Here is a 997,521-nt window from a genome sequence, read left to right as displayed (position 1 = left end):
TTAATGTGTGCAATAAATATAATACAATAATATCAATTTACGATATTTGGAGTGCATAAAAAACTTAATAAAGTTCAATGTTAATACCCGCGACGCCCTCCGACCGGGTTAAGTTGGTTCGGTGTTGACACCGTCACGGCTAACCGTGTCTCCCGATGTTTTGCCATTATATTTTAACATTTAACCCATTTTTTAACAATTTTACCCAAAAAAACAGTTTCCCCACAAGTTTGACAGATGCGAGTCACAAAGCGACCCTCGCAATGCCATTTCTAATGGGCCTTGTTTTTTTTTTTTAATAAAATGCTATTTTATGTTTTTTTTTTTTTGGAATTCAAAGCTGACAGTTGACGCGAACATAATCTTTAATTAAGAGTATTTTTGGCGGGAACTTTTGGATAGTTTCCGCGAAGGGTTCAAATTTTTTGTGATTTATTTGTTTATAATTTTATGGAATAATGGATTTCACACGCTTGAATGCAAGTATTTTATTATATAATTAAAATTTGTATACATTTTGCGTTTGTGATAAAATTATGAAATTTATAATAAATATTTTGTTTTTGCATATTAAGTTTATTAAAACATTTTTTTTTTAATTGTTTGGCAGAAAAACAAAAATGTCTGTAGTCAAATATTATCTGAATTAGTACATAGGAAATGAGTAACAACATGTTAGTCGTAACTCATTTCCATAATATTCTTGTTATCTATTTTTCAACATTTAAAATTCAAAGTTATGTCAGCCAAATACAATTATGTATGTATATAATATATCCTGCCTGGAAGTCAACAAGTATTAACTCCACGCTTTTATATCATCTAATCCTATATTGAATAATATATTTTTTATAAATGATTTGAATTTATGAATCGACAAAGATAAAAATGTCTGCGGAATTTTATTACATAAACGGATAATTTGCCCCAAGAAAGATTCATTGACTTTGCGGAGTCGGAAACTTGGCATTATAAGCTTATCCTTACGTCTCGTGCACATACAATGATTATCGTTGATTCTGCCAAAGTGATCAATGTCAGTGTAAATATACTTAATTTAGTTGTAAATATATTGTGACGCAACAGTAAGTATTCCTACTTTGTTAAACATCCCGGAGGTAGTCCTAGCTCCAAGATTATAAATAGAGTCGTAATATAATGCTAATATGATAGTTATTATGGCTCGTTGGTCTAGTGGCTAGATATGGCCGCAGATACCGAAGTCCCAGCTTCAAGCCGCAGGTCGGGCCGATAAAAAGTTGTTGGGTTTTTCTATCAAAGATTCTCAGTCTGGAAGTTGATAGTCGGTATATTCCCTTGCTTCGGAAAGAACGTAAACTCTCTCCTGTCATGTCAGGTTTATCAGAGCGAGGGAGTAGGGAGTGCACGTGTGTTTGCGTATGCAGTTGTGTACAATAATATGTCCTGCTTAGTTGACTGGTCTCCCTTGAGATTGCCGCCTTGGCCGGTGTGGTCGAAATCGGTAAAATAAAATCAATTTTATTCTAGTAAACTTCACAATGAAGCGTTTTTGAATCGTCGATATTTAAATACTACCACCGTTTCGAAAAGCAGCTTCAGTTGCTCTTTTCAAATAAACAGATATACAATGCTGTTGTTTACAATAATTAGTGTCCTGTGATGGAACCCGAGCCTAAACCCAGGCGTTTTTTTCTGAAAAGTATTATTTTAATGAATAATAAGATTTATTTATTAATTTAGTCTTAATATATTTTTTAAATCAAATAAGGTAATGACCTCATCACACTGCGCTGACTTTGCTTCCCTATATTTCCAAAATCCCAAATAAAAGGTAAAGTTAAAGTCAGAAAATGTCCAACTCAAAAACCACTTCACCTCTTAAAGACTTTAGGAGATGATTCTATTGGTCACGGAATATGAAATAATTCTCTCCGACATATGGAGGTATTCCTCATAATGTTTTCCTTTAAAGTCGAACTCGAGATGAATCCAGGTCAATCTTGGTCTTATGACGCAATTGCTTTGATAAAATCTTTCTTAATTCTAAACACATATATTCCTAGTGGCTTTCGAATATAATGATGAGGTTTATTTTAAATAACATATAAGGTGACATAATAAATAACAACTTATTTTGTATATTTAATTTATTGAATACGGTAGAAATGTTTCGTAGTAATGGAAAACAAATACATAACAAACAGACGGATCTAGGAACATATACCGACCGCAACGCATTACTTATCACAAAGAAACGTATATAATTTAAAAAAAAAAATTGACTAGATTTATTTTATTATAAATGATTCATTTAAACATATAAAACCTTTTTTAAATTGTTATCAATTATTTATTTTATAATTCTCAGTTAACATAAATAATTTTACCCTTCGATATATTTCACCTGATTAAAAAAAAATACTTTTAATAATTATTAAGCGATAAGTAATGGTAGCGGCTGAAGATTATAGGCTTCCCCTATAGCCATTATAATTCTCTTTATTTTTTTTAAATATAATTTCAACCAACGTGGACGTCAATCTTTGTTATTAGGAGTTAAATACATTTGTATATTATTTTCGAAAATTTTTAATCATACTTGCTTGTATTTTATCCAAAAATATTTGAATGTTGCTATACGCCATGGTTATTGTAATGGCAACACTAGTATTTTAAACCGAAGACATCCACATCGGTAAAATTAAAAATATATAAAAATAATTTGACTAGAAATAACACAGTTCTCATAAAATTGAAAAAATATTACCATTTTTTTTTATATACAGTCGCATGAAAAGCAAAGATAAATCTTTAAGGCTAGAATGTACTTAAACATAAATAAAAAAAATAGCCTAATTTTTGGAATGACATTTAAGGAACTTATTATTCATTTATGTCAACATTAATTTAGTTTATTTTTTTTTATAATAATTAACTTCATTATTAAATTACTATTGACATAAAACATTTTAAACTTACCAAAGCATTTATTGCTTAATATAAAAAGAAAAATTAATTAAAAAAAATAAACTAAACACAAATTGATTTAAAAATTAAAATAATGTCTATGTACCCAAGTAACGAGTTTCACAATATATTTCATTAGCACATCAACTCGTTAACTTAAACATTTTTACTGTCTAATAAAAATATACCATCCATTACTTACTATATAATATAACTCTCTATTTTATAAAGTATATTTTTATTAAACAATTCAGTTATAAATTATAATTGTCAACTGGTGTTGTAAAGAATTTTACAAGCTTTCATTTGACTCCGCCTATTATGTCGGTCAAAACTTGCAACTTATAAAACCAAGCCTTTTCAACCAATTAAGATATTAAAAATATTGTTCTCTTTTTAAAATGTCTGCCAAATAAAAGCTAATGTGTAAAAGTTTTGTTTTATCAGCAGCTTATTTAAAGCTTTTAATAAAATCAATGACTCTGACATGCTATAAATTGATACACTGAAAAAACGTCTCGATGAAAACTGGGATGTTTGCAGTGACGCAATAATAAATATATATCCGTCACTTTTTAACATAAGTGGTTTTATATGATTTAATTATCTATCTCTGTTATGTAAAATTTACTGTGTAATTATGTAAAATATAACTTGAAGTCAATTTTGTATCTTTTATTACATGTTCAGAAAAATCATTGAAAATAAATTGCTACGATAAAAATACTGCATAATAAAACATTTTTTTTTGTTAATTTTTTAATTGACAAAAAAAGTTTTTATTGAAAATAAAAATAATTTATGCGACTGTACACCTGTTTACAAGCATTGTACCCGAGCGCTGACTATTTCTAACATATGCTGTAGTCCCTCCTGTATTTCAACTAGCCTTAAAATTAATTTGTACTGATTAATGTATCACCGATCGCCGTTGTAATCTGGCCTAACTTTGTACTGTCACAATTACATCTATAAAAATTATTGGTCTATAAAACGCTCACTCGGTGTACAACGCTCTGAGGAAGCAAGGCTGAACACAGTATACTTCGCTACAATTCGCTTGCGATCCCTTAACCATTCAAACTCCGTAACAATAAAAATTCCGCGTCTCCCTCTTTAATAAACGCACGCCTATTGGAATTCAAATAGATATCAGGATCGCGTCCACGCGTACATTTTTTATTTATTTTGTTATTATTTAAAACGTTATTCATATAATTTGTTGTAATGCGCGCGCGCGTCTCGGCTCCCGATCGAGTTTTGTATTGGCTGAGTGCAGGAAGACTAGTGGAAGTGTTTCTGTGTCAAAAATTAATTTCGAGGAACTTTCTAAACACATCAGGAACTTATTTAGGAACGTTTTCATCTGTATCTTGTCCGATATTCACTCTCGACAAAATAATATCTTCATCTGGCTGTGGAATTTCATCGCCGATTGCAAATACTTGTCTATCATTTAAATCTTTATATATTTACCTATCTGTTATATCAATAGCTTTACCCTGATCTTCAATCACAATTATTTTATAGTCAGGTAGCCTCTGCCTCAGTCGGGAGCCGTTTCGCGCGCGTCCTCTAGTGTTCATATAATTACATCTTAATTACATACATAGGAACTTTCTTTAGAAGCTGCATGGTTTATACAAGCTAACCTCCACAATGATCTACCGAATTATTTAAATAAACCTGTTTCAAATAAGGTTTTATTATCAATATAATATAATAATTTTGGTCTGTCTTATTTATCTTAAGGGTCTGATTGGCTGGATGGTTTGACCTTTTGTTTTTAATCTTCAACTGTTCTGTTTACGAATATATTTTTATTTTGATAATCCTTACATTAATTTCTTGTTCAATTGATTGGTTTTGCTTATTATTAATTTGTACTTTGAAATTTGTAATTTACTTATATCCCTAATGAAGTTCAGTCACGTGACTATTTCATTTACATCATATTAAAATATCTTATATAGGAGCATTTTTATATATTTTAATCTATCAAAGTATGTATAATTTGAGTGCCAATCAAGTGTCTTTCGTTACTTGATGACTAAATTATATTTTGGTAAAATCGGTGTTCTGACCCTGAAGATACATAAGACAGGTCCGCTGTAACACATTAATTTATAAATTACTAGAAATAAATATAAAACGTTAAGCTCGGCCAACGACGAGGGCTGGACGGGGCTCAGCCCACGCCCACCCCAAAACAATGACCCGTAATGACTGATGTGTTGCACAACAAAACGTCTGGCCGAGCCACACGACCACATATCTAATCAGATTTAGACTAAAATTACGTTTAATGTTGATCACTGCCCAATAGTACGTATCTTTGTGCTTAAGTCTCCCTAGACAACAATAAATAGATCGAGTAGATATACTTATACTTGAGCGCGGTCTCCGTCCGCGGCGCAACGCACTATATCTGTACTTTAGTGTAACTTCAAAATATATTTATACAATAACAGCTTATAAAACCTAATGTGAGGTAGAGCGGTTGTCGCAGTACACCTAGTTTGTACTGTGGGTGTCTCCGCGCCGGCGCAGCTCGCCCTGCTGTCGTGTCGGGCCCCCGAGGCGCTCGCTCAGTGATCAACATCGCACCAGTACTACGACGCTATCGTGAGTACGCACTCACGGATAAAATACGTATCGTTTAAATAATAATAACTAATCCTAGGGTGTATTTCTTCTCCCGATCGAAATCGACGTTTCAAAAACTCGTCTCGGACCGACCCAACGTCGAGGAGATAATAAATTAACCGATTCATAAGCGGCAACGTTTCATATATCACCCGTGAATATAATTCTCAATATACGAAGTTAGACTCTGTCAAAAAAAAGAGGGCGGGGGCCGCCACGCGGTGAAGCGCTCGGGCGGGCGGCCGCGGACAGCTCCTCGTGAACGATCACGTCTCTTATCTCTCGGCGATCGCTCGAAGGCACACAGCATTAAATGTAGTCAGTACGGCGATCGAGCGCGTCCGCGGGCGGTGTAGTCGTCGGCCGCGGACGCGCGCGGGTCGGGCCGGCACCGGCCGCGCTAGAGCTCCGCGAGCCCGCTCGCGGGCGTCGGGGACTGGCGGCGCGGCTAGGCGGGCGTCAGCGTGAGCGTGACGGTGGCGCGGCGGGTCGCGCGGCGTCGCACCGGCAGGAACACAAGCGCCGGCAGTAGACTCAGCGCGCCGCCCGCTTCCTCCAGCACGAACGGCTGCATGGTCAGAGGTGCTCGCGGCGCTCTTGGCACTGCCAGCAGGGCTCCTGCACCACCATGTGTCGCTCTCACGTGTGCCTCGAGTGCCGCAAACCCTTCGGCACGGAACTCACAGCGCGAACACGAGTACGCGTCCATCTCGCCATCCATCTCTCCTCCAATTTCACCGCTTTCGCTCGGCTCTTCGGTGGTGACCTCTCCCTCTGGCTCAACAATTTCCGCTTGCTCGTTTGCACGTTGTATGTGTGCTCGTTCGTGAGCAAACAGAAACGCTAAGACCTCCGTGGTGAAAGGGCAGTAGGCGCAGGCGTATGGCTTGTCGCGAGCGAGTAAGTCTAATGGACGCGGAGGCATCGGCGGTGGTGGAGGCGGTCGCGTAGGAGGCGCGTGTTCAGCGAGCAGATGTGCTCGTAACGCTCTCGGCCCACGGAAACGACGCGAGCACAACGGACAGGGTTCGGCCGGTGACGCGTTGGCTGGTGAGGGCGGCGCAGGGATACCGTGGGTGTTGTGCTTGTGAACTCGTAAAAAGTACTTGCTGCATAACTCTTTGTGGCAAATGTCGCAGGTCACGCCGCCTAGTTGCGTTCCACTTTCTAATGAAATACCATGCATACGTTGCATATGAGTTCGCATAAAATATTTATTGCATAGTTCTTTATTGCAAATTTCACAAAAACTGGATCCAGCGCCGCCAGATCGACGCTCATCTTGGGGTGGTGGCGAAGAAGAAGGCGGTCGCGGGGCTTCATTCGGCTCCTCGGCGAGCCGCTCTGCTGCGAGCTCGTTTAGTTGTGATATCATAGTCTGCAACTTTCGCAGTTCCTCACTCGCGGAGCCGGGAGACGCTCCTCCGCGCTCCTCGACGATCAAATTCAACGGACTAGTTTGCCCCTCTCGCAATACTGCCTCAAATTCATCTCGATCTTCTCTTTCTCTTTTTACTTCGAGCGGTTCTTCGGAATCGTAGGGCGGTGGAATTGAAAGCACTCTCGGCGGTGTTGGCGCAGATGGCGAAGATGAATGTGGGGTGGCGGCTGGTGGCGTCACCGCCGCCGGAGACCGTTCCGCAATGGGTGACCGATGTACAGGAACACCGTGCCTTCGCTCGCGATGTGTTCTCAAAAAATATTTGTTACAGTACTCCTTGCAACATATTTCGCAAAAAGCTTCCGGGTTTGTCACTCCCAGTCGCCGTAGAACGTCTGGTTGGAAGGCAGCCTCGCGAGCACGCCTCGCTGAGTCTGGTGAGAGCCGCCGCGGTGTACCTCCAGAATCTTCATCGGAAGAACGTCGTGGAGGTGAGGGTTGCACTTGAGGTGGTAGACCAGGATGCGGCTGCTGCTCACCATCATAGATGCCATGTTTATTAGCTCGATGGGTTTTCAAAAAATATTTATTACAGAACTCCTTGCAGCAAAGATCACAGTAGGCCTCTGGATTGAAGATGCGCGGAGGGTCATGACGCGGCAGTAGACGGAAAGCGGCAAGAGGATCGAAAGCGGGCAGGGTTAGCTCTCCGAATGCGAACGCGCTCTTGTAGATATCGGCCATCTTGGTGTGGAGATCTAGTGGCGGAGGTTGCGCGCGCGCCGGCGCTGCTTGCTTGCGACGCTTGCGGCCGGGGCTGCCGCCGCCTTCGCCTTCGCCACCAGTAGCGCCTCCGCCCCCGCTCGCACAGTCGCGCTCGCGCTTTACCGCCGGCGCCACCGACATCGCGTCACCGCCGCATCTGAAATTGAAATTAAACTGTAATTAGTATAAATAAATAATAACATATTTATATTTAATGATTGTGTCTGCTCTCCATAAAAATATACGGGGCGTACGTGTACGGCGCGTATATATGCAGCTTATTATTACAATGTTTTGACCGGCCTCTCCAAGGTTCACGATTGTGGAACTGATGGAACAGATACTTAGTATAGATACTTTAAATTGTCCTGACCCAGTGCCAGTTTAACCACGTAACAAGAGTAGCATTTGCTACGGGCCCTGCGCGAAAGAGGACCCCGCATATTTACACCCGCTCATCTCTACCCGAGTGTAATATTTTAAACAATCTGTGTGCTATTAACAGTTTTCAATTGTTAGTTTCCTATCGACATTATTCTAAATAGCCAAGCAATTTCATGTCTCACTTTTAGTAGGTACTTGTCAGAACCTAGCAGGGCCTGTAGTAAACTACTAGACTATCATTTACCGACAACAATATAAATTAAATGTAATTGTTTTTTAACACTTTATACTTAAGAACCATTAGCAGATCAAGCGATCTAAGAAATAAATTGCGACGGGCCCCGCGCTTGCTTAATCTAGCACAGACCCGACCAAGGTTTTAAAAACAAGACTACAGGCCTGCCGCTACGTAAGGCGGCTAGATCATCGATTCACTTTTTTATTAACACGCAAACACATACGGCCGCAGTTATTGTTTGTAATAGTCTACAAATAATTACTTTACTGTATACAAATTAAAATAGATGTTATAATTTGATGATATGAGAATAATTAAAAGGAAGATATAAAAAATGATTGCTTGTCCCGACTTAATGACTAAGATTTAATTCGAGGTTTAAAAATAATTACAACGGGAGATTTTATTAAAAATTTAAAATTAGACACTTTTTAATTGCACGCCCTCATCCGGCCAGCTGACCTCAGCCTCGTTAATATGTCATATAAAATCCCGAGCATTATTTACTTTAAAGGACTATTGTATTTTATTTTTCGTTTACTACCTTCGCTTCGCACGGGTAGGATAAGGATGTAGTATATACATCAAACTTTCATATCGTAATACCTAAAGCTCTAAGTTATGTTTTTCGATATCTTTGACAATCGTCGTTATATTTCAACAAATTTTCTGAAAAATCTGTTTGAACGTTTAAGGTTTAATTCTAGGTTTAAATTTTATTATTTAACGTTGTTTTGATGTAAGTCTACATACGGACATCTGACACGGAGATTTCTATGTATATGCCACCTTAAAATTATGAATACTGTGTAATCGTAAACTGACGTTTATTCGTGATATCGATTTTTTTAACGCTGCTATCTGCATTTGGCTTATTTGAATTAGTGAAAAATTATTATAAAATGAGAATCGATTATTACTGTGAGAAGTGTCATAGCAAAAACTATTTCGTTTATCACTGACGTCTAACATAGCAATTTAATTCAATTTTAGAATATCAATATCGCTTGGATATCTTCGGTACTACTTTTTTTAAACTATAAGAAATCAGGCAATTAAGGCATTATATCCTTTTTTAAGAGATGGTTTGAAGCTTATGGCAAATTGTCATCCAACTTCAAAATGGCAAGCAGGTTTACTTATGATGTTTTTTTCACAGCTAAGCATGAAATGAATAATAAACACGCTAATTCCGAGTAAGATTTACGTGATCTACCCATTGAACCATCTCAGCTCAAATCATTTAGTAATAGTCAAAATTCAGACACTTTTAATCAATTTTAAGGTAAAACTAAAATAAAATCGACAAATTAATCAACGTAAATTATCTAGCAAGCACTTTTAAATTATAGTATACCTATTATTAATATTTTCTAAGACCTTGATTACAAAAGATTACAAAATATTCTTTATTTACAATTGAATATATGAATATATGAATAATCAATTAAAATTGACAAGAACAAATTTCGCGCTTTTTTAACTTGTCACTTAAAAAATTTGATTTATAAGCACCTACTACACAAATAAGAGTTTTTTTCTTATAGCAACATTAAAGTTACAATTTTTTTTAATTAATAAAAACACGTTTGATTTTATATTATCCTGTAGCTTAAAAATAAATAGGTAAATTTCTACAAGACCAGTTTTTTTTTAATTAAAAATTAAAGTAGTGTTTAATAATAGATTCCAATAAGAATAATAACCTCTCATCACTTCTGAAGTCAATTTCGTTTTTCATTTGTACACTCACTATCTTTTCACCATCATCGAAATAACTTTATAAAAAAAAACCGTTTTTTTAACACAAATCACCAATGTTCGATTTTCAAATTGACCGATAATAATGTCGAACGTATTTCAAAATTCAAATGTATCATGGCACGTGCTGCCGTATGCGCGTGCGCCCAAAACTGTTGTATTTTAAGTAAAAACTCGTGCGATGTACTTTTTTTGTGGAAAATGGCAAAAATCTCACCCCACCCGTGCACCCTACGGTTCGATAGTTTGATCAGGGGCCGGTGCATTACATTAAGCAGGGACTACATAGCGTTCCTAATAATATTACCCAACATGGCGCAAAGTTAAGACAAATCAATAAAGTTTATAATACATAAAACCTTTTTTAATCAATTTAATAGCAATAAATAATCAATTTAAAAAATGAAATGTTTTATATTGTTAGGTAAATTAACTTTTTCGATTATTTTTCCAACATATGTAGGTTCAAATTTATATATATATTTTTTCTATATAAAATTATACTACATACTATATGAAGTGCACTATCGCGTTATTTCCAAAACGCAATAAAATTTATCTATAAAATCAATCCACCCCATAGAAGCCGACTCTTACAGCAAACAATACGCGATGCTTTCCTAAAATTTGGAAACACTATCAAAAGGGCGCGGCGGCGCCTCTGTAAACACCGCTCTCCCTTTCCAACTAAGGGTAACGGTCTATCTCTATCCCCCTTACACATCCCATAACCTCGATAGGCCACCGTCTCGCTCCCACGATTATGATTAAGAGTAATGGTGTAATAAATTTAAGTTCAACTTTCTTCGGAAATATTTTTTTTCAACGTTTTTCTGTTAACGTAATATACGAAGGAAGTTGAGTATTATTATTTGCCTTATAAGCAAACTGCGGCAAGCCCGTTGGCGCCTTTTTTTCATTAGCCCTGTATTTTATTTCCCGCGCAAGTAAAAAGTTTAATATTAACTTCAAAAACAAGTTTAATTACTTCGCGAAATGTTTATATCAATAGCGTTACTTGAATTTCTTTTTAAACGTGTTATTTATACATATACGCTCAATTTAAGTTTTTTTGTAATGTAGCTCTATTAGTATATGCGTCTCCCAGACAGCGGGACTTTTTCAGACACTTTCAACAATCTCTCCGTCTCTTAGTGACAACCCTATGAAAATAGTAGGGCTTTGTGCGAGCTTGTCTGGGTTGGTGCCACCCACTCATCATGTATTCTACCGCCAAACAGCAATACTTTGTATTTTTGTGTTCCGGTTTGAAAGGGGAATAAGCCAGTATCACGACAACTACAAAGGACATATGTAATAACTTAGTGTTAGTGGCGCATTGGCGATCGGCGCCAATGTTTATGGGCGGTGGTGACCACCTGACATGAGACTGTCCATTGGCCGCCCGATTACTTAATAAATAAATAAATATAAATATTAGACAACATCACATACATTACTCTGATCCCAATGTAAGTAGCTAAAGCACTTGTGTTATGGAAAATCATTTATGAAAAATACTTATTTCGTAAAAAAACAAAAAACCGATAATTCGATAATTTTTGAGTATAACGCGATCGAATAGACATAAACGTTAAAAAGTAGTAATAGTCTATTTAATTATAAACATACGAAAAGACAGAGTTACTTTCGCATTTTAATATTAGTATAGATTGAGACACAAACAGGACCAGAACAGAAGGAATAATCATACAGTGTTGTGTAAATACAGTTTTCTTTGAACAAAAAATGTGTTTTTGTTACATCAGGTAAATTATGTTATTTAACACAAGGTTAGAATATAGCATACTAGCATTATCTCTCGTCTCTGCTTTGAATTATTATTTCCCAAAATCCCGTTATACAGGTTCCAGGTTAGCTCTCTTTTAATACTCTTTTAACACGATAGGTTCATTAATTTGGTTACATATGAAAAATCATACATATTTGAGCAGTTATTATTGGATAGATAAACAATATTATAGAGCCGAGATGGTCCAGTGGCTAGAACGCCTGCATCTTAACCGATGATTTCGGGTTCAAACCCAGGCAGGCACCACTGAATTTTCATGTGCTTAATTTGCGTTTATAATTCACCTCGTGTTCGGCGGTGAAGGAAAACATCGTGAGGAAACCTGCATGTGTCTAATTTAAACGAAATTCTGCCACATTTGTATTCCACCAACCCGCATTGGAACAGCGTGGTGGAATATGCTCCAAAACCTTGTCCTCAAAGGGAGAGGAGGCCTTAGCCCAGCAGTGGGAAATTTACAGGCTGCTAATGTAAAAAATAAATGTAAACAATATTTGTTTAAAGTCCCTAATTTTTCCAAGTTTAAATGCTTGTATGAAACGAAATGTCATTATAAGGCATGACCCAGCTATATTGTCATATTATACGCTAAATTTAGCATTATATAAATATTATATGTACAATAAAACCACATACAAATGAATTAAATAGAAAATGTAATGATAGTCTCGTTAAAAAATATGTTAGTATAATATTTGTAACCTTCTTTGTATTTCTGTATATTTATCTTAAAGCAATTAACTCAAAAATTACCCATATGTTTACAGTGAAAAAGAATGAATGAACGATAATTAATTCATTAAACTTAAACTTAAGGGGAAGATCTATAAGACCATGGTCAGACCTGCTGTTCTATATGGATCAGAGTGTTGGGCTACAAAGGGGATGACTGAAAGACAATTGCGTGTGGCAGAGATGAGAATGCTGAGAGGAATGTGTGGTGTCACGCGAATGGATAGAGTAAGGAATGAGTACATAAGAGGAAGTTTGAAGGTGCCGATAACCAAGAAGCTATGTGGGAAATGGCTATCATGGTATGGGCAAGTTATGAGGGGGAATGAGGACCATGTTGTGAAGAAGGTCTTAAGCATGGATATGGATGGATATAGAGGAAGGGGACGACCAAAGAAATGATGGATGGATTGTATGAAAGACGATATGGCTGGAAAGAATGTTACTTGAGAGATGACGTCCGACAGAGAAGTATGGGAGAAGACATGCTGCGCCGACTCCAAGTAAAATTGGGATAAGGGCAGGAGGATGATGATGATGATGATTTCTGAAGTTGTCGGAAAAAATCATGTCGCTTAGAAGCTTTCGTACGCCGCGTTAACCAGTAGAATTATATTTATTATTACGTAAGCGTTTTACGGACAACCAGACAGGTTAGCTAGTACTAAATTGAATTGAAAAAAATGTTACAAAAAGACACATAACAAAAGAGATATAATAAGCAAAAACATTATATCTAACAATTATAAAGGACTATTACTGGATACACAAAACAAGGAAGGAAATCAGGAAGGAATGACGTGTTGGCTTAAATTTTATATTCAAGAATTCGTGTTGTTTAACTTTACACGTGTAACGATCGCTGCGAATATTAAATTTAAAAAGGATAATTTTCTAATTTTCTATATGATTAATCGACTATAATAATATGATATAACTATTGAAATGTTTCGTCAATAATAATAAATAAATAACATTATGACCAACAAAATGTTACCTTTGCTAATCATATTAAAAAAAAAATATATATTCAACCTTTGTATCAATGAATGGTCTAGATCAGAGGTGGAAACCTTTTTATGATTAGAATGAGATATATATAAAGAATCACCTTTTTTTATTCTAGGAATAGCTCATTTTATTGCTAGACTAAGTAATCCTATATTTTTTCTAACTTTTACTATATTGTCTTTACGGTTTTATATATATTTACGATCTGGCATTCAGCTCGTGACCAACGCAGGTGAAACGTCGAAATATCTGTCAGAAGAATAAAAAAGGTTATATAATCGCGGTTAAAACCCGCACATATTTTATAAAATCGAATACAAAAGTTCGAATGTTCGAAAGTTCGAATTGTACAACACACAATATTTCAGAGAAGAAATGGAAATATGTAACTCGTGCTCAATATTCCGCTTTCTTTCAATTTATTTTCTTTTATAAATACAAAAAAAAACGAATAAAACCACAAAATTAGTAATCCAATAAAAACTTGGCAAATAATCATATTATCACAAGTCAGTAGACACTGAAACCTTCATTTTTCGATTGTAGTGTATAAATTTTTTTTTTTTTAATTTCGTATAACGCGCTATTATGAAGGCCAAAGGTTCACTACTTATGGTGTGAACACTATATCAGCAGTCGATTTTTCAAGTGACCTAAGCTGGCTCAAATGTCAAACTTTATAAACGTTAGCTTAGTAAATATAACTGTATTTTGGATTAAATAATTATGCTATTTCGTGACAATCTCATAATCTGTGAGACCTTCAGTAATGTTAATAAAATATAAAATCTTGGAAAGTATTTTAAAAATCTAGTTCTTCTATTTTATAATTTATAAGAACGTACATTTTTTAATTTACTTTTTCATCATTCTCCTTGATGAAATAGTTTTCAATACGACGCTATTCCAATAACACGGGTATAATAAAGGTTTACATTTGACATTTACAAGGCCCCGCGGACTACATAAATGTCACTCGGTGGACGCCATTTTGTTTACAACAGATACAATTTGTAAAACAATGTGTATTACAGTTCTTACAATGGTATTTTCTGTCCGAATATAATAAATACAATAAAAGTTTTCCGGTCACAGAAAAAATTAAAACATTGTTGACAAATTCTGGAGATTTGGAGATATTTGTTTTAATATCGTTTTATTTTTTGATTTATTTCATAAAATCGTTTGTCTAGAAAGCTGAAATTTGGAACATAGGTTTATTTATAACGTACACATCCGCTAAGAAAGGGTTTATGATAATTTCAACTTTAAGGAGGACAGTGAGAGGGGTAACTTTGTATAAATTTTAACAGTACGAATTCAAAAGGACAACGAAGGACGGATAGCTATTATGATATATACATTTACGTTACTTTACGCTAAACGATACTGATTTTGATAAAACTGTTCATTCTTTCCGCGATTTTGAGGAACAATTATAGGTTATCTATTACATGTTCTGAGTTACGCTAATTAAATCCAGATTAAGCTGAAATACTACTTTCTCACAAACACGTTTTTTTTTATGAATGACAAAGGGGTAAGACTAAAGTGATTTTTTTATTTTAAATCTTAGCGATCTCGTATTAAGTAAAGACCTGAAAAGGTTTTAACAAACTCTTCATCCGAATCATTTAAATTTCATACGTCAATAACCTAACGAAATAAATCGCTTCATAAATTTGCAAAAGCTTATAAACTATTTATACCATACAATTACATAAGCTAAAAACATCCGAATTTCGACTCGAGTGCTATATTTTTATACAGTCGTTAAGTTTGAAATATCGGCCGGGTGGGGGTGAGGGTGTGGGGGGGGGTGGTTATAAAATAAAAAGGCCATTTTATAATGGGTCCAGCAATGACATGCGGGCGTCGGAAAGTCGGAATGCGTGGAGCGGCTTGCTATAACAAATGTTTCTTGCTTACGTAATATTTTAGACGCGTTTCTTTCGTTAAATTTCTTTTACAAAATTCAAGTGAGTTGTTTGTGAGGAATATGAATACTGCGGGTTTTGAAATATTCGTTTTGTAGGTCGTTTGTTTTTACTACTAATTTAAACTTAAATGAAAAAAATATCCTAAATTGTTTAACGTAATGTTCTTAACTATATTAATCTTTTTCACATAGCTGTTATGTTATTTATTAGACTTTAAAGTAACTAGGACTATATTAGTTGTTTATTTTTAGTCGAGAAAATGATTTAGTGTGTAGAAAACGACCCCATTGACAGATATGTGTAGATCGTCTAACAGCATTGTAATATTAAGAATATCAAGTATGAAGAAGTGCTCAAATTATTAATGTATAATTATATGTTAAATAGTTCATGATACTTCTAAGACATCAAGACAAAAGAGTATTTAACAAATGGTTCTGTTTTTCTTTCGCCAAAACCTAAAAATGATATTGATATCGTTTTAACCGAAGTTGATTTACCAAAATACCTCTATCTGATATTGTAGAGATAAGGATGTCATAAATTATAAAAATAATGACGCATGGCCACTCCATAACTTTTATAATCGGTACGTATGTCACCGCGTATTTATTTTCAATCAGTCGGGGCGGGAGACGGCCCCACATCCCCGCCAGGTGCCTACGTTTTATAATTATCATTGTCAATTGTGACCATTTTTAAATCGAGGGCTGATAGATTGTAAAATTTTGAGCCCTCATAACTCGAATATGATTGATTTTTTCTGACAGTTCATATGTTACTTGCCTCGTGCGGTTGTCTGTAGATATACATACATTTTTATAGTATTATAATATCCGTTATAAATATTTCTTTATATTACAAACTTTTTTTTTATTTTATCAAATAATGCTGCTTATCATGAAATATTAACTTACTACTGACACCGCCAACAATGTGATGAACATTATGTCTCTTGTACCTGAAATTACACTGACTCACTCACCCTTCTAACTGGAACACCTTAATAAAAATTATTTACGGTTAACTGTACGCCAAAATATGATGTGGTACTTCCATGCCTGCACAAAGTCACAAACAACAGTCTAATGACTGACTGGGTTCAGAGCTCCTCCCTTGTGCAAGAGAAGAATTTGTAGCTCTAGCCGTTACTGTTACCAATGCAGAAGATTCGCAAGTTCTGCATTCAAAAATTTACTAGAAGTTTAACAGTTAGCAGCTAACATTGCCGTGCTTTGGAAAGCAAGTAAAGGCGTTGGTGATGCGCCAGGTTTGTCTCTAGTCGTGTCCTATTGCCCTCCCTTCGGATTATGGGAGTGAGGGAACGAGAGGATTCCTGTGATTGCGCACACTCTTGTATAATATATGTATGAGTTTGTTAGCCGCGACAAAAATTTGGTCAGGAAAGTATAATGTAATTGAAGGTACACATGCGATATTTAATTTATTGTATACTAGTCGTCGCCCGCGGCGTTTTAGTCGTTGGTCGCCGAGTGTTTGCCATAAAAAGGATATCTATCCTTCCGTAAACTTCAAGCTTCTTCTTAACAAACTTCATCAAATTCAGTTCACTGGTTTGGCCGTAAAAGATCAACAGACATACAGAGTTACTTTCGAATTTATAATATTAAGATTAGATAAGTGAAGACTTCAACTTTGTTCACGTGAATTAGACAACAAAATGGGAGAGATCAATGAAGAACTCATCTTTGTGATATACAAATCAATTACATTTTGAACAAATAATATTTATTTACTACATCAATATACTATATAACATGGTTATGTATATGTGCGTATATCGAACCAATAATTTCTGAAAATTTAGTAAAGATTTTTTATGTGATCATTGTCGCCCATAGACATTAATGTACACTGGCTCACTCACCTTTAAACTGGAACACAACGATACTAAGTATTGCTGTTTGGTAGTAGAATATCTGATGAACGAGTGGAACCTATCCTCGCACAAAGCCCTACAATGGAGTAAGATTATTGCATCAATAATAGTTAAATAAATACTTCGGACAGATAAAAAAGTCAATAATTCGTATCATTTACCTTGGCCATGTTATAAAAGTAACTCGCGGTTTTTATTTTAATTGCGTCAAAGAAACACATATATAACGCAATAACAAAAATTAGCCTCAAACATTTATTACGTCTTGTAACAATTTGTAAAACCGTAAAATACTAAAAATACATAGTATTTATTAAGCAAAATTCCGTATTATATTTAGCATTAGCAGCCTGTAAATTTCCCACTGCTGGCCTAAAGACCTCCTCTCCCTTTGAGGAGAAGGTTTTTGGAGCATATTCCACCACGCTGCTCCAATGTGGGTTGGCGGAATACACATGTGGCAGAATTTCGTTGAAATTAGACACATGCAGGTTTCCTAACGTTGTTTTTCTTCACCGCCGAGCACGAGATGAATTATAAACACAAATTAAGCACATGAAAGTTCAGTGGTGCCTGCCTGGGTTTGAACCCGAAATCATCGGTTAAGATGCACGCGTTCTAACCACTGGGCCATCTCGGCTCGTATTATATTTTATGTTTTTTTTTTGTTCTTTACGTTAATATATATTTAATTCTTATAAGAGTAATTTCGTGTGTATTGTGATTTATCTCTATATGAATAGAGAATTGTTATGTACGTATGTCACTATACTCCTACACGGCTGCACCGTTTGTTTTCGTGTATGTTTCAATGGGTCCCTAGATGGTGTACATTAGATCCAGTAGATGGCTCTAAAGTCGAATTACAGGTATTTTTTTACAAGAAAATAAAATAACCACGTAACCTGAACGAAGTTGGAAGTTGAAGAATAGCTGTTTTATTATTTTTGAAACATTAACTAAAATTTGAAAACGTAAAGCTGTGTATTAACGATAAAGCCCAATCGATGATCGATTTGGTTACTTTTTAATTTTACCTTATCTGTTATTATCTTTAAGGCACAGATAAAGATAAAAATAAATATTCGGTTGAAAAATCAATACGCGCCAAGCCACTCGTGGCCGTTTCACGTTATTGATATGTGTATGACTGCGGCCGCATTTTATTTTAAGTACGAAATGATTTTTCACTATTACGAAATATTCACCTTGTCGTTTTATTAGCTGTTAAATTGCCTCTTAGTGACTGTCAAATGACATCCATGTTTTCGAAACACGAGCAAAGAAAGCGTGGAATTTTGACAATTTACAACGAGTGAAAAAACAGAACGGTCAAAACAGCATTCACTATGGTTTACTGAAAACCTTACTATATTGTACGGAATACTGTTTTTTTTTTTTAATTATGTTAATATTCAATGATAGCTTAGGAAACTGGGTGCTGTTATAAAAATAATAATTGCTTAAAAATATTGGTTATATTATACAACGTTAAAACAATTTAGGATTTAACGCAGCATAGGACGTAGTTCCTTATTAAAATGAGTATTGTCCTTTGACAGCTAGTTAAATCTAGATGTTAAAATTTAAGAATTGCTTTATAATGATTACGTAAAACTCATCATTGCATATTACTTATAACTGTAGTTTTATTTTAAGGAATATTATTATTGCTTTTAAACAATTCATTTAAATCAAACTTACTACCCCTAGTTTTTTAAGAACAATTGGTGGAATTGTCCTTCTTACAGTTAACCTTTGAGATAAACAGAGATCATACTTAAATAAATAATCTTTAAGACCTACATACTAGAATCTAGTATATAAACAGCAATGTTTATTGAAAGCAATATACATTGCTGTTTAAATATAAAGATTTTTATGAAATTATTTTTTTTGCTTAACGTAAACGAATTAATTGCTACGGAAGCAAGATAATAAGCAAGGTATAATTAGGCATTTTTAAACTTGCCCGTTCTCGTTAGAATGTAAATTCCGACCGGTAGCATTCTATCTTCCAACGATATAATAACTTTTTAAGAGTACCTACTTGTAAGGTCGTTCATATTAAAACTATATTTTATTGATTTCAAACAGTATTGCGTGACAAAATTAAATTATCGACCCAAATGTTATTTTAACAAATTAATTTCTTGTTCTTCTGAGAACGCTAGAGCGTTTTTGTATTCCACTCGTTCATTCCAGGTGAAGCCATAGGAAACGAGCAAATCATTCGTAGAAGTCAATTTTCATGTCTCCGAGGCACAATTCACGAAATTATATCATAAAAGGATGTTTTCTCATTTTTCTTAGAACATTTATCATACTCGGGTCACTGAACCCTGTAATAGGGGCTGGCTCATACTCAGCACAAAATTATGTAAATTTAGAAAGTTTAATCTTTTTTAATATATATCTGACCCCATTCCACGCTTGTCGGTCCTGCTTTCGTAATTGTAATCTAGTTTTTTTTTAATAATTTATATTTATTATTAAGAACATAAATATTTTATTGTTATTTATATAGATATATAATTATATAAATAAAACTATAACTCGACCCAGAACTCGATTGTGAAATGTCAGAAAGTGATATGTGACATGTATAATCCTAGCAATTAAAGGATCATATAAACTTAAACTTACTTAAACGTCCCACACATAAAATCCCGTAATACGAGAAATTTATTTTATACCAGATTTATTATATGGAACGCAATTAGGAAAAAGTTCCATCATATCGAGTTTATCGTTGTTATACTTTTTAGAAAGATTTAGACATATGTATGTCACGATAGCGGCCCTCAGCTCAATCGAAAAATAAAGAATTTTATTTGCGCTCATTCCTAATTTTGTGGTACCTATAACTTATTGGGTTTATTAATTATTATTTATTTAAAAAATATATTATAATTCTCATCTGTAATCATTGATTATGTTTAATTTATATTTTTAATAAATATTATGTATTGTGATAGTGCATGGTGAGACTACCTTTTTTATGGTAAAGGTTAGCGTACGAGCATAGGGCCACCTGATGGTAAATGGTCACCACTGCCCATAGACAATGGCTCTGTAGGAAATATTAACGATTCCTTACATCGCCAATGCACCACTAAACTTGGGAACTAAGATGTTATGTCCCTCGTGTCTGTAGTTACACTGGCTCACTCACCCTTCAAACCGGAACAAAAAAATACTGAGTACTGTTGTTTGGCGGTAGAATATCTCATGATTGTGTGGTAGCTACTCAGACGGGCTTACCCAAAGCCCAACCACCAATTTGCCTAGATAATTTTGAAATATTTTTTATGTGACATTGTATCTACTGTTGGTTGTCCTACTGAAATTAAAATAAAATGTAGCGTATCGTCGTATTAGAGACGAAGTGGGTTACAGAATATCACGGCTAAACTGATATAACGTTTAGTGTATTATTTATTTTTGTAATAACTATATAAAATATTAGCTATCCTTCCCGGCTTTGTACGTTTAAAATAAGGATCGACATGAAAAAATATATTGAAAGACAAAACAAAGTGTAGTACGGGATGGACGTAATAACACCCGTTCTGTATGCAGGGCTCACAAAAGTTTCATTATAATAGGATGAAAACTCGAGAAACACATCAAGGAAAAACATACAATCGTTCATATTTTAGGGAGACAGACAAACAAACGGATTATTTAATAGCAAGTGGTCCTTCCCCCGTAGACATCAGTCTGTGTATAAGGTTACTAATCGAATAACACTAAATTCTTAAATTATTTTAATAAATATTTTATTGTTATGTTATTTAATGTATTATCCACTTCCAAATGACCTTTATACTTCGATTTAAAAAAAAAAAAGTATGGCGGGCTTGAGAAATGGCGGGATTGGCCATTTCGAAATCGTAAGAGTATCAACTCAGTGTATTATAAAAAAAGTTATTGCTCTAAGAAATAAAATGTTTGTACCGTTATTCTGGAGTTTGTATGAAAGAAAAAACTGTAGGAAATCTTAATTACGACTTCAATTTTGGGCCTAAAACTTAACTATTTTATCTCTAACGCCAATTCAATCGAAATACAGTAAATACGATTACAGTCAGGTTATGAGAGTCAGGGAGGCCCTCACTCATACTTGTACTTTATAATATTTCTCGCGCAGTTGGCTTATTGTGATTGGCCATTTATATCAAAATTTTGTCAAACGAGCTCTTATTATTGGTCTATATGTTCCCAAGAAGCCATAGAACATTTAGCGAATTCAAGAAAACGTAGTTAAAATATTGAAAAATTTTTTAATCCCTCTTATTGCTTTCTTTTACTAATGTAAGCTATTAATAGAAGCCGTACGAATCACAAACTACCGTTTCCGATGTAAAACGATTCTTGAAATCGCATTATCTTTGTATGACAGCTTTAAAACAAAACGCTTCGGGTTTCATTTGTAAAAATTTATTGTTTGGGTAAACACGAGAACGTGAAATTGACGCTTTTATTTATATATCGGCATTTCCAATGCTAGTCGACTATGAAATGTGCACTAAGAAATGATAAATGAATTATTATATCAAATTACGATTGATACAAATGTTTCTAACGATATTTCTACCGCGCATTCTGTCAATTGTGCCAACTGTCAAAAACTGACAGCTATGTCAAACGCCATAAGGTTACATTAGAAAAGTAAATACGGTCGTTAAGTTTTCTTATTTTTTTCTAATATTAAACGAACAAAAAATTAAACTTCTCTGAAACGTGCTGCTTATTCTGATATAAGTTTTGTGTATATTGCGGTAGTTTTTTCAGTTAGGCATGATCATGGCATCTACAACAAACAAGATTGTTGATTTAAAATAATTTAATGCTCTCCAATAAAATAACATTTTTTTTATAACATTGGTTAACGGGTTAAATAAACCTGACGTTGAGTGTCCTCCACTACCCAAAAAATTGGCGCCGTAAAAAATGAACCATTCGCTACATTGCCAAAGCGCCACTCACCATGGAAACAAAATATTATATCACTTAAGTCTGGTTATACCTAGTTTAATACAGTAATGCTTTTAACGTTGCTTAGAACGTTAATTAGTTCGCGCTATTCGATAAATAGAAAAATCAGAACGAATTCAATTGAAGCAGTAATTGAATCAATAATCAGTTTTTTTTCAATCCAATCGTGTACCTGATGATTTATCTTACTGGAAATCATTGCATTATATACAGATGTCAAAACGCCGACATCCATGATAGTTTCATAAAATACTAATTTCATCCTCTTAAAGTAGGATAAATTTTTGATTAGCTATCGATAATAAAAATACTGCTGGGCTAAGGAATGTTTTGAGGAAATTCTGCAGCGTATTCCACCACACTGATTCAATACAGATATAAGGCAGACTTTCGACTGGCATGCAGGTTTGCTGTCAAGGTCACGCAACACAAAATAAGCACATAAATACTCAGTGCTTGCCTGGGCTTAAGCCGGAAATCTTCAGCTAAAATTGACGTGTTCGATTTACTGGGCTTCGACTTCCTTTTAATGCATGTTTTATTGTAAATGAAAAAAATTTAAATGAATTTGCGAACTATCAAAACCGCTTCAACAGTTTCCTGCAGCTGTTTGAGTCAGTAACTACAGGAAAATATGCAACGTTTCGTTTTGAAACGCAAATTAAGGGAATATTCTCACTGTTCATTTACCATTAATTAGTTTAATTATCAATGTATACTGATTTCCTCGTCCAATAATATAGGCACTTATGGATTTTAAATATATTAAATTTGATATACAGGACAAGCACGGTATATTTATTTACTACACGACTGCTCAAACAAGGAGAGTAATGTTTTCAGATGAACCCTGTTTATATGTTAGTTTCTTTGTTCCAACATAAATTTTAAATGCCCAAACAGATATGATGGATTGGGTATCGTTAGAATATAATATCATACCGAGCGATATCATTCACAAATAAATTCAGCGAAATCGTGTTATTTTTTTTTTATTTTTAACATAACATTTTTTTTTAAATTATTTATACGTTATTGCATAAAATTATTGAAAGAAAAAATATACTTAAAAAAATCAAACCGTTTTTCTTTTTTATAATTCTGACAGTTTCTATGTGAAACTAGGGCTATATAAATAACATTCTCGAACGTATGATGACGTCATTATATAACTTTAATGAACCCCATTGAGCTCACTTAACGCATTTTATTGCAATAAAAGCCTTTATATGGTCTGAATAGAAGAACCTCTACATCTTCATTATTGACATAATATGTTAAACTTCTATCCCATCAAAAACATTTTCATACAAAATGTTGCCAAGACGAGACCATATGACTCGCAGTGTCAAAAAGTTATCAAGATCTCATGTAGAGCCAAGCTTCTAACTCTACACGCCCTAACTTCGCAAACTCTACACCTATGTCAAAATATGTGGCTATATAGAAGCTATGCAAGTACTACTATGATATGTTTAATAAGTCTACTATTGACAACATATTATGAAAATTTTGTTTATCTAGTATAATCCGAACTCAAGTTATATGGGTTTAATACAAACGACGAAGCGCTTCGTGAAAAGGTAGGTAGTGCCCTTGCGCTTCGCTTGGCTCGTCTTGGCGGGACACTACCGCGCCCACAGATAAAAAAACAATATACATGTATAATGCCTTTTTTGGCTTTGTACGTCAATCGCGTAAAAACGATTGAACGTGTCTGTATAACACTATGACCAATCGACGCGGAATACTTCTAGATCATTGTAGGCATTTCCATTTTTTTTATTTAATGCCCCGCGAAGCGGAATGATAACAGCTAGTGGATGATGGAATTAAAAAAATAAAAAAACAGTATAAAAATTACGCGCGTACAATTCAATAGCTTCGGTTCTCTCAAATGTTAGAAATATGTTACACGGAAATTCGACCTTAAAAACGTATACTCATCATGTTCAAAATAGTTCTAATGAAATTGATGAGCAATCGTTTAGAAAAATAAAATCTTGCGAGTATATACATATTTGTATGGAGATATATAGAAGTCCCTAGTATCCCCTAAATCCGGCTCTGGGTATGTAATCAGCAATGAAGAATATTATCAATTTATTTAAAATTTAAAAACAACTAACAATGTATCAACATTTCAATTAAGATACAACTAGCTCTAAATCGCGCTATCGTTTGGTTCTATTAATTCTATATGTATAAGCTTCGTCAATTCTACTCCACACTGATTTAAACTGACGTTCGAATTTTAAATCATGTGGGCACCTATTTCTCGCCTGAGTCTTAGTAGATATTTGCCCTTTAAATGACGCTGTATAGGCCACCATAACGAACATACATTCAAACTTATATATATAAGCAAGAAAATATAGGGCCGATCAAGGGGGGAGTGTATTAGGAAGTAGTTTCGTAGAACTTTTATTTACCAGGTTAGTGTGTAGCATTCCCATAATTCTACCACGAATATAAACCTATCCTGGAAAGACGCCATACGTAAAATATATACACAATGCTTCATAGATATACATTTGTAATTATACGGTTTTTATGTGTACTATGTGTGTGTTTCTATGTAATATGTAGAATCCTTAGAAAATTAAATATTTATAACATCACAAATGAATATAAAAAAAAATACAATTAAACAAAAAGTCCGAATCGACCACGTTCAACCTCCATATTAATCTAATCACACTCCCTTCCAAGAATGTGTGAGTCTACGTCTTTAATAATAACTGGGGTGGGTTGCCTCCCCCTCCCAACCCCACACTAGTGAAAAAATATATCCCAAGGAAAACAATATTATAAATTGAACGCTATGTGTGTGTGCGTTTCGTTCCCATTTTACTTTGTGTGAAATAATCTTATATTTATAACGCTGCTATACTTTTTAATTTAAGTTAGACCTTATTGAAATTCCGCATTTTTTTTTTCCGTCGTTTTATACAAATCGTTATCAAATCGACAATATATATTAAGATCGTACACTTGTAAGTATTCTTGTTCCTTGAAAAGTCTAATTATACACAAGTATTCATTCCGTAGTCGAAATAGGATAGGCAATATTGAAAATTTGAGGAAATATATCAATTTGAATTTCGAACATTTTGTTTTTGTCTTTGTATATATATTATAATTAAATAATTTTAAATTAACTATATATAGTTAATTTAAAATTATTCTATAGATTAAAACTAAGCAGTTGTATATCTAAATAGTAATTTTAAAATAATTTCAATCTTTATATTTTAAAATCTTAAATATAAATATTATTATGGATGTAATACTGTTAGACTATTTACCAAGAAGGTTCGTCTGTTTTAAAATGGTTTTTTATCTTATTTCTGCGTTTGTGTTGTAATTTGTCGCTAGATGGCGCTGTAACACAACAATTTCTATACTTTCAACCGTTTGCTATAAAAAAAAAGTATTTGTATGATACCGGATGATTGCAAGGACTGTTAGTTTATAATATTTATAAATCGTATATTCAACATAACATTTATATGTTACTACCAAAATTATCGATCATTTTGTCAAAAAAAATGTTGTTAAGCACATTTATGACTGTAGAAGGGACAATCAGTAAATATCCCACTGCTGGGCAAAGTCCTCTCAAAGATAAGTTAAGAGTTTATTCCGCCACGTTAGCAATGTGGCAGAATTACCTCAGACTCAATCTTTTTTTAAATATAATATTTAGCAAACGGGCGGTGGCTCAACCAATGGAAAGTTTGCTATTGACATCTAAGGAGTAGACAACAGCGGAATGCTTGCAGGTTTGTTGCCGACCATTATAGATCTTCGGTTAAGAGACATGTTCCAGCCACAGAGACATCTCGTTCAATTTCGTGACGTCACAATAAATTCATAATGGCGGAAGTCTTTTCGTATTGTCGAACATCTTATGAATGAATGTTTAAACATTTTGATGAATTGTTTTACATTTTTATTTATTTCGTCATATAATATTTAAATTTTTAGCTTCATCTTAAACTAGATCTACCTAACTGGGTCAACTAAGCACATGGTACTGGAGACAGAACAGTTTTATATACTATAAGACAAAATGGGATTAAAAATACATGGTTGTAAAATAGTTTTTATCGTCATATATACAATCCTTCAATACGTGTACTGTACGTGCATGTGTCACTGAACTCCTCGTGTTAAATCGATCTTGATATATGTATATATTTTTTGTGGTTGAGAGGATCTCTGGATATTAGGAGGTGCCGAGAATGTCGCGGTATGCAAAAGCGTTAGAAGCGCCCGCCGAAGAAACGGTTAGAGAGTATCGCTGATTTTTTAGTGGGTATTAAGGTGTACTAGGGCGCACTAGGCGTCTTGGGTACCGGCAAATCCACATTCACCCCCACTTGAAATGCGTAATGCAATATTCCAGCGAAAAAAAAAGTGGTACCGCGATAAAGTTACCTATTTTACCCACAGTCGGGATGGGATCTAATATTATTATTAATTAAATGTTACAGATATTCCGAACATAAGTTAATTATATAACTCTTACTTTATATAATATTAATTTAAAATAAAATCTACCGTATTGATTACCTGTGTTTTTGGAGACAAGGTCAGATCCATTCCGGCCTTGGGGTTCACGGCTTAAACCTTGAATAGTTTCGATATTGAATTCATATCAAATATGTTTTTAAGTTAATTTATTTAAACATAACCCAATAATATATAATATATATATTATAAAAGTAAATCAACAATTCTAACGTTTTATATTTTAGGAACTTTATCTCCATATAAATTGTAATGTGAATTGCGTGTTCTGACCGAAATATTACGTAAGTATATGAAAAGGTAGAACACACACAGAAGACCTGATAACGATAGTGCTAATCTGTCAGAACTCACTTTGTATCTCACTCGGAGCTGACTTTTATTTTGATACGCGTGTATCTTTAAGTTCTAAAGTTTCTAGTCCAATTCATCTATCAAATTTGTGACATTTTAAGGTTATTTCTACGGTGTTTCTATATATTTCTACTAGAATTATACTACAGAATAACCTTTCCCTTTTAAGTCACTTATATTAGTACAATTATTTTAATAAAATTTTAATACACCAAATATATCTTTTTTTATTAAATTGTATAAACAATGAAATAATGATATCTAGTATTATATTCTAGTAAAAATATAAATAAAGCCTTAGATATCCGCCCGACGTACGAGATGGCAGCGATAGACGGGGTGCGGATACTTAGACTGTTTACAACTTTCAACTTAGTATTACATCAGACGAATATAAAAACGCAGCGATTTCATTTGAATCGTGGAAAGCATTCTTACAATGTAAACAAACAAAATAGGACATTATTTCTATATTATTTGCCATAAAAAAACAACCTACGTAGGTTTTTGTAACAATATTTACTAGATGTTTTGTCAAATATAGTGCTTAATTATCTTTAAGTAACCAAACCAAGCTATAACTAGGTAATAAATACTACATTATAATATCATTATAGTTTCATAACTATAGGCTGTCGTGGGAACTTTCGACTGAGTAGGCCTAACAGCCAACCTAGAAAAAAATATTTTCAAGAACATGTTTATAGATGTGTGTAGTGTATAGAGCAGTACCATCACCGATTAGTATTTCAACGGCCTGTATAGTGACAGGGAACCAGTCCACAAGCAAAATCTTTGACGTCCTCCGTGGTCGAGTAGTGTGTACACCGGTTTTCATGGGTACGCCACTCTGAGGTCTCGGGTTCGATTCCCGGCCGAGTCGATGTAGAAAAAGTTCATTAGTTTTCTATGTTGTCTTGGGTCTGGGTGTTTGTGGTACCGTCGTTACTTCTGATTTTCCATAACACAAGTGCTTTAGCTACTTACATTGGGGTCAGATGTATGTGATGTTGTCCAATATTTATTATTATTATTATTATTTATTATTATTAAAATCATTCCTTAAAAACGTTCGCATCAGGCAGAAATATAAAAATTTCCTAAAAGCCTGTTTTTGTATATTATGCATGTATTTGTTCCAAAATTGAAATTTATCATGCAAGCGATTCAAACGTGACAGACGTTTGTCCCGCGAAAACGCTGCACGTCTGAAACGACACATCTATAGAATGTCAAATGTTCTGCAATCAAAGTTTTATTACATTTCTGTCTCCCCTCACAATAAAGAAGAAGTTTTCAACATTTTTGCCTTATAAATATCTTTATTTTCAAAGATAAGTAGTTTTTCCTTACAATTTTGATATACGAGGCAAAAATATAAAGTATACATACATGTAATCAAAATTTTATATTATCACTTTTACGACTGTGTTTTTGCTTATATATCTTATTTTTTCAATTCCAATTCAATATATTTTTTTAGATGTTTCGATGCATATTTACATAAATACACTAGCTGCTCGGCGACTAGTCTTGTTGGGTGATGTTTCATATATAGATGTAATCAGGTATAAAGGAAGCTTCAATCCCAAGGGACGACATAAGTTACTTTTTCATACCTAAAACTAACGATACTCCCTAAGACGCATGCAAAGCCTAGAGCGAAAACTAGTTCACAATAAACGGCTAGCCAATTAAGCCCATAAAAATATCAAGTATTTCCTGAGATTAGCGCGTTCAAACAAACATCTTTAACGTTATTATTAATATACGCCGCCGATATATTTCATTTCACTGAAATAAAAAATCAAACTTAAACATTATCTAACTGACCCGTGATTTGCATAGATATTGAAGACATTGCACATAAATTCGGTATCATCGCACCGAAAGAAGAATATCTTAATAAAAATGTCATTTAAATCTACCACTGAATTTACAATGTATTAAAACTTGATTTTAGAACATCATTTTTTCTTTTTATATTATTGTTTCTTCCCTTTTTAAATATATACGATTTAACATATACCTGCCACGGAAATTCCTATATAGTTACTCACCATCAAGTTATAATGAATGTCTGAATTGAATTTTAAATAATAAAAACCGCAGAGAACTTCAACAGCCTTTTATTTCTAAAGAATGTGTTTTCTGATACGAATTTTAAATGCTATTTGACTAATTTTGATGAAATTTAAAACTTCCTTAACGTTCTGTGTATTGTGATTATTGACGAAACCTAACTGAGTCAACTATAGTAATTGAAAGCTACTAGAATCGTCTGAACTTTGAATCGAATCAAAAGAAAAAAATCGATTCAATGAACAAATGTCATCCTTTGACTTTTATTAATTATGTTTTAATTCTTTTGTTAACTAAAAAACATTGGTCATCTTAATTCGTAATATAAAAAATAGCGTAACAGCTTCGGAAAGTCGAATTATCGCCTAAATAAACAGTTATCTAGTATACTTTTCTAAGGAATCGTTAATCAGTATGTTTTCGATGGGTTTGTGTAGGCTGATTTATTTCCGAAGTGATAAATTTGAAGGCTCTTCCAGAGCTGCAAAACGGACAAGATCTTAAGAAAAGATTCGGTTAATAAAACATTGAATATCACGCTTAAATAGCACCGATATCTTATGACTTGATGTTGACTTTACAGATAAATATTGACAAAATAGCTCAAAACTAGTGATGCCCGAGTTGGTGAATCTGTGGCCGTTTTTATTCTTATTATAGCTGAAGTGGATCAAAAATCGGACTTCAATATCGATTTTTGTATATATTTTTTTCTTATTTGATTTTGGGACTAAGAAACTATTAATGTCTCATTGCCTACATATTCCTTTTTAAATGACTTTAAAGACGTGCATGTATTCGTACGTTATTTTCCATCTATAAATTAAAACAGGAAATAGTCATGGATAATCAGTTTCAAACCAGCAGTCGTCGGTTACGATTGACGTGCTCTAACTACTGGCGTATTTCATCTAGCAAGCCATTTGAGCCAGTCTGGATAGATACCACTCGTCACTTATTCTGGAGCTAAACTTATTGTGTTCCAATTTGAAGTGTAAATGAGCCAGTGAGACTACAGGCACGAGGGAGATGACTCCTTAGTTCCCAATTTTGGTAGCAATGCAGTGCCAATGTCTTAGGACGGTGTCCACTTATCATAAGGGAACCTATTTACGAGTCTACTTACTATTAATAAAAAATATCGTATCTATAAATTCAGAGTAACGTAGAGAAATAATTCGAATATCTATATTAATGTGAAGGTCACGTAAATCCACGTTCAGATCTAAAACAGTTACATAAACGGAATAGCTAGAGAATAAAAATAATTTCACAATACTGCGAAACATTTGTACGAAATATATTTTACATTACTATACGTATAAATCATAGTATTTGTTGTTAATGTATTATATAACGCTGAAGAGTTTGTTTGTTTGAACGTGCTTATCTTAGAGTTTCAGTCAGAATTGAAAAAAAATTTATTACAAATAGCCCATTTAATGAGAAAGGCACACATCGAACATCATGCTGATCGACGTGGGCAACGTTTAATCCGAATGAAACCGCGCGAACCAGCTAGTGCATAGGCCTCGGTAGCGTAGTGTTTGAAACATGTGAATTTACGAGGTCAAATCCGAAGAAGCGCCACATTATCTCTCTTTTAGGAATAAAGAAAGAAACTAAAATCAAATAATGTATTTTATAAATCTATTAATATCATTGTTTTTTTTGTCTATGAATGTTTTACATGGAGTTTGCTGGTTTCAATAAAGCTTGCAATAACCGAAGCACGTCGTGATAATAGCAAGTGATATTTAAAATGGTATTATAAGATAGAAAATTGTAAGAAATTGATTATTTGTATTTGAATTGCGTAAGAAAAACTGGATACACTCGTAGATGGTGCGTCAAAATATATTTATTTTTTTAGTAAATTATTCACGTGTAAACTAACATCGTACAAACAAAGATTTTTCTAACACGCTGTATATACATATAAGAACGTGGAAGTAAAAAAAAAATCTGAGAACACACACACAAAAGTTTCTTTTGTATTATACCCAAAAGTTTACAAGATAATGTAGGAAATCGCGATATATCCATCTCCCTCGCACGACCTTTCAATTTTCGTCCGCCGTTTCTTATTTAGTTTCGCGCAAATTATCTCCAATTCTTCATATTATTAAACATCCAGGGTGGAACTAGCCCCCTAGGGGGACGGGGGGTAATGACAGGGAGCGGTCAACGCCCCACCCGACGTCCGGCTCACTTGTTCTTGTAAAATTTTTCCCCGATCTTTATTTTCTTTCTGTAGACGTATATAATTAGAGAGTTGTGCGTGTGTGCAATCGCCGTGTTAGCTTGTGTGCTCGGAGTGACGCGTGTGTGCGTCGAAAGCGGGGTGGTGTGAGTTCGCTTATTAGTTTTCTTGCGAGTCTCGTTCGGGATGTTTTTGTTAGATTTCGATAATTTCGCGACAGCCGCATGGGGTGAAAAATCGATATATGTGGAAAGAATGCTCGGAAATGAATCTCCCGAATGCGGGGATCTTAATTCTAATGAAGCCCTTCGTGGTATATTATTTATTTTGGCTCATTTATTTATTGACAGAACTTGGTAATAAAGAGACTGCGTATAATATGACGTAGTTTCAAATATTATTGTACATCTATAATATTTGCAAGAATGGCTTTTATTTTAGAGGTAACGTGTTCTACTCAACTCTTAATTGAACTGTACTTTTGTGGTGTGATTTCAAATATAAATGAATTTCCCTGAAAATTATTTGTTAACATAAATTAAGTCTTCTTATATTCTTGTGTGTTTAATTTCTGTGTGAAAAACATCTCGTGCTTGGCGTTGATTTCGTTCAACGCGAAGCACGAGATGTTTCGTGAAGAAACATCGTGAAGAACCTTGAATGTTTCAAATGATTTTCCGTAACTGTGTTTTCATTTACCCTTATTGAAACTGTGTGGTTGAACAAGCTCCAAACCTTATACTCAAAACAAAAGGAGGGTTTTAACAAGCCGAGGGACATTTACATGCTGTTAGTTTTACTTTTTACTTTATTAAATATTGTTACTTTAAACGTTCTCAAATGCCCGTTATTTATAACTCTTTAGTAAATAATCAAAAGGCTAAACTTTCCAATTTATAATAGTCTACATCAATCAATCCCAATTTTGTCGAAATTGGAATTTAATTGGGATAAAAACTAGTTGATAATATAATAGATACATAAAAACAAATGACAGTAATTACAAATTGTTAAACTTGGAAACAATGGTTTTTATTTGCGGTTTGGAATAGCCCAATGCTGGTCTTTTCCGTTGCGTTTTTGTACTTAATTATCTTTCTAAGTAACATTTGATGTATATCTCGTGTTAACGGGCATTAATCATTTGAGTGGCAAAAAATGGGATCACATTGCATATATATCTAAACTAAATGCAAACATTTGGAACATGTTTATCTACGAAATTCTTAGGTTTGTGTTAGCGTTATACGAGGATTTTAGTTTCTGGGCTCCCGACAAAAAGGAAAATAGATTCTATTTATTTATTAAATTATCCATAGATTTAAATTACCATCAAAAGATCATGTCTCCATTTTCTTTTCAATAGAGAGCGAACATATTTTTTTTTTAATATAAATTAGGTAACGAATTTGTAAATCGACCACCCCATATTAAACCACCACCGCCCATAGGTAATGGCACTGACAGAAATCTAAACCATGACTTATATCTAGTAATATTAAGATGAAAAACAATAACTAAGTTATTAGAGTGTACAGAGTCTTGGCCAAAATACCCAATAAAACCAGCGGTAACCAAAGCCGTCATGGTCGGACGTCACCATATCGATTAAGCGTAGCATAACGCTCCAATGAGTTCCTGACTCCTGATGATCTAGATTTGTAATTGTTCAATATTTGCCGATCATTCCTCTTATATTTTTAATATTTTATTTAATGGATAATAATTAATTATTTGATATTAAGAAATAAAACATCCAGTATTTAAATATTCAGTGCTTTCGAATCACTTAAGACATTTTTATACTAATTATGTACTTGCTTTGTGAAGATTGAATCTTGTATTTTATTGAATTATTTTCATCGCTATATAACTAGTTTAACAATTAACTATTAAGGGTTTGAACATCACTGGTCACCCCTCGCCGTCATTGCCCACCCTTTACACACACAACAATACGAAATATTTCTTACTAGCCATAGGATATATAGAGAAGCTACGACGCCCATGAATCTAAAACTTGGTCGATAATTGTAGAACATTTCTTTGTTTGTGGATCTTATATTTTATTCTTTTTCTTGGTGGTAAGGCTTCGTGCTAGCAAATACAAGCTCGTGTGGGTAGTGTACCACCCAATTATCATATATTCTACCACCAAACAGCAATGCTTATTATTATTGTGTTCATCTTAGTGGCCAAGGTTCATCGCACACTAGTAATATGAGGAATGATAAATATTTCTTACAGTACCAATATCAGTGATGACCACTTATCATCAGGTAGGCCCTATTTATTATATACATGTACTGTATTACACACAAATATGTAAAACCCTCATTCATAATTTAAAACCTGCACAAGAACATTGTAAGAACCATAAACTACTCCTGTAATTGACAATGTAACTAACTCAACAGACGATCTAAGATGTTATATTTCTTATAAACGTATTTACTCTCCAGTGATGAAGGAATATATAGTGAGGAAACCTGCATGTGTTGGATCTAATTCTCCTGTCTGTTCCCTTATCCCTGACTGTTTTGTTACGGAGCGGCGTGGTGAATTAAGCTCGTAATCGTACAAAGTATATACATAATTATATTATATTCGAGTATGCTGTATTTATCTGTAAACGTTGATATGTCCAGATCACTATATTTTAAATTTATGATATTCTGACAAACTTTTGCAAACATAATAAAACAAAGAGAAAAGCCCAGCAGTGTAGTTCTTGGTAGTTCTTCGAAGTGAAACCACAGACGTCGATCGGACAGTATTATTTTGTAATTAATTTCAAATTGAAACATTCAAATAGTAATTTTTACAAAATTGTACATACCTATGTATGTTATTGAATAAGAATAATCAATCTTTATCTAATGAGGCTTTAAGCTGGAACATTGTAATTTCATGGTCGAATTTAATTTAAATTATAAACAAACTGTCCTGTGCTTCTTTAACTTGAATACTACCTGTAAAATTAATAAATGTATACGTGACTTTATATATTATCATGTACTATGAAGGTCTCTTATATTAGTACACTAAAGTTTATAAATAAATAAACCTGAATATACTTCATAAATGAAGTAAGATATACTTCTACATGTACGTTTAATCAGCAACATCAAACATTGATTAATTCAACTCAAAGTCGCAATAAATATTTATAAATGCAATGCTGACCTCGCGATTTAGGTGAACGATAAATCTGGGGTCCAAAGGAGGGTTACTTTTAAATATCGGAAGGCTAGTTGTACATATATTTAGTAGTTAGTATGTTTATAGCACACAACGATACATGAGTCCCATGGGACGTGTATTTGCAACGTGTGCTTTCTGTAAGAACTTCGTAGCTTAGTTCTGAAATGGTAACATCCGACTTACAATGATACGTTATTTGTCGCCTCGCTTGTCACTTTTGGAATGTTGACAACTATCTTAAGGCGGTTTTATAATTATTATAGGTACTGTCGCAAATTACATTAGCACATTCGATGCTCGAGTTTTGCGGTGAGTTTCGATTTTATCGTTACATAATACCTCTACAATCCTCAAAGACTTATTTTTAAGTTATTGTCATATTAAATGTTATTTTCACGTCAACTTTAGGTTCGATAGAAACATCCAATCCCTAAAGTAACATAGTAATCTTTTCAAATGAATCTACGGAGTGGATATTTTGGTGTTGATTTAACTAAAAGGTCAATTTCCTTCATTTTTTCAAAGTTCTATTTTGTGGCTGGATCCATAACTACGTCCATTATTGACGCACACCCGTTTCTGACATTTCACGATCGTGCTCAGTGCAATTCTATATGAATTCACTTCTTGTCTAATTCGTGAAATGGTGATAACCGACTAGAGATGATACGCCATTTTGATACGTGTATCATATAAATATTACACTTATTATAATCAATGTCGCATATCGCATTTCGACATATCACGATCGGGTCTGTGATAAATTTCTTACTTGTTCTTAAATTGTTATTTTATAAAAAGTCTGATAAACTACTAACGGTCAAAGACAGAAATCACGACTATTGATATTTTGTATAACTTAAATAGGTTAAATTACCCTTAGCTTAACTTGACCGAGTTAACCTAAAGGTAATATTGACTGCCTACGGGCCCCGTCGTCGCTTGAAAACTTTAGTTGAAAGTAATAACTTAACGAACAAATGATATCCTGCACAAAGTTCACTTTTATATATATATTTTAATAAAAGCCTCTTTTTTGTTAAATTATCGTTATTTTTTAAATCATTTTTGCTTTACGTAAGCGTTAATGTGCGATGCTAAATTTGGATAATTGTGTTGGCCTTCTAAACGCCCTTTAAAATCCCCTAGACTCAGCCTGTATTCTATGCATACACTTATTTTAATATTATTACTATAAATAATAAATGTAAGTAGTACTACAAAGCAAATACCACAATAGAGTAGTTTCTTTAAACAAAATATTATTGAAATCGGTGAAATAATAGCATTAAAAACAAAAAAAAAGCATAAAAATTTACTTTGCGGGTCATATTCAGAAAAGTTACTTGGTAAATAGGGCTCCGTGCAAGCTCGTCTGCGTAGCACTCATCAAATATTGTATTGGCAACCAGCAAAACATAATATTGTTGTGTTTGAGTAAGCTAGAGTAACAACATGCACAAGGGACATAACATCTTAGTTCCTAAGGTTGCGTTGCATTGGCGATGCAAGAAATGGTTAATTTTTCTTACTAACCCAATGTCTATGGTCGGTCGGTGACCATATGTCATTACATGGCCTATTTGACCGCCCTCCAAACTATTACATAAAAAAGCCTAGATTCTACTTTTAAATTGTTTACTTCCTGGCAAGACAAAACCTTATTTGAAAATATACTATTTTGAAAATTAAGGAATATAAGTAAATTAAATAAAAAAGTTTTAAACAAAGTAGAACATATTAACAATAAGGCAATCAAGACGAGAAATTATAACCAATGTTTACCACTTCCCTGAAACTGCCTATCACTTGACGTAACTTTGCCAGGAGGTAACGCTAATCAAATCATTTAACTTTATATAAGTCACATTTTCTAGACACTAAGACAAATTTATATCGTGAAGTTTAAGAATTGTCAAAACAATGTATAAAAAGCATACAGATTAAATTAATAAACTTATACATTATTATATTATATTTGGACATTTCACCTTTAAATAGTATCATTGTAAATTATCTGTATTTGAAATTAAAAAAATAAGATTATATACATGATATTATCATAAAGCGTACCGCTTGTTTCCTGTCTTTCGTCTGCATTTAGTTGATGAGATTACTAACCAAAAGATGGAGCACACGGAACATTAAAGTGTTAAAGGAAAATCGAATACAAATTTCCGGTAGCACGAAACGTAATTATTAATACCCCTATAATGCCTCACAGCTGGTTTAAAGCCTTTACTTGTTAGTAGGGTTTTATGAAAGCGACTGGGCAGGTACCACCCACCCATCATAAATCCACCACAAAACTCCATGTCTACCAAAAAATTGTATTATAATACAAATTATTTTTTTCATTTAGTTATCCTGAATTAATTATATAGTTTAATCTTATTTGGGCGAAGAATCAGTAACATTACAAAATTTAAAACAAGTTAGAAAGTTCCATTTAAAATTTACCTGCGCCTGCGCCGGAAATACCTATGACGCTTATAACATATGCCGAGAGTGTTATGAATTCATACAAACCGCAGGTCGACAACCAAAGGCAAAGAGGTTTTGAGGTGGTCACTGCAAATATATACATACATACGCAAAATGTTGACACGATTATGTGTTTTGTGGTTACTGTAATATCGGTAACAGTACATATAGTCTCCACGTGACTATTCTCCCGTGCTTGGGGAGGGGCAGGTGTTTTAAGTACCAAATGGATGATCAGTTGAATAGTTAAGGCGTGAAAGCGTAACAACAAACAAACATACATACTTTTGAATTTTTTATATTCTTAATTTTTTTTAATAGTGTTTAGAGTATGTTTCTTGAATATATGAAATAACGATATAATAGTACTTACGATAAATTTATCAGATTTAAATAAAATATTGAACTATTTTGTGGTAGGGCTTTATGTAGGCTGCCTGGGTAGGTAGCACCCCCTCATCAGATATTCTACCACCAAGCAATACTTAGTATTGTTACGTTCCAGATTGAAGGGTGAGCGAGCCAGTGTATTACAGGCACAGAACACTTAGTTCCCAAGGTTGGTGGCGCATTGAAGATGTACGGAATGATTAAAATTCCTTACGACGCCAATGTCTATGGACGGTGGTGACCACTTACCATCCGGTGGCCCACTGCCCGTTCGCCTGTTAATCATAAAAATGTAAACCCATTTGCCAAAAAAACGGGCACCTAAAACTTTTCTGTACAATTACGAAATTCTTAAACAAAATTGGTTTCAAATGCATTAAATTAATCAGAAACATTAAAATGTACTAGAAAGTAAAATAAATTGTTCCAAATTTGAAAATTACAAAGTTATTTAAAAATACTCTATTCGTGCTATAAATAAATAAAAAAAGGGTTTTTGTAATTTGAATGATTTGGTGTTGATGTAAAATTGTTTAAATTGATTTTTCGTGACAAATTTTATACTGCAATAAGCAGACAAGTCAATTATCGCTGGTAATACAGTGACTCAGTGAATAATATAGTTACATAAAAAATTTAAAAAAGTACAAAAATGGCGTGAAATATCTAAAGTTTTTTATTTATGTGATGTTTTTCGTATGGTTTTCAATTGTGTGCTTGTATTTAAAATTTTGATAAACGACGCTATGTTTGTTCATTGGAAACACGTAAAAAGGTGAAAGGATGTTACAGGGCAATACAGAGATAAGTTGAAAGGAAATCACAAGAAAAATCTACTTATTTATCTACGAAGCCAGTATGAAGTGTCTTGTAAAACAAAAAACAGGCCAAATACGATTCGAACTTGCACACTGAGAGCTCCGTACCACCAGACAGATAGACAAACATACACTGATGTAACAACAAATTTACGATTTTCGGATTTTTTCCTATACTTGCGCTACAAGACGCTTTTAGCAAAATTTCATGATTCTAGGTCAACGGAAAGTACCTAGTGGTGAGGATATGTTTTTGATTCCCTTTGCGAATGTATGAGAGATACGACTTAAACGTTTATATCTTTTGATTGCGTAGACTTCGTTTTGATTTTTAACAGCCTCAAGGAACTGTTGATCTCAGTATTTGGTATTAATTACAAGTATATACCACCACGCGTTCCTGAGAAAAAGGGTCTTGATGAACAGACAGGCGGACAACGAAGTGATCTTAAAAGGGTTCCTTGTTCCTTTCAGAGGTACGAAGAACATCGCTGTTTAGTATTATCCAATAGCCATTTCAAGCAAGACAAATCCAAGTTCTTATGATTATTCTTAAAAATAAAAACATTCATTATAATATAAATATTCATTATATTAAATCTGTTTCAATTAAATCATGAAATTTATTTTCAGCAATATCTCTGGTATCGATTCAGACAAACAAACAATTCACACGCATACTTCTGCAATGGGTAGCGTGTAGAAAAAAACTTGGTTTGAGATACCCCTCCACATTCACACATAATTAGTTTAACAGTATTCGAGCACCCACCCCCCATCCCTCGCCACCCGTGAGGATTACGTGCGAGTGTGTGCAGGTCTTCTATTGAGAAAAATATACCGGAAAATGCCCTCGGTTATATTAAGACTTAAGACTAATATATAAGATACTAGATATATGGCCCAACTTCGACCGAGGCCTTTCATTTTATATAGTTTTTAGGCTCTAATCAAACTTTACTTTTATTGAAAACACTATCAAAATCGGCAGTCTATTTTATTTTCTTCTAAAAATGATGGAAGCGTATATTATATTTTACAACCGAAATACGAAGTTACTGCTTTACTTGATGGTAGGGCTTTGTGCAAGCCCGTCTGGTCAGGTACCGCCCACTCATCATCATGTTGTGCTCCAGTTTGAACGATGAGTGAGCTAGTGTAACTACAGGCACAAGGGACATAACATCTGAGTTCGCAAGGTTGATGGCGTATTGGCGATGTAAGGAATGGTTAATATTTCTTACAGCGTTATTGTCTATGGGAGGTGGTAACCACTTACCATCAGGTGGCCCATATGCTCGTCCGCCAAACTATGCTATTAAAAAAAAGAATTGTGCAAATACTTGGAGGCTTTTCGAGCGAACTCTTCTAAAATGAAGATAATATTTATAATAGATAGAAAAATAATTAAAATGTATATTTAAAATTTGTAACTCTAAAAGGTCTGTAAACCATGGAGTGCTTTAATATATATTTATTAAAAAAAAAAAACTAGCAGTCAGTAAAGTCCCTGATTATAAGTCCCCGAATTATTTAAATATAGAACAAAAACAAAACGAGTTGGTAAGTCTTAAGAAGTGTTGCTCCAACTCTGCGGTTAAACTAAGTATTTTTTTCTACATCTACGTCAATGTCCGCAAACATCTTCACGAGCTTCGAATTTTAAATTGCCTGTCATTATTTGATATACTAAGCCAATATTTTTTTTTATTGTTAATACGTCTTTATCGGTTAGGTACATGGATAGGTACGTACCTAATCAACAGGTAGCCGTTAGTATATATAACTAAAAAATATCATGCCAGTAGATGGCGTTGATTAATTTTTCCAAATTGCGCTGGCTAGATTTTTCGTAAATAGTATTTATTTAAGACTTAATTTGACTATGACTCTAAGCCCTTCAGAGGGCTTCCAACATCCGGCAGTCTTCTACGACTCGCCCACCCGCCCGGTGACGCTGTAGAGGCCACTATTGCTAGCAGCTACTGACCAATTAAAAAAAAACTGTGAATACTAATACAAACTTTAACATATTTTGTTATTAATACTACTCTTATTATTGAAAAGTTTTTTTCGTCTATTCATTCTTATCACACAGAATATCTGATATTTTTAATCGAAATTATGTTTTAAATTTTGCAAGTAAAGTTTCTAATTTATTAAACATCGAACTTGTAAAATTTAAAGCGATACATGTTAGTAACTTGTCCCTCGCAAATGAACGAATTAAACATTGCAATCACATAGAAAAATATATTTAATAATGTAATCGGTCACTTAGGAACTCATGAATGACATATTATTATTTTATGTTATAAGTGTCAAACGGGCAGAAGGCTCACCTGATGGAAAGTGATTACCACTGCCCATGGACATCTGGGGGGCTTGCAGGTGCGTTTGCGTGCCGTTATATAGTAATATTAATAAATAAGTATTATTATATTCTTAATGTTACGCCAAAATAGTTCGCATAAGAAATAATTATATTAAAAGCTTAAGTAAACATAAACAGATAATAAAGAAAGCTAGCAACCGTAACAATCATGACCGCAGGTTATGGTGGCGTGCAGAATTTACTCGTTAAATTGCAATTTCAATTTATCTGGTTGAAAAATGAACCACTTAAAATAGCTTGGATATAATCCAATAGTATATCTAAGTACGCAAAGTCGCATGTAATGTTTTCGCTGCAAACACGTAATAACGTTCCCCGACATGAAGTGCCGAGGTGTGCGGAACACACCAGTGCTAAGTGCACCGAAATACCCGATAAAAAACGTTGTCTAAGTCTCTTCAGGAGATGTCACCGGATCTCACGCACAAGCTAGCATGATGTAACACAGTTTGTACCTACTAGACCAAGGCAAAACAGAATCTATACCTTGAGGATCTTACAACTTGAACTGCAATCGGCTAGTCTATCAACTATGATTATTTTACGTTTGAAGTTACTTCCTCTGATACACCAGCAGTTTTGTTCTGCAAGAACGTGACGAATTCGTCCTAATCGATTTCGACAACGGCAGCCAATCTCAATGAATCCCGATACGACCGGAACGATAAACGCGCAGGACCAACTATTTACGTGCTTTCCGAGGCACGGGAGTGTATAGACTTCCAACTCTCAGACTCCGGGCTATTACTGATTTTTCGACAGAAAAACCCAATCACTTTTATCGGCACGACCAGGGTTTCAACCCAGAATTTCGGTATCGTTAAAGCAGCAACCTTATATCTAACCAGTATAGTCCAGTGAATAAAGACAGTGCACTTCGGAAAAATTAGAGGAAAGCTGGATTTTTGGATAAACATTCCTTTTGTGGTTCTAAACAAAAACCCAAAAGTCTCCATTGATCCATGCACCGCTAAGAAAGTTATCCAGGGTCAAATGTCGTGACAAACAGTTTTTCACGATAATCTCGTGAGCGGTTATAATTATGCGGGACTTTTGGAATTTTGTTTAGAAACACAAAAGGAAGCTTCATCCAAAACTCCAGCTTGCCCCTAATTTTTCCTAAGGTTGGTCTTTGTTTTGTCTTTATTCACTGGACGAACCAATGGATGTACCTCGTATCTCACACGAGCGAAATACGAAATAAGTCCAGTCTACTTTTTTTTATTGTTGTAATGGAATAGGCGTTTGTCTTCCATCTCACCTGATGGAAAGTGTAGATGAAGACGACCAAAGAAACCTGTTCACTCTACTCTTAAAGGCTCCAGATTTCAACTTATCAGGAAAAATAGACCTAGGCGGGTCGTTCCAAATCTTGGCGACTCTCACCAAAAACGAGCTGCCAAACCGTTTAGTTCGAATTTTGGGTATGTCAACAACGTATGGATGACACTTTAACTGCGCCTAGTAGTCCGATAAAGGAATGGAGATGGCTCAATCAGTTCGAAAAGAGCCTTCGAGCACTCTCCGAAGTGTATCCTATAAAAAATCGATAAGCTGGCAACTCGACGACGATGCTCAAGGGTGTGTAGTCTGCTATTTGAGAGCTTTTCGTTGTTAATTAACCTACGGGCTCTTCGGTCAACTGAGTCCAAAGCTTCCAGATGATATTTGGCTGCACCGTCCAAGAGATGATTGCAGTACTACATGCGGGATCGAACTTGGGCAGTGTAAAGACTCATCATAGTTAGACTGGTTAGATTAACGTTAAAAACCGACTTACGCGTGTATCCTTTAAATATAATTATTACTACAGACAGTGTCACGTTTCACCTGACATTTCACGATTGTGATCTGCGGTAAGATTTCAGTTCATCTTACAGAGCACAACAAATACTGTGATCATTGTAGTGTAACTATAATGTACGCGTCATTTCACGTAATTAATAATAATTTGCGCGAAATGTTGCTCTACATGTTGCGTGCGTCGGAGTTGTTATCACGGACGAGTGACGAATGGTCCGCGTAACATTCGAATGACATCTGTGATGACTCTAGTTATTTCGTACAATTGTTTATGAAGCTGAATATAAATATATGTACTTAATATGACAAAGATGGCTTAGTGGTTAGAACATATGAATGTTAACCGATGGCGAGTTTAAACCGAACAAACAGCACTGAGTTTCTATATGCTTTACTATGTGTGGACCAAACCTTAAAAACAAATTTTAAACGAATAATATACAGTCGATTTAGCTGAAATTCACCTATCAATATAGGCAGAGTATCAAATGAGCCACATCATGGTAAGTAAACACCACCGTCCATAGACTTTTGTGCTGTTAGAAATATCCAATAATAATAATCCCTTACACCGCCAATGTACCACCAACTTTGGAAGATGTCCTAATGAGAATGGTACCACCAACCACCACACATAAAAACATATTCGAAACGAAACCTTCATAATATTCTGAAGATAATTCAACGAATTCGTTTATGTCCGTAATTCGTCCAACGCCCAATTTCCTGCGCCTCATAATAAATAGAATTGTATTTTTATAGCCTTATTCATATGGGGCTAATATCCGAACTAGCCTATGCCTTTATCACTTTATTAAACTACTACGGACTGTCTGTATGTTTAAAACCTCCCCTAGCAGTCTAGGCGTGTTTTGTATATAGTAAAATGTCATACATTATTTCTTTATATTAACGGCAGTCCGTTCAATGTTTGTAACCGACTTCAGTAAAATAACATTTCACTATTTTGCTAATTGTAAAAATTATAAACGATTATAAATGCTTGGACCTATTCAGAGATTCGTTGCCAAAGTTTCGTAATAATGTAAAAAACTATATTATAAATAAATAATTATATGTAACAATTTGATATGTTTGGTAGATTTTGTTTATTTGTTTAATTTCATAGGATCATAGAATTGTTGTTTTTATGTATAACTATCTCACACTTATTTTCGCATGCGGTATTCACCTTAAAAGGTAATGCATTTAGCAATAAGAACTTTGTAACTTAGCATAATTATTACTTTAACAGTGTAATTACCACTGGTGAATCTTAATAAATAAATAAATAAATAAATAAATAAACATGTTTTTTATTCTACCATCAGACCAATATTTATACTTAAAGGATTAGATTACGCCCTCGTCCTTGCAATCGTGTGACGACATCGGATAGGTGGTAACCCATGTGTTAAGCTGTCTCTGTTCCAAATATTATACAAAATCCGTTCAGTATTTTTTGCGTTAGAGATTCACAGAGATCCATTACAGCCACACAAACTTGCGCGTTTATCGTATTGTATTACCATTTAGTTATATATTCGCTTATATATTAATAATCTTCGTTTGTTAATAATTTTAATTGTTGTTAATAAAAGAACTATTATTAATGAGGCTTATTACACAAAATGAGTACACCTTATATATACATGGACGATCGTATTCATTGATTTCGATACAAGCCATATAAATACATAATAGAGAAATACAAGTATCCTCACGACGATTACAAAAGTACAGCTCTGTGATGCTTATTCGGATCTGTATCAGTGATCTTCAGTTTTTATCCTGTCCACGAGCCATTGCGATCAACATATACATATTAAACTCACGCTCGTCACGTCAGTCAGTCAGTCAATTTAAAGCTGTTAAAACTACGAATCGTGTCGACTTATATACTAATATAAGTCGACACGATAGAACCTGAGTATAAGTTTTATATATACCTATGTACTAATTTCTTAGAATGTATACAATGAACATACATTTGAATAAAAATTCAAATGTAAAACGCAAACAGCATTTCTAAAGGGTTAGTATAAAGCAATCTATTTATAGAAAAAAAAAACTCGCAAAATATCGTGACGAATATATATAAACAATTACGCGTCCTATGGTTATGTAGAAAGATCTAATATAACATACTTTATGTACAAACTACTGTAGTTGACATTATTGTAACTTAAATTCTTAAAGGTGTATAATTCGCTTGAACTATGAAGTGATTTGATTGGATCAGAAAATAGCCTTTTTTATGATATAGATAGGCGGACCAGCAATTGGGTTATCTGGTCATAAGGTGTCACCATCGTCCATAGACAATGGCATTGTAAGAAATATTAACCATACCTTACATGACCAATGCGCCACCAACCAGAACTAAGATGTTATGTCCCTTGTAACACTGGCTCACTCACATTTCAAACTGGAACACAGCAATACTTAGTACTGATGTTTGGAGGTAGAATATCTGAGTGGTTGGTATCCAGACAACAAGGAAAAAAGTAATCAATATTATGAATAATTACACTTTTAATTTGTAATAACTTTTAATTTGTAATATACATTTTTTATCTGTAGTTGTTTGTATAATCAATTGATTATAGACTTGACGTAATTTCTCAAGTAAAGGGAACAGTTGAAACCAGCTATGTTTGAACTGAGCTATACTATGCTGATTTCTTTTACACAACAACTATAACACTACATATAAAATTTAAATTATCATTATATATATATAAGGTTATGTAGTGTTTAGCAATATATTTAATTTATTTCCTTCTTTGATAACAGATATTTAAAACATTCTATATCCTCCTTTCCTTACCCTTCTCCCAAACTATTTGGGGGGGCCAGTGTATTTTCCTTCCATTCTCCTATTATTCGTCACCTGATCGTTCACATCCATCTCTCTCATCCCCCCTTACACACCCATGTCTTAGGTCGTCATGTTATGTAAATAGAATATTATTCATACAGATTAAGTTTATAGCTGATTTCAAAATATACATAAGCAGGTGAATTTTATTATTATTATACTTACCACGTGCAATATAACTTTAAGGTGGTATTTCCTTAATTTTATTAGTATTTGACAATGTCCAAATCTAATTAAAATAATATAATATGTAATAATAATCAAACAATTAATTGGTATTTATTTTTTAACGGTTTTCACGTGATAAGTGCACAGTATCATGTGTCAATAATATTACCTGATTCATAAACACGCACGCACTTACACACGTATACAAATAAAGTATTAGTTATGTGTATTGTGTCTTAATAAATGTACGTGTTATGAAAAAGACTCTTGAAGACATTCAGATGGTTGAATTAAAAAAAAGCATTCATTCACTAGATATCTGGCTTGAGAAGACAAACTTCATCATTATCGTGCGAATCATTTAACGCAAGGTACGAACTCACAAGCGCCTTGGGTTTGAGCTTGGAGTTCCAAGAACACGTCTGTCTATTCCAGCAAAATATATCTTTCCGACTCCTAAATATTACACAAATGCTACGTGCATTTGTAAGTAATACTCGCCTGTAAATCGTTCTATGAGAACTTTATACGACTGTTTAAAAAAGGAGTGTAATGCTTTCAGAGTTTTTGTATGTATGTAAGTTACTTTATTCCAACATATCTTTCAAATGCCTGACCAGAATTTGATGTATATAGTATCGTGTCTTCAAAATCCTTACGTCACCTCAATTGACACTGTACAAATTCATTCGATCATTCAGGATAGTAGCTTTTTAAATTTTTAAGACTGTTTTCTTTCTAAAGACTAACATTTAACATATCTTCTGTAAATTAACATTTAACATATCTGCAATGAAAGCGTTAAATTGGCAACAGGCATTAAGTTCGTAAGTTTTTTTTAAATTTTTTGTCTATTTATAAGACGAAGTATTGTTGTATTATTGTAAATACTCGTAATGAACTTAGTAAAATTGTTACTATTGCCCAAGGATAGTTGTTTAAGAGTAAAGTGACACCATTTAAATATCCCACTGCTGGGCTTAGATCTCCTTTTATAGGATTGATTTGGTGCTTATTCCATGCACTGTATTTTCGTCGATATACCTGGGCCAGGTTGACACTCGATACACGTTCACTCGCGATATATTCCTTTATCACAGCAAACACAAAAACACATGAAATTTATGTGGTACTGTGATTCACGTGCTCCAATCATTGATCTGCCTCGGTTCAGTAATAATAGTCATCCCGAAAAATGTTGAGTATTCTATTTAAGTGGAATATTAGTTATAATTATATAGTAGTCGGATTATATGATTTTCAGGACAGATATTTTTTTAGGTGTATTTTTTTAACTAATATTATAAAATTGAGAAAGTTTGTGTATTGGATTGTTTGCAATAACTCCCAAACTACTTCATGAAGTATTCATCAATAGATACTTATGAAATTGAGTACAAAATTCGATTACGATAATAACACATATTTATATTATGTTATATATTTTATTATATAGCTTATGTCGACGTATTTGGAGAGAATATTTTCGGTCCGGGCGCTTTCCAAGGGACCGGAGACGAAACTACACGAAACTTGTTATCAAAGATTTGTTTATGTCGACGGAAATTTCAACACATATATTTCACTTTATAGACAAATCATAGTATATTAGCATATTCATGTATCATACAAAATTGGAAAAAAAAGGAACCCATTTTTTTTTATGATTTTATTGTCATATAGTATGTATCCCTAAAAGAAATGGCATATTATTAATTCTAAGCGTTTTTCCAATTGATGAAATGTGTGGGATTGTTACCAGTTAAACTATTTGCGATTGTTACCAGTAATTTTAATGAACAAAATGTATCGGAGATAAGCTAGCTGGTTACTTTACGTTGAGGACACCAACAACATTAACAGCCTGTAAATTTCCTACTGCTGGGCTAAGGCCTCCTCGAAAGTTTGGAGCATATTCCACCACCAATGCAGGTGGGTTGATATACATGGGATACAATTTAATTGAAATTAGAAACATGCAGGTTTCCTCGCGATGTTTTTCTTCATCGCTAACCACGAAATGAATTATAAACATATATAAGCACATAAAAGTTCAGTGGTGAACCCACAATCATATGTTAAAATGAACGCGTTCTAACCACAGGGCCATCTCGCCTTTTGCATCACCATTATTTACTTAATGTGTGTCAAGATTTTTGATATTTATTTATTTCTTTAATTGATTATTATTATTAGTATTGTAATTAGAGGTACAGGAATACGTCTAAGATTATATATAATAGGTTGACAACACGTTGTCAAGAAAAGATTATATTTCTTGTAGTGTACAAAGATTACAATCAGAAGGCCCATTTTTAGTCAATACAAATAGATAGTCAGGATCGAACTTCGGACTGTTACGTTGATCTGTACGCCATTTACCTATTTAGATACAATAATTTTAATAAACGAGTAATAAACAAAAATTGAACTGAATATTTTAATTAAATGTCTTTATTGAAGTATTCCCAAGTCTCTTAATGTTCGTTTTAAAATAATTTTAATTAACTTTTGTGTGTTTTCACACACGAGACATTTGTACTTATATATATATATGTTATGGGGAAGGTACTGCCCACTCATCACATATTCTATCGCTAAACAGCAATAATTAGTATTATTAGTCTTTCGATTTGAAGAGTACATAACATCTTAGTTCCTAAGGGGTGATTAATATTATTTACAATGTAAATGTCTAGGGGTGGAGGTGACTCACTATTACATATTTGCAATAACTAAGTTACTTATGGAGGTAGATGTCGTATTTTAATTTATTTATTTAACAAATACATCTATTAAGTTTCAATGGTAAGTTATTTTATGTTTCTCAAATATTGGCCTCGCTTAGCGCGCTCCTGAAACAGAACCTTCTCTCTTCAAATTAAAATGAGACTTTAATATATATCCAGCTTAATAAATAAAAACATATCAAGGAATTCGAATACATTAAAAAACAAAATACTCGTTTTTTCTTATTGTCTAAGGAAAAATGTCGCCAAAATTGTGTATTAAGAAAATGGCTTCTCGGAAATAAACAATTGAAATCATTACTTACTTCATACATAAACTTCTTAGAATATAATAGAACTCACGGTTTCCAATACGTTTATTGTTAGAGACTTTTCGAAGTATTTTGGTAACCTTACATTCGGTAATATTCAATGAGTTAATCAATCAAATGTGTTTTATTCAAATAAACTTTACAATAAAGCATTTTCGAGTCGTGAATATTTCAACTCTTCCGCCGTTTCGGAGAGTAACCAGTGAGAGGAACGGCAAGAAACTCGCATAGTTGCCATTTTAACAATGATGTTAGGATTCACTATTATTGTTTAGTTAGTCCTTTGTTGGAACCTGAGCATAAATCCAGGTGTCTTTAAGTAAAAAGTATTATTTTGATAAATAATAAGATTTATTGATGAATTTTGTCCTGAAAATATTTTTAATATTGACTAATACATACTTAGTAAATATTATGTAAAGGTTGCAGTAAAATATGACACCAATTTAAAGAAAATTTCTAAAAGTCACAACCCGGTCCAGATTTAGGTTGTAGGTACTTATACTACCACACGCCTTAGTGTGATCACCTGATGATCACATGATCATGTGGTGGATAAGTCACCACTGCCGTATGGCGCCGTATTAAATTTTATTTTAATTATAACTTTGGGAATTGAAATATTATGTCCCTTGTGCCTGTAGTTACACTAGCTCACCCTGCAAACCGTAACACAAAAATAGTAAGTATTGATGGTTGGCGATTGAATATCTGAGTGAGTACCTCCCCAGAGTCCTATTACCAAGCAAAAGTAGTTGTTGTTGATAATTTCCAATGGCAGTATATTAACCTGTCATGTTCAATGTTCATATTTTTTTAACAACTTTAATTACTAAAATTAATAATTTCTTTATCAAATAAAATTAAACACTTATTTGAGTCAATTTACCAACAGGTACAAGGGGCATAAGAACATAGTTCTGTGAGGATTGGTTACAATTTTTAACGGCGCCAATGTCTATGGGCAGTGGTGACCACTTACCATCGGCTGACCCCTTTGCCCGTCCGCCTACCTATTTATATTACTTTATTACATGTATTCGTTCAAATATTTGCAAATAACGGCCGAGCATTTATCGTGCAATCGACGTGCAAATAAATTGATTAAAAATAAAATATAAGAAAAACCGAATGAACGAAATCTATATTTTTAATTAAGCAGACAATTACATCATAAACAATATTTTATAATTATTATTATTTTTTCGATAAAACATGCTTATTTTAATTATTCATAATCAAATATATTTCCTTAAATAACTAAATGCGTAAATCATTGGCAAAATTATAAAATATTAATTAAAACCTATGTAAAGACTAATTATACGATTTTAATTAATACCACAAAACACGCAATGATCGACGCAAACTCAATGTATCCGAGTATTCAACGATAAATCGACTGACTAATACGTCATTGCGACAATTATTAGAAGACCGACTATGTGAGTCACACTGACTCAGGATTGGTATTTAAATGCGTTAAACGCGACCCGTAGCATTGTAACCGATCGACCACCGCCGAAGCAACATGGCCCTCAAGAAGCTGACCATACTGTTCACGATCCTCATCATAGTCATCGCGGACGATTTATGTTCGTGCTTAGACGACAAAACGGAACATGACATCGAGGAATTCCGTGCGTTCCTGCTTAATTTACCAACGAAAGTGCAAAACGATCACAAGTACCCGGTGGTACCAGGCGAGATATCGCCTCTCGTGCCCTGCAGCAACTGCATTGAGAAGAATATAAACAAACGGAGCGTCGTCCAAACGAAAGTCCTCGCTAAGTTGCGTTTGTTCAACAGATTCGGCAAGGATGACTCCAGGAACAGATGCCCCGTGAGTTATTACCGGCTGGGGCACATATGTGTTAAGAAGCAATAGATAGATGTGATTGTAAATTATTTATTGTGAGTTTAAATGAAGACTTCAATCAAGTTTTTAAGTGTTTGATACGTAATTGTTATTGGTTAAGATCGCCAAAAGAAGCTTTAATAAGTTAAGTAATAAATAGTAATTAGTCAAATGTTTTCGTTTTAATTGTTATTTCATATTTAAAACACGAGTTTTTCTTTGATTGCTTATTATTAATTGGTTTCCCAAAATAATAGTATACATATTATCGTAATTTCAATTTCAAAGGCCATTTCATTAAAAAAACAATTCGGTAAAAAATGAAAATTGAATTTGAACAGAATGTAAGGAACATTGATTTTAATTTAAAGATGCATTTTTAACTTTTACTATTAGCCATAAAAAAGTTACATTATTAATTTCCTTATTTCATCCTCAAATCGACATGGTAACAAATTGTTTCATCGCTATAAAATGAATTTTTGAATTGCAAATTGACTTTTTAAATTTATCAATCAAATCAAATCAAAATATACTTTATTCAAGTAGGCTTTCACAAGCACTTTTAAACCGTCATTTAACAAACTATTTAAAGTAAAGCGATAACCGGTAAGTTAAAATCGACATCATAGGAAGTAGGTTAAGATCAGCATCGTATCCATTACATCGTTTTACTAACATGAGATGTTATATTAAAACTATGTTTTATAATTGAAAATAATGTACCTACTTTAAAGTTTTTTTTTTTATTGAAAATTTCAAATAATAATATATTTTTTTAATAAGTGATTCAAAACTGGAGACATAGGTTTGTGTGACCTTTGTTTGACCTGTCTATCCTGTCTGTGGGTACCACAATTTATTATTCCACCACCTTACACAGTGTATGCGTTGGGTTGATATAACTTATTGGTCATGTGCCTTCTGTAAAACTTCTACATTATTTTCATATGAATTTTAAATATAACTTCTAATAATATAAAAAGTTATATATATTAATTTTTAACTTCAAATTTTTACGGGACTAAACTGAAAGTATGTCGGTTCATAAATGACGAAGTTATAAGTTAACGAAAAAAAAAATACAATTGAATTGATAATTCTTCTTATTTTAAAGTCGTTTGAAGAAATTATTAGACATGTAATCGTTATTCCACACTGGAACAGTAGAAATATTATATTAATTTCTAAGAAAAGATGGCGCTTCAGTAAAATTTACGAATATATATATTTTTTAATTACAAAACAATTAAAAATCACCTTAAGCTGTTCGCACAAATAACATTTTGAAGTACATTACTTGGTACGTTACCGGCTTTGTAAAAGCCCGACTGGGTACCACCCTCTTAATATATATTCTACCGCCAGACTCCAATACTTAGTATTACTAACGGTTGGAAGGGTGAATGAGCTTATGTATACAGGCTCACGGGACATAACGTCTTACTTCCCAAGGTTGGTGGAACATTGGCGATGTAAGGAATGATTAATATTTCTTACAGCGCCAATGTCAATGGGAGGTGGTGACCAATTACCACCAGTGGCCAAACTTATCATAGTATAAATATAATATGTTATATAACGTAACAAAAACTTTATTTATAGTTACTAAGCTCCAATGTCCCACTGAATGACGACCTCCGTGGTCGAGTAGTGTGTACACCGGTTTTCATGGGTACGCCACTCCGAGGTCCCGGGTTCGATTCCCGGCCGATTCGATATAGAAAAGCTCATCAGTTTTCTATGTTGTCTTGGGTCTGGGTGTTTGTGGTACCGTCGTTACTTCTGATTTTCCATAACACAAGTGCTTTAGCTACTTACACTGGGATCAGAGTAATGTATGTGATGTTGTCCAATATTTGTTAAAAAAAAAAAAAAAAATAGCACATTCGAAAAGATCTGCACCTGTACGTAGTTGACGAACTTAAAACACGAACGAAACGATTTGTTCTGTTCTGCCTCGTTTCTGATACGCACCGTTAAGGTCTGGAATACTCTCCCCACTTCTGCATTCCCCACCACTAACAATATCAACTCTAGAGTGAATAGGCATCTTCTACCTTACGCTCCACCTTAGGCTGTATCATCACTGTTTATCTGGTGTAACACCAGCAAAGCCCTAGCATATATGTACATTTAAAAAAAAATCATGGGTTCTAATCCGAACCAGTGCCATTAAGTTATATCAATTGATTACTTTTTATAATTATTCATCTCGTGCTTGTGAAGGAAAATATCGTGAGGAAAGTAGCATTTGCCGGTGGAATTAGCTATACGTATATCCCAATGCAAAATAAGATCCATGTTTTCCTCAACAAGAGATACCTCAGCAGAGGGACGCTTACTTTTATTGGTTCGAGCACACGCGTTTTGACATTAATGTATTATGTCACTCCCGGTGATTTTCGTGCTGGTTTTCCCAAAAGTATTTTCGTTATATTGGAATCTTACATTTTTAAACAAGCTTATCATGAACTAAGCTATCCTTGCGGTTCACCGTTGAGTTCGTTCGTCTGAAACCAATCATGGATTCAGTGTAAAACTTTGTTAAAACAAAATATTAATATTGACCACTATCTATTTTTTAAATTCTGTATCTTTCCACTACCTTAAGGTAGCCTGGGAGAGAGCGATAAGGTCGTCTCTTTTGCATCTCTCTTGAATGCGACTTATGTATGTGGTTATTGGTGTACAATAAAGAATATTTTGATTTGATTTGATTTTGATAGAAACTGTTAAAAACTTGTCAAAACACGAGACGTAAAGAAAGACCATAGATTATTCATATATCTGGGTAATGTCGCACTAAAAAGGACCTATAAAAAAAGCGAGACAATTATTATCTTGGTGTTCGCGTAACAGCTACGCTCGACACTCGCCAAACGTCATACTAATATATAAGTGCGCGTGTGCTTTGTGGTTATTTGTTGACCACTATTTACTTCGACGAGTTCTTAACTTTGACAGTATATTTAGATACATATAAATAATCGAAGTGCAAAACTTATAACACCAAGTTTCCGTCCTCGCGAAGTCAATACATCCCCTCTTAGTCAAGGTGTGCGCTTTTATAATAAAATTCCACAAATATTTTTAGATTTGCAGTTAATAATCTTCACTTATCCTTTTTTTATTAGAATATATACCACCATATAATAATTTTACATGCGTTAACGAATTTTATCAACAATTCAGTAGTTCCAATAAAAAATCTAAAGCTAGAACTTGACAACGCTGTGTGTAAGAATTACTTCTATGAATTTCAATCTTGACCATTTATAACTTATATATACTTTATTCGAGTACTCAACCACAACAATCACTTTTGAATAAATATCAAAGAGTCGAAGAAATTCGTCTTTTATTCCAAACAAAAACATAAAATTTACTCTTGTCACGTCAATTATATCATAATATTATATACCTTCCCAGAAATGAAATGCATCTTCTGGTATATTATTAAGTAAATCGATTTAATAGTTAAGACATTACAAAAATTCGTAGTTTCTAGTACCTTGAAGTTAAAGTGCAATATAACCTTATTGCCTCTACTGGTGACGAGAGGGCTCATTTTGCACCAAAGGATCACAACTGCGATTCAAAGAGAGCTACGTCTTATTGACAATTACCATTCTTGCTGAAATTGTAATTAGATCACAAATTATACAGCAAAGTAAAAACCTCTACTACCAATACTGGGTATAGACCTCCCTCCTGTTTAGGGGAAGTTTTGAAGTTAATACCATTGCTACTCCAATGTGATTTGGTGCAGGTGCACATGCAGATTTCCTTCACTACAGAGCAGAATATAAATTATAAACAGAAACTAGTGTCAACCGGTGACCGTATTACAGTAGTTATAACGTGAAAGCGTAACAAACAAACAAATAAACTAATTCTCACATACATATATAACATATAAACACATTATATTTATACAATAACTATTTTAAAATTGATATATATAATGTACTTAAGCTGTAAATATATAAATATATACTAACAAGCTAAATACATAGCTTTGACCGCGCTAAATTTAAAAGACTTTATAACACACAAACTTTTTACCCCAATCTCACCCCTCGAGGGTCGAGTTAAAAGATGCCTATGTCCTTTCTCGGGACTCAAACTATCTTAATACAAAATTTCATCTTAATCAGTTCAGCGGTTTAAGCGAAAAGAGATAACAGACAGAGCTACTTTCACATTTATAATAGTATACTATATTTCTAACATATGATGTATAATTTCTGTTTATATTTTTAGAATTATTTATTCAATATTAATATTTTTGTGAAAATTAATAAAGAAAACGATGTTAGTTTTGTGACATAAAATTATATATTAAAACAACATTTTTAAATTTTGACAGAAGAAGAATATTTTTTTAAAATATAAATTCTAAAATAAAAATAAATCAATGCAATGAACCTCCTTTTAAAATTTTGACAAGTTAATAGCAATAAAAATAGTTTTAACTAAACAATTTCTAATAAGTATATGATGTACATATATAACTTTAGTATTGGAAGTCCTATAAAAAATTATAAATGACGGAACCGATAATTTAATTTTTAGGAAAAACCAATTGTTAGAACCAGTATTACGCAATTAATATAACTGTTATACAAGTGTTTTTCGTCAGCCGGTTTGTCCTTATGATCGTGACGTCACTCATTTACAAATTAAAACAAGTTGCGCGTGCGCAAGCCATTGTTATTGATTAGAATATATAGGAGTGTTTCTTTGCTTTAACGAACGCTTATGATATATGTGATGTTGCATTTTATTGTAACTTTTATTATACGTAATATTTAATTAATAAGTAACTTATTATTTACTAGTTTTTTCCTCCTTTCTCTTAAAACTTATATGGCATGGGCCTCCTCTAAGGAGAAGGGGGGGCTTGTTCCACTGTGGTATTCGACTATGAATTATTCACGCAGGTTTCTTGCAATGTTTTCTTGGCGAGCACAATTATGAAGATAAAAATTTTATGCCTGAGATATCTTTGAATAAGATCAGCGTGTTCTCTATACTGAGCTATCACGGCTCAAGTGACGTATTTCGTGTCATAATTAAATCGGATAGGTGATTCACAATGGTACTGTTTCTCATGTGTAACGGTTTTCCCAAATGGAACTACCAAAACCAATGTGTACGTGATTATGCATAGAATATATATTTAAAAAAAAAAGCTATATATCCAACTTTCAAGAAGTATATGAAGATATGTTTTTACGTAAATTTTAACTTATGTAAACTTTTTTAAAATAATATTTTATTAAATTATTTTATTACGGAAAATTAGGATAAAAACTTACTAATCTGGGGTGCCCAAAATATACACTATAATAGGTTTTTTTTGAATATATGCCATATTGTACAATAGCGATGATTGAACAATATACAGCCTGGAAAGAGTGGTCTAGTGAACAATGTTTGTATTCAACTATACCATTTCTATATATAAATAAAAACGATGAAGCCTGATTTAAATATGCACGGTAATTATTTTTTTTAATCAATGCTAGTAAGTGATATATGCTTAATTAGAGTATAATAAAAAATAAACTTTCGCTTTAAAATATTACATACAATAACGTACCGGTAATTCAAATGGCTTTCCAATTATCGAGTTCGACCCTGATCAAGGCAAATATTTATCAACCATACCAGACGAAGGGTATTTCTCGCGCTGAGATAATTACGGTCACCGACTTCGAATATTGAATGTGGACAAACAAATGTGTTTATTGATAATTATATACTCATAATTTATTTAAATAAACGCACTTCTAATGTTGACAGGGTCAAGGACAAACTAAAATTAAACAAGTAAATCCCACACGTAAAATAACTTCACAGACATAAAAAGTATAATCCCATACGAATAAATTAGTGACGTAATTCTTCCATTGTTAGGAAAAACCGATCGTTTTTAAACGCTTTAATTATTTGATTTATCTTATAACATATATTGCGGTTTCCTCAATCCAATAAAAAGACTTATTTACCTATAAATAAAGTGGTGATACTTAAAATATAATATGACAGATAAGCTTTAAAACTAGCTGCTCCGCGCGGTTTCGCGGTTTTCGTAAAGAAATAGCGTTATGCCCTCTCCATGACATGACCACTCTTATTATATGTATGGAAGATTTTATTTAACATATTTTAAACTTTCTTTGTTATTGTCTTAATTCAAAAAAAATATTTCTTGACATTTATTTAATCTCAAACTTTGTTAATTTATTTCGTTGTGTCTATTTTTTTTAAAACGTAATAATATATTAAAACTCACTCATGTCAAAAGTTCCTGTACCAGGTACGGCATGGTACGGCGTATCTTGCCGGTTCTGGTCAAGTCGATGCCCAAAACGCCTAAAAATTGTTTTTGAAAGGAGACGAGATCGCCAGAAAACTGCTTGCAAGGCGCTTAGTATACATATACAGGATTATTGGTAATTCGACGTATTCCCGTTAGGAGGTGATAGGAGTGACTATTTGCGATAATTTTAACCGCCATATGCATAATGCAAAAGTGAACCATTTTTGAGTTATCACGTTTTTTAGATTTTTTCAAAATAAGTCAAAATTGCAACTTCAAAAATTTATTAAAAAAAAAGATTCGATTAAAATCTACTTTTTTCTTCTGATTTATAAAAACGATTAAACACTGGATATTTTTCAATATTTAAACAATAATTATCGGTCCAAATTTAAAAATGCGAGACTTCCCTAATTAAGTGGATAACCTATGTTAGGATTCGACAATAAACGTAACCAAACCTGCGACTTTTAATTTCGCATCACTAGGCAGCCCGGCCCATATACAAATAAACGAAAAAAACTTGTATGGAATTATATTTTATTATTTTATCGGTTCTTAATAATAAAAAAATAATAAAAGTATTGGAAAGCTCGGTGAGAGTTAAGTAGTTGTTAAGTTAGCTTAAGGCAATGTTATTTTTAAATTTATTATGTATTACGATTTATTTCGTAAGCGACTAGACACATTGATAAGCTTATATAGCCGATTAAAAAAAAATTGTGTTCGAAATTTAAAGTAAAAAAATCCCCAGAAACCCAGATTTTGCGGTGATACATCCCATGCCTCGGAAAGCACGTAAAACCCTTTTTAAAGATAAGGAGACGGGCGTTATCGTGTCTGTCGTGACGCATGCCGTCCCATCGCACTATCTCTTTCATCACACTCTCACGAGGAAGTACATAGTACACCAGTATGTATGTAAATATATAACTGTATTTATACACACACACACACACACACACGCGTAATATCTTCAGTCAGGTGGTTTGTCTAGGAAATTAGTCGCGTTGCCGAAATTCGGTTATTATTATTTACTTGCCCGGTTTAATACAGGTAAAATTCATACAAGTGGTTTGAGGCTTCCGATTCAGTTTTTGAAAAAAAAAAACTCCAAAAAACAAATCAATAATTTCAGATAAAATATAATTAATTCTCAACATAAATCTATATGTTGTATTTAAAATACAAACAATCACTAATGAAATCTTTTGTTTTTATTTCTCCCTAACACATTTCGTTGATGGAAACGTGAGTAAACCTTCACGTGCCGGAAGAAATTCTAAGACATTAATATCTGCCAATCAGGAGCTCAACAGCGTGAGGGATTATGCTCCGTATTTTTCTTAACAAGAGAAAAAACTAACCAGTGGACGCAGTTTTATTGACGTTATTATCTATAAACTAATAAGTATGGCTAAAGAGTTGGTTCAAAGGTAATCTGTAGATCACCAGTCTGATAGGCCAATTATTGAGAAAGGTTGATAGACAATTGGACGTAACGCTACGGTCCATGACTCACGGATGAGTAGTAACGCCAAACGCGGTAAAGCGCATGTCACAGCATAGAATGTCATGATTTAATTGACTTGAGTTCTCTAGTTCTTCTATGGCAAGATATTTTTGAATATATGTATTTTTTCGTACACATTAAATATTTATTTGTTTGTAATCTAATCTAACTAATTTTGTTCAAATTTTACGGTCACATTTGAACTTTGCAAGGAGTGACTAAGGCTACCTTACGATCCAGAAAAAAAAAACGACGAACTAAATAATATAAACAGGCAATACTCCTCCTCCAATATTTCACGAGAACAGTCCAGACAACATACGAAACCCTATTAATAAGACAGAATATCGGATCGGGTGGCACCTACCCAGATAACTGTTTATTACAATTGTCACTGGAACTTCTACACCAAAGGTCACTGGTTTAATCCTCTTGATCATAACTAGTCCGTGTTTATCTACTGCTGGACATATGCCTACCCCAAAGCACTTATATTTAGCCCCAATTTTTTACCCACCACCAGACTTTATGACGTCACTCTACTCGCTAACGTACTATCTTTCGTTTAAGTTTGCCAAGATACGATCTCTTCTTGAGAAGAACCCCTTTGTCCAATCGAAGTTCATTGTCTTCGATTCTCGCTAATGATAAATACAAACAATTTAAAAGCCTCCTTCTGGACCACATACTGTTAAGCTGTTTACTTAGTTGTACAAAAACTTGCCTTTTTCATTAATAATTATACTTACCACTAAACAAAAGTTAGCTTTAGCATAAAATATAAATTGAAGTAATAATAAAAATATCATCGTTAATGAATGTTTTATCGCTTGATATTTAAGGAATAGTACAAGGCAATAAAATTAAGCTATAGTGAAATTGACCGGCCAATGAAGAAAAGCTCAAACACGATAAACAAGGAAGACGAGCATATGGGCCACCTGTTGATAATTGATCACCAGCGGCCATGGTCAGTGTGATGGTGATAAATGTTTACCATTCCTCATTGTGACAGTGCGCTTTGAACCATAGTTACTGAGATGTTATGTCTTGTCAAAAAATACCCTGGGTTTCCACGGTTTAAATTTATGTTTGGCTTTAGAGTAACCGCATGTAGACTTCAGTAGTAAAGACAAAAAATAACATAATCATTTTATACTAAACTTCGATGGTTATTTTAAAATCAGTCTCACAATATCTCACAATGTTATCGACGTCTATGCCATTTTCTTCAAGTATATGTACATCCACTCATTTGAGCGTTCCCTGGCTAAGTCCTCCTCTCCCTTTGAGGAGAAGGTTTCGAGCATATTCCACCACGCTGCTCCAATGCAGGTTGGTTACACATGTGACAGAATTTCGTTGAAATTAGACAAAAGCTGGTTTCCTCACGATGTTTTCGAGTCGATTGGCCCAGGCCATCCAAGTACGAAGTAAAAATAGATATACAGCTTATGCGTTCACCGGAAAGCTCTCAGTTATTAAATATGAAAAACAAAAAATCTCGATTGTTTTATCGTATCTAACATTTAATGCCTAATATACGTTGCAATACCTTTGATTCATTTTTTTAATTAAAAATGTAATTTTTCTTGCGAATATACCTAAAGTGCGTTAAGGACAGTAGGTACCTCAGAAACGCTCACGCAAATACAAATAAAGTTACTGTTCAATCAAAGGAACGATGCGCAAACGCACAAAATTAGAACGGAAACAGGCACCACTTTTTATATGTAAAAATATATAATCCGCATTCTAGAGTATTTGTCTTATTTATTAATATTACTTTAGCATAAAATATAAGTTACTTAATTGTAAATAGTTCAAATTACTGCTAGATTTGATTCTAAAAATATATAATACCCAGCCCTAGGAAAGATATATTAACTATGAAGAATCAGAATCGTGGTTTTACGAGTTTATTTTTCACAAATTGCTTACTCATAATAAACACAAATAATTTCAACAACGAAAGTAATGACAAGAAAAAGGAGGATCATTCATAGATATCGAAAAGAAAAATGGACCTAAAATTGATGCTGGTGGAACACCCATTTTTTCAAACAAGACTTTATTCCATTAATTGTTATTATGAATTCTTGAGCTTTACCTTTAACACTGAAGTCATTTATTATTTGAAAATATAACATTTGCTATCCTACGCTATGTTTACAATTATAATCGACGAAGGAATTTTACTAAAGATCTCCATCTCTGCGTTATTTCCTTTCCTGATCAAGTCTTAATTGGGTATTTATGCACAACATATAATATTTCTTTCTTCTAACATAAATAGCTACTATAAAGACAAACGATCACATACTAAAACTTAGGAAACAAATTTAATCTTCTAAAAATTTTTATGGCGTCAAATAAATTATATTAAAAGTCCTAAAATGCAAGTCATATTGTGATCCCATTGTTTTCTATCGTACCCATTCTTAGCACAAGTATTTATTGATAAAGAGAGTTACTACAATTAATTCGTTTGTATTTAATTTGTTTTACAGTTGTTTTTATTAATAATCTATTTGTTAGTTCATGAAGCTGTTGATTCCGATATCCTTGGCAAATAAAATTGTCTAGTTCTTATAAGTTTACAGTGTTTACGTTCCTGTGCTTCTGAAGCATGTTAAGCCGTTGGCTCAGCGCCTGAACACTCTCTAGTTTTATAGGATTGCCAGATGAGAGAAAGAGATAGTGCGATACAGGTTTTTTACACTTACTTAAACCCATTTAAAACCCAGGCATGGATAGGATATCCCATCGGAAAACACTTTAACGTTGCTGTTTTACTTATAAACAGTAGCCTAAATATCAACTTCCTGTATATATAAATTCTTATATACCTATATAATTTAACAGTTCTGTGTTATCAAATTCAATGAATATAGTTATCATAACTAAAATAATTTTCAAATATAATGTTATATTTTCCTTCCAATTATTCCTTTTATCCTCAGCAATAAATGATTTGCGTAACTAAACGCAATATTTAACCAAGTTTCAAAATAATCAGTGAATAAAATTAACTCGTACAATATCTAGTTATAATTGTTACTAGTATTACGTAGGACAAGGAATGTTACATATAATAAATAAATTACTTCAATATTAAAGGTAAAGCTCAATAATTCACACTAACAATTTAAAGAATAAAGTGTCTTTTTAAAAAAAAAGGGGTTCCACCTGTATCAATTTTAGGTCAATTTTTATCTTTGATGTTCATAAATGATAAGCCTTTCGATGTTAAAATTATTTGATTCGACCATAATAGTTTCGGAAAATTTGAGGTAAACATAATACGTGAGCTTTTTCTCTTCTCCATTTTTTACTACCAATAAAGTTTGGCGATAGCTACTATATAAAAAAATGGTCGGCAAACAGGTCAGATAAAGGTAAAAGTTATTTATATATAAATAAAAGATATTTATGTGTTAGGCTGTTGAAATTTAATTATTTGATTTTAATTATTTTGGGGATATTAGACATGGGAACTAAGATAAGATAAGGAAGAAGAACAAACGGGAGCAAGACAATACCAACTATTGCTTTTTGGCGCTAGAATATCTGGTAAATGGGTGGTACATACCCAGATTACACAAAGCTTCTGAAATGCTAGGCTTCGAATTAATTACATACATAAAAATTAAGTAGGTTTCTTTTTCAAAATGCTCATAGCATATTTTGCTATTTTTTAATACTTTTTTTCGTTTACTTTACCTTGAACTTAATTCAGCTGTGTCCACGACCCTGTCCAGTTCCACCTGGTACCTACATTTCATATTATGTTTCGAATATCACCAGATTTTCTTTCTATATGTACTCTATTATAATATATAATAAGTTTTATCAAAATCGATATCGCCAGCCAATTCCAAATTCACCCAAATATTAAAATGAAAAAAAACCGAACCTTAGAATAGTCGCATGTCACACATAGTAACATATGACAGCTCACCATTGGTATTAAGCAACATTAACATTATATCCAAAGAAAATGCGTTAGTACCATTTGAGGGACAAAACCTGCACAGCGCGCGCTCATTGGTCAAATCAAATAGCGCGCGCTTTATCGGTTTCCTGTTACACTTATCCGTCTTCCATCTCTGCACACATATTGCAGGAAAGAGAGAGGAAATATGTTAAAAAAAAAGATCATTTAGCGTAATGTTGTTAATCTGGTTGAGTATACTTGGAGTATGTAAAATATACATAAACATGGAATCTAAGACTTAGAAGGTGACTAGTACGAGTTTGTTTTTGCCATTCATAAACAGCACTTTGTGTTAGTCCTTTGCACATCAATTATTGTACCGGCAAACCGCAATACTTAATATTAGTATTGTTGTGTTCAGGTTTGAAGAATGATTGAGTCAGTTTAGATGATAACATTTTAGTTCCTAAAATTGGCAGCGCATTGAAGTTTTACGGATGGTCTATGAATGGATCTGCCCACTTACCACCATGGCGTTCGTTTACCAGTCCACCTAAATATGTATAAATTAGATATTCCATTTTCAAAAATGCAGCCTCTATTCTATTGATGTTGATACCCGCAAATTATTATACCATCGATTTAAATAATTTTCACTTATTTTGTTGTTTATTAAATACCATAAACTGTCTGTGATTGTCCTGTTATTGCGTGATTTTTCAGTGAGCCAAAAACGACCCTATAATACAATAATCCAGTTGCGGTTCGATTGAAGTTGAATCGAAATAGAACCGGAAACGTATCATAACCGTTACAAGTTAGTAGAATTGCCCCCAAGGTATATCCGTAAGTACTTCTAATCTTAGAGCGATTTAAACCTGCAATCTTCTGTCAAAATTAACATATTGTCTAGGTAGCTACAAAATACATATCATTATACTTTACTGTGCAAGTTAGTGACTCTCACTATGCAAAGCTGTTTTCACAAGGCAAGTATGTGCTCTAACACAAGCACAATCTCTATTCCCTATATTTTATAGTCCGGGTGATAGACCTTTGCTGTCAGATATCAGACAGATTACTACCTCCTTTTTTTTATACTGCCTATTCCATAAGTTGGGACTGCTGCTAAGAATATCAAGACAAATTTGATAATTTATCAAACAATTTCCCGCTGGTACTACTAGAGTCGATGTGGCACAATGGCTTAGATTCGTGAATCATAACTGATGACTACGGGTTCAAGCCCGGTCCACTTTATGTATTTAAATTATGTTTATAATTTAGCTCGTGTTCGCTTGTGGAAGAAAACATATTCATATGAAATTTCCACATATGATTCCACCATTTAAGCAGCGTGATGGATCATCACAAAACTTACTAACGTAACCTAACCACCATTTGCCCAGCAGGCTGAACTAAAAATTGTATCGTGTGTTGAACCACAATCTACTAAGTTACTAGTAAGGACTAGTCAGGTGACCCCGGTCTTCCATATCACAATATTATGAATGTTCGATCAATTCTAAGTTTAAAAAAGAAAATATTAGTAATTATAAAATTATTTATATTTTTTTATATAAATTTAGAAGCAACGGTAGTACAGTAGACAATGCATATTATTATTTATATCGCACATAAATACCATATAATTACTTACCATCTAAAAATTTTATCTTAAAACTAAAATTGTGATGCTCTCTGGCACTAATAACATAGCGTATATTCTACCGCCAAGCAGTAATACTTAGTATTGTTGTGTTCCGCTTTGAAGGGTGAGGGAGTCCCCAAGGTTGGCGGCGTATTAGCAATCTAAGGAATTGTTAAAATTTCTTACGTTGCTAATGTCTATGAGCAGTGGTGACCACTAACCTTCCTCCTACCAAAATCTAAAAAAAAAATAAAACTACAAACACAAATTAATGGCACGGATCTGACGATAAGTTAGTAACAATTAAAAAAAAACAGTACAGTATAAATTAACATAGCGAGTCAAGTAGACTTAAAGGTGATGTTAGTTCACGGTACCCTCCATTTACTAAATACGCTCACTGTAGAAAGCGGGAAGGTCGAGTAATCAAGCACAGGGGGAATAATAGTTTGAAATAGTTCTATATTGGCAATTTACTGCACATCCTTATCCAATATGTTATTGCCGACTTTCAAGGACTAAGGTGACTAATTCTGAGGTGACCCAGCACTCGTTAACTTACTTATTATCTAAAAAATCGTTTAAAAACATTTCAAGTTTTCTGCTCCCATTTGGGTGTCATTTCTTTATCGTATTGATTTTTTCGTAAAAAAATTAAAATAATGAAAAATTACATTTAATTTTATAATTCCTTAATTGGATAATAATAACTTAAAAACGTTGCACTTATTTATCATTTAGATTGTGTACATTTAAAACTTTTAATATATTAAAAAAAATATATTAAGTCTTTTAATTATATATGTATACTATAATAAATGCATTGAAGTAAATACAAGATCGCATAAACAAGCAAAAACACAAATGAATACGTGAAAACAAATGTTCTCAACTCATTAGAATTTCAGTTATAAACGATACTTTCTTTAAGTTATACCTAAGTGACGAAAAACTATAAATATAAGCGTTCTGTAAGCCACTGTCGGTCAGTTAAGTTATGGCCCCACGTCACCGCCTCGGTCGCTCCCCCAAATAAATGAAATTTAACTGAATGAGGGAAAAAAATCAATACCACAACAGTATCGGCCACTATCGCCAGTTAATTTACCAACTTGATAAAAATAAAAGCTGTTCGAACATGTGGACTAAGCTTTATGTTACTGTCAATTGTCAGAACGATAATGTCAGGAGTCGCTATGTTGTTACACATTATGTCAGCAATGCTCGGATTATCCTACGTATGAGTAAGTTATGCTTGCATACATAAATTCATAATGACTCAACGCTTGTTTTTTTCGATAGTGTAAATCCGGCCTTATGTAACTGTCAAAATATGAAAAATCAACTTACGGGTAGAGCAGACGTCAAATATTTTGAAAGTTAAGCATCCTAGTGAAGGTCGACGAACCCGGCGTTCACACCGACAGACACACAGTCGGCCATCTTTTTCCAAATGTCAAATTTGATTTTTTTTTTCCGAATCCGAACTGTCAAACTCCGAAACTTGCTGAACTGAAACTTCTGTTTTGTATATTGTAATAACGCCTATCTATAAACACTTTTGTATAAAACAGTATAAAAATATTAAAATTATGAACGATGGAAAACTTGTAAATTAAAACGAAATATAAATGTATATTAATAATAATAAAACGTTCAAGCCGCTCCGAGTGCGAGCGCCTACTGACTTAAAATTTTTGGGAATAAAAACATGCTACAATAGCCTCCCGGAGGGCCGAACACTCTTGATACTTTCGCTGGAAACGTTTCCGCATTTGATAAAAATATATTAATTACTATCAAAACGGTATGTTTGGCTTTATTATATTATATAGTTATATTTGTTAAACAATACTGTGACTTCTTTCTATTGTCCAAACCATGATGACGGAATTAGAAAAATAAATTTACCTAAGCACAAATAAACATGTTCAAATGGATACACAATGCTTTTAAAAATCAGTATAAATAACTAATAGTCATGTTAACTTGTAGCTTTTGCATTGTGCCTGGTTATACATACTAATATTTTTTACAAGAGGTAGATTGCGAGGTGGAATTGTCGTCTTTCTTCTTAAAGAACATTATTGTTATTTTAAGAGGAGATCTTTCAGTTTGTCAAATATATACGTCTCATAATAATGTTAATTAAAATTCACCTTTAAAAAGAAAAGTTGAAAAAAATAGTAATAAAAGTGAAAGTTAGTATCAAGACTACTACGCCGCGCTATCGCACGCATGTGTGCGTGTGAGGGGGCTCGGGCGGGTGCTCGAGGGGGTCGGAGGGGGTGAAATTTTTCGTTTTTCGCCCACTTTTCCGTCCCGCTCTAGTTTTTCCTCTCCCTCATTTTTTCTTCGCCGGCTTTCTTCCTAGTGCCCCACCACATGTGTGCTGAATGTAGTATAGGTTAAAACAACAGATAAATTTTCATTTCCGGTTTGTATAAACATTTTATTAAATTTAAATAACTTTGATAAACTATTATTATTATTAACTTTTTATTAATTATGAGTTTTAGGTTATAACTTTAGTTTTATCGATTGATTATAAGTTTCACGTTAGTATATATAATTACGTTCCTAAGGCAAATATATTTTATAAATATAAGTTAAAATTAGTACAAAAAAATATTCTAAGTTACTTAACATTCGAATTCAGAATGAAAAAGGCTTATGAAAATATTAATTTGAAAAATAAAATTTAAGTTCATAAAAATCTGTCCAAGTGACGGTAAAAATTGTTCTTTAGAGTCACAAACGTTTCACGCTAACGTTCAATACAATATGAACTCAAATTCGACCTTGAAATTTTACTCCCAGAGTCCACAAAAGTTCAATAAATAACAAAAAAATTGAAATAACAAGTATATATAAAAATATTCAGAACATTAATTTGATAGAATAAAAAAAATGTTTATTTTCCTCCAAGTATTTCCCTTATACTGAAAGACGCGTGCGGGCGCCCGCCCCCCTCCAGCGCCTTACCGCTATACAGCGTGCTACAGTTATTAAGTTATTGTGTTATTCTTAACATTTCATTATTACATTATAAGACATATATATGTCTGTATACAATTCATTTTCAAATATTGAAGTACATTTTTTCTTATTTCATAAATATTATTTATATAAATATATTTTGAACTAGTAAATTTCTAACAATATTGAAATATTGTAATAGATACTTTAATAATTTCATTGAGTATATTTAACAATAATATATAAATACACGTACATAACATTCTATTATATTCGTGTTTATAATGATTTTAACTTAAGATATGGTTTAAATTAAAATAAAATTATAGAAATTCAATAGGGAGTTGGCGTTGAATTCAGAAAACTATAACAATTTCTTTCTTAAAATAGTAAACCTAACAACTACACAACAAGCCCACAAATCTTAAATAAATACTTAAATTCCAAGGCCACAAATCACTTACAAAAAAACGAACACCCTATACACCCTGAACAGAACTAGGAAACGAGGGGGTAAGTACACACCCCCACCCCTGGGGGAGTACATCGCAAATACGCGAAAGCAATAGGACTTTTAAAAATTCTCCAGAAATATGATTTATATGTTGACGGCAAGAACGCCTCCTTTTCTCTTGCTCAAGGACGAGCCTGATTCGATTTTTAAACCGCGCCAGTTTTTATTTTTCAACAAAAGTTCATTGTTTTATTATTTTATTTATGTTATTCATTCGTTTACATTTTATAACAGCCTGTATGTATTTAATAGCTTCCATTTTCGAAAATATATTGGATGATTAAAACAAAAAAAGTAATGCAACATTGCTCGCTACTACTTATGTCAACATTTCATTCAAGAACCTAACCACACTAAGAAAATAAACAACATACGTTTAATATAATGGAATATAATCTAAAATTTATTTGTGACGTAGTTCTAACGTACCAACAATTGAATGACATTACTCTAAAAACTTTGTTTGTTTTAAATAATAAAATCATATTTTTTTTTATTACGAAACATTTCTCAATAGTTTTAAATGCTTAAATAGATCAAAAACAAGACCAAAACAATAAACTTCATACGAAAAATACAGTAAATCATACGGATCACGAATAGAAAGCTCATACCAGTGAGCCTTGAAGGCTAGTTTATTTCCTATAGGCTGAGGCTCAAACGAATTGTCTCACTCCGTCAACTAAATCGGTAAATTCTAAAAACACATTTTTAAATATTAAGACCAAGGTACAAATTTGATATGCCAAATAATTAAAAGAGTAAAAAGGTTCTATTCATATAATTAGATAATGTTTTTGGAAAACTAATTAACTGGGTGCTTAAAAGAGTGTTAACCCCATTTTAAGTTAACCGATGAGAAAAACTGACATACAAACGATTTCATTCAATCTTGGAGGCTAAAGCTGGTATCACATGTAAACGTACACAAGAACGCTTGAATACGTTTAAAATTAACTATGTCTTCTATAACTAGCGTACTGTATATACAAATATGTAAATAAATATATTTAAAAAAATATATTTTCATAAAGGTTATTTTAATTTGATTGTGAGAACCCATGACCACGTGAATGTAACACGTCTGCGTGTTACATCTCAGGTAGAATTCGCGGTTCAAGTCTTAGTGTTTAGAATTCATTTCGTACGGTGAAGGAAAGCGCGACGAACAATTGTGTGTTGAAAGAAACTAGATAATCGATCCCTCTCGTAACTCGCACTGAACTATCGCGGAATACGCTCTAAGCCTAATGAGAGGCGGCGTTTACCCAACGTAGGTTCCGAGCTATCATTTTACAATTTTTTCATTACTCGACTGTTAAGAGTTATATAAATCCAAATGACCTCGCTGCTCCAGTAGCTAGCTTATATGACCACAATTACCGATGTACCGGATTCGAATACCGATCAGTAAACAGTTTTTAAATAATGATAGCAAATAGATACCAATAACTTAATATATTCGCTCACAAAAAATAAAACCGGGGGCTGTGTTTTAACACTAGCTGTGCCCCGGGGGCTATACCCAAATTCCATTTTAAATACACAGGCCTAATTTAGCTTGCGATATTGGTTGACAATTGTGATCACTATTATGTTCATAAAAGTAATACAGGGTTGAAGTTCGAAGCAATAGTCGAATCTGACTGGTAGCCTCTGATGCGCGTTCAACGAAACTACGTCTGCAGCTTTAAGTATAAGTATAATACTTCAGGGTAAAAAATATAAATAAATATATAAACAAGATGCACACAGACAACAACGTGTTACAAGGTTAGACTACATTTGTTTTTTTTTTTAGGAAATAGAAAAAGCGCGCCAAAGAGATGGAGAACTCGTTTGTGGAGATATTTTTTTTTTATATATAGGTAGGCGGACGAGCAAATTACCCTGCACACCTACCACAAAATAAGATTACGTATAGATATTTACAATTTTTTTTTTTTTTATTTATGAAAAAAAATGCTGTCTCGAGACATACAGACTGACATGTGATTTATTTTTATATATCCCAAATATGATTCCTTCATTACCAATGCGCCACCAACCTCGAGAACGAAATTATTACATCCCTCGTGCCAGTAGTTATACTAGCTCACCTTTCCAACCGGAACCGGAAATATGTGATGAGCTTGGCTTGCACAAAGCCATATCACGTAATAGAAACAATAAAAACTCATCGTAACAATTATGAATAAATTCGCTAAAGAATATTTTTAGGGAGTTGCAAAAAGTAAAGGGATGCCGATACGAACACTGCCTAGGGGCGACATAGACATCCGGCCCTGTATGCAACATTGACAATTATAATGACACAATTTAAAGGACACGCGCATCAAAATAGCATATCAACGTAAGTCGCTTATCAACATTTCACGAATTAGGTACGAAGTGAGTTCTTACAGAAAAATATATCTTATAGAATACCTCTTACCTTGAACCTTGAACAAATAACGTATTTAAGATAATTAAACTAATTCTATTCCATGCCTTAAATCTATACGGACGAGCTCGGCTTTTGAAACAAAGATACATAACATTTCATTCGCAAATCAACAAAAAAAATGTTTTAATAAATATCTTTACTCGGAATCGAACGAGTACCGTAACAATTGTCATCATTAGCGAATATATACGTATAGTCTGTTTTATACAACAATCTCTATTATTCAGGGCAAGTTTTAAGGTTTCGTGGGAAAGGGAAAAATAAATTTTATCATCTTAATATTGGTTTAGGGAAGAACAACAGAGTACCATCGTAGTAACCACCTTTTTACTTTTTACTTGGTAGACTTTTGTTTCAGCCCGTCTAGATAGGGTAACAGAAATACTTAGTATCGTTCTGTTTCGTTTTGATAAGTGAAGGAGCCAGTCAAAATCAAAAAATCAAAATCTAAATATACTTTATTCAAGTATGCTTTTACAAGCACTTTTGAATCGTCATTTAACATATGTAAAGATTCTACCGAGAAGAATCCGGCTAGAAACTCAGTAGTTACCAGTATAAGTACAAGGGACATAACATATTAATTTTCCAGTTTAGTGGCGTGGCGATATGATGAATAATATATTTCTTACAGTACGAAAATCTATGAGTAGTTGTGACTTATCATCATATTATCCATTCGCTAGACCAACTACCTGTATATACATATGTATAGCGGAACGTACCTTCCACGTGTTCTCGAATCGGTTGACTAAGCTATAGAGTTCTTAAATCTGTTCTTCACAGATATTTCCAGATTCTTTGGTTTTATTGTATGAAAGAACGCACATAAGTAGCAGGCAGTAAACACCGCGCTGCTGGACTGCGTCTTCTTTCCCTTAAAATAAAACTAGCTTGATCTGGATTAAGCTAGTTTTAGGTGCTCCAGTTCGAATAAATACACATGGGTCCTACATTCAATATACACAGTTTTCATTGCGATGTTTTCCTTCGATGCCAAATATGTTAGGCAAATGAAAAGACAAAAGTATCAGCCCGGATTTCAACCCTCAACCTTCGGTTGAAATCCTCATTTTCTATCCACTGGATCAACAAAAACAGAATATAGGGCAAAACTTAGATCCCTTGGTTAGCAACGCAATGTGAGGAAATGACCAATGTTCCAAGGCGAAGATTCACCAACACGTTGTGCGGGTCATCATTACCAGTATAAAAAATAAACAATTCCACATTTTTTTAAAACAAAAATAACTAAATTACAATACATTTTTATAACATTAATATCAAAGTCTAAAGTCAAAAGCTAATAACATTTTCAATTTCAATTTTCTACTAAAATAATGAGAAGGAAAAACATTTTTATGCCTAAACAGAGCATCTCTTTCAGCGTTACACGTGTCAGAATTTATAACTTAACTAGCTCATCCCTTGGCGATGTTGCTACATTTAAAAATTTAAAAAACTTTTTTTATTTTTATTTCAGTACCAGCAAACGAACCAGTTATCCGAACGATACACGAAAGTCAAAACGTTTTAATTTTTTAATTTTCTTGTATTGCTAGTGAAAAAAATATTTGAAGATGAATTTTAATACGCGCTTAATAAATTATTAAATTACGCAAACATTAGAACTATCAATAACGTCCTAAATACAAATTCAATATGAATAAATACAATTGAAGTGAGCATTTTTTAATAGAATTTTTCGGTTCAGAATGTAATTTTTAGAAGAATGGAAAAAAAAACAATACGTTAATCGATACTTCCAATTTTCGGAAACGTGTTTTAATATGAGGTTAGTAAACCTTTTCCAAAAACACCATTTTGGCGTTTTAGCTTTTCTTCATTTGCCCTCACGATATTAATATATATATCGGAAAAATTAAGAATATTTTTTAATCATTTTTTTATTTACTATTTTATTTTTTTATTCCGTATATAACCTTCATGAATCACGATTTTCATTATATCTACAATCGTCTATATTATATGAGCTTTGTTTAATAAGCATTAAACGAATATATTAATAAATCTAAATATCTGTACGACTTACAACGATGGTGGTGTCGATGATATCCAGACCGATTTCGATCATGGCGACTAATCTCACGGGAGACCAGCCTTACAGACGCAGGACATATTTTAGTGCACAAGTGTGTGCGCAAACCCAGGTGCACTGGCTATTTATTCACTCGTTATTTCCTCACAACCGGAAAGAACTCAGACACAGGCCTAACGGCTTTACGTGTTTTCCATGACACGAAAGTGACTTCCAACTTCCAGAGTCCAGGCTATCAGCCGTCCATTTTCTATCACCCCGATCCGGGGTTGTAACCATATTAAAACCCTAGGTTTTATATCCAGCCACTAGACCTCACGATAAATAACACATAACAAGTTATTACTGAACTTAACCAACCATTTTATCTTTAGATGTTTCTTAGAAACGTAGGATAGTTCTTATTGGCTTGAGCATTAGCCGCCTTAATTTTACAAATACTCATATATTTTTTTATTTCAGATATAAAAAACGACAAATCATATTTTATTAACACAGGTAATTTTATGTATCAACGTTGATAAACCTTTGAGAACAAATATATGTATATATATTAGATTTATGATGGTCACCAACGGCACCGTCTTAAGCTCTACATGTGTCTGGTTGCAACCTTCTGAGGTGCTTCACCGATAGTTCAAGACTTGACCACCATCGGGGTAACGCCACACGCGCCTCATACCTTGGATTAAGACAGAACTGATCACTAGCACCAATAGCGTATAATGTTTTTAAGTCAAACAGTAAACTATAAATTGAAATTGAAAGGTTAAAAATGAACAATTTCTAAAAATTAGATAGTACTTTTTCTTTGACACTGAAACATTTCGTCAGTGTAAAGAACGGCTCAAACGCCAAGATGGTACTTTTCGGAATTGATATTTAAATTTAAGACAGTGAACCTCATTTACCGTGTACAATTTTGACACATTAGATTTTATTCTTTTCTATAAAGAAAAAAAAATGCTGACAACTATGTATAACATGAAGTTTATTTTAAATATCGAATAAATTACTTTGTTACGGCAATCATGAAGTTGATGACAATATCCATCTGCCTGTTTTTAGCCATGGCCATTCAGAAGTCTTCTAGTACTTCTTCTTCTTCTTTTTCTTCTAGCTGGACTTACAATAGTGTGCAATTGTGTGCAATCACGAGTGCACTCTCTATTAGATAAATTCGACACGGCCGGAAAGAGTTCAGGCGTAGGAATGGCTTTACGAGCCTCCCAAAACACAGGAGAATACTCTGAGCTTCTACTGAGAATTTCTTAACAACCCAATAGCTTCCCTGACATTTAAACCCAGGATATGGAGATTTGTGGAGTTCAATTATTATGATTAAATTATCTAATGCATTCGTATATATTGTTGAGATATACTTTTTATACCTTTCGGTGATTTTATTAGTCAGACGTTTTGATAGTTAAGTCTACCGTGTTCGAGGCCTGATTAGGAGCTCCGCGCCTCACTGACGTCAAACGCACGAGTTTTCTTCAATCTACATTTAATTTGAAATGTCTGCTATTGTTGAGATTATATGATCTTTATTAAATACTCATATTCATATATGTTAATAGCTTTAGATAAAAATAACTTTAATGTTATTTATTTATGAGTCTATCTATGCTTAAATGTTTTTAAATGAAATTGCTTTATTATTTATTTATAAATTATGTATGATTGCCGTTTATATACAATAATTCTGGAAGAACTTTAACCGATAGCATAAACGGCAAATACGTAAATCAATAATATAATTTGTATAATGAGTTTATAGAACATCTCATTCCTCTTATAAATAATAGTACGACTTCTACTTACATTAATATATATATGTATGTTAGACTCAATTAGCATGTATAAATTTATATTAAATATTATATTAATTACTATATCTGTATATTAAAGACATGTATCTGTCACTTTATCTGTTAAACATTATAATATTATTTTTTTAATCTGGTAACATGAATATTTAAAATGCTCATCATGGCGGGAAAATTGATTCTCGAATATATGTATATATTTTTAACTGCGAGTAAAACATTGTTTAAAATGAAATAAGAAAACCTAATAAACATTGTTTTATTTCTGAATTAAGACTAAGTTCTTACATATTGAAGTTCAATAACTTTAAGTCTTGTAAAGAAACTGCCTGGGCGTCCCGACTTCGTACGAGTAAAATTTATCCGCTCTCTTTAAAATTGCAATTTCTTAGCGGATGCTTACGTTAATAAATAAAACCGTTTCGACTTTCTAGTTTCAGTAGTTTTGTCTGTGCGTTAATATCAAACCGAAAAAATGATTTTGTAAGTATGTACAGTACGACTAAATTAAAATGTAACATCGAAAAATTAAAAAACAAAACACAATCTTTAGCGATTGTATTGGTTTTATGATATTATCATCATTTTCGCATTAGAAATAAATAAATATTGATAATTTTGAAGACGCAGGTAATTCGGATGTGATCGGTTGTTCGAATTTTGCCGATGCTGCATCTATGTTGTGTCGTACTATACACGTGAAATACATATTATTCTTATTAATTTGTAACTGGTATTTATACACATCAAACAAAAGAATAACTACTGAGCTTCGTCACAATTTTTATCGGATATCTTACATTGTGAATCTGTGGTAACACTGAATTTATATTTTTTAATAATTCAAAAGTACCTCTAAAGGTTTACTTGCGTAAAGTTTCTTTTAATTTTAAAATAAAGTTTCTTACTTGTAATTTCCATATCACATTTTCCAGATATGTGATAGCTTATCACAAACTCATAAAACCCCCTTCCCGCCTGCCCCAGTGAGCACGTTAAACCATCCCTTGCGGTTATCACAAATATTTATTAATAAATTTAAATCTAAGATAGACATTATACTAATTATGAAAAAATGGACGACTCGTGTATATGTAAAATTCATAAAAAAATTATTAAACATATATTTTCATAATTCATTAAACATTCAATAATATATAAAAACTTACGTATTAATCCTACAAATATTATTAAAAAAAAAAAACCATATTAATGTATGTCTTATTATGTTAATAAAATAATATTGAAGTCAGAAAAATATAGTCTCATGGGAAACTTTGCTATACATATATAGTAAAGACGAAGAGATGTATGGCTGGGGCCTCTAGCGCGGCGATTTTGCATATACTTGTAAACCTTTTAAAACGATTCATACAGCCCAGCGGGTGCAAATATGAGCGTTCATATTTTTCCGAAATGGTTGTAGTGTTTAAATATTGTCGATCCAAAAACGCTTGATTTTAAAGTTTTAACAGAAATAACAAAAATACATTTGATTTTCACTCAGAAATTTTATTGCTCTGTATTACATTTAGGGGACATTGGTAGTCGATACATCATAATTATGATACATCCATCTTGAAGGACCAAACTGTTTATTTGAGAATATCAAAGAAAGGATAAGTCTTGACTACCTCGGCTGTCTCGTTGGCCTTGACCTTTGGTAATACTATACGCTATACACTATACATTGTAGTGTATAGTTTGTACTATACAAAATAAACTATATACTATAATTATATATATAATTTATACGGCTGCAGAACCCAAATTTGTTGATGTTGCCAAAACTATTGACGTTATGTCAAGAATTTTCAGTAGCGGAATATTGTTTGGAAATTAGTAGTGTTAATTATTTCACGTCTCGGAATCATGTAAAGCCGTTCCTACGAACGAACACTTTTCGGTCATCTCGTCGTTTCACCAGATTATGAAATTAAAGGAATTGTAAATGCACCATATGTTTGTGCACACTAGCATTGTAATATCTCCTGCGCGGTTAACTATACTTACTGATGATCGCCTTGACGAGACTGGCGTCAAATTGTCGTCTAATGACACTGTGAGAATGAAGAAAAAGATAATGCACTTGTATTTACGAACAAACTTGTGCTTTTGAAAGATAACCACCATATCTGAAATTAACACAGATACAACATTACTGTCTGTAAAATTTGTTTACAACATTTTGAGCATAATTGTAACATTGTTTAAGCGTTCATCGTCTTAATAATTAAAAATGTGTATTGGTTTGTTCTATACGATTTGCTAAACTATTCGTGTGATTTTTATGAAACTTCCTAACCCTTTCAAAAATTTAATTTGTTCTATCGTCATCAATAAACACGTTACGTACAAAAAAATATTCAACTCGAACGAAGACGGGACGGATAGCTAGTATCCTAAAAACCAATTTGTTATTTCACATATGAAAACAATATTTAAAGTTATAATATTTACGTCATTTTCATGGCCACACCCTGTAACCCCTATAAACGCCACCCTTCCCGTCCCAGGGCGCTTATTTTGCTCGCTTTAAAATATATTCAGCAACAAAATGTAGGCCACATTTTGTTGATATCCGCAAAGAATGTTAAGATACAAATTGCGGACTGTGACGATTATGATGGTGCTTCCATTGATATATTAACTTTTCCATTAAATTTAAAGATGGAATAGTTCTAGAAGATTCCGTTTTTCATCACACAAATGTTTATGTAAACGTCCTAGTAGGTATACGAAATAAGTGAATTTAACAATTTATACAATAGATGGTAGAAAAAGAAAATTAACCACCTGATGGTAAGTGGTCACCAGCGTACAAGCATTGGCACTATAAGATATTTCTTTAATTCTTTTTAACCGTTACTTGCTCCTCCTTCCAAGGTTGGTGTGACACCAATGCGCCAACAACCTTGGGGACTAAAATGGTACATCCCTTTTTCCTGCACTTACACAGGCTCCTTTACCCTTCAAACCGGAACACCACAATACTAAGTATTGCTGTTTGGCAGACGGGCTCACGTGAAGACCTACCACAAACCATAATTGACTGCAGATTGTGGGTTCCAATCTACATCACTTAATTTTAATCTACCTTTGTCGTGCTTATAATAAATCTCCTCTCGGTTAAGGATATCATCGCGAGGAATATGCATGTGCTGGGCGGTTAAGGATAGCATCGTAACGATGCGTTTGTCAGATAAAAGCCAGTCACGTGTCAATCCAACACTGAAAAGGCGACGAGGTACTGACAACCCAGCACATGAACATGCTGCTGTTTTTACTCTAGGCTCTATTTCCGATCGTCTGAACAGAGTTAGAATTTGCGTTTACGTTTTACAGTCAATTAAACTGAGGCTTAATTCCGTATTTATTTACATGGTTCAAGTTTAATACTTCTAGAAAGATATAGTCATATACATATATATATATTTATGTCGGAGGAGCAGGATGCCGAACAGTTAGGTTCGGGGATTAATCCGACATTTGTAAGACTATGTGGGCGTGCAATGGAGATATTCACAAAATAAGACGTATTTAATATCGTCTAATCACTGTATTAATTGATTCAATAATCGTACAACACAATAAAATCAAAGGATTACAATAATTCATCTCGATTAAGAGCAAATGGGTTTGCAAGCAACCGTCGCATTCGAGTCGCTTGTCAAAACATAACGACTCGCGTTGCCATTACACTTACAACTCCATTCGGGGCGACCCGCTCTTAAAAGTAAATCAGCCATCAAACATTATTGCCAACTATTCATTAATTATCCCAATCTCGCCCCGTTAAGTATATCGCTTCAAATACAATTTAAAAAAAAAATTAAGACGATTGTGTGCTGTATTGACACATTTTATTTAATATGATGATTTTTTTTCTTTCCTTAATTTTCTAATTTTCCTCAACAGACATTAGGGTCGCCGATCGCGCTGGGCTTCAGCCTTATTCCCGAATCACAGCAGAAACTTGACATTATTTGAGGGAATATAAATATTAATAATTCTTTGAATACATGCAATATTGGTGGGGTTATTTTAAATATATTATTTTATATTTTAATCATTCGAGCTGATCTTGAGGTTTTACCCGCGCAAAATTTCTAAAGCATTACTTATAGCACACAAATATAAACTTGAATGTATATCTTCGATGGGTGAAAAAATGCCTATGTGCTTCTCTGGGACTCAAACTATCAACATTACAACATTAACAGCCTATAAATTTCCCACTGCTGGGCTAAGGCCCTCTCTCCTATTGGCTAGAACGCATCTTAACCGATGATGAATTTAATGAATTTTCATGTGCTTAATTCATCTCGTGCTCGGCGGTGAAGGAAAATATCATGAGGAAACCTGCATGTGTTTAATTTCAACGAAATTTTGCCACATATGTATCCACCAACCCAGCGTGCAGCAGCGTGGTGGAATATGCTCCAGAACTTCTCACCAAAAGGAGAGGAGGCCTTAGCCCAGCCGTGGGAAATTTACAGGCTGTTACTGTGAAAGATTTCAAAGAAGATGTAACGAGTCCAAAATTATGCTCATTTCAAATTCTTTTCTCTACAAATTCATATGAATCAATTTAATTTGATCGACTGCGATTTGAATTATCTACGATTCATTCGCATTATAATAATAATATCATACTTACCGATTGCAGCGATGGCGGCAAATTTCAAGGAAGACCAGCCAACTACGCAGGATTTATTGAAGTGCACAGGTGTACACAGGTGCACTCTCGATTCCCTCTCTCTTCCGATGAGAGGGCAAATTCGACACGAACGGAAAGATTGCAAGCGTACGACCAACTGTTTAACTTGTTTTCCGAGGCACGGGAGACACACCTCCTTCTTCCATAACGAGGCCGCTAATGAGAATTTGCGGCTGAAAACCCCAATCATTATTATCAGCTCGACCTGGGGTTTGAAACCAGGTCTGCGGCCTTATATCGAGCCACTTGATCAACAAGGCAATTCGCGGTGAGGAGCAGTTCCTGCAACGTGGATGAGATCGTCCTCTAGCAATAGGGACACCAATTGTAACTTATATTTTGCTTTTTTTCCTGAATAGACTTTCAGTCGAATTAAAGTAATAAAAATAAATTAAATATTAGCTCGTTTAATAAGGTAATGTAGGCTCATCAAAACACTTTCGAATCGTCATGTTACACTGTTCAAATAAATTTAAAGCTACCACCGGTTCAGAAAGTAGATTCTACCGAGAAGAACAGGCAAAAAACTCAGTAGTTACTGTTTTCCAACATTGAAAAGTTCAAAGTCATGTTAGTTAAATATAATTACATATGTATGTACAATACATCCCGCCTGGAAGCAACAAGTATTAGCTCCATGCTTTTTATCTATAATATAATCTTGTATTGAGTAATACGCCTTATTTATCAATGGTTTTTTTTTATATGAGGTATAATTTTTTTAATAGACCAAGTTAAAAATAGCAAAGGAGAATTTAATTCTCCTCCCACAAACGGATTAATTTTTTTTTTAGAATATTACTAGTTTTAAAATTATATAGCTTGGTTTACTGCTGTCGGCAATTGCTACGTAGTATTCATTGAATAAAGATATAGAAAAATAAAGCTTCATGATAAGCCGAGATAGTGTGGCTCACGCGTTAATCTAAGCGAATTTGAAACCGGGTCAGCAACTGAGTTTTAATATGCTTTATTAAGGAAAACATCGTTGACGACCTCCGTGGTCGAGTAGTGTGTACACCGGTTTTCATGGTTACGCCACTCCGAGGTCCCGGGTTCGATTCCCGGCCGAGTCGATGTAGAAAAAGTTCATTAAATTTCTATGTTGTCTTGGGTCTGGGTGTTTGTGGTACCGTCGTTACTTCTGATTTCCATAACACAAGTGCTTTAGCTACTTAAATTGGGATCAGAGTAATGTATGTGATGTTGTCCAATATTTATTATCGTAAGGAAACCAGCAGGTGTACAGAGGCTCAAGCAATAATCTCCACTTCCACAAGAGGCTACCTTTGCCCAATAATGGGACAGTCACAGGTTACTTTATACAGAAGCCCTATTGTCAAAGTGGTAACTTGTCTAGACTTTTGTATAAAACTTCCCATTGAGCACTTGGAAAGGTAGCCTTACATTAAAAAAAATGTTTTTATTGTTATTTATCTTACTAGACTAGACCATCTGATGGTAAGTGGTCACTGGTCACGTCTCTTCGGAATCCACCGTGAGAACTGTGTGTTCGGTACCTGTACGTCTGACAAAGTGTTTGCGGAATTTCATACTAAACATTTGAGAAGGTTTAAAATAAACAAACTCACTTATACGTTTACAATGACTCCAGATGAGTTTATACACACACACACAGACACATATAAATAGTTGCATGCTTTTTTTTGTTCTTAAATACTACTAGCTATCGCCCACAGTTTAGGGTCGGTCGTCAGGTGCTAGGCATAAAAGCCTATGTCCTTCCTTAGAGTTCAAGTTTGCTTCATACCAATTTTCAACTGAAACAGACATAGAGTTACTTTCGCGTTTATAATACTCGTATAGATATTTAATCATTCATAAAGTTTATGTTATGGAATACGGAGCGGTACCCTCCCTAACAAGCAAAAATCTTTTCCTAATTGAGGGTTCAAACGGTGTAACGCAATGACTTTTTAAGTGATGATATAAAAAAAAAATTATGAGTATTTTTTTTTATTATTTTTTGTTTGATAATATTAGTATACAATATTGGATAGGGATAGAATTATTTTATTTTCTTTATCTCTTAATAGATCGCCAATGACGTGTTTTGGTGTATCTTTTTAATTTTAACCGACTCGAAAAAAACAAAGGAGATTATTTGTTTTGTTACCCTTATGATATAATTTACTAGTATTTTATTTATTTTATTTTATTATGTCATTTAAATATATTTGAATATTTAGTCTTACCCGAATTAGATTCATTAAGATTTATTTTCATAACGTTATGTTATATACAGAAATGTTACAAAAAGCTTGAAGCTTGGAACGCTCAAAATATTTAATTAGAACGCTCGAGTCTCTAAATAGCGCTACGTTTTTGGAAATGTCACAAATATCACTGACCTGACGGTAAGTGGTCACCACCGACAATGGACATTGGCGCTGTAAGAAATATCAATCATTCCTTACATCGCCAATGTGCCACCAACCTTGGGAACTAAGATGTTACGTCCGTTGTGACTGTAGTTTAACTGGCTCACTCACCCTTCAAACCGGAACACAACAATACTAGGTACTCCTGTTTGGCGGTAATTTTTACTCTGTTGCCTCTACAGGGCCCTGGTGCGCGAATCGCTTTGCCCTTTGATACGCCACATTAATCCAAGCTATGATAACTTTTATAGTTTGAATAATTAAGCGTTGAGAACCTCTGCTGAGATGTGAGCCGTTCTGCACTCAATTGATACCACAATTTGACTATAATTATTTTCTGTTGAAACACGTGAACCTTGGAATAGTATTGCAAAAAGTTTAATTTAAAGCGTAGCACCTCCATTTTGCCTCCAATGGTTCATTTTTTGCCGAGATGACCGGAATTGCGATTCAATGGTTAAATGCTAGCATTCTTGCCACCATTCACGCGACCATGATTTATACATTAACTATTTTTAATTAATATTTGTATATAAGAACTTTATATTTATAATATTAAAGGACGCACAGATCAAAATATTATATCAACAAGTCGGTTTTCAACGATTCACGAATTAGATATGAAACGCATTCTCAGCATAGCGCTAGCACAGCGCAAACTAAATCATTCCCTGTGTTGTATTTTCAATCCTTAAATGTACGAACGGTTAGTTTAACATAAAGATAAATGAGTTAATTTTAGCAATTAACGACATTACGCTTAAAACAAATCAAATAAAAGCGCTGACGGGTAGGAATATATATCTAAAACTATCTACATGCCCCACCCCAAGTAGAAAAATTCACCCCTAACCACCCCCCGCTTTCACGGTTCTAATTTTTGGGGAATTTGGGGCATATTCGTAAATATGAAATGGAAAAAATATTTCGCGATCGAATTTATTTTATACTTTATTAGATGGGAATAGGGTTGATTTTTAAATGTTAGACGGTTGGAAAAAAAATTACTTCATATGTCGTCCTTAAGACGGAGCGCCTCGGTCTGCGTATGTGTGTTCCGTACAGAGACGTCGTGGAGTCGTTATATATAATAGTTTATTTTTTATTTTTTATTAGTTTAGTTTAATTATAACTTTAATATTTTATAACACACAGTCATAGTTCTAAATATTTATGTATTTTATCGCTTTGTTTTATTATAAATGATAAATGTGTCATTGGCATCAGAAACTAATATTATAAGAAAGCCACACGAACGATACCACACAGTACAGTATATACCAATTAATGGCTTAAACTTTGCCACAACTGTTACTACTGTTCATTATTCAAGTAACAACTAAGATGTATTATGTTGAGCTGAACTGTGAATCTCACAGCTAGTATAAAACTATAACTATTTAAAAATTAACAAATATCCGTATTGCTGTTTACTATATCTTTTATTTAGGATGTGGTAGCAAGTTAAAAGATACTTTCTTGAACAACCTGTATAATGCGAACGGAATGGCCAGATGCAATTAATTGTATCAATAAATTGACGACCTCCGTGGTCGTGTAGTGCGTACACCGGTTTTCATGGGTACGCCACTCAGAGGTCCCGGGGTCGATTCCCGGCTGAGTCGATGTAGAAAAAGTTCATTAGTTTTCTATGTTGTCTTGGGTCTGGATGTTTGTGGTACCGTCGTTACATCTGATTTTCCATAACACAAGTGCATTAGCTACTTACATTGGGATCAGAGTAAAGTATGTAATGTTGTCCAATATTTATTTAATTTATTTATTTATTTAAATAAAAATGAATTACCCACATTACTGTACATTATATTTTTATACTAATGATCTAGTTGATTATCATTGTAAGCAACTAATCTTTTGCTACTTTTCTAGAATCAACAGTGCACAGTAAAACCATTTATTGTTTTTTAGCACTGCTTTACCAAAAATGTACTTTCTTTTTCATTGTTGTCACTACAGTCCTGAGACACTGAAAATACTAACAAATCCATTCGTACAAATGTAAATGCCAGACTAACGTCATAAACTTAAGGACGTGATAATTATTATAACGTTATTTAGCTGAATGCTCAGACAGCGAGTCAAATGAGCTGTAGGACTGAGGTGAGACTGGGTGGGGACCACATATCAGCAAACTTTGTATAGGTTACAATATAGCTAGGTTGAGCTGACATGGGGATGATGTTCGTAAAGCAGCAGGGATTGAAGGAGAGCTAAAGATCAAGCTCAGTGGCGTGTCATGAGGAGGCCTATGTTCCAACAAACGATGGACGAGGAACGATGATAAACGTTGATTTATTTTTCTGTTCATCATTAGTTTGACATAAGAAGGAATAAGACACAAAATCGTGCAACCGTTAAACTTATTACTATTTACTGTAAAAGCTTTGCCTAACCTACACTTGTTTATTTAGCGTTAAATATCTACCTGATCATTAAGAAGTGCAGGACTAAGAACAAGCGGAAAAAAGTCAAAGAGTTTATTTTAATAAAATTAGTAACATAACATATTTTATTTTAAACGAATTAATTAATAAATATAAAAATATACGAATTGTTTTTTTTTTTTTTTTCAAAATATATTTACAACCAATGTCCTCTCCATGGCCTTCTTATTCCATCAAGCGGCGATATATATCGCTGTAGCTATACGGAAAGATATATAATATTTTCCTATATGTAACTTTCATCATTTATACTTTATTATATAACTAAACTATTCATATACGAAGTGTTTGTCTCTGCTCGTGTGTGATCTATATTTGTGTGTGTGTGTGTGCTTCAATTAAAGATTTTCTTAATAAGAAACAGGGCTTTAGGACGTATTATATATTTTCTTCATTATATTACATTGTCGGATTACTGATCTAGTTGTGGCACGCGGATTTGGTTTCCATTTGTAAATACTATTTTATTAATCACACTTTGACTATATTTAAACCTGTTATTACCGGTTTGAACCAGATGTGCTATACCGTTGGCAAAACAGAACGGAGATTTGCACATTAGAAAAAAAAAGTTAATATTTAATTAAATGCAATATATATAAATATTACTAAGTAGACTATTTTAGGTATATAATGTGAAATACTTTTTGTTTTATAAAAATGTGACTTTCAACGTCTAAATTCGAAAAAGGTGGAGGAAAAATAATTTATGAAAAAAAAAATTACTTGAATACCTCTGCCAGTTTCGCACTACCGGGAATTTTCAATTGCTTGTGATTTTGTATTCGCTTCTTTATTTATATATATATATATTATTTTTTTCTACTTTAATATTCCGTGCGCTCGATCGGCCTTAATATTAGGATTATACTGCAGCACGTCCAAATTCTGACAAAATAAATATTACTAACTTTTAAAAGCTATAAAATATATTTCAAAGGATATGGAGGATTTTTAAGTACAAGAAACGTTACAAGAACATAAATGTTAATAGCTTGTGATTGTGTAATTATAGTAGATATGGAACTATTATTATGGAAATAAATTAATGTTTTTCTCAAGAAATTATGTTAACATAATATATCTTTATTTTTACTATACTTCACGTGATTTATCCCTATATAATGAAGCTTATGTAACTTTAAACTAAAAAGGTTGAAATAAAACAGAAGCGTTTTGGATAAAAGATGAAATCAACCAAACTGATTAATGAAATTCGGTGAAACGCAAAAAAAGAATAACTAGCGCCATCTCTCGATACAGTTGCATACTATAAAGTAGCACTGTTTGAAATTACAACGCCATCTATAAATACTAATACACATATAGAAACTTATCGGCTCTCTCTTGACTACGTAATGTATACATTTTATTAACAGATGGCGCTTGCAGAAAGCAACTTAATCCTGTGGCAAAATTTCTAACCAATAAAATAAATTAACGTTATTAGTTACGAAATATATAATAACTTCAGTTTAAAGTAATCCATAAAACTACACATTAATTTAATACCACACGTTCACATTCAATACATTAAAAAGAAAGAGAATTACCCTTGTAGGTTAAATGATAGAGCTACACTTTCCTCACTTGTTTAGCTTTTGTTCTCTCTGTCGCATTTGAGCCGTTCGTGATATAAAAAAAAAACATTGAAAAATAGTATATTTAAATGTCAAAAAATAATTAAAAGCAATTATGGCTATTAAATTTGAATAAGAAACCGAAAAACGATTCGTACTTAAAGACTTCGATATCCAGAGTCTGGTGAAGTGTGAATCCCGTGCGTCGCAAAGCACTTAGTCAATTCATATTGAAGAAGGAATAAAGATAAACAAACCTTAGATTTACGTATGCCACGCGATTTGCTAATAAGTTATATTGTGCACTACTAACAGTTTTTGACTATTACATTTATTTATAATACAACACTTTTCCACTAAATAACTTTAAATTTACTTCTAAAGTTCCGATAACCGTTTCGTCGACGTTAGGAACGCAATTTTTTCGCATATCCGTAACGAATATACTAGAATATTCAAGCTATCAATTGGATGTCAAATTTTGTTTACTTGAATTTTATCTTGATGTGGTTGGAAATGACTGTAGTTTTTTCCAACCACAAGTTTTCCTCTAAGTCGTTCAGTCTACGCTACATCATTGTGGTCAACTTGTTGTCGCGACCAATGACGGTAAGCTTCATATAATGATGTTTGCCTTTTCTCTAATGACGACTTGTTACAAAGAATGATTGAAATATTTTGTGCAAATTTTGTCTTCATTAACTAACGAATTAGGAGTTTTATTCTATTGAAGAAAAAAATTAAGATTACATCTAAGGTCCTGTATATTTTGCTACTAATTTTTATCATTTTTATTATTTACGTTTTTAATATTATATGCGCATTATTATGTCATTCGCAAATGACCTATGTTTTAAATTTAATGGAAGTTCGCCCAGCAGTTTAGTCAAAAATGTTCAGTTAAAAATGTCGATTAATCTTGAATTTATAATAGTGGCATTAAATTATTTATAAACAAATGTCAATTTTGTGCTGTACTAAAATGTAGGTATGCAAGCTATAATCTTTTAAAGGAACATATATTTTTTTTTTACAGCAAAAAAAATGCCGCAAACCAAAGAACAAGGATTAGAAAGTCAACGTTTGTGTAAAAGAAGACGCCACCAGGAAATAAAAATTGATCCGGAGCTCCTTGAGATTGAAAAAGAAAAAATAACAATAAAAGCAACAATATCTTAAAATAAAGGAAGAAAAGAAGATACTTCAGATCAAAGATCAAACTCCCAGATCTCAGAGAGAACAAAGGAGAAGATGGAAAAAAAAATCAAAAAACTATCGTGACAGACAAAAAGAAAATTTGTATAAAGATGCGACAATAGAAACTATCCAAGTTAATGCTGTCCCGGTGTCAAATTTACCTAACGATGCTGATAATAGTCTTGAAGAGGGGGATCCTTTGCAACACGATTGTGAGTGTCAAGTAGTCAAACGTACAGTCAGAAAAATTAGATATACGGAATTTAAAAAAAGGAAAGAATTGATATCTATAATTAATTCATTAAAAAAGAAGAATGAATCATAACGTAAAACTATAACTAATCTCCGGAAAAAACTAGAATTCATACAAAAGTTACCAGATAAAGACCGAAATAAAATTATAAACAGCAAGCCACCTAAAGAACGAAATTTTTCATCTAAGAACAGCTTATCTGAAATAAAAAATGAAATCATATTTTATTGTGACGACGCAAATAGTACCATTACCTACTGCAGGAAAAAAAAAATTAATTACAAGGAATAAAAAAGAATGCAAAAGCTATACCTGACAGCTCCATTAATTGATTTATATAAAATATTCATAAGTGAGACCAAAGATAGAATCCATTATTCATTTTTCTGCAAAAACCGACCTTTTTGGGTATTGCACCCTAAACCAGCTAATCGAGATACACGTGACGATAACTGGCTTATGATATAAAACATATTACACTTGTTACGGTATTGCGACGATGGAGAGTCAGATAAGAAATGAACAGTCTCTAAAAATGAAAAAAAGTTCTATAAGTTTGTCAAGAACAGGTAGCAAATGTGCCCAAATTGATGCAGCGTCATTAAGTCATCCCGATTATGACTGTCGCTTTATAAATGTGTATATCTTGCATTTGAAAGGTTTTATTGAATACCTAAATATTTTAATTATGTTCGACTGTGATTTTTTATTACCAAAAATTATACACTAAGATTACAATTGTTAAGTTACCGGTACTGGTGGTACTAGTACTTGTCGCTCTTGGTGAGCTGGACATCAAGTGCGACAAAAGTATGCCATTATTATTATGCTGTTTTGTTTATTTTTTTTATCAAAATTTTATTGGTTGTGTTATAGTTCGATGAATAATTGATTTAGTAACAAGTTATTGTCTAATAACGTACTTTAAAAGCTTTTAAATCATTATTTGTAACATTGCGTCATTATAATCCAATTTTTCGTCATTATCGGTGTGCGGAGTCATTAATATCAATACAAATATTTTGAAATTTATTAGTTTTTCATTTAATACTGAAAATTAACAGGTGCCTTTCTCATTCGAACTTTATTTAGTATGCATAGATTGCATTTACTTTGTTAAAAATAGCTTAAATTACTTTTTAATGAAAAAACAAAAATATTGTTTAAATAAATTCATTTCGAAGAATAACCCACCTACCCAGACGGGCATGCACAAATCCCAATCACCAAGTAAAGTAGAGCCGTTGGTCCTGCTCGCAAACTTTTTTTGGTCGTATTAATTTCCTATCCTATTATATGAGTGGGGCTCTAGAGTGCACCTGTGTGTGTGTAATTCTATTAACAAATTGTCACTTTATTGCAGTCGAATCATTGCGTCACGTCCTATCCTATCCGTAGGCGTCCTAAGCACGTCCTACATGCTTACTCCCGTCGACAGACTTACTGCCGACAACTCTATTTTTATAGGTACATGGAACACACCACCCCGCCGGCAGGGTCGAGGTCCCTTATACTTACCGACTCGTCGACGCCTAGGCGTGCGACGTTGAATGCACACGTCATTTCCTCCCTCGAGTCGACGACGGCGTCCTAAGCCGAGGTCCGGCCTCACAGAAGGCGCCCTTAGGACGCCCGAATTCTGAGCTCTTAAGGGGGCTTTCAACACTAGGCTTGAGTAGTTTAGCTCACCTATCCCTGTAGACGCTGTAGAGGCCATTAGGGCCAACAGCACTTTACATTTCGAAAATAAATAAATAAATAATAATAATTACGTCACGTTATTGCCGTACAGCCGTTTTCCTATTCTACTAACAACGATCCAGTAGCGGTTCCGTCGAAGTTGTATATGAAAAGAATCAGGATCGTAACATTGTCGATAATAAGTAGAATATTTGTGAGGAATAGTCGTTATATGTGTTAGAAATAATTATTTATGCGGTTACATTTATATTATAATTATATATTTAATAAACCCATATTTTGTTATTGTATCCCATTTCATAAAAATAAGTGTAATCGATTTCAGAACGTCATTCGTATGGCTTCAAAAATAATAAAAGACGTTTTCCCGCGCAAAATTACCACCCATGTACTTTAGGTCAATAGAAGATTTATGTCAATTGGATTTTATTTTAACCTCAAGATTATAAGGTCTATAAAATAAATAATAAAAAATATTTCATGTACTGGTGTATTTATTATATTAATTTGGTTTGTTTTTATTTAATTTGGCAACATTTCGACAAAATATTAATTCTTGTTATTATTTTGTATTCTATTAAGCATGTAATATGTATTTATATATAAATTGTTGTTATTCAGCTTTCAATCATTACCTAAAACATTAATATGGGCTTCACAAATAAAAGAACAATGAAATAAAATTATTATTTCTTATTAAATCAAACTTAATGCTCATTCATATAATACTCTTATATTTTTAATACAAAACTCAGTCTTCAAGTTGTACTTAAATAGAACCTTAAAATAATTAGTTATGGGACAAGACATTCTCGCATTTTCTCAACGTTTCCTTTTTTTCTGTGGAGTTTTAGTTTCTTCTACGTCACCATTTGGCTCGTGTTTTTCTTCAGTATCGTGAATCTTTCGTCGCACCGGACCGGTCTGAGATACGGGCACAATTCGCTCATTCTCGCTTTCAGAAGCAGTTTTAGGGGCTGTTATCGTCAGAACTCCGTCCGAAGACAGCTTAGATTCCACTAGTTCTGGGTTACAGTCTTCCGGCAAAGCGTAACGACGTTTAAACTGTCTTGACACAAATCCGTGGTCATCTTTCTTTTCTTCGTGTTTTCCTTCAACGACTACATAGTTATCTGTAGTTTTCACCGATATTTCTTCCGGGTTAAAATGTTGCACATCTAAATTGACTTGGAATTTGTCTTTGTCGGTTTTAATCGTGGAACCGACGTCACGTGCAAGTAATGCCAAGTTTCTCCATGGACGCAGGTAGCGTCGAGGCGATGGGCGATCAAATATGTCGGTTAGAAAATCATCTGGCGATAAATCCATTCCAAAAAGCTGATCGCGAAGACGTTGTGGTCTTAATTCATAATCCCACAAGTATGGTAGCAGAGCCATTTTACTTATTGTTATATCAATTGCGTTGCTTCGATTAAAGCAGTAAGGCAGAAACAGTAATGTGTAAATTGGGAATCCGCTTGACTTGCTCGTAGCTTGGCTTCAGTTCAAATAACTGCCACTGCAAGTGAGGGCGACACTTATATACCTTAAAGTACGGGTGTATTGATTCTACAGAATTCTAGAAAAACGAAGAACACTCTCGATACTTAACAGCGACATCTAGTAACTAATAGCTTAACTAAGAGTGTTGTAATTTATGAAATTTTTTCTTCCATTATTATGTCTTAAACTCGATACAGATATTTGAAATAAATATAAAATAAGTATTTAAACTATTTCAAGTCACTCGTTTAGAATAAATATTAAAAAAAGCAGTTTTGAATAGGAGCAACAACGCCATCTATCGAGAAAAGGCACATTTTCCATACAGTTCAAGTCATTTTAAGTGTTGCAAGTAAACGCTAGAGTGCAGTATTAAAAAAAAATCAATAATCATGACAAATGAACAAAGAATTTATCATGATTAGTAAATTTTTCGAACAAATTATACTTACTTATTACAAATTGATATACTTTTAAAAATAATACTATTTATTTTATTGTAATTAAAAACTAAGTAGGCTTCGTTTCGTTTGTTGCATTATAATTTTATTATCATATTATGTCTTACAAAGTCTAAGTCATAGATAATACGTTTAAACGTCTAAATTCAAGAAGAAAATCATTAGAATCAAGATTACTTATTACAAAAATTAAAAGCTTTACAAAATATTTTTAAACAATTACTTACATAGTAAATAGATATTACTCTAAATACCCATGTTTATTAACTCTATATAGATATTTAGAATCTAGAAAGTAGATACCTAGGAAATTTTAAATAGGTAACCTCTAGACCGGACAAATAAATTCAATGATCAATAACTTTAACAATACATATTAATTATTACACAGTCTTAACTCTACTGTTATAGCATTGATTAAGCATGAGCAATAGCATAGATAAATCATATTGCGTAGGTATGTACCTACTTACATTTTTTAGGTTATGATCGACCATCAGTTTTACACCGGCATTTTTATTTAATATGTTATTTATGTTATAATAATCCAACTGTAGGTTCATTATTACCACAAAGGGTTATATTACATTGAATTATGATGCTTGAATAACATAAATAATATTATTTATGATATTATTAATATCTTATGAATTACAGATATAGGTTAGAAACTTGAACTGCGAGTTCGTGAACTTTTATTAAAATAATACTTAAGTTATAATATAATTAAATTAAAACCATTACCATAATGCATTCAAGTAATAGAAATATTGTTTTATTAAGGATTACATGTGCAATTAAAACAACATGCAACAAATTTATACATTTACTTGTTATACAATTATAAAAATTACAGAACAAAGGAACATGATACAGCCAATTTTGATGTTTTAAGTCTAAAGTCATAAATAGATTGTTACTATTTTAATGACTAGAAATTTAATTATATACTATCATTATTTTTATTCATTAAACATCTTAAATTAACTGATATTTTCTACAATGAAATAGGTTATGAATTATGGTCATTCTAGTTGTATCTTATCCTTTTGGAATTTACAATTGTTATACTAAAACTTAATAGGTTTTATGTACCTAAGTGCCTACTTATTTTGTTTTACGTAGGCATACGTATTTTAATAAAGTATCTTAGAACAGTTTTATTGTATTTTTAATTAGATAAAAATTATAATTTAATATAAGTCTTTTGTTAAAATCATTCTTTATTCGTTTATGTATAAAAAATCAATAAAATCTTCGAACAAGTATCTAGAAAGAGGATATTCATATACCGGTAGATATGTTTCGTGGGAAAAAGGATACAAGTAGCGCTTCTAGCGGCGCGTAGTGACAACAAACACCGGATATTCGTAGAACATTCGAGACCAAATTATATTTTCTTGAAGCTTTTTATAATTATGTATAAAAATTACTTTAATGATACTTGTTATACTATTTTTACCGTGTCAAGAATATAATATCGAATATATTTTATTTTATTTTCATTCGCAAGCTAGGTTATTAGATATTATTCTAGAACAATCTCGAATGTTCTGGAACAATTTACGTCAAAATAGGCTAGCGAATGCGCTGCTATCTAGTGGCGAATAGCAAAATTGATCATCAAGAGCCAGTATTAGCAACCTTTTTAATAAATTAATATTTTTCTATCAAACAAAAATTAACTTTTGTATTATAATATTTTTATACATTGTGTTATAGTTTTGTTAAATATAAAATTGTCTTTAATATTTTGTTATTTATATCCAATAATTCTATTTCGATCTGTAAATTGTATCGATGTGGAATATTATTGTATGTGAATGCCGAATAAATAACGTAATAATATTCATAGATACATGCAAATACTTAATAATTTCAATTTTTTATTTGATCAAATATTTTATAAGATCTTTTAGTCACATTTAGAATTCCTTATGTCGCCAATTTCGCTATCTCTTATATAAAATAAGCAAAAGTATCATACAATTTTGTAGGTCTAAAAAAATATTACCATAAATACATTTCATAAAATAGTTGTGAACCTCTGGCAATTATAGCGCCAAATCTAGAATTTTCTACTTGTTCACAGATGTCGCTTGAAATGAAAACTATATAAGCGACATGACATTTCGCGCCGGCGTCATTTAAGAAAAACCAACCTGCAAGTTAGTAAGAGTGTTGTTCACTGTGAAATTGAACCACGTGTTTGTTATAAATTGCGCTGAATCTAAATTATTGAAGCTCATTACTATTTAACTTTAATCAAGTAATTTTTAATTGAACCAAGAAAATGCCGGAAGAAATGGAAACCGCACCCGCGGAGGTGGAGACCTTCGCCTTCCAGGCGGAGATCGCCCAGCTCATGTCTTTGATCATCAACACATTCTACTCCAACAAAGAAATTTTCCTTCGTGAGTTGATTTCTAATTCATCTGATGCCTTGGACAAGATCCGGTATGAATCTCTAACTGATCCTTCGAAGCTGGACAGCGGTAAGGAACTTTACATTAAAATCATTCCAAACAAAAGCGAAGGAACATTGACTCTTATTGATACGGGTATTGGTATGACAAAGGCCGATCTAGTCAACAACTTGGGTACCATCGCCAAGTCCGGCACAAAAGCTTTCATGGAAGCGTTGCAGGCTGGCGCCGACATCAGCATGATTGGTCAGTTTGGTGTAGGTTTCTATTCCTGCTACCTTGTGGCTGACCGTGTCACAGTACACTCTAAGCACAATGACGATGAACAGTATATGTGGGAATCTGCTGCTGGAGGTTCGTTCACGGTCCGCCCTGACCACGGCGAACCTTTGGGTCGCGGTACTAAGATCGTGCTCCATGTTAAGGAAGACCTTGCTGAGTACATGGAAGAGAACAAAATCAAGGAGATCGTTAAGAAACACTCCCAATTCATCGGCTACCCCATTAAGCTCGTAGTTGAGAAGGAACGCGAAAAGGAGCTCTCTGATGACGAGGCTGAGGAGGAAAAGAAAGAAGAGAAGGAAGATGAAAAGCCAAAGATTGAGGATGTAGGTGAAGATGACGAAGAAGACAGCAAAGACAAGAAGAAAAAGAAGAAGACCATCAAGGAGAAATACAGCGAGGATGAGGAACTGAACAAGACAAAGCCTATTTGGACCCGCAACGCTGATGACATTACCCAGGAGGAATATGGTGACTTCTACAAATCCCTCACTAACGACTGGGAAGACCATCTAGCTGTAAAACACTTCAGTGTTGAGGGTCAGCTCGAATTCCGTGCACTTTTGTTTGTACCTCGCCGTGCGCCCTTCGACCTCTTCGAAAACAAGAAGCGTAAGAATAACATCAAATTATATGTACGCAGAGTATTCATTATGGATAACTGCGAGGATCTCATTCCCGAGTACCTCAACTTCATCAAGGGTGTGGTTGACAGCGAGGATCTGCCTTTGAACATTTCTCGTGAGATGTTACAACAGAACAAAATTTTGAAGGTAATTAGGAAGAACTTGGTTAAGAAATGCCTGGAACTCTTTGAAGAGCTTGCAGAAGACAAAGAGAATTACAAGAAGTTCTACGAACAATTCAGCAAGAACTTGAAGTTGGGTATCCACGAAGATTCCCAGAATCGCTCCAAACTTGCTGACTTGCTCCGTTACCACACATCTGCATCTGGTGATGAAGTGTGCTCTCTCAAAGAGTATGTATCTCGCATGAAGGAAAACCAGAAACACATCTACTACATTACTGGTGAGAACAGAGACCAAGTAGCCAACTCATCCTTTGTTGAGAGGGTTAAGAAACGTGGCTATGAAGTAGTCTATATGACTGAGCCCATTGATGAGTATGTAGTCCAACAAATGAGGGAGTATGATGGCAAGAGCCTTGTCTCCGTCACAAAGGAAGGCTTAGAACTTCCTGAGGATGAAGAAGAAAAGAAGAAGCGTGAAGAAGACAAAGTCAAGTTTGAAGGACTCTGCAAAGTCATGAAGAACATTCTAGACAACAAAGTAGAGAAAGTTGTAGTATCTAACAGGCTTGTAGAGTCTCCATGCTGTATTGTAACTGCCCAGTATGGTTGGTCTGCCAATATGGAACGTATCATGAAAGCTCAGGCCTTACGTGACACCTCTACCATGGGCTACATGGCCGCTAAGAAACACCTTGAAGTTAACCCTGACCATTCCATTGTTGAAACACTGAGGCAGAAGGCAGAAGCTGACAAGAATGACAAAGCTGTCAAGGACTTGGTTATTCTCCTTTATGAGACTGCATTACTCTCTTCTGGTTTTGCCCTGGATGAGCCACAGGTCCACGCCTCCCGTATCTACCGCATGATCAAGCTGGGTCTCGGAATTGATGAGGATGAACCTGTCCAAGTTGAGGAGTTGAGCGCTGGTGATGTCCCACCCCTAGAAGGTGATGCTGATGATGCATCCCGCATGGAGGAAGTCGATTAAGTCATTCGGTATACAGCCATGTTGTAATGGTGTTTAATCTTTACTCTCATATTGTTGATGAAGTGCCAACACCTATATATGGATATAGTTATGCGTCTCATCAAAATGTATCTAATATCCTAATTCTCTATACTTAACAATTAGTGTTTGATGAGGTATTGTCATTTCATCTTACCTGTGATTGTATGGCTAAGTTTTTTTTGTGCACTGGTGTACAGCCAAAGACTGATTTTAGTTCAAATTCCAATAATTAAACAATTACATGTAATGTAACAATATCTGGTTCTTTTTATTTTGCTTACCTTATTTTACATTAATAACATTTTGTCAATGCAAAAAAGAACAAGTACTTTTCAAATATAATATAATCTAAACAATTTGTCTTATTCAAATCCTTTTAAGTTATAATTATTAACGGTATGTTTGCTACAAGATTTAAAATTTAAAACAAATGCTGCATTGATTTAAAAATTTATAGAATTAATGAACTATGGCATATCATTTTCTAGATTTGAAATATTGAATTAAAATTAACATGAGTATATCCACCTACATAGTAAAAGTACTACATAGTAGACAAGCTCATGAATTACTGTTATAAAGATTATAATAATTCATACTAGTAAATATGATAATTTAATGTAGATCGTCCATATTTCACGCAACCACTTGAAAAGTAAATATAAAATATAATTAGATTTCATTCTATTTAATTGATTAACATAATATTTTAATGATTCATTACATTGTCTATTCAGTTAACATTTATTCATACATTGTTGGAGATAAGTACTAAAAAAGAAGGAATAAGGTACTCGTTTTCAATTTTAATTTATTGATTTAAATTGTTCAGTAATATCTCTCAATTTCATTTGACTGCATTTTTCATTACATTGGCTAAATATAAAATGTAAACTACAGCACCATCTAGGATAAACTTGCAAAACAACTTGTACAAGAACAAGATGGCGTTACAAATCATATTATGAACGTCATATAGTGAAAATTTAACGATTCACTATGAATGCAAACGTTATAAGTTAATTGTTAGCTTTTAGATAATAATTAATCACGGATACAAAGTAGCTAATTGTTATCAAGATTTAAAAGTGACAACGATATTCCAGTCCATTCTATAGAGTTATTCTAGGTTCTACGCCTGTGTGACCTACATTCTCGGCCTTTGCGATCAATACTATAAGACTTAGATGATTCAGGTATAATATAATTGTATGGAATAGATAAGGCTTTATTTGTTTGATCATGAAATTTTTATTGGCTTATGTAACCATACAATTTCATATTTTTTAAATATCAGGCGGCTAGTAATATAATTTTCTTGTGCTAATACCGAATACTACTACTAATATACTAATACCGAAATGTTAAAAAATATTTCATTTTGTTTTTCATTAAATTGCAGTGGCTCTACTATATACCCTCTACTATTTATTATTTAAAAATCGTTAATCTTTTGTTGTCCTATCAATTTAAGGGACATACAAGAATTCATTAAATATACAACATGTTTGTAAACATGACTTTGGCTTGCTTCCATATTTACATTAGTTGATGATTTATACACATAAGCATATAAAGACGTTAACTACGATATTTATACAACGTCTGATGGAATTATCTAGATTTGAGTCTTGTATATAAAATAAATGACAGCAGAACATACGGTCTTTGCTTAGTATTTCTAAGCGTTTACGCGATGTTACTAAAAAAAAAAAATTAGGCCTTATTTGTTCATACGTTTTGTTACACATATATGTAATATTATTATGGGTTTTTAAGAGTATATAACATGCAATCTAACATTAGGACATCGCTTATAACCTTAGAGTCTAGAAAGTGGTGTACTTAGAGTCAATAGTAGCAGTTTTATTAGTTTGTATTGCTCGAAGAAATAAATAATAATTGCTCAAATCAGTCAGAAATTTCATCATCTACAATCATATGAACGAACGAGTACATCCCGTTGAATCGCAATTCGTATTCTCGTTTACCGTAAGGATGACTGTGGTAGTCTGTGGAAAATACCTACTACCTGAACTCTCTGGACAATAAACCATGGAAGTCTTCACCCGAAGACCCATTTTTATCCGAAAATATAGTCCAAATATTATAATTTTAGTCGATAAAGTTAGAAGCCCGGCAAGGACTTTTTCACTTGTTTAATTTCGTTTCTTATTTAGTTGTGTAACGTAGAACCAATGAGTCCAATGACGCATTCCAAAGTTTTTGTTTAGTCCCTTAGGAATGTCGTTATTTTCTTTCCCTTTATTTGGTTCACCAACAACTTATAACATTTATTACTTTAGTATAATATACGTATATATGACAGTTGCAAACTTATAAATTACAAAAATAAAATGATAAGCTAATTATAGCTAAACACCGCATGCAATAAGGATTTAAAGAAAATTAACAACTAAATACAAGAATAGTTGAAAATAAGTAACAATAAATATAATTATCTAAAAATATATATTGAAATGAAAAAAAGAAACCAATTTTACTTTAAACTTTACTGAAAGCTACAAGGGCTGATTTCAGAAATTCAGCAAGAGAGTTGCTATTCAAATCAGGTAGGTACAGTCGCGGTAAGAAAAGGTTCGTCACCTTAAGATCTATTTTCGTGTGCTCAGTATGAGCGATAACCTGCTTTACCGATTGAGCATGACATATTGCGTCGCAATGTCATTATAAGTCGCATCTAGCAAATAGTATAATAGCGTTTTAAGCTATAATAATAATAAAATGAAGCCGTCAAACGGAATGACAATTACCAACTTTTCACAAAACGTCATAGCCCTTCGTGAATGCTCGTGTAACATCGGAGATAAGGACATATCATGTCTCTTATAAAAGAGAGTGCATAGTAGTAATCCTACTTCCTACTAATATTTTAAACGCGAAAGTTTGTGTGTATGGATCTGGCTGATTTCTCTGAGGTATGGATGGATGTTTGTTACTCTTTCACGTAAAAATTACTGAACGGATTTGGATAAAATTTTGCATACAGATAAAATATGTACTGGAATAACATCTTGGACACTTTTTATCCCGGGAAAACACCTGCGTTCCCGAAAGATTTTAATCTTTGATGAAACCGCAGGACAGAAGTAGTAAATAAAATAGTAAAAATAAATAGTAATTATGGTAAAAAATTATTCATTTAAATAAATGTTATTTATTTTATTAAAAACGAGTATATCCGCCATTCATATCAATCACAGCTTACAAGCTGTCGCTGTCGCATTGATCCATCAAGGCGAGAGTATATTATGTCGGTTCCTCTGAAGCCCTCCCAAACACTTCGGCAATGTTCTAAGACAGCTGCTTTGGTTGTCTCGTTATTATTTATTCACCGCTGCACCATCAGACCCCATATATTTTCGATAGGATTTATATCCGCCGCTTTTGCAGGCCAAGGAATCACCACCACTTTCCTGTGCCGATGGAACCACTCGTCACACGTCACGTCATTACATTAACCGTCAATCAAAATAACGGCCGAATAATATTACAAGCGTTTTTATTCTAATTGTTGTAAAATTACAAGATATTGCAAATATATGACACTGACAGACTTTGACAATTCAGTAGACGATATAATATCTAATTTAAATCTTGTAATGACTTATTAGGCCATTAAAAAGTTTTCATGTTGATATGACACTAGACGTAGTCCAAAGATTTTACACTATTTTGAACCAAGTTATCATACTATGTTAGTTTAATTTTATATGCAGTTGTCTGTTTAGTGCTTTAGTTTCATAAGGTACTAAGAGTTTACGACTTGATAAAGGAATGAATTTGAAAACTGACGAAGGTTTCCTTACTCTGACTGTACACAGAGCTCATTACAATGTCGACTTATTCTTGGGATTGGCGAGTTGGCACACAACTGTTGACCGCCTTGGAAAATTCCAAAGCGTTTTTCATTTTGCTGGAACAAGAACCAATTTTGTTATTTAAAATTTTTAAATAAAAATATCAGATCAAATTTTCGCCTATGACTTCCTAAGAATTCCACGTTAAAAAAGTTTGGTCTGTCATTAAAACTAAGTACGTAAAATTTTGATTTTTCCAGCTGCAACATTAAGACTACAAAGACAGAGTCTTTGAACTCGTTCAATGCTAAGCAAATGTGTAGCGTAGCAAAGGTCGCCAGTCTCGCCAGACAACACTGCAATACTCCAAAATGAGTACTAAAGCTTTGTATAAAATTATTTTTGTGCTAGACTTAGTAAATTCCATTTCTCATTACTCATTACATATCTTCTGGAAATATAACCTTTTATTATTTATAGATCTCACAATAGTACCAGCCGGGAAATGCTTTTTACTTGGTGGTAGTTGGTAGGACTTTGTGCACGCCCACATGGGTAGCTACCGTCTAACAGCAATACTTTATAGTCGTGTTCCAGAGTTGGTAGTGCATTGACCATATTAACGGTGGTCAAATTTTTCTTAGTTATAATTTTTTATTCTATGGAGACCACTTCCCATCAAGTGAGCCGTTGAAGATCTGGAGGTCATTCCACCAAAATCAAAATCTTTATTCAATAGAGAAGCATTATGCTTAATTATTTATCGTCAAAAATTTACTACCGGTTCGAAAATTAACAGCTTCGACTAAACTTGTCAAATGCGAGTTAGTATCCACTAATTGTGTATGCAACACAAGTAGCGGAATGTTTTTCACCACCTCCATCTTTGAGATTATTATATCAAACAAATGCTAAGCTCACAAAAATACATCGGTGCTTACTTGGGCTTAAAGTAACCCACATACTCCGATATGATACAGCTTCTAGCCGAGATAGCCCAGTGTTTAAAACGCGTGCATATTAACCGATGATTGCGGGTTCAAACCCAGGCAAGCACCATTGAAGTTTCATGTGCTTAATTTGTGTTTATAATTCATCTCGTGCTCGGCGGTGAAGGAAAGCATCACGAGGAAACCTGTGTGCGTCTAATTTCAACGAAATTGTGCCACATGTGTATGCACCAACTCGCATTGGAGCAGCATGGTGGAATATGCTCAAAAGCTTCTAGGTCATCTCATACATACATAACATACAATATAATTAATAATGGAATATGAAACTTCTGCAGTAGGTATCTTTTTTACAATATATTCTAAATCCGTCTTATTTAGTGTATCATTAGTGAATTAGTTTTTAAAATGCCTTTGTATTAGTAATTAAGATCGGTATTAAATAGTTTAAATTTAATGATTTAAACTATTTAATTAAATTGACGACCTCCGTGGTCGAGTAGTGTGTACACCGGTTTTCATGGGTACCCCACTCCGAGGTCCAGGGTTCGATTCCCGGCCGAGTCGATGTAGAAAAAGTTCATTAGTTTTCTATGTTGTCTTGGGTCTGGGTGTTTGTGGTACCGTCGTTACTTCTGATTTTCCATATCACAAGTGCTTTAGCTACTTACATTGGGATCAGAGTGATGTATGTGATGTTGTCCAATATTTAAAAAAAAAAAAATTAACCTATATATTATATACAATTAAATTAATTAACATGAATAAATCTTATATATCAATAAAAGAATAATAAAGAGATAACTCCAAAACGCACGAACGTAAAAGTGTGGAGAAAGAAAATAAATATAAAAAAATAGGTACATATAAATTTTAACAAACAAACCGTTATACGCGGGAAAATCAATACGACAATTAACCGCCCTACGCTCTTTAACTAGCTAGCTAGAACGTTCCAGTCGATGTCAACGGCGCATGCGTACTGTCTAGAAAGCATTCTAGAACGTTGCATAATATTTAGCTTCGTTTACGTTACATGAAACACAAAGAACACTATTAAAAAATAAAGTTTTAAATGCCTTTAAACATGGCGCACTATTAATGATATAAATCTGTATTAGAATAATAATTTCCGCCCGTGTAAAATAAGGGCAGAGTTTTCTATATCTATGACTTCCTTGGTGTTCCAATTTTCTTCAGATCAAATTTCATCGAATTCGGTTCGGCGGTTTGGCCGTAATTGAACAACAGACAAACAGACAGTGTTACTTTCGTATTTAACATTTATCATATTAGTATCTAGTATACTATATACTTTGTATATAAGAGACCATGGAATAATGCAATTTGATTAGTAGAAAAACATAGGGAGTCAGTTTCTTGCCAGTTTCGCTCGCTAGAATCTACATTCTGAAACGGTGGTAGCATTACATTAATTAATAAATATTACATTATTATTAGTAGTACCATATCTACTCTAAGAGTTTTTAGTAAATGATTATTATACTTTTCAAAGAAAATATTGCTTGCTATTAATCCTTAATACTCAATTTCAACCCGTGGGCTTTAAGCATTTTTCATCAAGCAAATAATCATCATCCATCAATTATCTATAACCCCCCCTAGAAAACCAACCCACCACCAACCAGCAGAGGATGACGCCAGGCAGACTGACCGTGATGACATCCTACCAACCAGGGGACTAGCCAACTGCGCAGGATTATTATAAAAATATAAATACAGATATAGTTGCTTTAGATACGTTTCAGAGTCTGAAAGCGTTTTATTTTTAGCTAGCATTGCTACATACTTTATAAAACCCACGCTCCCTGGAATTATGATCTAAATTATTTTTATAAGCTATTATAATCTGTGAAGATAAGGTTATATATATAAAATTAACCTTTATCTTCTTCCACAGAATTTAGTATTAATAGTTCCTGTTTTTTTTTTCAATTCACAAAAAGGTATTTAAATAATAAATATAATATCAGTCATCGATTAAACAGTTATACAGTTAAGTCTATATTTATCTACGGTCCTACGTATTTCAGATAGTAAAGTTACTAAACCAAACTATTAAATATTATATTTACTAATATGTCAAAGAAAATGCTATCAGACATACACAATTTTACCACTTTTTATTTTTGGTCGCACGTGACAAGTCACTAAAACAAACAAAAAAAAAACAATTTTGAGGTATTCCTAAAAGACACATAATTATGAAGATGGCACAGTTCGAACTCATTATGCGGATTTTTGAACGCTATTTTCTAACAAGGAGCTGAATTATAAAAACAAATGAACTTTGTACATGAAAAATTAGTGGTAATTATTGCCATAAGCCAAGTATATTTGTATTTAATTTCTTATATATCTCTTTATAATATTTTTATCAAATGACTGTTGACAAATGAATGAATTTGTAATTGATAAAATATTATTATACCATTTTCATATTTGACCTTCAATGTAAAAATTAAACTACATAATTGTACACTCATTCAATCCTTCGAGAATTTTCTAGTACCTGTAATACCATATTTCGAAGCAAAGCGCTCCTTTTTGACGTATTTTAACAATCATATTATAGTCGTTTCTCTTTCCTTCGTGAATCTCGATTCGCCTAGAGCGATCATCAGTGTGGTCAGCTTTTTATTTGTAAATGACAGACTTTCAAATTTATATTTTTTAGGATTCTACGATTAAAACTTTTCTATTTAAGGATATATAAAATATTTTTTGTGAAATAATATGAAATGTAGTAAATCAATATGTATAATGGTTACCTGTAAAATATATCAACACTATATATATATTTAATAATAAATTAACATAAAATTATTAAAAAACTTTATAGTTCATTTCCAAATTTAAAATCTTAAATTTTACAACAGTCAGAAAATGGTTTTAACTACATTTATAAGGTAATATTTTTTTAAATTATATAAAAAACAAAATTTTAATTTATAAAACTGTTTGGTGTAGTTTTATATGTTGTTATAAATTACTTATGAATGTTTGTATTCTGGTAATGTAAATTGTATTTAAAATAAAAAATTATAAATCATCATCAGATCAAGGAAAACTTTATTCCTAGCAACCCTAAATTGCTCTTCATGGATATTGCTCGCTCTTTCTATCCAATGTCCTAAATTTCCATTGGTCGATGAAATGTCAATCTAGAAACTTCTTAGCGCGCGGTGACCTGATTGGAGAGTTCTCGTACTACGTAGATTGTTCGCGATTCCTTATTCGTTTAATATATAAGCATCGAGCTTGGCGCGTAAAGTCAGAATAATTCGAAATACGATACAGAGCGGACGAAGAGTTCGGTACAAATACAAACCGAAGCGAAGTTTTACAAGTGACTTTACTACAAGTGTTTATTTATACGAGTGTTTATAAGTAAATCAAGCAAAATGCCTGCTATTGGAATTGATCTCGGTACAACATACTCGTGTGTCGGTGTATGGCAACATGGGAACGTTGAAATCATCGCCAACGACCAAGGCAATAGGACGACGCCATCGTATGTCGCTTTTACCGACACGGAGCGTCTGATCGGCGACGCGGCGAAGAACCAGGTCGCTTTGAACCCCAGCAACACAGTTTTCGACGCGAAAAGGCTGATCGGTCGCAAATTCGATGACCAGAAGATCCAACAGGACATGAAGCATTGGCCTTTCAAAGTGATCAACGACTGCGGCAAACCGAAAATACAGATCGAGTTCAAAGGTGAAGCGAAGAGGTTCGCGCCAGAGGAGATCAGCAGTATGGTTCTGACGAAGATGAAGGAGACGGCGGAAGCCTATCTCGGGACGTCGGTTCGAGACGCCGTCATCACAGTCCCAGCATACTTCAACGACTCCCAGAGACAGGCGACGAAGGACGCCGGCGCCATAGCAGGTTTGAACGTTCTCAGGATCATCAACGAACCCACGGCGGCCGCACTCGCCTATGGCCTGGACAAGAACTTGAAAGGCGAACGAAACGTTCTGATCTTCGATCTCGGCGGCGGTACCTTCGACGTGTCGATCTTGACCATCGACGAAGGTTCGCTATTCGAGGTCAAGGCGACGGCCGGCGACACTCACCTGGGAGGCGAGGACTTCGACAACAGACTGGTGAATCATCTGGCGGAGGAATTCCAACGCAAATATAAAAAGGATTTGCGCACGAACCCACGCGCTCTGAGACGCCTCCGCACGGCCGCGGAACGAGCGAAGCGTACACTATCATCAAGTACGGAGGCGTCGATCGAAATAGATGCCCTCTATGAAGGGATCGACTACTACACCCGCGTGTCTCGCGCTCGATTCGAGGAACTCTGCTCCGACCTCTTCCGTGGCACTCTAGACCCCGTCGAGAAAGCTTTGAAAGATGCCAAAATGGACAAGAGTCAGATCCACGACGTGGTCCTCGTCGGTGGTTCCACTCGCATACCGAAAGTCCAGAACTTGCTCCAGACCTTCTTCTGCGGTAAGAAGCTGAACTTGTCCATCAACCCAGATGAAGCGGTCGCTTACGGTGCGGCGGTTCAGGCGGCTATTCTGAGCGGCGAGAACGATTCTAAGATCCAAGATGTGTTGTTGGTGGATGTCGCACCTCTATCTCTGGGTATCGAGACGGCGGGAGGCGTGATGACGAAGATCGTCGAGCGCAACTGCAAGATCCCTTGCAAGCAGTCTCAAACATTCACGACATACTCCGACAACCAACCAGCTGTCACGATCCAAGTATACGAGGGCGAGAGAGCTATGACCAAAGACAACAATCTGCTTGGCACGTTCGATCTCACTGGCATCCCGCCAGCACCACGCGGCGTCCCCAAGATCGACGTCACCTTCGATCTAGACGCCAATGGCATTCTCAATGTGTCCGCAAAGGAGAACAGCACGGGCCGAAGCAAGAACATCGTCATTAAGAACGACAAGGGAAGACTGTCACAGGCTGAGATCGATCGCATGTTGTCAGAAGCCGAGCGCTACAAGGAGGAAGACGAGAAACAGCGCCAACGAGTGGCCGCACGCAACCAGTTGGAGTCGTACATCTTCAGTGTGCGACAAGCTTTGGATGACGCGGGTTCAAAGCTGAGCGAAGCCGACAAGAACAGCGCTCGCAGCTCGTGCGACGAGGCGCTGCAGTGGCTGGATAACAACACGCTGGCCGAAAAGGAAGAGTACGAGCATAAATTGAAGGATTTGCAGCGCACATGCTCTCCCATTATGAGTAAGCTTCACGGCGCAGGTGGTGCTGGCGCTGGAACTGGAACCGGTATGCCAGGTGCACATGGCAGTGGCCCCACCGTTGAGGAAGTAGATTAAATTCTTGGTTGCATTTTAAGTTTGTGAGATCTGTTTGAACTGTGTTTGTGATATTATGTGTTAAGACTGATATGTTGTAATTTAATTTATTGAATTTAATGTATGATCATCAGTTAGGTTAATAATTGCATATTACTTATTTAATTTAAGGCTACACATGATCATCTGATGAATAGAATATATGTTGTTTTTCAAACAATTTCTTTGTTTTATTTTTTTACTATTCAATTTGGGACATTAAAAAAACCTAATCGAGGCTTAATATGGTACAATAGTCGTTTCTATTTGAAAGCTCGAATTTAGTCGCTTCAATGCATGTATAAAACAGAATGATTTGAAATAATTACTAAGAATCTTAACTTCATGCGTGAAGTCGAGCTGTTTGTAAACATGTATTCTAATACACACTCACGCAGCTAGTATTTTACTTATAGAATTAAATAAAAATTTAAACCATATTGAAACAATAAATATGAATAAAAAAGTTATAAGTAGAAAAAAAGTTAAAAAAGAACACTCAAGGTTAACACAGCACAAAATTATATAGTAAATAAATAGGGTTTAAATAATAAAAAAACCATCAAAACCGCGTTTATGGTTTAATAGAACGTCAACAAAAGTGGATTATGTGAGTCGTATTAAGTAGGTCGAGACTCGAGAGTTACACCCATGTCTTATACGATAAATACTACGGATAAATAATAAGATTTGTTGTTTATTCGTAGGATAAATATAATATTATATATCTAGATGGTTGTCTATTGGCTACATACAAATAACTAGAAATTATGTGGTTGTCATTTCGAGATGACTTTATTTTTAGGTAGGATTTTGGAATTACTATTTTATATTTGGCGGATGATGATGTTGGTGGTTAAATAGAGGGAAATTCTCTCTAGAAAATAAATGTTACAATATAAAGATTACGAAGGTTTTCTAATTAAAAAAAATGTATTAAATATTTGTAGTGCCATCTATTGTCATATATAAATATTAGTTATAACTAGGTGACTTTATTTTTTTAAACAGCTACTCAATGATAGATGGCGTTTTTATTAAAATAAAATTACTCAAATTATAGATATTTTTACTTTCATAAAGACATAAAGGCTTTGTACTTACATAATGATCATTTGTAAGTATTTTAGTACATTTACTTTATAAACGAAAGAGATGAAAAAGAGACAGTTTTTTAAAATGTTCAATTAAGTATGTTCGGAATGTTCATAACAATTTATTAGAAAATTTTGCCCTTTTGAGAAAAATTTAAAAGCCTTTTACATTCAACGTTGAATTGAAATGTAAAGTATGTAAATAATAATTAAATCCAATGTCGAGAACATTGTTCAAATAATCATAATAAGTGCAATAGTTTTATAGCGCTTGACTATATATGTAGTTCATTGTATTGTTAGATAACGACGCTGCTGCCACGCTAATCCATGTGGCGACATTGCGATACTTTCTTGAGTAAGCACTAAAATAAATTCAATTCTTAGTTTAATGGCTTTTAGTTGTGCCGACAGGGCACAGATTATTTCGCCAATGTCATGTAGGATTGAGAAGACACGAAAGAGATTGATAAAATAAAAAGTAAATATCAAACCTCCTAAAGACAATGACGGTGATGATTTTTGTAATAAATCATAATTTTAGCAAAATAGATTTGTATTTAACAGTTTGTTTAAATTTGGACCGTTTGCTTTGGATATTTTTTGGTCCTTACGCGTCGTCCATATTAACTATTAAAAAAAAACAAGTTAAGTTTAATCTAAATACTTCTGTTTTGGTTTATAAGAACAGTATAATATTTAGAATTAGGATTTACACAAAATGTTATAAACAATAATGAAATACTAAATAAAATTGATAAAAATTATTATATGAAGTTGATTAATGGCATTGGATATGGTACCCCAAATAAATAATTATTGACATAATTTGAGAAAATTATGTAGTATAATATACATTTAATTAAGTAGCTCTCAATTAGTCTGTGCTGAAAATTATTAGTCATTATTAAAACACTAAAAACAGGTAGATCCTCAACTGTTCAACTATTTGTGAGACAAAACAAACATATACCTACATCCAGACAGACAGACATATAAATCAATTCTTCAATACACAAATAAAACAACGAAATACATGTTTATTATTTTTATTATTTATAAATTGTTCTCAACCTTCACCAACCATTTGGTCAGTTAAGTCTTATCAAAACCATGAGATTTACTAATTTGAAATATTCCTCATTCACGAAAGTGTATCTTCACAAAATATATTTACCATTTTAGTTTCCATATTGTCTCAATTTTCCATAAAAATAAAGTAACCTATGAAAAATGATAGAATCTATGTCGGAAAGACAAATTAATGTTTCTATTCGACATGGATACTGTATCAACTGTACATCTTGTCTGTTCCCCTCAAATAGATTTTTAGGATCAATATGATTAACTTTTTTTCAAATATAACTCATTGTGTGCTAGATAACAATTCTTGTGAATGATGCTTTCCTCAGCGACATGCACAAGATCTTCCATAGAACTATTGTACAATTATTGCATCCTCCCATTACTGCTTATGGTTATTTCATCTATGATAATTCTGATGCTGCTTTTATATGAAGACCTAAAACAAAATTAAAAATGACTACCTTGAATTTTGTACTTGTTGTCACATATTTAAAAATATATATGTATTCTAAATTCAAAATTACTTATATAGCTATGGTTTTTTTTTCATTAGTTTTCCATGACAATTAATCATTTTGGAGAGTTTATTTGTCTAACTGGTAAATAAACTGACTCATAGCAATCTTTTTGGTTTTAATTGTAGTGAATTAGTCGGAAGATATTGTTTCCTGTGACACAGTGATTGCTGACACTGAAGTCTTTCTTCAATAAAATACCTCATATTATTGGTATATATAAAAAAACAATACTTTTAACCACAAAAAAATAATACATGTTTATGATGTCCTAAATATTTAAAAATTACTATCTAGTATCTTGTTTAAGTTAAAAATGAAACAAAATGAATACAGCCAAAACCAGTTTTTCTTATCCTGATTCAAATGTAAATTAGTTGCTTAACTGAAACTTTATTTTTGAAAATACGGAAATATATTGAAATCAGAATAAAATAATCCTAGTCTACTGAATTTTAATAACACTTAACATTTGATTTTAATATTTGTAAAGCAACATTTTAAAGCTGAAATCGTTTGTTTTATTTTTATTGAAGGTAAGCCATTATCTTATTTATCCGAATCTATATTAAAGGTTCAATTTTATTAGTTAAGCATAAACCAACGTTGTACAGTTAAACTCGATAGTATTACAATTTGTATGAGGTGTATATCATTATAATAACCAATTAAGTAAATATGTTTGAAATAAAAATATGCTTTATTATTTTATTACCCGTAGTACTTTTATTTATAAGGATATTTGTTGATGTTTTTTAAAGATAAACTTTCTATATTGAGTTGCCTAATTGTCTTATTGTGTATGAAATAATAACACCGTGATTACCTTTTGTTACACTATTCTTAAGAAAGTCTAAACTCTAAATCAATTCAAGAATTTCGAGAATTTGCAAACACCTCACAGGCTCACAACAATAACATAACAATTAAATTTAAGGGTGAATGTCTATTGACTTCCCTTTCTGACATCTTACTGCTAAGTGCTAAGGCTAACAGTCAAGCTTTCTCTTTCTTGCGCTAGTCATGCCGATCTCGATTCGTCGAGAACGATCTTCAGTGTTGTCTGTTTCTTAAGTTTACAATTACAACTTTTCTATATGTATGTATAATACAAATATGCATTAACATTAAAACATATCTTACAATATTTTCAAACTTTGTTTAATAATTACCAGTAATTATTATTAAAGTTTAAAACATATTTTACAAATAAAGTAATTGTTATGACCCTCATTTTTATATTTGATTATTGATTATTTTATATCGGATGAAAAATATGCTTAGAAAATGTTATATAAAACATAGTGATGATGTATATTTATATAAAATAGTAGTAATAAGTAATCCTGTTGAGTAACTCTATGAGAAGTTATAAAATAAATAAATAAAATTTTATATACAATTTTTGACTTTAGAATATTTTTTGTTTTTGCTATCAAGTTTTGAAGAAGAATTTGTAAAGTGTTTCAAATATTATAAACCAACTTGTCCATATGGTAACTCTGAATTGACAATATATTTTTAAAATTGTTCATGGTTATATAGCAATATTGTGCTCTAAAAATACGGTTAAAAAATGAAAACTTTGTTTTATAATTATATGTCATGAAATTATGCTCTATGTTGACTAAAAATATTATTAAATATTACGCAAAAAATATGTTACTATTTTTTATTTATCTTAAGAATAGGAAAAAACTATTCCGCTTGCAACCCTAAAATACGCTTCTCCGATATTGTTGTTTCTTTCTATCTGACGTCCTAAATTTCTATTGGCTGGTAGAATGTTATTCTAGAAACTTCGCTGTACGCCGCGACCTGATTGGTGCCTTCTAGTACTACGTCGATTGTTCGCGAATCTTTATTCGTTTAATATATAAGCATCGAGCTTTGCGCGTAAAGTCAAAATAATTTGAAATACGATACAGAGCGGACGAAGAGTTCGGTACAAATACAAACCGAAGCGAAGTTTTACAAGTGACTTTACTACAAGTGTTTATTTAGAGTGTTTATCAGCAAATCAAGGAAAATGCCAGCTATTGGAATTGATCTCGGTACAACATACTCGTGTGTCGGTGTATGGCAACACGGGAACGTGGAAATCATCGCCAACGACCAAGGCAATAGGACGACGCCATCGTATGTCGCTTTTACCGACACGGAGCGTCTGATCGGCGACGCGGCGAAGAACCAGGTCGCTTTGAACCCCAGCAACACAGTTTTCGACGCGAAAAGGCTGATCGGTCGCAAATTCGATGACCAGAAGATCCAACAGGACATGAAGCATTGGCCTTTCAAAGTGATCAACGACTGCGGCAAACCGAAAATACAGGTCGAGTTCAAAGGTGAAGCGAAGAGGTTCGCGCCAGAGGAGATCAGCAGTATGGTTCTGACGAAGATGAAGGAGACTGCGGAAGCCTATATCGGGACTTCGGTTCGGGACGCCGTCATCACAGTTCCCGCTTACTTCAACGACTCCCAAAGACAGGCGACGAAGGATGCCGGTGCCATAGCCGGTTTGAACGTTCTCAGGATCATCAACGAACCCACAGCGGCCGCACTCGCCTATGGCCTGGACAAGAACTTAAAAGGCGAACGAAACGTTCTGATCTTCGATCTCGGCGGCGGTACCTTCGACGTATCGATCTTGACCATCGACGAAGGTTCGCTATTCGAGGTCAAGGCGACGGCCGGCGACACTCACCTGGGAGGCGAGGACTTCGACAACAGACTGGTGAATCATCTGGCGGAGGAGTTCCAACGCAAGTATAAAAAGGATTTGCGCGCGAACCCGCGCGCCCTGAGACGCCTCCGCACGGCCGCGGAGCGAGCTAAGCGTACACTATCATCGAGTACGGAGGCGACGATCGAAATAGACGCGCTCTATGAAGGGATCGACTTCTACACTCGCGTGTCTCGCGCCCGATTCGAGGAACTCTGCTCCGACCTCTTCCGCGGCACTCTAGAACCCGTCGAGAAAGCTTTGAAAGATGCCAAAATGGACAAGAGTCAGATCCACGACGTGGTCCTCGTGGGTGGTTCCACCCGTATTCCGAAAGTACAGAACCTGCTTCAGAACTTCTTCTGCGGTAAGAAGCTGAACTTGTCTATCAACCCCGATGAAGCGGTCGCTTACGGTGCGGCGGTTCAGGCGGCTATTCTGAGCGGCGAGAACGATTCTAAGATCCAAGATGTGTTGTTGGTGGATGTCGCTCCTCTATCTCTGGGTATCGAGACGGCGGGAGGCGTGATGACGAAGATCATCGAGCGCAACTGCAAGATCCCTTGCAAGCAGTCGCAAACATTCACGACGTACTCCGACAACCAGCCAGCCGTCACGATCCAAGTATACGAGGGCGAGCGAGCTATGACCAAAGACAACAATCTGCTCGGCACGTTCGATCTCACTGGCATCCCGCCAGCTCCACGCGGCGTCCCCAAGATCGACGTGACCTTCGATCTAGACGCCAACGGTATTCTCAACGTGTCCGCAAAGGAGAACAGCACGGGCCGAAGCAAGAACATCGTCATCAAGAACGACAGGGGAAGACTGTCGCAGGCCGAGATAGATCGCATGTTGTCTGAGGCTGAGCGCTACAAGGAGGAAGACGAGAAACAGCGCCAACGAGTGGCCGCACGCAACCAGTTGGAGTCGTACATCTTCAGTGTGCGACAAGCTTTGGATGACGCGGGTTCAAAGCTGAGCGAAGCCGACAAGAACAGCGCTCGCAGCTCGTGCGACGAGGCGCTGCAGTGGCTGGATAACAACACGCTGGCCGAGAAGGAGGAGTACGAGCATAAATGGAAGGATTTGCAGCGCACATGCTCACCCATTATGAGCAAACTTCACGGCGCTGATGCAGGAGCCGGCGTTGGAGCCGGAGCTGGCGCCGGCATGCCAGGCTCACATCGTAGTGGTCCTACCGTCGAAGAAGTAGATTAAATTGTTTAGTTCCTTTTTAGTTAGTAAGATTGAAAAACATTGTGATATTTTCAGTGAATAAGACTGTAAAATAGTTATTTATTGCATTTAAACTAGTCAGTAAGTTAGTTGTATCTAAGTTAAGGAAGAACATGATGATCTTTTGAATTCAATAAATTAATTTGTTATAATTTTTTTGTTTTATTTCTATAACACAGTCAAAGTTCCTTTTAAGTATGTCTATTAATTTAACAATAACATTTTTAATACAATTTTTTAATACTACCTAAAGATTCTGAGACGGCATTATATTAACAAATATCAAATACTTGAATAACAGAAAAAACAATCAAAGCCGAAATCAGAACCTGCTTTTTTTTAAGTTGGCTAAGATGTGAGTTTTAGTAATCATAATATTATAATTTGAAATTCACAGCCATAGCTTATTAAATTAATATTTTTACTAGAGTTTGACGTTAATATTATTGTACTGTCTTTAAGTTACTATATTGGTTATCAAATTATATAATGTTATTACGAAGGATAATATTATAAATATAAGGAACTTAGGAATATGTCTGTAAGTAGGTAAATTATAAGTATTAATTCTGTATGAGACATGAGTGTGACATACAGACATAAACCCTACTCGTATATAGCCTTGTACGAGTAGGGTTTTAGCCGGATAGACTATTAGTAAAACATATATACAGGGTTATTGGTAATTCGACGTATTCCCGTTAGGAGGTGATAGGGGTGACTATTAGCAAAAATTTTAACCCATATATGCATAATCCAAAAATGAACCATTTTTGAGTTATTAGGTTTTTTAGTTTTTTTCAAAATAAATTAAAAAGGCAACTTCAAAAAATTATTTAAAAAAAAAATATATTAATTTAAATCTGACTTTTTCTTCTGATTTATAAAAACGATTAAGCACTGGTTATTTAACAATATTAAAACAATAATTATAGGTCCAAATTAAAAAATGCGAGACGGTAAACGATATTATTTCAAAATTATGCAAGTAAGGTGTAAATAAGACATTAAATTATTACTTCTTTAAATAAAAATATGCCTGTTGAACGCTGTATAGAATTTATGCAGCCTCGCTTTCGTAACAATTTGCTATTATTTTTGACAAGGCCTCCAATTTTTGACAGATTAAGTACAAAATGACGTTATTATTATTATTATTTTTTAAACACTAAAATAAATGCTGTGATTTATCTTTAAAACATGCTGTTGGCTTTTTGTAGACATTTTCACTTTTTAAATCTTATGCAACATATAGAGATAATATAGCCTTCAATTGGTCCCCGACTTCGCTCGCGTTTTAGAGACTATTCAGGTGTTAGGCATAAAAATCCTATGACCATCCGTGGAGTTCAAACTTGCTTGATTCAAAATTTCATCAAATTCGGCTTTGTGGTTTAACCGTCAAAGAGCAACAGACAGACAGAACTTCACATTTATATTATTAGTACCGACGTTTACCCTGAAACTATATTCAATATTATCAACTATATTTCAGTGATTGCTTTAACTGCTATAAGAACTATGTCCGATTAATACTAATAGTTAAACTAAAATAAAATAAAAGATCGGCCGACCTCCGTGGTCGAGAAGTGTGTACACCGGTTTTCATTGGTACGCCACTCCGAGAACCCGGGTTCGATTCTCGGCCGAGTCGATGTAGAAAAAGTTCATTAGTTTTCTATGATGTCTTGGGTCTGGGTGTATGTGGTACCGTCGTTACTTCTGACTTTCCATAACACACGCTTTAGCTACTTACATTGGGATCAGAGTAACGTATGTGATGTTGTATAATATTAAAAATATATATATACATCAATATGATTAGTAGTTTTCAAGTGAACGGGTGAGAAAATAAACATATATATTATAAAATGTTTAATATATAATTAAAATTAAAACTGCAGCTCCTATACCGCGGCTAATATTTACCTTTGAAACAATACATAGTCAAATGACATTGGACAGTTATATTAGTGACTGCCTATCAACTGCGATTTATTACTTGGCTCATAATACATAATATTATAATAACGTCAGAATACTAAAAATAATATATATGTCACCGTAAAATTGTAAGCATAAGGGCTTATACATGTAAAAAAAAATACGGACAGTTTAATGTATCATAAAACTTTTAGGTTAACTTTTTGCCCGGTGAAGAGAACTTCGTTCGTGGTTCGGCAGAGCTCTCCTTTGGGCGAGCTCACAGCACGAGATCGTTACTCCGGATGCTTCACATCAACAAGAGCCCGCAGACTTCAAACCGTGCTAAGGACGGCAATCGCATTGGTTTTAATAAATAAAAATCCCACATAACCCGGTACGGGACCTTTCTTAAAGTTACCAATGCATGTTACAAATGTATATTTTGGTGACAGGAGGGCTGGTTCGTTTTTAGCCCAGACGATTGGAATTGCGTTCTTGCCACCATTCCACGCGGTCAAGATTTATACAGTAACTATTTTTAATTCATATTTGTATATATTTAAGCTCGTAATGTTATTAATTCTTATGTTAATAAATTTATTTTTATAGTAAGTATATAAGTAATTCGATTAGCTAATAATATTATCCGAGCCGAGATGGCCCAGTGGTTAGAACGCGTGCATCTTAACCGATGATTTCGGGTTCAAACCCAGGCAGGCACCACTGAATTTACATGTGCTTAATTTGTTTATAATTCATCTCGTGCTCGGCGGTGAAGGAAAACATCGTGAGGAAACCTGCATGTGTCTAATTTCAACGAAATTCTGCCACATGTGTATTCCACCAACCCGCATTGGAGCAGCGTGGTGGAATATGCTCCATACCTTCTCCTCAACGGGAGAGGAGGCCTTAGCCCACCAGTGGGAAATTTACAGGCTGATTATGTTATGTATTATTAATAATATTATAAAAAAAAAAAATTGTTCGTTTATTATTTAACTGAAATTGGCTCGTTATATTAAGAACAGTACCTGCGGTTCACATTGGCGTGGCTAAGCGGATAAAGGGCCCGTTGTCCGTATGTTAACCTTAAATTCAATTTAGCACATTTTACCGTAAATAATAACGTAAATAATTATTAAATTGTTCGTCGTATCAATTATGTTGTAGAGTATATAATATTAAATGAATGTTTTGAAATATCGAAATAAAATGACGTCATCCGACGAAAGTTCCACGTATGAAAACTTAAATTATAAATTAAGCTTATCTGATTTAATACTATACTAATTTAATTTATAATACTATTGTTGCAATAAAAACTTGAAAATATTTCTTATGTTGAATAATATTGATCAACCAAACCAACAATTTAAAACTTTTTTTTAAAATATCATTGTTATAAATGTAAATGTCAATAAAATATTTGAATTAATATTCACCTGTGTTTAAGAAGATTATTTTCGATTCACGTCACTAAGGGCAATAAAACGTAACTATATTTCTGACGCATGACAATTACCGTTTTAAAAAAAATTATGAATACATTTGCCGTTATAAAATGTACCTATTTAAAAAACATAAATAAGACAATTATTATTAGGCAGTTTACCTATGTTTTTATTATGCATTTCAAAGTCTGTGCCCTATGATTGCTACGACTGTTTACAACTGGCAGTTCACAATTTTGCAGCTGTCTATATTGCTGTCTGTCTATACAGCTGTCTATACAGCTGTCTATATTGCTAGATTTATTATACGCTCCTTAGTATTACATGGTAACACTTTAACTATCGAGCCAGCCAGCGGAAATGTAAGAATTTTGTCAAAGTTATTCATAAAGTTTTATAATACAATTTATAATTATGTATTTACATAAATTATACTGCGGAAAATATAAATTAAATTTAAATATAGGAAAACATTTTTTAAGTAAAGCATCGTGATGGTGTTACCCATTTATTACTTATTCCATGTATTTTTCAACGGGTTTTATTTTCAATTTTGTAAAAAATAAAATGACATACGAAACATAATAAATTCCTGAAATAATTATAATATACATGATAAACACATAGTTTGTATTTAAAAAATAATGATTGAGATTTTTTTTTAAATCGATAGTTACTCATAGTTAATCTTAAATTTGACGGTGATTACTACATCCTGAGTAATTTTATTAACCAATTTTGTTGTCAAAATTTGTACTCCGGCTTTTGTATGGTATGCAAATTATTAAGTGCCCTAATATTTAAAGACACTGGTAGTTTCATTATAAATGGCAGTTAAATTATGAGTTCATAAATAAATACAATAAATGAAACATGCTTGGGTTTGAACGTTCTTAAATTATAAATAATAATTAAAAATGTTATTTTGCTTTTACAAAATTATTTTCTTTTTTTTTTCAATTCATTATTTTTTTGCTAAAAAAACCTTCTAAATGTGTGCCCAGCTGCGTGGATGAATTTAATTTTACACATAGTCAGTTTTATTTCAGAGCCGAGAATTTGTATTAGGTAATAACACGAATACACCAGAAGAAAACTCAGTGATGTCTGCACAGATTTGAAATCCCAAAGTTAAAATTCACGTCTTCCAGAAACTGAAACCTCTTGGCGTAAACTAAGAAAACAACGACTTTCAACGGAAGATTTTTGTAAATTGAGACTGACTTCAGAATTTTTAGGCAGATAAAATTAACAAATACTTAATAAAAATTTATTCCGTGTATTTATTAGCAACAAAAACTTATTAGATTATTTGAATGGAATGTTACGTGTATTTTTATTAAAAATAACAAGATAAGAAAGAAAAAGAATGTCTAGAAAGAAAAATAACTAGAATTTTCTAGCACCGTGTTCCAAAGTCGGGAACAATAACATAACGAAATTTATTATTGCATCAAGGGCGAGTGTATAGTGCGCACTCCTTTTGCCCGGTATTGCTATCTCCTTCCTATGCCGATCTCGAAGCGTCTAGAACGATACATATATCTAAATATGTAAATATTTTTTCGAGTTGTGTTATTATAATCCAACTTAAGTTATTTTATATCCTCAAGACTAATATAAGTATTTCTATACGACAATGAGATCTATGAAAACAGTATAGAATAATTTAAACATAATTAGTTTTGTCACTTTCAAACGAATAGTACGAACATAAATAATTTTGTATTTGAAATTCTTTAGAAATTAAAAAAAATATAAAATAGAGATGAATCGAGCGAGCATCTAATAGAGCATTATATGACATTAAAAAACACAATTTTGTCAATCAGTAAACGATTTCAATAAACTAAAGATTCAATAAAGTATTATTATTAGCATTCTTGCCACCATTCCATGCGGTCAAGATTTATACAGTAATAATTTTTAATTCATAATTGTATATATTTCAAGACTTAATGTTAATAATTCTTATATAAATAAAATCTTTAATTGTATGTATTTAAATAAATACTCCCGAGAATATGGTAAAACTTTTTCGCTAGCAACCCTAAAATACTCTTCTCCGATATTGTTGTTTCTTTCTACCTGACGTCCTAAATTTCTATTGGCTGGTAGAATGTTAGTCTAGAAAGTTCGCTGTACGCCGCGACCTGATTGGCGCCTTCTAGTACTACGTCGATTGTTCGCGAATCTTTATTCGTTTAATATATAAGCATCGAGCTTGGCGCGTAAAGTCAGAATAATTCGAAATACGATACAGAGCGGACGAAGAGTTCGGTACAAATACAAACCGAAGCGAAGTTTTACAAGTGACTTTACTACAAGTGTTTATTTATACGAGTGTTTATAAGTAAATCAAGCAAAATGCCTGCTATTGGAATTGATCTCGGTACAACATACTCGTGTGTCGGTGTATGGCAACATGGGAACGTTGAAATCATCGCCAACGACCAAGGCAACAGAACGACGCCATCGTATGTCGCTTTTACCGACACGGAGCGTCTGATCGGCGACGCGGCGAAGAACCAGGTCGCTTTGAACCCCAGCAACACAGTTTTCGACGCGAAAAGGCTGATCGGTCGCAAATTCGATGACCAGAAGATCCAACAGGACATGAAGCATTGGCCTTTCAAAGTGATCAACGACTGCGGCAAACCGAAAATACAGATCGAGTTCAAAGGTGAAGCGAAGAGGTTCGCGCCAGAGGAGATCAGCAGTATGGTTCTGACGAAGATGAAGGAGACGGCGGAAGCCTATCTCGGGACTTCGGTTCGGGACGCCGTCATCACAGTTCCCGCTTACTTCAACGACTCCCAAAGACAGGCGACGAAGGATGCCGGTGCCATAGCCGGTTTGAACGTTCTCAGGATCATCAACGAACCCACAGCGGCCGCACTCGCCTATGGCCTGGATAAGAACTTAAAAGGCGAACGAAACGTTCTGATCTTCGATCTCGGCGGCGGTACCTTCGACGTATCGATCTTGACCATCGACGAAGGTTCGCTATTCGAGGTCAAGGCGACGGCAGGCGACACTCACCTGGGAGGCGAGGACTTCGACAACAGACTGGTGAATCATCTGGCGGAGGAGTTCCAACGCAAGTATAAAAAGGATTTGCGCGCGAACCCGCGCGCCCTGAGACGCCTCCGCACGGCCGCGGAGCGAGCGAAGCGTACACTATCATCGAGTACGGAGGCGACGATCGAAATAGACGCGCTCTATGAAGGGATCGACTTCTACACTCGCGTGTCTCGCGCCCGATTCGAGGAACTCTGCTCCGACCTCTTCCGCGGCACTTTAGAACCTGTCGAAAAAGCTTTGAAAGATGCCAAAATGGACAAGAGTCAGATCCACGACGTGGTCCTCGTGGGTGGTTCCACCCGTATTCCGAAAGTACAGAACCTGCTTCAGAACTTCTTCTGCGGTAAGAAGCTGAACTTGTCTATCAACCCCGATGAAGCGGTCGCTTACGGTGCGGCGGTTCAGGCGGCTATTCTGAGCGGCGAGAACGACTCTAAGATCCAAGATGTGTTGTTGGTGGATGTCGCACCTCTATCTCTGGGTATCGAGACGGCGGGAGGCGTGATGACGAAGATCATCGAGCGCAACTGCAAGATCCCTTGCAAGCAGTCGCAAACATTCACGACGTACTCCGACAACCAGCCAGCAGTCACGATCCAAGTATACGAGGGCGAGCGAGCTATGACCAAAGATAACAATCTCCTCGGCACGTTCGATCTCACTGGCATCCCGCCAGCGCCACGCGGCGTCCCCAAGATCGACGTCACCTTCGATCTAGACGCCAACGGTATTCTCAACGTGTCCGCGAAGGAGAACAGCACGGGCCGAAGCAAGAACATCGTCATCAAGAACGACAGAGGAAGATTGTCGCAGGCCGAGATAGATCGTATGTTGTCTGAGGCTGAGCGCTACAAGGAAGAAGACGAGAAACAGCGCCAACGAGTGGCCGCACGCAACCAGTTGGAGTCGTACATCTTCAGTGTGCGACAAGCTTTGGATGACGCGGGCTCGAAGCTGAGCGAAGCTGATAAGAACAGCGCTCGCAGCGCGTGCGACCAGGCGCTGCAGTGGCTGGATAACAACACGCTCGCCGAGAAGGAGGAGTACGAGCACAAGTTGAAGGACTTGCAGCACACATGCTCTCCCATAATGAGCAAGATTCACAGCGCAGGGGCGACAGGAGCTGGAGCCGGCATGCCGGGTACACGTGGCAGTGGTCCCACCGTCGAAGAAGTAGATTAAAATCCTTTGTTTTACCATTGTCCTTAATCCTTAGTCCTTAAAAGTTAAGATCTGGTTCAACAGTATTACTGTTATGTGTTAAGACTGATAATCTAATGTAAATAATGTATTATAGAATTATGTTCCTTAAATTATTGTTGTTTTTTATTTTGTTCAAAAGATGATCAAAAAAATTTTGTGAAATTAATAAATTTATTTTATAAAATTTCTTATTTTTTTTTATAAACTACCTAATTTTCTTTATCGCAAATATAATAAAAATAAACCTATTGAGGTAGATAAATGTTAATATTGAAATCTATAGTTATTAATTATAGTTTCACAACCTTTTTAAAAAAGTAAAGTTGTTCCGTTATACACATTAACATAAAACAGCCAACATATTTATTTAGATAATTATATTAATTAAATCAAATATAAAAAAATTCCGGATAAATATTGAAGATACCCACTCTACCAATGGCAATATAATTTACATAATATTAAATTGGAATTAAATTTACCTAATATATGTAGCTGCTACATTGCTCTTAACTGTCAGATAAGCATATAATATGTAGTAATACCTATTATTAACAAGAGATGGCGCTTTTGCTAAATTTTTTTAGAAGATTTAAATCTTTGGAATATATTTTATTTGAATTATTATTTTTATGTTGTTGTCAAATAACGATTTTAATATAGATTTCGACTAGGACATTTAAGCTTTTCGTCATCGTGATTTTCTTCACAGATTTTAGAGTCATCTCTAAGTCGTGATCAATCCGGTCAATTTTAGCAAAAATAAGATACTGCTATACAATGCTTAATAATGATGTAAAAAAACGCATGTGATATACATTTATATAGTATCATAGTGTGGGAAATTCTTATAGACCGTACGTATAATTGCAAAATTATCACTATTAACTACTAGATGGCGGGCTGTTACTGTAAAGATGATAATTTATTCAGTCTGCGGGAATGACTTTTTAATTTCCTCTGGTAAAGAATGTCGATTACTTTGATTTAGAGTATAAAGTATAAACGATTTCGATAATTATTTTTATTTAATTACAAACGTTGATATTACGGGTGTAATAATAAGTACTAAAGTGATATAATAGAAGCTAGCTTATGCTAACAGAAATTAAATACTTTTCTCATAGATCCAGCACATAGGGGCCATTCATTTATTACGTAAGACTATTTTAGCTTGTTTTTGTGCCCTCCCCGTGCTTGATTTCGTCTGACGTACAGCGCGTACTATGTTCGTTTCAATAAATTGAAATCTCATTTTAAAAAACATTGATAAATATTTCTTACTAAACTGTTATCACAATTTGATTGCGAATATTGATGTGAATTGCTAGTGAGTGAGAACACGCAACGTGTTCGCAGTGAGGACGCAGCGAGTGATATATAATGGTGTATCTCTACATAGTATTAAAAGATGTCGCTTCCCGCCATCTGTACGCTTAGTTTTTTTAAACTACGCAACTTTGTTCCACAAAAAAACCACGAACTTTTGCTTTTATGATTATCTTTCAATCGAAAAGTTGTATATAGATCCTTATTTTACTCGTGTTAAGCAGAGACGGGTAGCTAGTATATCATATAGATGACTCTGCCAATATTTAAGACCTGTTAGATAATTCTGTAACAAGAAACTCGAAACTCACCGCAGAACACGAGCATGAAATGTCAGAATCTGATAGACGATATTAACTTTAATAATTAAAAAAATGATACGATACACGTGTCAAAATGGCGTATCACTGTAATTCGGTTGGCAATATTTTACGAGTGAGATGCGAAGTGATTTCATACAGAATCGCACTGGTGACCATTTACATAGGTCAAATCAATAGGCAAATGCAGATTTACTGATACGCAGCTATATTATCATTGAATTATTATTAATCAGCAGCTAAGTAAACTCCGGGTTGCTAGTGTTTGGATACGGTTATAGATAGTTGTTACTATGCGTTTCTACTATGATATGAATTGTACGTTGATTTTGATAAAGATATAATTATAACGATATGCTAAATATTAATGATAACAAAATTCGGATTCGGATTTGCTTGTTGGTAAGGTCTTTTGTTATTCTAGCGGCCAGCAGCTATTCTTAGTATTGGTGTGAAGGGTGAGTGAGCCAGCGTGACTCTGCCCAAGAGACATAACATCTTAGTTCACTAGTTTGGTTGCGCATTGGTGCTGTAAGGATTGGTTAATATTTCTATCATCGCCAATGCCTGTGGTGATCACATAGCGTCAGATGGCCCGTTTCTGTGTCTACTTATACCATATAAAAAATGACAGGTCAACTAATGAAGGTCCAGCTACTAAAAGTTTAAGTAGGATGTAACAAGGGTTTCTTTTTAAACGTCAATCTATGCCTATTAAAAGAGAAACTGTATTTTATAAAAATATCTCTTTGAAGCTTCTTAAGTCTTTGATAAATGTATATTTAATATGTGTCAACATAAAATTGTAGATGTCCTTAGATTATAATATATGTATCTCGCGAGATTGAATCAAACGAAATATTGTGAACCGTACTGTAACATACTGTAGCCTATTTCATTGGAAGTAGGAATACAGATAAACAAACTTTAGATTTACGTATTTCATGCGATTTGATAACTAAGCTATATTGTGCGTAGTGCACATAAATTATCCGTGTTTAGTGTTCTGTCAGACGGCAATTGTAAGAATTTATGATTAATATATCTTTATTTATAATAAAATTCAATTACATTTAACTATTTATTTTCACTTTAATTTTACTTCCAAAACTCCGATAACAATTTCGTCGCAATTCAAGACGCAATTTTTTCGCAATATCCAAGCTGTTGACAAATTATATCGCGCCATTTTGCTGTCAAATGTTTATATTTTGGCTTTTCTCCTCTTATGGTTGCAATAGAGTATGTTTACAATTTAACGCATTAATTTTGCGTAGATTATAATATATCGAAGTAAATTTGGGTTACATTATGCAATCTAATCTGACTTAACTGAAGGTTATACTGTCGAAATTTTATACGTTTTATTGTAAATTGAATCAGCGTTCATATCTTTGGTCAGTTTACATTCTCGCGAGGTAGATTATAATCTAACGGTATTTACAATTATAATTAAAAATGTTGTAATATTTTAATTTAGTATAATTGCGCACCAGGTTTTTTATATTTCGTTTAGTAGGAATTTTTACAGGATTTTTAACAAGAATTACAGGTTTTAATTTAAAAAAAATATTAAGGAATGATTTTGCAGGTTAAAAATTCTGTCTCCAGCTCATTTTTCGGTGTGGCTTTCCAACAAACTCGCTTTCTCTATGCAAAATCCACGTCTGTCCATTACTATTTGAAAGCGTGACAAACTGACCGACGTATGCACATCCTTGTCAATATATGACACAGCATAAATAGCTCAATATCACAACGTCATATGACGCTAATGCGTGAAGATAAATTTGTTATCAAATCATTTATCGCTACTGTTGTAATAAATATAATATAGTATATAGTATTACTTTTAATTTGATAATGTATTATTAGCAATAAGAAGCGGGTTGAGTTTAAAAAAAATATAGTCAATCATCTAACAGTATATTCTATATATAGATAGTCAAAGACAATAGAGGTATTCCGTAAAACGAAACTCGAAACTTACCGCAGCACGAGTGTGAAATGTCAAATGTCGTGCACACCGACGTCACGTGTGTACGCTGAGATCTTTTAATTGTCATGATTTTATTGCGGTTTTCATCAATAAGACGAGTGATTCAAGAGGAAGTTTTATATGTATAAGACATGCATATAATGGTATACAAAAGCCGTGATAATCAACTTTCTCAGTCGGAAAAAAGCTAGAGAAATTTATCTTTTTATTTTTTTCTTCAAACTAAAAGTTGTATATAGACTCTTATTAAGCCTGGACGAATAGCTAGTTAATAATTATAACATTTTCAGAATACATGAACCAGTTGTCGAAGTCAGTCCAGTACGTCAGTTGTTGATATTTCACCAGTGAGAGACGAAGTGATTTTATACAGAATCGCACTGCAGTAAAATTTTCTCTTCAATTTGACAAACATTTGTTTCGTTTAGTAGCTATTAACCAGCTTTAATGTTATCAATAAAAATTAAAATCCAATTAATAGTAGGTAGAAAAATACATAGGAATATTGATTAAATACACTATTTATGTAAAATAATTAACGAGGGGGGGTCATGGGACACCAGGTTATAACAAAGTTGTTTTTATCTATGTATTAAATATCATACACAATGAAGTAAATTCAGAATATTTGATTTGTTTGAATTTCAGAAATTGTTGAAATATAAGAAGTATAAAAAAAAACGACAGATGTGATAACTCAATAAAAACGTCTGTCCGAAATACGGCTATCGCTGTGGGTTAGAGTGAGAGTAGAGGAGTCTGCGTAATGCTGCCATATGCGCAAGAGAAAAGGAAGCCAGGCAGATTGGCGCCGTAACGCGTTACGTAACGAAGTGATTTACTCTCCCATAAGAAGTTATAAACTTTAAATAAATATTTTTACATAAAACCGTATATAATAGAAAGGGAAAGAGTATATACATACATACATATATCGCTTTTTCGTTATGTGACGATATATAAGAACTTCATTCTAATAATTAAAAAAATATAATTAAAAAAATATATAGAATTAATTTTAACTGTGTGGATACATATCGCTAGTCTAATTGTAAAGAGAAACGTATTAATTGTATGTTATCAATACTTCGCTTCGAATCATTTAAATAAAATATATTGTTCAAGGTTATCGTACAAACACATTTTAAATTCCATTTTATTCTTCTACAAGTCGGTCATAGAAATTGTTTTATCGAGAACTTAATGGACGTAGTTCGACGGTTTATGATTTTTTATTTTTTTAATGTACTTACATTTCAATCAAACTAAGGGCATAACGCTGCTGTTCCGAGGCTCTATAGGCAATATAGCACTGTTTCTAGAAATAATGACCTCGATATTCATGGTTACAGCTTGTCCGAATTCAGAGTGTCTGACTAAACTTTTAACCTAACACAAAATAAATATTTAATTAATAAGCTTTTTCTTAATTTTAAGTTTCTAATTTATATTAGATTTTTACTGCTGTGTAGGTTTTTTTAACTTTTTATCGTAATTTTATTTAAATATTTTTTGCTTACCGCATGCTGTGGTCTCCTATTATTGAAGGAGCACAAAACTTGTAACCCTTGTATTGTTTCATTTTAAAAATATGTATTTAGCGTGTATCTTTTTCTTAAAAAAAATGGAGAAGATTAGATTATTGAGGCGTATTGACGTTGTAATGGTGACGACACCTTACCATAAGGCGTCCCATTTGCCAGTCTGCCCGCATTAAATAATAGAAAATACAATAATTTCCTATATGATTCTGAATTATTAAACTTATAATTCGTGGCAATGAAAAACTATCAGACTATTATTGAAATAATTAAGAGCTCTCATAGTAAAAACTTAACCTACTTTCTTTCCAACGAGTGCTATTGATATGTCATAACTAAGTGGCCCTTAAGTTATCCTTGACACATGAAATCTATGAAAGTTATTAAGTTAGATTAATTTTAAAACATGCCATTATCTATGTAAATAATTTCGTGCACGTCTATTATATACACTATCGAAACATATTCATAATTATAGATCGTTAAAAAATAATTATTTTTCAAAATTTATGTAATCGAGATATTTCGTCCATAAAATTCAATGACATGAAGTTCAACGGACGGCCATGTTTGACGTTTACGGGTGCGTTCATATCACCAATGGGTTTGGGAACCAAGATGTTATGTCCATTTTGCCTGCAGTTAAACTGGTTCAGTAACATTTTAAACCATAACACAATTATTGCTATTGCTGTTTTGTCAGTAGAATATAATATGTTAAGTGAATAAATATTTTTGTCAATATGGTTACTCGCTTATAATAACTTCTATTTATAACAAAACCATGAAATACACGCTGTTCACGTCAATAGTAAAAACTGGTTAAATTATGATGTGCCGATATTTACATAATAATATTATATACTAAAACCTTCTTCGAAACGTGTCGCAATGATTTATAGAACTCATAGTATAGTATTTAAGTAGTAATTATATTTAGGTATTACAAAAAAAAACTCCTCGTTAGTCAATATAAAAATAGATATTAACTGTAAAAAATATTTATTTAAGTTTTTTTTTTAATTGGATATTATACAGATTAACTCAATATTACAGTACTTGTCTCATACATTCAATTATAGAGTATCTTACAAAGTTGCTATCTCTCAGGGGAAAGACGGGTACTTACCATTCAACAAGAGCGTTCACGTGTAGTAACACGTAAACAAATTAGTATTTTGTTATTGAGTATACATTACATGATTTGTGCACGGTTCGGTCTAATTTTGTAAACAACACGCGCAATCTATTTTGTCCTGATATTTCGCTTTCATCGTGACATCGATATTGATGGTTAATAAAGATAAATGTGCAATAAAACACTAAAAGTATGGACTTAAGTAAAATAATAGAGTTTTGTTAATAAATATATGTTTTTCATATCATAATAATATATAGCATATATGTACATAATATATATATACTTAGCATACGAGCCGCGCAACAAGGGAGCGGGGAGCGGCATAAGAGATCGTCAGACCTTCTGCCGTCACGGCATACGAGATGCGGACGAGTCAGTCTTCATAAAATGTTTAAATTGTTAAACATATTATGTCACTCTTAAATGAGTTCACATATTGTTAATATCATAGTCATATCTTAGCCAATTTATACTAACTCATAATTATACATCTAGTTTATGAAGAATCACGTTGACTAGCGTGAACCGTATGATAATCATTTCGACAGTTGGTGGAACTTCGCTTTATAAAAGTGATATTAAATTTTACGATAGTTTTTTTTTATTGTTTATATTTGTAAACATGTACCTATATGCTTTAATTATATACAATTAAAAATAGTTACTGTAAAAATCATTTACGATAATATTACAATTCAACGTCCTTTGTTCTCTTGACAAACAGTTATACAAGTGCTGTTATCGAGCTTTGATTGTCGTAGGAATATCTAATCTCATTATCAATATCATTGACACAAACATCATTCAACCATTGCCAAGATATGCTTGAAACACGTATTATTTTATTTAACGCGATGTTTGTTTAAAAGTTTTTTTTAATAATGGGTAAACAGGATAAACGTGGGAGCTGTATCTATCTATTGCGACAAGTAAGGCTTTTTTTATTTTAAATCGTACGTAGTTTTAGTGTAGGATTAAAATGTCAAAGGTTCAAGTGATTTAAGTATATTTTTATTATTTTTTAAATAAATTATAAATTAAAATAGTAAAGTTATAACGATTGAACAAATTTAGTGGATTTAAATTTTGAAAATATTTATGCAATTTGTCTTATCTGGTAAAAAAGTAACTAACAGCTCTTATTCGGTTTTTATGTGATTGCAATGTATTTTGACGTAATTTTTAAAAGAAAAATAATGTATACTTAAAATTTTGGATACAATATTAATAAATATGGTCTCTTGTGTCGAGAAATACGTGATATGTTGCGGAAAACATCTATTCCATCATTATGGAGTTGGTTGAATTCTTTAAAATCTTGAATATATTTCAACACTTATAAATTGACCACAAACGCACAGAGTTTCTTTCGCCAGTCATCTTCAGGTCTGGGTTTACTTTTCCGCTTTAATCTCTTGTAGTGATTCATGTGACAATCTTTAAGGGTATTGCTTCTATAATATTGACTAGAAAAAAATCATTTGATTTTATTTGATCGACTTTACAAACAAAGGAACAAAAAAGCTTATAAAAACACCTTCGTTTAATTTTCAATAAATAAGATCAGCCTTATTGAAATTTAGTCGTGGTTCGTATTTGGAGTCTGTGAAGAATGGCAACATTTTTTCATAATATAACTGTCGTCCAAGTTGTATTTTGTATTTGACGGACTTTTTTTTATGTTTTACCTCTAGCTATTCTACCATCTGTGGAAGTTATTTTGTGAAAATGGACAGAAGTTTGTAACTGAAAGAAGGGATTACATTATCAGCCTGTAAATTTCCCACTGCTGGGCTAAGGCCTCCTCTCCCTTTGAGGAGAAGGTTTGGAGCATATTCCACCACGCTGCTCCAATGCGGGCTGGTGGAATACGCATGTGGCAGAATTTCGTTGAAATTAGCAACATGCAGGTTGTTTTCCTTCACCGCCGAGCACGAGATGAATTATAAACACAAATTAAGCACATGTAAATTCAATGGTGCTTGCCTGGGTTTGAACCCGAAATCATCGATTAAGATGCACGCGTTCTAACCACTGGGCCATCTCGCCTCATGAAAGAAGGGATATCGCGCGCTATTTGATTTGACCAATGAGCGCGCGCGGTGCTTGATTTGACCAATGAGTGCTCGGGGTGCTTGAGATAAACGTCATATGGCATTAACTCATTTACCGAGAGGGAATTTTAATGTTAATATTAATTATTATTAAGGTAATTTGTCAGATGAGATGTTACACGTCATGTGCGGCTACTGTAAGACTCGCTTGCTATTTTTTTCTATCTGTTAGATATCTTTTGTCATCTTCGTTATGTGCACATTTAATTTATCTAATAGATAAGTTTTGTGCTCAAGTACATGTTACGATTAAACTTTAGGTTACAATTGATCAACTTTTCGCGTCATGTGTGATTGAAGTTAAGGTTTTATGCTTTTTGTGTCAAAAGCGTTTTATAGACGTTACATAAATAAATACGATTACTAACCTAAATCCTATTAACGAACTAAATTCGAATAATAAGAAATAAATTCGGCACATGACTGATATGTATACGAAATATTTTTTTTCCCGTTTCGATACAAGTTGCAAATATACAATGACATTGATTTAGATAAGATTCTCTCAATCTTGACACTGAAATCCTTGTTGTTATCAATTTAGAAACAAAAAACATTAAATATTAATGCCCTTGTACGATGTGTTAACCTATAATCGATCATTGTACATGTAATCTGCGAGAGATTCGTGTAGCGGCTTCTTAGTTCTTAGGCGGCGAGTCAAACTTGAAGGACGCGTTTCGTTTGACATTTCGTTACGTGATCTCATGTGCTCTCTTTCTATTTCTGTATACTTCTATCTAGAAGTATAGAGAAAAAGAAAGAGAGCAATATATTTAAAGAGTTTCATTATATATTTTTAATTTTATGCTTTTTTTAATTAAGTGATTGAAAAAATTTTTTTTTTTTGTACAAATATATATTAAGAATTTAAAATATATGTAAATAGAAATAGATATATGAATGACGTGAAGACATTAATTAATAGAAATATTTTATTAAAATAATAACATCTTCTAAAGGGGTATTTAATTAATAGTTCTCTGATCTGTTATAACGTATATATTATTCCAATCGAAGTAGGTATAAAGATAAACAAGCCTTCAATTTACGTAATTTACGCGATTTGCCTATAACTCAGCTATATTGTGCATTATTGAGAGTTTATGATTAATATATCTTTATTTAAAATACAACACTATTATACTTAACTAGTATGCACTTCAATTTTCCTTTCAAAATTCCGATAACAGTTTCGTCGACGTTCAAAACGCAATTTTTTCGCAAATAGTGAAAATCATAGATTAATCAAGCTCTCGACCAATTATATCGCGTCAATTTGCTGTCAAATTTTGTTTATCTGGCTTTTATCCTCTTATGGTTGGAATAGAGCATATCTTATAGCGTTAAGAGTAAAGGTGAAAGATTGATAAGATGAGGATGTGGCGATGCCTTTAAAGGGTGAAAAGAATGGCTAAAATATTAAACGAGTTCAGGAAACAGTTGAGGAAACCAATTGCTATAACACAGACTGGAAGAATTAATGGAAAGGAATAATATTATAAATGTTTTACTTGTTCAAAGAGGGTATCTACAGAAAACTCTGCGTGCATGTAAAATATCTTACTAACTTATTAGTAATCATTTTAAAAATAACGAAATACTTCAAAATTTTGATATATATATACTTATTATTTTATTACATGGAATTTAATTTTAATGTAAAAATTTTCAAAAAATATGATTGACGTGATAACAATGAAAAAATACAGATAAATTAATATACTTATATATAATAAACAATTACACATTTTAAGTTACTAGCACGTCGCACAGATAACAAAATATTCTTTGATCGTAAATATCTTAATCTGTGACGTAATATAATTCTGCAGTGCAAAAACGTTTATCCGGTTTTAATGCAGGTCTAATTCTAAAACATTTTAGAGATAAAATATAAAATATAATACTATCTATAAGTTTTTTATCGTTGATATGTAATATATATATATTTCTTTATTCAAATATATAAATAATTCGATTGAACAAAGGACACCTTCTGACCAAAAGGACCGTTTCCAAAAGATTCATAATTATATATCAAATACAAATAGAAACATATATCAATAAAGCAGGCACAAAAATTCCAAGACCATGGTTATGTTATTCTAATATTTTAAACAAACCGTATTGCCACGTCTGTTGGTTATTAGCAGATCGTCAAATCAAATCGTACTCCTCTGCATGGATTAAAGTTGTTTCCATTAGAAGCAATTTTACGCTAACTATACTTGACGACGAAAAATTTTTTTTTGTGAGAAATCTTTACCCTTCCTAAGAGCCCAACAATTTTTTATACGGGGCTTCGCCAAGGCACGCTACGCTTCTGTAAATACCTCACACTTGAGATAAACCAGGAAACAGTATATTTAGCTCACTATTATTTTTAAAAAAAGTGTTTGTTTCTAATATATAATAAATAATGTTTTTTTGAAACGGCGATCACTTTTTTCCCCAAGAAGTGCAATCTATACTTATATGCGAAAATAAGTATGTCTTTACGTTTAAACCGCTGAACCGATTTAGATAAAGTTTGATATGGAGATAGTTTGAGTGCCGGAGAAGGGCTTAGCCTACTTTGGGTGACGGCTTGTGTGGTATAGGTAACTGGTAAAGTTTTATATATTTCGTTTTGGTTAAGCCGCAGACTCAGCTATTCATCCATAAAGTTGTGAATTTAATAATAACCTTTCGCACGAAATCGTTTTTTTTACCTTACCTACAATTGTAAAATCCTTATTAAATAAAAAACTTACGGACATAACGTTGGCCTTGTGCCTGAACTCTCTCTGGTCGTGTTGGGTTGCTCTACCATCAGAGTTTCCGACTTTGTTAATAAATATATAACATTGATAATTACTAAGAACTATTTAGCTATCACGTAATATTAAAATAAAGAATAATAGACGTAAATAGTTTTTTATATCAATTAGAATAAAAGCCTGTTACTCTTTTTATTGGAAAACTTTAAAATTACGATTCGAAAGTTCTATTATGGCTACTAAAATATTATGATATAAAAGACATTTAGCACGTTTGCACGTTTTAAAAATTCACACTACGAAGACCTAACGTGCAACGTGCCACGATACGACGTCATAACCATTGTATGTAACTCTCTTAGTTACTAGACATACGCAAAGAATTAAATCGTTTTACATTCGCACGAATGTTAATCGTCACTACTGAAACGTTGAGCTCATAATTATCTTGAGATAAAATGTATATCTTTCAGTCTGAAATATGTATATTACAATCGACCATGTGCAAAAACATTTAAAAGAAATATTGACGGACACTGATTAACTAACTTTTAGTTATATACCAACAAAATATTATGAAATTCATCAAGAATGCAACTGACAGTTCAAGTTTTTACCACCGTGACAATCCAAGATGGATGCCCTTTTCTTTAACGTCTTGAAGGTGACGTCACTTTTTGATCAAGTAATTTCGTTCAACAATAATATATTATTAAAGAATAGATAATAATTTTTTTAATAGACCTATATAACAAATAAAAAGGCAAACATTTTTTATGTTCCATGTAGATATATTCTTACCTCTTATATTGAAATCGCACATAATAATAGTTAACTTTTAAAATATTAATAATATAATGATTTCCTTCTTAATTATGGATTGTTAATCTTACGATCACGTATGATAAGATTCGTATCGAGTTGTGTCAAGGTCACAATAGGTGTATCTACATTTGCTGATTATTAAAACAGTGACGATTGGGAATTAATAAAATTAATCTACATTACATTGATATCCCAATTCAAGGATAGTTTTATAAACACACTCTTATTTAGACAGATTTATAGACAGAGCCGTCTCAAGCTATGCGGGGCCCTTGGGCACCCATGAATTTGGGGCCCTTTTGCTAGATATTTTTTGGTTTAATTTGGTAAATTGTTGGTTCTTCGGGGTCCGCTCAGGATGGGGGCCCTGGGCACGTGCCCCATGTGCCCTAAGGTAAAGACGGTAATGTTTATAGAGCTGTTCTTTTAAAAAACACTCAACTGACACGATGATAAGTTCTCAGGAAGTGATATGCAATATTGACTGTAAGAAATTGACGTATTATAGTTATACGTATCATAATAGCATATCACCTGTAATTGGTACAACATTTTTCAAGTGAGACACGAAGTGATACAGAATAGTTCTGCTGTTTCTTGCAATTCTTTTACTTATCACGTAACTCTTGGTGATTTGAATAGTGTGTCTAGTATAGTTTAGTGTACAGTAATATTTCTGTAAATATTTAAAAAATATAAATAAATATATATTATATCATCATGAAGAATGTTGATTTTATATATATATATATATGTATATTAATGACAGGAGAAATGGTAACAGTTACTTCCTTCGTTAACCAAGGAAGTAACTGTTCGTAAATGTCCTACTGCTGGGCAAAAGCTACCAATTCTGTTGAAAGAATTTCAGCCTGCATTTGTATATAAGTTTTCATATGATGTTTTTGACGCCAAGGATAACACAAATAATTTTAAACTTAAATCAAGCACATCTTTATACAGCGTCTCTTCTTGCCTTTGGACCATCTATATATATTCCAAATCTTGTCATGAGAAATTATTTTGAAATTTTTAATAGGGCCCTACCCCTCATTTATCACATATTCTACAGAGTGAGCCAGTATAACTACAGGCACAAGGGACATAACATCTTTGTTCCCAAGGTTGGTAGCCCATTGTCGATATAAAGGTTGGTAGTAAGCACTTACGATCAGTCATAAATAACCTGATGTTCGTATTTGTCCGTCCAGATAAGGGGTAACGACGAATACATGTTATCGATAGCCTTTTAAAAGAGTAAATTGTTTTTTTCCAGTGTTTCCTTACGGCGAGCGTGGCTATCAACATAATAGCGCACGGTTGTGTCATCGGTTTTTCCGCCATTCTCATCCCAAGTTTGCGGCGTCCTGAATCTCATATCCAGGTCACGACCAGTGAAGAGTCATGGATTGGTAAGCTATATATGTGTATATTTGAATTGTATTTCTAAATAACGTATCGAGACACAAATGCTGGCAGCTCGTTCCGCTAACGTTAAATTTGTCCATAAAAAAGAAACAGCTAGGATGTCGGGCACCCTATCTGTATTTAGTGAAATCAATGAATAAATTAATTTTTTTCAAATATTACGCCAACATTAAGTCCCCGCGTTATTAATTTAAATAAATTAATATTTATTTAGTGTTGATAGTATTCATGTATTTCTCAATTTTGCTTACGTGTCTGTCTAGTTACAGAGTATGTTATTATAGTACAATTCAATTAAAATTATGTCTAGAAATCAACAAATACTAAAGTAGTATTAATAGTATGCTTTATTTATCAATATTTTTTTACATGAGCTTTGTTTTTTTTATTTATTTATTTATTTGGGAAACAAACAATTTTAAAAACACTGTAATATAAAACAAAAATATAACATAAAACACAAATCAATCAAGTTTCCACTTAGAGCTGTTTTGTTAATAAGGTCTTATTATTAAGTATGTGTTATACAATATAACAAATACAAGATTGATGCCGCTATCTAATGGCAAAGATAGCCACTTAACTTATGAGTTAGTAAATTTTTAAGAATTCCCCTATACTCTTAACAAAGACCTTATTGTGTGCCACAAAATTTATAGCAGCTGCTGATATAAAGGGTAACATTATTTATAGAAAACAGAAACCGTCTCTATGTCCAGAGCTTAGATAATATTGTGCATTAAAATTATTATAATTTTATTAATATGAAAATAATGTATTCGTGTTAACCTAAATATATGAAGATATATGAACCTGTATAAATCAATTACTTTATTTTATTTCAGCATCCGTTATCGGCTTCGCGTTGATCGTGGGCAACTTCATCATCACGCCTCTCATGGATACCCTGGGAAGAAAACGGTCACATCTTCTAACTATACTACCAATTTTATCCGGATGGTTTCTGCTCCTCATGGTGAACAGCGTCGCTGGTCTGATCACAGCGAGATTCCTTCAAGGAGTATCAATGGGTATGCTGGGACCTTTAGGTTCAATTATTATTGGAGAAATGACTGACCCTAAGAGCCGAGGAGCATTTTTAACAAGTGTTTCGCTTTCGTTGACAATTGGAGTAATGTTCTCACACGGAATGGGCACGTACGTTAGTTGGGAACAGAACGCTTTGCTATGTTCTTTCATCACTTTTACCAGTCTTTTGTTGATAATATACAACCCTGAGTCTCCATCCTGGTTGATATCAAAGGGAAGAATTAAGGAGGGTGAGGAAGTTTTCTTTTGGCTAAGAGGTCGTGGACCAGACCAGGAATCTGAATTCGAGAACATGGTAGCCGCTCAAAGAATGCAGCGTAAGTCCAGCGTAATTGACCAAGAACTCCCACTGAAGGTTAAAGCTAAGAGATTCTTCGCTTATTTGAGGTCAACATCAAGAAAACCAGAATTCTATAAACCTATAATCATCATGTTTCTATTATACACCATGTTCCAATTTGCTGGAATCAATGTGATCAGCTCCTACGCCATGGATATCATTCACAAAGTCGTTGGACCTGATGCGAACGCCAAGTTTTTAATGGTAATGTTAGACATCGAAAGACTAATTTGCAATATACTTGCAGTTTTCCTCATGAAGACATTAAAGAGGAGAACTCTTCTATTTTGTAGTGGTGCAATTTGTGTGTTCTCGTATATAGGTAAGAGTTGTTACGTTTACGCAAAACAAAATGATATGTTACCATTCGATAACCAGTGGATACCGATTGCGTTAATCGGTTTGTACTTGTGTTCCCTAACCGTTGGAATATCGTCTATACCGTTTGCGATATCAGGAGAGATTTTCCCATTAGAATACAGGGGATTGGGCGGTGGGATAAGCGTTTTAGCTTTATCCCTTAATTTTTTCATTGCGGTCAAAAGTTTTCCAGTTTTAAATAATGCTGTAGGACTGCCCATAACGTATTTGATGTACGCGGGGGTTGTTGTGTTATGTCTGTCGATTATATACTTTATGTTGCCGGAGACCAAGGACAGGACTCTCCAAGAGATCGAGGACAGCTTCCGAGGCCTGTCACCGAGAGATATTAAGAGTGCTGAACCATTGAACGGCTTAAACAACGGTGAGATGCGCAGATGCAGTTCGCATATACTGTATTGATCAAATAAAGACTGACGGAGTACAGTGATTAGAGACTTTACTGTGTAATAAAGATTAATTTATGTTATCGTTCGTTTATTTACCGTAGTAAATATTAATCTCAAGATACTTATGTTATTTAAATAAAAATCTGTTACATTTATTGAATTTTTATTGCATTTTAACATCACGGAAATTTTGTAATAACGTCAATGGATCCATGTTTCAGCGTATGGGGCAATAAATTAAATTATAGTCTTCATAAGATAGTCCTCCTAACTACGGGGCCAGCTGCTTAGAGCTGGAAGGCGTCTCCTAAATATTCCATTCTCCCATTCAACCTTCTTCGACCTTCTCTAAAATTCGATCTTTTTCACTTACTTCCACCTTTCCTGTTTTGTCTTTAACTCCCTTAAAGTAACTTTCTATTTCGTATAGAGTTTTACCTTTAGTCTCAGGAAGGAGATAGAATAAGAAAATACCACAAATAGCTATGCTCACTCCATACACGCAAAATGTTCCTTTAACTCCAATCTGTCTGAACGACGTGGGCGCAGTTTTTACCACCACGAAAAACATTATGGAAAGGAACATTCCGGAAATTCCGCTTCCGAGTGATCGATATGCCAGGGGAAATATTTCTCCAGCGATTGCCCAGGGTATGGGCAGTATTCCCAATGTTTTTCCAAAAATGTAAAAGAGTGTGGGTACTACCGGCGTCCATTTATATTCGTCAGCTATATATCCAAAATCTCTTAAATATAAAAGAAGAGAAGTCAACAATAATGAAGCTACGCTTATGTAAATTCCTAAGAAAAGCACAGTGCGTCGATTGAGCTTGTTGACGACGATACACGCCAACACCGCCGTAGCGAATCTCACGACATCGACCATGAGCATGCTCGTGTAAGATTCTATGGTACCATCTGTTACTTCAGCCATCATTGGCACCGTATACGATGGTACCACAGTCATTCCAGATATCTGGAAGAGTACGAACATGAACATCATTATAACAGTTGGCTTGTAAAACTCCGGCTTCACAATTATTCCAGAATACGTTTTGAACTTTGATACTTTTGGTGTTTGATTATCCTTATGTTTTTGGCTGTTCATGAGAACTTCTAATTCCTTCTCAGCGTCATCATCTTGTCCTCTTAACCATCGAAATGATTTACGGCATTCACTGAACCTGCCTTTCGTCGCGAGGAATGGTGGTGTTTCAGGTGATAACGAGATTAAGACGAGAGATACGGCATAAAAAGAACCACAGGCCAGAGCTGCTGACCTCCAATAGAGGAGGGTGCCGAAGATGTGAGCAACCAGCATACCGGTTGCGAATGAAAACGCGATGGTTGCAAGGAAAGCTCCTCTGTGTTTCGGGGCAGAGTACTCAGCGATGGAAACAGGTGCGGCGGCTGCTTGGATGCCCATGCCAAAACCCTGTAATAAGTAATACTGAATTAAAATGGGACACTTATTACTTATATGATATGACAGTTTTAGGAAGTTTAATGTTAAGTTTAGGTAAATAGTTTTGTCTACATTCTGAAAAAAGTAACTCATATATATATATATATATATATACTTTGGTGGTAGGGCTTTGTGCAAGCCCTTCTGGGTAGGTACCACCAACTCATCAGATATTCTACCGCCAAACAGCAGTACTCAGTATTGTTCTGTTCCGGTTTGAAGGGTGAGTGAGCCAGTGTAACTACAGGCACAAGGAACGTAACATCTTAGTTGCCAAAGTTGGTGGCGCATTGGCGGTGTAAGGAATGGTTAATATTTCTTACACCGCCATTGTCTATGGGCGGTGGTGACCACTTACCATCAGGTGGCCCATTCGCTCGTCCGCTTACCGATATTATAATTATTCTATTAAGGATATGTATTTACAAATCTAAATAGCTACTGTACTAATCACGATAGTTTGAAATAATGACAAGAATGCTAGCAGTATTTCCAAGTTCAATCGTAATTTAATGCTCGGGGCGAACAATGAACCGGCTCCAGTGTTGATTAATATGTTGGTCATCGGCATGAGCGATTTGGTATTCAAATATGTATATTTTAATCGACTATAAATAACATGATTTTGATTTTTGATTTTTGGAACGGAGTCCTGTTCCACGGCTTACAGTTGAGTGAACTGGCAGAAGTCGTCACATACGGAGGATAAAGTTTTAAATCCCCAGGCGGCACTTCCCCCCTTCTCTTTCTTTTATATACGGTTTTATTTAAACTTAATTTGTGATTTTTTTTTAAATAACGCTGAATTTTTATTTACAATTTTATTTCTTGTAATTTAATTATGCACACACGTTGTCAATTAATTTAATTATTAATATTTGATATAAAATATATAGCGAACAAAAAAATTCGTTCGAACTGGGTGTATCACGACACGTTCTTTTCATAAGGAATCTTTTCAAAGAACCAGAGCCGATTCATTCAACTATACCCTATTCGAACAGCAGGCTGAATAATATCAAATGAATTATTTTAACTTGAATTGAAAGTTGATTTTTTCTTTGGTAGAGATCTCAATCCATAATCGCTTCCGGCTGTCTGTCCTTATGTATGCTTAGATCTTTAAAATTCGAATTTTGAAGCAGTTCTTTTTAATAGATAAAGTGATTCAAGAGGAAGGTTTATATGTATAATACATGCACAATATAGTAGAGAAACACTGTTAATTTTAGAAGTTTCTAATGTGATGTCGTAAATATTTTTTTGCGATTACATTGCAAACGCTGGCTGAACCCTAAGAGATAGATCAAAATATTGTGCTACAGTATTGTACACCTTAAAAAGATCTACGAAAAAGTCTATCCAATTTTTTTATCTTTTACTTTTTACGAAAAATAGTGGCTTATTTACGAAGTGATTTTTAGCAATACAGCAATAATCCTTATACAATTAGGCACCTTAAATACATTGTGCATTTAATATAGATAAATATGGTCCTAAGCTGACTGAAAAAGCTGTGAACGTTGTATAACTTGTATATAAAGACATTCTGTTACATTTTTTATAAGAAGTGCAGTAGAATAGTTTGAATTAAAATGACACTTAAACGAATAACTGTTACTGTTACTCGCAGTGCATAATATACCTAGGAGGAACTAACAGTAAGACGCGTCCAGGAATAGATCTGAGGTTGGTTAATCTTTACCTCTGTCAATCGTATTGATTACAAGTGACGACTATATTTTTTTAAACGGGGAAGCCCAGCTGTATATTAAATAGTCTGTACATCATAATATTATGATAAACATGATATGATTTATACTAATGGTGATGTAATGTTCGCTAGTATTGTTTCATTTGACAACGAGAGATAATGAACGAACATAGGTTCTAAAGTCAAGGTTAAATACTGGTTTATTATTTAGAAACGTAACTCATTAGCATAATTTCCTTCAAGAACTAAGGTTATTTATATCTTTGATGTTTTCTTTTTAGACTAGACACTAGTCAGAGTCAGTGTGCCTACAGACACAAGGGACACAACATCTTAGTTTTTAATTTTACTTCCATTTCGTTTATAAAGATTCCATATTGAATATTATAAATCATTCGAGATTGATTTGGCGCGATATCATTGGTCGATATCAAAGTTTTTTTTTGTCTCAAATCCTCTAATTAGAATATGCTATCCGTATCCGTAATGACAAGCGTTATTTTTTTAAGCAATCATTTAAAAAAAGTAGTAAATAGTAGACTTCAATCTTTTTGTTGATTATTTTCATGTTCCAAGTCTTTAAATCGATGCAATATACTTTGTACTTTGTACTGGCCGCTATTATGGGCATCATGCAATTAATTTTCACAACCTATTTGTAATTGGGAACACGAGCGCGAATAGTTTATACGAGTCACCGATGTCAATTGATATTCCCGTCCGTGTAAATAAATAAATCTACTCGTGGTTTTGATGTCTTACATAATATTATATAACTTGAATCTTTTAATCGTTTGTTTGGTAGTAGTTTATAGTACACTAGTATGATATTACACGGTACAAGGAAGGAGTTTAAAACATTATCTATTCCAAGCGAGCAACTTATGGATGCACTGCATAAATAGTTTTTGGTTAATATATCTTTATTTATATTACAGCACTGTACCACTCAGTTACTTGTACAGTTTTTATATTAACATTCAAAGTGGGGATTACAATTTCGACGATATTCGAAACGCCATTATTCCATGAATTTATAATGTTTGTTAAAGATTATTCGAGATCTCGACAAAGTTAAAAGTTCATTTATTTTTTAAAACAAGTATGATGCTATAACAGTCAAGAATTTTAATATCCCAGCAGTGATCTGTAACACCTTTCTTCGTATCAAACTCTTCATAATCTAAAAAATAATAAAAAGTAATAATTAACCGTTAAATTATTTACCTGCAAGGATCTGCTCATCAGTAATGCTGTAGGATCCTTGGCGGCCACCAGCAAAGCCCATCCAGCGAGGGCGGGAAGAGTGCTCAGCTGGTTAGTAAGACGACGTCCCAACTTCTGCAGACAGAACGGTGCCACGATGATGCCGGAGATGAGAGCTAGGCCTAGGATTGATGCTGAAATGTTAAATAATAAGATATTTAATATTTTGGTACTTATATGGTTTAGTTCGAGTTCGTCTGTGTACCACCCACTTATTTAAAACTAAAATCAAAATCAAAATACTCCTTACTTAAGTGTCGAAATAAATGTAAAGGTACCAGTATTCTGCTGTCAAGCATTAATATTTCGTATTGTTGTACTTCAGTTGGTAGTGAGTTCAGTGTAACTAATACAAGGTATATAACATCTTAGTTTCCAAGATTGATGAAGGAATGCTTAATATTTCCTACGGACCAATGGTTGTGGGCAGTGGTAAAGGTGACCGATTAATTATTACATATTTTTTAAATCTATACTTCTATACTAATATTATAAACGTGAAAGTAACTCTGTGTGTCTGTCGCTCTTTCAGTGCCAAACCAATGAACCGAATTCGATGAAATTTCATATGAAGCAAACTTGAACTCCACGGAAGGACATAGACTACGTTTTTTGCCTATCACATGACAACCAACCCCTACAAGGCGAGCGAAGCCGCGGGCGACATCTAGTAACAAATATTTTTATCCGATGGCAGGTTAACATTTTATAATAATCCTGTAAAATTATGAACGAAGAACTTGTGAGAGCCGAATTGAACAAAGTATGTTTTGACTTCAATTCAAAGTTATAATTGAACGAAGCACAGAGAAATATATAATTCCAAGTTATCAAAGAGTATCTCGCTGTGATTACAAGCAATTTCAATCGTTACGATGTACGTGTAACGACTAATAACAGTTATTTAAACATAAATCAGTATCTTTCGTGAATTCGAGACATGATCGTAATTAAACTGATCACGTTGATTCAAATATACTATATATGTATAAACTTGTTGGTGTAGTGGCTGGCTTGTGATCCCTAACTCACCCGTGAAGTGTTGATTCAAGCCATTTTGATACGTGTATCCTAAGAATGTCATCATTATTGAAGTCAATGTCGCATATGACATTCTGTCGTTTCACGCTCGTGTTCCGCGGTGAGTATCGAGTTTCTTTTTACGGAATAGCTGTACAGATATCGGCTAGGCATATTAAAAAGCATTACGAGATGCGTAGTTGATTGTGTTACTCCCGAGTTAGGTCACGGTGGCCATTTGATACTAGACGACGGCGCAGGTCATATTTACAGAGCACAAGAGTATTAGAATAAACAATATAAGTATAAATATATATTTAATATTATGCTTTGGTCCTTACCCAAAGTTCTTGGGTATAAACCTCAGGCCGGCCAACCATATCTGCAAAATTCTAGTTTCCGGATTGTTACTGACAATTTCTCGCGAGAAAAACCTATTAATCTACATCTGCGGCCTGTTACGCTCGCCTATGAGGCAGTCAAACGCAAAATAGTGCTTTTGGAAAATGAGGTTTACTAGATATTTTTAAATACCAAGAGTATAATTTCGGGTCTTTAGCGTTTCGTCAACTGACGAAATTAAGTACGTGGTAATTTTAAAAAGATAGCTCGGATTTAAAACCGCTTTTTTCTATTATAGATATTCCGTTAGAGGCCCTCAAGTTATATTATAAACAGTAATTTGTATTTGTAATATTGATGACCAGACTTACCGATCCATGACTCGTGCTCTGGGGTCAGATGTACAGCTGAGTCTGGTTGGCGTAACTGTTGCAACAGGACTCCAGGGTAAGCGATATTGGCGCCAGTACCGATCATGTACAGCACGATACCGCTTACCGCCAATAGCTGATAAAGAAAATAACTCTTGGAAATTATTATCATGAACAGCAAAGACTTTTTTTTTCTAATAAAATATTTAGCGTAATTTTTTTTAAAAAAAAGTCTTATTAGAGACAAAAATCCTATGCCAAAAGTTTAAGATATTTTATAAATCAAAATTTAAATTATATTCTATCAGTATAAAATACAAATGTGATTCAATATTTATTTTGAATGTTTTCCGTTTCTAAGCCATTCGTCCGATTATGATGAAACTTTGGTGAATTGTTTTGTGAGTATGTTTGTCCTTCAATATAAACATTTTATGTACTAATAAGGGTACTTATTATCGTGCGACGCTGGGTGCTAGCTACTAAATAAATAATATATCGAAATAATATAAGACCTGTCTCAGAAATGGCGAAACCCGTTGTTTCGTAAACACCGCGCTATCTGTCATTGTAACCTCGTATTTCTCTGACATTTTATCTCGGATGTGCTCTGCATGTCACGTCGCCGATATTGGTGAAATATCTGAAAAGATACTATACAATTAATAAAATACGGGTTTTTTTTTAATATTTTCTTTGTAAAATTGTATAAACGAACTAGTTTCCGTCCGTGGTTTTCTCGTGTGATGGGGGGGGGGCAGGGGTTAGGTAGCTTCCTTCCTTCGTGTAGCCCCGATGATCGGTTACGGAACGTGGAAACGTAAGACTCTAAAAAGAGAGATGTCGTGGCACACCCAGTGGGAACGAAGTTGATTTCACTAAATTAACGACAGACGCAATTAAACAAACGAACAACGTTTGATAATAATTCAATTACAATTACAATAAAATTGTTATTTAAAATCCCGTGTGATTTAAAAAAATAACAAAAAATTACATTATATAAAACTGTGTAACAAAGAAAGAGACGGGGAGAAAGAGGAGAGCGGTTAAGGCCGTGGAGGGGGCATAACGGTTTTTCCTATACGATATCTGCCAGTTCACTCTACTGTAAGCCGTGTAACAGGAATTTGTTCCTAAATAAATAAATAAATACTTATAACATTATGTTACGTAATAAAATAAATAAGAAACGACTAACAGTAATATATTTTCATTTGAATATTAAAAACACACTAACATTTGTCTGTACAAGTTTATATTTGTATATAATTCAGCAAAATGACAATTTAAAACTCATAAAAACCTTGTACAAAGAATAATTCGATTTCAAGGTTTTTTGCTTTAATCTTCGAATTTACGAAATGGCAAATGTTTGAGGATGTACAAATGCGATGTTACTCCGGAAATATTGCATAGTTGTAATACATTCCAGGATATTTGAGAAGCAAGGACTGGAGAGGTTAAGGATAAGTCTACAGCGGATTTGGAATTTGGTTAGGATATACTCTTCGTGTTGGTGAGCCATTATTGAGGATGCAGAGGTTTGCATCATCAAATATGTCCATCAACAAGAGAGCAAATGGGTCACAGAAATGTGAAAAAAAAAAATCTTATATCTTATACTTTTAAAGAACTATTTATTTATTAGTAAAGTGTTTTACTGTCGTAGAGACTTGCTTTAATATTATTGTACAATATCTAATAACTTATTTTAATAGAGAACTTATAATTAAGATAATTTTATAATGACGCTTCACTATGTTCCATTATTAAATACCGCCTGTATTTATGTATGTATTTTATTATTTTTATTTTTTACCGGAAGAATTACTTAGATAAACACGAGGCACTTCTTTTATTAAACATTAGGTAATAATCTGATATATGTTTCGTTAAGTATTTTGTAAAGTAATGCATATAGGATACTATGTAATTAAGTAAATACATAGTAAACCCCTGTAAATGTCCCTACTGGTCTAAGGCTTCCACTCCGTTTGGGAAAAAGCTTTGGAGCTTATTCCACGTTCCGATGCGGTTTGGTGGATACACCTGTGACAGATTTACGTTTGACACATGCAGAATTCTTCACGATTTATAAACAAAAATTGAGTACATGAAAATTATTTGGTTTGATTTGGCTTGAATTGGCTTGAATCCGCAATCATTGATTATTACGATTTACTTGTAAATATGCGGTATTTTATTATAGATTCCTTTAAAATGTATTCTTCCTTAATAAAGGACCACAACCAAAGTTCATTTCCGGTCAGTCACCTTAAGAATTTTACAAAGGCTTGAACTTCTGTACAGTTCGTACTTTACTTCAGCCTTATATATATATAAAACTGTAAGCGATTGTCTGTATATTCATATATTGTTATATATGTTATTATTAGTTTGTGATTAAATTAAAACAATGCAGACTAAAAAAATAGGTCTGAAAATAATCGTTTGACAATAATCATCTTAACCGGTGGGCATTTTGGTTGATACCTGGTTCTAGCCTCAAAGGTAAATTCGGGTAGAAATCTAAGCTATTTTATTGTATTTGCTATTTTTTTATTTTTTATATTATTGTAAACAACAGTTTTTTTTTAAACAATTCCTGAAAATGAAAAATACGAGTGTATAATCCCTCTGAGTTTAAATCCAGGATTGAAGTATTCATTTCATAACAGGTGGTTGAGTCAAATCTAGTCAGATTAAACGGCGGCGATAATTTCCAGTTTTTTCGAAATTCGCAGCGGTTATGCTTCCGTGCTTCGGAACGCACGCAGAGCCGACGATTCAACGACAAAAATTTCTCCAATCTTGTAGAATTTTTCTACAATAAGAGCTAGGAAATAGAGAATGTACTATTATATATTTAAACCTTTAAGATCCGACCATCGACATCATATAAATATCATCCATTAATTCATCCATGTGTCTGTTCCATTGTAAAGTTATTGAACTTTTCTTTCAAAAGTTCTTCAAATTTCCTTCCTTCTTTGGTATTTAAAAAAAAAGTGTCTCGTTTTTATAATATGTTACATATAAAGACCTCTAGCATTCACCAAACAAGTCGTGCGGCATTGCATAGAACTGGTTTCTTTGGACATTCATTCAAATCCTACAGTCAAGGCTAGGGGATTACATGTGTGAATTATTTATATTATAATGTTAAGGTCGAATTAATGTAAATATTTAACTAAATTATGTGATAAACATTACTATTAGGCATCTTATGTTAAGTAACTCTTTTATCGTGAGATATTTTGAATTACAAATGATCTGGCGACAGTTGGAGATATATTTATCTAATTTAAATTTAAAAGTTGGCCATTATTTTTTTGAAAATAGACTCGATGTAGCGGATTTAATTTAAGACATTTTGTCTTCCAAAGGATAATGACATGCTTCAGATTACATCAGAAATCAGAATAGCTGGTAGAATACTATTCAGTTGGAAATCAAGAGAGACTCTCTAAATGGTCAAAGTTCTTCAAGTGATTCGTCTTTGGTCGTAACGGTATCCGTTGCTGGTTGTGATTCCTTATAGATATATCTAACAGTCGTCCATCAGTTTAAAATAAAAGGAGAATTGTACTCCTGAATTTCTATTTTCTATTGTGTTCATTATTACACCAAAATACTAGTTAGATAATGTTCACATGGGTTTTGTCATAAGTATCTAAGATTTTATTTAACATAATTATTTTCTCGAATTGCAATTGACTAAATACTCATATTCATTTAAATTTAAACATCAATCTTCCACAATTATAGGAAAACGACTTCCATGAATTCAAGTTTCCTGTAAATTGTTCGTTCGAACAATTTAGATGTATGTAAGTATTAGTTAATAACTACGACTTGGTCTGCGTCGCACACAACGATGGTATTTTCGAAAACATTGCATATTCTTTCATACAACGTAATGTCTTCTGGCCGCCTCTTGTGTTAGCTTATGAGTTAGACCCAAATAAGATCACGACTATGTCAAGCAATTCATAGAAGAAGCTCAGATTTAGGAAGATGACTTGAAAACTCCCATAATTCGAAAAACATGTATAATTTTTGGTCGGTTTATTTTTTGTGGTTGTGTAAGATTACTCTTTGAAAGATTGGCTTGACTTAAAGATAGTCTGCCACAACTGAATCAGGAGGATCAAGTTATCTTCTTATACTTAGTCTTGATTGACGATCAGCGTACAGCTAAAAGTACAAGTACTTAATCTAGAAATCTGAAATTTGGAATAATGGCTTATTTCAATTTTTTTTTTATTTAATCTTAAAGAGGAGTTGTCGTAATTACTCTTTGTGATTTTACCCGTAAGAAGTCGGGACAGGCCGCAAGTTATGAATAATGCTTAAAGTATTCACTTACTGCTCTATTAATTTTTGTATGATGCGCACAAACAGGCAAGTTAGTCAAGATTTTATTTATATAGATGAACATTAACTATAATTGTTGCCATCATAAATCACACGATTATTATCTCGATCGGATAGCGTACGAAGTTAATTTATAGATGTTTTTATGTTGCTGGCAACACGGAAATGACATGTATTTTTTAGTACACAGCTATTAAAGAAATTGTTGAAATAATTGGTTTCATTTTTTTTTTTCTAATATGCAGCCTTAGTTTGTCTATTCGACAACGTTAGAAACAAAAGTAGTTTTTAATGAACGAAAGATTATATAGATCCAATTATTATTAGAGTATTTTTTTTATTATATAAGGAAGACCGGCAAGTTAGTGGCGAGCGGTTCACCCTTGACCTGATCGTCCTTTTACTGCAAGAAGTATACGTTACTCCTTACACTAATCCCACCATGGTATCTAAAATATTATATTTCTTGTGTCTGTAATTACACTGGATCACTATAAGATTATATTCGTTTTTGGCTGTACAATTATTGACAAGGTGCTAGTATTCACTTATCACCACCGATTGGCTTTCTTATGCCGTCATGTCCACGTTGCTGGCAGGAAAAAATCTCGACAAGTTCTTATATCTTATAAAATTGTATAAAGTAACAAAATTATGGGTTGTATTTAATTCTAAAGTTTTTTTTTCTACTTTTTAGATCATTTGAATAAAAACGGTTTCTACTATTAATTGATATCATAATTTAGCTTCCAATTATGTATATATATATATATATATATATATATACTATATATATTCCTAAAATATATATATGTTTCCCGCATAATCTTTTCCAAATATTCTTTTCCACGAATCCCTTTTTAGATAACCCACATAATTCTGTTGAAAGATTAACTACGAGTTTCTTGACGGTTTTTCTCGAATAGAATTTATTTTCCGTGGCAACTATGTAACATGATGATTCAAAAGTGTATTTATGAGCATTGAATAAAGAATATTTTGATTCGATGAAAAATATATTGTCTTTAATTTTCCAATTCATACCTCAAAATCAAAAATGATTTTACTTTTATTTACTATACAGTCACTTTTAGGTCATAATATGATCTACGGCCGTATGATCCGGTGGTAGTTTTTACTTTGCCTATCAATAAGTAAGTTAAATGATTACTACGTTAAATAAAGTTTCCTTAAGGCCATCGTTCGTAACCCTAAAAACCGTTAATAATTATCTAAATATCGATGATACTTTATAAGTATCTCATATCTATTTATCTAATCGATCAATGTAATCTTAAACAAATAAATTGATGACGATTTCCTGTTCCGCCATCTTAGCGCAACGCAAAAAGTAAAATGGAGGTCGAATAATTAAACTGCAAATTGCTTAAACTTGTTTAAATAATATAATGACAGTTTTTACCGTGCAGTTTTAAGCAAATTCAACGACCGTATGCAGCCACCATTATTGTCTATGGATATGTGACGTTGAATGTCATAATTAAAGAGGAAGGAGTATCTGTCATGTTTCAGGAAGATATATCCATAGACATATCAACACAATACAGTGGTCACATCATCGTCATCAATACCACAAAGTAGTCACAACAAACCCAAGATTGCACAGATGTAACAGGTGCATAGTTTAAAACAAAGACGTGTACACATATTGTTTATAACAGAAAAAAAGCTGCGATAGATTTAACTTATAGACAACGCAACGCAACAAAAAAAGAAATTGTGTACAAAATCATCTATACTAATATTATTAATGCGAAACTCTGTAACCACTGAACCGAATTTGATGAAATTTGACGACCAACCCCAAAAACGCGAGCAAGCCGCGGGAAAACAAGTAAAAAATTTACACAACCTTACATATAAATTAATTTCAAGTATCGGTTTTGCTTACGCCACTGAGGAGTGAATTTCATAGCTTTATAAAATTATCATGGAAGTACTTACACAGGAAATGATCATAAATCCTCGTACGATAGCGACCAAAGTATAGTGTACTTTTTAAAGGCGCTCTTGTCATTAGATTTAAATAGTCAGTAGTTTGTAATGCTACTGATCCTGAGGTCCTGGGTTTGACCAAACCAGGATGGGTTTGGTTAAGGCATTGGGCGGGTTAAAAACAGTTGTCAGTTTTTTGTCATGAAATTCTCAGTATCAGCTCGAGGTTTAGTAATTGTAGTGTTTATATTCCTTTGCTTCAAAAATCACGTAAAGTCGTTGGTTACGCTTGAACTAAATGCTCTGATCAAGGAATGATGAAGGAATAGACGGCATGACTTTTGGTGATAGCTTCAACGATCGACATATTTCAATTTATTGCGTTTATCAGTTTATCGTGTTCAGACAGAAGGACAGACAGATGTGGCAGGGCCTTGGTTTTATAATCAGTAGTGATAATTTAAAATATCATTCGAAGTCAATCATTTTACATCATGAGCTCCATTATACGTGACATTATTGTAAACTCTTAAACACAATATTGTCGTTTTACGCACAAGTAGCGCAGTTATAACAAAGTCATTATCTAACTATTAGTTAAAAAGGTAAGGTTTCGTGCAAGCCCAGCTGGGTAGGTGCCACCAACTCATCTCACATTCTACCGCAAAATAGCAATACTTATTATTATTGTCTTCCGGTTTGAAGACTGGACACATCTTAACACCCGAAGTTTGTGGCGCATTGGTGTGTTGTAAGGAATGGTTAATATAACAACACTAATGTTAATGATCTGTGGTGCCTACTTACCATCAGGTTGCCCATTTGCCCGTACACCTAACTATAGAGAATAATTTAAAAAAAAACAACAATCGCCTTCAATCGACTGTTTGGATTCTAATAGAGAATTGCATGGCAAGGAAATGTTTTGTAAGTAATAGCAAGTTTGGAATAACAAAGACCTAATTTTCTCTTAAGGAGAAGGTTCCAGACCTTCTCCTTAAGTCAATTCCACCACGCTGTTTAACTGTGTAAATACTTATCATCACATGCAGACTTCACCGCTGAGCATGAAATGAATCTTCTACATGTTTTATGCAACTGTAAACACAGTGGAGTTTATTACAATTGTTTTGACCAATGACAACACTACACTTGTCGGTAAGACTTGGTGCGAATCCGTCTGGAGGTACTACCCACTCATCAAATGTTCTTCAAGAACAATAATAAATTGTAATAATAGTTACTATTCTTGTGTTCCGTTTTGAAGGGTTATTGAGCCAGTTTAACTAGTCACAATGCACATAACACTAAGTTCCCAAGTTGGTGGCGCATTGGCGATGTAAGAGATCTTATGAGTTTTGCTATTAAAATGGGACCAAATTTAAAATTCGTGGGGTACTTAAATAATTCAGTATATTATGATGTTTTGTGAATAAAGTTCATGAAAAAACTTTCGAGGACTTTATAAAATAATTTGAATATAAATTGACAAGCCATACAGCAACTTGTCAAATTAAGCTTTATTAAAACTGATTGGTATACGAGTCGATTATGGATGTGAAAGTAGCCGAGTCGATCCTGACTAGATCTAATCTCGTAATGATTCCTGTTACAACCTTACGCTTCAATGGAATATATTTAACGATATAATTTATAAAACATACGGGCCGAGTAATGTAAACTGTCGACCCCACCCATGAACATTAGTCATTATTACAAGAAGCTGTTTAAAATTTCATAAATATTGGGATCGTTTTATGATGCTATGTCCCTTGTGTCTGTAATAACACCGGCTCACTAGTCACTTGCTATTCAAATCGAAGTATAGCAACACAAAGTTTAGCTCTTATGTTACATTTGATAAAATTACTAATGAGAATAATTACAAAAACAGTGACATAAGTAATGTTTTCCTGATATATCGGTGTGTGATTTAGCAGGACCAAATGTTTGACGTGTTTAAAGTAATTAAGTTCGACGCTGTCAACTTCCTGAGTCTGGGCATCAGTACCGACTGAGAATCCACAATTAAAACTCATTAAATTCCTCAAGCCTCGAGGATCTGCAATCGTACAAGTTAAACACTAAATCAACGAGACATTAATCAATGGAATCAAATTAAAAGCAGATATTCGATAGTTTGATACACTTCCTAGAATTAAATTTCAAAGAGACAAAATAATTAAAGCCGACACTTTTATTTCCTCGAGTCATTATAAAATGTATTGAACTCACTCTTATCTAATTAATATTAAATTAATTATTGAAATGAAGACATTTTTTTTTCTTAAATAAACTTCACTTTTCGATAAGATGCCTTTTTTGTAACATTTATGTACATACATGGCAAAATAGAATTCAGTATACAATACAAATATCTCTACTTGACGTATAATAATAATATGTACTTAAAATGTATATAATGTTGTGTTATATTTATAAGGATATCTAACAATGGTATTGGAATAACTCATTCATTTGTGGGAATTTCATATCACAATGCGGATAGCACAGATTATTTTAACTTCCTACATACTCACATGTTAAACAGAAATATTAAAAAAAAGCAATAAAAATAATCTGGACCATTAAAGATTTGTAACTTCACTGAATTTAATATGAAAATAAAATTTATAATTTCATTCGAAAACCGTTCTAAAGTTAACAACCGGAAAGATTAGAAATAATACTTACGTTTCCTTATTTCTTTTTTATTAAAAAAAAAAACATCTACACTCAACAATATTCGCGAATGAAAACACGATTTAAAATATTTAAATATGGAATGGTCCAAGGGACCCGTCGTTACCGACCGCCGTGGACACACTGACGACCACACACGTTCTTCATGGTGTGCGTGAACTTGCATAAAAAAACTCCTAAGCGGTTATTACATGTGGGTTCTGTAGAATTCAATATAATTTTATTTTTAAGATATATTTTTCCAAAGATTTTTCCAGAAAAAAATATGAATGCTACCAACGATATTATGTATTTATTTTATCGGGCTAAGTTTTTTTTTTATATTTGTGTCTCTATAGATATGTTGTCTGTGCCTTTGGTAAATTTTTTTTTCCAGGCAGCATAACAATTTAAGTGTTTAGGATGAACAGATTTTTATGTTAATTAAATATTAGATTCTCATGCAACTTACTAGTAACTCTAGTGAGTTACTAGTGAGTTTAAAGGTTTGTAGCATAATTTTATTACATACAGCTGTTTTGACGTAATGACGAATTAATAAACATATCAGCTAGTATTTACACTAGTACTATTAAGGTAATACGATTATATATAATCCGTTTTACTACAGATATTTAAATAATAAACGTATTTGGCGCTTATACATAGTATAACACGTCCCACGTGTTATTTCTTGCATGTTACAAATCTTGTTATCAAAAGGTTAAATATCAATGTTATGTATTACGATAAAGCGTAATATTGACCAATATTACGCTATGATATGATACTATATATACATATATATATAATAATAACAAATACTCAATGTTACATATAATCTATATTAATATATTGTGTATATTTTTTATATCTCATGATATAATATTTGGTTTTTCATGTTCTTATGATGTTTTATCTAAATATCTAAGATGTGATATTTTTTGATTAATACTAAAAATATTAATTTTTTGCTATATAATTTTGGTCAAAAATATAATAATAGTAATCTATGACTAAAAACCTATAATATTAGTTATATTTACACTTTTGACTATATGTTATAAAAAGGGTCATCGACTTACGGGACCTTAAAACTCTTTCGTATTATTATGTGTACGAATCGCGAACTGCGATAGCCAGTGACGGTTTATTCGATGAACTAGCGTTTGTGTTGAAATTAAAATCATTCACGTTCGAATTTTGAACACGAAATATTTTGAATGAATTGCTTTGCTGCTTATTCGTAATAAGTCGAACTCTTTGCAATTATTTTCACAAAAATAAAAATTTGAGCGGTAAAATATAATTATGATGAGTGACTGGTAATCAGATGGGCTCGTACAAAGCCCTACCACCAAGTAATAACATAATTATATTATAATGAATTTGAGAAATATACATGCACACAATGATTTATTTCATAACGTATTAGGTATATACATTATGAACATTAAGAAATTATTGATTGGTAATAAAGATAAAAAAGAAAAACCTTTTTTGAAATTATTCTTTTATAAAACACACATACATAGGTACATATATTATGTAAATTCATATATTCTATTTCAACCATATGAGGAGAACAGCCAAATAAACAATATTTGACAGCAAATTGAAGCGATATCATTGGTCGAGAGCTTGATTTATCTATGATATTCACTATGGATTTGCGAAAAAATTGCGTTTTGAATATCGATAAAACTGTTATCGGAATTATTGAAGTAAAATTGAAGTGTAAATAAGTAGTTCAGTGTATTAGTGTTGTATTATAAATAAAGATAAATCATAAACTCTCAGTAGTGCACAATATAGCTGAGTTATTAGCAATCCGCATGAAATACGTAAATCTAAGGTTTGTTTATCTTTTTTCCTACTTGCATTGGAATAGGCTATAGACAATAGTCAGTCAGTTGTTAATGTTTTGATTGAGCGGCCATCGTCCGGATAATTATACTGTATAAACAATAAATAACTAATTTTAAAAATAATTACTAGTATTTTTATATAAATCATTTATTTTTATATTATTATACTTTTACAGAGTGACCGGTCTTTATACAGCTTGCAATGTGGATGGGCGATTAACGTTTCAAACATTATAACCTTTCTTAATAAACGTACTATCTGACGCAAATACCGTAATAAAGAATACTGTCAGTTTCTGAAATTAGAGCGTTTAAATACTTTACTTTACTTTATACATTTATTGTTCACCACAAAGAGAACATAGATAAAACATGGATACAGACTATATAAAAGAAGCGTACACTTTTGGCGACCTTATCGCTAAGTAGCAATCTCTTCCGAAAATATAAAGCTTTATAAAAAATATTAAAAACAAACTATTCTGAATTAATTAAATTTTAGACAGTGTCACTCAGGATGATGTAAGGATTCTAACATCTACATCCAAATCTCTTTTCTCATTTATAACTTATTATAAAATAAAGAAACATACCTACCTAGACTTTACCTAGAAGACATTACACTCCTTTTTTGGGCAGTCGTGTAATAGGTTACTTCGATGACACATTGAAACAATGACGTCATTTACGTTTACATAATTTATGCGTTCATGTGTTGCAGTGCCTAACTTTCTTATGTCTAGAAAGTTCTTTGCGAATGGTTTTCTCATTCGGCATAGAGAACCTTAAAATCTAGTTACTGTGAAGAAAGTTCGCGTGGGAATGACAGTACCTGCCTGTCCCTACTTCGCACGGGTATAATGAGGATTTAATCCCGAGATATTTACAACCAATGACTTAAACATACGTCAACTGATCTATACGCTTTATAATCTGAAACTATTAAGCTAAACTGACAAGAAATTTCCATATTAATTAGTTTAGTAGTTTTGCCTGAATACAATTTCCTTTTTATAACGTTTAAGACACAGGCTCGGCCTAGCGGCTTGTACTCATAGAATAAGTACGTACCTAATTGTAATGTTATTCATAAATAAAAAAAAAAAAAAAGATTAATAGTATACAATACAACAGATTAATATTTTAGATCCGGACCAATGATATGTCAATGTCAAATTATGTAAATTAACCTTTAATTATTTTATTTATTTTTACAGCTACCATTGAAATAGTCTTTGATTTTTTTTTATATGACTAGACTGTCAAAGCTGAGAACAAGACGAAAAAAATCGTGTTCAACACTTTGCTGCTTAGAACACGCACACTAGTAAAGTAGTATGACGTTCGGCGAGTGTCAAGCGTAGCTGTCACGCACACCATCATAACAAAGTTGGCTCATTTGTTTTAGTTGTTTTGTTTTGCGACACTATCTAGATTATACAAATAATAATCTAAGAGAAGTCTGTAGGCCATTGTAGAGTTCCACACTCTGGCTCTATCCATCATTCCTTAATGACAAAGGCAAAGTAAAATCAATATTATTAGAGTTTCGAGAGAACCGACAAATGTCTAAGGTCCTCTTTTTGAGATGATATAAAGTTTATAACACCAAGCTGCTCCTATATAGCCGATTCCAATTGAAGTAGGAAAAAAGATAAACAAACCTTAGATTTACGTATTTCATGCGATTTGCTAATAACTCAGATATATTGTGCACTAATAAGAGTTTATTTTATTTTATTTATAATACACTATTACACTTAACTACATATGTCCACTTTAATTTTAGTTCCAAAATTCCAATAACAGTTTCGTCGACGTTCAAAACGCCCTTTTTTTCGCAAATTCACAATTAATTATATACAATGAAAATTCTAATATTATAATTTTATATGGAGACAGTTTATCAGTTAAATAATCTAATCTAATATAATAATAATCGGGCGAAAGAATATTGTTATTTGTGGAGATTTTAACATTGATATTTTAGTGCAATCTTCCATAAGTACAAGGTTCATAAATTTATTTCAGTCATTTAACCTAAATAAAATGTTTTCTGAACCTACAAGAATATCAGCTACTTCCACAACCTGTATAGACAACGTGTTTTGTAATTGTGAGGCCGTCAATAAGGAAATCTTGTCAAACCTAACATCGGATCACTGTGGCCAAACGGTGTCAATAGGTATAAAAGAAAAACAAAAGAAACGGAAAATCACTTGTAGGCCAATTACTTTAAAAGGTTTAATTACCTTCAATAACGCTATACAATGTAACCTTCGAAATTTTAATTTTAGCTCAAACGATCCCAACTTTTTATATAATTCACTTTTAAAATTAATTGAAAACAAATTTAATAAAATATATCAGTTAAAATCTTTTTATTTAAACGATCAAATACAGTTCTCAGACTGGGCCACTACCGGTATCTATATAAGTCGAAATAAATTATATGAGCTATATGAACTTAAGAAATATAATCGTAATTATAAATTTCTCAATTTTGTTAAAAAATATTCCAAGTTATTTAAAAAAGTTTGTCAAACAGCTCGTTCGTTGCATATTAAAACTATAATTTTAAAATCTAAAAATAAAATGAAAACTACTTGGGATATTATAAGTTCAGAGACAGGCAGAATGAAGTTTGATGCAGGGCAATTAACCCTTAAAAATAAATAAATAAATAAATGTATATACTATCTGGTATTTTCCTAGATCTATTAAAATTAAAGTAATGCCATTATTTAAGTCCAGTGAACAAAATGACCGCAACAATTATGGACTGATCTCTATTTTGCCAGTATTAAGTAAAATATTTGAAAAAATCATGTTTAATCAATTGTTGTTATACTTTAACTCGAATAAGCATTCATTGCATTCTTAACAGTTCGGTTTTACTAAAAGTCGCTCGACTACTGATGCGGGTATAGCATTTGTTGAGCACATTTATGATGCGTGGGAGAAGTCACAAAATGCTATTGGTGTTTTTTGCGATTTATCAAAAGCTTTCGATTGCGTTAGGCATGATATTCTTCTAGAAAAACCTAAGTATTATGGAATCAAGGGCCCTGCATTGAAATTCATTTCCTCCTACCTTAATGAAAGAGTTTTGAAGGTTTTTGTTAACGGTGCAAAATCAAATGGCGCTCTGGCGCAAATGGGTGTACCACAGGGTTCAATTTTAGGACCTCTCCTGTTCTTAATATATATAAATGATTTACCTTATTTTGTAAATAAGACTTGCGACATTGTACTGTTTGCAGATGATACATCCCTTATTTTTAAACTCGACAGAAAAATAAACAACTATGTCGTTGTAAGCAGTGCTCTGTCGCGGGTTCTTGGTTGGTTTGACATAAATAATTTGGTACTAAATGCAAAACGACTAAATGTATTTTGTTTTCTCTGCCAAATGTCAAATCAAATTCTTCTGCAGTCATTTTGAATAATGAAAGGCTTGAGTTTGTTGAGTCGACGGCCTTTCTAGGGATAACCCTTGACTCCAAACTTCAGTGGGGCACCCATTTGTATGCCCTAGCAGGGAAACTAAGTAGTGCCATTTATGCAATAAAAACAATAATAAAACTCACGGACATAAGTACTGCTATACTAGTTTATTTTAGTAATTTTCACAGTCTTATGTCATATGGAATGTTGTTATGGGATAATGCAGCCGATAGTATTTATTCTGCAGAAAAGAGCTATCCGAACAATATTAGCTGTAGGACATCATTACGCGAAAAATTTAAAGAAATAGGTGTATTGACGCCTGCTTCACAATATATTTATGATAATATAATGTTTATACAGAAGAATATACAAAAGTATTCCATAAAAGCTGATATACATACTATTACTACAAGAAATAAGAATAAACTTGTAGCCCCTACTTTCCGTTTGCATACGGTAAGGTAAGAGAACGTTTTTGGGCAATGGTATACGCACATATAATAAGATACCGGGAAATGTAACCAATTTACCATTTACGAAATTTAAAAAGTTTATTAAGACTAAATTAATAAATAAGTCTTATTATTCATTAAAAGACTACTTTTTGGAAAAAAACCGCCTGGATTTAGGTTTGGGTTCCATCACAGGACACTAATTATTGTAAAAAAACAGCATTGTAAATCTGTTTATTTGAAAAGAGCAACTAGGCGCGTTTCTTGCCGTTTCTTCTCGCTGGAGGCTGCGTTCCGAAACGGTGGTAGTATTTTAATATTGACGATTTAAAAACGCTACGTTGTGAAGTTTACTTGAATAAACTTGATTTGATTTGATTTGATTACCAATGATATCGTGTCAATTTGGTGTCAAATGTTGTTTATTTGGCTTTTCTCCTCACTTGGTTGGAATAGAGTATAAATATTTGGCAGATTTTAATACGACCTATTCAGTTCCACGACGTTTACCTTAACCGCCTTGCCCGAACTTAAACCCACAGTCTTTACATACATACAGACATTATTTAATATAGCTATAGTCTATAGAGTGAAGTGAAGCTAATTTAAAGCGTGTTTAAACGGTCGTAATGCGTTGTGACGAACTCAATGAGCGATAAAACGTATTGAATGGCTACTTTAATATCTCTACGTTGAGTTTTTTAGTCCCGTTAATAAATTGTATATGTCGCTAGTCAGCTTAAGACTATTATTATAGATAATTTTTTAATCAATATATATATCTCTAAATCTGCGATTGTAATACGCTACAGTTAGTTTAGAAAAACAAATCAAATATTTCTATGTTATGTAGTGGTAGGGCTTTCCTCAAGCGCGTCTGGGTAGGTACCACCCACTCATCAGATATTATACTGCCAAACAGCAATACTAGGTATTGTTGTGTTTCGGTTTGAAGGGTGAGTGAGCCAGTGTAACTACAGGCATAACGGACGATTTTCCCAAGGTTGGTGGCGCATTGGCGAAGTAAGGAAGGGAGTTAAGTGGTTAATATTTCTAGCAGCTCCAATGTCCGCCTACTTAATGAATAAAAAATAAAAATTGGTTCATTAAAAATTAATAAGCGGTAGGAAATAATTAGTTCCTTAAATAGAGCATATTATGATTATAATTAATATTTTATCCGTTCATAAACTAAACAAGAAGTACAGATACAGAACAGGAAATGCTTCCAGGAAACGATACGAAGTGTAACTAGGAACTAAATCTACATCGAATCTCAGTTTGTCCTTTAAAGTACACCTTAATCGTATATCATTTACTTATAAAAAGCAGACATACAACACTTGAATGTTAAACGATGATTACGCGTTCAAATCCAGTGAAGCACTACTGATTTTTCGTGTGGTCATCTCTTGCCTGGCGGTTGGTTTCGATATTATTTATTTATTTATTCGTAAGTACACAAACAGAATACAACCAGACATACATTAAAATGACTTGCACAATTTTGAGCTAGATTACATTCCTAAGCATGTGTACACGGCATGCTCGTAACAATTATATTAAATCAATCTGGTGCTCTTTTATATAATAATCATAAATTAATAAATTACAGTTAATATATAAATTAAAATAAATTGAAATTATGTAACATTAATACTTAAATTATCTGAATAACATTGAATATTTATAACCATTAAACTAACAACAATATATTCATCCATTTGAGTTATTAGACTAAGAAAATAAATTAAATTCAAATAATACAATTATTGACAAAAGAAAAAAATAAGTTAAATACATTTATTAGAGCAGCGTAGTGGAATAGACTCTAATCCTTATACTCAAGTTATTAGTTTACTTACTATATATATCAACAAGAATATGGATTACGCACGCAAAAGATATTACGCAAAGATAAGACGGTGTAAGAACATACCCTTTGTCGTAAAAGCATACGAGTCGGCACGAAAGCGCGCCAAAATTTGTATCACATAAAGTATATGAAATAACTACATTCATTCATCTTATAAGAAACAGACAAAGGGACCGATGACGAAATGTTAGTAATATATTCAAGAAAATCAACATCAAAAATAGTTTTTTCATCCACAAGGAACCCTAAGAATCACAGTACTTTGTACACACAATTAAAACGTCTAAAAGGATAATTACTTTTGTGATTAAAAATTATAAAAAGACACGTTGTAAACTCGTGTAGTAATTAAAGGAATAATTAATGAACAAACAAGATGCACTATTTCTTATTCTATCTGTCGTATTCTGTCTTGTGTCGTAAGCCAAGGTAGTTTAGTGGATAGAGAAACGCGGATCTAATCGTAACGTTACGGGTTCAAAAGCAAAATATACTTTATTCAAGTAGGCATTTACAAGAACTTTTGAATCGTCTTTTAACAAACTATATTAAGTAAAGCTACCACCGGTTCGAAATGTAGATTCCACCGCGAAGAACCGGCAAGAAACTCAGTAGTTACTCTTCTTCAACATCTAAAAATACAATAATGTTAGTTAAATACAATTATATATCCTGCCTGGAAGTCAACAAGCATTACCTCCACGCTTTTTTGTCATCTTTATAATCTTTCATCGAATAATATGCCTTCTTTATCAGTGTATTTTTTACAAATGATTTGAATTTATGAAACGGCAAAGTTAAAAATGTCTGCGGAATATTATTATAGAAACGGATACCTTACCCCAAGAATGAATTATTGACTTTGCGGAGTCGGAAACTCAAATCTGGGCAACCCTTCTTGGAAAAAACTTCTTCGAAAGTCTACGTACTCTATTTTTTTATAAGGGATATGTGATGGCTCAAAGAATACGAAGTCTTGGGTTTAAACTCTAGTATAAAGTGATAACATTTTTCCTTAGCAAAAGTTATCCCACTCAGAATACGTTACCATAAAATATTAAGGGGGTTCCAATAATAACATGATGTTATAGGGAACTGTTTCTCGAACCAACTAATTCAAATACTAATATTATAAATGCGAAAATAAGTATGTCTATCTGATAATCCTAGGAAGGACAAAGGCTTTTTTGTGGCTAAACTGACGATCGATCCCTAAAAAGCGAGCGAATACGCTGGCGACACCTAGTTAAAAATAATAATATGTTCAATTTTAGTTGATATATCATCATGGTTTAAAGGGTGAGTGAGCCAGTGTAACTACAGGCACAAGGGACGTAACATCTTGGTTCCCAAGTAAGGAATGGTTAATATTTCTTACAACGCCATTGTCTATGGGCGGTGGTGACCATTTACCATGAGGTGGCCCATTTGCTCGTCCGCCTACCGATATAATAACAAAAAAAATAAAAATATCACTATTGAATCATTCAAAAATAATTCATGTATGAAATAAAATAATTTATATCTATCAGGAATTATAGAAGAGATTTCTAGAAGAAACGATAAGAAACTCAAAGGATACGCTTAGTATATAATTTTATAATAGGTGAGCAGGTGACGCGAGCGCAAATGGTCTATAATCATGACCATTTTATCATATCTGAATTATTTATATTGCATAATGTTATGTCAGGTTCCGAGTATACAAGCATAAATGACATCTGGTGGAATAATCAAACGATCTGTTTCGCGTCAAGAGATCACAATTTTGTTGATATACTTTTAATCATTTGTTTAAGTGATTACTGTCTTCTGTAAAATTTAAATTAACAAATTTTTTGACTAATCTTTAGAAAGTAACTCTATCTGTTATGCTTTCTGGAATTATGGGGCCGAATTTGATAAAAATTGTTATGAAATTTGAACCCGAAGGTAGGATATAGGCTTTTTAAACCTAAAACTCTAAAACGCGGTCGAAACCGCGCATGAAAACTAGTCTAATAATCGTCACCTACCTTAGGAACTAAAATGTTATGCCCCGTTTATCTGTAGTTACACTGGGTCACTCACTAAAACTGGTAGCATATGTGATTATTTGGTGATGCCTTGCCTGACGTGCTTGCACTAAACCTGACCATCAAGTATATGGATGTATAAATATACCTTAATATAAATCGACGCTCGAACTTCCTCTTTAAGCAAAACAGAAAACGTTCGATCAATAGAACAAAAATCTATTGTCTTTTGTCTATAAAGATAGATTATGTAATGATCTAGACACGGACGACCTTTACAATTTGAGAGCAGCTGTATAAAGATTGTCACTCATTATTTGTACTGCCCATTACGTCATTTGATTTGGTGGATGCGGTACCTTTGCCTGTTTTTTTTTTTTTTCTTTCGTCTCGCTTTTCTGTAATATGTGGGAGTGATATCGTGATAAGGGACGAAAGTGTGTAACATGAAGCGGGAATGAGCGCTATTTGATTTGACCAATGAGCGCGCGCGGTGCTCGATTTGACCAATGAGGGCGCGCGGTTCGTTAAACGTCAGATGGTACTAACTCATTTCCCGAGAGGATTCATAATGTTGCTTTACTTACTACAAATGTTAGATGTCAAATGTTATACATCATAGGTATGCGGTTATTGTAAAGTTCGCTTGCTTTTTTTTTTTTATTTATATAAGTGATGTAGCATACGCATGTAATACATTAAGAAAATAAAAATAATATGTGAATATAAAACCAAAGTAAATCAAATAATTAAACTACATTATTTGATTTACAATATAACCTACAATAACCGCATACCTATGATGTGTAGCATCTGACATCTAGCATTTGTAGTAAGCATAAGCAACATTATTAATCCTTCATATTAATTTCAACCATTTCTACAAAATCATTCATTTATTAGTATTGGAAATTTATCACAAGGTAAATACCGCCCAAAGACAACGGGCCACCAAACATCGGAACTATTTCTAAGAAACAATTAATTTATCTTTTTCTTGTGAGAATTGGCGAGTCTTCACTGAGATTGGGCGCCGTCACCGAATTGATCGTCATTGAAATTGATCACGAGAACTCATTACGTTGCTTATTGCAAAGTTGAAGTTGCGTGGAAGACAGTATGTGTGCATATTTTATTGTGTAGGTACCTGTTTTATCTTTTCATTTAATTCTATTTTCCTTTTGTAGGTTTTATTTGTAATACGGCCTTGATAATATATTAGCTTTTGTTTTTGTGAAAAATCTGTTTAAATATATATATATTATATATATATATATATATATATTATATATTTATGATATACTTAGGCGAACGAGCAAATGGGCCACCTAGTTGTAAGTGGTCACCTGCACCCATAGACAATGGCGCTGTAAGAAACATTAACCTTACATCGCCAATGGGCCACCACTGTCGGGAACTAAGATGTTATGTCCCTTGTGTCTGTAGTTACACTGACTTACTCATCCTTCAAACCGAAACACAAAAACACTGAGTGACTATTGCTGTTGGGCGGTATGTCTGATGAGTGGGCACAAAACCCTATCATCAAGTATATATATTTCTTATTAATTATTGAAATTAGGTAAGTATATTAAGGTAGAAAATTAAAATTTTTATTTATTTAATTCTAAAAAAATAAACGTAATCATTCGATTCGATATAAGAGTTATAGCTTGCAAACGAAAACATTTTTTGTCGTTAAATTAGGGTCATTGTCAGCATTGTCATTATAGTAGTTGTTGTTTGCCACTAATGACATAAAAAAAGTATGTTCCCATACCAAATATACGTAAGACCAAAAGGTAAAGCCGCTTCTGAAAGTTTTCAATTAGTTTTCCAGTGAGTTAAAATACATTATATTTTACTAAGGATTCGCATGTATGCCACAGCGGTATCTGATGTTATATATCATAAAACAACAAAACATTTACACGATTGCGAAACGTTTCCTAAGCACTTTCAAAGTCGTGATTGCCGCTCTGCGGATATTTAATGCTGTAATAACTTAGGCAACCATTTAAAGGTTAACCTTTCATGACATAGTAATACATTAAGTCCCGAGGGAATATTATAATAATGAATATAGGCATCTAATAAAAATAAATTTAAATAAGTATGTCACTCGGTTATTGCCAATGTCGTGATATCCGACCATCGAGCAATCACAATAATCATTCATAATTTAAACCTTCATGATTACATTTGTTTAATGTTTTTTTTTTTTTTTTCAAAATCCGAGCTGCGAAGAACACTATTTTTTTTAGAATTGGACTCAAATCGTAACAATTGTCATTGTAAAGTTACTCTATCTTGTATTGTAAGGATTATCGTTTTTCTTTTAAATAATTTTATAAATTGAAATAGAGATTATCGTCCATTATTTATAAATCATAATTTTCTTCACTACATTTATTTATGCATGTTGTAATTTTACAAAAAGAAAACGCTATTACGATTCGGTAGCCACGTACAACGCCATCTCTCGACAAGTAGGTTAAACACAGATTAACTTTAATTATTTGCATGAGTATAGCCAGAATACTATTCTGGGATGTAATCAAAAGCCAAACATTAAAATTGTCAAATTGTTCAGAAGAACCGCCTGAGGTTAGGCTTTCCTTCACTATTTAACTTAGTTTTAGTGAATTTTAATGGTGTCGGGTTATATTCGCCTACATGTATATCATCCTCTCACTGAACTGCGTGGTGAAATAATTTTCAAATTTTCTGCTTATAAGGTGGATGTGAGTCGTTGACTTTGTTTGGTCAATATCGATAAATATGGCCGGCACAGATCTCACATCTTGTCATGTGCAAACGCAATGAAAAGTGTCATAGTCCTCGTCTCCTCCAGCACTGATTTAGTAGGTGAAAGAGGAATTGCATGACTATTTACGCGCACCAATTACGAAAAGATATTTCTTTATAAAGTTTCCTTGGTGTTGTATTATTTAATATGCTGAGGTTGATAAAAAATTCTCGTGGTAGGAGCAAAAACCGGATAATTACAATACGGAGAATACTTTTGCTTATTTATTTCTATTACTAGTACATTGATTTTAAAATTTTATGAAACGAATAGAAAATGCTATTATTGTTGTATGAAACACATTTTTTTTTCTTTCGATAACGATCACTAAATCAAAAGATTTTAATGCAATTTCAATAAGGCAATGTATAGCCTATTCCAATGAAAGTAGGAAAAAGATAAATAAACCTTAGATTTAGGTATTTAATAGGATTTGATAATAACTCAGCTATATTGTGCACCACTAAGAGATTATAATAAATATATCTTTATTTATCAACACATAACAACTTATTTCTACTTTAATTTTACTTCCAAAATTCCGATAACAGTTTCATAGACGTTCAAAACGCCATTTTTTCGTGAATCCGTAGTGAATATCATAGTCAAGCTCTCAACCAATGATATCGCGTCCATTTGCTGTCAATGTCAAATGTTGTTTATTTGGCTTATATGGTATATTGGCTCTTATGGTTGGAATAGATAATATATACCACGACCAAAGTGGCTGAAATCTTTAGGGGAGCTGTAGGACATTTGATATCTAAAACTTATTTTATTATAACTTCTCAAAGGTGTCCACAGTTGGCGTCAGTTTGTTTTTAATATTTTTTTTCCATTTGCCAAAACATTAACACTAATCGATTATTTTTTTGGTACATCAATTTGTTTTATCCGGAGAAGTCACTCCTGCCTTTAAGTCTCTGTATTCTATGAGATTTTTTTCAGTTAATGTTACTATTGTGCGTCAATAACTGCTTGTAACAAACGGATTATTTTATTTCTCCACCATATTTGGTGTAGACACCATGGATTTGGACAATATTTAAGAGTTCGGTCGCCGCATTATTAATTGCATTATATTTGTTTTGATTTTTTTTTTAAAGTTCTAAAAAAATAATTAATGAATAGTTAATTAAAACTTACTTTAAAATAATATTAAGGGTATATATTGATAAAAGAGCTCATGACATCCTTATTTGATTTATTTTAAATTAAGTAGTAAACAAAAATACCACAGACACATAAAATAAATAACATTGTATACAGAGAAACTATTAACTTATCATTTAAACAATAAATTAATGATATATATTACTTTCATCTGTTTTTCAACGATTATATTTAAAAAACGAGCATTTTTCTGTATTCGACAGTAAAGGAAAGAAATATTAGAAACCTCTTGTCAGACATCGAAATTGCTGACACATACAGATTATTAAAAAAAAAAACATAAGCAATGTGTAGTTCCAAACAAGATGTTTTATATGTATGTTATTTAATTATAAAATACAATATGACTAGTCAATATACAACATTTATTTTAAAAAAAAACTGATTACGATAGATTTATTAATAAATTAATAAAGAAAAATAGTTAATATTTGGTACGCAATCTAAATGCTCAATAATAATTTAACTAAAACAATGCAATAAAATGTCTTGTCAAATTTATTTTAAAACATTTAAAAATGATATTAGTTTTATTTCACATAAAACTATACATAATTTCGAAAATATAATAAGATAACTTTAATTTTTAATCTTTATTCTTAACAGATTAAATAAACTTAATTGAGTATCCAACATCGCTTAAAAATACAACGCATATAACAATTTTTAATGAATTAACTTAAAAAGTTTTAAAATTTTCTTTATATCGATACCCATTGGTAATCCGTTTATATTATATTTTCACAGTGAGCCTGTAATCCACAATATACATCATTAATAATCTGTGTAACCGGCTTTTACGTTACCAACGCCATCTAGTGACACTGGCCGGTAGTAATCTTTCATTTCGCCCCAGCCTCGCGGCGCCACGTTGTAATTCGGGCCGAAAACGAGCGGCAAGCGCGGGCTTTTTGGCGACGCGTAGACGTCGTTTAACTTGGTTGGGGCCAATGGTACTTTTACTTCGATATCTTGTATTGTTATTGTCGGCGGTGTTACTGGGAAAGGCTCCATTTTTGGTAAGTTTGATGTGTGCTTCAGGGCTGATTTCGGATAAGTTTTTTGGTTTCGCAGACTTGATGGCGGACGATACGGTGTGTCGTGGTTAGCAACGGGCGACACCGACGCGCATGTATTGGATGTGTTGCGTCCTGGAATAATAAAAAAAATAGTAAGAAGATTGAATGATAATTATTTAGATTCTTTAAAAAAATCTAAAAACTTTTGTCTGCACAAATATGAAATCTTTAGATAGAAACTCCAGAAAAGATCAACCAGTGATTTCGCGGATAAAATAAAGTTTAACATGTAATTCCTCAATGTTGTAGTTTCGATTGGACGGCAATCCGACTCGAGTGCTCTCCTCTCGAGTCCTAACTCCTCGATAACGGCTTACATACTTGGCAAGACACAGGAGTGAAACAAGGTGCCAATTCTGCTAATAAATTGTCACATTATCGTTGGCGTTAAGCCTTTTTCTTTTTTACTAACACAGCGATCCAGTTGCGGTTCGGTCGAAGTTGGATCGATATATAATCGAGGTCATACCGGGACCGATATTAATAAGAAGCATCGTTTTGTTGAGGAATAGTCGAAGTTGGAACAGTACAAGTACTAAGAATTTATTAACAGAAAAACTTATGAATGGTACGGACGGACTTGACCAGCAAGGAAATTTATTTCGCTCAGAGCAAGTGTCAATGGGAGTTAGTCACCACTTATTATCAGGTGGCTCATTTGCCAGCCCGCTTACCAAAGGCAAATAAAAGAAACACCTACCTCGGCCCTCATGTACCCACTTCACGGATCGTTTCTTCCTGTTAACGTACATGCTTTGACCCTTGCTCATGTGGTTGCTGGAATCGGACAGGGACTTGGAGATGGCTCGTGCAAGATCCATTTGTTCCTTGACTGTGGGATGCACTCCGGGTACATAAAACGCTGATGATGCGAATGTTTTCTCTGAAAAAAAAAAAAAAAAAAATTATCAAAACATAAATACGAATTGGGAATCTATATCTAATTAAAAATAAATTTTAGGATATAGTATGTATAAATTTATTTAGTTATTTTATAAGAAAATGTTAAGCTTAGGTTTGCATGATATATCTATCTAGATATACTAAATCTGGGTATGATCGTGGTTAAAACCTTTGTGGTTGTTTGAAATTGATAAACGCAGGCCCATCGCGAAAGTTTAAAGTAAAAATGTAACGCTAATATCTTTTTCCCGTCTACGAAAGACTTGGAACACATGTTTAGCCTAACTTGATTTAATTTACCAAAATATTAAACACTAGTTATCGTTTGTGGCTATGCTCGCCTTTTAGGGGTTAGTCGTCAAGTGTTTGCTCATAGAATACTAGCCTGTGGAGTTAAAGCTTGCTTCATACCGAATTTATTTAAATTCGATTCAGTGGCTTGGCCGTTAAAGAGCAACAGACAGACAAAAATAACTTTCGCATTTATTATATTAGAATATATAAGCTGCTCACAAAACCTTTTTAATAAAATATCTAATTTAAAACATGGTGCTCTATCTGACAAATCTATACAATAAATCCTCAAAAGCTTATGTTTATATATATTTACAAATGAAACTTGTAAACATTTATGACATAGAATCTGTATTACATTAACTACCTGATATTACAACAGATTATTTAACCTAACCACAGATAAAGAATCATAAATGTTCAATCTAACCAACTTACAGACATAAATGATGATCAGTATTACTATAAATAACTAATCCCGGATGTTCTCTAAGTGCTAGCGATAAACTGCATGATATATATTAAACTGAAACGGCAGCTAACGACTTCTGTTTATTACAAACTGTCCTTGAAAATACAAATTTAAAGGACAAGTAATGTTATTGTCATTAGCAGCAACAACAATGCTGGCAGGTGATCAATCTTTGGGTAAATATTTCTTTGCGAAAAGAAAGATATAAACTTTAAAATTGCTTACAGCCAGCACCTCCGCCTATCCCTCAAAAACTTTTCTTTGTAATAAATAGGGAGGACCACCTGATGGTATGTGGACAATACCAGTAGATATTGGCGCTTTGAGTAATATTAAGTATTCCGCCAGTCGCCAGTGCGCCGCCAATCTTGGAAACTAAGATGATATGTCCCATGTGCTTGTAGTTAAACTGACTCACTCGCCCTTCAAATCGGAACTCAACTAAATTAATTATTGCTGTTTGACGGTAGATTATGAGATGAGTGTATGGTACCTACACAGACGGGCTTCCACAAAGACCTACCACCAAGTGAATCTTCAGTACAATATTTTTATTACAAGTTAACGCTTATTTGGCGAAAAATAAACTCAAGTGACACTGGTTTATTTGACCTTCATTTATCAACAACCAACGTATTTAATTAATATATACAAACAAGAAATATTAAATATTCTAAATGTGCTTCTTAATCAAGTTCTCTACTTAATAATTTATAGCTGATAGAACAAGGTGTGTAGTTAGATCTCACGTTGAAGGTGAGGCTGCGAGTTCAAACTATTTATATCGGCAATGCAATCCAAAAGTTTCGCCTTGCTCTTCGTTGTTCGTGAGGCGCGCGTTGCGGCAATAATTGGCAGTTATTTTTAAAAGTGATCCGTGGTTTAGATTTGATTATGACCACTTGAATAGAAATATCCTATGATACATATTCTCCAGACTATTTTCATGTGTATGTAGTTGTATGTTGTAAGCATGTGTAGTTTAATAAGTGTCGCTGTAATGATAAGTACGTTGTCTACTTATCAGTTTTGTTTTGAATTGCAAATGTTACACAAAAAAGCGACATTTTTATGTTGCTCTCGTGTCATTCCAAAATATTTCACGCATACTCGTGCCATTTTAAAATGAAATGACTACTTAAGTTGGTTGGTACAGGAACTTGTATCGCCAAATAACTTTACAAACTGTAACTTGGAATGAACATTGTGCTATGAATATGAACCGGCGTTCAGAATAATTTGTTGCACTTCTAGACAAATAGACGACCGAATGTTTGAAATATATTAAATTGTGATTATAAAAAATAAAAATTTGTAAGTTTCAACAAAATTTTATCGAGATTCATACTGACTGTCGCGTTGGTCTACTGGTTAAAAAAGTCTCAATAACTTATTAACTCAGAACGATAAAAAGTTATTGTGTAATTCTGTCGAAAAATTCTCAATTACAGGCCGGAGTCTGTAAGTTGGAAATGTGTTCACTTAAAGCCTAATCCTGCCTCTGCTCTCTTTCTGGTTGTGTTGAATTTGCCGTCCCATGGGATTATAAGAGTAAGGGATGAGAAAGTGCATGTTTTCGACCACACTTGTGTCCTATAATGTCCTGCTCAGTTGACTGGACTCGTTAAGAATGGTCGCTGTGATCTGAATCGGTCAGGGCGACAACATCATCATCGCGATGAGTATTTTATTAAGATCAAGACAATATGAACTCACCAAACTTGCGATCTTTTTTAATGGTATGCTCCTCAGCGTCTGGAGCGGGTGTGAAGATCTTGTTCAAATCGACTTCCTTGTCACCAACGATGATCGGCTTGGTATCCAGATCTTCCTGTAATTCAGGTTTATAATGAAGTGTTTGTTTCAACTTTAAAAACATTAGAAGATTAGAGATGATAGAGATGGAGCAAATTTCATTTAAAATATAATTATCTAGCAAGAGTTCCCGATCAATAGCCTCCCTGAAATAGTATGGTGGACCGGGAACTATTTGGATATTTCGAAATCCAAAAGGATAATTTCCAGTTTTAACAAATCTCAACTCAATTATTTTTTATCATTATTATAATAAAAGAGATGAGTACAATAATATAATTTATAGTCCAGGGATATCCAGGGATAGGGAGTCCCTGATGTAGAGTTAGGTATTTTTTCGAATATCATTGCGAGATGACCTTATTGATGTGTAGAGAGGCTTTCACGTAAGGCGGTTTTGGCCTCGAACAAATGATTATTGATCCGTAATGAACTAATTCTATCTGACAAGAATAATTACAATGAATTATGGAGCGATTCAAACAGAACAAGAACTGGGGACAATTCTACTAAATTTTAACAGTACTGATACGTTCCCGATTATTTTTCGATCCGACTTCGACAATTCTTCACAAACATTAAACTCAGCTCAATCGTAACTAAGGATCAATTCTACTTATTTATCGGTTACGATCCCGACTATAGTTCGATCCAACTTTGACCGAACCGCAACTGGACGGTTGCGTTTGTAGAACAGGTGCACGGCTGAACAGCAACGATTTTGTTTCGATTCGATTGCTATAAACTGTTATTAGAATTTGGACCCAGTAGGGCTGTTCTATAACAAGTTTTTCGAAACTCACCTCACAACACGACCGTGAAATCTCAGAATGTGATATGCGACAGTGACTTTATTACTTATAAAAAATAAAGGAGGCACATATCAAAATGGCATATGATTGTAAATTAATTGTCAACATTTCACGAGTAAGATACGAAGTGAATTCTAACATAATCACATAATCAAATCTATAAAAATTATAACTTTTATGTTAGGATATAAAAGCATTTGTATCTATAATCATAAAAGTTATAATTGAATATGTATTGGTTAGTAAATTCAAAATAGCGACTAATCACGTACGTTAAAATATTAAAATTTCAGCGTTAAAATTATGTACATTTAGTAATTGTTGAAGCTGTGGCAATGTTAAATATAATATGAACTTACACAAACTTAAACATATATATATAATTAACAATGGAATGTGATATATACAATCGTCATCACCAACTAGTGATCAAACATTATTGGGTCTTACAGCAAGTTCCGGAAGTAAGGTTTCGCTGCTGGGTATGTCCACGTCGTTCTGTTGGATATTGATATAACTGTTACATATATATTTATTTATATCTAAACATAGTGAACTACTTTATATTATGCCATATGATCGAGGTCGTCTTCCAGTTAAAGGTAAGCGAAGATATGAAGATTACTCCAACACGTTGCCTTAATGCTGAGGGTTTTTTATTATGGCACCAGTAGGCGGACTGGCAAATGGGCATAGATATTTGCGCCGTATGCAATTTTAACTTTTTCCTACATAACCAATACGCAATCACATCAAATCAAATCAATTCAAAATATACTTTATTCAAGTAGACTTATTTAACAAACTATTTTAAGTAAAGCTACCACCGGTTCGGAATGTCGATTCTACCGAGAAGAACCGGCAAGAAACTCAGTAGTTACTCTTTTTCAACATCTAAAAATACAGTCATGTTAGTTAAATACAATTATGTATGTACGTTATGTCTCCTGCCTGGAAGTCAACGAGCATTAACTCCACGCTTTTTTATCATCTATATAATCTTGCATCGAATAATATGCCCTCTTTACCAGTGTATTTTTTACAAATGATTTGAATTTATGGAACGGCAAAGTTAAAAATATCTGCGGAATTTTATTTTATTCAACATTGGGAATTGAGATGTTACGTCCTTGTGCCTGTTACTACTCATTCAACGATCAAATCAGAACACAACGATACCAAGGATTTCTGCTTTGCAGTAAAATATATGAGGAGTGTGGGGTACCTATCTAGATAGGCTTGCAGAAATTCTTATCACCATGTACATTGTACTTATATAAATAAAGGAAGCACCAACCATTAACTGGGCAAACATCGTATTCTAAAGATACTAGTTTTGTTCATATGAGGCAGAAGTTTTTCTGACACAAGCAGATTTCTTCACGATGTTTCATTGACGACCTCCGTGGTCGAGTAGTGTGTACACCGATTTTCATGGGTACGCTACTCTGAGGTCCCGGGTTCGATTCCCGGCCGAGTCGATGTAGAAAATGTTCATTAATTTTGTATGTTGTCTTGGGTCTGGGTATTTGTGGTACCGTCGTTACTTCTGATTTTCCATAACACAAGTGCTTTAGCTACTTACATTGGGATCAGAGTAATGTATGTGATGTTGTCCAATATTTATATTTATTATTATTATTCGTCAAACATTTTAGCGTTTGAAATATAATAACAACAAATCGAAATGATTAAAAAATTTAGGAAAGTTATTTAAATAAACTAGTTGTTGCCCGCGACACCAGGTGTTAGATATAAAATAGCCTTTATTCAGTTCAAGCATGCTTCGTTCAATTTTCATCAAAAATCGATTCAGTTGTTCGTGAAAGAGTAACAGACAGACAGATAGATCTAATTTCGTACGTAATATATTAGTATAGGTTAAGAGCCATGAATCAAAAATTATTTTAAGTGTTTGTAAACATAACGGTACAAAACTTTTACTAAACATACAACTATCAACTGTCGAAATTATATTAAATTAGTCCGCACATTATAGAATGAATGTTTTATTAATTTAATCGAAACACATGAAATCTATTAGGAAACCATATAACCATAGGATGTGTTCGTGATGTTTATTAAGTTTAGATAAAATCTTTAACTAAAATATATTAAAACTAGTGCTCCACCGCATCGCTCGAGTTTTATGTGTTGTTTGTTATGTTTAAGGCATTAAAACGTAGCCAATATAACAATTTTCACCAAATTCGGTTCAGTAGTTTCGTCATGAAAGAGCAACAGACAGACAAAGTTACTTTTGCATTTATAATCTTCGTATAGATAGGATTTCAATTGTGACGGAATTTTGTAACAACTATATATTTACAAAAATCGTTAAATATCCATATAGTTTTATATAAAAATCTCCGATGAGCGGTCAAATTAACGTTAGAAATGGGTTGCATAGCGACAAATCAGTGTTTGTTTGACGATGTTTCTGGCGCGTTCCCAGCAGTCTGTGCCGTGCTCCGCCATTTTAATTTATGAAACAAAACTGAGTTTTTTTTTTTAAGTCGAGGTCGTATATTATGAAACTTTCTTTGATCGGCTTCGACTTGAAATACTGTATAATAGGAAGTTTCGAAAAGATAAATTATTAATTGTAAATACCTACTAAGAAAACTATATAATAATATTTCTTTTTTCTTTATAATTAAGTATCATTTAATGATGATTACTATTTTGAATATAGATTTATTCTACTAATTAGATAAACAAATACATTCCGACAGACGTAGCACATGTGTATGTTTGTCCGTCTATATTTCTTTTGAACCTCAAATAATAAGTCTTGTTCCATTTAAAAAAAGCATGTTAATTTTCCTTTGTGTTCTATTGTCCCATAGGTGGGCAAAACCTCTTTACATTTTGAGGAGAGGGCATGGAGCTTATCCTAACACTGCTACAAAACAGGTTCGTGAATGCAGATGTGTTAGAATTTGATTTGACACGTGCACGTTTCACGATATTTTACGATGTGTTCACACAAATTAAACACATGAAAAATCAGCGATGCTTGCCTGGGTGTGAAAGCTCAACTTCGAGTACTACCAATTCTTAAAATCTTTACTTACAAGTCAATAAAACACAAACTAATTAAAATATGTTTAAATAAATTAACTATTCTGACCTGAAGTACATAACTATATATAAACTGGTTACACAATAAGAGTGCACCAATCCATGTAATTAAACCATCCGTCAATGTAATCCCTCATCATCACGGAGACGCGATACAGAGCCAAGCAGCCGTGTGACAGTCTGATGCTGTTAAACTTAAAATTTAATTAATTTACATCTAAAATCATTCTAACCTAAATAATGGACATCTTTTTTTTTAAATATAGATGGTCAGTGACTTTATACACAGAGTACCTTATCCAAAATGATTTACATATTCTACTATACTTTAAACGAACTATAAATTACTCTGTGCCAAAAAGTAAGAGCATTTTATTATTATTATGATCGCTCCTAAATCAGAGTAAGATGTATCGCACATTGTGGACCAACCTATAATTTTTTAAAGATAAAGGTAGTCGGACGGGCAATTGGACCACCTGATGGTAAGTGGAAATCGCTGCTCATTTGCGCTGTAAGAAATATTAACCACACCTTACATCGCCAATACAACAACCTTGGAAACGAAGATGTTAAATATGTTCCTTGTGCCTGTAGTTACACTGGCTCACTACTAAGTATCGCTCTTTGGCGGTAGAATATCTGACGAGTGGGTGGTACCTACCCAGACGGACTTGCAAAGTCCTACCACCGAATATGCTATTATTAAATATGATATGTGGTAGCTTCACTTAATATAATTTGTTAAATGACGATTTAAAAGTGCTTGTAAAAGCCTAACTGAATAAAGTATATTTTGATTAATATTTACCTTGGTTATCAATCAAGTTGTGTCTTCTGTGTTACGAAAGTAAGTCCTGTTTGTTCTCGATCCGCGACAACGTGACACGCGTAAAGATATCTCTACACACGTCACGTGTCGAGATAGAGAAACAACTTAGGTCACGCAAAATACGTACGTCGGGTAAAACACGGAGTATTGACCTGTGTCGGTAGAATAACTTAGTAACGAGTGACAGACAGACCTACCTATGAAGAGAAATACAAATGGACGCGACCGTTCGGTTCAAAACCGGACTTAAGGCGATTCAAAATCTAAAAACGTTGAACTATTATAACTCAATTATGAGCATTTTATTGAGAATGGTTTAAATTTTTTGTTTTTCGGCGGTATTTTTTTTCATGGATGGTTTATTTTAAGCATTTTTTTTTGTTTATCTGTACTTTTAGTTTATACTGAGGCGTTCAACAGATACATTTGTTTTATTTAAATTAAAAAAATGTGTGCTAAGCTTTATTTGATGGTGCTTAAATAAAATCATAAGCATTATTTTACTATCTTCAGAACACAATACTTTATTTTAAGAAATTATGTCTTCGAAGCGAGTTCTCCAGTACTTTTCAACAAGACTAGCATCTTCAAGCGGGTACACCGTTCCTCTCTTACAAATACACTTGTAAAATATCTATAACATATTCAACATTATCTATAAATACTGATCACTTTGGATTTTTTGTTATTTAAAAACGGCACGCGTTGGCGTGTTGCGGTTCAATGCCCAAACGAAGAATGAGGACGGCACTGTTAGGTCGAATTCGTTGTATGCTTTCAAGTCAATCAAAACAATCGTTGAATGAGGAATGAGTGACTACTAATTTCTAAAGCCCGTGTACATTTACCGAACGATTAATACGTTTTCAGACCAATGTTCATAAAAAAAAAAGAACTAAAAAATAACTTCATATTGACATACGAAGTTGAGTGGGAAGTGTTAGGGCGTTTTTTTCGGTTTGGATATTTTTTGTTAATATTAAAACACGAATATATAATCTTATTTTAATATATTGTTAAATTATTAATATGTTTTTATTTTACATATACCAGTGGCTAACATATGTTAATCTTAGCCGATTCGGGTTTCGTTCGATGAAATTCTAACCGGAGTCGGAGCAACGTGGTGGAAAAACGTCAAAGTAAGTTAGACATTCGCAGGCTGATACTGTTTTATTATACTAGTATTTATAATAGTGGCGTTTAATGTTTATTTTATATAAATGTAATAATCAGTTACTTAATTAGAACTGCTTTCTTGTTTATTTTAATTTAATTTCGAAATTTGTATAAAAATAATATTGAAGATAAATATCACAATTAATCGGTTCTTATAATATTACAAAAAACTGCGCTTCTTGTTATTTAAACATATAAATTCAATTATGATCATAGCGACTGCTTTTATTGCACATACTACTACAATATGAAAAAGTAAATTCAGGACAATACTATGAGAAGAGACTTATTTATATATCAATTCGAAATATTAAGTTATCTTTAAGATAGTTTAACAATAAACGTGTTGATGGAATGACAATGGCAACCACAAAAACCATTTTTAAATTACTTAATAACTTTATTTGCCGTTTCGATATTTCAAGTAACCAAAAATATATACGTACACGAAATCCAAAGATATTTGATAATTGTAATAATATCTGTACTAGCATTATAAATACTAAAGTAACTCTGTCTGTTACGCTTGCACCTCTAGCATGGACATAGGTCTTTTTATGCTTTGATCTCTTCGGTTTCATTTAGTTAAATATATAAATGATAAAAAATAAAAATGTCAATCCAATAATATTCCATTCTTTGAATAATTTTTAAAATTAATTACCCATCTCCAGATTAATGAATCGAGAATGTGACCAGACACTATCAACATTACGAGTGACCAAGTTTTTTTTTACATTTTCTTAGCTTCAGAGCTATTTCGATCTAATATGTCTCAGTATGAGGAAGCAGACACGGCCTATTAACCAAAGTTTGAAGAAACTTTTTGACTTTTCGCCAAGTTCGATGAATTTTCGTAAACGTTGACATATCTGTCCAACGCTTCGGAAACTAAATTGTTTTCTTATGAGCTATGTGGTGACATAAAGTACAGTCGACGAGACGACTTTAAAACGCATTAATTATGGTTTAGAATAGAGATTTTACGGTACTATAATGAAACTCGTTCAAAATCAGTTTATATAATATATTGTGCAACAGAAATCGTTCTAGTATTTAGAATCCGTTCCCATTTTATTCGAAGCCAAAACAAGCAATTTACATAACGATATCAATTAAAATTATTCCAATTTCCTAATGAATGTCATTAAGGTGGAAGTTAAAATCTCATAAAGTGCTGTAGTATATTAATTAATATATGATAAAATATACATTAAATGCTTGCCAGACCAGATTTGTCATCAATCTGCCCACATCGAAAGTATAACAACAATTGTTAGACCTGAATGCGTTCAAGGAACAATCTATTTCCACAACTCCTGGAGTCGAGCCAGGAACGTTAAATACAGTCGCAATAAATGTGATGGATACTAAATAATTAATACTAAGTTTAATTATAACACTAACAAAAGTTTTACGTCTGTTATGTCCTAAACATACATACGCTTTATTTAACTATAATTTTTAAGCATTAATGATTTTGTCATCTGCAAAGTTTAACTTTAATTATAAATTCCTTGTATTTCATATATTCATTCCAGTGCTGTCAAACGAGTTAGTAAACCATTAATCTAGCTACAATATATATATATAAATAATACTTAAATAATATAAATATATAATATCAAACTCATATATACCGAATAAAATGGAACCCAATGCATCTCCTTGCGGTACACCCGTTAGAAGCTTAGGTCTAAAAGGAAAGATATAACTTACCCAACTTACAGGGAACAATTTATAACTGAGATTCGTTAAGAACTCTTTTTTTTTAGGGTCAAACATATCTGATGGTTTGAAGCCTCGTTTCGTGATGAGGGAACTGTTGACGCTGGAAGAACTTTTGACGTCGTCGAAGCTGTCCCTGTGGACGACACGGTCGTTGATCTTGTGAATACTGGACATTTTATTCGATGAATATTGACTCTCGCTAATCGTCATCATTGTTAATTCTTCGTCTCTTTCTGTCACTGCTTGTTCAATATCACTGTTTCACTCCAACTAATTAATTCGTTTTTTTCGTTTATCACTGCAATTGTAACGTGAACATTGACGTCAAAGTTCGGTAAATTTAAAAAGATATGACTAATGTTTTGTGTGTTAGATGCGCCAAGGAGACGTCATTTTTTAGAATACAATACTTGTCACGATATTTGAACATTATTTTACGTGTTTAAATACATTTTTTCGTTACCAGAACGAGATTAAGCACAATTATTTTAGATACGCAAATTCTCAATTTTTTTTTAAATCCTATTATAATTTCACAGAATTGTAGCTTTTCTGCTTTAAGTAATAGAGTCGTGTATTGTTTTGTATCGTTTGCGCTGAAAATAACTAAAAATCTGTTACCGGGCGAAGTCTATGCGTTTTGTTTACGAAATGAGCAATGATGTTTTTAGTTTTTACATTTCTCCGTAACTGTAAGTAGGTTCTCTTAACCTTAATAATAGGTTTAACCTAAATTTACATTCGACGATTGAAACTTAGTGAATTTTGTTAAATCTCACATGTATTGAGAACAAGTTCGTTTCGACATTTTGAATTTATTATACGACGGTGTCAATAAGCTCGTCTTGTCGAAACTTACCATTCAAATATATTTTTTTTACATGATACGTATTTAAAAAACTTACGACAGAATCTAGAATATATCGTTCCGTGTATTTAATATTTAATCCTATCTTTACGTGCCTTTAAGATAACAGAATCGTAAAATAAATGGAATATAATTAATTTAAAATGAATGCAACTTACTACACGTGACAGAACCTTTCTGTGACAGAACCTTTCTGTGACAGAAACCTTTTATACAAACGTTACTTATATCAACATTGCACTATACAATTTGATTTCGAAATTTTAGTCTCAATGTACCCAAAGCAATTTCATTTTCAAAAGTAGTTTGAGTTTAATAAAAAATTTAAAGCTCGTGTCAAAAATAACATTGATAAACAAGGCATATCACTCAGTACATGATCATAATTCAATTCAATTCTTAGTTTAATCAAAATAAGATTATATTATAGATAAAAAAATGCTAGACAGGGCTTATAATAAAGTAATTATACTTACTGACAAATTCTGTAATTAAAATGGTGGAAAAGAGTAACTTAGTTTCTTTGTAGAATCTACTTGCCGAACCGGTGGCAGCTTACTTGAATATTATGTATTTGTAAGTAACCTTATAATACAGACATTTCAAAATTAAACTAACAATATTACTAAACCTATTATTAAAACCATATAATAAATCTCTCCGCGTTACAAGCATATTAACATTTTTGAAGTAGATTTATAGTCAACACATATCGGATGATATGTTCTATTAAAATCACTCGTTACATTCAAAGTATATTTAGTGGTATAAAGTAGCTAAAGTCCGCTTGAATTTTGATTTCAAGAACTCGGTTTTATCGTCGACGTTATGATCTATAAAATGTTTAATTTACAATACGTCTGAACGTTATATACGATAAATGAACGGGGTCATGCATATTGGCTGCATATTTTGCCGAAAAATATGCTTAAACATAAAATACTGCTATTTGAATTCGAATAATCGAAATGAGGTACGATATTTCCATAAAAATACATACTCAAAGCCGTGCTCTTCGTATGGGAGATATGAGTATATTAGTTTTTTTTTTAATCCTGGAACCGATGACAATACCACCAGGAACTCTACACACAATAAATTACATCGAAATGCACACATCGAAAGTCCAACGGAAAAATTAATTAATATAAAAATATACTTTATAAAGTTGTGTTTTTTTATAATGGATTTTTGCAAACAAATGTAAATTTAATTTGATAAATAAAACTTATAATAATAACGTCTCCCTCGCGCACGCATAACCTCAAAAGCACGTAACAATAACACACCGGACACAACACAAACCGCACTTATTTGGGGGCCACTTGTTGTTATCGCTGCGAAGTTTTCTGACGGACTAATACGTCTGAAACGATGTTGCATAACCCGTAGAAAAGCTCCTTTTGGATTAGGATGACAATAAATTATAATTTTCATTAAGATTTTTTTTTTTCAATATTTCTTTTTGGGAATATTGTTAGTAAGATTACAAGGTCAAATTATATTGCAATTTATTTATTTTGAAGTGTAGTTTAAGGCGTTGTAGTTTAACTGATTATTAATCCAGGATTGATCATTTCGTCATAGTCCATTATATCCATGAGGGTGATAAAACATAAAACGTTTCTTATAACCATATCACTTTTTTAAAACATTTAGAATTTGTTATAACATTAAAAGTCACCTAAACATCTCTGAAAATTTAGTTCTTTATATTTAGATAGCTAGATCAGGTATCAACTGTTAAATATAAACATCATAATAGAAAATATTATATTTTAGGGTTTTCTATTTAATAGATACCACGAAGATTTAAAAACTTCTTTTTCTCCGAATACATAAAACATACGACATGACATGACATAGACATGCTGCGCCGACCCCAAACAAAATTGGGATGAGGGCAGGATGATGATGACATAAAACAAGATTGCTAAATAAAGATTGTATCTGTTAATACTAAAATTATACTTCTTTTTGCTTAGTGGTTTATAGAGCTTTGTGAAAACCCATCTAGCCAAATACCTATTATTGATCTGTTTCAGTTTAAAGGGTGAGTACCTCAGTAACTACACGTACAAGGGGTATAACAATTTATCTCCCAAAGTTGTTGGCGCAATGGTGACGTATAGAATGCTTAATATTACTTGCAAAGGCAATGTCTATGTGCTATCGTGACCACTTATCACCAGCCACATTCGCGAATGTATCTATTTTAAAATGTTTAAAATGGACTGACTAATCGGAATCAATGGTCACAGTAGTCGGCCGCGCGCAGTGCCAATGTCTAATTTGGTCTGAGCGCTACCGACTACGATGTTTCACCATCGGACGCAGCTAACATTCATATTTACAATTTTATAGAAAATTTAACATTGTTCATTATTTTATTATTATGAATTTAGTAAAAATTTATTGTAAAGATAATTTTAGCTCGCTACTAACTAGCGCATATAAGTTTAGAAATAACGTTAATGTATTGCGAAAATATATCAAAATACGTACTTACAAATATATATCGAAATTCTTGAACTCATTTAAAGTGTAACTTAACTATGTTTTATTTAATAGCTTTTTAAAATTTCACTATAGTTGCAAATGTTACATTTGTTTATAAGTAATTAATTATCTGCACTTAGTCAAAAGCACACTCGCAAAATGAGCCGTATTCTACGTCTATGACTACGACAGCTTTAGGTAGGTAGACTAGTCATTTTACTTATACATAATCTGTGACTACGAATCAATGGTAAATTACTATCAATATACAATAGCTTTTTGAAACATCAAACGAGCAGCTTGCATCGGTGTAAGGAGCCGTTTACACTTTACGAAACGTGTAAACGAATCTTTAAATCGTCGATGCACCGACAAACATAAGATCTAAGATCCTATGTATCTGGCCTGCCCATAACCACATTGGCTCACTCATCCTTCAAACTCAAATACATGTCAGAATATTATCGTGCTACAGATTAACGTTAAACTAAGTGGTACAATGAGTCGCGTCTGCACAGAGATTCCCGAGTAAATAATGTTACGGGTGTTTTATGAAAAAATGTCGATTTCCATTTACAACTATTATTGTATCGTTTTGAAAAAGGGCAATGACTCATTACCTGTACATCTAGCTGTCGAATTTAGCCTCGTGTTACTCGCTAAGTATTTCATTCACGTAGAGGCTATCTCTTCGGACATAGACTCGTATACTAAGAAGAGCATCATTGAATTTTCTTGTACAACTATCATTTATTTATATTTCTGCAGATATTTTTAACTTTGCCGAATCAAAAATTCAAATCATTGGTAAAAATACTTTAATAAAAAAAGCATGTTATTCAATACAAGATTATATAGATGATAAAAAAGCGTGGAGCTAATACTTGTTGACTTGCAGGATATATTATATTCATATATAATTGTATCTAACCAATATAACTTTGTATTTTAAATGTTGGAAAAGAGTAACTACTGAGTTTCTTACTAACTACTGATTACTGAGTTCTTCGCGGTAGAAACTAATACATTCCGAACCGGTGGTAGCTTCACTTAATAAGTATAGTTTGTTAAATGACGATTCAAAAATTCTTTTAAAAGCCTACTTGAATAAAGTATATTTTGATTATGATTGATTTTGTTTTATAATACATTGATAGGAATATATCATCTAGTGCTAAGTAGTAAAATTGTCTATGTCTATATCACATTGTCTTTGATTGAAGAGTGTTTTTGACAATCAATAGGATATGTAAGAGTTTACTCTATTCCAACCATATGAGGAGAATAGCCAAATAAACAACATTTGACAGCAAATTGACGCGATATCATTGGTCGAGAGCGTGATTAAACTATGATGCCCACTATGAATTTGCGAAAAAAATGGCGGAAAATAAAGTGAAATCAGCATATCGTATGAAATACGTAAATCTAAGGTTTATTTATCTTTTTTCCTACTTCCATTGGAATAGGATAAGTGTCGGAGGATTTCGTAATATTCTATGCTAATATTATGAACGCGAAGGTAACTCTGTCTGTAACCTCTTCACTATTAAGCCGCTGAACCGATTTCGATGAAGTTTGGTATCGAGATAATTTGAGTACCGGGATAGGATATGGGCCTTTTTAAATCGAGACGGTAAAACGGTTTGCATACTCTATGTAAAGTATTGTAAATTTATTTTGCGCGGGTAAATATAAGACAGTAAATAGTATAAATAGTAAATAAACCAGACTAAAAACTCAATAGTCATAATTATACATTTATCTCTCTCAATGTTTACCAACTAACTCTTGTTGGAGCGGCGTGATGGATTGGGTCCAAACACATCCTAAGAAAAGAGGCCTTCTCCCAGCATTTTCCAGTGCTGACCTAGAAGACGTCTTTCGAAGATATTTGCGAACTATTATTCTATCTAAAGAGCGCAGTATATTATACTGAATGTATATATAAGTAAGTGTCCAGTTTTTCAAGACGACAATTTTTAAATTAACGTGGATATTTTTATTTCTATAAGTATTTGAAACGGGATATTTACCATGTTTTTTATTTTTATTTGGTGGAGCTCTATATTTCGGCATTATCCACGAATGTCTTGTTCACGAACTCGTGAGAAGTTGTGTTTATCAAGAATATTGATATTTTACTATTTAAAAAATAATGATTTTTGATGTACCTTCAAATATTTTATGCATGATTTTAACGGTATAATTATTGTACAATATATATATATAAAGTTTATGTATCTAAATATAATAAACAGCATTACTTTTCAAGCACATTTATACTCTAAATGACGATGAATTAATAATTATCAGGTAAACTCTTAAAGACAATACACGAAGCGGTGTCGCAAACCGTGAATCACGACTTTCTCTGTCAGTTCTGTTTGCGGAGTAATTAGGTATACACAAGGTTACGACACGGTTCACTTTTTTATTGTTTTCCAAAACAGTACATTACAGCAGTAGTGTTCGTAAAACATTGTATATACGAGATACTCACGTTACCTACATACCGAGAGCCGCAATGGCCCCGTGACCGGGACACGCAAATCTTAACCGAAGATTTTGGGTTCTGATTACGGATTTATTGAGGCATAATTTATGTTTTTAATAGTATTGTTTAAATACTATATATTGATTATTACTACAGAGTCCTGTCTGTCCCACAGAGCTTCTAGGACATAGTCTTCTGGTTTCGGAGACAATGAGATTTAGGCATAGAAAAAGTTTATTTATTCGGTTTTACCTAATATAAAGAGCGGTTTACAAGAAAGGTTTGTATAATTTGTACAAAATGGCTGAAGTATGACGATGTTTTGGTAAAAAAAAACTGTTTAAGTAAGTGTACATGGCTAACGCTGGCTAAATCCCGCGTATTCACTAGAACAACTTATTTGAATAAAAATATTTTGACATTTGATAACTTTTTCTTTTTCGAAAAACTTCTTATATAATATATTATACTCTATACAATAATTACATAATAATCTTATTTTATCAATGTTTTTAAAATTATTTTTGAGTTACGAAACTGTATGTCATGCTCATCTCGAAAGAAAGACCGTCCTACGTGCTTCACGTCACGCCTCCGACATGACACACGGTCGTATCACCAACACCTGAAGAACTATAATTCATTTGTTGATTCATTTGTGCGTATTGTTTTTAAATAAACTAGATAAAACGAATTAACTTTGGACTGGAAGTTTGATACAAATGTTACTTATCACTAATTTACTGGTAATATAATTTTTAATTAAAGTAGAACCAGTAGGTATGTTTCAGCCACATACAAAGTAAATTCAAACTAAATAAAAATATATAGTTGATATGACGTTCAAGTTTCTTTAATCAGCGACTTATAAATATGTCGTGAAGGTCTACACAGAACTCGCTTTAGATTATAGATAATAAATAATTATATAATTATTATGGATAATAAGTCATCTTCGATGTTCTTAGTCTTCAGGATCAATTCATCATAAAATCTGTCACCTGTCGATAAATAAACTAAAGAGTCGAACTGTTGTGTTATTCATTTATTTTATCGCCAAACTGTTTTGTTCGTACTTTTGAGATTATACTCATAAGTCTTGCCTAAATGTTTATTTACTAAATACTAATCATCATAACAGATTCCTGCATAGACCCTACTCATCCATGGTCTTCTAGCGTACTCTAAAATATAATAGATACTAATCAAAGACCTTTAGACATAGACAAATATACTTCTTTTTACTAATTGTTATATTTCTAACAATAATTCCTCGTGCTCAACAGTTATGCAGTAAAAACATCGTGAGCAAAACCTGTATGGCTGACATCCGAAATGGAGCGATAGATTAGACGTAGATAATTTAAGGGAAAACAATGGGTTCGATTTGAAGGATGTGTTAGTATAATTACGTAAAAGGAACAAAACATCTTTTTTCCCGGATTCCTTATTAGGGCGCTCTTTAACCATGGTGGTCAGTTTGCTACGACAATTTGGTACAGCAAGGCAAACCTGATCGATATGAAGGTAGGGTAGACTGGGTACGATTGAAACAAAGCGAATATCTCGTAAACGGTTACGCAAAGAGTGAAGCTTCAAAGAAGAAACGGAATGGACAGCAGGTCCAATACCAGCCCTGCCATGGGGACGGTTGAAACAAATATTTATATATCTTAAATTTCATATATTTGTAAAAATAGTAATCCGGGAACTATAATGATACAACCATATTGTAGCTAAAAGTATACCTTTGAATTTCACGTGTCATAATCGTCACTTTCATTGTTTCAACCGTACCCAGTCTCCCCCTACATCTAACAATTCGATGGAATACGATCGAGGCCGCTCCATCGATATGGGCCTCGGTCAACCTCAAGAGACACTAGCGAACTGTACAGGGCATATAATAGTGCAGATATAGGAGCGCAAACACAAGTCTCAGTTCAGCTCCTTCTCGTCATCCGATAGGACGGCAAATCTGACACGACCGGAAGTAATCCAGGCATAGGTACAGAGACTTTTCGTGATTTCCACAAGGCACAAACTCAAACTCAAATTCCTTTATTCAATATAGAAGCATTATACTTACTTATTGATTGTCAAATTAAACACTACCACCGGTTCCGAAAATAAAATACCTGAGAAGAATCGGCGTAAGAAACTCAGCAAAATGTAAACATTCCAAATTTATTTTTATTTAAATGCTTTATTGACCACCATAAAGCCAATGGGACAAAAGGCGGACTTAATGCCTGAAGGCATTCTCTGCCAGTCAACCTTTAGGTCAAACAGAAAAACCATGAAGGCGGTAATTAAAAATAAATTAAAAATTAATTAACAATATATAACAATATATGCACACACTTATATAAAACTACATAAAAAAACATATACATACATATCCATATAGTATCTACAAAATAAATATTGATATATACTGTCTATCGTAAAAACATATATATAATATAACAATAGTTAATTCAATAATAATAGTGCATAACAGAAATCATAAGAGCTAGGGGCTTTCTGACAATATGTGCTCACGTAGACGAGTTTTAAAAGTAAATTTTGAGGTAGCTTTTATAATATGTTCGGGTACTTTGTTCCATAATCGGACAACTTGAACGGAGTAGGAATTAGAGACGAAACCGGAAGTGTGAGTAGGGACAGAAAGAAGGTAAGAATCCTTAGAACGTAGTTGACGATTGTGGTTATCACAAAGAAATTTGAATTTGCCTTTCAAATAATCGGGAGAGAGAGGATCAAAGAGAATAGAGAAAAGAGATGAAAGTAATCGGAAGTCTCAACGTTGTCTAATATCTGTTCTGCTTAGATACATGTCATTCATTTATAAAAATATGCATGGTGTCGGTGTCATTCTCGTTCGAAAACTGACGCGCCATAGAAACGACGGCATTGCGTTGCAACACCGCAATGCTGGTGTGGAACTCAATGCGTTGAAAGAGTAACGTAGCTGTAACGCAACGCACTGGCAACGCCCGCGTGACCTCACTCTTACTAACAGCTCCGCGCGGTTTTAACCGCGTTAAACATTACTGCTCCGTTCCGTGGGTCGTAGCCCGAAGCTGTAGTCTTAAAATCTTTATCAATAAATGGGTTATTTAAGGCAAACTCTTTTATAAAATCGGACTGGGAGATCCCGAGTTTCGCGCGCTACACCAAACAAATTCTAACATTTTTATGCAATATATAGATGTTATGTTTTATAATTTACAGCTAACCTTGACGAATTGCCAATAGAAAGCATGCAGCCCATACTTCATAATATGTAGACGGATACAACCTTGTTTTCAGCATACAAATTAGAACAAATTATTGCTCTTGGCCGAAACTTAGTAGACTTGCTGTTCTAACATTGAGTATTATTTCTTATTACGATAGCCATAAGATCGAACTTCGTCAATAATATTAAAAAGACATGCATCCGAAAATTCATGAATCTCTGCCAACATTTGTTTCATATTAACGCTATCAATACGTACAAAACAGTTTACACGTAAACTGTAAATTAATATTAGAACGCAAATTACATATTACATTTTCCATTCAACCCTTGAAAAAACATAATTAAATATTTTGGACCCTATTTCAATTGAAGAAACAGTAAAGATAAACAAATCTTTGATTAACATATTCCGATTAGATATTTGCTAACAGCTCTATCACATCGTGCACTACAAACAGTTTTTGATTAATATATCTTTATTTATAATACAACAGGTATTCCACTTACTCTTTAATTTTACTTCCAAAGTTCCGATAACATTTTTTCATTTAACATTCAACTTCGCGCGCAATAAGACGCCATTTTTTCGGGAATCCATGATGAATACCACAGACTATTCACGATCTCGATCTATAATACGCGTCAATTAAATGTTCCACATTCTTTGGATAATTTCTTCTTTTGTTGGGGCGAGATGATATACTAAAATGTTTTGTAGATTCTGTATCCGAGGATCAACAGGCATTTGGTAAAAACGCATAAATAGTTTTAAGGTATTCTATAGATCCATCCACTAAAATCTAGAACAAAACTCAAATGATCAACTTGTAGTTTCAGTAAGTTCAATGACCATTAGACATGAGGACTAAAATATATCTTATCGTATATATGGTAAAGTTGAGTTTCGTCTGTATAGTTTTTTTTTTTTTTACTTTTATTTCCTTTTAATTAAATAGTTATTTAAATAGTTTTCAAATTAGGTTAAGATGTTGATTGTTTTCTTTTTGTGCATGTTGTGTTCTTCTTTAAGTAATTGTGACAATAGAATATAATTTTACTTTGTTATATTATATTATTATAATCAGTGTACACATTGTTGAACCAAATAAAATAAAAATAAATAAATAAAATATATATGGTAAAGTTGAGTTTCGTCTGTCCTTTTAAGGTGCGGTATATAATTCGAACTCAGGGAAGGTCATCATTAATCATTGTTGTTTATTGTTATATACATTATGTTTCTAAATATTTCAGGAATGATCGCGATTGTAAATAATAGCAGTATAAAAGAGCAGTTTCGTGATGGCGTTGTCAGTATAATTTTGGAAGCGATACTGATATATATCTGCGAAGCGAAGCACAAGGACGACATCTGCGGATATAGCGAAATCTCTGGACCTCTGGGAACTGCTGGCCGATTTGCCATATCGAACTAATTTATTTTATTTACTGTGATAATGTAGCATTTCGAAATGGAAGGCAACTAGAAATGTACGCTACGCGTCAACGATACCTCGATAACGAGGACCAGGCAGTTATCAATGATCATTGATAACTGGCTTCAGAAAATGGTTCTGGTACATTTCTTCACACTGTAACGCCGGCATCTTCCTTCTAACGCCAAATATTACTTGTTAAAAAGCTTTCGATGAAAACAAGAAATGTTCCATTACAAGAACACAAAATACAATAGTCAATAGCATTACAGCAAATCGCTTCTTCACAGAGATCCACTTTTCGTTATAGATGCGGATATCCTCCTTGTATTTTTAAACTATGTTTCTATGCCGTCGCGGAACCGACTTTTATTTGATTTCTAGAACATTCCTGAAATATATAGTAACTTATCCATACATAATAAAAAACAATAATAATTACTGTCATGATAATTACAAACAGTACAACCTAAATTCGACTTTACGCGTAAACACAATAAGATATATTTTAGTTATCATATCAAATGAATACATCCATGAACTGTACCTCCGCTAACTTCTAAATCACTCAACGGCATTTGATGCGCTTTTAAACTAATATATCGAGCTTTAAACGAGGAACGTATGTATATATTTTGTACAAAATTGCTGACCTGTAACGACATTTTATTCAAAAACTGTTTACGTACTCTTACATAGATAGTGTTGGTTAAGCATTGGGACATATTATATAAAAACTATGTACAACTTAGGCCTTAAAATAAGACGTCTATCTTCGCTACATACGATCATAAGAACTATTTTTATCTTACTAAAATCAATGAAAAAAGCTTATTCGCTAAGTTATTTTATCCAATTCACTATTCATCTTCATTCATATAAATGTTAGTTATCATGGGCATTTCATATACATTAAAATTGTCTCGTACACTATAACATTCGAATGAATAAATTAGAAAATATCACCGTTTCCAAGCTATATGCAACAACAAAAAAAAGTTCGCTTCAAAAGGGAGGTCGGATAACTGGCTGTACAAATTTGGCAGGTTGGCAGTTAAAAAATATTCCAATTTGAATCCTCCAGACATTTTGTCTGTGTTGCACAAAAAAAATAATTATTCACATTTTTCATTTATGACATACCACCTCAATATTGTCTTGCTAAGCTGGGGCAGGTCGCTAGTATATAATTAGTATATAACAGGTAATTAAATTATTCAATTAAATCAAGGTAATCACAGAAAAAGACCAAATAAAATAAACAAATTTTAATTTATTGATAATAATAACTAAAAAAAATATATTACACAATACATTATAATTAGTATTACACCACTAAGAATAATTATTTTTAAACATATCAAGACGTGGACTAGCAAATAAAAGTTAACTTATACAAAAAAAAATCCATATTTTTTTTTAAATATTAAGTGTCAAAGGAATAGGTTTTACGTTTCGGGACATACAATTTCCATATCATATATATCGAATTAATTTCACAATCAGTATATAATTAACCTTATTACGGTATCAATAAAGGTTATTATTGAATGGCCGAAAATCTACCTCGTATTAAGACTATCTGAGGTGTACTCACGTCAAGTCCCGTTTTTAATTAAGATTTATTTTATAGTTATATAGTAACAGGTTAAAATATGGCAGTCCATTCCAATAAGACGATGTAAAAGTGAGAAAAATTGGTCATAATAGAAAATATAAACCAAATAGGAGCCATAAAAACTATCCATTAAATATTCATATATATATATATTAATAATAATAGTGTTATCGTAAGTTATCTTATACCGATCTGAAATGAAGCCAATACAGTAGAAAACAATTTTTTTTATTTTTAAAAAAGTCTTATTTCCTAGGCGTATTCTAGCAGACCAGAACTAACTTTAAATAATGGCCTTTCTTTATCTGTCCAACGTGACGGCTCGTTTGGTAACATTTTTTCCCTCCCGCCTTTTTTGACAGTTCTCGAATTGGACAGATAAAAAAACATCGTCCATAATGCAAAACATCCTTACACATAGACAAATATATTCATGCGTAATATAAATCTATCTGTTGAATGGAAAGAGTATAGAAAAAAATCAAAAAAGAATGTCACGAACATGTCAGTGAGAAATGTTTTATTACAAAATGGCGGTGCGTTTCGTTTGATATGCCATTCTAATAACCACTCTTGTCTTTAGAAGTCTTAGTTCAATGAATAAAAAAGTGAGTAGGGAATTTATAAACTATATAGAAACCAGTAATTTTTTCAAAAATATTGTGCTATGACGAGAAGTTTTACAATTGAGCATGATATATTTGAACCTACATACCAAAAGGTTGGTTATTATATGTGCGATAAATTATAAGCATATATTATATCCACGTAAACCGTTTGGTGTGTAGACGTGTCCGTCCGCGCTTGCCTTAACAATAAACACCTACACTTTACATTGTAACCTATCTAGACAAAAAGGCTTAAGTTAAAATGAAAATGAAAATAAAAATAAACGCGCGACAACCATCCATCGACTAAAAAAGCCAACCTACATTTAAAAAAAAAAACACATTTGTGCTTACTGCTTAATCCAAACAAATACTGCGACAGAGGTTACATTACTCACCGAAATTGTTACAACAACAAAAAAATGGCGTCAACCGTTCACGATTTTTTTTAAATAGCAACACAGAATGTTGAAGTTAAAAATTCCTAGAAATAACGCTTACATTCCTATATCTAGCTTAGTCTAGTAAAATTAACTCGGAGACACGATGTTACGTCCCGATAAATATTGTTTTACTCCCTCTTGACACTTGCACGGTGTTTTTTTTTAAACGATCCTATTATAACACGAGGAGTTCAATAATCAATCGTATTTAAGTGAACATAAGTACTATTTTGTTGTGATTTATTTCCACGTGCAAGTCAGAGAAGCGTAAGTATAAAACACGATTGAATAGTACACGTGTGATCTCATACTAATATATATTGTATTTCAACTGACGTAAAGTCGATATTGACATACACTGGTATAAACATTAAGTTCAGAAAAGTGGAAAATTTCTTTTAACGATGTTCATGAAAATAATTACAGCGATATTTTTTTTCTAATCTCATTATCTCCGACATTGATAATTAATTTCACTTAGTTATAGGTCCTGTGACTATTTTTTTTTATTAAATATCATTTTACACATATACATAATTACTGACAATCGCCTCAATTTTCAATTACGAAAATTGTTCAATACTTCAATTGAACAATTTCCGTTATAATTTACATATTAAATATGGATATTGTAGAAAGATAACAAACGATACCAATTATTAAAACTGTTTATTGTAAACGAGATACAAATCGCCCTACTTACGTCTATACTGAATTTCAATGTTTTCATACGAATATTTTTTAATATGGTCACCCTGAATCATGTTGGCAACATAGTGCTCCGCCATTGTTACGAAGTTAATGACCAATCGAGAGCCGGATAACCTATATTATTAAAAAATATTCATACAAAAAACGAGATACGAGCAAAATTTAATTCAAACAGAGATCTTTACATGAATTCGATCTGTTACATAAACGGAGTAAATCTTATCTAATAAAAAATAATCAAAATCATAAATTAGCCCAGAATTAATCATTTAATATAAATATATGTATATATATATAGTATATAGCGACAAACAAATTCCCATACGATAAATTACACATTGATTATATTAATATTTGGTTCTTTAGTAAGAGACGATACTTTATGCACTCACGTTTATTTGTGCGATGTTTGTATCTGAAAAGGAAAACATTTTTTGGTATTATTTTAAGAATTTCCAGTTTTCTCTTCAGCGTTTTGTACAAATTTCGAAACATGTGAATAGATCGCAACAATGCATCAGAACAGTTTTCGACTTAAACGTTAACAAAAGATACTTTTTTTATTTTATAGTTACTAATATATTTTAGATTAAAATGAAAACTTAACTTTACAAGAAACATGTTTAATTTATAATATATTCAAATTCATCTTTAAATTGAGGAGCCTTTATATAATTCAATATACATTAAGATTAAAATAAATCAAAGAAAGACTCACCAATCAAAAGAAACAAGAAGGACCGCGCTAGCCGTCCGCAGACGGACTCCGAAGTCTATTCTATCGTACATATAAATATATCATGAACAGTGGATCGACAAACACACATCTTTCACACTTAGTTAACTATACTCTCCCTTAAATGCTTCATCCTTGTTAGAAGTTACCTATGTATACAATAAATAAGCGAAGAAAGTCGTGCCCTGTTAAAACGACTCTATTACGTCGCGACAGGGTATAAAATTGCGTCGAACTGGTAATCAGATCAGAGTAGCATCGAGCTTACAGCCTAGTACCGCCCCGCGAAATTAAACACAGAAGCGTTCGAATACGACCTTTATATATTAAGAGGTAAGGTTTATTTTAAATGAGTGGGACGCGGTAGGTTCATCAAATAAAAAAAATATATTCGCATAGAAAAAGCATTTACGCGACCCATTCACGCACCGCATCAATCATATTGGATGAAATGACGCGCGCTTACGATATTCATATAAAATTATAAATCAGACGCCATTTTATGTGTTCGGCCATTTTGTTCGGATAGCGAAGCGCGCGTCGTGCGTGGTGTGCATCAAGTTTGAAATTCGACTCGTATTTTTTCGATCTAACATACAAAATTTGTTTTTTTTTTATATTTGAGCGATAATATTACACGTCGATCGTTCGAAAAAATCGATTCGTTTATATCTTTTAAACGAATCGATTGCAACAATCTCATCGATTCGTAAGCGTTGAACACAATTTTCCAAAAATTTTATCGATACATTATAACGATAACGGTTTAAATTTCTTTCATTTTAAGATGTATTTATTTAGTTCAATCGTATGCTCGTTTCAAAGTTGACGCACAGCACAAATAGGGGGGGGCGGGTGTTGGCGGTGTGGGGTGTGGGGAGCTTAGTTCCAGATGCGAAGGAACGAGTCCCAGGAGCCGGTGGCGACAGCCATGCCGTTCTCCGTCACACCGAGGCACGACACGCGGTTGTCGTGGCCGGCAAGGATACCTGGTGACAAAAAACTTAAAGTTAGGCATTGAATAGCATTATCAATTACAAAGTATTTATATTTTAATACTAAACTATAACATCGCTTAGCTTATATTTAATTAGTAGATTAAAAGAGCTCATATAGCAGCAGCATATTATGTCGATATGTAGTATATTTTAACTAATGTATATATTTTTTAAACAAACTCATTTAGCTACATATTTACAATTTTTATGTATTGTCGCTTGGCAGTTGAATGTGTTATAAGTAGTAGTTTTTTTTAATAAATCATTTGTTTAATAATATCCTTCTAATCGTTTGTGTAATAATTATGATAATGTGGCATATTGTGTGCACAACACTACATGTTCCCTCCCTAGTGGAGGTAGATCAGGGTCAGGACTGACTGGTTCCATGGTTGGGAATGTTACTCTGCTAAATTTCTAACGAAGTCCGAACTCCTAGAGCCGGACACGTGCGAGTGGATAATAACGCAGGACGAGTAGAGGAGTAGAGAGGAGTAGAGGAGTACAGACCGGCGCGCTCGCTCTTCATGGAGTCCCACACGTTGCAGTTGAAGTCGTCGTAGCCGGCGAGCAGCAGGCGGCCGGACTTGGAGAAGGCGACGGACGTGATGCCGCAGATGATGTTGTCGTGCGAGTACATGGCCAGCTCCTGGTCGGCGCGGATGTCGAACATGCGGCACGTGGCGTCGTCCGAGCCCGTCGCGAACGCGAAGCCGGACGGGAAGAACTGAAAGGCGGCCCAACTTGTAGGTGAGTTATTTTTATTTGTTTGTTTCAGACTACAGTTACGAATGTTAATTATTAATCACTATCATGGTTGTCAATAAAAATAAAACACGTTGGTCAAGGTTATTGGTTGAAATTATAAATATTGTTGAATTGAATTAACTTAAAAATGCTAGACTTAGTTCATAAAATTAGTTTTTATTTTTGTCCGTATTGTATGTGATAATAAGATAAACAGTGTAATTATTGTTTAATTAGCTATTATATCGTAAAATCAAAGTTATGTTGTAAAATAAATGTTTTCTGTGATATGTTAAGTAAGACATATTCATTGTTTATGATAATAAACCAATGACCAATTATCTGAATATTTATAATGTTTCTAATTATTTATAAAACACTTCATTTTTTTTATAATTCCAGTATATTTTGTTCCAATTCGATGGCATGTCATAAATGGGATGCCTCAAGGATCCCATTCATGACCTGGGTCCACTAGATAAGCCTCCGGCACTCACCGTGACGGCGTTGATGTCGCTCTCGTGTCCCGGGAAGGTCTGCTTGCACTGGCAGTCGCGGATGTCCCACAGCTTGGCGGAGGCGTCGCAGGCGCCGGACACGAAGGTGCGCTGGTCGGGCGCCAGCGACAGCGACATCACGTCGCCCGTGTGGCCCGTGAACTGCCCGCACTGCTGGCCCGTCTCGATGTCCCAGAGGGCGCTGTGGGGGCGGCCTTTAGTATTCACGCACAGGACAGACTACGGTCCGAAACATTCGATATCCAAACAATCATAAATGAATTGCTTTAAATTTGCACGGGAAATTTGCAAAATCCAGAATTATTTCACAAACTCTAGTGATGTTATGGAGTCTTAATAAAACCTGCTTATCTTTATACATTTCCAATATTGATAATTTTTAAATAATGAAAACGTTACACCTATACACAATACAAGTGACATTGATTTGGTTCGAGACGTACATATTTAAATGGAAAACTCACCAAGTCATGTCACCGGAACTGGTGAGGATCTGGTTGTCGTCGAGGAAGCGGCAGCAGGACAGGTATCCCGAGTGTCCCGGCAGCTCGCGCGATACGCGCACGTTACCCTCACGTGTCTTGAGGCTGAACAGACAGAGCAGTAACTAGTGATTCCATCAGACCAAGACGATACAACAATTACATCTGTAAACGTGTGATAGGACTCAATTGAAAGTCCTACAATATGAGCTTCAGATAAAGGGGATCACTGACAACAATGTCATTTTGAACTAGATACTTTACGGTGAAATACTTCGTGCCACGTGACCACATACTACTAGGCACGGTATTCGACGTCTGTTAATTTCTTCAAATGAATTTATCAAAATATAATGGATGCGACGTGTCACCTGTAGATGGAGCAGATGTTGTCGAGGCCGCCGCACGCGACGTAGGAGCCGGACGGGGCGTACGCGCACGTCATGACCCACGACGAGCGCAGCGGGATGGCGTGCACCTTGTTCGTCGTGTGGCTGTCCCACACGATCAGCTTGCCGTCCTGGCTGGCCGACACCAGGTTCCTGGCGGACGTGCTTACGCTTAGTAACGTATTTGAAGCGCGCACTTGTTTTTTGCAACTTTCTTACATTTAGATAAAAATCAATATGTATTCAAATATGGCGGAAGGAGACTCCTCGTTCGTCATTATTTATCTCTTACGATTCGGCTTCCCTTCTAATTTTTAAAAAGAAAATTCATTCTGTCAACTATTTCTTCAATACGCGGTAACGTATACGAAAAACGGAGTGGGTAATAAAAATAGATCTCTGAGAAAATTTCCAAACGTTGAAATCAAACCAAATGTATTGTATTCAAGTGAACTTTACAATAAAGTATTTTTGAATCGTCAATATGAAATATATGTATTTCAAGTGCAGCTGTAATTAGTGATTGTTACGTATAGGACGCACATGGACACCTTACAGACAATTTATTTGTACGAATTCGCAGTCGAATTAAAACTATTTTTATACAAATAACGAAAGATATCTTACTAATACATTTATATTTTAGATGTTAAGGTAATTTTTTTTAAATATTTTATTTAAGTTAGAGGATTTTTATAGTTTTTAAAGTAGCCGTAATGCGTGTAACAGCTTGACGGAATAAGCTATTAATATGATCCTTAAAAAGCCCAGTAATGAGACATTTGAAGATTACTTATTACGAAAATTTTAAGTCTTGCGCAGAAGTCTTCCAACCAATAGAAACATTAATGACGCTCAATTAAAACTTGTAACAAATTATTTTAAAGACATTTCATTTCATAACAGGTACTGTATATATAAAAATTGTTTTATCTTTTTAATTTAATTACTAAATTAATAACTTTTTTTTGTGTCTGTGTGGGTTTGGAACTTGGATCATATATGCACAACAATTGTGCTCGCAACACAATTCTTATCCCAAATGTGGATTAACCAATCGAATCGGAAATATTTATCTATCTCTCCATTTGTGTCCTCGTATTTCAATCTTGTTATTTTTCTATACACGACTCTTAATAGATACAAAATAAATAAATACGACCTATTTACACGTGAAATGAGCCGATTTCACCGGAAACCATTGTTATTGTTATTCGTACAATCTCGCATTCGTTCCTTCTATCGATCGTCTTGAGGAAATATCGATAGATTATTTAGTTATGTGATGGTTAATTTTATAACAGAGCTATTCGACTCTTAACTCAAAATAACGTCAGTTAAATTATTACATATCCTGCGTGTAAATCAACTAATCTAAATTTTAGATCTAGATTCTAATGTACAAAACACAAATCTGTCGAACGCACAACCAAATTCTAATAGACTAACCGTAGACATAAATGTATCTATCACCAGACACTCAGATTTAATACAACGCCCTCGGCATTTATGTAATTTTAATTCAAATACCAAATTCAACATCTTTCTCTCGTTCAATCAATCAATGTAGAAGCATTAGTAATATGACGATAAAAGTAAACACTAGTTCCATTTCCGTATCACATAAAAATATTATATAAATCATGAGTTTCAATACTAATCTCAAGTTTGCCGATTTGAATTTTGAAATCTATTGCACTCATACGAGCGTCATATTATAACATAACTTTTTGAATTTTGTCACAAAACTCGTAAAGAAATTCTTAATTAACTGCAGATACTGGAAAACATACGAGCTACGGTTTCCAGGAATCCTAAGATTATGAGAAGGAGACCAACGTCTATCAACATCTCATCAACGTGTTTGTGCAATGTGCATGTCTCCGCCACCAGTTACCTAGAATCGCTGCCCCAGTGCATCGCGTAGATCTTGGCGAGGTGTCCGCGCAGCGTGCGGCGCGTGCGCATCTGGATGCGCCCGATCGGCTCCAGGTTGGCCGTCGCCTGCGCGAGCGACGTGTCGCAAGCCGCTTTACGGGCATCCTGCACGAAGTAAATACATTATATTTTTGGCAAATACCATTAACAATTATTTGTTTATTCTTGTTTATTGAGCAACTGAGATAAATTTCAATGATTTTGACGTGATTCAGTACAAATTATTGACAGCTTTCAGGTCAGCTTCTAGGAATTAATAAATCAAACCGATTCGAATGCGAAGCTTTCACCTTATAACTTTAACGATGATTAGTTTCCAGAATCTTGAGCACTCACTAAACAACCCATTCGCGCACCGTTTCACACGAAAACTCACTAAGATTAAAACATTTCCCGAGAAAACTCGCAGAACGTCCGTGACCGCCGGATTTAATCGGCCTTGCGAGTATTGTGCCTACGTAGCGCGTATGATTGGAATCGCTCAATATACTTATGTATTGGACGTATTTTTCGGCAGAGTGTCTAATTATAATTTTTAATGCATCACCTGCGCACTCATTGCAAACCTCAACCCGAAGGTAGTCAAGAAATTCTGATCAGACGATTTCGTGCAAGCATATTCACTATGATTACTTTGGCATTTCTTTCACAAGTTTCTGTCCGTAGGTATCAATCTATAATTTTATAGTGTTAATTTGTAAAGAGCTAGTTTACTTTAGATAGGAAAATGCCATAGATAAAATATATTTACTGGAGTCTCGTGTAGGCTTGACCATTTCTACCAATAAATTGACATAAAATGCTTTACATCATCTGTTTTGATGTGATGAAATATTAAAGCGTGTACATAAACAAAATTGCTCTCCAAACTCTCATAAACAAATTGGACCGCAATCTTATAAGACGAGAATCTTATAAGCGCTGAATCAATAGCATTATGTGTTTTCCGAGGCACGAGAATGTAAACTCGGAAAACCTCCCTAATTCCGCACAGACTATTTCTTAGAAAAACTCGTTAACTCTACATGAAAATATTACCAAGCAATATAATTATAATACCGAGGGAATAGTCACGTCGCAGTATCGAACGCCTACACGTGACTTCCTTAGGGACACAAGGTCGTTAAATTATTAACTGATATAATTACTCATGGCGTATGGTATTTTTAGCAGTCAGGGTAACCGACAACCTTAATACAAAGTTAAAACCGTGTATCCTGGGAACATATTAAGCATATGCCACACCAGATTGGCCATATACGCTGCAAAAACTGGCAATGCGGAGATGTATAAATCAAGCATAATAAATAGCAAATGTTTTGTCATTTGTGGCCGTAATGTACCGTTCAGTAACCCTTGAAAAAAAACTCAACATGCGTACAAACATACATACAAAGTACCTACTGATATTTAGCAGCAGAAAGAGATTTATTTCTTGAAATGTTTCGTTTTATAGTTTCGACATACCCGGATAGCATTCTTAAGAGTTTCCGCCTCCTGGCGCAGGCTGTCTAACTCGTTCATTTTTGGCGTAGAAACTTTTTCTTGCTTACGTTAGACTCTTGCTACGCACTCGGCACCAAGCTGCAAAGAAACAATCACTAGTTAATGATACAAATGAAAAAACAAATCTTATACGACTGTCACGTGTTCGTCCGATAGTCGAAATCCCATAATAATTATTGAGTAAAATAATCATCAAGGAAGTCACCAATTAATAAATAAATCATAGGACCTTGATATTTTTTAAAACGTTTATTTTTCAGGAAATTCAAAAATCGAAACTACGTTTAAAATCTGGAACTACGATAAACATTCACTTGAACGCCCAGGTCGTACCCACACAGATGACTCCGCGTCATGGGCGCTTTCGCTTCGCTTGATTGAAGCGTTTTAATTGTGACGTCGTCAAATATATTTTTACCCATCCGTTTAAATTTACAAGAATTTAAGCGAAACGCTAGAGGTTTTTATGTTTTGCTTTTATTTTCATTTCTATTTGTATAATATTTAGATAAAATTATCACAGGATTATTTTAAATTACGATAAGACTTACTTGAATTATTAATCACGTAGAGGGTAAAGCAAGTTGAAATATTGACGATACAAAAATGCTTAACTAAATTATAAAGTTTACTTGACTAAAATTCATTGATTTTCATTTACTACATAGTATATTGCACAAGTATATTACATGTATTATTACCAACACATCAAATTCAAATAAATAAATATACATATACAACATAGGTAGGCCGACAAATGGGTAATTTGGTTATGTCATCCGCTGTAAGAAACTTTAACGATTAAAATATTTTATTTTTATATTCCTTACGGTGTCAATTACGGCCCATTTAGCCACCCGTCCAACTATCGCCAAAGCACCATTAACTTTGATAACCAAGATGTTATCTCAGATACCAAGGTTGGTGTGTCTGTGCCTGTAGTTACAGTGGCTCTTATTTGGTACTCATCTTTCAAACCGGAACACAACAATACTATTATCATTTAATAAGTATTGCTGTTTGGCGGTAGAATATATGATGAGTGGATGGTACCTACCCCGACGGGCTTGGACAAACTCACCACATATTAGTAAAGACTATAAGACCTAAACTAATATGTGGTAATGATCCAATTCTATTTTTTTATTGGTAGAAAGATTAATTATTCATGAGTCGTATAGGGTATACATCATATTTATATAATATAATTTTCTTTATTAATAATCGCACCCGTGCCAAGTCGGGTTGGGTCGCTTGTCTACAAAAAATTTTGAACTGGACGTACGTTTCCGATTAATCGTAAATATTAGTCTTACTCTTTAGTAGTTAAGTGGCAATCCAATTAAAAGTACTTTCGAAGATAACACTGGGAAGGTAAGTTTAATTTCCGTAAGCTTATCATTTGAAAAAAAGCCTTTAACATGACAGTATTTTACTGGGATACAACTACATATGCGTATATCACATAGTACCTTTTTCATTCTAGATAGGGTTGCTGCCTGGTTGTAAAAACCACGTAAAATAACTACTAGGAAATTCAAATCATAGAAAAGACACAGCAGAAACACAGAGTACATTTTTGTGACGACACGACTTTTTTATGATATACGAGTAGGCAGAACGCATCTTTTTTATGATATAGGAAGGAGTCCGACCAAATTTGCCACTTGATGGTAAGTGGTGTCCACCACCCATATACAATGTCGCTGTAAGAAATATTAGCCATTCCTTACATCGCCAATGCGCCACAAATATTGGGAACTAAGATGTTATGACCCTTGTGCCTGTAGTTACACTGGCTAACTCACCCTTCAAACCGGAACGCAACAAAACTGATTACTGCTGTTTGGCGTAGAATATCCGATGAGTTGGTGTTATCTATAAGGACTTGCAAAAGTCCTACCACCAAGGAATTTGTTTTTTAAAAAAATTAGTCAATTGAACTTTTTAACTAATATTATTAGCAAAAGTAGTTTTGACTATGATATATATCAGAGTGTTAAGACGTACCCAGCTAGTTTCACTTCACAAATACACATTGAATTTCCCTACACATAGCCATGTGACTTCACAATTGATACCATAACCGATCACCGTATATAGCACAATGATGTATTCAAATACACGCCGAACAATTACGTTTTACTTTTAGCGATGGCTCGCTGATTATACGATATATTGATGTGAAAACCTTTATTAATTTTTATTTACAAATAAATTTGCATTAATAGTACGAATTTGTATACAAAGTCTGTATGTGCAACGTTTGAGTGACGACAGTGCACCGAGTTTCACGTCTATTGCAATTTTGTCAGGTGTTGCAAACGTTCAGCGACGTAGATCAAACGATGCGACGGATTTTTTAAAGCAAATCCATATAATAAATAACACAGTCAACACTTTTAGTGCTCGTGAAAATACTAAATTGATTAAAAGGTCTTAATCTTTTAGTAGATTACATAAAAAAAAATACTTAGTATTTTATCGAATAAATTAATCTTGTAGGGAAATCAATTTCCCTTATATACCATGTCGTAACATATATTTTTAAACATGGTATTCTTGTGTTGTTTCTAACATAAGATCATACTTCGTTTTTTTTCTTTACGGATTATTGTTTTAACACAAGTGATGGATAAAATAGACCACCAAATATTAAAATCAAAATATTTTAAATTAAATTTTAAGTCAAATGCAAAACCACCATCGGTTCAAAGTGTCGATTATATCGAGAACCTAAAAAAAAAACTCACAACAAACCCAAATAAAGCAAGTTATTATTTTTCCACCAATGATGCACTTGAATAATTATTATCACTAATATAATTAAGAATTCGGTTTTTTTGTATTCACACTGGATTTATATATCTACGTTACAACGTCGTAAAGATGAGGAACGCATTATTTTCCTTCCTTCCTTTCTCAAAATTTTGAATGAAAATCTATTTCTAATTTCAAAGGAAGGATTATCGTCATTTTGTCGAAAATACACTTGTAGCATATTTTGTGCTATTAACTATTATATGCTAATAAATAATAAAGTAAATAAGATCTCAATCGACTAACACACATTGGCCCAGCATGGTGTATGAAACCCCACACCTTCCCAACTTCTTTGCCCAGCATTGGTACATTTACATGCTATTTCTTTACTAAATAAGCACCTAATGGTCGCGTTAAGGTTATCTCAGTTCATAGATATCCAAAGCATAGACTTTATTTACATTGCCCGGGTACTATCTAGCATCTATCAAGAATCTATGTTATTTGTTTAAACGAGTTGATATGTTTAGTTTGTGTGTTATTGTACAGACGGAGTGAAATAACTACTTGAATACATTCTTCAATGAAACCATTAATTTGACTTCTATTTCAGTTTTCGTGGTTTTAGAGAATAATACAGGAACAAGATCGTCAATAGACATGTTATTAGACGATCGTTATCATTTATATAGATTTAAGCACCTTGAAATTCTTGAACGCAATGATTAGCGGTTCATTGTCTGAAAGTGAAGTGGTTTATATTGCTTTTATTCCATGCTACAGGTGGCAAACGGGCAGGAGGCTCACCTGATGGAAAACGACTACCACCTATGGACATCCGCAATACCGGGTCCTTGAAGGTGCGTTGCAGGCCTTTGAAAGCATCTAAAGGCGAAGGAAACGACTAACTATCAGGAAGACCATTTGCTTTTTTAATAATTTACCCCGTACATAATACATTGAAAAATATATTGAAATTGGTTTGCTTTACCCTCTTTTCGTGATAATTAAAAAGTTTGCTAACATTCGTAAGATTGATTAACTCTCAAATCTCATTTGAAAACTAAGAAATCGCTAAACTTCCATTCCAATTGATAAGTTTCTCATGATCCACGAAAAAAAAAAAAAACAAACTACTTTATAATAAAAGTATGATGAAATAGCTTTAAATAATTTACGATCGTGCAGTTTCTATTAACACTGGCCCATTGTCTTAGTTCAGAGTCTGACGTACTATTTATAAACTCAGTATATACTAACAACTGTTCAGTTGAACCTTTGTTTGTCACTTTCGGACATACAATTCAAGCTACTAAGAGTGAAGAGTACAAAGAATATATAACGCCAAATCCATTGATTTGTACTTAATTTTATTTTAGGATATGTTGTTACCGGATACCGGATATAGAGGGTCGTTTAGGGCAGGTGACAAGCGATATTCAGTATGTATATATATATATATATTCATATATACATGGTGATAGGGCTTTGTGCAAGCCCGCCTGGGTAGGTACCACGCACTCATCAGATATTCTACCGCCAAATAACAGTACACTGTATTATTGTGTTCCGGTTAGAAGGTTGAGTGAGCCAGTGTAATCACAGGCACAAGGGACATAACATCTTAATTCCCAAGATTGGTGGCGCATAGGTGATGTAAGGAATGGTTAATATTTCTTTCAGCGCCTTTGTCTATGGGCGGTGGTGACCATTCACCATCAGGTGGCTCATATGTTCGTCCGCCAACCAAAAAAAAATTCAGAAATAGAATTATATAGAGGTATATGCATGATAATAATATACAGATACACATAATAAAACTTAATTTGCAAGAGAAGATTTTCTCTTACATTGTTCGGGAGATACTAAATTTTGTTACCGATGTTGCTTTATTGCTTTTGTAGAAAATCGCTTTAATGTTATAGCAAGTTAATTTTTTTTTCTCTAATGTATAAGGTAGGCGGCCGGGCCAATACACAACCTGATGGTAAGTAGCCACCACGGCTCATGGATATTAACACTGTCAGAAATAATAACCATTTTGACATGCACCACCAACCTGGGGAGCTCAGATACGCGGTAGCGTGTCAGCCTAGTCCAAGTACTAGAACTGGCGACAGACAGACCTTAGGCTACAATATATTATCCAAGTTATAAGAAGAAATGATATTTTATGTAGTTATAAATAAATTTTAGGAAGGACCATTGAACTTGGCACCCATTTAGATCTCACTTCTTTTGTCGTTGAAGTCAACAGCCAAGGTATATATCATAATATTGGACTTGGCTCTCATTTTTTGATGGGATTGGTTAGACACTGGTTCACTCACCCTTCAAACCGGAACACGACAATACTAAGTATTGCTGTTTGGCGGTAAAATATCTGATGAGTGAGTACCAACCCAGACGGGCTAGCCTTAATTAAAATTACGTTTTTGAAACAAATAGAACAGAGCAACATATGTTTAGGATTTATTTTTTAAATTTATTTTAGAACAAGTACTTCAGCCTACCTGTAAGTGGTCACCTTCTCCCACAAGCACTGGTACTGCAGTAACTATAAACCACAGCTTAAAATGTTAATACGCTGCTAACCACAGGATTCAATGTTTCGTCTGCGCCTGCGCGCAAACCCGTACAAAACAGTTTGCGCCGGTAAGCTCGTAAGCGGTAACTCGAGCAAACTTAAAAGTGCGGCTTATACAATCATTGACCTGCTTAGGCGGTTTTACTAGATCGTATGGTTGAGTTGCTTTTTTTTTGTAAGAACTTTGGGGTATATGTCATTAGACCTCCAATTTTATTTGGGGTCGGCGCAGCATGTCTTCTTCCATACTTCTCTGTCTGACGTCACCTCACAAGTAACATTATTTCCAGCCATATCGTCTTTTACACAATCCATTCATCGTTTCTTTGGTTGTCCCCTACCTCCATATCCACCCACATCCACGCGCAACACCTACCTCACAACATGGTCCTTATTTCTCCTCACAACATGCCCTACCATGATATGACATGACAAGACATATGTGTGGTCATGAATCATTTATTAAATTAAAAATAAACAATTACATAAATGTGGTCATCATAAGTCCTAATATGTCTTAGTCTATACAACTTTACAATAGAGTTAAAAATTGATAACGTTCAACAGAAAATGGACACGCGTCATCCAAGTCTGCTGGAAAGAAACCAGTCCCTAGTGCCTGCGCAGATATACTCATACCAGTGATACGAATAGCTTAATCGCGTTGTTAAACAAATATTCTATTACCGTTACTTATAAGAATTTCTCATTGTTTTACACGCGCAAACGTTTGAACCAACTTTCGGCCGGCCGACTTACGTTGCGCGTATTATAAATCAATTAACGTATACACATTAAAGATATCACTAATGATTTCTCGTCGACTTTATCTCAATGCCAAACTAAACATTAACTTATCGTAGAAAACAACAATTTAGTTATATAAATGATATCGAATATCGATAGCGTAATGCTAAACAAATATATATATAAATATAGAATATAAAATATAGATCATTTTAAAGGTATAGCGGCATTTTTGTGTTAATCGTTTAGTGTTAGTTAAAAAAAAAAAAGATTTTTCTTTTTTTCATAAATCACATCTACAACTTTGTTCCACGCTGATTTCAGCTAAGCAGAAAGACCAGAATCAGGGCAGCAGTTGAGCATCTTTTTTATGTGTTCCTATTGGACAGTAGACAGACTATAATACACTAGACGACCACATTTAATGAGATAATTTTTAATTTGGAAAGATATGGTGATCCTTATAAAAATTGTTTGTAAGGGGTTTTTTATGTTATAGGCGGGTAGGTAATTGAGCCACTTGAAGTCGTCACCATCACCCATAGACATCGGGTTATAGCTTACAAAATCACAATAATAAAAATAAAGACTGAAAGACTGCTTTTTATATATATATATATATATTTTTGTAAAAAGTAACTTTTTTTTAATATAAAAATCACGCGAAATAAAACTATATCAATTATCTGTAATACTGTAATTTCTGACGTAATCGAATAATCCTAAGTAAAGGATAAAAACAGGCAGAAACTTAACTTCGCAGTTCATAATAATATTTTTGCATGACGTGACTCGCCGTAATTATAAACAAACGGACAATGAAGGTATCATTATTATTACTTATATAAGACGTTAGTCACACGTTTTTTTTTTTAAATTTATTTTTCTTTGATACAGAAACATCCTTTAAGATCATAATTAGATTTTATAATTTAAGTATATGAATAAAAAAATAACCCTATTCGCTTTGAATTTTTTTTTTAGTGTGGATTCGAACTGCATTAACAAGCTCAGGAATAAAGATGATATATCAATTGTTACATTGGCTGTTGTGTTCGAGCTTGAAGGGTTCACTAACCCTACCAAGTATTGCTTAATATGCTATGACATTTTTCGTTCACCGGTTCTGTTCGGTTCGATGTATTTTTTATACATCTGTTAACATTTTAAATAAATACTTTGACTCATAAAACAAGTTCATATTTTATTGAAAAATAAAAATGATTGTGTTATTAACTTTAAGAGGACAGTCTTTATAAATGAAGTATATTTCAATAACCGCTCGTTAAAGACCTTTAATTCTAACATCACATATAATCGTCGCCTATTCCTTTGAGTTTCTTCAACTTTTACTGTTCTCTTCGCCTCTTACCGAAAACTAAGAAAATTAATTTTAATAAACCTTAACTTTATCCCAGGAATGAAATCAAGATAGTCGAAAAGGATATTTTTTTTCATATACGAAAAATACCACTCGTCATCACAAACGCCTTTTTTTTGCGAAAATTACATGTTAACTTTAGTACTCGCTCTCAGAATCAATTCGACTGGAGTGGTAGGTTTGTCAATTATGATTCGGTATATACCTACATATATAATTGCTTCTGCCCTGATTCTGGTATTTCTGCTTAGCTGAAATCAGCGTGGAACAAAGTTGCAGATGTGATTTATGAAAAAATAAATAGTTTTTTTTTTAAACTGACACTAAATTAAACTATTAACACAAAAATGCCACTATACCTTTAAAATTATCTATATTTTATATTCTATCTACATACATAACAAGCTGCCAGTTCCGATTTCATACCATTAATATTCATACAAAGTTACCCCTCTCATTTCCTCCCATTCTAAGTTGAAATTTCTTAAAGGATGCCTACGTTATAAAATAAAGCTATCTAAATTTCAGCCTCTACTCAATAGTTTTGAGTGCCTTTATAGTTGACAGGACATTCATAAACAATATATAAAAAAATATATTATAAGGAAATAATTTTAACATTCCATAAGACGAGATTATAATTACATACAGATACGATGCTATATACGTTTTCACTTATAAGATAAACGACAATTTCAGTGAAACATAATGAGGATATAAAAACAGGCTATAATTATTTTGTACATCTGTGCATATTTCTGTGTTAAATATACACATAAATATGTACTTAACTCGTCTCCGTTGTATTTTTCCTCGTACGCCTTTTACGGTATGTAAAATTTATATGTAGAGCTTAAGGCTTAATTGTAATTTTAATAGTTGCCAGGACTATATCGTGTTCTCGTGAAAGGTCTGAGCCAGCAAAAGACATAAGGAGACACAACTTTAAGACTAGTGACTATTGGCGAGCGTAAGTGCGCAACTCCAGTAAAAACTAGCAGCTTTCGATGTTGCAATTTAGGTATTTTAGAAGAATTTACAGAAAAGCAGCATAAGTGAAACAGTTTATTAAAGCATCGAATATGGTCATATTGACTACTTACCATAAGTCTCAATGAAAACATATGATTTGGATTGGATTAGATTTCAAATTTTATCCTAGACTTAGTTCACTTTGCAATCTGTCAAATTTTAAACTGGACGAGGTAGTAATCAATATCTGGTTTGATTTATATTCATTTAGGTACACGCGAGATGCGTGCGCAGACAAATATTCAACGCACACACATTTACAATTACTGATATTACTACATATTTTGTAGAAATATGTAGAAATCCTCCGGCTCCAGTAACTTACAACCAATCGGCCGTACAAGGTGTCCCCAAATGTGAGTATTAAAAATAACAAAAAAAAAAGCCTTTTAGTAGAGTTAAAAATGAAAATGTACTTAAATATATGATCGTCTACTTTAAGGTGGCCCTTGAAGTAGACGATGTTTTAAATGAGAAGATCTTGAATTCAATTTCTCTTCTTTTTTGATTAATAAATTTGAATTAGACTTATATATGTAAAAAACTGAACCAAATTGTACGTCGAACGCAAGTAACAAGCGTAAAATTACTCAGCAACGGTATCTATTAAGCGATTTTAAACGCGCCTCACATTTCGTTTCTATAAACAAAATTGTTCGATTCTCGAGCGTTACGAAATACGTCTTAAAATATGTCACTTTTACTATATCTGGTAAGCATTCTGCAGCTGAATATTTTAAAAGGTTAAACGAATTGTACAGGTGACTAAATTTGTATTTTAAGGTAGATTAATAACCGTGAAAGCCTGACTATATGGTTTAAAACATATGTTTGAATTTTTCTAAATACACATTCGTTTCAAATTCGATTGATATGAACTACCATATAGGGTATACGGTATGGTATGGTAAGGTAAACCTTATACTTATTTTATTAGTTTTAATTTATAAAGTCAATATAGTCTAACAAAAATAATCCCTTATATTTTCTGGTGAATTATGGAAAATATTAAGTACATCAAATAGCATATTTGTTGGGATACTATCGTTTAAAATAAACGCAAATAATGTCTAGGTAGTTTTAGAAATTAAATGATCAGATGAATGTTTTAAGTTAAGACTAGTTAAAAAACATAAAAATCAAGTTTTAATAGTATAGTTAAATTCATAGTCAAATCTTTAAAAAAATATATACACTGTAGAAAAATATTTTGCAGATTACTTGATTAATTCCAGTATTAAAAATTTATTTTTTAAGTAAGCCTTTAGAAGTTTTTCGAATTCGTCCTTTAAAAATAATTTAGATTGCTCAGATTTCTCTTTTAGATTGAAGCTATCAGATCGAATATACTCAAACTAACAGAAAATAAAAAGGCAGACAATTCAACAATTACTTCCTGCTCTTATCGGGAGAAACAATATTTATAACAGGCAATAGTTTTCTGGGTAAATCCTCCTATATAGCCGACAATATATCTTTATAATATCTATTTAAACTCATTAAAACCTATTCGAAGTGTATGAATTTCGTATCTACCTAACAGAAACCACAATCAGACTGGGCTGCACTTTGAGAAGTTTATGTTTCACTGAAATTATCGGTTTGGTAATTTTCCTATAACATCAAGAACATAAAAATAGAAACATTGACCTCAATTTAAAAATACCGAATGCTTAAAATATAATTTTTATTAGCAACTATTATACTCTAGAACGAGTAATACACAATGGATAGATTTAGTAACGCCCGAAACTGTCCCGAGTACACCCTGATACACACGTGCCGAAGATTATGCTAGGAGTCTACTTTACAGCTAGAAAACTATGTGCGGCTTCTATACAGAATAAATAACTCATCGGAATATAGACTTTATTACGAATGCACAAAGATCTGCCTTCTACACAATATATTTACACGATAAATCCAAATGTTACGTAGGTGGAAATTATTCGTAAGAATTTTTTGACGGTAACAAATACATTATAGGATTGATAATGAATTATTAACTTTGCTAAAATATGACTATGGGACTTCCCTTATGATTCATCGGTGAAAGTTACTGTTGTATTGATCCGTCTGGGACTGTGGTCGCCGTGCGTCCCGTTCCGTCCAATCAGAGATGAGTTTATATGAGTTATATATATCGTTCGACAGCTGCTGACGCGTTTTAAAGGAAAATCAAATGATTTTGATACAAATCGTATAATCTTCCATCGGGATAATTGAAACTTACAAGATAACACCCTCTTGCGAATTAGCTTTAATAGAATTATTGATTTGAATCGTGATATGTATACGACATATATAAATAACTAGTCGTAGGGATTAATGTTCTAGCAAAAAATCACTCAAGTACAGTATTCAAACAGTTGACGTGATAAGAAATTTTAAACCTTTATAAAATTTCAATACTAACGGAAATTAACACGCTATGACGCAGAAACAAAAACGACGACGAACACTTGAAATGGTCATCCAATGACGCAAACTCATGGCTTTCCTTCTCGAGCACCAGACAGACGCACCTACTACAAACGTTAACATTTTCATATACATACGACATGATTACATCAAAGAGAAAGTAATTTGAAAACTCTTGTACTGAAACGCACTTGCAAATTGCAATTTTTTATGGAGAATATGACCCGAGATGATGTCACATGTTAAGTTAGTATAATTAATCTACTATATATTAGACGGCTAATTCAAAGAGACAGTAATATGCAAAAGCACTCTTCTAACGAACCGCACTTCGAAATTGCAAGTCTTTGTGCGGAGCATGGAGATCTGACCCGAAAACTACTCTGTCACGACTAGTAACGAAATATTCGGTTGGAATAATTCATATATCGAGACTTTAACGGCGATTATATTGCTTATAACCAGAACCGATGTATAAACGTTTGGGAGGCACCGTTGGGGAAACATGGTATGACAAACTTCAGCATGCTTTGTTTTTATGCCCATACCAATTATTTAAGCAATAAAAGGTAAAAAAATATCCTTGAAAGTTTATTGTATATTAGATTACTTGTTAAAACATTTTTGGCAAACTGCTCCTCAAAGGGGGCTCCTCTCTTGAGAAGGGTTGGAGCTTATTCCACCACGTTTCAATGAGGATAGAGTCTTGCCTTTACATCCAATATGACGTATTTAATGCTTAAATTAATTAAACATCCTCTAATTTTGGTAACAACGCTCATAAATGACAACAGTGAAAGATTAGTAAAAAGTTGTGACTTATGTATGAAATCATTCAAACCAAACCAAATTCCATTAAAGATACGACTAACTCGAGATACGAGATATATGTACATTTAAAACAATGACATAGAACTTGGAACATCTGTCAATTATCTACGATATCAGATTTCGGCTTCCGATTGGTAAGCCATCAGATTCTGATGTATAGCTGTCACGTGATATTGGCAATGTTCATGGATACTGCCCATTGGAATCGAATAAGATATAATACCTATTTGATAGAATATAATTATAATCTGCTAAACCCGTTCAAAACAGTCAGGATACATTAAGATGTTAAAAATATGATATTTTCGATTAATTATTTCTCATTAATATCATGTTCCAATTACAGCTAAATCATTTCCTTGAATAATCTTGTTTCAAAACACAGTATAGATAGTAGGTAGCATTACATCTCGTGTATAATATTGCATATTATACACATTGGCTCATAAAAAGCACCTGTTGCTTTACAAAGTATTAAGTGCTATGCTGTCGATATAAATTCTGTATCGTTACATAATTTGTCTTACTGCTTGTTATTTAATAAATTCTATAAAAAATGTCACAACTTGCAGCATTATTAATAAACAAGGATCAAACCTTAAGTTTCTAATAAAAAAATGACCACAATCATGTGACGTCACGTATAAAACAAATGAATTGGACGAATCAAAATTATTTACTAAATAATGTTTAAACGTATATATTAATAATAATTATATGCGATAATAAATATATATTTCTAATCCTAGATAAGTACAAACAAATTGACTATTCAATAAATTGGGTATTTCCTATACGTTAGCAACGGAGCTACGACCACGCAAACAAAACGCGTCTAATTTTTTACGTTCAAAATTAATATTGTCATATTCAAAAATTGAACAAATATTTTTTATTTATTTCATATGCTTATATGTATATATATATATGTCAAATTAGCAAATGGGCTACCCGACGGACTAACTGATGGATTGGTGATCACTACCGCCCGAAGACATTTGTAAGCCGGGGTGATAAGATAGTCAATGTGCCAGTAACCTTAAGAACAGGATATTATATCCCTTATGCCTGTAGTTACCCTGGCTCACTCTTTCTCCAAACCGGAACACTACAAAAAGTATTGCTGTTCGACGGTAGATTGACATGAGTGAGTGGTGCCTACAGACAAGCTTGCACAAAGAGCTCTACCACAAAGTAGAAACAAATACACGAACCTTTGACTATGTCTTTAAAAAAAACTTTAAAAAAATCTATACAATGCGCCGCAGGGACTAAGGACAGAGAAATAACATTAGCTTTAAAACGACAAGCTTTATTAAAATTCCGTAATATGTCGACGTATTACAAATTGGCTGTCGGCTTTTAAATTAAACTCTTGGATCGTTGTGAACCACCTAATTGAAGCGACTTTATCTTAATCATATTAATATTATAACTTTAAAGATTGGATTTTTTTTATGATATAGGTAGGCGGACAAGCAAATGGACCACCTGATAGTAAGTGGCCACCGCCCATAGACAATGGCGCTGTACGAAATATTAACCATTCCTTACATCGAAAATGCAAAAACTAAACTACCTTGTGCCTGTAGTTACACTGGCTCACTCACCCTTAAAACCGAAATAGAACAATACTGTAGAATATCTGATGTGTGGATGACACCTACCCATAGAGGCTAGAACAAAGCCATACCACCATTGATAATTCAATCAAATACCGAATGGATATAGTTTTTTTTTTTTAAATACAACAATACAATTGAAATTTCAATTCAAAATTTTGACTTATAGAAAACGACAGAAAGTCATTGGTGACTTCAGAAGACTTTAGTGACCTAGTTGGATCAAACTGGAATTGTTTAGCTTATACATCATTAGCTTATAAAGATGTATATACATTACTAGACATTATAGAGACAAACATATCAAAACCAACTTAAAAAATGAGTTATGATCTACATTTAAAACCATCTAATAAGGTTAACGTGAAGTACATAAAAAAATAAATGTTAATCTATTATATAGGAGTCAAACATTAACATAATAAATGCTCTAAATGTAATTTAATTGTTTTATTCATGACAATGAACAATATGACCATTACTTATAACTATTATGCATACTTTAATACCATATTCGAAATAATATTCTCATGTTGAAGCTATCATAAATCTTTTCCCAGTTTAGGCATTTTGTTTTACAGTAATAATAATTAAAAAACTTAAAAGTTATATAAATACAACAGCTTATATATATTTAGTACTTCTGATATAAGGTGATAATGTGTTCAAGAAGAGAACAACGAGAATCTTATTAAAGGTAAACAGACCCTCAAAAAAAATAGTATAATGTTATGACAATGATGATAAATTATTACAAAGTGTGAAAATTGTATTTCTTGACATATACAAATTTTACTCTGCACAGATTCAAATCTACAATTCCTTGATAAGAATGTAGTATCGTAAGCGTTATCTTCTTATCTCTTATATGTGTAAAAGTGAATAGATACAGTCCAATTTGCTATTCACAATTTATAATAATTTAGAACTATTTGCTAGTATATTAGAAATAATTGTGCCGTCTCCTTTCAAATATCAATTTACTGATGATGGAAAGAGAGAAATTTATATGTATCTGTTCTATTCACTTTGCTGTCAATACCAAAAATGACAAAATAAGTATTATTTTGTTAGAACGATTATCTAAATTATGCTGTATATTTGTATAGTGCTTTCGAATCTCAAATTAATAATGACAAAAAGAGTTCAACTAAGCACTTGCTAAAACCATTAATAAGTGGGTTCCCAGATAAACATTCAATTGATTAATGTTATCTAATGTTGTTGTTTTATGTGATAAAAAACTGAAAGAAATATTCCTTAAGACAATCCTAATGACACTTCAAGCATTTTAAATTGAAATTTTTAAAATTATCATAAAGATAACATTGTTTGAGATTCAATCTAGATTCAATTCAGTTATCATACCTATATGCTTGTTTCTACCTGTCTGTTTTGATGATGCATTCAGGTGTGATGTTATAAAATAACAAATGAATATAGATACAATTATGTCTTTAGTACTGACCTCTTTGTTATTGTTTTTTATTTTTAATCTGTATAAAAACATGATTAATTTAATTTAAACTGGTACTGTATATATTGATATAATTATGAAGTTTGTGTTTTGCTAACGTCAATAGTGATATTGCAGAAGCTGTAGCTCATATTTCTTGACCCAGTTGTCTTTTCTATAAACGCTATTACTAACTCGTCCTATGCAGGTTAAATAACAATTAAATTTAAGTCATGTCATGTCATACTTTGAATAAATTATTAAAAATATTCACTATCATATGAAAAATTACTAAAATTGAAGGAAAATTAAAGTTTATTACATCAAATGTTTCTATGGAGACACTGTTACTGGTAAAAGGTCATGGTGAGTTAAATCTCAATGTTTTTTATGAAAAATAACTTTCAATGGCATACTTTCTATTAAAATAAATTACTTTTACTGTATTAAACAAACATTATAACATGAATTAATACTGATAACAAATATCGAAATTGTCTATAATAACTTTACACACATTTACACTAATAACATATTAAGTCATAATAAACTCGGAATTGTATGACTTAACATTAACAAGCAACACTAATTTTGACAGATACTGAAAGAGAATTGAATACATAATGAAGGATTCAGACGTGACAAAGTGCAATGTCATCTCAGAAACAGACTAAAAATAATATGGCAATACGAAAATTGTTTCTTTAACTGATAATATTCCTAAATGGATTATGTGAGCCTAAGTTTAGTGTTCAACAGTGCAGAGATTCAACAATATCTTGTATGCGCCAATAAAGGAAGAAGGGAGTTTAAGGAGTATAAATTGTTTTTTATTGTTCCAAAATCAATTGGATTTTGAAGACAAATTTAATAGCAGGTGTAAAATGTTCATTTGTATACATAGAATTAAAAGAGACAGGAAACCTTTAAACCTTGTCAAATTAACTAAAAGACTTGCATACACGAACCACTGACATTTATATTTACAACATGTACCTAGAAAATTAAATGTTTTTCCTCAATGACTCAAAATATATTTGTTAATGTTGATTTAAAATAATAAATATTCTTGGTAAGGTAAGATTTTAGTTATGAATTGAAATATAGTGTTGCGTTCATCATATTAGTTTGTAATATAGCAAGAGAACAATTAAATAAATGATTTTCGACAATTATTTTATCATAAAATCATTCACAAATAAATTACATTTTGTAAGAATACTTAAAGAACTTATTGTGATGATTATGATGATGACTTAACAAATTTATTGTTTTTTAATTTAAGTTTCAGAAAATATACATAAATATGTTCTATTTCATGACTTTAGTTAAGCCGGTTCCATTAATTTTACTATATTTTACATTGTTCATAAATCTGCTGTACAAAATTACTAAACTAATATTGAAGCAATAAAAAACAATGTCATCCTTTTTTGGTGTAGAGAATATGAAGAACAGAATTGGCATGTTATGGCAGAATGTGGTATCAATCAATTATTTAAGTCTTGCACCTTGTTAAGCCATTACAAATATCACATCAGCAGGCATATTTAAATTAGTTGAAATTAATCTTAAACCTTCACAATTAACACAACCAGATAATTGATTATGTTAAAAAAGATTTAAAGATTTTTCAAAATGATATATCAGTTTTACTAAATATGGTCCAGGTGGATTACATTCCATATTACAGTACGTAAAATTAAAACATTAATCATCATTCATCTATATCATAATTACATATAAGCGAAATTTGCAAAAAGAATTGAATATTAACAGAAAACGGGAAAGAAAAAACAAATAAATAGCACATAACGCCCAAAAACATGGGGGAAAATTACATATTGATAAGGCAAACGCATAAATCGATGTTCTCCATATTAGAGGGCCGTGCCTTTCAATTTTCTATACATATAACAATATAGTCAATTAGTTACCTCTATTTTTCGACAAATTCAGGATATCCTTCCGTAAAGTAGGCCCCTAAGCGATACTACTGATGTATCGTAACCACTGAATTGATTAATTCATCCTAGTAACAATAATTTCAGACATAGGGTGTACCTACCACGCATTCGGCCGGCGACCATTTCAGAGTTCATCGACTATACATTTGTCACACCCTAATATCATAAGTCGCGATTTATTATAAGGAGTCAAATATATGAACAAAAAATAAGCTTTACGAAAATTAATAAAGCAAGGATTTTACCCCACAATCAGCGATCACTTCGGTAGTTCCTCCAGTGGTTTTCGGCGCTTCCTAAACCACCATTAAGACTGGATCCTATCCTTTTGGCACATTTTGTATCTTTCCGATAACACTACACTGAACTAGGGATTAATCACAAGTTTTTAGCACGGCCTCTTCCACCATTTAGTACTTCATACACCCTCAAGCTCAATCCTTTTCACGGCCATTTGCAAATTGCGTCAAAGTCCCTTCTGTCCTATTGGTGCGTTCTGCGCTAGTGTAGATAGATTCGATTGCGCTCTCTGGAGGTAAAATAAGGAACTAAATCTGTTGCTATACAAAAATTTACTTTACTGCTACGTCATAGGGTATACTAAGCATTTTATTGATTGCACTTACACTGTTTTAGAAAAAATAAAATAGGGTGCGGTAAGGTTTGTTCGAGAACCCCGTATCGTGACGTCAAACTGGGCGTGAGATGAAAAACGCGGTCAATTCAAAACATTAACTTAATTTTATGATAGAATACTCTAATACCTATAATTTTCAAAAGTTTTTTAGACACATTATAAATATATATTCATTCATCTTTAAATTATTACACACTCCTATAATCACACTCCTATATCTAATCATATAAAAAGTGTCATTTTAAGAGATTTTTTACAATGGGAAGAGCTAATTATGTATTGGGCAGAATTATTATTTTCTGGCAGAAGAATTGATAACTTTGAAATAAGTTGCCTCAAATAAACTATACTTCTTAAAAAAGGCAATAGAATTGCTTTTAGGATTCTTAGTACCCTGATTGGTGATATAAATATTTTTAATTTATGTTTGTTTATAAATAAATATTCATAAAATGTAATTTTTCAAAATTTAATTATATTTTAATGACACACTTATGTTTGATGATTATCCGTATTTTATTTAAATTATTTTTTTAATGTTCTTAAAAACTTAAACATAAATAAAAGAAATAATCTACAAACACTTAACAAAATGTGTTTGAAATTTGATTAAAATATGTTTTTTTTTATATGGCTGACAAAATTTTCGTTTAATCACTTGTAGATCAATCTTTATTTTTAAATTAAATCTGTTGTATTTTTTCAACACAATAAATATAAATAATAGTAGAATATTTTCTTTGTTGAAATCCATCTAAGCGTCCAAAATTTATTAAATAATACATTCATGATCTATAATTGTGGTTGCTCAATCTGGTAGCTCTGTCTAGTAATTCTGTACTTTTTTGTACTGGCAATATAGAGAAAATCAAATTTTATATGTGGTAATTACGAGTGACATATGATTGGCTGATAAAATAAAATCGATCAAATCACACAGTTGTCATTGGTTAATTATTTCTCACTTGCGTTGGTAATGGTGAAAAATTCTTCCGCTTTTATAGACTGTGCTATCAAGATACAAAACTCATGAAATAGCAATATCGCCTTTTCATACTCTGCACTGGAGTAGCTGTTTTTAATTTGTAAGTTGACATTTGATTTGACGGCTGACGCATTTTGCGAATGTTGGTAACCGGTCGTCTTTGTTGTTTTCGATAAGTTGTTTTAGTTGTTTACATTATAGAGTTGTTTACAATAATTAAAAATTTCGCGAAAAAATAAGTTCTTCACAGTGAGCACTTTATGAGTGTTTTATTTGTTGTTTTAAGAACTGAATATCACTAAAAATATAATAATAGTGCTTGGTACTCTCAAAATCCTAATTTTGTAGGATTTCGCAGAAGTTTATTTTGCGCTTAATTCGATATTTATTTTTGTCGTGATTTGTGTTTAGTGAATATTCACATGATTTTTTGGTAAGTATATACCTATTTAATAGACGTTACTTTAATCTTGATTATAGGATATCTATTTTGAAGTCGATAGTAATTGATTTTACCTTGAAGGCATCGTTACTGTTCTGATAAGAATCGTATAAGATTTTCCTTTAATTTTCATATTCGCACTTGAGTCTTACTTTTTCCATTAAACAATAACATTATAACTGTAAAATACGCGTAGCATATGGATTATTTAGTAACTCATTGATTAGGTACTTACATTAGTGGTATTTAATTTATATATCTATTGACTAAAACGATAATAATTAACGTTTATTATAAAAATAGACATAAACAAAAAATAAAGGATAAAATACATTTTAAATAAAAAAAAAGAACAATAGAAGAAAATTCACTTCATTCTTTGTTTAATGATCTTTGTTAATCACATCTTGATTAATTTAATTAACCATCTGTCTTTGCCTCTTAATTATTATTTTAATATTGCATATTGAAGAATTAAATCTTTTTGATTTTATAGGCTAAATATCTAATTTTTTTAGTGTATATTTTATAGCAAAATATTGTTTAAGGTAGAAATAATTATCTGGGATTCTGACACTTAACAACTTTATAAATTCTATAAATTTCGATTGTTTATGATGCAATTTTTTGCATTAAATAATTATCAGTAGCCTACATAGACTTGTCCTGCTATTGTTTATGGCCTTGTGTTTGTTATACATAATATACATGATGTAAATATATATATTCATAACTTAGTAACTATTAATAGTTATTGTATAATGGTTGAGATATATTGTCTTGTTTTTAAATTTATGTAAGTATGCAAAAAAAGTTTTTTTTTTTTAATTCAAACTTTATTTACTTTAACTTTATTCAATGTTGCAAATTTGCAATAAGAAAACAAAAATAAATTAACAATTTTTTTTTTTTTACAATTTTTAGTATCCATAACTATTGAATAGAACTGTGATAAATCTTTATGTGACTGCTTGTTTCATAAAAACGAATGATTACAATTAAATTTATAAATGATATTGTTTTCAACAACTTGTATAGGCAGATAATAAATACTTGTCTGTAACTGGTAACTAAGAACTAATTGATTGTGTTTTAATACAAAATGTCTTATCACTTTTTGGCCATAGTTTTTACTAAAGAATTGAACTGTATACAGGACGTGAATCATTGTCAACTGACAAAGAGTTTCTTTGTTAACTTAGTCATCCTTGTTGATTTAGGGTTCATGTTTTTTGTTAACTTTTAACTTGTATTTATTTGTTAAGTTTTTAATGTTCAGGTAGTAATTAAATTCTCATTGATTGTTTAATTTTTTTTATAAATTTTAGTTTTCTTGAGACAAATCTATCTGTTGCATGTTGATGGTATTAAAGAAAGTTGTTACTTTAAAAACGATTTTTTTTTTATAACATATTAAAGTTTCCTTGCATATTTTACTCCAATTATTATAATAAGTAGTATAATCTTGTTAAAATATGTCGCTTGTGTGGTGATTAGATATAAACTAAATTTTTATTCAATGATCTTATTATTTCATTTTGGGATGAAAGGATTTTAAGGACTTAGCTCAGGAAATAAGTTTTTTTTCAGGTGATGAAAAATATAGGCATATATAAATGGAAGGGGGGGGGACTATAAGCTTTATTTGTAATAAATCGACATGAACAAATATTCCTTGATCACAAAACTTATTATGTTTATTCTCGTGTATAACAGACCTTTTATACTCCTTTTATCTAGACAGCTTCACAGAATTGTTAGTTTTATGATTGAGTATTGATGGATATTGGTGGCGCATTAACCAGGTAAGTAGTTTACACTTCCAGTGCAAGTATAACCCTCTCGCGAACGAAGGTGATCACATAATAACAGATGGGTCCAGAAAACTGATGTTCAGATGGCCAAAGTTATGCGCTTATTATTTCGCGTATAATGATAGTCACGATTGTAAATAACTACCTGTAATTTAAAATCAACGTAGTTTAGACATCGGGTTGTAATGCTTAACCGCATTTCGGGTGCAGTGAAGGGATTCCGTCGAAGGTCGCTCTATTGCGGATTCCGCAATGGAACCGCTTTCGTGTTTCGTATTTAGCAAATGTCTTATCGATATTTCATTTATACCTATTTGAGTCGTGAAAGGCTGCTGCTTGTGAGGCATTGATCTGATCATCCAGTGGTTTATAAGCTATGTCTCACATATTGAAGTAATGTGTTCTCACCTATAATGTTCACCAAAAATTTGAATTGGTTAAAATATTTTGAGTGGCGAAGAATAATAGAAAAACTTCTTACGTCATGGACTAAATATTACGACGTCATTTGTTTTGATAACATTCGTGTTCACCGGTCAGAAATTAGTCAAGAGTGGATGCGCTGAAGTACTTGTTATGAACAAAAACGCTCAGCCAGATATTGCAGTTCGACGATTTTCTCTCCGACGATATTAACATAATCGCGAATATCATAAATCGCTCATAGTATAAACGTTCCACGTCAGTCGTATTTATAGTACAATAATGCCTCTTGTCCAAATGTTGGCTAAATGTTGGTGATGTTGGCAAAGTGCAGGAGATATTATTTTGCGGGGCAATGTGTGCAAACACAGCTGCATTTCCTATTACCTTACTATAATAGTCTGATGAGACCGCTCCGACACGATAGAGAGCGATCGAACCAACGGTTTCACGTGTTTTCCAAGGCTTGGTTGTATAACAATACCATATTTTATTAGTCTGGCTCGGGATTTGCTACAATGTAAACTACGAGGCTTTAATCGTATAACGTAGTAGTTGTGTGAGAAAATGAAGTACATTAAATAAAAGTAAGTTATCTCTTATTCATATATTACCATGGATTTCTGTATGTTTTATTTGGTGGTAGAACTTTGTGCAAGCTCGTGTTGGTTCCACCCACTCATCAGATATTCTGTTGCCAAACAACGATTCTTAGTATTTTTGTATTTAGGTTTAAAGGAGTGCTCGTATTTGCTGGTAAGCAACTGGCACAAGAGACTTTAGTTCTCAAGGTTGGTGGTTCATTGACGATGTAAGGTTAAAATTTCTCACGACGCCAATGTCTTTGGACGATGGTTATGGGCAAGGCCGATTCTACATTATATGTAAAAATATAATTGTGTAATTTGAAGTGTAAAATAACTTTAACAATTATTTTAATCAATTAAGTCTTCTCAACGTTGATACAATTAACAAGTACAAAGTCTAGGCATGCTGCTGTTGATAATAATACTCCACTTTGACCTGATATTTAAAGGGCTTGATAATTAATATGATGCAATATATTAGTTTATGAGACTTTTATGATAAATGTGTGCAACAAAGAGATTAAACAAATAATAGAGTAATTACATTGACTCATTCAGCTATTGTGTTATTCCTTATTGTATTTGTAAAACTATATTTATGTGGAAAGATGGATCGTATTTATACTTGGTTTCGAAGTCGATTGTACGGTGTCGTAATAGGACATGTGTTTTTAACCAGGTTCCAAAAAGATCACCTCTATTCGACCCTGACTTTTCAACAACTACTGATCTGATTTATCTCATAAAAATGGTTACTCCGAAATCTATACTATAATATTATAAATGTGAAAGTAATTGTCTGACTGTCTGTCTGTCTGTCGTTCTTTTTTTGTGCTAAACCAATGAACCGAATTTGACGAAATTTGGTATCAAGCAAACTTGAACTCCAAGGAAAAACAAAGGCTACTTTTTTTGCCTAAAACATGACAACCAACCCCTAAAACGCGAGAGACAACTAGTAATAAATATTTAAATGAGACCAAAAGAAGTATATACCCTCCCATACCAAAAGAAAATCAAATTGGTTCGAAAATTACGGAGTCCTTAAGTAACAAACATAAACAATTGAGAACCTCCTTTTTAGGTAAAAGATTGTTAAAGATGAGAAAAGCCCTTAGCGTAGCTGTGCAAAATATACAAGATGTTTTCTCGTCGTATCAAAATAGCGAGCATAACAGTTCCGATCCTATATTTTGTAATTCATTTTTAATATAAGTCTTTGTTCGTTTTTACGACATGATGCAAACATTGGAAGCAAAACGATCACACCCAGAACCTTTCAGTGATAAATGATTTCAAACAAATATTGGTAATGGTCAAAGTCATTTTTTTTTTAAATTTAATATAGACGCGTTACACTTGCTTATTGATTGTCAAAAATCTGCTATGTCGATTAAAAATATATTCAAAAAATATAACATAGTCCATCTCAGTGAAACCGGCATCTCACCTGCAATTGCGACGGCGACGAATCGGCGACGGTGACCTTTTACCATCAGGTGCACACTTGCCATCGACCTGTAATATAATACAAAGTAGTACTTATTTAATGTTGGTACCTATTGTCTTTGTCTAAGTATAATTCTAAATCTTATAATTAATATAATTAAAAAGTCTTTGTCTAAATCTTAGTACATACATACTTTTGTAACAATTATTTTATCTCTGTGTGATATTTTATGAACAATAAAAAAAAATTGTATTGTATTGTATAAATGTGTAATTATTAATAAAAAGGACATAATAATTAAGGTCTTACCGTTGAAGTAAGTAGGCTTTGATACGAGATTGTTCAAGGATGGGCTTGTATCAGGAGGTCAGTTCTGCTAATAAATTGACAGCTTATAACAACTAAAATCAAAATATACTTTATTCAAGCATGCTTTTAGAAAAACTCTGGAATCGACAACATACATAACTGTATTAAACGAAAAGCTACCACCGGCTTGAAATGTAGCTTCTACCGAGAAGTGTTAAGAATCTCAGTAGTTATTCTTTTGCAACGTTTGAGATATAAAGTTAGGTCAGTTAAATACAATTTAATTTATATAATATCTTGCCGAAAAGTAAAGAAATATTTGTATTATCGGAAATGTAATCTTTGTTATTTAGACGTTTTCCCATTCTACTTCTAGTTGCGGTTTGGTGGTGGATCTGTGTAGAGTCGAGCACGTATAACAGTTAGAAATTAGTGGAATTTCCCCAGTTGCGATTTAGCTGAGGTTTATTTTTGTGAGGATTAGAATAGGAAATGTTTCGCACAGTTTGCGCACTTTTGGATAATCATTTGTTTTTCTAAAAAAAAAAAAACTCATACGAATTAATTTCAATGTGTGCCACCTGCGATTTATGACACTTGATATCCGTGAGAACACGTGAACACATAATAATACTTGGGCTCGCGTGCGTGTCATCAATTTACAAGGCGTTCCATGTTTCACGGTTGGCCATCACCATTACTTTGATAGCGGAAGTGTGCTATCGTTATTTTCTATCATTTGCTTTAAGTGTATGTTACTGTAGTAGAGATCTAACGAAAATTATATCGTCTTATTATATTATTATCTTATTATTTTATCAGCAGTGTTCTGGCGATCACTCCAGGTAAAATGGACTTTTAAGAAACTTGACCATTACGCCGCCATTTTGCACACCCTGTACCCTAGGTTAAGACAGCTTTACTCGCGATAACTGCATACAGCATCATTGAATTTTTATAAACTTAATTGGTTTTTATATACTTAATTGGTCTAATTCATCTCGTCCTGCGCGATAAAAGAAAATATATAATTACGAAAAGTCCTTGGCTCAATAGTTTAATTTGCATATTCCATTCCGGACATACTCAATAGAAACTAGCCAAATGCTCAGCACAGGAGAAATTAATCAGCACAAGTATCTGCGCAAATATCTGCGTTATCTGTTACCTCATATTCATAGTCTAAACTCTAGTTATCTCTGTATATATGATATATTTTTTATTATCATTTTATTTTAGGGAAACAAACAATGAGATGACACTTATGGCACAATAATATATACAATATTACATACATCAGCTAAGTTTCCACTGATACTTGATTACACAATTATTAAAATTAAACGAAGACTTAACATACTTAAAATCAAATATGTAACATTAAATAATTTGTGTGTTTTATTCCTGCCGAGAGGGCACAGATAGTTTCGCCAACTTCACGTGCGATGGAGATTGAACGCTACGGTCGAGATAACAGGTTCAGTTTAATTTTGAAGGCATAATAGTAATAGATTTGTGAACCAAAACCTTAAACAACACAATAATAAATAATTAGATAAACATAAAATAACATAGCCGAGATGGCCCAGTGGTTAGAACGCGTGCATCTTAACCGATGATTTCGGGTTCAAACCCAGGCAGGCACCACTGAATTTTCATGTGCTTAATTTGTGTTTATAATTCATCTCATGCTCGGCGGTGAAGGAAAACATCGTGAGGAAACCTGCATGTGTCTAATTTCAACGAAATTCTGCCACATGTGTATTCCACCAACCCGCATTGGAGCAGCGTGGTGGAATATGCTCCATACCTTCTCCTCAACGGGAGAGGAGGCCTTAGCCCAGCAGTGGGAAATTTACAGGCTGTTTATGTTATATGTAAAATAACATATAAGAACTATTTAAAAAAAATTTACAAAGTGGTCTAAATACAATCATTAACAAACATTCAACATTAATAGGGCGAAGAACTTTAACAGGGAAAATGTCGTATTTGGGATGGAGGAGTTTGGGAAGTATATGGGATAAGCAACATTCGCCTAGGCGACATTCACACAAAGAGTGATCTCTAACCCTAATTTTACGTAGATGTATGGGAGTACATGGATGTCGTACATGCATCGTAGGCAAATGAATAAGTCAATTGACAATTGATTATTTTGAAACGATTACGTTGTCCAGCATGTTTAAATAATGACATATTTTTAAACAGGTTTTATATAAAAAATGCTATTTATAAAATGCTATCTTTTTTTTTTTGCAAACGTGGTTTTAAGACGATGTTGAGGACGCGATTAGAAATCACTTCGATAGTAATTATCGAATTCTTAGACGAAACGAAATTTTTACCGTAATTAAAAATTACAATTTGAATCCTTCGAATTCATTTAAAAGTGATAATGGTAATAGATATTGTTTGCATAAACTGATCGTTATTTTAAATACTACAAATGTGTTTATACAATTACATCGATCCTCATCCTGTAATGAAGTCACCTTAGTTTAATATAATATTATTCCAAATGTTAATGCTTATCCAATTTGTATTCGAACAAATATTGCGAAACAATGCTATGTGCATATCGTATCGATGTTGATAACTCCATTATGAAAGCAAATTTTCATAATATCCATAAATTCATTTATATACGAGGAAAATTGATTATGTATTTGATGAATAAACAAATCTTAGATTTACATATTCCATGCGATTTGCTTTAAATTCTGTTATATTATACAAACAAACAGACTCAGACAAACAGAGTTCTTGACACACACATATATATATATATATATGTATGTATTTATAATACAACAGTGTTCTATTTAACTATAATCAAAATTAATTTTACTATCAAAACTCCGATGACAACTTCATTAAAAAATCTTTCGTGAATCCATAATGAATGTAATACATTAATTAATTATTCAAGATCTCGAATATTCTATTCTTTTTTTTGTTTTGGCCTTTCATTGTGCCAAGAGGATTTTCTATTCTATTCAATATCAAAGTTGCGCGTCACTCACGACAATTTAATGTCAAATTTGTTTATTTTTCTTAAATCCTATTGTGGTTTGAATAGTCAATACATACTTTTGAATAAAAAAAAATGTTAGTACGATTCCACAACCTTCGACGACTTTCGTGTAAAGTCATCGTAGGGTTTTAACCTGTAAGAATCCCATATCATACTTTTTTTGTGTTTTTGTGTGGGTTCCTGGATGGTTTCGATTGGACCCATTATAGGTGGTGCTGTGATCACAAACTAAATCCTTATTTCAGCCTTGACGAAGTCAGGACAGGCAGCGAGTTTTATTATATTTGTACTGATTAATACATGAATACCTTGTAGCGTAATGCATTAAAAAAAAAAGCGCGCGATCGCCTGTCACAGAGGCTTGGGTTTACTTTTTGGCGCGAAGTTTGAGTGCTTCGGGCTTATAATTTCTCAGACATAGAAAAATGCCGTAATTATCATTTACTTAAAGCAACTAATGCTAATATATATTGCTATTTATTATTTTAAGGTATAATAGATATAAGCTTTGTATTTTAAAAAGTAATTTACACTTTTGGTCTTCAACAATCTTGTATATTCGCCACGCACATACAGGGTAGTAGAGAGCGGGCGGAGTGGTATTATGACGTCATACGAGAGCGTCATGCCGTTTGCCGTTACGGCGTACGAGTCTTACGGCCAAGGTCCGAATAGTTGTTTCACATTGAATTACCAACTAAATATTGTCTTAATCTTCAACAACAATCACACTTATAAACCCACTCGACTCTTTATATTATAACTAACCGTTTTACGTTATTATAGAGACGTTACGAGTAATACATTCGAGAAATTATAAAACAAGGTCTTGGTAATGGACTTCAATCAGCTTATGTACCTGTTACTTTCTATTTGTGACGTTACGTCTAGGGTTGTCGACTCGAGTTTTTACTGATGTTGTAATTTCAAGTCCGTTAGAAATACAAACGTTTTGATTTCGCTCTCACGATGGAATTGTCGTGTGAGTGATGAATTCGATTATTTTAAAGTGTATTATTACTTTTTATGATATAGGTCGCCTGATAGTAAGTGGTCACTATCGCCCATATACGGTGGCATTCCAAGAAAAAATAACTATTCCCTCCATCGCCAATGTGCCACCAACCTTGGGAACTAAGATGTTATGTCCCTTGTGCCTTTAGGGACACTGGTTTACTCACCCTTTCAACCGGATCATAATAATATTGAGTACTGCTGTTTTGCGGTACAATATCTGATAAGAGGATGGTACCTACCTAGACGGGCTTGTACAAAGCCCCAAGTACCTACCGCTAAATAAGTATTAATTTTTGTTGCTGTTTTTAAAAAGGAACATATTTTTCTAGTGACACTTAAGTCAATTCTCAAAATATTTGCACAACGTAATTATTCGTCAAACAATGCAACTACTATTCTTTAAATATTTATTTTATAAATCCAACAAAACTGTAGTAGTTCGTTTTGTTTAAATAAATACCAAGTTTTTACCAATTTATTACTTAGGTAGCTTTGCCCCGAGGTATCAGCCGATTCAATTTATATGTCACTTTATACATTAATATTAAGGTGATATTTATGGTATAACTTCCATACTAAGTTATAATATAAGGAAGTATAGCCTTTTGAGTTTTTGAGACTAGCGCTTTCACCACACAAATTCCTCAGGTTTCTATTATGAATATAATATAATACTTCTATCTTTCGGTGAATAAATTAGTCACGTTATTCTTTACAATAATATATATACAGAAGCAAAAGGCGTGGTGTTATTATTACACAAAGATACCATATAATAATGCAGAATTATCGCTAAGCACATCTCTTCCAGTCAACATTATGGAATGGTAATAACGTCAATATAAATTTAAGTGTCGTGCACACATTAACTGACCATAACACCATTATTTTTATCATTTCATTGTATATGATTGCATTTAACATGAGCCGTGAAAAATATTATGATCTAAATTCGAATCAGTTGATAGCGACCGACGTTTTAAAAGTCTTTGTAAGAGACTATTTGTAGACTGCTTTTTCTTCGTTAACAGTTTACTGGATTAGGTCCATCCCACTCATCACATCATACCTCCAAACAGCAATACTTCGTATTGTTGCAACTCAGGCACAAGGGATAAATATTTTAGCTCCCAAGGTAGGTGGCGCATTGGCGATTTAAGGAATTGGTAATATATCTCACTGTTACAATCTGTAGGTGGTGGTTACTATCAGGCGGTACATTTGCCAGTATGTCTATATAATTTTTTTTTTATGCGGTACAGAAAATGGGTGTTTAATTCTAAGTATTTTAATAAATGTAAATTAATAATGAGCCGAGATGGCTCAGTGGTTAGAACGCGTATATCTTAAACGATAATTGCGATTTTAAAAGCCGGCAAGCACCACTGAATTTACATATGTTTAATATGTGTTTATAACTCATCTCGTGCTCGGCGGTGAAGGAAAACATCGCGAGGGAACCTGTATGAGTCTAATTTCAATGAAATTCTGTCACATGTGTCCACGTCCATGGTGGTGGAATAATATCCAAACCTTCTCAAAGGTAGAGGAGGTATTAGCTCAGTAGTGAGACATTTACAAACTAAAGAGAAAAATAAATTAATAACAGAAGTGCGTACCCTACTGATGTAACTAGTGTCACCAAACATTTAGCACCTCTCTCCTCACCTCAGCGAATGATTTCTCCAACTTCATTATGTATAACCAATAAACACACTTCACTAAGACTAATGATAGAACTAGAATTTCTAGGCATTTAAACCTTTATTAACAAACACTTGCATGTCTTGGGTCGTGAGTTAATTAATAATTTTTTTCTAATGAGAAACGTTATTTAACAGCTCTAATTAGTAGCGAGTTATCCAAGACTACAGATTCTGATATCGTGACATCAATTTCCGGTTCGGATCTCAGTGGATGGAACATTCGAATCTTAACTGATGATTGTGTGTATTTAAAAAAAGGGGGAAGGATCAACGGAATTAAAATTAATAGCATATATCTATCTATGGACCATTTTACGTCGTTTGGTCATAGTCTCATACTGGTACGTTTAGTATGTTTTTGTGAACAAAAACATTATTCTAATCTTTATATGTGCTATAAATATGAAAGATATGGTTATCCGCACACAAGTCCGAAAATCCATAAAAGCGCGATTTTTAAGGCATTTTCTGTTTCGCGCAATCTCTGTGTGGAACCAGCTTTCGTGGGTGGTTTTTCCGGACTGTTACGACTTGGGAACGCACCTGCAAGCCCCCCGGTGTTGCAGATGTCCATGGGTTATAGGTGAGCCTCCTGCTCGTTTGCCACCTATTCCATAAAAGAATGAGAGCCGAGGTGGCCCAGTGGTTAGAACGCTTGCATCTTAACCGATGACTTCGGCTTCAAACCCAGGCAGGCACCACTGAATTTTCATGTGCTTAATTTGTGTTTATAATTCGTCTCGTGCTCGTCGGTGAAGGAAAACATCGTGAGGAAACCTGCATGTAGCTAATTTCAACGAAATTCTGCCACATGTGTATTCCACCAACCCGCATTGGAGCAGCGTGAAGGAATATGCTACTAACCTTAGCCCAGCAGTGGGAAATTTACAGGCTGCTAATGTAATGTAATGTACCATAAAAGAAAACGACCTGGAGGCGATCGTTTCTTTTCCAATATGTATTATTATCAAAAAGCATTTAATTACATGATATTCTTTAGCGCACTAACGTTCCTTGACGATGTTTTATTTCTACCAATTGAATAATTTTAGACGTTTTTCGGAGTTTTGCTTAACGTGAAGAACGATTTTATTAACCCTGTGTAGCCGGGTTACGATTTACGAAAGTTAAAAAGTTTATGTTTGTTCCTCTAGTAGTAAAAACCAACAGAGTCACTAGATCATATCAAGTATCAAAATTAACTAAAACTACAGCGTACCCAGAAGAATATGTATGTATTTGTAAGTATATATAGCTTACTTTGTTCCTTAATATATTACATTAGAATAACAACGACGATTACATAGGCGTTCGCCGTTCATAATCACGTTTCAAGTATAATGACATTTAAAAAAACATGTCATGCTAAAATTAATCCTGATAAAATCTACGGCGTTTATAACTGTTTAGTTAAAAGCGTGAGAACGAAATGAAAATGGATGTTAGGGCTTCTACGTTTCGTTAGGACTGGCGCGAACTTCAGGTGAAAAATGCTTGGTTTAATTTCGCTCGTTTTAATAGTACGTACGTAAACACGCTTGCGATTTCTACTTATTTCGATATATATCTGGGATGTTATGGAACTCCGAATATAACCGAAAACATCGGATATCCCAAATAAAAATCTATCGGAAACCGAATCCGTTAAAAATATCGTATAAAATATAGGTAGGCAGCTGGCCAACTGGACCATCTGATAAGAGATCACCGTTAGCCATAGACGTTGGCGCTGTAAGAAATATTAACCATTCCTTACATCAGAACAATACGGCACCAACCTCGAGAACTTAGATTTTGTCACTGGTGCCTGCGGGTTCACTGGCTCACTGATTATTCAATCTGAAACACAACAATACTAAGTATGGCTGTTCGGTGGTACCCAGACGTGCTTGCAAAACCCTACCACCAAGTGAAAGATTATGGTATAAAAAAGTTGTTTTGTTCGTAAAGTAATTATTATAGCAATTAAAGTTATCTTATTAGTTGAGTTTGTTAGTGCAGCTCTGAGTAGAGTTAAAACATTAAACGATATTACAATTTGCAATTAACAACAGAGTAAATTACTTAGAAAACAGTCATAATTATCTATCTGTCTGTAAATACTATCAACTGTGCTAATGCGTGTGTTCACCTCACGCACACAAAGACAACTTGTAAGCACGTCGATACTAATGATTGCCGATAATTTAACGTAGGGGGGCGCGTCGTCGTGAGTGAATATGTTTATACGTAAACTTAAATATGGTTATAACATTAATGATTTGTAATACACTTTTGTAAACTTACAGAATGAAAACTCTCGTCCAGCTGTGAATATGTGGCCTCTTTTTGTTAGGATTTTTGTCCACTTTTTCACTTCAATAATGTTTCTTTGTGGTAGTTAGTAATACCATCTTGATCAAATTTGAATTCGTCGGTCCAGAGGATTTTTTTCAAAAAAGATGCATCTTCTAAATGTTCATTAAGCATGAATCTACAGAAAGCAACTCTTCTTTCAGCATCCTCTTCGTAAATAACGTGCATAGGATTAAAATGATAATACAAAATATCTTAATTGTAACTTAGCTCCTGAACTGTTTATGAATCTAAATTTTATTTTAAATTTGTATTAAGTAAGTAAATTAAGTAAATAAGTAAGTTTTTTTACATTGGTTATTATTTTAAATCAATTTTGTGGGAATTTTAAAGAGCGACCTTTAGTACGAATTCGGTCATGTTCGAATACGAATTTCCACCAGCGTCCTTTCTGATCATTTTATTTCGGTTGCTTTGAAATAAATTCCTAGTTTTTATACATTTTCGGAAAGCTAAGTAAACGATTATGTTTTTAAAATAATCTGCAGAACAAGTTTCATAATAATTTTTTTGATTTTTCAGTCATATTTGAGGGAAAAAAAATTATTGAAATAATATCGTTTTCCGTCTCGCATTTTTAAATTTGGACCGATAATTATTGTTAAGATATTGAAAAATATCCAGTGTTTAATCTTTTTTATAATCATAATAAAATCAGAAGAAAAAAGTAGATTTTAATTGATACTTTTTTAAAATAAATTTTAGAAGTTGCAATTTTGACTTATTTTGAAAAAATCTAAAAAACGTGATTACTCAAAAATGGTTCACTTTTGCATCATGCATATGGGGGTTAAAATTATCGCAAATAGTCACCCCTATCACCTCCTAACGGGAATACGTCGAATTACCAATAACCCTGTATATACACACATGTGTGCACTATGTCCCTTGCAGGCTAGCCTCTTGAGAATCACCGACGCGATCGAAAACGGTAAGGACGACAAAATGTCTTCGAAAGGAAGAAATGCTGATACGCCGGTATGGTGGTCTTGGGAAGTTATGTTTAAAGTTTAGTGTCTAAAGTTCATATTCCAAAATTGAAATTCTGGCGCTTAAGCGTTTCTTCTTTTCCACTGACGATGTGTACTTATGTGCCTCAAACACAATATTCATTGGTTATTGAAGACCTGTGAGAAATCAAACAAGTGTGGAGATCTCAGGCTTAAGCAAATGTTTTTGACACACTAACACCGATTTGTCGTTTCGCGCTGAATTTTGAAACAGTTTGTATTTTCTAAGCTTCTATTGGGACACAATTTAACTGTTGTGTTAATTGCTTTTGTGCATTGTATATCTTATAAAAGGTTGCAAAAGTACTCAATGCATAGTCTTTATGGTCCAAACGATAGGACATGTGGATTTTAACAGTCTTTATCCTCGGTGGAAGGACTTTGTGCAAGCTCGTCTGGCTAGGTACCTCTGAGCCATCAGATTTTCTACCGCCAAACAATAATGTATTGTTGTGTTCCGGTTTGAACGGTGAGTTAGTCAGTATGACTAAAGGCGCAAGGGAAATGACATCTTATCTCCCAAGGTTGGTGGCACATCGTTCTGATTTTAGGAAGAGATGTTATTTCTTACAGCGCCAATATCTTTGGGTGATGGTGACCACTTACCATGAGGTAGGCCATTTTCTTCGACTATCTATTATTTAAAAAAAAAAACAAATTAGACAGCTGACAAAAGTTTCATACCTGGCGTATCTGCTATTAACTTATTGAGATGGTCCCATTTTTCAGATAATTTTGTAATAGCCGAGTTGCACGAGCTGAATTTAATTTGGTTTTGTTTATATTATTATCTGGTTAATTGTCTGTTAATTTTGTAATTACTTAATTAAGTTACATTATCTTGGAAGTGTGAGTATAACTCTGTTGCAAATTGCAATACAAGTTTGCATGTCTCGAATTTTTGTCTCTCTTTTCATCATTTTTGTGTTTATTTCTGTTACAATCGTTTTGCTTATATGTTTTGAAACTAAGCATACACCTTTAGCACCTGTTGGATGTAGCATGTGCACGGTACGCCATCTAGCGGCGAGTTACAACAATTTAGACAGTATCAAAATCTGGGGAACAGTTGTATTAATTTATATATATTTTGTTTTTTTTTTATGGCGTTGGTTGGCGGACGAGCATATGGGCCACCTGATGGTAAGTGGTCACCACCGCCCATAGACAAAGGCGCTGTAAGAAATATTAACCATTCCTTACATCACCTATGCGCCACCAACCTTGGGAACTAAGATGTTATGTCCCTGGTGCCTGTGATTACACTGGCTCACTCACCCTTCTAACCGGAACACAATAATACAGTGTACAGTTATTTGGCGGTAGAATATCTGATGCGTGGGTGGTACCTACCCAGACGGGCTTGCACAAAGCCCTACCACCAAGTAAAAGTAAACAGTTACTGTATTCCCGATTCTATTTCTTACAAAAATAAACATCAGCTTAAACGTGACCGGGCTTGCTCTACTTATTAATAACGTTTACGATACGATTCCGATTCTATATCGATTCATAATCAACTAAACCGTAACTCGATCGTTCTAGTAGTAGACTAGGAAATCCAAACGGCAACGCTTGCTATGAAATGTGAATTTGTTAGTGAAATAGGGCTTCTAGTAGTAGTAACAGTTCATATGTTTAACACATCATTGTTGCTTATCTGAAGTCGATAATTTTTTAATTACGAGGAGCCGTTAAAGTAATACGTCACTTATGTACAACTGCAAAACTTTTATAGAGATAGTTAATTATTATTAATTAATTTGTGTCATAAATATACACTATAATATAAAATTTACATTCATGGTGCTCAGTCGTACAGTGTTGAAGACTATGAATCTCAAAGTGATATTAATCTATACATACATAAAATCAAATTTAAGTGTCCGTTTGTAATATTAAAATAACCGCTTTTTACTAAATGCATATATGTATGTATACACGATACATATACCAAAATAACATTTTTTAAATTTTTTTCTGTCTGTTTGTTCCGGCTAATCTCTGGAACGGCTGGATCGATTTTGACGGGACTTTCACTGGTAGATAGTTGATGTAATAAGGAGAAACTTAGGCTATATTGATAACGTTTTTTTTAAATTCAAACGCGCACGAAGTCGCGGACATAGCTAGTTTTTATATATAAGATTAATTTAATGCTATGCAAATTATTTATGCCTTTATATATTATGTATGTATTTTTAATAATATTCTTTTATTTGTATTTTAATTTATATTTAACTTAGTGATGTAGCTATGCGGATGACGGCGCCGGTGTTGAGTTGCATTGATTTTTATTTCTTTTTTCTTTGTGCTAGTGCTATTATTTTAAAAAAATAATCTATAAATAACAATAACATAAGTACGTTTAGTCGTCATTGGGTATTGCTAGTCTGGAAATATGATCCAGTTTAATTAATAAATCGTTGTCATCTCTTAAAGGGCCCTGGTGCTTGCAGCACCTTGCCCTATGATAGCTACATCACTGATTAAACTATACATATATTAAAATTAATAGTGGCATTTCACAAATATTTTACAATAGGTCCTCTGCCCAAAGGTTGCCTGGAAGAGATTGTTGCTTTAGCTATGAGGCCGGCTGTTGCAACTAATGCTAGTTTGTACATACCGATAATTTATTATGTACATTGTACGTTACCTTGTCACGTATATAATATATTTAGTTTTTAGTATCTGTCGTGCAATAATGTGCAAAAATAAATAAGAGCTTTTGCTCCGCTGTGAGGGATTTTAATGGAATATTTTCTTAAAATTCTTGTATAAAATGTCGATTGAGAAGCTTGTTTAAATATTTTTTGTCATTCAAGCTGAGTGGTCTAACGGACTGGCCGTTTGCCAAATTTCGTGTTGATATACCTAAGCAAGCGGGCCTCAAACCGCAACAAGTATGAATATTACACATATGCAAAATATTTTATACATGATTCTCAAAGTCAATGGCATAAGCAAGTCTTTGTTTATAAGTATTATTATTACAAATGTTGTTCAAATGGGACCTTTCGAAATTCCGTTACGAGGCGTTTATTATGCGTAGCGTCAGAAAAACAATCACATGGATAAATATTGGTATATTTTTACTTTGTACTGAACAGCATTGAAATTGATCGTGATTGCAATTTGACAAAATTCTGACCTTCTATACGTCTCTAGAAAAACTACTTTACATGATATTAGTGGCAACAAAAACTTAGTATATTTTTTTTTTGCTTTATCGCTAAATGTTTGTTTAATAATAAGGAAGATATTATATTTAATGAAAACGCATAAAATAGAAACATAATTACAAACATAAAACATTATCTTAACAATTCGGGGAAAAGGTCTTAGACTCAGTTTAAGCTGCTTTTCAGTCAATGCCTACTACTACTATCTCCGTGGTCGAGTAGTGTGTACACCGGTTTTCATGGGTACGCCACTCCGAGATCCCGGGTTCGATTCCCGGCCGAGTCGATGTAGAAAATGTTCATTAGTTTTCTATGTTGTCTTGGGTCTGGGTGTTTGTGGTACCGTCGTTACTTCTGATTTTCCATAACACAAGTGCTTTAGCTACTTACATTGGGATCAGAGTAACGTATGTGATGTTGTCCAATATTTATTTATTTATATTTATTTATTTATTTGCTGCCAACACACACGTATATCGTTTTTATTAAATACTTTCTATTTAGTCATGTTATCGACTAGAAACGAAAGGTGTACCTTCAGTACTATTACGCTATCAATACCGCGGTACCGTTCGGGTACGTTATAAATATATAATCTTTTATCTAGATGTAGGTAGAGGTTCATTTCTTAAAACTCTCTTGGAGGTTATTTTAATTCTTATACTAGCTGAACCTGCCGCGTTACCTGCTCGAAATTTATAAAACATTGGCTATATCACACAAACCGTCAGCCACCATTTTACCCCCTCGAGGAGTGAATTGAAAAAAGTAGCCTTAAGTAATTCTTTCTATTTCATACAAAATTTCTTCGAATCGATTCAGCGGCTAACGCGTGAAGAGGTAACAGAGTTTCGCATATTTAATATTAGTATAAATTTAAAGTTTGTATTAATTTGTTATTTGATTGAAGTAAATAAATAAAAGTTAGGACAGCTAGTAATATACAGGGTTATTGGTAATCCGACGTATTCCCGTTAGGAGGTGATAGGGGTGATTATTTGCGATAATTTTAACCCCCATATGCATGATGCAAAAGTGAACCAATTTTGAGTTATCACGTTTTTTAGACTTTTTCAAAATAAGTCAAAAATGCAACTTGAAAAATTTATTTAAAAAAAAGTATCAATTAAAATCTATTTTTTTCTTCTGATTTATAAAAACGAATAAACACTGGTTATTTGTCAATATTAAAACAATAATTATCGGTCCAAATTTAAAAACACGAGACGGAAAAAGAAATTGTTTCAATTTTTTTTTTACTTTTTTCCACAAAAATGCCTTAAAAACAAAAAAAAATCGTTATGAAACTTGTCCTGCAAATTATTTTAAAAACATAACCGTTTTATCAGCTCTCCAAAAATGTATAACAACTAGGAACTTATTTCAAAACAACCGAAATGAAATAATGTGGTTAAAGACTCTGGCAGAAATTTGTATTAGAACATGAACGAATGAAAAACAATACCCAATGTAAATAAAACTAAAATACAAATTTAAAATAAAATTTAGAACTCAACTTCCGAATTAGTCAAATTATTCCGCATCATTCGACGTATTCCCGATACATCGAATTACCAATAACCCTGTATGCAGACAACAAAATGCCTCCGTGACAAATGTGTAAGAGATATATTTTTTAACCAGTGGCATATAAACATTCACCAAACGATCTTTGCCGTAAGTGTTAATACGTCGTAAGTGTATTGCTCCCGAGTACATTTTCACACATTTAAACGAGTGAGCGAAAAACGGAATCGTGTTCGTACATGTTGAAGCGTTACGCTTTTCAACACTGTTTTATGTTTGTGTATGTGTGACTATATTGATGTTTGTGTGTCGCTATAAAGGTGTAACATAAACGTTCATTCTCCAAGCTCCAAAGCCTTGACAAACGGGTCATTTCAACAGATCTTGCAAAATATAGTAGTTTAGGGCTTAAAGCATTACCTACGGCTAATCTAGGTTAAACTTCCTTAGCAGTTTGAAGGCAATAAGGCTTAAGACGTGCCTGCCTCTTACAAATACCTAAACTGTAGTGTCGATTTTAATTTAATTATATTATGTAATTTAACTACACGTTTTTTTTTCTTAATTAAAGTATTTAAGTATTTTAAATGTTATTGTCTAATGAATAGAATATAATTATTATTACTGAGGACAATATTCTGACAATTTAGATTTTTTGAAATTCTTGTATTTACTTTATCATACTGACTTTTATTGTTATCTTGGATATTTATAAAATAATATTCATCATAGCCGAGATGGCCTAGTGGTTAGAACGCGTGCATCTTAACCGATGATTTCGGGTTCAAACCCAGGCAGGCACCACTGAATTTTCATGTGCTTAATTTGTGTTTATAATTCATCTCGTGCTCGGCGGTGAAGGGAAACATCGTGAGGAAACCTGCATGTGTCTAATTTCAACGAAATTCTGCCACATGTGTATTCCACCAACCCGCATTGGAGCAGCGTGGTGGAATATGCTCATACCTTCTCCTCAACGGGAGAGGAGGCCTTAGCCCAGCAGTGGGAAATTTACAGGCTGATTATGTATTCATCATTTATATTTGTGTAGATTCATCATTTACTCATCAAATCTAATTAATATTCAAATATATATATATTTTTTTACATATTCATTTTTCATATAAAAATAATATAATTTTATTGGATAAATGGACGGCGACTCGATTTTATTTTGAAATTGTTCTAATTTTTTAATAATTGAGAGTCACTTTTAATGAAAATATATTTGACGGGACTGTTGATCAACCTCCAGTATACAAGCACGCATGTGGTGCGACGCATTGAAATTACTGAAATCCAAGGCTTAGAAATATTTTGTAATATGATGTAGTTGCGACAGTACGAATTTAAGCACCTTTCTCTTTAACAGAACATTTGTGATTTGAAAATGTGATTATAATATCTACTGAGATTAATATTTGGTTGTTTTATGTTATATCGGTTACGGATAAAATTTTCAAGAATTTATGAGGTGTTTTTGGGTACGTCTATCGTTATAGGTTTATATTTTATTCTTGTAAGAAAATTTTATTAATAGGAAAGAAAAAAAAAAATATTTTAATGTATTTATTTATACATTAGATTATCTTACAAAATTACATATAAACATATCTCTCTGAAATCTACACAATCGTGGCTTACGTACTTGTGTAATATAATATTTCCTGCGCAACTGACTTTTCTGTGTTCAGAATATTTACTGTTTTCGTGGAACAGATTCGAGTTGTTTTTCGCGTCTACTCGTTTGGTCGCTGAACATCGGGATTGCAGCTATATAAGCTTAAAATGATAGAATATGGAAAATTGTTAACTTACCCAGTTTGTTTAATTAATATATAAAATCTCTATGTAATGCGTTATTAATTATTATATATTCCATTATAAATTGCCGGCGGTGTTGTTTGTACATATAGCCTTATATGAAGCAGGTAAGTTTTTGAATGATAGATGTAACCGATTAGGGAAAATAAGCATTGTTTTGAATTCAAAACATACAAGTTTCTGACCGCGGCGGTGTTTGCAGTGGCTAGGTACATTTTTCCGAAGACCTATGTGCAATTCCAGATAATCTACGAGTATCACTATGCCAAAATGTCATTCAGATTCGTTTAGACGTTCTAGCGTGATTTCGTAACAAACATACACCCATCCAAACTTTCGCATTTATAACATTAATAAGTATAGTAAATACATAACATATATGTATTATTTACTTAATATTTTAGTAGCAAGCTCGTTTTTAACAGCTTGAAGAGTATCTTCTCCGCTTTCCTGGGTCTAGATAATCCGACTAACAGTTACTGAGCCTAGCTCGTTTAAACAAAAAAATAAACAACTCCTCAGCTTTAGGACATCCATGTATTTTATGTTATTTATGGTAAATAATAGAAGTATTTCTTTTGCAGATAACACAGATGTCTTGATATAATAGGTAAGTGTACTATAAATACACCAATTACAGAGTAGCCTGTGCACGGCTAGGCTACGCTGTTACCCTCTGGTAAATAAAATGGTCATATACTTTAAACTCCACAAAATAAGTTCATTTGTATTTCAGTAAACATCAAAGTGATTGTTGCAAACCTAGTTTTTAATAGTATTATATTTTAACGTCATTTGATGATAAGAATATTGGATGTTCTGCCGTAAAAATATTTGTTATAACAGCTCTTAGTTTTTTTTTATGATATCGGTAGGCGGACAATTTAATGGGCCACCACCGCCCATAGACAATGACGATGTAAGAAATATTAACCATTCCTTACATCACCAATGCGCTACCAACCTTGGGAACTAAGATGTTACGTGATTTATATTCAATATATACATATATGTGTGCCTGTAGTTACACTGGCTCACTCACCCTTCAAACCGGAACACAACAATACTGAGTACCTACTGCTGTTTGGCGGTAGAATATCTGATGAGTGGGTGGTACCTACCTACCTTGCACAAAGCCCTACCACCAAGGAAAAGTTGGAAGTTGGAAGAGTGTACACTCCAATGTTTCGGAGTTCACGTAAAGCGTTGCTGCTGCGCTTGGACTCCTTCCGGTCGCGTCGGATTTAAAGAGGGCGTAGAAGGTGCGTTTATATTTGCGCACATCCTAGCGAATTATAATATATCAGTCGTGGATGTTTTCCTATTATTGGTTCCGTGGCCGAAATCTGTCAGGACGATTTCATCATCATTACTCCAACCGTTTCAAAAGCAACACCAAGTATATTTGGAGTTGGTAGACAAATATTTGTGCTCAGACACATGTACGGCTTCAGTACTGTTCTAGGGAAACAGGTCAATTCTCTTTGTTACGGAATTTAAAAAAAAAACTTTTTTTTTAAAATCATATACCTAAAATATATTTTCAATTGGTAATTAATAATCGTCAATTATAACAATTTCATCGCCGATTAATTGTGTCGGTTTCCGTTGATAACGAAGACCTCCTGACCGATATTCGACCACGTCAACAAATGTCAAGGACTGCGCATGAGATAAAGTATTAATAATGGTGTCCTGGCCAATCTCAAGGGAGACTCACCACTAGTATCAATAGTACAATTTTTTTCATGAGTTATGTTATGATTATAATATATCTTTATTGTCTTGTATGTGTGTGTGTCAATATCTATGTATTACCTAATAAAAAGTATATCATGTTATAAAGCATTTGCGGTTTATGATTGTATGTCGATCAATAGCATATCAGTATCAACAGTATAGCCAATTCCAATGGATGTAGGAAAAAAGATAAACAAACTTTATATTTACGTATTTCATGCGATTCGCTAATAACTCATTGTGCACTACTAAGAGTTTATGATTAATATATATTTATTTATAATACAACACTATGACACTTAAGTACTTATTTCCACTTTAATATTAAGTACTTCCAAAATTCCGATAACAGTTTCGGCGACGTTTTTTTCGCAAATCCATAATGAGTATCATAGATTAATCAAGCTCTCGACCAATGATTTCACATCAGATTGCTGTCAAATGTTGTTTATTTGGCCTTTTATCTGTTTTGGTTGGAACAGAGTATATGTGTTTTGCGAAACAACACAATAATACCTCCATGTTTGTTAAAATTAAATACACACATGCAACTAACTAACTGAAGAAGTCCCACAAATGCAATAACAAACCATAACTTAATCAGTAGACTTGCATAAAGGATGTTGCGTTAAAATATCCGATGAGATTATTGCAATTAAATTTGATGCAAACGAGAATAGCACTTAAGTATTAGAGATAAAGTGCTTTTTTGTCTGTATCAGTTCACGTGTGTATATAGATTGCGCGTGCGCTGAACGAACGCAATGGTCCGCTGGATACGTTAACAGCTTTGTTCCTAAACGTTGCATAAAATACACTTCAGGTCAAGCATGGCTGTGAATATGTGGGACTTCCTTAGAATATTTTCATGGAATTATAAAAACTATATATTCTTAAAAAATGAATATAAATCAAATTACTCGGACGTAGACTGTTGTATTGAATAATTACTTTTTAAAATGTTTTCATTATTGTATTTCGAAAGGGGAAAAAAGTAAAAGTTTGCAAAGATAATTATAATTATATAGATAAAAATGTAATCTAAGTCTAATTTAGCCTAATCAAGCTACATAGATAGTCTTAACTATAGAACAAAGTTTATTTGATATTTACATAGATAGATAGATAGATAACTTACAAAGCAGAGAACGCGTCGTACGCACGCACTAGAAAAAAGGTATGACATTCGGCGAATCTCAAGCGTATCTGTGACGCAAACCAATATATCAAAGTTAGTTCGTTCGTTTTAGTTCTCTTGTAATATAACAATTTATCGAGATATATCTATAATCATAAATAATCTAAGCAATATATCTGTATTATATTACGTACAATAACGGCGGTAATACATTTAAGTTACTCCTATTGTCAAACGTATTACAAAACATCAGCTCTAAGATGTTAACTGCTTATATAACTTTGCCTTTACATCAGTTAAAAGACCGCCAAAAGTAATTCTATGTTGTTGTGTTTCGGTTTGACAAAAGGGAGAAAGAGAAAGAAGGTATATCTTTGTTCTCGTTCCCACTTACTCACTCAACATCCATTAGGTCGTTCATCTGCCTTTCTATTATAATGAATGAAAACTAAACATTGTTAATATTACCATTTCTGTTTTTATTAAAACCAGCTCAAACTGGTTAATTAAGAATGTTATTTTTTTTTAAATGAAAGCGATATATAGGATCAGTTATAAGTTAACCTATTAAGAAATGTAGAACCTATCAAGATGTAGAAAAGTTCATAAGTTTTCTATGTTGTCTTGGGTCTGGGTGTTTGTGGTACCGTCGTTACTTCTGATTTTCCATAACACAAGTGCTTTAGCTACTTACATTGGGATCAAAGTAATGTATGTGATGTTGTCTAATATTTATTTATTTATAATTTTAAAACATATCTCGACTCTCTGGTAATAAAAACATGCAGGCACATCGAACTAAACTCAATCAAAACACTAAAGGCATAGACTACTCGTGTGTGCAGATTTGAAAGTCTAAATAAAACAAAACTGGCCATTAAAACTGCAATATTTTAATTAAAACCCGAAACTCATATCAAAAGGATTATTTAAAATTTATTTTTAAAGAAAAAAAATATTTTTGAAACGAAAAAGCTGTGAATTTTAAAACGAAAGCCCGGATTTGTTTCGATGATATTTGGAAAATGGATTAAAAATGTTTTATGTTATTTGGACTAAAAATATGAATGTCAGAATTTATTTCGTTGATATTTAGGTGAAACAATACAATATCTATAATATGGTTAGGTCGATTTCGGGCTGTTCGCTCGCAGCCAAGATGAGAGAGAATTCCTGCTAGATTTTTGATAGGATAGTCCGTGAGTTTATTAAATGTTAGACCTGACTTTTAGTATCAGGTCTTCTCTTCCGAGATGAAGTCCTCTATCTAATACTATAATTTATGAGTTTGAAGGGTTCTAAGTTTATATGTCTTTATGTTCTTAATTGAGTTTATCGTATTTAGTATGTATTTATGTTGTATATAAGTATGATTTAAAATTATAAAGATATAATAAAATTAATTAGCAAAAAAAAAACCACATAATTACTGAAGTTTTGATTTTAAATAAAAATATGGCAAAATTGATCATATTATATACAAAATGTAATCTAATGTACAAAAAACATTATTTTATGATTGGTCGAAATAGACCGGGCCTTTTTTATTAACCTTCTGGTACACTGAGCACATCAACTAATATAAATACGAAAGTGACCGTTTGTTTGTTACGCTTTCTCGTCTTAACTACTTAACCGATCGACATGAAACTCTACATTCAAGTTGGCAGCCTACACCCTACTCTGGGTTAAGAATTACTTGATCTAATCAAAATATACTTAACACAAGTAGGCTCTTACAAGCACTTTTGTATCGCTTGTGACTACATTTAATTTAGAGCCGCCTCTCGTTCGATACATAGAATCTGCCCAGAACAACCGGCAAAAAACTCAGGAGTTACATTTTTCCAAAAATCAAATTAAATTTTTTTAACATTAGCAGTCGTAAATTTTCCACTGGTGGGCTAAAGCCTCCTCTCCCTTGAGGAGAAGGTTTGGAGCATATTCCACTACGCTGCTCCAATGCGGGTTGGTGGAATACACATGTGGCAGAATTTCGTTGAAATTAGACACATGCAGGTTTCCTCACGATGTTTTCCTTCACCGCCGAGCACGAAATGAATTATAAATACAAATTAAGCTCATGAAAATTCAGTGGTGCCTGCCTGGGTTTGAACTCGAAATCATCGGTTAAGATGCACGTGTTCTAACCACTGGGCCATCTCGGCTCAACAATCAAACATTATGAAAAAGCGTCGACTTAGTATTTGTTGATTTCCAAACCGTATATTTTATATATCAATTTCATTGCATTCAATTGACATAAAAACTGTTATTAAAATGGCGGAGTTTACATTTAATTCAATACTGTAACACGACGATTCAAAAGTGCTTATATGAGCCTACTTGGATAAATAATATTTTGATCTTTAATAAGTAACTAATTTATATATCATGTCTGAAAATTAATATCAGAATGATTACCTCATATTTAGGTGTAATTAGAACCGGGCTTTCGAGTAAGCTATTGTCGTAGGTAAACTGTTAGTATGGTTAGATCATCGGCCATACATCAGTTTACCGATTTTGTATCGAAACGTGACGGGTTTTCCGCAACATTTTCCTGCAGGAATTCTAATGAGTTATTCATTATGTATTATTTTATCATCATTATTATAAAAACTGTTCTGTATGACAGCACGATATAGTTATATAATTAAATTATAACGCATCAAAATCAAAATATATTTCATTCAAGTAGGCATTTACAAGCTCTTTTGAATCGTCATTTAACTAACTATTTAAAGTAAAGCTACCACCGGTTCGGAATGTAAATTCTACCGAGAAGAACCGGCAAGAAACTCAGTAGCTCTATTTCAACATCTAAAAATACAGTCATGTTAATTAAATACAATTATATATGTATGTTATGTCTCCTGCCTGGAAGTCAATAAGCATTAACTCCACGCTTTTTTATCATCTATATAATCTTGTATCGAATAATATGACTTCTTTACCAGTGTATTTTTTACAAATGATTTGAATTTATGAAATGGCAACGTTAAAAATGTCTGCGGAATTATATTATATTTTCTTGGTCTTTGTCAAGAATTGTTTTATAAAATATTAAATTATATTTTTTAAATCCGACTTAACACTTACAGAGATGATTTTTGTATTAGACTATTCCGATTTGTTGTTACTTTTAGTTATTGTTTAAATTAAGGAAAAGTTATACACTCATTATTACGAGTCTGTCTCTGTCTAAGTGTGAATGAGATGACTAATTTAAGAAAAGAAGACAGCAAAAAAAATTTTAATTAGATTATAAACACGTAAATAATTTTACGAGGAGCGTGCGAGTGAACACATGTATTCTATTCAGTCTATTGCAACCACAAGAGGACAATAAACAATTAAAATACATATGACATTGATTTGACGCGGTATCATTGAAAAATATGATATTCATTATGGATTTTCGATAATACGGTGTTTTGAACGTCGACGAAGCTGTTATCGGAACTATGGAAGTAAATCAAAGTGGATATTGTCTTTGAGTGGAATAATATTGTATAATTAATACCATATTAAACAATATAGCAGAGCTATTAGCCAATCGTACGAAAAATGTCCGTAAATCTAAGGTTTGTTTATCTTTATTTGTTCTACGATTGAATTGACTGTACATTCTTCGTCTAAGCAGTAATACTTTGTATTTTTGTGTTTTGGTTTGCAGGGTGAATGAACTACTGTAAGTTCAGGCACAAGGTACATAATAACATAGTTCTCAAGATTGTTGGCGCATTGGAGATGTAAGGAATGATTAACTTCTAACGGCGATATTGGCTATGCGTTGACTACTTACCATCAGGTCGCTCAATTAACTAATATAAATAAATAAATATTGGACAACATCACATACATTACTCTGATCCCAATGTAAGTAGCTAAAGCACTTGTGTTATGGAAAATCAGAAGTAACGACGGTACCACAAACACCCAGACCCAAGACAACATAGAAAACTAATGAACTTTTTCTACATCGACACGCATCTGGTCTGGCACACATGAAAACCGGTGTACACACTACTCGACCACGGAGGTCGTCAAAATTAGCTCGTCCACTTATCTATTTCATAAAAAATATATATCTTGTGCGTGTAGTTATCTTCATAATATATTTGTATTTTACTCAGCACTTTGTATTCGTCATTTTCCAAGGTTAATTTTAATATTAAGCTACCAGCATTTTGTTACCGTTGTGTTTTAATTAAATATAAATTATTATAATGAAATTAACTTGAACTGATGCGTTGTAAATAGTATAATTACGTGAAATGCATTGATAATGAGTGTGAACGATTGTAAAGGTTGTAAATGAAATATTGTCGATAAGAACTGCGTCACGCATCAGAAAGTTCGTTCGTTTTGTTTCGTCTAGCGACCGTACGTTTATGTTACGTTTTGTTATGTTATAAAGAAACATAGAGTTAATATCGGGGGTACACTTTAGGGTAAAGGCTTGATCTTATTTCTGTGTTTGGCGTATATGTATACATAGAGATACATATGTGGGATAATTTCTTCCAAGCTATTCCTAGCAGGTTTCATCGCGATGTTTTTCACAATTAATTACTTAAAAACTGGTCACCCGGCTTCGTTTTAGGTGAAATTTATTTATTTATTAAATAAATGATATATTTGTTTAATTCTATTTATTTTTTTATATATATTTAGGTTTATCATTTATCAAACATCTATATTTTCTATTTAGGTAATAAAAATAACAATAATCATTCTTTACACAGCCTTTTGAACGCACCCGTAAACGTCAAACATGGCCGCCCGTTGAACTGTCATGTTATTGAATTTCATGGATTTAATATCGAAATATTGCGATTATATGATTTTTGCGACTATTATATATGTTGTCGACTAAAAATCTTTATTTTTTAACGATTTATAAATGTCGATAACTTTCGATCGAGTCTAAGGTAGACCTGCACGAAATTATTACTTAAAAAAATAAATTAGATATGAAAACTAAACTCTTTGTCTGGATTTGAACCAGTATCCTTTGGTTTAGATTTATTTGTTCTGGACCATTTCGGTCTCTAAAAGATTTAATAGCGGCATTAAGAATTAAGACACTGTTTGTTTGATTTATCGTAAGGAAATGTAATTGAATACCTACTCGATATACAAGTACTAACGATATAGCGTTACACAGACATTCAATATTTACATATACAAGCTACTAGTCCCGACTTCGTTCGGGTAAAATAAGAATTCTATTTACTTCCCGATTGCAGCGCCACCTGCCAATCTAAACCATGCCAACCAAGGGATTCAAATATACATAAAAACGAATTCTCTTTTTATTAGGATTTTTGTCCACTTTTTCACTCCAATAATGTTTATTGTGGTAGTTAGTAATACCATCTTGATAAATTTTATTTTAAATTTGTATTAAGTAAGTTAAGTAAATAAGTAAGTTTTTTTACATTGGTTATTATTTTAAATCAATTTTGTGGGAATTTTAAAGAGCGACCTTTAGTACGAATTCGGTCATGTTCGAATTCGAATTTCCACCAGCGTCCTTTCTGATCATTTTATTTCGTTTGCTTTGAAATAAATTCCTAGTTTTTATACATTTTCGGAAAGCTAAGTAAACGATTATGTTTTTAAAATAATCTGCAGAACAAGTTTCATAATGTTTTTTTTTTGTTTTTCAGCCATATTTGATGGAAAAAAATAAAAAAAATATTGAAATAATATCAGTTCCGTCTCGCATTTTTAAATTTGGACCGATAATTATTGTTTAAATATTGATAAATATCCAGTGTTTAATCGTTTTTATAAATCAGAAGAAAAAAGTAGATTTTAATGGACACTTAATAAATTTAACACTTAATAATAAATAAATAAATTTTTGAAGTTGCATTTTTGACTTATTTTAAAAAATCTAAAAAACGCGATTACTCAAAAATGGTTCACTTTTGCATTATGCATATGGGGGTTAAAATTATCGCAAATAGTCACCCCTATCACCTCCTAACGGGAATACGTCGAATTACCAATAACCCTGTATACATATTTTTGGGCAGAGCTATTATATGAGTATCTTAGTTCGACGGCAAGAGAGCGTCACGAGGTGGGCTATAAGACTTTGTCAAACAAAAACACGTTTTGTTTTTATCGTCGTTAAAAATAGAAAGAGGTTCTCAATTCGGTTGATTTTTTTTATTTTTGTTACCTCAGACCTCCTATTATTATTTATGAACCAATTTCGAAATTTTTTGGTAGAATTTTCGAGACTATATAAAGAAACCTACGTATATGAAGAAAAACAGTATTCCATTTTTATAGGCTTGAATTAAGGGTGGTATTTTTTCTTCATTTTTTTTTGTTTGTTTGTCAAAAGCTTTCTCCAATAAAGCGAATTTTGATTTGATGACTTTTGAACCGGCAGTGTATGTGTAATTTTCACGTCGTATCTTGTGAAATGCCGTAAACCAACTTACGGTGACACGCTAATTTGATCCGTGTATCCTTTTAATGCTATAATTATTATAGTCAGTATCGCACGTCACATTCTGTCATTTTAGGATAGTATTCTTTGCGAGTTTCGGTATTGTTCTATCTATGCCCATTATTATAGAACTATTTTTTTAATTTTCTCTTGTACTATTATATTGTCATTTTATAAAATACCTGTTTCTTAGAATCATTGTGCAAAAATCTATCCAGCAAATTAAATTCTCAAGACTCGAATAGGCGAATTAATCAGCAAAAATGCCGTTTAATTATAATTAATGATTTGAAATTTGAAAAATGGTGCCTTCGGCTCCTGTCCCTACATATTACGTAACAGTGGCACATAGTTTGCTATTGAATCCAAGATGGCTGCCGTTACGTCCAGTCACTGCGCACAATGATCGCCGCTTTCGTTCCGCTCCTCACTTCGTAGTGTTGTTTGTCATTAAAATAATGTAACAAATATCGATTAAATATCTAATTTCTGTTACGGATTATCTTTATCTAAACGTGGAAAATTAATCATTTGATTTAATCGTACGTTATGTTATCATTGTTATATTTCCTAATTGTTATCTTTTTTTTTAATGTATGTAGATAATACACGATGTTTAAGTAGGTCTTAAACAGATTTTTTTAAAGTAATCTTTGTATTTATTTTAATATACATTAATACAATCTATAATATAAGTATAATCTATATATAAGTTATATGTAAATTAGACATATAACGGATATCCGGTTATATAAGGACTATATAACATCTTATTGCAAACCACGGGAGCAGAACATAAACGTTTAACTTATGTGAAACTGCGTGAAGCAGCCGCTTTAATAATAATATTTAAATCTATGTAACATAATTCACAACATAGATAAAGAAAATTGAAGTAATAATCAAATTATACGTAATTAAAATATCTGATATCTTACTTAGATAATAATCCATTTACGTACGGAATAGCTCAAAACTCAAACTTGATACGATTTTATATTTAATATGACAATAATATATTAATAAACTACGAGTTTTAAAGATAGTCAATAAATTTTTTTATATAGATTTTTTTTTTTTAATTTTTTTTTTTTGTCGATGTTTACAAATAACGGTAACATCACTAGCGATGAATTATGAAACAAAATTTGTAAAGCTTTTGCTTTCGTCTCGTGTTGTTCTTATTCAGCCCCATGGCATACTTCGTGACACCTTACTTTTACTATAACTTGACATAACTTGTCCAGGACTTATGTCATTTCTTTGTATAAGTGTGTTGTAAATGTAGTAACATACATACCTATGTTGGAGTATGATGTATTCGATTTGTGACATTTTATTTTGTACCCTGATGGTCTTTTTTTATAAAATTACAGGCAATCGATTAATCGATAATAATTATATCGAATATCGATATAATTATTGTTTAACTGAAATTGTTATTTACTAATTTTCTAAAAACTTTAATTATGTTCTTTTTTTGAATATTTCAATTTTGACTACAGTTGATCTGACTTTTATTAAAATATGTATATATGAATGCGAAAGTAATTCAGTCTATCTGTTGCTCTATCTCTACTATATTATGCATGTATTATACATGTAAACCTCTTGAATCATTCTATTAAAAAAAAACTACATCAAAATTCATGGAGTAGTTTTAAAGATTTAAGCATACATAGGGACAGACAGACAGCGGTAAGCGACTTAGTTTACACTCAAACAATTATTCTCTTGCCATTCTTGATAATGAACCAAGAAACCATGACCGAAGTCGGTCAGGAGAACATCATTATAATGATTATAGGATTACAATTCTCGTAATGAGTTACTACGCAAATACAACGCGGCGATAAATGTCATTAAAATTAGTTTCAAGTATCTACAAATTTGATAAGCGATGGACATTATGCCCTGATAATGGCTGCGTGACAATTACACTTAGATAGAAGCTGATCGGTTCTAAGCTGCATCAAATAGAATCGTATAAATACTTATATGCATATATGTTAACTAACATAACTTTATATTTTAAATGTCGGAAAAGAGTAACTACTGAGTTTATTGCCGGTTCTTCTAGTTAGAATCTACATTGCGAACCGGTGGTAGCTACACTTGATATGTGTAGTTTTGTAAAATCATGATTCAAAAGGGCTTTTAAAAGCACTTGAATATTAAGTATATTTTGTGTTACGTTGGAGTAACTTCGAAGTAATTGGTAATGAGCTGACCCAGGTAGGAATATTTGTCTTTTCTCTTTCACGATTTGGAAAGAGCTTCTGGGGAGAGGATGCCGATCACCAACGCAATTGTTCGCAGGGAGAGATCTCGTCCGACCTCGTGGACCAGGATCTTTCTATTTGCGTTTCACGCGGGGCATGCCTACATTTGCCGGTCCGAGGTTGGTAACCTGGGTCTTGTACTACTACTAGTATACATAAATAATAAGTTTTTGTTTGAAATTGGAAGGATTTGGCACAGAAGATATAAACAAAATATTTTAAAAAAATGAAAACTAATTTAAAGCACTATTTTGGCTACGTAGAAAAACTTACATATAAGGACAAATAGATATATTTATTTTTGTCTATATCAGGTAAAACAAAAGAACGCAAATCGTTTTATATGTGGATAATCGATCATATGACATTTATACGTCTAGTTTACCTTGCCTCGACTGACATCGACTTTAGTATCCACCCAAGGGGACAAAATTTGGCTTTTGACTTGGAGAAGAGGGTCTGCAGCGACACTCTTAAAATGAACACTATGCAAACTTTTGTTTTATTGGACCTGTACGTAACGACACGAAATCTACTTCGAATTTGGAATGTCTACGTGTTATAGTTTAATATGTGCGTTGATGGTCCGTCAGTCAGGATAATGCCTTCTCTCTGTCTCTCTCACACTCGCCTTGTTCCTAATTTCCCATCGCAGGGCAAAGTTCTGACACGGTAGTATTCCATCGCGTTCCGTCGGCGGTCGCATGCTTGACTTCACTCCAGGTCACTCAGACGTTTTCCGGTTCGCTGAAGATGGTTAGATTCTACGTCTACCTTTCCGCTGTGCCTTTTAAACAAGTTAATTATATAAAAAAATAAAAAAAAACTACACTCGCCGTTATCCTCGACTGTATCCGCTTCGTTTTTATTTTTTCCCAACCATTCCGTCATTTATATAATCAGGTCCCAGGCTAACCCAATATTTTTAATTGCGATCAGTCCATTGGTTTCTTCTTGATGAGGTAACGAACAATCTGGCAGCGTTTACAATATTTGCCTATTTTTATAGATTGGATAAGTGTACGAGCATATATATAGGCTACCTGGTGGTTAGTGGTCACCACCTCACATAGACACTGTTACAAATATGTTTGATGATTGAAGGAAATTGACAAAGAAGATGCCCAATGTTAAAATCTTTCAAAATGCTTTCTTAGTTAACTTTTCCTAGATAACATTAGCTTAGTATTTTCATTACGAATCAAGAGTATCTTTTTAATTTAAAGACTAACCCTCTCTTTCTGAAACGCTGATTAATTTCGGATTAACTAGTTTGACTTTAAACTGAACTGTCATTGGTCGGTGGCAGCCGATGATACGATAGGCGACCAATGAGCGTAGTTGGTTAGAAAATCTGTCATCGCTATTGCTACATTGGATTCCAGAAAAAGGACGATAATGGAATGAATGGAATGAATGGAATGAATGGAGAAAATTAAAAGAAATCTCACATATTCTCTCACGTAGTTGAACTCTCATTGGACGAGATTTAAACTTTTTTTTTACTCAATGCTTTCAGACTGTGAGGCAACGAAGACAAGTCAAGAATAATTGTTATAATCAAAGTTAATTTGGCTCGTTTCTTAAGATTGGCCACTTTGGCCTAAATACGGTTGAGAGGACTTAATGTTTATTTAATATGAGTATTTTAAAACCATATAATATAATAAATCTTATATCATGTAGTAATTTACACTTCGGTTAATTTCCTTCTAAGCAAAGTTAGTAACTAAGTCAATATGTTAAGGTAAATCTTATGATGACGTGGTCTATGGAAACCCAATATGTCACTGTGCATTCAGCCATTTATGTCCCGTAATAATTATTTATTTATTATATATACAATGACTACTAGCTACATAATATTTCTTTTAATAACTAACAGCCTGCATTTTCCCACTGTTGGGCTGTTTTTTTAGGGAGCTTGGACTTAAATACACATGTTTAACACGATGTTTTCCTTTATATATCAGTATGAAATTAAATTTAAACGTATATTAAGGCCATTAAAATTCAGAGGTGTCCGGGTTTGTAGTTGCAAACTTAAGTAAAGATTCGCTTTCGTTAATTACTGAGACATTTTTCGTAAATATGAGGTAACTGTCTCTTGTGTATAAGTGGCTGTAGGGAAATCCATAGGAAAATTGGTTATTGGATGAAGTTGTCAAGTTGACATTCCCTAACCTCAGAGATACGTATGTATGCGTAAACCTGTTGTTCATGCGTCTAATGTCCTATTAAGGGAATCTCCTGATCGATTTAGGGTAATTGGAATAGAGAACGCACTTATCTCTGTGCACAACAGTGCACTATAAAGTCTGAGATTGGTCGCTTTAAAATGTTTGGATTTGGTATGAAGCTATTCTGTTAATAGTTGATATTTAGTTTTAGGTTAAACTATTCGAAGTAGAAGAATAAAATAATAATCGACTTCAAATGTGTTATTTACATTTAAATAAGAAATCCACACAACGACCTAAGAATTTTCCAAAATAGATGATGGAGTTGTGAAGATTTAAAAAAATTGAATACGATTTACGATTTTTTTTAAACGAAATCAGTTAAAAAGCTGAAGAAAGATGTTAAACGATTAATCAATCCAACCCTAATATTCTTAATAAAAAATCAATACATACAAAATGTATGGCCTTCATGAGTTCCTAATCTATTCATATTGTGACCTGAGAAGTGTTCTGCGTAAGCAAGCGAAGGCCCTGGCCCCCAAAAAACAAGATCAATATAAACGTTATTCCACCTGTGGGAAGCTGGGACTATAGCTTGTATAAATATAAATAGACATGAGGTTTAATGTTTTTAAAGTCACTTACTTTTTAAAAGTTTATAGTAATCGTGTTCATGCAAACGAAAATTAGGCCAAGTTACATTAAGGCATCATCAAATGCTAGTAGCAAAAACACTAAATCAAAGTGTACAATAGCTTTAAAGACGTTCGCACGCAAAACGTGTACACACCGGCACCATTTATTATTTTAATGTACACGCACAAATAATAAACATTAGTCCGTATATCAATCGACTATGATCTACAATCCTATGTATGATTTCAAATATCTTAGAGAATGTCTTCTGCTATACGGTCTGATTCAGAAATAAGAATCACTCAGTGTAAGATTGACCGTCGAATGCGACGCACGTGCTTTTCGATCATTTTTTAATTTACGATTTAATTTAAAAATCGATTAAGATAAAGCATTTAAATATTAAGATTACGTTGTGTTTTTGTGAATGTGGGTGATAAAGTGATTATATAGGATTTTTTTTTTCGGTAAGTGAAGTTTTTATTTTTTAATTTTATATATTCTGAAGTGTTTTGCTTGGTTTGGAAATAGAAGGTCTATGGTTCTGATCGAATGCGGCGTTCTTTGTTCCATTTTGTTTCGTTTAAAACGCTTAATTTATTTGTTTATTAAACTGTTAGATTTTCCTCCCGATTACAAAGAATATTTATGTACGTATTTGTGAAGTTAAAATAAAAAAATATTTTTTATATATTCAAACTGAATTCTTCTTCGTTGTATAGTATATACGGATAGTCTTAACTTGTTCTTGAATATATTGTTCGAAAATTTAATTTATTTACATTTGAATACTATAAATAGGTAAACAGATATTTACATCAGTTTTATATTTGTGTTATGTGATTATTGTTTTGCAATATATATTTATTTAGAGGAAGTGTTAACAGTTTTATACGCAATCAGTAACTATTATATTCCTAGTGTAATAAATGTACAAAAAGTTAAATATGATATTCGTTTTGTACTAGGTATATCAAAATAATATTTGAACGGATTTTCTTAGAATTATAAATGGATTATTATTATGATGTTCACATAATATATAACGGTAACTTGTATATATAATGTGTGTGATCTTGTGGGAAGCGTTTGATGTTCGTTCGTTCGACATTCATAAAAACATTACGATTTTTAGTATCTCTTACAACAGAATAGAAATTATATTATATACTATCGTAGCAGGTAGAACTTGTTTACTTGTCATGAGATGTATAAGAAAAGATTTTCATGTATTATGTATATTCGTGTTCGCACAGAAGTCGAAACCATAAACATTCCAAAATATGAGGAAACATTCACGTGTGCACGTTTCTTAGATTCATTTTTCGTATCTTATTTTATTGATTAACTAAAGTACGTCAATAGCTACGAAACAATAAAAAAAATTTTGCAAAACAGGAGAAAAAGGTCCTTTTTTGTCAATGCCTACCTATATATATATATAATTAAATACCCAGCTGTATATATTTGATTGACGAAAAATTGTGAATAGCCTCAGAAATTTCCTTCAAAATAAACAGTGAACACTTGAGTCTAAAAGGTCTTGGGTTTTAATACAATAAGTTAAATACCTTCCTAGTAATAATTACATACCTTCTTTATATAGTGTGTGAATTATCCTACTAATGGTTGTTTGTTAGACGGAAAAACAGCTGGAGAGATTTTAATGGTATTAAGGTCAAAGGTTCTATAGATTTTCCTCCCCCCAAAAAATATTATAAGAGATTTACTGGGGCGCATCACCGATGGTCCAAGACTTGGCCATATCCGCGAGGCTACCCAATCCGTTGTGGCGGGGTTTATTTTATCCACTGCTTCCTAGATTAAGACCGACAAACTAACTAAACATATAGACTAACATCTGACACAACTACACGGTACATATAAATAGGTATGGAATATTCAATATGAGTACATATTAATCTTAATAATGACAAATCGGTAAATTATCATAAATTAAATTTTAGATGACAATCGTTAAGAATTGTAATCAAATAATCCGCATACGTTTGTACAAGGTTGCAGGAAATTGGATAATAATTGGGATTCCTTATATTAATGTTTTTTCTTATTTTATTTTAGACGAATACGATAATAATACAAGCTACGAACATGTTTTATTAATTAAAAAATCTGTTACATTGTCTGATAACAATTTAATTTAATTTATATTTTGTTACGAGACTAGCCCTAGCATCCATACGGTGCTACGTCATAGGGTATTATAATTAATTATATCATTAATAATATCACATATTATAAATATATACAACTATTATTGTAATTAATTGATCAATAATTTGTACAACTTTTTTATTATTATTTTATGGGATAACATTTAATTCTGGCATGTAACACTATTTCTTATTTTAAAAAATGATTGAGCTGTCATAAGGAAAACAATTGGATGATTGTGAGGGATTGTAAAGAAATATAGAGAGATTGGAGCATCATTGTAAAAACATAATTTTATTTTGCCATCCCGAACTACTGAAATTACAATTTACTTTATGGCAAATATTTCGTATTTAAATATAATATATAGCAATATTATTTTTTTGAGCTTTATCGGTTCTACGAAAAATATGGCCGGCCCACTGCCACTTCAGTTTACTAATACGGTGGGCTTTGTCGTGTTTGGTTTTCTGACAGATCGACACATGATCGGATGACGTGTTCTAGAGCGGAGACCGCGTCTCGGCAAACTAGCTACTAGCGATTCGCCCCGGTTTCGCACGGGTGCTATTTACTAATAAAAATAAATTATATATGATTGATATGTTATATGACTCAGGTATAATGTAGCTTAATACGAGTGAATTTTAATTTAGAATTTACCTTTAGTTCTGAGTTCTGGAGATTACCTTCTACATACAAACAAATCTAAGGTTAATGGACTTGGATATGATCTCAGACAATTTAAAGTGCTAGTAGATAAGATTTAGTAGTTATTGTTAAAAGCATTGTATAATGTGCACTGATTAATAATTGAATGAGTTAGAACTAAAAGGATATAAGTGAATTAATTTTTTGTATACTTTTTGGAAGAGCAAATCAGTATCGTACCAAACATGTCACTTGGACCCTTCTAGTTTTGCTACCTTCAATTGTAGGACGTCCTCAGGCACGGTGGAGTGACGATTTGTGCAAGACGGCTGGCAGGAGCCGAATGTGAGTAGCCGAAGATAGATCATAGTGGCGTGAATTTGGAGACGAGACAGAGCAGTGGACGAGTATGCTGATGATGAACTTATATCTCTAAGAATTTATGTCGATTTAAGGGCATTCCTGATGGTTAATTAATAATCGTATTGAACTTTAATAAAGTGTCAAATAAGATGACGTCAGGTCATGACACCATCGGTCGAGATCTAAAATAATCTATGGTATTCAAAATGGATTCGTGAAAAAAAATCATAAAAATGTCGTCAATATCGTTATTGCAACTTTGGTATGTTTTTTATAAATTTATGAAGATTTATCTAACTCTACTCGATTGAAAAAGGTTTTATATATAACCAAGTCTAAATATATAATAATGAATATATAAAAACGATTGACGTAATTTTTGTGACCGTGGGAAAGTAAAAATCGCTTTGTTAAGTTTATTATAATTTAAATTTAATTCAAATGTTACGCATACTTTTTATAACGGATTTGAGAACAATTGTCAGAGATTATCACAGATTGGTTAAAGTAATTGTTATTTATTATATATATTATAATCGTTTTTATAAATCAGACAAAAAAAAATAGATTTTAATTCATACTTTTTTTTAAAAAAAATATTGAAGTTGCATTTTTGACTTATTTTGAAAAAATCTAAAAAACGCGATTATTAAAAAATGGTTCACTTTTGCATCACGCATATGGGGGTTAAAATTATCACAAATAGTCACCCCTATCACCTCCTAACGGGAATACGTCGAATCACCAATAACTCTGTATATATATAAAAATCTTTAGTTTGAATAATGGACCTTTTATATCATTAATTCTTTGTTATTAAACTTTTATGTTGCAATTAAATAAACATGTGTCATCGAAGGTAACGTTAGAAAAGTTTCATTCGAAACGTAACACCTATTCGTTGCAATGTAATGTAAAAATCTAAAACTCTAAATAATAAGACAACAATGGCCGCGAAGAAGTGTGATACCGTTTGAAATTATCAAGTATAACTTTCTAAGCGAGAGGCGAGTGAGAGGTTATGATGGTCGATTTTGGCAGACAACAGCCACGAGCCCATTTATTAAATACATCACTGTGTTGGATTTTGTTCTCATTTCGCAACGAGCCTCGAGTTTACATTATATTATTAATTTAATACGTTATTTGTAACTTGTATTCATTTTATTTTTTACGAATTGACTATTTTTGTTTTTTAATTGGAATTTTTGCTTATATATAAAATTGGTGTCGGTATGCTGTTTGAGATCAATAGATGTCAATAACGTTTGACCGATCACCGTGAAAGTTTGTACTGTGTATGTATGGTGATATATATTTTTTTTTATGAAAAAGGTTTTTATACTCTAATTTGTCGCAACTCCTCGCTAGGTGACGCTGCAGCAGATAAATTTCCGTACCGTTCCCCACGTGTCATACAAATATTTCCCTCTCTCCTGTGCATTTATTATTCCCATCCGATGGGGGGTCTGCCTTCCTAGTCTTTTGATTCCACTTCGCTCTATTTGACGTATCGTTTTCAGTAACATTGCAGGAACTGAGATCTTTTCCGACCACATCTGTCCATATGTATATTTAATTAATAAAAATAACATACTTTCCCCGTCGATAAATAGTTAGTATATATAATATTATTAGTATGAATTAGGGAGAATTTGATTGACCCAGTAGATTTTAACACTTTCTAGGACAATGAACCCTATAGCCGAGATGGCCCAGCGAGCCGAGATGGCCCAGTGAGACGAGATGGCCCAGTGGTTAGAACGCGTGCATCTTAACCGATGATTTCGGGTTCAAACCCAGGCAAGCACCACTGAATTTACATGTGCTTAATTTGTTTATAATTCATCTCGTGCTCGGCGGTGAAGGAAAACATCGTGAGGAAACCTGCATGTGTCTAATTTCAACGAAATTCTGCCACATGTGTATTCCACCAACCCGCATTGGAGCAGCGTGGTAGAATATGCTCCATACCTTCTTCTCAACGAGAGAGGAGGCCTTAGCCCAGCAGTGGGAAATTTACAGGCTGATTATGTTGTTTATGTTTATGAACCCTATAGACGTAACAAAGGGTATTTGGCTATTGTATCTACTGTACTGTACTTAATGTTACTTCAGTTTTAAACTCATTAAACCATTCCTTTCATTTGTTTAATATTGCGTTTATAAGCTACTAGCGATTCGCCCCGGTTTCGCACGGGTGCTATTTATTAATAAAAATAAATTATATATGATTGATATGTTATATAACTCAGGTACAATGTAGCTTAATACCAGTGAATTTTTATTTAGAATTTACCTTTAGTTCTGAGTTCTGGAGATTACCTTCTACATACAAACAAATCTAAGGTTAATGGACTTGGATATGATCTCAGACAATTTAAAGTGCTAGTAGATAAGATTTAGTAGTTATTGTTAAAAGCATTGTATAATGTGCACTGATTAATAATTGAACGAGTTAGAACTAAAAGGATATAAGTGAAATAATTTTTGTATGCTTTTTGGAAGAGCTCTTCCTGCGTTCCAAATCAGTATCGTACCAAACTTGTCACTTGGACCCTTCTAGTTTTGCTACCTTCAATTGTTAGGAAACATTCGTATCTAAAGGTTCCTAGCGTTTATGTTCCGTGTGTGCGTGTAGGTACGACAGAACTGACCAAGATGTCTCGAATTCTTTGATATAATTATTAACGTTATACGCTATAACAAATATTATTATTTCGCCTCAATAGCTCAACGGTAAACGGGCTAATAAGCGGTGAAAGTATTGGGTTCTAATTTAAATTTCTTATAATCTAGAACGCGTGAATCTTACAAGATCATGTGCTGAGCGCGGAAAGGCAAAATCTCGTGAGAAAACCTGCCTGTTTCGAATTATATATTCTGCTATGTGTATCCACCAACCCGCGTTCTAGAATCATAGTGGAATAAGCCTGAGCTGGAATTTTGTTGTTAGATTTTTGATTATATTTAGTTATGTATGTTTAAGAAATGAGTTATATTATACTATTTGTTTTAATTAAAAAAACTGACCTTCATTAACTCATCTAAGTGACATTAATACGTGCATTAATTACGTATATAATTATTTAAGTTTACGTCCATAAGACTTAACATAAAATATATATATATATATATATATATATATATATGTGATAGAATCGGTGTGTATAAAAAATATACCTATATTAATTGGGTTTTGTACGTCACCGTATTCAATATGCAAATTTTACATTTAGCATCGACTGTAATGTTATTAAAAAAAAAAAACAAAGGTGTTTTTTATAATAGCATCTATCATATAAACAAGCTTGTCCACGCGACTCTGGTCGTGTATTTATTCCTGTATTTTCCAAACAATCACACACAAATCTCTTCATTTGAAATTCGTATATTTACGTCCTTATCTAGGTCTCGTAGTGTATCAATTTTATTAAAATCGGTTTAGCGGTATAGTCATGATGAGGTAACACACAAACAGACCTGGTTATAGTATGCATTTACTTCATTTTTCCATTTATAATATCACAATAATTTGATATAGACTTTGAAACTGGCAAATAACGTCTTCCTGGAATGATGTTCTTTGACGCGTCTTCCAGTAGAGTGAACTGGCGGAAATCGTCGCGTTGGGTAAAGACGTCATGCCACATCCAGGCGAATTTACCCTATCTTTTCTGGTTCTCTGATATATACAGGTTTATATACAATTAATATTTGTTATTTAATTATTCTCAGACGTGGTTAATTTATTTCATTGTCTTTATTAAATATATAATTGCTGAGTTTCTTTCGCCGGTTCTTCTCAGGTCAGGGTATTTACTTTTCCGAACCGGTGGTAGTGTTTCATTTGACTATCAATAAGAAAGTGTAATATTGAATGAAGGAATTTGAGTTTGAGTTTGAATTTGAAAGCAATTGCGTTCCAACCACAGGAGTCCGACGACTCATATATTTTTGAAAAACTGTTTTTCGTCTTTTATGTTTAAATTTATTCATACTTAACGCTTAAATATATGCGTTTAATCGTTATATACTTGGACCGGCTGGACGAGCGTTGGAACCGGATCGTTATGAAATCGTATGTCACTAATGCGTTACGAAAATATATTTTTTTACATTAACATTTAGTTATAGTGTTGATGTTATTTTTGCCGTGTTTATATGAAAATGTTTTTTTTTTTATTATTCTGTCAATTAGGTTAATTAATATTATAATAAATGTTTAAAAGTTATAACTGCTAATTAATTTATTTTAATAGTTTATTAAAAATTGTTAATAATGAAAATGGAAAGTGGAATGGTTAATATTTCTTACCGATACCCATGGGTGGCTAATTATCTCCAGGTAGCCCAACTGCACGTGCTCCAATTTCATAAAAAAAATTGACGTTGTAGGCCTTGTGACCGAACGGAAGCTTTGTGAAAAGCACAAAAACGGAAACTTGTTCATGTTCATCTCATCTGCCGCAATACTCTGGTGGTTAGCTTGTAAGGCTAGAGACGAGGTGCTCGGTTCAAATCCCTACTGACTTATTGTGATTTTGGATGCTGGGAAGTTGACACAGGTATATTTCCATGCGTCATGGTAGCATGCGAAAGTGAGCCCGTGATGCCTATCGAAGGGACGAAGAGGGTACCGCTGGTTTTTTGGTGGGTATTCCGGTGTACTAGTCGTCCTGGGCACCAGCGAGTCCCACATAACCCCCACTTTAAAAAACAAAAGCTATATTTCCATGCCTTGGAGCACCGTTGGTTTTTATAATCTCACACCAGTTCTGGTATAGAGTGCACCTGTGGTTTAATAAAAATACTTTTAAATTCTCAGTATTGTATCAATGCGCGAGCCCTTCTCATTATGTTTACATTAACATATATTATGTATAATTATATATACTCAAGTGATGCTAATGACTCAATTTGTTGCTTTATTTAACTTTAATCTATTTCGTTTATATTAAAGCAAGGTCATGGGTTAGTTTCGAAATGTTTTTATTTTACATAAAATGTATGTAAATTTTATGAAAATACGGAACAGTGACAGATATAAGAAAAATGTGTATCATTACGGATCATCATTACGATAACCAAATTACGTGAAGTGAGATGTGACGTGACATGACATGAAGTTATATGATGTGACGTGGTGTACCTGCTAGAAGTTTCGTATCATCCTCATCCTCCTGCCCTTATCCCAATTGTATTTGGGCTCGGAGTAGCATGTCTTCTTCTTCCATTCTTCTCTGTCTGACGTCATCTCACAAGTAACATTATTTCCAGCCATATCGTCTTTCACACAATCCATCCATAATTTCTTTGATCGTCCCCTTCCACTATATCCATCCACGTCCATGCTCAAGACCTTCCTCACAACATGGTCTTCATAACATGCCCATACCATGACAGCTGGCTTCCACATAACTTCCCGGTTACCGGTGCCACTTTCAAACTTCCTCTTATGTACTCATTTCTTAATCTATCCATTCGCGAAGAAGTTCCGTAATCCTTTTGAAAATACAGTAGCACAAAAATCACACCTATGAAAACGACGAAACTCGTAAGACTCCACCCTTATATCATCGACAGCAACAGTCTATTCAATTCAATTCAAATCAATTTTATTCAAGCAGACTTCCCATTGAAGCGTTTTTGATTCGTCGATATTGGCTGTTAAATACTCTTCCGGCGTCTGTATTTCCCGATCAATATTAACTGGATGTATTTAGGAGCATATTGAATACAGGCATAATCTACTATTTAGTACCAACTTATCATTTGGTGGTAGAGCTTCGTGGTAGCCCCTCTGGGATGTTACCATTCATACATTCTACCGCTAAGGATTAATACTTAGTAGTTTTGTATTTCGGGTTTAAGAGTGAGTAAGCCAGTGTAACTGCAGATATAAGTGGCAAAACATCTCAGTTCCCAAGGTCCGATATCAGTGGTGACCACATACCAAATTTTAATACGTCACCAATGTCTATGGGCAAAGGTGATCACTTACGATCCAAAAAAAAAACCTTTAAATTGATCCACTAAGCTCAAACGCAATATCAGTTTATAACAAAGAAGAAAACTGTACCATCCAGTGAGGATTCTCGCTACAAGGGAAACCGCGAATAACTTAAACGGCTCTTCGATGTAACTGGTTTTTGACGTCGAGTTTATTAATCGTTCAATAAAAGCGAGGAATAATTTATTCGTGAAAGTAAACCTTTACATCGTTAACATACAACGGCTTCCTCGTCATTTCTCTCGACATTTCTACTCGATACCATTGTGTTAACTAATTTTTTATGCTCTGTTATCATTTAACACCCTGTTTTACTATATTTTTATTATTAAAGAAAGGTAATCTTATAACACGACGCAGCAGCACGGTTTTTTTTTAATAAATCGATTCCACAGTTATTTTTAAGTTGGCCTATTAAAAATTTAAATATCATCTCAAAAAAACATTGATACATAAGGCATATTACTCAATAAAATATTGTATTAATCATAAAAAAAGCGTGGATTAGGTATTTATTGATTTCTAGGATGTATAAAGATTTAATTGTTCTTTACTAAAATACCAGTGGTAGCTTAAATTCAACACAGCACCATGACGACTCAAAAGTGCTTTTATGAGAATATTTTGATTTGTTATTTTAACTACACCTTCTTTGGTCTTTCTTCAATTCTTAGAGTTGATTTTTGTCTCGAAAGTTGCGTGGAAGGGATCGCTATAGCGATAAGATTTGGCACGCTTTTATGCTTCTAAACATTCCTTGCTTTGGTGATGTATTGTGTTTGGGTTTAATAAATAAAATACATAAATAAATAACGTTTGTAAAAAGTTATTTTTAATAGTATTTAATTTAAGACCTTACGCTTAGCGACTTTAGGTTATATGTCTCTTATAATCCATATGTAATTAAAGCTATTATTGCTTATTTCAAGTGCTTAGCCTCAAAAATAAATATTCATTCGACGCAAAATAATATTATTTCCGTTTAAAAGAATAAACACAAACAAGAAGTGAAAGGTAAAAAATATATAACCGACGTACTCGTAAATACCGCTCATTATAAGTGTAAGTACATTTTTCACTTGCGTATAAAAAGTTTCTCTTGAACCCACTTACTGTAGCCCACTTTTTGTGACCGATCGAATAGGGTCGTCGATCGAATGGTTTCGTTTAAAAGTGAGTCAAAGTTAAGATTAAAATAAAATAAAATTAGAAGAAATCTTCATGAGTCATACCTAGGCCGCATGTGAGAACGAAATCGATCGGATCTTTTTACTGGGACTCTTTTCATGATATAGTTTGGTGTAAGGGCAAATGGCCACCTGATGGTAAGTTTTCACCACCGTCCATAGACATTGATGCCGTAATATTAACCATTCCTCATGTCGCTAATGCGCCATCAACCATAGGTACCTTAAAAGCTAAGGCGATAGACTGATAGGCCAATTCGATAGTTTGATTATATGGACGATAAAAATCCTAAAATAATTATAATTGTTTTTTCTACTATATAAATATTTTTAAATATGTATTTGCTATGTACTATGTAATTCGATAATATGCTTAGAAGTAGAACTCCTAAATTTCTTGCTCATTAATCTCTCGATAGTCAATTGAATCAACATATTGACACGTATAATGTATTATGAACTTGTTAAGTGATGATTCAAAGTTTGTAGCAAGAATACTTGAATGTCTCATTGCTCGTCGTCTTCTCTCAATGAGAGACAGATGTGTCTCTCATTGAGGAGAAGGTTAGATGCTTACTGTTGCTAATACAGTTTTGTGCATAAACATCTGTTATGACATTTTTGCACTATAGTCTCTTTCATCGCTGAGCAGGAATTTCTAAACGTAAATTAAGCACATGATAACAAATTTTCCAAAAAAAATGGACTTCAAATATAACTTATACAAAAAAATTAACACTTAGGGTCTGATTGTGTTTTTTTTTTTATTATTTAATTAGGATCATACGAAATGAAGTTGAATCTCTAAAACAAAAAAAAATCCAACTCGTTTCATAAATGTGTTCTAAGGTAAGAAACACAAAAAATACAACCGTATTTAGAACCATTTTTATTGACGTCGATTAGAAACTCAATCGTCGTTTAATATTCACGTGTTTTCACCGCCGGCCATCGTCTCGAGAGCCTACTCGAATGAAGTATATTTCAATTTAGACATTTGTAATGTAATAATGAAATTGTTGTTAAACATATTGAAGTCGTTGCGAGCGTAGATAACAATTATACAAATAACAAATAAATATAACGGTTATTATCATACAAAGGTATCGTCGGTGTGCGTGCGGTAGTTATCATCAACATTTCAAGTGAACCTTGAACGGAAGTACAAGGTGCGTCATTGGCAATAAAATATTGTGACGTTTCTTATTTTCTTATTATTCCGCTCATCAACTATTGACATTGTATTGTTGTCAATGAGTTTTTCAAAACTTGGTCCTTCGAGCTGGATTTTATTAAGTTTATTAAATAAATATCATGATTGTGCTTTGTGTCATGGTATATGTTTTATAATTATGCAGATATATTATAATATGCACTCTTTTTGTTAAACCTTTATTAATTTATAATTTGCCAAAGCTCGGTAATTTCAATACAAACAGGTTACCTCAAGGTCGGCAACGAATCAGCAACTCCCCTTATGGAGCAGATGTTGATGGGCGTGATTATTTACCATCGAGTGGCTTGTCTGGTCGTTTGTGTATTTTCCTAAAAGCATATCATTTAATTCAATGTATGCATTTTAATTATTTCGCTTAGTTTTTTTTTAGACTCTAAACCAGTGCGTATCATTACTTTCTAAAAAGTTTATGTAGTAGTTTCCTGTAGTAAATTATATGTATTTCGGTTTTTATTTTTATTTTTCTTGTAAATAACTATTTTATTTTTAAGTGTATATATTAAATACACTGGCTAATTTGTCTTTCCCAACGGAACGTATATTTATTACCAATATATTGGTTTTTATTAGACTCTTTTTTAGGAGAAAGTTTTGTGTATGTGGCAGATTCTCATGCGATACATGCAGAATTATCACGATGGACACGAGGTCATTAATAACCACGATAAATTGTAGTATTTAATAACACAAGAAAATTCATTGATGCGTGTGTGTGTTTGAACCCGCAATCTTTAGTTAGTATTTACGTGCTCAAACTACCGAGCCATCTCGGTTAGTTTATATGTTACTATAAAAGTGGATTTCAATTCAAACTAATTAAGATAAGAAGATAAATATGCGGCTTGTTGTAAATAGTGTATTACGAAATGTTTGTGATGTATTCAGAGCCGAGTGACGGTCACCGAAACATTCTGGAATCACCTTGACATCAGATCAAGGCGGAACGAGTTTCTTTTGTGACTTTAAACTGTGTATTTATAAATATCAAGCACTCTTTTATTCGATGATAAATTGTTGCAAGTATGAATTATGGGCTTAGGACTTTGTTAGTAAAATAAATAATAAAATATTCGTCCTGATCTTTTTTTATATATTTTTTTTCTTTGTACGTCAGTCACGTGAATGTTAATGAATGCGTCGGTATGTTACTAGGACCAATCGATCGCTCGTTCGTATGATTATATGCCATTAATTTTTTTGCGACAGTACTAATCTAAAATACGTAAGCGAGCTGGCCTCTTTAGCAGTATTACATTTTAAGTCTGTTTAGTTGTGTGTGTGTTGTATATTCAAAGGCAACGAAATTTTAATCGGGTTGATTGTTTAATTTAAAATGTCTTTATTTATAAACGAAACTGATGAACAGTATTAGAGGTATTTGTAGGCAGCCCGTTTGTATTCGTAGTCTTAAGCACAACAAGCGAATGCAAGTGTTCTGGCTATCTCCTTTCTTCACAATTAGGCCGGAACCCAACAGTATTAAGTATTGTTTGGCGCAAGAATATATGATGAGTGGGTGGTACTTACCCAGATGGGCTTGCGCAAAGCCCTACCACCAAGTGATCGTTTTACATTATTAAGCTGATGATCTTTGCCTCAATAAAGTTTAAAACTTACCGGATTGAACCGGTTTTCATTCAAAAAGGGGCATTGTATTCGGTCCATTGGTTTGAAGCTACAATGCCACAGTTAGACATAAAGATCAAAATGAACATTACCCTTTTGAGTCGAGTCTTAAAGATAAACGTCATAATTGTTATTTTTAAAATTGATACGCAGCTATTGAACTGGTTCATTTTATCATGTTTGATTCCTAAGGTCTTATGTTATGGGTCAAACGACAGTGATAAAATATCTGTACCGTTAATGAATTGCCACATATAGAATACGGCGTATTATTTGAAATAGTACGACTATGTGTAACTAAAATATAGTATATGTAACAACAGCACTGGTTCTGTATAACTGTTACACAAAATCATTGAAGCAATAATTCAATGGTACACGCAGCTTAACTACTTCATTGACAAATTTACTATCCGTAAGCAAAACGAATTGATTTTTAATAAATCATAAATGTGTCATATAAAAGTGATTACATTAGACTAGTAGCTAACAAAATAATTTGCACTTGATCATTATCTGTCACTAAGTGCAAGGTTCAGTAACGTCACGGTGTCGTAACGTCACGTCAAAGTCCGTGTATGAATGGTTTATTTATATACATTTTTAAAGGAGACCAGTTGAGCCTAAATTACATATTAAAAAGAAAACATGATCAAAGATATAACCCATAGGTACTCCCAATTATAGAACAGAAAATGCTTTGAATATTACTAGTAAGAGTAACAATGGTTTCATCATGTTAATATTAATAATAGTACTTATACTGTTTGTAATAGGGTTTAATTTATTTAAATAGATCGATAAGTTATTACATTGTTTTTAATTGATAATGCGAGTAAAGTTTTTTATGATTAATCTGTTATCAGTATTTTATCATAAACAACAAAAGAAATACTCCTGCAATGTTTCATGGTGGCCTGTTTCGTTTATATTAATTTGAACTGTTTCATTTCACTTACGTTGTTTATCAAGGAATGTTTAACATGGTCCAGAAAGACTCCACCATAATTAAGTAAAAGTAGACGTTCCCAAGTCATCCTAAAGTATGTCAAGTGTTCCATGAGAAATAATTTTATGGAAGCTGGAATAGTTGTTCATAACAATGTTTTTTTTTCATTCAATTTTTATTCATCTGGGCTTTCGAATGTTTCTTTCTGGTTTCATTCTTTTGCATGTGCACAATCTGTAATGCGCGGTTAAACTTTGAGATCCTTTTATGAGATTGTTGACATTCAGCGCACGTGTAGCAAAATTGACAAGGCTTTAGGCGCCGTATAGATTCGTACGTTCAAGTCGATTGATTAATTTATTTCTTTAGATTCTTTTATTACATTCGTGTATCGTACATGTCGTGCATCTTTAATTCAGTGCTTAACTCCTTCTGACGTTAGTTGGATAATCAATGATCGTTTGTATGGAATATAAGTAGCCGTTTTAATACTTAATTTTCACTCGCACTTAAATCTTTTTTTTAATGCTTTATAGCTTATGTCATCACGTCATCAGTTACGTGAGCATAAATTAAATTAACTTTATTTTCTTGATAATCTTCGTCGGTAGTAAAAATGTAATGTAATTAACTTTATATTAATTTTAGTGAAGATATATCCTTTCAATGTTTCTGACAAAAAAAAAAAACGAAATACTCAATTGGTCTCAATCAATAATTGAAGCGTCATGATATAGTTGTATTAAAACCTATATATAATAAATAACTTATTTTAATATTATTTATATACATATATATGAAGTATATAATATTACTCATCATAAACCAATTACGAAAATTGTCAAAGTTTACGTGATTTTAATTAAATTATGTATAATTAATGAATCATTGTTTTAATATAATGACGTAAAGTACATAATAATAAAAATATATCTTCTCGAATGTTCTTTTATTTAAAATGCATGTAATAACTGAGTGCAGATTTATAACAGGTATTGTTATATGTCATGATAGCCACGATGAAACTGCAGTATACAGTCAGTCACAGGGTCAAGGCGACTTGTCGCGTGCAGGCGTCCAACACGTGAGGAGTTTCACAAGGAGCACGTTTGAGGTCGCAATTATTCCTATTATACAACGACGGCAGCTGATCAATTTCTTAGTAGGATTTGTTCTAGGATGTAAAGTAATTGAAAACAAGATATGAAACAGGACTATCATAAAAATGTACGGTTATAAATTATATCGTTATTCTGATTATACAATATTAATTTAATTGCTTGTAATACCTACACGTTATAATGATGTAACGATAAGCGACACATCCCGAAATGTATCTCAGTATTCTTATTGTGTTTCTACGTCAGAGGCATAATTAATAATTGTGTGTATTAATTTCTCATACAAAAAACTCGCCAATTGGCAAGATTAATATTGTTTTTATATAAATATAATTAGGAGGAAATAATAATCTTAGTAGTGAATAAAAAATGGAAGATTAAGATATAATTATATACTATAATAATAGTTGATAATATCAATATTTTATATGAATGCGATCTTAAATTATATGAATAACTAGCTGAACCTGCGGCTTTACACGCGTGAAATTTATAAAACACTAACTTCCATACCCCGTTTTGTTTCCGTAGGGTTGGAGTTTCGTAAACTCCAGATTCGGGACCTGATCCAGAATTTCTTAGAGAATATATACACCCTATAGGGAACCTACCAAATTTCAAGTTTGTAGGTGTTAGTTTCTGAGATTTCGTGATTAATCAATGAATTGTATTTCGCTTTTATATAGATTTAAGATCTCGTTTATCAGATAAAAATTATCAGATATCCTTGTACATGTTTTTCATGTTTATAATTTTTGCCTGAAACGGATACGATAAATCACAACCAACTTGTTTTTGACAATATTATTATTTTAGTTTCAATTTTACAAATCTCGGTATACACCGGTAGGTAATGATCAAGGATCAGTCAAGTGAGCGTCATTTGGGTTCTAATCTAAAATTTTAATTATTACGATGGTTTGACAGTGTCATATTATTTTTATCTGACTGAATATATTTTCTTAATGTGTTCAGTATTGCAGTTTTCTGTAATTGAATAAATTGTATTATTATATTCAAATGCATATACAATATATTGTGCAATAATTTTATTTCTCTTAGTTTAACATAACAGTTTCATCACATATATTTTTTTGCATATTATATAAGAATGCGACTATTGAGAACCAAAATTAAACCGAAATAGATTTTGCTTTAGCTCAGAACACAATATGTAACATTTCTCATAGTAATTATATGACAAAGATATCCACTACACTGACCTTAGTCACCTTTATGAAAAAAAAACATATAAAACCAGTTAAACAACTAATAAGACAATTATTCCGCATATAAGGCTATAATCAGTTGCGAATGCGACGCCGTTAACATGAAGGCTAGATGTGGTGCGATTTTCGTACACTCTCTTGAGAACATTTTTGGCATAAAAAATGTTTCAAATAAGTACTAGTTGTGTTTTTAATTCATCTCGTGCTCGGCGGTGAAGGAAAACATCGTGTCTCAATGAAATTCTGTCATATGTATATCTATCAACCCGCATTGAACCTTCTCCTCAAACGGAGAGGTCTTAGCCCGCTAGTGGGACAGTTACAGACTGTTACTTAACTACTAGTTGTATCACAGAGTTCCGCTCGCTGAAAAGCTGTTTAAGACACAGGAGAACTTTCTTAGAGTTAATTTATTACACATGTATATAATCTTTGAGATATAGACCACTGTTCTATATCTCAAAGAAACGGATCCGGTGTGGGGGGGGGGGGGAACTTCTTTCTTTTCACTTTCTTCCCAACCGTATTAGGAAGTGTTAATAGCCACATAGATTGACGTATGCTATGAGCCAAATTTAAAAAATTCTAAATGTAGATTTATATAGTTTCCTCATTCACCACCATTATAATCTTCAGTTTTCGATCAATCCTACCTCTGCCAATAAGACCATAATCCCAATTTAAAATTTAGCTTAAGTGGCTGTGCGACATAGAGAGTATAAATAAATAAATACAGTCTTCATACTCGACGCAAATTAATAAGTTGTCTACCTCGTAACCATTTAAAGATCTGTGTTAGAATTTATTAACATCTGTGATATTTTGAAGAGGTCAATCACGTCGTAAGTAATTTTACTCGCATTTTTATGGAGATGCCTTCGTTCTGGCGAATTATACTTTTTTTTCCCTTCACATTTCCACCTCGTGATTATCAGGTTAACATTAAATATGACTTACTTTATTCCGAGAGATTTGTAATGAGCGACTCTTGAATAAATATATTTTATTGTAACATTCAGAGATAACTTGATTATTTACAAGAAATGGATTCAATTAACGTTTTTTTTTTATATGCTATACGCTGCTGAAGAAGTAATTAATTTATTTATTTAAATCCTCAACAGTCGCACATAATATGCATCCAAAACTCACTTTAAATTAAATTAAAACTAACTATCTACAACCGATTATAGGAGAACACACCATTCTCACACAAAATCTTAGCTCTCAAGGTGATATATAAATGAATACTCCAAAATCATTATTAAATACAAACCTTATACTAAAAAATATTTTCTGTGCTGTTGATAGTCTGGGTGGTAGAATCAGGATAAATTTATCTTAAAAATGCATCAACAAGTGGTTCTAATTCAACTTGTAAGGTTTGACATGATACTTCCTCAAATTCCGTTCAGTGATTTGGTCGTGGAAGACCAAAACCAGCCAGACAGACAGAGTTAATTTAGTCTTTATAATATTAGTATGATTAACATGATGTTTTACCGAATTGTCAATCAATGTTGTAATCTACAATACTTTATGGTATACACCTGTTGTTTATTAAACAGCTATTACTTAACTTTCAAACAACATTCAAATTTAACCGACATCATGTTCTTTTGTCTTTGGTGAACACATGCGCAATAAATCCATCGCAATTATGCGTTCACAAATACTGCCTGAATGATAATTAGATTGATTTGCTTTATCTGTGATAAATTGGGATCGATCGTGATCGAGAATCTTTGTAGCATCGTTTAGAGGTTAAGAATTAGCCTTAGTTTTTAATATTATAACTTCTAGGTCTAATTTTAGGTCAACTTGTGTTCCTATCTTCTGCGAGCCAATAAAACTGGTTAATTCAGGTTTTTCTTTATCTGTATCATACACAGATTCTCTAGTATCTCTGTATTATAAATTTGAAGTCCGTAGAAGATAGGAACATATAGATCGAGGAAAGGAGTCACTTTTAATTGAAATAACGCATTTGTACTTGTAAAAGCAAACTTGAATAAAGTATAATATTATGATTATAATAAATAAATATTTGAAGCAGTGAAATGGTCTTAAAAAATCGGTTGGCTACTGTTATAGCTAGAAAGCGTAAGATTTTTTCTGTCCTTGTTTTTAAATTTGTCAATTCTATCAAGACTTTTTGAATTATAATTTCGATCCAGCTGTCACGGCGGCCAGTATCAAGGGAGACTAATCAACGCGTAGGGAATATTATACGCACTTAGTCTTATAATTTGATTCGGTAATCCGATATGACCGGAGACAGTTTAGGCGCAGGATTAACGGCTTTATGTGCATCTGCATTAACAACATTAAATTAAAAAAAAATAGTAGCTGATAATTTTTTTATTCTATTGTAGACATACGTCTAGCCCAGATTTGTGCAGCCGATACAAAATATAAAATACGATGTCCTTTCGTAGTGTGACTGTAGGTTAATCTATTCTGGCAATAATTGTAATATCATTGATATGTTATATACTATACACAAACAAATATCTATAATCTACTGACATTTACTAATGATAAATTAGTTTTTTTTTTTTTTTTCTAACCATTAACTTGACACCAGGAACTTCATGTCGGTGGTGTTTTTTTTATTTTTTTATTTTAACAAGTCTTTGACTTTGATTTATAGAGCCTTGAGTTTCATTTGATATGTCGGTAGCCGTTTATCTGTTTTTAGAATGTATTTGCAATAAACAGGAATTGATGATATATTTCCTTTCGTATAATGTTTTGAATTCATTATATAAATACAAAAATAATTGAATTAATATCTTTCATCCTTTAGATAATATTTACGTATATTCGGTTGCTATAATCAAGAAACTAATCGTTTCGCTTACGGACGGTAGAGTTTTCAACGAGACGTTTTATGGATAGAAGGGTAATGGTAAGTAAATGAAATAATATGATAGGCTGTTAGAATTTAGTTTTTGTATATATATATATATATATAACGGCGAGCCGGCAATATTGTTTGGTTCGAGTTATCATCTTCGTCATACATATTCACAAATAATACAACAAATCGATAGCTGGATTATCGTATATTGATTTTTACAATATTTCATTGGCCGCGACCACATCTGTCTTATCCTTCTTGACAACTGACATTTTTATGTTTTTCTAACGTGACAAAGAGTGATTGACTTCACTGGCCATCCAGAATCAAATCTCAAAACTAAGAGATTACAATCAAAGTATTTAATTATCTGACGCTGCGACATATATATATTAGTATTCTTGTACACAATGCAAAACTAAACTAAATTATGTTGGTTTATCTGTTAAATAAACGAAGAAATGTTCATCGTGTACGCCGCCGTGTTCAGACATATTGCTACATTAATTTAATACTATTATTATATATGTACACGTAGTTGACATTCTATATATGTACGTGTGAAATTAGTATTTTGTCTCCACGTGAATTGTGATAAAAGTTAAGTGAACACCAGTGGCGTCATTACTGTTCTGTTGTCTGTACCTCTTTGATTCTTTCCATCATACTGCTGTTTCTGACTGTTCTGTTTTTCTTCATTGTTATTGTTTTTTTGTTGCACGTGACATTAAAGTTTAAGGAAATATAAGTGACAGGAAAAGAAAAATGTAATTTACATTGTTAAGGTAATATTTTTTTTTGTGATGTCGGTACTGTCGCTACGTATTTACGTAAAAAAAAAGTAAAGGTCTATAGGTTAATTGCCTCACAGTTTTTTTCTTAAGTTTGCAATTGTTCTTGAGTTCTTACAAAAAAACCCAAATTTTCGACGTTAATATTAAAACAACAAATCTGCTCATAATGAGGGAGGTAGCCTGGATTTATTACGTCATAAGTTAGAGAATAATTTTTCACAAAGGGATGTTTTGTAGAGCTGTAATATATTATGTACAGCTATTATATATAAAGCTCCACACTCATCGATGAACACGATCGTGAAATGTCACTAATTGATCAACTGATAATTATGACATTTAGAGGAAACACGCATCAAATATATGTAAATATGGCGTATCCGGTAAGGCGTGAAAACATCGAATTTCGAAACTTTGTGTTGCTACTGAGTAGTTTTTGCCAGAAAATCCAATATTAAATCGGGGTTAACTTCCGAATAACGGAATTTACAGAATTTCGCACGTGGTTTGGACTATCTAAGAATCCTGAGAGATTTTATTTGTGACTCGCAATATATTCATTTTGGAACTGAACAAGGATTGTGAACATGAGTTACTTATTTCCATAACTACAAAAAAATAAATCTCTTCATTGTATACGTCATAGAAAAATACAACTGAATTAATTAATATTTTCCTTGATTTCGGTTTTTCGACACATTACATAAATATGCCATTATTAACTGTCGATTCAGATAAGATGTATGATACAAGAACAATACAAAACTTAATCCCATGCGTTGTTTTTATAATTTGTTTTATACTAATTAGACTCGAATTCGCACGGATAAATCTTTTATATCATAATATACATAACTTTTGGTCAGCATATTTCTTTTGACAAACTCAACAAACATCATCGTATTCATCAGAATTATACACCTAAACCTTACCCTTGAATCACTCCGTCCATTAGAAAAAACCTTATAAAATCCGTTTGATTTTGAGTTTATCGCGTACAGACGCGATGTGAGAACTTTATTTTATAATAGGTAGTAATTAACGATTCGGTGAATTTGTTTGAATAACAATGCAATAATAATTAAATAAATTTACGTGTACAAATGAGATTCAGAATTTAATCTAATCTTATTAAATAAAAATGTATTACGTCCTTTGAGCGTTTCTAAAACATCTATCAGATTGTGATGAAACTTGGGGATGTGTTCTGCGTACGGCTCTTAAGTTACAGGGCTAGTAACTACAAGGTTTATTTCTTCGTCTGTTTATCCTTCATTGTAAACGTCTTGTGTAGATTTTTAAAACATTTAAGGCGATGCCGGGACAGGTTACTAGTGCCCTCACAGTGTTTGTCACGAGATTAATTTTATTGTAAACAATAATTAAGCGCAAGGATATTCAATGGTCCTTACCCTGGTCTGAACCTGCTGTCTGCGGTTGACGTGTTCTACAAACTGGGCGATATCGACTCTTCTAGAAGAGTGTATATCTAGATATACACACGTACATAATACAAAAAGGTTTTACATTTGTTCGTCTATGAAAGAGAAATGTTCTTTTGTCGGACCTCATATCCATTACAGTAAAAGGAGCTCGGTCCCCCTTGACATATTTCCTAGTAAAAACTAACCGGATCTAAAACGCGTAACGTCGAGCGTGTTTCCGGTTAAATCTAGTTTTATCTAGAAAAATATTTTTACGTATCATATGTTTAATCTAATTTTTAATTAACATTTTTTTTTTTGTTTCAGAAAAATGGAGGCGACAGAACACGTTCAGTTGACAACAACGTAACAGATTAAATAAATATAATTATTTAAATAAAAAAAATATTTAACCAGTGCCGACAGTCTGTGATCAAATACAATACGTATGAATACGATCTCTTTATTATAATAAACTATAGACAAAACAATAAAAACGCTCAAATATATGTACATGATTGTAAAAAAAAATATAGATTAAAAATAAACTTTTATAAAAATAATACGATAAAAATAAATCAAAATGCCAGCTATATTGACGAAGATAAGGGAGCAAGCGTTTAGAGTTCAGCCCACTATAGCCGTGGGGGTTGGCGTGGGGGTCGCGCTAGCGGCATGTGCGGTCTACGGAACCAGAGAGAAGAAGCAGACACCACCGTGCAATAATAATAATAATTACAAGGTGAGATTTAAGTCTAGACTTAATTGGTCCTTATTTAATATTTATCAACGTACACTCAAAAATAATGAGTCTAGGCAAAACCTAGGTTTATTTTATAATGTTAGCATCCGTTGAGAAATAGCTATCTTTTCTTCAACTTTGGATGTTTACCCGCACGAAGTCGGGACAGGTATCGAGCAATATAGTAAAATTATACGCGTAAAATTTTATATTAAAAGATTTATTGGTTGGATTAGGAGGATATGGTACCACTTACACTATTCGTTATCGTTCTACCACACAAACTGTTTTTTAAATCCAAATCGGTATCTAGGGTGAGTGAGTCAACGTTACGCTTTAGCTTTATAAAGATTCAAATCTCGCAGGCAGCTCATTAAAATAAGTGAACTTCTTTTTATAATGATAATTCTGATAATTTATATAGTTAAATAAGATTTTTAAAATCACGTTTTATTTTAGTTGTACAACTTTTAAATCGAAATCTTTTAATTTGAAATTTAGTACGTTTTAGTTATATTTCAACTTGTTTCGAATCGAATCCGATTGAAAAGGTTATTCCAACATGAACAGTTAGATCAGGTTGTTCTAAACGTTCATTACCCGGGGTTAAATTAAAATTGGTATAAAATTTATAACAAAGATAGCAGAACGTGAATTATTTCATGGTATTCTGTAAGCTTTATTGATTTTGTTCGCTGACATTTTGCAATTGCGCCAAAACAAAACACGTCCAATCATAAAGGTACTCGTCAGCGCAGGCGTACAGACTTTAAAATAAAACAAGAGGTGTGAACACCCGGTTGGTAGGTAAAGTAACAGCCTGTTAATGTCCCAGGGCTGGACTAAGGCCTCTCTCCCTAATGAAGAGAAAGTTGGTTCGAAGAGTATTGCAGGCTGGTGGTAACACATGTGGCAAAATTTCATTGTAATTAGACACATGCAGGTCCCACGTTGTTTTTCTTCACTGACGAGTACGAGATGAATTATGAATACAAATAAAGTACATGAAAATTCAGCGGTACGTGTCTCGATTTGAACCTGCAATCATAAGGTGCGATCGCGCGTTCTAACCACTGGGACATCTCGGCTCGGCTATATAGTATGTACGTCTGTCACGTAGTATAAACTAAAATCTCCGAAACGTGCTACATCTGGTATAAGTTTAATGTATATTGGCTTAGTCGATTTTTCAGTGTTCTAACACAAAAAGCATCCTTATTTATTTTATATTATTTACTTAAAATATAAAAATATCGTACTTTTAATATATTTTTATAGGTTATGAAAATATTAGCTGACACACGTACGTACTATGGTCCAGTAATAGTTAAACACACACACACATACAGTAGTAAAAGACGTAAGTTGTGACGTGACTTTACACGACAGGATTATATTAAATGTAAATCTACCGTCGGATCTAAATATAGATTCTTCCTTAAAACTGATAACAAACTCAGTAGTTACATATTTCCAGCGTTGTAAACTTACCACAAAAAAATCTATTTTTTAATATATGTATGTCCTGTCTGTACCTCAACTAATACGAGCAACGTGCGAATAATTGAATTCTTTCAACTCTTTCATGTTCAATATGTCTTCATTACATTAGTATACATTAGCAGCCTGTAAATCTCCCACTGCTGGGCTAAAGGCCTCCTCTCCCTTTGAGGAGAAGGTTTGGAGCATATTCCACCACGCTGCTCCAATGCGGGTTGGTGGAATACACATGTGGCAGAATTTTGTTGAAATTAGACACATGCAGGTTTCCTCACGATGTTTTTCTTCACCGCCGAGCACGAGATGAATTATAAACACAAATTAAGCACATGAAATTTCAGTGGTGCTTGCCTGGGTTTGAACCCGAAATCATCGGTTAAGATGCACGCGTTCTAACCACTGGGACATCTCGGCTCAATATGTATTCGGGGTACTATATTTAAAAAAACGAATCGTTTTGCTTACGGCTATTAGAATCTAAATCGTGTCTATAAAAACGTTTCGTAAGTTTCCAAGTTGCATGTCTATGTGCTGTAGAAATAACTTTAACGACTTGTTTTTCGTCAGTCAATAATGATCGGTTTTAGATATGAAATTATTGTCTATTCGATATAGAAAGGAGCCCAATTGTATTAACAAATTGTCATTTTATTGCAATCGAATCTTTTCTTACTCTTCTAATGCGTTTAAATTTAAATTTCAAATTGCGGTTCGGAAGTTGAATCGGATTATAAATCGGTAACATATCGTAACCGGTATGAGTTAGTAGAGTTGGCTCTCCCTCTTTTTGCAATCCATTATAAAAAATTTGGGGCATCGTAAAAAGAGTACTTTTATTTAATATAAATTGTGGTGTAGTCTATTTCGAGTAGCTCGACGGTTACCGAATACAAATACTTCGTAAACGTTTTCGAGAAGTCGATATGCATTATTAACGCATGAAGTATTGAAACTCGTACTAGGGGTACTGTAAGCAAAAAATGATGTCGATTGCCTCCAAGGTGTACCTAATTCATGTTGCAACAATGTAAGCGTAACCGTAACGCGTAGCTTTTAGCTCAAAAGGCCGTTTACCAACTATTACATTAGTATATACTGCCTAAGTATTTATCAAAGGATTTATACTGCGAACTAGATACGCAGAATATCGATATGTACGTAGTTTCATACGAGAAGCCGCGAACTCGACAAATTGGGGCAACAATCCGCAAGCTTGTTTTTATATCTTGCTTTTTACTCAAAGTCATCGATGCCTTGTGAAACGACGGTCTGTCATTACCGTATTACGGTGAAGTACAAAGAATGCGTAAGGAGACATGTTTGATATTTATTTAAAATAACATTGAAACGAAATAAGTTTCCTAAATAATAGTTATTGAGAAAGCTTGCGCTTGCATCACCCATGCACAGAACCTGCATAGGTACCTGGGTATTTGGTATTTGGTAACAACAAAAAAAATGACGAAAAAAAAATAATTAATTAACTTTTTTTTCTCTAACTGCCACCTCCGCAGCGCCGGCAAAGTGCCGCCCGCACCCTCTTCCCCCCCCATGCTACGCCACTGCCGGGGTGAAGCACCGATTTTGGCCTTTCCGAAGCGTGACGGGAGTGAGAGCTGACAATTTGCAGACTATTAAATATGAATAATACATTAACCCGGGGTTTGAAGTTAAGACCTCCTGACATGCGGCCGTAAAAAAAAACTATTATAATAATGTATAAATACACGGCATACTATATTATGTAAATGTTTAGCTTACGCTTATATTTTTGTAAATAATTCATTCTAATATGAATATGTGAGAATTCTTTAGCGATGCCATAAAGGTCACGGTCGCGTGGCTAGTTATAGAAATTTTTTAGTACGAATTTTGAACAACTTTGATTATATGATACCTAAGAGTTTTGCGTTCAAATCCCAGTTTTTTTTTGTAATATGATATAGTCAGGCGCCATGGCACCGGCCATTGTTATTGACCTGCGGAATTAAATTGTTATGTCCCTTATGAGCCAGTTACACTCCCCTTCAAACCGGAACACAATAGCGCGATCAAAAACCATCTTTGTAACAACTCGTAGAATAAGCGTTTGAGTGGGTGGTACTCAATCAGATGAGCTTGCACAAAGCCCTACACCAAGAAGCTTATCTTTAAATTGTTCTGATCGCTTAGGAGGATATAATTTATTAGGTTTTATTAGGGGTGAATGGCGGTTGAGTCGATTGCCAAAAATGTGTTTTTACTAATTTTAAAAAACTTATAAAATCCGAAATCTGTATATCTAAAAGTTTGTAGACATCAATATTTTGGTTGAAATATTAAAGATATTTTTTAAAATGTATTTTATAACCAAGAGGTTATCTATTTTTAACAGCTCAGGCCGTTATGCATGTTTATAAGAATCGGAATCTATACTAATATGATAAAGCTGAGGAGATTGTTAGTTTGGTTAAACGCACTAATATCAGGAACCAATGGTTCGATTTAAAAAAAAAACAGTTTTTGATAGCATATTTTATCAAGGAAGGCTATAATAAACCATCCTGTTGGGACTAATAGGAGTGGAGTATTGATGAGAAATGCAAAAAGGGGCTAAAATTATACCTTTTGAGAGCTTCCATTGCGTGCGCTGCGTAAACGGTTAGTTCCCAAATATGTGTCAGGAATCTGTTATATAGTTGAGCGAAGACGGAACGAGAAGCTAGTATAATATATAAACAAGGCCTTTAAACAATATAAACTCGTTTTGGACATTCCTCGAGAGAAGCAATTTTAATTTTTTTTTATTAAGTATTAAAATTCATCATATCAATAACCCAAGCGATATATTTATTTTTTTATATTTATTACTATGTGAAATCGTTTGGCTTAGAAGTTAAGTTAAATATGTTTTATTACTATGTTAATGCGCCTTTGATTATGATTAAATTGTTTTTTAACCAATTAAGAATTTGTTGTTTGTTTGAACGCGCGAATTTTGTTATTATTTTGATTGAGTTTAAATTTTCTCATGTCATATTAAGACTGGTAAAGGCCAACCTGATTTTAAGTACCACCACCACCACCACCATACAACTATCATTAGAAATTGTTACTGGAAGAATTATTAATCATTCCCCATACTGTTATGTCCCTTGTACCTTTTTTTTTACACTTGCTCACTGTGCCTTCAAACCGAAACACAACAACATTAGTATAGCTAGTTCGCGGTTGAATGTGGGTAGTACTCACATAGACGGACTTGCATAAAGCCTTTGAATGTGCCTTGTCATTATTTCCAACCAGTATCGCAAGTGTTATTTTGGGATTAAAATTTTAATTGTTATCCGTGTTATGTGCTAGTTGGCTTTCTTTTAAGTCTGTCATTGATCGACATGGTTGTCTGGCTTCCTAGTCTGGTATGGATGGGTGGTATTAGCTGAAGGTTAGCCATGTCGCCTGCGCTTGGCGTGATTCTTGTGTTTTCGATATTCAAAAATGTTAATTTCACACATGTGACTCTGTCATGTTATATGTGTGTTAAATAAAATAAATATTATATATAAATATTCAATCAAACAAGGAAAACTTAAATGTTAAACCAAACTGTATATTTAGAGAGACAAATTTGATGGTGGGAATGTAAACAAATATAGTTTTAGAACGTCTTTGAAAACGTGGATCTAAATCATAGGAAGCAGGGTTAACTGAGCGTGTCTCATGAAATAAATTATTAGTTTATTGTTTAGTTCGGTATATATTTGTATTTAAGAATATCACTAACAGTTAACTTGTCCCATTAATAAATTTAAAGCGTTTGTTGAAACACATTAATAAATAATACATAACTATGTATTCAACACAAGATTATATAGATGATAAAAAAGCGTGGAGATAATACTTTTTGAATTTCAGGCAGAATATATTATTCATAATTGTATTTAACTGACATTACTTTGTATCTCAAATGTTGGAAAAGAGTAACCGAGTTTCTTGCCAGCTCTCGGTAGAATCTAGATTACGAACCGGTGTTACGTTTAATACAGTTGTGTAAAATTACGGTTCAAATATGCTTGTAAAAGCCTACTTAAATAAAGTCTATTTCAATATTTTGAAATAAAAAAATAAAAAAAAAAACAGTTACATACATTCACTGTGTTATACAATACCTTAGATTTTTTTATAGAGATTTATGCAAATCGCTGTCCCGGATGTATTTATGTAATATTTGTTTATTCAAGTAAGTCGGTCAAATATAACTTGTGCGTAAAGGTTAAGTTAGGAAACGAGAAGATCGCTTCATTACGTTTGATGTAATTTTAATGATCATTTATAACAGTTGTTTCTGTCGTAATCTTAAATTTGCTGGTTTTTTTATGTGATACAATTTGCTATGCTAAATATCTGGTTAAGACTCCGTGACCGCTAACGGAATGATGTTTAATGTCATATCCGTCGACTTTGTGTGCGTGCTTGCGTGTGCGTGTGTGTGTGTGTGTGTATGTGGCTCTGTATATAGTATTGAGTAATAAGAATATATTTAATAATAAATAGTAACAAGACTATGCTTTTATTATATATAATTCGATGTTAATTTATGGATTTTCTATAATTATGAATTATTTCAATAACTATCAATTTTGAAGTTTGATATGTACCGGGCGTCCCTCATTATTAACTTAATAAATCAAAGTCGAAATCAAAATATTCTTTATTCAAGTGGGTTCATTAATATTAACCATTCCTTACAAATGTGGCACATTTGCTGTAAGACATATTAAACATTCCTTACATCACCAATGCGCCACCAACCTTGGGAGCTAAGATGTTATGTCCCTTGTGCCTGTGATAACACTGGCTCACTCACCCTTCTAACCAGAACACAACAATACAGTACTGTTATTTGGCGGTAGAATATCTGATGAGTGGGTGGTACCTACCCAGACGGGCTTGCACAAAGCCCTACCACCAAGCAAACTGATATTTGATCGTACAAAGTTTAATTAAAGTTTTTGAAAAACTTGATTAAATACCTAAATATATCAATCAAAGTGGTCAGTTAGCTAATGAAGCCACAATCAAGAACAAATCGCAGTTTTATTTACATTAAGGTAATAAAACATATGAAGATTTGTAATTGTGACGTCTTTATGAAGACAGCGAGTGGGTACGTATCTCGTTACGAGATTATTACGTGAGGGCCGACCTCGCCTCGCATGCCACTAAATTTTTCTTTTTTATTTTGTGTTGCTAATGTGTTTATATAAATAAAGTACATGTTATGCCTGTTTTAAATTAATTATTAAAAGTGAAATATAGAGAGTGTGTTAAATAATAAACCGTGATGGTACGATGGTTTTAACACGTAAATATTAATCGACGTATGTGATTTCAAACCCGGGCATACACCTCGTCTCGTCCTAACCACTAAAACCTCCTCGGATTTCCGCTTCACCGCAAGGCGACAGGGCTACGGGAACGCGCGTGGCTCACCACCGCGGTCCTGCCAGCGGATGTCGCTGTAAAGGGGCGACCCGCCACGAAAGGCACGCCAGGGTGTTACGGCGCACCTTCCGACTTTGCCTCCGTCCGAACCGTGACTGACTCCCCCCAAGTCCGCCACTGGAGGCTAGGCGGCAGCGGATGTAAAGTTCCGCTGCCAACCACAGTGTCCCGTTCAAGGCAACCGGCCAAGATGGTCGCGGCGCCGCCGACCAGGTCTCCGTCGACGCAGCGGAGTTGGTGTCGTCCTCCCGCTGTCGCTCCGCCTCCTCCTTTGCAGACATTACGGCTTCGCTGAAGACCCGTAATGCCACCCATGCCTCTTCGCTCGCGACCATCTTTCGAATAAAGGCCGGAAGCGATATGTCACATCCAATAGCCGTGAACAGGGCTGCGCGAGGCTCTGCCCAGGCTGGGCACTCTGCGCGCGTGTGCTCGGCCGTGTCCACGGCTCCGTCGTCATGTCAAACCTAACCTAACCTAACCCAAGAAGCTACGCAATGACCTAGCTTCTTAAACATATAAGTCCAACAGGTTTATAAATTTATAATGATTATTTATTTTTATTAAATTATCTTTGATCGGTTTTGAGTATGTAATCTTCAGCGAAGATTCACGTGCCAACGTAAGAAACTAGCTTTATACTCTTCTAACTAATCTTCTAACTAGGGACGGATTCAATGATACAATATAATCAGATGTTTATTTAGCTATAACGTATAGATTGACTAGTTAGCATCGATATTTGTTGTTGAAGTGAACGTTTGCAACCTGCGTAAACATTTAGGTCTTGTGGCGCCTAATATACTAATTTATAAATGTAACGATTCGTTGTCGAATCTGTTTCCTATCAAGTTCCACCGAACCGCAACTGGATTGTTGTTTGTATAATTGGAACGGCTGGACGGCAATGAGTACGTCTGATTCGATTGCGATTATATGTCATTTTGTTTGTAGTATTGGCGCCGAAGATAATACTATAAAATGTGATTACTTATACTCTAATCCAACCACAGCAGATTGACACTATATCATTGGTCGAGCTTCAATCTATGATTTACGAAAAAATGTCGTTCAGAACGTCGACGAAATTGTTGAATTTTGGAAATAAAATTAAAGTGTGTATATATAATATAAATATGTCGGAGAACATCATTCTTGTTGACATCGTCGTCAATGGCTACGGGCTTAGAGGGCGTCATTAGGGTAAAGAACAAGCACAAAACACAACTATCACGTAATTACAGTATTTAAATTAATATAAAGTCAACAAATTAACACTTTAACGAGTAACAACACCCAACAGTGGGTTCGGGGCACGGATCTGACCTTTTATAGGCAGTCTTCTACACTTTTCAAGATCCAACTCGATCTGTCCCTTTTTCTAATCAAACAAAATGTATCCGTCAAAACTGTCTCAATCTCTGTTAACCAGATGGCGCCTCGACCCTGCTCGAGGCAAATGCTTCGCTCTGATTGGTCGTTACAAGTAATACAATATTCATAACTTTTATAAAATTAATATGGTTTATAACTTCTTAAAATAATGTAACAAATCAAATATAATTAACTCAAGAATTTTAAAAGATATTAAAATGTAAACAAATAATATTGTGTGTTATACATGCAAACATCAATCAACCCGACTCATATCTTCCTCCGATAAAAATAACTTTATTTATAATACAATACTATTATATTTAACTACTTAGTTAAGTGTTATAGTGTTGTATTATAAATAAAGATATATTAATCATAAAATATCAGTAGTGGCTGAGTTATTAGCAAATCGCATGAAATATGTAAATTTAAGATTTGTTTATCTTTATTCCTACTTCGACTGGAATAGACTATAGGTCAAAATATATTAATATAAGAGTATTATACTGTGTCTTTGGTCTTGTTTTGATGTTCCGATTCGATTGCGGTCATAATTTGTTAGTAGAATTTTCCCTCAGATCACCTTTGTCTATTGAAACTTGAGCAATAGTTTTTAAGCGACGGAAAGGTGTCATATTGCGTCCTCTGATTAATGGTTCAGTGCGCGAGTATGTCATCCATGTCTCTTTAATTAGCGAACCCCATTAGCGGACACCTTCAAATAAGTAAATGTATCTTATATGTATATATAGATACGTTATGTTTTTTTATGTAACGAAGTTATTATTTAAACCTTTATAACAACGTTTTAAAGAAATTATAGAATCGGGAAACAATTTATATTTTTTCACTAAGTGTGTGAGGGGTTTTCCTGTTTGGCTAATGTCAGATTGGTACGGGCCTCGAGGCTTGCCTCTTTGCCCGGGCATGTCCTCAACGGTAGCCGTAGGTACCGTGTCATGCACTTTTGACCCGGCGGGTCAGGGTCCAACGGACCCAGTGGTATGTCCTGTGGTTTTTCACTAAGGTTTTATATTATTCGATTTCTTCCAACTAGCCAATAGATCGTGCTGTAGCACATAAAATACTGTTGAGCCGATTAAATTGGTATACATTTGAGTAAAGATAATATTATACCACAAGTCGTATTGGATTGTATTTAAAGAGGCATTTCAACGTTAGCACCATTAGCAAGTATTTTATAAATGAAAGTTACAGAGACGAATTTACGGTTAGTATTTTTTTCTGAGTAAGCGGACGGGCAATTCGGTCACCTGATGTTAAGTGGTCACCACCGCCCACACACACAGGCGTTGTCAGTAATATTAACCAATACTTACATCTACAATTAACCATCATGCTTGGGAACTAAGATGTTATGTCCCTTGTGCCTGAATTTACACTGGCGCGCTCATCCTTCAAACCGAGCATTGCCGCTTGGTAGAACCGAATATCTGATGTATGGATAGCACCAACTCAGACAGATAGCTATAAGATAAACATTCTTGCATATTTTTTCTCTTCTCTTAACGCATGAAATATTTCACCGTCGATTATTCAAGGTCAAATAGCAATCCTACATTGCTTCCTGGTTGTGATTTTTGTGTGTGTATTAATTAATTTTATATAAATGTCAGAGTATTGTTTAATCGTTTAAATGATATATAAATATATGACTGTATTTTGGTGAGGACACATCAAGCGAACAGTTGCCCCTCGTCTTCTATCTCCATTGCGTCGGTGTCCATTCCATCGGCGATTGGTAAAATTCCTATAAATAGACGCCCATAGATATTGGCGCTGTAAGAAATATGAACCATTCCTTATATCGCCAATGCGCTCGCAATATTGTATGTAACTTGTTATATCTTTTGTTCCTGTCGTTACACTGGCTCACTCACTCTTCAAACTGAAACAAAACAATGTTTGACGGTAGAATATCTAATGAATGGGTAGTTCCTACCCATATCTTAGACGGGCTTGCAAAAATAGATTCATATGGTACGGATCACTGACTTGAAAAGTTGTCTTCGTTTTCCTAATATTTTCTTCATCCCTATTTTTAATTTGATCAGAAGAAATTAATAACAAAATAAAACTTAATACCATTTTCATCAATCATCATCAAAAAATTTCAAGTGAAGGAGGTCTACAAAAAAATTATGTAAGACTATAAAACAGACAAAAATTTGGACATAAATATAACTATTCATATTAGAGTTATTAAAACAGTTCTCATTTGTTTCAGATCGCAAAGAACGGTCAGCTTCAACCAGTGGAGAATGGTGGGACGCAGACGTGTGGAGGGCGCTGTGGGGCCGAGCAGTGCGCTCTGTGTAGGGGGGATGCGGACACAGATAACAAGCAAAACATTGTAAGTTACATGATATAACGAACTTGTAATAAAACAAAAGAAAAGGAACGTGTCTAGTTTTGGTCCTATACCATCTGTAACATTCTGTAAATATCCCACTACCGGCTAAGGCCTTTTACCTTTGAGAAGGTTTTGGAGCTTATCCCACCAATGCGGATTGGTGGATGCACGTGTGGCAGAATTTCATTGAGATTAGAAACATGCAGATCCTTACGATGTTTTCTTTCACAGCCGAGCACGATATGAATTATAAACACAAATTAAGCACATGAAAATTCGGTGGTGCTTGCCTGGGTTTGAACGTGAAATCATGGGTTGCCAACACTATCTAGTTAGATATAATTAATTTAAATATCAATCAGCATTCATAAGACTATAGATGGTTGTGTTCTTGTGTAAGATGTGATTGAGCCAGTAGATACATTTTATGCGAAGAAGAATGAATTAAATACGAGGGATGAATGAGTTAACATAATTCTTGAATTAAAATCAACTGCTGATAATCTTTCCAAACTCGAGAAGATGAGTGGGTGAAGAAGTGGCTCTTAATTGGGCATTGATGTGACTCTTAAAGATGGCGGATACATATTACGTACTCGGCGCTATAGGAAAACATCCATTTTTTTCTAACGAAACTCGCAATGCCACAAAATAACGGACTGATCTTCACCATTAAAGTATAGCAGACTGAAGTACTGCCGAGTTTAAACCTTCTTTACTTTAATCTATTTTTGTTAAATTTCAAAGTAAGTACAAACAATATTGAGCATTTTATTGAATAAAAAATTGACACCAGCTCGAAGAAGAAAGAACCTTCACGTCCAAGAAAGTGAAATAATTACAATGAGTTCTGTTTTGATATTTCAGGAAGATGCTGATGAAACACAATCTGTCGAGGAGCACGTACCAGGTCTCAATTTGGAATTCCTCAGACAGCTGGTTAGTCTTGCAAAGATCATGATTCCAGGGTTTCGCAGCCATGAAGTTGCACTGCTGTCTGCACATACAGTCTGCCTCTTCTCCAGGACCTTCCTGTCGATATATGTAGCATCATTGGAAGGTTCTATTGGTGAGTTATAATTATGATACTGGAATTGTGTTATAAAAGTGTTTACGAGATTTAACTTTTTAATTGGCTCATTAAGTGTTGTTTGTAAATTATATCTTAACTCTTTAAATTGAAAACTCAATTTACAAGAATACAAATTTTGTTGATGAGTATTATTAATATAAATGAAATATTCTCTTAAACGGGATACTGATTTTTATTTTTTTATTTTTGTCTTCATTATTTAGATTTTCATAATACTTATGTAAGCACTTTATAACTCTATACATGTGGTGGAATAACTGGTGTACTAAACTCTTAATTTACATTCCTATTCATATCGAGTTTTTTTTTTAAATAAAGATTAATTCTTAGAGATTACTTATGTAACTAAATTATGAAATCTCGTTTCAGTAAAACACATAGTCCAAAAGGATTTACGTGCGTTCTCCGCTCTCCTCATACAGTGGTTTGGTATCGCAATACCAGCGACCTTCATAAACTCCATGATCAGATACCTGGAGAGTAGACTGGCACTCGCCTTCAGGACTCGTCTCGTGAATCACGCCTACGAGCTGTACTTCAAGAACCAAACCTACTACAGAGTGGCCAATCTTGATGCCAGAATAGAAAACGCAGATCACAGGTAAGCCATTAGCAAAAGCTGGTTTAACTGACTGACTACCACAATTTTTACTTTTGGTCTGTGTTGTATCGTATTATAAACTGCAAAATTAGATGATGATGTCCTCCTGGACAATTTAGATCACGGCATTTATTTTTACGAAGACCAGCTCAAGAGATAGTACACGAGTGTTATTCGTCTTATTTATTCTCAACTATAATACTCTTTATTCCTTCAATCTTTTTACCGATTGCAACCGACAGGATTATTGGTAATCCGAATCCTGAGAGAATTCAAGCCTAGAACCAACGGCTCTATTCGATATCGGGCCCTTTAGAAATTGGTTTTTTTATTGAGAGTTTCTTGGAATAAGATATTGAATTCAATTTTGTCTTGTCTGAAGGTTCATGATCTAGCCGCAAGGCATTTTCTGCTTTGCTAAAAAAGTTATCCTGATAAAATTTCTCTCAGTGCTTCGTTACTTTGAGGATCTGTACATGTATCTTCATTTAGAAACTCTCTGTGAGGTAATTGCTTAAAACTGTGATATAATATGAAATATTTATTTGTATCAAACGATGTTGTGCCAAAGTTTGCGCTCTGTTTATTTTCCTCGTACGTTAATAGTGAAAGTCAGACTCTCTTAGTTATGATTTCAATATACTTTCATTTATACCAGTATCTATTAAGTGATTGTGTTCTACGATTTTTATGTGATCATTTATTGATACTGACTGAAGGTCTTGGATGTTTGTTTTAAATTCTCTACTTGCTTTAAAGAGCTTAAGACTGAATAACTTCAGACGACACAAACCTGCAGTCAACAAAATTTTAAAGAATAAAGATTAATTGAAAATTTTATAGTAATTATTAATTGTAAAATTTTGATTGAGATTACTAACAAAAAATGTAAAATTAGCTAAAAAAAACGGCACCATATCATCACATACCACAGCTATGGAGATTTGATTATTTAAGATGAAAAAAGAAAAAAAATGCATTATTGCATACTAAACGATTTGGCATTTATTGTGTTATCAGATCTCTCTACATGTTGTCAAATTAAATTACCAAGTCCATCATATCGGCTGCCCGCACGCTGACAATTTAATTCGCAAACTCGTTTCAACTTTGATGCTGTTGAAGAGCAAATGCAAACTTGTCCCAGAAGTTAGCGCCGGTTTTAGAGCGTTGCATGAATGCCAAAGTTGGGTGACAAGTGTTAGATTTTATCTCGCATATATTTTCTACTACTTGTTCCTATATCATGCTGACATGGTCAATCTTCATACTAATCTAATCCAAAAAGAAGCATTTTTTTTTTAAATATTTAACTTTTTGGCCCTAGCTTTACGACTATTCAAAGAAACAATCTATTTTGGAAACGAAAGCAAATTATTGTAAATGAAATTTCTGATTGATTACAAACGTCTCTTCATTGTTATAGTTGACAATTGTAAATTACCAATTCGGCTTTGTAAACTTTGCGTTGGAAATCCTTACTTTATCCATCTTATTTCTACTTCCAGGTTAACAGAAGATGTATCAGTGTTCACACAATCAGTTGCTCACTTATACAGCTCGCTGACGAAGCCCTGCTTCGATCTACTTCTCATTGTACTCACTCTCGCCAGTTACTCCAGTAAAATGAAGGGAAATATTTTCTTAGGTAAATATCGCAAAACTAGATTCATTTTACACGAAGACACATTATGTTATTTTATTGTAAAATTTTTGTTCTACAAAATATCTCACTGAGTTTTGTTTGCCGAATCCTCAGGTCTAAAGTATTTCGTTCCCAATCGCTGGTAGAGTTATTTTATTTATTTATCTATAAAGACTTTGACCTGCGACTGTTTTAAAATAAGATTATCTTTAAGACAATTAGACAAATGAATATTGTCGTATTAATTATTAGAATAAAACAAGAGATCAAATTGAAAATACTACATATTGCTAGTAATGCTCTTTAAATTGGCTAATCACATCGACATTCCCCAGGTCCCGGTATGTCAACGGTCGTCATCTGCCTAACTGGTCAGCTGCTGCGTCTCCTCAGTCCAAGGTTCGGAGCCTTGGCCGGTGAGGAGGCGAGGATGAAGGCTAATCTGAGACACGTCCATTCAAGACTCATAGCTCATGCTGAGGAAGTCGCATTTTATGGTGGTCATAAGGTAAGAGTTTTAAAAATGTATATTGTTTAAGTAAAAAAATATAGTGAAATTTTAATGCAGGTATGTATGTATTTTTGCCATACGTGGTAGAAATTTGCTTTGAAAGTCAATCAAATATGACCTTGAAATATCACTCTAATCATGCCCAAACGAGGTTCAAAATAGAGAGATTATACGAACACAATAATTAAAGTGACGTTTAAATAAGCAAGATAAATTGCTTTAGATATATTTTTTTTGCAAAAGTACCTCTGGTCTTCTGAATTTTTACATGTTTATTGTGTTTTTAATGCATCATGCTCGGTGGTGAAGTAAACGTTGTGAGACAAACTGCAAGTGTTCGAAGGAAACTTGTTATGGAACAGCGTGGTGGTGGGGCTGCTTTGGTAGCTTCAAACCTTCCGAACCAGTTACAAGTTTTACTTTGCTTGTATTGTAAAAGGAAATTAATCTCCCCTTAATTGTATAATATCTTCTTAATTTATCGGTTTTTTAGTCCTAGTAGTTTTGGTGGTTAGAAAATAAAATTAAGAACGAACTTAAAATTTACAACTTTGAAATAACGAATACTAATATTTAAATGGTAACCCTCCCTTCCAGGTGGAACTCGGTCAGCTACAGTCAGCATATAAGGAGCTGGTGACTCAGATGACGTCGGTCTTTAACAAGAAGCTGTGGTACGTGATGTTGGAGCAGTTCTGCATGAAGTACGTGTGGTCTGGCACTGGTATGGTGATGTTGGCGTTACCCATCCTCACTGGAACGAGGATCGATAGTGAGTTATATTTATTCATGCAGTTTTATTTTTAGGAAAATTGGTAAATGGACCACTTGATAGGCAATTAGTTCTTGTCCCTATAGTTATACTGGCTTACATAACTTCAAACTGTAAAACGTAATATGTGTGGATTGGGTGGTACCCAAGTCTTATCACCAAGTAAAAAATAATTATCAATATGATAAAAATAATTGTAGTACATTTTTCACGAATTTTTTTGCTAATATTCCAATAAATCATGAAACACATAGAGATGAATAATGAAAAATAAATGTATATAATTTAAAAGGAAACTCTGTGTGGGGTATTTTGGTTTCGATTTTGATACTTATATTTCGGGAGAAAGTATGATACTCGTATCACACTAAAGGTTGACTGGCAGAGAATGCCTTCAGGCGTTAAGTCCGCCTTTCGTCCCATTAACTTTATGGTGGTCAATAAAGCATTTAAATAAAATAAATAAATAAACTGGTACAAGAAATAAACATAAACTCGTTACCCTTTATTCTCAGTGACTTTTGTGGTGCAATAGAATCCTAGAAAACGTTAAAAATGCCTCTGTGGCCAAATTAAAAAAAAAATGTTAAAGACGCTTGTGTGCGAAAGTTTAATTCATGATTGATAGCACACCGTGGGAATGAAACGATCGCCTCCTCTGATGAATTACCGTGCCTGTTATACATAGCGAACCATTTTCTTTAATTCTTCACATCTGTTACTTTTATAATGAAAGCGATAACTATATGATTTAGATCCATTTCGATTTAGTTTGTTATTTTGTTTCAAGTTGGATTCTGAACGATAGCTCATCGTATCATTACAGGCTCAGCGGGAGAGGGTATCAGCGCTAGGACAGAATATATGACGACGTCTCGAAACCTACTCAACTCGGCCGCCGACGCCATCGAGAGGCTCATGTCCAGCTACAAGGTACGTCTGTTTTTGTGATGGTGCTGCTCATTTATTGAGCGAGGCATACGTCGATCTAAGACCTGGGCACTCGCCATCTCGGGCTCGCCGAAACCTCGCTGACGAGTGGTCCGCGCCGTTGCAGGAGGTGGTGACGCTGGCGGGCTACGCCACGCGCGTGTCGGACATGCTGGTGGTGTTCGGCGAGGTGGCGCGCGGGCGCTGCGTGCGCGCCGTGCACGTCGCGCCCGCCGCCGCCGCCGCCGGGTTCGCCGTCACCTTCCGCGACAACCAGCCCGTGCCCATGGGTGAGTCGGCTGTGTCGGCTGTGTCGGCTGTGTCGGCTGTGTCGGCTGTGTCGGCTGTGTCGGCTGTGTCGGTTGTGTCTGCTGCGCGAGGCGATGAGTCGCTTGAGTTTGACTTATTTTTATTAAACCATTACTTTCGTTTAACAAATATATAATAATTTACCTTTTTTGGCCGTTTTTATTGTTCGTCGCTTAACGTGCACATCTACGCCAAACTCGCTTCTAAACAATAGGGATAAAATAATCAAATATATATTTCAGGCAAAGTGTCGTACACGACGGACCTCTCGATTCGGTTGCTGAACGTGCCCATCGTGACGCCGGCGTGCGACGTGGTCGCCAGCGGAGTGTCGCTGGAGCTGAAGCCGGGCACGCATCTGCTCATCGTCGGGCCCAACGGCTGCGGGAAGTCCAGGTGAGTACCGATATATCGTTTCCTGCTTGAATATAAACATCTTTGTGGTCACTATTATCACCACGTTAATTTTGGACGATACAAGCTTGTACTAAACAGTATAATGGTCCTATATTATTTATTCGCTTAAGGATAAACGCTTCAAGAGATGAGTCTCGAGAATGACACGGTCTCGGCCGGCTGTTTCCCCAGAGAGCCTGTAGCGTGTCGTTCCCTCGTTGCAGCCTGTTCCGCATAATCTCGGGCCTGTGGCCCGTGTTCGGCGGCCAGCTGAGCGTGCCGCGGCCGTGCGAGTGCGCGCACTGCGCCGGCGAGCTCACGGCGCCGCACTGCGCCGCCCGCCCCGTCATGTTCTACATCCCGCAGAGGTGCGCCGCGCCGACCGCCTTATCTTTTTCATTTTTTAAGTACAACACGGCATTCCGCTCTCGGGTCAGGCCAGTCGACCAATATATAAACTGGCTTATCGACTATTTAAAAGAAACTTCGTCGAGTGTTCGGTCGGTCGCCTTGTTTAAGTCATTTAATCTAACGCACAGAGTTAATGAACCGACACGAGTACCCAGCGATACTTCTACGAGTATTGACAATGTGTTTTGTGACTGTGAAATATACGAAGTGGCAGTAATAAATAATTTAACTTCTGACCACTGTGGTCAGAAATTTTCTTTGGAACATAAAGAAATTATTCATCCAAAAAAAATTATATACAGGCTAATAACCGTAAATAAATTAAATTGTTTTAAAGATATTGTGGCGAGTAAATTATCTAATTTAGATCTAACGACACGAGATCCAAATGAACTTTGTAATTCATTTTTTGAATTAATATTAATAGAATTTAATAAAATATTTAAAATGAAATCATTTTATAATAATCAAAATTAAAGTTTAGTGACTGGCCCACTATTGGTATATAAAAGTAGAAATAAATTATACGACCTATATGGTATGAAGCAGTGGAATCGAAACGTAGCCTTTCTAGAATACGTCGATAAATATTCCAAAATTCTTAAAAACAGTATGCATTCTTAAATTCCGATGATAGAATAAAGGCCACATGGAATGTTATTGGAAATGTTTGTGGTAAACCTAAAAAGGAAATGATACCAAACAAATTGAACACAGGTGGTAGATACACAAATTCTGAATTAGAAGTTGCAAATTTATTTGAAATATTTTTTATTAACATACCTAATAAAATAACATGTCATTTAAAATCACCTACATTAGATGCAGCTAAATTATTAAATAATAATGTTTCTAAATGCGTTATTGTTTTTTCATTTGAAACAGTTCCTGCAATAGATATCATAAAAGTATTTAAAATTATAAATATTAAAAAAACTAACGACATATGGGGCATCTCGTTAAAATTTATTAATAACATCATATACAATATTGCTCCGTATATAGCAGTAATTTTTAACAAGAGTTTAGACACGGGCTCATTTCCTAACTTGTTAAAATGTAGTCAAGTTTTACCACTTTTTAAGACTGGAAACAGAAGCGATCCCAGTAATTACAGGCCTATTTCAATACTCCCATCTTTAAGTAAAATATTCGAAAAAAAATATTTTAAATCAACTTCTCGTCCATTCGGGTACAAATACTATTTTTCATAGTGAGCAATTCGGTTTTACAAGAGGTCGCTCGACAACTGATGCGGGAATAGCACTTCTTAAACATATTTATGATGCTTGGGAAAAATCACAGAATGTTATTGGAGTATTCTGTGATTTGTCTAAAGCATTTGATCACGAGACGCTCCTGTATAAGCTCAAATACTACCGTATTAAAGGTAAAGCTCTTGATCTCATTGCTTCATATTTAAGTCAAAGAGTCCAGCAAGTTTTCATTAATGGCATAAAGTCTTCTGGATCTACGTCGAAAATGGGTGTTCCACAAGGATCAATTTTGGGTCCCTTTCTATTTCTAGTATATATAAATGATCTTCCTTTTTATGTTAAAGGTATTTTTATAGTGTTGTTTGCTGACGATACTTCACAGATTTTTAAGATATGACTATGACGATGTGAACGGTGCATTATCACAGATACACGATTGGTTTACAGTAAATAATTTAGTTTTGAATGCTCAAAAACAAAATGTGTAGTTTTTACCCTACCCAATGTTAGAAAGGAAAATTATAATATATCTTTAAATGGTGGCCGTCTTGATGTAGCCTACATACTACGGTTTCTTTGGGAATAGTATTGGATACCGAAATTCAGTGGAGTCCTCATTTATCATCCCTGACAGGAAGACAGCTCCGCAGCATACGCGGTTAGAAAAGTTAGACAACTAACTGATATTGATATCGCTCGTCTAGTATATTTTGGTTATTTTAACAGTATTATGTCATATGGCATATTACTTTGGTGTAATGCTGCAGATATTGAATCTGTTTTTATTTTACAAAAGAGAGCAATCCGGTCCATTTATAATCTTGGAGCTAGAGACTCTCTTCGGGATGTTTTTAACAAAGTAGGAATACTCACTGTTGCGTCACAATATATTTACAACAATATTATGTATATTCACAGTAGCATTGATCACTTTGATAAAATCAGTGATAATGATTGTATGTGCAGAAGAAGTAAGGATAAGCTTAGAACGCCAAGTTTCCGACTCCGCAAAGTCAATAAATCATTCTTGGGGCAAGGTATCCGCCTCTATAATAAAATTCCACAGACATTTTTAACTTTGCCGTTTCATAGATTCAAGTCAATTGTAAAAAATACATTGGTAAAGAGGGCATATTATTCGATACAAGATTATATTGATGATAAAAAAGCGTGGAGTTAATGCTCGTTGACTTCCAGGCAGGAGACATAACATACATTTATAATCGTATTTAACTAACAAGACTGTATTTTTAGATGTTGAAAAAGAGTAACTACTGAGTTTCTTGCCGGTTCCGCTCGGTAGAATCTACATTCCGAACCGATTCAAAAGTGCTCGTAAAAGCCTACTCGAAGTTGGTTTTGATTCGGATCGCGCGCCCGCGCGCAGGCCGTACATGTCGCAGGGCTCGCTCATCGACCAGATCACGTACCCGTCGCGCGTGGCGGCGCAGGACGCGGCGGGCGAGGCGCGCGCGGCGCACATCCTGCGCGTGGTGCGCCTGGACGCGTGCGCGGCGCGGCACGGCGGGCTGCGCGCCGTGTGCGACTGGCGCAGCACGCTGTCGGGCGGCGAGAAGCAGCGCGTGGCCTGCGCGCGCATGTTCTACCACCGGTGAGCGCCCGCTCTCCGGGGCCGTCCTCCTCGTTTCGTTTCTTTTCGATATTGAACATTTCCTTCCGCAACCATCTACACATGTCCACTATTTTCTATCTCTCTCCCTCTCTACCTCTCTCTCCCTCTCTACCTCTCTCTCCCTCTCTCGTTATACAAACTTGTGTGTTCATTTTTGTTAGTATCTTTCTTTTAATTTATGTATTCATTGGTGCTGTTATCGCTTTTTAATTTTTAATTTTATTTAGTTTGCCCCTTATGTTCTCCGTTCGACTCGAGGTTCAGGGGAAGGTCCGCCTTTGCAAGTGAGTAAAAAACTCTATCTTGTATCTTAATAATCGGGGCGCCCGTGTCCTCAGGCCGGTGTACGCGTTGCTGGACGAGTGCACGAGCGCGGTGTCGATGGAGACGGAGGTGGTCATGTACGAGGAGGCCATCAAGGAGGGCATCACCTTGCTATCCATCACGCATCGACCCAGCGTGTGGTGAGTAAACTTTACAAACAATAATTACTTATTTAAGGGGGTCGTCTAGTGTGAGGGTTATTTTTTTTAATGCTTCTTGGGGATTTTTTTTGGACAAACTATTAAAATAAAAAAAAATGTCTAAATTTTGTGTCAGTTTCATTATTATTTTAACAAACATTGTGTATCTTTCGAACTTAATATATTTAACAAAAACGGAGATACATCGAGCAACAGGAACACATTTGAATAAAACGGTACTCCACTGCTGCCATGATTCCGGCTGTTCTACTTATCTGAAATCCAAAAACTAAGCGCCATTTTAATTTTGAGACTTGAGCCTTTACATGGAACTAAAATAAAGTCAGAATTTCAAAAAATAATTTTTTTTTACGCCTTTGGCGCAAAAAAAATTACTTATAATATACATTAAGCACTTTTTTGGGGGCTATTCAGTCCCAAATAGTTTTCTATAACATGCGTAATATTATTGTAATCTTCGAAATACTTACATCTTTTTAGAAATCCGCTTGAACTATTGGGTTGAGGCTTTCACACAATAATGCATTTAACAAAATTATTTCGTTGATTCGTATGACCCCCTTAATTGAGATGAAGTGATATCACTCTGAAGGAATCACACGTCATAATCATTAATCTTTGTATGAGTAATAGATTCTTCTAAAAAAAATGCGGAATTTATGACTAAATTAATAGTAAAGGTATTTACAATTTATTAAAAAAAAAAAACAAGTGAACGGTAAATGTTAACCATCGCCCATGGATACCAGTACTCCAAGCAGAATGAAACCTCTCACCGCCAATGCGCCGCCGAACACGTTTGTTTAAACTAGTTCCTAAATAAATCGTAACATTTCCAGGAAATACCACACGCACGTACTTGAGTTCGACGGAGCGGGGAGCTGGTCGTTTAGGGTCTTAGACAAGGACGTGTCGGCCATCACACCGACGTTGCCGAGAATCACGGATACGAGCTCGACCACCGACAACGAAAAGGAACAAACAATCGAGTGACCAGGACACGCGACCTGAGCGGTAAACGTCACCAATATTACATTATCGAGGCCACAGGTAAACAATGACGGTTAATGGATCGTTACAACTGACGAGAATCGACGCTAGTACTAGTAAACGATGTCGTCTTTAAAATTGAACGCTGAGTGTTCGAACATGTCAAATATATTAATGATTTATTTGTCTTATACTTTGTATTGAAATGATAAACTATTGTTCCCTTGTGAATTGATTGAGATGAAACGCGTTTATGTATATATTTAAAGAGCATGCTCTTTCGTTTAGCAGATGTGAGATGCGTCAGATATGTTTCATTTTAAACGTTGCACTAAAATTCGTATGAGAATTTACCTCGAACATTAACAATACATGTATTTTGTATATAAAAATCGTCTTTTTTTTTTTTTTATTTGTTCAATAATTTTTTTACATTCAATTACTATACGACCAACTTAAATTTCAAATGCTATGGACATAATATACTTATATGCTACAAGAGAACTGATATTACATTGTAAAGATTCGTATAAATATTTATTAAGTTTAAATATATTAACTATAAATTGTATTTCATACTTCAATATGTACCGTTAGAATAAAAAATAACTTTTTTTATTGTTAAGGAACGTGGTGTATAGTGGCTCATGTCGTTCATAATCAATTAAAATTACCAGATAAAGATATTTTTAGTTGAATGTTTAACTAAAAAAACGAATTTCTAGAAAATGGCCAACCCTGCACATATTAGCATTACAATGTTTTGCCAGAAGGCACAAATATAGTATAAAAAAAACTTTATTAACGTAAGTTATCATCAATTTTGCGAGATTAGGATATAGGGTGTTTTACGATATATTTAAGCTCCATTTGTTGAGTGCTGGTTTAAAATTTAGTTGCAGGATTTGGCCCTTCATAAAATTTTAGTAAAAATAGAATAAGTTGAAGTCTTCGGATAACTGGGATTTTATTATGTATCAAAAACAAAATTGTATATTTAAATGATAATATAGTTTAAAGAAATGTTTGTACCTAATTATATTTTAGTTGAAATGTTTATGAGCCGCTGAAATTCTTTATTCCCATGGCAGAAGGAGTTAGATAATAAAAACCTCGTTTTATCTTGAAATTTTCCATGCGATTTACTAATTGGTCTGATATGTTATGAACCACAAACACACTGTTTGATATAGCTTTATTCATATTACAATTTCAACTAAGTAAAAAAGTCATTAACAATTCCATAATGATCACCACAGATTATTTATCACGATCAATTATATCACGTCGATTCAAAATTAAAGTCGTTTATTAATTTAGCTACTCCTGCCATTGCAATGGAGTATACATTTAATCATTAAAAAAGTGAGATATATTCAAAGTTAAACAATCCGATCCAAATGTTATTCTTAAGTATTGATAAAATTTAAGCCATTTTCAAATTAGAATTTTAGATTTTAAAATTTCTATATACCAGTAATTGATATATTATATATTTTTTTATATTTCTTTTAATTATACCATAATTGTAATGTGGAATTAGGTTTGGATGTTTTTTTTTTTTTAATTAAAAATAAGAAGACGAAGAAGGTTTTTGAATTATGACAACTTTATTTTTTACACTGGCAACTATTGATGTAACTGTCAGATTTGTTTAATTTTTTTTTTATAAATCGGTGATTGAAATGTAAGAAAAAAGAGGTATGGTGTATTCTAATTGTATTCTTGATCGAGATTATCAAAGATGGCTGTTTAAATTTATTTTTCTTGCTTTTATATATTTTTTATATTATTATTTTTTCTAAGATATGCATATCAATGTATTGTTTTGTATTTATTTTATGGTAATTTAAGTTGTAAAGTGTAAAATATTGTAGTGTTAGGACACCGTGATGTTAGATGATAAATAAAGGGGTTTGTATGAAACATTATTTTGTGTTATTTATTTCATCTTCATCTTCGACTGGTCCGACGCATGGCAACTAACAAACTTCGGGCGTCTCCTGAGTCGACGAAAAACCAAATAAGTTCAAGGATCTGCTTATAATATGACCTATTTTTTTATGTATATGTATTAATAATAAAAACGACATTTATCTCTTTCTATTCTCAGCCTTACTCTTTCTATCTTTAGCGATATAGTCCCTTGAGATTAGATTACAAATTAATTTGTATTATTTGAGTTCAAATTTGAGTTTATTAAAAGCAAATTATAATTTTGGCGTTGACATTTGGAAATACCGAAAACTTTTCCTTATCCTGTACGTTACGGACGTATGAATGAAAAAAATTAGAGATTGGAAATATTAGAAAAGGTCTTACGATTACATTATTACAGACGGGCAAATGGGCCACCTGGTGATAAGTGGCCACTGCCTATAGACCTCGGTATTGACTACCTCGTTGGTATAGTGTAGTGTCGCGGATCCCGAAGTCCAGGGTTCAAATCCCAGGTCAGTCCCATAAAAAGTGATTGGTTACATATGATTTTAAGGATAAATCAATCTGTATAAACTTATTTGAACAATATACAGCAGTTGCACACCAATATTGGAATGAAGGAAAAATAGATCTTAAATCGTAATCGATAGTACCGATAATCGAATATGTCGATACTAACGCTACGAGTGATTTCGCATCTCTAACCTCAGTACAGCATGCACTTTTGTTCAGTCAGTTTCTGCGTCAGGTGTTCCTAAATGCAGTCCGGCCAACTTAGGTTGCGTCTGTTATTATATAGTTCTGTCTGTCTTCCTCATAAGATTTTCGTTATTATATATATTTTTTTATAATATAGGTAAGACGGGCAATAAATATATTATGCTGTAAGAAATATTATTAAGGAATGGTCCTCACAGCGCAAATGCGCCACTGACCTTGGGAGATAAGATGTTATGTCCCTTCTGCCTGTAGTTACACTGGCTCACCCTTAAAACCGGAACAATACAATGCTAAGTATTGTTATTGGCGGTAAAATAAATTATGATATGATTATATTATTATACTCGTATATGTGACATTGAGATAATTTTTCATTTTTTGTTTCAATATTTTTTTTAGTTATTATTACATAATAATAGGTATTTTCAAAGATTTTGCTTTATTGTTCATCAAAGATTGGGGCACTTTCATAAAATATTTTTATAATGACATTATTCGTGTCGTTGAATTTATGTAAGTATAACCGTATAAATCAATAAAACCACATTTTAGGTGATACTATGATTAATTTATGTCACGTTTGAGTTTATTCAGAATATATTTTTTAAGGTGAGTGTGACTTTCCGAACCGTAGGGAAATTTTAACGATCGATACGAAAAGCAAATGTCATTGAATCGTGTAAGAGTTTAAGAGGCGTGTCGCCATTTTAAAACTGGATTTAAATTAATAAATTCACTGGAAATTGTTGCAATTACTCAGTACTATAGTTATTTTGGAAGAATATCGCGAAGGAAAGGATTTTTGAAGATAACTTGGTAAGTGTTAATGGATAATTCGTGGTATAGTACCGTTTTGTAAAATATCTTGTAATTCTGATACGCGTTTATAAACGTGCAAAATAAAATAGCATAAAATGTTTTGCCATCTCAAAATAATTCGTTTTTGTGTTGAGTTTATTTGTTCAAGATCTTTCTTAATATGTCAAATATTACGCAACGGGATATTAACAAATAATACTTGGTCCACAGCCGAAGAACTCACGAAAGTACGGAACGCGATTAAAACGAGTAAAAATCGGAAAATATTATATTAAAATAAATTAATATAAAGTAAGCTTGCGCAATGGCGGTCGGTGTTAACCAAAAAGAAGTAGCTCCAGCGTCCGGCGTGACGAAAAAGGAACCGAAGGAGCTGATGATGACGATCTCTCATAAGAAGAAAATTATAAAAGTTAAATGTGTAAAAAAAATTTTTTACGGATTTAATGTTAAACCAAATACAGTGTAACTCGTTAAGAGGACCCTGGATATAGGATAAGTCTCTATTTCTGTTAACTGTAAAGTCACAACACTTTTGAATTGAAACACCTCAGTCACTGGGATTATGTAACCTTTACGACTGAGATTTCCTTTGTTAGATTTTTCGATGTTTTCCGCATTAATTGGGACTTTTTCACTGAATAGACTCTCGACTAAGTGAGACAACTATTATCAATTTATCATTTTGAATATTGTTCGGAACACGTCTAAACACATTAATTGTTCTCAAACACTCGGCATTTCTATCGCAAGAAAGGTGTAAGAGACATATTTTATAAAGTATAAAATTCCAAAAAAAATTAAGCTCAGGTCCTTTCAAATTCCAAATATCCAGGTTACACTGTAATTGTATACTAAATGTTTAACACAACACTAACAAATTAAAATCTTCGTAAAATATTCTACATTTATAAAATATATGTATTCTTAAACAATGGTCATCGGACAACTGTGGTGTGCCGCTGTTATCTGTCCAACACCGAGGGTCGATGGTCCGCTGACGGCGCGACAATTTATTGTATTGGTATGGCACAAGAGTTTCATTTTAACACGGGCTTTGCAAGCTGAAGATGGAGTAATGGCGACGGAAGTAAGCTCTACACACACGAGGACACGTCCACCACCATCTGCGCAAAAACAAAACATCCGAACACAAATTTCTAGAAATCTTAACAGTTTATATAAGTTATGCTAAACTATTTTTTACACTTGTACACTTGTATTTATTTACGAATTGTTTAATCATTGTATGTTTTATATTGTGTACAATCTATTCTTATGTTAGTGCCAAAATATTAGAGGATTAAGATCAAAGAACGAATATTTTGAACTGATACGTGTCTAAATACTTTTTATTAAATCAGACGACAGACAGTAACAGCTCGAAATCCCATCTCCCACTGCTGGGCAAACAACGGCTTAGGAGAAAATGCTGCGTTTATTCCACCACGCTTAACTTAATAATTGTTGTCGAATTTCATGGGAAACACGCGTGTGTCCACGTTATGGTTTTCCTTCAGCGAATAGAAAAAGGATTGACAGATATTCTGGGCCATCGCGGCTTCCGAACTTTTTACAGACGTGATCAAAGTTACGGAATTTAAAGAAAATTGGACGAGGTTTTCTTGAAGTAGAAAGGTTTTTATAAGTTATCGAGTTAAAAAACTAGCAATGCTTGCCAGAATTTCGAAAATTCGTTTTTGATCAAATCGTTCTATCGCGGCGGTCGATCTTTTTTACATTCGTGATGGAAATGTGTCATCTTTGTTTGAGAGAGATAATAAAAACAAACTGGAGGGGGTGTCCTTGAAAAAGAAAAATGATTCCAAACCAAGCTTTTGTGTATTAAATTAAAAAGATATGAGTATGTTATATTATAATGTCACCGACACCAAAATATTATCTAAATGACAGCTCGGTCCGTTGAGTGGGATTGGTTCGATATTTAGTTGAAACTTTGATCGATTGATTCTTGTTGTCGAAGATAAATAAAAGCTTCTTAAAACATCTGTACTGTATACTTACTTCTCTGTGTATATTCATAGAGAATTATATTATAATCAGTGCCAATAAATGCCATATTATTAGTGGTGCATACTAAGGCCACACGTAGGTATGTCTATACATCAGAGTCAGTGTTATTGAATTATCTCATTGTAAAATGTATGTTTTAATATGTGTCTGTATCCGCTCGGAACTAATCACAATAAATGTCGTCTATGAATAATATTCTGCATTTTGTCTGTAGGAGAATTACACATTTACTTATTCCCTAAAATATATAAAATATTTCAAAATAATGAAATTGAGAAAGAATATTGCTAGGGCTATTTTTCTAAAAATGTTTCGATTTTATAAATATTTTATATTGAATATAATTGCGAAACGATACACTAAATAAAAGGAAGACCTACATAATATAAACCTACATAACCAATGCGACCCCAACCTTGTCAATGTCACATATCACATTTTGACACTCACGCTCGTGTTCTGAGGTGAGTTTCGAGTTTCTTCTTATAGAATACCTCTGCAGTATGTATTTAATAAAAACAATCGATGGGTTTAAGACTTTTTATTACGGTTCATTTTTAATTAGTTAACTTTTTTAAAATATCGTGTTAAAGACGTTTAATATTATAATGGGCATGTTATGCGGAGGAATGAGGACCATGTTGTGAGGAAGTACTTGAACATGGACCTGGATGGATATTGAGGAAGGGGACGACTAAAGAAACGATGGATGGATTCTGTGAAAGACGATATGGCTGGAAAGAATGTTACTTGTGAGATGACGTCAGACAGAAGTATGGAAGAAGAAGACATGCTGCGCCGATCTCAAATAAAATTGGGATAAGGGAAGAGGATGATGAGTCGTGTAACGTATTTCTGCTGTCCGTCTTAGACTTACCTACATACAGTGTCACAGAACCTTAGTGTTATTGTGGTTATAATAATTAGCCATGATATACGGCTGGTTGTCTAATGATGTCGCCATCAAACATAGAATTAGCAATTTCGAAAAAAAATTATCATCTGACAAAAACGAAACAAATATCGATTCTGTACGATTATCTCATTGGAAGATTACTATAAAGATGTTCTTCTAATATATGTGCACACATTTGAGGAAATTATCACACCTTAACAGTTATTTTTTTCTTAAAGCAGTACTTAGTACTGTTGTGTTCCGGTTTGAAGGGTGAGTAAGCCAGTGTAACTACAGGCACAAGGGACATAACATCTTAGTTCCCGAGGTTGGTGGCGCATTGGTAATGTAGGGAATGGTTAATATTTCTTGCAGGACCATTGTCTATGGGCGATGGTGACCACTGACCATCAGGTGGCCCATTTGCACGACCGCCTACCGATACCATAAAACAAATATATATGTTTGTTTCGAATTTTCGATAGTTTCGATTACGGTTACGGAGTTCTATAACATCCCTGCTATATATGGGGCGACGTCATAAATAATTTATTGATCCGGTGCATGTAAATGCCCCATAGACTTTTAAATACCTTGATTATATCTAACGCAGTAGTCCGGTCAAACGAAAATTCAACGCTACATTTGGGAACATTATTTGTTAGTATTTTATTGGCTTCTAAAATAGATGAATTTAAGTGGGAGGTTATATCGGTGAGTATTTTATCGAAAAAAGCTCCTAAAGTATTTGACACTTCCAAACCTAAATAGACATATTGTCTATTTCCAAATGCTAATTCCATAGACAAATTATACTCTATAAGTTCACAGTAAACACTGTACATCCCAAGTAGCCCTGATTTCATCATCTTTTCCTTTATTATGTGTTTAAAAGTAATATGACGGTGGTAGTACCTACTTTTTGTTTCTAGAAGTAATAATTTTAAATTAACTGAAAAATAAAGATTGGCTTAAAAAAACATGCGCCAGTCGCTAGAATCTTATTATTGTATTGTAATTACATAACTATTCCAAACTATAGCACGCCAATATAATAAACCTCACACGTGGTACGACCGCCGCAGCCGGTAATGGACTCTCGAGGCGCCGATTCAGCGTTTTTGATTTAAACACTGAAAATTTTAACACTGAACTAGCAACGGCGCAACACTTAGAGCCAAGCTCTTATTTTATTTATCATACACGTAACCTGTTTCTTTTGTGGTGTATATGTAAGTTTTGAGTCGATTTAATGGAACTCGATGTGATGCGGGGATGCTGCTCGTCTTATTTCTTCGTAGGTCCTTTATGATATAGAAAAATAGGAGTCATTTCTTTTATTATGATTCGATAAAAACTAATCATTTCCTTTTAAGCGATATGTTTATTTTATGTCATGTTTGAATTCATTCAGAATATCCTTCTCAAGGTTGAGTGCAATTTTCCGAACCGTTGCGATATTTTAACGATCAATACGCAAAAGCAAATGTCACTGTTAAGGACGAGTTTGGGGTGTGATACATTGTCGACATTTTGAAACGTGATTTAAATTAATAATTCACTGGAAATTGTTTCAATTACTCAGTATTGTGTGTTTTGATTAAAACTGTGTTTTATTGTAAGCATTTCGTGAAGAAAAGTGTTTTTGAAGCTTGGTAAGTGTTAATTGAAAATTTGTGGTAGAGTATCATTATGTAAAATATATTGAGATTTGAATACTCTTTTATAAATTTTCAAAATGAAATAGCTTAAAATCTTATTATTTTTTTTGTGTATAAAATAACAAATATCCCTTGGTCCACAGACGAAGAACTCACGAAAGTACGAAGTAAGCAACGCGATTAAACCGAGTGAAAATCGGAAAATATTATATTAAAATAAATTGATAGTACGCTTGCGCAATGGCGGTCGGTGTTAACCAAAAAGAAGTGGCTCCAGCGTCCGGCGTGACGAAAAAGGAACCGAAGGAGCTGATGATGACGATCTCTCATAAGAAGAAAATTATAAAAGTTAAATGTGTAAAAAAAATTTTTTACGGATTTAATGTTAAACCAAATACAGTGTAACTCGTTAAGAGGACCCTGGATATAGGATAAGTCTCTATTTCTGTTAACTGTAAAGTCACAACACTTTTGAATTGAAACACCTCAGTCACTGGGATTATGTAACCTTTACGACTGAGATTTCCTTTGTTAGATTTTTCGATGTTTTCCGCATTAATTGGGACTTTTTCACTGAATAGACTCTCGACTAAGTGAGACAACTATTATCAATTTATCATTTTGAATATTGTTCGGAACACGTCTAAACACATTAATTGTTCTCAATCGCAAGAAAGGTGTAAGAGACATATTTTATAAAGTATAAAATTCCAAAATAAATTAAGCTCAGGTCCTTTCAAATTCCAAATATCCAGGTTACACTGTAATTGTATACTAAATGTTTAACACAACACTAACAAATTAAAATCTTCGTAAAATATTCTACATTTATAAAATATATGTATTCTTAAACAATGGTCATCGGACAACTGTGGTGTGCCGCTGTTATCTGTCCAACACCGACGGTCGATGGTCCGCTGACGGCGCGACAATTTATTGTATTGGTATGGCACAAGAGTTTCATTTTAACACGGGCTTTGCAAGCTGAAGATGGAGTAATGGCGACGGAAGTAAGCTCTACACACACGAGGACACGTCCACCACCATCTGCGCAAAAACAAAACATCCGAACACAAATTTCTAGAAATCTTAACAGTTTATATAAGTTATGCTAAACTATTTTTTACACTTGTATTTATTTACGAATTGTTTAATCATTGTATGTTTTATATTGTGTACAATCTATTCTTATGTTAGTGCCAAAATATTAGAGGATTAAGATCAAAGAACGAATATTTTGAACTGATACGTGTCTAAATACTTTTTATTAAATCAGACGACGGACAGTAACAGCTCGAAATCCCATCTCCCACTGCTGGGCAAACAACGGCTTAGGAGAAAATGCTGCGTTTATTCCATCACGCTTAACTTAATAATTGTTGTCGAATTTCATGGGAAACATGCGTGTGTCCACGTTATGGTTTTCCTTCAGCGAATAGAAAAAGGATTGACAGATATTCTGGGCCATCGCGGCTTCCGAACTTTTTACAGACGTGATCAAAGTTACGGAATTTAAAGAAAATTGGACGAGGTTTTCTTGAAGGAGAAAGGTTTTTATAAGTTATCGAGTTAAAAAAACTAGCAATGCTTGCCAGAATTTCGAAAATTCGTTTTTGAATAAATCGTTCTATCGCGGCGGTCGATCTTTTTTACATTCGTGATGGAAATGTGTCATCTTTGTCTGAGAGAGATAGTAAAAACAAACTGGAGGGGGTGTCCTTGAAAAAGAAAAATGATTTAAAAGAAAGCTTTCGTTTATTAAATTAAAAATATATGAGTATGTTATATTATAATGTCACCGACACCAAAATATTATCTAAATGACAGCTCGGTCCGTTGAGTGGGATTGGTTCAATATGTAGTTGAAACTTTGATTGATTCATTCTTGTTGTCGAAGATAAATAAAAGCTTCTTAAAACATCTGTACTGTATACTTCTCTGTGTATATTCATAGAGAATTATATTATAATCAGTGCCAATCAATGCCATATTATTAGTGGTGCATACTAAGGCCACACGTAGGTATGTCTATACATCAGAGTCAGTGTTATTGTCTATCTATTATTATCTATTAGTCTATCTTATTGTAAAATGTATGTTTTAATATGTGTCTGTATCCGCTCGGAACTAATCACAATAAATGTCGTCTATGAATAATATTCTGCATTTTGTCTGTAGGAGAATTACACATTTACTTATTCCCTAAAATATATAAAATATTTCAAAATAATGAAATTGAGAAAGAATATTGCTAGGGCTATTTTTCTAAAAATGTTTCGATTTTATAAATATTTTATATTGAATATAATTGCGAAACGATACACCAAATAAAAGGAAGACCTACATAATATAAACCTACATAACCAATGCGACCCCAACCTTGTCAATGTCACATATCACATTTTGACACTCACGCTCGTGTTCTGAGGTGAGTTTCGAGTTTCTTCTTATAGAATACCTCTGCAGTATGTATTTAATAAAAACAATCGATGGGTTTAAGACTTTTTATTACGGTTCATTTTTAATTAGTTAACTTTTTTAAAATATCGTGTTAAAGACGTTTAATATTATAATGGGCATGTTATGCGGAGGAATGAGGACCATGTTGTGAGGAAGTTCTTGAACATGGACCTGGATGGATATTGAGGAAGGGGACGACTAAAGAAACGATGGATGGATTCTGTGAAAGACGATATGGCTGGAAAGAATGTTACTTGTAAGATGACGTCAGACAGAGAAGTATGGAAGAAGAAGACATGCTGCGCCGATCTCAAATAAAATTGGGATAAGGGAAGAGGATGATGAGTCGTGTAACGTATTTCTGCTGTCCGTCTTAGACTTACCTACATACAGTGTCACAGAACCTTAGTGTTATTGTGGTTATAATAATTAGCCATGATACACGGCTGGTTGTCTAATGATGTCGCCATCAAACATAGAATTAGTAATTTCGAAAAAAATTATCATCTGACAAAACGAAACCAATATCGATTCTGTACGATTATCGATTCTGTGGGAATATCGACTCGGTACCGATAGATATACATTACATTTTCAATTTTATTCGTCAAGTTGATCGAACTGATGGCTTTCTTCGAGTATAGTGTAATATATGCAGGAAGTGTCTCTTAATACGTAACGGTTGTGAACTCTGCGATTTCATCACAAGACCAAAGACACAGTCGAACCAATATATAATACACCAGAATGTAACAAAGAAATTAATAAACTTATTATTATTATTACGAAATTTATAATCGAAATAAATTAATTTATTCCATTAGGCATTTTCGTATAGTCGTTTTACATCTAAATTAAATTTAAAGTTATGCTGGGGCGCAGCGTATTCCATGTCGCAGAAGGAGGCCGGATCGGCAGCGGGTGGTGAACGCTGCTGCAGACCGGAACCGCCGAAGAAGACCGTGACTGTGCGCCCCTGCGCGCCCCTGCGCGCAGCGTATTTGCAGGGAAAGCGTCTCTTCCATGTTTGATTCGTTTATGGGGATAACCGCATTTTTTTTATTATCTGTAAATTTAAATATGTATAAAATAACTATTCCAACATTTTTATATTTATTTATTTGGACGCTATTAAATCACGCCTCGTAAACGCGCTCACATCTAACAAAATGGAACGGGGAACGCGAATTCGAATCTTTAAATAATAAAAGACCTATGTCTTAACATAACCGATCGTTATGAATTTTTGGACACGCCTTGTTAGGAATACATAATATGACTCAGCATCTGGATCTTCACGTGAAGGCTACGCCGCGGGCGGAAATTAGATAAAATATAAATATGGAACCAACTTTGGAAATATTTGCTTTCGTCGATATAATCAGTTAGCGCTATTTTAATTACAATATTAAACGAACTGTAATAAACCAATTATTAAACTTTATTTTATTATTTATTGACAGAATTATTTGTAATGTTTTTAATTAGTTATTATTGAAATAGTAACGAAACGCAATCAGCTAGATGAGAGTTCGTCGTACTCGACGAAGGAAGGTGAAAAATATAATTATGTCGAACGTAGGAAAACCAAACAAATGGTTATTTTTAATATAATAATTGATTTATATCTGGATTGACGACTGTCGTTATGTATATGTTTAAATTAAGTATATGTTATACTTGAATTAATTAATTATTCCAAATATTAGAAATTGATTTTTATATTTTGAGGCTTAAATAAACGCTATAATGTATAAACATTATTATTATTTTTTATGCTATCGGTTGGTGGACGAGCAAATGGGCCACCTGATGGTAAGTGGTCACCACCGCCCACAGCCAATGGCGCTGTAAGAAATATTGACCATTCCTTACATCGCCTATGCGCCACCGACCTTGGGAACTAAGATGTTATGCTAAAATAGAATCGAATTGATAAAAAAGACTCCTCTTTTTGAAGTCGGACTTTTAATTTAGGAAGTTTAACTGAGAAGACGATTGTGTTGTCACCTGTTTTGAAATTTTCAGTTCAGTGATATCAGTTCTAGGCTTTAACCTGCACATATCAATTAAAAGTTAGTATCAATAAACAAAATGGCTTCGGTCAGGCAGCCTGCACGTGCACAATACGGTGTGATGTAAGTTCATCAAGCATGGTTGAATAGAATCGTTACTTTAATTAGGTTTTTTATTGGCGACTGACTTCACATGACATTAATAATATTAATTATTATTAATTATTAATGTTTTCGCAATGACCACACAAAACGTTTACGAAGAATATGATATTAATTTAATTGTTATATGATTTTTTACTTTTTCTAGATATAATCTAATCTGAGTGGGTGCACCCACTTTCCTCATATTCGACCACCAAATACAATACCCAATATTGTCATGTTCCGGCTTCAGTTAGTTAAGTTATCAGATCTCATGTAGAGCCAAGCACAACACTACATGCCCTAACTCTACAAGGCCTAACTTCACAAACTCTACACCTTAGTCAAAATATGTGTAGATATATTTTACATGAAAATGTTTTGTTGGGATTTCATTTATTTCTGTAAGTTGCTTGTGACAAAATGTTTTTTTTATTATTTATAACTTACATGGAGCCTCATTATAAATTTTCAGATCTCTAGTGTCAAAATTGTAAAATATATTATAGGTGGCAAACGGGCAGGAGGCTCATCTGATGTAAAGTGACTACCATCTGCAACACCGGGGGACTTGCAGGTGCAAACGAATACTAGCTAACATACCAAATTTCAGTATTCTAGGACATTAGGAAATAACCTAAGAATTTTGATGATCATCAGCGAGTCAGTTACAAAATCAGGGTTTCTTTAGATATAATAAAATCGAAAGTATAAGAGCTATGCAATTAAAACTGTATAGGCTTAAATAATTTTCTTATTGTCAACATGTCCCTAGAATTTCGTTTATCTGGTATAATTCAAATCCAATATGGGTTTAAAACTTACAAAACTCTTCGAGAAAAGGTAGGCCCCTGTTCGCTTGTGTGCCGATGTATTTATTAGTAATGTGAGAAATAGTTTATTTTAAAGTTAATAAAATAAAAGTATAGATTATTTATGACAATTGATAGTTAACTAAGATCTTTTTTATTAGTGAAGTCATAACAAGACGAGGTGGCCGAGTGGTTAAGGCGTTGGACTGCTAATCCAATGTGCTCTGCACGCGTGGGTTCGAATCCCATCCTCGTCGGTATATTTTGCGACAGTATTTCTTAAATATATATTAATATGTACGCATTTTTTGGGGCAAACCGTTGAACTAGGTGATCATAAAATTACTTGGATATTGAGCGTAATATGCGTTCTGTCAAAACGATCCCGTAGATCCTATCGATGCAGAAAATTGGCATCGCAGGGATATTAGTGGATAAGTTTCAGGCCTAACCAGCAAGTTATGTGGGATAATTTCCAGTGGGATTAATTATTGCTGGAGGAGATAGCGTTCCTCCCAAGGGTCCTTAAATTTTTCTAACAGAAATTCTTAACAGCATCTTGTACTTTGATTGCTGCCTCTGAAAACACGTAAAACCATTTTCTTGTCAGATTGATTGATTGATTTTTCTTGTCTCTTTGGAAGATTACTATAAATCAAATCAAAATATACTTTATTCAAGTAGGCTTTTACAAGCACTTTTGAATCGTCATTTAACAAACTATTTAAAGAAAAGCTACCACCGGTTCGGGATGTAGATTCTACCGAGAAGAACCGGCAAGAAACTCAGTAGTTAAAGATGTTCTTCTAATATGTGTGCACATATTTAAGGAAATTATCACACCTTAACAGTTATTTTTTTCTTAAAGTTGCCTAAAGACATCGCTGTTATAGCGATAAGGCCGTGACTTGTACATTGCTCGTTGATATTCGTGTTTTTAGTTTCATCGATTTATGATAAAGATTATTTATGCAAATTATACAAAATAAGAATTCCGAATTAAAATTGAAATCTATACGGAAGAGGCCGAGGACAGGAGCTAGTATTGTTATTAAGTACTTCAATAAAAAATAGCTTTTGATAATTAATATCCACATTAATTAATAAATGGTTAAAGACATCTACGATTTGGCAAAAAAGTAATTTGGTTTTTTTTTTTTCAAAGTTAAAGGTTAATTTTGTTTATTGCTTGGAGATAATGGCCACGCCAGCACCTAATGCTTGCGACTATTATTAGTTCTACATGTAATTATATAAAAAGGTTTTATTTGAAACAATGTTAAGGTGCACGAACGAATTATTATGCCACGAAGTTATTTTTTACAAAATACGTTTTATCCTATGTCATCACCCCTCTCCCCAACTAAGGGAATTCTTTTTAAGTACATCAATCAAATAGAGCAAATATTAACGCTATAGTTTTGTCAAAATTTTTCAAATTCGAATTTAAATTCCTTACGTAAAATTACTTATTAATCAGCTACCGGTTCGGAAAGGAAATTATCCAGAGCTGATAATGACTGGCGAAATCTGAAACTCGGTTTTATCGTGTTTTATAACTGTATGTAATTTTGTGTATAATTTTAAATTTAATATAGATATAGGCAGGAGATGATCTTTTTATTTCCAAGGTTTGCTATTATCTAATGAACTCACTAATTATATTATCGAAAGGGTAATGTCTCTAAGTTTCGTCCGCCGATTTTTTAGTCATTTAGATTAGCGACCGTGACAAAAAAAAAGATCATCGTAGGCTATTCAAGAAGGAGAAAATGTTCATCAAATTAGATAGGATAGAGACATGGCTCACTTGGTGTTGGGGTGTACAAGCCCAGCCACTCGTCATACTTTACCGCCAAACAGCAATGCTTAGTTTAGTCGTGTTCTAGTTTGATCGGTGAACGTGGTAGTATTACAAGAAGGCACCTAAAATCTTACCTCCCAAGGTGAGTGGGGTGCATTGGCTAAGTACGGTGCACGGTGGCTGCAACTTACCATCGGGTGGGCCATTTAGACGTACTTTTTATCTATAAAATATAAATGACTGTGACAAAATTAAACGGATTTATATGAATTTGTTATAGAAGTAGATTATGGTATATGTTTTTAGATTTCATAATTCTTGGTGTTACCCAAAGCATTTCTGGCTTTTGACTTTTTATTTGAATTAATTTACAACATATAATGTCACTTGGTGGTCTGGCTCTGTGCAAGTCTGTTGGGGACGGTACCACCCTCTCGTCGCATATTCTACCGCTAAAGAGCAATACTTAGTCTTGTTAAGGTTTGAATAGTGAGCCAGTGTACTTGCACAAAAAACTCTGAGTTTCCAAAATTGAAGGTACATTAGTGATGTCACTAAGTTATTATTATTATGTATCTAGGTTGTTTTATGATGTACCCAGGTTTTTTATAATATACATAGGTGCCAGGTATGCGGCTATGTGCTTTGGTAACCACCTACCATCACGTGGCCAATTTTCTAGGTTGTCTGCCTATTTCAATAAAAAATATATAGAATATGGAAGGATCACCAAGAATCTGTTCTCAAGGAACCCTAAAATTCTCTGACATTTGATCTCTTTTCATGAAGGTCTGGAAATAGGTCAAGGCTAAACACGCAATCGATTTAATTATTCAATATTTGCGTGTGATTTCATCAGCATTTAATTCGGTGTATCATTGGCATTACTACTAATAATTATTTTCTTAAATTATTATTCTGATTCAATCTTCTATAGATTTTTTTAGTATATTTCGGCGGACGATGGGCCACCTGATGGTAATCACCACCATGGTGATCACCACGGTTTATAGACATTTATTACAATGCGGGTGCGCCAGCACACTTGGGAACTAAGATGTTGTATCCCTAGTGCCTGTAGTTACACTGGCCCGCTCATCCTTCAAACCGAAACACAACAATACTGCGTACTGCTGTTTGGTGGTAGAATATCTATATCTTTTTTTTTATTGACGCAGGGTAAATCTTCATAGAGACCCGACTCCTGGGGGGATGTCGGGTTATGTGAGATTGTACTCACTAAAAACCCCTGCGATGGCCGACATCAGCACGGAAACGGAGAGGCTGCAGGATCGCTTTCGCAGCACGTCCGCCCCTCCCGTGCGTTGCTCCGCTCGTGGCTGGCGGAGCACGATTCAGGAGGACGAAGAATGGTCTCGCCTCCCCGCAGAATATCTATATCTACTGGTATGCCACCAAGTAAAAAAAGGGAATTTGATTGATTCTCATATCTTGGCGTCCGTGTTCATTGATTTAGACTAAACTGAACATGACATACAGAAAAATTTAATTATTAATAAAAGCAAATAAACAAAAAAAAACATAGTCGAGATGGTCTAGAGGTCGAAGCACGTGAACTTTAACCGAAGATTACGAGTTTTAGCCCAGGCAAGCACCACTGAATTTTCATATGCTTAATTTGTGTTAATAATTCACCACGTGCTCGGAGTTGAAGAAAAACATCGCAAGGTAAACGAAATAAAAAACTGTCACGTGTGGATATAAAACCTTCCTCTCATAAGGAAAGTAAGCTTTATAAAGTGCAGATTTAATCTTATACTTCTTTTTTGCCTTTACAGAGGTAAATGGACTGTCTTGTAATATGTGTATAGTGTACTCTGTCCCAACGAATTCGTGCGCGTTTGAATTAAAAAAAAAAAAGTGATCATTGTAGCCTAAGTTACTCCTTATTATATCAACTTTCTGCCAGTGAAAAGTCCCGTCAAAATCGGTCCACCCGTTCCGTTAACGTTGTTGAACATTAGCCGGAACAAACAGACAGACAAAAATTATAAAACAATGTTACTTTTGTATACGTACTGTGTATACATATATATGCATTTAGTAAAAAGTGTTTTATTTTAATATAACAAACAGACACCCCAATTTTATTATATGTAATAATAGATAACCATTCGTTACGGTACTTCGAAGACACTTGTTCTGAGCGAAAGAGTGGAGAATAATTACTCACAGGCTTGCACAAAGCCCTACCAGCAATAATAACGCTTTACAAGGTGCTACTAATATTTATATTTTTATCATATAGACACCATCAACAGTACCTAGAAGTCGCCCCTTTGAAAAATTACGACCATAATTCGTTGCTAATAAAAATATAAGATAATAACATTTATCCGAAAGATAGGGAAAATTAGGCTCAGCTGGACGTTACTTTCGCATTATTACAATAAAAAAACCAGTGCTTGTAAATGCGCCAATGATTTTTAAGTTTGAATTGTTTTTATATAATGTATTTGTAGTTAATATTTTTTTAAATTCATATAAGCACTTTACACTTTATGCGAAAGGAGGATTGTAGGATTTGGGACATATAGATATATGTTTTTAAAAATATATGCAACAATCACTCGAAATATAGAGGCAGTTTCATAGAGGTTTTGTGAAAAAATGGGCGAGCTTCGACGACAATTCCATTAAATATGACGCAATATATACTCACGGGTGAAAACTAAAAAGACTAAAACCTGATCATGAACCAAGCGTGTGTGAGGTTAATGTCTGTAACAAAAAAAATGTTCGTTAAGAATCGAATTATAAAAATAATGTAAATAATTAGGTACTAAAGATAATAGGGTTAGTTGTTTGTGGTATGTTGATCCCTGTCGTTTATAAGCGGTAAAAATAAATAGTTATCTCCGGTTCAACGAACTGGCGAATTTCTCGAGGCAAATAGCCAGGAATTGGGTCGTTAAATTATCGATCACATCCTCAATAAAATGGAATTTAAAAAAAAGCTATTCCGTTCTAAATATCTATAAACAAGGAGGTCTTTCTAATATTTTCTTTTTATTGAGACGAGTAATTTAGACATACAAATTGGAGAACATGATGGAGAAAAAGTCCAATGTTTTTTCTATTCTAACAAAACACATACATTCTTTAATTCAGGAATGCCTGATACAAATATAAAACCAAAACATCCACAAAACGTTCGAAAACAAATACATTCAGCGTCTAGTACAATTTGATTTACGATCTCGTATCACGCGGGTCCATTGTCCAAGAACGACAAACAGTGACCTCCGATACTGGGCTTGAACGATATCTTTCGTCCGTTCTCACGGAACACCCCTTGTGTGAGAGCATTATATTAGCGAGGGAAGGCAACGCGGGCGCCAGTCGCGCGCCGGCCGTCGCTGCACGCATGTGTCTCGATCTTCTACCGTACTTTAACTGCTTACGTAGAAGGAATCTGCCGCGATGAATACGCGAGTGATCGTGTCTTTTATTCTAGTCAGTTTAAACTATTCTAGTTTAGGCGAGATGGGGGCGTGCGCGAACTGTGCGAACGGTGAGCTTAGTGTCACTGAGCTGACGGAGGCTAGGATAGAGTTTGTTAAGCAGCAGATATTGAAGAAGTTGAGGCTGAGCAGGAAGCCGACGGTGGCTGTGCCGGTGAACAGCTTACCGATGCCCGTGGCGCAGGGGCAGACGCTGAGCCAGGGGTCCGACAAACCACCGGAGTTCGACGACTATTATGGACGGACGGAACAGAAGATTATATTTCCAGTAGAAGGTAAGATTAATTGTCTTTTTTACTGTTATGTCAAAACGATATCGCCTAGAAATATAAAACTTCAAAGAACACGAAACATTAGTATTAATTTAAGATTATTTCCAATCCTACGCAGTCTGCATTCATAGCTTACAATTATATCGGGAAGAGAGGGGGGCTTAAGTTGGCCATAATTATAGGAACATAAAATTTTGAGGCAGTTATACTAAAAATACATATTGTTGTATTGCATTGTAATATTTGTTAGCATTATGAAATATTATATGGCAAAAACAACAACAACAACAACTAACAAATCCGCCTAATATAACCGAAGATTCAGCTTTCCAAACTTTCTTTACATACTTTTAACATGATTAAATCATAATCTGATTTGCATCATTTAGGTACACCAAACATTTAAGTCATTTTAAATATGAACTATATACTCTTTGATATTTATTATTGTTTTAAAAAATTCAAACGATGGTATTATTTTTGATAACCAGTATTTATTTCGTAACGGTGATAGATCTTAGACACAGTTTGATACGATGAATACGTCCTTTGGACTACACAATTCTCATGTGCAACATGTCCGAACTGGGCTTGAGGATTCACTTAATAGCTGAAACTAAAATGGCTCTTGTTATCATTTACATTCCAGTACCGATCCTCTAGAACCCTCGTTATTGTTCTTTAATTGTTTTAACGCTTGTTCTGAGGGAAAGGAAATCTGAAGTGGAAAATACTGCAGTGAGCAAGCGGTGCAAATATTTTTCCTTATGTCAAAGTCAAAGCACTTGGAGCTTATAAATGATAACATTTTAAATAAAACATTTGTGTCCCATTGCTCCAATGCGGGTTGGTGAATAGACCTGTGCCATAGTCTTTCGATACTTTCTTCAATGTCGAGCAGGATATGGAAGCCTTCTGAGATTAATACGTCGCATTGTTAATGGGAAAGTTTAGTAATTTCTCTCGGATAATAACAGGAAAATGCTACTAAAATCAGGTCACCATATCACGTGGTCATTACAGATTCATAACCAGCCTTATCGGGCAGATAAAAAATGTAAATGTCTACGGAAAAAGTTTTGAAATAAAATAATCGGTTGCGTCTTGTTGGGGCCCCAAGCGACCGCATTAGTTGCAACGATATAGCCACGCCACTGGGTCATAAGCTGTATTTGTACATTGTAAATTTGCAATCTGTATAAATTACTTAATCATTTTGTCAAATGTAAATATTGTAATTTGTTGTTTAAGCATAATTCTCAGTATATTTATATACAGTTACAAGTAAATAATAACGATATGAGATAACTTCAAGTTCAGTAATCACTAATTGTGACCGGAATTTAGTAAATAATTAGAAATATGTGTTTATTTGTACATTCGATGAATTCGTTATCAACAGTTTTAAAGATTTTGGTAATTATAGTTTTATTGACACTATAAAAATGCTCAGCATCAGCATCGATGGAGAGCTGGAATGGTTCCCTCATATGAATGGCGAGGAGACTAAGCTAGTAGCGTTCGCGGTTAAGAAAATGTTGTGGATACGGCTTGCGGCTTGCTCATTCACTTGGATTCTCAATAATATATTTGATATTTTGATTACATGAAAATGTAGAAGATTTTTTGCAGAAACGACACAAGATACTTTTTTCTTTTAATCTTTGTAATATGTATACGCTTTTGCAATATCCCACAAAACGTTCAAAAATGTTAAATAACAAAATTAAATTTTTTTTTTGATTACATTAACAGCTTGTAAATTTCCCACTGCTGGGCTAAGGCCTCCTCTCCCTCTGAGGAGAAGGTTTGGAGTATATTCAACCACGCGGCTCCAATGCGGGTTGGTGGAATACACATGTGGCAGAATTTCATTGAAATAGACACATGCAGGTTTCCTCACGATGTATTCCTTCACCGCCGAGCACGAGATGAATTATAAACACAAATTAAGCACATGAAAATTCAATGGTGCTTGCCTGGATTTGAACCCGAAATCATCGGTTAAGACGCACGCGTTCTAACCACTGGGCCATCTCGGCGGCTTTTTTTGATTAATATACCGAATTTAGATTATAAACCCTCAGTCTTGGATTAAGATATTAAGGATCTTATCACCTAATGTGAATTCTTTCATAATCAAAATATATAAATATAATGACGACCTCCGTGGTTGAGTAGTATGTACACCGGTTTTCATGGTTACGCGACTCTGAGGTCGATTCGCGGCCGAATTGATGTAGAAAAAGTTCATTAGTTTTCTATGTTGTCTCGGGTCTGGGTGTTCGTGGTACCGTCGTTACTTCTGACTTTCCATAACACAAGTGCTTTAGCTACTTACATTGGGATCAGAGTAACGTGTGATGTTGTCCAATATTTACTATATATTTTATTTATTGTCTTTTACAAGCACTTTTAAAGGACGGTTCAATTCATATACGATCGTGTATATAACTAAGTACTTTGTATTCACAATAGCTCAGTGCAAAGCATGCAATAGCGGTGTGTCAATCCCCGGCGTGCTATGATAGTCATTACGATATATAAAACATACTGACTAATACTAAAGAAATGTGCGTATTATTATGCTACGGTCACATTGTCGCGGAGACGAGGTTTAAACCGCCCATGTGTAGACAACCACACGTATTTTGTCCAAATTAAATCTTTCGATGCACAGCAATTTATGCACCAACGAAACAATGGACGGATTGTGTGAAAGACGATATGGCTGGAAATAATGTTACTTGTGAGATGACTTCAGACAGAGAAGTATGGAAGAAGAAGACGCTGCGACGACCCCAAATAAAATTGAGATGATGATGTACGGCAATTTATCGACAGCCGCGATTTGGCTAATTGATTGTTGAAGACGTATCGAAACCATGCATATTTTCACATTATCGCGGTAATGTGGCTGCAGCATTAACCCTAAGATCAACAGTTTGTGAGACGTCCGCGAGTCACTCATTAAGATAGTATTACTTATCAAAGACACGCTTTGTGGTATTACATACTTTTAGCGATTGTTCGTTATATGTTTGTGCGCGGGCTGTTACTGCCAAACATATAAACAATATGTTATTAAGTGGACAACTTTGTTCAATTATTAATAAGTTTCAGATGAGTACAGTGCAGTAATAGTAGCTTTGAAACGCCACCTAAGTTTATTTGATCATTTAAATAAATTAATAAAAAATCCCCGGCTATGAGAATTTATGATAATTTTTTTCGTGTACTTAGGTTTTTATATACAGTTAACTAAAACATTAAAGTTATGTTAAGAAGTTTCAAGTTAAAAAGTATATGCTCAGGGATAACTAAGTTTAGCTTGGTGTTAGGGTTTTGTGGAAGTCCGTCTGGTTAGGTTCGACTTGGAAACCTTCAAAAAAAGAGCGTACTCCTTCCTAAAAGGCCGACAACGCCCCTGCAACCTCCCTGGTGTTGCAGATGTCCATGGGCGGTGGTAGTCACTTTCCATCAGATGAGCCTCCTGCTCGTTTGCCTCCTATAACATAAAAAAAAAATCCCCACTCATCAGATATTCTGCCACCGAGCACTTAGCTTTGCTGTATTCCGATTTGAAGAACGAGTGAGCCAGTAACTTACAAAAACCAAAACAGGCACAAGGGATATATCAGTTCCCAAGGTCCCATTTGGCGCATTGGTGATGTTAGGTATTTCTTACAGCGTGTTATCTGTCATACACCATCAGGTGACTCATTTGAGCGTCCCCCTATCTACTTCATAACATTTACATTAGCAGCCTGTAAATTTCCCACTGCTGGGCTAAAGGCCTCCTCTCCCTCTGCGGAGAAGGTTTGGAGCATATTCCACCACGCGGCTCCAATGCGGGTTGGTGGAATACACATGTGGCAGAATTTCATTGAAATAAACACATGCAGGTTTCGTCACTTGTATTCCTTCACCGCCGAGCATGAGATGAATTATAAACACAAATTAAGCACATGAAAATTCAGTGGTGCTTGCCTGGGTTTGAACCCGAAATCATCGGTTAAGACGCACGCGTTCCGCTGTAATCACTAATTAGACAATTATAAAATGATGCAATAATTTCGTATAACGACAACATTAACCTATTCACCTGATTTCGGATTGAACCTTGGACTTTTCACGTGCCGTTCGGTTCCATCAGCAGATTCTTCACGTTTTACTTGCATTGTTAAAATTAATTTGACATTTGATCATGATGTAATAATTACAATAGTAAATAATATACTATATATTTATCTACCATATATATGTATGTTTTTGTTTTATGCGTTTTTAACTCGGTAACGGCAAACGGCAAGGCTCTTTTATACCCTCCGCCGCCGAGCCTTCTACTGTTGGTGTGTGCATAGCGCGAATACTATGTTTTTCGTTGCTATATTTTATGTTATTTGGGAAACAAATAATTGTAATTACATTTAATAGTTAAAAAAATATATAACAAAACTATAAATCAATCAAGTTTCGACTTAAAATTATTACCAACAAATGACAACTTAGATTAAAAATAAAACCAAAAACAGAAAGTATAAAATAATATAAAACAGTTACAGTTTAATTATATTACGTAAATTAATTTTAAATTCACTACATTTTGAATTGAATATATCTAATTCTTTACAATGATTATAGGAATGATAAAAAAATATATGTATTTCACTAGCGAAACTATGCTTTTATATATTTAACTTAACATTTAAATATTGGTTTACGTTAATTATTCTTTATACAACCATAATTTTAAATGTTTCACTGATCGAATCTTTCTTAGTATTATTTAAAGTGTTAATAATTATAATTGATAAAAATGTATAAATTAAGGAGGTCCCACACTATTCGTCTGTTTTGTAACAGTTCAGATTCGACTATGACATAAGGGAAGCGTAAGGACCTGAGCGTTAAAGTAAAGAACCTGTAATAAAAACAAACTGTTGTTAAAACAACTGAGTCCACTGCAGGCGAGTGCTAAATCGGTACTTACATATTACATGCGACTGGTCGTCAGTGAAGCAGTACTGTAACCCAATGCTCAAAATCGACCCTAAGACTGTCATAGCTTTTATTTTTGTGTGTATCATTTTAATATTATTGTTTTTTTTATTCTCTATATCGTGGCGTGTTTAATAAAAAATATATTATATTCTATTCATATATAGGCAATTTGATTTCATTAGTTGGGTGTTCTAGGACTATGAAACAATACAAGGTCACCGCCCTCTGATCCCTATAAGAATTAAACATTATTGACTAATCAGATTTTCTCTACACCTAAATTTTTCAGCCTTTGATTCGGGCCGATGCGGTCTATATTCTCGCCCTTGTATAACATCAAACTAGAAAATTAAAACGCGGAGCAGTACCAAAAAGGTCAACGAGGTTAATCCATGACATTATTACGAAACTCAAACGTGTATAAATTATTAAGATAATTATTAAATAGTGTCGCGTGTTGTTATATATAGACTTCATTAATTTAATTAGCAATGACAATCATAATATAATATATATATATATATTTATTACGAAACGGAAACTAAAAGAGGCACGCAAGTAAGAAACGTAAAAAAAATACTTAACAAAGTCAGCCTAAGCAACTATAAACTTTTTTAAGTGACTTCCTAAACTTACCCAACGTATACTCTATTCCAACCAGAACAGGAAAAAAATCAAATAAACAACATTTGACAGCAAATTGACGCGATATCATTGGTCGAGAGCGTGATTATATATGACCATGATTCACTACGGATTTTCGAAAAAATGGCGTTTTGAACGTGTTATACCGTTTTATTTATGTTACTGCGTTATATAAGAGTTTATTACAATAAACATAATTGTTAAAAAACCTGTAAATATTCAGTCTTTATTAAAATAAATAAATAATAATTCTTAAATATTAAATTATTTATTAAAATCATTTCTTTATTTGCATAAGAATTTTTAACATTAAGTCCTTAAATGTATACAGACATGAATTAAAAAATAATTATTATATAAATCTTGACCGCGTGGAATGGGGCTAAGAATGTTAGAAGCATTTCTGTGTTAAATCGCAATTTCGATCCTCTGGGCAAAAAACGAACCAGCCCTCCTGTCACCGGTGGAGGCAATAAGACGAGATGTTATACTTTTAATGCTTTTTGTACTACCACTCTAAGGTCCAAGTCTTTTAACAGCAAATGGGACACAAACATAATTCGGAATAAGACAACATAATATTTGGATCGTTTGTTCGCTTCAGTTTTCCACGCAGTGGCGCCGGCTCTTAACATTGTTTCTCTGATAGGAGTCGGGGCCAGCGGGTCAACGCGTGTCGCGTCCCACACTAGGACCCGTCCTCGTTCCCAGGGGACTATGGCATTTCATTACAACTTTACCAAAGCAATCCATCAGGTTTCTTACCATAATCACGACTGATTCCACGATGGCGGCAAGGGCCTTTTTATTGTTTAATTAAGAGTGGAGATTACATTAGCAGCCTGTAAATTTCTCACTGCTAGGCTAAGGCCTCCTCTCCCTTTGAGGAGAAGGTTTGGAGCATATTCCACCACGGTGCTCCAATGCGGGTTGGTGGAATACACATGTGGCAGAATTTAGTTGAAATTAGACACATGCAGGTTTCCTCACGATGTTTTCCTTCACCGCCGAGCACGAGATGAATTATAAACACAAATTAAGCACATGGAAATTCAGTGGTGCTTGTCTGGGGTGAGGAGTGGAGATACCGTGGCGGAAAAGCCTACCTGAACTCAAGAGAGACCATGTATGTTCACCTCCTTTCCACACGGGCATCTGTGCTCAAAACACAGCGATGTTTCCAATCGGAAACCAATAGATATGTGTAAACATTAATTGTCTAAAAGTTAATTGTTAATATTCGACCGAATTGACCATGTTATTTTAATTGTTTTGGCCAAAATGAGTGCTTCTTGATCAAGTTTCTTGTCGGTTAAATATGGAGTTGTCGTCAAGTGTAAAAAGACCTAAATCTTTTCTAGGGGTTCAAGCTTGTGCGAGCATAATAGAGCAACATAAAGATAGACGGACAGACAGATCTTGTTCACTAAAAATTTTAACTGCAAGACGACATCAGTAATGAATCATCATGTTAAAATGTTTTTGATTACCAAGAAGTTTGTTTAATTTTAAGTACGTAGAACAAATTACAAATTCTAGTTTCTTGTAAACCCTTCTGGATTTTATTCTACCTTCAACATACTTTATTCCGTTACCGGTTATGAGGGCGAGTCAGCCAGTGTAATAACATACAAAAATGGCTCTTTCTGGATTAAAATAAATTGAATCTAAAGTTAAGGCCGCTCATGAAAAAATTTCGCAAAAACGCTCAAGAACATTTTCATGATGAGAGGCATTATATCCAAGAAAATATCACGCACTTACGGCTAAAACTCAACTATATCTAGCTCACGATGTTACAGTTGAAACTAATTAAAAGATAATAAAATCATATGACAATGGCGCTGTGTAAATATTTAGATATTAAAAAAAAAACGCTGATAAAATGTGATCGTAACACGTGGGGGCGCAATGACGGTAGGTTTACGAGTCAACGAAATTAAGTTTATTTATCTTTTATTAATTAGATAACCTCACCAGAGGCACGCTACGTGACCTATATACTGTACATGCGATTTTGTATATAAAATGTTTTCTTTTATTACGCATATTTTAATATTTTGTAAACATCTCGATGTGTTTTTTGACTCTGATTTCTTAAAAATTGGTATTGATAGTATTCATAATATTATTTTCGTATCGTATTATTTATATCAATATATATATTTTCATTGAGTGTATTCCTACAATATATATTTGGATATCATTCATGATTTTTAATTAATTTGTTTTTATTTTTTGTTTTTATAATTCATAAAATTCAGTGTGGGAACACACGATGACATTTAACCACGTGAATAAGATGAAAACTTGCTTCACAAAAAGACATAAATCCGTAACCCAGCTGTGGGATATCAATATTTCTTTACTTTTTTTACTATAACACCATCGTATTCGTACTCACGTGATCACTACACGATACCTTTACAGCAAAAGTTTTATAAATTTTTTTATACATTTTATTTTGCGACAATCTACTTGAATATTTTAACAGAAATAAAAAATATTTCTTTCTTTTTCTTTCTTCAAGTATCGAGTGAGAAAGAATTTCAAATAAATTTGTGTTGCCAAATTAAAAATTGAATTAGTAATTATATACAATATATACAGAGAACTCCTGTCTGTCATATCTCATATTTGAAAAAGTAACATGACCCCAGTCAAAGTATTGCCAAAAGAGCTTACCCTGGTTTTAATGATATTCTCTTGTTTTAGTGTAGGCATGACGCGACTGAATTTTAATTTACTAGGCCCGATATCCAATGCATAGCTTATCACAGGGTAAAATCATATGTATTTTAACCGTAATTTATCGTTCTTCTGTAAAATAAAGAGTAAAGTTTGGAAATTTAGATATAGCTTGTAAACTCCGGAACTACTAATCCAACTTCGTAAATATTTAGAGTGAACTTTCAGAATAGTCATAGGGCATCATACATCATAGTCAGCTATATATTATCCTGCTAAATAAATTGTACCAGATACGGTTCTTTGCATCCGATAATATTCATTTGTATGAACAATATAAAGAAGTGGAACAAGAATTGATACTTGTGGAACCTTCAATGCTTACTACAGTTGAAGAAGTCGCCAGAGATCTATTTCCTGTAACATTAATTTAAAATTCTTTACATGTGAAAACAATAAGTTCGTATCACGATAAATAAGTAAATAAACTGAATTCATTTATAAATTTCATTTTTAATTCAAATATACATGAGATTCGCTGTTAAAATTTCTACTATTTTCGTTCTACGGTTTGTTGTAATCTTAATAAATTAGCTATATTTTTTATGATTTGTCTAGATTGTGTCTATATTTAAAATTATTATATTTCAGACTCTACATATTCTTAAAATAATAAATTCAAGCGCATTCAGTTGCCCGATAATTGTACCGAGTTTTCATTAAACGTGACTAGATCCGGTTATTTTGTAAGACGGAACTTTATCGTAAAATAGGCTAATTAAAAAAATTAATTCTTGCCCCGGCACGATGAACTACAAGTAATAATTTACCGGATACGCTCGTCTTATCAAACAATATTTATCTTTGGAATGTTACTTTAAATTGATTATAGAATTTATTTTTCTTAAAATATCTTCATTTTGGAAAGTTCATGAAATTATATGTATTCTTCGGTTGTGGATATTAGTTAGCCAAAGTATTTCCAGGTCGAATTTTCGTAATTGCAGTTTTGGTATATTATCTTGTATAATTTTAAATAATTAAAAATTAAAAGTTCGTATTTAATTATGCGCAAATGATGATAGAGAATCCTTAATGTCGAATCTTTTTGGATTAATCCAAGACAAAATCACGCAAGTTCTACATGTCAGCGTTCATACATAAAATACGACCTCACGTCTAATTATTTTTTTTGTGAGGAAAAAAGGTCGACCCGTCTAGATAATTTATATCTAATGGTTTCTTATATTCATCCCGCAATAGTATATATTATAGTTCGTTTTCATAAATCAGAAGAAAAAAATAGATATTCATTGATACTTTTTTTTAAATAAATTTTTGAAGTTGCATTTTTGACTTATTATGAAAAAATCTAAAAAACGTTATAACTCAAAAATGGTTAACTTTTGCATTATGCATATGGGGGTTAAAATTATCGCAAATAATCACCCCTATCACCTCCTAACGGGAATACGTCGAATTACCAATAACCCTGTATATTTAGGAACTTGGCCGTTTTATTGTAATAACTCTTCCAAGTATAAAAGATCGACATGCTTGAATTATAGCCAGATGGTACAGATGCAGGACCAAAGGCTTCCTAATAATATCCAAACTTCATTCAATGAGAATTTTCAAGCTGTAACACCCAAAACATTCATTAGTAAAATTGCTGTTTAAGTATGCTTCAACGAAGCAATCACGCAGGAATAGAAAAAACCTCTGTTTTCGGTTATATTCATTCATAAATCCATACGAAAAGATCATATATATAAGTAATCTATTAATAGAAAACTAATATAAATTCCGCTTAATTATTTCACTTCAGCAATCTATTACATACGGAAAAATTAATTCGTTTTAGTCCTCATGATAACAATACATTAGGTAGTACGTGAAATGATTTGATTTACTAATAAGATCAATATTTCTTTAGATTTATCCAAAGCTTAACCCGCCATTGGTGACCTATATGTCTGTGAGACCGGGTGGTTGAAAAAAAAAAACAATATATTTTTATCACCGTGCACGGAGTTACACTGTGGTTTTGAGTAGCTGCCTAATACAGCGCCCCGTACCGCCAGTCTACCCCGCGACAGCGACGCGGTTTTGCCGCCAACCCGGTGCGTGAGACCGGCGTCACCAACTAGGTAAGTCAAATGGTTATTGTTATTTTTTATATTTTACTTATTTTGATAAGATTATTATTTTGATTTGATAGGATGTTGTTATAATTTACAGTTAAATCATATAATACTATTATTAGTAGGCGATTTTTCAGATTTGATCGACATTTTACGTGTTTTTCGTTCAAATTGTGAACATTGTTTCGGCATGTCTTACGAAAGCAACCAGCGTCGTCTCAAGGCTCTTTTGCAAGAAGCAATGTCTGATGAGGATGGATTACAATCGGAAAGTGAATCTGGAAGTGACTTAAAACAGGAAAATTTCGAACCAGATCAAATACAAAATTCGGAGAGCGAAGAAGATTTGAGTGACCACGAATATTCAGGTAATGAAAACTCATTGTTCTATTTGGGAAGTAAGGAAGGAAGGGATGAAGTAAGGAGCCCCAACGTCAATCTGTCCGTACTAGAAGAGTCAATATTATAACTCAGTTACCAGGACCGAAGCGGATTATTGCCGGTAAGAAAGAACCTCTCGCAATTTGGAAACACTACTTTGACAACAATATAATCGATATTATTGTAAAGTATACCAACCAATACATTGACACAGTGAAACATAAATATAACCGAGAGACGAATGCGAGGCCCACTAACGTCAAAGAGGTACAATGCTTCATGGGTTTGATTCTATTAGCCGGAGTAAAAAAATCTAATCATCTGAATGTTGAAGAGTTGTTTCGGACGGATGGTGGAGCCGTTGAAATATTTCGGTATTCTATGTCTGCTCAGAGGTTTAAATTTCTTCTGCGAGTTTTGAGGTGTGATGACTGTACAACGAGGCAGCAAAGAAAAGCAATTGACAGGCTTTGCCATATCAGAGAAATATTTGTCCAAAATTGTAAGTATAATTATACTTTGTCTGCTTTTGTAACAGTAGATGAAAAATTGGAAGATGTTCATTTCGCCAGTATATTCCAAATAAAACAAACCGCTATGGTATCAAAATTCAGACTCTCTGCGACGCTAAAATGTTTTATACGTTTAGTATGGAAATCTATCCCGGAAAACAGTCAACGCAAGGTCCATTTCATCTTGATAATTCTGGCCTAGTTGTTGTCCAAAGATTATGCGAACCAATTTTCAATACTGGCCGAAATGTCACATCTGATAATTGGTACACTAGTATACCCTTGGCTAGTGCGTTACTTCAGAATGGCCTAACAATAGTTAGAAAAATCAGATAGAACAAAACGGAAATTCCCCCGGAGTTCAATATATTACGTGGTCGAAGAGTGAAGTCCACTATGTTTGGTTTTCGTGACAATATGGTTCTGGTTTCTTATTTTCCAAAAACCGGAAAAAACGTCCTTCTGATTAGTACTATGCACAATGATGATAAAATTGATGCGGAAACTTTTGAGTTAAAATGAGACAAAGGGTGGAGTCGATGTCGTAGATCGTCTGTGTGCAAATTACAACTGTGCTCGAGTAACGAGACGTTGGCCTATGTTGGTCTTTTACGCTATGCTGAACGTCAGTACTATAAACAGTCAAGTGATACATACAGCTAATAATCCAACTTCAAAACTTTTACGTCGTCAATTCATTGAAAATTTGGCTATGAGTCTAATTGAACCACTTATAAAAGAACGACAGACGCAGTTGAATTTGCCACGATTATTGAGACAAAGACTGACAGAAATTTTGAAGCTCGATGATGTGCCTGGAGTAGCTGGTCCTTCGAGGAATGGTCGTTGCTTTGAATGTAGTTGGCAAAAAAACCGAAAAACAAGGTTAAATTGTCATAAATGTAAAATAATTATATGTCTTAAGCACGTAGTAGGTACTACTTGCTCTAGTTGTTTGGCTGTTGAAGATTAGTGATTTTAGTATTATTTTATTTTTTTTTTTTTGGTAGAAGTATTGCCATTTTTGTTTTTTTATTTTATGTCCTCAATGTCATAAGACTGACTAAACTTGATTTTATTGTTAATTAATTAAGATTTTTATATTTTTGTAGTTTATAAAAATATTGTTTCAAACAAGTCATAATTTTAGTGCATCCAAAGATATTGTCTAATACTAATAAAACATATTATTTTTTGAAATACTTGGGTTTTATTAACAAATTAAAGATCAAACTTTATAACCTTTCCAATGAAAAGTAATTTAAACCGTAAATTATCGAAATACTCGCTGTCTAAAATCCCGGTGCGTGAGACCGGGGTCACCAACGATGTAAGTCAAATTCACGTCACCAATGGCGGGTTAAGAACAATAAAACCTCTTCGGTTAAACAGAACTTTTTATTTAAAAACTCTCGTACTTTGAGTTTGATTTGATTGAGTACCACCCACTCATCAGAGATCCTACCGCTAAACAGCAGTATCCAGTATTATTGTATTCGGGTTTGAAGGGTGAATGAGCCAGTGTAACTACAAGCACAAGGGACATACCATCTTAGTTCCCAAGGCGCATTGGCAATGTAAGGAATAGTTAATATTTCTTATAACGTCGTTGTCTATGGACCACTTAACATCAGGTTGCTGATGCGCTCGTCCGCCTACCTAAATAATAAAAGGAAGAAATAATTTTTGAACTATAACAAACGCAGTTCGCTACCCCGCGTTGTCACGTTTGTGATCGGGTTCTGCGTCGATTTTAAAACTTGCTTTTATAGAATAGCTGTTGCAATGTTCACGCGCTCTCAGCTTATCAATACATAATTATTTTAATTACTCGTCTTAAGTAAATAAGTATGTATTTATAATCTTTTAACGAGTTTGCCTTTGATATTTATTAAATATAATTAAGTTACAATATATGAAGGATTTTTTTAAATGAAATTAATTTGATTGTTAAATATTATTTGGCTATAAGTAGGTTCTAATGAAAGGTATTAAACATTTTGCAATAATTTCAAAAGAAAAAGTAAATTATTTATAAATACTTTTGCTTTTTCTGACGTATAACACGTAAAAGAAAAGTTCAATTACGTAATGATATGAAATATAGTGAGTTAAAATTTCTTACAGCGCCAATGTCTACAGAAAGTGGTGACCACTTACCATCAGGTAGCACATTTGCCAAACTACCTATTGTAAATAAAAAATCTAAATAAATCAGCTAAAATCCAAATCACACATATATATTTCGTATATGTGTGGATTTTATTGTATATTTAAAGTTTGGATTAAACAATAAGTGATTCAACATTATGCTATAAAAAAATTACGCGTAAAAATGTCATAAATGTTTTATAAAGTCATGATTTTATTTAACCTGACTTGTATCTCGTCTTGTTACCTACGGTTCATATTATCACGCTTTTACGACGTGGAACTCGATGTTTACAATAACTGAGGCTGATAATTTTTTTTTATGCATTACAGATAAATAAGGAAGTTTATTACACAGATAATGATTATTATTAAACAAAACGGTTTAGTCACAGATCGCGTAAATCTCGTAATTCATAATCAACTTTGATACACGCAAAATAAGTCCAAGAATGTAATCTACACAGTATATAACAAAGTCGCTTCCAGCCGTTTGTATGCTTCGATCTTTTAAACTACGCAATGGATTTTAATGCGTTTTCATCAATAAACAGAGTGATTTAAAACGAAGGATTATAATAAAACAAGGAATTATTTTTGTTTGTTCTTCAAGGATTCCTTGTCCTGAAAGTATATAGTCCCAGTGAAGGTATGGGAATGTAAAGCCGAGAGAGGCAGCTAATATAATTTAACAGTCCAACATAGGCTAGGCATACTCTCCTTCCATTTCTTCTTTTTGAGGAAAAATCTTAGAGATTATTTCGTCACACCTTTTTTTGCTAGAATAACATATCGGTGTCGGTTACGTTACCGACCAGCATCGAGTGCACTATTAGCCAATAAAAATAGGACCCTTTGCGCACGCTACCGTGACTCTCCGACTTATTTCAACACACTGGTACGGCTTGCGCAGCATATTCATCTTTTTATATATTTTATTTGTGTTTATAATTCATCTTGTGCTCGACTGTAAAGAACTTGGTCGTAGGATTTTATGCAAGTCCGTTTGGGTAGGTACCATATGCTCGTCATAAATATTGTTATGTTCTGGATTAAAGGGTGAGTGAGTTAGTGTAACTACATAAAGGGACATAGCATCTTAGTTCCGAAGCTTGGTGGCACATTGGTGATCCAAGGAATGGTTAATGTCTATGGGTGGTGGGGACCACTACACCAGGTGGCTCATTTGCCCGTCCGTTTACCCACATCATGAAAAACATTAAAACATCGTAAGGAAATGTTTGTTTGAAGGGAATTCTGCCACATACGTATGTCTTTATGGACGCGCATTGGAGCAACATCATAGAATTTAATTAGATTCTCGATCAAGATGACAGAAGTTCCTTGTGCTTCAATGAACTTTTTACCCATTACTCACAATATTACAAATGAAGACTTAATTTTAGTATATTCAATCTGAAAACGCTAATATAAGACAAGATACGATAGTATTTATCACAGAGCAGTCCCGGGTCATGCCTTGCTCCAATTAACGTGAGGTCGCAGTTTAGTTATATCGTAATTAGTGTAATGCTTTGTATTACCCGCGACGATAATTACACAAATGTGTCCTGTCTGGTGGCGTCTTAGTGAGTCTACAATTATTGGATTCACTTAAATGTGAAGTTGTGAACTTTGGGTTCGATGAGGTAAATTTCATGATTTGAGTGTATTTAAATAAATAAATAGTAACGAAGGTACCACAAACACCCAGACCCAAGACAACATAGAAAACTAATGATCTTTTTTGAATGGAATCGAACCCGGGACCTCGGAGTGGCGTACCCATGAAAACCGGTGTACACACTACTCGACCACGGAGGTTGTCGTCTGAAGTTCTATGCAAAATTTTTTGACGCAATATTTTTAAACCTGCGATAGTCTAGGTCAAATGGGCCGACTGGTTCGTCAGTCGCTCATAGACAAGTTTAGCTTAAGTGAAAGTTAACCAATAAATTGTATCTTAGATTATAGTCTCGATTATAATAAATTAAATACTCTATATTATTGTATTTAAGATTCAGAGAGATCCTATACTAGTGCCACAATAAAATAATTATATTTCTCTCATCATAAATACTAAGATTATGCCATAGATAATTATTACTTTTAATAATTAATTTGACAATTTTTAGTTTACAATTGCAATTACACACGCCGATTTATGCACAATATATTAATTTAAAATCCTTAAAGATTAAGTTAATTGTTATTGTTTCAGGTGAATGCCTCACGTCTGGACGGTATCCGTTCACCTGCCTGCAGTTCGAGTTACCGCCGGACGTTGAGCCGGAAGAAGTAACCGTCGTCGAGCTGTGGTTCTATAAGGTATTCTTTTTTACATAAGGAAACAGCTTATAATTACTTTTTATAAAGAGCCTATCTTCCAAGCGAGCCAGAATAGCAGAAGTCCATTTATACAATCTCGGTTTGCTAGAAACATGAATTAAATGTATGATTCCAATGTTTACGTGTGTTCTAACATATTATTTAAGTAAACTTTACAATGAAGCGTTTTTGAATCGTCGATATTTAAATACCACCGTTTCGGAAAGCAGCTTCCAGCGAGAAGAAACGCCAAGAAACTGGCATAGTCGCTCTTTTCAAATAAACAGATTTACAATGCTGTTTTTTACAATAATTACTGTACTGTGATGGAACCCAAGCCTAAATCCAGGCGTTTTTTCTAAAAAGTATTCTTTTAATGAGTAATAATATTTATTTATTCATTTAATCTTAATAAACTTTTTAAATTTAGTAAATGGTAAATTGGTTACATTTCCCGGTATCTTATTATATATGCGTATATCTTTCACAGGAGCGTGATCCACTAGACGAATACAATCAAACCTTCGTTATATCTGAAGCAGCGCATTGGGACAGCCAGCAACAGTTTAAGAAGACGAAGCCAATTGCAATCAAGGAGACGGATATTGGTGAAGGTTGGGTGAGAGTGGAGTTGGCCTGGGCTGTGAGGGTCTGGCTCGAGGGGACTGAGAGGTTGCATACGTTACATGTGGCTTGTAGGACATGTCAGGTGAGTCGAATGTTAGCGATCAAGTAATAAATTTAAAATTAGAAACATAATATTATGTTTCATAAGCACGGTTTTCTTAGATCTAGATGATAGATGTTTTTGAAACATTTTGGCCTGCATAGTTAATTTAGGGGTGGTCGCTTCGACGGTTGTAGATGACAAGTTACCGTTTCCAAATTCACGACGACCATTAAAATATTAGGGTTTATCTAACAAAAAATTACAGTAACAGTCCAGAGTTAAATAGTTTAGTTGTCAATGATACATTAATATGCCTCGCCAATCACTGCAAATACTGCACTTAATCTCAAAAGGTCAAATGTAATTGATAGACTATGTTACGAGATTTACAGATTTGTATTTCGATTTGGAAAGACTGCCAACTGAGACCAAACTTCTGATGATGATCTTGATCAAACTCACGATGCTCAGATTATAACCTAAATTTATCATAATTACTGTTTGTTTTAGCTGCGCCGAGCTCCTCTCTCCTTCCACGAAAAACGCCGCCCATTCCTGGTCCTATATACCAAGTATGCCGGCAAACGTCGTCGTGGCAGGACACTGGAGTGTGGAGCTACCACCAGTGAATGTTGTAGGGAACCTCTTTACGTCAGCTTTAAGGAACTTGGCTGGGATGACTGGATCATCAGACCGGCGGGCTACCACGCGTACTTTTGTAAAGGGACTTGTGCCCCAATTTCAGCTGTATCGCAGGCAGATAGCTATCACCACAATATTATCAGAGTAAGTAAACTATTTATAAATTGTGTATTAAATGGTTGCTAAAACAAAGATATTTGTGATGAGGAACTAACCATCATATAGCCAATTTATTGAAGAAGAATAAGGTCCTATTTAATTGATAATCAAATATAAATACTAACTTTTATATTTTAAGCAGTTTTTGTAAATAACCATGATTTCATATCATATTGATCTTATCCTATCACACAACTACCTGTACAACTCGTATTGATTACAATAATTTATAGAATATTTAAAAACAATCAAATTCGTAATACTCTAAACAATTTAAAAAGTAATTTTACCGTGATAATGTATTGTATCGATATTTTGATGGAATTAAATGTATTGATTGAAATTTTCATTCTTTTCGTTCACAGAAATATTTCTATTCTGTATCAAATGAAAGAAAAGCGGAGTTCAAGCCATGCTGCGCTCCGACAACATTTAGTTCACTGCAATTACTCTACATGGACTCAAATAACACGGTGACGCAGAAGACTCTACCAAATATGGTGGTAGAATCATGTGGGTGCATGTGAGGTGAATTCAATGACCTAAACATTTAAGGGACTTGTGGAAATAAAAATTGGATAAGACGATCAGCTACTTGATTGAAGAAGCTTGTTGCTGTATTTTTCAAGTTGCATATTTGTCTTAAAGAAGTCGGTTATTAAATCACTTATTCCAATCAAAATCGTAATTGGACACGTGGAACTATTTTGAGTGCTAGGCAGATGTCAAAGATTTATTGATATTGTGTTGCTGAAAATACAAGGAGAGATAAATGAAATGAGTTAGAAGCAATTTGGGATAGTGACTATCCTCTTAGAATGGAATAATAACACGAATACAATGTTCTAAATACTAATTTTAATGGTTTTCTGATTGATGCCAAATTAAACTTCTTTAAATTCATAAAATTATATTTCATAACTTAATCTGTAGTTAGGAAAATCTAATAATTTTGCATATGAAGACATATAATTCAAATAAATCATATAATTCAAATAAATCATTTATTAAATGTTATAAAAAATTTTTTTAATTGAAAAATTAATGTTGATGTTCACATCTTTTTCACAATTAATATTTGTTTACACAAGAATTACTTCGATTGAGACGACAATATACGATCAAAATAGATGTATAAATTATGACGAAAGAATATTAACATAATTTTCCCCTTTGAATCGTAATTCTGATAATCACCGGGGAAATGAACTAACCTTGTTGTGAGTCAATAAGACTTAGTGTTATATGATTTAATTCTACTTAAGTTAAATGTGATATAGCTTGTTCGATATGTTTTGATAGTTAAATGTTTTGTTGTGATGTATTTATAATTAGGATTAATTCGAATTGCATTTACGTTATTTAATTAATTATAAATTAATTTAATGTTATTATTATGTTAGGTCGAAGTTTCTTTTCAAAGTTTGAAGCCAGGTTTTTGTTATTCCATATTAAATGTTGAAGAAAATCAGAACAGATTTATAACCGTGATCAAAATGATTAAAATCATTTAATTCGTGTTTGTATTCATCTCCTGTTCCCCGGTGAAGGAAAACATCGTGAGGTTACTTGTCTTGAATGAAATTCTACGTTGTGTATTTAACAACGCGCTTGGAGCAAATTCGGGAATTAGCCTTTCGCTTAAGACGCGAATTCTTTAAGCTTTTTCTTAACTGTGGAACTGAATTGAGGGGCTGCTATTTTACTCTTTAAAGAGAGTATTTTATGTTATTGTTTTGAAAAGGAACTTTTTTTTTGGTACACGCTTCAATTGAATGTTTTAGAGATAATAAATATTTTTAAACTATGCAGTACAATCTTGACTTTGACACTATAATGACATTGACAGTTTTTAAGTTTATAGCCCCTTGGAATAATCTAGCCTAATAATAGTCGCCTCTTTATTTGCTTTTCAAATTCTAGAAACTTCTATCCTTTACCGTTATATTTTAAGATAAATACTCCCGGTGTATATATTAATGACATGCATATCGACGTTTATAAATCAACATTAATTTAACGAACTTGAAGCGATAAGTTTTGTCTCGTTCGATGAAAAAGAGGACTTCGGTCGACCTGTAACCATTCAATTAAGAGCTCCGATCTAAACTGAGAAATAACTATACTGAGATAAACAATGGGCGTGCATGCCTAAAAATGCCTTATTAGTTTAGACATACGGAACCAATTTCACTATTAACACATATACAATTATACATATATCACTCTGAATGTTATCATAAACGCTTTTATTAATTATGATGAATGAGGTGACAATAATTTGACAACATTATGCCACGTCGCCATATTGGTTAAATATAATTGTCATATTTCTAGTCAATTAAATACAATCCATTCACATCCTGTCACAAGTAGAGCAAAGGTATGTTTAGATTTATATATTATATAACTCGGAAAGTCGTACGCGTGAAATGCTTATTAATTTTAATAAAAGGCGAGTGTAATTACAGATATAGAGACCATAAAAGTTACCAAAGCGATGTTAAGCGATAGTTTATACAGAATCAAACTTCATGAGCGGTGGTGACCACTTAACATCAATTAGTCCATTTGTCAGTCTATCTACCTATATCAAATTATATATATATTAGGTATTTATTAATGCGCAACTAATTAAATATGTTATTATTTCTGAACATTCATTAAAGTATGTATTGAATTTTTTAGTATGATAAATTATCAGTTAGTTGTAATTAGTATAATTAAAGATTTTAAGTTAATGAGTTATTAATAAATGTTATTCCTAAGTAAATACCAAAATACCTCGTTTAAGAACTTATCAAATAGGTTTTCTAGACGTGTTACGTTATGGGCGTGAAGCTAGTGATGGATTTTTTTTGTCTAGTTATTTGTATATAAATATACCTAAATCTGATTCTGCAACACCTATGGCTATGTACTAAAGGTCAAATACGTACAGTGTTATTACATTTTAATCAATGTTTCGTATTAAATATTTATTTATAGCGACAATTATTTCGTGTTTCATGACAAATCTTAAAGTAAACTGGACATTTATTAAAATTTTTCGCAAGCATTGAAATATATTACATAAAGCAAAATAAATTGTTGTGTGCTACCCTCAGCGGGGTCAAGCCAAACGATAATCCTGCATCCGCTACGGGCAATAATGGTACTTATGCACATAAATTGTACTTAATAAATGACTAAACGCTCTGCATATATTTTTAAATATAATTTGTTCGCTTTGATCTGACGGTATTGTTCAAGCAGATTTTTCTGTCACTATTTTCACGTCTATTATATTTCGATTGGATCATCTATATGTTACATCAGATATACGAAGAATTTATTCCAAAGAATAAGATATTTTTAAAGACAAAGTAAAAACATTACTGAATACATTCTTGCAAAAACAAGAAAGACAATGTTACCTTTCGTGAGACATTGTCTGTGTGTGGTTATATAAAATATTGTATTTTTAATTTAAAAAAAATATTTTGTGAGTCTGGTAGTATTTAGTAGTGTGTGTGTATGTGTGTGTGTGTGGGAATTTATTTTCTTATGTTTTAATGCAAACTGTCAAAAAAAAAAAACACATCGTCCCTGTAATTGCATTTGTGAAAAATGTAAGAAGAAGAACTTTCATTTATAAAGAGAATAATTTACAATAAATATTAATGTTAATTAAAAACAAAATGTTAATTTGAACAATGTATAACTTTATCTTATTGAATTCATGTAATAGTTGGTGTGTCTGTTATTTATAATGAACGATATGATCTATATTCTATCGCAATTAATTCATGCAATGTATTTGTTTCAATCGTTCCAGTTATTAAAGTTTCTCTATATAAGGACGAAAGTTACTCTGTACACATGTGAAGGTTATACGTTGGCAGTGTCAAAAAAGAAAATGAGAAATTTGAAGCCTTTTGGTTGTTTATATATTTTTTTGTTAATCTTTAATTTTATTATTGTTACATTTAAATAATTTGACAATGATTATAAGAACGTTAATTTTTATGTTTTTTAATTGATACACGTCAATCAATTTTGACAGAAAGACATGATACAGATTATAAAAACAAATATGGTTGTATACGTCATATTGTCAAGTAAATTATAAAGTAAAATTATTTTCAACATGTTATTTAAACTACACTGTTATTGAAACAAGTAATTCTTCATGATATATTTGTCAAAATGATTGAGTATGTTTACCGTATACAAGACAATTTTTATACATACGCTATGACACTAACCTAGTCTAGGTTGCCTAGGTCACTGTTACTGTGGGTGTAGATTTTTTGTACTTAACACAACGCCCAATGGTTGTATTATTACCAATCACGACAGTGCCTAAGTATTATACTTTAACATATTAGTTTAAGATGAATAATTGAAAACCAAATTTAATAAAAAAGAAGGAACTGTTAATATGTTTATTATTTTCTTAAACTGTAGATTACTTTCAAAGTAAGTAAGTACATCTTAAAACATGTTATTTTGTCTGTTTTATTCCAATATTTCTTTCATGCCTTTCTTATTTCATACCCACGTTTGCCGCCCGACTTGTCGTCATTTTTTCGCATCTCATTATCACTTAAATCCTTTTTTATCGTCCTAAAAAAACTCATTTACGTTTCTCTCCCGTGAAACGCTTAAGTAAATCATTTTAAATATTAATTGCAAATTTAGTCTCATTCAGAATGTATATTATAAAGATCTTACTTTTATTTAGTGTATCGTTTTGCAATTATATTGTATATAAAATATTTATAAAATCGAAACATTTTTAGAAAAATAGCCCTAGCAATATTCTTTCTCAATTTCATTATTTTGAAATATTTTATATATTTTAGGGAATAAGTAAATGTGTAATTCTCCTACAGACAAAATGCAGAATATTATTCATAGACGAATTTATTGTGATTAGTTCCGAGCGGATACAGACACATATTAAACATACATTTTACAATAAGATAATTCAATAACACTGACTCTGATGTATAGACATACCTACGTGTGGCCTTAGTATGCACCACTAATAATATGGTATTGATTGGCACTGATTAAAATATAATTCTCTATGAATATACACAGAGCAGTATACAGTATAGATGTTTTAAGAAGCTTTTATTTATCTTCGACAGCAAGAATCAATCGATCAAAGTTTCAACTAAATATCGAACCAATCCCACTCAACGGACCGAGCTGTCATTTGGAGCATATTTTGGTGTCGGTGACATTATAATATAACATACTCATATCTTTTTAATTTAATACACGAAAGCTTGGTTTTGAATCATTTTTCTTTTTCAAGGACACCCCCTCCAGTTTGTTTTTATTATCTCTCTCAGACAAAGATGACACATTTCCATCACGAATGTAAAAAAGATCGACCGCCGCGATAGAACGATTTGATCAAAAACGAAGTTTCGAAATTCTGGCAAGCATTGCTAGTTTTTTAACTCGATAACTTATAAAAACCTTTCTACTTCAAGAAAACCTCGTCCAATTTTCTTTAAATTCCGTAACTTTGATCACGTCTGTAAAAACTTCGGAAGCCGCGATGGCCCAGAATATCTGTCAATCTTTTTTCTATTCGCTGAAGGAAAACCATAACGTGGACACACGCATGTTTCCCATGAAATTCGACAACAATTATTAAGATAAGCTTGGTGGAATAAACGCAGCATTTTCTCCTAAGCCGTTGTTTGCCCAGCAGTGGGAGATGAGATTTCGAGCTGTTACTGTCCGTCGTCTGATTTAATAAAAAGTATTTAGACACGTATCAGTTCAAAATATTCGTTCTTTGATCTTAATCCTCTAATATTTTGGCACTAACATAAGAATAGATGGTACACAATATAAAACATACAATGATTAAACAATTCGTAAATAAATACAAGTGTAAAAAATAGTTTAGCATAACTTATATAAACTGTTAAGATTTCTAGAAATTTGTGTTCGGATGTTTCGTTTTTGCGCAGATGGTGGTGGACGTGTCCTCGTGTGTGTAGAGCTTACTTCCGTCGCCATTAGTCCATCTCCAGCTTGCAAAGCCCGTGTTAAAATGAAACTCTTGTGCCATACCAATACAATAAATTGTCGCGCCGTCAGCGGACCATCGACCCTCGGTGTTGGACAGATAACAGCGGCACACCACAGTTGTCTGATGGCCATTGTTTAAGAATACATATATTTTATAAATGTAGAATATTTTACGAAGATTTTAATTTGTTAGTGTTGTGTTAAACATTTAGTATACAATTACAGTGTAACCTGGATATTTGGAATTTGAAAGGACCTGAGCTTAATTTTTTTTTTGGAATTTATTACTTTATAAAATATGTCTCTTACACCTTTCTTGCGATAGAAATGCCGAGTGTTTGAGAACAATTAATGTGTTTAGACGTGTTCCGAACAATATTCAAAATGATAAATTGATAATAGTTGTCTCACTTAGTCGAGAGTCTATTCACTGAAAAAGTCCCAATTAATGCGGAAAACATCGAAAAATCTAACAAAGGAAATCTCAGTCGTAAAGGTTACATAATCCCAGTGACTGAGGTGTTTCAATTCAAAAGTGTTGTGACTTTACAGTTAACAGAAATAGAGACTTATCCTATATCCAGGGTCCTCTTAACGAGTTACACTGTATTTGGTTTAGCTTTAAATCCGTGAAAAATTTTTTGTACACATTTAACTTTTATAATTTTCTTCTTATGAGAGATCATCATCGTCAGCTCCATCGGTACCTTTTTCGTCACGCCGGACGCTGGAGCCACTTCTTTTTGGTTAACACCGACCGCCATTGCGCAAGCGTACTATCAATTTATTTTAATATAATATTTTCCGATTTTCACTCGGTTTAATCGCGTTGCTTACTTCGTACTTTCGTGAGTTCTTCGTCTGTGGACCAAGGGATATTTGTTATTTTATACACAAAAAAAAAATAAGATTTTAAGCTATTTCATTTTGAAAATTTATAAAAGAGTATTCAAATCTCAATATATTTTACATAATGATACTCTACCACAAATTTTCAATTAACACTTACCAAGCTTCAAAAACACTTTTCTTCACGAAATGCTTCCAATGAAACACAGTTTTAATCAGAACACACAATACTGAGTAATTGAAACAATTTCCAGTGAATTATTAATTTAAATCACGTTTCAAAATGTCGACAATGTATCACACCCCAAACTCGTCCTTAACAGTGACATTTGCTTTTGCGTATTGATCGTTAAAATATCGCAACGGTTCGGAAAATTGCACTCAACCTTGAGAAGGATATTCTGAATGAATTCAAACATGACATAAAATAAACATATCGCTTAAAAGGAAATGATTAGTTTTTATCGAATCATAATAAAAGAAATGACTCCTATTTTTCTATATCATAAAAGACCTACGAAGAAATAAGACGAGCAGCATCCCCGCATCACATCGAGTTCCATTAAATCGACTCAAAACTTACACATATACCACAAAAGAAACAGGTTACGTGTATGATAAATAAAATAAGAGCTTGGCTCTAAGTGTTGCGCCGTTGCTAGTTCAGTGTTAAAATTTTCAGTGTTTAAATTAAAAACGCTGAATCGGCGCCTCGAGAGTCCATTACCGGCTGCGGCGGTCGTACCACGTGTGAGGTTTATTATATCGGCGTGCTATAGTTTGGAATAGTTATGTAATTACAATACAATAATAAGATTCTAGCGACTGGCGCATGTTTTTTTAAGCCAATCTTCAGTTTTCAGTTAATATAAAATTATTACTTCTAGAAACAAAATGTAGGTACTACCACCGTCATATTACTTTTAAACACATAATAAAGGAAAAGATGATGAAATCAGGGCTACTTGGGATGTACAGTGTTTACTGCGAACCTATAGAGTATAATTTGTCTATGGAATTAGCATTTGGAAATAGACAATATGTCTATTTAGATTTGGAAGTGTCAAATACTTTAGAAACTTTTTTCGATAAAATACTCACCGAAATAACGTCTTATGAGGCATATACATGCACCTGATCAATAAATTATTTAGGACGTCGCCCCATATATAGCAGGGATGTTATGGAACTCCGTAACCGTAATCGATACTATCGAATATCCGAAATAAACATATATAATTGTTTTATGGTATCGGTAGGCGGTCGTGCAAATGGGCCACCTGATGGTTAGTGGTCACCATCGCCCATAGACAATGGTCCTGCAAGAAATATTAACCATTTCCTACATGACCTCGGGACCTCGGGAACTAAGATTTTATGTCCCTTGTGCCTGTAGTTACACTGGCTTACTCACCCTTCAAACCGGAACACAACAGTACTAAGTACTGCTTTAAGAAAAAAATAACTGTTAAGGTGTGATAATTTCCTCAAATGTGTGCACATATATTAGAAGAACATCTTTATAGTAATCTTCCAATGAGACAACAATCTGATAAGAAAATGGCTTTACGTGTTTTCTGAGGCAGCAATCAAAGTACAAGATGCTGTTAAGATTTTCTGTCAGAAAAATTTAAGGACCCTTGGGAGGAACGCTATCTCCTCCAGCAATACTGAATCCCACTGAAAATGATTCCCACATAACTTGCCGTTTAGGCCTGAAACTTATCCACTAATATCCCTGCGATGCCAATTTTCTGCATGGATGCATGCAAAACGATCCCGTAGATCCTATATCTACGGGATCGTTTTGACAGAACGCATATTACGCTCAATATCCAAGTAATTTTATGATCACCTAGTTCAACGGTTTGCCCCAAAAAATGCGTACGTATTAATATATATTTAAGAAATACTGTCGCAAAATATACCGACGAGGATGGGATTCGAACCCACGCGTGCAGAGCACATTGGATTAGCAGTCCAACGCCTTAACCACTCGGCCACCTCGTCTTGTTATGTCTTCACCAATAAAAAAGATCTTAGTTAACTATCAATTGTCATAAATAATCTATACTTTTATTTTATTAACTTTAAAATAAACTATTTCTCACATTACTAATAAATACATCGGCACTCGGTCAAATTGTTTACAGACAATCCTAAGGATGGTCTTTATTGCTGATACATTTGACACACTACATCCAAATCTCGGGGCTCGGTAGTACCGCCAGCAAGAAGAGCCAAGCGAACAGGGCCCTACCTTTTCTCGAAGAGTTTTGTAAGTTTTTAAACCCATATTGGATTTGAATTATACCAGATAAACAAAATTCTAGGCACATGTTGACAATAAGAAAATTATTTAAACGTATACAGTTTTAATTGCATAGCTCTTATACTTTCGATTTTATTCTATCTAAAGAAACCCTGATTTTGTAACTGACTCGCTGATGATCATCAAAATTCTTAGGTTATTTCCTAATGTCCTAGAATACTGAAATTTGGTATGTTAGCTAGTATTCGTTTGCACCTGCAAGCCCCCCGGTGTTGCAGATGGTAGTCACTTTACATCAGATGAGCCTCCTGCCCGTTTGCCACCTATAATATATTTTACAATTTTGACACTAGAGATCTGAAAATTTATAATGAGGCTCCATGTAAGTTATAAATAATAAAAAAAATACAACAAAAATAAATAATAAAAAAAAACATTTTGTCACAAGCAACTTACAGAAATAAATGAAATCCCACCAAAACATTTTCATGTAAAATATATCTACACATATTTTGACTAAGGTGAACAGTTTGTGAAGTTAGGCCTTGTAGAGTTAGGGCGTGTAGTGTTGAAGCTTGGCTCTACATGAGATCTGATAACTTAACTAACTGAAGCCGGAACATGACAATATTGGGTATTGTATTTGGTGGTCGAATATGAGGAAAGTGGGTGCACCCACTCAGATTAGATTATATCTAGAAAAAGTAAAAAATCATATAACAATTAAATTAATATCATATTCTTCGTAAACGTTTTGTGTGGTCATTGCGAAAACATTAAAAATTAATAATAATTAATATTATTAATGTCATGTGAAATCAGTCGCCAATAAAAAACCTAATTAAAGTAACGATTCTATTCAACCATGCTTGATGAACTTACATCACACCGTATTGTGCACGTGCAGGCTGCCTGACCGAAGCCATTTTGTTTATTGATACTAACTTTTAATTGATATGTGCAGGTTAAAGCCTAGAACTGATTTCACTGAACTGAAAATTTCAAAACAGGTGACAACACAATCGTCTTCTCAGTTAAACTTCCTAAATTAAAAGTCCGACTTCAAAAAGAGGAGTCTTTTTTATCAATTCGATTCTATTTTAGCATAACATCTTAGTTCCCAAGGTCGGTGGCGCATAGGCGATGTAAGGAATGGTCAATATTTCTTACAGCGCCATTGGCTGTGGGCGATGGTGGCCACTTACCATCAGGTGGCCCATTTGCTCGTCCACCAACCGATAGCATAAAAAATAATAATAATGTTTATACATTATAGCGTTTATTTAAGCCTCAAAATATAAAAATAATTTTCTAATCTTTGGAATAATTAATTAATTCAAGTATAACATATACTTAATTTAAACATATACATAACGACAGTCGTCAATCCAGATATAAATCAATTATTATATTAAAAATAACCATTTGTTTGGTTTTCCTACGTTCGACATAATTATATTTTTCACCTTCCTTCGTCGAGTACGACGAACTCTCATCTAGCTGATTGCGTTTCGTTACTATTTCAATAATAACTAATTAAAAACATTACAAATAATTCTGTCAATAAATAATAAAATAAAGTTTAATAATTGGTTTATTACAGTTCGTTTACTATTGTAATTAAAATAGCGCTAATTGATTATATCGACGAAAGCAAATATTTCCAAAGTTGGTTCCATATTTATATTTTCACTAATTTCCGCCCGCGGCGTAGCCTTCACGTGAAGAGCCAGATGCTAAGTCATATTATGTATTCCTAACAAGGCGTGTCCAAAAATTCATAACGATCGGTTAAGTTAAGACATAGGTATTTTATTATTTAAAGATTCGAATTCGCGTTCCCCGTTCCATTTTGTTAGATGTGAGCGCGTTTACGAGGCGTGATTTAATAGCGTCCAAATAAATAAATATAAAAATGTAGGAATAGTTATTTTATACATATTTAAATTTACAGATAGTAAAAAAATGCGGTTATCCCCATAAACGAATCAAACATGGAAGAGACGTTTTCCCTGCAAATACGCTGCGCGCAGGGGCGCGCAGGGGCGCACAGTCACGGTCTTCGTCGGCGGATCGGGTCTGCAGCAGCGTTCACCACCCGCTGCCGATCCGCAGCCTCCTTCTGCGACATGGAATATGCTGAGTCCCAGCATAACTTTAAATTTAATTTAGTTGTAAAACGACTATACGAAAATGCCTAATGGAATAAATTAATTTATTTCGATTATAAATTTCGTAATAATAATAATAAGTTTATTAATTTCTTTGTTACATTCTGGTGTATTATATATTGGTTCGACTGTGTCTTTGGTCTTGTGATGAAATCGCAGAGTTCACAACCGTTACGTATTAAGAGACACTTCCTGCATATATTACACTATACTCGAAGACAGCCATCAGTTCGATCAACTTGACGAATAAAATCGAAAATGTAATGTATATCTATCGGTACCGAGTCGATATTCCCACAGAATCGATAATCGTACAGAATCGATATTGGTTTCGTTTTGTCAGATGATAATTTTTCTTCGAAATTACTAATTCTATGTTTGATGGCGACATCATTAGACAACCAGCCGTGTATCATGGCTAATTATTATAACCACAATAACACTAAGGTTCTGTGACACTGTATGTAGGTAAGTCCAAGACGGACAGCAGAAATACGTTACACAACTCATCATCCTCTTCCCTTATCCCAATTTTATTTGGGATCGGCGCAGCATGTCTTCTTCGTCCATACTTCTCTGTCTGACGTCATCTCACAAGTAACATTCTTTCCAGCCATATCGTCTTTCACACAATCCATCCACGTCCATGTTCAAGACCTTCCTCACAGCATGGTCCTCATTCCTCCGCATAACATGCCCATTATAATATTAAATGTCTTTAACACGATATTTAAAAAAGTGAACTAATTAAAAATGAACCGTAATACAACCTCTTAAACCCATCAATTGTTTTTATTAAATACATACCCGCAGAGGTATTCTATAAGAAGAAACTCGAAACTCACCTCAGAACACGAGCGTGAATGTCAAAATGTGATATGTGACATTGACAAGGTTGGGGTCGCATTGGTTATGTAGGTTTATATTTTGTAGGTCTTCCTTTTATTTAGTGTATCGTTTCGCAATTATATTCAATATAAAATATTTATAAAATCGAAACATTTTTAGAAAAATAGCCCTAGCAATATTCTTTCTCAATTTCATTATTTTGAAATATTTTATATATTTTAGGGAATAAGTAAATGTGTAATTCTCCTACAGACAAAATGCAGAATATTATTCATAGACGACATTTATTGTGATTAGTTCCGAGCGGATACAGACACATATTAAAACATACATTTTACAATAAGATAGACTAATAGATAATAATAGATAGACAATAACACTGACTCTGATGTATAGACATACCTACGTGTGGCCTTAGTATGCACCACTAATAATATGGCATTGATTGGCACTGATTATAATATAATTCTCTATGAATATACACAGAGAAGTATACAGTACAGATGTTTTAAGAAGCTTTTACTTATCTTCGACAACAAGAATCAATCGATCAAAGTTTCAACTAAATATCAAACCAATCCCACTCAACGGACCGAGCTGTCATTTAGATAATATTTTGGTGTCGGTGACATTATAATATAACATACTCATATCTTTTTAATTTAATACACAAAAGCTTGGTTTTAAATCATTTTTCTTTTTCTAGGACACCCCCTCCAGTTTGTTTTTATTATCTCTCTCAGACAAAGATGACACCTTTCCATCACGAATGTAAAAAAGATCGACCGCCGCGATAGAACGATTTGATCAAAAACGAATTTTCGAAATTCTGGCAAGCATTGCTAGTTTTTTAACTCGATAACTTATAAAAACCTTTCTACTTCAAGAAAACCTCGTCCAATTTTCTTTAAATTCCGTAACTTTGATCACGTCTGTAAAAAGTTCGGAAGCCGCGATGGCCCAGAATATCTGTCAATCCTTTTTCTATTCGCTGAAGGAAAACCATAACGTGGACACACGCATGTTTCCCATGAAATTCGACAACAATTATTAAGTTAAGCGTGGTGGAATAAACGCAGCATTTTCTCCTAAGCCGTTGTTTGCCCAGCAGTGGGAGATGGAATTTCGAGCTGTTACTGTCTGTCGTCTGATTTAATAAAAAGTATTTAGACACGTATCAGTTCAAAATATTCGTTCTTTGATCTTAATCCTCTAATATTTTGGCACTAACATAAGAATAGATGGTACACAATATAAAACATACAATGATTAAACAATTCGTAAATAAATACAAGTGTAAAAAATAGTTTAGCATAACTTATATAAACTGTTAAGATTTCTAGAAATTTGTGTTCGGATGTTTCGTTTTTGCGCAGATGGTGGTGGACGTGTCCTCGTGTGTGTAGAGCTTACTTCCGTCGCCATTAGTCCATCTCCAGCTTGCAAAGCCCGTGTTAAAATGAAACTCTTGTGCCATACCAATACAATAAATTGTCGCGCCGTCAGCGGACCATCGACCCTCGGTGTTGGACAGATAACAGCGGCACACCACAGTTGTCCGATGGCCATTGTTTAAGAATACATATATTTTATAAATGTAGAATATTTTACGAAGATTTTAATTTGTTAGTGTTGTGTTAAACATTTAGTATACAATTACAGTGTAACCTGGATATTTGGAATTTGAAAGGACCTGAGCTTAATTTTTTTTTTGGAATTTATTACTTTATAAAATATGTCTCTTACACCTTTCTTGCGATAGAAATGCCGAGTGTTTGAGAACAATTAATGTGTTTAGACGTGTTCCGAACAATATTCAAAATGATAAATTGATAATAGTTGTCTCACTTAGTCGAGAGTCTATTCACTGAAAAAGTCCCAATTAATGCGGAAAACATCGAAAAATCTAACAAAGGAAATCTCAGTCGTAAAGGTTACATAATCCCAGTGACTGAGGTGTTTCAATTCAAAAGTGTTGTGACTTTACAGTTAACAGAAATAGAGACTTATCCTATATCCAGGGTCCTCTTAACGAGTTACACTGTATTTGGTTTAGCTTTAAATCCGTGAAAAATTTTTTGTACACATTTAACTTTTATAATTTTCTTCTTATGAGAGATCATCATCGTCAGCTCCATCGGTACCTTTTTCGTCACGCCGGACGCTGGAGCCACTTCTTTTTGGTTAACACCGACCGCCATTGCGCAAGCGTACTATCAATTTATTTTAATATAATATTTTCCGATTTTCACTCGGTTTAATCGCGTTGCTTACTTCGTACTTTCGTGAGTTCTTCGTCTGTGGACCAAGGGATATTTGTTATTTTATACACAAAAAAAAAATAAGATTTTAAGCTATTTCATTTTGAAAATTTATAAAAGAGTATTCAAATCTCAATATATTTTACATAATGATACTCTACCACAAATTTTCAATTAACACTTACCAAGCTTCAAAAACACTTTTCTTCACGAAATGCTTCCAATGAAACACAGTTTTAATCAGAACACACAATACTGAGTAATTGAAACAATTTCCAGTGAATTATTAATTTAAATCACGTTTCAAAATGTCGACAATGTATCACACCCCAAACTCGTCCTTAACAGTGACATTTGCTTTTGCGTATTGATCGTTAAAATATCGCAACGGTTCGGAAAATTGCACTCAACCTTGAGAAGGATATTCTGAATGAATTCAAACATGACATAAAATAAACATATCGCTTAAAAGGAAATGATTAGTTTTTATCGAATCATAATAAAAGAAATGACTCCTATTTTTCTATATCATAAAGGACCTACGAAGAAATAAGACGAGCAGCATCCCCGCATCACATCGAGTTCCATTAAATCGACTCAAAACTTACATATATACCACAAAAGAAACAGGTTACGTGTATGATAAATAAAATAAGAGCTTGGCTCTAAGTGTTGCGCCGGTGCTAGTTCAGTGTTAAAATTTTCAGTGTTTAAATCAAAAACGCTGAATCGGCGCCTCGAGAGTCCATTACCGGCTGCGGCGGTCGTACCACGTGTAAGGTTTATTATATTGGCGTGCTATAGTTTGGAATAGTTATGTAATTACAATACAATAATAAGATTCTAGCGACTGGCGCATGTTTTTGGAGAATAATTTGTCTATGGAATTAGCATTTGGAAATAGACAATATGTCTATTTAGATTTGGAAGTGTCAAATACTTTAGGAGCTTTTTTCGATAAAATACTCACCGATATAACCTCCCACTTAAATTCATCTATTTTAGAAGCCAATAAAATACTAACAAATAATGTTCCCAAATGTAGCGTTGAATTTTCGTTTGACCGGACTACTGCGTTAGATATAATCAAGGTATTTAAAAGTCTATGGGGCATTTACATGCACCGGATCAATAATTTATTTATGACGTCGCCCCATATAAAGCAGGGATGTTATAGAACTCCGTAACGTGGTAACGTAACGTTAGTGGTCACCATCGCCCATAGACAATGGTTCTGCAAGAAATATTAACCATTCCCTACATGACCAATGCGCCACCAACCTCGGGAACTAAGATGTTATGTCCCCTGTGCCTGTAGTTACACTGGCTTACTCACCCTTCAAACCGGAACAGAACAGTACTAAGTACTGCTTTAAGAAAAAAATAACTGTTAAGGTGTGATAATTTCCTCAAATGTGTGCACATATATTAGAAGAACATCTTTATAGTAATCTTCCAATGAGATAATCGTACAGAATCGATATTTGTTTCGTTTTGTCAGATGATAATTTTTTTTCGAAATTGCTAATTCTATGTTTGATGGCGACATCATTAGACAACCAGCCGTGTATCATGGCTAATTATTATAACCACAATAACACTAAGGTTCTGTGACACTGTATGTAGGTAAGTCTAAGACGGACAGCAGAAATACGTTACACGACTCATCATCCTCTTCCCTTATCCCAATTTTATTTGGGATCGGCGCAGCATGTCTTCTTCTTCCATACTTCTGTCTGACGTCATCTCACAAGTAACATTCTTTCCAGCCATATCGTCTTTCACAGAATCCATCCATCGTTTCTTTAGTCGTCCCCTTCCTCAATATCCATCCAGGTCCATGTTCAAGAACTTCCTCACAACATGGTCCTCATTCCTCCGCATAACATGCCCATTATAATATTAAACGTCTTTAAACACGATATTTTAAAAAAGTTAACTAATTAAAAATGAACCGTAATAAAAAGTCTTAAACCCATCGATTGTTTTTATTAAATACATACTGCAGAGGTATTCTATAAGAAGAAACTCGAAACTCACCTCAGAACACGAGCGTGAGTGTCAAAATGTGATATGTGACATTGACAAGGTTGGGGTCGCATTGGTTATGTAGGTTTATATTATGTAGGTTTTCCTTTTATTTAGTGTATCGTTTCGCAATTATATTCAATATAAAATATTTATAAAATCGAAACATTTTTAGAAAAATAGCCCTAGCAATATTCTTTCTCAATTTCATTATTTTGAAATATTTTATATATTTTAGGGAATAAGTAAATGTGTAATTCTCCTACAGACAAAATGCAGAATATTATTCATAGACGACATTTATTGTGATTAGTTCCGAGCGGATACAGACACATATTAAAACATACATTTTACAATAAGATAATTCAATAACACTGACTCTGATGTATAGACATACCTACGTGTGGCCTTAGTATGCACCACTAATAATATGGCATTGATTGGCACTGATTATAATATAATTCTCTATGAATATACACAGAGAAGTATACAGTATAGATGTTTTTCAACTAAATATCAAACCAATCCCACTCAACGGACCGAGCTGTCATTTAGAGCATATTTTGGTGTCGGTGACATTATAATATAACATACTCATATATTTTTAATTTAATACACGAAAGCTTGGTTTTAAATCATTTTTCTTTTTCAAGGACACCCCCTCCAGTTTGTTTTTATTATCTCTCTCAGACAAAGATGACACATTTCTATCACGAATGTAAAAAAGATCGATCGCCGCGATAGAACGATTTGATCAGAAACGAAGTTTCGAAATTTTGGCAAGCATTGCTAGTTTTTTAACTCGATAACTTATAAAAACCTTTCTACTTCAAGAAAACCTCGTCCAATTTTCTTTAAATTCCGTAACTTTGATCACGTCTGTAAAAAGTTCGGAAGCCGCGATGGCCCAGAATATCTGTCAATCCTTTTTCTATTCGCTGAAGGAAAACCATAATGTGGACACACGCATGTTTCCCATGAAATTCGACAACAATCATAAAGATAAACGTGGTGGAATAAACGCAGCATTTTCTCCTAAGCCGTTGCTTGCCCAGCAGTGGGAGATGGAATTTCGAGCTGTTACTGTCTGTCGTCTGATTTAATAAAAAGTATTTAGACACGTATCAGTTCAAAATATTCGTTCTTTGATCTTAATCCTCTAATATTTTGGCACTAACATAAGAATAGATTGTACACAATATAAAACATACAATGATTAAACAATTCGTAAATAAATACAAGTATAAAAAATAGTTTAGCATAACTTATATAAACTGTTAAGGTTTCTAGAAATTTGTGTTCGGATGTTTTGTTTTTTGCTTGCAAAGCCCGTGTTAAAATGAAACTCTTGTGCCATACCAATACAATAAATTGTCGCGCCGTCAGCGGACCATCGACCCTCGGTGTTGGACAGATAACAGCGGCACACCACAGTTGTCTGATGGCCATTGTTTAAGAATACATATATTTTATAAATGTAGAATATTTTACGAAGATTTTAATTTGTTAGTGTTGTGTTAAACATTTTGTATACAATTACAGTGTAACCTGGATATTTGGAATTTGAAAGGACCTGAGCTTAATTTTTTTTGGAATTTTATACTTTATAAAATATGTCTCTTACACCTTTCTTGCGATAGAAATGCCGAGTGTTTGAGAACAATTAATGTGTTTAGACGTGTTCCGAACAATATTCAAAATGATAAATTGATAATAGTTGTCTCACTTAGTCGAGAGTCTATTCAGTGAAAAAGTCCCAATTAATGCGGAAAACATCGAAAAATCTAACAAAGGAAATCTCAGTCGTAAAGGTTACATAATCCCAGTGACTGAGGTGTTTCAATTCAAAAGTGTTGTGACTTTACAGTTAACAGAAATAGAGACTTATCCTATATCCAGGGTCCTCTTAACGAATTACACTGTATTTGGTTTAGCTTTAAATCCGTAAAAAATTTTTTGTACACATTTAACTTTTATAATTTTCTTCTTAGGAGAGATCATCATCGTCAGCTCCATCGGTACCTTTTTCGTCACGCCGGACGCTGGAGCCACTTCTTTTTGGTTAACACCGACCGCCATTGCGCAAGCGTACTATCAATTTATTTTAATATAATATTTTCCGATTTTCACTCGGTTTAATCGCGTTGCTTACTTCGTACTTTCGTGAGTTCTTCGTCTGTGGACCAAGGGATATTTGTTATTTTATACACAAAAAAAAAATAAGATTTTAAGCTATTTCATTTTGAAAATTTATAAAAGAGTATTCAAATCTCAATATATTTTACATAATGATACTCTACCACAAATTTTCAATTAACACTTACCAAGCTTCAAAAACACTTTTCTTCACGAAATGCTTCCTATAAAACACAGTTTTAATCAAAACACACAATACTGAGTAATTGAAACAATTTCCAGTGAATCATTAATTTAAATCACGTTTCAAAATGTCGACAATGTATCACACCCCAAACTCGTCCTTAACAGTGACATTTGCTTTTGCGTATTGATCGTTAAAATATCGCAACGGTTCGGAAAATTGCACTCAACCTTGAGAAGGATATTCTGAATGAATTCAAACATGACATAAAATAAACATATCGCTTAAAAGGAAATGATTAGTTTTTATCGAATCATAATAAAAGAAATGACTCCTATTTTTCTATATCATAAAGGACCTACGAAGAAATAAGACGAGCAGCATCCCCGCATCACATCGAGTTCCATTAAATCGACTCAAAACTTACATATATACCACAAAAGAAACAGGTTACGTGTATGATAAATAAAATAAGAGCTTGGCTCTAAGTGTTGCGCCGGTGCTAGTTCAGTGTTAAAATTTTCAGTGTTTAAATCAAAAACGCTGAATCGGCGCCTCGAGAGTCCATTACCGGCTGCGGCGGTCGTACCACGTGTAAGGTTTATTATATTGGCGTGCTATAGTTTGGAATAGTTATGTAATTACAATACAATAATAAGATTCTAGCGACTGGCGCATGTTTTTGGAGAATAATTTGTCTATGGAATTAGCATTTGGAAATAGACAATATGTCTATTTAGATTTGGAAGTGTCAAATACTTTAGGAGCTTTTTTCGATAAAATACTCACCGATATAACCTCCCACTTAAATTCATCTATTTTAGAAGCCAATAAAATACTAACAAATAATGTTCCCAAATGTAGCGTTGAATTTTCGTTTGACCGGACTACTGCGTTAGATATAATCAAGGTATTTAAAAGTCTATGGGGCATTTACATGCACCGGATCAATAATTTATTTATGACGTCGCCCCATATAAAGCAGGGATGTTATAGAACTCCGTAACGTGGTAACGTAACGTTAGTGGTCACCATCGCCCATAGACAATGGTTCTGCAAGAAATATTAACCATTCCCTACATGACCAATGCGCCACCAACCTCGGGAACTAAGATGTTATGTCCCCTGTGCCTGTAGTTACACTGGCTTACTCACCCTTCAAACCGGAACAGAACAGTACTAAGTACTGCTTTAAGAAAAAAATAACTGTTAAGGTGTGATAATTTCCTCAAATGTGTGCACATATATTAGAAGAACATCTTTATAGTAATCTTCCAATGAGATAATCGTATAGAATCGATATTTGTTTCGTTTTGTCAGATGATTTTTCTTTCGAAATTACTAATTCTATGTTTGATGGCGACATCATTAGACAACTGACCGTGTGTCATGGCAAAATAGCCCTAATAATATTCTTTCTCAATTTCATTATTTTGAAATATTTTATATATTTTAGGGAATAAGTAAATGTGTAATTCTCCTACAGACAAAATGCAGAATATTATTCATAGACGACATTTATTGTAATTAGTTCCGAGCGGATACAGACACATATTAAAACATACATTTTACAATAAGATAATTCAATAACACTGACTCTGATGTATAGACATACCTACGTGTGGCCTTAGTATGCACCACTAATAATATGGCATTGATTGGCACTGATTATAATATAATTCTCTATGAATATACACAGAGAAGTATACAGTACAGATGTTTTAAGAAGCTTTTATTTATCTTCGACAACAAGAATGAATCAATCAAAGTTTCAACTACATATTGAACCAATCCCACTCAACGGACCGAGCTGTCATTTAGATAATATTTTGGTGTCGGTGACATTATAATATAACATACTCATATCTTTTTAATTTAATACACAAAAGCTTGGTTTTAAATCATTTTTCTTTTTAAGGACACCCCCTCCAGCTTGTTTTTATTATCTCTCTCAGACAAAGATGACACCTTTCCATCACGAATGTAAAAAAGATCGACCGCCGCGATAGAACGATTTGATCAAAAACGAATTTTCGAAATTCTGGCAAGCATTGCTAGTTTTTTAACTCGATAACTTATAAAAACCTTTCTACTTCAAGAAAACCTCGTCCAATTTTCTTTAAATTCCGTAACTTTGATCACGTCTGTAAAAAGTTCGGAAGCCGCGATGGCCCAGAATATCTGTCAATCCTTTTTCTATTCGCTGAAGGAAAACCATAATGTGGACACACGCATGTTTCCCATGAAATTCGACAACAATTATTAAGTTAAGCGTGATGGAATAAACGCAGCATTTTCTCCTAAGCCGTTGTTTGCCCAGCAGTGGGAGATGGAATTTCGAGCTGTTACTGTCTGTCGTCTGATTTAATAAAAAGTATTTAGACACGTATCAGTTCAAAATATTCGTTCTTTGATCTTAATCCTCTAATATTTTGGCACTAACATAAGAATAGATTGTACACAATATAAAACATACAATGATTAAACAATTCGTAAATAAATACAAGTATAAAAAATAGTTTAGCATAACTTATATAAACTGTTAAGGTTTCTAGAAATTTGTGTTCGGATGTTTTGTTTTTTGCTTGCAAAGCCCGTGTTAAAATGAAACTCTTGTGCCATACCAATACAATAAATTGTCGCGCCGTCAGCGGACCATCGACCGTCGGTGTTGGACAGATAACAGCGGCACACCACAGTTGTCTGATGGCCATTGTTTAAGAATACATATATTTTATAAATGTAGAATATTTTACGAAGATTTTAATTTGTTAGTGTTGTGTTAAACATTTTGTATACAATTACAGTGTAACCTGGATATTTGGAATTTGAAAGGACCTGAGCTTAATTTTTTTTGGAATTTTATACTTTATAAAATATGTCTCTTACACCTTTCTTGCGATAGAAATGCCGAGTGTTTGAGAACAATTAATGTGTTTAGACGTGTTCCGAACAATATTCAAAATGATAAATTGATAATAGTTGTCTCACTTAGTCGAGAGTCTATTCAGTGAAAAAGTCCCAATTAATGCGGAAAACATCGAAAAATCTAACAAAGGAAATCTCAGTCGTAAAGGTTACGTAATCCCAGTGACTGAGGTGTTTCAATTCAAAAGTGTTGTGACTTTACAGTTAACAGAAATAGAGACTTATCCTATATCCAGGGTCCTCTTAACGAGTTACTCTGTATTTGGTTTAACATTAAATCCGTAAAAAATTTTTTGTACACGTTTAACTTTTATAATTTTCTTCTTATGAGAGATCGTCATCATCAGCTCCTTCGGTTCCTTTTTCGTCACGCCGGACGCTGGAGCCACTTCTTTTTGGTTAACACCGACCGCCATTGCGCAAGCGTACTATCAATTTATTTTAATATAATATTTTCCGATTTTCACTCGGTTTAATCGCGTTGCTTACTTCGTACTTTCGTGAGTTCTTCGTCTGTGGACCAAGGGATATTTGTTATTTTATACACAAAAAAAAAATAAGATTTTAAGCTATTTCATTTTGAAAATTTATAAAAGAGTATTCAAATCTCAATATATTTTACATAATGATACTCTACCACAAATTTTCAATTAACACTTACCAAGCTTCAAAAACACTTTTCTTCACGAAATGCTTCCAATAAAACACAGTTTTAATCAAAACACACAATACTGAGTAATTGAAACAATTTCCAGTGAATTATTAATTTAAATCACGTTTCAAAATGTCGACAATGTATCACACCCCAAACTCGTCCTTAACAGTGACATTTGCTTTTGCGTATTGATCGTTAAAATATCGCAACGGTTCGGAAAATTGCACTCAACCTTGAGAAGGATATTCTGAATGAATTCAAACATGACATAAAATAAACATATCGCTTAAAAGGAAATGATTAGTTTTTATCGAATCATAATAAAAGAAATGACTCCTATTTTTCTATATCATAAAGGACCTACGAAGAAATAAGACGAGCAGCATCCCCGCATCACATCGAGTTCCATTAAATCGACTCAAAACTTACATATATACCACAAAAGAAACAGGTTACGTGTATGATAAATAAAATAAGAGCTTGGCTCTAAGTGTTGCGCCGTTGCTAGTTCAGTGTTAAAATTTTCAGTGTTTAAATTAAAAACGCTGAATCGGCGCCTCGAGAGTCCATTACCGGCTGCGGCGGTCGTACCACGTGTAAGGTTTATTATATTGGCGTGCTATAGTTTGGAATAGTTATGTAATTACAATACAATAATAAGATTCTAGCGACTGGCGCATGTTTTTTTAAGCCAATCTTTATTTTTCAGTTAATATAAAATTATTACTTCTAGAAATAAAATGTAGGTACTACCACCGTCATATTACTTTTAAACACATAATAAAGGAAAAGATGATGAAATCAGGGCTACTTGGGATGTACAGTGTTTACTGCGAACTTATAGAGAATAATTTGTCTATGGAAATAACTTTTGGAAATAAACAATATGTCTATTTAGATTTGGAAGTGTCAAATACTTTAGAAACTTTTTTCGATAAAATACGCACCGAAATAACGTCTTATGAGGCATATACATGCACCTGATCAATAAATTATTTAGGACGTCGCCCCATATATAGCAGGGATGTATGGAACTCCGTAACCGTAATCGATACTTTCGAATATCCGAAATAAACATATATATTTGTTTTATGGTATCGGTAGGCGGTCGTGTAAATGGGCCACCTGATGGTTAGTGGTCACCATCGCCCATAAACAATTGCGGTGCAAAAATATTAACCATTTCTTACATTGCGGATGCGCTACCAACCTCGGGAACTAAGATGTTATGTTCCTTGTGCCTGTTACACTGGCTTACCATTCAAACCGGAAGACAATAGTACTAAGTACTGCTGTTTGGCGGTAGAATATCTGATGAGTGGGTGGTACATACCCAGACGGGCTTGCACAAAGCCCTACTAACAAGTAAAGAAAGTAAAAAATATCTATCCGTAATCGTAACCGATTTTTTTATTATAATTTTATTTTCACACGGCGTACGCTTAAAGCAAGTAGCTAAAATTGTTTTCTAATGCTCTTTGCTTTTTCTGTGATTGTACCCAATATCAAATAATTTGAAATTTCTAAACAATCTTATATTCGTGACAGAAACTATCCGAAACCATCGGAAAATTCGTAACTGTATCTGAAACCGGTTAAATATTATTCATATATATCCGTATTCATATAAAACCCATATGCCATATCCATAACATCCCTAATGACAACTGACAGAGAGATGTTAAATTTTAACAATATTATGCTTTAACGCTCAATTGACAATTAAATTGTATAGTATAGTGTTATAAGCCTGGTATTTATTATATATTATTGTGTATTTGTATAATAATTTAATTAAATAAATTGATTAGTATGGTGTTAAAGTCAATATAGTATATAAACTTGTTACAAGTTTTTAATCATTTGTGTTGTAATAATTTCTATGTCATAAAGGTAAAACTTAAAAAGATTTTTTGTTTAAAATAATCGTGTACGGCTTTGAGTAGTATTTAGCATTTTCTATATATATTTTGTGTTATAAAGATGAAAATAAAAATTATTAAAGAAAATAACCTAAATGTCACTTAGCCATATAGTTTGATAAACTGGAAGTAATAATTATTTAAACGTTGTTACTAATGCGTTTGTAGTGATCAAATCTTTTATATTCTTTCACATATTTGCCAGCCATGGATAATTATACATTATCATTGAAAACTATTTTTGATTTTATCTTAAAATGAAATATTGAAAACTACTATCATGGATAAAATGGCAATGTACAAGCCTCTCTGGATTCCAGATCACCATTTCCAGTTTCAGTTTTAAGGGTGAATGTGACTGTAGTTACGGCCTCAGGGAATAACATCATAACTGTCATTGAGGTATATGCCCAAATATTCATACTACCTTGCAATTCTTATTCTAGTGTTTCTGTTTAATAGCAGAGCTGACTACTGACCAAAAGGTCCCTATTTATGACTGGCTTTATAATTATGTCTTCTTGGTAGAATCTACATTCTGAACTGGTGGTAATTTTTAAGTGATTAAAAGTGCTTGACGAGCCCGTTTGAATAAAATATATTTTAGATAATAGACTTGAAAATTATGTTATAATTAGTAATAAATAAAACAATGTAATGCACAACACGTCTTTTATTACACAAAGCAATAGATCACATACACTTATAACTTAATGCGAGCTCCTCGCATTTGTTTATTATTAAATATTTAATACTCTTTCAAAGTGATATAGGCGGCGAAATTTAAATACATTTTTATTGATAATCAGGTTCAAGGAATTATGGGTGGTTACTATTATTCCATTAAAACATTTTGAAAATAAAAGGTATATTTTTTTTAAGTCCAATTATTTTTGTTTTATTCTACACTTAAATGTCAGACATCAATTGGGTCGCTGTATTTATAAATATGGTAATCAAATTTCGCTCACTACAGATTAAAAATGCAATGCATTTGATTAAATACTAACTTTAACAGGCATTGGAAGCCTCAGCTGAACAATATATTATATATTTTTATTTTAAAACACAATATATTCTGAAGTATAGAATTTTTTTGTAAAAGTTAAAAAATTATGCATATTTATTGTTCAACTAAAGAATTTCGTCATTCAAGAATACAATACAAATATTACTATTACATTACACATAAAATAAGGGCAGGTAAATTTACATTTTTTAACATCACAGATTTCATACACAACTGAAAAATGCCTTATAATTGATTTTTATAAATATGTAATCTAAAACTAATTTAAAAAATATATAGTCATTAATTTCACTTGAAAGTTGAAAATGGAATGGCACAATTTTTTAATGTCTTTTAGACTTTATATTTTTGCAAAATTTTCAATACTTATTAACTAAAATCATTATTTTGGAATGAGTTCAACAATCACAAGCCTTGATTAGAATAATTTGGAAAATTTAAGAGTGCTAATGACAACTAAAAATTTGGTGCTACTCTAGTAACTTTGATGCAAACTTATTTAAAAGTCAAAAATATAAAGCAAATATCATTTTTGAATAAACAAATTACCAGCTTATATCTAGAATTTAGAATTTAAGGCCTTTATACATTTTTCACGGCAGTGTGAATGACAAATTTGTCAAAAATAAATATACAAAGTCGCAACACAAGCAAAGGACAATTTATTATACAAACATTCAGTTTTAAATAATAATGATACGCCTTTCAATACAATGTCCTGCAGCATTTTAGTGTTACCAGTTAAAATATTTTGTAATCTTGCAACACCAAAAATAATTGATTTTTAATTATTAATAAATTACATTTAAGGATTGTATATTAAATATTATTCCTAATATTAATTAAAAATAAAAGCGTCGTCATCAACACTCTATATAAAAAAATAATACTAAAACTGGTGTTAGAATAAATAGTTTCAATCAATTGTACTATATTATTTTCTAGCTTATATTTAGGCACAACCTTTGTGACCTTGATAATACAAGATGGCGTTTAACCAGTTTGAACTGGTTTAAAAAATAAATAAAATATAATTTATTTCGTATACTGAAGCACCATATATACAGTTAGTTGACTAAAATTAAAATACTGTAGCAATCATTTCCGATTTTGCTAGTCTTTTAAATACTATCGACTATAGCTGTCTCGTTCTTCTATCTTCTATCTCCTTCGAGTCGTTACCTATAACAAAAAAACTATGGATAAATTTATTTAATTATTTTTGGTAGATAAATAAAAATGTTTAGTAAAAATATTATAATAATATAAGCCGAGTTGTCGCCCGCGGCTTTAGTCGCCTTTTTGGGGTCGGTCGACAGGTGTTAGTCATAGCCTATCTTTTCATGAAGTTAAAGTCAAATTTCATCAAATTCGGTTCAGGGGTTCGGCCTTGAAGGAGCAAAAGACAGACAGACAGAAATATAGAGTTACTTCTTCGTTTATAATATTAGTATAGATTATATATGGAACGTGAAAGTGAGCAAGCGCGTTCGTGTTCAATTGAAAATTCGATGGTACACGTACCGGTGGTGCGTCAGCGCGCGTCAGTGCGTGGTGAGCTTGTCGGTGTCGCGGTCGGAGGGGGGCGCGGGCTCGGAGCGCGGCACCTTGATGAGCAGCGGGGAGGCGGCGGGGCTGCAGGGCGTCGCGGGGGGCTCGGGCCGCGTGAGGGGCGTCAGCGCGCCCGAGTTCACGTCCTCGATCGCCTTGCGGAGCTGAGCACGGGCAATGGTATCGTAGTTATTTGGTCCACTGAGTCATTCTGATGACTTCAAATCTTAAATTTACGGATTATTAAAAGTTTGAAAAAATACATACTTCTTTCAGAGACACGACTCCTATGAGGCGGCCGATAGCAGTCACGTAGGCACGACTGACGCCTAGGGTTGAGAACAGCGAATGTACCTGCAAATGGCCTCGTTATTGTAGACTTGGTATAGACCAATGATACCCAAAGAAGTCTTTATCGACGACGACTTAGGAGTTTAGAGTTCCATGTAAGCAGACAATGGTTGGGGACCCCTTGAGATGTATACGGTGGTCTACGGTAGAGGATCTTGTTTAAGCAGATTTTGCTTTTAATTTTTACTTTCCACTAGCGACGACCAACCGACGACGATACTATTTTAATGGCGTAGGTTTTGTAAACAAACTTATTTTCGCAATTTTATAATATCTGTAGCGATATTAGTGTTCGGAACACTCAAGCGGCCTCGCCCGTGAGCGTCGTATAATATATATTACTAAAAAATAAAAATGGCTACGTAAAAAAAGGATAATTTGCCAAATCGGATCATTGGTCAATTGTGGGCAAACACACGTGCACTCTTCGTTTTATAACCAGATTTGACGGCAAAACCGACACGACTGAATGAGTTCAAGTGCAGGACCGACGGTTTTTCGAGGCACCGGAGTTACACCTAACATCTAAACTTCTGATTGCTACTAAGAAGCTCCTGTAATAATAAAACTCAATATATTTTAATTGTTTGTTTGTTACCTTAAGTAGCGACGTCCTCTCTACGAGCTGGAAGGGCGCAGGGTCGATGTGACAGATATAAAGGTTTTCGTCTTCAATATCGTTCTTCATTTCATATTCAATATCGTCCAAGTTCTAGAAACGAACAAATGATAAAATAATTAAAAAAAAAATAATTATAAACTTTATAAAATTATATATATATAAACTTTTTGGTGGTTAAATATTCTTTTGTCTAAAGGCAATACTTTATGGATGTGTTTCATTGGTCTATGAGCGATAACTACCATTTATTATGAAGTGAAGTTGATTACAATTTAAAACACATACACTCAACAATAATTCACTTCCCAAATGGTAAAGTTATCGGATCGAAAACGCGTAACTTGTGGCAAAAATGCCAATAAATAAATAAGCTAGTTAGTACTTATTAAATACCAAACCATACGTGGTAAAGTGTAGGTAGGAATGTGTGTGTACACTCACCAGGTCCCGCCGGCGCGCCACGGCCAGCATTCGGTCGAAGTCCACCTCTTTAGCCATCTCGAGCCGCTCCCACGCCTGTTGGTCCTCCGGGGACATGTCACACACTCGCTCGCGGGGCTGCCTCACAATGATACATTTTATATTATATATCCACAGCGTGTATTTTGTAGTAAGGCGACGGATTAGTCTATTTAAAATAAAACAAAATATAAAATAGAAGAATACTATTTTTTAAGCCAAGTATCAGACTACAGGTGTCCCCCAAATGGGCTATGGCTAAGGTTTGGAGCTGATTCCGTTACGCTGTGTCAATGCGCTTTGTTGGATACACACGTGGCAGGTTACCTATCGATGTTTTACTTCACTGCCGAACACCAACACATAACAAAACTTCTATTAATTATTATTAACCAGACGTGTACCTGATGGAATTATATATTAAAAATAAACAAAAATCTAAACACCGATTTCCACGTACTTAAGGTAAAAAAAATGACGAACTTCCATACAAATTGTATACCCCAATTTGAGACTTTCAGAACGGAAGTATAAACACCGATTTCAAACACTGAAAAAAAGCGAACTTCACGTTTCTAGCTTTCATCCTAATTTTCACCTTAAGTTGTGAATTTTCAAAAAATGTTTAGCATTGGTCTTTAACTCATTAACTAAAGCTTAGATATCGGTTACCATATTTTCAACATCTGAAATGACGAAATTCCTTTGGAGATAAATTTGAAAAATCCTCTTAAACTTTTTAAGGAGCTCGTTCAAAAACTTCATTCTGTTAAACCAGCACGATTTTCTTCCGTATATCGTCATAATTTTATAGAATAGATTAAGTTTGTAGGTTAAAAAAATGGCTCACCAGTTGAACTTTCTTGTTGATGGAGGGACTCCTCGGCAGGCCGAGTTGATCCGTCAGCCCACTCTCCACGTCAGGTAACAAAGTCGACCGCTTGAAAATGGCTTCGAAGGCTGCTCGGATTCTATGAACCAAAATATTGTATGTTATTGATGGTTTTAAGAGAGACTCTATCAATTGACTTTTTCTTTAAAGCCAATTCGGAAGGAAGTAAGAAGTAAGGAATGGTACCATTTTAGTATATTTATTAGTTCCGCCAACTCTCAAAATAATCTAAACATCTAAAACAATTTATATTAACTTTAAGCCATATCTAGTGCTTAAATTTCAGAAATTGGTGGTAGAGCTTTGTGCAAACTAGGTACTACCCACTCATCAGATATTCTACCGCCAAATAACAGTACTGTATTGTTGTGTTCCGGTTAGAAGGGTGAGTGAGCCAGTGTAATCACAGGCACAAGGGACATAACACCTTAGTTCCCAAGGTCGGTGGCGCATAGGTGATGTAAGGAATGGTTAATATTTCTTACAGCGCTTTTGTCTATGGGCGGTGGTGACCACTTACCATCAAGTGGCCCATGTGCTCGTCCGCCAAACAATGCTATAAAAAAAAGAAATGCTGGCTTTTTTTAGGATATTAGTTAATAGCATGGTTCCTGGGGGACTAGGTTACAAAAAAAACCACAGTATTAAGGGTAAATATTTTTTTTCTTTAAATCATAACGATATCCAATTTCGTGATATTATTTGTTATATCAGGTAATAAATTAAGTATGAACGGAATACTATTATTAATACTGACAAAAAACTGTTAAAACACTTTTCAAATCAAAAGTCCTTCGAGCAGGATTTGAACCAGCGACCTATGGATATCAGTTACATCATCTACAGTCCACCGCTCTACCAACTGAGCTATCGAAGGTATTGGAATCAAGGGAAAATTGGCGATATTTCTTATTATAGTTATACGTGCGCCCGTCCGCGTTAAATTAGCGGCGCACGTCAGTATAATATCATATCTCATTATTATTTATGGCTTCTTTTTAGTTGTCTCACGCACACTAAGTCACTCAAATGAAAAATAAAAGTGAAAAAATAAAAAAACAATGTATCAACGTTTTGTATGCACGTAATGTAATACGGCCAATGCTTGAAATATTGTAACTGTGCCGCTCTGAATTATAAATACAGTTTTACTATCGGCATACTCGGAAAAGTATAATAATGAAGTTCTTTTAATTTAATGTTGCTCATTTAATATATTTTTTAATGATCCAAATCAAAAAGTGGAGCGTGCCCCGGATAGGGGAGTGTACCGACCTGGTCTCGGCGCCCGTGACGGTGGAGTACACGGGGAGGGGCGCGCCGGGCGCGGGCGCGGGGGAGGGCGCGCCGCGGGACAGCGTGAACGAGTTCGTCTTCTTCAGGATGGACTTCGGCCGGAACAGCTGGCCCGGGGCTGCGGGCGGCGCGGGAGCATTGTTATATACTTACGAGTCTTCAAATTTTGTTAAGTCCAATATGTGAATTTAACTTCGTATTACCTGGTAGGAGACCGCCCTGGTCTTGACTAGTCAACGAAACTCCCCTGGTCATTCCCGACACGGGAACCTGGAGCATATCTGGAGCCGGTGTGACCTAAAATTTGCGGCACATTTATGGAGCTATTTTCAAAAATATAATCTAGCACCGATGATCACTCAGTCGCCGAACTCACCTCAAATCTAGATGGTCTTCTAGTTTTTCGCTTTTCCTCGTCTCGTCTCCTCAGTTCCGCCTCCCTCTGCCATAGAGCCGCGACTTGCAAACGCCTGGAGCGTCCCACCTGCTGCTCGATCACCTTCACCAGCTCCCAGCGGTGAATGGACCCGAGCAGTACCATCGATGCTGGGCTGTCTACTAGTGGAAAGCTCTTGATTGTCTGCAGATGAAGAGTAAAAAATAATATTAGCAACATTGTTGAACAAAGGCGTTATTCCCTCAAGAGTAGGCTTCTGGCAAAATCTGACACATTTTCATATTTTTTTTCGACAAGTTTCCACACAGTGTTTTTTTTTATTAATATAATTTAATAAAGGCACCTTCGTTGTTTTCAGAAAAGACTCTCCGGGTCAGTGGGGTTTTGTTTTTGAAGCACAGTACGATTTTGTCGAATAAAGGTTTGTGAGGAAAATTGAACTTTTGGACTTACTCTATTCTCCTTTAAAATATCCTTCAATTGCTGGAAGGTCATTCTATTCCAGATGTATTTGACGTCACGCACCATGAAGTCTTCCACGCAAATATCGTACATACCTGTAAAACAGAACACGTTTAAATAAAATATAAATAAATAAGGAAACCACCTTAAATATTATTTTATTATGATATTCAAATGGAAAATTATATACCTTGGCCATTTTAAGACCTCATCTTTTCTCAATTTATATTCGAAGAAGTTTGCACAGAGTCTATTCAGAACATTCAACCGAAGTAACAGTAAAATGAGAAATTATATAAAAGTTATTTAAAAGAATGGAATATAGTATACAGCACTTGTTGACTTCCAGGCAGGATACATACATATATAATTGTATTTAACTGACATGACATCATACTTTTGTGAAATTTTGAAAAAAAAAGTAACTACTTAGTTTATTGCCGGTTCATCTCGGTATTCCGAACCGGTGGGAGCTTCACTTAATATAGTTTGTTAAATGACGATTCAAAAGTGCTTGTAAAAGCCTACTTGAATAAAGTATATTTTGTTTTGGTTTGATTACTATTCTTAAGATTAAAAATGTATTAGCAAGTCTGCTGACCACGGCAACGTGTGACATATCTTTAAGTGTTTGCACGGGTGGAAGTATATTGTCTAACACTACGTAGAGTTCGTTTTATACTTTAATTTGTAGACAAAACGTCTTTAGCACGTAATACCCTCTCACTGTATAACAGCATACATACAAATCAGATCTACATTTAACATATCAATTGATTACAACCAATATAAGAGTAGTTTATATATTATTAGAATTTAACGTGTGATAGAGATGGATGAAAAACATATTTTTTTCTCTGTCTAACATTCGATTTATATAGTCTCACACGTTTAGCCATATTTGTTAAATTATATCACTTAATAATTTTATTTGTTTTAATCAATGAATCAATTGTATACTTATTTAAAGTATCTTCACTTTGAAATCGCCATTTTAGAAGATCATACTTAATGTAGAGCTTCCAGTTCGGAATGTTTCTCCTGATAGTAACCAGCAAGGAACTTAGTAATAAATCTTTTTCATCAAAAATATCCTGTATGATAAAATCAATGTAGTGCTTCTTTTATAATTTAACTTTTTACTAGATTAACTGTACGTCAACAAGACGAGGTGGCCGAGTGGTTAAGGCGTTGGACTGCTAATCCAATGTGCTCTGCACGCGTGGGTTCGAATCCCATCCTCGTCGGAATATTATTTTATATTTAATAGGATGTTTTGACCATGTCAACGTAAGATGTTTCTTGCTTTTTTGTGTATTATTATTATTAGTAACTTGTTTATTCAAAGGATATCTAACAATGTTTGTAACGTAAGTTAACACCAATCAATTTTAAATTATATAATATCACGTTTTCGAAAAAAAGAGAGAATATAGAACTGAAAAGAAAGAAGAACATAAGAATCTCGTTACATCACGCAAGAAGTATGAAATTGGCTAACCCTTGTTCTTAATTATTTTTGACGAAAGTATAGTGAACGATGTTTACCTTACTTCTTGTATTTATAGAGTGATTTAATTTATTACTTAACAGTTGCGCACATTTATTTACAGGGCATACAGATCCATCTCTCAAACCATTTAATTTTAATCGTGTCTAGCGCCGTTACACATGCAAATCCAATATTACAGCTGTTATGAAAGAACAACCTCCAAATTCGCCGCTGAACACAATCGCGACTTCAAATGTCAGAATGTTAGATGCGACATTGGCTAAAAATATCGCGTCACCGCAAGTACGTTGTCAATATTTTAAGAGTGAGATCTTACAGATTAGAACTTTTGACTGCAAATCTTAATCACGAATATGAATACATGGACATATACAGAACAAGTTTAGAGTCAGGTGATAATAGGTATGCATGACAGGAAGGCTGGTTCATTTCTCGCCCAGAGGATCGGAATTGCGATTCAGGGGAATGTTGCATTCTTGCCATCGTTCCTCGTGGCCGTGATGCGGTTGCTACAGTAACTATTTTCAATTTTTATATGCGTATAATCAAGGCGTTATTTTTAATAATTCTTATGCTGGCTATATATTGAGTTATACATATGCTGAATCGATTTCGATGTGATTTAAATTAAGGGAATATGGGAAAGTTGAGGTATTATTATGCATAAGAACTGTCTCTTATCGGGAGCATTCGTCTGTATTATAACAGTTCCGATTCGAGCATTACAAAAGTGAGTGCGGAACCTGTAATTATACAATTTGTCAGTTGTAAAAACAAGTTACTTCATCGCAGGCGAATGCTCTAAATCGGATCTTAGATTGTAACAATACTCCCGGGATCTCCCTATAGGGTTTTTTTATTAGTGTAATATTAACAAGACGAGGTGGCCGAGTGGTTAAGGCGTTGGACTGCTAATCCAATGTGCTCTGCACGCGTGGGTTCGAATCCCATCCTCGTCGGAATATTTTGCAGACAGTTTAGAAAATTTCGCAAATTCATTTTTTTGATTAATTGCTGCTTTTGCGTACATAGGTGTATCAGCGATTTTACAAACATGAACTTAGTATCGACAGCAGTGTTTTTATCGCATAAGGTACAGGAAATCTCTTATCACAGTCGCCTTGTCCGGGCCTTTCGCGTATGCTTCTATTATTACGATAATTCCATAAGACATTAAATTCTGTTCAGCTGTGCGGAGGCCGGACGTTACCAATCCTCGGAAAGCACATAAAATGTAAAGGTAAGGGCGTTATGAGCGCGAATGGAATGTAAAATTAACATGTTTGCGCACATATTGGTGCAATATACTTAGCCGTCGTGATACAGCAGAGCCGAGATGGCCCAGTGGTTAGAACGCGTGCATCTTAACCGATGATTTCGGGTTCAAACCCAGGCAGGCACCACTGAGTTTTAATGTGCTTAATTTGTGTTTATAATTCATCACGTGCTCGGCGGTGAAGGAAAACATCGTGAGGAAACCTGCATGTGTCTAATTTCAACGAAATTCTGCCACATGTGTATTCCACCAACCCGCATTGGAGCAGCGTGGTGGAATATGCTCCATACCCTCTCCTCAACGAGAGAGGAGGCCTTAGCCCAGCAGTGGGAAATTTACAGGCTGATTATGTTTATTTTTATTTTTATGATACAGCAAAGGGACATTATAAGGCATTAGTTATATTTAGCTTGTAATAGGCTCTCCATTCGATCACAGTAGTTATAAAATATTGGTATTTATGTTCGGTGGTAGAAAAATGTCTACGCAGTTAAATTAAAAAAGGTTTAACTAATGTTTATAACTGTTTTAATAAATAAATTGTTTATGTTAGTTACTCCCAAGTGCTTGTAATATTTATATGTTATAATATAAATATATTCTCAAATGGTCAGTAAAATAGTACACCGACGAGGATGGGATTCGAACCCACGCGTGCAGAGCACATTGGATTAGCAGTCCAACGCCTTAACCACTCGGCCACCTCGTCCTGTTCTTTCGATATTCAATTTTCGTAACGAACGTAAATGGTAATTAAATATTTATACTTAAACTTTAAAGATTTTTTTCAAAATAGTAAAATAAGCATATCTTTGACATGGTAAGTGGTCACGACTGCCCGGATTAAAAAAAATTAACAAAGTATTGACTTAATTCCTTAAAACATTCTCTGCCAGTTAAAATTTAGGCTAAAGCGAGATATATAAAGGCTACATATAAACAGTTTATTTCTTTGAATATAGTTAACAGGATATTACTGTATTTTGTTGACGAGTTCTAGCGAAAACTATTAATATTTAGAAACCCCTAGTATATATACTAGAGGCTTTTATTTGGGGTTTACTGAAGGTCTTCCGGTGTTAGGCATAAAAAAGCCTTTATACTTCCTTGGAGTTCAAGCTTGTGTCATAGCAAATTTCATCAAATTCGATTCAGGAGTTTTGCCGTGAAAGAGCAACAGACACACAGACAGAGTTACTTTCGTATTTATAATACTAGTATATATATTTATGCTGACCGATATTTAATGATGGAAATATGTTTTTATATGGTCATGAGAAACGAGTACTTACGGCTGGCGGACGACAAGAGATCCGGCAAGTAGGGCAGCTTCTTGATTAGGATGATGCTGTCGAAGCACGAGGGCTGCAGCAGAGCGGCGGTCGCGTTGGCCGCCAGCACCGCCGCCATTATGGGCAGCAGGTGGGTCACCTGCACGTACATAAAGATATAATAAACGGCATGAGTCCTGGTTCAGTACATTTTTAGGTATCTTTGGAGGAATGAAGGAGTCGGGCGCCGAGGCACGCGATTGGTCCGTCAGTCGATGCTTGTCGTCTATTGGACGAAATCGTACATGCGCGAACTTGCTCCAATTATTGCCCATCTGTTCTCATGAGCCGTGCAAGCTACATTACTACTTTATTTGCTGTGATGGTCTAGTTGCTAGCTTGTAAAGCGACAGAACTTAGGTAGTGGGTTTAGACTCGAGCGAAAAAAAAGTTATCTTGTGAAGATATTCTCTTTAGGAGATCCGACCGTACTTGATGGTGAAGTAAATCATAAACCTACGGTAACAGAACCCTGCACGTGATGGAAGAAATTCTGCTCCATGTGTATCCACCAATGTACATTTAAGCGAGATAGTGGAATAAACTCGTCTGGGTAGGTACCACTCACTCATCAGGTATTCAGTTTGATTAAAGTACCCAAAATAAATTCTTAGTATCGTTGAAGGGTGAGACAGTGTAACGACATCATAGGGGGCATCTTAACTCCTAAAGTTGGTGGCGACTTTTCGATATCAGGAATGATTAATATTTCTTACAGCGGGAATGTCTATGGGCGGTGGTGAACACTTACCACCAGGCACTTCCCATGTACGCCACTTACCAATATTACAAAATCGAAATGAGTTACCTGTCCCGTCATCTCGATGCAGATGACGATGGTGGACACGGTGTGCGTGACGGCGCCCGTGAAGGCGGCCGCGCCCACCGTGGCGTACCCGCCTGCCGGACGGCACCATCACTTTATACCACTACACACTACTCACTGTGCCACGACATGTCAGCCATCTGGCCCACTGGCCCACTGGCCCACTGGCCAGACACCACTGAATATTCATGTGCTTCATTTGCGTTTATAATTCATCTCGTGCGGCGGTGAAGGGAAACATCGTGAAAAAACTGCTTGTTGCAACTTTGAATAAAATTCTGCCACATGTATCGGCCGAGTCAAATTGGAGCCGCGTTGTGGAATAAGCTCCAAACCTCCTCAAAGGAGAGTCCTTAGTAGGACATTTACAGGCTGGGACATTACTACATAATATATAACAGTGCCCGTCGGTCTGTCTCAACGCGATAAAGTCAAATCTACCAAATGGATCGCATTGAACTGTTTCCCCCAACAATGATTCACGGGGAAGTTTTATGTAGATTCAATGATACATAAGCTACTCCTGGTGATTCTTCCGCAGTGACGCTTCACCGTCGTAGGATAATATTAATATTTTCTGTATACAACATACAATCAAAGCTGCGCACGCGCACATGTCTCTTAACTCGTGAATAACTCACAAATATAGGTCTCCATCTGCTTAACGTGAACCGACCTGGCAAGATTTTCTGTATGTGTCCCCCGTAGGCGACGCCGAGGGGGCAGAAGTAGTGCATGACCTCCCCGGTGAAGCGCCCCAGGGACGCGCCCATCTTGAAGGCCGGCACGAAGATACCCGCCGGCACCGGCAGCGTGCACGACACCAGGCTCAGGAAGAACTGGGGAACGAAAATTGCGATGATCTATTTATTTATTTCACTAGCACAACCGACAGTAGACACGATGACAAAACTTTTCGAAATTTTCTTCGCGAATGCTGTAATACTTACAGGTAGTCTTACGTAAACATTACGCAAATATAAACGAAATATAAACGAAATGAGCCGAGATGGCCCAATGGTTAGAACGCGTGCATCTTAACCGATGATTTCGGGTTCAAACCCAGGCAGGCACCACTGAATTTTCATGTGCTTAATTTGTGTTTATAATTCATCTCGTGCTCGGCGGTGAAGGAAAACATCGTGAGGAAACCTGCATGTGTCTAATTTCAACGAAATTCTGCCACATGTGTATTCCACCAACCCGCATTGGAGCAGCGTGGTGGAATATGCTCCATATCTTCTCCTCAACGGGAGAGGAGGCCTTAGCCCAGCAGTGGGAAATTTACAGGCTGATTATGTTATGTATGTTATGTATGTAAACGAAATAATAAACATTAAACATTAATTAATCAGTAATTAATATATGGAATATATTCACAGTTAACAAATCTTTATGGAATAATATTTTGTATAGTTGAATGTATAGCGACTGCCCCATTGAGTTATTGCTTTTTTATACGACTGGACCTAGGGATCGAATCCTGATTAACTTAAAGTTTTTAAAATTGTAGTCTCCGGATTGTGCGCCTGAGATATGTATCCCTTTTTTTTAGAAAAAAAGAGTCACTAATGAATTTCTTGTCGGATATTTTCGGAAGAATCAACAGTGCAAAAAGCCAAGTGCTACCAGAATAAAAAAAAATTATATATATTATTATTCTGGTAACACTATATAATTTAATTTAAATATTAAATTAATGACGTTTCTTATATCAACTCAAACTATTGTCATTATACAATATTAATATTCCATGGTCACGATAAGTTTGATATAATTATTCGTATGACAAAATAAAGTTAAAATCATGAAGTTCACCTTTGTAACGTCAATAATATGAAATTTACAGCACGTGATTGTGCAAAGTGTACATACTTATATAATATTATTATATACGCAACCTTTCCCGGTACACGCTGCCTTTAGTATAAGTTTTATCTTTTATGGTTAAGTATTTCAGTTAGGCATTATAAGAAACGAATTTATTAGTATTGAAAGATTTAAGATGGTTTTAAAATACATAGATAGTAATTTAATTTTTCTCTTTCTTATACTAAGACATATGATTAATTTGTAATAATTGTTCTTTTAAGTTTACATTTGTATTGTGCTTATCGTTTTATTTTTGCTTTATTTTATACGTTTAACTTAGTATTGACTGAGACAGTAAACAATTTGCCTTTTGGCACTATGTTTGTCCACCTTTGCATATTTTGTGCAATAAAAAATAAATTCATTCATTCATTGTCAACTGTAATTTGAACGAGCATATAGAAGACGAGGTGGCCGAGTGGTTAAGGCGTTGGACTGCTAATCCAATGTGCTCTGCACGCGTGGATTCGAATCCCATCCTCGTCGGTATATTTTTAATATCCGATTTGATACTTGCATACTTTATTCGACGCGATAAATAAATAAACTGTATACCTGTTATCCGTATATGTGAAAGGTATATTTATTAATAAAAACCTAGCTTGTAACTTAGATTTACTGTTGTTTATTTCATATTAAAATTGTGACAATACAGTATGAATTTAAATCAAGTGTCATTTAATTTGAATATATATTTTATTAATATTAAATTCTATCATAATAATATTATTTAATAATAATATTTTATTGTTAAATGTTTGTTTGTTTTTCGAACAAGTTATAAAATGTAACAATAAAAATATGATCAATTTAAAAATAAACATCGTCAGCCAAAAGCAAAAAGATGCCAACTCTAAAATGTAAATTTTCAAGCATGAACAAAATTAAAATAATTTATATAACAAGCGATTCTTATATAAAATACCACTCTAAACCTATTATTTTGTAAACATGTTAAAGAATGTTAAAAAGTACTTAATTTTTATAAGATGGAATTGCCGAGAATTTCGACAAAAATCTATCCAACATAATATTTAATTAATCAATGAATTTAACTCAATTTTATAAAACACTTGCTGAATTTGTTTTACCTTTGCGTAATTTATGAAACTTTAACTGTAGCACATAAACCGTCGTACAATTTCAGCCCCTCGAGTGATAAATTAAAAAAAAGTAGCCTATGTCCTTTCCCGGGACTCAAACTATCAAAATACCAAGTTCCATCTAAATCGCTTCAGTGGTTAAGAGTTAATTTCGCATTGTATAAAAGTCAGGCTTAATACTTATAATATGCTCTACCTGCCAATATAATATAGTCCAGGAAAAACAATTTAAGTTTAAGAGATAAACAATACATTCATACATACAAATATATCGTGGTTTTAGTAATTTTTACTACAAATAAAGCGAATATGAAAATGAATACTGCATAAAAGTAATTGCTCAAGAATTATTACCAATAAAAATAACAGCTGAGCAAATAAGTTATATGTTCGTAATAAAAAAATATCATAATACTAAAGTATTAGTGATGTGACAACAAGACGAGGTGGCCGAGTGGTTAAGGCGTTGGACTGCTAATCCAATGTGCTCTGCACGCGTGGGTTCGAATCCCATCCTCGTCGGAATATTTTGCCCAGCATTGGGCTCTTATAGAATGTATTTGACATTTGAGGGATTGTTTATTGATTAATATATATATATATATATATCATTGTGATTTAAAAATTATGTTGAAATTGCCTTAGTTATATTCTTCTGTATGTCTATATCATAAAATAGTAAATACAGTCATTTAAGCTTAATCGAAGGGTAAATATTAATATTAGTATTTCCTTAAAATGGGAAATTGTAGTATTTTAAAATAAATCTATCTCGTGACGTTGTAAACTATCATGATGGTGAACAGTGACTCAACTTACTATACAATTTTTAATAGTTGATATTCTTACGGTAAGTTTAGAATTTCTATGATTTAACTGAAATTCACTTCGATAGATAGATCTACTGAAAAATATTGCGGTGAATTATAAGTAGTATTATACGGGCTTCCCAATGCGCCACCAACCAAGGCCAGATATGTTATTACTTACTTTTGTAATTACACTGGCTCACTATACTGGCTGAATGCTGTTACAATAAATAGTATTTTTTTTCTAATAGATTGCAGTGGTAAATTTGCATACACAGATGTCTATTTGAAACTCAATTTAGTCGGCTTATGTAGTTTCCAAATTTGACTATGGAACCCTAAAAATACATCAGCTATAGTAAAATAAACTCACGATAGACCAGAAGTATATGACGAGGCAGCCGAAGTGGTCCACCTCGGGGGTCTGCCAGTGGGACACCACGGCCGCCTGCTCCGCCGTCAGCTCGTCCGACCACGTGAAGTTGGCGAACAGCGACAGCACCTGCGGCACGCGGACGCATTCGTTTGGGGAGCTCGAATATGGCAGACTTTTAAATTGGTCTGATGATCTTCTACGGGTATGCTCTTGCTCTTGAGATGGTTGTGTACCACCGTACGCATTATTAACTTTACCGTGGTACCGTTAAATTTAACATATCTTATAAAATGAGGATTATTAAATTACTTGTAAGAGCGAAATAAAATTTTATTTAGATTTTTAATTTTACAAATTTTTTTAATGTAAGAATATATTTTCAGTAAGAAGATATTTTCTGAACATTGCGTTCTCTATTATGTATGGCAGTAGAGTTCATTTTGATATAACCACACCTGTTCCTGATTGCCGAGATCAGCTGCCATGTATTTGCCAATACCAGGCGGGAAGAGGATGGACATCACAGCCAATGTCATGAAGCCGGGGTAGATGAAACGGCTGTAAAAATTAGCACAAACATTATAGCACTATTAAATGTTTTACTGTCTCTTTCTAACGTGTGAAATTAAAAGCAATAGCATGTCTTTTTATCCTATGACTGTAGTTTTGTTTAACGATTGTATAAAAGCCATCGGTGATTCAAAATTATCGAAACCCCGTCCCTATAATAATTGAATCCTTACTTTACATCAGTAGCCGATGCTTTTTTAAGAAACGAGTCTTTTACATTAGTTCTTACGTCATATGAAAATATTTTTTTATTGAGATTACGACTCGTAGGCTCTCGTCCGTAACCAAAACGAACGGTTTCTTAAATATAATGATCGGACATAAGTGATTTTTTTCAAGCTTCAAATTATATGATCTTTACAAACTTCTTCTGCAGGAAGCTGCTGAGGACCTTGGTGTTCCTCATGAAGAGCACATACTGGCGATGCAGGAACACCCAAAAGGCGGCCATCAGCCCGCATACGATGCTGGAGAGAGATTTGAACATGGGTTACGTCAGTTTAACTCGTCTGGGCGGGCAGGTGTGCGTGAGCGTGCGTGTGTGCGTGCGCGTACCCGAGCAGCACGAAGACGGCGAACTCCTGCGGGTCGAAGGGGAAGTCCTGCGGCAGGTTGGTGGGGAACAGCGGCTTCACGGTGGGCAGCGCGCCCGACCACACCGACAGCAGCCGGAACATCTGCAACGCCACACGCGCTACCGTTACTGCGGCCGACTGTGCGGGAGACTGTTGTGGGGCAGTGGTTTATGCAAAAGGATAGATGCACTCTCCATTCCCTCATTCAGAGACTCAGATACGACGGAAAATCGATTTAATTTATGTTAACATGATATTTTATTCACAATAGTGCGGCGTCATAGGCCAGCCGGCAACGTGAGAGTTGCAAATTCGAATCAGCGCACTGGATACATTACTTCCCCCCTAACAAAAGTATAATTGCAGAGAAATAATAGTAATATTAAAGTTATTAAATCACTATGTGTAATTTTTTTAAGTTAAAACTTATAGTATGGTCGACTATGCTTCATGCTTCCCACAACTGGGTCTTGTTCTGGCGTTTCGTTTGCAGCTTATTCCACAACACTGTTTCCTTACGGATTCATTGATTCTACTGTGCTAATGAGATCGTTTAAGTATTACTTACGATCGCGCTGCAGCACGCCGCGAAGAATCCACGCCAGTAGTTTCTGACAGCGAAGTATGTCGTCGTTACCTCAATCGAGAATAGAACTCCTGGAATACACAATATAATACATTGGTTTATTATATAAACTACAATGAGTACAGTCTACTCTGAAACTATTACAGAATCTAATCAAGTTAACAACAGTTGCGTAAAATAGAATGTCTCAAAAAATTAAATAACACTTTTGATGTTTTTTAACATTAAACCCATTCTATCGAAAGTACAGACAGCAAGTGAATATGAATGTTTTTATAATTATTTATTTAAAGCGTTGATTTTATATATGTTTATATTTTATAGCTAGTATTGGTTTATATTGTTTGTACATATCAGAGACCATTTAAAAAAATCCCTTTTTGCGTTTTATAGCAAATTACATATATTATAATTTACTTTTTCTTCGTCTAAATCTATTTTAAATTGTACGTAATTAAGATTAAATAAATAAATCAATCATTCAATCGGGAAATATAGACTATAGAGTTAAAAAAAAACACCACGGTACGGGATACACGGCCGCCATTAACACTAAGTAAATTCGGAAATAATAATGATATTGAATATTATATATGTTTCTCCTGACGCTACTCATTGAAGAGCAGAGTAACAATAAACATCAACTACTATGATAGTTATATTTTACTTCCTCTATCTCATTTAAATGGTATTATATGTTTCTATGTATGATATATATATATATATATATTTATGTATAGCATTAAATGTACATTGTTATTTTGTAAGTCTGTATGTGTCAACCTATTAATACGATCCGTGTTTATATTTTTTGCTCCATTCGGGATGAGCTAGAAGTAATATCTTTAAGGGATAAGCGTGCCTTCTATACGTAAGGTCTCTTTGATATTTTTAGCATATTTTCATTATTTTATTACATATAATAAAATGTAAGATAATTAAATGAAATTGACACATTTCAAACAAATGTCAATCTTCGTTAAGATTCGTCACACGACATAAATAGCTCAATCAAGAGCTAATGAAGAGATCTATAATTTAAAATAGATCCAGAATATTCTAGAAATTTCTGAAACGTTTCAGACGGCACTAGTAGCACGGTTAATTGGATCTGCGTTGGTACAGATGTGACAATTATTGTGAAATTAGACGTATGCAGATTTTCGCACGATTTCTTCGCGGCAAGAGATGAATTACAAACACTAACCCGCAATCATCGGTTAAGGTTTACGCTTCCTAACCAATATTGTTATTATAAATTATTGGATATGCCTCGCGTCCTCGCTAATACAACGTCAGATTCTTAAAACATGTGTCAACAACAACTGGACTTCGTTTGACACACATCGTTTTTGGTTACTAATCCAGAATTAATATTAAATATTATATATGTAAAAGAAATAAGAAACAGTGACGTATAACTACGAGATATAAAGAAAAAATTTAATCCATAAGTTCCAGTCGTTAATGAAATCAGTCTCCTTTGGAAGTATTCGCTTCTATAATTAAACAACAAGTACTGCTTTTCCAATTAATAAATTTGAATGACAAGTTAGAAAATTTTACAAAGATTAATATAAGGATATACATATATAAAAAATTGAGCGTATTTATTATATAAATATGTAATTTAATAGGTGACAAGGGTAAAAAGAGTATGTACTGAGTAACTCCGTAGTAGAATTTATGATTTGAACCAATAAAACATTTTTTTTTATATGTCATAGATAGGCACACGGGCGAATACGCCACCTGAGGGTAAGAAGCCACCACCTCCTATATACATTGATGTTGTAAGATATATTAACCATTCCTTACATCACACCAATGCGCCACCAACCTTGACAACTAAGAGGTTACGTTTGTGCCTGCACTTAAACTGGCTCATCCTTCCAATCGGAACACAGTAATTCTAAATATTGATGTATGGCGGTAGTACGTGACAGACAAACGGGCTGGTCCAGAGCCCTACCAGCAAGTAACTTATAAAATGGCGATCGAAAAGTGTATGTAAGAATAAGATATATTTTCACCAGTTGGTCAACTCGCTTACCCCCAACAGGCGCCGCGAAACAAGAAGCCACTCCGACAGCGCAGGCTGCTGCCAACATTTCGGTGGTACGGGACTCGTTGCTGTAGATACCTTGGAAGGTGGTCACCAGTTTTGACAATAACGTAGCCACCATCGATGCTATGTGAACTGATGGTCCCTGAAAAAGTAAAAATATATATTAAGATGAGCTAAAGGATGCTACGGAGTTCCGAAACCGTAACCAAACCCGATAAATATCTTTTATATATAAAGTTTTTGCAGTGTTATTTAGACTTAAAGAGAGTAGTTAATTAAATTTTTTTTCGGTGACTATAAATAATACCAAAATTTTGCCTACAAATAAAATCCAACCGATACCTTGTATTTTTATAAAATTAAAAAAAAATTGTATAAATAAATATTACCCGAAACAATCTGATATTCTGAAATAATTTCGTATCCGGAATGGTAAATGAAACCGGTAAAATCCATATTCATAATATCCTGAATATTAAGTAATATGTGTGACGGCGCATGGTGCGCCATCTTGTTTATTCAGAGCGTCTCGTCGATGGTAGCGCGGCGGCCATCTTGGATCGACAGTTACATTCAAGATTTCCCGCGCACCGCGTATGCGAAGAATCGCTAATTTTGAACATTATCTTTATACTTTTGTAATAGATTCAGTGATTTATGTGTGTTTGTGCATGTGATTTATTAACGAATCGATATTGATGACTATTGTGAATATATCTGTGTAATTGATTTGTTTAATTAAAAACTTACTGACATTGTGGATCGTCCATACATAAAATCTTTTGAATATACGCCCACTTATCTTGAATAATCCTGATATTGCTAATAAAATGTCTATATATACATAAATGTGACAAAATACGGTTTTTTAAACATTCAAATTAAATTTGAATTGAATTTGAAATTTAAAATTTAAAATTCGAAATTGAACGTCTTTTCTCCTTATACTGAAGGCTGTGTTGAATTTGTATTAATTATTCTTCTGGTAAAAACACTTATTGTATGTACCTCTTTACCGAGTGGTAGACCAGATCCAAGGGTAGCGGTGAGTCCGATAACTTTTGAGATCATTGCCCTGAATGTGAGGTACTCCTTGAGGTGGACCCCCCTTAATATAGTCTTCATCTCTGGTATACCAGAACCTTAAAACAAAGTGTAATTTAAACAACATTATTAAATTTTTCATCGCATTTATTGTGTATATTTTTAAGTTTTTTTTTTATGATATCAGTAGGCGGCCGAGCAAATGGGCCCCCTTATGGTAAGTGGTCGCCACCGCCCATAGACAATGACGCTGAAAGAAATATTAACCATTCCTTATATTACCAATGGGCCACCAACCTTGGGATCTAAGATGTTGTGTCCCTTGTGCCTGTAGTTACACTGGCTCACTCACCCTTCAAACCGGAACACAACAATACTGAGTACTGCTGCTTGACGGTAGAATATTTAGTGCTTTTAACAGAACAACTTACTTTGTCATTATACAAACAAATGACTAATTAACAAATTATTTCGTCAAACTAATGAAATGTTACGTATCGTCGCATTTTTCAAATAACGTGAAAAAAAGTGTTCCACTAGGACTTACTATTGGACCCATTATTTACAATCTTTGCATTAATGCGAAAAATGGGTTTAGCTTATAAATATACGTTGAACTTTGTCTTATTTTTGTTTCTAATTATGTAATAGTTCATTAAGTGCTGTGTAAAGTGGATTGGTACTTTAAAAACTAACACATAAGAACAACATACCGATACTCTGTGCGGCAACAATGTGGACAAAACCAGCTGCGAATAGGATGAGACACACGGGTAACGAAACCCATGCTATGTATTGACTAAATGTTGATGTCGCTAAATCTTTGTACATCCACATGCGAGCTGAAAATATTAATATTACAAAGACTATAGCTGAAATTGTTATTTACCCAAAAATACATATAAATTATAGATTCTACAATTTCAAGTCTTTGAATGTGTGAGTGTAAATTTACCTGATCATCCTGGTGACAGCGTGAAAAAAGTATGTTTTTTTTTTAACCATAACATTTAATATTAAAGAGATTTATTTTCAACGTGTCGCTTCTATATTTATAAGTAATTAATAATTATCAATTGATATAATTTTCTTTATAATTTATATAAAAAACCTATGTGATTATAATAACTTTATCGACACATAGCGGTCTTACCATTATTACAAACTGCTATGCCCTTGTCCATGGCGAAATTGAGAACAGCCATGATGATGCCCAGCAATGCCAGGAACACCCAGTCTTCACCGAGCCTCGCGAAAGTGTGCCTCCAAACGTACCCTAACAAACTTCATATCATTGATCATTTACCATAAGGATTTTAATAAATAAATAAATAAATAAATAAATATCAATATTGGACAACATCACATACATTACTCTGATCACATGTAAGTAGCTAAAGCACTTGTGTTATGGAAAATCAGAAGTAACGACGGTACCACAAACACCCAGACCCAAGACAACATAGAAAACTAATGAACTTTTTCTACATCTACTCGGCCGGGAATCGAACCCGGGACCTCGGAGCGGCGTACCCATGAAAACCGGTGTACACACTTCTCGACCACGGAGGTCGTCAAAAAAACATTAATGAAGGTAAGAAAGATTATTAAAATAGGTAAGTATGAACAGGTACCAGACTAAGCTGATATAATTATTGTTTGTAACTTAGTGTAAGCTAATATTGAAATATTATGCGTAGTTTACAATGACACTTGTTGCTTATTAAGTTTAAATCGAGTGAAAGAGAAAGTGAGAGAGGGGGAGAGAGAAATAATGAAAACTAGAAATTGAACTGCCTTAAAGATCCAAAAGTAGTTTTCTCTCGCAAAATCTGCTGGAAAAGCAGAAATAATTGTGACATTGGCATTATTTACGCACCCGTACCACGCCACTCTCAACTGCTATTCGTAGTTGGTCCTGCGTCTGAACACTTTCCGGTCATATCGGGTTTTCAAATTGCGAGAATGAGGGTATACATAGTGCCCTTGTGTGTTTGAGTATACACTTTTGTTATATAATATGCCATGCATAGGTGGTCATCCTCTTGAATGGCCATCGTTACCGAAATTGACCACTAGGACATCACCATCATCAAAACAATTGTCAATCTATCAATACTTCAAGCCTCACCTATTACTTTGAAGAATTTCCCTCTAGGTCGATGTTTGCCCGTCGATTCGAGTTCCTTCTGCCGAAGTTTGTCATCTTTCCGTCTTCTTTTCCGAAGCCTTCTGAGTCTTCTTGCTTCTTCTCTGGCTGCTTCACTTAGGTCGCGTTGGTAGCGACCATACATCTAAAACAAAATTGAGATAAATTAGTCTTCACACAGTATATACTAATTTCTATATCGAAAATTTAAATTCGTCAAGTAATAAAATACGTGTTATTTATTAATAACATATACGAAAATTACGAAAGTAACAAACTAGCTACTGCTAGGCTTAGTAATCTTCTTTTGAGAAGAGGACTTGTAGCTCATTTAATCTAATGCTGCTTAAAACTAGTTAATACACATCTGGCAGATTTTCATTCCAAATTTAAAGATTGCTGTGATGTGTTTTTTGCCGCAGAATTAAATTATAAACACAAATAAATCACTAGAAAATGCAGTTGTATTTGTCCGGATTTGGACCCACTAACAACCAATCTTCTGTCCAAACTGACCAAACATATCCTCTATCATCTCTTCTTGAATCACAATTTAAATTTTAATTATCAATTATTCTGATATAAGAAATGAGGATTTGATACCACAACACGCCTTCCTCTTTCTATTGTCTCTTCATAATCCATATTATCATTAATTAATGACTTTTATTCTTCATCATTATAAATCAAATAATGATTTCATTTAACAATGATTTAAAAAAAACTTGCAAATAAGCATAATAACTAGGGTCAGTATGAATTTCCTCTCCCTAACTGAAGATTATTTCGAAACTGCGGCTGAAATGTAAGCTAACCTTGAATCCAGGCTATGTTTGCTATAGATATGAACCAGATAATCGCAAGTGTTTACGAAAGATAAATGATTGCCACTTAAGCAAGTAGTTCTAAGACCATAAACGATTAATTAAAATTAGAGTACCGTTATGGCAATTATCTACGAGTACTTACATGTTTTTTTTTTGGAAAATGGTTTCGTTCATAAATACGATTAAATAGTCACCACTGACATCAGCATGTATTCCAAAGATTTAACTATACTTGGATTACTTGGCAGGGCCGGTCATTATTGAAAATATGTTGACATACATATCTATAACAATATTATAAATGCAACAGTATATCTGTCTGTTGCTCATTCACGGCTGAAGCGATGAATCGAATTTGATGAAATTTGGTGGATGAAGCGACCCTAGCGAAGTCGAAGGCGACAACTGGTTCCCAATAATTGCATGCATGCATTTTTGAATTCGCTTTAGATTATGATAAATAATGAATACGAATTTAACGCTTTTTAGTTCTTGTATTAAATTTAAATAGACCAATATTAAAATCTGCATTGTTTTTTTTTTATAATGTATCCTTGTGATTTAATATATTATATTATTAAGTGGATATAGAAGATTTTAATAGAATGACGCATTATGTCTGTTTTTATTATACTTACAATATTATAAAACAATTTAGAAGCCTTATATTTAGAGTTTCTTTAATATTTTCTTCGGAATTTTCCAACAGTTTAAGAACCGTATTTTACAACAGAAGTAAAATAAACATCGATTTCTATATTTCTGACCGATGTCATGATGACGATGACGAAATGACAAATTTTCTTATCCCTTAGGAGCTGATTTTCGAATAATCCATTTGTGTGGAGTTACGTTGCAGTAACAATTGCAGTACAATCCTGTATATGTGGGAAAGGTAAACCTTTCTGCACTTTCTAAAAAGTCTAATGCTAAATAACTGTATCTGTCTAAGCTAAATATACTGTATCAAAATATCTATATTCCGATTTGAAGAGTGACTACAGTCGTAAGAATAGAAATTTAAATAGTTCCGCAATAAATTACATACACAAACTAAAGAACCTTCGTGTTTTAAGTCGCTCAAAATATTAAATTAAATATTTTTAATACATATTATTAATTGATTTTTAATAAAATGGATAATTAAAACAATTTCTTATTAAAAGTAGAAAGGAAGCTAAAAACTGCAATCAGTCAGATTCTCTAATTATGATTCAAATTTTAAAATTATATGCTTATCAGATTTTCATTATTTGATATTTTAATTATTCCTCGAATAATGAGGCTATCGAAGTATATAATTTTGTTATAAATCCATTTGTCGTAAAATTTAGAGCATTAGTCACGGTACAGTTAGAACGGTTTATTAAAAAAAGGTTTAACAGATAATTTAATTTTAAAAGTATAGTGTTGTCTGTCTGCATCTGTGATATAATACCTAAATTCTGAGTATCTTATATATTAATGTTGTAATATTTATATATTTATCTAGAAATTAAAATTTACGCTATTCTTTCAGCCTTTTGATGATGATATTTGATTTATAAAACGCCAAATAGCCAAATCTTGGACAGCCCGCGTCCATACCGTTTAATATTTAATAGTCTAAATTAAAAATGGGCATAACTGCAAATAGGGACATGTTTTTTTGTAATGCCTCATTGAAAGACTTCTAAACCAATAAAATTTTTACCAGAAGCTTAACTGCTAGTGTGAACGAGCCTTAACGACACAGTTTCAATACTCTTCGAAGGTGTTAAACAAATTAACATTATCCAATGTCATTGGGTTGATGCACGACGAGTTTTAATTGTAAATATTACCTTTGACTTGTACAACTATTATTTATTATAAACCGACTTTTTTGTAAATTATACAAATTTCTTAAATGGCTTAGAAGTTAGAACACCAGTGGGCTAAAACCCAGGCAACCTTTGCAGGCACATTTTCATATGCCTACAGTGCCTAATTATTATTTGTATATGGTGGCAAACGAGCAAGAGTTTCATCTGGTGGAAAGTGACTACCACCGCCCATGGATATCTGCAATACCGGGGAGCTTGCAGGTGCGTTGCCGGCGTTTATTAACAGCGTTTATAATACATATCATGTTCGGCGTTGAAGGGAAACATCGCGAGGAAACCTGCCGGTATTCGATGTAAGCCGGCCACGTATCCGCCAATTCGCATTACAGCAGCATAGTGAAACCAACTCTTAACCATGAACCGAATGCCTTAGCATTTCCAGAGTTTAAAATAATATAATAAGTACACTATATTCTTGGTGGCAGGACTCTGTGAAGGTCCGTCTGGGTAGGTACCACTCACTCGTCAGATATTTGCAGCCAAGCCGCTGTTCTCAGTATTGTGTATTATTATTGAACATGAAAATATGAAATCTATAATTGTCAAAAATAAATTAAAAAAATATATATCCCGCTGAGTTTCTTTCGCCGGTTCTTCTCGGTTCCGAGGTGTTAATTTCCGGACCAGTGATAGATTTTTGACTATCAATAAGCAAGTGCAATCACTTCCATATTGAATAAAGATTTTTGACTTGATTTTGTTCCAGTTTGAACGGAGAGTGCTGGCTCACTCACTGTGGCTGCAGGCACGGGGACATAACATCTAGGTTCCCAAGGTTGGTTGACGATGTAACAAATGGTTAGTATTTCTTACAGCGCCATTGTCTATGGGCAGCCAGTTATCGGCAACCTGGTGGCCCGTCCGCCTTACTATATAATATATATATTTTATGTATTGTCAATCTGTTACTATCCGATTATAATCGTTATTTAAATAACTTGTAGTGCCTTCATTAAAGACTTCAATGTGAAATTAATTCAAGGTTACAGTAAAAAGCAAGTCGTAAACGTAAAAGACGCTCTTTGTTAAAACTTACTATAATATATCTGCTAATGGTGTTACGTTATGAGTGTCCTATTATAATTTAAATTTCCTGCCGTATTTATTCTCAAGAATATCTCAGAGTACATAACAATAATATTCTAGCTTATAGTGAGGACTTTGTGAGGAATTTCAAATGAGTACGGCGAGTGAACATTACTTATATGAAGAAACGTGCTTACCGGGAACATGTCTTTTAACTCCCGCCATCAAGGTATCCGGTACTCTTGACGGATTTCGACCACTTTATTCTCTCACTCTGATAATTCGATGGCAAATTCGATAAGACCGCAAAGAGTTCGGGTGCAGTGCCAACGGCTATTCGTGCTTCCCGTGCTCGGACGTGTCATGTCAGCAAACTCCAGAGTCCCGGCTGCTATTGAGAAATTCTCGACAGAAATATCCTATACTTTTTTATGACTTTCAATGGTCCTAACTCAGCACCTCGGAATCTGTGGCCTTACGTTCTGTTCATATACATTGCGTTATCTCAATTGATTTAATCTACGTCACTAGTTTTTAGCAAGATATTGGCTTTAGGCAATGTGTAACCAGAACTTAAAAGTAAGATCAGATTAGCTCGCAGATTAAAATGCTTCGTTCACCTTGGGAAAACGTAAGGCACAGGCAAATATTTGATTTTACAATATTAACAGAGAATGGTCGACCACAGATAAGAATATTAGATTTAATAAGGCGAGAGCTCTTATTTCGAGAAGTATAAATATTTGTAAGAACAGAATTTCGCCATCATTCGAATAATCGCCAATTCTCATACTTTACGCGTGAAATTTTTATTACAATTGTAGCAGCTGTAAGCCTTGCTTAGCTGAGCGTAAAGTTTTCATCAACCACGATATACTTGTTACTGGGCGATAATCCTATAAACGAGATTATTTTATGGAACTTCCACACTGGCTCCATTCGTTTTTCCTTGAAATTAAAATGCTCCTATTTGTTTATTTCTGTTTTATGTGGCAACAGAATACACTATTTCTTTCTCACTTCTTATATAAAATAGGGAAATATTATATATTATATATTATAAAGAGGGCTATTCGCGCCATCTATAACCTAGGAGCCAAGGAATCATTAAGGTATAAATTTAAAGAAATTAAGATATTAACTGTTGCTTCTCAATATATATTCTGTAATGTTTTGTATGTACGGAAAAATATTAATGTTTTTATGAGAAAATGTGATTCTCATAGCATTGGTACAAGGAACAAACATAATCTTGTTACTCCTGTTACTCGACTGCAAAGAGTCAGTAACTCTTTTGTGGGGCAATGTATACGCTTCTACAACAGGATCCCAGAAAGCGTTCAAAATGCTTCTGTTGCCAAATTTAAAAAAATTGTTAAGGAACGCTTGTGTGCGAAAGGTTACTATACAATTAGTGAGTTTCTCCTGGCTGTTTCTATTCATATACAATTATGTATCTAATTAATTTGACAAAAAAAAAGACCCGCTGAGTTTCTTACGCCGGTTCTTCTCAGGTCAGGGTGTTCCTTTTTCCGAACCGGTGGTAGTGTTTAATTTGACAATCAATAAGTAAGTGTAATGCTTCTATGTTGAATAACGGAATTTTGAGTTTGAGTTTGAAAAAAATGCTACTAGCATTCTTGCCACCATTCCAAGCGATCTTGATTTGTACGGTAACTATTTTTAATTTTTATTTATATATAATTAAGGCCTTAATGTAAATATTTAAGTAATATTATAACTTCTCACACGATTATAACAATAGTGGCACTAAATGACAAACTCTGAATATAATGCAATATCGTTTGACATTTTCGTACCACGCAATTGTTTATGAGTTTATATCGCATAGTATTCGATGATTACTATACAGGATAAGTAATATTTTAACCATCGTATCGTTCCACCAACCCGCATTGGAGCAGCGTGGTGGAATATGCTATTCATCGTATTTAAGAATCTGTGATTGTCAGAAAAGCGTAACTACTGAGTTTCTTGCCCGTTCATCTCGGTAGAATCTGTATTCCATACCGATGTCAGCGTGAAATTTAAATTCATGTTAAAAGACGATTCAAAAGATCCCAAGTGCTCGTAAATAAAGTATATTTTGATTTTAATTTCATCTACCAAATTGGTATCCCTATAGACTAGCAATTATCCCAATAACGTGAGTATTCTCTTATCGATGGTCAATACATAAAGCCTTAAGTTACAGTTGCAACGTCCTCAGTCAGAGCGTGTATTTCCGCTGCACTTCATCCTAATTCAGCTGACACCACTATTTTAATTAAATACGATTTTCAATTTACCTCATTGGTTTAATCTATTGTATTCATATCGATTTAAATGATACATGTATAATTCAATCGTTAGTGGGAAATCGATGCAATATCGATGCAGGAAAATCTATAGACCCTGTCCAATTCAACGTATATGACAGAAGGCCACATTCGATTTATGAAAGGTTGAGCTTGTGGTGAATTTTAAAACAGCCTCTGTATAAATGCATATTATAATTTTATACGTACATATGTGTGCGTATAATTTTAATCGTATGTATGTGTGTTTCTTTTGAAAATTTATAGGGAATCTTAATTTAATGGATTTTATTTGTATTGTTATTAATAGGCGATGTAATGTATGTGGCTTTTTGATTAATTATTATAATAGATATATTTTAGATAGCAGAGATGAACGCATCAAATGAACTTGTATAGTTGCTTACTATTATTCCGAAATATCTTGTTTGGTGAGTTTAATTTACTGTTGTTGTTTAGACAGAACGCATTGGAGACAGATAAATGGTTTTCCATGACAAGAGATTAGCATTGTGTAGCAGGAACTTATTTATACAAAAATGTTTAGTTGAGGAATTGCGAACGTATGGCTGGTACCGACTGTGATAAATCTTGAGTGATTCTACGATAAGTAAACACTTTAAATTGTATTAATATTACAAAATGCGTCAAGCGTCATCGTCGTTATACCTAGAATGTAAAATGAACCAAAGATAATAACTAAAAAAATATAAATACACAATACTTAACACACACAATAAAAACCATTTAAATATAATTATGATAAAAGTAATCACACATATTCGTGATGGCGTAAACTAAACAGGGGTTTAAAATGTGTACATAGTTTTACTTAAAATTGGTAACAGGCCATAAAACGTTGGATATTACGAATTTTCACGAAACGACGTCCATCAAAACGTGCTACGTCACGACGCCGTAACCTTACACGATGACGACGTTACCTTTTTATGTGTTGCCAGCCGCCCACCCCGGCTTCGCACGGATGGACATTAAATTATTTTTATATGTTTACATTTTATTCATATATATATTTTTTGTTGTTTTATTTTTAATTTTTTTTTTAATTGTAGTAAAGTATTTAATCTTGAGGAGAAAGATTTTTTTTTTCTATTTCTATGATTTTGGTCGGTATTTCTATTAACTTTTAAAATGTAAAAAGGGGTTATTTTGACATAACGATAATGACACATGCTTTCCCAAAGTATTTTATAGATATTGATATGTTCTTTAATATTGTAGAACATACTTTTGTTCTATCATCAATACATTCCGCAGCGTATGCGACGAAAGACGTTTTAGGGCACTTTTTACGACTTGGGTTACGTTAATTAAATAAGGAACCCTAATAACTTCTAGCAATAAATATAAACCTATGTTACTCAGAGTAAATGTAGCTTTACATTGGAGAAACATTTTTGAAATCGGCGCAGTAGTTTTTGAGTTTATTCTTTACAAACATACACACACAAAAATAAAAAAAAATCCACTTTATAATAGTAGTGTAAATTTAAAAAGCTAACGGTAACAATAAATCAAAAACAAAAACAAACGAACGTCTCTAGTATCCTTAAAATGAACCGAATCTTAACCTCTAAACTACAGGATGCGGAATCAATTAACGATTTTCCTAATTAAAGTCACGTAGATGTCACGACTGCATATGTAAATGAAGAAACAAATTTTCCTTGCTCACTATTCAAGTCGTACTTACCGTGTCATTTTAATAATAAATTACGTGCTATGGTAAATTTCTGCTTCAAACCCAGGCAAGCACCGGTGAATTTTCATATGCTTAATTTGCGTTTGTAATTCATCTCGTGTTCGGCGGTGAAGGATAAGTTTATATAAAATAATAAATATTCCAATTTTAATTTTATCGTGCACTAGTTTCGTGTGACGAGATATCAGCTGTTGGGTTTTAATCTTTTCTCTACCCTACATTTATGTAAAAGTATATAACATCCGGTTGAGTAGTTAAAAGTAACAAACAAACCACCTTTTCACATTTATAATATTACGTAATACCACCTATCGTAGATTATTGGAAACACGACATTTCGGTATTGTATGTATTGTCACAATACATTCACACTGCGCCAACGCAGCCGATGGCATTCGCGATGTGGATATTTTATTTAAAAAAAAAAAAAAAAAACTTGTTTCCTACTAATGGTACTATTGTATATAAAACTATTTTATAATAATAATATATAATAATCATTTATTGGTGCAAAAGTAAATATTACAAAAGAAGCTTATATATATGAGTTTACAAAATAAATATGACTATTGTTAAATATTACTATTGGATGAGTATTCTATTTACATGTGGTTTGGCACTTTAAAAAGAGTAAACTTATTATCCTTTATGGGTTATTTACATAACCTGTGTTAAGGATATATAGATACAAAGCATTCGCTCCAATAAAACACCAGTTTTTTTTTATTATTTTATTAGTTAGTTAGCGATTTTTACGTTGGATATTCTTACAATAATTATAAGCTGAGCAAGAGTTCTGTATGCACACATGCACAGCTTATAATAAAAACAATGTATCTATCACTGACTTGTTTAACAAACGTTAAATACTATTCCGCTCTTGTATTATCTTGCAACCCACCTATTATCGAGCCTCCTTCCTAGTTTTTTATTCATCGTATAAAACTTTTTAGACAGTGTATAAAATTTAAAGTAACATTTTACAATTATTAAAATCGTTTTAGTAAGTATTTGTTGTTATTCGATTAGTAAACTTTACAAATGCACGTGCAATATTTAAATATTGCTTCCCATCTTCATCACAAAAAAACCGGCCAAATGGGAGTCGGACTCGCGCACGAATGGTTCCGTACCATTATCTATAAAAACGAGAAATAATCATGTGTATCCACTTAAATATTTATTGTATTCTGGTTTTAGTATTTGCTGTTATAGCGGCAACATAAATACATCATCTGTGTAAATTTAAGCTGTCTAACTATCATGGTTCATGGTATACAGCATGGTGATAGACGGATAGACGGACAGACGGACAGCGGAGTCTTAGTAATAGGGTCTCGTTTTGCCCTTTACATACGGAACCCTAAAAGAACCATATTTTTTGCTGAAAAAGCTCTTTTGCTGGTATGTGTTTGTGAGTACTGTTTGTACCACAAAACCTACCATTGAAAATCAGTGCTCCCTCAAACATCCGTACTTGGTTCCTCTTAGTTGCAATGGATACTTTTTTTACAATATAAATCAATACCATTCAAGGAGGATACAAGGAGAAATACATATGTATATATTTTGGTATTTTTCAATCATATTGCGATCGCTGTGTAAATTATTTGTTGTTATATAATTTGTAAGTCACGATTTGTTTGTTCGCTTGCTTAATAACCGAGATGTTGATGCGGACATGACTATATCACGTTATTAGTAATCATTTGAACGTGTTAATGTTATAAAGGATTGCGTTTGTGTTTTTTTCTGTATTCGAGTAGAAGCACCGCACCTGTTTGGCCAAATACGAATAACATTATTATGATATATTTAAATTGATAAATATATACGAGCTTATTTATTTATTTATTTCTGTGGAACCAGCTTTCGCCGGCGGTTTTTCCGAACCGATACGACTTGGGAACCTTCAAGAAAAGAGCGTACTCTTTCCTGAAAGGCCGGCAACGCACCTGCAAGCCCCCCGGTGTTGCAATGTCCATGGGCGGTGGTAGTCACTTTCCAGGCGAGCCTCCTGCTCTTTTGCCACCACTAATATAAAAAAAAAAATTGTGTGGCAATTGTGTTACCTAGTATGGTAAAACCATCATTTAATCTGCATTCCGAACCGATGGTAGCTTCACTTAATATAGTTTGTAATATGACGATACAAAAGTGCTTGTAAAAGCCTACTTGAATAAAGAAATATTTTGATTTTTGATTTACCCGTTTCAACTGTTTTATATTAAAATAGTTAAATTTAACCATCTCTTAGATCATAAATACGCCACCAACTATGATGTTATCTTTGTGCTTGTAATTGCATTGGCACAACAATATTAAATGTCCTGTTTGGCATGGTAGTATCTGTCCAAACGGGCTTACGCAGAGCACCAAGCACTATTAAGATTTCGTCAAATCAAAATGTATAGGCTCTTGCGAGCACTTTAGAATAGTCATTTTACAGATTCAAATTAAATTGAATGGATAGATTATGAATATCGTATTTAAATAAACATTTATAATCATTCCACACGACTAGCGAGACGTACAGACGGCACGTTCACGACGTGTACTATCGTAAAAATAATTAACACCACGTTACGACAGCATATTAATATTCTCAAAGATTTATCTCGTTGTAATTATTTTGTATCGAAATCAGTTTATAGAACGTCTAGACTAAATGATTGTTTTATAGTATACTAGTTGTCGCGGCTTCACTCGCATTTAAGGGGGTTGGTTGTCATGTGTTGGGCAAAAAAAGTAGCCTATGTCCTCCCTTGGAGTTCAAGTTTGCTACCAGCGAATCCGGCTTTTTTATTGGGTTTTTCTGTCAATATATTCTTAGCAGCATCCTAGTTTTAAAACTGGCACGTTTACACTACCTCGGAAGGCGTCTGCGCCGGCGTCTGTTTAGCCTGCGCCTGATCTCTTTTCAGTCGTATAAGATGCCATTCCATCGAAGATAAAATGTTTAGACAAACAGTTGCGCACTATAATACGGTATTCAGAAAAGCACTTTTGGCTTTAATGAATATTAACTCCGATTAAATGTCTCAAGTGTAAATTGTTGTATTTATTAAATATAATAAACCTGTAATTGTGTCACCGGATCACTCAAGGGAAACTCGACTAAATTAAATCACACTTGAGTTTCAAAACCTCGTATCGTTTACCGTGTGAGCCGCTTACGACAATTGCTTGAGCAAAATTTACCTCATCACGCCGTATATCCTTCCCTCCCACGGGATGCCGATGCTGTGAATTGACTAATGAGGGAACGAGACGGCTCAGGTGTTAACGATCCCGACATTTAACGTATCATGTCACAAAGTTCTTCTATGAAGATGAAATTGAGTTGAAAATTATTTAAAAAATACTGCGTGCTCAACATAACTATATGAAATTTTGCAAGAACTTAATTGGTAATTATATATGTATGCTATTGATTCTTGTTTCATTTATATTTTTAGTAACGAGTGGATTTTGAGTAAAAGTGGGTTCGAATTATTTATATAATACCTTTATGAATGGAATCATGGTCGCACTATAATTTAACACGGGAGGTCGGGCCATTCTTTCATCCCAAACAAGGAAAACATTCAATTAAACCACCTAAACTAAATTGTACTACGCATGCGTCAGCAGGAAATAACGTCTTGTGGTCAGGAATTTAGACAATAACGTGCGTATGGTGAGTATGCGTTAATATTCATTTAGCCTGTTTTTTTTCAATGTTCAAGACTTTTACCATTTAAAGGTTTAATAAAATACAAACACTACATTATTACTGTTTCATAACTAGGCTCTATTTTTTCTTATTACTTATACTACGACTAAGAAGCAATATTTAGTGTTGTTGTGTTCCAGTTTGAAGTTTAAGTAAGCCAGTGTTGTTACAAGCACAAGGGACATTTCTTAGTTCCCAAAGTGGCGTAGCGTAGCGTATTGGCGATGTGAGGAATTAATTATATTTGTCACAGCGTCAATTTCTACGGGCAGTGATACTCATAACATATCCTACAAATTATAATATAAAAAATAATCCCGCTTCGATTTTAATACTCTAATATATTCGTATACTATTTTGCTGAACCAATTCTGTGGTATTAACACTTACGTCATTTATCAGAGAACAGTTCTGTAAGTTTATATATTTCCAAGTTACCTGTACCTAACTTGCAATTTGAGTATCCATAGCTTAAAATGTTTATACAATGCCATAGTTTCCTAGCCATCAATGACGAAACATGCAGGCAGGCAGCCTTCCAGACATCGCGTGTTATCCTTCATTACTGTCAAGTTCAACTGAATCCATTTAATCGACAGGATTTGTATAACGTGGAATCTTTTTTAGACACTGTATAGAGGACATATATATCTTAGTTATTATTATTATTAAGACTTTTGCTGTCCACTGCTGGACGAAAGTTTCCCCCATAGAATGCCAACTCTCGATCTTGGACAGCCCGTATCTATCCCGTACCTGCCAGCTTTTTTAAATCGTCCGTCCATTTCGGCATAGAGCGTCCTACACTAGTTTATATAGTCAATTTATTATTATTTAACTAAATATTGTACACAGTTATTTTCTACCTATTTTTAATCGACAGTTTGAAGGTTTCAAGAAATATTAACGAAATAAATACTTCCTATATGATTCAGCAAATAATTTTCAGGAAGTGGTATGACTTAACAGAAATGTACATCACATTTTTGAAGACTGTTATAGTTTTTAGACTGACTATTTTTTTGTAGGATGTTTATAAAATTTTTCGACTTATCAAAAATTCTTAACTTCAAGAATAAAAAAATGGATGTTTTAGAAATTTATATATAAGCAAGGTTTCAAACTGTAGATTGCTTTAGGAAACCAATTCAGCATTGTGATCACTGCGTGACCCTGTCTCGTCAGGTCTAATGTTCTTGACAGTGCACTGCACGCAACACCAAGCATTACCGCATTGAGGAAACGATAATGAGGTGACCACGAAGATTCCTTGACTATGCTCTTAAATTTGTCCTTTTAATAAGGATTATATTTGAAATGATTTTTATTAACTACGTGGTACCAAATAAAGTAAATATTTCAGTTATCGTCATAATATTAACACATCACTACATTGACATAAATTAGAGTTGACTTCAGAGTAAAAGAAAAAATGTGTACAAGGGCGGTCTTCTCGCGTATAGCGATATCTTATATAACCTCTGGAGAAGGATTATTTAGCAGTTATTATTTAGGCTACATCGATACAGACAATCGCTATTCCTTTATGACTTTTTCATAGATTTTTAGCCAACATTTTGACGGTATGCGAGCGAATTTTAAATTCGCCTGCTTGAACTCTACTGTGGATTTTTCTGCGACATTAGATTAAACTTCAAAGGTACATTCTCATTCCATAGGCTGTGATTTTGATTAAAATAATCGGAGTAGTAATTTTGTGTGGACCTCAACAATTATTACAATGCTTTAAATTTGGTCCGAGATTTAGGTCGTTTAATCTGTATACGAAATCAGTCAAAAGATATGTCAATAATTTCCTGTAGTATTTAAAGAAACGACTGTTTAAGATCGAACATACCAAGAATACAACATATATATATATATAGATAGCGAAATGTAATAACTTAATGGACGAGGCCTTGAAAGTTATAGATTTGACTAAAAGATAATAACAGATCTCGTGGAATATGATACGTAGTTTTATATATTTAGTTATCTTATTTAATAACACTACATTTGTCGTATCTCCACTATTTGAGAACATTCCATTAGACGCCACAGCTAGTATAGGAATACTTGGCGTCGATATTTCAAGCCTCGTTCAGTTCCGCGGTCAATTGGAAGCCTCCTGCTCGTTTGCCACCTCTAACATAAAAAAAAAAAACTAATTGACCTGAGAAAACTCTAAAATGTTAATGGCGAATATTCTTTATGTTTTCGCATAATGTAGATTTATCTTCTGAGAGACTAGCAATTATAAACATAAGCGTCTTAACAACAACCACACGTGATACTGGACGTATCAACATAAGTACCCATACGGTCTGCCAAATCCTTTCCAATTAATTGACACATTATGCCAACCATGAGCAAAAGTGATTGAGAGTAAGTTGATGAGTTAAAGTTACTACCATAAACAACCATGCATGCATGCATGAAAGGTAATTATCGAGGCCTTAATTCGATAGATTGACCGGCGAGCACCGGACAGTGTATCTTTCATAGCTGCTGATATCTGGATATAAAACTTTATTAAATTATTTGACCCAAACTAAATTCGGCCTTGGGAACTATATTCATATAGGTAATCTAATCACTAGACCACGATGCACTTAGTTTTTTTTTACATACATTTGAATTATGATCCTAATAAAATATACCATTAAATATATTACTCTATTTAAGTCTGTGTAAGTAATATATTTCAACCGGTTACCGAGTCGTTAAAAAAAAATACTCTGCCTCTAAAACTGAAAAGGTTTTGAGTAGTTTTTAAGTTATAACAGATTTACATGAATAATTATAACCAAGGTATGAGTAGTTTTAACTGATTTGTTATGAACAACTAAATGTTCCCTGTATGTTTAGGTCCTGTATTTTTCGGTAAATCCCCGGATGTATTTGTCTATGTCCGTATCCAGTTTCTAACTATGTCTATGCCAAATTTACTTTCGATCAGGTCTGTGGTTTAGTCACGATAGCAAACAGACAGAGTAATTTTCGTATAAAATATAAGCCAATATTACAGTTGCTCTTAAAAAGTCACTACACAGAAATAGTTTCACAGTTAACAATGAAATTTTATCATAATGCAATTTAAATGTCTTCATTTTTCGACTTAATCTTACCAGAAGTATTGATAAATTTTAAACAGATGGACAAAAAATTATATGCGTCATTCCTGTCCATTGGTAGAGTATATATGTGATCTGGCACCACATTAAACGAGGGGGGAATCTTTGCCAAGGAGTGGGAACATATAGAGACTGTTCCTTTTTTTATTGGTCTCATACACTTCGTCTGTTCAGTCTTACAACGGTCCCTCACATCACTAGTGCGCCACCATCCTTTAGTACTAAGATGTTATGTCCCTCGTGCCTGTAGTTGTACTGGCCCTTCAAACCGGAACTCGATACTCGGTCGGCTTCACGTTAGAATATCTTTACTTAATGCACGTATATTATGCCACTATTATTAAATATTATTATCATTCATTTCCAGTCATGTGACGAGTTTTGTTGTATGTTTACGTAATTAGTGATTGTTTATTTGCATACGATACAGTACAGGTCACAAATGACTAGAACGTGCATAGTAAATAATTATTTGATTTAGAATTTATAATATAATTAATATTATTTTTTATTGGTAATACTTTTTAGGAGGGAGATGAACTAATTATGTTGAGTCCGTGATAGTTCAGACTTCTTGGGAATGACGAACACGATCGTACCCTGCTATGTAAGAAAAATGTCAAAAAAATTTTAATAAGTCAGTCAGGTATTTTTTTCCTAACCTGTGATAGATTTTCCTTTAACTATTAATAAATATGTGCTATGCTTTTTAATTGGATACATCAATTTGAATTGACCAGCACAGAACTCAGTTATTAATCTTTTTATTTACTTATAGTATACATAATAATAATAATAACGATTTTTGTCATCTATATAATGTTGTATTTAATCTTATGGACACCTGCTTGAATGCGTGTAAATGTACGGGTTGGTGAACACAATATGAGCCGAGTATGAGTAATTTCATCCGAAATATTTTCTTTCACTGTGAGCACCAGATTAATTATTAAATTATTTTACAAATTAAGCAAAAAAACTCAGTTACGTCTCAGATTCGAAGTTGTTATCTTCGATTAAGTTCCAAGGGGTCTATCAACTAGACTATCTGGGCTCACCTGCACGTATAGCAAGAATAGAAAAACCGAAATTGTAAACAGAAAAAACACAATACGCGAAAGTAGTTGTTTAATAGTTTTTTTAAGCTCAGCAAAAGAATTATTTATAAAACTCAAGGACTTTACAATTGTAACGTAAAAAACTAAATCTCGCAATATCCAATTACTTTTTTTTATCACAATTAACATCAATTGTAAATAAGTCGAAGTCAAACACGGTTGCTGAACATCACATGATCAATCAAAGCGTCGAATATTATAATTAGGACCATTAGAACACAAATTACCGCCGATTTAACGCACTTCGGCTTTAATGCTTGTGCAAATAGACAATCACGTGGCAGCTGGAAATAATGGAAGCCTACCTACCCCCCCAGTCCTCCCACTCTTATCTAGATTCGTCGTTTGAAATAACATTATTAACCGACTTAAAAAAGGAGGTGATCGGCGCCTCAGAACGTTGCCATTTTTTTTGGGTAGGTATACTTCCCGATGGAAGTCAGTTATTTTTGGTCAAAATTTGATATTATTTTTATTAAACATCTATCTTAATCAATGAGGAACCGTTTTTTTTGTAATGTCTTACTAAAAAAAAATGCTTAACCAATATAAATATGAAACAGACTTTCAGACAGAGTGCGTGAAGATAGAACCTTCAAACTAAGTCATGTACGCGCCAGCCACGGCCAAATCATCTTTACTTTCAGATGCCATAAAATTATCCCACAAATAAAGTCAATTTCATGGAGATTTAATTAAAATTATAAGCGAAATAGCGCATCGGTTTACGGACCGCGTAGCGATGTAAAAAGTCGCAGGATCGATCCTGACCCCTTGGGTTACGTCCCCACTCCTAACAGTGATAAGCTTAAAAGGACTAGTATTAGTACTAGTATACCCCATACTAGTAATACTTTAATTAAATTGGGGCATTGCTAATATTCTATTAAAAAAAAAAAAGAATTAATAATCATCCGAAACTATTGACTATTGACGATTGACTGAAATTTAACATAGAAAATAAAATCGCGACATAGACGCTCAATAAGAAAGGATTTTTGGAAATTCAAATTTGGGCGAAATGTCATTAAACTCTATATGAATTCAACCCGTACAAAGTCGGGACGGACAACTAGGTAATTATATAAACTATAATAGTTTATTTTTTAATGTAACTTATAACTTAATTTACCGTAAATAATTACGTATAAAAATAACAATTACTATTATCATTGGGAATTGTGTTGAATAAAAAAACTTCTAAGATCGAATCCAACTGCGTTCACATATACAAACAAAATCCTAAGGAACATATATCTCTAAATGTATGTATATGTATCATTATCATTGATCATCCCTTTTCGTGGTGGTCAGGCTTTGAAAGCCTGTCCTGATAGGCACTAACCGCTCATCACTTATCCTAGCGCCAAAACAGCAATACTTAGTGTTTAATTGTTGCGGTTTTAAGGATGAGTGAGCCCTTCTTTACAGGCACAAGACCCATAACATCTTAGTCTTACAATATCTAAGGGCAATTTTGCAATTTTGAAGTTTGTTAATAAATAAAAATCTATTGTGAATTCATGTGAGGGGACTTAGTTTTACAATATTTAGTGATAATAGATTTATATGAAGACTAAACTTTGGGCACTGTAATAAATATTTCGACTTAACCTTATTTATTTTTTTTAATAAATAAAATATTTTATTTAGATTTCATTATACAGAACTATAATGACTAGGAATTAGCTGAGTGAAAAAAAGTGACTTTCGGGTAAAATTTCATAAAGATAAATTTTAGTTTAAAAACTATTTATTTTATTTTGTAACTTTTTTAACTATTGACTCCGCCCGGTTTTATCACCTTAGGTCGTACCGTGATGTCAAATACTCTATAGCCTTTATAGAGTTTTATTATCTTTTTTTTTATTAAACACCTAATCGGAATTAAAGACTAAATCTTTAACTTATATGTTAAGTGTAGACATCGCCATCGAAGTTCAAAATTGAATTTTTCATAATGTCTACTCACCAAGGTCCCCAAGTAGCTGTGCCCGATCTCCTCCTCCGACGTATCTCCGGAAACCAGGGTTTGTTTTTTTAATTTCATTTTTCACTAAATATCGACACTTATAATTTATATTTTTAAGCACTCGATTTTATTTGAAAAACATTTGTGTTTGGACTAGGGATGCCCTTGCTATTGTTTTTAGAATATTAGTTATTTATCGATGTCGAAAATGTTCAGCGTTTTTTAATTTCGATTTGTTTTTTTATAATGTATTTAATTTAAAACTTACGTAAAATATTACTATAAATATTTTATTGTAAGTATGATTACTACAATTATTTTATCGCACGTAAAGCAACACACTATACATATTACGATTAATTTTAGAATTAGACTATTTTCATTTTTTTTTTTTATTCCTAACTCCCGAGCCTACGATCTCGGAGTGTCGGTTCAGGTAGACTGACCTATCATAACCGTCTCCACTCCCGCGCAAATGCACTGAAAATCTGAAACTTAAGACGCGGCCACACGAGAGGAAATAGTTCACACTTGGTCATTACATATTTAACATAATGTATAGTGTAACTTGAACCTCTTATTAACTAATACTTTGTAACCAGTATATGGGATGTCCCATATACTCGTTACATGGGATTATTAATTTTTTTTATCATTTATCATATTAGTTTAATATACATAATACTTTACTAAACTCATAGTCAAAAATATCAATAAATACGTGTTATAACACTGTAAAGTAATATATAAATGATTGAAGAGCTTGGTTATTATTCATTAATTCTCATAAATTATATGATTATATATGTATTTTTTTTTATAACAGAAAGTAACCACCGAGATTCTTCCGCCGGTTCTTCATATTATTTTTAATTACTATTTTGCTTTGCGACCAAGTGGTAGTGTTTAATTTGACAATCAATAAGTAAGCTTCTATATTGAATAAAGAAATTCGATTTGATTGATGAAAAGAGTGTTTACTATGAATGTTATCGGGTCTTCTCAGTACAGTAGATTTACATTAATATTAACTTTGTAGACTGACGATTAAAAAAGGGTTGTAAGTGCCTACTTGAATTAAACATATTTTTATTTTGTTTAATACCAAACATATGCCATAAAATTTAACCTTAACAAGATTGATGTTAAAAGTATTTTCAGTCAAGGACGAGCACAAGCGTCTACGCTAGGTTGAGTCTGTACTTGCCTAACAATATATTTAATGTATAAGCAATTTATATACTATGTATATATTTTATAATACAAGTAAGATTATATGACAATATAATATACCTTTTGAAATTAGAAAAATATAAATTTCAAGATTAAGTTAGAGAGCAACGTTTGGGTGAAACGATTTTAACTTCAACGGATTTAATGCTTAGATTATTATGTTATTGTTAATAGTTAATTAAGTTGCACACGTTTTATTTATTCGCAACAATAATATATATATAGTTCTTTAATATTATATTAAAATATATTTAAGCAATATGTACTAAACTTTATGTCTTGTTAACTGCCATTATTGCCTCATCATATTATATAAAAGTTTGTATTTCTCTTTAACGCGTCCTCCACTATCGATAACTATAATGTTAATCGACATTCCCAGCACTAATTGCGCGATAATTACTGGGGCCCGAATATTTGCACGTGATATTCATTTTTTTTTACTTAGTGTTTTTTTTTTTAATTGTTAAGAATTATTTATTAATTCCGTTTAATTTATGTCTTTGTTTGTTCATCTTATATAGCTACACTGTCAAACTAAGCTTATTAGGCTTAATATAATACTAGTAAAGCCCGGCAGACGTTCTTCGTGTATATAAAATTTGAATGGCGATCGGTTAAGCGTTATAGAAGTTGATGAGCTGCAGCGGCATATATCAGCGGGAACATCAAAGTTATCTATTTATATCATACCATGTTTATATGTGTATGTATTATGTAGTATATGTTTCATGTATTAGGATACCATGAAAAAATACTATTATTATTAACTTCAATATTATATTAACCTAAATCTTACTATATCCATTTGTAAAGTCTATTCTAATCGAAGAAAGAATAAAGAGGAGAAAACCCTTAGATTTGCTAATTGTTCAGTTCAACGACCTCCGTGATCGAGTAGTATGTACACCGGTTTTCATGGGTACGCCACTCCGAGGTCCCGCGTTCGATTCCCGGCCGAGTCGATGCAGAAAAAGTTCATCAGTTTTCTATATTGTCTTGAGTCTGGGTGTCTGTGGTACCGTCGTTACTTCTGAATTCCATAACACAAGTGCTTTAGCTACTTACATTGGGATCAGAGTAATGTATGTGATGTTGTTCAATGTTTATTTATTTATTGTATACTAATAACAGTTCTTGATTAATGTATCTTTTTATATTTATTTATTTAAGCCTCTTTAATTCCTTAGTAATAATAATAACAGATTTTTAATCTATTTGTATGCCCTAGCAGGGAAATTAAGTAACATTTATGCAATAAAAACAATAAGAAAACTCACAGACATAAGTACTGCTAGACTAGTTTATTTTAGTAATTTTCACAGTCTTATGTCATATGGAATGTTGTTATGGGGTAATGCAGCAGATATTGAAATAGTATTTATTCTGCAGAAAAGAGCTATCCGAACTATTTACAATATTAGCCCTAGAACATCATTACGCGAAAAATTTAAAGAAATAGGTGTATTGACGGCTGCTTCACAATATATTTATGATAATATAATGTTTACACAGATGAATATATAAAAATATTCCATAAATGCTGATGTACATACTATTAATACAAGAAATATGAATAGACTTGTAACCCCTACTTTCCGTTTGCATACGGTACAGAGAACGTTTTTGGGCAATGGTATACGCACATATAATAAGATACCGGGAAATATAATCAATTTACCACTTACTAAATTAAAAAAAAATATTAAGACTAAATTAATAAATAAATCTTATTAATCATTAAAAGAATACTTTTTAGAAAAAAACGCCTGGATTTAGGCTCGGTTTCCATCACAGGACACTAATTACTGTAAAAAAACAGCATTGTAAATTTGTTTATTTGGAAAAAGCAACTATGCGAGTTTCTTGCCGATTCTTCTCGCTGGAAGCTGCTTTCCGAAACGGTGGTAGTATTTAAATAAAATAGATTTGATTTGATTTGATTTTATATCTAATTTTAACTAAGAATCTCTCGACGAATATAGGCCTCCTCCATCTCACTCCACTTTTTCCTGTTTTAAGCTATTCTCATCCAGTCTTTGTTTACGAATTTTCCAAGTTCGTCTTCCTATCTTTTTATAAAATACAACATAGTTCCACTTATTTACTTATATCCACATTAATTTTACTTCCGTTCCAATAACAGCTTCGTCGACGTTCAAATGGCTGTTTTTTCGCAAAACCATAATGAATAGCATAGATTACTCAAGCTCTCGACCGGCGTCGATATCAAATGTTGTATATTTGGCTTTTGTCTTATTTAAATATACGAATCTACTTAAACCTATTTAGTCATTAAATTAAAATAATTATTGTGCTATAATAAGTTAATTTATGACGAAATTAATGTTTTATTTCAAGAGATTCAGTTTTAATAATAGGAAAGATAAAATAAACGCATTTGCGGTTTTTTTTAAATCGAGTCGGTCGGCCGGACGAGCAATTGATGGTAAATGGTCACCTCTGCCCATCGGCATTAGCGCCATATTAAATTTTAACCATTTCTTACATAACCAATTGGCGCCACCAACCTTGGGAACAGAGATGTTACGTCCCTTGTGCCTGTAGTTACAGCTCACTCATCGTTAAATACTAAATATTGCTGAATAGAGGGTGGTACCTACCCAGACGAGCTAAACCAAAGCCCAAATCTTCTTAATAACTCTTATATATTAATAACGTAAGCCGATTCTTGTCCCTGTGATTATGGGACGATAGCTGCATATATGAAATCGGTTTTGGTGTCATTTTGAAGACCGTACTGTGCAGAAAATAAAGAGGATTCTTGATTGCAATTTACTAAATTGTTACAATTTAACAAAGTATTATTTTTTTAGAGGAAAAAAGGTACTGGCCGGTTAGAGAGCGGTACTACGGCTGTAAAAGAAAAAAAAAATTAATAACGTAAATAAAATCAACAATGAAATATCGAAGAAAAATCTATCTTTAATTGTTATTGTGAATGTTTGAAGGCATATGGGACACTAACAGAGTAAGCTTCTGATCGTATCGTCCTCTCGTTTACCCTATTCCGTTTCGTATATTTCTCTGTTATCGTTCTTCTGTCTTTGCCTCTAACGTCATATCTATAAACCCATATTACAATAATAATTTATGAACGACTTCTTCCTACCTAGATTTCCCATCTAATGAAGGGTTTCTCGAATCATACCATCGGTAAAATAAATAGAAGTTACTAATAGTATTTAAAACGGGATAATTCATATATATATATATAATATAGATATAATAAACGATATTTCGACATTATCTACGAATGACATTCATCAGACATTCATAGATAATGTCGAAATATCGAGCTCCACCAAATAAAAATCATGGTAAATATCCCCTTTTTAAATACTGTTAGTAATAAAAATAACCATGTTAATTTAAAATCTTAAATAGAAGTTAGTCTAAACATAAAGATTTCTATGCATTACTCTCCATGAGTTCAGCGTTCGTATCTTCATAGTTGAAGATAATGTGAACTTTAGAGTTTTTAGTGCCTGATCCATATACATGAGGAGATGTTTCTCTTGTAATTAATAACTGTCTTCTAAAGGAAGGTGTTGCGGGTATGGAGCTACGCTTCGCAGTTTCATCGTCCTTAAATTTAGACTATTGACGTGACGCGTGAATTTAATATTTTTGTTAATTATCTAAGAAACAAAATGAATTACAAAATTAATCAAAACAGCGAAATACAATGAGCACGTATAAGGTCAGATAAAATTATCGCTAAACATTGATACGCAATATATATTTAAAAGATTACAATTGTCTGAACTCAATTAGATATATCCAATGTATATTATATAAATTTATTGTTTTATTATGTAATATCTTATCAATTTAATTTATTAAATACTAAATGAAATCGCTTGCAGTACAATGAGTCGATTATTTATTTATTTATTTTATCAGGCTCGTCTTACGCGTCTTTTTTTTTCTCAGAGAAAAACTGAGGAAAAACCGGCTTATAAGTGATTCTTGCCCACTAAAAACTTTACAATGATGATCTCTACGACACAGTTCGGAGCCCGTGAAATTGTTTTAGCGTGCGCGTCTGCTGACACAAAGTACACCGCCCTTCTCAAGGGGTATGAATGATCGACCTCTTGGCTACAGTTAATTTCGAAGCCAAATGAACAGGAAACGCGAGGACCCCGCTTCAAGCATCCACTGCGTCTGAGTTCACACACTATATTTTAAGCCGCGGGTATCTGGGCTGTAGGAGGGCCTTGACTAATTACGACTATTTTAAGGTAACTACTGTATATTATAGTATTAACTTAATCGATTGAACGTAGAAAACAAGCCATAAATCAATAAAAGTACCTACAATTACAAAAAAAGTAAGCTATTAGGTAGGTAAGCCGAGATGGTCTAGTGGTTAACAAGTGAATGTTAACCGATGATTGCGGGTTTAAACCCAGGCAAGCACCAAATGAATTTTCATGTGCTTAATTTGTGTTTATAATTGATCTCCTGCTCAGCGGTGAAGGAAAGCATTGTGAGGAAACCTGCATGTGTCTAATTTTAACGAGACGCACTGGAACAGCGTGGTGGAATAAGCTCCAAACTTTCTCCTCAAAGGTGAGGAGGCCTTAGACCACAAGTGGGACATTTACAAGCTGTTACTTCCTTTCTATTAATTACTTCACCCCTAGCCAGTTTCAGCCAGTTTAGCCATTTTGTTTTGTTTTAGTTATTCCTTTAAATACCTCTTAATACTATTGATGCTAAAGCCGTATTAGCGCCATAACATCTCATAGGGTTATTGCGTGTTTATATCCTCGAAGTCGTCGATTAAGAAAAAAATCTTGAGAAAACCTGCATGTGTCAAGTAAAAGTTTGACACGTGTGTATCCCACCCACTACAGTATGACATACTTGGCTTTAATTTACTTTTCTGACACAAACTTCTATCGGTGATAAGACATTGTGACATTGTGTAATGACACACGTGGTTGAGTATTCATCCAATAATTGTTCTACCGGAACAAAGCAATGAACTTCACATTCCGGTTTAAAGGAGTGAGAAAGACATTCAAATGTTAGCTCGCGTTGGTTGAAACCCGGTCACGAGGCCATTTTTATCTCTGTAATATCAACCTGATTACAAAAAGGTAGAAGGATCGCGCGGAACATAAAAGTGTAGTAACAAAAGCGGATACAAAATAAAAAGCTAATGCATATACCCAGAACGGCTGTTCACTTTAATTGTTAATTGTAGACGTATTAACAAATAGATTCGTTTAGCATTTCCGGGTATTTGTATTCGCTGTTGTTGCTTCAATCTAATGTTTCACGCGCTCCAGTATTTGTTATAATAATCTGAGATATTGACTATATAAACATAGTTTAGTTTGGCAAAATGTAAATAAAACTAAAAATAGGCTATAACAAAGCAGTTAAATGTTAACTTTAACTAACAATAAAAAAAAATGTAAACAAGAGTATACTTACGTGGGAAATGGTTGGTTTAAACTTTTTAATACACGATGTTGTTTTGCCGTTTCTAATGAGGCTTGGGATCAAATTCGAATTTCATAACTGTATGACATCACTATTTTATACAAGATTTTATGGATAGAATTTCTGGTATCCATATAGAGTAACATTTTATAAAATGCAGGATATAAAATTATATATCTTTGTATGTTACTAATTGTTACATATGACAGGTAAGGATATAAAAGCATAGATATATAGCATTTCGAGCCAAAAGAGATCCTGCAAATTACGAGTCATTTCATAGAACTATATCAAAAGTACGGCTACCATCTTTTCCAACGTTTGAAAAACATTACGTTAGTTGAACAATTATGTATATATAACGGGGCGCGGTTACTTTGGTTGTTGATTTGGATAATTAACGAATCGAGTAGTTGGCAATAATGTTTGATGGCTTATTTACTTTTAAGAACGGGTCGCCCCGAATGGAGTTGTGAGTGTCATGGCAACGCGAGTCGTTATGTTTTGACAAGCGACTCGAATGCGATGGTTGCTAGCAAACCCATTTGCTCTTAATCGAGATGAATGATTGTAATCCTTTGATATTATTGTGGTGTACGATTACTGAATAACTTAATACAGTGATTAGACGATATTAAATACGTTTTATTTTGTGAATACCTCCATTGCACGCCCACATAGTCTTCCAAATGTCGGCATCCTGCTCCTCCGACATATGTATATTATACATATAGAAAGTCAACGAGTGATACCTCTACGTTTTTTTAACATCATATAATCATGTGTTACGAAGCCTTATTTATTGACGTTTTCTTAACAAAAGATTTGAATTTAGACTCGGCGAAGTTTAAAATATCAGCGGATGTATACTGTATACCTAAACGAATACCTTGAATTTATTGACCCAAGAACAATTTATTGACTTTGCGGAGTCGGAAACTTTGCGTTATCCTTACGCCTCGTGTTCATACAATCGTTATCACTGATTCTATCACAGTGATAGATGTTAATGTGAATATACATAACATAGTTATAAATATATTGTAATGCAACTGTAAGTATACCTACCTACTTTGCGAAGGGAGTCTACCTCCATGCTTACAAATAGTATTCCCATAGTTCCATTAAAAAAGATTTCTCTGTTGCTAGATAACATATGGTCGTGTTAACTTATGTGGAACTACCAGCAAAATCTAGTCTAAATCAATAAGTTTATTCTTCAAGTATGATCTATATCGGATCTCAAGCTGTGCGGAAGTGAGGTCGGCCGTGATTGTAGCCGCGTTCCCATTGTCACTGCGTACGATATTAAACGATACCTTAGTGTTGCCCTACGAATAATTGAAGGACAAATTGATAGAGATCCTTTTGTAGATGACAATGTATTTGTGAACCAATCAAATTAATAGATCAACGAAATAAATAGACTAAGAATGAAATTAAATTGTTTATACACGGCTTCATATCGTCAATAATTTTTATTACTAATGGTGTCGTTAATTTAATCTTATTGTTATTATTAAATTTAAGGGCTTCTCTTAAATTATTTATCAAATATCGGCATGTTTCGGGAAGATTAATTTTATCATGATGGAGCGGATACGACAAAATCTCGTCACATGATTTCATTGAATTTACCATTATTTCGATAATCACAATATCACAACAGATATTTATGGTGATGATGATGATGATGTCACACTGTGCAAGATTACACAGTGAAAGTACTCCAACCCTCCCTGGAGCGAGTTCAGCCGCAAGCTCAAGGTCTTAACGTTAGTTCTTTCACAAGATATGGGCTGCTAGTGATAAATTCTAGACAGAAAAACCCGACAACTATTAACAAGGCCCGAACGAACTTAGAAGATTGCTGCTAGATTACCGAGACAGATCAGACACATGATGCATTTTGGGTTTGGACTAAAATGAACTTATTAAATTTATGGACATTAAGTCGAAATACCACAACACACAAACTAAAAGTTTTTCAATACACAACTTTTAAATTTTATCTTCATTCTAGCAGTACATTATCAGAAACCCAAGATATTTAACATTTGCCAGACAATGCAATTTTTAGTGATATAGAAGAAACAGCCAAGAATTTCGATACGGGATATATTAAGAAGCATCTTAACATTGAATATAGAATATTAAATTTAGAAGCCGAGAAGGGGGCTTTATTCTTCAAAACGATTTCAGTAAAAGCAGCGTTTATACATAATTAATTCTTCAATTCTGTATTGAACCGTAACCTTAAATTAATTTTAAACAAATCACAGAACAAATTATCCAATAAAAAATTCGCAAAAAATATAATGATATCAAATTTTATTGAATTTAGTCACGGTGAAGGATTTTCTGCATGCATATCGTACGTAACCGATAGGAAATGACAGTGCGTACTGATATTGTGGAAAAACGGTAAAATGAACGTAAATACTAATGTTATATGATATATAATGTAATAGCAGTTTAATCTTAAGGCGATCTTGAAACTAGGTCTCGGGATACGGTTACTATTCAACGAGTAAGCCTTGGTATTCATTATAGATTGTTCGTTGATAGTAAATAGTGCTAGCTTTAAACGCTTTTTGCAAAATCTTGTACGTATATCTGTCGTATGTTTATTATTATTTGTGGATAACATTTATGCATTTGTAGATAGACCTGAATCGAAATAAGTACCCGAAAATTTAAGTATAAGTTCATACGTCCCTCATTAAAATTATGGAAGCCCATTAGAAAACAGACGACGCGAAATCGTGACGAGTATTAGGTACTGCGTCAAATCTAGATAACGCATCGGTTTAAAAAACAATCAAGGTCGATGGAAATTTTATCGATACTCGGTTAAAACGTAGTAAAATTATGACGTCATTAAAAAAATGGTCTCATATTGACCTTGGATTTTCTTGGATCTGAGGACTTTTTGTTTCGAAACTTTTACTATGTAGTTGTAGTATATCCGTTTAAGATTAATGTAATTCAATACTATTTGATCGATGAACCGCATGCACGTTTTTTTTTTTAATTCAGAAAGATTATCTGATGACGACATCAACTTCTATACTGTTCAACAGATCGCCATAGCAATCATGACATACTCGTAGTATCAACTATATGATTAGAAAACTTTATAATCAAGACCAGTCACACAACAATATTTTCCGTATATCAGATAAAAATAAAAAGGAGCTTGGGTGAAAAGTTTACCATTTCGCACTTTAAGCATTTACTTGAAGGCATTAAGAATAATGTCAAAAATTATAACGAATTTAATTAATCAAATAAACTTGTTATAAATAATATAGTTTGAATAACAATAGCCAATTTATTTACTAAGCAATTGTAATTGTATGAAGTGTTATCAAAAAGGTACTCGACTCGATAATTTACTATTTTTACGATGATATGTCAATTAAAACAAATGTGCTCGAAAAATTATACTAAGACCTTCTATTTTAATACTTAACCTATTTATTGTACTTGTATTACAAGTCAATAGGAAAATCGAATCAAATTTATTTTATTCAAGCAATCTTTGCAATAAAATACTTTTGTTGCAAAGATTGCTTGAATGTTTGTAATTGCTTCAACGATTGTAAACGTTTCTACTCTATATAATGCCATTACTATTATCTGTGCCAAATTTAATTCAGACCCGTTCAGCCGTGGTTGCAAAACAAAAATACATCAATTTCCACCCTAAATTCCGCATTTATATTAGTAATAAATATATGATATATACAAATTACTATATAAGAATTAATAGTAGCAGAACCCAACATGCTGATAGCTCTTCTCGGCGGTAAAGGAAAATATCGTGGGAAAACCTGCATGAGTCTGGAAAAACATAACAACTAAACCGCGTAGTGTAGTGTTGGTAAATAAATTTCACCTTTTCAAGAGAGGCTTTCACCAAGTGGTATAAGGCTATGACTTTACTTTTTAGAAAATTAATATTGATCAAATAACTCCAGTCTTTCAGAATATATCGGATCTCATAAAAAACGTATCTTCAAATATAATGGACACAAGCCATATCTCCCCTTACGATCAAGACAATTGCCCATTATGTCTGTTCCTTCGCGTGCGGTAAACGGTTAGGCATGCGTGCGCAGACCATCGCTTTACAAACCGAGATTTACGGAAAACACGTCACAAGCAACTTGTTGTTCTTCAGTAAAATTTGCAAATGGAAAACACTTAAGTTCCCTCTGAATTTTTATCGATGAAATTACATGCTCGATGAAGGTATTAGTGGAGCAAAGAACAAGAGAATGAATTTTAGGAAATTCGAACGCATTCTAAAGTTGAAGGGGGAACCTATGTCAAATTTGGCGACGAATTATGTGAGTGTGGAATTGTATGTGCGTTTGTATATTAACACATAATAATGTGAGTTGTAGTGATGAGCGAAGTCAGTCGGTAGGAAATCATCATCAACATATACATTAAAAACTGACCACTGTATGGTATATATATGACACTGGCTCTCTTGTCACTTTTAACGACGAGTTTACTATTTAAGCGAGACAATCTCTTCACATTTTTTTAATTTCTATAGTTGGCAATCGGGTAGGAGGCTCACCTGATGGAAAGTGACTATCACCGCCCATGGACATCTGCAACACCGGGGGGATGCGTTGCTTTAAGAAAGGTGTAGGCTCTTTTTTTAAGGTGTATCGGTGCGGAAAAATCCACAGGTGGTTCCACAGAGTGGTTGATCACACATTGATCCTAGATCACCAAGCGTGAGAGATAATTTAGTAGGTAAATTCTTAGTTTCTCTTAAATTTTCATTAAGAGTTATATTAGTAAAGACTGCACAATAAGGATGACAATTATTTTTGTAATTGCACTATCATCCCATTGGACATGTGTATTACTCATCTGTTTTATTGACCTTAACACCTACTAACTACCCTCCTCCTCACTCCTTCCTCGTATTTTTACCTAGATGTGTGGACGTTATTTGATTTTACTACTAAAAATCAGTATTGGAGTTCGAGGACTTTGGATGGATGAGGATTTTAACGACGACTTAAGCTGAGTGGTTATCGTATTTTTATGTTATACCGGTAGACGTTCTGGCAAATGGAACCTGATGGTAAGTGGTCACTACTGCATTAGTGTCTTACCTGGTAACCTTGGGAACCACGATGTTATGTCCCTTGTGCCTGTAATTGGTTCACTCACCCTCCAATCTAAAACACAACACTACTAAAAATGATTGTTTGGTGATGAGTGGGTTTGAGCCGTACCAAGTCAATTATTTCGTTTCTTCTTTAAAATAAGTTATTTCAGTTTGTATTTTTGGCGTTGTTATTGTTAGCGAGTATGTGCAAATATAGGCTTTTTTATTTTAGCATTAGCAGCCTGTAAAATTCCCACTACTGGGCTAAAGGCCTCCTCTCCCTTTGAGGAGAAGGTTTTGGAGCATATTCCACCACGCTGCTCCAATGCGGGTTGGCGGAATACACATAATATATATAATAAATATAGGCTTATTATTATTGAATTTACACCATCTTTCCTTACCTAGCCATCTTTACCCAAGATCCCCTCGGGCACTAGCAATAAAACTGCCATAAAGAGGAAGTGTCCACTTAGACCATTTGTCGCGTCCTTGATTATATTTTACTTTAGATAAATTGTTACCATCTTATTCTTTGAGGAGGATTTTCTTCCAAATATAAAATTATATATTTTGTATTACTTTAAAAAAAAAGTAAAATTAAGATGACAATTTGTTAATGCCCCACTACTGGGCTAAGGCCTCGTCTCCCTTTGAGGAGAAGCTTTGCAGTTCGAACACACTTCCCCAATGCAAGTCGATGAATATACGCGTGGAAGAATTTCATTGAAATTATACACATACAAGTTCATTTCGTATGTTTTCCTTCAAAGTCGAGCACGAGATGAATAAATAATTTAATGGTACTTGCTTGGGTTTGAACATGCAATTATCCAGCGGACCACCTCGGCTCGGCTTTTTAAATTAAAAATATTATGTTCCTAGATGGTCCAGTCGCAAGAATATTTGAATACTAATCGAAGATTGATTTTATTTTGTTTATTATTCATCCCGTGCTCGGGGATATAACATGCATGTGCACAAATTTCTGCCACATGTGTGTCCACCAACCCGCATAAGATGCGGGACTTTTTCACCCTCAGTGCTATGGTAATTTCAAAAGAAAAGGCTGCCTTTGTCCGGCAATGGGAATTCTTCTACTACCTATTACATAAAACTCGAAGGTTTTCCGCGATGTTTTGAGTGTGTATTTAGTTTTATTTTAGATATAATATCAATTATTTTACTTTATATATACAAATGGTAATATATAAACGCGTTTTATTTATTTTTATATCATCTATTTAAAGGAAAATCACTTTTTTTTTCATTGTATTTTAGATATGTTTTTTGCTCAAACCGATCCACACACAAATTAATTCACATTTAGTATATAATAATCGTATTTGCGCGTATACACAATATTAAACACTGCCTATCGTTAGGAAGTGATCACTATAACGTACTAAAATGTCACAAGTATAGGAGTACCTATGCGTTTACCGCTTTAAGAATATGTACAATAGTTTTAATTACACTTCAGTGTCACTGATAAACTGCGGAAATCAGTTTTTTTTTATAAAATTCCTAGAAAACTTAATTTTTTATTCATTTTAATTTTATAACTATTATTTAAGCCCCTATCATGAACACGTACTCAAACTACTTAGTCATGTGAAAGTCGCGGGTTCAATTCTGAATTCATCTCTTCTTTTAGGTATTGGAGATATGATTGCATATCTATTCCTTAGCGGAACTAGTACTGTTAAGATGTACTTTAAATATAATAGACAAGATTACTTTATGGTAGGATAGAATACCTCAAAGTAAGTCATAGATATTGACGCTATAAAAATATAGATCTTTCCTAACATTAAAAATCAAAATATACTTTATTCAAGTAGAATATTACAACCCCTTTTAAATCGTTATTTAACAGAATTCCAGTTCGGAATGTAGATTCTACCGAGAAGACCCGACAAGTAACTCAGACAGTGCACTTCCAACCTTTGAATCCAATATGCTATGTCCTTAGTCCAGTACATTGACTCCAATACAATTTACAATTTAAACCAATACAATGTGACGTTTCGCAGTAAATTCGATATTAAAACGAATTTTAATAAATAATTCGGTATTATTGTTAAATTAACTAACACACAAAAGTCCTGTAAATATTTATACAATGATAGCTAAATCTGCGGCTTTATTCGAGCGAAATTTAAAAAATCAAACTTCCAACCCCCAATTACCCCCTTAGGGGTGGAATTTCGTAAAATCCGTTCTTAGCGGATGTCTGCGCCCTATAACGAACCTAATTGCCAAATTTTAAGTTTGTAGGTGTTATAGTTTCTGCTTTTATATATATATATATAAAAGCGAAATACCACTCACTTTATAAAGCAACGCTCGTCTTTAACGAAAATAATATATAGTTCAAAAGAACAAATGAAAAAAAGTAATGGCCGTAATACATAAACATTGTTGTTGATAATTAATCGTTAAATTACATTATTGGTATCAAATACGAAATTACAGGGAATTTCACCTTGAATATTTAAATACCTGAAATTCCGTCAGGTTACCTTGACACTCTAAGTAATATGAACATTCGATTTGGGTGTTTACGCAAGACAGAACGAATATAAATAAATGTTTAGTTTTTTTTTTGTTATATAAAATGATTTCATCAACTAATATAGGCTGTCTCTGCTCGTAGATAAGAATAATACATTAATATATACTAATATTATAAATGCGAAAGAAACTGTTTATCTGACTGTATGTTGCTCTTCACGGCCAAACAACTGAGCCGAATTTGATGAAATTTGGTACTGGTTTAAGCTTACTTATGCCTAACACCTGTCGACTAAACCGAAAACGCGAGCGCAGCCGCAGGCGGCAAGTAGTATCTTATATAAATAGAACACCCAAGTGGAAAAGCAATAAATTCAGTAAATCTGAAAAAAAAAAATGAAATTGGATCATTAGTTTCAAAGAAACTAATGGGGTACCCCCCCACACACAAAATATAAACACATATACTTTTTTGTTTTTATTTTTATAATATTAGTATAGATTAGCCAAAAGACGCGTCGTTCGCATTAGAATTAACAAAATTTCAGTTTCATATTCTGGGTTTGTTATTTATTACAAGTTCCGATAATGAAGATATTGTCCTGGTCGATTTCGGCTACAGTCGCCATTCTCAGGGGAGAACAAATACTAGACATACAAATATTTCTATGTATGAATGTTTTCTGTGTCTTCACTCATATAATGCGATCGATCGCTCCAACTAACTTTTACTCTGAGAATTTCTAAACAGAAAAGTTGGTGAACCCCGTTCAGAATAGATTGCACTAAATCCTTTCTTCCCTTATACAAATAAGTTGCAAAAGTTAGTTGTAGTAATGAATTTATATATACATTAAGTACCCTTGTATATCCATAACATATTATCGTGTAAACAAATCTATATTTTATTGCTTTTTTTTAATTATTTACATAGTATACTTGGTGGTAGGGCTTTGTGCAAGCCCGTCTGGGTAGGTACCACCCACTCATCAGATATTCTACCGCCAAATAACAGTACACTGTATTGTTGTGTTCCGGTTAGAAGGGTGAGTGAGCCAGTGTAATCACAGGCACAAGGGACATAACATCTTGGTTCCCAAGGTTGGTGGCGCATAGGTGATGTAAGGAATGGATGGATGAATGGAGGAATGAATGGAAAGGAATTAATATTTCTTACAGCGTCTTTGTCTATGGGCGGTGGTGACCACCTGCCAACAGGTGGCCCATATGCTCGTCCACCAACCAATGCCATAAAAAAAAATAGATAATTTATAGATAATTTTCAAAATTTCCTTATTACATAGTTCAGCTGCAGCACAAGAGATAAATCGGACTCCGTTCATCCTTCCCAGCGACCGCATAGTTGACGTCATACGTTTAGAGTTTAATATACGTGCATTAATTTAGATTGTCACCGTTTTCATATCTACAGTAATGCTATCTGCCAATCCCGACTTCGTCCAAATGAAATAAGAATAATCCTTACTTCCTGATCTTACCGCCATCTACCGGGTCTAACCAAAACCACCCAGGGACTCAAATATACACAAAAAAGTTGTTAAATTTGTGCACACGTTCAGATGATTTATATATATATATATATAAAGTAGCACAGATTTGTTTGAACACGCTAAGAGATGAATTTGAAGAAATAATTCTGCATTTAATAGCCCAACTTTTGCGTAAAGTATATGGCTAGACTATAAGTTCCTACTCGTGGGACCGGAACAGTAACGGAGCCAGAAACGTTTAACGCAGATGAAACCGCGTCGCAGATGAAACGATATATCAAATTATTTATAAAACATTGGGCTTAACGGTAAGTCTAATATACTTTTGAATAAATAAATTTAAACAAATAAGACTATTTCATTTCATATCATAATTTATAGCATTTTTAGATTTTACTCAAACTTAGAATGTAACTTTTCCAAAGGGCCCAATAGCCAATATTTTTTTTTTTACATTACTTGCCTTTAAATTTCCCACTCCTGGGCTAAGGCCTCCTCTCCCTTTGAGGAGAAGGTTTGGAGCATATTCCACCACGCTGCTCCGGTGCGGGTTGGTGGAATACACATGTGGCAGAATTTCGTTGAAATTAGACACATTAGGTGGAATTAGGTTTCCTCACGATGTTTTCCTTCACCGCCGAATTAAGACTTAAACAACATTAGGTGACGTCATATACTATTGAGCTGTCGAAGTTCAACATTGCTAATAAATGCTGATAAAACTAGAAACACAATCAAACGTATGCTATTGTTATCAAAGACATGTTAGATACGTTCGATAAAAAAACACGGACATAGGTTTATTTGACGTCTTAATGTACTTATTTAATTTATCTATTATTTATAACTGGGAAAAACATTCGAGATTAAATTCTTGAACGGATTTATAATCTATTCCTACGTACAACTTTAAGGAGAGTTAATAAGAAATTTTAGTAACGAAGTCAGTACTATGTACTATTTATGTATAACTATATAACATCAGGGAATCGCTTCTCGGGCAAACTTCACCCCTACCTTGTTCAGTACCTATGTACTGATTTTTTTGACTTGTTTTCTAGGAAGAATATACATCGAATCGTTATAAATTAAAGTCTTCAAAAGTAATTGAAAGAGGACAAATCAATGAAGTTTATCGTGTTTTTGACAAACAAAACTACACTAAAAATATATTCAAAAATGTGTCAAAAAATCTAGTATATAGTTGCACATGTTTCGGCTGTACGTTTAATAATCAAAGTATAAAACACTTCGTGATAAGCTACCGTGGCGCAAACACTTGAGATAAGGAGCGATAGTGAAATTTGACTTAGTGCTTCTTAATTAAATGGACTCGTATTCCACTTCATGTGCCAAGGATGTATGAATAACCCGGTTTGCGAAAATACATTCATATTTAAGATTTTAAATTAACATGGTTATTTTTATTACTAACAGTATCTCAAACGTACGAGAAAGGAGGTAGCCCGATATGGACACTTCTAATGCCGTCAACATCTACCCGCAAACGTCAGTCTCGTGAACAAGACATTCGTAGATAATGTCGAAATATCGAGCTCCACCAAATAAAAATAAAAAACATGGTGAATATCCCGTTTTAGATACTGTTAGTAACATTCATATTTATTGCTTACATCAATAGAATTCGGTAGAAGAATGACGCGAAGATAAGGACATTTATTTTTGGAATAGGTCGCATACATAACTTACAAATTCGAAAATTAGCAAAATTTTGGATAATTCAGAAAAATCCAATTATTCGGAATGTTTTTGAATTTTCAGTTTTAAAGATATTGATATTGGCAATGATATTTGAAAATACATCAATAACGAACAAAACACTTGATGATAAATTAACATATTTTAATACATGACTTTTGTAATACATTTCCTTACATCCATTCCATCCATCCATCCATTTGTACTAAACAAATACCATCATTTTGTATATTGAAGAGTAACAGCCTCCTCTCCCTTTGAGGAGAAGGATGATGATGAATCTAGAGCACTAGATGGGGCAGAGGGCGTCCACAGATGTCCTCCATCGCGATCGGTCTTGAGCTTCACGCTTCACCTCGCTCCACGTCATTCTGATGCTCGCCGCCTCTGCCAACATGGAGCGTCGCCAGGTTTGACGGGGACGGCCACGCTTTCTTTTCCCTTAGGGATTCCAGTTCAAAGTTTGTTTGGGAATATGGTTGGGGTCCCTTCGGGGCGTGTGGCCAATTCATCTCCACTTGCGACGCTTGATCTGACTGTCGATCGGGCTCTATGGCATTTCTCCAACAGCTCTACGTTTGAGTTGGTCTCGGGCCAGTAAATACCGAGAAAGCGACGAAGACAGCGGTTGACGAAAATTTGGATTAGGCGTGAGATGTCCTTTGTAACCTACCACGTTTCGCACCCGTAACGCAACACGGATTTCACGTTGGACCCGATTATCATATTGAAAACGATTTGGAGCTTATTCCACCACACTGCTGCTGCGGGTTGGTGGATACACATGTGGCAGTTTTTTTTTAATTGATACTAAACACTTACAGTTTCCTGTTTCCTGACGCTATTTTCCTTCACCGCCGAGCACGAGATTAATTATAAAAACAAATTAGGCCCATGATATTTCAGTGGTGCTTTCCTGGGTTTTTAACCTGCAATCATCGATTAAGATGGACGCGTTCTAAGTACTGGGTCATCTTAGCTATACGTATATTGAAGAATTATTATTGAAATATTCCTCAGCTAGCATCGCTTACACTTTTTATATTGTGCACTATATATAGCCTATTCGAATCCAAGAAAAAATATAAACAAACAATCCGCAGATTTGCGTATTCCATGCAATCTGCTAATAGCTCGGCTATATTGCACAATATTAACAGTTCTTGATGAATATATCTTTATAAATATATAATATAATATTATTCTGTTCCATTTAACTACTTATATCCATTTCACAGTTCCGATAACAGCTGTGTCGACTTCGAAACACATTTTTTTCGCAAATCCATAATTATTTAATTATTATCATAGATTTTATTCAAGCTGTCGATCAATAGTTTCACGTCAATCCCTATGTTGGAAAAGACTATACAATGCAATGTCCTGATCGTTTGTCAATCAATACACAGCTTTAATTACAAACGTTAAAAGGTGTTTCTCCTTTGTGGGAAAGTTATTTTCTATTTATTCATATAGAACTTTAAGAAAGTATTTTGGGAAATCCGGTATAGGTACTTTTTAATGGCACAAAATAACAGAGATAACCTTGTTCGACTTTTGCACCAATCTTAATGACAATGACTAAAGACATTTGTTATGTAAAAATATTTTGCCAGACAAATTATAAGACTTGAGACAAAAGATAATTCCATCCTCACCATTCGTTTTGTCTTTGAATTATTGCTATTATTTTTATTCTAGTATTTTTGAGAGGCTTTTATTGGCAGCCTATATGTAGGCCCTATCGTTACACGCTAAATTAAATAAAAAATGGTTCAAATACAAGACTAAATCAGGTTGAGAGAATTACTAACAAAATTCATAAATTTTAATTGCTGAAATAATTACTAAGAACAGAAGTATATATTTAAAAAAAATTGTTCATATTTTAGTGCATATTTATTGCAATTGTATATTGTCTTTTGATTGCAGAACATTAATATTATAAGGGTTTGATATTCAGCAATGTTCTCGTGCTTGCAAACGATATTGCAAGTACTTGTCAAATAATTTTGATGTATTGACGATCGATGGTGGTTGTAACACCATCAATTACTTTAACAGTTTCTTTCCAATTATTAACAATTGAGCGAAAATTTACATTTTTTTTTACATTCAAAACTTTTACACAAAACAAGACCATTTTAGAGGAAAAATATAACCGAGGCGACAGATCTTATATGGAATAAGAGACAAATCAAAAAAAAAAATGTTTTGTCACTTACACCATTATGGTTCTAATCCCCACAATGATTCTTACGATTTTAGTGTCATGTTTCATGAATCAAGAAAGCTATAGTAGCGGTCTATATTTAGACATTTTGCGTGTACTCAGATCTTAAAATAGAACAATTAATTGAGTTCAATGCTGGATATTCTATACGATGTTGAATCACTTGATCTTCCTTTGTACTCTCTTCTATGGTATTACATTTAATATGACATGGTATATATTGGAGGAAACCTTTGCAAGCTCGTCTAGGTTGTATGGATTGTGGTATTTCACTTTGAAGCCAGTGGTAGGCACAAGATACATAACATCGTAGTTTCCAAGGTCAGTGTCATAATCGCGAAGCAAGGAATTATTAATAATTCTTAGAGTGCAAATGTGTTTTGGTGGTGGTGCCATCAGCAATCATGCCAATACATGTAAATAAATTACATAAATACACTGGGTTTTTTTGGAAATACTATGGGAATTTCATCGTCAGCCTTGTCAGGCGACCCTACTGATCCATATCAGTATAGTCAAGTCCATACTAGACCTCAACATTCGTCAGTTTAATGTCCCAATGATTATCTATGATTAATTTTATGAAAATCGTTTTAAATATTAAGATATGTTAATAAGTATTATTATAACAAGCAGATATGGTGATAAATAGGTAACGATAATTACTACTTTTATTTTGTGCATGCTGTTATCACCTATAAGTAAGATACCACTAGTCTTACTTTTTATTCATGTATCTGGATTGTTTTTAGTGTGTATTTTGTTGGTGATCTAATAAATAAATAAATAAATAAAACGCATAGTACGGTATAGAAATGTCTATTCACTCACGACGGCGCGCCCCTCCACAGTAAATTATCAGCGGCCATTAGTATAAACTAGTGCGAGTGAGACGAGACTACCAAAACAGTAAAGACAGCCAAAAAAAAACACAAACTATTTTTTTTTTTTTCTATTTATTGTAAATACGTATGATATGTATTTACCCACATTGTGTCTGCCATATTGCCACGCCCGTAAACTAATTGCATTGTAACGAATGAATATTTTTTGAAGATAATATTTTTTTTCGCTACGGGAAAACCTCTACAAGCTGAATATTTTATCTCGAGGAATGCAGGAAAAACTTTAACTGATATTAATGTTAATTTTATTCGTACGGTACTTACCCCTTAGACTTTTAAGGAAAAATGGTTGTGGCGTAGATATTATATGTTTTTTTATTAATTGTAATATTTGATATTTGATCTATGACAAATTACGCAAACTGTAAATCATATATATTTCGATTATACGATATAATCATTTATAAAATCAATAAAGCCATGCTACAAACACATTAACAAATGAGGCATACAGTTGCATACCAGATTATATACGCAGATGATAAAACGGAATATGTATTTGTTGATTTTACGCCAACATACACAAATTTCATCGTATTTTATCAATATACTTATAAATTATCAATATATAGAAAATGAAACACTACTGATTTTGTTAGCAGGTCTTTTTGATAAACTTCATGTAAAATGACAATTACTTGGTTAGATATTTCGATTTCATCGTAAAAAACGACAGCCATAATTATCGTCTTCACTAAGGAATGACCTACAACGTCTAACCTAAAATTCGTTCGCGTCCGGACTTCGTAAAGGCTCATCTACGGATAAACATCAATACTAATATTATTTATATATATATATATATATTTTCCTTTTTATGACGGATGACATGAGGTTGCTAGAAACAAACTGTAAGTGTTAATACACAACAGATTTAAGTTCTAGGATTAGGATAGGATTTCTAAAGTTGAAACGATATTGAAAACATTCTTCTCGTAAACTTACTTTATAAATAATATTCAATGAATGAATATAATCAATACTAATTATTTATATTATAAATTGGTGCTTGTTATGCAGACGTTAAATCAGGTTATGCGAGTTAATGAAATAAAATAATTACAATACAATGTAATGTAATGTTTATTTAATTAAATATTTAATATTGAATCTTCAATATAAATTATTCTTATGCAAGTCAACTCTTTGTGCAAATGCATATTTACTTTCCCTATTCTTATAAATATAAATATATATCTATATATATTTATTATTTGATTTGCTTATACATATGTTTTTATGAAAGTATGTATTTCCATATTCAAACTTCAGTATTCGTATACTTGTTTTTCTAACCGTTCGTCCATAAGTGCAAACGAGTGCACGAGAGACGGCAATAAATCGGCTTCCATTAAAAAAAATATATTATTGACTCGGATTATATTATTGGCCGAGTTAAGTGTTTATTTTAAACTACGTTATATGAGCATTTAAATATAGAATATTTTTCACTTGATACGACGCAGCAAATCTAAAAGAAACGAAATTCATTATAATAATAATTTGTTTAGTACGGTTGGCATAAGTGAAAAATTTACATATTGTTCTATTTTTCCTATATACGCAAATTATTTAATAATTTATTATTGGAATTAGAACAGGAAAATATGAATTTTTTAGAAAAATATAACTGCGTGTAACGTATGTAAAAAAAAATTGATATTTTCAAATAGATTATAATATCTCGTTTTGACACTTTCTATATTAATATATTTTTTTTTTAACTCAGTTCTGTTTACGAATAAGACAAAAGTATTAATTAATTTAGTTTTCTGTAGCATGTCACGTTCTAATTTTGAGTATAAGGAGGTTGATAGATGTATAGTTGTTGTAGAATCCTCTATAGTTTAATATCATGTAAATCTATCTCTCTGGAGGCGAAATTTATTCCGACCTAATTGAGAATCAAGACGATAACATTTGATAATTTAAACCAAGGATTAATCAATCAAAAACCTAAGTCTACTTCGTGAACCAATCAATCAATTGATCCACAAAAATCCACAGTTAATAAATAGTTTTAGACAAAAGCTAAGACGAACGTACCTATGGTTATTGCCTACTTTATGCTTCCTTGGTTAAAAATTTTTTTATATCAATACATAATGTAATTATACGTCACAGTTACAGTTTTTTATTATATATTACTGAGATATTTTATAACGTAAAAATATTTGACTGAGTGTTATATAAAGTTTGAAGAGTTTGTTTGTGCGAGTTAATCTGAATAATTAATAAAATATTTTTCTGCAAGTTCTCTCGCGTTTTAGAGATTGGTTTTCAGGTATTAAGCAAATGTCCTTCCTTGGAGTTCAAGCTTGCTTCATACCTAATTTGATCAAATTTGGTTTGACCGTGAAAAACTAATAGAAAGACAGACAGATTAACATACAGAGTTACATACGCATTCATAATTAGTAAAGATATACCCACGTAAGGTTACAAGAAGGTAAAATCGCACGCAACGGGTAGTTTCATATAATCTTACATAATGACGTTTCATGACGTTTTATAAAAAACGTATCTGAAATTGCGACAATGAAGGTCTAAGAAATAACTGAAGTTACTGTGACAAATTAGCGATACATCAGACAAGGTTCGAACCATTACTTCTTGGTGGTAGGAATTTGTGCAAGTCTATCTAGATAGGGTACCGACTCTACCTAGACCTATATATATTCTACCGCTAAGCAGCAATGTTTAGTATTGTTGTGTTCCGTTTGTGGTGAGCTATTGTAACAGCAGGCGCAAGAAACATAACATCTTAGCTCCCAAGGATGTGCTGTGCGGTGGTGACTACTAACCATCAGGTGGCCTATTTGCCAGTCCACCTGCTTATTACATAAAAAAAAGATATCACACCAATTCTTGATTCTTAATTCTTGAATAAAACTATCCATAATTATGGTTGAACATTATTTTCAAACAGTAGGAAGTGAACGATCTTCAAGGCACACGACATTGACTTTCAACGGATTATCTGAATCTTATCTTATCAAAGACACTATCACATTGACTTATATCGTAGCACTTTATAAGATAAGCCGGTCATGTGCCTAACGATTTGTGCGATGTAAAAATTCTTTGTGATAAGTATAAGGATTATGGGTATTATTGCAATGCGACGATTTTTATTGAAGTTTTTGACCCCATATTGACCATGACATGACTTTTAAGAATAATGGAACGTACTTCGATTTTCAACTATAACATTCCATGACGTCCAATTTTTCTTTTTGGCAAAACGTATTCGTAAATATTACAATGGACTTTTTTCAAAAATTACAATGTGTCTTTGAATTGTTGTCGACTTTTTGAATGGGATTAAATATATATATATTGGTCTGCTTGAAACCATTTTCGATACTAGCACTAGTCAAAAGACCACATAGAATTGGTATTAGTTTTATTTTACGAAAAGTCAGGTGTTTATTTGTTTTTAATTCTTGTGACGGATTATCAGATTATTTATTTCCGTTGAGTCTGCGCCTATATCATACTTATATATGTACATTGAGAGGATTTATGCGATAAAGGCTTTAGCATTACTATTTACAAATATAAAATGTGTATCCATTTAATTTGAGCGTTAAGCTTGTGGCAATGGAGATAACAGAGGCCAGGATGCTGTTTCGAATAAAACGTCGCTGGAAGTCATTCCAACTACCCCGTTGCTATCTGTATATATCTATATATTAATAATTAACGCTTATCGCCATCGATATTTAATTTATGTAAATAGCCTTTAATTATACATTCAGATGTAATAAAAAAACAATAACAGAATACCAAATCGGCAAACGTATAGACATAACGCTACGTCTACCGTTACCTATATTCAATTTATGATGTCATAGCATCGATGACAGTGGAATTATACCTTCGAAAGGGTTAATTTAACAAAATAAGATGGTATATTTAGGTATACTTAAGTTCGCACTGTGGTCGAAATTTGACCGTGATCATTATGGAAAACTTGGAAAAACGACTAGCATGGTTCTTATTGCCAATATTTTATTGGTAACACTAAAGTTCGGCAATAATTACCAAACGAAGAAATGAATAGGAGCAGAGAAAAGTTCTGAACTGTTTAGTCGTTGCCGAAGAATTTATGGTTATTTTAACAACTGGACCAGTAAATTGACTTGACTAAGTTGTTAATTTCACTAGAAATTTTGCACATTATTAAGCTGATTAAGTTACTCCTTCCGATCTGTTTTAAGTGGATGCGTTATATGGGTGCAATTTTTAGGAATGCTATATTGGTCTAGTATCTAGCTTATCGGGCTTTTCCGTTGAGATATCTTGAGTAGCAGCTTGGATTCTGGAAATTAGCAATAATTATACTGCCTCGGAAAGCATGCAAAGCAATTGGTGTCTGAACCTTTCCAGTGATGTCGAACTTGCCATAAGGGAATAGAAAGAGGACTGCACTATAATATGCCCCAAGCAGCTGGAAAGACTCTCCCGTGAATGACTGCTATGACCGCAATATGTCAAGACATTATTTTTGTGTTAAGCCAATGATTTTTTTGATTTTAAAACATGAGCAAACATAAGTTAAAAATTATAATTTCCTGGACCCATTCAGTTTCCTTATAAACGAGTTCTTTAGGTCTTAGATTTGTCTAAGATTAGTCGTTAGGTAGGCAATAAATCAGGTGGGTTCCTTTCATAAGTAGGTTCACTGAACGAAACGCTAGTATGTAATTATTGCGTATTTATAATTACAGGTAATAAAACAACTTTCGAATTCCCTTTTTATATACTATCATATACATTATAATAACGTGCCATTAATATATAATCAAACTCAAACTCAAATCAAACTTGAAGGTTGAGTGAGCCAGTGTAACTACAGGCACAAGGGACATAACATCTTAGTTCCCAAGGTTGGTGGCGCATTGGCAATGTAAAGAATGGTTAATATTTCTATCAGCACTATTGTCTATGGGTGGTGGTGACCACTTATCATCAGGTGGCGTTTGGGTAGGTTTCTTCTCCACGAGATTAATTGTAAATACAAATTAAGCACATGAAAATACAGTGACTTGAACCATGGATGAAGCTTGACATTAAATTTGAAATTGTAAATTTAAAAATGTTTTTGATAGATATAAGAAATCTGGAGGACTACTTTAGTTAATATTGACTTTGTGTTTGAACTATTTAAACGACTAATGAGTTTAATTTCCCTCCATTTATGATACACACAGTCTACACTCCATAAACATTTACAACAAATAAGTAATGTCCGCGTATTGTATAATAAATATTGCTTAATATACAAAAAAATATTCGATATAAAATCGAATAAAAAGATAATTTTTACTACAATAATATAAAGCCCGTGATTATTCAATTGTAAAGATAATTATTTAAATATGATTTGAAGATATTAGCTTACGTATTTATAATTTATTGGAGCTTGCTTTGAATCATAGTAATCTTAGATTATTTGTATATCTAGATAAGAACTAAAAGAAACGAGCTAACTTTATCATCTTATGCGTAATACCTACGCCTGACGCTCGATAAAAGTTATGCTACTACACTAGCAGCGTGTTCTTAGTGTAATAATAATAATAATCAAAGATTTATTTGCAAAGTTCTGTTTTTACCGGTTACACGCAGAAACTACTGCCCCGATTTTAATTTGCATATTTTCTGATAATGCTTAATATGCCGACGTAGTCGGAGTGAGAATGATTAGTTAGCAAACAAGACAAATGACAATAATGACGTGACAATATTTTTTTGCAGTTATACACATAACATATATATAAAAAAAAATTGTCGTCTACGCGTTCCTTTATCAATAAGCTGAAACTCTGTACAATTGTTATCGACGGTCGCTTGAAGACTTAAGAACGAACGTACAATAGGTGAGCAAAATGCGATGCCTAAAAAAATAATAATAATTATTGTTAACAAATAATTTAACAAGGCAGGCAACACAGGCCGTTGTTACGAAATCGCATCTGTCAAACCAATTAAAAAGATTTATTTATTATTACCGCTTCTTCGATTGGTATAGTTTAACTATGTATGTGTTAATATGATGATTGGTCGAGAGCTTGATTACTAAGATATTCACTATGAATTTGCGAAAAAATGGCGTTTTAAACGTCGAAGAAACTGTTATCGGAATTTCGGGACTAAAATTAAAGTAGATATAAGTAGTTAAGTGTAATAGTTTTTTATTATAAATAAAGATAAATAATTAATCATAACAGCCGAATTATTGGCAAATCGCAAGAAATACGTATATCTACGGTTTGTTTATAATTGTTCCTACTTCGATTCTGTTTTTTTGTGGGTTTTATTTGACCGTAAGGGCACAGATTATTACGCCAATGTAACGTGCGATGGAAGATACGATATAAATTGAACGGTACGGTCGAGATTACAGAGTCAATTTAATTTTGAAGGATTACAAATTATTGTTAATTTCACTATAATTTGATGATAGGACACCGCTACTTGAGCTTGTCTCGTGTTAAAGTGTATGCGACATTTGTTATGATATATGATATAAAAAATATACTCGGCGAAGATGACGAATACATCATATTCGATCACGATTATAGGGAATGACATAGCAATATACATATAATTGTATACTTCGTACATATAATATGTAATTTGATTAACAGAATAGGTTACCTACCGAGTTTATTGTCGTTGTTTTTAGGTAGTTTAAGTTTAGGTTAACATTTTATTATAGTAACCAAAGGTTATTTAAGTGAATGAATCTCATTGTGATCTAAGTCAAAATTCAAATTATTTTTCGTTCAAGTAGGCTCATAAAAGCACTTTTGAATCGTCATGTTGAATTGTGTTTAAAATTTGTAATGATGTAAGTTGAATTGTATTGTAACGCTATCTGGAAATAAAAACAGGCGGACGCATAAAAAAATTAAGTCAATCAAAACAGAAAAATTACAAAGTCCACGGACAACACATCTGCGATGGCTTGATTATTCAATACGGCTGTCACTTATATGATTATTTATTAATTGACATATCAACAAAGACGTCGTTTCGTACTAATGAGAATTTGTATTCGTTTTTCTCTTATCTGGCTTTTGTTTAATAATCTTCTGATAGCTTAGTATGGCCCTTGTATAATATATTCCAATCGAAGAACGGATAAAGATAAATAAACGTCAGATTTACGCATGCCACGCGATTTTCTATAAGCTCGGCTATATTGTTCACTAACGAACTAACAAATAACATTCTTGATTAATATGATATTTTTTATAAAACAACATAATTCCACTTAAAGATTTATATCAACTTTCGTTTTACTTCCAAAGTTCCGATAACAGCTTCGTCGACGTGAGAAACGGCTCGACCAATAATTTGTTTAGTTGGCCTTTGTGCTACTGTGGTTGGAATAGACTAAAACTGTAATTACGATCACCCAATCAAAACTAATACAAACTATTCATGTTCAGTATAGAATAACGTAATGAACGATCACATTTGAAAACCCTCCAGAATATTATTAACTAACAAACCCCTCGTAAATACTCCTTGAAACAAAATACCTTACTAAATCCAATACGCAAAAATATTAATCAAAGTTTTTTCAATCGTACCTGCATTAAAAGTATGATACATAGCGTACATATTTGTTTAACTTGAGCAAATATTTTCTTATTATTAAAAAACAACAATTTCTAAACTGTTGTTCATTTCAGCTTCAAAATTTTCTTTTATCCTTAGTTGAGAATTCAGTACGAAGTGTATTACACGTTGCGCGGGCATCGTTTACGTAATTCTGTATTTAGTAACCGTACAGTGTGAACCCTGTTACTATTTAGTGATTAAGGTATGTTACATACAATTATAAATTTATAATATTAAATCGGTTGATCACATTTGAGTGAATCTGTGCTATGCTTACAAAAGAAAAAAAACTAATGTCATTTTTGGTGCCCCCGAGTTTTTTTGCATAGGTGTATATATAGCTTAGAAGTCAGAAACATTCCGATTTAAAATACAATAAAATAAAGGAGTCGACAGGAAATAAAATATTGACTGCCACATTTACGTTAATCGTGTTAATTGGAGTTAAAAAAATGCACCAACACCCACTGAATTTTTTAATAATGTCTCCGAAAATGTGCAGGTATTGAAAAATTCAGAATTACAGTGTTCTGCGATGTTTTACTGAGAATATGAAATCAGGACGGCGAAAGTTTAATAATAATAAAGATATTTAAATTACTCTTTGTTTCCAGTAACACCTTTTATCATAGTTCACATACCTATCTATTTGGATCAGGGTAATATGATCGACGGAAAAATAAAAAAAAAAATTAAAGTTACATATGTAAAGACGAATCAACGCGCCTATAATAGTCAAACCTACTTCTATTTTCTAAAAACTAGGACATCCACTAATCCAGCTAGACATGAAAACAAACAAATGAGTTTAAAACCTAATTAGTCTAGATATTCAGTGGTAGGTGACAGTTTTAAACAGTCACCGGATTATGATAACACAGATTAAGTAGAATTAACAGCTTAGATTATTTGGCATTAATAAAGAAAAAACAAATATTTTAATTGTTTCTTTGTAAACACTTTATGAAATTAATTTTATGTTTCAGTAAGTAATTATATTTAAAATTTAATAAACTTTTATATGTAACTAAATAATAAAAAGGTGTGATAACATATGTTTATTATTTTTTAAATCAAATATACCTTTAAAGTTATCAACTCATACATATATTGTTTGTTATATCTTCTTAATAATAAAGTGGATGTTAGTTTTCAATTAAAGTAATCTATTCAATTTAAAATGATATAAATATATGTAATAATGTAATAGATCAATCTTATTGACATGTTGACAACATTTATAATATAATTATTTTGAAGTGACATATTTCTGTGTAATCATATTAATACTGCTACCTGAAATTGTCATTATGCGCACACTCATACTTATCTGTATAAAATTACACATTAAAAGAATAATTACTGTTCTATATTGATATTAAAAAGATTTATTTACTTTTGTAAAACAAAACTGATGGCGATCGCTTTATAAAGTAGTATCAATGCTTGATTGTCAATATTTTGTTTTAATACATCATGAATACCTTCTGTATGCTGTCATCCCCATCATTGAGACTAATGTTCATCTTACATTATAATTATAAATGGAATATATTTTCTTAAAGTAAAGCGACAAAATTGAATTTTAATATAACAAGAATAATCTTAAATTGACAATAAAACATATATTTTATACATAAATTATTTATCTCCTAGATCATAATAAATGCTGATGCATATTATATCTTTGAATCAGTTTAATTGATACTATGGTTGATAGATCCACTAAGAGGCAGAGAAGCTGTGTGATGTTTTAACTCTATAAATTTTTCTTTGTACTTACCAATCTGTGAGACATTTACGGGCAGATACCAATCGTAATATTTTACTACAGTTAACAGAATTTCACATCAACAAATTCATCGTGAATTCCAAGGCAATAATATCTTAAATAGAATTTAAAAAAAAAACAAAGGTAAATGGTGTCAATGTAATTTAACAAGGATAAAATACTATTTTAATTTAACACCACATTCAAACAATGACTACTGATTATAAAATAAAAATGTATTAAGTATCTGAATAAAAAGTGACATTCCTTTCATTAAAAAGTTATGTATGCCCATTTTAAATTCAGAACATTATAGTTCAGAAATGTTATTAAAGTATAGTATCAATAAACTAATACTAATTTTTGTTTTGCAATCATTAATGTTTGTTTATTTAATTATTTGTGTCACCAAGGTATTTCAATTGCTTGTTGCAACACAATGTTAATCATTGCTTTATTTGCTATTTATCTATGTACTTTATTTTAAAATCGATAATTAAAATTTCTATCGATTTTTTTTTAAATGACATAAATGTATATATTTTTAATTTATTAAGAATTAAACGCATTGCTGTGTAATATTTGATATGCATAAAAATATTTAAAAACATTTTGATAGATTAATTTTTAAGTATCCATATTTATAATTGAAATTAAAACATAATTTTGTAAATTTCATAGTTATTAAAATGTTTATGTTATTTTTAACCGAAGTCGGTGTCACAAGAAAGAGACGGTACAACATAGTGGCGTGTTTGTGGTAATTTTCTAGAAAATAGAAAGTATCGCTATTCTTAAAACTCACCAACGTGTTCTGATACCCCAATCCTGATTCATCGTCGGAGGTTTCTTCTTTTTTGATCACGTCTTTCATTTTTGCAATAAATCTTCACTTAATTATATCGAGTTCCAAAACACTAAACAATGCGAAAAGTCACAACACTCGCGCGCGCTGTTCACTTGTTAGGAATAATCTTTTATAAATAAAAAAAACTTAACCGGCTCTGACTTGCGACGTCAGTTCGCACATAACCATCGTTTCATTCATTGTCCAGTGTGCTATACGATTATTTTGTAATTGAATAAACTCGATTTCGTTTAAATTGCTCGTAAGCTTACAGGAAACGTCTACACACGTTCAAATAATAAGCCGTCCAGTGACCGACTGAGTCTCAAGTCTGACACTTGTGACTGAGTTGTGACTTCAGACTTGCTTGACAAATACGAATATAGATGGTGACAGTTTATTGCATGCAAAGTTCATAACGGGGCTAAAACTCGACCCTGGCCCTGAACATGAACTTATTTCTTATCAATTGATTGCAATCTTTGATTATCTTATCAATATTATACATATTACGACTTCTTTGTTAAGGGCTTCTCTACTCTAACATTTAGGTAGGTATCATCGTTATCGTATTTTGAACGCAACTAAATATTTGACCTATCACTTGATTTGATTACGTTTCGTTCCGTGTTGAGTTTGCTGTATCTTTTTGTTTATAGAAAAGAGTCCATATACGATAAGATTTTATCATAATGATTTCATATGACAATATAAGTGGGTGAATCTACAAAATTTATTATTTTTGATCAAAATTTGTGGATTCTCGAAAATCTGCGTGTATAGATCTGATTTTTTGGCAGTAATAATAGGCATGTTCGGATTATATTATTTTTATTAGATTATCTCCAAATAAACCAAAATTTAATAAGATATTACAATCTTTCTAAAAATTATCATTGAGCATAATGACGTAATGGCAGAATAATGATTTTATAGAATATAAAAATGACGATGTATTGAGGGCAATGACAATTTTTATAAATTGTCGGTTTTATATTTCGTTCTTTATAAATAAAAAAACAATCAACTTATAAAAGTTTATAAACTTTTGACTGCTTATTTATTCAGATCTTTTGCACTAATTTAGTGATACACAACTGATTCTATTCAAAATATACACAATGTACTTTTAGACTGTAGATTATTATTTTTTCCTGTATAAGCTAAGCTTTTTATATCTTCTAAATTAATGTTTTGGTAAAATTAATAACGAATATAAAATAATAATGATTAATCTCCCACAATAATTAAGTCAAAAAGCTTATAAATCACAGATATTTTGTAAAATTATACTTAATATATTATAGTTAACAATAATTATAATAAAACGTAACAACACTTTTTTTTTAAGTTATGAGCCTCGTTTTGATTCAGATTCAGATTTTAACGATCATTAAATGAGAAAACTTATTTCTGTTGATGAACAAATATTTCTGCTCATGAATTTGGATAAGAATCAAATTTTAACCAAAATTTGGTTTTTCATAGTTTGATGGTAAAATGAGATTGTTTTCGTGAATGGTTAAAACTTCAGAACGTGTCGCTGTGCGGGTTTCATTTACTCTCTTATGTTTTAAAATATCAAGAGTCGTGACAGCAGGTTCAAAGGAAGTAGAAGGAGCATTTTCTTTTTGTAAATCAATTATATCATCTATAAAGCCAAGATGTTTTCCATGAACACAAATTTCGGAAACATCACAATCAAAACAACTCATTTTGCGAACAGTCGTTCTAGATGCAGATTTCTCCCAAAGAACTTGATACACGGAAAAGGTGCCCCTAAATGGTTTTAATTGTTTTGGAAATAAACTGTCTCTAAATAAGATTTCTTCTTTGTCTACTTTTTTAACAATAACGTTTAAATTGTCATTATCTGTATATTTTGTAATCAATGTGTGAAATTGCTCATAAGTACCTACATCTTTTCCAAAAGCAACCATTCGATCCGCAGTTCTTTTTAGAGTTGCTCCAACCCCATCAGGAGCACCTTTTCCGTGTCCTGCTTCTGAATAATTCCATGTTATTCTCTTAAGTTGTGAGAAGTCTTTACACAGTTGAGTAATCAAAAAAAATATGTACTTGTTTCTATATTGTGAAGATGGCGAGTCTGACAAAAAATGGATGGTATCAATAAAGGGGTTCAGATTGATTGACTCTTCTATCAAAGGTATTAAATGGGCCCACACGGCTGCAGCATCATGACGTAAACAATCACTTATTGTGCACATCGATTTCGGAGTAATTTGTCCTGTATTAAAGCTATGAGTGTATATAACAGCTGTATGTAAACACAATTGTTGCCTACTGGCCCCAAAATGGAATGACTGTACTTCCGATCCGTACTTCAAGGAATAATTTTCCGAAAAATCTATGTGTATACAAGCTTCATGTATATTCAGGTTTTCTTTCAAATTCTTAATTGCGTTGTACTGACTTACAATTTTGACGGTATGATCACAAAAATTCTCTAAATCATTTTCAAATTTTATGATAACATCTGAAGTACTTAAGGTAATTTTGTTGTTTTTTGTTATTGTTTGTTTTTTCTTTCTTCCATTTGTAAGAATAACTTCTTTAGTTTCTCTTTTCCATTCATAAAAGGTACATACAGAGTTGTTGGCATCCAAGTAATATTCAAGACAATTCGATTTGCAGGCATCACAATATCTTTTCAAACAGGCGATATTTCTCAAATCACAGCAAAGTTTAGAGAGGACCTGATCATGTGTTTTTTCACGTATTATTGATGCTTTATGCAAAGCTTCAATCAATAATTTCATGTTTTCATGAATTTGACATTCGCAAGTCTCTCTATTAGATTTTTTAGGAAAGGTAACCCAAAAAGGGCGCAGTTTACAGAAAAACGAATAACTTACCCTAATCTTCGTCTCAATTAAAAAAATCTGGTGCAAGTCTTTTAATGGTAAACATAAGCACCGTTTTTGCATCTGGACCTTATTTTTTGTTACATATTGTTTCTTACCTGCACAGAGAACGCTATTCGCATCTTGCAAGTAAAAGTTTTTGATAGTCTCAATTACAGAGCGTTTATTGCTTTTGTAGCTACTAATTTCTATTTCGTTGCTGTTATTTGAAACTACACCACTTGCACTTGCATCAGTCACTGAACCAAAGTACTCCATTTTATTCATCTGTCGGGCTTCTTTGAGTAACTTCTGCAGTCTTTGTATCTTTTTAGTTTGTATCTTATCTTTTTTCTTATAAGTAGCAACGAGCCTTAAAAGCATTTTTCTTTTCTTAAATTCTTCATATTTTGTTTTTTTTACTGCTGCTTGAACTACTGCACTATTTACTTGTAAAGGATCTTCTTGATTAATGAAATTTGTTTCTGAAAAATTACTGGCATCTTGAATATTGTCAACTGTTTTTATTTGAACCGCTTCGAATATTGATTTTCTACCTTCCTTTTTTCTTTGCCTATACCTGCAACAAAAAAAAATATAACGATTTATAGGTCTAAATATAATTGTGACAATTTAAATAAATACTCTCTTTCTCTGTTTTTTATCAAATAAAATAGAAATATATTTAAATTAATATATGAATAGGATAAGTTACAAATTATAAACACCTCTTAGAATTTTCCTTCCACTTCTTGCGTTGCTCTTTAATGGAACGAGGGCTTTTTTCTGTGTTTTTTTCTACTTTCTTTTTTAAGTATTTCTGTCTCCTTTTTTCTTTATCTAAGGCTAGCAATTGAGGGTCATTTTTTATTTCTGCGTACCGTCGCCTTTGGCATAATCTTTGTTTAGCTAGTCTTTCTTCTTTAGCTTTTTTGGATTTAGGTGGCATCTTCAAATACGTAACTTTTTTAAAATTAGGAGTTAACACAATACTATTTCACTAAACTTCTTTGCATAGGTAGGTATAAATTAAAAAAAAAACAATTTCAAGTCTCTCTCTTCACGTAATTTAAAATTTACTTATAACCTGAAATAACAAGCAACAGATTTATTTTAATCTACAACAATTTTTTCTTCATATTGCTACACGAATGACGAACATGTCTTAAAAGTCTACACTAGTCTTCCTGTCTGATTCTAAGTGTAGAACTTAGGATCAAACTGGAAGAAAGCTTTTTTTTAATAATTCCTATCTTGCCTACACATGCGCGACTTCATAAATTTCATGTGTTGAAATTATACCTAAAAAAAACTTTTTTTATTTTGGGATGGATTCCATGAACCATTTCATCTGTTAATTCTTTAAATACGAAACAACCTCCCGTGACTTGTAATGACGTTTGGTTAAAATTATTAATATATAATACTTGAGCTCCAATATAATATTAATTATTCGATTCCAGGAACCCCACCATAAAACAAATGTTATTAACTTATTACTTTCTTTCGCTATCAATTAACTATTTTCTGTCATTGTTCTCAACATTAATCATTATCTATTACACACATCGTCATTTTTCTCAACGTGTATCATTATCCTCATAGCTCGTATTCAGGACAATGACGTTGAGAAAAATGACAAAATCAAAAAAATCATGTCTAAACATGTTTTGTGCAAGTGGTATTTCAATAAAACTTATATGGCCTTATGTTAACACGAATATTTCATACATTTTCTTAAATTTGATAAATTTAGAACAGTTTATTACGAATATGTCATGGAAAATCTAAATGACCATTGAAATGAAAAAAATTGTAGAATGACTTTCAAAGGCTCACCTGAAGAACACGAGAGCGTGTATCTTCTCTGGAGTGCGTCGGTCGAATGAGGTGTGGGGTAGTCAATTTGATTTGCCAAAAGTTTTCCCCGCTCCCGTCACTAACTCAACTTAATATTAAAAACAAACACTGTTCTGACCAATGACGCAAAATTTATGAACATTTTTTAAATTCAGTTTTTTAATTTATTTTCTATGAGTGTATAGGAAATTATCTTAAAAATGTAAAGATTTCTAAATTATAATTATCTTAGTAAATTTACTTTAGCCTAATATAGTCGCAATTTTTCATACGATTCAAAAATAAGACCAAATTTGCCAAAGTACCACGAAGAAAACTAGCAATTTTAATTGTTTTTTTCATATTATTTTTTTTGTTACTATTTTAGGTCAATCGTGACTAAATAACCTTATTTATTGTTCACTTAACTATTAAGAGCAAATTTTTATTTCAAAATACATCCAGGTGTTCTCGAGTAATTTTGAAAAACATAAATTTTAAGGCTCTTAAATATTGACCCAAGTACGCTTATGTATACAAGATGTATTACTCCGGAAGTTAAACATTTTAACAATAGTTATGAATTGTATTATTAGGTAAAATTGAAATGGTTAGATAGTTCTATTTGCCTATCTCAAATAAAATTTCAAATTTAGAATTAGTTTGAAGTTACATAAACATTATATATTGTTTATACGCACAACAAACATGTAATTATAAATAAATAATATAAATATTGTTACTATTTGAAATTACACACTATGTGAGGACTGATTATTTATATGTAGTCTTTATGAACTCACTAAAATACAGCTAATTCAAATTTTAAAATAAAGAAACTATTACATAAGATAATTTAGGTCTCGGTTCCTGACAGTGTTTCAATAGTGTTATAATAATTACAAATATAAATAAAAGTAGATAGATCAACGATTTTGAATTAAGTGATAAGCGAACCGAATTGTTAATTAACTAATTTTGATCAACAAGTTATAGAATCATAAACAAATATTATAACGCTATATTGTATCTGTGTATATTTAGCACGATGAGACAATTGTAATTAATATTATTTATTCAACAAATATGTAGACATGTGTCTCTATAATATTATACTTAATTATAACGGTCAGATATAAAACTGACCGTACAACTGTGAAAATACAATAGTTGCTAAAACAAATGTTATTCATACCATTGTTTTAATGGTTCGTGTTTGTATTACTGAATCACAAAGATTATTTAACTTTTGTATCTGTATCAGTTGTCATTATTCATACAATAAATTGTTTACATTAATATCACGCCTGATTATGTAATTATTAAGATAAATGATTTAGTTATGTACGCGAAACAAAACATTTCAAACGTAATCAAATGCTACAAATAATAATCCAAACTTAAATACGAAGTAACTTTATCATCTGTTAGATTAGTTTTACGTCCGATCGCGTAAATTGTTAATTACAATATTTGTTAAGCGTAACTAAAAATTGTGTTTATTTATTGTGATGAATTTAGAGTGAGATGTGGACTATAATGAGGAAAGGTTATAACAGTGGGGTCTTCCTGCTTGGCCTAGGCTAGGATCGGTATGGGCATCGAGGTTAGCTTCCTTACCTGGGCAATTCCTTAACAGTAGCCTCGGTTACCGCGTTAATTTATTTTGAGCCAAAAGGTCAAGGCCATATTGGCCTAATGGTCTGTCAGTCCTGAGTCCAAAAGGTGGTTGTCTTATCCGTCCTATCGATCTTCCAAATCGTCGTGGCCACAACAGGAGATATCAAAGCTGAGGACGCCCGTTAAGTGGTCTCCCGGTGGTGGTAAGGTTGTAATTAGTTTTATATTTTAAATTTATTTTAAGAAGGTAGATGACATAATGGTACTGTTGTCAACTTGTCGTCCTATATTAGATAAAGGTAAGTGGTTTGGTACGTACTAAAATAAATATAAATTATTAGCCTACGGCTTTAAATACGCGTTTAAAAAATAACCTATAGTATGTACACATGTTCCTTCTCCGAGACTTAAACAACTCTCTACCAATCGGTTCAGTTTAAGCGAGATGAGGTAAGCACACAGTTACACAGACAGACAGTTGGTGGACAGAGTTACTTTCGCATTTATAATATTAGTATAGTATTTTTACACCGTTAATGCTCCCATTAAAATGACAGATGCATTACATTCTTAAAATGTTAATTATTTTATTTAAAAAAACGTATTGTTTAACCAAATCAACTAAAAAAATCGTGTCAAAGATATTTAATATCGTAAAATGAAGATTGACACATGCCTATTTTAACTTTTTAGTAAACCGTGTCGACAAACTGTTACATTTTCTATCTTTAGTTGTAATTTCATAGCAAATTAACGATAAAAACTCAAGACATTCAAGACTCAATTTAATACGTCTAATACGTTTTTAAATAAATGACCAGTGGTTTTCAATTTAGGCAGAATACAATGTTTTCGTCGACTTTTTTTTTGATGTAGGCATAAAAAAAGATTGTGATTTAAATAGCAGTTGATTGCTAAAATTATATACATAACAAGAACAAGCCATTAAATTAAGAATTGAATATACACAACAAACCTAGTGCCGATTTTATAATTCAATAAGCCTGACATAGTATACTAGGTATTGAAGATTTTAGATCATAGCTACTGACAGATCTTATCAAGTAACATTTCCACCTGCTCTATTTCCCAGAAGGCTTTTGTTTGTGTTGAATGAGTTGCGACCGTGTTAATGCTTAACAAAAAAAATATGGTGTCGTGTTGTCTTGGTTCACAACAAAGATAGCAATTCTGAAACAAGTACGTGCTTGTAGCGATCGAAGCACTTGTATTAATTTTAGTTTTGTAGCTGTTGTCGATTTAACTTCTTAAGATCTCTAAAAATATGCAATATATAAATATACTGTGCCCTAATTACAGTAATAAGAGGCGTGTCTTCTAACGTGTGTGAATTTCACACGGTAGAAGTGTAACTTAATAATTAAATAATTTTTTGTTTGCTTTTTTGTGACGCATTTTCGTTTGATCAAGTTTCAAATCACAACGATATTAAGAAGTATAACTTAAAAAAACACACCGACACACTTTGAAAGCTGATTGGAACAGATAATAAAAAGCAAAATAATAAGAGAAGTATTTTTTGTCAAGCAGTACTTTTTACGGCGTTAGTATAGTATTTATTTGACGTAAATGTTATTTTTACTCGATGATTTGACCTTGAGTTTTTTAATAAACGCCTTTTGACGTTCTCATCATTACAGTCGAATACACAATGATTAATTCGTTTTAAATTTCGAAATTACATAAGCTATAACAAAAAAAAACGTACTTTACAATCTTCTTTATTAATATTTTATAAAATTAGAAACGTAATAGTGAATTATCGTCGTTTAGGTTTTAAATAAGTAAACACGAATCAAAATAGCAATTATCGACAAATCATGACTATGTGGAATGGTGGCAAGAATGATAGAGCATTATCAATGGAATTCCAATTCTGACGCCCTCCTGTTACCAGTGGGAGCAATGAGAGGAAATATTAATTATTTTAAAAATGTTTTTGAATTAAAAATCGAAGGTCCAACTGCAAACGCATAAATATATTTTGTTAAATGTCACGTTCTCTATAGTATGTCTTCAACATATAAATAACTTTTATAAAATTAAAAATTAATTATGTAATTAAAAAAAATAATGGAATGTAAACACAATTAGTCTGCAACGGTTCATCTACATAAACTCACAGCATCATTTGAATATAGTGCTGCAATTTGTAGCCGCCGTAGCGAACAGTTCGCTTGTGGCTTCCGTTGATTGTGTACAAATGTTAGGACACCGGCAGACTACAGACTTTCGCCCTGTCGACAGTTTAGTCGGTTACTTTATTATCGTGAAGACAATTATATTAACCTTGACGGTATGAACTACTTTTACGCATATAATTGTTTTCGCGTGTTAAAATATGATAAGCTAATATTGTAAACCTTTCTTTTTGATTCGTCGTCGGTATGAACGTTGTAAGATCAGAAAATAAAAAAAAAAATCAAACGAATTATATATTTTTAAATGATCAACACAAATAAAATTCTAAGACTAAAATTATAATAACAAGAACGATAACAACTTAAATAATATAACAAAATCATGTATAATTATAATATTTTATCATTATGTCAAATAAAATAATTTATTGACTAGTAAAATATATCTACATACTTTATAGTACAACTCTTATAATTACATAATTTAAAAATAAACTCAATTCATAATTAAAAGTAATAATAATATTAATTAATTATTTATTGACAGTTTTTATGAGTACAATGGTAAGCGAGAAAAATTGTACTATAGGAGTATTAATAGATGTTTAGTAAGTAATTCTTAAATAATTTACAAAGAACTCATTATTTTATTTATTATTAGGAAATACAATTACTGCTATAAAGTTTTAATAATATTCGTTTTCAACACTTAATGATATTGAATATATCATAAACTATATTATTACGGTAATATATAAATATAGTTAATTGGATTATCATATCATGAGAAAAGAGGAAATTCTACTAAATTATAACAGTTGCGATACGTTTCTGAATCTATTTCTCTAGACAATAAACCTCAGCTGAACCTTGATATCTTGACTACGTTGACTACGGTACATACTTTCAAAAGTATTTTTGACATATTCGTCAAAACTGCTTTTGTCTGGAAAAATACGATGTAACAAGTTTAAAAAGAGAGGTAAACCTGAGGGCAAGAGATGAATAATTATAAAAACAAATTCAGAAAGTACATAAAAACTAAGCTCTTTAGTTAAAGACTACATATTTTAAGTGGAAAGGAAAAGCGCCTAAATGGTATAATTGAAAAATGAAGTTTACCTATTTAACTTTAAATCTGATTTCCCAAAAGTACCATCTTGGCGTTTAGGCCTTTTCTTCCCTTCCACTGAGGACATGCATATATGTTATTAGACTAATTAAAAAGCTTTGCAATCTTATAAATATTTAAGGTACAATAGTAAATACATATTGTTATATTCATAACGTTGCTAATTTCACAAAATATTATAATATTAACAATAAATATTACGTTATGGATCTGTGGAAGAAGGACAATCAAACTCTCATTTATGTTTTATTTTAAATATTTTCAGAGACAATAATTAATTATAAATGCACAAATCCATATTCTTAAATAGATTTAAGCGATAGCGATCTTAATATTATATTTCACTATTAGTCTGCCTTATTCTCTAGACCTGTGTCTGATATTTAAAAAAAAAAAATAAACAGTTGTCTATGTAAGTTTTACTCACATCTGTCAAAGCACTAGATATAATCTACCCACAACTAGACGCAAATTCCAAATCTATTTTTAATAAATGACGTGTTTTTTGTAATTCCCCACTAAACAAAACTACGAAACCAATATACATAAGACTTACACCAGAAGATGCTACGCCATTTCATATATAATATTATTAAAATAATTTCTTTACGTAACATCATTAAAGATTTACTTAAATTATAACAAAATCTATTTTTTTTTATATTTGAAGTAAGCGTTGTGTATTTGAGCATCTAAAAATGGCTACGTAGTAAATATATACATAGAACAAATATAAACAAACATATTGAAACGAATACAATATTATATAGAATGTGATGTATTTTGAATGTATGTAGGTACAAGATTTTTTAGATTATTATTTGTGAATTTGCATGTGAAGGAAAGGTGCCCTGGCACACCCAACGGGAACGAAGTACCTTTCGCTATAATACATTAAACAACGAACACAATTAAATAAATTAGTAATGTTTGAGAGAAATGTATTAAATAAATTGGTTGAAAGGTAATTGAGCCAGTGTAACTACAGGCCCAATACGGGTGGCACAGTAGTATGCTCAAGTGATCCCGTGACGCCCCCCGCAAAGACGGAGTGGATACCGCTGGTTTTTATAGGGTATTCCGGTTCAGTTGGTGTTAATGAGACATCCCTTCATGTGGGGGTGAACGTGTAAATGCATTTTTTAGCAAAAAAAATATTCTAGGCTCAAGGGACGTAACGTCATAGTTCCCATGGTCGGTGGAGCATTTGCTATGGAAGGAATGGTTAAATTTTCTTACATGGGAGGTTGAGATCATCGTTTGGCTACTTTGAGCGTCCGCTTAGCTAAATTCGCCTCTCTAAGATCCTCTATAAAGTGAGATAGGAACTTCGTTCCAAACTATTTACAAATATAATCTATTTTCAAAAATGGTTATATTTTTAACCAAAATCGAACCGTAAATCTTTTTTTATAGTTTATAAACTAGGGTTTGATTTTTGAAACTATTACATTTAGTGATCGTGTAGATTAGAAGCGTAACAACACTTCAGTGCATATTCAGTTAAAATGATCAACTTTGATTATAAATGTTGTTTAGAAGGTTTAGCTGAACATTAATTTTATATTCTCAGCTTATAAATCAAATCAAATAAATTTTATTCAAGTAAACTTCACAATGAAGCGTTTTGAATCGTCTATATTTAAATACTACCACCGTTTCGGAAAGCAGCCTCCAGCGAGAAGAAACGGCAAGACAGGCAGACTGAGCGCGCGGAACATTAAAGTGTAATAGTCAATAACAGCACTTTTGACGTATTAACAAAAAGTACTACCGAAAGAACTATTCGCTTTTGTAACGCACGCTCCATCTGCCTTTATTTTATAATCCGAGTGTCTCTTTCTGTCACCATTGATTTGACATTTGAAAGGAGAAGACAGATCATCGTTTAACTAGTCACCTCTTAAAGATACATTTGTATGATATTGGTAATGGTAAAGCCGTATAATTCTAAATCTGAAATACACAAGACTATTAATTTAATTAAGGAAAATGTTTTAATTATTATTTATTCGATTGTTACTCTTAAATGTACGGACACTATGCTGGCTGTACATTCTCGGTGATACATATAACTACAGAATATATGTGTCAGAATGTGGAAGCGCATGATTTTTTGCTTCTTATTCTATTTAATTAATACATTATTACACATACAAGAGAAAATACACCGTCACAAGGGAATGTATCGAAAATAATAAATGCCATACATATTGCCTATTCCAATAGAAGTAGGAAAAAATATAAACAAACCTTAGATTTACGTATTTCATGCCATTTGCTAATAACTCAGCTATATTGTGCACTACTAAGATTTTATGATTAATATAACTTTATATATTATACAACACTATTACACTTAACTACTTATATGCATTTTAATTTTACTTCCAAAAAAATAACAGTTTCGTCGATGTTCAAAACGCCATTTTTTCGCAAATCCATAGAGAATATCATAGATTAATCAATCTCTCGACCAACGATGACATCGCGTCGATTTGCTGTCAAATGTTGTTAATTTGGCTTTTTTCCTCTTGTGGTTGATATAAAAGTTACACTAAAGTAAAGGACATGCATAGACATGAAAAATACAGTAACTTATAACCAAACTATTCTAGCACTTATTGAATATATACTATATCATCATTTAGTTGTAATATCATTCATTAATTCATTCAACAATTAAGCATATTTATGATTTATTAGATTTGATTGGTAATTAACCTAGCCTAAATTCTATACTTATAATAGTAAAGCAAAATGGTCTACTAGTGATACGCCTCTCATGTTCAGATAAAGGTTTGGAATTTACTCCTAGTTTGGATAGGAGAATGTTAACGAAACACTAAACGACTCTTCATTGACCCCCCTCCAACTGCAGCATTATAATTATATCAAATCAAATCATGAAATTACTGGTATATTTTGGAATATCTTTCAAACAGGACAAGTTGGTCACCATGAATCAAATCCACAAGTATAAAATTGAGAAGTGTTTACTGAATTGTATACCGTAAATTATCTTTAAACTCATGTTACCCGCTCGTTTCTTTAGACTATTAATTGTAATAACATTGTACTAAGAGCCCAATAGCCACGTTAATGTTTTAACGTAAAAAAAACACCCGATAGTCAATAAAACCGAGAATGTACAGCCAAATCTTCACGAATAATTTCCGCTTTAGCAGATAACTACGGAAAGTTCGGAGTAAAGGACACATAGTGTCATTTAAGACAATCAGATGTATTGCGCGAACTGGATCCAGTAAGTCAGGTTGAGTACCGCGAAGAGAAGGGGGAAGAAGACGCGCGAGAAGCGGTCGATGCTGATGGCCCTCATACGTGCTTTGGCGGCTTCTGCTGGTTCCTATAAATATTGACTTCATTAGCTAAGAACATTCATATATTTATCAGATCTTGTATTTATGTGAGTGCAGTAACAAAGTTATTGCTTTTTATATAATACGAGTAAATAAATTCTATGAAAAAGCCTTTATATATATATAAAAAAAAACCTAACAATATTTTGAGAAGAGTATAATTAATCCAATTATTATTATTGTTCTTGGGAATATATTGTCATTGAAATACATTAATTGGTTAGTATCTATTATATAAACGGTATGCTGATTTACCTACGTGAAATTTTACCCCCTTAAGAAGTGAATTAAAAAAAGGTAAATTCTCTTCACGTGAAAGAGTTAACAGACTGGGTTTTTTTCGCATTTGTAATATTAGTATTGGTGGGCATTTGCAGTCACGAGTGATATGTGCACTGGTCGAACGCTGACAAGAGAGTGTCCCTAGTTCGCATGTTTCTTCTTTTATATTATCTGTGAATCAACTGTCGGCCGTTGCACGTGTTGTTTACAACTTAATAAGGGAAGGCGTCATCATATTCAAATTGAACTTATATGATCTCTCGAACTTTTTAATACAAAATATATTTATTTGCAATGCGTATTTGAAAATTTAAATGGTATTTTAATTATAAATCGCTATCAATGATCCAAATATACTGACAACATAATCTCTAAAGTCTGTAGTGATAGATTCACGGGGCGTCCTACTGAAATCTTTTTATTCATTCCTTGACATAGATTTGAAATGGAAAATTTTCTATTGTTATTTTGCCATTTTGTATATAAACTATCTGAGTCCCGCGGTGTTACCCGCGTTGATTTTGTATTATACTTGGAATTAATCTACGTATATTTTTAGGTATTGGGGTAATTATTTTTGCTTATGTGGGCTAACTGATGCGGAACTGATACTACCACCGCCCATGGACATTTGCCAAGCCGAGGATCTCAGGTGAAATGAGTAGGCTTCTTTCTTGAAGGTTTCAAGTCGTATTGGTTCGGAAGCCACCGATAAAAGCCGTGGAGTGGTTGTGCGATTTAAAAAACCCTTAAACATCGCGTTGTAGTTGATTTTCTGATATTGAGGTAACACGAGGTGGTCGGACACTCGAAAATTACGCCGCACACAAGAGAGAAACATTAAAATAAAGTTTGTTTTGGTTTTGCTAACTTGCAAATAGCCATATTAATTTAAAATATTTTTAGTAACTTGCTATAGTAACTAAAAATCACAGTTGTTTAGAAATTACAGACAGACGAATTAATATTTTATTTCTTACAGATAAACAAATTTAAAAAAAATATATTACCTTTGGCTTTGCGGCTCTGTCATCCAGAATAATGTTGACAAGGCAGTACTCCATTAGCGCCATGAATACGAAACTGAAAGTTTTGAAGAAGTAACGTATAAAGTACCATATTATTACTTCAAGTTATAATAACAATATATATGTATTGGTGCAAATACCACGGACTGACTCATCATAAGAACTCTAAAAAATTAGGTCCAATTGACGTATAATTTGGCATAGTGACTCCTTTCAAACCTAGGCGCTCACTAAGTAAAAAAAATCTTGGAAATTTCAAGTTTAGGAGGAAGGCTTATACTTATTAAAATTGTATGAATTCAACAGTCGGGCGGACAACTGGTAACGTATAAGATTGCTATAAATATGTAAAAAAAAAACATAACTGCAATATATGAAGGTGACCACTTATCTAATAGAAACTATGATGAAGTCCATTGTGCCTGTAATTAGACCGGCTTACCCTTTAAACAAGAACACACCAATCCAAGACACTGCAGTATTGTCTGGCAGTAGAATAAAATATGAGTAGTCTGTTACTTACTCAGGTCGATATCTATTAGTTTACTCAGCCCTACTACAAAGTAAATAAAGAATAAATATAAAAATCGATTGGTTGTGCAACAGCACAGACAAATTAAGTGATCGTTCACCCGTTCTCGTAGTTCTCGTATTTGGTAATTTATCATGCCCTAATTTTGGAGTAACAATGTGGCAAAAACAAGAAACGTAATAATACATAAGTACTCAAAGCGTCTTTTTATATTCATAATTAACAACTTTGCCAATCTCATCTGGATCCCATTCCCTGGTTGGTAAGGTCACACAAAGGAAAAACAAGAGAGCTTATCTCATACTTACACAGTGCACACAGACATGAAGGCGTCCACAGCTTTCAGATACGACACGGGCGGAAGCTGCGCTTGTGACTTCGCGTGCTGCGTTGAGAGAGTGAGAAGAGACGTCACGCCGAGGGTAACACGCGCTGGTGCGGCATCCGGTTTTATCCAGAATGATACCCACTAGCATGAAGAGAATTATTAACTTTGGAAGTCAGTAATTGGACAATTTCAATTGCCTGACTTATCAATTGTTTAAAGTATGGTGTCGTCCTGCTCGAACCCAATCTCAAGGGAGCCAGCCAACACAAAACCAAATACAATACAAATTTGTGCAATTTAAATGTGTTTAAAATAGTGCAACGTCGCCTTGTTGGCGGGCGTTAAGAACTGCACCACAGTTTTACAGTATCGCAGTTATTATCGTTCACAACTTGTTTTTGATGCAATTTGATGCTTAAATAAATTATTAATATAACTACGCAGGACACATTATAGTGCAAAAGTGTATGATAAACATAGGTCTTCTCTATATTCCTTTTAATCCTACGGCATATCTGACACGACCGGATAAATTTCAGGCGCAGGACCAACGGTTTTACGTGCTTTTCGAGGCATGGAAGTTAACACACTTCCAATTTCCAGACTCCTGAAAATTTTTCGATAGAAAACCTCAATAACTTTTTATCGTCCCGACTTGGGGTTTGAATCCAGGACCTCGAGATCTGCAGTCATAAAGCTAGAAGTATTGTATATTTATATATAAACTTGAATATTTTCTATGTAGAGATATAAAATTCCAGTGATTTCTATCAAGCAACGTTTCGTTTAATGATAACAACTGTCACTGGCAGACTATAATATATTATTAAAAAGTCAGAATATCTATGTACAGACAAACAATTAAAAAAACGATATCAATTTAATTATAATATAAACAATGACGATATGACTATGTTAATAAATAAACGACTAAAAAAATCAGACGACTGAAGTGATTACTTTAACTAATCTTATCCCTAACGATGACTGATTATTAGCCAGAAGTAAATTTAAAGAAATAAAAGTAATTCGCTCTCCAAAATGAACTTGATAATGTAATTTATATCGTAAAAACATACAGAATATTTGAATGAAAAAAATCCTGCAGTGTGATTCTATAAGACTTCACTTAGAGCCAGGTGAAGTGTTGACAACCGATTTACGGTGATACGCTATTTATGTTATCCTTAATGTTAAATTATATCCTAAATCCTAAATGTGTTAAATTATATTATCATTAATATATATCCTTTAAGTTTTATAGTTATTATTGTCAATGTTGCATATCACATTTCATAACGTCGTCTGCACGTCTGATGTGTTTCTGATTTCTGACAATCAAAGAACAACTGCAACCTATAAATGTATATGTCGTCAATTACGAATAATTAGTAACTCAGTTGATTTTGTTGTATCTATGGGGTATGAACGCCGTGACGTAATGAGTCACGTGATCGGAATCGTTTGAATGGACGCTTGTCACATTTTTGATTCTTTTGAGAGCGAAGAATTGGAACTTTTGATAGTTATAATATACCTACTTTAAAAAATTGTGATTGCTGATTTAGGTAAATAAAATAAATACATAAAATACAAGAATTATCGTACTGTATCTTTGTGGTTGATTGCCTGAGACCTACGCCATGAATCCTGTACCAGAAGCTCCTACCGATGACGGGCGTGCCGCTCATTTATCGCAATCGCCGTCATGTAATTAATTAAATTTTCAAACTTGGTTTTCATATACTACTATTGACATGTTACAGCCATATTAGAGCCGATATGGTCCAGTGGTTAGAGCGCGTGCATCTTGGCCGATGATTTCGGGTCCAAACCCAGGCAGGCACCAGTGAATTTTCATGTGCTTAATTTGTATTTATAATTCATCTCGTGCTCGGCGGTAAAGGAAAACATCGTGAGGAAACCTGCATGTGTGAAATTCTGCCACACGTGTATTCCACCAACCCGCATTGGAGCAGCGTAGTGGAATATGCTCCAAACCGTGTCCTCAAGGGAGAGGAGGCCTTAGCCCAGCAGTGGGAAATTTACAGGCTGCTAATGTAAAACATGTTACAACGTAGATGATGTTATATTTCTAACTAAAACGTGTTTTGCATATAGCGTATATTAAATTTAAATATTATTATACGCCACTGCGCTGTACGTAATTACACTTTATGGCATATATGCAATTGTGGTTAGCTTAAGTGGAAAACCGCTATCAAATCTTCAATGTTATCTTGATCGAAGAAACCACGAGATTGCACCTATTAACATACGACTCTGTTTTATGTCTCTTGTAGATATATTTTGTACTTGCTGTGCCCGCGACTTCGTGCGCGTTGTTTGAATTTAAGTTATTTGGATATTGTAGCGTGATTTTATTTTTATTCTATATATAATTCTAAAATAAAAGTAGCCTAAGTTACTCCTTATTACATCCGCTATCTGCCAGTGAAAGTCCCGTCGAAATCGGTCCAGCCGTTCCCGAGATTAGCCGGAACAAACAGACAGACAGACAAAAAATCTAAAAAATGTTATTTTGGTATATTTACCGTGTAAAAATACATATGCATTTAGTAAAAATGGATTATTTTAATATTACAAACAGACAGACACTCCGATTTTATTATATGTATACACGTGATATCATTTGAATGGTTTTAAATTATCGGTGGGAGAATATATCAAAACCATTTTGGTTACTACGTTTCGTAACTTTGTTAACGCTTAGCGACAAATTTGCTATTCGTCGTGTAAAGTTCCTCAATAGTAAATATGAAATTCAAAAAATCTCTATTAAACAAGACTGGTAATTCCTGAGATTAGGTTAAAACAAACAAATATTATAAGTAGGTGAGTAGTAAAGATTATATAGGTACAGTAGAATCCGCTTATAATGACTCTATATAATGACCTATATTGACCAACCGTTTATTGTGACGTACTTACACTATGAAGTTTGGTTCTCATATAAAATTATTTGTAAAAAAGTCGGATATAATGACTTTCCTTATAGTGACAGTTCGCTTATTATGATTTACCCATTTGATTGTTTACACCTTTGACATGATTCTTTACACCTTCGGTAACTGGCTCATTGTTTTTAATCTGAGTGAGTAATTGTCACTCAAAGGTCGTCTGCAGATTTGTTCATAGCAATATTGAAAATTATAATTTGACCATGGCTATGTCTTCTATACACAATAGTATTAGACTGTTATTACAAAAAAATGAAAAAAACAAAAGCAGACAAAAATTACAGATTACTTACATTAAAATATGAAAAATATAGTACATACATATATGTTTCGCATGAACTTATTACGTGCAAAATATATATGTATATATATACTATATATTTAATTATTTTCACAAAACGCTTTGTTTGACGTCCGGTTATTATGACGTGTTTGTCAATTCCCTTCGATGTCATTATAAACGGATTCCACTGTATATGAAAACTCTTTTTCATTATTGTAACAGTGTTTTTTTTATGGAATAGGTTGGCGGAGCATATGAGCCTGATGGGAAGTGGTCTCCACCGTCCATAGACAATGACGCTGTAAGAAATATTAACCATTCCTTACATCGCCAATGCGCCACTAACCTTGGGAACTAAGATGTTATGTCCCTTGTGCCTGTAGTTATACTGGTTCACTCACCCTTCAAACCGGAACACAACAATGCTGTTTGGCGGTAGTATATATGATCAGTGGGTGGTACCTTCCCGACGGGCTTGCACAGAGCCTTACCACCAAGACTATTATATAGATGTTATATTTTTTTAGCTTTATTCATAAATAAATAAATATTTAATCATAAATAAACTTACGGACATAATTACGATCAGGCAGGTCGGTATATAAGTGTTGAACAAATGATATCCCAGACGTCGCTTCAGCTTAAATATGACTTCAAGGCACGTGAAATTACCTGTAAAAAATACAATTCAAATATTTAAGAATAGCTGAATATTGCATTCCTTCTACAATACATTTTTAAATAAAAATTTCTTAATCCGTAGAGCCAAAACATTCCTCCTACAATAAAACATATCGGCAGATCTTCTAACTTTGTCATTTAATTTTAAACCTTATAATGTAACACATAAGGTATATTACGATTTAATATAAGATTTTATAGTCTGCCCATGTCTTTCATTGTAAATTCTAATCCTAAGGTTGTCTGTAAGAAATTATTAAGCGTTTAAGCTACTTATTGTATTATAAAAGTAATTACTATATAAAAAATTGTACTTGTTTTTAAAACTTGTTTTTGCAGATTCGACATTCTTAATAGCGATCATCGGTATTATCCGATATAAATTAGTAGAATTGGCCCTCAGCTAGCTGGTAAATTCAGTTTTTAGGACTTGTGAGTTATTTCCGGAAATTGATACAGTCATTTGCCCAGATAGCATACCCACTCACTAAGTTGTTAAAGAAAAATGCAACGTGGGAGTGGACGACTGAGCAGAAAGACTCATTCGATGTCCTGAAGTCCAAACTGGTAGAAAGGCCTGTCTTGGCATTGTATGATCCTACAGCCGAAACAGAACTCCGTACGGATGCGAGCAAAGTAGGTATTGGAGGGATATTGCTCCAGCGTCCAATGGGCAGTCAAGACGCATTTCATCCCGTGGCGTATTACAGCCGCCAGACGACCCAAGAAGAAAGGAACTTACACTCGTATGAGTTAGAAACTTGCAGTTATATGCGCATTGAAGAAGTTCCGGGTTTACCTTTTAGGGAAACCATTCAAAGTGGTTACTGATTGCAGCGCATTGCGCTCTACGTTTGAAAAACGTGACCTGATACCCCGGATTGCCCGCTGGTGGATTGCCTTGCAGGAGTTTGACTGTCATATCGAGTATAGACCAGGCACAAGAATGGGTCATGTGGACGCCCTTTCCCGGAATCCTACATACGGATACCAGTACTGGCAATTTCCGACGAGGATTGGCTGCTGACTTTACAACTAGGGGACCCTGAGTTGTGTAGGATTAGGGATATTGTCAGTAGTAAACTAGATCCCAAAGAATTAGCTTACATAAGAGACAACTATGTGTTAAAGGATAACAAGTTATTTAGGTGCCTTGGGGGCGATAAAGAGAACGTCAGATGGGTGGTTCCGAAGGGTGCCAGGTGGCAGCTGTGTAAGATGAATCACGATGATATAGGTCACGTTGGTTATGAAAAAACCCTGGAACGCATGAAAAAAAGTTACTGGTTTCCAAAAATGAAACGGTTTACGAAAAAGTATGTCAGTGCATGTATAGATTGTGCCTATGCTAAGAAGGCTGCCAATGGGCGAGAGGGTTTGTTACACCCCATATAAAAAGTTGCGATTCCATTTCACATGTTGCACGTCGACCACCCTTTGTGAAATCGAAAAGGGGCTTTACACATACGCTAAATGTCGTGGACTCCTTCACTAAGTTCTTGTTTATCAAGCCTGTACGGAGTACTAGTACTGCAAATGTTATAAAAGCGTTGCAAGACATTTTCGACATATTTCGAGCACCTGATAGATTGATTAGCGATCGAGGTACTTGCTTCACTGCTCATGCATTTCGAAGGTTCTGTCTTGAGCGAGGCATAAAACACGTGTTGAACGCAGTGGCAAGTCCTAGGGCCAACGGTCAAGTAGAGCGCTACAACAGGACCATACTTGACTGTTTGACAGCCCAAAATTTACGCGAAAATGAGAAGGATTGGGACAGTAAAATTAGGAAAATTCAATGGGGCTTGAACAACACCATACAAAAAACTACAGGAAAGACACCAGCTGAAATCATGTTCGTTACGGCAATGTATAGTGAAGTCCAGCCAGCCTTAAACGCACTCGTGAATGATACTCGCGATATCACTAACCTATTTGATCTCCGCACTGACGTCAAGGAAAAGATCGATGAAGCCCAAGCTGTGCAAAAGGAGCAGTACGATCAGAATAGGCATGCTGCTCGTACATATAGCAAGAGTTATCTAGTTATAATAACAAAGGTTGCGTTTCAAGGTAAAGGTCAAAGCACAAAGCTAATGCCTTCTTACGAGGAGCCTTTTAGGGTCATTAAGGTTATAGGGAAAGATCGTTACAGGGTTGCTCCAATCGCGGGTTTTGTGGGTATGAGAGGAAAACGCAAGACCACGGTTGCCGCCGACAGAATGAAACCATGTATTCATGTAGCTTCGTTAAGTTTAGATGAAACAGAAAACGAACAAAGCGATACTGAATCAATGAAATTATTATGCTGTCATGTCTTCAAGTTCCTTCCGGCTAGGAGCTACAGACACATTCGCGCCTGGCCTGCTGCCGCACAAAACAATCGCAAGAATTTATATTTGGAAATTAGATAGCACGCTATTGTGATTTAGCCCTGTCTAACTGTTGTCTAAATACATATTCATGAATTTGAGATAAATTGTGTAAATATTACTTCGAGTTTTGCTAAATAATTTATGCTATATATAGTGATTACAAAAAACCGTTCCGATTTTAAGATGATTTTACGATTATAAAGTTAGTTATAAATGGTTACGAGGTTTCAAGGATTGTTATAAGTGGTTACTAGGATAGTTATAAGTGGTTATAAGGTTACAAGGATAGTTATAAGTAGTTATAAGGTTACAAGGTTACAAGGATAGTTATAAGTGGTTATAAGGTTACAAGGATAGTAAAGTTATGTTTCTATTTGGTTACAACGATGAAAATAAGCTATTGTTAAAGTATATAGCGAAATTATTAGTTCATTTACACGCATTGTCTCTTGCTAATTTATTGATGATGAATAAATTTTAATTAACGGTTAGCTTATTATTATATATTTGCAAATACAAAAAAAATACTGTAATTATTATAACGAGTACTATAAAATCGAATACTGTATAGTATATTATTTGAATGCCTTGTTCTGCCAAGTGTAAGGTTTTATATGGTTCTACCTGGTGCATGCATGAGGACATGCATGTAATCAGGATGGTCGAGTGTAAGGTTTATTTTAATAATTATCCTAAATTTAAAGTAGCTTTACCGGGTGAATGATTTTTTTTATCAACTGGGCACACTGGTGGCCGCTCGGTGGGGCGGGGCATATAAATAAGATGGCGGTTGGTTACCAAGCGCGGGAAGCGACATTTTAAAAAGTTACCGAATTGTATTTGAAGAAATATAGTCCTTGTCAGCTTAATAATTGCGTTTAACTATAACCTTCGTCGACACGTTCAGTGACATAAAGGGGATTTATTTTTACATATCATTATTTATAATACCACACTATTACACTCAACCACCTATTTCCACTTTAATTTTACTTCCAAAATTCCGATAACAGTTTCGTCGACGTTAAAAACTCTATTTTTTCGCAAATTCATAGTGAATATCATAGATTGATCAAGCTCTCTAGCGTTTGCTGTCAAATGTTGTTTATTTGGCTTTTTTCCTGTTATGATTGGAATAGAGCATATATGTTTACATTTCTTGCATATATTTAATTGTGATATATATATTAAATCAATATTATTTACTGTTAACACGTTCAAGCCGATATTACTACATTTAGTCCTATAACCAAAGGTTGTCTGAAAAATATCAATTTAATAAAGATAAGATTGCCTTCGTATATGTTTTCTTGCTTGTGTTTATATAACAGTTCGAAATGTGGTGTGCAATATTATTAAAAACACGTTTTAACAAGAAGCTGCTATTTAATCAAAATTACTTAACAAATATAATAAAATATATATTCTCATTAATATCAAAAGTATACGCGAAATGTCTCCTCTATCAACTGTGTTTGGCCTACAGAAATTAATTTGCGAGTTTTGACACATACGCACTAATAATTGAACTTCAATAAACGCTCGTAAAAAAACTTCCAAAATTATTACTGTATACGCTATAAAGCAATTTTTAGTGAAATATATGTTCTTTATGTTAGACCTAGACAAAGCGAGGGCCCTAAGCAGTTGGTTACACTGCCTCATGGATAATCCAGCCCTGATTGTAACCCGCTTATATCAACAAACTGTACATATTACGAATAATTTGGGACAAGGGTAACCTCACAAAATCCCAAATAAAACGAAAAATCCGAAGACAATAGAAAAATAACAATTACGGACTGTTATTAAAGTCATAATCCTCGTGGATTACTCATAATCTTGTGATTCTCGAAAATTGTAAGGTTTATCTGTGTGATAACCTGGTTTTTCTTGTAGTTCATGGCTGCTGCACAATTAGACGTGTGTATGACTCTAGTACAACCAGTTACAACATGTCCTTGCTTATTTCAAGAATTAGAGGTGAGATTCACCTCGAGGTGATCACTGATCAGTAAAGATTTTCTGTAAAAATAAACGTCAAACACATCGCAGAGCGTAAGATTCCAAGAATGTGACCAAATCAAAATATTCTTTATTCAAGTAGACTCATAAAACCACTTTTGAATCGTCGTGTTACAGTACTGAATTGAATGCAAAGCTACCCCGTTTTGGAAAATACATTCTACCGAGAAAAATCGAACCTTTTGCATTATCTGACGACCTCCGTGGTCGAGTATTGTGTATACCGGTTTTCATGGGTACGCTACTCCGAGGTCCCGGGTTCATATACTAAGTCTACGCATTTTTATCGTTATATAATCTTTTGATATGCAATATTGACTATTATTGCTATAATATTTAAAGGCTACATACATCAAAATATCACGAGAGAGATACGTGTTCTATAATCAAAGATACATGATTAAATATTATACAATAAAAAGAGATTCTTTCCAGATTCTGGTAGTCTGGTATCTACCAGACAATCAATCAGAAAACAATCTTGATAGTCAAAATCACTATGAGTAATTGTCAATTAAAACCTTTACGTTACGTCCTTTGTTCTCTAATTCAACTGAGACATAACACAAATAAGGTAATAATGTTTGAAGGTTAAGTAACTGTTGAGTGGGCAACACCGACCTAAAGAGACCTGCACCAAGCTGAGCACATTAAAACACAGAGATTATAAATATAAACGCCTCATAAGTCCTCTGAAGACGACTTTTGAATTAGGACGTCATCAAACCCAAAGGACCATTAATTCACGGGCCAAAACGAACCTAATTAAGTTACCAGTAAATTATTTAATTGTAAGCTCAGCCTTTGTAGTTAGTAACTTTTGTTTCACGTCGCCTAATGTTTTGGTTTGATTAATATCGAATCCCAGGCTTTGTCAATATTATAATCATTATTAGGCGAGGGATAATTTAACTGACAACTAAATATATAAAAAAGAAATACAGTGACATATGTACATTAATGTTATATTCCTAAGCATCCAATGTACATTTAAATGTCAAATCGATTAAGTATATCGTCTTTATTTTCGTGTATTTGTGTGTACTTTGGTAACCTAATAAATAAACAATAATACTTACACAATATAAACTCAGAGATATATGATACGATCCACGATCTTAAGTTATGGTTCACGTATTCTTTTCAATTTCTTGTGTTTAACTATTTAAGTTGCTAATATAAGTATTTGTCGTTTTCAACTTACCAGTTGAATAAACTTGAGTACAATCAGCAGTTCTGTTCTGGACAAGTTCCAGTTGGGGCAGTTCTATGTTTTCATCGACCACCAGCGGTACTTCTGGATCCCATTGGAAAATGAGGTCATCTGTTGTATGAGACACTGGAAAAAGAATACAATTAATGTCTTCTAGGTTTAAACAAGGTATTATATTATAATTAATACAAGATGTTAGAAAAAATAATAAGAAGAATCTTCTGGAATAGTTTGATTTAAACCAATTGAAAATTCTAATTCAGCAAGATCTGAGCACACGTTACGTACGTGTGTCTAACATTTGAATTAAGAGCTTGGTAAATCTTCAAAAAGGTTTTATACATGCATCCGATACTTTGACTTTTTTCTACTTTTATTTAAACGGAAGCGTTTAAATAAAAGTAGAAAAAAAACCTAAATTATGAGTAAAACAGCATATTAATTATATTTACTGATTTTTCAGAAATCATCGTGAGCTATTCGTATATAAATAGGTAACGAACAGGTCAATTTCCTTAGTTTCTTGTTTTGCCAACCAAATTTAATTGGCAGCTACGGGGCGAGCTTTAGTGTTGTTACTTATATAAACATAATGGAAATAAGAACAAAAAAATAACGCTCTAATCATGCAAATTCATATAATATGGAACATATTCTTTACACTCAGTTTTCGAAATATTGAATTTTGAAGAAACATAAAAGTAAGTAAAAAGTTTGCGATGTAGGCACCGAAAAATCCATTAGGTTTCGTTAATGTACATCACAAGTGTACCACGTCCCAAAATCCGGTATCACTTAACGATCTCCAAACAAATAACAAGTAGAACTCAAAAATAACCTTCAAGTGGGCTTTACCTATTTATGGACCTTCTCCACACCGACTCGATCACAGCTCTCCAAAGATCTTCAGATAAAAAGAGCTGACATCACAAGCGGAGACGAGAACACTTGCCCTACATTTAAGGTGCTACTCGACGAATCAATTTTTTCGTATCACTCAACAAACTTTACCCCCTGAGTGCTTACAAATGTTTGGCGATCGAGCGCTCATTGTTGCAATATTTTGAAAGAAATTATTTTATATTTTTTTACAGTTTTTGCTCTTATTTTAATTGTGCGATTAATCACAGTTAAGACTTATTAACGAATGGTGAATTAAATCTCTGTACCGATTGCAGTTGAAACACCATTGCATTTTTGTCTGCACTGTTGTTTATGAGGTAGGTATCCTACTGCCCAGATAATCCGAATTGCGGTTCAACGAGGAAATGTTATGGTAGTTAGCATCATATTCCAAAACTTCACGACGTTACTAAGAGAAGACCTGTTAAATCCTTTATAGGTCAACGGTATACCCGCAGCTATGATCCCTGATCCTTTTGACTAACGTCGTCCTCAATCCCAAAGCAAGCTTTCCGCTTGATTGAAATTGATACGAATTCCTTTTATATTCCATTAAAAAAAAGCTTGATTCCTAGTTAAAACATACCATACATTGAAACGCGCTTGTATAATGTTGATACTTTTACAAATCTGACATTAAATCATGAAAAATAGTCTGCAATACCAACAAAAGAGCTACATTTGGTAACATTATTTTTATGCAGTCTTTAACTCTTACACTAATAAGCTAAAACATACTACGCAGAGTGCTTTTAGTTCTAATTGAGCTCTTTTTTAAGTATCTACTAAGCTAATTGGTACTTCATTAACAATTGACAACATTACAGACCGGGAACTACTCTCCGGTTTTGTATAGAGTTAGTTTTCGTGGTTTACATTGTAGTCTATTAACCACCGGGTCGGGGAAACGGAAGTTTTCTCTTACTTTGGTTATACCCTATTTATTGGATTATTTATTTCACGTTTTGTTTTATTTTTCTTCACATTTTATACTGTTTGGATTTAGGTATTTATTTTATGTAATATATGAATTAAAATTTCATAAGTTTATTTTTCCAATGGTCCACTTCTGGTCAAATTCCTAATTTCCCTTTTGAGGAGAAGGTTTGGAGCTTACTCTACCAAACTGCTTTAATGCGGGTTATTGGATACCCGTGGCAGATATTCATCCGACACGTGCAAGTGTCCTCACCATGTTTTCCTTCATCGCCAAACACAGTAAACGAATTATAAACACATATTAAGCTCATGAATTCAGTGGTGCTTGCTGGTCTCTTAACTGGGCCATCACTAAAAAATAACAATTCATACGTTGATTCCTACCGGATTAAATGAGCATAAAAAATCAAATATAACGGCAGACCTGACCGGAGACAGTTCAGGAGTTACGGTTCTAATCCCTATACAAGGCTCAAGACATTTTCTGATATTTTCAATATCATATAAAGCAGAACTTCGAGACCAGTTTATTAATAAAGAATATACGAAATGTATATATACACTTTGAAGTTAATCAATATTGCGCCATTAGGATGAAAATTTAGTTTTTAACGTTGTAAAAAGTTGCATAATTAATTTATTTTTTGCTAACGTAAAGAGAAAGTCTCGTGGACACATAATCCCGATCAAGTGAAGTTTTCAATATTGAAACTCGATCAACCACATGGTAAGCTACCGATATATCTGCTTATATATAACCAAATGAATCGATAAAAGTCGCTCGAACAACTACCAAAATTTAAACAATATTGCAAATTAGTATTTTTCTATTAAAACCTATAAAGGAAAACGCTTCTCTGCATGTAACAGAATCATATTAAATTATTTTGATTTAACATAAGGAAGAGATCATTAGATTCATTATCATCATCATTGGTTTGATTTATTTAATTTTCCAAAGTTCAAAGCTTATTCTTAACGTGTTAAGTCTCCTCGTTTGCTTTTCTTATTGGGTGAATTCCAGATCTGCAATTATCTGATTTAAGTACTACCGAATTACAATTATCCTTTAAAATAAAATTATAAGCAACAGAAATTTATTACAATTCAGAAAAAATATAGTACCCCCAGGAAGCCCTAGGGGTTGATTTTCTAAATTTAAATGGTACCTTCCTCCGTAATCCTTTAAGTATAAATTATCAAATCCATAGGATCATCAAAATATGATTAAAGTTGCCAAATCTCAATACATTATGTGTAAAATATGTATCTTCGTTGTATTTAAGAAATCCACCTGTTTGACACCAAAATCATTCTTCAAATTTAAGTTATTTTCATATTATGCATATCATACTGAATATGATTTCACATAACGCGGCACCCTAAGTGGAAGCTACAGACACCTCATGTGCCACAATATGATAAATAAATAAAGAGCTATACGGAAACAGATTAACTAACATACATTAAAACCATAACCTCCTTTTGCTTCAACGTAGTCAGATAAAAATAGAACATAGTGATTAGTGATTTAATCTGCGTGACAGCTCAGGGGTCTTAAAGTTCCTCTCGATAGCTCGTTAAGTATTCAATGGCTCTTGAATAACGCCACCGACACACGTTTAAACTTAAACGCCTTTGTTCTCTTTAAGTATATCGGAAATGAATATTAATCAAAGTGAAAAGTGAAGCAATTATACGAGAACCATTTCCTGTGTGTAAACTTAAAAAAAACGATTAGATTGTATTATAGTAGTAGTGAAATCCTTATTCTGGTTGACCTGGAAAATACGGTACGTGAGATGTCTTTCAAGGCTACTCATGAATTTTGTTGTATTTAATGAATGAACATGTTCATTGTCACGTGTCAAGATTTATTATTAAGGAAATGTTTTGAGGTTGTTTTAAAATGTTCATATTTCATTATATTTAAGTTTATGTACTTCTAAACGAAAAAGGAACCATTATCACTTCGTTTTCCGTTTGTCCGTCTGACGGTCTGTGTGTCTGTCAAGACCCGTTTTCTCAGGAATAAGGCATAATACGTATTGAAATCAATACCAAATACTGAGAGGTCTGCGGTTCCTTGGAATTGTGAAAAAATCAAACCTCTAAGTTTAACAAACAAAAGGTATGGCCGCTTTTCCCATACATTCGCAAAGGGAATCAAAAACTAAAGGATAATTCCCGTTAACCTAGTACTTATCAAGAAATTTGGCAATAAGCAATATCTTGTAGCACTAGTAGATATAGGAAAATAAACTGTTGAAAATAAAGGTGAATTCGTTGTTACACGAATGCGTGTTTGACTATCTGTCTGGTGGTATGGAAACCTCAGTGCGCAATTCCGAATCAAACTTGCCCGGTTTTTTCACAATTATACACAATATTGGAAATACAACGATTTTATGATAAATCGTTAAATTTGTATGCAATCGTCTCTCACATCTCGAGGGAAATGAGACCAATATTCCATTTAACGAATCTAGCTTATATTTTTGCAAACATAGGTTTTTTATTACTCCAAATCACAAGAGAGATTAACATAAAATTTTCAGTTCGTTGGCTATAAATTGAAATAGTTCGATATTAAAATGTATATAGATAAAAAAATGTAAAGTTTTTGCAAATATACGTTTTTGCTAATTATTTCATGCAGGCCCAAAACAATATCAATAAATGCAACTTAAATTAATATCTCATGAAATCAAATTATACTTTATTAAAAACAATAATTCAGCCCCCGTTATCATTTACGCAATAGTTTTATATTTCATATAATTTTATTATTCAAAAACTTTCTTCTAGCGACCATCACGGTAGTTTAATTTTTTATTTGCTTATTTATTTATGTATTTCGAAATAAATTTACGATGCACTTTTACAGTTTTAAATTGGTTCCCTCCCTTCAAGATATTGCTATGTGCTTTCTGGCAGGAGTTTCTTGACTTATTTTTTTTATTACGTAATTAAGTGAATCGGCAAATATGTCACTTTATGGTAATTGGTCAAAAATGCGCCGTAAGAAGTTCTACCTGACCTTGCGAATTAAGATGTTATGTCTCTTGTATATTTATACTGACTCCCTCATCCCTTAAATCAATACACAACAATACTAAATATTACGAGTAAGTATAGTTGCTTGGCGGTAGAATATATCTACAGGCGGACTAGCAGGAACACTAAAAAAAGAATAAAATGTAAATACTTTTGAAAATAGTTGGAGAGACCTACTCTAACCCTGGCTGACTATAGATGTTTGCCATGGTACAGGAGTATAACATTCCCAACTATCAAACTGCAAGCTGTAACTGTAAACAGGAAAACTCAATAACTTCATTAGTTTGTTTTGTCAAGGTCAATGTCAAAAATCTTTATCCAATACAGAAGCGTTACATTTGCTTATTGATAGTCAAAAATCTATCATAGGTTATGAAACAAACATCTCGGACCTGAGAAGAACCAGCGAAAGAGACTCAGCGGGTTTGTTTTTAATCTCATATTTTATAATTATTATATTCATACAATAATAAAAAATATTTCGTTTTTTGAAACAGACTGAAGAAGATGATCGCATTCCTAAAGTTTGCAATCCACTATAATAATTTCGGGACCTATGTGGCTGCATCCTTATCATATATGGATCGTTAACATGTGTGCTACCATAATCCAATTATACATTTATGAAAAATATAAACAAGAAATTATAACAGCTGTTAATAAAATTCTAAGAAAATAATATATTAATAAACAACTTGCTTTAATTTTTAAAACAAGTTGTAAACAACAATGTCTAAATACGGTTTCAAAGTCTGTATGTTAATACTTATAAACCACTAAAGCGCTTTTAAAGGTAATAGAAAGCTGAATAAATTAGACTAAATTTAAATGAAATTAAATACACAAAGTAAAAACTAATGCATAACTCCGAAATATTGTGACGAAATAATCTTAAATCCACATAATTTACTGAGTGTATAATAAATAAAGCTGAAACCAAAACAAAATGAATAACTAAAGAGAATATTTAATTTTATTTGGTTTGTTAACTTGAAGAGTCTGTCTTTGTGCATTGCAGCTAGGTTAATAAGGTTGCTGCACTCAAAAACTTCATTAAGCCCGAAGTGGGTACAGATTGCAATTTTTCAACTATATTTTATGATCATATTTAGTACTGGCAACAATTCATACCGATAATAATTATTTTATTTGATGCTATAATATTTTTACTAAAGAGGTTATTCATTGATACACGATCGGTTACTGTAAAAATAAAGTTATTGTCTGCAAGTACAATATATATATTAATGAATTAACATTATGTAAGTCACGATCGAATGTGTTTTCTGTATTTTTTTATGTAATATGTAGAAAGACGGGCAATTTGGCCACCTGATGGTACCTAAGTGGTCACCACCGACTTCAGACATGACAGACAGCGCTGTACGAAATATTAAACATTCCGTACGATGTTATGCGTTAATGTCATCCCTGGTCACACGTCACTGTATTTTGATGTGCCTAATTTGTATTTACAAATTTAAAGAGCGACCAATTGTACGAATTCGGTCATGTTCAAATACGAATTTCCACCAGCGTCCTTTCTGGTCATTTTAATTCGGTTGCTTTGAAATAAATTCCTAGTTTTTATACATTTTCGGAAAGCTAAGTAAACGATTATGTTTTTAAAATAATCTGCAGAACAAGTTTCATAATGTTTTTTTTTGTTTTTCAGGCATACTTGAGGGAAAAAAAATTAGAAATAATATCGTTTTCCGTCTCGCATTTTTAAATTTGGACCGATAATTATTGTTTAAATATTGAAAAATATGCAGTGTTTAATCGTTTTTATAAATCAGAAGAAAAAAATAGATTTTATTTGATACTTTTTTTTAAATACATTTTTGAAGTTGCACTTTTGACTTATTTTGAAAAAATCTAAAAAACGCGATAACTCAAAAATGGTTCACTTTTGCATTATGCATATGGGGGTTAAAATTATTGCAAATAGTCACCCCTATCACCTCCTAACGGGTATACGTCGAATTACCAATAACCCTGTATATATATATTTATACACACAAATGTAAATTGAATAAAAAGCTTGTAAAACTACATTTTTTTTAAAGCCTCATTCAGCTTTGCCGCCCAGGGCCTCTGACGGGCATAGTCCGCCACTTCATTCAATATATGTAGGACATCTATTTATCAGATTAGTATGATATCATACCAATTAAGTTTCTCTAACTAAAAATTTAAAAACACAGAAGTACCTGAAAATTAATTAGTGACCCAGATTGAACCAGTAATATTCGGTTTAGATTCGCGTGTTTTAGCCATCGTATAAATATTGTGAAATATTTCTTGTAAATATGTAACTTTTTTCACCTTTTTTAACTTACAAATTGTAATCAAATATTGGTAGTAGGTCTTTGTGTAAGCTTGTCTAGGGACTACTCAATCATAACATAATCTACAGGCAAACCGCAATACTTAGTATTGTTGTATTCCAGTTTTAAGGGTGAGTGAGCCAGTGTAACTACAGGCATATTAAACTTCTTTAGTCCTAAGGTTGGCATCGCGTTGGATATGTAAGGAATTGTTAAAATTATTAACAGTTCCAATGACTATGGGCGATTAGCGTCCTATTTATTGTATAAAATAATAAACAATTCAACAGACACCGTACGCGTTTATATTAGTAGTGACGTAGTTTCACATTTAATAGTATATCTACATCTCTACTTAACTCGAGTGAGTCGAGTGCAGTCGATTTAATCGTTGCCGTCATTCAGGCTACTTTTGTGAAACTTTTGATGCGCTCAGCGTTTCCTGTGGTTTCGCGACCCAGCTCGGAGTTATCTGTGTCAAGGTACTTCATTATTAGAACGAGGTTTGGATGTCATATAGGGGTGAATTTGTTTGTTTTTTTTTTTCGGTTGAAGTTTTGTGTGTAGATTATAAATTAAGGGGTTGCATTTTTTATTGTTATTTTTTTATCTATGCACGACTAAAAACAGCTAAAACTATTTACATTTATTTTTTTGTTTATGTCTAATCAACAACAAGGGCTCGAGATGGCCCAGTGGTTAGAACGCGTGCATCTTAACCGATGATTACGGGTTCGAGCCCAGGCAGGCACCACTGAATTTACATGTGCTTAATTTGTTTATAATACATCTCGTGCTCGGCGGTGAAGGAAAACATCGTGAGGAAACCTGCATGTGTCTAATTTCAACGAAATTCTGCCACATGTGTATTCCACCAACCCGCATTGGAGCAGCGTGGTGGAATATGCTCCATACCTTCTCCTCAACGGGAGAGGAGGCCAGCAGTGGGAAATTTACAGGCTGATTATGTAATCAACATCATTTATAATTATATTTACAGTTATAAATTACATATCAAACACGGGCATAGAGAGGTTACATAATAATTGCAAAAATAAAAAAATATATATTTCGAGTACATACGATACTCGATACTCTTATAAATAAAACATATTATATATATGTAAATACGCGGCGCGTTTCGTAGAGTATTTTAGTATACAGTGGACTCCCGGTAATCCGGTCCCTGGCTAACCCGGCACCCCCTCTAATCTGACATGTCTATTATTATTGAATATATTTTTGATAATCTTCGCTTATGTAGATAAAGCATGATTGAGCAGGTTACAACCTGTGCGCCACCAGTATTGTGCTCGACGCGTTTTGTGTTTTGATTCTGATAGCTTAGTTTGAATTTGACTAAGTACATGTAATATGATAGTTATCATTTCCTTATACTTTAGAGTATAACATAGAATCTCATCATCGGATATGTAATCTTTCGGATTACAATGTACGCTTTTGTAAAAAATCCGTACTATTCGGGGTCTCTTTGGCAGTAGGGTACTCTATAATCCGACGAATTCGATAGTCTGACACTGCCCTGCAAAACGTTTGTCGGATTACCGGGGGTCCACTGTATAGTATAATTAAATTAGCTGCGATTTGCAATTTTATCCGATTTAAATTTCGACCATTGACGTGACTAACGAAAATTTCAGTACTTGTATTGAATATTCTAATTGTATCAAATCTTTAAATAGTATCGTAGCAGAGTTATTGATTTAAACGTGAAACCTCTTTAGAATCGTTATGATTTTTAATTCGACGATACGAAAATGCACCGCGATAAAGAGACAAAAACCTATTTATATATTGATTACGCCTTTACTATGTATGAATGACACACACACACACACTATTTTCACTGTTTAATACTCGGCGTGAGTAGTGATGCCTCTTTATTTTATGTTTTTTAAACATCCGTTACACTCTCTATTGTTCGTGGATGGTATTACGCCAGAAACCTTCACGCAAGTTCAAATACCAACAATACAGACGTACAACACATATAATACGAAAAAATAATTAATTATATATATAATTTCAAGCCGAGATGCCCTATTGGCGAGAACGCGTGCATGTTAACCGATGATTACGGGTTTCAAGCACTCAAGCCCTACGAATTTTCGAGTAAAATTATAATTATTAAGCATACTGTCCACCATTTTAGATTACCTATTATGTACTTAATATTGTCACTTCGCAAGCCCACAAAACATCACTCTAAAACTCTCTGATTCTTCTAGATTGTAATGTATCTAATTCTAAATAGTAACAATACACAACACCAACAATATAAATGTATTCACCTATATTGTTCGCAAGCAAAGAATTGTTAAAAACTTACAGCTCTCCATTTGAAGCTTGCACTCCTGCGTGTCATGAGGATATATGAGGAAGTTCATGGCACAGCTCAATTTCAAGGTCAACTTCACCATATACAAGATGGTTTTGTCCTTGTATAACCACACGTAGTGGTTAGGTATTGTCATCGTTTGGAAGGTGACGGATTTCGCGTTCTTGAAGAATGAGTCTGGTCGCCACATTTGTTTCAACCAGTCCACTTCCAGGAGTCTGAAAAATGCTTATAATTTTATCAATCTTTACTTGAGAAGAAAGCCGAGGTGGCCCAGCCTGGCTCTTAACCGAGCGTTCAGAACTGGTCCAAAACTACTAATTTTGATACCAATGAAAACAAGTGGTACTTATAATTTTGTCTTTATAATTCATCTCATGCTTAGTGAAGGAAAACATCGTGAGGAAACCTACCTGATGTTTGTTTGGTGTTTACTACATGTGTGTCAACCAACTCACATTGGAACAACGTGTCAAAATAAGCTCAACATGTCCACAAAAAAGGCGATAAAACCGATAGGCAGTGGGAGATTTACGAGTTTTTATTTCTACTTGAAAAGGATTAAAATTTATTACATTTTAATGTTAGCTTTAAGAATATATACCTGTATTCAGTAGTCATGTTCTCTGGTAATCTAAGTCGAAAGTCTTTCCAGGTTTGAGCAAAGAATATATCTGCAGCGTAGGTCTGAAAGTAAAAACGAGCTTGAGACCAGTCCATAAGTTTTAGTTAAATTGAAACAAAAGTGCATCAACGAGATCAGACGACACAGATAATCCTTATTCTGCCCATGTATAGCCCTGATTTAAACAAGATTGCAGTATAATCCAAAGTTACACATAATAATGTTTATTTACATATGTATTTTGAATTAAGTTACAAATACGCAAATACTTAATACCTAGACACTTTCTGTGTTACTTTTATGAATCTGTCATGACTTTGTGGGGTTTACCCTAAAGTAAATACCCAATACAAAAATTTTTAACATTTTACCTCTTCAAGATTTTTCTGCGCGTCTGTGGATCCTAGATCTCACCTAGCTTTAAGTATAAGCCTGGCTATTCAGAGAGCCAATATAATCGGTCGATTGGATGAGACTTTTTAATTTAAGGACTTAGTTATTAGGTAGTACAATTTGAATACTATTTACCATAGAATTTTCGTCAATAGAATCGAGTCCCATGACAGTAACGTGGAAATTAACGATGGTGGGTTGATCATCCTTCTTGGGAGGGCGCATTTTGTCGTACAAGCGAGGGTCATCAGGTAGAAGATCTTGGAAGGCGAGCAGTGTTGACCTGATAAAAATTTTCAATTTACCTTTCTAAGTTGCAACTCTTGTAAACTGTATGAATTGTGTTAACACTTTAATGGACCAGGAGTGGGTAAATACCTCATTATAAGATAAACGAGTTATTTAGGTTAATAAAACTAAGCGTTGTTCTAGGTATGAAGGCCATAGAAATTCGTTTCTTTAAAGTTTTTCATTATTATTAAACATGACTTGAATTGCAAGCTACAACTTACGTATCCAAGACTTTTAATGCTGCCAGCGTTTATGATTATGTATCTTATATATATGCATATAAACTTATATTTACTTACTAATATTATTAATACTAAAGAAACATTTCATGTTTTATACTTATGAGAAGTATGTATTTGAATATTTATATCGATTATTGGTATCGAAATAATCAAATTCCTTACGCTTGTACAAACTCGAAACAAGAATTGGTAAAGAAACTGATAAAGATTGTGATGGTTGGTTGATAAGTTTTTGAACGGTATCTTCTGAAAAATTCTGTTTAGCCAGATTCATCGGCCCTAAAAACCAAATAACTTGGAAATTTTCCAAGTCGTTACTATGAGGCCAAATTCTATGTGTAATCGTTCGAAATGCTTATGACATAATGACTTTTAGAAAATACACAACGCGGCAACCAGGATTTTTATTTTTATTTTATGTTAGAGGTGGCGAACGAGCAGGAGGTTCACCTAATGGAAAGTGACTACCACCGCCCATCGACATCTGCAACACCGGGGGGCTTGCAGGTGCGCCGCCGGCCTTTCAGGTATGCTCTTTTCTTGAAGGTTCCCAAGTCGTATCGGTTCGGAAAAAATTTAATAAGTTTTAGTTATTTGAAACAGCCTGGAGGCGATCATATCATTCCCAAGGTGTGCAGTCAACTAAAAAGTCATTAGTGTTGTAATATCCTTTAGCACACAAACGCTCTTTAACGATTCTTTTGAATTTTATAATTGAATAATTTTGAACGTTTTCTGGGATCCTGTTGTAAAAACGTATACATTGCCCCAAAAAAGAGTTACTAACCCTGTGTAATCGTGTACTTGGAGTAACAAGTTTATTCTTGTTCCTAGTGTTAATAGAATGTACGTCACAATTTCTGGGAAAATCATTTATGTTTTTGTGTACATACATAACATTATCAAAAACAAATTGAAAAGCGACAGTCATTATTTTAATTTCTTTAAATTTACCTCTTAACGAATCTTTTGGGCCCAGGTTATAAATTGCACGAATAGCCCTCTTCTGCAGTACAAAAATGGTATTAATGTCAGCTGCATTACCCCAGAGTAGGTCGAATGGAAGGAGCTGGTACTGGGGAGCACCCGCCCAGAGGTGAGAGCAGTACTCCATGTGTGGCCGAATTTGTGCCTTGTAGAGTCTTAGACGATGGACCGACGTGAAATACTGTCTTGCCTTGCTGAGCACACCGAGCTTTTTTGATGCCAATTTGGCTTTGCCTTCCAATTGACCGCGGAACTGAACTAGGCTTGAAATATCGACGCCAAGTATTCCGATACTAGCTGTGGCGGCTAATGATTGTTCTCAAATCGTGGAGATACGACAAATGGTGTTTTTTAGCAGTTAGCGCGCAAACTTGCGTCTTTTTGGGGTTGAAATGGACTAGGTTTAGCCGGCCCCAGTTCGAGACTTTGTTTAACGAAGACTCGATTTCAGACACAAGTTTGTTCTGGTTTTCTTCGACGTTTTCCGAGAAATTAGCACGGCCGGTGTATGAGGTATAGGATTCAGTGGTTAGAGGACCTTAATCTAAATTGAAGATATATGTGTTAGATGTAATTGTAATACATATTTATGTATATTTTCTTTCATATTTATGTACATTATTCCAATATCTCCTCGAGAGGAGAATTTAGAATATTTATTGGATATTACTAGACAATTAATCTTTGAAATGAAAACAGATTAGAGACTTTTTTAGCCTTGCTTGATGATTTGCTGCTCAGACTGCACAACAAGACAAAGACAAGACTTGTGTATACTCAGATGGTTCAAGTTTATGATATGACGGTGAATTGCTTATAATGATAATTGAGCTTCCATCACGAATTCCTTTTTTAAATCAATAGCGGCTTTTATTTTAATTTCTAATGGCCAATGTTTTCTGTGTTGACATTCATTTTATGCAAAAACACTTCCTTCGATGAATCAGAGTACCACCACGAATATCGAACTCATTCGAATTATAAAGGAATTCGATGACGATATAATTCTACCAATCAAAACAGACAGACAGGCAAAATAAATATTATAGTTGTTTCAGTTACTTGCAAATATCAATATTCACTCAAAAAGTTAAAATTACTGTCTTCAATTTTATTTATGTGTAACTCTCTAATACTAACACTCACTGCCCAGCAGTGAAACAAAGTTCGAGAAGATGAGCAGGAATCCCACAGTTCAAGTACCTACAAGGAGGTCATTAAAATAATATAGTCTAAGTATGAAAGACCTTCTTAATAAAAATTTCGCCTTATTCGTCGTCAAGTTTCAAATGGGAGATTCGTGTCAAGTAGGCGCGTTTGAATGAAAAGGATAGCTCCTTTTAACCAACTTGATTGAGGTCGTGGAGCGAGTCATGTGTTTTGTTTTTCATAGCAATATTTTATGGGAACATTATCATCTAAATGAAAATCCAAAATTAGTATGTTTATGTTGATTATTATATTGTTACATATAATTTTTGTACAATACCAGTATTTTAGCAATTGCATAGTATGTTAAATCGACTAAATTAAGGGTTATCATATTAGTAATTTAGTTAATTAATTATTCTTTAAAATTTTTGGACATCTTATAACTGAGTATCATCTACTCGTAACTCCTTCAAACATTAATAGTACTTATTGGTGGTATAATTTACATACAAAAAATGAAAAAAAAGATATATTTGAAATGCATGTGTATGTAATTATATCAAAACAGATTTTTTTTTATCATATTAACATCTTTCAATTACCTTAAAAAGTTTTCAACGATTAATATTGTTCAATCGTTTTAAAAAGAGCTTTCTTTTTAATTGTAGCTCCTACGATTTTTTTAAATTTTATAATGTACTTGATATATTTGTTCAGCAATAAAATTAAAATATACTTACTGTGCATAACAAAGATCTCCAGCACCAAGCCACAGACGAATCAACAACATCGTTAACCATAATAATTTTTCAGCAGCCATTTTGTTTTAAAATTATTTTAATTATTTAAAATAAAATTTTATCTACATATTAATACTATTGATAACTATAAATATATATTTTAATTACATTAATATTGTTCACTTTACGTTTAATTGGTTAAAACTATGTATTTACTATCTATAATTTGTCGAACATTATAATTTTTGAAACATCTTCCACTTCTAATAATTTCAAAAATTAAAAAGTTAACGGAGACAACTTTGACAGCAGCGGTCGAAAGCGCGCGAAACAATGATGGACGTTATGAAAAAAAATCTCCATTTTTTACTAATATTTTGCACATGCGTACTACATGAATTACAATTTTAAAGCTTGAATCAAAGAATTAGGTATTTTCAAAATTATTCGTCATGAGATTTTTTAGTATTTTATGGTTTTCCATAAAAATAGTTAAGCTTTATCTTATTTTGCATTCGATTTTAAAATTAAGTTATAGAAAATTGGTAATTTTGTTCTTAAATAATTAATAATTGTTTAAAAAGGTTAATTTTGAGTATGATATAAATTATATTTATAAGTGTTCCATAACAGAAATAGAAGGAGATCATAACATCTTAGTTCCCAAGGTTGGTGGCGCGTTGACTATGTAAGGGATGAAGAATGTATCATACAGTGGCGGTGGTGACCACTCACTGTCTGTCAATCAGTCTACCTCTTTATTATTATTTAATAAATAACTATTCTTATATTATATGCGAAAGTGTTGCCAACCGCTGTAGACTCTACAAATAATAATAAATATACTTTAAAATATTAATAGTATTTTTTCTGGTACCCACAAACTAGTCACTTCCACCAGGGAAATCAAATGGCTAATGAATTTACATAAAATGTATTAAATATTTACATAATTGTCATTATATAAATGAATAATGATTATGGACTGAACTTGACCTAAATCTGGTCGCGAGAGTGTAATGTTGGCCGATGTCGATCTGTTTGATCGCTAGTTAGAGCCTTCTCTTGATACCTACAAGCTATTATTGGCTGGTAAGCTTTAAATCCACTTGAGCACGTTTCTCTGATGTCTTGGAGATTTGTATAGGTATGTTACAACCTTTTTTTTTAAAGTAAAAAAGTAAATTAATGTTCGGTGAAGGAAAACATCGTGAGGAAACCTGCATGTGTATAATTTCAATGAAATTCTGCCACATGTGTATCCACCAATCCGCATTGGAGCAGTGTGGTGGAATATGCTTCAAACCTTCTCCTCAAAGGGAGATGAGGCATTAGACAAGCAGTGGGAAATTTACAGGTTGTTAATGTAATGTTATTCTTATATCCTCTTAAAAAATGGGTTGGTAGCATCTGACGGCCGACAAGCACGGCGCGGGCTATTGTTAAATCAAACAGAACGTGCAATCCCCGTGTTCCTATTACACACACTTCCACAGATTGTTGAAAATCAAGAGCTATGATGCTACACATAAAAACAATTAATAGGCTCATCAAAATGTTTATTAGGCTCATTTTATAGTAAATAATTCCATAACATCTTTTGTCCAAACCGTGATCAAGCTTCAACTAGTCGCTAGAGTTAATCAACCAGTCAATTAACTGTTAATATTGTCTTTAGATTTAATGCTATTTACCATAAATGTACCAATTATTTTGACTTAACGAGGTGTTATTAGCTTTAATTGCTTAGGGTGCCTAATTGCTAGCTCGGGCTGGCATTGCATTTAGTCTAGATCAGTGGGCCAATTATTTACATAGTAATATCAGCTCCACAGTTATCCCTTTATACGAGATGGAACCGCGCCTCCCTGATCGAGCGCTGCGTGCTTAAGCATCCACGGGGCGCTTCTCAACATGTCATACACCTGACAGTGTTACAAACAAGGAAAAAAAATATTACTATTTTACAAGATTTTATTATATACCATTTTTATTTTACAGGGTTTTATTTAGCTTCTTTTTGTATGTATGTGGCTCTAACTTACATCGATTGACCTGGAGTTATGCAAACACTTTTGTGTCTAATAACAATATCTTCTAGTATACATATGATTCGGTTGTGCCTAGATATTTTGAAACGTAATTTAATTTACGATTCGAATTAATTTAATTCATATGTAATTTTTGAGTTCCAATTATTATCTGATACGCCATAAAAAGTTATCATTATGTAAATTTTTATCAAATTATTTTTGTATTGATAATGTTAAGTAAATATAAATTAGTCGTAAGAAACTATGTCGAATATCGATGTAAAAATAAATAAAACCGCTTTGATTTAATTTACTTTAATATACAAGCTGTACATAACATATTACATAACTAAATACTTATTACAAGCAAGAGTGGTACAAAAACGTAGCACATTGCTTCTCTTAATTAAACATTTCGTACAACATAATTTTGAACTTGATCACTTAAAATTTAAAACTATTTTACAACCTTTCCGTTTTCAATAAGACTGAGTTGTACCTCAACGTCCGTTTCCGTTTTACCTTTGAAACTGTCTTCAATATCTTGTAAAGTCCTATCCTTAGTTTCGGGTAGCATAACGTACATTACCAACAAACACACAGTCAAGGTAACTGAATAGACTAGAAATGCTCCCTCCACACCGATAGATGAATACAAATGTGGAGCTGTTTTCATTGAAACGACGAAAGCTGGCGTCAAAAATGACGTAGACAAAGTTGATCCTAAACTCCTATACGTCAATGGAAATACTTCACCGCATATAACCCAATTGAGAGGTACCAAGCCCAAGCAGAATGATATACTGTAGAATATCATTAACGTCATTGGAACTGTGTCTAATAAAAAGCTATGAGTAAGCATTTCGGCTTTTCTTAAGTATATAAAAACAGATATTAAAGCAAGAGATAAAACGGTCATCGCACCACTTGTGAATAATATGGTTCTACGTTTAACGTTCTTGAGTAAGAATATCGCTAGGAAAGCGCACACAGTTCTCAATAAATCTATTACCGTAAATTGCCATGACACATCCTTGGGATCGTCTTTATCTAAAACTGATTGTAATATCAAATTACCGTAAGCTGGAACCATGTGCGCTCCACCAAATTCAAACACAATTAACATACAAATAGCTATTATTAACGGTTTATAAAATTCTCTTTTCTTAAATATCTTCATGACACCCTTTATCGTGTCCATAATAGACTTGAATAATCTTTTCACCTTTAACGTCTCTTGCGCTTCTCGGTTCTTCCTCGATTCTTCTAAATGCTTCTCCTTTTCTTGGGCTCGTATCATCGATTCTAATTCTTCTCGTTGCTCTTCGCCGTCTCCTCTAACCCATCGGAAGGCTTTTTTCGCTTCGTCAAATTTCCCTTTGGAGACTAACCAACTCGGTGATTCTGGGGATAAGCTTATTATTGCCATGGAAATCAGTGGGAATATAGAACATACCACCGCAGTCATTTTCCACGTCAAATGTGCGCCCCACACGTGAGAGAGCAAAATACCTAATCCTAGTGATATAGCAAAAGTGCCTAGAAACGCGCCTCGGTATCTAGGCTCAGTGTATTCTGCTACTAGGATAGCTGCTAATGGCGTGCGTAATCCTAGAGCTAGGCCATGGAGAAGTCGTGCTAATAGGAACATTGGAACGGAATTTCCCAGGACGAATACGATCCAGCCTAGGAGAGCTGGTATGGTGCAAAGTAGATGTGCCTTTTGTCTTCCGAAGCGTGTCATCAAAACGGGAGATATAAAGTTACCAACGATACCCATTACACCAACTGCGGACGCTGCAAAAATAAAATTACATCTTTAAATTGATTTTAATATAATTGTGTACAAATTAATTGCAAATGTTTGCACAGTTGAATATCGAAGAATAGAATTGCTTTCGTTGACCGATTGCGATTTTCAAGAGCCGAGTTCAGAATAGACCAACGATTGACCTACTTTTATTTTCGTCACGAATCTGTGGTGAACCATTTTTATACGAAAAGTTTTACCATTGCATTTTTAGGTAATATTGTTATCTAAGGAATTAGTTTAACGCTTTATTTTTGCGCTTTATTGAAAAATGTAGCCTAAGTCACTTTCGTAACCAGTAACTGTATGTAAAAGGCACTCACATGTCGAACTTTATAAGAACGAAATGGGAACTCATGACAGAACAAGATCGTGAAATATCAAGTGATAGGTGCTATTTACATTGATATTTAAAGTTATCGCATCAATATGTGTAATGTTGATAGGCATCACCAAATACGTTAACAGTATACGATTCATAGGTGAAGTGAGTTGTCACAGAATGGCAATCCTGGGCTGGTATAAGGTGGTTATGCCAACGAACACGTATTAACAATTAAAAATGACAGCGAACTAGTATCCAAAACGAGAAAACTTCAATGGACTTTTTTTTTCTTTTTAGCCCGAACCAAGATACCAGTATTTACAGTCATACAAGCTAGACATTAGATCTAGAGTTTTTTAATATGTCTTTATCAAATACAGATAGAGTGTAGAACGTATCGAAGAAACAAAATATGAGTTACCAATCCATGAAGTGTCGTGATCGGTGAGTGTAACAGGTCCTCCATCGCTCTTAATCTGGGTGAACAACACAGCGGGAAAGCCGTGAGCACAACCGTGTCCAGCTATGTTAAGAGCTGCCCCGGACACCACGAATGCCTGAAATTATATGTACCCAATTTAAGAAATATACCAGTATTTGTAATTTCTAGGACTAATAATTATACCGAGATGAACCATCAAGAAAATCAGATCTCTAGCAACGAGCATTGATTAATGTAATATAATTCTTACAGCGACTGTCTATGGGCGGTGGTGACCACTTACCAACAAATGAGCCATTTGCTCGTCCATTATTATATTATAAAAAATATTTCCTTTACCAACGAGCATGAGATTTAATTAATACATACAATTAATTGAGAGCATGAAAATTCAGTAATGCTTGTCTGGGTTTAAGCCCGCAACCATCGGGTAAGATTCTCGTGTTCTAACCACTGGGCTATAATGACACTTATATGATTTATATAAACTAATAATAATTATTACCTGTTTTATGAAAGGCTTCATCTTATCAGGACTTCATGAAGGACACGATCTGAAATAAAAAAAAATAACTATAATGACTATTATAAAAAAGAACGCATCCTTTTTATTCAAGCAAATTAATTATTATAACAAAGTATTAATTATATTTTTGAGTTCACCTCAATTATAAGTATAATATAATTTTAATTTTATTTCAAATACTCTGTAATAAATTATAAATCAAAATTCGAACCCATACATAAAATCCACTCGTATATTTTATCGATTCAAGGGCTTGTTAGCTGTAACAATGCCTTTAAAAAGCAAGCTATTATTTTTATCATCGAGGCCGAAATATAATATGACTATTATTTATTATATTTTACACTGTCAATACTAACAAGAAATTTTTAACTATCTCACATAAATGCTATATAATTGTATAAATTACAACGTGTTGTATATTTACAATAATTAACCGATCGAAACTTATTAATTCATTCACAAATTAGACGTGCAACTTAAATGAATATAGTCCCACTTTAAATATAAACAATCCGGTAACTCCTAAGTGTACACAAACTAATGCAATTGTTAACCGTCGTTTATATGTCCTGAAGTTCGAGGACATAAGTTCTCAGCGCATTCGCAGTTGTAAAATCCGTGATATTATGATTTCACGTGACAATATCGTTGTATAGAATTGTCAGTGAAATTTTATAAATAATGAACAGCTAAGCTTAGTCTAATCAAATCAAATGTACTTTATTTAGTTATTCTTTACAAGAAAGCAGTTATGAGTCGTCAATAATTCAACTCTATCACTCTTTCGGAAAGCAGTCAAGTAACCTGATTTACAATGATGTTAGTATTCACAGAGATGGCCCAATGGTTAGAACGCGTGCATCTTAATCGATGATTTCGGGTTCAAACCCAGGCAAGCACCACTGAATTTCATGTGCTTAATTTGTGTTTATAATTCATCTCGTGCTCGGCGATAAAGGAAAACATCGTGAGGAAACCTGCATTTCAACGAGATTCTGGAAACCCGCATTGGAGCAACATGATGGAATATGCTCCAAACCTTCTCTTCGAAGGAAGAGGAGGCTTTAGCCCAGCAGTGAGAAATTTACAGGCTGCTGTAAAAAAATGTAATGTAGTATTCACAACTATTGTTCAATCAGTCCTATGATGGAACCCGGGCCTAAATTTAGATGTTTTTTTTCCAAAAAATATCCACATCCACCATCAGGTCACCTAATAGAAGCATCCATAAAACTGTTTAGAATTTTTTAAAACACATTTTTGGACGCTTTTTGAGTAATGACTTTATATTGCAACATTCATATGCGTTGCATTTAAGGGAAACGTTATAAAGATTTATTTATAGGCAATTTAACAAAAATTAAAGCAACCAGTAATTTGAAATCTACGTCGAGAGCGCTGTAAAGCGAAGATAAACAAAATAAACATTGAATAGGTATACTTTTAGTCTCGCATTCTTAATTTGAAATTTTGAAATAATAGATATCTCATAATGTTTAGCCAAATGTATTGAAATTCATTTTCATTTTAAATATTTTTTAACATCTACGGCGTACATTCATTTCTATTTAAAATATTTTTAACGAATGCTTCATGCATTTACATAGAATTCCATTTTATGAAATGCCTCTATAGAAATGTAAAATTTAGCTGTCGAATGTATAATATTCTACGTTTAATTGAACTTAAAAAAAACAGTCTGTAAATTGATCACCTGATGGTAAGTTGATCATCATAGCACTGTAATAATTATTAACCATTCCTTAAATAACCTATGCACCACCAAATTGGGGTCTAAGATTTTATGTGCAGTTATACTGGCTCATTCACCCTTCAAACCGAAACACGACAATACTCATTGCTTTTTGGCGCTCGAATTTATGAGGAGTGGTACCCAGACGGGCTTGCAACAGCAAATCAATATTTTTTTACACTCTTGGAACCCAAGGATAAGTAAATATAATTAATCAATTGTATCTAACAATTAGGTACTAATAAATGTTTTCTTGAATATATTATTAATATCAGTATAAACAATGCCAATGTCTAATGATCACAACTTAAAATCAAAGTTAGGGTTGTGTATACATTTAGTGAAAAAATTAACTATGCAATTTACATATATATATATTGATGTTATTCTAACTGATATTAGTGTCGGTGGCCATTCTGAATGGAGAATCGATTGAGCAGAATAAATAAAAATGGGATGTGTCGTGAGACACCCGGTTGAAACGAAGTTGTTTTTGCCGTTTTATATTATATATACAGACACAATTAATAAATTAGCAAAGTTTGTCAAGAAATTAAAAAAAAAAACATTATTGTTATAGAAAAGCGTAAAAAGAGAGGAAAAAGTCGATTGGTGGGCACTTTCTCCTACGTGACGATTTTTACCAGTTCTATTGTAAGCCGGGTGATACTTCGTTCCAATAGAGCGAAATTGTATGCGCTTGAGCACACAGGCATTATTAAATAGTTCGGTTCGGCAATCGAGTATTAGCACTGCCAAGCCTCGGCTGCGGGCTGCTACTGGGATTTCACTCGTACCACCTTCGTCTTCATCTACACTTTCCATCAGGTGAGATGGAAGACAAAAGCCTATTCCATTACAATTATAAAAAAAAAAATTACTGGCTCTCATCCTTTAGACTGGAATAAAGCAAAACTAATCATTGCTGCTTAGAATGTATGATGGTTTTTGTTCTTCACAGTACTGACAGTGGTCACCACCGACTATCGGATGGCCCATTACATGTATAAGTTAATTTAATTTATTATAATTGTATATTAAAAAGTTTGAATTAAAATATTATGATGCAACTTTAAAAAATGATATGATTTTTTAAGAGGCCTTTTTTTTTCTCATAATTGACCTTTGACGTTGAATATCTTCACTCACGTACACGAGAGATTCAATGATACTTTTGAGATACTATATCATATCTCAAAATAAAGATACCACAGATTTGCTACTTTTTGTTTGACGGTTTATTCTACTCTGCCTTCTTCTTCGCCTTATTTAAATGTATATATTATATATACATTTAAATAATTATAGTACACTATAGGACCAAAGGATCAGTACAACCTAAGCCATGGTGGTTTATTTTTTGGAAGTATTGAGGTGGAACACCTATGAGGTCTACCGGTGGTGTTGTTGTGACGTTAAATTTGTGGTACGATGAGAAACCAAGGCAACAGCAGAATGCCAAATAATTTGCCTTTTTGCAGCTGAGCATAACCTTTCTTTTCGATCTTGCTGAAAAAACGCATTACGCCTTTCCCCCTCGTAGAAGTGAGGGGTATATGGAACTCGCCAGTGCCCAGGACTTCGAGTGCGCCTTAGTACACAGGAATACCCACTAAAAAACCAGTTCCAACAACCCTCTTCGTCTCTTCGGCAGGTTCCACGGAATCACTTTCGCATGTTACCGTGATGCCCTGACGACTTAGGATAATCTAAATAAATGGGTATATGACACTAATTATCATTTTTAAATGTTCTTCATAACCAATAGAATTGTATATTGTCAGAAAATATTGTCATTGTATATTGTCAGATATAACAATTGTACCAACAATACATTATTAGTTTTATTGTAAGCCTTTGAAAGCCCTGACCTTTACAAATCTGATTTGACCTTCGTCGTAAGTTATCACGCCAAGTAATAAAACAATAGACATAAACAGATAAATTAATATATGCATTGTTATATTTTAATTGTCTATTAAATAAACTAGGAACCAGTCTTAGGATACTTAAGAAACGCTAAGTTATAAAACATTATATATTTATTGTTTTGAACGACTTAAAATCCGATTGCAATTTTTTATTACCAATGAAAAAATTTCAAGTTCGTGTTAGATAATTAGGTCGGTTTTATTAGATTTATTACCTTACTAGATTGTACAGATGATAAAAGTAATGGGTGAGTTATATATGATAACAAAATTAGGCCGGGTGATGGTATCATAGACTGAATGATCTACAAGTTACATCTTAGTGCCCGTGGTTGGTGGCGCATTGGCGATGTAGGAAATGTTTAATATTACTTAAGGCGCCAATGTATGAGCGGTAGTGACCACTAACCACCATTAGATCCGTTTACTCGGCCGACTACCAATTCTTCTAAAAAATCTAATAAATTATTTTTATTTTATAATTATCATGATCTGTTCAACGGTATAAAAGTTGATGTACACTAGCGCCATCTAGTATCGAGTTATAATAAAGTGGATATCATATGACATCCATGAAGAATACGTAATACATGTGCCAATTTCCATTTAAAATATTGTCAGTTTTTCTCGTTAGAATCCGCTTTGCGAGCCAGCGGTAGCTTTAAATTTATTCTATCAAATAAAATGATTTAAAAGCGCCCGTAAAGAGCCCACTTGAATGAAGCGTGTTCTGATTTAGACATACAAAGTCCTCTTCCACGCAACATTAGGTTGATGAGAAAATATAAGATGCAAAGAATGGAATAAAAGATAGTAAGCTCACGTTACCTGCAGGGGGAAGCAGAATAGGGGATGAACGTGTGCATGACATGAATGTGAACATCTTATGTGTAATGGAGACGCTTGCGAATAATTCTCCGTTATAACGGCCTATGTACACTTAAATATTTACCTAAGAGTTTAAGATGCTTTTGTTAAACCGGATTTAGACAAATATTTACTGTTCGCCTCTCGCGTTAGCCTCATCCTGGAGCCACGGGCGCAGTGGTTAGAAAAACCTCAGCCGAAAATTGGAAATGATCACTAAATTTGAATTTACTGGTAATTTCCTATTTTGGCTAAGATTTTTCTCGGTCCTCATCGTGAGGATGCCTGCATATATCGGAAGTAAGTCTGTCATATAGGTATACACCAATCCTCCATGGAATAAGCTCCAAGACATCTTCTAAAATGGGAGGAGGCCTTAGACCAGCGGTGGCATAGTTACGTTGACTTTAAATATTTTCGTCTGTATTTTTATGCCTTGTCATTCTACGCGAACATTTTGTAATATGTTGATTGTAAAAAATATATTATATCCGCATCTAGTCTCACGATTTATATACAAATGATATGTTTCTTTTAAAATCAAGGATATTTTGTGAAAAATAGAATTGTTTAATTATAGAGCGGCCGTTTATTTTGTACGAGTTGACGTGTTGATATTTATGTATTTATTTATATTGCATTTCACGAAACGATCTCCCAAAGGAAATTGCCCTTGCTCGCTTTGCATTGGCCCATGCGCTTGACCTTCATAAGCCAAATCATTCATTTGCGCGCATCGACTAATTGGGTGCGAGTATTTTTTTCGCCAAGAGTGCGACTCGTGGAATGGAATATAGATAAGTATTTCCAAAAAGTGTTACATTAAATAATTATATAAAAAATGGGGGTAAACTATAATAAATAAACAGTCCGTTCCTTTAATATTAAGATCTCTCGTATATTAAAGTTAATTTAAGCAAAATATTATAAACGATAAAATAGTACAAAAAGATATAAAAGTCTGTCAATGTCCCACCGCTGGGTTTAGGCCTCCTATCCTTTTTGGGAAGACGACTGGAGCTTACTCCATCACGCTGCTCCACTGCGAGTAGGTGAATACACGTGACAGATTTTTTTATTCGACACATGAATTTCGACACATGTATGTATTTCCTTCACTGTTAAATATGAGATTAATTATAAACGCAAACTAATCACATAATTCAGTGGTGCTTGTCCGCGTTGAACTCTGAATCATCGTTGAATATTCACGTCCTATCACAGCTCACAAAAAATTCTAAAAAATCGACTAAAATAACGCCACCAAGACCAACATTAATATTTAGAGGTGTGTCATGTGGCCATCTCTGTACTCTTTACAAAATTAATGACGATCGGTTGAATAGTTAAACATTAAAAGCGTAACAAACAAACAAACTCATTTTACATATTTTATAATATTACTTAGGATTATGTGTCAGGTTGCGTGTTACGTTTCCAAGAAATATCTTAGTTATGAAGGTGAATGATGTTGTAATGTTACGTAAGAATTAATTTAATTGTTTTTTGCACTCTGTTTACTAATATTTATATAACTATCATTTTAAACTGTAACTGTATTAAAAAAACAATAAAGAGGGACCTATAAACACAAAGTGGTAGGTGGTAGAGCTTTGTGGAAGTCTGTCATCAGATATTCTACCGTCGAACAGCAGTACTCAGTATATTGTGTTCCGGTTTGAAGGGTGAGTGAGCCAGTATAACTACAGGCACAAGGGACGTAACATCTTAGTTCCCAAGGTAGGTGGCGGATTGGTGATGTAAGGAATTGTTAATATTTCTTACAGTGCAATAGTTTATGGGCGGTGATGACGACTTACCATCAGGTAGCCCATTTGCTCATCCGCCTACCTTTATCATAAAAAAACTACGTAAAATCTACGTCATTGTTATTATCGACATTAAACCCATGATCCTCGTTTCAGAGCCATGTGTCCTAACCGATAAGTTAACACCAATAAAGTCATTTAAGTAATTGTAAGATATCATTGTGGATTTAGAAACAGCGATCTCGTGATCTCCGAAAGTATTGGTCTCATTGATTTGGAATTTAGCATACTTCTTTTCACGACACATGCACTCACTAAGAAGGAGTTTTGGAAATTTAAACTTTAAGCGAGGGAAAAGAGAGGGGTAACCTTGTTCGAATATAACCCTAACGAATTCGGGACGGATATTTGCTTCTTATACATACAAAAATAGACATTGTCCATGTTTACTAAAAAGGAATATTTGTAATACTTGGCTCTTGAAGTAATACTTAAAAAATATTCTTATAACATACAGCACCTCGTCCTATTACCTTTTGAGGTGATAGGGTTGTATCATTTTTCGATCAGAAAATCGGAATTGCGAGTTAACGACAAAATGCCAGCCTTCGTGCTACAATTTCACGCACACATTATTTGTACAGAAGCTATTTTTTATATTTTATCTGTATTTTATACTAGCTGATTCTGACAGCTGACAGCAGCAGCGGTTCAATCAATATCAATGCAGCCCAGTACGAGTTCAGAAGAATGAATATACAGAAGAATATTAATATTAATACTCAAACGTAAATATTTTTATGTAAATTAAATGTTTATATAACAAATGTATCGTGTGATTCCATCGCCGTGAAGTAACGCGTTGCAATATAATTGTTATATACAATCACGTTGCTTACACAATGTCTTCATGAATATATTTATTATGAATGGCGTCTGCGTGTACGTCTTTGTCACTTGAATTGCCACAGAGAACGAAATATAGATCGCTTTTAGGGATCTGCGGGTCCTATTAAAACCAATTTCCAACCTTTTGACCAGCCTTTTGACACCTAAAATACTAGACGAAAATACGAAAGTCATAAAGAGTCACCTGATTTATTTAAGAATGTGTCGTAAATAAAGGAATTCTTGTTGAATTGATGTTAGGGCTAGGATTAATATAGGATAATTAAAAATATATTCCAACTAGCGACCTGCACTGGCTTCGCACGGGTACAATGCTGATACTGAATATACTACAGTGCGTCTTACAACGTTCACAGCTTTTCTGTCAATTATAGACAATACAATCCGCTATGTCCCTGCGTTTTAAATCTGTAATATCTTCGAAAATATTCATTTAAATTAAATGCTTTACAGCAGCAGCGCCATATTGATCTATATTAAATGCATAATGTATTAAAGGTTAATAAATTATTGGATTAATGCTTTATTCCTTAAAATTGCTTCGAAAATAAGCCATTAATTTCTCGTAAAAAGTAAAGGATAAAAATGGTTATTGTGGGTTATCCTCCTATCCTAATATATCCTAAGAGATAGCATATACCATCGCGGAATTTTTTGAAGACCTTTTTAAGGTGTACAATACATTACCTTATTTTGATCTATCTCGTAGGGTTCAGCCAGCGTTTGCAATGTAAGCTCAAAAAATGTGTTTATTTACGACAAAACTTCAGAAACCTCTAAAATTATCAGTGTTTCACAACTATATTGTGCATGTATTATACATATAAACCTACCTCTTGAATCAATCTATCTATTAAAAAAAACTGGATCAAAATCCGTTGTGTAATTTTAAAGATCTAAGCATGCATAGGAACAGACAGCGGTAAACGACTTAATTTAATACTATGTAATGATGAAGTCTCAACGAACTAAGAACTCTTACTTCATTCTCTCATCATTACCCTAATGAGGTAATGATGAATGAAATACTCTGTCTGTCTGTCTGTTGCTATTTCACGATCAAACCACTGAATCGAATCGAATTTGATAAAATTTGGTATAAAAGCTTGAACTCCAAGGAAGGACTTTAGATATTCTACCGCCAAACAGCAATACTCAGTATTATTGTGTCCCGGTTTAAAGGGTGAGTGAGCCAGTGTAACTACAGGCACAAGGGATATAACATGTTAGTTTCCAAGATTGGTAGCGTAATGGCGATGAAAGGAATGGTAAATATTTCTTACAGCGCCATTGTCTATGGGTGATGGTGGCCACTTACCAACAGGTGGCCCAAAAATGCTCGTCCGGCAACCTATATCATAAAAAAAACAAACGTATTATTACCGATATAGCACCCATCGGGAGTGTAGATCGGTTAGCGGATATTGATATGTCGCTAGCCGGGTAGCTCGTGTAACCCTCTGGGGATAGATCAAGACGCACTATCTGTATAACGAACGAACGCTCATCCCTTATTTAACCCTCCTTGGTAATTGTAAATGTGATTCACTTTAAACTTAAATATAAATATTGATTACCATATTTTTAACATCAAAAATGACGAACCTAATTACGTCTGTTTAATTTAAGATCTTTATTTTTTAACAAGTACTTTATATAGTTCACTTAAAAACTAACTTTTATTGTAGCATAGCTATCTTTTATAATATTATTATGACTAGATAACATTTCTGACAAACATATAACCTCTTTACAATCTATTAATATTTATAACATGAAAATTTCTTATATTTATTTAATCCGGGCGAAGTTGGAACGTGTGGCTATCACTAAACTTTTATGTCCATTAAATCAAGATTTTTCCGGATTCGGAAAAAGCTGGAATAAAACCTTTTTAGTGGTAGATTAATCGCAATAATATATGCCATGTAGTAGTTATGTCAAAACCTTTTTTACAATTTTTTATTTAACTTAAATGTTCTTGTTTAAGCCAGCTTCACTCTACAGGGAGTGATTGAGCTTAAATTTTGCATAAAATTTTTACACCGGGGATAATGTATTTTAAATAAAATTGTTTATAAAACATTTTTTTATATATTATATATCTATATAATACAATTCTAAGCTACTTTCAACGCAATGAGAGTAAATCTTCAAGGTGATCTGAATTTCTAACGGAAAGGGTTTTAAAAGAGGTTTATAATTTAAGAAAATGGGTCTCACACGTCAATAGTCGTTATGTGACAGAATACGACAGAATAGTTTTACGCTATTGCATTAGGAAAATTGCGTTACACTCTCAATGGACTTAGAATTTTTGATTTCATCCCGCGAAAAATATACTTTGAAAGACAACAAAGAAGCTGAAACACCAATTGCTACCTTTCTAAATTAAAATAAAGAATAAAGTATTACCATACAAACTTTCATCCCCAATTTTACCACCTTAAGGGATGAATTTTCAAAAATGCTGTAACAGCTTTCTTTTTCTTTATAAATATATTTCCATCAATATTTTATATATTGCAAAAATACGAACTTGGCAACGAACTTTCATACCCAATTTCACCGTCGTGGATGAATGAATGATGAATCTTTAGAAATACTTTGACAACAATATTTTGTTTAAAAAATATTATTAATAATTAAACTATAAACAACAATATTATTAATAATTAATATATTAAACTTTAATATAAACTTTGATTCTAAGTTTCACCCCCTTAGCTCATGATTTGATAAAAACCTTTAGCAAGTCTTAAACACATTAACTTAAGCCAAAAATATCGATTACCGTATTTCCAACATCAGTGATGATTTTATATCAACTCCGAGTATTTTCTATTTAAACTTTCATCCCGTATATAACATATATAGGAGATGAATTTTGAAAAATCCTGTCCCATTGCTTACCTAATTTCCATAAGTATTTCCAGTGCAAAATCTCATCCTTTTAGATAGCTGCATGTCAGCCAGAAATTTAAAATGTTAAATAAAATGCTGTTTCATAATGAACGTAATCCAATAATCATTATTTTAATATTTAAATGCACTTGCCAAATTACTGTTAAGATTTGTAGACGTGTGTATTTGCTAGAACAAAATATAACTGGCCGAACTACGTGACCTCTTATTAAAAAAAAAACAATGTTCATAAACTTTATTACGGTTGATTTGTTTCCGTATTCGTATTTTTTACAATTAATTTTACAATCATTTGTGTTATAATAGATTTTTTTTTATTACTGCATTGAAGAACACTTTAATGTGTGACGGGTTCCGCGTTCGTTTAGAAATCGAATTATCTTTTAGTAAATTTATTTATTGATCAACTGATATTTAATGAACAGTTATGCAAATTAATACAATTAATTGATGAACAGGAAATATATTTTCTTAACTAACCACATAACTGAAATCTATAAGATCTGTATTTAATATTATAAATACGAAAATAATACTGTTTGTATGTTACGCTTCCATGGTTAAACAATTAATTGATTTTGATGAGGTACGAGGTAATATGGAACCTAAAGGATGGATAAAGAAAACTTTTTTCATCCTTTGTAGGGGTATTGCAGGCGATAGAGGTTACGGTTAAAGAGAATCCGTGGCGCTCGCCGAAGAGACGGTGAGGACAACGCTGGTTTTTTAGTGGGTGTTCCGGTACACTAGGGCGCACGAGGCGACTTGGGCACTGGTGAGTCCCACTTACCCCACTTCAAATGGGGGAAACGTGTAATGTAAAGTTTTCTCGGCGAGAAAAAAGACGATAGAGTTGTGTACAAGTCCTTGAAGCATTTCCGTAACAAAATAATTTCCAAATGGTCGAATCCGCGTATTCAGCTAGTGTGTCAGACAAATTGTCTCGTATGTGCCTCGCTTGCTTATGGATTCGTTTTTTGTTCATTCTGCTCATTCACGCAAAGTGACATATTTAAACAAAAGAACGTAACAAAAGTAACAAATGAATTAATTAGTGAATCAGGCCAACAATGTTGGGTATTGACATTTGATGCCATAATTAATACGCACTCGTGTGAACGATCCGTTTAAGTGGATGTGTCTGTTACAACCTTTAGATAAGTTTTTTTGTTTTAACAAAGTTCTCATTTAATATTTCTAGAGAATTTTTTCGTAGTCTGTGTCTCATTAAATCTCCAAAGCTCCCAGGGTTATCCTAGCAAGAGAAAATACGAACGAATTTAATTAAAAGCTTTTAAAAGTTTGTTCAAAATTGCTCTAGTACTTTTCGCGTGATGCTCAAACATACAAACAGTGACATAACAAGACAAAAGTGTATGGAATGTTGTTTTTCCTCCAAAATTTACAACAGTTAAATAATACCTGCTTTAAGTAACCACTGAGTTTCTTGGCTGTTCTATTGGTTACAATTTACATGTAGAACCGGCGAGGCGCGGCAGGCGGTGGTTGGTTGAATAAAATATATTTTTATTTAAATAAATCAACAATATTTACGACTAGATTTAAATAATATTATATAGATATCAAAATGAACGCTTTCTGGGATAGGTAGTTCATAGGCATCTATAGACATATAATTATAATTGCCTAGTTGTAGTCGGGGTACTGTTTTTTTTTTTAATATGTTGGCGATCGTGCAAATGGCCCTCCTGATGGGAAGATCACCACCACCCTAAGACATTGGTGCTGTAAGAAGTTTTAGTCGTTCCTTACATCTCCAATTGCCATTAATCTTGGGAACAAAGTTATTATGTTCCTTGTGCCTGTAGTTACACTGACTCTCTTACCTTTCAAACCAGAACACAACAATACTAAGTATTGTTGTTTGACTGTAGAATATCTGATGAGTGTATGGTCCCTAAAAAGCCTTTCAGGAAAGAGTACGCTCTTGCATGCCCCCCGGTGTTGCAGGTGTCCATGGGCGGTGGTAGTCACTTTCCATTAGGTGAGCCTCCTGCTCGTTTGCCACCTCTAACATAAAAAAAAAGACTATTGCACAAAGCCCTACCACCGAACAAAACCGGCGCTAAGATTTTTTTCGCGAGGATTATATGACGGGCATATATTCATGAATGTAAATAAAATTCTTTACCGTTTTGAACACAAAAGAATAACAAGAAATTGGTAATCGTTGTAGGATTAGTATCACAAACGTCACGCTGGCGTGGTATATTGTGGTATTTTAGTGTCAGGCTGTAAATAACCTACTTCTGATTATGTCATTCTTCTAGTCTGGAGGTTTGTATCTTAGATGTTGTCATGTCATGGTGACCGTATGTTGGAATACATTTGTGGTAGAATGTCATCCATCACGCCCGGTTTTAGTGTTTGAGCTCAGTTATTTTGTTTGATTTTTCTCAGTAGATTCTACCTACATTTCGTACCAGTAGCTTCACTTTTGATTAAACTAGTAAAAGTTACTAGAAATATAAACTCTACTAAGCTATACTTGACTATTTTTGATTTGATTCTTTACTAAATATTAAGAAATATTGGAACAAGATAAAAATATTGCCCATATGTTGTCTACAACAAGGATCTATTCTTGGTCCACTTCTCTTCCTCGTTTATATAAACGACCTACCTTATATTTTGGATGAAAAGCACAAGAAAATATTGCTTAGTGATGAGATTTCTTTGATTTTTTAAATAAAAACGTCAGTCAATATTTGACAATACAATAATTATTATCTATTTTATACTATTTAAAAGTTTATTTTATCAATACGACACACGTTTAATTCTTAATTTTAATTAATTTTATTATTTAATAACTAAAAGCAATATACAAATATTTAATTAAATATAATAAAACTTAATTTAAAATTAAAAAGCTAAATTTCAACCTAAATAAAAAAATTAATTGTCTAAGCTCACCTTACAAAAACGATCCTCCGAAACGTTAAATTAACTCTTTATTTTAATACATTAGCACACTATCCCCATACCGACAATGGTGACTTGACGATGGTAACTAAATATTTGAAGTTTCGTGTTCAAATTATAAACTTAAACTTGCACGGCATTCGACCTTGACTCTGAAGAAAATCAGTTCGGACAATCGTATAGTTCACAACTAGGAAATAGTATTGATTGATATAACAATATTGCACGTAACATATACTTTTATATATTATTATTTGTTTAATATATATAATGATTTTTTTAGTCAATTTATTTTTATAATTGGAGCGTGTTGCGTAGTGTTGTAAGCACTAATAAACGTTGTAAAGATTTCAGAAAGAAAACCAATGTTATGAAATTTAAAAAAAATACAGTTATATACATATATATATATTTATTTACAGGGTTGCTGTCTTAATAAGTTTTACTAGTGTTTAGGTGCTTTTTTAACCGTTTACTGTACAATACGGTCGAATAGAGGATGCGCGACGAGGAGAACATCATGAGCAAACAAACAACAAACTTCTTTCTACATTTCGGAGGAGATGATGAGTTTATCTGACCACGCTTTTCCGTTACCGTTTCCTCACAATGTTTTCCATTTCCAAGCAAACAAAAATCTGTAACGCAACTCTTAGCAATTCAATAACCAATTTTGGAAGCTCAATTTAACTGCTAAGAGTGCGTTGGCTGTTGTGATCCAATTTTCTTGGTCATTCAGGACGCTCACCTGCCTGAGTCTATCTGTTCTGTTATGTCGGTTGACTGTACAATAATTTGTACCACCGAACTGTTTTGATGTGGCTAGGTAGATACTGAAACTCTTCAATAACCATTATACACATTGAGTGTGGGCTCGTAGTTTTCTTGAATGAGTCTCACACGGCAATTATGAAAAGATACTTTTTATTCTTTAATATATCTCTTTGGCCTGTATATGAAAACTTTATTTTATTAATTGTGTAAAACTATTATTGTGAATTATAAAAATATTAGCATTATAATATATGTGTCATGTCGTTGAGCTCAGTTAGCAGAATTTAAATTTTTGTTTAAGTCAATTGTTTTATTATAAAAACCAGAACATAAGCATTTTCATATAAGTTATTTACATTGAAGACTTAAATATGTATCTTAAATCATAAATAAATGCCGATATTGTGAGAAGAATGTAGGAATATTCCGGTTAAATAGAAGTACTTGGAGTCAATTCGTCTGACTTATATCGTTAAGGTTACGTTCCGGATTGTATTCCGTTCCAGCTCTGACTATTTCTCACAAAAATTGACCTAAACTTATTTGTAACGGAGGACCAATATTTATTTATACTGGTTACGATACCAACCCAATTATACTCCGAACCAGCTTCAATCGAAAAGCAACTGGATCGTAGCTTTAGTAGAATAGCGTACCGTTTCGATTCGATTGCGATTAACTGTCAAATTGTTATTAGAATTGGGCCCCTGATTTTTTGGATATATGCTTGACGTATTATAGTTTAGAGTGCACTAACGCGCGAATGTGTGCGCAAGTCTGCACTATAACTCCTCACCCTAACATTCTGATAAAACGAAATTATAAGAGTTCAAGTTCGAAACGATGGTGAGCTAATCGAGACAGGTGCATACAACTTTCTAATTTCACGTTACTTTTAAGAATTTCTTATAGATAGCAGAAAAAAAAAAAAAAATATATAGAACCCATCCAGGATTTGAATATGGCATTTGGAATCAGCAGCCTTTTAATCCAATGGACAAGGCGGTTAAAGGAAAACAACAAGATGATGATTATGAATGTTTATGCAAATTAAATGATTACGCGGCGTTCAAAGAGAATTTAAGTCTAGGTATTCAATTATCACGCAAACATGCGATTTTATAATTATGAAATTATATCTGACATTGCCGATTACATATTTTTTTAATACTAATAATTGTTATGGTAATTGTATAAGTAAATAATATTAACGGTATACTTTAATGTCTATGCGATGACAGTTGGCACATAGACCCTGTGTGTTGACCCGGTACGTTAAAGCCATCGATGGAAATACTCGTAAAGTCACAGCGGGAGTCACCTGTAAATGTCCTACAGCTGGGCTAAAACCTTCTTGCCTTTCTCCCTCTAACTTTTGGAGCTCATTCTACTTTTCTACTACAATGCATATGTTTTTCTTGAACGCCAAGCATGAGATGTATTTTAAACACAAATAAAGCACATACATCGGTTTTTCCACGTCCGAAACCAAAAATTTCGATTAAAATTCACGAGTTCTGACCACGAGACTATTTTCGCTCAACATGAACCGAATTGCAAGCGTTTACAATAAGTACTAACAATTAGCTGGTCCAATTATGAGTTTGAAATCCCATTAAATAGAATGACTTGACATGAACGAAGGCTTGTAAGCAAAAAAGAGGTTGACAATGTCCATTCAACTGATTAATTATCGGTAATGCAAATTGTGATGAAACAATAAATAATAGTAGGTGTAATTACAGCAAACGAATTAATGGACTACGAAATTAAAGGGTAATTAGAATACCAGCAATCAATAATTTCAATGTTAATGATAAATTAAAGATTTTTTTTTAAGCGCTTAAATAATCTATCACTTAAATAGTTTATCTGTGACGAGGTTTTCCTTTTGGGTGTTAAAGCTAGCAACGATTCGTAATATCGATTATATCTAAAAGAACCACCTATCGGCGTTAGAGCTTTGTGCCAGAGCGTCTGACCTGATATTCATTTATTTTGATCTCCAACTGTTGTACAAAATTAAAATCAAAATATACTTTATTCAAGTAGGCTTTTACAAGCACTTTTGAATCGTCATTTAACAAACTATTTAAAGTAAAGCTACCACCGGTTCGGAATGTAGATTCTACCGAGAAGAACCGGCAAGAAAACATAACGTAACGTATACCCAACTCATGCTTTCCACGTAAACTAAATATGTCCAATTATAATAGAACACATTTCTGACTATAGTAACGCGTACCACCCACTCATAATACTGTCATATTGAGTCAAGGGACATCACAACGAAGAGATGTTTATTTCTCACGATGCCAATGTCTATAGTGACCATTTACAATTAGGTTATATGCCAGTATGTCTATTATCAAAAATAAAAAGAAACTCAGTAGTTCTTTCTTATGTTATAGATTTAAATTTGTATATCCTGTATTAAAACTAATCAATACTTAAGGCCTTTACCATTTACAACAAGATGAAATTCATATTTATTACGTCAATATTATAAATTTAAAGTGGTTGATACTGCGGAGCACTACATATATAATATATATATATAATACCATTGTATTATATACTAAGCCTTCTTCGAAACGCGGTGCATCTATTAATATAATTCTTAATGTATAATAGCTTAGTAGTTTTTTATATAGGGATTACATCTTGACTTACTGGCTATCAATGCACAGCATTGCAATACAGGCAAGAAAATTGAAGATCTTGGTTTTTTTATGTTGAGACGCGCTTATAAAATGTTGTTTATAATATAACGAGCCTTTAGGGCTTAAGGACAATTCGATATTTGATATTCTTTGCACAGGAAGTAGCTATTAGTTTTGTATATTATACATCGAGCTTCTATGTGTCTAGTGGTAGGGCTGATAAAAAGTTATTCGGTTTTTCTACCGAAAAAATTCTCAGTTACATCCCGAAGACCGTTAAGCCGTACCTGCGCCTGAACTCTTTCGGCTGTACAGGAATTGCCGCCCCATTGGAATATGAAGCGGTGTTTTGACTTCTCTGTGTTTTGACCTTAAGATTGGTCGCCTTCGCCGAAGTCGTTCTGGACGACATCATAATACAATTTAAGGGGTATTTTTTTACTTTTATACTTAGTTATATGACTTCGTAAATGTAGCTCGATTTCGCAGATGTGCCTGTAGCTTTACAGGTGACTAACGTCGTACTTTCGCTTTTTTGTTTCGTGGCGAACGTAATATCTAATAGTGTGCGTATTTAAACCGCAAAGTAGTTTTTGGTATTTATCTCGCTTGGTTGCACAGCTGTAATGATAAAATTGGTCTGGGTAGCGATTTGTCTGATGTTCTGATCTTTTGCCTCATGGTCTAGTAATTAGCAAAAACCTAATACACGAGACCTGAGTTGCTTATGACCCTAATGGCCTCCACACCGTCACCGGGCAGGTAAATGAGTTAAAATACTCAAGCCTGAATGTTGAGAATCCACTTAAGGGCATAGAGTATGCGCGTCCTAAGGGTGCCTCTTGCGAGGCCAGACCTAGTCATAGGACGCCGTCGTCGTCGGGAGGGATGAATGACGTATGCATTCATCGTCGAACGCCTAGGGTTCGATGAGTCGGTAAATAAGAGGGACCAGTGTGTTATCTGTGTTTCCTAACATATTAACGTTGTCTTGTGGTATCGTGGATCGAACCTTAATTACGTTATTTGATTATTCAGTCAGGAACTCTAAGCAGCAACTTATAGTCGAGAAATTGACAGTGTTTTCACTGCCGTAAATATGTTTAGCCATTGGCCCGGACCTGATCTCTTTCCAGTCTTTTCGGAATTGCCGTCCCATCAGATTATGAGAGAGAGAGGAAATAGTACACCTGTGCTTGCGCACATACTTGTGTGCTGTAACTGTCCCATGCAGTTTGCTGGTCTCTGTTAAGAATGGCCGCTGTGCCATTGGTCAAGTATATATCATCAGTTTTCCATTATAAGAAAACACTCTGTTTTATTAAGCATTTAATTATTATGTATCCTATACGATACACTTTAGATGGAATTAGCTTGGAGTCATAATCTTTTTAAAGTATAAATTGTGATATATGTATGTATATGCTCACACACTTCCACACGTATACCCACTGACACACACACATATCTACGTCCACGTACAAGAAAACACCACAAATATTATGAAATTTTTTTTTTTTTAGAACAGAGTAATGTAAAATTATGAAAAATTCCCTCAGTAGTAGCAGCTTTAATATTTCAAAAATTTTCTATGCTGTTCTTTTCCTTTCTTCTAGGCGATGGTGATTCTGATGATATTTATCACTAAGAAGGTTGCTTATTTATATTGGTAATTTAACAAATTATACTAATGATTTGTACAAAGTTGTATAAAAAACATAATTATAATCTGTTTAATATGTAATCTATTCGTTACAAATTACAAATTAATGTAATAAGGTACCTAAATATATAAGTTGACCTAACAAATCACTGGAGTATGTCTAATGTTAGTCGCTGATTGAGTAATTCTATTTGTATTTGATAATTATCTTTATGTAGGTACAGGAGATCCAATTCTATTTTATAATTGTTACGATACGAGTACCTTCCCGGTTCTATTACGATTCCGAAACACAACTGGATTGTTGTTTTAGTGGAATAGGAAATTGTCTGAGCAACAACTATTACTTTTCGATTTGATTGCGATAAAGTGACAATTTTTAGTAGAATTCGGGTCCCAGTTTATATAATAAACTCTATTAACTTATTTACTTATCGTATGTAATTTATCCGATGTCTTCGTCGATTATTATTTTAATTATAAAATTATGAATTTATAAAACTGTGATATAAACTTAAATAATTTAAAGTAATAAATAATTATTACACCGTTAAACAAAAGCCTCCTTCCTTAACTTACATAAGCAATTAAGTATATTTAATGCTTAGTTGCACAGACATATTACAGAGACGGCAACATAAATAATATGACATATAAATGATTACATATATATATATTTTTATTGATATTTATTTTCATTACCGCGATTTCATAATGATTTACGATTGTTGTGTTGTTATTTCTTCGAACCCTATAAATATATGTACTCGTATAAATTCAAAGTAAATACTATTACTGTTCTACTCGATACGTCATTTTGTTTCTTAGTAAATAAATAATTCGTTTATTTATTCTTGTATTTAATTTTATTACTATCCTTAGAAACAAAATCAATTTCCAATTAGTAGTAAAATGTTATTAAGAAAACGATCTGAAATATAAATCAAGTAGAATAGTTATCGGTATTTTTATCGTATATTTAAGTTTGTATCAAATGAAATAAAATTAAAATATTCTTTATTCAAATAGGCTTATAAGGGTACTTCGGTCAGCATTTTGTATCGTCATGTTGAAGTGTTGAATTAGTGATGAGGTCGTTGAACTTTGAAGTTCAACCACTACCCGCATATACGGAGATTTTTCCTTGGCATTAAATTTCTTCATAATTTTCACGATGGCATTGGCAATGACCCATAACAGTGCCGTTTTGAAATAACTTACTTCGTATCGCGCTCTTTGATGAATGCAGTTCGACTAGCAAACTATTTTAAAATGTTTTTTTAAATTTTATTATAAATTTATACTGTCTGGGTATGCATATCCACCTGATGGTAAGTGAAAGTGGAGTCCAAACGCGAAGACGACCAGTACAGTCAGCAAGAATGAGCTGCACCAGTCGCCCTCATGCCGGCCCACAAGATGCCCCTTCACGCCTCGTGTAGGTTCCACATTAGAAAACTCTCAGATTTAGAGTAGGCTCGATACTCCAAGTTCATGAGATAGTGCAAAAAAGCGATCGTGTCCCCATTTGAAACCTACGATGACATCATCCAGCCAGACTTGAACATCATAATAAATATTTTAAAATGAGAACAGCAAATTTGAGCAACAAAATTACTCACTCCTAATGCTAAAGAGTTTTTACATTTTATAATGGCACAATTATACGGACACCAACTAAAGTAGCCGGATTGGACGCCTTGTGGTATGCTAAGAAAACCAATCTCGCAGGCTCCTGAGAACGATTTTCAAATATAAGAAAACTTATAGGCAATTAAAATATTGTAAATAATATAATTACTGCAGTGAATGCCTTATATCACTTACTGACATTTCACAATGGCGTTCTGCGGTGAGTATCGAGTTTCTTCTTACAGAATAGTTCTGTATAAATGTGTTAAATAGTGTTTATATGTGTATTATTCATAGACAACCCATTGTACATACGTATGTTACGTTCCGGCGATCGTTGTGTAAAAGATATACCTACGTTTGATACCAACTGTCACGGCCTTTCACTTGTTACGAAGGAATGCAAGTTGTTGCAACTCTTTGAGATGTTTTTATATTGTATACTAACTAGACGTACCTACTTCACACTACTACTGTATGTGTGTGTGTGTCTGTTAAGGGTATAATATTTTATTGTACTGAGTACTAAACTCAAAGTAAACATTGAATACTGATTTGAAAAATCCCAAATCAAATCAAATCAAAATACTCTTTATTGTACACCAGTAAACACATAGTTTAGTCACGTTTAAGAAAGATGCACAAGAGGCGGCCTTATCGCTAAAACAGCGATCTCTTCCAGGCAACCTTAGGGTAGAGGAAGGAAACAGATGCACCAAAGAGTGTATATTGAAAAATGAAGAAATTACGAAGCAAAACCAAAAAAATATCTCACTATAGATGACTGATGACTTAACCTTACATAATTTTATTGTACATACAATATCGACATATCCGGCGCACGTCAGGTAAATTCTTAGTGAGCGTATATTTTTCCAACATATTCAACAATTATACTGTTAATATTTTATCATGAATCACTGCATTCTTGGCGAAAAACGTTTGAAAATTCGTTCGATAGTACTCGAGTTTATTGTGTTCACATATGGGGACCATGTGCTATAATAAATCAAATAAATAAATATATATATAATAAATCGAACGGATACAAGCACTACAAATAAAACTTAATTAATCCTTAATAATAGCCAATAAACGGCTTTAATTTTAAACGATTCATCTCTTTCCTTCATAGTGGATTTGACATTCGTAAGAACAAGATAGCATATACCCCTAAACAATAATTTGTAGGGAAATTTAAAAGTATGCAATTGATATAGGTAAGCTAACTTAACTTTGTGGTAGTGCTTTGTGCAAGCCCGTTTGGATACTCACTCATCAGATATTCTACCGCCAAACACCAATATTTAGTATAGTTTTAAGGTTTAAAGGGCGAGGGAGTCTGTGTAATTGCAAGCACAAGGAATGTAAATTCTTCGCTGGCAAGATCGGTGGTGCAAAGGATAAGAAATGCTTCTTTCAGCACCAGTCTATGGGTGGTGAAAAAAACCGGCTATATGCGAGAAGGAATCGCGCACGAAAGGTTCGGTACATTATGAAGAAATATGAATGAAATGAAATATACTTTATTGTACACCACAAACAACACGAAACACACAGAAAAAAAAGAAGTAAAACAAAATTAGTAGAATACAAAAACAAAATAAATGTTGATTACGAGTGTTGCACAATGGGCGGACTTGTGGCTAAATAGCCATCTCTTCCTGACAACCCAATCTGAGAGAGAATTTTTAAAACCATCGGCGTAGGCAGTGCCGTCATAAACTTACATACAAATATTTACACACTAATATTTATATACTTACTACATTATCTATAAAAATGTCAAATAAAATATATCCGTTGTACGGTAACCCCCTTAAATATTTATTTTAGCATTTGTTGTTATAGTGCCAGTAACAGTAATACATCAACTGTGATAATTTCAATTGTCTAACTATCAAGATTCATGAGATACAGCCTGGTGACAGACGAGCAGACGGACGGACAGCGGAGTCTTTATAATATAGTCCTTTTTAACCTTTGGGTGCGGAACCCTAAAAACTGTTTCAAGCTAATTATGAGTGTTGAATCAGGATATTTAACGAATACCATTTTTTTTTTTACAAGCTTCATATTGGAGTTGAATTATCCCAATGGAGAATTACTAAGAAGACTCGATAAGAAACTAAGTATTTACATTCTAGGTATTTGTAAAGATAATCGATAGATTAATTAAACGAGTTAATTACTTGTTGTAACTATAAATCTAATTAATAATGGTGGACTTTTAATGTGATCAAACTTAATAATACTAACTTAATTGTAAATAACTAATTTTATTTTTTATGTTTTATCTTAGTGCATTCGTTATGACCTGCTCATTACCATAGATATCTGAGTTAGTACTTTAAGTCTAATTTACATTTAATTAGTCGGTCTATCCTGCATCAAATTACCAAATAAAAATACCTTATTTTATAACTTATAACTAAAGTCTAAAAACTGATAAAATATTATATGCTAAAAAAATTTAATAGGTGATTTGGGGCAGGATTTTGACCATCTGATGGTAGTTGGTCATCACCGCCCATAAACAATACCGCTCTAAGAAATATTAACCATTCCTTAAATCGCCAATACGCCACCAACATTGGGAACTAAGATTTCCCTTGTGCCTGTAGTTACACTGGCTCACTCACCCTTCAAACCCGAAGACAACAATACTGAGTAATGTTGTTCGGCGGTAAAATATCTGATGAGTGGGTGGTACCTACTCAGATGGGCTTGCACAAAGCCCTACAACCAAGACAATGGCGCAAGATGCCACCGATCGAATTTCCGTCTGATTCTATTTTATTTGTCGTTCTCGGATCATTAGAAGCAGTTTTATAGGCTTGTTTTGCCTGCAGGGCAAAATCAATAAAAATGTGCTCGAATCAGTCGGAAATTGAAAAAAAAAAAATTAAAACTAGTAATAACAAATGGCACTGCATAAAAATATGCTCCACGAGTCATGTCAATGGTGATAAGTCAAGCATCGGTGGTTCAGTGATAGAATGCTCGCCTGCCACGCGGGCGGCCCGGGTTCGATTCCCGGCCGATGCATCTTCTTTAGCCCACCGTGGATGAGTTCGTCCGTCACCTCGCGAGCACAATGTTCGCTCGAGCGGACAACAGTGTGTGCGGGCTCCTCCATTACATGCTCGACCACCGGAGGGGCGTCCTCAACCTCGTGAGCTCCTGCTATCGCCGACCACCTGCCCCGACGCAGGCATCAACGCAGACAATTTGGAGCAACGATAGGACGACGAAACCACCGGACATGACAACCACACGGACGAGACGACTACCAGAAAGGACATACCACTGGGTCCACAGGACCCTGACCCACTGGTCAGAAACACATGACACGGTAGCTACGCGCTACCGATGAGGACATGCCCGTGTAAGGAGGTATGCCTCGAGGCCCGCAGCCCGCTTGGCCTAGACCAAGCAGAAAGAACCCTTCTCTCTCTTGCTGTACGAGTCAGGAACAACCCTGTACTACATTCTACATGAAATAATAAACTTGCATGGTAATTGGTCATATCCGTGCTTCGAAACGCACTGCATCTTCTGGTATAAGTTTTCAATTACTTCGGATACGCATTAAATAGAAAAACGTCTCCTCATTTATCGGTATTGATATTTTTATAAGATTTTGATAACAACCAACATCTTTAAAGTAAATTTCGAACTCAATACACTATCTAACTTAGAGTCTCAGTAATTCTTTGTTTTTTCAATGTGTGTGTATATATATTTATAAATTATACAGCACACATATATGCCTATGTGTGTTTTGTTTTGTTTTCGTTTATAAGTCAAATTCGGTTTTTATTAATGCAAACTATATTGCACTTTCAAACGTTATAAATACATATATAATAATAGTACGGTATAATTGTGTTATTGTCTTAATTTGCATGACATATTTGTTGAAAAATATCAAATTAAAAATTCCACATTTAAATAGCGCGCGAATACGCTACTTTGACAATATGGCGCTGCAATGGGGTGGGTGACGTCGCTTGCCTGTATTGTAATCTGTGGCACATATAATCCACATACAGTAGGCAAACGAGGTTAACAAGTAAGTGACGTCATCATAAGCCCGACCAATCAGGAGCGTTTTGTGTCACGTGACAAACGTTTAAAAAAATGCATTTTTATTTATGGATTTTTGAATAAATTATTTATTATTTTCAACTTTCGTTAATAAATAACCATTTTTAAATATATACTGATTACAATAATTGACACTTTATGTCGCATTTTCAAATAACCTATTCCTCATTTTAAGTGTAACTGTTAAACAAATATAACAGCACAACACACTCACAGCACAGGAAAGCAATAAATGAGCATCAAATTATCGATACTTCGAGCGATGAAGCAGTTAGCGGTTAGCGTTTTAAAACTTTAATTTAAAAGTTAGCAGTTTTTTTTATTTTTGGTGAAGCTATTCGAGCGTAAAATTTTATTTTTAGTAGAATTAAATTAGCATAAAATGATCACGTTAATGTTCTGCGAAAAGAGTGAGTCTTATTCTGCAATTGGATCTGAAACATCTAACTTACGTATTGTAAAATAACGACATAAAAAAATGTGGAGCAATTGTCATAAATACAGTCGAAAACTAGACTCGAGTTTTTTTTTTATTTTTATTTTAAAATTTATATTCTTAAGTATTGAATATGTTACATATCACAAGCATTTTTTTTATAATATTAATTTGAAGATACTATAACAAGACCCAGTCCAATCCTGAGCGTAACCACAGATACTACGTTGATTTATAGTTGTCATTGTGTGTATTAGAAAAGGTCAGGTTTGTCGGAGTTAAGAGAAAGTTTTGACTGAATATATAATAACCGAGCCGCGTTGGCTCAGCGATTAAAACACATGAATCTTTATCAAAGACTACGGGTTCTAACCCGAGCAAACACTACTTTTTATGAGCTTATAATTTTATCTTATAATTTATTTCAAGCTCGCCGGTATCAGAAAATAACGTGACATAACGTGCATGTGTCGGATGATTGTGCCTCAAGCGTATCCTCCAATCCAAATTGAAGCAGCATGGTGGATTATACTCCAAATCGTCTCTTCAAGAGAGTAGGCATTTGCCCAGCAGTGTGACATAATTATATTTTCAATTAATTTTAGTAATTATCAATATCAAGTAAATTAATAAAAAGGTAAATTAAAATTAATTCACTAATTAATATATATTACTTACAAAAATGTGATGATTAATTAAATTACACTTATTTCACTTTTAAAGTGCTTAAAAATCACATAACTGAACATTCACATTTGAAAACACGTAATAATATAAATATATTTATTCACAATTATTTTCTTAAAGTTTTATAATGTCTACATTTTTATCACTGGTAAGTCATTTCTGAATTTAAAAAAAAACACAAAATTCGTATTTTAAAAATCGAACACGCGTAGTGTGAAAGTGGCGACGGTCGATTTCTCCCTTGGCGGCAAATCGACTGTCCACGGTGCATCGTACATGATTACAAAACCAAGTGCTGATTACGTGTCTTGGGGATCCACGGTAATTTTTTTTTAACTGTTATTGGCATTGGCGTAAGTATGATGAATGAAAAGTGATATTTATGATAATCATGTTATTTTACAATCTTTTATTTACCTTGCAATGTATGTAAGTAGGTATGTTCGTTCGAGTCTTGCAACTCAATTCTGAAGCAGATATCTTCCACCTATTCAACTAAAATTTTGTATATATGTTTAGTTTGGATGTCAATGCTTAGTTAGCTGTGTGACGTCATTCTAAATCCAACATGGCGGACTAGTTATTTTTAATGCATTCCTACAATATGATTATCAAATGAAAGGGCTTGCCGAGTTCAACTTAACTTTTATATAATATTATAAATTGTGTAATGACGTTATTAGTTTATAGGAAAAGTTTATTTCATTATTTACAAAAAGTTTTTATGCTATTTATTATTTATTAATAATAATTATTTATTTAGGTAAGTAGTTCATTTTATATAATAAGTACTTAGTAGATGAAATACTACATATTGTAAACAATTGTTTCGATTTCGTTTACTTAGCTATCCAAGTAATATTTTGAGGAAATAAAAGTTATAACTCAAAAATTATATCAGAATAACCATAGGTAGTAGTCGCTGATACTATGTTAAAATAGATTATTTAAATTAAATTTTCTTCGTCTGATTACAAGATAAAATATAATATTATATGCACCGTTTGAGAGAGACGATTCGAACCTTAATTTAAAAAGTTAATTTGACTTTATATAATAAATGAAAAAAATATAAATTCTAATTTATCATTCTAATTATTTTGACGAATTCATGCTGACTCACAAACACCAATTGCCTACATAGCTAAAACGCTAGATTCCGTTGCAAGCAATCGTTAAATTATTTTATTGCTGTACTTACTTGAATTCTTGGGTATATTTTTAAATGAATTAATTTATCCCATTACTTTGCTAGGCGTTTTCACGTGCTCATATTGAATTTTCTTACGGGACCACAACAGGAAACGTTCAAAAGTCCTCTGTTGCCAAATAAAAAAAAAAAAACTGTTAAAGAACGCTTGTGTGCGAAAGGCTATTATACAATTAGTGAGTTCATGGTTGATAGAACACCTTGGGAATAAAACAATCGCCTCCTGGTTATTTCTTCTGATATTGAATATTTCTAAATAATAACAATTTGACAGAAAAAAAGACCCGCTGAGTTTCGCCGGTTCTTCTCAGATCAGTGTATTTTCTTTTCCGAACCGGCGGTAGTGTTGAATTTGACAATCAAAAAGTAAGTTTAATGCTTCTATATTGAATAAAGGAATTTGATTTTATTGATTTGATTTGGAAAACGAGGATAAAAATTCAATAATACTCCTACCGATGGAACCATAAGACACCGTTATCGCTCGCTAGTGTTGGCCTGTCTGTACATTTAAGTAGATAATATTATTTACCCTGAATCACTGAATACAATGAATCTTGTGGTTATAATGCGTCTCTCAGAGAGATACCTATTACGACTGTTTTATAATATGTTTCTTTTTTGTATTCAATACACTGAATAGAATTTGTTTTGTAATGTGTTTAAATTTGAAACCTTATGTTTATAAAACAAAACGGTTGTCTATTTTGTTTTATATGGAAATAAATTATTACAATAGCATTGATATTTGTCAATTTTGTTAATCTAAACTGTAATCCCTACATACTACTACTAGTAGAAAACAAAATCGCCTGCAGCTTCTGTCGGTCTGAATGCGCTAAATCCAAAAACGTACCGTAAGTATTTGCAAAAGGCAGAGTCATTCGGAAGGTTTAGATATATAACTCAGTGAGGTTTTTAGCAAATTACATATCATTTAAAGATCTTTGAGAATCTTTACATAAAGGAATAAAGTATCCTTAATATTTTGCAGTCAAGCAGAGCTGAGTTACGTCACTATTTTACATATTATTAGGTCTTGAAAGGATCATATGGACATGTTAAAACTCGCGCTCGTGGGGAGAGTGGAGAGGGGGATTCTAATAGGATCATTTGCAATAATTTTAAGTAATTTTAATAAGAAAGAGGTTATCAAGTTAACCTTATTGTATAAATAAGTTTCATTTGTTTTTATTTGACCTTGCTAGTTACGCAAATTCGAAATGGATAATACTTATTTTATTCACTTGTATCTTGAGGATGATCCTATTTTAATTTGGAAAAAATCACCTTTAAGATTTGAATAAGGTTGGAAAACTTGGATTTTTCTCTTATCTCCTACAAATACTTTGTACGATTTAGTTTTGTGATATATTATAATATTGTATATTTCCGTTTTATTAAAACAATGAAATACTTATCTAAAGTCGGTAACAATATAATATGTATATACGAACAGCCCCGTCTTAACACGACAGGCGCCCGAGAGCAAGCAGTGTGTTGGTGACCAACACTCCTAACAAAAATATTTTTAAGTATTTCGTTGAAATTAGACACATGCAGGTTTCCTCACGATGCTTTCCTTCACCGCCGAGCACGAGATGAATTATAAACACAAATTAAGCACATGAAAATTCAGTGATTTGAGCCCGAAATCATCGGTTAAGATGCACGCGTTCTAACCGCTGGGCCATCTCGCCTACTTCAGGCCAATTAACTAAGATAAGTCTTGAGTATTTGTTGTTGTTGTATGAATTGGAGTATTACGTATAACCTTTAACTTAAGATACATTTAAATATAATTGGACATACGATTATTTTGACTATTTATCGTCCTTCCGTATTTTTTGTAATCTTTTATTTATGTCGTTTATTGACTTGATTACATATCGATTATATTGAAACAAAACCGGTTTCCTTTACGTAAACGTGGATTTTATTCAATAATAAATAAATAAATAATTTAAAAAACAACTCGTAATTAATTTCCTGTCGGTGGCTGAGCTCCTTTCAAATGCTTCATGAATTGCTAGAGAATAGACAACGAACGACTGGGTAAATATGAAATACATAGGCGTCATATCTTAAGAGGTCTTGTAAAAATCAAAGTTATTCAAAGTTAAATGATTTCCATTTTTTTTTTTTATTTCGATATATTTTTTTAGGAATAAGTTTAACTCTGTTAAGCCTTTATATAAATTGTTAAGTACTGAAAAACCAAATAAAAAAAATCCGTAATACTGTATGTAAGTAAAAGGCTTACACACTTTCAAAAGTTAATTTCCGGAAACAAAATGGACGGAATGATAAACCTTCAAAATCAATTTTTTTTTTACATATTCATACGCTTTGCAAGTGTTTAAGTATACTTTTTTTATTGTCGTACAATATCTCTTTTTCATGATAAATCCTTATCAATATAAACTTTTTTCTTAAAAAAAAAAGTAAGCGCTTTCAATATAAGGAAAATGTTTTTGAGAAAATAATGACTTGGCGTATAAGTTGACGCTTGTTTGAAAACATACTAATAGTTTGAATAAAACACACCGACTTCGTGAAGGTGAAATAATCGATTTACTGACCGACCAAAGCGCCACCTAACGGGTCCAATCTAAGCGAAAGTAACTCTGTCTATCTGTTACACTTTCATGTCTAAATCACTGAACCAATGTTGATGAAATTTGTTAATATGTAACTTGATCCCCAATGGATGGCCATAGGCTACTTTTTTACCCCCTAAGGGTAATTAAATTATAAATAAGTCGTTGTATGTAATTTTTAAAGGATTTTTTGTCACATGCTGAATTAAAAAATATTTTTATAATTGTAACTTTTTTTTTAATTGTCGAAAACGTCACAAAATTTACTACTTCCTTCATTCATTTACTACTTCCCATATATTATAAATTCTTCCCATAAATTTATTATGACAGATTTATGTTGAATTGGCTTTTATTAAATTAAATAATTATTCCATAATTATTTCTTTGATTTAAATATGGATATAATTCCTATTTAATTTTGGTGCTGATACTGGCCACACTCCCGCAAACTTTCAAAGTTTCAAGAACTTTCGATTTCGTCCTTTTTGCATTTTTACATTTTCGGTTCAACAACGAATTCAAACTTCAAATTCGATATACTGAATATAACGGTGAGTTACCTTAATAGTTGAGTTTCTTAATTTGTGATTGATTATTACTTCAGTACTTTAACAGCATATATCTTTTCAGAATATATTTATAACGGAGTTTTGAAGTTTGATAAAAACTTTATACAACATATTTCTAACGACCTTAAAAAAAATTAAGTCTTTAATTCTTGTTTTTTCTTAAATGCGTTGGTTTGCAATTCAGAAGATCGTGATTTTTGACCCATTGGAATGTTTCTCCGGAGTTGAAATCGTCATTTAAAGTAAGCAGGACTTTGAACCTCCAAAAGGTAATTACTGCTTACATCCCTCGTTCAAGGTCTTTCAATCTTTGGTTATATACATAATTGTTGAACCTGTATATTTCGTATTACAGGAGGTTTTTCTTTTTACCCACCACATGGATTTAAAATTTTAAGCTGAAATATTTAGTGTGGACGGCTACAGTTTCCTGGTTGAGTGTGTCCAGATAGCTGCTGTTGTAACTCCAAGGATGGCGTGCCTGTTCCCTTAGATATAAACAATATCCACGTGTAGCTGGAAATTTGGTGATGTACCCACTTTCATATTTTATACAAACTTAGTTACACCGGCCTGGCGAACGGTGTACTAAATAATTAAATATACTTTCTTTGAATCGTCAGTGGCGCCTATATTTAAAAGATAAATTCATTTTAACATTCATTTTATCCCAAGTGCTTGGACTATCTAGCTGTAAGTCTTAAACTTATTGTAAGATCTGTAAATTTAGTTTCTTACCATTAAATAGATATATAACCAAAACTGTTTTCTTCAAATCCATACCCACAGTAAAAATGTAACAGCACTTAAAATTGCTGTGATGTAAATTTGGTAAATCAAATTCGTTTGTATTCGTTGAACAGAGTTAGTGACGAGTTCTCTATCCTTCAACTTTAAATTAGACATAGCAATAACATCGATGAGCATAATTTTATCTTCTAAATCGAACCTAGACTGATAGATTCTTCTTGATTTTTTCTAGAAGAATCTCAAGTTAGGTTCAAACACTTATATTGCATTTAATTATTGTTTTCAGTAAAATATTGCTCATAAATGTCAAGGTGTCGACACCGCAGCCTTTTTTAACCGGAAATCGAGTTGATGATTTTTAAATAGCCTCCATAATGTAAGCGTAAGATAGAAACACACTATATACAATAAATGAAAGATTTCAAATCAAAACAATTACATTTCTTATTTCTCATTTTATAAATCACTGGAAAACTTCTCGTGTTTATAAAATGATAATCACTATTTTATTGAGAATATACATATACAGACATACAAAGCACAGTAGGGCCTTCATATAGACAGTGTTGCCTTCATACAGGCATGTACATATGTGTGGGTAATTAATGAAAATGTTAAACTTATCCTTTAACACAACAATTATTATTATATTATAATTTTCCAGTAACAATTCAGTATGAATATATTTGATATTTGATTTGTTTTTTATTGAATTCAAAACAAAAGTCCTCAGTAAATCAATGTTATAATGGACAGCTACTAAAAAAAAAAACTATAAATAACTAACATAAATAAATGTTAGATTAGTAATAAGTAAATGTTATCAATTCCAAACTTTTCAATCCTATTTTAATTGTAGATATTATTTGGTATATTTTTAGGATGTCATGTGTCCAAATATCAAGTCTGAATAGCTTTTACAAAGAGCTATAAAACGCATTAACGGTCTGCTACCACCTCAACAGCTGTTAACTTAAAAGGATACCGCTCAATTACGTTTAAATGAAATTTTTAACTGATGCAGTATATAACGAAAATAAAAATATTAATAGTTTTTAAAAATAAATAAAATTCAAATATATTTTAAATTATAAACAACTTTAATCAGACGTGTAACTTACAAGTGAGTTGTAATTTTTAATCTGTTTGACAATACTCAATAGGACCATCACTGTACAACCCGCACAGTCGTACATAAGCTTACTTCAGGAACCAGTAAAACACTTCACTATATACACTGATGCTTTATTCTTCACGTATACATTATTATTTTTGAACTGAATACACAAACATTTCTCGAACATTAGTATTTACAACAATACCAAACGTTAGCGCGATTTAATTTTGGTACAGTGACATCTATTATTTAAATAATAAAACATATTAGAAATGACTTTTAACTAAATACTTTTTGCATAACTCTGAGGTTGTATTTAAAAACTTACACCTAATGACACAAATCCAACTATAGCGATTATACAATCACATAATAATCCATCCTTGTATTATCGTGTTTTTAACTCAGTTATTACACAGTTCGCACGAGTAGAATAATGCTACATAAATCTTATATTAAAGGAGATGTTGAAAAAGAGTGAGTTTCTTGCCGGTTCTTCTCGGTAGAATATACATTCCGAACCGGTGGTAGCTTTACTCAATATAGTTTGTTAAAAACAACATACAAATAAAAATTAATGTTTTCTAGGTTCAGGGTTCTGTGCAATTCTGCCTAGATATGATTGAACCGTGATGCCCCTGTGGTTAGAAAACGTCCGAATAACAATCAGGCAAACACCACTGAATTTTTGTGTGAATAATTTATTTTTATAGTCTTAAATAAATCTTGGGGAGGACGATGAAGAAAAATATCACGAGGAGACCACGCGGCGGATAAAAATCTGCCACGAGTATCCACGACACTGCAAAGGATACCCAAACATTCTCCTCAAAAAAAAAAACAAGAGTATAGTAGACCCCAGCAGCGGCATATATTTACAAGCTTTTATTTACCAATTATATTTTACCTCCAAACAGCAATATTTAACCTTATTGTATTCCGAATAGAACAGTGATTGAGCTCGTATAACAATAGGCATAAGTGACATAACTTTCCCAAGGTTGGTAGCACTTTGATGATAAGGATGGTATGATATTTCACACAAAGACAATGTGTATGGCAGTGGTGACTGCTTACAACCAGATGTCACACTGGCCAGTGTGCAGTACAGTCCGTATATAGTAACAATGTTTTAAGCAGAGATAAATGAGTAACTATTAAAACTTTGTCGTATAATAACAGATGAACGACCTCACCATTAATAATGAGAAAGATTGTCTCACAAAAGAATATTACACAGTATTTTTTTAAAAGCAAACACGTAGTAGTAGTCAGTCACCTCTAATTCCATTAAAAAAAACATTGTATCGTTTATAAGACGAATTGTTAATCATTTATATTTATATTTCTTTCTAAATAAATATCATCTTTTTAAAATTGGAGTCGTGTTTGCGCAGAATAAAGTGCTTATTGTTAGCGATCACTCTACCAACACGTCAAGTTGCGTCAGTTCACACATATTTATGCAATACGTTGACATAACTGATGGTAACGGTACCACCTCCGAACAGTGGAATAGTCAGAAATGGTATACATAATTATAAACGGTATCCTACTGAAAATAATATAATTATATCATATATGAACTGAAATAATTTAAAAAAAGATATTAAATGAACATGGTTATTTTTATTACTACAAGTATTTAAAAACGGGATATTTACGATTTTTTTTATTTTTATTTGGTGGAGCTCGATATTTCGATATTATCTAAGAATGTCTTGTTCACGAGACTCGTGAAAATAAAAAACATGGTAAATATTGCGTTTTAAATACTTGTAGTGAAATAATTTTACTTGGCAAACGTTTCATTCATAAGTACTGGACCGCCGAGCACTAAATGAATAATAAACACAAATTAAGCACATGAACACACACTATCTGCCTGGGCCTGCCCCATTACTTTGTTTAGGATTCAATTTGTTTTAAGCGTTCAATCTATGTTTATATAACATATTCCCTATTTATTGTATATTATAATTAAAACGAAACAAAAAAAAAAAGAAAAGAAAAAAGTCAGAGTGGGCCACGTCTTCCAAGAAGACGACTAGCTCGAAGTCCAGCGAACATCTGCTGATGTTCAGTAAAAATTTAAAACGCCAAAATGTATTAAAGTAGAATGTTAAAGAAGGCACGGGCAACTGTGAGCACTTTCATGTTGTTAAATTAAATAAATAAAAAAAATGATTCAATTTCCTTGCCCACTTGGCCATCTCGTCTCAATTACTTATGTAGATCTGTTCGCTCACGAACGCGTAATCCTCCACGTTAAATTTTATCGGGGAGCATTCATAAATAAATATAATCTAAATTGTATTTTATGTTTTAATGTCTTTATTTTTTCACTAGCTGAACATGTTATCTGCTAAAATTATAAAATTTTACCTATAACATACAAACCACCGTCCACATTTTACCCCCTCGTGGGGTGAATTAAAAAAAGTAGCCTATGGCTTTCCCCGGAACTCAAACTATCACTATACCAAATTTAATCTAAATTGGTTCAGCGGCTTGTGTGAAAAGGCAACAGTTACTTTTGCTCATTAAGACATCTTCAACGAGCGTCACTCGTGTCGAGTCGTCAGACGTGCCCCCATGAGTAAATAGACCTATTGTAGTTTATGGCATATTCGTTTCATGAATGTTCTGTGGTCGTATCAAACGCTTTACTTGTCTGTAGCACAACTTATGAGTTCTTTTGACAGTTACATATTCTCAACTGAACACATTTATTTTGCAAAATTATTCTGTAAGTTCAGAAAGTATTATCTAATAATGACTATATCTATACCAATGTTAGAAATGCAAAAGTAACTCAGGCTGTTACTCTTTCACTAAACTACTGAACCGAATTTGATGAAATTTACTATGAACTAAGTTTGAACACCAAGGATGGACATATGCCGATTTTTATATCTAACACTTGACGACTCCTAAAACACGAGCGAAGTCGCGGTCGACAACTAGTTCATAATGATTTTCAAGTACGTATCAAAATAGGGTATCATCGTAAGTTGGTTTACAGGAATTTTCAAGTGGTGTGAGCTTCGATGTATATTGCCAATTCTAATTTAAGAAGAAATAAATAATAAAGTATAAAAAACAAACTTAAAATCATGAATTCAATATAAGCTTGCTAACATCTTGCTTGCTTTGTAAAGTCTTATACATTTAACCACAAAATAATTATTTATCCTGTATAGTTGAGTGACAAAAAACCAATTCTGTTGCTTTTAAAATTAACTATAATATACTAAAACATAATGAAAAACAAAATACATTTATATTTTTACTTAGTAAATTACTATTTAACATTAAGAAATACATATACATACAGGGTCATTGGTAATTCGACGTATTCCTGTTAGGAGGTGATAGGGGTGACTATTTGCGATAATTTTAACTCCCATATGCATAATGCAAAAGTTAACCATTTTTGAGTTATCGCGTTTTTTAGATTTTTTCATAATAAGTCCAAAATGCAACTTCAAAAATGTATTTAAAAAAAAGTATCGAATAAAATCTATTTTTTTCTTCTGATTTATAAAAACGATTAAACACTGGATATTTTTCAAAATTTAAACAATAATTTTCGGTCCAAATTTAAAAATGCGAGACAGAAAACGATATTATTTCAATATTTTTTTTACTTTTTTCCCTCAAATATGCCTGAAAAACATTATGAAACTTGTTCTGCAAATTATTTTAAAAACATAATCGTTTACTTAGCTTTCCGAAAATGTATAGAAACTAGGAATTTATTTCAAAGCAACCGAAATAAAATGATCAGAAAGGACGCTGGTGGAAATTCGTATTCAAACATGACCGAATTCGTGTCAAAAAAAACTTACTTATTTACTTGACTTACTTACTTAATACAAATTTAAAATAAAATTTAGATACATAAACAGTTCAATAGCTAAGTTACAATTAAGATATTTTGTAATTTATCCTAGTTCTTGCTAGAAGTGACTTCCCCTATTGCGAACGCAAAGTCGCATTCTTTTTCTAAGTTGTGACTTAACTACCGAACTAGACAAATTATTCCGCATTGTATTTGAAACGTTCATAATTCTTATTTTAATTTCACGTCATAAACTAGGGATTTCATGTGACCGCAAATGTAGAAATCAACCGGCGTCATCGATCGTTTTCCGTTTCGTATTTTTAAATTTGGAGAGATAATTATTGTTTAAATATCGAAAAATATCCAGTGTTTAATCGTTTTTATAAATAAAAATTAGGGGTTAAAATTATCGCAAATAGTCACCCCTATTACCTCCTAACGGAAATACGTCGAATTAACAATAACCCTGTATATATATAAAGAAAAACTTTCCATATTTCATAAATACATTAATTAAGACGTCAAATATAGAATGTTTGTACATTTGCTGTAGAAAACCCAGTATACATACTTTTACGAAATAAGCAAAGTAAGTGAATGTACGTTAATAAAAAGTTGTTCTAATAGCATAAGTAACATTAAAATGTGTGTATATCACGTAACGTGTACTCATGACTACACTAAATATGATAATGATCTGAGATGGCATGGTAGTTAATAGTCCAAGATCCCAGAGACCCCAGACCTACGTCATAGCTCGAAAGCGCTTTAAATATGACAATTTCTACTTTAACGTAGGTGAGTAAGCCAAATTTTAGTTCGCGCTACCTGCAAAAGGGCTAATAAGTAAGCATACCGTCTTAACTATATAGTAGACCAGAAATTCTCAAAATATCAGCTTTGCTAAAATGAAGTAGGTATCTTCAGTTATAGAGAAGGATCCAAGAGCCCCCAGCTCTGTTCAAATATCAAATAGGTTCAAAGTTACTAAATTTTCATGTGATTTGTGTATTTTTTTTTCTGGATTAGTAAGCTGAAGCGACAACGGACTGGTTACGGAGTGAAGACCACGCCTTGGCAAGCCCAGGTGGAGTGATGATATACGCAAAGTGACTGGCAATTGATAGTTTAAGATCGAGGTCAATGGAGGGGCTTTATAGAGGCCTATAATAAATTCATCTCGTGATCAGGGGTGAAGGAAAACATCACGAGGAAACCCTTGTCGGATGTAAAATCAGTACATCAAACGAATATCCGCAACGGTGCCGCATGGTGGAATAATCTCATAAAAACCTACATGGTACCTACTTTTTTTTATCAAAGGAGTTTTTACTTTAAAAAAAATCAAATACACGTGTCGCGATTGTGATATTTTAACAAAAGAATAGTAATTCGTGGCATGACGGACGTCTATATTTAGGTTCAATTTGTATTCAACTACACTTCTGATTGAATGGACCTTGATCAGAAATATATAACGAAAATCCTTTTTACTGCTACTATTTATGTCTATTTTTTATTTACTTAAGGTATTCAATGTTGTTTTGTCATAATAATTATATGTGCTATAATTGTATACTTAACTATGAATATATATTTGTCGAGATAGAATGTTGAGCTTCGAGCGCAACAACAGGTAAAGGTCAAATTTTAATGCGTTTACAAGCTTTTATTTAACTTTCATTGCTTTGATTATTTATGTCTTGATAGACTGTCAATGCGGAAAATGAAAAAAAAATGTTGCCCACTATACGCACATTAGTAAAGTAATATGACGAGTGTCAAGTCTAGCATCTATCTATCATGCATACCATAATACTACAATTAGTACATTTTAGTTATTTTGACTATTATGCCTTTAAAATTAAATTGAGCCGTAATCGCGACCGTTCAATCTCCATCGTGTCTTCTCCATCGCACGCGCCACTGGCGAAATAATGTGTGCCCTCTCGGCACAAATAAAAGCCACAAAACTTTTATTGTACGACACTGTCTATATAATATATAAATAATCTAACTCGCAATGTTTGTTTGTTTTAAACATATTTTGCAAAACGAATTAGAATTTCTTCTTATCCCATGATGTTGAAATTTTACACTTAGCTTACTTTGTGAAGGGGCTTTGTGCAAACCCGTCTGACTACGTACCATCCACTTTTGAGATAATATCATATTGCCCAAACAGCAATAATTAGCATTGTTGTGTTCTGGTTTGAAGGTAGTGTAAACAAATGTAACTGCAGTCACAAGGTACATAACATCATAGGTGGCATTCTATGGGTCATGATGACCATTTTCCATCAGGTGGCCAAATTGCCCGTCCGCGTATCTATTACATAAAAAGCAAAACAAAACATACAGATTGTGATTATTATGTTAAGCATGACCTGATTCTTAACTCTAAATTGGCTCCTGAGGAAACATCTCCTCAACTGTCAACAGCAAAGACCGGAAATTTTCTATACTATAATAGATTTTTTTTAAACGTATGTCCACCGTTAAATCATTACCACGTAACTTCTATTGTGACGTTACGTTACTTCTATTGTTTTACATGGTCTTTTTAATGTTTGAGTCAGTGTATTCTTAGTCGAATTATTGTATCATTTGAACAATTTGAATTTTACTTACATGACCACTGAATCGTTATTTTAGTCCAGGTTCGTACTCCGATTCGTATTATTGCCGCTGCGTACGAGATGAACTGTTTGGAATTTTAGTTCAGTCGAACAGAGAATGTTCGGAATGCCATATCTAGTGCTTAGTACATATATATCGACACTTAAAATTTATTTTAGAGTAATGGAAAAGGTCAATATGTGATAAATGTTTGTTGTGAATATGTGTAATTCTAGTGATAGAATTGTGGTAGTATGTTTTACGTTTACCTTACTATTCAGACCATTTACTCCGAATGGGTGTATTATAGTTTATGGAAATATATAGGGTATATAAGATGTAAATATTGTATGATATATTTAAGATATACTCAGTAACTCCGTAATTTAATTTAAAAAATATTGATTAGAGCCGCGCTAACGTTTTAATAAAAATTACTCTAGATTCTAGAGTCTAGAATTGAGACTGACAAGGCCACATAGAGTCGGGATTAACAGAGTATATTTTTTGTAAATTACCTTAAAATACGTGGGTTCTTACATACATAGATCTTTTCCAAACGAATCATGCTTTTCGGATTTTTTATTGCAAAAGCTTAAGGTCTGTCTTTGTTCTTAATTTTAGTGCAAAAACAAATTAAAATAGTAGAATACTTATTTTTTTAGTTCTTCGCGTATCCACATCTCGAAAAATAATTGATATTATTTTAAAAAAACTTTATTAATCTTAAATATTAAAAGTTAAAAACAAAATTTATATATATATTTTATTTGTATGTATCGATATTTCAAAAACTGACGTTGAAAAATGTTATACTTATAATAATATTAAATGTTAATTTCATCATTAAGCAACACAGTACAATAACATCACAAAGGTTGACTTCTTCTTTTGAGTGCCATGAGCTCCCGTGCCAGTAGAAGTACTTACGTCTTCGTCTTATTTTGTCGAGATCTACATAAATTCGCCTACCAAATTGTGGCGCCATAGGAACTATAGTTTTCCCTGTTGTTAAATCAAACTATGAGATTGAATTAATAGATTCATAGATAGAGTCAATTTGTGTTTTTGGACTTTTCTTATTTAACTCACTCTATTAAAAGACTAACGCCTAACCAAGTAGATAAAAATAACACCGAGTTTATTATAGGTAGAGGTAGGAAAAAATGTGTTTAATGGTGCAGGAATCATTATTTATTCTAATAAAGATCTTTATAAACAGACAAATTTAATGTTATTTGTTATTAAAGTCAGTAATAAACATTTAAAAATTAATAAAGTATAACATCAATTACTATATCCATTTTAACCACTACTAGCAATTTATATAATAATATAAAAAAATTTTGAAGCGCCTGATTATTAATAATTAAAACTAACACGTAAGTTATTGATTAAGTCAGTTTATAAAATAAGGCGTAGTGCAATATTTCAATAATTCAAAAAATATAATATATATTTTGCAATAATGTGTAAATTAATATTTAAAATAATGTTACAAAAAACTTTTTAACAAAATAAATGTCCGTTCCTATAAACACATTGTCTATGTAACGATGAACAACAAATTTGATATGGCCACCCTAAGCGACGTGGATAAAAATAAAATCATTGTCTATTCGCCATCAAAATGGCGTCATCGAAGGAAACCTATTGTTTGTGTGGTCAACCATATAATATTGGACAATTTATGATAGAATGTGACTGCTGTCGCGAGTGGTTTCATGGAAGGTAAAGTGGAAAATATAAAAGTTTTTATCTGAAAACAAGTTTGCGAGTGAAAATAAATTAAATGAATTTGACAGCACTCGGCTGTTCGGCCATCATGTTGTGAATATAATGTTTTCTTAAATATATCATTATTTTACTTCGTTTTAAACTATGAATTCACTGTTAAACAAAGTGATTAAATTAGTTACGAATATTAAGTGCATTGTGTGGTGTTTTTCAAGTATAAGTTTGTTTATATCCATGATCGCCATAGAACTATCAAATACGTGTTTCTCTATTACTCTTTGTTTCGCATTTTTTACAAATATTCGAATTATATCACTGTATTAACTGCGATCAAATAACAATTTTAAACATAAAAATTAAAAAATATATATTTTGATATGTATATACAATAATAAACAAACTAACACGTGTATTGCTATATGATATATAACAATTTTTTTTTCAGCTGTGTTGATGTAAAAATTTACCATTCTGACGATATCGACAAATACCACTGTCCAAAATGTGCGCAGACATATGGTCCGTCTGTTTGTAAGTACAAATATTTTAGTATTTACCTCTATATATGAAATTATGCAATATAATACATTTCCCCGCGCGGTAATTGGTTTGGTCAAATAACAATTAAATCTTAAATGAGTAAAATCAATACTATCTTTGGAACTAATGTTGCCAGGTCTAATGAGAGTTGAGAAGATTAAATGATGAACAAAATCTAATTGTTATTAACTATTCATGTTTTGAAATAAAAACATTAATTTTCCTTGAAAAATAATCAACAGTAAACATTTGAGTCATATCAATATTTTTGAGGATTCATCATTATATTTTATAAGGTTTTATTTGACTAACCCTTACATAGTATAAAACAAAGTTTCTCACTGCCATCTATAAGCAACTGTTAATAATGTAGTTTCATCAATAAAAACAGAGGAGTGTTTATGAGTATTATAAATGTATAATTTAGTAGAAAAATGCAGAGAATTTCAACTTTCCTAGCTGGAAAAAAAACAATATTTTTTTCTTTTTCTGTTTGTTATTTAGTCTAAAGGTTGTATGTAGACCATTAACATACCCATGTGGAGCCGAGACGAGCACCTGGTCCATAAATAAAAATTGATTCTGAATTCATAATAAAAATACTTATAAATTAAATGTTTTATAATATTTTTTATACAATAAAAAAATAATAATATTTGTAATAATAAAGATGTATTCTTTTTTTATTAAATAAGTTTGCCAATGACTCTAAAATATAAATCATTAAAAAAAAGATATATATTGTCACAAACTAAGTCTCATCTAATTTTTTTTAATTTCCAATAATGTAACTCTTAATTGCCAGGAAATATATTTTGCTGGCAATTAAGAGTATCACTCTATTACATCATAACAGTTTGTTTATTAGAATAATTATATAATATATTGATTGTATAATAAAATGAATAATTATGCATTATGAGGCAAATAATATTGCTATAACTGCAAAAATTATATACAAGTTATAGAATTATCAACCTGAGCAGTTGGATAATAGAAATAACCAGTTCTTATTTGTTCCTTATATTAATAGTGCACAAATTGCTATTCACAATTTCTAGAAAATGCCTTTAGCTTCATAAAGTAGCCTATGTAATTGCATCTCGATTTTGTATTTGCATCACTGAATTAATATCTATTTTTAAATGATTTTGAAAAGCTAATGATTTATAAGTGTAGCCTATCCAAAGTCGCTGTAAATAGTTGTAGTAACTCAAAGTCCGCAATTTGTCAATAGTCAGACATCAGTTATTCTCTCTAAGAAAATGGTTTTTGATTACTCCACTATGCGGCCCTGGTACACGTTACTGAAGCCAAATGTGTCAGAATTTCAGATGATACATGTATATTACCTCATAATCCTTCCTTTTTATCGGTAAATACGAGATGAATTAACATGAATAGAGAGGTACCTATCGACAGTGTAATGTTTTATCTACTAAGATGTCTCAGTCAGTCTTCAAGTCTAACGGTGTTACATAAAATTTCATACAACAGTGATGAATTAAAAATGTTTTAATTTACAGTAAAAATCCCCACAAACAACCACCGGGCGGACAGATACGAGATTGGGGCTGAAACTCGGCCATCCCAAGCTGGTACTCCGGCATGGGTCCGAGCACTGGCCGCCCGTCCCCTTCGGCCGACACCCGCTTCGTTACAGAGAATGCGACCGCAGCACTTTACAGAAGAGTTTGTGAGGGATAATGGTAATTACAATTTTTTACCCTTTTTATTGTATTTCGTTTTATTTAACAATATTTTAAATTATTCTTCTTCTTCAATTAGTTTGTCAAATATTATGGGATTCATTAAATAATGCAGAAATCTTATTGAGTGTATGTCTACATCAATTCATAATTTGTAAGGAAGATAAATAAACCCATAAATGTCTTACTGTTATTACTGGGCTCTTTTAAGAGAAATGTAACTATTGTTTCAGGTTTTACTCGCCCAGTGATTTTTAATACTATTGAAGGTTTGGATATGAAAGTGCCTAATGCAGCAACATTTACTGTAAGATCTGTATTAAGATACTGTGGAGCTCAGTTAGAGGTATGTTCTAATTCTACTATGATGACCTACTGACTAAAATAGTATTTTATTAATTAATAATCTTTAGTTATTACTCTTTTTCTATATAGAACATAATTGGTAAATTAATATTATTCTTGATAATTTAGTCATTTCATCCCTCATATGCACAAATTTTAAATTTAATGTTAAAACTCATTATTAGATAAAGGCAGTATACAATGAATATGTGCAATATGTTTAACTTATGTACATATCCTGGTAATATTTTTGCTTTTAGACAACAATTCTATTAATTTATTATTTTTGTTTTATTTCAGGTGGAAGTTATAGATGTACGTAAACAGTCAACGTTGAGGATGCCGCTTGGTGATTTTATTGATTACTTTGAAACACCACCGGAACACAGAGATGAGAAAGTACTTAATGTACTCAGCTTAGAGTTTACAGACACCAAGTGAGTTGAAATCTTCAAACAAACATATTTAGCATGTTTAGATTAAGTTAAAATATAGTTTAGCAAATATGAGCACATACAAAAGACACATTCAATTGTACAATTTTATAATTATTATTTTTTTACATGATGATGATGAAGAAAGAATGAGAGATGACAGCACGTCTTGTGAACGTAGTGTTATTCATCATCTCTGTTTCAAAGATGCTATTTATTTTATATTAAAAAGCAAGTGTGGAATAAGATTAACTTAGACTCGACTGACTATTAAAATTGTCCGTGTGTGCAGCCTGTGTCCGCTGGTGGAGCCGCCGGGAACGCTGCGGGCGCTGGACTGGGCGCAGCTAGGGGGCTCCCCTCCCGCGCGGCCCGCCGTGCAGCGCTACTGCCTCATGTCGGCCGCCGCCGCCTACACGGACTTCCACGTGGACTTCGGCGGCACCACGGTGTGGTACCACGTGCTGCACGGTCGGAAGGTAAGGCTGATAAACCTCGTTTAGAATTGGATGTATTTATTTAGAAAAAGTAGGCGACAGATGGACCTTGGCCATAAATGGCATTGTGTTAAACTTATGACTTATCTATTTCAGATCTTCTATCTGATCCCTCCGACGTCCACCAACCTGGCGCTGTACCAACAGTGGAGCGCGGCCAACAATCAGAGCGAGAAGTTCTTTGGTGATATGGTAAATTTTTGTTTTATTTTAACGTATATTAATTATAATTTTTTTTGGTTACGGTTCAATTGTCTAGAAAATACACATGTGATTGTTAAAAATACGTAAAATATCATTGGTAAAAAATCAACAACAGTTATGTTCATATAAATAATATTTAATTAGCTTTAGGTAATAGGCATGCTATATTATGGGTTGTATAGTGATGTGAAATGCTTATCTTGACTGATTATATTGACTTCTTGGGGTATACAGACCGCTCCCCCCCCCCCATAGCAATTTCTACATCCATAATTCCATTGAGTAAACTTTAATATAGCATAGTAAAATACAAATAAAGTACACTCCTTCGAAGCCCCAGAGCTTCCAGACAACTCCTTTACTTCGCTGCGGGGCTCTGCCCTGAAAGTGTACGGTTACCCCGAGCGCGCCGGGTGTGCAGGTGGAGTGGTACGGCACGGCCGAGGTGAGCGCCGGCGAGACGCTGTTCATCCCCACGGGCTGGATCCACGCCGTGTACACGCCCTGCGACTCGCTCGTGTTCGGGGGGAACCTGCTGCACTCCTATGCCATCGAGATGCAGCTGCAGTGAGTGCCCTCCTATTTGTACAGAGTCTGAAAAGATTAATAACCAACAAAAGTTAAAGGATCAGCAGCATCTGATCTTTTTCGTATATTTACATGTAAATTTTGTACGCCTCGGTGAGACAGGAAACTAGCAATCTGAAAATCTAATTATATTAATTTTTACCTCATTCTATTCCACAGTAAATATGATAAACTTTGAACATTTTCTTGTTCATAACATAAAATATGTTCGTATTTACATATATGTATTGTATATGTATATTTGTTTTGCTGCCTATCTTTATACTATACAGTATATCAAAATGTAACCATAACTGAATTCTCAGAGAGAGACTACGTAAGAAGTAGAGAACTTTCGCCAGGCGCGGGCCAGTCTAAAAAAAACAAATATCCACAGGATCTACGAGATCGAGAGTCGCGTGGAGACGCCGCTGGTGCTGCGCTACCCGCTGTTCGAGGCGCTGCACTGGCACGCCGCCGCGCAGCTGCTGGCCGCGCTGCGCCGCCACAACGAGGAGACGCAGGTGCGCTTCGACAGATACCAATCCACTAGCAAGGCCTCCACTCTGAGGTCACGAATGTTAGTCTTGCGAAATGTCAACAGACTATGTCTGGGTCTCTTCTCTAGGACACTAATTGCTTAAAGGATTAATGGACTAACATATTATTCACTGTTGACTTGTGGTAAATTTTCTTCTTTGCCAGAAAATATACGGTTTATTTATAAACGATTTTAACTAACAGCATATAATGTATTCTAGGACGAGGACTTCACTATAAACGAGAACTGTGTGACCACGCCACCGGCGGAGCTACCGCCGCTTCTGTTGAGGGGGATCAAGATCTTAGCGAATGCGCTGAAAGAGTGGCACGCTCTGAAAAGTGTAAGTATTAAAATATAGTGAAAATTCAACAACTCGGTGGACTCATCGTGAAAAGATATACTATGTATATTTGAATGAAAATAAAAAAAAAGTGTATAGTTTTCTTTTATTTTGGAGTACTAAATATCATATAAAAGTTTTTTCTTCATACAGACGGACGCGTCGAAGCGCGATAATGTGCCGAAGTGCCTCAACTCGGGGCAGCTGGTACGCGAGCTGTGTAAAGAATTACGCACATTGGAAAAACGTAGCAGTAGCAATAAAGATAAGGTATGTACAGCCTTTCATTCACACAAAAACTCACAAGCCCGCCCGACCAATAAAGTTACACTTATATGATAATGAAAAAAATACCCCAATCATAGAAGTAACTCAAAAGTAATATTATATTTTCAGGATATTAAAGTAAAAAACACCTCACCAACCAAATCTCAAAGCAAGAAACGCAACGAAGCAGCACCAAAAAAATCACTCAAACTCACCCTACCCAAGCCCATAATGCACATGACACCGAACGGAGAATACCCAGAAGAGAAAATATATGCAGACAAATATTACATCGACAACAAGGAAGTCCTATATCCCGATAGATATATTCAAGATGTCAAATATGTTAACAGTGACGTCAAATACATTAGTGACAGTAAATTTGTGAATAGTGATGTTAAGTTTGTAAACAGTGAGATTAAATATGTTAACGGTGTACCCGACGCTAAGTATGTGTTGGAAAGTAAAGAGATTTTACCGGAAAAGTATGCATATCAAACTTATGAAGAGGTTACGTATCAAGATGGAAATGGTTTCGTTGATAGACAAGATAAAAAATCAACATTGAAGCTTAAATTAAAGTAAGTATTAATTACATAAAGATTATGGACTCTAAAATACTTTAAGTTAATAAAGACTAGTCCGTTACAAACAAAAAATGTTAATAAAGACACCTTTTAACCCGCATAATAGAATAGAATTACCACAACCAATAATTGTTATACTTGGTTTTTTTTTGTTTGAGGCGTGGATATATGTGAAGTGGCTTCATTTAAGTTACATAGATTCTTTTTTATTGATATTTGTTACCAGGAAGACTTATAAAATAATATATTATTCTGATTTAAGTCAATTATAGTATTTCTTGTCTAAAAACATTGAAAATTATAAGTAATTAAAAGTAAATATGTAAAGTATCCTCTTAATTTGCAATAACTAACGGTAGTTGCCTGTTTTTACTTAGCTATCAATGACAAGTTAGTTTTTATCTTATAGGAATATCAAATGACAAAGTATCAAAGGAATGTTCGGCTTATTATATATTTTTAATATTTTTAAGGTTTTTTTTTTTTTTTTAGTAATGTATACGCGCAAATTTTTATGCATAAATCTTTGCGAGACCTTATAGGAATATTTTTCTACGCAAATGCAAGGCAAAGGGGGCATATTTATCAGTAAAGTCCAATCGAGCAAAGTTAACGTCCACCTATGATTAAGCACCTACACAATCAATATAGAGCTGAACCAAACGCCCTCGCAAAAGTATCCTCATTTGCTCAGGCAGATTGTCAAATTGAAAAAAGTATTGCCATGTTATAAATAAATGCTAATCGATCCTAAGTTTAAGAATAGCTTAAGCTAAACTTGTTACTTATTTCTTATACAATGTTCTTTCAGCAACTCTCCTTCATCGTCACGAGAAGAGCCTCCACCGTACAGTCTGCCCGAACACTCCATCTTAAAATCACATCTGATCAGAACGGACCGTCTCAAACCCGTGCAGCAGTGGACGATATCCAAGAAGGACATTGGAGACTATCACGAGGAACAAATACTGTTTACGAATGAGAATCTTCATGCAAATATGCGAATAGACGGACAGGATATGAATTATGGTGCAGGTATTCATTGATTACCTTTTATTCGATTGTTAATAATCTGTGCGTTTTGTTGCTCAGCTCCTGTTTGCAGGTAATGTAATGTACCAGTATTTGGTCGCAGGTGACGACTTACCTATAGCTCATCTACTTTCCGAATATATAAATAATGCTAAATGTTCTTAAATTCTTGTCAGATACTGTACGTAACCGCGTTGCAGGCATGTACTCCGCGCAAGACATACAGGAGTACCAGTACGAGGAGGCCGGCAAGGGCTACCAGCAGCTGTACGCGCCGGAGCTGGCCTACGACTACGCGCCCCCCGCGGCCCCCGCCGCCCCCGCCGCGCTGGCGCCCGCGCTGGCCCCCGCGCCGCCCGCGCAGCCCGCGCAGCCCGCCCCGCTGGTAACGTCACGACATACTAGCGTCGATGGTTCGCTGTTCTCGTTAGAAAATTGTTAATCACTGTTTATCTCGAATCGGCAGCAGGCGCCCAGCTACAGCGGCGGGACGTTTGCGCACACGCAGCTGCCTTCATACGATGCCGCCGTCGCTCACCAGTACCAGGCTAACTACGTGAGTGACACAAATCAATCAGCGAGACTCCTATTCATCGAGTCACCGGTTAAATATTACATAATAATTATTTCCTTTATTGGATACTAGCTGCCTCATTTTACCTTCTCGAGGGATGAAATAAAAACAGTAACCTATTTATTTCCCCGAAACAAAAAATATTAACATAACATCTAAATCGTTTGAGTGGTTTAAGTATGAGAATATAGTGTCGTTTTCGTATTTACAACATCTGGTCCGGCCGGTGTGCCCGCAGGCGGCGCCGGAGCCGAAGGCGCGCGCGGGCGTGCGGCGCTCGGAGCGGCCCGTGCGGCGCCGCGTGTCCAGCACGTACGAGTACGAGGACGCCGACCTGTACGTGGACGAGCCGCCGCCCGCGCGCCGCCGGCCCCGCGCGCGCTCGCAGCGCGCCGCCGGTGCGCCCTTCACTTATTCTCTGAGTGTTCCCTGACTCGCCGAGTGCGACATATGTGTCGCTACCGAAATAATTTCGACCTATATATAATAACATTATTTAGAATAAAAACTAAAAAAACGTTTATTTGAGACACGAATATTTTAATTTATTACATTACATACATTAGCAGCCTGTAAATTTTCTCATTGCTGGTCTAAGGCCTCCTCTCCCTTTGAGGAGAAGGTTTGGAGCATATTCCACCACGCTGCTCCAATGCAGGTTGGTGGAATACACATGTGGGAGAATTTCGTTGAAATTAGACACATGCAGTTTTCCTCACGATGTTTTCCTTCACCGGCGAGCACGAGATGAATTATTAACAGAAATTATTAAATAATTTATTAACTAAGTCTAAACCAAAATATAACAATAGGCAAAAAAGGTTTAAGAGACGATGACTGCAATCGTATTCCGAAGAGGTGTACCGTCCATCTTTTCAATTATAACCTTTGTATCTGTCGAGCTGTGACGTATCTGTATGACATAAAATAACTGTACAGTAACGATAATATTGAAAAGTTGTATATTTGTAACTCAGCATCGAACAGCAACTCCACCGCCTACCGTCAGGCGGCGCGCGCGCCGGCCAACGGCATCGAGTCGCTCATCCAGGCCTCCGAGCTGGCGGAGGAGGAGCAGCCCGACAACGACACGTAAGTGACGTGTGTAATCCGTGGTTGTCGTTACTGACTCTCAATCTGAGTTTGTTCGACAATTTGATATGACCGGAGTAAGATCCTCATGACCAAAAGAGCTGGTATTGATTACCGATTAAATTTAATAACTTGTTGACTATGGGTGGTCCATCGGACCTATCGAGGTGAACGAACCGTTTCAGAATGTTAGTCTTAATCTTAAGTAAACTAAATATTTTTTTCGAACAGGGAAGACGCAGCGGTTGCTGGTATGCTCAGTATTAGCGAACAACGGTACGAAGCACCGGCCAGGACGTTCGGTCTAGCGATAGAGACGCCTCCGAAACCTACAGACACTTCTCGAGTTGAAAGGTATTTTTTTTTAAGTTATAAAAACGCAACTATTCATAAATCAAATGATAACATGTATAAACAATTATCATCTTACTATGTTAGTAAAATTGATGAAAATTATTATCAAAGCAGCGGTGGCAGCGGCAGCGGTACCGCCACCGGTGCCGGCAGCGGTACTGGTAGCGGTAGTGGTACTGGCAGCACGAGTCGTGCTCGCGCGCGGAAAGCGGGTGCGGACGACGATTACGACGAAGAGGATGTCATCAAGGAGGTGCATCGAGACGAAGAGTATGGTTAGTACACAAGGAGATATACAAATAAATCTATTATTGAATGGTTTGAAAAAAAGTTCGTGACCCTAAATTAATGAAAATGTTCATTTCCTTTAATACAATTTTTTTGGGAGTGCTTTCAGCAATTTTATAATTATATTTTTCTCTTACCTAGTGTATCCATCGTTAGAGATGAGTTCGGACGAGGACGAGGAGTGGACGTCTCGTAAGCGCACCGCGCGCAGTCGGACGGACAGCAAGAGCAAGACCGACAAGTGAGTGACTCTTTATATTTGTATGCTGTTATGTACTACCTTATTGTATAGAAAATTTGTCAAAACGTATTTTTTTTCTTTAAATAGTTAGTCGCTATGAAAAATAAGCTCTTTTTGGTCATATAAAATGTATAATTTTATTTTATTTAAATCCGTATTAAAATGTATACATCCTTCATTCAAATGCTGCACTACTGCCCTACTTCTAATCTGTGTCCATTTTGTTATGACTGTTTTTAAAACAACATTAATTAATTATTTACCTAAGCGTATTGACCGTCCTGAAGCAATTTTAGAAGGCGGTTTCTAATATGAATATTGAATACACACCGACTTGATGCGTTCCAGGGACGAGTCGTGGTCGCCGCGCGCGCGGCTGGGCCGCGTGGTGCCGCGCCTGCGCGGGCCGGCGCGCGCGTCCGTGCGGCGCGAGTGCGTGCGCGCCGCGCTGCACGCCGCCGCGCACCGCGCGCACCACGCGCACCACGCGCCGCACGCGCCCGAGCGCCACCCGCAGGTACCCCGCTCTGTACCTTGGTGCAGCTCAAGATAAATATACGTATCATTGTCAATTACTGTTTCCCATGATCATCCCATGAGGTGTGCAATCAACTAAAAAGTATTTAGTTGTGCACACAAAATTGAACGATTCATTTAAATTTTGCAATTGAATATTTTTGAAAGTTATCTGACATCCTCTTGCAAAAACATACACTGTCATAATTTCTGGCAAAATCGTTTGTGTTTGCGATGTACATTGAGCGCTTGGTTTCAGAGTGCAAAGCGAGCGGTGTTGGCAACCAAAAGCAAGCGACCGCCACCACCCGCGCATCCCGTCTCCTCCAACAAAAGTAAGTACTGTGTTTAATTAAAACATATTAAGTTGGTCATATACCTAAATAATTTGTATCGCATTTCCTTCTCTGGAACTATTTATTAACAAAGCAGAAACTTATACTATTATTAATTTTTTTTAATTACGTTAATAAATAAAGTCACTTAAAAAGCCGATAAAAAAAAACTACTCTCTTTAATGTGTCTCGATGTCAATTTTCAGATATAAGACTGAAAAAAGGAATGAAGACGGCGAAACAGCGCCTAGGAAAAATCCTCAAAATACACAAAATGATATATTAATTTAGTTTTAAATATTAGTTAATTGTACGTAGCGACGGACATTAAGATGTATATTTTATATATGTATTTAGATAACGGACCAATATGTGTTGTAGATCCCGTATGACGTAATACATGTCCCCAATAAAGATATTAATCAAATAAATTATGAATATCATCGATAATAATCAATATTTTTGCTTCATGGTTCACATGTGGACAGAAATGAAATACTTGTATGTTAATGGAATTTGGACAAAGGAAGAAAATAAACGTTTCGATAGATCAATAAATAAATGTCTAAACTTGAAAAATAAGTCAGTAATTTTAACAAATAATATCATTAAAGTTCCAATAACATTAAAATAATTTAAAACTTTGTACAAATTCCGTTATACATATACAATAGCTAATTTTTGATAATAAATTATAAATTTGGTACTAATTTCGTTACTTATCGAGTTATTTGAATTTTTAATACCACGCCCACATTTTTGGGTGAAGGTTCGTGTTAACTTGTGACACATTTCATTGAATAATTGGACAGGCGATGCTCGAAATCGCTTCGACAATTGTCGAATACCATTTGGTCTACCAGTCCTGATGTAGCATGATAACGCGAGCCTTCGCCTACATTTTGATGATATTTCAATTCTATATAATATAACTCGAATGTTAGACAGAGAAAGAAATATGTTTTTCACCCATCTCTCACACGTTAAATTATTTGAAACAATATATTTAATCTACTCTTATATTGGTTGTAATTAATTGATATGTGAAATGTAGATCTGATTTGTATGTATGCTAAATTAATTGTATGTTTAATTGATGCTTTTAACATGACAGGCGTCTCTTTTTTATCCGTCAACGTTAGGGTTATCCGTGTGTGCGTAATGAAATTACTATACACCCACAGTAATAAATAGATAAGTTATACGTTTAAGTGCAAAACTACGTAGTATAGAAGTAGAAAAGATGCATAGATGTTTTTATATAAAATTCGTTTTGTATTTGACGTTATATTTTACCCACTAATTTATTCCCCACTTTTCTCAGCGAATAATTAACACACCCCCCATTTGTAAAAATAGTTTCTTAATATATAATGATTGTTTAAATTGAACTAACCCGATAATTATTTACAAAACTATGTAAAGAGATATTTCATTCAAGTAAATAATCTAAATATATTTAAATGAAAACTGGATCAAAATCGATTTAGTTATTTTGAAATTAATACCAAATACGACAAGAACAGAAGGGACGGTGTTTTTAATATAACAAGAGTAATGTTATATTGCGTCTGTCATGTTAGAATATCTTAATTTGTATATTACAATTCGATTCTGAAGTTATTGAATTGTTCTTTTATAATGGTGTCTCATTTTAACATTGTTGTTTAAATATAGACAGCATTTTTACTAATTTTGTTAAAATGAAATGTATCGACAACATAAATTTTTGTGTCGAGATTTTCAGTCGCAAAGATATGAACGCAGCTTTACACTCTGCTGTCACTTGTGAAGATTCTGTTTTACACAATTTTCAAATCCCAAAGTGAAACGGAAATTGCAATTTTGTTTTATCAAATTAATTATCAAAGCTTGGAAATTGTGTACGATTGAAACTGTATTAACACGACGTATCACTGTATCGGATATGTGTGTCCGATGCCTAATAATTTTAGAATCGAATTATCTACTTAAAACTTATTTTGATGTTTAAAATGTAAAAAAAAAAGACAAAAAATATGTATTGTTTTTTTTTTCGCAAACTCGCCACCGAATGTAAATTTTTATTAAAAGTTAAATAGAAACGAAATAGTTTTTTATATCACATTGGTATTTTCGTTGTTACTTTAAGTGATAATAGTTGTTAAGAATTATTTTCTAAATGTTATTATTTTGTTAATTTAAGCTGAATTCGAAATGGGTGCAAATTTTGTTTATCCAAGACACTTAAACACATTCAAAATTCCGAGTCGAGTATGTCGTATAGGGACAGTTTAAATATTACATTTGCACCAAAATTTCTTTTTTCTTTTGTAATTTACTAGATTTTTATTTTTCCATATGGCAACCCTACTCGCCTTTATTCAAAAACGAAAAGTAGGTTCTGGGATTGACAATTTTGTTTATCGCAAATCGTTAAAAAGTATGGAAATGTAATGAAATGGATATTGTCAACAATTATTGATGTAATGATTTGAATTTTTTGAAATTTAGACGAATGCGAAGTTCGATAATCTCTTCAACCATTGTAAATAGTACTCTTAATTATGTGACCCCTTTGTATGAATTCTAAACATGTTTTGGTTGTGTCGAATGAATAAAATTTGCACTTATTAGCTTATTATCATTGAAAAAAAAAACAGGGTGTATCATTTATATATTAAAAAAAAAAATAGTTGTAAGCTGCACACACACATACAAAGATACATGTACGTGTAAGTATTCGTCTCGCGTGTGTTTTTTCAATTGTTTTTTTTTTCTCGAAAATATCATTAAATTATTTTCTATATTTCAAAGAATGTGCTATGAGTGGACTTAACTTTATTTACTTGCGGGTGTCTAGATAATTTTAGGATTAAGCGAATATTATGAACTAAAGATTGTTTTTTTTTTTATATATTTGAATACATTGTATTGATATTAGCCCGCAACACTATACGGAATAGAATCGGCTGTTAAAGTTGATTAACAGATATATATACACTCAAAAAATTGTTTTAATTTTTTTTTTTTTAAATGTTATAATAATGTTGTTCTTTATTTAAAAGTTTGTTGCTGCTATTATATAATTCCAAGCAGTTGCTATTTTTAAATGAAAATACGGCTGTGTTATGCAGAACTGCACCAACCGAAAAAAAGCAGTAATAATCGTTGTTAAGAGTTAAGAGAGCAAAGCAAAGTTATGGAATACTAGTCGCCCACGTCTCGGCTCGCGTTTTTGAGATTGGATTGGAGTTCAAGTTTGCTTCATACCAAATGTCAAATTCGGTTCAGTAGTTTGCCCGTGAAAGAGCAACAGACAGACAGACTTCGCATTTATATTATTAGTATAGATAAAAAATAGTATCATAGTTATATACATATATAATTGACAGGATTACTGTCAGTATATATGTTCTCTCTTTTAAGTTTTAACAATGATTAATTATTAGTCATTCGGAGGGTTGGTATATATTTCTGCACAATACGGTTGAATTTATATTCTATAGACATGCTAACTATATCTAATATGTTTCTTATTCTCCTTCGATATATTCACTGCAGAACATCAACTTCTATACCGTTGAAGTGTTGATCGGTATTGGGGGGGGGGTCTATGGTACACCATAGATTTAGAGTAGGCTAGATGCCGAATGTTCATTGGATTGTATGAAAACCGAGCGTGTCGTCTCGTCTGTCATTGGAACATTATAATAAATTTTAAAATTAGAACAGTTATTTGAGTAACAATATTACTTAGCGATGGTGGGTTGTTATGTTATGTTATGTTATGCCTCCACTGAGTCGATTTACAGCCCTAGAAGATTAGGGATTTTGATGTATTAAAGTAATATCGCGTCAAGTTTGTGCATAGCACATCAGATATGCTTGGTTGGCTACTCTAAACGTGTGTGTTGTATCGTATATGATTTACAAACTAATAAAAATTCAAACGATTTCGAATTTGTTAATCAACTTTACCACTTCCGGTCGTAGTAGTAACGTATGCCTTTACTCACATTAATGCCTTTTGTGTAATATATAATCAAACAACCACGATGTATATAAATATAATATTCTAAATATAATGTCTCGTGAATGCAAAAAATATTTTCAAACTAGACATTAAATGATGTTGAACCGAATAAAAAAATAGTGCCTCAGTAGTATGATTTACTTACAAACAGTAATGTAAGTTAGCGTAGGATTTATTATATGACACATGGTAGTCTCTTCGTCTCGACATATACATATATGGAACGATACTGGACCGACATATTCGTTAAAATAAGATTTTATTGCAAATTGTTCAGTCAATGAAATGTCCACCGAATATAAGTTATGATAATTTTACAACTACTGATGAATTATCTGTTCCGAGCTAGATAAATATCTCTGCTACTAAGCATTAACATTTATATATCTTTATATAATACAAAACTTCCACTTAACTGTTTATATCTATTTTAATTTGGCATCTAAAGTTCAGTTAACAACTTCGACGAAATTTAAAAATTTTTTTTTTTTTTAGTACTACCAAATACCATAGATTTACGATCTCGATCAATGTCAATGTCAATCATTCAAGGTCAAAGTTGTTTATTAATCTTTATTTAATAGGTTATTGGAATCGGCTATATAACCTTTCGCAATGAATGCGCTTTCTTACGCAATCATATTTCAAATTGGACTGTATCAATCCAAGCGCGTAAAAAGTATACAGCTGTATGATATTAGTACAGATAAAATAATACTATTTAATAATATTCTATTTAAATGAAAATTATCATTGTAACGCTGGCCGTTATATTCTCTTATAACAATAATTGCTAGTGGATATTTTATTGACTGGACATACAGACTAATTTATTTGAAAAGAGGATTTTATCATGTGATAAATGATATTTGTTATTTAATATAAATAGATTGATATAAACGTGTAAAATAGATTTATTTTATAAAGATATATATTTCCACTAAAATATCTGAACGATATAGATTAAAAAGGTAAAATTGTTGAGGATTTTCGTCGTTGATTTCAAAATATTACCATGTAAATCTGTTTTACGTGTTTATATTAATTACAATATCAAGATGACGCGAAAGATTAAATGTAAAGAAAGATTGTTGTAAGCTATCCATGAATGTAATAAAATGTGTATTGATGTGACGAAAAAAAAGTTTTCTAGACGTAGTTGTCGTTTTATTACTTGCACTAATTTTATGGTTTTTCTCACTGTCTTCGGCCATTGATTGGTGGTAGGGTTTGTGCAAGTTTGGTACCCACTCATCATATATTCTATAACCGCCAAGTGGCAATACCGGTTGTGTTCCGGTTTGAAGTGTAAGCCACCCAGTGTAACTACAGGCAGAGGACATAACATCTCAGTTACTGAGGTTGGGAAGTTTGGGCGTATTGTTTATGTAAATCGTTAAAATATCATACAACGTTAATGTCTATGGGTAGTAATGATCACTTAACATCAGGTGACCATTTGCCAGACCTGCTACCGTTGCCATAAGAGTTGTATATAAGATATATATAAAATTAAGTGGCATTTTTCGTTGTCACTTTATAACTCAAGAACGGGCTCATCTATCCAAACCAAATTTTCAGGGTTTGTTCGGACTATTTAGGAGATGGTTTATGTGAAGTTTGCACAAAATTGGTCGAGTGGTTCTTCATTTATCACATTTTTTGTAACAAATGATTTCAATAAATGGCGGGTGATTTTGTTAATGGAGATATTTTAAACGGGGAATTGTCTGTCAAATTAAAAGTAAGTATCAATAAAAATGAATACACTCATCCACCAGTTTCAATAGGTAATACGTCTTAATTCAATTTATTATTTCCAAATAACCCATGGCATAGCATTAAATATTGGCATGTAACACAATTTCTTATTTTAAAAATGATTGAGCTGTCATTAGAAATAATACAAAAATCAAAAACGTCGATTCATTTCTTTTAAAAATATATTATTTAATTGCTAGCTATTTAAAAACTAAAATCATATAAATATTTATTTACGTTTGTCAATTTAAAAGTAGCGTGTATTTTCAATTTTTAAATTTTACTCATCAATCATAAAGTATTCGATAGATTTAAAAAATCTTATCCAACAACCTAAAATTGCATACATGTTACAGATTCAGGGCCGGATTTATCATCAAGTTGGTTCGTTATTGCCGTACCCCGACGCTGATCACCAATTTTTGCAAATTTATTTTATTGGTGATTAAAATCGTGAATTGGATCGTTGTACAATTGTTTCTAATACAAGACGAGAAATTATTCGAGAGCTACAATGGTTTTTCCATCAGCATAACGCATTAGTTCAATTGTTTAAAATTGTTTTGAATTATTTTTTTAAATAGCTAGCAATTAAGTAAATATATTTTTTAAAGAAATGAATCGATGTTCTCACTCATTTTTATATTATAACACTTTATACGTAGCGAAGCACGTACCGGGCCGGTAGTACTCTATAAATCTATATAATATTTATGAGCCATTATTTCAGGCTAAATTTTTTTCTTATTGAAATAATATATAGGTTTTTACTAGTGATGAAACATATTTAAATCAGTTCCGTAATTTCAGATTATATAGATTACAAACAAACAAATCTTTCCTCTTTTATGATTAATGTACATTACTCAACGTATTTTTATGTAACTACTTAATTTTTTTATGATTTACTAATTTGTGTAACGTTGCGTAAGCTGGCCTCTCTTTTAATCCTATCACTTGTGCAGTCTGATTGCAGAAGCACTGTTAGTTATATCCTATGCAGTCATATTGTGATTGCAGAGATACGCTGATAGATGGATTGTCTTTTTATTTTTAAAAGTTAGATACCGTTTGTGAAGAATAGGCAACAAACCAAAATATTATAATGCCGACGATATTTGTAAGGCTCGAGATGTTGGGTAAAATAATAGTTGGGTGCGAATGCTAATATATCGAAACGACATCGAAGCCCATACATGTGATATCAGCTTAAGCTAATCTTATAGTATTATCACAGCTTAAAGAAAAACCACCAGTAGCCTTTGAAGTCTCGCGAAATGCCGCTTTTCGTCATTGCCGCAGGGTTGTCACAATTATTTATTAATTTTTATACTTAGTCTGTTCCGTATTTGTTTATTGCAATACGTGCGTACTAATAACAGCAATATAATTTGTATTTTTATGAATACCAAAAGTTACAAAATTGTTAATTAAATCATAACCAAATAACATCATCAACAATAGGTTGTCTCGAGTTTATCTCCAAGCGAGTTTATGGCAGCTTGATCTCGATCCCGGATTGTCAACAATTGACCTGTCTAGACGTGTCCGTTGGTCCAGTGGTAGTTTTTCTTTACGCTATGGTATTAACTACTAGGGAGGTGGTGGCAATTGTTATACCACTGATGTGCATATAAAATTTCATGGTGATACGACGTGAAAGCGTAACAAACAAACTCGCTTTTTCAATTAAATATTGATTAGGATGGCGCAAAAACTTTGTCTGAATATATCGGTAATCTTTGCGTTAAGATTCGTGTTCCATATATCAGGCTATCTTAGCACAGCTCAAATTGCAGTGGATCCTAATAGTGGAATGAAAATGATGACAATTATGCAGACGTCTTAATTCGTTAAATTTTTCATTTTAAAAAAAAGAAAGATTTTTTTTCGTTTATTGCTTATTTGATGAAATATTAACGCTATAATTTAAAAGTGTAATAAAATACTCAACACAGATAACTTATCAATATTTATTTACAGTCTTAATATGTTGCTTATCGTTACTTATATCTATGCAGACGAATTCACATTGCGACCAGCCATATGCAGTTCGTATTAAAATTTTGTCGTCATCGGTCCGAAAAGTATGACTAATTGTCTGGAAATATTATATAACAGGACTACTACACCGTCGGTCCGTATTGAAATGCTTAAACGATGTCAAAGATTGAGTCGATTTAAGTTCCTCAGGAGATAGCGGTTTCCCCCTGAATTCGTCTTCGATCTCTTGCAAAGTTCTATCCTTAGTTTCTGGTAGAAACCACCACGCTATCACCGTACAGTATCCCACGACTACTGCGTATAAGACATAAGCGCCGTGAATTCCGGCGTTTTTGAACAAATATGGCACCGTTTTAACAGTTATGAAAAGATTTGTTGACAGGAAAAGGACACTTAAACCGCCAGCCAAACTTCTATACTCTAATGGAAAAACTTCCCCAGCAATTATAAATGGGAGCGGTACCGTACCAGTTGCTATCGAAAACATGTGGATGTGAATTAATGCTATCCCAATGGCGGGATGGTCGAATGGTAGCATATCGTGACCTTTAAAATAAGTATAGGCAGCCGTAGCAAGGAAGGCAAATATATTAATTCCTACCGTTGCAAAAAGCATCGTTCGCCGCTTAACTTTCTTAATAACATAAACGGCAAACGTATTCGAGATGATTCTCTGGATATCCAACGTAATTACCATTAGGGAAATATTGGCTTCAGTTCCAATTACGTGGTTGAAGATATCTATTGTGTATGCAGCTAAAATGTTGGCTCCAGCCCATTGGCCCAACGTGTAAATGTGGATCATTATAAAGATCGGCTTGTAAAACTCCTTCTTTCTTATCGTTATGTTAACATAGGCTATGTTTCTTTTTAAATTCTTAGAAAATGATTGCGATATTTCCGTTGCCGCTTTGGCTTCCCTTATTACTTTGCTCGCTTCTATCATTTTTTCCAATTCATCATCTTCACTGTCTCCTCTGAGCCATCTGAATACTTTTCTGCATTCGTCATATCTGCCTTGATCAGCCAACCAACTTGGCGATTCAGGGGAATATATTACAATTAGGAGATCACCGAAAACTACGAAAGCAATGATTAGAGCTGTAACTTGCCAAGAGAAGAAAGAACCGAGGGTATGGACAAAAAGAACTCCCGTTGCAATCGATAATGAAATAAACGTCAAAAATGCTCCTCTACTTTTTGGGCTTGTATACTCTCCGATTAAAACAGGCCCAAGGGATGCGCTCATACCCATTGCGAGGCCTTGAAGAAATCTTGCTATTAGAAGAGCAGTAATGTTACTGGCTGTTATGATACAGAACCAGCCGATAATCATGGGTGCTATGCTGGCCAAGTTAGCAGTTCTTCTTCCGTATTTAGCCATAATTGTGGGCACTATGAAGTTACCAGCCACTAAAGCAAAACCCAGGATTGAAGCTGAAAATAACACAAATAAATATAAATATAGAAGACGAAGTGCAGTACATTAAAGTAGGGAGTGTAATCGATCATGTGTTGATGAGTATTTCAGTTAAAATGATAGAAACAGTAATAAAAAAGCCAGACGAGGAATAAATAAAACTAGTAACCCCAGGTTTCTATCGCCGCAACATAAAATTAATTCATCCACGGGGAAGATGTTTGTCTATAATTAAATTACTTCAATACATTTAGTTTTGACAATTCATAGATTTAAAGCTTATGTTAAAAAAATTTTTAGCATTTATTTAGGTAATATTTTATCGAGGTTTTGTGATGATCGTAAGAGACTACTGGAGTATACTTTATTTTTAATTTTTTTACTTAATATTGAACATCGTCCAAAAATAGTCGTATTCGTCGACAAAAAGTCAAATTCTGTCCACGACGGAGTCTATTACTTATTCATCACACTGAGTACAACTTTACAATGACATAATTATCATGTTAACTGAGCATTGATACTTAATATACAATTTTTTATAAGACACCGTTATTAGTGATGGCTCTTACCTATCCATGATCCAGAAATATCGTCAATCGGTATCAAAGACCCGGGAAGTCGCAGCTGCGGTAGCAATATGGCCGCAAATCCCATCACCAGCCCATGCGTCGCCATGTTTAAAGACACCCCCACCGTCACGAAACACTGGAAACAAAATCATCAAGAATGGTAAGTCAGCGGATAAATGAGCCACCTGTTATTAAAAGGACACGACAGCCCATAGACAAGGGCACTGAAAGAAATATTAACCATTCCTTACATCATCAAAGCGCCTTCAACTTTGGGAACTAAGATTTTATGTCTATGGTCTATGTAGTTGCTCCTACATTGGCTCCTCATCCTTTCTAATAATCTTTGATCTTCGTAACTGTTTCAGCGTTCTATGCCCATCCGAATTTATATTCTATAAGTATCACCATCTATATAACGCTTTTGTTCATAAAACTCTAACTTGTGTATTATTTCTAACCGGCCAACTTAAATCGCGCGTTGTACAAACCAATCATGAATACAGTTACTATACTTAAAAAGATTTTAACCGCCATACAAAGGGAGAAGTGAGTATTCTATTTTAAAAAATCTGGTATGTTTGGTATAGGCCTGCGGCACAATGGTGTACTAGTATCATTATTAAGTCTTTAGTGTTGTGTAGGGTACCTACTAACTCATTATCCATGTATTTATTATTAAAGAGGTACCTGGCATATACTCATACATAACTTGGTGTACAACGAACTAATTAAATAATAAGATTTTCCCATTTAAAATTCACTACATTTTACTGATTTCACATGTTTCAAACACTTTCTTAAAAAAGATTATGCATCATTTTTCACCGCATTGCTACAACGCGATCGTTGTTATGATACAAGGCCAAGCAAAAGAGGAAACCTCACGATGTTTTCCTCCACCGTGCAGGAGTTTATAAACTCCGAACCTTTATTATATTAGCTTGGATTTGAACACACCCGAGACCAATCAATTTGTGCTCTTTATATTAATCTAAGTATGTATTATTTTAGAGGAGAATAGCCACTGCTGCCGTTGTAAAAATATTAACACCAATAACGAAATGCTAATATATCTTCATAGTATAAAAGTCGCTTCCCGTCGTTTGTGCTCTTAAATCTTTAAAACTGCGCAACTGATTTTAATCCGGTTTTCATCAATAAACAGTAATTCAAGTGGAAGGTTTGTACGTATAATACATGCATATTGCAAAAGACAAGAAATTCATCTTTCCTTGCCGAAAAAATAAAAATTTCTTTCTACTTATATACCCTTACTGTACCCGCGAGAAGCCAGGCCGCGTAGGGAGTATATCATATATTTAACAGAGAATAATCACAAAGTAATATTATGTAAGTAATAACCAAAGCCATTATTAATATTATTGTATGTTATATAATTGTATAATTTGCTAAACCCAAGGCTTCGTCAAGATAATATTCAAGTAGGTATTTCTTTTATCACATTTTGATGTTTTGATAACGTGGCCAAAAGTGTGCTATTGATAAGAGATTTTTATAAGCAACAAGAAATCTACAATTTGAGATAAAAATTCACGATGTATTATTGAAAGTTTTTTTTAATACGTGCAAACGCACGAATTATTGTCTTTATTTATTGTTATGACATAGGCGGACTGGCATCTTGACCACCTGATGGTAAGTGGTCACCACTGCCCATGAACATTGGTACTGTGATCTTAATCATTTTTCTTATCACCAATGCGTGACTAACCTTGGAAACTAAGATGTAATGTTCCTTGTGTTTATATATTCATTTACCTACCCATCATTTACGGAACACGGCATCAATGACTGTTGCTGTTCGGTAGAATATGTTAAGAGTGGGTAAAATACCTACGCATGCACAACACGTACAACCTAGTAAAAATAATAATGAGAGCCTGGGAATAGCCAGTGCACTGTTGACTGTGCACTTGAACTATAATATGTCCTTGAAAATCGTTGCAATCCGCCAGACATGATAACTTTACTGAAAGTTAACATTTGCAACATTTATCAAACGGTGTAGAGTTATTAAAGTTCATCGGTCATCAACTAACAACAATTCCCTTATCAAACACCAGTACTCTGTACTGCCGTATAAGGGTTAGTGAGCAATTAGAATTGCAATAACAAATTACTAAAATATATAACATCTCAGCTCTCATGATCTTCAAGGGTTAAAGAAATAATTTATAATATCTGTGGTTTAGATTAATATCAGCAATAAATAGTCGCTGAATCTGTTAGGTAACAAATAATGTCGTCGTGTGTGACAAATTTATTAATTTATTGTTTTTGATAGTCGTTACTAAAATAAACTGTTCATTTTTTATGCTAGAATCAGAAACGGTTAAATTTTAAACCGATAAAGTAAATACGTATAAGAATGTAATATATTTAAAACAAAAAGTCTTGCACACTTCGAATAAGAATCGGCGGAGTATGCTATTATCGTAATAATGATTAATTGATACATAGAATTACCACGGGTTTTGCTGCCGTTCTTGTATTAAACACATTAATAGAATAGTTTAGGTAATTCAAAACTTGCATGCGCTTATGGACTCATGACCTCAAAGAGTATCACGCTAAACGTCTCTAAATATTGTCAATTTATCAAAAGATCCACTCCCTAGATGCGACAATGCTCTCGGCATTTCGCATCAATAAATTATATAGTTAAATCGAAAGTTAGGAGTGGGTTTTATATATTAAATACCGTTGAAGGTCATGTAAATAGTCTAATTTAATTTGAGTATCGTGTAAACATTATTACATAAACGAATAGACTTGCAAATTCGTTTCAAATGCGAATTCATTGGACGAAAAAAATTACATACATTACATACATAAGTACTTAAAAAAAAACTTATTATCAAATTCAAAATTTCAGTAATTATTGTAATACGAAGTTAGTGGTACATAAAGTTTTATATATAAACATATTTATATTTACCTGTTTTTTGAATGGGGTTATCCATGACGGTTTATCCATTTTAAAAATTGCACAAAATCAACACATCCCTTCTATGTTTGCTTCACAACTATTAGGTATCATTTTACGAACGTTTTGAGTGTTTTATCGATTGATACGGAATATATCGATAAGATTTTCTCTCGTTTTACCGCAATACTGAACCTTTATGGCTGAGTGCCAATTTGTAAAAATAGACGTTCATTAACAATTTCAATGTCAATTTAATATACCTACTTATATATATTTATATATAAAATCTGAATTTGTCTGTATAATTACGAACCTTGAAATTTTTCCATGTTTTTTTTTTATAGTTATATAAATATTGCTTAAATTTAAACTTAAAAAGTTAAGTGACACTAATCATCAATTAGAGAGGCTCTAGGATTGATTATACATAATATGTGCTCTAAATATAAATTGGTATTATAATCATTGCATATCATCAAGTAATAACATATAATATTAATTTTAATGAAATTAATACTATTGTAAAATGACAATTTAATTTTAATTTCAGTAATGTCACTTGGCAACACTTAGCAGGCGTTTGAACTGCGCATGATCAGTTAATATAGATTTTCTGAGAAATGTTTCAAACAAATACTTGATTTTCCGTTCATGATGTGTTACTTCAGTAACGCAGTAACATGTTGTTTTTATTTCAATCCTTAGTTTAATGGAATGTGTTTTAGTAAAAATAACACCTTGACAAATCTTACAAGGCTAGGTCCCTATTTCTGACAGGCGACAGCGTAATTTTCTGATCAAATGTCAAACTGAAAATGTTGAAGTATCAAGTTGTCAAAACACAGATAATGAACGTCAATGTCGTAATGTCGGCGTGTCAGGTCTATGATCGTTTGAACGTTTTAATTTTAAAATGATGAAGAATTTACGATAAAATATTATCTTACATGTTGTAATACAGCGCTTAATATAAGTAAAAGTAACAGCCAGTATATGTCCCACAGCTGGGCTAAGATCTTCTCCCCTTTGGAGTTTACTCCAGGTGAATTAATAAGTGGAAGAAATTCATACAGGTTTCCTTAATACGTTTTATTTCACCACCACGTGATGAATTATAAATACTGGCAAAGGGCATAAAGCATACTGCGCTGTAACAATGGAACCATTTATTCTAATTATAATGATTACCATGCATTACCGATTATATTACAATACAACATCGAAATAACTGCAACTTGATCGTTGTTAGTGGAATAGTTATAATAAACAAGAACAATTGACAGAAAATTATTCTTCCAGTAGACTGACATTAGTTTTGTAGTTCTAGTTAATCAAGTACTTTGTGTCTAGTCCAGCCAATAGTATCCCACTACTATAAAAGAGCCCAGTCAGGGCTTCGTTCCTCGCAATAATGGGGAAACTGTTTCTTTTAATTTATTTTTGTTTTTTATTTTTTTTTTTATTTTAATGAACTTCCTAACAAGTATTTTTCAAATAAAAAAATATATATCGAAGGGGTTAGGCATCAACTAATTATCAGACATGTTGATATCCGAAAATATGTAAGTCTTCGTTCACGTTCGCAATATATCTCTTTTCGATATTCCATCAACTGTGACACTTTCGGCTGTCACGTTTGCTCTACGTCACACTGACGTTGCCAGAATGTACGATAAAATAAATCCAAATAGATCCAAATTAAACTTTTTGATGCTTCGACATATATATTTTTTGAAATATGTTTTATAATGATTCGCACGGGTGCATATTATTAATAAAGAAATTTATGATATATTAATAATGTAGATAAGATGTAATGAATTTTTAGAATTAGATCATAAACCCCACAGGTTACGAAATACAAACAAACTAATTTTACATTTTAATAATATTAGATTAGCAGAAATATAAATACTATAGAAGTGACTTTCATTGTTTTCAATATCTGAGATACGGAAACATATGTACTTCGTTAACGTATAAATAGTTTAAGATCGAATAATATTGTGATCGAATGAGGTCCTTTAAAAGGAGTTCTTAGCTCAGCAGTGGATTAACAGATTGCCACTTCCATCATAATTCTATTATCCCATTTAACGGCAGTCTGTTTTCCTATTTCTAGTCAGTTAATTCTTGCACATATAAATGTACGACGGATATTTCATCCCTAATCCTTTTAGCAGTCCGCAGTCATAATTAAAACAAATCACTTTAACAACACTCTGTATTTCAAAACATTTTAACACACACTAATATACAGTGCTAAACAATAGCATCATGTTTAAAGCTTGCAACGCACATGCTATTGTTACGAAACAGTTGTGAGCAATCAAAATAAAATATATATGCAATTTGCAAATAAAACAAACAAGCGCGGACGCTTCGTCTGTTATGATTAAATAAAAATACCTAACACGTTATCAAATCGCGAACGTGTATGACTACAACTATTATTACGCAATAATTCATAGCACTTATTCAACTTAACGAAACGATACGTAAGCATTATTAACTACGGGCGATTTAGATTTAAAATGTTAATTATTTCGTCGCGTTCGTTATATAAATACGATCCAATATGAGTATATTACGTAACTCGGCCTTAGTGTTAGAGTAAATTATAGGTTAAAGTTTTTATTTAAACTATTATATAAAAAGTGTTTAGTTGATAGCGAAATAATCTCCTTATTAATGTCAAGTTAGGCTTAGTAGATACTGTAGGGCGAGCATGACTTGATGCCGCATTTTTTCTGTTACAGTCAAAGACATCCTCGCAGTCAGATACAAAAGGAGATAGCATCATTTTGTGCTTCATTATTACTTAACAAATTTAAGTTATATGTACGTAACTGGTTGAAAAGTTAAAACAGTCAAAAAGAAAAAATCAAGAGAAGATTTTTTATCCCAGTAGGCTCATAAAAGCACCTTTGAATCTTCATTTTACAGTATTGAGTTAAATGTAAAGCTACCAGTTCGGATTATATATTCGGTATATTCTACCGAGAAGAATCGACAAAAATATCAGTAGTTACTCTTTTCCACCATTTTATTAACGGAGTATGTCAATTAAGTACAATTAAATGTCCTGCCTAGATTTCAATAAATGCTTTTTTATCTTCAATTTTATCTTGTATTAAGTAAAAGTCTTATTTTAACAATGGTTTTTTTGACGAATACCGTGTCCCAGGATGGATGTATTCGATCTCTATAATATTTGGGAGTACTGCAGAAGGCTAAGAGTAGTATTTGGGCCGATTACCGTAACAGTAGGCAATGTATACCGTGATAAAAGATATACAAATATAAAGTCTGTGATAAAACACATAAATGTTAAAACTCGTGACAAAATGTCTTAAGACAAATGTCGGCTAATGTGTGCCGGGCCTTAAGTATACGGTACTCAAGTATGATGACCGTGGCCTTCTATGAGCGCCACATCACTTGAAATTAAGGATGTTAGATATGATATTATTTTAAATTATATTTAATAATAATAATAATAAAAGAGCCTAGATGGCCCAGAGGTTGGAACGCGTGCATCTTAACCGATGATTTCGGTTTCAAACCCAGGCAAGCACCACTGAATTTGTATGCCCTTAATTTGTGTTTATCCGTATCGTGCTCGGTGGTGATGGAAAATATCATGAGGAAACTTGCAGGTGTTTAATTTCAATGAAGTTCTGCCACGTGTGTATCCACCAAACCGCATTTGAGCTGCTTGGTGGAATAAGATTCAAAGCCTGTGGGATATTAACAGACTGTTACTTGCTTTATTTTCACCAAATGTATATTTTTGTAAATGGTATGTCAATAAAAGCAACGGTCCATTTTTTCTCAATGCTCATACATTGTACTTGGGCAATTATCCACCCGACAACACTACAGCTCATCAACTTAATATATTAGTTTAGATGTATAATGTGTCTCTCTTAATCTGTTAAGCGAGAGCGAAATGTTCTAAATGTTGACGTCTGAGTTTACACATGGCCGCCCCTTTAATGCTCCCGCCCGGACCTACTAGGCCTCCGACCGCAATAGTAGTATCCGCCCCCTTGCTACACAAGTCACAACAATTTACAATCAGGCAACAAAAACTAAAATCAAAATCCTCTATACTGATCAATGATATAGTTTCTTATATAAAATTGTCTCGTACGGACAATTTTATATAAGAAACTACATCATATATGAATTTTCGGTTCATATATATAGTGTCTATATACTTGCTTATGTAATATATTATATCTTGAATGTACTTTGTATTCATTTCAAGTGCATAATAAGGTAATGTATCAATTATATGATAATAATGTTTACATATATAGTAATTATTAAGATATAAGTCATTTATTTTAATATTTGTTTTATTATATTTTATAATTTAGTATATATAACAATATATATATAGTTATAGTTAGGTTGGTTAGCCGAGATGGCTCAGTGGTTAGAATGCGTGCATTTTAACCGATGATTGCGGATTCAAACCCAGGCAAGCAACACTGAATATTCATGTGCTTAATATGTGTTTTGAAGGCGGCGGTGACGGAAAACATCGTGAGGAAACCTGCATGAGTCTAATTTAATCAAAATTCTGCTACATGTGTGGCAACCAAGCCGCATTGGAGCAGCGCGGTTAAATAAGCTGCAAATCTTCTCACCAACGGGAGAGGAGTCCTTAGCCCAGCAGTGGGTAATTTACAGCCTGTTTATAATTAGGTATATATTATTAATTACGTTCATTATAAAATAAATTAACAGTAGAAAAAGCTTTTCCATTTCTAAAATTTCTTGCTAAAGTTCGATGACGTTCCTTAGTCTCAATCCATGGCGTAGAGTCAAGTTATTGCTTACCATACAAATGAAGTGTCATGGAACTAAACCTACCAGTAAACAAACAATTATTGCTAGTCCATTGAAAGTAAATAATACATTAGTTTTGAACAATTTTTACTCGTTAATTTACATAATTCCATCATTTTATATTTATTATATAATTTATTTATGTATATTACAATTTAAATAGGTATAATACGAGTATTCATCCCAACGTGATTTAAAATAAAAAATAATTATTATACAATGTTTTTTTTTTTATTTCATACCAAGTTTATGTAGTTAAGTATAGATTTATTAATAATTAACCATTAGGATTACTCGACGACCATAAAAATATCTTAAATATTATTTAAACTCAGTTACTACTTTTCTTCATTGATAAATCAGACTTTTTTTATTATTTATACTGAGCAAAATGTTATACTGAGTCTTTGCTATAGAATATATTTCAGGCGTTTTAATTTTGAGTTTATTCAATGTGTATTAGTATACATATTGAATAAACTCAAGGACGCCAGACAGAAAAGTGGTTACCACTGCACTTCCACCATCATCTGCTGCTTCGGCGGCTCCTATTATAACACGCTTCAGTGCAGGCGCGTGCATCAATAGTAGTGACGAATAACGGCATCCCAATTGTAAAATAACATAGTCACATGTGTATAACAAATAAACGCACACTGACAAAAAACTACAGAAAATACTGACTAAGCCATAGATAAACTTGACCTTTTTAGCATCATTTTACATCCACATAAGAAAACGAGGAGGAAAGTCTGGCCAAGATCGAGATCGCCAAGTCTGTAGAACACCTCTAAAGTCTGCATGAATAGGATGAAATTAAGCTACATGTGTTTCCACCAACTGCATTGGAGGAGCGTGGTGGAATAAGCCTCAAACCTCTATGGAGGAGAGGAAGAGAGACCCTTTCTCCAGCAGTCCCTTTGCTCAGTCTTAGGCACAAGGCAAGGAGTACCGGCTTCAATACGATGTTATCCATCACCGCAAGAGATGAACATAAATTAAACACTTGAATATTCAGTGTTGCTTCACCAGGATTGAATCTGCAATGTTTGGTTAAGATTTTCGCGTTCTAACTACTGGAACATTTCTAAAACATTATGTAATAACATTGAAACTGTAACGCTAGTCTAAAATAAGAATTGATGTGTATATTTTTTTAACTACGTTAACATATAATATAACCTGAACATACATAATATATCATAATCTAAGAATTTTATATGATAGATACATATTATACACCAATCAAAAATTCTACTTATCATTTACAAAAAGTCGGATAGTTTTGCGCATTATACAAATTGTTAGTTAAATATAAAAAAAACAACATATATTTTAATATTCCAATAATTCAATTTACTGTAAGCTATTTTCGTAAAGTTTTATACAAGCATCGGTGGTTCAGTGGTAGAATGCTCGCCTGCCACGCGGGCGGCCCGGGTTCGATTCCCGGCCGATGCATCTTTTTTTACTTTTTATTTCATTTTCTTAATATATATTTTATGAAAATTTCATTTAGATATAATATTTAATTATTTCTAATTATTTCAAAGTTGTTTAATAATATCAACATAATTATTAGTACACCCAGCTTAGATATATATATATATATAGATCTTATGAGTACGTACTTATACATTATAAATAACCAACAAATTAATATCTATACAATATTGAGCCGTTTCACATACTTCTTGGCTTCAGCCTTCAGAAGTTATGAAAAATAAAAAAAGATCCTTTACTAAACTCACTTTCTGAAACCAACGGATTGATTTGTTGATGAAAATACAAAAATCAATAATTATCATTAGCTTAGTTCCCTCAATTCTTCGTGGAACCCGATATCGGAACTCAATTTTGATAAAAAATGTTAATGATCTGGAAGAATATAGTTTCAATAAAAAATCCGAATCCGTCGTATGAATAAAGGAGTTCTGGAGTTATGCTTATAAATAAAATAAAATAATTTAAAGAAAAGTATTTCTTTTTATTTAATTATTTTGCGACGGTCGTTTCATGTTGCCTCTGATATTTTTGTTAAGAAATTGAAAGGTAAAATTTACTCCTTAACCTATTCAATACAGACAAATATGGCCGACATGGAATACTCAAAACATCGATGGAAATTAAAAGAATTTATAATGAATAATTAACGTAACTGGAGTAAATAAAATAAATACATTATTGAATGATAATAAAATTCACATATTTTTTAAACATATTAGTACGCGTATAATAATTATTATACGCGTCACGCAAAAAGAGTTGAATGGCGGGGAGTTTAAAGAGGCGCCATTACGTTTGCTGTCACGTTATCGGAGTGTACGAGACGCTCTTACCTAATCTAAGCCTCTGACTTATATTTATTTAAAAAAATAAAGACACTGTATTCAAATACATATCATAGTTCGAATCGAATAATCAAAATTTTAAGTTGCTATCTCCACTAAATACATTTTTTTTAAAAGAGAAAAAGTGTTTGGTCAGATTACATTCATATTTCTTCTCTAATATTTCTTAGACCAAGAACTTGGACCCTTAGGATTCGAGACATGCGCTCTACAGTAATATCAAAGATATAAATAATTGTCGGAAATGTTGCAAGATAATAATAACAACGTATATTTACTCGTGATTCTGCAAGATACCTCTTATATAAACATACGGCAAGGCAAGCGACTTTAATCCTATTTTATAACTGTTTACTGAAACATTTATCTTTTCTACCATTACGATAGAACTATTAATTTTTATTTTCCTCAAACATTTTTGACAAATTATTTGGAGATTTAGTTTTGAAATTAGTTGCCAGAGCGTTCGTATTTCAACGCTAGTAAATACGTCTAAAATTAAGGTGCTTTTCTCGCTTGGTTATGAGATTACAAAATCATTGATTGAATAATTTTAATAGAATCAGTGATAATGAATCACTGTACAAACACGAGGCGTTAGGATAAACTTCTAACGCAATGTTTTTTTGGGTCCGCAGAGTCAATAAATCCCTCCTTGGCTATGGTATTATTTTCTATAATAAAATTCTACATAACTCAACACAAGAATCTGTAGATGATAAAAAAGCGTGGAGTTAGTACTTGTTGACTTTCAGTCAGGTTATATCTATATTCATATAATTTATTTGATTAACACAACTTTGTATTTGAATAGATGGAAAACAGTAACTACTTAGTTTCTTGAAGAAATCGATACTTTTCGGTCGAATCTACATTCAGAATCGGTGATAGTTTCACGTTTTATATAAATCTGTAAAATGACGATTTGGGTGCAAAAGCCTATTTAAATAAAGTATATGTTGATTATGACAACTCAACGGAGTTTAATTCAATATCGACCCAACATAATTTGGTTGTCATCAACGCCTCTGTTGTCGATTGGTTATATCTTCTATCTGTCGAAGGTTTATTCCTTAATTTGTTAGTTATATATGTTGTCACCAATCCCCTTTGATATTCCTTACATCGCCAATCCATCAACCTTGGAAACATTAGATCCCAAGGTGGTGGCTAATAAATTTTGAAATTACTGTTGTGCGTTTATCACGAATTCCAAGGGTCTAATGTCTTAGCACAGGGTCCAACCCTTTTGCCACATGGAATTAGAAGTTTTTTTTCGTCAACCTCGAAATGAATAATAATAAGTATTTCTGTCTGAATTGGTGATAGGTTGTGCCTTGCCTAGGGCTTGCACAAAACCTTGCCCTCGGCATTCAAGAAAAACATCGCGGCGATAATCTGTACGAGTCAAATATTACTTAGGTATAGTGAATATTTAATATAATTTTCTGTATAAACATTATTAAAAATGGCTTCGCGAATGACCAAAAATCTTTGTGGTTTGTGTTAATATTTGTGAACCTTAGAAGGTATATGTATGCTATTGAGGACATTTCTCTGGTGATGTTCGAAGGTGTGTTTCCATGACTGCCTGATAGAAGTACAAACCAGGGTATCAGTTCCTTCATCTTTATTATCTGAGTTCGACAAAACTCATTTTAAAAAGATAAGTACCTAATCAATATGATTGCATACAGAGACGGCGTTATCACAAATAGCAATCTCTTACAGACAACCTCGTCCGTAGTAAGATTTGACTTACTAGGTAAGTATTTATCGTATCTGCTATAAAACGCCTATGTTTTTCCACTGATTAGCAATTGTATTTAATAGATAACTAGGTGATGTTATTTTATTTATAATCTAAGTTTAAGGTTAAGCCTGGATTGTTTTTTTATGCTCATGTAGATTAATGTGCGAAGAAGTTATGCTCTTTTATTTTAAGTTGCTGTGTTACGCCATAGAGTCAGAGCCGGATTATCGATTAGGCTGTGTTGGCAACTAGAATCCTAGAATTATAAACGAATATTTAGATGAATGACAGTTTGCTACAATCAGAACCGCTAAGCGGATCTCAATAATGGCACAGAGATAGATTATAGTCTAGAATAATTCATAAGATATTTTCCATCCCAGAAAAATGTAACACCTACGACAGCGTACCATTACTGGAAACTAGTTGTACAATATGTGTTTTAAATTTATTATTAATACAATTGTTAAAATAGTATATTATAAGAAGTTAAAATACTATATTATAAGAAGTTAAAAAAGGGTAAGTGTTTCGAGAAATAGCCGTTCATAAATTGGTTGCAAATATTAGTAAATAGATTTTTACTGGTGGTATAGGGCATAGGTCAGGTGAATCACTGTTACATTGCTGGAGAGAGTAATTTAATTTGTGGCATTTAAAACATCAAAGATAGGCTCAACAAATGAATGGATAACAACAAAAAACAGTACTAGCAAAATAAATAAAAGAAATGATTTTTTTTTTCAAATCTATAATAAATTAGAATCGATCACAAAAGCTTGCAAGTAAATACACGATATATGAAGATTACATAGCAACCTCTTTACATGTTTTCCATTTTTAAAACAGAAAGACATAGCGGCACATATAAATTAGCGGCCAACTTACGTAATCTCCATATATTAACGTCTGCTTCCTAAAATATTATAACTTATTCGTAGAAGAAACGACATAAACACCCATATGAGCAGGCAATTTAGTGGACTTCTTATAAAGTGCTCAGGAGATTGCTATTAAAGTACTTTAGTTGAGCGAATTAACACGTGTGTCAAGATAAGGATACTAAAATGAAGATGGATTAAGTAAATGTGAAGAAGAATATGACATAAATGGACTAGAACAATTACAGATTGGTGCCCCAGAAACGGAGAGAGACATAGAGAAGAGAGATAAAAATATGGGAGTATGATCTACCAAAGGAATGGAGAAGAACAGTCATGGATAGAAGATAGTAGATAGCAAGCCCCATCGTCCACTCCCTCAAAATGGAGAGATTCACTGACGCCAACATACCATCCGACCAAACCAAAACCCTATATCTGGCCCATACGCAGGAGGAAAAGAAACTCCTGATGGACCAGGGATACGGAAAAGGTGAAGGGTCAAGCGTCATGACTATCCACGAATCTCAGGGACAGACCTACGGTGACGTTATCATAGTCCAGTCGAAGAATATGAGGCTCTGTATACACGAAAGTGTTCCTCACGCAGTTGTGGCAATCACTAGACACACTAACACCTGTGTCTATTACACGGACGATGGTAGCGACGCTATCGGCAGATTCATCGGCCGAGCGGCGGGTGTTTCAGAAAAGACCATCCTAGAGCACAGCCTTAAGACATACATAAACGCGACATCAGAGTCGCCGAGGCTGTGCTCTCTCTGGTCGAGCACGGAGCAGGGCCCGCTAGATTGCAGTAATTAGGATTAAAAAATTTAAAAAAAATCACCATATACAGTATTTTTATATATTATCATATATTATTTATTATGGACTATTTACATATTACTTTAAATTGAAAAAAATATATATCAGTGTGGGCCACGTCTTCCAAGAAGACGACAAGCTCGAAGTCCAGCGAAGATCTGCTGATGTTCAGTAAAAATATAAAATAACGCCACAATTTATAAAAATAAAATGTAAAAAAAGGCACGGGCAACTGTGAGCCCGTGGAACGTCCACGGTAAAGTAAATAAAAAAAAAAGAAGATAGTGGAGGGAATTAGAGAAGACCTATATCACACGACAACTTGACCGGGTTGCTGATACTTGATCACAACACATCAGGTTACAGAAATTAAAGAAAGATCGAAGAGAATGCTCAGCTCGTTGAAAATGGAATGGCATATTTACATCAGCTTCTCACAGCCCACTAACATGGAGTGCTAAAATTTTAAACAGAGCTACGTTATTTACCGTTAGTTTAAACAAAACCTATATATTAAGTTACTGAAACGAAGTTTTGACGATCAGCAAAATAAGTCACATGTACTATGTATGAGCTTGTAAATTTAATAAATTCTAGCGCAATGGATTTGCTTTTATATTAGTTATAGGCGTTTTAATACCGATTTTTTTTGTGTTGCTACATCTGCAATTGTACTCATTTCATCAGAATCAAAATACAAGAGTAACCTGTGTAGTATATTTTTGATCTATATGTTTTTAACATAAGTCTTAAATTCAGGAACATATATAACAAAAAGTTTGAAAACTGTTTTCCTCTTAATTATACCCAACGTCCATACCGCGTATGTTTAGTCCCATTAATATAAAATGTCTTATTAATACACATATTAAAAAATATATATGACCTTTTACAAAATTTATCTTTCACTAACCAATACGTACTCCTTCCTCAAAGGCCGACAAAGCACCTGATACCCCCCGGTGTTGTAGATGTCCATGGACTGTGGTAGTCACTTTCCATCAGGTGAGCCTCCTGCTCGTTTGCCACCTACCACATAAAAAAAAATCATACTCCTATCTCTTGGATATCCTTTGGATGTTAATGACATTGACAAAGTTGCCATCTCATAAAATCTAATCTAGTCGTTAAATTTCCCCGAATAATCTATGAAATAGTTTACAGAGATAAATCGTTTACAGTACTAATTGCTTTGGGACAAATCTTATCTACCTGCGCAACTAAGTTTATGTTTTTGTCTGTTTGCTGTGCTTTCCTGTCTTAATTACTTAATCAATTATCATGCAAACACGTATTCAGGGAATGAAAAGGACATATCCAAGCCCTCCTCTGACATGTGGTCGAAACGCGGGCAGTTATCAGTATCTTTATAAATAGAAGGGAAGTATCACATTTTATTATTGGGTTATTTTATAGCATAATTAAAATGTTTTTACCTCATTATTACTTAACAGAGATAAGTATTTTTTGTGAGTACATACAGATAGAGATTACAAGTTCAACGACAACATGTATCCGCAACATATTTATTTCAAATAGATAAGACACTGTAACCAAGTATTTGATTCAAAATAAAAAGGGGAAAAATCATAGGCACATGTGGATCAAATTATTTCTCATATCATTCCATACTTAACAAATACCAAATACGATTAATTCAAGTCTTATAAAATCACCTTTGAATCCTCATGTTGCAGTTTTGAATAAATCCTACAAACAAAACCTTTATGTTGAGGAGTTCTTTCATCTGCACCCAATTCTGGCTGTAGAATTAACGATTAAAATAAAAATCATTTGCCTTTGGATTTTAATCAACATGTAAAATTTCAACTCCATGGATTAAAAGGAGTGGCTCTATTTCAGATTGCAAGATTTGATCTAAATTAATAAACATTGCGAGTTAAATATGAGCTTGTAAATAAACCAAGAGCAAAATCAATCGAAATAGGGAGCATAGTATAGTTTAAGGGTTCTCCCCCCCCAAGAGAAGAGTGATTTTTTTTTTTTTATGTTAGAGGTGGCTAACGAGCAGGAGGCTCACCTGATGGAAAGTGACTACCACCGCCCATGGACATCTGCAACACCGGGGGGCTTGCAGGTGCGTTGCCGGCCTTTTAGGAAAGAGTACGCTCTTTTCTTGAAGGTTCCTAAGTCGTATCGGTTCGGAAAAACCGCCGGCGAAAGCTGGTTCCACAGAGTGGTTGTGCGAGGCAGAAAGTGTCTTAAAAATCGCGCTGTTGTGGATTTTCGGACATCTAGGTGGTGCGGCTGATATTTGGAATTTTGACGAGATGTCCGAAGGTGAAATTCAGCAGCCGGGATTAATCCGAACAATTCCTCGGAACATTCCCCGTGATAAATTCTGTAGAAGATGCAGAGCGATCCAACATCTCTACGCAAAGCCAAAGGATCAGGCAGATCGGAGAGGGCTTGATCGTCGATAATTCGAGCCGCTCTACGTTGGATATGGTCAAATGGAAGGAGCTGGTACTGGGGAGCACCCGCCCAGAGGTGAGAGCAGTATTCCATGTGAGGCCGAATTTGCGCCTTGTATAGTCTTAGACGATGAGCCGACGTGAAATACTGTCTTGCCTTGCTGAGCACACCGAGCTTTTTTGATGCCAATTTGGCTTTGCCTTCCAATTGACCGCGGAACTGAACGAGGCTCGAAACATCGACGCCAAGTATTCCGATACTAGCTGTGGCGGCTAACGGAATGTTCTCGAATCGTGGAGATACGACAAATGGTGTTTTTTTAGCAGTTAGATATACAATCACCCCTCTCATTTTGCAAGCCGGTCTTGGGTAAGTGTTACCCACTCGCCATAATTTACAGCCAAACAGTAAAAGTTAGTTTTATTTGTGTTCCGGTTTGAAGGGTGAGTGAGCTATTGTAAGCGCATTAGTTATATAAGGATGCTTAATATTTCTTACAGTGGCAAAGTCTGTGGTCAGTAGTGACCATTTACCAAGTTCAGCTCATTTGTCAGTTTCTCTTGGGAATGGCATTTACTACAAAAACATACAGCAATATCCTTAAATTAAAAATATGTAATAATATTATTTAAACTTTGAGATATGATAATCGTTGTAATTCCACATAATAAACTTTAGTATACCGAAGTAATCCTTTCATTGTCTACAATCTAGTCAGTTGACAGCGTATTTCAGTCAAATAGCAGCGTTTGTAAAAGGTGGCAAAAATTGGATACTTCATGAGAATATTTATAAAGGATATTAATTTCATGTAAATTGATAAATATGCTTACGCCAGCCGTTAAGCAGGTTTGAATATTTCATTTATTTTTGTCGTCGTTTTGTATATTTTTATATTATTAAGGAAAAGTGAATTTATAAAAGTTATATAAAAATTTCATTTATGTTGATTAACTTATGGTCCAAGGGAATTTATGGGGTTGTTTATATTAGAATTATACGTTTTATATATTATAAACAAGCTAAAAATTTAATAATGAATAAAGCAAGCTTTTATATCCGGCTCGTAGGGTCAATTTTGTACTTTTGAAGCTTTGGAAATACAATGTTTTTTTTTGTATATTAATTTCATGCCATAATTTTTATTTTTTATTTACTGTATGCAATTCTACGACGTGTATTATTTATTATAAAAAATATTGAATGCCGCTACTGAAATTGTATTCCAAAGTTTAAACATATCAATATTGTTTATCAATACTGTTTGTGTTTCACTAACTACAAACTAATCACTAACGATATTTATGTATAAACAAAACAAGCCAATAAAATATTATCAACTAATAATATCAATTTTGGATATAAATTTTTTCTTTGTTGAAAGTAACAATAATTTTGTTTCTAATAATATTAAAATTTTATTAATAGTAAAATATTCTAAAATAAATGAGGACTCTTCGTTTTTAAATTCACAGTAAATCAATTGGAAAATAAGTTAAAAAAATAAAATATAAGGAAATATATTAAAATAAGTACAAAACATTGCAAATTAATTGGTCTAGTACAATTCCATTTTTATTTTAAACTTTCCAAGTGAAACAACCAAATGATTGGGCTATCAAAATCAAAGTCTACTTTATTCAAGTAGGTTTTTACAAGCACTCTGATTTTAATTATACTAAAACTTGGTTGAATTTGGTTCCTAGGGCTTTGTGCACGCTGGTCCAGGTATCTCTAATCAGAACTACTGAATACTTTTGTGCTCCGGTTTGAAGTTTGAATGAGTCAATGTAATTAGACACAAGAGATAAAACATCTTAGTTTGATGGTGCATTGGCGATGTAAGATATGGTTAAGATCTCTTACAACACCAATATCTAAGGCCAATACCATTGCATGACTCAATTACAAGTCTACTTTTTCAAAAAAAGTTTAAATAGTGTTATCCATAATAGGACACTAACTGGTCTAAACAATAAAATAGAAAAATGCTCTACAAAGATATTCAAGGAAAGAAAACATCAAAAATGATATCAAATAATAATGTACTTATGGAGAGTAAAATATTTCGCTTAACAGCATAATTAGCAATGGATTACTTTGAGGCAAACGTTTGTTCAGATTTAGTGACTTATCATAGAACGTTTTAGTGTTTTAGGTGCGCAATTAACGCGACGCCAAAAACAGTTTAGTGACGTATTGCAAATCTATGTCAATCATGTGAAATGTTTACATTAAAACTGGCTAAATTACAGTTCTTTACACCTTGACTATTTACTTGTTTTAATATTCTTATTTATTTATTAATATATCGAATTCATATTATTTTATTTAACACTAGTTGATGCCCGCGGCTACGGTCCTGTTTTAGGGGTTGGTCATCAGGTATAAGCTATAAAATAGTAGCTTAAATAGTCTTGGGGTTCAAGCTTGCTTCAAACCAAATGTGCTAGACTTAAGGCAATCCGTAAAAAAAAGTGACTGGGATTTTTGCTGATTTTATTTTTGTGTTTAAACGTTTTTTTATTCCTAAGTTTTGGAAACATTACTGAACGTAGTAATGGTGTATTAGCTAAAGTATTTTGTTTTAAAATATGTAAATGTTTTATTGTTAAACAAGCGGCTTGGGTTCGGGTGCTATTTATTAATAAATATAATGAGAAGTGAAGAGCCATTTTGTGTTTTCTTTTATTTGGGCATATAGTCGTATTTATTAACTTCTTATTTCAGTAAAGACTATTTGAATTTGGAGACATTCTTACAAATGGAATACATCAAGTATTACTGAAACAGTAAGCAGGAATATGCAATTTTTCCATTTAAAAAAAAACACGTCCAAATCTTAATTTATACCCAGTTTCACTGGTGATGATGTTCTTTGTCAAATTTAAATTTATGGTGGAATAAAATAAATCACACACCTGAACCCTAAAAACATGACGGTCTTTTTAGGACAGTTTGCCCAGCGATGGGAATTAAGGAAGTACCTTTTTTTGGTTATGTGGTATATCTAAATTTTAATGATTTCAGACATGGGCTGTAATGGGTGTTCTCCTCAACATGCTGGGACAGGGCATGGTTCTGAGCTTTCCTTCAATATTGCTTCCATCTCTTTTCGCGCCAGATTCAAAGATACCAGCTGACATACACATCGCTTCTTGGGTAGGTATGTATAATTTTGGACTATTTTCTTACGCTTCACTATGTTTCTATGAGTTATTATGTTATAAGTACCAAGATTGATTGATCGTATTACCCATGAATCTTTATTTCGAAGACTAATTGTTTTATATAGCTAATAAGCAAGCTATGTGTTTCATTGTATTTTGATCCGGCTCGGAGGACCAAATTCATGTCTAACATTGGATAACGCTTTAAAAATTACGAAAATGTAGAAATGTTATTTAGAGAAACTTAAGATTATGTTTTCATCTATATCATAGATATATTCAAGACTACTTTTCTTAAGAATTTCTGATAGTTAATAAATAATTTTGTAATACACGATAGCTCTCGTTTCAAAATGTATTTGAGTAAATACTTTAATATTTAATTATGAAAAAAATACCTCAATTTAAATGACTTCTCTACTCTATGCTAGAGTATCATTTATTCTAAAAATTAACACATTCTTCTTTATTATTGATTATTATCTTAATATATTTGAGTCAAACACCATAAAGCTTTGAATATAGCAGTAGTAGAGTCTGAGAAATTGAATTTAAAAACTCAAATTTATGAAATTTTCCTGATAGCCTGTTGTACAAAAATCCACTACTAATGATATTTTCGTCCACAAATAATACCGTATGTGAGTAATATGGGATGTGAGGGAAATTGATAATTATAAATAAGCCTTAAAAAAAAGTTATGAGCCCTTGATAAATTATTATATTTTTTCAGCATCGTGTATTGGAATTGCTGGGATTCCTGGTTTCTTGACCTCGTCTTTTCTAATGGATGTATATGGGAGAAAATTGGCACACGCAGTTGTTGTCGCGCCAGGAATTTTAGGCTGGCTTTTGATATACTTCGCTACTAATATAACTGTTCTTATAATCGGAAGATCATTCTGTGGACTGGCAGCTGGCGCTACCGTGTCTCTAGGTGCGGTTGTCATCGGAGAATACACCAGCCCAAGAAACCGAGGAATGTTCCTCAACCTCAAGACAACGGCTGTTTGTATCGGGAACATGATGGTGCACTTATTAGGGCACTTTTATGCTTGGAAAACTGTCGCATTAATTGCTTTAGTGCCCCATATTCTAGCTTTGATAATAATAGTCACATGGCCAGAGAGTCCAGCGTGGCTAGCTTCTCAAAAACGGTTCGACGAAAGCGAAAAATCATTTTATTGGCTTAGGGGAAAAACCACCGAATCGAAAAAAGAGCTGGTAGAAATGCTTAGAGCTCAAAAAGAGAGAATTGAATATCCATCGTCAAAATCAATAAGCACTAAATGCTTGGAGTTTTTCAAAAAGTTCACAAAAAGAGATTTCATTAAGCCGGTGATAATTATATTTTTTGGCGCAACTCTTTTAGAATCGTGTGGAAGACATATTTTCCCAGCTTATGCTTTACAAATCATCGAAGAGGTGACAGGAAATAAGTCGCAATCATTTTACTACACTTTGGGAATAGATTTGATTATTTCTGCTAGTGCAATATTTTCATCAGTTCTTGTGAAAATAATGAAACGGCGTACCCTTCTATTTGGAAGTGGATTTGCGGCGTTACTTGTTCTTATGTGCGTCTGTTTATACTTATACCTATCAGCAAATGGGTTAATTTCTAAGGATAAATCTTGGATAGCCGTGACACTATTTGGTTTGTATTTCATTCTAGCGAACTTAGGATGTACTCCAATACCGCTGGCGTTACTGGGAGAAGTTTTTCCTTTAGCCCATAGAAGTGCTGGATCATCAGTGGCAGGGTTCATTTTGTCCATATTTGTTATGGCTGGAATGCAAGTGACACCATATTTATTGGTGAGCGTTAAAGTTTATGGAACTTTTGCTGTTTTTGGAACTGCAATGGGATTAGCATTAGTAGTGCTATTTTTCATCCTTCCTGAAACCAAAGATAAAACATTACAACAGATCGAAGATTACTTTAACTTCGGAAGGTTTAGAGATGAGGACGTTGAGAACGACGATGAAGTTAAAATGAAGATGATACCAAATTAAATGTAAAATACCGAATTATTTGTGTGAATTGTGGTTTGCTATAAAATGAGTGCGTTGTTAGTTATAAGATAAATTTTCTGATTATTTTTAAGATATGAGCCGAGATGGCCCAGTGGTTAGAACGCGTGCATCTTAACCGATGATTTCGGGTTCAAACCCAGACAGGCACCACTGAATTTTCATGTGCTTAATTTGTGTTTATAATTCATCTCGTGCTCGGCGGTGAAGGAAAACATCGTGAGGAAATCTGCATGTGTCTAATTTCAACGAAATTCTGCCACATGTGTATTCCACCAACCCGCATTGGAGCAGCGTGGTGGAATATGCTCCATACCTTCTCAAAGGGAGAGGAGGCCTTAGCCCAGCAGTGGGAAATTTACAGGCTGTTTATGTTATGTTTTATGTTTTAAGATACGAAGCATTACATTTAACACTATATGTAATTATTAATTTTTAAGAAATAAAATATTTTTATATAGATTTTTTTTTAATTGCTAAACTACTCTCTAAACATCGTGATCTACTTTTTTAACCTTTTTATTTTTATCAATAAAATAAGTCTAATATAAATTAATAAACTACTTGTATGGTATCTGTTATTTATCAAATATTCCAATTGCTAGTACTTAAATATAATCAAGTCGCTTTCATGATAACGAATAGACAGTTTTAATTATTAAATATACAAGTCACGAAATATGTTTGTGCATGAAATAGTTTTGGAAAAGTATGTTTTATAGATATTAGAGACAAAAAAGCATTTTTGTAAATATATGTTTGTCTGTCTGGTTGGGCTCACGAAAGCCATTGGATTAATTACTGTCACCTTTTCAACAGTTACACATTCTGGTCTAACCCACAGACTCTTTGAATCCGTATTTGGTGTAAGATATTTGACAAATCCACAAGCTTATGTCAGTACTGCTGACAATGAAACAACCATTTTTATTAAAAGGAAGGAATAAAAGAATACCATTATATCTACAAAGGCAATCAACGGAATTCTCAAGTCTCAACAATACTGCCTCATTATAATATCCTCACGAATTTTGTCACAGGTTAACCATTAATAGTTCGACGTTAATACTAATCTATAAATTACTAGCGACTAGCTCCGACTTCGCCTTTTACAATAATCTAGTACATTGTTTTGATGTACCTATCTTTTGATTCAGCCTTAGTCATCTAAGCGTACGAAAACAGTTTCTTGGTTAAAAAACCGCCGCATGTCAGCTATCTTATACAAAACATTTACTAATCATATGTACAAACCTTTCTCGTCCGTCTCTTTTTCTATTAGTTAAAAATGGAACGAAATCCATTGAGTGGCTTGGTAGAAATTAACACAGATTCAAAAATACAGAAAGCGACTTAGTTTTATACTGTTTATAGATATTTATATGTATACATAAATATAGAAGTAGATACGAGAAGAAATAGGTAGTAAGTGTTACTCGTAAATGTTAACCGTTGATTTGAAGAAAGCATGAGAAACTTGCATTTGTCGGATAAAATTCTGCGACATATGACATTGCGTACACCAAATTAATACAAATTCACCTGCCCCATATTAATACTTCCAAATCATAAAATGCGTATTTTTTGGGGTCAATGTGTTTGGCGTGTTTTATTTTCAATCTTTTATTTTCTTATCAATATCAATTATCGGTTCGTAATAAAATCTATCGTGCTGATTTATGTATATGACTGTTATAAACTTTTCAATTGATTATAATAATGAGAACTAGCATGGTCTCTTTTAACTGTAGATCTATAAAATGATATGGTAAATATATTACCGACCTATGTGAAGAACATGACATTATTGCACATCACCGAATTCATTTATGTATCTAAGTGACGCGCACGGCACCACGAATTGGTTAGATCACTGTATTGTTACTGAGGCTGGTTTAAATCTTGTTCATAGTATTTATATTTGAAATGATCTATATTATTCAGATCATTTCCCTATTATCATTAAATGCAATATTTATATGTTAATACCAAAGATAGATAAGTCACACAGTCACTCGATTAATAGAGTGATATGGGTGCTAGGAATCCGGAACAGAAATGTAATTATGCAAACTTATGTTTTAAGTATTTGGATTCGTATGAGTGGTCCACTATCACCTGTAAAGTAGCTTCATGCAATGATTGTCATCATCATCATAGTTTAATTGATACATATTATAAGCAGCTAGTAAACAGTATCAAAAAAGCTGCGAAGCAGACATATCAGGACAAAATATGTAACAACATAAAAACAGTCATTGGTTGGAATCATCACGTTAAAGATTGCCACGCTATAGCTATGTAATACTATCAGTTGTGGAACTTTTATGGGCGCCCTACGCAGGGTAATGCTTATAACGATATGAAACAGCAAAATGATTTTTAAAAATAAAATTAGATGGTGTCAATTAAATTAAACTAAAATAAAAATGGATATTACAGCCACGTACAGGAATAGTAAAGACTTCGGGAATTTCTGGAAAGAAACCAATAAACTAAATTATAAGACAAATAGACCTTTGACTGTTGAAGGAAACCAAGACCCATCTAGTATAGCTAATTTGTTTGTAGATAAATTTAATCCTCCGTTGCAGTCCCAGTCTACCTTTACCAGTTCCAATAGTACCGCAGACGACTGCTGTACACCGCTGCGCGTCACGGCGGAAGACGTGTACCGGTGTACCACGCGTATGAAGCGCGGCAAATCTCCGGGCCACGATGGGCTCAGCGTCGAGCACCTTTTATTTGCACCTGAGTTACTTTTTGAGAAGCTGACTACCTTTTTCAATTCATGTATTGAACATAGTTATATACCTGCAGACCTTATGAGAACTATTGTTGTTCCTATTGTAAAAAAAAAGAACGGGCGATGTGTCCAGTTCTTCAAATTACCGACCTATTTCTTTGGCCTCTATATTTTCTAAAGTGTTTGAAATTATTATTATTATGAAACATCTGAATGAAAACAATATTTGTTTTCCGACGAGGCTCATCCACCGATTTAGCCATTTTTGCTTTGAAAAATACAGTATACGAATATTTTAATAGAAACACTACAGTTTATTCATGCTTTCTAGATTTAAGCCGCGCATTTGATACAATAAATTATAATATACTATGGGACAAATTAAGGAAAACCAAAGTACCAACTAAAATAGTAAATATTTTGGAATACTGGTGTGCCAATCAAGTAAATCAGGTGAAGTGGAATAATACTCTGTCAGAGACGTATAGGCTAACAAATGGAGTTAGGCAGGGCGGTCTGACGTCGCCGGTCTTATTCAACCTGTACATAAACGAGCCGATCGAGGAACTGAGCAGCACCAGAGTCGGATGCCAGGTCGGTGGAGTGCGCGTTAATAACCTTAGTTATGCGGACGACATGGTGCTGCTTAGTCCGTCGGTCAACGGCATTAGGCAATTAATAAATATATGTGAGAAGTATCCAACTAGACACCACCTAACAGACAATGTAAAGAAAACGGAAGTTATGATATTTAAATATAAGAGAGGCCCTGATATAATACTACCGATAAGTTTATGTGGAACAGTGTTAAATTTTTTTACCAAATTTAAATATCTGGGGCATATTGTAGCAGATAATTTATCGGATGATGACGATTTGGAACGACAGAGGCGCAGTATAGCCTGTAGAAGTAACATGCTAGCCAGACGTTTCTACCACTGCTCTAAACAAGTGAATGTAACGCTGTTCAAGGCGTACTGTCAGTCGTTATACACCAGCCAACTCTGGTACCGGTACACGAGGAGTGCGTATAAAACTCTTCGTGTACAATATAATAATGCATTCCGGGTGATGATGAACTTGCCCTGGCGGTGTAGTTCGACTGACATGTTCGCCGAGAGCAGAGTTGCAGGTTTTGCCGCGCTACTACAGAAACTCAGGGTCTCATTCTACAGCAGAGTAGCCATGAGTAACAACAGAATTCTGTCCTCTGTATTCCATATCGTCCATCTAAAAAGAGAGAGAAAAGACTTATTACTCCTAATTTCATTTAGGTTAAGTGTTTTTTAAATGTTTTATTTTGATTTTATTGTTATTTTCTTTTTATTATTATTAAATTTTAATGTATGTTTTGTATATCTTATGGATTTTAAATTGCCTGGAATAAAGATTATTATTATTATAGGACGGTTATTTTGGACGTTTAATTTCATCGACTCTTTTTATATCATGAGACAGACAGACAAATAGGCTAAGCGGATACTTCAATTGCGCACATAATAGTTCAGAATAATCATAGTTGGCGGTAAGGCTTTGTGCAGACCTATCTGGGTTGCTACCACCCACTCATCAGATATTCTACCGCCATACAGCAATACTTCACTACACTACAAGTATTCCGGTTTGAAGGGTTCAGTATACACACAAGAAGATATCATCTTTGCTCTCAAGGTCTTTGCATTGGTGTGATGTAAGAAATGGTTATAATTTCTCACAGCGTCAATGTCTATGAGCGGTGGTGACTACTTACCATCAGGCCCATTTGCTCATCATCCTACCTATTAGATAAAAAAGCCATAAAGACCTAATATAACAGATGACGATTGTGTATGTCGGTTGGTGGTAAGTGGTATATCTCCAATACTTTCTCCGATTGAATTCATGATGTAGCCTTACGACCTAGTCACAACCAAGGCCGCCACAGCCAAGTGATCAAATAGGTGAAGATGGATAGCTACCTTATTGGTTAAAATCCTTGACGCGTTTATTATATTTGCATATCTTTGCCATATTCAATTGAATTATTAGTTACGTGCGTGAGACAAATTTGCATATTTCATATAGAACAGGAAAACGGTAAAACGGCAACGATTACCTTTCGATTCGATTGCGATAAAGTGACGATTTGGTAGCAGTTTTAGTTAAATTACACATAATATATTAATTATTATAATAGTAACTTTATCAGCAAAACTAGATATGCCAGCGACTTCGTGCGCGTTTGAATTTAACATTGAAGCGGTCATTTTAATATTACAAACAGACACTCCTGTTTTATTATATATATAGATAAGAAGATGTACTATAAAACAAATATATAAATATATATAAATGTACTACAATTTTCCTTTAGTTAAAGTTTCTACTTTTTTTAATATTTAGGTGTATTATTATTGTAGTAATTTTCCAGATAATATTATCTTTGGACCCCACACTAAGGGACCCGTGTCGTACCTTCATTATTTATAAGTTAGTAAATGTAGAACATGGTGGCTTACCATTTGTGTTGCCAACCCAGAGGGACTAGCACCTTTGTCTATACTTATCTCGAGATAGAATGTCAAAGGTGACAACGTGTCGAGAAAAATAGTGGCCAGCCGTTGGTCTCTAAGTACACCCACACTAGACAAGCAGTATGACGTTTGGCTTGTGTCAAGCATAACTTTCGCATGCACGCACGTCTAGATAGTAAAGTTGAATCGTTCTAGTTAACTTAATAATCTCTAGATTAACGCATTGCACTAATAAAATTCCATAAAAAACTGTATTTTAACATTGATTACTTTATTTTATTCAACTTTTTTATATACATATACTATTATTTGTTCTTTATTTTTGAACAATCGTTTCGTTGGTAAAGTGCCATCTAGTTTTAATTTTCGGAATTAATGTAACGAAGTTCGTGTAACTAGAAACAAAAATACAATAAACTTTCATTTAACAGTATATTTAATTAATAATATTTCCATGTTTTATAAAATTATGATATAACTTAACCATAAGTACAAATAGAGGTTTTTTATATAAATAAGTACTAGTAGAGCCGAGATGGCCCAGTGGTTAGAACGCGTGCTTCTTAACCGATGATTTCCGGTTCAAACCCAGGCAGGCACCACTGAATTTTCATGTGCTTAATTTGTGTTTATAATTCATCTCGTGCTCGGCGGTGAAGGAAACATCGTGACGAAACCTGCACGTGTCTAATTTCAACGAAATTCTGCCACATGTGTATTCCAAAACCTTCTCCTCAAAGGGAGAGGAGGCCTTAGCCCAGCAGTGGGAAATTTACAGGCTGTTAATGTAATGTAAAAAGTACTAGTGTAATATGTATACAACTTTATGATTATCAATTGAATGAATCGTTATAAACAAATAAACAAACTCATTCGTATTTATATTAGAAATGATAATGATTGCCTTCACGATCGAACTGGGTCAAGTTCACGTGCATTGTTTGTTTTCATTAATCGCAACTCGTAAGACGTATACACATACGACAAAAGAATCAATGTGTGTAATTGTTTCTATGTCGTCTCACAGGGTCATACTAATCTTACCTAAGATATATAATATATATACGTCTATCATGCGTAGAATTCATCCTGTTTCGTCAAAATTGTTGATGAAAGATGAAATAAGTACTTACAGGGTACGATTGAACATCGGCGTTGGGTTTTGGGACCCAACTTAGAAGCTGAATGGTACACCTCTATAGGACAGGATTCCTTGCTATTTTTTTTTGTAGAGTAACTAATATATAAAAATATACATACTATTTTTTTTTTTTTATCATAATATATATTTTTTGTTATATTCTTTTTTATAATCGTGCCGTGTCCCAAATGACTTTTTTTTTCTTTCTTTCAATTATTACATTAATGGATCACACGATTTTGTTCATGGATTAGAATTTTTCAAAAGAGTAAATGAGGGAAGATTTATATATCTGTCTCTCTCTTTACGATATGACATTGCAAAACCAGCAGGTCATATTTACCCTTCAGATGGACAGCTGGTCAATTTGGAAATTAACTTGATAGGACACTGTACAGATCGGACTGGGTACCACACACCAATCACTTATTAAAAAGCTAAACAGCAATACTTAGTATTATTGTTCCGGTTGCCAGTTTATTTTCTAAATCAATACAGGATTAAAAGTAAAATAATTAAGAGTTAAACATAAAATTAACCTCTCCGCCCAGTGGGTAGAACACACAGGGTCTTTAAGAGACAGGGTCTTTTTCAGAGAGAGTTACTTTCACATTCAAAATATTAGTATAGTATTTTAACATAGTGTATCGGATTTACAAACATATTTCAAAACGCATCACATTGCACCGTATGCCGCGCATTAGTCAGTATATGTTTAATAGCAAATGCATTAAATGATCGATGTTCGTAGTCATCTGTCTTCCGTCTGTAATATTATATCGCAATCTGACCCAAATCACAAGTCCACTTAAAGTGTCACTGGGTTATATATAAATGAGATGTCGAGGTCATTGCTCAGCGTTTCTAGCACAGATTAAAAAAAAAAGCTATGGATATTGTACATTATTATCAAAGTGCTCAACAGGTTATTTAATATTTTAACAAAAATAAAACAGAGCTTAGGGTAAATGTGCCATATTATTGGATGTTATGGCATGCTAAATGTTCAACATGATTTAATATGGATTGGAATTGATTCAGTTTATGATGAATGGAAGAACGTCATTCTACCGTTATTAGTTAATTACTCATCAATTCAAATTAAATTATGCAATATGCACTGCAAAATATTCCTCAATAAGTTCACTATCACCTAGAGTTACCAATTAGGAAGTTGTAATTAATATTGATTAAATATGTCAAGAAGATTTACGTGAATCTTTGACGAAAGAAATTGCGAGGAAATCTGCATGTGTTGATAGAAAGCACTGCATTTGTGCAGCGTGGGGAAATGTGCTGTAGGTTATTTACAGGTTTATAATTCACGTCACTTTTTAATTAAATCTCTGTATAAATCTATCTTAAAACTAATTTAAAAAATACCAAAAAAACAACTCGACCAGCAATAATCGTTAGTTTAGTTAGCCCGGTGAAATAATTTAGCAATTTTATGCAAGGTTGTGTGGTTGTCATTCTTTAATAAACTGGATATTTTAGTTTTTATTAAATTTAAAGATACACATTTAAAACTTACTTTTAACAGCCAATTAATCCATGCCGGACAAATAAAACATTCTATCTTATGAGTGGGTTATTCATTTCTCATGCACAGAGGCTGCACAGTAATTGCGCCCAACGGGCTTAAACATTAAGTGGAAATACAGCAATTAGTTTTTTCAAAGAATTCTCGGATGCATTAATGTCAACGGTAAAAAAGAGAAACTTATACTTTCGATTATTTTATTAATAGTAAATGCAACATTAAGTAATGTTGAAAATCTTTCATCTTACAAGATACATCTAAATGTGGAACGCACTCCAAATAAGGTGGTCACTTGTAAAACAAAATCAAGTAATCGAAGGTTGTATGCGAAACATACGCACACTGGGGATTGTCGTTGCGTAAAAACTTTTGCGTGTTTATGTATATTTATTTAATTAAAAATAGATAGGCAGACTGGCAAATGGACCACCTGGTGATGTATACTACCCTCTATATGTTTGCTCGAAGAATCTAACGACTTTGCTGTAAGAAATTTTAACCACTTACCCATCCGCAACTAATCTTGGAAACAAAAAAAAATATGTCTCATGCCTAAAAATAAACTGGTCTTTCATTCGTCAAACTGGAACACAACAACTCAGTACACCTTAGAAATTAGTATTGTATGATATTATCCTTCACATCAACAATGCACTGCCAACCTGGAGAACAAAGATGTTATCTCCCTTGTACCTGTCTTTACTTTGGACCACTCACAATTCAAAAGTAAAGTGTGACTGTTTGCCGGTAGAAAAATAATTGACGGTGTGCAGACAGGCCTGCTCAAAGCCCAAAGCTCCAAGCACTGCTAATGACGAATATTTTTAGTGTTTTAATATTTTAATTGAATATTATCATCTATTTTTTATAATTGAATATCACTTTGAAATCAACATTGCCAAAAATATTATTTTAATTTAATATAATTAACAGAATTTGGCACACTGATCAGGACATTCATCGGCATTAATGTGTATTGTGACATTAATGACAATATTTAATATATTCATTGCTCACTATACCAATGCGCCAACTACCTATCTCGCCTGTAGTTACACTGACCCTCTCTCCCTCCAAACTGGACAACAATACTGAGTATTGTTGTTTAGCCGTAAAATATGTGATGAGCAGGTGGTACCTATACCTAGACAGACTCGACAAAGTCCTATCACCAGGGTAAATACTATAATCAAAAATATATCATATTATATGGCTATTTCCTATTATGGGTTAACATTAAACATAATTAATGTGACATCGAATTAGTGCCAATAATAGTGCGGTAATATTTCGTTAAGTAAAAATGTGTATGCTGAAGAATGAGAATTTATATCTGCGGGTATTATTGCGATTTCAGTGTTTCAATAACCACAGTGCGAGTTGTCCTTTCTCCGCTCCAGTGCGGACGAGTGACGAGTGCAGTCGCGCGGCGTAAGCGGAGAAAGTCTTGCATTTACAAAACTACTGCGGTTCCGCTAGCGTTGGCTGATATGTCGACTTATCGATAATGTTCACGATAAATAATTTAAAGGATTACATCGAAGGCTTTTAATAAAATAAACTGAGCATTGTATAATCTTACATTTATCAATTGATAAAATAACAAATCATTTTTAATTATTAATAACTATAGCACTCCATTATATTATATAGTTCGTAGTGATTTTTAAAGAACTGTTACTTATCAAGCTTAAACGACCTAAAAAATTAAAGTTATTTCGTTCGTTTGTACGAATGCACTGAATGGTATTATACTTACATAATTAAGGCAAGTTAAGATGTAAAATAGATATATACATAATCGTGTTTATAATTAAATGACTAATTTAATAAAAACTTGTATTTGTTTACAAGAATCATCGATCCAAACATTCCCATCACTACATCTTCATAAGACTACTATCCCCGATTCTAGAATACTCGTTGCGTTTCAAAACCGTCGACCAGTTCGGTTAATTTTATCGCTCGTGATTATTACTCGTGTGTTTTGTGATGTGTGTGTGTGAGATGTGCTCCATGTGACGTGCAGGTTTGTTATATCGATAACAATTGTTGGATATTATGTCACTTTACTAGTGTTAGAATAAGTTTGGAACTAGTTCTAACTTGATGAATAGAGATATAATAAACTCTAAAGAGTATTCTAATGGCATTGGTGCCAGATATTAATGCAATTACCTTATTTCTATAGAAATTATTTATTGAAGAACATTGTTCGTTTTTTTATATATAACTTAGGTTGTATTACTTATGTAAACGTAAGATTATATTGAACTGTTTTTGTTTTATAGTGTTTGTATTCTCGAACGTGAGGAAACCTCTGATCGAATGAAATTCTCACAGGCATTTGCCGAGACTTCATATTTGAAATAATCAAAGTAGTTCTCTGTGTTCTATACCATGAAATATATTATATTCGAATTATTTAGAAGCAGTCTTAGAAGCTCAGTCGTTTGCTTAACAAAGATAAAAAACAAACGATCGCATTTATAAAATGTTACCATTCCACGTCTTGCTTCTTTAGAACTCAACAAAACAACAATATATTGAATGTTTTAAAACGAATTAATCGTTTTGCGATTTGAAGTGAATGGCTACCGACCTAGATGGATATTCGCCAGTGTATCATGTCCAGTTTCTTTAAGCCGTTACAAATAAATCAATAATTATATTTAAACATACTGTAACAAGTCTTAGTTGTGGTTCATTCATATATTCATAGATTCAAATCATTTGTTAACATTAACAGCCTGTAAATTTCCCACTGTTGGGATAAGGCTTTCTCTCCCTTTGACGAGAAGGTTTGGAGCATATTCGACCATGCTGCTTCAATGCGGTTTGGTGCAGGTTACCTCACGATGTTTTCCTTCACCGCCGAGCACGAGATGAATTATAAAAACAAATTAAGTACATGAAAATTCAGTGGTGCTTGCCTGGATTTGAACCCGAAATCATCGGTTAAGATGCACGCGTTCTAAGCACTGGGCCATTTCGGCTCACAAACTTGTTATATTAAGTTGATATAATTGAAACAGGCTTAGTATAGTTCATAAAAACTGCATAACTATATACTTTATATTTTACCGTAGTGTTTCTTTACTTAAGGATTATTTGTAGATATACAAACAGACAAAAACATATATAAATTATAATCAAAAATAGCTACCGTATTTAATTTAAACTAACTAAATTAAAAAAAGCATATTATTCAATACAAGATTATACAGATGATACAGAGCTAATACTTGTTGGCTTCCAGGCAGGATATATAATATACATATATCATTGTATTTAAATGACATAACTTTATATTTTAAATGTTCATAAAGAGTAACTAAAAATAAAAAACTAAATGAATATAACACTAAATTTTCCAGTATTGATAAATTTACAGAATCAGTAGCTCACTTCAGGAAATTTATGCTAGAACCATAAAGCCTAGATCTTTTATTTGTTGTTTTTCAAATTTGCCCTTTTTTCATAGGTTTGTTTTTTTCTTATTATTATTATATTAGATATTATAATTAATTTTGTTCTGCTCTTATTATGTTTTTAGTTATAAGTGGAAACTTTACTGGTATATGTGCTAATTTTTATGCTTTAGCTTTAAGAATGACTTGTACTGTTTGTTTCCTTAATAATGTAAAAATAAAAATTAAAAAAACCTATAGAGTTCCTCGTCGGTCTTCTCGGTAGAATCTACATTCCAAAACGGTGGTAGCTTCACTTAATGTAGTTTGTAAAATGACAATCCAAAAGTGCTTGTAAAAGCATACTTGAACAAAGTACATTTTGTTTGATTGATTTTTTAGAATTAAAGTCACAATGTAGGTATGGTTATCAGAGAGATCAACATTTTAAAGCTCTTAATCAGCATCAACGCAAAATATCGATTGGCATTTGATTTAAGTTAGCTCCTTGTGGATCTTACTTCAAAGTCTACCGTTGATTATTTTAGAATTAAAAGAAATGATATTATATTTTTTTCTTTAATATATTTTGATTAATAATTCGTCTAAACTCGTAACGTTTGATTCGTCTTTAAAAGTAAATAAACCTAACAACTCTACGCTTATTAATCACCTATATAATCTATTATATAAAATATGTTTCATTTCATCTTTTCGTATTAAATTAGAAAGAGTTCCATATTACTTTTTTAATTTTATTAATATATTAAACGACTTCCACGGGCTCACAACCTTTTTTAACTTTGTGTTTTTATTTAATGGCGGTTATTTGATCTACTGCTGGACTTTGGCCTCCTCTCCGGTTAGGTAGAAGCATAACATGTTGCTCCAATGCGGGTTGGTGGATATGTGGCAGATTGTCTCATCTGTGATCTGACACATGCAGGTTATCTCATGACGTTCCTCTTCGCTGTCTAACACGAAACGAATTATAAAAATACTTGGTGCTGGTTCCGGATTTCGCCTTCAAGGTTCAAGATTCCTTCCTAGATTTACGTGTTTTAGGTGCTGAATTAAAATAAGTCAACGTCAAATCTTTATTCAATATAGAACCATAAAACTTACATATTGACCGTCAAAAATCTACCAGCAGTTTGGAAAGAAACACCTCAGACCGGAGGAGAACCGACAAAGAACACTCATCGGGACTTTTCTTTGTTATAACTGACTTCAAAAATAGAAGGCCTATTATTTCAAGTCGCATTTTTTTAAATTATTTGACAATCTTTGTTTATAATGAACGTATTTATATTAGTGATAAATTGAAACTGCCTAGAGGAGGAGTTTTATAAAAAATACATGACTTGTTAGATTATGCTAAAGGATATTACAACACTAATGACTTTTTAGTTGACTGCACACCTTGGGAATGAAATGATCGCCTCCAGGCTGCTTCAAATAACTAAAATATAATTATCATTGTACATGGAAAATGGTTAAAAAAAAATATATATATATATCCCGCTGAGTTTCTTTCGCCGGTTCTTCTCAGGTCCGAGGTGCTAAATTCCGAACCGGTGATAGATTTTTGACAGTCAATAAGCAAGTGTAAACACTTCTATATTGAATAAAGATTTTTGACTTTGACTTTGACTATACTAAGTCTTGGCAAAGTAAAGGAAGCTAGTTCTTTTCCAGTCTCTAAAAGCTGCAGCATTTCTAAGCGGTATGTCAATTTAGTATAATTTACTTCCGCAGCTATTTTCTACCAGATCTCATGCCTTCCTTATGCGTGACCGGTATTGATGCTGTATACACTAGTATCATAATGAATTTTATATTATTTCCGTGTATTCTTTAACTGATATTATTATTTTATAAATAATGTATCTTGTGTAAGAAACATAACATCTTAGCTCCTAAGGTTAATGACGCATTGTTGATGTAAGGAATGGTTAACATTTCTTACAGCGCTTACGTCTCCCATAGACGTCAGTCAAGTCCCAAGTCAACGCCTGTTTGTAAGTACCATCAGGTGACCTATTCCCCCATTATAAGATGCAGTGATAAATATCAGCGAGTATTAGGAGTAAAATACTGTAAAGTATTCCCAGAAAAGATAAGAGTCAAATGGTACAAAGGGACTTGTAAAATTTGTAACTAATTTCAATTTAATTTGAAATGTGACCGTAAAATCTTACCAAATGGTAATTTAAGCTGGAATACATATAATATACGAGTTATTACGATAACTGAATGATATAATAAGAAACAATGGATTTTTTGATGAAAATGAGAAATATATATGTCACCGTAAGATTACAAAAATCGTTAGATTACAATCTGACGAGAAAGATTGTAATCTGTCGAAATATTGTGAACTGTGAAATTGATTGCAATTTAACGCATTATTTTTCGCTATATTGTAATCTGTCGAAGTCAAACTGTTAGATTACAATCTGTCCCCTGATTGTCCGGTCTTATTGTAAGAGCGACCAATCATACGTCACCGTTATTATTCGGTAGCTTACAATCTATCGAATTAAATTTCAGTTAAATTATAAAAACTCTAACCTAACCTAACCGAAATATTATGAACTATCGAAATTATTTATATTTTTGCAAATTGAATAAACGTTCACAATTTATTACAATTGCGCGAAATAGATTATAATCTAACGATATTTGTAATTTTACGGTGAAATAATATGGCGGATGCCGGGGAAGCGGGGGGCACATAACGTTCAACCAATCAGCGCGCGAGACGCATTCCGTTCTACGCAGTTCACAATTTGCCCGCTTCCCATCGATAGATTACAATATAGCGAAAAAATAGATTGTAATCTAACGATGTTTGTAATTTTACGGTGATATATATATATATATATTCTTGCACCAAATACTACGTAACTCTTGGTTGCATTAAGCTGTTATGTTTTAAACTTGATATAAAATATAATCAAACGAACTAACGGTGATACGCTATATCGTTTGTATTATATAAATATTATAACAAATATGGCATATCACTTACTGACATTTCACAATCTTAGTCTGCGGTGAGTTTCGTGTTTTCTCTTACAGAATAAATCTACAGCTTCTAACCAACCGCAGTTACACAATCGAGACGATTATACAAAATTAGAATATTAACAATGAACGAACGAAGTTCTAAATTAAAATATGGTAGGTAGCCCTAACAAGGGTTTTTGAATTATCATTTCACGGAGTCAAAGTTACTACTATAAATATAAATTATAATATCAATATAGCTACTACTGGTTCAGAATGTAGATTGTTCAAAGAACTTACAAGCAACTCAGCAGTTATTTTACGTTAATCATGCTCATATAATGATCATAAACTATTAATTTAAACGAGTTAATTTTCCTACAAGATATATCAAATTGATATATCTTGTAGGAAAATTAACAGCAAGTCCTTTTATTATATTATGAGTAACCAAACCGTATTTATTAATAATTGAACTTGAAATTTATTTAATGTTAAATGTTAAATTAAAATATTTACATCATCACTGTAGCGTTAAATCGAAAGGCATTATTTACTCGAGAAAAAATATTGATCGTAAATCTTATGATACATAACTTTGTCGAGCTTTAAGGAAGTTGGACCGAAGGGACTTCTTCTTACCAGCCTTAACTACTTTTCTGTCCATTCTGTACTTATATCGTAGGATTCTCAAATAGGATCAATATATCATTCCCCGTTCAGCATAGTAAACTTGAATGTATCTTATGGACTAGTTATAGTAATGCCTCTATAAGGTTATGGTATTGAGCATCCAAGAGTACTGATTAGAAAAATCATCAATACGTTGGTGAAATGAGCAATAATTGTTAGATGAACGAATGACTATAAAATTTGATAAGAATCAAATTTACAAATAACAGATAACAACTATGAAATCTGAGTTGTACAGATTGAAAAATTATAAAAACTATTTTGTGAATTTTGAATTACAAAAAAATTTAATAGGAATATAATATATTTTTTCACAAAGCCATCGCAGTTAAGATTAGATCATCGTTAGTATCTGTAGATGATATAGAATTACATTCATCTGTTGATGATTTTAGACGACGTCGGTAGAAATCTAATATCCCTAACGATGGCAATGTCAATGTGTTACAGATTTTCCAATAATTTTTTTAGCAACTTTTTGCTGAACATTTTGGAATGCGTATTTTGTGTGATGAGTTAGTTACTCATCTTACAAAATATATAAATATGTTGTTGTGTTCCAGTTTTAAGGGTGCGTGGAACATATGTCCCATTCCAGGGTAAAGATCTCTTTCTTTGGGAAGATTTAGAGCTAAGTCAAGTAACACTACTTTGATGTAGATTTGTGGGTCTACATCATCAGCCCATATTCGTCCACTGCTGGACATAGGTCTCTCCAATTGCAGGCCACTGTGTGTTCTCCAAATGCTGAACACACAGTGGGTCCACACGTGGCAGAATTTGTTATACAGTTTTCCTCGCGAAGTTTTACTTTAACATTGACCACGAGTTGAATTTACAAATCAAACACATCAAAACGGCGTTGACCGAAGTTGAACGTCTGTTCTTTAGTTAGGTGTTTGTCAAGGTAAACTATATTTTTTGGTGCTTTATATTTATAAAGTCTTGCGGACGACAAATGGGCCTTCTGATAGTAAGTATCCACCACCCCTCATAGTCTAGCCTATAAGAAAGTTAAACAATACCTTAAATCACCAATTCTCCACTGACCTTGGGAACCAAGATTTTATATATCCCTTGTGACCGTAGTTACACTGAGTCATTAGCGGTAGGTATCTTGTCACTTTACTGCTAATGAAAAAATGCCGCTATAGAGTAAGAATATTTGAATTCATTTCTCGTATAATTGGTTATTACAAAGTGTTAAATAAAAAGTTTGAGGCAAACGTACAAATACATTACTTTCATTACATAGCGTTTGGTAAATGCGAAGATTTGATGTCATTGCAATGTTTATTGGAGTTTCAATAGGTATTACGTTATGACAATCTCGTCATTCGGCATGTAACTTTTTACACTCATTATAAAATTATATAACCTTAACCAAACCTTGGAAACATAGATTTATTTCTGAGTTAAATCGAAGTCTTTCAATAATGAGGAACAAAGAAAATTGAACTCGACCTCTGAAAACGTTAATGAATCCAGTCGCTATTGAAGATTCTAAAAATAAATCGAGAATTTCCCGTATGCTCAGCCAAAGCCGAGTCCACTGTGTGACTCGCTGGCAATAACACGAAAACGAAATGCTTAAAATAGACGTAGATAAGAAACAATTGCTTTCGTGCTTAATTTTGCGATTCTAAGCTTGTTTGATCAGTTCTTGACAGCTCTATTCGTGAGATCTCACTTCGTATGTCACTCGTGAAATGTTGAAAACTGACTTACGGTGATATTGTTTTGATGCGTAGCATACACACAGATGTTATAATCATTACGTCAATGTCACACATCAAATCTTGTCGTTTCACGATCGTGGTCTGCGGTGAGTTTCTTGTTTATTGTTCTTGTTTATTTTTGTTAAGAGGCTCGGGTTCAATCACAGGACACTAATTATTGTAAAAAACAGTATTGTAAATCTGTTTATTTTAAAAGAGCAGCTATGCGAGTTTCTTGCCGTTTCTTCTCGCTGGAGGCTGCTTTCCGAAACGGTGGTAGTATTTTAAAATCGACGATTCAAAAACGCTTCATTGTGAAGTTTACTTGAATAAAATTGATTTGATTTGATTTGATTTGATTTGATTTTATTTTATTCTTACGGAATAGCTCTACTAGACTGAGGCTTTTGTTTCCGGTAATAGATTTTGCAAGCATGTAATACTTTAATAAACTTAATTATCAATAGCTAGAAGTGATTTTATGTTATATGGCTATATTAATAATAAGCACATTTGCACATCGATTAATTATGAGTAATAACTTATTAGCTCAATAGTTCAAAGGCATAGTTTACCGCTTGTCGATAGGAAATTCGCAAACACTGCGGATAGCCGAGATGGCCCAGTGGTTAGAACGCGTGCATCTTAACCGATGATTGCGGGTTCAAACCCAGGCAAGCACCATTGAATTTTCATCTAATTCATCTCGTGCTCGGCGGTGAAGGAAAACATCGTGAGGAAACCTGCATGTGTCTAATTTCAACGGAATTCTGCCACATGTGCATTCTGCCAACACGCATTGGAGCAGCGTGGTGGAATATGCTCCAAACCTTCTCCTCAAGGAAGAGGAGGCCTTGGCCCAGCAGTGGGAAATTTACAGGCTGCTAATGTAATGAAAACACTGCGAGGCTGTCTTGCGCAGGATCGGAGAGACTTGATGGTATAACGAATCAGCGGTCTCTCCCGTGCACAAGCGCCGCTTCTCCCGTGCACAAGCACCTAGGAATCCTTAACTAGGAATAATAAGTAATTCTCGAAATCAAGCCTTGCTTATATTATATTTATTTATAGACAGATATGTGCAAGGTATCCTTGTGTACAACGTCAGAATACCTGATGACTAATCCTAAATGGCGATACTATACTATTTTAGGCTTGGTATTTAATTTACAGTCGACCACGAATAAAATAAATAATTTTGAACAAAGAAATATAAAATTAATAAGAAAATTTAAAGCGAAATACTTGTTTTGCAAAAATTACACTTGACGCAGATATGACGTATCTGTTATCAATGTTTTAAAAAATTTTTCGCATTGTGACGTAGGTTGTTATTATCATTTTTCGACAATTTAACATTTAACCTCAGGTTATAAAACAAAAACTAGATCGAACGTGCGCGACATTACAGTCAAGCGACAAAAGCGGATACAAAATTAAAAACAAACGTAAATACTCGGTAGTGTGTATTGCAGTCACTTTGATTATTAATTTTATTGACGTATAAACTAATTGTTAATTACTACACTTTTGTTGCTTCAGTATAATATTGTGATCGTTCCATATGGGCGTGTAATTTTTTCATTAAAAATTAATTTCCATATCTTTAAACTCCAGGTTCGGTAGTGAGTTTAATTGTTTTCGAATTTCTTCCTATAATTGTGCTAGAGGATATTATTTCAAATTTCCTGATTTAGAGAGGTAGTAGTATCCAGACAGCACCCTGGGTACTGTACTATAGGAGAATCTTTTGGATGCCGTGTATACTCTATCATTTATATTATGTCTGTAAAATTTAATGTATTTTTTTTATATCATTATTATTATTTTCAATGCATTAAATTAAAATAAAAAAATAAATGTATGTATATTTAAATATTTTATTATAACTAATTAATTTTATTTTAAATGTCACATTGTTTAAATTAACAATGTCATAATAGTCCGGTCAAATTATACCAAAAACGAGGAGTAAAGTTACATAAATTTACAACAAGCTGAAAATGCTTTCACTTGTACAAAAAATAATTAAAAATAATATTCAAAATAATTTCATAATTTGTGGCAAATGCAGTGACAATAGCAACACTTGTTAAATCCATAAAACGGCAAATCTATTTCAACTCCACACCGGCTTTACTAATGAATTCTAAATTTAAAATGCATTCGAAACGCTTAGACCAGTGGCGCCAGTTATAATGATGGCGCCGGCGCATGCGCCTGACCGTCTATTACCGGTTCCCTCGCTAGATGGCATTACTTCGATAAAAACTGTTATCGCTTACTGGCACCAATCTTAAGAGTCATCATTTCATAATGCGTGTTCCAGTTAAACCTGAATACCAAGGTTTACGTTGATTAATCTGAGTAGGGGGATTGTCTCTTACTTATAATTTACTATTAAAATTGTTGCTATAACATAAGCACATATCAATTTATATTAACGTTGGTTGTTTGAGGTGAAATAAATGGTTTTTTATAGTATAGGAGGACGAGCAAATGGAACACCTGATGGTAAGTCTACACATAGACATTGGTGCCTTGGAAACTGAGTTTTATGTCCCTTGTGCCTGTAGTTACACTGGCTCACTCATCCTTCAAACCGGAACACAAATACTAAGTTTTGCTATTTGATGATAGAACATCAGCTGATGAGTGGATTGTAATCAACATAGAAAGCATTACGCTTACTTATTGAGGGACAAAAAGAACTACAATCGGTTAAGAGAAGAAACTCCTCGAAAACCAGCAAAAAATAAAATCAATCGATATAAAACCTAATGGGATTTTTTGGTATTTAAAATATTCTAGTTATATAAACTATAAATAAATAATTACATCTATCTATTCATATTTCGTAGAAACAAAAAAGACTTGTTAATTAAGATCATATTGCTTTATAATCGACCATTCAATAAAACATTTAAAATAAATATCGTCGGACACTGATTAAATAAGTTTCTGTTATCCAACAAAATATTATGAATTTTATCGAGAATGCAACTGGCAGCTACCACCTTGTTACCACCATTACAACCCAAGATGGATCCTTTATTTTACTACGCCTTAAACGTGACGTGACTTCCTTGACTACGTCACTCAGTTTTCGTTCTACAGTAGTATATATGTTACTATAAAAGCTCGAACTACGGTAAATCTTAAGATTTTTCAGTAAAACCTATGATTTACCGATTATGAATGGTAAATGTCCATAAAACTTTGGGATTCGAACTTTTATTCATTAAAGACATACCATCTTAGGATTTACATGTTAGGTTAGATTAGGTAGGAATGGTAAAAGTCCGAAAAAGTCGTCCCTTTATAATAAATACTTACATTTACCAACTCATGTCGGTAAATCTTAGGTTTTACTGGAAAATCTAAAAATTTACCTTAGCTCGAGCTTTTACAGTAACATATATATAAATTAAAACGGTAATGAAGTGTGACGTCACACTTTCGCCTTAAAATGACGACATTCCGTCACCTGTGACTCCTCAAAGTAACCACAGTATGCTATCAGCCGACGTAAAACAGGAGCTTCTCCTTTGTTGATTCTAATATGTATATTTTATTTTATAGATATTTTTAACTTTGCTGGTTCATAAATTCAAATCATTTGTTAAAAAACCAATAATAAATAAAACATCTTATTCAACACAAGATTCTATATATGATAAAAGAACATGGAGCCAATACCTACTTGTTGACTTTCAAGCAGGATATACTATGTATAATCGTATTTAACTAACATAATTTATCTCAAATGTTTGAAAATATAACCTACTGAGTTTCTTACCGGCGTTTGTCGGTAGAACCAACATTCCGAACCGGTGGTAGGTTTTCTTTTGATATAGTTCCGTAAAATAACGATTCAAAAGTGCTTGTATAAAGTAAATTTGGTCTCCATAAGTAACAAAGTTGGTGTATTTCTAAGCTATACTCTATTCCAACCACAAGAGGAAAACAGTCAAATAAACAACATTTGACAGCAAATTGACGCGATATCATTGGTCGAGAGCTTGATTAATCTATGGATTTGCGAAAAAATGGCGTTTTGAGCGTCGACGAAACTACTATCGGAATTTTGGAAGTAAATTTAAAGTAGAAATAAGTAGTTAAGTGTAATAGTGTTGTATTATAAATAAAGATATATTCATCATAAACTCTTAGCTGCACAATATATGTAGCTGAGTTATTAGCAAATCGTATGAAATACGTAAATCTAAAGTTTGTTTATCTTTTTACCTACTTCCATTGGAATAGGCTTTATAGTTGGCTACGATGGTTGGCGCTATTGCTATTATCCATGTTTATACATATACATATGTAAACACATTATTTATGATATAAAAAAATACTCGGGCGATATCTTTATTTAAGCCTTACAAAGTCGGCCTTTCCAGATGGAATTTTATATATGTATAACAAGATGATTGTATGATGTCATGTGTCATAGCAACAGCCTTGCTTTAAGCATATAATTATAATACTTAACTTGACATCAATTTGACCTCTACAGCTCCATAAATTGAACTATTAACACAAGGGCCCTGTAAACTGATTACTGTAGTCATTATTGTCTTCTACTATTTATAGACCGCGGCTTCGTTTATGATAAGTAATTATTTAGATATATTTATTCACGTTCTACACAATCAGATGAATTAAATACTGTGTCCACGGTTTCTGAATGAAATTCTGTCACAAGTTTATCCAACTGACATTGGAGCGGCGTGATGGAAGCTCTAAAACCTAAACGTTTCTTCCCAGTAGAATCTACATTCCCAACCGGTGGTAACTTTAAATTTAATTTAATACTGTTATATTATTAAATAGACTCACAAGAACCTTCTTGAATAGAGCATATTTTTCTTTGCTTTGTTATATATTTTCACGTTTGTTGTTAAGTCGGCTCATGCTCGTAATTGCATAAAACTTACTGTAAACACTCGACCGACCCCAACCAGATATAATGATCCTTATACGCTACGCGTTATTTAATAGAAAAAACATTAAACTGGTCTATCAACAGATGCGTATCGAGTCCTTGCAAGGTGTTGCTTTGTATAAAGTTTATAGAACTAGGCAGTCAAGCCTGACGTAAGTCTCCTCTTTAGGAATATAGTAAGTTCTAAGTGATTAAAAAGTACAGAAAGGTGAAGGATTTCTAGAAATGTTATGGAGCTCCGTAACCATAACCGAAACTATCGGATATCCGAAATAAAAATATATCCGTAACCGAAAAAAATATTATATTTATTATAATTTTGTTTTTGTGTAGTGCTGAAACTATCCGAAACAATCGGATAATCCGATATACGTAATTTTGTATCTGAAACTGATAAAATAATATTCATATATCTGTATCCATATTCAGATCCGAAAAATCATATCTACATTATCAAATACATACATTATCGTGCAAATTAGACAACAAAATAACAACTAATACAACCTAAACCTTTATTTTGAGACATTAATTGATTAGGTCATTGTTATTGTGAGCCGAGATGGCCCAGTGGTTAGAACGCGTGCATCTTAACCGATGATTTCGGGTTCAAACCCAGGCAAGCACCGCTGAATTTTCATGAGCTTAATTTGTGTTTATAATTCATCTCGTGCTCGGCGGTGAAGAAAAATTTCGTGAGGAAACCTGCATGTGTCTAATTTCAACGAAATTCTGCCACATGTGTATTCCACCAACCCGCATTAGAGCATCGTGGTGGAATATGCTCCTAACCTTCTCCTCAAAGGGAGAGGAGGCCTTAGCCCAGCTGTGGTAAATTTACAGGCTGTTAATGTAAATGTTGTTAATTAATTGGCTTAAAAGATAGGATATGCTCAGGGCTTGTGGACACGTGAGGTGGGGGAGTGTCTCGTTTCAGACGACTCTGAGGAGAACGGCAGCGGAAATGCCCTTACGCTGACGAAGAAGGCCATCGCAGTGGCTTTAGTGGGTATGAATACCACAAAAATCGGTCGACAAAAAATACAAAAAGAGGGAAATAATTCTATTCTATTTAAGTGCAGTTATAATATCGTTGTTATTAAAATAAAAATATTAAAAATAATCCAATAAAATTTTAACGAAAAATATACTCTGATAAAATAGATTATAAAAAAAATATTCTGTATAGATCACACTTCGTGATATTTTTTCCTTTGAATGTTAAAGGCAATTGAGAAGTAGATCCTTCTCCTTTTTTAAAGTCGGTTCGTCTTGTCTTCGGCCACATTAAATTCTACAATCTAGCGGTTGAAGCCATAGTCAGTCCTTACGTCAGTAACCTTAACTATTACATCACGCGACGTCGCTTACAATAATATTATAAAAACGTATAATGTAATTGTAAAGTAGAACAAAGGATAGAAAATAAAACGATCGGACAAGAAGCTTCTAGTGTACAACCTACTTTCCGGACCAGTGGTCATATTTTAATAATGTAAACTGACGAATTAGAAGTCCATTGTCGAATAAATTTTATATTTATTTTGACTTTTTTTAATTATATTAGTGATAAAAAGGCTGAGATGGCCCAGTGGTTAGAACGCGTGCATCTTAACCGATGATTTCGGGTTCAAACCCAGGCAGGCACCACTGAATTTTCATGTGCTTAATTTGTGTTTATAATTCATCTCGTGCTCGGCGGTGAAGGAAAACATCGCGAGGAAACCTGCATGTGTGTAATTTCAACGAAATTCTGCCACATGTGTATTCCACCAACCCGCATTGGAGCAGCGTGGTGGAATATGCTCCATACCTTCTCCTCAACGGGAGAGGAGGCCTTAGACCAGCAGTGGGAAATTTACAGGCTGATTATGTTATGTTATGTTATGATAAAAAGGTGAAGTTAATGTTTGTGACGACCTCCGTGTTCGAGTAGTGTGTACACCGGTTTTCATGGGTACGCCACTCCGAGGAATCGAAGCCGGGACTTCGATTCCCGGCCGAGTCGATGTAGAAAAAGTTCATTAGTTTTCTATGTTGTCTTGGGTCTGTGGTTTGTGGTACCGTCGTTACTTCTGATTTTCCATAACACAAGTGCTTTAGCTACTTACATTGGAATCAGAGTAATGTATGTGATGTCGTCCAATATTTATTTATTTATTTAATGGCGACGTTATTCTCGTTGTGTTAGATCGGAATGAAAATTTTCAATTCGTTATTAGGGCCACTTGACTTAGCAGTTTCACAGTAGAGAATTTTATTTAACATTATTCATGAAAAAAATCACGTTGCGCATGATATAAGTTAACATAAAATCTCCAATGTTAATAAAATAGAAATATTCGTTTTATAAAAAAAAGATAAGTGACTGGAGGCTTTATTTATTTACTACTTGTTAACTATCTACTAATATTATTAATGCGAAAGCAAGTCTGTCTGTTGCACATTCACGGCCACACCGAATTTTATGAAGCAAGCTTGAAGGAAATAGGCTACTTTTTATGCTTAACACCTGACCACCCCCTATCAATCCCTAAAACGCGACCAACGACGGATTTGTTTGACAACTGGCATTTATACATATATAAATTAGTTCTATCTATATATTCTACCCAAAAGCGAAAGAGCCTGGTTGAATAAAGTATGTTATAATTTTCATTTTACTGTACAGAACACTCACCCTTTTAACCACGTTATGTCAGCAATAAGGAAATGATCAACAAAACGATCAATCAAAATATCAAAATATATAAGCAATTGTTTTGCTAATTATGTTTTTTATACAAATTGATTATTCTCGTTTCCTTATAGCTTTTGATTGGACGTTATTTTTTGTAAAAAAGTATAAATTGTCTTGTTACGGTAGTCGAGTCGATTATTGGTTTGTGAGATATTGTTATCTAGTCTGGCTGGCTATTTTTGGCCGGTCTGTTGTTTGATATAATAAATTGATAAGTTGTAAGGAATTCGTCTATTTATATAACAAGCAACCTATATTTGGTGTACTGTCGATAAAAATAAATTGATTGTCACAAATCATATATTGCTGCTTTAAATGTTCGAATTAATGTATTTTACAACTAAATTTTGATACAATATACAAAACTTTCAGAAACAGCGTCCCAAATAGGTACTAGGCCTCAAGGTCGTTTTGTATTCGGTGTTTTACATGAAGTGGACCCAAAAAAAACAGATCTGCCTAGGATATCTGCCCTATCCTATAAAACCCTGATAATTTTATGATAAGATCCAAATTCTCAATAAATCATATTTTATAAATTTCATTATAGTGCTTTACGCTTTCCAGAAAAAGGCCTACCTACTAATATCTATCTAAGCCTTCGATGATATTTATTTTAAAATACAAATCATTTCAACTTATATGACAATTAACACAAAATATTCTCAACTATATTTGTTTAGATAAAGATTATTTACAATCCAAATTAAAAATCAACTTCAACAAACTAAAACGTACGAATCATGACCGCGAGTAATGGTACTATACCAGTAGTATTTCCTCATTGAATATCTTGGAAAATTTAACCAGCCTCATTGTCAGAGGAGGCAATAAATCGGGGTGTCTATTATGTCTATTATTCCAAAGTCCAAGAGTTTAAAATGCAAACGGAAATAATATATAATATAAAATTTAAACGAAAACATAATTGACTTTGAAGTGCGTCCACTGTTGGGGCCCTGATTGAACGGCGAGCCTTGAAATAATTTTCCGCAGTACATGCTGAGTCAGAGTCTGTTCATAGATACAGGATTTGTTTGGTCGAGCTTTTATTATTTTAGCAGACATGTTGCTGGTGAATAAATAAGTTTAGCAGCTGTCTGACTAATAATACTGCTAATACTATAGTAACTTGTTAAGTTATCAATCAAGATGAGCTTGGCTGCCTCGTTGGTGTAGTGGCTAGGTTTTTGGTCCCAAACCAAGAGTCTGTATTAAAAGTCAATATCAGACTAATTTATTTGATGGCAGGGCTTTGTGCAGGTCCTTCCAGGTATCACACTTGTCACATATTCTAAACATATTATGTGCTTTTAGTTTCTTGTGAATTTGTTGTGTTGGCCCATTTGTCCGTCAGTCTAACTAGGTTTTAAACAAAAAAAAAATAACTTAGCGGTTCAATTAATACTGTAACATGAAGATTCACAAATTCTATATAAAATCTTGGTTTTGATTTGATTATATATATATTATATATATATTGAACAACATCACATACATTACTCTGATCCCAATGTAAGTAGCTAAAGCACTTGTGTTATGGAAATCAGAAGTAACGCCGGCACCACAAACACCCAGACTCAAGACAACATAGAAAACTAATGAACTTTTTCTACATCGACTCAGCCGGGAATCGAACCCAGAACCTCGGAGCGTACCCATGAAAACCGGTGTACACATTGCTCCACCACGGAGGATGATTGATTGGCGGCACAGCGCAAAAGCCTTCATTACATAAAGAAGATAATTATGAAACTTATTTTAAAACGCCGTTTCGTCAGAATTCCCATTTCATTATTTGTTTCTAACTGCCTAAAGATGAATTAAATTTACACAATGAACACATGCTGGTTACCCGGATTCGAAGGTGCGACCTTGGAGTTAATTAAACCATAAACATATTTTTTACGTTTAATATAAGTATCAAAACAATTATGTCATGTTTTGAAATATAATAACAATTGTCTATTTTATCTGTACAAATAGATTATAGAACACGTGAATCTTGGCCGATTTTGGGGTTCAAACTCGGTCAAGACCAATGCGTTTCCGTACGCTTAAATTTGTTTTCATTTCAATTCATTTCGTGTTTGGTGGTCAAGGAAAACATCTCGAGCAAACCTGCATAATGCACATGTCTCACGAAAGTCTGGGACCCGCATTGGAGCAGCGTGGTGGATTAATTTCCTCCCTCAGAGATGATAGTTACTGGCTAATTCTACTGTATAAATAATCTACTGGACTTTTTTATCTGATGGTAAGTGGTCACCACCACCCAATGGCACTCTTAGAATTATTAGCCATCTCTTACATAGTCAATGCGCAACCTTAAGACTGTAATTATACTGGCTCACTCACCCTTCAAACCAGAAAACAATACTAAGAATTACTGTTTGACGATAAAAGACGACCTTGCACAAAGTCCTAACAACCAAGTGAAATTTACACATACCACAAGTCACATTGTAATGTATATGTCGCAGTCATGTGATTGAATCTTGATTGTTTGACTTGCGCGTTCATTGAATGATGACATTTAATTGTATGACTAAAGGACAACTCGTCAAGTTGTTTAATGCAACGTTCAACGTCTTGACTGAATGGCATTTAGTATAGTCGTTGAATGGGATATAGCTGATTTTGTAGTGTTTGGTTAGGTTAGGTTAAAAAATTAACATGAACAATAGGAAGAAAATGAACTAAATTACAATCATCTGACTGTTTTACGTCCGCTCTGTTCAAAGGGCTATGTTACAATCCGCTAACTAGTTGGACGTTGAGTGACGGTTGTTCAATCAATGTTCGGCCCTAGTCATTCAATTAAATATCGTCATTCAATGAACGCGCTAGTCATACGAGTACAATCAAACAGCAGATTCAACCAGATGACTGCGACATATATACAGACATATTTTTTTTACATTAGCAGCCTGTAAATTTGTCACTGCTGGGCTAAGGCCTCCTCTCCCTTTGAGGAGAAGGTTTCGAGCATATTCCACCACGCTGCTCCAATGCGGGTTGGTGGAATACACATGTGGCAGAATTTCGTTGAAATTAGATAAATGCAGGTTTCCTCACGATGTTTTCCTTCACCGCCGAGCACGAGATGAATTATAAACACAAATTAAGCACATGAAAATTCAGTGGTTCCTACCTGGCTTTGAACCCGAAATCATCGGTTAAGATGCACGCATTCTAACCACTGGGCCATCTCGGCTCTTATATTATATATATACAGACATAATGACAGCCAATTACGCGATGTTTGTCACACAAGTCGTTTCGCAAAAACAACAATGCGTCGAGATCGTATAATTGACGATCGCACAATATAAACAAATGTGCGTGTTATTCTGATACGTCGTTATAATTCTCGTAGTATTGTAAATACAGTAACACGACAGTAAATAAAAACATCCTTGCATAAATCTCAATATTATCAGTAAAATATCTAACTGGTTTTTCCATGGAAGTGTTTTGTCACTTATATGAAATACTAGTTCGGCAGCCGCTTCGCTCTTGTGAAAAACAGACCATGAGTTTGTTAGCCTAGCCTTGGAGTTAAGGCTCGCTTTGTAACAAATTGAATGATATGAATGTGAAAGAGCAATAGACAAACAGACACAGACTCTCGTATTTATAATATTAGTATAGATTACGTTTTGTTGTTCTGTAAATTATTTTGTATTCTAAGTATGAAGTGCTTGGTGAAAAATGAATGCAAATTATTTGTATTATTGTACTAACTACTGGGGTAGTTTTTTTAAAACAAATATCCACAGACTTATCACAGCGCCTTTGTTATATATTTATATTATTTTGATTTAGTTTTTGGATGTATTGTATGTTTTTAATTCAAGACAGCATCACGACACTTATTTTGAATGGTCCTCTGTAGTTATTTTTTTGGTACTCTTATACTAAATGACGATGAATGATGTGAAAACTTACATGAAGATATAGAGCATAACCTTACCATTCATTTTCTTCATAAAAGCTGCTAATCTATTTAAAATAAGTTTTTACATATATTTACATCTGAAAAGTACATTTTTGGATTTTTTAGCGGACAACAGCTTCGAAGCGGGATTACCCCACGGAAAACAGGACGTATGGTCACATTACTATATGTAATGAATTTTGTCACGCCAATGAACTCGCGTGTAAGCTATATAATAAGCTATATGATCATAAATAAGATAAATGGATAGTAATTAATACGTATTACATATTTTATGTAGGTAATTATTTTTTTCTTTGACATCTAACTCATGAGTCACATCATTGTGTGTGTGTTTGAACACGTGGATGTTGGAATTTGTTGTTTGTGTTCGTTTTTCATCTGCGTCATTTATATGCTTAATTTAATGAGTAATACATAATCATCTCAATAAATACAAGTATGTTTTTTTTTCCTATGTAATACTTGACATCCGAATATGATGTAACTTTGGTAATGTGTTCTACGTACGCCAACGAATCACGACCCTTTTTTTCTAGAAAAATACCTTTACGCGTTTCCCCCTCATGATGGGGGGTTCACCAGCGGTACCCGATCCGTCTTTTCAGGACGGCAGGCACACCCTCGTGGGCTTCTAAACCCTAGGGGTTCTCAGGGTACAGGGGCCCTCTTGCCAACGCACCACGACCTTAGCCGAATAATTTTCTAAGTATTTTTCGCTTTTTTGTAATAGTATTGTAGCAAAATAGGTAATCAAACGAAGACTTATTAATCATTCAATAGTGAGTTCCACCCAAACAGCCGAATGCAGTTTTTTGTTTTAATTGATTCCACAGATTCATAATAGCTATCCAATTATATAAATACATAGATAGACAGTTCCTGTTCGGTTGTTTTTTTAAATGTCACGGTTTTTACATTAAACGAATATTGTGTATCTGTAGCCATCAGACGCCATGTCAATTTTTTTAATTTTATTGTTAATTTTATTGTAACGAAAATAAACCGTAGCTAATACTTCCTTGTTTGACTGTTGTTTTTTTTTTTTAATAATTCTAATACTGTCTCGTTCTGATATTCCTATATTACTTCTATGTAAAGCTATGTTGGGAATGGTGACGTCATTAATGCTGAAGACCGCAATTCCCATCGAAACCGATTCCCATCCATGGGTGTACCTGAAAGTTTTAAAGGAGTTAAAGAAATTGTGGATCCCAAAATTGACAATTCAGAAGAAATAAATCTACCTGCTGTAAATACAATTATACGCAATAATAAAAAGGGGGGGTAAGACCCTTTTGTAATTGGTAAGCTAAAATACTTATAAAATCATCGTTATAACCATTACATACATACTCAAACATAGTTAATGGATACATCAATACTAATATTAAAAAAGGTTAAATTTGTTTGTCTGTATGTAGGGGCTACAGGTGTATATTATATAAATTGTATTTACGTCATGCATTTTAGCCAAGTTATTAAACTTTTTGTCTAACATATCGAAAAGAATTACCTTAAAGGATAATATCTATAGAAGATATCACTGATTGAAAATTTTGTGCCAAATAAATTGTTCGCTGCGAAATTGGCGGTCGAATAAAACCGATTGCAACAATAACATTTTGACATTTCTTTAGAAGTGGTGGTAAGTATTTGTGCTAGGTACCAACCACTCAAAACTAAACACTACAAACCCTTACGAACTGTCAATAATTTATTTTTCATTATCAGCTGTCCCAGTTTGTCTGTCCGTCAGAACAAAGCGTTGGACTTTGTATCAGCGGTAGTTGACTCGCCTTATCAATTATTACTTCTTGTGTCTATCGACCACGTGACATAATACATAAATAATAAGGAATTATTCAGTGCTATACAGTACCTGTATAATTACAATGCAATATTTAATTACTGATGAAATGATGCTGGCAACGATTGTCAAGTCGAATTATTTATTTTGGAAACAAATGGTTTATTACAATGTATGAGATAAGAAACATTGTTAGAGCTTCACCGATAATGGATACTGATATTATATAAATACAATTATTAAAGGAAATAAATTGCAAAAGATAAGCGAATTTATAATAAAAATATTGATTGATTGTAAGAAAACCATTTAAAAAACAATCCTTCTTGTAAGTACACTAAATTTCGTGACAATGCTGTTAACTGTTGAGGAGTTTCTTCATTTGTAGTCAAGCGGTCACGCTTATCATAAAAATGGATTGTCATTTAAAAATTTCAACTCCGTTGGATAAGAGGCAGTAGTTCTAATTCACTTCAAAAGAAACAAACAAACAAACATTGCAAGTTAAAAAAAAGCTCGTATTCAACAAATTAAATAAGAGAGAAAGGTAGAAACTTTCTACTAGAAAGAGACTTCAAATTTGGTACAAATTCTCTAATACACTGTCTATGCAATATATAAAACTAAATAAGCAACAAAACAAATCACAGATGTCCGTCACTAAAATATTAATAGTATTTAAAAAACAGTATTTGAAGTAGCTTCGTGTTTCCGTATATGCACTCTTGATATTTGACAGATAAATCATACATAGGTAACTTCGATGTACAGTAGAGTAGATGCTGTGAAATTTCTTAATAGTAGTACTAAGATATTCTTGACCGAAAAACTAACTAATTTGTCAAAATGCGTCTCGCTGTAGTCTTTTAAGCTAGTCACTAATGTCTACTCCATAGAATTTATTTTTGTAAAAGAGTAAAACTATTATATATTTAAACATATTTACCACAAAGTAAAGTAAAGAAACAGCCTGTAAATAGTGGCCATTGCCCAGTAGTGGGACTACTGGGCAATGGCATCCTCCCCCTTTGAGAAGAATGCAGGTTCCCACACAAATTAAACACATGAAAATTCAGTGATGCTTGCCTTGGTTTGAATTCATAATCATCGGCTAAGATGCACGCGTTCTAACCATTGTATCATATCGGCTTTTTATATTTAACACAGCGCGTAAGAAATATCGTAAAGTCATTCATAATAAAAGTTACATCAGAGTTTATCACGATTATATGTATGACGAAATATATCATACAATTGTGTTCATACAAAATGTCTCCAGTAAATACTAAATGACTTTCATGTAACTCGCTTGGCAACGAAACTCTAACCTGACTCTAAATTGCGTGAATCATTAAGTGTAGGATTGCCAGACCGGAGAATATAAAGGCTAACAACTCGCCATATTTAAACGCGAGATGGACCAGTTAGATCACGTGAATATCTTTCGAACATTGTGGTTTCTCGGACAAGCAGCGCTGTTTTACCATTTGCTTAATGTGTGGTCTGTTTAAAACACCCTGATAAACCTGTGTATCTCCCAATTCGTATTGGGGTAGTCAGTTCGAAAACCTATCCTTCCCTTTGAAAGGAGTGCAGGCATTATCCAAGCAGTGGAATATTTAAAGGCTATATTATCTTATGTTATAAAGAGATGTATTCAATAAAATACAGAGTTCCTTTTTTAAAATTTATATAATATTTGGAATTATATCATTTGCGCCAGAAGTGAAGCGTGCGACTGCGTAACACTTATTGTTATACTGACGAAACCTTATAAACCGGACAGGCTTTACCAGCCACGACCATAAAAAGATTAAATAAAAAAAAAAGAAAATTTAATACAATTATTATATACCCTGCATAAAAATCAATGAATGTTAACATTTCTTATGGTTTATATTGTCTTTTGTTAGTACCGAGCACTAGCTACCCGCACCGGCTTCACGCGGGCACAATAAAGATCTATATACAACTTTCCGATTGACGATTTTCCGGCTAGGAAAAATTATATTCCCCGTTTTTCTGCCTGGGATCACATGAAATCCCTAGATAACGACGTCTCGCCATCGTCTGCACAATACCACAAAATAAGAATTACAAATGCATCCAATATGATGCGGAATAATTTGATTAGTTACGTCACAACTTACGCAATAGGGGAAGCCACTTCGAGCAAGAACTTTAATTAGGCTAAATTACAAAATGTGAACTGTTACTGTTTATTAATTTTATTTTTAATTTGTATTTTACTTTTATTAACATTGTACTGTTTTAAATTAATTTTGTTTGAAATTTAAAAAACGAACTTTAGTCCGAATTCATTCATGTTCGAATACAAATTTCCACCAGCGTCCTTTGTGGTTATTTTTATTTGGTCGCTTTGCAATAAGTTCCTAGTTGTTAAACAGTTTGTAGTTGTTATCATACACGAGACCAAAGCAAATGGTAATGTTTGTAAAATAATCTGCAATACAAGTTTTATAATGATATATTTTTTTTGTTTTTAAGGCATTTTTGTGGAAAAAATATATTGAAATAATATCGTTTTACGTCACGCATTTTTTTTTTGTATAATTATTGTTTTAATATTGATAAATAACGAGTGTTTTATCGTTTTTATAAATCAGAAGAAAAAATTAGATTTAATAAATTTAAATCTATTTTTTTCTTTCATCATTTCAATCTAATTTTTTAAAAGATCTAAGCGTGTCTATGCGCTCTTTTAAGCTTAGGGAGCTACTTTGTTCTATACTTAAAAGCAATATTTGTTTTGTTTTTCGACATGAGATTTAAATTTATTAATAGGTAAAACTACAGCTAGACACCTAGACAGCCCTATATTGGATGCTAGTCAAAGTCAAAGTCAAAAATCTTTATTCAATATAGAAGTGTTTACACTTGCTTATTGATAGTCAAAAATCTACCACCGGTTCGGAATTTAACACCTCGGACCTGAGGAGAACCGGCGAAAGAAACTCAGCGGGATATTCTAATGCTAGGCGCATTTAAAAGCCAACAAGCACACAAACATTACACATACCAGCTTATAAAGCTTCGTAGTGTGTGTGTGTGTGTAGATAATGACGCTTACTTTAATCTTTTCCACATAGCATAAAGACATTGACATTTAGTTAATTCCTATCCATAATACATACATTGCAATACGAACAAGAAATAAAATGTATAAAAAATAACCGGATTTTATATGTAAACGTAAAAATATATTTAGTTTACATTTTAAATCGCATGTTTTCATAAAGAACATTTGATTGACAACCCTACGCGGGCGAAGCCGGTAGCGGAAACTGGTTATTTTTTAATTTAACGTATGTATATGTTAATTGTCTTAGCAATTATTTATTACTTAATTTTTTGTAATGTACGTCACGTAATTGTAATCTGTGGGCACGGTGCAAAACGGGCAAGCCAAGCCAAGTGTGGTGCAAGGGCATCTACCTTTTCTCGAATCGTTTTTTGAAACTTGAATTTAGATAGATAACTATGGTATAACAGATAACTAATTAACAGTGGATAAATTGTTCACCTTACGCCTGTGTGAATATGCGTATGCGTATCAAAATGGTCACACATTTAACTAAGGTGTAGAGCTTGTGAAGTAAAGCCTTCTAGAGTTTGGGCGTGTAGAGTTAGAAGCTTGGCAACATTTTGACAGTACGAATCATATGGTCTCGTTCTTGGCAACAGCTTACATGAAAATATTTTTGGTCGGATATCATTTTCCGTAACCGGTATAAATTGAGTCATCTGACGAATCGAATCATTGTCAGACTTATCATCCGTAAAGGAAATTTATTAATATATAATATAATAATAATATATTTTTTAATTGTTCCGATATTATTGTCGTTCAAATCGATTGTTTCGTCATCATGAAATATCTTGATAAATATGATTGTCCAGTGTTGTGTCTAGCACATGAGGTTGCAGATCACAAGGTTCAGGTCCAAACTCCGAGTCGGGTCCATAAAAAATATGTTGATTCTTTCGTCGAAAAATCATCTGGCCAATCTCACTCGAGTACTCGAAGCTTGGTCGACATCGAACATGAAGACATCATAAATAAATAAATAAATATAAATATTGGACAACATCACATACATTACTCTGATCCCAATGTAAGTAGCTAAAGCACATGTGTTATGGAAAATCAGAAGTAACGACGGTACCACAAACACCCTGACCCAAGACAACATAGAAAACTAATGAACTTTTTCTACATCGACTCGGCCGGGAATCGAACCCGGGACCTCGGAGTGGTGTACCCATGAAAACCGGTGTACACACTACTCGACCACGGAGGTCGTCAAATATTCATCACCTTAATACTTCAAATGACATTTTCCGCTCGATTTTATAAATTTATTTCTAAACTCAAACTCCAACTCAAATTCCTTTATTCAATATAGAAGCATTACACTTACTTATTGATAGTCAAATTAAACACTACCACCGGTTCGGAAAAGGAAACACCCTGAGCGAGAGAAGAACCGGCGTTCTAAAAACTTCAAATGTCAAATGTCATCGTACCGTTGAAAAATTAACAAGTAAAACCTTTTTGTTTATTACGACTTAAAGAATTAGCTTCTGCAACATTTATTGATGACGTTATTGCCATGTATATTTCACAAGACAATTATAGTTTCATGATAGCCATTAGGTTTGTATGTATTAGAGAATGTATATTAACCCTTAGTCCCCTCTTCTGGGTATGGAGCGGCACCTTTTATGTTAGGGATAAGGTGAAGCTTATTTGACCACGTTACTCAAAGGCGCGTTTTTGGATACCCATGTTTCTCAAATTGAAACCCGCAACGGTCAAGATCTATGTTTTATCCACTGGATCATTTTAGCTCCCGATAAATTAAAATAGGTATATCACAAATAAGTCAACATTGGGACGGAATAAAACGTAATTATTTACATTTCTGTAGCGAATGATACAATGATGACAATAACTTGAATTTTAAGCCCGTTTTTAACTGGAGTATGGACGTTACCAGTACACTTCCGTGCCTCAGAAAGCACGGCTTTTCATTGCTCTAGTAATAAGCGACCAATATTACTGTAGTTGAAATAAGACTCTAACTATGAGAATATAAATGATATGTTTGTGTAAACTCACGGCGTAGAAGTTCACTTGTTTTTTATATTGACCATGTCTGAATATCTTGCGTTATATCACCATTATTTCTGTGCAAAGATTAATCATTAGTATTTTAATTTAAGTCTATATTACTAGATACATTTGCGCGTATCTATGCGTTGGCGACATCAAACTGGCCTCGCCATGGAATTGAAACATCTTATGTTCATGAAATCATCGTTATCTTGTAGGTATCGATTATAATCTATGACTTTTCAGTGAATTAACCTTGTTTATATATCTACTTGGAAAATTAGAGCAGACTTAATCATTGATTGAGACAGATATGAGCAGTATATTTGTTTCAAGATTTTTCAAAATTACTCAATTATCAAATTCAAAAGAATCGTTAAAGAGCGTTTGTGTGCTAAAGGATATTACAACACTAATGACTTTTTAGTTGACTGCACCTTGGGAATGAGATGATCGCCTCCAGGCTGAAATTACAAAAAAATGTTTATTTTCTACATGTAACATGAAAATTAAAAAAAAAAAATTATATATATTCCGCTGAGTTTCTTTCGCCGGTTCTCCTCAGGTCCGAGGTGTTAAATTCCGAACCGGTGGTAGATTTTTGACAATCAATAAGCAAGCGTAGTCACTTCTGTATTGAATAAAGATTTTTGACTTTGACTTTTAATACAAACTTTGGGCTTTGGTCACCCGCATTTCAAAACTTGTTATAGTTAGTTGATATAATTGAAACAGGCTTAGTATAGTTCATAAAAACTATACAACTATATCTTTTATATTTTGACCGTAGTGTTTCTTTACTTAAGGATTATTTGTAGATATACAAACAGACGAAATGAATGGCCCAGTGGTTAGAACGCGTGCATCTTAACCGATGATTTCGGGTTCAAACCCAGACAGGCACCACTGAATTTTCATGTGCTTAATTTATGTTTATAATTCATCTCGTGCTCGGCGGTGAAGGAAAACATCGTGAGGAAACCTGCATGTGTCTAATTTCAATGAAATTCTGCCACATGTGTATTCCACCAACCCGCATTGGAGCACCGTGGTGGAATATGCTCCATACCTTCTCCTCAACGGGAGAGGAGGCCTTAGCCCAGCAGTGGGAAATTTACAGGCTGATTATATATATATTATATATAGTATAGTTTATAAAAACTATACAACTATATCTTTTATATTTTGACCGTAGTGTTTCTTCACTTAAGGATTGTTTGTAGATATATAAACAGACGAACACATATATAAATTATAATCAAAAATAGCTACCGTATATATAAATTGTTACCGTGTTTAATAGAGGGAATATTGTTAGCATAATTTCTCTGCTGCATCACAACTCCTCTTTACAACCGATCTTCCAAACAACAGTGAAGGCAATCCGATGGGGTGTTACATGTCATAGAAAAGAAGTAACAAAGTAATTTGGCCGCTATGCAGGGAAAATCTAAATGCTATGAACTTATAGACCGAGATGGCCCAGTGGTTAGAACGCGTGCATCTTAACCGATGATTTCGGGTTCAAACCCAGGCAGGCACCACTGAATTTACATGTGCTTAATTTGTTTATAATTCATCTCGTGCTCGGCGGTGAAGGAAAACATCGTGAGAAAACCTGCATGTGTCTAATTTCAATGAAATTCTGCCACATGTGTATTCCACCAACCCGCATTGGAGCAGCGTGGTGGAATATGCTCCATACCTTCTCCTCAACGGGAGAGGAGGCCTTAGTCCAGCAGTGGGAAATTTACAGGCTGATTATGTATGAACTTATATAGCGTCAGTTGATAAGAAGAAAAGCTGAAGCGCCAAAATAGTACCGTTGGAAAATGAGGTTTAAGGTTAAGTTAGTAAAGCTTTGACGTTCTTGAAACTCCGTTATGCCGCGCATGTCCTGTTTCGCTCTGTCTCATTGGTCAATTGTTTAAAACATTGCGTAAGACCTAATGACTATTTTTTTAATAGTTCTAATGAATAAAAAATATTATTTTGACGTTTCTGACCTCGAACTTGTGATGGTGTGATTTTATTATGATACTTTTTAGATTAGGTAACTTTAAAACATGTTTTTATGTCAGTTTATTGTTTTTATATCTCTGGTCCGTTTACAACTTTCAATGTAACTTTTTATAAGCTTTTGTTATTTATCACCTGCTGGTATGTTCCAGTAACCGTATTAAAGTAATTGCACTTCATTTTGATATAATATAGTAACATATACAATTATTCGCCGAGTGGTCGAATTTTGACATAAAATCGTTTCCGGCTTCCAGTTTCTATATTATTTTATATTTATAGCTTTGGTTAGAGGACTGTAAAATGGGTCACCTGAGGTTTGACAACCTCCGTGGTCGAAGAGTGTGTACACCGGTTTTCATGGGTACGCCACTCCGAGGTCCCGGGTTCAATTCCCGGCCGAGTCAATGTAGAAAAAGTTCATTAGTTTTCTGTGTTGTCTTGGGTCTGAGTGTTTGTGGTACCGTCGTTACTTCTGATTTTCCATAACACAAGTGCTTTAGCTACTTACATTGGGATCAGAGTAATGTATGTGATGTCGTCCAATATCTACTGGCTTACATCGCCAATGCGCCACCAACCTGAGGAACAAAATGCGAAGAAGATGAGTGAGGGCACTCATCCTTCAAGCCGGAACACAATAATACTCAGTATCGCTGCTTGACGGTAAAATATACGATGAGTGGTACCTACCCAGACGGGCTTGCACCAAGTTAATACAACACGCTTCCTTTTCACGAAATCTCAGCCACAGATTGCAGGAAAACGAAACGAATGATGTTACACACGGACGAAAGGATCAACGGATTCCAAAAAATTGGTCATATTTTCATACAAACAGACAAAAAAGCACATACATATAGATATACCAAAAAAGAATGTGCAAAATTTTAGATCAATGGGCTAAATGTCAAACATCTGTCAAAAAATAATATAACAATACGACTCAATTTCAATTTTATCTCTATATTAAATGATTTTTTTTTTGTATCATAATGTTAATATATTATATTATAACTAGCATACAATAAATCATAAAATTAACAAATATTGATAAATTATCAATATAAGATATTTTGTCGTAACTAAATACACAATCGGTTATACGTATTTACATTTTTAAAAGTTTACAGTCATTTGTCATGTTTCTCATGTTTATTTTATCGAACGTGCGCAGGCGCAGATAGCGAGGGTCATGACCTCCTTAGAAGAATTTCTTTTTAGCTGACATCGAACAAAAACACCTTATTAAATCGAACTTCCTTTTTTACATACAAATGTATAATCATAGCTGTGACCTGATTTGATAAATTATATTTTTGAGTATTTCTCATTTAATATGACAAATGCAATTCCCACAGCTGGGCAAACACCTGCTCTCCCGTTTGTGAGATGGATTTGGAGATTGTTTCACTTGTGCCATAACAGGTTGCTGGAAACACAAGTCTTCCTTCACCACAAAAACAAATTTAGCGTTTTAAGTCTAATAGGATTGGAACTTTACTGGTTTCATTTAAGACCTGCGTGTTCTATCCACTGGGCGCAGAGGTTAATATTATATTTATCTCTTAATTATTTCACTTTTAACCCCGTATTGATTAGAAAATAAAACGTGAACTATTTGTATAAAATGTTTTCTGTCTGATGACCTCCCGCGAACATCTTTATCTATATTAATATTATAAATGCGAAACTCTGTCGGTCTGTTTCTTGCTGTTTCACTGAATCGATTTTGATGAACTTTGGTATGAAGCAAGCTTAAACTCCAAGGAAGAATATAGGCTACTTTGCTATGCTAACTCCTGACGAGTAACCCTTAAAACGCAAGCGAAGCCGTGGGCAGTAGCCAGTAACATATAATTTACTACAAGATGATGTTAAAGCAACGACACTTCAAGGATGGTCTTTCTTATTCGACCTAATATTTGGATATGATGCCGACCATTACCATTCCACTATTCCATTTAAGGAAACTAATTCCTAAAGGATTATCTAAAATGATTATCCATGACGAGACCCCTAGGCAAAGTACATCTCGGGACCCCTTTTCTAACGGCAAGAGATTAGAGATCAACTACTCCGGGGTCTCCACAAAAAATATCTAAAACAAATCATTCCAATTCCGACGATAAATTTAAAATATATGTAACATAATATATTATATATTGTTTAATTTTATTAAGAAAACTAGCTCATCCCGACGTCGCTCGGTTATATTACGATACAGCCTATATCCTCGATAAATTGCCTGTCTAATACTGAAAGAATTATACAAATCGTACCAGTACTTATTGAGAATAACGCGTTCAATCAAACAAACAAACAAACAAACTCTTCAGCTTTAATACTACATCTAAATCCGTTCGTGCTTATAAAAATATCACAACAAAAACTTACGCTAAGTAAATAACCAAAGAACAGCTTGTTTATTTATTTTATATATAATTATTATAAAACAATACAACGACACGCGAAGATACGCCGACGAAACAAAACATTTGCGTACGACAAATTTCATCACTCATTTGTTTTATTAAGATGAACTCCGAGTTCTGTTTATATTTCGACGATTCTTTTCACATCGTACGCATTTTCGTCATACAGTAACAAGCTATTAATATTCTACAACGAATACAAGATAAGACGCAAACGCAATAAATATGAATCAATTCAAATAAACCAGCTCTTAAATTGAATAAATAATTTATTTTTAAATGGAAATCCCGTTTGATAACGATAGTTTTACTTTCAAAGAGTCTTTGCTATAAATTTTCCAAGACTGTTACACGTTCAATGCAGATCGAGGTCTAACGTGCCTCGTATGCATCTTCCTTACGGTGCGGCTAAGAAAATCATAGACCTCTCTGTCGTGCGGAGGCCGTAACGTCTATTTGATATATTGTAGGACAGAGATAAATATATTTATATGATGCCTATTGAAAACAGAATGCTATGGTGTACCTACTTAATACGGGGTCTCCTCGACCATGTACCGCACTGAAGAAATAAAATTCGATCACATTACAGCATCACATCACATCAAGTTTTAGTTTCTTAAACGTTACGGGGTCTAATAAGCCCCGTACCGCAGGAATGGAAAAATAAAAAAATGATGCCGCAGCGAACGTTTTAACTATAGATCACATATGAACGTATTGAGATGGGTTCTGTAATGATTGTGAGTGTCTGTTTGTGTGTATTTCAATCGAAGGAGTAAATAAATATTAGATTTACGTATTACATGAGATTGGCTTATCGTTCTGCTGTATAATACATTACAAAGAATTCTTGATATATCTTTACTAGATGTGCCCGTTACTTCGTGCGCGTTTGAATTCAACAAAAAAGTTATTGTTGCCTAAGTTACTCCTTATTCCATCAGCTATCTGCCAGTGAAAGTCCTGACAAAATTGATCCAGCCGTTCCATAGATAAACCGGAACAAACAGACAGACAAATATTGAAATAAATGATATTTTGGTATACTTACCGTGTATACATACATATGCATTTAGTAAAAAGCGATTATTTCAATATTATAAACAGACACTCCAATTTTATTATATGTATAGATTTATAATACAATACTGTTCCACTTCACTAATTATATATGTATAATTGTATATATTTTAATTTTACTTCCAAATTTAAAACTTATACTGATATTTATAACGTCATTTTCTCCCGATAATATTATAAAATTTATTCAAGTGTTAATTCTACGCCAATTTGTTCAATTTGCTTCACTCCTCTTGTTACAGTAGTTTATAAGTGTGATGGTTTTTACGTACGTCGAAATCGAAAAGGCACATGTTATATTTTTATTCTAAGCCCGTCTGGGTAGGTACTACTACCCACTTATCAAACACCAACGCCAAACAGTAACGTTTTGTACAGTTGTGTTCGGGTTTGAAAGGTGAGCCAGTGTAATTACATAACATCCCAAGTTCCTTAGTTCCCAAAGTTGGTGGAGCATTGGCGTTGTAAGGAATGTCTAATATTTCTGACAGCGTCAATGTCTGTAGGCGGTGACCACTTAACATCTGGTGGTGAAATGATCTGACTGTAGATGCAATTATAACAAATGTCGTAAAAAAACAAGTCAAGTTTCAATATGTTATATGACTTACAGAAAAATAGGTAAGTCAATTAACATATTGACCAGTTGAATGAACTGACTGACAAGCAATCTGTGTGATTATATCAGTACTAATATAGGCTTAAGAGTTTGATTGTTAGAGCGCGCTTATCTCTGGAACTGGCCCTCAGATTTGAAAAACCTTTATGGATTTGATAAACCATTTCAGAAAGGTTATAAGCTGTTTAATATCAGGCTCACAGGGATGGAAAAGGGATGCTTAAAGCGGGTGAATCTGTTAGTATCAATATATAAGCTAAGTGTTTCAATTGAAAGTAGAATAAAAGTAAACTTCGGGAAGTTTGATATGATCATATTTGTAAGCGCTCACGTGTATCAGAGCGACGAAAACAAACATCTTTTACAAATTACTTCGACCAATCAATCGATGTGACTGTTCGTTTTATTATCATTGAAAGTGGGCGTCGTTCGTCGTGTAAATGAAAACAGATGTATTTTGTTGTATATGTACCCTTGAAACTGTTAAAGGAGTAATCGATATAAACATTTTAGTAAAATTTAGAGAGTTCTAGATTCTCTGTTATGGTCGTGATTATCTAGTGGTAAATTTTAACCGATGATTGTGAGTTCAGACCCCGGAAAGTACGAATTATTTTCATGTGTCATGTTTATAATCTATTTCGTGCTCGGCGGTAAAGAAAACCGTGTATTGTGTTTTACAAAATTCATCCACATGTCTATCCAGCACTGGAGCATGGTCGTTCTCTCCAATTCAAATTTCCAAACGCCAATACTTGAATACTAATTCACTACAAATAATATCGACAAACGCTTTGTGATTTATCGATTTAGCAATTGATCGAATAAAATCGATTCAAATGATCGTCTACGTGAAGAGATTGTAAAATCTATTCGTCCATTTCATGGCACACTTTGCTACATATTCGGATTTCATATTCGATCTCAAATCGAATGATTTCGAATTAGATAGATCATTTATTTCGGTCGTAAGTATGACACGTACTTTGCCCCCAACTGGTTGAAGGAAAGTGGCAATATATTTATTTCATGCTTAAAAAATACTTTAAGAAAACACATTTACATTACACACACAAAATAATATATTTAAGTTTTATCAGAATGTATATAAGCCTGTGGATCACACCACTGTTCGGTTATCACGAGACCTCAATTGATTTAATTATCACAAAATACCTAAAACGTTATGTACACGCGTGTATAATTAATAAATTGATCATTAGTAAATAAATTAGTAATTATTTAATTATTATCATGTCAGTTGTTCTCGGTGAAACCTTAATGCAATACTTTTGAATGATGATTCGATATTTATATCATTTCATACAATCAAATGTGTAGGTTTGTATTGCATTTGTCACTTTTAAACAATTGGGACTGAACTAACGACCACACACAGTATTGCAATATTGACTACATTCGTAAAACTAGCAACATATTCTTATTTTTAATAATAACAATTTACTTATTATACATCGTGAGGTATTTTAATTAAACTATTGTTGTTCTGTTTTGAAGGGTTAGTGAGCCAATGTAACTACAGGCACAAATATAATGCCTCAGTTCCACAAGTTGGTGGCGAGTGAATGATGTAACAAATGGTTAAAAATGTATTTGGTATAAACACAAAAATACCAAGTATTGCTGTTTTAAAATATTTTATTGGTAAAAAATACGATGCCTACTTTGTACAACGATATAATTATATTATAAAAAATCAACAGAGTCCGATTTAAAGGTCTGGAGGCCCTGGGGCCACAAAAGAGAGACCATAGAGCAACAGCGGCGTGGAGACCCTGATTTGATTATATATTAATTTGAATATTTTAATTTCAATTAGTAAGCTATATAAATATTTACTAGTACCGGTAACTTTTAAAACAGTAATTAGTAAGATTATTATTATTGGACTGTGTCTAGATTATTATTTGTTATTTCGTTGTGATCTTCGTCCTCCTTTCATGTGGAGCCCCAGGGCAGTTACCCCGGTTGCCCTCCCCTAAATCCGGCCTGCAAATCAATTATATAGTTTTACGAGCACTTTGGAATCGTTTTAGATCATGTAAAGCTACCACCGATTTAGAATGTAGATTCTACCGAAGGCAACTGGCAAGAAACTGAGTTCATTTTTGCAACATTGCAACACAAATTGAATATATCTTATCTGAAAGTCAAAAAGTACCATAAGTATACATATTATGAGTATGTCTAGATAATTTTGGTAAAGTCTTGAAAATGATCGTTTTGACCAAAATCGGTCAGGAGGACATTATACCTAAACTAAAATTCCTCGAAAGTGTCGTTGTTATCCATACACAACTTAGTAAATGTCATGTTTGTGTATTTATTAATAACGTTTATCCTCAGAGAGAATATCCAAATATATATATCGTAAATTAATTACCGTTTTAAATTTAATTTAATCAATTCAAGGAAGGATTAAAAAATGAAACACATTATTAACATAGAAAATTGTTATCGATTTGAATTATTCTCAACTATAGCGTCATTTTCTGTCCCCCTGACAACGCGACAACAAAATTCAACGATTGTTTAGTTAAGACGTGAAAACTTAACAAAGAAACGAACTTACTTTCGCGTTATATGAGTTTGTATTACTTCTTAAAATATATAAAACGATATTTATTGTCAAAATTAAATACGCAGAATTGAATATTCATCAACACTATCAAATTGTTACGTGCGTAGTGACGTCCCGATTTTAGCGAGTAATTAGAGGTCAGGGAAAGCCAAAACTATATGACGACACTGCACTTTAAACACTATTGGGTTATATAGTGATGCGACATCAATATCGATATGTTGATAATTAAGTGCATTATTTATTTTTAGAGGAAAACAAAATTACCTTGTAATTGATAAGTAAAAAGGTTAGAATTGAAACATACGAGCTTATGTGTGTTTTCAATGTTTCCAACAAATCATTTTTGTTTTGATATTATACAAATCTTAAAAATGTATTTTTGTTTTAAAGAGAATACTGGCAACACCATGTCTTAGGGCACAACAAAACTGGTTATACAAGCTCGAACATAATGTTACTTTGAAGATATTTTAACGAGTAGACATTATGACGTTTTTCAATTATTTCTTTTAATTCTTTTAAATATAATTTAGTTATAAATTAATTTTGCATTATATTTTAAAATACAAAGTCATTTGATGGGTTCTTGATAAATTAAATCAAACAGTTAACCATACTTTTATAATTTTATATATGACATTTTTATTCAAAATGAAAAGTGGCAACCTTTCAAGTATCATGCCTCGCAGTGCCTAGTCATGTAATAAATGTTCAGAAGAAATCAATTATTCAATTGAAGTTCCTAATATACATACTAATAAATCATACTGTTTTTGTTATTTATTTATTAGCTTTCAGTATGATTGTGGTCAAGCCTAAACAATAATAATTAAAAAAAAAAAAACAATAAAACGATAAAAGACACAATTCGATTTTTAAACTGCCTTCAAGAAGTACAATAACAACGTACGATGCCAAATCTAAATGGACTATATACATATATCATTCAAATTTTATTTGTAAATCCTAGATTCCTCAGTCTCTCGAGTTAGTGGAAATTTTGTTACGATTCAGTTCACATACGTGTAAATGTATTGTTCAAATTAAAACCTTGCTTATTTTAATTGCTATTGAACAAAATGGCTCTTTATTATATGTTTTTTTAACTTCGAAAAAACTAAGCATTTTACCTTTCTCATTTTTTTTATTCAAGATGAGGAAAATACTTTTTATACAAGATTCGGAAGTTAAGTTACATTGAACGTGAAAATGAAATAAAATCTACTTTGAAATATCATAATAATAAAATACTTTATAAAAATACATCAATTCAATTTAAAAAAAAAGCTATTATTTTCTTTTTGTTGTGTTCTGCCTGAAATCAAAATCATCAATTAAAGTACTGGAAAAAATATTAAGTGTAAATACCTATTTGTAGTTTTTTCTTCGTGCGTTGGTAGGGCTTTGTTTTGTTGGCAAGCCCGTCTGGGTAAACAATAATACTTTATATTTTTGCGTTCCGGTTTCAAGGGTATAACTACGGACACAAGAGATACAACATCTGGTTTATGGCGCATTTGCGATGTAAGGAATGATTAATATTTCTTACAGCGCTCTTGTTAATGGGCGGTGGTGATCACTCACCATCAGACTCATTTGCCCGTCCACCTACCAGTGTTATAAAAAATAAATATCCATTCGTAAAACTCCCTCCATTTTTTAAGTCGGTTACGAATCTAATAATTGTATGTGTTGTTGAAAACTCTTGACATAATTGTTTGCATTTAAATTGAGATTCCGGTTATCTAACTGTAGGTTTACTTTAGGATGTAACATTTATTTGATTCTATTCCAAATTTGCAGAAATAATGACTTTTCCTTGTGACAAGTATTTACAGAGCGATTTTCGTGCAAATTGTTACTGATATGCGTAGTTCGTTACGTCTTTGGCTTTTTGACTAATAAAAAAAAAATTAAATGTTAAATTAAAAAATAAGAAATAATATAATTAATGTAAATAGAAAACCAATAAATTAATAGAAATAATTTCTATTTTCCTTTTAAAGTTTTTCTATTTTTAAATATTACACTTTTTTGATAATTGTCTTAACAAAGTTATTTTTAATAAAACAAACAAAATTTCCATCGTTATTTATTTTAAGAAGACAGAATTAATTATATCAAGATCAACAATTTGTTTACACCGTTATCGTTATTGTTACAACAGAAACAGTGACATTGATAACAGAAATGCAATCAAATCTCTGTTCTTGACAAGATATATCTGTCAAAAAAAAAGTTCATTACGTATGTACTTTGTATATAAATTGTTACAGGCAATTACAGAGTAGAAATCGAAATTCGGCAACATTTTACGCGAGTGCGCGCGTCTTTTTCATTTTTTTTTTAATTTCGTTGAACTTTGTGCAAATCATTCCGAATTTAAAAAAAATATAGTTAATCGTAAGTATTGGATTTAGTCTGTTGTGCAATACAATAGTGTTACATGCACGGTAACACAACACTTTAAACTTGACCCTCATAGTGCATTGACCTTAACGACGTATCAAAAAGTCGTCAATCGTGTTAACTTTTTTACAAATAGAAGAAATATCGAAGCACTTTGAGATACCGATATATTTTGAAAAAAAAAGGAAAATCGGTAACAGGAAAATATTTGAATTTCAAAATTAGCTCATTGCCTCAACAAATAATCCTTGATTTGATAATATGTAATACATTTATTAAATCACAGTAAACATACGGGTAAAGGCTAAATCAATATCGATAAACGCATATATATCGACAGTGAGGACGTCACTAGCTACTCGTGTTCGCGAATTGCGTACAGCATCGTACGTTCATTGCGCGTATCAGTTAACGGGTTGTCGTACTCTGGCGCGTACGTGTAATATAAAAACAGTTATTTTTTTTAAATAGTGTTGTGAGTAGTGGGCGTTTTTTTTTTCGATATTTTGTGAAATACAATTAAAAGGTAATTTTTGAACGCACATTTTTCTTGTTATTTTTATTATTAAAATAATTTTATATTCAATTTTGTGAAATATCTAATAGTAGGTACGAATGAAAACTATATTTAAGAAGTTCTGTAGTTTTTACTTATGGTGTTAGTTTAAGTGAAATGTCAGTCCATTTTGGCGGGAGAATCGAGTTGTTCTTATTACGAAATTGAAATACTTCGAAACAATCCAACGCGCGTATCTAGATATTTCTTGATGAACGCACAATAATCTAGACAAAGTTTTATCATTTTTGAATTAAATAATATGTTTTATTTATTTTAAGAGCGTTTTTAATTATCTAACATATAATTATGAGCTATAATTAAAATATATACCATTTTTTGTTATAGTAAATTAAAGCTAGAATCTTTATTCAAATATCATACTTGTTTATTGATCATTAAAAAATTACCGCCGGTTCGGAACGAAACACCTGAAGACTAAGTAGAACCGGAAAATCTGATCTATTGTATAAATATAAATATTTATACAAAAGATCAGATGGCCCAGTGGTTAGAACGCGTGCATCTTAACCGATGATTTCGGGTTCAAACCCAGGCAGGCACCACTGAATTTTCGTGTGCTTAATTTGTGTTTATAATTCACCTCGTAAAACAAGGAAAACATCGTGAGGAAACCTGCATGTGTCTAATTTCAACGAAATTCTGCCACATGTGTATTCCACCAACCCGCATTGGAGCAGCGTGGTGGAATATGCTCCATACCTTCTCCTCAACGGGAGAGGAGGCCTTAGCCCAGCAGTGGGAAATTTACAGGCTGATTATGTTATGTTTATGTTTTATTATAAAAGCGAAAGTAATTCTATTACCACTTCACGCTTAAACCGATGAACCTAGTTAGATTAAATGTCGTATGGACATAGTATGAACCCCAGGGAAGGATGTAGTTTCTTTGTTTCACCCCTTGAAGGAGTAAAATTGGGGTTGACAGTTTGAACTATAGGTTAGTTTTTATTAGTTTCGCGCGTCTAAAGCTTCGTTCGGCTATCAATCGTATGTAACTCAGTTACCTATATAAAGTTATTCTTTGATAGAGATAGTTATATTATAGTTTATCACTGTTAAGTATATTGTATTATTTAAATATATACTGATTATTATTATTACAGAAGTATAGATATTAATAAAGATTTCTGACGTGCTTTCAAATATTAATAAATTGTATGAATATTAATATTCTATAATGATATCTAGATTTCTAGATATAAAAAAATGTACTATTTTTTGTTAATTGATATATTCGTAACACCGATTATTTGTCTCTATGCAATTTATAATTAATTCAAATTCAAAAAAGTTCTAATTTCAATAAAAAAAAGATATACAATTTTTGAGAGGTTTAAATATTTAATTTTTTAATTGCCCTCTCGGTTCTCTATTAAAAGCGTTGAAGCTGTTATCGAATTCTATACCACACACAATTTGACAATACTAGACAATTATATATATTTCTTATTGTTTTGCATTAGTTACAAAAAAAAGACAAATTTCAGAGTTCTTTATTTAACAGAAGTACACTAGTACTTATTAAGAGTCAAAGTAAGGGGCCATTCATTTATTACGTAAGACGATTTAGGGGGGTCAACCATGTCTTATGTTTTCTTACAAGGGGGTGGAAAGGAGTCTCGATAGTTCTTATGTAAGATCAAAAAAATGCACAAAGTTAATTAATTTAAAAAAATTGATTCTTTGAAACATAAACTTTAAAATAAACCTAACGTATATTCATTTTTTCCTTTAGATTCTTACGTAATAAATATTAAACAGGGGGGAGGGGGTCGGGCTATTCTTATTTTATCTTATAATGGCGGGGGCGTGTAAAAAACAAGCGAAAATAGTCTTACGTAATAAATTAATGGCCCCTAAAGAATACCACAGGTTCGGCAATGAAAAGGCCGCGACTAGAACTGGAATAGTATGCATAGATCACAGTTTTAAGATATCCCTGCAGAACCTTCGGCATTTCTATTATGTGGCGTTTCGAAATTTTATACGGAACACGAGTTAATAATCTTAAACGGACTTTGATATTCATATTGAAAATTAATATCGGATATATTAAATTAAAAAAAAAAAACAAAATCAAAATATGTATACTTTATTCCAGTAAGCTCTTACAAGCTCTTTTGAATCGTCATTTAACAAACGATATTAAGTAAAGCTACCACCGGTTCGAAATGTTAGTTAAATACAATTATATATGTATGTTATATATATGTATATATCCTGCCTTTTTATCATATATATAATCTTGTAAATAAAATAAATGCAATATAATTAAACATTTCCTAGTTAATACAAAAAAACAGACCAGACCGGTGCAAAAGTATGTATGTCTGGTTTAATATTATTTCTGTCAACAACCTTCACAGACAAAAACGAGATTAAAGCTTTTATTTAATTTATAAACTTCCTAGCGACCCGCCCCAGCTTCGCACGGATGCAATGCTGATAATAAATATACCTACTACAGAATGTCTTACAACGTTCACAGTTTTTCAGTCATTAGACAATATAAACCGCTATGTCCATGCGTTTTAAATATGTAATGGATAATCTTATAACTACAAATATATTTATGTATGCAGTATGAAAATCATCGAACAACTGTTAAATGTTTACCTAAAGACAGTTCCATAAGATTTCTATGTATATATTTTAGAATTTCTCTCGTATCGCTCGCACAATATATTAAAATCTATTTAAATTCTACTCGAAAGTATTTTAAAGGTAATTTGCATTAATATTGACAGTGACTTTAAATACCATTGAGAAATTTATGCTTGCACTAAATATAAATCAAGTGTCACGAAACGAATTGCATTTAAAATAATTATTTTATTTGTATAAATCATAAACGAATAAATATCTGAGCTCATATTTTAACGAATAACGTTTGTGTTTGTGTGTGTGTATGGCATTTCATGACTTAGAAGTCTTGTATAAAAACAAAATGGCGGTCCCGAATACTTTTTGAACTAAGCGAATAAATCTTTTTATTTATATATTTTCAATTACTCCTACTATTTTTTTTAACCGGAACGTATTTCTCATTAATATAGTATTACTTTTAGATAAAAATAAACCACATCACGTAAACCCACGATTATATTTTTAAGGCTCCCTTTTTGTAGAGGACTTAGATAGCTCATACCTGTTACTCTCCCCTAAATCTGGCCCTGTGATGTCCACCTGACTGGTTTCGGTTACCGAGGCCAATCTTAAGGAATAACCAACTGTACAGGACACCTTATAGTACTCGCGTGCACACACACAACATACAAATGTACTCTCTCTTCGTAACTCTCTTGATAAGATGGGACTGGAGTCCGAGCTTTACGTGCATTCCAAGATGCGAGAGTCACAGCCAGATATTGGATCAGGATGCTACTGAGCATTAATTTTCATAGCAAAATCATAACTTTTTACTGTACCTAGTACCTCGAGATCTACAAGCCTTATAACAAAAGCCTTATAACCAAGTCACTGGACCAACAAAGTACTTCTGAAAAATTACAAACACATCATACACAGACACTGCCGTTCCACGTATGTTATTTACACAACATCAATGTGCCAGCCATTCCACATTTGTCTGTAACACTGGCTCACTCGCCCAACCAGAACCATATAACACAATAAAATATATTACTGGAGTTTATGGAATATCACACAACACAAGTCTACATAGAGAACAAAAAAACGTGGCGTTAGTGTTCGTTGATTACAAGATAAATAAATTTCATTCTATATGATTACATTATGACTTTAAAAAGTAACTACGTTAGTAAAAAAATACTATTGATTTCCTTCCGGAACTCTTCGGTAAAACACCCAACAAAAGCAGACCCGAAAATAACTTGCCAAATTCGTTCCAATACGATTTAAAATACTTATAGGAGGTTCTTAGTACTTAAATAATATTATTTTTACTTTTTTTTTAAAGACTTATTATTGTTTCCACGTTGTACAACGCGTCGAAACACAGTTCGAGTATAAATATCACAGTAGTAACGTGTTATCGAGAACGTTGTTATGGCAACCATCTCGCTAGACGAGTTTTCATTTGCTTTTTTTTTTATTTTCAGTACATTATACTTGAGTATAAAAATAGGCTCGAGATATATGTACGTGTTTGTAGTTAATTCAATCATCATTGAACACTATTTTTGTTATATATATTAAGTAAACTTGTTAATTAGAATATCAGCTGATATGTTTATCTAAAACCAGATTTTAACAAGAGAAATTGGTTATGAAAAGACATAAATTATAATTTAAAAAACGGGAGTCATACATACTTCCTATTATTTATACGTATGTATGTCACACACATAAATATATAGGTTTTTAGCTGTTTGTAATTTTATATGACAATATTTATTATTTATCAAATATGTGATTAAGTCTCTTTACGTCTTATGTATAATAATATTGGTATTAGTTTGAGGTGAATGGAGTTCAAAATCTTTTGAACAGTCGCTTTGAAATTTGGTACATATATTATATGTATTATTTTCATGAAAGTTTATACAATCTATGTATTTTTATGTTCCTTGCGCGGTACAGTCTGCGCCTTAGTAGAGTATAAAGCAAAAAACAGTCAGTAATTGCCTTGTTGCCGGACTAAAGCCTCCGTTTGATGAGAATGTTATTGGTTTATTCCACCACGCTGCTCCAATACAGATTGGCGGATGTATATGGCAGATTACCATGATGATTCAAGTTTACTCACAATGTTTTTACTTCCAAGCTCGAGATTAATTAGAAACAAAAAATAACCACATGCAAATTTCGAACTAATTCCACCACGCTGCTCCATTTAGCTTTGCTGGTTAAACATGTGGCAGAATTTCATCTAAATTAGAGACATGCAGGTTTTCTCACGTTGTATCTCTCACCGGTGAGCTCGTGATAAATTATTATTTGGTTGGCATTATTATTTGGACGCCACCGCACATACACAATGTGGCCTGACATGAAATATCTGTTTCCTTACCTAAGCAAGCAGTGAGCCGAGATGGCCCAGTGGTTAGAACGCGTGCATCGTAACCGATGATTTCGGGTTCAAACCCAGGCAAGCACCACTGATTTTTTTTGTTTGTTTTAATTTGTGTTTATAATTAATCTCGTGCTCGGTGAAGGAAAACATCGTGAGGAACCCTGCATGTGTCTAATTTCAACGAAATACTGCCACATGTTTATACCACCAAATCGCATTGGAGCAGCGTGGTGGACTATGCTCCAAACCTTCTCCCTAAAGGGAGAGGACGTCTCAGCCCAGCAGTGGGAAATTTACAGGCTGTTAATGTAATGTACCTAAGCAATGTCCCTATCCACCTTGTGAACTAAGACGTTACGTCCCTTGTATCTGCAGTTACACTGACTCAGTCATCCTTCAAACTAGAACAACACTATCAAGTATTGCTGCTCAGGGGTATATGTGATGAGAGGTGGTACCTACCTAAGTATTTTATACGTAGATATGTATTATTTGTCAAACAATTGAGAATAGAATAGTTGATTTCACATCACTTCTACAAACAACCTTACGTCGGGTTTGACTGTCTGTCGCGATAAACTCAAAGACTACCGAACGAATTTTAAGACGGTTTTTACGATTGGATGGAGTGCTTCGTCAAGATGTATGAATGATGTATGTGATGTGTGTGATTAATTAAAGTTAATTGTTGTCGGTATAAATCATGCTGACGACGATACGCCGCGTAAAATAGACTCGTTGACGGTTATTTTACCCATGTGAACTCTAGACGGGTAGCTAGTTAAAGATAGTGAAAATATATTACAGCACCAAAACAGTTAAAAAAAGAAATGACACTTGATATTTTAATCAAGAGCTACAACTCATTAAAATGATTTACAAGAAAACATATTAAAAATTATAAAATGAACAATAATATAAATACAGATTCAAAAATTAAAACTAATTACTGTACAAATCATGATCAATTTATACTCATATTAATACTAATAGTATTATCAACGAGAAAATAACTCTGTTACCTCCTCACGCTTAAAGCTCTAAACCGATTTAGATGATATTTGGTATGGAGATAGTTCGAGTCCCGGGGAAAGATGTAGGCTACTATTTATAATTCACGCTTCGAGGGGTTTAAAAAGGGGGTGACGGTATGCTATTGTTAAAGTCGCGAGAGTAAAGTCGCAGGTTCGGCTAGTAAAATTAAGCTCGGATGGCACAGTCACTAGAACACGTGAATCTTAACAAAAGCTTGCCACGTACAAGCCCGGGAAAAGCAGAATTTCAAGGTGAAGGAAAACATCGCGAGGTAACCTACATGTCGGACCAAAATCGCTCACTTTTTATCCACCAACCTACTTTGATGAATAGAAGAATAATCTTCAAATATTTAACAGGAGGCACAAAGAAGTGGGACATTAATAGGTACTGCAACAAAGGAAAATCATCCCTTTTACATGCGCCTTCAATAACACTTAACACATGTGACTTCACATATTGTAACACAACAATACGATCCAGACGGTCTTGCACAAAATCCTACACGCTGTAATAATAAATAAATATGTATATGTTTGTATTTACGTTACAGAATTCCCTAGAACGTGTAGACAATACTCTTTGTCTACTCGAACGCGGAAGAACGAGCGGTCATATTACAATTGCGATCACCTTGACATTATTGACTGGTTTTATTAACTATACATTTAAATCATAATTCAAAATAATAACTTCGATTAATTATGATGACTATAAATAAATAAATAGGAAGATCCACTCATATGAAAAGCTTTACGATAAAATTGAGGCAAAAATACGAATTAAAGTAAATAATATACTTTTAAAGACTCGCGTTTCAAAGGCTGTCCTCGCAATAATAATAATCAATGAATGACACATTAACATTATATCATAGACTGGCCCGTAGGTCTAGTTACTAGCTTAAAAAGCTGCATATCCTAAGATCCTCGGAATAAACCCGAATCAGGCCAAAAAAATGGGAATTTATTTGTTTAGAAATTCACACTAGCATCCATAAGAAGCGTCAGGCAGCACTTATTCCCTGATCGTGAACTCTCTCGGGTCATGAAATATGACCATCCTAATAATCCATATAATTTCTCCTGTGCATTCATCGTTATCGCGGTACCTAAAGTACAATGATGGTCATCATTGTACTTTTTGTGCACATCATCGTCGGAGCCTTAAAATTGCATTATAAATTTGCTTAAAAATACTCAATGCTGTTCAAAGAAAACCTAATTAAACGATGACTGGCAGAAACGAAATCATAAAGCAATCAGACCGAGATTTGAAACGCACGAAGTATAGAAAACCAAATAGGCAATGATTAACTTCCTGAGTATACCAAGAATTTAGGAATAAATTTTAGAACAATCTTAAATCGTCTAGACGAACTCATATAGCGATTGTCGATTTCGTTTGTGAAAAAGCCCAAAAAAAGAAATTTCATTTATACGTATTTGATTTATTTGGTCGTAGGGTTCGTGCAAGCTTATCGCATATTGATGTGTCCTGGTCTGAAGCTGAGTGAACCAGTGTAACTACAGATACAAGGGACATAGCATCTAAAATCCCAAGGTTAGGCATTGACGACACTGACGATTAGGGTTAGTGGATATTATTTATCAGGTAGCCCATTTGTCAGCCTGCCTAAATGACTACAACATTTGACGTATTGTGTATTTCATAATTTATTTATAAATATATATATTACGTAGTTACGTATGAGCCGTTCGCTCACGTTAACGTATGCTAAGCACAGCTAGACATCAAGGTTTGAAGCGGTTGGAGTTTTACATAGAAAAAACACGAGAAGTTGTAAAAAACACTGTTGTAAAATGACAACTTAAAGCTAATTTGAACAAAATATATTTTAAATCTGCTCTAATGTTGCCCCGTTGCGTACTAACAAGCGTTAAATAAGATGTTCCATAAATATGACGAAACTTTTTCGTGAAAATGACGTAGTTAATATTTCGTATCCCGTGCCAAGATACGTGAATCGATTCTCATTCATAACAAACACATACGGGTGGTAGGCGTGGTACTGTCTTGTCACAAGGTAGTTCTAATTTTAAATGTTCACAATCATTGGGTAGCGACGCGGAACGATGGTAAGAACATTATATCTATCAAACATTTTTTTTTTGTCATGAAAATCTAATTGATATTCAGCACCATCGCTTTGGAATATTTTCAAGAAACCTTGTAATTGTAATTATGTACTTGTAATTTTAGAATGTCTGCCGTTAAATTTACCGTCCGGTTCTTTTTACACGACTGCCCAAAATGGAGGGTAATATTTTCAGGGTTCATGTTAGTATGCGTTTCTTTATTCCATCATAACTATTAAACGACTGAACAGATTTTGATGGATGAGGTATCTAGAATCCGTATATTAAACTGAATGAGACTAGTTTTGTTTTGTTTTTGAATATCACTGCGACTTCATTAAATATGACTTCTGTATCGTCAGTATTTCCGTTTTTTGGCAGGGCTGTCGTGTTTTTTAATTATAGTTAGATGTTATTTATTTCGTAACCGGTGATAGATTTTTGCGATTTACTAGGCAAGTATGCTTCTACATTTATAAAAGATATCGACTTTGATTTGACGTTTTAGCATATTATTATTATTTACTATAACTCTATTCTATATGTATTTCATTTTCAATGATTTTGTCTAGTGTTTGTTAATATTTGAGAATTAAAGTATCATCGGTTTGGTAGCTGACAATGTATATATATAGAAGTCAAATACCCCTCACTGTTTAATCACGATATCTCAGAAACTATAACATTTACAAACTTGAAATTTGCAGGTAGGTACGGATTTTATGAAACTCCACACAAAAGGGGGCTTAGAAGTTTGTTATTTATACATTTCGCGCGATTAAAGCCGCAGGTTCAGCTAGTATACCATACCATCAAAGCTTCGTCTATCATTTCTTGGCTTTTATATCGTGTTTTTTATTGATCCTAGGTTGTATGTTTTCATTCGTCCATTTCAAACCACGTCTATTTGAGTTTTTAGCAAAAAACACTCTTTCTTTACCAAATACATTTTGATCTGGATCTTGTCTGGATCAGTTGACACACAATAAATAATTTATTAACAATAATTTATACGTTCTCATTTCATCTAAGATTAAATTCAACAAACAAATAAATAGTTAATTGCAACATTTTATCAAATCATCAGATAACGACAAATTAATTTATAAACTTGACATATAACCAGTTTTATTAAGAACACGATAAGAGCTATTATCAATTCTGTCCTTCAATATTTTTACTGTGATAAACGTACGCGTGATTTATTAACAATATAACTTTCATATCCTCAAAAACAGACAATGCGTTTCTCTGATAATACTGTTAGTGGTAAAACACATTATTCATTGACATTAGGCACACAGCAGTTCATATATTTAATTCTAAATAAATGTCTATTCCTCCTCGATAATTTGAAAGCTATGTCCTTAGAAATTAAATTGTTTAACTACCTATGGGATTGTTAATTGTTTCTACATTGTATTAAAGTAGTACAATATATTTTTTACTCGAATATGATTATCATATGTTCAGAGAATTTGTTATCTGTGTCGTGGGGTATATTTTCTATTAATTGGATTACCATATTTTGAAGTGCCTGTGAAAAGTAATTTTAGGATTTTTTTGGCAATAAAAATTTTGATTTGGTTCTAAGACAATTCTTCATTGGCTCATAATATTGGACACATAACTTCTCATTAACAATGTACAACTCATTTAAGTAACTGTACGTGTCCCAATACTGGGACAAAGATCACCTTTCTTCTCAAGGAGATTATGGTTCTCCAGGAAAATTAGTATAAACACGAGTCAAAATACCATCCGACACTTACCAATCCCCACGATATTTTCCTTCATCCCCAAATAAATGACGAATTATAAAATTTGGATTAGCTTTTAGTCTTCTACGCGCCGGTTAATCTTGACTTACATCTGAAAAAGTTAACATTTTGTTCAGATGACTGTAGCGATTGCCATAATTGCCATTATTAACATAAATTATAGCAGTTATGTCACAATCTTAGAATTGCCATATTTGAAGTGCTGCGTGATTTGTTTTACATATATTTGATATCTTTATTTAACATTTTCGTCGATAACTTTGAATATTATGACAAACCGACGATTTACTTGTTAAATTTCAAATTATTGTAATATTTTTATCAGCTAGGATATTATACATTCATTGCATATATGAGTTGTCAGTAGCATTAACATGTACTAGTTTCAGTTGATATTTTTATTCTACATTTCTTTAATATATTTTTCGTACTACAGGAAGGAAATATTATTTAGGATGAGTTGAGGCAAGATCGGCAAAGGAGTAAAATCGTCTGTAATTTCCGACTGTTTCGAGCACATTTTTATCGATTTTGTCATTCATCAACACGAACGAATAAAACTGCTTCTATTGACTGGTGAAAAACATTTAAAAAGTGATCGAATCAGTCGGATATTCGATCGGTACGATCTTTGATCTTTCATTGATGATCGTACCCAAACGTACTCTATTAAAAAAAAGAGTTTTGTAATTGCATGCAAAATGAATACTCGCCGTTTACAAAGACCAGTATTTGTTATGCTCCGTTTATAAATATTGATAAATAAATAAACAAACGATCTCATTGTCCGTGCCACGTCATTTATCTTAGTGCTCGCCCACGTCTTTTTTTCTCATGCGTTTTATTAAATATCTTTAAAACTACCCGACAGAATTCTAAAATTTAAATAGTACTTTTATAGAACGGAAAAATAGTATAAAACTGAAATAGATTACTGTGACTTGTTTATTAAAGTTAGATATATATAGAAATTATTATTAAAGATAGATATATAAAGATACACAAGTTAGAGATCTGATGCTTAGGTCGATGCAAACTTTTGATGTGTTTATTATAGTTAGGGAAGCTGTTATATAGTGAACGGTGAGACTATTTTCTCTTTAAATTTATATAAATTTACGAAATACAAACAGTCCATATATCAAATCCGTCTTTAAACTATAAAAATGTAATAAATTATTTATATAATAAGTCTTCAAGACTGAAATATATACATAAAATAATACAAACAGACAATTCAAAAATGGAAACAACAAGACGCTGATGTATGTTTTAGAAATGTAACATCTTCCCTCTCGCGTTTGTTTAGTTTGTGGGAGTGATCGAAAGGGATGGAAATACGTGACTGGAAGAAGAAGACTGGCCGGGGAGCGAGGTATGATTTGACCAATGAGTGCGCGCTGTGCTAGAGTTGGTCGTCAGAGTGTACCAATCTATTTTCCGAGAGGAGTTAAAGCTTTTAACAAAGGTGAAATGTCACTTGCGACTATTGTAAGGCTCTTTTTTCATGATAATTCCAACAACTAATTATAAAAAGTTCTAACTCTAATGGATTTTTCGTAAATCCAAGCAATACTATGTATTACTACTGTGGTGTATGTATGTGTGTATGAGTATTCAACTAACATAGTATCTTTATAATATTAGTATCATAGTATGATATTGGGGTGTATAAGCTAATAAGGAACACTTACATACCCATAATACTCAGTATAAAATAATTAAGTATATTAATGTTGACCTTCAATGGATTGATTATAAAAACATTTGATAAGATTATGATAAAGGATGTTTCCTGCGTAATTAATTCACGTATAAAAGCGAAATACCACTCGCTGATTAATCACGAAACCTCAGAAACTATAACTATGTAGGTTCCTTATAGGGTGCAGTTTTACGCTTAGAACGGATTTTACGAAACACCACCCCTAAGGGGTAAAATGGGGTTGGAAGCTTGTGTTTTACAAATTTCGCGCGGGTAAAGCCGCAAGTTCAGCTAGTAATATATATATTACGTTATTGTAACATATTTGCAAGTGTATACGAGTGGTCGCTGTTTACGTGTTAAAAAAATCCACACTCAATTGTTTTTTTTTTCTGGGAAACAATTTCATTAACAAATTGTCATTTCACCAATTTTATCAATCGTAATCGAATCGAAACGTAATCGTTGGCACAATTCGTTTTCCTGTTATACTAACACAGCGATACCATGAAAATCAAAATATTCTTTATTCAAGTAGGCTCTTAAAGGCTTTTGAATCGTCATGTTACAGTATTGAATTTAATGTAAGGCTATCACCGGTTCGGAAAGTACATTCTACCGAGAAGAACCGGCAAGAACCGGCAAGAAACTCAGTAGTTACTCGTTTCTAACATTTTTTGTTACAGAGTATATCTACTGAAGAACAATGAATTTTTTTATATATGCTGCTTAGAAAACAATAATTACGAAGTCCACGCTTTTTATCTTTAATATAATCTTATATTAAGTAATATGCCCTAAAATTTCAATGTTTTCTTGACACGAGCTTTAATTTTTTAATTCAATCGCGGTTCAATCGAAGTTGATTCGGAATAGAATCGAGAACGTATCGCAAACGATATAAATTAGTAGAACGGGTCCAGCCCAGTAGTTAGATCGCGTGCATCTTAACCGATGATTGCGCGTTCAAACCCAGTTCACTGAATTTTCATGAACTTAATTTATGTTTGTAATTCATGTCGTGCTTGGCGGTGAAGTAAAACATCGTGAAACTGCATGTGTCTAATTTCCACCAACCAGCATTGGAGCAGCATGGTATAAAGGAGACGAGGTCTTAGTTAGGCAGTAGGTCATTTTAAAACCTACTACAATTGTTTTTAATATGGATTGATTATCGTTACTTAATATTCGGAGGCACGTCAGATGACAACGTAAATATATTTCGAGTAAGTTCATATGAGGTCATTATGGCGAATTCCGTGATCGTAAAATTACGCGGCACTACGTTATCCATATGTACGTTTTCTATATGTTATTCCTACACGATGACTTGTTTCAACATATCGAAACCAAATACATGATATATATTTTATATATGTAAATTCTTACTAAAAAAAATTGGATTATTTTACAAGAATAAATTGTTTCGGTTAATGTTAATCCTGTAGCGTGATTCTTTAAGAATTGATTTCGTATCTCAGTCGAGACTCTACTCTACAGTAGTACAGTAACAGTAACAGACTAATGGTGATGCGCCATTTTGATGCGTGTATCCTATAAATTGTATCATTATTTTGGTCAATTTCGCATGTGATATTCTGTCGTATCACGCTCGCGTTCTCCAGTGTTTCGACTTTCTTACGGAATGCATCTACAGTATGGAAAACAATGAATACTATTATATTTTATCATCTGTAATATATTTATTACATAAGTTTGAATAGAAGACTAAACTAAATGTTAAAATGTAATATTGTTACACTTACTTATTGATAACAAAAATAAAACTCACGCTTCAGAATACATTCCAAACCTTAGATTTTTTGTGTATCTAAAGAGCGTTGCACTACAAAAGAACTAAATCAAACGAGCCAACTTTTTTATCTTGGTGTGCGTGACATCCACGCTTGACACTCGCCAGACGTCATAGTAATTCACTAGTGTGCGTCTACTTAGTGGCCAATGCCTGGATATAATTTTTCTGATATAATTCTAGACATAAATAATCGAACGTACTAGTCTCTCTGGCAACACAACTGGTAAGCCGCCATGTTTTGTATTAGCTTATACATAATGCAGGTACGATACTAGATATGATAAATTCGACATTAATTTATTCTTATCAAGGTTTAAGTTTAAGCTCGTTAAACACCCTGAACGAAAGTCCTTTGCTTTAGAACAAAAAGTTTTTAAAGTTTAGATTTTGAGTCATAAGAGTAATAAATTAACTAAGCAAAATTATATCAACAGTCTTTTTAAATTGTAAAACTACTTAGATCAATATTTCAATATTTCAACTTAAGCAAAACATCCATCTATTCAAAGATTGTTACCATTAAACATACGAGTGAGTTTCGTGAAAGGATTCCTTAAATCAAGTTGAAGTTTAACCCGGTTTCTTATGCTCATATTTTAATACAAAAGGTTTAAAAATTGAGTTGAAATTTTTTAGTCGAAATTACTTCTAAAATATTAGCAAGAACTTATTATTAACTCGTGGCTTTTCTCGCGTTTTACGGGTTGGTCGTCAGGTGCTAGACATAAGAAAGCAGCCTATGTCCTTCCTTGGAGTTCAATCTTGTTTCATAGCAAGTTTCATCAAATTCAATTCAGTGGTTTGGCCGTGAAAGAGCAACACACAGAGTTACTTTCGCATTTATAATATCAGTAAAGACAATGCTTGATAAACATTTAATCAGATTAATAAATATCAAGTTCATATTAAGATTTGTCACGAAAGAACTAAGATGCTTTTGGGAATCCCCTTAATAAAAACCAAATTCGAAATTGATCCATATCTTATCCAAAAATTATCTAACGCAATTTCATTTTTAAATCGAATTACTAAATCCTAAGACTGACGCGTTTAAACAAACATTACAGCTAAATAATATTAGTATATAAATAAATTATAATATATTACACATTGATATAATAGATGAATATTTAATATCAACTAGGACACGCCACCCTCGCAATAAATGTGCACTTGAATTATTTATACTTCATTTAATACAATGAGCAATTATATCTCGTGCCGGCACACTTGTAATTGTTTCAAGGAGATTTAGTAACTCGGTTACAATCACGGACTGTTTACGTCTAAGCTAAAAAACTAAAACTAAAACTATAATTTATACCTATCACTGGTTGCAATTGGCTTGATAATCAACAAAAAATGTATAAATTGATTTTTCATTATATTAATATTATCGAATTGGAATGAAGTTATTTGAATATAATTTGTAATTATACTACTAAATGAAGATGTATATTCATAATAATATTATTTAATATTCTAGCTTTCGTTTTCAATTTCGACGGTTAGTTCCATAAGTTTAGCGATTCATAAAAATATATAAGGCATATTACTCCATACAATATCATATAGATGATAAAAAAGCTTGGAGTTAACTTTTGAGTTTTATAAATTTAATAACTTTGTTTTTCAAATGGTAGAAAAGAGTAAGTACTCAGTTTCTTGTTGGTTCTTGTTTTCATTTAATACTATTCAGTAAAATGACAATTCTAAAGAGCTTGTAAAGTCTACTAGAATAAAGTATATTTTGATTTGATTTCGTTTGAATATCACCTCCCCGTAACTTATGAAAATTCCTTTATCATGGTTATAATTTGTGTTTTTAGTAACATCTCTCAGTTCTTGAAACCTCTTTGGGAGATAAAAAGTTTCATTAAAATAGATCCAGTACTTTTTTGACTATCGAACATACAAACAATGGACAGTTTTACATACATAAAAATGAGACTTGTCGTGAGCCTCAACAGCTCATCGGTATTTGACAGCAAAGTGAAAGTACAGGTTCGGTTCTGCCCCCTGGGGCTGTTGTCGTGCCCACGACTCGTTAAACGTTTAAGTGATCAAATAAGACGAGGGAGAGAAAATAAAATCTTATTATTATTTTTTTTTTTTGTTAAAGCAAGAACAAGACATGCATATAAGGTGATGTTAAATAGTCGATACCTATTAATTGGCCTGCCAACCCGATAAAAGACAAAACATTATGAGCGTTATACTAAATAAAATTTTAAAATTGAGTATCTACACCGACCCTAATCTTTAGGAACATTATTTTTTTGTAACAGATAATTTGACATACATGAAATTGTTCAAAACCGAACTTTTTACTTGCAGTGTGTTAAAATAAAAAAAAACACGTGCTTTTATTATACTTCAGCAAACACGCGTTCCTTAATGATTATTTATAATTAAAGTAACCACACTTTTTTAAGTATTTCTGACATACTGTTAAAAAAAACGTAAACATTTTTCCGCAAAAGAGTTACTAGCTCCGTGCAATATATTATACTGAATGTGCCTAAAGTTTCATCATCTCACTCACCAAACTATTTACATTGCGCTATAGAACAGCTGATAAGGCTACACGGACAGAGAGCCTTATCGGATCTTAGTAAGATATTAATACAGTGTTAATAATAAGGCATCCCGTCCGTTAACTTTCAAAATTGATATTATCTTCAGGGACAAAACGCCCTAACGCGCGTGCTGCAACCGCGGGATCAAAGCTATATCGATTGTCTTGGATTACAAACAATTACACAATACTAAACGGTTGTACAATGTTTGTGAGCGAATATAATGTAGGCGTAATAAGGATATATTAGGTAGTGAGCCGAGATGGCCCAGTGGTTAGAACGCGTGCATCTTAACCGATGATTTCGGGTTCAAACCCAGGCAGGCACCACTGAATATTCATGTGCTTAATTTGTGTTTATAATTCATCTCGAGCTCGGCGGTGAAGGAAAACAGCGTGAGGAAACCTGCATGTGTCTAATTTCAACGAAATTCTGCCACATGTGTATTCCACCAACTCGCATTGGAGCAGCGTGGTGGACTACGCTCCAAACCTTCTCCCCTAAGTGAGAGGACGTCTCAGCCAAGCAGTGGGAAATTTACAGGCTGCTAATGTAAAAAAAAGTAGTTATTAAAAAACTGTACTACGTTATTAAAAAAAATCCAATCAAAGAAGGAATTGCTCATTTTGATTAATATATCTTTATTTATAATACACTATGCAACGTATTATAACGACTTTTATTTCAGATCTAAAGTTCTAATAATAACCTTAGGAGATAACGTGTGGTAAAGGAAAAACTTTTTGACTTTTTTTTAAGTGTATATCGATCAGGACGAGATAATTATTATTATTAATTTAAACACGTTTTATAAATAAACTATAAACTAATATGTATTTTGTATTACTTATGACAAATAATTAATCATTTATTTTATTTAAAAGCTGTATTCATCGGCATTCATCGGTTTTTTTTTCTGTAATCTATAATAACAATTATTGTCAGATTATTCATGATATCGATCGATGTTTTCGTGTGAACTCAATGCTGTTTGTCATTAACCCTCCTGACTTTTGTATTAAATAATTTCTAATTCCATGGCATTTTTAAAAAGCGTTTTTAAAAGTTACGACTGTTTTAAGAGCTAACAAAATACATATTTTGTATTATAAGTATACTAGCTGAACCTGCGATTTTACCCGCAAGACATTTATAAAACCCCATTTTACTCCCTTGAGGGGTGAATTAAAACATATAGCTATATCCTTACTCAAAACTTAAACTATCTCTATACCAAATTTCATCTGAATCGGCTCAGCGGTTAAAGCGTGAAGAGGTTCACAGAGTAACTTTCGCATTTATAATACTAGTATATATAAAGACGTAGATAATGTATTTACTTGCTAAATCTGCATACAATGCAACTGTAGGTCAGACTATATTAATCGTTTCACAAAGAAAACGAAATATTTTTATTTGTTATGTCAAATAGAACATAAATTATTTTTAAAATTCAAACTGTTTTTATATGGCAACTAATGAACAATACAATGTACTTTCTTTTTCGAATATCCGACATAATAACACAAACGTATGTAACATACATACATACGTATATAAGCAAATGAATTAGTTTTTAATTTTACCGAGGTTGCCCAGTGAATGTCACTGCTGTAAAGGAAAACATTGTGTGGAAACTTGCATGTTTCAGATAAAAAATTATAACCAAACCACAATGATGTAGCATTTCTATATTGTCATTGCCAAAAGGAAAAATAAGTGTTCAGCCCATCTATACAGCGCAATGTCTCAACCAAACGGATTGACATTAGAATGACAGCCGTAATAAAATTTGGACATTCACACGTGACATTGGCGGAATAATCTCTACCCTCTCGCCACAAACAAAAGCCACCAATTAAAAAAATACTTTTTTTGACATATTATTTTTCTGGATTTTTTTTAAACCTGCACCAACCCCAAACAAAAGCAAGGCAAGCGAATTATGTTCTTTATTAGGCAGGAAACAATGTATTCTTAAATTATATTCCTATTCCGAGTTCATCGAATGAAGACGTGTGTCAGATATAAATCATTCAACGAAAATACAAACTCAATTTACCGTTGTGTCTCGTCATAAACGTCTGATGCAGAATTATTCACAAGTGATTGAATAAATAGATTAACAATTATTGAATGTATCGATAATGTATGAAAAGTTAACGTCAATCACTCGCTTGATTGATTCGAATTTCAAAATCATCATAGTCATAGTGGTCTTTTTTTGTTGCCAGTTGCATTATTAAAATTTTATTTTTAGAAACGTATCTATAAACTTTTTATGGTCGATCTTTGTCGTTTAAAATTCGAACTCATGAGACTTTCAAACTCTATGAATTTATTGTCTGAATTGTCTGATATCTATTTAATTGTTTGGGCCCGAACTGGAATTTATATTCAAAAGTTCTGGACCTGCCACTATCATCGTCGTCGAGACAGTCGTGATAACAATTTGACTACAGATTACTCTTTTAGAATATGAAGTTTTGTTCATATAGAATATAACATACATAATCAGCCTGTAAATCTCCCACTGCTGGGCTAAGGCCTCCTCTCCCGTTGAGGAGAAGGTATGGAGCATATTCCACCACGCTGGTCCAATGCGGGTTGATGGAATACACATGTGGCAGAATTTCGTTGAAATTAGACACATGCAGGTTTCCTCACGATGTTTTCCTTCACCGCCGAGCACGAGATGAATTATAAACAAATTAAGCACATGTAAATTCAGTGGTGCCTGCCTGGGTTTGAACCCGAAATCATCGGTTAAGATGCACGCGTTCTAACCACTGGGCCATCTCGGCTATATATAGAAGTAGACTTGAAATTCTAAATCAAATCAAAATTTGTTTAAAATAGTAAATATTCGAAAAAAAATAATGTAACGTAGGTAGGCAGACATGTATATCAGCCATCGGATGGTAAATGGTCACCAACCTATTCACTGCGCTACCAACCTTGGAAACTTTACACTGACTCACTCACCCTTCAAACCGAAATACTTCTCGTTGCTTTTGGCGCTTGAGTATCTGATGTACTACTTAAGTACCTACCGACTGACCTGACGGGCTTGCACAACGCTTTAATCAGTTACTATAAATTGTAAATATTGAAATATAAATTAAAACGCTTACTCATACTAATAATTTATGTAACAAAATACAAAACAATGCAGACCATATAACAGAAAAATCAAAAAGGTTTCACTAAAACATTACGTTAATTTCGTTCTAAAATAAAACCCCCATCGCACTCAAAGAAATTTCACTTCGAAGTCTTTTATCTTTTATATAAAACATATCATATTGTCTATGTAAAGTTTCAATCGATAAAAATACGATTGAACCTTGAACTTGCCTCGTTCGCTAATTATTTCTTGTTCGGTTTCTACGGAAACGCAAACCGTTATGAAAGTGTTACGAAACGAAGGTGAACTACTTCTAATTGGTGCATTATTACGTGCTTATACCAGCCGTTTAGGTTTTAGTGCATATTATTAAAACCACATATTCGATATATATATAAACTATATTTTGTGATACAAATATTCTAAATTTGTTATTAAACGTTTTATATTAACTGAACCAATTATAAACAGCAATGGCGCGCGCGTAAATTGATAGTTAAACAACAAAAGCGAATACAAATTACCGGTATGGGAAAACTTCAAGAGTGACTGTCACTTTAATTGTATGAATTCATTATTATTGACGTATTAACAATTTTGCTTCACTATAATGCTCTGCGCGCTCCATGTGCCTTTTGTTTTATAGTCTGAGCTTGTAGCTGATATATGTGTAAATGTCAATTTCTGGATATCAATTTAAAAATTCATAGTTCGTCAGAGCGTATTATTTTATGTGTGGGTACTTTATGTTCTTATATAGGTTTTTATAATAGGCAAAAGTCAAAATTATATTGAAAATATTCTGTATATCTTTGTTTAAAAGTAATAGTGCACTGGAGAAGAAATGTTTATAAATAAAAGTAACTATCGCATCTTATTCTAGAACTAAAATCATTAATAATATTAAGAACTTCATTTCGGTTTTATACATTTTCCTTATTTAATATAACAATGATATAACCAAGCCGAATTTATCATGTAAAATCAACTACATGAAGTTGAATTTATTGAACATATTATTTAATAAAGCAAAACATATGAAATTTTATTCAAATATTTCTGTTTTGTATTAATTTTTTCTATAATACTTTATTAATATACGCAACAAACACTTCCGAATAGTCCAACTACAGGAATAATTAAACGTGAACCGGCTTTTAAGTGTAGATTCCACCAAGAAAAACCGGTAAATTTATACAAGTATGAATTATTTAAACGACTAGATTTAAGATGCCTTATCTACGTGTAGAAACGAAAAAATTTTTTACCTTGAAAGTATTTTTCATTGAATAGTTTCAATCTATTAATAATTAGTAATAATTTATTAATTAAATCGTAAATCTACATATTTTTAATAGATAATAAAGTCATATTTGTAAATTGTCCAAAAAATTATCTAAATATTTAGTATCTCATACAACATAAATGAAATCAAAGTATCCAATTATTACAAATAGTTAAGTTTTATAGTTATTTAAGCTTACAAATCATACAATCATAGTTATAAAACAAAGTCCCCCCATCGTGTCTGTCTGTCTGTCTGTTTGAACGCAGTAATTTAAACTACTGAATGGATTGAGATATTCACCGGTGTGCTCCACATAGGTCAATAGAGTTTTATTAACATATGAATGTGTCGTATAGACCCTTATTTTATCTTAGCGAAAACGAGTCTAGTAGGTAGTAGATATACAGTAACAACCTCAATTAAATCAAATAAATAGGTACTCCGCTCGGTTAATGTTTCAGCTCAGCCCCTGTAGGTCGTAATGTGTATAACCTTACTCGACAATAATAGGCTATCTAAAGCAAAAATAGTCATGAACAATAGAACTGGTAGATCCTGAGATAAGCTAAGATAATGTTTCAATGCACAAACAAACTCTTCTAGTTTTATAATATTAATATGCACAAGAGCATATCGCATTAACATGTGTCCAAATAAGCGCGGATGACTTGAATATTTAAATAGAAATATATAAACGAATGTTCTCTCATTACAGATAAGTATGGGGGAAGACAGGAATGAAAATGAAGGAGACGTGACAGTCGAAGACAAAGACACAAATCCAAGAACAGACGAATCTCTAGAAACACCAGAACCAGATCCAGAAGATAATATGCAAAAGCAAATGAACGCAGCAGTTAACAAAGAAACGGCAATGAAGTACGCCGATAACGCAATACGACAACGTGAAAACGAAAAGACATATATACAAAACATTAAGAACTCCAATTCGGGACTTAGTTTAGGTGATTTGAAGGAAGATGCTTTACTAGCCGATTCCAAGACCGTTACAAGATTCTCACCAGCTTGGAATCAGGTATTGTATTCGTAAAATCAAAAAATTTAAAGTAATGTTTTGAAACAAAATTTACGTAATTATTATTCATAAAGTTATTAATTCAAGTAAGCAATAGTCACTTTTGACTTGCAGACAAGTCGATAGGACATATTATTGTGCACAATTGTGTGCACACACAGGTTCACTATTCTATTCTTTCGCTCTCGTCACTCGATGGGACGGCAAATAAACGACCGAAAAAGGTTTATGGAAGGCTTTATGTGCTTTCCAAGGCACGGTGGCACCGGGATGCTACTCAGAATGTAATCAAAATCGAAATATACTTGAATAAAGTATATTTCGATTTTGATTTTTTATTTTGAATGAAATGAATCTTGATAGAAAAAACCAATAATTTTTATTGACCTGACCTGGGGGAAGTTATAAGCTAGCTAAGCCAGTCAAATCATAAAATATCTAACTTAAATCTAAAAACTTTAAAATGCCCCATTAGCAATACTTCCACAGTTTATAGTGCCGCGAAATTATATTTAAACGATGCTTACAATGTTCTGAAAACAGATACATCATAATCACTATTAATTTCCTTCCACAAATGGACCATGTTTCGTTTTTAAAACAGCTTGCTTTTTTTAACTTGGTGGTAGGGCTTTGTGCAAGCTCGTCTGAGTAGGTACCACCCACTCATCAGATATTATATACCAAACAACAGTACTCAGTATTGTTGTGTTCCGGTTTGAAGTGAGACAGTGTAACTACAGGCACAAGGTACATAAGATCTTAGTTCCCAAGGTTGGTGGCGCATTGGTGATGTAAGGAATGATTAATATTTCTTAAAGCGCCGTTGTCTATGAGCGGTGGTGAAACTAATACTGTCATATGATCCATTCGCCCGTCCATCTATCTATCTATCTCATAAAAAAAATCCGACGTTGGGTTAAATTAAAATTTAAGAATACGATATACGATACCAATAAAATATTGATAAAATTACTAAAATCGTGTAAAAAATAATTAAAAATCTCCGTTAAAAAAAACCTATTATCATTCCAGACCCTGGCATCCACGGCGGCGATTCTTATGACCTTCACAGCTGGTCTTACATCCGGGTACTCGGCTATCTTACTGCCTCAGCTCAAGGAATCAGGCAGCTCCATACCTTGTGATGAAAGCACCGCTTCATGGATCGGTAAGCCTAACTTATGTTGGAACTTTGAGCTTTTATTTGCAGTGTATTTATTTTATCTTTGTGTTGGTATTGAATATACGACATCTCGTTTCGATAGACTTGATGACCACACTCGCTTCGCATCCTCCTCCTCCAACCTGACAGCGTTCTAAGCTAAGTTGCGTTCTCGCAATAGACGAGACCCTTAAGACGTTTGTTTTTCTAAATCCTCACGAGCTTTCCTTTTCAGCTTTAAGCCGGTAACACTGAAGAGGCAAGTACAACACTAAATTAAAAAAAATACTCATCAGTATTGACATACATACATACATACGAATGTAAGAAATATACAGCAAATTTTCCTAATAGTTCATTGTTAAAAAAAGGCTGACACTCAACCCAGTTGGTTGAACTTTTGATCTAAACTGAAGGTCGCTTGTTTAGACCCGGACAAGAACTAGCGTGTCCATGTGCTTCATTTATATTTGAAAGTAATTTTCACCTGTATCTTTGCTCGCATTTTTGGTTACGGTCGTTAGGTTGAAGGAATTAGGAATTTTAAGCCTATGATTTTCCTTGGAGCTCGATCTTGCTTTATACCAAACTTTATCAGATTCGGTGATTTGAACATGAATGAACAACAGACATACAAGCTAATCATTTAAATTTTGTTCTACATAGATAGATACACTGAAATCTTAGTTTCAATTTCAATATGTATGTATCATGGACAAATGCAAAAGAATTATGGGTTGTCAACTTATAACCGACCGACATTCTTTAACAGACATCAGTTACTTGATACGGATTCAAAGGTCGTCATTTGAACCTGAATCCTAACAGAACGTCTTCTGTCTGTTTAGTTTGAAAGTATGTTGTGAATTATTTTAGCGTGGAAACGGCCAGCACAAACAAGTAATTTACAAATGCTATAAAATATTTTGGCATCGTTTCTGTAATGTGTGCTATTTATAAATGTAATCCGGATTATAATTTTCTGATTCGGCTATAATGTAATTGTTGACATTCTCTGTAACCTTACTATGTCAAATATTTAAACAACTCTTACTGTTTGTTTTTGTTTATCTTTAGTAATTCGTTTTAATATATTTACTAAATAATTATTACGATGAAAACTTAAGTAAATGTCTGTATTAATATTTTTTTTGAAATAGCGTCTTTGCAAGTCATGATCGCAATCATTTTAGCAAGAATGCTAGCAGCATTTGTTGAATTATAATTTTGATTCTAAGGCGATAAATGAATCTTTCTCCAGTCACTGGTGGAGGCAATAAGTAACATCCCGTGTTGCGTGTTTTAAAAAGCGTCTCGCAGTATTACTAATATTTGATATAGATTATTAAAATAACATTAGATTGAAAATATTCAATAGTTTCAATTTGGGTATTTTTCTTTATGTCATGAGCCGCCTTATGGTAAGTTGTCACCATTGCTCATAGACAATGATACTTTAAGAAATATTAATAATTCCTCATATAACAAATGCACAACCAACCTTGGGTATTGTCCCTTGTGCCTGTGCGCCCCCACCCTGTGTGCCAACAATTCTTAGTATTGCTATATGGGCTTGCACAAAGCCATACCACTACGTAAACAAGAAATAAAAAAAATCATAGAAATAAAATAATAAGATGATGTTCATTTATGTTTCAGCGGCAATGGCAGCGTTACCGATGGCCCCTGGCTGTTTGATCTGCGGTTGGCTCATGGAAAAATTCGGAAGACGTAATGCTCACTACATGGTCTGCGCCCCGTTTCTTCTCGGATGGATCCTGATCGCCTGTGCTAATAATCTTGCCCTCATCCTCCTCGGAAGATTCTTCACTGGAATGTGCGTTGGTTTGATTGGACCTCTCGGTCCCGTTTTCATCAGTGAGACATGCAGTCCCCAATTAAGAGGAATATTTCTAGCAGCCATATCTTTAGCCATCGCTGTAGGTATTTTAGTATCACACCTAATCGGAACATGGGTGCATTGGCAATGGACCGCAATTATCTGCTGTATTTTTCCAATTCTATCAGTTATTCTGCTAAGTGTAATCCCAGAAAGTCCAACATGGTTGATATCAAAGGGTCAGATAGAAGATGGAGTGAAAGCTTTTAGCTGGTTGAGAGGATACGGCGATGAGGCCAGGTCTGAATTAAAGGCAATTATAGATAAACGTAAAGCCGCAGATTTAGAACCAACGCCAACGCTACGAGAGAAAATCAACAGTCTCAAATCACCGGAACTCATGAAGCCACTGTTCATAATGATAGTTTTCTTCGTGACCTGCCAATTTTCAGGAGTTAATACTGTTGCATTTTATTCAATAGAAATAATAGAAAAAGCTGTCGGTAAAGGGATTGATCATTATGTGGCCATGTTGGCGATAGATTCTTTAAGAACTGTAATGTCAGTTGTGGCGTGTGTCACGTGTAAGAAATATGGCAGGAGACCTTTATGTTTAATCAGCGGTCTTTTTACTGCTATATCAATGGTCGGTTTATCGATGTTCCTCTATTGGACCGATGGTAAACCAACGAATTTAACGTGGATCCCGTTGTCTTGTCTGATGGGTTACATATGTGCCATATCTATAGGACTCGTCCCACTACCCTGGATGATGTGTGGAGAAGTTTTCCCGACTAGAGTAAGAGGTCTGGGATCAGGAATTAGTTCTGCGACAACCTTCGTTTCCTTCTTTATTGTTGTTAAAACTGCTCCAGGAATGATGACCGATTTAGGAGAGGTGTTCACTTTCCTACTCTACGGTACTATAGCACTTATCGGTACTGGTATCCTATACTTTATTTTGCCGGAAACGAAAGGTAAAAGCTTGCAGGAAATCGAAGATAGATTTAAGAGTGGAAAGATAAGCATAGCCTAATTTTATATGTTTAAGTGTCTAAGTTTAAGTAATTCCATGGAAATTTACTCGCTCAAAGCGCAAATTATATACTGTCTGTGATATTGTAGTTTTTAAAAGAAGTAATAAATATACATATGTTTCATTATCATCGTGATTTTCATTCTAATACTATAGACATTTACCAAAAACTTTGTTATTTACGAAGATCATGGGTTCTTCTCCTCGGGAAGATTTTTTAGAGGTGACCTTCTTTTACAGTTATTTGCCTGTAATATCAAATTTGATTTTGATCCTACGTGATGTAATTAATCTATTATATGAAACAGAAAATTTGGATTAGTATTAAAAATATATATAACAAACAAAAGTATATACTGTATTCGATTGAAATTGACATTAATAAATCATAAAGGTCCTTACCGGACATCGAACTGATTTCCAAGATATCCAGCCATAACTCCGCAGCTAAATATTACAGCAACAAAATGACATCAAAAATATAATTATCTGTCTATTAACATTCATTTAAAAACGAACAATATTAAAATGTCAAAAAAGGTAACTAATCTGTGGCTGGAATGGAAGGACAGAAGATTTACCCCCTTGTATTGATATACAAAAATATGTATAAATGTTTAAGTATGCATCCCAATCTCGTCGTTTTAAAATGACTAGGTTTCTCTCAATGATCAAAATTCAACTTTTTCATAATTGAAAAATGACATATCCTTTTATTGACATTTTTTTATTGATCAAACGAAAAAAGGAAAACAAATTGACTGTTACGGTTCTATGGAGTGAACTGTTATGGTTCTACCTATTTAATGTATAATTTAAGTTCCCAGTTTTACGATGTAAAGCTGATTAGCATCGAGCCTTAAATTATCAATTATTTTCAAGCAATCAAATAATAATAATCTTCTGTGCTATTTATTTGTTATTCAATAAAGCAAATACATAAATGAAGGAGACGTAATAAAAACACCTTTTTTAATTTTTATCGTTATATTTAATGAAGATTATTTGTAACAACAAAATAAAATTAATGAAATGAAAATGGCACCTAAGTTATTAGTTATATTAAATATCAATATTTAAATGCAAATCGGTACATACATTAAATATTAAATATCTTATTAATAAAACACTTATGGCACGTCAAAATTTACCAGTTAAACATTAATGAGAATTAATTTATACTTATTAATATCATGATATAAATAAATAGTTTTTTATCGATTACTTATTTAAAATTTATTATAAAATTATATATTATTTCGACAATTTTTTTTTTCTTTCATGAAGACATTAGTGTATTCAGCCACAGTTGAACGAAATATAATTTTAAATAATATTGGTAACAGTTGACAATTTTTCGGATTATTTTGCGTTTGACTATAGCAAATCAATATTTTAGTTTTACTTGGAACGTGGCTTAACAAGTCGAGACGCTGGCGGAGCAAATTTGGCAAAACCCTGCTGGTCGAAGACTGGTAGAAGGTCCCTCACACGAGCCGACATGGTGCCACCCGTCACCCTGGAAGCATATGCTCTGTGAACAGAGAAATTAGTGGATTGTTAGGGTGCTCTCTATGACTACATTGTTGTATCATGATTGGTGAACAAAGTGACTATTTGGTAACTGGAAGTGATTGTTGCTAACGTTACTATTAAAACTAATATTGCAATAATATAATAATTGATATTCAAATCGTTTATAAAAGTGAAGTCGAAGAGTATCAAAGATGTGAAGAATGTGCTCATAGTGCTTTTTCTAAATGTGTTAGCATGGTCAACATTGGTGGTGCATTAATTTGCAGATGAGATTGGGACGTTAAGTGATACGATACATAATTGAGACGAAACCCAGACAGGTCATATAGGGCGCAGAGTGATAAGCACTGATTTCGTCTACTAAGTCAGAAGATTAATTATGTAGTAGAAGTATTCATTCGTTTTATTCAAACACAATTCTGTGGCCGAAAACCTAAAGAATTGGTTTAATAAAAAGCGACCTTCCCTATCTCCGTGTATAAAATTGGTTTTATTTTAAAATTTACAGTATTTTATTCACTTGTAATCTTGCCATGGAAACAAGCCTGTGACTTTATGAAACATATGAATATATTGCATGAAAATTAGCTAAGCAGAAGGAAGTGACAATTTACCTGTTAGGTTTGATCAGCTTAGCCGCTTGAGCAGGTGTCGCCAATTCTGTGGGGAAGTACGTAGCGCCATAGAAGTCTAGACCATTTTGCAGCAAAATGTTGGCTTCCTCAATGCTTGCCAAGGTCACACGCATCACGCTGGAAGCCTCCTTTGGCACCATACTGCTGACCAGCTCACCATCGATGCTGGCAATCGCACGAGGCGGCGTCTTTTCTAAAGGTTTCGGAGTAGAAGTACCTAAAACAACATTGATGTTTTTTTGTCCTCAGAATTATAGAATTAACAATATTCTAAAATATTATATATATTCTAATATTTAATACTTAAGCCACCTTAATTAATACTTGTCTGATACTCGTTGATCATATAAATCATCATAATGATACAGTGTACACATATGTGTTTCCAGAAAGTTTTAATCTTTCTTTCACTAAATGACGCTGTATGTAATTTAAATCGCGCTATCATTTGGTAGTTTTAAATATGTAAAATTAGAATTTAATGAGACATTTTTTTGGCAACTCTATTATCTTACAAAAGCTAGTTGTAGTTCTGGCATACAGTTGGTCTCCCAGACCAGATGTTTAATTAATAACTCGCCTAACTAGAGCCTGGTCCGAGTATATGACAGACGTATCAATATTTTCCTGAGAGCTCATCAGATTTCATTTAAAACCAATTATTTTATTACGTACCAGTATTTCCATCACGGGGTGATCCGGTAAAATGCAACCGGATTACCTCTACCACAGAGGTATATTTGTAGAGGGCATGACGTACGTCCTCTTCAGGTACGTCATCGGGGATGTCGTACACGTAGATCGTAAACGTTTTCTGGGGTCGGCATGGTATGGCAATCTGGAATTATACAATATTATTTATATACACCGTTAGGTTTGATGACTACAAACGACACATACAGTTACTCTTTGAATTATTTAATAAAACAAAAATGCTCTACATGTTTGGAAGGCTTAAAGCTAGTAAAATCTGCGAACAGCCAAACGCTATCACATATAAAAGCAAGTGAGGATTATTCTATAAAAGAAAGTCAAGTTATATTCAAAATTAGAATTTTCATTAAAACTAGTACAATATTTTTTAGCTGCTCTAATATAACGCCATAAAATATAACTTACCCAGAAATAACAAAATAGGACTTCAAATCAGAAAAAGCAGTAGAAGAAGCAGCCAAGCATAGATGAAGGGCAGATGAAATCACCTCATCTTACCTTTCTATAAAATCTGGAACCAGTTACTTTATGGAAACCTTTCTTGAATACCATTTGGTAATCATCGACGCTCGAAAACTTGAACAAGATGCCGGTGGCCGTCTTCGTGAGAGAGAAGCAACCTTTGAACTCCATTTTCTCGCAGATGGCTGAAGCTTTCTCCATGCTGAGGCCGTGGGAAGGGGTAAGGAGGAAGGCCCCCTTGGTGAGGAAGTGCTCGGAGTCCGAAATGTCGGACTCGCTGTCTCCGCCCTTCATCAAGGTATGGATCTGCTCCTTCCACATGTAAGGGTCTGACATCTGGAGGAGTTAATGGCTGATGATAATTTGAAGAAGTTGCTATTCAGTAAGATTTTGACAAAGTATTTCCAATATACTAGTCAGACATATACTATAAATGTAAAATGAACTCTGTCTCTTAGTTTGTTTTTATGTGGTGGCGAGACAAAAATATGTCAATAAAATGCTGCAATAGAAAATATTGCAAACTAAATAAAAATATTTAAATATAACTCAGATTGAAGAGTATTGAGACTATGATGAAGATAATGAAATGAAATCAATCAATTATTCGAAAGTACGTTGTTGGAAAACAATGGTTGATAAATATTCGAAGACAGTAATGACCGGGAATCGACGCGGTTCACTGGTTTCCCGACTCAAGCGTCTTCCCAATTATAATTATAGTATTGTCCCAGCTTCCGTTAAAAGTATTTTGATCGGGGGACTGCGTTACTGTAAAACTATGATTATTTTTTTAAATATGATTTCTGTATCTGTATTTATAATGTTGATGATCTTTCCTTGACCAAAGAAGTGTAATGAGATCGAAAAGTAGGAGGATATAGATAGTAATGATAGATTATATAACTATGAAGACATCTGATCAATTTTTTTAATTGGATTCGCATTTATAGACGACATTCCACACCACAAACAGTAACCAAAATTACCCGACCGAGTCAAATAGGTTTATTTAATTGTAATCAGTGGGTGGACAAGACTAATTCGATTGGAATTGACAGCAATTGACATCGTAATCCCACGCCAAGGCACCATAACACCATATTTGGTGTTATTGTGGTCGAAGTAATTTACTTATTAGATCTTTATTTGCTCGTATGGTTAAATTTGATGAGAGTCTAAATGGGTAATGTTTTGTTCGTAGTTCCAAACGTCCGTATTTTTAATTATTTACAAAATTGTTTATTAAATAGGACATCATTTAGGATGTGACTAAAAAATACTTTTCATAAAATAATCGATAAGTGACTGATTTTTCGAAAAGCCTAGAATTTTTGCAAAAAATCGGTCAAACCAGATTTGGGCGATTTAATTTCCATTTAAAATATACCATGAATAAAAGTGCAGGTCTGAATTTCTGATAGCATGGGACCGAGCACCTTATAGTTTACCTTATCGTGCCAATTTATGCAGAATATTGTCGAAGATGTAATATTATTATTTCATACCAATAACTACGGTTAAGTTCAAGGTTCTAACAGTACCTATCTTAGCATTTTTTATCTGTGGATTAACCCATATGGTGTTAAAACGAGCCTAAAACAAGACAATTTTATAAATTTAATTACTTTAATTGATGTCAATATTTTAAAATCAGGCTTATTCGTACATTTTATTTGCGTTTACGCGTTTATTTGATCGAGTTGAAAATAGGTACAGTTATTGGAACTTTCCTGAAAGACTTGTGGTGCGCGAGTCCCTTGGAATAATTGTTTACTACAAATTTTAAAGAGCCATTGTGGAAAAACGTGTCCCAAGGCGAGAAAACGATGTGATTTTATATTTAGATTTTATTAGATTTAGATTAGATCCACATTTAGTAATCGGCAAATTGATTCATGATACGGGTGTTAACCTATACCATATTTAATATTCTGTGCAAAGTAGCGAATATTTGTTGATTTAATCTGGATCGCGCACTGCGCGTGCGCTGTCTCAATCGATATAATTATATATCGGTATGATTATATGAGAATTATATATCGTGGAATTATTTCTTATTTTCTTATTTAATTCCCTCTCTCCGTTCCAAAAAATATTGCTATTTTTATTTATAGTTTTAATTAAAGATAAGAGTTCAGTGCTTAATATATACCTATTGGGGAGTATGTTAAAATCCATTACGACCTAAAACAACACCCTAGTTATCGATATTACTTTTATCAAAAAAAAAATCAATTTTAGCGCGAATTCTAATGTGTTTAATAATTATTAAATGTAAAGGAAAATTTCGTAAATATTCCATTGTTAATAATGTGCACACAGGTCACTGCTGCTATCATAAGACTTCTATTTAAGAACACTGAAATAGTTTATTTATTTTTTATATGTATAGTTTTTTCATTAGGTCTTTAATAAAAGATTGCGTTGTTCCTACATTTACAAACTGTTTTCATGAAAGAACTTAGAAGTGTTTGTTGTATTTAATATGATGATACTCCATTCTACACAGTGTAAAGTGGAGTATCCATATGACATAAACTGTTACCTGAATGTAAACAAAAATTTTCCCGACTAATTTTGCTTAAATTTGCTTCGCCGGTTAAAATTGTCACATATTATTACTATTTATTAATAAGTTTAACACTATTTACTATTGTATTATTAATATTCAACCAATATTAAAAGATATATATTCACGAGGATCTTTTAGTTGTAATCAATGTTAAGACATTTTACAGGATTCAATTTGTAAAGGTACAAAGTTAGATCCCCGATTATTCATATTTGGGTGAATAATGATTTATATATTTATTTTTAATTTAAGATTAATAATACTTAGATATTTTATTTAAATATATTAAATATTTAGACTACATGGTAAATATATTTCATAAGTCGAGTCATAAATTCCTCGGTATTTATAATGACTGTTAATTCCTTTGGAGATCCAAGAGGTGGAAGCTAGTTCGGCCATCTAGACTCAGTATCAATAGTGAGGGTTATAAGTACCTCGATACTTTTTGTGTATTATTTTTTGGTAGGTAATATTATACATAGATTTATAGATGTATAAATATTTACTTTATTTACTAAAACACATTTAGTTTCATAACTTAGTAAGGATAATAAATAAAAGTATAAAACAATTATATAAGATTTTGTAAAATATTACACTGTTTGAAATCTTACAAGACATTAGGAGGGAAAAAATATATCTATTAATCATTTTGCACCTTTAAAATAAATTAAAAGTCGAATAATAATAATACATTAAATAAGAAAAAAACATACCGATCCTCTTGGTTTATCAGTACTTTTCTTAGAGTTCTCAGCTTCCTGTCTGTGTTCTGTGTCGGAGGCGCCTTCAGCTAATGACATCTTGCGACTGAATTGCGCTTGCGCCGGTCCAGGGTATAGCCAGCCACTGCACGGTCGAGCGTGCAACCGCGCCTTTAGAACATCGCGTCTGTGGAGGGGCTACATTGTTTGTTAATTCGTAAATGATATTATTACGATTAAATCCAAAATTGGTATTTAAATGGCAATTCTAGCATACGTTTTGCAATGTTAAGTTTTTTTTTTATCGATTACGAATTCAATGGTGTTTTTTGAAAATATTTATATTAAATCACTTATACTTCCAATGGAATGTTTATAGTATTCAATTAGTAAAATAACATCTCCCAAATATCCCACAGTTGGGCAAAGACTTTTTCACATCTTTGGAGCCTATTCCACTACGCTGCTCCAATGCGTTTCGGTGGATCACGATGTTTGCTTTTACCGTAAGAGATTAATTATAAACACATGAAAGCAATGGTACTCGTCCGTGTATGTACCAACAAGCTTCAGTTCAGATTCACGTGGCTGTCCACTGGGTCATTTTTAGGTATATAGAAAATATTGACCCTTTGGTTCTGGCAGTAGTATTAATATCGTTTTTCAAACCGGTAGTACCGTAAGTACCGATCAAGATAATATTGATTATATATTAATAACGCAAGTCAACTACTTAAACAGCCATATGGTGTTAGGGCAGCAAGCCACCATCAAAATAAATCCCAAGGAAGCCTAAGGGACTTAAAAAAAAATTGGGTCTATTGCTATAACAACCAACATTAAAAGCTTATGTAGTTTCAATTAAGATAGTTAAGACATATACGGCATCTATTATATATATATTTGTAGATCGATGCTCATATTACTTTTAATTGAAATAAGATTGTAATTTATATTCTCGATCTCAAGATTAGTACCGTATTAATAATTTAAATAACAATAAAAACGCTTTGAACTTTCGTTTTCTATAAAAAATTTTTTAGTTATGTGAAACCAAGGACGTCTTGGGTACGTCAAGCGCTTCAGCTGGTCATGCAATTCTTAAAAAAATAAAAACAATACAAAAAAGATCCAAGTGATTCAGCCCAGAATATGTTGAAAAAGTTTAAGGAACTTAGCAATGTATATAAGCAGCTATGGCTACTTAGCAACCAATCCATTAGAGCTGACTTCCTACAACAAATACAAATGATATGTCAAGCTTCAAAAAAAAAGCTCCAATATATTGATATTATATGAATTTTCGAATTAGCAATATAAAAAAAATTATATCATATTTTATTAATAAAAATATTTATTCTCAATGAAAATCGTCCTACTCCACGGTTTGTTTGTTCTGTATTTTTATGACAGGAACTCTTGTCATCTTTGAACGAACCTTAGGATAGACGACGACTATTTATCATTCATGAATGCTGATGACGCATAGTTACTGTAGCAAATAAAAAAAATACATATCAAAAATAAGTTCCTTAAATTCCTGATAGAATTCAAGTACAATGAAATTTCTGGGAAATTCAACGTGATTGACATTTTTCGTGTGAAAATGAGTTCTAGTATATTTCAATTGTGTAGAATTTTGAATAAACTGCTCTGCCGTGAATCTTAACTTTGGTTGTATCGGAAAATTGAATAATATGTCCATCAAACTTAAAAATGTTTTCATTCATCATATATGTAATATTATTTAATATTGTGTATGTATAACCAGGTCGATACAACTAACTTTTAACTACAAACAGCCTAAAAATTCTGTATACATAGCGTACAGACTACAGTACTGTAAATAGTTTTCTTTTTGAATATCGAATATTGTTGCCCTTAATTTCCTACAACTTGGTATCCACCTCAAAAGTAAGAAGATGTAGAGATCCATTCAGAGGGAAAGTTATATTTTTAATAATTGAGCATGATTAAGTCAAAGATTCCAACAAGTTTTCACTAATAGAATAAAGTCTCCTGGATCGACGTTAAAAATGGTTGTACCACAAGGAACAATTTTGGGTCCTTTTCTATTTTTAGTATATGTAAATGATCTTCCTTTCTATGTTAAAGATATTTATGCTAAAGTGTTGTTTGCTGACGATACTTCACTTATTTTTAAGGTCGAAAAAAACTGACAATGACGATGTTAACAGGGCATTATGACAGATACACGATTTGTTCACAATAATAATTTAGTTTTGAATGCTCAAAAAACAAGATGTGTAGTTCATAGATTTATTAAACGGTGGCTGTCTTGGTGTAGCGTAGTACTACGGCGTTTTTAGGAATAGTATTGGATTCTAAACCAGTGGAATCCCAATTTATCGTCCCTGACAGAAAAACTAGAAAAAGTTAGAAAACAAACTGATATTGATACCGCTTGTCTAGTATATCTTGGTTATTTTCGTAATATTATGTTATATGGTATATCACTACGGGACATATATTTAATCTGTTTTTATTTTACAACAGAGAGCAATCCGGGCTATTTATAATATTGGAGCTAGAACTCCTTTCGAGATGTTTTTAGCAAAGTAGGAATACTCACTGTTGCGTCACAATATATTTACAACTATATTATATACATTGTTCATTTTGATAGAATCAGTGACAATAATCATTGTATGTATACGAGACGTAAGGATAAGCTTACAACACCAAGTTTCTGACTCCGCATAGTCAATAATTCCTTCTTGGAGCAAAGTATCTGTTTCTATTACAAAATTCCTAAGATATTTTTAACTTTTCCTAAATTCATATCATCGATAAAAAATAAATTATAAAAAAGCATATTAATCAATACAAGATTATATAGATGATAAAAAAGCGTGAAACTAATATTTATTGACTTCCTGACAGGATTTTTTTAAATAAATTTTTGAAGTTGCATTTTAGATTTATTTTGAAAAAAACGGGATAACTCATGCATATGGGGGTTGAAGTTATCGCAAATAGTCACCCCTATTACCTCCGAACGGGAATACGTCGAATTACCAATAATCCTGTATATATATAATTGTATTGTCGTGATTTTTCAAAATAGTTATATTTTAAAAAATCACGATTCAAGAGTGCTTATAAAAGCCTACTCGAATAAAATAAATTAAGAGCCAATATCATGAGCCAATTATTAATTAATCCTAACGACACTAATTTCATTTTTATTTACGTTTTCTGCAACAGTTGATTTTTAATTTTTAGCAAATAGTGTCGTTCTGTCATCAGTAATCATAACTTTTGAAAAGGGGTTTAAAAGTAGTTTAGTCGTCATTAAATGCTATTTCTCTATATGCAACGAAAATATATCAACATATTTTTGAGTATTAGAGAGTCAGGCCGTGAGCTTTTTCATGCTAAGAAGTGCCCGCCCTTAAACGCTGTGAGAAATTACAATAGCTAAAATACAGGCAGACTGCCAACTCGCTTGTCATTAAAAACATTACAAATAGCCAGTGTCGTTTATTGGTTAGGGACGACACAAATAAAATATATAAACGGACCAAAAATGGAACAACTATTTATTTTACTTTGTGTGTTCTCTCACACAATTGAATAGCTGTATGTATGTATGACGTGCTCCTAACAGTATTGATCAAATGTGTGTTCACAAACGCAGTTGCATCTCTTACAGCTCGATGGGGATGCAATGTGTCACAACTGGAGAGGGTTCTGGCGCAGGAGGCTTTACTTACAGAAAAAAATATAAATGTTAGTGGCCCAATCCATGATTTCAACTCAGGACCTATGGATAAACAGTAAACTAAATGTAAAGCTACAACTCATTGCAAATGCTCTTGTATAAAAATTACACGGAGTAAAGTGTGACCCCACGGCTGGGCAAAACCTTCTTTTCGCCCATCCCTCTCCGACATAAAACTAATAATATAAGGCTGCAAACCCTGAGATCCTATCGTATTAGAAGAGTTAGGGAATAGAAAGAAAACCAGATCAGATCAGGAGGACGTCTCAATTTTCTTATCAAAGCAGTGATATCTAAAAGTGTTAGACATAATTAAAGCTGAATTCATCAAATCATACATTTATGGGTATTTAATCATAAACTTTTAATGCACCAATAATAAAAATTATACATTATAAAATATTTTTATTTAATTAGGCACCAAATTATCGATAATATTGTCCTTCCGGGTTTGATCTGGCGTTTCAATTCAAAGACATTGACAGTGATAGGCAGCGAGGCAGATAGTATGATATCGGAAGATTAAAATTTGTATAGAAAAGTGTAATCATTTCGCATGTTGTAAATATTTCAGATTTAAAATATATTGATGGCAATGAAGATCTAAAACGTTACTTAAAAGAATTGATATAATAAAAACATATATACTCGTATTAGTGCGTCAGTTAACTATGGCTCACAGTTATAATATATCTCCGTTCATAAAGCAGGTGAGTATTTTAATTATAATATACAATAGAAGATTAATATACTTTATAGAGATGTAACATTAAGTTCTTATTTATCACTTAAACTATATATCATAGGTGTTAATAAAATCATTATACATATATTCAGTAGACTATAAGATTAGTTTCTAATCATAGACCTGTCAGGCCGTGATTGTCGAATGGCTTATTAATAATAGGCAATTATAATAAAATCAAAACAATAATCTTACTTATTTTTGCATAACAATTAATTAGTTCGGGGATTAAATAATTATATATATATATATTAATCAAAAATGCAAGCGTGGTAAAATGCAAGCTGCATAATCATCTGAAAATGGACCAGCCCTACATTGTTTACGGCACTAAGACGGGATGTTATACATTATGTTATACATGTTCTATAAATGTTTTTGTATTATTCCTAAAATATATACTAGACGAAACTTATCTGTTTGAATAGTTGTTACTATATCTCCTAATATGTGACCGACTGTACTTCATTTTAACGAGTCCAGAGTCGTGAGTGCTTCCTAGCACTTGATGGGTAGATTTTCGCAGGCTTTAGCAGTATAAATATGCTTGCTAAAAAGTTTAAGTTTAAATAAAAAAATATCAGGTCAGGTGCTTTTGGGTCAGCCTGAATCTGTCATTAGCACTTTACATACATACTATTTAGTACCCAAAACAAAGCATTTCCTACAAATGAATGAACGCCGAGCGATACCGCATTATTCGTTAATTAGTGCAAGTATTTTTCGGTATCTTTCGGTATTGCCGTGTCAAATAAAATGATAAGGTCTATTACACAATACAAGATTATAATTATGTTTGGATGATAAACACTCGCGAAAGAAATTATCTTTGATTACCATACTCTATATATATTTAATGAAACCAATTAGTTTCGGTGGGATCTATCATTAATTTATATTTTTTCAATTGTTGGGACTTAAACGTGCCAATAAAAAGTATTTTTTTTTACTTTAATATCTCACTACTAATTTATTTCACCACCCGGATCCAATACTGGTTGATGAGTACAAAAGTGGCATATTTTCTACAGCTTAGCACGGATTATAAACACTAATTAAGTATATGAAAATGCAGTCATGATTCCTGGGCTTAGCCCTACAATCATCTGTTAAGATTCCAGTATTCTAAGCACGGAGCCGACTATGCTTACATAGCATGATTTCCTATTAAGGACCTTTAAAGAGAGACAGAGACTTCTATACTTGTTTTATAAAATTTAACTATAAAATGCAAAAATAACTCTTTCTGTCTGTCTGTTGCTCTTTCACGGACATACCACTGAACCGCATTTGATGAAATTTGGTATGAACTATGAACCAAGCTTTAACTACAAGGAAGAGCATAGGCTACTTTTTTATACCTACTATCTCCTTAAACATGTGCGAAACCGCAGGGGACAACTAGTTTTAAATATTTGAAAAGTGTTGCTGGTTTGTTCTATTTTTTTGTTTCGTCGACAATAACATAATTGTGTGTCAATACTATATTCAGCATTCTCGTTCTTTGTTCCAGTGTTTCGTAACCGCAGCCGTGGGCATAAATATAATAGGTTTCGGCTGCATCTTGGGTTTCCCAGCCATCTTGCTGCCCCAACTAAAAGCCCCAGATACGCCCATCACGTTGACAAAAGATTCCGAGTCATGGATTGGTAAGAAGCTTACTGCTATCATGTCTTTGGCTATACTCGACCTGATTCAATAAATTTTATAAAAAATACTATATATAAAGAACAGTGCAGTAATCTACTTCGATTATATGTCAGCGTGTGAATCAGGTGGGTAGCTTGGTAATCTTCTCTACCAGATTAAAAAGAATCCCATATAATTAACAATATTATTTCCTTCACCTTTCAGCAAGAATTTTTATGATAAACATGACTCAATCACTAAAAGAATACATGGTTCTTCACTTAAAATGTAACTATGTACCTATATACCTTTAAAACTTTACGATATATTATCCAATATTTATATTATTTTCAGGTTTTAACCCTGATCTTACTAATCCAATCAGCTTTAAACAGCGTGACCTCTAAATATGCAACTCAGTGTTTTGACTAAGTAAAAAAGTAGATTTCGTCTACAAAAAAAAATTGATCGTAGTTTAAGTCCTTATATATGTAGTATGAAAGTGGGAAATTAATTAGTATCAATTAAATAAACATGTTTTACCTTAGTTGCAGTGTTGGCTCTAAGTGTGCTTGCTGGCAATTTTATATCCCCACCGATAATGGACCGTCTTGGACGCAAGATGTCACATTACGCGCTCACCGCCATTTTCTTAATAAGCTGGTTCATCATTACAATGGCGACCAGTGTTGAGGTAACTCTTGGTCAATGCTTACTCTTTTCTATTTGACTTATATGCTATTTGTAAATTATTTATTTATTCATATTAATTTCCAGGCTTTGATCGTTGGAAGAATCTTACAAGGAGTCGCTGGCGGTATTCTGTCAACTTTACGATCTATACTCATTGGCGAATACACAAGTCCGCTGAATCGTGGAGCTTTTCTTACTATAGTATCCCTATCACAAGCTTTTGGTATATTTTTAGTCCATCTCATTGGATCCTTCCTGAGCTGGCAAAAGACTGCCTTTGTATGCGTATTATTTCCGTTTGTAAGTCTTGTTATGATCAATTATACACCGGAATCTCCAAGTTGGTTGGTATCTAAAGGCAGATTTGATGAATGCAGGCAAGTATTTAAATGGTTAAGAGGAAACAAAGAAGACGACGAACTGGAAGACATGATTGAAGCTAGAGTTGCTTTTGAAAAGGCCGCTTTTAAAGAAAACGAGAACCAAAATTGGTTTGCTAAATTGTATACCATAATTCGAAAGAAAGAGTTCTATAAACCGATAATTATCATGATCCACAGCAATGTTTTATTGCAATTCTCTGGTGGACCTACGATGTCATCTTACTCCACGGTAATTATGAGCCTCTTAATGGGACCAGAAGCAAACGCATATTTTTGGATGGTCTTCATAGATTCTCAGAGAATTATTTTTAATACGATAGCTATTTTTATCATCAACAAGACCAAAAGGCGAGTAATGATCTTCACCACAGGCTTGCTATCAGTGGGAAGTCATTTTGCGATTGCAATCTATACTTACTGCAGAACCCATGGTTGGGAATATGATGCTGTGTGGTTACCAGCTATGTTGATCAATCTGCAATACTTGGCGGTGGCAGTAGGTACTGTGCCAATGCCGCAAGTTATAGGTGGAGAAGTATTCGCTCTGGAGTATAGAAGTATAGGTGGTACTATTAGTCAGGCAGCAGGAGGAGTTGCGATGTTTTTGGCATTGAAGACGTTTCCCACATTGTTAGATGAAATTGGATTACACGGTACATATACATTTTATGGTGCTGTTTTGTTAGTAAATTTAGTCATTGTTCTAATTCTGCTGCCAGAGACGAAAGGAAAGACTCTACAACAAATAGAGAATGAGTTCCGAGGTCGACCGATTAAACTAGAGGAGCTAGAAGCCAAACAGTCACTGAAGTCAAATTCGGTTGAGATTTACGTTAGAAAGATGTCGGAGAAGAGATGCAGTAGCCCCGTTCTGCTTTAATTTAATAAGGTTTAACATTATTGTAGTATTAACATAAACAAAATAAAATATTTTTTTTACGACAAACTACGGTTTTATTCATCTAAACCATAGTTTTTAAAAAACCATTAAATCAATTTTTTGTATTAAATTTGTTATTAAATTTAAAGTAAATCATTTTTTTGGCTGAAATATTATAGATACATTTTCTTCTTCTTATTTATTAATCAGTAGCCAATAGCCTATGTTAAACAGTGTTGCTAAAGTTAACGAATATAGCAAGCACTGCATGAAAAACAAATAGAGATATTTATGCCGCCTATCAAAATTGAATAAAATATAAGATGTGATTGGCATTGATAAATCGATATCGAAAGATTAAATTTAGTTTTGGACCGATAACAATCTTTTCGCCCACAAGTATTTTAGTTTTAAAGTAGGTACTTCCGAGGCTTAACAAGATGTTGACTTGAATGTTTTATTAATCGTGTTGGTTTTAAATGTAGGTAATAGAAATGGAACAGACAAACATTACTCCGTTTGTGAAACAGGTATGTTCAAATTAGATATTTATGAAATTATTACGTGTGATGCTAAATCTATTTGAACATTCCAGTCTTTGGTGAAGTTCTGTGGTAGAAAACATTTTGAGAATTTTTGTATTTTAAATCATCGGGTGTAATTCCGAAAAGCTCGCATCTCCGATTATTCGGCGACTAGCCTCACGCTTCAGCTTTCACTGGTCCCTATGCCTATTACAACTAACAGAGTATACCTCATCCGAGCCTTCGGCTTCACAGTAAATTCTAGACAAGACTGTGGACTCGGGTTTGTCCAATTCGGTCCTATGACAATTTTCTTTGACCTATCGAATTACGTGGGAAATGACGGACTACCTGTAAATTGTTTTGAACAAAAAATTGCTCATATTCTCATGCCCAAGAACTTTTCTGGAAACGTTTCTCTCTAAAATAATATTAATTACACAAAAACGTAATAAAACATCTTTGATTCTAAATTACGACGTTAAAAATGAAATAGTGAATATACATAAATAAACTAGGTTTCAAGGAAACGCGCAGTATGGACTTTTTGGAAATGTCTCCCAATCTGAGGCCATTTGGAGACTGTTAAATTTACAATTACATTCTGTTTCAGTGCTTCGTAACAGCAGCTGTGGGGTTAAATATAATAGGCTTCGGTTGTGCTGTTGGCTTCCCCGCTGTCCTGCTGCCACAGCTGAAGGAAACAGACAGTTCTATTCCACTCACAACGGAGTCAGGATCATGGATTGGTAAGTGGTCTCATGTTTATAGATTTTAGACAAAATGAAGATGCGGTTTAATCATATTCGGATCATAGAATTAAAAAGTTTTTAGCAAATACAATTGTACTACCATTAAGTTAGTCAGTAAGTGTATAACACTTGTTAAAAAATAAAGTCTTACTGTCTTTACGAGATATTCAAATATATATTTTTTAAATGAATATTAATAGCGATCATAACATAAATTTTATATACTTTTTAAAGCCCAATCATCCAATACTGTAATAATTATCTTCTCCACTCTTAAGTAACTCTTTCCTTGAGAAATAATATTTATTTACATCTTATACTTCTTTAGCGGCAATTTTGGCTTTGAGTATGCTCGCTGGAAACCTTATGACCCCGCCCATCGTGGATCGTCTCGGGCGCAAGGCGGGTCATTACGCTCTCACCGTCATTTTTCTGATAAGCTGGTACATCACTATTATGGCAACAAGCGTTGAGGTATCTTTATAATTTCAGTTTGAATTAAATGATCTTGAATTATCTTTGCTATTTTTATTATTATGTTTTCTATTATTTAAGATAAAATATATGTGTGTAATTCAGAATCTAGTACATCTTATAATTTCTAAAGATGTAATATTTGGTAAGTAATTAAAATAGTTAATTTTTTTTTTGTTATGAAATTTTCAGGCCTTGATAATTGGAAGAATGATGCTGGGCATCGCGGGCGGTCTACTGACAACACTCCGTTCGATTCTCATTGGAGAATACACAAGTCCTCGAAATCGTGGTGCCTTCCTCACCACCATATCTCTTACACAAGCGTTTGGCATATTTTTCGTACATCTCATTGGATCACTGCTGAGCTGGCAGAAGACTGCTCTCATATGCATTTTCTTCCCGTTCGCAAGTCTCGTCATGATCATGTATACACCAGAATCTCCAAGTTGGTTGCTCACTAAAGGCAGATACGATGAATGTAGACGCGTTTTTAGATGGTTAAGAGGAATGGATGAGGATGAAGAACTAGAAGACATGATAAAAGCAAGGCTAGCCTTTGAGCAAGCGATTATCAAAGACCACGGGGTCAATTGGTACGCAAAGTTATTAAGAATTGTTCGAAAGCGGGAATTCTACAAGCCGATTATGATTATGATTCATAGCAATATTATTATGCAATTTTCTGGTGGTACCACAATGGCCGCTTATTCCACAGTCATTATCATTCTGTTAATGGGATCGAATGCAAATGCACATTTTTGGATGGTATTTTTGGATACACAAAGAATTATTTGCAACACCATCGCTGTTTATATCATTAATAGAACTAGAAGACGAATGATGGTACTTACTACGGGAGTCCTCGCCGTAGCAAGTCATTTTGCCATCGCCATTTACGTTTACTGCAGAAATCACGGATGGGAATATGACGCTATCTGGTTACCAGCCCTGTTGATTAATCTTCAGTATTTGGCAGTAGCGGTAGGTACTGTCCCAATGCCACAAGTGATCGGTGGCGAAGTATTCCCTTTGGAGTACAGGAGTATAGGAGGAACTATCAGTTTGGCGACAGGTGGGGGGGTAATGTTTTTGGCATTAAAGACATTTCCCGAATTAATAGATAAAACTGGATTACATGGTACGTACACGATTTACGGTGGCATTTTATTAGTTAACTTGATAATTGTGTTGATGTTGCTACCAGAGACGATGGGGAAGACTCTTCAGCAAATAGAAGACGAATTTCGAGGGCGACCGCTCAGGATCGAAGAGTTGGAAGAAAAACAGTCGTTACAATCAAATCCAGTAGAAATATTCAAGAGAAAAATGTCGGAAAGGAGGTGCAGCAGCCCTGCACTGCTATAAACTTGTAGTACTGTATAACGCACTTGATCTGCATTGGAGCAGCGTGGAATATGCTCCAAACCTTCTCCTCAACCTCAAAGGGAGAGGAGGCCTTAGCCCAGCAGTGGGAAATTTACAGGCTGCTATTGTAATGTAATGTAACGCGCTCAATACTCTTTTTTAAATATGATTGTTCTTTTTTTTAATAAAGATAAGGATATAAGAAAAAACATTAGTATTTTTTCAATAATTCTCTATATTATTTGGTACACATAACCGTCTCGCTGTCCAACCGTACTCGGTGAAGTGAGCTTTCAAACTGTCAACAATATAATATCAACATTAAAAGTTAAATAATCACTAACGCTCGGCTCACCGGTTCACTTGCACAGCTGACCTCTTAACTAATATCTGTACATTATACTAATGTTTATACATTCATGCTGGAATTATTTTTAACATCAGATCAGAAACAAACCTTAAAGTGACAGATAAATAAAAACAAACAAGATTTTAAATTGTACAATTTAGATTTATATATCATATATCTGGATGTATACGGAATTGTTTATAAATCTATCTGTGAAAAAATTGAATTTTAAATTTAGTACAAGTGAGAAAATAAATTCATTTTATATTTCGTCGAATATATTTTATACAATTTTATTATTTCGATTTACAAATCTGTACACACCCTTATAAACTGAAGTAATAATGAACCTTATGTACAGGGCATTAAGTTCACTTTACACTACATATTTATACTGAAGCAGAGATCGAACAATGGACCGTCTTAACTAACGAATTACAGCCATCTTGTAAATAAATAACGCAAAACTGTGTACCTTAGTGATATTAAATATAAAAGTATTTTTCTTAATGATTATAATTCAGTTTTTTAAAATATCTTAAAAATCCGCATTTTGATGAAGAAACACTCCAAGTGTCGATTGTTTCTTAATATGAAATAATAAAAATCGGATTCCATTAGGTAGTCACAACTTCGGTTAAACGGCTGTTCGCCTACATTTAAATCGTGTCTAACGACAGCGTAGTTGTACACTAATAGAACCCAGTTCATAAAAAATGTCTTAAAGATGTCCAAAATGCATCTAGAAAATTCAAATTCGCAAAATTTAATTGTACTAAATACGTACAATACATTTCATAACTTTTAAGAAGCCTTTAAATTTACAGACATTTTGTAAACTTATCTCTGACAAATTTGAGATTATTAGCAAATAATTATTAATAATAGTACATTAAAATTAAAACATCTGTTTCGTAACTGAAGTAGAACCATAATTATCATTTGTACATTATTTCCATAATATTTGACAATTGGGAGGACGGTGCAGCTTTGTAGTCATCCTCAATGCACATGCCAATGATTCTACAGCTGTTGGACACAAATGACTACACTAATTTGACACCACTAGCATATCCGAAATGATGAGCAAAGTAAACACTAAACGCTCATTGGTCGCCTATTGCGTCATCGACTACCACCGACCAATGACCATTCAGTTTCAAGTCAAGTTACTTAATCTGACTTTCATCCTTCATCAAATTGAAGGTCAAATTATTGTAAAGACATTGTGTACAATAGATTCAACTCTTTGAGACTGCAGTGAGGTACCGTATTATTAGTTAACTATAAGTATGTTAATAATAATTAACATTTAACAACGTAAGGAACATAAAGAAACCGCCTTCCCTATTCAAAGGAACAATAAGTGAATTTAGGAATGACACTGTTGTTAAATTTATTTATTTGTTTAAATTTGTATCCAGTATAAAATTTACTTTTCTAATATTCCCAAGAGATTTTAAAATTAAAAGGAGATGGTATTGTTAATATGGATTTATTAAATAGACAAATTTCAAATTACAACAATGTTTACATACAGCTTGAAACAGAAGCACTTGGGGGTGATTCTTTACAATGTTGAACCGATAAACAAACACAAGAACGACAGGCCGCATACTTCATGCCCGGACAAATGACACTTACAAACATTATGGTAACATTTATCTAAGCAATCCATACAAAACCCGCACACACTCTACTTACAAAATTCAAGTTCTAAATACAATAGAAAAATTTCCTATAGATTTTCGTTTTAAAAAAATATTTACAAAATTTTGATGACCGTACTCTCTTATCAAAACCTTTTTTTATAAAAACACGGACATTTCTGACATTTGCTCTCTGTAATCTGACAACCGTCGTTTTTAAATTTAGAACAGCGCTGCCATCTTGGAAATGTCACGTCATTACATACTATACAAACATCACAAATCGTTTTAAAGAACTGGTTTTAGGCGTTCTTTATTGGAAACGTTCCATTTTGTCTTCATAAGCATTACATTTCTCTCAATCCTAATATTACTTCCTAGAATTAAAAAAAAAGTCAAATTTAATACCTACCCCCATCATACAACTTTTTTGTTCTGTCTAAAACAGTCTAAAACAGTATGTTACCGGCGACATTGCATCAAAGCACTTTTTTCTCACAGTAACACTTCTTGCAAAAAAAAAACTCATTACACATTTGTTTCGTCCAATACTCAACATAAATAAAATCAACAGGTTTTCCTAGAATGTGCCTTCATTGATGGAAATAAATCTTTTTTTACCACAATTTTTTCTTTTATTAAATTCAATAAATTGTTCCTGTTCCCTTTCAACGGTCTGCAAGAGGAAAGACTGTCTACATACAACACTGATTACTATATTTGAGTGAGTTTAAAAGTAAGTGGTCACTAAACATCTTTGAGTTCATAAAAGAGAGTAGACTGCTCGGGTGAACATGAGAAATAAAAATAACAACTTTCTTTCAGATATAATACTTCTTTAGGTTTTTTTTTTAATTCCTCATAGTCCCAAATGGACTAAGATTATTTAGGACACAAATGTTGTAACTGTCAATTTACTAATTTAAAATACAAAGTTTCAATAGTCTAAAAGTTGTCCTTATAAAATTTACAAGTTAATTCAACAATTACTGAAAATTCTTTTAAAGAAACTAGTATAAGTTTTCAAGTTCATGCCAACGCTAATACTCTCCCATACGAACTCGCATCTAAACACCGATGTAACAATAATTTTAAAGTGTAACGAACAACATGTATTTATTCTATGAACTGTCAAAATTGTCAAAATGTTAACAACTAACAGCTTTTTCCACTGGACGTAAAACATTTAACACATACTCAATAATTCGTTTAAAATTTTGTAGATGAAATATTTATTCTTCAAATTTATTATTTTTAATGTTTTATAAACAACGTCTGTTGATGCCCATTAAATCCAATTAAAATGCTCCCAAAATACATTCATAATGGCTTAATAAGGCGTTTTGGACCTTGTTTATGAATACACTTGGAAAATTACATTTTTAAATGTATTTTTCCAGCCTATCTGTTTTATTGTGCTCAAGAGTAAGCAAAATTATTTTTTTCATAGATTTATATAAATAAATAATCGTCCTTTTTTGCATTTGCAAAATATTACTTGATAATATTTGTGCTATTTTAAGTGCAAATTGAATTCTAATACAATCAGTTTTGTAAAGTGAAATGTTTTAACATATATTTAATTATTTTTTCTTGAACATCAATTATTTTCAACTTTAATCTTGTCGAAAATTGTGCAGTAACTCGTCTTGTTAAACACTCATATTTTATAATACTTAATAATGTATTAACTAAGACTCCATTGACACTCATATTTTCTTTAACTGAAAGAAATAATAACGATATCTTGTTAATACTTTGTTTATTGTTTGTATGTCAAGTTAATTCAAAATCATACTCACATGGATGCTACCCGCTTGTAATAAAATATTATTAAAAACAGTAAATTATTTTATGTCATTTTATGTAATTTTTTATAGTATTATACAATTTCATGATAACTAATACAAATGTATAACATGGAATTTAAAAATCCAGAGATATTATACGACAATGCCATACAGTATTTTTTTTTTATTTAATTAATTTAAAGTATAATTCAAAATATACTTCTACGAATGTTCTTATCGTTTCGAGTTTATTTTGTATAAGTTATAATAAAATTATATATACGATGTTTCGTGTAATTCCATTTTCGCGTTCAGGTAGACCTAAGCTTTTGCGGCTTCAAAGCTGCTGGCAGAAAGATATCTACACATTTTAAAATTATAGTGTCTGGGTAACATTTTGTTGGAAACGAGGGGTCATTATATTTGATATATATTATAATTAGATATGAATAATTTTATCGACGGATACTTTTCTCTCAATTAAATTCGAGAGCGTCAAGTGTTCTCCTTTTTCTATATTTCAAAAATGAAAACGAAGTACGTCTAGTAGCTCATATTGTTATATATCGCGGATCATAGTTAGAGAAATATCACCATTGGACTGTAAATGGTTCCGCTCGGTATTTTATAAACAAAATCCCGTGATCTGTTGTTCGAGATTTCATGGACTTTTCGTGCTAATAGATCACCCAAATTATATTTAAGTAATTCGGATTTACCTGTTCTTTGTTTAATATCGCACAGCGTCGTTACATACATATTATACTCATTCATATTTTTGTTCATGATCGTTCAAACAGCTTTCAACGCGAGTGGCAGAACCTTTCACCTGACAAAATACATTTCGATTAAAAAACATAGTTACAACGTCATGCCACTCGTTCGCAGATCAACTACAAATCTTTACAAAGATGGTACCCTTCGAAATCGCCTGTATAACGTATCTCTAATGAACACAAACCAATCGAAGCGGCCACAGGGGTCACCGCCAACCCAGTGTACGCATTAGAGACGGCACAGCGCACTCGGCATAGAGAATGTCCTCATAATCACTCTTTCATTGTCCGCATAGAAAAGACGTGAGCACCGTGCGGGAGGCGGGGGGCGGCAGGCGGGAGGCGGGCGGGCGCTCAGTGGCGCTCGGCGCGCGGCTTGGCGTCGGCGCACGAGCCGCACACGTACTCGTCGTCCTCCCGCAGCGCGCCGCGGTTGAGGCCCACGCAGTGCATGTGGAACCACTGGTCGCAGCCGCCGTCGCACTGCACCCAGTCGACCTTGCCTGTGCGATTAAATAAATCGATAAGTATCTATCGTCACACTTCCACGAAACCTTTTTAGTCGGAATAAAATAAGCTGCTCCCCAGTAAAACTTAGCTTGTTTTTTTTTATTGAATTCAATTTTTTCAAATTTTTGCATTACGCATCATTATAAACATATTGTCTTATTTCATTACCTTTATAATTCGAAAATTTGATTCGCAAATGACATATCGTCAAGTTCACTTCGAAACTAACACGAGACGATAACATAGATACTTGATGAGAGATAGGGAGATCGATTACAGGTACGATACGGCGCCGCATGAACGCGGTGATAAGGAGGAGTCGAGATCGTTCAACGCGTTCAGGTAATTTGGTAATCTACTAAAACGGTCAGACCGCACAAGTCACAAGGTGACGAGGTGTGACGTGTGACGTGTGACGTGTGACGTGTGACGTGTGACGTGTGACGTGTGACGTGAGCACGCACCTGTGGGCCGCAGACAGGCGGCGGCGGCGCAGTCGTCGTCGTCGTCGGCGGACGAGCGCGACGACGAGCTGCTGCGCCGCACCGCGCCGCGCGCCGCGCGCGCCTGCGCCGCTGCGGGGACACTTCACGTTACAGTTGTTTCTCTTTGGACGCTCACTTAACTTACCGTGGCGACTTAATATGTTCATTATTTTTACACGATTCAATTACACATATGTTCAAATTTTAGAAATTATTTATACGAATGAATATCAAATTCAGTACAGCTCGAAGATTGAAAGTTGATAGTGGCATTGACATTATTGCACCTCGGGATACAGATATATTAAGACTTCAATTCTGTGTTTGAACTCTCTTCAGTTGTGCCACATTACCGTCCCATCGGAATATGAGTGAGGTCATATAGAGTGCACCTGCACTTGCTGCACACTCTTGAGTACTATAATATTTAACTGAGAATGGCCGTGTCATGTTTTCACTGTCTATATAAAAACCGCGATAACTATGGACGGTAAACAGATATCCGACTGACCTATTCTCGCCTGCCTCGCGTGGTGGTGCGCGGGGATGGCTCGCTTGCGTCGCTCCTGTCTCGCCATGTAGTGCTTGCGCATCATGAGACCGGAGCCCGAAGATACGCCCTGTCGAGACATCGCATGAATAAACGCCGAACACTCAGCCGTCTCATCGGTGTCGACGACGAGGCGTACCTGCTTCCTATTCAAGTAGTTGGTGGTGGTGGCGGAGCCCCGCTTCATGGCGGTCTTGGCGGCGCTGGCGGGGCGCGTCCGCTTGAGCGCGGCGTGGCGCTGCGCGGGCGGCGCGCGCTTGCGGCGGCCCGCGTCCAGCACGCGCGCGCCGCGCCGCCCCTCCGCCGCGCGCGCCGCCCACACCGCGCTCCACACGCACGCCTGCTCCGACAGCCGCACCTGCTCCCCCGGACGTTCGGTCATTAGCGGTATCGGAACGTATTATTGATCAGACTATAATCAGAAACTCCAAAAAAAATATCGCCCATCTCGAAAACTCTGTTAAAATTTTACAGGCGGATTTGCAAGGAGCGATTCGTCACCTCGAGCAGATCTCCCTCGAGCATGAGGTCCTCCAGCTTCTGCAGCAGACCGGGCGGCACGCGGGCGCCGGCGCCCAGCGCGCGCGGCGTGGCGCTGTAGGCGTGCTCCACGCTCGCGGACGACCTGTCAGAAATTTACCTCTTAAATGAAAAAAATAGTCGGTGCATTATTATAATGTGTGCGTGTGAAACAGTGCGAACCTGGCGTGCGAGTCCTTGCGCTCGCGCGGCGCGTCGTGCGCGCGGCGCGCGGGCAGCGCGGCCAGCAGCGGGCCGGCCAGCAGCGCGCGCGCCGCGTCCTGCCACGCCATGGCGCGCTCCGTCACGCACTGCAGCGCCTCGCCCTCCGCCAGCCGCACGGGCAGCTTCTGCAGCCACACCTGCGCACGGATCCGGCTTTAATGCGTCGTCCGCTGGCTCGCGACTCGCCGGTGGCGGTCGTTATAGTGTCTTATGTTATTATTATTATTATTGAATAATTTTCCTCGACGTTAGGCACCGAACTAGAGACGATGCCTACACGCGTACCGGTACTGTCGTATCGTACTCACCAGTAGAGCCAGTATCCGATGTAAGCGCGGTCGCTTCGTGCGTGTGCAGTCCGGACAGAGGAATTTAGTCTCGGTGCAGGGGAACGGCAGCTCTATCCTTTCCGGAGATTCCTCGCGCTCCTCTGTGTCGTCACGAGCGGACGCCACGCATGATGCTATAACAAAAACATGTACATATGTAGTATAAGCTTATATGTGTTCTCATGGCTCACATTAGTGACCAATTCGCATGTAAATAATTTTCGTTACTTTTGCGTTTTGAAAATATTATTTTTACTAAATTTTGAAGTGAAGCTTGTTTATAATCGTTGTAATTTGAAACTCGATTATATAAAACTAAAAAATAAAAAATGTGTATAATAATGGTGCACTTACCATGGAACCAGTCCTTGCATAATTCGCACTGATTCATGATTCCATACTGTCGCTTCTGACAAATACAGAACGTCACTCCAGCCGTTGGTGGAGCTCGTACCTCCTTGCGCATATTGCGGGCTCTGGAATGTAGAATATATTAACCACTGGAGACACCAAAATGTAAATAACGGCTTTCATTAATAGCTAAACTATATTAAGATAATTGTAAACTTAGTATAACCGCAGCTCGCGTTACCTTAGCTCCTTGACGGCGGCCAGCTCGCGCTGCTCGGCCTGCTTGAAGGCGGCCACGATCTCCGTGGGCGTGGCGTCCTCGCTGAAGTGCCGCAGCAGCGCGGCCTCGGCCGGGGGCTCCCCGCGCGCTCGTTTGCGCCCCGCGCCTCCCTCGCCTGCCTCCGCGCCCTCCCCCGCTTCACCGCGCGGAGCCAGCGCTTCCAGTAGAGAACACTGCCAGTTCTATAACGACAATTAAAACAATAAACTTAGGTTTGCGGTTAAAATTATTATAATTTTCGATTGCATTGCATTCGAAACTCTAACGAGCTTAGTAGCATGGTGCGATGCTGTACCTTCTTGAGGAACATGTCTGCGGCGCCTCTCTGCCAGTCTTGTGCGGAGGTGAGCGCGGCGGCGAGATGTTTCTTCTCCAGCAGCGCCAGCGGGATCTGTGCGCCGCGACGAGACAGCGCCTCCACGCTGTGCATGTACGGGTACAGCTCCTTGGACTGCATCTCCTCCACTTTCGCGAGCCAATCCCTCGCGTGCGTGGTCGCCGTGTGCAGAGCGTGGTAGGACGGCAAGGCGGCCTCGATCTCATCGCCCTCCGCCAGCAATGCGTCTAGTTCTGCGAGGGTGGTATGCTCGTCCGAATCGCTGAACGACTCTCTGTTCTTAGGTGTATTTGTGTCTATTAGGACTGCGCGTGCGCGACGTTCCCAGTCTTCTACTTGTACTGTTGAAAAAAGGATATTATTTTGTTTAGTCATTATCTATTATACTATTTTTTTTCCATTTTCTTATCTAATGACATTATTTCTACGACTGTTATTAGCACATGTAGCTTTAAATAGACATTTGCACTCAACAATTAGTAATATTGTTACTACTCACATTTGAGTTTATATAACGCCGCCCGCTCTGCCTCAACACGCCTATGCGGCACCACCGTCTCGGCCTCAGCCAGCAGCTTGTCGATGAGTTCGGGCGAGAGTGTGGAGCAGTCCTCGCGGTGCGTGTGCACGGACAATACGAACTTTTCCTGTTGCAGACGTGCTTGCAGCGCCGATAGCTGCGGCAGTACGATGCAGAGACGAGACCCGAGATCTACCACCTTAAAATCGCAAAGAAAACATTATGACTAAAGTAGTGAGAATATGGTACATTCTATGAATTCAGTAATGATCAACTACGATCAACTCACTTCCTCCAGCTCCCTGACAGAAGCCGCATCGCACTCATCGAGCTCCTTACTCAGCAGCTCAGTAGCGCGATCCTCGAATTCCGCGGTTTGTCGTAATACTTCTTTAACAGCTGAACCTGCAGGAAACATTTTAATGTCAGTTCAATGAGGCAATATGGTTGAACGTTGACGAGTATTTATTGCATTTGGAGGTATATTTCTTATCATATAACTGTACGACTAGATTATAAATATTGAGCAACAATTTACATATGATTAAAATGATTTAATTTCTGTTTACCCTCGGGCAGCACGCAGGCGAGTCCGTCGATCTCGGCCGCGAAGAGCGTAAGCTCGTGTATGGAGAGGCGGTACTTGGGGTCGTGGTGCCGCGTGCGCGTGCGCATCTTGTTGAGGTCGAGCTGCTGGATCACGGACGCGCACTTCTCCGCGTCCTCGATGGCCGTCTCCAGCGCGCGCACCAGCTCGGTCTTGTGCATCTGAAAGAAACGGAAATTACATCATACATCCGCGCTGCTAAATAAATTGAGAATATCAACTTTCTTTCGTTTGGCAGGACTAACTTGTGAGAGATATTTACCTTCAAATCGTGCGCCCTTTTGAGATGTGCCCTCAATCCATCCAGATCGCAAGTCTTGGGCGTGTCTGGATCTAGAGCATTCTGGACGGCCTCCGCCCACTCGCGGAACTGCTCTGACTTGCGTTTTAACTTCTCCAACATAGCAGGGAGCTCGTCGAGAGTGTAACGATATCTGAATTTAAAAAACCAAACGCATCTTATATTTAAATTTTATACATATTATATTAATATATTTGCATTCGTATTATATATTTGCTTTTAAATCACGTCTTAGAAGTCATGCTTTGAAAGTGCCGTAGGGTACCTCAGCTTGTGCGCGGCGGGTGCGCACGCACACAGGCGGTCGTGGTGGCGCAGACACGCGACGTGCGGCGTGCACGTGCACGTGACGCACGACAGGAAGCACGTGGTCTTGCACTCGTGGCACTGTCGCTCGTCGTCCGGCAGCAGCTCGAACGCCTCGCGCTCGGCCTCTGTGACGCCCTGGAAGGAAACACTTCATGACAATTTGTTGGCCAAAACCGGGTCCGAGCCCGTGACAGCACTAATCGTGGCTCGTACCAGCGCAAGTTAATATAAAATTAATTTATGTTTACCTAGTGTTTGTAAAGCAATTCAAAAATGTTTAAGCAATTAATCGAAAACAAAAGATTGTCTGACTCACCCAATCGAGTAGGGATTTCCTCAATTTTCTCTCATCGTGCAGCATAGTCCTCATATCCCTGTAGGCCGCCAACGCCACGGTGAGGCTGAGCGAGTCCGCTTCCAGAGCCATCTTACAGACGAGCTCGTCGTGCGAGAAAACGCAGTATCGCCGCAGTGTGGAGTAGTGCGCGATGCACTCGCGACCCATTTTAAGCTACAATCAAGCGATATTAAATTTAAATAAAATAGCGATGTAACTAATAGGTACTAACTTCAGGATCACGTGATAGCTACTATTAGTTTTTTCTCATTCATAGATATGTAAATCATTTACCCAATCGGCGGGCGTGAAGTTGACCGCCTCGGCGAAGTTGTACCCCTGGTTGAAGCCCGCGTGGTAGGCGCGCGGGAACGTGATCACGAACTCGCCCGCGTGCTGGTCCGTCCTGACCGCACGGCAAGGCGTTACATTGTGGAAACATTTATTACTCGTATCGTTTGTTTGCGTGAACACCATAAACATAATTCGAGGGGTGCAGTTTATATGTTCTATGTTATTACCATAAATTAACGTTAGGCTAATTTAAATGAGCTATATAATTGTGATTCAGTAGTTATGTATATATATTATGAAATAATTTATATATTTAATATAATTATCATTTTAAATTATAAAACTATGCACGTTTTAGCTCCTGTATCATTAAGTTATAAGTCAAAAAGAAAATTCCGATTGAATGATTGTTATTCAATATTTTTCCTTAAAATGATATGAATGGTGACATTGTGAATGACTGCTTAACAATTGTGATCTTGGGTCGGTCGATTCCCAAAGGCTTTGAAACATTTGAAACAATGCTTGGTGTGCGTTGGTTACAAAGTTGGTTTTAATATTTGTATTTAGCTCAGCTGCTGTTTGTTATTATAAATATATATAGTTATAAGTATAAAGAGATACAAAGACAGTTTTTTATCTCTTTATTACATTATAATTTTGGCAACGCCGCATTTACGCACGTAATTCATTGGAAGTGAAAAAAAAAGGTAATTTGCAGACCATATACTCGGGAAGGGAAAACTTCATCAACATGCTTCGGGGGTTCGAAAATGTTTAAACCCCACTGTTAGAAGAATATCGCAGAAAAGAAATTTATTATTAATAATTACAATAAAACAGACAATGTAGAATATCATATATGTACGTTCCTGTAAAAAAATATGTTTTATCTTCTCACCTGTACACAGGCACGCCTGCCTTCATGAGGACATTTGGATTCATGATAGTGACCAGCTGGTGCAACAGATCTGGCTGTAACTGGAACAGCTCTGGTGCCTCAGCCTTCATCGCTGCTTCAAACTGCTCAGCTTTCGAGCTGGGTACTCCATACCTAGAGAAATTGATACAATTGTGAGTAATAAAGAACTCAATGTGATATTCCAAACTGCCCCATTTAAAAAATATGTATTTGCGTTTATTATATAACACGCTACGAAGCGCGAAAGCATTAATGTTTAACACAAGTGAAACCGCCAGAAGCAGCATATTTTGTAAATACAACTATTAATAAGTGTTTGTATGTGTATATTGGAATATATAATTAAAAATCTAACTAAAACTAAAAATCTATACATATCATTCGTCACAAAAGAAAAAAATAAAAACAAGCAATCGTTATTAATTGTTACCATGTCTTGGGTTCGCCCCAGTGCAAGTAGTTGATGGAGTAGCTCCAGTGGTCTTCGTTGTGCCAGCAGAACGTCGCGAAGCACATGCCCACGTACAACCATGGGACCTGACGAATACACATCTTTACTTATAGTACGGATAATAGCAAGTATGCTACATTTTAAAACATTATATGCAAGGGAAAACCGTTGCAGTCTTCTTAAATATGTTAAGAGTAAACGCTGACCTAATTTCGGGTACGGCAGCCAATTTCAAAGAAAAGCCAACGTGTGCAAACACTGATGCACTCTCAAAATGTTTAAAAACTTAATAATTCACTAAGTTGTTGTATAATTGTTATGTATGAAAAATATATTATACCAATTAGTTGAGTAAATATTATAATAAAATTATAAAAAAAAAAAAAAACAAAACAAGAAGGCCAGTTTTGTATCGTACAGCTTGCCAGATGGTATTGACTTTGTCTGTCGACAGAAAATATAACAAAGCAAATAGAATCGCAGACGGTGCGCTGTGCCGCATAGGTTATACATTTCATAGCTACTTCTTACACAACTATTTCTAATAGCCACATACTGTTTATTCACTAAAAGCTCACAGTAACTTGCATCCAATTGAAGTCTGTCAAAATTCTGTTTAATAATTTATTTAATTAGGCACAAAGAATTCACAAATTGATAAATACATGTGGAATATTTAGTTTTCTACGAACTAATATCACTTACAGGTGCACAAAACTATTTTTAAGGATACAAATGACTAAAGTAATATAAAAAAAAAAAACAAAATATTAATCAAAATTACATCAGAATAAAAAGTAATATCTTTGGGACAAAAAAAAATGTAAATAAACCCTAAGGATACCGTTATGAATAAGCTGAATTTGTTGTTGTATATTTACAAGGACAAACATCTTCTAGTCATGGTGTGGATGTATAAACTCATTCTATTTGTCTAAGTATTTAACATTTTATTTGTTGATTTTGTGCAACATTTTGTTTATACAATGTTTAATGTTCTATTTGTATCTAACACGCAAACCTTGCGTTAATGAGAGTGCCATTTAACCTACACAATTAATAGCAACTGATTCATTTTAATAAACATTAATAGGTCTCTACATATATATTTTTAAAGACAAATATCAAATCCGCTTCATTTAATTTGTTGACTGTACCGAGTTAGAAACCTTCATTCATTCAAGTGCCAACAACTTCAGGCTAATGAGTATTATCTATCGAGTTGAAATCGTATGTTGAATATTATGCACGAAAGCGTTATTAATTATTATATATAAATATAATAGTGTATATTATACGCCATAAATATAGGAGACAGGCATTAACCTCTTGTTTCCACAACATTGATCAAAGTAAAATTCCTAATTTGGTTTTAATCCTGTATGGTCATTGGTCGATGGTAACCACCGACGCAAAAGTCGGCCAATGAGGGTTCAGGTATATAACAAATTAGTTAATTAGGTATCTATCAATGTTTCAGAAACTCTCTCAAAACTTTAAGATGTTGTAACAACTGTTAACCTCTTCATGCTCTTGTTAATATGGTGAAAAAATTGGTACCAAGTGCCTATTCTTACTCTTACACCATCACACTTACTCTTAGAAATACAAAAAAAGTCTGCATGTAACTCTACAAATGTACATTAATGTACATTAATTGTATCACATCTGTGTCCACCAACCCGCATTGGAGCAGCGTGGTGGAATATGCTCAAAACCTTCTCCTCAAAGGGAGAGGAGGCCTTAGCCCAGCAGTGGGAAATTTACAGGCTGTTAATGTTGTTGTTTTTGTACATTAATTACGATTTGAGTTGGCGTATTCTTGCTTACCTTCATGCCCGATATATCAGCATTGATGTGACCGAGCACAGAACCTTCTAGAACTGGCAAATTGTTCAAGTTCCAGCTAGATTCCGCGTACTGTTGTTCACCGGGATAGAGATGTGCACTGGATTTTGTCGGGAATCCTGTTTGTAGAGTTTCAATTATAATATAATGTGTGATAATACTTGTAACACTTTTAGATGCACTAAAATTAAGTCTTTGTCAAATATGTAACATAACTAGTAAAATCGTTAATGTAATTGTTTTAATGATCATCATCCTCTTAAGTACATATAATCAATGCTATTCCAAGAAAAAGAAAGAATCTGCTTTCGGTGCCCTGAGCTAAAAAATATAAACTATCGCCGTAATAATAAAAGCAGCTCACCGGATCCATGGTCCATGGAGTGCAGGTCGGCGCCGTACTCCACCGTTACGTCCTCGTCGATGGAGCACACCACGCGCCAGAACTCGCGCTCCACCGTCGACGTGGGCACCATCTGGTGGGGTCGACAATTACTGTACTGTTTGTAGGTAGAAAGAGGAACAAGAAGACTCACCTGGTTCACTATTATGATTATATTTTTTAATTCAAACGCAGTTTGTTATCAAATCATAGAAACTAAGAAATATTAACTAATAATCATCAGTCTTGTAAACTATGAAATTTGAAATATGATTCCTGTTTTATCTGTGATCACATTGGCTCTCATTATACGAGCAGCAATGCAAAGTACGGCTGTTTAGCAGTTAAATTAATCAATGGTTATTGGTTTATACCACTTTAAGCAAACCATTGAATGTTGTCCCCTTTTATCTAAAGTAAAACTTACATGTACTGGCATGTTGAAGTAATCAGATTTAAACTGATCGGCCATCTCCCCGAACTGCTGCAGCGTGTACTCCCGGGACGCTTGCTCGAATCCGAACGCCTCCGTCGGCTTGGACACCTGGACAAGTAACCGATGGACATTATACACACGAGCAGCGTTCGATCGCGCAGCGAGCGGCACGGGGCACGCACCTCCTCGGCGAGGCACACGGGGCAGCGCCAGTCGCCCTTGGGCACGTCGGCCAGCGGCGGCACGAGGCAGAACGTGTGGTACGAGTCGTCGCAGCCGTCGCACAGCAGCATCTGCTCCTCGATGTCGCCGCGCCCGCACACGTGGCACATGTACTTCGCGAGCTGCGGACACGCGCCGCATGACACGATTAGGGGGTAACGTGGCACATCGATGGTCCACTATCGAGACACTCGGGCGTAAGGAAAAAGTATCGATCTATGGTAGAATTTACTTCTAATATAGTTCTGTAAAATAAAGATCCAAAAGCGCTCGCAAAAGCCCGCTCGAATAAAGTATAGCTTGATCGATAGCATCGACCGCTACCGCTGTCGAGAGCACTACAAGCGGCGGTACTGACGGGGTCGTCGGGGTGCAGCGGCGGCGGCGCGGGCGTGACGGACACGGTCATGTTGCTGAGGCGGTGCTCGCGCAGGCGCGTGGAGCGCAGCACGCGGGCGCGCGCGCCGCAGCTGCCCGCCGCCGACATCCACTTGTTCTCGCGCGGACCTGCGGTGTACAGCTTATTTCATTTTTTATAAGGACATTTAACACCCAAAAGAAACATTTTAAGCAAGCAGGACAATCGTCGGTGTAATGATTGAATTAGTTGCGCGAAATATTGACGAATTGAGAAGTGAAACGCGCGTTCAGAACTTCACCACTCACTTCGACGGGTCTCGCCGGGCTCCTCCTTGATGGGGGTCTTCTTGTCGTCGCCGGCGGGCAGCGCGCCCTCCGTGTGGCTGCCCTCGGCCGCCTCGGGCTCCGAGCTCTTGAAGCGGCGCGCGGGGGGCGGCGTCGCCGCCGGGGGCTTGCTCGACCTCCGTCCCGCCTTCTCCGGCGTCTGTTCGCCTTTCACTTCGATCTTCTGTTTGGAAAAGACAATGTATTTGAAAAATACACGCACATACATATAAGCACCGAACCCTTTTTTTGTATGTAGCTGACCATTTATTCGTATCATCAACAAGTGACGACAATTGATAGTTTTATTTTATAATGTATCTCAATGATTAAATTAGTAGTTTACATTTTTTATAGAATGTCTTGAATTTGGAGCGTTAGAGGACAGTAAATCACGCAGGTAAGAACAGGACTGTCTCACTCTAAATGGTCGATCGAACGGTCACACTAATCACATATCAACGTTATGGGGCAATTTAGGTTCCAAGATTTAGGTTGGAATAACAATACAAAGCCATATAAAGTAATCCATTTCCCCTGACATTATTCATTTAGTTATATGATGACTTGCCAAAATATACCAAGCATTTTTTCCACCAGTTCATATACCATTAGATAGCAACTGCAACAGTTAATTTAGTATATAACAGCTTGAAAGGACCGTGAATAATGTATATATACATATTTTTTTTTTTCTTACTAATATTATTAATGCGAAAGTTTGGATAGATGGCTGTTTACTTAATCACGCCTGAACGGATGAACTGATCTGAATGAATGAAATTTGGCACAGATATTATACGCTGAATATAATATTAGACTGAATACATAGGTTTCTTTTTATCCCCTACACCTGCACTAATTCTTGATATAAGTTCACAAGAAAGCCAATAATATATTAAGCAAAAACTGACCTCAATGATAGTGTCACAGTGATCGAAATGAAACAACTCACCGTCTCTTTGTTGTCACCAGCGCAGCTGACGGCTCCGCTGTTCTTGAACACATCATACGGGTAGAGGATGCGCTCGTAGTGATTCTTTAATATTGATCCGATGCCCTTGCCCTGGGGGTGGCCCATCCGTCGAGCTATCTTTGACCATTTCCGTTCCGATGAGCATACTTCGAAACCACCTGCGGTTTTGTGGATCATTTTATATCGTACACTTTATTTAACTTATTATGATTATTATAAGTGTAAGTTATATTTGTGTATTTTTTTCCCGTAAATGGGCAAACTGATGGTAAGCGGTCAGGACCGCATATAGACGATGACGCTGTAAGAAATATTAACCATTCCTTACATCGCCAATGTGCCACCACCCTAGGGAACTAAGATGTTACACTGGCTCAATCACCATTTAAACCGGAACACCCCTATGTACTGACTACTGCTGTTTGGTGGTAAAATATCTGATGAGTGGATGGTACCAGACAGGCTTACCCAAAGCTCGACCACCAAGTAAAAGTTTAAGTAAAATTATAAGAAATATCACGATATTTGTTTTCCTTGCTATTGGCGGTAGCTTGCATAAAGCCCTAAATGTACATTCACTTAAAGGCTACTTTTCCCGATATGTTCGGACATTTTTCCATGACGCTATTTTAATACGGATTAGTTGATACATATGTGGCAAATTTAGATCCGACTAATGGAGATTTTCCCACGATATATTCCTTCACCGCGGTGCAAGAGATGATTTATAAGCACGAGTTAAGTAAAAAAAAATCAGTGGTACATAACCGGAAATTAGACATTTTATTCCGATTCCATACTGAACCAAATCGATAGTTTAATTCAACGAATTTAAAACCATTATTATTAGACCTCATAGCCCAGTAACTTTGGATCCTAGATCTTAGCCAAAGGTTACGGGTTTAAAATTGGACTCAAATATCCAAATATTCCTTTTATTAATTTTGTATCTTCCAAATCTTCTAAAACGGGTTTTGTAATTTTTAATTTTTATAATCGGCAGAGGAAAAGCTATGGTAACCAAAACACGCTTCTTACGTGTGATGTGAACGATCAAATCATTTTCCTTGTCAAAGAGGAAACTTGCCTAACGCATAAAAAACGGTCGAACGGTCCGAATAAAAAAAAAATAACAATAATATATGCCAATGAAACATCAACCATATATTCCAGAACCTATTGCGAAAAACATCTTTGAAGTTAATTGATTACATCTCCTTGCATAATACTATTAAAACTTCCTCTTATTACTCCACTTCGCAACTTTTATACTCGGTTAAAGATATTATCCTCCTACGCATAAATACAAGTTGACATCATTGTAAAAATCTTTACTAATATTGTAAATGCGAAAGTAACACTTTCTTTTTCGCTTTCACGGTCAAAACACTGAATCGAATTTGATGAAGTTTGGTATCAAGCAAGCTTGAATCCCAAAGAAGGTCATAGGCTCCCTTTTTTAATACCTAACACTTTACAAAAAGACCCTATAAAGCGAGCGCAGTCCCGGGTAACAACTATTTAATATAAGAAAATAATACAAGATTTAAATAAAAGTGGTGACTAAAACTTCTGAATACAGATATGCATGCATTGCATTATAAAAATAATTAAAAAATAACTTTTAGCATATTAAGCAGTAATAAAAAAATATACACTAATTTAAAAAAAAAATTGGTTTCTGTATATATTTACATTTTGTTTATGGATCAGGGAATGACTCGGAAAACTTTATACCTAAGTTATATACACAAGTAATAAATAAAATGTTAGCAATGATCATCTTACCAGCTTCTTTAACGATTTTGTGCAAGGCGTACAAATCTAAGGGTTTCCGTTCAACTGTGGGTATCTTGAGAACGGAACCCTGAAGCTCCCAGAACTTGATAATCTGATCGAGGAAATTCAGCTTAACTCTTGTGATAGCCTGCAAAAGTACATTTCATTTATTCTATGCACCTGTAATACGTATAGCATTCGTATTTATTTTATATAGTCGCATAGTATTTAATTAATATAGTTGCATATGATGTTAAAAATTTATTAAATCATGGCGTTTTAATAAACTTTATGCAAAACAAATAATAGTAATATTAAGTTGTCTATTTACCTCTAATTCATTAAGCCTTTGTATTCTGGGTGTGAAACGCAGTCGATCCACGTCTACTGCGAACGGTGGCTGCCAATGCTAAACAAAAAATGGTTGCTAAGTTTAATGAAACATATTTTTTTGTGTGAACTTGGAATGACCAGTCACTCCGTTAAATGTACTAAAATTACAATTTTCGTATTTTTTCATGTCAATTTTATTTTAACATCAATAAACAGGAATTGAAATTATATAATTTACTTCGGTTTTTCTTGATTTTTGTGCAGGAACACAACTTTTATTTCCATAAATTAGTCTCAGAAACTTTACTTATTTAATTTCCAAATTCAAAGCAATTTGTTTTCTTCCATTAAAGCAGATTTCTACTACATCTGCTAAATCTTTATTTAGATAACTTGAAGATACAATAACAATTACATTCATAACAACATTCCAAACAGCAGGTATGTTGTTATTGAATATTTTTCTATAGCTTTATTTGCTATAAATTAAATTATGCGAAGGATATTCATGTCTTTCATTTAGCATCACTTATTAAGAGTTAATACTTAAACCATCATATCACTTTTTGTCAATGACAATTCAAGATTAAAATCCATCATTGATGGATGGTGAATACAAAATGTCTTAGTTTCCTTTTAAGAAAATATATCACATATATATAAAACTAGTATATGTATATATATAGGTATATGTAATAAGTTTCTATACTAATAAAAATACGAAAGTCACTCTGTCTGATACCTCGTCACCGTTAAACCACAGAACCGATTTAGATAAAATGTGGTATGAGGGTAGTTTAAGTCTGATTTTAAGTCTTTTTTAATTCAACCTTCGTGGGCGTACAATGTGGTGTGACAGTTTATGTGCTCTATATATTTTTATATCTTTACATAATAGAGCTTCAACTGAAATGTAATGATAAATACAAAGATGAGTTTAGAGATCAGATTATATGACACCATAACAATATAGATAGATCTTAATATGATCTTTGTATTTGATATTACGTATACAGCAGTGTAGCAACCTTTGTAATTTAAATTTATATATTGTTACACAAATAATTTTGTAAAGCAAGTCTATTTAAAAAATAATTTAGTTTGATATTTACACTATTGTTGCAAAAAAATGCATTTATAATATCTAAAATTACGTTATATAATGTATTTGGTTGAAGCCAATATGGCCCAGCAGACAGAATTTTAACTAAAAATAGTGGGTGCGAAGCCATGCAAATATCACTGAATGATCGCATTCTTAATCTATACGATTCATTAGTGGCTGAGTGGAAGGAAAACACTGTGGTAAAACCTGGACACGTCAGATGATTTTCTGCTATATGTATATATAAAGATCTGCACTGAAGCTGGAGACGAGATCTATGCCTTGCCTTTAACCACTTCTAGGCTTCCTCATATTTCTTTTGTCAAAATAATGATCACTAGTATTATAGAGTAGAAGAGTACTATATATCCTTCTAATAATTCCCTTTAGAGCTATTTTGTAAGCAGATCAATTTATAAGGCTTATACACACATTGTTTTCTATATTTATAAATGTAATATGACCTGGTGATGATAATTTTTATATGATGTGTGAAATAAGAGATCTGTGTTGTAAACATAGAGCCACCCAGGGGAAAAATATTGTTCCTTTAGTATCAATATTTACATTTGAAAATAAACTTACAACTAAAACTAAATAAACTATACCCGAATGATTCCTTTTGTACTAATCTGATTAGCATATTTTTTTGTATAATTTGAAATGATATAGCATTTGTATATTCACTGAAAATTAACTTATAAAATTAAATTAATATAATTATTTTATTTAAGATACAGTTAAAATTTATAAAGTGTTTCAAACACTTGTTCTTCTTGTTGATCTTTTATATTTAATATAAGGTATAGGATGCAACTTGTGTGAAAAAAGTAGGTGGTATTTATCATGATGGTAATGTATCAAATTCTAAATTATATAATATAATAAATATATCATTTAATCAATTAATTAAAGCTTCTTAACCTCATATATTGTATACATTGTAGAAACAATACTCAAAAGTAAAAATAAAGATGTTAAAAAATAACTTCAAACATATTTAGCAAATATATATGTATAAGCTGACCGATTTTAGTGATGATGGTCACAAAACAATAAGGGCTCAAACATAAGCGGACACTCTATACTCTCATTTTTATATTCCCACATAATAGGGACATATATACAACAGAAACCGGTTAGGGCACTAGACCAACAGCTCTCCAATTCACGAAATATATACCTGGCTATTTCTAAACTTATAGCTCTATTGAGATTCTATTGACAGAAGGTCCAGGAACCAAAATTGGTAACTCAGAATCTACAGCTCAATAATCTAGCCCCCTACTTATTAGACCTATAGCCCAATAGTGAATATATAAATTAGTATATAAAAATCTTTTAAAAAGATCACAGTACTATGACATAACAGAGTTCATGGATGTTTATTGTTACATGATTTATAGAAATGTAACTTATGATAAATCTATAATTATGTACAGAGTACAAGTTACAACAAAAATACTATTCTACACATGTCTTTTCCAGTCAGATGTGTAAGTGATTCACTAAATGAAGAAAACCCATACACATAGGCCATTTACAGACCATTTCATAGCTTCCAAGAATCTACCAATCATGGGCATTGTTGGTTGAATGCTTGTCATTATTGTTATGTATTGACTAACTCACAACTCCAACAACAAAACAAATTATTGCTGTAGTACTTGCTGGACTTGGACAGAGCACTACCACCGAGAATTACAACACATAATATAAAATAATAATTATATTATAGTTATTTTTTTATCGACTTTACCATCTGATTAAATAATCAATTGATATTTTGTGTCAAATTTGAATCCAAGGGATCCATTATGATGTATAAATATTACATTATATTATTATTCATTATCATTTGAAAGCATAGAATAATTTTAAAAATAAGAAAGATATTGGACGGTAAAAGGAAAGCATTTCACACTGTAATAACGTGTTTTAAGTACATATATATAGATCATGTATTAAATGTTGCATTGTTGCCAGTGAAATAAATAAAATTACACTCAAAAAGCAAATTGTTAGAGCAAAACCCGGCAATGATTGATAATATAGAGATTTTACCATAACCAATTGAGAACAGCCTTTTAATATTTTATATCTTCACATTTTTTTATAAATTACCATACCATAAAATGTAACTATAATATATATTATAATAAACTACAAAACTCTATGATTGATACATTTTACATTAAGAACAATAAATATACAAATTATCATAATTATATATCTATATGAATATAGAACTATTTAAAGAGACTTAACATAAGTATAACTTACTAGATAAAAATTAGTGAGGAAAACCAAAATTTCACACTGATATAATTTTAAAGTTATTTATACAAGCAAATTATAATTATAACTATTTTAAAACTAATATCACAACATATCACAGGAGTACACTAACATTTTTATCACATACATTATTTATGTATACAATTTAAAGGTCAATTAAAATTATGACAATATAAAAAATAACTAATTTTCTATTGGATTTCTCAACTTGAATTCTATAACTGGGATGTATATATATGCAAAAATATCCTCATAAATGTAACTGTTGTAGCAATTACTGTGAATTCATTATGAAAATAGTGTGACCTCATGCTGTACATAGCCTCATTCAATATCCAAAATTATTACTTTATGGAATGGTTTATTTTCATTTTTGGTAATATCCAGGTAATAACGTTAATTAGTTATTTCAAATAGATTATTTAAAAAAAAAAAAACTAATTTTATCTATTTTAATTAGATTTATTATCAGTTTAATCATTATTTACCAGAAAAATGTGATATTTCGCGTAATTGTAATGTTCGTCGATTTATTTAAGACAATAAGGCGAAATAGTTATTTTTTATCTAAAATATCGTAGGCAGAGGGCACGACACAAAATGGCAACCAGCCTACAGCAACAATATGCGAGTGCATTCGACGATAATTATATGCGCTTTTCAGTCAAATGTGCAGTCGCAGGGAACTTGAACACGTATTATTTGTGGTCGATTGAATAAAATAAAACTTAAAGAACATACTAATTTGTCATAAGAGTGTCCACGGTTGCATCACAAGGCATTCTAAGCATTTAAATTTAGGGTTAGAAATCCATAATACGATATAATTTAACAAAAAGAGGACAAGTTTTTAGGACAGAAACATAATGTTGCATCGATTTATGACAAAGAAAATAACTTACGGCGGGTGGTTTTATCTTGCATATCCCCGACTTCTCAGCGATGGGCCTTATTTTGCTGATATACGCCAAAGGATCTAGGAACTCTTCAGGCGTAGGCTCGAAGACTGGAGCCTCGGGGGGCACGGTGAATGTAAAATTATCAGGTTTCATGGGGGACGCCGAGTCCCCCATACTAACTTCGACATTAGCTTCGTCACATTTTCCCATTTTTGAGAAAAAACCTATGCAGTTCTCACAAATTTAACTATAATTAACACTTTAACATCATCTAACGTTAAGGAATGAACAAAGCACGTCCACAAAGAAAAAGTAGCATGAAAATTTGCCTTTCCATAAGGAATCTCGAAAAGATAATAATTGAAATTATCACCAACAAATAACAGAGTTCACTTGCACGTCCGCCATGCGAAATTGAACTTTCGAAACTCCAGTGTTGCCATATTCAAAATAAAATATTACATTTTTGACGATTGTGTTCAATGAGCATTTATTTAAACAGGCTATAAAATAAAAAGTAAAATTAGGAATATGGTTTTATTTCGCTAGTGACCTGAAATAACCTATATAAATATTGTTTTTAAATAAAGTAGTTTGATTAGAAGTCAAAGATACAAAAAAAGTGTAAATTCATCAATAAAGGCTTTAAATACAGAATTTTACTTATAAGTTTTTGTAGTAATTGTGATTAAGTTTAATCATTCATTTTTTTTAATAAGCTTATTTAATTTTAAATGTTAGGTTGAAAACATTTCAAAATATATCTTAGGTATCTATTTAAACGATTCTTTTTTACAAAATATTTTTGATGCCGATGATATTTGATATAAAAATTATAGCAATTTGAATACCTAAATCCGAAAGAGTTTTTTTTAAATAATTGTATCTAGATATATATTTATTCAGATTCGTTAAAATCCCACTAGACTTTATTAAATTAAGAAAACACAATATATTTTAAAACAAATAATTTAAAAATAAATAATAATTTATTTGCCCTAATCTAATAATAATACTAATTTAGCGTTCCTTGATTATAAATGATTTAAATAATAATTGTGGTTGCATTCTTATTAAATAGGTCCTAGTGTTACCAGCAACAAATAATGTTGACGCAAATAACAGACTTCACAAACGCGCAGACTCGAATGCAATCGATGAACACATCCGTCATCCTCCGCCATTTGCGAAAGAAAGGCCGATCGCTGCTCTGCAGCGCGAGTGTCATCGGGTTGACTATGTCGAGTGTTTAAAAAAAATTGTTATTTTCGAAAAAACTTGTGAACTCAGTGCTGTCATTTAAACAGTTAAAATGATTGTGAGATTTTTGAGCATTCTGTGCTTTGGAGTTTTGGTGGCTTCGGCACACAACGGCGAGGGAAACAACGACAATGAAGGTAATATTTGTATGGACTTTTTGAGAGGAAGAAACAAATTATTTACGAATTTGAATCTCAGATATTGGCTAATTATTATGAAAAAAATATATTCCTAAAGAAGAAAGAAATAAAAATACTATTAATAGTTAAATGTCAACAAAGTTTTGCGGCGATATAGTTCGTAACATTTTATTTGTATGGTATTAATATTTTGTTAGTGTAGGGATGCGCCGGGTGATATTTTCGTATCGGAACTTTCGAAATTGTCTCAGATTATAATACGCGGTGCGATTGGTGTAAGAAACTGGTCGTGTAGGTGTGAGGTGAACCGGACTGACCACTTCTTGATGCACACACGTCTCCGTGCTCCGCGGTGGGCGTGCGCCGCAAGATTTTGCAGTTGATTCATCACTGTAGTTTACAAGATAATTGCATTTCTATATCATTCATATATTATAAGCTAATTTGATTGGCCGATACTTTGTCTTTTGTTTTGGCTATACCTATAAAGAAAAAAATATTAGGCAATAACAATATTTTTAATTTTTCATAATGAAAAATATTTATAATAAGATGGAAAACTAATAGAATTAAATTTGTTGATTTTTTTAGAGCTAATGATGTATCAATTAAGATGTTAATGTGAAAACTGAAAAGTTACCAAGGCTGATTTACTGCTGCTGCTGATTACTAAGAACTGTTTGATTCAGCCAATTAACATATTCTAGTTTCATAGTGTTGAATTTTTTCATATTTGTTTGTTTATTTATGATTCAATTTCATTTGTGTTTACAATTTTAATGTCATGAAATGTTTAACATGTTAGCAATTTACATATTACAATTTTTTTTTTCATAACAGGTAGTTATTACCTTCTTTAAGAACATAATAAGAAGAAAAGCTTGAACATTGTTTATGTTTTTTTTTTTCTAAATAAATAAACCTGTAATAATAAAATTACAGTGATGATTTTTGAATCTCCAAACTCTTTATATTATTAATGTGGAGGTGTTTGTGTGGGAATATTGTAACACATATACAATCAAAGAACCAATATTTGATAAAATTTGGTTTAAATACCATTTTTATCCTACATGTCGATGATGTCGTGCATAACACAAAAGACCGAGAATATAAATAAATTGGCTACTTAACATAGATAGATTAAAATATTCATACGAAAAAATGATTTACAATGTTGATTAATGATGTTTGCGTGTAATAGCTACTGATATGGTAATTATCAAAGTCAAAGTCAAAAATCTTTATTCAATATAGAAGTGTTTACACTTGCTTATTGATAGTCAAAAATCTACCACCGGTTTGGAATTTAACACCTCGGACCTGAGAAGAACCGGCGAAAGAAACTCAGCGGGATATTTTTTTTTTCCATTTTGCATGTATAATAATAATTATATTTTAGTTATTTGAAACAGCCTGGAGGCGATCATTTCATTCCCAAGGAGTGCAGTCAACTAAAAGTCATTAGTGTTGTAATATCCTTTAGCACACAAAAGCTCTTTAACGATTCTTTTGAATTTTATAATTGAATAATTTTGAGAATCTTCTGGGATCCTGTTGTAAAAACGTATACATTGCCCTAAAAAAGAATTACTAACCCTGTGTAATCGGGTACTTGGAGTAACAAGTTTATTCTTGGGAAAATCATTTATGTTTTTGCGTACATACATAACATTACCTCTTAATGAATCTTTTGGGCCCAAGTTATAAATTGCACGAATAGCCCTCTTCTGCAGTACAAAAATGGTATTAATGTCAGCTGCATTACCCCATAGTAGGATGCCATATGACATTATACTGTCGAAATAACTGAAGTACACAAGGCGAGCCGTATCCACATCAGTCAAGTCTAATTTTTTTTACCACATAGGCTGTAGTGCTGAAATTGGCGAATAGATATTCGCCAATTTATTTATATGGGGGCCCCATTGTAGCTTAGAGTCTATTGTCATATCAAGGAACTCTGTTGATTCTAAAACATCTAATGCTTCCCCGTTTAAAAGTACACTCGTTTTGACACATCTTACATTGGGAGTAGTAAATTTAATACATTTTGTGTTTTTACTATTTAACATTAAATTATTAACACTAAACCAATTTACTATTTCAGAGAGAGCATTGTTCACATCGTCATATATTGAAAGACGTCTTTCTTATCATTTAGCCAGTCTCGGTCCAATGCTCGACATAGTTCACTCCGGGAGCTTTGGCGCACCTTGAGGTGCGCCAAAGCTCCCGGTTTTCCGCCTTCCGTATCCACTTGGATCTCGCTATTTTCCTCCCATCATTTGTCCACCTGCCTGGAGGGCGCCCTACGATGACATAATAATCGTAACTCTAATTATTCCACCAAATGCAAGGGAAAACTGTATCTACGTGTCCAGTCCAGTGATCACGAAACCTAATTTTGAGTCGCAGTTGCTTTATGAATATTTTCTAGGAGTAACGTAAATGTTAATTCCCAAATCCAAGAAAAGCGACATTTTTGAAGGGTTTTAATGATTAAATATCTATATATAACACTCGAAAAAAGTAATCAATCCAAAAAATGTTATTATAACAATAATTGCATCTAGACTAGTAATTCTATTTCGATAACCCGTAACATTGAAAGATTTTTCCAATCTTGAATTCTTTGCACCTGAGAGAACGTCATAAATAAATGTGAAAGAAAAAAATTTTTGTCGGTTATTCTCGGTTGAATCTACATTCCGAATTTAACAAGATTATATATTTAAAGTGGCCATCGGTTGGGAATACAGAACAGTTCGATCGAACGAGATCAAGGAGGACCAGAATGTTAGGAACATGAACTATGGTAATCCATGTTTTTGTTTTAAAACTTACTCAGCGTAAGTACAATGAATCAAAGAATAATAGGATGATATCATAAGCTTATTCATACTTAGATTAATCGGTGACTTACCATTCATATTGCTGAACGGAGTACAATTTGGTCCGAAGCGTATTTCATATTAAATATTAATGGCGGGTCACTTAGGTTTTTGAATTCTACTTAGGTTAGGGCCATCCTTTTTGGTACGTCGAATTTTGGGCACGGTAACGTGACTGAATTAATACGGCATTTGCATAATTAGACTCTTAAAATGTTGGCCAGCGGGAACGCCTTTTTGTAATCTATTTTGTTAGGTTTTGTCCCTCGATGGAATAATTTAGGAATTTAAAGTTTTTTTAGTTTGTATCTCAAATATAATGTAATAAAATATTTATTCGGAAAATTTATGAATATTTGACGCAAGTAAATAATTGATAACATAAATCAATTTCAAACGATTATGATTTTTATGGTTTTGAATTTTAATATTTATAGGGTAATAATATTTATAAGCTTATCTATTGTATGAAAGAAGATGAAGATCAAATTTACGTCCGGCAGTTCTATTCTGTAAGAACTCACTTTGTATCTTACTCGGGAAAGGTTAAAAAACAACTACGGTGATAATTTTAATCCTTCGCTTCAACCTTTTCTTTGAAGTGCTCATAATCGTCCCATAGACATTTACACTGTACAAAATCGAAATAATTACTTCCGTTGTAAATGCGCCAAACTGCGTGAGCCTAAATGTCGCGTCCCTTGGGTCTGTGACTACACACACTGGCTCACTCACCCTTCAAACGTACAACAGTACAAAGTTTTGGGTGATACCACTACAGAGAAGCTCGCATAATGCCCTTCAGCTAGTTAAACGTATAATAACGTACAAATATGTTCCAAGATGCCCACAGGTCATCTATTTATCTATCAGGTAGCAAGACGGTAACCTTAATTCCATGGTCTAGAAAACAAATGCCTAATGGCTCTTTTATTCATTTGTTTCCAACGTGAAGCCCATTCGGTGTCTAATTTTCGTCTGTAAGTGAAAATAATGATTGTTTCTTCCTCTAAATTTGCCATAAAACACGCTAACTCGATCTGGTTAGGGTGAATTGTGGTTTTAGTGTTTTTCTGAAAAAGTATTTCACCGACGGAGCTGTGAAACCGATTGTTTGACGGGCGAGTTCAAATTAGATGAGGCTATGAGTTAGAGTTTAAAATACAAACATTTCCATCCAAACTGAATATACACGTCGTATAAAGATGATGCCGATTTAAAGATTTGTTTAAGATTTAGAATTTAAAAAAATATTATGAAGTTTATTTTTGGTGTCCGTCTGTATTATAAATGAGTCACGTATGTTGTTATGGCCTTGTTATCGCATATGATTTTGTCGATGTAACCTATATTCAGATAGAAATTACATGATAAGTTTGAATACATATTTTATGTTTGGTTTCGTCCTCGTCACTTTCACCAGTCACCAAGTTATCTTTGCTTAAAATTTCATTAAAATCGTTTAGCTTACGATTTAGTTTTAAGAACTTAACAGACATACTGACTGCATTATTATAATGTATAATTATATATATTATTATCGTCTCGTAACTCGCAAATACTATCACTAATATAATGTACATTCTTTAAATCGACTAATTGACGTGAATAATACCGATACTGAACCAATCGAACCAATACGAACCCATGATGAAATACTCGGATGTTTATTTTTTAACTAAAAACAGTATAATAAGTATATTTTCCTAATTAAAATTTGTAATGCATTTTAAGTCATTAAGTCAAAGCGAAATGTTAATGTGATGTAATTAATGGTTAATTTATTATACCTATATATAATTATATAGCAGTGCGATTAAATGCCAAGACGGAATATTAAAGCTAAGTACCCACTATTGTTTCATATCTTAAGCCTTTATTAACTATGACTCAAGATGATGATTATACAGCCTTGTTGGTCTCGAAGCTAGTTTATAAGGTCTCGGATCCCGAGTTCCTGGGTTCAAACCCCCCGGGTCAATAATCTTTGCCTCGAGATTGTTGCGTGTTGATTGTGCTGTGTTGTATTATGTGAGTTAACCAAGAGAGTGTATATATTCGAGCGCACATTTGTTCACTATAGTAGTCTACCTTTGAAATGGCTACCGTAGGCGAAATCGTTTCGAGGGACATCACCATTATTCTATTAAAAAAGGATTTTGTGATGTTACTTGTACAATTACAACGACTGTTAGGTGGTTAAACGACGGATGGTTGCACCTTGATACGACAAGTTTAAGAACATTATGCGTGTTAACTAACGCGATAAACCGAATAATCCTTATAATAATAAAATTTTAAATATTTGTTCACATCTTAATTATTTTATTTGATGATAACGTGAAACTCACGCTCGTCACGCTAATTGTCTAAAGCGGGTGACACTGCACGGCGTAACTATTTATACAATAATATTATATACAAAAACCTTCACCGAAACGCGTTGCATCTTCTGATATAAGTTTTATAGATATCGTTTAGTATTTTTTTTCAAGATTTCTTCATTCATTTTTACGGCAGTATGAAACATTAATTAATTGGACCCGCTACAACCGGACTCACTACCAATTATGTATAATCTGTTTGTCGTTTAAAATCGATATATATTTTTATCTGTGGTATTAAAGTAAAAAGTAATTTGGGCGGGGCTTGTTATTTGACACACATAGTTATCTTATCACGATTTGTATTATACGTAAGTGTGTTGAGTGGTGCAGATTTGCGCCTAACGTGTAGCAGCAGTCACGTGTTCATAGTCATTGTTCTATTCTAGACGATATGTGAGTGACATATTCCGTTACGATATTCTCGAAACAATTGCTCTCAGGCTAATCATTGTTTACTTGGTGATGTGTGCAGTATTTATTAATAATAATAAATGAGAATTGTCATATTTATATGTCGACTATTTAGCTGCGACTTTATCCGTATCAAATTTTGTTATGATCGGTTCACCGGCTTAGTCCTGATAAAGTAACAGACTGGGTGGACAGATCGGCAGCTACTTTACATTCAAGAGATTTTAATTCAATATCTTTCTTATTGTTATGAAAACAATACTTATAAATAAAACTGGCACTGTCTGAGTAATCTTATATATTAATAGCGTAAGCCGATTTTTGTCCAAGTGATTATGGGACGATAGCTGTATATAAAAAATCGGTTAGTCTAATTTTGAAGAGCTCCAGCCGTAGATGTGCAGAAAATGAAAGAGTTCTCTTGATTGCAATTTACTAAATTGTTACAATTTAACAAAGAATTCATTTTAGAGAGCGAAAAATAGTTACTGGCCGGTTAGAGAGCACTACGTCTGTATAAGAAAAAAATAAATATAGTAAATTGTTCTATTTGACATTAAAATTCCCATTTAAATAAGTTTCATTATTTTCGCGCAAAATGTAGATGGGTGACATGCAGTTTACAATGAAATTACTAAAAAATCTTTTGAATAAACGCGAAGTTTCGCAGGACATCCACTAGTTTTTTTTAAATTGACAAAACTAAAAACCGTTAAATAAAAAATCGACCAAGAAGTCCATAACTAATTATTTTTATGTAATAGCAATATTGAGGGAAGGCATTTTGTTTGTTTTTTTTTATGGTCTATTTACAGTGTTTTTTTTTACGAGAATCGTGGAATATGAGAGCATGATTGTGCCCTTATTTTTTGTCCCACTTGTCGGATGACAGGTGCGTGGTTTTTGTTCACATTTCCGCAACGACCTGACGCTGAACGACACGTCCTTATGTGTGCTTTTGTTATTTTTTTCTAAACGGGGTTGAGATAATTAGCGATGAAAGACAGTTTGTTTTTGGTTAACAACAATTATAATAAACAATGATGCTTGCTTCGCTTGCTGTTCACTTAAGTAGAATCTCTCAATTATTCGAGTGTTCCCCAAGCGGTCGAAATTCTAACGAAACTCTTTTATAATCATAAAAAGAGACAGAAGTACAATTTAGTAACTTTTTAATTTTTACGCATTAATTTTGAGAATAAAAAAAAATCCTACTTGCGCACTATATCCTTAAAAAATAGCTACAGTTTTCTCTTCACGTATTTAAATATAGATATTAATACTTTCAAGTCTAGTAAGTGTTGACTCGTGACAATAAATATTATAAGGTATTTAGTTATATTACTTTGCAAATGCTCCGTTACTTAGTCTGTTTGTCGATAATAACGTTGACTGATTGCGTTGACTGAACATACTAATACAAATAATTATGTTGGCTTACTGTGACAATTAAATTACATGTGAATAATTATCAGCTACATAGCACGAGGTAGGGCTCTATGCATAGATACCACTTGTTAGTCAATTATATTGGCGCAATAACGTATTTTGTACTGTTACAGAGCAATATCTTTTACTTGGTGGTAAGGCTTTGTGCAAGCCCGTCCGCTTAGGTACCACCCACTCATGTATATCGAACCACCAACCAGCCCATCGGATATGCTATCCCTTTTAAACACACTCATAAAAAAGAGATAGTAATATCAGTGATTTTGCGCAACAACTTTTCAAATATTTTAGTATATGCGATGACTGGGGTAACAAAATTAATCAAAGTTATTCACAATATCGATATTAGCGAATGATATTAAATATGCGTCATACGTAAAATCGTATCATATTAAATAAAATATGTTGAAAGTAGGTCATTGACCCGAGTCGTTCCATTGAAGACAAAACTGTTTTGTTTGATTATTATGCTTAAAGTGTTCAAACATCTGTATCGGCATAAACTTGCCTACGCATGTCCCCGTTGGCTCACAGCCATAGTAATTTTTTATTAAAAACCGTAATTAAATTTTGGGATTGACATTTTAATGAGTATTTCATCATTACTGTTACGAGACTCATTTTAACTATATAAATATAATGTTGATATATTATAAGATGCATAATATTATATGCTCTTATTTATGTTGCGTTTATTTCAATTATAAATGCGACATTGCACTGTCTGACTCTTTCACGGCCAAACCACTGAACTAAATTTGATGAAATTTGGTCTGAAGAAAGCTTGCTCTCCAAGGAAGAATAGGCTACTTTTTTGAGCCTAGCACCTGACAAACGATGTCTGAAAGGAATTTCGTTCTAACCGCATTAGTTAGTCACGATACCTCTTGTTTTTATATTTTTATTTTATAAATGTTCTTACTGGGCACTATGTTGAAAAATGAGTAACTATGTTAAACTTGAAGTAAATCAGACCGATAGCTTCGGAGATCTCGTGATTAGTCATTGGTTTTTCGCTTTGGTAGGTATATCTTTTTTATGCAATAGGTAGATGAACTGGCAAATGGGTCAATGTAAAATGGTTACAACCGCCCATAGAAATTGGTGCTGTAAGAAATGTTAACCATTCCTTACATCCCCAATTCGTCACCGACCTTTGGAAGTAAGGTGTCACGTCTCTTGTGCTTGTAGTTGCACTAGCTCACTCACCCTTCAATCTTGATACAACTCAACATAACTAAGTATTGTTGTTTGGCGGCAGAATACCTAATGAGTAGGTGGTACTTACCTAGACGGATTTGCACAAGGCCCTACCACCATGCTTGCTATAGATATATCTTAATTAATTATAAGGATATTATCAACCCTCTGGCTACTCGCATGCCACTGTTATTACTAAAACAAGTAAATAAATACATATAACGTACACACAAAATGTGTTGGTTTATTTAGTTTCATCACGAAGCGAACGTTAAATTTAAATGAATTTTGTATTGGAAATGCAAATTGGAAGCGTTTGAAATAAGTACTATTTGTTTTTGTTAACATTTCGATAAACAATTATCGGTTTTCGTTTTGTGTCGACGAATTGATTTTATTTCTTCCGTGTTACGCTGCTCATGCGATTTCCTCGAAATTTTGGAAACCAATGCTTTTCAACATGTGCAGTATTTACGCGCTTACGGTTACGGTTACCTGCACTACATATTAAAATACGCATATTGACGCGGTTACAATTAGGTAGAAGTAAGCATTTACAAAATGATTTACTACTAAGCAAACGCCTTCTTTTCTCTCGAGAAAGTAGCTTGGAGCTTTATTCCGCTACGATGCTCTAATGCGGGATGAACATTTGAGTCGCAATATCATCTGACACATTGAGGTTTCCTCACGGTGTTTTCTTTCACCGCCGAGCACGTGACAAATTATAAAAACAATTAAACACAAGAAAATTAAATGTTGCTTGCTCAGATCTGAACCAGTTGTCAACAGCGGAAATTGGAGTAGTCTAATTACTGTCATTAGTATTCTGAACATTCTCGAGTATATCGCCTTTGCAATAATCCGATATATAAACCTCGTTACAATCACTGATAACAAAACGTCATATAATTTGATATATTTAGATCGGAATAAAAATATATTATATGAAAAGTTTGCTTTGTTTTCGATAATAATAGAAGCGAAACGACTAATGTTACAAAAGAGTTCGCTTCAAGCCGCTACAGGTAATAGAAAAACTTGTGCAAGATTAACTTTGCAGCGCTTGTATTGATTCTCTACGGTGGCGTGGGTGATGTGACCTACTTACACTAAGTTGCTGATTTGCTTCATTGTCCGTAACTCTTGACTATTACTTGGAAAGCAGGACTTACCGCAATCCGAGTTAACAAGGGAACGTGGCGAAGCTTTGGATGTCTTTATAGCTGAGTTCAACTGAGCAGCATATCATTTTTTATTTTTAACATTTTTAGGCATACCCTATACACAATAGGAAAATAATTATTATGACGTCTTTATGTATTTACTATCAAATAAAGTTTTAAGAGTTATTATTAGACATATCCTAGCCTTTTTTATTAGATTTGTAATATCATGAAGTTGTTTTCATTTTAATTTTATTAAACCGTACCCTCTAAATAAGTATAATAAAACAAGAAAAGTTATCACTAAGCTCTCTTAAAAATTTAAACAATAAATGCTATTTACCGATTATGTTTAATTTATATTAAATTGTATATTAAATAGCAGCCCAGAAATTATACTAACTTTATTTTATTTAATCATAAATTGATATTCTAAATACAAAAATAATAGTCTATGTTTTTGTTAATAATAGTCTCTGTCGTTATTACTAAACAACGAAACCGATCGTAATAAAGTATCACGAAGAGGTATCTTGGATAATCTTGGACATAAGGAGAGGCGTATACATTAAAAATGTTATATCAAAAAATATATATTAGGAAAAGGACAAATGATTTCCTACATTGAATGTCCGAATCAATTTGGGCGTAATTTTTTTTATAGAACAATCGTTTCTGATATAGTTTTAACAAAAAACATTAAATTGAACAGCAGCAGTCACGAGCTTATCAACGTATGTTATGTTCTTTAGCTTTACGAATACGAATACGTAATAAAGTTTCTGTACTTAAACATCGCAAATAAACATTCACTATATATAGCTGTGGGCGTTTATGACAAATGCCATGTAACCTTAACGCTAAGTTACGAACTGCCTTTCTTAAAATTATTTCCAAATTAGCAGTACAATAATTAAAAGTTTCTTTGACCATTTTCTATATTTTATTGTTCTTATAATGATAATTTCTAGTATTATAATTTATTTATATCTTCATATATGTATGTTATGCTAATCCTACCGTTCTTTATTTATTTTCTCTACCTTAAGGTAAGGTAGAGATCGTTGGATGAGATCACTGTCTTAGCGATAATATATGGATTTGTCCAAATATCTTCCCTGCCAATGTCTAATCACCACTTATCATCGGGTGGTCCATTTGTTATAAAAACACACACATATAAAGATGGTAAAATTTACTATTATACAATGGTGAATATTTAGTTTAAAACACTAAACAATGGCGCCGATGGCGTGTTTTATTTCTCAATTCGTTTTCATAGTATAATAGACTGTGTATATGACGTCAGACTTAACCTAATATGGCGGTAGGTTGCTGACATTGTGAGTCGGTTATAGTCATATATGTTTTTATGATATTCCCATTACGTCCTCTAAAAATAAAGAACAATTTAATCTCTCACGTTCAAGTTAATTATTACTGTTGTTCGAGTAAGATTAAAAGCTAATGACCTATAAAAGAGCAAGAAACGTTGATATCTTATCTTATCCTGCTGCGAAAACGCGGGATTTAATTTTAGACTTAGTCCAGACTTTATTTTTCACATTTCCTAATTAACTGTTACTCGGAGAAAAAATGTCTTGCCCCGTATTTTATTCCAACTTCTCTTTAGTCGTTTCCCCTGGCTTATATAAGGCAATCAAGAATGTATACTGACACAATTAATTGCTAACAGCACTGGATGCATATTTAAAAAGCAAGACTTACCTGTGTTTTTGTATTTTGTGTATTTGTCAATTCTATTTCCAGTGACGGTCTCGAAGGTGAGGCGGCTTTGGGCTTGGCGTCTCTAAGTGCGCGAATTTCGGAAGACGTGATGTCCAGTTTTTCGGACATCAATTCTATTTTTTCAGTATTGTCCTGGACTGGTTTTTGTGTTCTCTGGGGTTGTGTTATTATAAGCTGTCTCAGAGTTTCGTCGACTCGAGCCAGCGCTTTCTTAAGATAATGAATAAATAAAAAAGCTCATGGAAAGTTTGACTTGGTTTACCAAGTCATCGTCACCGAATGTAGTCCTCGTACCTATTATTTTATCCCACTATTAAATACGCTCACATCAAATTACGAATTGCGGTAGAACTACCAGTTAATAGCTGGTAAGTAATTGAACGTAACTTTATAACAAGTAATCATAATAAATACATGTATTCTAAAAACAATCTTAGGGGTGAGTTGATGAAATTTCTCATTTTGGAAATTTGATGAATGTTTTTAAGGGATTTCTTTCAAGTGAGGGTTATAAGTGCTCGCTGAATACAAGATTATACATATGTCAATTCTTATTTATTCTCGTATGTTGAAAATATATTATATTAATTTAAAATCATGAGAGAGTCGCCATTTTGTCAAGTTTGTTATATTAAGGCACCTATTGTCCAAGTTTACGAATATGGACAGATGCCAACTCGAGCGTTTGACCTTTGATAGTCGTCTAGTTAAACCATTTATGGTTTCTCGTAGCACTGGCGGATTTCTGTGATACATAAATGTAATCCTTTTTACTCTATACGAAATATACCTAAAGTTGAAACAGATAGTACTGTAGAATTAAATTTGGCAACGTCCACTAAAACTAGCTTTTTAGCTTAACTTTTCTCAGATCCATCGAAAAGTAACGGCTATGTGAAATGTGAAATAAATTCAAAAGAGGGTTATATAACGACGCGTTTTATACTGTTTGTATGCAGTCGGCAAATCTGCCATTAATCTTGTTTGTCGCCAAAACTTGTAGACTTTTTCAATGCGATTCGCGCCCGTAAAGTGGGTGACGATAAATTATCCTTACAAAGACTAGTTGAATGAAGAGAGGCGAACCCAAAAAAAATAATAAAAGGAAACGCAAACGAGACCAAATTAGAAGCAAACAAACCATGGAAAAGATCGCTTGTGTGAAACTTTTTCATTTGGCAACTTTGATTGCCTCGCTCGAATCGAAATGCCCCGCGAATATAAATTATCTTTTTAGTCCCGAATATTGTATGTTTAGTAGATTTCAAATGCATTTTATCATGTTAGGCTTAAATTCGATTTTACATGCTTTCGTTTATTAATATTTTTCGCTGCGTACTTTTTTTTAATTCAACTAAATAATGGCGAATGGTCCTCGGTTCAACCATGGCGGAGCGGTTCTAGATAATCCTGATAATGATTGCTTGTATACTAGATGGTTGCTGTACAGTTTCGATACGTTATAATGCATTTTTCATTTTTAACTCGAGCTTATTTGTACTTGAGTTTTTATTAAGTGAATTTAGTATTATTTTTAAATATTACACTTTTAAATTATTATACACGATTAAATATAATATTTTACGCTACCACCGGTTCGAAATTAGGTCAGGAGTTACCTCGTTCCACCATTAAAAAAAATAGGTTACATACCTAATATGGTATAATAGGTATAATAAATTAAATTCATATATCCTGCAAACACAACAAATACTAACTTGTAACGCGTCATATGCATTATTTATCTATGATTTTTAAATATTAGATTTGTTTAATTAGTTAAATTTAAATCGTATTTATCCACGCAAAGTCTTAAACTCACCTCAAAAGAAGTTCGTAAAATTTCAGAATGTGTCATCACCACCGTAATAATTAAAAATTCAATGATACGTACTTCAAAAAGCGTATCTCTCAGTCAATCGTAGTTCTTTGTTGAAGGCTTAATTTTTTTGAAAATATTTATTTACTTAAAATAGTTTTATTGAGATACAGAGAAACTGCACGCGACTGTGAAATTCAATTGTCTTTTTAAAAACCGATTTGTTGTGTTTTAATTTTAAGTAGTATTTCTTTAGGGGAGTTTGACACCGAATATTCCTGGTTCATATATAATTATTTATTTTCATGCATTACAGCACACGATTTAAAATTAGATGTTATATATAACATATATCCAAGCTACTTAAGTTAAATAGAGTATTCCAGCCGCAGACAGGAATATTTAGAACGTTAGATACTTGGAACTGGCTGTTGATAGATAAATTGAACCCCGATCCTCGAAATGTTTAAGCTTCCCACTGAAGTGCGCATCTGTAATTAAGGATTCGAAGACCTCACTACCTACCTACTTGCTCTTTGAAACTTTTTGCTAAAATAAAAATAAATTAAATTACAAAAGTAAACTTTCATGAGATTCATTATATTGAGCCGAAATTGCCTAATCTTAAAGGAAGATTGGGGATTTAAACAAACGCCATTGAGTTAACATGTGCGAAATTATGTGAAGGTTCGGTGAAGGGCAATGTCGTGAGAAAACTTGTCTGTATAATATAAAATTCAGATGCATGTGTATCCTATTCATCTCGTACTGGAGCGGCGTAGTGAAATCAGTTTCACAATTTCACTTTAAGATGGGAAAAGAGAATTATATTAATAGGAAAACAAACATAGGAAATCTTATGTAATTGATGAATATTCTACTGACCAACTTCGACCAAGGCATACATATTCGAGGGAGACTAGCCAAATTGTGTATTAATTGCTTTCAATATATTTACTTTTATAAAAAGTTTTGTGTACAGTATGTATCTAAGTTTTTGATTATATAATATTCTTCTTAAGAACGATTCTTTAAGTCTGATCCATCGGTTGAACACTTCCCTTTTAAGAATTCTCTTTTAAAACTAACAACTTTTCCGTTGCTTTTTTATTCGCCGCAAAAGTTCTTTTTTCCGATTAAAATGGTTCAGTTTCCAGTCTTTAAAAGTCTATTCTTTTAAGTTTTTAAACTGGAACTTCTTGTGGTATAAATTTCCATATAAATTCCTTCTTCGAAATAACGTTAAGTCTTTTTTTACGATTTTTCGAACTTAACCTATTGGTAGAAACCGCCTTAAAAATAAAAAATAAAACTATTTCATTTAAGCTCAAGGTTAAAAATCTGCAGCATTTGACTTAAACAAAAAGTATAACAAAACAGCCTTCGTTTTGTCCTGTTAGCGATATTCTGAATTCTCATAATAGTCAGAAGATCACTGGAGTAGGTTTTAAAAGAATTTAAATAATGCCTGTTATTGTGATGGAGTATATTGGCACAACACAATATATACGTAGTAGTACTTCTTGTATCGTTTGTCCTAACTGACTCGGAACAATTATTTTATAACTTGAGCGCTATATCCGCTAACAAAGGAATATTTCACCCGCTAATAAAGAAAATTTCAACTTTAGTTTAACTTGGAGAGAAGTGGGAGATCTAGTTTCTTATATCGGGGTGCTAGTTTTAAGTAATCACTCCAGCTATCCTTATGTAATTGATCTGGTTTTTATATTTATTTAAATTAAACAAAGTTTTGTATCTAAGCTATTCGTCGCTCCCGTTTTATGGCCGGTCCCGTTATAGAGGTCGTCAATGAATCACCAATGAATGGTTCTAAGATCACTTGGTTCTCTGCCAGCGTCTATTTCACTGGAATGGTCCGTCGTCACGCTATCGCCTAACGGTGTAAACATTATCGATTGTCTTTTTAACTTTTGGTAATATATGGATACCGTGTAACATTAACGATTTTCTTAGGTCGTTCACACCGTTGACGTAATTAAAACAATATGCTTAGCCATTTAAATATTAAACTCTAATAAAAATATATTTTTTCCAATGTTCCAAAAAGCTTATTCAAAGGAGCAATAATACTTTTGGTGTATTTTATTCAATTATGATGTTAATTTCTATGGTTCCTAATTAAGAGCCGAAAAGCCTTTAAGTTAATTGTACGAAAGTGGTTTAATTTTTTTTTCAGAGAATCTCGGACTTTTTACACAAACCGTTGGGGGGATTAATTCATAAATTATGTCAATTTAACCTATTTGGGGCTGAATTATTTATCCTCTCGATCTCTAAAGCTAAGAGCAAACAAATCTTAAGACTCTGAACAAATAAACGCCCGATACCTGCATATTTCTAAGAATTAACATGCACGGTACTATTGGAACTCGATTCGAAATTATATTCGATTAAAAGTCATTAAATAGAATCATATATCTGTAACTCCTTTTTAATCAAACTATATCATGTAGAATTTTATTAAAAATACAGTATATAATACACAGTGATTTAATGTTTAAATAACCAAAGCAATACTTAGCTTATAGGTATATGATTGATATTGACAAGAGCCAAATTAAAAATGATTTTTATTTAACAGTTTAACTGGAGGCAGTTGAATTATATTTAAAAACCGTCTAATCAGTTATCTTTAATTGAATTCAACTTTCCCAAACTACACATAACTAACAACAGTTCTCGATCTAACTTCGATATAATACCCATATGACATCCCGGGATTCAAAGCGAGAAACTTATGAGTTTAGATGTGTAGTAGTACCTGAGCCTTTGTTTATTGTTTCATTATTCTCCTAACCGGTCTTGGCGTTCACTGCATTTTTAAGTTCTTTTATGTTAAGACTTAATTCCTGCTTTATGGATTTGTTTCCTGAAGGTTATATTAGGTACATGAGTCAACGTCTAAACATGTTCTGTATGAATGCTCCTGTAGGAATATTTTATTCATCTTTCGTTTATTGGCGTATATATTGAGTTGTTTTTTTTGTAAATAATTGCCAATTTAGATATCAACCTCTGTTATAATATATAAATGTGTATTTAATATATCGCCTTGGCACGAAGGATATTATAAACTTAAGTCTTAATCTCATATTTGTCAGCTTATTGACAAATTAAGGAATGTCATATAAGTTTCACAGAAGTTTGGTTATCACATATAACTTTTTGTTTTAAAACAAACTAGAAAATATCTGACTAGCATAATAACTACTTCGTATACTATGATTGCGCCGCCAAGCACGTGATCTAAGATTTTACGGTTGGTGATAGTATCATTGGGAATGAGTGTAAACCAGAAAGGCTTGCTTATCGCTCTACATCTGGTATTTCTTAAAATGTTTCGATCATTAAAACCCGTCATTATATCCAGTTATTTAAATATTGTACATTTAAGGAGCCTTCGTTGCCGATAGAATTACAAAATTTGCACAAAATAATTTGAATTTTTTCAGTGAAGATAAACCCTAAAAATAATTCTCATGAAAATTAAATCAATCGCATTGGCCCTTTGCACAATTTCAGATGACGTGATTCTGAGAAGATATTAATAAAATTTTTCTATCAAATTACTTGATAATATTAAATTATTAGAAGCAATAATCGGGCGAATAAGGGGAATTTGTGAAAGAAATTTATACAAACAGTTTAAAAAGATATTTTTTATAAAATATAGGCAAACGCGTGGATTTTTGTGAGATAGCGTCTTCAAGTCAGGCTAAGTACAAATGAGTGACTGAAGGCAAATCTGCAGGACATATTATATACAAGTGCCAGCTTAACCACTAAAAGGTTAAATGAAGCAGTAACAACAGTCATACGTTACATATGTAGTTATAGAACTAAATATGAAGTTTACATTTATATTAAACGACCTATCCTTCGTAATGCAAATATCTTTAACAATCGTAAATTGACAACGCTTAGTTTCGCCCATGCTTGTAATATTATCCATTTGATTGCGCAAGAGCATCTGTGCGATGACCACAAGGTGTATTATTACAGCAGTTACTAACGATTGGAGTTTCAAAACATTTGATCTAGATTTTGCAGTGATTACATTTACAGCAATATGTAACTCGTAATAAAACCCTCTTTATTGATATCAGGCTTCTCTTCAATGACGCCACTTTAGATAAGATTTTACCTCGAAACGATTTTACTATATACACACATCCTAAAATTATGTTTCAGTTGATGTAATGCTAAGAGAAAACAAAGAAATAAATTCTTTCTTTAAAAAATCACACGAATCTAATAAAAATCAAACTCTTCGAAAATCATAACAAATAATTTATTAGGGAAGTGTTTCTGACTATGCTGGTGCTTTTGGGTTTGATTATTTTAATTGAGAACAATTACTTAGCTAGAATAGGGTCCATCGTATTAATTGTCCTTCAAATTATTTGGATTTGGAAGCCAGCTGGGCTTTCGATATGTCATGAATGTATAATCATTAGAATTCGACACTTAAAGTCGGTAGCCAGTTGCAAATTTTATCACATGAGTTTTATTTTAATATTGGTAGTCGGACGTCTCACCATTTAAGTCTGAGGTTGTTTAGTTGAAAACTATGGTATCCCTATGATAGACATCAGAAAATTACAATTTGTTGCACATCATTTTATTTATTATATTTAAAAAACGGAGAGGTTCAGTTCTTCATCGCATAATTTCTTCTAAATATTTTCAAAAATCTGAAGAACTTTTGCTATTCATAGTTATTAGTGGATAAATTCAAATTTTAGTCTTTTTAACCGACTTCAAAAAAAGGAGATTATTTATTCGTTAAAAATCTTCCCTAAATATATACATGAAAATAAACCTTAATCGTGAATATCTTAATTATTTCAAACATTTCCATTATATTAAACCAAGATTAAATTGCAGTTGTAAATAGATTTTATCGAAATTAATGAAATGGAAGTTTTCCATAATCGAAAGACCCCGATTATCCTGAAAATTTACTCAAGGTTTAATCCACAAAGACCGACAGGAAATTGAAGTCACGGAACGAAAAAAAAAACATAATTTAATTAACATTATTATAAGATCTATAATTTGCTATGTATACTCGTAAAGTGGGTGTATTTACTGTTATAATTTACAAACTTTCGACAGTGATTTCACCCACGTGGGTCATAAATTAGTCATATATAGTATTTCTACAGTTTCCACATTTATGATCACCTAATATTTTATCTCTATTTAAACATTATACCATATTACTCCCATGAGATTTGCATTTTGAATAGGTTTATTTCTGTGTTTGTCCGCGCTTCAATAGGTGGCTTGGCTATATAAATGTATATAATTTGACTTGAGTTTTGTTTATGTATTAATTTAACAGTAAGTAAAGATGTATACTTATTTATAAAAGTCTGAAATTTTATTCAATAAAAATAATCAGATAGATTGGTCATTTAAGTGGTTTTTTAACATGTAGTATATATTAAAAAGCTACTTAAAATCCCATTACAAATATTTTACACATGACATGGTTTAAAAAATGCTATCAAACCCTTTTCATCTATTCATAATTCGTAAATATTTAACTAAGTAGGTCATATGCCTTAGATGCGAGAACGACAAGATGGCGGCGGACTATAAATCACGTTTCCCGCCTTTTTTGTTGCCATTTTACTGGCGTCCGATTTCACAGTGTCTATTTTCGTTAAGTACAAATTCGATGACAAATTGACGCGCCATTTGCCGCGGTTTCATGATCGATCGAGTTCCTGCTACGTATAATGAACATTGAACCAACAATTTTGGTTGGTTATAACCAGATCACGCCACAAATATAGATTTATATCAGCCTTCGGCATGTTAATCATTAAAGGCTTATAAATGTGGTTCGTTTTTAATGATACAATTTTGAAAAGTGGCAACATTGGCTAGAACACTGAAATAATTTTTATATTTTGTTATTATGCCTTTTGCCATTTTTTTTATTTTAATAACAAAATAATATAAGTTTATAAGTATACTCATTTTGTTAAAAATCTATACTAATATTATAAATGCGAAAGTATACCTATTCACGCTTGAACCACTGAACCGATTTTGATGAAATTTGTTATGGAGATAGTTTGAGTCCCGGAGAAGGAAATAGGCACTATATACTACTTTAATTCACTCCTCGGGTGCGTATAAAATGGGGTTTGATGATTGGTGTACTATAGGTAGTTTTATAAATTTCGCGCAGCTAAGTACTACTATGCAACAGAGAGAATATTATATATCACATTTGCTGTCTATTTACATCAATATTGATATTGGAAACATCTGCACGCCGAACAAAACGAAACGCTACAGTCCGGTAATTGCCTATATGCAACAGTCGGCGGCATAAGTTTGAAAACGTTTTATAGTGAACATACATAAGCGAAATATTGTTTTCCTGTTAGCGAATGTAGGACATTGTTCATCTTAAAAGAATTGGAATCTTGCAGAGTTATGAAATACTTGTTTTACCTCTGTCATTTTATTTTTAAACATAGTCTCGTCTCCCAACTCGAAAAACATAGATAACACTCGACACTGTTAAAATGAATCTACAGCATTAACATTATCACCATGCAATTCTTGGCTGCTATGTCCGTTTTCAAATATCTGACTCATGAGCTGCTTTATAAGCTTAGGAAATAGGAGGAAGTCTCTGATTACTAGATCAGCAGAATAAAGTGAAAATATACATGTCTAAACTTATTTTCGAATGGTACCATTTCCATCACAATTCCCTCGGTATCCCATAATCTATTGCGACGAAGATATGTTCTTCCCAGTTTAAACTCCTCGTAACTGGGGCAATCAATCGAAATACACTTTATTCAAGTAGGTACTTATAAGCACGTTTGAATTATGTTACAAGATAAAATAAAATGTACGTTGTACGCTGCGTACAATAAAAAGAAAACGTCGTGCGAAAACAAGAATGTGTCGCTAATCTGCACGAGTTGTTTTCACGAACAGTTTGAGTGGAATAGGTGCCCATAAGTTATTTGAAGATGTTTTCCCCCAAAAGTGGGATATGTAGCGACTATAATGTGTTTATAAAATGTATATGGTACGAGATTTGAATAGAAGCCCGTTGTACATGCCGCAGTGCCCGTATAAACTATTTATAAGAAATAAAAAGACGAGTAATGTCAAACGCTGCTTCAAAATAAACTTATCCTAACTAAGTTGCAATAGTTGTTACCATCCGTACATAACAAAGTTCGCATTTGTAGTTTTATTGTGTTTAGTTTCAAAAGCACCTCATTGTTCCTGAATTACCAACGACAGAAGATGTCAGTAAAGTTACAAAGCTAACAATTTAAGATATGACACACTTAAATTATATTAACGAAGAGTTTGAAAGCAATTGTAGGGTACAAGGTTTTGAATTTCTTTGAAATGATTTACGACTAAGAAAATATTTGATATGTCTTGAGCGTTTTTCGTATAACGAAATAAAGATATTCAGACTTTGAGATCTGTTTGGATCATTAACTTCTGGTGGATATCAGTTACTCGATACACAAATATCAATACTTTGAATCACTGTATTCCGGTTTAAATGTTGAATGAGTCAGTGTCATTACAGGAAGAAAATACAAAATCTTTGTAAGGAACAGATTATTCTTTTTACATATGGCTACATCTAAAAATGAAAGACACCATTATCATGAGATCTTATCTTTTATCAGATGCAGGTACTAACTACATCCACAATGTTTGGATATATATACATGAAATACGAGATACGATTGACATTGACCTCCGAGGCAGTCAGCTAACATTGAAATACTAATGAGAATCTCATCTTGCGTCAGCATTGAAAAAAATGACGTAGCAATTCAAAAATATACATATGTATGTGTATAGAAAGTGTCGATATTTTAGCACCTGAAGATGATAATTAGCAATGAATATAAACGCGCGAATTTTCACTTTCTTCTTTATTATTCAGTACAATTCGTCAATTGTTGTTCTCGTGAAAAAAATCGGGTAAAAATGTTTTTTTTTTCTAAAATATGTAGGGATACATTCCAAACCGGCGGTAGCTTCACTTAATATTGTTTGTAAAATGACCATTCATAAGTGCTTGTATAAAGTATATTTTGATTTCGATTTTTTGAAAATAAGCAATAATGGTAAGTAGTCATTTGCCATTGCCTTTAGGCATTGGCGCTATAACAAGTATTAACTATTCGTTAGAACGCCAATGTGCCATACCTTGGATAATAAGTTATGTGTGCCTGTCGTTACACTGCCTCACTCATCGTTCAAAACGGAACACAATAAGACTAAGTAGTCTTGTGGGGCGGTAGAATATGTGACGAGTGGGTGGTACCGACCCAGACGGGCTTGTACAAAGTAGTACCGACAATTAGTAACCATATTCACCATTTTCTACAAAGGAGGCAATCACTACGTGATATTTTCTTGTATATTACTCATATATCTAGAAAATTAAATTGTGAATGTCAAATCAACAATCGCATATAATTTTAGAAATACCTTCAGTCAAAATGTAAATTTTCCTCTTCAAAGCAAGCGTTACGTAATCAAACCAATTTCTCTCGTTTTGAGGATTGAATGACGCGATTTTTCCAATTAATCACTTTTCGACAATCTCATCAACGAACAAAAGTGGCCAATAATGACCATAAATTTAGGATTTTTTTTTATATAAAGGCATTGTTTTTTTCTGAATATTGGTAAGTTTACATTCTATGAAGATAACCAGTAGAAATAAAGCGAGACCTCGACAAACGATTCAGCAATTTTCATTACTAATCGCCTTTGCTTCGACGTGTTTGAAATACGGAAACCCGCAGCGCAGAGGCTTTCGTACGTCACTTCAGCCCGAATAGGAGTATTACGAAGTTTCCAGCGTCCGCCACAGACGAACGCTTCAAAGACAATATCGAATAAGTTTTTCATATTTTTTTAAAGAAGTGTATTATTATTTGTATAGACTTTGTAATATTTCCAATTTACCATTTCAGTTGTGTATAAGTTTTACTTTTAAATAGTTAAAAGTATCAAATAGATTTTGTTTATTGCATTTAGGTATTTAGGTAAAAAACAACCTTGCTACTAGCAAGGTTGTTTTTAGCAATGTGATTGATAAAACTATTAATAGCAAACATCGATCTATGGTGGTATAATAGACAATCTATAATGGCGACTGCTAAAGGGAGCCAAGGAGGAAAATACTGTTAGTTATAATTCAGCACTTAAACTATTAAGGCTCATGTTTACTTGCGACGAGATGAGTCCTAGTGCAAACTGTGCCAAGCGCCTATTGTAAACTGTACCGGTACCGATAGATAGTACTAATTGATTGATTTGCGTTCCTCAATCGCGCTAGCAAGATTTTTAGTGCCGGGTATATATTTTTACATCACATTACATTAGCAGCGTGTACATATACCACTGCTGGGCTAAAGGCCTCCTCTCCCTTTGAGGAGAAAGTGAAGAAAAGGTGGAATACACATGTGGCAGAATTTCGTTGAAATTAGACACATGCAGGTTTCCTCACGATGTTTTCCTTCACCGCCGAGCACGAGATGAATTATAAACACAAATTAAACACATGAAAATTCAGTGGTACCTGCCTGGGTTTGAACCTGAAATCATCGGTTAAGATGCACGCATTCTAACCACTGGGCCATCTCGGCTCGGGGGTATATATAGTTACAAACAATTACTAATGAATGGACACTATCCAGTGTTCCATACTCTACCTTTGGGCGTAAACATTTAGTTTCACTTAATATTTGAAGTTTCCTTTACAGGAATTTTGTATTATTCTTAATTCAAAGCCTAAAGTGAGTCGAATAAAGGGTAGTGGTATGGTGTGTGGAAAGGTGTTAGGACAGGTAAGGGCCTGAATAAAGGAAGGAAACCACTCAGGAAGGCTTCCTCATTTTCTTGCTCTCTTAATTCCTAAATTAAGGAAATTGTAATCGTATTTAGGAAGGTTCGTAATTAGAACCTTTACCCAACCCCTCGTTTTTTGTTGATTGCTATTTATATTATGTAATTGCACTAGTAGTGTCCGCGTCGAGCTTTTCGTTTGGTTGTTGATTCAGAGTAGTATAATTAGAAGCACCTTAATGTCTTCCTTTCTTAATTTCTACGAAATTCTTCTTTGAGCAATGAATTCATGTAAATATAATACCCCTTTTGTCGTTGTTAGAGCTCCGAGACGGTAATCTACTTAAGGAGCGAACAAACGTTTGATTTTTTTTTTGTCTACGTGTCGTTTTATAAATTATTGGGCATTTATGAAAACATATGTAATAAGCAGACCTAAAAAATATCATGTAGCAGCTAATAGAGGTTGCCATCTCATACGTATAAGGATTTAGTGCCGCTAATTTTTATGTGAATATTTTTTATAAACTAGAAGTTCAACAACTCGTCGAGCTGGTAAACCGAAATTATTATTATTTATTTATTCTTTAAAATTAATTTAAAAATATTACCAATCATCAAAAGTAAAAATTTGAGAGGTTACAAAACTAACACAGCAATAAGTAATGCTAATGTCAAGTACATACGAAGGATTTTATTTTAATTGTTTTATTAGGTTTTCTTAACACGTAAATGTGTGACTTCATTGTATCCTTTTAGCTTTAATTAATTGAGAAATATGATACCTCGCCATATGGCAAAGGAACTGGTTTACTTACGTTTTATTTTATCTTCGAATCAGAGAAACGAGGTGTTTTAAAGATAATATCAAATTGATTTAGTATATGTTTTTGTCTCAAGATTTTGCACCATAGCTGATGTGCACACTGAACTCCGTTTGTTTATAACTTTTATTACTAATATGTCGAAGAACGCTTTGAAAAGATAATAATAAAAAGTACACACACTAGTAAAGCAGTATGATGTTTGGCGTGTGTCAAGAGTAGCTGTCACGCACACCGAGATAAGAAAGATGATGATCCGTTTGTTTTAGTTTTCTTTTATAGTACGACTATCTATTATATGAGCATAGGATTCTAAACACAAATTTAAACTCACCGTCTTTGAAGATTCATTTATTCTAACATGTGGACAATTAAAACAAAACATCGTTTTAATATCTTAACAATGAATAACAGATATTCCTGTTACATAATTGTCTCGTGATTTCTGTAGATTTATAGACGTAAGCGTTGCGTGTTCAAGATAATTATTGTATGATTGTTATAGACAAATAAAAACAATAAAAAAAAAAAACAAAAATATGGAGCGCGCGGTCCGCGGTGAGCTGAATAGCACAGTACACGTGGCCGCTTGTATCCCGATTATGCTATATTTTATATTGAATTATTTAAAAATGCCAATTCAGAAGTAACCTCACCGTTGCTAGTAAAGTCAATAAAGCCCAAAATCCCTAACAAATTCGTAACTCAGCGAAATTTTACCTTACTAAACGTAAGGTAAAATAACTTACCGTGCGATTTTGCAGCATCGTGGGTTGAAGGGAAAGGGTTGAAAAGGGGTGAAAAGCGTTTTTGTTAATACCATTTTAAAAAAAATTAGTAACACGCTGCAAATTTGCAATTATCATGTTTATAGCATTTTGTAACATCTATTAAATTTGCAGCGTTTTACGACATACCAAACATTGTTTATTATTAAAAAACAGTGATATTTGTTAATAACAGGGGTGAAAAGTAACTTTTTTATCCCTGCGACTTCAACTTTGAAGCTTTTTGTAACATACAGAACATTTTTATTATAAATTAAAATATTGTATTTCATCATCTGATTTACTGATGGAAGAAAAGCTAGTTCAGCTCTTAAATTTGTAATTAAACTTTTCCACACCGTGAGTTGTCCCGCAAATTACTCATCATAAAAATCGCCTTTTTTTCGTGGTCGTTGGTCCAGATGGGCTGTCGTCCTCGAGTATATCCACCTCACCTGCATTTTCCTCAGGTGAGTTTTCTGCCTCATCGGGTTCGTCATCAAGATACGGATCTTGCGGCTCTCCAAAATTGTTATTTTCGGCATTTAGCAGACTGTTCTTAATTGCGTCTGTTTTATTGCTGATTGCTGAACTTGATGATACACGCGATGAGAATGTTGACGTGCTGCAGCTTCTGTGGGCGGTAGACTGGAGAGATTGTATTTGCTCTTGGTTATAGACCGAGTAAATCCAACGTAGTGTAAGTTAGTTAGTGTTTGTGCCGAATCTCCTCCATAAATCTTAACCAAGATTTTTACGCCTGCATTATCAAGTTCGTCTGGCTGCGCATTTGGGTCTTTGAAGCATTTATTATTGCATTAACAAAAAACGCTTTTCACCCCTTTTCAACCCTTTCCCTTCAACCCACGATGCTGCAAAATCACACGGTAAGTTATTTTACCTTACTAAACAAACCCACAAAATTTCGCCGAGTTACGAATTTGTTAGGGATTTTGGGCTTTATTGACTGGTCTATGCCCTTACAAAGTCGGCAAATCTAACTAGCAATGAATTAAAATTCCTGTTAACTAAAATATCTGTAAATATATTTTCTGCGAAACAAAAATCCAATTCTAACATACAGATAAAGATAAGACTTTGATAACTATAAATGTCTTTTGCCATTACTTTTCTTATCTTTCATTAGTCGTAATAACGAATTCAAAGAAAAAGAGGCGGAATTTACGAAAAAAACATCCTTGAATTTGGTAATGATAAATAATTGTCGCAAATACGAATATTCATTATTTCAAATTGTATAATCGTAATATTAATACAGAAATCACAACGGGCAACACCGGCCCAGTTACTTGACTTTTACTGGCTCCGTGATATTTTTTTTTAAAAAAAAGATTAATTTTAGAATATAATACTATAATATTGTAAAATAGTAGTGCTTATGTAATGTGTGACCGGAAAAATAAGTAATCCAAAAAAGAAAACACTTAATTTGGAATACAAATCGACAGCTACAGTGAACAACTGACATATCAACTTTAACGAACAATATTTGAAAATAAAACTTGATCCCGGGGAGTATTGCTATTATTTTATCTTAATATTGCTCATACCATAATATTTACAAAAGAAATGGTTGCGGTTTAGTAATCTGCTGCAGGAGCAAGGGGTAGAGGGGCTGTGGGGAAGGATATGAGTATTCTCCCTATGCTCTGGTACCATTCCCATCATGCGAATTTGCTTCGTTCCTGAGATATTGGCAAAAACTAATCTTGTAATTCTAACCTCAAATCAGGCTATTTATTAACAATTTCGAAACTCAGTGGCCTTCGGCGCTACGGGATGTGCAGCACCTTCGCGCCTTCGGTTTCTTAAAAAATACTAGGGGTAAGTCCGACAAGACCATATTGAGTCAGAGTTAACAGAGTCGGTTTTGTGTCAATTTTATACAATCAAATGTGTAAATCTAAGCTTTCTAGCAAAATCATCGAAATAAATCACAACAAACAAAATGAGCACTCATTCGAAAAACGCGAGTCAAAAAGAAACAACGAACGACATTTTTAAATATAAATAATGTCAAAACATATTCGTGATATTTGACACATTCATTTAGCGTTTTGACATATGACAAGCACCTTATGTATATTGCATCCTTGTCGAACTTAAACAAAATAGTTACTTATCCTGCTCTTATAGTGATATTACGATCTGTTTGACATATTTCCGCGTGTATAGGTTATGATAGTTTTTCTTAATTTTCTCGAAAATGGTGCAGTTTCGCAGGACGCGAGTGGTATTGTTGTAATCAGGGACCAATCCTCTAACATATACAACAATTTGTTCCCCCAAAATCGTGGAGGATTATTCTAAACCCAACCCTAAGAAATAATAACATAATAACATTGGTAACAAGTATACCAATGAATGCAAAAAGATACTGTACTATTGTAATACTGTAGATGCTACTCAAAGTAAATTTTCGTTTCACTACTAATAAAAGTTTTAACATTAATATATTCATCAAATTTTCTCGGTTATATAGCCGAGATACGTCTCTCCTCACACACTTGGCTTGACTTTTATCTCTCTTTGCTTGATATAAAGTGGAAGCAAAGCTGAAGACAAATTAATATAAGCGACAGTCATAACTGTCAAAACACTATATAACACAAATATATATATTATTCTATATTATAGGATACATACATTATTACAAAATTAATAGCAACAACATCAATAGTACTGCTTTGCAAAATCATTGTTGTGTTTGACATTTTATCTAAAAGTTCTAAAAATATTATACAATTAAGAAAGGAAAATATGAGTCTAATTAATTCTCTAAATTCTTGTTCTTTCGAACCACAACAAACAAAACATAAATATGAAACAGACTCAGAGCAGTTCCAAAATGAAATTTATAGATTAGAATCTGATTTAAAAAATATTAGTAATAAATATGAATTAGCTCAAAAACAAATAGAACACATTTTTGCAGCCAATGAGCTATTAAATATCAGTAATTATAATATGGAAGTATTCGACTCCCTAACAAATAAGCAAATACATTGTAATTGTCAGTCCGCTTACACTTTGCTACCACTTCCTCTGGTCGATGAGTCACATACTGTCACAGAAAATAGTATTACCAAAAACATTTCCCAGAAATGTGTCACTGCAAATAGCAATAGCTCACAAAGCCTAGTGCGTACAATGTCTGACCCAGCCTGTAATATTTATAATACATATATGTATCCGGACAAGGTAGGCCAAGGGATGGGATCATTATTAAGCAATAATTTGAAGCAAAGTGTACTTAATATATGTAGTGCAGGACTACCATATACTGAAATGATAAATAAAATTAAGCAAATTAAATACAATGAAAATTCTAATATTATAATTTTATATGGAGACAGTTTATCAGTTAGGAAAAAAGATGTCTTAAAATCAATTGACATACTACTTGACATTAATAAAAATTCTAAATGTAAGTTTATTCTTTGTGCTTTCCCATACTCTAAATTCCTAACGGAAGCACAAAATAAATATATTTATAATTTAAACTAATTACTACACAGCATAACATGCCGTCATAGTGACATATTTATTAATTTTGACAACAATAAATTTATATTTAATTTTAAGCTGACAAAGGATACAATGTACCTGCCACTTAAATGTAAACGACATATAGTTACATTGTTAGCTTATAATATATTTGATCCAATTGTAGATACTACAATTTAAAAAAATATTATACCCTTGATTAGTAGTTGTGCTACTAACAATAATAAATTAAAAACTAGGTAATAAGACAACGGATAAGCACTGTAAATATATTATTAATATTGTACATCAGAATATACAGAGCTTATCCAGCGAAGAAAATGAAATATAATTATTTTTAAAGTACTTCAATATTGACATATTTTGTATAACAGAACATTAGATCTTGTTACATCAACTACCACCTAGTATTAACAACTATGAATTGTCAAGTGCGTTCTTTAGAAAATCAGCTAAACATGGAGGATCATTAATTTACACAAAGCAGAATATAAACTGTAAAGACCGAAAAGACGTTGTGGATCTTTCCATAGAGCGCACTATTGAATTGTCATGTGTGGAACTTGAGCATACTATAGCAATGTGCGTGTACCGACCTCCACAATCAGATTATCAGATTTTAACCTGTTTGAATGTGTGCTGGAGGATGCCTTTAAGCGTGCTTGTACTGTGCGAAAGAATGTTGTTATTTGTGGAGATTTTAACATTGATATTTTAGTGCAATCTTCCATAAGTACAAGGTTCATAAATTTATTTCAGTCATTTAACGTAAATAAAATGTTTTCTGAACCTACAAGAATATCAGCTACTTCCGCAACCTGTATAGACAACGTGTTTTGTAATTGTGAGGCCGTTAATAAGAAATTCTTGTCAAACCTAACATCGGATCACTGTGGCCAAACGGTGTCAATAGGTATAAAAGAAAAACAAAAGAAACGGAAAATCACTTGTAGGTCAATTACTTTAAAAGGTTTAATTACCTTCAATAACGATATACAATGTAACCTTCGAAATTTGAATTTTAGCTCAAACAAACCAAACTTTTTATGTAATTCACTTTTAAAATTAATTGAAAACGAATTTAATAAAATATTTCCGTTGAAATCTTTTTATCTAAAGGATCAAATACAGTTTTCAGACTGGGCCACTACCGGTATCTACATATATGTCGAAATAAATTATATGAGGTATATGAACTTAAGAAATGTAATCGTAATTATAAATTTCAGAATTTTGTTAAAAAATATTCCAAGTTGTTTAAAATTTAAAGTTTGTCAAACAGCTCGTTCGTTCAATTAACCCTTAATATAAAAGGGAATATTGTAAGTGAAGATTTAGATGTGGCCAACCAATTCGAAGAATATTTCTTTAATATTCCTTTGAATACTACTAAAGGACTTAATGCGTCACCCAATGACGCCTTAGACTTACTTAAGTGTTACCTTCCCCAGAATAAGTTTTCTTTTGAGAATATAACTCCGTACGATGTATTAAAAAAATTTAAAACATTAAATCATAAAAAAACCAGTGATCTATGGGATCTATCAGTTACTTTCCAGATCTATTAAAATTAAGTAAATTAACACTAATTATTGTAAAAAAAACAGCATTGTTAATCTGTTTATTTGAAAAGAGCAACTAGGCGAGTTTCTTGCCGTTTCTTCTCGCTGGAGGCTGCTTTCCGAAACGGTGGTAGTATTTTAATATTGACGATTCAAAAACGCTTCGTTGTGAAGTTTACTTGAATAAACTTGATTTTATTTTGATTTTTTTTTATTTATATAAACTTTAGTTTTTTTGTAAACTAATGGTTCCATGAAGTTTACTTAATCATCTATTAAAGGGGTTTTGTGCACGTCTTGGTAGGCATCCACAACTCGCTTATCGTGAGTTAACTTGTGTTGTTTTATGTACAAGGGTTTCATTGATAGTGTAAGAAATCTCTCTAAATCCTTCTTCTGTTTTTGTTCACAAGTCTACGCGTGTTGGCTAACGTCACCGCCTAACTGTGCCATCAATTCCATCGTGCACGAAGAAATTCGGCAACTCTTCTTTGTCGCACTGCCAAAAAATGGAATTCTCAACCCGTACAGTGGGCGACTAGTGCAGTTCATTCTCCCTGATTGTTCTGGCCATCGCTTTCGCATTTGTACTCCACTATCACTTACCATCATGTGGAGTGGAATCCTAGGAGGATATCCCGGTCAATATTAAAAAAAAAATGTTGGCATTAAATGCTATTTTTTTACGTTAAAAAGATACACAGTGGCCATTATAATATCATTATTAAATTAATTGGTAGAAAAGGGAACCACTGAGATTTTTCTGCTCTTAACTTTTAATTCAATTTAATCTTTTATAATAACGAATTAAAAGTGCTTGTAAGACCCTACTTGAATAAAAGTATATTTAAATTTTCTCATTCATTATAAGTACACTAAATTTGGTTCCAAGATATATAATAAGTTAAGAAATTATTAAATACGGCAGACAAACATAATTATATAAGTCAAACGCCACTGAATATTCCCGAGAACTAACCGGCCATCGAATTATACAGAGTAAGTCAAGGCTGGCAAGCTCTCGGGCCTGTTTCTTTTTATATCGCCTGGATATTATATTAAAGAGAAAGTGGATGACGGGATTCCAGCTACCTGAATCATACAACGGTCGCTTGTAATATTTATAAGTACGATTAAGTGTTGCGAGAACTTTTTTCTGTAACGTTAATGTAGTTATTTCGGTCGTGAATATTGGGTCTTTGATAACGACTCGATTTAATTTCGCATAAAGTTTTATCAAGGATTTACTAAGAAAATTATTGGCACAGCAGTGACTTGATACTATATTTTATGATCAATTTAGTTTTTGCAGTACATTATTATGTGTGATTACCCAACTCGTACCGCGCGTATTATAAGTTAGCCTGTCTGAAGTTAAGTTAAGCCATAAGTCGGCGTGAGTTAAATAAGATTAGAACTTCAATTACAATTACGTAAATATTCAATTATCTTTTTTATATATTATGAATCAAATATTTTATTTTATAATACAAATTCACATCATGTGAAAACAGCTTAAAATTTAATTCAATATGTGTGAAAATTATATATTTTACAAACAAAATTGTACAAATACCAAATATACTAAAATTTAAGTGGAATCTGATAGTCATAAAAGTGATGAAACTGATTTATTATAAATCCACATTATTTAACTTCCTAGTAAATGAATACATTTATGTACTGACTGATTTTGGTCACGTCGGCTATTTATCTATATCAACGGGAAATAGGGCTCGTAACACAATGTAATTTCTTTAACTTCTAATTCGATGGGATTTTAATCCATCACGGTCAGAAAGTTCAGATGTAAACCAACGTCTTTACGTGACTTTCGAGCCACGGGAGTTTTAATACTACTGACTGGCTCGATTGAGATTTTCTTGACTGAAAACCTAATAACAGTTTTTTGGTCTGACTCGGAGTTTGACCCCAAAAACACGAAATCTGCAGACTGACAAATATATAGCAATGTACAACAATGTATTTTGTACACACACAAAGAAATCGATCCTACCCCTAGATGTATCAATAGATGTTAGGTACACATGAAAAATTAAGAAAATGAAATATTTTATTCTCGTTGAGTATAATGCAATGTACTCGTAATTTCCTAAATAACCTCACGTTACTCAAGTCTGTTGGTAACTAAGCTGGCATTTGTGTACTAAACTTCTCCCCCACCCCCGTCCGGGGGTTCCTACCATTAATGCAGATTGCATGCACTTGTGGGGCGTACCGAATACTCTGGCGATTTGTCCTTGTTTAATATTCAATTTAGTTTCGGCTCTATTGTAACTTCTAAATACCCTGACTACATTTAAATATAAAACATATTTGTACATATATGTACATATATTGTAAGCGCTTTTTGAGACGTTTTATAAGATTATATTAAATCTGAAGCTATCAACATTTCGGAGTAAAGACTACTAGTGATAGTGCACTTAGAAATAAAATATATAAGCAGATAGTTATTTTCCCCGATGATCCTCCTTAGGCTAAGACAGTTTTAATCATGTAAACGTACGAAAGTAGTTTTTTGGTTAAATACTGTCAACGTTCAGTAGTTTGTACAAGTGTTCCCAAATTAGGTATATATATTCGTGCCTCGTTTATACCTCTCTCTAGTAGTCAAAATACTACCGTTCGTTAAGTTGTTTTGAAGAAGTAAGCGGAGATACAGACAGTACAGACATAAAGCGACTTTGTTTTATACTATTTAAAGATAAAAAGAAAAATTGTCAAAAGTGATTCAATGATCGGATAAAAATTGTAAATTGTGTCTGCAAAATAGTAAACACTAAGTAAACGCGTTTTTTTTTAAGTAAAAATAAGATGAGTAATAGTATGTTATATCATGTCATGTCCCAATGCTGGACTAAGACCTCTCCCCATCTGGAGGCTTGGAGCTTATTCCCACACGCTGTCTATAATATCTGCAGATTGATTCAGATTCGAAATCTGCAATGAAAATTTTCAGAATTTAAATAATAATTGGTGTTGTTTTATTAAAACTCGAACATAAGAAATTCATTTAATAACTATGTTGTTACATTGAAATTTTAGTTTGAAGTGAATTAACTTGTGTTTCGACAATTTTGTATACAAATATATATTATTTCATGTTTTAATATTGTTATTTATCTTTTGTTACAGGTATGTATCAGAATATGACAGGACAGGGAAGAAAAGTGACGTCACTTAATTCTAATTACAAAAATGCAATATGAAAATATTTGATCCTCTGGTAGTAGCTTTTGTGACTTTCTCCCCAAAAGGAGGTCTTAGCCCAGCTGTGGGTTATTTTTAACAATCAATAATGTGGGTACGTGTTGCTGTGCTCCGGTTTGGAAAGAGTGAGCCAGTGTAATAAAGGCACAAGAGACCTTTAAGGTTATGGTTGACACTAACCACTTATTATTTGGCGACCTTTTGCTCCTAAAGTAAAGGTCACAAGACACTAACTAACGAACTCCGTTATATCCGCATCAACCAAAATTCGCCTGAAAATGTTATTTTTATTGCTTCCAAGTCGAAATTTTAACTGAGTATCACGGGGTATAAAGCATTGGAGTTACTATACTCAAATCTAATGTTATTATTTTCAGAAATTTGTTCAAAAAGTATATTTACCTTCATTAAGAGCCACGGTTGAATATTGTAAATTTATACTGATAGTAGAATCTGTCTGTCGCTCTTTCATGGCTAAACCACTAAACCGAATTTGATGTTTTTTTTTATTAAGCACTGGCGACCCGCCCCGGATGCAATACTGATACTAAATATACTACAGAATGTTCAACGTTTTTCAGTCGTTAGACAATACAAACCGCAATGTCTCTGCCTTTTAAATCTGTAATATCTTCGAAAATATTCATTTAAATTACACTGTAAAAGGCCATATTGATCTATATTAAATGCACAATGTATTTAAGGTACTTAATTGGATAAGGATTATTGTTCTATTGCTTAAAATCGCTTTGAAAATAAGCCATTATTTCGCGTAAAAAGAAAGGATAAAAAATAGTTATTGTGGATTATCCCTAAGATATAGACATATACCATCACGGACTTTTTTGAAGACCTTTTTAAGGTCTACAATACCGTAGTACATTATTTTGATCTATCTAGTAGTGTTAAGCCAGCATTTGCAAGGTAAGCGCAAAAATGTTTTTATTTATGACATCATTTTAGAAACCTCTAAAATGATTATCAGTGTTTCTCTACTTTATTGTTTTATACATATAAACCTTCCGCTTGAATCATTCTATCTATTAAAAAAACCGCATAAAAATCCGTTGAGTAAATGAATAAAGATCTAAGCATACAAAGGGACAGACATAGGTTACTTTTTATTCCTAACACCTGACGTCCGACCACTAAAACGCTAAGCCGCAGGCTAGAACTAGTAAGAATATGTATGTTGATATCAATAATAATCACTTGTTTTAAATACGAATCCGTAACAGAAATAAAAAACGCAGCAGGTGTGTTTTAGTCACCACCTTTTTTTATTTTCGTCTCGTCCGACGAAGCGTTTTAATTAAAAACGGAGTTGATTTTTGTCACGAAGCGTATTTTTAATATCAAATTGTATAGATTTTGATCGAAATATGGACAGGTATAAATGTAAAATAGTCGATTACTGATTTTTTTTTTAATGGTTTCATCTATCTCGTTATTGCTGTATAGTATTTGTATAAAACGAATGTTTAATGTTTTTATGTATGCGCCGATGTATTCATTTCTATAATAAGATTCCACAGTTATGTTTAATTAGCTTATTAAATAATTCAAAGCTCATGTCAAAAAAACTTTAATAAATAAGACGTACTACTCAATACAGGATTATATTAATGGTAAAAAAGTGTGAACTAGTAGATATTTCTTGATTTCAAGGCAGGATTTATAAAAAAATAATTGTACTCGACTAACATAGTATGTAATTAAAATGGAAAAAAATAGTATCTACTGAGTTTCTTGCCGGTTCTTCTCGGTAGAATCTACTTTCCGAACATGACGATTAAAAAGTTCTTTTCATGACTACTACTTGAATAATATATATATATTTTTTTATTTCGTTATGAAAAATGTCGTCAAGGTTTTTGTTAAACTATTATATTTAAATATATACATACATGTGTATATGAAATGAGCTTCCATTAATAATGTGTCAAATAACATTTATGATAGCTGTTAGCAATAATTTGTTACCTACGAAACAAATGATTAATATCACGGAGACAAAATCTATGTAAATATGTTTACGCCCGTGGCAAGAATCTCAAACAATATAAAGTGCTCAGGCCTCAAACGTGACGATCTGAATTCTAGATAATCTGGGAGGAGTATAATTTGTCAAACGCCTGCGTCGTGAGCCGTGACACCGAGTGTGACAAATGATTAATTACCAAACTTTTGTGTTGCTTTATGTTTTTTTATTAAAAAATTAAATATCTAAGTGAATAAGTTATGATTATGTCTATATTCTAGATATAAAACGGGCGAAACTGAAGCGTTACTACTTATATAACAAGTAATATTATATACTAAAACCAACGTAAGCAGAAAATTAACTTCTGGTTTGTTTATAACTGTAGTTTTTCGTTTCGCAACTACAAAAAACGTCCCTGATTTATTAGTAGATATAAGCACATATCGGTACAAAATGTTAACTCTATTTTATAGAACAATACCGTTTAATTTAGATTTTGACCGCGATCACTCATTTCACTAGAAAATATCAACGAAATCAATATTCATTTAATGGAACCGGAGAGTTAGTAAGGGTGGACTTATATCAGGAAATACTCGTATCAGTTCGATTTCAATAATTCTTAGTGCGTTAGATTAACAGTTTATTGAGGAAGTTTATAGGCTGTACGACTCGAGCTGAGACCCAAAGGAGCAGTAATCGTTGAAGTAAATCAATATAGCCATCTGTATGTATGGTGAGTTATACATTTATATAATTAATGTTTAATGTGGTAGTCAGTACGACGTTGTATGAGCGCCTCGAGCTAGATTACACTTTTACAATTTTTACTAGAAACAACACAATAAGCTTATAAATGTTATTTATTTCTGTATAAAAATGATAACTTTAAGTTACGGTGCCGTTTTTTTTTTACGGAGTCGAAACCTTCTGAAATGTACCCGGACCTGGGGGAAGGTAGGTAAGTGGTTTTAGCGGAAATACAATTATAATTGACATTAAGATCAGATCTTGCGTAAAGATTTATTAAAATGAAATATATTATTAATAAAAGAGATTTGCAGATAATTTTAGATACATGTCGGTTACATCTAATATAAATTATAATTCTACGGAAATAATATTATCGATTAATTTAAAGTTGTACGAACTGCGATAGGTTTGATTGCGAACCGGTTTGCGATTTTTTAACACCTGCCAATTTAATTCCGAATTTAATTTAAGTCGTAACCATCTTAAAAAAAGCTAATGTTAGTGTTTCAACATATATTTTAAATACCGTCAAAATTAATTTAAATTACGTCAATATTAAATTATCGACTGAAAAATCTAAAAATGCTTTTGTTTTTAATAGTATATAAATTCATAAATATATAACGCAGGTCAGATATGTATATTTAGGTTAGGCTATAAAACAATATTATATTATTGTTGTTTATTTTATTTTTTTAAACAATCAAGTTCTGAATGTAAATCCGGCCGAGTTCAATGACCGGCTAATTGTTTCTAGACGAAAAACCGGTACTAAAATGCTCTAGCTGCAATACAAAATAGGTACGATAACAAAACAAGTACACGTTTAATATTACATTTAAAATAACAAGATTAGTATATAAATTTATCAAACACTGTAAATGGTTTATACAATATAATTGTTAACTTAATTTAGTAAATATAAGGTTTTTGATATATTATTGCATTTATATTATTTAATTTTCTAGAAGATTAATTTCCGAAAACATATTCGTGACGTCATTTTTCGTGAAATAGGCTGGTTGCTGAAATTGTCTATTTGCATTTTAAAGATCTACGTTGCCCTGACTAATGTTGGCTCGCGCGATATATTTTGTTGACTGTACCGTTTTATCGGAGAGTGATTATTTTTGTATGAATTCAGGTTTATTACAGGGTTGTATGATTCACGGTGTATATTCATATTGGATGTTAATATATTTTTTTATAGAAATATGAAAATTCAAAATATTTTTAAGGCTAATTAGAAAATAATGGAACATACTTGAAATCGCAGTAACGTTTTACCTGAAATAAAGAAAAATTTTTAAAATACCTGCCTGTAAGATCTATTGAGATAGCCTTTCCGTTCCCGACGATTTTCTATCGTTTTTTGTCCTTTTAAACATCTTCGCTTCCGGCACAGTGGCGACAGTTTCTGTCTCAATGTTTCCAAGCAAGAATACAGATATATTAAGAAAGTATTTACTCAAAAAATATGTGCAACTAAATAGTAACTATCGTATTCGAGTCAATAAAATCAAACCGAATTGCAGATACTATTTATTTGTGTGTTCGCGTGAATCTCAGAAACGAATGTGACTTTATTTCATCAATAAGAGCACAGACATAGGGCATGTGCTTAAATTGTGTAGAATGAAAATCAACCATTTGTCATCGTCTCGCGTTGGAGCAGCATAGTTGAATAAGCTCCGAAGCTTTTCATCACAAGGATAGGATTAGTCCAAATCATTAAAGTTTTTATGATATTTTTGTATATAACGTCGGATAAACTCGTAGCGCCAGTAAGCCACAGTTTGGTGTATGTTTAATTTGTATGAATATGAAAATAATATATGATGAAATAATTCCACTCAAACAGTTTAAAGTAATAGTCTAGACCGTTAGATAATAAATCTAGCCCGAATGTCCAAAAAATTATATACGGCGTTTATTATGATACATAAACAGCAACCTTACCTAACAAGATTTTGTAAGCGATCGAAGTTTTATGCGATTTATTGTAAACTGAATGCTCTGTGTGCCAAGGTTTATTATAAAATAACGGTACTTATACATGAGGAATATTGTTATAATACTATAGTAAAGTAAGCCAATAAATTAAGAAATAAAACAAAAGATATGTACCTGTATGAGTCTAGCTTTATTTATAAAAAAAAAAAAAACTGACGCTACTTTACTGAACGCTAAACGTAGATAATTAGTATTATTTTTTCTATATTCATACTTAAATATAGAATACCATTGATGTATTTTTGTATATAGTAAAAACCTTGCTAACTAATTTTGAAATTTTATGCATTTCACTAAAGTTTTAATAAAATATATTTTTATAACGGGACCACGTAACAGGATTACCATAATATCGGAATGAAGCGGCCGATTAGCATAAAGTCGTTGGTCGACCGCGAGCGAAGTGTAAGCTTAGCTTTAGCGATGAGGGCACGCTCAACTCGCTTAAGAGGTGTAATCCTAGTAATTCTCTTAGCGATATTGAATCTCTTTTACTTTACATTGCATTACTTGTATCTCCAGCGATTTTTCAACGCCGAATGAACTCAAATGAGTTTTTGTTTTTTTTTGTTGTAAAGTAGTTTCTGTTTTCGAAAATTAAGTTAACTATGAGATAAAAACTAAAATATTGTGTGTCAGTTTTGTTAACAAATAGTTACTTACATCAGAATGTTCTGTATATATTTTTATTCTGTTTTAATAATTAAATAGTTTCGCGGTATAAGTTTCTGAAATACAAAACTAAACACGTGTTTAATATGTGCGTATCGATGGAAATTTTGTGAAAAGGCGTTCTAGCATATAATATATAGTTATACCGGCAGTCGGTTTTACTTCGTCGGTTATGAATACGGAATGGGATTTAATTAGAAAGTTATCCAAGCAATTATCCACTCAATAGATCGTGAAAATTATTCCCGAGATAAATTATTGATACATCCCAAGTTTAGATCAGAATCAGATGATTACGTTACTTGCTGAATAAGACAGTGGTACCATTTTAGACTCTTAAAAGCTATATATATTTATGAAATAAATGGTCAAACATAGGATTAGTCCACGTCTTCGAACGGCATAGTGTGGGCGTAAGTGAGTATCGTGCTAAATTACATAACGCTTGGACAAATTTACTGTAATTTCAAATAGTCACCATAAGTCTCGAAAGACTGAGCAGTTTCTAGGCAGGTAGTGTCGCGGCCAACGTTCACTAAGCAACTGAAAGGACAGCACGTGGACCATTTGTCACCCAGGCTCTGCACGGCGCCACCTTGTTTTTCGCTTCCGGTGACAACAAGAGGAAGTCTTAGAATGTCGGATAGCGTTCGCCAAGTAGTCAAAATTATGTTATTTATTATTTTACAATTATTATTGAAAATGCCAAAAAAATATCCATTTTTTTTATATTGAAACGACAAAAACCGAATGAAAAACTGGAGAATAAGGTTTGGGACGGTTTTTTTGGATATTTATGTATAGAGGATAATTCGTCATCTATCCCATTTTGAATTTTTTCATGAGAGTAAATCTAATTTGATATGGTCAATACTTATATTTAATACGATCCGTATAAATTTACTTTTACTTTGAGTTTCTTGTCGATTATTTTAGGTAGACTATATAATAGACCATTTTACCATAACGCTGAGTATCGATTTAAAACTGAATTAGCCTGTTCCCTTTGAAGATTCAAAAAGTTCCCGTTGCCTATAGCCGCCCCTAAAAAGGAATTGTGAATTACGATCTATAAAATAAATATAATCAACTGTTGTCAATAGAGAATTTTAAAACATATGTATCCTCCACTAATACTGACCTCAGCGATAATTTTTTTTAATCTTATGAGAAAATTGGCTATTTAATCAAGATATATTCGAAAGCCATGTCTAGCATTTCTTTATCATACATTACATTAGCAGCCTGTAAATTTCCCACTGCTGGGCTAAGGCCTCCTCTCCCTATTGTGGAGAAGGTTTGGAACATATTCCACCACGTTGCTCCAATGCGGGTTGGTGGAATACACGTGTGGCAGAATTTCTTTGAAATTAGGCATATGCAGGTTTCCTCACGATGTTTTCCTTCACCGCCGAGCACGAGATGAATTATAAACACAAATTAAGCACATGAAAATTCAGTGGTGCCTGCCTGGGTTTGAACCCATATCTTTATCGCGTCGCCAATTTTATTTCGTATTTACATTATCACAGTACATGATATCATCATAAACGGTAATGATCATCAGATGCACTACGCGATATTTGCAAACAGGCTAAAACAACTTAGGCGACTTGGCAGCATACCAGTTGATAAGTAAATGCACGTGATCGCGAGCCAAGTTGTTATCAAAGTGTATTCAAAAAGTAGTTTGTTGACGAATCCAAATATGAAGCAGTCAGCATCCGTGGACTCTCACATAAACTCTTAAAAATATTTACTTCGAAGGGGAAATGAACAGAATTTGTCGCTGTGATTTGTTCTCGTTGTGTTAAGTTACGACGAAAGATGAACGATAGTTTTTCGAGGTAGCTTTATATCGACGGGTTATATATATTAGATGGCGTTAGTTAGATAAGCATCAAGCGTTGTTTCGTTTTTAAATAACGTTTGAGTGTCGTCTGCGCTCGATTTGATTGTCACTAGCGGTTTGTTGTCAATTGCGTGAAGGTATTCTTGGTTGCCAAGGTGATAAGTTGGGAAAAGTTCTCCATCGCACGTGACACGGCACAAATAAAAGCCAAATAAAAAAATTAAAAAATAAAAAGTTGGGAATAGGCGATTGTTGGCTCTCATGAAAATAACGGTTGTTTTTTTATAGCATTGGCTGGCGTACGAGCATATGGGCCAATGATGGTAAGTGGTCACCACCGTAACACAACAATATAGAGTACTGTTATTTGGCGGTAGAATATCTGATGAGTGGGTGGTACCTACCCAGACGGGCTTGCACAAAGCCCTACCACCAAGTAGTTGTAACGTTTCTAAGAAAAATAAATTGATTCGAAAAATGAAACAGGACTCACAGCACTTCCTAATGATTAAATCCTCAATACGGAAGACGTCTACGCAATTATTTCTGAGATTACACATCTAAAGATGTCTGATGAAGGCGACGAACACGAGAAAGGTCGCTCGGCTGAACGCATCGACTTACATGTTCACTATTGAACGCCATCTTAACGTCTCTCCGACACACACACACATATATATAATAGAAAGGTTAACAAGTAAGGAAGTTAATTTTCTTTCGACATGAACGTATTTATCGTGTAATTTTAAAACATGAATTCACGTGCAATATTGATTCGAAAATTTGTTCATAGTTCGCCATTCATTAATATATAATGTATTTTTAATATGTAACAGTTGAATAAAATAATGAACAAAACACGGTTCAAAGCTCAGCTAACGAAGGATTGGAATTATTTTATTATATATCAAAATTAATATTTTCTCAATAATTTTAATTAAAACTACAGATAAAATAAACTTTATAAAGGATACTAAACTCATTTGAAACTATTGAAATATTCTAGCAATTCGCCTTTTGATAAACATACGTATGTTTTATGTATTTGTAGCCTTTGTCTCGTGGTTTAAATTGAAATTGAAGGCAGCGTGCTGTTATAAACTCTAGACCTGCTCATTAGAAAAATATTGCGTTTCAATGCTTTGACTATAATACTTAATGTTGCATATCACTTTATGACATTTCACGATCGTGTTTAACATGATAAGTTCCGAGTTTGTTCTCACCGAAATGCTCAAATGATTTGTATGGTAATTAATTTAATGTATGAGATATATTTAGTCACTGTAGGTCTGTGATGTCAGTATGTCCACTTGTTCCACTAAAAACGCTGACTTGTTCACACCGATACACATATAACATTTCCATTAGCGATACATCAACGATTCAAGAAGGTATATTATTTTTCGATTTCCTATAAAGAGGTTTTCTATTTCCGATTCTGATTGATACATGTTAACTGAAAATAGTATTTTTTTTCAAATAGGCATTCTTGGAAAGTAATTATATTGACTCTCTATTATTTTTAATGAAAGTTAAAAATATTTTAAGACAGCTCTTAATTATCCTGCTGGGCTTCTTCACGAAGATCAAACTAAATAATTCTAAAGAACAATATATATTTTTTAATAAGCCCTGAAAAATGTAGAATCGGCATTATGTTAAAATTACATTTTTATGATGATGATGATGAGGATGAGGATGATGAGGAAGAGGATGATGAGGATGAGGATGATGTTGATGATGATAATGTCGATGTCGTCCTGAACGATTTAGACTATCGCGGCCGATCTCAAGAGAGACCAGCCAACTACGCAGGAAATATGTTTGTTCAGGCGCAGGACCAACGGCCTTGAGTCACTTGCGTGCTTTCCGAGACACGGGAGTACACACTTTACAGACTTTAGGCTGTTACTGAGAAATTCTATAGAAAGACATTATAACTTTGATAATTATAAAATTAAAATAATTATAACTTTATAATTTTTGAGTGCTTTTTATGTTTTATCAATCGGTGGAAACTCCGCTGGATAATGTGATATTGAAATTGTATTATGTAATCAGATTATATTTTATATCTGTTTGTTTCCCAAATATTAAATAAATAAATAAATAAATAAACTTTTTATCGGGACGACCTGGGGCTTGGACCCGAGATCTCAGGATCTGCGGCTTTATATCAGCCTAGCTTCGAGACCAACGTGGCAATCTCTGTATAGGTGGGTAATAGTTACACAATGCTTTTCTTCGTCTTTCGAATGTTAATCTATGATGAAAGACAGAGAGAGATAGAGAGAGATCAGTATTTATATACCCATTAAACTTTGGAGTGCTTTGTTATCTCTTTCTATCATCAGCAATATGACATGAACACCAAATATTGTATGACTATATGACTGCTATATCACGAACATTACTAAGGAGGTAGACTTTAATGACACATGCTTTCTCTCTTAACAATTTGAGATTTATAAAACACGTAAACTTTGTGTGTTCGTTTTGAAATACTGTTTTATCACACGTATTAAGTCCTTTTTACGTTCGTCTTTAATTAGGCTGTAATTAAACTTTAACGCGCAAACAAACTAAGCGTGATACAGAACGAATGACACGTCTAATGTTTTTACGATCGGATTAATTTTAAAGTCAGTTTCGTCGTTTCCTTTAATTGAATTTAAATTTATCTTTATTTAGTTTCAATTCTGTTACGAAAGTATACAATTCGAAACTACTTTGTTTTGCTAATTTGTTATTTGTTAGTTCAAATTACAACTCGGAATAGTGTCAGTTTATTGCATTTGCAAAGTAACCTGATTCGCTCGTGTGTATGTGATTCTATAGTGTAAATCAAAATACTCGAAGACATAGTTTATTTACGGCTTCAGTCATCTTTAACTGCCGTTCGCTTATTGCTTAAATATTTAACAATAATCTTTATCTTTAAAGAATTTTATCTTAATGGATTATTATCAACCCCTGATGAAAACATTTGAAGAAAGAAACATTGTCTTTCTGTGAACATCATTTACATCAATAGGTTTTCAGTGTTCGTAGTGATCATGCATTATACACGAATGGTGAGACTTTAATACGAGGCGTATAGAACCTATTTTCGTTCGTGTCTTTCGATCAAATATTCAGGACGTCACGTCTGGGTCCTTGAAAAGAAAGCCAAGTCTTTGTTTCTCGGGAAATAAAACATCCCTGAAATTTATTGTTTCGTCCCTCGTGTAATTAAACATTTCTCTCGCTTCCTGGTCTATTTGGAAAGCTTCGCGACCTACGGAGTAATTATTTGGACCTTTTTGTCATTTTGAAATAAAATATCTTTTTTGGGAATTTATTTTGTGTTCGGTTCTAAGGTCATTCCAAGCAATGATTTAATAGAAACTAATACAGAGTAAAGGCGGCAGCACATTTTTTATAAATACCGCTTCTCTTTTGTAATTTGTCAACAACACTTTGCTACTTACATAAACTTTAGTCTTCACTTCTCGTGTATGTCGCCAACATGATCGATCTTGGTACGATACGGCTATGACTTGATTATGGTGATAAAGTTCTTATAAATGTATATTACTTCGGACCTAAATAACAATCCACATCATTGAAGTAACCTTTGCATATTCAAAAGTAACATATTCTGAATACAACAAGATCTTGTCTTGATAACAGCTCTCGAGGGATCATCATTATTCAGACGCACCGTTCCCCACGAAGGCATCACGTGATTTTTGCCAAGTTTACTAGTTTCGTATGAGTAGTGCGGTAAAGTGTCTTGACACTCAAGACATAACAAGTCCTCGTCGCCCCAACTGGATGCTATTTTTAGTAATTATGTACTCAATAGGTGGTTTCGACTAGATTTGTCTATTTCGTAACGCTTCACGCTATTGTAACGCTTACAACAAATATCTATTAGTAATGAAGCATTTGATTTAACTCAAGTTCGGTAAACCTTAATGTAAAGAACATGAAACGAAGCTTTTATGCAAAATATTTAAAATTCAAAAAAGATGAACTTAAAAATAATCGTTTCGTCTGTGTTCGTTATTCTGGCGTCGTTCACAAGCCGACAGAGATATCTTCTTAAGACTTCCGCTTGATTCTGTCCTTTTCTATAGACATCCACTCTGGACCTGCTACTTACAATCATCTTCGGATCGTATTCATTGGTGGGGGGTACCATTCGGTTATTACTTTACTGCTAATTGGCGGCAAAATTACTGGTGCAGGTGGACGATATCAGTTTATTTAGAAGGTGCCTTTTATTTTACACATTTTTTTAACAACAATTGTGATTTTATACTGAGCAAGTAAGGCGAGAATAGATGCCTGCTATGAATATTTATCATGAAATTTTATCAATCATTAAACAACCGAGTATAACGCATTTAACTCATAAAGATAGTCGTTTCGGGTAACATAATTTGCATAGCGTCGATAGCAATCACAGAAATCAACTTTATGATGCAATTTGGTTTCAATTTTGCTCGCCAAATGTTTTAATGTGTTTGATTTTTCCTTTACTAGGTTTGTTAGTTCAGAATTTATGTATTTCCGATACTATACTATTTTAATTTCATTAATAATAATTATGCTTGAAAGAGAACAAGTTTTAATAGACTTGTCAAAGTCAAAAATCTTTATTCAATATAGAAGTGTTTACACTTGCTTATTGATAGTCAAAAATCTACCACCGGTTCGGAATTTAACACCTCGGACCTGAGAAGAACCGGCGAAAGAAACTCAGCGGGATATTTTTATTTTTTTTTCCATTTGGCATGTACAATAATAATTATATTTTAGTTATTTCAAACAGCCTGGAGGCGATCATTTCATTCCCAAGGAGTGCAGTCAACTAAAAGTCATTAGTGTTGTAATATCCTTTAGCACACGAACGCTCTTTAACGATTCTTTTGAATTTTATAATTGAATAATTTTGAACGTCTTCTGGGATCCTGTTGTAAAAACGTATACATTGCTCCAAAAAAGAGTTACTAACCCTGTGTAATCGGGTACTTGGAGTAACAAGTTTATTCTTGTTCCTAGTGTTAATAGAATGTACGTCACAATTTCTGGGAAAATCATTTATGTTTTTGCGTACATACATAACATTACCTCTTAACGAATCTTTTGGGCCCAAGTTATAAATTGCACGAATAGCCCTCTTCTGCAGTACAAAAATGGTATTAATGTCAGCTGCATTACCCCAGAGTAGGATGCCATACGACATTATACTGTGGAAATAACTGAAATACACAAGGCGAGCCGTATCCACAAAAGTCTAATTTTTTTTACCGCATAGGTTGAAGAGCTGAGTCTATTCGCCAATTTATTTATATGGGGGCCCCATTGTAGCTTAGAGTCTATTGTCATACCAAGGAACTCTGTTGATTCTAAAACATCTAATGCTTCCCCGTTTAAAAGTACAAAAGTAGTGTTTGAATCGATTCAAAACCCTATCCTATTAGTATTTACCATAACATTTACTATAGACAAAATAATTATTGTGTAGTTTTTTTGTTTATTCACGCCTTTTTTGTGGAGTTCTCACTAATTATTTGATTGTGAAAAATATTATAAACACAAAAATCAAATGGTTGGAACATCCCGAAGTGATATTTTTTTTTGAACGTTGTAAAAGTAGACATTTTTAAAGTTGAAAATAGTTTTACAACAAAAGAAAATTATTTTTAAGCTGTAAATATTCAAAATGGCTTCCTAGAACCGCAAAACCTGTTGAACTGATGAGAAGGTGAAAATAATAACCTATGCAGCGGTAAATCTCGCAGTCGGCATGATTTTTTCCAACACATTCAACAAACATCGTCTTATGTCTGAACATTTTAGCCAAAACCGTAATGTATTATGCACCTAAACCTTTCTCTTGAATCAATCCGTTCGTTGTTGAAAACCGTATGAAATATCGCTGGGTAGTTTTGAATTTATCGCGTTGAGACGTATAGACGCAGCGAGGCGACTTTGTTTTATAATATATAGTGTAGCTAGCCGTAAGCGAAAGGACCGTTAAAGTACGAGAATGTTGTTTGTGGTGTCATAGATCGGTAGGCAAAATATGGGCAGACAACGCAATATTTGCTTTATACAATCAAATATCGTCTGGTATCGAACCAGTTTCAATATGAAAACTTCGATTGCGAACCGTAAATTCGCCGTATCCTTTTATAGTAATCACTTTTGACTTTAGTAATATTAAACTTGAAGTATTTCTTTTGATTTCAATGAAATGATTGTTGAAGTAGATATTAAAGCAGTAGTTTCCAGGAGTTATTTGCCAAAGTTAGTTACCAAATTACAAGACCGCACATTGAATTAAGGCAACTTAAAGTTCCAATGGGCTTTTACAATTTACATTCGATATTGGCAAAGCTTCTTCATTTATTAAGTGATTTCTTCAAGACATTGATATTTGACAGGCAGACGTAAAAAATATTTTTGAATCAGTCACCCTGACGAAGTAGCCAAAACCTTTAAAATAAAGTGAATATTTCGACAAACAGCGTCATTCGTTAGAAAGCTGTTTTGTTGTACCAAACAGATTCATTTAAAGCTATCAGCTATCTTTAGGTATCAGTATCTTCCATTTTGTTCCAAAATATGAAAACTACAAATGTAAATGTTGATTTTTAACTGTACAAGTAAAACATGCAGTGCAAATCGCACAACAAGCCATTTGATTATTATAGCGATTCAATAACTACTTAAACTCAGTCAGGCTCATGTTCGAGGGTTTATCGTTCTTCTGATAATGGTAGTTAGAGTACTTGTTGAGCATTCTAAAGACGGTTTTGCGTATTGAATATTTCGTAAGGGTCATACGATTGTGCAGACGAGTGCACGGTTTATTAAAATGTCCAAGAAGTTGTTTGTGATTTTTGTAGAAATTATTTCAACGTTGTTTACTGATGACCGATAAAGATGATGATTTATGTGGATCGAAGAGTGCTATAATTGTAATAAATTTGTTTTGTATAAAATATCATCCCATTGGGGACAGGAGGGCTGGTCATCCTTTGCCCGTATGTCGGAATTGCTATTCAACGGAGAATTTCTGCTGGCACTCTAGCCGCCTTTCCACTTTATAATTGCCCAGATAATATATAAATCGAAAGGTGAAAATCTTTTATGCACTAGTTATTTTTATCTTTGATACGTACATATATGTATATTAAACTAAGTTAGCTTAATATTTTTGTTGAAAGAAATGTTTTTGTCCAAATCAAAAACAATTTATCTAATTCTGTTTTGTTGCACCTCCGTCGTCAAATTGTACAAAGCTACAAAAAATAAACGAAAACCAAAAATGTTGAATCGAAGAGGATGCAGAACATTTTGCTCCATCTCTAATTGTTACATGGGCGAAATGCTTTTAAAATTTTTTTGGAGAATTTCGACGACGAGTTTCGCCTAAAATCCAATTTTTTGCTTTCTAGATTTTATATGATTTACCAGTTATTGTTAAGTATAGATTCAAGCAACACGCTACTTCTCTAATAATTGAGTGTACGTGATCTGGAATATTAAAACTACTTTTAAAAAAAATACTTCAATATTAGGATTTTTTTATTACATTTTACATTAAATTAGCAACCTGTAAATTTCCCACTGCTGGGCTAAGGCCACCTCTGCCTTTGAGGATGAAAATATTAAGACAAAAATATTAAGCTAACTTAGTTTAATATACATATATGTACGTATCAAAGATAAAAATAATTAGGAGAAGGTTTGTCGCATATTCCACCACGCTGCTCCTATGCGGGTTGGTGGAATACACGTGTGGCAGAATTTCGTTGAAATTAGACACATGCAGGTTTCCTCAAGATGTTTTCCTTCACCGCCGAGCATGAGATGAATTATAAACACAAATTAAGCACATGAAAATTCAGTGGTACCTGCCTGGGTTTGAACCCGAAATCATCGGTTAAGATGCACGCGTTCTAACCACTTGGCCATCTCGGCTCTCGGCTCATTTTTTTATACATTGTTATTACTAACACTAATTATATATTCTTAAATAAGAAAGAAAAATGAAATAATTACATTGTAGTGCAAAGCAATGGTTGAATGTTCGACTTATATATATATGTAGTTTAGGTTTAAAACTTTTCTAGACATTGTAATAAATTCCCGGCACGTTTCAGACTTCTCCACAGGATATGATTCTATCGTGCGATCTGTGCATACCTAACGCATGTAATATCATACATGTCCACGCTTGGATCAAATTTTGCGGTTCCCTTGCACCAAAACTTTACTATAGACGTTTTGATAGTCAAGTCTGCTAATTTGAAAAGTAAAAATACTGTCAATGCGCAATTTACAAAGTTAACTAAAATAGAAATAGATATTTTTTTTGGCGTCTAACGTCTGTATCCAACGGTATCATATATATATCGGACATTTTCAGACTAACACGTATCTTTTTATAGGCAGTATTATCTGCATATATATATGACCAATATATTGATGATTTAGTCTAGTTGTAGTCTAGTCGAGTACAAGTTTTTGACTTGTAGCATAGAGGAATGCAACCGCTTTCTTAAGTTCATGTGTTTCCTAAACCACCTTCGGTATTTATCTCTAACGATTTAGGTTATCTCGAACCTGGGGTGAATGGCCGATAAAATGATCTTTCCGTGACTAAAAGTAATTATATAACTTATCAAACACAAATTACAAATCTGTCGATTCGTAGTAACCTGAGTCTGAGAATGTATACTTAATATATTAATTGCAAATATTGTTAACCAGACAAAAGTTTGATTCGTGTTACTTGTTTAATATTATTAAAGTAGGTACATATTCATCTTTCGACGTTTACAGATGTTATATTCGTAGAAGTTTTACTTTTACGGTTTTAGGAAATCCCACAGTCTGCGGTAATCTCTTACTAAATTGCGTGCCTTACCATTCTTTGCTACAGATATTTTGTTATCTGCAATAGTTACTACATGTGGAGACTTAATATAAAGAGCAGATATATAGTCGTATCGTATGAAATATATTAATATATTAACTTCCTAATATTAAAACAATTCACTATTCAGATATACGTTTATAATCTATTTCGCGATAAACTTGTTCAATTTGTACTTCAAATGAAATATAAATCCGGAAAGCGTCAAAGCCAGCCCCGGCCTTAGTCTTTTACGAGTTGTTTTTTAGAATTAATTGCAGAGTCCTCTTTCGAAGTATATTGAAAGGCATAGAGGCTGGGGATTTTAAAATTCGCCTTCCCTCCATACAAAATATCCTTTGTCTAACGTTTTAAGAGATTTTTTGTGACTTTAATTTTAAACGAGAAAAGTGTTAGCCGATTACGTCTGCGTGATGTTGATTTTTATAAAATTATATTTACATTCATAATGCTAAAAAATCCTGTTAAAAAATTAACAGATCCTAGAAGTAAGTTTCATTAATTACTTAATATAGAAATGAGAATTAGTTTTTTATTCGTATTGTACATTAAATATCAGATTATCAAACTATTTTCACAATCCTGTTTTTTTGCCTGATAAAATTAACGATAGAGTTCCGAGTGTACCTTATTTCAATGTAATCAACAGGTTTTAAAAACAAAAGAGATTATTTGCTGCGGAGCTTATGAATTGTTTTTGAATTTCTGAAAAATGAAATATAATATTTTTTAATATTGGTTTTCAATATGAATCATTATAAGGTAATAAACCTTAATCGCTTATATTTAAAGAATACGGGGTAATACCCAAATAGTAGTAATAAAAGTGGAAATAAACAAGAAAAGATTTGTAACAAAATACAATAATGTTAAAGAAAAAACTTCTCATTTTTGGTCCTTAATAAATAGCCAATTATTTCACGTTACGTTTTTGGTCAGCCCGTACATATAAACGTTTGATTTTTAATTACAATTTTCGAATGATAGTCCAATTTGTGGTTAAAACAAAGAATATATCAGATTTCAACCATAGGCTGGGTGAGCTCTATGTGAGCTATGACTGTTGTACTCATTACAGAATTTTTATTCTGCACACACACACATACATGTTTATGTTCAATTGGAAGAAAATTAGTTTACAACAAATAAAAATTAAACATAGAAAATCAGTGCTTACTCACTCGTATTATAATCCACGATCTTCATTAAGTTCCACGTGTTCACTGGACCAACTGGACAATAATAATAACCATGGTATCCCTTATTTATTATATTCTTAATTATACGTTATATTTTCAAACACAATCTCGATAACTCGACATATCGTGACATTTTCTGTTATTTGCTCAATTGCTTTTAACTGGTTCTAACCGGAATTTTCCGGTTCGATTGGGTTTAATTTAGTTTCCTTGCAGGCGATACTAAACTTTATACAATTGTTATAAGCGCGAGTTTAGACTATTTCAACTAATAATTTACTATTTGCGGTTGCTCGTGGGGAGTGCGGAGACTAAGGTAAACCTATTTGGCTTTATAATAGAAACAACTTTGTTATTCTAAGCAATAAGGCGTTGAAATGCATATACAGCCTTAGTATTTTTAAAATATGGTATATACCTATTTGATACTATAATGAAACGTATAATTCAAACGTGTCATAAAAATATAAAATTTTGAAAACAGTTAAATTCCGGTTCGTACCAGTAAAAATAAATAATATGTAATCAATTAGTTTTTTTTTTTTAATTTATAAAAAGAAGTGAGCATTTATATATTCATAATCTACATTCAGTTCGTCTTTACATTCGTCGCTATAATTAAAATTCAGCAGACGTAACAAGCGATTGTTAGTTGTCACGCAGCATGGACAGACGTCCGTGTAACCTTCTGTGTGTATATGTATATATACATATATACATGTGCGAGGAACTCTCTCGATAATGCAAGCACTGGAAATGAGAATCATATGTTATAAACCGACTACGAAGGGAAAAATGAGTGTAATGTCAGGTATGATGAATTTATTTTTATAATTAACACTCATATGTTAAAAGTATATAACAACCTCTAATAGAGAAAGCATATAAGATTTATATTTTAATAGACTAAATACATATAATGGCTATTTCTATATCAACTATGTACTTGGTGGTAGGCTTTGTGCAAGCCTTTCTGTGTAGTTAACACTCACTCATCAGATATTTTACCGTCAAACTCAATCTTCTACTGATTATTGTTCGGTTCCGGTTTGAAGGATGAGTGAGCCAGTGTGAGTTACAGCGGCATTGTCTATGAGGGGTGGTGACCACTCACCATCAGCTGGCCCAATTGTATTCATAACAAAAAAAACCTATTTTAAAATAACATTATTAAAATTTATGTAAATACATTACAGCATCGCTGTTTTCCCTCAAATGTCAAATCAATGATGGTAGAAAGAGATAAAACAGCGTCTAATAAATCAATGGTTACCATGGTAACAGAAGGAATATGAATATTATACTAGTAAAACAAAGCAATCATAATCAGTCAGTACAAAGCCGCGGTCGGAAACTAATATTGAATTTATTTCATTTGTTTTAAATAAACAGTCAAATTCATCGTTTAATATTGGCAGTTCCTTTTAGCAATAGCATTGCTGCTCGATCTGTTCTTTCCACATCCAATCTTCTAAATCAGCTATCTAGACCGAAATAGACAATACTTCGTACGATGATTTCGTTTCAATGAGACATTCAATAAACGTACATTTCCATACGATTTCATTCGTTCAAACGGATATAACAATGTTTCAAATACGTATTACCGAGCGTTTTGTCCAGAATCAGAAATAAATCCAGGGTTTTTGGAGAAAGATAAAATACATCATAAATACATTACACGGTTATGTATTGAGCAATCTCAAAGGCTGAACTTTTAGAACCTTATTACTTTTATTTATATTATATTTCGATATAGAGGCTGAGAGAATGGTATTGGAAAAATATTATTTCTTCATTATTATGTAAAGAAACAGCTCCTGGGCCTGGCTAGGGCTGGGTTTGAAGCTAATCCCAGCACGCTGCTCCAATGCTCGTTGGTGGATACACTATGTTGGTGATTTTCGTCCGAGACACGCGGGTTCCATCACAATGTTTCTCTTAATCGTAGAGCATGAGATCTATCAACAAAATATACGCAGATTTATTTTATTTGGTTCACAAATATATTAAAAGAACCATGTATAATAATCTCGTTTATCATAATTTACCGCAGAGTGTAACAGCCAGTCGATAGCAAACATTTAATTTCCCCTGCGGCCTATGGGATACCTCCTCAGTGCCAATTGCCGAAAGATCAAATCGAAATATAAAAATGTTTTCGTGCTATATCAACATCGGGGATGTTTTCGATAAACTGTGCATTATCAATAATGGTTGAATTTCAAAACTACAAGATTTTTTCATTTCAAAAATGTCGTATTTGAAGTCGAAATATTTATCCATTTGGTGCATACGACTGATAGAAATCTACCACTACGGAAACATACTTTAGAGAATTTGATGATAAATTCTTCGGGAATATGTTTATATATATTTTATTATTCGCGCCGGCTCCTATAAACACGATTACATCGACATGTTACATGTTTGGATTATATCGAATGGAAAGCTACTGGTTTGGAATATAGATTCCAACAACAATATAACCGCCAAGATATTTAAATTAAAATAGGTATTTTCTGAAATTTCATATTTTTCTACGGTCCGAATTTCCATCGGAATCAATAATTTAATTCAATTTAAACTTGTCATGTAAATTACTGAAAAGCATATTCTACATATTAGCATATAGAAACAATTCATTCTGGTCAGTGCTCAGTCCACGATCCTATCTAAATTCCTAGCTGAAGTAATTATGTAGTATGCCTCGATACTAATACGAACGTTATATGGACGCTAGAACTAAATATGTTGTCTAAGGTGTTTCCCAAGTCACGGAAAAACTTAAAGAAAATGTGGACATGATAGACTTTGGAGATAAAATATACTAAAAATTATAGTATTTAATAAAATAGCACAAATTGTATTATTTCGACTAATGTAGTTTATTATCATTAAATATTTTATAATTCCATTTCTTTGAGATTCAATTTTACTGGATTTTATGATTAATCTATACGAATATAATAAATAAAGCGAGCTTGAACCCGAACAAAGGACGTAGGCTTTTTATGCTTAATGCTGATGACCTGAAGTCGCGTGCGACAACTAGTATCTAATGAACATGTATTTTAGACCCATTGTATTTATAAAAATTGTTGCATTATTTAAAATAAAATCACGATTATATTATCCGTAGCCGTATTTCAATCGCACTGTTGTCTTTGGTATTGCATTAATCGTTAACAATAAAAAAAACTTGGAGCTGTTCCAAGTGATATGGCAATTTGACAGATATTATCCTTCAATTTTCCGTGAAGTTTATCGCGAACGGTACATCCATCACCGATGTGATGGATGGTTTGACGAAATGTTCCATTTTATAAAATAGAATTTAAAATTTTTAACAGACCATTCTTTGTCAGTTTTCAGTGTAGTAGAACAGGATTACGGTCTTTTTATTTCAGTTAGGAAGATAAACGAGAAGATTGACTACATCATGGTATATCACTGTCATAGACATTGACGGACTGGCTGCCGCGTTGATCTTTTGGCGACCTTATTCAGTTGCACGTCCGATGTACACTCGGTAGCAGTCTAGAGTCTGAAAACTTGGAAGTTCCCGAGCCTCAGAAAACACGTAAAGCCGTTAGTCTTGCGCCTGATTCGTTTCAATCGTATCGGATTGTGTGAGTTAGAGAATAGCTAGTGTACCCTTTCGAGTCCGTTAATCTCCCTTGAGATTGTCTGATATGTAGCGGGAATCTGTCAGAAGAATAACAAAATCAGCTTGTAATGCTAAGTCTCTTGTTCCGGAAATAATTGGCTCATTAACATTTAATTTATGAAAAGGACGTTTTTGTATTGATATTTGGTTGAATAATTGTTTAACATAGGGTTAAGCACACAAAAATTATCTATATTTATCACCATTCAGATTCATCATCCGGAAGTGTCCTTGGGCGTATAATTGAAGATTCAATTGAATTTATTTATAAGAATTTCTTGTAATTTAATTTCATATGAAACTCTTATCCCGCTTTGATTTAATGTGTGTCTTGGAAAAATGCCATCGTTACATTGATTTCGAAGTGGGCCATTTTTCCAATTTTGTCACGGTTCACTAAAAGTGTAATAAATGACGCTTATCGACGCTAGATTCATATTCCATTCGCTTTGGTTATTGGTAACCGTCATACTAAAACGAGTAATAGGGCTGTCGTTTGTTCTCCTAATAATATTTTTTAAAATCTTGTCGCAGTGTGACTTCGTTGCTCTCCTAACTACAAAATATAAATATAATTTATTATTTTTTACTTTTTTATACCAAGAACGTACGACCGGCGATAACTGTTATTAAATAATATCAATGCAAATTATTTCAAATATTAATAGTATGACATTGTTATTTGTTTCCACGGAATGCAGAATATTAATTACAGGAAAATGTTTGAGGATGTCATCAATGAAAGCGAAAAATTTATATGATATAGTTAGCTTCCACCGTAATAGCCCAGTAGCCAAATTGTATTTGAGATGCACGTTGGTGATTATTCTTAAAATAAGAGAAGATGTTGTCCAATAGTGAAATATTTATGGCTTCAACTCTACCATTTTGCTAGCTTACACAATTTATATTATTCGACAAATGTTTCGAGGAGTAATTATTAATTCATTTGTAGAAATTAATGTGACATTCAAAATAATTAGATCGCCACCTTTACAGATTCTTTATTTTAATTTATCTATTGGAGTCTCACACATGTCGCGTCCGTGCCCTTGTTACATCACTTATGTTATTTTAATGTGGGCACATCACAATGAGATTTATTAAAACATTTCATTGTATAAATACGGTCGAAAATGTCCATGTTTTTATAGCTGTCGCGAAATTTTATCCGATATAATGAAATGTCATAGTTGCAAGAAATTGTCAACAAAAACTGTTCAACTGCCAACCCTCTTCCGATTCGCCATCTTGCCATCTCCAATCCACATGTAATCTATTCCGAGCGTTGGCTCAATTAAACCGCCTTTGATGGTCTCTCCTTAGTGCTGGATCTGCTTTTTTAGTTGTTTGGTGGTTTGAATATTGATGACATTTAAATGGGCACCTTGTAAGTTCAAGGATAATTTGACGTATGTTTTTCTATTGCTAGCTTAATATTACATTTATACAATATTGATGGAAGGTGTGTGCCGGTGGCGCACCTAATGGCAATTTTGACTAAAATATATTAAACAGGAAATTTGAAGCTTTGAATAAATATGGAAACAGAAATGGCTTTACTTAATGTTAAGACGAGACTGAGGAACAATTTTTTTTTTTAAATATATAATTTAGGCGGACGCGCAAAAGTGACAATAGATTGTCAGTGGTCACTATCATTGACCATTCCTTACATCAGCAATGCGCCACTAACCACCAGTCACCCTTCAAAGCGGAACAATTTACTAAGTATTGCTGTTTGGCAGTATAGTTAGTGGGTGGTAGACCTACCTAGAGACGTTCATTCACAAAGCTAAGTGAATCACACCAAATTGAACACGTAGATATTAATCGAAAATTATGGATTAAAATCCGAACAAGCAGCGTTTAGTTTTTATGCATCAGTAGATTTTATTCCACACTGGATTAGTACAGTGGAATTAACTCTCATCCTTCTCCTAAAAGGAATGGAGTCTTCTGTCCAGTAATGGAACATTTATGAGCTGTTGTTGTTTGTTACTTTTACTTTAGTGGTGAGAACTCTATCGATTTTATATCCCCTTTTAGATAAATGACGTACAAAGAAAATTGGATTTTTTTAAAATTGATAATACCAAAAGGGAGAGTGGTAAGCTTACTAGTCCCTCCCTGTCTATCTTAACGTAGTTTTTCATAATTGTAGTTTTTTTGCCGCTAAACATGTTTTGTCAATATCTCTTTTTGTCGACGATTGCAAATTGATTCTAAATTGCTTTGACAGGACTAAAGACAAATTTTCTATCTCCATTTACACTGGCTAACTCAACTTCGACAATAATATAAAGTATTGTTTATTTAGTAGCGGAATACTCGAACCAACTTTATTGGCTTCATTTAAATCGCAATGGTTTGATTTGTCCAATACGAATAGCATTTCATATAGTTTTCAATAAACACTTAAATAATTTTATGAAGATAAAAGCTTGTTCATGTTGCTACGCTTTAAAAAATGACATAATTAACGCAATAAACTTTATGTAAGAACTTGAAGTACGCGAGAGAATTTCGTCAAAGATTTTTTTAAATGTATTTTTAACCTTGTTATACGCCCTTCAGCCCAATGCAATATCTGTGTAATATTTCTATAGTAATGTTTTTTTTTTACGGGTAAACATCTGGGTGGATTAATCAGTCATCAATAAGTCTAACCTTAAATATCACCAACTTACATGTATCTGTCTTCTGATTTGAAAGTTGAGTGAGCCAGTAACAGGAGCAAGGTTACAACATTATGATCCCGTGGTGGGTGGACTACGACTTAAGAAGTTAGTGCTTATGAAGGCGACTTCCCATCAGTTTATCAATTTGCTGCGTGTCTTAAAATGATTTATAAGGTTGTAGAACAATGTAAAAAACGTCAGAAACATAAATAAAACCTGCTTGACTTATAAAGATATAAATACTTCACACTCACAAAATATGTCAGTTTTGATGAGAAAAGTTATAACCGTGGAGTCGAAAGTGGCATGAAGCAGTTGTCAGGCTTGAAGGTCTAAGGTGGACTCGTTAGGTGTCGCATTAGGCGCTCCTATTATACGAAGGTCGGGCAGTTTGACATCGAAGAATATTGTAGCTCTTCCTCGCTTACACAAACAATATATTGTCATTTTTTTTGCATGTATGTACAGCTTTAGCTTAGGCAGTATGGGGAAATACTTTGTTGTTAAAAGTTATTAGAAATGTTCTGTAACGTTTAGAAAAACTGAAGTCATTCAACATTGTAACTAGTTAAGAACTTGATCTTAACTCAGAAATAAAAAATGTTTATTCGGTTTTCTTGTATAATTTTATAAGAATTATAAATAATGTTTTACTCGATGTGCAATGATAATAGAGTTCGAATGTCAATTTTCCCGCCATGACGAGTATCTGTCAAATGTTCAAAGGCTCCAGAAAGCTTTGAGAGAAAAGAAGCTAACTTTCCCCCTATACGGCCAATGTGGCGAAAAAGTGACGCATCTCATCCCAATCCGCTGACTTGTATCGCCACACTCGCCTAGTGCCTTAAGGACTGGTGTCAGGAGGCGAGTAGTACGACACAGATTTCACCATACAATGATCCGATGTCCCGAGTGGTGGTGAAATATAAACCGAATATCTGTCAGGATCGGTTGTCAGCAGAAGGTCCAGGCAATACGCAGTGTGGCCCACGACGTCAGGAATACGAGTGGGTTCGTGGACGAGCTGAAAGAGGCCACAAGATATTGCAAATTTGTAGATCTCTCTTCCAGCGTGGTCAGTGTCACTATACGGGTACAGCCACTCTTTATGGTGTGCATTAAAGTCCCCAAGAAACACCAACTGCGCAGATGGAAAGCGTCGATGGACCGAATCTGCAGCTTCACTTAGATGGTTAAAAAGCCTAGTCGTCTCCTGGTCCCCGCTATGCGAACGGTAGACACTGGCGTAAACTATTTGATCAAAGCCAGTATTCACAAGAACCCATAAAACAGAAAGGTCAGAAACCTCCCAAGTTACGAAGACGCTGACAGCCGATCACGTCCCTGATGTATACGCACACGCCTGCATGGGCACGGAATTGGGTCTCCAGGATATACCCTGGATAGTGCAAGTATGTTAGATCGGACGGGTTACAGATCTGCGTATCCGTTAGAAAGAGTAAGTGAGGTCTCTCAGTCTCGAGATGGTGATGGACATCATTGAGATTTGAGTGCAATCCTCGGATATTAGAGAAATGCACTTTAAGGGAGAGGAAGTGCAACCGCTGGTTAAACTTACTTTTCTTTTTGGTTCTTTTAATAGTTAGAGTGAATAGGGGAAGGGGAAAGAGGTTGGGAAAAAGTACCACACCAGGAGCCAAGCAGCCCGCAAGGAACAATACACCGATGGGGAACTTGTTTGGAGAGCGCGGGGACGCCCGAACCCCCCCGGGAGTCGTCATCGGGTCCTCTCCATCCGGTCGCCAACCGGCACGATGGAGCAACTCCGGGATTATGCGCGGCCGGCGGGGCAGCCTTTCACGTGGGGCTAGCACGCTAGTTGGGCTCCCTACAAACCACGGGCGGCTAGCGGAGCACCGTTTCATCGGATCCCGCTGACCTCCAGAACAAGTGACCCAATGCATCGATAACTTGCGAGCCCAAACGGTTGTCTAATATAGCACAACCACCCAGACCAATCCCCATTTATGGGCATCCGGAACTCTCACTCACCTGACGAAATACAGCAGCATTAATATGCTCCTGTTTCACGACGGTATTCTGTGAGATATATAAGTGTTTATAGTATATTTATATAGAATAAACATTGCTACTGTTTACGATGTTTTGTTTTATTTTATCAACGCTATCACCAAGTACATATAGTTGCTATCAACGTTGATTAAAAGCATTTAAAAATATTTTTCCTCCTAAACAAGGAAATTTTCAATTTAACTGTTACCGTTTCATATAGTTTACCTGAGCAAATATTTGTCATTTTGTTTGAAAAATGGACAATGATTACTGATTACTTTTTCTTCGACATTAACGAAAACATCCCACAGGGGAATAAGCACATAATAACCGTTCGACAGCAATACGAAAAAGTTTAAATTTAAACTTGTAATAACGTGGCATTTTCTTCGTTCATGAATTTCGGTATTCCGGAAACCGCAAAGTTCGGTGTTCGGGGATATTTCACGTCCTACGTATAGTATAAGAGCGCGGGCCGTGTTCCTGGTTCCGAGGACTGAGTTCGGGGCAAGTCGTTCACTAAATGTCGAATGAAAGTTTATAGATGAGTTACTCCGTACGAAATCACGCTGTTATGTTATGTTAGGTTATATACATACGTCTGGAAACATTTGCGATTCTATTCTTGACTTGATTTGAAAAACTTCGCTTTGTTTTAGAATTTTTACTGGTTTGAAATATAAATGTTTGTTATGAATGAAATAAAAATTCCCAATTATGAGCCCGTGGATGTTGTGAAATAATAATGAAATACATGAATGAATGTTAACTATACCATAAAAATGGCATCGAATAAATTTTTACGATGTTGCTTCTTTTTCTAAAATATAAAATTCAATTGAATTCGAACATGAAACATTGTTATATATGATCAATCATTATTGTAGATTCAGTATATCGCATTGAAATCAGTTTTTGACGAGCCCGTATGTTTTATTTTGTGAGTTTAATTGTTGTCATAAACGAACTATGTTAGTTAGTCAATAAATAACTGCCAAACATTGTTATATTTTTATAGTTTTTTTATCTATTTTGAAATCTTTTCAGAGTTTTATATTTCAAATCTAAATTAAAATATACTTTTGAATAATATATTTTATTTTACAAGGCTTAATTTAATGTGAAGCTACCACCGATTCGGAATGTATGTTCTATTTAAATTACCCTTTTTTTATTAAAAGCTAGTGCTTGACTGTTATCACACCTGATGGAAAATAATGGTACAGCCTAAAGTGGGGCGCTCTTGACTGGAAGATGCCTATTCACACTAGACTAGAAGGTACCATTGTAGGTGAGGTAACACGGAGGTCGGGAGGGTATTCCTGACTTTAGCGGTGCGTATCAAAAACGAGGAAGCAAATTGTTTCGTACGTGTTTAAAGTACGTCAACTACGTACGGGTGCAAAATTTCGACACCTCGAAGTTCTGTGGTAAAAAGGTGAAGGGGGGAAAATTAAATAGTTTCTGAGCACACTCCTATTCAATTCTCTACATTTATTAATCATACACAATTACATTCATAAATCCTGTATGAAAATTACCGAAAATTACTTTATAAACGACGATTACACTTTGACATTATAAAACTAAACAAATCGTCGAGGTTGTTTCTGTTCAATTAGTACGTACTTAACAGTGTCGTAATTCAGTAAACATTCAATTCAATTGACTGATGTCATCGTTACATCTAATCGGCCTTAGTTTTAAACGTTTAGCGGGTGTTCAGTTTTAAACAGATTTTTTTTATTCTGTCGGTCTGGGTAGTCCCAGCCACTCATCAGATATTCCACCGCGAAACAGTAATACCTAATGTTGATGTGTTCGGTTTTGAAAGATGAGTGCAACAGGCATAAGGGACATAGCATCTTAACTCTCCCAGTGTTAGTGGCACATTGGGTAATCAATGAAATGTTTAATATTTCTTACAATGACAATTTCTATGGGTGGTGGTTATCACTTACTATCAGAAGGCCCAGACGATCGATCGCCTAAAGAAAAAAAAATCCTTAAAACATGTTTTTAAAGCTGTTATTTACTGATTCTGATACCGTAGACCATATGAAATGAAAAAAACTAAATGCTTACCCGGAGATCCATTCTTGTACGTAAATACTCACCCTAGGAAATAAAAATATGTAAATTTGGGATGTGGTGGCATAGTGGCGTATTTTTAATGATTACTATTATTTATTGAGGAACATAGGGAACATACTTGTTATGTAAAATCTATACAGTCCCTTTGTCCGATTTGTATCTGCATCTTCCACCTTTTTCTGTCTTGGCTTCATTTCCCATGACACCTGTGCGTCCCCTATTTTCCATCTTGATATCCAGTTTCGTGATATAAATGAAAATATTTAAGTGTATTTGTTTTTCGCCGACACCTTCTCCCGAAAGATTTCACCCGCAATGCTAACCAAATAATTTTAAGAAAATTGGAATTGATTAATACTATCTTTCTTTTTCTGAAATAGAATTTTCATCTAAATATTTTCTTTTCCTTTCAGGTACGAAACTTCTCAAATCAGCAAAGCCTAACACGAGTGTACGTAAGTAATTAGTCTCTCCGCAGGCGGTGAGGCGTGCAATATCTCATGCACTAACCGCTGTCTCCGGTTAAATGCTTACACTTAATCTAAGAGCCGTTTTTAGGCTCCGTTCGTATGAAGCGATTAACTAACTGCTCTAATTTAACCGTCCTCTTACTCGAGATTGTTTACTTTAAGTACCTGATTTTAAACCTATTGAAATTAAAATTTACCACTTTATTTATAAGTAAATTGAAATACAAATTTTCATGATTCATACTTTTCTATTAGATTTCCTTTTCCACGCACAATTATCGTCTATACAATTTTTAACAAACATACAAAGTTCCGTTTTTAATATTAGTAGGAATATTAGGACCTGACTACCAATTTGTTCTCTCATCGGTTTATTTACTTCCAATCAACATTCAATTATTGCGTTCAGGTAGCAAATATATGGGTCAATGGACTAGTAATTACAAAACATACAACGACCATAACTTAGATCCAATAGCCTGCAGTTCCAATGGTTTGTAATGCCAGTGTTATTGGTCAAAGGAACCGACCAATACTAACTAGTTGTTCATTAATTACACTATTCTAACTCTAACTAAACAAATTCCAAATTAAGAGTAAATTATAATAATACTAACGAACCGCCCCGGCTTGGCACAAGTTTACAACGTTCACAGTTTTTCAGTCATAAGACAATACAAACAGCTAATATCTTCGAAAATATTCATTTAAATTACAAGCTGTAAAGGGCTATATTGATCTATATTAAATGCACAATGTATTTAAGGTACTTTATTGGATAAGGATTAATGCTGTATTGTTTAAAATCGCTTCGAAAATAAGCCATTTTTTCTCGTAAAAAGTAAAAGATAAAAATTGGTTGTTGTGGTCTATCAAATCAAATCAAATCAAAAATCTTTATTCAATATAGAAGTGTTTACACTTGCTTATTGATTGTCAAAAATCTACCACCGGTTCGGAATTTAGCACCTCGGACCTGAGAAGAACCGGCGAAAGAAACTCAGCGGGATATTTTTTTTTTTTTTCATTTTGCATGTACAATAATTATTATATTTTAGTTATTTGAAACAGCCTGGAGGCGATCATTTCATTCCCAAGGTGTGCAGTCAACTAAAAAGTCATTAGTGTTGTAATATCCTTTAGCACACAAACGCTCTTTAACGATTCTTTTGAATTTTATAATTGAATAATTTTGAACGTTTTCTGGGATCCTGTTGTAAAAACGTATACATTGCCCCAAAAAAGAGTTACTAACCCTGTGTAATCGGGTACTTGGAGTAACAAGTTTATTCTTGTTCCTAGTGTTAATAGAATGTACGTCACAATTTCTGGGAAAATCGTTTATGTTTTTGCGTACATACATAACATTATCAAAAACAAATTGAGAAGCGACAGTCATTATTTTAATTTCTTTAAATTTATCTCTTAACGAATCTTTTGGGCCCAGGTTATAAATTGCACGAATAGCCCTCTTCTGCAGTACAAAAATAGTATTAATGTCAGCTGCATTACCCCAGAGTAGGATGCCATACGACATTATACTGTGGAAATAACTGAAGTACACAAGGCGAGCCGTATCCACATCAGTCAAAAGTCTAATTTTTTTTACCGCATAGGCTGCAGAGCTGAGTCTATTCGCCAACTTATTTATATGGGGGCCCCATTGGAGCTTAGAGTCTATTGTCATACCAAGGAACTCTGTTGATTCTAAAACATCTAATGCTTCCCCGTTTAAGCATACACTCGTTTTGACACATCTTACATTGGGAGTAGTGAATTTAATACATTTAGTCTTTTTACTATTTAACATTAAATTATTAACACTAAACCAATTTACTATTTCAGAGAGAGTATTGTTCACATCGTCATATATTGAAAGACGTCTTTTTATTTTAAAAATTAAAGAAGTATCATCAGCAAACAATACTATCTCGAGTTTATCACCTAGGAGATGTGGCAGGTCATTTATATAAACAAGGAAGAGGAATGGTCCAAGAATTGATCCTTGAGGGACCCCCACAGTAACTGGAGACCCGGGAGATCTCTTTCCATTTACATCAACCCTCTGAATCCGATTGCTCAGATACGAAATCAGAAGACTGAGTGCAGTGTCCCTAATTCCATAATGACGTAGCTTCCTGACCAAAGTTTCGTGTTGCACGCAATCAAAGGCCTTAGATAAATCACAAAATATCCCTAAGGCATCCTGTGACTCCTCCCAGGCCCTGTAAATATTTTTAACGAGCTCAACACCAGCGTCAGTTGTCGAGCGACCCCTTGTAAATCCAAATTGTTTCTTGTGTAGCAACTTGTTATTGTTAAAATGTACTAGCATTTGATTTAGTAATAACTTTTCAAAGATCTTGCTAAGAGTTGGTAGTACAGAGATGGGCCTATAGTTGTTGGGGTCTGATGTACTACCTGACTTAAATATTGGTAATACTCTACTATGTTTCATGAGGTCAGGAAACACGCCACTAAGGACACATCTATACTAATATATAAAGCGGAAGAGTTTGTTTGTTTGTTTGTTTAAACGCGCTAATCTCAGGAACTACTGGTCCGATTTGAAAAATTCTTTTTTTGTTGAATAGTCCATTTATAGAGGAAGGCTTTAGGCTATATAACATTACGCTGCGACCAATAGGAGCGCAGCGACAGTGAGAAATGTTGCAAAAACGGGGAAAATTATTCACATTTATGGACTTTCGATGCGTGCGCAGCATAAACGTTTTAAGTTACTCAAAAAATGTGTATGAAAGATATATTCCTCTTTTAATAATAAAAAAAAAGTCCGTGACACTATATGTCTATTTGTTAAGAGTGTGCTAGCAGGCGGGGCGCGGCGGCGGCTGAGGGGGAGGCGGGTCAGCCCCGCCGCCGCGCTCGCCACTCTCACCCGCGGGTGTAGTTCTGCGAAGTAGCAATGCACATAACGACTTAAAAAAATTAACATTCTTAATAGTTAAATTATTTATCAAAATTAGGTTTTGTTATCAGCTTATTTGCTCATTATTTTTTATCGTTTAAAATCGGTTACATTTAAATCATAATCTGCTGTAGTTTTAACTTACGATATAAGATAAAATTTCAATGAACATTCCTTCGTACTTGGCAAGTAAACAATTCAAACGTTTCACGGTATAAATAAGGTATAAAAATTACATTACACACGTAAAAAAGTTCAAAATGGCGAGCGATACTTTCACCGATGCAGATTAATCATCACTGAGAAAATAAATTATGCAAATAAGCAAATAGGTGAATATCGTTTAAAATGACTACACAAATAAATTAGTAGTTCAATATTTCAAGTAATTTCTATTACATTCAAGCATATTCAACACGGTTGTACTATAATCACCTTATGAAATAATAACACCAAAGGAGAAACAATCTAAACTTCTTATTGTTCGGTTTGTTTATCTTATTACGTTTAAGTTAATATTGTTTGTTTTCAACCGACTTCAAAAAGGAGGAGGTTATCAATTCGTCTGTATTTTTTTTTTTATATGTCTGTTACCTCATAACTTTTCACTGGATTTTGATAAATTTTTTTTGTTTGAAAGGTAGTGCTTCCCGTGGGGCCCCATTTTAATTTTATCCTGTTACGATGATGGTATCCCTATGAAAACGATATAAGTCTTAAATGTGCATTATGTATGTGCGCGATAAATAGGTGAATAACTCAAAATTGTGCCAACCAATTTTAATGATTATTTTTTTATTATAAAGGATATATTTCAAGGGTACTATGGTGAAAGTTTGGTAAGGTTCTGAGCATAGGATCCATGACAAAGTAACGGTACGGAAGGGAACGGAACAATTCTAAGGAGCACGTTAGCGATACTCGGCCGAATCTTTTAGAAACAAAAATTTTGACAAAAAAAAACCGACTTCAAAAGAGAAAAAAAATAATATGCTTTAAAAAGTAAAAAATAATTGCTTATTATTCTACAACTTAATAATCAAGTAACTTATTCTACTTACCAATATGTAGGTACGTTCTGTGTTTCCACACAAGGAGATAAGTATGTACCTACCCACTTTAAATCTAACTTAACACAAACCGATGAATAACAAACAATGATCACAATATTTTTTAGATTTATACTATGTAAAATGAAATTAAAAATATTTAGACTATTTAAAAGTCAGCAAAGTTATTACGATAATATATTATAGTTAAAATTATTGTTATTTTTGGAGGCGGTGTCAGCCAAGGTAGGTTTGTAAATATATGATATACTCCAAATTTGTAAATCTGGTCTATCGATAAATACACTTCTTCTTGATGTTTTTTTAAACCCTATACGTACATAGTGGTCCTATATAATGACAGAAAATTGGAATCAAAATTGAGTGTTTAAGCAAACATGTCTACCGTCAGGTATTACAATTCATGAACTTTTCTCCTAATCCAAGACAAAGAAAAGTCATTCAGATTTACTATTACATTTCCTGTTGAACGTTTTGTTTGTTTTGGCAGAGTATGAATTTTGTTTGTGATTTATTTATTTACAATTGACTTTTTCTTTTGTCTTACATCCAGATGTCGATACACCTGCATCGAATTGTTAACAAAAAAAATATTCGCAATCGTACACTATTGTACAATATTTCTTTTATGTTTAAGAAAAGGGTTGTCATAATTGACCGTATAACAATAAGCAATAAAAACACAGATGTTGGTAATTTATTTAGACAAACTTTACCGGTAATTTTAAGAGGAACTAGAGCAGACATTGTAAGGTCTTGCCTTAAAAGTTCACCGTCATGGAAATTTGTCCATACCTTAAAACTATCTACGAATATGAGAGCACATTTGGGGGGAGGAAGTACAAATTTTCCTTCAAAGTTACTTTTAATAGGAGATGGAAAAGTACCTCTTTCTGAAAATAAAATTGAAATTGATCGCGATTTAGGAGAAAAAGTGACTAGCATAGAGGATTTAATATCAAAAGTTTACCCTAATATCGTCGAAATAGAAAATAAAGATTACCAATGGATGTGTCAAAGGGCAATATTGGCGGCGAGAAATAGTAGCGTTGACGAAATTAACGACCTAATTTTAACCAAACTTCCAGGCGATATAACTACCTACACATCTATTGATAATGTAATGGATCAAGAAGATGCTGTCCATTACCCACAAGAGTTTCTCAATTCTTTAAACCCGAGCGGCCTTCCACCACATTCCCTGAACTTAAAAATAGGTGCTGCGATAATTTTACTCAGAAATCTTAAACCACCAAATTTATGTAACGGGACCCGCCTTCAAGTAAAATTCCTTCGCAATAACATGATCGTTGCAACAGTTTTGACTGGTCCGGCAGTTGGTCAAACAGTGCTTATACCTCGCATCCCAATGATTCCAAATGATTTACCTTTTAATTTTAAAAGAATTCAATTTCCCATTAAGTTATCTTTTGCCGTAACCATTAATAAATCACAGGGCCAAACATTTAAACACGTAGGAATCGATTTACGTCAAGACTGCTTTTCACACGGCCAACTATATGTCGCGTTGTCAAGATCGGGTTGCGGGCAAAATCAGTATGTTCTTCTACCACAAGAAAATAAAACTAAAAATATAATCTACGCTAAAGTACTGTAAAACATATTATTAAATCTTATTGACGATTATAATAACAAAAACCAACGTGAGCAATCAAACGATAATCATGATAGTGTTTCCGACAACTACGCGAACGAAGTCGCGGGCACAGCTAGTTTATTAAATATAGTGACAAGGTAGGGTGCGATTACATCAATTATTGAATTGACTACCTTGACAGAGATCCCCCACAGATCGGCCGTTTTCTTAATATCTAGTGATCTGAAGGAACTTATTACATCACTTACACTTACTGTATTAAATTTAAAGCTAATATTACATTTTTCCACGTGGTTTTTTAATAATGATTCAGCAACGGTAGGAGAGGAATTTAATGAGTTAGTAGTCGAAAATGGAATGTCAGCAAAAAATTTTTCAAAAACAGTTGCAACATCCCGATCTGAGGAAAATAAATTGTTGTCAATAGATAAGCTAAAGTCGGAGATGTTATTTTTGACTCTTCCAGTTTCACAATTAATAATTTTCCATGTCATTTTAATTTTATCAGGTGCGTCAATAATTTTTTTTTTTATATGCAATGATTTAGCTGTATGACATACACGTTTGAACAGTTTAGAGTAGGCACTAACATAACTGATAAATGAAAAAGACCGGTTGTATGATCTTTCACTATAAAGTTCATACAACCTCTGCCTACTCTTGTGAATTCCGACAGTCGCCCAATCATTAAATTTAAGAAAATTCCTAGAATAGACTGTCTTGGAAGTAAATGTGGCATTAAATTCTGTTTTAATTAATTTAAAAAAATTGTTATAAAGCTCATTAGAATTATCATTTAATTGTAAATATGAGAGCTTTGCCATGATATTACTTCTGAACTTCTCAATTCGATACAAATTGATTGGAACAAATGTCTGTTTTAAATCCTTAGCATTATTTTTTATTTGCGAATTAAATGAAGCCAACTGTCCACAATGATCAGAACTTAACATATTTATAATACATTTATGATTAGGTACACAGTTGGTAAATATGTTGTCAATACATGTTGCAGTGGATTCAGTGATTCTAGTTGGCTCTAAGAATAAGTTAATGAGGTTATATGAATATAATAATGATCTGAATCTAATACTTGTGCTATAGTTTTCTAATAAGTTTATGTTAAAGTCACCACAAATAAAAATATATTTACTTGATCCAGATAATTTCAATAATGCACTTTCCAATATTTTCTCAAATGCTTCATATAACCCGCTAGGAGGTCTGTATACGCATACAACAATGACATGCTCAAGCTCTGCACAGGCTATTTCAATAGTCTGCTCAATAGAAAGGCTCACAACATCCTTACGTTCTTTAAATTTTAGATTTTTGTTAATAAGTATTAATGAGCCACCACGTATAGCTTTTTTTCTACTGAACATACTAGCCATCTGGTGACCACTGAAATTAAACATAAACTGATAATTTACAAGCCAATGTTCTGTTATACATAAAATATCAATGGCATTACTGTTTATGAATAACTCAATTTCTAAATCTTTTCCAGCCATTCCTTGAATGTTTTGGTGCACCAGGTTTACAAGTTTACTATTATTATTGTTTTGATTATTTCTAATTTTAAAATTTAGGAATTTATCCAAAGTTAAATTACTATTAGGTAAATTAATATTAGTATTAATAATACTTGAGCCAGAGACTACCTCTTTTGTCCTAAAATTCAATTTAAATTACTTTTGTCAGTGTTAATATAAATTAAATTGTTATTTTTATTATGCATATGATCCTTGGTAACATTAGGCATAAAATAATTATTAATATTGTAAGCAATTAGGTTACCAATTTGTCTTCTGGATTTTATTGGTAGGTACGTAGTACCTCCTGTCAACTTAAATCTATATATGAATTTATTAATGTCAAATAACATAAAATCATTGCTACAATGTCGGGTCAAATTGTATAAACATACATTTAAGTCATAAATATGTAAATTCTGTGCATCTGTCAAGGTATGTGAATATGGAAATGTACTAATTATAAATTTGCATTTCTTTTGATTTTGAATTTCACATAATAATTTTATATTCTTAATTAGATTATTTTTGTTCAGAGACAAGCTGTCTCCATGCATTAATACAACTATATTATTGGAATCCAGATGCATAGAACTTATCTTATTTATTTGGTACTGATAGGTTGCCCCGGGTGAGCATGTATTGACTACATCCCTAAGAGATAGACATATATACCTGCGCGAACTTTTTTGAAGACCTTTTTAAAGTGAACAATAGTAGTACATTGATCTATCTCGTAGGGTTCAGCCAGCGTTTGCAAAGCGCAAAAAATGTGTTTATTTACGACATCACATTAGAAACCTCTAAAATTATCAGTGTTTCTTTACTATATTGTGCATTTTTTGTACATATAAACCTTTCTCTTGAATCAATCTATCTATTAAAAAAGAACCGCATCGAAATCCTTTATGTAATTTTAACGATCTAAGCATACATAGGGACAGACATCGGTAAGCCACTTAGTTTTATACTTGTCGGTTATTCAGGACTCTTGTAGATTATATACGTGCTGAACCAGTGTAGCCTTAATAATAATCTATTTTACTGATAAGAACCGACAAGATAGTACATTTAGGTTTTCATAATAATGTTTACAATATCAGTTATTAAACTATAAGCTCAGAGTCGTAAATCCGCACCGATCGGCCGTAAAACTGTTATTAGCCGAGTGTTACCTTCACCTATATTTATTTAAGTTTATATTTTGTAAAGCGACTTTTGTCTGATATTGCTTCGTCGACTTTATTGACAATATATAATAAAACTTCAAACTAGGTCGGGTTTAAACGTGAAATACGACGGCTGTTATGAAGTAGATAAAGATTTTTTGAAAATAATAATGTTGACAATATTAATACAGTGTCATAATAGTGTCGCTGGTCTCGTGGTTGTTTGTTTTGATGCATGTCAGATGTACCCACAATATAACGTTTATTGTAGGTTCAAACACGTGTCAGATGCATCAATCTTTTTGGGTGCTTAATGTGTGTTTATAATTCATCTCGTGCTCGGAGAAAGAAAACATCATATCGTCATGAAATTTTGACGTAAGCGCATCTGCCGAAAGCGTTTGCCCAGCAGTTGGACATTTACTGGGAATTGTATGTGGTACCTTTAGTTTTAATTTTAGTGCAAGAAATAAAAGCCTTTCGAGGATGTGCTTAAAAACATTGTTCTCTGTTTTTGTATAAAATATTTTAGACTCGATCAATGATTAAAATAGTTGACAAAGGATAAGAAGATTTTTGACATATATTTTTTACTCGGTTCTAAGCTGCATCTGTCAGGCTTATGAACCGGAAGCCCTACAAAATTAACTTACACGAATATAATAGTGCTGTTGCTAACTAACCTGAATTGAATTAAACTTTTCGAAATTATGAACAATTTAAATTAATAACGATTTAAATAATAATTGCTTCGTTACTCGTATTTCTCAATTTGGTAAATTACCATTTTCTTTGAAATGAAAAGTTTATTTTTGAATGAAAAGCCCTTTTCCATCAATTTATAGCCTGGACTTTAATTGCCAGTAACGAAGATCGAATATGAGTTGTTAAAGTGTTCAACTGACAAATGTATTGGATTAAATTTATTATTGGAAGATCAAGTGATTCATCTGCACCTGGAGACATGGAAAATGGTCTCCTTTGACGATGGAGATTGGCGATGTAGAAAGAATAAGCCACTTACGCCGCAAATACGCCAGCAAATATATACCAACATTGATAACTAAGATAAAAATCCCTCGTGAATCACTCACACTTGAAACCGAGACACAGTTTGCAGTAAAATAAACGACGAGTGCGAGGTGCCAAGCCAGTCGTTTCTGCCAATACGTGCCTTTTTGACACTGATTGTAAATTTCAAATTCAAAAAATCTACTGTCAGAAGTAAGACAAGTCTAATTCTTTGCCTATTTCGTATGTTACATTTAATATAATAATGATGATATTGATGTCGTTCGGCCCATTTCGGTCACTTCCGACTTTCAGACTACGTGCTTCGATGGAATACCCAATAACTTTTTATCGACCCGACCTGGGACTTGAACCCTGAACCTCAAGATATGTGGTCTATATCAAGCCACAAGACGAATGAGACATTAAATATCAGTTAAAAATACAAAATTTACTACGTATCAGTTTTTAAGAGTACTGACAAGACTTATATTGTTTCGTATGTATCTCCTTCAACGATTATGACATACAATATCCATTCAGAAAAGACAAAGTAAATCATCATAAGTAAATCAATATTTTCTTAGTATTGACATGAGCTCGCCGAATGTGATTGAAATGATCCGACGAGGTCTGAGCGCATCAGCAATAGTTGCTTATTGGTTCACCATAATTTTCACTTGTTTTCTAATAAAGCCAGCATCGGTGGCAAAATGCTCAAAGAATTTCATTCAGTTTGAAAATCTGTCACTATTAGCGAATTATTAACTGTTTTGTTTCTTAAACTCATCATTAACGTTAGTTTCTACAATTGGTGTTTTTTTAAGCACGTATTCGATAACGAACGTAATTCATAAGAAACATTGTAAATAGCTGTTTGTTACAAAGGATTTAAAATGAAATATACTTCTCAATACAGAGGACTTTAAAAGTTTTCCACGCTCGGAATACGAATGGATCGATGCTTGAGATTTCTTTTGTTTGAACATTCATAAAAACCAAGCCCGACACATTACATGGGAAATATTCGTCATATATGTCCGTCTGTTACAAGATTTTATGTCTTTCTTATAAAACTTGGAATTAATAGTGATTAAGAGAGATTTTAATAGACATTTTTTTAGGATAATTAATTAATTCATAATTAATAGGCTATTCCAATTTTTACTTTGCGCTTACTAAATAATTATGATATCGTCCAGACTGATTTCAGTCATGGCGGCTAATCTCCAGTGAGACCAGCCAACTATGCAGGACATATTGTAGTGCGCAACACAGGTGCACTCTCTATTCCCTCACTGTCAAGAGTTTTGCGTAGGGCCGATGGCTTTTCTGGCACTCCGAGACACGGGTACACTTCCGGACTCCGAGGTGTTCCTGATCATATTTCAAGTTTGATCCCAATTCCTTGGAATCGGCCTTATATCTAAAACCTAGACCAACAGTCAAAAAGTTGTGATAAAAAATAATAACGCGTTCTTAAAGGGTTTCTCTGACTTTCCTCATAATGTTTTTCTTGTTGCCGAACACGAGATAAAGTGTACACACTTTGCATATGTAAGCATAGTTGTTGTTCATTACTTTGCAAAATAAAAATGTTAGTTAGGAATCACGTGTTGAACTGGGCTGTGCTGGTACCGGTTACCATATATGGTAACCCTCAAACATGACACATCTCTTTATGCGGCATCGTATTCGTGTCAATACGGACGGACAAACATTGTCCATTTTACATTTATATTTTTCATATATATAGCAAGCAAAAGAGATAATTATGCAATAAATATACTTTTAATTGATTTCTTCCTACTTTAATATATATTATAATTAAATTAATTAATTTCCTTATGACATATGATATGCTAATTAAATATGATTAAAAAAACTAATATTAAAAGCGCAATTATACTTAAAGTCTGAAATCTACAGTGTCAACATAATTTGCATTTGATTAATAAATGTGCAAGTATTATAATATGTTTTAGTGCGAATTTGATTTGAGATTAAGATTTTTCATTAAAATCTAAATTCCTAATCGATGGCAGATTTATATTTAATTTATTCCTCTAACTGGATTGTGCTTATAAGAACTTAGGTACTTGTTTACATAAAAAGTTTATTTTATTAACGTTTCTTTGTATTTTTTTGAAAGTCATCGTTTTTATTATACTTCGTAACTAATTTATTTTTTTCACGTTTTTTATTCAATCTGTATATAAACGTGATACTGCCACAGAAATCCGCGTCGCATCGGGGCTTAGCCTGACGTCAGTCTAGACCCACCCATTGCGACATAGTATGTCATAGTGCAGCATTCCTACTAGATATATTATTCATAATGATACAAGTTCTGATAGAATTATTTACGCGGTATGTATATGTTTTTATACTCATAATTACATTTAATAAATTAAACGTTTTAAGTGTATTTTTGTAACAAGGTTGCAACTGTTTTCATTTGCTCCTCGCATATTCACCCTCGCATATTAACAAGAATTCAAGTTTTATAAAAGCTTGTGAATGATTTTGTTTTATGATTAAATAAAATAAAAATTCTCTACTTTCTGTATCAGGCTTTTTTAAGAGGGTTTTATAATGAATGTATGTCCGACTAGTTTCTGCCTGCGGATTTACATATGCGTGATGGTGTGTTATTTCAGATTATAATTTATCTCTATGACAAATTTAATTTAGATCCGTTTAGCGGATCTGTGATTGAGGAACAAACATCCATCCAAACTTTCTCTTATATATGATTATAATGATGAAAAAAACGACTAAGATACGATACAATCAGACGAAATCTATATTGTCTGATCTGAACTGCTTCTCTGGACTCTCGTACCTCGTGTGAAGCACATAATTACATTGATCCTTCAATGATTTTACTCTGGTCGTGTCGTATTTCAATCTCAAAGGATTACGAGAATGAGAGAGTGGAAAGCGCTTCTGTGTGGGGACTCTTAACTATACTAATGACTCTGTCTGTCTATTGCTTTTTCGCGGTCAAAGCATAGATCTGAATTTGATGAAATTTGTTATGAACATCTCTGTCTACTATCAACCCCTATGCCACAAGCAAAGCCGCTGGCGATTACTAGTCTACTATAATTTCTTGAGAGGACTTAGGCCTAGAAATTGAAATTGGTGCCGAAAAATTCTTAGAAGAATTTAATTTTTATTAAAATACAAAATGGATACGCTTGTTATTTTAAAACTTAGTTTATCTACGCCTCTTCAAAATTGTTTTATAAATCGTCAACTGCTTTCCATATATTAATTCTCTGAACAAAATCTTTTCCAATCCAAACAATCGATTATTATTATAATATTCTAAAAAAAAAGGAAATATTCTTTATTCCTTACTTGAATGAAGATTTTTTTATTAATACTTAAATCGTCATGTTACATGATAAAATTGAATGCAAAGTTGAACTTGATCGGAATGGAAATTCTGCCAAGAAGATCTAGTAAGAGTTACTGTAGTTTTGTTAAGTGATCACCATCACCCGTAGACAATGTCGCTAAGAAATATTAACCATTCCTTACATCGGCAATGCGCCACCAACCTTGGGAACTAAGATCTTATGCCCCTAGTGCCTGTAGTTACACACCTCAGTAACTCACCTTTCAAACCGGAACACAACAATACTAAGTACTGTTGTTTGGCGGTAGATTTGATTAGTGGGTGGTACCTACCCAGACGGGCTTGCACAAAGCCCTACCACCGAGTAAGTTACTCTTTACAAATGAAATTACATAGATATATTAATGAAATACACTTTATCTTCGAAAATCAACGAAAACTAAGTCAAATATATATGTACGTAACATGTATATATGTCTCATTGTATATAAAGACAGTGTAAGAGGCAGGTTGCATAATGTCTGGGTAACGGGTCATTCAAGGAAAACTACGTTTTCTGAATCCCAAATTAAATTGCACGCTATATTGCATTTTAAGTTTAATGTTTTTGCTTTCGTGACAACTTAATAAAGTTCACTTTTATGTGAACTGGAAATTTAAGATTATATTAATTATGAAAAAGATTAATGGATTGTGTGAAAGATGATATGGCTGGAAAGAATGTTACTTGTGAGATGACGTCAGATAGAGAAGTATGGACGGAGAAGACATGCTGCGCCGACCCCAAATAAATTGGGATGAGTGCAGGAGGATGAGGATGATGATTAATTATGAAAAACTTGAAGCGTAAATTCGTTTATTTCATGTTAAGTAAATAAAGATTTCATTATACACATTTAGTTAATGATTTTACTTCCAAAGTTCCGATAACAGCTTCTTCGAGGCTCAAAACGCCATCTTTTCGAAAACAGTAATGAATATCATAGATTAATCAAGCTCTGGACCAATGATATCGCGTCAGATCAATGTCAAATGCTGTTTATTTAGCTTTTGTTCTCTTGTGGTTGAAATAGACTATAATAGCGTAGTGTTTAGTTACACATTTAAATTAGATACATATATCATATGATCTTAAATAAATAAACCTACTACTGCTGCCCGACTGCATAGGGGTAACATAAAAAAAAACATCTATATTTAAAACTTAATAACTTCTTGTAACCTAAGGTACTACTCAAACACACAAAAATAATTATTTAGCCGTTTAGGAACTTAGTGACATTCAAACATATATCACACATTCAAATATATATATGGATTATAAAATAATAGAAGTATAGCTATCAGTAATACCAAAAAGCTCGTGGTGTTTGCCCTGCAAGAGCTTAGAGTTAGTATTGTATTGGATTTTAAAGTTTGTACAGTTAATTAAAGTACTCATGAAAAGGGTGTTAATATTGAGGTTCAATTCACAATATAATTATTGATGAAAGTTAAATTAATGTTTAAATAATTATTAGTAGCGATTTTCAAACGAGTAAAGCGAGTGGTTGAGTTCTAAAGAGAACAAAAATATTATACAAGTACTAATATTATGCCGTCTTAGGGCACAAATCAACTCATTCTCGGGGTGACTGGATGCCACAACGCACGTGGAACCTAATCGAAAATAGCAGGAATCTACATCTGAGACTGCTTGAAACCCATGAGGACGCCATGCGAGCCGACCTTAACACTCAATACCGCCAGAAACGCAAGGAAATTTATCGCAGTACCCGCAAAGATAGGAGGCAGTGAGCTGACGGTATTGCTGATCGTGCTCAACAAACTGCAAACACCGGTAACTCGAAGGAGTTGTACAAAGCTACTAAAACCTTGGCAGGTACCAGCAAGTCAAAAAAGAAGCCACTGAAGGCCAAAGATGGTCTGTTCGTTGTGACGTCAGAAGGGCAGCTACTACGCTGGCGTTAACACTTTGAAGAGGTCTTCCGTTTGTCAGCTGCTTCGTCTTCGACACCTGACGCACCGCAAGTAAGTTCCCCACCATCCCGACTTCTCGACATCAACACGGAACCACCGACAGCCACTGAAGTTGCGGAGGCAGTCCGCTCTTTGAAAACAGGCAAAGCACCAGGACTCGACCTGATAACTGCGGAAATGCTACAAGCCGACTTATCCTCCGCCGTCGACGTTCTGACGCCTCTTATGGAAAGGATCTGGAACGCCGAAGAGCTCCCTGACGATTGGAACAAAGGTCTTCTTATAACTGTTCCTAAGAAAGGTGACCTAAGCCTATGCGATAACTGGAGAGGTATCACTCTGCTCTCGATACCATGTAAGGTTTTCTGCAAGATCATCCTGGATAGACTGTCGAAGGCCGTGGAGCCTCTTCTGTGACGATCGCAACATTCACTCCACACCAAGTCACCAGCCCTCAGCAGTTGGTTCGAGGCGACATTTGTGTTGTGTAAAATGTGATTTGAAAACTAAATATCACTAAAATGCGAAGATATTTGTTGGAAATTGGTGAAAAATATATTACACAGCAACGAGTTCGACCACAGCAGGTAAATAAAGTTCTTGGTTACTAAAAATACTTATTATATTATGATTAGCTATATCATCAAATGAAAATTTATATTATAAGAAATTGCACACTATAGGGAAAAAATATATTTTTTAGTTAATTTTTATATCAATTTGTTATTAGGTACGAGTGTCGACTTATAGTTTTGTCGGCCATTCTTGGACTACATCCTGGAATCAAATACGGGAACGTGCTAATAAACAAACAACGCCAATGGTTAATCATGGACATGTGTGTATCTGCTGTGGTAAATCTCTCAAGAACAAGAGCACAAACACTCCGACGATCTCCGTGGTCGAGTAGTGTGTACACCGATTTTGTCGTTTGGCCGAGTCGATGTAGAAAAAGTTCATTAGTTTTCTATGTTGTCTTGGGTCTTGGTGTTTGTGGTACCGTCGTTACTTCTGATTTTCCATAACACATGTGCTTTAGCTATTTACTTTGGGATCAGAGTATCAGTATGTGATGTTGTCTAATATTTATTTATTATTATTACTTTGGTCAAACTCTCCACATGAAGACTTAATAAGAAATGTGCTAGCCAGTCAAAAGGAAAGTGAAGCCTTAGACAAAAATCGAAGATCATCTCAAAGATAATAAATCACAATTAGTTCAGGAATGCATAATGCATAAAAAGTGCACTGTTATTTCAAATGTCAAAATTAGCGGTAATTTTTAAATTATGCGTAAACAAATAAATAACCTTAGAAATAGTTGTCAAAGTGAATTGACAGACAACATTCAATAATTTTGTCGAATTTATTTTAAAAGAATGTAAAGATGTCACGTCAAAATTACGTTACAATTTGATACTAATGATAAATAATAATTTTAATACTTACACAAATGAATTAATTATAAATGAACTAATAGCTGTTTCTTGTGAAAATAAATGTGATTTATCTCAAAATCCCCAACTTTTTTATAAACCTCCTCAATAGTTAAAATATTTACACTGCCTATGACCATTTCCCAATACTTTTCAATGTGTGCACATGAGGCCTGAATCTCTGTGGACAGTGGGCATCCCCCTTTCTTGTCAGTTCAATCTTACTGTTTTATATCAATATTTTTTAAAAATGTATCAAGTACTTAAAATGACGACAATTATATTTTAGTACTTTTAAAAAAATAACATATTTCTTTTAAATTTTTGCTTTTTTTTCGCCAATACCGAGTAAGGCCAATCCAGTTTCTAAACCGGTCGCATATGCCTGTTTTACTCCTTCAAGTGTATGACTGCCCAGTTCTATCGCACTTATTGGTCCAACTGCAACCGCTTCTATGCCTTTCATTCCAATACCAGCGCCTACTCCAACGCCTAAGCCAAGTCCAGAACCTACTCCTTTGCCAACTATATCGAAAACTTCGTATGGATAAGCTTCGAGTAAAACGGCGTAAGAGAGAACGGCCAATATCTAAAAACAAGACCAAATTTTAAATATTTTACATTATACATAAATATTTTCTGCGTCCTTGTTATTCCAACGACACGTTGCTAAACTTAAAAAGTTATTAAAATAACATTGGAAGAAATTGTTACGATATTTAAAGAAAACAATGAAATAATAAGTACTCACAATAATCTTCATCTTGCTTGCTCGTGTTCCGGAGTGCTGGTAATATTTTCTCTATCACACGACACTTATATACTGAACTGTTAATCGTTACCCATTAAATACTTATTAATCTTAATAGGCTCCAAGAATAGTATATTACTTAATGATAACGTGCAATGACAGTGATAATGCCGTAGAATTTACACCTCGTTAGAGAAATTAGAAACAAGTTTAATGCAATATTCACTTCTAAAACAGTTAATACAAAAAACTTTTTAAAATTCAATGATTGGGCTACTATTGGAATTCATAAAAGTAGGCAACGAATGTACGAGCTTTATAATGAAAGGACGTACAATCACAGTGCCACTTTTGCCAACCATGTAAGTAACTATTCAAAATTATTTAGAAAAGTGTGCTTTTTGGCAAAGTCTTTAATTATAAAAAATAGAATTAAGAATGCACATGACAAAATAAAAATGACTTGGAAAATTATTATTTGTGAAACTGGTAGAGTTGGCAGTCGCAGCTCCGAATTGAACTTAAATTATAATAATAAAGTCATAAATAGTGAACGGGTAGTTGCTTCAGTTTTTGAACAATTTTTTGCTGACATACCAGTTTCTACAACTAAGTTACTTATTTCTTCTCCAGCAGTTGCCGAATCATTGATGAAAGAAAATGTACGAGAATGCAAATCAAAATTTAATTTTACCCCTGTAAACACCAATGACATAATTTGTACATTTAAGTCATTAGACATTAAGAAAACTGCTGATCTATGGGGTATTTCTGTAAAGGTAATTAATTCAATTATTGATGTGATTGCACCTTATCTTGCAATAATATTCAATGATTGTGTTCAACGTGGTGGTATTTCCTGACCTGATGAAACATAGTAAAGTCATTCCAATATTTAAATCTGGTAACTCTTCAGATCCTAACAACTATAGGCCAATCTCAATACTACCAAGCCTCAACAAAATGTTTGAAAAAAAAAATTCCAAATCAAATATTAGCATATTTCAATAGATACAATCTCCTTCATAGAAAACAATTTGGATTTACGAGGGGTCGCTCGACTACCGACGCAGGTATCGAACTTATAAGAAATATCTATGAAGCCTGGGAGAGGTCGCAGGATGTCTTAGGGATTTTCTGCGACTTATCCAAAGCCTTTGATTGTGTTCAACATGAAACTCTGGTCAGGAAACTATATCACTATGGAATTAGAGAATGTACACTCGACCTTCTGACTTCTTATCTTAACAATAGAATTCGGCGGGTTGACGTTAAAGGGACAAGGTCTCCTGGGGTCTCAGTTGGTATGGGAGTCCCACAAGGATCAATTCTTGGACCTTTTCTATTCCTCATATACATAAATGACTTGCCCTTTCTTGTTGGGAACAAACATGACATAGTATTGTTTGGTGATGATACCTGTTTGGTTTTTAAAATTAATAGGAAACAGGTACAGTATGACGATGTAAACAATGTTATGTCTGATATATATATATATATATTATATATTGTATTAATGTAGAGCGTACTCTTTCCTGAAAGGCCGGCAACGCACCTGCAATATACATCGCATTTTTTCTTTGACGTACGCTAGTCTTCTCACGATAAAGGAACCGTGTAACCTAGAGCCGGATGTAAATAAACCTTGACACGAATTAATCACTTGACTTATCGACGCGATTTCTGAATTCCAAATTAAATTGCACGCTATATTGCATTTTAAGTTTAATGTTTTTGCTTTCGTGACAACTTAATAAAGTTCACTTTTATGTGAACTGGAAATTTAAGATTATATTAATTATGAAAAAGATTAATGGATTGTGTGAAAGATGATATGGCTGGAAAGAATGTTACTTGTGAGATGACGTCAGATAGAGAAGTATGGACGGAGAAGACATGCTGCGCCGACCCCAAATAAATTGGGATGAGTGCAGGAGGATGAGGATGATGATTAATTATGAAAAACTTGAAGCGTAAATTCGTTTATTTCATGTTAAGTAAATAAAGATTTCATTATACACATTTAGTTAATGATTTTACTTCCAAAGTTCCGATAACAGCTTCTTCGAGGCTCAAAACGCCATCTTTTCGAAAACAGTAATGAATATCATAGATTAATCAAGCTCTGGACCAATGATATCGCGTCAGATCAATGTCAAATGCTGTTTATTTAGCTTTTGTTCTCTTGTGGTTGAAATAGACTATAATAGCGTAGTGTTTAGTTACACATTTAAATTAGATACATATATCATATGATCTTAAATAAATAAACCTACTACTGCTGCCCGACTGCATAGGGGTAACATAAAAAAAAACATCTATATTTAAAACTTAATAACTTCTTGTAACCTAAGGTACTACTCAAACACACAAAAATAATTATTTAGCCGTTTAGGAACTTAGTGACATTCAAACATATATCACACATTCAAATATATATATGGATTATAAAATAATAGAAGTATAGCTATCAGTAATACCAAAAAGCTCGTGGTGTTTGCCCTGCAAGAGCTTAGAGTTAGTATTGTATTGGATTTTAAAGTTTGTACAGTTAATTAAAGTACTCATGAAAAGGGTGTTAATATTGAGGTTCAATTCACAATATAATTATTGATGAAAGTTAAATTAATGTTTAAATAATTATTAGTAGCGATTTTCAAACGAGTAAAGCGAGTGGTTGAGTTCTAAAGAGAACAAAAATATTATACAAGTACTAATATTATGCCGTCTTAGGGCACAAATCAACTCATTCTCGGGGTGACTGGATGCCACAACGCACGTGGAACCTAATCGAAAATAGCAGGAATCTACATCTGAGACTGCTTGAAACCCATGAGGACGCCATGCGAGCCGACCTTAACACTCAATACCGCCAGAAACGCAAGGAAATTTATCGCAGTACCCGCAAAGATAGGAGGCAGTGAGCTGACGGTATTGCTGATCGTGCTCAACAAACTGCAAACACCGGTAACTCGAAGGAGTTGTACAAAGCTACTAAAACCTTGGCAGGTACCAGCAAGTCAAAAAAGAAGCCACTGAAGGCCAAAGATGGTCTGTTCGTTGTGACGTCAGAAGGGCAGCTACTACGCTGGCGTTAACACTTTGAAGAGGTCTTCCGTTTGTCAGCTGCTTCGTCTTCGACACCTGACGCACCGCAAGTAAGTTCCCCACCATCCCGACTTCTCGACATCAACACGGAACCACCGACAGCCACTGAAGTTGCGGAGGCAGTCCGCTCTTTGAAAACAGGCAAAGCACCAGGACTCGACCTGATAACTGCGGAAATGCTACAAGCCGACTTATCCTCCGCCGTCGACGTTCTGACGCCTCTTATGGAAAGGATCTGGAACGCCGAAGAGCTCCCTGACGATTGGAACAAAGGTCTTCTTATAACTGTTCCTAAGAAAGGTGACCTAAGCCTATGCGATAACTGGAGAGGTATCACTCTGCTCTCGATACCATGTAAGGTTTTCTGCAAGATCATCCTGGATAGACTGTCGAAGGCCGTGGAGCCTCTTCTGTGACGATCGCAACATTCACTCCACACCAAGTCACCAGCCCTCAGCAGTTGGTTCGAGGCGACATTTGTGTTGTGTAAAATGTGATTTGAAAACTAAATATCACTAAAATGCGAAGATATTTGTTGGAAATTGGTGAAAAATATATTACACAGCAACGAGTTCGACCACAGCAGGTAAATAAAGTTCTTGGTTACTAAAAATACTTATTATATTATGATTAGCTATATCATCAAATGAAAATTTATATTATAAGAAATTGCACACTATAGGGAAAAAATATATTTTTTAGTTAATTTTTATATCAATTTGTTATTAGGTACGAGTGTCGACTTATAGTTTTGTCGGCCATTCTTGGACTACATCCTGGAATCAAATACGGGAACGTGCTAATAAACAAACAACGCCAATGGTTAATCATGGACATGTGTGTATCTGCTGTGGTAAATCTCTCAAGAACAAGAGCACAAACACTCCGACGATCTCCGTGGTCGAGTAGTGTGAACACCGATTTTGTCGTTTGGCCGAGTCGATGTAGAAAAAGTTCATTAGTTTTCTATGTTGTCTTGGGTCTTGGTGTTTGTGGTACCGTCGTTACTTCTGATTTTCCATAACACATGTGCTTTAGCTACTTACGTTGGGATCAGAGTATCAGTATGTGATGTTGTCTAATATTTATTTATTATTATTACTTTGGTCAAACTCTCCACATGAAGACTTAATAAGAAATGTGCTAGCCAGTCAAAAGGAAAGTGAAGCCTTAGACAAAAATTGAAGATCATCTCAAAGATAATAAATCACAATTAGTTCAGGAATGCATAATGCATAAAAAGTGCACTGTTATTTCAAATGTCAAAATTAGCGGTAATTTTTAAATTATGCGTAAACAAATAAATAACCTTAGAAATAGTTGTCAAAGTGAATTGACAGACAACATTCAATAATTTTGTCGAATTTATTTTAAAAGAATGTAAAGATGTCACGTCAAAATTACGTTACAATTTGATACTAATGATAAATAATAATTTTAATACTTACACAAATGAATTAATTATAAATGAACTAATAGCTGTTTCTTGTGAAAATAAATGTGATTTATCTCAAAATCCCCAACTTTTTTATAAACCTCCTCAATAGTTAAAATATTTACACTGCCTATGACCATTTCCCAATACTTTTCAATGTGTGCACATGAGGCCTGAATCTCTGTGGACAGTGGGCATCCCCCTTTCTTGTCAGTTCAATCTTACTGTTTTATATCAATATTTTTTAAAAATGTATCAAGTACTTAAAATGATGACAATTATATTTTAGGACTTTTAAAAAAAGAACATATTTCTTTTAAATTTTTTTTATTACGTTACACATTTCTTTGTTATGTAGTGTTGATAGATCACCTTTTTTATTATATGTGTGTGTTTACCTTTCTTCTAGACTGTTGTTTTGACTCTGTTAAAGAAATAATTATATTAATCGGACGTTGTTATATATAGTAGAATAGTTTATTCTAGAAATATGTGTTTTCAGAAGACTTGTATACTGTTAGTCAATTACCAATTTTAATATTGTTTAATGTTCATCAAAAAGGTTTATAATAATATTAAATATAGTAGACGTTGATATCTAATCTATGAAAACCTGATGATTAACTTTTTAAAGTGATGTTATTAAAACAGACGAGATTCGAAAGCTATGTCATATAAAAGTACTTAAAAAGCATTAAAGCTTGTTATTAAAATCCGGAATTTATTATAAATCTGTTTGTCAGTGAACATTTTTAAAACGCTACGAGTGTTAAAGGATACATAAATTTATGTGGATACTGTAAAATCTGCTATTCGAACCGTTTGTTCACTCGGAAAATTATGTGATATTTATGTAAACTTGTAAAATGACTAAGATCAAAAACCAACTCCAACGTGATAACATTTTAAATCAAACGGTTATGAATCAGAAGAAGTCTGATTCATTATTTCTTGCTAGTTTTTTTCACTTATCGGTGAAAATATTCTTATCACCTCTTTCATCATCACGTGAACAGCTTCCTATTTTTAAGCACTCATTGTAAATGGTTATTATGTAACTGTGTAAAAATTTAAACAGTTTACTCACGTACGGGCCTCCGTATTGACGTTGGCCTTGATTGTTGTATCCTTGGTTATCATGACGTTGCTGCTGCTGCATCTGCTGCCACTGCTGCCTCTGCTGCCTCTGCTGCCTCTGCTGCCTCTGCTGCCTCTGCTGCTGCCGCCCGGGCAGCCTCTGCTGCTGCTGCTGCTGATGATAACCACCACTCTCTTGCTCTTTTTCGCCAATACCGACGAAGTCCAATCCAGTTTCTAAACCGGTCGCATATCCCTGTTTTATTCCTTCAAGTGTATGACTGCCTAGTTCTATCGCACTTATTGGTCCAACTGCAACCGCTTCTATGCCTTTCATTCCAATACCAGTGCCTACTCCAACGCCTAAGCCAAGTCCAGAACCTACTCCTTTGCCAACTATATCGAAAACTTCGAATGGATAAGCTTCGAGTAAAACGGCGTAAGAGAGAACGGCCAATATCTAAAAACAAGACCAAATTTTAAATATTTTACATTATACATAAATATTTTCTGCGTCCTTGTTATTCCAACGACACGTTGCTAAACTTAAAAAGTTATTAAAATAACATTGGAAGAAATTGTTACGATATTTAAAGAAAACAATGAAATAATAAGTACTCACAATAATCTTCATCTTGCTGGCTCGTCTTCCGGAGTGCTGGTAATATTTTCTCTATCACACGACACTTATATACTGAACTGTTAATCGTTACCCATTAAATACTTATTAATCTTAATAGGCTCCAAGAATAGTATATTACTTAATGATAACGTGCAGTGACAGTGATAATGCCGTAGAATTTACACCTCGTTAGAGAAACCAGATATTTTAAAATGGCCATTTCAACATAACATTCCATTCAAAGGCCTTACTTAATATTGCCTGCGTTGTAGATATAATAGACATATTTATAACCCGCATTGAATCGGTGTGGTGAATTAAGCTCCTAAACCTTCTTAACAGTTGACCCTGCAGACATATAAAAATTCTTCTTAAAATACATGATTCAATTAGCAACAAAAATTTTTAAGGGCTCCAAGTTTGATCATTGCGTTCATACGAAAATATATCGACATTTAGTTTACTGAATATAGTGCGAATGCACAACGATCATTAAACTACATCTGTACTGATATTATAAAAGTGAAAGTTACTCTCTCTGTCTGTTTGTTTGTTACGCTTTCAAGTTATGAAATTTGGTACGAAGCATGATTAATTCAAAGTGGGCGAGGTCGCGAGTTCAGCTAGTTTTAGATATATGACAATAGTTTGTAGATAGTATTAATACGATAATTATAGTATAAGTCGAAATAAAAAAAAAAAAACATTTTCTTTTTAAATTATATTTGCATATATTCTTTTAAACAATCTAATGAAAGCTTATACCCAATAACTTTATTATAAATCAATGGGATTATCATCTAAATCTCGATAGTATTGACATAATTGAATTCCTTCAACTCGGATCAAATCTGAGATTGTAATTGCTTTCCGAACGTAAGACAAACGTCCCTATTAGTGGAAGCAAATTGACATCGGCAAGACGGACTCTGAGAAATTGAGTCTTTCGAAACGTAAGTGTATTATACGTTCTGTATTTGTGGCAGATTTTAACATACGTTAAATGTCTCACGGATAGCAAAGTTCTCTGATCTAAAACGAGGAGTCTGTATCCTAGTGTAATCCATACTTCTCTGCTAAAAATTAGCGGACATATACATCGCATTTTTTCTTTGACGTACGCTAGTCTTCTCACGATAAAGGAACCGTGTAACGTAGAGCCGGAATCAAATAAACCTTGACACGAATTAATCACTTGACAAAACACAGTGATGTTCGCTGCACCTGTTCCGATCTTCGCTTGGATATTTCTCGGGTTTTGAGAAAATGATAGGGATTTTATAAATGGACCTAACGTATATTTCTTATTTTCATCGATTTCGTTAATTATTTAGATTTATAATTGTAAATTCTGATACTTCGAGACAATTTTTTTCTGTTTTGGGCTTAGACCGTAAATTATCAATAAATCAGTCTATGTATTAATTTTAAAAAAGACAGTTGCAAATATTTTCTTGCGTCATGCAGGGAAAACGATAACGCAACACAAACGATTTGATCTACATGAGAAGCAATTGTTTTTGCTGCCACATCCGTAAAGAAACAGAAACATAATTGCACTACAATCCTAATGTACGAGTCAAATCAAAACGATAGCATAATTTATTTCGAGTAGCAACGACTATAGAGTCAGCAACTAGCCATTGTTGCGTTCGTTTGTTGTTCATGTTTCTTATTGCTTAGTAGGAATTACTTTGTGCGAGGACCTTGGACTCTCGATTTCTACTCCTTTGCCAATACCTGCGAGTCGCAATCCAGCATCTAAAGCAGTGGTAAATGCAAATCCAGTTCCTACTTCTTCTATAATACTACACTTCCCAGTTCTACTGCACCCAAACCTAATCCTATTACTCCAACTCCAATCGCTTCGACGCCGTTAATTCCGTGACCAACGCCTGTGCTCACGCCAGTGCCGAGGCCACTTCCGATTCCAGAGCCAAGAGAGAACGGCCAATATCTAAAAAACAATTTATACAACATTTTACGCATGTAGTTCACAAAACAATGTTTTAACATTTTTTTTATTCATAGTATTTTATATTATAGAATAGTCTAATTATAGAAGTCTCGTAGATCTTTTCATATTTGCCGGATTTCTCAATTCAAATAAAGGATTAAACAATAATTTGAATTGAGAATAAATAAATACATATAAATCTAATTAAACCCGCCACCGTGTAAATCGTAACCGCGAGAAATATTAGTTAAATACTAGATATATAGATATAATCTTGGACAGTGACGATTTAAAAGCGCTGTTAAGTCTAATTAATAAAGTACATTTTTGTTGTTATGGGACAGCAATAAATACTCAAACGTGAGACCTACTTACACGCAGTGGTCAATGAACTGGTTCCTTTGTCAAGTGTTGGATACTTATTTGCGACAAACATTTGCATAAGTCGAGTATTTGCCCAAGTTTTTTCATTCCCAAACCGTATTTCTTGTAATATTTATTGGCACAAATATCTCATAATGAACTGCTATTAACTTAAATGTTAAGGAGGTGTATTTGAGTAGGAATCAGCCACTTACAGCGCTGGAAATAAGCAACGCCTCGTTCAGTATAACCTGAATTTTAAGTGAGGCAGTGTGATTGTCGACACGAGACACACACCTCTGTAAAAGTAAATCTGGTTGAATAGCATCGATAAAGTACGGTAATGTTTAATAATGTCCGTAAACAGATGTGATGTAGTATCTGGATTTCTATTCCATTTATTTTCGATTGTACTATGCGGAATCTCCAAGTAAAACCAGTTTTTGTAATTGTATTTAGATTTATCGTTGTAATGTACTCGAAATATAAATTATTCAAAATGCATATCGATTGTTTTCTAACAATTGCATTTATCGTTTATCGACTGCACCAGTAGTTCCCAAACTTATTTTTCTCGAGGACCACCTATTGGCATGTCTCCGCGGACTTTTTACACGTCTTGTTAGGTTTGACAACTTTTTTTACCTACAGGGTATTAATATAATACATCTTAAGGTAGCCTTCGTGATAAATACATCCCATTAAAACATAAATGTGAAATGAGAGCCAAGTTCAATATTATGATTGTTGACTTCGACGACAAAAGAAGTGAGATCTAAATGGGTGCCAAGTTCAATGGTCAGTCCTAAAATTTAACTTTTTTATTAATTTAATTTAACTACATAAAATATAATTTGTTCTTATAACTGAAAAAAGCCTATTATTTAAAGTAGGCAGACGCGCAGTTGGGCCACTTGATTGTAAACAATCACCACTCTAAGACATTTCTTACAACGCCAATGGTCGGTGGTGACCAACCTTGGGAATTAATCAATTAATATAATCTTGTATTGGGTAATATGCCTTGTTCACGTCATAAATTTAAATATAAAAAAAAACAATGTTTTATTTGACATAAGCTTTAAATTGTTATTAGTCCAAGTTTAATATATTAATTATTATTTCTTTAGTTTTAAAGCAGGTACATAAAGGATATATTATACATATCCTTCTTTATGTGAGTCATAGTTAAGTATATATCACACATATGCACATACTTGACGTGTACATTTTTTTTTCAAACTAAGTAAACATGATTTGCCATATACGCTCCATACTTTTGTTTATACATATAATATTTGACGTCAAAATTGTTATCGTAATAGCGGTTGTCGAGCAGATGCGTGTAATAGTGTAATCAAAAACACGTTTCTGAGAAGAACCGAAACACAATATTCCACTAAAAAAACAAGCAAATCAAATGTTAAAAAAGTACTGATTAAGCTTTACGTCTTAAGATGGACATTGCATTAGGTACTTAGTAAGTACCATACAGACTAGTAATACTATATTTTAATTGGTGATTATTATCAATATTATGTAATTGTTACCTTATATCGTTAAGCCAATGAAGTTGACTGCCGCGGTCGTGTCATGTGTTTATGTAAGCCGAGAGAACCTTTTTATCAGTCCAAGAGCTTAGTCACGGTCACTATTGATAAAATATCTTTATTATTTTTTTAAATAAAAATAATGATTTATTTATTTGAGTTACCGAACAAAGTTGAAAGAAGTCAACGAACCCACAAAAACCTTCGCGTAGTTACGTATCTCAGTTTACATATCTTGTATAATCGTATAACTTGGTTAGGTTTATACTTTAGAGAGTGATGCATGAGCTCAGAGGGAGGGAGGGGAAGAGGATGACCTAAGAAGACATGGATGGGGTTTGTGAGGAAGGATATGAGAGAGATGGATGTGAACGATCAGATGACGAATTATAGAGTACAATAGAAGGAAAAGACGTGCTGCGAGACCCCCCCCCCCCCAATTGATTGAGACAGCGGGGCAGGGAAAATATAAAAAGATTTATACTTTTTTTTCTTAAATGTCATTGCTATTTCCACCACATATGTTATGGCTCGTTAATAGCTTACAGTGGAAATGACGTGACGAAGAATGGTATCACTATTATAATAATAGCCCACACTTGTCTAGACGATGTCTATTTACGCTTGTCCTGAAGGTATTATAATTAGTAGGTTTAAGGGTATACGCCTCATCATTACGTTTGAACAAGATGAAATAACGTACGCACGGAATTTAAACCACTCGGCTGTGCAGACATCTAAGTCAAGTAAAACAAAATTAAAATATATCTCGGCACTTTAAGTCCTATGCTCCATCAGTTTCGGATTGAAGATTAGATTTAATTAATTAAATTACATTGTATGTTGTTAGGATTTCTGCATCCAATGCGTAAGTCTACAGCTATATATCTGACGTGTGGTAGTGTTAACAAAATATATTGATCGAACCGTATCTATGTAAATTTTAGTATTATGGATAAAAACCGGCCATTTGCGAGTAGGACTCGCCTACGAAGGGGTACCGTTATAATCTGTTGTATGGGAGCACCCTTAAATATTAATTTTATTCTGTTTTTTAGTATTTGTAGTTACAGCGGCAACAGAAATACATCATTTGCCAAAATTTCAAGTGTCTAACTATCACGGCTTATGGGATATAGTCTATATAATCCGATAAGAGTATATTTTTCTTGTTTTGTTTAGCGTTGAACATTTATCATCACAGTTACATTAAGTTCTGTTTAATTTCTACAATAAAATACCTCAAATACTTATTAACTTGCCAATTAACAATAATTACATGTTAAAAAAACTTTGTTTAATGTATTACTCGATAAAAGATTATGTAGACGATAAAAATTGAGTTGTTAGTATCCGTTAAGTATTAATTTATTTATTGTTTTTTATATAACTAACTGACTGTCGGTATTAGTGAACTGCTGAGTTTGTTGCTGGTTCTTCTCCGTAGAATCTCCATTCCGAACCGGTTTTAGCTTTAAATTTGATTTAATTATGTAAAATGACGACGAAAATAAAAAGCAAAACATACCGATTTATTAAAAGGAAAATCGAGTTATTCGCTTTTTACTAATTAATATTTCATGTTGTAAGTTCGTGATTGTTTAAGAAGTTACTAAAAGATTTTGTTAATGCGTTTGAATTAGTAAACGGATTATACTTTAAGCTGGGTCATTAATCCTGATCTATTAAATTAACATAACATCATAATCCGGCGTCATTATAGTATACAGGCTCATTAGAGCCTGGATTATTCGTGCTATTAAAGAGCATGCTTGTTTGTTACTAAGTAGGATTCTAATTAATAATATACTATTCGTGCGTGTGCATATGCTAGTGTAACCTATTACGAGCTGAATTTTTTCTAACACCTCCGACTCGTATAGGACTATAGGAACTTATTGTTTGATTTTAATTATGGACGCATAATAAACTATATAATACTGTTGGAGAAGAAAAAATTACAATAATGATCTGCTACTGAGCTTAAATCTTCTGTGCGTGTAACTGAAGTCAACGATTGGATCGGTTACGTTGATTTTATTTTTGTATTTGCTTGAGTGGATCCCTGAATAGTTTAGATTGGACCCGATAGGAGATATAAGAATTTTATTTAATTCCCCGTCGTAGCGCCAGCTCCGATGGGGAATTAAATAAAATTCTTATTTCTTTTGGGCGAAGTAGGGTAGGGCAGCTAGTTGTAGTGAAAATCCTGCTATATATTTTAACCCCGAACGAAAAACAGTGCAATTTTTTTGAATGTTGTATTGATCATATTTTAAACTTTATAATTTATTTTCTTAAGTTTAAATTAAAACGAAAACGTTATAGAATGTAGATGGCAGAAGGCATCAGCTATACCACCAGCAAATAGTTCTGTTAAAAATACGCTAAAATATCTTTTTCCCTTGGCTATATATTTCATAAAAAATCACAACTTTTTCAATTATTTCCATCCGCACAAGTGGAATTTCACAGAATTCGACTGTGCATTTTTTCCTTTACGGTTTTTATATAGAGCTCCGAAGGTGCGTTTCGTAAAAATTCATAAAATACCACGCTCTGTTTCCGTGTTTTCCCGCAGTATCAAAGTAAACAGCGTTTTGGTATGCAGTTATTGCGTCCTGTTTTAGTATAAAATAAATTTAGATTATATTTGCATAAACGTATTACATATTTCGCTTAAAAATGTATTCGAGATCAAAGGGTCCCTTCGACCCACCTCCGGCGCGGAGTGTTAATTACAGTCGCGATGAACTCTCCTCATAAAACAGCATAAAATGAAGAGAACTTACGAAATTGCGCTCCAAAATGTTCTTTAGCCATTTTCTTCCTATTTTTCACGCTATGGATTTTGTTTCAAAGGAAACATAACCCTCTTGCAACAGATTAACGTCGATTTTTATGTGTTCCAGTAATTTCAAAGTGACGTAGAATGTATGTGAACTGCGAGGAGTCTGGCAGTGAGGCCAGGTTAATGAAGGAACTTATTTTCTTGTTTCTTAAGTAAATATACATAGATGTTTGGTCGCGTTGGATACGTCGCCGCGTTTTGTATTTGCACCAAAATTGTATGCGATACTGTCATTCGGATATATCTAGAAGGCGTTAACATTTCTGTTTTAAAATATAGAATAAGTTAGAATAATACTACAATATCTGACGGAATACGACGGAATTGGTAGTGCATCTGTATTTGAGCACACACTTGTGCACAATAACATATCCTGCACAGTTGATGTGCCTCCCTTGAGATGGTCCAGTGTGACTGAAATCGATTAGGTTGACATCATAATTGTTATCAATCAATTAATTGAAATTAATCGTAATAGAAGAGCCGAGATGGCCCAGTGGTTAGAACGCGTACATCTTAACCGAAGATTTCGGGTTCAAACCGAGGCAAGCAACGCTGAATTTTCATGTGCTTAATTTGTGTTTATAATTCATCTCGTGCTCGGTGGTGAAGGAAAACATCATGAGGAAACCTGCATGTGTCTAATTTCAACGAAAGTCTGCCACATGTGTACTCCACCAACCCGCATTGGAGCAGCGTGTTGGAATATGCTCCAGGCCTTCTCCACAAAGGGAGAGGAGGCCTTAGCCCAGCAGTGGGAAATTTACAGGTTGTTAATGTTATGTAAAAAATCGTAATAATTCCTTCAATCATTAAACATAATTTAACAATATTGATAAATGTAAACCTGCAACATATTTGAGATTTACACACATCTGTGTACCATCACCTGGCTATCGGAAATCGTTATAAAGTTCCGTGTTCGATCTGTATAAGGCTACGAAGGTTAAAATACTCTTATAAATCAAGTATCGTGTTTGACCTAGAATGTAATAATGACTTGTTATAAATTAGATATGTATTTGAAGTGAAACTACCTTTGTTGCGATTAGATATCCTAACTAATATTACTATACGTTTAACGTCCTAACTTACCGAGCGAGCATCAGGATGTTCTGCGTACACTTGGTTTGGTGCACACCTTAGCACTAATGGAAAATACTAAAATATAAAGTTGAATTTGAGAACGTTTCTGATGTAAAACTGTTAAGTATTTCAATTGTTTTTATTGCTAATAAAAAGGTCATATGGTACACAGACAATTCCAAAAGTTAATAGTGCTTAAATATCTTACGTTAATGTATTGTTTAAAACGGATACGACGTTTTAGTATAATTTTGTAACCAAAACAGTTTTAAATTTTGGTAAAACATTTGATCCTATTGACTTTACAAATGAAATTAAATGAAAAATGTATGATATTTATTGATTGACTAATGAAAGTTAGGTATCTGGGTCCGCAGGTTCACCGCCATCATACACACGAATATATTTATGCCGTTTTTTACCGCGGACGAGATTATGCACGCCATTTGCACGTGGCCGTCGACCATAGAGCAATAGCCTTTGATTATTAACTGTCTATCTATATTGAAAATATCATAGTTATTAGATTTAGACAACTTAGGTATATAAAGCATTGTATTACGCGGACGCTCGCGATAAACAAATAACTTTGAGCTCAACGTTTGCCTTCAAATTGCACTCATTGCGGCCTAATTAAAATTATATCTATTTGAAAATCTATATTAGATATCTTCGAATCTACAGAGCGATCATCAACCTGCGTCCCAATAAAAAAATTGAACGATAACACTACTACTGAAGTGCAGATATGTTACATTCGAGCTGTCCTCTGGTGTCATGTGATCGTCTGCGTTACGTTCTGGGTGCGCCAGCGACAGCCCTGGACCCAAAAGAGAACAAGATATTTCCTTTGTATATTTTATCGTTCCATATATACCCTTATTCTGCTAGTACATGCAGCTAGCTTAAGTTTGAAAAATAGTTTTTATTATGTTTTAAACTGTCCGGCTTCTATTCTTTGTTTAGATACAAAGATAAGTTCTTTTTTTTTCTTATGAAGTTTTGCATAATAATTTATAATAATTTCAACTGTTTGGGTGTAAACAATTATGCAAATAGTGTTTGCTTTAAATTGGCTGTACATTAAACAGCTAACTAATTATAGTGTAATATTAAAATTTAATGCGTTATGAAATGTTACAAATATTTGGAAATCGTTGTAAAAACAAAGGCGCTCAGAGTAAATTCTATTCGTTGTCGAAACCGACTGACAGGTTATTAACAGATATAATCTGTTTTCATACACAAACTAATCTCAAATCTATTAACGTTCTGACATCCAAAAATATCTTCTAACAATCCGTCGATTGACTACTGACACATTCCACTACACCTGGATAACATTTTCGATTAGATTTGTTGTTAATTTGGGCCGCTAGAGTTTCGCTTCAAAATAATTTCATAGGTTGTTTTTATTTGTAGCGAGGATTTAATATATTCAAGTGGAATATATAATTAAAATGTTATGTATTTAATTAATATATCTTTGTAATTTCATTAGTGAAATAGGTACCTTACTAAATTAACTGCCTCGTTGGTCTAGATATAAGGCTACAGATCCCGAGATTCTGGGTTCAAACTTCAAGTCGGCCCGATGGAATATTATTTTGGTTTTTATCCGGTGTTTGGAAGTTGAAAATGTGTATCCGTGCTTCGGCAAGCCCGCAAAGCTTTGTGAGATCGTTTCAGTATAACCTACATTACGTACCGGTGGTAGAGTGGCATTTAAAATAATCTTTAATTGGATATATGTATTACAAGTTTTAAATGACTTCGTCTCCCATCGATTCGCAGAGTTCGATAAGCCGAGCGGATCGCTCATAAATATCGTTTTGTGCCCGTAATAGGCGCCGCACTATGCATGGCGCCGCGCCGCCACTCGACGAATGAATTGCATTGATTGTTAATTATTGACTTGATTCGCGATTTAATTAACTTAATTAACTTCAAACTTCGAATCCGTAGTAGTAGCGTTCGTGTCTGAAAGTTGGATTTTAATTGATAATCTATTTTGACTAACATTCGCTCGCTTATAATACTTGTTAAATTTGGATTAAAGTGTTGGAATAATTGTTCGGATATGAAAGTTTTATAAGAATTCATTATTATATGTATCGTTAAGAGACTTAATGGCCCAGTTGTTAGAACATATCGTACCTTAATTAAGATTGTGGTCAATTTCGGGTAATCTTGTACTTAATTTGTATTTATTATTCACCTCGTGTTCTCCGATCAAATCATCGGGAGGTTAACTGCGCGTGGCGGATGAAATTATATCTAACGTGTGACCCGTCCCGCTTTGGAACATTTACAATATGTTAATCTATAAAATAATAAAATCTGTTTATTGACTTGGTATCTTTATCTTCTGAGGATTCACTTTTTATTACAAAGTAATAAATTTGAACGTTACGATAAAACAAACATTTATTAATAAGGCACATTAGTTAATAAAACATTTAGTCTTTTTGTCGGCTCTTCTCGTTAGAAAGAATCTACATTCCAAACCGGTTGAAGCTTTACATAAAAATTATCTTAAGTGAAGATTCAAAGTTGATCATAACAGCTAATAGCTAATAAAATCTCCTATAGTGGAAAATATTTTTAATTCGATTCATCTTCCATCAAAATAGATTATTCGTGGATTTTATAAAACAAACATTCCGAGTACTTATGAAGAGGTGTACAAACTTGAATAATATATTTAAACTCGTAAACTTACTTCGCGCTAAAAGCAAAATACTGACTCGAAAAATCGGAGTTTCCAAAACTTATAAGAGCGGCGCCGGCGTTAGCATTAACGCTACTTTATGTAATTGATACTGAGAACGGAGCTGAGAGTTTTATTGCAACATTTTGGATTAAATTTAGCTGTTTATTACGAGAAAATATATTATTTTTTAAAGATACAGTATTACAATATCCATACTGTTGGATTAAAACCTACGTTCATCAACTTTTGTTACAATCCCTTTGCAAGTTCTAATAAAGAAGCTTTTATATCTGGATTTAGATAATTTATTTACGTTATCTAAATCAAGATGTAAAATTTAATTCGTTTTATGTAAGATTTGGGTTATCTGACGTCCACAACAACAGATTTTTCAGATCTCGCTCTACTTTCTACTTTGACTCGTAGATTTAACATCTAATATGACAGTCTTTGTATCACAAAATGTATGTCACACCCGGAACCCTTTGTCTATTATCCAAGTAATTGTTCAAAAACCGGCAAAAGTCGTCCTTCTTAAGGTTACATTTACGGTTACCCACAGTAGAATTACAATCGACTACTGTACTGCTATTATCTATCAGAGAATATCCAAGATTACTGTAATAATATTCTCTTAACTCTACGTATAGGGATTGGAGAATCGAATGAACGGCCGATCTAAATTACTAGACCAGACTCGTTACACTACCACACGTGCTATCTATTGCCACGCACAGGCCCGCGTGATAACCATCCAACGCGACTGGAAGGAGATCATATATCATACTCCACGGCAACAGTCTAAGAAACGTAAGGGTAACATGGACAGCTGCGAATTGATTGGCAGAGCTACCGAATAGCTCTTCCGATCCGACTTACATTAGCAATTTGACAAGTTAGCCCAGACAAGAGAAACACAAGCACACGACTCACATTGTAACTCGATATTTGAGCTTCAGCGAACAGTCTTAACAATCTCGGATACCGAGAACTCCGACGGCTCCTCGATCTTATTGTTAACGAGATACATCTCGTACTTACTTTACGTATTTTACGTTCAAATTGTGGAATTAATAATCGTGTTGACGGTTAGGTGGAGTGGATTTGGATAATATAATGTCGCTGTTACTCAGCGTAGAATGTTCAAATCCAAATAAGTTTATATTAAATATTAAAGATTAGCACATTTGTTGTAGACTTATTAATAACTTCTCCTTTGACTTTGAAAGGAGTTATTTTGTCAAAGTCAATCCAAATCTGAGAAGAAACGACGAATGAAAGTCATAGTATTTATTATACTTACGTTATATTTTAACTTAATCAGTAAATATATTCAACTTCCACCCGAATAAAGCCGCGGGCAATTGCTGGTAGTATAATAACGCTTCTGGTAGTTTTTTTTTATATTTGCAACAGATGCCATTTGTACGCTACCGTGTGATACCAATACATTGCCCCACAGAAGCAATACTGTCTCTATATGAAGTAACGAGAGTAATAAGTTTGTTCGTTCCTTATATAGTTGTGGGTATATCTCACAGATTAAAGACAGCTCGAATTATTATATAACTCAGACAATGCTTCTACGTGTGCACGTGAACGTTACTCGTTCGAACATGTTGTGACGTTAGCCTTTGAACAAGAAATGTGTAAATAGTTAAAATACCTATTTTTGTTATTAATAGAATGTCCTTTTGTGTGTGTGATTGTTCCATACCGTTGAAGAAAGAAAGAAAGAAATGTTTATTTAGGACACGGCATAATTTTAAAAAAGTATAAAAAGTATTAAAAAAAAAAACAAAAATAAAGAACATAATTATTACTTAATTTACCAAAAAAAAAAACAACAAACCAATGACAGTTAACGTGTTCTAAATAGGTGTACCATTCAGCTTCCAAGTTGGGTTCCAAGAACCCAACGCTGATTTTCAATGGTACCCTATTTGGTTATGGCGGGCTGTGACAATATATGCTAATGTTTAAGGTTGGGTTTGTTTAAATTGTTTTTAAAATAAAAATTTAATACGAAATTGTAGCTATAAATATGTTCCGTGTGTATCGCCGTGCGGCGGGTGCCTCTGAATTATTATACTTATCGCTAAATCATCTATTTACGTGTATTTACGTGTATTTAGTTTTGTTTGACTAAGCTTCATATAAATGTAAATCTTTTCTTTGTTCCAGGTATGATTTTGGCGTGTTTCGTGCAACGAAGTGGTTCCGAGTATTGCGGCTAACGATAGCCTTGTTCTTTGTACATTTTTTTTTCATTTTTTAAAAAGATCTATGTCTAAGATGTTATGACCCATGTGCGTGTAATAATATTGGCTCACCGTTTAAACTGGAATCAAAGCACTCCAGTTTATCGGTCTCATAAGTGATAAATGGTTGGTACATAACCTTATAGTCTCGCACAAAGTACTACGACGACTAACAGTAGATATATGACATCATATAGATATATTGATGTGGTGGAGTCAGCGTTATATATAACTGTTAAGTTAAGATCACGAAAAACAGAAACGTCTTAAGTGATCAATAAAATGCATTCAATCAAAGACATCTTAATATTTAAAACATCCACAATGCCCAAATCGGAGCACAAATATCGTCAAATATATGAGTTCATTCAAATCGTCATTAAAATGGTAACGAGCGAAGTGCCAGTAGTTTCTAATCATCCAAAGTATCCAATAATATAGAACACACCACAAAGCAAACCTAATCGTAATACATTTGAAGTACATTTCACACAATTAGTCACTTATGACCTATTGCAATATTTTTGAGGGCATAAATGATTGTAAAAGTAAGTAAATTTAATATTTAGGCACACTGAAGAGTCTTCGAGGTACCTCCCAATCAACTTTAAAACTTTAACTTGTATTTTAAGTAACCTCGTTTTTGCTAATTTAATTACCAGTAGTTTCATTTTATAGAAATAAACTTATTTAATAGTATTCCTTAAGGATAATAAGTTTTTCATTAATATTAATTGCAAAAAATATTTTATGAAAGGCACTTCTCTATTATGATATCGCAGCGGAATTTCATTTAAATCTGTTTAATATTTTCCATAGCGTGAACATTATACTACTTCCTTTTAAAAATGTATCGCACAGATTCAACCCTATTGCAATATTATTACGAAGATGCTTATGATTATAAATTTTCGTCATACACCATCATGAGCTGTATTAGAACTGGCTGTGGTCTAAACTATATGAGAACCATAACCAAGTAAACGATACTGTTACTGAGGTGCTTATCACGTGCTGGGTTCGCACACGGCGAGGAAGAACGAACGCTAGAACTTGTGAAACTGTATTAGTATAATTTATATCATAATGGTGTTCGCGGACTAAACTAAAGCGTAAATTGCCTGGGATGGTCTCACGTATATGTATAAAAGTTGGCATCGAAAAGTTTTATATAAAAACAGCTGGATTTGGTAACATAATCAAGGAAGACTATAAAAAAATACTCCCATAAAGCCAAACGATACAAACGCACTCTATTAAAGTAAATATGAAAATGATTTACTGTATTTAAAAAAAAACTAAAGTATTCATCGATTTTACTACCCCGGAGGGACCAAAATTTATTTTAACTTATGACAAAATGCTTAACTAAATATTATTAATCAATCTAATCACTAATCATAATGACAAGGTAAGTTGCATAAAAATGGAAGATTTCGTCAAATTTGTCATTGGATACAGTTACTTTTACTGTACATTAAATTTATTAGATACTTAAACATTGATAAATTCTAGTGGTTCTCTCTTAAAAGGGTTGACGTAGCGAAGTTAGTCGTTGATGTTCGATCTTGATTTCCTGCACCGCTTTGAAAAGCGGCTCGTGTCTGATTTGGTTATTATCAGATAGTATTAAATTAAATTCGTAATTCAAGGAAAGGCAGCAAGATGTTACGCTTATCGGCCGATCTACAAGTGTTGAAAGAAATGTCGCGTCACGTGTTACCTGTGATCCGCTGCGAGGCTGTGGACTCGCTTGCGACTCTCGACCGGTGGAGAAAACTGTGTATGTTCTTCCGTAACAGTTAGATATTGACAGACAGATCAACACTAAATATCCTTTACACTTAATATATTTTTTTATGATATAGATAGGTAGACGAGCAAATGGTCCACCTGATGGTAGAACATTCTGATCATTCTGCTGTAAGAAATGTTAATCGTACCATACGTTGCCAATGCGCCACCAATTGAGAACTAAGATGTTATGTCCCTTGTGCCTGTAGTTGCACTGGTTCACTCACCCTTCAAACCGGAACACAACAATACTGAGTACTGCTGTTTGGCGGTAGAATATCTGATGAGGGGCTGGTTATCCAGACAGGTTTAGACAAAACCATGAAAGTAGTATAGTGTAGTATTGGCTTTAATTGAATTTCTTTTCATGAAGACGTTTTATACATTGATCATCTGTTCTATAATTCGTATTCGTTTACTTTCCTTGGTCTAAACTTAGCATAATAAATTCTTATCTCGTCGGAAATTATAGGATCTTCAGCTTAAGGCTTTATCTTTATATGAAAATACATTCTATACGAAATAGAAACGTTTATAATAATTCTTAATATTTTAGTATAGTTTAAAAATCTATTAAAAAAATAGTACCAGCCTGTAAATGACCTACTGCTGGGACCCCGCTAGGAGAAGGAGCTAATTCCACCACGCTGCTCCTGTGCCGGTTGGTAAATACATGTAGCAGATTTTCATTGAAAATAGACACATTCAGGTATTCTCACGATGTTTTCCTTCAATTGTGCTTGCCTGGGTTCGGACTCCACGGGGCCTAATCTATTAAAATATTTAGGCGTTTCTAATTATAAATACGAAATATGTTATTATATGTAATGATTTATTATGAAACGCATTTAAACTTTTCGTTATATAGGTGTCATAAAGGTTGGCACAAACTTAACACTACCCGAGGGGCACCGACAGTATTATTTATTGGTCATTAATGTCTAACGCGAGCACAATGTATCAACTTAATGGTAGATATGAGTGTGTCTATTATATCGAAGAATACATAAAATAAATTTGTACAAAATATATTATTTTTTTGCAAACTTTATGTTAATAGTCTATAAATGTATAGTCGCTGAAATATAAAAAATACGTGTGCGTCTCAGGACGCTCGACAGAAGTGAAAAAAAAGTCTGTCTGAAATACGGTCACAGCGCTGGGCTGCGGGTTAGAGTGAGAGAGGAGAAGCCTGCCTACCGCTGCCGTATGCGTCAGAGAAAGGGAACCCAGGTAGACTGGCGCCGTAACGCGTTACGTAACGAAGCGGTTTACACTCCCATAACAAGTTATCACTTCAATAATTATAATATATAATATTGTACCTTTTCCGTTTCTTTGTGCCCAGAAGGCAAGGATTATTTCGCGCGTATTATGTCTCATAATATAATATCCTATTAGTGATATTCAACGTGACGGTAAGTGGTTATCGTAGCCAATTAGTTTAAAAATATAATATAGTTAGACTTAAAAAAATACTAACCATTCCATTAATAAAATAAAATCACATCAAATAAAAATCCTTTATTTAATATCGAAATATTACACTTACATATTTAAAAATACAACAGACTACATGCATCGTCAAAGCACCGCCAGAGGAATGATGTTATATTCTTTGTGTCTGTAATAACACTGACTCTTTTCACATCCAAAATAAAACTAACAATATAAATGATTCTTGTTTCTCGATCGAATAATCGATTCAGAATGTTCAGAAGCATAATATTATGTAACAGCCAAGGTGGCCCAGTGGTTAGAACGCGTGCATCTTAACCGATGATTACGGGTTCAAAGCCAGGCAAGCACTTTCTTTTTATAATTCATCTCGTGCTCAACGATAAAGGAAGACATTGTGAGGAAACTTGGATGTGTCTAATTTCAATGTAATCTGGCACATTTGTATCCACCAAACCGCATTTGAGCAGCAGGATGGAATAAGCTCCAAACCTTCTTTTTAATGAGACAATTACGGGCTGTTACAGTATTAAAATGAATCAATTAACTAATTATCCAATTGAATTCGAGCTTTATTTTTAGTATCATCGCCGTGTAATCGATGTCGCATCCAATGACATCTATAGTCGATAGTATTACGTAGTCTTCTTCAACGCTTACGTCATCATACGTTCTGTTTTATATAAAGAATAGAAAGATGCATCTTAGATTTTTCCACTTGAAAGCTTAATTAACTAAACATGCTGGCGCGATACATGGTTCGAGATCTGTTGACTGAAGTAAGGCCCAATAACACGTCCTTATAAACGTACGATGTTTCACTCCACGCTTCCCGTAGAAAACTCAGCTGATATAGTCGTCTTTAAAGTACAGGGTGTGTCACAATGTCGTAGCATAGAGTGTTTAAAATAATTGCTGGCTTATAAAAACGCAATTATTTTCGACCGAGACGATCGACTGCGAACTGCAGCAATGTTTAACTTAGAAGCCATTAGGAAATGAAGGCTCATCAATATTCCTCGATTCCAATGAAACTCGCCTCCAACTAACTTGCTCTTAGTGTTCAAATAAACCATTTTACATTTATTTTAACTTTATAGACGACTTAAACTTTCCATTAAAAGTATAAATTCCATGTTATTTTTATTAAATTTGTAACGCCTGATTTTAACTCTGAGACACAAATAAATTAATTTGATATAATAAACAAAACGGTGTAGAAACATCTCGAAAATCCTTCGAAAATAAATGTGAAAGAATATTATCACGGCTATACCAGTGAGCCGAGATGGCCCAGTGGTTAGAACGCGTCCATCTTAACCGATGATTTCGGGATCAAACCCAGGCAAGTACCGCTAAATTTTCATGTGCCTAATTTGTGTTTATAATTCGTTATATGCTCGGCGGTGAAGGAAAACATCGTGAGGAAACCTGCATGTCTAATTTCAACGAAATTTTGACACATGTGTATTCCATCAACCCGCATTGGAGCAGCGTGGTGTAATTTGCTCCAAACCTTCTCCTCAAAGGGAGAGGAGGCCTTAGCCCAACAGTTCGAAATTTACAGGTTGTTAATGTATATGAGTGATCCCAACCAACATTTTTATACCTTAAAGCTAACTGAAGACGCGGGTGTAACCGAGTATAAACTAGTATTATATTTAAACAATATGATGTTATGGAAATACTTATTATTGAAGCTCTTGAACTTATAGCTTTAAATCTAAGTTTCTGTAAATGACTTAAAGTATTCTGGGCTTGTCCTGAATATGGGCTTTCCACAGGGTTCAATTTGAAGTTCTTTCCTAATTTTGCACATAAATAAGCTCTCATTATATATCTTGTTGTTATTGTGATGTTGCATTTTTCTTTATTTGATGACATAACTGTTTTAACAACGCAAATTATGGACGACAAAACCCAGAACTTTAACGTAGAATTGGCTTAAACTAAATAATTTGGTTTTATCCACCAATTATATGAATAACCGAAACCAATGTAAAACATCAAAATGTTGAGATATATATGATATATTTTCCGCAGTGTTTTCAGAAATTACTTCACAAGCGAAGCTACAATACATTTTGTTAAATTATATATTCTAAATAAAAGTCTTCATAAAACTTCCAACACTTCTTTTGTTTTATTTCATAAAAGTACCGAAAACAAGCTTTAAAAAATATTTACGATGTTCGTTAAATCTTCTGTGTCTCATGAAAGCGTAAAATAAAGACGGTTCCATATTGTACGGTTCGCCCTTTCAAAGTAAGTAGGCCGTCCCGTATCGCGGGCTCATTACTTTCGAATGCTAATTGTATTTAACGAAGTTTTAAAACATTTTCTGGATTGAGTTAGACGACTTTGCATTACAATAATGAGATAATGTATCTTATTGGGTTGAAAGTTACTTTTATATCCTAGATAGAATGTATAAAATCTTGGTCATTTCATCATGGCAAAGGTGTCATTTTCTGTTGCGCGTGTCCAATTTTTTTTATTTCACTTTTACCTTCTTTGGGGTAGGGCTTTGTGCAAGCTCATTTCGGTAGGTACGTCCCACCCATCAGATATTCTACCGTCAAGCAGAAGTAGGTACTCAGTATGGTTGTGTTCAGGTTGAATGAGCCAGTGTAACGGTACTGGCACAAGGGACATAACATCTTAATTCCCAAATTCCAAGATTTGTGGTGCATTGGCAATGTAAGAAATGATTTACATTTAATACAGCTCCAATATCTATGGGGCGGTGGTGACCACTTACCATCAGGTGGCCCATATGCTCTTCCGCCTACCTATATAATAAAAAACCTCAGTGGATAAAATCTCTTAGGCATTTAAGATGATAAATATTGGTTTTAAATTTAATTAGTAAATATTAATCGTGCTCCGCAATTCGATTAGATTGTTTTGTAAAGTGTACTTCTGTCGTTGAAAAAACGTCTTACGAGTATTCAACATCGGAATTTTATAATATAGTTTTATCTATCTATTACGTTGCTCAACTGTTAACATAAAGGCCTTGCAAATGACGGCGAATAGGTACCTGTATAAGTAAATCTAAATCGCCTTGAGTGTCAGCGAGACTGTAATAGTGAATGTTGCTTGAAAACGCATAGCAAATCATTATATAGATTTCAATGCATACACAAAATTTGGTTGTATTAATAACCTATCTTATCAAAGATTGATTTTATATATGGAACATATCGGTGAACGAGCACGAGCCCTTTTGTGGGACGTTACATGCGTTGATATGTCAGGTTCGTCTCATTTAAGGACGCAAAGACCCAAAAATGCCACGAAAATTGCTGAAACAAACAAATGGCGCAAATATTCTTCTGTAATTCCAAATTATATGCTTGTGCCATTTGCAGTTGAAACGCTTGAAGTTCACTATACACAAAATACAGATAGTATTTTGTTTCTATGTGATCATTTATCTCAATATTTGTCAATTCTGCGTCGTTGTCTTGACAATTTATTGTACAATGTAGTCCGTAACTAGTAAAGTTTCCAAACCGTAACTACACAAAGGAAATCACAATTCGTTCAACGAACACAAGTTGAGTCGGCGTCTGTAAATTTACATTTTTCCAAATGATATCGTTACTTTTCCGAACGCTCAATATAACTTTTGAAACACAATAGTGTCAGATAAAGGTACAAAGATATCTGAACTCGATACCGATCGAGCGCCTGTACAAACTGAGTGCATTCGACGCGTTCACATTATTGCCTTTTCTTTTTCACAGGCGTTTGGTATTCTCAAAGCATTGATTGTATAAAGTTGTTCCATTATTCTATAAATAAAAATGTTCTTTTTTATACTTACGTAATATAAATAAGCGTATGTTGCAAATATTATTAAGAAAAAAATTATCTTTGGTTTTATTATTAGTAGCCTTATCCTCAAAAACGACTCAGAAAAAGAAATATTTGTTATTTTCTTTAAAAATAAATACATATTTATTCGAGAAAGATATGAAGTACCCTAATCTTATTAACACTTTTATCAGTTATTTTTATGATGTACTGGTGCTGTATTTTAGACGTATCTTAGCTGTTTATGCGTTATGTCGGCGTAAATACAGCGTAAATCACCGCAGAGATGTTCGTTACCCGAAGTGAGGCTATCAAATAAACGGTCGCTATTTACCGTGGTGACTGGCTGGTCAGTTGTGAAATGGCGGAGAGAAATATCATTTAACGTTCTTGACTTTGTTTTTGAAGCGAATATTGTAGCTGATTCAATAAGGTTTTGCTATGTATTTTACACCGGTACATAATCAATATTTTGTATGAAATATCAATTACCTCCAAATCGAGTTAATTTATAATTTGCAAAGTAATATTATAGATTTTTTTTATCCAACACTAGTGTCAGGTATTTGACTATTAGACAAAAACAGTTTGTATTGCAGTGTTCCTCATTCATAAGTTAGTAATATTATCTCTACGCTTGGTGATAGGCCTTTGTGTAAGCTCGCCTCTGTCAGCGGTTCCACTCACTCATCATACCTACATGTTCTACCTCTAAGCAGCAATGGTTAATATTGTTTTGTTCCAGTTTGAAGGGAGATTATGGCTTAAACTTTTTAAGGTGCCAAAGAATACCTTCTTTATAGAAATAAAAAAAATATCCCACTGCTGGCCAATTACCTCTTCTTTTAGATCTTAAACCTCTTCTTTTAGTTTTGTGCTTGATGCTTGTTCAATTTTGAAACAATTACCTTAATTTAGATCCGAATATTCTATTCTCTCGGCAATCTCTGCTTTGTGTATGTATTATTTAACGCTGTAATTCAATACTGATATTTAAAACATACAGTTTCGTAACAACAAGCAATTCGACCGCGTCTAATTGGCGAGGAGAGTTCATAGATCGCAAGTTATAATACGATTTACAAATTCAACTAATTGACATTTAAGTGCTTACTTAATGGCGAGGTTAATTTTATGCCGTATATATATATAATAGTGTTTATCTGTCCCGTCGGACCCATCTCTTAAATGGGCAGGACTCGTACAATAATATACCTAGTCTAGGTGTTTAGTCTAAATACTTTAGTTTTACCTGATTTCGTAATTGTATCAATGGTATATATTCTTGTGTACCTACAATAATATATACATTCCTAACTTAGGTTTGTAGTTTCTTCTACCACGCTATTTTGATGTGGATGCAGATTTTCTCATGTATTTTCTCTCACTGTTGAGTTTAAAGTGAATTAAAATACAAATTTAACACGTATATCTGTACATCCTACATTTTTATATAGTATAGGTAGGCCGACGGGCAAATGAGCTTGATGGTGACCACCGCCCACAGACGCTGTAAGATATAATAACCATTTCTTAAAACGCCAACACGCTGACAACTTTGGGAACTATAGTGTAATGTATCTTGTGCCTTTGGTTAGTTAGTTACACTGACTCACTCACTTTTCAAACCGAAACACAGCGATACTAAGTATTGCTGTTTGGCGATAGAATATCTGATAAGTTCCTGGTACCTACACAGATGGGCTCGCACAAAACTCTACCGAAAAAAATACCGAGTTCATTCTAAAAGGATTGTAGCTTTTTATTTTATTTAATATTTTAAAATTACTTTACAATGCTACGAATAAAGTATATTTTAGATCTGTAGAGCTCACGCAAGAACATTCTCGAAAGTTGACGCACAATGTCAGAAAATTATGTGCACCATTTACTACTAAATTTATAACTGCCCACATCAAATATCTCATCACCAGAAATCGTTTTTGACATTTTACGATGAAGATGACGCTCAGACCGAACAAACAAATTTTATACGGCTCATTATTACGGCGTAGTATCAACTAGGTGGTAGGGCTTTGTGCAAGTAGGTACCACCCACTCATCAGATATTCTACCGCCAAACAACAGTACTCAGTATTGTTGTATTCCGGTTTGAAGTAAGCCAGTGTAAGTACAGGAACAAGGGACATAACATCTTAGTTCCCAAAGTTGATGGCGCATTGGCGACGTAAGGAATGGTTAATATTTCTTACAGCGTCATTGTCTATGGGCGGTGGTGACCACTTACCATCAGGTAGCCCATATGCTCATATTTATAAGTGAATATTCAAACCATTTAATTAAAGATTCTATTATTGGAATGTATTTATGAAAATGAAATAAGTTTTATTTTCCGTAATGATCGCATTGCGTGTCGCTAGGATTATGTTTATGTTCTAAACGTATTGTTCACATGCCGCAGTTGCTTTTAACTGTTTGACTAAGGAAGGTTTGACACGGATGACTGATTCTTTGGTCGAAAATATAAACCTATATTTTTAGTATTATAAAACTGTAAATAGTCCTTTTTTCGTTTGTTGCCTCATGCTATAAACGACCGATTTTAATGAAATGATTTCGGTCGGATTTAAAAACAGTTTTTTTTGTTTCCATACGACAGGAGCTCTATATCGAAGGATACAAAATGAGAACTTCGTTATAAATTAATCAACGCAGACGGTTAAATATCTATGATTAAATTGAAAAACGTTCGCCTGTAAACAACCTTAGGCAATGCTATTACATTAAGCAATAAGGCGAGGACCTTTGACCGTTCTACGCTGGGGTCGTACGGAATATATTTTCAAATAAACAGGTGAATAATTTTCTATTAATTGTATAAACTAAGAAGAAAGAATAGTATGTTTCTAAATAACTGAGTCAATATGGCTCAGTGGATGGTATACGTGGAATCAATAAAGATCGTGGTTCCATGTTAGTTTTACAAGTCCTTAATTACTATTAATAATTCATCTCGTTTTCGGTGGTGAAGGAAAATGTCGCGAGGAAACCTGCATGCACTAGACTAAATTCTGCTACGTGTGTGTCTACGAACGTTCAGAGGAGCAATGGTGGACTAAACTCTGAACCTACTACTCCAGAATATGTCATTGCTTTTAGATGTCTTCCATATTTAAATAACGATTGTATGAAATTAAAAATAAAAAGTTCAAATATCCAAAGACAAAGCAGAATGTCTGAACTTTGAGGATATATCTTACGGTTTGAGGGAAATTACCCGAACGAGACCATTAAACTTCAAAGCGGATAAAAATTAAAAACCTTAAGCCCTTTTGAGGGCACAATGGTCATTGAGATCCGGGACAATTAATAACAAGTTTTGATTGCAAATCTCACAAACTTTGAGGCCCCTTCAAGTGAAGAAAGTACACTCACAGTTGGAAACTCAATGACGAATTGTCGAACTGTCATTAATTGGAAATGTGCATATTTATTTTCTATGTGTAAATAAAAATCGAAACGTCTTGGGTATACGTTAGTTATATTTCAAAGAGTAATTATTTATACCTACGTCCTACCCATATAGCACGATTTAAACAATCAAGTTCATATCACGACAGCGAATATAGTCAGTCTCATTGATCCTGTGTCTGAACTCTTTTCGTATCTGCCGTCCCATCGAATTGATTTGTTCAGGTTGAGATGTATCAGTTGGTTCCGGTTTAGAGAGTGAGTGAGCCAGTGTAGCTACAGGCGCAAGGGCACATTGGTGAGATGTTAGGAATGGTTATTATTTCTCACAGCGTCTATTTCAATGGACGGTGGTGACTAGCGACCACTTACCATCAGATGACCGCCGCCGTCCGCCTACCTACATAAAAAAGAGAAAATACGTGTATATGTACGGTATAATGTCTCCTGCGTAGTTGACTAGTCTATTTGAAACTGGTTGCCGGGACCAAACTCAGTCATGATGACGTCATTTACACAATCTATTTGTTGTATCAAGGTCGCTCTATTGCTAGAGTCTATTAGTTTTTTTTTTTTTTCATGGTAGAGGTGGCAAATGAGCAGGAGGCTCATCTGATGGAAAGTGACTACCACCGCCCATGGACATCTGCAACACCGGGGGGCTTGCAGGTGCGTTGCCGGCCTTTTAGGAAAGAGTACGCTCTTTTCTTGAAGGTTCCTAAGTCGTATCGGTTCGGAAAAACCGCCGGCGAAAGCTGGTTCCACAGAGTGGTTGTGCGAGGCAGAAAGTGTCTTAAAAATCGCGCTGTTGTGGATTTTCGGACATCTAGGTAGTTGGCGCTGTAGTCGATAATTGTTCAATTAGCTAGCTTGCTCGACGTGTGCAAATTATAATTTCATCGGATTAAATTTTGGTTAAAAGTAACATTAGACAAATGTACATATTATTACAAATTGAACTGAAGAATAAGGTCCAGTATTTCAAATATTCATATATGTTTCTGTTGCCCGAGCGGTTTCACTCACGTATTTAACGCGACGTAACCGAGTTCGATTCCCAGCCCATTTGAAGACATATATTTCTTTAAATAAATATGCATGTTGCACAGAGGGTTTTCTTCATAGATTTCTTATCTGCAACAGCATGCTACATCAAATTCGGAAGAATATTTACGCGACTCTGTTAACAAGAGTCGGGTTGTGTACACTTTCAACATGATCTTTTGAAGTATGTACATAGCAAACTAAACTATTTACGTTTCAATTTATCTTTAATTAATGTTTATAATTATTACTATATTGTATTATTTTTATAATTGGATGCATTAAATTTTTTTATAAATATTTAGGTTATTTCATAATATATAATTATGTATCTCGAATTGACTCATTATGTTTTAGTAATTACATTTTAATTGACTTTGAAAAAAGGAGAAGCTATGCAGCTTGGCAGATTTTGCGATAATTAATATTTTTTCCCATCATATAGCACATCGGTGAGAATTATTAATTACAGAAAAAATTAAACATTGTTAAAGAGATGAATTTTTAATTCTTTTTTTTAAAAGTATTTTCATATAAGCAATGTCTGTTGAACTAGTCCATCGCAAAAAGGTTTAACTGTATTGTATTGAGATGTGCAGCATAATTTATATAAATGGAGACCATTGTGTCATACTTATGTGCTTACGGAAGCTTAGCAAAGCAACGTTGTCTATTTTCTATAGGATCCTTATACAAAAATAGCTATATTTTATCGTGCTTCATACCAAACCCCCACAGGTACTAATAAAAATTCTACTTTTGCTTATATAATGTATAATATAAAATTATAAGGACATGAAGTTTGTTTGTTTGTATGCGTCGGGTAAACGCCGGAACTTTTTTTATGTTATTGTTTTTGGCGGACGAGCTAATGGGCCACCTTATGGTAAGTGGTCGCCACCATAGACATTGTCGCTGTAAGAATTATTAACCATTCCTTACATCGCCAATTTGCCACCGACCTTGGGAAATAAGATGTTATGTCCCTTGTGCCTGTAGTTACACTGGCTCACTCAACTTTCAAACTGAAAGACAATAATCCTGGGTGCTGCTGTGAGGCGGAAGAATATCTGATGAGTGGGTGGTACCATAGTGAGCCGAGATGGCCCAGTGGTTAGAACGCGTGCATCTTAACCGATGATTTCGGGTTCAAACCCAGGCAGGCACCACTGAATTTACATGTGCTTAATTTGTTTATAATTCATCTCGTGCTCGGCGGTGAAGGAAAACATCGTGAGGAAACCTGCATGTGTCTAATTTCAACGAAATTCTGCCACATGTGTATTCCACCAACCCGCATTGGAGCAGCGTGGTGGAATATGCTCCATACCTTCTCCTCAACGGGAGAGGAGGCCTTAGCCCAGCAGTGGGAAATTTACAGGCTGATTATGGGTGGTACCTATCCAGACGGGCTTGCACAAAGCCCTACCGCCAAGAAACTAAAAAAATTAATTAGTACAAAGCTACGTTACTTAATGGTATAAAATATATTTTTACTATGCATATTTGCTGAGCTATCTCAATTTTTGTCAAACAAGTCTAATATAATTACCTCTTAAAAGTATAAATACCTCTAGAACATACCATCGATTCCTATCTGCAAGCAAAAATTGTTCGCTGCGAAATAGGCGGTCGGATAACCGGCGGTAAGAATAACATTCTGACCTTTCCTCAGTAATATATTGCACCCACGCGAAGCTGAAGCGGTTCTCTTGTCAATAATAAAGTACTTAGGGGTTCAAGTAAAATACCATATAAATGATTGTAAGCGAAGCTCTCGTTGCAATATTCCGAAAACGACGTTTCCTTCGCATATTTTGATTACAATATCTCTCTCGTCTCGGCAGCAATAAAAATGCTAACTATTGTATCGTATGCCTCGGATTCGCCTACAAAGCGATTGTTGAACAGAAATATAAATTTTCTGCCACGCGGGATAAATAAGGTCTGTAGTCCAGTGGACATAGCAGCTATTAATGCGATGAGTCAACTATGCGTTTGTCTACGAAAATATTCAAACGTGATTCTTAGCAACAATCGCGTTTTGTTTTGAACAGAATATACAATCTTTGACTTCTCTAGTAAGGTTATAGTTTTACTTTCAAATATGATTCACTGCTCTAAAAGTCTTAGCGACTCACGTCCATTTAATACAGATAGATCGAGAACAACCTACTATTATTGATACGCTTCAAGCGATTAATCGGTAAGCTATAAAGAGCGATACTATTAGTGGACGATCACCCTCATATACGATACAAGGGATTAGAATATCGGGTCTAAAAGACCTCTATTGAATTTTCAGCGCTAGTTTCTGCTGATATGAATTTTAGGGTAAAACGTTAAGGGAAATTCGCGTCTTTATGGGATCAAAGGGTTTCGTTGCAATATGTTAACCCGTAAGTAATTCTTAACGGGTGCTTTTATATCTCTGGAGATTAATATGGCAGAACGAATAGTATAATAAAACTCGAGCTCTGAGCTCTAGATTTTCTTTAATAAATAAAAATGAATATTTATTTATTTGTCGGCGCGTTGCTAAGCCTGATTGTGATGAAACTTTGGTAACTTGTATTAGTCTAGTCCAAAAAGAGGTGTATGTTTGTCCTTCAACATAAACTTATGTGTTTGATGTTCATTGTCACAATTGCACTATAGATATTAGTTTACAGAATGAATTAATGTTTGAGAAGGCACTGGCCCCTATGCCACGGGCTCTTCTTGTTTACTCTTACAAATGGAGACACATTAATTTATATTTACTAGCTGTTGATAAACAGATAATATATTAAACTTTGGAAATGTTAAACTTATTGACTATTCCTTAACTGTTTTAATAAAATGAGGTGTCGTGGGACAACCGGTTGGAACGACGTGGCTTAACCTAAATCACACAAATAAATCGGCTTTTACTAATTCCATAAAATATTACCAAAAAATAAGTTTCAATAATATAATTAAAACCATATATAAAGAGAAAGTGAGGGAAATGTCGCCTGGGGGGGCATAACGCTTTCTTGCGTGACTATTTGAGCCAGTTCACTCTAATGTAAGCCTAAAAGAACTTCTAAAAATTTGTATCATAATATTGATAGAGCCGAGATGGCCCAGTGGTTAGAACGCGTACATCTTAACCGATGATTTCGGGTTCAAACCCAGGCAAGCACCACTGAATTTTCATACGCTTAATTTGTGTTTATAATTCATCTCGTGCTCGGCGGTGAAGGAAAACATCGTGAGGAAACCTGCATGTGTCTAATTTCAACGAAATTCTGCCACACATGTATTCCACCAACCCGCATTGGCGCAGCGTGATGGAATATGCTCCAAATCTCCCTCTCAAACGGACAGGAGGCCTTAGCCCAGCGGTGGGAAATTTACAGGCTGTTGATGTAATGTAAATGTAATAATATTGATAGTCAAGTCTAATTCCGCTGTCTGAGATAATGAGTTCTCACGTCTTCCTGTCTAGTTGACCATGACTGGTGACCAAAACCAAGTTTTTTTTAATAATGGCAAATAAACTGTGATACTATTTTTATCATAAGTTCATCGACACTCTAAAAGTAACGTCGTCCATTCCATCCCGGATCTGTTACTTCTGTTTACTCTGAGCGAGCTGTTCTTACCATTAGTTATGAAATCAAAACATTAAGCTATAGCAATAGTTTTGACGGATCGATGAAATTCCCGAACGGAAATCGAACTCACGATTCATTGATCATTTCAATTCGACGAGATGTTCGAAAGATATCTATCATGCCGTGGATACTAAAACCAATTCGAGATAATATCATAATGTTATCCTTAACTACTTTTATGTTTATATCCTATCCCGATCACGCACGTGGTAAATGTATCGCTCCATCCCCACCTCGCAGTGTGACGATCTTATCTACTCTATTTGCAGTATTTTCGTTTTTGCCATAAACGAGTTTAGTTTCGGGGTCGTTTCATACGACGATACAGTTACCGTAGTTTTGTTTAAGGTCCTATCAGGGATTGTGCAATCAAAATTATCACTTTAATTACGACAATGAATCGCACCGTTGTATCAATTTTATGCGTCAATTCTAATTGTAAAATTTACCGAGAAGCGACGTCAAGACACGTAATTTTATAATCTTTTCTAGTAATTTAATTACGGAGTTTTCTAATCATCTGTCTCTTAATTAATCTATGCTAATAAAACCATCCGTCCTGACTGATTTTCAATGGCCGGTCAGGCCAAAACTTAGAAAATAAGTTTGTAAAGCTGAAATTTCGAGTATTGGTTTAGTTTATAAATTAGAAGCGTAGCTTATTTATCCGTACGAAGTCAGGACGGGCATCCATTTATAATTAAACTCATATATTCTTTCATTCTAAATATAGATTAAAAAATTAATTAAACTGGTAATATTCTTGTTTTACACATAGTTATTAAATTTATATAAAGGCTGCATTTTGATTAAAATACTTGGAATTTCATTTATTTCGTTGGAATGTTGGAGTATCGACGATAATGCAGCGTACACAAATATTCCATCGTACATACTAATTTATTTTATAAAGCTCACCAAGTAACTAAGGCTTAGTTAGTTATATGACTATATTTTCCCAACGAGATATGCGATGTCGATCAATCTTTATGTTGCATTAATTAAAAATTGATCCATAGCTAAAGCCTTAATTTAGTGTTTGTTAAACAACACTAGATTGTTTAACTAACTGAAGCGAACGGTAACAAATAAATAATATTACTAATTCGAGATAAGGGCTTGCGCTAAGAGTGGACACGGCTATTACCTAAAGCCCCCATCAGACGTTGGGCTATATATTTGGGCGAGGTTGGGCCAGCGCTGCGTCTCAGTAAGAACGCTGGTTTGTTGTACTTTGTATTGATTGTGGCCGCGGTTTCGCTCGCCTTTTAAGGTTTAGTTGTCAGCCATCCTTCATCCACCTTTGGAGTTCAAGCTTGCTTCATAAGAAATTACATCAAATACTCAAATACGGAACAGTGGTTTGGCCGTAAAAGAGCAACGGACAGACAGTTATTTTCCCATTTATAATATTATGTTTACATTTCGTAGATTACATTACAGTTACGTTGTTGTGATGTGATAGCGAAACTTAACTAAAAGTATGCTTGTGTTTACGACTTAGATCATAATTTACAGTACGGTGATTATTGTTAGTATAATGGAGACGTTAGGGATCGAATCTGCTACTCTTAAAGCGCTATGTCAACATGTACATACTTACCATTTTCCTTTTTTATTTAAGTGTTTATCTTTATTTGTAAAGAGAGGTTAATAGGCAACCACTTTTGTCCATAGACATTACTATTCTAGGAAGTATATCTTAAACTGTTGCCGATACGGGCTGTAATTTTAAGTCCTATTTGGTAATTGCTTTTCACATTATTTTAATTTTAACAATTCCTTTTTGTTTTCAGGTAAGCGATTTCAGCGCTTCAAGAATTATAACGTTCTAAGGTATAGTATACACTGACTTACAGACTGCTTGTTATATAAGAAACATCTGTGTGTTAGATTATATAATAAAATGGTAAAGTCATATAAAAAACAACGGATGCTATTTCAGAACATAGAGTTAGGAGCATTTACAAACGGTCGGTCTTATCGTTTAGAGAGTGATCTCTTTTAGACCACGCTTGGATAAAAGAAGTGAAATTGAAAAACGAAAAACGTAGTAGTAAGTAGTTCAAAACTTTTCATCTAATACTACACGAAATATATAAATATGTACATAGGATACAGTTAACTGCAAATACTGTAAGATTGTCGGTCTTACAAATTTCACTTAGCGGATCTAGTTAACACAGATTTCTCTGTAGTATCATCATTGATTCGACACTCATTACTAAACACAGCGATAAGGTGACATTAGCTTTAACACTGGCTGCCTTGACGAGAGAGGGACGAGACTTCAAGAAATGTTCCGAAAAATAATCCCACTAATATAATAAATGTATTTTTTTTTTGTTACTTATCAATTTTGACCTGATTAAACACATAGGCAACCATTTCTACCCACTGTAAAAAAGCTACATATAATAATACACAGGATACGTTAAAACAGAGAGCATTTGCCTCTACATTCCATTTTATGTATTTTTTTTTACCAAGTTGTATTAATACCAAAACAATGGCATTATCGTTATTATGTCGTGTAATAAAGTTAGTTTAAGTAAATACTTTCCCGAGCCCTCTCATAGCGACAAATCCCCCATAACTGATAAACAAACTAAGTTAAGATTAAACTGGCAACTTGTAACCGAGTCGACAATAATATTCGCTAATTCGTTTGCGGACAACTTTAGATGGGACTCGCCGACTATTAAACTTACACAAATGGGTTGCTTGATTTATACATAAAGTTTCAATGATATTATTGCGTTCTTTTTTTAAATTCTGACATGGTAAGAATTTAAAAAATATATATTATAAAAAAAAAATGTTTTGTTTGTAGTACCTAAGTACCTAAGTACACTGTGACTCATCAGATACAGCCGTAAGCATATATCACAACCCGGAGGACCGCTTATTGCCTAGTGTTAAGTGGTCGCATTACGGTGGTAATGCGACCACTACAAATATAGACATGAATAGGGTAAGACATGTTATCCATCCCTTACATTGACAATGTTAGGGGTGGATTGAAACTACAATAGCCTTGCAGTAATCAAGTGACACTTTGGTTGAATTAATTATGAACGTCTCGGTTAATGGGCCCGAATACACAAAGCTGATACCCGTATGGCCTATGCAAATATTTGTCACCAATATGTTATATGACGTCGTCTTCAAACATTTTTCTTAATTATCAAAAAAAGTAGGAAACGGCAATAACCCTACTCTTGGTGAAGAGATTGGATTGATGCGCTATGCCGACCAATCTTTAAGTCAGTTCATTCACCCTTTGACCAACAGCAAAAAAATGACTGCTATTTGGCGGTAGAATATCTGATAAGTAATATCTCAAAAGTGGTATTCAAATATCATATCCAAACCAACCGTCACTAAACTTGGCGAAAATCCGTTACAGAAATTATTAATCCGGAAGATCAAAACGCAATCTATATGCTGATGAATGTGTTGGGCACAAAGCGGCCAGTGCAGTTCCCGTTGTAATTATAAGAACAGCGGGAGATAGGGCGTGGCTTTGGTAGGAGCAACCGCTGCTAGCCGGCGTGCGTTTGTTTTTATTTGTAATGCAGATTACTAAAACCAAAATAGATGAGATGCAAGAATACGTATAATCAACTATAAGATTATAAATACAGATGTTAGAATTAATGCGTGTCTTCCTTTGTATTCTGCTGCCTTTTCGGTTTGCTGTGTCGTCGTTTGTTTTTTATTTGTTTTATTAAAAACTAGAAACAGAAAGGATGTGATCAATCAAAAATCAAACAACTTGGTGGTAGGGCTTTGTGCAAGCCCGTCTGGGTAGGTACCACCCACTCATCAGATATTCTACCGCCAAACAGCAGTACTCAGTATTGTTGTGATCCGGTTTAAAGAGTGAGTGAGCCAGTGTAACTACAGGTACGAGGAACGTAACATCTTAGTTCCCAAGGTTGGTGGCGCATTGGTGAGGTAAGAAATGGTTAATATTTCTTACAACGCCATTGGGGGCTATGGGCGGTGGTGACCACTTACCATCAGGTGGCCCATTTGCTCGTCCGCCTACCGATATAATAATAATAATTAAAAAAAACTCTTGTGTTTTTAGCATACCCTAAATTACTATGCTTGTTTGTAGCAGTATTTCCACATACATGCTCGTATCTAATTCTGAATAGTATGCCGTCGTGCTAATAGTGAGCATACTCTGCTAGTAGCAGTTGTTCAATAACAGCATGCTTTCGAGTGTATATGTCAGTACTTACATTTAGCCCCCTTCCAAGTCAGCAAGTAAGCAAATAGCCAGTGCAAGTAATTTAACACTTACCGCCTTTGAGGGTGCATCAAAAAATTTTCTGAGAGGTAATTACAATTGGTGCAGTGGAAATGGATGTATGTCAATAAGGTGTTACTTGATTATTAATAAGTTTGTGGCGTACACAAAGGTAAAAACATTAAAGCGAACGATTGCACAATATAAGCTAGTTTTTCAAGAAATACGATGTTTCGCAATTTGTATATAGATGATAAAAAAGCGCGGAGCTAATACTCATGTTGACCTCTAGGCAGGATATGTTATATACATTTCTAATAGTATTTAGCTAACATAACTATGTATTTTAAATGTTCAAAAAGAGTAACTACTAAGTTTCGTCTCGATAGAATATACATTCCGAACCGATGGTAGTTTGTAAAATGACGATTCAAAAGGTCTTGCAGACTCCACTCGAATTTATTTTGAAAAAGTAAAAAGTATATTTTGGTTTTGTGGTTTTATTTTGTCTGCAACGTTTCTGAAGTATTTTTTTATTCCTGTCCCGTTTTCTGAGTTTGAAGCGCATTAATACTTTAACTATTTATAAAGTTGATTTTTTTTCTTCAGATACAAAGCTCTTCCCAATGTTTCTCCAATTTGTTGAACGTGTTCCGGTTTCTTGTTTCGTACATTACACGTGATCGAAATACTTTAAACGGAGTACGTTACATCCCTCTCTCGCGATCTCTAAAACCAATTTAAGCGGTAAATTGTATCGACTGATCGTGAATTACGTCTCAACTTAACATATCAACGTCAAGAACAGAAAACCGTCGACGTTTTATGCACTGAACTGCTATTAAATCAGTTCCTCCCCTTATATACAACTCTTCGTTCCAATGCGGAAAATATTACTATTTTAGTTGTCGTACCTAAAAGCGGCAATGTTGACTTGTTTGGGATAATGTATACGCAACATTTCTTATCGTATCGGTGTCCTTGATCTACTTGGGTGGTAGGGTGCAAGACCATCGGTGTTCCACCCCCTCATACCACCAAACAGCTATACTTACTGATGTAGCGTTCCGGTTTGAAGGGTGATTGGGACAGTGTAACTACAGGCAACGGTAGAAAGGTCAATTAATTATTAAAAACGAAAAAGGTTAAATAAAAACCACTTAAATGTCCCGCTGCTAGACAAAGGGATGCTCCAGTACATACAGATGAGAGGGATTTACTCCATAAACTTTCAGGTTTCCTCACGATGTTTTCCTTCACTGCCGAGTACGAGATTAATTATAAAACTATATAAACATAAAAAAACTCTGTTTTGCTTCCAGTGTTTGAGCCCAGACCACCTTGGGTCCTAATCTTCTTCTCTTTAATAAATAAAAATGAATGTTTTTATAGGTTTCCTCCGTGCGTTCTTAAAACATTAATCGATTATGATGAAACTTTGGTGATGAGTTTTGTGCCTAAAAGTCCTGGTACAAAAATAACTAAGAAATTTTCAAAGTATGTTAGCCCTTCAATATATAGACTCCACCCGTGTAAAGTCGGGACGGGTTCATTATACGCCTCGGCTGAATATAGCTCAATTCAATTATTCTCGTAGTGGATTATAATTGTACCGATCGGGCACGTATTATTTCGGCAATGTCACATAGACGGGAGTAGGTGATCGATCGACGATCGAAATTATGAACGCAATTACATTTTGAAGGCAAATATAATGAGTAAATTGTACGTTGCTGTTGCTGTTCCTCCGCTATAAAACTATATAGTTCTCATGAGAATAATGATCTGTATAACACAAATATACTATTTCAATTCAGTTTATTCAAAAGCCTTCATATATTTGTCCATTTTCAACTTCAAAATTTAAGAACTTGTACGAAACCCCACCTTTATTTAAGCCTCTGGAGTAATGATTTTAATTAAAGTATGTGTTCTCAGCTTGAACAGCTTACGCCGTACAAAATGTCATCAAATATTTTCAGTCGTGAAATTATAACAGACAGACAGATAGAAAGACCTCCTCACATAAATACAATATTAGCAAAAGTGACATATTTCGTGAGGCGCACTTATTCCATCTGACATCAGTATATCGAAGGCCAATTTAGATTCTACTTAGAAGAAACGAAATTGCTTACAAGGGATTAATATACTAATATAATAAGTACCCTTAAGACTATCCCTACTTAAATAAACAAGGTCTGATTAATCGTTATTACAACCAGACATTAAAAACAAATGTAATTAAACTAGTTACATAAAGTAAACTCTGTTAATGTCCCACTGTTGGGCAAATTTCTCCTTTCTAGGTAGCGTAGAGTCTATACCACAACACTGTGCCAATTTTTGCCAAATATTTCACTTATCTGCCTCACTTATCTAGTGGCTAGATAAGATGTCAGGTACCAATGTTCTGGTTTCAAGCCCCACGTCTAGACGAAAAAAATTGTTTTTATCAGTCGAAATATTCTCAGTAGCAACCCGGAGTCTGGTGGGTACACATCCGTATCTCGAAGAGCGCTTAAAGCCGGTTGGGCTGAACTCTCTGTAGTCGTATCAGATTTTCCATCTCATCGAATTGTGAGTGGGAATAGACAATGAACCTGTGCTTGCGCAAACGAAAAAAAAAAACTCGTAATACGTCCTACGTAGTTGGCTAATCGCATTATGTCCTGCGTAATCGGTTTGTTCTCCATTCGCGCAAAAACTGAGAAATCGATCGACGTGATGTTTTTCGAGGGGAATGTTTGTGGGCAGGTGCGTGACATTGACTAATTAACTCGGAAAAAAGCGCAATTGCTGTTTAAAACTAGTAAACAATACACAGAAATATATCCAAAAGGTTTCAAGAATTGCGTTAAAATATACCGCTTAATAAACATGTTTTTAATTTATCTTGTAAGATTGAATATTAAGGAGACAAATATTAATAAGTTTGGTTATCTCATAGAATTGCATATATGTATATAAATGCCTATCAACAATATACTTTAATAGCTTCTAGTAAAAACTTGTTTTTTTTTTTTATTTTTAAGTAATTTCATACAGATGCACGAGGAAAGACTCGTCTGACATCGCCTGTCGTATGTTTTTTTTGTCATCTCAATCTTTTCTAATTCAAATACCTTTTATTAATTTAACCCTAGTCGTCAAAACAGGCCAGGTGTGTTATGGAACTCCGTAATCCAAACAGAAACCTTCGATTATGAGAAATTTCGGTTTCTGAACCGAATCCGTTAAAAAAAAAATGTTTATTATTATTTTGTGTTTGCGCAGTGTTATACTTTAGGAGATTAGCTAATTGATTTTTAAGGCAAATTATTTTTCTTTTAATATTACTTTATACCAAATAATACAAACCTGCAAATAAGGTCAAATTGTCACCTCTCACTGTAATGTTCTCATTTACAATTTATATATTATGTTCCGAAACAATCGGATAATCCGAAATAATTTCGTATCCGTAACTTGGTAACCGTATCTGAAACCTTTAAAATATTATATCGAGATCCGATATTACACATCCATAACATCTCTGAACGCGGCTTTATCAGTAAACCCTTTGAGTCGTTAAATATACATTTCACTGATTAGTGTTGTAGTATTTTCAAAGTAAATCTAAAAGTTAATTAAAAATTCTCACTTTAGTTGAACAAAATATACTTTATTCAAGTAGGCTTTTTCAGGCACTTCGTCGTTATGTCATTTTTCAAAACTATATTAAGTGAAGCTACCACCGGTTAGAATTTAGATTCTACTTAGAAGAATCGGTAAGAAACTCAGTTCACAATCTCGCGAGATAGATTAAAATCTAACGGTATTTACAATTTTACGGTGACATATATATATGTAAGCCTGAAAGTCAACATATATTATTATAACAGTATTCATAATATTGCCAAGATATTTTTTTATGATATCGGTAGGCGGACGAGCAAATGGACCACCCGATGGTAAGTGGTCACCACCGCCCATAGAAAATGGCGTTATAAGAAATATTAACCATTCCTTACATCTCCGGTGCACCACCAACCTTGGGAACTAAGATGTTACGTCCCTCGTGCCTGTAGTTACACTGGCTCACTCACCCTTCAAACCGGAACACAACAATACTGAGTACTGCTGTTTGGCGGTAGAATATCTGATGAGCGGGTGGTACCTACCCCGACGGGCTTGCACAAAGCCCTACCGCCAAGTATTCTTATTTTATAACAAGTTTATACTTTCCATCGTCACTGAACGTATTTAAATCATCCAATTAATAAGAAACAATTTGACGTCGGTGTCGCTGTTATTTATGATGGAAAGATCAATTAACGGACGAATCGCCCGACCGTGCTCGGTAACTTGTTCCCATATTAATGTCCGCTAATGGGTTTGCTCGCTTGAATGACAGGGGAATTACTGGAATCCAATATTTATATCGTTGCTTGCGCGCCATTGTTGAAGTTTTCGTTTAATTTTTTATCCCTCGAAACTGGGTTAATTTTATTTTGGTACAATACGCATTTATTGCTATTGAAATGGTGCTAGTTTTAAGTATGGAAAATATGATTATGTTTTGTATATCGAGTTCGTCATGTCAAATTAAAATAATTATACTTTATTTATGTAGACTCTTAGAAAAATTTTGAAAAGTCAATTTAGGAGAGTAATTTTAATTTAAGGCCATCGATGATTCCGAATGTCGATTTGAATGTCATTTTTAATTATAAAAATCTGATAAGACACCCGGCTACTCTTTTCCGACGATTAAACTTCATACGTATATTAATTTTGTAGTATATAGTCACGTTGAAAGAGAAATTGATCGCATGCCTGGGCATTTCCCCTAAGGCAGCAACAGTTACCTGGAGTCGTGTTTCTCCTCCGGCCCTCCGGTTGATAATTACGGTTTCATATTTATTCTATCAGCATCACTCTTTACAATATAACCTCAGACACGTTTCGATATATGTCTACCGAGATTAACTTTAACCGATGATATTATGGTTCAAACCCGTGCACGTATCGATGAGTTTTCGGGTGAATTAGTCTTTAGAAATGTACCTACTAAGTGCGTCGGCCTTGGCGCTTCAGTAAAACATGATCAGTAAACATGCACGTATCCAATGAATTCTACAACAAGTGTACCGTTGCGGCAAAAAATAACAGCCTATAAATGTCCCACTGCCTCCCTACCTAAGTCTTTATATCTGAGTAAAAGGTTTTATTTCACCAACTGCTCGAATTCAGTGTGGTGGATACTACTGGATACACAAGTGAAAAAAATTTCATTGAAATTATACACATCCCAGCTTCCTCTCGATGTCTTTCTTCACCGCCAAAAACGAAACGAATTACAAACACAAATTCAGTAGTGCTTGCCTGGGTTTGAATCTGTAATCATCGGTTTTGATTTAGGCGTTCTAATCACTGAGCCATCTCGGCTCATTCCGGCAGCGTGGTTAAATAAGCTCTTAACCTTTACTTGACCCAGCAGTGAGATATTTACAATTTGTAACTTCATGTTTAAATGAACCGTTGTTTAATAAATATACAAAATATCTGAAAATTGTGCTGGATTGTCGTTTCTTTTGGCCGAAATTTTCACATAAAATTTTTGCTTAGCCATATTTATTTAGGTTGGGAATGTTTTATTAAACACGTTGGGCCGAGCTCGCTAATTTATTTATTTTTAAACATATTATAATTATTTTGAAACGTGTGATATGATTTAAAATTTTTGCTGCGTTTTAAATTTAAAATGAAACATCAAAAATGGTCTACATAATATGTTAAACACTATATATAGATAGCAGTTTTCGTTCTAGCTTTTATTTAACTACAACTCCTAGTATTGTGTGTTGTTTATTTATTATATTATTGAAAATTATAATAAAAATTTTATATTAAAATATTTACGAACAAATAAAATATCCTTACATAAATATAAATAAAAACTTTACGGAGATAAATGGCTGGAAATTATGTATTTTATTAAACACAAATATTTAAATCTCTACATAGACGATGAATAAATATACATTAATAAATAAAAAGAGTTAAAATATATGTATTATACTAAACGAGATCCAAGTTCTAGGCTCAGCTACGTTACGAAGTCACCACTGGCTCAGAGTATAAATTAATTCTATCGCGAATAAACTCAGTAGTTACTAAAGTTGAATCATCACTGATCCCCCTTGTAAACTCCAACCCCCGAAGACTTAAATCCGAGCTTTTTGTCATATACATCGTCTCGCATTGGATAATAATAACAATTAAAAAATATATCTTAATTAGCAAATGTAAAAGTATCTGCGGCATTTTATTTTGCTACGTGATCGTACTTTGCACAAAAAAGAAATTAATTTCTTTTGCGGAGAATTTATGTCACAACTTAAAGTCATATGTCATACAGGTAGGCAGACTGGTGGATGGGCTCCCTTATGGTAAGCGCTCATCATCGCTCATTGACATCGGTACGTTAAGAAATATAATATCTAAGTAACCGTTTGAGATGTGTTAATGAAATTTGAAGCACTATGTACAATATATGAGACAAATTCGACACGTTTATGTGAAATAGTTTTTGAGTTATGGGGGGGTCAAAAGTGGCTCCAAATGGTTCGTGTAATATTACACACGGTGCTGCTCGCCAGTTCTTTTACTTGAACTTGGCTTGACACGCTGCTGCGTATCTAGATTAATCATTCCTCATAAAAACAATACACCACCAACCCTGGGGATGTTTTGCCCCTTGTGGTCTGTTACACTGACTCGAGCTCTACCACCAAGTGAAGGGCAACTATTTATTTTGAACATTATTATTTTTATTGATGCAAATTACGAAAACATGATCGAAAATTGTAAATGCGGTATGTTTGAACATTCATAGTCTTTTAAAAGATGAATTGACTATTTAAATGTTCTCGTTAAAACTCGGTTAAAAGCTAATTGAATCAACTATACACGAAATTGGATCGCATGTAACGCATTCGCTATTCCATATAACGATGATTTTTGTTAAAAAATGTTAAACAAATATATGTCTGGGGTCGGTACCACCCACTCATCATATTCTACCGCCGAATAGCATTACTCAGTATTGTTGGTTATGTGAGCCAGTTTTGGCAATTGGCAATTGGCAATGTAAGAATGATTAGTGACAGTTCAAAAAGAGAGTTCAAAGACGTTCTTTGGGCGGTGTTGACCACATATCATCAAGTGGCCCATTTACCAATATCATAAAAAAAATCATAAAGCGATACCAATACGATACCAGCACGTTAATCTTCTGCTCTGAGGGACGGCCCTGTACTTAAATCACTGTATACTTTATTCAAGCAACCTCCTACGAGCACTTCTGATCCGTCACGTTACATGATTAAATTGAATTTAAAGCCGTTTCGAAATGTGAATTCTACTTAGAAGAAACGACAAAAAATTCAGTAGTCACTCAAGAAATTCTTAAAATAAATGTATATAGCCCACATCAAAATCAACAGTAACTCCGGGATTTCTTTTGCGTGTATAATATTGTCTCTTACGTTGTAAGTAATAATCTGTCATCCACGCTTTCTCTATTTATTTAAGTTATTTTTACGCGGCTTTAGTCCTAATGTACTTTATAAAATAAGAGTCAAAATTCCATCTAATCGTCTTATATTTAATATAGAAAGCCAGATAAATAACCGTCCTTCACATTCGTTCCATTTATGGCCAATCCGCTGCCAACCGTACCAGCTAAAATGATGTCTGCGTATGTTGTCTGGCTCGCTCACCCTTCAAAACGGAACACAGCGATACAAATTGTTTCCCCGTATTTTCATTTATGGTGTTTATTGCAATGCTCGAATCCATTAATAATATTGATAAGGTTACCTGCATGTGATTTGTGCCAACAATTGCCAATTCATTTGGCTTATCGATTTTCAATGGCAAGAAACTAATGGTATTAGTTTTCGCTGTTAATGTTATAACGTTTTTACTGCCTGTTTTGTCTTAATAAACTCTCGTGAGGGATCGAATGGTCCATTCATTATTCAGTTGTGTGCGAGATTGGAAATGTTTATGGCGAATAAAAACAAACGTAACATAAGAGGGGTGCACTTGACTAGAATAGTATGTTGTTGAAAAATTATATACCTACGTGTCAAATTAAAAAAAAATGTTAAAGAACTTTTGTGTGTGAAAGGTTATTATACATTAATGAGTTTATGGTTGGTATGGGAATGAAATGATCGCTACCTGGCTATTTCTTTTGATATTGAGTATTTGTAATCAATAAAATTTACAAAAAAAAGACCCGCTGAGTTTCTTTCGTCGGTTCTTCTCAGGTGAGGATATTTTCTTTTCCGAACCGGTGGTAGTGTTTAATTTGACTATCAATAAGTAAGTGTAATGCTAATATTGCTAAAATACGCGAGACTTTGATTAAGAACAGTGGAAACTATCGGCTTTCGATGTTGTTGTCTTTTACTTCCGAATGTCAAATCAGTGATGATAGAAAGAGAGGAGTCAATGTTTATCTAAAGGCTCGCTAAAGAACGTTTATAGGGAAAGGCGTTTTATTTTAAATTATTTATTAGTGATCTTGGTGTTTTGACATCGGAGCCGAGAGCTTTGTTTCGTAAGTATAGGAGACTCATTGTCAATATTGTGCGGCGGACGATACGTGATAATTGGCAGCCTATATTTTACATATCGTACGTATTATTTTTCATTGGTAACTCTTTGTTCAAGCTCGAAGGTTATATCATCATAGAAGGCACGGTCCAAGTCACAATGACACAAGTAGACTTGGCACTCTGAATGGAATATAAATTTTCTTCTTAGATTAGATAGTATTACTTACCGTCTAACTTAGAATTTTACAAAAGGTGTAAGTGTGCTTAGACGATGCAATAAAACAAGAATCTGGTTTTCGCTTATAAATAACCTTAATTTCTTCTTGAAATATCTAAACAGTAATTTAATATGATTATATAAAGGAATATAATGTTCTTTTATTTTATACGAGATCCTCATAAAATTACATTCTTAAATATCAAACGATATCTCTGCGAAAAAATACATTAACGTACAGAACGGTACTTTCGTTAATGTCAATATTCATAAATACAAAGTAACAATTAATATTCATTCGAAATAAGTGTACTTCATCATATCTCTCGAAATGTACAAGTATCAATCACGTACATATATTGGGGATTGACGCGCTCGGGCGTGGTGAAGGGCCTGTCGAATAATACGCGTTTTGCAACATGTAGTGCTAATGGTTCCGACTCCGGGACAATCATAATGGAATGGAAAATTAATTTATGTATTAATAGAGGGTATGTGGGACTAGTGCCAGTTCACCCAGTGAAACCAATGACACCAGGTCGTCTTAATCTAGGGTGCAGGGGCTGCAAAAAGAACGGGCGCCGCACGTTGTGGGCCGCCTCACTGGATGTTTTGGACCATCGAAATATTACTGGGAGGAAGGGAGATTACCAGAAAACTGCACGTATTGCCATATATATTCTTGAAAATTTTCAATTCACAACTAGAAGAAAGTTAAAATCGATTTTCTAGATTAGTTAAAAAGTCTACTGTGCTACAAACAAATGAACTGATTTATAGCATTTTACATGCTATGCTATGCTAAATGGTCTACACTTGATGACCACAAGCTGGCTTCCGGTCAGGTCAGCAGTCGCGGCATAATGAGCCCATTATGGCTAGCGCAGTATCCCGAGGATGCGCAAAGACAGAACAAGGTCTCATCAGTCTGGATAGTGATTATGAATATAACCCGCTACGTTTATAAAAACGCTAATATTTCGTCATCAACGAGTTGAAATAAAATATTAAATTCGGTTCGATGTAAACGCGGGTCACTGGTTTTTAGACACGACCAATAATTTTATCGTTTTGTGACATTTATATTTGTGTGTATAAAAAATAATAATGAGGTTGTGAATATACATAATATTGTTGTGTTGTTGACTGTAAGCCTGTCTGGGTAGCACATATTCTACCGCCAAACACTACACTAACACTACACTTAGTTTTGTTGTGTTCTGGTTTGACAGTGGTAAGACAGTGTAATGACAGGCGCAAGGGATTTCCCTTAGTCATCTTATGTGTGGGATGATTTATATATTTCTTAAGTGCCAACGAATTTGGTGACCATTTATTATAAATAAACATTAGTAATTAAAAAAAATAATCTGCGTAATTATTCTCGTAATTCAAAAAATGATATTAAACTCGAATGGTCATTATAAATAATGAGACTTATCATTTCTATGATCGTCATCTCATTGAATTCAAATACTCATTTGTATCATTTTAACTTTACCAAAAATAATTAAATATTTCAGAAAATTAACGTCTTGAGTCCGCACATTGCAATCAATTTCAATGTAAGTAGGTTACACTGAATTACAACCGACCCTAATGTCTATGGTTATTAAAACTCTTTTAATATATATATATATATATATATATATATATATATATATATATATATTGAGATCTATGACTGTAACGCCCGCACAGCTGCAGCACTAAAACTAATAAAACATTCAGATTTGTACGTTATGTTTTGTGTTATATGAGATTTATGATGAAAGACAATTTGGTTGAATTTTTATTCAGAAATAACATATATTTACTTGCGCGCCGCTATTGTACGTTGATGCAAATACGTCTCCGTTTACTTGTCATATTTGGTTTATTTCGAATGATGCAAGTTTTATTTAGTTTTTTTAAATAACCTATGTAATATACGAGATTTTTTTATGTTTACCTTACTGCTGGATATAGCTCTACCCCGAAGTACGTGAAAGCTCTCGGTTCCCCGTCATCTGGACTGATGGTCCCGGCATCACCTGGAGGTCATATCTAAATAAATGTAATATTCCATTTGTTTCCCATGCTTTTATAAAAAACGATATCAAATCGGTTCCGACATGATTAACAGTAACAGCCTGTAAATTTCCCACTACTGGGCTAAGGTCTCGTCTCTCTTTGAGGAGATGGTTAGGAGCTTATTCCACCACTCTGCTCCAATGCGGGTCGGTGAATACACATGTGGCAGAATTTCGTTGGAATTAGACACATGCAGGTTTCCTCGCGATGTTTTTCTTCACCGCCGAGCACGAGATGAATAATAAACTCAAAATACGCTTATTTGATAATGAGTGTAATAATAAAGCTATGAAAATTCAGTGGTGCGTGCCTGGGTTTGAACCCGTAATCATCGATTAAGATGCACGCGTTCTAACCACTGGGCCATCTCGGCTGATTAATTTGCCAAAATGATTATGCATAAAATCAATTATCTATTGCGCAAAAGTCCACTTTATGAGAAGAGGCATAATATCTTTATTCAATACTGGGAGTTAGTGAACGTACTAAGAGAACTTTCTAGAAAAAACTGCAAACACAAATTTCGTAGGTAGGTACTTGAAGAACGCAAAGGTTTCGCCGGAGTAAGTGTCTAAGTTTGTTGTTCATTGAACCACTCGGCTTCTTACACAGGCGAGCTCACAAAGAACATATAGGGAGTAATATAAACATATAAAGGTTGTATTTAAGTCTATCCGAGTAAATTAGATGCTAGGCAAGTCTATACGCAATTACACAGTTTCGCCTCAGTTTAATTATTCTTTGAGCTGTTAGTAATTTAGAAGGTAGTGTTCGCGGGTTTAATATACTCGGCAGTATTGCATTCCCTACACTGTAATGACTGCGAGTCGAAGGTACTCGGTACTCGGAACTTTCAAGAAATTTCTGGAATCCCTGAAATTTTCTTCGCGAAATCGCGTTCAACTGAAATTTTACTCGAAAGCAAGTTATTTATTCATATAATATTATACTAGATATTAGAATGTATGATTTGATGGATTGATATATAATGTAATTAAATATTTCAAATACAAAAAAAGGGATTCATAGAATGCAATTAAATCAATATTGGGCGATATAGTTCCTATACATACCTATAGTCAAATGTTTGATTTATATGTGCAGCAACATAACGTATGTTGTGGATACAAATAAAATTTGATTATATATATAATTAACATGTATTATACGCAAATGACTGGATGTATTTTAATAAAACTCTATTAAAATAGTATGACCGATTTTTAAGACATTTTCTGGCTCGCTCAACCACTCCGTGGAACCAGCTTTCGCCGGCGGTTTTTCCGAACCGATACCACTTGGGAACCTTCAAGAAAAGAGCGTCCTCATTCCTTAAAGGCCGGCGATGCACCGGTAAGCCTCCGGGTGTTGCAGATGTCCAAGGGCGGTAGTCACTTTCCATCAAGTGAGCCTCCTGCTCGTTTGCCACCTCTAACATAAAGAAAGACATTTGGCGAGTCAGAGAGTAGCCATCACGAACACCGACATAGTAAAGTCACTCTATCTAGACATTTAATAATGTAAGCTTTTGTTATTTTACCCTGTTCAAGTTAGCCTGATCTTTTTGACAGACGGGCTCGTGATAGGAAACAAAAAATATAACATATATAACAGTCGATGGAACGATGGAATGCGATGGAATGTGGATGAAAGAGTTATACCAGCTAAAGAGACCCCAACCAAAAGGACCCCCGTTCGTAACAATAACTTAACAATGATTTTTTGTTATCGTTATTTGTAATAGTTACTGCCTGTTATTCGTGTCCCTAGCTTCAGACCGATGTAACATTGTACAAGCGTCTATTATTTTCAGTGTTTCTATTTAAATTTTACTTTGAAGCACAAAAGTCTTAAAATTTTTGGGATAACGCTCGAATCTTTAGAGACTTTTGTATTATGTGTATTTTTTTTTTATTTTTACAATTTTTAAAATCATTAAATTTAGAAAATAATATGTTGTCATTGCAGATTTATGTGGATCAGACAAAATTACATCTGTCAAAAAGATCAAGCTATCTTGTACAGGTATAATAAATAAATAATGTACAATGAAGCACCACGTAATATAATTTCGTTACCGCGAGTCAATCCCATATTAGCGGTAGTGACTCCCGTTGGTAATTACTAAGGGTACTGACTCGTCCCTCGAGAGCCACTCGATTTTAATACAACTGTCCGATATCTTTTCCATTATTGATTTTTACTGTTTTATTTTGGACAACGGCATATTTGGGTTTGTTTCATGAAAATCATTGCCAGTATCACGTATCAATACATTTAGTAATGTTAGAATAATAAGATACATTGTTTATGCGATGCGTGCGATGTTCATATTTTAATAATATCGTTGCAAGGAAACTACAATGGTTCCGCCGGTTTTGTCACAAAATTAATTTCGTTTTAAGTAATTGGATTGCGGACGGAAAAACGCAATTAAGTCGACAGCCGCCGAGACGCGAATTTTAAAGGTGAATTTGCGTGATTTTACGTCATATTTTTTATAGGTAATCCAGTCGAGATATAAATTGACGTTTTGTTAATTAATTACTCTCGGGGAAACGGGAGAAATGTGATTTCTGTTTAACCATTTTCTGTTGACGTTACAAACGAAACATTCCACCGAATGAATGAGCTGATCTTATTGTTAATTAAAGTTCGTGTGTTCAATCCAAAACAACACAACTTTAGCAAGGAACTATATGTATGTATAATTCTGAGATATATTTGTCAACCCTGTGGATAATAGTGATTAATCTCCATTAACCTCTCCTAACTCCCCAGACGTGGGACGGTAAAGGATTCTGATTTCCAAGTAGGCTTAAAAACTGAAAATGCGTTAATATTTACTATATATGTAAAAAATATGTCACGGAATATAACAGCTAGTTTCACAATATATAAAATGCCTTCTCGCCCCACTACTGGCAGTACAACGACCATATAAGGAATTTTTCATCCTTCAAAGCCAGTATCTTTCAGATTTATATATTAGATCCATTTATAGACCTTTATAAATTAAATTAAAAACAAATGAAAAGGAAAAAATATAACCAGTGGCTACTAGATTACCTTAATCTCCAAGGGACCGATTTTAATAAAATGTTTAATACAATTACATAGTTTGCTGCACAAATGTGTTCAAAAGGCGAGCTCAGCGCCACAAACATTTTCTACCAGCTAACCTTAAACGGACACGAAAGAATTGTGGGCCGGCGCGCAAATTAAAAACGATTAAGAGAAGAAACGAGAAACAAAACAGTTTTCTTTACTTGTACCTCTTAAACAGATTGCTTTTTAAAATTAAAGCCGGACAAAGAGGCATTGAATAGCTCTGGAATATTATTATAACATTTTTAAGTTTGTTTTAAAACTTATCGGTACTAAGACGTTTGAGAAAACATATTTGAGAACGTAACTATTATTAATAATTTACTTGGTGCGACCGCCACGGTTTTGTGCTGGTCCATCTGGATACCAACCACTCATCAGATATTCTACAGCCAAACAGCAGTAACCAGTATCGATGTGTTCCGGTTTGAAGGGTGTGTACATACATTAGCAGCCTGTAAATTTCAAGGAACGGAATTATGGAACGAATTAAGGAACGGTTAATATTTCTTATAGCGCATTGTCTATGGACCAGTTACCATCAGGTGGCCCATGTGCCCGTCCGCTGACCTATACCATAAAAAAAAGTTCTTTATCAAAAAGCAAATCAGTCGAATTGCAAATGTTTATTTTTTATAAATAGTCTGTTTATTGAAAACGGTCAGGCTATAGATGAGATAGTCCAATGACCAGAATTGTGAATCGGGCATTAAATTTGTACTAATAATTAATTTCGTGTTCGACGGTGAAGAAAAATATGTGGGTTATCAAATATATACTGAAATTTTTATCTTAAATAACTTAAGTGCCACGTAATAACTTGTGAGTGGATAAGCTTTAGTATTTTTTCAGCACAAAGGTTGATTGATCCGAAGCAGAATACCATTAAAAAAAATATGATGTATCATGGATGTTATGGATGTGTGGTTTCCGATATGGATACGGATATATGAATAATATTTAACCGGTTTCGGTTACGGATAAGAAATTATTTCATATTATCCGATTGTTTCGTATAATTTCAGTTACGAATATTAGATTATTTAGAAATTGTAAAAGAAAACATTATAAGAAGTCAATTTGACTTTATTTGTAAGCTCTTATTTAGTATTAGCTATAATCATAGAAAAAACAAACAACTTTAAAATACAATTTAAAATAACAATATTAGCTTCTCCCTCTAAGTACAAATTTATGCAAAAACATAATTATAATAAAATAAAAAAAGTATCGGTTTTGGTTAAGGTTACGGATCGATTTTTATTTCGGATATCCGATAATTTCGGCTGCGGCTACGGAGCTCCGTAACATCTCTGCTGTATACGCATCAGTCATATTCATTTTTAATCGTATTAAAAAAAACACCTTTGTTTTAACTGTGAATGCTGCAAAGCGCATTCTATTTGCCAATGTATTTTTAGGATCTAAAGAGATACCAAAAAATAATGTAGTGTCAATAAGGTCTAACGCGTTCCCATTTACGCAATACAGTTTTGACACATTTCACATTTGATATTTAGTTTTTTTACTTATTGTAATATGAATTATTGACACTGTTAGAGTGCACGGTAAAAAATGTTGTAGCGAAACTATTTTTATATTTATTTTTTGTAGCGCGGTAAAAAATTATCATACAAAAGAGCACACCAACAAATGGCAACATTGAGCTTAACGTACAACTTCATAAATAACAAGGAAATCTAAATCTAAATTCATACAGCGAACGAACATTTTGTTTTTTGTATACGCGGTTACTGTGATGTTTAAAATTTTAAAAGTATCAACGAACAACTAGGAAATGTTATATTTCGGTGGTTACTTTAAAGTTGATTACTTTTCGCTTTTTAAGATTCTAGTCACGAATCTAAATATTTATTGATTAAGACAAAACTGTTCCCCATTTTAAGCATTATGAGCGCACAGACGATTTGGGATCCTTAAAGTTTATATAGATGAGGAGTGCAAGAGCTAAAATGTATGTGGAAAATGTATTATAAACATATGTATATATATTATATTATTAAATAAAACCTCACCATTAAAAGTTTACGTTCATATTCAATTCTTATCACGTATTTTTTCCCCTCTCGCGTAAGATGGAGGAACACAGAGGAGATTGATCGGTACCATCACGGACGGAATAGACGTCGTATAAAACTTCAAAATCAATGATTCGTTTTTTTTTGACATTTTTTAAGTTTATTATTATAATGACAAGGCATCGTTCAGTTGAGTCTCATTTTTACTATCTTTCGAATAAGTTTGCCTAATATTTTATGACGAATAGAGGACTACTAGTATGTATGTGTGGACAAATTAAAAACGACTATGTACAAAAAATAAGTTTTCTATTTTAGGTTAGGTGTATTGACGCTTTAATGACTTGAGTATTTCTTAAGGGTATATATTTCATGGGTCGGATGGTTTTCACTCGTGTTGGCTCAACTGGATCCAATTATTATTATACTCGAATCAATCCGGGAATGTATTCATTAATTTATTTCAATATATTTATGTGGACTTTTTGCCGACATTCCACTCATTTGTAGCTTACATTTTACACTTATTAATTTCAACTCCACAGTCGTATATTCTATAGTATTCTAGAAGCCCTAATGTTTAATTCAGTATGTATATAACGTAATATAGACAAGTGGCGGCCTCGTTGGTCTGGAGGCTGTTTATAAGTCTGCAAGTCTTGAGTTCCGAGGAAAATGTTATTGGGTTTATTTGTAAGGAAATTCTCAGTAGAATTCCGAAGTCTATATTTCATTTCTCGGAAAGCACATCATGGCGTCGGTCCTCGTGAACGCTTTCCGACCATATTGGATTGCCGTTAACTAAAGTAAAGGAACAGTGAGTCACGATGACATAGTGGCTACTCATCGTTAAAAATTGCCACTGTGACAGACATCGTATCCAGTATCGTAGCTGGAGGCTGGCCAGGCAGCCGGCTGCCAGAAGCGTATCCTCACTAATTAGCAGACTCACTCACTGCAGACACTGGCACACGAAATCAAAACATTATGCTAAGCAATAACATAAAGTGAATAAGGATAGGAGCCCCGGCACAGCACATATAGTAATAACAATTAGGCCATAAGTATGAGGTATAAAGTAAATTAACTAACAGCCTGTAAATTCCCTACTCCTGGTCTAAGGCCTCCTCTCCCTTTGAGGAGAACGTTTGGAGCTCATTTCACCACGCTCTCCAATGCGGGTCGGTGGATACACTTGTGGTAGATTTCGTTAGACATTAGACACATGCAAGTTTCTCACGATGTTTTCCTTTAACACAAAGCAGGAGATGAATTATAAACACAAATTAAGCATATGAAAATTTAGTGGTGCTCTCCTGGGTTTGAACCCGCTATCATCGGTTAAGACACTCGCTTTCTAACCACTGGGCCATCTGTAAAATCGTTCCGAATTAAGATATTACGTCCAAAGTAAAGCTAAAAGTTTTGAAGAAGTGTTTCAGTCATTAGTTTTATCCCGAGAGCGGGACGTTGATTAATACGAGCCCTCGGGAACTAATTACAGCATCCGTAGCCGGGAAATCAACAGCCCGGAGAATCTTGGACTTACTTATACTGATGTGCGAGATCGGGCGGATGAAAGTAAGATTTCAAGGTGCAATCGGTGTACAACGTTTTTATGTATATCTTGTCAGACTCAATATATGTATATGTCACGTGTATAAACTGTTATAAACAATAAAAGCTATGCCACCTATAATAAAAATTCTATAAATACGAAATTCGGACTGACAGTTGGACTGTCTGTCTTTTGTAGACGATGACGACGACTCCACCACTGAAAAGATTGTTATGGCACGATTTACGGGAAATATGGTCATCAATATTAAAATTTATTAAAAATCAGTTGAGACCAGAGTAGAGAGTTATGGTTTCATATAATGTTCGTGATTCCATTTACGCGTTAAATCACTAGTTATGGGAGGGAACGCGTGCCCGTACGTCTGTGGAATACATTTGGTATGAAGCCGAAAACAAAATTGTTCCTTTACCCACGATAACACTGGGAAATGGACCCAGGAATCATTGCGTAATACTTGCGCAGACAACATTAATTAAATGTTGAAAGATATACATTGGTACTGTGAGAAATGAAAATCAATATATAGGTACATACTTTATTCAAGTAGGCTTCTACAATCACTTTAGAATCGTTATTCTACAAACTATATTAAGTGAAGCTACCACCGATTCGGAATATAGATTCTACCGAGAAGAACCGGCAAGAAGCTCGGTAGTTACTCTTTTTCAATATTTAAAATACAAAATTATGTTAGTTAAATGCAGTTATATATGTACATGTATAATATATCCTGTCTGGATGTCGACGAGTATTAGTTCCACGCATTTTTATCATCTGTATAATCTTGTGTTAAATATTAATCATTCCTTCGATTCATTAGTTTTCTATCTTGTCTTGGATCTGGGTGTTCGTGGTACCGTCGTTACTTCTGATTTCCATAACACAAGTGCTTTAGCTACTCACATTGGGTTCAGAGTAATGTCTGTGATGTTGTCCAATATTTATTTATTTATTCCTCATATAATCAATTTGCCACCAACTTCAGGAACTAAGTTGTGACGTCCCTTATGTCTAGTTCAACAGGGTAAGTTTACCCTTCAAACCAGAAGACAACAATACTACGTGCTGCTGTTTGACGGTAGAATATATAATGCGTGGCTGGTACCTACCCAAATCCCTGCCATCGCTTAAACTTTCTAAATAAGGCTAGGTTCCGTGATGAACGTGATCGGAGTACTGGCACCTCATGTATTTGAAGCTGTACTAAAAACTTCTCGTTACTTCGAACGCAATTTATATGCAAATCCGACCCCGCCCGAGAGTCGAATCCTTTACTTACATGTTTTGAAAGAAATTGCGCTCGATGTTTTACTGGATAAATAAATTACGAGTCCTACGTGATCATCTCAACCGGTATTCGCTCAGTGGCCGAAATCAGACAAAACATATTCGACTTCGCATGTTACGATATATTTTTTCTATTCCTATCTATATCCTATTATAAATGCAAAAGTAAGTCTGTCTGTCTATCTATCTGTCTCTGTGTGCGTTGCACTTTCATGCCCAAACCGCTGATCTAAATTTGATGACATTCGGTATAAAGTAAACTTGAACTCCTTGGAGTATTGTTATACACTTCACACCTGAACACTAATCCAAAAACGGAAGCAAAACCGCGACCAACAGATAGTTGCCAATATATTTTGCACACAACAAACACTTTAAATTTGATATCAAAGTTGAATGCCTCTTGGGTATGTTGGCTAGCTTATAAAGCTGCGAATTCCGAGGTCACGGATTGCGCCAATTAAAAGTTATACGGTTTTTTCTGTCGATGGACTCAGTTCTCAGTTGCAACTCGAAGTTTGGAATTTGGTGTTAACACTCCCCTGCCTCGACAAGCACGTGAAGCCGTTGATTTTGCGCCTGAATTCTTATATGCTAATACGATTGCCGTCCTCTTATACTTCGTCTTAAATTAATTTCGAAAAATAAGCTCAACCTAATTTATTTGCTCAATTTATATTTATAAGTCGTCTGTTGATCAACGACGACGAAAAACATTAAGAACCTTAAGGTTTTAATGTTTCTACTATTACCCTTTTGTTATAATATGTTTCTTACAGCGCCCTTGTCTATGGGCGGTGGTCACCACTTACAATCAGGTGGCCCATTTGCTGGTTCGTCCACCTATATTATAAAATGTATATATGTATATATATAGTATGTTATATATTTATTACAAGTTTTCGTTTAACTTCATCTGTTAGTGTGGGTTGATCAAGTGCGATTTTAAACCATTTCCGATCAACCAAATAATAAAAAGAGACAAAATTTTATTGGTTTTAGTAAACGTTAAATAGAAGTATTCATGTTAGTTTTTAAATAGTTTTTGAATTTGTTGTGAGTTATGTTTAATATCAGATAAACGAAGTCCACAATAGCCTTTTATTATGTGCTGGATATAGAAAAACTAATTGTTAATTTTACTTTTATAATTTTTTGCATAATACTGATGCAACAAAAAAAAACATTATGTACAATCAATTACTAATTTTAAATACATTATTAATTGTATACGTATTAAAACACATACAAGTACACACCAACAAGCAACATATAAATTATTCAAGAATATGCCTCAAACACTGACAAATATTGTATAAACACGACATTACTGGTTTCCGTTTCCGCAACGATAATTCATCTATCCTCGGACAAGATGTTCGCTTTTATAATAAAATTCCTCAAATACTTGTTTTCCAATTATTAATATATTTATTTATACACATATTAAGATTTTACTCAATAAAATTGTAGAGTTATTACATATATTATGTTGATTCCATGCTTATCCTAAGCATTCATTTTTTATTTTTTTTTAATATTGGACAACATCACATACATTACTCTGATCCCAATGTAAGTAGCTAAAGCACTTGTGTTATGGAAATTAGAAGTAACAACGGTACCACAAACACCCAGACTCAAGACAACATAGAAAACTAATGAAGTTTTTTTACATCGACTTGGCAGGGAATCGAACCCGGGACCTCGGAGTGGCGTACCCATGAAAACCGGTGTACACACTACTCGACCACGGAGGTCGTTAAATATAATTCAACTATTGCATTTAATAATATGAAAAAAAGGTAATTACTGTATTTCTTGCCAGTTCTTTACGGTAAAATTTACATTCCGAAGTTAGCTATAAGTTTAATGTAAAATGTTAATTCAAAAATGGTCACAAGAGCCTACTAGAATAATGTATTTTTTAATTTGATTTGAGTTTGATAAGCACACGATTTATTTACCAACTTAGGTTTAAGTTACCTTTCAGGTAAGTAATGGCATCAGTGATGGAAACTGCAATACATCCCTAGCGCAGAAAGTTTACTGATATTATATTAACGATTAACTATTTGACTAAGCTTGATTTATTATCGGCCATTAAGCCGACAAAGAAATGATTCCGAATTACGAGTCGTAGAACTTACATTCATAAACTTCGTAACTGCCATTACGACGTTTTACGGCGGAATATCGTAACAAGACCTCGGCATTGTGTGAGGCTGACTGTCTATGGGTGGAGCGTCGGTAAGCTCCTTAGGGTTGTCATTCGTGAATCTAATTACTTACCCCGTTTAGGGAGTTGTCTGACAAAGATAACATTGTTTGTGGGGGTTAATAAAAAAACGTGTTTGTTTTTGTACACGGGCTGTTTTTTGCGTTAGATTATATGGTCTAGTTCTTTATGTTATTTGTATACAAAACAAACAACCTACTGTTTGACCCCATCGTTCTTTATATTATAAAACGTAATATAAATAAATAATATTTTTTTTATTACTTGTCTTGTCCTTACTTTTTCGTATCTTTAAACTTCATTTAGGTAAAAAGAATATTTCCTCTTTTTTGAACAAAGTTTTGCAACGAGTTCGACTCGTCAGAGTTCGGTAACCCTATACACACTATATACACTTTTATCTCGGATATCGTTTTCAACGTTAAAATCGTTATAACATTTAATACCATCTTCCAATATTTTGTAAAAACGCTGACGGCCCTCGTAAAAATTAAATTAGTCAGCAGATACACAGGGCTGGCTGGGTTAGCAATTCCGCAGTCTTGGGGTCGTTAACTTTATAACATTATTGGCTCTGTGTCATGGCGGCTTAATACAATTTTTATTTTAGAGGGTAATCTGGTATGCTTGGGGGGGATTTTTAATTGTATGTTTTACTTGGCATTTCGGTTTCTGTGTTTATTTGACAAACAATTGTTATAATTATTGTAATTTAATTTTAAATGATCTCAGGATTGTTTTCACCTCGAATCAATTTTAGATAAAAAGACTATTCAACAAAACAGTTAAAATTCGCCGCTAGAGCACATCATCTCCGATTAGCCGTTCGCCTCGACAATTCGTATATCTATACTAATATTATAAATGCGAAAGTAACTCTATATCTCTCTGTCTGTCTGTTACCTCTTCATGCTTAAACTACTGAACCGATAAATCATTAATTAACTGTGTCAATTACACGTTTCAATTCGTCAAGAGAAGTTGTTTTTTTAAATTCGATCTGTTCTGAATCTGAATCTTCGTTTTAGTTATATGAGCCATGCTTATTTAAAAATTAATACGATTAATAGATTTTCGACAAAATTTATTTAACTTTATGAAAAGATATGGTTTATGTTTCTTTAAACTGCTGTGGTATCATTATAATTTCAAACTTGCATAAAGATGGTGAAAATCGAGTTATGAAATTGTCTTACAAATTTATGTCTGATATAAACGCGTTAATAATTGTGTTGTGGTCTTCTTTGTTAGAAGTAAGAACTCTGAGGGCTTACGAAAGTCGAAGCTTAAGTATTGAAATCGAATTATGGATACTCGTTATAAAAAATATATATTATAATTCTATGAAGGTCGTGTCAGCCGAAATCTTTGAGGATAAAAGAATCCTCTTTTTAAATTACTTTATAATTTAAACAATTCCCCTGAGTAATCAAAGATTTGCTGTCCTCGATGTTAAACGACCAATGAAACCAACTATTGATCCAGTAACTCAATTTTTGGCTTGAAAGACGATATAGGTACTTAAAATAAAAACTTTTGACAATTATAGCGCGATTTAAAGACCTACTAACGCCATCTATTAACAATAAAACAAAGTAACTATTTTATTAACTTAAATATGAGCACTGGTTTGTAATCCTGGTAAATCTGTTGGTGCGGATACATAGCAGTCCCTACATTATACCTAAAAACTTGCAAAGGAATTTTCATACAGTTCTCCCTAATGGGAGAACTAGGTCCTAAATATTTATGTATACCAACCAATCAAAATATACTTTATTCAAGTATGCTTTTATTTAAGCAATTTTAAAACGTCATTTTATGGACCATATTAAGTGAAGCTATCACCGTTTCGGAATGAAGATTCTACCGAGAATAAACCGCAAGAAATTCGGTAGTTACTCTTTTCCAACATGTAAAATACAAAGTTATGTTAGTTAAATACAATTATATACAATATCCTGACTGAAAATCGACAAGTATTAGCTCGACGCTTTTTTATCATCTATTATTTATATCGCGTAATTATGTCTTAGGTAGAGCCTTATTCCGCCTGTGCGATTCCGGGGTACCAGTTACTAGGTAGAACGATCTGAATGTGTATATTTGGGTAACAATCAATCAATCAAATCAGTTTTATTAAAGTAAACTTCACAACGAAGCGTTTTTGAATCGTCAATATTAAAATACTACCACCTTTTCGGAAAGCAGCCTCCAGCGAGAAGAAACGGCAAGAAACTCGCCTAGTTGCTCTTTTCAAATAAACAGATTAACAATGCTGTTTTTTTACAATAATTAGTGTCCTGTGATGGAACCTGAGCCTAAATCCAGGCGTTTTTTTTCTAAAAAGTACTCTTTTAATGAGTAATAAGACTTATTTATTAATTTAGTCTTAATAAAGTTTTTTAATTATCTTATTATATGTGCGTATACCATTGCCCAAACACGTTCTCTTACCTTACCGTATGCAAACGGAAAGTAGGGGTTATAAGTCTATTCTTATTTCTTGTATTAATAGTATGTATATCAGCTTTTATGGAATACTTTTGTATATTCTTCTGTATAAACATTATATTATCATAAATATATTGTGAAGCAGCCGTCAATACACCTATTTCTTTAAATTTTTCGCGTAATGATGTCCTAGAGCTAATATTGTAAATAGTTCGGATAGCTCTTTTCTGCAGAATAAATACTATTTCAATATCTGCTGCATTGGCCCATAACAACATTCCATATGACATAAGACTGTGAAAATTACTAAAATAAACTAGTCTAGCAGCACTTATGTCCGTGAGCATGAGTGAGCAGTGATATTGAGTAAGAACTAAATGATCTCTCCTTTGAATTGTTGGAAATCGTCAAACGATTCGGTGAAACGTTATTTTGACGCGTGTATCGTTTTAATGTTACAACTATCGTGGTCAATGTCGTAGTCGTAACTCTGGTATTTCACGATCGTGTATAGCGGTTAGTTTCGAATTTTGTTTGTAGAAAATAGCTGTAATAAATTTATTCTATACCTTATCAAACCATTTCGCAAATAATATAATGAATATAAATATATCTGCTTAAGTCGAGATATATTTATTGGCCCAGTGGTTAGAACGCGTGCATCTTGACCGATGATTTTGGGTTCAAATCCAGACAAGCACCACTGAATTTTCATGTGCTTAATTTGTGTTTATAATTCATCTCGTGCTGGGCGGTGAAGGAAAACATCGCGAGGAAACCTGCATGTGCCTAATTTCAACGAAATTCTGCCACATGTGTATTCCACCAACCCGCATTGGAGCAGCGTGGTGGAATATGCACCATACCTTCTCCTCAACGGGAGAGGAGGCCTTAGCCCAGCAGTGGGAAATTTACAGGCTGTTAATGTAAAATGTAATGTAAAATATATATTTTCTAAATTATCAATAAAGTATATTTGGTTTCGAGTTTCTCGCGTTTGATTTTCGGGATAAAAAGAATCCGATATCTTCAGACAAGGATTAAATTACCATCTAATTAATTACTAGCGAGCAATTAGCGCTGTATTTTCTAAATTATATTTTTCCTTTCAAAAATATCACGTTATTCAAATTATGGGGCATTTGTGATAACTTCTACGCTATTAATTTGTCAGTACAGACAATTGCAGAATTTAGAAATCAAATATGCGGGCATAGTTTGTGTAACAATAAACTCACTATTCTTTTAAAAGTATTTTAGTAGCCCGTTAAAATGTAACATAGTATAACCGTGCAGGACTGCTAACATCGTAAAATGTAAAACTTTCGACAGCCCTAAAAGGCACTATGTGGATGCGTAAGCGATAAATCGACGCTTTAAAGCGATTCGCGCTCGATTTGTCCGCCAACTCGATTCAGTGCAGGCGCGATGTGATTGGAGCGTAAAATTATTGTGGCGCCATTCGTCGTACTCGTAATTACTCATGACCGTGATTAAGATGGACAGGCGAATATTTTGAAGGGAATGATCGCCAATTTTATTTACTAGACTATGTGCCAACCCATTGGCTTTAACTCAATATTAATAATACATTAAAAATCCAATGAAAGTTGAAGGGATGGTAACATAGATTTCGAGGTTATTATTTTGTACAGATCGCTCTCTTAGCGAGAAGACCGCCTTTTGTTTTATCATTTGTTTATAACTGAATGTTTTCTGTGTATGTTTTCTTTACTCTTTTGGTGTACAATAAAGCATATTAGGTATAATATACATTCAAGGTTGATATGTCATTTATGAATATAAATAAAAACTATCATAAGTTGTCCATATTGCATAAAAATGTTGCTATATTACGCACCGCAAACAGGTCTTGATATATCTTCATTTATAATACAATATTATTCTACTTGAATTATATTCACTTTAGTTTTACTTTTAAAATTCCGATAGCAACCGACATAATCAAATAAAGACAGGATTACCATCCTTGGATTAATACAATCCTGATGTATAGTAAAATATTTGTATGATAAAATTAAATGTATGATATGAGATCTCTTTTTTAATATATTTTTTTTTATTTCAGGTAATATCAACGTTCCGGATTGTTTACACTCCAAGTCCATCCTTTCGTAAATATTTACTTCATGAAATCGATATGCTGTTACATAGTTTTAATTGTATATATATATTAAGCGATAAAATAAATAAATGTTTACGCACTTAACATCTGACAAGCACAGGGATTCATTTCACAATCTCAAATCAATCGCAACAAATCAAACAACGTTCAAATGATGTTTATGTAATATTTATTAGTTTTCGATATGGTGTTACGAACCCATCGTTTATATGTGTTGGCCGTTTCAGACGTCATAACCATAACCACTATAACGCAGGCAGCGGGTTGCTTAAGAGCTACATAGGACTTATATATACCAACTCATACATATATACACCGCAATACTTAAAGCGTCAACACTTAAGGTTTAACGGCCGCCTAGCGATGTTAAAAATCGTAGGATCGATCTTGACCCCTCGGTCTAATGTCGTCCCCACTCCTAACACAAGCTATAAGCTTAAAAGGGGGAATAACTAGGAATATTAGTATTTCGTTCATTAAGTTGGGAAATTGCTTCTGTTCGTAAAAGAAAAACGAAAATACAGTATTTCGGTAATCTGATTTGAAGAGTGAGTTCTTACAAGGGACATAACATCTTAGTTCGTAAGGTCGGTGGTGTTTCGGCGAAGTAATGACGCCAGTTATAATAATAATAATAGTTCTGTGTATAATGTCTAATAGAGTTCATGATTGTTACTATCTAAACGTTTTAACCATCTTCACAGATCGCTTTGGCACAATAAATGCTCTCAATTTATACTTTAGTCCGTGTTTATAAGAAAACTGTATGAATAGAGCGTAACGAGGGAAATAACGGGTCCCTTCCTGTTTAAGATCTCGTCTTACTCTCATTAGAGCGAGATAATTAAGTTTATTTTATAAAGACGAAAGTTCATAATGTAAATATATAATTTCTCACAACAAAACTACTCGAATCTTCTTGCCGTTATTCTTGTAATTAATACGACCGGTAGTATTCAAACTGGTAACCCTCAAACTGGTAGTATATAATTTAGTAAAATATTAAAACAATTTAAAAATATTATTTTTTATTTAGTTAGGTCTATGTTACACCGTCGCTAAACGTCACTGCTCCGCCCCCTGTGGGTAACAGCATTAAGCTATATTATTTAAACAATAAAGGAACTATTCTACCCAAAATGTTATTTTTTAAGTAGTGTTGGTAGATCCTGAGGTTAGGGCTTTAGCGCAAACAATCTTATTGGTTTTATACGTTAATATAGATGTAACTAAAGTCATCTCAATAGGAATTTAAGAAGATACTTTTTTACCATATCCGTATCAAAGCCAATCTCAATGGAGACAAGCCAACTGTACAAGAGCTATTATGATGTATTTTATTATTAAAACAAAAGAGCTCTACACTTTAACGTTCATAAGATATTTTTTTATATATGTAATATTATTTCTTTGTTGGTAATTTTACGTCCTGTTTTTTTTTTAATCTTGAGGCAAGAAAACGTGCTACTTGTCCAAATAAATCAATTAAGGTATCAATTTAATGAAATAAAACATCAACGCGTTACTTTGTTTTTGTATTAACCGTAGTCCGTAAAAACTATAATACAAAGTGCAGCTAGAGTAGGACTAATAGTGGCCACGTGAAGTGCATCTTAACTCGGAATACTTGCAGAGATTATGTAACTGTTCTACATTGCATGAATGTCTAATGCGCCATGTAAGTTCTGAATGGCGATTTGTGCCGATTTTTTGTTTTAATTTTCAGATAACACTTGCTAAAAATAGTAAATGTTAAATCTTTATTTTATTATTGTAAAATTTATTATATGAATAAATTCTACTGGAAAATCAGTCTGAATTTTTTTTATATCAATATAAAAAATACTATATTCCAGTAGGCTAATAAAGCCTTTTCAGAATTAAAAAAAAAAAACAAATTCAAAGCTACAATTGATTTGGAATGTAAATACTACTAAGAAGAATCGGCATGAAACTCAGTAAGTACACTTCTTTCTTTTCCAACAATTAATAAAATAGGTATGTTAATAAAATCCAATAAAATGATATATTCTGCCCTAAAATCAACAAACGGTACACGCTTTTTATTATGAATATAATATTATATTGAATAATATTCCTTATTTTATTGACATAAGATTCAAATCTTCTTAATTTGCCAACGTTAAATATGTCGTTACTTACATATAATTCCATTTTCTTTTCGTAAATACACCTTTTCCCAAACCTAAATATAATAGCATTACTATGAAAGTCGCAAGACCAACGCCGGAAAATCCGAAACAACAAGCTCAACATCAACTACTATCAGATGTAAGTTAACGTAATGATTCAACTTGGCAAAGTTTCCACGGGCTTCTGTTAAGTCTAATTAAGTTACAAAAGTTAAGTCATACCTATGTTGCGGGCTATTCGCTTTAAAATTACTTAGGGTGAAGATATATTTTTTTTAATTGTAAGTACGAGCTTTAACTTGACTTGACATGACGTGGTCTGCGGAAGATAAGGCTCTTAACCAAATTATTCTATCTTATTATGTTCTGCTTTCAAGTCAATTAAATTCAAGTATCTGATCAAATGAGTTTTCTAGCGATCATTAAAAATATCTTTATTATTTTTTATATATAACTAAACGAAGTTTATTCAGATATGGCGCATTCCTCTCACTTACTTATTTAGTTAGGTATTTAAATATTGAGACGGGATGGCCTTGTGGTAGGAACAAATAAATCTTAACCAAAGTTTCGGGGTTGAAAGGCATGCACCAGTGAATTTTCATTTACTTAATTTGTGTTTGTGGATCAGCTCGTGCTCTGAAATATTTTCCACACGTGTATACACCAACCCGCATTGATCCGCGTGGTGGAAGCTTCAAACCTCCTGAAGGAGAGGAGGCCTTGACCAGCACTGTCGCATTTACAAGTTGTTACGTTTTACTTTAATTTAAAATACATACGTACATAAGTGTAAACGCCCTCGTATCCGTACGTTTTAGTGTTAACTTCGTTCGAACACGTGCCAATTACAATGTTACGTGATCAACTTGCGGCGGAAAGCATTATAACTTGCTAATTAATTTTCAACGAAACAATTTCTCTAACTTTTAATATTGGTGCCCGACGTGGGACTTTAATATTGCTTCTTGATTTCCTTTCATATTGTTTGTAATGTTTTTATTTAATAGTTAGTGAGTAATTAACAAATATTTGGTCAGGTTATGTTCATTAAATATGACTACAATTGAATTTAAAAAATATATAAATATCAAATGTACAGTTTTGTTGTTGATATGAATTTTGCTTTTTTGTTATATTATATATATGTTATTAAATAATAATCATAAAAAGTACTATAAATCATTTTCTCATCAGCCCTGATTTCTGAACTCTTGGCTGTAATGCATTAAAAATATGTTAATCTAAATGATAATGAACTTTGTTATAGTATATAATATGTGTGCTATAGTTGTCTGTCCATTTAATCATATAAATAGTTTTATATTTATTTGTTATTAAAGCTTGGTATCACCATTTTTTTTTAATTTTAATTCGTAGATGGGTTTCTTCATATTAAATAAAAATTTAGACAGGTTCCAGTTGACAGTCTTAAAAGAAGATTATAATATATAAATTCCTTGGTTCAAGGATATATAATGAAATATTTAAATATCGAATTTAATTTTGAGTTATCAGTAAAATAATGTAAATCGTATGAAAATAAATATTCTTTAACCTTAATCATAACCTAGCAGTAAATATTGGAATCCACGATGTAAAATGAAATTGCTTTTTATTCTACTGTAATATATTATGCTAACCATTCTATCTATCTCGAACTCGATCAGGCTCGTACTGGAATTTAACAAATAGATTGATGGTGAACTATATTAAATTAGTTTTTGCCTCTAAATATACTTCAGGCATGCAAGGTTGCGTAATAACTTAATAGTAATTTACTTAGTTATTACGTCAAATGGTATTGTGTATAAAGTATATTATTACACGAGCTGAGATGGCTCAGTGGTTAGAACACGTGCATCTTAATTGGTGATTGCGGTTTCATGCCTCATGTGCTTAATTTGTGTTTATAATTCATCTCGTGCTCAGCAGTGAAGGAAAACATCTTGAGGAAACACCTAATTTCAACAAAATGCTGCCACTTGTATAATTACCAATCCGCGTTGGATTAGCGCGGTGGAATAATCTCCGATCCTTCTCCTTAAATGAGAGAAGGCCTCAGCCCAGCAGTGGGTCTGAAGCTGTTACTTAACTGTTACTGTTAATGATAACGACAACGATAGAATTTCCCCATTAAACTGACCAACTCTCCACTGGATCTCCCTACCAATGGATGTTCGATCTTTTTGAAATGTTCTATTAATCCTTTGCTTTTTCTTGCCTACCGATGTTATAAGTTACCAGTATTTTTTATGGCTGTATTTAGTTGTGCCTTGTTGCTAATATCACGTGCTCAAAATACCAGTATATTATTTGAATAAGAACTAAACAATAAAATAAAATAGCATGTTTTTATAATATATCATACGTTCGAATACAATAGCTGTAGTATTCATTATATTATATGTTTAAAACATATGTTCAACATTGCCGACGGCATCTGATATATGATCCTACGAATTTTGCATATGTATTACATAAGTTGAATGAAATGAAAATTTATGAAGGTTCCATTTAAATTCCGGACAGACGGACGCCTCGTTTAATGTTTATTGTTATAATTCAATACGACTTTTCATTTGTTGGCGGCTTTGTACACGCTCGAAGGATGTATATCAAATGTCGAGCTTTGTCTCTTTTAGGTGTAAAATAATAATTATTGAATGTTAAAATTGATGGTGGTCAGCGGTGAAGGGAAGTTTGGTTGAGGGAATCTAAAAAGTAGCAGCTTGTAAATATTCTATTCCTGGGTTACGAGGTACGCCTAACTCTCCTTTTGATGAGTTCTAGATATACAAATCCGCCATGGTAAATGACGTGTACATTGTGGAACCCATAATGGAGCAGCGTGGTGGAATACGTTCTAAACGTTCTCTACAACCAGAATAGATTCTCCTCAAGAAAGCGATTACGGTCCCAGCTGTGACAAATTTACAGACTGTTGCTGTTAAATTGCAAGAACATTTTAAACAAATAAACGCAAATTATTTTACTGAAATCTCGATGCTGAAGGTTTCCGCGAACAACAACAAAAGAAAAACTGATAAATCCGATTTACAATTCCTTGTTGCTTCAGTAGTTCCCTACTGAACGAATGTATAATTTACGACAACATTTCTGTTAACTAATTGAGCGAATTTTATCCAGAAACAGGTTCAAAATTATATTCGTGAATTTCACTAGACACCCAGCTCCGTGTAAGTATTTCGTTATTAAATTTATGTGTGGACGAGCAAATGGGCCACCTGATAGTATACGGTCACCATCGGCCGTCGGTGGTTGGTGAAATATTAACCCATTCCGTAAAACTGATGTGCCACCAACATTGCACACTAAGATGTTATATCGCTCGTGCCTGTAGTTCCTCTAAACCGGAACACAACGATACTACGTGTTGCGCTTTGGCGGTGGAATATCTGACGAGGGGGCGGGACCTACCCTGAGGAGCACAACTTGATTTAATAATATTACATTGTCATTGTATATATATTTCTCGTTGATTCGTTTCTATCTGCCGTAAAGTTGACGTTTGACTTTGTGTCGGCGCTAATTAGCCGCTTTTTGACGTCAGACTCCACCTCATCAATATGTTTACCGTAACAGAACAGTGCAGTTGTTCGCTCATTAGACTGAATTCTATCTGCATTTCGCTTTGAACGCGTTCAATTTACATAAATCTCTCTACGTATCACCAATTCGACGGATAGACGTTGTCTGTTTACTCTACCTGTTCTATAAACGTTTCGTTTTCCTTGCGGATAATTAGGTTTTTACGAAGCTATTGGCTTTCTCGGTGGATCCGATTGTTATTCATTCTTGTAATACTTAAAACATCGCTAGTAAATTTACGTTGATTTTGGTCGTTTATCTTCATTTCGCAAATGATCACGTACGTTACCGAAGATAAATCGTAATATATTGAATTTATTCTTACGATTCAAGCAAGCAAGCCGTCGTGAACGTTTCCGTTTATATCGGCGATCGTTTCAGGACAATATCTAGAGATTTTTGTTGTGAACACGCTTGTTATGATAATGATTTATTTTTATATTTATTGGAATAGACATATGTGTTTTGTTGTTGTATTTTTTCTACAATTATTTGTTACAACTTTGTCCAAATAAACTACGTTTCCTGTTCTTATTTCATCAACTTGTCATTTGTCATTATATTGTCATGTCATTATATATAATAACCAGTTATATATTTGAAATATATTTAAAGAGAGACAAGTCATTCTAAAATCTTGTGTAAATGAAAACAAATCTAGTCGATAAAAAATTCATTAAACCATCCATAGGTTCTTTTGAAATATATTCATACAATTTCGTTAAAGAAATGACATAATAAAGTAAAAAGATATCAATAAAACAAATATAACACGAAACTACAAATTGGATACACGACACTGCAAACAAACCAACAAAAACGTTTGATATGAAAACAACATTCCGCCTGCCGTCCGCCGCCGGTCGTCCGCTACCACAGGTGACGGCGGCGAGTTTACAAAGCAAACACGGCAAATGAACAAGGGAAACTAACTGGACCGAGAAAATTATAATCAAATTTATGCAATAAATTTAAAACCATATAGGCACTTGTTTGATTACAATGGTCAACAACATTTTGTAACAAGAAAAGTGCTTGCTAAATTACCTACCTACCCTCATTTTATTACCATATTTATTTTAATTCCATCAGGTCTAATTTCGTGTTACAGCTACTACTTACAAAATTAAAAAATTACTGTTTTCGTTTCACTTTCACATTCAGAGAATTTGTTTATTTGAAGAGCGTAGTGCTTTGTTCTGTTTTTAGAGTTGAGTGATTCTTAAATAATGACAAGAAATTGAAACTTTAAATAATTATTTATAAATACCAAATTTAGGCGCTTTAGTATAGAAATCGTTTTTATTTTTTTTTAATTCATTATTAGTAAGCTTCTTAACGGCTCGTTAATGTCCCACTGCTGGGCAAAGTGGCGCACATGTCGCAGGATTTCCCCACAATTCACCGCCGAGCTCGAGATAATTATTATAAATATAAATGAAGCAATCTTTTGTTAAATCTCACGAGTTCTAACCACTTAGCTATCACGGGTTCTAAATACGTTTTTAATATAATTTTTAACCCTTCTAACAGTTCGTTATAACGTTTGAAAACCTTCAAGATTAATATATTATAATAGCTGTCGCCGCCTTGAGAATGAATAAATGCCTTCAGGCATTACATTTGTAATCGAATATTAACAAACCTTTATCATGATTAGTTCTTTCCAGAACATTTAAGTAAAGTTTATGACTGAAGGTGTTTAAATATTTTTATTCCAATTTCTTCTCTAACCTATAATGGAGCCCTAAGAGCCCTAATTAGCCCGTTAGAAACGGACTAATTGCCGAGCCGAGGGTGACTTTAAAGATTAGGCTATTAACCAACATATTCCCGGCTTGAAGTTAGCATAGGTCAAGGTGAAAATATATTATTATTAACGCCTTGAAAATAGGCGAGTCATCCTAAATAAATATATGAAAAAGTTAGTTAGGAACAGTAGTTTATGTTAAAATTGATGTAGCTTGGAATGGAAATAACATTTTTTTTTAAAAAAGGAATCTGTTTGTTTTGCTGAATAATATTAAAAACATACTGGAGTGCCTAAAGCTTATTAAATGTACATTAAAACACTATTTTGTTTTTTACAAAATTAAAAAAACTTTGTAATGTATGAAGAAACGGAATTCCTCCATGATCTCGTTAAAAATATAATTCCATAAAAACATTGTACGTGACGGAAAATTCTCTTTCATAATCCCATGTTAACAAGCGATACACAAAAAGTTACCCCCGACGACAAACGACGTGTCAGGGAAGCGACACCACGCGTGTGGCGGTTAACACACGATGCTATGTGACATTAGTATCGGATTCCCTCGAGGACCACGAAACAATGGCTGGTCGGACAAGGCCGACCTATTTGAGAGTTTATGGGGGTATTCTGCGTTTTCGAGATCATGATAAAGATTATGCCCAAACAGATATACATACATATATATTTTTATGTTCGAAATTGTATTACCTGTTTAAGATAAAAATATAATTATATTATGGATTTCTAATTTTGTTGTATTTTGTTTTTCAATTAAATTTATTACCAAGTAGGCTTTTTTTTTCGCTGGAAAAACGCGTTACGCGTTTCCCCCGCGTGGATGGAAGTGGGGGGTATGTGGGACTAGCCGGTGCCCAAGATGTTGGCGGCACACCGGAATACCCACTAAAAAACCAGCGGTACCCTCTCCGTCTCATCGGTGAGCGCCACGGGATCGCTTTCGCATGCTACCGTGACGTTGCTCATTTCTCCTGCTTAGCCTTTGTTTTAAATTATTTTATGTTATGACATTTTTATAAGGCTTAAAAGCTAAATACCAATATTCGTAGATGCTACCAGACTTCTTACGAATAATTCATGCAAATCCGTTTCCCACCCCCTTAAAATTTAAATAGACTAAAATCCTTTGTTAGTAGATGTTTTTGTTATAAGAAAACATTTTATAGATGTAGGTATAAATGCCCCTTCCTAACTCGTACTTCGAACATCGGCAATGATACTGGTTCGAAGATATGATCGTGTTTGTCTAGTAGCTAGCTAAGTGAATTTTAAACGAATATTGCGGGTTCAAACTCTTTGCAAGTGACTTTACATGTGCTTAATCACCTTCTCATCAGCGGTGAAGAAAAACATGTGGAATTTTTATGCATGTTTCGGTAACAATTTTGTCACAACGTATGTAAGTGTAATCCTCGAGGAGACATTACGCCTTTTCCCAGCTATGTGATATTAACTTACTTTTTACATATATGCAAAATTCCCTGACTACATACTATTCGATAAGCGTCTAGTATTTCTGGTTGCTCGTCAAATAGTAGAGCTATTTATTGTTAAACACCATGTCAAGCATTGTCGCTCGACAGGAGAGCAACTGACGCGGAAGCACAAAGCAGGTGCCCATGGAAGCTTGAACAAAATATCAACAGCTTTGTTTTCATTAAATTTATTATATTTGTCACAACTGGCAGCGCTGGAAGCGTGCTTCTGAAAGATAAGCGCTGGATAAATCGCCCTGAGACCCAGTTTCGCATTGGATTTGAAGCGCGATGTCTGTCATTATAAATGGATTAATTTATGGTTTGTGGAAAGCGATTGAGATACGAATTCGACTTGTATTTTTGTCGTTCTTTTACCATCGTCAGTTTTATGTGGCATCTTTAATATAACTTGTAAAGTGTATGTCATACATATGTTTACCTGTTTGGTTAGTCTAATTACGTAGGTAGTTTTTAATGCTGCAGATATCGAAGACTTAGGTTCAAATATCAAAAGCTTTTAGCTTTTTCAGTCAAAAAAATTCTAGTAGCATTCCGAAATTAGGAAATTGGCAGTTGCATTTCTCATTGCCAATCAGACTTTGAGAGTGAAGGAAAAAGACAGAACTCTCCACGCAACTTTTAAACGTATCCTGTGGATATCATCTCGTGGATGTCGTCACCATCATCATCGGACGTTAATTACTATTGGTTATCTTAGATTTATTCGTGCCAGTTAAACTCCAATTTGCCAGTTTTATTTTATTTTATAGAACTGACGTATGATTCGTTATCTAATTCGTTCGGACATTATGACCGCTTACTGCAGTGTAAGCTGATAGCAATTAAACATTAAATAAACAGTACGGGCATAAGTCGCGTATACTAATTGTGCTCGTGATTTAAAAAAAAACACGCATTTTATTAACTAAATGTCCAAAACCGCTTCGTTGACGTCTCTAGCTAATGCCCCGCTCCTTAGGGTCGTAATGGGAAGTTCTATAACCCAATTTCTTCCGCAATAAACGGCCATTGTAAAAAATAAAAATGTTCTAAATATAAATTGTAGCTCTTGATATAAGTGCTTTCGAACATGTGGTCGCTACGTATATTCTTTACGTAAATGGTCAGTTTTTAAATTAAAATTGTTACAATTAATTAAATAATAATTTTCAAAATAAAAATTTAACATTTTTAATATAAAATTTATTAATATCTAATTCTGCTACCGAAATTAGGAAAGCGCAAATATATTTCATGCACGTAAACCTTTAGAAAGACACTCAGGCGTCCCGTTATGCGGGATCCTTAGCCACTAAAACCGCTACGATGGATGTGTTCCGCACGGATTGGAGAGGCTGAGGGTTTGTTTTAATATAGCCAATAAAACGCTGTGCTTGGATAGAGACACAGCAGAGCTCTCCTTATGGAAACCACCTACCCTGTCTATCTAATTTGTGTCTACGTTTTTTTTGCTACAAAACCAACGTGCTCATAAATTAACTTTGATAATCATTTATAAACGGTTATTTGACTTGTGTTGTTATTTAATTTTATAATCCAATATAAATTAAGTCTAGGATTACTAGAAATTTCATTGAATCTTGACATTCTCGAAGTAAATTCAATATACATATGTACAACTGAACATGCTACTTGTTTATATGTTCTAGACTTTATTAATGACTATATCAATCTATGTACTACAACTACGTACCTAGGTTATGAGTAAATATAAGCTTATATATTTTAGAGTTGTAGGTATAATTAATTTAATTCAAATAAAAATAAGACGAACTAATTTAATCTTAGTCCGCGTGAAACTCGAGAGCACGTCGTCCACGGCTGTATCACAAAGACGCAGAGTAAATTATAAAAATAAATAAAAAACAATAATTAGCTTTAAGCTACACATTGTGTATGAATTTCAAATGAAATCAAAATATACTTTATTCAAATAGGCTTTTGCATACACTTTTGAAACGTCATTTTACGTTAGATTTCGGTTCGGAATGGAGATTCTAACGTGAAGAACCGGCGAGAAACTCGGTAGTTACTCTTTTCCGAAAATCAACGAACTATCTAACTCCATAGTTTTTTAAAAACTATATGATCTTTTATCGCTAGGACTACGCCTTATTAACCAAAATTTTCTTAACATGTGATTTAATTAATTAATTGGCAAAGTTAAGTTTTCGAGGAATTTTATCATGGAAGCGAACACCTTGCCCGAGGAACAAATTAATTGACTTTGTGGAGGCGGAAGCCTGGTGTTACAAGTTTTTCTTTACTTCTCAGAGATAATAATATACTTATTAGAGTATAACGCTTAGAATCAACAACAAAAATAAAATAAAACTATAAGATATACTCGGACAAAAGTCTGCGGAAACAATTTTAAATAATAAATCTATATATCCCATTACCGTTATATCACGTGACTGCAGTGAACATTTTTGTAATATCCAGTTTATTTAAACCCAACACCAGATTGAGCTGCACGTCAACTTCAATACCGTTCAACCGATCGCGAGGACAATTGATAACAACACACAGACAGGACAACGCGCGCCCGGTGTATCTCTTATTATATTTTATATTAGTTATTATTGTATTGTTCGAGTTGTATTAATTATCTTAACATGCGTATCACTATTTCGTACATCATAATTAATATGGACACATCGTACAATGAGTTAATAACGAAGAGACATACAATGTACTTAATACGGTATAATAAACGACACATAATGTTCATAGGCTCCGCAATACGATGCTACGCAATATTTTCGCGACAGTATATGGCGTTAGATTTGCCCGCTAACAGAACATTACTTACATAATGTAGGTTAAATCCGTGTATTCCATTTTATATTCAGAGAACCGTACTCTCGTATACGTAAGGTTTAAATTAACATCTCCACAGGGCCATATTAAACGGCCTGTTTATCCTATCGCTAGAGTAATATATGTTGACTATCGCGGTTGAAATGCAGAAGGTTTAGTTAAATCCTGAATATTTAGAATGTTCTTTCAATAATCGAACATACAAGGAAAATATAAATGATAGATCCTGCGATAGATCGCATCGGGGCTATTAAAACGAGAGTTGTATTATTGTATCCTGTAACCGAAAATTGCCAGAGTATCAAATACGTAATGGGGAACACGATTGTGAGCTTAACGCGTCTTCCACATGACGCTCCCTAATATGGGTCTTCGTCTTTATCCCATCCCAATCCCGATCCCGATCCTCTGTCCACAGGAATGGACAATGGGGCTGAGGGATAAAAAAGTATAGGCCCCATTCAAAAGCGATTCACGATACAATGACTTCGCCAGATACAATATTAATGAACACATATAGTTGTTGGTTTTGCATTGTGCTCTGAACCGAAATTAAAAATATGAATACCATATAACAATATGGCTTTTGTCTTGTCCCACAATGGGCGCCAAATATTATTTGTTAATACATTTTTAAACAACAGCTTGTATACTATTATATTTCTACTGAAGAGAACAAAAATCTTTTTAAGTTGTATTCTATTAAATAATCGACATAATTGTTAAATTGGTTATAAGACTATTTATTTGTTTTCTGTTTCGCGTAGCGTGATGTTATGTAATTATAAATTTCACGATAAACGTGAAAATAAAGTTGTTTTATGGTGGATCCGGATATCATCGCGTTCCACAAACACATAAACTTTACCTTTATAAAATTTAAAAATATATATCTTGAAATCAAAGATATATATTTATATTATAAGTAAAATATGTTGAACTCTAATTTAAAACCTGCCAATAATATGATTCCTTAAGAATTCGAATGTGAGTTATAGTGAAGGAGATTATAGAGCTTGCGATTGAAGTGGGCCACTAAACCCTCATGAGCTGTGTGAAGCACACGTCCATTCAAGTCCGCCGGATTATATACCGTTGCGGGAGTTCCGGATTAGAGCGGACGCTAGGTAGCAGATTACAAGATGGATTTATTCCCGCTTTTCCAATTAACTTTCCATTAATATACACACATTTAATAAATGTGTCTTCTTGTATATTATATTCAGTAATAAAAATATTTCGAAGACGAACTTCATGGCAGTAGTCTCTAATGAAATAAATACATAGAAAACATTTTCTACTTAAGCCGCACTGTCCATATGTTAGAGGATTATCTACTGAGTTTTAAATCTCTTTCCTCTATTTCGGGTTTTCTGTTCACTGTGGCAAGCTAAAATACAATTGTGTATCCGTTTTTTTTGGAAACTCACATAATCATTTGGGACGGCTTAGTTGCGCTCTAAAAGTTTAGTTTAATTCGTATAAGTGGTTAGTTTCCGAAAGCGAAATATAAAATCATACGAATGACTTCAAAATATAAGAATTATCATAATTAAAAGAAGTTATCTTAAGTTTGAAATTTAAATATAATAAAAGTATTAAGACGGTGCTTTAAAATTTTAAAAATCTATTTGCTTCATAGTAAGTTTTCTGTAATGACTTAAATTATGCATTCAATGCCCTGAAGAATTCTCTCAAAGTCTAACAAGCTGCTTCATTCAGTTTTTCTTTTGAACGAAACAGTTTTAAATGATATTAATTATAGGGAGTCGTTAAATCTCTACAAGCGAGAGACTTCGTCAATCGCTTAAATACTTTGTCGATATCGTGGAACCGTTGAGAGTTTATTTGCGATACATTACATATTTTATAAGTTTTTATTTAACATTGCAGTAACAGTCTGTAAATTTCTTACCGCTGGACTAAGGCCTCCTCTCTGTTGAGGATAAGGTTTGAGCATATTCTACCACGATGCTCTAATGGGGGTTGGTGGACACAGATGTGGCAGAATTTCGTTGAAATTAGACACATGCAGGTTTCGTCGCGATGTTTTCCTTCACTTTCACGAAATGAATTGTAAACACAAATTAAACACATGAAAATTAATTGGTCCTTGACTGGATTGAACCCGCAATCATCGGTTAAGAAGCACGCGTTCTAATCACTGGGCCATCTCGGCACATTGCTTCTCAGTATGTGTAGATACATTTTTACAAATTAATTGTTTATAAAGTAAGACGAATTTCTTAGCGTTCCACGGATTTACCGTAAGCGGGTGCAGGTCCATCGAGTAACAGAGGTTCTCCCTCTGTATTCCAGGCATTTTCCGGTACTTATATACGACTTATATACAAGTTATATAAACTTATATACGAGTCGGATATAAGTTTAAAGGGACCACTTTGGGATGAACATAAACGCTCAACTTCACTGTCCGGTTTGTCTTCCCCGCCAAATAGGCAAATTTGGTAGGAGACCTATTTGCGTAGCTTGTGATATTCGTTCGAACATAGAAATGCCTGCAGTTCATGATACAAATATCACGTAGTATTGAGTATGGATATAAATGACAGAAGAATCGCAAGACACGACGTAGGAAATACGATAATGGTCTTTGAGGTTTCTCGTGCTACACTAATGTAGCTATGATTTAAAAAAAAACTCTATTCAAGGAGACTCTTGCAAGTATTTTTAATCATCGACAATTTACAAGATAATTTAAATTAAAACCTACCAAGGGTTCGGATAAAGATTCTATTCATAGGAACGACCAAGAAACTCTTTTTCCTCAATTATACAAGTGTAAAAAATATATACAATTATATTTATAAACGTATGAAAATTATCAAATATCAACTTCAAAGCTTTGTCACCATTTCAGAATAATAAGTCTCAAATTATTTTCATCTCTCAAAAGAAGTTATGAAGTAATTACTCCTTTGTTTACGTTTCAGGAGACCACTTACTTAATTACGACGCGTGCGTTAATATCGTTATGATAAATTTTTGTTCCATAAATGAACGTGAGAATTACTTTAAATTCAGTAACTTTTTCCTTTATAATAATTGTATATATAGACGTATTGAGAACGGAATTACTTGATCTTGTTACTTCATCTTTAGGTCGAGGTAGAAGTTTCCAATTTTTATATAATGTACAATTACCCTTGTGTCCTGGATAAAGGTATATAAATTACAGGATTAATAGGAATATATGGGATCGAAGGAAAAACTAAATTTTCCGTTTCGGACTAAATCGCCGAGGAACAGTTAGTTTTATTTTTAACTTTTAGGAAATATTATAAAGACTCTCTTCTTACACTCAGTTCCTCCCAAAATAGTTATTCGGTTCGGTAGTTCGGTTAAGTGGTTCAGCCGTAACAGACAGAAAGACATACAAACAAACAGCTATTCAGAATTACTTTACATTTATAACGTTAGTATAGATTACTCGATTCTATTCGTTGGTAAGCCACAGACATCGAATGCGAATACCAAGAATCTTAGGATGTACTCGTACTTTGTAAAGCTCCCGGTGCATCTTAATAGATATTTATATTACTCAGTATTCTACCAGATATTATACAACTATTTGAAATTCCGAGAGCTCTCAGACATCGGCTGTTTATTATTCCTTTTCCTAGAAGTTTTGACTATATTTACAGTAATAATATAGAAATAATCAAGTCTTCGTCGTTGGAGGGAAAGTAGAGATTTTTTTACGGTAATCTAGGAATTCTTACTATTGGAATTTTAAATATGCGATCTGTATCGCAGTCTATCTAATGGAAATATGTATTGGAAGAGATGTTAGTCGCTGTCACTTTGAATGTTCCTCAAAAGGAAGTGTGTATTTCTCTATGTCGTATTAACTCGTGATCAACGGCTTTACGTGTTCGTCCGTATTGAGTATTATCTCGACACAAAAACCCCACTGACTATTTCGTCTGACCTGCGGTTTGAACCCAGGACCTAGTAATCTGCGGCCTTATTCCTAGCCACTCGACTAACGATACAGCCCAAATATTACCACAATGATAACATAATTCTATCGTATCTAATCGTTGTGTAAAATTAGCTAGGAACGTTCGAATTGATGTTATAAAACTAATGAACCATTTAACAATGTAAAAGAAATATGGTTTTAACTTTGAAGTCGTTTACGTTTGTTCTTTGTCTCAGTTATTAATAACATGAAACGTCAGTTGAATAAATTTATCTCTGAAATAAAATGTTAGTTGAAGAGAATCGCAAGAATAAATAACTAGAATTATAATTTCAATGATAACTCGTACTCTCCGCTACGAAGTTTTTTCTGTCTTATAGCGATAGAATTTCCAAGTTTATTGTATAATTTATGATAATCTTGGTGAAAAAAAAAGACAACATTAAATTGCGTATAGTGGCGTAGCATATACATTTAAACGTTATAATAAAACTTATATATACTTTTAACAGCAGCAATGCGAAACTCTAAGAAATCACTTTGCATCTCACTCGTGAAATATTGACAACCGACTTACAGTCATACGCCATTTTGATGCGTGCATCTTGTACGTTTTATAATTATCATAGTCAAAGTCTTATATCACATTCTGACATTTCACGCTGTTCTGCGGTGAGTTTCGAGTTTCTTATTACAGAATAGCCTAGCTGACGTGACTCAATGTCGCAGCAGTTAGATGTGAATCACTTAAGATACTTCGTAACGTAATGAGCGACACTCGGCAACGTACAGCGAGTTCAAACCTACGTAAAACACCACTGAACAGACATTTTTTAAAGGAGAGGAAGAAAGCAAACATAATTGTGTTACAGTTTACTTTAAGGTTGATATATGTCTAAGTTTTTACCTTTATTACTTTAAGGATTAGGTATATATGTATAGTTCGAGCAGTATAACACAAATCACATTGCATTTTTTGCACAGTTTTAAAACTACCTGTCGACTTCGTACGGGTAAAATTCATACATATATATATATACTATACTTTACTTACTAGTTGAAATTTGCAAAAATAATTTCTTCGTCGTGTAGAAGTAACTATGCTGTTCAATTCAAAGTTAATCGGATCTATAGTTTCGGAGACCTCGTGAGGAGTGGCATCATTTCGCTTATACATATATATAGATTACCTTAAAACTGATCTCACGACTTAGTGATTGATCGCTGTCTTGTCAAATGTAACGTCAATTAATACCATTGAAAAAAGTCGTGTCGGACGCTGTCTGGAGATCGAGATAAAATCAGTCAACCAATGAGGAGGCAGCGCTGCAGCCTCAAGTATCTCGCAATGCGGGTTGATTCCACAAGCTTTTATTTAACTTCTCATAGTATCTGTGGATCAACTCTTGCAGCTGAATTTTAAAGCAGGTAAGATCCAAGCCAATTGTGCTGTAATTTCCACAAAGTTTTGGTGCTGGTGATAAATAAAACGAATATAAGCGTAAAATTTGGAGAGTTGGTGCAATAGTACCCTACGAGTCTGATATATTTGGCATTGAGAATTATATCGTATTTGGTCAATTCCCCGCCTTGCAAACCTAACTGGGTAACAAACCAATCATCCTCTATTTCACCACTAAATATTGGTGGCGTATTGACAGTGCAAGAAATTATTTATATTCATATCGGTGTTTGTCCTTGGGCGATGATGAACTCTACCTTCTGAATAAAAAAGTAAAAATACTGACGCGGCAATCATAATAGAATCGATAAACAATATTTCCATAACTTCCATCAAACTAAAGCATTTGCACTTATCGTTTAATTGAAATGTTAATAATTAATTACTCAGCGGGCGAGTGGGAATGAAGTTTGAGTAATAATTAGTTAGGAACTTAGTGGCGGTTGACTATATCTTCTTCGAGTTTAGTTAGAGCTATTAGTTAACGTCAGTACCGTGCGTGTTACGTACATGTTCGTATATAAGCTATACCAGAGTACCTGTATTGAACGTCGCTGACGTGTTAGCGCTGTACGTATGTAGAGATGGAAATTTGTGAATTGGTTTTATATGTTCGAATCCTTTCAAGAATTCCATTCGATATTTTTTTTGCATTTTTGGTTGTTAAGAATTTTTAAATGGTGAAATAATTTTCATTTTATTGAATTTTATTTTTTGTGAGCTACGAGTAATTTATTTTTGAGAACTAATATTTTATTCAAAAAACGATTTTTATGCAAAATAAATTAATGGTAATTATTTGTAAAAGTTGTTCTCTTCGGTCGGTTCTTCTTGGTAGATGCGATGACAGTTTTAAATGTAATTGATTCCTGGAAATGACGATTCTGAAGTCCTTGGGAGAGAGCCTACTTGAATAAAGTGTGTTTTACAAACTTTATTTTATATTCTGTGTTACTCACAGACAATCGCTAGAATATTACCTGTGCTAGATGAGGTTGACAGCTGTGACTTGTTGGTTTTTTGTCGTTCAAATTTAACACTTAAAATAAGTCAACTCTATGAACATGCTGTTTCTTATTGTCTTGATGTAAATGATATGATGGTTATATGTAACATTTTGTAATTTTATGTCATAACCGAAGGTGTTATGACATAAAATTAAATTCTCCAATTGGTCTCCTGGTGTCTTACCGATTGAAACGTGAAACCGCTAAATTCTTTTGTTTATTTTTTTTTTTTTTTGGTATAAGAATTGTCTTACTCTCCAGGACCATTACTTTATTTTAGGTAATAATCTAATTAAATACTCTGTTTTACCCTGCAACAAGGATAAAAGCCACGTATGAAAAACCAATACCTGGGTATAACTCGATCAAAGCCGTTTCAGCTTGAAAATACTCCGTCGGAACCTCTTTTATTACATGTCGGAGTTTGCAATCAATTTTCCTTTAACACGTTAGCATCGTTTTTCATCTAATTTTCTCTCACGTCAGCCCTCTAATGTCGCTGCCAAAGACTTGTATAACGTGTCACCCTCTTGCATTATTTCGTTTGTATCTTTTCTCTCATTCTGACTTTATGACAGACAAATAAGCAATGTCGCTTTCATATACATAAATGTATAGATACTCCTTTGACACAGGATTAACCTTAGTGCTTTACACTTCTAAGTATTTTCTTCGCGTGACATCGGTGACGGTACACAGCACTTTCAAGTATTTTCGTCGTGTGATGTCGGTATTGACAGACATATTATATATTTTAAGAATTGTATGTTACCTAACACATGTCTAAATAGTACGAGATCTTTTTGTAATAAGAAGAAGGTTTGCCATTTATTTCTCACCGTTGTTTCACTGTGCTCTAATGGATAAACGTGTGGCCATTATCTAAAATTAGCCGATTTATTAAGGATTTTTTTCTTTGCCCGCAATCAATGAGAAAATTTATAAACAAAAATAAAGCAAGTAAATTAATCAACGTTACTTCTCCAGAATCAAACTTACGATCTCGACTAAATTGGATTATTCAAGTAAAAGTAACTGGTTGTCAGACCGTCCATATGTTTTAATTTTCCTCAATTAATCCTCATTGTTCCAGGTTTCCATGTAACGGTTTATTAAATTTCCGAAATAAACGCGTTCTGTTCTGTCTAAGGGTAATGAAATTAATATAAGGTCGATGACTACGATGTATTTGGTTCTAATCCGGTTTTCTAATTATTTTTCTTACGCTTTTACTAAATTGCATTTTCGGTTCATATATGTAACCTTTACAAGATTCAATAAATTGATGTTAGTTAATATGATATTTTTTATCGTAAATGAAGATATTAGGAATATTTTGAGGTGTTTTCCATTACGGATTGTCCTCCTAGATTCTTATTTTTCTCTAAAAATATTCTCAGTTAAGCAATTATTAGGTTTTTTTAAACAAAACAAGAAATTGGGTTTTTAAATTGATTCAACGAGCAAGATAAATGCATAAATGTTTTTTATCCTAAACAGAGGTGTAATTTGGAGAAGTAAAATGTACCTTAAAAGTAAGTGTAAAAGTATAAACATGTGTTTTACTTGATGTTCACGTGTTTTGTTATTTTAAATTAAAGGCAATGTTATCCTTGCTGATTTCTAAATAAAATATTACAGATTTACAAGATTTTAACTTATCTAAACCACAATACATTAGTGAAATCTCCACTTGACGAAGGCGATGTCAGTTCAAAATAAGGCATTTAAAACTATTGGCGCCCAATATGGGACAAATTGTTAACTAATTCCAAATTCCCACGTATTTACAATTAGAATTCCACTGATATTTGTATCTAAGCTACGTTCATAAGCTAAGCCTTGAGATGCCCATTAAGACGATGTAAAGTCAACCGCAGGCGGCTAAACTAAATCGACACAAATGTAATTCAGCAAGATGGCGGCCGTAATGGCGGCCTAATGGCACATGTAACGGTGCTGTAAATAATTTCAGATGTGAGGGAATCGTGGGAATATGTTGCTTTGACTCGTAAGGGAAATAAATTTACTGAAATGTGGACTTTAGCTGTAATAATATACGCATACGACGTGTTAGTACATGAAATGAACGCATGAAAGCGTGTCCATATTGTGTCACGCCCACGAGCACGACTTGAAACAATAATGTTCTTTTATGTTTTATATCATCATTGGAGCTTGTATTAAAAATGAAAAAACTCAACGTATTCCTTTTCTCTTAAAGAGCTGTCAAAGAAATATATGAATTATAACAGCACTTTTAATACGAACTCCAAATTTCTCGTTCTGCATAAGATTTATATACGAGAACAAAAAGTTACTTTGAGCGTAACTCCCAAAAGTGTAATGAAACTACATGGATATTACATAGCGGAATTAAACCGGCCAGAGTAAACCAGCAGTAATTAAAGTCGCCATACTTTTTGTTAATTCTTCGTTACAAAAAAATATACAGATACAAACATTTATGTTAAAGATCTTTATTTTCGTATTTAGATTTTTCATTAAAGCAAAGCTTAAACATTGCACCGCAAGTATAGAAGTAGGTAGAATGTGTATAATTGTAATTTACCTTTCAATTCTTCGAAAAGTAGAAATATATTCAAAGACCCGACTACTTAATCATAGAATATTTAATTAAAGACTGTTTGCAAGATCAGTACACAATTAATATTTGAATAAAACAAGAGATTTATAAAAGAAATGCAAGAAAAATATCGCATGAATAACGTTATTTGATCTTCCTCGCTGTCTGTCAAAAACAAAATATTCTATATTCGAGAAGGCTCATAAAAGCAATTTTGAATCGACGCCTTTCTATTTGAGATTATTTATTTTTAACGAGCATATTACCTAAATGTTTTAATCATCTGGATTTCTTATCGTGATCTTTTATGGAATCAAAAATATTAACATCGATAGTTTTCATCTAATGAGGCACGCCTTGCTTTATTAGTTGGGCAGATCGTTTTAAATAAGTGAAATTAATAAATTAAATATCTGCCTATTCAAGTCAGCATGACTTGAATAGGCAGCTCGATATCTGCAGTTTTGCTTTTATTTCTCGAAATATTCAACAATCTGAAATGCAAAAAGCCTTCTTTGACGACGTCATCTCCGCTCGACCGCGTCTAAGAATCTTTAGTGTATTCCGATCCCGAAGTACTCAGTACGAGCTCCATTCCTTACTAATTGATGACGTCCATTGACATCGCCGATACTTCCCCTGGCAATAAAACGAATTTATTTGCCCAATAATGATTCGGATTATTTTCTCCGACCGTTTCTCTTCGTTTTATTTGTATTTGATTGAGTGTTCGATTTTGGTTGCCGTTAATTGTTTTTTTTAAATATTTTGATTTCATTTAACAGGTATCGTAATTATTAGATAATTATACTTATTTCATTTTTATAAAGAGCTCTGATAGTGCAGTTAAGAGACTCGATTCGTGTTTATAATTGATCTCGTGCTCGTCGGCGAAAAAAAACATATGAAGAAGCCTGCACGTGGCGGATGAGAATCTGCCACATATACCCACCAAAGCGCATTCCCCTCCAAAAAAGGTGACCTTGGCCCATCGGTGAGACATTGACAGGCTGTTACTGACTTTTTAATTTACATTCTATTCAAGAATTTTATGGATTTAATCTTTTGGATATACAAATTAGGTCAAGTTTCAATATTTTAATACACTCGCCTTATTAATAATTGAATTTTTTGATGGATATTGAATGAAATTATCGTACACTTCCTTTGAAAGATTTAATTATTAAGATTCTGATATTGAACGGATTTTTTTTGTACTTTTTCCTAATTATAAAATATGTTTTTACCAACGTTGAGACATGTACAAATTAAAGTCTCGCCTCTAATTCACCTAGTTTATAGTATACATAGTAGAGTTTGAATGCTTTTTCAATTATACTTTTCAATAGAATGCTATACAGTTTTTGTTTCATAAAACTGTTCCGCGTTGACAATGGAATCTATCAACGCATTTTAAATAACGTTCAAAGGAAATTTAATCAAAATATTTTAAGTCTTTATGGATTTTCTCATGGAAATAATGCACTGAAGTTTTGCAAATAACGTGGTTTCGCTTTACTTAACCTGTTTCTTGTTTCAGTGCAAATCCTGTACTTAATTAATCAAAAACACAGCTTCATGTATAAAGAGAATCGATATATACGAACATGCCATTGTAATTAAATACAGAAGCGTGAATACTTTGCCGTTTGCATACGTAATTAATCTTTCCGAATGTTCTGATTCCTTATGGGACTAAAGGGTGGCACTTTCGTTTAAACATAAGTTTTGATTTTGATCATAAGTATTTGATGATAATCGTGATATGTAGGAAAGTTATTTTAATCAAATGTTAAAAAGCGTTAAAGGTTTATGCCACGTGTAAAGATTAGTAACCTGTTGGATCTGCATCGAAGTCATGAACAAATCTTGGCAAAGTGCCGAGGAAATACTAGAGCGAAGTAGACAGTATTTGCTCGGTTCCAAATATGTTCAAATATCAATGCCAATTTTTTTTTCGACTGTAGGCTTAATTTTTAACCAAACTAAGTAGATACGTAACTTTTTGGCAAGAGCTGGCACTATTTGTCTCGGTTCCCCGGTTAACTTGACTGTACTTCCTACTCGTTTTATTTCAGATGAAAAAAAAATCTGGGGAAGTAAAGTATTTGCTAATTATTATAAAATCATCAATAATTAAACCAAGAGTTTTATTGACGCTTGGTTCTCGATCGATCTCTAATCTCAGACAAACGTTTGACGTTTGAGATGAACTGATTTACATTGTCTATATTTGACCCCTTAACATATTAAATAATTTATTTTAATCAATCGATGTTTATCTTATATAGAGATACTGCTTTTAATTCAATAAGTAGCTATTCTTTAATATAATATTTGACTATGTTTACTTAGTCAAACGGCAACCTTATTTCTATAAAAGTATGATATTTACAACGTAAACTTCTGAAAATGGCTATAGCTCCTACGATATAAAATTGGATAGTAAAGTTGAGTTTAAAGCAAAAGTTTTGTCTGGAAAATTTTATAGTTTTGAAAGTGCACCAGAGTCTGTCTGGACATTACCAGATTTGGCCGTAAGTCATGTCGTGTTCATCGGTTTGTTCTTGGTACTTTTACTTGTTTACAATGTCTCAAGTTTTGCGGTTATGTTGCGATTGCGAATATTGTACAGTCGTATACAAGTTTGTGGTAGTTCTGCAAAGTTCGCTAGTATTCTGAGATTGTTTTCTATTATATACATATAGGTATTATGTATTCGTTTTATTACTTTATCACTTTTCGTTTGTTTAAACTGTTTGATATAGATATGTAATTAATTATCATAAACATTGTCAAAAAAAGAAAAGATTTATTTTTATTGTTAATTAGATAGTTAAGTGTGTTTTGCTTTTGAAATAATATGTTATTGTTAAATTAATATGTATATAAAAATTATACGATGGGAAAAACATATAAGGATTTTTGCTTTTTTTTTTCAAAATAATTTATTATTTGACAAATATAATATGCAAGTTTATGCAAGACATACGTTGAGAGAATTAATCTCTTAATAACATCATACTTGTACCTTTTAAAATTTGTTGACTGTGTCTCAAAACGAATCTCTGTTAGAGGTTATTGCACCAGCTACACGAAGCGGTAGAAATTAGTTGGTATTTGTATGCATAGTTTGCGTTTTTAATTCTTGTATTTCCAGTGACTGTGGCCAAAGGTATCTTATCTATATTTAAATAGTAGATGACAAATTTACTCGTCTGTTTTCTTAAAAAAAATGACGGTAAATTTAATTGCTACATTAATGTTGCTATATCTTTAGGTTGGCGTATAATTTCAACATCTGTTAGTCAAAGTTCTAAAGTTATAAAGCACAAAATAATACTAAGAACTCGACTGACCCACTGAAGTAATTGCAAGCAGACCGAATCGCTAGTTACAAAACTACCTTCCATCGTGTTTCCTGAAATGAAAATACAGTAATATGAACTTTATTCTCTTAACAATAAGTGCCATCCTTTCAAGGAGTGAAAGCTCTTAACAACGCTTTTATATCAACATTATGTAAACTAAGCCAGTTTTCTACTTTCCTGCGTGATTGGATGCGACTTGGGCGCACGTAAATTACAAGTGTGCTCCGAGTTTGGCGAAGAAAAATTATACTAGTAAGTTTTTTTCAGATTGTTATTTCCTCATTACGACGATTATTTTGATATCGTCTTTTTTTAATTTAGAGCACCAATTTAAATTATGCAAAATGAGATACAATTTGTTCATTTTCTTAAAATTGATTTTCTGGATCAATTCTTTTTTATAATGGATTTACTTTAATTTGAATAACCTTAGTAAATCCAGTAAGTGAGTGAGCCAGTGCAACTACAGGCACAAGGAACATAACATTTTAGTTCCCAGGTGATGTAAAATAAATAAAATAAAAAAGCCTTTTATTTCTTACTGAAAATGCTTATTTACAGAGTTAGAATGTTTTTGTTAGTTATATATGTCAGTATTAAAGAAAATATATATGTATATATATAATGTTGTGTTAGTAGTTTTATTAACGAATTTTAGATACGTGGATAAATAAATTATTAAATTATAGTAATGATTTCTGTAGGAACCCCTCTGCAGGTAAAGGCCTCCTCCAAATTGAGCCAGCTTTCTCTCGACTTCGCTGTTATCCAGTGTGGACCCGCTGCGCGCTTGATTTCATCCTCCCATCTGTTGCAGGGTCTCCCTTTTTTTCTTTTGTCCGCTGGTCCCCCCATTCTGTCACTTTTTTTGTCCATCTTTGATCTTGTAGGCGTGCTATGTGTCCGGCCCACTTTAATTTTAATGCAAGGGCTTGTGTTACACCGTCTGCTGCTTTTGTGATATTGCGTATTTTTGTATGTTTTATTTTATTTATTATTTTTATGTTTAGCATACTGCGCTCCATTCCTCGTTGGTACGTTATAATTTTATTTCTGATATTTTTATTAAACTTCCATGTCTGACAAGCATAGGTCAGTCATGGTATGAGACAAGAATTAATAACCCTAGTCTTCAGTTTGATTGGAACGTTACTCTTAAATATTTCTTACAAACTCCAGTACTTATTCCATGTTAACTGAGCCCTGCGCTCAATCTCCTGATAGTTGTTTGTTCTGTCTAAGCTTATTTGCTTACCTAAGTAAATGTATTTTTCGGTGTATTGGAGAAGCTCTTTGCCGACGTATGTTGGTACCTTGGTGCTGTTTGTCATTAAATAGTTTTAGAGAGGTTCATTTCTAGCCCGGCGAGCTTGCTGGTTTTGTTAGTGACTCTACCATATATTGTAGTTCTTTTCCTTCCTGTGATATCAAGACCAGGTCGTCGGCAAAGCGTAGGTGGTTTAAGTATGTAGTTTTAACTTTTATGCCACATTTATTCCATTCAAGCTTGCTTATTATCGACTCTAATGTGGCTATGAAACGTATAGGTGACAGGGGGTCACCTTGTCTCACGCCTGTTTTCACCGGGAACCAGGAACCGGTTGTTTCTAGTTTAACTCTACTTTTGATTTTCTTGTATAAGCTTTTGATTACTCTTATATATTCGTTTTCTACATTTTGTGCTAAAGTTTCCCAGATATAGCTGTGGGACATCGCATCAAATGCTTTATTGTAATCGATATATGCTAAGTACAATGGTCGATTTCTATCTTGATATTTTTCGATGAGAAGTTCGAGTGTGTGTATATGATCGATAGTTGAGAAGCATTTTCTGAATCCTGCCTGTTCAACGGGTTTTTTTTTTTCTAATGTAGAGCTAATTTTTTTGGTCAGAATTGTAGAAAATAACTTATATACACTTGGCAACAGGCTCATAGGTCTATAGTTTTCGATATCATTCGGATCGCCTTTTTTATATAACAGAACCAGGTGATGTAAGGAAAGGTTAATGGGCGGTGGTGACCATTTATCATCAGGTGGCCCATTTGCGCGTCCACCTATACCATAAAAAAAACCCAATTTAAAATTACTATCTGTTGCCTGATTATAAATTAATTTAAATTTGATATTTTTTTCTACTTATTCAATAAATTAATAGGATATAGTTAATAATAACGACAATTATAAAACCGTTCAATGATATTCAATTGTTATTATCGTATTAACGAAACGACGTTTCCATATAATTTTGATAGCTATACGTGATTAAATTTTAAAACGTAAAACAATATATATAAAATAAAATTTAACTTGAATAATCAGAAGCTACGAGGGAAATGTTTATTCTGTTAAGAGGCAGACAAAACCTTTTCAATTACAAGAGCTTCAGAATTTATCAACTTCATTGTTTTTCAAGTTGTATTTTTTTCTGTAATAACCTGTTTATTTCCACTTACGTACAAATAGCTTCTCTTATTGTGCAGAAGTATTTGGAGCGTAATCTGCGAGCCATGTTGTCGGATATACACCTTTCAGAATTTCTTCCGGACCATGTAGGCTTTTACACAATATTTTCTAGAAGCGGGGTTCATACACAAAAAATCAAATAGAAAATCTCACTTTTGCTTGAGAGGATATTTATTAAGTTACTTTGTTTTTGACTAAAATAGTTCAAGAAAAATACGTGAGAAAAAATATGCTGAACAAGCTTCGACCATCCAAATGTTAGATGAAATAAAATCCAAAATGTTTGTTTTAAAACAAGAATTAAAACAAATATATAACAACAAACCGGGAAACAAAGAGAGGAAATCTAAATTGACAAGTTTAAAACATTATCTTATACATCTCACTTACAATTTATCTTGTTTTTTTCTTTCACACGACCACCCGTATTTCTTTGCACGTCTAAGGTTGGCTGTTAGGTACCTAAAGCTTTTAGCGTCAATCTTCTATAGTCTTCAATAAACATTTGTTTTATCTTGTGAGGCACATTGTCGATTCCTTTAATAAAAACCCACGTACAAGTTATTCAATTTAGTAAAAGAGAATTACATGGTTTTGTATAATTGTAACTAAGATTCTATTTTTGTATCCTGTCTTTACGCACAGAAGATTAAATCATCAGGAAGATTTTTATTTGGTATCACAATTATATCAAATCAAAAACTGTGTTTTTCAAATTTTACAATAAACATCTTACTGTAAAATAATTTAAAAAAATATATGCCAGTGAATAGACCGTGAGCTTTTCTCAGCAAATTTTTCCCCATGAAGCAGCTTTCAGACACACCTATTCAGTGATATACCAGCTGCTGATAAGGTCGTGTATTTTGACCTAAATGTCAAAATTCTAAGCAGGCAGCAAAAAAAAATCTCCATATTTTGTGATTTCTCTCCGCATCTTTGTCACACACTCTGAATCGCTGACGAGCGTGAAGTGGAGCGGTTTGCAGACAATGCTCGGCCGCCATTTGCAAATGAAACACTTACTTAAGATGGCGGCGCTCTCGACTCGAGATCTGAGAAAATAATGTCGCTTTTCATAAATTGCTGTTTTTCTTTTTGTTCTTACTTTCGAATTTTTATACTGAAGGCTGTCTTTCGAAGTACATTTTGAGATACATTATTATATTTACTTTGTTTAATGTCCTCGTGGCCGATTTCGGTTGCGCCGACCATCCTCAGGGGAGACTAGCGAACTGCGCAGGCGATATTTTAGTCTACACTGAAAAAATATTCTCTCAAGAATTTTGCATAACTAATGTTAACTTTTATAAGTTTTACACATAATAATATTTATTCAAGAATAATGAATTATATTTATGAAATAATATGATTATTGAAAAAAATATTATAATTAAAACAAAACTAAATTTCTTTCGCCGGCTCTTCCTCAGGTCTTTGGTATTTCTACCGGTACTAAATGTTTGGCAATCAAACAAAAAGTATATCGTTTCCATGTAGAATAAAGATTTTGATTTGACTTTAATGTCCACGTACGATGGTGATCACCTACAATCACATCCGCGATTTGCCCGTCTGACTTCCTATTTTAAATTACAGGAGGAGAAGTAACTTTACATTTTATTTGTCAAAGAACCGTAATGCAATCCGCAAGCGAGATCCGGAATTGCCCTAATGTTACTTACACACGTTTCCAGACCGAAGTCACGGAGCGCGTTAAAAATTCATACAAAGATCCTCTTCTGGTGACGCCCGCCGTACGGCCACGACGTACAAAGTGTGTTCGCAGGGAAATATCTCATATATATTGCTGTGTCTCGTTCGTGTTTTGATTTTGTGCTTCTTTGAGTTTACTCAAAGTTGTTTCTTTATAGATTTTATAAAGAAAGTAAATTTTTAATCAGCAAAGTTGTACACGTGCTCTGCTCAAATTGAAGGAATATAAGCAGCCTGTAAATTTACCACTGCTGGGCTAAGGCCACCTCTCCCTTTGAGGAGAAGGTTTGGAGCATATTCCACCACGCTGCTCCAGTGCGGGTTGGTGTAATACGAATGTGGCAGAATTTCGTGAAATTAGACATATGCAGGTTTCCTCACGATGTTTTCCTTCACCGCCGAGCACGAGATGAATTATAAACACAAATTAAGCACATGAAAATTCAGTGGTGCCTGCCTGGGTTTGAACCCGAAATCATCGGCGTTCTAACCACTGGACCATCTCGGCTTTGATTGAATTGAATTGAAGGAATATTAGTTGGAAATTTACAAATGCCGCCAAAGGCCTAATCCAAATCGCCTCTTACGTAATAGTTTGGATAAAGTTAGTAATTGTTGATTTTCAGATACGATGTTTAAATTGATTTGAGATAAGTACCTAAACTAGGCGTAACTAGAAAATAGTATCGAGTCTCTGGCCGGTTCTTCTCCGTGGGATCTAGATTCTAAACGATAGTTAGCTTTACATTTAATATGATCTTCTAAAATGACGTAAGAATGTGTGCTTGTGAGTGAGATTTCGTAAGAGCCTATTCGAATAAAGTATATTGAATTGGTTGATTGTGATTGTGTTCGACTTTTAGTCAGCGTGCTTACGTCACAACGCTGTAAATACAAACATATAAATTCGGGACGCATACAAACAACACTCGATGCGAAGGACGGACAGATTTCAAACGTAACAATTTCGAGGCAAGTTTCAATGTAGCGGAATACAACTACGGTATGTATGAATAATGTAGAAACGTAGTTGAAACGCTTCGCTTGTCTTAGGTTGTTGTTTTAATTGTATTGTATTGTATTGTATTGGAGATTCTGTTTGGGAAATAGACTAGATTTCAGACGAAGAATGCGTATATATATCTTTTTGTATTATAAAGTCTTACTTCTGTCATATCAGTTTGAAGATTCTTTAGATCAGAATCACTACTGTGTATTATTAAAAGATGAAATTAATTTCGTACTCAGCGGTGAAGCAACAAATCGTGAAGAAAACTGTGCATGTTGGGCTTTTTTGCCACATGTGTATCAACTCCTGCTGGGTTATGTGTCTTTCTGGCTAGGTATGGTGGAATAAGCATCGAACCTCCACCTTTAGAGAGGAGACCTTTGTCCATTACCACTGTTAGACAAAAGTTACTGTTGGATTATTTACAATAATACAATATCATAACACTTATTTCCGTTATCTGTATGGGATAAGTCCTTCAATACTCATAAGAAGAAGACAAAGCATTGTCGATCTATACATCCAATACACAAAGTTTGTTATCATGGGGTAAGCCCCAGTTTATTACATTGTGACAGTTATATTTTAGTATACGACAATATTTTCATATCATTGTCTGTAGCATAGAAATACCGCGTGTCTTATTTGTTAAGGAGGTTAATTGATGAGTCATATCAATAAACCCCCGCCTATCAAATATAACATACACAGCGTTCTGAGAATACAAGAATATGCATGATATTACTCTGGAGTGTATCCACTACTTCAGATTCACGCAACCTCATACAAATATAAACTACAAACGGTACAGTACAATGTAAACATACAAAAATATTAAAACCAGTAAAACTACTATTAAAAGTAAACGCAAAAGGGTAACGTCGAACTAAAGATATTTTTCAACAAGCTAACCTAACTCAGTGCCGACTGCCGGTACACTGAACGATATGCTATCAACACAACCTTATTCCAACGGAACAGGGATCACAGTATCATGGGAGCCTCTCACTGTACTTAACGAAACGAAGTCCATTGTAGCCGTTCCCAGTCATAACAGCGCGGTGTTAGCTTACTCCGTATGTACACACGTATCACTATACGTTAGGGTTGCCCATTTCGCTCTCAAATAATAAAGTTATTTTAGTTCTACGCGAGCCGAATAAAAAGTAACTAGAAATTCGATTAAAAAAAAATGTCTCATTGTAAATGAATCACTTGTTTTTTTTTAATGAGAAAATAGTATTTAAACCTAATAACGATATTATTGTAGAACGAAAACTGAGTGACATTGTCAAGGAAGTGGAATTCGTGTGAAGTTCAAGTTAAAATTAAGTCTCTTAAATAGATGTGACGCTAGAAATGTACCTACTAATTTTAAACAATAAATAAAATAACGATTCAAAACACAATTGTATTGCTAGCTAACCAATGTAGGTACGCTATCTGGTAGGTACGTACATACATACATACATATATCGTGTAAACATTGAAGCTCTTAAAAATATTTATATTGGTGAGAGAAAAAAACACGTTTTTGAACGTACAAATATTTGTGTATACAAAATCTAAAATCAAAATATACTTTATTCAAGTAGGATTATACAAGCACTTATGAATCGTCATTTAACAAACTATCTTACGTAAAGCTACCACCGGTTCGGGTGGAAGAACCGGTAAGAAACTCAGTAGTAACTCTTTTTCAACATCGAAAAAATACAGTCATGTTAGTTTATTGTATTAATATTTGTTTATTAGTATGCTGCCAAGTATATGAGTAGAACAAATATAAATACAGTAAATTTAAAATAATAAAATAATTTTACAATGTAGAATTACAAAAAGTCATCTGATAATTCATTAATGTGTTAATCTTGGTCTTATTACATTATCAAGCATAAGGATATAATTAGTAGATATGTAAGAAAATTATTTATATGAAAAACGTAATCACACATTTGTAGATTTAGAATTTTTGTTTTTTCACAAAGATATTTTTAAGTTTTGTTTCGTTGATATTTTTAAGTTTTGTTTCATTTCGTTGACAACCCTCAGTAGTCGTACAGAGCCATGATTACAATGACGCGAAATGAAAATAGCTGTTTATTCTCAACCCCTGAGATTGAACACTGAACTCAAAAAGTCAAAGGGTTTTTGCTCAACCGAAACGTGCTCGTTCTTTCTTGGAACATATTATAATCAGGCGTTTTTTGTTTCAAATGTTTGCCACTCGGAAACAATATATATCGTGAAGGAAACCGTTGCCAACTTATCATATACCTTTATTGTATAGGTTTTCTAGGGTCTAGTTTTAACAAAGTGGAATAAAGCCAATGCTATTTATGTATGTTTATGTAGATTTCTTATATCAAATAAAACCAAAGTCTTTGAAATATAGGCAGAAAAATGCTGGTCTATTACAGATTTATACGTATGTATAATCGAGAAGAAAATATATAAAAACTTTAAAAAAAGTAGTGAGTGGGCCTTGTAGTTACAGGGCCTATTTAGTTCGGACACAGTCGACAGTTGCCAAATACAATTTGTGGATAGCGATAACATGGTTTTCTGTCATCTAACTAACCATAAAAAGTACATAAAACAAAATTGTATCGTAACGTTAGAACCTTACATCAGCTCTAGAGGCAGTCCTCTCAAATACATATATACTGTCGCCAAGCAATCGCGGTGAAGTGTCAGAAATTCTTGAGTACCCTCGTCAAGTATTCACGAAATGTCTCTGAATAAACCAGCTTCTAGGTTTAGGTCCTTGAAGTAAAAAGTTGCTATCACAATGAATACAGTTGGGTGGACTAAATAAAATCATTTGTATGTGAATACTACTTTAATATTATAGAGATAAATTATTCTCTGTACTAACGACTAAGTAATGTAGTTTTATGTACTCTAATTCTATGAGATTTAAAGGACAGTGGCTTTATCTATTTGTGTTGTTTAGGGGTGATTATTTAAACAATGCTGTATTTTATTTTTCGAATGTCAAATCAGTGATTACAGTAATAGATAAACCAGTATCTATTTAAACACCCGCTTAACAACGTCTAGTAAAGACGTCACCACTTACCTAATAAAGCAAGTGGCAGAGAACACTTACTTGGTGGTAGAGCTTTGTGCTAGCCCGTCTGGGTCAGTACCACCCACTCATCAGATATTCTACCGCCAAACTCAGTATTGTTGTATTCTGGTTTGAAGAGTAAGTGAGCTATTGTAACTACAGGCACGACGGACTTAACATCTTAGTTGCCAAAGTTGGTAGCGCATCAAGGAATGATTACTTACTCCATTCTCTATGATCGGGGTGATCGCTGACCGCTGTCATATCACGTGTCCCATCATAAAAAAAAATATTTTAAACGTCGTATTTTAGTGTTGATATTATGTGGCTTAATTTTAAAGCGAAAGGAAGTAAATGCCAGTTAGTACTAGAACCATCAAAGTTATAACATAGTTGAATGTTTTCGACCACGTTTCGATGGTGCAATTCATTTTTTTGTCAACATTTCTAAAATGTCACCGACTGTGAATTTCTAGTCGGAGTGTATCCATTGACATATCGATTTACATACAATAAACGTAATCGATATTCTATCAAGGAACTCGCTTAACTTTTATTACATTTGACATCTTAGATTGATATTAGAAATTATTATCATTTATTGAGTTAAGCTGAAAAGCTTATTATTATTTCGTTTGAGTGAAGATCTGCTGAACGAGACTCGTATATCTCATACACAAGATCTAATAAAAGTATAATCATCATCAAGACTGACAACTGTTCCCATATTAAGATAAATTATTCGCTTGAATTACGCAATATTTCCACCATTCAGATCTACACGTGCGTATAAATTGCGATCCGCGTCACATACCGAGCCTTTAATTGCGAGTTCTCATATATCCTTATTTAATATATAGTTAATTGAAAGGTGTATATTTAAATTAAGTATGGTTTGATTTTCACAAAATGAATGATGTCAGAAAAAGTTAATTTGAAGCAATGATTGCAGGTTTTATTTCGGGCAAGCATCATTTAGTTTTCATGTGTGTAGATTGTCTTTATAATGTATTTCGTGATTAAGATAAACATCTTAAAGAAATAGCTCCTTTATATTAATAATAATAATTAATTCACAATAAATTGTACAAAATATTGTTTCTTATTGCAAGTATTTAACTCAGCGTTAATGTTCAGTCAAGACGTATATAATAGAATATATATTATGGATATTCGCAAGACTTATTTCTGATAATATTCCTCCAGCAATATTAACAACAAATTATTATTTATGTCGATCAAATAAATATTTCAAATACGCTCAGAAAATTTTACTCGATTTTATACGTTGCTATGTAATATGACGAGAAATAAGAAATTTTAATTACTGTTACGTATAAACGTTCCTTCGTATATGTTATCATTGTGAAGATATTGAAAAATATGCCAATAAACGGCTCGAAGCGTTGGACCAGAGCAGGAACGTTATTGTTAAAATATATTCTCCGTTAGGCTGACTTCCGGAAAAGTAATGAGAAAAATGTAATGTCGGGCCCACGTTGGGCGCCAGTATAATGAATAGACCAAAGTTTTTGCTCTTGCAATGCTCTTGTATCACTTGGAAATATTAAAAGCGGTTTTGAGGTATTTTTATTGTTTCAAAGTCCTAAAATGAAAATATGGCTTATTAAGTATCGATCCTTAAGACGAAAGTTTATTTAGTACTTATTTTTTCGCATTACTTGTTAGTTACTGATGGAGATTTTTTTAGGTTTTGATCAAATTATATTTGTCGTCTGAGGTATTACGATCTATTCTTAGTTAAAAAAGGAAATAAAAAATCATATACATTTTAAACAGTAGTAAATTAATGAATTGTTTGAAATGTAGAATTATCTTTAATGAAAGCCTCACTTCGTGCAGGTGTGAGGAGGAAATTATACAAAATGGGACAGGTTTTCCTCTTTAATACACCGTACAAAAAAATTAAAAAATTAAATCTAATTATCCACTTCGGCTTTAAAACATTTTAATAAGTGACCTTCATCTTCAAACAAAAATGAAATGTTTTCGTGGAGGAGAATAAGAGCCATATATATTTATTTAAGACCAAACGATTATTGACGAACATTAAGACATTTTGCTTGATACGTAACTGGCTATATGAGGATATTACAAACCAATACTTATCTTATACCTATTGACGGGCACTTTTGAGACCTGGTTCGTAAATGAGGACACTACGGCTGCAGAATGAAATACTGGATCCTGAATATATTTATTTTTTGGTCCAAACACTCAGTTTCCCTTTAGTTTGAAACTTGGCAGTTGCATTGAAGGCATAATCAGACGTTGATAGTATGCCTCTCTTCAGTCGAGTTAAATTGCTGTGTCTTATATTTTTTTTCTTTCATCGAAAAAGGTAGATGTATACCCCTTACGCCTGTGGTTACATTCGACTGCAAATGAGAGATGGTATAGAGTGCAACCATGTTACCACACACAATTGAACTTTGTAATATCACCTGGGCAGTTAATTTGTCTTGGAGATTTATCACTAAGGTAGAAATTCGGTCAGATTAAAGTTGCAAACCCGTAAACGGACACTAGCTCCATATATCCGGCGGAATATTATTTTTCATTCATCGATTTTGTGTGCCGTAAACGTTAACGAGTACTATCGAACCACGAAGCCTGACCTGAATTAATTCTTTATCATCAGATGTGACCCACAATACCTTTAAGTTGATAATATTGATTCAACTGGCCTTGTACAGCGAAATATATAACGTATTTCACTTAAAATTAAAATTTCTGAAATTAAGGAATGGTATGCCTATTTGAAGCTGAACTAAAGTTAACAGAAGTTAAAGGAAGAACGTTAAGAGTTTTATATCTAAAAAATCCTTTTAAAAAACGTGGTTATGATGATGATGTTTTAATTGGCCAGAAGCAGTTCAATTAGCACAAAATGGACGTAAATCCATGGTAATCTTATATGTTTAGACTGGTATTGGCCTATTTGAAAAAATCTTTTTGCGTTAGATTTATTGAAAAAGGTTTTAGAGACTTAACCCATGGGAGTGTAGGGGTGGAGCAATAACGTCTATCGCGTCTAGTTATATTATTTAAGCTATTGAACCGAAACTTTATGAAGAGCGACGTTTCGTAATCGAATGAACCATTAGTTTCTCACAACTGTATAAAAGCAACTTTATATTTCCAGCAACTAAGAGGCCTCGTACTCACAATAATACATATTTATTAATATGAAGTATAAAAAATGTACCATGTCAACTTTAATTAACCCGCATATGTTATAAACGCTAACTGGGGCGCATAAAATTTTAGTGTAGGTTAACAACAACGCATTTCACCGCATTATAGCAAAGTATAAGCTCTTTAGACGAGAGGTTAACAAAATTGCTAACTCCGTGAAAATGTAAATTCAACGCGTAACGAACTGCTATTAAAGTGCTATTTAAATTTGAACATGTAATGAGATGTCATTGTGAATGCCCAAAAGTTGAGGGTGAGCTCAATACGAATCCACAGATAAAATTCTGAATCTACTCGAGACAATATCTCTGTGCAATGTAGTGACAATGGTTGGAGGGGGTCGGGGAGTGCAGATACTTCCGTCTCATTCTTTTATATTTTTTTGATTTAACTTGCAATGTTTGTTAGTTTGCTTATCAAATCTTGCCAGCTGAATTATAACCACTTCCTCTTATCCTATATATTGGTTCAACTCTGATGACAATGCATTTTTATGGTAAACATGATCTGACTCTTCTAGAATTGACTCGAGAAACAAAGAAACTCTTATCCTGTGCATCCCACTTTCAAAATCAAAATTATTGACTTTTGTTTTAAGTAGTGTAAGAAATGAAATAAATATATATACGATCACGGGACAATAATCATATCAATATTTTTTTAATATTAATCTTTAATTTTCAATATATATACAGCTTTAACACTTATTGTTGTTTAAGGAGTTGTTTATGACAGAAAGAGAAAAAACAGAGTTAAAGTAAAAATCCGCAGTGATTTGTCAGTTAGTGAAATGTTTTAACATTCCATTATTCTATATGAACGAGCCTATGTAGCTCTCGAGACGGCCGCGCTGTCTGAAACACCAATCCTTTTGTAAACAAGCACCCAATGCCATCTGTCACTGCTCGTAAAACCCGGTTTGATCCGAGGGTCAACTTTACGATAGTGATTTTCTAGAGGAGTCGACTTGAATAACCGATGAAGTTGTTCTGAAAGTGTTCCCTTTAATCGAATGTGAAATTTGATGCAGGGATTTATATTCTCCAACACAGATACGACCTCCGCATGTAGTCGCATATCTATATGATAATTCTGCGAACTATTACTTATGCTACAATTTTGTAAATTAGCCGCCTGTAAGTTCCCACAGCTGGGCAAGATCGTGGAGAAGACTTGTAGGTTATTCCGTTTTTAATTATATCAATTTTCATGCCTTATTAGCGCCTCATGGCTAGCTTATTAGGGTCCAAAATCCCAGTTTCTAAACATCGGGTCGGGTCATAAAAAAAGTTATTGACTGGAAGTGGTTACGCGGTCCCTCAAAAAGCACCTTAATTCCTTTGTATTGTGTCGTATTTGCTGTTCCATCAGTGAGAAAACAGAGTGCATCTGTGTTTTTGCACACACTTGTGTATCATGTATCTTGTTGACTAGTCTCCCTTGAAAATGGCCATGATTGAACTGATAGTGACCAAAATTGAACCTCTTAAAATCTCTCACAATACTAGACCATAATAATAAATATACATGCATATATAGATAGCTCATTTCTTTAAAGACATAGACGATCATTTATTAATCCGTTAATACTTACTGCATTAAAATGGATGGAAAATGTTTTAACCGGGACAAACTCGTAATCGCTCGTTATGGTTATAGGGCCCAGAATACGGGCGCGATTATTAAATTTACCGGGACGAAATCTGGCGGAATGGATTTTTACGGGACGTTCTGGTGGATAAATGTTTTGTTTAATATTTAATATTACAAACGTTTAAACTGATTATGTATAAATGTACATTTAATGTCGCTTGTAATTTTTACTCCCCGTGAACTTCGTAGTAGAAATTAATGTTATTATAATTTTAGGTGCAAGTAATGGTCATTTCAAATTTGCTTTTCAAGTAGGTTTGCTTACTTTTTATACAGAAAACCGAGATGCCGAGTGGAGAGAACTTATGATCTTAATCAAATATTGTAGGTTCGTGGTATTTAGTTGTGTTTATAATAATATCGTCCTCGTTGGTAAAGTATAACGCCGAATTAGTCCAAGCCGCACTAAAGCAGCGTGGTGGTATAAATTCCAAAAAAATCTCCAAGAGATCTCCAAGATTCATTACGGGAGATGTATTTATCCAGTAAGCCAGAGGTATATTAACAGGTAAAATTACAAAAACATTATTTTTCTTAAGTATAGATTAAAAATTCATAATATCTGAGTGAGTCACTCTCCCAGTCACGAGATTTCTGATAGATCAAATCTACTTACAACTAGAGGATTGGCATTAATATCTATTACGTCACTGTCAACATGATAGTCACCGTTTATGGACACCACTTATCATAATACAGCCCACATAGTCTAGTCGTCACAACTGTCAATAGAAAGATTGTGTCGATACCAATTTATTAAATTTTAATGTATATTCATCATTCATATCAATATATCATATCAATGTAGATCTACATCTGTATGTACAAAACACGGAATGTAAAATTTAATTTTGGTGTTAAATTTTTGGGTTAAGGCGTCCTCCTTTGAGGAGAAAGTTTGGAGCATATTCCACCACGCTGCTTCAATGCGGGTTGGTGGATACACATGTAGCAGAATTTAGTTGAAATTAGACACGTACAGGTTTCCTCACTTCCGATCACGAGATGAATTATAAACACAAATTAAGCAAATTAAAAGTTACTGGTACTTGCCTGGGTTTGAACCCGCAATCATCTGTAAAAATGTACGCGTTCTAACCACTAGGCCAACTCGGCTCTGCCTTAACTTTACTTTATTTTATTAAATAATCATAAACTACGGAGCGATGTGCCAACCTTAAGACTTGTACGGTATTTGTTGTCTAGACCGCTGCTGTTCGACGTCTAAGGTATTTTCAGAATGTGTGCAAAGAACAAATTTGAGTTAGATCTGCTGGTTCGCTTTAGATTCCACGTCTCTGGTATTTGCATCGGTATCGATTACGTAAATAAGAAAGACAACTCAATCGTAGACTTCATCGTCAAATATTTGAAGACCTTGTTTACAGAAGATCTATCTAACACAGAATAAAATAAAATTTGTACCTGTTTGGTCGAAAGTTTTAAAAGTCCCTTGTCAGTATTGGAGTCATAAACAAAATATCTTGATTGGATTCGATAAAATTTCATAGATATTTAAATATGTTTTCAATTATCGGTATATAAAGGTATATTTACGTGCTCTGTTTTGCCGGTTTTTCTCCGTGTCTACTTTCTGAGTCGGTGGTAGTTTTACATTTATTTTATTCCTGTAACACGATAATTGAAATTGCTTACAAAAGCCAGTTTAAATAAAATAATTCTGTTAGTGATATCGATTTCATCGCCTTGGATACGTTAACAAAATCCTGATTTTATTGGCGGGTTTGACTGTTATCGAGGTCGGATTTCATTTGGAAAATTAATAGATATTGCATTAATTGATTCCATATTTAAACAAAATAATAAACATCAAATCAAATCAAAATATACTTTATTCAAGTAGGCTTTTACAAACACTTTTGAATCGTCATTTAACAAACTATTTAAAGTAAAGCTACCACCGGTTCGGAATGTAGTTTCTACCGAGAAGAACCGGCAACAAACTCAGTAGTTACTCATTTTCAACATCTAAAAATACAGTCATGTTAGTTAAATACAATTATATATGTATGTTATGTCTCCTGCCTGGAAGTCAACAAGCATTAACTCCACACTTTTTTATCATCAATATAATCTTGTATCGAATAATATGCCTTCTTTACCAATGTATTTTTTACAAATGACTTGAATCTATGAAACGGCAAAATTTAAATTAAATAAGTAAATATAATCAGTAAAGATCATAAGACGGTCCGAGAAAAAGTTACCAGAACGGCAATTCGTTGAAGCGTCAAACGATAAATTGTAGCCGGTTGAAAATTCCAATTACTCCCTACATGTAAACAATTTTCATACATATGCGGTGGCCGCACGAGGCGCCTGGCTGTTATCCAAATTGCAGGGGCTGCGTCTGCGGCTTTCATCCATATTTTAGCAGTTGCATCTGTGCATTAATGCGTCCACGAAGAGCCTTCACGAGTACTGCAAGGTTATATTAGTTGAACGGAAGCTCGTGTTAACAATCTATGCCCTAAGTGAACCTAAACGCGATTCATTAGTATAAATTGTACAATTGATAATTCTTTTTTTGATAATTTATGACGACGATTTTTTGATTATTTATGACGACCTCCGTGGTCAAGTAATGTGTACACCGGTTTTCATGGGTACGCCACTGCGAGGTCCCGGGCTCGATTCCCGGCCGAGTCGAAGTAGAAATAGTTCATTAGTTTTATATGTTGTCTTGGGCATGGGTGATTGTAGTACCGTCGTTACTTCTGATTTTCCATAACACAAGTGCTTTAGCTACTTACATTGGGATCAGAGTAATATATGTGTTGTCCATTTTTTTTTTTTGAAGTTTAGCGATTGTCCGTTTGTCTGTGCTTTATGGTAATAATTCAACTAAGATGAATGAGTGAATTTGTATCCTGACAGTTATTTGGTGTGTACAATTGTTGAGGAACCAAAGAAATAAACCTAAGATCAAGATAAAACGAATGCTTCCACTCTTATGTTTAACATAGGCAGCCATTCGTTATTTTACGTAAATGGACAGAAAATCCCATTTAGTAGCTGTTTTTTAGATTTCGGATATAAAAAAAAAAATGTTTATATGGAATTATGTTACAAAGTGACATTGTCACTAAATAGCATTTATTAATTTCGTTGTCATTGAAATAGCGCCTACTTAGTACTTAGCGGCTTAGTATTTTACATCACATACAATCAAAGATTAAAAGTTTAGTCAGAGTATTTCATTCATATAGAGATTTATAAAACTTTATCTAAACACACAAACCGTCAACATATATTAAACAAAGTAGCCTATGCCCTTCTCTGGGATTCAAACTATCTCAGCACCTAATTTCACCAAAATTGGTTTATCTAATACTACATAAGCGTGAAGAGTTAACAGACAGACAGCTACTTTCGCATTTATAATATAAGTATTGATTAGGCGAATGACGCCACACTCGTATAAATCATGGAATTGCAAATATGCTTCGTGATAGATCTCTTAAGAGCAAAGAGAACATGGGACGGTAATCAATAAATAACTAAAATACATATTTATATCATTCATATCAACAAATATATAATGGCATATGTTTCCTTGTTACAGACATTCCATATTTAGAGCTGGCTGAACCAGACGAAGGCTACCATGGGCTGATCCGCGAAAACGAGACGTTAGTGGAGGTGACGCCTGCCATTCGCGCCCGGGGTCCTCTCTGCTCGTTCCTCATCTTGAACAACAAACACCATGGCGAAGCGCCATTTGAGGTACGTTTATATCACGGAACAATATTCTATCAATGTAAGGAACAATAGAACTAGAACACAATAGTAGTATTCGCTACAATATAAATAAACCATTTAAAGGATACCTACAAAATGACATATCGTCTTAAGTCGACTTTCATCATTCACGAGTGAGATGCGAATTGTGTTCTTACCGAATAGCAGAGCAGCTTCAATAATTAGCTTCAATAATTTTATTCGAATTCCATCTTATATAATGACGATTTTTCTTGTTTATTTAGTTAAATCAATTTGTCAAACTCGTTCCCTAACGTTTCGTTGACTGGTGACTGATATAGACGACCTACAAAAATCTTTGTTCACTTCGTATCGTATCCATTTAATTATACCTATTTGAGTTTCTAATACATTATGGTTATATGTGATCCGAGGATTTAGATGATGTTAATGTGATCTTAATAACAGCTAATGTTCCGAACTTGGCACTGATAGTATTAGGATAAGCAACAGAGACTGCCAAGACTCTGTCGTGTAGCTCGTTGTACGACGTACGGACACGTGTTATGTAAAACAGCTCGTAAATGTATGATATTATAAAACAGAGCAGTATGTTTGTTTGTTTGAACGCTGGGATGAGCTTGATTAGGAACACAGTTCGGTACGATTTCAAATAAAACTTTTGGGTTATATGTGTAGCCTATTAAGTTACGTGTACTCATGGTTTCGCACCAGTAACGGCTATCGCACTGATGCACTGAGCAGCTATGTATATTACAATTCGACCACATACATATATTTATTCAACCAATAATATACTAGCTGTTCCGTGAATCACTGATCACAGTCCTAGATTTAAATTGAATTTAGAAATATACCATTCCTTAAATTAATCTTCAATCTGCGTTCCAATAACGAAATTGAACTGCCATACCGTACCTAATACATGTATACTTTACACTCGAGCGTTCCTTCAAATCATGTGATCCTAGTACCTAATAATTTAAATTCAACTCGAAATTTTACTGTAATTTTAATGTACTAAGATTTATCAATAAAAGTATTTGTAAAAACAATAATGGACCGGTAGTGCAAGACGCATACACGATTTCGCAAAACGCAGAGCTTAGAGTGTCAGGTAGAACGAGAAATTCATTCAGGAAATTAGAGATACGAGATAAATATCAAATGAAGTTACACAAATGGAAGCATTCTGGCAAAGCTGATCGCCCTAATGCCAGTGTCACGGCGCCCTAATGACAGGTGATTAAGCTGAAAAAACATCACACGGGATGAAAATATTAATTTTATTTCCGCTGTAGCCGTCGCGTCGGTCCGGTAAATTATAACGCATAACAATGTCCAAATTTCTGTTACGGCGTCCAACTTCAACCAAGACTAATTAACTGGACAAATTATAAAGTGTTTTTCGTAAGTCTAGAGCGCCGGATTTGGGGTCGAAGCGCCTGTTTCTGAAAAGCACTGAAGTCTACAAGACGGGGTGCCCTCCAGCTTGAGCCAGCTTAACTTTTAACCACTCAATTGGAATACCCTGTCTATCGACATAATAGAGTATACTTTTCGTAGGTTTTTTTTATAATTGTAATCAAAGGGCGTAAAATGCGGGACTCGCCCAAAGCGCCAAAGTGGTTAAGTCCGTACCTGAGGGTCGACAGCATGTGCTAGCCACTAGACGAACGAGAATGTTAAATTAATCATGACGACATAAATATTGACAAAAACTGAATTACAATCACGTATTCGTTAAACTTACGAAGTTAACAAACGTTAATAGATAATAAATCCTAGATCTCGTCGAACTAATTTGATTATAAGCCGACCGTAAAATACTTAACGAAAACTTCGCTAACTTTCGTTTCGTAAGTTCAAAAGTCAATACTTTAAGAGGGACTACAAGAGCTAAGTGCCCTTGAGGATCGCACGCACACATTTGGTTGAATCATTGGTTAACTAGGTTAATCATACTAGGTTTAATCATAAATTTCATAAAAATAGATAGGATATTAGAATTATTTGTATTGTTTTTGACTGTTATTCTAAAATGATTAAAAAATAAAACTGATTTAATTAAACTTAAGATGTTATATTTGGTACTACAAAAAAAACATTTAGTGTTAATTTTTTAATTTAAATCTTTTATTTAATTTCACTTGTATGTATGAATGTATGTACATATGTCCTGGAATCTTGCAATCAATATTACACCCACTTCCACTGAAGCTATGGAGCTGAAAGTTGGCACATGTATTTAGTCTATAACAATGCACGATTCATGAATTGCTGCCATATTCAATCCAATATGGCGGACGTTACAAAAAAAAAAAAATACAAATGACACTTCTAAATATTCTAGTTCTCTGGTACACAACAATTACATTTTTTTTTGTTACGACTTATTAGTTCATACATAACTTTAATTCCTATTATAAATAAAATCGATAAAATTGAACTCTTACGCAATATAAATAGCTTCCGTGTTAATGTTTTCGACTTTCTTTATTCTGTAAAAAATAAATATATGTTAGTAATTATATTTTTATTAATTATAAAAGTATGTATTTAAAAAATATGTATCTAAATCTAATCTAAATCGAGTTTATGGGGATCGAATGTAGTCACTCTCAATTAATGTTTTCCTTTCTTTCACCAAATACTCTATCGTAATATTTAAAGAATAGCTCGAAAAATCTGATTCTATGCGAACTGGTTGCACATTTTTTCTAATAGATGTTTTCAATATTCATAATTTATAAAAAAAAAATGTTTACTAATAAAATGCTCTTACCTTTTAATATCGTTCATATGTATGTTCGGCGCTTAATTTATATAAACGTTTTTTAGTTTTCCTCACGCGTTTCACTTTATTTCCCATATTTACACAATTAAAATTTATAACAAATAATATAATAAAAAACAAATGCCTAATTACTACTACACTATTTTAACTTGCGGCGAAAAGATCGACACGTCTATATAGCATCAGGCCTCGGCCGGCAATGGCTGTAGTCTGTACACGGCGTTTACGCACACATGCGTACGCTTTTTGTTCGAGAATAAGAATACCTAATTTTTAAAAAATCTATTGATTTTACTAAAAAAGTGACAAAGAGGTAAAGTAGTATTTTGCTTGTAGAATAATCTGACAAAAAACCAGAATTATTGAATGTATATAAGTATAGTTATTATTGTTTGTGATTTTTTTCTGTCGTACCAAATTAATTACATCATGTTTTCAAAATAACAAATAACTAGCATGTATCCTGAAGATTATCATAATTTTTTTTCATTTGGTTTACTGCATTGGATCATATACTTTTTTTCATTATAAAACTTGCATTTAGCTCATATAGTCCCCGTAAGTGATTCAGCTGAAGTTTGGGTGGAGTAAACAAGAGAGGAGGGGGAGTTGTTTCAATCAGTCGATATCGTTATATGAGATCATTGAATATTAAACATGGGGGTAGTCAGTGCATCCGATTGATATTGTGACAGGCAGGGTTTGAATGATATACATATGTTATCTGGCGATTGGACTTCATTCTGGGGTGGGTATAGTTGTTGGTGAATTGTTTTGTAAGAAACGTTATCTATTACAATGTCAGTCTACTGATAGTGGTGACCACTTACTGTTCACTCTAATATAGTATTAATGCGATCGGATTCCTAATTTAAATTAAAAAGAAAGCAATTCGCTCATCTAAAGAATGTACACAACGTTGCCGTTCTTGTAATACGCCAAAGTATCTGTTGAAAATAATACTAAAGCTGTAAAAGATTTCATTTATCTACATTAGCAGGCAAGTCATATGAATGATAGTTTTCCAAGTAATCCCAGACGTATACTTTTGTATCTTCCATCCACATTTAAATACATTCAATAAATAACGTAAAATATATCTAAAACGATACATTTTAAACTTTTCCAACTTTTATCGGAACGTATTCGAGTTGCAATAAATAAAATTGAATATTATGTCAAAGGAACGGAAGAGAGAAAGGCGCAGAACGGATTCCACGAACTTATTACCTACGTGATAAAGTTTGTTATTGTGTATTAACTAAATTCACGAATGTTAGTCTAAGTTATAAAAGGCAGATATTTTGCAGTTGAGTTATTATAGTCGTAGATGTGAATTTCCCAGGAGAAATTATGTGTTGCAGGTTCTAAACGTTCATTGTTGCGGACCCTGTATACCTGCCTGAATGTTAACTAGTTTTTATGAAACGGAGATCTTTGTTGCAAAATAATTAACCAAATGTGTATGTGTGTGTTTTGTTGCCTTTGTGTGTGTTAGGTGCCTTTGTGCCGTCTGTCTTTTGATGATGGTGTGGTCTACGCAGGACATATAGTGCGAAAGTGTATGATAAACATATGTGCACTCCGTATTCCTATATACTACAATCTAATGGGACGTCAAATCAGACACGACCGGAAAGAGTTCAGGCACAGGACTAACGGGTTAACGTACTTTCCGAGACTTGCATTTTAATATAGAAAAACCTAATTACTTTTTATCGGTCCGACCTGAGGCTTGAACTCAGTATCTCGAGATCTGCAACCGCATATCTAGCTAGACTAGACCAACGAGGCAGGTCGTCTGTTATTGTACGGTCAAATATCAATTCTATGTTTGCCTTGGTTCCGGTTTGAAAGTTGAGGGTTTCGATGTAACCGGCACAAGGTATTACCGATTGTAGTTTTCGTGGATGACATAGCATCGAAGTTTTAAAAAATGGATATTGCTTACAGTGCAATTGTCAACGGCTGGCATTGGCCGCCACCATGAGACCAACCAAGCCCGTAGACGTCATAGCTATTAAAAATATGTTTCCTTTCTGTAGGACAATCGGTATGGACCCCCAATGAATATGTGTGAGATTAGAAATTATTTTCATAGTTTTCATTCTAATTATCTTGGATTTGAACACAGGGCCTCGGGATGTAATACAGCCACTAGACCAACGAGGCAGTCACAACTTACCCAAGTTAGAAATAAGTACCAAGGTCTTTTATTGGAAGTAACTTTCGCTTACCTTGAACGGGTAATACAATAGCTTCTTGTTAAGGGTAAATTAATAAAGCGCTGTTTACAAATTCAGTCCTTGTTAAGTTATGCTTACCCGTCATTAGAGACTTCTGCTATGAAAATCATACCGTTGATAATGTCTAGGGAATATCTTTGTCTTGATTACATTTTTAGGATTCGTTTGTATTGTAATTATTATATAGGCTTGCGTCTTGGAGATCTTTTATCCTTAGTCTAAATTTTAACCTGATGACTTCGAGAAGCTCAGCTACTAATATTACAAATCAAATCGTATCAAATTCCTTTATTCAATAGAGAAGCATCACAGTAACTTATAGTTTTTACTTGTACACTTGAATTAAACACTACCATTGGATCGGGAAAGAAAATACTTTGACTTGAGCAGAACCGGAAGAAGAATAATATAAAACCTTCGAAACGCGCTTGTATTTTCAGTTCGTTCAGTTAGGCTTTACAAAAAGTTTTCATTTATCAGTGCAAATAGATCCAGCACATAAAGTCTTCGTTACAGAAAATTACGACAAAAACAATGATTTACTATATAGTAAAATTACCATATTATCTTTTACAATGTTATTTTGAAATAACAGACAGACACATTCGATTGTATTTAGATCTATATAGATGCCTCCTCAAATTATCAAAGTCTTGAGTTAGCCCTAAATGTGTGGACACTGCATGCAATTACTGTGACGTCAGTCGTAATGACAGTTTACGTAGCAGATTGGTCTTGGTTAGGTTTTGTGGTCACCCGTGTCGAGTCTGGTCTCGTAGTAATCAAGGGCCCAAATGTATAGCCTAACAACGTCGTCAAATCGTCCGGGTGCTCTTATCTTTGTTGTTAAATATTTCATTCATTTACATTGGCAAAATATAATATATCTATACTTCTATACTAATATTGTAAATATGTAAGTAACTGTCTGTTGCCTCTGCAAACTTAAATCGCTGAACCAATTTAGATGAAATTTGGTTTGTAAATAGTTTGTCTTGGGGAAGGACAGGCTACTTTTTTAAATTCACCTCTTGATGGGGGTACAATGTGGGGTGACGGTTTCAGATTCAGCGAGTATTTTTATAAATACTTGGGTATAATAGTCAGCCGACTAAAAAACTCAAACAAACATTGCAAGTTGCACTTGTTTTAGATCTAAAGTTTATATAAACGCGTAGAGATATCATTCGTTGTATCCGTGTTGGGTATGTGCAACATTTATTTGGTAGATATTAATTCATGTGTACCGATGTCACGCACAGTCAATATTACGTGTATGTTTTTTTTTTTGATTCCATTACCAAATGGTATCATTTCTTATGCTTAAAAAGCCGCTATATAAATCGAAATGCAACTTAATAAAAATGGTATATTATTGTAATGAAAAATGATAATATACCCTGTACAAGTTAGCTTTAATCTTTTCGACAGATGTAAATTTTTCTGATCGACACTAACTTGCAATGACGAACATATTATTTTTTGAATGTAATGATTTTAAAAATTGTAAAAATATTGGAAAAAATATATATAATACAAAAGTCCCTAAATATTTAAGCGTTATCCGAAAATATTAAGACTTTTTATTGCGTCAAAGTAAAATTTAAATAGAAACACTGAAAATAATAGACGCTTGTATAATGTTACATCGGTCGGACGGTAGAGACGCGAATGACAGGCTGTAACTGTTACAAATATCTATTACAAAAAATCATTATTAAAGATCATTGTTAAGTTATTCTTACGAACGGGGGTCCTTTTGGTTTTGTCTCTTTAGCTGGTATAGCTCGTTTTAGAAAAATAAAGTAAAAAAATTTCTAATTTGAATACGCATTCCATCGTTTCATTGACTGTTATATATGTTATATTTTCTGTTTCCCATCACGAGCCCGTCTGTCAAAAAGGTCAAGCTAACTTGAACAGGGTACTTGAACAGGGTACTTGAACAGGGTATAGTACATGAAATTTAAAATACATATATATGTTGATTCAAATGTATGTAGATCAATTCACTCACGAAGGCTCGCTTCACGTTAAATTGTCGGTGATCATTAGTCTTAGAGTGCGTGTGACGATTAAAATAAGAGTAAATACGGCAAAAAAATGCAAATTAGATTATATGATTACTTGGTACAAGTTTTACGTGTCGTTAAAAGCGAAAAACAATAAAAGTAGAAAAAAGTACATATATACAGTTATTGTGTGTAATATCTTTATTGTTTTTCGACTATATTATTAAAACCAGTAATTATGGGTACCATCGATTCAACTCGTGCTTAAATTCTCGCTTCATAAAGACACGATTTCGATGCACTTTGAAGCTTTCATGAAAGCTTCAAAGTGTCTATTTTAAAGCTCGAAATGCAATAAGTTTGAGCGTGGAACGTTCATAGCTTTGTTTTATTCGTATTGTCTCGTGTCATTTTATGTTTCTGCGGAACTGCACCGGACGAGGGCGCTATTAGTCGTCAAACTCGCTCACTAATAATAATCGCGGCTGCCGACTCGTAACGTCTTCATATTGTGTTCAGAATAGACGCTACATTTAAATACGCTGCAATTTAAGCTTCAAATAATAGAAACGTTGTACATTATTATACAATTTAAAAAGTGAACTGACAGCTAAGGCCTCGTTTTCTTCCGCACTACTCGAATTTGAATTTGTAAAAACAAGCGGTAGATTTATAATCCATCACATGCAGTTTTCCTCACCGAAGAAACTCTGTGGTTCAAGGATATGTAGTTACAAAGTTTGATAAAGATGAGCATGTTATGCAACCTGCGCCTGCGCCTTGCGTCCCGTGCCCCTCAAATGTTTTTCTTTTTTTTTTTTTTTTTCAAGTTGATACTGTCATTGCGTGGCTACAAGGGAGACAGCTGAAAATCAGCAGAGGGATAAAAATCTCTCATAGCCTGAGCTGTCTCCTTTTGACTGCACACAAGTGTCATATTAATTATATTTAATTATTTTTTCTTTATTATTATATTGTTTCTATATCCATTTTTGTATATATATATATATTTTTTTCTTTATATGTGTGTATGTCAATAAATGTTTTTTCTTTCTTTCTTTCTTCTTATGTTCACTGGGCCATATCGAGTTTATAAAATCAATACAGATAGTATATATTTATATTGTTTTAGATAATGGTGATTGACGAAAACGAGGCGCGTCTGCGCGTGCGCTACCCGCTCAACTGCGAGAAGCGACGCAACTACAAGTTCGACATCGCCGCCGTGGGCTGCGACGGTTCCTACTCTAACACGTAAGTCACGTACCACTTGAGTGCGAGGGAGAAAAGTTAGCTCTACTTTTCCGTTCTTAATCTATATATCACCTGGATAACTCCTTAAGCCGTCAACAGGTTTTAAAGCGTGCGTAGTCTCATCAGCGGTACTAGTTATTACTAAAACATGACTTATTTTCTGGGAATAATGTCTTACTACTTAAATAGTTGTTACATATTAATGTTCAAGTAAAACTAGAAGAAATTGGACATTACAGACAGACGGACGATTTAATTAACAATAGAGGAAATGCTCTCAAATGCTCAAATGCTCTCTGGAAAATTAAATTCTTAGTGAGATTTTCAAAGATACCTTAGTTAGATAGAAATATACGCACATATCGCGTAATGAATATAGAACTTGACCCATAAAGCCTTCGACTATTCCTAATACATTGACAATTTGTAATATTCAGCTTTTCCTTCCAGTGTACCAGTCCACATAACAGTGACGGACGTAAACGAATTTGCGCCCGTCTTCAGCCAAGCGGCGTACGTACGCTCCGTGGACGAAGGCAAGCTGTACGACGAGGTTGTTCGCGTGGAGGCGACGGACCGCGACTGCACTCCGAGATACGGCGACGTCTGCAAATACGAGATTCTGAACGACGGGGACCGGAGCCAGCCCTTTACGATCGATAACGAGGGTACAGCCGTAGATTTGTATAACATTACTTCAGGGTATAATATGATTTGAATTGAAATGAAATTAATGGAGGTTCTGGGCTCCTGTTAAAATTCCGAGCAGCCAGTAAATTCTAATGGGTTACCTAGTCAATATTTAAATCAAGTAATTTTTGAAGTATGTGTTACTTCAAAAATTACTTGATTTACGTGTACAAAGAAAATTTCTCAAAATATTTCTGTCTCAGGTGTGATCCGCAACACAGAGCCGCTCGAATACGACAAATCACACAACCACATACTGTCGGTGACAGCGTACGACTGCGGCATGATGCAGTCCGCGCCCGTGATGGTCACCATCAAGGTCAACAAACCTTGCCGCGCTGGTTGGAAGGGTGAGCACAATCACACACATTAATGTTTTATTAGGCATTTCTTTCTAAAATATACCATTTGCATGCTTTTAACCGCCTCATTGGTCGAGTAGTTTGTAAGACTGCAGATCATACTGATCAGAGACTGCAGATCGCGTCATGGATAGAGAATTAAAAAATAATGCACTTGTGTTTATGCGTACAGTATAGGACAATAAAGTATCTTCTCCAGTTCGGTAGTCTTCGTTAACAAAAGCCGTCGTGGTGAATTCTGTCAGCAGGTCATAATCTTGGTTGAAGACAGATTTAGTTAAATAATGATTTTTATTTAACAAAAAATTTTCGATTGTGTTTTACTGTCATAAAATTTGTTTTGTTTTCTGATCGGCTGATAAAATAACTTGGGTCTTAGCCTTTTATGTGTTTTACTGATGCTGTAGCATCTTAAGGTCTTTTAAATAACTTGTAGGTCTCGCGGAACGCGTCGACTACGCCCCCGGCACCGGCCCCCTGGCCCTCTTCCCCGCAGCGAGACTAGAGGCCTGCTCCAGTGATGAAAGATGCCCCGGAGTCACGCGTATCCAGGCTGCTGTGACCCTGCAGGCTTCTCGCGCTGGAGTCGCGTGTGACCGCGACACTTACACCTTGCACTCACAACGGACTATATGCGGTAAGCGGACTAAACTCTATTAAATATCAATCATCATCTCGAAGCACACGTCCACATTGTCCATTGATTGCCAAAAATCTACCACCGGTTCGAAAAGCAATAATTGGAAAAGAAGAAAGAGATTTATTTTTATTTATTCAAGCATCAAGAATATACATAAGACCTTCTTGCCGAGAGATGGCATTTCTATTTTTTTTAGGTAACGACTCATGGGACAATGCATACGTTGTATATTGTATGGTATATAGCAAGCGATTGTGGCGTTACTGTTTCTGTTTGGTTTGTTATTTGTGTAGTGAGAATCATTATGATCCAAATTACAAGAGAATCTGATATCGGAAATACAATGAAAGTGTGACTCGCGTTACCAGTGCCATTGTTGATGTCTAATTAATCATATCGTAATTCCTTCCAGGTTTGGACTCGAAGACAGTCGACCTGCTCCCGAGCCCCGGCGTGGGTAACGAATGGGCCAAGTCTCTGAAACCGGATTCAGGTAAGTTCGGTCATGTTATCGGTCATGTATTCGGTAAGTTAGGTTAGGTCAAATACAATGGAGTTTACGGTAAGAGAATATTGAAAATCCTGTATGGTGGGGAGGAACTAACCAACAGTAAAACCATAGCAAAGGTGTACTGCCATTAGCCAGGAGTATGTTGCAGAATGTCCAAGTCCAAACAAATGGGACAAGACACCCGATGATGACTTGTTAAATATTAACTGCATGTTCCAGGGCGAGACGGCGAGCAAATGTTCGAATTCGACGGCGAATCGACATCAGCAATCGTACCAGAGTCGATCCTGAAGCATTCTCTCGGAAGCACCTTCTCGGTGTCGACGTGGATGCGCCACGCCCCGCCCCCCGACCACGACAAGCACCGGAAGGAGCACGTGCTTTGCTTAGCCGATGATCACAGTGAGTTATTTCCTTGTAATAAAATCAGTCGTTTATCGCTCTACGACATGTATTATGTAACCACGATACGAACCCTTTTTTTTAATTTAACCGGATTGTATTCTGTCTTATTTTAAATGAAAATTGCCATAAAAAATAAGAAACTTATATTATACCATGAATTCTTGTTTATGGCTCAGAAATAAAAAAGCACCTCGTTAAGACAAATTAAATCTACTTCAGAAATGAACCGACACCACTACGCGTTATTCGTACGGAACTGCCGCCTGATCCTTCTCCTGCGGAGGGACTTCGGAGAGGGAGATCTGAACATCTTCAGACCCGCTGAATGGCGCTGGAAGCTGCCCGAGGTACGCATAATTTAACACCGTGTGCGGCATTACGTATAATAATAATAAATACATTTCTACTAGATCAATTATATCGGAAAAAATTATAAATCTTTGGAACCGTCAAGGTATGCGACAACGAGTGGCACCACTACGCCGTGAACGTGCGCTTCCCGAACGTGGAACTGTTCGTGGACGGCGAGCCCTACCGCTCGCCCGACGGCAAGGGCCCGGAGGTGATCGACGACTGGCCCCTGCACCCGGCGCACGGCGTCAACACCACCCTGGTCGTCGGGGCCTGCTGGCAGGGTGAGTCCCACTCGGAACACTCGAAGGTTCCTCGGAACACTCGGAAACGGAACGGTCGAGTGACGCAAGTCCGCTGGCGCGCAGGCACGGAGAGCGACATGAAGCACCACCTGCGCGGCTGGCTGGCGGGGCTCGGCGTGCGCGCGGGCGGCGCGCAGGCGGCGCCGGCGCTGCGCTGCGCCGCGCGCTGCCGCGAGGGGCTGTCGCTGGCGCCCGACCTGTACCTGCGCGCCGTGGCCGTGGAGGGCGACGGCGCGGCCGAGGTGGAGACGCTGGTGCGCCGCGTGGCCTACGGGGACGCGCGCGCCTTCCCCACGCCCGGCCGCCGCAACGTGCACCTCGCCACCACCATCACGTGAGTGCTGCGCCGCCACCGACGGCGAACGTCCCTCCCCCGCTACCGAATATTGCTCGCGAGATTCAATCACGAGCCCCTCGATCTCCTCAGCTGCGACAACGGCCGCGTGATCAAGGCTCGTCCGGCGGAGTCCTACGTGATGGTGCTGGCCCCCCAGACGCCCACGATCCTGCTGAACGGTAGCTCGGACGCCGCTCGCGACTACGCCCACTTCCGGGCCGGTCTTCCCGTCTTCCCGGATCTGAGGGTGCAGGTCCTCGCCAGGTCCGGAGATAACGTTAGAGGTAAGATATTTTATGGATTACTGGTACATAGATAAGGAAAAACAAATACAAATTTGGTATTATTGATCAGGCTTTACGTTTACAAATCGAGGCAGTCATATTAATATTTCGACCGTCGGTTAGTGGTTCGACACCGTAAACACTATCAACAATATGAGAGGTACGAGTTGTATGAATCTCGGTCGAAAGCCCCCCTCAGTCGCAACTGGTCAGCATTTCGAGTCGTCTCGTGTCCGCAGAAGCGGAGAGCCAGAAGTTGGACTCGTGCGTGGTGTCGGTGTACCCGGCGCTGAACCCCGACCACGAGTCGCTGTCGCTGCGCGGCGCCGCCCCCGACGCGCCCCCCGTGGGGGACGTGCGCGCCACCCTCACCAGGGACGGCGTCAGCCTGTCCGGCGCCGACTCCGTGCACAACTACCAGCAGGTGCGTGCTTAGGGAGAGAGCCGGCCGGCTCACCGGGCGGTTAACCCTTTTACAAAAAAAACAACACAGTTTGTCGATGTTTGATAAAGTTTTACGTTCATTTATGTTTCTTCTTATTGATAATACTTAAACATTAAAATATTACGTTTTCTTTTTTTTGTAGTTATTTTCTGAAATTTTGTACCGTGCACAAAACAAAAAGTGGAATTATGTCAAAAAAAAAAACATGAAATATGGAGTTGAATCAGATACTATATTGAATAAAAATTTTTGACTTTTGACTTTGACTTTTGATACGTATCTGTTTAAATTATTATGAATAGTAATGATAATCTTGACTGATCTGAATCTTTGTCCCGTCAAGATTCTCCGTGAGATCGAGTACAGCAACAAGAAGCCCGCCTACTATCTCAACCGCGTCTTCAAGCTGACCTGCTCCGAGCTCAACGGACGATTCACCAGCAACGAATACGTGCAGACCGTAAATAACACATTTCACAAATAACGGCGACCTTCAATATAACCCCTACCTCTACATTTTCTTGTAAACTGTAGAGCTCGATCGGTCGGGGGGTACGTTTAATTTTTCCAAGCTCTAAACTGATCTTACCACACTCGCAGTTGACCGTCGTCCACCCGCGCGCGGCCGGCGATGCGCACGCGCAGCGACCGTCCGGCCTGGCGGACAAGCTGGACGTCGCGAGGGACAAGGTGAGCGGGGACGATCGCTAGAGACATTCATCAACGTTTAAAACGAAACTGACATCGAGATCCATAGATCGCAACAGTGAGTACTCACGCCGCCGTCGCCCCACAGCCGGCGGCCGAGGCGGCCGAGGCGGCCGAGGCGGCCGAGGCGGCGGCCGAGCTGGCGCCGCGCGCCTTCGCCGCGCACGCGCTGCGCTCGGCGCACGCGGCCGAGCTGCCCGCCGCGCGCCTGCTCGACCTGCGCCCGCGGGACCGCGCCTCCAGTGAGTACGAGCCGCGCGGGAGCCGCTACACACGCCCCCCCCACGCTCTCACGCTGACCCGCCCGCAGACAACGTGGCCGTGCTGATGGGCGCCGTGTGCGTGGGCGCCGTGGTGGTGCTGGCGGCGCTGGGCGTGGCGCGCGCGAGGGCCCGGCCGGGCCGCGCGGCGCGCCCGCGGGCCCCCCGCGCGCCGCACGACGGCGAGATGGCGTGGGACGACTCAGCGCTCACCATCACCGTGAACCCCATGGAGGAGACGCCGGCGCGCGCGGCGGGCCCGGCGCCGGCCGACAGCTCGGACGGCGAGTCCTGCTCCGAGTCCGACTCCGAACACAACGACTCCTCGGACGAGGACGAAGAAGGTAGCGGGATGACTCGCGATATTTCTCTCTGTGCGCACGAATAAGTTGCAATGACCCATAGATTTAGAGAAAAATTTGGTAATAGTAAATTATGGATCTGAATATTTCAATATTTTATAAAATAAACTGTAATTAATTTTTCATAATCACATTAATTAATTAATTACATCCCTTATCATAAATTCCATAAAATTGTGCATCCAAGAATGACTAATTTATGTGAAAAATAACCGACCACCGATTGTAAAATAATGTCTGTGTATAGATATTATCATTCCAAAAACTGTTTTTAACTGTTGTTATTTGTAACTTACAACTTGATTCCGACCAAATAAAATAGCGTGACGTCCGTATCCGTTTCAGTGGTGGCGGGCAAGCAGCACAAGTACAGGAACATCAGCCAGCTGGAGTGGGATAACAGCACGATGTAATGCGCCCGCCGATCGCACTCCCCCCCTCCCTCTCGCCCGCGCACGCTCTCGCTCGCACCCGCACCCGCACCCGACCGCCGGCCCGGCCGCCCGCCGGCCCGGCCCCCGGCCCCCGGCCCCCGGCCCCCGGCCCCCGGCCCCCGGCCGCTCCCGCCGCTGTAACATACGTGAGGCTCGGCGGCGGTCGCGTCCGAGTCGCCGCGAGACCTCTCCTTGCACCCTTTTATAATGGAATTGATTTCGTAGACAAATCGAACACAGAATTTTCTAAGCGCAGAACGTACTATCTAAATGTATTAAGGAAAGGCACAAATTAGTTAATTTCGATCGCACACTTCGACCGACATCTGTCCCGACGAAAGTGACCTCTGCCACCGAGCGCAGGGTCCGCATCGCAGTCGCAGGCGTGGCCGTGGGTGCGTCGCAGGTCGCGACTTATAAGTAAGTCTCAAAATTGATCATATCAAGTTTATACGTAACTACGATTCCCTCGCTTGCTTCCGTAGACTCCCCGGAGTCGCTGGGCTCTGGTACTCTGGCCGTGCCCACGTGTCGAGCCGTAGTCGATATAGCGCATGGAGTCGTAAGAGGATTTTAGTGTTAAGCGATGAAATACTATGTATTATAATGATATCTAACCTAAGGCGCTTCGCCCGATCGTTTCGTTTCAAACGCAGTTTCGACGACGGATGTCAGACCCGCCATGTCACTTCAATGCGTTGGAGGGTCTGCGTCCGAGTACCGGTACGAACACTCCGCCCGTAGACTGATGTCTCGCGATAACGGATCGTCCACTCTCCCTTCACGAGCTTCTCGAACGAATCGGCTTAAATGTATATTAGGCACAGAGTTATTTGAAAACAAATAGATGTACTATAACTATAACTATAACTATACACTTACTTGGACCGACGACGTCGTCCGGATCAGCTACTGTATTGTATAACTACATATAATTATATATATATTTTGAATGCGTTAAGGGATTTTTACTAACAATTAGGTACTAAGTGGCTACGTGTTAGTGTCGCGGGGAGCCCCTAGCGTAAGAGTAGATAAGTTTCGTCCTTCGTTTCGGCCCGGGTCGTCCGTCTCTGTCGCACGCGGGGGCCCGCATCGCTCCGTCTCCCTCGGGGGTTTGCATATCAGGATAGTTTGCCATATTAGAATAGAGTCCGACTGTATGTACGTCTGTACGACCACTGAGCAATCTTTGTGACATAATCATTGGTGTATCCGTCTCTAGTTGACGTCGAGTGTTGTTCGTTCTGTCTCTTTCTATCGGAGTTGGACTTTTGTGTATTCGCACGTTGAGTTGTTGGTGTGTCCTGTTAGTGGGTATCAAATGTCGTTATCTTGTTGACGACATGTAACTTCTGACGAATTTATATAAATTTGGACCTCAGCTTATTGCAATATGGTTTAAAATCAATTGTAAAAGTTTGCCAGAATTACATTCGATACGACGCGGCATCTGACAGACTACAAGGAGCGGGTTGCGGTTAGGGATTGAGAAGATCATTTCGATGGCAGTTTACATTATTTTTTGTGCCATTTAAATATTTTTTACAACTATATCTCTGCAAGTTCCTAAACGCAACGCGCCGTTTCGTTTTCTATTGGTTATTTCGTTGAGTTTGCTTTTTACTCGACAACCGTCCAATGACCACTTCCCGATTCTTTTTATAGTTTTTAAGATCTGACTTTAAATTTTGGCCACGACTCAAAATAATAGCACAAAATGCAGGCGTTTTGATTTATTTCAAATATGTATTATAAGGTAGCTACTTATTTTACTTTATACGATTACCTAATTAATGTTTTTTTTTCATTATTTTGTATTTTTGCGGTATTATTACTGTATACTTAGATATCTTCTTTGATGTATGAATTATTATATTTTAGCTAAAAATAAAGTTGGTTTAAAATAAACGATGTTTCATTTAATCACCTGTTGGTATTATTACTAAAATAACACAGTTTAATCATAAAAAAACCCTATAAACGTTCCACTGGTAGGCTAAGACATACTTATTCCACCATACTTGGATGGAGGAAGCGTCAGCTGGGTAGGTAGTACTCAACATATATTCTACGCCAAACAGCAATATTTAGTATTATTGTGTTCCAGTTTGAAGGGTTGTAACAGTGCCCAGGAACATAACATACTAGCTCCCAAGATTATGCCTTGGCGATGTAAGTAATGCTTAATATTTTTTACATCGCCATTGTCTATGGACGGAGGTGACCACTTAACATCTTAAATATACTTTTAAAAAAATGCGGGCGCATGCAAGGCGTATTATATACACTTGTAATTGATTCACATCCGACACATCCGGGATTGCACCACGCTGTCTTTCTTCAAATTAATTATAAACATAAATTGAGCACATGAAAAAGCAATTAAAAAAGCAAAATATATGCCTTCTTACTCAAATATACACCAAAATATAGGTACAGGGCACAGGTGGCAACGAACATAAAATATAATTATTGCTGGAGAATATAATTAGTGTATTGTGTACGACAGGACCATTGGATGAAAACTTTTGACATCCCGACATTCCAAATGGTACGCGGTCAAGTGCGTCCGTTACAGTGAGCGCTGTTCGCGGAGGCTCATTGATATTAGTAGGAAATGATATATGTACTTCACAAATCTCGAAAAGATGCAGTTACAACGATACTGTGTAGAATTTCAGCGATACGTTAGGAGATTTTAGTTTATTTGAGAGTACTGGAGGATGTTCTTACAAATATTTGTAAAAGAAATATTTTTGATTGTGGGTGGTGATTTCAACATTGATTTGTTAAAATAAATGTTAAAAGGCGTTAAGTTAAGATTGGTTACTTTATTTAAATCATTTAAATTAACATATAAATATTGTGAACAAACTCGATATCAAGCCCGACTTCTACGTGTATTAACAATGTGTTGTATCATTGTGAAATATATAACGTATCAATTGTTAACCTCTGACCGCTGTGGTCAAATATTTTCAATGCAAAATAATAAGTTATTCACGTAAAATTATATGAAGACCTAAAACAGTTAATTGTTTTAAGGATATTGTGAGGTTTAAAATACCTAATTTAGAATTAACAACACAGGATCCAAATAAAATTCATACCTCTTTCTATAAATGAATATTAAATAAATTTGAAAATATATTTAAAATTAAAACGTATAATAGAAATGTCAAATTGAAGTTAGCGTTAGGGCTACCGGGGCATTTAGTGGAGTAGAAATAATTTATGAAATATGGAAGTGCGCTTAGGTTCAGTAGCTTGATCCAAAGTCTACTTGCTCTGATAGTTGGAGCTCATCAAGTATTCCTGAGAGCTCATAAAAACAGTTTTCAATCGTTATCATACAGCATACATTGAAACAAACTGACTTCCGTGTCTCACGATAGATACTTAGACGGTTAGAGCATCGGCACGGATCGCTCAGGTCGTGGGTTCAAACCCCACCAGGTGTCAGTTGATTTTTCGAATTTCTCATTAAATATTTTGACATTTATTATTTTGGTTGGGCTTTACTATGTCTATGTTCATTCAAACTCAAAATGTACCTACTCTGTTACGTTGTTCTAATACCTAAAGTAGCGTTTAACAAATAGCAATGAGCTGATAGGTAATTGCGAGACTTGCGAGACTCTTGCTGCAAGACCGAGACCAACACTGGCTGTCTCGTTTTGTTCTTGCATTTGGGCGAATCGCTTTTATTTCTCATATTTTTTACTGTGGTATTGTAATTTGTTAAGAAAATAATAGACAAATCCTTAAACCTAAATACCTAATAGACTTATCCCTAGAGGTGGAGATCTATCGATATATTTTTAATGAGATAATTACTTCTAGATTCCGAGGAGATTCGTACATAATTATTAGTTCAATCAACTATAGTCATTTTATTGCCCATTAATTTTGACTACTAAATAATTTTGGATCATGTCATTCGATGTATAACATATTATACTCTAGGAAGCACAGCCTACATAAAGCGTCGACGAGCTACACTGCGTTCCTTCTCTTGCAATATTATAAAAGTAATATTTAATGTAATTCTCATATAACGGCGTGAATGATCACATGAATGAACAGGAGGTATTTTACAAAAGCGTGTGCACACACAGATGCAGAACTCTCTATTTCCACTCTCTTAGGTATAAACTGGTAAGGCACGGCATCAATACAGGCTCTCTGAGGCAAACGTTGACAACGCTAATAACTTCTAGTCTTTGGGCTGCTTCTGAGAATTTGTTGACAGAAAAGCCCAGTTGGTTTGTCACCGTAAAACTTCTGTACGAGAAAGGTAGTATGAAAAATTACGTACCTACTGTGTTACCAGAAATATGTTTATATTTCATGCTTAGTTTTGTCTAAGTTTTTATAAAATTAAAACATACTAACATTTTCGTGTCTTATTCCAAATTATGTTTTGTCCCATTTGCTGTTGAAACCCTTGGACGTTGGATTAGTAGTGCAAATACCTATATTAAAAGTATAACACCCCGCCTTGATGCCTCCACTGGTGATGGGAGGGCTGGTTCATTTTTTTGCCCAGAGGATCGGAATTGCGATTCAACGGGGAAATTCTGCTGGTATTAATGCCAACGTTTCACGCGGTCGTGATTTATGCAGTAATTATTTTTAATTCTTTTTTATATATAGTTAAGTCTGTGAGTTGTCAAAACATGATCGCATAAATTGCATCACTTCAAGTTTGCCTGCTAGGGCAGACAAATGAATAGATACCCCACTGGAGTTTGGAGTCAGTAAATAGTAATACCTAGAAACACCATCGACTGCTGCACATAAACGATCTTTTACCATCCGGTTTTATTAACTACGCCGATGACAGCACTGTAATTGAGAGGTACGTGTCCAACTCGTCCATAGGAAAGAGTCCATGATTGAACGGGTGAATGTGACATTGCAGTGGGTGTCCGATTGGGGTGACGCTAATCTTGTCCAGTTCAACCCTTCCAAAACACAGGCGTGTCTTTTCTCCGTGAAAAAGAGTAGCTTCGATTTAACACCCACTTTCGAAAGTGTATCCTTACCGATTACTAACCATCTAGGGCTTCTAGGTATTACCATCACCTCTAACCTCAACTTTGGCTAACAAATTGAGTCTATGGCACAAGCAACGTCCAACGAATTATCAATTCGTTCAAAGGTTCGGCGGTACTTCAGGTCTGAATAGCTGCTTAATCTTTATACTGCCCAAGTTCGATCCCGCATGTAGTACTGCAGTCATCTCTTGGACGGTGCAGCCAAATATCATCTGGAAGCTTTGGACTCAGTTGACTGAATAGCCCGTAGGTTAATTAACAACGAAAAGCTCTCAAATACCAGACTACACACCCTTGAGCATCGTCGTCGACTTGCCAGCTTATCGGTTTTTTATAGGATACACTTCGGAGAGTGCTCGAAGGCTCTTTTCGAACTGGTTGAGCCATCTCCATTCCTTTATCGGACTACTAGGCGCAGGCAAAAGTTTTATCCATACGTTGTTGACATACCCAAAAGTCGAACTAAACGGTTTGACAGCTCGTGTTTGGTGAGAGTCGCCAAGATTTGGAACGACTTGCCTGGGTCTATTTTTCCTGATAAGTGAAACTCTGGAGCCTTTAAGAGTAGAGTGAACAGGTTTCTTTTGGATGGGCGTGCACCACCTTCGTCTTCATCTAAACTTTCCATCAGGTGAGATGGAAGATAAACGCCAATTCCATTACAAATATTTAAAAAAATACGTTACGTATACGCTCCGTTAAATCTCCAACTATTTGGTGGAGCATGGATGGCTGCGTAAATTTACTCATCCTCAGTCAGCGTCAATCCACTGCTGGACAAAGCCTCTCCCAAAGTTCGCCATAGATCTGCCTTTCGCATGCAATCGGATCCGACCTTTTCCAGGTCATCGTTTCACCTGTCTGGAAGGCCCTACACTGCGTTAGCTGATCCACGACAATCGCTCCTACTACGTGACCAGCAAATTGTCATTTCATCACTTCGGTAACTCTAGTAAAAGAATTTATGTTGAAGCGCACTCTACTGTACATCTCCATGACTGTTATGAATATTTGACAATACGTAATCTCCCCCACTAGATAGCGATGTAAGCTAAAGTTGCATTTTAATTTTGTACAATTCAGCGCCATCTCTCGGTAGTCTCGGGTAACTTTACAAGAACTTGACATTATCAAAGGAAAGCAACGAACCGCATAGTTAAACCGTAAAAAATTATAAGTACAACGATATTGAGTACATAGGCTTTGGAATATGTAAATCTGTTCCAATATTAAAACATTACAATTATGGGTCGCTTAGGACTCCTCAGAATTTACAGTAAATTTCATTACTTCATGTTTTGGATCAAAATCAGGCTTTTAAAACATTGTTACACATAGATACCATATGATAAGTATTAGATAAGCTATTTTGCTTTATATCCATTCTTAGCAATCATATCTCAAGCAAGAAAATAAAGCATTTTAGAAGTCGAGTCGCGAACACGAGTCACCGCTCGCAGCCGTACCTACTGTACCTAGGTACCTATATAGAAATCAATGCTAGGTATTATAACTAGGTCAGCTAAACGCCACATTGGAGGCTCACACGAATGTTTGTAGAGTTATATAATATTCAGAAGGTTTCCTTTTAGATGTAATTAGATACATTAACCGCACGAGTAAACCGCAATTGTGTAATAATATAGCTATATAAAAAATAATAATGTAAAAATGCTTAGTTAAATCTTCCAATATGAATTTAATATAATCCAAATAAGAATACTATCGAAATCTTATTGTATAATTGTCAATATAAGCTAGTTAGGTACCTAGGTAGGGTAAGCAAAATTAAATATTTCTGAAAATAATATTTATTTCGATATATTTTGTTGCTTCAGATGTTTCGTAATTAGTCGATTCCTTATTTCTAAATTATTCGTAAAATAATCATGAATTTATGATGTAATCTTAAATACTTCCCTGACTACTTACAAGGAAAGAAATATTTACAAAACTGTACCTATGTAAAACAATAAAATACTTTTTTCATACTTCTGAAAAAAAGAGTAGGTACCTATTTTAGGTTAGGTTTGCAAGGTAGTTTAGTTTCTTATTTCATACTTTTCATGTGCACGCTGACAGGTACCTCGGTATTTTCCTACTTAACATTTCCTTTATGACCTAGGTACTAGTATTCATAACCCTGATTCGCTCTTCACTGTTGACTCTGTCACTGCCTGTAATGCCTAAGTAAGGCATAAGTTAAAGCAAAACCTGTAAATGTCTCATTGCTGGAGAAAGACCTGATGTCCTCTTAAAGAAAGCATTTGTAGTTAACTAATTACACCACGCTCAAGCTGGTGGGTCGGGTACTCATGTGGCAGTATTTCATCCAAAACGTGCAGGTTCAGATTCAGATGAATGGAAATATTGTGAGAATGTTATATCTTGTGTCAGAATAAGAGTGAATTGAGTCTGAATTACAAATACTTACAATTAACCTGATGATAGTCCAGCGGCAGGTAGTTACCTGCTTGGAGGGAACTTCACTCTTTTTAGAGTTTCGTAGCCAAAGGGCAAAAATCTGAACCCTTATAGATTCGTCGTCGATTGTGTCTGTCTATCCGTCACAGTCACTTTTTTCTTGGTAAGTAGTAGTATGTATTCTGTGAACCGCATTAAGATTTTTACACAAAAATACAAAAAAATGTTGATTGTTCCCTTAGAACTGAAACTCAAAAATAGTTTTTTCATCAAACCCATACGTGTGGGGGGTATCTACGGATAGGTCTTCAAAAATGATATAGAGCTTTCTAATATCATTTTTTTCTAATCTGAATAGTTTGCGCGAGAGACACTTCCAAAGTGGTAAAATGTGTGCGTAACCTCCCCCCTGTATCTAACTTCGAAAATAAAAGAATGATAAAACTAAAAAAAATATATGATGTACCGTGCAAACTTCCACCGAAAATTGGTTTGAACGAAATCTACTAAGTATTTTTTTTAATACGTCATAAATCGTAAACCGCAATTTACCTTTCATTCAATCAACACAAATTTAAAAATTAAAATTTGTATTTCATAAAAATAAACCTTGTTAATTGCTGCTACGGAACCCTTCATGGGCGAGTCCGACTCGCACTTGACCGCTTTTATTTTGGTTTCGGTCCAACCGTTCTATGAATTAAGTAATCACAGCCCAGAATTACCTTTCTTTAAAAAAGGTCTTAATAATTGAATATTTTAGGAATAGCAATACATACTTAGGTATGTAGGTACCTATATCTACTTACCTATAACAAAATACTTTGCTGTTTTCTTTGAGATGTGATTTAACACCGGTCTCACCAGCTTCTCTTCGGTATTGTAATTAGCCCTGGTAGAGTCACCCCCACTAGTCTACCCCCACTCAAGGGATGTAGCTTCAATTCCCACTGTATACCTATTCTATTCCAACCATAAGGGGAGAAAAGCCAAATAAACAACATTTGACAGCAAATGAACGCTATATAATTGGTTGAGAGCTTGATTCACTATAGATTTACGAAAAAATTGCGTTTTGAATGTCGACGAAAGTGTTTTGTTAGTAAAATTAAAGTCTATAAAAGTTTATTATTGTTGCATTATAAATAAAGATATATTAATCATAAACTCTTAGTAGTGCACAATATTGCAGTTATTAGCAAATCGCATAAAATACTTAAATCTAAGGTTTGTTTATCTTTATTCCTACTTCGATTCGATATTATTCCATACTAACCGAATTACTCTCAACTGTACTATATTACTTATAAATCATAATGTCTATTTTATATGAACAGAAATCGAACGATCTCGCTTTAGTGAGATAAAAAAATATCGATTTTATTTTGGTATAATAATTATATTAGTTCAATAAAAAATATTAATATGAATTCTCTGTAATTATTTACTCTGCATAAAACTGCGCAAACCTCATAAAACGTTCGCCAAACACGATGCATAATGTACGTGGCGAGACCCGCCTGACGAGCGAGAGCGAGACGCAAATACGAGAACCCCCTAGAGCAGAGTGAGAGCAACAAAACAATAATAGAAATGCGCAACAGAACTGAGCGAGACGGCACCTCGTCGGTAGCGTAGAGATCGCTGTGTAGGGAGAGAGAGGGAAGGGCGGAGTTACCGCTTGAATTATTGAAGGCGTCGACCGTCGTTTGGGCTGCGAATGCCGGCTAAGGTGGGAGGGGGACTCGTTTGGGGGTGCGGAGAGGGCGCGGGTGTTTGCCAGGGCCACTTTTCGCGCGCCTTTCGCGGTCACAAATTTCGCGTCCGCGCAGCCATCTTGCTGCGTCAGTGCAATGACCGTGACGTGATCGGATGCTCACTTGGTGCTAGTGTCTGTGATGGAAGAGTAGCTGGCAGGTTGGTGACCATCTTCATATTTAGTTACATCTATATAAAGCCTACGACCTTACTTACTCGTGTAACTCAATAATTAAGATCTAACAGGTGCGATTACGTGTTGTAAGTTTTATTGCACAGGTAATACGTAGTAGGTACCTACTTACTTAAAGCAACAATATTAAAATTCCAAAATTTCTCATATTTTGTAAGGTTTCAAATTTCTTATATTTATATCGCATTCAAGTAGAGAACCTAGGTACCTAATTCAATATTTTTTTTGCTGCTCCTAACTTAATCTTAGTTCGTCTGTCCTCAATATATAGTACCTACGCCTAATTTTATAAATGCGAAAATTACGCTGTCTATCGTTACGTGACCTGTTCACCACTAAAACACTGAACTCATCGCAATGAAATTTTACATCTCTTTTTCAACGTATATAGCCCGAGACCTGGATACAGATTTAGTAGTCATGAAATTACAGTAAAAATAATCGTATCTATATATGGCTTTTCTCTTGACGGAAATAACGCTCACAGAGACTAAAGCCGCAATAAACAGGCACTAACGTACCTACAACTCGTAAAGCTACAAGTTACCTTAAAGTAATTATATTAAAAATAGTATTCCGTTCTAATACTATACCATATAATAGTACTAAGTGTACCTACTATATACCTACCTATGTGTTTAACTAATTAGTTTTCAAATGAACAAATAAAAAAAACATCTAAGATTATCTTCGTAATTATACCAACGAAGATAATTTCTTATAAACATATTAATATATTTTTCGCGAATCTTAAAAGAAAACTAAAAGCTTTAAATTGCGCAAGTAACACCAGTCCTATGTGTTTTTGTGCTCAGCTGTGAAGGAAAACATCGTAAGGTGTGTCGGATGATATTCCACCACATGCGTATTAAAGGCTTGGAGTTTATTCCACCAACCCAAATTAAAGAAGCGTTTAATTCTGATGTAATCAAATCGTTACGGTAAAAGATTTAACGCGCTCAATAAGAGCTCCTATTGAGCCTTAGGTATATGAAGTATTACAAAACGGATTGGTCGGACCAATTCCTTTATAACACTTCATATAAGACTCAATACTTATTATAAATCTTAAAGTAACTCTGTCTGTGTATTGATCTTTCCTGACCAAACTACTGAACAGAATTTGGTAAAATTTGCTATTAAAGCAAGCTTGAGCTCCAAAAAAGCACATCGGCTACTTTTTGCCGGGCACTTGACGATCAAAACCCTAAAACGCGACCTCACCCGCGGGCATCTAAATTATACTAGATAATAAAAATAGTGAATACGAAATATTTACTTACAAACGTTTATTAGAACACATAAGTACTTATGTATTAAATCAATGTTTTTACAACAAACATATATGTATAATAGGTATTTAGGTATTAACTTAAATAAAAATCGTCGACCGAGGTATTCTTTTGAAATCCGTCTCTCGAATTATAAGCAGCTACTTCAAAAGTGTAATCTATCTCTACATTTACCTATGTAATATTTCAATTAAATTAAATACAAAAAAATGGTTTAAAGACGCTTTTGTTTATTAGATAACAACCTACATCTGTTTAAAGTTAGAATTATTTGTGAGTTACATCCCAAAATTATTTGCAACATTTATATTTTTGCTAATAGTACCTACCTAAAATAAACAGAACCATTACGTCACTGCTACTACCCTTAGTTTAGCTTATATAAAATAATAGCAATTGTATATAATACTTATATTAATATATTGGATATTATACAAGTGCTGGGAAAATAAAACAAAATTGGCAACTTGACTATATTGGAGAAAAAAGTGTATACTTGGTATAGATCGTGCCTTAGAGTGTCAAAAATAGACGTACTTAGGTTCATTCAATTGATGTCAGAAATTATTACCTATCATTAAAATTATTATTACAAATTATTAGCAATATCAAGATATACTTAAGGATTATAAGACGGGCCGTTAGTCTAATCACGTTTTCCAATTCACTTCATTTTCAATGTCAAGTAAGTAAAACATTTAATCAAAATTCATTTCTGGCTATAATCAGTGATAGTTTGGAATTCATTCTTGTTAGGCGTACTTCGTTGCTACAATAATAAAACACTAACGATGTTTTAACTAGTTTGAGTAACATTAATACCTATTTACGTTACTATGATACCTAAATCACCGAAAATATAACACTAGCCAATCACAACAAAAGAAGTATTCGTTAAAGACGTATTTATAAAACCTCTTTTAACACTTTCGCTAATAGAGAGATTACCGCTCGACCAGACGTTACAATCCTTCAACAAAACCGACTAAGCTCTATGGATATATTTATTTGTACACAAAGTGCGGCCACCGACAGGAACTACAACTTTATTCAATAAGTACACCGGACATTGCGTTGAAACTGCAATTTAATTTTGTCTTTTTTTTTGAAGGAAGCCTTTCAAAGAAAGTTTATTTCACGTCGTATATTTGTGTTAAAGTATATATTAATCTTAAAGTAATACGTCAATTTATAAAGGAGTTCTTCTTGCGATGTGTGCGAAAATTTGCCAAAAGGTATTGAAGCCAATACCTACTGAATTTTTAATATTAATATATTATTTATATTAATAGCTAAATATACTACTTTGGAGTAACGCTATATTATATATTTAACGTGTTTTTATTTTACAAAAAAAGCTGCCTGGACTATTTATAATTTTAGAGCTCGACACTCCCTTCCACTAAGGCCTCCTCTCAGGCCCCTATGTACGTTTGTTATCTTTGTCAAAATACGATAATCTATCTATACATATATCTAATAAAATTGGAGTGTCTGTTTGTAATATTAAAATAACCGCGTTTTACTAAATGCATATGTATGTATACACGGTACATATACCTAAATAACATTTTTTACAATTTTGTCTGTCTGTCTGTTTGTTCCGGCTAATCTCTGGAACGGCTGGACCGATTTTGACGGGACTTTCACTGACACATAGCTGATGTAATAAGGAGTAACTTAGGCTTACTTTTATTTTAGAATTATATGTAAAATAATAATAGTCACACTTTTTTATTAAATTCAAAGGCGCACGAAGTCGCGGGCACAGCTAGTTAAAAATAAACTTATAAGACCTAGTTTCCGACTCCGCGAAGACTATACTTCAGCCTTCTTTGGTTCTATAATAAATCTCGACAGATATTTTTAACTTTGCCTATCTATTGAAATTGTATTAATAACTTGTTAAAAAATAAAACATAAGGCGTATTACACGATACAACAGTGCTTATGAGAGTCTACTTGAATAAAATACTATGTGGTTTCATAAACTAATGATAAGTTATCAAAATTAAAATATTTAACGAAGACTTAAGCTTTCACAAGCTTCGTAAATAAAGATAAACTAAACGCAGGTAAAGTTACTGACGATTCAGAATATAGACTACTGACTAGACCGAGAGTGCTTTTAACTAATATCAATTGTAAAGATTTTTATATTATTGTCTCTACGCTTCGCTGTCTGTACGTTTAGATCTTCGAAAGGACGCAACGGATTTTATTGCGGTTTAAGTCGAGAATATCAACTTTCCGTATCTAGGTTTGTTCTTCAATCTAAAAGTTGTAAATAGAGCTTTATTGGGCTTGTGTAAAGCTCGGACAGGTAGCTTGTACAAAATAAATTTAATATAACTTTAAATTAAAATAATTAAAGGTGATAAAAACTTTCAAAATCAAAATCAAAATATACTTTATTCGAGTAAGCTTTTACAAGAACTTTTGAATCGTCATTTAACAAACTGTATTAAATGAAGCTACCACCGGTTCGGAATGCAGATTCTACCGAGAAGTACCGGCAAGAAAATCGGTAGCCACTTTTTTTCAACATTTAAAAATACAAAGTCATGTTAGTTAATTATGAAAGGGCAAAGTTAAAAATATCTGCGGAATTTTAGTATAGGTAGAAACGGATACCTTTTTTAATTATTTTTTGTCGTTATAAGCTTATCCTTACGTCTCGTGCGCATACAATGATTATCACTGATTTTATCAAAGTGATCAATGCTACTGTGAATATACATAATATTGTTGTAAATTTATTGTGTCGCAACAGTCAGTATTCCTACTTTGTTAAAAACATCCCGAAGAGTGTCTCTAGCTCCAAGATTATAAATAGACCAGATTGCTTTCTTTAGTAAAATAAAAACAGATTCAATATCTGCAGCGTTACCCCAAAGTAATATGATATAATACTATGAAAATAACCGAAATATACTCGCCGAGCGGTATCACATATGTAGGTAGGTATACACACGTAGGAATTCAGGCCTTCCTTGTAAAGTCTCATATCAGTTCAGATCTCTGACACCTCATATGTGAAGAATCGGATATAAAACTAACTTATTATATCGTTCTATTTGTATAATTCGTTTTATTTCTAATTAAAAAATAAATAATGAATGAGATCAATATGGCTATATGGCTGCCATATCACGTCACATCACGCACTGAATATGCTGCAATTAAATCTCCGTTCAGCGCGTCTTCACAGTAGTTGAACAAATTGTAAAGAAACATTATTTATCCGACACTAATCTAATAACTTGCGCCCTCCGCCCTCGGCCCTCCCGACAACCCTCCCAGCGAACATCAGGTGTTAATGAGGACAGATTAACACATAATGAAATCGCTCTTTATTATACTTTTTGCTTGTGACGTTCAATGTGTAGATTTTTTATAACGAATACTTATGTCGGAAATTAATTACTTTTTTCTTTATATTTCACCAGTTTCAGTCTGGTGTATTTCTTTACGGTTCGGTGGATTTATGAAAAAACCAATTAAAAATCAATTGAACTTAAAAAAAAAAGCTACTGACGGAAATATTAAAATTAGCTTAATTTTAAAACATTCATAGATCACTTGTATGATAAATATTTTTGTTTTGACCTTATCACACAATTTAATATGTTCATTCAACTAATATTTATAGTTAATATCAAAATAGAACTATGTTACAAAGGGGACTGAGATTCTAAATTATTAATATTTGAACAATATGTATTAGAGACTTTGATGACGGACCTAAAAAATATATTATACACTATAATACCACGAAATTTTAACTGTGATGTTGTTTCGAAATAAAACCATAAAGTAACAACTTAATCAGAGTAATAGAGATTCACACCAAAGGCTCGGGCGACATGTCTGAGGAGATTTGATCTAGAAAATCAATCGAGTGACTTAGGGGCTGAAAGCATCGCGATATCGGGTAGTTAGACTAATAGAAGGGGTCACAGACGCATACACAATGGCGGAGGTGTTGAAATGGGGGCGGATAAAATTAGCTTGCTTTGATGGACAATTCTATGAGGGTCAAGTTTTAAAGGTTCATTTTAATTTTTTTAAATTATCCATGTCGATCGGATAGGAAAAGTTGCGTTGCAATCATTATTTAGTTATATACCTAACATAATCAGTTATTTCTGTCCCGTTGTTCTAGTGGAACTTTACATATATGACTGTTGAACCTCAAGACCTTTAATTAAAAAGGAGGTTTAAATACAAAATTGTTTACTCAACACTGGCACATAATTAATAATAGACTACATCTTTGTCGGAAAAAAAATCTGTCATGAACATACCGGCAAATGAATTACCATGAACCGAATACCGGGCCGAACAGTAAATAGAGATATTGGATTTTTTATCAAAACTTTTCAACGGGAATACGAAGGTTGGTTACAAAGCAGTTGTATACACTCCAATGATACCGACAACACGTAGCCCTGTTGGTCCTGTGATAAACTCAGTCTGATCGTACCTCGTTGTGCTGTTCCACCAGATTCAAGATTACTTGGTGGCAGGACTTTTTGCAATGGCAGGTACCACTTACTCATCAGATATTTTACTGCTAAACAACTATTCTTAGTATCGTTGTGTTCCGGTTTGAAGGGTGAGAGAGCCAGTCTAACTACAGGTACAAGGAACATAAAATCTTAGCTACAAAATTTGTTAGCGCTTTGGTGATCTACGGGATAGTTCTTACAGCGTCAAAGTCTATGGGCGGGGATTTACGATCAGGCCTATATTACAAGAAAATAATAGAGCGCATAATATTTGCTTGCCCATACTTGTCCACTGTAAAAATAATATCTTGTGCTGTAAAAATAATATTCCGAAATAAAGCATATATTTCGGAATGTAGATTACATTCCTTTCCTTAAATAATGCTTTAAATATATGTAAATATTTATTTCATTTGATCTTATTAAATATTAAAGAAAAATTATTTTGATTTTATTTACCAAGTTTGATTTCAAAATGAACGAAATTATATTAGAAACGGATACGGTTTGTCTTTTATTAAAATACAATGAATAAAAAAGAAAAATCTACATTATACATATCTATATAAAATATATACCTATATAACATTTATGTCTAATTGTATATGCTTTAATAACGCAAAGATTTCGTACCATTGGGAATCGGTTTTCATTTAATATCTGAGATACGAAACGAGTTACAGAACACCGATGTTGCCACACTAAGTATCATTATTTTCAATCAATTTTTACCATCCTTAACTATCTGAGATGAGCCGCACCCCACCTCTCTCCCGGGGCTTAATGTCGAGCGACAAATATTTGCTCCTTGTAATTGGTCTGCGGTTCGATACCCGGGGGGTAAATATAACGTCGGGGTTAATCCGTAAATCGAAATATAAGCCGAGTGTTACAATCGTAATCAAATATTTTGGAATTCATCGTCCATACACTTACTTACAAGCGGTCCATTATTATCTAAATTATTTGCAAATTATATCAAGTGCAGCGGAGTGGGGTATTAGAAAAGCTTGTAAAATGAAACGAAACAATTTGTTGTTATCTTGGAACGCTATAATCTCTGGACCTACCAGATATTTGATAGCATTTGATAACCCAAATCTTGAAGAAGGTTTTAGAATATATAATATTATTCTACATCACACAGAGGTCGGGCCGGGAACGTTTAAAGCGAGCGAAACACGCGGAACGGCTAGTTGTAAATAAAATAAACATAAGTGTGAAGACGTACTTATTAAAAAGAAGAAAAAGGTAAACTTCATCGGAATAAACCATATCGAACAACGAAAATTATTGAAAAAAGTTACTTCCAGTTGCGGAATTGTTTTGATTTACGCCTCGTATTTTAATTCTACTATCTGTAAGCGTAATCTTAGCGTATAGGATTCGTTTCTTGAATATATTAAACGGGCATTTAACGCGAACATTCATTAACGTGTTTTGAACTATTACAGCGATTTTAAGCTTCAAATTCTGTTCAACATATTAATTAATAGTTTAGGTGGGGCGCGGGGTTCAGGTGTTAGATACCTACGTCGTTTTCTGTACTGTTCACAATGAGTAGGTAAAATTTATTAATGATCGGTTGAGCAGTGAACTCGCATTTATAAAGTTACATCAAGCATTTAAGCAAGACACGCTTTATAACTCTCGGTAAGGCCGTTGCCTTATAATAACAATAATAAGCTTATAATTACAAAAACACACATAACAATAACTTATAAATTATACTTATTTAAATCGTTGGAGACATGCTGCTAACAATCTTGCCACCATTCAACGTGTAAAGTAACTATTTGTAATTTTTATTTCTATATAATTAAGGCATTTAATGTAAATAATTATTTTTTGTACTTCGTATAAATCATGATTATGAGGTAGTTGTACAAAAAAAAGGTTTTAATAGCACTTCTACCTACGACTTACTAGTGGCGTCCATTGACAAAAATATATCATTTAAAAAAAAAATCTATTTCACGCAAATGTCAATATTTTAATAAAGTATATTTTGAATGCTATTAAATTCACTTCGCTCATCTCTCAAGGGTTATTGAACCGTTGTCACTTAAGCTAGATGCGGACTTCCGACGGAAGTGTGGCTTGGATTTAAATCACGTCAATTCGTGTTGAAAAAATGAATCTGTCAAATCATATTTGACTAGACCCTGTCCCGGTGCCGCACGGATAAACGTAGGGTTTTATTAGAAGTTTCTAAATACATATTGATATAAATAAATGAATATTGTACAGTATTACTATATTATATTCTATTTCCATTTTTTATTTAAATATATATATTTACTACCTACATATTATTTTACATTCACTGACATGAATATCAGTTGCAATTAATAATTTATTAATTAAAAATAATTTATACTCTATATAATACGAGAAAAACAAAATAATATACTCTTATTTAATCAAATTGAACATAATTTTATTATTAGTACGTGTTCACTGAAAAATGGTCGGTAATTTTTAATGTAAAATCATATCACACAAAGCATAGCACAAGCAATCTTGCAATTAACGTTCCAGTTTGAAAGTGTAAAAGATAAACAATGCTAAATATTTGTTCCATAAAACATAGGGTGATTTTTCTCTAAAAAACAATTAAATGTTCGTCTCTGGACGACCGACATAATGATAAGTTAAACTGTCCGAAATACGGCGTTGTGGATTGAGAGAGAAGGAGCCTGCCTACCGCTGCCGTATGCGTAAGAGAAAGGGAAGCCAGACAGACACCGTAACGCGTTACGTGACGGAGCGGTTTACCCTCCCATAACTTATAACTTCGAAAATTTAAAGATTTTATATTATATTTTTCATTTCATTTGTTTATAGTTTTGGCAACGTTCGATTTTAAATCGATACACCAACATTATCTGCATAACGTGGACTCAATAAACGACAGCTATACATTATGCAAAGTTCGAAATGTTTTGGTATTTGTGATATTATGATGTCCTCATTTAGCATTTTAGTCGCGACGGAAGTTTTTATATCTTATAAAAAAATCTAGTCCTTATATAAAGATGCGTTGAACTCGATCATTACGACGTGTACTGACGAAGGGTCGCCAAGTACTCGACGTCAGTCGGGCCGTCAGTTCGCAACGGGCTCATTAGCGCGGACTGAGCGAGACCCCATCGCTGTCACGAGCATTTCTTAATCGGCTGTGAATGTTTTCTGATCTGTGATGGGATTTGTCAAAATTTTGATGAATTATCTTTTAAAAATATCGCTTGAATAGCATACATTTAATTCATACGATATATTTTGTTTAGTAAAATGTAAAGTTGTTAACAGCCTGTAGATGTCCCACTGTTGGGATAAGGCTTCCTTTCTATTTTAAGAAGAAAGTACCACTACCCCGCTGTTACGTGGATTAGTGGATACGCATGGCAGATTTTCATCAGACACACCAAGTCAGATATGCATTTTAAACATAAGTTCTTGCCTGGATTTGAACTCGCAATCATCGTTTTAGATTCACGTGTTGCTACAACTGGGGCATCTCACATTCCACATGGGGCTTTGATTAGAATATTATTAAATTTATTTTAAATCCAGTTACAAAATTTCACATAGTTTAATAAGCAAACGTTGTTTAGAGGTAAAAAATATCGTGCAGCGGTATTAAGAACTATAACTTAACGTATCTGACTAAAATATCGAAAACCGATTTACGGCGATACGCTGTTTTGATGCGTGCTTGCGTGTGTATATATCTTATGATAGTCTACTTCGTACAATAAATAATCTTCGCTCAGCAATTTTTCGATCATATAAAGAAATTGAGAAAAAATCATAAAAAATAGTACCTTCCATAAGGGATATTTCTTATACACAACAGTCAACATTACATAAAGGTCATATAAACTTAAGAGATATAAGTGAAATATAACATTTTTGACATTTCCAAGCGGAAGGCACATTCCATTCACAATAAACACTCATTACAAGCGAAATAGAAATGGAAGCGTCAACGTATCAACGACCAATAAACAATTTGCGGCTCACAATAACATAAATATTTCACCCCATGCCTTTCCCATGACGATGTAATACGACCGTTCTACGCTGACCTTTAATTTGATGTACTTCCGATTGAAATTCGGATAAAGTTAGGTCGGTCCACGTAATGATTGTTAAATACGAAATCTGGCAACATCTACAAAGCTGTGAATGGAATTATTATTTATATTTTTATTTATAAGGCGGCATTTCTATAATAGAAAATGTTGGAATAGAGTTGTTGTGGAGCCGTTGATTATAGGTTCGAGTCTGACACCGGGAAATACTTAAAAGTTTATTAATGCTAAATTGTAACTGTCACAATTTTAATTTTTGAAACGGGGATGTGGCGCGAGCATTCTTGCCATCACCGTCATGGTTTGTACAGTAACTGTTAGAATTTTTTATTTGTATATGATTGAAGCATTTATTTTAATAATTCTTTTGTTTACAATAAAGTACTTTCACAACAAAAGTAATAATCACAGCCTGAAACAGTTCCACAGTTGGTATCAGACCGTGTGATATTATCCTTCACCACGGAGCAAAAAAAAAATTATTAACATTAAAATATAAAAACTCATTGGTGAAACACTCATTTTGATGAAGCCACAATATTTGTTTAAACGTTACTTAGATTGAGATTTTTCAGTTTTTGTATGAAGTTTTTTGACTGCAACATATATAAATATAATACGTACATATAACTACTCTAAAAGTGGGGATAAAATTTATGGTTTAAATAAATGTCCATGTAGTTTTCATTTCAACGCGTTTTCCAACCAATTTTAGTATTAGAATATATTTAAACTAACAATGTTTTTAACTGATATTCGACAATAGTAAATATATAATGACAATAGACAAGTAGAGTCAGCTCATGCACGCTAACGACCTGTGTTTAACTTGATTCTGATATTAATTAATTTATTTATTTATTCACTCATTTATTATTATTAACTTGATTCTGATATTAATTTATTTATTTATTATTATACACACTACATATATATTCTTAAAATTAAACAAGAGCCGAGATGGCCCAGTGGTTAGAACGCGTGCATCTTAACCGATGATTTCGGGTTCAAACCCAGGCAGGCCAGTGAATTTTCATGTGCTTAATTTGTATTTATAATTCGTCTCGTGCTCGGCGGTGAAGGAAAACATCGCGAGGAAACCTGCATGTGTCTAATTTCAACGAAATTCTGCCACATGTGTATTCTACTAACCCGCATTGGAGCAGCGTGGTGGACTATGCTCCAAACCATCTCCTCAAAGGGAGAAGAGGCCTTAGTCTAGCAGTGGGAAATTTACAGGCTGGTAATGTATGTATATATGTAAAATTAAACAATATAAGGATTACAAGTTGTGTGCTCCTTCAATTACAGGAGACCACAGGTTAAGCAAAAAAAATAACTTAAATACAATTAAGATAAAAAGTGAAAAAAATACACGCAGCAGTAAAAAAACAAATATAAATTAGTAACTTAAAATTAAGAGTAGCTTATTAATTAAACATTATTTTTTGTGTTAGGTTAAAAGTTTAGTTAGACAGACTGAATTTGGACAAGCTGTGACGATAAATATCGAGGTCATTATTATTCCTAGAAAGTAGGTAAGTATTTTGTATTGTCTAAATGATAGACTTTAATAGTATCTCAATAAATTTCTTTTCTAACGCAATAATTTTTTTTTATATCGTGAGATAAGCGTGTTTAAAGAAATAAACATAATCTCTTTATAATAATAGTGCCTTTAGTATAGTATCTCAAGCGCTTAAACCTCGTTCGATCAACATAATAATCAAGCTCAAATCCTGTGTCTATTAAAGCAAAAATAATTCGTGTTTATTCAATTGTAATTGATGTCGGAACCATACCTCAGGGCGACCTCACTAAGCTGTGGTAATCTCCAAATCCGTATTACGTGGTATTCAGAAAGAGATGCACATAGAACTATACTGCTGTCAGAAAGAGACAGCGCATTAATTACATTGCAATGCGTGTCAAACTTAAATATAAATCATTCGATATTCGTTTTTATATCAATTGTGGACATTACTTTATATTTTAATATATTTTGTTAATATATACCTATTTAAATTTTTAGGACTCTGTATTAAATATAATTAATATTTAAATCCAATAATCTTTCAAAAACTTAGTATTTAAATAAACATACTTATGTGTTTCATTTGACGCTCAGAGCAAAGGCGCAATTGTAATATTTTTAAAATGAAAACTGACATTAAAAATTATCAAAAATACTTATTTATTTTATATCAATATTAAAAACAAACAGAATCTAGTTCAGAATTTAACAATAATGTCGTCTATGCTGTAGGTATTATGCACTAGAAACAGTTCATGATTAATATATATCTACATTTACTTATAAAGGCTATTCCACTTAACTACTTATATTCGCCTTAATTGTCAGCAAAGTTCCGACAGCAACTTCGCTGACAATCAAAACGACAGTTTTTTATGAATCTGGAATGAATACCGTAGATTATATTATTTATAACCAATGATGTCATGTCAATTCAAGGTCTAAGTTATCCCGTCATTGGAATTGGCAATACGTACAGTAAACTCCGCTGGGGAGTCTCAGTATTTCCCCGACGGGTGCCGTTAATGATCACCAGTAATGACGTCTTGTGCTGACAGGCGTCAAACCGAACGTCACGTCACCGCGTCACGTCTCGCGCCAAGACCGTTGAACAAAGAGCTTGCGTTTTGTAAATTGGTGACAAAAAATGTGTATGTTTATACTTTTGAAAATAATGAGATATTTGTAATAAGTTTTTAGTACAGGTAATATTTTTTATGTCTTTTATAAAAAAAAAACCTTTTAGATAGTTTTTGACCGACAACTAACAATGTCTAAGTCTTACTGGATAAATAAAATCTGTTAACAAAAAACCCAATCGGGCTCGTAATTTTATTTTAATTTGTTTATATTGTTAATATTTAGAAAACAAATTCCCTATATGAGCTTTTTAACAGCACCAATTTAAAATATATTAAATGTAAATTTTCGATGTATGATTTTTTATGCAAGTTTATTGTAATATCATTGACAAATCAACACCTTAATGAAGCAACTCAGCTTAAATTTCAGAGCAGTGTAACTTCAACTTAAAAGCCTACACAATAAAGTAAAATTCAGTTTGAATTTAATATCCATATTAACCCTACGGATACTGAGGTGAAGAGCGGCGTCAAAGAAAAATAAAATTACTATTTTTTTCATTTAATATTATACTTTAATGGCGCGCATTAAAGTTGATTTTTGTTCAACAACGATTAAAAGTGATGTGCCTAATCAGTTATCTCGTGACTTGAGAGGCTGTGAGAGATTAGATGCGATCGTTACGGATAAGGCGCGGTTAGACGATAAGTGTAATTATGATATTGACTGAGATTAGCTTGTGAGGAGTAAGCTTATTTCATAATGTGATCACATGATAACGTTGTAGTGGGTTGAATAATGTCAGTCTGCTAAAGAGTGGAGGGGGGTTTGACAGATAATATAATGTTACAAGAAGCATTGGTAATAGGGGAGAGAGTGCAATAGGTTCATTTACATGACTAAAAAACAGTTATCATATATATTTCAGGCAAATGCATCTGATGTTATGTGGTCGCCACCGCCCTTTGACTTTGGTGATGTAAAAGTATGATCATTACCAATGAGGCACCAACCAACTTAGATGGGCTTTTACAAACCCCTGCCACCAAATTGATGTTAGATATTATTTTTCTTTTTATATTAATAAAAAGTTGGCACACAAATCGTTTTTTTGGCACTTTAATAAATAAATAGTCTCAAGAAATCTCCCACTTTTCATAAATTTTAGTCATTTTATTACTCGGTAGTACATTTTTAAAATATTTATAATTAAATCATTGTTAACTAAAAGTAAAGTAAAAGTTTAAATGTTCCTCCACATTGGATATTGTGGAGCATATTCCAGTCGATTCCTTTATTTAAATTACATTATTGATTTAACCGTGAACAATATATGTTTTCGTGTATCGATCATTAATTCTGGGCCTCCTCTTATAAAGAAAGCAAGAACACTAAGGCCTGCAAACCGTTCGCAAAACAATACGCAGTATTAAAATAAAATCAAAAGAAATTTAAGCTTTCACAATAAGCACCGTTAACCATCAAACGTTTGAATTAAATAAAGTACTTATTACGACTAACAAAAGTCCCCGGTCCGCCTCGCCATTGTGTCGACACACACGAGGTCACATTGTTGTATCAACACTACACCTGGCTTTACTTCACGGTACTTCTAGAGGGTCGGTTGAAAGCTGTTCCTCGTCTGAAGGTTAATTTCAATTTATTTTTAACGTCTTTGCATTTGCTATTGATCATTGTTTAACTATAAAATTATTGTAATAATATTTAAAGTTTAATTTCTTTAAATACATTTTAAATTTTGCAACTTGTTAGTAGAGCACCATGTACATAATTTACATTTAAGGTAACTTCGGTAAATACGGCATCGTTGAACAAGTAGCCAAGTCTCCGAGTCAAAACCTCAGAACGGAATCGTTATTGTGCTTTAGGGCAAATCTATATATAATCGTATCTATATTTAGCGTGTCTATAGAACTTGAAATTCAAAAAATGTTCTCATCCGCACATCCAGAAGTCTAGGTTCAAATCCCGAGTCGGTCAATAAAAGAGCTATTGGGAGTTTATCATTTAGGCAGTTGTTAATGCGTATTCTCCGTCTTTCTTTAAAAGGAAAACGTCCTTGAGTCTGAACTCTCCGGAGCGGTGGATTACCGTCGTGTTAGATTTTGTGAGTGATAAAATAGAGAGTGCACCTGCGTTTCTGACCTCTTGTGACTCTATTAACTCCTGCCAAGTTGGTTAGCCTTAATTGAGAATGTCTGCCTTTCATACGATGATCTTCCGTCCTTTCGACTGCCTGAATTATAATTATAAATACATAATCAATAACGAATTATTATCTTAAGATAACGATAAAAATGGATAAGCGCCTCATATGGACGACCTCCGTGGTCGTGGTCGTGTAAACCGGTTTTCATGGGGACGCCACTCCGAGGTCCCGGGTTCGATTCCCGGTCGAGTCGATGTAGAAAAAGTTCATCAGTTTTCTATGTTGTCTTGGGTCGGGGTGTTTGTGGTACCGTCGTTACTTCTGATTTTCCATAGCACAAGTGCTTTAGCTACTTACATTGGGATCAGAGTAATGTATGTGATGTTGCCAATATTTTATATTTATTTATTATTTATTTACATATAAATTATAACAATTACGACGTGATATATTAAGAAGACGGTCAGAAACTATAGGCAGGATACCTATGATAACTCTTAAACCGACACTGCATTCTTGTTCACACGAGCGTGGTCGGGCTAATTGTAGCTGGCGGATATATTACCCTCATATTCCTGAGGGGCACACTCGTCAATTTTTGATTATTTATTTTATTTCAAACTTTACATTAAGAAAACATTTTTATTAAAAAGAAAAATAATCTTTGAATGTTCGACGTGTTGTATGACATGTATGACGATTCATAAATTTTAGTAAGCTGTTCTAAAATGATATTCCTGTCCAGTAAAGATTAAAAGACGATATTAAGATGATAAAGACGGACCTTTAGCTCAATTTTCCTTAAAAAATTATCCTTATAACAACAAATTTACATGCGCTGTTAACGAAACAATCTCCAAGAGGCCACTGACAATATTGAATCGAACGAATGACTTCACAGAACAAACCATAAAATATGTCGTGAAAAAATGTTTATTAATTATTATCAGCGTCAAAGAGTTCACCCTCCCACATAGTATTGATGTCCACACGACCACGAGCATCGCCCGGTTAACCCCCGGCGCGCCGCCCAATTAAATTGCCTCAAACAATAAAGTGCATATTGCCCTGCGTCACGATTTGAGCTGCTTGTTTTAATTGAGCGGTACTTTTATGGGAAGATTTATTTATTTATTCTTAGTATCATTTAATATATAATTTACATAACTATTGAACACTCACGATTTTCACAACTTTACCTTAAAATAAAAAACGCATTGTTTGATTAAAATATTTATTAATTTTATTTTTTTTGGCATAGGTTGGCGGACGAGCATATGGGCCACCTGATGGTAAGTGGTCACCACCGCCCATAGACAAAGGCGCTGTAAGAAATATTAACCATTCCTTACATCACCTATGCGCCACCAACCTTGGGAACTAAGATGTTATGTCCCTTGTGCCTGCGATTACACTGGCTCACTCACCCTTCTAACCGGAACACAACAATACAGAGTACTGTTATTTGGCGGTAGAATATCTGATGAGTGGGTGGTACCTACCCAGACGGGCTTGCACACCACTACCACCAAGTAAAAAGTTTAAATTAGAATTAAAAAATACGTTATAAATAAATAAATAAACCAGAAATGTTGATGTTACTTTTAATTGGGAATCGTCCCATTACATTATTAACGATTTCAAAGGAAAATATCAATTTTGGGAAGTAAGACACGACATATGGTTTATTTTCATAATATATCTAAGTCCAATTGTCCCCCAACTGAGCTAAGGGCCTACCCTCTTTTGAGGGGAAGGTTTGTAGATTATACCACCACGCTTTCCCAATGAGGATTGGTGGATAACCCACAATTTAATAAACAATAAATTTGTTCAAATAAATAATTTCAATTTTACTTCAGACGTGTACATTACACAATGGCAAAACCAACAGCAACTTATTAAATACTAAATTAAGCCTTAAAGCATATGTCAATTGACTTTTAGTTCGTAGTTTCACCGATCGACGAATCGAAGTTGAATATATTTTTCCACAAACAAACATGCCTTCCTTAATTAGTAGCGAAAGTGGAGTTCGGGTTTGAATACGCATTGAAGGGTCCTTTTCCATTTCGTGCTATTCACAAAACGCAATCCGAACGAATGTTTGCAAACGATTTCTCCACAAAGGCGCCGCGACAAATCGAAAAGGGTACACCCCTTGCAATTTACTTAAAACAAGCGACACGCTTTGTGTCCTAACCGCTCCCACAATAGAACACTCTCGCGCGATTGAGACGCCTCCGACTGACTACGACTAAAAGTATTATTCTCTCTCCGCAGGTACTTGTCGCGAGAATGCAGCCGTTCCAATCGTCAACCCGCCCCGAGGGCCCGAGGGAGTCCTCCCCTGAGAGGGCCAAATCCCCCGATACACCCACGGCACCAGTCCTCAATTTCTCCATAGCTCGGCTTATGGAACCAGATAGGAAGAAGTCAGTCAGTCCGGAACTGCCTCCTCCTCCCGGGTTCTTGTCCTATGGGGCTCATTTACTAGATTCTGCGTTCAAACAGTACATACCGGCTGCGAGACGACAACTGGTTTCACATTACCCATTACTGTATTACGGTCCAGATCTAGTTTCGTTGACATACGCTCATCAGTTACACTTACCCAGACCACCGCCGGTGCAATCTCCTGTGCAACGTCCACCAAGTCCTCGAGCTCCGGCGCCCGATCATGCCGTTTCTTCGACGACCGGTCCGACACCGTCTCCGGCAAAAAGTAAGAGCTTCGCCTGTGGTGATTGTGGAAAAGTGTTCAATGCTCATTATAATCTCACAAGGCACATGCCCGTTCACACCGGAGCGCGGCCTTTTGTCTGCAAGATCTGCGGGAAAGGATTCAGACAGGCGTCAACGTTATGCCGACATAAAATCATTCACACCTCAGAGAAACCTCACAAATGTCTCACTTGTGGAAAGGCGTTCAACCGTTCCTCGACTCTGAACACTCACGCCCGAATCCACGCGGGCTATAAGCCCTTCGTTTGCGAGTTCTGCGGGAAAGGGTTCCATCAGAAAGGTAACTACAAGAACCACCGACTCACTCACAGCGGGGAAAAAGCTTACAAATGTAACATTTGCAACAAAGCCTTTCACCAGATATACAACCTGACGTTTCACATGCACACACACAACGAAAGAAAACCGTTTACGTGCAGTATTTGCGCTAAAGGATTCTGCAGAAACTTCGATCTCAAGAAACACACCCGAAAGCTCCACATGGGCGCCGGCAGTTCGAACAACGACTCCTCTCTAGACACGCAGGATGAGTCGACACAAGAGGCGACCACGAGTCCCAGCGACGAAGCCAGCCGAGCTGCCTTCAGACCGTTCATAGGTTCTTCGTATCCCCGGATCCTGGACCCCGCTCGGATGACTGCTCCTAACACGTTCTTCTCTAAACTCTTGTGACCCGAGAACTATTTCAAGAGTTACAACGAAACAAAGGAATAAGCGAATTGATAGTGGATTTGATATTATCATCAGATGATACTCGTATAGTCAAAAATATTTATATTTGTAAATATTTATAAAATATCAGTAGATATTAAGATATTTATATAGTTACGACATGCATGTTATTCTTAAAGTGTTCTGATTTATATTACAGTTAACAGGCAACATTACTGAATGTTTCTTGACGTGAATACTTTTAACCGAAATAACGCATTCATTGTGAATTATATTTAGAACAAATTAGTGTAATATTTGTGATAGTAAATATTGTAAATAATAAATCATTGTACATATTTTCATAATTAGTAAATTTTTAAATACTTCGATATTTTGTAGACGTAAAAATCCATGTCATTTAGGTAATCGCCATATTTAAAAACTTATCACGTAACGAACCAGACCTTGATGAAGTCCTGAGTATAAAATATTATTCATATAACTATTTAGTATCTTCAAAGTGTTATTGTATTTCCTGTAAAGTTTAGAAATTAGAAAAATATTTGATAAATGTAAAATTGTGATTGAATGTTACTAAATATTTTAAAATTATGAATTGCATTGGCATGACCATTCTGTAAGGACTCATTTCCTATCACAGTTCTGAAAAGATGAAAACCGACCTGCCGGTGGAACTTAGTTAATGTCACATATCACCTTATGACAATTCAAAATCGTGTGCGGTGAGTTTTGTTTTTACAGATATGCAATGAATTTCATGGCGACACTCCAATACTAATATTACCATGATAACAAATTAATATACTCTATGTTGTGGGCCAAGGTAGAAAGTGTCCGAATCTAAAAACCTTTTGATTACTTTTAAATTCTTCATTTAATTGTATTCGTATATTGCCCGTAAATGTTATTATACGTAAAATAAGGAATGTGTTATTAATGGCAGATATTTTCTTTTGAAATAAATTATAGAACTTACATCGGATTTGCTTAAAGCCTTAAGATTGACCAAGGGTTAGTTTCAGCTGCATCACCATTTCAAAATATATATTAATTTAAATATTATGCTCCCCCCAGTGTGGATTGTCACGTAAATAAAATATATAAAATGTAATTTAATACTTGGTGTACTGCTTTCTCAATAAATATTTCCTTGATAGTTCTAAATATTGTACCGCTACTTAGAGCAAAACTATTCTCTAAGAACCTTGAGATTCGATGTTCATACAATTTTAGAAATTGCAGAATAAAGAATCTTAGATCACGAGATCAGGTCGATCTATAAAAAGATTTTAAATGGGCATCACTATTATGAAGATGTGCAATAAACTAGTATTATTATGATAACGATTTTTTTTAACGGTTCTTTCAAACTATTTGAGATCAAAGACCAATCTTGATCCTCCTGTATGTGAATGCTATGACTAATATCAAGAACTGTTAAGTTTTATTTTATTACATGTTTGTGCTTTATATTATTAAACAACTAATTAAATATTAATTCGCAATTTGTAAAAAAATGTTTCGCACTTGTAATGTATAGAAATTTGGTAACGATATTTGAAAAGTTATCAATTTATATGGGTCAAATCTAGCAGCTGAGTTTTAAACTAAGATTCAGAGAGACTTTCATACTTTTTTATATAACATAATTGTATTTGTTTTATAACATAAATCTGGCTAGCTAGGTATTTTAATGCAAATGTCATTTATACCTATAATAAATCTATATCGTATTAGTGATGTTTATCGATCGAATGCGACCTCGAGTCTAGCTTGTTCTTACAGAATAGTTACGGTTACGTGTACGAGTTTACCTAGTATAGAATAGTTGTAAGCCGTAGAGTGAGTGTACATATTGTTAATAGCCGATGTCCGCAGTCCGCAGTCCGCAGTCCGCAGTCCGCAATATGAGTGTATCTACATATATTATCGAGATTATAATAACTATTATAAAAAAATTGTCATTTTATTTAATTATCTTTTATTAAAAAAAAAAAACAGAAAAGTTGTTATTCTGAACGTAGATATATTATACAAATATTTCTGTCCATGGCGTGTTGATATACAAAAAAAAACTATAAAAATATGTTGTATGTCAAAGAGCTTCCATAGAGGCATTGAATTTGTTTTCCAATGTCTCGTATTATGAGTAGGTAGGTATTCGGAAACTAACCAATGGTGGTGTCTGAATTGGTGGTGAAAGTCAAATTCTCATTGGTCATATTTCGTCACCGGCTCACACCGACAAATAACCTGAACGTTTGTTCATTTTCTCGCAGTAGAAAGCTTATTGAATGAAGAAATGTGAATAGGCAAATGAATATAAGAATATAAATATTCTAGTTTAAGTAAATATGTAGCAGTTGGTGCAATTGAACATCGCGGCACTATATTGGGATCAAAACAATCTCAGATGGAAGGAAGGCGTCATCAAACTGTCGGTCATCATGGAAATACTTTCTCAAATAATATCTTTATTAAATATTATTACTTTTAGACTAAAATATGTCGTTATAAAACGGTTTCTCTGCGACCCCTGACTACCGTCGCAGTGGGAGGCGCCGAGTGCGCCACAGTGCCACTAGCTTGCTGCTCTTTGTCAACTGAACAGTCAAATTACAGCCTTGAGCCGCCCTTGAACGAAGGGCAGAGGTTCTTAACCATAGGACTCGAGAACGACCCTACAAAAAATAATAATACCTGCTTATTATATTAATAATATAAAAAAAATATATTGATCTAATGTTCATTAATTTTTTTAGTAATTTTGTTTTAGGTATATGTAATATACTACTTAATTCAAAAAGTTTTAAGCTCTTAAAAAGTAATAATTTATCAATTAACTTAGTACCTAAGTCAACTAAATATTCGATAACATATTTTTAACTAGTAATTACCTTGAGAAAGTAATTTTCGTAAACAATTTAAGAATAAGTAATATCCGCATTGAATGAAATTAAAAAAAAATGTTGACAATCCCCGTTTGGCGAAGTTTAAACGTCGACTACCGTAATTCAAGCTTCGAGCTTTGTACGATAATAATTATTGTTCGTTTATAAATAATAGTGCAGTCATATCGCACTGTGCTTTTGTGCGCGGCGGAAGCGGGCGTAGAGCGCGTGCGCCTGCGAAGTCTCTCCCACCTTAATTAAACTCAGAACAATGAAACCAACGAACTTTCTGACTTTCAAATGAACAATGAAGTGCTCGGGAAAAAAACATATTTTATTAAAAATCCTGCGTCTCCGGTGACTACAATAGACCGAGCGCTTAACGTTTACGGTAAAAATATTGTTCGAGATTCAATCATTTATAAAGTCAGCTGTTATAATAAGGGTGTTTTCTTGATATGACATGTTGTAATTAAACAATTAAACGAACGTCTACATCGTCATTAGTTACATACGACAGTTTATAGAACACGGGGTTCTTAATTGAGGTCGCGAATACAAGTCCGTGCAAGCTCCACTGAAATTTTATCTACGTACTTAATTTGTGTTTAAAATAATTCATCTGTGATTGTAATAACTGAACTTAACGTGTAAGTTACGATGCCAATAGTATTTTTTTTAGTTTTATCGATAAAATAGGTATATTTTTATTTTTTATTTTATATAAACATTCAAAGCTCTATCTAAATACTAGCCGGTTGGGATATTTCATCGGAAATGCAATAGAAATCTACTTATATTTTCTGGGTGTTATAGTTTGGTTTGCGTATTCTACCATCATCGTACCTCAGTCACGGCACACTTTTTCTTTAACCCTTTCATTAAAAAAGTTGTCTAAATCAAAACAAATCAAAGTCCTTTATAATTCCAAAATTAGCATTACTTACTTACTTACTTATTGTTTGTCAAGTTAAAGACTACCATCGGTCGGAAAATAAATATTTGAACGGTCTTCAATGAATAAACGGAATTGAGTCCAGCTATGGGAGTCAAACTGATATTATTTGTGGAAACTGCCTTAAAAACTTACCGATATTCCAAACTAAAAGGTGCTTGTAAATATATAAAATTATTTACGCCTATTTACGGCCAAAATATTTAGTTCAATGATTAATACCTACGTTTTATAGTTTTCTTATAAACTTGCTGCGTGTTTTAAAGTTATGCCAATTCATAAATTAAAATCATTTGTTAAAAAAATTAATAATAATTAAAGCAAGATTGTATGGACGACGAAAGAGCGTGAAGCTAATACTCGTTCGCTCTGAGGCAGGATGACTATGTGTATATAATTATATTTAACTAATATTTAAATCTAAGAAAAGAGTAACTACTGAGTTTCTTACCGGTTCTACTCGGTAGAATCTAAATTCCGAACCCGTGTTATATTGTAATAGTTTTGTAAAATAGATTGTAATTAATGACGAAAGTGATTTCGTTCATCCCTAATTTTATTCTATATACCTGATGTTTATATGTTTTAAATATTGTACTAAATATATTTTACTTAAAGAGAAGCATAAATTCTGATATTTCTAACATTAACAACGACAACCACTTCCATACAAACTTTTATCACCAATTTTATCTCCTCAAGGGATGAACTTTCTTAAACTACGATACATATTTTTCGACTAAATAATTAGGAGAATTTTTAAAAACACGTCCGTATCGATTTCCATATTTAACAAATTGAGAAGAGTCAGAGGCGAACTCTTTAAAAATCCTGAAATATGTGTATTTTACTTCTAAAGCTTAAAATAAACATCGATTTCCAGATTTCATGAATTCAAAAAATTATTTGTTAGACCCAACAGTTTAGGCTGTGCGTTGTCAGTCATTTTAAATTGTTACTAAATAGATTGACTGCACAATTTGTATTCTAAGGGTGCATAACAAACAAACAGTCACAGTCAGTGGTAGATGGTAACTATAATATAGGGACATAGCTACATAAGTTATTATTTTACTGAACTAAACTAGAGTAAGGACACGTTCATTATCCCGCAATTGTAGCTGGAATTGTTATTCAAGGTGAAACTCTTAATTCAGTCCTCATGCAGAACAGAGTGGTAATTTCTGCACCGAGGACTTAAAAACTTGTCAATTTATGTAATATACAATTTCTTAATAATCTTCTTTTAATTTGCTGTCATAATAGTATTTATAATAATTGTCTGTATCTTTGCCAAAATCACTTTGCCACACACTTGCCAAAATATCAGAATATTATAAAACAAAGTATTACTCCGCCTCAGTCTATGTGCCCGTCTCAACGTAATAAATTCAAAAAATACCGAAAGTATTTTTGGTATGGTTTGCACCAACGGAGTTCATAGTTAAGATTTTGTCCAAATTGGCTAAATTTGACGATTGTTGGAGATGTTCAAAAAGGAAGAGGAGAATTGGCTCAGAAGTGAGAAACTCACAGGCTGTTACTAAATAAAGCTTACTATTCAATAAAAAACCACATAGATCATTAAAAAGTCAGGAGTTTCAATTTATTAATATTCATACTGGATACATTTTAATTGAATTGCATGTTACTAATGTACCTACCCAAGTGACGCAAGGGCGGCTAAAAAGGAAAAAATGATATAATACGATTGTCTGTTTCATTTATATATACTGAAAGTAGGCTGTGTGATTAATAAGAGAAACAAAAACCACAATCAATGTTACTCGTTGGGCGCCAACCTTTGGTCCGCACTGCGATTTTCGTTCAAATGAATGCGGTGAAAAATCGTACCGATCCTTACATCACCCTTGTGCCACCAACCTTGGGAACTAAGATGTTATGTCCCTCGTGTCTGTAGTTACACTGGCTCACTTACCCTTCAAACCGAAATACAAGCATACAAAGTATTGCTGTTTATAATTTTAAAGAATGTTGCGCGCACGGGAAATTATAAGATTTGGCACAGTTTAAGATCATTAGATAAGGAGTACAGAAAGCTAATATTTACATATAGGTACTTAATACGTGTTACATAATATTAAAATAAAATATCAAGTACCTACAACAAAATAGGGAAATTACGCATATTTTGATATTTCCGTGGGTTTTAAATGTTGTAGTAACGACAAGGTTTTATCTAGCTAGGCCTCATTTTGACCTAGCTTCAGTATTTTTCTAAAACTCGAAAAAGATGGCGTAAAAAAAGTCATATTACATTTTTAACAGTTACTATTCTATATTAATCTTTTGAGCAGATAATCTACACTGTTGTAGAACTTTGTGATTTACTAAAAATCTAATTTAATCCATTGGAATTTGAATAAAAAGTATCTTATTGTTTTAATTTCGATAAATAGACGACTACTACAGTTTATTTAAAATATATTAAATATAATGCGTTTTTTAATTATTTAGTAGTATTATAAAGTGGAGCACACGTCGTAATATTAGAAAAGCTGTTTTCAATGTAAATCACTTCAGACCGCAGCCCGGCCTCCAGCCGTCAAAACAATAAATATAATTCGGAACGAGGCTGATGCGAGGCGACGTGGAGGGCTGTTATGAGGAGCATATTGCGCTGGTTTTTATAACCCCTTGGTAGGGAGGGAACAATAAAACAAATCTGCGATCTCTTAGCGTGGCCCCCGGCGCTGCAAAGATCAACATCGTAGATGCGACACGACTAAATTAATCTTAAATTATTTAGATATACATTACGTGAAACTAAACAATGCATTCAAAATGTTACGTTTAGTAACCAATACATTAATATCGGTACTTAGACACACTAAAAAATTAATGTTAAAAAAAATCTATTTTTCTTGACATATTAACACTAGCCCATTTCTTAATTTTTTTCAAAGCGGACCTCGAGACCTGATATTAGAGCGTTCCAATAAACGAAAAAAATCTAGAGTTTTTGTTTTAATGACTAACTTAAATAAAAAAATACTAAGCCAATATAGATAAAACTTATATCGGAAGATACAGCGTGTTTCGGAGTATTTAATTTAATTTTATTTTATTTTCATTAGGACAACCAACAGTAGATACAATATCACTGCCAAAATAAAAAATAAAAAATTACATTTCAAAATTATCAAGGCAAAAGTTCTACTACTTAGAGGTAGTCTCACCATGCATTATCATATTACACAACGTAATTATTGAAAATATGAATTAAACATAAGCATAATAATTAAAAATAAGAAATACAATACATAAAATGAAAGAGTATATAACATTATTATATAGGTATGGAGCTGTTCGCAGCTTCGCCCGCTTTAACTTCAATTACATTATCTACCTTGGAAATTGTAGTTTTTATTTTGACTAACAATAAGCAATTCTTCTAAATTAAATAGTGATTTGACTTTAAATAACTGCTACGTCTGTTTGGCATACTCTATGTAGCTGTTATGATTTTTCCGGGTCGTGTTTTATGTGATTTGCTCATTGGAGTGCAGTTAACGCAATGTTTATTACTGTTCTTTGCGTAATGAACCGGAGCTGGGGTCAGTCTTATTACAAATTATGTGTTATTATATTCTAGTCGAGGGGCCTCGAGACGAATCGTTTACTTTCAATTGATTTAAAGTATCTTTTATAATTTATTTGAGTACATAAATACACCGAGGTGGACCAGTGGGTATAAAACATGAATCTTAACCATATGCGGGTTCAATCCCAGACTAGCACCGCTGATGTCTAATACGCTTGTTTTTGCTTTTAATTTATTTAGCGGTCATTACATCTATTTGTTTTCACCAATCGACACTAAAGCTGCACGGTGAAATGAGCTCTTAAACGTCTCTATCAAAAGAGAGAGGTTTTGTTCAGCAGTAAGATATAACACGATATTACATTCAAAATTAAATGTTACTTCGATATTTTTTTAAGTTTTACATGCGTGACAATTTTCAACACAATAATTTACTCTGACGTGATCGCAATGATTTAAACAGAAATCCTAATTAACTTCGAAAATTCCAAGGGGAAACCATGCTTGCACATATGCTTGCAGACGAGAAGAAAGGCCTTCGGATGGTAAAACACGTGCACTGTTAAAGTATTAATCCCTCCTCACGCTGTCAAACCAAGGCGTGTAGGGTTTCGTGTCTCCAAAACACAGTAGAACAATTACATTCCGGAGTGGTGGTAATCAATTCACGATTGAAAGGTACTTGTGAACCTATTATCAAATATTAATACATAGATATATTATTGATGTCACGGTAGAATAGTTTATGAATCATTATGTTTCACCTGCCTAGAATACAGGTATAAATTAAAACTAATCAATATTATACGTGAAAATAAAATAAAAATTATATTAACATGCATGTTCCATTTATTGTAACAAAATCAAATATTATATCAAATAGATCCTGTTCGAATAAACATGTGTTCGAAATTCAGCCCAAAAAAAAATACGAAGAAAGAATCGTTCACGTTACAATCATAGAATCCCTCACAAATTTGTGCAAAACACGAGTTTTCCGCCCAAATCCGCAGACAATGATCTAATCCTGCGTTCTGTCACAATACGAGATCGCTAAGCCTATTAGCGAGGTCCCGGAGCGTCCACTAAACGTTTGAAGCGCGGCGAGAGGGCGACCAGGCGCGTCACACGCCAGCAGACATGATTGCCTTTGTGTGACAATAGAATTATATACTCATTGAATGCCTCCTTGGTCTTGTGACTGACTTGTAAGACTGATCCGGAGGTCCAAGGTTCCAATCCCGGGGCTAGCTAATTTGAAAGTTATTGAATTATACCGACGATTATTTCTCAATAGCAGCCCGGAGTATTTGGTAGTGTTTACGGTGCCGAAGCAAAACGCAACAGCCATTTTCTTGGGACCGAACTGTTTTCTTTCGAATCTGATTTATCGTCCCATCGAATTATGAAAATAAAATGGTTGTAACCTATTTATGAAATTCATGTGCGGTCACGGATATTTTTACAGATATTTGAAAAACCTACAAAGCTCTCGTTTAAAGCTTTCGTGTGTACTTTATCACAGCTAAATTATAAATATCAAAAGTGAAATTATATTTTGTTCGTGCCGATTTATATAAGCAGTTTTGAATATTCGTTTTACAGTATACGTTTAATTTGAAGCTGTCACCGGTGCGGAACGTATATTCTACCCAGAAATACTGACATAATATGGCATATCAATGCACCTTTATGACTTTTTAATTGAATATTCTATTATTATTGATATTTCTTCAACATGAGTATTAAATTTATTCATTGGTGTTTAAATGTAAAAAAATATGCAACTCGTAAATACGTAAACAGGCTATGTCAATTCTAGTATAGTATAGAATATAGAATAGTAAAAAAAATAAAAATAAATAATAGTATAGAATATTATAAAAGTTCTATGTGATTAGGAACTCCACGACGCTGCTCTAATTCAAGTAGGTTTTTTTAAATGTGTATTCACGTTTAAAAAAAAGGAACTCGATACACGGTTCTCCGAGCACGGAATAAATTTTAAGCAATAATTAAGAACATAGATGGTGCTTGCTCGATTTTGAACACGCAATTTCATATCAGATTCTCGTCTTCCAGTCACTGGAACGTTGCGACCCTATGTGTGTGTATTTATTTATTTGAATATACAAAAGTTTACAATAATATTACAAATATAAACATAATCATCAAATAAAATTGATATCTACGAAAATATTTAGGTTTACTTTTCTTAAATTTAACGACCGAACGGGAATCATAGTAAACAAAAAAGAATATTTTCAAATCGGTTCATAAATGACCGAGTTCTTCGGTAACAAAAAAAAATACAAATAAATTGAGAACCTCCTTCTATTTTTGATGTCGTTTAATAACAAAAAACAAGCGAGGAAAGTACGTCACGAGTGTGAGCTCAAATTTTCAGTGACGTCTGTCCCCGACAGGCAATCTGCCCAAATGTCATCCGTGTCCGCCGTTATCTCCCGCTCGGCGTCAGCTAGCGAATACCTCAGACCCTCGACGATGCTCCGCACAGAACACACTCCCCGCACTTCTATGACGTATTGATCTGTTAAGTGCTATGTACCTGTATACATACATATCTACTAACTGCATCGCGTGGTTTCATTTCAGCTACGTTTAACGTTACTGATCCACCCTTCGTGAGGCGTAATATTATATAATGTATATTACCTATCCACCTAATATAATAAAGCAAATATATTTAACCTTAAATACTTCGTTTTTATTAATATACTAAAGAGAGAAGAGCAAAAAGCACATGTTATTAAAAAGTTATCAAAAATCAAGCGTGAAAAAATGAAAAAAAGCATAGGTATAGAAAAACGAAAATAAGTCTATTTATATAAAATTACTACAAATTAATTTATGCATGCCTGCATGTGTCTAATCCCAATGAAATTCTGCCGTATCAGTATCTACCAAACCGCATTGCAGCAGCGTGGTGGAATAATCTCCAAAACATTATCCTCAAAGGGAGAGGAGGCCTTAGCCCAACAGTGGGACATTTACAAGCTGTTACTATAAATTTATACATACAACAGAAATTAATTAGATTACAATTCACAAATACTGTACAATTAACTACAATTTACAATTTTACTATAACATTTCACAAGATCTGAGAATAAGTACTTATATAATATTGTTTCAAATCCGTCCGTAGATTTTTAATTTAGCACCTTGAAACCAACAAAGTATTCAGCTTATAATATTCTGCTTATAATATGATCTCCTCTATATCTCGTTGGTTGTGGCCAGCTTAAGTTACCATAGACACCGAGGTCAGAATATTCCAGTTCAAAGTAATGAAATAGTTCATGAACTAGGGTCTTAAAAAATTAAAAAGTAACACCTCGATTACTCCGATCGTCTAGTTTAATTACGATTGTGGTTTAAAGTACTAGATCTATAAATTAATCTACTGTTAATTAAGTTCTACGTTTACATCAGCGGCCTGTAAATTTCCCATTGCTGGGCTAAGGCCTCCTCTCCCTTTGACGAGAAAGTTTGGAGCATATTCCACCACGCTGCTCCAATGCGGGTTGGGGGAATACACATGTGGCAGAATTTCGTTGAACTTAGACAGATTAGCAGGTTTCCTCACGATGTTTTCCTTCACCGCCGAGCACGAGATGAATTATAAACACAAATTAAACACATGAAATTCAGTGATGCTGGCCTGGGTTTGAACCCGAAATCATCGGTGGAGATGCACGCGTTCTAACCACTCGGCCATCTCGGCTCTATCAGCTCTACATTTAGTACAAGTTAATTAATATTTGTATAGGTAAACGTAAGTTTAACTATAGGTATTTATGCAAAAAAATATCTGTATTTAAAAAACCTATAATGTTACATATTAACAAAGTTCAATCACAAGACCATTAATGTTAAGTTTGTCACTAAATGTAATCCGGAACTCGGACACAAATACGAATTCCGAGATAATCTGCTACTCGGAACTTTCTTTGAGCGATCGGAAGCGGTTCGGTCTCCGGATTAGACGTCATTATGTTGCATTAGCGGTGGCGTCGGTCCGTCTGTTGTGTTGTGATCTGTATTTGTGGGTGTCGGCACAAATCATCGCTGAATGTAGCGAACCGATGAGAGGTATTCTGGGATTAACATTTTTTTTTATTAACGTGTAAATGTTTCGACGTTTGAGTGATCTTTGTCAATTACAAGCTGTAGGTGTACGTTGAAGCTAAACTATTATGTGTTCATTAGTTTCACGTCTAAGCTTTACCTACTTATAATGATTGTCGAGCAAGTGCTTACTTAAAAGTAAACAATCTTCAAGATATTTAATAAGACCGTTATTGTTTCGTAAACGAAGGCTTCCTATCAGTAGAAATATGCAGGGTTGGATTATCCATTATTTTATTTTATTATTATTTCAATAAAAGAGACTTTTTTAATATCAATGTGTCATATTCTATAACTAGTTGTCAGTCGCGGCTTCGCTTGTATTAGGTAGTTAAGTATGTTCTTCTTATGTTTTCAAATTCGGGATATTGATTTTGCGTGAAAAAGCATCACACAGACAGACAGGCGGATAGACAGACAGACTTACTTTCACATAGATAATATTTAACCTAGTATTAAAGTCTAAAGACGAAAGACGATCCGCCCCTTTGTAAAGAGTCTTAATAACCATTATAACGAATATACTTACTTACTAAGGGTAATTCGATTATTTAAGAGTTTTACAGATCAAAAAATAACAAGTAAAACTCAGCTATATCGTGCACTACTAAGAGTGTATGATTAATATAAGTATCTCTGTTTGTGACAGAGTACAAATATTACACTTAACTACTTATATCCACTTTAATTTTACTTCCAAAATTCCGATAACAATTTCGTCGACGTTCAAAACGCCTTTTTTTCGTAAACCTAAAGCGAATACCATAGATTAATCAAGCTCTCGACCGTCGCGTCAATTTGCTGTCAAATATTGTTTATTTAGCTTTTCTCCTCCTCCTTATGGTTGGAATAGAGTATAAGTTATTATATAATAATATCGAAGTACAGTCGCTACCTGCTTATTACCTAATTTAAAATTACGTTTAACAGTCAAACCATTACGATACCTTTGAATGAAATATAATTGGCATTTATCAGACAAAAAAAAAATACTCAAGATCTCGGTGACAAGTAAATTTAATAAAAACTGTTTTTTCCATAAATATAATCGAGAAACGACAGCCGGTGGACCGGAAGTGATTGTGCGAGGATTATTGCGTCACAATGCGTACGAATATTTGAAAGGCTACCGGACTGCCTACGCCATTCAATAAAATTCTTACTTTATAATGAAAAAAATATTCGCTAGTATGTCTATATGAGTTTTTTTTTAATTTTGCGGCGCGTGAAAAAATAATTAAACTATACTTAGTGAATGTAATAAGTACTTCATTGAGATTCCGATTTTATTTCCTTTTTGTGTTTAGATAAACTTGACAGAAACCAACTTTGGCCTGAGTAATGAAAATTCAATTTAACAGAAGATCAAATGTACAAACGGGACAACTGTTTCGCAAAAACATTTTAGTTAGTAAGTATCTAGAAGGCTCCTATTTTGAGGTCACAAAATTATCTATTTAAATTTAATTATTTCTTTAATTTGAAAAGGTAATGATGTACATAGACTAATTTTGAGGTTAAGTAAGCGCACGGAAATTCAATACCTAGGTACCAAATTATTGTGTACGTAATTTGTATGGTAGAGTGTTTCGTTGCCTTTGGTTAAAATTAAAGAACTCCAGCCGCTTAACAAACACAGCTCACATATATAAGTATATTTTTATTGTTGAAGACTGTATCTATGTTTGTATAATTGTATAGATAAGTGTATAACGCAACACATAGATTCTGAAATATCAACATAGGTATAAGTACCTTTTATTTCTCCATCAAATGCTATTTGAGTAATGGTTAGTGTTAGTGTAAGTGTTTATATAACTATCTCTATAAAGTTATATAAAGTCTTATTTAAATACTAATTAGGTACAAAATATACTTCATTATAATAACTGTTTTTGTTTTAATATTTTTTCCGTTAGGCATACCTATTACTCTCTACCTGATGGTAAGTGGTTCAATTCAAACGTAAAGGCTGTACAGTCCGGAAAGAACGGCACGAGCCGCCCTCGGCATGCCATGCCGGCCCGCAAGGTGTCTCTCCACGACTCGTTTGGAGGAAGACGAGAGAAACACGCGTCTTGGGGGAGAATTCCATTTATTAGCGGTGCGACAAAGAAAAGAGTTAATAGATAATAACGAAAAAGACAATACTATTAAGACATACACAGTCAAACTACTTTAAAATGATTTGATATACCTATTCGTATCACCTCACACACGTGTCTGAACTCACATCAAAAACTATTTTTATTGTTTTACTCGTGTATTGTGGCGTCATTGTCTTTTTCATAAAAATTAGACAGTTTTATCTTATTTATTTTATAACTCCCAAAGTTCATATCATTTGGTACAGATGCTGACTATGTCGTGAAGTAGGATTGTTTTAAATATTCTGTATTAATTGCACTTTATGAAGCAGACGCATTACAGTTAAATACTATAACGAACAGGCTTAAAACTCACTCTAGAATAAAATCATGAAATGTCAATAAGCGAGATCGACCACATTGAGTATTACCATTAGTACTTAGTTAGTAATAAAATTCCCTTATCACTGTAAGTCTATTAATCTATGCTCACATTATGAATGTGAAACTAACTCTGTCTGACTGTCTGTTACCTCTTCACCCTTTAACCGCTGAACCGATTTTATGAAATTTGGTTTGGAAATATTGTGTCCCGGGAAAGGACATAGGCTACTTTTATTATTATATAATTTACCCTTCGAGGTTAAAATGTGAGGTGGAAGTTTGTTCGTTATAAAGTTCTATAAATTTTGCGCGTATAAATTGAATATCATGATGATTTCAAAAAATGAATAAAATTTTTTGCTTTAAGCGCTACTGTTATAAAAAAATGTTATTTAAATATATTTCAAAAGTAAACGTGGTTACTTTCAATCAATATCAAGGAATATTCTAAACAAATAACGACTCCGCCGCTCCGAGCGACGGCATATGCGCGAATCCCGGCGGGACGCGCTTGTTTACACCCTTAATTTGAACAAACATTTGGCAATAATTATAAATGTTTGAACAAACCTGTGTGTACGTACTTGACATGTGTATCCATATCTATAATGAGTTTGGAGCTGAACAGTTTCTACCTTTCAATAGATTATCATTTTTATAGTTTTCGCTTAGCAGTTTAAACAAATTAGCCAAAATTAAGCATATTTCAAAATTAGCAATGAGTTCTGATTATATTAGAAAGATTTATTTATTTGACACTTTATTGCACTACACAATACAATATTGTACAAAAGGCGGACTTAAATCATTCGCTACCAGCCGATCTGACGGACCGAGTAGATTGTTTTTATGAAAAAAAGAAAATTACATTACAGGTACCTACTAGTCAATAAAGTAAAAAGTAAAAATGACGTCATGTAATGAGAAAACTTGTCGTTTAAATGCGTCGCGTGAAGAAAGTATTCTTTATGAATGTTTATGTTATGAGTAAATAATATGGGTTATATGCAGATGCATGTGTAAATTTGTACCTAAGTACCTATATGCCATCGAGTTGCTGTTTGACAAATATCAGATTTTAAACGTTAGATCAATACCTACTAATTTACAAAAACTCTTTGTCTATTAAACATTATTTTTTTAACTGCGTATTGAGTAAAACATTATTTAAAACTCTTATCAAATTATATAAGAAAACCAAAAATTTGTTGTTTTATTTCTGAGCTAAAACTATGTTCTTACCCATCATTTCGGAATGTAGATTCTACCGCGATCAACCGGCAAGATACTCAGCGACTAGTTTCAGTATTTGCCGATTCATAATTTATAAAATAAAACTTGGTGTAACTGAGTCAAACACGTAACGGGGTTGAAATCGAACCCGACTTGTTACCAACATTACGTACCTTCCTATTGATATTCGATAGATAATACTCATTATAGAGTTCTCATCGTTTGAAACAAAAGCAATTTACGGCACGCGCTCCGATTCCGATCAACCGAATCGTTTTATTGAAACCTAATATGATGAGGATAATGCTAATATATTTATATTTTTATGTTTAAAAAATGAAATAATGAAAACTTGAACTATTGATTAAAAATATAAATTGCCAAATTGCCAAACTGCTAAGTTTAAGCTTTCATGAAAACACTATTTAGGACCATGTTGTGAGAAAGGTTTTGAGAATGGATGTGGATGGATATAGAGGTAGGGGACGACCCAAGAAACGATGGATGGATTGTGTGAAAGACGATATGGTTACAAAGAATGTTACTAGTGAGATGACGTCCGACAGAGAAGTGTGGAAGAAGAAGACATGCTGCGCCGACCCCAAGTAAAATTGGGATAAGGGCAGGAGGATGATGATGATGAAAACACTATTAAATAGAGATCAAACTCTTATTTAGTATTTTTATTTAATTCTCTGTTAAAAGCAGTAATGTCCAGTTACAAGATATGAATCTGAGAATACGAGATGAGACTGAATTCAACCCGGGGCAAGCGCCAATGAATGCACTTAAATTGTATTTAGAATTCATCTCGTGCTCGGCGGTAAAGGAAAACGTTCCGAGAAAATCTGCACAAGGCAGAGAATCTGCCACGTGTACCTTCTCATACACCAACCAGCATTAGGGCAGCGTGGAGGAGAGAGATCAAATATATCATAACTAGAATGAATTAGAAAACCCGTATTTTGATCATTTTTGTTTTCATCACATTATCGTACCTACTTTTATATTACAACAATACTAATTTTATTTAATTTTAAACAACAGTACAATAATAAAGTTATATTAGAAAAAAAAACACATTAAAATAACAAACAAACCAATCCAGTTAAACCAATACCTAATACGAATAAGAAGTAGGAAGTACCTAATAAAGGTGACAAGAGAAGTTAACAATATATGATTTAATTAATTATCCTAATAAGTAATTCACATTTTTATACTCGTGTGTGTCCGTCGTACAGCCGTGAATCGCCAAGGATATTAACGCCAAGACTTCACATCATTGATAATCTTGTCGTGATCAAAACAATTTAAAGAACAATACAGTGACGGAAAGATCAGTTTTCCTATTACGGAATAGGTACATGAAGCCACTCGATATTGTTCAAAACGTTTCCACCTAACCATTAAACGATACATCCCGTGCTTATCTACAAATTACATTATACGAAATATTCAGAGCTGTTCAATTAACAGCTTTAAGTAGAGCGTTTAAGGTTGATTTTCGATTTGGCAAGGTGTGTCGAGTTATCGTATGCGGGCGAGAACGAACTCAGCGGAGTGGGTTATTAAAATCGTTAGCGGCAATAACGTTACCTCGTTGAGTTTATTGCTTATTTTCTATATTGTTTAGGTGATTATAACACGAAGCTTTGAGTTGTTATTATTAAACCTTTTTAATATTGCTTTAATATTAATATATTGGATATTTCTACTAACTTGTCATAGGGGGAACTAACTGGGGACTGTAACGGCGAGTCTCACAGACTAAATCTGCACAGACAATATTGCGTTGAAAAAGTTCGTGCAATGATTCAGGATGTTGGAATGTCTGTAGGATCAAAGAAATTATTAAAGTAAAGTAATTTAAAGAAAAAAATTATAAAAAAATGGAGATTATAAAGTTCATTCGAATGGGACACATTTATGGGTCAAAGTTTAATTGTTTGAAATAGTTAACCACCGAGTGTGTTGCCGGTTCTTCTCAGGGCCGGACCGTAAGTTTAGAGGGCCCTGGGCTACCGCTACTTAGAGGCCCACCTAAGACATATCTGAACGTAGACTTGAATTAAATTAATTGAATGGGTTTGATTGATGAAAATCATACGATTTGTTTAATTTAATTTATTTCGCATTATCGTCTATTTTTGACTTTGACTTGACAGCTGGGGCCCCTTGAATCCACGGGGCCCTGGGCTGAAGCCCAAAAAGCCATATGATAGATCCGGCCCTGGTTCTTCTGCATCCGTAGATGCAGCTGAGAAAAACTGAGACTAAGACTTCAAATTTAATTGAATATTGTAAGAGCCTAGTTGAAAAAAGTAGATACGTTTTGTTTTTGCACGTCTGAATCATCCGTCCAAAAATACTGATACAGCTAACGGGCCCCAATAATGAAGGAACTAATTATCGTCAAACGGTTTAAATAAAATGTCGTCATTGGGAGCCGCGTGTGCGCCACGCGCCGCGCCCGACACCCGCCGGGACGCGCGGCCGTAACCTAATCATCGGCCTGATTGCTTGTTGTGCGCTGTGGCGGGTTGTCGTGGACACCTTCGCTGTTTGTAATAAACATGAGGGTGGCGAAGATGGCTATCAATACCAAATGAGTAGATACCTAGTACCTACATAATAAATCCCGGTAATAAATCCTTTAAAACTAGCATCTTTTGAACTACCGCTGATATCGTTAGAAGCGTCTTGATTATTTGCTAATCATGAGTTGTGATGTCACACTAAATTCAATATGGCACTCCCTAGAAATGAGGGCCTTAAAATTATAAATATTATTTCTAAAATAAGGTATATTTTATGAAATTAGACATGATTTTTATAATATTTAAAATTAGGTCTATATTCTTTCCATAGCGTTTATTTGGTTGGTTAGATAAAATGTATCCGTTATAATTGTTAATATACAATTGCTTTAAGCGGAAATATGTACTGAATTATACTTATAAAAATAATAAGTGTCGATCGGATACGATAAGTAATAGATACGATAAGTTAAGTTGTAGATAAAATATAGTACTGTATGTATACGCTATACGTAGTCAATAGCGCCATAAACGCGGGGCGAGGGCACGAGCCGCGGGCCTCAGCAAATATTTGATGAGAGTAATCGCTTCGGGAGTGAGAATCGAACTCGGTAACTTCCCGACGCGATGACGGTTGCGGAATGTATTTGGCTAACATAGCTATCAAGCCACGGCGGTTAATATATTTTGAATTTCAAATTTTTATTTGGTTTTGTCGACTTTTTTATTAGAAAAATTAAGAAGGTCAAATTTTGCAAGGTCATCTGAACATTTTTTTTTAATTGAATTTTTATAATAAAAAATAGCACTAAAAAGTAGGTGAGTAGGCATATTTACGTTCACAGAACAGAAACATCGGTTTTAGGACATCATTGTACATACTTTCTGATTTACCTATATGATTTAAGAAAAATATAAATAATTAGATACCTATCTGATTTAATTACCGAACAGAAATTTGGACTTTGTTGTTTGGTTGTACTTAAGCTGTTTATTATTATAACAAATTACAGTACTACACACTTGTTCACTGCACAGAATAATCTGATTCATCTATTCAATCAATAAGACTATTACTTAGTGGTACGGCTTTGTGCAAGCCCGTCTGGGTGGTAGGTACCTACCATATACCTACTACCGCCAAGTAGCAACACTTAGGATTGTTGTGTTCCGATTTGAAAGGTGAGTTAGCCAGTGTAACTGAAGGCACAAGGAACATAGCATCTTAGCTCTCAAGATTGGTGGCGCGTAGGTGTGCTGTAAGGAATGCTTAATATTTACCATTAACCATCAGGTGGAGCACCTTATCAAGTAGAGCTGCTCGTCGTCAACAGTAGAGTTATTCTAAAAGGACTAACTCGAAAATGTCGGAAGATGATACGCGATATCTACTATATTATATATAGGTCACTATATATATATACTATATTATATATATATCACCTATATCAGTGAGAGATGCCCAGTGAGTTCTAAAGAAATAATCCGCGTAGAGTATCTTAATGGTGTCCAGAATATTTATGAATAGGGACAGTTGTCTTTAGATGTTGGTGTTCCCTTAATCTTTTCACAATTCCTAAAACATCGTTTTTTTGCGCCGGTTCTGTAGATACCTACGTTACTAAGCCTTTTGAAAAGTTCTAAAGGTTATTTCTAAATAAATATTGACAAATTAAAAACGTCTTAAATTAGTGGTGAATACTTCAGAAAGGTTATCTCTACACCCGTGCTAAACATAAGTATAGCACATAGGCTGTGTTATATGTAAAATAAATAGATTGAATGTAAATTGTGACGTAACAATTAGTGTTCCCGAGCTTGTAATAAGAAATATACCTAATTACCATTTAGGGACAGTGATGGATGTGTAATATGCTTATTACAGTCTAATCTAATCATAGTAATGCAAGTCAAGTGATTTAACTAACTAATTTCAATGACATACCATATATAGAATACCTACACTAAACGATCAATAAACAGACGGACCTTTTGAGTTTGTTGTATAAGTACCTATTAATTAAATACCCCGGTGTACATACAGTAGGTAGGTGTAAGCAATATGAGCTCGGCTATATAAAGCTTAAACTGAATATATACGTAGGTGCTTGTCAAGCACATAAACAAAAAAAATCGTTTCAGTGTCTGTGTACAGAGGCGACAGAAACGAGTGCTCGCGAAAGGGCGGTCGCTCTTAAATTATTCACCATCCAAGCAACACTGAGCGTCTATATCTCTCTCGCTCCTACCCTGTCCCTGGCTATAAGTTCGTCTTCGTCTTTATTGAATAGTAGGTATTGCGCTTTCGTCCGCCACATACAGTCGTCTCGCTCGTTAATGTAGGAGAGCCATAAGTGCGTCTCGCTCGCTCTCATTAGGTTAGGTCCACGAGTCATGTTTGCACGACGCTTGCCAGTCGCATTTTGTTTTGTGTGGCGCTGTATAGAGTAAGGTAACGCACACAGAGCTTTTTATTATTTAATATTTCTACACTAAGTCGGAATTGAAAACGTTTAAGTAAAGACAGTGATCTAAATATGTCTCCAGTACATGCATTCGTCCATTTAGGTAAGGAATAATAGACGACAGCACACTTTGGACATGAAAGATCGCCTCCTGGATATTTTATTCTAACATTTGAACTTGTAAAAACAATATTTGTTTTATCAGTCCTACTCAGGTCTGATTGGTCTTTATTGACTGACATCTACTTCACTCCTGGTGAAATGAATGAGAAGAAACTTAAATTATTCACTGATTTTTTGTTTTCATTGAGGCATGAGACGAAATTTAAGAAAAAAATTAGCAACAATGTGCTGGGCAGAATTCCAAACCGCGATCTTTGGATATAATCCACTGGGCAATCTCGGCTCCTAACACAGTTCTCTGTTGGTCTGTCTTCTCGTTGGCGGATTTGCAATTGAGCCATCTGATGGTAAATGGTCACCACTACTAATGATAAGCACATAGACATTGGAGCCGTATGAATTTTTAACAATTTCTTACGTAACCAAAGCGCCACCAACCCTAGTAACGGAAATGTTCGCTCATCATTCAAACCGAAACACAACAATACTAGGAATTGCTGTAAATATAAATATAAATATTGGACAACATCACATACATTACTCTGATCCCAATGTAAGTAGCTAAAGCACTTGTGTTATGGAAATCAGAAGTAACGACGGTACCACATACACCCAGACCCGAGACAACATAGAAAACTAATTAACTTTTTTCTACATCGACTCGGCCGGGAATCTAACCCGGGACCTCAGAGTGGCGTACCCATGAAAACCGGTGTACACACTACTCGACCACGGAGGTCGTCAAGGAGGTGTTTGGAGGTAGAATGTCTCATGAGTCGGACGGGCCCGGACCCAGACGGGCGCGTACAAAGCCCAAACAGAATTAAAAAATAAATTAAAAAAGTAGCTTATCTTACTAGGTAATATTTAGCATATAGGTATCGATTGTACCTATCTGTTATTCGAAATCTTTAAAGGTAGTCATTCAATTTGTCCAAAATGGTCCAGTTATCGTATGAATGAATGACAAAAACATTGAAATCCGGACAATCACCACTGATTTACAGGTGTTTCATTTGTGTTGTGAATTCACTTCGTACCCTACTCGACGAGGTGACCTGCGTCTACCAGAAAAAGTTTTAATATCCAGGCAGAGCAGGCCCCAAACCTCCTTAAGACGATAAGAGTCTATTGACCTGCAGCACTAGGACATTAACGGTCTTCCTTCAGAGGAATAATGTTGTTATGAAGAATGGTATGTAGACCTCTCATCAAACTAGGTAAATATTAATTTAACATTTATTTTATTGATCGCCACTTAATAATGTGATAATACGTTCGTTAAACCTTTAACTAATAACTCATGTATGAATTAATTACAATCAAATACTTATGATATAAAAATCTTGTCAGTTTGTGTACTTAGCGAGCGAACAAAGGCGCACTCATCGCTTCCTGTCGGTGCCGTCAAAGCGCGGAAGAAGTCGATTCAATTAAATAAATCCTTTAATAAGCAAACAAGCAGAAGCGAGAGGTCGATGAGATCAAAGCCCTCTCGATGTCAATCTTCGTCCCTCGCGCCCTCTTCGCTGAGTTATTACTTCACCACTGGATGTGCATCGCGGGGGGACAGATTCGAACAAGTGCTTAATTTAAAAAAATATAATATCATTTATTGAATAAAAATTATTAATTAAGAAACTTAAACGAATAATAAAATCAATCATCATCCTTCAAATAATGGCTGTATAAACCTTTTACATAAATCCTATAAATCTATTCACGTACCTACTTAGGTACCTTTTCCTTAACAGTAGACCTCATGCTGTAAGAAAAAGCTCAAAACTCACCGCAGAACTCGAAAGTAAAATGTCATATTTACATCATAGATGATAATTACAATAGCAAGAAGTGAGATCTTATGGAATAATACTGCTGGTCAGATAAGATAGGACGGCTATGATTTGAATTTTCCGAGCCGACATTTCTTAGGTTTAAAATAATATAATTTTTGAAAAACGTTAAGTACTTATTTTTATTAAAGATATTAAAATTTCTATGGTTGTTAATTAAAAGCCAATTAAATAAATGTTAAGTTTATATACCTAGAAGATTTCGTTTTATTTCAATTACAGTGAATTTTACAGTGTAATTTCCTTAGGGGGTACGACTTAAGCAACCTTCCCCTATTTGTTTTTCAGTTTGTCGATTAATAATACTGTTGAAGAAAATTAAACACAATTTAAAATACTTATTCATAAAACTCTTCAAATTTGAATTGAATTCTGTAAGGCTTAAGGCGTGTTCTTTTGATTTTAAAAATAATTACTTGACATTTTTATGTTAATTGCAGCAGCTTTAAATTCTTCTTAAAATTTGCTGTTCCATTGTAGTGAGGGACTAGGGGTCCTGTGTTTGCGCACATATTTGTGTACTAAAATATGTCGAAGCCCTCTCGATGCCTAGCCAAGTGGCTGGTCCCCCTTGAGCTTGGCCGCCATTGCCATCATCATCATGTACTTGTGAGGTTTTTTGGCAATATTTACTTATTTATCAAGCAGTAATACTTAGTTCGGTTTCTAATTTGATGCTAGTATTCTTAAAATAAAGTAATGGCCTAAAAATGTCCTACTACTGGGTAAAAGGCTACTCAACGTTTTAGGACAAGAAGCTCAATAGGATCTATTTCAAAGCTCATTGTTGATAGACTTGCACCAAATATTGCGAATTTCTTCCCGGTTCATCTCGCTGGAAGCTGCTTTGCGAAACGGTGCTAGTTAAAATATTGACATTGACTTTTAAAATATGGTTTATTTTGAAGTTTACTTGAATAAAATAGGTTTGATTTGATACAGTCATCTATCAAGTGACCCTATGCGGGGATCCTGACGTTTTTTTATTCTTCACCACACATTAGGTAAATTATAGACACAAATTAAGCACATGAAAATTCAGTGGTGTTAGATTGAGTTTAAACTTACAATCCTTGTAAATCTTTGTCTTAACCACCAGACCATCTCAGATGTGTGGCGTATATTTTTTTCTAATTTTTCATGTTGTTTAGGCTACAACAAGTTTTCATTATTTTCCTGTTTATGTTGCTTACCTTCCTACAGCAGACAATACAAATGTATCTTTCTCAATGTCCTATAAGCTTTTTTCAGGGCGTCAGTTTAATCATTAAGCTTTTAGTTAGAACCTACTTATTAATTTACAAAATGATCATAATAATCTGTTTGAGTATGTGTGTTACGTATTATAAAATTGAATTGTAAATGACATACGTATTAATGTAAGTTAAAACTCACTTAGTTTAACTAACGCCTCTCTAAGCTCGGCTACTTCGCACGAGAGGCTTCTCTCTCCGTAACTTTGCATACAAGTAAGAGACACCCTCGCCGGCGTTTGTGATGCAAATGTCTTCAGGTGGCGCTGGCGTGCTCGTTTATTATTCTTTTGATTATAATAAACACGACTTACTGTAAACACAGCTCGTCCTAGAGCGCCCTTCGCATTGATTCACATTAATTAACATTGTGTACGAGCAACGATTAGACATGTTGTGACATATTTTTTTTATCAATTTTACAAAGCTCCGTCTGCATTTACACTTCAGATTAAAAAGAGAGAATTGTCAAACATTGATTATATTTATTTATCCTACAACATTAGGAATACAAAGCAAAGATATTTAAATCTATAGTAACGATCACTATTGTTACAGTGTTGCAGATATTGACGACCTCATCCGGAGCGACGCTTAGACGTATTGAACTACGATTATATTATTACGCTATTAATATCTAAAATCATAATTCTATTAAAATTTATGTTCTTCTGCAAAGGGTACAAATAACTTTGACAACATCGTGTTAATTACAGAATCAAAGAGTGAAGGCAAAAAATGCAAAAAGAATTTCCTTGTTAGCATTTTTTCGTGCGGTAATTATCACAGCTTTATAAGTGAGACCCGTTTCCTCGGCGCGGATACCTCAGAAGTCCTCGGTCTGCATCCTTGAGCACGTATCGCAGTCCTCAATGAGAAAATAACAGCGCGGATCAATCGTCGCCGTCTGCCGCCGGTCGCCGGTCGCCCTCGAGGTGCGCTCGTGCATGCGCTCTCCACTCCGCGCCGTATCAAAGATAGCTATCCGATGCATCGCCACGCTGGGTAAACATTGCCATTTTATTATTTTAAAATAATTACTGCTTTTATATGATCAAAGAAATTATGAATGTACTTTCGTACAATACAGTATTTTTTTATTTAATTATGATTTCTTTCTTAGTCTCGACAGACTGTGTTCGCTTAATTTACCTACCTTATTGCTAAATTTAAGTATATTTCATTTGCTCACCAACAACATATCTATAATAAATAAAACAGTGTCTAACGAATGTTAGGTGAGATCAGAGGGCAACACCGGCCCAGTAACTTGTCTTTTACTGGCTCCGTGATATTTTTTAAAAAATAAGTTTAATTTAAGAATATAATGCTATAATATTGTAAAATAGTAGTGCTTATGTAATGTGTGACCGGAAAAATAAGTAATCCAAAAAAGAAAACAATTTGGAATACAACTCGACAGCTACAGTGAACAACTGACAGATCAACTTTAACGAACGATATTTGAAAATAAAACTTGATCCCGGGGAGTATTGCTTTTATTTTATCTTAATACTGCTCATATAAATAAGAAATAATAACATAATAACATTGGTGACGGTCAAAACATACCAATGAATGCAAAAAGATACTGTACTATTGTAATACTGTAGATGCTACTCTAAGTAAATTTTCGTTTCACTACTAATAAAAGTTTTAACATTAATATATTCATCAAATTTCCTCGGTTATATAGCCGAGATACGTCTCTCCTCACACACTTGGCTTGACTTTTATCTCTCTTTGCTTGACGTAAAGTGGAAGCAAAGCTGAAGACAAATTAATATAAGCGACAGTCACAACTATCAAAACACTATATAACACAAATATATATATTATTCTATACTATAGGATACATACATTATTACAAAATTAATATCAACAACATCAATAGTACTAAGTACTTTGCAAAATCATTGTTGTGTTTGACATTTTATCTAAATTTTTAATTATTCAATCTCTATAACTTACTTAAATAACATTAAGTCTTTCACCGTTCACCGAATTCACCGAATCACCTAATATTTAAATCCGATATTGTAAAGCTAAAAACTCCGACTACGGTACAGGAATTAAATAATTACTTAAAACAATCAGACACGGCACCAAACCAAGACGATATAACTTATTCAATGATTTACAATTTGCCCGATTCCGGTAAGAATATACTTGTGAATTTATATAACCAGTTATTATAAGAAATTTTCATACCAAAGCAATGGAGGGAAGTTAAGATAGTTTCTGTACTGAAACCGGGAAGGGAGGACAGATCAATATCCGGGTGGAGGCCTATTGCCCTAATATCTTGTGTTTGTAAAATATTACATACTATAATCACACGTAGATTAGATTGGTACCTTGAAAATAATGATTGTTTTTCAAAATGAAACAGTAGGCTTTAGGAAGTCGAAGGTCCAACTAATAATACTTATTCAAATCGGCTTTACTAAAGGTATCGCGACGATTGGCCATATCATCGATATAGATGTCTATAGCAATATCAATGTAGCAAACTGTTGAACCTGGTTGATGATGCCGACGTTGGGACTTTTCTATAGGAATATCTTCGTGAAAGAATTTTAACTATTCAAATTAGTAATAGCCTAAAATTATCGCGTACTTCAGCAGTAGGCTTACCACAAGGTGACCCTTTATCTCCGTTGTTGTTTATCGTTGCTACTAGAAGAATATGTCGAGAGATATCGCAAGTATTCATCTCGAATATGCAGACGATTTTGTTATGTATAGTTCAAATAAGATAGTCAGAGGGCGGCAAACGATATACAAAATGCATTAGACATATTTTGCAATCTCATACAAGAACTTGGATTAAGACAAAACCTACCTAGTACCTACCTAGGTAGTACCTACCTAGCCTAACCTAGTAGTAACACTGCAATCCAACTGGAACAATAATTTTCTTTCACAAGAAGTTGATAGTGTTAAATATTTGGGGATGTGGTGAGACAGGACGCAATGGGACACACAATACTTATTAACACATTAGTAAATCAATCAGATCGTCTGTCTCTACTTGGTTCTCAGAGCTGCTTGCACTGTCACATACAAGAGCATGACGATAGGGTCGCAGAGAATCTGTAGACACTATCCCAGTAAAGTTTTTGTAACCTCTTAAACCCCTTATGCTCTTGATCTTGTGTCTGTCATTGCCCACTGCTTTAATTACTATATAGGGTCCCGAGTATAAGTAATATAGTTTTGTATTAAACCTAGCCGCACTACTTGTAGGTGCCTCCACAAAACCCAATCGCCCTTTTTTAAATATGCAAATTTTTGCGACGTTTATCAATATTGTTTTAAATCTTGGCACTGGCTATATTAATACGCACATTAACCTCGTTACGCTTGGATTCTGTCGCTTCCGTTACGCGACTCGGTATGGTAACATTGATTCGGGATGGTACTGACCTTCTATTACGTGCAAACTTCGGCTTAAAACTGATTGTGTTATTTAAAGTATTATTTATACCCCAAATTACGTCATCTTTTTTATGGCATTGGTTGGCGGACGAGCATATGCAACTGATGGTAAGTGGTCACCACCTCCCATAGACAAAGGCACTGTAAGAAATATTAACCATTCCTTACGTCATCTATGCGCCACCAACCTTGGGAACTAAGATGTCATGTCCCTTGTGCCTGTAATTACACTGGCTCACTCACCCTTCTAACCGGAACACAACAATACAGAGTACTGTAATTTGGCGGTAGAATATCTGATGAGAGGGTGGTACCTAGCCAGACGGGCTTGCACAAAGCCCTACCACCAAGTAAAAGACTATTAAACCACATATTAACTGCTTCACTAGGGTCAGTGGCGCGTAGATAAATGCCATTTAATGTATATGGCACGAGTGCTGCAGAAACAGCTCAAAGGATTAATGATGTGTACGGCGCTGGTGTCGCAAAAGAAAGCACGATACGTTTTTCGTTTCAACGTTTTCGTTCTGGAAATTTCGACCTACAGAACCAGCCCCGTGGACAGCCGGAGACCAAAGTGGAAAATGAAGAATTAAAGGCTATCGTGGAAGCGGATCCATCACAAAGCACTTCAGAGATAGCTGCAGGTTTCGGAGTTAGTGATAAAACTATATTAATCCACTTGAAGCAAATCGGGAAAGTAAAAAAACTTGAACGTTAGGTACCTCATGAATTGAGTGAATCGAACTTGCAAACACGCGTCGACTGCTGTGTTACTTTGCTCAACCGACACAATAATGAAGGGATTTTAAATCGGATCATTACTTGTGATGAAAAGTGGATACTGTACGATAATCGAAAACGCTCGTCGCAATGGCTAAACCTGAAACCCGAAATGGAGACCCAGCCAAATCCTGCCCTGAACGTAAATTGACTCAGAAAAAGTTACTTGTGAGTGTTCGGTGGACTAGTGCCGGTGTCGTTCACTACAGCTTTCTAAAATCTGGCCAAACGATTACGGCCGATACCTACTTATTGTCAGCAACTGCAAACCATGAAGTAGCTGCTAAACAACCGAGATTGGTCAATCGCTCTAGGCCACTGCTGCTTCACGACAACCCAAGACCACACACTGCACAACAAACAATCAATTTCATATGTAAGGTAATTTCAATAGTATCGTGCGATTAATGCGTTTTACTTGTATCTATATAACTGGAAACAGAAGTGATCCCAGTAATTACAGGCCCATTTCAATACTCCCTTCTTCTTTAAGTAAAATATATATTTAAATCAACTTCTCGTCCATTTCGGTACACGTAATATTTTTAATAGTGAGCAATTCGGTTTTACAAGAGGTAGCTCGCTGATGCGGGAATAGCACTTCTCGAACACATTAACAATGTATGGTAAAAATCAAAGAATGCTATTGAAGTATTCTGTGATTTGTCTAAAGTATTTGATTCTGTAGAACATGAGGCGCTTCTTTATAAGCTCATATACTACGGTATTAAAGGTAAAGTTCTTGATCTCATTGCTTCATACTGAAGTCAAAGAGTCCAGCAAGTTTTCATTAATGGAATAAAGTCTTCTGTATCTACGCCAGAAATGGGTGTTCCACAAAGATCAATTTTGGGTCCCTTTCTATTTCTAGTATATTTCTATATATATGGCTGGTCTTCTTGAAACGCGGACAGGTATCAAATTCATGTTTTATCTTCTTCAGTTGCTTCAAAATAATAAGCAACGCCATATAGTATGTTACAAAGGACATCTTTGTATTATTGAGTGATATCTAAGTATTAATCATTTCAGTTATTCCATTTTTAATCTGTGTGTCATTCGGATAAAGCATTCATCGTTATTTGAAATTAAATTTTATTACTTTCAGTATTTAAAACGGGATATTTACCATGTTTTAATTTTTTTTTTAAATTAAATTTTAATACTCAATACTTTGGTTTAAAGGTGAGTGGGCCTGTGTAACTACAGGTAGGAGGGATATAACATCTAAGTTCCCAGGGTTGGTGGCACATCGGCGATATAAGGAATGGAAAAATATTTTTAGGGCCAATGTCTGTGAGCAGTGGTGACCACTTATCGCGTGGAGGTAGCACGTCCTATGCCATAAAAAAATACATATTTTCTAAAACTTACCAATTCCAAATTCGAATTGACTGACTTATTTGCCTCCCTGCGTTCAATTGAATTGGTAACATTTAATTTTAATGGGTTATCCGAATAACTTTTATTTACTTACATTATGTTTTTAACATCTGAACTAAGAGTGTAATTTTTAATAATATTGAATAAACATTATACATGAGATTCTGACACGATTCAACTTTTTATATCACGTATTTAATTCATATTATTTATTCAAACTTTGACATATTTGTAGCATATTATATACATATTCGACATATAGACATATTTGGCATAATTGTTTGTATAACGATCATCACTGTAGTACCTACCTATTTCTATGATGAAATATATAATAACTTTAAATACATTAGAATGTTCAAATTTAATTAATTTATGAATGTAAAAAAGACAACAATATTCTAAATGTCTAATTAAAAGGGAATCACACATCCATGACGACCATTTTTATTTACTACAATTAGGGACTACAAAATTTGTAAGACCTTGTATTAGTAGGGCCCATATTGTATGGCCTATGCTGTTCTGGGTCCTCGAGCTTGGTCTTTATAATAGCCGGCACCATTTGTGAATCAGGATGCCCATCTGTACTCACGAATGAACATGCGGGAACTTGCCCCTACTACTGTGTGGGCAAGTTCCCGAATGTACACTTTCAGCCAAATTATAGTATCCGAACGACAAGTGAGAGTCCAATAGACGACAAACATCGAGCCGGCTCCTTCATTCCTCCAAAAGACCTAAAAATGTACTACTGCGCAAGTCTAGGTTGTGCTCACGACTAATGCTTCTCCAACATTCATTGCTTTTGAACAAGGCCGGGTGCTAAATTTTAGACCTTTAGTCCCTTTTAAGCTGCCAGATTGCGTATCTCGTAAGACAGATACTAATATATATACGAAATATGGTGATCTCTTTTTCCACAACCCTTATGTTGACTACATTTTTGTTGAAACCCGCTGCTTTCTACTACAGAAAAATACTGGACAACCAGACCGAAACATTTCGGCTCGCCGTGGCTGTTAAAATTCAACGTTTATGAAACGTGATGGTGTTTATATACACTGAAATAATTAATTAAGGCATTAAAGGAAACAAAATGTGCATGTTTTTTTTGTAATTTCTTTATTTTTTTTTCACCATTTATCATAAAACTTTCCTACGGCACACCGCGCGTCGCAGTCGCGCACCAATATTCCGCCTTGTGTATGTCGAGCGATACATTCATCTCTAGGCCACCTGCCATCACTAACATACATCACATCATTCACGTCACGATGGCTCTTCACACGCAACACGGCACTATTCCAGAAAAAAACAGATGACGAATCTGGTTTCATGGGTTAATCTTAGAACATGATTTATTTTTAAAAAACTTTCAAGAATAATGACAGTGTCACGTTCACAAATATGTCTTATAAAACTTAGTATGACAAAAATTATATAAACAAAGCCATAGTACCTATACCGAAATTTTGAATTTCACTCATATTAGAAAAATAAATAAGCGTAAAGATTTATTTTCAGAAATATAGAAATTATATATAGTTTATCCATCGTAAGTACACACAAGCACCATATCGCCGCAGTTTGACTGCCTTCCTAACCAATACAAAAGATTCTCCGCCCACAAATCACGGCCGAAAATGCTTTGCAACGTTCGACCCACAATTTTATTGCCCGATACTAAAAGCCATTTCTGATTTGTGCGCGGATTACATTTCCCTTATCACTCCGATAAATACGTAAAATATAAAAAGTGACAGACACTGGCCCCTGAAAAATTCAAAAACGCCGACTTAATTTCAAATTAACAATGTAATTCTATTACTTCAAAATGTTCGTTAATAATGTTAGTACGAGTGAGTCCTTCAGGAATATTCTAGTGTCTTCCACCTTACAAACTGTTCACTCACATACACAAAATTATAACAGCTTTAATAATGATTAATTCGATCGGGAGATCTTTCAATGTTCCAAACATTATCAATAGTAGCTAGTGTCAAACAACAGAAAATAACAAGTATATAATATACCATTATAATACATTAAAAACCTATAGGAAAATTCATCACACTTTGCAATCTTTGGATACAAAATCTCACTGGCGCGTTTGCTACGTAATATGACGACCTCTAGCTGTATATCGAGAGCGAGTGCTACTGTAGGCGCTTACTTACAGTTCCAACTAGTTTCTGGATAATAGAAATTAGTCTCAGAGACGGATATCCAGATTTATGGGGTTTCGCATTACGTAACAAGAGCGCCCGGGGCGGGTGAGCGGGGAATAAAAGCGTACAAAGTGGCGGAAGGTATTGCTCATTCTCATGGAACATTATTGTATTATTTTATTCCCCTTTCCCCGCTCCGACACAAACTGAACCAGTCTCAAGACAAACGACACGTGTTAAACACGATTTAAAAAATTTTGAAATCATAATTTTAAAGTCCAAAAAATTTATCCTCATCACATGAGTCACGTCAGTCCCACAGTTCCGTACATTACGATATCAAATTACCAACTACTCCTCTACATATTGGGTGCCCAGTCTATACTCTTTATTGACAGCTCTCTCGTCTTTTAGCGTTACCAAAGAGAGAAAACCAAACTCGATGGAACAAAAACTATTTCAAAAGTCTTTAAGATAACCATAGTCTGCCATCCAATATCACGAAATATCAACGCCCTCTCCATACACAACACCCAATATGCCGTCATCTCCATTCCTTACACCACAAATTATATTGCATTCTATTTTTTTTTTACAATTTAGCTTTTCGCGAACATAGTTCACGCCTAATTATCGCGGCGGCCATTTTACGCTCCGGCTCAACGATCATCAAAATGGCGACTGAAGCAATACTCGCTCGGAGCACAAGATGGCCGTCGCGTCAAGTGCAAACCTATCTAGACAACGCCCTGTCGCTCGGTACACTACAGAACACAGTTTGTATCCATCGTCCTCACCCTAAGGAAAACATTTACATGGTAACCGGTCACGTCCCAGTAGAACGCATTCGTCATGAGCAGTCGCAGCTAATCGGCAATGACCGGATCACCGCAAATACAGATACTATACATAAAATATGAAATATTTAGGACACAATATTTCGAAATCGTTTAAGTCTACAAATCATTATCCATTATTTAATATAAACTACAATCGATTGGCAGTATTCGTTCACCTTTACCTCCACATCCATGATATTATACTATCCCCCGTGGCGTGATCACGCGCACGCGACGGGTATAAAACTCCCGATCTATACACACTTAGCACTTACTAACAAATTATACACTGATGTTATCAATTATTAAGACAGACTGCACCTCACTTGCGCTCAACCTGCACCTCCTGGACGCTACACGGGTGCCTGTACCCCCGTTCGGAGGTCACCGCGGCGACGACGGCAGGTCCGTAAGCGTACTCCGACACAACTGTACAGGCGAGCAATCTCAGTTTAGTCGTTTCGCCCCTACGGCTAACTCTTATCACCTCGCATGTGATCCCTTCAACCGTTTACCCTAAGCTGTGCTCCCACACTTCAGTCTCGGCGACCGGCCGACGGCAGCTCCGAGGCGGACGGCGGCGCGTCGCGGAGTGCCGTCGCGTTGCCGGAACTGTGCCCGCTCGTTCGGCCAATCGGATGATTTAACGACGAGAACTCAAATCAAGTAACTAACCTCACGACAATGGTTCCTGCGAACTATCCTGCGCGAATGCTCAACACCGTTCTACTTCCAGTTTTGAATCTAGCCAACGTTACCGTTTATTATATTTTTCATATCTATCATTTTCAGGTACTGGTATTGCTTAAATGTAATCGAATCGACACTGAGGTCACTCGTAGTGGCTGGCGATCGGTGAATGACGTGGCCTGATCGGAAATATATCTTCTATGTGTCGAACAACATCGAACTTCGTTAAAACAATGGACAAGACGGTGATAACTGATAGGCGTATATGAATATAGATATTTCTTATATTATTTAAAATGTGAACAAATAGGACCGGCCGGGCTGCCGCGACTCGCACGCTGCGCGACATAACGACCAAACGTAACGCACAGATAAATTATCTTTTAGCAAAACATCAATCAATATCAGAAATATAATTAAAACTAACGTACTATTATTATAACTCTGAATCTTTTTATTATTTTTTCTTTATTTTCCAGTATCGATCAGTATCTATTACGTGCTATGTATGTAACGCGGGGAGCGGAGCGGCGGCTCGTCGACGTCACACGCGAGCGCCCGGTGGGGGGGGGGGTATGTTTGGGGGACGTCACCGTTCGCATTCATCCAAAATAACTCGTACTGTATAATCTGTTCTTCATTTCCAAAACGATTTCATCTGTTGTGTAAATATTTTCTCTTTTGATTAAAATCTTATCACTCGTTAGTCTGACGTCGACGAAGCGAATGTTAATGAATATTATAATAATTGACTATCACTGCACACACCCGCCGGCCGGCGGCGGCTCGCAGAGTCTCGTGCTCGGACGACTACGGTGCGTTCGCACAGACCGGCATCGACTCTAGCAGAGAGCTACATTTATTTGGGGTTGCACTATTTCGAGCGCACTAAATTAAATTGAAACGTAATAACAGTTTCTGTCAATAGAATGTATGGAACGTGAACGTCGACCACGTTCGGTCTCGTAGAGGTCGTCGGTGGCCGTGCGGAGCCGTTACAAAACAATTTGGGGACGTAAATGAGGACGTAGACTTTGCGAGCCGCAATGAATTATTAGAAGTGGATCCAGCGAGATCTCGGTATCCGGTCGCATCTGAGTAAGAGAGTTCGTCGAGACATATTTGTTCAGAGAATGAGGCCTTATTAAAATCTGTTAATAAAAGTGGAAAATGAGAATATTTTTAAAGGAAAATACGGTTGCCGGTAAGTCGTTTCTCGATTAAAAGGCTCATTTCATCTCTACAGATCCCTCTAGCTATATCTCCGCGGAGATCTCGCGAGAACCAGTTCCCAGTAAAGCGATGCGAGTAAGAGACGAGACGAGGTATCACAGGAGGCAGCTTCGAGCACTCGGCGCCGGCCACAGAACAGTTCCCGAGCGTCACCCACCACGCACACTGCTGCCCGTCGCCGACGTATTTGACTCACGCGTTAACTAGCTTCACGACGTAGATACTATTTTAACATTAACTTTAAGTTAAACATCTCATATCCTCGTACATATATTATTCATAATTATATCCGATCGACCGACGCGTCGGTCAGACTCTCGCCTCGCCCGACGGCGATCGCTCGATCTTCTCTAAATATAAACTCTGTAAATCTTAAACGTCTATGGAACTAAAATTACATTTTGTACCATAAATTGTTGTTAAAATTAAGCCAGTGTCCCTGAGTACAGACGAGCGACTCGACACCGACCGGTGCCGGCAGCCGCCGCCCTACCCAACTTACGATACACGACGCGCCGCTCCGGCTCCGGATAGACTATTATTTATTCGTATAGAGAAGTGATTTAAATATGTATTTTTACTTTTTTCTATATTTTAACGTTATCGGACGTCACCAACTTATTCAACTCTATTTTATGGGTCGAGGGAAAATGTCCTGTAAATTAACCTAATCGGGGACCGTTTCAGACGGCACCGGCTCGGGACCGTCGCCGGGTTCGTCCGTCGAGTCGAGTCGAGTCGCCTACGACGATACGCCATACGTATCCGCGACTCAACGCTCACGATGCCGTCGAAAAAATCTCGGAATGGGAGTTAAAATAACGCGTATCGCGATCCTCCGAAGTCACAGATTAAAAAAACCTACCGAAAATATAATTATCTCTACGGCTTCACGGGCGAGTAACCTAGGCAACCTAGTACATAATAGCTGCTATCGGGACAGAGTATCTATATAAAAACAATGATATATCTCTCTCGAGGTGCACTTCAAGTATCGTAACACGGTACTCAGTACTTCGATGATCGAGTACGACTATTGCTAAAATAAATATACATTTCATAAGTAATATTCACTGAGGAACAACACACTGAGGGCGACACGCTATATTTACATTACGCTTTAAACTATATCGATGTTGACGAGGTCGGCCAGCGGAGGCCGCACGAAGCGAAGCGCGGGAACATAACGCCGACGACCTTAGTGTATCAGTGGCGTCGAGTGACGACTTTATCCCTAGACCGACTCGAGTCGTAGGTGGCTACGTACCTACTTATCGTAAAACACTTAACGGCCTAGACCTTTTTTTGCTGTGTTTTTGTATATTTTTTATTACTAATTCGAGAGGTGTACAAAAAGTCGAGACGAGTCCGCCTCGTCCGAGCGAGAAGCTGAAGACGGCGAGGTCCCGGGGAGTGATGCGACGATTCCGATGAGTAAACAAAATGCATATCGTGAGGGGCCCGCACGCGCACACGCACGCACTCGCACGCATATATATACACACGCACACTCGCCTGCCGCTCGCTTGCTCTGGAACTACTCACTGGTACGCTAGCGGATCATTCCTGGAATCCGTCGATGAGATCACACAAATAACTCGCTAGGTCGTCGCTGGCGATACATCTTACAGTCTAATCTCAGTGAGCGCTCGGAGTGCGGCCGAGGAGCCCGAACGCGGTGACGTCACTCGCGCAGCCTCCCCGGCCGCGGTGCAGCGCGGGTGCTCACAAGCGCCCCTTAACCTACCCGGCGGGGCAGCCGCGGGCCGCGCCGCGACTCCGGGCCTCGCGTCGCGGCGTTCGTCGCGGCCGTAGAAACGACTACTCGAAATTTTGAATTTCAAACAATTTTTTCCAAAATATTTATAGACATTTCCGTCTCTGGGAAGCGTCAATCGATCTCACGAGTCTATATTCTCTCTAAATCTGAGGGTCGAAAGGCGCCCGCGGCTGCCCCGCTCGCCTACGAGTATATCACAGCAGTGCGCTACTTACCTAAAGATTCGATCGCGCCGCCCGCCGGGCCGGCCGGGGCGGGCGGCGCGGGAGTCACACGCTTGTGAGCACCCGGACAGAGCGACAGACGGACCGACTACTGAGCGGGCGAGGCGGTCGCGGCGGAGCTAGGGGCGGGGCCGGGGGGCCCGCGGGGCCCGCGGGCCGTACGTGTAGGGCAGGCTATGTACAGTGGGGTAGCGTCACTGCGGGACGCATCAAATCCGAGGCGCGCTGCCCGAGAACGCCTCCTGCGGGCAGAGGGACGCGACGGGAGCGTTAGTCTGAAACAGTACCTCAAAGTTACTTTCAGGCCACAAGCTGCCTCAGAACATGTCGAGTGAAACAACTGAGTCTATATGAGATGAAATTAAAAAAATACCATTAGTTTATCTATCGAGCGTAAAGTTCAAATCGAGTGGATCGATTCTTTACGGTCGATAGCTCGATTGAAATGTCACATTAATTTGCCATATTTACGGATGATATCTCAAGTGAACTTCCAGCACGGCTGCTAATATAAAACAAAAACTAGCAAGCTCCATGGGATCTCCCCCCTCCCCCATCACAGGTCGGGAGTGCGACGGCGGCGGGGCTCGAACCCGGGCCGCGCGTGTGCGTGCGTGCGTGCGTGTGCGTGTGCGTGTGCGTGTGCGTGCGTACGTACGTCGCGTGCGGGCTGCGCGCTGGCGGCGCGCGCGGCGGGCGGCGCGGCGCCGGGCTGCAACGGGACGGAAGTGCGTGTTACTCACGGCCTCTCGGGCGCTCTTAGGTCTAGTACTAGGTACGGTGGACACCCACCCCCGTTGCCGAGGCCGGTGGCGCACCGGCGACGGAAGGAATCGGTAAAAAAATGCCTATGTCTATTGGCAGCGGTGACCGTTTACTACCAGGCGGCCCATTTGCGAATCCTCCTACGCTATTAAAAAAACCTCTACCTACTTTTAAAATATCTATAATATAGTAAATATTTCTTCGTAAAGTCGGATTCCAATCCGACGAGCGAGTGAGAGAGGTCACCGTGAACGTTACGTAATACGTGCCCGTGATTACTGAATCACGCGCACGGGGGGCGTAACGTTTTCGTTGACCCGGTTGGTAGCATATCGTCTGACGATCGGTGCCCGTGATAAGGGGTGATGACCTACCCAGTTGCCACTAGCTACATTTTTCTTTGTCTAATACTACAATATGATTAGATCCACTGACGTATCGCCGCCACTAGGACGGCGAGTGGTCGCGGGTGGTCACCTGGTGGTGGTCGGCGGGCTCTGCGTGCGCGCGGTTCATCTTGTCGCAGTAGTCGGCGAGGATGTCCCGGAAGCGCGTCCAACACTTCTCGGGGACCGTGATGGCGGTGCGGAAGTTGCTCTTGACCTGCGGACCGACGCACTCGTCAAACGCTAAGTGGTGTTGTATGCGGTGTGTTGCGGCAGAAAACACGTTAATCTGAGCCGATGTTTATGAGATCAGACGCGGACAAGTGCCGCTCACTTCTGTGCTTGATTTGTGTCTGTAATATAACTTCGTGCTCGGCGAGGGAAAGCATCGCGTAGAAACCAGAACGTATCAGATGATACTGCTGACAGAATTATAAAAAGATGCCAAAATACGGTAAACACAGGATGTTGCAGCGTAGTGGGATAAATCTTAGTCCATCCGTGGGATGTTCGAGGGCTGCTCGCATTTTACCATAATCATGAAGAAATAATGCGGCGATCGAATTACGACAAAGCTATTTCGACACAAACTTTACTCAATACAAAAATAATCAAAAATTGTTATATTTTGTGTTCGAGAATTAGAACGATTCAATCACTCGCATCACGTCATCGACTTAATAATTAATAAATCATAAAAAATAAATAACTAGAGTTCAAGCTAATAGAAACAAAATTGTACGCAACTATTTTACAATTAACAAACAAAGCGTTATCCGCAAATGACATTGAACAAATTTATTGCGCTGAATAAATAATCACCGAATAACCGCCCCGTCTACCCGGTTCGCTATACCAGGGCTTGCAGTTGTCGAAGTTTTCGTATCTGTCGTTTCGAGCGATGAGAACATCGATCGTCTGCTTGAGACGATCGAAGCGATTGTCGACATCACGACACTCAACAAAAACAGTGGTTGATGGCATTTGACGCCCTGAGCACTGACTACTGATTAATACGACTAATTACGTGCACAGTGAGATAACAAACCCAGGGTACTGACGAAAGGGTAACTCAGCTGTTTTGTCCGTGCCTATTATATAGATATATCGGGGTAGGTACCGCTCACCACCCACATTCTGTGGCCAAATAGCAACACTTAGTATTTTTGTTACCTGTGAGATGACGTCAGACACAGAAGTATGGAAGAAGACATGCTGCGCCGACCCCAAATAAAATTGGGTTAAGGGCAGGAAGATGATGAGTATTTTTGTATTCCGGTTTGAAGGGTGAGCGAGCCGGTACCACTGGTCACAACGACCATCAGAGTTCTCAAGGTTAGCGGTGCATTGACCACATAAGGGATGATTAATGAATGACCCATGCCTATGGGCGGTGGCGGTGGTATCATCAGGTGGCTTGCTTTTTTATTATTGAACCTACATTTTCTCGAAATAAAATAATTTATTAAACTTCAAGTTATCATTACTTGTTTTTCGATAATTACAAATATAGTTGCGTACAAAATGTCAGTCGCATACACGTGTCGAATTCTATAGAAGTCTTACAGAAGGCAAATCATTTTGTAAATATTCAACAAAAGTTCAAATGGCAATTGTCTAAATCAACGTACAAACGAATTACAAAGAAAACGTCATGGTGCCCAGATTAAATTTATCATAAAATAAAATCTAATTTTAAAAGAAATAAAATTTCAAACAAACATATAAACATCTTCGAATAATTCAAGATGGCAACTCAGATCGTGCGGGGAGAACTAAAATGGTCACGAAATGGTTAACTGTAATGTCATGCAATAGTGAATGTTGTGGCGTATCACAATTACTTGCAACGATGGTACCACCTCGCTGACTTTCATGTAGATGCCACGGTTGTTCTGCCCGATGTCGAAGTAGAAGTTCTTGTTGTCGACGCGCAGGTGGCGCCCCTCGGGCAACTCGCCCTTGAATCTGATCAATACACACTCGTGTTCACTCGCGCTACATGTTCAATGGGTCGACATAAAGACCAACAGATCTCAGTATATTGAACGGTCGCACAAAGGCGTTCCATGTCAAATGGCTAGTTTCTAAAAATATTTGCAATTATGTCTACGACTTATGCATGTGTATAATTTATAATTAAGTTTTAGTTTTGACTTTGCCATCGAAAGCCGCGGATATAAAGACTAATTATTGGCAAATGCAGAGCGATGACATGATTTTATAGAATAGTAAATAGTTAGAGCACGTGTTGTTTGTTTCTCGTCATGTCTGCAGAGTGTGCTGTGGTGTTGAGAACGTGCAAGAGGAAACATAAGGATCCGGCACATGTACAGGGGAGCACAAGTGACCCAGGGGGAGGGTGAGCAATAGCGAGGAGTGCGCGCACGGACCCGCCGTCGTCGGTGCCGAAGTCGTCGAGCAGGTCGGTGAGCGCGTCGCGGAACTCGATCATGCCCTGCGCCGGCAGCGCCACCTGCGAGCGCGGCCCGCCGCGCGTGATGGTCTGCGACACGCGCAGGAAGCGCCCGCGGGAGTTCTCCTTCAGGTCCAGGTAGTACCGCCGGTTGTCCTGCGGCCACGCCACCACACCACACGTTAAGCGTCGAGATACATTTTTTGTTAGCTGTACCCAGGTCTTAAGTCTTAACCTGCACCACGAAATTATATAATATTCTCCAGACTAAAGAATACATTCAAGTTGAAGAAAGAGGTAAGTATATTTACGAGCTAAAATAATGACTAAAATGTTCGAGCAAATTCTTCTATAGTATCATCAGTGCCATAGTTATCTCGGCTACTGGTAATATGCTACAGTATGACTTTATATACAAACCGCTGTGTCCCTGCGTTTTAAATCTGTAATATCTTCGAAAATATTCATTTAAATTACATGCTGGAAAGGGCCATATTGATCTATATTAAATGCACAATGTATTTGAGGTACTTAATTGGATAAGGATTAATGCTGTATTGCTTAAACTCGCTTCGAAAATAAACCATTAATCTCGTAAAAAGTGAAGGATAAAAAATGGTTATTGTGGGTTATCCCTAAGAGATAGACATATACCATCGCGGACTTTTCTGTAGACCTTTTTAAGGTTTACAAAATATCTACAACACTGTAGATATTTTAACCTATCTCGTAGGGCTCAGATAGCGTATGCAAATAAAATGTGTTCATTTACGACGTCACATTAGAAACCTCCGCGATGATCACTGTTTCTCTACTACATTGTGCATAAATACATACATATAATCCTTCCTAACCTTTCCTTGAATCACTCTATCTATTAAAAGAAACGCATCGAATAACACAGGAACAGACAGCGGTAAGCGACCTTGCGTTATACAATGTAACGTTTAACGAAAACCAAGAATATTTAAAATCCTATGTCTCGACTATTAATCTCAACTCTTACCTTGAGCATCATCTCAGACTTGAGCTTGCCGTCGTCGGGAACGCTCTCGGGGTTGGGCGGCCCGAGTGACGAGTAGAAATCGCTGAAACTGGACAAGTGGTCGCGGAACTCCGCCGCCGTCGACATCGCCAGGAAGATCTGACTGCGGCGCCCGTCTGCGCCGATCTACATTACAACAAAAAAATTATCAGTTATTGTAACATGACAAATTTTCCAACTACCTTACAACATGCTTACATTAGAATACTTACTTAGATTATGGGTTTGTGGATGAATATCAAAGCGATTTGCTATGAAATCGTTTGAGTGCTGGAGACTAATTATGATTCTTATATTAGCAAATTGCAGCCGAAATGAATTCGCTAGCAATGAGTTAGTAAATATTACCATTAATATTTACTACTTTTGTTATTTTATATTTAAGTATTTATAGTAGCACAGTAGACTGTCACAGTCCACTATAGCATCTTAGGGTACTATGGAAAATCTGCGTTGGGTTTTGGAACTGCTGTCATTGCTTACCGAATAATATTTTTTGATTAAATAGTGTATAGGTACTTTGTTAAACTTTTATGATTTTTTGTCAGGTTTGTTTTTCTATTGCCGGTTCCTAAATAAACTTTTCTTTCTTTCTTTCTAAATAATATTTATTTATACCAAATGTACGACAACGACACCACACTCGGTGCAAATCCAACGATCATAACTATTAACGATTACTGTCAAAACTACATCATAAAAATTAACTAGTAATGTTGCAATTGTATACAATTTTACGAATCGTTGAAATAATATACAATATGAATGTTATTAATGTTTAGCCAGATATTAAAATGCCGTGTTTAGTCAATTGCCAGAATTTCACACAACGTCATTGACTAATCACAATTAATTATAAATGCACTGGACACATTTCGTGATGAAATATAAACAGCCATAATTAAATTATCAATAGTGACAACACTAGGCATTAAGCATATCGTGTTTTGATTGGTCGCCTATTTGTCAGTAGTAGCTACATATTAGTTACATTAGAGAGGGTCACGATCAAACGGTTCCGCTAATTACAATAGTTAAATTGTTCAAAAACAAAAATTAAATTAGGACTAATTGTGCACTACAGTTTTACCTACTAGCTTTGAATTTGTACGTAAAATTGAACAATAATAATAAAATAACCTAAAATGTTATAATATTATTAGAGGTGTAACAACTCCGATTAGGTATGTTGAAAAATGCAGAAAATAGTCGACTTCCGATAGTACGAATTGTAGGTTCAAATAAATAAACAACTTTAGCCTCGATTTGACATGACATCATTGGTCGATGTCTTAAATAATCTACGGTATTCACGGATCCGTGAAAAACTGTCGTTTTGAATCTCAGCAATGTTGCAATCGACAATTTTAAAGTAAAATTAAAGTGGATATAATTAGTGAAGTGGTTTATTGTAAATAAAGACACATCAATCGAAAACGGCTTGTCGTGCATATTACAGCAGAGCTTATAGAAAAACGTATAGAATATGTCAATCAAAGTAGCCTTTATTTTTCTCTCGCCTTTCTGCCTTTAAAATAGACTATACATACATACAAACCAAAAACAAAATAGTTGGTATGAATCCACAGACAGACATTTCAATTGTATTTATTTGTACAGAGTATAGATTTCACTGACGTGAAGTTAAATCTCAATGTAACGGAAATAGGTCAGTTATATTGTACGAAATTGAGACAATTGACTGAACTTGCAATTGCAATATCACTAAGTGGCCTCTTCTGTTTTGAGGAGGAGGTTTGAAGCTCCCGCCGCGCAGCTTCGAGACGGGTCGATCCACATTTGACAGATTTTCACCTGACACATACCGGTAAAGGAAAAGGAAAAGGAAAAGGCAAGGAATGCGACATTTTCTTTCAACTCCGAACGAGATGAAGTATAACTACTCCTACTAGCCCGATATGATATAATCAAAATATACTTTATTCAAGTAGACTTTTACATGCTCTTTTAAATCGCCATTTTACAAACTATATTAAGTGAAACTACCACCGGTTCGGAATGTAGATTCTACCGAGAAGAACCGGCAAGAAACTCCGTAGTTATTCTTTTTCAACATTTAAAATCTTAAGCTAAGATTCACCTGTTCTAACTATTGGGCTACTAATGTAATATTTCCGTTAAATTTGATCGCTGCGACGTATTAGTAGCCTCCTGCCAACCGTGTAACACTAACAAACTATTTACTCGGTGCGAGGCAAAGTGTGCAAGTCCACCCCGTGTAGGTACCACTAATGGCAAATTGCCTATGTCACGGATGGTTATTCTTACGGCGTAGATGTCTATTGGCAGCGGTGACACTTACCATCAGATGATCCATTAGCCACGCCTAGTTATTATAATTAATTTAAAAAACACCGACTGAGCGTAAAACAGATAACGAACGATTATGACATGTACCGACCGTTTAGTTATCTGGATATCTGTTGCATCAGCGTGCGTTATCTTTCACGTAACATCAGTCGCAAACTTCGTAAATTTATATGACTGTAATATAAATTAAGACCAACCTGTTTTAAGAGACTATTTTTAATTTAGATCTTCTTTATATAAGGCAACACATACGAGGCGCAGACGAGCAGTCATAACTAGTTTCTGAGAACTTTTTATTTTAATAAATTATGAAATTGTCGATGCTGATTTCCATTTCACAATATACCGTCAACGCCGTGATGTAAATCAAAATGTCTACGGAGCTCTGCCGCAGTTTCTCACTTCTCGACGTTACAAAAGAATAAAACAACAATGGCGTTCCTTCAATTTCCTGCAATACCAGGACCATAACCTCAGCTTAGGTACTATGTTCTTTTATTGGCAAAAAACATATAAAGTATTTACACGTAGTATAAAAATTGCCAAAGTAAAAGTAATGCCTCATTTTCACGGTTCGGCTAAGGGCTCATCTTCTTGGAGGATATCCAAACATGCGGGTTGGCACAAAATCATGTGTAAGATTTACATCCAACATACAGGTTTCCTGAAATGTTTCTCTTCAATGCCGAGCACGAAATAACTTATAATAATCAATTGGACTAGAACTCACGTCCCTCGGTGAAGCTTCACATTTCTATTCAATCGGATACATCGACTTGATAAACGCAATGTTTGCAAGACACCGATAAATTATTTAAATTATATTTAGTACTGGGCTGTTTGTTATTGACTTTATGTGTAATGATAGTAAAAAAAATTAAGTCGTTATTCAGCAAGATAAAAATAAATCAAAATAAGTCTCTAAGACTTACGAACGATCGAAGCTTACTGGATATTTTAAGGAGATTAAAAAATGTATTTTTATTTTTTTATCCGCTTGACAGATCTAAACTTCTACAACAAATATGTATAGTCTTCAATCAGATCATGGATTCCATTCATGGAAGCGAAAATTACGATTAATATTACAAAAAACAGAACCTAATTTTACTTTTACTTTTTAATAGACTACTTGTTGGAACGTCACCACCACATATGTAGTCACTATTACTGTAGAAGTGTTAACTAATTCATACACCGTCAATGTGCAGTCAACCTTAGAACCTAAGATATATGTCCTTTGTGCCGCACGAGCACACGAGGACGCGAGTCATCCGCTGTTAAGTGATTACCGCCGCCCATGAACATTTACAGCAACAAGGGAAAACGTTCCCCGTTTTTAAGGAAGGTAATCTGCCCTATGGTCAGAATACTTAAAGCTTAACCGAAACCGAACCGAAGAATGCGGATTAAATACAGGAACAGCACCACTTCCTATTCGTGCACTTAATTTGTGTTTATAATTCATTTCACCAGCGAGCGAAGGTGAGGAAAAACATAGTCAGGTTATGTCGTATTGAAGTAACGTAACGAAATAATCACTAAACCCTCTCAAGAGAAACGACTTTTACAAGCTGTTGTTTTTCTTACTTTACAAAAAAGCAAATGAATCAGAAAAATATATGCTAACATGCCAATAAATACATCTTCTAAAAGGTATGGGATATTCTAATACCTATATATAGTTATAATAATAATATTATAACGATTGCTTTCAATTAAAACCTTATTCAATACCTCTAGCTTACAAAACGGCAAAAAAAAAAACAAAGACTTGTCGCGGAGCTTGCAGCACCACAAAATAATTTCGTTCGGACAAATTAAAATAACGTCATAGAAAGAGAAGCCCATGACCGCATTCTTACTTAAATTCGTTAAAAGCGATCAATTTAAAAATTATAGCGCATGATCTTTATAAAATTGCGACACCGAAACCATCAAGGTCCTCTGCTAATATAGTTTAAAATTTTATGCAACTTTAAAATTAAAGTGTATAAGTCCACGATACAGATTATATATATGTATGTATGGAGGGGCTGTCGATTCATAAATTTCCAGAGTTATTAGGTGACTAGTCGTCGCCCGCAGCATCACTCTTGTTTTAGAGTTTTGGTCGTCAGGTGTTAAGTAGAAAAAAATAGCCTACACTTTCCTTGGGGTTCAAGCTTAACTCAGACCAAATTTTATCAAAATCCCTATAGTGATTTGGCCGTGAAAGCGTAACAGGCAGAGTTACTTTCGAATTTACAATATTAGTAAAGATCAATACTACATTATTGTGCCTCGAAAAGCACATGAACAAGTTGGATCTCACTTCGGTCGTGGGATTACCGTCTCATCGGATTAACAAAAAAGAGGAATAGAGAGTTCACATTATTTGGCACAATCCGCTAGTCCTCATGATCAGCCATGACCGAAATTCAACCGAGACTCGTTTTGCATACAAGTAATAAACAATACGCAGAATGAATTTAAAACTTTTGAATTGAAAATAGAATTTACATTTGCTAACGTTTAGGTACTTCAGAAAAAACTACGAGATAATGTCAAATGGATACCGTTATCTCACACATCCGACATGAAAAATTACAACTAAAATGTACCATAATAATACGACGGTAGAAGGATTAGTTTTCAAGTTATTAATCCAAAGTCCAACTGTATTGTTTTTGCATATGTTACGTAGTTATAATGTGCCGTGTGATTTCCGGCGGAATAGAATAGAGCCGCGTCATCTCGGACCGTGGGTCTAGTAAGTGACAAGTAAGGTTTAAGCGGAAAAACAAACCAAGTTAAACAAAAAAACAGCCAAACCAAAAAAGCATTTCTATCGGCTGTAACATGCTCTATGCTTATTGTATTTACTTTTCCGTATATTGTTTATTACCTTATATGTAGTTTAAAAAATTTTGATGAGAAGTCGTAATTTTAAATAAATGATTATATATATGAATACAAAATATTACAATTAAATAATACTATCATACCAGTAACTTACCTCTGCAACTTTGATAAACCGTCCGCGACGATTCTGCTTCACGTCGAGATAAAATCTCTTTGACTGTATCTGCAACATTTTTGTCGCCAACTCCTGCTCCTGTGGCTGTTGACCTGAACACAAAAATAAAGGTTTTTCTTGTCATATGTATATATATATATATATATATATTTATTAGAAAAGTACTATTAATTTTCTTTTTCAATAATTTACTAATATTCGTTCATTAGCCTCCAGTTAAGCGAAAACTGTGACTAACACTTAACTTAAGGTAGTAGGATCTAACCAGCGACTTTCTTTTGTCCCGTATGCAATTTAATATTCAGGGTAAATTAAATTTGAAATTCACATAACACGGCTTAAAACATTTAATACACTTTGAGGATCACTCGACCTGATACAGGTTCGGCTCTTGTCTTGCCTCAAAGTTATATAAAAGATCTTCTAAACTTAAGTGATACTTGAATTTATTATGAATTACACAATCCTGCGATTACTTGGTACCGAAAACTCTAATTTTAATCGATGAAAATAGTAAGCCTTCAAAATAACATAATAAAACCAATCTGCAAAAACAGGACCAAGAATATCCTTACCCGTCTCATAAAACTTAGGAAATTTGCTAATTGACACATTGTAGGACTCAATACCGAAACTGTAGATTCAGCTAAGTGCTAGCTTTTACGTTTCGTAAGATACTATTATATTAATTTTATATGCGTTTTAATAACTCAACTCACAGCGCTGACCGAGTCTAGATTTTGTTATTTGGTAGTAACCATATTGTGAATATGAGTCTTTTTGCCGTGACATAACCTAGCAGATCCTACCTAGTTTTGCATACTAGCCACCACTAGTATGCAAAGCAAGGTATGATTAGCAAGCCTTTTTGGAGCCCTATGAGACCGCATTGGTTGTGTCGACATATATAGCTACACATTGCATACCAGCTATGAACCTTACTCTCAACAAGATTACATAAAAATGATCTCAATCGGCCAAGTCATTCATAAGTTATACGACCAAAAACAGGCGTACCAAATATATATGCAGAAACCAATTTCATAATCGACGAAAAACGTGAATAAAAACTAAGTTACCTACCTAACAAATCTTTAAATCATTTAGAAAAAAAAAATCAAATAATTCGGCAAAAAATATTTCCTAATAAGAACATTGTGAAAACTTCAAGGCCAATTTAATTTGATATGTCGAAATAACGTAATTAATTTTATATTTGACAATCACGTATACACGTGACAGCTGATAATTTGCATTTTTTGCGAGAACTAATTAACATTAGATAGGCTTAAAGTTATGTGACTTTTGTCAACTGATTTATGACTCGTAGATTGCACCATTGCTTTTCAAGAAACACTTCTCAGTAAATTAAAGCATTTCTGTTGAGTGTCTATCGCCTGCTATTCTCAGGTCCGAGTTGTTCTTTGCGTTCCGATCGTACATTTTTGGCAATAGTTTTTTTTACAATCATTCAAATAATGATGTACCTTCTCAGGGTCTTTGGCCTAAAGTTCGTTAACATTCGTATTTATTTATAATTTAAACTATTATCTTGATGTTAAAATTCGCGATCGAGTTATTTCGTGGAAACCTGTTACATATTTAAAAGCCAATGTGGATATCTTAATATTAATCTAAGGTACCAATTAAAATGGTTTTAATGTTTAATTCGATATGCCGACATTACACATTGATGTGAATGAATACTTGAATTTAAAATGTAATAATACTTAGTTATAGGGCTATCTGATGGTCATTGTTATTAACACAGGCTTTTACTTATCTATTGTAATTTTTTTTTCTGTTTCCACAAACATGTGAAGTAAAATCAAATCAAATCAAAGTATACTTTATTCATGTAGGCTTTTACAAGCACTTTTGAATCGTCATTTAACAACCTATTTAAAGTAAAGCTACCACCGGTTCGGAATGTAAATTCTACCGAGAATAACCGGCAAGAAATTCAGTAGTTACTCTTTTTCAACATCTAAAAATACAATCATGTTAGTTTAGTACAATTATATATGTATGTTATGTCTCCTGCCTGGAAGTCAACAAGCATTAACTCCACGCTCTTTTATCATATACTATTTAAGTGTCGAGGTATTTGTTTTTCATTTATCGTCTATAAATTAAATTTATAAAGTTTTATCGTTAGTCGATCATCCGAAGCGAGCAAGTGATGTTGAAACTGGAGTAGCCGTAATTAGAAATCGCGATCGATTACACAGCATTACAATGCATTACAGACAGACACGCGCCGCTGCCTCCCTTGCCCACGTCTACTAATTCCAAGGCGTCGTTATTCATTATACTACTCCCTGGTAGCATTCGTCACGTGACAATTTATCGATTCAATTTGCCTCTTTTTGTATTTGCATTGATTTGTCTAGTCATGTTGACAAAACACACCTTTTAATCCATGAAACTAACATGCATTAAAAGACTACCATCAGTATATGATTAATTGTAGTTTCAAAGTAATCAGTTGCAGTAAAAATTAAACGCCCCTAACAAACTATAAAATTACCAAATGGCTTAGCGTTACTAACGTCTCTGTAACGTCCATTAGAAGATGATCACTATACAGTAGAATGTTAAGCCTGACGTGTTTACGAAAATTGATTGATAAATATGTGGAAGTTTTTGATTTTTTTCGGTCATGCATCCATCAGTCATCATTTAAGTATATTAATCATTCCTTACATCGCAAAAACCAACCTTGGAAGCTATGATGTTATGTCCCTTGTGCCTGTATTTACAATAGCTCACTCACCATTCCAACCGGAACACAGCTATACTAAATGTAAGTATAGCAATACTTATCGAACAGCAGTTTGATCGCAGAATATCTGATGAGTGGGTAGTATCTACTCCGACGGGCTTACACAAAGCCAGCTTCCACCAAATAAAAAGTTACCAAATCGTATCTTACTAGTTCTAAATTTTAGCTAATACGTTTTATGGATATGAAAATTTTCTCTTAACAATCCTTCGCCTTACAGTACTTTACACAAGGTTTATTTTCATGAACATCTATAGTATCTCGAGTAACGTTTATTCACTCTAAAATTGGAAGGACGATCAGTCGGAAGAAGCGAATAATGTTGATATAATTCCAACAATCACGTAACTGACTGCATGCGCGTGTGACGGACGCCTATGACCACTAACCATTAAATGTTCCATATATTTGTGTCTTGTCTTTCCTTTAAAACTTTCGGTAACATCTTTCCCTGACCGCTCGGTCATGATTCCTAAAGAAAACCATATTTAATACATCACTATTCGAGTCTGCCCGCTGGAATCCACGCTACAGTTCCAACACGCTTCGGAATAAATGTGCCGCACCTTTATTGCTATTACATTGAAAGTATTTTCCAATATATTTTTTTTTATACTTTAATCAAAACAAAACATTCATATGCAGGCCACTATGAATTAATATTCACAAAAAAATGCAAATTAATAATACTACCTACTAATTTATCGTATTTTTTTTTTCAATTAACCAAGAAATTGCGCTCTGATGGTATGAACAAGGAAGTAAACACAAATTCTTAGACTGTCACGTCGCCAGACACGTTTGTTTCAAATATACCTAAAATGTTTTATTTAGATAGACATCTTTGCCTCTAGCCGTTATGGATATCAAACCTCTTACAAACCAAATACAACAATAATCCAAAAACTCCTGTTTGTTCGCTAAACAGGCTTTTGTATAAAACTAACTTATATATACATTTTTAAGAGTTGTTTGCGGTTGCTTGTAATATTAACGATTACGTCATACCAAGTCAGGTGCCTTAAAGGTACCAAAAGACACTTTATTCGAGTAGGCTTTTGCAAGCTCTTTTGAATCGTCATTTTACAGAATTGTATTAAATGTAAAACTACTACCCGTTCGGAATGTAGATTCTACTCTGAAGAACCGACAAGAAATTCAGTAGTTACTCTTTTCCAACATTCGCAATACAAAGGTATGTCTGTTTAAATACAATAAAAGATAATATATCTTTCCTGAAACTCAACAAGTATTAGCTCCACGCTTTTTTATTGTATATAATCTTGTGTATAATATGCCTTATTTATTAATAATTTTTAACATATGATTTGAATTTATAAATAGGTCTGCACATCTATTGTACGAGCTAAATTGCAATTGTATCTCTACTTTAAATAAATATGTATAATATACTGAGTAGGCTCAAAGTATTTACTCAAATCTTCAATAATAAAAAATTTGGAATGTCCAAAAGTACACGACTCAAAACGATCATTGAATTTGCTCAATACAATTTAGAACATTTTCTATGTTTCATTTTACATTAAATAAACTTTTGATAAGTACATAAATGATCTCCATTGAATTATCTTTATATATGCAACTACTTTGATACTTAGCATGACTCGGTCTTGCAATAATTCCATTATAGGAGAAAGTCGAGTTAGAAAAATCTCTTATATCCTTTTTACGTATTCCCCTACGCAAATTATATTTCATTAACAAGAAAAATAACTTACATTTTTAGCCGGTATTTTTTATAAAACATTACAGACAAGAACCTATCGAAAAAAAAATACGTGCAAAAATTAATTCATACATCAACACTACTAACAAACATTCCTTACTTAAAAAAATCAACATTGATTGAATTGAAACAAACTTTAAAAAAAACGTTATTTTAAAACATCGAACAATATATAAAAAACGTTTTACCTTGTGATTGTTTGTTTATAAATTGACGTAATTCGACGAAATCGCGACACCGGTAACTGGTCATAGAAAAATCAACAAGTATTATAAAAATCCATCGTACTTACCGGAGTCAAAATTATTCCCACCCGCGTCCATGCCTTGACCATGATATTCTGGAAAAAATATGCAAATAATAAGTAAACCATAAACACACACACATATATACTAAGCAGGTTTAAATAAAACGATTGTAGCTTTTATGTACAAACATAATTTAATAAAATATATTAGGTATAACACACATAAATCTTAAACTTAGCATTCAATAGATCTGTAGTCTATTCCTTTTTTAGATTGTAATGACTACATCAGTAGTTTGTCGACTAACATTTTTGGTCTTGTATCTTGCATTTAAAAATCATAGCTGCATTGGATTCTTCAACGTTTCAGCAAATACTGACTGCTAACCGTTACTGCTCAATATAGTTCGTAAATCAAGCAATGTCTATATCATAAGCTTGCGGTTCGAAACTACTGAAAACATATCCGTAACACTTACTACATTTTAACATTATCTTTTCAAGTAATGAAAGTAAGTTGTTATACAAGATGAAAAAGGTCATTGCAATATTGCGGATCATTTTCTATTCAAAAAACTGTATAAAATATTCAGCCAATCTCACGTGTGGTGGACAGTGTATGAGTGAAAGAAAGATTATATGTGAGAAATATTTCTTTGTAAACCCGACAACAGAATAAGCGTGATTTGAGATGAACGCAAAATGTCAAATGCAGGCTCTGAAATTGGAATCGGAGCCGGACCGGAGTCAAACATCGGGATGAAGGAAGCTGGAAATAACGATGATGATGTAGCATTATAAAAGATGAACAAATAAACTATAACAATAAGATCTTGAAGTTTTATTTTGGTTGGTTTATTTCTCACATGGTTCAGATGACAGATAATGAATGAGTGAAGTGTCCGTAGCAGGAGTCTATCAATGAGGCCGCCTGTTTCAGTTACAAATTGACAATATCTTGCACAGAACATAATCATAACATAATCTTTTATATTTACGTAACAAACCCTATGTATCGCTACAAAGTCTTAGTGAGCGCACGGTATCGACCCCGTCCGACCGAGGCTTTACCGTCAGTAGTCTATAGTAGAAGTAGTAAGACATTACCCTCTAATGTTAGATTACATGTAGAAAATGTAAATTTTACATCAAGTAAAGTTGTCTGTAACGAATAGATAAAAAAACATGGCAAATTTTCGTAACGCTCGCACGCAACGCGATGCACCCGATTGAGACCCGCGGGCCGCGTGTGCAGCTCTGCCCTGCTTAACTTACATTATACCCAAGCACGCGAGGCTATTTGTTCGCTTTGTTAGATAAACCGGACAACATAAATAATAACACTACAAAAGCACTGAAAGACACTATTATTATGTCTGAACCAAGTAATAAATAAGGCATTGTTTAATGACACTCGCATACATTAACGATCTCAAAATTTTACATCTTATCTTATGAAACCTTTAAAAGCAATCTACAAATTCATTAGAGACTATGATTCCTAGTATTAATCTGATTACCGTCGGTCGCATTTTAATTTTTTATATATACTTATTAATTAATGCTAAGCCAAAAGTTAATTTTTACCAAATAAGTGTCGTTCGATTGTAACGACATTCCAAACTCCAGGTTGGACAGATAAGTTATTAGGTTTTTCTGACAAAAACATCTCAATAACAGCCCGAAGTCTGGTTGTTCAAGTTGGAAGAATGTACACTGGTATACACAGCGTATGGAAATATGTAAAGCCGTTAGTTTTCACCTAAACTCTTTCCGATAGCACGAGACTCCTGTCGGATTTGCCGTCCCATTCCATCCCGTGTTCACGCCCACACTAGTGCACTTGATATGTCTTGCGGAGTTAGCTCGTCCCTCTCGACATAGTCCGCTGTGGATAACTTCCGTCAGAAGGACATCATCATACTTTTGTGAATAACGTTTTAGCATTCGTCAAATTTTAATGGTAATTTGTTTTCTTGCCAAACGTCTAAGCCATGAATATGCTATCTGATATGCCAATTGTCGACAAACTCCACCCCCAAATAAGCAATTGTTTATTTTTGATTACTTAAAATAATCATCTTAGGAATTTTATTTTGAATTAATGACTTTTCTTTCGTGCATTTTTATCGAAAATTAATAAACTAAAGTAACCTGGTTAATTTAAGACACTGTCATTATATATAACATATTTTGTCATTATACTAGCGGCAAGATACGATGGCCGTTTTGACACATTAAAAAAGTGATGTGAAATGTAAATTTATTATCGATATAATATATTCAAATCTTTGTTTTTTTGCAAGTAATTTAATTCAAGTTTTTGTTGCAAGTAGTATCTGATTAAAAAGGTTTAATAAAAAAAATATAAAATAAGTTTAAGTAATATATTCGAACGAAATCAATTTAAATCAAAAATTGGAATTAGAATGAATAACTTTATAAACACATTACATAAAAAAACACAAATATAACACCGACTACGAGGTCGAGTGTGAGAGTGTGACGTACACGTTTACGCAAAAAAATAAATAAAAAAGTTATCTTCGCGGTACCCTAATATTTGTAGTTTAGAAATCACAGTCGATAGATTTTATGACTAACTGCACGTCACTACTGACAATAAAGAACAACAATTTGCTCCTTTGATGTAATTATTTATTAAATACGAAACTTCATGAGCGGGCAAACGTCAAAACGGCCATCATAGCGTGCCGCTACTATAGTTTACTAAAAAATAATACAAATACCATTGCTTTTTCTGTCTCTTCTGCGTATGTATACAGCTCATAATGCCTACATGCATGCGAAATAGTTAAAAGAAATACTTGCTGTACAGGGAAAAGTTCTGACTCTTTGTAGAGTAATCGGTAAATCCGAAGATATCTTGGCATACCTGTGCAAATTAAGCAAAACCGCCTAGTCAAGTGCCTGCATTAAATATATTATATAATATAATCGAATACAATCGGGCTATACGGCACACACACTTCAGTTCGAATCGGAGCAATAGTTGGAGTGTGACCGTACACGGACGAATGCTTCTACTCGAATTCCACGCGACAAGGATAGTATACAAAGCGGCTTAGGTACACCTCAACTGATATAGTCACCCAATTGTCTCGAGCTCAACTGTCCAATGAAGTAAGTAATACAACTTGACTGGCTGATATCATAAGCTAATATTTAATCGCCTTCCCATAATAAATCTTTACGTGTCAATTAATAATAGCCCTAATCTGCATAATAAAAAAGAAAGTATTTGTTAAAAAGCTCTTGTTAAAAGTCTACGTTTAAAACACTCCCTTACATCATCGTAATCTGTCGAAGTAGCACCAGGACCATATCAGGACAACCAGGTCAGTGGAGGAGTTTGACTCACAGAAGAATAAATAATGAATCGTTAAGACAATAGCAATGTAATATATTACGCAAAAGCATTCCAAGTGTTTCATAGTATCGGTTGTGGTTGGCAATCGGTTTTAATATTTCAAGTTTTTGTATCGATTATTTTCTTGCACAATGTTTTATACGTATTACGTTCTCGTGGCGCTAACTAGTTGTCTGTTCAGCTTTCTGAAGCTACTATGTATTTTCCATGTCAGACCAACTTTTCACTTATGATAAAGTAGTAATGCCGCCTATCGCATAACTGTTCCGTTCTATATATTTTTATGATAAATTTCGATGAATACGCCCAAATCTTTTGATGTGCGTCATGCTCACCTAAATCCCAAAATGTGTCTATTAAAAGAATTACAATTCTAGGTCAGCGACGTAAAGCTAGGCGTGTAGTATAAGAACACTTATAGTGAATGTGGAATTATCTCTTCCAAGAATATCAACTTTCGAGGCCAAACGAACTTATTATTATATGACGCTTATAAATAACTGATTTCATTTTAACATAATGTTATGGGGAATAAACATTTACATGGAACATTTTTATACCATTATATATTGCAGGAAAACTGTTTGACATCCCGCGCTACAAAGCTGGCGAAGAAAAAGGAAACCGAGTAAAGTCTCACGGACTTATAGATTTAATTACTTCAATATAACATAGGAACAGTTGTAAAACAAGTAGGTAACAAAAGCACGTTATGAGAATCATCACCGAACATATAAAGGATTGACCGTTACATCCAATTAGTGTGAGCTACGCTCAACGTGAGGAGCGGGCAGGCCAAATATTTGAAGGCGTTTACAACAGATTACGCAACACAAATAGCTATAACACAAGCGTAATAACCAAAAAAGATTGTCTAATATTTGCAAGCGCGTAGAATGGTAAATAAATCGACTGAGGTGGACTGAGAGTCAGATTGCGTCGTTATGTAAGTGGTTCAAGGCTGGTCATTGGCAGCAGACATAATTCTGCCCCAGACACAAGCCAGACGCGCAAAAAAAGTGAAACCATAATTTTTTTCTTGAGAAATCACCACCTCAGCTCGTTCCGCGCTCGCAAAGGGACCGTTCTCATTGAACGAATTTTATTATTATGTCGACCTCTCTCCTTGATTAATTACTTGAAGCACGAACAAAATGACGTCATTTAGGTATCGCCTATTTTTAATGAAACCCGGCTAATTATATTAAATAAGTGAATACTTATTCTTTTTCATATTGCCTGAAATAACTAATAGCTATAAAGGTTTCGTCGATATGTATTTCAGAGTTTTAAAGTATGTAATGGACAAGTATATCAAATAACAAGGAAACGTAAAGTGTATAAAGTGTTTCATGTGTTTCAACATAACTACAAAGCTCAGACTTAAACAAAGGACAGGACTAAACACTAATATAAAAGGCTCCTTATAGAATGACATTCATGTTAATACACCATGACGCAATGGGTGGAGCGAGTTCGCGCTTCGTGAATAGTTCCGTTTCACAATAGCCAGCCGATGTGTTACAAACCAAATGGCAATAGATAGATTTGAAAGTCAATAGATTAGCAAAAAATATTTGTACATACATAGTTAATTACGTTATACAAAAAACATTGTTCTATAGGTCTAAAATTGCGAGTCTATTACGAAAATATTTTAAATTTTGATTAACGTATCATTGCGATTTAGATACGTGAACTACGAAATGACCAACATTTCGTTTTAATTTAATAACCACTAAACCTTTACCACTAGAAAAACTTTCACGCAAGTGTAAAGCACAGATGAACAAAGAGTCACTTGGAACTGAACGAGGAAAAGTATACGCGATGCCTACGCAACAAAGAAACATTCATTTCTGTATTAATTGTTAATGTATGAATATAATTTGATATTAATATAAATAATTCTAAATCCATTTTCCATAGTTGTCTTTGTGAGGAAAGTCTAATCGTTATTATTGAATATATAAAATTTATTGATCCCAACACGTGCAATAAATTCGCTTACAAAGGAGCTAGCATAATGTGATCATTTTCATCATAATTCCTGTATGACATTTACCGATATGGAAGTTATTAAAATTGTTTTAGGCAAAACTAGAGTTATCTTAGACGACGAGTTGCTTTAAAACTAAGATACAAACAGTATTGCAAAAAAAAAAAATCATCATCATACAATTGATGACCTAATATTAAAAAACCGGAATTTTCCAGATGATAAAAAAATTCAAGATGGAATTGTCTCTAATATAGAATTCACGAACGTAAACCAACTTTACACCTAAATGCGAACATCGAAAACAAATGTATGTATGTGTGTGCGGTATTTGCCTAGCAACAGCTCTAGTAAAAGAGTTCTTTCTTCTGATAGATTATCTTGCGTAATGTTGCCATATTTAGTTTCTTAAATTAATGAACCATTGCAATCGATCCTGTCAAGTATAATTAGGTAATCCGTCAGTCTGCTTGTTAATTGTAGGCTGCTAATTGCAAACAAATATACTCACTAAATCTATACACATAAAGCTGAAGAGTCATTAAAACAATTCAATCTCAAAAACGACAAGTTCTATATGAAAATGTTTAATAAATCCTTTTAAGGGTAAGGCAACCGTGTAAAATTATGAAAGATGGAAAGGATATTTTACAAAAATAAAAGGACATCTTGGCGTTGTACTAACACTTATCTTTACTAGGTGTATGGTGGTGGGTGGTTTTGTGCAAGTCAAGCAATCTTGGGTAGGAACCACTCGCTCATCAGATATTTTACCGGCAAACAGCAATGATCCAGTGTAACTACAGGTACAAGGGACATAACATCTTAGTTCCCTAGGCTACTGGCGCAGTTGCGATGAAAGTAATAGTTTATATTTCTTACAGCGCGAATGTGTATGAGCAATGGCCAAAAAAATAATGAATTGCCAAATATTTTTGGTAGGTCTTTGTCCAGACTCCTCTAAATGGGTTACTCATATAGCCTACCTTGTCTGCCTTGCCTTCCTTAAACAATTGAAATAGAAGCAGTAAATACTATGCAAGCTAAATCTATAATATTACAAATGCGAAAGTAACTCTGTCTGTCTGTTTCACGGCCAAACCACTGAACCGAAATTGATGAAATTTAGTTTGAAGCAAGATTGAACTTTTTTTATTTCTAATACCTGATGATCACCCCGTAAAACGCGAGCGAAACCGCGGGCGACCACTAGTAGTTATATTAATAATTTTTATTTTTGTTGTTTAGCCAATGCTATAAAGAATAATTAGAACATTGTGCCACTGTATGTTTGTTGTATTTTAAATAACAAGTTATCAGATAAGATTCTATCGATACCAAATCAATGTATGGCTTTAATTGCAGAACTTGGTTATAAAATTCAAGTATTTCAAATCAAAGAGAAATCATGTTTCCAAATCAGCATTGCATTTATTTTTTGGATGTCAAAAACACCTTGTGCAAACCTAAGAACTAGGAGACAAAAAATCTGTGGCTTTTAGGTTTCAATTAAGTATATTTGAATGTTTTCTGGACCTTTTCGAATAGGAGTTTTTGGACCCTGCAAACAAGTTTATAGTTGTTTCTTGTAGTATGTGTATATGCATTACAATTTTTAGAATAGTGTTTAATGTATATGGTTAAATCAATGATTTAGTAACTTAGAAAAAATAACACTAACTAGTATATACTAGCATCATGAAAGGTTTTAATTTAACTGTTTAAAAAACAATATGAATAAATTCACAAGCAACTTTTACAAGTTGTGAAACAAAATATTAATATCTTCTTATTACTATGAGAAACCTTTTTTAATGGACTTTTAAACCAGTTCAACAACGAGGATTGAGTTGAAATTTTGTTATCTCTTAACAACACATACAATCTAGTTTCTTTATGAAATTTTACTAGTTTTTGTACATACACAGACAGATAGGATGGCTTATTTTATATTTATATCATAATTTAATTTCGGTTTATATATAAACTGTTATCTTTAGTTACTGTTGCATGTATAACATTTTAAGTGGTGTATATGGTATATTATCAACAATTTATGGTTATTTATCGAATGCCTCTGACAATACTACTCTCCAGTGGGAACGCCTTCCTCTTATTAAATAATATATATAAGGCCTTAATATATTATTATTTATTTTCAATTTATATTGTTGATTTTTAAAGTCGCAATACTGTAAGTTTTTGAAACAATGATAAAAAAAATAATTTAAGGATAACGGCAATTGGGCCAGATGAAAGTTAGTGGTCATAGACATGTATGGTGCTGTAAGAAATATTATCTAATCCTCATATCACCAGTGCGCCACCAACCTTGGTAGCTTAGATGTTATGTAGATAAATCACATCTGTTAAATTTTCAATTATAAGAAACTGTATCATATTGATTACCAATAAGGATGCTATCGAATGTTATGAGATATATTTGAATGAATGATTGAATTAAAAAAGTTTACATGCTACAAATACAATACCATCATATTTATATGTTTTAAAACATTATATTTACTATTTAACTTTTTTCTTATAAGTTAGCCGACTCCATCTGACATTTTAAAGTAAAAGTTGTTAGGTCAGTAGACCATTCTGTATTCATAGTTAGTTTATTTCATACTTCATCTAAAATATCTATTAATTGTAAATAATGTGACAACTGAGCTGACTAACAAAAAAACTTAAAACTTTCAAGGAAATATTTATTTATCGTTATGCAATTGTATTAAATGATGCCGAGGTAAGCAAATTGAGTTTTCTAAAGCTCTTTCTTGCCTTTCAAAGTATATATTCAAACATGTCATTTACTGAGAAAAAAATGCAACACAATATCTAATTATTCTTCTAATATTCAGACTCGATGCTTCAGTGAAGATTGAATCAACTTCGGTCTATATGATTGTATTGTATATATAATATTTTCAATATAAGGTTTATAAAGCATGAATTACAGCAGAACTATAAGAGGCCGTGAGACAGTGTGAGATAACATAGTTAAATTTTAATATTTAAATAAAAGAAAGGTCAAAGGCTTTGTTAAATGGCTTCAGTGAATATCATTTTATAGCACTAGTTTCTCTTCATATGAATAAAATGAGTTAGTTCTATTTGAATGGAATCATTCTTCTGTAATATTTACCACATTGTGTGAATTCTGGAAATGGCCCGTTCCATTATAGAAAACACATTTTCACAGCCAACCACTGCACTTACAGACAACTGCAAAACAATCTTGAAAAATAATGTGTAGTGTTTGAATTCTTGCACAAATTACTTCACAGGTAAATATACAAATAGAACATTTACACAATGAATCCCTGAGTGCCTCATAATTAACTTTCAAAAAGATATATTACTTTTTTATGACAATGCTTCAATTCTCCTTTCAACTAGCAGGTTTGTCAAGTGTAAAATCTTATTAAACTGTCACATTCAATGTTGCAAAATCTAATCAATATGATGTTGGTGACAAAAAGCACTGCAGAGATGATTTTACTGTCCAATGTAATTCCTTTGTTCCAAATATTGAATGGTTAAATTACAATATGGTACATAAAGATTTGTAATCACTGCATTGAACATCACTGTCACTAGCACACAAAGCACTGAACACTTTACCTCACACTAATCACACTGTCACTTGAAGTAGGAACAAAGAAACACAACACAGGTAATCTTGTAAAGCTTTTCAAAATTAAGTTTGAGCCACAAGAGTATCGGAGACCATGCAGCGGAGACATAGATACGAATAGCAGGGCAGTGGATTTATATGGGAGCTTTCCCTGCGGGAGCGCGGCCACTGACCTGCCATGGTGCTGGCGCGTCAGCTGACGGTGACGCGGCGGAGTCGCCGCTTCGGGCGCGCAGTGCAAGCGCGCTGGCGCCTCCGCCGAGCCGAGCTGCCGCCCTCGCACCTTCGCCGCCACCAGACACCGGCCCGCCCGCCGACGAGAGGTCGCAGACAAAAAAATCGATAGGTCGTCAACCTCCGCCGGCGCTAGCACCGAGCCGGGCGGGCCGCCGCGCCGTCGCCCGCCACCGTACCGATATCCCGCACCAGAAACCCACCGAGGCCTCAACGCCCGAGAAATAACAGACCCGAATTCGCCATTTTGAAACGGGAACAATGAGATATTTACTTTCGAACGTTACGACGACTCGAAATGTCGTTCAGGACGATAAACGGAAACGGCGCGAAACGAAACGCGATTTAGACGCTACACCGCTGTAAATAAATACGTACTCTGACTAGAAATCCCCTCGTCACCGCTGCCGATATCCGACATCTCAATCCACACCGAAATCTACAGGCAATCCACTGATCTTTTCGGAACCTCTTGGACAAGTCAAATTGTCTATGGTTTCGAAGCCATCAAACTTAGGTTCTTTATGATGTACATATTATGAAATAATAAAAAAAAACGGTGTCATGAAAATGTTATTTGAGTCGATGAGAAAATATTAAATGAAGAAGAATACGTAAAAAAAATACAATATTTTTTATTTATAGCCGCATATATATTAATTGATTCAAATTTTCCAAAAAAGAAGAATAATATATCGACCAATTCTTGACACTGAAAGAACCTCACAACTTTGTCGTCAAGCAGATTTTTGTATATAAACATAGTAAAATATATGTCTACAATGCCAGCTGTGGCAAATTAAGTACCTACCTAGGTAAACTTAGATTTTAATGGACTTGTATTTTTTTATATGAAGATGCCCTTTTTATTTTTTATCCATATAAAACGTAGTCTGCGCTTGATAAAAGTAATTATTATATTTTTATACTGTAGTGTTTTTACGTTAATATTTGAAAAAAAAATATTTTATAAAAAAAAATAATTTTAAAACCATAGTATATATTATTTAAATTTATTATATTTATATATTATTCCTCTTTTTGTTTACTCTATTGACAAAATGTATAGACAATTAGACATGACAGTTCAACAGATATCTGCTTTGTTCGTTTCCCGCTGAATTTTAAACAGTAAGTAATGTAAAACAAACATTTTTAGAAATATATATGAATAAAATAATCGCCACCATTATTAAATATAAAGGTTTACATTTACTTATCGTTGATATATCTTGCCGTTGATTGATATTTAAATAAGATTAAATTAAGTCAAAGATGGTTAAATGGGTATTTTTTTAAAACTACATATCAACTATACGAAGAAAATGAATTCAAAGCTTCAGCTATCTATGGAAACTTTTGTAAGTGTGAATTTTGTCTAGGTTTTCTTCATTCATGATGTTAATTGTCGCTTTAGGAATTATAGTTTTGGGACGTTCCAATAAGTTATTTTACTCTAAGAGCCGAATTAACTCCTCCATTTATTAGTCCTAAGGACTAGATATAGATGACTCATTCCTAATACTAGGTACACTACTGGTACTAGTTTCGAATAACGCGCAAAATGCAAATATCTTGCTGATACCAGACTCTGACATCATTCCGATTGTGTGATGTGATAGTGCACAGTTATAGTTTTTTTTTGTAATTATAATCTTCAAAGATCTTGCTTTCGTAAAATATAAAGAACACTTAAGAATATGATATTTTAGAATGATTAATCTTGTTTCCAGTCTTATTGGATAATGTCTTCTCTGCCGAGAGAGCAACATCTGTTCTTGCACAACTCCGTTCGTGCTTTGAATAATTTGTTAAAAAACAGAGTCACAATGTGTTTATATTCATCTAGTGTTTGGCGGTTAACTAGATGAGACCCTTTTCCATTGTTCCTTGTTTTGGATAAAGGTCTGTCGTATGTTTATTAGCCAAACCACATTGAAGCAGCATGGTGGAATATGCTCAAAACCTTTTCAGAAGCAGAGGTGGCCTTTGCCCAACAGTGGGGTATTTACAGACATTATTTAAAGTTCATGAGTCTGAAGGCCCCAAGCAACCACGACGCCTCTGTCGCTTGTAGTATATCACAGGGCTTCATTACACGTATTTTTAAATGGTAAAATAAAAAAGCGATCTAATACTAACATTTAGATAGAAAAAAGTTACTATTTATTAATATGTATTTCACAATAATTGTTTTTGTAACATTAGTCGATGTTGCCATCTTATAATAAATTACATCGTAAAATTATAAAAAGAAAAATAATATTATGTGTGATCAAATAATATGATAGTGATGTGCCGGATATTTATATCCATATCAGCGGTATTCGAGGTAGAAACAAGATCTTTATCCGTATCTATTACTCGTTGGCGAATCTTTTACATTATTTAATTTAATTTCTTTAATTAAAGTTCAATAAATAGTCTATGAAAGTTTATTTTCAATAAAGTTATTTATTTTTGAATATTTGACACATTTGTATAGCAAAAAAATAATTTAAACATATGTTGTAACGGGCGACCAGTAAATATTGGAAGATATAAGGCACTAAATAAACTATTTTAGTAATGAGATCAAACATCAAAACATTTTGAATTTATTGAAATAATGATATATTTGAAAATGAAACATTCGTTACAAAATAAATGTTTAACTCCGTAGTATTCGTGAGTACCTATACATTTTTATCGATTCGGCACATCACTATATATGACTAAAATGATTGGGCAAATTCACGCTGATGTGACATTGTTACGAATCAACAATTTCCAGTTTATAAAGAAGATACATGACATGACACACAATATAATAATTTATTTAAACAGAACAGAACAGTATCGGGATTTGGGGTATGGATATGACTTAAATAATTCGATTAAAACGAGACAAAAGCGTGTCTCCTCGTTTAAAATAAAACATCACTTTAATATTACAAATGACTATAATTTTGTCACAATTTTTCCATACAATGTTAATAACTTTTTACCTTACACCTATTTTTATAATACATTACTTATTATTAATGTTGTATTTTATTATTTAAAATTTTCCTGTTTACATTCTAATTACATTCTACGGAGTCAGTTTCCAATGAGACATTTAATATTATATTTTAAATAAAACCTCACAAGGACCGTACAATCTTAAATGAAATTTTGAAAAAACCTCGAGTACTTCATTATATTACACTAAAATGTAATTCGATTAGATCTTATATTATACTAAAATAATTCTTGCTTAGTTAACTACGAGAAGTTCGTTAAAAACTGTACAAACATATCAACTGTGTTACCGCTAGCGTAAACATTATATAAACGGACACACGAACCGATCTCGACCAAATGAGAACACGCGACATCGCTCAACAGTGACAACAGTGTAGCTACTATATAATTAATTAATTAATTAATAATAGAGATAAAGTATATCGATAAATTGTACTTTAACGCGCGTTACGGGGACGCGGCCGGCGGAGGGAAAGGGGGGGGTCGAGGGGGCGAGGGTGTGGCGGAGGGGGTTACGGCAAATAATTGACTAATATGTATCAAATGTAACACATGACTGATGCACCTTACACTAAGTATGACGTTGCCGGGCCGGGAGAGCCGCCGCGTCCTCGACTATAAGAAACAAGCACCGTGGGTAAAATGCGAGTCATTCGAGTAGCCTACAGTGGAGTGGACTGGGTCTGCGGGTGATCGGTAAGGATCGGCACCAGCCGATACAGAGACTCGATCTAATTAACTATGAATAACAAGCGAGTCGAGTTACGATAATAAATTACAATAATTAAGTATCAATAAAATTGAGCTAGATTCGAACTCCGTCACCTGTCGGGACTCTGTTGTTACCACTAAACGTTATCATCACGTATCCCGTAACCGAAACGAACAGCTAGTGTTCCTTTAGAATTTAAAATTACATAAAGATCAGAAACGCCGAGTATTCGCTACGCAAACTTCCGATACGAACTCGAACGTAACCCACAGAGTTTATTGCTTTTCAATCGAGATATAAATCGTAACATTGTATAATTATTGCTTCGGAGCTCCTGCATCGGCGAGCGTTTGGCACGGCAATACTGCGACATCTGAGCGGCTGACGGAGCGGAGCGACAAGCGACATTTATTCACAACCAAGCGGTCGACTTAGCGACATACGACTACCTAGACGACCTACCTAGGCGCAGGGAGCTGGCCCTCGACCGACGCCAACGGGCGACCTCGCTCCGTTCGTCCTAGCTTCGTCGATGCTCCGGTGGCTATATCGAATCATCGAGACGATCTACCGGATCGAGTCAAAATAATCGCATTCAACAATTGTACTAAGTATCAATATTAGAGATAAATTTTAAAATTTTATAATATTGCCACAAGTTAGAATGAATTTTACAAAAATATACATACTGTACAAATAGTCGAGCGACGCAATGCATCGCACTGGGCGCCGCCGACGCCGCGGGGGGGGCCCCCGCACTAACACTAACTCGTTGATAGAGACTTACACTAACGACTACGGATCGTCCGTCGGCCGGTGCGAGCGGCCCCGCCGACGATAACGCGACTCGGGGAGGACCGACCGACGAGTAGGCCTGTCGCGGCGGGAGGTCGCGCCGGGCCCGCGTGGGGACATCACTTCAAACCGGTGGAAGTTGTCATCGTACTCTTATTTCTATAAAATGTGTGCGGTTCGAAGTGGGAGTCGATCGAACGGACCGCCGAGCGCGTCGAGCGGGCGGCGGTCGCGGCGCGACCTGAGCGCCGGCGATATTCATACAGAGTATAAAATGTATTGTACAAAAGCAAAAATATAATAGTATCGTAGATTTTAAATAAAAATATAGTAATATCAAAAAGCGTAATAAAGCACTCATTATGTACAAAGGCAAAATATTATCGTTGATGCGAACTTTTACGCTGGAACTTCTAAGACGCTCCTCAATTCCGCCGCCGAGACCGCGCACGCACGGGCGGCGCCGGACGAGCGCGTAAAGGCCCGACCAACGGACTCCATCTTAACATTCACCATCTCACTATTGCACTTCATATTATTTTATAAAATATTTTAAGATTAATTCAATAAAGTGAGCAGGTTCATTAAAGAATAAAATGAAGGACGAAGTGTCGACGCGCGAGTGTTAAGGCGAAGCTAACAAGTCGTGTCAATAAACAATATCAGTACAGTTAAGTAACATTAACACAACGACGCGAGCGAAAAGACGCGTAAAAAATCATAATAAATATAAAATAATATTTCTTAAGCAATCTTAAATACCCTGTTGATTTCATTTATAAACTTATCAAATTTTCTTTTCTGATTGACACAATAATAATAAATAATAAAAAAATAACGCATTAAAACAGTGCAACGATACGCGACGAACGGCGCAATCGTTCGACGCCACCGGCTGAGTAGGGAAACGTATTCGATTTATATATATTTATTTACAAATTTATTTAAAAATGAAAAGACAATTTGTGCAAACGAAAGTGTTCAACGTATCATTTAGCTATCTAACGCAGCGACAGATCGACGGCCGGGCCGCCGCGACCGCTTCCCGAACATCACTATAGTATATATAAATTCTTTCGAGTAAACCTATCATTAACGTATATGTCTTTCTTACGTATGTTATTTCGTTTTCACCTTACATTAATTTTATTTATTCGTTTGTGCAAAAAATAACTTTGATAAGAGAATTTAGTAGAACAGGTTCGCGTCCGGCGACGCCGCCCGCCGAGGCCGACCGAGTCGGGCGTCGCCGACGAAACCGAAACAAAAACTTCAACAACATACTAAAGACTTAAAACATCTAACCGTAAAGCGACACCCGAGCCGTACTGCACTCGTACGAGCTCGGCGCGAATGGCAATCTCCTCGACGACGAAACAAACGAACCCCTCAGCACCCGACGTAAATATTATGCATTACAAACGTAAAATTAAAACTAGAGGGCGTAACCGGCAACCCGTCCAACGAGGAGCCCTGGTGTGAGATGGCGCACGATTCATAAAATATAGATTACGATACAATGTAAAATTATGCTAGTCACTAGCGATCCGAAGCTATGTAACTGATTCGGTAACATGAGCGTCGCGAACGACGGCAAATAAGTACATATTAAGTTTATTATGTGTAAAAATGCTTAAATCGATTCGTAAATAGCGTAACCGACTCCACGTAACGTGTAACTAAACCTAAATAAAAGTATACATTACATATCTCATAGGCCGCTCTTGTGACTTAGATAAAAATATTTTTATCGCACGGCTCGCTCGCGCGGGCGGGGCGGGCACTCTACAATTTGACTAGCCGACACGAATTAGTAACTGACTAGAACGCGAAACATTTCATTGGCAAGACTTTTTTCTTCCGAGGCTCGACCTTCCGAAAATATATAATTTGCTTCGAAAACGTAAAGGTTTCGCCCGTTTCGAACCAGTTCCACGACCGAACGACACCGAAGATCACAGACATTCCGAATAAATTAAGTACGACACGCGCCCCCCCCGAGCCCGCGCGACCCTCGCGAGCGAGGCGACCGATCGAGTTGAGAGTGTGATGGATCGAAATAAATACATACAATATTTACAAATAAATCCTAAAAATTAAGCTCATCAGTTTGAAAAAGATTAAATTACATCACTAACGATCGCTTCACAAAACGACGACGACCGATCCGCCGCCGGTCCGGGGCGAGGCGAGATTCAGTTCGGCGGGCGCGGCACTAACAGAAGCCGCCGAAGCCGACGGACGGCACGGACGGCACCGACGGCACGGGCGGCACCCCGCCCGCGTGCTCGCCGTTCTTGTGCAGGTCGATGAGCGGCGGCGCCGACAGGTAGTGCGCCTGCAACGAGAGGGCGGTCAGGGCGGTCGGGGCGGGCGGGGCGGTAGGGGCGGGCGGCGGGCGCGCACCTGCTGGTGGTGCGCCGGCGGCGGGCCCGCGTAGCCGTTGTAGTAGGGCGAGTTGTAGGGCGCGTAGGCGGGCGGCACGCCGGGCGCGTAGCCGTACTGCCAGTCGGGCAGGTAGCCGGGCGCCGGCCGCATGAGCTGCGTGCCCCAGCCGCCGCCGTAGCCCACGAACGGCCCGCCGTAGCCGTTGTTCCCGTAGGCGGGCGCGCCGTAGGCCGGGTAGGGCGGGTACAGCGCGGGCGCGTAGTCGGGCAGCGCGGGCACGGGCGGCGCGCCCTGCTCGGCCGCCGCGCCCGCGCTGGGCCCGTCCGCGATGGACGGGATCTGGTCCACGAGCGACTCCAGCCCCGACAGCGACTTGGACGCCACGTCCTGCGACTTGCTCTTGGGCGTGCCGGGCCCGGACTCTCCGCCGCCGGCGCTGCCGTACTCGCTCGGCGAACCTGCGTGCGATACTCCGGTATATTACGAGTCATTGCGTGGAGTTACTTCTCGGCTTACCCAAATATTTGATAGGGCACTTAAATCCGTTGAGGCTATATAATCAGGTTTTTTTAAATAGTTAATACTCGAACACTCGAACAGTGAATAGGACACGTTCACCACTGTTTTTGTGTGTGTTTTTGTATACCCACCTCGAACTGGAGTAGCATGGTTAAGTTCCAAAATTTTAATGTAGCGTTTGTCTAGCAGGGGGATAGCAATTAGAGGTCCTTTTTACAGAGACTATTATATAGACATCGAAAGCGGCAAGTCGCTATCGAGCGAGGGACGGTAGGTGCTAAGTCTCGAGTGCTGTGAGTGTTAGGGGGGAAGGTGCGAGGGAGCGCGAGGGGGCGCGAGGGTGGTACCGGCGGGCGGCGGGTGGTGGTCGCCGCGGAAGGCGGTGCGCGCGAAGCCCGCGTCGCTGTCGCCCGTCGGCGTCGACCTGCAACACGACACGCGCAGCGGTCAGTTTAAATGTAATTTCTAAATTATTAAATCATTATTATAAATTTATTCACTTGAGAGATCTCACTATGCTCTAAAAGCACGGAGAGGTCCAGATGGAAACAAATTTAAGCAATTCCTTTAACATACATCACATCAACCACAATGCATAAAAAGTAAACATATAATTATATATTATACCTATTAAAATTGCTAGGATACATGGAGGGATGCTGATGTAGCTGGTCTAACCGGGGACTGTCTCCTACACCGTTGCCTGAAACATAATCAGTTAAAACTCAGATTTTTTTCCAGATATTTCAGATGTGGTAATAAATAATAACTAATTTTTAAATATCTTTGAACTTTCTCTTCTACTTAGAAAAAAACTTTATTGTAATCAATTTAGTAGAGCAACATAAACAACTTTAATAAATAAACATTTATGGACATGGACTTACAAATGAATCATTTTATGGTAAGTGGTCATACCGACACCTATTGACATTACCGCGGTAAGACATATTAACTATTCCTTACATTGCCAGTACGCTGGCAACCTTGGCAACTAAGATGATATGTCCCTTGTGCCTGTAGTACACTCACCCTCTAAGCGAGAACACAATAACACTCAGTTTTGTGGTTTAGCAGTAGAATATCTTAATATTATTAATATATTATAGATAATATTATATATTCCTCATCAACATATACAATGTACCAAAATAAAATTTAAAATATTGTCATAATGCTGAAAGTTTGAATATATGGCTAATTTCCGCATGGTTTTTAATACTGCACGGTGTATATTAAAAATACTGTATTTTTCTTCTTAAAAGTTATAATTATTTTATTTATTACTTCACACGAACTATCAAACGAGCTATTGTATAGGGGGTTCGATATCGACCTTGTTCCTGCGCGTAGTAATCGGACTGCAGACGCGCCTCTCCGTCGTAGAGCGTTGAGCCGAAGGGGCTGGCGCCCACGGATACGCCCACGCCCACGCCCGCGCCCACGGACACGCCCGGAGACAGCTCCGCGCCGCCTGGATTGCTTTGCTGCTGACGGGAAATGTCGCGTTCAAATACACTCCATTACAAACTACAGCGGGCAATAAGGAAACAAAGGCCTCTTCGAGAAGACAAATGAAGGGCTTATTTAACTGCGCCGCTCCAGTATGTGTGTATGTGTGTATACAAATGTGAAATAATTATAAAAATATATTAATTTTCTGAAAATTGAGTGTCGTATCATTTAAGAATGACGTTATGAGAAATGAGAAATATGAAAATATAATGCACTTTGCATCAAATATATTAGCATTTTTCTTTACTTTGCCTTTGTATACTACTTATATCTAAAATTTGATTCTCATCAGCGAATTTATACATTTAATAGGGGATTTTAGTACCCGACTTGAGGAATTTATTTTTCTTGACTTGAAAAATATTCCCTTTTTTTATATTCTTTGTAGTTTTAAATTTTACAATGGTCGTCAACATGAAAGATTAATGTGTTCACGAAATATAAAAGGAAAGTCGCTGCTCAACGAGATACGAGTAGATGAATCATGCGGAGACATAGTAGCGAGGTCGTCGCGGACGGCACCTTGTTGTAGTCGGAGAGCGAGGAGTTGCTGTTGCTGCCGGGATGCATGTCGGTGCTGCCCATGGGGCTGTTGTCGTCGCGCGGCGGCTCGAAGTCCAGCGCCGCCATGCCGGGCGACACGGGCCCCGGCGACGAGATGGCGGCGCCGATCTCGCTGGACAGCTCGGCGCCGTACGCGCCGCCGCTCGAGCCGCTCGTGCCGCCCTGCGGCGCGAAGTGGTGCGCGTCCGAGTAGGCGGGCGTGAGCGGCGCCGGCGCGGGCGACGAGTGGTGGCTGTACGGCGTGTGCGCGGGCGACGGCGTGTACGAGTGCAGCGCGGCGCCCGCGGGGGACGCGGCGGGGAAGGGCGTGCTGGAGCCGCCCCCCACGCCGCCGCCGGCCGGCGCGGGCGAGCGCGCGAAGCCGCCCGTCGAGCCCCCCTGCGGGCGCGGGGCGGCCGGTCAATATCGCTTCGAAGACGTCCCGGGCGCGTCTCGGACTGGCTCCGGTGGCTCACCTGCGCGGCGTCCCTCGCGAAGGGCAGCGGCTCGTGGCTGAAGCGCGGCTGCGGCTGCGCGGCGGGGCTGGGCTGCTGGCGGTAGGCGGCGGGGCTGCTGGCATAGAGCGGCGAGCGCGCGGCGAAGCCCCGGGACGCGGCGACGCCGGGCGAGCCGTAGCCGGCGCGCGGCGGGGAGGGCGCGGAGAAGGCGGCGGGGCTGGCCGGGAACTGCTGCTGCGGCTGCGGCGTGGCGGCCAGGCGCTGCGGGCCGGGCGAGTAGGGCTGCGAGCGCGGCGAGGCGTAGTGGCGCGGGGAGGCCGCGTAGCCGCCGGGCGACGCGTAGCCGCGCGACAGCAGCGCTCCGCCCACCTCCAGCGGGGACTCCAGGCCGCTCCCTGGCGACGGACTAGCGCTTATATTCGTTCTAGAGCCTACTTCGCGGCCGTATCGGTCTTCGAAGGAACTCGAACCGAAACTGATGTCCGAAGTCGCTCGGAAGCCGTCGACTGCTGAGGGACATGTTTGTTTATTATTAATACTGTACATTAGATTAACGTTAACACACAAACATATTTAATTGATGAAATAAATACTATAATAATACTAATCCTAGGCATCATTTCATCAGTCGATTTACAAACAAATGGAAATTTAATATTAAATTACTATCGACTTTTAAAAACAAAATTTCAATTCATAAAATATTTCAGTTGTCAATTTTGCTCAATTCAATAATGGAGGCTGACAAGACATGAATTATGTGCTTTCAGATCGAATGTTTAATATATGCTACATTTCATCTAAAATATTGTTCTCAGAATTACAAATAACCTAGCAGAAAACCAACTCAAAGAGAAGACATTTCAGAATGCAGTACTAAACTTTTCATCAAACAAATCCTTCAAAAATACAACAAATACAAAAAAGCACCTACACAGTTTTCACAAATTACAACACAGCCTTTGTCTTAAGCAATTGTTTAAACACATTGACAACATCTATAGACAACACATTAAGCACAACAACTACACAATTCATTTATATGAAAGTCAGTAAAAAAAAAATCCATTAAAAAGGAAAGTCAATCAAACGGAACTGAAAGTCAATCACCTAAAATCTTTGGCTGAACTATTTATTATACTAACACGATTTTAGTGTTCCAAAACTTACGGTTGAGTATGATTTGAACATGTATAGTAAATACTTTAATCACCTGCCTTCGAACATTTTAATATTATGTTTTGAAAGTGGTAAAAAAGTAGGATATGCTTCAAAACCTGGCGAACGAAGGTTTCCAAGTCAGAGCGGCCGTGAACGGGAAATCAAAAACTACAATAATTTGTAATAGATTTGTTTAGGACGTGTAATCTATAGCAACTATGAACAGGCCAAGGACAATTTCATGCAAAAGATGGCTGGTCTATGAAAACTAAATACTTTAAAAAGGCAGAGTAATTAAGATATGGTGAGTAAAAACAGATAATTCGATTTTTTTATAAAAAAAACTTAAGAATCAGATTCGATTCGTACGAATTATCATAAATTATGAGGAAAGGATAAAGTAAACTGGACTGCAGTATATAAAATATAAAATTAAGTTGAAAGACGTAGAAAGTACCCTTGAAGACTCCAAACTAAACCGAATCCATGATTAGTGAGGTCAAACATCACTAAACAACAGTATCCCAGAGGAATCATACAAAGGTGTAGAAAACATTAAAACGGACGCCTTCCATCACTATAGAAGGTCATCATAGGCGTCATTCACAAGACGCTGGAAGAATCTTAATAGAAGTAACCCTAAAGTTTGGGCTATAGTAAAGAGTGATATCATACTAGACGAAAAAATCTTTGTAATGTCTGACAAGCACAGACAAGTTATAAATCTATAATCGTTATAAACATGAGATATTTGCTTCAGAAATTCTTGGTTAACGTTAACAATAGATAGATAAAGATATTAAAGACAACAAGAGCAGAAAAATATCTAATGCAACTTCAAAAAGTTGTTATTCGTCCAGTATTTTTTATTTAAAACGATGGCGAGCGGATCTGTTGCTTAACAATTGTTTATTATGTCATTTTGACAATCGTTGATCATGTGGCAAATGGGATGGTTACGTGATAGAAATATATTTTGAGGTTTCCTTGACAACCGAATGTTACTTTACCTAGACACAAATTTACGAACGAGAATTATTATGTAAAAATGCAGAAAGCAAGGAGTATGCAGACTACCGTTTTAAATTTTATTGTGTTATTAATAAATTCAAAAATTAAAACTCCGAAATGACGCTATTAATAAAAAAATATATATAATTGAAAAAATTACCTGAATTATTAGGTTGGTAGTACGGCGAGCCGTCCGAAATCTGCTGCTGGTGCTGCACACCGTACATGACGCCACCGCCCAGGGGGGACGACATTTGTGGGGGGAAGTCCCCACCTGACGAATGCAGAAACTGTTCGTGTGGGAGTTGCGACATCGACGACAACTGCGGTTGAAGCATCGAGTTCGTCTGCTGAATAAGAAAATATTGTTTATATCTTAGAGAGAGATATTTTTAAGTAAGAAATAAAGTTAAGCAATGCTACTTACTTGTTGCTGTTGCTGCTGCTGCTGCTGCTGTTGTTGTTGCTGCTGCTGTTGTTGCTGCTGCTGCTGCAACAGGAACTGCTGCTCCTCGGGGCGTATCTTCTTGGGCCGCCCCCTCTTCTTCTTGGGCGGGTTGTCCCCCGTGGGGTCGAGCGCGGGCGGGGGGCGCGGCTGCCGCGGCGCGCGGGGCACGGGCGGCACGGTCTCCCCGTTCTCCAGCTTCACCTTCTTGGGCCTCCCCCTCTTCTTCTTGAGCGGGACCTCCGTGCCGTCCTCGAGGATGATGGTGTCGCCCGGCTCGGGCTCCATCGTCAGCCTGGAAGAGGACTCGCTTTGGTGCAATATTTTTAATCTGTCGTTTACGAGTCATAAACTAGGGTTTCGCGTCAGGATGGACGGCTCGCACTCATCAGATCCACACGGGCACTCGGGCACTCGGGCACTCGCGGGGCGCAGCGGGGCTGCCGTACCTGCGGATCTCCATCTCCTCGTGCGGGCGGCGCGACGTGTTGTCGGGGAACACGAGCTCGGCCTCGTCCACGTGCGCCACGAGCCCGTTGAGGTAGTCGCGGAACTTCTTGAGCGCCGCGTAGAACGGGACCTTGTCGGCCGCGCGGGGCAGCTGCGCGCAGCGCGCCGACGACGACGGCATCACCCACATGTACTGCGGACACAGGGTCGGGTACAGGACTGCGGCGGTGGCGGTGGCGGTGGCGGTGGCGGTGGCGGTGGCGGTGGACCTCGATTGGAGGCACGCCTATTCGCCACTAGGAATATCAGTAGCTCCTGAATTATTACAACTGTGCTTACAAATTATTATTATTATTATGGGACTGACCCCGTATTTTGCCTGCGCGGTCGGGATTGGTGTTTGGAAACTTAAAAAATAGCCTCACCGTGTTAGTCCCGGCGATGGTGTCGGGTTGTTTGCCAAAACAAAAATCTTTTTTCCCCGAGAAGACTTCGTATATGAGTTTCCCGTTAAAAACGGCCACCTTCGGCCGGAAGGTCTGGAGCTTCTCCAATAAAATGGCGGAACCCTCCTTGATCTCTCTCCGCGTGAGGTCCGCCGAGCCCTTGGTGGGTCGCGACACCATGTTCGTGAAACCTATACCGAAGTTCAGCAACTGGAACAGAAGCATTTATAAAACATTATTTAACATCTAATTGAAAAAGTTAAATAACTCGTGGAGCACATCTCGTTGGTTTACAGAAACAAATCTGTCAACAGTATACGGTGACTATAGAGATCATCATTGTCAGAGGCATTTATGATTGGGTGCGGGACATATTGAACTTATGCACTATTCCTCTGTGTTCCAAGCATCTGCCGGATATCATATGAAACTTATGGCATAGTTTTTCAGCAAAATATTTCGTGAAAGGATACCGCGTACCTTCTGTTACGTTTCGATAAACTTCATAAAAACATCATAATAATCTTAATTATTTTATGAATTTGCCTATTAATCAAACATTAATATATCAAAGTTTATCACAGAATACAGTCAATAAAAAAGTAGTGTTTATTAGTGGATTTCCACACAGCATGGCATCATCATCATTTGAGAAAAATAGTAAGTACTGATTTTCTTAACGACTCTTGCTGAAGATAACATAATTCAAGAAGGCATATGAGATCAATTTCCAACTACAAGAGGCATCAAGGCAAATAATCAACATTTGAGTCGAATTGACGCGATGTTATTGGTCGAGTCTGATAAGATATGATTCGCGAGAGAACTTCGTTTTAAATGTCGACCAAATTGTCATATGTCGATCAATTAATGAAGTGGAATAGATTATAAAAATATAATATTTATTTATAAAAGACTTGTTTATCTTTAATCCTCATTCGATTGGAGCAGCTCGAATATACTTTCACCTTTCACCGTTTTATTAAAAAATATAGTAACGACGTGATACTGTCATTTCCCAAAAGAAAAATTACTGATTTTACTGAGCTAATATTTGTATTTGTCACGATTCTCAAATCTGGGTGTATTGACCTAGCTGAGGTGTTACCCTTCTCGTTTCCGAGAGCATAAGTCGTCGCCTTCCCTGCCACTCGTATTTAATTACTAACCTTTTGGGTACGGTAAAAAGTGTTTTATTATGAAGATAAGGAATTAAGATCATTGTACGGAAACACGACCAGTCTTTGAGCATGCGAGATGTTTACAAATAAGAAAAAGAAGAAAAACAAACAATTATAGGACATCTTAAAAAATTATCGGTTTCTGTAAATTTTGAATTCCATTCCGAACATAAATCAACATCAAGCTCAAATTGTAGGAACATTTATGACCCAATCAATACACTCCACGAGTTAATCCTCAAATTAACTAGAATTTATTAACGGATTATGTAATCAAAATAAAAAATATACATTTCGAAGTCACCAGTTATAAATAAAAATCTCATCCAACAGAACGATATCAGATGTTCAATGAGTGTTATTCTCCATTGCATCTTTTTCGCACCGAGCTCGATGGTCTATTTCCGTCATGATCATCATAAATTATTAAAAAAATAACTTCGAAATGTACTAAAACAATTATCCGGTAACCAGTTATCGTCAGACTGCGAATCGAGACTAGCCCGCGCAATATATCAGTCGAGTCAATATAAACAACGCGTCGCGAATATTGGAAAAATGAAAAATATCGTACAATCTTAACTGCATTGAATTCAGCGATTTGTCTAAATATTGTGTATCGTCTAGCGATGGGCTGAGTTCGGCTTCGTCTTGAAACGTATCATACATTTACTGGGATACTAAGAGCTTCTCTCTGGGCATCTCGAGTGCGCGGAAGCGTCACGAAATGATCATGAAACATTTGATATTACTGATGATAAAATTAAAGTGAAAAGAAAATGCATTTGGTCGGGCAGAGGAGGGTCTTCTGCAGCGACTACTTAAGGCTAGAGATGTAGCTCGTTCAGTAAACTGAATTAAAGTCATACAAGCACGAAAAGTGGATTATTTTTCGCTGAAATTAAGTAAACACTCATAGAACGAATGTTATATGAGCCCATCTCTTTTCTGATGTAGTTATCAATGATGTCTCCAGTACGGCTCTCTAATGTTCTCTCTCACGGACATACGCACACAGTTAAAGCATAAAACTATACAATGAGACATTCGGATACATCAACTATAAAGTATTACAATTATATTTAAAAGACATAAACAACAAAGGCATGTGCGACCAGCTCACCTTGTAGTCCTCGTCCGCACTCATCTGCTCGCGCGTGAGGCCGGACAGGTAGAGGCACTTCCAGAAGTGGTTCCCGGGGCCCGCGTAGTGGTGCCCCTTGTAGGCCGCGAACAGGCCCGGGTTGATGCCGATCTGCGGGCCGCGCGAGGGGTTAGTACCGAGCTCGTGGGGCCGGGGGGGGAGTGGCCGTTTTTGCAGTCATTGTGCGGAAAAGTGTTCAGTGTTTTTCCTGATACTGAATTTAACTAATTTATGTACGTCAGTAAGCACGTGGCACTGCAGGACCTGCGTGTGTTGATTTTAAAATCTTCGCTTTGTGTGTAACGAGTTTTAATTAATGTGATATTGAAGTTAGTCTTACCTGCCTTTTAATATCTTCTTTTTTAATTTGTAATAGATAAAATAGTCTACCTAGACTACCAAACAGGCCACCTGACGATAACAGGCCACGTATAAGATTGACGACATGATAGATTTCAGTTTAAAAAATATGCAAATGAAAACACTGAAGTACTGAGTATTACTGTTTGGCGGTCGGATATATGATGAGTGTGTGGTGCCAACCCGGACGTTCTGGCAAAAAGCTCCACCGCCAAGTAAGGGACTCGGATAACTTTATTATATCGTGTACATCATTATTAGTCTTCAAGTAAAATTAATACAAATTTATCAAAAGCATGTTCCATAAAGTATTTATGAAACAAGACAAGCAGCGGGACTAATTAGTACGGCAGGAAAGCGTGATCGCACTCGCAATGATAACGCCGAGGTTTGTTCGAGGCCACCGATGTGACGCTGCTTTTAGTGATGTACTTTGAGCTCCCCTCTACTTCCTCAACTATACGACATCACCTCATCATATAATCGGTACATACTATTATAACATATACATATGCTTAGAAACGACATGTCACTGCAAAATGAAAAACGTGGATGTTAACCGAAGGTCACAGTTCAAATCCGGACAAGTGCCTATTGTGTATTTATTCGTCTCACGTTTGGTAGTCAAGGAAAACATCGCGAGGAAACCCGCACGCGCCGCTGTCCTGTTCAGAGAGTTTTGGAGCTTATCATTCGACTCTACGTCGGTACATATAGAGTGTGATAGGACTCGTCTCACACGAGCACTTTTCCTCGCAATGTTTTCCTCGACTGCCAAGTACAACACAAATTGAGCACACGAGAACGTAATTGTGTTTTCTCCGGTTTAGAACTTACGATCTCAAGTTAAGATATACGTGTTATATGTACTGGACTATCGCAGCCAGTGTACGGCACAGTATTAAAATAATTAACGGTATATTTTTTCGTAGTCATGTTAGTGTACCATTAGTTAGAAGCACTAGACTGAAATATTATCAGGAAAAATTGTAATTTGGAGTTCAGTGACCTCGGCTAGTTTTGTAAATTCTGCCAAATACGTCTTAGGTCTTAAACTATATGAAATTGGATAAGCAAGCGTATTATTTCTGCAGTAATATAGTAGTAATATTAAACCGTAGTTTAATCTAGTGAGTTACACCTATGTCAGTAGCAAAACGTAAAATATTATATTGCGATCAGTGTGTTCGTGTGTATGTGCGCGTGTAGGGGAGGACGCTATAGTCGTTGTGCGATCGTACTCACAATGATGATGTCGAGGTTCTCAGCGAGGTGGTCGGGCAGCGTGCGGCGCGACACCTCCTCTTCGCTCATGCCGTTGAACCGGTCGTGCTTCTTGCGCTCCTTGACGGGCCGCACGGCCAGCCCGCCGTCCAGCACGCCCTCGACTTTGATCTCCATGCTGGAAAATATCACGATACGTTTTAATTCACAGAAAGATTTCGGAACATCAATGGAAATGTTGGAATATCTTACGATGACCGATATTGATATGATTACAGTACAATAGTGAATAGGCAGTTTGTGCAGGAGGCGCTGTGCGAACAATTATCTGTGCTAACTGGTGCACTCCACTACTCAACTCTCATAATTCGATACGAACGGTACGTTTTTACTAACTCAGGCGCAGGACCAACGGTTTTATATGCTTTGGCACGCTGCTACTGAGAATTTCTGATCGAAAAACCCAATAACTTTTAGATTAGACCCAGGACCTCTGAATCTACAGTCTTATAGGTTACTGGTCAACGAGGCAGTCTTGGACAGATATTATTATCGACGAAGAGGACAATTAAACAAACATGCTTTCGAATTTTTAATATTGTTAGGAATGAATGGAGGCTGTTACATAGAATTATGAGAGTGAGGGAATACGGAGTATATCTGTGTTAACAAATTGACATTTGACAAGTTGGTCTCAGATTGTTATATCTTCTTCTATATTAGTAATTTCATGCAGGTCTGCGATAGACCCGAGCGAAACCTATCTATAATTATAGATCGTTAAAAAATAATAATTTTTTAGTCAACGACATATAATCGAGTTATTTCGATGTTTAATGACGTGACAGTTCAACGGGCGGCCATGTTTGACGTTTACGGATGCGTTCAGAAAAGTAAAGTTAACCAATATTTGTTTAGTTTTATTTATTTCACCGGAGCGAAGCTGAGTTTTCATCTAGTATTTATAAAATATAGGTAGGCATATAGGATCTATCGCGATGTAACATTATACACATTATAAAACTTTGGATTGAGACACAAACGGCGATGGTAACGGTGACATTATTCTATAAGACTATTTATTCTTATCGTGTATCCAAACAAATAATGTCAACGCCAAACGAAAGATATTATAACGAATAGTTCGAGTGTCACCCGAAGTTCGAATCTAGTATAACATGTCAAGTTTTAAAGAACTAACTTCGACAAAATAATTGTTCACTTCATATTTCGAAATTCAAATGTTACAAAATTGATTCTGATACAAGCATTTGGTATACGTCGATACTTGTTATAAAGATTTGTTTTAAGTCCTTTCCCCTTTATCGAGGACTACATTGTTTCGGCTAAAAACTGTCATCTGTCAATGTGGCCCGTTGGTAGATCGAAGAGGGATTAACAAGCAAACTAACTTTTGCACATTATGTGAAAAATAAATATTAAGACTGCTACAAAAGTTTTTCTGATATTCCATTATATGCATAAAGTTCTAATTTGTTTGAAAACAATCAACCTCAGAGCTCGTGGTTCTCAGTAGCACATCAATTCAAAGTCAACTACGATTTACGTAGAAAAAAAACATTTTGGATTAACAATGAAATTAATTACAGCTCATTAACAGAGGCATGAGATATTTTAATCTTTTATAAGATTTGCGAATTTTTTAAGAATATTTATTTATAAAATTTAACAAAGACTTTATACCGCAGATTCTCAGAATCGATTCCGGCTTCGTTAGATTACCGACCGTCTTTGCGCAACGTGCAAATTCAGTTTAGATTTCAAACTAGATTTTGTTTGTCATCACTTTTCAACGATTTCTGAACACTTAATGGTTCAGCGCGACCGGAACGAAAGCTATATTTAAAAAAAACTGTCTGACTGTGCCTCGGTGAGCGCCGGCCATAATTCTATTAGGTACTGTATCTCTCACAATGGTTTTTGCTACAAATTGGCCGTCGTAAATGTCTCGGTACCTACGACGTGTAGTTCGGGCCCGGCTTTCGACCACCAGTCCCACGAGATATTCTGCCTAAGATATTCTACGCAAGAGCTTAACTTTTAATTTAAAATTTACTCTTATTTATCGTCGCGGCTTCTATCGTTTCTGTACCCTGATATAAATTTTTACGAATTCACTCGCATACAAATGATGGGAATTCATTTATCAAGCGGAATGAAGTCTTGATTAACCAATACGGTTATGAATTCGGCGAAACAAGTAAAATTAACTTAATTAAAACACATGTAACCTCTTTATATTATCACTGGCTGCGAAAACATTTTTTCTACATATTGCATGCACCATTGTTTACACATAAACAACTTTGATAATAACATTTTTTGTAATGTTATTGAATAATAGTTTTTATTTCACGGTCCATATTAACAGTTATCGAATGCCAGCTTTTGAATAATGATTTAAAAGTTCGACGCGTCTCTGTTGTTATTTTATTACACGTGCACGTTCCGCCGCGACGCGAGCTGCCATAAATTAGTCTAACACGGTATTATGTGTTGTTTTGACAAGTTATTACATTTTTGACGTACCAAAACTCATAACATAATAAAGCCGAATATGATATATTATAAGCATTTAGCCGAATGAAACGGTTTCGTATTAAAATAACGAAGTAACAATCGAAGTATTTACATATAATTTGCGAGGATCGTGTCATTAAGAGCGTAATATAACGAAATAATATTAAACGTAGTAGGTATCGAGGAATTCATTTTCAACAGATTCCAAAATGTGATAATTTTTTGCTCCAAGACCTCGAAATCATATTTGTGTCGGTGGCTCGGGAGCCATTTGCATGCTAATTGTCCGCCAAGTATATTTAAGCTACTATTAAATATCGGTAGCAAAAAACCTAATTACCACGATATGAAAAAACTGAATACGCGGTGTGCAGACAAACATCAGAAAGTTTAATCACACGAGGTTTCCGATCCGATGTCATAAATCGAGTCGGCGACGCGTTACGTTCAGATAATATTTATTAAAGCAGGTTTTAAAGCAATTACATAAAATACACATATTAATACAACAAGTGAAGTGAATAATTTTAACGTCCGAATAAAACGAGACACGATTAAAGCGCCTCGTCACTGCGGAGACGCAGTCGTTAGCGCTTTTCATGTGTTTCAATGAAGTTTTCGGTGTTTTTTTTTCGAGGTGGCATAGCGGAACACTACATAATTGAGGCTAAAACGATTATAATGTAGAAAGCATTATAAACGTTCGGTTTGGACGATTCCACCTTGATCTGATTATTTCGCTCGGATTTTTGGCTAGCGATAGCGCGGGCTTCGGTTCCGGTACCGAAATACTTGCGACGTAAACACTGCGCGGGCTGCGCGCGCATCCTACTGGCATTGTTCACGCGTTCATGTCGGTACGCTGTGGACCTGCGCGACTTTCTCCCCAAATCCAAAATTATAACATACATCTATACTCGTTTATACATAGTGCAGAGTAAACGACGTCAGTGGCAATTATAAGTGCATTTATCAAACGCCACCTAAGCCCAAGATCCAGCGAGATCGTGACGCTGCTTGATCATTAAGATCACCTTTATTTGCTCGAGGAGCGTGCAGCGGCTCGCGTTTATTGAAAATTTCGTATTGTCATTAATAGACACTAACGATGCAATAAATTGCAATCATTACGAAGGCTGTCACAAGACGACGTTGGAAATGAGGTTGCGGTTGATGAGATGAAAAAACTGAATCAAAGTTTAAGTTAACATTACGGATCGGAGCGATACGAGCGACGGCAGTCGTTTCGCGGTTATTGGGAGCAGTGAGTGACTGCGGTAGCAAATCCTCGCCGACCCGTTCTCGTCGGTGGGTCATTCGAGAGTGGCCTTCCTTTTAAGCGCGGCTCGGTCGACTCCTTTCACTACCCTTAATTTTATCATTGTGTCAGATTTATCGAAACTTAAATGTTTAGCAATTAAAAGTTACTGGAAATTGGAAACGACCTTCAAAATGTTCGAACCAGTCGCGGAAATCGGTCGCGTCCCATTCGTTTTACCTTCCTTCAGCGGATGAGGTCATCAAAGCTCGCAACGAGAGGCTGCATTTACATTTATGCGCAGATCAGACTCGGCAAACATACCTACGTAATGTGCCGTTACTTTAACACTCTAAAGTGGACGCAGTTTCCACTTTCAGATTATTTAATAATAATAACCGCTTCAGTAATCTTTCGAAACTCAAACTCAAAGTCCCCGCTATGGTTTTCTGTTCGCCGTCGAAGAGCAATTTTATTTTCAATTCGAAGTTTCAAGGGTATACAGAGCTAAGAGTTTCGATTAGGCGCACAGTAGTGGTTTTGAAAGGCGGTTCAAAGACATGAAATCGATTCTCAACGGCTCCGATGTTTTCGAAGCTGACGCGGCGACGTCACGCGCGGCGCGGCTCGCACGCCATCGCTCCGACCGCTACGTGACTGCGGCGCCTTACCCAAGATCGCTTCGATTGCGTTACTGATATCATCCCAACTGTACGATACTGCTGCCATTGTCTTTAACTCACATTAAACAACTATGACGATTCGAGTTATGCTCGTTAACAACGCGATCTATCAGATAACTAATCGGTTTACATTCCCTACCCAACGTCCGTAAACTTTATCGTATCAAGCAATTAAATTATTATTTTTTTGTCTGTTTACAATTAAAAAATGTCTTTCCACTCGCTGTGTAGTATGTAATGGAAATAAATTAACTATACTGGTAATTAATTTGACATAGTGCGTAATACCTCAAGCGTGCCTCAATTATAAGGTGTTTTGTAATTTAAAGAACGACAGATACAATAATTATCAGGTTACGATGTACTTTCCGATTCTTTGTTACTCCAGAATAACACTTGCAGGAAATGGAGACCAATTATCATCAATCATTTCTAGTAACTAACAACTCGGGTATAACTTTTGTACAGTTCCTACTTGAGTACATGTATTACTATGTATGTATTTGTATGTAAAGAGCGTAGATATTTTAGTGTTTTCGTATTTTAGTATTCGACTGGGCGGGCCGTATATCACAGATGAACGACACGAACTAGTCAGTCGCCCTGCAGTTAATCTTACACATCGCCTTGGCTCTATAAGTGTCAATGGTGGGCAGTCAAGGATCTTTGCCGAGCCGAGTGACTCACGTCACGAACTCATGGAAACGAAACTGTTTGCCGATTCATCAAACTCTAGTAAACGTCGACTCGCACGCCGGCATTCGGAACGAACGCGTAGGGGCACTTAAAACTAATCAAATTATTTATAGTTCCTGGACGCGCATATAGATGACACAATCGACTGGTTTCGCATTTGGTTATACTACCGCAAACGAGTTTTTGGAGACTATTTTAAGACTATCTCCGTTTAGCTATACATCCTGTCGAATATATAATTCCGCAGCTCGAGATGTGAACGTGCCACGCGAACATTTGTTTTTATAGATTTAGGGAACAGTTCGTCGTTAGGGGTTAGTCGTCGTGCGTCGGGCGGTGGTGGATGTGGGTCGCGGGACTAATTCCGTCGCGGGGTCACCGGCCGCCGTCGGCGCACGCCTGCCGCCTACATCGTGTCGCTGGATAGCAGAGATCACGCGCCGCACACTTCCCGAGCTAGCCGCTAGCCGCTTACCGAGACCGAGCACACGATATTCAATCTTACATTTGGAGAATCGTAACGGAACACGAAACACTACTGTTTCGATTGCTCGCCGGTATCCTGATCTTATTTCAAATGAAAGCGTTAAAAACGACTAAACTTACCCATTTTCGTCTTTAATTTTTTTCTTTCGCCCTCTTTTCTTGGGTTGATTTAGCATCATCTGCTGCGGATGCATCTGCATGTGCGGATGCTGATGCTGGTCATGGTGCTGCATGTGTGGCGGCATGTGGTGTTGCTGGCCGAGCATTGCGCACATCGCCTCCTCCTCGACGAAGGAATAGGGGTCGTCGCATTCGCGCTTGACCCCATTGTAGAGGTCGTCGTCGCGTTTAGGCGGTGCGTACTGGTTGTGGTGCTGCTGATGCTGCAGCGACTGGTGGTGGTGGTGCTGACTCATGTCGTAGGGTGCGTCGGGCTCACGCTTGAAGGCGTAGGGGTCCTGCGGGTACTTGGGAAAAGGGAAGTGCTGGTAGGGTTCAGGCTCGTGCGCGGGCGCAGGGGGCGGCGCGGGAGGCGGAGGTGCGGGCGGCGGCTCGAAGTGTCGATACGGCGAGGGGAAGGGGCGCTGCAGCAGCGGCTCGTAGGCGGGCTCGGCGGGAGGGGAGCGCGCGGGGGGCGGCGCGGGCGAGCCCTCCGCGCTCGAGGGCTTGCGGCGCGCCGCCTCGCCACTGTTGCTCGTCTCGTACCCGTCGTCCTGGCTCTCCGCCGCCTTCGGTTTCTCCTCGCCCTCCTCCCTGTCGAACACAGAGTACTTTATTGATTAAGTTGCGATGAAGCTTCCTCGCTTGCTCAATCGCCGAGGAGACGGCGCATCTCATTAGACTCATTCGAAGCCTTGAGTATGCGCGAGATTACGATGACGTGTGATTATCTATCGTATATTAATTAGCCGGTTGGAAAGTAGAGGTGGAGTGACACCCGTATTTATTATCTGTAAACGACTCGAACGAATGTTTTATTTACGGTGACGTCAGTATGCAGGTGCGTTCGACTTCAAACTTCGAATTATCGCTAGGCACATTCGAGGATACATAATTTAAAGCTTGTTCACACTTAGTGTTTACGCTGTGTAAATACGGGTCTAATTTAAAAAGCTAGATTTCTCAGTCGGTAAATTAACAGGCATCGACGTTTCGATAACAAATACTGCATAATTTTCGAACGTCGTTACGCCGACGGCTCGATTCGGCGTGACGGAGTGCAAAAGCAAAAGGCCACATGCGGTGTGAAACGACCGTCTCTGATAATATTTAGATTTTCGTTTAGCGATAACGAGGGCGAAGGCACGTGAACGTCTGAATGCAGGTGATTAGTCACCTGTCTCGGTGGAGCTACTCCGCAACCTCGACGAACGGAACGGAGCGGCGCGGATACGAGCACCGGCGACCTTTAAACAAAAGGCTTAGACAATGCGAAGCGCTTGCCATTTGAGGAACGCGTGTGTACAGCCAGCTCTCGAATGTGACCTTTATCATGGATTTTGTGACAACACATCCCCGCATAGTCTCTTGTGACGAGTACCTACCTACGTATACAGAGAACACTGCGAATTAACGTTTTCGTACCAACTTTCAACTGTAGGTATACAATGTAGGTATAGATTATCTTTTTCCTCGTAGTTCTGTTACCGTATGTTTGATCTTTTGTGTATAAAAAGGGAATAACAACATCCCTTTAATTGCCTATTATTATAGTTTTATTTATTATTTTCTATTAGTTTTATTAAGACAAATGAGTAAACAGACTACCTGATGTTAAGTTACCGTCGCTCACAGATACTCTGAATGAATTTGACGCCACAGGTTCTAAATTGTGAATTATCTCCATGTTAAAATGAACAAAATAACCGTTCAAAAGAATCAGTTTAAGAAATAATATATATATATTAAAACCGTATCATTCATTAGAAGTGTATAGTCAATTACATCGTTCAGCGCCACCGCTTGCCCAATCGATCTTTTCCGATACGAAAGACGTTTGAAATCTTTTCTTTCTGATTCCTTCACACATTGTAAACGAACGCCGAATATATAAAGCTAAAGGCATGAAGTTTCCGTCTACTCACATAAAACCTTCTCAGTTGCTGTTTAAATTTAAATCTTATATTGAAAATACATTAAAAAATTTAAGACTAGACATGTTACTCGATACTAGATTACATAAAGATTGGAGTTCGTATTTGTTGCATTTCAGGCAAGATATATAAATATAATATATTTAAATAACACGCTTATGTAATATTAATTGATTAAAAAGTAACTTCTGAGTTTCTTGTCGGTTCTTCGCGGTAGAATCTAAATATGATATGCCCCTTTAAAATTATGCAAGTGTGTGTAAGTTCTTATATATAAGGTATATTTTAGTTTGCATAACACTTACAAAATTTGGTTTACTCTGGTGGTGTTTGTCAAGGATAAACCGGGGTCCGGTAGGTGTCAATGTTGTCGAGTTATTATTGAATTACACGTATAAGGGTACCCATTCATCACGTGTTTGAAACGTGTATGATTATAATTTTACGCGGATGAAACTGCGTGACAAATCTAGTACCACCACGTTCAAATATGCATCGATGGATCTGATTTAATTAAAAAATAAAATAATAGCTACTGAGATTCTTGCTCACTATCGTAGAATCTAAATTTCGACCGGAGGTTCTCATTCAATTTAATCCTGTATCATGAAGAATGCTTATAAAAAAAATTTTGAGTAAATAATATTTTGATTCACGATAGAAAATCGACCGTCTATTTCTAATATTTTTATAAATCGCCTCGCTGCAACCATTACGCGTAGATCTAATAAATATGGACTGTCAAGCTACAGAGACGCGCGTGTCGTCGACACACAGGAATCGGTCTGAAGTCGCTTGTTCTTAACCGCCACAAAAACAAGTTTCCAACTTATTTGCACGCCTTCGAAACAGCTTTAACTGCGTCTATCAGGTGCAATTGTTGTACTTAACCGGAACGCTGGTGATAAGGAAACCTACATTAAAAATTCAAGCAGCAATTTACGAATGTATATAAGTTGAAATTTAAACTGAAAACACATTATTTTCAACGTTATGATCTATATTTTTATATTATAATTAATTAATTTCAGGAAGTCTAGATCGTTCTCAATAATAACATTGGACTAAGTTAGTCCGCCTACTGAGGAAGGTTAACTTCACACCTCGACTATAACGAGCGAAACAATAATAATATTAAACAATATAACACAAATCGAATTGATAATCCAAATATAACACGGGTGAAATGGCGGGACGCAACTTGTGTAGCACAAAAAATAACAACTGTAAACGATTTCTTGATTATTGACTAATTGGAGTTATTAGGAGTGATCTTTGAAGATATGCTTGTCGTTAATCTGAGGGCGATTAAACAATTTTAGTGTTTGTGATTCAATCAAATAGTATGATTTTAATGCTCTGCCAACGTAATGTTATATACATATATATATGTAAATCTACAACATATCTCAATTGAGTCCATCTAACAATGGGATTAGTATGTGTGTGATAAGATCTGTCTTATGTGATAGCCTTTGTTGTGATTGGTTGGATTTCGTATTTAATCAAATGAATTAACTTTTTTTTAAAGGAAAGCGTGTTGTTTCGGTTTCTAAAGAAACCGCAGCTGTCAAATTAAACTAAACTCCATTTTTTTCATAGTGGATACCAGATAACAAAATGTATTTGATAGCGAATAAATAAATACTCGCGAAGTATTGAGATGCAAATAAGTATATTTGCCCCGTTGTTCCGGTGCGAAGACTGATAATGTAGTTATTGGTATAAGGTAGAAAACATCGTAACTCCTGTGGGTACCTCGTTGTGGTACAACGGCGGACGGTGACGGTATAAGAAGTGGTATACATTACAATCTCAGTGTCTATGGTCGAAACATATACAATTAAAATCAAGTACATTTTACTAACCAAAATTTATATATTATTGAGAATAATTAATAATAATCGAATCACTGCTATACATTATTTTATGGCAAAGAGAGAGAGATGGACGGGTAAGAGAGACGCTTGTATTGTTTTAATGACAATTTAAAATAACTAAGTACGTTAACACTAGATTATAAATTGTCCTATTTTGGTTTGTATCCTGATCAATCTACTGCTTCTACGGTCAGTATTCGTAAAATTATTTTGAAAATAATAAATTTGTGTATTGTTAGACCATTCTGTAACAAGAAACTCGAAACTCACCGCAGAATACGAGCTTGAAATATCAGAATGTGATATACGATAATAATTGTAAAACGTATGGAAGATAAGTATCAAAATGACGTATCACATTAAATCGGTTGTCAATATTTCAAGAGTGAGGCAGAAAGTGATTTCTTACAGGATCGCACTGCTGTATTGGTAAATTATCAACACAAATATACTTTTACAAATAACTACTTTGATTCGAAAAGCCATACCATTGATTCGAAATATGGTTCTACCGAGAACCGACAAGAAATAAAACATTCAAAAAGTCTAGTTATAAATTTTATACAATAAGTTAATCTACACCAGATCCAGCAAACGTCCCATCCATGCAATATTGTGTCATATTATTATATTGTGACACAAAACAGTTTAGTTACTAACGAGATTATTTTTAATAACAAGTTGATGTTTGTTTAGTGGCAGACTAAATACAGGCTGCGTATTTTAATGCGCGTTACAAATTTGCCAAACAATAAATTTAAATTTCATGTTAAAAAAATAAAAAGACATTAATAAATAACAATAAAAATGAAGTTAATAAGATTTTTAGGTAGAATAAATCTAAGTGTATTTTATCACCATGGCGAAACTTTTACATTCGTGTAAAACATCACTTACGAGAGTCTTACCGAGGTTCTTCACGAATATTATGTAAAGTTATTAATAAAGTATATTATGAATTTTATTTTATCACTATAAGCCTACGATATATAGTAGGTAACCTTCGTCTATCTATTATCTGTCTACTATTATATCTATTTTTCCTAGCTTGATAATTCGCCTCCGATTGTGTATATGTGTGTATGTATAACAGTGTTGTGTGTGTTTAATTAATGACGACATTGAACTGAGCTATGGCGATGGCAATACCGAGATGTGTAATAATTTACAAGTCACAATGCCATTGCCGTTGCAACGTGGTCATGTTTTTCAACAGCAAACGAATGATATGAGTTAGAATGAACTTCACACAAAGCTGCTCAGGGAGGTTTATCCTGGACGAGAAGGAATCCAGACAAATAGATTTTAGAATATACTATGTATTACTTTATCGAACTCCTCGGCTCCTTGGGTCGTAGTTATACAGTTTTTTCCAAAGACTAGGCAAATGGGCTACCTGTTGGTAAATGGCCATCACTCATACACATAGTATCGCCCATACAAATTGATGTCGTAAGAATTTTTTAATGCACTGTCAACCTTGGGAACTATGATATTATGTCCCTTGTGCCTGTAGTTCAACTAAGTACTAAGTATTGCTTTTTATCGTTAGAATATTTGACGACAAAACCCTACCACCAAGTGCACTCAATATATTTTTCAATAAATGGGCTACCTAGCTCAATAATAGCATCTAATCGGATTAACTAATGCTGAGATTATAGCGTTCGAACAAACAAACCCTCTGATCTTTATACTTTAGCACAGAAGAGTATAGATATACATAGTCTGTCTCTCTAAAATCGATACATCCTTCTTTGGACAAGGATTTAAATTGGAGGACTTTTAAATTTCCCAACCTGCACTTTAAGCTTATATATAAAAACTTTAATAGACAACATATACCTACTATTAAGGATTATATAGATGATAAGAAACGAGTTTATGTTTATTGATTTTCGTGCAAGATATATAGATTTAATTATATATATTTAGTTGATATATCAATGTACATAGGTACTGAGTCTCTCGCCAGTTTTTCTCGGTAGAACAACATTCCGATGGCAATTTTACATTTAATTTTACTTTGTCAATCGATTCGAAAGTGTTTATTGTTTCGACTTAAAAGTATCAAACCGTAATTGGTTTCTGCGTATTGCAAGCAGATAAACAAGATCATCAAATTAACATATGATTAGTGTCTACATTAATAAAAAAAAGTCTCCCAAAGCAATTTCACGCGACTATTTCTCATATACCTACAATACCTATTCGGCAATTCAACAAAAAATCGTCCAATTAACAGTTATAATGGACATATTCCTAAACGACTTCTTTCAAGGAAACTACTGAACTGATTGTGACGTAACCTTTGCGGTTTGAAAGTATTTGAAGTATAAAACAAGTCCCACACCACATTTAAAACGTTAATGTAATGCATAATTATTGGACCAATAGATTTGATTCGCTAAGAAAAAATTAACAGTTTTAAGTTTCGGTAACATTCCATCCTCTTCCCACTCAATCGGTTTACGTACGTGTAAATGCGACGACTATATTTTTTATTACATACAAAATAGTTCCGTCTGAGTGAGTTTTATAGTAAATTTTTGCAAAAGGTACGCAGTCAATATTAATAAATGATCACGATGGCGAACGTTAGATCATAAGACAAATGGCGAGAACTGTTCGCTAATTACGCAACATCAATACAGAAACTCGATCTTGCAAGGTCGAATTTAAAACTTGAGGTGCAAATCCAACGCCGAGGTCGAGGGTGAACAGTGATGTGGTAACTCGGCGACCAGCCGCAGTCTCCGTCGGTGAATTGAAATATACTTCGGTTTAGATGTGAGACTTCGGTTCCCTGATTAAACCTTATGTTAATGCGTTGGGTTTTCAGTACAGATAACATAAAATCTAAAGGAAACAAAATATATCTTAGACTTTAATGCAAATAGTCTTCTGATTTAATTAAAAAAAAACCAGTTACAACCCGTAAATGTCCTACTGCAGGTCAAAGATTTTAGAGCTCATACCACGCGGCTTAAATGCGGATTGGTAGATAAACATGTGGCAGGATTTTATCCGACACATTAATCTTTTGAAAAATGGCGGATACTCATTGCAGTCATCAATAGAATATCAATTATTTTTCAAATGAATTACCTCATCATTTAATTTGTTATCTATTTCGCTTTTTTTATATAATCACATATCCGCAGACATCCGACGGTACCAACTTTGTTGTGTCTTCGATTATTTGAATTTACGTTTTTTTTACGACATGCATTATTTTATTTTCAGGCAGCGTCAAAAAGCGTCATACATCGTGATGTGTATAGTACGTATATAGACATACCTATATTTTATACTAAGAACTAACAATAGCAAGTTATTTTTGTCAAGTTCACCCGAGAAAATGATTATAAAGACAGCAACTGATATTCAAAAAAAAACCGCGCCGAGCAAATCTCTTATAATCTTTGAAGCGATTTAAGGAGTAATATTACTAGACAGAACGAATTCGGAAACATTCGACTCTATTTTGTTTGCAATCTCTTAAACGTAGTTTTTACATATCGCGTAAATTTACCGTCATTTGTTAGATTAACAATAACTATCACTTAACAACGGTAGATCTCGAATTCGGATATATTTAACGATTTTTACACAATTGCATCCAACATAATAATTATAATATCAACATAGCTTAATTCATGAATGCAAATTATTTTTAACGATCGTTTGTTTTGATCGTTAAAAGGTCTGGTTAATTGCCTTATTAAAGCATCAAACGATTCATGCAATCATTAAAAACTCTTTTACAAAAAACCAGTAACTCTAAACCTTGGTCAATGTTTTTTTATATTCGTATTTCGAACGCGGCTTTCAAACCGACGTATAGAAGCTCCGTTATATTTTACTGTCATCCTCAGAAGGTGAACTATTATGTAAACAATTTTTGACAACGTTAGAGTAAGTCATTATTAAAATTATTCATTGAGCAAAAATAAACATAACATACTATATAAAAACGTTGATATATACGATAGCAAATTCCATTCTTAATTAAACCTACAAGCGCCTATAGCTTAGTACATAAACAACGTAATCAATTATAATACTAATTTGCAAGACGCATGAAGGACTACCTCAAAACGCGTACCGGCATAAATGAATAAAACCAAAATAAACAATACGATTACAGATACCATAACTGCAATTGAAACTCGGACAGCATTTAAATTTAAAATGCGGAGTTCCGGCGAGCAGCAACAAGTCCATAAATCAAGATATCATAAACAAAGCGACGCGTCGTCGTCTTCGATCGCGCCTCCGTCAAAAGTCGCGTCGAACTAGAGTCGGAATCGGAAATGAACAAAACAGCTGATCGCGATCGCGCTATCGCGTCCCGCGGAGCCGCTCGCCGCTCGCATTACGCCGCAATAAACATAAACGCCACTCTGAATGGGCTTCATTCATAAAACTGCTCTTGAATTATTACCCACTCGCTACTATGGCCGATGTAAACAACGCATGTGTAATGTTAATACGCGTTTATTGCTTCTGCCCGTCCGTCAAATCGACGTGTCAATTCGATCGAAGGAGTTACGAGCGGGCAATAAATGTGATTTGTGTGCGTGACGTCATCTTCGCGCTTTACGAGGCGGCGGCGAGGTGGCCGAATGCGAGCCATGCGAGCCATGCGAGCCATGCGAGGCGCGGATCGCGGACTATTCGTCGGATTGGATCATTACCATCGGCGGCCACTCCGTTACATCAGTTATTCGTAAAAAATATACTAAATTTGTTTTTTATTCACAAAAACTGAAATTGCTTCTGGAATTTAAATATGTAATGTAATGGGAATTAAAATTGTGCATGTTCTTAGACGATTAGTTGTAGGAGTGATTGTATTATAGTAATATTGACGTGATTTTCTAAATTAATAATGTTCTACCGAGTTTCGGCTTCAGTGGCCGATCTCGATTCCTCCACTCGCATAATCCGATACGTCTGAAGATAAATCCATAGTACCGACGAGTTAACGTTTTTTTTCGAATCAAGAATACGGGTTGCTACTAAGAATATCTCGACAAAAAAACTTCTACAACCATTTATTGGCCAGTCGGGATTTAAACCTTGGAATAAACCTTATAAGTTAGCCTCTAAACCAACAAGACATTAAAAAAATTAGTCGCAAAAGTAAATAAACGAACATATCATACGTCGTATTATGCACATGTGTCGCGGCTTGCGGAACACCTGCCGTCGCCAGCGTCGCACGTTCAGTTCCAAATCGAAGATATTTATACAGCCCATAGATACATTCGCCGAAAACAGCTGAATGGTACGACATACATTTGGACAGGTAATTGCAAAAAACGCCGTTTATAGAAAAAAAACTTGAAAGACTACAACTGATGAAACAAAAAATTTATAAAAAAATACTCGTTCTCCTAATAGAATGCTCATTCATTACCCACGTTTTCAATGTTAGACTTCTCGTCTGTTTGTTTGTCTATTCGGTCAGAGGGAGATGTACAAATGTGCCGCCCACATGCTGACCCACATCGCCGTCGTCTATGTTATGATTCTCACAAAAGTAAAAATATAATGAAAGTAGCCGCTCCGTGCGGTATCACCCGCGTTAAGCGTTACCGCCCCGCCCCCGTGGGCCGCAGCCTCATGTTATATACTCTACGAGCTACTCAATAAACAGGCTACGCTCAAGCAAAAATATCGTTTCAATGCGAACTGTTACAACAGTCCCTTGCACCCTTTTAGTTGAACCACTCCAAATCCTAACCAGTAGCCAGTCAGGTCTATTCCAACTTCCATATCCGACGTTTGTTTTAAGAAAATCTATCTAATTTATTTTTTTAGAAAGTCTCTACCCCTAAACTCTATAACAGAACGCATTGATAGATCCTGAGATGAGAGCATTCAAACAAATGAGCAACCTGTTCAGCACTATCAACCTAATATAGATAATACAACAATTACGTAAACGTTAATCAGAAGTACATAAAATGCAACGAAAACCTCTGTAGTATAACACGACGTATTCAACTAAATAACATTTAGAAAATTAACCGCCAGAGCTTTTAGCCTGGTTAGAAAATAGCCCACGAGTGCGGTACAAATTCAAACACTGAACCGATGTTGGTGAAACATTACTCATTATAAACAACTTTTTCTTCTCGTACAGAACTATCGACGGTATAATCTTGAGCGTACTTACAATCAATGTCACTCGAAGACCTTCGTGTATTAAGTAATTACTTTAACGACTTTTCATTTACAGTACGCGCAATTATTATGAAATATTATAAACGATAACATTGAACGGCTAGCGAGCATACAGCAGGACGCGAAGCGCGAGGACCGAGGAGGCCGTGATCCTCGAGAGGTCGCCTCGATCGATCTATCCTCGCTTCGTACGAAACAAGTTTAAAGTTAATGACCGTTTATGAATTATACTGCAGGATTTTTTCCAAGGTCCGACTGGGTTAATTGTTGTACTTTTATTTTTCTTTTGTTTTTTTTTTTTTATTGCGTCACCGTGCATGCGGTGCCGCGTGACGGATTGCGGCGTTCAGGCCAATCTACATTTTTAATTACTCGTCGCACCCTGTAATTTTGTCGCGTAATCTTTTAATCGTCGCTGAAGAACTAACGCAGCATCCACTCGACTTTGAATTGAATAGAAACCCGCATGTTAATCATTTAAGTGCGGTGTAACTGTGGTCCGGAGATGCCCACGAGCCGAGCCGAGCTTATCAGTTGCGGTAATACATTTTAATAAAACTATTTTATTAACTAACTGAATAAATGTGCGCAACGTATCTAAAAGCGTTTTAAAAGTAAATCAACATTAAAACATAAATATTTGGAAGCGCAAATATCTCAATTCTCAAGTTATAAATAATTTTAGCTAGGATTTATTGAATAGTGCCGTTGAAATGGTCACTCTGGCTTGTCCGCATGAGCGCGCCAGCCAAAGGCGCACGTAGCAGTAACGAAGCGTGCAATTATCCACCTAATTATGTATTTAATATGCGCGCACAGGCGAGCGGCATGTAGGGTTACCATGTATCATATATCCGCTCTTCGTGTACTATCATTTCGAATGAGATGTCATTTTTTTTAGTACTCAGAAACCAATAAGAAATAAATATTGATATTTCACTGTGACTTACAAAATTTTCATCTTATCCCTATTTTTGTGACATCGGAAAAAAATTACTTGTACTGACATATATATATATATTAAAAATAAAACATTTCTATAATTACTATTAAGGATAAAGTTTTAATGAAAATTTTATGGATGCAATTAAATTACGCAATCATTTCTTTTAACCTCTTCAATTTCCGGGTATAGTTATTAATGTTAACAACGGGTATTTAGTTATAAATGTCGCGTAAGGGAAATTAAATTATAAAGTGTTCAGTTTGTTACATCGAGCGCGACATGGTAACCCTGCAGTGCCGTACGCAATCCCGAGCAGAGTGCAGCGAGCAGAGGATCAAGTACAACGACCCAGTTCTGCGAGATAACGAACAAGCGATATCGACTCACTGATACCCTCAGCGTACTACGGCGCACCGACATGTTCTAGAACCATCGAAATCTATCACTCGACGACTTTCGACTACGAAACTGTATGCGCTTTTCATTAATTTCCTTCACATCGAATAATTGTGGAACTCGCGTCCGTTGGCAACGGACACGTCGCGTCATTATCGGTACGAACTAAGCTGAAAGGGTAATTTATTCAGATATGTCGGAGTTGTGACTATAGAGATACGAGTAAGAGGACCGATTGCCTCATACGAGACGTGACTCAGAATCGTACACTTCACATACGTTCCGAACTATTCTATTGCGAGTCGCGACTGTTATCTGCAATAATAGCAACGGAATCGTTGACATGGTTTTTCCCATACAAACGAAAAATACGATATCCAGATCGCTCGACTCGTCCGAAAACAATCAAAATGAACAATCCTGCAGCATGCTTTCGAAGAACAAGCAATTAAAATAATATCTACATGACATAAATTGAAGAGTTCGTTTGTCCGTTTGTTCGTTTTATCGCTCTAATTTCAGGATCTATCTGTGACTTGAAATGTTTTTGTTTGCATTACATACGTATTTCTATTTAAAGAGAAAGGTTAAATACTAAATAACTAATAACTACCGTTTCTTGCGGGTTCTTCTCGGTAGAATATACATTCCGAACCGGTAGTAGCTTTTAATTTAACTTAATCATATAAAATGACGATTCAAACATAGGTAGTTGAATAAAATATAGTTTGTTTTTTTTTGAGTATATTTATACTAGCTAAACGTGCGGCTTAACCCGCGCAAAATTTATAAAACTTTACCTGTAGCACACAAACTATAATTCAAGATTTATGCCATAGGGGTTTTGTCCTCCCTCGGCACTGAAACTATCTCAATACCAAATTTCATCTAAATAGTTTCAGCGGTTTAGACTTGAAGAGGTAACAAAGACAAAGTAACTTTCGCATTAATAATAATAATATTATTATAGACATCATATCTAGTATATTTGATTTGAAAATGTCTTTATACTATGAAGCGGTACAATAAGTTATTCGAAGTTTATTATTGCAATTACTGTACTAATATACTGAAAGACGGACTTCATTAAAATCGGTTTAGGTTTTAGTATTGCACTCTAGAATATCAGTATGCATTAAAGGGCGGGTAGGTAGTGCGGGCTCGTCTCTAAGCACCAACTTATTCTTCCGCTAAAGATCAATACTTTGTATTGTTTAGATATTTTAATGAGCTAGTGTAACTAAACCAGTGATTAGAACACGTGAATCTTAACCGAAGATGAATTAATTGTTAATTTAATGTGTCTAATTCATATCGTGAGCGGTGACGAAGCAAAACATCGTTACGAAACTTGAATATGACGGATGAACTGCTGTCACGTGTACCAACACAACCGGCTGGAGGCAGCGCATAGGAAACTTCAAACCTCAAGAAAGAAGGCCGTCTGTTCAGCAGTGGGACATTTACTGAATGTTAGATATTTTAAATTTAATGTAATAAGTTTTTATTGATGACAGCTCATTTCTACCATCGCCTTGTCTATTGCCTCGTCTGATATCCTATTTATGAAAGACAACCTATGTATTTATCGTAAGCTCGTTTGATTATACATATAAGTTTACAATAATCGTTATAATAAATTATTAATCATACGAAATTCTGAACATTGCGAATTTAAATGAGATCAAGTATTAACCTTGGAAGTACTTTTTGGTATTACTTGTCCAAAAATTGTTGTAGGTTTAATTATTGCTAAATACAAACACTGAACGAACATATAAAAGGATTTCCAGCTCGAGCCACGGATAAAACAGATTCAATTGTTAACATTTACATACATACAATATTTCAAATATCCTTCTCTTTGAGAGGTTACTCAACCGCGTAACTCCTATGAAAGTAGCTGATACACGTGTAAATTTCGGCCAATGCAGGTTTCCTGATGATGTTTTCCTTCAGCGTCGAGTCCGAGATAGATTATAATCACAAATTAAGCACACGAGGCTCAGTGGTGCCGTGGTTTGGATCCGCAATAATCGGTTTAGATTCAAGTGTTCTCGTCACTTGGCCAACTCGGCTCTGTTATTGGACATATTTTTGGCAAAACAGTATTAATTATCACACTGAATATAGGAGTTCTACAGAATGTATTTTTTAAATCCATATTTGAAAATAACATTTTACCAAAAAACTAGAAAAACAAATGTCGTCAGATTGTACTTAAGACAAGCGCTTAACAAAGGAGCAACTACAAACGCGGCAAGTTAGGCACTTATAACATATACAAATAATTAATATTATGTCCTAATTTCATATAATGGGCGTGAAACCAAGATATTTTTTGACATAAAGTAAACTCCACTGAAATAGTTGGCAATTTCTGCGATTGCAACTATTAAGAGAGTAATATTCTTTAAGTTTTCTTGGATTTGAGGAAGTTTTGTTTATTCTCTTTGACTACTTAAGGTAATTACAGGACTTCTGTCACCGAAGCGAATTCAGGGCACAAAAGTAACCAGGCAATTTTCCTTTTGCAGGGACAGATTTTATACGTTTTTATGATTAAATGACATGAACTTCTTAACAATTTTGTTTATGCCATCCTTCTGTAATTCTTTTTAATTTGGTTGTCTTAGAAATTTAAAACGGAAAGCGAAAAAAATCGGACTTTCAAATCAGTTCCAATTTTTTTTAGGAAACAATTCTTTGGTAAAACATTTATTCAATAAATTCGTTTAAAAACCTCATTAATAATAGATTCTTACAGTTTTTTGTTAACTCTTTCGGTGGGCATGACAAAGGTGTTAAATTGAAGAATAATAAATTAATTTTATTGTAGTACCGGTTATCAGCGTCAAGTGACCAAGGGTCACTAGTCAAATTGAGGGAACTGACAATGCTTCTGGCTTATGAATAGTCTTCAGCATTTGCATTTATCAATTACCACATTAAATTTCATAACTTCGTTTTAAATTTTTAATATCTGATAAAAACATACCTACTTATACTTAAACTTATATGTTTCATTTGTTTTCTGTTTTTTAAAAGAAGAAACCAGATTTGTCTTCTTATTATTTGAGATATTTATTTAACATAAATACTTAAATGGATTTCCTTTCCTTAATTGCTTTACTTGAATTTCAAAAAGAGTACCATACAATATCATACCAGGCTAAAATGTTAATAAAATTAAGTTTATTCGATTTTTATAAATACTTTACTAAAATGTTTGTTTCTTTTCAATATATAAACAAAACACTATTCAAACAAATTACTTAATTAATTTTAGTAAATTATATATATCAAAAATATTACTGGAACAACATAATTACTTTACTATTGTAACGTAATTTTGGCGCACGTTACATGTTTACATTCTTTTAAAATAAATTCGACAAAATTATTGAATTTCTTTTAAGGTATTGGATGTCATCTGTCAATTGAATTTGACAACAATTTCTAAGGTTAGGTTCTATTTACGCATAATTTAAAATTACCGCTAATTTTGACATTTGAAATAAAAACGCACTTTTTATACATTATGCATTTCCGAACTAATTGTGATTTATTATCTTTATATTATCTTTGAGATGATCTTTGACATTTGTTTAAAACTTCACTTTCCTTCCGCTCTTTGAGTCGAAATGTGACGCTAATTTATTTTCGAAGTTTTTATAACTTTTATTTTGTTTTAAACTTTTAATATTGTTGAAAATAGTTGTTTTAATGAACAGTGAGTTCTATTATGAAGAATTGGAAATAAATCCACGTCGGATTATTAAAATTAATTTCGATATTTGTCGCCTCGTGGTAAGTTTTGAATTTTCGAAATTTGTATTTATTCGAATTGTACTGTGTCGTGACAACGATTGTGGTTCTTTACTGGGAATTTTTAGAATATTTCCCACGATGCTTTTTGTTATTTGTGAAAAATAACCGGGATTGACCGGGTAAGTCGTTTGAAATATTAAAGTTAAAAGTATAGAATCTCGAAAATTGTAATAGATTCTAATCAGAATTATTTCTCCTTTTACAGTTAATTTTCAACATTATTTTTCTACAGTTATTTTTCTACGATATTTTCTTCAATTATTTCATGGATTAATCTCTTCAGTTATTTACTGGGATGATTATACTGGAATAATTTCAACTTCATTTCGATGGATATTTTGAAGATTTAAATAGAAGTTTACTTCTGGGAAACTTATAATTTGAAGTTTACTTGGTGAAGATGGATTTTTGGTAACTTTAAAGGAAGTAAAACCTTATCACACTAATTTATATTACTGGATCTAGGTATGTAATTTTTACATATTTATTTTCGCCGAAATTTAACCGCGCGATATTTAATTAGAAATTTATTTACATTTATAAAAGATTTGGCATTCAAACTTTATTCAAACCTTATTCAAACTTTATTTAAACAATATTTTTCACTATTTGAATTTACTGTTAAATTAATTTATAATTATTTAGACATTTGGTTTAATCAAGTTGATAAACTTGACTTGTTTGTAACATAAAGTAACTTAGTTGTCAATTTTGAATAATTTTACCTAAAGTTGAAGTTTGACAAGTATTCAAATATTTTTGTTGAACATTAAATTTTTTTTTTTATATTTAGTAAATATTTGTTTAAGCTTAATTTAAACGGATGTAAACATTCTGGCACCTGATTGTGTTAGGAATTAAATATCGAATATTATAAGAAAATTACTTTTTAATTTTTTTTTAATAAAATGTTTTTGAACATTGATTTGCTGTTTTTGTAAATCTATTTGTAATGTTAAAATAATTTACCTGACTTCCGGAGCACTTTCTTTTAAGAATTTGTTTAGTTTAAAAACTTTCCCAACTCTACCGATTTTTTTTTATTTTTTTTTTGCCTCAAAGAAATTTAAATATTTTTTTTTATTGACAGTTCACTCGTCAATACCCACACCCAATTTTAACGTTACACTATGATATGCTCATAAGAAGGAAAACTCAATTAACAACCTCTACAAAGAACAAATTGAAAGACCGACGATAAGAAAGACAACACAAAAGCCTACCTACAGATACCCAACAGAAAGTACATAGAGAACAGCTGTTTAAATATTAACCTAATATTAAATATTATTAATGTCCAATTAACAAGTTCAATTGCAAAATTATATGCCCTTTAATTTTATTTTAATCCACTTATACCTAATTATATACATTTTCCAATTTAAAACCTGACATATATGTGGCAATTTAAAATAACATATCAATTACACATCACATGGAATATTTCCCTGTTATTTTAATAAAAAACTTTTAACAATGCAAACTTTAAAAATGATCATAATGCATACTTGAAACGTTTATTGGTTACATTAAAATAATTAATTGATTAATTCCTGAACTTGTTTTATACATTCAATGTCAGTTAAGAATGTGGACCTCTTTGTACATATTTTTTACAGATAATTTACTAATACTATTTCGCATATGTAATCGTTGTTTACAACATATCTAAAATATAAGGATGAGTAGAAACATTACTTTTATTGTTATTACAACGAGTAGGCTTTTAAAACATATGAGCGTTACTAGTTTACTGTAACAAATTTGTATAATGAGATGTTACATTTAAGATTAACGTTTCTTTTGTTATTATGTTTGAAGTTAAATTTGTCAGAAAATATTCAAAGTTAAAATCATATTATTTATTGTAATTGGAACAATCTAACTCATTCAAAGTATACATTATAGACATGATAGCTTATTGAAAATGCTTTTATTTAAGTTTATATATTAGTATGTTTAGGATAAATGTTGTAATTGATAGATAATCCAGTTCAACATGTTGTACTGAAATTATGCACACATTTCTGGAGCTGGTAAAAATAAATATAACTTCCTACTAGTACTAACAGTGCTACTTTTATGAGAATATCAAATATGAAATGATTATCTTGTATTTATAAAGGAATTGAAAATGTTATGTGTAGCCCGAACATAGAGCACCCTGGTGTACTTGTATCCGAACAGAAAAACTGCAGGAAAGATATATCTTATGTTGTTTACTTGACATGTTGTTTTGTGGTTACAACAGTAGTTTAGTGATGCACACATTCTTATATTTAATGGTGATATGAACTAACTTTAAAATTCTACACTATAGACACATGTGACAAACCATGCCATGTTGTCAACTGAAATGAGTCATAACAAAACATTGAGAACATACCTAAACCCATACTGAGCACTAACTTCTCATTATGAGCAATGATTATCATAGCGGGTCTCACAATATGAACTCTACAGAACTATCTAACCGGATAATATGGAAAAGCACATTTGTATCATAATTATAAACTTTTGTTTAAAATTACATTAACAACTTATTATAATTCACCGGCTATTCAATTAATATGAGCTAAAAATAATACAAAGACTATTTCCAAGCAATGTATCATCATCCCATTAAGTCGTACGTATCCTGGATTGCTACACTTAACATATAATACAAATACAACAATAATCATAATCAACTAACTCCTTGATCACCTTACTCTAGGACACCTATCATTTTTGTAACCCCTCATATCTTTTATCATGTGATTTATTACTTCATGTTCGTGATCTATTGATTTAGTTAGCCCACAATTACAATGTTATTGATGTTAATAATTATGTCAAAACATGCTAAACAACAAAGACTTATTTGATCTACGGTAGATTTAAACGCATATTCATTATTTATATGACAAATATTAATGTATTAATTGAATCCTACAGTGGTTACTGTTTAATGTTTTGCATATTTTATATTCTTAAAAAAATTGGGCAATGATAGTAAAACCATGTTTTGAAACAAATTAAACTTTTATGTCACTTATGAATCAATTGATAAGCTTCATTGTTGTGCATATTTAATTAAAAGTAATTTTTGGATTAATTTGTGTCATTATGATTTAAAATACTCCAAAATTATTTATATTGCTGTCACTATCAAATCTCAAGAGATTAAAATGTAAATAGTGATAGTATTATTTACTGTTGAACAGAAACAATGTGATGAATTATTATGAGTTTGTAAATAAAGGAAGCTTCTATAATATGAATATGTTGCTGAAAGAGTGAACATCACCTGAACATAGGGTCGATCTTGCTCACATGGACCGCAAGGGGCTTCAACTTGCCACACCACAAAAAACACTCTGATACCACTTTAAACACTTATTACAAGTACTTTAATAAAAAAAAACTTGAAATTATTGAATGTAATAAATTGTACGATTGTGCACTGAGAGATTAGGTACTTTTTTTGTCTGTATACTTTTGACCCATCAAACACATTTCGTTTCTAAAACTCGACTTAGGAAACGGCGAATCAATAAAACTCGAATGTTTCGTCGCCTTACATTATAGTCCACTACACTCTTAGCACATACTGATGGCGTAAATCACGGCCTAACCTCAAAATGCACACTTTTATACAACAATTGACAAACACAGATGTTTTTAAACTCGCTAATTACTTTTCGCATATAAACACTACATTAGCTTCGCACGAATTTTACAAAGAACGCGAAAACTGGCCATGTTGGGTTAGTATTATGGATTTGTGGGCAAATGCTTTGTTTGAGTAGGTACGTAGTTACAGCCTTCGCTGCACTATAGATAGGTAGGCGCGTACGTTAGGTATGTTATGTGTAGTGCATGGTGTATATGCACCTAGCCATAATTCACTCGATTGTCTCGTGAGTGCCAGGCGAGTCCCGGCCGAGCGCGAGCCGCGGCCTCTCGCGCTGCCCTTACACAAAGGGCGGCGCGACAGGTAATATGCGACCCGCAAAAACTGTAAACATGAATCTGATTTACGATACGATCTGCGACCATTCATTTACGACATAAGGACGACACGAACGGCTCGGCGCTCGTCTGACGGACGTGAGGCGGTGGCGGAGCGGTCACGCTCGGCCGCCGCGCTACGAGATAGCTATCGGCGGCGGCGCCCTGCCGCCCTGCCGCGGCTGCGATGTCGTTGTGCCCTCGCCTCGACTCGCTCTCACGGACGATCCGATCGCTCGAAATGGCGCAACGTTGCGGAGGCCGTGACGCTGCAAGACCGAGAGAATGTCGGGTCTGCGCTAAAGCGAAAAACGATCGCGCACGGTTTCGCAATATCGAATGGGCTCGCGATGACCAAAATAATCCACCACGTAAGAAGATGACCCAGACGAAATGGGTTCATAGGTAATGATAAGTAACGAGAGGTCGAAGACGCGATACTCACGGCCTGACCGCTCGTAGCGGATCGGCGGCGGCGTCCATGGCGCGCCCAGGCCCTGGCCGCGGCCAGGCTCCGGGCCGTCGGCCGAGCGACGCAACACTCTCTCCAAATCTCACTCGGAACACGCCGAGATATACCGTCGCACCATCTCGACGACACTACACATCGACCGCGACGATTTAATACGCGTATAAACACTCCGCGAACGGTGTTTTGTTACATCGGTTGACTTTTCTTTGAAAAATCAATATACATTTTCCCAGAGTTAGATAGGGACGAGTCGATGTCCAGCGCAGGTTATGTGCGTGAAGTTTGCAAGCTTTTTTAGCGCACCGGTGTTACCAACATTTTTTTGCCCATTTTTTGTTGAGTGTTGTGATTTTTTTCTAGTGATTTGTGATGCACTTCGGGTTAGTCCGCGTAGCATTGGGTCTTTCAAAATACTCGCATGCGCGTACTGTGGCGCCACTTGGTACATATCGGCGCCATAATTCAAGTTGTATTTCTTGTTAAGACTGTATGTGTAATATCAAATACTTATAGTTTATTAATAAAGAATATTATGTTTTAATTAAGGCTTAGTGTAGAAAAAATAAAAAACTGGATCGTAGATAATATTTATTTTTATAATTCAGTACCTATTTTTTAATTCATTTACAATATATTTTCGACATAATTTTATACATACATAGTATTAACATAAAATAAAAATACATAACAAATCAATCACAACAGCTGCAAGATCGACGGACGACGAATTTTGCGATTTAGGGTTAAGTTGGAGGAGTTGAATCTCACTTTAATCATAAAAAGTGAAGAGATCACACCTCCACTTAATCCTTAACGCCAACATATTTTCCAGTGTTAACACGTCGATGCTCGTGGCGGTGTTTGTTGTAGGAGGTTCCACGCGTGAGCTGGAAAGATAGATCTGGCAGCATTCAGTATCAAACTGTCAAGATCCCCTGTCCAACTCAGACGTGAAGCCTAACGTGAGCTTCTTTCCAATGGTTCTGAAATACAAATAGGAAATTTAAAATAACATTAGCGGTGATAGATTGTTTGCTCCGTGTGACAACCGGAGTGCGCGTGCCTGTTATAGAGTCGCTCGGCGCGCTATCACCGCTTGAAAAGGTGCGGCTGACGTTCTCTGATAAGAGCACTGCTTTTCCCCCTCGCGTCAGCAATTCTATTTAATTCTATATCAAGCGTATATTTAGTACCTACTAATTAAAATAAATCAGGATAATTTATTTTCTACAATGAATAATGTTCAGCCTCGTAAGATACGAGTAGCAAACACGAGTGGCATTTGGCTGCCATATGTTATTACGTAATCTTTATTATATTACATAGACACTTTTGTGGATATAGACTTAGGAAACACTTTGGAATTCGCACTATATTAAAAATATATATTAATTAAGAGATTAAAATCTAGCACTGATTCAAAAACAAAATTATTATCACATCAATTTCAAAGTGATAATTTGACCAAACATTATAGAATATTGTAGATCACTACGAATATAAATGAAACAGTCAACGAGCACCCTTAGTTACCATGATGTCGCCTGGGGCACCAAGGAGGACACAGAGAGGTCTCGGTAGTCAGTCAATCTTAATCACAGCGCAAACTTCGATAGAGACCCGATCGATCGATGGTCCCATATTTATACACTCCATGATATCTTCAGATACGATATCAGAAACTGACAAGAGGTATGAATGTCCACCATGATTGTGATAAGATTCGATGAAACGGGAAATCGATTGGTCCCCGCGAGCCGTATCGGCTTCGCAAACACTTCACTCCACCAATCGGCAAGGTATCGACGATAACATCGCTGATGCCGGTGCGATCGGGCACACGTAGGGCTCCGCTAGCGGCTGGTGCTCTGCGTCCGTCCGTGCCGCCACCCCCGGCCCGCTATCTGCTAGCGACTGTTCCATCACAATGACTAGTTGTTTACAATGGAGATACACGTTTATTACGTTATATCTCGTTGGCAATAGATAATTTCACTACACTTTCCCATTAGCGAGCACATTCTGAGTTTGAGATTTTGCCTGTATTTGTTCCTCACAGTTTAAAGTGTAAACTGTAGGCGAAGTATATCATTATATAACTATGAAGATATTCTATCACAATAATACCTTGGTACATTCATATTAATAATTAGAGAAATGATCTAGAAGCAAAAAAACATGTGCGTTATCGTAATTATTAATTGTTGATAAGTTTGAAAATAATCAATTACTATAGTATTGCATTACACCTTGATATTTTAGATAGATTGGTATACGTGTCACGTAAGGTATGTAAGTTTATTCGCCTCACTTTTT

The 997,521-nt window shown here is 34.1% G+C and overlaps 27 protein-coding genes, 4 long non-coding RNA genes and 10 other non-coding genes across 64 annotated transcripts; 22 read left to right on the top strand and 19 right to left on the bottom strand.

Annotated features, from left to right (window-relative positions):
* Positions 1–6,043: 6,043 nt before the first annotated feature.
* On the bottom strand, positions 6,044–65,850 carry LOC113398398 (zinc finger protein 219-like). The gene is made up of 2 exons (XM_064219114.1): positions 65,541–65,850; positions 6,044–7,898 (listed from the first exon to the last, which is right to left on the bottom strand). Exon 2 carries the CDS (start codon positions 7,880–7,882, stop codon positions 6,044–6,046), a length of 1,839 nt encoding a protein of 612 aa, XP_064075184.1. The 5' UTR covers positions 7,883–7,898; positions 65,541–65,850.
* Positions 65,851–89,143: 23,293 nt separating this feature from the next.
* LOC113393159 (protein lethal(2)essential for life-like) lies at positions 89,144–295,402 on the bottom strand. The gene is made up of 2 exons (XM_064219116.1): positions 295,388–295,402; positions 89,144–89,737 (listed from the first exon to the last, which is right to left on the bottom strand). Exon 2 carries the CDS (start codon positions 89,731–89,733, stop codon positions 89,158–89,160), a length of 576 nt encoding a protein of 191 aa, XP_064075186.1. The 5' UTR covers positions 89,734–89,737; positions 295,388–295,402; the 3' UTR covers positions 89,144–89,157.
* Positions 92,441–95,024, top strand: LOC113393160 (heat shock protein 83). Its single transcript, XM_026629893.2, has one exon. The coding sequence runs from the start codon at positions 92,593–92,595 to the stop codon at positions 94,744–94,746; it is 2,154 nt and encodes a 717-aa protein (XP_026485678.1). The 5' UTR covers positions 92,441–92,592; the 3' UTR covers positions 94,747–95,024.
* Positions 102,826–105,067, top strand: LOC113399018 (heat shock protein 68-like). The gene has a single exon (XM_026638015.2). The coding sequence runs from the start codon at positions 102,964–102,966 to the stop codon at positions 104,866–104,868; it is 1,905 nt and encodes a 634-aa protein (XP_026493800.2). The 5' UTR covers positions 102,826–102,963; the 3' UTR covers positions 104,869–105,067.
* On the top strand, positions 109,477–111,698 carry LOC135194159 (heat shock protein 68-like). Its single transcript, XM_064219085.1, has one exon. It carries the CDS (start codon positions 109,611–109,613, stop codon positions 111,522–111,524), a length of 1,914 nt encoding a protein of 637 aa, XP_064075155.1. The 5' UTR covers positions 109,477–109,610; the 3' UTR covers positions 111,525–111,698.
* Positions 117,145–119,316, top strand: LOC135194160 (heat shock protein 68-like). The gene has a single exon (XM_064219087.1). It carries the CDS (start codon positions 117,287–117,289, stop codon positions 119,183–119,185), a length of 1,899 nt encoding a protein of 632 aa, XP_064075157.1. The 5' UTR covers positions 117,145–117,286; the 3' UTR covers positions 119,186–119,316.
* Positions 126,328–134,978, top strand: LOC113393150 (facilitated trehalose transporter Tret1-like). Its single transcript, XM_064219091.1, has 3 exons — positions 126,328–126,465; positions 132,514–132,649; positions 133,511–134,978. The coding sequence occupies exons 1-3, from the start codon at positions 126,418–126,420 to the stop codon at positions 134,836–134,838; spliced, it is 1,512 nt and encodes a 503-aa protein (XP_064075161.1). The 5' UTR covers positions 126,328–126,417; the 3' UTR covers positions 134,839–134,978.
* Positions 134,972–150,174, bottom strand: LOC113393149 (facilitated trehalose transporter Tret1-like). Its single transcript, XM_026629873.2, has 5 exons — positions 150,034–150,174; positions 141,519–141,646; positions 141,004–141,139; positions 139,232–139,404; positions 134,972–136,260 (listed from the first exon to the last, which is right to left on the bottom strand). The coding sequence occupies exons 2-5, from the start codon at positions 141,594–141,596 to the stop codon at positions 135,154–135,156; spliced, it is 1,494 nt and encodes a 497-aa protein (XP_026485658.1). The 5' UTR covers positions 141,597–141,646; positions 150,034–150,174; the 3' UTR covers positions 134,972–135,153.
* On the bottom strand, positions 163,681–178,104 carry LOC113393151 (uncharacterized). 6 transcript variants are annotated; one of them, XM_026629877.2, is made up of 6 exons: positions 178,039–178,104; positions 175,854–176,163; positions 169,490–169,537; positions 168,129–168,243; positions 165,444–165,626; positions 163,681–164,815 (listed from the first exon to the last, which is right to left on the bottom strand). In XM_026629877.2, the coding sequence occupies exons 2-6, from the start codon at positions 176,076–176,078 to the stop codon at positions 164,439–164,441; spliced, it is 948 nt and encodes a 315-aa protein (XP_026485662.1). In that variant the 5' UTR covers positions 176,079–176,163; positions 178,039–178,104; the 3' UTR covers positions 163,681–164,438. The 6 variants fall into 6 exon arrangements, with proteins under 6 accessions (XP_026485662.1, XP_026485661.1, XP_026485664.1 ...); XM_026629876.2 differs by having other exon boundaries at positions 178,023–178,096; XM_026629879.2 differs by having other exon boundaries at positions 175,863–176,163; positions 178,023–178,096.
* LOC113393152 (guanine nucleotide-binding protein G(I)/G(S)/G(T) subunit beta-1) lies at positions 187,666–214,412 on the bottom strand. The gene is made up of 9 exons (XM_026629882.2): positions 214,159–214,412; positions 197,068–197,184; positions 195,560–195,705; positions 193,645–193,815; positions 193,256–193,378; positions 192,771–192,972; positions 192,037–192,253; positions 190,511–191,517; positions 187,666–190,207 (listed from the first exon to the last, which is right to left on the bottom strand). The coding sequence occupies exons 2-8, from the start codon at positions 197,122–197,124 to the stop codon at positions 191,411–191,413; spliced, it is 1,023 nt and encodes a 340-aa protein (XP_026485667.1). The 5' UTR covers positions 197,125–197,184; positions 214,159–214,412; the 3' UTR covers positions 187,666–190,207; positions 190,511–191,410.
* On the top strand, positions 215,646–296,708 carry LOC113393147 (ATP-binding cassette sub-family D member 1). Of its 3 annotated transcripts, XM_026629872.2 has the most exons (16): positions 215,646–215,968; positions 236,806–236,831; positions 272,635–273,049; positions 283,659–283,784; positions 284,652–284,853; positions 285,247–285,478; positions 286,987–287,126; positions 287,459–287,631; positions 288,232–288,406; positions 289,233–289,339; positions 289,464–289,626; positions 289,888–290,041; positions 290,266–290,409; positions 293,057–293,281; positions 293,641–293,766; positions 294,627–296,708. In XM_026629872.2, the coding sequence occupies exons 3-16, from the start codon at positions 272,891–272,893 to the stop codon at positions 294,778–294,780; spliced, it is 2,280 nt and encodes a 759-aa protein (XP_026485657.2). In that variant the 5' UTR covers positions 215,646–215,968; positions 236,806–236,831; positions 272,635–272,890; the 3' UTR covers positions 294,781–296,708. The 3 variants fall into 3 exon arrangements, with proteins under 3 accessions (XP_026485657.2, XP_064075183.1, XP_026485656.2); XM_064219113.1 differs by lacking the exon at positions 236,806–236,831; XM_026629871.2 differs by lacking the exons at positions 215,646–215,968; positions 236,806–236,831 and adding an exon at positions 250,971–251,142.
* A 1,362-nt stretch (positions 296,709–298,070) lies between these two features.
* LOC113393148 (uncharacterized) lies at positions 298,071–303,385 on the top strand. The gene is made up of 2 exons (XR_010309684.1): positions 298,071–298,254; positions 302,991–303,385. It is a non-coding gene; the product is annotated as an uncharacterized LOC113393148 (long non-coding RNA).
* A 5,068-nt stretch (positions 303,386–308,453) lies between these two features.
* On the top strand, positions 308,454–308,535 carry Trnas-gcu (transfer RNA serine (anticodon GCU)). Its single transcript has one exon. It is a non-coding gene; the product is annotated as a tRNA-Ser (tRNA).
* Positions 308,536–313,311: 4,776 nt separating this feature from the next.
* LOC113403235 (inhibin beta B chain) lies at positions 313,312–331,967 on the top strand. Its single transcript, XM_026643704.2, has 5 exons — positions 313,312–313,842; positions 329,586–329,692; positions 330,183–330,401; positions 330,873–331,148; positions 331,529–331,967. The coding sequence occupies exons 1-5, from the start codon at positions 313,527–313,529 to the stop codon at positions 331,688–331,690; spliced, it is 1,080 nt and encodes a 359-aa protein (XP_026499489.1). The 5' UTR covers positions 313,312–313,526; the 3' UTR covers positions 331,691–331,967.
* A 5,042-nt stretch (positions 331,968–337,009) lies between these two features.
* On the bottom strand, positions 337,010–338,383 carry LOC135194164 (uncharacterized). The gene is made up of 3 exons (XR_010309682.1): positions 338,212–338,383; positions 337,549–338,063; positions 337,010–337,230 (listed from the first exon to the last, which is right to left on the bottom strand). It is a non-coding gene; the product is annotated as an uncharacterized LOC135194164 (long non-coding RNA).
* Positions 338,384–339,979: 1,596 nt separating this feature from the next.
* Positions 339,980–340,061, bottom strand: Trnas-gcu (transfer RNA serine (anticodon GCU)). Its single transcript has one exon. It is a non-coding gene; the product is annotated as a tRNA-Ser (tRNA).
* A 4,526-nt stretch (positions 340,062–344,587) lies between these two features.
* On the bottom strand, positions 344,588–345,842 carry LOC135194165 (uncharacterized). The gene is made up of 3 exons (XR_010309683.1): positions 345,790–345,842; positions 345,127–345,641; positions 344,588–344,808 (listed from the first exon to the last, which is right to left on the bottom strand). It is a non-coding gene; the product is annotated as an uncharacterized LOC135194165 (long non-coding RNA).
* A 10,270-nt stretch (positions 345,843–356,112) lies between these two features.
* On the bottom strand, positions 356,113–427,647 carry LOC113404943 (chloride channel protein 2). 2 transcript variants are annotated; one of them, XM_064219111.1, is made up of 24 exons: positions 427,267–427,647; positions 378,598–378,760; positions 377,620–377,742; positions 377,180–377,308; positions 376,431–376,564; positions 375,408–375,564; positions 373,337–373,425; positions 372,749–372,870; positions 372,559–372,660; positions 372,079–372,181; positions 371,621–371,749; positions 368,140–368,302; positions 367,446–367,537; positions 366,599–366,737; positions 362,509–362,612; positions 362,035–362,238; positions 361,862–361,955; positions 361,638–361,776; positions 360,321–360,441; positions 359,453–359,569; positions 358,988–359,101; positions 358,306–358,392; positions 358,008–358,202; positions 356,113–357,669 (listed from the first exon to the last, which is right to left on the bottom strand). In XM_064219111.1, exons 1-23 carry the CDS (start codon positions 427,333–427,335, stop codon positions 358,032–358,034), a joined length of 2,865 nt encoding a protein of 954 aa, XP_064075181.1. In that variant the 5' UTR covers positions 427,336–427,647; the 3' UTR covers positions 356,113–357,669; positions 358,008–358,031. The 2 variants fall into 2 exon arrangements, with proteins under 2 accessions (XP_064075181.1, XP_064075180.1); XM_064219110.1 differs by lacking the exon at positions 427,267–427,647 and adding an exon at positions 396,314–396,545.
* On the bottom strand, positions 361,153–361,239 carry Trnay-gua (transfer RNA tyrosine (anticodon GUA)). The gene is given in 2 exon segments: positions 361,153–361,188; positions 361,203–361,239. It is a non-coding gene; the product is annotated as a tRNA-Tyr (tRNA).
* On the top strand, positions 363,683–363,764 carry Trnas-gcu (transfer RNA serine (anticodon GCU)). Its single transcript has one exon. It is a non-coding gene; the product is annotated as a tRNA-Ser (tRNA).
* Trnas-gcu (transfer RNA serine (anticodon GCU)) lies at positions 364,908–364,989 on the top strand. Its single transcript has one exon. It is a non-coding gene; the product is annotated as a tRNA-Ser (tRNA).
* Positions 365,934–366,015, bottom strand: Trnas-gcu (transfer RNA serine (anticodon GCU)). Its single transcript has one exon. It is a non-coding gene; the product is annotated as a tRNA-Ser (tRNA).
* On the top strand, positions 369,740–369,821 carry Trnas-gcu (transfer RNA serine (anticodon GCU)). Its single transcript has one exon. It is a non-coding gene; the product is annotated as a tRNA-Ser (tRNA).
* Positions 370,879–370,960, top strand: Trnas-gcu (transfer RNA serine (anticodon GCU)). The gene has a single exon. It is a non-coding gene; the product is annotated as a tRNA-Ser (tRNA).
* A 12,368-nt stretch (positions 427,648–440,015) lies between the features above and the next one.
* Positions 440,016–660,325, bottom strand: LOC113404947 (glycine receptor subunit alpha-2-like). The gene is made up of 10 exons (XM_064219115.1): positions 660,316–660,325; positions 466,055–466,308; positions 462,778–462,925; positions 462,229–462,311; positions 461,616–461,842; positions 452,025–452,159; positions 446,311–446,411; positions 442,456–442,616; positions 441,598–441,670; positions 440,016–440,292 (listed from the first exon to the last, which is right to left on the bottom strand). Exons 2-10 carry the CDS (start codon positions 466,132–466,134, stop codon positions 440,164–440,166), a joined length of 1,137 nt encoding a protein of 378 aa, XP_064075185.1. The 5' UTR covers positions 466,135–466,308; positions 660,316–660,325; the 3' UTR covers positions 440,016–440,163.
* LOC113404945 (facilitated trehalose transporter Tret1-like) lies at positions 468,440–484,391 on the bottom strand. Its single transcript, XM_026646035.2, has 4 exons — positions 484,285–484,391; positions 471,170–471,218; positions 470,644–470,779; positions 468,440–469,884 (listed from the first exon to the last, which is right to left on the bottom strand). Exons 2-4 carry the CDS (start codon positions 471,188–471,190, stop codon positions 468,545–468,547), a joined length of 1,497 nt encoding a protein of 498 aa, XP_026501820.2. The 5' UTR covers positions 471,191–471,218; positions 484,285–484,391; the 3' UTR covers positions 468,440–468,544.
* On the top strand, positions 494,003–494,073 carry Trnag-gcc (transfer RNA glycine (anticodon GCC)). The gene has a single exon. It is a non-coding gene; the product is annotated as a tRNA-Gly (tRNA).
* Positions 510,517–522,878, top strand: LOC113404942 (histone lysine demethylase PHF8-like). Its single transcript, XM_026646025.2, has 23 exons — positions 510,517–510,704; positions 511,156–511,241; positions 512,777–512,959; positions 513,193–513,305; positions 513,605–513,741; positions 514,031–514,217; positions 514,332–514,427; positions 514,861–515,006; positions 515,404–515,530; positions 515,768–515,890; positions 516,044–516,160; positions 516,287–516,738; positions 517,556–517,779; positions 517,977–518,161; positions 518,243–518,332; positions 518,589–518,748; positions 519,328–519,442; positions 519,674–519,796; positions 519,911–520,071; positions 520,226–520,325; positions 520,674–520,842; positions 521,101–521,176; positions 521,383–522,878. Exons 1-23 carry the CDS (start codon positions 510,604–510,606, stop codon positions 521,460–521,462), a joined length of 3,351 nt encoding a protein of 1,116 aa, XP_026501810.2. The 5' UTR covers positions 510,517–510,603; the 3' UTR covers positions 521,463–522,878.
* Positions 528,907–534,112, bottom strand: LOC113404944 (facilitated trehalose transporter Tret1-2 homolog). Its single transcript, XM_026646034.2, has 3 exons — positions 533,911–534,112; positions 530,949–531,084; positions 528,907–530,393 (listed from the first exon to the last, which is right to left on the bottom strand). The coding sequence occupies exons 1-3, from the start codon at positions 533,947–533,949 to the stop codon at positions 529,063–529,065; spliced, it is 1,506 nt and encodes a 501-aa protein (XP_026501819.1). The 5' UTR covers positions 533,950–534,112; the 3' UTR covers positions 528,907–529,062.
* Positions 540,152–540,222, top strand: Trnag-gcc (transfer RNA glycine (anticodon GCC)). The gene has a single exon. It is a non-coding gene; the product is annotated as a tRNA-Gly (tRNA).
* Positions 547,716–552,256, top strand: LOC113404946 (facilitated trehalose transporter Tret1-like). Its single transcript, XM_026646037.2, has 3 exons — positions 547,716–547,859; positions 550,041–550,176; positions 550,914–552,256. Exons 1-3 carry the CDS (start codon positions 547,836–547,838, stop codon positions 552,194–552,196), a joined length of 1,443 nt encoding a protein of 480 aa, XP_026501822.2. The 5' UTR covers positions 547,716–547,835; the 3' UTR covers positions 552,197–552,256.
* On the top strand, positions 562,164–624,972 carry LOC113404837 (facilitated trehalose transporter Tret1-2 homolog). Of its 3 annotated transcripts, none has more exons than XM_064219082.1 (4): positions 562,164–562,186; positions 620,481–620,801; positions 621,837–621,972; positions 623,626–624,972. In XM_064219082.1, exons 2-4 carry the CDS (start codon positions 620,487–620,489, stop codon positions 624,840–624,842), a joined length of 1,668 nt encoding a protein of 555 aa, XP_064075152.1. In that variant the 5' UTR covers positions 562,164–562,186; positions 620,481–620,486; the 3' UTR covers positions 624,843–624,972. The 3 variants fall into 3 exon arrangements, with proteins under 3 accessions (XP_064075152.1, XP_026501685.2, XP_064075151.1); XM_026645900.2 differs by lacking the exon at positions 562,164–562,186 and adding an exon at positions 599,117–599,285; XM_064219081.1 differs by lacking the exon at positions 562,164–562,186 and adding an exon at positions 607,450–607,469.
* Positions 626,107–631,655, bottom strand: LOC113404838 (uncharacterized). Of its 2 annotated transcripts, none has more exons than XM_026645903.2 (5): positions 631,484–631,655; positions 628,226–628,525; positions 627,689–627,851; positions 626,993–627,230; positions 626,107–626,361 (listed from the first exon to the last, which is right to left on the bottom strand). In XM_026645903.2, the coding sequence occupies exons 1-5, from the start codon at positions 631,568–631,570 to the stop codon at positions 626,244–626,246; spliced, it is 906 nt and encodes a 301-aa protein (XP_026501688.2). In that variant the 5' UTR covers positions 631,571–631,655; the 3' UTR covers positions 626,107–626,243. The 2 variants fall into 2 exon arrangements, with proteins under 2 accessions (XP_026501688.2, XP_026501687.2); XM_026645902.2 differs by having other exon boundaries at positions 626,108–626,376.
* Positions 635,888–639,546, top strand: LOC113404844 (facilitated trehalose transporter Tret1-2 homolog). Its single transcript, XM_026645909.2, has 4 exons — positions 635,888–635,926; positions 637,475–637,610; positions 638,139–638,284; positions 638,368–639,546. Exons 1-4 carry the CDS (start codon positions 635,888–635,890, stop codon positions 639,544–639,546), a joined length of 1,500 nt encoding a protein of 499 aa, XP_026501694.2.
* LOC113404840 (facilitated trehalose transporter Tret1-like) lies at positions 639,988–642,691 on the top strand. The gene is made up of 4 exons (XM_026645907.2): positions 639,988–640,076; positions 640,684–640,819; positions 641,151–641,296; positions 641,489–642,691. Exons 1-4 carry the CDS (start codon positions 640,041–640,043, stop codon positions 642,662–642,664), a joined length of 1,494 nt encoding a protein of 497 aa, XP_026501692.2. The 5' UTR covers positions 639,988–640,040; the 3' UTR covers positions 642,665–642,691.
* LOC113404839 (lysine-specific demethylase 5) lies at positions 646,549–665,950 on the bottom strand. Of its 2 annotated transcripts, none has more exons than XM_026645904.2 (29): positions 665,521–665,950; positions 661,214–661,291; positions 660,892–661,030; positions 659,083–659,261; positions 658,110–658,311; positions 657,802–657,950; positions 657,404–657,565; positions 657,213–657,329; positions 656,768–656,879; positions 656,386–656,522; positions 654,535–654,641; positions 654,084–654,236; positions 653,183–653,294; positions 652,868–653,062; positions 652,508–652,686; positions 652,204–652,375; positions 651,904–652,102; positions 651,624–651,739; positions 651,314–651,533; positions 650,773–651,155; positions 650,439–650,659; positions 650,201–650,322; positions 649,826–649,980; positions 649,476–649,654; positions 649,275–649,401; positions 648,913–649,131; positions 648,735–648,843; positions 648,203–648,313; positions 646,549–647,731 (listed from the first exon to the last, which is right to left on the bottom strand). In XM_026645904.2, exons 1-29 carry the CDS (start codon positions 665,725–665,727, stop codon positions 647,583–647,585), a joined length of 4,710 nt encoding a protein of 1,569 aa, XP_026501689.2. In that variant the 5' UTR covers positions 665,728–665,950; the 3' UTR covers positions 646,549–647,582. The 2 variants fall into 2 exon arrangements, with proteins under 2 accessions (XP_026501689.2, XP_026501690.2); XM_026645905.2 differs by having other exon boundaries at positions 649,275–649,398.
* A 693-nt stretch (positions 665,951–666,643) lies between these two features.
* Positions 666,644–864,849, top strand: LOC113404851 (calsyntenin-1). The gene is made up of 18 exons (XM_064219117.1): positions 666,644–666,914; positions 850,219–850,379; positions 858,564–858,685; positions 859,136–859,353; positions 859,579–859,725; positions 860,174–860,374; positions 860,790–860,870; positions 861,108–861,290; positions 861,513–861,640; positions 861,748–861,928; positions 862,013–862,283; positions 862,377–862,570; positions 862,810–862,994; positions 863,359–863,475; positions 863,616–863,705; positions 863,833–863,965; positions 864,034–864,327; positions 864,691–864,849. Exons 1-18 carry the CDS (start codon positions 666,830–666,832, stop codon positions 864,756–864,758), a joined length of 2,859 nt encoding a protein of 952 aa, XP_064075187.1. The 5' UTR covers positions 666,644–666,829; the 3' UTR covers positions 864,759–864,849.
* A 9,207-nt stretch (positions 864,850–874,056) lies between these two features.
* On the top strand, positions 874,057–892,883 carry LOC113404845 (fez family zinc finger protein erm-like). The gene is made up of 2 exons (XM_026645910.2): positions 874,057–874,183; positions 891,188–892,883. The coding sequence occupies exon 2, from the start codon at positions 891,203–891,205 to the stop codon at positions 892,319–892,321; it is 1,119 nt and encodes a 372-aa protein (XP_026501695.1). The 5' UTR covers positions 874,057–874,183; positions 891,188–891,202; the 3' UTR covers positions 892,322–892,883.
* Positions 892,884–924,106: 31,223 nt separating this feature from the next.
* On the bottom strand, positions 924,107–952,907 carry LOC113404852 (transcriptional activator protein Pur-alpha). 5 transcript variants are annotated; one of them, XR_010309695.1, is made up of 10 exons: positions 952,756–952,907; positions 943,156–943,203; positions 938,311–938,423; positions 932,943–933,107; positions 931,914–932,092; positions 931,365–931,488; positions 929,612–929,737; positions 929,028–929,081; positions 928,361–928,644; positions 924,107–927,931 (listed from the first exon to the last, which is right to left on the bottom strand). XR_010309695.1 is itself a non-coding variant. In XM_026645923.2 (9 exons), the coding sequence occupies exons 1-9, from the start codon at positions 952,796–952,798 to the stop codon at positions 928,579–928,581; spliced, it is 918 nt and encodes a 305-aa protein (XP_026501708.1). In that variant the 5' UTR covers positions 952,799–952,907; the 3' UTR covers positions 924,107–928,578. The 5 variants fall into 5 exon arrangements, 4 of the variants coding, with proteins under 4 accessions (XP_026501708.1, XP_026501710.1, XP_026501709.1 ...); XM_026645923.2 differs by having other exon boundaries at positions 924,107–928,644; XM_026645925.2 differs by having other exon boundaries at positions 924,107–928,611.
* A 2,393-nt stretch (positions 952,908–955,300) lies between these two features.
* On the bottom strand, positions 955,301–995,558 carry LOC113404855 (trithorax group protein osa). 8 transcript variants are annotated; one of them, XM_064219211.1, is made up of 15 exons: positions 995,179–995,558; positions 975,520–976,152; positions 969,757–969,913; positions 968,131–968,262; positions 965,806–966,036; positions 965,380–965,573; positions 964,913–965,240; positions 964,646–964,832; positions 962,332–962,822; positions 961,835–962,254; positions 961,134–961,287; positions 960,425–960,500; positions 960,145–960,221; positions 959,297–959,736; positions 955,301–959,228 (listed from the first exon to the last, which is right to left on the bottom strand). In XM_064219211.1, the coding sequence occupies exons 1-15, from the start codon at positions 995,214–995,216 to the stop codon at positions 959,106–959,108; spliced, it is 3,681 nt and encodes a 1,226-aa protein (XP_064075281.1). In that variant the 5' UTR covers positions 995,217–995,558; the 3' UTR covers positions 955,301–959,105. The 8 variants fall into 8 exon arrangements, with proteins under 8 accessions (XP_064075281.1, XP_064075278.1, XP_064075280.1 ...); XM_064219208.1 differs by having other exon boundaries at positions 964,646–964,835; positions 995,179–995,556; XM_064219210.1 differs by having other exon boundaries at positions 962,332–962,819; positions 964,646–964,835; positions 995,179–995,556.
* Positions 995,559–995,824: 266 nt separating this feature from the next.
* On the bottom strand, positions 995,825–997,215 carry LOC135194163 (uncharacterized). Its single transcript, XR_010309681.1, has 2 exons — positions 996,739–997,215; positions 995,825–996,188 (listed from the first exon to the last, which is right to left on the bottom strand). It is a non-coding gene; the product is annotated as an uncharacterized LOC135194163 (long non-coding RNA).
* Between the last annotated feature and the right edge of the window lie 306 nt (positions 997,216–997,521).

This window comes from Vanessa tameamea, chromosome 26 (genome assembly GCF_037043105.1).
Source record: "Vanessa tameamea isolate UH-Manoa-2023 chromosome 26, ilVanTame1 primary haplotype, whole genome shotgun sequence".
Taxonomy (NCBI): domain Eukaryota; kingdom Metazoa; phylum Arthropoda; class Insecta; order Lepidoptera; family Nymphalidae; genus Vanessa; species Vanessa tameamea.
This window is presented reverse-complemented; position numbering and strand designations above follow the sequence as displayed.

Coding starts and splice junctions, on each gene's coding strand:
- LOC113404852 (XM_026645923.2), bottom strand. CDS start 952,798: ATGTCGGATATCGGCAGCGGTGACGAGGGGATTTCTAGTCAGA. Junction 943,204..952,755: donor CGAGGGGATTTCTAGTCAGA/GTACGTATTTAT, acceptor TATTTTTTCCAG/AATATCATGGTCAAGGCATG. Junction 929,738..931,364: donor AGGTGGTACCATCGTTGCAA/GTAATTGTGATA, acceptor GTCGGTCCGCAG/GTCAAGAGCAACTTCCGCAC.
- LOC113393149 (XM_026629873.2), bottom strand. CDS start 141,596: ATGTCAGAGAAATACGAGGTTACAATGACAGATAGCGCGGTGTTTACG. Junction 141,140..141,518: donor TTTCGCCATTTCTGAGACAG/GTCTTATATTAT, acceptor TTTCTTTATCAG/CTATTGGCGGTAAGCGGTAT. Junction 139,405..141,003: donor AGAGCACGAGTCATGGATCG/GTAAGTCTGGTC, acceptor TTAACATTTCAG/CATCAATCCTAGGCCTAGCT.
- LOC113404944 (XM_026646034.2), bottom strand. CDS start 533,949: ATGGATAAACCGTCATGGATAACCCCATTCAAAAAACAG. Junction 531,085..533,910: donor TAACCCCATTCAAAAAACAG/GTAAATATAAAT, acceptor TTTTGTTTCCAG/TGTTTCGTGACGGTGGGGGT. Junction 530,394..530,948: donor TATTTCTGGATCATGGATAG/GTAAGAGCCATC, acceptor TGTTATTTTCAG/CTTCAATCCTGGGTTTTGCT.
- LOC113393152 (XM_026629882.2), bottom strand. CDS start 197,124: ATGAACGAGTTAGACAGCCTGCGCCAGGAGGCGGAAACTCTTAAGAAT. Junction 195,706..197,067: donor CTCTTAAGAATGCTATCCGG/GTATGTCGAAAC, acceptor TACTTCGTGCAG/GATGCCCGTAAAGCGGCTTG. Junction 193,816..195,559: donor CACTGGGGCAGCGATTCTAG/GTAACTGGTGGC, acceptor CACGTCCGCCAG/GAACCTGGTGTCGGCCAGCC.
- LOC113404838 (XM_026645902.2), bottom strand. CDS start 631,570: ATGTCATTAGCTGAAGGCGCCTCCGACACAGAACACAGACAGGAAGCT. Junction 628,526..631,483: donor CTGATAAACCAAGAGGATCG/GTATGTTTTTTT, acceptor TAACTCCTCCAG/ATGTCAGACCCTTACATGTG. Junction 627,231..627,688: donor ACCCCGTGATGGAAATACTG/GTACGTAATAAA, acceptor ATGTTGTTTTAG/GTACTTCTACTCCGAAACCT.
- LOC113403235 (XM_026643704.2), top strand. CDS start 313,527: ATGAATACGCGAGTGATCGTGTCTTTTATTCTAGTCAGTTTAAACTAT. Junction 329,693..330,182: donor TCGAGCTGTGGTTCTATAAG/GTATTCTTTTTT, acceptor TATCTTTCACAG/GAGCGTGATCCACTAGACGA. Junction 331,149..331,528: donor ATCACCACAATATTATCAGA/GTAAGTAAACTA, acceptor TTTCGTTCACAG/AAATATTTCTATTCTGTATC.
- LOC113404845 (XM_026645910.2), top strand. CDS start 891,203: ATGCAGCCGTTCCAATCGTCAACCCGCCCCGAGGGCCCGAGGGAGTCC.
- LOC135194159 (XM_064219085.1), top strand. CDS start 109,611: ATGCCAGCTATTGGAATTGATCTCGGTACAACATACTCGTGTGTCGGT.
- LOC113404839 (XM_026645904.2), bottom strand. CDS start 665,727: ATGGGAAAATGTGACGAAGCTAATGTCGAAGTTAGTATGGGGGACTCG. Junction 650,323..650,438: donor GCCGCCGTCAAGGAGCTAAG/GTAACGCGAGCT, acceptor TCTACATTCCAG/AGCCCGCAATATGCGCAAGG. Junction 647,732..648,202: donor CGCCTGTCTGCGGCCCACAG/GTGCGTGCTCAC, acceptor TTAATCGCACAG/GCAAGGTCGACTGGGTGCAG.
- LOC113404844 (XM_026645909.2), top strand. CDS start 635,888: ATGGCTCACAGTTATAATATATCTCCGTTCATAAAGCAG. Junction 635,927..637,474: donor TATCTCCGTTCATAAAGCAG/GTGAGTATTTTA, acceptor TCTTTGTTCCAG/TGTTTCGTAACCGCAGCCGT. Junction 637,611..638,138: donor AGATTCCGAGTCATGGATTG/GTAAGAAGCTTA, acceptor GTTTTACCTTAG/TTGCAGTGTTGGCTCTAAGT.
- LOC113404855 (XM_064219208.1), bottom strand. CDS start 995,216: ATGGACGCCGCCGCCGATCCGCTACGAGCGGTCAGGCC. Junction 961,288..961,834: donor CGCTCTCCGACTACAACAAG/GTGCCGTCCGCG, acceptor ATTTCCCGTCAG/CAGCAAAGCAATCCAGGCGG. Junction 960,501..961,133: donor TTACTACGCGCAGGAACAAG/GTCGATATCGAA, acceptor ATTATGTTTCAG/GCAACGGTGTAGGAGACAGT.
- LOC113398398 (XM_064219114.1), bottom strand. CDS start 7,882: ATGTCGGTGGCGCCGGCGGTAAAGCGCGAGCGCGACTGTGCGAGCGGG.
- LOC113404840 (XM_026645907.2), top strand. CDS start 640,041: ATGGAACAGACAAACATTACTCCGTTTGTGAAACAG. Junction 640,077..640,683: donor TTACTCCGTTTGTGAAACAG/GTATGTTCAAAT, acceptor ATTCTGTTTCAG/TGCTTCGTAACAGCAGCTGT. Junction 641,297..641,488: donor TTATGGCAACAAGCGTTGAG/GTATCTTTATAA, acceptor TGAAATTTTCAG/GCCTTGATAATTGGAAGAAT.
- LOC113404943 (XM_064219110.1), bottom strand. CDS start 396,391: ATGAAATTAAAAAAACAAACCCTGGTTTCCGGAGATACGTCGGAGGAG. Junction 373,426..375,407: donor TTTCGCGGCGCCTGTTGGGG/GTAAGCGAGTTG, acceptor TGTGTATTCCAG/GAGTTCTATTCTCGATTGAG. Junction 372,661..372,748: donor GCCGTCTTCGTGCTGCTCGG/GTACGCGCACGC, acceptor ATCTCTCTCCAG/CATCGTATGCGGGCTGATGG.
- LOC113404851 (XM_064219117.1), top strand. CDS start 666,830: ATGATTGTGAGATTTTTGAGCATTCTGTGCTTTGGAGTTTTGGTGGCT. Junction 858,686..859,135: donor GACGGTTCCTACTCTAACAC/GTAAGTCACGTA, acceptor TTTTCCTTCCAG/TGTACCAGTCCACATAACAG. Junction 859,354..859,578: donor CTTTACGATCGATAACGAGG/GTACAGCCGTAG, acceptor TTTCTGTCTCAG/GTGTGATCCGCAACACAGAG.
- LOC113404946 (XM_026646037.2), top strand. CDS start 547,836: ATGCTTACGCCAGCCGTTAAGCAG. Junction 547,860..550,040: donor TTACGCCAGCCGTTAAGCAG/GTTTGAATATTT, acceptor TAATGATTTCAG/ACATGGGCTGTAATGGGTGT. Junction 550,177..550,913: donor ACACATCGCTTCTTGGGTAG/GTATGTATAATT, acceptor ATATTTTTTCAG/CATCGTGTATTGGAATTGCT.
- LOC113393159 (XM_064219116.1), bottom strand. CDS start 89,733: ATGGCTCTGCTACCATACTTGTGGGATTATGAATTAAGACCACAACGT.
- LOC135194160 (XM_064219087.1), top strand. CDS start 117,287: ATGCCTGCTATTGGAATTGATCTCGGTACAACATACTCGTGTGTCGGT.
- LOC113393160 (XM_026629893.2), top strand. CDS start 92,593: ATGCCGGAAGAAATGGAAACCGCACCCGCGGAGGTGGAGACCTTCGCC.
- LOC113399018 (XM_026638015.2), top strand. CDS start 102,964: ATGCCTGCTATTGGAATTGATCTCGGTACAACATACTCGTGTGTCGGT.
- LOC113393147 (XM_064219113.1), top strand. CDS start 272,891: ATGCCAGCTATATTGACGAAGATAAGGGAGCAAGCGTTTAGAGTTCAG. Junction 289,627..289,887: donor CAACCAGCCCGTGCCCATGG/GTGAGTCGGCTG, acceptor TATATATTTCAG/GCAAAGTGTCGTACACGACG. Junction 293,282..293,640: donor GCGCGCATGTTCTACCACCG/GTGAGCGCCCGC, acceptor CCGTGTCCTCAG/GCCGGTGTACGCGTTGCTGG.
- LOC113404942 (XM_026646025.2), top strand. CDS start 510,604: ATGGCGTCATCGAAGGAAACCTATTGTTTGTGTGGTCAACCATATAAT. Junction 513,306..513,604: donor ACTGTGGAGCTCAGTTAGAG/GTATGTTCTAAT, acceptor GTTTTATTTCAG/GTGGAAGTTATAGATGTACG. Junction 519,443..519,673: donor GAGCAGCCCGACAACGACAC/GTAAGTGACGTG, acceptor TTTTTCGAACAG/GGAAGACGCAGCGGTTGCTG.
- LOC113404837 (XM_064219081.1), top strand. Junction 620,802..621,836: donor TCTCACCAGCTTGGAATCAG/GTATTGTATTCG, acceptor TTATCATTCCAG/ACCCTGGCATCCACGGCGGC. Junction 621,973..623,625: donor AAGCACCGCTTCATGGATCG/GTAAGCCTAACT, acceptor TTTATGTTTCAG/CGGCAATGGCAGCGTTACCG.
- LOC113404947 (XM_064219115.1), bottom strand. CDS start 466,134: ATGGCTGCTGAAAAATTATTATGGTTAACGATGTTGTTGATTCGTCTG. Junction 461,843..462,228: donor AACATGACTACTGAATACAG/GTATATATTCTT, acceptor AGCATTTTTCAG/ACTCCTGGAAGTGGACTGGT. Junction 452,160..461,615: donor CAAGCTTCAAATGGAGAGCT/GTAAGTTTTTAA, acceptor TTCTTTTTCCAG/TGTCTCATACAACAGATGAC.
- LOC113393151 (XM_026629877.2), bottom strand. CDS start 176,078: ATGATGACGATTAGCGAGAGTCAATATTCATCGAATAAAATGTCCAGT. Junction 169,538..175,853: donor AATTGTTCCCTGTAAGTTGG/GTAAGTTATATC, acceptor AATATCCAACAG/AACGACGTGGACATACCCAG. Junction 165,627..168,128: donor TAAAAAAGATCGCAAGTTTG/GTGAGTTCATAT, acceptor TTTTTTTTTCAG/AGAAAACATTCGCATCATCA.
- LOC113393150 (XM_064219091.1), top strand. CDS start 126,418: ATGGGTAAACAGGATAAACGTGGGAGCTGTATCTATCTATTGCGACAA. Junction 126,466..132,513: donor GTATCTATCTATTGCGACAA/GTAAGGCTTTTT, acceptor GTTTTTTTCCAG/TGTTTCCTTACGGCGAGCGT. Junction 132,650..133,510: donor CAGTGAAGAGTCATGGATTG/GTAAGCTATATA, acceptor ATTTTATTTCAG/CATCCGTTATCGGCTTCGCG.
- LOC113404945 (XM_026646035.2), bottom strand. CDS start 471,190: ATGAAGCCTTTCATAAAACAG. Junction 470,780..471,169: donor TGAAGCCTTTCATAAAACAG/GTAATAATTATT, acceptor ATATAATTTCAG/GCATTCGTGGTGTCCGGGGC. Junction 469,885..470,643: donor TCACGACACTTCATGGATTG/GTAACTCATATT, acceptor TTATTTTTGCAG/CGTCCGCAGTTGGTGTAATG.